Below are 1,037,290 nucleotides of genomic sequence, written 5' to 3'. Positions count from 1 at the left end.
TTTAGGAAATCCTACTTAAGAATAAGTTTATATTCTAGTAAATCAAGTATCTATATTAAAATTATTATATACTAGCTTCTAAGAGCTATTAGAAGATAAATCTTTAATCTTATAATAAGCCTCTCTCTATTAAGTATTTAAATATATATATCTAAGTTTATTTTATAATAGTTAGGATATAAATAATTTTTCTTAAAAAAATCAATAAAAATAAAAATATAGAAAGTATTATAATTAAGTAAAATATAAATAGCTATATTTCTATTTTAGCTATATACTAAAATTTTATAGTATAATAAGAAATCTCCTATAGTATAAAGATCTATCTTAATATTAATAAGTTTAGCTTTCTTCTTATATTTTTCTATATTCTCTAGTTTCTATAAAATAACTAGGATAGTAAGAACTACTAATACTAAGTTTAATAGATCTAGATCTATATATACTAATAATTTTAAAGACTTTTTTATATAGCTAATAAAAGCTTTAATTATCTTAGCTATCTTTAGTTTTTTAACTTCTTAGTATATCTAGAATTCCTATTCTAACTCTTTTTAGATAATTAATAATTCTACTTAATATATCTTTTCTTATTATAATTAAAATATATCTAAGTTTCTTTTTATTAGTTATTCTTTAATTTATTAATAGATTTAAAAATATCTAAGTCTATTATATTAAGATTATACTAGTTACTATATAAATTACTATTTCTATTTTTCTTTTCTAGATAACTAGTAATTATAGTTTTTTATTTAAACTATATAAAATACTTAATTATCTCTATAAGTCTTATTAAATAATTTTAGTTCTTTATCTAATATTTCTATAACTATATTTTTATATCCTTCTATAAGAATTAAATTAGAATAGTCTTTAATATCTTAATTCTATATTTAACTATAGTCTCTTAGAGATCTATTATATATTTAATAAAAATATAATCTTCTTAATAACTCTTTTAGAAGTAGTCCTATTATTTTTTACTACTAAGATATTCTAAGAACTTATATTTAATCTATACTTTATATATTATAAATATATAAACTTCCTAGCTTAGATCTATAATTATAATATATTACTTATAATATTTCTAAAACTAAGCTACTCTTCTTTTAAGAGCTCTATTAGTTTAAATTATCTTATTATATTCTTCTAGTTATACTCTAATAAACTATATAATCTTATAAAAATAGTATTTATAGTTATAGAGATACTTTTATATAATATTATACTAAATTTGGCTATTATATTTATTAATTATATAGATACTCTTTATTAATATATATTTAGTAGCTAATATATTTAATTATATATAAATAGTATTAGATATAGTATTATTATACTAAGTAACTTATAGTACTCCTTACTCTATATATTCCTATTTAAATATAGTAATAGTCTAGATAATAATTTTAGATATAACTACTAGGTTATTATTAATACTCTATATATTTATATAAGTCTCTATAAGTACTAGTAATAGAATAGAAAGTATATATATAGTTTATTTATTTATAAATAAAGCTTACTAATAATCTTCTAGTCTATTATTAATAGCTTTATATAGATAATAATTATCTATTATTATTAATATATTCTAGTCTTTTCTTTAGTAAAATTAAATATACTAACTCTTCTTTTTTTTATAATAAAGTTCTTCTAAAGATATTAAGTCCTTACTATATTTCTCTTTTTACTTCTCTTAGAGGTAGCTATATTATAGTTCTTAACTACTAGTCTTTAGATTTATTTAGAAGGATACTCTAAAATAGTATAGTTAATATAATATAATATAATAGCTTAAAAATAAAGTACTAATATATATAGATCTATAGGATTTACTATATCTTACCTATACTTAAAGTCTTAATTATTTAATTATAGTAGTTTATACTTATCCTATAAACTTTAACTTCTGAATTCTCTTAGATAAAAGCTATATATATATAATATTAAGCTCTTATATACTATTACTATATTAAGACCCTTTCGGTAGATCTTATTGCCTTTCGAATTGTTTTTTTAGGGTTGTATAGATATTTATATTATATCCCTAGTAGTCCTTAATAGGCTATAAAAAGTACTATCTTTAAAATAATACTACTATATAAGATCTTAGGGTACAAACAGGTATATATTACTAAGTTAGGGGAAACAATAGTTAATATATATATACCGGTTAAATAAATATAATAAACAGATAGGGCCTGATCATATATGATCGGCTAACTATAATAGATAGTAATAGATATAGATATAGATATTGCTATATATAAACAAATATAATAGATCATAACATATAAAATATATAGGGAGAATTAGGTAGAAATATCTCACTATAATAGTATTAAAGAACTATTTTTATATAGTTCTATCTATAGTATAAATAAAGAAAAGCTTCTATATCTATAGAAGATATTAATAGATCTTCTTAGAAAGAACTTTATCTAAATAAATAAATTATCTACTATAGTTCTAGTTCTACTAATAAGAAAGCTAAATAAAGAAATATAATTCTATATTAACTATTATAAATTAAATAAATTAATAGTAAAGGATTATTATCTACTACTATTAATTAAAGAGATACTAAGAAATATAAAATAGATTAAATAGTTTTCTAAGCTAGATATTATTATTATTTTCTATAAGATTTATATCTAATTAAAGGAAAAATAGAAAATAGTATTTTAGATATAATATAACTTATATAAATAGAATATTACTCTATTTAAACTAACTAATAAATTAATAACTTTCTAAAGATATATTAATAAAACTATAATTAAACTTCCTTTGAAGATTTTATATTATCTATAGCTTATAACCTCTTAAGTTTTTATCCTTTATAGCTCTATTCTATAAGTTATTTTCTAATTATATAATTTATAATCTTACTTTCTATTAGTTTCTCTATATTACTAAGATTTTAAATTGCTATAATTACTATTATATTATATTACTATATCTTAAAGGGTTCTTTATATTACTAAGATAAGTTCCTAATACTAAGCTTATTATATAGAATATATTCTCTTTATAAAACTATTTACTAACTAAGTTTATTTTATTATTAAGAAAATAATACTAACTAGAGTAGTATCTCTAATTATATCTCCTTTTAATTACCTATACTATCTTTATAAGTTTATTTACTCTTTATCTAAAGCTTCTTTGATAATCTTAAGACTAACTATCTATAGGTCTATATTATAGAATTATTATAATAATCCTATAGAGAATATAAAATTAGTTATAATATTTATAATAGCTTTATTATTAAGAAGCTCTAAAATAGAGAATTTAATATTTTTCTTACTAAGCTTAAACTATATCTTATAATATTATTAAGTCTATATCTTATATATTATTAAAATATATTCTATATTCTAAGAGTATTTAAGACTATATAGATAGTATAGTAACTCTTTAGTCTAAATCTTCTAAAGATAAGTAGTAAATATAACCTTTCTAGATTGTAATTAAATTATTATTAATATAGTAACTTTTCTCTTTCCTTTTTAGTACTTAAGGTTTTTCTTATTTAACTTTTTAATTAGTTTCTTAGTTAATTATAATATATAGATCGATTCCTACTACTTTTCTTATATTATCTTGGCTTTATTATTAATATATATCTTAATAGCTATACCTAAGATTATATTATAATTATTATTTATATTATAGACTTTAGGGATACCTCTATTAGTTATTATAGCTACTTCTTTAACTAGACTATTAACTATCTTGTTACTAAAGATACCCTAATATACTAGAATCTACTATAATTTAATATTAATACTATTTTCTATAAGAAATTAGAAAGTTTTAAGAATACTAAGGATATATAGTTAATTAGATAGTATTTATAGTTAGTAACGTATTCAGTAGGCAAGTGACGCATATAAGCGAGTGACGTATCTACTATATATTATCTATTTTAAATATATTTTTCTTAACCAAAACACAATTAATTTAATTTAACTAACTAGCTTCTCTATCTAGGTATATTTCTCTTATATATCCTAGCTTCCTATATATTCTATATCTTTACTAGTTCTATATAGATAGCTATAAACCCTTTAAAACCTACTTATAATAAATATTAGTATGGACTACTTAAGTCTTAAATAGCTTTATATGATAAATCTCTTAAACTAAGATATTGCCTTTATAAGCTATCTATCTAGTCAATTAAGTCTACTTTTGCTTCTACTTCTTATTAATAGTATATAATTTCTTGATTTCTTATACTTATAGGATATAACTTTATATCTAGAGTTAAAAGCCTTTTATAAACTAGTTTAATATATAATCTAATAAGCTAGGTGGACTATAAAACTATATATAAAGTAAAGTTTTAATTAATAAAACCTATTGATATAGCTCTTTATATAAGAAGTTTTTAGTATAAAATTTTAACTTAATTTACTATCCTAGCTTACTAAAAGTATTAGGATTTAAAGATAAATATCAAGCTTTAAGAGTACTTAATTAGATAAAAAAGATATTAAACTAACTATCCTAAAACTATTATTAATAGTCTTAGGTTTAAAAGCCTTAATTTAGATATATAGATATATCTTTAATTTAATAAACTAACTATATAAATACTTTTATATTATAAAATAGCTAATATCAAAAGACTATAAAAGATATAATAAATATATAAGTATATAAATTAATATAATATTATTTTTTTTTTAGATTTTATTAAATCTTAGGATTAAATAACTTTTATAGTTATTAAGTATTAAAATTTAATACTAACTCTTTAACTATAAAGAAGTTAATAGAATAAAAAGCTTTTTTTAAACCAATAAAAACTAATTTTATAAGAAATCTAGCTATTTAGACTTATTTTAAATTACTAATTATCTAGAAGGTTATTAAACTAAGATTTAATAAAAATCTTACTTTTAAAAATTATATATAGAGATAAAACTTAATCTAAAGTACTTATATATTTAATTATAGTTATCTATTTATAATTTCTAGATTATAAAAGTAATTACTAACTATAGTATTTAGTTTTTATAATAATTTTTATAATTACTATTAATCCTATTATAAACCTAATCTTATAAAATTATAATTATTAATATTAATATTAATATTATATTAAAATGTAGTTTTTTAAATAAGATTAAACTATTTACTAATAATTTTTAGGTATTTATACTCTATATATTTATAATTATAGTATTTTAAGAAATAGATTAATAATTTAGAATATATTTTTATAAAGTTATAAATCTATTTTTCTTAAACTATTTGAATAGAGGTTATTCTATAGATCTTAAAAAGAATATTTATAGTTTTTTATATAATAGTTAGCTAAGGTACTACTCTATAATTATTAAGTAATAGAATTTATTTTTAAAGTATTTTCTTTTTAATTTCTATTAATTTATATAGTTTTAAATACTATAAAGATAGTAATAAAGTATTAGTTTTAATATATTAAAATAATATACTACTTTATAAATAGTACTAATTTCTTAGTTCTTTATAGTCTAAATAGCTAATAAGATCCTATTCTCTTATTTAATTAAGTTTCTTAAAGTTAAGAGATAGATTAGTAGTATAATAGGTAGTTAAATTAATTAAGTATTAATTTATAGAGATATTTTAGATAGGATATATAATTTACTTATATTATAGTACTTTTAATATAACTTAGAAGTTAGAGAAGATTATTACTTTAAAACTAAGAGGACTAGTAGTCTTTCTTTAGATAATCTCTATAATTATCTTAATAGTATAAAGTTTTACAATATATACTATAAATATTAATAATATACCTATTTAACTTACTGTAAAGTTTTCTTTCTAGGTAATATCTACTTAGACTACTTCTACCTTATTTTTATAGTTAAATCTATCTATATAGATAATTAGTAGTATTAGAAGTTCTTTAATATAAATTTAATAGTAAGTTTCTTCTATAATATTATATTCTTTAATAATTATTTTTAGAGTATACTATAGTTCCTAGATAAATACCCTTTAGCTTTTCTACTTACTTACTATAGTATCTAGAGGAGTTATTAAATATCTATTCTTTTACTAGGCTTATTCTTTTATTGATATCTATCCTAACTAGTATTATATAGAGATTCTCTTTTCGATTATTAATCTAAATATTATAAATATAAGTCTTATATAAATCTAGATTATAGTATATCTCTTTAACTATTTTATCTAAATAGCTATTAGTAAAATAATAAGCTCTACTTCTAATACTATAATCCCTATTATATAAAAGATATTAGAGATTAAGTATACTATATACTTTTATAAAGAACTGAATAGTAGCCGTGCCGGAGGACACTAATCCGGTACCCTGTATTAGTGTCCCTTACTATATTAGAAAATATTACTATAATAGAAAATATCTTTATACCTACTATCTTCCCTCAATTATTATAAAGGGCTAAAGTAGAATTTATATTTAATTAAGCTAGGCTATAAACTATATATAAAAAGCTTAAAGAGAGAATTACTAAGTTAGTATTCTATATATTAGGTTATTATAGTTATATATACTATATAGTCTTATACTAAGTACTAGCCTATAATAGTATTCTCCTTTTAGGGTAGTCCTTCTTATATATATTATAGTTATATTTAGTTATCTTTAGGCCTATAATAGGGTTAAAACAGGGCTGAATTATCTTTTAAAGGTATTTAATATAGAGTAATATTAAACGTTATTAAGACTTTACTAGGCCTATTCTATCTAATCTATCTATTTTATTAGAGCTTTATTATAATATCTTTAGTTAATTTTCTTATATCTTATATTTATTATCTTTTCTATTTTCCTATTAACTAGTATTAGTAGGAGATATAATTATCTATAATCTATAATAGAAATAGTTCTAAAGCGACTAGTCTAATTAGTTTTATATAGAATATTAAATAGATATTAGTAGATACCTCTAATTATATTATATAAGATATAGAAATATCTAAACCTTAATATTAAATATATAGCTAGTCTAGCTTCTATAATTATTATTATATATATATATTCTATAAATTTAATTATATCTAGTTATCCTTTTTATAGACTAGTATAGCCTATTATTATTTATTTATTTATTTTTCCTATAGAGCTTATATAAAAATAATTATAGCTTAGGCTTAATTAATAGTTTCTTATAATTAATTTATAAATATTTTATTTATAATTCCTAGTTATATATAGATTTTATAGGATTTCTCTATCTCTTCTATCTTAATAAGATTAATATAGTAACTATATATAAAAAAGAAGAAGGATAGTTCTATTATATTAATATTATAGTTATTAATTACTATAATAATAATAGGAAGTAGTATATTCTAATTATTTTATATATAGATTATAAATATATATATAGGATCTATTTAATTTCTTAGTTTATATATTCTATAATACTATTAGACTATAGATAGAAAGTAGTTAATAGTTAATATTAAATCAATAGTTTTTTATATACCATTTACTAGAATATACCTATAAATTATAATCTATAGTTATTTATAATTATTTATAATAATCTATAATATATATAAAAGTAGATAAAGAATATATCTACTACTCTCTTAGTAGTTATCTCTACTATATTTATAAGAATTATACTTTTTATAAGCTAATCTATAATTACTATTAAATTTATTATATCTATATATATTATTATTAATAGTTCTATAATAAAATCTATAGATAATTCTACCTATATTTACTATAGAATTAGTAATAGTTTCAATAGTCTATACTTTATATTATATTATATAGTACTATAACTATAAACTATATAGTTTTATAAGAAGTATTATATATCTTTTACTACTTCTAGCCAGAAGAATCTCTATAATAGTATTATATAGGTAATATCGTAACTAGGATATACTATAATATAAGAGTTATAGATCTTCTATATAATTCTTATATATAATATCTTATTATCTAGGATCTATATCTATTATTTAAAATAAAGTAGTCCTTATTTATCTAGATAGTACTCTAATAGGCTTATTTTTATATTTATTTTAGTAGTAATTCGCTAATCTTCTTTTACTAAGGCTTTATATATCTTCTAATACTATAGATTAGTAGATCTTATATTCTTTTATTCTTATTATAGTATTAACTCTTTAAATAGGAATATTTCTTTTTTAAAATTAATTCTTTTTATTACTAATAGATTAGGTTATTCTATCTTAATCTATATCTTTTTTAATAGGGTTTAGAACTAATTTAATAGCTTTTTATCTATAATATACTATAGGATATCTTAGCTTTATTATAAAAGTATATTAAATCTTATAATAAGCTTTCTAAGATAATACTTTAGTTTATAGTTAAACTTTATAAGAATATCTATCTATCTTATTTATTTTTTATTTGGATATTATATTTTACTAAAGTATTATAGGTTTTTATAGTTTGTTATAATAGTAAATTAGAATATTATCTTTAACTCTAGTCTTTATTTTTAAAAAATATATATAATTACTAATAGCTCTTTATTATAAATCTTATAATTTAACTCTATTAGTAATAGTTTTTAGAAGAAGTAGATATATAGATATAACTATTTATTTAGTCTATATTATAATAGAATAATTTCTATAATCTATCTTAGTATATCTATCTTAATAATAGTCTCTATATTCTCTTTAAAATATATTAGAATCAAGATATTAATAAAGAGACCTTTTAATTCTCTAAATATTTATTAATAGTTATTATTCTATATAAATTAAATATCTTTTCTTATTAATTTTATTAGAAGTACTAAGGGATTAATAAATTAAGATATAAATAGATAATAAAAATTAGTAAATCTAGTAGTAGTAGTAGTATTTATTGATCTGTTGTAGCCGACGTAAGTCAGCTATACTAGGGTTGCTATTAGACTAGCTATATAGCTAAGGAATAAGGGCGCTAGCGCCGAGCTTGGTACCGATTAACCCTATAGTATACCTAAAGGATATACCTAGGTAAATTACCAGCTACTACCGCCTAGAAGTGAAGTAAATATAATATACAAAGGAAAATAGTAGGAGTATATAAGCAAAATGAACAAATAAGCAAAATAAGCTAAACAGGCTAAACAAGCTAAATATGATTAATCTCTAGCGCCCTATCGATATATATCACTATATTGTAGCTAAATACCCTCTCTCCGTAAGATCTAATAGATTCTATACCTTATAGCTCTGCCCTAGAGCTCCTACTCTCTTTTACTCTCTCCTATATTACCTCTTATAGCTTCCTTATATTACTAAGGTCTTATATTATTAAGATCGCTATATTATATTACTATACTATAGGGATCCTATAAGGTATATTCTCAGTACTAAGTCTACTACAACATTTTATCCCTAGTACGTAGTTATTAATAAGTTCTTTTTATATTAAAGAAATATAGTTGACTAGAGCTATATCTCTAATAATACCTCCTTTATTTTTATTACTATACTATCCTATATATATTAATTATTCTCTAGAAGCTATAGCCTCTAGCTCTAGTCTATATTTATTTATTTCTTTATCTATACTATAGAATTATCTTAATATATTAGTATTAAAGATAAAGTTAGCTATAATATCAGAGGCTTTCTCTTTAGTTAATAGTATATTAAGAGTAAGCTAAAGCCCTCTCTTAGATAGCTAGAGAGCTATCTCTTATTATTTATTAACCTAATGTTTATATTCTAGTAGGATATAATAGATAGTCTAGTTCCTAAGCCTATACTTATAGTATAGGGAGTCCTAGATATTAATTTAATATAAGTAGGATATAACTATAGTCTTCTTTAATTAGAGCTATATTATTACTAATATTATAGTTTTTTACTTCTTTTAATAGTATTCTAGGGTCTTTTTAGTAGGCTATTTAATTAATTATTATATTATCTTTATTATCTAAACTTCCTTCTACTTCTTCTCCTATAATTTCTTTACTTCTCTTTAGATTTAGGCTTTAATAGCTATACTAAGAATTACTTTCTAATTATAGCTTAGATTATAGACTTCTATAGTTATATAGCTAATAGCTATAGTAGTTTCTTTTATAAGTTTATTAACTTATTTATTATTCTAGATCTCTATATATATAGGGATCTAATAGAATATTATATATATACTAGTATTAGTTAAAAGATATAATATTTTAAGAGTAGAATTAAGGAAATACTAGCTAAATAGTATTTATAGATAATAGATTACTAATAATACTATCTAGAAGTTAGAGAAAATTACTATATATAGTATTATTATTTATTATTTTTATTTAGTCTTCTAGGTAAGTTCTATAGCTATCTCTAAGCTATAATATTCTATAATATAGACTATATAGGTCTTTAGGCTTCTTATCTAACTTAGTTAGTACTAATTATTCTTACTAGTAGTATTAGTTTATACTATAATACTAATCTTACTTTTATAGCTAGAACTATCTATATAGATAATTAATAATATAAGGTTTTTAAATATATAGGCTTAGGTATATATTTCCTCTATAGTAGTTCTCTTTTTAATAATTATCTTTAGTAGAATATACTATAGTTCTTAGATAAATATTTATTAACTCTTTTACTTATCTATTATAACTCTAGGAAGAGTTATTAAATATCTATCCTTCTACTAGGCTTATTTCTCTATTGGGGTTTATCTAAACTATTACTACTCTAGGGATCTCTTAGTAGTTATTAATTTTAGTATTGTAAAGACTAGGCCTATATAGATTTATACTATAGTTTTCTTCTTAATTTAGTCTATCTAGATCTATATTAATAGTAAAAATAGCTTAGTTTCTAATACTACTAACACTATTATATAGAAGATACTAGAGATTATATATATAGTCTGTTTCTAGATCAAATTAAATAGTCTGGTTAACTAATAGACCTATTCTTTTAATTATAGTTATTACTATACTAATATTCTATAAAGTATTTATAGTAGTACTATAACTAGATAAATTTAATACATTGCTTTTACTAATAAGCCCTATATTAAGCTGGATAGGCTCTATAGGGCTTCTAATAATTTATTAGTCTTCTCTATAGCCTTAGCCTAATAGAAATCGAAGTTAAGTTCTTAATTAAACTAGAAGCTAAGATACTTTATAGGCTTGGTTAAAGCTGAAATCATAATATTTTTATTACTACTTAGTATTACTAAGGGTATTATCCAGGGCTTAGTAAGCTTAGGATAGATAAAGTATATTAGTAAGTATTTCTTAATATTAAATATAGAGATATATTAATAGGCCCAAAGCTAGGTTTTAATATAGATTTCTTATAGAATTTCAATATTTTTGGCTTTACTTTTTCCTATTATAATAACTCTGATATTATCTATCTAGCCACTAGCTATAGATCTTTCTATAGTATATATATTAATTAGATTAATATTATAGAAGAGGTAGAGAATTAGTAATAATAATAGGTCCTATAGTATACTAATTAGTATTATAATTATATCTAATATACCTTCTAGTATTCTGATTTTAGTACTATAGCTAGTTAGGAAGGCTTTTACCCACAGAACTAGGAACCTAAGCCTCCGTTTTTGAAGATTATAGAGTAGCTATATATATAATATATTATTATAGGCTCCTAATATATCTAGTATTAAAAATAATATTATTCCAAACTATTTACCCTATAACTAGTAGACTTTATTAATTAATATCTAAATAATATAGTCTATTAAAATACTCTATCTACTATCTAGATAGTCTTTAGATAGGAGCCTATACTTCTTTACTATATAGCTAATTTAATATATAATAATAGCCTCTAGGTATTTCCCTAGTATATTTAGTAAAACTACTAGCTAGTATAATTTCAGAATTTAGTAGTTATAGTTATCCCCTTTCTATAGAATAACTATAATTAAATATTAGAAGTATAGGGAGTTATAGCCTAGCTATATATATATATTAAATAGCTTATATAGTATATCTAATACTACTAGAATCGTAGCTACAATATACTAGAAACTATTAGAAATTAGGTCTTCTCTAGGGGCCTTCTCTACTAGAGTATTAATAATAGCTTCTTTAATTTTATATTTAGTTATCTCTAGAAATTCTAGTAATTCTAGATAATTAAAGTCTTCTAAATTAGTTAGATTAGGCTTAGGGAGTATAGGAAAGAAAACCTTCTAGAAGACTATAGCTTTAGCTTCTAGTATCTCTATAAGACTTCTTTCTAATAGTAGAGAAAGTATAATACCCTTCTTATATATACTAAGATAATTATATACCTACTTTATAAGTTATTATAGCCTCTAAGACCTATTTTCTATAGTTTACTATATCTAATATTAATAAACTAACTAAAGCCTCTATTTAATTAGTTTAGACTTCTTATTATATATAATTATATATAAAGACTAGTCAACTAGAAGATAATATTTATTTTATTTCTTTTTTAACTTTCTAACTTCTTTAATTACCTTCTAGTAGTCTAAATTAAAGTCTAGTTATATCTATAATAATAGTTCTATCTATAGGATATAGATCTTAATTATAGTATAAATTATATATAGAAAGATATTAAATTCTAAGCCTAGCTAGTCTATAAAAACCTATTTTAATAGTTAAACTTATATATTAGTTTTAATAAATTTAGTAAGCTTCTTAGTATCTATAATAAGCTAATTCTATTATCTTAGGGTTATAGAAGCTAGGGTTTTAATATCTAATAATATCTAGATCAACTAGTAATCAGAATTATAATTAATATTATTTATATAACTATAGGAAATTAACTAGTTAAATAGGCTATTTCTTATATATAAGAGGTCTAGGATTAATAATCTGATTATAGTAATATCTTCCTTTATAGTATACTTCTTTTTCTATAATATCTTATCTTTTTCTATAACTATTTCTATCTCTATTTCGTCTATAATTATAATAAAGTCTTCTTCTATATATAATATTATAGTTCTAGTATTACCCTATACTATATAGTATATATTTATATTACTAACTATAATATATTTACTTTTAGTCTTTAGCTCTTACTATAGTAAGAAGAAGAGGTTAGAGCCTATTCTTAGCTAATAATAGAGATTATAGATAAATAGATAGCTCTATTCTCTCTTTATTTTTATTTTTTTTATAGATATAGAATTTAATAGTTATTACTAATAAAATAATTTAATTATATAGAGAGGTTTATCTTCTTAGATATCTATATTATAATACTAAGAAGCTTATTATTAACTATTAAAAGATATAATAACTAGAACTAGTCTAATACTAGTTAGTAAATAATATTTAATAATATATTTAACTATAAGTCTTATACTATAATTATATAAGCTTCTAGGATCTTCTATTTATAAAGAAATAATACTATTATATCCCTACTTATATTTATATTATATTAGATTAATTAGAATTAATTTATTTATCCTATAAGGGACTCTAAGAGAGGTCTAAACTACTTTAATATAATTATAAGGCTTTAGAGATCTTATTAATAGTCTCTATAGCTTATCTAGCTATAGCTATAGTATTATAGTCTTTAATATAATATAGGGAGGTTAAATTAGACTATTAGCTAAGCTTATATAATTATATATTAGATAGTTATACTATTAGATCTATTAGGAGTAGTAGTATTAATTCTAAGATTCTATTCTATAATAGTAGATCTAATAATTCTAATACTAAGTTTAGGAGTAAGATTAGTAAATAACTTTAGTTATTAAAATAGATAAAATCTTTCTCTATTATTTGCTTAGGACTAAAATAGTAGATATATTTTAGTAATATAGTTACTAGGATTTTAGTTAGAGTATAAAAATAGTTAGTCTAGCTAGTCTTTAAGATCTTATTAATATTTTCTAGATTAAATATCTTTTTAATAAGCTAAGATTAGCTTTTTCTAATATAATATTTATACTAATACTATTTTTTACTTTAGATAGATTAGACTTTAATAATAGAGACTATACTATCTTCTATAGGCTAAGAGGCTTAGTCTCTAGTCTTTGATTTATATTTAGAGTCTTTTAGCTAGCTATAGCCTTTTTTATTAAGATCTATAAATAAGGCTTAGCTTAATTAAGATATAGATATAGATTTAGTCTTTACTATTAGATAGATTAATATTATAATATAGAGGGCTAGTATAACTACTACTAATATATAAATAGAGGCTTCTAATAGGGTTAGATTAGTTAGTTATAGAATAGTATTTAAGCTTAGTTAGCTTAGGACCTCTACCTAATTATCTAGATAAGTAGAGATCTAGTAGAATTAAGAAGCTCTAGCTATAGTCTATTTAGTTATAGCTTATACTTTCTATTATTTTAGATATAATTAGTAAATAGTTTTATATTTATTATTATAATTAGTATACTTAATAGTAATAAATTATTCTTATTTAAATAGATATTCCTAGGTTAAATATTCTATTATATAAGTATTATATTTAAAAAGATTAGGATAGTATAACTATATATATCTAAATTATTAATATTTCTTATATTATTTTATATAGCTATTCTAATAAAAAAGCTTAGCTTAGTAGATCTTTTTATTTTAGACTATACTATATATAATTATATTATTAATTACTAGTAGATTAGTAATCTCTAGATTAACTAAGTCTTAATACTAGTTATTTATAAAGATAGTAAGCTATCTAGTATAGACTATCTTAAATAGGTATCTTTTTATTAAAGCTTTTTATATTATTATATTCTAATAGTATAGTTCTTTAATTATTTCCTTCTATTTCTCTAGTAATAACTAGATATTATATACTATAATACTATATATAATAATACCTATATTAGTAGTTATAACTAGATATTAGATCTAAATATCTTTAACTAATTACTATAATACTAAAAGATCTCTATATCTATTATTATATTAGTATATAGTATTATATTACTAGAGTATAGTTTTCAGATAGCCTAGAAGATATATCTATTCCTAAGGGACTTAAATAGTTATTTAGTAGTTAGTATCTTCTTTATATACTCTAGCTTAGCTACTAGATTAATAGAAGACCTATCTTTTAGGATCTCCTAATATTACTATAATATCTTTACTATAATTTCCTAGTTAGATTATAACTCTATAAGAAATATATCTATAGTAACTATATTATTACTATTTAGAAGAGAGCCTAGTAGTCTAGCTCTATAAGCTCTATACTATTAGCTTAATATATTAGAGTAGACTATAGAAATAAAGCTTTAGGGTATAGTACTAGATAATACTAATAATAATATTATTAATTTAAATGATTTTATATCTACTTAGAGATCTTTAATAGTAATTAAGATATACTATAAAATAGATATATTATCCTTATAAGCTTTAGTAGTATATTCTTTTAGTTTAGAGATAAATATAGTTATAAATAGGTTTGAATAGCTATTATTTTCTATATTATATAGTAGTTTTTAAGCTCCTTTAGTAATCTAATCTATAGTTAGGCTAAATAAGCTAAGATTATATTTAAAATTAGTAGTATTAGATATAGAAATAACCTCTTAATAGAGGCTTAGTATTGAATTTTATATATTTTTCTGATAGTTAGGATATATAAATATACTACCTAGCTATACTATATCGATAATAATTATTTTACTAGATAAAACCTATATAAAACAATAGCTTATAAAGTAACTAAGACTTTAAACTAGGTTATAGGTTCCTAAGACCCTAGGAAATCCGACAATTCCAAGAATTCGATTTGCTAAGAGATAGTTATTTCAATTAGTAAATCTAAGAAAGCTCTATATATCTTATATTAATTTTAGTATTTCCTATTTTTAGATAGTTATAATCTTCTTTAGATTAATATATATTCCTTTATCTACTTATATAATAAATCCTAAATATTTTATAAAATCTTATTTAAACTTTAATTTTCTAATATTATACTATAATGTATTCGGTAAGCAAGTGATATATATAAGCGAGTGACGCACCTACTATACATTATCTATTTTAAATGCATTTTTCTTAACAAAATACCATTAAATTAATTTAACTAGCTAGCTTCTCTATCTAGGTATATTTCTTTTCTATATCCTAGCTTCCTATATATTCTATATCCTTGTTAGTCCTATATAGGTAGCTATAAACCCTTTAAAACCTACTTATAATAGGTATTAATATAGACTACTTAGGTCTTAAATAGCTCTATATATAGCTTATAAACTTCTTAAACTAAGATATTGTCTTTGTAAGCTATCTATCTAGTCGACTGAGTCTACTTTTGTTTCTGCTTCTTATTGGTAGTATATAATTCCTTGATTTCTTATATTTGTAGAATATAACTTTATATCTAGAGTTAGAAGCTTTTTGTAAACTAGTTTAATATATAATCTAATAGGTTAGGTAGACTATAAAACTATATATAAAGTAAAGCTTTAATTAATAAAGTCTATTAATGTAGTTCTTTCTCTATATAGGGAGTTTTTAGTATAAAATTTCGGCTTGATTCGCTACCTTAGCTTATTGAGGATATTAGGATTTAAAGATAAATATTAAGCTTTAAGAGTACTTAATTAGGTAAAAAAAGTATTAAACCGGCTGTCCTAAAGCTATTTTTAATAGTATTAGGTTTAAAAGCCTTAATTTAGATATATAGATATATCTTAAGGAAATTAAGTTTATTGATATAGTTAATCCTAAGATATATCTTTATTTTAATAAGCTGACTATATAAGTACTTTAATATTATAAAATAGCTAATATCGAGAGACTATAAAAGATATAATAAATATATAAGTATATAAATTAATATAATATTGTTTTTTTTATAGGTTTCGTTAAACCTTAGGGTTAAATAACTTCTATAATTATTAAGTATTAAAAGTTAATACTAACCCTTTAACTATAAAAAAGTCAATAGAATAAAGAGTTTTTTAAGCTAATAAAGACCAATTTTATTAGAAGTCTAGCTATTTAGGCTTACTTTAAATTACTAATTATCTAAGAGGTTATTAAACTAAGATTTAATAAAAACCTTATCTTTAAAAATTATATATAAAGATAAGACTTAACCTAAAGTATTTATATATTTAATTATAGTTATCTACTTATAATTTCTAGATTATAAAAGTAATTACTAATTATAGTATTTAGTTCTTATAATAACTTTTATAATTACTATTAATCCTATTATAAAACCAGTCTTATTAAAGTTATAAATATTATTAGGATTAATACTATATTAAAATATAGTTTTTTAAATAAGATTAAACCATTTACTAATAATTTTTAGATCTTTATATTTTATATATTTATAATTATAGTACTTTAAGAACTAGTTTAATAATTTAGAATATCTTTTTATAAAGTTATAAACCTATTTTTCTCTAATTATTTAAATAGGGGTTGTTTTATAAGTCTTAAGAAGAATATTTATAGTTTCTTATATAGTAATTAGCCGGGATACTACTCTATAATTATTAAATAATAGGATCTATTTTTAAAGTGTTTCCTCTTCGATTTCTATTAATTTATATAAGTTAGTATATAAATTCATATAGTTTTAAATATTATAGAGATAACAGTGAAGTATTAGCTCTAATATATTAAAACGATATACTACTTTACAAATAGTATTAATTTCTTAGTTCTTTATAACCTAAATAGCTAATAAGATCCTATCTTCTTATTTAATTAAGTTTCTTAAGGTTTAGAGACAAATTAGTAATATAGTAAATAGTTAAATTAATTAAGTACTAATTTATAGATATATTTTAGATAGGATATATTACTTACTTATATATATTACTTACTTACTGAATATATTAGATCTATTTCCTATAGTTTTTATAATACTTATTTTACTTTCTATTAATAATCTCTTAGTAATCTACTACTATATATAATAATATTATTTATATATATAGATATAAAATTACTAAGATACTCTTATAGGGTCCTATTAATATATCTCTAGAAAGTTATTAGTATACTAATTAGTCTAAATAAAGTAATATTCTATTTATATAGACTATATTATATCTAAAACACTATTTTCTATTCTTCTTCTAGTTAGATATAAATTTTATAAAAAGTAATAATAATATCTAGCTAAGAAAACTATTTAATCTATTTTATATTTCTTAATATCTCTTTAATTAATAATAGTAGATAATAATCCTTTACTATTAATTTATTTAATCTATAATAATTAATATAAAATTATATTTCTTTATTTAGCTTTTTTACTAATAGAACTAAGATTATAGTAAATAATTTATTTATTTAGATAAAGCTCTTTCTAAGAAGATTTATTAATATTTTTTATAAATATAAGAACTTTCTTTTATTTATATTATAAAAGAACTATATAAAATAGTTTTTTAATATTATTATAGTTTTATTTTAAAATAATTTTATAATTTATTCTTAGTTAATTTTAAAATAATTTATTAACTAATTACTAATTAAAGATATTTAATTATTATTAATAATATTTTAATAATTTATTTTTAGGATTATTTTATTTCTTTAGATATAATATTTTCTTAATATTATTTATTATAATTTTATTTATTATAACTTTATTAATTTATAATTAATTTAGCTACTTCTTTCTATAAATAAAATTATATAATATTTAGACTATTAATTTCTTAATTTATATTTTTCTTATATTAATTAGTCTAATTATATAATCTATATAATTCTAATATTTTATTTATTCTCTATTTCTTATAAATATATTAATATATTCTTTCTTTATTAAATATTAATTATTAATATCTTATAGCTTAAAGTCTTTTAATATTAAACTATTCTTTTATTAAGAAATAATATATATAAATATTTATTTTTACTAATAGCTATAAATATTTAGATTAAAATATATAATCTAAGTAATTTAATTCTAATTTAGAACTATTCTATCTAGGATTTATATAAATATTATAATATATAAGAAATTAAATAACTAAACTAATATTTTATTTATAGATAAATAATAATAATATTTATTATTAATTAAGACTTATATAAATTAGATTTTATTTATTTTAATATTAATTTAAAATAGTAGTATTTTTCATTTTAATAGCTTTTTAACTTTTTTTTATTTTTATCTATAACTTAGAACTAGAATTACTTTTTTTCTAAATCCTTATTTAAGAAGTAAAAAATAACTATCTCTTAGTAAATCGAATTCTTAGAATTGTCGGGATTTCTAGGGTCTTAGGAATCTATAACCTAGTTTAAAGTCTTAGTTATTTTATAAGTTATTGTTTTATATAGGTTTTATCTAATAAAATAACTACTATTAATATAGTATAGCCGGATAGTATATTTATATATCCTAACCGTTAGAAAAATATATAAAATTCAACACTAAGCCTCCGTCAGGAGGTTATTCCTATATCTAATACTACTAATTTTAAATATAACCTTAGCTTATCTAGCCTAATTATAGATTAGATTATTAAAGAAGCTTAAAAGCTATTAGAGAATATAGAAAATAATAGCTATTTAAACCTATTTATAATATATTTATCTCTAAACTAAAAGAATATACTACTAAAGCTTATAAAAGTAATATACTTACTTTATAGTATATCTTAACTACTATTAAGAACCTCTAAGTAGATATAAAATTACTTAAATTAATAATATTATTATTAGTATTATCTAATACTATATCCTAAAGCTTTACTTCTATAGTCTACTCTAATATATTAAACTAGTAGTATAGAGCTTATAGAGCTAGGTTACTAGACTTTCTTTTAAATAATAATAGTATAGCTATTATAGATATACCTCCTAAAGAGTTATAATCTAACTAGAAAATTATAATAAAGATATTATAATAATACTAAGAGATCCTAAAGGATAGGTCTTCTACTAATCTAGTAGCTAAGCTAGAGTATATAAGAAAAATATTAGCTACTAAATAGTTATCTAAACCCCTTAGGGATAGATATACTTTCTAAACTATCTAGAAACTATAGTCTAGTAATATAATACTATATATTAATATAATAATAGATATAGAGATCCTCTAGTATTATAGTAATTAGTTAAAGATATTTAGACTTAATATCTAGTTATAGCTATTAATATAGAGTATTATTATATATAGTATTATAGTATATATTATCTAGCTATTACTAGAGAAATAGAAGAAAATAATTAAAGAACTATACTATTAGAATATAATAATATAGGGAGTTTTAATAAAGAGATATCTATTTAAGATAGTCTACGCCAGATAGCTTACTATCTCTATAAATAACTAATATTAAGTCTTAGTTAATCTAGAGATTACTAACCTACTAGTAGCTAATAATATAATTATATATAGTATAGTCTAGAATAAAGAGATCTACTAAGCTAAGCTTTTTTATTAGGATAGTTATATAAAATAATATAAGAAGTATTAACTATTTAAATATATATAATTATACTATCTTAATCTTTTTAAATATAGTACTTATATAATAAAATATTTAACCTAGGAATATCTATTTAAATAAGAATAGCCTATTACTATTAAATATATTAATTATAATAATAAATATAAAACTATCTACTAATTATACCTAAAATAATAAGAAGTATAAGTTATAACTAAATAAGTTATAGTTAGAGCTTCCTGATTCTATTAGATCCCTACTTATCTAGATAATTAGATAGAGATCTTAAACTAACTAAGTCTAAATATTATCTTATAACTAACTAATCTAATCTTATTAGAAGCCTCTATTTATATATTAGTAGTAGCTATATTAGCCTTCTATATTATAATATTAATTTATCTAATAGTAAAGACTAAACCTATATCTATATCTTAATTAAACTAAGCCTTACTTATAGATCTTAATAAAAAAGGCTATAGTTAGCTAAAAGACTCTAAAAATAAATTAAAGACTAGAGACTAAGTCTCTTAGTCTATAAAGAATAATATAGTCTCTATTATTAAAGCCTAATCTATCTAAAGTAAAAAATAGTATTAGTATAAATATTATACTAGAAAAGCTAATCTTAGTTTATTAAGAAGATATTTAATCTAGAAAATATTAATAAGACCCTAAGGGCTAGCTAGATTAATTATCTTTATATCTTAGCTAAAACTCTAGTAGCTATATTACTAAAATATACCTACTATTTTAGTCCTAAATAGATAATAGAGGAAGATTTTATCTATTTTAATAACTAAAGCTATTTACTAACCTTACTCTTAAGCTTAGTACTAGAATTACTAAGCCTACTTACTACTATAGAATAGAATCTTAGAATTAATATTACTATCCCTAATATATATAATATATAGCTATATAGGCTTAGCCGATAGCTTGATTTAATCTTCTTATATTATATTAGAGACTATAATATTATAGCTATAACTAGATAAGCTATAGAGGTTATTAATAAGATCTTTAAAGTCTTATAATTATATAAAAATAATTTAGACCTCTCCTAGAGCTCCTTATAGGATAAATAAATTAATTCTAATTAATCTAATATAATATAAATATAAATAAGGATATAATAGTATTATTCCTCTATAACTAGAAGGTCCTAGAAGCTAATATAATTATAGTATAAGACCTATAGTTAAATATATTATTAAATATTACTTACTAATTAGTTGTGAAGGGCTATAGCGGAATTGATTTAATTATACTAGGCCAATATGTTATTTACAATAATCTTAAAGAAAAAGAAGCTTTCTATATATATTCAGACGTAAATATAGGCGATCGGTTATATGCTATATGACTACTACAGGGCTTCAGCCTATTATAGTACCTCTTTTCTTCTTATATACGCTAAACCCATATAGATTATACTCTTTAACTTTGAAATGATCTTTCCAAATTTCTTCTTATATTTATTAAGCGCTGAGTAATCCTTGATTTTATTGATTGGTTCCTATGTTAGCTTAGTGTATCTAGTCTATTTGATAAATATTTCTGTATATATATATTGTTCTATATAGTATTCCCTAATGTCCTGAATCTCTTTAACCTTATACTCTAATTAACTATTGACTATAATAGCTAGAGGTTATATATTATTAACAATCTAAGAGGGTAATAGATCTATTACTACTGGGTAAATAAGATCTATATAGAAAATAAGATATATTCTAGTAAAAACCTCTAACTATATTATATATAGTATTAATATATTTATAATCCTATAGTAAGTATATAGCTAGTTAAGCTTCTTTAAGATATATTATATCTATATATTCTATAGGTTTAACTAGATATAGTTGTTTATATAGTAAACGGGTATAGCCTAATATATATAATTTACTTAGTTTTGTTATATCTTATATATAATTATAATAGCTGATTATACCTATTCTATAGTATCTTAAAGTCGTTATATAAAGTCTTATCTAGACTTCTTAGATAGTATTTATATCTCTATTAATATAGATTCTTCTAGTATAATAGGATTAATATAATAACTATATATAAAGAAAAAAGATAATAAGCCTATAGATACTATAGTATAGTTATTAATAGTACTTACTATAATAAGAAGTAGTTTGTTCTAGTTTGTCTATATATATATTATAAAAATATATAATATCTATTCTACTTCCTGATTTATTTATTCTATTAAACTATCTAATTAGAAATAGAAGATTATAGATAATTATTATTATATCCCTAAATATATATAAACTACTTTTTAGAACCTTTTAATAAATTAACTTCTTTAATTACTTATAACTATTAATAGAAGTCTATAGTATATATAAAAATATATAAAAAAGATATCTATAATACTCTTAGCTATAATATTATTTATTCTAATTAGGATAATCCCTTTTATTAACTAGTCTATAATTATAAGATAATTTATTATTTTATTAGGTCTAGATATAGATAGATCTATAATAAAGTCTATTAATATCTTAGTCTATATATATTATAGAATAGGTAGTAGTTTAAGAAGTCTGTATCTTATATTCTTCTATATTATATTTTATCTATAGATAATATAGTTATATAAGAACTATTATATATCTTTTATAGCTCTAGGCTAAAAGAATTATTATAAGAGGATTATATATATTATATTATATCCTAGATATCCTATAATATAACATGTTTCCCGGTTAGGCGAGCGACCCCATCAAAAATCCACTTTCAAAACAGCACTTTTTTTTAAAACCACAATAAAGATGCCACCCCAACGCTCTGATCGGAAAAAAAAGCTGGTCGAACAGGAGGATCGTCTTTTATTAGCTATATAAATTATAAAAGATAGTAAATATACCTCTACTACTACTACTGTATAGTCTTTTCAACTACTAGTCTTAACTTTGAAGGCCTGGCTTAATGGATGTCAATTATATATTAAACAACAATATAGTCGCTATATTTTCTCTGAAATTAAAGAAGAATTAATAGAAAATTAGCTCTTAAGTATAGATTTAAGAGGTATAGCTCTTAATTTATCTATATTATAAGATATAGCTAATATTCTACTTTATATATAGAAAAATATACTCTCTACTACCCTACCACCTAGTATTAATAAAAATTAGTCTATAGAGTTTATTAAACAATATCTAAACCTCTCTAGTTGTTTCTTATAATAATATAACTATTAGAGAGCTCTTTCAGAAGATCCTCAAATTATTAAACTATAGTTTAATTTAGTTTAAATAACAATTGAAAAGTAGGGTATTATTTCGGATAATATCTTTAATTTTAATAAGAGTAGTTTTACTATAGGTATTAGTTTAATATAAAAGATTATTTCTTTAATAGAATACTATAGTAAAAGATATCTTTTATAAGCTAGAAATTATAAATAGGTCACTATAATTAAATATATTTAAGCTTCTAGAAGTATTTTACCTCCACTTTTTATTTTTAAAGGAAAACTATTTCTAGAATATTTATATCCTTATTTTCTTTAAAACTAAAAAGACTTTTATTTAATTATAAATAAAAATAGTTAGACGACTAATATAATTAGTTTATAGTAGCTAGAATATTATTTTATCCCAAATATTAAGAAAAGATTTAGGAAATACTATCTATTAGTCCTTAATAATTATAGAAGCTATTTAATCCTTAAATTTAACTAACTTTATAAGAAAAACTAGATCATTTTAATCTATATACCTTTATATATATTCTATCTTTTATAGCCTTTAGATATAAGCTATTTTTTAGTATTAAAAAAGCTTTATAGTAGAGCTATTTTAAACCTAATATAGAATAGAGTTAATTCTATTGACAAAGAAGATTTTCTTAAAATAATTATAGATATAAGATTAAAGACTTTTAAAAGCTCTACTATCTAGAATAGTTTTTTAGCTACTAGATTAGTATTATTTAATACTAATAGAGTCTTAGAAAAGTTAAATATATACTTAGATTCTCTTCTTACTCTTAAAGTCTTTAATTAATAACTAGTATTATCTAGTAATAATAATAATCCTAATACTCTTTAGACTTTATTAAAATTTACTAAATCATAATCTTTAATCAAAAAAGGTCTAGAATCATTATCTTTAATTATATCTTTACTAGTTAAACAAAAGATTAAGAAGATATATAATATAACTATTAAAATTGTCTATCACTATCTTTTTCTCTAAGATTGTTATAGCTAATTAGAAGCTACTAATAAAAAATAAATCAAAAAATATACTACTAAATATCAATTTATTAATAAAAAAGGTATATTTAGAGGTTTAGAGAGTAATAAAGATAATATAGTGATAAAGAGTATAATTAAATATAAAGATATATCTTTACTAGATATATCTACAGAAACTAAGACTAAGTTAGCTTTACCTTCTATACCTATAATATATTAGTAGATAATATATTCTAGATATAGAATTAAAGGTTATACTTATACTAAATACCCTATATATATTAAATAGTCAATATTTTATTATTTTTGTTGTTTTAATAGTTATTGAAAGTTAATAGTTTTTTGAATTTTGATAGGGTCGCTCGCCTAACCGGTTCGCCCGGCTAACCAGGAGTTATATTATAAGTTATAAATCTATTAGATAATTCTAGTATATAAGTTCTTATTTTTAGGTATCTAGATATAGTTCTAGAAGTATAATAATCCCTATTTATCTAGATAGTATTTTACTAAGTTAGTCTTTATACTAAGGTCTATTATTAGTTATTAATTATTTTTATATAAGACTTCTAAAATAGCTTAATAGATTTAGTCTATTATATATATTAATATCTATTCTTATTATTATTTATTAAGCTTAAATACTAGAATTATAGTCTTAAAGTCTAATATACTATCTTTATTAATTATAATACTACTTATTTATATTCTTTTTACTTATAACTATTTTAATAAGACTCTAAATTAATTAGAAAGGTATTTATCTATAATATCCTATAGTATATCTTATCTATATTATAATAGTATATCTAGTTATACTATAAGTTTACTAGACTTATACTATAGATTAAAATCAAATTCTAAGAGTAAACTTACTTATTATATCTATTATTTATTTAGATATTATACTTTCCGGAAATACTATAAGTTTTTATAATTTATAATAATTATAAACTTTAGGACTATCTTTAAGTCTAGTCTCTATTTTTGTAGTATATATATAATAGCTAAGAGTTCTTTATTATAAATCTTATAGTTTACTTCTATAGGTAATAGCTTTTAGGATAGATAGGTATATAGTACTAGATTCTTATTATTCTATTATTAAGAGAGGATAACTCTAATTATCTATCTAGATATATCTATTTCTACTATAGTATTATAACCTTCTTTAAAATATACTAAGATTAGTATATTAATAAATAACTTCTTTAAACTTATAAATACCTATTAATAGTTATCTATCTAATTAAACTATATATCTTTCTATATAAACTAGATATAAATAATCAGTAGAAGTTTATAAAGCCTAAGAAACTTTATATATTCTATACTATCTATAGTATTATCTATATATAAATAACTTTAATCTTTATTAAATCTATATATATCTCTTTATCTATATATATAATAAACCTAAGGTATTTAACTATATCCCTTTTAAACTTCGATTTATTAATATTATATTAAAGACTTGTATTATATAACTTATCTAAAACTTTCTTAATCTTATATTAGTAATTATCTTATAATCTATTAGAATAGATAATAATATTATCTATATATATAGAGATAAAGTCATCTAGAAATTCCCTTAATATATAGTTAATATATTATTAGAAAGTTATAGATACTCTAGTAAGTCTAAATAGTATTATATTCTATTTAAAGAGTTTATAATATATATAAAAGATTATTCTTTACTTATTACTTAGTTAGATATAAATCTTATAAAAGATAATAATAATATTAAGTTTTATAAACTAATATATCTTCTTTATATTCCTTAGTATTTTATAAATTAATAATAATAGATAATAGTCTTTAATACTTAATTTACTTAGGTCTTAATAGTCTATATAGAATTATATATCTTTATCTAGTTTTTATATAAATAATATTAATACTACTATAGGTAATTAATTAATATATATAAAGTTTTTATCTAGTAGGTTAGTTAATGTTTTCTATAGAAAAAGTAGTTCTTTTTTATTTATTCTATAAAGTAGTCTATATAGTAGTGATTCTTTAACTTTAGCTATGTTATATTTTAATAGTATCTAGTAATTAATTCTAGGCCTATATAGTAATAGTTTATTTAATTATTATTAGCTAAATATATTTAACTATAATTAATAATACTATAATAGTTTTTCCTTAGGGTCTATATCTATTTATAGATATAATACCTTCTTAATATTATCTAGTATTACTTTTCTAATCTTTATTTAGCTAGGGTCTTTAATAGAGCTAAATAGCCTTTTAACTCTAATAATATCTATTTATTCTATATTTAGTTATTATAAGTATAATAATCTAATTATATAGTCTATATAATTCTAATATCTTATTTTTATACTATTCTAGTTATGAATATCTAGATACTCTTTCTTTACTAAATATTATCTATTAATATTAGTTAACTATAGATCTTTAAATAGTATATTATCTATTTATTATTTAATAATATATATAAATACTTATTTTTATTAATATCTATAGATATTTAGATTAAAATAGGTAATATATATAATTAAATCTAGATTAAGTATAATACTATCTAATTATTATATAGAGATCTAAATATATAGTAGATTAAGAGATCTAGCTATTTATTTATTTATAGTTATATAGCTCTAATAACTATTATCTACTTAAGCTTAAATAAATTAGATTCTACTTACTCTAATATTAATAATAAATAGTAATAATTCTTTCTTTAGTAATCTTTTAACCCCCTTTTATTCTTATTTATAACTAAGAATAAAAGCTACTCTTTTTCTAAATCCTTATTACTAGTTTAACCTACTTAATTAAGTCTATAAATATTTTAGGGACTCTATAACTTATTAGATCCTTAGTTATACTACTATTTAGAGTATTTAGTATAATCTAATATTTTGTCTTATCTAGTTATTTAATTATACTTATATTTATAAATTCTTATTTAATCTTAAGTAGAAATTTCTAGAAGGGAATATTCTTACTCTAGTATATCTAATAGAGATATCTTACTATTTATATACTTATATTTAGATTACTATATATATTCTTAAAATAATTTAAAAGAGTCTTAAGGGTACTATTCTTATAGTAAATATAGATAAATATATCTATATTCTTCTATATTATCTTCTTAAGATATATAAAAATATAAATAAATTAGTCTTATAGTAGTCTAATTATATTATTATTAATATTTAGTTCCTTCTCTATAGTAATTCTTTATACTAATTATTTATTTGTAGTTCTACTAAATATTGTAGGGTCTAGTAGATATATTTAGGGTTATTATATAGTTTTATTAGGAGCTATAGGTTTATTATTGGAGATTATATATAGCTACATATTCTTAGTCTTTACTATAGATAGTTAAGAAGTATTCTATTATAAAAATAGTATTTTAAGCTATTAAATATACTTATCTTATTAGTATAAGTATTTAGCTATCTATTATAAAAGGATCTATATCTACTATAGGGGACTAGAGGACCTAGTATTATCTATTTTTGTCGTTGGGGAAGACTATCTTTCTAGGGGTTTTATTATTATTGTCGGGGAATATAATCTTCCTAGGGGGTTTTCGTTGTCCGTTAGGGGCTAATTATATATTATTGTATATAAAGGGCTGTAGCGGAATTGATTCAATTGTACTAGGCTAATATATTATTTATAATAATCTTAAAGAAAAGGAAGCTTTCTATGTACGTTCGGATATAAACACAGGCGATCGGTCACATGCTATGTGACCACTACAGGGCTTCGGCCTGTTATATTAGTATTAGGCTAGTTCTAGTTATTATATTTTTTAGTAGCTAATAATAAGCTTCCTAGTATTATAATATAGGGATTTAAGAAGATAGATCTCTCTATATAATTAAATTATTTTACTAGTAATAATTATTTAAATTCTATATCTATAAAGAAAAATAAAGATAGAGAAAGAATAGAGCTATCTATTTATCTATAATCTCTATTATTAGCTAAGAATAGGCTCTAACCTCTTCTTATTACTATAGTAAAAGCTAAAGACTAAGGATAAATATATTATAATTAGTAATATAAATATATATTATATAATATAGAGTAGTGTTAGAACTATAATATTATATATAGAAGAAGACTTTATTATAATTATAGATAAAATAGAGATAGAAATAATTATAGAAAAGAGTAAGATATTATAGAAAAAGAAGTATACTATAGAGAAAGATATTATTATAATCAGATTATTAGTCCTAAACCTCTTATATATAAGTAATAGTCTATTTAACTAGCTAATTTCCTATAGTTATATAGATAATATTAATTATAATTCTGATTATTAGCTAATCTAGATACTATTAGATATTAAAACCCTAGCTTCTATAACCCTAAGATAATAGAATTAGTTTATTATAGATATTAAAAAGCTTACTAAATTTATTAAAACTAATATATAAGTTTAGCTATTAAAATAGGTCTCTATAGACTAGCTAGGCTTAGAATTTAGTATCTTTCTATATATAATTTATACTATAATTAAGATCTATATCCTATAGATAAAACTATTACTATAGATATAACTAGGCTTTAATTTAGACTACTAAGAGGTAATTAAAGAAGTTAAAAAGCTAAAAAGAGAATAGAATAAGTATTATCTTCTAGTTAACTAGTTTTTATATATAATTATATATAATAAGAAGTCTAAACTAATTAAATAAAGGCTTTAACTAATTTATTAATATTAGATATAGTAAATTATAGAAAATAAGCCTTAGGGGCTATAGTAGCTTATAAAATAGATATATAACTATCTTAGTATATATAAGAAAGATATTATACTATTATTATTATTAGAAGGAAGTCTTATAGAGATACTAGAAGCTAAAACTATAGTCTTCTAGAAAGCTTTCTTTCCTATACCCCCTAAGCCTGATCTGATTGATTTAGAAGGTTTTAATTATCTAGAACTACTAGAATTTATAAAGATAATTAAATATAAAATTAAAGAAGCTATTATAGATACTCTAATAGGGAAGGCCCTTAGAGAAGATTTAATTCCTAATAGTTTCTAATATATTATAGCTATAATTCCAATAGTATTAGATATATTATATAAGTTATTTAATATATATATATAGCTAGGCTATAACCCCTTATATTTCTAATATTTGATTATAGCTGTTTTATAGAAAAGGAGTAATTATAATTATTAAATTCTAAAGTTATACTAACTAGTAGTCTTACTAAATATACTAGGGAAGTATCTAAAGGCTATTATTATATATTGAATTAGTTATATAATAGAGAAATATAGACTCCTATCTAGAGACTATCTTAGTAGTAAATAGAGTATTTTAATAAACTATACTATTTAAATATTAATTAATAAAATCTACTAATTATAGGGTAAATAGTTTAGAATAGTATTATTCTTAATATTAGATATATTAGGAGCTTATAATAATATATTATATATATAGTTTCTTTATAACCTTTAAAAATAGAGACTTAGGTCCCTAATAGACCTAGTACTTACCTATAGATAACCCTCCGGACCCTCTACCCTACCTATACTATAGGTAGGTAAGTACTTGATTTATTGATCCTAAAGGTCCTATACTTAGAGGTCGGACCCTTAGAGGGTTATCTATGGGTGACCCTCAGGGTCCTCACGTGATTTATTTTGGCTAAAAAAGTCTTGTTTTTGTTAATTTTAGGTATTAAATAGCTTAGTAAAGTATGTCCTAAATAGGTAAGGTATAGCTTTTAAGGGTTGATAAGGGTTGATATAGATGACCCTTAAGGGTCCCTTAGAGAGTTAGGGTTAGGGTTAGGGTTAGGGTTAGTAAGGTTAGACCCTAACCCTCTGAGGTGCAGATAGAGGTTCCTGATCTTAGACCTACGGGGTGGGTAAGTATTAGGTCTAGTCCCTAATACTATAGATAAAAACCTTCTTAACTAGTTATAGTACTAAAATCAAGATACTAGAGTGTTAGGGTGTGGCAGGCAGTTATATATCAGGAGCTAGTAGGCTGGCTTGTATAGTAAGTAGGGGATTAGAAGTAGTTATATTATAGATAGGCTATAAGATAGAAGATTGATCAAGATATAGCTTAAAGAGCTATATTAAATAGGAATAAGAAGTTCTAATAATCTCAGGGGTTACATAATAACAGGAACAGGGATCCTCTTGTACAAGGATCCACACTATAATATAGAGGGTATATTAGATATAATTATAATACTAATTAGTATACTATAGGACTTACTACTACTACTAATTCTCTATCTCTTCTATAATATTAATCTAATCAATATCTATATTATAAAGATATTTATAGCTAGTAGCTAAGTAGATAATATTAGAGTTATTGTAGTAGGAAAAAGTAAAGCTAGAAATATTAAAACTCTATAAAAGATCTATACTAAAATCTAATATTAGGTATACTAATATATCTTAGTATTTAATATTAAGAAATACTTATTATTATACTTTATCTATCTTAAGCTTACTAAGTCTTAGCTAATACTATTAGTATTACTAGATACTAATAATAGTCTTAGTATTATAATTATAATATTGACTAAGCCTATAAAGTACCTTAGCTTCTAGCTTAATTAAGAACTTAATTTTAACTTCTATTAGACTAAGGCTATAAAGAAAGCTAATAAATTATTAGAAGCCGTATAGAGCCTATCTAGCTTAATATAGGGTTTATTAATAATAGTAATATATTAAATTTACCTAGCTATAGTACTATTATAGATATTTTATAGAGTATTAGTATAGTAATAATCACAATTAAAAGAATAGGTCTATTAGTTAGCTAGATGATTTAATTTAATTTAGAAATAGGTTATATATTTAATCTTTAGTGCCTTCTATATAATAATATTAGGAGTATTAGAAGCTAAGCTGTTTTTACTATTAATATAGATCTAGATAGACTAAATTAAGAACGAAACTATAGTATAAATCTATATAGGCCTAGTCTTTATAATATTAAAATTAATAATTACTAAGAGATCCCTAGAGTAGTAATAGTTTAGATAGATTCTAATAGAGAAATAGGCCTAGTAGAAGGATAGATACTTAATAACTCCTCCTAAAGCTATAATAGATAAATAGAAAAGCTAGTAAGTATTTATCTAGGAACTATAGTATATTCTACTAAAGATAATTATTAAAGAGAGAGTTACTATAGAGGAAATATATACCTAAGTCTATATATTTAAAAGCCCTATACTATTAATTATCTATACTAATAATTCTAGCTATAAAGATAAGATTAGTATTATAATATAGACTAATACTACTTATAAAGATAACTAGTACTAACTAAGTTAGATAAGAAGTCTAGAGATCTATATAGTCTATACTATAGAATATTATAACTTAGAGATAACTATAGAACTTACTTAGAAGACTAAGTAAAAATAATAAATAATAATACTATATATAGTAATTTTCTCTAACTCCTAGATAGTACTATTAGTAATCTACTATCTATAAATATTATCTAGTTAGTATTTCTTTAATTCTATTCTTAAAATATTATATTTTTTAACTAATACTAATATAGATATAATATTCTATTAGATCCTTATATATATAAAGATCTAGAGTAATAAATAAGTTAATAAGCTTATAAAAGAAGCTACTATAACTATTAGCTATATAGCTATAGAAATCTATAACTTAAGCTATAACTAGAAGATAATTCTTAGTATAGCTATTAAAGCCTAAATCTAGAGAGAGGTAAAGAAATTATAGAAGAAGAAGTAGAAGGAAGTTTAGATAATAAAGATAATATAATAATCAATTAAATAGTCTACTAAAAAGACCCTAGAATACTAGTAAAAGAAGCGAAAAGCTATAATATTAGTAATAATATAGCTCTAATTAGGAAAGGCTATGGTTATATCCTATTTATACTAAATTAATATCTAGGACTTCCTATACTATAAATATAGGCTTAGGAACTAGACTATCTATTATATCCTACTAGAATATAAACATTAGGTTAATAAATAATAAGAGATAGTTCTCTAGCTATCTAAAAGAGAGCTTTAACTTACTTTTAATATACTATTAATTAAAGAGAAAGCCTTTAATATTATAGTTAACTTTATCTTTAATACTAGTATATTAAAGTAATTCTATAGTATAGATAGAGAAATAAATAGATATAAGCTAAAGCTAAAGGCTATAGCTTCTAAAGAATAATTAATATATATAGGGTAGTATAGTAGTAAAAATAAAGGAGATACTATTAGAGATATAGCTCTAGTCAGCTATATTTTCTTAATATAAAAAGAACTTATTAATAACTATATACTAAGGATGAAATATTATAGCAGGCTTAGTACTAAGGATATATCTTATAGGATCCCTATAGTGTAGTAATACAATATAGTAATCTTAATAATATAAGACCTTAGTGATATAAGGAAGCTATAGAAGGTAATATAAGAGAGAATAAGAGAAAGTAAAAGCTCTAGGGTAGAGCTATAAGGGTATAGAATCTATTAGATCTCACAGAGAGAGGGTATTTAGCTATAGTATAGTAATATATATTGATAGGGCGCTAGAGATCAATTATGTTTAGCCTATTTGGCCCGTTTAGCTTATTTTGCTTATTTATTTATTTTACTTATACACTCCTACTATTTTCCTTTATATATTATATTCACTTCGCTTCTAGGCAGTAGTAGCTAATAATTTACCTAGGTATACCCTTTAGGTATACTACAGGGTTGATCGACACCGAGCTCAGCGCTGGCGCCCTTATTCCTTAGCTATATAACTAGTCTGATAGTAACCCTAGCATAACCGACTTATATCGGCTACAGCAGGTTAATGGATACTACTACTACTATTTAAGAAGAGTTTATTCTTAGAAGCTAATATATTTAACTTATAATTAGTTATATATCTAGTTTTCTTATCTTTAACCCTATGAGGGTATCTTTCTCTTAGTTCTTAGTATTATATAGCTAATAAAGCATACTTTATAATAAAGTAGTCTTATTTATTATAATAAAGATATCTTCCTTTATTCTATTATCTCTCTATCTCTTTATAGTTAATCTATTTTATTTATCTATTTATTTTAAGTCTTAATTAATAGTATTTTATATAGAATTTAGTTTAGTTAACTATAGTAATTAAGATCTAATCTATTAAGTCCTAGTATTATTAGATATATATAAAATATAATCTTTCTAGAGTATTAATACTAAGAATATCCATATTAATATTAATTTTATAAAACTAAATAATAAGATCTAAAAATATAGTAGGAATACTATAATTTATTAATAAATTTATTATACTTTTATTCAAAGATCCTAATAAAATCTATCTCTTTATTTTATTATATTGTTTAAAAGTATTTATATCTATAAACTCCTTCTCTAATCTAAGTAAGAATTTTATAAAAAATATATTATTTAATTAGTATATCTAATAAAAATATCTTATAATATATATTTTTATATTTAGATCTCTATAAATACTTTTAAGATAATCTAGAATTATCTATAGATCTCTATTATTTTATTATAGTTTTATAAAGATTCTAATATTCTTCTAGATAAGTTTTTTAAGCCTAGAGAATATATATAAACTAATCTTAAAATAAGCTAATTACTATACTATCTATATATAATTTATTCTATTTTATTATATACTATATTAGTTAGTTAGCTATATTTCCTCTAAATAGGATTAGATCTAATAGTTATATTTTTAGGTAATATATAGGTTCTAATTATAGGAGTTCTAAGATTAATTTAATTATAGTTTATACTAAAGTTAGTTCTCCTATTATTATTATTAGTTATAAGACTAATTACTTTATTATAGTCTCTAGTTAAAAGATTTATATATCTTAGGTAATATACTTTTGGTTATATTATTATATTAATTCTTCTTATACTATATATTCTATATTAATTTATTTATTCTATTTACTCTATATAGCTTATAATTATACTATTTACTATAATAGTATCTATACTTATAATAGTAAGCTTATAGACCTATATATCTTTTACTTAAAAGTTATATTACTAAATTACTTTTAATTCAAGGACAATTTGTATATAGTTTTAGATTTTTATAATATCCAATTAGAAGCTTTTTATATATAAAGAGCTAAAACAGAATTTATATTTAATTAAGCTAGGCTATAAACTATATATAAAAAGCTTAAAGAGAGAATTACTAAGTAGATATTCTATATATTAGGTTATTATAGTTATATATACTATATAACCTTATACTAGGCACTAGCCTATAATAATTATATATCCTTAACTATAGCTAATTTCTATAAAAATAAAGTATCTTATATAGAAGAAGCTATTAGATATGTTTCTACTCTAAAAATACTAAATTTGATATAGATTACAGAGAAATATACTATTCTATATAAAGCTTTATAGAATCATATCTAATTAAAATCATAGCCTAGATCTTAGCGAAAACTATTAAATAAGGTATTAAATAATATCTAAAAGAAGGCTTTAGCCTTCTAGATTCGATCTTTAGATAATATATTTATTCCTCTAATACTAAATATTATAGAATAGTAGATAAATCTAACTCTTGCCTAATTAAGAATATTAGACTAAATAGTTAAAAAAAACTAGGTTTATTATTTTATTTGATGATTCCTAGATATTGATTTTAAAACAAGAAGATAGAAAGTTATAGATTTAAAGAGAATAAGCTATAAAGATATCTTAATTCTATTATATTAATATAGTTTATTAGCTAAAATTCTTAATAGTATACTAGAAAGGCTTATCTATAATTTTAATAAAACTAATTTCTAAATAGGCTAAGAATAAACTTAGAAAATCTTTATATACTATAAAATAAAGATTCTATATCTTATTAGTAAAGAATATAGAGAGTAAGTTACTATTATAGAATATATTATAGCTAATAATTAGAGAATAGAACCTCTTATTATCTTTAAAAGATATTATTAAATAAAGGCTTAGTATAATACTAATTTATTTAAAAAGTAGATAACTATAACTACTAAAAAAACTATATATTTAATAAACTTACTATATATTAGATTAAAGAATTTAATTATTAAATAAAGTATTATATTAAGTAAAGTAAGTAAATAATTCTTTTAGTTAATAATTATAACTTATATCTAATATTTAAATTCTTAAATATAGCTAAAGAAGCTAAGATTAAAATCTTTAGTTTTCTACTAAATTATATTTAATCTTTAGATAGTAAGCCTTTTTTAGCTTATAAGGCTTATTTTTATTAATAAAATAATCTTGTTTTATAATAGGATAAAGATCTTATAGTAAATAAAAACTTATTTCTTATAGATCTTATAGAATAGAGATAAAGCTTTAATATAAAGAGTTTACTAAAATATATTTCAAAAACAAGGGATCTATCTAGTTAATATAAAAATTATATATAATAAATTAGAAGATACTCTTTCTTCTATACTAGAGATATTAATCAATCTCTAAAAAATACTATTATTACCTCGAGAAAATCTTTTATCTTTAAATTTAGAGAATATATCTCTAAAGAATATAAAGAATATTTAAAAACGTTATAAAAAACTAATATCTTTAATAGAATTAGATAGTATTATACTATAATAAAAATAAGTATTAGATCAAATTCTTATAGAGATAGATTTCTATATTAAGATAATCTAAATATATCTTCTATAATTATAAAAATAGTCTAAATCTAGATCCTATAAATTAAAAAAATTACTAAACAGTAATTATTAAATCTTAAAGATAATAGAATTTTATATATTAAAGATACTAATCGATCTATTACTATAAAATATAAAAAAGAAGATATAAAAGAGAATAGATAGCTAGCTAAGGATTTTAAAAAATATTTAAGATATATATCTTCCTAAGATCCAGGTAAAGATCTAATTATTTTGTTATCTATATCGATTGTAGGTAAAAATGGCGATATAATTAGTTATTAAGATTCTTTTTTTACTTAGTAAAAAATTGATATTTTGTTATATGTCTTCTATTATAGTGATATTTTCTATTATAGTGATATTTTCTATTATAGTAATATTTTCTAATATAGTGGGGGACACTAATTAGGGGTATCCTAATTAGTGGCTGACGGTACGGCTATAGCAATTCTTTTAGTTTCTTCCTTATTATATAACTACTATTATATTAATACTCTATAGAGTATCGTATCTATAGGAGTAGTACTATAACTCAGTAAATATAATATATTCTATCTACTAAGAAACCTTAGATTAAGCTTATTAGACTTTATAATACCTCTAAGGATTTATTAGCTTTTTGGACTACTCTTTAATAATAAAATTTAAAGCTAAGTTCTTAATCTAGCCAGGGGTTAAGATATTTAATAGGCTCTATAGTAGTTACAACTATAATCTTATTTCTTAGTAGCTTTAGTAGTATCTAGTATAGCTTATTAAGCTCTAGATATATAAAATAGATTAAATTATAGTTTTTTATATTAAATACTAATATATATTTCTTTATCTATTCTTCTATTTTGATATAGATCTAGTATAGTATAGCTAAATTATTAGATTTATAGTTTTTAATAACCACTATATCTATATTATCTATCTATCTACTAGCTATTGATTTTAGTATTATATAAGTTTTGATTAGATCTATATTATAAAAAGATAAAATATTAGTAAGAGTAATAAGCCATAGGGGATTTTAGTTAGTATTTTGATTAATTATAAGATACCCTCTAGTATCTTGACTTTAGTACTATAGCTAGTAAGAAAGGCTTAAATCTAGGATATAAGATATTTAAAATACTACTTGTATAGATTATAAAATAATTATATATATAATATATTATTATATATCCCTAATATAACGGGCTGAAGCCCTGTAGTGGTCCGATCGCCTGTGTTTATGTCCGAACGTATATAGAAAGCTTCCTTTTCTTTAAGACTATTGTAAACAGCATGTTGGCCTAGTACAATTGAATTAATTCCGCTATAGCCCTTCATACCTAAGATATCTAGTATAAGGAATAATACTATTAGCTAGTATTTATCCTATATCTAGTAGATCTAGTTAATAAGAACTTAGATAGTATAGTTAATAGAGATACTATACTAGCTACTAAGATAGTTATAGGATTGTAAATTATATTTTTCTATTAGATAGTTAATCTACTATACTATAATAGCTTCTAGGAACTTACCTAGTGTATTAAGAAGTATTATAGGTTAATATAAATTTAGGATCTAGTAGTTATAGTCTCTAGGCTTCGATAATACTACTATAATTAAGTATTAGAAGTATAGTAGGTTATAGTTAAGCTAGATATATATATTAAATAGCTTATAAAGTATATCTAGTACTACTAGGATCTTTATAACTATATACTAGAAGAATGTAGGGATTAGATCTTCTTTAAGAGCCTTATCTATAGATATATTAGCTATAGCTTTTTCAATCTTATACTTTATAATTTCTAGAAAAACTAGTAGTTCTAGATATTTATATTCCTTAATATCTATTAGATTAGGCTCTAGGGGTATAGAGAAGAAGATATTTTAGAAAGTATTAGCTTTAACTTCTAATATCTCTATAAGACCTTCTCCCCCTAGTAGTTTTAGCAATAGTATAATACTCTTTTTATATATACTAAGGTAGTTATATACTTACTTTATTAGTTATTAGAGCCCCTAGGTTCTATTTTCTATTACTTACTATACCCTATACTAATATACTAAATATTATTATTATTAAACAAGCTTTACCTTTTAATTATATATAATAGTATAAGTTATCTAGTCTTTTAGTTAATAGGACTAGTTTTATATCCACTTTAGCTACTTTATCTTCTTTATAGTTTTCTAATAATTAGTATTAAAGCCTAGCTTAGACTATAGAGAGAGGTCTATCTAGAGAATAGCTTCTTTAATAGCTATATAGATTACTCTTAAAAAATTACTAAATTTAAGTCTAAGATACTTTATTAAGATAGATACTAATGACTAGTATTATAGATTTTAATTAATAAATTTAGTAAGTTTTTTTATATCTATAGTTTACTAGTTCTTTCTTTTTAGTATAATAAATTTAAGTATTTCTAGATTAAGAATAGTTTTTATTAGTAGATAGAGTTATAATCAAGATTAGTATTAATATTATAATAGATTAGATAGTTATATAGACTACTATTAATATAAGTAAGATTAAGAATTAATAAACTTACTATTATTATACTATTCTATATATTCTTTCTTTTCTATATAATATTACTTTTCTTTATAGCTATTTCTATTTTTATTTTATCTATAATATAAGATCTTTACTATATAGATTAATCTTTCTATAACTCCTTCTTATAGTATATAGTATATATATATATTAATTATAATAATATATTTATCTTATTAGTTTTAGATCTCTCTAGTAAAGAATAGCTCTAATCTAGAGTTTAGCTATTAATATATATTATAAGAGATCTTCATAATAATATTAAAGGTAATCTATTAGATTTATTCTAGAGTTAATATTAGGTAACTTAATAAAGGCTAACCTATTTCTTACTTAGTATTCTAAAGATATATATCTAATAGTAGTATAATCTAGTCAATAGGGGGAGAAGACTGGAATATTAGAGCTAGAGAGTTATTACTAATAGTGGAATATAGGGATCCTATTGTTGGATTTAATAATATATTATATAGAGAATTATTAATAAGTGTATTGAATAGTTCAATTTCTATATCTATATACTTTACTATATTATCGTTTCTAGCTCTTCTCTATACAGGTATAGCTCTCTATATTAGAGTTAATATTAATATCTAAAGTATTGATTAATTACTCTACCTAGGAAGACCTTAGTATATATCTAATTAGCTCTAGGTTAGACTATAGTTCTATAAGCTCTTAGTAGTAACTTCAGGTCTTATAAGTAGCTATAGATATAGTATTAATCTCCTATATTGTCGCCTCTAGCTCTCCCTTACTAGTTTTAGACTTATCTTTAGATCTCTTTGGGTGACTATAGCTCTTCTTCTAGCTCTATAAATCCTATATTATTAGATCTTTTAAGATTAGGGCTCTATAGGGGAAAGTCGTTAGCTGTAGTATATAAGTAGATAAATCTAGCTAACTATTATTAATAGAAGCTAAGCTTAAGATTTCTAATACTACTACTATAGGCTATAAGGTCTTAATTAACTAAACTAGCTAGAATACTTAAGATAGTTTAAAATATTCTAATATATAGTACTATTAGGAGTAGTTTATAATTATTATTTTAGCTATAGCTAAAGCTTTTTATTTCTTTAAATAATTGAATTAGTTTAATTTATATTTCTTATTTCTATAATTTATATATTTAATTTATATAGACTAGCTCTATATAAATAAGGATTTCTAAATTAAGTGTTTTTTTTATATAAAACCTATATATTAAGAAAAATTTAAGATAATATAAGTATATATATATCTAAATTTTTAAAACTTTTTATATTATTTATGTAATTATTATAATAAAATACTATAGTAGAATAGCTCTCTCTATTTAATATTATTCTTTCTAATATCCTATTAACTATAATTAGATTTATAACTTCTATAATAACTAAGACCTATAAATACCCTAGTATAGAAATAATAAACTAACTAAAATTTAAAATTTAAAAAGACTAACTATTATCTATCTATATTATAATATTATAATATTTTAGCTTTATAACTATAGCTTCCTAGCTCTCTAGGATAATCTTAATACTCTATATAATAATATTATAAATTATATTTCTCTATATTAATTACTAGACCTAAGTATCTAATCTAAAGACTTTAATCTAACTAGGATATTTATAAAGGACTTTTACTTCTATAATAAAATTAATTATTAGTATTATATTACCTAATACTAGCTTCCTCAACATGATCTATAGTCTCCCGAGCGACACAGTATCCCGAGCGACCCCTTCAAAAATCCACTTCAATAATAAATATATCTCCTTTACTACACCAAAAATGCCTCCCTAGCGCTCTGATAAAAAAAACCAAATTAATAGAACAGGAAGGTTGTCTTTTATTAGCTATAAAAGCTATAAAAGATAGTAAATTTCCCTCTACTGCTACTACTATATACTTATTTAATCTATCTATCTTAACTTTAAAAGCTCGTCTTAATAGGTGTAAATCTTCTGCTGATAAGCGCCTACCTAGATATATATTTACTTAGATAGAAAAGCAATCTATAGAGAATTAGTTACTTAATATAGATTTAAGAGATATAGCTCTTAATATATCTATATTATAAGATATTACTAATATTCTACTTTATACCTAGAAAAATATACCTACAACCATTAGGATTAATTAGTCTTCCTAATTTATTAAATAATATCTAAATCTTTCTATTCGATTCTTATAGAAATATAACTATTAGGGAGCTTTATTAGAAGACCCTAGAATCATTAAACTATAGTTTGATTTAGTGGAAAAAACCATTATAAAATAGGATATTGTTTTAGATAATATTTTTAATATTAATAAGTCTAGCTTTGCTATAGGAATTAATACATCACAAAAGATTATTACTCCTATAGAATACTTTAAGAAAAGAGCTTTATTATAAGCTAGAAATTATAAATAGATTATATTATTAAATATATTAAAGCTAATAGAGATATTCTTTCTCTAGTCTTTATATTTAAAAGAAAACTTTTTCTATAGTATCTTTATACTTAACTTAAAACTAATTAATATAGATATTACTATAATATATTTAGTAAGTAATATATATAAATAAGTAATATACTCTATCTAAAATAAATCTATATATTAGTACTTAATCTGTTTAACTACCTATTATATTACTAATTTATCTCTAAATCTTAAAAAAATTAATTAAGTAAGAGAATAGGATCTTATTAGCTACTTAAACTATAAAGAACTAAGAAATTAGTACTATTTATAAAGTAATATATTATTTTAATATATTAGAGCTAATACTTTACTATTGTCCCTATAGTATTTAAAACTATATAAATTTGAATACTAATTTATATAAATTAATAGAAATCAAAAAAAAAAAAAATTTAAAGATAGATTATATTACTTAATAATTGTAGAGTAGTACCCTAGCTGACTACTATATAAGAAACTATAAATATTCTTCTTAAGGCTTATAGAATAACCCCTATTTAAACAATTAGGGAAAAATAGGTTTATAACTTTATAAAAAGGTACCTTAAACTATTAAACTAGTTCTTAAGATACTATAATTATAAATATATAAAATATAAAGACCTAAAAATTATTAGTAAATAGTTTAATTTTATTCAAAAAACTATATCTTAATATAATATTTATCTTAATAATATTTATAGTTTTAATAAAACTAGTTTTATAAAAGGATTAATAGTAACTATAAAAATTATTATAAAGACTAAATACTATAGTTAATAATTACTTTTATAATATAAAAATTATAAATAGATAATTATAATTAAATATATAAATATTCTAAGTTAAGTCTTATCTCTATATATAATTTTTAAAGATAAGGTTTTTATTAAATCTTAGTTTAATAATCTTTTAGATAATTAGTAATTTAAAGTAAGCCTAAATAGCTAGACTTCTAATAAAATTAGTCTTTATTAGCTTAAAAAACTATTTATCCTATTAATTTCTTTATAATTAAAAGATTAATATTAATTTTTAATACTTAATAACTATAGAAGTTATTTAATCTTAAGATTTAATAAAATCTATAAAAAAATAATATTATACTAATTTATATATCTATATATCTATTATATCTTTTATAGTCTTTTAATATTAGTTATTTTATAATATTAAAGTATTTATATAATTAACTTATTAAAATAAAGATATATCTTAGGATTAATTATATTAATAAAACTTAATTACCTTAAGATATATCTATATATCTAAATTAAAGTTTTTAAACCTAAGATTATTAAAAATAGCTTTAAGATAGTTAGTTTAATACCTTTTTTACCTAATTAAATACTTTTAAAACTTAATATTTATCTTTAAATCCTAATATCCTTAATAAGCTAGAATAGTAAATTAAACTAGAATTTTATACTAAAAATCTCTTTTACCGAAAAATAACTATATTAGTAAGCTTTAGTAATTAAAACTTTATTTTATATAGGATCTTAAAGTTTACTAAGTTTATTAGATTATATAGTAAACTAACTTATTAAAGATTATTAACTTATATTATAAGATACTATAATTTTAGTAAAAGAAAATAATAAATTATATACTACTAATAAGAAGTAGAAGTAAAAATAGACTTAGTTAACTAGATAGATAGCTTATAAAAGTAATATCTTAGTTTAAGAGATTTAAAAGCTATATATAAAGCTATTTAAGGACTAAGTAATCTATATTAATATCTATTATAAGTAGGTTTTAGAGGATTTAAAACTATCTATATAGGATTAGTAAAAATATAGAATACATAGAAAGCCAGGATATAGAAAAGAAATATACCTAGATAGAGAAGCTAGCTAGTTAAATTAATTTAATAGTATTTTAGTTAAGAAAAATATATTTAAAATAGATAATATATAGTAGATGTATCACTTAATATAATTCCTAGGTAGGTTATATATCTAACTAAGCTATATATCCTATTAAAAATTATATCTTTCTACTAATATACTAACTTTAACTAATTACTATACTACTAATTCATATCTAATTGTCTCAGAATTCTATCGAAAAAGAGGGTAGGATCTTATTAGTTATTAAAGATATTAAAAATAGCTATATTAGCTCTATCTATATAATAGTAATACTATATAAAGTCCCCTATATAATACTAGCTAATTATATTAATAGTATATAATTATATATTAATATATATCTAAATAGTGAGATCTTTGTGGTGAAATTAGTATGTTATATAGGTATATCTAACTATAGTAAGGGAAATAATTATATAATATATACTAGGTATAAAGGTAAATAAAATAATTAGACTTAATCAGGTTAGATTAGGTAGTATAGATATTATAGTAGTAGATATAATAGGAATAATAATATAGTAGGATAACATAAGAAATAATATAGTATAGGAAGATAAAAATTTAATATCCTCCCCTACTTAGACTTAATTATTTATAATTAATTAAAAATAAGTATAAATATATCTAATTATATAGTATTACTATTAGAGTATTATAAATTAGTAATGATATAATAATAAGATATAGTCTAAATAGTAGTATCTCTTTATTTATCTTAGGTAAATAGTTCTTTATATATAAATATATATAGTTATATTAATATCTATAGACTAAATATATATAGTAGTATTAGATATTTTATATACTAAAATATATAGTAGTATTAGATATATTTACTTATTAACAAAGAGAGTAAATAGACTAAAGTCACAATTTTAAATAGATTATTTAGTTATAATACTTAATTATATTAGATTGTATTAGGGTAGAAAGAATTAAAGCTATTTATTATTACTAGCTCGCTAAACTTTTAGTATAGTAAATATCTAATTCTTAGTAAAGGGCTCTTAAGATATAAAAGAGTCTAAGATATTACCTAATAACTTCTTTCTTCTTATATATTATATATTCTTATATCTTTATATTAATTATTAACTACTCTTAAACTATAATAAATTTATTAAATTCCCTATTAAGAAGTAATCATAAAAGTTATATTCTTCTAATATCTTAAAAATATTTATTAAAATCAGCCTAGAATAGATATACTAATATAATAAAGACTAATAATATATCAATAGTTACTATCTTATTTAGGCTTAAATAAGGTTCTACCTTTTCTTACTATATCTAGTCTCTAGGTTAATATTAAATATATATATCTAAATTTCTCTAGACCTATATCCTTTTCTTCTCTCTGGAATTCCTTCTTAGTATATATTATATAGTATTATAGCTTTAAGAAAGATATATTTATTCTATTTTATTATTATTATTCTAGATATTATTATATTGTATTAGGATATTACTCTTAGGCTTACTCTTTTATTTTAAGTGTTACATCTCTTAGATTGTATAACTTCTCTTACTAATATATCTTTTCTTATAGTAATTACTATAATAGAACTAAAGATTAATAAATACCTTCTTAGTAAGATTAAAGATCTTAGGGTTGACTATTCTAGTAACCTACTAATAATTCTTATAACTACTAAACACAACAAGCTGTTTACTAATCTGATAATAAGTTAGTCAGTACTATATTATCTTTTACTACTCTAACCAAGAAGTATAAGCTTATCTCTTCTAAGGGTTCTCTTATTATTAAGTATTCTTTAAATACTTTGATTTAAGTACTTTTAACTATATCTTTAACTCTAAAGAAGACTATTAGTAGGAAATATTCTATTAATTAATATACTTCTTCTTTAGAAAGTAAGAAGGTATATAATTATATTAAATTAGGTAATTTCTTAGAAATAGTTTCTACTCTAGATACTTTATCTTCTATTTATATATATTTAGATAAGAATATAGAAAAGTTAAATAAGGTTTTATATAAGAATAGGACTTATTCTAACTAATAGATTAAGAAAGAGAAAGAGTCTAAAGATAATAATCTATTTACTATAGAAATAGTAAATATAGTTAAAAAGAATATTATTAAAAAGACTAATAATCCTTTTACTATTAATATATTTTTTATAACTCTTAGTTTTATTTAGTTAACTTTAACTCTAACTAAGTATAGTTATAGTTATCTTTATAAATAATTTTTTTTCTTTCTTTTTATATAGGGATAACTTAATTATATAATATAATATATTCTAATGATTTTTTTTCTTTTATTTAGAAATAAGGCTTTTTTAACTAGTATTCTAGATAAGTTAAAATATTCTTTTAGAAATAGTATAAAATATATAAGATTTCTAGGTACTTTACTCTTTTTTTTATCGATTTATTTATTTAGAAGTCTTAGAAGATATTATAATAGTAAATAGACTATTCTTTATTAATATTTATTTATAAGTATTAGCTATATAATAAGCTAATAATCTATAAGTATAAGTTTATTATATATTATCTTTTATACTTTTTTAAATAGATACTTCTAGAGATATTTAAGTATTCTTATTTATCTCTCTTTTATAAAAGCCTTATTCTTAAATAGAATTATCTCTTAGGATATCCTTATTAGATAATATATCTTAGTTATTTAGTATCTATTCTTTAGAATCTTTATTAATTAACTTTTTATTAAAAGAGAGTTTAAGCTTATCTAATTTATTTATTATATATTTAGATATAAAATAATATATTCTCTATATAATATATTTAGTAATTACTTCCTCTCTTACTAAACCTTATTATACTTTATTATAGTAGAACTTCTTCTACTTCTAGTAAGTAAATATTAATAATTCTAAATAGATTAATAGTAATATTTTATTATCTAGGATCCTTTAATCCTTTATATCTTTTCTAGTTAATTAAAATAAATACTAGTCTTTTATATAGTAGAGTATATAGATTATAATATTTATAAAATTTTTAGATTATCTATAGTTACTTTATAAAGTCTCAATCTATTTATAAGAGATTAGAATATATCGCTAGATAATTTTATTAAAGTATATATTCTAAGTATATAGATTATTAGGACTTAATATAGTTTAAACTACTTACTTTTAAATTTCTTTTTACTTTTATTATATATTAATATCTAGTTATTCTTTTAAAAGCCTATTTTAGTAATATTATTATTATATATATAATTTATCTAGATAATATAATCAAGAAGTAATTTATATATCTTAGATTATATATTATTTAAATTCTATAAAATATTTAGTCTATCTATAAAAGGTAGTAATATAATAATAATATTATTATTACTAGATATATATAGATATATACTATAAACTAAATAAAATAGATTATATCTAATTATTATATATTTATAAATATATATAGTAAAAATAGCTTATATAAGATAAATATCCTATAACTTTATTAGTTTATTTACTAAATATTTAGTAAGTATTCTATCTAATAAACTATTAAAATTCTTAACTTTTCTATTAGTTTAAGGATAATATAATATAATGGTATAGTAGTAGATATCAAGTAAATTAATATAATATTAAATATCTCTAGCTAAGAGATTCTTATTATTATTAAATATTATTTCCTTTAGTACTTTATAGTTTATAAAGATATAATTATATAAGAACTTTCCTAATATATATTTAGTAATATATAAAATAATTTCTATAATAACCTAACCTATAGTATAGTTAATAGTAGTAATAATCATTCTATTACTATTTAGTATATAAGGAAGATAACTAATTAGATTAATTCCCTACTATTTAAATAGAAGTATACTACTAGAAACTATATATCTAATAGCTTTTTACTCTAATTCTTTCTTTAGATTTTAGTTTATTTAATATTATAGATACTTCTAAGTAGTTTTTATTATCTATTTCTTTATATTCAACTATTATATATATAAATAGATTACTCTATTTAATCCTAGTTATTCTAGATAATTAAATTCTTTATATAGATATTATAATAATTCTCTATAAAAGATTAGTTCTAAAAATAAGGTATAAACCTTATTTTTATAGATAAAGACTAATTAATAATAAACTATACTCTTAAAGTCAATTAATAATATAGTATTTATAAGTTTTTTATTAATAGGTAATATATTTATATTAAGATATATTTCTATAGCTAATAGTTATTCTTTTTTAGGGATTTTTATAACTATTTATTTAGGAATATTCTATAGAGTAATAAAAGTAATATTCTAAATTAAAGGGAAATTATATATATTTATAAGATCTTCTCCTATAAAATCTAGTCTTCTACTAATAGTATTAAGTATAATAGCTTCTTTATCTTTCTAGTACTAAATCTTTAGATTATACTTTTAGAATTTAGTAATCTATTTAATAAGTCTTTTATTATAGATTATAGTTATTTATAAATATTATAAACTTATATAATTAATAATAATAAATATTTTTATATTATTTTTAATATAATAATCCTAAATATATAATATTTCTTTAATAGTAAGTAATTCTTTCTTTTAGATAGGATAATTTAATTCTATATGAGTAAGTTTCTAATTATTAAATATAATTAAATATATCTTTTCTTATATATTATCTTAGTATAGAACTATTCTAATAGTTTATTTTAATATATTTATCTTAATTATAAAATGTTTTATAAGATTTAGCTAAACTAATATAAATATAATAGTTATAAGCTTCTTTATTCTTTAAAAAGTCTATTTATAGTTTACTAACTAAGAAATTAGATAGAGTTTATTATAATATAACTCTATATCTAGTTCTTTTAATAATCTATATAATAGTATATAGATTTTAGTAAAATTATAAATAAATTATTAGTAATATATTATAAGACTAAGGAATTATTATATTTCTTATATATTCCTAGGTTATAGTTATAAGATAATTATATTAACTTTAATAGATATAAATAAAATCTTTCTATCTCTAAGTTGAAATCTATAGAATTTAACTTCTTAGGAGATATATATAACTAATATTTTTATAAAATATCTAAAACTTCTTTTATTTTAATAATAGTACTTCTCTATAGTATCTAAGAAAATAAATATATTATTAATATAAATAATAACCATTTAGTTAAGAAAGGGTTATAAAATATTATTTATAATTAATTAGAATATTATTAGAATATTATATAATCTAAAAAGTATAATAAGTTATGTATACTTTCTCTAAATAGTATTAAATATAGTCTTTTCAATTAATTCCTTTCCTATATAAATTTACTAATATCTAAAGATTAAATCTATTTTAGATATAATTTTAGTAATTCTAATATAGTCTAATAAATCTTAGATATATAATAATAGATATCTATTCTTTAATATTAGTTTATTTAATATAGTAATATATATATATCCTCTAGTTATTATTCTTTTTATAATAAATAAGATAGAGAAGCCCTAAGGACTAGTAGATAGTTAAATTAGATCCTTTTCTAATAGTTCTTAAACTTATTTTAATTATTCTTATAGCTTTAAGTTAAATAGTAAGTATAAGTTAATATTAATAAGTATAGTATCTCTAATATAGATATTATAAGAGATAGCTTATTCTAATAATAACTCTTATAGTAATACTAATTTATATATATCTTAATAATTATTTAAAATAGTATAAATCTTTAAATTAGGATAATTTAGTATCTTCTCTTTAGATATAATATTTTTAGTAATTAGATAGATTATATATAGTATACCCTTTACTTTATTTTTTAAATATATATCTAGCTTATTTTACTAATATTAAATTTAGGTTATATACTAAAACTATATAGTATAATAGTAAATTATCTATTATATTAAGATATATATTAATATATATAATATTATCCTTTTCCTTCTTCTTTAACTTCTATAAAGTCTCTAGAATAATAATAATTTCTATAGTTAGATTAAATTAATTAGGATTATTTTAAATTAATAATTTTAAAGCCTTTCTTAGATAACTAATATAGATTTTATATTTATTAGTTATATCTATTTTTTTAAGTCTTGATTTTTCTTTAGATAATTATAATTATAGATAATATAGTCTAGTTTATTATAATTATAATATCTAAATAAGTTATTTCTATAATTAGATTATCCTTAATTATAGTTCTAATTAATATTATTTAATAGTATAGTATCTAAATCTATAGTATTAGGATTATAGTTATATTCTTAATTATTATTATTCTTTTTAATATAATCTATAATTAAGGCTTTTTATTTATATTATATAAATCTTTTAATAATATTAAGTATAGTACTTAGATAGTTATAGTCGTTAGCCTATTATCTTTAGAGAGATATATTTATATCCTTTTGTAGGAATTAAATAAGTATTAGCTTAGGTATATTAGTTCTATATTCTACTATAGCTTCTTAAGTCTATTATATATTTAATAAAACTATAGTCTTTCTGATAGTACTTCTAGAAACGATCCTATCTTTTCTCTTTACTAAAATATTTAGAAAACTTATATTTAATCTATTTATAGTATATAATAAAAGTATATATGATACTAATGTGAAGGGCTGTAGCGGAATTGATTCAATTGTACTAGGCTAACATACTGTTTATAATAATCTTGAAGAAAAGGAAGCTTTCTATATACGTTTAGATGTAAACATAGGCGATCGGTCATATGCTACATAACTACTACAGGGCTTCAGCCTGTTACAGTACCCCCTCTCTCTTTACACGCACCAAACCCACATAGATCGTACTTATTAACCTCGAAATAACCTTTCTAAATTTCTTCTTATATTTATTAAGCATTAAGTAATCCTTAATTTTACTAATTAGTTCCTACATTAGCTTAGTATATCTAGTCTATTTGATAAGTAATTCTATATATATACGTTATCCTATACGGCGTTCCCTAATGTTCTGAATCTCTTTGACCTTATACTCTAGTTGGCTATTGACTGTAATAGCTAGAGGTTATATATTATTAACGGTCTAAAAGGGTAGTAGATCTATTACTACTAGATAAATAAGATCTATATAGAGGATAGGGTATATTCTAATAAGAACCTCTTATAATAGGCTGAAGCCCTATAGTGGTCATATAGCACATGACCGATCGCCCGTGTTTACGTCCGAACGTACATAGAAAGCTTCCTTTTCTTTAAGATTATTGTAAATAGTATATTGGCCTAGTACAATTGAATTAATTCCGCTACAGCCCTTTATATACAATAATCTTCCAATTTATATTATTAAATATAATAAAACCTTCTAGGTGCTATTATATACGACGACATATGATTAGTCCCTAACGGACAACAAAAACCCTCTAGGAAGATTATATTCCCCGACAATAATAATAAAACCCCTAGGAAGATAACCTTCCCCGACGATAATAAAAATAGATAATACTAGGTCCTCTAGTCCCCTACAATAGGTATAGACCCTTTTATAATAGATAGCTGAATACTTATACTAATAAGATAAGCAAATTTAATAGCTTAAAACACTACTTTTATAGTAGAATATCCCTTAGCTATATATAATCTCTAATAATAAACCTATAGCTTCTAATAGAGCTATATAATAACCCTAAATATATCTATTAAACCCTATAATATTTAGCAGAAATATAAATAAATAGTTAATATAGAGAATTACTATAGAGAATAAACTAGATATTAATAGTAATACAATTAGACTACTATAAGACTAATTTATTTATATTTTTATATATCTTAAGAAGATAATATAGAAAAATATAGATATATTTATCTATATTTATTATAAGAATAGTATTCCTAAGGCTCTCTTAAATTATCTTAAGAATATATATAATAATTTAAATATAAATATATAAATAGTAAGATATCTCTATTAGATATACTAGAGTAAGAATATTCTCTTCTAGAAATTTCTACCTAAGATTGAATAAGACTTTATAGATATAGATATAATCAAATAACTAGATAAGATAAAATATTAGATTATATTAAATATCCTAATAGTAGTATAACTAAGGATCTAATAAGTTATAGAGTCCCTAAAATATTTATAGACTTAATTAAGTAGTTATAATAAATCTCTATAGACTAGGATATACTAGATATAGATTATAAGATATAAACCATAATAAAGGAGTAAGGCCTTATTAGACTATTATAATTAATAAGATAGACTAGATACTAATACTTAAAGCAAAATATATAGATATCTATATAAGATCCTATAAGAGAAGAGCTATAAATATAGATTATATAGGTATATAATAGATATAGATATAATAAGTACTATAGAGTAAGCTAAAATAATACTATAAGAACAGAACCTATCTATAATATAGTAAAGAAGGTTACTAGATATTAAGATATCTATACTTACTAGTAATATATTAGCTATAGAGAAATAATATAAATCATATTAAAAGGGTTATAATAGATAGATCTAAATATAGTCTAATATCCTTATCTAAGAATAAAGTAGACTAAATTAGTAATAAGAATTTAGAAAAAGAGTAGCTTCTATTCTTAGTTATAAATAAAAGTAAAAGAGGATTAAGAGATTACTAAAGAAAGAATTATTACTATTTATTATTAATACTAAAGTAAATAGAACCTAATTTATTTAAGTTTAAGTAGATAATAGTTACTAGAGCTATATAACTATAAATAAATAAATAGCTAGATCTCTTAATCTATTATATATTTAAATCCTTATATAGTAGCTAGATAGTATTATATTTAATCTAGATTCAAATATATATATTATCTATTTTAACCTAGATATCTATAGATATTAGTAAAGATAAATATTTATATATATTATTAAATAATAGACGGATAATATACTACTTAGAGACCTATAGTTAATTAATATTAACAGATAATATTCAATAAAAAAAGGATACCTAGATATTTATAACCAGAATAATATAAAATAAGATATTAGAATTATATAGATTATATAATTCGACTATTATACTTATAATAACTAAATATAAAACAAATAAATACTATTAGAGTTAAGAGGTTATTTAGCTCTATTAAAGACCCTAGTTAAATAAAGATTAAAAAAGTAATACTAGATAATATTAAGAAGATATTATATCTATAAATAGATATAGACCTTAAGAAGAAACTACTATAGTACTATTAGTTAACGTATTCAGTAAGTAAGTAATATATATAAGCGAGTGACGCACCTACTATATATTATCTATTTTAAATATATTTTTCTTAACCAAAACGCTATTAAATTAATTTAACTAGCTAGCTTCTCTATCTAGGTATATTTCTCTTCTATATCCTAGCTTTCTATATATTCTATATCCTTACTAGCCCTATATAGATAGTTATAAACCTTTTAAAACTTATTTATAATAGATATTAATATAGACTATTTAGACCTTAAATAGCTCTATATATAGCTTATAAACTTCTTAAACTAAGATATTATCTTCGTAAGCTATTTATCTAGTCGACTAAGTCTATTTTTACTTCTACTTCTTATTAGTAATATATAAATTCTTAATTTCTTATACTTATAGAATATAACTTTATATCTAGAGTTAAAAGTCTTTTATAAATTAGTTTAATATATAATCTAATAGGCTAGGTAGACTATAAGATTATATATAAAATAAAACTTTAATTAATAAAATCTATTAATATAGTTTTTTCTTTATATAGGGAGTTTTTAGTAGAAAATTTTAGCTTAATTTACTATCTTAGCTTATTAGAAATATTAGGATTTAAAGGTAAATATTAAGCTTTAAAATTATTTAATTAGGTAAAAAAAGTATTAAACTAACTATCTTAAAGCTATTTTTAATAGTATTAGGTTTAAAAACCTTAATTTAGATATATAAATATATCTTAAGGAAATTAAGTTTATTAATATAATTAATCTTAAGATATATCTTTATTTTAATAAACTAACTATATAAGTATTTTAATACTATAAAATAGCTAATATTAAAAGGTTATAAAAGATATAATAAATATATAGATATATAAATTAGTATAATATTTTTTTTTTATAGATTTCATTAAACCTTAGGATTAAATAACTTCTATAGTTATTAAGTATTAAAAATTAATATTAATCCTTTAACTATAAAGAAATTAATAAAATAAATAGTTTTTTAAGCTAATAAAGACTAATTTTATTAGAAGTCTAGTTATTTAGGCTTACTTTAAATTATTAATTATCTAAAAGATTATTAAACTAAGATTTAATAAAAACCTTATTTTTAAAAATTATATATAGAGATAAGATCTAATCTAAAGTATTTATATATTTAATTATAGTTATCTATTTATAATTTCTAGATTATAAAAATAATTACTAACTATAGTATTTAGTCTTTATAATAACTTTTATAGTTATTATTAATCCTATTATAAAAATAGTCTTATTAAAGTTATAAATATTATTAAGATTAATACTATATTAAAGTATAGTTTTTTAAATAAGATTAAACTATTTACTAATAATTTTTAGGTCTTTATATTTTATATATTTATAATTATAGTACCTTAAGAACTAGTTTAATAGTTTAGAATATCTTTTTATAAAGCTATAAACCTATTTTTTCTTAATTATTTGAATAGGGGTTATTCTATAAGTCTTAAAAAGAATATTTATAGTTTTTTGTATAGTAGTTAACTAAGGTATTACTCTATAATTATTATATAATAAGATCTATTTTCAAAGTATTTCCTCTTCGATTTCTATTAATTTATATAAGTTGGTGTATAAATTCGTATAGTTTTAAATATTATAGAGATAGTAACGAAGTATCAGCTCCGATATATTAAAATAATATATTGCTTTATAAACAGTACTGATTTCTTGGTTCTTTATAGCTTAAATAGCTAATAAGATCCTACCCTTTTATTTAATTAAGTTTCTTAAGGTTTAGAAATAAATTAGTAGTATAATAGGTAATCAAATTAATTAAGTGCTAATTCATAGATACGTTTTAGGTGGGGTATATTATTTGCTTATATACATCACTCGCTTACTAAATATATTATAGTTAAATATATTTAGCTAATAGTTAATAAATAAGTTACTACTATATAGACCTAGAATTAATTACTAGATACTATTAAAATATAATATAGCTAAAATTAAAGAATTACTATTATATAGACTATTTTATAGAATAAATAAAGAGGAACTACTTTTTCTATAGAAAATATTAATTAATCTAATAGATAAAAACTTTATATATATTAGCTAATTATCTATAGTAATATTAGTATTACTTATATAGAAAGTAGATAAAGATATATAATTCTATATAGACTATTAAGACCTAAATAAATTAAGTATTAAGAACTATTATTTATTATTATTAATTTATAAAATACTAAGGAATATAGAGAAGATATATTAGTTTATAAAACTTAATATTATTATTATCTTTTATAAGATTTATATTTAACTAAGTAATAAGTAGAAGATAGTTTTTTATATATATTATAGACTTTTCGAATAGAATATAATACTATTTAGATTTATTAAAGTATCTATAACTTTCTAATAATATATTAATTATATATTAAGGGAATTTCTAGATAACTTTATCTCTATATATATAGATAATATTATTATTTATTCTAATAGATTATAAGATAACTACTAATATAAGATTAAGAAGATTTTAGATAAGTTATATAATATAAGTCTCTAATATAATATTAATAAATTAGAGTTTAAAAAGAATATAGTTAAATACTTTAGGTTTATTATATATATAGATAAAGGAATATATATAGATTTAGTAAAGATTAAAACTATTTATATATAGATAGTACTATAGATAATATAGGATATATAAAGTTTCTTAGGCTTTATAAACTTCTACTAATTATTTATATCTAGTTTTATAGTAATCTTAATATCTCTTATCTAGCTTATATAGAAAGATATATAGTTTAATTAGATAGATAATAAGTATTTATAAGTTTAAAGGAGTTATTTATTAATATACCGATCTTAGTATATTTTAAAAAAGATTATAATACTATAGTAGAAACAGATATATCTAGATAGGTAATTAAAGCTATTCTCTTTTAATAATAGGATAATAGTAATCTAGTATTATATACTTATCTATTCTAGAAGCTATTACCTATAGAAATAAATTATAAGATTTATAATAAAGAACTCTTAGTTATTATATATATACTATAAAAATAGAGACCAAACTTAAAGATAGTCCTAAAGTTTATAATTATTATAGATTATAAAAACTTATAGTATTTCTGGAAAGTATAGTATCTAAACAAATAATAGATATAGTAGATAAGTTTACTTTTAGAATTCGATTTCAATCTATAATATAGATCTAGTAAACTTATAGTATAATTAGATATACTATAAGATATTATAGATAGATATTTTTCTAATCGGTTTAGAGTTTTATTAAAATAATTATAAATAAAAAGGATATAAATAAATAGTATTATAACTAATAAGAATAGTATATTAGACTTTAAGACTATAATTCTAGTATTTAAGCTTAATAAATAGTAATAAAAATAGATATTAATATATATAATAGACTAGATCTATTAAGCTATTTTAGAAATCTTATATAAAAGTAATTAATAACTAGTAGTAGATCTTAGTATAAAGACTAATTTAGTAGAATACTATCTAGATAAATAAGGATTATTATATTTTTAGGACTATATCTAGATATCTAAGAATAAGAGTCTATATACTAGAATTACCTAGTAGATTTATAACTTATATATTATAAGATACCTAGAATATAATATAATATACATAATCTTCTTATAATAATTCTTTTAGTCTAAAGTTATAAAAGATATATAATAGTTCTTATATAACTATACTATCTATAGATAAAGTATAATATAGAGAGATATAAAATATAGACTCCTTAAACTACTATTTATTCTATAGTATATATAGACTAAGATATTAATAGACTTTATTATTATAGATCTATCTATATCTAGATCTAATAGAATAATTATCTTATAATCATAGACTAGTTAATAAAAAGGGTTATCTTAATTAGAATAAGTATTATTATAGCTAAAAGTATTATAAATATCTTTTTTATATATTTTTATATATACTTAATAAGAGATTACTTACTTAACCTAGGAAATTATCTAGATTAAAGAAGAATTTATATAAACCTATAATAAACTATCTAAGAAAAATAGTATCTTTAAGTACTAAGAAGAAAAACTAATATAAGCTTAAGGAAATCTTCTAGAATATATCTATAAACTAGAATCTATTTATTAAGAGTATAATTAAGCTCTAATAATTACTATTTTTATTATAAATACTCTTTATATAAGTCTAGTTCCTAAAGTATTTACTAAAAGACTATTAACTTTAGTATTAGGAATATCTCTATTATTTAATTCTTATACTATCTACTTCTCTATCCTTTCTAAATATCTTCTAGATCTTTATATATTTAGTAGAGATTATAAGGATCTTTATTAATTTATATTCTAGATTTAAAAAAAATTAACTATAAATCTTAATTAATTTCTAATCCTAATAAATTAAATATTATATATAATAAGTCAGCTTAAAGGAATCCTATATATCTAGATCTTATTATATATCTAGAATAGAAGTTATATTCTATCTAACTATAGAGAAATCCTAAATATTCTTAAAAATATTTTTAATAATCCTAATTATATAAGTAATACCTAAAATAAACTTTTCTAATTCTACTAGATTAATAAGATATTTAGCTAGTTCTTTATTAAATTCTAATATCTTATATTTAAAGAAAAGATATCTAAAGAAACCTTATTTATACTATTAGAATAAGCTATTAACTAAGAACTCTATAAAATACTTCTTTATAATAAGTCTTTAATCTATAAATACTACTAATTTATAGCTTTTCTTTAGGAGTTTAAAAACTAATATATATATTATAATAAAGTAACCTAACCTTCTACTATATAACTAGTACTAATATAAATATAAGTTTATAACTTATCTTTAATTTAAAATAACTATCTAGATTTCTATATAATAAGAAATAGTTCTTCTATTTTAATATCTATATCTACTTCTAACCCTATAGATCTAACTTTAAATTACTTAATTTACTAAGACTATAGTAAATACTTCTATTATAAAGTTAAAGACTATCTTATATAAGACTATCTATATCTTAATTAATATTCTATATAAATATATTTTATCTATATAGAAAGATCTACTTCCCTAGAATACTAATATACTATTTTACTAGAATAATATCCTTAATCCTTATTATTTAATTACTCCTTATATAATAAACTATTAAAAGAAATAAATCTAGTCTAAACTATAACTAGATTAATATAATTTATATAATCTATTTATCTACTATTATTACCTAAAGAACTACTATTAATAAAGAAATCTAATACTCTAATCTAATTTTATTACTAATTACCCTAAACTAGAATAAGAAAGAAATTCTAATATATATAATAATTAATAGTAATACTAAAGGAAAGTATTTTATTAATATTAACTAGACTAAAGAATATAGTCTTATATAAAAACTCCTAAAGAATCTAATCTAACTAAAAGGCTTTAATAGCTAAGAATCTAAAAGTAAGTAGATAATTTACTTTATATAAATAAAGATAACTACTAGTAAATATTAAGAAAAAGCTAAGTTTTTAGTTACTTAACTTATATACTATCTAATTATTCTTAGACTACCTTAGTTTAAAATCTATAATCTAAGAGTCTAGTTTACTATTTATATAGTTAAGTTTAATAGTATATATTACTAGAAGAACTATAATACTATTATATAAAGCCTAAAGATCTATATTATATATAAAATTCTTTTAAAAGCCTACTTTTATAATTAACTAGACTAATCTATTTATCTAAGATCCTAAGATATTAAAACTATAAGCTTAAATATTTATATAGTATATATTAAAAACTAAAAGGACTATTAACTCTTTATTATAAAAATTAAAGATATTAAAGCTACTCTAAATAAAAAATCTAAAGAAGAGAACCCTATTAATTATCTACTTACTAAATTTTAAGACTATACTAATATATTCTCTCTAAAAGAAGCTAATAAACTATTTCTATATTACTTATATAACTATAATATATAGCTAATAAAAGATAAGATATTACTATTTAGGCCTTTTTATACTATATCTTATATAAAACTTACTATCCTAAAGGACTAGATTATAGAGAACCTAAAGAAAAGGTTTATTTATCTAAGTTTATCTCTTATTATCTTATTTATATTATTTATTTATAAACCTAGTAGTAGTCTATAATTCTATATAGACTATTATATCTTAAATATAATTATAGTTAAAGATTACTATCTACTACTTTAAATAAAAGAGATTCTAAAGAACTTAAAAGAAATAAAATTCTTTATAAGAGTTAATATTATATTATTATTTAATAATCTTTATATAAAGACTAGATAAGAATATCTTATAGTATTTTATATAAGACTTAGACTTTTTAAATTCTTTATAATACTATTTAGACTTACTAGAGCTTCTATAATTTTCTAAAGATTTATTAATAACTCTTTCTATAATTATCTAGATCTATTCTATACTATATATCTAGATAATATCTTAATCTATAATTATATAAAAGCTAAATATATTAAATATATATAAAAAGTCCTATAATAACTCTATAAAACTAGCTTATTTATATAATTATTTAAATATAAATTCTATATATATAAGATAAAGTTCTTAAGAATTATTATTCGATAAGATAATCTTTATATAGATCTAGAGAAGATTTATATAATTATTAAATAGAAGATCTTAACTTACTTTACTAATATATAAGTCTTCTTAGGATTTATAAACTTCTACTAATAGTTTATTTAAGATTTTTTAAAACTAATTATATAACTAGTCTATCTAATTAAAAAAGATATTATTTTTATCTAGAATCCTATTTACTAAAAAATATTTAAAATATTAAGATCTACTTTTATATCTATCTCTATTCTAGTCCTTTTTAATTAGATAAAGAATATAATATTTAAAACTAATATTTCTAACTATATCTTTATTAAAGTAATCTTATAGTATAATAACTAAAATATTTTTCTTTAAGAAGTATTTTATAATAAAATATAATTATAAAATCTATAATAAAGAACTACTTATAATTATATAATATTTTAAAGAATAATATTTAGAGTTAAAGAGAATAAACTTCTTAATCTCTATAATTATTAATTACTAAAACCTAAAGTACTTTATAATAATAAAGTTTTTAAACTAATAATAAGTCTAATAGTCTAAGTTTCTATCCTAGTTTAATTTTAAGATTATTTACTATTTTAGATAATAAGGTATTAAATCTAATATCCTAACTAAAAGATTAGAAAATCTTTTTAAAGAGAGGGATAAATAATTTTAATACTAGAGTTATATAATCTTAAAAAGAGAGAATTTAGATAATTAGATCTAAGATAATCTAGATATTAATATTATAATTATATAATAATCTAAATTAACTCTATTAGAGTATAATACTAAATCTAAACTAATTTTATTAAAATATAAACTAATCTCTAAGAGATCTTAAAAGTCTTTAAGATTTATTAATAATATTCTATATAAACTACTTATTACTCTAAAGGAAGTCTTTAATAAGATATATAAAAAAGATAGAAAGCTTAAATTAATCCTAGAAGCTTTAGACTTAAACTAATCTTAATACCTAAAGATTATACTTACTAAATATATATAAAATAGAAATTATCTCTTATTTAGAGACTAACTCTATATTCCTAATAATAAAAATCTAAAAAATAAGTTTATATAATTTTACTATAAAACTCTTACTACTAGATACTCTAGATATTTAAAAATATATAAACTAATCTCTTAAAAGTACTACTAGCTTAGAATCTATTAATATATTACTTACTAAATCTAAAACTATTATATTTATTAAAGGATTATCCTATCTTAAGAAACCTAATAAGAAGTTCTTTATTCTCTATCTATACTTATATAATCTTAATAAAATATTTTAATAGACTTTATTATATTTTTACTAGAAAGTAATAGATTTAATACTATTCTAGTAATAGTAGACTAACTTATAAAAATAAGATACTTTATACTTTACTATAGAATCTATAATACTAAGAAAATCTTTTAATTATATATCTAGTATATCTAGAAGTTATATAGTTTACTTTATATAATTATATTTAATTATAAACCCTAATTTATATTAGAACTCTAGAGATACTTAATCTAATATCTATAAATTATAAATCTACTATTAATTATATACTATTCTAAGACTAATAGTTAAACTAAATAAATAAATATAATCCTAGAATAGTATCTATAAGATAACTAATTAAAATAGTTCCTATTAGTTAAATTTACTTTAAACTCTAGTAAATCTAAGACTACTAAAGTTTCTCTATTCTTTATTAACTTTAGATTCTATTTAATCCTAGGATTTAAGTTTATATAATTAGATCCCTACTTATCTATTACTATTCTAGATATTAAGAAGATTATTATATAAATAAAAGATATTATTAAGTTTATATAGAATAAGATAGTATCTATCTAAGTTTATTATAAAGAATCTATAAACTAATACTATTAGTCTAATGTATTTAATAAGCAAGTGACGTATATAAGCGAGTAACGCACCCTGCCCAAAATACATCTATAAATTAACATTTAATTAATTTAACCACCTATTATACTAATAATTTGCCTCTAAACCGTAAGAAACTTAATTAAGTAAAAAGGTAGGATCTTATTAGCTATTTAGACTATAAAGAACCAATAAATTAGTATTATTTGTAAAGTAGTATATCGTTTTAATATATTAGAGCTAATACTTCACTTTTATCTTTATAGTATTTAAAACTATGTAAATTTATATATTAACTTATATAAATTAATAGAAATCGAAGAGGAAACGTTTCAAAAATAGATCCTATTACTTAATAATTATAGAGTAGTACCCTAATTAACTACTATATAAAAAACTATAAATATTTTTCTTAAGGCTTATAAAATAATCTCTATTTAAATAGTTAGGGAAAAATAGGTTTATAACTTTATAAAAAAGTATTCTAAACTATTAAACTAATTTTTAAAATATTATAATTATAAATATATAAAGTATAAAAACCTAAAAGTTATTAGTAAATAGTTTAATCTTATTTAAAAAACTATATTTTAATATAGTATTAATCCTAATAATATTTATAATTTTAATAAGATTAGTTTTATAATAGGATTAATAGTAATTTTAAAAGTTATTATAAGAACTAAATACTATAGTTAATAATTACTTTTATAACCTAGAAATTATAAGTAAATAACTATAATTAAATATATAAATACTTTAGGTTAAGTTTTATCTTTATATATAATTTTTAAAAATAAGGTTTTTATTAAATCTTAGTTTAATAATCTTCTAGATAATTAATAATTTAAAGTAAGTCTAAATAACTAGACTTCTAATAAAATTAGTCTTTATTAGCTTAAAAAGCTCTTTATTCTATTAATTTCTTTATAATTAAAGGATTAGTATTAACTTTTAATACTTAATAATTATAAAAGTTATTTAATCCTAAGGTTTAATAAAATCTATAAAAAAAAATTTATTATACTAATTTATATATCTATATATTTATTATATCTTTTATAATCTTTTAATATTAATTATTTTATAGTATTAAAGTACTTATATAATTAGTTTATTAAAATAAAGATATATCTTAGGATTAACTATATTAATAAACTTAATTTCTTTAAAATATATCTATATATCTAAATTAAGACTTTTAAACCTAATACTATTAAAAATAGCTTTAAGATAGTTAGTTTAATACTTTTTTTACCTAATTAAATAATTTTAAAGCTTAATATTTACCTTTAAATCCTAATATTTCTAATAAGCTAAGATAGTAAATTAAGCTAAAATTTTCTACTAAAAACTCCCTATATAAAGAAAGAACTATATTAATAAGCTTTATTAATTAAAACTTTACTTTATATATAGTCTTATAGTCTATTTAACCTATTAGATTATATATTAAATTAGCTTATAAAAGGCTTTTAACTTTAGATATAAAGTTATATTCTATAAGTATAAGAAATCAAAAAATTATATACTATTAATAAGTAGAAGTAAAAGTAGACTTAGTTAACTAGATAGATAGCTTATAAAAGTAATATCTTAATTTAAGAAGTTTATAAGCTATATATAGAGCTATTTAAGACCTAAATAGCCTATATTAATACCTATTATAAGTAGGTTTTAAAGGGTTTATAGCTATTTATATAAGACTAGTAAAAATATAGAATATATAGGAAGCTAAGATATAGAAAAGAAATATACCTAGATAGAGAAGCTAGCTAATTAAATTAATTTAATAGTATTTTGGTTAAGAAAAATATATTTAAAATAGATAATATATAGTAGATATATTACTCACTTATATATATTACTTACTTACTAAATATATTATTTAGAACTACTAAATTAGATAACTAGTCTAGCTTAGTATCTAAAATATTAAGACTCTCTATTTATAGAAGAAACTTAATTAGAAGAACCTTAGTCTATTTAAGATTCTTAAGACTATAAGCTTATATATCTACTATCTAGAACTTCTATCTAGAATAAAGATCTATTCTATTTTTAATATAAACTTACTCTATCTTATCTTAAATAATCCTCTCTTAATATAAAGATAATTCCTTTTATCTTTAATTAAAGTTAAAGATCTTAAGGAATAGGTTATTAAAGATATCCTAGACTTTAAATAAGAATAATAAGATTATATCAAATCTTACTTAAAGTATATTATAAAATAGTTAGATTATAATAACCCTATAGAAGAGTTTATTAAATACTTAGAGAATACTAGAGAGATTATAAATAATTTCTATTAAAGATACTTATTAAAGCCTAATCTAACCTAAGTACTACCTTAGTCTTATAAAACTTAGCTTTAAGAAGAGGGGTAATATTATAGTATAGATCCTTATATAAGAGGATCTCTATTCCTATTATTATATAATCCCTAAGATTATTAGAACTTCCTATTCCTATTAGATATAGCTTTTTAAGCTATATCTTGGTTAATCTTCTATCCTATAGCCTATCTATACTATAACTACTTCTGATTCCCTACTTACTGTATAAGCTAGCCTACTAGCTCCTGATATATAAGTATCTACTATATCCTAATAATTATAATAGTATATCTAGTTATACTATAAGTTTATTAAACTTATACTATAGGTTAAAATCAAATTCTAAGAGTAAACTTACCTATTATATCTATAATTTATTTAGATACTATACTTTCTAGAAATACTATAAGTTTTTATAATCTATAATAATTATAAACTTTAGGACTATCTTTAAGTCTAGCCTCTATTTTTATAATATATATATAACTACTAAGAGTTCTTTATTATAAATCTTATAGTTTACTTCTATAGATAATAGCTTCTAGGATAAATAGATATATAATACTAGATTATTATTATCCTATTATTAAAAGAGGATAGCTCTAATTATCTATCTAGATATATCTATTTCTACTATAGTATTATAACCTTCTTTAAAATATACTAAGATTAATATATAAATAAATAACTTCTTTAAACTTATAAATACCTACTAATAGTTATCTATCTAATTAAACTATATATCTTTTTATATAAACTAGATAAGAGGTACTAAGATTATTATAAAACTAGGTATAAATAATTAATAGAAGCTTATAAAGCCTAAGAAACTTTATATATCCTATATTATCTATAGTACTATCTATATATAAATAGTTTTAATCTTTACTAAATCTATATATATTCCTTTATCTATATATATAATAAACCTAAAGTATTTAACTATATTCTTTTTAAACTCTAATTTATTAATATTATATTAGAGACTTATATTATATAACTTATCTAAAATCTTCTTAATCTTATATTAGTAGTTATCTTATAATCTATTAGAATAAATAATAATATTATCTATATATATAAAGATAAAGTTATCTAGAAATTCCCTTAATATATAGTTAATATATTATTAGAAAGTTATAGGTATTCTAGTAAGTCTAAATAATATTATATTCTATTTAAAGAGTCTATAATATATATAAAAGACTATCTTCTACTTATTACTTAGTTAAATATAAATCTTATAAAAAGTAGTAATAATATTAAGTTTTATAAACTAATATATCTTCTCTATATTCTTTAGTATTTTATAAATTAATAATAATAGATAATAGTTCTTAATACGTAATTTATTTAGGTCTTAATAGTTTATATAGAATTATATATCTCTATCTAGTTTTTATATAAATAATACTAGTACTACTATAGATAATTAGCTAATATATATAAAGTTTTTATCTAGTAGATTAGTTAATATTTTCTATAGAAAAGTAGTTTCTTTTTATTTATTCTATAAAGTAGTCTATATAGTAGTAATTCTTTAACTTTAGCTATATTATATTTTAATAGTATCTAGTAATTAATTCTAGGTTTATATAGTAATAGCTTATTTACTAATTACTAGTTAAATATATCTAGCTATAGCTAATAATTTTATAGTAGTTTCTTCTTAAGATCTATATCTATTTATAGATATAATATCTTCTTAATATTATCCAATATTACTTTTCTAATCTTTACTTAACTAAGGTCTTTAATAAAGCTAAATAGCCTTTTAACTCTAATAGTATCTATTTATTCTATATTTAGTTATTATAAGTATAATAATCTAATTATATAATCTATATAATTCTAATATCTTATTTTTATACTATTCTAGTTATAAATATCTAGATACCCTTTCTTTATTAAATATTATCTATTAATATTAGCTAACTATAGATCTCCAAGTAGTATATTATCTATTTATTATTTAATAATATATATAAATACTTATCTTTACTAATAGCTATAGATATCTAGATTAAAATAGATAATATATATAATTAAATCTAGATTAGATATAATACTATCCAATTATTATATAGGGATCTAAATATATAGTAGATTAAGAGATCTAGCTATTTATCTATTTATAGTTATATAGCTCTAGTAATTATTATCTACTTAAACTTAAATAAATTAGGTTCTATTTACTCTAGTATTAATAATAAATAGTAATAATTCTTTCTTTAGTAATCTTTTAACCCTCTTTTACTTCTATTTATAAATAAGAATAGAAGCTATTTTTTTTCTAAATTCTTATAACTAGTTTAGCCTATTTTATTCTTAGATAATAATATTACACTATATTTAGACCTATCTGTTATGACCCTCTTAATACAATTTATATTATTTCTCTATAGCTAGTATACTACTAGTAAGTATAGATATCTTAATATCTAGTAACCTTCCTTACTATATTATAAATAGATTCTATTCTTATAGTATTATTCTAGCTTACTTTATAGTACCTATTATATCTATATCTATCATATTTCTATATCTATTATAAATCTATATAATCTATATTTATAGCTCTTCTCTATAGGATCCTATATAGATATCTATATATTTTACTTCGATTAATAGTATCTAATCTATCTTATTAGTTATAATAGACTAATAAAGCCTTACTTCTTTTATTATAGTTTATATCTTATAATCTATATCTAATATATCCTAGTCTATAGAGATTTATTATAACTATTTCATTAAGCCTATAAATATTTTAGGGACTCTATAACTTATTAAGTTCTTAGTTATACTATTATTTAGGATATTTAATATAATCTAATATTTTATCTTATCTAGTTATTTGATTATATCTATATCTATAAAGTCTTATTCAATCTTAGGTAGAAATTTCTAGAAGAGAATATTCTTATCTTAGTATATCTAATAGAGATATCTTATTATTTATATACTTATATTTAGATTATTATATATATTCTTAAAGTAATTTAAAGGAGCCTTAAGGGTATTATTCTTATAGTAAATATAGATAAATATATCTATATTTTTCTATATTATCTTCTTAAGATATATAAAAATATAAATAAATTAGTCTTATAGTAGTCTAATTATATTATTATTAATATCTAGTTTACTCTCTATAGTAATTCTTTATATTAATTATTTATTTATATTTCTACTAAATATTATAGGGTTTAGTAGATATATTTAGGATTATTATATAGCTCTATTAGAAGCTATAGGTTTATTATTAGAGGTTATATATAGCTATATATCTTTAGTCTCTATTATAGATAGCTAAGAGGTATTCTACTATAAAAGTAGTATTTTAAGCCATTAAATTTACTTATCTTATTAGTATAAGCGTTTGACTATCTATTATAAAAGGGTCTATATCTACTACAAGGGACTAGAAGACCTAGTATTATCTATTTTCGTTGTTATCAGGGAAGGCTATCTTCCCGGGGGTTTTATTATCGTTATCGGGGAATATAATCTTCCTAGGGGGTTTTCGTCGTCCGTTAGGGGCTAATCACACGTCGTTATATATAATAGCACCTAGAAGGTTTTATTATATTTAACGATATAAATCAGAGATTATTATATATAAAGGGCTATAGCAGAATTAATTCAATTGTACTAGGCTAATATACTATTTATAATAATCTTAAAGAAAAAAGAAGCTTTCTATATACATTCGGACGTAAACATAGGCGATCAGTCATATACTATATGACTACTATAGGGCTTCGGCCTGTTACAACTAATTAGATTAGATATATTAATATACTTATTATAGTATCTCTAAATATAAGCTATATAATTCTTAAGAGCTCTATTAAAATAGATAACCTTATTATACTTTTCTAGTTTAGATCTAGTAAACTAAGTAATTTTATAAAAATGATATTTATAATTATATAGGTACTTTTATATAATATTATTTTTAATCTAGTTATTATATTTTTTAATAGGATAGATATCTTTTATTAATATATACTTAATAACTAATATATTTTTAGATAGTTAGTTTAGTATAGATATAGGATATTTAAATAGTAATAGTATAGATATTATAAATACTAGTTATAATATATAAGCTTATTATTTATTCTAGGATATTTAGATAGTATTATACATTAATATTATAATAATTATATAATTTACTAGGTTGTGATTCTATAGAGTGGTATAATATTTAAAATACTTAGAGAGTTTCTTTATCTAGTTTAGATACTACTAATTTATCTAGTAGTAATTACTATAGTTATTATTCTATATTATTCTATATTAGTCTTTCTAGTAAGATTTAATACTATCTAAATAGCTTTTCTTTAATTTAAAGTTTTTCTAAAAATAATCAGATTCTCTAATATTAATTAATATTTTATATCTTTTCAAGTATATTACTATAGTAATATCCTAGTCTTATATAGATTAATAACCCTATAATAGTTTAAAGTAGAAATCTTCTATAGCAAATAATATACAATTATATATAATCTTTATAAAAATCCCTTAATTTATATATAATTAATCGATATTAGGTAGTCTTTAGTATATAATTATAGTAATTACTTTTATATAATGATTTTTAAATAGAAATCTTTACAATATAATACTTTTAGAATTATTCTATTATTAGTATTATTTTAGGTTCTCTATCCCTTAGTAGATCTCTATACTATTAGATCTTCTATAAACGGATATATATATTCTTAGTTAATATAGTAATTATATCTAATTAGTCTTATAGAAGATACTATTAGAAGATAATACTACTAGATAAGATCTTTATAGTAAAATTAATATATTATATAGGTATATCTAACTATAGTAAGGGAAATAACTATATAATATATACTAGGTATAAAAATAAACAAAATAAATAGGCTTGGTTAGGTTAGATCAGGCGGTACAAATATTATAGCAGTTGATATAATAGGGATACTAATATAGTAGGACAATATAGGAAATAATATAGTATAGGAAGACAAAAATTTAATAAATAGCTATAAATTAATAAAATTAGAAAAGGATTTATCTATTAAATAGATACTTTCTATAGATATATATAAAGTAGCTGTGTCTTATTATATAGTCTAGATACTAAATACAACTAGCTATATTTAGTATCCTATAGCGTAATATAATTCTTACTAGAATATAATCTTTTTGCCTTTATATATAATTTTCTTAGTAATTTAGAATTTATTATAAAAACTAATAACCTCTTCTAACTTACTATATAGTAGTTCTACCTCTACCTCTCTTTAAGCCTTTATAATATATAGTATAGTAGGGATACTTTACTTTTTCTCTAATTCTTTTACCGCTTATCTCTTATATTTTTTTTCTTTCTTTATCTTCCTCTTAGCTATACTATATTTAATATCTTTAATATATATAATACTATTATTATTAAGGCCTATAATATATTATTTAGTAGCTTTTTTTCTCCCGCAGGGCTTAGATAGTAGCTATTTCTCATATAGTAGCTGTAGTATTAGCTAAGATATTAAAATAGAACTCTTACTTATTTAAGATCTATATAAGTATTTTTTTTATATATTAAATTAGGCCGGTAGAGAAGAGAAGAGAGATATTTTTAATTTTTTTCTATATCTTTAAAGGTTTTTAAAGGTATATTTTCAAGACTTAACAATAGAAGATCTAGTTCTAGAGACAGTATTTCCTCTCCCGATAGATTAATTTTAATATTTCGGATAGGAAGAAGAGTATTTTTAAGGCTCTTATAGACTTTTTTTTATATTAACTAGATAAATTCCTTACTCTAAAAAGATATTTTAATATATTTAGGATATAAAGGCTTTATCTTAGAATTTAGAATTAGTAAAGTTTATTTAAGAAGGATAATTTTAATATAAGAAGACCTTTATCTTATTAAGAAATAAGGTTATTTTATATCTTAAAATAAGCTTTATAAGCTTAGAAAGGCTTACTATCTAAAGGTTAAAAATAATTTATTTAATTTAATAGAAATCTAAATATCTTAATATCTATTTTAGTTATAATATTAAGAAGTTTAAATAATAGATATAAGCTATAGCTGTCGACCAAGAGAATATACTACTCTCTATTTTTAATATAATTATATATTTTACAATTAAATTCTTCTATCTAATATATAATAAGCTTATCAATCATATAGCCTTTTTCTATAGTTATAGTTATTTATTTATTAATTATTAGATAGTTATACTATAACTCTATATAAAACTATTCTTTAAAAATAATAAAGGACTATATTCACTAACTATCAGTAGTAATATATTCTATAACTATTATCCTTTTATTATATTCTATATCTAAAAGATCTAAAGCTTTACTAGATTAGCTACAAAGTATATATCAAATCTATCCTTAGCTAAATTAAAAGCTAGTTTTATTAGAGTTATAAATATTATATAGATTTATATCTTTAAAAAAAGCCTTAGCTAATAAATTATACTAATAATAAAACTCTATAATATCTATAATTCCTAGACATTTAGAATCAATAATTTTCTATCTTCTAAGCTTTATCTTAGTATCTAGGAAATAATAAATATAGTAATATACCTAACCTAATTCCCGGTCAGGCTATACACCCGGCCAAGCTATATACCCTATCAAAAATCACATCTTCCTACTAATATACCAACTTTAACCAACTACTATACCACCAATTCGCGCCCAATCATCTCAAAATTCTGCCGGAAAAGAAGATAGGATCTTATTAGCTATTAAAGATATTAAAGATAGCTATATCAACTCTCTCCGTAAAGTAGTAAAGCTATACGATATCCCCTATATAACACTGGCTATACGCGTCAATAGTATATAATCATATATCGATATATATCTAAATAGCCATAAACTAATATAATTAGAAGAGGATTTACTTATTGAATAGATAATCTCTATAGATATATATAGAGCAGCGCCTAGACTAGCTACTATATAAGAGATAACTAATATACTACTAGCTATATATAGTAACTACCCTCTACCAATAATTAATAAAAATTAGCTATTAAACTTTATAAATCGATATAAAGAGATTTAATTATACTTCTCTAGGTGTTATAACTATTAATATATATTAAACAAAGATCCTAAATTACTATAAGAGTAGTTTACAACTATATAATATACTATTAATAATAATAGTATCCAAATAGAGGATATCTATAACTTCGATAAGATAGGATTTATAATAGGTCTTTATTTTAATATAGAAAATAGTTATATAAGCTGAATACTACAATCAGAAAGCTATATTATAATTAGAAAACTATAAATAGATTACTACTATTAAAACTATTTGTGTAGATAGTTATTTATTACTGCTATATATAGTTTTTAAAGACTAAGTTACTATAGCTAATTAGTTTAATAATCTACTAAAAGACTAGCAATTTAAGGTCTTAAATAATAATTAGACTATTAATAAAATTAGTCTATATTAGCTACAGAAACTATTTATCCTATAATTATATTAATAAGTTTAATTTTCTAGATAACTACTAATGTATAAGACTAGAAGTATTTGCAAAGCTAATTATTATTTAAAATAGCTTTATAGCTGTTAATCTAGTGTCTATTAATCTAGAAAGAGTGTTTTTGAAGCTTAATATCTCTCTATAAATACTAATATCCCTAGGAAGTCAACTAAGTAGTAGATCTAGCTAATTTATACTAAAAATGCTAAGAACTATTATTTAACTACAAAAATAAGCTTCTATAATAAAAGATCCTATTAAAATAATGGTTAAATAGCCTACTAAGCCTACTAAAGACTATATTAGATTAAATTATTAAAGGTTACTATATATTATTATATAATATAACGTTACTAGTATAGGAAAACATAAATTTATATATAGCTAATAAGAAAAAATGCTAAAAACATAATTAATTAAATAGATAGATACCCTATAATACTAACCTAATGGTTGAAGAGGGCCTATAACTAGCTATATAGCTAAATTTACTAGATAAAGCTACTCTAGTAGATTCAAATATATAGGGTAAAACGCCTATTCAGCTAGGTCAGCTAGCTAAAAGGGCTTCATCTCGATATAGTAGATATAGGAATATTAGCCATAAGATTAATCAATATATAAATTGTGTTATTTAGCTAAATTAATATATATTAGTCAATATATATCGATTTAAATTTTTCTAATGGGTTGGGGTATACAGCTCGGCCGGGTATACAGCCCGACCGGGAATTATATTAATCTTTTCTGATTATCTAATTAGGTATCTTTAATTATACAAATATAGTATTAGCCTAATATTCTATAATAGTAGGTGTTAAAGGGAGGAAAGAAATATCTAAAGTCTTTATTAATAGCCTAAAGTCTTCTTCTAATAGATATTTAAAGTATAATTTAATAGTTTAATCTCTATTTTAGGCTTTATATTGTAATTAATATATTACTATAACAATCTATAATTAACGCCAAATTACTGCATAACATTATTATAGTCTTTAATAAGCTTAGTAGACTATTTGATTATTATTTTAATAGATCTTTTATTATAGAAGCTTATTTTTATAGTTAAATAATAGTTCTTAGTGTTTTTAGTATAAATTAACTAGATCTGCTACTTAGTTAGCTTCCTAGGGGTATTAGTATTTATAGAGAGATATTAAGCTTTAAAAGTACTCTTTCTAGATTAATAGATACTAGGCCAGCAGCTATAAAGCTATTTTAAATAATAATTAGCTTTTTGAATACTTCTAGTCATATATTAGTAGTTATCTAGAAAATTAAACTTATTAATATAATTATAGCCTATATATATAAGATTACTTATAAAATAACTATATATATATTTAAGTACTATAAAATATCTAATATTAAGTATTTATAATAAATATAAAGAATATATAGGTATACAAAATGGTATAATATTATTTTCTATATAGATCTGGTTAAATTTAATTATAAGATAGCTACTATAACTATTAAGAATTAATAGCCGAAACCAGCTATATATATATAAATTTATATATAGAATAAATAGTTTCTATAGCTAACGTAGACTAATTTTATTAATAGTCTAACTATTATTTAAGACCTTAAATCGCTAGTCTTTTAGTAGATTATTAAACTAATTAGCTATAGTAACTTAGCCTTTAAAAACTATATATAATAATAATAAATAGCTATCTATATAAATAGTTTTAATAATAGTAACCTATTTATAGTTTTCTAGTTATAATATAGCTTTCTGACTATAGTATCTAGCCTATATAACTAAGATACTATTAGTAGTAGTTAGATATCTTTAGTTAATAGTTAATTAATAAATTACCTCTATATCGACTAGGAATTAACTATAAATTATCTTAAAATAAGACTATAATAGTATTAAGGAACTACCTTTATATAATCCTCTCTATAATATAAATAAAAAAAAGTTCCTATATCTATAAAAGATATTAATAGACCTTCTTAGAAAAAGCTTTATCTAAGTAAGTAAATTATTTATTATAGTCCTAATCCTACTAGTAAAAAAGCTAAGTAAAGAAATATAATTCTATATTAATTATTATAGATTAAATAAATTAATAATAAAAGATTATTATTTACTATTATTAATTAGAGAGATACTAAGGAATATAGGATAGATTAAATAGTTTTCTAAGCTAGATATTATTATTATTTTCTATAAGATTTATATCTAACTAGGAGAAAAATAAAAAGTAGTGTTTTAGATATAATATAGTCTATATAAATAGAATATTACTTTATTTAGACTAACTAGTATACTAGTAACTTTTTAAAGATATATTAATAAGATCTTATAAAAGTATCTTAATAATTTTATATCTATATATATAGATAATATTATTATATATAATAGTAGATTATAGAGAAATTACTAATAGAAAGTAAAATAAGTACTATAGAAACTATAAGAAATAGATCTATAATATAATATTAGAAAATCAGAGTTTAAGTAAGATTCTATAAAATATCTAGGGTTTATTATATAAATAGATAAAAAAATCTATATTAATCTAAAGAAGATTATAATTATCTAAGAATAAGAAGTACTAAAATTAATATAGAATATATAGAGCTTCCTTGGATTTACTAACTTTTATTATTTATTTATATTCTAATTTATTAATCTCTTAGTACCTTTAATAAAACTAATAAGAAAAGATATCTAATTTATATAGAATAATAACTACTAATAAGTATTTAAATAATTAAAGGATCTCTTTATTAATACTCTGATTCTAGTATATTTCGAAAAGAATAAGGAAACTATTATTAAGATAGATATATGAGGATAGGCTATAAGAGCTATCTTATTATAATATAGACTAGATAAATAGCTATATTTATATATCTATCTCTCCTAGAAACTATTATTAGTAAAATCAAATTATAAGATTTATAATAAAAAGCTACTAGTGATTATATATATTCTCTAAGAGTACTTTCTATATTAAAATAAGACCTATTACAAATCCTATCTTATCAAAGTTATAGATATCTTTTATTTAGATACTATTATTATTAATAATATATTATATAATTATAAACTACTCTTATAGTAATTTAGGATCTTTATTTAATATATATTAATAGTTATAACACCTAGAGAAGCATAATTAAATCTCTTTATATCGATTTATAAAGCTTAATAGCTAATCTTTACTAACTATTAGTAGAGGGTAGCTACTATATATAGCTAGTAGTATATTAACTATCTCTTATATAATAGCTAGCCTAGGTACTACTCCATACATATCTATAGAGATTATCCATTCTATAAATAAATCCTCTTCTAATTATATCAGTTTATAGCCATTTAGATATATATCAATACATAATTATACACTATTAACACACATAGCCAGCGTTATATAGGGGATATTATATAGCTTTACTACTACGTAGAGAGAGTTAATACAACCATCTTTAATATCTTTAACAACTAATAAGATCCTACCCTCTTTTCCAACAGAATTTCGAGACGATTAGGCGCGAATTAGTAGCATAGTGGCTGGTTAAAGTTAGTATATTAATAGAAAGATATGATTTTTAATAGGGTATACAGCTCGGCCGGGTGTACAGCCCGACCGGGAATTACATTAGTTATATATATTATATAATCTTATACTAGGTACTAACCTATAATAGTATCCCCCCTTTAGGATAGTCCTTCTTATATATATTATAGTTATATTCAGTCGTCTTTAGGCCTATAATAGAGTCAAAATAGGACCGAATTGTCTTTTAAAGGTATCTAATACAGAGTAATCTCAAATATCGTCAAGACTCTACTAGGTCTATTCCGCCTAACCTATCTATTTTACTAGGGCTTTATTATAGTATCCTCAACCGATTTTCTTATATCTTATATCTATTATCTCTTCTATTTTATATTTAAGTTCTTTATTAACTAGTATTAGTAGGGGATATAAATTATCTATAATCTATAATAGAAATAGATCTAAAGCAACTAGTCTAATTAGCTCTATATAGAATATTAGGTAGATACTAGTAGATACCTCTAATTATATTATATAAGATATAGGAATATCTAAAACTTAATATCAAATATATAACTAGTCTAGCTTCTTTAATTATTATTATATATATATATTCTATAAATTTAGCTATACCTAGTTATCTTTTTTATAGACTAATATAACTTATTATTACTTATTTAATTACTTTTCCTATAAAGTTTATATAGAAGTAATTACAATTTAGACCTAATCAATAGCTTCTTATAGTTGATTTATAAATATTTTACCCACGATTCCTAGTTATATATAGATTTTATAGGATTCTTTTATCTCTTCTATCTTAATAAGGTTAATATAGTAATTATATATAAAGAAGAAAAGGGATAGTCCTATTACACTAATATTACAGTTATTAATTACTATAGTAATAATAGGAAGTAGTATATCCTAATTATTTTATATATAGGTTGTAAATATATATAAGATCTATTTAACTTTTTGGTTTATATACTCTATAATACTATCAAATTATAGATAGAAAGTAGTTAATAGTCAATATTAAATCAATAGCTTCTTATATACTATTCACTAGAATATATCTATATTTTAGGTCTATAGTTACTTATAACTACTTATAGTAGTCTATAGTATATATAAAAGTAGATAAAGAATATATCTACTACTCTCTTAGTAGTTATCTCTATTATACTTATAAGAATTATACTCTTTATAAGCTAGTCTATAATTACTATTAAATTTATTATATCTATATATACTATTAAGAGTAGTTCTATAATAAAATCTATAGATAATTCTACCTATATTTATTATAGAATTAGTAGTAGTTTTAGTAATCTATATTTTATATTATACTATATAATACTATAACTATAAACTATATAGTTTTATAAAAAGTATTATATATTTCTTATTACTCCTAGCTAGAAGAATCTCTATAATAGTATTATATATATAGTATCTTAACTAAAGTATACTATAATATAAGAGTTATAGATCTTCTATATAATCTTTATATATAGTATTTTATTATTTAAGATCTATATCTATTATCTAAAATAAAATAGCCCTTATTTATCTAAATAGTACTCTAATAGGCTTATTTTTATATTTATTTTAGTAGTAATTCACTAGTCTCCCTTTACTAAGGCTTTATATATCTTCTAATACTCTAGATTAATAGATCTTATATTCTTCTATTCTTATTATAGTATAGGTTTCTTAAATAGGAGTATTTCCTTCTTAAAGTTAATTCCCTCTATTACTAGTAGATTAGGTTATCCTATCTTAATCTATACCTTTTTTAGTAGGGTTTAGAACTAATTTAATAGCCTTTTATCTATAATATACTATAGGATATCTTAGTTTTATTATAAAAGTATATTAAGTTTTATAGTAAGCTTCCTAAGATAATACTTTAGTTTATAGTTAAACTTTATAAGAATATCTATCTATCTTATTTATTATTTATTTAGATATTATACTTTACTAAAGTATTATAGGTTTTTATAGTCTATTATAATAATAAATCAGGATATTATCTTTAACTTTAATCTCTAGTAACTTATTCTTAGGATTATTCTATTTCTTTAGATATAAAACCTTTTTAATATTATTTATTATTACTTTACTAATTTATAGTTAATTTAGCTACTTCTTTTTATAAATAAAACTATATAGTACTTAGACTATTAACTTCTTAATCTATATTCTTCTTAGTCTAATTATATAGTTTATATAGTTCTAGTATCTTATTTGTTCTCTATTTCTTATAAATATATTAATATATCTTTTCTTTACTAAGTATTAATTATTAATATCTTATAATTAAGGATCTTCTAATATTATACTATTTTTCTATTAGGGAATAATATATATAAATACTTATCTTTATTAATAGCTATAAATATCTAGGTTAAAGTATATAACCTAAGTAATTTAGTTCTAATTTAGGACTATCCTATCTAGGATCTATATAGATATTCTAATATATAAGAGGTTAAATAACTAAACTAATACTTTATTTATAATTATATAATAATAGTATCTATTATTAACTAAGACTTATATAAATTAGATTTTATTTACTTTAGTATTAACTAGAAATAGTAGTATTTCTTATTTTAGTAGTTTTTTAACTTCTTTTTACTTTTATTTATAACTTAGAACTAAAGTTACTTTTTTTCTAAATCTTTACTTAAGGAGAGCTTATTTTTAGAAGTTAATATACTTAACTTATAATTAGTTATATATCTAGCTTTTTTATTTTTAATTCTATAAGAATATCTCTTTTTTAGTTCTTAGTACTATATAGCTAATAAAGAATATTTTATAATAAAGTAGTTTTATTTACTATAATAAAGATATCTTCCTTTATTCTATTATTTCTTTATCTTTTTATAATTAATCTACTTTATTTATCTATTTATTTTAAATCCTAATTAGTAATATATTATATAGAATTTAGTTTAGTTAACTATAATAATTAGGATCTAATTTATTAAGCCCTAGTTCTATTAGATATATATATAATATAATCTTTCTAGAATATTAATACTAAAGGTTCCTATATTAGTACTTATTTTATAAAGCTAAGTAATAAGATCTAAAAATATAGTAGGAATACTATAATTTATTAATAAATTTATTATATTTTTATTTAAGGATCCTAATAAGATCTATCTCTTTATTTTATTATATTATTTAAAGATATTTATATCTATAAACTCCTTCTTTAATCTAGATAGGAATTTTATAAAAGATATACTATTTAAGTAGTATATTTAATAGAGATATCTTATTATATATACTTTAATATTTAGATCTTTATAAATATCCTTAAGATAGTCTAGAATTATCTATAGATATCTATTATTTTATTATAATTTTATAAAGATTCTAGTATTCTTCTAAATAAGCTTCTTAAATCTAGAGAATATATATATAAACTAATCTTAAGATAAGCTAATTACTATATTATCTATATATAGTTTATTCTTTATTATTATATACTATATTAGCTAGTTAATTACTTTTCCTTTAAATAGGATTAGATCTAGTAATTATATCTTTAAGTAATATATAGGTTCTAATTATAGGGGTTCTAGGATTAATTTAACTATAATTTATACTAGAGTTAGTTCTTCTATTATTATTATTATTAACTATAAGACTAATTATTCTATTATAATCTCTAGATAATAGATTTATTCATCTTAAGTAATATACTCTTAGTTATATTATTATATTAATTCTTCTTATACTATATATTCTATATTAATTCGCTTGTTCTATTTACTTTATATAGCTTATAACTATACTATTTATTATAGTAGTATCTATACCTATAATAGTAGGCTTATAGACTTCTATATCTTTTACTTAGAGGTTATATTGTTAAATTACTCTTGATTTAGGGATAATTTATATATAGTTTTAGATTTTTACAATATCTAATTAGAAGCTTTTTATTTATAAAGAGCTAAAGTAGAATTTATATCTAATTAAGCTAGGCTATATACTATATATAAAAAGCTTAAAGAGAGAATTACTAAATAGATATTCTATATATTAGGCTATTATAGTTATATATACTATATAACCTTATACCAGGCACTAGCCTGTGACAAAAATATCTAATATTAAGTAGTTATAATAAATATAAAGAATATATAGATATATAAAACAATATAATATTATTTTCTATATAGATCTAGTTAAATTTAGTTATAAGATAGCTACTATAGCTATTAAGAATTAATAGCTTAAACTAGTTATATATATATAAATTTCTATATAGGATAAATAGATTCTATAGTTAATATAGATTAATTTTATTAGTAGTCTAACTAATATTTAAGATCTTAAATTACTAGTTTTTTAGTAGATTATTGAACTAATTAGTAATAGTAATAATAAATAACTATCTATATAAATAGTTTTGATAATAGTAATCTATTTATGGTTTTCTAGTTATAATATAACTCTCTGATTATAGTATTTAGTCTATATAACTACTTTCTATATTAAAATAAGATCTATTATAAATCCTATCTTATTAAAGTTATAGATATCCTTTATTTATATACTATTATTAGTAACAATATATTATATAATTATAAACCACTCTTATAGCGATCTAGGATCTTTATTTAATATATATTAATAGCTATAGGGCTTAGAGAAGTATAATTAAATCTCTTTATATTGATTTATAAAATTTAATAGCTAATTTTTACTAACTGTATATAGAGAATAACTATTATATATAGCTAGTAGCTATGTCTACACCACTATACAGCAGAACACTAATTCGCCCAGGCACAAATTGGTGTTCTATAGTAGAATAGAAATTCTTATCAGAATAGAAAATTTTTGTCTTTATATACAAATCTCTATATAATTTAGAATTTATTAAAAAAACCAATAACCTCTCCTATCTTATTATATAATAGCTTAGCCTCTATATCCTTTTCAGCCTCTAATCTAAATAGTATAGTAGAATTAGGATAGTTTTTCTTCTACTTCTTTATAAGTTGTTTTTTTCTCTTTTTTAGCTTCTTTAGTATATCTAGTAGTAATACTATATTTTATATCTTTAATATAAATTATTCCGTTATCTCTAAGGCCTAAAATATACTTTTTAGTAATTTTTTTCTCCTATAGAGCTTTAAATCTAACTATCTTAGTTATAATAGCTAAGGTATTAGCTAAAGTATTAAAATAGAATTCTTACTCTTCTAAGACCTATAAGAGTTTAAAGATATGTTTTTAAGACTTAAAGATAAAAGATCTAGCCCTAGAGATAGTATTTTCTTATTCTGTAGATCGATTTCTAGATCTAGAGGCTTTAGAAGAGAATTATTAAGAGGTTTATAAACTATCTCTATATCTAGAGGGTAGATTCTATAATCTTTAAAGGTATTCTAATAAATATAGAATATAAGAGCTTTATCTTAAAAAGTAAGAAGATTATAAAGAAAAGATAATTTTATAGTAAGTTAGCTATTCTCCTATTGAGAAATAAGGTTATTTTATAATTAGAAATAAGCTTTATAGGCTTAAAATAGTTTACTATTAAGAGATTAAAGATAGTAAGTTTTATTTAGAAGGAAACTAAAGATCTTAATATTAGTTTTCTCTACAATATTAAGAAATTCAAAAGTTAGATATAAACTATAACCATTAACTAAAAGAATTTATTACTTATTTTTATTAATATAATTATATATTTTATAGTCAAATTCTTATATCTAAAATATAATAAGTTTATTAATAATATAGCCTTTCTTTATAATTATAATTATTTATTTATTAAGTAAAATATAATTATACCACAACTCTATATAATATTAGTATTTAAAGATAATAAAGGGATATATTTACTAGCTATCTATAATAATATATTCTATAACTATAACTCTTTCTCTATATTTATTACTTATAAGTTATTATAATTTATTTATTCAGCTAGAAAATACTTACTAAGTTCTTTCTTATCCAATATAAAAGCTAGTTTTATCAAAATTGTAAATTAACTATAGATATATACTATCTAGGGCTTTAGCTAATAAATCGTACTAATAATATAATATTAAGATATCTACCGCTCCCAGACATTTTAAATCAATAATCTTTTACTTTCTAAGCTTTATTTCTATATCAAGAAATCGTTTAATATAACAATAAACCCAGTCTTTTCCGACCATCCGATTAGGTATTTTCAATTAAGCAAGAATAGCATTAGCCCATTATTCTATAAATATTTAGCGTAGGGGATATAAAAGCTATATCTATAGCCTATATCCAATACCCCAAAGCCTTTTCTTACTATACATTTAAGATATAATTCAAAGGTTTAACATCTATTTTTAGCTTTATATTCTATTTTATATATCTCTAAAAAAGCTTATAATCAACACCATATTCCTTAGAAATGGCAGACAAATTCGGCTTTTTAAGGCTTCGGGCGTATTTAATAGCCTAATTTATACAAGATACCTCAGTTTCAGTAGGTTTAGCTATAGTCAAGGAAGTCTTTTTAAACAATATAATAAAATTCAGAAAATTTTCCATTCCAATAAGAATTTCCATTCCGCTACAGGACACCAAATAGGGCGACCCCATTTAGTATTCTGCCGCGTAGCGGTGTAGGCACAGCTAGTATATTAGCTATATTTTATATAATAGCTAGTCTAGGGGCTACTCTATATATATTTATAGAAAGTATCTATTTAATAAGTAAATCCTTTTCTAATTTTATTAATTAATAGCTATTTAAATAGATATCAATATAGTACGGCTCAGTTAGATATATGACCCGCCCGGGAATTACGTTATATACCTATTACTAATAATTCCTTAATAGTCTAATAACTATTAAATCTATAGTTACTATACTAGTTGGTAGATATAAATATAGTTTACTAATATTAGTATCTTATAAAGGATATACTAGCTAAAGTTATAGTAAGGGTATTAAATAGTTTTAATAGTAATCTAGCTATTTATAAAAATAGTAACTATAAATAATATAGACTATAGTATATACTAGTAGGTTTTCTTTAGAAGTAGAACTAGTATAAGCTTAATATTATATAGTTTAGTAGAATAAATCAAATTAGAAGCCTTAATATAATTATAGACTTTCCTATTAATATAAATATAGTAGTATTAATATTATAATCCTTTTTATTACTACCTATATATATTGTTATAGTATTTAGGTCCACTATAGTGTATAATAAAGTACTATAGTTAATTATTAATTATTTCTAGTTTATAATTATAATACTTGATAGCTCTTACTATAGAAGAGTAATAAATAGCTTAACTAGTTCTAATCTATTAATATTAATATCTCTATATTAGAGGTATTATCTAAGATAAGATAGAGAAGATACTATAGTTATCTTTATACTAGTAAGATATATCTAGTAGTCTAGTTAGCTATAGTATTAGAGAAAGATATTTAATTAGATATATAAAGAGATAGAGATATATTCATTCTACTAATTACTAAATTGCAACTAGAGCTAGAGGGATATAGAGAAGAATCTATAGTATAGAACTAGTTACTATATAGAAGATATCTATAATTTAATATAGGGCCTATTTTTAGATAGTAGGTAGTTAGGACTAAATTAATCCTTTTTTTTTTGATTAGTAGGCTTTATATATATACTATATAAAGTAGCTAAGGAAAAGTATAGCTATCTATATATAGTAAAGATCTAGTATTATCATATCTTATATTAAGCCTATAATAAAGCCTAGTATAGTTATAAGATATACTATACTATAGTAATACTTCTAAAGATAGTTTTTTATAGTTAGGTTTTTATTTAGAATTATATTAAGATACTAGCTGTACTATATATACTAATCTGGCTACCCCGAATTAGTGTCCCCTACCATAAAGAAAAATATCACCATAAGGGAAAAAAATCACCAAATCTTCAATTTTTAACTATATAATAAAAGTATTGTAATAACTAATTATATTACTATTTATACTAAGAATTTCTATAGATACTATACTATTTTAACCTCTAATAGGACCTTAGGAAAATATCTTTATATTACATTTTTTAATCTCTCTTACTACTTATCTTTCCTCTACTACATCTTCTTTCTTATACCACTCAGCAATAGATCGATTTGTATCTTTTATATATAGAATACTATCATTTTTAAGATTTAATAATTATCTTTTAGTAGTTTTTTTAGCCCACAAGGCTTAAATTTAGGCTATTTTTGCGATTATAATTAATATATTCTAAATAGTCTTAATATAAAAATTTATCTTAGTAAGAACTTACTTAAACCTCTGTTTTAATTTAGGAGTAATACTATCTAATTCTATTAGCAAAGCCAGTTTTTATTAGTGTTTTTAAATATCTTCAATTATCTTTAAAGATATATTTTTAAGACTTAAAGATAATAGATTTTCTAGGGGTAGTAATAGTATATTCTAAAGATCAATTAATATATTAAGAATTAAAAGAAGTATATCTTCTAGTAGCTTATAAATAATCTTAATATTAACTAGATAAATACCTCTTTCCCGGAAGGAATTATAGTAAACTTACTATATTAAAGCTTTATCTCTAAAGCCTATAAGATCTTTAAGAAATAAATTTTTATTAGCTATAATACCACTACCCTACTATAAAATAAGATTATTTTATTAATAAAAATAGATCTTATAAGCCAAAAAAGGCTTATTATCTAGAGATTAAATATAATTAGTCTTATTTACTAGAAAGTAAAAAATCTTTATCCTCTTCTATTTAGTATATATTAAGAATTCTATAGTTAAATAAAAACCACAATCATCAAGAAGAAGAATTCTATACTCTCTATATCTTATATAATACTATATTTCTTAGTTAAATCTTTTAAGCTAAGACACTATAAGTTTATTAATTATATAACCTTTTTTAGTAGTAACTATTATCTAATTCTAGGGTAAATTAGTATTATACTATAACTCTATTTAATAATATCCTTTAAAGATAATAAATAGTTCTATTCGCTAACTATTAGTTATAATATACTCAATAACTATTACTTATTCTCTATATTCTTTGCCGGTAAGATAAGGAATCCTTAATTAATAATATATAAAGACTTTCTAGGTTTATCCTTAGCTAAGCTAGAAGCCAGTCTTATTAAAATTATAGATAAGTCTCTTAGATATACTATTTATAATATTAATTAATAAACATACCAATACTATAGAATAGTAATATCTTTATTACTTATTCTCTTTAAATCAATAACTTTCTAATATCTTAGCCCAAAACTATCCTCCGAATCATTATTATCTTTAGAGAACCTTTTTATAAATCAATAGACCTAGTTTTTACTAACTATTCAATCTAGTATTACTAACTAAGTAAGACTTATATTTACCTACTATTCTATAATATTTAGTATTAATAGAATAAATACATTATCTAATAACTTGATCCAATATATCAAAACAGCTTCCTGCGTATCATTTAAAACCTTATTCGTAGGTTTTCATTAGTTTCTAGACGTTGAATTTTTACGGACACAAGTCCACAAAACTTTAGGTAAAATCCTATATTCCTCAGCAATACACAATAAATTTGGCTTTTTAAGGGTAGAGATATATCTAATAGCCTCTTCTATACAATATTCCTTATTTTCATAGAAATCAGCCATAGTTAAGGATATGAAATTAATAGAATAGGACAGGTAAAGAGATTTTTTCCCTTATAGTAATATTTTCCTTTACAGTAGGGGACACTAATTCGGGATAGCTAGATTAATATACGTAGCACAACTAGAGTAAGGCTACTAATTTAATTTTAATAATCTAAATAATTACTAATTTAATAAGTATATAGGAGCTATAATAGAGATCTATAGGGTCTAATACTCTAATACCTTTCTTCTAGAAGTAAATTAAACTATATTTACTTAGAGAGAAGACTAATACTATATATTAAGCCTAGCTTTTAGCAATTCTATAGAGATATTCTAGTAGATAGTAGTTTTTAGTAGAGTTAGGGCTCTATACTAAGATATAGATATTATTATTATAGCCTATAACTAGTATCTTTCTAGAAGCTACTATATAAATTTTATTAATTAAATTAATATTATAGAATAGGAATAGTATTAGTAAAAGAAGAAAGTCCTAAGAGATACTAATAGCTACTAGTTTATCACTAAATTAGTCTTTAAATATTATTAATATAGTATAATAGTTAGAGAGAAAGCTTACTATCTAGTTATATAAATAGATTATATAGTCTCTATAATATATATTAGATAATAGATTAAATATTTTAATAAGATAAAAAAAACAGATAGCTATAATTAATTCTAGGATCTTCCTTAATATTTCTAGAAGTATAATTAACTACTAGACTTTTAGATAATTATAATTTGAAAGTACTAGAAGATCTTTAGATAGTAGCTATACTAAAGATATATAGTAATATTAATATAAGATAGGGAAATAAGATTAGAAGGCTATACTTTTATATAGTATTAAAGAGACTTATTAAGCTTAGTATATTAAATAGTTTTATATACTAAATAGCTTATTCTATCTTTTAATTAGTAGGATTTAGAGCCTAGAGAGATTAAAAGTAATAAAGGTCTTTAATATTATCTAGATCTATAGCTAGTATAGATAGAAAAAGTATTACCTTAATATAATATATCTTCTTCTCTATAGAGATAAATTTATACATAGATATATTCTTACTAGTATTTAGTATTAATATAAATAATATCCTAGATATATCTCTATTATAAGCTTATTTAGATAATTACTAAAAATTATATAGAGATATAGTAGATTCCTCTATATCCTTATACTATATAGTTTAGTCTCTTTTTTTATTATATAGTCTAATTAGTATCTTAGTTAATAGAATTCTTCTTTATACTCTAGAGAGTAAGTCTATTACTAGTAGTAGTAGTAGACTTGCTTTATAGTATAATTTAATAGGCTTAGTTTGATAGTATATATTAGGAAAGAATAGCTAGGAATAATTTTATTTAGTTAGGATATAGACTTTAGATATAGCTAAAATAATATTAAAGATATATTATATAGCTTAGTTATAACTCTCTCGTACAAAACATCAACTACAGCTATAGCACCCTATATACCATTTAGTATATAGCGTTTTAATTGCCGTTTCACGCTGATTCGATTGACCCTATTTTGATGTGTGAATACTATTTTTTTAGTATGTATATTGCTGAAATAAGGCAAAAAATTTAAATTGAAAAAAGGGATAGCTCGTGTTGTCTATACTTAAATATTACTATTAATAACATAGCTTTTACTATCTATATTAGCTTTATCTAGTAATACTTTCAATACTATAATAACTATACTAAAGATTATTAAGTAATAGATAATTATTACTAAATTTAATATATCCTCTTTACTAATCTTAGATAAACTCAACCTATTTCTTAACCTTATAATCTTTTTAACTAGATAAATAATAAACAATAAGCTTCTAGTGGAATTATAATATTTATAGGTATAATTTAATATATTTAATAAGATATAGATTAATATATTAAATAAGATATAATACTTAATTAATTATTATATTATATAGACTATAATTCTAATCTATATAGTACTACTAAGCTATTAGGATATAGTTAATAGTTATTAGTCTATAGTTTTAGACTAACTTTCTTAAGCTACTATTAGAATTATACTAATAAATAATCTATTAACTAGTAGTTTTATAGTATTATTATACATAGTATATAAGTATCTCTAGATTTATATTTAAAGTATAGATAGTAGCTTAATAAACCCTCTTTACTAGAATAAAAAAAGTTAGTAAAGTATATAAATTATAATATTTAAGATATTTATAATAATTTAATACTTAATATAATAATCTAGTTATTAGTTAATTAGGTAATACCTAGTAATAATATTCTTCTTTAGGGTAATAATATTATAGATATCTAATAGCTAATTAAGCTTATTTATAATATAGAGATTAGGGATAGATAATACATTATTTTTAGATAGAATATCTATATTAAATATAAGATCTTCTTAATCTTAATATATAATATATTCTATAAGAAATTTAATCTAAAGATCTCTAATACTACTACTTATTTTTAAGCCTAGAATATTTAATATCTTTTGTTAATATAAAAATTATTATAAAAAACTAGCTAATTCTAGAGTAGAAGATAGTTTACTAACTTAGTAATTATATTTAATAGTATAGATATAGCTAACTAAGCTATCTTTTTTAGCCTAGTACTATAGAGACATAACTATAACTATTAATATTTTAATAATATTTATTAGCTCTAATAGTATTTTACCTACTAAGACTATAGCTATATTATCTATAATTATAAATATAAAATTTACTATATATACTATATAGAGACTTATAACTCTAAAAAGTATCTATAGGTTTATAATTAGAGTTATATAAAATATACTATTTATCTATAGTATAGTAAACTAAAAAGAAGTTATTTCTTTTTACTATAAATACTCCATCTATATTAAATAGATTTAGATTATCTATTTATATTAATTAAATAGCCTATAGCTCTATACTATATCTCCTACAGTTTTATCTCTTACTATAATATTATCTCTAAGTATAGCTCCTATAAGCCTAACTTCTCTTAGTATAACTATTATAACTAAGCTAATACCTACTAAGCCTAACCCCTATACTACTAAAAATACTAGAATTATAGCTAAAACCTATAAGATATTCCTTATAGTATAATAGATATCTTAGAAGCTCTATAACTAATCTATAGTTACTATAGTTACTATAGCTACTAATTCTACTAAAATCTATCTTACTACTCTTATAGCTAGCCTAAATATTAAAGCCTATACCTTATAATATAATTCCTAGTTACCCAGACGCCCCAGCTAAGCAAGCGGTCCCATTAAAAATCCACTTTTAAAATAGTACTTTTTTTTTAATTACAATAAAGATACTACCTCAATACTCTAATTAGAAAAAAAAAGCTGGTCAAATAGAAGGACTATCTTTTATTAGCTATACAAGCTATAAAAGATAGTAAATATACTTCTAATACTACTGTTATATAGTCTTTTTAATTATTAGTCTTAACTTTGAAGGCTTAGCTTAATAGATATTAATTATATATTAAATAATAATATAGTTATTATATTTTCTCTAAAATTAAAGAGAAAAACAACTATCTCTTAGCAAATCAAATTCTTGGAATTATCGGATTTCTTAGGGTCTTAGGAACCTATAACCTAGTTCAAAGTCTTAGTTACTTCATAAACTATTGTTTTATATAGGTTTTACCTAGTAAAATAGCTGCTGTCGATATAGTATAGCAGGATGGTGTATTTATATATTCTGATAGTTAGAAAAACGTACAAAATTTAACGCTAAGCCTCCGTTAGGAGGTTATTTCTATACCTAATACTACTAATTTTAAATACAACCTTAGCTTATCCGGCCTAACTATAGATTAGATCACTAAAGAAGCTTAGAAGCTACTAGATAATATAGAATATAATAACTATTTAAACCTGTTTATAACTATATTTATCTCTAAACTAAAAGAATATATTACTAAAGCCTATAAGGGTAATATATTTACTTTATAGTATATCTTAACTACTATTAAGAACCTCTAAGCGGATATAAAATTACTTAAATCAATAATATTATTATTAGCATTATCTAATATTATACCCTAAAGCTTTACTTCTATAGTCTATTCTAATATATTAAGCTAATAGTATAGAGTTTATATAGCTAAGCTACTAGACTCTCTTCTAAATAGTAATAGTATAACTACTATAGGTGTACTCCCTATAAAGTTATAATCTAACTAGGAAATTATAGTAGAGGTATCACAATAATACTAGAAGACCCTAAAGGATAGGTCTTCCGCTAATCTAGTAGCTAAACTAGAATATATAAGAAAGATACTAACTACTAAATAACTATCTAAGTCCCTTAGGGATAGATATACCTTCTAGACTATCCAGAAACTATAGTCTAATAATACAATACTATATATTAATATAACAGTAGATATAGAGATCCTTTAATATTATAGTAATTAATTAAAGGTATTTAGACTTAATACCTAGCTATAGTTACTAATATAGGGTATTATTATATATAATATTATAGTATATACTATCTAGCTATTACTAGAGAAAAAGAAAGAAATAATTAAGGAACTATACTATTAGAATATATTAATATAGGGAGCTTTAATAAAGAGATATCTATTCAAGATAGACTATATCAGATAGCTTATTATCTTTACGGACAATTAGTATTAAGTCTTAAATAATCTAGAGATTATTAATCTACTAATAGCTAACGTGATTCCCGGCTGACCGGGCGCCCCGGCTGAGCGAGCGACCCCACCAAAATTCAAAAAACCATCAATTTTCAATAACTATTAAAACAACAAAAACAATAAAATATTGACTATTTAACACGTGTAGGGTATTTAGTATAAGTATAACCTTTAATTCTATATCCAGAACACGTTATCTGCCGACGTATTGTAGGTATAGAAGGTAAAGCTAGCTCAGCCTCAGTTTCTACAGGCATATCTAGCAAAGATATATCTTTGCTTTTAGTCTGATTCTCAATCACCACATCATCTTTACCACTCTCCAAACCTCCAAATAGGCCTTTTTAAGTAGTAAATATATGCTTTATAGCACATTTTTTGATTTGTTTTTTGTTAGTAGCTTCCAATTAGCTACAACAATCTTAGAGAAAAAGATAGTGATAAACAATTTTAATAGTCATATTACATATCTTCTCAATCTCTCGTTTAATCAGTGATAATATAATTAATAACGATAATTCTAGACCTTTTTTAATCGAAGATTACGATTTTATGAATTTTGACAGAGTCCAAAGAGTATTGGGGTCACTATCACTACCAGATAATATTAGTTAATAATCCAAGATCTTAAGAGTAAGAAGAGACTCTAAGTATATATTTAACTTTTCTAAGACCCTATTAGGATTAAATAGTACTAGTCCAGTAGCTAAAAAGCTATTCTAGATAGTAGAGCCTTTAAAAGTCTTTAATCTTATATTTATAATTATTTTAAGAAAGTCTTCTTTGTTAATAGAATTGACTCTATTCTATATTAAGTTTAAAATAGCTCTACTATAAAGCTTTTTTAATACTAAAAAACAGCCTACATCCAAAGGTTATAAAAGATAGGATATATATAGAGATATACAGATTAGAATAATCTAGTTTTTTTCGTAAAGTTGGTTAAATTTAGGGATTAAATAACTTCTATAATTATCGAGGACTAGTAAGTAGTATTTCCTAACTCTTTTCCTAATATTTAGGATAAAATAATACTTTAACTACTATAAACTAATTTTATTGGTTATCTAACTATTTTTACTTATAGTTAAATAAGAGCCTTTTTGGTTTTAAAGAAGATAAGGTTGTAAATATTCTAGAAATATTTTTCCTTTAAAAATAAAAAGTAGAGACAAAACACTTCTAGAAGCTTAAATATATTTAATTATAGTAACCTATTTATAATTTCTAGCTTATAAAAGATATCTTTTACTATAGTATTCTACTAAAGAAATAACCTTTTATATTAAACTAATACCTATAGCAAAACTACTTTTATTAAAATTAAAGATATTATCTAAAACAATACCCTATTTTTCAATTGTTCTTTAGACTAAATTAAACTATAGTTTAATAATTTGAGAATCTTCTAAAAGAGCTCTTTAATAGTTATATTATTATGAAAATTAACTAGAGAGGTTTAGATATTATTCAATAAACTCTATAGACTAATTTTTATTAATATTAGGTAGTAGGATAGTAGAGAGTATATTTTTCTGCGTATAGAGTAGAATATTAGCTATATTTTATAATATAGAAAGACTAAGAGCTATATCTCTTAAATCTATACTTAAAAGCTAATCTTCTATTGAATTTTCTTTAATTTCAGAGAAAATATAGTAATTATATTGTTTTTCAATATATAATTGATATCTATTAAGCTAGGTCTTTAAAGTTAAGACTAGTAGTTGAAAAGACTGTGTAGTAGTAGTAGTAGAGGGATATTTACTATCTTTTATAGCTTGTATAGCTAATTGAAGACGACCCTCCTGTTCGACAAGCTTTTTTTTCCGATCAGAGCGTTGGGGTGGTATCTTTGTTGTAATTAAAAAAAAAGTACTGTTTTGAAAGTAGATTTTGATGGGGCCGCTCGCTCAGCCGGGGCGCCTGGGCAACCAGGAATCACGTTAATAATATAATTATATATAGTAAAATCTAGAATAAAGAGATCTATTAAGCTAAGCTCTTCTATTAGGATAGCTATATAAAATAGTATAAGAAGTATTAACTATTTAGATATATATAGTTATACTACCCTAATCTTTTTAAATATAATACTTATATAGTAGAATATTTAACCTAGGAATATCTATTTAAGTAAGAATAGTCTATTATTATTAAATATACTAATTATAAAAGTAAATATAAAACTATTTACTAATTATATCTAAAATAATAAGAAGTATAAACTATAACTAAATAGACTATAGCTAAAGCTTTTTAATTCTATTAGATCCTTATCTATTTAGATAATTAGATAGAGATCCTAAACTAACTAAGTCTAAATACTATTCTATAACTAACTAATTAAATCCTATTAGAAGTCTTTATTTATATATTAGTAATAACTATACTAGTCTTCTATATTATAATATTAGTTTATCTAATAGGAAACTAATATAATTATAGTATAAGACTTATAGCTAAATATATTATTAAATACTACTTACTAACTAATATTAGGCTAGTTCTAGTTATTATACTTTTTAATAGTTAATAATAAGCTTCCTAATATTATAATATAGATATCTAAAAAGATAGACCTCTCTAATATATTTAGTAAATAAATAATATATATAAATAAGTAATATACCTTATCTAAAATATATTTTTAAATTAGTACTTAATTAATTCAACTACCTATTATATTACTAATTTATCTCTAAACCTTAAGAAACTTAATTAAATAAAAAGATAGAATCTTATTAGCTATTCAGGCTATAAAGAACTAAGAAATTAGTACTATTTATAAAGTAATATATTATTTTAATATATTAGAGCTAATATTTTACTACTATCTCTATAATATTTAAAACTATATAAATTTATATACTAACTTATATAAATTAATAGAAATCAAAGAGGAAATACTTTAAAAATAGATCTTATTACTTAATAATTATAGAGTAGTACCCTAGCTAACTACTATATAAAAAACTATAAATATTTTTCTTAAGACTTATAAAATAACCCCTATTTAAATAATTAGAGGAAAATAGGTTTATAACTTTATAAAAAGATATCTTAAACTATTAAACTAGTTCTTAAAATACTATAATTATAAATATATAAAATATAAAGATCTAGAAATTATTAGTAAATAGTCTAATCTTATTTAAAAAACTATATTTTAATATAATATTAATTCTAATAATATTTATAATTTTAATAAGATTAGTTTTATAATAGGATTAATAGTAATTATAAAAGTTATTATAAGAACTAAATACTATAGTTAGTAATTACTTTTATAACCTAGAAATTATAAGTAGATAACTATAATTAAATATATAAATACTTTAGATTAGGTCTTATCTCTATATATAATTTTTAAAGATAAGGTTTTTATTAAATCTTAGTTTAATAATCTTCTAAATAATTAATAATTTAAAGTAAGCCTAAATAGCTAGACTTCTAATAAAATTAGTCTTTATTAGCTTAAAAAGCTCTTTATTTTATTAACTTCTTTATAATTAAAGGGTTAGTATTAACTTTTAATATTTAATAATTATAAAAGTTATTTAACCCTAAGGTTTAATAAAATCTATAAAAAAAATATTATTATACTAATTTATATACCTATATATTTATTATATCTTTTATAGTCTCTTAATATTAGTTATTTTATATTATTAAAATACTTATATAATTAGTTTATTAAAATAAAGATATATCTTAGGATTAACTATATTAATAAACTTAATTTTCTTAAGATATATCTATATATCTAAATTAAGGTTTTTAAACCTAATACTATTAAAAATAGCTTTAGGATAGCTAGTTTAATACTTTTTTTACCTAATTAAATACTTTTAAAGCTTAATATTTATTTTTAAACCCTAATATCTCTAATAAGCTAAAATAGTAAATTAAGCTGAAATTTTATACTAAAAACTCCCTATATAAAGAAAGAACTATATTAATAGACTTTATTAATTAAAACTTTACTTTATATATAGTCTTATAGTCTACCTAATCTATTAGATTATATATTAAACTAACTTATAAAAGGTTTCTAACTCTAGATATAAAGTTATATTCTATAAGTATAAGAGATTAAGGAATTATATATTACTAATAAGAAGTAGAAGTAAAAGTAGATTTAGTCGACTAGATAAATAGCTTATAAAGATAATATCTTAGTTTAAGAAGTTTATAAGCTATATATAGAACTATTTAAGACTTAAGTAGTCTATATTAATATCTATTATAAATAGGTTTTAAAGGGTTTATAGCTATCTATATAAGACTAATAAGAATATAGAATATATAGGAAGCTAGGATATAGAAGAGAAATATACCTAGATAGAGAAGCTAGTTAATTAAATTAATTTAATAGTGTTTTGGTTAAGAAAGATATATTTAAAATAGATAATATATAGTAGGTGCGTCATTTACTTATATACATTACTTACTTACTAAATATATTAATTATCTTAGTAGTAGTTTATATATAGTTATAGCCTTTATTTTATATAGTAATTAGCTATAAACTATAGTCCTTAATTACTAATTCCTAAATTAGGGAGGCTAGATTAATATAAGATATAATTATAAAATAGATATACTATACTATAAGTATTAATATTATAGTAATATAGGATACTAACTATCTACTTACTAAACCTATTTATTACTACTATAACTTTATTATATCCTATCTTATTCTTTAATAAAGTATAAAAATTAATTAAGATACTTTACTAAGATTACTCTAGGATGAATAAAGGGTTTAGAAGTCCTAGAGTTTAATTTATCTAAGGTTTTATATACTTATATATTATATAGTTATTATAATATTACTCTATATCTTTACTCTATCTAGACTAATAGTACTAATAAGATAATAAAAGCTTTATCTTCTCTATACTAGGATAGATAAGGCCTAGTTAGTATTATATTTTATCTAGTAACTATATATATAAACTATTCTTATTAAGTACTAATATCTTCTTATTAAATAGTAATAGCTCTTTACTAAATAACTAATTACCTAGCTCTATAGATATTATATAATTATATAACCCTTATAGACTCTTATCTATATAGTTTAATACTAATATATAATTAACTATATTAGTATAGATTAGAGAAAGTAAGATATTTTTACCTAATTCTCCCTATATATTTTATATATTACAATCTGTTACGTTCGTTTACATATAGCAACATCTATATCTATATCCGTTGCTATCTATTACAGTTGGCTGATCATATATAATCAGACCCTATCTATTTGCTATATTTATTTAATTAGTATATATATATTAACTATTGTTTCCCCTAACTTAGTAATATATACCTATTTATATCCTAAGATCTTATATAGTAGTATTATTTTAAAGATAGTGCCTTTTATAGCCTATTAGGGACTACTAGAGATATAATATAAACGTCTATACAACCCTAGAAAAAATAATTCGAAAGGTAATAAGGTCCGCTGAAGGGGTTTTAATATAATAATAGTATACAGAAGCTTAATACTATATATATAGCTTTCATCTAAAAGAATTCAGAAGCTAAAGTTTATAGAATAAGTATAAACTACTATAATTAGATAGTTAAGGCTCTAAGTATAGGCAAAATATAATAAATCCTATAGATCTATATATATTAGCACTTTATATTTAAGCTATTATATTATATTATATCGACTATATCGTTTTAGGGTATCCTTCTAGACAAAACTAGAGACTAGCGGTTAAGAACTATAATATAACTATCTCTAAAGGAAGTAAAAAAAGGAATATAGTAAGGACTTAATATCTTTAGAAGAACTTCATTATAAAGAAAAAAAAGAGTCAGTATATTCAATTTCGCTAAAGAAAAGGCTAGAATATATTAATTATAATAGATAATCATTATCTATATAAAGCTACTAATAATAGACTAGAAGATTACTAGTAAGCTCTACTTATAAATAAGTAAACTATATATATACTTTCTATCCTACTACTAATACTTATAGAGACTTATATAAATATATAGAGTATTAATAATAACCTAATAACTATATCTAAAATTATTATCTAGACTACTACTATATTTAAATAAGAATATATAGAGTAAAGAGTACTATAAGCTACCTAGTATAATAATATTATATCTAATACTATTTATATATAATTAAGTATATTAACCACTAAATATATATTAATAAAAAATATCTATATAATTAATAAATATAATAGCTAAATTTAGTATAACGCTATATATAAGTATCTCTATAACTATAAATACTACTTTTATAAGATTATATAGTTTATTAGAGTATAACCAGAAGAATATAATAAGATAATTTAAGCTAATAGAGCTTTTAAAAGAAGAGTAACTTAGTTTTAGAAATATTATAAGTAATATATTATAGTTATAGATCTAAGCTAGGAAGTTTATATATTTATAGTATATAAGATATAGATTAAATATAAGTTCTTAGAATATATTAGTAATAAAAAATAATAGGACTACTTCTAGAAGAGTTATTAAGAAGATTATATCTTTATTAAGTATATAATAGATCTCTAAGAGGCTATAGCTAAATATAGAATTAAGATACTAAAGACTATTCTAATTTAGTTCTTATAGAAGGATATAAAAACATAATTATAGAAGTATTAGATAAAGGACTAAAATTATCTAATAAGACTTATAGAGATAATTAAGTATTTTATATAGTTTAAATAAGAAGCTATAATCACTAGCTATCTAGAAAAGAAAGATAAAAATAGTAATCTATAACGTAATTCCCGGTCGGGCTGTACACCCGGCCGAGCTGTACACCCCAACCTATTAGAAAAATTTAAATCGATATATATTGGCCAATATATATTAATTTAGCTAAATAACGTGATTTATATATCGATTGATCTTATAGCCAATATTCCTATATCTACTATACTGAGGCGGAGCCCTTTTAGCTGGCTGACCTAGCTAAATAGGCGTTTTACCCTATATATTTGAATCCACTAGAATAGCTTTATCTAGTAAATTTAGCTATATAGCTAGTTATAGGCCCTCTTTAACCGTTAGGCTAGTATTATAGGGTATCTATCTATTTAATTAATTACGTTTTTGGTGTTTTTTCTTATTGGCTATATATAAATTTATGTTTTCCTATACTAGTAATGCTATATTATATAGTAATATATAGTAACCTTTAATAATTTGATCTAATATAGTCTTCGATAGGCTTAATAGGCTATTTAACTATTGTTTTAATAGATCTTTTATTATAGAAGCTTATTTTTATAGTTAAATAATAGTTCTTAGTGTTTTTGGTATAAATTGGTTAGATCTACTATTTAGTTGGCTTCCTAGGGATATTAGTATTTATAGAGAGATATTAAGCTTTAAAAGTATTCTTTCTGGATTAATAGGTACTAGATCAGCAGCTATAAAGCTATTTTAAATAATAATTAGCTTTTTGAATACTTCTAGTCTTATATATTAGTAGTTATCCAGAAAATCAAACTTATTAATATAGTTATAGTCTATATATACAAGATCACTTATAAAGTAACTATATATATATTTAAGTACTACAAAATATCTAACATCAAGTAATTATAATAAATATAAAGAATATATAGGTATATAAAGTAATATAATATTATTTTCTGTATAGATCTAGTTAAATTTAGCTATAAGATAGCTACTATAGCTATTAAGAATTAATAACTAAAACCGGCTATATATATATAAATTTATATATAGAATAAATAGTTTCTATAGCTAATGTAGGCTAATTTTATTAGTAGTCTAACTATTATTTAAGACCTTAAATCACTAGTCTTTTAGTAGATTATTAAACTAATTAGCTATAGTAACTTAGTCTTTAAAAACTATATATAGTAGTAGTAAATAGCTATCTATATAAATAGTTTTAATAGTAATAACCTATTTATAGTTTTCTAATTATAATATAGCTCTCTGACTATAGTATCTAGCCTATATAACTACTTTCTATATTAAAATAAGATCTATTGTAAATCCTATCTTATCGAAGTTATAGATATCTTTTATTTAGATACTATTATTATTAATAGTATGTTATATAATTATAAACTACTCTTATAGTGATTTAGGATCTTTATTTAATATACGTTAATAGTTATAACACCTAGAGAAGTATAATTGAATCTCTTTGTGTTAATTTATAAAGCTTAATAGCTAATTTTTACTAATTATTAGTAGAGGGTAGCTACTATATATAGCTAGTAGTATATTAGTTATCTCTTATATAATAGCTAGTCTAGGCGCTACTCTATATATATCTATAGAGATTATCTATTCAATAAGTAAATCCTCTTCTAATTGTATTAGTTTATAGCCATTTAGATGTATATCGACGTATAATTATACACTATTAATACGTATAGCTAGCGTTGTATAGAGAATATTATATAGCTTTACTACTGCGCGGAGAAAGTTAATATAGCCATCTTTAATATCTTTAACAGCTAATAAGATCCTACCCTCTTTTCCGGCAGAATTTCGAGACGATTGGGCGCGAATTGGTAGTATAGTGGCTGGTTAAAGTTAGTATATTAGTAGGAAGATATGATTTTTGATAGGGTATACAGCTCGGCCGGGTGTACAGCCCGACTGGGAATTATATTATAGTAACTAGTATAACCTTAATACAATAGACTTAGATATTCTTAAGTCTATAAATAAATTAAAAGATAACTAATAAAAAGAAACTTAGATATATTTTAATTATAATAAGAAAGAGTATATTAAGTAGAATTACTAATTATCTAAGAAGAGTTAGAATAAGGATTCTAAGTATACTAAGAAATTAAAAAACTAAAGATAGCTAAGATAACTAAAACTCTTATTAAATATATAAAAAAAGCTTTAAAATTACTAGTATTTATAGATCTAGTATTAATAGTTCTTACTATCCTAGTTATTTTATAAAAACTAGAGAATATAGAAAAATATAAGAAGAAAGCTAAACTTATTAATATTAAGATAGATCTCTATACTATAAGAGATTCCTTATTATACTATAAAGTTTTAGTATATAGCTAAGATAGAAATATAGCTATTTATACTTTACTTAATTATAATACTTTCTATATCTTTATTTCTATTAACTTCCTTAAGAAAAATTATTTATATCCTAACTATTATAAAATAAACTTAGATATATATATTTAAATATCTAATAGAAAGAGGCTTATTACAAGATTAAAGGTTTATCTTCTAATAGCTCTTAGAAGCTAGTATATAATAATTTTAATATAGATATTTAATTTACTAGAATATAAACTTATCCTTAAGTAGGATTTCCTAAAGTATTAAAACCCTAAGATCTATTAAAAAATATCTATTATAAAGATTTATAATTATAACTAAATATATATTATATAGACTAATAAGTAATATAGATATATCTTAAATAATAATAATCTATAACTAAATTTAATATTAGCTAGATAGGTATAGAAAGAACTAAAGTATAAGTCTATATAAGGAGTATAGTATATTATATATCTAAAGATAATAGAAAAGTTTAGAATACCTAAGTTATCTAGGATTTCTATATATAAGAACCTAAAGATTTATACTATTCTAAAAGAATATAAGGATATCTTTAAATTAATATTACTATAAGAGTTACTACTAGAATAAACTATTTTATATAATATATATACTAGAGATACTATATCTATTAATATTAACTTATATATATTATCTAAGTAAAAGCTATAAAAATAAAAGAAACAAGTATCTAAATTATTAGAAAAGGATCTAATTCAACTATCTATAAGTATTTAGAGATTTTTTTATAATATTTATTATAAAACTAAATAATAACTAGAGGATATATATAGATTATTATATATTAAATAGACTAATATTAAAGAATAGTTATCTACTACTATAAATTTAAGATCTACTTAATTATATAGATACTACTAAGATTATATCTAAAATAGATTTAATATCTAGATACTAGTAGGTTTAAATAAAAGTATAATTAATTAAAAAGACTACTTTTAATATAATATAGAGAAAATATAAATAGATTATAATACTATTTAGACTATATAATATATCTACTACTTTCTAATCTATTATAAATAATATTTTAAGACTATTTCTTAGCTAATTTATTATGATTTATTTAAATAATATTCTTATTTTTTTAAAAACTATAGAAAAATACTATAAGTATTTTAAAAAAGTATTAGCTATACTAAGAGAATATTAATTATATACTATACTAAGAAAATATAAGATTACTACTAAATATATTAAGTTCTATAGGTTTTATATTAAAGAAGAATAAATCTTAGTAATACTAATAAAGATTAATATAATTATATTATAGCTAAGACCTATAAATATATATAAAGTCTAGTAATTCTTAGGACTTATAATATATTACTAATAATTTATTAAGGATTTTACTAGAATCTATATATTTTTATATAAATTATTAAAAAAGCCTAATAAGTAACTCTAAAAAGATAAGTTTTATCTAATTTTATAGTTAGTAGTATATAAAAAGGCTTTTAGATAACTAAAATACTTTATTACTACTACTTCTATATTAATCTAACCTAATCTAATAAAACTATTTATAATTAAGACTAATATATCTAAATAGACTATTAGAATAGTCCTAAACCAAATAGATAAAAATAGAAAACTTCATCCTATAATCTTTAATAATTATAAGCTTTCTAGTATAGAATTAAATTACTCTATATATAAAAAGAAGTTATTAGCTATTAAAGAGGTCTTATATCTATAGGATCATTATCTAGAAAATAATATAAAAATAACTATTATAACTAATTACTAATCTATAGTAAATAACTTATTTACTAGGTTATAAAGTATTAAAAGTATAATCTAAAGATTTAGTATTAGAAAGATAAAAAGATAATTATTCCTAATACTATTAGTAGAAGGCTAGATTTTATTAATAAAGGCTCTATAAATATATTATTCTCTCTAATTTAGGATATTACTTTTATTATAATCTCGATTATAGTAGAATAAATAGTTATAAAAGTCCTAGAAAAAGAATAAAAACTATAGAAAAGTATTTAGATTTAGGAATACTCCCTATTAATAAGAAGCTTATAAAAGCTATAGAAAAGGTTATTCTAAACTTATTATATTATAATATAAAGTTACTAATAAAGTCTATAAGTATAGCTTATTATTAGTTAGTCTTTATTTATAAAAATAAGATTTATATATCTTATCTAAAACCTCTCTTTTATAGAGAATAGTTATTATATCTCTATAAGAAGTTTGATTATTTAGAATATCTAGATATAAATAAAGTTATTTATCTATAAGTATAGTAGCTAAATATAAAAAAGGATATAGAAGATATTATAAAATTATATCCTAAATACTAAGTTAGCTAAAATCTTTAAAAAGGTTTAGAATAAGAGATAGTTTAATATATAGTAAAGAATAATATTTATTTATTTAAATAGTAGGATATTAACCTAATTAGATACTTTCCTTATATATCTAATAATAATTACTAGATTATTATTATAATTAATTATACTACTAGCTAGGTTATTATATAGACTATTCTAGAAGCTATAGAAGAAGCTTTAGATTAGTTTATATATAAATAAATCTTTATAAATTATAGTATACTAAAGGAAATAGTTACTAATAATAGTTAGAATTTATTAGTTAAGATAGTAAGATACTATATCTAGCTTCTTAGTACTTAATATTAAATAACTACTTTATACTATCTATATATAAATAGAAAGATAGAAAACTTTAATAGATTATTAGACTAAATACTAATAAAGTATTTAATAAATAAACTAATAAAATTATAGGATCTTTATTTAATATAGACTATTTTTACTATATATATATATATAAATATAATATAATAGGGTTTAGTCTATTTTATTTAGTATATAATAAATAACTATAAATATCTAGTAACAATAATAATATAATAGTAATATAACCTTTTATAGAAAGATTAGATATACTATAGAACTCAAATAATATATAAATAAAGATAAATAAATTATTACTAAATTATATAATTAAAAAGGGTTATATCTATAATAGTAAAGTTATAAAAACTAGCTTCTAGAAGAATAACTAGATATTAATATATAATAAAAGTAGGAAGAAATTTAAAAGTAAGTAGTTTAGACTATATTATATTCTAGTAGTCTATATCCTTAGAATATATATTTTAGTAAAGCTATTTAATTATATACTTTAAAATCTTATAAATAGATTAAGACTTCTAGAAATAAGAGTAGATAACTTAAAGTTACTATAAATATTATAAATTATTTAAATTATTTAAATTATTTAAACTATAATATAATAAATTAGTTTAAACCTAAAAAAACCTAAAGAGATCTAGAAAATCCTAAAGAATAATACTCTACTATTAATTTATTTAGATCTATTAACTTTTATTTATAAAGAGTAGGATAAGTTCTATTATAATAATATATAGTAAAGTTTAATAGGGAAGAATATAATTATAGAATATATTATTAAGAAAGTATATAGATATATAACAAAATACTAATATATATAGAGAGATCTAAAATAAAAGAATCCTAAAGAATTATAAGAAGAGTTAAGTTTAGACTTAAGTAATAATAATAAAGCTAGATATATTTTTAAAATAAAGATATAGATATAGAAAGAGATATTTTTCTAAGAAGAAGTATTCTATATACTATAATAGTATATAAAAGAATACTAATAAAATATAGTCTCTTTATTATTATAATCCTAAAGGCTAAGTTATAAAGTCTATAAAAAAAGAAAAGGAGATAAAGTAGAGATTTATATTAGATATATAAGACTTATTAAGTACTAACTAAGAATATAGAAGAAAAATATAATTAAATTATAAATAAAAAATACTAAAAATCATTCCTAGGAATATTATAAAATATTATAAGATAATATAAAATAAATTATATAGAGATACTCTTATAAGACTAATTATAATAAGTAGATTATTTAATAATAACTTTCTTTAAAGAAATTATAAAAGATTTAAGTAAGATACTAAATAAAAGCTTATTATTAGAAGTATTATAAATAGAAAGTTTAGAATTATTATAAATAAAAGGATCAGGCTTTTTATAAATAATATTTATAAACTCTCTAAGTTCTTCTTTAAGAGCTAACTTCCTTTTATAATAATTATTTTTCTTTATAAATAAGATAACTACTTAAGATATAGTCTTAACTATATTAAATATAAAAGGATTCCTTTCTAATTTAGTTTTATTTTTATTATACTTAATAATATTATTCTTTTTTAGAACTATCTTAATTTATATATAATTATAGATTAAATAAAACTCTACTAAAAATAATTAATTATATATTACTAGTATTAGCTTAAACTTACTAGTTTTAAGATAATAGTAGATATTATAGTTATCTAATAAAGAAAAATACTAGTCTATTAGATAAGCTAAACTACTAGAATACTTAATATTAATAATATAAATAGATCCTTTTAAACTAAAAAAGAAAAAAGAAGTTATAAAAAAAGAAGATTAGATTTTCTAGGTCTTTCTTATAGAAGAAAAGACTAACTTAGTATAAATTAAAGTTTTTGGAGTTATTAGAGTAGGAATAGTTATATATAGCTTCTTAGAGATAAGAGATATAGTCTTCTTAAAAAAAGATATAGAGATAGTAATATAATACTTTTATAGTATAATTATAAAAGAAGAAGCTTTCTCTATATTATAATTATCCTCTTCTATAGCTAGATCTTTAACTAAATAGTAAGAGATATAATAATAGAAGGTTAGATAAGTATCCTATATAAAATAAATAAGATTCTTAGAAGAATTCTAATAGAAAGAGTATCTACTTATAGTATTCCTATATATATATAAAATATAAAAGCTATTAAATATAATATCTTTAATATTAAGAACTATAACTATATATAAAAGAAAAGGCCTATAACCTACTAAATAATATATATATAATAGAAAAATAACTATCCTAATTTATTAAGTAATATATATATATCTTTATCCTTTTAAATTAACTTTAATATTATTAATATTATACTAATCTATATTATATATAACTAATATAGTAATAAATATAAGATCGGAAGTAGATTAGAAGTTAAGAAAGAAGGTATTACTAAATATATTAATACCTTTACTATATATAATAACTTTTATAAATTAAGATCTAATACTAAAGTTCTAGGATATAATTATAATTATATTAGAGGGTAGAATATCTAATATTTCTATAAGAAATAAGATATTAGCTTATATTTAGCTTAAGTAATACTATAAGAATCTAGGATTATACTTATCAGAAAAGAAAAGATATAATAAGATATATAGAAAGAGAAGTATAAGAAAAGAATTATATAAAAGAAAAAAGTATAAAAAATAATAATATATAAGAAGGATAGCAAATAAATTAAAAGGTAGTATTAATAAGCTTTTTTTAAATATAAGTAGAATTATACTACTAAAAGAAGGTAATATAATAATAAGATAATATTAACTATTAAACTAATAGAAGATTAAAAAGAAAGAAGGCTTATAGTTAGAAGAAAAGGGATTAATACTTTATATAGATCCTTATAGATAGGAAACTCTATAAAACTAAATAAAAGGCTTTAGGCTAATATAAGTATTTATAATACTAGAAGTAATAATTATAATACTATTTAGAAAACCCTATATAAACTATTATTATAGTCTTTCTCTTCTTATTATTTATTATATTATTATTATTAAGATCTTTGGGTGCGAACGGGTATGTATTGCTAAGTTAGGGGAAACGACAGTTAATATACATACACCGGTAAACAAATATAGCAAATAGATATATCTAATTATATATAATCAGATAACTATAGATAAATAGTAATAGATATAGATATAGATATTACTATATATAAATAAACGTAATAGATTATAACATATAAAATATATAGGGAGAATTAGGTAAAATTATCTTATCCTCCCCTATTTAACTAAGATTATCTTAATCTTAAGTATTTATGTAGAACGATAGTATATAAAACACTTATAGTATAATTATATATATAGAGGATCACAAATATTTATGATTCGCCTTTTCGAGAGTACTATATTACTTGCTTTTTTAGTTATTTATAAAGTATCTTATACAATAGTATATAATAATATATCTAGTTATATAGTAGATAGTCTTATTATATAGTATATATTATATAAGGAAATACTAGTAATATTAAGGATTATTATACAATAGTAATATCCTAGGAGTATTAAGGTAGTAGAACCTTTTAAATTGTTCTCCTAGTATATAAATTAATAGCCTTAGGTTTAATAGTAGTCTATTGGTTATTTTCTAGATAGTTTTAATAATAATATAGTAAATAGTATAGAGGGAGAGGCTATGATTATAGGTTATATAGTGTTTGCTAAATAGTATTATAATTACTCCTTCTAGCTATATAAATATCTATATTAACCTAAGGCCTTTTACTTAGCTTTATAAAGCTTCCTATTTATAGGAGGTCTATATAAAGTATTAACCCCTCCTCTAGCTATAAGTCCTCTTTCTCTTTAATCTCCTATTATAGCTTAGCAATTAGTATTACTATTATTATTATATTGTCTTTCTCTCCAATAATATAATTCTATTTATTTACTAAAGCTTACTAATACTACCTTTATATTATTTACTATCCTTCTTATATATTATTATATCATACTCTCTCTTCCTTTATATATTTTTTCTCCTATACTTCTCTTTTTAAATACCTTATTATATCTCTTCTTATCTAATAGATATAATTCTAGATTCTTATAATTTTGACTAAATTGAATATAAGCTAATATATTGTTTCTTATAGAAATATTAGATATTCCTCCCCCTAATATAAATACTATTATACTAAAGAACTTTAATATTAGACCTCAGTTTATAAAAGCTATTATTTATAGCAAAGGTATTAATATATTCAGAAATATATTCCTTCTCAATTTCTAATTAGTATCTAATCTTATTCTTATTACTATACTAGTTATATATAATATAGACTAGTAAGATATAAATAATATAAAGATAAATTTAAAAGGATAAAGGTATATATATATTACCTAGTAAATTAAAATAGCTATCTTAATATTCTATATATATTATTTAATAGGTTATAGACCTTTCCTTTTGTATATAATTATAATTCTAAATAATAAAAAGGTTATATTTAATAGTTCCTATACTTTATATATATATAGAAATATTACTAGTAGATACTCTTTCTAATAATATTCTTCTAAGAACTTTATTTATTTTATATAAGCTACTTATCTAACCTTCTATTATTATATCTTATAATATCTAGTTAAGGATCCTACTATAGAAGATAATAATATAGGGATTAAGAAAATATCTTCTCCTATTATTATATTATAGAAGTATTATTCTACTACTTCTATATCTTCTTCTAGAGAGACTATATCTCCTATCTCTAAGAAGCTATATATAACTATTTCTACTTCTTCTACTCTAGAGACTTCTATTTATACTAAGCTAGTCCTATCTTCTATAAGAAGGACTTAGAAGATCTAATCTTCTTTTCTTATAGCTTCTTCTTCCTCTTCTAATCTAAAAGAACTTACTTATACTACTAATATTAAATATCTTAGTAGGCTAGTCTATCTAATAGACTAGTACTTTTCTTTATTAGATAACTATAATATCTATTACTATATTAAAACTAATAAGTTTAAGCTAATACTAGTAGTATATAATTAGCTTTCTCTTATAAAGTCTTAACTAGCCTATAATTATATATAAATAGTAATAGTTCTAATAGAATACTATATCCTTGATTCTAATAAAAATAAAACTAAGTTAGAGGGGAATCCTTTTATACTTAATATAATTAAGATTATATCTTAAGTAGTTATTCTATCTATAAAAAAGAATAATTATTATAAGAAGAAATCTATTCTTAAGAAAGAACTTAAAGAGTTTAGAGATATTATTTATAATAAGCCTAAACTTTCCACCTATAATACCTTTAATAATAAACTTTTATTTAATATATTATCTAAATCTCTAATAACTTCTTTAAAAAAGACTATTAATAAATAATCTATTTACTATAGTTAGCCCTATAAGAGTATTTTAATATAATCTATACTATTTTATACTATTTTATACTACTTTATAATATTTATAATCTTTTTCTAAGGATAATTCTTAGTATTTTTCTATATTTAATTTAATTATACTTTCTTTTATATTCTTAGCTAGTACTTAATAAGCCTTATATATCTAATATAAATCTCTACTTTATTCTCTTCTCTTTTTATAGACTTTATAACTTAGCCTTTAGGATTATAATAATAAAAGGATTATCTTTTATTAGTATTCTTTTATATACTATTATAATATATAAAATACTTCTTCCTAGAAGAATATCTCCTTCTATATCTATATCTTTATTTTTAGAGATATATCTAGCTCTATTATTATTATTTAAGTCTAAACTTAATTTTTCTTATAACTCTTTAGGATTCTTCTATTTCGGATCTCCTTATATATATTAGTATTTTATTATATATCTATATATTTTCTTAATAATATATTCTATAATTATATTCTTCCCTACTAAACTTTATTATATACTATTATAATAGAACTTTTCCTATTTTTTATAAATAAAAATTAATAGATTAGAGTAAGTTAGTAATAAAGTATTATTCTTTAGGATCTTCTAGATCTTTTTAGATCTCTTTAATTTTATACTAGTTTATTATATTATAGTTTAAGTAGTTTATAATATCTATAATAACTTTAGGTTATCTACTTTTATTTCTAGGAGTCTTAATCTATTTATAAGATTTTAAAATATATAGTTAGATAACTCTACTAAAGTATATATTCTAAGGATATAGATTACTAGAATATAATATAATCTAAACTATTTACTTTTAAATTTCTTCCTACTTTTATTATATATTAATATCTAGTTATTCTTCTAGAAGCTAGTTTTTATAACTTTACTATTATAGATATAACCCTTCTTAATTATATAATTTAGTAATAATTTATTTACTTTTATTTATATATTATTTAAGTTCTATAGTATATCTAACCTTTCTATAAAAGGTTATACTACTATTATATTATTATTATTACTAGATATTAATAATTACTTACTATATACTAAATAAAATAGGCTAAACCTTATTATACTATATTTATATATATATATAGTAAAAATAGTCTATATTAGATAAAGATCCTATAACTTTATTAATTTATTTATTAAATACTTTATTAGTATTTAGCCTAATAATCTATTAAAGTTTTCTATCTTTCTATTTATATATAGGTAGTATAAAGTAATTATTTAATATTAAGTATTAAGAAGCTAGATATAGTATTTTACTATTCTAGTTAATAGATTTTAGCTATTATTAATAAATATTTCTCTTAGTATACTATAATTTATAAAGATCTAATTATATATAAATTAATCTAAAGCTTCCTCTATAGCTTCTAGAATAACCTATATAATAATCTAGTTAATAGTATAATTAATTATAGTAATAATCTAGTAATTACTATTAAATATATAAAGAAGATATCTAATTAGATTAATACCTTACTATTTAAATAGATAGATACTATTCTCTACTATATATTAAGCTATCTCTTATTCTAATTCTTTTTAAGGGTTCTAGCTAACTTAGTATTTAAAGTATAATCTTATAATATCTTCTATATCTCTTTTTATATTAAACTATTATACTTATAGATAAATAACTTTATTTAGACTTAGGTATCCTAAATAACTAAACTCTTTATAGAGATATAATAATAGTTCTCTATAAAAGAGAGGTTCTAAATAAGATATATAAATCTTATCTTTATAAATAAAGATTAACTAAGAATAAGCTATATTTATAGACTTTATTAGTAACTTTATATTATAGTATAATAAGTTTAGAGTAAACTTTTTTATAGCTTTTATAAGCTTTTTATTAATAAGAAGTATTCCTAAATCTAAATACTTTTCTATAGTTACTAGCTAATCTTTTTCTAGGACTTTTATAACTATCTATTTTACTATAATTAAGATTATAGTAAAAGTAGTATTCTAAATTAAAGAGAATAATATATTTATAGGGCCTTTATTAATAAAATCCAGCCTTTTACTAATAATATTAGAAATAATTATTTCTTTACCTTTCTAATACTAAATCTTTAAATTATACTCTTAATACTCTATAATCTAGTAAATAAGCTATTTACTATAGGTTAGTAATATTTATAAATACTATAAACTCTAGTAATTAGTTATAATAGTTATTTTTATATTATTTTCTAAATAATAATCTTATAGATATAAGACCTTTTTAATAGCTAATAACTTCTTTTTATATATAGAGTAATTTAATTCTATACTAGAAAGTTTATAACTATTAAAGATTATAGGATAGAGTTTTCTATTTTTATCTACTTAGTTTAGGACTATTCTAATAGTCTATTTAGATATATTAATCTTAATTATAAATAGTTTTATTAGATTAGATTAGATTAATATAGAAGTAGTAGTAATAAAATATTTTAGTTATCTAAAAGCCCTTTTATATACTACTAACCATAAAATTAGATAAAGCTTATCTTTTTAGAGCTACTCGTTAGGCTTTTTTAATAATTTATATAAAGATATATAGATTCTAGTAAAATCCTTAATAAACTATTAGTAATATATTATAAGTCCTAAGAATTACTAGACTTTATATATATTTATAAGTCTTAGCTATAATATAATTATATTAATCTTTATTAGTATTACTAAGACTTATTCTTCTTTTATATAGAACCTATAGAACTTAATATATTTAATAGTAATCTTATATTTTTCTAATATAGTATATAGCTAATATTCCTTTAGTATAGTTAATACTTTTTTAAGATACTTATAATATTCTCCTATAGTTTTTAAGAAAATAAGGATATTATCTAAATAAACTATAATAAATTAACTAAGAAAAGATCTTAATATATTATTTATAATAGACTAGAAAATAATAAATATATTATATAACCTAAATAGTATTATAATCTACTTATATTTTCTCTATATTATATTAAAAGTAGTCTTTTCAATTAACTATATTCTTATTTAAACCTACTAGTACTTAGATATTAAATCTATCTTAGATATAATCTTAATAGTATTTATATAATTAAGTAAATCTTAAATTTACAATAGTAGATAACTATTTTTTAATATTAATCTATTTAATATATAATAATCTATATATATCCTTTAGCTACTATTTAGTTTTATAATAAATATTATAGGAAATCCCTAAGTACTTATAGATAGTTAAATTAGATCCTTTTCTAATAGTTTAGATACTTATTTCGCCTATTCTTATAGCTTTTACTTAGATAATATATATAAATTAATATTAATAGATATAGTATCTCTAATATATATATTATATAAGATAGCCTATTCTAGTAGTAACTCTTATAGTAATATTATTTTAAAGATATCCTTATATCTTATTAGAATAATATAAATCTTTAGGTTCTTATATATAAGAATCCTAGATAACTTAGATACTTTAAACTCTCTTACTATCTCTAGATATATAATATATAATACTTCTTATATAGACTTATACTTTAGTTCTTTTTATATTTATCTAGCTAATATTAAATTTAGCTATAGGTTATTATTATTTAAGATATATCTATATTAATTATTAGCTTATATAATATATATCTAGTTATAATTATAAATCTTTATAATAGATATTTTCTAATAGATCTTAGGGTTCTAATACTTTAGGAAATCTTACTTAAGGATAAGTTTATATTCTAATAAATTAAATATCTATACTAAAATAGTTATATACTAGCTTCTAAAAGCTATTAGGAGTTAAACCTTTAATCTTATAATAAGCCTCTTTCTATTAGGTATTTAAATATATATATCTAAGCTTATTTTACAATAGTTAAGATATAAATAATTTTTCTTAAGGAAATCAATAGAAATAAAGATATAGGAAGTACTATAATTAAGTAAGGTATAAATAGCTATATTTCTATCTTAGCTATATATTAAAATTTTATAGTATAATAAGAAATCTCCTATAGTATAAAGATCTATCTTAATATTAGTAAGTTTAGTTTTCTTCTTATACTTTTCTATATTCTCTAGTTTCTATAAAATAACTAGAATAGTAAGAATTACTAATATTAGGTCTAATAGATCTAGATCTATATATACTAGTAATTTTAAAACCTTTTTTATATAGCTAATAAAAGCTTTAGTTATCTTAGCTATCTTTAGTTTTTTAACTTCTTAGTATATCTAGAATCCCTATTCTAACTTTTTTTAAGTAATTAATAATTCTATTTAATATATCTTTTTTTATTATAATTAAAATATATCTAAGTTTCTTTCTATTAGTTATCCTTTAATTTATTTATAGATTTAAGAATATCTAAGTCTATTATATTAAGATTATACTAGTTACTATATAAATTACTATTTCTATCTTTCTTTTCTAGATAACTAATAATTATAGCTTTTTATAAACTATATAAAATATTTAATTACCTCTATAAGTCTTATTAAATAATTTTAGTTCTCTATCTAATACTTCTATAACTATATTTTTATATCCTTCTATAGGAATTAAATTAGAATAGTCTCTAATATCTTAATTCTATATTTAGTTATAGTCTCTTAGAGATCTATTATATACTTAATAAAAGTATAATCTCCTTAATAATACTTCTAGAAATAGTGAGATAAATTTACCTAATTCTCCCTGTATATTTTATATGTTACGATCTGTTACATTCGTTTATATATAGTAATATCTATGTTTATATCTATTGCTATTTATCTATAGTTATCTGATCGTATGTGATTAGATATATCTGTTTGCTATATTTATTTACTAGTATATATATATTAATTATTATTTCCCCTAACTTAGTAATATATACCTGTTTGTACCTAAAGATCTTATATAGTAGTATTATTTTAAAGATAGTACCTTTTATAGCCTATCAGGGGCTGCTAGGGATGTAATATAAATATCCGTACGACCCTAGAAAAAACAATTTAAAAGGCAATAAGGTCCGTCAAAGGGGTCTTAATATAGTAATAGTATATAGAAGCTTAATATTATATATACAGTTTTTATCTAAGGGAATTCAGAAGCTAAAGTTTATAGGATAAGTACGAATTACTATAATCAGATAGTCAAAGCTCTAAATATAGGTAAGATATAGTAAATCTTATAGATCTATATACATCGGTACTTTATTTTTAAGCTATTATATTATATTATATTAACTATACTATTTTAGGGTATTCTTCTAAGTAAAACTAGAGACTAGTAGTTAAGAATTATAATATAGCTATCTCTAAGAGAAGTAAAAAGAGGAATATAATAAGGACTTAATATCTTTAGAAGAACTTTATTGTAAAGAAAAGAAGAGTTAGTATATTTAATTTCGCTAAAGAAAAGGCTAGAATGTATTAACTATAATAGATAATTATTATTTATATAAAGTTACTAATAATAGATTAGAAGATTACTAGTAAGCTTTATCTATAAATAAGTAAACTATATATATACTTTCTATCTTTCTATTAGTACTTATAGAGATTTATATAAATATATAGAGTACTAATAATAACCTAGTAGCTATATCTAAAATTATTATCTAGACTACTACTATATTTAAATATAAATATATAGAGTAAGAAGTATTATAGGCTACTTAGTATAATATAATATCTAATACTATTTATACCTAATTAAGTATATTAGTTACTAAATAGGTATTAATAAAGAGTATTTATATAATTAATAAATACAATAGCCAAATTCAGGACAACACTATATAAAAGTATCTCTATAACTATAAACACTACTTTCGTAAGATTATATAGTTTACTAGAGTATAACCAAAAGAATATAATAAAATAATTTAAGCTAATAGAGCTCTTAAAAGAAGAGTAGCTTAGTTTTAGAAATATTATAAGCAATATATCATAGTTATAGATCCTAACCAGGAAGTTTATATATTTATAGTATATAGGATATAGATCAAACATAAGTTCTTAGAATATCTTAGTAAAAAAAAATAATAGGACTACTTCTAGAAGTATTATTAAGGAGATTATATCTTTATTAAGTATATAATAGATCTCTAAAAGGCTACAGCTAAATATAGAATTAAGATATTAGAAACTATTCTTATTTAATTCTTATAGAAGGATATAAAAATATAGTTATAGAAGTATTAGACGGAGGACTAAAATCACCTAACAAGACTTATAGAGGTAATTAAATATTTTATATAGTTTAAATAAGAAGCTATAATTACTAGCTATCTAAAAAAGAAGAATAGAAATAATAATTTATATAATAACTAGTATAATCCTAATATAATAGACTTAGATATTCTTAAGTCTATAAATAAATTAAAGGATAATTAATAGAAAAAAACTCGGAAATATTTTAATTATAATAAAAAAGGGTATATTAAGTAGAATTACTAATCGCTTAAGAAGAGTTAGAATAGGGATTCTAGATATACTAAAAAGTTAAAAAACTAAGGATAGCTAAGATAACTAAAGCTTTTATTAACTATATAAAAAAGGCTTTAAAATCACTAGTATATATAGATCTAGATCTATTAGATCTAGTATTAGTAGTTCTTACTATCCTAGTTGTTTTATAGAAACTAGAGAGTATAGAAAAGTATAAGAAGAAAGCTAAACTTATTAATATTAAGATAGATCTTTATACTATAGGAGATTCTTTATTATACTATAAAGTTTTAGTATATAACTAAGATAGAAATATAGCTATTTATATCTTATTTAATTATAGTACTTCCTATATCTTTATTTCTATTAACTTCCTTAAGATAAATTATTTATATCCTAACTACTATAAAATAAGCTTAGATATATATATTTAAATACCTAATAGAGAGAGGCTTATTATAAGATTAAAGGTTTGACTCCTAATAGCTCTTAGAAACTAGTATATAATTATTTTAGTATAGGTACTTAATTTACTAGAATATAAACTTATTCTTAGATAGGATTTCCTAAAGTACTAGAACCCTAAGATCTATTAGAAAATATCTATTATAAAGATTCGTAATTATAGCTAGATATATATTATATAGGCTAATAATTAATATAAATATATCTTAAATAATAATAACCTATAACTAAATTTAATATTAGCTAGATAAGTATAAAAAGAACTAAAGTATAAGTCTATATAAAGAGTATTATATATTATATATCTAGAGATAATAGAAAAGTTTAAAGTATTTAAGTTATCTAGGATTCCTATATATAGAGACCTAAAGATTTATATTATTCTAATAGGATATAAGGATATCTTTAGGATAATATTATTATAAGAGTTACTACTAGAATAGGTTATCTTATATAATATATATACTAAAGATACTATACCTATTAATATTAACTTATATATATTATCTAAATAAAAGCTATAAGAATAAGCGAAATAAGTATCTGAACTATTAGAAAAGGATCTAATTCGACTATCTATAAGCACTTAGGGATTCCCTATAATATTTATTATAAAACTAAATAGTAGCTAAAGGATATATATAGATTATTATATATTAAATAGACTAACGTCAAAAAATAGTTATCTATTATTATAAATTTAAGATCTACTTAATTATATAGGTATTATTAAGATTATATCTAAGATAGATTTAATATCTAGGTATTAATAGGTTTAAATAAGAGTATAGTTAATTAAAAAGACTACTTTTAATATAATATAGGGAAAATATAAATAGATTATAATACTATTTAGGCTATATAATATATCTACTACTTTCTAATCTATTATAAATAATATATTAAGATCTTTTCTTAGCCGATTTATTATAGTTTATTTAGATAATATCTTTATTTTCTTAAAAACTATAGAAGAATACTATAAGTATCTTAAAAAAGTATTAGCTATACTAAGAGAATATTAGTTATATACTATACTAGGAAAATATAAGATTACTACTAAATATATTAAGTTCTATAGGTTCTATATAGAAGAAGAATAAATCTTAGTAATACTAATAAAAATTAATATAATTATATTATAGCTAAGGCCTATAAATATATATAAAGTCTAGTAATTCTTAGGACTTATAATATATTACTAACGGTTTATTAAGGATTTTACTAGAATCTATATACCTTTGTATAAATTGTTAAAGAAGCCTAATAAACAACTCTGAAAAGATAAGCTTTGTCTAATTTTGTAGTTAGTAGTATATAAAAGGGCTTTTAGATAACTAAAGTATCTTATTACTACTACTTCTATATTAATCTAACCTAATCTAATAAAACTATTTATAATTAAGACTAATATATCTAAATAGACTATTAGGATAGTCCTAAACTAAATAGATAAAAATAGAAAACTCTATCCTATAACCTTTAATAGTTATAAGCTTTCTAGTATAGAATTGAATTACCCTATATATAAAAAGAAGTTATTAGCTATTAAAGAGGTCTTATATCTATAGGATTATTATCTAGAAAATAGTATAAAAACAACTATTATAACTGATCACTAGGGTTTATAGTATTTATAAATATTACTAATCTATAGTAAACAGCTTACTTACTAGGTTATAGAGTATTAAGAGTATAATCTAAAGATTTAGTATTAGAAAGGTAAAGAGGTGATTATCCCTAATACTATTAGTAGAAGGCTGGATTTTATTAGTAAAGGCCCTATAAATATATTATTCCCTCCGATTTAGGATACTACTCTTATTATAATTTTAATTATAGTAGAACAAATAGTTATAAAAGTCCTAGAAAAAGATTAGTTAGTAGCTATAGAAGAGTATTTAGATTTAGAAATACTTCTTATTAATAAGAAGTTTATAAGAGCTATAGAAAAGTTTACTCTAAACTTATTATACTATAATATAAAGTTATTAATAAAGTCTATAAGTATAGCTTATTATTAGTTAATCTTTACCTATAAAGATAAGGTTTATATATCTTATTTAGAATCTCTCTTTTATAGAGAACTATTATTATACCTCTATAAGAAGTTTAGTTATTTAGAATACTTAGATCTAAATAGAGTTATTTATCTATAAGTATAGTAGTCTAATATAAAAAGAGATATAGAAGATATTATAAGATTATACCCTAAATACTAAGTTAGCCAGAACCCTTAAAAAGGATTAGAATAAGAGATAGCTTAATATATAGTAGAGAATAATATCTATCTATTTGAATAATAGGGTATTAACCTAATTAAATATCTTCTTTATATATTTAATAGTAATTATTAGATTATTATTATAATTAATTATACTATTAGCTAGGTTATTATATAGGCTATTCTAGAAGTTATAGAAGAAGCTTTAGATTAATTTATATATAATTAGATCTTTATAAATTATAGTATACTAAGGGAAATAATTACTAATAATAGCTAGAATCTATTAGTTAAGGTAGTAAGATACTATATCTAGCTTTTTAATACCTAATATTAAATAACTACTCTATACTATCTATATATAAATAGAAAGATAAAAAACTTTAATAGATTGTTAGGCTAAATACTAATAAAGTATTTAATAAATAAACTAATAAAGTTATAGGATCTTTACCTAATATAGGCTATTTTTATTATATATATATATAAATATAGTATAATAGGGTTTAGTCTATTTTATTTAGTATATAGTAAGTAACTATAAATACTTAATAATAATAATAATATAATAGTAGTATAACCTTTTATAGAAAGGTTAGATATATTATAGAACTTAAATAATATATAAATAAAGATAAATAAATTATTACTAAATTATATAATTAAGAAGGGTTATATCTATAATAGTAAAGTTATAAAAACTAGCTTCTAGAAGAATAACTAGGTATTAATATATAACAAAAGTAGGAAGAAATTTAAAAGTAAGTAGTTTAGATTATATTATATCTTAGTAATCTATATTTTTAGAATATATACTTTAGTAGAGCTATCTAACTATATACTTTAAAATCTTATAAATAGATTAAGACTTCTAGAAGTAAAAGTAGATAATCTAAAGTTATTATAAATATTATAAGTTATTTAAACTATAATATAATAAGCTAGTATAAAATTAAAGAGATTTAAAAAGATCTAGAAGATCCTAAAGAATAATACTTTACTACTAACTTACTCTAACTTATTGACTTTTACTTATAAAAAGTAGGAAGAGTTCTACTATAATAGTATATAATAAAGTTTAGTAGGAGAGGATATAATTATAGAATATATTATTAAGAAAGTATATAGATATATAGTAAAACACTAATATATATAAAGAGATCTAAAATAGAAGGATCCTAAAGAGTTATAGGAAGAGTTAAGTTTAGACTTAAGTAATAATAATAAAGCTAGGTATACCTCTAAAAATAAAGATATAGATATAGAAGAAGATATTCTTCTAGAAAGAAGTATTCTATATATTATAATAGTATATAAAAGGATACTAATAAAAGATAGTCCCTTTACTATTATAATCCTAAAGGCTAAGTTATAAAGTCTATAAAAAGGGAAGGGGATAAAGTAGAGATTTATATTAGATATATAAGGCTTATTAAGCACTAGCTAAGAATATAAAAGAAAGTATAATCAAATTAAATATAGAAATCATCCCTAGAAAAAGGTTATAAATATTATAAAATAGTATAAAATAGTATAAAATAGTATAGATTATACTAAGATACTCTTATAGGGCTAGCTATAGTAAATAGATTATTTACTAATAGTCTTCTTTAAAGGAGTTATTAGAGATCTAGGTAATATATTAAATAAAAGTTTATTATTAGAGGTATTATAGATAGAAAGTTCAGGCTTATTATAAATAATATCTCTAAACTCTTTAAGTTCTTCCTTAAGAATAGACTTCTTTTTATAATAATTATCTCTCTTTATAGATAGAATAACTACTTAAGATATAGCTTTAACTATATTAAGTATAAAAGGATTCTCCTCTAACTTAGCCCTATTCTTATTAGGATTAAGAATATAGTATTTTATTAGAACTACTACTATTTATATATGATTATAGGCTAGTTAAAACTCTATAAGAGAAAGTTAATTATATACTACTAGTATTAGCTTAAACTTACTAGTTTTAATATAGTAATAGATATTATAGTTATCTAGTAAAAAAAAGTATTAGTTTATTAGATAGACTAGCTTACTAGGATACTTAATATCGGTAGTATAAGTAGGTCCTTTTAGACTAGGAGAGGAAGAAGAAGCTATAAGAAAAGAAGATTAGATCTTCTAAGTCCTTCTTATAGAAGATAGGACTAACTTAATATAAATAGGAGTCTCTAGAGTAAAAGAAGTAGGAATAGTTATATATAGCTTCTTAGAGATAGAAGATATAATCTCTTTAGAAGAAGATATAGAAGTAGTAGAATAATACTTCTATAGTATAATAATAGGAGGAGATACTTCTTTATTCCTTATATTATTATCTTTTGTAGTAGGATTCTTAACTAGATATTATAAGATATAATAATAGGAGGTCAGATAGATAACTTATATAAAGTGAATAAGGTTCTTAGAAGGATATTATTAAAAAGAGTATCTACTTATAGTATTCTTGTATATACATAAAGTATAAGAGCTATTAAATATAATATCTCTACTATTAAGAACTATAACTATATATGAAAGAAAAGGCCTATAACTTATTAAATAGTATATATATAATAGAGAGGTAGCTATTCTGATTTATTAGGTAATATATATATATCTTTATCCTTTTAAATTAACTTTAATATTATTAATATTATATTAATCTATATTATATATAACTAGTATAGTAATAAGTATAAGATCAGAAGTAGATTAGAAGTTAAGAAGAAAGATATTGCTGAATGTATTAATACCTTTGCTATATATAATAGCTTTTGTAAATTGAGGTCTAATATTAAAATTCTAGGGTATGATTATACTTATATTAGGGGGAGGAATATTTAATATTTCTATAAGAAATAATATGTTAGCTTATGTTTAATTTAGTTAATATTATAAGAATCTAGAATTATATCTACTAGACAAGAAGAGATATAATAAGGTGTTTAGAAAGAGAAGTATAGGAGAAAAAGTATATAAAGGAAGAGAGAATATGATATAATAATATATAAAAAGGATAGTAAATAATATAAAGGTAGTATTAGTAAGCTTTAGTAAATAAGTAGAATCATACTATTAGAGAGAAAGATAATATAATAATAATAGTAATACTAATTACTAAGCTATAATAGGAGATTAAAGAGAAAGAGGGCTTATAGCTAGAGGAGGGGTTAATACTTTATATAGACCCTCTATAAATAGGAAGCTCTATAAAGCTAAGCAAGAGGCCTTAGGCTAATATAGATATTTATATAGCTAGAAGGAGTAATCATAATACTATTCAGTAAATATTATATAATTTGTGATCATAGCCTCTCCCTCTACACTATTTACTATATTATTATTAAAACTATCTGGAAAATGACCGATAGGCTATTATTAAGCCTAAGGCTGTTGATTTATATACTAGAAAGGTAATTTAAGAGGTTCTACTACCTTAATACCCCTAGGATATTACTATTGTATAACGATCCTTAATATTATTAGTATTCCCTTATATAATATATATTATATAATAAGACTGTCCGCTATACAGCTAGATATATTATTATATACTATTGTGTAAGATGTTTTATGAGTAGCCAAAAAAGTGAGTAATATAGTGCTCTCGAAAAGGCGAATTATAAATATTTGTGATCCTCTATATATATGATTATACTACAGGTGTTTTATATATTATTATCCTATATAAATACTTAAGATTGAGATAATCTTGGTTAAGTAGGGGAGGATAAGATAAATTTATCTAATTCTCCTTATATATTTTATATGTTATGATCTGTTACGTTTATTTATATATAGTAATATCTATGTCTATATCTGTTGCTATCTATCTACAGTTATCTGATTATATATGATCAGATATATCTATTTGTTATGTTTGTTTACTAGTATATATATATTAACTATCGTTTCCCCTAACTTAGTAATATATGCCTGTTTGTACCCAAAGATCTTAATAGTCCTATTATTTTTCTTTACTAAGATATTCTAAGAACTTATATTTAATCTATATCTTATATACTATAAATATATAAACTTCCTAGTTAGGATCTATAATAGTAATATATTATTTATAATATTTCTAAAACTAAACTACTCTTTTTTTAAGAGCTTTACTAGTTTAAATTATCTTATTATATTCTTCTAGTTATACTCTAATAAACTATATAATCTTATAAAAATAGTATTTATAGTTATAGAGATACTTTTATATAATATTATCCTAAATTCGGTTATTATATTTATTAATTATATAGATACTCTTTATTAATACCTATTTAGTAGCTAATATACTTAACTAGATATAAATAATATTAAATATTATATTATACTAAGTAGCTTATAGTACTTCTTATTCTATATATTTATATTTAAATATAGTAGTAGTCTAGATAATAATTTTAGATATAGTTACTAGGTTACTATTAGTACTCTATATATTTATATAAGTCTCTATAAATATTAATAAAAGAATAGAAAGTATATATATAGTTTACTTATCTATAGATAAAGCTTACTAGTAATCTTCTAATCTATTATTAATAACTTTATATAGATAATAATTATCTATTATAGTTAATATATTCTAGCCTTTTCTTTAATAAAATTAAATATATTAACTCTTCTTTTCTTTATAGTAAAGTTCTTCTAAAAATATTAAGTTCTTATTATATTCCTCTTTTTACTTCCCTTAGAGATAGCTATATTATAGTTCTTAACTACTAGTCTCTGGTTTCGCTTAGAAGGATATCCTAAAATAGTATAGTTAATATAATATAATATAATAGCTTAAAAATAAAGCGCTAATATATATAGATCTATAGGATTTACTATATCTTACCTATACTTAGAGTCTTAACTATCTAATTATAGTAGTTTATACTTATTCTATAAACTTTAGCTTCTAAATTCCTTTAGATAAAAACTATATATATAGTATTAAGCTTCTATATACTATCACTATATTAAGACCCCTTTAGCGGACCTTATTGCCTTTCGAATCGTTTTTTCTAGGGTTATACAGATGTTTATATTATACCCCTAGTAGCCCCTAATAGGCTATAAAAGATACTATCTTTAAAATAATACTACTATATAAGATCTTTAGGTACGAATAGATATATATTATTAAGTTAGGGGAAACGATAGTTAATATATATATACCGGTAAATAAACATAGCAAACAGATATATCTGATCATATATAATCAGATAACTATAGATAGATAGCAATAGATATAGATATAGATATTGCCATATATAAACGAACGTAACAGATCGTAACATATGAAATATATAGGGGGAATTAGATAAATTTATCTCACTATAACTATTTAGAAATAACTAATAGACTACTATTAAATCTAAGACTATTAATTTAGAAGCTAAAAAAGTAACTTATAAAGCTTTACTATCTCTATATCCCTAGATTACTATAAATCATATAACAATCCTTAATATTCTAGTATTCCTTTATATAATATCTATAATATAATTAGACTATTTACTATATAACTAGATATACTAATATAAACTATTATATAAGATAATTTAGTATTAGCCAAAATTAAGCTATATAGTATTCTTATAAAGATAAATTATAAATATTTGTGATCCTCTATATATATAATTATATTATAGATATCTTATATACTACTACTCTATATAAACACTTAAGATTAAGATAATCTTTAATTAAGTAGGGGAGGATAAGATATTTTTACCTAATTCTCCCTATATATTTTATATATTATAATCTATTATATTCGTTTATATATTATAATATCTATATCTATATCTATTACTATCTATTATAGTTGGCTGATTATATATAATCAGGCCCTATCTGTTTGTTATATTTGTTTAACCGGTATATATATATTAGCTATCGTTTTCCCTAACTTAGCAATATATACCCGTTCGCACCCTAAGATCTCACTATCTAGATAAATAAGGGCTACTTTATTTTAGGTAATAGATATAGATCCTAAATAATAAGATATTATATATAGGGATTATATAAAAGATCTATAACTCTTATATTATAATATATCTTAGTTAAGATATTATTTATATAATATTATTATAGAGATTCTTTTAGCTAGAAGTAATAAGAGATATATAATACTTCTTATAAAATTATATAGTTTATAGCTATAGTACTATATAATATAATATAAAATATAGACTATTAAAACTATTACTAATTCTATAGTAAATATAGGTAGAATTATCTATAGATTTTATTATAGAACTACTTCTAATAATATATATAAATTTAATAAATTTAATAGTAATTATAAATTAGTTTATAAAAAATATAATTCTTATAAATATAATAAAGATAACTATTAAAAGAGTAATAGATATATTCTTTATTTATTTATATATATACTATAAGCTACTATAAGTAGTTATAAGTAACTATAGATCCTAATTTATAGATATATTCTAATAAATAATATATAAAAAGTTATTAATTTAATATTAACTATTAAATATTTTCTATCTATAATCTAATAATACTATAAAGTATATAAACTAAGAAATTAAATAGATCCTATATATATTCATAATCTATATATAGAATAATTAGGATATATTACTTCCTATTATTACTATAGTAATTAATAACTATAATACTAATATAATAAGACTATCCCTCTTCTTTTTTATATATAATTATTATATTAATCTTATTAAAATAGAAAAGATAGAGGAATCCTATAAAACCTATATATAACTAGGAATTATAAATAAAATATTTATAAATTAACTATAAGAAGCTATTAATTAGATCTAAATTATAATTACTTCTATATAAACTCTATAGAAAGAGTAATTAAATAAGTAATAATAGGTTATATTAGTCTATAAGAAAGATAACTAGATATAGCTAAATTTATAAAATATATATATATAATAATAATTAAAAAAGCTAAACTAGTTAAATATTTAATATTAAGTTTTAGATATTTCTATATCTTATATAGTATAATTAAAGATATTTATTAATATCTATTTAATATTTTATATAAAGCTAATTAGACTAATTATTTTAGACTTATTTCTATTATAGATTATAGATAATTTATATCTCTTAATAATATTAATTAATAAGAAACTTAAATATAAAATAGAAAAGATAATAAATATAAGACATAAGAAAATTAGTTAAGGATATTATAATAAAGCTTTAGTAAAATAAATAGATTAGGTAGAATAGATCTAGTAGAGTCTTAATAATATTTAAGATTACTCTATATTAGATACTTTTAAAAGATAATTTAGTCTTATTTTAATCCTATTATAGATCTAAAGATAACTAAATATAACTATAATATATATAAAAAGAACTACCTAAAGGAGGGATATTATTATAGACTAGTACCTAGTATAAGGTTATATAGTATATATAACTATAATAACCTAATATATAGAATACCTACTTAGTAATTCTCTCTTTAAGCTTTTTATATATAGTATATAGCCTAGCTTAATTAGATATATATTCTGCTTTAGCCCTTTATACTAAGAAAGAATTATAAAGAGAAGAAAAAGATATATATTTAATATTAACCTAGAGACTAGATATAGTAAAAAAAAGTAGAACCTTATTTAAAACTAAGTAAGATAGTAACTATTAATATATTAGTCTCTATTATATTAGTATATCTATTTCTAGACTAATTTTAATAAATATTTCTAAGATATTAGAAGAATATATCTTTTATAATTATTTCTTAATAGGAATTTAATAAACTTATTATAGTTTAAGAATAGTTAATAATTTATATAAAGATATAAGAATATATAATATATAAGAAGGAAGAAGTTATGAGATAATATCTTAGACTCTTTTATACTCTAAAAGCCCTTTATTAAGAATTAGATATATTTAGTTTATAGATATTAATATAACTATATATATTTATATTTAAAGAACTATCTACCTAAGGTAGATAAAGAGATACTACTATTTAGACTATATCTTACTATTATAGTAGTACTAATTCATAATACTCTAATAGTAATACTATATAATTAGATAAATTTATACTTATTTTAATTAATTATAGATAATTAAGTCTAAGTAGGGGAGGATATTAAATTTTTGTCTTCTTATACTATATTATTTCCTATGTTGTTCTACTATATTAATATCCTTATTATATCTACTACTATAATATCTATACTACTTGATCTAACCTAATCGAACCTATTTGTTTTATTTGTCTTTATACCTAGTATATATTATATAGTTGTTTCCCTTACTATAGTTAGATATACCTATATAATATACTAATTTCGTAATAAAGATCTCACTAGATAAGATATACTACTAACTAGGTTTTATTTAACCTAGTATAAAGAAGATAAAGTTTTTATTATCCTATTAGTACTATTAGTCTAAATAAAATAAAGATATAGAGTAATATTATAATAACTATATAATATATAAATATATAAAACCTTAGATAGATTAAACTCTAGGACTTCTAAATCTTTTATTTATTTTAGAGTAGCTTTAATAAAGTATCTTAGTTAATTTTTATATCTTATTAAAAGATAAGATAAAATATAATAAAGTTATAGTAGTAATAGATAGGTTTAGTAAATAGATAGTTAATATTCTATATTACTATAATATTAATACTTATAATATAGTATATCTATTCTATAATTATATTTTATATTAATTTAGTAATTTAGGAATTAATAATTAAGAACTATAGTTTATAGCTAGTTTCTAGAAGAAATTCTATTATATTCTAAGAATTAGATAGAAGCTTTCTATTATATATTATCTATAGATAGATAGTTAAATAGAAATAACTAATTACTATATAAAGTAAAGACTATAATTATATATAAACTATTATTAGAATAACTAATTAGAATTACTTTAGTTAATTAATTTTATAGTAATAAATATATTAAGTATAACTACTATATATTTATCTTTCTTTATTAAATATAGATATAAGATACTACTATTATTTAATTAGATATTATTTAAGAAGGATTCTCTAGAGAAGGAGGCTAGATAAAGGGTAATATATAATCTAAAATTAATATAGAAGAAGATATATTATATAATATTAGAGATTTAATTATATTAGAAATTATATATTAATTAATCTTACTAGTCTATTGATTTTAATATTAATAATATAGTTTTTCTATCTATAAAGTACCTATATTTAAAGAGATTATCTTAGAAGTTATTAAAGAAAGCTTTTAGATCCTTTTAAATAATTAAGAAAGTAAATAATTCTTACTATTTAGACCTATTAGTAGAGTTATAGAGTATTTATAATATATTATTTTTTAAGAAGCTATAATTAGCTTTATATATAATCTTATTAACTAGCTAGATCCTAGATCTATAATTATTAATAGAAATAGATAGTAAGAATAAATAAGAGATTATTGTCACGGGATTCCTGAATCCCTTCGGGTACGATTCAGGTACGATTCATAGCCGCTCCACGGGTGAATCTACCTCGATACACCCGCTAATGCATGACTGCCCTAAGCCCTAGCAAGCTCTAGCAATATTAAAACGCACGAACAATAGCTACGATTCTTATCCTGCAAGAATCAGTTCTGTATATCAACTGTTCTATTTGATCTCTACCATCCGATATCCTTGCCTAGTCACAGGTCTCTAGCCTGACAACTTAGTAACCATTACAATTATAAAGATAATTAATTTATATCTTTTCTATAAAAAGATCTTATAATATTATACTAAATAGGTTAGTATTAAGAATAATATATAGTATCTAACTAGTAATTATAAGAGTTCTATATATATATTCCTAGAGTTCTACTATTAATATTTATTAAAACTAGGGATATTTATATATCTATCTTATTAGATTAAGACTATAGAGTAAGATAAGTTTATTATTAATTATATAGATAATAATAGAGCTAGTTGATTTTTTCCTATATTTATTTAATATTTTTAATATTAATACAATTAAGGGACTACCTGTATTTTAGGCGGAAGTAATATAGTATAACTATATAGAGGAAGACTCGGGATAGGTATATTTACACTATTTGTACGTTTATACGGTTTGACCTACTCTCGGATGCAGACTAATCAGATGATTAGCCTAGAGAGTAGCATCTGCCTATATGTATATAGCATAGCTCTCTCTCTTCTTTCCCTTTCCTCAACGTTGTTATTCGTTGTTCTTCGTACTCTTCTCTATTCTAGTAGATCATAGGCACCTCATCACACGACGCTTAGCTGACAAGGAATTTCAAGAGTTTGAGATTGTATTAGATATTTATAGTTATTTACATTGCTCTTTGTTTCTACCTCCCCTGCTCTGTTGATTTTTTCACGGCGTTAATCTTAGAGATGAGGGACGTATTTATCAGGGCATTCCGTGCGGCTTCATCACCGGCGGCCGCTTTACTGGAACCAGATCCCGATCCAAGATGCTCCTTTTCCCAGCCCCAGCCTGTGAGGTAGACTCCGATGAAGAAGGTCTGCGTTCCGCTGCCCCTTTCCTCAACGACGTCACGCTCGGTAATATATTCCAGTTTGACGCCTTTGCCCATGACCTTCTTTGCTAATTCCTCCTTGGACCGTAACTGCGTTTTTTGTTGCCCTAACTTATCTAGCATTGGTGACCATAGTCCGACCAGCCATTGATTCGCAATCCGATAGCCGTCATGAGAGTCGCCTAGTATCACCGCAGCAACGTACGCTTCGAAAATATCCCCTTTGGTCTTGGTCAATCGTTTTGGCTGGTCCGCGTAACTCGCTGGCACTTTTGCTCTGTGATCAAACCCATATGTCTCAGCAAATTTGGCTAGCGTCTCGTTCTTCACTAGGCCTTCTCGGATCTGAGATATCCTCCCGGCTGGAATGCCAGGAAATTTGTCCCACACCAGCTTTGTCGCCATCAGCTCAATATACGCATCGCCTAGGACTTCTAGCCGATCATATGTTGCATTGTGGGATTGACCACATGCAGGATGCGTGAAAACAGATTTCTCCAGCTGGTCATTGCCGATTGGTGGTAAAAGAGGCGTTCTAGAATGCTTGTCTTGTGGTTCTCTAGAATGATCGAAACCTGAATCACCAAGAGCTTCAGAAAGGCTTCGATTGACGGTTGACTTTCCACGATAGTTGCGAAGGGCATCCCTCAAATTTGACACTGCTTGCGCAATATCGGGTTTGGTCTCCATAATTTCGGGGTCATTTACGGCCTCTTGAACAGCGTGCTCAAGATGAGAGAGCCGAGAACCGCAATCAGACCTTTGGGCCAGCCCGTTTTCTTTCAAAGAATTCTCATTTTGAAAATCTCTGGCCGATTTTTTGACCTTTCAGAAGAAGATAAGCCAAACTGCAGACAGCATCGACAGGTAGTCAGATAAGAAAAGTTAAGATAGTCACCTTGGGTCGTTTTGTAGGATGAGGGACTTCGTTCCTATCGGAAGAGGCGGATCTCTTGGAACTCATGATGAATTTCCCCCTTTCAAATCCACTGCTTCATTTCTTGAATTCTGTTCTGCTAGGAAGAAATAAAAGACCGTGACTCTTTTGAGGGTGTGGTATCAATGCTGCGAAACTTGAGCACGTCACGTGCCTCCCGCGCCGCATCCTGGAATCATCACGGCTCCGGGACAAATTAAGAATCTTGTTCCGCCGCGACCACTTCGGCCCACCGTGAAGATGTCCCAGACCCGGTTACTAGACCTGGTTAAGGTATGGAAACATGCCAATTATCTCGCCTGAAGCAGGATACACGCTAATGCTATGAATTCCCGCCCCCTTTACAGACTCAGTGTCGCATCTTTTCCCTCAACTTCAATCCGCAAAGACTCCGATTAGGGAATAAGATCCTTAGACAACGCCTCCGTGGCCCGGCACTCGCAGCATGGTACCCAAAGAAAACGGTCGCTTTCCAAGATCTCCAAAACACATACAAACCTCTCGGATTAACTACATTTGATGAGGCCGAAGATGATCGAGAGGAGGCAATTCAAATGTCCGTGACCGGTATCCTCCGTGCTGTATAAAAAATATGCTGATAATTCGTTCTATCTAGTGCCAAACTCAGAGGCAAGGGTCGCCCCAAGAAGAAGCGGACAGCTGCAGGTAAAGTAGTCCCTGATATTGGTTTTCGGCGTCGCGCAAGAACTCCTGACTGATCTTCATTGTCTTGGTCTAGAATCTCGGTCTGCAAAGAAGAAGAAATAAACATGTCTCTATGACCCACGATACATTCTCATACGCGTTCGACCAAGTTAACATCACCCCCGGTTGTGTGTTCTGACCTGCTGGAACTTCCAGGCATTGGTGAAGGTCCAACAAGCTGAGATAAGCCGCGGTCAAGATCCCGTCTTGTCTCTATAAGACGACTTTTTATCCAGAGGAAACACTGTCGTTCCCCTCCACTTGTACTATAAATATCATTACCTTTATGTTCATTGAATTCTGCCAAACCAGCCGTTGTATACGGGCTCCATTATCTTGATTACTCGGCAAAATACCACCGCTATATGAGTTGCTTACCTTCATATTTTGCATTGATTTGAGCCTATCGTATGCTAAGGACGAAGTTAAATCATACACCAATGAAATAAATACAATAAAACATGTCTCGGAGAATGTCCTCACCGGACGCATACATAAAGCACTGGGAAATTTAGTTCAGGCAGTAAAGGCGGTAAGTCAAATCAACCAATCAGAGATAATTATGGGCATTTTATTTTACCACCACTTGAGCTTCCCAACGCCGCGACGTGTTTCACTTGTTCAAAACCACGACTCTATTTCCCACCGGCCATCACGATTTGCTTCTAGGGAATCGAAGGTCGCAACCACTTCAAAATGAAGCAAAGCAAGAATCAGCTTAGGAGGGCCAAGAAAAAAGCCCAAAAGGTGCAGGTAAGCTTGCTCCCCCTACCGTCGCATTCATTGCTGCTACAGGAGTTGACATATCTCGTTCGCAGGCCGTAGGCGAAATTAGTGAAGAAAAGGCCCAGGATTCCGAAACAATAGCCCCTCCACCTCCTACCACCCAGGATGATCCGAAGTCCCCTGTCATTGACGAGTTCGCCGAGTCGAATGATCCATTATGGGAAATGTACAAGGGCGTCATTGACAGATTCGACGAGACCGCCGACGAAAGCGCTACCGCTAGAGAGGCCGACAAGCCAGAAGTCTTTTTTGATGATGCCGACGACATTCCTGATGAGGAGCAGGAGAGCGAACCGAAGATTTCAAAAAAGAAACGAAAAGAATTGAACAAGCTATCCGTGGCCGAATTAAAGGCTATGGTTCGCAAACCTGAAATTGTGGAATGGACAGACACGTCAGCGAACGATCCTCGGCTCTTAATTCATATAAAGGCCCATCGTAATGTGGTTCCGGTTCCTTCTCACTGGTCACTCAAGCGGGAATACCTCTCTTCCAAACGGGGTGTGGAGAAAGCCCCCTTTGCCCTCCCTAAGTTCATTCAGGAAACAGGAATTGCGGAGATGCGCGATGCGGCTCTGGACAAGCAAGATCAGTCAAGTTTGAAGTCAAAACAACGAGAAAGGGTTCAGCCAAAGATGGGACGGTTGGATATCGACTATCAGAAATTATACGAGGCATTTTTCCGCTTCCAAACCAAGCCGGAGCTGACTCGCTATGGTGAGATATATTACGAGGGCAAGGAATATGAAACCAACCTCAAGCATCTTCGCCCAGGCGATCTCAGTGATGAATTAAAAGAGGCTCTCAATATGCCACCCGGGGCTCCCCCTCCTTGGCTTATCAACCAACAACGCTATGGGCCACCTCCATCCTATCCTGCCTTGAAAATTCCCGGTCTCAATGCACCACCGCCTCCAGGTGCCATGTGGGGGTACCACCCAGGTGGATATGGAAAACCACCTGTGGATGAACACAACCGACCGCTCTACGGGGGCGATATTTTTGGAGTTTTACAGCCGCAGCAAAATGCTCAGCAAGGAGAGCCGATCGAAAAGGATCTCTGGGGCGAGTTGCAGGCATCTGAGGAGTCCGAGGAGGAAAGCGAGGAGGAGGAGGAAGAGGAAGACGATGAAGACGCCGATGAGGAAGAGGATGCTGGGGCTCATTCACCTAGTGGTCTAGACACGCCGAGTGGTATGGCTTCAGCTGTCCCAACTGAAATCGGAGGTCCAGAGAATGTTTCTGGGGAATTCGACGTGCGAAAGCATCATAGAGGAACAGAAACGGAAGAGTCTGTTCACCCACGAAGCGCATATCAAGTTATCCCCGAGAGACAAACGAATGTGCAAGGATTTTTCGGTGGTGACAGAGCATATGATCTCAGTACGTCGTCAGGCAACCACCCAGTCCTTGGGGTTGACGATCAATCCCGAAAACGCAAGAAGCCTGGTGATGTTGACGTCGCCGTGGATCTGGATGCGATGCAAGCCGGAGGCGGCATCAGCAAGGAAAGTATTCAGAACCTGTACGACGCTCAACGACAGCAACAGAATCAACCACAGTGGAGCAGAAACTTGACAGATGAAGTTAGCGGTATGATTGCCGACGAAAATCGCAAACGATTGCGTAAAGAGAGCGAGCGACGAGGCAAGCACTGAGCAGTCATGCTTAATAGGCTGCGATTATTGTGGTGAGAGCTTGGTTGTCATTACTATTAGTACCATTATTATTATTACCACCACCACTGCTGGCCCCTGTGTTATTAGATCAAGAGAGGCTTCTACGATCATTGTATGTACATTAAATAGTAGGTCACAACTTTTTACGCAATATTTCATACATGTCATATTTCCGTAGTACGTGTGGTGAATAGCGAGATCCCATCGTATTCGTCTTCAAGTTTGATGTGAAAAGATCTACCCGATTAGGTTTAGCGTCGCCTACCTTTCACTCTCGCTCATTCTCTATCTCCATCTTATTCGGAGAACAACAGCCTCCCCCAGATTGTTTCAACCTATAGGGATGGATTGGGATCGCAGGAGGTAAGCAAGAAATTTCAATATCGTTTCCCTTCAAAATGAATAGTTGTCTAACTTTAACTATAGATTCGATGACCGGCGAGGCGGGGAAAGTTATCGCCCTGCTGACCGACCGGGTCGATCACCATCACGAGGATACGATGCTAGAGATAATCGAAACAGGCGTTCACCACCTCGAAATCGATCTCGCCTATGCGCCGACACATGGGTGCCATCTAGCCGAGGCTATGGACGCCCAAGGAGCCGCTCTCCTCCTGACTACCGGCGTCGTTCCAGGACGCCTCCCTTCCAGGGCAGAGGCTATGGGCCTGCACCATATACGAGACGACGTTCCCCCCCTAGACGTTTCTCACCACGAAGAGACGACCGACCTAGGTCTCCTCCACCTTCATGGCGATCGAAGTCTCCGCATAGTGAGGGTCGATCACGCGATGTATCCCGTGGCCGCGGTAGCCCAGGGCGCAACCGGGATGTATCGCCTGGAAGCCAGGACATACGTTCAGTTCGAAGAGACAACGCTGCAGCGCTCCCTCTGGATGAGAAATCAAGCCAGGCTCATTCATCAAAAATTCAACCCAACCTTCCTCCCATTCGCCCCTCCAGCCCCTCTCAGAACCTACCCCGACGAGAGCCAGCGGTGGATATGAATAGGAGTCTGCCATACTCAAGATCGAGACAATTATCCCCTTCGCGTACCTCCCGACCTGAATCGAGCTCGACATCACGACGCTCCTCACCAGCAGTGGGCCCAGAGCGCGGTGGTCAAACCCCTCTCAAGAACCGGAGTCGATCACCCTCACATTTCTCACCTGCCCATCGGTTCTCTGCACCATCAGGCAACGTTACCCATCAAGATCGCGGATCCACACACGATTCTGAGAGTAACGATTCGGCTAGAATATATGGAAATACGGATCGTCAGGAATCCGATTCTACAGAGCCTATTCAACGCCGCTTTGGCGCCAATCCCCCAACCCAACCAAGAAATCTAGGTATCCGCCAGTCACCCCCCTCGGGATCGTCTCAGGGGCCCAGGAAAATTCCATCACAACCTCGTGGTCCTCAGAATTACCCTTTTCTGTCTGCGCCGACTCGTCCTCGTCGTGGCCCTAGTTCTCGAGACGGACCTTGGCCCAGTGGCACTATGTCACGTCGTGGGCCACCCACAACGCCATCGCAAACTCCCCCTTCAGGCCCTCGAGCTTCTTTCAGTTCTGGATTTCCTGGGGGGTCAAACTTCCGGCATCCAGGGTCCCGGCAAAATAGTACTGTGCCCGCATCGCCGTCTTTACCTACACCCAAAGCCCCAAATCACCTAGCAGGACTATGTACCGTGATTCCTGGTGGTAAGCTTCTACCATCAGTCCTGGATGGAGTGTCTGAAAAGCGTCTTTCTCAACTCGAAGCCGACCAGGAGAGGTTAGTGGAGCAGATGGCGGAAATTCAACGTTCCAAACGAGCAGTACTACGTGACTGGGATCGCCTGGACCATGAAAGCTCCATCTGTGCCCTGAAAAGCGAACTGGCTGAGGGTCATCTCCAGCGTATGGCTGATGAGACTATTGGAGGTGGGATTCCATTCTAATGACCACGATGTTAATGTATGGATTTGACGGATGCTCCATTCATATGAACGAACTTGTAAAATATAGGGCGTTTTTCTCTCTCTTTTGGTATAGGGGAGTTTTGGAGGCACAATATGGGGACCAAGTGGGCTTGGGATGTATCAATAGGAGGCTTTTCTCTGTCTCTCTCTTTTCTCTCCCTAATATCAGCATCAATATTGATTTATCTAAATAAAAAATTATCTCAAAATTTCGTTTTATATCATGGAATTCGCGTTCAGATCTACTTCTACAATAGACATGGTCCGGGCCCCCGGCACGCGTACCTGATCGACACTGGGCCCCTTCCATATCTCATGTGGTTTCGTGTCAACAACTTTTCTTCCCCTTCAATCCTTCCACTCCGCAACCACAACCCCCATATCGCCCACCATGAATCTCTTCAGGCTTTTAGGTATGATATGCCTTTTGTCGCTTGAGCCAAACCATACTGATCGGTACAGGCGACTTGTCCCACTTGGCATCCATCTTCATTCTTCTCCATAAGATGAAGTCAACTAGTGTATCTTTCATACCCACTCTAACCCCCTCCGATGCTCATAGCTGATTATTCTTTCGCAGAGCTGTTCCGGGTTGTCTTTCAAGTCACAGGTTCTTTATCTATTGGTCTTTGTCACTCGCTATCTAGGTGTGCCCCGATCCCGATCTCAACCTTGTTTTCGAATTCCCCGACTACAATACTGACCTCGAACTTCTCCCCTCGTCGCTAGATCTGTCATGGACTTTGTTCGACTCGCTTTATCTCACAACATTCAAGCTCCTCTTCATCGGCTCCTCAGGATACATCATCTACCTCATGCTGAACGATTACAAGCCCACCCACGACCCGAACCTTGATACCTTCAAAGTCCAATACCTTCTAGGAATCAGTGCCCTCTTGGCGGTGCTTTTCCCTCGCAAATACCAATTCTTCGAGGTACGTTCAAAGCCATTCGCTGCGCTTATTGCAGGACTCGCCGGGATGATAAAATAGGCGGGCAAGAAACAAATACGGGTTCCCAACTAAAATTACAACTAGATTCTCTGGACTTTCTCGATTTGGCTGGAATCCGTTGCAATCCTGCCGCAGCTGTTCATGCTACAACGTACAGGAGAAGCTGAAACAATTACCACTCACTACTTGTTCGCCCTCGGAATTTACAGGGCTCTCTACATCCCCAATTGGATGTACCGCTACGTGACCGATCCTCGCTTCCAGGAATTATTCCAATGGGCCCCAATCCTCGCCGGTATTGTCCAGACCCTGCTGTACTCGGATTTCTTCTACATTTATTACAATAAGTACGTCATCATGTCCATCCAACTAGTCTAACAAGAGCTAAAATCTCGAACTTCCAGGGTGTTGAAAGGGAAGAAATTCTCCCTTCCCGTCTAATACTGCTATTTATGGTCGTCCGGACAATCCAGATATATTGCAACGCATGCTCAAATATTGAAATGCCACCTGGGAGTTGACCATTTGACTGTCCTAGGAAAACAGCTGAGACCTAATATGCCTTTTAGCTGTTTTCTTTCCCTAAGAAGACGGGCAGCCGAACGGGCCATACTCTCTTTATTTGGTTTATCTTTGTGTCTTGTCTGCTCTGTTTTGTGGCGCGGCCACTGAATGTCTGATCATCGGATCCGAATCAACGAATTGATGCCTTTCTACTCAACTTTGGCCATCGCATGAGCCAATTCTATGAGCCAGTTTTATACAACTGCTATGTATTTAGCAGCGAATGACGCTTTCTCGGACAGCTACGATCTGCCCATTAGGTATCTACCACTTTACTATCCCCTTCTTGCCCATTGATGTTGGTCAAGAGCGCCGGGATCTTTCCTGTCAGAAAACTTTAAAAAACAAAACAAAACAAAAAATGTTATAATTAGATGTACTAGTGTATTGATCGTTATATTCCTCAAAATTTCTACTTTTTTCCCTGTAACTACTGTAGTTTCCTTGAGCCTGCAACTTTTTCTCTTTTCCTTTCGAGGATTTTGCCCTGGTCTCCACTGATCAAAACAAACGCCACAAGCAGAAGACAGGACCTCTTTTTTTTTTGCCAAACATCACTTTTGAAAGTAAATGCTAAGGGATAAAACGTATTCAGAGGTAAATAGAACAAGAACGCCATAGAAAATGCCTATAATCATGGCACTCTGACACTCGCGGGACTCATTCAGAATTCCCGTTGAGGAGGAGCTCCGTACGTTGGAACATAACCAGTAGAATAACCTAGTTGAGGGCCTGACGCAGAGAGATCGGTGCTGAACGGGTCTAGTGTTCCTGCGAATGAGTGGGAAAGGTTGCCCATAGACCCGTGGGAAGACCGAACGCCAGTACTCAAGCTGGATCGTCTCTGCATATTTTGATGACTATCAACCCATCCACCGTGACCATGTATTTGACCGAAATATTCTGGCTGCGATCTCTCAAGAGGCACTTGCCCCCCGAATGTTGACTCTCTTCTTGAGGTAGGAGGAGAAGGAAGCTTTGGGGATCGGGATATCACCTCAAGACGAGGTGATCCGCGTCGAGAATTGGGTGGCGTAAGACGAGATCCCCCACGGCGCACTTGACAGGTTGGGCAATTTTTCACAAATCGGGATATCAGCTCCTTGGGTACCCTAAGATTCATTTTATTAATTATGGGATCACGATTTCCTGAAAGCTGCTCTTTATCAAGTACCTACCAAGAATAGATGCGTCGAACTTGAGCAGATGTCTTGTCACGCCCGCCATGCTGGCATTGCTGATGTGCCTTGGTGAGGATTTTGAATAATTTCTCACGAATAGCTACTGGCTTGCCCTCGTGGCAAATCATTTTACGGCACTGATGTGTTGTATTAGAATTTCACGGGTGGTAGTTGTCAACAGCATATGGGAGAAATACTTACATTAGCCGTGCCAATTCCTACACTTTCGAGTTTGAACATCTTTTTAACCCAGAAACTGAATGAATTAGCATAGAGCCAAAGAATAGTTTTAGGAGGAAAAGCCTACCGGAACTGAGCAGACTCAGTTGCTGTGTCTTTCGGTTCCATCAAAACCTTCTTGATGTTTCGTGCTCTTTTTGCGTGGATCAATGCCTTGTCTTGTTTCTTTACAGACAGTTCGCTAACATAACTATTTCAACCCTTGCCATCAGTTTCCTAGCGATTAAGTATAAGGGTATGATTTTGAACACACCTTTTCATCAAATTATCGAATTCTTTGACATCAGGAAACCCATCCAATGGAGGCAACACAGGCTCCGACAGCGTCTCGTTGTGAGATTCTTGATCCTCAATATCCGTTTCACCAAGCGCTTCTCGTATATACCGAGTGGACTGCATATATCGTGTTTGCGACATGTATTGCGATGGAGAATGATGCATCCTCATTTCGTCCACGGTAGACATTGAAGGGATTGTGTGATCCGATGCGTATTGCAAATGCTGCATGCCAGAAGACAGACTTGGCTGTTGGCCATAGGAGGGAGCAAATTGAGATCCATATGGATTGAATGAATGCTGAGAGAAATGGTACGACCCAGGCCCCGTCGTGCTAAACTCATGACTGGTTGGATGGCTATAAGTTCCAGGGACAGCCATCTGGTGGTTTATGAGATAACTGTCATTCCCCTCATTGCGCCTTGAATAACCGCCCATTGTGCCAGATGCTGAAAGATCAATCTTGAATGCCCTTGGCAGTATGAGTATTTCCGAGTCAAGGAAGCTAAATGAAAGATAAAAATGAATGGCAATATCAAGAAACCAGAGCGAGAACTGTAATTATATAGAAAGCAAGGTTAAAGGACCAGGATGTAGACCATAATATCGGAGATCTTTTGAATGGGGTAGCAAATGCATTAAAAAGAACCCACAAGGCCCCATGCCAATCTTGCAGGACATGACAGATGCCCAAGAGAGTGCACGAGACCATGTCGAAACAGAGTAAGGTGGAATCTAGAGAGGTCATCCCTGGAAGGCAGACCGCAAAGATTCCACAGAAAAAAGAAACGACAAATCCAAGCAGGCCAAGCAAATCTCTGTAAGGTACGGCCGAAAAGGATATTGTCCAGGTCTGCAGGGAATAAAGAGGCTAGGATGGGAAGGGAAAGCAAGAAAATAATAATAAAATAGTAAGATAGAAAATAGATTCTGTGGCTGGTTTTGCATTTTCAGGTTTTTTTTTTGTAAAACGGGGGGGGAAAAAAGCAAAGGGCAGAAAAAAGAAGAGCAAGCGAAACGAAACGAAAAGCATAGCATAGCAAGAGAAAATGAGGGACATGGGAAATCAGAGGGCATTGAGATTCGACAGGACTAGGGTTCGTGGTCGAATTCTTTCCGACCCGCCGAGGAAATTGAGGATGAAGCAGGCTGATACGACAGCGCACGCAAGCAATGGTGATACGGATTCCTGCCTCGATGCCCGGCGCCACCATTTGCCTCATGGAGAGCCACGTTGGGCCCAGTTAAGGCCACCTATAGCAGAGGAGTGGCACCCAAGGATGGGAAGGGAGAGGGAAACGATCGGCTCTCATTCCGTACCTTGTCACTGACAGCACCGGGGGGAGGAGTAGAACCTCCCCGACTATGACGGCGGAACAAACCAACCAGGAGGAGAACAAGAGGCGAATTTAGGGCTTTGTTTCTGCAGGTTTGCTTGCCGTCAAACAAAAGTCGGGCTCGAGATTGCTCCGGCGAAAGTCCAAACATGCACGTAACCGCATACCCGTAAGGAACATGGATTGGGAGAGTTTCCACTGTACTGGGGCAAAGGTAATGCAAACGGGCATGAATGGGGCCGAAGAGTGACCTTCGCCTGCTGTCCCACCGCCTCAAAAATAATTGGAAGGGAAATTTTTGTTTTCATTTTTGGTTGTTCATTTTTGGGGTTTCTGCTTGTCTAATCGTGAGCTGTCATGGAAGCACTGGGGCGTGACCTTGACGTGGCGTCGATGCCAGGGCACTGCGGGATTGGGTCGCGTTGATGGGCAATCAAATGCATCATGCGGGATGGCAGGATTGCATGCGTTTGGCCCATCCGCGGAAGGTGAGACACCGTGTTCGATGGACTTGGCGGCGGACCCTCACAGCACGGAATCTGGGCTAGTCGTAGAACTGAAAAGGGGCTCGAAGCCAGAATACGTTATACAATCTATCACCCGGTGTCACCCTGCTGCTTCCCGATCCTGATATTCTCTGTAAGCACTGTCCTTGATTTGTGTTGAAAGTGGGGGTGGGGAGTCAGTGTCAGAGAAGCGCGCGCATACCCTGGAAAGGCCCGAGTCCGAGGGGTTTCGGATCTGCCTAGGGTGAGGCTGCAAGTGTCGATCATTGCAGCATGGATGCTCCTTGTTGACTGGATGCAAATGATGCCGATGGTCAAGTACATTGCTGATCCACTGGTGGAGCAACGTCCCGGAGATGTTTGGGGGGAAGAGAAGACCGAAAAGAAAAAAGAAAAGAGAACAAGGGCATGCAGATGCAGATGCAGAGAGAGGAAGAGAGAGAAAGTGTACGGTCAAAGGGAGAGAAATCCAATTCTCCGATATATTATAGCAGAAGCAACAAAGTATGTACTGGCAAACCAGAACTCAATAAAAAAAAACACAATAACAATTATAGTTACAAAAACAGTTTCCGAGAACCATAAATTCGTATGTTGGCCAAATTTCATCAAGGCCAATGAAAGGACAGGGTCCTCAAGTCATTAGTTCGTGTATCCATGCTCAAATTTGTCCAGAGGAACACCCGTACACGGCACGGCACGGTTGGCAAATATCATTTCCTTCTTGTTTTAACAATCATGGATCTCGGTTGGGTAAGAAACAACCTGCTTGACCATGGGGTCCGTCATTCCGTCCGTCATCAAGTCCCGGATAGCCCATCGCCAGTGAGTATTGCGATCTTCCCGATTAAAGCCAACCCATTTATTGACCTTCCGCCTCCATTTCTCCTCTTCGGCTCTCTGTCGTCGAATAAATTCGGGGCCGACGTCAAACTCTTCAGTAATAGGACCTTCATCAGAGGACTCGCCTGCACTCGGTTCCTCTCCGGTGACATGGGGCTGACTGGTATCATCCGGGGATTTGGTGGTCCATTTGGTGCCGACAGCTTTGTCCTCCAGGTCATCTAATCCCGCAAAAACATCATCTTCATCTTCAGGCACGAGTCTGCCTTGCTGTCTGGAATCACGAGGCGAGGCTCGAAGCCAGCACATGCGTTGCGGATCGAAGACCATACCACCGACGGTCTGAACATTATTCACATTGCCTACATTGCTAATCAGAGCCAGGGCGGGTTTGGGTGATTTGGGTGCTGTAGCCACGTCGAATTCCTGGCCAAAATTTTCGTTGCCTTCCCAGAGGAAAGTATTGGGATTGTATCGCATCCCTCTCACGACTGTACAAGGGTTGATTAGTATCATTAGATAGCGAGAATTGGGTAGACAGGGAAGATAAACAGGTCAACGACTCTCTTACATTTAGGCTCTTGCATCCCTGCCCCCATAGGTTTTATCAACTGGGGTTTGGATTGTGACTTGGTCGTTGATTTACTTTTTCGGCTTCGGATGGGTGCGGCATTGGGTGAAATACGAGATATGGGATTAGGCTTCCAGTTTGAGTTGAATGAGCCAAGCGAGCTAGCATCGCGATTGCGGGAATTTATAGAAGCAATGCGCTGCTCTCGTGCATTTCGGGAGGCATTTGTATCTCGGGCGAAACGTGGCGTGGAGTTGAGAGGTTTAGAGATTGAGGGTGGTGTAGTGATTTGTGTGGGTGGTTCGCTGATGGAATTAATGCGGCTCTGACTGAGCCTGGCCTGTCCTGGTCGAGGGACACCTCGCCCGGCGGGATTTTTGGTAAACTTGCTTTCCGCAGAAACCGACGTAGGCAGATCATCAAACGATTCCAACTCGGTGCCATCTCCGAAATTTCGCCGTCTGGTCGGTCGAGTAAGCGTACGTTTGGCCGTAGAACTGATGGTTTCCGATCTACTGTCATCAAGGCTTAAGCGGAAAGAGTTTGGTCGGTTTGATCGCGATGGTAAAGATGTTTGCTGGGGACTGAGAAGGCTACTAGATCCATCGGAGCTCTGGCGACGAGACGGGCGGTATATCTTGATACTACTATGGTGTGGTTGCCTTTCCGATGCAGTTGCAGAGATGAAAGTCGGTTGCACTCTTGGAGCAGATGGCCTGCTATCTGAGAATGAAGTTCGCTCGACCGGAGTCTTAGGTCGGACGGCAGACGGTCGAACATGTCCATCTGTATGGGAGGGGGTTCGCTGCAAACTCGCAGCTGTAGTAGCAGTCGCAGTGCCACGAATAGAAGGGAGTGATCTTTTTGTCCGAAGTCGGGCAGGAGTAGGAGCATTTCCCGCAGGTGCAGGATTACGAGCCGCTCGCGGCCCAAGAAGTCTCCGGCTTGGAGGTGTCGGATTTGGAGAGGCTGAGTTTGTTGCAGATGCCGGAAGACTGGATATCGAAGATTGTGAGGAGTGGCCAAGGCGAGACTGGGGTCTCTGAAACTTGGAAATCGGTGCACCGCTTTCTGAAACGGTTTCAAGATTACTCGAAAGAGTAGCTTCATGACCAGAAAGCCGAGGAATCCGGGTAAATTGACGAGGAGAGCCAGTTGTAGAGGTTGCACTGGCGCCAGGGTTGGTGAAAGTCAAAGTCGTTGCAGACCGCCGTGTTGGACTTGATGGCCACTCTGTTTTGCATTTGACATTAGGGTTAAGATTCAACTTTCTCTGCGCAAAGGCTCTCCCGTTGTCAACATCAAGGCCAGCGAAGAAATCATCGGCATCCATTGACTCCGATGCTCTGGGTAGCTCTTTACCTTTCCTTGCGTGCTCCGAGGGGCTTTCTTCTTCTCGTCTTTTAAGGGAAGCAGAAAAGTCCAGTGGTCCGTCGGGAAACACCAGGCCATCCAGGCCATCGTCACTTTCGCCAGTGATACAACTTGACACACTGGGACTGGCAATTGAGATTGAGGAGCTGGGGATTGAGCGACCATCTCTAGCAGTCCCCCCTACTCGCACGCCTATGCTCCCTTCAGACCATTCGAGGTCAAAGTCGTCGAAAGTAGGACTGGTTGATCTGGTAGTATCTTTGCGATGGGATAGTTGAAGTGGCTGATGATCCGGAGGTAATTCGAGATCCTGGTCGAAATCATCCGACTCCTGTGTCCCAAGAAGGTCACCTGCAGGGACCCTTGTAGGAGGCTTTTGTGGCGACCGTGGAGTAGGCGCTTTTAGTATGGGAACATACTGGTTGATAGGTTCATCATTCTCATCCTGAATTCGATCTAGACCCGTGAGCGCCGATTGCAAACGCGTTGAGACATCCTCATTCCAATTTGAAGAAGCTGTCGACTTCACGGGACTTGTGACTGTTGAGCTGATCTGGCGAATAGTGTCTGGGAATGTTGCATGTTGGGAGTTCCTTAGTTTCAAAATGAATTCTGGCCCTGGAAGCTCCACATCTTCCGTCCAGTCGTCCACAAAGGTTCTTTTGGATTTTCGATTTGACAAGCGCTTGATGGCGCCGCCGAGAAGAGCAGAACTCGGAATATTCGCGGGTATGGGAATTCCCGCTCGTTTGGCTGAGGCAAGGGCTTCTTCTTTAGCGAAGTCATCGCTGTCGTGCAAAGGGACCTGCCAGTCCTCGTCCCCGGCGTTCGAGTCTAGATCAGATCGAGCAGACCGACGAGATGAGATCGAGTCTCGATGCCCCGAAGGTCTGAACGAGGAGTTAGTGACCGATCCAGTGCTGGATGCAGCACCAAATTGAACGCCCTCGTTAAATTGCAGGTCGTCATCATCGTCCCAACATTCGATCTGCGGTTCGTCCTTCTCTGGCTGTGTAAGATTCATTGGCGAGTCCATGGCGGGTCGGTAGTCTTAATGCGAAAGACAACGAGGTACGAGAGTCCTTATAAACGACAATCAGGTGGTAGGCTCGGTAGGCTTGGAGCTCTGCGACGCTGACATGAGCAATTGAAGATGAGGCGTCATTCCGTGGAAATCAAACGAAATGGTATAATAAATGTCCCATCGCTCGGTCGCTCCAGCTTGTATCTTCTTTTTTGAGTAGTTTTATCGCTCGCTCGCTCGCACTATTCTCTCAGCGTGTTTGTGGCGTGTCTGGTCGGGTGTTTTCGATCTGAAGGGGCTGAAAAGGACAGGGGAGCTCTCAGGGGAGACCACAGATTCAGAAGACGACAAGCCGGTTCCCTTTACTTGAATTCAATGTTTTGAACGGATCGTAGGACTGATCATAAAAGGGGGAGGAAATCGGTGGTTTTCGGGGAGAGTGGAGGAGGCTGGATGTGAGATGGATTGGAGAGGGGAGAGGAACGTGGTTAGACGCAGATGCAGTGTGGACGCGGTGGGGAACTTTGAAGAGAGGTGATTACGAAGGATTCATAGACAACTTCGATATTTCGTATTCAATATGGATAAATGTACAGATTTACATTTAAATAATTATTCTAGTATTAATACTCTAAATAATTAATAAGTAGTTCTCCCACTCTCTTTGCTCCCAATATTCTTAGGTGACAGGTCCACCATACTATATGGGAAGGTTGACACAGATACTGTTGCCTGGGCAAATCAGACTTGGGCATCTTAGATACTTTATCTCTCCCACCTCTCCCACCTCCAACGGCTTTTTTTTTCTATTCCCTCTTTCAATGTCGAAAGTAATTCGAATTGCTCGTTCTGACGAGCAGGATGGATTTATATTGATGCATGTGCTCACCTCGGGTTCCGGGTTACTGAACTTGACTCTCACGGCCACCGAGGGCGAATGCCCATACACCGCTACAAGTAAACCAACCTGGAAGCTTTTGTTTGATCTTGACTGACGCTCTTGCAGTACAGGAACGCCGTCTGAAAGACCTCCGTGCCAAGAATTATCAGGGCTCGGACGAGGAGTGGATCCAAATCATCACCCATGTATTTGGACAAGAAACCACAGCTGCTAAGTTGGAATCATGTGCTGGCGTGGAGATATCTGCTAGTATAGCAGGTACTGGTGAAGATAATAAAGAGATTGTCCTTACGATTCGTAAAAGGGTCCAATCGATCACGGTAAGAAGCCAATCTAACCAGACGTGATGTCACAACCTTTCATACCTACCTACCTTTTCTAACCCATGGGTCCTATTCTGTTTCTCTTTGCGACATACAGCAAAAACTTGGTGCAATAACCCTTACCCAAGATGATGACCAAGCGATCGAACTTTTCGAATGGTCGGGCATTGCTGCTGCCAAGGCGGATGAATTGAAAAGTCAGGTCGTCGACTTGGCGGGTCAACACCGTGTCGCGGAAGACACAATACACAAATTGAAGAAGCAACTGGAGGAGCTGACGCAGGCCAAGGTAGAGCACGAGTCCAAACTGGTGGCCAGTTTTGCTCAGCTCTTAAACGAAAAGAAACTCAAGATACGTAACCAACAACGGCTCTTGGCATGCGCGACAGTGAACCCTGCGAAAGGTATGTAGTGTACTATACTACACCTTGTCATCCCAGATTATGAATACGCTTTCATAGATTTCGTGCTAATCCGACCTAGTTTCGGAGATACAAGCAACCTCCACTCATCCCGGTGGTACCAGGGGAGAGGAACAGTCTACGAAGCGAAATGCAGATGATATGAACGACTCAGAAGATACGACAAGTGATGGATTTGAAAAGATGGAAATCGATCCAAAGGGGACGGTCCCTCCAGATGACCAGGACACCGATCAAGCCACTGAACAAGACACCGATGACGAACATCAATCAATATCCCAAGCATCAGAGAAAAGCGAACACACAGAGAGTGATAACGAGCCCGATGAGCCAGCAGAGACAGGTCACTCAACAAGAGCCTCCGATCAAGCAGGGGGGTTAAGACGCTCTTCTCCAAAGGAAGAAGCCCCGCCGCCACGGAGAGAGTTGCCATTTTCGAAGACAAGGTCATCTGGAAAACCAGGACCTGCCCCTAGCCAAAATGAGGTTGCTGAAGAAACTGGCGGAGAGACTGATGATGATGAACTATGATCGTTAGGAGCTAAAACGATTTCGTGGCAGAAATGCTAGAACATATAACTCCAGAAACAACCAGTATCTAGAAATCCAAGCTACACCAGGGATTCAGATGCCAGCATATGTTTATATCTTGGGTGCTTCCCTTTTTACTCATTGATATTTATTTCATTAGGATAGGCAGAAGTAAATCGTAGATTTCTCGAACGAGCTCATTCTCCGAGATGGAAATGGAATTTTGTGGGTCTTAAACCATTTTATGTACAAGCCAACCCCGGCCGATTATTCCCAGGTAATACCGGAGAGTGAGCGAAAGAGGTCAACCACAGAAAACAAGATGAAACGGCGTTCAAGATGATGTGAGAAAACAGAATAGGAAAGGAAACGGGGGCACATCAAAAGGCAGTTTAATGTAGTACAAATAAAGAACGCCTGCAACCATTAGACAAAACACAAAACCAATCATTACTGACTGTAGGAGATAGAAGCGAATAGCATTGCTTAACCGTACAATGCCTGGGGAGACATTTCACCGGCAGCCATGAAGTTGGTTTCAGGGTTGCCAGTAGCCTTGGCGGCAGAGCAGCGGGCCATGGTAGGTGAGCTAAGGAGGAGAAGTCAGTATATAGAGAAAATATGAGTTGGGGCGATTTAGACAATGACTAACCTGCGGGAGATAGCATCGGTAAAAAAGAAGTCTTCGATGACCTTCTTGAAGGGAGCTCCAGTAGCAGCGGAGCCCTTGTTCTGCTCGGCCAGTTGTACCTTGCTCAAAGCAGTGACAGAGGTGGGCTCGACAACGTCATAGCGGCGCATGACCGGGCTGATCTCCTCCATGCGGTCACGAAGAGCCTCGATGTCATCGTAAGGAAGGGGAACACCAAGGAACTCGCTGGTTGCACGAATGATCTTCCAATCCTCACGAGCAGCACCAGGCAATGATGTAGCCGCGCGTGTAACTTGCACACGACCTTCGGTGTTCACGTAAGTGGCGGACTTTTCGGTATAGGCAGCGCCAGGAAGAACAACATCCGCCAGTTGGGCACCCCGATCACCGTGGTGTCCCTGGTAGACGACGAAAGCATTCTTCGGAATTTCACTCTGGGCAATCTCATCGGCACCCATGAGCCATACCATCTTGGGAGTTGTTTGAGCGACCTCGGGAGATGGAGAAGTGAAGCCCACTTCGTAGGCACCAGCGCGGGAGGCTGCGCGCTGCAAGACGTTGTATCCCTGCCATTCTGGAGTGTTGAAGTTGCTGGTATTCTTCTCAATGAAGTTGCCGACTGTTTCGAAGATGGCCTTCGAATCAGGGTGCTCAGCCGCCGCACTGCCAACGACAATCATGGGCCGCTGGGCAGAGCTGAGTTTCTTGCCGAACTCACCGGACAGTGCGGTCTTCAAAGCCGAGACATCAGCACCCAGGACATCATAGTCAAAAGTGCTTTCGAACTCCTCGCCGACAAGGCCGATTTCAAGATCTGAGCGCAGATACTGCTTGCGGATACGAGCGTTGAGAACCGAGGCTTCATGGCGGGGGTTGGTAGCGACGAGGAGAATGGCATCCGCCTCCTCAATGCCGTAGATTTTAGAGTTGAACAAGTAGTTTGAGCGAACGTCAACACCGTGGGCAACTGGGGAACTGCCACCCGGTTGGTCGAGGGCAAGGTTGTCAGAGCCAAGCTTGTTGGCCATATCCTTCATAGCGACCAGCGATTCAGTATCAACAAGGTGGCCAGCAACCGCCTTGAACTCATTGGGTTGAAGGTTAAGCTTCTCTTGAGCGTCGGTAATTTCGAGTAGAGCCTGCTCCCAAGTAGAGGGAACAAATTTACCCTCGCGGCGAATCAAGGGAGTGGTGAGACGCTGGGTCTTCAATCCGTCACAGGCGAAACGCGACTTATCGTTTATCCATTCCTCGTTGATATCGTCATTCAATCTGGGGACAATTCGCATAACCTCCAAACCACGGCTGTCGATTCGAATGTTGGAGCCCAATGCATCCAGTACATCGATGGACTCAGTGTGCTTCAGTTCCCATGGGCGAGCCCGGAAAGCGTAGGGCTTAGAAGTCAAGGCACCGACGGGGCAAAGATCGATGATGTTACCCGACAATTCCGAGTCAAGGCTTTGCTCTAGGTAAGTTCCAATCTGCATTTCGTTTCCACGGCCAGTAGTTCCCAGCTCGGGGGCACCCGCTACGTCGTTCATGAATCGGACACACCGAGTGCACTGAATGCAACGGTTCATCGAGGTCTTCACCAATGGGCCGATGTTCTTATCCTCAACGGCACGCTTGCCACTGACTTCGTGGAAACGACCGCGGTCGGCGCCATATCGCATCGATTGATCCTGGAGATCACACTCTCCTCCTTGGTCGCAAACCGGGCAGTCCAGGGGGTGGTTGGCGAGAAGGAATTCCATTACACCCTCACGCGCCTTGTGAACCAACGGCGAACTTGTTTTGACCACCATACCGGGCTGAACGGGCCAGGCACACGACGCCACTGGCTTCGGGGCTTTCTCAACTTCGACGAGACACATACGACCTAGAAAGAAGCGCAGAACAAATTAGAATATCGATTATATCGCAATTGTAATTATAGTTGGCGGCGGCGTACAGTTTCCGGCAATCAGGAGCTTTCTTTAAGGCTGGCTGTTAGCAATTGGAACGATCGGAAGTATCGGTGACCTAAAACATACTCATGATAACAATATCTAAAGTCAAGTCAGTACATAAGACAGCAAAAGAGGAGTCTTGAATGTTATTTTACCTGGGGACTGTGGCACCTGCTTTTTCGCAAGCTTGAATGAGAGCCGATCCGGCTAAGGAAAATGTAAGTATCTAAATCAGTGACAGGCATTGAAACCTTGAATTACCTTCAACCGAAACCTTCTTGCCATCTAGATACTAGCGTCAGTAAAACAGCCGGCAATATACGAGGATTGTATGTCATACCAATGGTCAGTTCCACCTCGGCCGCGCGAGGGGTTGTCGTCGCGAAGAGCCGGGCTCGGGGCACCCGGAGAGACCGGGCGGCCGCACGAAACAGCTGCGGCCGCATCATTGAGACAGAAGTCGATGAGGGGGAGGAGAGGAGTTGGGGGAGTGGAGTGATATGGGCGAGGGGGTTAGAAGAGAAGAAGGGAGCTGTTCAGACGGGCTTCGAATCTGCTTGGGGTTACCTAATGAAATTGCTGACCATCAAGCTGAGTAAGGATTGTTCCTCACAAATGGCTTTGCTCGGATTGGCTCGGTTACTGGGGCCCCGGATTAAATGTAGTTCCGCTCCCGCCCCCTAAAAGCAACTTCCTTCCTCGGAACCTTCCTTCATCAAATATAATCTCATTTCAAGGGCATGATTTATTGTAGGAGACAGGGTCTTTTTCCTTCCGTGTCTCCTCTGCAACATTGTCCCAAGACCAACGTACCGAACTGGAGCAGTCAAGGGCTTTAATACCCAATTATGATTTGTTCTTTACCGACGGTGACTACATACTGCTGCCAGTGAAGAAAAATGGAAGCATGAACACCCATCGAGCTTGATGGGTATCTAATATACACCCAGTGTAGCAGATGCATCATGGTAGCCATTCAGCTTGCCGTGGCTTGACAATTCCTCATGTTTTACGTGTATGAAGAATTGATAGGTATCTCAAATCATATCTTACAATATTCCACAAAGTTTTTTTTTTTTCTTTTCGCATTGTATTATTGCCCAATCATTCTCATTGTTCAATGATGGGTTCATAGAAACTGGTCATGAACCTCAGAGATTCTGACTTGATAGCTCAAATCGACTGGCGTAGTAGGAGGATCTTGAAAGTTCTGAAAACACTTCCGGCTCCCGATTCCTGTCTGACTCGTGCAAAGGAGAGAATTGATTAAAAAACAACAAATGCAAGGGGGAAAAACCGAATCAGCAAGCTCCAGGACGAACGAGGTAACGCAGAACAAAACAGGAGGGCACCAAAACCGGTGAGCGAAGCGATATGGAAACGGAAAATATCACGGTATTCTTCTCCCACACTTAGAAATCACCACCACCACCACCACCGTCAAAGTCGCCGCCGCCGCCACCATCATAACCACCATTATCATAATTATTATTATCGCCGTAGTCGTGATGATCCCCCATGTCTTCTACTGCATCGGCAAGCAGTAGTCCACCCAGCAAACCTCCACCAACACCCAGCGCAGCCGCACCGCCAGTTCCCAAGCCATGTTTCCGCTGTGGCTGTTGCTGGTAGTAGCCGCCTTGCTGTGGATATCCACCTCCATATCCTGAAGGTGGATAACCGTATCCTGGCATTGGTTGTTGCGGATATCGCCCATAGTTAGGGTCGTAATAACCAGAGTTTGTGGGGGCTTGTTGCGGGTACGAAGCATATTGAGGACGTTGCTGGGGCGGCGGACGTGAACTACTAGAGCTCTTCCCCATCAACTTGCTTAAGAAGCCACCTTTGCTGCGTGATTTCTGTTCCGGCATTGGGCTACCCGATGATGGGCCGGAAGCATATGACCCGGTAGACGGTTGTGAAGAACCACTGTAGTAATCTGATGCCTTACCCGGAGTTCCAGGACCTCTACTATTGCTGCTGCTACCGGCTCGTGCATCCTCTTCGGCCTGGAGCTTCGCTGCAAGTTTGGCGTCACTGTCCATCGATGGGCTGGCAGTGTCGCGCGAGGTATCTGGGTTGTAGGGGTTATTAGAGGCCAACAGCCGTTTCTTGTCATCCGCGTTGCCTATTGGGGCAGCCCCCGACGGAGCTACATTGGCGTATGATGGTGGTGCTTCGCTAGGTGCTTCGCTAGGTGGTTGGCCCGCAGGGGAAGCTGGTGGCTCGGGCTTTTCCCATTGTGATTTTCCGGTGGCAAGGTTGATAAAAAACCTGAAAGGAGAAGAAAGCAAGCGTGTTAGTTTTTTCTGTTGTTGTCTGAGAAATGAGATGGAGGTCATACCATGATTGATACCGCTCATCATACTGCGCCTTCCATCCTTCTGGGACAGAAGGTGGTGGTGGTCCGGGGGGTGGTGCATAGGAAGATGACATGACCGAGTGGGAGGGTTCGGGTAGAAACTCAGAGATGGGTGCAAAGAGATCAAAGGAAGGATCGAAGTAAAATGTATCGAGTAAAAGTAAAGTGCGCAGAAGGCAGCCGAGTTTAAAGGCAAGAAAGAACTAAACCTGGCAGTGAAGAAGTATATACAGGATGTAAGATGTATGACCTGCAGCATTCCCCACATGGGTCTGCTGCGCGGGAACGCGACGCCACATCGTGGCAGTGCGGCCTAAGAACCTTGGAACGCTATTCCAGTGTCTTCCATAGGTTTGTTGGGAGTAAATTGTGCTTCTCTGATATGTAAGATACTAATTATGAGTATAGTAATCTGTTTCAAGGGCAGAACGAAACTCCTTCTGAAGAAATGTATTATTACATATTCTGCTATTCTATGTATCGAGGCTTCCCCAGCCAAGCAACCTAAGAAATGACTTGTAATGCAACAATGAAAACCCTCCCGCTAAAACCAAAGACTTTCATGATGCTGATAGTTGATGACACTCCCCAACTATGGCTATGTAGAATGGAAGATTTCTAAAACTAACAGGGCAGCTTTAGTTCTTTCAGTCACTGTCACAGATATTCGCGTCATAAAGACCACTATCTGGCCACCAGTAATCATCCTCGGAACTGTTTTCCAACTCCTCGAGGTCGATGGAAGGGCCGGGAGACGATCTGGGGTGTGGCTCAGGTGTGGATGTTGAGGTCGAAGGCAAGATGAGACCCTGAGGAGTTGCTGTAGGTGGCGGTTCAGTCAAGTCCAGAGTCAAATCAATGACTTCTGTAATATCCGACTGTCGAAATCGCTTTATTTCCCTACGAAGGACATCTTCGTTTTTCTTCCTCTTCAGTTCCCTTTGATAACCTGGAGGCCTGTCACTCCGGCGCTGAACGCGAATTGTAGTTTTCTTTGGTGGCAAGGCAACCTTTTGATTGACAGGAGCAAGTAGAGCATTCCGTACTTGAACAAGCCGTCTTCGCATCTCGAGGTCTTGAAGAAGGCTCGGGTCAATCATCGTGCTTTGCACCTGTGGGGCATCAAGCTGTTGCATTAGGACCTCATCTTCCAAAGGCACATTGATAGTGTCCTCAAGCGGTGTCTTATCTTCGAGACCTCGTGCCCACCGAGCATAAGGGCCTTTGTAGTTGGGACCTTGTCCTGGGCCGTATTTTGGATGCCTTTCAATCTCGGCATTGGAGAGAAGTGCATTGCTAGCTTCACGGCCTGAAAGTTCCGGCGCAGCTGGCTCATGAGCATCCTCAAGTTTGAACCCGGTATTCTCAGGATCTGAAGGCCCACAGGATAATACCCGAATGGCACCGCCGTGTGCCCCAATTAGGATATGAGTTTTGTCTGCTGAAAAGGCACCGCTGGTGATTCCCTCGTCAAAGCTAGCAACGTCGGCAACCAATACATCCTCTGGGGATCGACGAATATCCCACTGTTTCACGAAGCCATCAGAGCCACCAGTATAAAACTGATCGATCGTTGCACCCCATAGAGCGACGGATACTCCATAATCAGTGAACTCCCGAGGATATTCATGAGTAAGTGGTTGAAGTGGAGTGCCATGTGATAAACGATGGACGAGCTTGTCAGGATTTCGGACATCCCATACATATGTTTGACCATCAGTGCAACTGGCTGAAATGTAGGATGAGTCCATTGGACAAAAGTCCGTTTCGTTTATATCTGCTGCTGTACAAGAGAATCGGCTAGTGACCTTGATATCGTTGGTTTTACAGTCATAAACCTGTACAACTGTTCGTGTCTTGTAAGGCAGATGCATTGCCTGGCTGTAAGTGCTCGCAGCAACAAACTTAGGTAAAGAGTGGTGCCATTTGAAGTCAAAGACATTTTGTGAGTCGGGACTCAGTTTCCGCGGCCTGACAGAAGATTCTCCAATTTCCCACATACCCAGATGACCACACTGAGGGACTTTATATTCATCATGCATTCGTTCCGCCATGCCACCAATAAGAAAATGTTTTGTTTGCGCAGTATGGCCCCATGCAAGAGCAGTTGGTACCAGATCAACGTCCTTTTGGCGAGGATCCCGAAGAATATCTAGCTTATGCGAAGTGGTCTCTTGGCCCTCCTGGACATTCCACAGACGGAATTTATTGGTTCCGGTGGCAATTAAGTTTGGCATCGACTTTGAAAGACTCATGACGACGACCTTGGAGTCATGCTTCAATGTTCGAAGACATGACGGATGCTTATGACCTCCAACATCCCAGATCTTGACTGTATTGTCATAACTTGCGGTATAAAGACGGTCACCAGCCCACTGCATACTAGTCACACTGCTATAAAGCCGTTCATCAGTGGCAACTGATAATGAGGGCCGACGAGTCCAATGGTCGGGAAGTTCATGTAAAGTTCCATCAACAAGATCACCCAGAAGTAGGTTGTATTTCCGATTGTACTCATCAGAGTGAGCTGATGCTCCTGCCGCAAACTTCGTCCCATCAGGCGACCAGGCGAGAGTCACAACATCGTTCGATGCACCTTTCCAGGACTTCCAAGGTCTGAAATCCGAAGTCACCTCGGCATGAATCTTGCGACTGGGCTCGCGGCCGTGCATTCCTCGATTCAATAAGAGCTTTTGAAGATTAGAGGTGACTCGGGGAGTTGCTTTCAGCGTGGCGGAGACTGGCGGTGAATTCAGAAGAATCGACGATGGGTCACAGGCCCTAGATAACGACTCTTGTTCAGATGTCACATTTGGGGATTCCTCACGGGCGAGGCCCGTCAGCACACGCAAATTATAAGTGACTGGCGTATTTTTCGACCGGCCAGACCGACGGGGGCCTGTAACCCCAGTTTCATATGGGGGGGATTGTGAGAGGGTTCTGGTTTCAACCTCTCGATTGGCGTTCAACACAGACATACTGCGGCGCATCCTTCCTGTTCGTTTCTTTCTGTCTGAATTTTGTGACTTAGATGCATTATTGCGAGGTCGGGTCGTTGTGACTTTTGGAGATTGTGTAGGCGTGTTTGAAGCTGCTGAAGTCCTCACAACAGGAATATCCTGAGGGCATCCCTGAATGGGTGTCTGGGCGTGCTCCCCTATGGTTTCATGGATGGTTTCCTGGGGGTGTTTCTGCTGGGATTCTTGGGGGAGTTCTTGGACGGTTTCTTGCGGAGGTTCTTGGGGCTGAATTCGTGGTGTGTATGAAGACTTATAGGCTTTCACAGAGTGAAATGTCGTATGGCCATGTGTCACCGTTCTTGGAGGGCTAGAGTGTTGTTCATGGCATAATTGAGAAGTGGTAGGACCCGCCTTAAATATTGCAAACAACCGGCCATTTTCTCTCACAGCATATTCCGCATAATCTGCACTGCTTTCGCGCAGAAAGCCAAATGACTGGCTTTTACCATTCCTGTAGGCTAAGCTGTGGATCATTTCGTAGTGAGGGATTCCCAATTGAACTTTGTGACTATTAGTCTGAGTCGTATAGAGCGACAGACAAACCAAATTCACTCACAATATCCTGGATCGAGACGGGTGTCGTTGATAATATATGGCGCGAGACAGGTGTATCGGATAGAAAGACATCACATTAAGCCATAGGTATGCGCCAGGCTGTCCCTGTCATTCAGAGATTCCAAAGAAGCAGAATTTCAGAAGAGCAGGGCCGAAGAAACATTGACCAGCTGATTGCCTAGAATATATGCGGCTGAATTCTAAGTGATTTCACATCAAGAATCGAACGACTGTAGCAGCAGAGGCAAACAGGGATGGGTATGCGGAGGTGAGAGCGTGGGCAGTGTCGATAGGGACAAAGAGGATGATGGATGGAGATGGGGTTGCGGCGGTTAAGGATTGTGACAAGAATTGGGAAAGGGAATATGATCTAATGAAATGTCAGCATATTCTTTTGCGTGTTTCTTTAATTCATACCTTAATTTAAATACCCTCAAGTCAGTATTGGCGTAGATTTCATCTTCAAAGACTGAGGTAAGTGTAATCGCGAAAACGCGTCAACGCGGAGATCGGGAAGATCTGCGAAGGCGGTGAGAGCGCGAGCACGAGCTACTTTGAGATCCACCCAGGTCACCCACACTAAACCTTATTTGGCACTGTTACTAAACCCAATGTAGCTACTTCGCTATACTGCGTACTACTACTACTTTCCCACGCCCAGCTCTTCGTGCAATCCTCTAAACACACTCAAACCTCACTCCCTTTACAAAATAATTCCATAAATCTACTATGGCAGCCATCAGCGCAGACCAAACCATGAGCGCAATAAGTCTCGCTGTGAATAATCGCAGCCGAATTTACAACAACTCTTTCGCGCTGAGTGTTCGATGGGAGCGAGACAAGACGAATGCCTCTACAGACACCGAGCATTTTCAGGCGATCCTGAGCACACTAAATCTCGACCAAGCTGAAGTTGAGATCTTGGCCGAACAGGATCAGACCCCGGGCTGGAAACTTAATGATAGAATTCGGTCCGTTTTCCAGCTCGCAGCAAGCACACCCGGCAGATCCATCGTTCTTATTCACTACGGCGGGCACGGAGAGGTCAGAGGGGAACAGCTCTTTGCTGTCGAAGGCCTATCCTGCCGAAGCATAAACCTCCAAAGATTCATCGACACTGTGGTGGCAGGAGATGTCCAGGACTTCGACATCGCAGATACAGACGCTGTCTTCGTCCTGGATTGCTGTTACTCGCATGTGGCAACGCGAGCGTTAAACCCCACGACTCGTGTTGTCGAAATTCTTTCTGCGAGCGATGATCACACTCCAGAGGCCCTTACATCACCACGCAATACCTTAACTGGAAAGTTGCGGGGCGAGATTGCTCGGCGCAAGCGAGACGGTCACCACTTTGTGATACTTTCGGACGTAATGGCGACTATTCGAAGGAATAGCTCGGTTGTCAAGCCAACACATCATGTTAAGTTAGGGGTATCTGTCTGCTTCCCTTTCACTGGCGTCACAAGGATTGACCCGAACATGATTGCCCCTTCACTACGTGCAGTCTTTTCGGTTCGCATTGCCGAAAACATGACCCAGGAACAGCTGAACAGATTTCTCACTTGGATTGAGACCCTCCCGCCTGGGTTCGCTATGGAACTCGACGGGATCTACACCACAACCTCGACTCTCCTCATATTCCAGAGCGCATATGCGCTATTCACGAATCTTGCTGGGTATCCCGGTGTCACCTTTATCTCGGATGTGACAAGCCCGAACCGCCGCAAATATCTCGGCCAAGAGCAGCGACAAGAAGCTCCTTCATCCTCTCTTAAGGAGAACGTCCCTTTCTCCAGACGCTCTAAGCCATGAGAAACATCATGAGGAATTACAACCTATCTTGGGGGAGGGACATAACATGTTAGATTTCGGAGATCGCATTCACCCAGGAAGTACTTGCTGTTTACACTACCATATCTTTATCTTCCTGTTTAGCTTCGCTGATACGATAGCCAGTCTTGGCATATTTTTTTTTTCCGTTGGAAATAGCTCTTCTGCAAGCCTTTCCAATTTAATAACTAGCTTTAATTCAATCGATATCCCGCCCAGGCCGACTCTGGATTACAGCTCTAGTCGATGCTTCGTGTTCTCAGATTGTGACAAGACCCGCGTCAAGGTATGTATTCGCTTACGAGAAGACCAATAGTGGAAACGTATCGCCGCCATTCCTGGTAAAGCAACAGATAAAGCGGAAAATTGGGCCGAAAAACTTATAACCCATCTCTCCATAGCAGGTTGGGGAATTCCTCGTGTCATTATCTCCGACCGTGACCGCAAATGTATCGCTAAAATTTGGTAACGTCTATTCGAGAAACTGACAACGAAACTATTAGTGACAAGTCATAGCACCTATAAGCTAATATATAAAGCGAGCGAACTAATCAAACAGTGGAGATCGAACAGTAGATATAAGGACTAGGAGGATTCCCTACCAGCCCTAGCTCGTATCTATAATAATACTACAAGCTCTCTCACTAGCAAATCCCCCGACAGACTGCTATATATTTTTTTTCTCTTTGCGTTAATTCCGCAAGCTCTAAGTAATCTACCCAAAGAAAGGATTATAGCTAGGCTCGAGGCTGCCGACGTTATTATCTATACTAATACTATTATAAAGGAAAGATACGATAGGTTATATAAGCCTTATATGCGGCATGGCATGACCAATCTAAGTGTTGGCTCAAGTTAGTACGCATTAATTACCAGTCTCTTAAAAAAAAATTTTAGTCTCTTTATTTCCAATATTAAAACGATAAGGATCGCTGAGTCTACTATATTCGTATTATATCGGTTACGAAAGACACATTGACATTAGTCAATTGTTTAGACTATTGATCCTCGGAGTGTGACCGAAATATTCTCTACTGGAACATTACAGCTTTCAAAATCAGTGGGGTCATGTCCATCACCAGGTATGTTCAGTTACAGTTATTTCTCATCCTCTTGACAGCACATACGACCACAGGGTGTGGAGAACAGGGCTTCCCGTCCGCTCAGCCGTACTTAAGCCACACGCCGGTCAGTTAGTAGTATGGTGGGTGACCACATGCGAATCCTGACTGTTGTATGTTTTTGTTTTGTATCTTTTTTTTTGGGGGGGGGGGGTTCTTGTATCTAATCTTCAGTCCCTTCACCTGAACGCCTGAACACCACTATTTTACACCATCAAAGTTTATTATTTGCGACACTCGGTGAAAATTTTATTTAACGTTCATTTGTTTTTCTCTTTATTTTCTGGCTTGCTACCAATAGGATAGAGCAGCGTAGCATTGTGCATAAAATCGGAACAAAAGAAATGGAGACAAAAGGGAATCATAACAATGACGCTAAAACATGAGAATGCAAACTCGACTCCAAAAATGCGGCTCAGTGTTGTACATGGTAAATATGTACCTTTGTTGGACTCCAGTAATGCAATAAAGGCAATGGGAAATGATGATAGGGATAAGAAAAATAAGTGAAAAGTGGCCGCAAGAACATGGCTGGGGAGGGCGGTTGCAACTTTCCCCAAAGGGGGGAATTAGGTAGTAGAATGTGCCGGTTATCGGTATAGAGTTTCCCGCGAAGCCTTCATTTTTCAATTAATCATACATACAGGAATTGGCATACCAAGGGCCCCGGGCTCCTCAGCTCAGGAAGTTGCGAATTATGTAGCACCATAGTAATATGTAGCTAGTCTCAGGTCAAGGATTAGTAGTCTGTCAACATCCAAATGTTTGACGACTTGAAGGGTCTCCGTCTTCAACGGATAATCGTAAACAAGTAGAATAGGCCACTGTCCAGGTGAGTCTCGGGATCTACTATCTACCTAGGTGTAAGTGGACACCGGGCCGTGGATCCGTTCATAGGCCACAAGAAGCATCATAGAAACGGTGAAGAGATGTGTTATTCTGGATCTAAACTTAGAAGCTCCAACGAATGAATAGATCTAGGAGCTAGCCATGCACCGAACAAGCAAAGAAATGGCGCCAATTAAGCGCTGCAAATAAGCAAAAATGACGCCAACCTTGGAAACAGTGACGGAAGACTGCGGCGACAAGCAGCATGTCAGACAATGTCAAGTAGATTGAAGGAAGATAGTGGTAATTTGCAAGCCTACCAAGACCGAGGTGGCAGCGCCAAGCAGTGGCGGTAGGCAGGAAAAGGGGCGCAATCTATCTCTCATCACTCGTGGAGCTCACGTACTAGGTACATGTCGCGGTACCTAGTACAGGTAAGGTTAACGGGTAAAAGCACTGGAACCTCAAGGGTAGTACCTAAGGTAGCATCCGTGGATATATGTAAGCTTCAATCCATGGATATTTCAACCTTGAATTATCCCAAATGGAATATCTAGAGGCAACCATATATACCTAGCCCCAAGGTATGCCCCCGTATAATCAACTTTATCTGTAAATCCTGGCCATGGATCTCCCAGTAAGGAGAATCGTCTCCTAAATTGAATTTCATAGGCGAGGATTTCATTGGGGCACGGTTTTATAGAGGACGGTATGGCGTAGGAGATCTCGCACTTCGAACATTGAAACGATTTTGGAGCTAGACAGCCATGAACCTCTATCGACCTTAGAGCTCCATGGTGCGGACAAAGCATGCCTTTTCTTTCCCCTTTGTATGGTAAATTCTTGTCGATGAAAACCAAATAGGTAAAGTCAAAGATGATGCATGTTTTTCTGTGAGTAAGAGAAGCCGATATTGTAAGTTGATAGGAGAGTCTTTTGCATGGACTTTCAAACTTACATTCATGCCAATTTGGAATATGCTTTAGCAAAACGTCACTATCAAGATTTGCCTTATTTAGCTCAATAGCAATTGGCGTGAATCTCTTTGGCGAAAATTTGAGACAAGGACATAGTACAACATAGCCTGGCCACATACAGACAAGAGCATATCTTCCTGTATTATGATAGCTATTGATCTCAAATTCATTCCGTGGATGGAGCTTCACACATGCATCACAATACATCCAACGACGAGACCAGAAGTATGACCAAAAGCCTGTTGGAGATTGGAGGTTGCTGAGAAAACACTGTCGAGCTTTAAGATCGATCGAACGGTCAATACCTGCGTCGGAATAAGGAAATCGAAACATTCCTCCCTTAAAAATATACTGGAACTGGTTGTAGAATCTCTTACAGCTAAGTGCTAAACAGCCTTGCCATATTATTCGGAGGAACGAGAAAATGATATCCAATACCTCAGGTAGAAGATTGACAATTGAAGGTCTTCTTTTTCTGAAGATAAGCAAGGCTCGCCTCATAATACTTGGAACCATGTTGAGAGTACAATCATAAACTGCTTGATTTTGTGTGAATTGGAATATTTTATAAAAAAATCCCAATGTTAATTGTCTGTTCCCTATAGAAATAGTAGTACTTAGGATTTTCGAGAATTAATTAGTATTAGCGCGCGTATACTGAAGAGGAACAGAGGAGAATAAAGTCTGTGTGAGTAAGCTATAGATATAAATATAGAAAAGAGATAGAATAGAATAATCTTATATTATAGGTTATTGAGGAAGAAAGAAAGAAGAAGAAGAGAAAGACTCTCTACTATCTATAGAGGCGCTAATTATCTAATCTAATAGATAATCTCTAATAATTAGTATCTATACTATCCTAATAGTAATAATAATTAATTAATAAGTTTTAGGTAAGAGGGTATAGTAGACTATTAGAGATATAGCCTTAAATTATTAGTATTTAATAGAGAACTATTATTAAGCTATTACTAATTACTTCCTTTACTAAAGTAATTATAATTAATAAAATAGTAATTTTAGGATATTAGGCTATTAAATAATATAATATAGCTTAATTATATAATATTTAGTTAATATACTTATATAATATAATTTTTTACTAAGTAAGCTGTTCTAGTTAAGTAAGCTACTCTATTAACTTTAATTAATTTAAACTAATATAATTTACCTAAAATAATATAATATTAAATATCTAAGCTATTTAATTAATTTTGGATAATATATTCTTTTATAACCCTAGATATTATACTTAGAGTATCTTAGTAGTATCCTAGATTATTATTCTTATATTTCTACTTAATTAGTTAGCTAATTAGATAGAGCTATAATTTAATTATTTCTATTATTTTAAGCTAATTCTTAAAGTTTAGTAATAGATATATCTTCTAAAACTATTATCTAAAGCTTAGAATATACTTTTTTTAACTCTTTTTTCTTTACTCTAGTCTATAAAAACTATATATCTTAAGTTATAAAAGTATAATTATATATATATATAATAGTTACTAAGTTATTAGACTAAAGACCTATAACTAGGTAAGAATATTAAATAGTAGAGATCAAATAGAATAATTAATATATAGACTGATTCTTGTTGAATAAGAATTATAGCTATTATTTATATATTTTTATATTACTAGGGCTTAAAGCTATTATATATAAATAGATATATTAAGATAGATTTATCTATAGAGTAACTATAAATTATACCTAAGTTATATTTAAGGGGATTTAAGAATCCTATAATAATTTATCCTTCCCTTTTAATAATAATTAACTTAACTATCTATATAGTTTATATTTAATTAGGTAATCTATATAGAGTAATATTATATTAAATAAAGCTTTTAGGACTAATACTACTTTAGATATCTTTATATATAGATATAATCAAAGTAATATAGTTTTTTTAATATCTTTAAGATAAGAGCTTCTCTTTTATCTCTTTAACTTTTATTTCTCTCTTTCTTTTAACTTTTAACTTTTCTATTCTCTCTCTCTGTTTTTATCTTATTTCTTTTTTAATATATCTAGTACTACTATTACTAATACTTCTAGTAATCCTTCTTATTAAGATAGTTATTATATAATAAAAGATAAAGATTAGATTAGAGGTAGAGATAATAATAATAGTAATAGTAATAGTAATAGAGGTAATAGGATTAATAGAAGTAATAAGAGTATTACTAGTATTTCTATTAGCTTATATTCTTTTTATAATTAAATTATCTATCCTTTATTTATATTCTATATTAGGTATATTACTGAAATAGCCCTTTATTCTTCTATAGATATTATTCTTAAAATTAGATATAACTAGGATTATATAAACTTAATTATCTATACTTTATATAAAAAGTATAGTAAGAATTATTTTTAGATAAGGTTCTTCTCTAAGTTATATTTAATTTAATACTAATTTATCTTAGATATCTTATAGAATTTATAGTAATTTATATTAGCTTTAGTTAATCTTTAACTAGATATATAAAATTTAAAGTAATAGTATTACTATAGTAGTTATTAATAGTATTATACTTATTTAGAGTAAAGAAAATAAGACTATAGCTATAAAGAGATCTATTTATCTCTTAGTATCTTTTTGAAAGATAATCTCTATTTATCTTTCTAGTTATAAGCTTTATTTTAATTTATAGAATATAGACTAAGCTATAGAAGGATATACTATATTTATTACTAAGTAATAAAAGAAGTTAAATCTTAAGATTAGTTTATCTTTTATTAAGTTTCTTAACTATCCTAATAACTTTTTATATCTATAAATTAGTAATACTAGTTTTACTTTCTAGTAGAGTAGTATTTAATCCTTTTTTATAGAGATTATAATAGAATATTAGTATAATATAACTTTAGTTAGGGTTACTTTAACTCTAGCTATAATAGTAATTATTATTAATATTAAGATATTTATAACTTAATATAGAATTCTATAGTAGTTTTTTATTTTTTATCTTACTTATTCTTCTTCTTTTTTTTTAATTAAATAGTCTTATTTAGTATAGCTTTTCTTTATCTAGTATTGATTTAAAAGTGTTTTAGAGGGGTTTTAAAGGGTTTTTAGTATTATTATAATACTATCTTATAAGCTTAGTTTTTCTTAAATAAAGCTATTATATCTCTTATATTTTCTAAGTATTCTACTAGTATATTATTTATTAGACTTAAAATTATTATATTTACTAAAGGATTATTCTATTTTAAGAAGCTTAATAAAGAGTTCTCTATCTTTTATTTATATTTATATAATCCTAGTAAGATATTTTAATAGATTTTATTATATATTTACTAAAAAGTAATAGATTTAATACTATCTTAGTAATAGTAGACTAACTTATAAAAATAAGATATTTTATATTCTACTATAGAATCTATAATATTAGGAAAGTCTTTTAATTATATATCTAATATATCTAGAAATTATATAGCTTATTTTATATAATTATATCTAATTATAGATCTTAATTTATATTAGAACTCTAGAGATACTTAATCTAATATCTATAAATTATAAACCTACTATTAATTATATACTATTCTAAGACTAATAAGTAAACTAAATAAATGAATATAATCCTAGAATAGTATCTATAAATATATATCTTATATTTATAAGATAACTAATTAGAATAATTTCTATTAGTTAAATTTATTTTAAATTTTAGTAAATCTAAGACTACTAAAATTTCTTTATTCTTTATTAATTTTAGATTCTATTTAATCTTAGGATTTAAGTCTATATAATTAGATCCTTATTTATCTATTACTATGCTAAATACTAAGAAGATTACTATATAAATAAGAGATATTATTAAGTTTATATAGAATAAGATAATATTTATCTAAACCTATTATAAAGAATCTATAAATTAATACTATTAGTTTATTTAGAACTACTAAATTAAATAATTAGTCTAATTTAGTATCTAAAATATTAAGACTCTCTATCTATAAAAGAAACTTAATTAGAAGAATCTTAGTCTATTTAAGATTCTTAAGACTATAGGTTTATATATCTACTATCTAGAATTTCTATCTAGAATAAAGATCTATTTTATTTTTAATATAAACTTATTCTATTCTATTTTAGATAATCTTCTTTTAATATAAAGATAACTCTTTTTATTCTTAATTAAAATTAAAGGTCTTAAGAAATAGATTATTAAAGATATCCTAGACTCTAAATAGGAATAATAAGATTATATAAAACCTTATTTAAAGTATACTATAAAATAGTTAGATTATAATAATCTTATAGAAAAACTTACTAAATACTTAGAGAATACTAGAGAGATTATAAATAATTTTTATTAAAGATATTTATTAAAGCTTAGTCTAATCTAAGTACTATTTTAGTCTTATAGAGTTTAGTTTTAAGAAAAGAAGTAATATTATAGTATAGATCTTTATATAAGAGGATCCCTATTCTTATTATTATATAATTTCTAAGATTATTAGAACTTCTTATTTCTGTTTAATATAGCTCTTTAAGTTATATCTTAGTTAATCTTCTATTCTATAGCCTATCTATAATATAACTACTTCTAATCCTCTACTTACTATATAAGCTAGTCTACTAGCTTTTGATATATAACTACCTACTATACTCTAATAATTTATGATAAAGAACTTTTAGTAATTATATATATACTATAAAAATAAAGACTAGACTTAAAGATAGTCTTAAAGTTTATAATTATTATAGATTATAAAAACTTATAGTATTTCTAGAAAGTATAGTATCTAAATAAATAATAGATATAGTAGATAAGTTTACTCTTAGAATTTGATTTTAATCTATAGTATAGATCTAATAAACTTATAGTATAACTAGATATATTATTATAATATAGATAGAATATACTATAGGATATTAGAGATAAATACTTTTCTAATTAGTTTAGAGTCTTATTAAAATAGTTATAAGTAAAAGAATATAAATAAGTAGTATTATAACTAATAAAGATAATATATTAGACTTTAAGACTATAATTCTAGTATTTAAGCTTAATAAATAATAATAAGAATAGATACTAGTATATATAATAGACTAGACTTATTAAACTATTTTGAAAGCTTTATATAAAAATAATTAATAACTAGTAGTAGATCTTAGTATAAAGACTAGCTTAGTAGAATACTATCTAGATAAATAGGGATTTTTATATTTCTAGGACTATATCTAGATATCTAAGAATAAGAGTCTATATACTAGAATTATCTAATAGATTTATAATATATATATTATAGGATATCTAGGATATAATATAATATATATAATCCTCTTATAATAATTCTTTTAGTCTAGAGCTATAAAAGATATATAATTAGTTCTTATATAACTATACTATCTATAGATAAAGTATAATATAGAGGAATAGAAAATATAGATTTCTTAAACTACTACTTATTCTATAGTATATATAGACTTAGATATTAATAGACTTAGATATTAATAGACTTTATTATAGATCTATCTATATCTAGACCTAATAGAGTAATAAATTATCTTATAATTATAGATTAGTTAATGAAAAGGATTATTCTAATTAGAATAAGTAATATTATAGCTAAGAGTATTATAGATATCTTTTTTATATATTTTTATATATACTATAGACTTCTATTAATAATTATAAATAATTAAAGAAGTTAGTTTATTAAAGGGTTCTAGAGAGTAGTTTATATATATTTAGGGATATAATAATAATTATCTATAATCTTCTATCCCTAATCAAATAGTTTAATAGAATAAATAAATCAAGAAGTAGATATAAAGGGCTAAAGCAGAATTTATGTTTAATTAAGCTAGGCTATATACTATGTATAAAAAGCTTAAAGAGAGAATTACTAAGTAGATATTCTATATGTTAGGTTATTATAGTTATATATACTATATAACCTTATACCGGGTATTAGCCTATAATAGTATCCCTCCTTTAAGGTAGTTCTTCTTATATATATTATAGTTGTATTTGGTTATCTTTAAACCTATAATAGAGTTAAAACGGGGCTGAATTATCTTTTAAAGGTATTTAATATAAAGTAATCTTAAATATTACCAAGACTTTACTAAATCTATTCTATCTAATCTATCTATTTTATTAGGGCTTTATTATAATATTCTTAACTAACTTTCTTATATCTTATATTTATTATTTCTTCTACTTTATACTTAAGTTTTCTATTAACTAGTATTAATAAGGAATATAAATTATCTATAATTTATAATAGAAATAGATCTAAAGTAATAGATTTAACTAGCTTTATATAGAATATTAGATAGATACTAATAGATATTTTTAATTATACTATATAAGATATAGAAATATCTAAAACTTAATATTAGATATATAGCTAATCTAGCTTCTTTAATTATTATTATATATATATATTCTATAAATTTAGCTATACCTAGTTATCTTTCTTATAGACTAGTATAGCCTATTATTACTTATTTAATTACTCTTTTTATAGAGTTTATATAGAAATAATTATAACTTAGGTCTAATTAGTAGCTTCTTATAATTAATTTATAAATATTTTACCTATAATTCCTAGTTATATATAGGTTTTGTAGGGTTCCTCTATCTTTTCTATTTTAATAGGATTAATATAATAACTATATATAAAGAAGAAGAGGGATAGTCTTATTATACTAGTATTATAGTTATTAATTATTATAATAATAATAAGAAATAATATACTCTAATTATTTTATATATAGGTTATAAATATATATAAGATCTATTTAACTTCTTGGTTTATATATTTTATAGTACTATCGGATTATAGATAGAAAGTAGTTAATAGTTAATATTAAATTAATAGCTTCTTATATATTATTTACTAGAATATACCTATAAATTAGGATCTATAATTACTTATAACTATTTATAATAACCTATAGTATATATAAAAGTAAATAAAGAATATATCTATTACTCTTTTAGTAATTATCTCTACTATACTTATAAGAATTATACTCTTTATAAGCTAGTCTATAATTACTATTAAATTTATTATACCTATATATACTATTAGAGATAGTTCTATAATAAAATCTATAGATAATTCTATCTATATTTATTATAGAATTAGTAATAGTTTTAGTAGCCTATACTTTATATTATACTATATAATACTATAGCCATAAACTATATAATTTTATAAGAAATATTATATATTTCTTACTATTCTTAGCTAGAAGAATCTCTATAATAGTATTATATAGGTAGAATCTTAATTAGGGTATACTATAATATAAGAATTATAGATCTTCTATATAATCCCTATATATAGTATCTTATTATCTAGGATCTATATCTACTATTTAAAATAAAGTAGCCCTTATTTATCTAGATAGTACTCTAATAGGCTTATTTTTATATTCATTTTAATAGTAATTTACTAGTCTCCCTTTTCTAAGACTTTATATATCTTCTAATACTTTAGATCAATAGATCTTATATTCTTCTATTCTTATTATAGTATAGACTTCTTAAATAAGAATATTTCTTTCTTAAAGTTAATTTCCTCTACTACTAGTAGATTAGATTATCCTATCTTAATCTATACCTTTTTTAATAGGGTTTAGAACTAATTTAATAACCTTTTATCTATAATATATTATAGAATATCTTAGCTTTACTATAAAAGTATATTAAGTCTTATAGTAAGCTTCCTAAGATAATACTTTAGTTTATAATTAAATTCTATAAGAATATCTATCTATCTTATTTATTATTTATTTAGATATTATACTTTATTAAAGTATTATATGTTTTTATAGTTTATTATAATAATAAATTAAAATACTATCTTTAACTCTAGTCTCTACTCTTAGAGGATATATATAATTACTAATAACTCTTTATTATAAATCTTATAATTTAACTCTATTAGTAATAGTTTCTAGAAGAAGTAGATATATAAATATAGCTACTTATTTAGTCTATATTATAATAAAATAACTCCTATAGCCTATCTTAATATATCTATCTCAATAATAGTTTCCTTATCCTCTTTGAAATATACTAAAATCAGGATATTAATAAAAAGGCTCTTTAATTCTTTAAATACTTATTAGTAATTATTATTCTATATAAATTAAATATCTTTTCTTATTAATTTTGTTAGAGATACTGAAAAGTTAGTGAATTAGAATATAAATAAGTAGTAAAAGTTAGCAAATCTAAGGAAGCTCTATATATCTTATATTAATTTTAATACTTCCTATTCTTAAATAGCTATAACCTTCTTTAGATTAATATAAATTCTCTTATCTATTTATATAATAAATCCTAGATATTTTATAGAATCTTACTTAAACTCTAATTTTCTAATATTATACTATAGGCCTACTTCCTATAGTTTCTATAGTACTTATTCTACTTTCTATTAGTAATCCCCTAGTAATCTACTACTATATATAATAATATTATCTATATATATAGATATAAAATTATTAAGATATTCTTATAGGATCCTATTAATATATCTCTAGAAAGTTACTAGTATACTAATTAGCTTAAATAGAGTAATATTCTATTTATATAGATTATATTATATCTAAAATACTATTTTCTATTCTTCTCCTAGTTAGATATAAATCTTATAGAAAATAATAATAATATCTAGCTTAGAAAACTATTTAGTCTACTCTATATTTCTTAGTATCTCTTTAATTAGTAGTAGTAGATAATAATCCTTTATTATTAATTTATTTAATCTATAGTAATTAATATAAAATTATACTTCTTTACTTAGTTTTCTTACTAGTAGGACTAGAGCTATAGTAAGTAATTTATTTATTTAGATAAAGCTCTTTCTAAGAAGATCTATTAATATCTTTTATAGATATAGGAGCTCTTCTTTATTTATACTATAAAGAGGACTATATAAAGATAGTTCTTTAATACTATTATAGTCTTATTTTAGGATGATTTTATAGTTAATTCTTAGTTAATTTAGAGATAATTTATTAGCTAACTACTAGCTAAAGATATCTAACTACTACTAATAATATCTTAGTAGCTTATTCTTAGGATTATCTTATTTCTTTAGATATAGTACTTTCTTAATATTATTTATTATAACTTTACTAATTTATAGTTAATTTAGCTACTTCTCTCTATAGATAAAGTTATATAGTAATTAGACTATTAACTTCTTAATCTATATTCTTCTTATATTAATTAGTTTAATTATATAGTCTATATAGTTCTAGTACTTTATCTACTCTTTATTTCTTATAAATATATTAATATATCCTTTCTCTACTAAATATTAGCTATTAATATCTTATAGCTAAGAGTCTCCTAATATTATATTATCCTCTTATTAAGAAATAATATATATAAATACTTATTTTTACTAATAGCTATAAATATCTAGATTAAAGTATATAACCTAGATAATTTAGTTCTAATTTAGGACTATCCTATCTAGGATCTATATAAATATCCTAATATATAGAAGGTTAAGTAACTAAACTAATATTTTATTTATAGTTATATAATAATAGTATCTACTATTAACTAGAACTTATATAAATTAGATTTTATTTACTTTAATATTGACTAGAAATAGTAGTATTTCTTATTTTAGTAGTTTTTTAATTTCTTTTTACTTTTATTTATAACTTAGAACTAGAGTTATTTTTTTTCTAAATCTTTATTTAAAGAGAGTTTATTCTTAAAAGCTAATATATTTAACTTATAGTTAGTTATATATCTAGTTTTCTTATCTTTAATCCTATAGGAATATCTTTTTCTTAGTTCTTAGTACTATATAGCTAATAAAGAATACTTTATAATAAAGTAGTTTTATTTACTATAATAAAGATATCTTCTTTTATTCTATTATTTCTCTATCTCTTTATAATTAATCTACTTTACTTATTTATTTATTTTAGATCCTAATTAGTAGTATTTTATATAGAATTTAGCTTAATTAATTATAATAGTTAGGGTCTAATCTATTAAGTCCTAGTACTACTAGATATATATAATATAATCTTTCTAGGATATTAATACTAAGGATATCTATATTAGTATTAATTTTATAAAACTAAGTAATAAAGTCTAAAAATATAATAGGAATACTATAATTTATTAATAAATTTATTATACTTTTATTTAAGGATCCTAATAAGATCTATCTCTTTATTTTATTATATTATTTAAAGATATCTATATTTATAAACTCCTTCTCTAATCTAAGAAGGAATTTTACAAAAGATATATTATTTAACTAGTATATTTAGTAAAGATATCTTATAGTATATATTTTAATATTTAGATCCCTATAAATATCTTTAAGATAATCTAGAATTATCTATAGATCCCTATTATTTTATTATAATTTTATAAAGATTCTAGTATTCTTCTAAATAAGCTTCTTAAGCCTAGAGAATATATATATAAACTAATCTTAGGGTAAGCTAATTACTATATTATTAATATATAGTTTATTCTCTATTATTATATATTATATTAGCTAGTTAACTACTTTTCCCTTAAATAAGATTAGATCTAGTAATTATACTTTTAGGTAATATATAGGTTCTAATTGTAGGGGTTCTAGGATTAATTTAATTATAGTTTATACTAAAGTTAGTTCTCCTATTATTATCGTTAACTATAAGACTAATTACTTTATTATAGTCTCTAGACAATAGATTTATTTATCTTAGGTAATATACTCTTAGTTATATTATTATATTAATTCCTTTTATACTATATATTCTATATTAATTTGCTTATTTTATTTACTCTATATAGCTTATAACTATACTATTTATTATAGTAGTATCTATACCTATAATAGTAGGTTTGTAGACTCCTATATCTTTTATTTAGGGGTTATATCGCCGAATCACTCTTGATTTAGAGACAATTTGTATATAGTTTTAGATTTTTACAATATCTAATTGGAAGCTTTTTATTTATAAAGGGCTAAAGTAGAATTTATATTTAATTGAGCTAGGCTATATACTGTGTATAAAAAGCTTAAAGAGAGAATTACTAAGTAGGTGTTCTATATATTAGGTTGTTATAGTTACGTGTGCTACGTGACCTTATACCGGGCATTGGCCTGTGACAGTAGAATAGATATTATATATCTTTATAATATATATATATAGATAAACTAGAATAAACTATTTCCTATTATAATAGGTATTATTAATAACTATAATATAATATCTATAAGCCTATTACTCTTCTTCTTTATATATAGTTATTATATTAATCCTATTATACTAGAAGAATCTATACTAATAGAGATATAAATACTATCTAAGAAGTCTAGATAAGACTTTATATAATAACTTTAAGATACTATAGAATATATAGATATAATATATCTTAAAGAAGCTTAACTAGCTATATACTTACTATAGGGTTATAGATATACTAATACTATATATAGTATAGTTAGAGGTTCCTACTAGAATATATCCTATCTTGTATATAGATCTAATTCACCCAGCAGTAATAGATCTACTACCCTCTTAGACTATTAATAATATATAACCTCTAGCTATTATAATCAATAGCCAACTAGAGTATAAGATCAAAAAGATTTAGGATATTAGGGAACACTAGGTAGGATAATATATATATATAGAAACGCTTATTAAGTAGACTAGATATACTAAGCTAATATAAGAACCAATCAGTAAAATCAAGGATTACTCGGCGCTTAATAAATATAAGAAGAAATTTAGAAAGGTTATTTCGAAGTTAACGAGTATGATCTATATAGATTTAGTGTATATAAGAAGAGAGGGGGTACTATAACAGGCTGAAGCCCTATAGTGGTTATATAGTACGTAACCAATTGCCCATATTTACGTCTGAATATACATAGAAAGCTTCCTTTTCTTTAAAATTATTGTAAACAGCATGTTGGCCTAGTACAATTAAATCAATTCTACTACAGCCCTTCACAATAACTTACTTAGCTTATAAGTTAGGTAATATTGTCTATTATATATATCTCTAGGTATATCTTATGTTCGACTACTTATAGACTAAGGATTTCAAAAAGATAATATAAAGGATCAATCATATATTTGAAAGTCTACCGAAGAATATCTATAAGGTGTATAAGCGAATTCTCAATAAATCAGAAGACTATCTAATAGTTTGCTAGGCCTTAAGTATTATATATATAGTGAGAGGGCTACTCTCTCTTTCTGAAATAAATATTGTATTAGCTATTAATAATAAAGTGAAGTCTATTCACAACCTCGATCTAGAGGAAGACAAGGACTTCAAGACACGTCTAAGAATATGGTGTGGATTATTTATTTTAGTCTATTATGATAGAATTTATTTTCTTTATTAAACTATTTGAGAGTTTTTGCTTGCTTGTATACTACTACTACTTGCGGTAGTTTCTTTAAAGTTAGTCTGGGAGTAGTCTATCGTTAGCTAAGATGTATATTGACTCCTCGCAGAGATCTGTGTGCTCTACCTAGATTTACTTAACAATGATATATTTCCTCTAGAGGATAGGAGAGAGAGTTATAGGCAGCTTGTTAATAATACTTTCTTAGATTATTTAGTAAAAGAATAGAATAATCATTACTTTAAAGCTTGTATTAGTACTGACAATAATATTATACCTGTTACTTTATATATATACCTACTAGACTCAGGGGCTTGGTCAGCTTGGTTTGAAGTATACTGGAAATCTACGGGGAAGGGTTTGGCCGATAGCTTTACTAGTATTATGATATTGTTCTATTTGGGGCTTGAGGCTGTTGTCGATCTGCTTCTTGAGAAGGGTGTAGACTTTAAGACGAAGGATATAAGATATGGCTGTATACCACTATTATGGGCTATAGAGAATGGACATGAAGCTATTATTAATCTACTTCTTGATAAGGGTGTGGACTTTGAGATAAAGGGTGAATTTGGTAAGATACTACTATTATAGGCTATAGAGAATAGATATAAAGCTATTGTTAGTTTACTTATTGAGAAGGGTGTGGACTTTGAAGTAAAGGATAATAGTAGCTGGATACTACTGTTATGGGTTGTAAAGTATGGACACGAAGCTATTGTCAATCTGCTTCTTGAGAAGGGTGCGGACTTTGAGACGAAGGATAAATTTAGCCGGGTACTACTGTTATACACTACAGGGAATGGATATAAAGCTATTGTCAATCTGCTCCTTGAGAAAGGTATAGACTTTGAGACGAAAGACGAATCTGGCAAGACGCCACTGTCATATACTACGGAGAATGAATATGAAGCTATTGTTAATCTACTTACTGAGAAGGGTGCGGAACCTTTGATAAAGGATACAGAATATACCCTGATTAAATGTTGTTTAGAATAGATCTTTATGTATAAATTACTCTTTCTCTTTTTTCTATATATTGCTAACTTTTTCTTCTGATTCTCAGTAGAAAGCTGGCTTTATGCTTTATTATTGATAGTATGGGCTTGGGCTTTTATAAATTATCTACTTGGATATAATTAAGATTATCGGACTACTAATCTGTGATGGCCTAGAAGTATATCTGAAAAGTGGATAAGTGAGAAGAGTTTATGGAAATTTACTAAGCTCGGGTAGGATATATGAGGTTCTGGGCTTTTTATACATGTTGACCTTGATTTTAGAATGTATATTGTGTAGCACTGTGTTGTGTTCCTGAAAATATTGCCTGTCATGATAAAGTATATCCCACCCTGATTCTTTCTTATTTGACTGTAATACCTGAACTGAATTTAAGATTATACTTATTAAGCTGACCCCGCCCCTATCTGTAAGAGAGCAGTATCTTTATTCTAGGATTTCGACTGCACCCGGGCGGAAAAGGTAACGCAGCCCAGACCAGATTGTAGTGATCGCAACAACGCACCTACCGAGAAGAAGTCAGTACGGGAGGGGAAGGCCACGTCAGCGGTTCAGGCACGTGTAGGATGTTCAGGTGCAAAATAGTGGGCTTCAGGGCATTCAGGTGAAGAGGGCTGAACGGGCTGAAGATTAGGGCGGCAAGAGACAATTTCCCAACGAATCAAAAAAAACGAGTGAGCACAAACATACAACAGTCAGGATTCGCATGTGGTCACCCACCATACTACTAACTGACCGGCGTGTGGCTTAAGTACGGCTGAGCGGACGGGAAGCCCTGTTCTCCACACCCTGTGGTCGTATGTACCAGGCGATCTTACTTACAGGCCTATATAGAGTCTGATAAATGTGATTAATTTGATATCAGGATTTGATACTCTTATGAAGAAAATTAAGTAAGATAAGAAGGATGGATAGTCAGTACTCCAAAGCTCCAAGATCATGTAGCAGTGGTGAGAAAGAACCGGAGGAAAGTGAAACTATTCACTATAAATCAAATTACTCAGGTGTAGATATATAGCTAAGTAGTAGTAATTATTGATATGAAGGGCTAAAGCAGAATTTATGTTTAATTAAGCTAGGCTACAAACTGTGTATAAAAAGCTTAAAGAGAGAATTACTAAGTAGGTGTTTTATATATTAGGTTATTATAGTTATATATATATCACAGTGTGGATCCTTGTACGAGAGGATCCCTGTTCCTGTTATCACGTGACCCCTAAGACTATTAGAACTTCCTATTTCTGTTTGATATAGCTCTTTAAGCTATATCTTAGTTAACCTTCTGTCCTATAGCCTATCTGTAATATAACTACTTCTGATCCTCTATTTACTATATAAGCTAGTCTACTAACTTTTAATATATAACTACTTACTATATCCTAATACTATATAGCTTTTATCCCTATATTAGAAGTTAGACTATCTATTAACTATAGACTAACTATTAGAGCCTATAGAGGCTTCCCTACTACTATTCTTATCTAAAAATTTTAAAATCTATACTAAATACTATAATATAAACCCTAAAGCCTAGTTTATATACTATAAATAAATATATAAGTACTCTAAGAAGGTTAGAAAACTAATCTATCTATACTATTAATAATACTATACTATTTAATAAAAGATTATTTATCTAATCTAGGAAATTATCTAGATTAAAGAAGAACTTATATAAATCTATAATAAACTATCTAAAAAAAATAATATTTTTAAGTACTAAGAAGAAAAACTAATATAAACTTAAGAAAACCTTCTAAAATATATCTATAAACTAGAATCTATTTATTAAAAATATAATTAAGCCCTAATAACTACTATCTTTATTATAAATATTTTTTATATAAGCCTAGTTCCTAAAATATTTACTAAAAGATTATTAGCTTTAGTATTAAGAATATCTCTATTATTTAATTCTTATATTATCTATTTCTCTATTCTTTTTAAATATCTTCTAGATCTTTATATATTTAGTAGAGATTATAAAAACCTTTACTAATTTATATCTTAGATTTAAAAAAAGTTAATTATAAATCTTAATTAATTTCTAATCCTAATAAACTAAATATTATATATAATAAGTTAACTTAAAGGAATCTTATATATTTAGATCTTATTATATATTTAGAATAGAAGTTATATTTTATCTAACTATAGAAAAATCCTAAATATTCTTAAAAATATTTTTAATAATCCTAATTATATAAATAATATCTAAGATAAACTCTTCTAATTCTAATAAATTAATAAGAAATTTAGCTAGTTTTTTATTAAATTCTAATATCTTATATTTAAAGAAGAGATACTTAAGAAAACCTTATTTATACTATTAGAATAAATTATTAACTAAGAACTCTATAGAATACTTCTCTATAATAAGCCCTTAATCTATAAATATTACTAGTTTATAGCTTTCCTCTAGAAGCTTAAAAACTAATATATATATTATAATAGAATAATCTAATTCTCTACTATATAACTAGTATTAATATAGATATAAGTTTATAACTTACTTCTTATTTGGAATAACTACCTAGACTTCTATATAATAAGAAATAATTCTCTTATTTTAATATTTATATTTACTTCTAATCCTATAGATCTAACTTTAAACTACCTAACTTACTAAGACTATAATAAATATTTTTACTATAGAGTTAAAGACTATTTTATATAAGATTATCTATATCTTAATTAATACTCTATATAAATATACTCTATCTATATAAAAAGATTTATTTCCCTAGAATATTAGTATACTATCTTATTAGAATAATATCCCTAATCCTTACTATCTAGTTACTTCTTATATAATAAACTACTAAAAGAAATAAGCTTAGTCTAAACTATAACTAGATTAATATAATCTATATAATCTATCTATTTACTACTATTATTTAAAGAACTACTATTAATAAAGAAATCTAATACTCTAATCTAATTATATTACTAATTACCCTAAACCAGAATAAAAAAGAAATTCTAATATATATAATAATTAATAATAGTACTAAAGAAGAGTATTTTATTAATATTAATTAGGCTAAAGAATATAGCCTTATATAAAAATCCTTAAAGAATCTAATCTAATTAGAAGACTTTAATAACTAAGAATCTAAGAGTAGATAGATAATCTACTTTATATAAATAAAAATAACTACTAATAAATACTAAAAAAAAGCTAAGTTCTTAGTTATTTAACTTATATATTATCTAATTATCCTTAGATTATCTTAGCTTAAGATCTATAACCTAAAAATCTAGTTTACTACTTATATAATTAAGTTTAATAGTATATATTACTAGAAGAACTATAATACTATTATATAAAACTTAAAGATCTATACTATATATAAAATTCCTCTAAAAGCCTATCTCTATAATTAACTAGATTAATCTACTTACCTAAGATCCTAAAATATTAAAGCTATAAGTTTAAATACCTATATAATATATACTAAAAGCTAAAAGGGCTACTAACTCTTTACTATAATAATTAAAGATATTAAAGCTACTCTAAATAAGAAATCTAAAGAAAAAAACCCTACTAATTATCTACTTACTAAATTTTAAGACTATATTAATATATTCTCTCTAAAAGAAACTAATAAACTATCTCTATATTATTTATATAACTATAATATATAGCTAATAGAAGATAAGATATTACTATTTAGACCTCTCTATACTATATTTTATATAAAGCTTATTATCTTAAAGAACTAGATTATAAAGAATTTAAAGAAAGGGTTTATTTATCTAAGTTTATCTTTTATTATCTTATTTATACTATTTATCTATAAATCTAATAATAGTCTATAATTCTATATAAACTATTATATTCTAAATATAGTTATAGTTAAAGACTATTACTTATTATTCTTAATAAAAGAGACTTTAAATAATCTAAAAGAAATAAAATTCTTTATAAGAGTTAATATTATATTAATATTTAATAATCTTTATATAAAGACTAAGTAAGAATATCTTATAGTATTTTATATAAGACTTAGACTCTTTAAATCTTTTATAATACTATTTAGATTTATTAGAGTCTCTATAATCTTCTAAAGGTTTATTAATAACTCCTTTTATAACTATCTAGATCTATTCTATACTATATATTTAGATAATATCTTAATCTATAATTATATAAGAGCTAAGTATATTAAATATATATAAAAAGTCCTATAATAACTTTATAAAACTAACTTATTTATAAAACTATTTAAATATAAATTCTATATATATAAAATAAAGTTCTTAGGAATTATTATTAGATAAGATAGTTTTTATATAGATTTAGAAAAGATTTATATAATTACTAAGTAAAAGATCTTAATCTATTTTACTAATATATAAGCTTTCCTAGGATTTATAAACTTTTACTAATAGTTTATTTAAGATTTTTTAAAACTAACTATATAATTAGTCTATCTAACTAAAAAAAATATTACTTTTATCTAGAATCTTATCTACTAGAAAATATTTAAGATATTAAAGTTTATTTTTATATCTACTTCTATCTTAGTCTTTTTTAATTAAATAAAAAATATAATATTTAAAACTAATACTTCTAACTATATCTCTATTAAAATAATCTTATAGTATAATAACTAGAATATTCTTTATCTTATTATATTTTTCTCTAAGAAATACTTTATAATAAAGTATAATTATAAAATCTATAATAAAGAACTACTTATAATTATATAATATTTTAAAGAATAATACTTAGAGTTAAAGAGAATAAACTTTTTAATCTCTATAATTACTAACTATTAAAACCTAAAGTACTTTATAATAATAAAGTTTTTAAACTAATAATAAGTCTAATAGTCTAAGTTTCTATTCTAATTTAATTTTAAGATTATTTATTATCTTAGATAATAAGATATTAAGCCTAATACTCTAATTAAGAGATTAGAAGATCTTTTTAAAGAAGGAGATAAATAACTTTAATATTAAAGTTATATAATCCTAAAAAAAGAGAATTTAGATAATTAGATCTAAAATAATCTAAATATTAATATTATAACTATATAATAATCTAAATTAACTTTATTAAAGTATAATATTAAATCTAAACTAACTTTATTAAAGTATAATCTTAAATCTAAACTAACTCTATTAGAATATAAACTAATTTTTAAAAGACTCTAAAAGTCTTTAAGATTTATTAATAATATTTTATATAAACTACTTATTATCCTAAAGAAAGTCTTTAATAAAATATATAAAAGAGATAGAGAGCTTTAATTAATCCTAGAAGTCTTAGATTTAAACTAATCTTAATACCTAAAGATTATATTTATTAAATATATATAAAGTAGAAATTATCTTTTATTTAGAGATTAATTTTATATTCTTAATAATAAAATCCTAAAAAATAAGCTTATATAACTTTACTATAAAACCCTTATTACTAGATACTCTAGATATTTAAAAATATATAAATTAATCTCCTAAAAGTATTATTAGTCTAGAATCTATTAATATATTATTTACTAGATCTAAAATTATTATATTTACTAAAGGATTATCCTATCTTAAGAAGCTTAATAAAAAGTTTTCTATCCTTTATTTATATTTATATAATCCTAATAAGATATCTTAATAGATTTTATTATATATCTATTAGAAAGTAATAGATTTAATACTATTCTAGTAGTAGTAGATTAATTTATAAAGATAAGATATTTTATATCTTACTATAGAACCTATAATATTAAGAAAGTCTTCTAATTATATATCTAGTATATCTAGAAGTTATATAGCTTATTTTATATAATTATATTTAATTATAGATCTTAATTTATATTAAAACTTTAGAGATACTTAATCTAATATCTATAAATTATAAATCTATTATTAACTATATATTATTTTAAGACTAATAGTTAAACTAAATAAATAAATATAATCCTAGAATAGTATCTATAAATATATATCTTATATTTATAAGATAACTAGTTAGAATAACTCCTATTAACTAAATTTATTTTAAATTCTAGTAAATCTAAGACTACTAAAGTTTTCTTATTCTTTACTAACTTTAGATTCTATTTAATCCTAGGATTTAAGTTTATATAACTAGATCTTTATTTATCTATTATTATTCTAGATATTAAGAAGATTACTATATAAATAAAAAATATTATTAAGTTTATATAGAATAAGATAATATCTATCTAAGTCTATTATAAAGAATTTATAAATTAATATTATTAGTCTATCTAGAACTACTAAATTAGATAATTAATCTAGCTTAGTACTTAAAATATTAAGACTTTTTATCTATAGAAGAAATTTAATTAGAAGAACCTTAGTCTATTTAAGATTCTTAAGACTATAGGTTTATATACTTATTATCTAGAACTTCTACTTAGAATAAAGATCTATCCTATTTTTAATATAAATTTACTTTATTTTATTTTAGATAATCTTCTTCTAATATAAAGATAATCTTTTTTACTTTTAATTAAAGTTAAAGGTCTTAAGGAATAGATTATTAAAGATATCCTAGACTCTAGATAAGAATAATAAGGTTATATAAAATCTTATTTAAAGTATACTATAAAATAGTTAGATTATAATAACTTTATAGAAAAGTTTATTAAATACTTAGAGAATACTAGAGAGATTATAAATAACTTCTACTAAAGATACTTATTAAAGTTTAGTCTAATCTAAATACTATCTTAGTCTTATAGAGCTTAGCTCTAAGAAAAGAAGTAATATTATAGTATAGATCTTTATATAAGAGGATCTCTATTCCTATTATTATATAATCCTTAAGATTATTAGAACTTCCTATTCCTATTTAATGTAGCTCTTTAAGCTATATCTTGGTTAACCTTCTGTTTTATAGTCTATCTATAATATAACTACTTCTAATCCCCTACTTACTATATAAGCTAGCAGGCTGGCTCGTACGGTAAGCAGGGGATCAGAAATAGTTGTATTGCAGATGGGCTACAGGACAGAAGGTTGACCAAGACGTAGCTTAAAGAGCTACGTCAAACAGGAATAGGAAGTTCTGATAGTCTCAGGGGTCACGTGATAACAGGAACAGGGATCCTCTCGTACGAGGATCCACACCGTGACATTATATAACCTTATACTAAGTACTAGTCTATAATAGTATTCCTTCTTTAGGGTAGTTCTTCTTATATATATTATAGTTATATTTAATTATCTTTAGGCCTATAATAGGATTAAAACAAAGCTAAATTGTTTTTTAAAGATATCTAATTTAGAATAATCTTAAATATTATTAAGACTCTACTAGATCTATTCTATCTAATCTATTTATTTTACTAGGGCTTTATTATAGTATCCTTAATTAATTTTCTTATATTTTATATCTATTATCTTTTTTATTTTATACTTAAGTTCTCTATTAACTAATATTAGTAAAAGATATAAATCATCTATAATCTATAATAGAAATAGATCTAAAGTAACTAGTCTAACTAGCTTTATATAGTGTTAAATTTTTACCTTCCTATACTATATTGTTTCCTATATTGTCCTATTATATTGGTATCCCTATTATATCTGTCGCTGTAATATCTATACTACCTGATCTAACCTGATCAAGCCTGTTTATTTTGTTTGTTTTTATACCTAGTATATATTATATAGTTATTTCCCTTACTATAGTTAGATATACCTATATAAGATATTAATTTTACAATAAAGATCTTATCTAGTAGTATTATCTTCTAATAGTATCTTCTATAAGACTATTTAGACGTGATCACTATATTAGCATCTATTTATAGAAGATCTAATAGTATAGAGATCTACTAAGAGATAGAGAACCTAGAACAATACTAGTAATAGAATAATACTAAAAGTATTATATTGTAAAGATTTCTACTTAAAAGTCACTATATAGAAATAATTATTATAATTATATACTAAAGACTACCTAATATCGATCAAATATATATAAATTAAGGGATTTCTATAAAGATTATATATAATTATATATTATTTGTTGTAGAAGGTTTCTACTCTAAACTATTATAGGGTTATCTATTTATATAAGACTAAAGAATTACTATAGTAGTATATTTAAAAGGATATAAAATATTAATTAATATTAGAGATCTAGTTATCTTTAAAAGAACTTTAAATTAAAGAAAAGCTATTTAAATAATATTAAATCTTACTAGAAAGACTAGTATTTAATAATATAGAATAATAGCTATAGTAGTTACTACTAGATAGATTAATAATATCTAAACTAGATAAAGAGACTCTTTAAGTATTATAGATATTACTTACTAAACTTATTAAATATTATACTACCCTATAGAATAATAACCTAGTGAATTATATAACTATTATAATATTAATATATAATACTATCTAAATGTTTTAAAATAAATAATAGGCTTATATATTATAGTTAGTACCTATAGTACTTATACTACTATTATCTAAATATTCTATATCTATATATCTATATTAAACTAACTATCTGAAAATATATTAACTACTAAGTATATATTAATAAAAGGTATCTATCCTATTAAAGAATATAGTAGTTAGATCAAAAATAATACTATATAGAAATACCTATATAATTATAAATATTATTTTTATAAAATTACTTAGTTTACTAGATCTAAATCGGAAGAGTACAATAAGGTTATCTATTCTAATAGAGCTCTTAAGAATTATATAGCTTATATTTAGAGATACTATAATAAGTATATTAGTATATCTAACCTAATCTATACTATATATATCTTTATTATATATTATAAATAGATTAAATATAAGTTTTCTAAATATCTTAGTAAAGAGAAAAGATAGGATTATTTCTAGAAGTACTATTAGAAAGGCTATAGCTTTATTAAATATATAACAGACTTATAAGAAGCTATAATAGAATATAGAATTAATATACCTAAGCTAATATCACAGGCCAGTGCCTGGTATAAGGTCATATAGTATATATAACTATAATAATCTAATATATAGAATACCTACTTAGTAATTCTCTCTTTAAGCTTTTTATATATAGTATATGGCCTAGCTTAATTGGATATAAATTCTGCTTTAGCCTTTTATAGCTAATATTTATTTAATTCCTACGAAAGAGTATAAATATATCTCTTTAGAGATAATAGACTAAAGACTATAACTATCTAAATACTATACTTAATATTATTAAAAGATTTATATAGTATAAATAAGAAGCTTTAATTATAGATTATATTAAAAAGAAAGATAGTAATTAAGGGTATAACTATAATCCTAATACTATAGATTTAGATACTATACTATTAAATAATATTAATTAGAACTATAATTAAGGATAATCTAATTATAGAAATAGCTTATTTAGATACTATAATTATAATAAACCAGATTATATTACCTATAATTATAGTTATCCAAAGAAGAATTAAGACTTAAAAAAATAGATATAACTAATAAATATAAAGCTCTTGTTAATCGTCTAAGAAAGGCTTTAAAATTGCTAGTTAATAATAGTTCCAATCAGCTTAATCTAACTATAGAAGTTAGTACTATCCTAAAGGCTTTATAAGAGTTAAAAAAGAAGGAAAAGGATAATATTATATATATTAATATATATCTTAATATAATAGATAATTCACTATTATACTATATAGTTTTAGTATATAGTCTAAATCAAGATATAACTATTTATATTTTATTAGACTATAGTACTTTATATACCTTTATCTCTATAACTTTCTTATATTAAAATAGGTTAGACTATCTTTATAAACAAATCTATAAGAATATATATATTTATCTACTAAATAGTAATAATCTAACGATATGTAGATTAAATATAGGTTTATAGGTAAACTGAGAGTAAAAAAACCTCTTTTAACCACAGAAATGAATAAGGCTGGCTTATGCCTGAATAAGCTAATTATTGTGATATGCAGTAAAAGTGTAGAGATTCGTATGGTATGCGGAGGGGCAAGAGAGTTTGGCCTCAGGCTGTGGAGATACCAATATTACGACACGCCTGCCTCTCACTTCTTCCTTCCCTCCTCTATTTGTTATTATTCGCAATTCAAGACCTTTACATCTGATCTCCCTGCCGATTTTGTTGAAGAGATAGCGCCGATCGTTATACTATTAGTATCAAGTATATAGTGGTAAAAGCGTTTCTCGATTATGAGCATTACGCTTTCGGAACCTCCTTCTCCGCGGAATATATCTCCTATACAACAGGTATAATGGGGAAACATAAAGTAGTTATTGCTGTGTTACCTGGCGGTAAGTACGGGACATTTTCTGCAGTAAGTATGGCAAGAGACATGCTGTATAGCTTTTGGGGTTTTAAGATTGGTCTTATATTTGGTATGGGTAGCGGTGCGTTAGGCCCAAGATATTGAATCCGCCTAAGAGATATAATAGTCAGCACTACGTGTGGTGGGAAGGTTAGTGTTCCCCAATACGACTTTGGAAAAGCGAATTAAGATCAGGACTTTCAACGTAATCGCACGATAAATATCCCTTCGTTCCATGAAATCAAGAACATCATCAGTGGTGTACAGTAGGGGTCGAAAACAGTTTCCCCCCATTGCGAGCAATATGACTGCCAGCTAGTAATCACCTAATATGTCCACTTATCAGATAACTTTGGAAATTAAACTGGCCTCTTACTTGAATGAAGTCTGCTCACATGTAAAATCTCATTGCCACCAGGTAGAGTATCTGAATATAATCCTTTCCTTTCTCGATGTTAGGAGCCCGGGCAAGCTGGATGAGAATTTGGTGGCATTAAACGAAGATATCTAAGCTAAGGAGGAAGAAGGAAGGTGGGGGCAGCAAGGTGAGAGATATCACCAAGCTCGGCCTCGGGCTTTTCTGGGTCTTTTCTAAGGTACGATTGTCTGCTTACTTGACTCTGGTGTCCCTCTCGCCCTCTTCTCTCATACTGGTATTCCGTCCCTATTTGCCAACTTTCTGGTACCCTTTGAACTATTCAGTCTCAAATTTCACCGCCAGCACTACCAAGTCTCCCCCATTGTTCTCCCTTATCAACTCCTGCTCCTGACTTCTGGCTCCTAAAGTGTCACACTCAACTCTCGTGCAAGATGAATACTAGTTTTCGGATCGGTATCGAGCTGGAAGTTCTACTCAGCCACCGGAGGAAGACTACGGAGGAGTTCGAAGACCTTGAAGCTTTCGCGAATACTCTCGTTACTGATTTGGAAGCGTTCCATTCTCGCACAAGCCGTCGTCCTCGGCCTCGAGTTCATAATGATGTTAACGGAGTTTACGAAGGGGATGAAGAGAATGAGTGGTCTCTCACTGATGATGTAACAATCAAGCCAGATGACAACGATCAATGTATACCTCAATACTCACCCGTGCTTTACTGAGCTAGCTAACACAGACCAGGGCCGCTGGAACTTGTTTCTCCAATTCTCTCCTACAATAAGCAAGGTGATTGGCGAGACGATGTTCGAGAATTATTGAGATCCGTGCGAAAGATTTGTCGAATTGAAAGCAATTCCTCATGTGGTCTTCACGTGCACATCTCACCCCCAGATGGCACATCGTGGGATCTTGACAGCCTGAAGTCAATCTGCCGTAGTATCTTCTATTTTGAGGGCGCCATCAATGCTATCCTGCCGGCTAATAGACGAAACAATGAGTACGCTGCCAGCAATCTATGTGAGAACTCACGCTTGCGAGGGAATGATCTTGGAAAATGCCTAAGAACCATTGATGACTGTCAAAACAACGTTGATATCGCAGATTTGATGAATGACAATGGAAAAAGATACTTTGCTTGGAATTTCACGAATCTTTACTATGGTGGAAAATCTACCGTCGAGTTTCGCCAAGCGCCAGAAGTGTCTGATGAATCAGAATGTCTGCCATGGATCGAATTTGTGGTGTTGTTCATCAATTCTTCGCAGAGGATGTCAGATCACCAACAGCTATCTCGATTTTCTCGGAATGTTCGTGGCCTACTAGATTTCCTCATGGAGTCTGATATATCTGGATCTGATCATGCAGCCCTTCACAAGTTATTCCGAGGAAAGTCCGGCTCTATTGATCCTGCCCCTGCAAAGACACTCACCACAGAGGAAAGAGAGACTTTCAGGGCAAAGGAGAGTGAAGCAAGGGCTAGAAACTTAATCATGAAGAAGCTACAAAGGATATGATTTAGATCATGTCTTAGTAAAATTCAAGATGTTGCATTGAACTCTCCAAAAGATTTTGGCCACAAAAAAAACCTTTCACTTCATATTATTTCGATAGTGAATCCAATTCTCGAAGTCTTTTCTCTTTTTTCCACTGCTTCAGGTCAAATTTCCCTCCCTGAAGTTCATCTTGTTGGCCATTCCACATGAATGTGACCCCATTAACAGTACTAATAACACTGTTATGACGATTGAGAATATCGATTAGGCAAGGCTGGAGCTGATAATTGTCCGTCTCATAGGACACAAGTCGATCAAGTTGTGTTTTTGACAAGATTTCGAATACCATACCATCGACCGTTTGTAGTGGCTTGCCATCAATGAGGACAGGGTAGGGGCCCCAGAGCTTAACGTCATAGCCTATCACTCTGGCACGGCTCATAATAGGAAGGGAGCCTGGCGTTCTCAATACTTGAGAAAGTGTTTCTGGATCCATTAATGTCCCGTAGAAAAAGCAGTACTGTCTTTCAAAAGAATCTGCGGGTGCTGAATCCTCTTGAGAAGGAGAAGGGGATGTTGTCATGCTTTGAGTCGACTCGTGTCCTGAGGCGCTGCAGTTCAGGAACTTGCGCACCATGAGAGATGGGGGTGGGGGTGTTTTGCGCATTGTGTCGGTACATGGATCCTGCAACAAATCAGCAATGCCTCTAATGCCTCATTTGTCTGAATTTGGCATGACTCTGAGCGCAGTGACTTATATAATCACATACCAAGGTAATAAAAAGAGACGCTGTGGTGCAGTAAAGCAATACACGATTGATAGGACCTCTGATGACAAGGCTGAAGATACCGCTGGGCGGATGTTAGCTACTTGAATAGACCTGTTTGTAACTAGCTCACTTCCAGAGCATCGCAAGGTAGAGTGTGGTTCTTCTCAAGTGGACACGAGCAGTATACAGCATGGGTGCTGTCTAGGTATAAGGGAACTAAGCCTATTTCGGATTGCACCTACTATTCTTATCACATGACTGCTGAACCGAAATCACATGATTTCCCACTAATCCTACTTTGGTTAACTTTGTAGTCGTTATAGAATAATAGTACTTGGATGCTAGAGTATAGTGGAATAGGATCAGAGTACCTTAAAACGTGGCAGATCCCCACAAGCCACCAGTAGAAACTTTTATTCTTTGAGTTTCTTGCTATCACAACCCTGCGCTTAAACCATATAATGAGAGATAAGCTTTTTGAAGCGATCTCTGCGTGGTATGAGATCCGGCGTTTACTAGCAAATTATGAATACTTCGGGCCATAAAATATACTTAACGTGATGTATATGCCGATGTATAATCAGGCAGTGTTCCGGTTTACAGCGGTCTCTATTTCTGCTTTTAGAGAAATTATTAAGTACGTACCACAGAACCCTTTAGGTGTAGTACTAGGACAGTATATTCTTTATACTATATGTATCCCTAATGTCACAATTGGTGAAATGGAGAAGAGTATGATTAATGATATTGTAAAATTTCTTAGTGCAGAGTATGTGAATCTTACTATGGGTACGCTCTCTACGCAATATCTCTAGTATGTTTTGCCCTCCTAGATCGAATATGTGTATAAGTGGTCTATATCTATTCCATGCCGCTAGGGTGATGTGCTATAGACTTAGAGTTAAATGCTATATAGTTCTAGATGAATAATAATGAGTATTTCATTCACTTCGATCCTATTTTCCTATAGACTATTATAGTTATATAATATACTACCTGGCTAAAGATACACCTATTTTACTTTTATTTAATCGGTTCTTAGTCTATTTGATATTTCTCTCAATCAATACCTTAGCTGGTATAGGTGTAGGTGTTGGGGCTGGGGGATGGTATCCCGGTGGCCCGGCAATGAAAAGGCAGTTTGCTGCGGCACACGGTGTGTGCAGTATGTTACTATCGGTCTATGCTGCATTACCCAGGTCGAGTAAAATTGGTAAGAGACTATGCTGAATCATTGTCTCCCTTATTGGTGCAAGTTCATCGGCCCATCTTGTTAAATTATCACGCAGACAAGAAAGCGTGTTATGTAACGGCGTGCGGTCGTTTCCCTCCCTATTCGGAATCAGCGGTTCTAGTTCAGTAAGAGCGCATTCCATTGATGCAATAATCTGAGCTATATTTGTAGCCTGGGGCGTTAGATGTGACCCGTCGGGATTTGACTAGGATTCTTATCACATCTTTCAATCAGTATACCTCCTATATAGTGTGATGTGCAACAATAGCAGATTATCTAGACAGTCTTACTTACGTCGAGTATCCTATAACTTCCATAATCCAAACCAGCCAAATTTCTTATATGACGCTTTGATCAATCGCCGCTTCTCAAGATCGAATTGGTATACTAGGCGCCTATGGACATCTAAGAGTATCTCTTGTCGACGGCGGCTATAAACCATAATATAGTTAGCCTTATTGTAACAGTTGTGACATGACACAGTTAATAGGAAGTATATCGGGTGGAAGAAAAAGAGAGCTATATACTGCTCACGCCAAATGTAGACAGCCACAGCAATAATAAAGATCCCTGCGACAAGGATAGCGATCGGAGTCACTATTTTTGTGACATGTGTAGAGTACTTCTCGTGATGTGATACGCTGGATGAGGTGTGGACCATACTGTTTCTACAGTCCATAGTGGAATTAGTGGTGGAGTTGGTAGTGGTGTTAATTCTAGGGGATGGCTCTATGATAGGCTAGGACGGTATAAGGAGATGTTTATAATATAATAGGAACCCCGGGGGTTGATGTGTTATATATAAAGTCTTGGACTAAGCTCCTTCTGTTTTCTAGATTATTGTTGCTCGGGTGTGATTTTTTAATATAAGGTAGGTCTATAAAATGTTTGTAATTTATAGTTTGATCTGAATTGGGTACTACTTCAACAATTCTATATAACACGTATATAGTCTAGTGAAATTAGGGACTTTTGAATACTAAAACAAGCATTTGATTTGAAAATTTCAATTGTAAGGAGGTTCATCTTCCCTAGACTTTCTTGGATCAGTAGTGAAGGGGTTGGTGTTCCTTTTGGAGATATAGTAAAATTGTAATTGAACAATATTGGAACCATGGACGAAAGGTTCACTTTTACCCTATTGATTAGCAAACTAAAGATAGTATTAAGACCTAGAATCTAGATCAAAAACGGTACCTAAGTTGTTATCTTTCTAGATTTGATCTTCTTATAACCTATAATATTCTGGCTAGAGCGAGTTAGATCGAGTTCTAATCTAGTATTATTACAAACCACTCTTAAGGTTAATGTTATTTCCTCTCTAAGAATGAGCCGTTGAGCGTAAGATCATTGATCGGCAGAATAAAATCTTTGTATAGGTAGGGTGGAATTTAATTTTGTAAATACATGTCCGGTTGCGGTTGCTATTGCATCTCGAAGATAGGACCTGCATTCTTTCCTCGCTTGGCAGCGATTAAGTCACCCGTTATTTCAATCGTACAGTATACATTTTTGGATGGCTCATGATTAGGTAACTATGACCAGTCGAGCTATCAAAATGTGTTTCGGCATACGTCACGATACAAAGGCGGGTCGGTTTCGAGTGTCGGAGTTCCTGGATGAATCATATCATCTTCTGAGGAGTGTTCATTCCGGATTTCACTCATCCTTCATATTCAGTCATACTTGAGAACTATCTCCTTCAGCTTTACAAACTTAGACGACATGCAAAGCCGTACCCATGCATCGTACCTGGGCCTCCTAGAGACGTCAAAGGACTCGACAACAATTTTCAAACACACGGTAAATCGTGTGCTAATGAGTGATTATACCCTGCGTGAAACTGTTCAGTGCGCAGAGGGTATAGAGCACTGTATCACGGCATTAGTGGGACTGGTCAACATGCAGACAAAGAGTGAGAACAAGATTGAGGCACCAAAACTCTCCCTTCGGCCAACCATGTGTAAGATTCAAGGCAAAGAATATACACGTGTCAACTGTATGGTGGTTTATGAGATGCTTAATGTCGACTCAACTGAGACTGATAACAATGCCGAACTATTGAAGGCACGCGAAAATTTAGAAAGAATGCGAAAGAGAATTTCTTTTGCAGAAAACGATCTTTACTCTTGTGAATCTATGATTCCACCAGTTCTTAAGCAAGGTTATGATGAATTGCGGAGATCTCCTCAATGGTACCTGCGGCAAGAATTAGTTCAAGATTGTGTGGATAGTGGGGGCTGCTGTAGTCGGTCTTGCGGATGTTGTGATCAAAGGAGTTGGTCGGGGAGGAGAAGGGGTGCGGGCCATTGCACTTCCGAGTGCTCGTGCTGCTGTGTCTCTCGAGGCTTTGCCTTTTCAGAAAATGAAAAGATTCAAAGAAAAAACCATTGGCTACTCAATATCGATACCAGAGCATCCTCCCCGTTTCGACTGGAGATGGCAAGAGTATTCTTTTGTCCTTTGCGTCATTCTTGGTCTTTTTGGCAGCGGGTCCGGGGAAAACATCCCATCGAGCGCAAAATGAAAAGGCTATCAAAGATGTGACCGATGAATATTGCTGAATATTATGGGGTTCCTCTTTGCTTCTGGCTATAGAATGGAGCGTTTATAAACCCCAACAAGGTTTGCAGGGTACTCGGGAATGTACTGTTTCAAATGCTATCGGGTACTATAAGTAGAACCTTGGAAGATGATAATAAAAAATCGGATATTCACATATACTACTATATATGGCACCTGTTGCCCTTAATCAAGGCGATGATTTCTCACAAAGGGAATGATTCAGCCTCGAATACATAATTCTTATAAGAGCCAACTCTTTGATGGCTATTAAAAGGCTGGAAATGGGAAGAGAAGGAGGGGGACGGGAAGATAGGAATCAGTTGCTTATAAGTCTTCCTCTCAAAAGGCGCAAGTGTACATTTTATGGACTACCCGAGTATTCAGGTAAAGAATATTCAGGTGGGTGAATAGCTGCCTGAGCAGCCCTGAAGAGGGGCTGAATAGAGCCGCGAGCCGCCCACGCCCAACCCGTCGGCAGCTGTGGGCGCTAGGTGACCATCGACATACTTATGACTGTTGTATGTGTTTTTGTCTTTGTTTGTTTTTGATGGATTCGGCTTTTTCTATGGGTTGGTGCTAACTAGCCACTATGACGTTTCTACAGTAGCTTCATTATCCGCATGTTTGGCCTATACTAGCTACATCCCTCATCTGTCGCTATACCCGATACTACCTCTGAAGGATCCAGACCTCTATTGGGTTACCATCAGTCTGTGCCTGTCCTGCTGTGTTGGTGCATACTGCTGTAATATTATTGCTTGGGTCGGCGTCACTGGGATGACTAGCTTCCCCATATAACAATTCCACGGGTTAGAACTGGCTGTTATGAGTCTAGATCGTTGTGATAGCTACCTCTGACAGATATCGATCGTTCCGTCAGATATCAGATGTGGGGACTTCTCGACCGCCACCTGGAGGGCAGGTCCTGTTGCTGCGTACACCGGACCGAGATGATAGTAAGTTGGGTGCCTGAAGTGGATTTGAGACTGGCAGACAATAAAAATACCTGAATTAATACCAACCTACCTAGTGAATAATGAATTTCTGTTAAGTTCCAGACCATCATATAGCTGATTTCATTATATTTTACAATAGAACTTTCTAAAGTGTATACCTAAAACTTGGCAAGTCTTCGATAATCACCAGCCCCCGTTCAGCACGTTTGTTCTGCATAGAGAAGTACAAAACCAATACCGTGGTAAGCAGTATAATAATCCCATTCGCCCTATTCGATTGCATTAGTATTCTGAGGTATAGTCCCCCAAGCAAGGATTAACTCACGTCAAAGAGGCACAAATTCCAGGAAGATATTTGGGCCCATCCTGCGACCGGAAAACTAGGCTCCCAACGATCCCACCGGTACCCCCAAGCCCAATCATACTCGCACTGCAAAATGCCCGTTTCCACGCTCCCCGAATATTGTTCGCCTGAAATACCATCACGGTGGGCAAGTTGGCGCTGCACCCACTCGTCGTGAGAATAGCACCAAAGTACTGGACACCCGGCGCCGAAGTCCAGACCATCAAACACAGCCCAGCGATGGATACTAAGGAATTGAAGTAGAGTACGGGGTACCTGAGGTGTATCTTATCACTAATATAGCCCTGAAAGAACATGAGGATCATGGCGATAATATAGGGTGGTGTGCTGAGGCCTTGTGTTGTAGCGGAAGAGAACCCCATCTCTGTCTCAAGGATAACAGGGAGGAAGTAGCCGATCGAGTATGCTTGCATCGTTGTGCACCTGATGCCATTAGTAAACATAACACAGCAATGATAATCGAGCGAGATTCTTACAAGAATATCATTGCAAAGCCCCAGACTTTGAAATCGCGTGCAGGCCTGAGGAATTTGGCGAACGAGAAATGGTCCAATCCTGCGTCTTGGCGATCGCGATTGATCCGGCGGATGATATAGGCTCCTTCGCGCTCCGTGAGGAATCCCCATGTCTTATGTGCTTGGTCCGGGAAATCAACCATGAATATATACCCGGCTAATCCGATGAGGCAGGTGATGATGCCCTCTATAATGAAGATCCATCGCCAGCCACTGTAGCCTGCTAGCCCATCCATCTTCGAAAAACCGAGAGCAAGAACACCTGAGAGAGCAGACCCAAGAACACCAATCAGATAGAAAATTGATGTTCTCTTGTATAAATCATCTAGACATTGTAAGATACTGAGAGTCCGGTGGATATTGGGTGGAATTACACATACAGCGAGAATACCACGATGATATGAGATAGTACTGGCTTGGAAAACACCCTGCTTCAAGTGCACCGATGATCATCCGGAGGGGTATGAGAGATTTCCATGACTGAGCGAAGGCGAAGCACTATTTATACTTAATTAGAAACCAGCGACAGTGAACAAATACAAAAATGACTTACGATCATCACTATACCCCATAGAAATACAATTGTCGATAGGAAGATCCGAGGCCCAATATTTCGAACAGCAATAGAGGCAGGAAATTGTAGAACAACATATGGGGCGAAGAAGACGAGGAGGACGATAGACTGGATGCGTCACGGTTAGGAACGAATCCAGTTCAAGTGACAAATTAGATCTGAAGGTAAAACTCACATAACGCGCTCCAATGCCGAGCCCAAGCGCTTTTGTCATTCTGCAGCTGTCAGTCATACCCATACAGGACCGAATCTAAACACAAAGAGTAAATCCGATGGACCCTTACCCTGCAACAGCCGCATTGGAAATATTCGCTCTATCCAAAAATGAAACTGCCTGCATCAACCCCAGCAGAACTAGCAGGCGTCTGTCCACCTTTCGTATTATCTTCCGCTGTTCAGCAATCGTAAACTCTTCGTCTGCATCCGGATCCTGTTGAATGAATGAATCGGCCTTGTCATCATTGTTCGTCACAGACTGTGATAAAGCCGGGAATGGCTCTTTGGCGGAAGTCATTTTGATCTCATTGAAGGAGAACTTTAACACAATGCGAAAACAAACATTTTCATTCCAGGTCAACTTATAATAGAGAGTAATTTGATGTACCTGATGCTATTTTGCCGGAGTATTGCCGAGATGCGGCCCTAGTGCGCGGCTTTCGATGACGCCTTATGGCGTGCGCGCTTCGCGGGATGTCGACAAAAACGTGTCGAACTAGATAACATCAATTGAGAGGCTTCGGAAAATTGGAGAAGAGATAAATATATGTAGAAGCGAGAAACGAATTTTAAGAGAGGGTACTACTACTCCGCATTTTTGATTTTGGCCTTTTAAGGAAACCCGGGGTTAGAGTTGCCGGAAGTTTAATCGTTCGGTTGACACTTCGGTTGACACCGATCTAGAACCTCGGGCAAGACCGAGAACGTTTCGGTTATCGAAAGCCCCACATAGGACTATATTATCCACTGGACCTGCTGGAGAACTTCAATGTCCTAGACATTCTTTCGAAATCCCCAATCTCTGCTAAGAATGGTAGTGAATCCCTCTTTCGAGGATGTTGCCGACTTCGAAGCAACCGACCGCGGCTTCATCGCCGCTCTAGAGCCCGGCATCATCAAAGATAACAATGGAAAGGTAGTCTGGAATATCGATGCTTATGAATTCATGAAAGGTGAATGCCCGTCAACAGCACACCCCAACCTCTGGCGCCAGGGCCAGCTTAACTCCAAGCATGGGCTGTACGAGATCTGCCCTGGGATCTACCACATTCGCGCCTATGATTTATCAAATATGACGATCGTTGAAGGGAAAGAGGGAATCATCCTTATAGATCCACTCGTCTCTTGCGAATGCGCCGCAGCCGGGCTAGCGTTGTACCAAGAACACCGCGGCAAGGGGAAAAGAGTTACTGGAATGATATATTCGCACTCGCACGGTGACCATTATATGGGCGCCGGAGGCGTCATCTCCCACGATGCTGACATTCCCATAATCGCGCCAGAAGGCTTTCTCGAAGCTATCATGAGCGAAAGCATCCTAGCTGGCCCGGCGATGCGCAAACGCGGAGCACGCATGTACGGCAACGCATTGCCGCGGTGTGCGACGGGACAAATCGGTACAGGCCTAGGGATGGGGTCGAGTGTCGGTACAACAAGTTTGATCCCTCCAAATCTCCTCATCCAGGAAACAGGTGAGGTACATGAGATTGATGGGGTGAGAATAGTCTTCCAGATGGTCCCTGGTACAGAAGCACCGGCGGAGATCAATTTCCACTTTCCAGATTTCAAGGCTCTTTGTATACCCGAGACAGCAACAAATTGCATGCATAATATTGTGACTCTGCGCGGCGCGCAAGTTCGTGATGCAAAGGCTTGGTCTGGGTACCTCGATGAGGCAATTGTGATGTTTGGCCGGGAATCTGATGTGCTTTTTGGAAGTCATAACTGGCCAACATGGGGTCGGAAAGAGCTTACCACGCGGCTTGCAGAGCAGAGGGATATGTATGGGTATCTGCATGATCAGACGGTGCGGATGATGAATCTGGGCATGACGGGCATTGAGATTGCCGAGAAAATGCAGTTACCGCCCGCTATTTTGAGAGCATGGCATTGTAGAGGCTTCTATGGGTCTTTGAGTCATAATGTCAAGGTATGTTGATTATTGCCTGGGTGGTAGCGCGTCACTGCTTTTCAAAGCTAATTTTGGTAGGGAATATACCAAAAATATATGACGTGGTTCGATGGACGGCCAGAGAATCTGTGGAAGTACCCACCGACTGAGGAGGGTCAGCGTTATGTCGAATGCTTTGGTGGCGTTGATGACCTTTGCGATAAAGCTGAAACCTTTATCGCGAAAGGCGACAATCGATTTGCAGCAACATTGATCGCCCACGCTGTGGCTTCCAACCCCAATTCCTCAAGAACGCGTGCCAAGCTATTGCTCGCATCGGTTTATGAAGCTTTGGGATTTGGCGCAGAGAATGCGACGTGGCGCAACTTTTACTTGACGAGTGCCCAAGAGCTGCGAACGGGAACAAAAGCAGGAGTGGTTGCTGGCGGTCGGACCGCACTGGGCGAGCAATTGAGTATCGATCAGTGGTTTGAGGTCATGTCTGTTCAGATGGATGGAGAAAAGGCAGCCGAGCGATCTTTCGTCATAGATTTCGATGTGACTGATGTGAAAGAAAAATGGCGGATCATCTTGAGCAATGGCGTGTTGAACCGACGTAAATTGGAAGATGGAAATCAGTTGAAAGATGCACAAGAAAACGAAGCAGATTTCGCGATGGTGTTGACCAGAATGGAGCTTCTAGATGTTATTCGAGGGAACAAGGTTGACGTTGAGACAAAGGGGAGATCGGAAGTATTGGAATATCTTCTGGATTTTATTTTGGTTCAGCAGGGCTCTGCCCGAGGGCCTAGCCAGCTATGATATATGATATAGTGCTTAGAAACATTGAAACTCTTATGCAATCAACTATCTACACAGTCTTTGTCTTTACATTGAAATGAGTTGTGTTTTCCAGAAAAAAGGATAAGAACAATTCTGAGGGTGCGGAAGGGACAGAGATGTATACTTGGTACTGGATATTTGTTCTCTTCTAGGCTGTCCAAATATTCATATACAGCATATAAAGTAGTCGTGTTAATTCGTACCTCGGGCTGATCATATTCCCTTTTAGGTGGCGGGGTGGGATTGAGCCCCGTGGGGGCCGTTCTGAGCTTGATAAAGCGGCATCTACATCCTACGTAGCAGCAGCCTGAATTACCTTTTCATTATTCATTAACCCCTTGATTTTTGAATTCAGATTTCATCGATTTATACAATCAAAAAAAGGCATGCTATCTGCCAACTTTCCTTTGCCAGGAACAGAACATGGCAAACGTATTCTCACAGCAGTGATAGAACAACGTGCCAAGGCCAGCCCTGCTGATCCCTGGCTATCTATGCCAATCGACGATAAAGCAATATCCCGTGGCTTTAAAGACCTCACCTTTTGGGACCTGAATAATGCTGCCAATCATGCGGCGCAATGGTTGACCCAAAATCTCCCCCCTGGCGATCCATTCCAATGCTTTGCTTATGCTGGGCCGAAAGACCTCCGATATCCAATTTTGGCTATCGCGGCGGCCAAAGTTCAAAAAGTGGTAAGGGTTAACATCTTTCGGATTTCTGAGTAGAGTCGTCGTGAAATGACTGACCGTTACAGATGATACTTCCATCTCCATTAGTCACACCAGAAGCTCAGTTGCAGATCCTCAACAAGAAAAGCTGTACCCTTTATCTTAGGCCCGGTGAAACGGCCGACTCTGTGGCTGAAATTCTGAAAGGGACTTCGAATATCAGCTCGATTTGTGTTCCAACCCTGGAAGCGTTTTTGAACGATACGAAAGCTAGTCCGGTAAATTATGCAAAGTCATGGGCAGATGGAAAAGATGACCCCTGGTTGGTCTTCCATACCTCTGGGACAACAGGTATGGCTCTAATAAAATCCAAGATGACCGAAAATTGGAATAACAAGGAGATAGGCAATCCTAAGCCTATCACGTATTCACACGATATGATGGCTGGGGCCGATATAGCAGCTTCTTTGTCAAATATTGAGGAGTCGCATATTCATCAGTACGCCCAAAGAAGATGGTACACTCCCCTGCCGTCACTGCACGTAAGTTATTACAGTCTTCAAGATATGTTTACCTCAGGAATCTTTGGTGACTAATATGAGCAGTTCGTTGGAATGCTTCTGATTCTGTCTATGACCACATTCGTTGATATGGTAGCTGTTATTGGGCCTCCTGGGGTACAACCATCCCCAGAACTCATCATTGAAGTCCTGAGTAGTGGACGAGCCCAAGGTGTACTCCTTCCTCCGGTGCTTATCGATGCTATGTGCCTCTCCCCCGGTGGTCTACAGGCTCTCAGGGACATGGAGTTTATCCACTATGCCGGTGCTCCCTTGTCAGCCAAATCAGCAGAGCTTCTAAGCCAACATTCACAGGTGGTGTCATGTGTGGGTAGTACTGAAGCTGGCGGCTACTTCTCAATTATAAATCCTGACGCTTGGGATTATGTTGCTTTTCAAAAACATGCGGGTGTAGCGCTGGAGAAAAGACTTGGCGATCTGCACGAGCTCGTGTTCATTCGTGATCCCAGTTGTCGGATGCAACAAATTTTCAGCGTGTATCCAGACCAGGATCGATTTGAGACAAAAGACTTGTTGCTAGAACATCCCACTCGAAAGGATCTCTGGAAGTTCATTGGACGAATTGACGACTATGTGTGCTTATCCCATGGCGAGGGCCTGCATGCATCGCTTCTAGAGCCCGAAATCACAGCTCATCCTGGTGTCAATAATTCCATTGTTGGCGGGAACGGGAGGCAGTCGCCTGTCCTACTCGTGGAACTTATCAAGGATACGGAGGGAGATCTGCCTCGCGAGCAGCTTTTAGAGAGCCTATTGCCTTATGTTGAGAGACTCAACTCTAAGTGTCATGCTTCTGTTCAAATATCGCCGGATAAGATTATATTTGCTCCCAAAGATAAGCCTTTCGTCACGACAATCAAGGGGAGTGTAGCAAGATTGCAGACTTTACAGGCTTATGAAGATGAGATCGCAGCGTTATACACTTAGCAGTCAAAAAAAGTGATTTAAGCGCACATGCAGTGCATCCTGACATCAAACTTGAATGTTCGAAAATGAATGTTAAAAATATATTCCACTATTCCAAAATTCTTCTTATGATCCCGTGAGTGATCATACCAGTTCAAGTTCGCTTTTGGTTATTAGGTTTGTTAACTTCATCAACCCTGAGTATAAAGAGGTTTACACGGAGAGGTAGCTTTACTTTGATCACCCTGGATATGTTCATTAAGAACTCCAATTTCTCCTCAGTTTGATATATCCGCAACCCAGATTCCGCGAAATGGAATTCGTTTCTTTTGGAACTCGGCAATAAGGTCTTCCCAGAAGGGTTTATAAAACTCTTTTTGGGTACCATTTCCAGGCACTCCTATTCTGCTGATAGAATCCTCAAGGATTGATCCAGGCAATTATTCCAAGAGAATATATTGTTTTAGGGCAATGTGGAAGGGAGTTTCTTGTCTCGCGTTCTTCCTGATACTTTGCGGGTACTCTCGGGTGTGTTAACCCGGAACTATATGCTCAACTATCTGAAAGAGCCAACACTGCAACTTCCGGGGTTATGCTAAGCAACACCAAGCTCGGGTTGCTCTCCGGAACCGAAGTTTAGCTGAATATCCACCCGCAGACTGCGGCCCGGTTATAAGTATTCGTAGTATATACCGTGACTCGCCTGCGAATATCTTTCCTCTACCCGCCTCTCTCAATGATACATCAAAAGCGTGTTTCCACATTCTATATGTACCTACATTATTTCAACAACCTTTGGTTTCTTTGGCTTTGACATATTTCACGTTTGAAATATATGGGAGTTTTACGCGAGTGAATTGATGATGTCCCTACAGGGGGGGGCTGTAATCTGCCATAGGAATAATAAGAGACCAAGCGGATTATAAAAGCGTCTTTTCATTTTATATGAAAGAGAGGGAGAAAAAAACTTAGCTATGCCAAAAAAAAGTCTTGAAAAGAAAAACGCAAAATCCACAAAAAAAGACGAATCGAGCCAGCATTTTGCAAGGAAGAGCACGATTCCGTCCCGCAGTGCGCATCCCATGATAGAATGTATGGCCGCGGACCTCAAGGGAAAATCTTTTTAAAAAACCCGAGGGAATTCTCTATCTGAGCTAAGGATCCAACAGAAGGTGAAGGGCCTAGAAGCAAGTTAGCAGTTATCACATAAGAAATAAACATTCTAGTCGATCAAGGGCTGTCAAACCGAAGGTCATACGTGCCAAACTCATATGAAACTACAATTCTAGCAATAAGGACCGTTCCACGAGGGAAAGCCTCAATCACCAGGCAACTAACCACACGACCAATTCGGGTCCCCAAGATCTCCCAATATCGCGGCGTACTATAGTCAACTGTGATACCCTCATGTCCATAAAGACTCAACAGGGAAAGGGTCTGCTCATTGACTATAGCATAGACAAAGATACAGACCAAGCTATCCGTTGAGCCATGCTCACGGCGGTATAAGGCAAGACTTGTACTACTGATATGGGGAACTTGAGCCCCGAGTTGGCGATATATATAGGCCATTATGATAAATCCCTCTGCAGTATACCCGTGGAAGCTTCCAGACCCATTAGCGAAAGTGACTCTCCATCTAGTCCAAATCTGTGGGCGAGGTCCGTCCCATAAACTAAGCAGACTGTTGATAGTTAATCTATCACTGCAGAGGCTTTGGCGACGAATAACAGACATTGACTCGAGCTGGCCGTAAGTCAGAGTGTCTGGCAAAACGGGACAATCTGGCGCATTGGGGTTCTCTATGAAGCTTACCAGACGGCGACCCTGGTCAGAAAGCCACTGAAGATTTCTGGCAGGATCCCGTTCGAATACAGGTACTCCTGGCAACAAGCGTTGACGTGTAATTTCCCACAACGAAACCCTTCGGGCTGGTTCAAGTGGAGGTGAACGCCCAGGCTCCAAAGAACCAGGAAACGGGTCTTCAAATGCGACAAGGTCGATTTGAAGATCCCCGAGAGGAATTCGGTGAATGACACACGCCACATAGTTGTGAGTAACTCGCCAAAGGTATGACCCGATGGCAAGCAAAACCTGAATGTAACAATAGATAGACCAAATGGGACCGATAGACAATGCATTAATGATAGTTAGTGCTACAAATAGTAAAATATCGAGATATAGCCGCAGAAGCCAAAAAAGCCAATCGCCCACCCACCAAATAGTGCCACGCAGCATGATGTAAATTTCTGTAGATGATGTCAAGAAAGGCGAATCCGGTGAGAAAAAAAAAGAAAATCTCAATACAAGCTAAAAGTGGAAGGTTTTATACGTAAATTAACTTATTATCCGATGTAGCTATCCTTGGGCGGCTTTTATTCGAGGTCTTTGAGTCTTTGATTGAAATCCTTCAAACCTCATTCGAATAATTTACCCAGAAGTATTACATGTTGTTTCTAGTCAACGCTCTTTTAAGATGAAAGCCATTTATAAAGGTGAGGTTTTGTTTATTTAAAGTGTTTTACATTCAAGTAAAATATCTTTGGGAAGAGGGATACCTTGTCTATGTGGAGGGCATCAGTGCTTTTTTTTATTCAACGAAGTTGTGAAGATTCTTTTATACATTGCCCTAAGCATGGCGGCCCATAAAACTAAAATTACATATGCATATGCCCCAAAGGGTGATGTAGATGATATAGAACCCGTGTCGACTAATATACTAATACCACTGTCACTACTGATCATTCTTCAAATACCCATGCATTAATCAAGGCCACTCTGAATCAAGACAAAGTCAGTATTTTCTTTTTTTAGTAACGGCTTGTTCTTTGCAACTCTATTCTTCCAGCTTACTGTCTTTGTTGTACAAAAAGAAGTATATTATTTTCTACTTCTTCTTTTCACTCTAATATGCTATCTGTTGTCAGATTGGCTACATGGGGCTCTGGTAGCCATGCGCGAGAACCTTCATCACTAGTCGTTGACCTGATCATGGAGCTTTGATAGATCCGGGCTGGGCGATATCGACTGTCCGGAAGCTTCCCCAAGGTCGATGTGTAACTCGTTTGACAAATCTACAATTATTAGGAGATCTCCTATACGGAGTCCCGATGCGGCGTTTGCAGCCCTGGTCCTATATGAGGGCCAGATACCTGGCATGGGCTTCATTCCTTTATCTACTTATGCAATAGCAGCTTACAGTCTTAGCATATCATTTCCCCCAAAGGATTTACTAATTCATATACTGAACAAGACAAACAAGAACCTTAACTCGATTGCGCACACATTAGCTAGTCATGAGAGGCAGCAGTGGGCTATAACTACCTACTAATAGCCGCTAAGGCCAACAAGAAGTTCTTGCAGAGACTTTCCACGTTGATATTCGTTCTGCAGTCTGGCCTCCATATTAATCTCATTGAATAAATCTTTTTTTTTGCGCGTTGTTCATATCTGTTATATAGGTTAAGGACTTAGAGGTAGCAGAAAGACACTAGCCAGTAGACCATTAACTTAAAGTGGTCGTACACAAAGTAGCCTCCTTATATTCGTTTTTTTTTTCTCCGCCTGCTCACCAAGCAACTAGGAAGGCATCTTACCCACTGAATTTGGCTGTTCCGTCAAGCCTCCAGTATTCACTAACTCTTGAGTTTACCCTGGAAGAGGATATTAGCCTTCTTCGTCTATGCGATAGAGCAAGGAGCCTCTCATAGTGACCATATGGAGAGCTTTGTTTTCTTCATGATTAACCACATTGACGTCTGCTCCGTGGTTGATCAAAAAGTGCAACGCTTCCTTCTAGTCCATGTTACGAACCAGATAATGTAGCGGGGTACAACCACTGGAATGATTCTCGTTGACATCACTCAGCTCCAACAGACGCGCTAACATGACAACTTATTTCCAGTGGGGGTTGGCCATACCAATTGGAGATAGTATCAGACAATTGAGCCACTGCCTAAAGTAATTCAGATAATACACTCTTCTCTACGGATATAAAGTATACAGCGCAAGACACGTATTTGTCAATGGGATACGCCTCTACGGACGGTATCTCGCAGACGGATCTCACTCCTTCAAAAAGGCACCCAGAAGGCACGATATCAACTATTTAAGAATTCCGTGACCCGTCAGTTCCAAGTCCAGGGCTTCCCTACAAGATCTAGTAGGTGGAGGAGCACATTATATGGCTTTATTGAATGTCTGACTGGACTATTCTCTGCGGAACTGGATGGAAGAGCGCCTTGCTTTTGCTGGTCACATATAGCTGGATAGGCTCTGTCCTGTACTCACGAATTGCAAAGCCAAGAGTTTGAATGCTTCCGGGGTACTCCATGGACCTGACTCAGTCTCACTTTTATTTAAAGAAAACTTCGTGAAAATTGCCAGACGGCCAGGTAATCCGACCCTATACAGATGAAGTCTATATGTGCTGATCCTTGATTCATGTCACGTTACACTTCCCCATGGTATGTACTAGTATATTCAGTAAGTAAGGTATAAAAAGGTGTCTACTTCCTCTGTTTTAGCATTGAATTTCTGCAAATAACCAATTGTCTATCTTATTGAAACCTTTATCTCTTCTGCGAATACTTTTTACTAAAAAAAATTGAACTATATCATACAACATGGTGCTTCTAGCAAGGTCAATTCTTCTTTTGGCCTCTGTAGCCTACAGTTTTGCATTTCCCGGTAACAAAATTGCAAATAGTGAGGTAAGCTAGATCTGGGTTATTTTTTAATTTTTTTTTTACGAGCCTTCGCTGATGAGATCAATAAATTACTAGGCCGATTGCATTGTACGTCCAAATTGAGGAGGGTTGCTAGTGTACCATATCTTTGGAATATTACCACACTATCCACCTCCATAATATTATGAAACTTTTGACATGTTTTACGGATGAGCTGATATCTGTTGACTAAACTTCAAGGGAGCTCCAATGCACCCACCGACATGTCCCGACACAAAGTGAGTTTAGCCTTTTTTCCGAAAACGGAAATTAGTCTCTGACTTTACCTTAGATATTCAATGAGGTGCAGCTCAAGCTCTTGCTGTACACCGGTAAAGTGCATTTTTTTTTAGCTAGCGACCGACATCTAGAGTTTCCAACAACTAACCCTTTTACTTCCCTCCCATTGTAGGATACGATTTGCCCAAGATGAACAGCTAAATATCACGCACGTGGTCAGACCAATGCAGTCGTTATTTCATCTCGTTTGCATGTGCAGCGAGGAGGCCCAGTTATTTAGAATCAATATCAATATTATAACGGTGACCAATTACATCCGAGTTGCATTGTTTGAGAGGTGATTCCGTAGTTCACTTCAAGTAAATATGAGGCCTCAGTGAGGATTCCATAGACAGTATTGTCTTTTTTTGCAAGCTGATTTATACCAGTATGGACAAATTCTACCAATAATATTAGCTCAGATTGATTGACCAACCCATTGGCCAGCTTAATCTCAACATAAGTAAGAGCTCGCCTTAAAAAGTCCAATGTAAAGTGTATGAGCAAGACCAAAAGATATTTCATCTATCTGATTATACAGTTAAAAGCTAAGTACTTTTGTAGACAAAACATGCGAGGTCGCTGGACTCCATGCGTGTAAATTCCAGGTCACTACAATCTTCTAATTTGACTTCTAAGGGAGACATGATGGCGGCTCATCGTGAGCTGTCAGCCTGGCGGGTGGGATTATAGGATTCATTCTTTCTGAATCAGCAGACCTTGAGTATGTTCAGCTTATGTGGAAGATATATGCCTTAAATCATTCGCGAATACTTTGGTACCCTGTATAGGCTGGCTGGTCATTTTACAATACGCCCACCTTGGTAGGCCCAAATAAAATATTCAGAAACCTACTGAGGCATCCTGATCAAGGCTTGTTGATTGAACCACGCCGGCTCAGCGGTCGTGATCTGAATTCTCACGTTGCATCCTTCGAAAAATGATTGAATTACCATGAGGGCTTCATCGCGGGATTTCGGAAACGACCGATACTGTCCATCAGGCGCTGAGACTGGATTCGGTTCAATCTCGTAGCCAGTGATTTGTATGAGATTCAGATTTGGGTAAAGACCCTTCCGATAATCATTTGCAATATTGCAGAGCAAATCCTGAATGGGCAGATTCAAAACATTGCAATCGTTGATCGAGAGTGTCTCGAGAGACGCATTAAATTCAGGGTGATTTGGAAGGTATTCATGGCCCACGATAATGCTTTTGAGTTTGACAAACTGTCGGAATGAGCCAAATTTAATCTGATTGGAATTGAATGTCTTGAGATGGTGATCCCAGAACCCTTCCTTTCTTTCAAACTCGACTTGGAAGGAAGTTAAAGAGCTCTTATGGACTGAAAGAGCTTCGAGGGCCTGGGCGGCGTTGAACTGAATCCTGGGTCCGTATATAGGAGCACCAGGACGAAAGATTCTTGGATTGTGTTCAAAGGTACTGTATTTAAAGGCCTTTATATTCTTGTGGGCTCTTATAAACATTCGGAGGAAGTTGTTATCCATGTAACATTGATGGAGTTCTATTCGCTCTGGGTTTAGAGTTCCAGGCTCCCAAAAATGCTCACCAAAGAAGTCCTTGTGCGAGAAATAGATCCCTCTCAGCTAGGGAAAGATAGTCAGGAGATCTGCTTCGTAACGGTTGAGTTGAACGATGGGGTGCCGATGGTGGTTAATGATGTTAAGCTGTGTCACTTTGGACAAATACGCCGGGAATTGCTTTGAAGCATTGACATATGGCGTGGGAGGAGTCGATCCAGACACAAAGAGTTGAGTGACATTGGGGGTCAAGATGGCCGCTAGCGCCATGTAAAAGTTCATGAAAGGTATATATGGCAAGGCCGAAAGCCAGCCTTGATGACCATCATCCAACTGGTGATCTTCAATGAGAGCTTTTACAATAGCCTGGTCCTCAAAAGAGAATGGTTTTGGGAATAAATTCCAGGTTTTGTCACTAGGAACGACGTACAAGTTTTGCACGTGCTGTCCGAGATCCGGGCGTAGGCATAATGTCCTGATGAATGACATCGTCTTTAGTACAGTTTCCGAATTTTCAACGACGGTGCGAAAGAGAAGAGGCTGTGTCATATCTCGAAATCTTTGCGATACTAAGCAGAAATTGAGGAGGTTTCTTATCTTTTCGGGTGATGAGGGGATTCGCAGATAGTATTCGTTTTGATCAGGCTCATCATTTTCGGATTGCAGAGCAAAAGTAAAAATACTGAGGAGAATTTCGACTGGTAATTCAGCCATTTTAGTCATCTCCCCAAGCTTGCTGATTGATTGTACTAACGGAGACCAGGAGGGTTGATGTCGGAGCCAAAAGGGGACACGCCGGGCGACAACAGCCTCGCAATATCCCACATCATTCTTTTGGTGCCATATCATCCACTTTATGCAGGTAACTAGCACATACGACCACAGGGTGTGGAGAACAGGGCTTCCCGTCCGCTCAGCCGTACTTAAGCCACACGCCGGTCAGTTAGTAGTATGGTGGGTGACCACATGCGAATCCTGACTGTTGTATGTTTTTTTTTGTTGAGTAGATAGAATAAAGAGATAAAGTCAAGTTTCTTTGGTTTTTCGATTTTCTATTCCAAATTAACGAAGGGAAAGGAAACTAATAATTATAGTCATTGCTAAGCCAAGATAAGTATATACAAATTTGTAAATCGAAAAGACTGAACTTGTCCGCCTTGGTATGAAGGCGAATATAGTTTGAAAATGCCTTTTCTCACATATGAGGGGTGAGATATGGACAAATACAATAGAAGACCGTGACTTTCAACGGAAAGGATCTCTGTCTGAGGCGAGTCATGACATTACCTGAAGTAGAGATTCTTGTGCTCGAAGATCTGTTTAACCCCTTTTTTGCTCCTCTCTTCACCTTCTATGCTCGAAGAGAATAAAGAGATGACATAAATAGACAGGTACCTGCCTCTACTTGCGAATGGCACCCCTTTTGCGCATCGTCACCATAGTATCATATAGCACATCCTTGAAGGCGAAGAGGAATGCAGCTGTAATGGCACTTTGGGTCACCTTGGGACCAATTCCTGAAAAAAAGAGAAAATTAAAAGTAAGCAAATGAATTAGGAAGAAATTGAACCGTAGTAGGCCTACCCTTGTAGAGCCCCTTCCAACCTTCCTCTTGGATAATCCGCTTGAGGCTTCCATTCAGACTCTCCTTGGGACCATCCTTGCTGGCCACATGCATACGGCTCTTAATAGTGATATATGGGTATGTGATGCTGGTGGCCAAAATCTTGCCAAGGGCACCCAAGTAAAAAGCATCCTTGGGAGTCATTCGGCGACGTCGCTCCACCACATTCTTCAATTGCTCGAAAATAGTATATTGCAGAATTGGGTTGATCACCAGAATCAATGCCGGAAGAACACCAGCAAAGAGGGCCTTGGGCCCTTCCTGGCGTAGCAACTCCATCAAGGTACCGAAGGTTGAGGCCTTGGCCTTCTTCGGTGCCCCCGGGAGAGTTTGTTCCTCCGACTCCGACTTGCGGGCTGTCATGCGGGTGTTGATGACCCAGATGGGATTTGTGATGAGTACGGTAGCACTGCCCGCAATAGCTCCCGCGATCATAGACTCGACAGTTGTGAGCTTCTTGGAAGCGCGGCCAGACTGGGTGGCTGCTTTCTCAAAAGCGGACCGGGTCCACTCATACCAATAATAGTATACAAAGTTAGTGACACTGATTCCGAACAGAGCGGACTCCAGTCCCGAGTAGAGTCCAGATATTCCTTCCCGTTGGACAATCCGACGAACTGCATCGAGTGCGGTCGAGTGCGCACGCTTGGATTCGACCTGTGCTCTTGTGGAAAGGGTGATTAGAGGGTATCTGGTAGAGAACATTTAGCACTGTCACGTAAAAAGAAATCCAGACGCGATATCCTACGTCATGATCATGGACAAGACGCCTCCTCCGGCGCCAGCCAGCGCGTGGGCGATGTTATCGCTTTGCTGGATGGCAACGGAGGGGGTGGGCTTCTGTTGCGGGCGTTCGGCCATGGTTGAAGAGGTCGAAATGGGAGGTTGTAAAGAAAGATAGAGTGGAAGTCTAGCGACCAAGTCGTGAAAGGGTAATAAAAGGAGTGGAAGGGTGTTGATGTGTAAGAAATGGTTCAGGAGTGAAAAGGGCGCGATAATGAATCGGCTTTGGAAAGGGTCGTGAGTTTCATGACGTTTTGCCGAATGGTGTGCCTCGGCTCATGCCTAACTCCACTACTTTTCCGGGGGTGGATGCCACAGATGCCACCATCCACATGATGAATCTTAGATTAAGCCGAATATTCGGGCCTAGTAATTATTCGAGTTTGACTCAACTAAACTTGATGATGGGTTTTTACTCTTGACATATTAAATTGTTGCGTTGGCTTCCCTCTGTACATAAGGAACTAACGACTACTATATTAGCATGTGATCTCTACATATGTACCAGCGCATATACATGTGTAAGCACAAGCAGCATAGTTCATTAAGGTACCTGAGGTACGTAGAGGAAAAGAAAGAGTGGCAATAAAGGATATACACGATAGGGCTACGTATATAGTGGGCGTCAAAGGGAAGGGAGAACCACAAATGAAACAAAATTCTCGCCATTATTCCATTCAGAAAAGATGAATCCAACCTACAAGAGAAGAAGAAGAAAGAAGAAGAAAGAGGAAGAGAAAAAAGTGTAGAACATATCACAGCGAAGGCACGAAGACATATGCTGCCCGGAAAGGATAAGGAGGACGGATGAGAGTATGGGGAAGAAAGAAGAACGAAGAAAAGGACAACACCGGTGATCACGAAGCAAACGCAAAATGACAGAACACAAGGCCGTCTAAAGCACAAGGAAGAAGAAACTGGAAGTCATCAAGCCTAGTCGAGTCCTCGATCCATGCCAAGCTTCAGATAAACGCATTCGATTCGAGAAGGCTGTTTGTCGAATAGATGGCATATCGCTTTGAGAAACCTCGATCCATGATGTAACATTGCGCCAAATGAGAAGCATCGCATCGTGTATTTAGCAACAACCGCCTGCCGATCCGGACTGGACACCTTGGCCTTGGCCAACCTGCACAGTGGGCTTGTTGTTGACGGTAGCTGTGCCCATACGCTCCTTGATCTGACGTGCCATGGTCAAGAAAGCCTGCTCGACATTTGATGCGTTCTTGGCGGAGGTTTCAAGGAAGGGGATTCCGAGGCTGTCAGCGAACTCCTATCAAACAGACAAAGTGCCCAAAATCAGTAAACTGCCAGTATTTCAAACGGATCCGGGAAGCTCCTGTCATTTTCATGAGGGCGGGACAAAGACTTACCTTCGCAACGGTGTACTCCACGACCTTCTTGTCCTCCATATCGCTCTTGTTGCCCACCAGCAATTTGTTTACACCCTCGGTGGCGTATCGGTCAATTTCCTGAAGCCACTGCTTGACGTTGTTGAAGGAGTCCATGTCGGTCACATCGTAAACCACACAAATTCCGTGAGCGCCACGGTAGTAAGAGGAGGTGATGGTGCGGAAACGTTCCTGGCCAGCAGTGTCCCACTAATTTTGTGTCAGCTCATCGCTACGATTGCCAGCCAGACAAGAGATCACATACAATCTGAAGTTTCACGGTTTTGCCATCGAGTTCGATGGTGCGGATTTTCTGGAAAAGGATACATCAGCATGTGTTTATTGCGCTAGCCCCACCGGGGTCGAGGCCAACATACGAAGTCTACACCGATAGTGGAGATATAACTCTCAGTGTAGGTGTCGTCAGCGAAACGAAGCAGCAAGCAGGACTTTCCAACACCGGAGTCTCCGATGAGGAGGAGCTTGAAGAGATAATCGTATCTATTTTTGGAATTTGGAGGTTAGAACATGCAGATCGATCGGCGACAGGAAAGTTGGTCGCAAAGTGGTAGATATTGCGCAGGAAACTCTGAGGAAACAAAGAAAGATTAGTACATTTCTCAACGCTAGATCTATCAATAAGAAAGATGGGTTTCTGTGACCACAACAACGGCGGAGACGAAATATGGGGGGAAGGAGTACATCCCGACCGGAGAAGGCGGTTACTTACCACTCGGGGTTCATGATGAAGAGGAAGAAGTTGGTTTGGTTTTCAAGGTGCAGCTGAGTATAGGTAAAATAAAAGACGACGAAGAAGTAGAGATGGGAGGTGAAGGGGGCGGAGATTCAAGTTGGAGGGGAGTTGAATGATGAACGCCTGAAATGATAGGAGGTGCAGGTGGGCAGACGCACCTGATGCGCAGCTTTGTTTCACCGTCACCGCTTCCAAGGTTCCAAGGCTGAGCAGGTGGCTTTGATGGCAGAGACACCTTTAATCTTTGAAAAGTCAGATGGTTGAGTGGATGAATACATATTTATTTTAATTTATCTTGTTTTTCACTTTTTAATCTGGTATATAATCAACCCCTTTCTCTGTATCGTTCCTTATATAGGTGATGCTATACCGCGACATACATATACATGTACATCCATGGATTTAGTACCAGTTGACGCGTTATAGTATCCGTCTTTGTTTACTTTTATTCTTCATCTGTTGAGTGTACATTTAAAATCTGTGTGGTTTCTTCATTCATATTCTGTTTTTGCCTTCAAGAGAAACGATTGTCCAAGTGATCTTCTCACCGCACATGGTGGCTTGCGCCGCGTGAGAACCGCAGCCGCCCCCCTGGCAGGTGACCGTCTCCTTAGCTGATCTCAATTTTCCACTGCGATCTAGTGATGCCTCTACTCACCTGGGCATCATTTGCCTCTCTTCAACTAGACCCGCTTTATCGTATACCTCAGACGTAGTTGTGGGCTTTCAACCATTCAAGAGTCAGAGCCTCGTCTCGCTCCTTGTAGGAAGCGTTGGTCCGAATGTTGTCCGAGATAATAACGAGAGCACGCTCATACGCTCCAGTCTTCTTACCTTGGAAGAAAGCCGCAATATCATCACCAGTCTTGTGGTCCGCAAATTTAGAAAGACCCATGCGAATGAATCGCTCAAAGACAACGTTGTTGGACGATAGTTGCGTCTCAACAGAGGCCCAGTTTGATTTGATGTACTCCCACAGAACATGACGCATCTTGGAGTTGGCAGCCAGGGAGACGGCACCACTGTGCTTATCCTGGATAGCCACCTTGTCGGAGAACACAAAGTCCAAGTAATCGTTCACAAGAGCTGCGTCCTTGGTGCGTCCCATGGCGGCCAGACAAATCTCCTTACCATCCACCGAGTCCGTACGCAGGTACTCTTCCTTGACGGCTTCATACTGCTCCCGGCCACCCTCCGATACATTAAGGCTGAAAATCGCGGATCGGAGATTAGTGTGTACGGCACTTCTGTCTTTGCCAGTGGCCCACAGGTCAAATCGTCGTTTTGTCTCAGCAACAATGCTAGAGATATGGTGAGCATAACAGTCCAAAGAAACTGGAAGAGGCATGTATTGAAAAGCTTACCTTTCATGGCCGGCGTTACCAGCCATGGCAATCAATAATTTGCGCTTTTGAACAGTAAGGTAGTCCTCATTTGGCTGGAACTCCCAACCAATCTGCTCTGCAGCTGGCGCAGCTATTTTCTTGGTGAATTTCTTCAAGCCCTCAGCAATAGAGTCGTTTTGAGAGAAAACAGAGCGCAGGTTTGCCAATGATGAAGACACTTGCGACCAAACGCTGGTGATGACATATCATAATTAGCGAAACTTTTTGAAAGGCTTAAGTGTCAGATTAAGAATTAATACTCACAGATAGTTCTTCTCATCCTTAAATCCTTCCAGAAGAGCCAACAGAGCTGGTGTGGTACCCTCGCCAGAAACTGCAAGGGCAGATGCATCTCCCAGCAGACCGATCTTATCTTCAGTACTGAGCAGGGAAAGAGACTGACCTAATTTCTCCAGGCGAGCAGGAGGGTAATTTGTGCGGTAGAAGCCAGCGAGGTCCTTATTGATCTTGTAGAAAGCATCTTCTCCGATGCCCGCGACATTGTCTGATTTCTGGGTGAGGGCACGAGTGTCCACAGAAGCCAGCTCCGGGCCAGATTTGATTCCCAAGGGAACCCACCAGGTAGTTTCATCCTCCTCCGGCTTCGCATCACCGGTAGACAAGAATCGGTTTTGACGGATGCTAATTTGACCCGGTTCCTCGGCCACCGTAACCACGGGAAATCCAATTTTGCGAATCCAGGGGTCCTTGAAAATTCATGTCAGCATTTTATCAACAAAATCCAAGTATGGCCACCCGGGAACGGTTGGAAAGGGCTGCTATCTCACCATGAAACCATGCACGTCCTGCCCAGAAGCTTTGCTCAAAGCAGACCACAGATCGTTGGTAGTAGCGTTTCCTGAACATCAAAGTATTAGCAAGCGACATTACAAATTCTTTTGCTTTATTTGTTCATCTTTACGGACCATAAGCGTGGGACTTGAGGTAGTCGGCAACACCCCGAAGGAAAGTCTCTTGGCCAAGATGGACACTCAGCATGCGAATAACCGAACTACCCTTAAGGTAGCTAATATGATCGAAGATTTGATCCACCTCGAGAGCATTTCGGACAGGAACCTCGATGGGATGAGACGCTCGCAGCGAGTCAAGATGAAATGCTTGTTGCACACCCTCAGCCTGGGAAAATGTCAATGATGATGATTCAAATGGGGTTGAGATTACCTCGGGCGCTGCGTACGACAAACTGAGACCAGACATTCCAATCTGTCGATTAATGTTAGATTTTTGTCATTGCTTTGTTGATAGTCACCAAGAGACTCACCTGGATGGAAGTGATCCACTGCAAGCCAACCAACCCAAGTTGCGAAGCCCTCGTTAAGCCAAAGCTCGTTCCACCAATCCATGGTGACGAGATTACCGAACCACTGATGTGCCAGCTCTAAGATGTGATGGGTTAGATAAGAACGATGGTTTTCCAAAGGGCATTGGAACGACTCACCATGGGCAACAACATAAGCAATACGGTTCTTATACCTATTGTCCGATTTTCCTTCATCAAAGAGAACCGCAGTTGTTCGATATGTGACCAAGCCCCAGTTCTCCATGGCTCCCATGGCCTAGATACATCCAATCAGCTAATTGACAATTTTTGCCTTGGATCATTTGAGAACTCACAAATTCATGGACAGCCAGAAGATCAGCCTTCGGAAGAGGATACTCGATTTCAAAGATCTCAGAGAAGTAATCAACTGTCTGGTGGGCACATTCAAGCGCAAAGCGAGCCTGTTCCTTAAGACCGCGGGTGGTGTAGACACGGACAGGAATGCTCTTGCCCTTGTATTTTCGCTGTGTCATAGCTTCAACATATTCAAAATCACCCACAGCCCACGCGAGCAACTATTTCGAGACTTCATGTTAATAACTTTGGCCGAATATCTTTCAAAATCTAGTACTCACGTAAGTGCTCATCACGGGTGTTTTTTCGAAGGTGACAAATTTCAAGTCCGAGTTACTGCTTTCTCTCTCTGCCAAAACCGGCATGTTGCTGAGTGCAGTCTGGCCCTTAGGGATCTCAATCTCAAAATCAAATGTAGCCTTCAGATTCGGCTCGTCAAAGCAAGGGAACGCTCTCCGGGCATCACAAGATTCGAATTGGGTGCTGAGCATGTAGGCGAACTCTCCTTCTTTGGGTGTATCGGCACCTGGCTCACCAACAGGCTTATACTTTGACCGATAGAAACCTGACATAGCGCTGTTCATGGTACCGGTAAACTTGATCGACAGGACGACATCAGATGGGGCAATTTCCAGAGAGAACTTCAAGGTCACCCGCTCAGAAGTTGTGTCATAGCTGATATCGGATGTGCTGGCCAGGGAAGTGCCTAGAGGTAGATAGAAAACAAGCAACTGGTCAGTCTAATTCGAGTCAAACTGCTCTGTCTTTTGTAGAACGAACCGTCCTTTGCCAATACTTCAGCATTCTGCACTTCAATCTCCTTTGAGTTCAACACAATCTCCTTGGTAGCCCGAGTGACCTTAGTATCGATCTTCAGCAGACCCTTGTAGCCCCACGCATCCCCAAGTTGCAAATCGAAAAGCGAGACATGGTAATTGATCGGTTTAGCCCTGAAATCCACATATAGTAAGTATAATGCTCCGTTCTCAGTTATAACCCATCAAAGATACAAGTAAAATGTCCACTGGTATCTATACAAGTATAAAAGTGGGGGATATGTCAACTAGAATGGCGGGGAAACCATCACTCACACGTCAGGCAAGGTCTCCCGATCGGTAGAGGCCATTATGCGAGCCTCAGCAGAACAATGGCGGAAAGGGACAAGACAAAGATTAGGCGCAGGGACCGGGGTAAATCGCGGACGCTGACGAGGGGAGGTAGAGGTAGATAACAAAGAGAAAGTGGAAGAGAGGAAGGAGGGGGAGGGGCGGAAGGGCTTTGCGCGCACTGGAATGGCAACGCTGGCACGTCTTAGAGCCACTACGGATCTTCTCCCCCACATCACTTCCCAACGACCCAAGTTTTCTAACTTGGCGGCTATCGTCGGATGTCAAGTGTGTCTCGTCTCCCCAGTACACTATACGCAATCGGATATAAGCGAACTTCTCCTCCCAGTCGAGTACGCGTGGAGGAAAGAAACGGAATTTCCTCCCTGACGGAGCTCCGTCGGAGCTTGGACCATCATCAAAGGCGGCTAGCATTCCCGCGCAACGAATCCACCTTTCACTAATTTAGTCTCGGAGTTCGATCCTACCCAAAAGAACGCCATGGCTGATTCGGATGAGGAATACGTGGGAGATGTCACTGAAGATGAGGATGACCTTCAAGTGGCCGGCGGAGACAAGATTGGAACGAGGAAGAGAAAGCAGCGTGGAGGACAAGAGTGGGAGCTTTCGAGGACTTGGGAGACGCTCGTCGAAGGTGCAGATGGTACGATCAACTCAACGGTAGAAGGTCTACTGGAAGCTGGGAAGCGTAAGAGGTAAGGGGGTTTCTCTTCATTCGGGTACCTCAATATATACAAGTCACTAATTTTGTTGGGCGATTTCAGGCTGTTGAAAGATACAACTCCCCTCCAGCGCGGCATTATACGTCATTTGATCCTTGTCCTTGACCTTTCTCAATCGATGTCCGAGAAAGACCTTCGTCCTACCCGATACCTGTTGACTTTGCGATATGCGCAAGAGTTTGTGCGCGAGTTCTTTGAACAGAATCCCATCTCCCAACTGGGTGTCCTGGGTCTCCGAGATGGATTGGCCATTAGAATCAGCGACATGAGTGGAAACCCCACGGAGCATTTAACAGCCATCCAAGCGCTGAGGCCGCAAGACCCAAAGGGCCTTCCCAGTCTACAGAATGGTCTGGAAATGGCGCGGGGCGCTCTCTTGTATGTTGTCTTGTGTACTTCGCAAATGTAATGGTGCAGGGATTTTCAAACTAACTTTTTGGTTACAGTCACACCCCAAGCCACGGCACGCGCGAGGTCCTAGTTATATTTGGCTCTTTACTATCCTCTGACCCCGGAGATATTCACCAGACAATCAGCACCTTGATCAGTGACAAAGTACGAGTCCGAATTGTTGGTCTCGCTGCACAGGTTGCAATCTGTCGTGAACTTTGCACAAAAACAAATGGGGGTGACGAGACAGCTTACGGCGTAGCGCTGAATGAGCAGCATTTCCGGGAGTTGATGATGGATGTTACCACACCCCCGGCCTCATATTCCCAGAAGCAAACGGCTAGCTCATTGTTGATGATGGGCTTCCCGTCTCGGACGGTCGAATCAAACCCCTCTCTCTGTGCCTGCCATTCCAAACCTTCTCGAGGCGGATATCTATGCTCTCGCTGTGGCAGCAAAGTTTGTAGCCTGCCTGCAGAGTGTCCCTCGTGTGGTCTGACTCTCATTCTCTCTACACATCTTGCCCGTTCATATCACCATCTATTTCCCTTAATCAACTGGGTAGAGGTTCCATGGCGCCGGGCTTCGCAGTCCACCGCATGCTTTGCTTGCGGGCTTCCTTTCCCAGCTGTTCCACCTGTGGATCAATGGCAAGTGACCGAGAACCAAACTAAAGGAATGAGTGTGAGTAGTCGCTACGAATGCACTGCTTGCAAAAACCACTTCTGCATTGATTGTGATCTTTTCTCTCACGAAGTTGTTCATAATTGTCCTGGATGTCAGAGTCGGACTAACCACCAGGAATTGGATGCGCAACCCGCAAATTCGGATGGAATGGACATGGCAGCTTAAAGGAATACCCTGTATTTTCCTGGGGTTTTTTTGGATCTTTTCGTTTACATATCATAATCATAGCATTAACTGGGGCGTCATCTGGGATCTTTCATAAATAAATAATAACATTATACTTGCTAAACAAACATTCCTCAAAAGCTCAGATATTTTCACTGTCAAAGTCTTGAAATTATGTAAAGTAGTAAGTAACCTACTAAATGTGCAGTATGTAGTAGAGAACATTAAAGCTCGCTATGTCGATCTCTTCGGATTCAAGCTTCTCCAGTTTAAATCCGCCTCCGATAAGATATGATCATGCTTATCGTGTATCGCATGAGCCTCGGCAACCTCGCTCGTTCTACCCCACCACTCCGCATCATTACAAACTGCACTGCTTGAAACACCGTAACAATGGCTGAAAACTCAGATATATTCGAACGATTACGGGACTATCCTTTCAATACGGACCAAGAATTCGCAAATGGACTTGCAATTATCCTAGGCCACCCCGCCACGCCCGCCACAGAAGAGGAGATCAATCGGGACGATGACCTTGTTCTACAAGCTAAATGTTTCTTTTTTTCACGGTACTGTCTATATTCAATTGCTACTTATATTCAAGTACATCGGCTAATCGTTTTTAAGCAATGAAAATCTTACCTCGCCCATTGAATTTGCCGCCTACAAGTCATGGCTAGCTTCATCCACGCCCTCCGAGTCCCAACAACCGACACAAGCAACCGATGAATCAGACACCTCTGGCAATGAAAAGGCGGCGACTACAGAGCCTGCATACCCCTCCTCGTTTGCGCACATTGTTGATCTCATTACCACTGGACAACCTATCCCGGGAATTGAACAGATCCCAGATACAGTGTTGACGGGGCATGAGATCTCAAGCGAGAAGCCTCGGCGACGCAAACCGTGGGAAAAGGACGGGGCGGAGCAGAGCCATAATGAACCAGAAGTGCAAGCTTCTTAATTATAGGCCCTATTTGATGTGAAGTTTCAATTACTCGATGAAATACATATGGAATTGGAATTGGATGCTCTGACAAGAAGGATATATGAGATTCGGATTATAATAATACAGTTCTCTGCTAACTCGAATAATGCGCGACAAAACAACCACCATGTTGTACAGTCGGTAAGATAACGGAGAACAAACACTGCTCAAAAGTCAACATGTAAAAGACAGACAGGAAAGGTTGGCAGTAGATATCTTAGAAACGCATAACAAAGCCACTCGCAAACCAAAACTCCGACATAATGAACTCCCCATAATTGTTCCGTACTTGAGAGTGAAATATAAGTTACCATCACAAGCAGATCGACGCCTCAGAGAAGTAGTGCTTCGAGCCATGCTCGTCACTAGGGAGACACAAAAAGCCTGAGGGTGACCGAACAATGGGCGAATGGCAGACCAAGAAAATAGATCACCACACACAGTGAACGGACGAGATTGCTTCCACAGAGATAATAAAAAAAAGGGGCCATCTTGTATCTTTATTGAGTAAAGTCCGTCTATCACAAGGTTGGCAAAGGTCAAAAGACACGTAAAACGAATATGATAACTGATGCTGTAGGTAATCATTCCATCCGCAATTTCTTTGTTTTTTCCCACTTGCTTGTCTGACTCCTCACAAATGAGTAAGAGGGAAATTTAGCGTTCGCATAATCACATGAGAGTACTTAGGCAATTTAACGAAAAGGTGCATAGTTCGTATTCCATTGACTCCCGCGGCTAAAGCGGCCTCCGTTTTGGTTTGCAGAAGAAAATCTGTCTTCGTTGAAATGATTGAATCGCCCAATTTGGATGCCAGTTCCAGGCCCAGGGCGTGTAGCGTGAGATGGGTTGCAGCAAAGCATGGCGACGCGTGAGCCAAATTTCGAACCACGAAGGGATACCATGTGCTTCCTAATAGATTCATGGTCAGAAAGAAGGAAACGCGGAGAGAGGTTTAGCATTCAAAAGATACTTACCGGATGTGACTAGCAACGAGCTCGCGTTGATGTGGTGCAGCGTTCATCAAAATCCATTGGATTAAATAATTGCCATACTGATCACCGGCAGCTACAATAGTTGTGAGCTGGGAATTTGTACATCGGAGCATGAGTGCTTCTCACTTACTATCAATCAAAGGCATCCGAGGCCGATCAGTACGCCCAGTACAGACTCGAGTAAGATAGCGATCTAGAAATTCTGAGCCCCCAATCTTCAAACATTTTTCGACGATCTTTGATGCAAACTGATCCATGCTATAGTCGACTGCATAATGAATAACATGCTCAATGGCGCGACTTTTATCATGAGGGGCGCCATGTTCACAAATATGCTGAATGCACCAGTTACCGAATTGTCCATGGGCTAGAACATCGACTTTTCCCAGAACCTCTTCGATTGCCGGTCGCTAAATCATATTAAAAATTATGAGACCCAAAGAACAATGACGGGGAACTAAAGGGCTCATACCTTCTCTTCCTCAACGCAGTTTTCAAAAATATTTTGAACAACCAAGCTTCCCGTCTCCCCCAAAGCAACTTCATGCCACATCCCGCGCAAAGATTCGTTCACCTTGGTCATGACTTGAGGGGGCTCTCCGGTCCATCTCAGTTCAAAGAGCTTTTGCCAGACATGGCAGGCGTATCGATGAATAACGGTTTCTGGGATCCGTCGAAGAAGCTCATGTACCATGACAGCCTTATGCTCCTCTGGGACACAGTCGAAAGCTTTCTGAATGACATGGCAGCCGAATGGATCCATGCTCAGACTGAGAGTATTGCCTCTGATTGCATTTGCGATGGCAACAATTTGCTCAGATGTTCCGTGTTCGAAACAGCGCTGAACAAGAAAGTTTCCAAACCGATTCACCATCAATGGATAGGCTTGGCTCACGATCGCTTCAATTATCTCATATTTTTGCTCTGTTGTGCCGACTTTTAGCTTCTGCTGTAGAAAAATAGATGCTTGCTGGTCATTGTTGCAGATAATCTTGTCCACGATGTACTTCCAGTCGCACGAGACGTTCTTATCTAGGAGACGTCGGTAGTTGAGAGGCTCAAGTGGCGACACATACGTCTGTAAAGAGGTTCCTCCGGGCTATGTAGTATCCGTGTCAGTTCAATCAATCAACCAACCAACCAATCAAGGTTGCATTACTCACAGGTGAATTTGTCCAAGGGGACGAATTCGGGTTCCCAGCGGTAAACTCCGTAGCTGTTGGCGACAGAGCAGTTGGCATTGGTCGTGGAGGATAGGGCGGCATTTGGTATATTCCAATGGATTGAAATGTACTCGAGGGTCTTGAGGTAGGCGAGGAGGGAGATTTGGGAACAGGTTCCGCGGGGGATATTGGAATGACAGTGCCCCAAGCATTAGGCTGAGTAGAGATAAAAGAGCCCGGGCGGCTTCCTTGGGTAATAGAGCGACGATTTCCAGGATTTGGAGCTTGGGTATAACGAGCCTGTTCGACTACAGGCCTGGAATAGAAGCTGTACGTGCTTGCTGAGGGCCCCGATAACACTCTTTGGGCTGGCAAGGGTCCCTGGGGTGTAAAGGCAGGGTAAGCCGTCGCGCCACCCCAAAATCGATTCGTGTCCTGGGTGACTTGATTCGCACCCTGAAAGGTTTCACTGTAAGATTTATCAAAGGGGGTATCGTTCGCAGTTACTCCAAAGGGTACTTGACCTTGCTGATTCCATAGTCCTCGGGTACGATTATAGGCTCCAGCAGACAGTGCATCGGAAATGTCGGACTGAGAATCCTCCTGGGGGTTCCATGCATCCTGAAACTGACCGAATGCAGGGTTTGAAGCATTGAAAGCATTCTGTAGATGGCTTATGGTCTGCTCGGTGATCTCACGGCCACCGAAATCCGCTTCCGAGGGGGTACCCAGAGCTTGATCCAAGGTATGTTTGATCACGCGTGTCTGGGCAAGTTCCTGTTCCTGGAAAGCGATCTTGGAGTTGGCTGCAACAAGTTCTCGCTGGAGTCGAACAAGCTCCCCTGTGTTGTCAGTCTGGGTATCATGCTCGCCGACCGCTGAATTGATTGCTGGCAGGACAGTTGGAGAAATTTTTGCGAGTATTCTCTCCAAACCAGAGGAGCGTGTGTTGACAGTAGGTTCAGGTCTCGCATGTTCCAACTTCTGCTTCTAGGATTGTTAGATATCACGACCCCAGATGTTCGATGGACCAAGCAACCTCACCTTGGTAGAGGGATGATCAGAATCATCGCTGAATGAATTCTGCGAAGTCTCGTTCCTAAGCACTTCCATGGCATCTGATGACCCGAGGCGACTACTTGAGTGCCGATGAGTCTGCAAGTGAATATCGTAAGCATAGGTACCGCTTCCATCCCGTCGGACACAAAAGTCGATCACTCACCAATGACTCTCGACCGAAGGTCAGATTTTGTGAAGTTGTAGTTTCCTTGCTTAGTAGAACATCTTTGTTGATGAGGGCCAGTTGAGATGGCCTCATGAGGGCGGACACGGTGCTCATCTTTGACTTGGTTTTGTCTGACCTATTGAAGAAGAGACACGGTAAAACAGATTGACACAAGTGGCTGGGGTTGGTCGTATCTCGCAGGGGATTGAATGGAATTCAGTAGGAGTACAAAAGAGTAAGAAAGAGATGAAAGGTTGATCAAGACAAGTTCAAAACACTGCGGGAAAGACAAGAGCACTTACATCGTAGGAAAGGAAGGCACGAGTAGGAGTGAATGTTAAGGAACAGCAAGAACAACAGGAACAGCAGGGGCAAACCAGAGCATATACTGTAATGTTTAAGGGTTTTTAGTCCTTTAAGAGGATTTCTACAAGAGGGTTTTTATTATGGTGTCTTTGCTAGTGAGGCCATACTACTTGTGGAGTAAAACTAATTGCAGGCCTACTTAGTATAGGTATAGTATATTTCCTGCCCTCAGTCCTTCAGTTTATGAATATCAAGTTATTATAATTCCATAAATCCTATTGGTTAGCTCAGGCTTTATTAAATCTACTAGTGATCTTACATGACATTTATAAAATAATAAAATAAGCCAACCCCAACTTATAGCACTAGACAGCATCACAGCCACTGGCATATACATCGGTAGGCTCCGCCGACTGCACACTATGTATGTAACACCCGGCGCTAAGCCCCCCTTTTCACCCTCAATCTTACTTGGCCTTATCTTTTTTAACGTCTTTCTCTACATCCGGCTATCCCTCTATCCCTATTTCTTTCTTTTTTTCTTTTTCTTTTTCCTTTTCCTTTCCAGTTTCATGATATAAATGAAACCGGTATATCTCTTTCTGATTAAAAAAGAAAGAAAAGAGGAAAAGAAAACAACCAGATCTATTAATTTGCAGGTCAACTTTGATTACGTGGTGTCTCGGCACTTCTAAGGTGCCGTCTCAACTTTCATTGGTTCAAGCTGATTCGTCATCCAAGACCCAACCACGCTCATTGCCTATCATCATTAGTGTTAGCACCATCCTCCCTTGAGATTCCCCTCCGATTGAATCTAGGCCTCTGGCAAATCTTCTCTGGCAACTGTTAGAAGTACGTGGGAATTGACACCTACACGCGCCGACCTCTACATGTGCTAACGTGTACCGTTCAGAGTGTCTACCACGCTAGAGGCTGTGGATGATGGCGACAACCACCGTCACCGGCCACGGACGCCGGGCGTCCATGCGACAAACCGATCTACAGACACCACTTAAATCCTCCCAACCGACGAGCAGCCCAATTGATCAATTCCCTCCATATGAAGAGACTCTCGATTCCGCTATCGGGAACGGTCGCCCGAACCCAAGCCCCTCCGTGAAATACGCCGCCAACGATACGTGGGAACCACGAAAGTCGGCATTCTACTCGCGAGATTACGCCAATGGTTCCATACGAAATCCTAAACAGCGGCCACGGAAAAGCATCAGCGAGGCAATCACCACAATCCGAACCCGTAATGGCAGTATGAGTGCCAATGCTCATGAGATAGCTGAGGCCCTTCGCGCCCCAGTTTCATATCGTCTAATTGTATTTGCCTCCTGGAAGAGCATGGTACAACGAGCTCCAAGCTAACTTTCTCTCCCAAGGGTCTCTGCGTTATATGGTACTTAACGTCCGCGCTCACGAACACATCCTCAAAATCCATTTTGAATGCTCTGCCGATGCCCATCACTCTGACCATCATCCAATTCGCATTTGTATCCATCTGGTGTTTGCTGCTAGTCTACATATCCACTTTCTTCCCAAGTCTTAAAAAGAGCATCCCGGTACTGAAACATGGGATTCGCTATCCTTCTCGCGATGTCATCTCTACTGCGTTGCCGCTAGCCGTTTTCCAACTCGCAGGCCATATTCTCAGCTCTATGGCAACTTCTCAAATACCCGTATCGTTGGTTCATACCATCAAGGGTCTGTCGCCTTTATTCACTGTCCTGGCATACCGAGTTGTGTTTCGCATCCGATATGCGCGGGCCACCTACCTGTCGCTGATTCCCCTCACCCTTGGAGTCATGCTTGCTTGTTCCACAGGAGTATCAAGCAACTTCTTCGGCATTGTCTGCGCATTCTTCGCTGCCATCGTTTTCGTATCGCAGAATATATTCTCCAAAAAACTTTTCAATGAAGCTGATCGTGCGGAGACCGATGCTGTACCAAACCCAGCAAGACGGAAGCTGGACAAGCTCAACCTTCTCTGCTATTGCTCCGGCTTGGCTTTCTTCCTCACCCTACCTATCTGGTTTGTGAGTGAGGGATACCCCTTAGTCTCCGACTTCATTCATGACGGCGTGATTTCTCTGTCGGGTAAGCAAGGCTCGTTGGATCATGGAGCTTTGGCCATTGAGTTTGTCTTCAACGGCGTCTCTCACTTTGCACAGAACATTTTGGCCTTTGTGCTTCTATCTATGGTCTCCCCTGTCTCTTACTCTGTTGCCTCCTTGGTAAAACGAGTCTTCGTTATCGTTGCTGCAATTTTGTGGTTTGGAAGTTCAACCACGCCCATCCAGGCCGTTGGAATTGGTCTCACATTTCTGGGTCTCTACCTGTACGATCGCAACAGTCACGACGATGTGGCCGATAAACGTGCTAATGCGGACCACTTCCGCGCCCGTGAATCGATTCTTCCCACGAATGCTCGCCAATCAAACAAGCCCTGGGACTCGAACGGCTATTCTTTCCCCGGTCCACGTTCATTTGAGTCTTTCTCGTCAAATGCCCATGTCACACAGAGCTCCAAGAAGGAAGATGATGGACCAGGGCGAGTACGGCCTCGAGGGGCCAGTACTTCTCGAACTTGGCTTCCTGGGACCAAGCAAGAATCAACTTGGCAACCGACTGATTCAGCCCCTGCTTCTGCCATATAGCAGTGCTCTCTTACAATTCGTTGATCCGGAGATTATAGTCTTCTCATTTCCATTCTCTTCCATTCCCTGAGGGCTGGAACAAAATTAGGGAGAAAATCTCGGTGTATTATACAGGCGTTCTCGAAGCGTTGATTTTATTGATTATTTCGCTGGATATCTCTGGATGCCTAGCATAGATGAGGGCACGTGGGATGTACATGATAACAATCTATGAGTCTGGAGTATGAATTAATTGGTAGATCTAACGAAGCATGCCTGTAGCCATTTAATTTGAGGCAAACTACGATAGGCCGTCTTCCACGAATTAGCAAATGTTACTTGTTTCTGTTTGCATCCCCGTCTTATAGAACGTAAAAGGGAAAGGCGGTGTCAAGCCGATTTGCAATCTTATGAATGAATTATAGCACAAGAAGAGTAATAGAACCTCAGTTGACAATATATAAGAATTTAACCACGGCGCCTGGTCGCAGCACCACTGTCACGCCCGGTAGCACCGCCCGCAGTAGGCTCAGCATTCGCCATAGGACCAGGCGAGGTGCCAGCCATCCAGCCAGCCAAATCAAAATTGCCTCCAGCCATAGCATTGCCTGTCGCACCAGTCAACGCAGACGAACGTGACTGTTCCTCGAACTCAGCGCGCATTTCCGGATCCACTGGAGATAGTTAGTTAGCCAAGGTAGAATTTCGAAAGGAACCGTAACAAAACATACTATTTTCCATCAACTTGGGCATACCAAAGGTGAGACCCAAAGCAGCAACAGCCAACAGAAGCATAGGGTTCTTAAGCAGACTCATGGGGGAAACTATCAAGTCCATATTAGAGATCAATGCCATAAAGGATATAGTAGGCAGCGCAGCGCAGGAAGTCAAGTCAAACTCACAGCTAGCGCGTTCTTCAAAGAAGCCTCTACGACCCAGAAGCTTTGCCTCCACAACCACATCCGACTGTTTCTTGCCAGCAACAGCGACATCAACTACGTATTTCTCGGCGCCACGGTTATCCCAAGGGTTTCCGCGGAAGGTCTCCCAAACGCCCAGGACGGATCCATCGGCGGCAATATCCACCCGGTAAGGAGCAAAGATATATTCACTGGAACGGATATCCAGCAAGTATGAGCCCTGTTGTACGGGGATATCGCGGAAGGCAAAGGTGGATATGTGGGATAACGGAGCTGTCAGGAGGTGGCCGTCGTCGCCATTGCTGGCGGGGAGGGTGGTCAAGGTAGCATGGGTGGAAGCCGGAAGGGCATGTGGGTTAGGGAGGAGATTGGAGGTAGGGACGGTGATAGTCAAAGAAGCAGCAGCTAGATGGCTGAGCAGTAAAACCACCAGAGCCTTGAACATGGTGTGCGGGGAGCGACTTGAATTGATAAGTGGACAATGTACAGCCCTCAGCTTGAGGATAACATTGACTTTAGCGTATGGGTATGTTATAGTAGGCACTGGGGGCTTGGTCTTAGTAAGCGATGATATATAAAGTGTGGGCTCTTTGATGCTGTATTCGTGAGGCATCAACCAATCACACGATGAAAATGAAAATTCGGAATATTTCTTTTGGCTTTTGCAGTGACTGACATTGGCATATGTCAAGGTTACGTAGGAAAATATGTCTACATGATTCTATGTATTTGGTTGTACTCAGATCACGAAGTCCAGGACAAGTGAAAATTCAGGTACCGTGTCGCATTACTGTGCTCCGTACTAGGATATACCACCGAAAAAGACTCCAGATGTCCCCGTACCTGGTTCTCGGCAAAAGGGAACATGCAGCGGAACCCGGATGTGGATTTCTGGATTTCTTGTTGCCTCCCCTTCTCCACTTGTGGACTCGACTGGAGTGAACTGGAGTCATTTAGTAATAAAGACAGTGTATATCGTGGGGAAAGAAGAAAGGGCCAAGATTATGATAGGATCGTCATTCATGATCTATATCAAAGACTATATAGGAGTATCCCAATAGGATGACTCTTCTATAGAAAGTCTAGCCAAAGCCTATTCTATACTTGTTCCAGCCCTGAGTAGTTTTTAAATGAATCCTGCTGCACTAGGCATATCGGCTAAAGTACACCAGGCGCCTCTAGCGCGAAGAAAAAAAAAAGCCACTGGGGATCAACCAGAACGTCCGGAGTTCTAGTAAGGTCTCCGCCCGAGGGAGAGAAAAGAAGACATACGAAGAGAGAAGAGAGAGAAAAGGGAATGACCATTTGACTTCTTTACTTCTTTTCACTTCCCCCACTTCCATTTCCAAGGTTCTCTGGATGTTGATTTACACTCTTTTTTTCCCTTCACGACTCATACAGAACCCCGTCTTGGCCAGAGTATGATTGGCCCGATCCTTTCCACCCACTGAACCACCAACCACCAATTTTCCCCCTCTTTGCCTGCTTTCCTTTATCCAGGAAGCCCATCTTCCCTTCCCTTCAACCCTCCAACACTCCCCCCCACCCTTTGCCTCAGAAGACATGGAGCACTCAACGCCCATGTCCTGGCCGGAGCAACTCCATGAAAATCCTCTCATTACGGCGGGGGAAGATGAATTCTCCAATTTCCTCGAGTTCGACATGCACTTCCCCGACCTGGAGGGGCACGGACCAGCACATTCTCAAATGCAAGACCAGCAACATGTGATGGGACACCCGCCGACCACCACTGCGCCCTCAACAATGGCCCACGATCCGCGATCGAATCCCTATGCTGCCCCAATGGAGGGTCTGGCAATGGACTTTGGCCAGCAGGTCTCTGCGCCATCGAGTATGCCATACTCAAATCCTAGTATGACTCCGGGATTCTGCGCCCAAGATTCTACCCACATGTCGCAACAGCCGCAACACGGTCACCACTACATGCAGGGTCAAACCATGATCCCGCCAACCCCGAACAGTATGGAATTACATGGGAATGCGGCCCGGTACTCGCAGCGCATGGACGACAATCCGGAGATGTATGATCCTCGCTATTCGCGCGTTGAAGACCAGGTATGTTTAGAATACACGCCTAGATCCGTCCCCGGGTAATCCATGAAAAAATGATCCCTAACTTACGGATTGTCTAGGCATTATACACTCCTTTAATTTCACCGGCGATGACCCCATTAGAGAGTCAATTCCAATTAGATGGCTTTGCGGTTCCTGGAGAATACAGCATTACACCTCTCACCTCACCCGCTCTGGAAGCCCAGTCTCACCACACGAATAATGGCTTTTATCATTCAAGACAGGTCTCGGATGCAGGATTTGACCCCAATAGCGCCGAGATCAACCATTTATCAGGAATATCCGCCCCAGGGTCTCCCGGTATCATTCGCAAGACCAATCGTCGACGCCCTTCAACTGCAGCCACTTCGCGTCTATCAGGCCGAAACAAAGTCAAGCAATCCCCTTCTATTCGCGCACAGACTCAGCGCAGGTCAAAACAAACGCCCAATTCGGAGGAGTTCTATAATAGTCTATCCCAGGAATTGAATAAGCCACAGAATCACGATGTGCGATCGCTCCAGGCGAGCAGCAATGAAGGTTCTGGCCAAGATTCAGTTTCACCGGAGCCATTATCAGAGCCCTTGATGCTTCCCCCAGCACTTCCTTCGGCACGCAAGTCTCCTGCTATTGCACCTCAACCGGCCCAGCTTCCGAGTGCGGCTGCCACCCCAGCGACACTGATGCGCATCCAACGGACACAGCATGCACAAGACCCATCAGGTCAATTTATGGGTCGAGCTCAACTGGAGTACCATGATGAGACAATGGAGGATATTTCCTTGCCTGAAGCCGCTGCACCCTCGCAATTACGCCCCAGGATTAATCGCATCGATACAAGCGTGCGCACCACTACAGCCAGTCCGGCCATCTCTGCAAATGCGACTCCTCTATTGGAACCTCGCTCATGTCCACCCAGCGGGTCTGTTGCGATCAGTCCCCGCACGGCTGCCATGCCATCTCCTAGTGGGCCACTTCCCAAGAGGTCAGATCCATCTCGATCTTCAATTTCGAGCCGAAAGCGACAGAGCGTATCCTCCACACAAGCAAGCCCACAGTTACGACCAAAAATTAGCCCTAATATTCAACCACTGATGCGCGGTAGTGATAGTGAGTTAACCTTTCCCTTTCCCTTTCCCTTTCCCTTTCCCCTTTTTCCTTCTATTAAACAGACTCGAACTAACCATATGATTTCCAATCTACAGACTTCTCACAAGACGCACTTCTGGCATCTAAATCCAATTACCAACACATCCTCGATGGCACTCTGCCCTCTGGAGTCTCATACCCGGAAACATTGGCAGAAAACCTGAGCTCCAAGCGTACCAATCACAAATTGGCCGAACAGGGCCGACGAAACCGCATCAACAGCGCCCTAAAGGAAATCGAAGCATTGATTCCCCAGGAGTTCGTCCAAGCTCGACTGGACAAGGAAGCTGCAATCACAGGAATTAAACCCGGGGACAAGGACAAGGACAAGACAGCCAACCAGGCAATCAGTAAGGCCAGTGCGGTAGAAATGGCTATCGACTACATCAAAGCCTTGAAACAGAACCTGGATGACACTGCTACCAGATTGGCTTTGACTGAGGCCAAGCTGGCAGGTTTCACCTTGGATGAAGAGAAAACCACCCCGACTGCAACCTCCGAGCAGACTGCTTGCGAAGCCACCACTGGTTCCGAGACGGAAGATAGAAGTTCGTAACCAGATTTTATACCAGAAGATGTGACCGGAAAGTTTGATCTACATTGTATTTTTTTTTTCTTTTCTTCTTTCTCTTTGCCCTATCTTCTATTCTTTTTTCCCGCGAGAAAATGTGTGTCAGGGTCATTCGAAGAGCCCTGGGATTTGATCGACAGTTTCGCTTTGTGTATGTGTAATGATCTATCTTTTCTTAACTTCTCTAGGTTTGGGTGGGTTTGATAGCGTCGGTGTTTGTTTGTTTTTTGATTCCATTTCTTCTTTTTTACTGGTGGCTAGGTTCAACGGGTTTGCTCTCTTGCTCTTGATTTTTCTTTCTTTCTTTCTTATTCAGGGGCCTTTATTCCTTTCCTTGTTAGGTCCTTACGTGCGAGTACCAGATAGACTTTTACCCCATGATGTGCATACATGTCATCCACGATTTGTTAAATTTAAATTCAAGATTCCAATTCAAAGATTTGATTGAATGTATTCCAATTTAAACACTGCCAAGAGATTAATATTAGCGAATATTAGGCTAATATTCAATCATATCATGTACCCTACGTCAGAGCCTCTACTAGTATAACTGGGAATAGGAAAAGAATAGGAATAGTATGAACACCATCAATGCTGAATGAATTTCGTCGCTCATGAGCTTGTACAAATGCAAAGAAGAAAGGCCCCGGTATATCCTTAGAAACAATGGGCCACAATCAATAATCACGAAATACAGCTACCATGTCATCCAAGCGAGCGACCTCTCCAAGCAACAGAGCTTCCTTATCTTTCCAACGTTGCAGGAGCTCCAGTTCTTCTTCAGTAAGATATTCCTCCTCATGACCCTTGACATCGCTTCGCTCAGTCTTCTCCAAGAAATCCTTGAGACGATTCCGCTCCACCTTGATTCTCTGTATGGTCCTCGACATAGCCTTGTAAGTATCCTCCAAAACGCTACCAACGACGCGATCTGGATCATAATACCACAAGAAGATAGTCTTAGAAGGTTGTCGCTGAGCATCCTTAGGGACTTCCTGCAGATCCACATACCCCCCAGCTTGCATGCTAGAAAGTGTTTGACGCAGATCTTTCCATGGAAGAAAGCTAATTTCTTGAAGTCGCTTCTCGTCCAATTTACCCTTTGCATGAAGGACACGAATGACACGCAATGCCACATCGCCGTATCTCGATTCGATCATCCTCTCTAGCTCCAAGTGTCGTAATTTGCGAGCCAAGCCACGGAAATTAATCTGCCATTGAGCAGAACCATACAATTCCACACATACAGTGAGGTTGTAAGGGGCTTGTGAGAGGAGATTAAGATGCTGGTTAATCTCCCAAGCTCGATTTGTGCCGTTCTCATCGTCGTCATTGGCATTGTCATCATGATCGCCATTGATTCCATTCTCCAATGGACGTTTCCCGCGTCCATTGACCAACTGCGAAGATGAGTCTAGCGGGGCGAAAGCTCCAGATATATCCATTTGGGGGTCGATATCTCTCAAGAAGCTATCGGCCTGGATAGGTTGGGAGTAAAGAGAACCCTCCTCGCCTTCGCGGGGGATATCCGTCTTATCTCGACATTTGGAGGTATTGTATTCGATGCGACGAAGAAGAGACTCGTAGACCCTTGAAGTTGCCGGGGGAGCCTGCTGTTCAGCAAGAGTGACAAATCTATCCATTCGTAGCGCGACGTCTAATTTCTCGTAATTTACTCGTACCACCAACCCAGCCTAAATTGAAATGTTAATGTCCCGCGATACAATCAAAGTTCTCCGCTGAGATGTCATCTCTTACCTCCATAGGAACATTATCGAATCCATCCTCGTCTTCTGACCAGTCATTTTCTTCTTCATCTTCCTCCGCGTGGTTTCCGTTGCCATTTACACCATTTGCCAGCCGTAGCTCATTTGTCGAGCCTGATGCAGCATTTCCCCACTTCCTTTTGATGCCTCGGGGAAGACCATTAACCATGAGGGTCTCCGAAAGATCCGCGTGAAGCCGCTCTTGCAGCAAATTTTGTGTATCCGCGTCAATCGCTTCCTGCTGTCTCTTGCCTTTCAAAACTTTGTTACCTGGCCTAGATGCAGCAATACGTCGGGCCTCAAGGAGATTATCGTCGGGGCTCTGAAAGGATGCGTCGCGCACGCGCATCAAATACCCATGTGATGCAAGGGCTTTGAGGGTGGCGTGGAGAGGAGCTGGCTTGAATTCCGGCGCATGATCCCCATTGGTTTCGACAGGTCCATCTTCCACCTCCATTTCATTTTCCTGCGTTTCTTCATTGGAGTTTGTGATGCCATTCGGGGTTGGGGGGTTTAGAGATCGGAGCTGAGGGAGAGTTTCGAGATGAGTTACAGAGGCATTGCCGAGGAACATGATTGTTTCCATAATTCGAGCCGCATATTCTCCGAGACGATCCTCTACCAAATTGAGAATCTTCCCGGAGCGCACGAGGTAGTATGCAGCATTGGGGTTTGACTCGTAATAGGTATTGTTGTCTTCGAGGGAGGTGAAATGGAAGACGAGGTGATGTTGAATCATGGCTGTCAGACCATGACGAAGTTGGCGATCAGTCAGACGAGAGTGGAATTTTAATCGAGCGAAAGGAAGTCGTTCATAGCGTTGTAAGACAGTGAATATGCGCTAAGAACATTGAGCGTGGTTAGCGCCTGTTTAAACTCTGCAAACAAAAGCCTGATCGATGTATTTCTGCAACGCCTAGATTGCGACCAAAGTCCGAGGGTTACTCACAGCAAAGAGCTCTCCGAAGTTATCCTCAATGAGAAGCGTGCAAAGCTCCACAGCATACTATTCAGAAGAGTCAGAAGCAGGACGAGGTTGAACGAAAGGGCTTTGGCGCGCACCTGGGACATCAACATGGCGAATTAAGAGAGCTTGCCACTCTCCAGTCCTCACAGGGAACAATCGAAGTCACCGCAACGAGTTCATAGAGGGGAATCGATGCGGTTGCGAAAGAGTGTATGGCGGGCACTTTTTTGCTTATCAGTCACGTGATAATCAGCTGATTCTTATACCTTCAAGCGCGGAACATCTCGAGGTGAAAGCTGCCATGCGTGCTAGAACATGTAAGATATTTGAATAGTCTTCAACGTCTAAAATAGAAAATTTTACATAATTTGCCATGTGTGGAATATATTCAAACCAACAAATTTCCTCAGTCTCTGCATCCAGAATCAACTTTTTCCTATATAAAACAGCTCAAAGCAACTTCTTAGTAGTTTTGTAGAAAAGTTCTTCCGATCCCGTCCGACTCGTCACGGCAGCCAATCAGCGACCGAGTAATCAACCCAGTCCCGGCATCTTGAAGCTTTTCGTAACCCGTCTGCTTCCCTCCCCCGACGCATCCCCCCTCCCCTCAATTGCCTCCCTCGTCATAACCCAATTGGGTTCCTGTCTCTTATTTTCCTTCTTATAATTGTCCCCGACACATCATGTTGTCGCGGTCCTCCCTCAGCCGAAATGCGCCCCGTGCGCTCTCCGCCGGCCGTCGGGCTATGGCTTCTGCTGCCAACCCAACCTTCCAGTACGATGTCTCCGAGGCTGCTGGTGTGAAGGTCGCCAACCGTGAGGTCCAGGGTGCTACCGGTACTCTGGCCCTGGTGGCCAAGGCTGGCTCCCGCTACCAGCCCTTCCCTGGCTTCTCCGATGCCCTCGAGAAGTTCGCCTTCAAGGTCCGTTCAGCAGACATCAATCGTTCATCTAGGGTTCGGTCATCTAATCTCATTCGCTTATAGACCACACTCAAGCGTTCAGCACTGCGCATCACTCGTGAGGTTGAGCTGCTGGGCGGCGAGATCTCGGCGACACACTCGCGCGAAAACGTCGTTCTCCGCGCCAAGTTCCTTGCCAATGACCTTCCATACTTCACAGAGCTCCTGGCTGAGGCTGCCAGCCAAACCAAGTTCTCCGGTACGTTACTTGCTAGATTTGGTTGAGCAATATCAATGTTTCCCGTGGACATTGGTGGCATATACCCGGAAATTCTTTCGTTTTGATGGTTCCCGCCCGCTCATAACTAACACGAACTTTTGCTTGATACTAGACCACGAATTGAACGAGGTTGTCGCCACACTTCTGAAGTACCAGCAGCAGGCTGTCTACTCCAGCCCCGAGACCGTTGCCCTCGATGCCGCCCACGGCGTTGCCTTCCACCGCGGTCTGGGTGCCCCCATCACTCCCAGCCAGACCACCCCCTACGAGAAGTACCTGTCCGGCGACGCCCTGGCTCAATTCGCCCAGGACGCCTACGCCAAGTCCAACGTTGCTCTGGTCTCCACTGGTCCCAACTCCGCTGATGTCTCCAAGTGGGTTGGCCAGTTCTTCAAGGATCTCCCTGCTGGCAGCTCTTCCAGCCAGTACAAGGTCCAGCCCAGCCAGGCCAGCAAGTACTTCGGTGGTGAGCAGCGCATCCCCTCCAAGAACGGCAACGCCGTCGTGATTGCCTTCCCCGGTTCCAGCGCTTTCGGTACCGCTGGCTACAAGGCCGAGGCTTCCGTCCTGGCTGCTCTGCTGGGCGGCGAGTCCTCCATCAAGTGGACCCCTGGTTTCTCTCTGCTTTCCAAGGCTACCCAGGGCTTCTCTTTCCTCAACGTCTCCACCAAGAACCACGCTTACTCCGATGCTGGTCTCTTCACCGTCACCCTCTCCGGTGCCGCTGATCAGGTTGGTGCCGCTAGCAAGAACGTCGTCGATGCCCTCAAGAAGGCCGCCGCCGGTGAGGTTTCCAGCGAGGACATCAAGAAGGCCGCCGCTCTGGCCAAGTTCCGCGCTCTTGAGTCTGTCCAGACTCTCGACACTGGTCTTGAGGCCACTGGCTCCGGCCTCGTCCACGGTAGCAAGGCTTACCAGATTGGCGAGATTGCCCAAGCTCTTGAGAACGTCTCTGAGGAGCAGGTCAAGGAGGTATGTTTTTGCCCTACATAATTCTTTTATTTCCCCCTCCTTTCAAAAATTGCATATACTAATATTTATTGACTTTAGGTCGCCAAGTCCTTCCTTTCCGGCAAGGCCAGCCTTGTCAGCGTTGGCGACATCCACCAGCTCCCATACGCCGAGGACCTGGGTCTGTCTGCTTAAACTCCTTGTACTTCATACAACCCCTAGACCGAGGGAAAAGCGTGTTTCCTCGTTTGGATTTGATGTGACCATTTGTGCCTAGATTCTTTGCCGATATCTCCTTTGTGTTTGAGGGTGTAGTTGACTGTAATACAATTGTACCTTATTCGATGCAGTCTTCCTTGTAATTCAGTTTAAATTCATGGACCTCTCCATGCTTGTTTAAATTTAAACATGTTAAACTACGACTAGCTTACTGTCAGCTTCTGACTTGCCCGGGAAGATTCTCTAACGAACCCCGTCAGGCTCGGGGTGCCAGAATAAAATATTCAGCCTTTCCTCAACAGACCGGTTCACGCATCATAGTCCACATGGTATGTCCAACTGGGTCTATTCCTCTAGCTTGGCTTCGATTTTCGGAGATCAAAGATGACACTGGGGAAGCCTCCAGTAGCAGCCAGTACAGATAGCCAACTACAAACAGCCAACTACATACAATTGCCAGTCGACTATTTCAGGCTTGAGGATATTACCAGCAGTTTTCATTATTTCGCTAACCTTATTTCACTAACAGCATTTACTATCTAGTTCACAAACATCATATTCCAAGTTACAGGTGCTTAGATTAATAATCAGTGAGCTAGACATCTGGACTAAGTAGCTTATTACCTTCAAATCAAGTCTAAAGTATGTACTGTTAGCTGCCAATTCGTACGATATGATCTTACTGTTGGAGTAAGAAGCCAATTGTAGATCAAGAAGGTAGTTAGATATAGCTATTGAGCGGGAAAATCATGATTAAGTTGTTGAATTGAAATGCATATGAATATCAATAAAGCCCTGGAGAGTTCGAGGACCGCTAAACTTCACTTGTACAAGCCCGAATATCCCTCATCAAGGAGACTTTCCATGGTTTTAGGAGCTAATGTTGCGACCAATACCCAAGGAAATCATTCATCTGCACTCGGAAGTCTTAGACAATGCCTGTACGTCAGGAGTCACGACCTTCTAGTCTACCTCAGCAAAGTCTAACAATATACCCACTTAAGCTCCTTAAGCTCCGAATGAATAAAGCTAGGGAGTTTGAATTTCTTCGATCATTTGAGGTTTCTATTTGCATCGCACGTCACAAAGCTTACAGAAGATTTAAGTATTCAGTGGAGAATACTTAGGTGAAACAGCCTAGGCTTCATACCCCGAACCCAACGTCTGGAACTAAACAATAAACAAATAAAGCGCAAAGTAGCCTGAGTAGCCTTAGTAGCACCCAAAGTCCCAGCATAAAATTCCTCGAAGTCAAGTGCCCAACCTCAGGCTCCTAGCCTGAGGCTAACCAAGTATAAAACCAAAGCAACAAATCAAGACCTCGCTATGTACCCCATTCAGAACTTTGAAAGCAATATGAACCATTAATACATGTAATTTTGATACAGTCCGAGAAACTACGTAGCATTCAAGCAAAGGTAATAATATGTCAACCCGCAATTTCTCCAGAATCCCATACTGAGCTCATGGCTTATGATCCATCCATTATAACCGAGGTCAAGCCACGGGCTTGCGGGCCGCCGGGCACAGATCCTTGCATAGCGTTTTGAATGAAATGAAACACAACAGCCTCGGATAAGCTACACGGATAAATGGAAAAGGAAATAAGCATACGTGCCGTTTCAATTTAATAAAGAAATAAAGAAATCAAGAAATATTACTCATATGTGACGAACGTAGTCTGGAGCGAAGAAAAGGCCGATTTACGCCCCCGAGATCGGATGTTTGACTTCTGCTCTTTCCATACGTCAATCAGCCCCCACTTAACGGGGGATGGGGATTAGCATGGGGATGTGTTGTGAGTAGAAGCGGAGGAATTCTTGGTTATTTTGCGGGATGCTAGTGACTATCGTGATATTTATGGAATGAATACTTTGAACTCAGGATTGTGTTCCAGGTAAGGGTTACTGATGTGGTTTACATTCAAGCTTGTTCAAATTACTTGTTTGTGTTTATAGGCTATTCTATTGAGCTAATTTGTAGTTCTATACGCAGTGTCATTTAACATGACTAGAAATGCGCCAAACAAAGGAAACCATCTTAACTACCATAGGGATACAGAAGCAGGAAAAAAACAGAGTGTGTTGAGTATCACAATCACAAATGTATTCAGTGGGTATCGGGGTCTGTTCTCAGTGAACCAGACAAATTACGGATGTGTTTAAACGATAATAATCCTGCTCCTTCTCCGACAACCGCTGCATAGTAGAAGGGTATCTCAAACCTTCTCTCTAGTGCTTCGCGGTGACGGCCTCGCCAGTCAGTTTTTCGACTGCCTCTTTAGCCCTATGAAATCATAAACGTTAGTATAAGGTCATCACATCTGAGAATTGAGGGGTAATAAAAAACGTACATGTCACCAAGAGCCACCATGCAGACAGTCTGCCAGATGCCCAGACCAATACGGGGAGCCACGCCACGGTAGAGACCACGGATGCCGTTGTTGTCGTAGATGTACTTGAAGGTCTTGCCAACAGTCAAGTTCTTAGGACGGTTGGGATCAGGAGTCTTGCTCTGCATCTCAACACGAATGACCTCAATGGGCTGGTTCCATGCGGACAGACCACCACCCAGACTGGAGGCGAGAATCTTCTCAGCAGCAGACAGCTTCTGGCCATCGTCCTTGCCGCTGACCTTACGAATGGCAGACTCAGCCAGACGAGAAAGACCGAAACGGGAACCCCAGTTGGTAGTCTGACGGATAGCCACAGCGTTGACACCACGGTTGATACCGCGGATACCCTCCTTGCGGTAGATATCCATGAAGGTAGCGAAGGTACCAGGGGGCTTGACACCCGTGGCAGCCATCTTGTGCTTGGTGATCTCGACAGTCTTCATGCAAGTACAGAAGCCCATAGTAGCGTAAGCCTGAGCAATACCACCGGCCATACCACCGCTAATACCGCCGACGAAGTCATTCGCACCGAATGAGCGAGCGTAGAACTCAGCTTCGGAAGCGACGAACAGGAGAACAGCGCCCTTAGTGGAGGCCTCAATCCAGGCCCACGGAATGAGTCCTTGGTAGTCTAAAGATCGGAAAGTGACAGGTTAGCATGTTTTTATCTCACAGTAGCGTTAAAGGCTTCTTGGCAAGGCCCCCACGATCGGAGATAAAAGGAGAGAGATAGTGGTACATACAACCGAGGATCCCGCCACGGCCCCAAATCCGACCCATAGCACCGGCGAAGCTGTCGCCCCGATTCGCGGCCATGGTTGTCTTGATCACTTCCAGCGGCTATATTAAGAACTGATGTCAGCTGGGGGGCCATTCGTATTTGCATAACGCGGGTGGCAGAGGAGAGATGAGAGGGCGATTGCTACATACCTGTCCCAAGCTGGTGACCTCGAACAAGTTCAAGCCAGCACCCAATAACAGGTTGCTGAACTTGACGGGCTTCTTCTCAAGCTGAGGCGCGGGGGCTGATGTTGTCGACATGTCTAGAATGTGGATGCTGCTGAAAGGGGCCCTGACCAAGGGATGTACGGGGCTTCGTCGCCTAAGGGATCGAAAAAGAGGTGGGAGGGGAGAGTGAGAAAAGAAACTCGAAAAGCGTTTGAGTGGAAGCAAGAAATGTTGGAAAGGAGGAAAGAGAAAGTGAGGCGCCAATTGTCTTATAGGAGAAAATCAGCAGCTTCTCAGCAGGGGTGAAAGGTAGCGGGTACCTCAGCCAGTGCGGAGTGTCCACTCATACCATTGGGTACTGAGTACCTCCCATACCGCCAATAGTGGAGATTCCCTATCTGTTCTCTTCCTTACTATGTAGCATCTCTCCTTGTGTTGACCACCGTCTTAACCTCGGTCATCGGGTTAATTGCTGATCTACGTGCTAGATCAATTAAACATGATTCCGATTCTCGCTGGAATAGATGTGAATTTTAGGTTTATTCTTCTAGTTCTTAGTTCTGTGTTCTGTTTATTTTTCTCGCTGTTCCATGACCGGCGACTATTCTCTGAGCTATCATAATAAATCGAGATAACTCTCCGATCTATTCCTATTTTAATATTTAATATTAATATTCATTCTATTTTTTCCCTATTTTCTCCATTTTGTCCATTTTTTCGAATTGAGTGGGTCGGTGAGAAGGTTGAGCCTCCCCAACAATTCACGTGTGCTCGATTCTCCCCAGTAACTATCAGACCATTCCAGATTCTACACTCAATGCTGAGACCTGGCCTTATCGATAGAAAATAGACTACACTATACCACTGTAGACAACACATACTGTAATTGTTTATTTGATAGGAATTGAAACTTAAATTGAATAAATATACATTTAAAAATGTTAAATTATAATTCTTTACCGCAGGGAATTACAATGACCAGACAGATACGGAATTGACGTGACCATAATCATCATGCTTTCGAGGAAGTGCTGTTACAAGGCCCGCTCGAACCGATCAAGTCCTATCATACAACATGACAAAAGAAATCACAGCACCAGATAAAACAAAGAAATAATACAAAGTCTTAAGTCAGAAAAGTCCTTCCCTCAATGAAGAAACACATCACGGCTTTTCGTCGGTAATTTTTTTACAGCTTGGCACCGACCAGCTTGGCGTAGGCCTCGGTGCTGAACGACTTGGGGCGCTCAATGGGCATACCGAGAGCACGGTCGATGATCAGCTGGGGCAGGACACCAAGAGCACGGGACACACCGAACAGAACGGTGTAGTAGTTAGCCTCAGTCAGGCCGTAGTACTGGAGGAGAACACCGGAGTGGGCATCGACGTTGGGGAAGGGGTTCTTGGTCTTTCCGTGCTCAGTCAGGACACCAGGGGCGATCTTGTAGACCTGGCTGACCAGCTTGAACATGGGGTCATCGGGGAGCTTGCGGAGAGCAAACTCGCGCTGGGAGACGTAACGGGGGTCGGTCTTACGCAGGACAGCGTGACCGTAGCCGGGAACGACCTGGCCAGCGTTCAGGGTGGACCAGAGGTAGTTCTTGATGGACTCATCAGTCAGGTCGTTACCAACGGCCTGCTTCATCTTGGTGAGCCAGTTAAGGACCTCCTGGTTAGCAAGACCGTGGAGAGGACCAGCCAGACCCTGGAGACCGGCGGACAGAGAGAGCATGGGGGAGCTCAGAGCGGATCCGACCAGGTGAGTGGTGTGGGCGGAAACGTTACCACCCTCGTGGTCAGTGTGGATGGTCAGGTACAGACGCATCAACTCAACGAAGTCCTTGTTGCCACCGAAACCGAGCTGGTTGGCCAAGTTGAAGGAGTAATCCTTGTCCTTCTGGATAGGAGCGACCTTGCCGTCTTTGAAGACGTTGCGGTAGATCTTGGAAGCGATGGTGGGCAGCTTGGCGATGAGGTCCATGGAGTCCTCAAAGGTGTAGCTCCAGTACTCCTTCTTGTTGACACCCTTGGCGTAGGCCTTGGCGAAGCTAGACTCGTGCTCGAGAGCAGTAACAGCCAGGGAGAACTGAGCCATGGGGTGGAGGGTGCTGGGGCAGCGGTCGATGAGCTCCTCAACGAACTTGGGGACATCGGAACGAGCGGCCCACTCAGCGGAGAGGTCCTTGACCTGCTGGGCGGAGGGGATCTCGCCAGTCAGCAGAAGCCAGAAGAGACCCTCGGGCAGGGGCTCCTCACCACCAGGAGCCTTGGGAAGAAGCTGCTGGATCTCGGGGATCTACAGTAGAGTTTTTATTAGTGAATTTGTTCGGATTCCATGCACAGTCGTCAATCGAGCTACTTACAGTACGGCCACGGAAACGGATACCCTCCTCAGAGTCAAGGACGGAACCCTAGAAGAAGAAATCATGTCAGTCTCAAGCTTTATCGCCAATGCGCCACGAAGCTAGGAAGGTATGCAACTCACCTCCCAGACGAGAGACTTGATACCACGGGCACCACCGTAGACCTGGTCAAGAGTGACCTCACCAACGACCTTGTTACCGTGCTCCCTGCAAACTGTGTATCAGTATCTACAAACACACGGTTGACTTTCTTTATGATTCGGGGGGCGCGATGACATACTTGCGGAGCTTCTTGACCTTCTCGATCTCGGCGGGAAGGTTGTCGGCGAAAGTATCCTTCAGAGACTATTGAAGGCAGTCAGTATATGGAATTGATGAACATAGCAACCTTGGAAGCTTAATGCGGCAAGAACATACCTTGGCCTTAGCGGAAGAGTAGCAGCGCACGCCGTTCAGGGCGGCAGTCTGGATGGGCTTAGCAGCCACAGAGGCCCGCAGAGCGGAGGTACCAATTCGGATGGAAGCCATTGTGAATGTGAGATTATAAATTTTTTTCAACTCTACTTCAGAGAGAAGGATGAAAAAAAGGAAAGAATGGGGATGGGAGGGGGAAGAAAAGGAAATGAAAAGAAATCATCCGGGAGCTCCCTTTTTTCGGAGTGGATTTTTCCCGTAATACAGCCGGTACATTCGGGCTGATCAAGGCTGTAATTTACCCCCAACGGTACAAACACGGTCATGTCTCGGGCTGCCGTGGATCGTCGTTCGCAGTCGGAACAAGACAGATCCACGTTGGCATGCTGTAAAGGTGTACAGTATACCAGTTGTACCTAATCAAATTGATATTTTGGACTTTTCTCTATATTTTCAGATTTTCATATTATTTTATGTTTAGTCATGAATACACCATAATCCCCATGATCCCCATAATTCCAAGGTTAGATCCCATCTGATTAGGGCTACCTAGACTAGCATAATCTCCCCATGATGACTTTCTCACCAATCTCACAATACGATAAAGTAATAAAGTAATTTTCCGCTCAGACTGGTATCTATAGAGGATGGCCATGGCAGTGACGTCGGCACCTAGGCCAACCAAGTCGCCATCATGTCCCGTGTGCCGCCATCCGGATCCCCGAACGCGAGCTGGGGCCCTCGGCTTCAATTCTGCTGGGATTACTACTGGGGTCTAGGGGCCACATGATAAAAATACCAAAAAGACAATTAATTTAATTTCCCTGGAACTCCCATGATCACATTCTGCATAATGCTGATGTATGATCAAACATCAATTGATACTTTTGTAGTCTATAGATATCACGTACATGAGTTAGTGCTGTAGGTTGTTCCGTTTATAGCCGGCATTTCGTCTGAAAGAGTTCACCGAGATCGGGAGAAGAAGAATAGTGGAAGGTTGACCAGGTTAACACGTTCACACGTTAACGGGGGGAGACAGAAAGGACCCTAACACCAAAACAGTTAAAAATCGAACCCCAAGAATCCGATGTTCGCCAACGGAATTGACTCCGGCCCCATCTTAGCTCCAGATGGGTTGTTTTTTTCGTATTTGGAGTTCAATGTGGTCATTTATTGTCATTTATTATAATGATTAGATCAGGGGGATCCATCAGCACTGGTAACTAGGGGAACCACATGATACGGAGGATCATAAAGGCCAAAATGGTATTTTTGCCATGTCAGCATTGACACCTGACTGCCTTACTGCCTTACTCTGCCGGGTCTTTCTGTTCTGTCCTGTGAATGCCGTCCACGTGATATTAATCTCCCCGATTAGGTCTAGCGTCTCAAACTCTTCTTCACCCTTTTCTCTCTCAGTCAGAGAAACACCAACTTCTTCCCTTCTTCCCTATCAACGACGTCGCCCCCTTTTCGGTCGCCATCTCCATCATCACAGCTTCCCACGGACAGTACTTTGTAAAGCCGTTTTTCGCTTTTTCTCTTTTACTCGGGAGGCCTGGATATTATCTACTGCTGAGTGTTTCGATCGGGGTTCTCTCACAGTAACGACTTAAGTTGTACCTCCGTACTCGTACTTCGGCCAGGCAACTCTCCTGGACCTTTTATTTCCTAGGCTGTATTCCAGCTGTAGGCGGCACCAGAGAGATCAGTGAATCTCGTGCTGTAGTGAAAGGCCGCTAGATATTTGGTTTCACTCTTAATCGCGTGTCAAGTCAACCCGAGGGTGGAAAAACAAAACAGCCAGATCAGAAAAGAAAGAATTCCTGCTTAACCCTTTTTTTCTTCTCTTTTCTTCCTGTTCGCTCTTTTTCTCTCTTCCAGTAGCCAACGGCATTTTGGGCCTCGCGACTTCTTGCCAAGTTATTCGAGTCGCAGACGGCATTTGCTCTCATTAGGCCCTTTCCTTTTGCGTCGAAGAAACAGATCCAAACCAAAAAGTCTTTTCATTTCTCTTGCACACACAAACACAACGCCATGTCGTCCGCTGTAGCAGAACTGGAGAACATTCTCCAATCCATGCTGGCGCTGAAGCCTCCAGGCGTATCCGGATCCAAGATTCAGAGCATCACCAGTTTGTGCACGGCCAATGTTCAGGTAAGATTGCCTCTCCTCACTTCCCTGAGTTGAACGCGAGTTCGCGTGCGCATGCCCATGCGCATGTCCCACTAGATGAGAGATCGCTAACCCGATTTTACTTAGAATGAATCCGTTCTGATCCAAAAAATCTACACGCATTTCAAGAAGGCACCGGGCACCCACAAACTGGGCGTACTCTATGTCGTAGACTCTGTAACCCGTCAGTGGGTAGAAGCTGCACGAAAGGCCGGACAACCGCTAGGATCCTCTGCCCCAGATGGAACTTTCGCCGCTGGTGTCAACCGAGTTACCGAACTCCTCCCAGTATTGATGGGTGATATCATAAACAACGCCCCTCAGGATCAAAAGGTACGCACTAGATATGCAGATGGGATCAGCCCCACCCCCAGGTTTGGGGGCCGATTGTCCGTGACCATTGGTCGCTACGATTGGAGGCAGAATTGTGGTTATAGGTGGAATGCGTTGGATATCTCCACCCACTTCTACCTCTCACTTCTGCCTCGAGGCTACGATCCCAATGCTCCTTGCTTTTTTCTGTTTTCCCGTTCCTCACTTAAGAGAATCGTACAACTTACGTATATCTTTCCTTAAACCTGTACAGGACAAGATCAAGAAACTCATCGATATCTGGGAACGTGGCTACACCTTCCCAGGTCCCATGCTAGCCTCGTTCCGCGACAAACTCAACGCGCCCGTTCAGAGTAAGCCTCACTTCACCCCTCTACAACATTTACAACAACTACTTTGGAACTTTGGAACAACTGTCATCACTTTGAGAGACACAGGTCCCTCTCTGCTTCGAAATTTCCACCAGTATCGTTGATCACAACTAGTTTGGCCTCATTCTAACATTCTTTTGATGTAGACGTCGAATCGACCACGCCCGAAGGATCTCCTGCCCCCGCCATGAACCTGCTTGGAGGAGGCGCGCCTCCTACGAACAACGGCTCTGGAGCTGCACCGGACACCTCCAGTATCTTGAAAGCGTTGGCCGATATGGCGAAGCAAAACACCACTGCCCCGGCACCTCAAGCCCCATCTGCGGCTCCAACAAATCCTCTGGCAGCTTTGAATCCTGCTGCCTCGATCCCACAACCCGTCTCCTCTGCCGATCCCACCGCTGCCGCGAACCAATATGCTGCTCAGGCTGGTTTGAATCCGTTTGCTGCTATGGGTGGTGCTTTGGGTCATAATCCTGCCCTTGGACAGCCTCAAAGCCAAAGCCAAACACCGAATCCAATGGCTGCTCAGAATCCTTTGGCGGCCATGATGGGACAGGCTGCACCTGCACCAACCCCCGATAATGGAGCCGGTATGGCACAGCAATGGCAATTACTTCAGATGCTCGCAGCACAGGGTGTTCCCCAGGAACAGTGGGGGACGGCCCTTCAGATCTTCAGCATGACCAACAACATGGGTGGTAATGCTCCTCAGATGCCTGGCTTCGGTGCTATGCCCGGTATGCCCGCTATGCCCGGTATGCCCGCTATGCCCAATGCCTGGGGTCACCAAGACTCCCAAAATCGCGATGATCGGGACCGCGAACGCGATTACAACCGTTCCCCCGGTGGCTACCGTCGCCGTTCTCGTTCACCAGGCGCTGGTTGGGATCGCCGTCGCACTGCTTCCCCTCCTCGCCGTCGTGATAGCCCAGTCTATGGTGAATACCACGGCGATTCTCCTGGCCGTCGGGGTGACCCACGTGATGCTCGTCGTGGCGGACGTCCTAATGAATATCGCCAGCGCAGCCCACCTGGACGCAGACGCCGCTCCCCCTCGCCCCCTCGCAAGGATCCTAACCTCCCTCCTCCTGGTCCAAAGCTGATCGAATGGGACTACTCTATCGGTCAGGGCAGCATCAAAGTCCTGAGCCGAACCCTCTTCGTCGGTGGCGTCACCTCATCCGAGGCCAATCTGCGCGCATTGTTCAACAAGTTCGGTCTGGTCCAAACTTGCATCGTGAACATTGACAAGAGACACGCATTCATTAAGATGATCAGCCGTCAGGATGCCATCTTGGCCCGCGATGGAATGGAGTCATACCGTGTCGGTGAAATGCAATTACGAACACGATGGGGTGTTGGATTCGGTCCGCGTGACTGCAGCGACTACCAAACTGGTGTCAGTATCATCCCCGTTGAGCGGTTGACTGAGGCGGATCGCAAATGGATGCTGAATGCTGAGTATGGTGGTACTGGTGGCCGTGCTATTGAATCTGGCATGGTCGTTGAGGAACCCGATATTGAAATCGGTGCAGGTGTATCCTCCAAGGCAATCAGCCGACGTATCGCAACCGACACCGGTGGCAAACGTGGTCCTATTTCGACTCGCACCAACCCTGGACCCGGAGAGCAGCGATTCGGAGGACGCCGCTCGGAACGTGATGGTTTCGACTCTGGTGGCTACAATCCTGCCCCTCAAGGAGATCGCGTTGACATGAACAACATGAACAACCCAGCCGTTGCACCTGCCGTTCCTTCATACGGTTTCAGTTTCCCCAACATGCCCATGCTTCCTCCCGGATTCATGCTCGGTGGTCAAGCTGGCATGCCAGCTTCTCAGCCCCCTCCCCCAGGCCAGGGTAACTAAACACAACAAAAAGACTTGCGTGCTATTTTCCCATTCCACCTTCTAACCATTGTCTTCTATCCACCACTTTTTTTCCTTCTCCTCTTTTTCTTCTTTGCATCTGGACACTGGGGTACGTGGGACAGCCGGCGTTTTGAAGGGGACATGAGATCTGTAACAAACTGATGAGGGGGGTAGTTTGCTGGTGATTTTGATTCAAATTTGCCTAGCCTTTTTTTGCTTTCGTTTTTTTGCTTTTTTTTGCGTTTCATTCTTTCCCATTCCCCCTTTTTAAAGTTCTTATTATTTTCTTTTTTGCACACTATGCATGTGCGTATTTCAAGACTCATAGTGGTTCCATAATGAAGCAACGTCTATCATACAGGCGAACATCAACTGTATCTGTTGTTGTTGTTTTTTCTTCCTTTAATTTGATCCGTAGCTGTTTTGTTTTCATTGAGTGGCAGTCCCAGCTTGTCAGGTTGAGTGAAGATTTGATATTGTTTCTTTGTCATGATTCTATTGATGTTGATTTTGTTCAAACTAGGTAGTCAATCAATTTTCATTATCTTATATTCTTATACAACAAACTGTCCAGTAATACCAGGCCTAACTCATTTGCCTTATATAATGGTCATCTCTATACACTACAAACGGAGGTACTGTAACTGTAGAACCAACGTTGCACAATTAAACATCCATCGTCTTAACCGTGTTATCCACCTTCCAATTACAGATTACCCGGCCGAGATATGCAGGAGCCCGCAATTTAGACCCCTCCTCTCACTGTCGTATCGATCGTCGGACAATGCACAGGCATGCATTACAACCAACCCCACACGACCCCAGAATCATTAATCTATCTTTCGTACCTGAGACAGGTCCCGGGCCTTCGAGTTGGAATAATAACTCTCTTCTATCCCCTATTACCCTCACGTCTCTCAAAGAAATAGTCCAGCATCTACTACATAACTATAGATCTACTAACCACAAAAAGAAGACAGACCCCACCACGACCACAAACGGGGAGATGTCGTAATAGGAACCGCAAATTTGTGCCTCTTGATCCTCGTATACAGCGGTAATGGTGATTGGGCATGAAAGTGCAGGAAATGTTTGACAATAATATCTTGAATCACGCAATCGAACCTTGAACCTTGAACCTTCCCCGCCATGAACCCCTCTCTGAGTATATAACACATACAGTTCGCTATCTAGAATAACATTGGAAGATATCGAGTCTTTTTTTCTCATTTCTTAGTGTATCGATAGCCTTTATTCGTTCTATCCAACATGTCGGAGCAAAGTCAGCACTTTGAGACCCTCCAGCTCCACGCTGGGTAAGTGCATCACAATCACAACACACACCCAAACCAGACCAGACCATTTATTTATTCCATTCACTTTCTTAAAAAAAAGAAAAAAGAAAAAAGAAAAAAGAAAAAAGAAAAAAGAAAAAAGAAAAAAGAAAAAAAACTTCCCTCATAATTGCATCCACCCATCTAACATACCCAACACAGTCAAGAACCAGACCCAACAACCAACTCCCGCGCGGTCCCAATCTACGCAACAACATCCTACACATTCAATGACTCCGCCCACGGCGCACGGCTCTTCGGCCTCAAAGAATTCAGCAATATCTACAGCCGAATAATGAATCCAACTGTCGACGTTTTTGAAAAGCGCATCGCAGCTCTAGAAGGCGGCATCGCAGCCGTAGCCGCCTCATCAGGGCAGGCAGCGCAATTCATGACCATTTCTGCTCTCGCGCACGCAGGCGATAATATTGTTTCAACAACCAATTTATACGGGGGTACATATAACCAGTTTAAAGTTCTATTTCCTCGACTTGGGATTACTACGAAGTTTGTTCAGGGTGATGATCCGTCTGATATTGCGAAGGCAATTGATGAGAAGACTAAGGCTGTTTATGTGGAGAGTATTGGGAATCCGAGATACAATGTTCCTGATTTTGAGGCTATTGCGAAAGTTGCTCATGATAATGGAATTCCATTGGTGGTAAGTCTTCAATAAAACCTCCGGTGGAACACACCACCACTATACACTCAGATCAGATCAATACTGATATAATAATAAAAAGGTCGATAACACCTTCGGAGCAGGTGGATACTTTGTCCGTCCAATTGACCACGGCGCAGACATAGTCGTTCACAGCGCAACAAAATGGATCGGCGGCCACGGCACAACAATAGGCGGCATAGTAGTTGACAGCGGCAAATTCGACTGGGGCAAGAACGCCGCTAAATTCCCACAATTCGTCGAGCCCTCGGAGGGATACCACGGACTGAAGTTCTGGGAAACGTTTGGACCAGCTGCATTTGCTATTCGTGTCCGTGTGGAAATCCTACGAGATCTCGGATCAGCTCTGAACCCATTTGCTGCCCAGCAGTTGATTCTGGGTATTGAGACATTGAGTCTGCGATCAGAAAGACATGCTACTAATGCTCTTGCTCTGGCTAAATGGTTGCAGAAGAATGAGCACGTTAGTTGGGTTTCGTATTTAGGTCTGGAGGATCATCCTTCACATGCTACGGCGAAGAAGTATCTTCCTCGGGGATATGGTGGAGTGTTATCTGTTGGTGTTAAGGGTGGAGCTGAGGCTGGTAGTCAGGTTGTTGATGGGTTCAAGCTCATTTCTAATCTTGCTAAGTATGTTCATTTCGTCGTCTGGTGGATGGTATGATAGTATTTGTTGAACTAACCCTTTTGCAGTGTTGGAGATTCCAAGACCTTGGCTATTCATCCTTGGTCTACTACCCATCAGCAGCTTACTGATCAAGAGCGCTATGACTCTGGGGTGACCGAGGATGGAGTCCGAATTTCGGTTGGCACGGAGCATATCGATGATATCATTGCTGATTTTGAACAGTCTTTCCGTGCATCTAAGGCCGCGGTACCTGATCGCACTGCTTAATTTGGGTTTCAGTAGGGCCTCTTGTTGCAATAAAGTTGCTATACAGGGAATGGATTTACAGAGCCTGGTTGCTTAATAAATGCAATACTTTTTATTAGTCGATGCTTATTGGTTTTCCTAGGTTTGGATTTAGAAGTAGGTGTCCATTGGCAACTTGAAGGTACATGTTCAAATGTTGTTTGTTGTTTGGCTTAGTCATGTGACATACATAACTAACATCAATTCAATTTTGAATAATTTTGAATGTAACTTTATGGCAGATTTATTGGCTAACCCAAGATAGTCTAACTTCAGCCATAATCAGTAAGGCTTTCGTTCTTGAAGACTGAGTGACACAGGATTTAGGCAGCGGCGTCAACCCATAATAAATATGGGTCTTAGTGGCTGAGTCCAGGGTAGTTAGTCAAGGGATCTTCATGTACAGTGTACTTACAGTCTACCTACATAAGAATACTTCGTACTCCGTGAATATGCGAGAGTTATTACCTAGTAGGCAGCAGGAATAAGCCACGCGAAATATCTATATTAGGGACTCTCAGCAAAGGTCGATAGTATCATTTTAATTTAAGACCATAGACCAATCTAGACTTGAGTATGAATGAAAGACAAAAGACAATATTCTCTTTGATTTTCTTTCGCCTTCACTTAATATAAATTGAAACCTGAATCTGCGTGAGTGATACACGTCCGCCTCCGCCAGTCAGCCCTATTGGGCAGCTGCAAGCCACCACCTGACTAAATCTTGGCTGTCACCGATGACGCCTCCGCGACGCCGGTGGCTGATCTAACAAGGGCAGCTAGTCGACTTTATATTCCTTGCTTGGCTACTTGTTTACTTCAACTAACCCAGCTTCACAACCCAGCGACTGACTTTCCATCATTATCATCATGCTTTGGCTCTATACAGTTCGGATCGTCCAGATCATTTTCGGGCTAATCGTGCTTGCCCTGACAGCTTATGGTACGTTGAAAATTCATGGTTGTTGTATACCTATACTCCAAGGGTATACATATCGAAGCGTGTTCTAACCGTGTCTACCGTGTCTATCTAGTCATCAACACCTTTGAATACTGGTGGTCTTTCTCCAGCACCGTGGACTTCCTTCTCTTCCTGGGCATCTGGACCACATTTCTCGCGACTCCATACCTCATCGCTGCCCCGCTCTATGCACCACGTCTCGCGCATCCGTTTGTTATCACCGCAGTGGAGGTTATCACGATGATCTTTTGGTTTGCGGGTTTCATTGCCATGGGCGCTGAACTACCTCCCGCTGCTGGGTGTACCTGGAGCACCTGTCGTGCTCTGCAGGCAGTAACAGTATTTGGATCATTTGAATGGTAAGTTTTTGTTCTGGTGGCTTGGTTGATTTTTGAATTGTTTCTCACCGTTGGAATTCACAGGGTTCTGTTCTGCGTAACTACGTATTTCGCGATCGTCGATCTTATGAACCACCGCACAAGTGGCGAGAGTGCCCAGAAGACTCAGCATAATGCCCACCTGGGAGTTTGAATGATCGACGTATATGCGATGACCTCAGCGACGTGTTCTTCCTCTGTTTACTTTGTCGTTACCAGCGCGATTTTCATTTCCCCCGATTTGCACGATACCCACGGAGAAAATGGCACGATGCACATGATTCTAATTGTGCCGATCAAATGAATCTCTGTTTCCTTTTTTCCTTTTTTCCTTTTTTTCCTTTTTTCTCTTGTTGTTCTTGTTTTTGTTCGTGTGCTGTGCTGTGCTGTGCTCTCCAATGAGTTGTGATGTTGTAAGAGCCTGCAATAGCCGATACCCGAGATTATGTATGTCATATTGTTTGCAAAACGATGATTGTCCAGTATTTATCAGTCCAGATCCACCGAGATTCCATTCTTGGACACGGTTTGGGTCAGTTCTCCACGGTTGCGGCCAAGGCTCGGAAATGGAAAACAAGAATTTCCTGGTAAGAGCCGAGTCCGAGTCCGAGTCGTAATAGTTATGGATTTATTGGTAGATGGGGTTTCCAATATATATTGACAATTATTTTATTATCTATATTATCTTATCTACTCTGTTCCTTTATCAAAAAGGATTGGCTTATATCCCAGCATCCTACCAGTTGACGGGATGACCGAAACCGGGTGGCAATGTCAGTTTAGAGTGTTGCATCGGGGCGAAGAAACTTTATTCTTGGATTCCTATCATATCCGACAGGGAAATACTATACTATATGCACACGTCTATCTCAAATCCCGAAGCTGGAGGATCTGGGATCTGTTAGTTCTATGGAAATTAAGACTCGTAGTCGTAGTCGTCGCCACCAAAGAAAAAATCTCTGGTCCGCAAAAAAAGGCCCACATCAAAGCTCGGGAATCAATAAGAAAGCAATAAACTAGATAGGGCTAACGGGAAAGAGAGAAAAAAAAGATGGAAAATTCTGCTACAAGTTGAATAAAGTCAAGAAAAGTCCACTCAATCTCGAAAAACCGTGAAATCGAACCTGATCCCTAACACCTACGGGGTATATCAGATCAATTCCCACCTTGATCATTTCACGTTGCATCGGGATTTCTTTTACCTAACAGTTTTCTTACGCCGATCTAGGAAGTAGGGTTTGTCGCGTGTTTCTCCACATCTTTGCCCTCGGAGGCATCCGCTTCTTTGCAGGTCGTGGTCCGGTGGAGAAAGAACCTCTTGACGCATTTCAGATCCTTCCTCCTCTTTTCCTTCTCTCCCATTCCCCAACGCTTCCCCTGATCTCCTCGAGATATGGCTTCGAGCAAAGCCTGGAATGCGCCGTGGTCTGAGAAGGGAAAAATGGATTCCGACACACCAGTTATCACGTCGGACCCAGGACCGAATCCCCAGACAGAAACCAACAGCTATGATGTCGACTATGAGAAACATGGCGCGAACAGCGACTCCAACCCTGTTCCACAGCTGAAGCGCAAGCTGAAGAGCAGACATCTTCAGATGATTGCCATTGGTGAGTCTCATCTTAGAAAGAAGAAACGTCATAGATTCCCGTCGAATCAGTTTTGTTAACGATTTTTTCCCTCTTCTAGGTGGTACGATCGGAACTGGTCTCTTTATTGGTAGCGGTACTGCTATTGCGGGCGCAGGCCCAGTTGGAGCCCTTATCGCTTATATCTTCGTCGGAACTATTGTATACTCGGTCATGACTGCTCTGGGAGAAATGGCCACCTATATCCCCATCCCCGGTGCCTTTACCTCATATGCGACTCGTTTCATTGATCCTAGCTTGGGCTTTGCGATGGGCTGGATCTATTGGTTCTCCTGGGCCTCGACATTCGCACTGGAACTTACCGCCACTGGTTTGATTATTCAATTCTGGGATAGTTCAATCCCTATTGCTATCTTCATCGCCATCTTCTGGGTTTTGATCATTGTCTTTAATATGATGCCTGTGAGCTTCTACGGTGAAGTCGAGTTTTGGTTCTCAAGTATCAAGGTTAGTTATTCACTATATACCGATGTTGCAAGCTTGGTGGTCATTGCTTTTCTCTTAGTTGAGTAAAGAGTCACAACGGATCAGACTGCTTGTTTATCTGCTTTATTATGAATTCCAGCGCTAACCGGTAACCAACAGGTCCTGACTGTTATTGGTTTCATGATTTTTGCGATCTGTGTCAATGCTGGTGTCGGCACGCAGGGGTATCTTGGTTTCCGCTACTGGGTTCATCCCGGTCCATTCGTCGCGGATTCGGACATCCATACTAGCGATTCTCTGGCCAAGTTTGTTGGCTTCTGGTCCGTTTTGATTCAGGCTGGATTCTCTTACCAGGGCACAGAGTTAGTCGGTATCGCAGCTGGTGAGACCGAGAACCCTCGCAAAACCGTTCCCTCTGCGATCCGCAAAACCTTTTTCCGCATTATCTTCTTCTTTGTCCTGACCATTTTCTTCATTGGAATTGTGGTTCCCTCATACGACAAGGGTCTTGTGGCAAGTGATGGCAGTGGAGCTAGTGCTCAGAACGCGAATGCTTCTCCATTCGTGATTGCAGCTCGACTTGCTGGAGTCAAGGTCCTTCCTAGTATTATCAACGCCGTTCTTCTTACCGTTGTTCTGTCAGCTGCCAACTCCAACGTGTACAGTGGCAGTCGTATCATTATCGGTCTGGCTCAGGAGGGATTTGCTCCACGTTTCTTCAAGAAGACTACCAAGGGTGGTGTGCCCTACTTTGCGGTTCTGTTCACTGCCCTATTTGGACTTCTAGGTTTCCTCAACGTTTCTGACAGCGGAGCTACTGTCTTTACCTGGTTGATGCAGATCTCTGGTGTAGCGGGTTTTATCACTTGGTGTTCTTTGAATGCCTGTCATCTTGCCTTTATGCGGGCTCTCAAGGCCCGTGACATCTCCCGAGATGTATTGCCCTATAAGGCACTCTGGCAGCCTTGGTATTCCTGGTATGGACTGTTCTTTAACGTCATCATCATTATCACCCAGGGGTTCACCTCCTTCATCCCCCATTTCAAGGTCAAGGACTTCTTCATCAACTATCTCAGTCTGATCCTGTTTGTTGTTCTGTATGTGGGCCACAAGCTTATTTATCGACCCGCATTTGTCAAACCGATTGAAGCGGATCTCGACACTGGCCGAAGTACCTTCGATAATGAAACTTGGGAAACCACGGAGCCGACCACCTGGTATGGCAAGGTGTGGCAGTGGATTAGCGGATAGCTGTAAGTTTTTGGCAGCGAGTCCTTTCTTTGTTTTATACATATTGCCTTGGCATCATCATATTATGTCTTTCTTTAAGCTTGACGGCATTGGGACGCGGCGTTTCGGTACATACTAGTACATATACTATTCAATTATAGCCCCGGTGGTGTATATATCAGTCTTTTGCACCTTCCGAGGTTTACTTTTTAGATCATTCAAGCACATATAAATATACATATCTCTTCTCATGAAATTTATCTACAATCAGTGATCACGTTGAAAGGCACGAGTAGATAGTAATCACCGTTGTACCCTTGTGGGGCTAACCTCGGATATTCTATAATAGGTTAGTGTCTGTTGTACATTACTTAGTCTAGATGCGATCCCCGGGGGCGTCAACGTCGAAACTGGTGAAACTGGTGAAACAGCCCCGGCATTACAAGATACATGCTTGTTTTCCAGCTGGGACTAGTAGCTCTATGAGTTAGTGGCAATATATAGTATGCACAGAGGATGACTAGATTCGGATATTAGAGCAGGTATAATATTTAAAATCTACCTGCATAGAGATACATAGTAACTCCGTTCAAGGTTAAGTTAGAGGACAAAAATCAGATAAAATCAAACCAAGCCGAGTCTGGTATAGATATCTGCAACTCTTTTCTATTTAACAACGCCGGTTATTCAACTCCATGTGAAATAACATGTGGATGACATCGCCGTGCATAAGGTTTGAATCCTTGTCACAAGAAGCGGGTACTTCCTAATGTATGGGGTTGGCCACCGTAAAACCGGTACCCGCCACCGAAGAAGCCGAGGTCCATCCCACCTGGGGTCCACTTTAAATGTTGCACGACCTGGAGATTTTGCCCAAAGCGCAATCTCCCTCCGTTCTTTTCTTTTCCTGTTCTCCCCCATTCCTTCTCTCCACACTCTATCTGTGAGGCTGGAATAATAATTCGGGTGATTCTGTTCTCTCCTTTGTCTCGTCTCCTTCCGTCTCAAAGCTTTGGTGCCTTCTCCTAGACAAAGGTGAGTTGCGTCTTCCTCCCCCGTATTTACTGGATGCCTCGGGACACTGACAGACAAACAATCTTACTAGATAGACCGTCATGTTTTCCTCGCAACCCGCACATCTGGCTAAGGCCGATGACCTCAAAAAGGCACCTCCTAAGGGGCAGGCCTGGTCTGTACCTATCCCCGGAACCGAACAACCTGGACGTAGCCGGGTGTACCGGGCATGGAACGCACAGAAGCAGATGATCACAACACTGGACCCTCAGGTAGGATAAATATTGCGATCATTGAAAGACGGGCGCTGGATAGCTGAGCTCATATCTATCACTAGGTCCAAACCGCCCATGACATCTTCGAGTCTACCGCCAACCGTATCCCTAAAAACCACTTCCTCGGCTGGCGTCCATACAACACCACCACCAAGACATATGAGCAATACCAATGGATGACATATGAGACCGTGCAGAAACGCCGTGCGGCATTTGGTGCTGGTCTGGTGGAGCTACACCAGAAGCACGACTGCCATCGACCTGGCCAGTACGGTATCGGTATCTGGTCTCAGAACCGACCGGAGTGGCAAATCACTGGTATGTTTGAGAGCGCCTAGATCTTTGCGATATTCACAAATAGGTCCTTAAACTAACGCGATTATGTTCTCAAGATCTCGCCTGCCACTCTCAGGGTCTTTACTCTGTTTCCATTTACGATGTTCTGGCCGCAGATGCTACCGAATATATTATCAACCATGCCGAGCTGAACTGCGTTGTCACCACCCTCCCACACATCACCGCCCTCATCAAGCTCAAGTCTTCCCTGCCTAATCTCAAGATGATTGTCAGCGTGGACCCGCTGGACGCAGGCGAGGAGACTGGTAATACGAAACGTGCCCTGTTGGAGTCTATGGCCGCTGGTTTGGATCTTGCTATTTACACCATCGATGAGGTCGAGGCTCTGGGAATAGCCTCCAAGCGTGGAATTAACCCTCCTTCCCCTTCGGACATCATTACCATCAACTACACATCCGGTACGACAGGTCATCCCAAGGGTGTTGTTCTGACCCACGCAAATGCCGTGGCTGCCACCTCAGTGGGTCTCATCACAATTGGACAGTCCAAGGGTGATACTATGATCTCTTATCTTCCGCTGGCGCACATTTTTGGCCGTCTATCAGAGCAATGTGGTATCTGGGGTGGTGCGCGAATTGGTTATTTCCATGGCAACATTTTGGAATTGGTCGATGACATGAAATTGCTACGACCTACTGGTTTCCAGTCCGTTCCACGTCTTTATACTCGTTTTGGTGCTGCAGTACGAGCAGCTACAGTCGAGGCACCGGGCTTCAAGGGCGCTTTGTCCCGGCACATTGTCGCCGCTAAGATGGCCAACCTTAAGAACCCCGATCCTTCCAAGGCTACCCTTAGCCACGCGCTATATGACCGAATTTGGGCCAAGAAGGTGGCAGCGGCTCTTGGATTGGATCGCGCAAATTATTTGGTCTCAGGCTCCGCGCCTTTAGATCCCAATCTGCACGACTTCTTGCGTGTTTCCACCGGCACCGTTATTCAGCAGGGTTACGGTCTGACGGAGTCCTATGCTTGTGGTGTTGCCCAGTCTCTTTATGATCTGAGCTCCGGTAACTGCGGTCAGCTTGCTCCTTCTATTGAGATTTGCCTCGAAACCATTCCGGATATGGAGTACACTGTGGACGACAAGCCAAACCCTCGCGGAGAGATTCTTCTCCGCGGCCCTACCATGTTCAGGGAGTACTACAAGAACGCCGAGGAGACAGCCAAGGCGGTTACCGAGGATGGCTGGTTCCGCACTGGCGACGTCGGGTCATTCGATTCCATGGGTCGTTTGACCGTTATCGACCGTCGCAAGAACGTGCTTAAGCTAGCCCAGGGTGAATATATCTCCCCTGAGCGTCTGGAGGGTCTCATCCTCTCAGAGCTCGGCTATCTCGGCCAGGGTTACATTCACGGCGATAGCTTGCAGACTTTCCTGGTTGCTATCTTCGGTGTCTCGCCTGACTTGTACGCTCCATTTGCTAGCAAGGTTCTCGGTCGCGAAATTAGCGCCACAGATTTACCGGCGATCAAGGCTACTTTATCAGAGGACAAGATTCGCCGTGCAGTTCTCCGAGATCTCGAGCGCGTGGCCAAGAAACATAAGCTGGCAGGCTATGAGCGTGTTAAGAACGTCTCACTACAACTTGAGCCTTTCACCGTAGAGAATAACCTGCTTACCCCAACGTGAGTTTTTATCCCCTGTTTGGTTTCTGTCCTCTACGACTTCATGACTAACGATCATACAGACTCAAACTGAAGCGTCCTCCCACTGTCAAGGCGTTCCGCACACTGCTGGATCAATTATATGCCCAGGCTATCGAGGAGCAGTCTGCTCCCCGTGCTAAGCTGTAAATGTATCTTCGTGGGTCTTTCTTGGGTTTATCCTTGTTATTGAGACGCACGGAGTTACTGAGATGTCTTTTGAAGACTGTACATAACACATTGGCCGACCCGTGCTTTGTAGTATATTTCATGAGCAAATTATTATTTTATTATCCATACTATATGCGCAGACTACTCCGTAGCGTAAAGCTACTTAGCCTTAATGAGATGCAAAAAAAGAAAGACAAACGACTGAAGAAAGAGTAGCTTGTGTATGTAACTAGCATAAACAAAAACAAAAAAGAAATGACAAGAGTGGGATTTGAACCCACGCCTACAAACGTAGATCAGGAAATTGTGTAACACAATAGTCAAGGTGGGCCTTAACCTGACGCCTTAGACCAACTCGGCCATCTTGCCTATTCATGACAAAGGATGCAAACTATGGCATCAAGTGGAGCTTATCAATTCCCACACCCCCAAAAGTTGATTTGGCACAACGCTCATACCCGCATCAAAAAAGAAGACGATAAATGTTAACGAAGAAAAAAAACCATCAACAACAAAAAGTGACAAGAGGGGGATTCGAACCCCCGCCCCGAAATCGAGACACGGATGTTTGGATCAGGTATACCTGAACCGTGCGCCTTGGACCGCTCGGCCATCTTGCCAATTAATAACATAAAATCGCAACTTTTGCCAATATGAACCTAAACTTAGTCTGAGCTGCTCAGCCTACCTCCACTACCTCCACACCGCAAGTGCTTATCGTTATCCAAAATACCCACTTGGCACTAAGTATATCCGATACTAACAAACAGACCCCCCACAGCTCCAATAAAATATACATAACATGATTGACGCAATTCAATAAACCATAGCATGATGTTTTCTATAAATAGCCGTGTTGACAATGTAGTTTCACAATAATTCCATAATTATTTACTAACAAGCATCACCTTAAAGTATCGTGTGATGGCTTACATACGCATCATGACATGATCTACCTCGAGGAATCCCCCGCGCTTCATTAGATAACAAATCCCCCTCAACTCCCTCGAACCAACCCTTGTTCGATCTAAAATAACTTCCTCCCATGTTTCAACAATGCGACCAGTGTCTGATATACCGTCATTCTGCCAAAAGCCCTCCTTTGAACACCCATCCCCATCTCTTGACCCCCGCACCTCCGCCCCATCCACCTTCTTCCTATCCCGCAATTCGCATGACTCCGATCCAGACCCCGGTGCCTTATCAGATAGCTCCGATAATCCAAAGGAGACTATGTACGGGGTCCGAAGCATAAACGATACACTATCTCACTCTGAGCTATTATCTACTAGTTTGTATGATTACCCCGACGACCAGATGCAGCAGGCTTCGATCGGCTTGTTCGAGGATACCGGAGATATGGACGATAGTCAGACAAAGGAAAGTAGGCGACGCTCAACTATAAAGCCTACATTCGCTGGTTCTGAGACTCGGGCTTCATCGATGCGACGACCTTTCACGGATATCGCATCTCGACCCTTGACCCCGCTGAATCCCGATGAGCCGTCTTCTCTGCCCAGTAGCCCAAAGTCGATATCTAATCAGTCTCTCCGGCCACTGGATGATATTTCAATTACAGACGAGATCAGCAGTCAGGTTATTGGATCCGACGACGAAAATAGGCCTAGGCACTCGCCGTTTTTAGCACCACAAGGAGCGTCGCAGCTTATCATGCCGAGTATCAAGATGCCTAGTCGTCGACCATTCACAGAGAGAGGGAAAGCGATGGGACGTTTCAAAATTCTATTAGGCGGAGCACCAAGTAAGTTGCGCCGGTGTCAATGTGCATATGCATAGCTATTTTATCACAAAAAGAAAGACCCTGCTAACCATGTCTTCGTCTTCTATAGACTCGGGCAAAACATCCTTGATAAAATCTATTGTACAGATATGTGACGATATTGTACATGTAGATTTCCTTCCTCCGGTGGGTGTTCCACTTGAAAGGCGCCGTGCATCATATCCCCACTCTGCCTCTGTCCCCACTCACGGGGCGGCCGTCACCGAAATCTACGCTAGCACCAAGCCGTATCCCTCTTGGTGGTCGGACCTCGAAGATTCGCGAGTGTTGCGACGCCGAAGGAGTATTGGCGGCGCTGTCTTGGAGCGAAATCTTTGCTTTGTCGATACATCTACTACCTCACTCGGTCAGGCTGGCCAGACCGACTCTATTATGCAGTATATGCGACAACAACTTCAACGTGCAACATCATCCTGGACTAACCCAGGGATTGATTTCCAAAACCTGTTAGCAGGAAATGGTGGCTCTCAGGTGGATGTTATATTATATCTAATTTCAAATGGTATGTGATTACCCCTACTCTCAAGAGTTGCGCTCATATCAGGTATAGAAACTCTAGCGGCAGACGTGGAATGTATTCGCAAGCTTTCTGAACTTAGCAACATCATACCTGTTATTGCTAAGGCAGATACCTTGTTACCTGAACAAGTCGCTAGTCTGAAGTCTCAATTCCGCCAAGGTGTACACGACATGGGTATCAGACCTTTCTTGTTCGGTGACTCTGTTGGTGGAGCGTTAGACGGATCGGACTATCAACCACCCTATACCGTTTCTTCCGAGAAGACCATCGACCTGGAAGTGCTGGATGCCAGCACTCTCATGCACCCCGATTACGTTCAACCAATAGTAACATCCGAGCTGGAAACCCTGGTAGAAAGGATGTTTGATCGCGATAACCTCTCCTGGATGCGCCACTCCGCAGCGAAGAAATTAATACAACGACGCAGTGACTTCGCCCCCCTCCAACCGACAACAGCACCACACCACAACGCACTCTCCGGAACTACTTCAAGCTGGCGTACCACCCCAGACACGTCAACGACATCGGCGTTTTCTTCAGTTAACGAATCGTCCCCAAGTTATGCAATGGCCCGATTCACAGACTACACACGTTACGAAGAGCACATGGCCCATGTCCGACTCGCAAACTGGGCCACCGACCTACAGCGCAGTCTACAAAACGAACGTGATCGATATGCAGCTTTAGCCAGAGGAGACCGAGCCGTTTGGCTAACCGAGAGACTGAGCGAATGCGTTTCAGACGGCTCACTCGTGCCTATCTCCAAAACACCAGGATTCTGTGGCCTCCACATGCCCAGCAATGAAGCTGGATCTGGAGCTCTGCACATGATGAAAGGGCATACCGGCAAATCTTCTACAGGCTACCATATTACTAGCCTAAGTACACATGATCCGCTAGGCGTTGTTGACTGGATTGACAACCTTGGCAGACGAGGTTGGGTTCTTGTCCAGATAGTTGGGAGCGTCGGGGTATTCGGAGGACTTGCATTCTGGTTCGCTCGCGCATGGGGACTTCCAGCACGTACCCTGACTGATCTCCAGGTGGAATATCTGTATGGGACTCTGGAACGGTGAATGATTGAACTTACAAGCGATTGCCTTTTCTCCGGGCTTGTTCATCTCCAATCGCCATTCACGAGCTTTTTCATTGACGAGAATGGGTATGAGTAACGGCGATGAATAAACGACGGAGTATCGGTTTACTGGGGTATTGGTTTCACGCATACCAAGATGGAGGCTTCACTGGCTGCCTGGCGTTTCATATCCTTTTTTTTTCTCTTCTCATTCTTCCCTTTTTGCTTTCTGGCTCCTTTTATCGGCGTTCATTTTGTGACCTCCATTACTATTTGTCATCTATATATCTTACCAATCAAAACCAAATCGTATCTCAAAAAGCCACACTGGGATGAAGACCCTATCCACAAAACCTCCATAGAACCATCCACCAGATATAACTTATACAACCAACACACACACACAGCACCCAGAACCAAGACTCATAATAAACCCTCGTATGTCCATATATTCCAATATCCAATAATAGATAATAGATACAAAGATATACACAAAAAAGTTGAAACGACTAAGAAGAAGTCTAAACCAACTCCTCAAAGCGTCTCAGATCCATATCCTTCTCCAACAAAGGAATAACATAAGGATCAAAAGTCTTCCAGTAGGGGTTATTCAAATGATACTCCTGCGAAGACTCTTTCTCATAACGCTCAACAATAGTGAAATCCTGCTTATCATGAACAGATTGCATGACGAACCAGGAGAGCGTCTCCTTATCCTTGGAGTAAACGGCGGAGGCCTCGAGGAGCTTAGCGTGAAGCTTGGAGATAGACTCCTCGTCTGACTTGGCGCGCATGTCTAAAAAACAGAAAAGGATTAGTTAGATATGTATCATTGGAAGATCATTGGCAATGGTCATTATACGTACGGACGACGATTGTGTAGACCATTTTGAAGGTTGTGATGTGTTGGATGTTATTGGAAGGGAGAGGGTTTATGTTAACGGGAATTCCAACCCCTCCAGCGGGGCAGATCGAGCATCTTTAAATTCTTGGAGACACAGTCGCGGTGAACCGGGTTTGGTTGGATTTGTGGAGCAGAAATCGCCGAGTTTGATCCCGAGGTGATCCCGGGGGTGTTATTTGTGGAGCTGATGGGGACATGCAGTCATGGATCCATTATTCATTCATGTACCATTGATGCACAGTAGAAAGTAGGGAATGTCTTCGTAGATTGACAGATGTAAGCTTAAAGTTTATTGTAGATTTATTTGCAGTGGGTTTACAGAGGCTGATAGAGGCTACGGCGTATATGAATATAGTAACGTGAGATAGAAAGATCTCCTTCTTTTCTCTAGCAAATCAAGAGGGTTGAAAGTGAAATCACATACACAAAAAAGGAAAATAGCAAGATTTATGTGAAGAGAAGAAAATAATTCAGCTTTGATTTAAAGAAAAGTTTAAAAAAACATCAAGGGTCGTGTCCCGTTTCCCATTTCCCGTAAGAACTTTGTAATAGAAAGCAAAAATAAAGAAGGCGAAAATATTTAGTCAACCTCCTCCATGGCGCTCTCACCAGTGGCCTCAGCCGGGGCAGCAGCCTCGGTAGCCTTCTCATCAGCGGTCTCGGCATCCTCATCGATGTTCAGACCCAGGGAGACGAGCTTGTGAATACGCTCAGCGAAGCCGGCAGGCTCCTCAATGGTGAAGCCGGAAACCAGGAGGGAGGTCTCGAAGAGAAGCTGGGTGATGGACTTGACGGTACGGTCGTTCTCACCATCAGCCTCGACCTTCTTCTTAAGCTCCTGGATGATAGAAGACTTGGGGGAGATCTCGAAGGTCTTCTTGGAAGACATGTAAGAGCTCATGGAGGTGTCACGGAGGGCCTGGGCCTTCATGATACGCTCCATGTTGGCGGACCAACCAAACTGGCCGGTACGGATGGCACAGGGAGCACCCATCAGCTTGTGGGAGACGACGACCTTCTCAACCTTCTCACCCAGAACGTTCTTCAGGGCCTTGGCGAGATCCTCGTACTCCTTCTCCTCCTTCTCACGCTGCTCCTTCTCCTCATCGGTCTCCTCGAGCTCGAAGTCCTTAGTGATATCAACCAGCTTCTTGCCGTCGAACTCCTTCAGCTGAGTGAAAGCGTACTCGTCAATGGGGTCAACCAGGAACAGAACCTCGAAGTTCTTCTGCTTGAGGGTGTCCAGGAAGGGAGACTTGGCAACAGCGTTGATAGACTCTCCAGTAATGTAGTACATGTTCTTCTGCTGCTCGGGCATGCGGGTAACGTAGTCGGCGAGGGAGGTGGCCTCGTCACCAGACTTGGTGGACTGGTAGCGGAGCAGCTTGGCAAGAGTGGTACGGTTCTGGGCATCCTCGTGGATACCGAGCTTAATGTTCTTGGCGAAAGCAGCGTAGAACTTGTCGAACTGCTCACGGTCCTCAGCGATCTCAGTGAAAAGCTCAAGGGCCTTCTTGACGATGTTCTTCTTGATGACCTTCATGATCTTGTTCTGCTGGAGGGTCTCACGAGACAGGTTGAGGGGAAGGTCCTCAGAGTCGACAACACCCTTGACGAAGCCCATCCACTCGGGGATGAGGTCGGTAGCGTCATCAGTGATGAAGACACGGCGAACGTACAGCTTGATGTTGTTCTTGGTCTTCTTGGTCTCGAACAGGTCGAAGGGAGCGCGCTTGGGAACGAAGAGGATGGCACGGAACTCAAGCTGACCCTCAACGGAGAAGTGCTTGACACCGAGGTGGTCCTCCCAGTCGTTGGAGAGCGACTTGTAGAAGGAAGCGTACTCCTCAGTGGTGATGTCGGTGGGGTTGCGAGTCCAGATGGGCTTGGTCTTGTTAAGCTCCTCCTCCTCGATCTTAGACTCCTTAATAGTCTTGGTCTTCTTCTCCTTCTTCTCTTCCTCATCATCGACCTCCTCAACCTTAGGCTTCTTCTCCTCATCTTCCTCCTCCTTGGTCTCCTCGGCCTCCTCATCGGGGACCTCCCTCTCGGTCTCCTTCAGGACGTGGAGGTAGATAGGATAAGAGATGAACTCAGAGTGCTTGCGGACGACCTCCTTGATACGGCTCTCGTTAAGGTAGTCAGTCTGCTCATCCTTAAGGTGGAGGATGATCTTGGAACCGCGGCCGAGCTGCTCGCCCTCGGTGTCCTGGTTCAGGGTGAAAGTACCACCAGCGGCGGACTCCCAGACGTACTGCTCGTCATCGTTGTGCTTGGAGATGAAGGTAACACGGTCGGCAACCAGGTAGGCGGAGTAGAAACCGACACCGAATTGACCAATCATGGAGATATCAGCACCAGCGGAGAGAGCCTCCATAAACTGCTTGGTACCGGAGCGGGCAATCGTACCAAGGTTGTTGATGAGGTCCTATTAAGAAGCAAAGAAGCGATTAGTATCTCTGCAAAGCCATATTCCAATCTTCTTTTGTAATTACTTACGGCCTTGGTCATACCAATACCGGTATCACGGATGGTGAGGGTCTTGTTCTCAAGATCGGGGATGATGTCGATGCGCAGGTCCTTGCACGAGTCGAGCTTGGAGGGGTCTGAGAGAGCCTCATAACGGATCTTGTCCAAAGCATCGGAGGCGTTAGAGATCAGCTCACGCATGAAGATCTCCTTGTTGGAGTAAACAGTGTTAATGATCAGCGAGAGCAGCTGAGAGATCTCAGCCTGGAACTCGAAAGTCTCGGGCATGATGGCGGTGTGAGGGTGGGGGAATCTAATGCGGCTGAGTTAGAAGAGCTTGGGGAGACACGGAGAGGAAGAAAAGAAAGAATGGAGAAGAAGAAGAAGCAAAAGAAAAGGAGGAAAAGAGAGAATATAATGAAACCAAAATTGTGGATGTGGCGGTGGAGACAAAACTCTGGAGACTCTGTCTCTTCTTCCACCAACAAAATTCTTGGGTGATTTCCCCTCCATGACACAACAAAGTTTCAAAGAACCATCTCTCTCTCTCTCTTTTCCCCACGAGGTAAACGAAGAGGGATTGGGTGATGATGGGGTAGTAGAAGAAGGCATATCAACATACCAATTAAAGAGAAGTGAAAGAACTGCCACAAGCCAGAGCAGATCCGATGGAGATGGGGGGAAGGGAAAGAAGAGGAAGAGCGGAATGGGGGAAGCTTTTTGACTGCGGTAGAAATCTCTGGTGGGTTTCCACGACGATCCAGGAACTTCCACCGCATCCCGGTCGGTCAGGCAACTCTACTTTTCTAGAGTCTTCTGGGGTAAACACCCTCTCTTTGATGGGATCTCCATTAGCTAGTTCACTTCTTTATTTTTGGAACTTTATTTGTCTATTTTCCCCCTTTTCTCTTTCTTTTCTCCTCTAATGAGGGGGAGCACTGTGAGTATGGTCTGGATCCACAGGCCCTTGGTGCCTCAGGCATCAATATCTAGAACATTCTCGTAACCTCGAATCCATATTATCTATACTACATAACTATCAAGCACAAGGATATGATTATAACGTCAGTCGAGGAATTACACCACCCAGCGCAATCCCATATAGTATATTGTAGAATCCTAGTTCATTCAGCCTCGCTTTTTCCGTCTCTCCATTTTTCATTTACAAGGTTGCAGGCTTTTCTTCAACCACCAGAGTCACATAAAGCAATGAAAGCCAAAGGAAAGAAAGCACAGATGGTAAAAAGAGATACAGGGAAATAAGCCGGCATGGAGGGGGTGGGGAAAGGGCGAAGTAGGTGGAAAGAAAGGAGACAGAGGGTCGAACCAGATGGTACAACTCCCCCAAATCCTTGAGCTTGCTATGCTAGATAAAATCAATGCGATATAAGTCCTGGGAGGTGAGAAACACAAGCCTAGGACACGTAAAAGTCGATAAAGAAGAGAGAGAGAAAATAGGTGGAGAAAATATAGAGCAAAAGAAGAATCGTGAAGTCACGTAGGTTTCCATGACCAGGCCAGAAAGAGGAAGAGGAAAGAAAAGAAAAGGGAGCAGTCAGTAAAAAAAAGTCCAGAGAAATAACGATGACCAAGATAAGGAGATGAAAAAAATAGATAGATAAAGACAAAAGTGCCCAGAGAGGCGAAGGAAAGAGACGCAACTTTTCCAACCAACCCGGACCCAACCGCTAATATGCACTGTGACAGTAAAGAAAGGGTGCACGTCACGTAACACATGTCATTAGGAAAAGAGACGATTCAAGTAAACGCACGAGAAAGTCAAAATCGGAGTAATACAGATCTTGAGAATGTCATCCGCAAGAATAGGAATCATAGGATGGGTATATTTAGGCTGCCTGGGCCTGGCTGCGGCCCTTGGAAGCCACATTGCCGCCACGGCCACGGGGAGCGAAGCCGCCACGACCATCACGCTGGAATCCACCGCGACCCTGGCTGCCAGCACGGTCACCACGACCACGGGCACCGCCACGGCCACCGAATCCGTTGCTGCCGTAGGCATTGCCGCGGGGACGGCGTTCCTCAACAAGAATCTGCTCGCCGCTAACCTGGTGAGGGTTGGCAGCAACGGCAGCAGCGTAGCCAGAAGGCTCAGCGAACTCAACAAAAGCGCAGTTCTAAATAGAAAAGAAGAAGATCAGTAACAATTCCACATACGAATTAAATCCATCCGAAGGGGGCAGGGGGGGTGGGGGAGGGGAAATGAAACAAACCTTGGGACGGCTGACGTCGAAGTACTTGAGCTTGCCAAAGCGAGACAGAGTCTGCTTGAGCTGAGCGGAATCAATCTTGTCAGTGACATTCTTGATATATCCAAGCACGGTCTGCTCTTCACCAGCACGGGTCTGGGTCTTCTTGTGGTCGCCACCAGCGGTTTGCCAACCGGCACTATCGTTAGATGAGGCCTCCTGGGCGCGAGTCTCGGTAGCAGGAGCTGCGGTGGTGGTGGCAGCAGCAGAAGGCTGAGTGGCGTTAGAGGCAGGGGCAGCCGCAGGAGTAGCAGCAGCCTTGGGGGTGGCGGCCGGGATGGCAGGGACGACAGGAGCGGTAGCGGCGGCGGCAGCGGCAGCAGCAGCAGCAGCATTCGACTTGATGGAAGACGCAATAGTGGCCCAGGTCTTGGGGATTGCCGGGGTGGGAGCGGACTCCTTCTCAACCGGAGCCTCCTTCTGCTCGGGTACAGGTGCGGGGGTAGGGACGGGGGTCTGGGGCTGTTCGTCGTTCACAATCTCGGCTTTAACAGCGGGGATGGGGCTCTCAACCTCCTCCTGTGCTGGGGTGCCGTTGATCTCGGGAGTAGTCTCCTCAGGCTGCTCGACAGTACCATTGGTCTCTTGCTCGAGCTTCTCATCAACCTTAGAGACGGCAACCTCATCGGTCACCTGAGCCTCCTCAACAGGAGCTGGCTCAGACACCTTGGGGGCCTCGACGACCGGCTCAGCGGCCTCATTCACCAACTCATCCTCCTCCTCAACCAGGTATCGGAAGATGTCATTAAGCACATAGTAACCGTTGGGCTGCTCGGCAAGCACAAAGGTCTGCACGAACTTGCGGGACGGCTCGGACTTGTTGGAGATCTCACCAATCACCGAGACCAAGATGTTGTCAAATGAGGCCTGAGAGTCGACGTTGAGAACGCGAACCTTGCACTCCTGGAAGTCAAGCTGCTTAATTTTATCATTGATGGCCTAACAACGAGCGAGAAAGAGTTAGTATGTTTATAAATAGGTGAAAGTGTGGTTGTCCCAAAACTTACCTTTGTGCCAATCGCAACGGGAACCGACTCAGCTTCGGTACCAAAAACAAGCTGAGAGCGGCGAGAGTAGAAAAGGGGCAGCTTGTCTGGGTTGCGGCTCATAGTGGTATAGTACTGCTCAACGAAGAACCAACCCACTTCATCCTTGGTGATCTCGTTCTTCTGCTGTTCGGTGGGAGTGGCGGTAGTAGGAGTAGAGGACTGAGCGGGTTGGAAGCTAGCCGCAGAGTTCATAGCTGCATGTGCAGGGTTGAAAGAGCCCGGGTACGCATGCTGGGCAGGGTAGTTGCCGTTGAGAGGTGCATGGGTCATGTCGGCCATGATGCTGGGAGGGGTTCGGTTTTAGAGGGTTGAGGCCGGAAGAGATGGGATCGAAAATTATAGATGCAACCGAGGAGGTCGAGATGGAATCGAGAGGTATCAAAGAATCTAAAGGATAAACCTCTATACTGAATCGAGCTGTGGAGATCTAAGCACCTATTTTTTGTCGCTCGCTTCACTGATATCTGGTCAGTTTTGATATCTCCCACAATCATTTTGGTCGTGGTTTGAAGGTGACTCACAAATGCGAAAAAGGACCAAGTGCCAACGCAATCAATTGGAAAGAGAAAAAGAAAATAAGGAAAATAAGAGAACCCCAAGACGGAAGACGAGAAAAAATGGAGAACTGTCGATGGTATGCGGAGAGCGTTCGGGGAAGTATAGCTGCGATGGGAACCCACGGAAAAGAATCTGCAGATGAAAGGGTATGGAGAGGGATGTTGGAGAAATTGGTTGGTATAATGTGTAGAGAAATGATCAAATCTACCAGGAAGATGACGGAGAGGAAATGGGGGGGAAGCAAGTGAGATGAGATGAACCTCTTGAGGGGGAAATTCGCCTTCGAAGAAAAAGCGACTTCCTCGATTGCGACTCCGTGCGGGTTTCGGTGGCCTTGGCACACAGTCACCGCCCGGCAGAAACCGGCGGCTCTGGACTAGCGTGAGAAGGGAAAGCGTATGTAGTATATACTGCAGGTAACCTTGGAAGTATAATATAGAGTGTTGGAAATAGACTAGTGCAGAAAATTAGGGAAAGGATCCTAAATGAATCGCATGCATACAACTTTCGATCGGTCCCAGTGAATGAAAATAAGGTGTTTCTTATCACTTCGACCCTTGTAGTCTCACTCTAGGAAATATCATTAATTAATCAATACGAAAGCGAAATCTGGCGGTAAATCACCAAGCAGTGATATGAAAGAGAGGAATGAAAAATCAGGCCTGTGTAGTAAATAGCATGGACTCAAAGAAAAAAGCCATGCGAATATCATTAAACTTAGAAAACGCCACAATAGCCGAGGAGAATAAGGGGGGTATGAAGAAAGACATCAGAGTAAACAGGTAAGAAAGAAGACCAATGAAGACCAATGAAAACAGATGAGATCGATCTGCGAGCTTCCAGGGGCATATGAACGGAAGTTCAAGAATCGAAACGAAAGGACATAAGACGACGATGCAGGGGCCTATAGAGGCCAGCTTGAGATGTCAAGAGTATCAAGAAAACTCCGGGCACGTAGCCTGAAGCTTTAGAGCCTGTTTCTTAGGCAGTGGCACTGGCAGCAGCCTTTTCGTTAAGCACAGGCTTGCGTCGCATCACCGCGTCTTGACCGGTCATCCGTCGTCCCAAGGCGCGTTCCACCTTAGCTCCGAGAGCCAACTTGTTGAGGTTGTCGGACTTTTCAGCAGTGGGTACAAATCGCTGCGCCTGAAGGGGTTTGTTCTCTAGACGTTCCAGGCCATCGCCGAGGTGAGTGATATCAGCAACTCGGGGGTCTCCACTAGGCAGGCTTCCGTTCGTGCGCTCGGAAGCGGCGAGCGAAGGGCTCCCGCTAATAGTTGAGAAACGCTTGGAGTTTCGGTTCTTGAAAAGGCGTGTTAGAAGCATTTTGCGCTACCTTGGAAGAACATTGCGATGATGGGATGACAGGGAGGATAAGGTAAATGATGTAAAAGGAAGGGGGGCCGGGCGGGCCAAAAAAAACACCTACAGAGTTGGTCATGATGGGCCGCTCGGAGTCAAGAGAGGTCTGACGAGCCATTTCTTTCGGGCAGAAGAGATGAGAGATGGTGAGAGTTGTGTCCGTAGACAATTATGGTTGGGTTGAACTGAGGGGAAGTGCTGTGATATGGGATGGATTAGCGCAAGTTGAACCTGGGTTTCTCCGATCGGAGCCCTGGATTTGCCCCCAAGGCTCACTTTCATGTCATCCGGGAATATCACCTACCAACAGGGGCCAATTCTCGTATTGGGGGTGGAAAGGAGGGGGATGGGATCACGATTGAGAAAAGAGAGGGAAAAAGTTGCAGCACGCGAAGGGTGGGACTGAAACCACTCAATGCAGCCACGGAGGAACCCAGTTTCTGCTTTGCGACTCAGACGACTCAGGAGGCGCCAAACGGTTGGAGTGGGGCGTTGTCCGGCGGTGGGGTATAGGGAGAGAAAGGGAGTGGAGGGATCGACCACCAACTACACCCATACACAATAGGGTCTTGGGCCGATCTTTCTTTTTTAAACAAAACTTACTCCGTAGTGCCGGAAGACCGAGGGTACAGGTGGGAAGCGAGAGGGAGAAGTCGGTCAAAGCCAAAAAACCGGTCGATTCTGATTGAGAATCAAACAGTGGAGTGGGAGTAGAATAGGGGGAAAGAATGGTCGTAGGGACAAGGGGGAAAATCCCTGATGATAGAGATTGAAGTAAAGAAAAGCACTATGAAAGAACATAAAAAGCAGCCGAAGGCGTGTACAAGTATCACGGGCAGCTCATGGGATTATCGGAGTGGATGTTCAATCAAAAAATCCCCTAGTGGAACTTTGCCACGTGCGGATCAGCCAGGATGATGATTTTCACACTTTTGGGTTTTATGCAGAGGGGTAAGGGTGTAATTATGAGATAGCGCCGTATTATCAGGTATTGGGCTTGGGCTTGGGCTTGGAGGTAACTATGAGAATTTAATTGTTATTCTTATAGATCCGTATCTACATACAGTAGTGAAGGTACCCATCTAACTTAGATGGCCCCATAATCAGAAGTAAAAAGATGAAACACTGCATCCCAAATATATCTCCTATGCAAAAATAAGCATTACGGTCTCTATAGATATGATCTATTACCCCATAGCTTATACAGTATATATGCTATACTTGACACCGTACTTCGTACTGACATCCTCGCCTGCCCAGGTGCACATGTGGCATCATCCCATCCAAATACAACCGAGCCAGTCAGTAGCTGCAGCTCGAAGTCTTGGCACCATTGAATCATTATCGCACCTTGGCGACCCAACCGCTTTAATTTCAGACAAGACTTTCTTCCGCTTGTAATTTTTTTAAGCAGCAAATAGAAGCAACCTTGGTAAAGGGGGAAAAGAAAGAGAGAGAGAGAAAAAGAAAAAAAGGAAGGCCCGAGCCCGGGATTGAACCGGGGACCTCGCGCAGTATTGCATAGAGTTGACCCTAAGCGCGAATCATACCACTAGACCACCCGGGCGGATTGGATGAAGACCTGGTGATTTTTGCCTCTATGATCAACAACTCAAACTCTATACTATATTCGATAGAGCTAAGTACACCACACACACACATATATATATATACATGAACTTCAAGTTCAAATGTTGCCAATCATGTGGCAGTGACAAGTCCCGCCGCACTCATGTTTGCCTCGAATCAGCCAATCTATCCCTTTTCGCGGTAGTTCCAAGTCCGCTTTGCTAGTGTGGGATTCTCTGCTTAGCCACTGAAAATTCGATGCAGACCACTGGCATCCCTCAAGTTTGGAGCGGCTTCAGGCTTGCATATACGGCCTTACAACCGATATTTCCGCAACCACCTAAAGATACCCATGTCTGGTTCTTCTTTAGACCAGTAGGGAAGGAGGTCATTAAACACTATCTGGTCACGCAAACCACATTTCGCGGAAGAATGTTGTACGGGGCATCACGAAGTATGAGTATCTCATCCATGTACCCCTTCCCGTTTCGAGTAATCATTTTTCCGTATGCCAGAAGTATCGAAAGCGCTAGACTGACAACTCCCAATGTCTCTGGAGTATTAGTCCGCTGCGGAATAAAGCTATGCAAAAGTCGGTATGCCAGCTCTAGGGCCTTCCATCAAATCTCAGCCCTGGCTGCTCATGAATCAAGGTCCGAATGAAAATCGAGCCCCATTTCTACGAATTGAGTCCAAGGCTACGCGTTGATTTGACAGCTCCAAGCAAGGTAACGATGAGACGAGCAGATTGGAAGGGAACAGCTGCGGCATAACTTCAAGTCGCTTTCCCTGAGAAGGAGCTAGCGTACGATAAGTCCCATCGGATTCGCGGGGCGCAAAAGCGAGATCAGGATACCTTGAATAAAATGTCCACCTTGATGAAAGGCATTAATGTGGGAGAAGTACGTCTTGATGGTTTAAAGGACGTGGGCTAAACCCCTACCCCTAGTAATATTGGGGCAATAGACAAGGCGCAGATGAGAGCCACTCGAGATCCGACCAGTAAGTAGGAGACTAAATGGACTAGTAATATCTAATAGCGGGCCCACCGACTTCAGAAAAATCAACACAATGTGTTCTGGAAATTTCTGGAGGGGGTACTCGAGATTCCTCAATACTCCATGTCAGGCAGGTTACCATCTCCCGAAAGCATCGAATCTTGTTTGTCAATGGCGGAGGTCACGAGGGATTTTGAGGATTGGGAAGATCTACTAGAGGATATTCAAGCCAACCTTGTGGCAATTTCTAGCGCCAAATCCTGAGCGTTCCCGTGTCTTTGGCGGATATTGTTTACGCCTTCTTTGTCGCTTTGGATGTAGAAACAGTATGACGGATGTTTCACAAATACTATGAATCGCGTCATGGACTTCCTATCCTCGCTAAGCTCCAAGTATAACTCGATGCCACAATATTGGCCCCAGAGCTTCACAATCTCATATTTTTGAAGCCAACCTGGTTTCTTCGGACTTCTCAGGAGACGCTTTCGAACGGTCGATCCCCAACAAATAGCAACGACTGCATGTTGACCTATAGGTCTTTTCAAAAAACAACTCTCGTGAATCTGCCAGAGGTCTTCCGCGTAGGCTAGTCTGACATTGTCACTGATATCGCGCCTGGCAACTTGAAAGTAAAAAGAGCGTTATCACAATTGAACCCGACTCATTCTATCTGCGGAATTGTAGCATTTGAGACCTTAAATGTTTCTTGACATGAGGGATCGTCGATGGGGTTTAAACAAAATGCAAGCTACCGAGGCATCTAGTGACTCGCTGGGGCGAACGAGATATTCCTTTGGTCGTTCGACGCCCTTCGCCCTCCATCACGAGACCTCTTTTCCCACCAAACCTTGATAATTGAGATTGATATCCCAGTTACGTTGACGAACGGGGGCTAGGCCATAAAATAGTCTGTCAGATATATCAAAATCAAGAAATGGGTCAAGGTTACACTCACTTCGATTCTCCCTCTCAGAAGTTTCGTATAAGCCCGAGGGCAAGTGCTTTGCTCACTTGGGCCTGTTCCTCAGCGGGTAGGCATGTCTTCGGGTCACCAATACTAAGGTCACCAAGTACACGATTGGTCTCAGTTGGGAGGTCCATATGGTCTCAGAGACTCCCGGTGCGGCGTTTGTTGCTCTGGCACCTAGGTTGCACATATGGAGCTCCCCATGCTCTCGTTCCAGAGAGTCTTTGCAGATATTGCATCGCCACGAATCTCTTTAGACTTTCTTATTCCCCCCTCCCAGATTCGTTATTCTCGTTAGAATGCACTAATTTCTGACCTCATCTGTTCTTATTGGCCACGTAACAATTTATTAGGTGCATGATATATTGAGTACGTACCAGGCACTTGTAAGTTGTAAACTTATGAGGTTGACCCTCCCTACTATGATCTTCCCATTCTCAAAATCGTGGCAACTAATTCAACAGGGGTTGATCAAATAATATCCCAGCCGACTTTTTACCTAGCGACAACAGCCAACCTGGTCAATATAGAAAAGAAAAATTTTTCACATATAAAGTCAAGTGCACTTCCAAGTGTTATGGGCCCTGCGGGCAGCCACTCGGGCGGTCGGGGACGGCAGAGCGCCCCGCTATTTCTCTGAATAGCGTCATGTGAATCATCTTTCCTTCCTCCATTGTAGTCAATATCGTCGTATTCGTGCACACTACTTCTTGTAGTTTAGGCAATCTAACACCAAGGCTAGAACGACATAAAGAAAAAAATCATCTAAACAGCTTATACTACCACCCGGACTTACTCAGCTATTACTAGATCATATATAAAATAGTAATCAGAGATATAAATAATATACCCCGCATCTAAGAAAGTACATAAAGAGTTTTTTTAATTGTTTCCTGGTATAACCATAATTCCTTGAAACTTTAACATCCGCCCGGGTGGTCTAGTGGTATGATTCGCGCTTAGGGTCAACTCTATGCAATACTGCGCGAGGTCCCCGGTTCAATCCCGGGCTCGGGCCTTTCTTTTTTCTTTTTCTCTCTCTCTTTTCCCTCCTTTACCAAGGTTGCTTCTTGGATATAATCTATACAGAAATAGCAAAGAAAAATCTAAAAACGTCAAAAAGATGATCTAACACCTCTGATAGCCATAACCCCAGGAAAATCAAACATCCGCCCGGGTGGTCTAGTGGTATGATTCGCGCTTAGGGTCAACTCTATGCAATACTGCGCGAGGTCCCCGGTTCAATCCCGGGCTCGGGCCTATCTTTTTTGTCTTTTTACTGCTATTTATTTAGTCATAACCCCCTTGTTTAGCTTCAGGCCTTACAGATGATAACATAATAAGAGAGAATGCTGAAATGCTGAGATGAATTATCAACCCTATTTCTGTACATGCAACGCATCTAAGCGCCGTACATAGCCCGAAGTCTTGGCACCGCGAAAGCCGCAACTCCACATCCGCCTGGCGAGCCCCTCTCAAATGCTGAAAAACTTTCTCCAATCACATTAGGAATCTAGATACTTCACACTCCGTCTTCAACAGAATGGGTAAACCCAAGGCCTTACTGAAGGATTTTAAGCCTAAGAAAAAGGCTGCCAAACAACAGGTATCTTCACCAGAACAGAAACAAAAAACCACCACCAAGTAAAGTAAAGAAAGAAAAGAAAGTACTAAGCATATCTTGTAATATGTGCAGGCACCGGCGACGGCCGATGAATTCCTAGCTGGTGAGACGGAGCCGAGCTCGATCATTTGAGGAATGCCAGGCGTGATGTACTGATTGATTCTGTAGCGGGGGTTGAGTTGGAAGAAGCCGGCGAGAAATGGCGGGCTGGTGATGCTGCCAAGTCTATGCGATTCTTTATGCGGGCTGTTACCAACTACGATGAAGGGTTACAGAAGTTCCCGACGGATTTCGATCTAGCCTACAATAAGTATGCTTTGACCTTTCCATAACTTGATTTATGGCTTTGTCATTGAGGATGACTAGATATGCTTCAGGATGGATGTTGTCATTCTATTTACAGACCATTTTCGCTAACAGGTATATAGAGCTCGCGTTCAATACGAAATCACACAGCATCCCAAGTTAGCTGCTCAGCTGACTGCACCCCAAGGGGAAATCCTGCAAGTGGCGCTGCAGTCTCATCGGGACGCACTGAAACTGGATCAGGATAATGCGGATGTCCTTTTCAACAGCGGCCAGGTGTTGACTAGTCTGGCGGAGTCTCTGTCAGACTCTAAGACACCGGGAGAAGAACAACTGGTACGGGCTAGTACCTATTTGCAGGAGGCAATTGAACTATTTCAGCGCTGTCTGATGTTGCAAGAAATGAAGTATACGGAGATGCAGGAGCAAATCGAGGAAATGGAGTCGATGGACACAGGGAACCAGGCGCCAGAACCAGCAGCACAGCCTCAATCAGAGTCCGCACCAACCGAACAGTCAGGATCCAATGACGGTGAAAAAGAGCACTGGGCTGCGATCATCGAGCCAGTCACAAAGAATACTCTGGTCGATACAGCCGTTGCACAGCTTGATACACTGACTGCCCTCTGTAACGTGTTGAATTTCGACCCGAGTGCCGGTGGCGTGGGCTGGGTGCAGGAGTACTCATCTGAGCTTGTCCAAAGTCGACTCCCAGCATATGTGGAAGGTTCAGACAGACAGTACGAGGCGACACTATCCCGGGCCAGGTTCATCTGCGCCATACACGACCTTCTCTACCGAGGAGGACACACCGATGTCCAGACATACCGCCAACAAGTCGAAGAGGCATTTGGACAGGAATTGGATGTATCCCAGGATCCAGCAGGACTTTGCAGCAAAGCCGAAGCACTGACATCACTAAACGGAGCACTGGCGGATATTCCCCCATCCAGTGACCCCGAAGCTTTCAAGAACTCCCTGAGTACCCGCTGGCAATCACTATCGGTCGCACTAGACGCCTTGACCGCAGCAAGCAAATTGCCCAGCACAGATGACTTGCCCAAAATCCACATTGGTAGAGGAGACACTGAGATGCATCGCTGGCGTCTAGGAACAGAACCCTGGAACCATGCGATGGCGCAGCAAAACGGAGCCATGCTCTTGCGAAACGCTCAAACATACTACCGAGGAGCCGCTGCATTGGCTCGCCGAGATGGAGCGGCCGAGGAAGAGCGTGACGCATCGTATAAGGAGGCCATCGCAGCTGCACTGGATGGCCAGAAGACCAAGCTGGATCAGCTTAAGACAGCTGGCATTGAGCCTTTGGTGGCCGTTGCCCAGGACATGGTGGAAGATGGATTGGTCGAAGGAACAACTTTGAGTGCACTGATCTCATGAATCCAAAAGTAAAGAAAGATACAATGAAAACAAGAATTTCTATGATCTTAAACGCTTGGCTGGGTATTGACCTCCTCGTCCATTTGGACAGCATCCTGGCGAATATGATGCTCTTTACTGAATTGCGTGGCTGCGCTCGCGGCGCCGTCGATATCCGTAACAACCGTTTCAAGGTGAGAAAGGAGCTTCTCGATCTCTAATCTCTGTGCTTGCACAGTTTGCGCAAGCTCTGCATTCTGGGCGTGCGTCGACTCGAGCGTTTTGTTTAGCGTAGACTGTGCTTCTTGAAGATAAGGCGTCAGGTGGGCATTGTAAAGATCGTCTGCCCCAAGTGTATGCGGGCTATATGAAATCGGAAAGTCAGTCCCCATGTAAACCAAGAAAAGATCTAAGCTTCCCAAAGGTATCAAGAAAACATACGGATCCACTGGTTGTGTACCATTCCCATTCTCGCTTTCCTTCACCTTCCGAGCTCTCGCTTCGGTGACCAAGCGATCCAATTCATTGAGATGTTGTACTGCTTCTCTTTCGACGATTATCTCCTCAAATTCAGCTCTAGCACTCTCCTCCAACTTTGCATTCAATTGTCTCCACACGCTTTCTAAACTGGCCGGCACATGGCGCGCAGGCGTAGGGAAGCAGCTCGCAAAATTGGAATAGGAGTTCGCACGAAGAGTCCGCGCCAGTGCTTGATCAAAGACCTGAATGAGACGTGATGCGCGAGGTCCAGGGGTTTGCCATTCTGAGGCCGTAGGAAGAGACTCGGACGCTAGTGGTTGTTGCTGCTGCTGTTGAGGTCGGTTTTCAGACTCCGACTCCGCCATGGTGATTACGGTACGTCTGTGACTTTGATTGATTTAGAATATAGTAGAGTCACCCTGGATGTAGTTCCAAAGGAGCGTTGTTTGGTGAGGAATTTAGGATCCTTATCGGCCATTTCTTGACCGCACTTGGGCACCGCGACGCGACATGTCACGTGTAGACTAGTTAGAGAACTATACATTCTTGAGGTTTGCTTCAATCCTGTGCTCACTTAATGTGGTGGATAAAGAATATTCGTCTATATTTATCCTCCCTTTATTATATTCCCCGATAACACGAGGATAATTGAGTATGTATACCATTTGAGCTGGGTTCTAAGCGTCAGTCTTTAACTTTTGTTTGCTATTCATAAGAAATTAGATACGGCAATCAAATACATTCCAAAGTAGGTAATAGTTATTTAGAAGTACGTAAATAATTTCGACAACTCTGCACGTCCAGGTAGATAGGGCAATTGCAAAAGCGCTGCATAGGGAAGCTTTTGCAATTCGAACAATCCGTCCACTCCTGGACTGCCGTATGAATGACCAAAAAGAAAGAGACAGAAAAAAGCAATGCAAAAACATCAAAAAAGCCCCACATCTGGGTATAACGCCAAATACCTCCATCGCCGGTCGTCTAAATCGAGCTCGTCATCTCGTCATCTGCCATATTCAGCCTCTAATAGGCAGGTTGAGGCGGGACCATGCCCCCATATCCAGCCATCTGTTGTTGTTGCTGCTGTTGTTGCATTTGCAGCTGGGCTTGAACTTGGGGGAGATCGTGGAACCATGGGTGCGCCAGGGCATCACTGGCACTAATGCGCATCTCTGGGCGTAATTGAAGCATGCGATCCAGGAGGTCCAGTCCGAGTTGATCAATCTGGGGGAGAATCTGGCCCAGGTTTTGGGTGGCGTAATTGTGGAAGGTAGGTTTATACTCTGGCAGCTGAGAGATTCCGGGCCATGACCGTTCAGATGGAGTTCCCATCAATCGGAAAATCTTCATCAACTGATCCTCATTGGTCGTGCCTGGGAAGAGTGGGCGGCCTGTATACATCTCCGCCATGATGCAACCAGCTGACCAGATATCGATACTAGTGTTATAGGTGCGACTGCCGAGGAGGACATCTGGGGCCCGATACCACAAAGTGACGACTTCATTTGAGAAGGTATTGACCGGGATGCCGAATGCCCGCGCCAATCCAAAATCACCCAGCTTCAACTGACCCTTCTTATTAATCAATAGATTCTGTGGTTTCAAGTCTCGGTGGAGGACGCGGTTCTCATGACAGAAATCGATGCCCTTTAATAGCTGATGCATGAACGACTTGATCGTGGCAGGGTCCAGCTGTCCCCGGTCGCCCCGGGTGTCCATATATCTTTTAAGATCCCTGTCCATGAACTCGAAAACCAGCATGAGTTTGTTTTCCGTGTGGATGACATCGTAGAGCGATACGATGCTCTCATGTTTCAGCTCCTTCATCAGCGAGATTTCACGAATGGCGGTGGACGGTGTGCCCTCTTCAGAGTCAAGGTGAATTTCTTTCAGCGCAACCATCTCGCCAGTCTGGCGATTGCGCCCTTTGAAAACCTATGATCATCCTACATCAGCCTCGGAACTGGCGGGGACCCGATCTATCACATGGATTTGTAGAGGGAGGAGGGAGGGTAAGAGAGGAATCGGAACGTACTGTGGCATAGGTGCCTTCACCGAGCTACCATGATAAGATGTCAGTCAAGTTGGCGATTTCACATGGGAGAGAATTCACCTTTTCCAGCTGCTGAAAGGAGCTGGGTTGCTGGGATTTATCCATTTTGGAAGGTGGGTAAGGTGATCGTGAGGGAATTACAGGTTTGGGGAAGAGAAAAGAACCGGGCGAGACAAGCGTGCTCTTTAAAGGGTTAACTGCAGAATCCCCGAGTCGCTCCATGCTGTGATGGGAAGGGACCCCGCGTGGTGGGCCGCGAGTCAAACCGCCACGGCTTATGTACTCGGGCGCTTCCACGTTATGCTTTTTGGTGAGAAATTTATATACAAAAAAAATAAGAAAATTTTGGTATGATTTGGTTTTTCGAATATTATTTATATATATTTCTGATCTGTCCTATCCTCCAGGTAATCTTACAATATGAATATGCTGCTCTTCTGGGGGCAAATGCTGGCAAATGCTGGGCGGAATCAAATCTTACAAGATAATGTAGTGACTATCTGCACACTTACGGCGCGTTTCGGGATAACCGAGATACTACGGTCGGGAGGATCGACTGCGTAGGATGATTGCACCGAACGTGAGAAGTTGGTCCATCATTCAGATCACCAAATAGCATGGCTTCATTGCGGATCCCGCCAAGGTTGATAATTCCAATGGGCATGCCTCGTTTATGAGCTCGTTCGACTAAGCGCCAGGCTGAATACGTCGCCAGACTGCTTCCAAGAATCAATAGGCGCCCAGCATCGTCGATCGCCTCTTCCGCGGCTTCCTTTACCGCTGGGTCGATATTCTCTCCAAACATAGTCACGGCCGGTTTCAAGATGCCCGCGTTAGATGTCGGCATCCATGCCCCGTCAGGTTCCACCTCGACTTGGGTCCTTGTGCCATCTGGCAACACAGGAGGATTTTCCAAGCAGGTCGGACATGAAGGATATCGAAATGTAGAATATGGTGCCTCTGCAAGATCGACATCGCCGTCTGGATTCAATTTTAGGCCTTTTCGCCGTTGTTCTGCTGGGTTATTGGTATCGAGAGCGCCCTGTTCAACCATACGAGCCAGAAATTCGGCCCATGCAGGATTGAGTTTCTCCAATGATGACTGAAACTTTTCTCGCGGAAATTGGTTGCGACAGCTGGTACAAATGACCGATCGTAGATACCCATGTAGTTCAAGGGTTTGCAGCTCTGGATGAGCAAGTGAATGGAATGAGTCGACATTTTGCGTCACCACAGAGCTTAAATATCCTTTCATCGCGAGATCTCGGATCGCCCAATGAGTCGCATTGGGCTTTGCATTGACAAGACCGGGCCATCCGACGAAGCTTCGAGCCCAATACCGTTTGCGTGACTCATGCCGCGACACGAATTCATGGAAATATATTGGTCGATAAGATGTATTTCGTCTATAGGTTCCCTGATCGCCTCGATAATCTGATAGACCCGATTCAACCGAGATTCCTGCTCCAGTGAGTAGAACCGTCTGGGAATGGCCTCCCACATCTACCCCTCGCAGGTCGATAGATGGCGGTGCAGCTAAGAAGGCACTGATAGCGTCGATCGCACCAGCCACCGTTCTGGCTGATGGTGGAACTATTAAAGCTGGCGGCAATGGACCCGTAAAGGGTATCCGAATTGCAGGTGTCGTCATTGGAGACGCGTCCTCAAGACTGAGTCTTTCTTGGCGGTGGAGATGGTGCGTGCCTGCACACAGCTCAAATGGCTAGGGTTCGGTAGAGTAGACGGCGGGTGTCTAGTTGTGTGGCATAGCCATGGATGTCCCCATGGCTTGTTGTATGATGCTTGGTAATATATTTCTTTGGATTGAAGGTACAGCCAACCGGGTGGCCTAGCGGGTAGGAATTCCGCCCCTCCGGTACTGCCGCGAGCCCAAACCAGAGAGTATAGAAGCCCATCGACGATGGTACTAGGGAGAGAAGAGTCAACCCAGTTGTGAGCAAAGCTACTATTGAAGAGAGTGTACATTCTAATCTATATCCTTTCTTAGGAACTATAAGCTTAAGAACCTATGATATCCAGATGACTGAAAAGGAATATTATTATTGTTGTATTGTAGGGTTGTATAACTACTGATTGATAAGTAATTCTATGATTGAATAGATTAGATCCCGGAAATGGTTAAAATTCGGATTATAGATAGCTATATAGTATTCAGGACAGGTAGCCTAGAGTTGAAGAAGATCTAGTAGCCACCTAGTCATATTGTCAATTAATCAAGTTCTTAGAGCTCGTTTCAATTTATTTTTAGCTTCAGCTTTGCGTAAGGGTCTTGGCTAGGAAGCGGGTCATAGCTCATCCGTCTGTCGAACTTGATTAAAAGAGTGCATAGACCAGTTAGATATAGACAATTTCGAATCCACCAGAGATGATAATAGGGAATATTATATGGTCTTGTCCGAATGAATAAGACTTTATCCGGTCTTGAAACCAAGGATGATCCTCCTGAGGAACTCGGGACTTTACAATATACCACAGGGAAATAGAAGATACACAATAGGCTCTATATAGAGATACATCATACGATACTTCGTACCCAATGAGATAGCAGATATTTCTATCAAAAGCTACAATAGATCAATTTGTTCCACTTGGTAATTAGTATAAGCAACATCAGCGCATCTGGAATCCGCATCTGCCGGATTACATGATCTGCTTCGGGAATTGGGGAATTTCCAACGTCTTCACCTTTTCATCTCTTTGTATTTGCCTTTCTTCCGACGGCCTGGCTCGTTTTTTGTCATTTTTCTTTTCTTTTTTCTCTTTTAGACCAGGGGTTTCCGCTTTGGATTGGGCCATGGGCAATCAGCCCCCTAAGAACACCCTGTCCCTTTTGCCCGTGCTCGCGTGCCAAATAAAGTCATGCCGCTGACGCAGCCCCTGCGGAGTAGGATTCGTCCCTCCCTCCTCCACTACTCCCTTAGGACTTTGCGCCCAGACCAGCGTCGAGTACTTACCTCCTTGCCTTCCCTTTTAAAGTCTCTCAATTCATTTCCAACTTATGTTCGGCCTCGTTCCCCAATAACACCACTCCCAATGACGCAGACCAGGAGTCATGCCGGCCACAGCCACGGTCATGGCCATCACCACCATCATCACGACAATGTATATCTGACCTCCACGAACAAAAACGACGCCGGTGTGCGAATTACTCGAATTGGCCTGGTCGCTAATCTTGCAATGGCCATTGGCAAATTTATCGGCGGCTACGTCTTTCATTCCCAGGCCCTGATCGCAGATGCCTACCACGCCTTGACCGATTTGGTTTCCGATTTCTTGACACTAGGGACGGTCGCATGGTCCCTCAAACCCCCAAGCGAACAATTCCCCAACGGATATGGAAAAGTGGAGAGTATTGGTGCTCTAGGCGTTAGTGGACTACTGCTGTTTGGTGGTGTATTTATGGGTCTCAATGCAGGACAGGTCCTGCTGGCTCAATGCTACCCCGAATTGGCTGAAACGCTCGCCCATATTGGAATATTTGGACACGGACACGGACATTCTCACAGTCATGGAATTGATGTCACGGGTCCTAGTATCCACGCAGCTTGGATAGCTGGTGGATCGATCATTGTCAAGGAATGGCTTTACCGTGCTAGTAAGTTTTACCCTCTTGTAGATACACTTGAAACCCAGAATCTATGGTCTGACAGTTCTCCCTAGCCATGAAAGTAGCCGAGGAGCGCAAATCCTCCGTCCTCGCTTCCAACGCCATTCATCACCGAGTTGATTCTCTCACAAGCATTGTCGCCCTGTCCACAATTGGTGGAAGTTACTTTTTTCAAGACGCCACGTGGCTGGATCCTGTTGGCGGTCTATTGATTTCCCTCATGGTCATCAGGGCCGGATGGGGTAACACAATTAGCTCCTTATTGGAGCTGGCCGATACCACCGTGGATGATGAAATCAAATCATCAGTCCAAGATGCCGCTTCCAACGCCTTAAAAGAGATTGAAGGTGGGGAGCAAGTGATTGTTCGTGATGTCCAAGGTATGAAGTCTGGACAGAATTATCTCATGGATATCGAATTGGCCGTACCAGGAGCTTGGGCTGTTACTCAGTCGCGGGCCGTGGAGGAAGCTGTTCGCAAAACCATTGGGTCTGGAGTCCGCGGAGTCAAACGAGTGAAGGTTCGTTTTGTTCCCGTGGAAGAGAAGGAACTTACTTTCTCCGAAGAGTTTGTCTCTCAGGATTCTGGAGTAATTCTCGAACCCCACGAGCATGATCATGAACATAGCGGAACCTCTTCTGAAGCCCATGACCACGATGGCCAAAATCCGCGCAAGAGACGCTAGTCAATGGTCAGTGCATTAGACATATATACGAAAAGAGGTATATCATCTGGGTGCATCTAGGCGGTAGATGTTGGCCCGGGTTTGATACCCCAACAGCGATGAGGATTTGGGCAGATATCTGTACCGTGTATAGACCGAAACTTAAGAACCTAGAGAATATATGATTCAACCCACCATTTCAGTGTCTTATATAAAGATGTAATGTCATTGATGTCAGCGCTTCTTCGAATAGTATACTTAGGATGTCGTACTATGAAGTATATGGCACGTGCCCGGTACACATGTAGCTTCACGCTACTTGAATTGACTGAGATATAAACAATTATACAACATACCTACGACTGGCTCCCAAAACCGTGATATCTCAGGGATAGATAGCTCCGACTTAGATATTATTTCATTGTATTTGACTCCATTCAACCCTCTTCTCAAAAAACCTGTAATTCTCTTTGTTCTATTCTCTACATTGTGACAAAGATGACATAATGGCAAAGCATCACCTTCGCACCTAAAATTCCATGATGAGGACTTGCTGTTTGTACAGGTAACGTGGGATTCAGACAAAACAATTTCCACCTTTGGATTTCTCAGATCTCATTTACAATATTTGATTATATTACCACGCTATATCTCATTCACTTTTCTTTCAATCATACAATCTTCTAAGAGTAGTTAGCGAGGGCGGGAGCCAGGCACGGGAGTCTGATTACCTTACCATAGGAGTGCTCCTCCACCGAAAACAATTTTGAACCTAACACAACATCCGCCTTGTCTCGTGTCACTCCCCTTACCAACACTCTGGGAGTCCGGCTGGTCGAAGATGGCAGAACAGGTAAGTCTGATTCTACAAACCGAGCTTCTCATGACCTGGTATTCATAACCAAAAAAAAAAAAACCCTGAACCCCTCCCCCACCACATCCAGTCAGCCCCTCCACCTCCGAGGGCTTATCTCAACTCCGAATGAAGCATTGACATGTCTGTTTTTCTTAGGTAGCAAATGCCATTCAGATCGCCTGGAATCCGTCCTCCGACTATCAGCTGAAGGCGCAAGCATTCGACTATCTAAACCGAATCCGATCTGATCCCTCCGGATGGCAGGTCTGCCTCACCCTCTTCACTGAAAGTCCTCAGCAGCCCGAAGTTGTGCGACATGCGAGTCTGGAAATTGTCAACAGTGCAGCACAGGCTGGTTTGATCGATCCTACATCCCTGGGAATCGTGCGGGATGGCTTACTCGCCTACCTACGCCAGGTGTATGGGGCCGATGGGACCGCTGTGCCCGACGCAGGTTATATTCAAAACAAAATTGCCCAGACCGTCACCTTCCTCTTCTCCGCCCTATACGCCAATGGCTGGGAGTCATGCTTTGACGATCTGCTAAGCCTTACCTATAAGTCCTCCGCCAGCACGGCCCCTGACAACCCGCTCGGAATTATCTTCTACCTCCGCGTGGTGAACTCGATCCACGAGGAGATTGGTGATGTGCTGGTCTCTCGGTCGCGCGGGGAGCAGGACAAAGCAAACTCGCTCAAAGATCTGATCCGTATGCGGGATATGCAGAAAATCGCAAACTCCTGGCAAGAAATTCTTTCAGAATGGCGGGATGGTGACGATACGATTGTGGAGGCTTCTCTGAAGGCGGTGGGTAGCTGGGTTAGCTGGATTGATATCGGTCTTGTGGTCAACCAGACTATGCTGGATCTTCTTTACCAACAGCTAGGTCGGGCTGAGAAGCAAGAATTACGAGAAGGCGAGCAGCGGGTCCGTGATGCAGCAGTGGATGTTTTCACTGAAATCATTGGAAAGAAAATGAAGCCTACCGATAAAGTCGAGATGATTATTTTCCTGAACCTAGACTCGATCGTCAACCAGCTTTCCAACAGCCCCCCTCTGCGAGAAAATCGATTTACCTCCTTGTACGACACCGACCTGGCGGAGACGGTAGCGAAACTCGTGAATATTACAGTCATGGATATTGTGCGAGTTTTGGAGACCGACAACGGTCCAGCAAAGGAGAAAGCAGACGAACTCTTGCAGGTCTTCTTACCCCACATCCTTCGCTACTTCTCGGATGAGTATGACGAAGTCTGCTCAACAGTGATTCCTGGCGTCAATGACATGCTTACCTACCTCCGCAAACTGTCCAAGACAAACCCAGCTTTTGAAGAGAGGAACAAGACTATCCTCCTGCCGGTTCTTAAAGCAATCATTGCCAAGATGCGTTACGACGAGACCTCAAACTGGGGGGATGAAGATGAGCAGACAGATGAGGCTGAGTTCCAAGAACTTCGCAAGAGACTTGGTGTTCTCCAGCAAATTGTAGCGTCTGCAGATGAACAGCTGTATATTGATGCTCTCTCAGAACTTGTTGGCACAACCTTCGAAAATCTCCGAGTGTCGGGAGGTCAGATTGATTGGCGTGACTTGGATCTAGCCCTCCATGAGATGTTTTTGTTCGGCGACATTGCGATCAACCGCGGCGGTATTTATCAAAAGAACGTGCCCACCGGGCCTGCAGCAGTTCGATTGATTGAGATGATGCTTCGAATGGTGGAGTCTGGTAAGAAACCCCCCCCCCAAACGCCTTTTTTTAAAAAACATCACGCATCTATCGTATTCAGGTCTAATTCAAGATAGATATTCGATCTTTCACTCACCCCGCCACACAGCTTCAGTATATGGAAATCTGCGTTCGCTACAGCAGCTTTTTCCAACACCACGGACATCTTATCCCCGGTGTCCTAGAGAGCTTTCTCCAGCTTATACATCATCCAGTTCGAAAGGTCAAGACCCGTTCTTGGTATCTTTTCCAGCGTCTTGTGAAGCAGCTGCGCGGACTTATCAGCAACGTGGCACAAACCGTGGTGGAAGCTTTGGGCGATTTACTTGTCATTCAGGCTGAGCTTCCATCCGAGTTCGAAGATGGCGATGAGATGTCATCTGAAGACCACGAGGGCTCAGCTGACGCTGTATTTAACAGCCAGCTTTATCTTTTTGAGGCTGTTGGTATCATTTGCTCTACTAGTGGAGTGCCTGCCGATAAACAAGTCCTATACGCCCAGTCGGTGCTAAACCCTATCTTTGCGGACATGGAGCGGAATCTTGAAGCGGCAAAATCCAATGACGAGAGAGCTTTGCTACAGATTCACCACGATATCATGGCCCTAGGAACTCTTGCCAAGGGATTCTCTGACTGGATGCCTGGCACTAGCGCTCCGTCTGCCCTGCCAGCACCAGAAGTCTCAGAAGCTTTCGGCCAGGTAGCTGAAGCAACTTTGGTTTCTCTTGAGTCGCTCAAGAGCTCCTTCAACATCCGCACTGCCGCTCGATTTACTTTCTCGCGTCTCATTGGTGTTTTGGGAGCACGGATTCTCCCCCAGCTTCCAAGGTGGATCGATGGCCTCTTGACGCAGACCTCTTCACGAGATGAGATGGCTTTGTTCCTCCGTCTTCTTGATCAGGTTATCTTTGGATTCAAGGGCGAAATTTCCAGCATTCTTGACACACTTTTGACACCTTTCCTTCAAAGGGTGTTCTCAGGTATCGTGGACCCTACAACAGGTACCGATGATGAGATTCAGCTTGCTGAGCTCAAGCGCGAGTATCTGAATTTCTTGTTGGCTGTTTTGAACAATGATTTAGGAGATGTTATAATCAGCGAGAGTGAGTTTTTCAACGCGAATTTTACTCCCCTCGCATCTTCAATACTAACAAAAAACTAGGGAACCAACCAATTTTTGAAACCGTCATTACCACAATTGAACATTTTTCCAAGGATGTGGAAGATTTCACCACCGCCAAAATGGCATTTATCGTACTCTCTAAAATGGGCAGCTCCTGGGGAGGACCAGATATTGCCCCTGGTGCTCTTAATGGAAACACTCCAAACCAAACCGCATTGCCTGGGTTTGGTGGATATATGATCTCACGATTCTCACCCCTTTGCTGGGCACTCCCCATGACATCATCCTTTAACTCCAAAGATGCCCAAGCCAAGCAGGTTCTTGCTGAGGCAGGTGGACTGCAGCGCACGATCTACATGAAGACAGGCGTGGAATACGCAGAATATCTGCGAGGCCAGGAACTGCCGGGTATGGGCATGGGAGGAGAGCTTATTAACGAGTTTTTGACGGCATTGACCCAGCTGGATATGAAGGGATTCCGGCAGTTCTTTCCGGTAAGACTATCTTGACTTTTTTAGTCTATGTTCCAGAATTGACTCATACTGACATGACATCTCTAGTCTTTCATTCAGCGTCTAAGCGCATGAGAATCTCTTCGACGACAATTTCATTTTGATTATGCTTTTTAGATTCCCCCACGCCATATTTCCCTTTTGAGAGGAACGAGGTGATACCATTCCTCGCCTCAAACGTTGATGTGAATTCTGTCACTCGGTTGAACCCATGTCATCTATATTTCATCTGTCTCCATCTTCCACCCTTTGTCATGGATACCATTTTATGCATTACACCCCCCTTCAAAAATAACAACCGAAAAAACAAGGATCGCATAAAGCTACGAAGCCAGAAAAGTGTTTCTTTGAAAAGAATACAACATATACCACATCATGAACCTTCTTTTTCTCTTCCATTTCCCTTCTCTAGTGCGCATGCAGTGCATCGTGGGCGTTCTGATTTACCAGCGTTCCTATCCAGTCCATTCTTGAAGCAAAGAATCGAGAAAATGAACAGTGATCAAGTGGATTTGAGTAAATCAGCATAGTTTGACAATTAAGCTACCAAACAATACCACAGCTTGTCTTTATCCCATTAAAATGTCCGTTCATGCTAGATAAATTTACGAAGTCATCTACAACATTACCTACTCAATGAAGATAATAGCAAGTAATATAGCGGTATAGGAAAAAAGTAAGGACTTAAATAAACATCCATTCACATTCTTTTAATTTGAAGAGACAATTATAATCCCAACACTGGCTCCAAGGCAATTTCATCATATCATGTCATATAATATCATATAACAGACCTCACCATATCCTGTCGCTCACTTGAGCAAAAGAAAAGCACACGAATCAGAATCCGTTTCAAGCATAATAATAATATCCTCAAACGAAACAACAAGTCCCTCTATTCGAGAAACAAGGAAAAAGGAAAACACACTATGCAAGAAGGTACTTCGCCGCGTGCTCAATGTGGTCATCCGCAAAAGACGCCATGGTATAGTATGAGTGATCGTAGTCAGGTTGGTAGCGCACATGCAAGCCAGAGAGACCTGCTTCTTTAGCGGCAGCTTCGAAGTTCTCGGGGAGGAGCTGGCCCTGCTTATAGAAGTTGTCGCCGGTTCCCTGGGGAGTTAGAATTAGAATAAGGAGAAAAAAGGACAGAAAGAGAAGAAGCAGCAAACATACAACATCAATTAGGATATCAAGGGGACCACCGGTCCATTTCTTAATAAGCTCTGTAGCATCGTGCTCCTTCCACTTGGACTCTTGATCATCTCCGAAGTAGCCCTTGAATGCCTTCTGGCCCCAGGGACAGTTGATAGGGTTGGTGATGGGTGCGAATGCCGAAACAGACTTGTACTTGCCTGGGTTACGGAGGAACTGTTTGAATAAGTCGGTCACGGTCAGTCAATCGATATTCCAGAGTTGTACCGCGAAGATGGCATGCATATGTAAATTTTTAACAAAGAAAGAAAGCGAAACAAACTTACCAAAGTCAAGGCACCGTGTCCACCCATACTGTGACCAGTAATACTAATACGGCTAGAGTCCAGCTGAGGAAAAGCAGCAAAGACAGTCTGGGGCAATTCCTCAGTGACGTAGCTATACATATTATAACCCTGATCATACGGAGCCTTAGTAGCATCGACGTAGAATCCAGCGCCAGAGCCAAAGTCATAAGCATCATTCTCGCCTTCAATGTTCAAACCACCTATAGAAAGAATGTTAGAATTCGAATTTGTCGCATGAATTTGTTTATTTTTTTTTCATGTTCACATGTCCTCGGAAGCTTATAGAAGCTTATACTTGTACTGCGCAGGGTATACAATACATACGAGGGCTAGTATCAGGGTAGAGGACAGCAATTCCCTTCTTGCTTGCGCCGTGCTGGAAGAATCCCTTCTCCGAGCAGTTTTCCGCGGTACAAGTCAAACCAGACAAGTAGATAAGGACGGGGACTTTCTGAGTTTGTGCCTGTGGGGGTAGATAGAGGTTGAAACCCATTTCGCAGCGAGTGGTGGTGGCATTGTGGCTAAGCTTGAGCAGCTTACCGCCGAAGGAAGCGATGGTAGCTTTAGTTGTGACGGACATGATGGGGGTGAGATGAGAGAGGAGAGGTGGATAGAGCTTGAAATGAGGGAGATTAAGATGAAGAGAAGAGATAGGGAATCGACGGAGTTAATATGATGTTTCTGCGCGGGGTTTTTTTGCCTGTCCCGCATGAGGGGGAAGGGAAGCTCCACTACGGGATTGAATGCGGTAATCGGGAACGGGAAACTTGACCGTATGAAGTAGTAAACAAGGTTGGAAGAAACGAATCCTAATGCTGCCCACAGTGGAGAACTCCGTAGAGTTTAAAGATAACAGATAATAAAGCAAAACATGATATATATACACATAAAAGGTCCAAATCCATCATAATGTTCATTCCAAGAACACCGGAACGCCGTACATCACTGGTGCTGCACCGTTCAGGTACTTCAATACACACGAGCTTCGAGCTTTTGCGATCGCAGTGTCTAATCCAATCTCGTTCTTCTGTGATTGCGACTTCTCCTTATCAAACAGTCCCCATGTATCAAAAGTAGATGATGCGAAACGATCGATGTCTTTGTCCGTGACATCCCAAAGAGTAGCCACCAACGCAGGACTGCCCGCATGAAGATAATTCATAGGTGTACCGTAAGGCTCATATTCACCGGCCTCCGTCAATGTGCCACTACTGCAGCCCATAAGAAAAGCGACTCCGCACTTCGATAGTCTTTTAATGGTGCGGCCCCGGATATACTGCGCACCACTTCCATGGCCGAAATATAAGAACAAGTCTTTGGATTCCAAAGAATCCCGAAACTCATCTTCTGATGGTTCGCGGTTTGTCATTCCAGTCCAAGTCTTCAAGCCGGAGAGATCATTCTCGAAAGTTGTCTGTGTCGTGCGCAGATCTCCTGTCGGGTTGAGAAGATAGGATCCCGAAGTACGCTTCACAATTGCGCCGGAACTAGATTCACGGAATTGAATCACTCGCTCGCGGAGGCATTGCAAGGATGGAACTCGACTAACTGGGTATCCTTGGAGACATGGAAGAGATTCCCAAGAAAACAAGTGAAGGGCCTTATCCAACACCAGGACTGTGTGACTTGGGCGTCGTGAGGCGAGTTCCTCCCGCGCAGCTTCGTGGTAACTGCGCAAAGCATCGAGAGTATCCACAACCATCATGTCAAAATCGATCTCATCATAAGCATTACGTTCGCCCTGGAACTGCAAGATATCCACAACAAAGTATAGAAGATCCATCAATGTGTCTTCGGGCTCTTCAGAATCCTCAAGATCCCGAAGCCCAACAAACAATTCCAACACATTTTGATGAAGAGTCAGCTGAGGCGATGCGGCCTTCCCACCTTTTTGACGTGATGGAAGGTGCTTATCCAATATTCCTTGGAATGTACTTGCAAAGCGTGACAGAGCGTCGGTATCCCGTGCAAGAGGAGAGAAAATACCCCTGAAGCCACCGAACCAAATATTCTCGATATTTTGAAGGAGACTTTCAAGTCGACGATCCAAGCCCTCTCTCGTCTTCCACCACTCTTTCTTCATTTTCTTGTCGATTTGTTCTTTAGCAGCATGGGCACTTGCATTTGCCAGCTTGATCACTTCCTGCATCTCTTTCTTTCCATCCCCAAAAGTGAACTGCTCTTCTTCGTCATCATCCGAGTTGCCCCTTCGAAGAGGGAGGCGAAGAAGGAATGGAGAACGATTCTTCTGTAGTCGGGATACCACAAACTCAGTGTTATCAGCACTTAATGAGAGAGATAGAACATTCCAATCCTCCGGTAGAATATCAACATAATTCTCAGCAAAGCTGGAGCAGATTTGTTCATCAATACCAATAGTCGAAGATGAGGCAGCTGGCCAAAGAAGCGGGTCGGCAAAGTCAGATAGTTGTCGATCGAAGTCAATAGCCATGCGTTCGCGAGCAAATGCTCCCACACGCCCGATTTCTAAATATGGTTAGATAAATAAACGCTTATAAAATTCTACATGAGTAAAAACCAACCATTCATATTCGCAGGCGGTTGTGCCCAAGTCGCAGGCCCTCCTGGGGTCGTAGCATGTGAGAGCATAGCAATCCGACTCATTAAACGAGACGCTGCGTGGCTTTCCAATGTAGAGCCAAGCACAGAGACATCTGAGAAGACACTAGAAAGACAGTCGCTGGCCTTCGAAAGCATATGGGAGAAATCCTCGGTAGCCTTTTGGGCCTTCGTCCGAGTTCCCCTAGCCGGTGCTCTTGCTCGCTTGGCAGGGGCAGGCTTCGCGGGCTGGGAACTTGGCGTATCTGCGATCTTGCAAGGGGATTTGAGAGATGGGAGCGATATTGTCGATTCTGGCAAAACGCAGTATACGGAGTGACTTGCGAATTGGCGAATAGCCTCGGCCAGTAGATGTTCACTTTCGCCGATCTCAAGGGATAGTTTGCTTTCTCTCGCTGTAGCATACTGTCGAGCTTCGGTGAGGGTGCGGGCAGATCGTTCGTAATCTCGAAGTGCCCGTAAGCAATCGGCTTGTTGGCGAAGGACATCACTCTTGAGTCGCAGGAGAGACTTCGATTGAACATCAGGTAAAGGAGTTTTGGGTGTCGGAGCCTTCTTGGCAGTGCTTGTTGTAGCCGCACTAGCCGCACGTGTACGTCGACCGGTAGTGGGTGCCGCGATCGTTGATGGCGTTCGACGACTGCTTCTCACTTGCAACTTCTCCATCTTCGCTTCAAGGATTGCGACATTTGGTGCCTCTGAAATGCTGGTTGTGTCCGAAGAAGTAACGGCAGTCACAGCCTTCTCAGCTTCCTGGAGCAAGCGGAAGGCCTTGTCGTGTTGGCCTTGCACTCTATACAGGGAAGCAAGAGCCATATAGAGGGAAACAGTTTCCACACTAGTTTGGATCTGCTTGGATGATTCTGATGCTGCCGCAAGAAGTTCTTGTCCCTCGTCCATATGACCTCCAAGGATCCAATAGCAGCCCAACTGAGTCTGTGCTGCCACGAGACGAACATTAGCATCGAGAGTCTGGTCAATCTTCAATGCTTGTTGTCCATAGTAGATAGCATCCTGGAACAAGCCGTGGTGAGCAGATAGTGTCGCGAGATTCAACAAACATGTATGATGCGAACCGAGATGCGGCCAAAACGGCGCACCTTGAACATAGCTCGCCGAGACATCTGGAGAAGATCCGTTCTGAGACAAGTCAATTTTGGCCACACTATCAGCGACAGCATCAACGTCAGAAGACCCAGCGGTAGCAAGCGTCTTATCTTGCTTGCGTTGAGCCAATTTCTCAACCTTGGCCCAAATCCGACAATTGAGTCTAACGGACAACTTGGCGAAAAAGAGAGCATCAGTCATTGACCCCTGAGCAGTCGACAAACGAGATTGAATAAAAGTAGCATCCGCAACGAGTCTCTCCCATGATATTTTGGACAAAACGGAAATGTTACCCATCTCTTCTGACTTTTGACTCTTCTCATATAGTGTTTTTGCTGCTGAGAGAACAGACGCGGCTTTGTCAATATCTCCTACCTCAATGAGATATTCAACCCGTGCGAGTTTACATGAAATATTAGCAAGAGAAGAGACCTTGTGCTGGGTAAGATACTGTTCACCGCGGGAGAGAAGATCGCCGGCTTTCTGGCAATGGCCAAGTCGACAATGCTGTAAAACAAGGCGGGAGAGAATACCAATTGCGTCTGAAAGATCTCCAGATTTCTGAAGCTCAGCAATTCGGAGAATTAACTCAAGAGCAGAAAGTTGGTCTTTCCAAAGTCCGTGAATCTCCGTGTAATCAACCAAAGCCTTCAATTGCGAGACCCAGTAGTCAACATCATTGACACAAAGTAACAAAGACTTCCAGTCCGAGCATTGACGAATCATCGAATTCCACGAAGCAAGAGAGTCCGCGAGCTCGCCATGATCCATTTGGCCATTATGGAAACCCACAATTATCCTTAAGGAGTTGGTGATGTGTCGTGCAAATTTTGCCAGATCAGTGTCTTCCCCAACTTCTAGCCCGTTCCTCAATACCTCAATGCTTTCCTGTATAAGTCGTTCAGATAGACTGGAGTCAAAAGAGCCAGGGTATTCAAGCAAGCACCGCAGGGCAGAAAGAATGACTCGACTGCGTCGTATTGAGTGAAGCTCACTTGAATAAACGTCGAGAAGGTTGAGCAAAATCGGGGCTAGAATCGATCGAAAGTCCTCCTCACTTGGACTGTATGAATGCAGATCAATAAGAAGATCCATTTTCCACTCAAGAAGCATCCCTCTTTGATGAGAGTTCATTTCAGCCTCGTCATAGATATCAGATGATTTCGATCCTTTCCGCCTCAATTTCAATTTCAAGAACCCGGAAAGAACACGACTTAGCATAAAAGCCGGATTTTGAGTATCTTTGCTGCCTGCAGCTGAATGAGACCCCATGCCGCTATCGACCATTCGTTGGAGGGTACCGGATTCGATGTACTCAGTTATCGATTGGCGAAAGGCTCGCTCAGCTTCACTAGCCATATTCCCGTCCAAGTAGGAATGCGCCATTCTCTCATACTTCAACGCAGAAAACGCTGTAGTGCGAACAGACGGTGGGCAACCGGAAATCATTTGAGTCGATTGCTTAAGAAGAGGCAGTAGTTCTCGATGGCCTTGTCCAGCCTCTTTCTCTTTGATATAGCGAGACCAGAAGATATTAGATAACTTGACAAGCGCGGTATCAACGCTTGGAACCTCCGAGCAGGTTTCTTCCGCCTTTTCCACAGTGGCGAGTATCCGCTGACAATCTGTAAGAATGGGAAGCATATCGTCCCATGGTGGCCGTTGTGACATGATTGATAACTTCCCAACAGCGACGCATGAGTCAACAGCAGCGAAAATAATGCCCCTAGACATCGAAACGCGCTCCTTGAATAAGTCGTGCTCCTTCGCATCACTGTCTTCTGTTGATGCTCGTCCAATATAACGTCTGAGAAATCTGAGAAACGCCTGAAGATACTCGCGAATCTGGAGCGTCACTTCATCTTTCTCGATACCTTTATCGAAGGATTTTGTAATCGCCTCACCAAACCAAGAAAGCGCGAGCTTTTTCAATCGAGCAGACTCAACAAGAAGCTCGTCTAAATCAGCAGCGCTCCCACGTAGTTGTAATCCCAAAGCAGTAGTGGCATCCGCAGTAGATTCCAAAGCTCTAGCCAGAAATTTACTTGAGCTCTTCATCCCTTGGAAAGACACCGAGGCAATCTTGCAGTGAACTGTAGCCAAGCCAAGGTTTTGTGAATTCGAGAGTGGTTTGATGGCTTTAGCAAAAAGCTTCAGTGATTCGTCCAAGCACCCGGCGTCCACAGCAAGCTGCCCGAGAAGGGTCATAATCTTAGCAGTTGAGTTCATATCCGTATTTTCTTGTGGTGTTTTCTTGATCTCCGCCGTTGATAATTGAATGCGAGTTATTGCCTTAAACACAGCGGCAAACTCACCCTTCTCAATACCTTGACTACGATGGGAAAAGGCTCCAAGGTAGCGCATAATAGGTTCAAACACCTCCTTAGCCTCATCACATACATGGCCTGACATTTTCCATCCCAGACACCGGATCTCCAAGGATAGTAATTGAAGATTGAGTGCTGCAATGGGCTTGAGAATCTCCTTGTTTGTTGCTGTCGAGTCATCGCTAATAGATGGTTTTCCGGAACAAAGAGAAAGAACCGTGTTTGACAGTAGCTGAAGCTGGAGAGCAGCTTTGTCCTTTGTTAGGCTTCCAGCCTGTAAAGCAGAGAGAATAATCTGCACCGGACTGCTGGGACAAGATAAATGCAATATCGGCAACAATTTCTGCGTGGTCGAGGGTTTCCGGTCGGCAGCTAAAAGCCGCAGTGCATTCGCTTGAAAGGGAACCAGGAGACTATAGAGAGGTGTCGCATTCGAGAGATTCGTGAAACTCAGAAGATCCGACAGTCGTTCCTTTCCAGCTTCGTCGTCCGTCCCATCAGTCCCATCAGTGGCTTTCTTCGCGGTCTTTTTTGGCTCCAAATGTTGTTGAATTCGTCTCTTGAGTGATCTTAATTCCTTGCAGGCCATATCATTCAACCCCAAGGATACTAATTTCCCCACTAACACGCAAACACCCTGCTCAAGCTGCATATTAGGAAGTCCATTGCATCCCTGATCACTCTTCAGCAATCGTAAAGTAGACAATGCCAGCCTGGCGCATTCTCCCGCTGAATAAGCCCCCGCATCAACTCCGGCGCCATTGGACTTTGTAGACTTAGCCAACGATTTATCAGAAGGTGAAGTATGACGTTTCGTTGCAGTCGATTTCAACGCGTCAGTAAGGGCCTTCAGTGTTGTATTAAATATCTCTGTCGCGAGGAGGATTCTTTCTTGCGGCGAGAGGGAGGGGAGATCCGAATCGACAAGTGTATGTAATGCGTCGCTCGGTGAGGATGTTTGCGTCGTACGAGGAGTCTTTGCTCGACTTGAAGGCCTCGAAGTCTCTTTTGTTGATTTGGTTGTTCGCCGCACTGGCTTCTCGGGGGTTTTCGATGTGGCGCGGAGGAGGGTTTGGAGGGACAACACGGTTGTATCGCTGCATGTTGTTGTTGACTGGACGGCTAGCTTTACGGCATCAGTCATGGTTGTGATAGGTAGCACTGTGACCGCCATTTCATAAAAATAGACGAGCACCGAGCCTGCGATTGTCGAATATGGCGAATTGAAGCTGTAAAGGCTGATATCATCAAAACCCGACGAGCCACCAAACGGCCGTTTGTTGTCGTAGCAACAATCGCGCTAACCTAATTTGGATACATTATCGCTGAATTGGCAACAAAGATACATTGAATCAATTGATGTGTGGAACATTTGAGCCATCTGTGAATTAAACTCTTCTGAGATAGAGTGATACTTTAATACATGCGCTTCTTTCCAAAAACCATGGGTTGTGTGGGATTTATAGTCTATGTGTCTTTGTACTATGTAGATATAGATGGGGACACAGGTAGAAGCTATGCCCTTACAAGGCAACGGGAATTTTATTTGTAACAATCATTTTCTTAGTTCTTACATATCTAATGTAGATACATTTTTTTTTCATATACCTGGCTGGCCTCAGTTAATCACTTCCTATCGCGTCGTTAGACTACTATCCATATACCCCTAATAAGGGGGGGGACCAAAAAAGAAAAAAAGAAGGGCCCGAACCCGGATTCGAACCGGGGGCCTCTCGCATTCGAGTCCCAAAGCGAGAATCATACCACTAGACCATCCGGGCGGATTGGATGATTCTATGCCCAATCAAGTGCCCATGTTCTATGTAAGCCTTAATGCCTTATCGCCTCAGGCATCATTAACCTCCGCGGATCTGGATCTCGATCTTGCGGCGAAATCGCAACCAACCCCAAAATCGAAACCAATACACACCACACCATGGCAACACTCACCCTAAAGCCATTCAGGCTAATCCAAACCCAAATTCTCACAGCATCCCAATCTCGAATCCTCCACCTCCTTCCCCGCCCACAATCGCAATCGCAACATGCATCAATCCGACACGCAAGCTCGCACTCAAACTCCCTCCCAAAAATCGCAGACACCTCAGTCTGGACATCGATGATCCCTCGATTCATCCGAGAGCGCAAATCAAAGTCCAAAAGCGGAGAAAAGAAATCTAAAGAATGGAATCCAGCCACATTCTACATTGTCATGTTTACATTGATTGGATCACAGGCTATCAGGATGCTTTCGTTGAAGAATAGCTATGCGACGTATACTCGGGCTGCAGATGCGAAGATCGAATTGTTAAGGGGGGTTATTGAACGGATACAGAGCGGGGAGAAGGTTGATGTTGAGAAGTTGCTTGGGACGGGGGACGAGGGGAAGGAACGAGAGTGGGAAGACGGTATGTTGATGATATTCATTCAATGTGCTATATATTTTTCAAATTGTCTAATCCGGTCATTTATACAGTGCTGCGGGAGATTGAGAAGGAGGATGATTTGTGGCAGTCGAAACGGAGTAAGGAGGCTAAGGAGGTTGCTGAGGCTGAGGCTAAGGATGAGACGAAGATGAAGTCAACGTCGACACAGAGCAGAGAAGCAGTGCCTGTGCCTGTGGCGGGTCAGGAAAGTGAATCGGTGAAGGCGAAGTCTTCTCGAAAGTTGAATTTCTTTTAGACATCCATTGGTCTTTTGGGCTGGCAATAGCAGAGACTTGTTAGACTAGGCGGTCTTACTTAACTGGCAAGTACTCTTTTCAACTGCGGTTCTGGGGCTTAATATTTCCATACGCCACGCTTATCTGGCACTGGGAAAAACCTTGTATTATAATTGCATCATTCAAATCTATTTGTACAAAAGTCTAGCACTGTCAAGTTGCTTCCAAGTAGTTCTACAATTTGGACTTTATTATTTCCGCCTACTAAATATATATACCACTCACTCTAGGGCTACTACTTGTGAAGGTTGACCACAACCACTGCAGTCTACTTACTACTACTACTACTATTACTCCTATAGGTCACGGTAGAAAACAATGCAAATCATGCTCTTATGGAACAGAAATATAACTGATTCTATCTGCTCTAGATCTAGATACTATACAGAATTCAAGCCAGTACGACAACAGGGTACAATACCCCGCATACCAATCTGGCCTGGAAAGAGTAACACATCCTGCAGGAGTATAACAAGCTGGCAGGAACTATGCAACCAAGAACCACCTTCTATATAGCTCCCAACCCGTTCTTCTCCAAATCTATATGCTGGTACCAAAAGCACAACAGCAAACCGACAGAAAGACAGAGATGAATCATGCAGAAATTTTGCTCAAGCCAACCCTTGCCAACCCGTCCGAGCCCACTTTTCGAAGCCCAAAAATGAAAAAGTAACATGGGAAATAAAACCCGGGAGACTGCAATGATCAAAAGGAAATGGCCGAAGATCCGATGCTAAATGGGGCGCAAGATATAAGAAAAATTGAAAAAATAAAATAAAACAATCACCCCAAAAGTAGAAGGGTCAAGTGAAACACACACATCGCTATGAAACCAAAAAAGACATTACTGCTTGGAGCCCTGGATGAGCTTAGGCCAGCTCTCGGGACGAGGGACCTGCACTCGGCCAATGTTGGGTTCCAAGTCGAGAATGAGCTTCAGAGCATTCCTTGATCGGAGGTAGGGGAGAGGTGCTGTGGCGCCCCTCAGGCCAACGGCTGGCTCTACATGGCCGCTGGGGGATTCATCGCCGTGACCAGGCAATGGGAGGGCCTTCTGCAGAACTTCATAAGCAGCGAGGGTGAAACCGAACTGTGGAGAAGAACGCATGATACGGGCGGGACCACCCTTGAAGAAGGCCTTGAGACCCTCCTCCTTCCACACGGTGGTGGCGCAGTGGCGCAAGCCAGTGTACTTAGTGTCACCCTTGCGAGCCTCAACCTGCAGACGGGTCTTGATCACATCACAAGGTGTGGTCAGGTAGGCAGCGGGCATACCGGCAATGGCACCGGCAGTCAGAAGCTGAATCACACCAAGTTTGTTGGTGGAGGTTTCACCAAACAGGTCAGACTTCAAGTGAGCGTATGTGGGGAAATAAATAGCAGAGAATGGAACTAATGACGAGTTAGATGCTTATTGCGCATTCTGGAAAAGTGGAAGGAGGTGTTCTTACCATCACGAAGGAGACAGGCGCTGGCTCCCTTGTATAAACCAACGAGACCCAAGTTCTTTACGATCCAGAGGGCGGAACGGCGAGGAGCACCCTCAACATTCTTAGCAACCTCACCCTGTACCTGCAAACGAATCTTGACAATTTCCAGAGGGTTTGTGAAGACCTATAAAATAGAAAACATTCATATTAGCATCAAGATCATGATCAGAATGAAAACTGATGCGAAGACTTACGACTTGACAAGCACCAGCTGTACCACCCGAAATAACCTCAGCAGGCCACTTGATCTTACTGGTATCCTTATCAGTGAAGTAACCACGAGCGAGATCGTTAACAGTGAGCTTGATGGCTTTCTCCGGAGCCACACCAATCAGCTGCGGGATAACACCAGAGTACAAACCGGTGAATCCCTCATTCCGGATGACCTTCTTAGCACAATCAATGGAGTTGTTGTACAGGCGCTCACCAGGGCGAGTGGATCGCTGGTTCTGCAATCGGGTCTTAACAAGATCAATGGGGTACACCATGAAGGCACCGAAAGCACCCGCAATACTGCCAAGGGCAAAGTGGTGAGCCGATTCCAATACACTGTTCATGAAGGAGCCAGCCTTCTCAGCGACATCCGAGGCAGCCTGGCCGGCGATGGCAACAGGAATGCGCCATGAGGCATCAATGACCTTGGCGAAATCCTTCTGAGCAAGACGACCGGATGGCGCATCCAGACCAGCGAAATGGAACAAGATATCCGCTTCCATGGGAGTGAAAAGAGAGAAACGAGTGACACGAGCGGCCTCGTTCAGGAAATCGGAACGAGTGATTTTGCCATCGGTACTCTTCTTTGTGGCCGCGCGTACAACAACATCGATGATGTCCATCTCGCGCATGATGTTCTGGAACGCACGAACGGTAGCATAGGAAATCTTGGTGCCTGCCGAGATGTTGCAGAGAGAAGGCAGGTGTTCGAGGACGTGATCGGACAGCTTGTGCTTGGAGGTCTCGAGGATAATGCGTTGGAAGTCCTCGGGCTCGATATAGCCATCGCCATCCTTGTCGAAGACGTGGAAGGCTTGTCGAATGCGCTCACCCTGCAAACCACGCAGCATCTGGGAGAATTGAGGGTAGGTCATATCATGGCGAGACTTGGTGCGGCCAGTGTACAGGGAAGCCCATTCGGAGTTCCAATCAAACGGGATGCTCTCCTCGGTCTTATTCAGGTTGTACAGTCCCTGCACTGTATCGAATTTCACGGTTCCGGAGCCATCGAGGTCGAACAGGCGGAAGGCGATCTCGTACTCGGCATCGGGTTTCGCAAGGAGGTTCTCGAAGGTCGCCCAATCGGAGAGAGTGAGCTTGCCAGTCTGGCGCCGGTCTGCCACACGGAAGAGGATGCCATATTGATTCCGCTTGATCTTATGCTATAAGTTGGGGGAGAAATTGTCAGCTCGAAATTCAACTCGGGACATCGAAGCGAGATGGTCGTACATAGTCTTCATGCTTGGGGGCAACGGCATTGATGAAGTCGTTCTCGTTCATATAGGTTTCCCCATTCTCGTCCTTTTGTGAATGGCGGAGGAAATTGGATCGGGCTTGGTGCGACAGCTCAGGCACCTCTGTGCTGCCGACCAAAGTCTCCTTGACAGATTCCTTGACGCTACTCATTGTGGTACAGGAATTTCAACAATGCAGAAAAGGACGCAGATGCGAAAAAAATGCACCACACACACTATAAGGGCAGGGAAGGGAAGAAGAAGGGGGGGGGGAGATCGGAGAGTGGAGAATGGGAGAGAGGATTGAGTCAAAAAAGGGAATGAACTGGCCACTGACGGGGCGATAATAATTAGTCGCGACCCCCAAATAATGACGAATGATGGGGGATTTTGGGGGGGGGGATTCTAGTAATATCTTAATTAATTTGTATATTTCTATATAGTTCAATACAGTTCATATTCCATTCCAGCAGTGTACTGCTATTACTCTCTATAGACTTGACTTTTCTCTCTCACCGCCGATCGGTTGTTATGTATGTCCACGGCTGTTATGTGCGTGTTAGTCCCTGTTGTGTATGTGTCCCTATTTACCCGCATGCTTCGGGTTTGGGGCCGAACACTTCCCTCCGCATCTTGGTCAATCGGGTTCTTCGGTGAGTATATGAATATGAAAGCTGATCTGGATTGTCTATACTTGTTGGAAATCATTCTCTGTTCCGCAAACTCTGTTTGTTCTAGAAAAATTCTTCAACTTTGCCACCACGAACCATAGTACGCCATTCTTCGTGGCCAATAATCAACGAAGTACACAAGACAAAGCTGAGTATACAAAAGCAAAAATAATGAATCCAATTAAAAGCTAAAAAAGCTAAAAGGTGCAGCTGATCATGAATCAGATCAAGGGTGAAACCGGGTCTTCCCAGCACAGAACCTTCCTAGATGGAACGGGCTCCTGGTCAAATATGGGGGGGAAGAAAAAAGAACAAGGGGAAGCCGGGTGTCTCCGTGATCGGTGCGGAGTCGAAATCTTGGAAGTGGAGAAGAAGAAAACACACCGCAGAAAGTTGGAGACAGCCATCCGGAGGTTACTGTGCATCCACGGTCGGCTTAACTCCGCATGCTTCTCCGCAGCCAGAGCTCTCACTGCAATTGACTTTAATCTCTGCAATGGAGCATACTACAGAGTCCAATTTATGTAGTACTTCATCCCAATACGAGAGATGGCGAGAAAAAAATAAATAAACAACATTCAAATGGACTGGACACATCCACATCCGCTGTCATTATTCTGTTTATCCCAGATCTCATCTTTCGCTTCAGGCGCTTAAACCTGCCTATTGGGGGTCCCGAATGCACGGTCACAAGAGCAGAAACCTCGGAACTGCCTAAAAGAAACAACAACACCTCTAAGTTGCTAACAATCACCATAGTATCTATTGACCGGTAGACAATCAATCCAACCTCCGAGCAACAGCTACATGATTTTGAAAGGGAGATAAACAAAAGAACCCATCCACGCCAAGCAAGCTGACAACATGATGACCGCGCATACATCGCAGGAATCAGGAATTCAATTTCCGTCCTCTCCTCTTCTCCTCGATCATCTCGGCGGCGAATCCCGGGGCTTTTCCACTCGAAGCAATCTAAACAATATCTGTTCGACCGGCAAAAGAACCAACATAGCCCCATTAAACCAAAATCCCACCCCAATAACAAACATACCTACAATCCCATCCAAAATGAAATGATTCGCCGTCGCAACCACAGTGAGTCCCATCACAAAAGGCCAAGAGATCCCGAGAACCCGAAGAATCAAATGAGGACTATACTTCACCAGACAGAAAGCGATAAAGACAGACATCCCGAAATGTAACGAGGGCATCGCAGCAATTGTCAACTGGAACTTATTCTGCGTCCATTTTGGGCCGGAATCTGAATTCCCCCGATGAAGCACATCGATGAATCCGTATTCCGAAGGAAGGAGACGAGGTGGCTTACATCGCCAAACGGATATGATGATGAATACCCTGATACCGATCCCTGGGGAAGAAAGTATAACACTATACCAGAAACATCACGCCCAGCACGATGTGGGAGTAGTACACCTTGGCCAAAACATTCATTAACCAGGGACATTTTCGCAGGACAAATTGCTGAACAGAGAGCTCGATATCAATATGTAGCTTGTGTTCGAAGCTGAGTATTTGAAGCGCATGATGCTCGGCCTTTTGAAAAATAAATTCATTCCCAGCTATTATCCGTGCTGATATCGCTCTACAGCCTTGATATATCTATGTCACAGCATATTTAGCTTCGAATCCAGCTTAGCTTTGACTCGTTATCCAATATGAAAAGTATTGCATACCCAATAAGTCAATAGCCAGTAATATATTTCCAATAGAAACGGGAACTGAGCTAATATACGAGAATGAAGATATTCTTGATTTCTCAAGGTGCGGAGCTTAGCTGCATCAGAGCCATCATCTATTTCTTCAAGTTCCGGACCGTGGCTCTCCGGTTGTAGCAGCGGCGTGCGATGATCTGGATCACCTCTAGTTCTATTTGACTCTCTCCGATTTATCCAAGTTCCAAAAGTGAAAACCCGTGATAATCGCTGTGAATAATTCAGTACTTGGTTCAAATGTTCACTTCAAAGAAATCAAGGCATTGACGTTACTAACCCCCCGGTTCTAGGATGTTTTTCAGACCGTTCATGGTGCGTCTATGTGTGTTAATCTCATCTGTATGCAGGACGGGCTGGCAATGTTCTCTGCAAGTAGCAAGGTACAGCGTATATTCAAATCATCAAATGAGAAGTAGCTCCAGTCCATCAAATTTTAAACAAGAGAAGTGAAATAAAGATAGTGAGGAGTCTGCATGGCCCGGATGACTCGGATACGGCGGTGGGCTCATTCACAAGCCGCAGATGTATAGCAGCTGGCTAGTGGATGTGGCTGATTATAGTTGGTTCAAGCTAGCGAACCGGATCTCCCGAGTGTACCTTGAAGCACTTTATGTTTCATGGATTAACCACTGCAGTTTTTCTTGTCTTGTAGTTCTCCTTGTATAGTATTACCGACAAATGGTGTCACCGTCTTCACTTTCCATTACTTCTTGGACCCTAATGCCAAGGAATACAACTATGTGCTTTTAGGGACAGCAACGGTGTACTAAGTTAGATGCATACCGAGATAATATACATATATGATAGATCAAGGCAAAAAGTACCCTGATATGAATAAATATTGTGTACTAACTAGTACCTACCACTTATGAGATCTCCAGATATCCAGCCGAACAAAGTCAGTCGCGGTGTTGGCCTCTTCCGAGTGGTAGACTTCTACTTTCCCAGCTACTTTCCTCGTTGTCTCCCTCTCCCTCTCAGAAATTCAGTACGTACGATGTATTCTGCCTATCAGTGGAAAATTGCCGGCGGCTAGAGAAGGTTTCAGGAACTTGAAGGAATGCAATCCACGAGAGGAGCTGAATGCCCGCTTTGAAGTGTTCCGCAGAAATTCGAATAGATTATTCTATCGTTTGATGACGTCTGAAGAACTTGCGATCGTATAGACTATATAGCATGACGCATATGGTAGGATATTCCATAGGTAAATCCATACTGACACCTATTCCGGAAACACCGTAAATCCATACCTAACATATTCTCCTTCTAAATGAAGCAATAACAGTTCAACTACATAAAATAAGCTATGATTACCAGCATCCTAATGAAGAAGCTTAAAAACAAAACAAGCTCCTGATCTGCAAAAAAATGCATCATCGTTGTTTCAAGCCCGACCGGTTCCAAGGTCTTCAGTCAGATGTCATCATGGCGGCTCCACTTTATGACTAGCCGAAGTAAGGAATAGCAAGAAGGAACATTAAAGACCGAAACGAAGGGGAAAAGGAAACAGTTATGTTTGAGAGCACGAGAACTTATGACCGAATCTCTCTGTATTGATTAACAATGCTCCTTGGCATGGATCCTTCGCCCTACAGGGCATTTTCCCAAAATAGATGATACTATGTACCCGCCAAACTACCGGGTAAATGCTAGTTAGTAGGTACCCGTGGATACTATGTATAGAGACTCCACATCATCAGGCTGTCGATTAAGCACTGGGAATTTGTGAATAGACATTCTAATAATATACACACTAGGGAGTACTATTTTTCTATATCTGTACCTACTGGAGCGCGATAATAAATGCAAGATGCAGGAGATAGTACTAGCAAAACCCCTCAGCACATAACCTTTCTATTCATCCAGTCGCATCTCGTCCCTGATGGCTGTTAAGTGGGGGGGGAAGTGATTTAGCATGCAGACAAGGATAAATGGGTGGTTGGAACTCCGTAGTCACAAAGCAAAAAGAAAACTTTAGTGGGTGACTGTTCCTATTTTTGCCAGATGTGGAGATAAACGATTGGATGATCTGATCCTGTTGAGCTCTCGAGAGGGGTTTGTCGGCGGGTACTCTAGTCTGTCTGCTAGGATGTCACGACCCATCACACTTGGTGCGGACAGGAAGCATGACGCCAGGCCGATCAAAGGATCTGGTTGGCTAGGGGATAGCACGGAGGCTTTCTAAGATTGGGACTAATGTGTGATGGGGAAAGGTGATTGTGCGTAGTGGTGCATGGCGTAGGCGCTTACAGAAGGATTCTCTATTGGCCCCCGATGGGTCGGTGGCCCCAATCCACCAATTCCTTCTGAACTAGAGTTATATAGCCGCCCATTCCCCATGAATCCATGAAACATATCTGTCTTTTTTTCTCTTTAACATTGTTTGGAAGTTTTCTATTTTCTCTGATTCTATTTTTGTCGGCGCTTCGTCTTGGCTGGTCCAAACGATCCCCTTATTTTTTATTCTGGTATCTTCGCATCTTGAACTCAAGTCAAGAAATAATCGGTTTTCAATCCATCACGCACCTTCTTTCGCTATTGTTGTCTTTGTCGATCAAACTCACTCTGCAAAGAACCTTAAAAAACAAACACACACTATCAATTGTCAATATTATCCCATCTCTACAATCACAATGCTTGCTGCTCGTGCTGCCGCCCGCCCCAAGCTGGCCTTGAACACCTCTGTTGCCCAGAACACACGGCCAACACTATCTCTCAAGTCTCCGGGTGTTCTTCCTCGAACTCCCATCTCGCCAGTTACCACAGCAAGCCCAACAGCCATGAGATTCTCGTCTCTCCAGATCCCCCAGATCCCATCACATGGAGTCACATCACACAGTGTCAAATCACACGGTGTCAAGCCACACGCCTACACCAACTCATGTTCATCAAAGAGCATTCTGAAGAAGCACCACTCAACATACCCAGGTGCTCCAGAAAAGCGCATTCAATTCCAGTGCACACCAACAGTCTACTGCGTGACACCAATTGAAAACCCAGATGAATACTACGGCAAACACACCAAGATGACTCGCGAAGAACGACGATGGTCAGTTCGCGAGTGAGCCAGTCCCCGGAATCTCAAATCACCATGAGATTCTGAGGGACCATACGAGTGAGAAAACCCCAGTGCTGGGCTAGTAGCGAGTAATAAGGCCATTACCGAACTTTGTAATGGCATGAACCTCTAGCCTTTTAGTACGTCCGGTTCTAGTGGCCTACATGGGAAAAGACAAGAACTGCTCAGGTCCCTGGCTATAAGGAACCGACATCTTGGTCGACAGGCGTTGTTCTGCTTGGTCTTCCTGCGCCGTTTAAACCTACTATATACCACCTTGAGTATTATGTTGAGAACAGATCGGAAGATGATGTTATTTCGTTAAGAGGCGATTATTTTATGACATTGATGGGCCGATGATTGATGACCGCGACTTTGCATACCAGTTTTATACTTCAGTCGTTACTGTAAATTTGAACTTTTGGGCTTCCAACCTACCACAAAAACATTTTCCAACCTGATCCGACTCATCTTTAGTAAAAATTCTGAACTAAAGTACATAACCCACATAGATTAGACTCATAATAACTCGCGGACGTGACGCTGCTATAGATTTTAGGGCAGGTTTTCAGGGCTCGTGGTCCGTGCGGTTCCGGACTTTTCTCTCGTCGCCGCGTTCTCTTGCTCCAGCTCCCCAATGTTCTTCTCCACAGTTTCAGTTGCGGCTTTGCGCAAGTCAGCAATAGGTATCTCACGAAACCTACATAGGCATAGAAGGGGCCTGCTCACACTCGCAATCGAGACATCATGGTGAGTTTCAAGTCTACCCCCATCGAGCGCTCAACCATTCTGAGATACTAATACAACTTTTCTTCGTAATAGTGACGACACATCGGTAGCGATCGTCGAAAAGACATCTAAGGACTCCATTGCAAACAAAGCAAAAATCCATTTCTTAGAAAACATTACCTCCGACTCTCGAGCACACCGCGGCATTCACCCTGTCATCGCCCTCGAATCCCACCAAGAGAATCTTGCAAATCTAGTTGATAAAGCTCTCGCGCATCTACCCGCCGCCCAGGATGGACAAAGCTCAATAAGCCTAAAAGATGGATTAAGACGCAGGCGGCCAGATCTTATTTCAGCGACCAGGGGACCTGGCATGCGATCCAATTTATTCGTCGGGCTTGATACCGGAAAGGCGCTCTCGGTTGCATGGCAAATTCCCATGGTGGGAGTTCATCATATGCAAGCGCATCTACTGACGCCTCGAATGGTCTCTTGCCTGGAAGGAAGTAACGATACCAGCTCCAGCTCGCCGGAACATATCGCACCGAAATTTCCATTCTTGTCTATTCTTGTATCTGGCGGACACTCCATTTTGGTGCACTCGCGATCTCTCACGAATCATAAGATTATGGCTTCAAGCGAGGATACCGCAATGGGTGATACATTGGACAAGGCGGCTCGCGATATTGTACCTGCTTCTATATTACAGGAAGCCAAAAGTACTATGTACGGTAAGACTTTGGAACGATTTGTGTTTCCGAATGGTCCAGCAGATTTCGCAGACTACCAACCTCCTATAAATCGTCAAGAAGAATTGATCAAGCGACAAAGTTCATGGGGATGGTCCCTTACTACTCCATTTTCCAATACCCGCTCATTACAACTCAGCTTCTCCTCCATCTCAAGCACAGTGAATAAAATCGTCAAAGAACGAAACGACCAACTATCCCACGAGGAACGCGTTGACCTCGGGCGAGAGGCAATGCGCGTCTGCTTTGAACACCTCGCGTCACGAACAATCATCGCGCTAGAGCATCTTCGATTACGGAACCCAGATGACGAGGAGATCAAAACACTAATTGTTAGCGGTGGCGTTGCAGCTAATAAATTCCTTATGGCTGTTCTTCGATCATTTTTAGAAGTACGAGGGTTCGGACACATGGAGATTGTTGCGCCGCCGCCATACCTGTGCACTGATAATGCAGCTATGATTGGGTGGGCAGGGATCGAGATGTTTGAGGCTGGGTGGCGAACAGATTTAAGCTGTCGCGCTCTCCGCAAATGGAGCCTTGACCCACAGTGTGACGATGGAGGCATTTTAGGGCCGAGCGGGTGGATTCATGATGAAACAACTCCCTAAGCGCTCGTGTATGCTGGGGCGAGAAAATTGGCCCCTTTCATCCTTGTACAATACTAAACCTTATGTATCATAAAGGTGACGGCATGAACTTTGCTGAGAAATAATTCTTACATCTTTTTGGATAGCTATAGATTCTACTACGATATCTATGGGGCTGTAGTAGGGAAATATACATTCTTCTCTACCTGGTAAGTGTGCACGCGAGGCCAAACAGTCTGCTCATAAACTCGCATGACATCCACTCGGATTATTTGAATATTCCATTTTATACTTTTATGAGGTCCAAGGCACCGCCTTGAAGGTCGGCATAGGCCTGCATGTCACTAAATCAAAGACGCCGATGCAATATCACAGCATAGTAGCCGTGAACCTTCTTTCCATCCCATTCCTTCACCACATCCCAGAAACCGCCACAGTAGGGTATCGATGATGCGCCGCTCTAATCCGTTCAAAGAATCCAAATCAACCGGTGTCCTGTTCATACAGGATTCCGAAACAAAGAAAGAAACAAAGGCGAGAAATATCAGGTTTATGTACTCCGTAGCGAGATCAACCACCGACAGGAGGACCGCCTTTTTGCAGGGCTGCGACTTGCTTTCGTAATTCGACGAAGAAGTCTTTCCCGTTTGCCATTGTGTTTGCTGTAATTTTGTCATTAGTTTAAGAGGAGGGAGAGATGAATATGATCGAGGGAAAAGTATACATTTCGCGCCCCAGGGACCTCCGGATCGTTGGTTCGCATCTTTGCCCGTTGGCTTGTAGAGGGTTGGCTTGGTTTCTGCGTCGATTTATTTGTTAAGAATAGTAGGATGAGTGATTGAGTAATATAACAATAAATACCTTGGGGGCCTGATTTAATGATTAAGACACGTTTGATTAGCTTCGATCCGATGTGACATTGTTTTGAAGTATTTAACTTACCTCTTCTCAGAACGTTTTTGGCCTCGGCAGCATTGAAGCCCCGAACAGGGACATGCTGCTCCTGTGCTTGACTAGGGCCAGTCCATGATGCATTTCCACCTTGTGCACCACCCTGTCCACCTGTACGATCACGGTTTCCATTGCCCGCGTGCCGTTGCGACGATTGGCGACCTGGCCCGCGCCATCTGTAGTCAAAGAAGGGTTAGCGAATCTGATATATGCGGTTGAAGAGAGGAGCTTTGGATACTTGTTGTCACCTGAACCACTCATTTTGCAAGTCCAACTTAAATTTCCCTTGTGTTGACTAGGTAGTGCCAGAAGTCACTATGCGGGGAAGCTGTACACGTCCGAAGCTGTGGCCAGAGTTGAGATCGACACCTAAGGCGCCAACACCTTCTCCGCCAAGATAACTTGGAATTTCATCACGTGGCCATGAGAGCTATCGCGGATAAGCCCTGACCGGAAGCCCGTGCATCTCATAAACTGTATTGACAGCCAGAGATACTACCACGAGGACCCACAAAAGAGGCCAGAGGTTTGAAAAGCCCGCAATTAGTATAGCGCTGGGTGCTTTGGACTAGAGTAGGTGGGGGAGGCATTTCCGGACTTCCTAAGATAGAGGACTATACTTGAGGAGCCCGAGTTTTAGTATAATATATGTGGAAAATTAATGATAATATACAGGAAAAGAAGATGTAAATAACAAAGATACTGAGAAAGGTTTGTAGTATAGATTCAATGTTAGTAGGCAGCTAGAGCACCGCCAATTAGAAGTGTTACAGCAGCGGAAGAATACCAGTTGACTGCACCAGTTGACATATATGTACATATATATGTACTGTAACATTTGAACATTTGAACATTATAGGCGTATGTATATAGTGTGCATGCATGTGTGCCTGCTACCAAATATTTGAATCAATTGACATCTTTCAAATGATTGATTCAATGTTGATGGCACCTGCATGTGGGCACCTCAAGTGCTGCATGTGGGGTCTGTCAACTTGTTCGTTGACCAATCAGAGTACTGGAATGTAGCCAATCATCACCCATTTTACTGCCGGGCGGGTTTTGGAACGGTCAACTAAGTGTGGCTACGCTTCGCTCCGCCAACAAACAACTTAGAAAGAAGTCAGACTTAGTTGCTTTCAAAACCAAGTGGTATACATCTCGTATACTGCATTATTGTCTTTTTACTTTCCTTTGAATAATTTGAATTTTAACTCTTTGTAATACCGCAATATTTGATGGCGGCTTAAGCAAACCTTCCCCTGAACGTGACCGAACTTATCGATCGATTGCCAAACAACCCAAACCCGGTGCCGATCCACAATCGGAAAGCTGCCTCAGGCGCATGGGGAGATGGCGCCCATGTCCAAGCATTCTACTATCTCAGGCAGACCAAGACCACCACGTTCCACACCAAAGAAACCTCTGAAATCCTCACACACAGTCAATCCTTCCTCGGAAGGTCCTTCTTTGAAGAAGCGCAAATACATTCCTGGTGGCCCTGGGGGAGGTGGACGATTCATAGAAGTTGAACCCGGGGAGATCACGTCCCCGGAACAAAAAACAAACTCACATCGACGACACTCCTCAAGCGCGCGCGGTCGCCCACTACGCGACATGGACCACTCTCTCAATGCCCCTCTTCCACCCCCTCCCGTCCCGACAACACCGCCGTCAGTGACGCGTCCGCGACGAGACAAAAGCCAGAACCGAGGCCGCTTTACCTCTTCAACGGCTGCTGCGCTTGCGCTACAACAAGGTGATGGCTACAAGCCCCGAGAAGAGAGAGGATGGGAAGAGTTCCATCCTGATTTGGACATTGATGGCAAACTCGCTGTCTTCACATCCGGGGAAGTGGACACGGTCGATCCAGCTGCCAACGCCTTGACTCTTGAAGCGTTGACTGCGAGCGCTATGCAGGATGGCTCAGGAAGTCCAATGCTAGCTTCGCCTGACATTGCCTCACCAGTTCCGTTCAAGCGTAGACCTGGGCGCCCCCCACGTCGCCCAGAAGCGATTCTAAATGCTCTCCTCGCGCAGCAAGGGCCAAAGGTGATTCCACCTCCAGGTCCAAATCCTCGAGAAAAGTTGACGCTACCCAAACCGTCATTCAGATTGCAAGATCCCTTCACTTTTTACGAACAGCGGGGCGTTGGGCAACAAAACTACGTCGATCGAACTATGGCCAGTGTTGGATACCAGGAAAGCGACCTGTTCCTTCGCCACGACCGACGCTTTATTCGCATGACAGAAGGCGCCCAAGAAGACGATATGGACGTGATCCAGCCTGCTGTGGCAGAGGGCGATGTCAATGCGACAAGCGGTCGAGTAGAATATGATATGGACGAACAAGATGAGAAATGGCTTGAAGATTACAATACCAAGCGAAGGGAAGACCAACTCGAGCCTATTAAACCCGCAATTTTTGAAATTACTATGACCAAAATCGAAAAAGAATGGCACGCGCTGGAAAAGCGGATCCCCAAACCAAATCCTAAACCTCCACAAACACAGCGCCCTCGATCCAGTTCTGCAGCAGCAGTCAATGGAGAGACTGCCGGGCCCGGGGAAGAGCAAGATAGCAAGTGTGCCATTTGCGATGACGGGGATTGCGAAAACTCCAATGCCATTGTCTTCTGCGACGGCTGTGACCTTGCTGTCCACCAAGAGTGCTATGGTGTTCCATTCATCCCAGAGGGTCAGTGGCTTTGTCGGAAATGTCAGCTGCTAGGACGCGGCGACACAAATTGTATTTTCTGTCCTAACACCGAGGGCGCTTTCAAACAAACTACGTCTTCAAAGTGGGCGCACCTTTTGTGTTCTATCTGGATTCCTGAAGTTTCAATCGGCAATCCATCTCTGATGGAGCCCGTTACCGATGTTGAAAAAGTACCTCGCAGTCGATGGAAGTTGCTTTGTTATATATGCAAACAGAAAATGGGTTCCTCGATCCAATGCAGTAATAAAAACTGCTTTGTTGCCTTTCACGTTTCGTGTGCGCGCCGAGCCCAGCTGTATCTGAAAATGAAGATCGGCCATGGACTTATGGACTCGCATCTTCTCAAAGCCTTTTGCGACAAACATGTGCCACCTGATTGGCGGTTGGAACATGGCACCGATGCTGCAACGGCGGATGCAATAGAATATTATCGCAACACTATGCAAAACCGAAGATGGGGTGACAGCCAGGCGGCGGCATTGTCGTTAGGTCCGGCACACGCTGATGAAACAGAAGAACTTCCTCATACTCCTCGCATCACTTTGACTGTTGGTGGTAACAAGCGCAAACGTGCTCCACCACGAACTATTTGGAAGCTGCCTTCAGGTGCTCCAGTCATCCCACAGGTTTTGTTAGCCTCGATTGTGGCATGCCTTGGGCGATTCACTGTTCGCGGGCGCAAGCAATATGCAGAAGATGCGTGCAAATACTGGACACTCAAGCGTGAGGCACGCCGTGGAGCTGCGTTGCTGAAGAGGCTCCAACTTCAGCTTGAGACGTTCTCCTCTATGGAGATGACTCGGCGAGACTATGTAGCGATGGGTGTCACCGGACATAAGCGCTTGTCGCGTCGCATTGAGTTTGGCGAGCATCTCTACAAGGATCTCGATCGCTTGAGGATGTTATGTGATGAAGTGAAAAATCGCGAGAGGGAGAAGCTCAAAGATGCTGAGATGCTACGGAACATTGTCGACATGGTCTATTTTCCAGTATTTCCCCTGCTATGGCCAATATTTGAGAAAGCTCAAGTGTAAGTCTTCACTGCCGTCTATACATTGCATACGTTTTTCGTTCAGGTTCAGAACTGTATACTAATTTTATTATAGCCTTGATGGAAAGGGTGTATTTGCAGCCGGGTTATTTTCTATTCGTAAACGCCTCGAAGAACGATTCTACCCATCCGTTGCATCATTTTCTGCTGATTTGGCGAGTCTTTTCACTACGGAGATTGGGGTGGGCCCCGCCGGTGATACCGCAGAGTTACAAGCACAGATTAGTGGTCGTGCTCCAGAACTCAGTCTAGAACAACGCGAAAAGCGAAAGCTAGCCAAACGGATCATCAAATCTATCCAGCCTGCCTTGGAAGACGCGATTCGCAACGAAAGCGAGCTGAATCGTAAGCCATATGAAAAGGAGTTGAAGGAGCTCGACGCAATTCTTGATCACAGTGTGATGTCGCGCCGTGGTGATTCTATTGAACTTGATGACCATGATCTTGAGACGAGCTCGGGCGATGATATCAAGCCCGACGTTATGGAGGGTGTTGAGGAGACAGGGAAAGTCGCAGATACATCCACCCTTGACCCTCAGAGTGGCGCTAAAGCTACTTTTACCAAGGAACTCGCGACTAGCGCCGAAGGAGTTCCATTTATAGAACAAGGACCACCCGAGATCAAGCCAAACATTAATATTGCATATAAGCGACACCCTACTCCAGTCTTGACTGAGGAGGATCAACAGCTTCCTTTAGCATTGGGCGGTATTCAATGGTACATGCAACCCTTTGATCCCATTGGAACCACCATCCATGAAGAGCGTTGGACTGGTCGAGATGTGATGCGCGGCATGAGTGAAGAGCTGAGTGAACTGGACGAGGATGAACTCCAAGACCTTGTAGATGATGAGAACCCATCTGCGAATACCTCTTCTGATATAGGCATGGGCCAACTACAGAAGGTCCGGCGGACTCGTCGTTTGCGAGGATAGGTGTCTCCAAGTTTATTTTATTTTATCTGCATATGATTGTCTCATGAGCAACGGGCGCAGGCAGGAGTTTTGTCACTTTAATTTAATCCACTGGAGGGAATTTTTGTTTTTCTTGAGTGTTGAGGTAACAGGATAGTTAATAGCTACAGATATAGTCATGGGACTCAAAAATCATGTTTCATAGAAATACCTATACGATAAGATATATACTATTAAGTATCCCTGTTGGGCAGATTTCAAGGGGTTAGATCCATGGATATATGCAGTATAGTATTGCATGCATTTCTAGTAGAATATGCAGACTGCCTTACTGCCTTGCCACTTTGCTGCCTTGCTTCGTTGTCCAACTGGGAGTAAGCACTAGGTAGTATATGACTGGTATTCCATTATTTGTTAGCAACTTTTCCCAATTTTGTTTCTTTTTTTAACTTCTTTCTCTCTTTGTTCCTGTCCTTTCTAATTTCTTTCCCATATTTCCTCCACTTCTGTTATTTCTTTTCTCCATTTCTTTGTGTTCATAGAGTAACATTGACAAAGCTGCACTCGGGGGTGTTGTTCCCTTCCGGAGTCCTTAGCGCCCGCTCTTATTCTTATCAGCTCTGATTTCTCATCTCTTCTTTCCTTCCTCCTTCATCAACCGTTTTCTGTCCTTCCAACATCATGGCTGACTACGACAACGATAACGGCCGTTACGCCGGTATGTGAATTAGATCGACCAGACTATCCCAACTTTTCCGAATTGACCCCTTTGTGCAGACGAGCCCCGGTACGACCGTGACCGCAGTGCTTCGCCTCGCGATGAGCCTCGAAGCGACCGCGGCGGCGACCGCGGTGATCGTAATGACCGCGACGAACGTGGTGACCGCGACCGAGCCCGCAGCCGCTCTCCCAACGGTCGCTCTGATGAACGGTATGTCCTAATTATTTCTTTCACGATACAAATAAAACGAATCCAGTCGCTGATGAAAAATGAAGTCCTATGCCCAAGCGCAACGCTGCGGCCCAGGATGAGGTTGATGAGGAAGGAGCTCTCAACTCAGGCTCCAACCTTTTCGTTACCGGCATTCACCCACGTCTGACCGAGTCAGACATCACGCGTCTCTTTGAGAAATATGGTGATGTGGAGAACTGCTCTATCATGACTGATCCCCATACCAAGGAGTCTCGCGGCTTCGGCTTCGTCAACATGGGCGCTGGTGAGCAGGCTGATGCTGCGAAGGAGGGTTTGCAAGGTGAAGTCATCGAAGGTCGCACTTTGAGCATTGAGAAGGCTCGCCGTAGCCGTCCTCGTATTCCCACCCCTGGCAAATACTTTGGCCCCCCCAAGCGTGGTATGTATTCTCACCCTTTCTATGCATTTATGTTCTGAGACTCATGATCTTTCTTCCCTTCTAGATGGCCGTGGTGGACCTCCTCGCCGTGAACGCTACGATGAACGCCGTGGTCCTGGCGGCGGCGGTGGTAACTGGCGTCGCCGTGATGACGATTACTACCGTTACGGTCGTTACGACTCTTACAATGATCGCCGTGGTGGTGGTGGTGGTGGTGGTGACTATGGCCGCGAATCATATGGCCGTGGCGGCGGCGGCGGCGGTGACTACCGCTCTCGTGACTATGCTGACCGTGACTACCGTCGTGGTTCCCGGGATGATTACGGCTACCGCGGAGGCGGCAGTGCTGGTGGTCCCGACCGCTACAATGATCGCTACAGCCGTGATGATCGTCGCGGTGGCGATGATCGTCGTGCAGGTGGTGGTGATGAGCCTCGCAGCGGAGGCGGCGGCGGCGGTGGCAGTGGTGGTGCTGGTGGTAGTGGTTACTACGACCGTGACGCCAACCCTTCTTCCTACGACGCAGCTCCTCCCCGTGAAGGCGGCAGCGGCGGCGGCGGCGGCCGTGATGCCTATGCTGGCGGTGGTGGCAGTGGTGGTGGTCGATCCTATGAGGGCCGCGGTGGCGAGGAGCGCTACGGCAGCAGGTAATGTAATCCTCCTTCGAAAAGCAGGAGTTGTCAAATTCTAGCACCTGTCTCCCTTCATGGCTGAATGCTCTACTGCCCCGTTCTCTTACTTATGCCCCCCTTCCCTATCACCCTTCCTTTCCATTTTTTCCTATTTCTCTTTCTGAAATTGTTTTAATGCGGGATTTTTTCGACGGGCTACGGGCGTCGTCTTGTGTTATTCTGTGTTTTTACGCCTGCGTGTCTGCTTTTGCCCATTGCTTTTTTTCCCTACGTCACGTTTCAAACCGATAATCGGAGCGCCATCGGCCTTCTGCGACCGACTCGGCAACTATTCTCGATCATTCTTGTCGTCATCTCTGGGTCACTAGATGATGGGCCTCTTTTTTATCTGTTCGCAACGCAAAAATTCGGGGAACTCTAGCGGCAAGGAGAAAACAAATATCGCTGTAATTCGGTTGTCTCTTGGGGTCAGCACTTTCGATCAAACTGTTCGCCTTATGCACACCAATACTCCAGTAACGGATTCGATTGTATTCGACCAATTTTAATGTCGCCCTCTATTTCCTTCCTTTCACCTTTCACCTTCTTCACGCCCCAGTCCGTCAAGGCCGTTCGTCTTCGTGCTTGTAGTGTTCGCCAATGTCAAAAAAAAAAGACCTGCAAAGCGAATTAATGTCCGATAATATATGAATCTTGGGAGATCGCACCACTGCTAGACGTCCTCGCAAAGGTAAGAGGCTTCCACGAATTTAACTGTGGTTTATATGGAAATTCGGAACTGGCATCTACGGAGACCCTCCCTTGTTCTCGTTGTCTTAGCCCACTCGGCTCCAAGATTACCCTGTGTGATTTGCTACGAACTCTCATCGCCTGCCTGTTGGAACTAGTTTCACAGACTGGTCTCCAGCCCTGATGTTCTGCTTACTTGCCCTTCCCCCTAGGAACAGTGATCCTTTCCGATACCAAATTTAGCGATACATAAAAGCAACCTTTTCGTTCCTTGTCCAATTTTCCGACTTATGATCACCTCAGGCCTGAAAGACATGGATCAACCCAGTGCCCTGTACAAGCCTGATCGTCTTTCTTTACTAACAAATGTATAAATTAAATACAAAACTCATAGACAGGATGAACGTGTGGCCTTGGGCCTCCATGCATGTGTACCTACTCCCTTGCTAGGTACGTATCCACCCATGGATATGTACCTACAGCCCTCTGAAACACGAATATTCATTTATACCTGATTCATTTTGGGGGTATCCCAATATTGAAAGCCCTGTGTAACACTAGAAACATGATAAAAACCGTAGTTGAATATATAGGTGGACTCGATATCTATACACACGTTCAAGAGTCCACCTGGTCGTAGGAGCCCTCAACACTTCGTGGACATGTCGGCTCATTGTTATCGTCAAAACCAAAAAAACGCCATAAAACAAACCTCCAAGGCCTCAATAACCGTCTACTCAGTATCTTTCTTCGCATCACTCTCGAGCTCATTGCTCTTTTGGATCAAGAATTCTCCAAGCACACGCAATGGATTTACCGGCCTAGACACAGTAAGCCCCATAATTAGCCGTAATGTCCTAAACCCAAGTCGCAATTGTCCACTCACTGATCTTTTGCCACGGACTTCATCCCTTCCAACAAATGCGGTACAATATTCTCATTCAGATACACACGAGCAGGCGCACCGCCGGGTCGAACCTGCGCCGCCGCAGCACTCGAAAGGTCCGCGATCGGGGTATTAGCGCCATTGGTGTCGCCCATGGTGGAGTTGGGATTCGAAACTCTGGGAGCTTGTCCGGCGTTGACGGGAGCGCCGAATTGGGGTTGATCCGTCGGAGCGGAGGGAGGCTGCGTAGAGAAGAAGATGAGATATGGAAATGGAGGATTGCGTGATATTGTATATATGTATCGTCCGAAGGGAAGAAAGGTAAAGCAAGCAAGCAATCAAGGAATTAAGCAAAAAAGTTCGGGGTTTGTCTCCGGATCAAGGTTGCGCAGAGCGGAGGAGCTGTGGAGCTTCCAGAAGCTCCCGAGGTGATGGGCAATGGTTGAAATCTAGAAATCTAAATATCAGGATTGGGGTTGGAGGTCTCTCTTACCATGTTATCAGTCATTGTGAAGTGAGTGGTTATGTATGGATAATGGAAGTCTTTTTTTTTTTGACTTCCTCTCTCTCCTCATTTCCCCTCATCGCTTCTTTTTGTTTAAGTGAGATTTAGTTCGCAGATGCAAACATGACAAACTCAACATATCCAGATCGGGCAAGATTGGTAATATCGCACGTGATGTCGTGTTATTCTCGAGTCTGAAGGCTTGAGTACTTACGCGCTCGCGAGAGAGTCAAACATTAATTGATGATTGGTTGGAGCAATTGCATTGAAATCCATGGCTTGGTCACAGAATGTCTTTGTTACATTATTGGGAGACTAAACGCCCTGTTAAGCGCAGAAAGACGGATGACAGCAATATTGAGCTCGATAGTAATGCCAGTGAGACGCGGCCACCGAGTCCCAGTGTCTCATCGGTGACAGGTGAAACACCCGTTGTTAATGAGCCTGAACTCCCGCCAAGGAGTAGCCAGACAGATCTCGAGATATCATTACCGGCTATTCAAACGGATGAACAGGCTATTCAAGAATACGAGGAATCCCAAGCTACGAGAGAAGATGAACCAGAGCCAGGCTTGCATGACAGGTTACGAGATGGGAGTTGGAAGAAGGGCAAAAGTTCCATTTATGTTGATGCATTCAATCTAGCACTTGAGACGGTGTTGGATGAGGAGTTCCACCTCTTCAATGAGGGCGAGATGGAAGTATTCACGCAATGGAAAGAACTCTCTTACGAGTCACAATATTTGTATGAGACCCCAGCCAAATCTCCCAGTATACCAAAGTTAATAATATTAGATATGTGCGACTATTTCTTCGCAAAACTTCCGCCTGGCATCGTGTCAATCGATTGGGTTATTATTCAGATATATCTGACTTGGCAGCTGTAGCTGCCGATCTCCAACGCGATAGAACACTGCCAAAATCCGAAGACCCAGATGCCGATAAATTTGACCTTGGAGAGATGTTTCGATTTGCAGATGGAACACAAGAAATTGTTACATTAGAAGAGGCATCTTCGCTATTATTGCTTGATGAGCTGAAAGGCTTCGCTCGTGGAGTCAAGGCACAAGGCAAAAATAAAAAAGAGCTGCTGGCAGCTCTTTGTGAAACCAGCCAAACACAAACAGGATTAGGATTCAAGAAGGAATTACACAGAAGCCAATCCGAGAATAGAGAGGGTCATTTTTTACAGAAGATCCTAGATTACACAGGTGACTGTATCCGGCTTTCTTCAGGGCCTCGTGCACTTTTTGAGCGTGTGCACTTGGTCTTTTACAGGTCAACTGAGTGGACTGAGAAGTCACTGACAACGATCATTCTCGCAAAGATTTCACGAAGAAATTTCCCTGAGTATATCGTTTCTCGATCAAACTCCATTTTCCCATCCAGATCAGCGCTTTTAGAATTCGAAACAGCCATCCGAACTCAATATGACATTGACAACATCCTGGAGTTCAACGGCCCACCAACTCCAGACTCATTACAGGCTATCATTGACCATGCAACCAAAGTATACCCCAGGTGGCAAGAACTAGTTCAAGAAGAGCAAAAGAAGGAGGACTCTATTTACGAAAGTGGGGAGGGCGCCTACCTTCGTCGATTCTCGCCAGCATGGGTCTATACACGCATCATCCACAAGAGCCTGCAACCTCTTGGCCGATTCAAGGAACATAAGCGCGAGCATGACTTGATTACGGAACTTCTCGAGCAGCGACTATTCCACGCTGCCCGTCGTGGTGCATGGTATCAGCGTAAAGCGTTACTAGAAGAACACTATATGTGGGCATTGATGCCTTCAGAGGGTCGAAACGAAGAGAAGCAGCGTAAACTCTGGAAACGGGTAGCACTGCGGACTTGCGAGGAGGGACTAGAAGATCCTCTTTCACATTTGATTTATCATTATGATCTTCAGAAACGGATTACGAAGCTTGAAAAGGCTCTCAGGATCGTCAAGCGGGAGCAGCATGATTTTGGCCATGTGATGTTGGGCAAGCCTGTTGAACGAACAATTGAGGGGATCCGTATAGATCGGGATGAACCCGTGAAGAAAGGAAAAGCTACAATATGGATTGATGAGAGGGAGGGTGGTGAGTGTAGGGTGGAAAGTATGTGCCTGAGCTGGTATCGTGATCATGGCTGGAAGGGGTATCACTCTGAAGGAGGGATTGTCCGCACGCTGGTGAGTATATACGTGCTCAAAACGATGCTTGGGTAAAATCTAACAAATTCTCGATGATTAGTTTGGATATCTCTTCTATGATATTCTTTTTACCTATGTTCCGAATGTCTTCCAGACACCCTTTCAGACCTGCCCTCTCGATCTACATACAGATGTCTTCTATCCATCGCGGGCATCAGAGATCAATCATCGACTGGTCGAAATCACAAATGGCGACGCAAAACGAATCATTCGGGATATTCATACCCGCGAAGCAGCTGCCCAGCCTTGTGCCATTGGCATCGACTGGTCGTTCGAGCTAGATGATCTGATAGAGATTGTACAGTGTTTCCGAGGTGAAGCTCTAGCCACAATTTGCAAAGTTATGGCGCAAGAATATCAACAGCGTGGTGGTGGTATTCCTGATCTATTTCTTTGGAACGTTGAGACAGGGAAAGTCATGTTCTCCGAAGTGAAATCGGAGAATGATCGTTTGAGTGATACCCAGCGATTATGGATCCATATTCTCCTCTCAGCAGGAGTTCAGGTTGAGCTATGCAATGCTGTTGCGAAAGAGGTGAGGATGGATTGATCAATCATATGTACAAACCTATCCATGAACGAGACATGTCCTGATTGATTCCATGCAATGTAAGAAACCATTTGGGTGACGTGAATATTTGAAGACCCATGTACATCCACCCAAAAATATACGAGTTAAAAGCGACATGTGAATGTCTACTATGTCTAAGAATTTCAACTACAAGTTACGAATGACCAAAAATGAAAGTAGTTAAAGAGGCATGAAAGGGGTATAACTCGTAATAGTTCTTCTTTTTTATCTGGCGTATCTAGCCCATGAAAGTAAAAGCCTGGGCACAACCCAGTATTCTCCTTCACGACCACAATCCTCCAAGACCACAAACCACAACACCGTGAAGGCGCTTATGCGACAAGGGTGGAGGCAGTGGCGCTCTCGTAGCGCCAGGTGGGGGGCAGGACACCGACGGTCTTGTAGTAACGGGACAGACGGTGGATACGGGACTCGATCAGAATGAGGCGGAACTTGGAGTCCTTGTCCTTGCGGTTACGCTCAAGGTGCTTGCGGACAGCGACGGCCTAGAAATTACATTGATTAGAACGATCACCCGGGAAAGGCTTTACGTAAAGAGCAAAAGGGTGAAGATGGCATACCTTCTTGATCAGGAAGTAAAGGTCCTCGGGGAGCTCGGGGGCGAGGCCTGTATTCCAAAAATCTCTCTGTCAGTTATATTCTAACCAAGCAGAGGCTTAGCTGCTGGTGCATTTTCTGCAACCAGAGTATGTTTATATGGAGAGTGATGGAGCCGTTGCAGGTCATGACACCGAAGAAAATTTCTTTCTCAAAGTATCATTTCCATACAATTACATCCAAGCACTTCATCCGATTGAGGCGATAAGGGATCGTGTGAGGGGAGTCGTACCGCTGGACTTCAAGATACGGAGGATCTTGTTACCTATAGCGCGAAGAAAAGTTAGCGACCGTCTCCCTTATTCGGATTCTCACGAAATCGCAGTCGAAGTCGAAATCCGCTTCAAACACTCTCATATCCAGAAATGCATACCAGTGACAATCTTGACCTGGGCAACACCGTGGCTGTCACGGAGGACAACACCGATCTGCGAAGGGGTAGCACCCTTCTTGGCGAGCTTGCAGATGTGGTCGACAACCTGGTCGGGGGTGGTCTTGAGCCAGGCGGGGGCGGTGCGAGAGTAGGGAATGGCGGAGGACGCAATGCCCTTGCCCTTGGAGTGAAGGCGACCCATTGTTGCTGAAGTGTCCGGCGGAGGGAATCTGGTCGGAGGTTGTCGAGGTTGGATAGTAAAAAGATCGAAGTCTTGTTGAGTGGAGATAATGAGAATTGGGACGGGCGTTGTGTGGGTCACGTGCTTCGCTTATTTCGGTGGAATTTTCTCTTCGACTTCAGTTCCGCCTTCCCTATTTAATGGGTCCATCCAAGCTTGCTTGATCACCACTTCAAGTTTTTGATTTCTTGACTTTTATGATGGTCCATTAGTCTTGAGTGAGGCTAAAATTGCGCCTCCGATTACATTCACCGGCACAAATATCGCCATTGACTATATTAATTATCTCAGGTCAGTTTTGAATTTTTCTCTCTACCCATCAACACCACCCCTTTTGCATGATGAAACACACATTTATTACTTTTTTCTGGTACCTCTTATGTCAGAATCCGCGTCTTCGGACGCGGCCTCGATGATCTAACTGGACTTCTGATTACATTCAATACCTTTCAATTGATTATCAATACATGGAGAAACTGTTGTACTGACTATTCTCTAGATTTCTTTTTTAGCATTATTATGAAAAGCCAACTATTTTAGTATAAATGAAATGAACGTGATATCTTTATTCTTTGACCTCTTGTCTATGAATTGTCTTTCTGCTCGTGGCTATAATTTTACATGATCCATGGTTGTCCATGTTGTTTGTAGTGTATAGTGTACAATATGCCTTTTGTAGGCCGTAGTATGGTTCCCCATCAATGAACAAACAGTAGAATTCCTCAGCGCCGGATTCTCTTGGACATCCTTCGGGTTTCCGTCATTTGCGAAGCATGCACGACCCCATCTGAACTCTCCTTCCGTTTCTTGCCTCGCTCCTGTTTAACGACTGGCTTACTGTCGATTTCTTCGAGCTTCACATCAATATCCTCCTGCTTCGGGGCAGTGATAGCAACCGTCGCAGTAACCTCTGTTTTAATCTCGACTTTGGAGTCCTCTTCTTTCACCTTAACATCAACCTTCTTTGTCGCCGCTAGCCGGTCTGCGAAAGACCTCAAGTCTGCTGTGAAGAGCACACTATGTGCCCACCCGGCTTCCTGACCCCAGAGCTTTCGAAAGTGGTTAGCTATAGCATCATAAGTTGCTTTTGTCAATGACTTATGCGACCCCTTCCCGAAGCGGTAGTCACGCTGTGCAATTTGCCATACTATGGACGAGGTTAGATCATGTGTAACGCTTGAACATTTTCGAGAAACTCACCATGTGTGTCAACAGGCACGGATTCACGCCATCCTAAGCCCATTAAGCATACGCAGTCTGCCACTTTGGGTCCGACGCCTTGTAGTTCAAGTAGGCTCTCATGGGCATCTCGGTAACCTTGTCTTCCCTCAGGCTTCATCTCATCGCCAGGTTTCGCTTCCACGCCAAAGGGGGGCGATTCAGGGTTACAGAGGTTGTCCAACCACCCCTTCTCTCGCTCTTTAGACACCATAAGGGCCGTTTGGTAGAGATACTTGGCTCGATATCCAAATCCCAAGCTGCGAAGATTGCCTTCTACATCTTTACCAGCCAATGCTTCTGGCGTGGGGAAGTCGTGATAAGAGCGACCTTCAACTGTAGCCACGAAGGGACCGTAATTGAGACATAGTTTCTCAACCATTTGGGAAATGCGCGAAATATTGTTGTTGCTGCTGCAAATGAACGATACCAATGCTTCCCACGCATCTTGACGTAATATTCGGATCCCTGTGAATTGGGCAGCCTTCTTCTTGAAATTAGAATCCTGCGCAGACCATTGCGTATATAGATAATTCAAGTTTGAAGAGAGATTGAGGTAATGTTTGATGATACGTAAAGTATGGTCATCTTTGTTATCGGCAATTTCTGTATCTGACTGCGCTCGCGAAGGAATTTCTGAGGCCGGCGGTGTGGGTAGAGAGGCAGACTGGGATTGATAGGTACGGTAGTAAAGCGTACTTAAATCTTGTTTCAAAGAAATCAAGCGCCCGTATAGTACGCATCGCCATTCTTCTTTTTCTGGGAGATTATGCCATCTGAAATTGGGGGTTAGTGTTGTTGATGAACAAATGCTTGTTGTTGTACTAACCGAAAGGATTGGCCACAACGAAGTGTTGTATTGATACATAGCTCTGACAAGCTGACCGGCAGCTTACGCCATTCTGAAAAAGCCATCGCAGTGTAGAGTTTCCAAGGTTCTTTGTTGTAACTTGATTGAATCCTTAATTCGATAGGACGATAAGAAAGCCGATTCTGCCATAATCAGTTTGAAAGGAAGGCGGTACCACTAACACCGCCCAATGCAGGAGCTTCCACTTTTCCCCTTCGTTTGATGCCAGCAAAGAGAGCTCTCCCAACTCCACAAGCTCACCATGAACGGCGACACATATTCATCCAGAGGTATTTAACAATCCAATCGCGTTTTGCGAATGAAACTAACAATTGCAGATTCTGGCCGTCCCCGTGACTATTACGTAAGTTCCAGCTACAAAAGTGGCCTGAATGCGACTAATTCATCCCAGCGCGACGAGCGGCGTGAGCGGGACCGAGGAGAGAGACCAGAGAGACCAGAGAGACCAGAAAGACCAGAAAGGCCAGAGAGACCAGAGAGACCAGACAGACCAGACAGACCAGAGAGAGCAGAGAGAGGAGAGCGACGTCGATCGCGATCTCCTCATTTCGGCTCTCGGGGCTCTCGCCGCGAACCCGAAGCCAATTCGTACTCTTCCAGTCGTGACTACCGCGCTCGTGAACGCGAAGACCGCTACACCAACCGCAGAGATGATCGGGAATGGGATCGCGGAGATCGTGGCGATCGTGCCGACCGTGGAGGTGGAGGCGACCGCGGTGATCGCCGCCGCCGAGACTTCGACGACCGACCTCGACGAGACTTGTTTGAGGATCGACCTCGCCGTGGAGGAGGTGAACGTGGAGGTGACAGGGAGCGTAATGACCGTGGAGACCGCGGAGACCGTGGTGAAAGAAAGGAGCGCAAGAGATCTGCAACACCACCGCGGAGGAAGGAGCCTACGCCGGACCTGACAGATGTGCCTTCTATCTTGGAGCGCAAGCGTCGTCTGACTCAATGGGATATTAAGCCACCGGGCTATGAGAATGTCACTGCTGAACAGGCCAAGTTGTCTGGCATGTTCCCTCTGCCTGGAGCGCCCCGGCAACAACCAGTGGACCCAAGTCGCCTGCAGGCGCTCGTCAACCAGCCTGCTGGCGCGGCGGAGAACACTGCTCTTCGACCTTCCAACTCCCGCCAATCCAAGCGTCTCTTCGTCTACAATATCCCTGCTAGCGCCAATCAGGATTCTATTATGTCGTTCTTCAACTTGCAGTTGAATGGTCTGAACGTTATTCACAGCGTTGATCCCTGCATCTCCGCCCAAGTTGCTGAAGATCAAACATTTGCTCTTTTGGAGTTCAAGACCCCTACCGATGCGACAGTTGCCCTGGCCTTCGATGGTATCACTATGGCAGACAGCGGTGACAAGGGTCTCGAAGTTCGACGACCCAAAGATTACATCGTTCCAAATGGAAGCGCAGACCAGGAATATCAGGAGGGAGTGCTCCTGAATGAGGTGCCGGATTCACCAAACAAGATTTGTGTCTCCAATATTCCAGCCTATATCCCCGAGGAGCCAGTTACAATGCTGCTTAAGTCATTCGGTGAACTTAAGTCATTTGTTCTGGTCAAGGACGCATCGACCGAAGAATCACGGGTAAGTATACGTCTAGACTTATTCTCATCTGAACTTTATCACTAACTAATCTTTTAGGGAATTGCTTTCTGCGAATATGTTGACCCGGCTGCCACTCCTATCGCTGTGGAGGGTCTGAACGGCATGGAACTCGGTGACCGTCACCTCAAGGTTGCTCGCGCTAGTATTGGAACAACCCAAGCGTCTGGCCTTGACATGGGTGTTAACGCCATGTCGATGTTTGCTAAGACAACCTCTCAGGACATGGAGGCGGGTCGTGTGCTGCAACTTTTGAACATGGTTACTGTCGATGAACTTCTCGACAACGAGGACTACGAGGAAATTTTGGAGGACGTCACGGAAGAGTGCAACAAATACGGAAGAGTCTTGGGCTTGAAAATTCCTCGACCCACTGGTCGTCAGACCTCCGGTGTTGGTAAGATTTTCGTCAAGTTTGAAAACCCGCAATCGGCAACCGATGCGCTTAAGGCACTCGCTGGCCGCAAATTTTCGGATCGTACGGTCGTTGTCTCTTACTTTGGTGAAGAAAATTTCGATGTTGACGCTTGGTGATTTGGGAGCGGGTTATCGATTCTAGTATTGTTTTCTTGATTTCCCTTTTTGCTTCCAAGGTTTCTGCGGCACGAGTCCAAATGTATCATAGCAGTTAGGTCCATATTTACTTGGTCACGATGGCTTTATTCTTCTCATTAATCACAGTAATCATTGCTTGGTGTTAGTGAAGACTCTCAATAGTCAACGATACTAGGATGAATTGAGTTAGTTGCCCTAAATGTGTGAGACTTTTTTTGGATTGCCCTTGTCATAGTATCTATAAGCCCCTGAGAAGCTTCATCTTTGCTCTATCCATAATTTAACCCATCCTTTCGTGTTTCAATTTGAACAATTTGTTCTCTTCGGAAGATGGACTACATTTTCGGATGTTACGGGGCATGGAATTGTATAAGAAATATTTGAATATGCAGGGGGAAGTAAGTATGTACACCTCTAAACAAGAAAACAGTAATGTATATTCTTTATCATTTATTCTTGGGCAAGAATGCGGGCAGCGGCGGCCTCGGCGATGACCATGATAGTGGTCTGAATGTTGCCAGTGGGGAGGTCAGGGTGGATGCTGCCGTCAACGATGAACTAGAAAGAAGAATATTTTGTTAGTATTGAAGTATTGAAGTATTGTGATAATTGTATATCATTTCTGGGAAGCTTACCAGGTTGTCCATGCCGTAGACCTTGGTGTTGATGTCAACGACGGAAGAACCGCCCTTGCGGCCATCGTCGGTACCCATCTTGGCGGTAGAAGTGTAGTGCATACCAGGGGACAGAGTGGAGATGATAGAAGAGACGTTGGTGTAGGTCTCCAGCTCAAATCCAGAGTTGGGGGCATTGAAATCGTTAATGAGCGACTGGATGAATGATCTAGCAGCAACACGATCACCAGTAGTCTGCAGGTATGGAGACTTCTCAATGATAGTCTTCTGGTTCTTGTCGATACCCAGGACACCGGAGGAAGTAGCACCATGAGTCATGTAGGTGGTGATATCCAAGACAGAGTCAGCACTGGGGGCGCAGGAGCCCTGGTAGTAGCGAGTGGTGCCGTTGATCTCGTTGGAGGAGAAGAAGATCATTCGGTGCTTGCCTTGGGTCAAGAGGCCATCGGACTTGCGGTAAAGGCTGATATCCTTGGTATCGCTTCCGTTTAAGATGGAGTCGTAGTCGGGGATACCAAAGTCGCCGGAGGTCTGAGCCATGATGGTGAAGATGGGGTGATCTTTGAGACCAACACCAACAGGGAGGTTAATCCAATCGTGCTTGGGAGGAACCTCGATACCGCTCTTCTTTGCGGTCTCGATCTGGCGCTTGGGACCAATGCCAGAGTTGAATAGAACACGGGGAGTACCGAGGGCACCACCAGCCAGAACAACTTGGCCGTTGTGAGCAAGAGTCACAACTTCAGTCTTGCCGGAGGCAGTCTGCACTTCCACGCCGGTGACTTGGCTTCCTTCACGCACAAGACGGACAACTTTGGTGTTCAGGCTCAGAGAGAACTTACGGCTCTGCTGGGCAAGAGGCAAATAGGTACGGACGGGACCAGCACGGACCTGATCCTTGATGTTCCATGCTGGGTGGCTGTAAACCTGGTACTTTTCGTTGGGCTGGGTGATCATGTCAACGGCAGTCCAGCCAAGATTGCTGAAGAAGTTCGAGAGGGTAGAGTAGAGACCCTGATCGTAGCGCTTGCCATCGGCGGAGGGCAAGGTAGTACCGGGGTTGCGTTCGTAGAGTCTGTCAGCAGCAGGCTTGAGATCCTTCCATTTCCAACCCTCGGGCCAGTTGGTGTTGTCGTCGAAGTCATGCTCTGGAGGGTGCACGAAGACCATATAGTTGATAGTCACACCACCACCGAGCACACAGGCGGCATATCCTTCAGTATCACTGCACAGATATTCATCCCAAACATCGAGGGAACCAACATCAGCAGACAGACCAGGGAGGTCAATTGATGTCAGGGTGCGGTTCCAGGGGAGAGTCTCATTTGCGCCAGTTGCAACAGTAGGACCGGTACCTTGCTCGAGGAGGAGGACATTCTTGCCAGCCTCAACGAAGCGTTCTGCAGTAATAATACCAGCGGGACCACCACCAACAATGATGTAGTCGTACTCGCCATTCTTAAAGCTAGAAGCTGAAGCCAAGGCCCCAGCAGCAGCGAGGAGAGCCACTTGACTACTTACTCGAGGGAACCACATAGTTACAAAATTTGAAATAGAAAATTACGAGCCTAGAACATTGACAGGGGGTATGTCGATCTTTTAATAAACCCAACAAGCTTCTCGTACCTGCACCAAGTGGCCGTTTGATTAGATTTCTAAGCCGGGCACCGAGTATGCATATTGTGTCATATTTTCCTTAGTCTCATGTCCACCTTCCCTGTGTAGTTAGAGGATTGCTTACTGGAGGATTAGAGATGCTGAGGAAGCGGCTTGAAGAATGGATATGTGGATCCACCGAACGGATCTTCAGGGCATGACGCCGACAAGGATTATTAGTTGAGCACATTAAAACTCTGGAATGATTCCTTATAGAGACTAGCTTGGCTTGACAGACCGAGATTAACGTTTGATTCGTGTTTTATTGATATTTTCCAGGGCATTCGGCTCCACCGGCTTCCCGAGAGACCGAAAAGTTCTGTTTCATTTGCCTGTCGTGTGAGACCGAACCATGTTTCTGGTCCAGAAATATCCTATGAAATCAATGACAGCAGTGGAGAGACCATCTGAATAGGTAGGGATCGTTGGAATCAATTTCAAAGTTGATCGAGTTGATCAACGGGTGCTGTGCGTTATCTGATTGAAATCATCGCAGCCGAGATAGTCGCCGGCTCTTCGCTTAGCCGGACAAAGTTTGACCTACGTCTTTTATGTGTGCACGCCATAGTAAGCAGGCGTTTTAAATGAATACTAGTCTAATATATATGGTTGCAAGGTTACATTAACCATACATATTTGAGATATCTGAAAGATAAAAGAGGAAAAGAGGAAAAGAAGGAAGAGAGAGAAAAATGAAAGAAAAGAAAAAAAAGAGAGAGAAAAAGAGGCAAAGCAGAACAATGATTTCGTTGACTAAGAGCAGTTCATTAACTAGATATTTGATTCTCGATCATTACAGCGCCATAGTTTTTTAATACCCCCTTGATCCCCACGAACAGGACCTCGCTCTGGATTTGGAATATCCCACAGATTCATATCGCCCGACATGATCTCCTCCTTCCTCCCAAGTCCAAGTTGAGCCCATCGGATATGCTCCTATCATAATAAACTCAGTGAATGGCAGCTCCCCCAATAACTTCCTAGGGTCCTCTGATTCAATATAATGTGCATCGCCCGTCAGACATGTAGCGTCGCGAGTTGTTGCTGTATAAGGGTTGTAAATTTTGTGCGTTATCCCAGAGGGGATAACAAAAACGTCACAAACATTCGCCTGCATATGCAGACTGCCCTCCTCATTAGCCCCTCCGTAAGTGTGATTCCCTGAGTCATCGTCTAGGTCTCTGACACCCCAGCGAATTGCACCTGGCCCAGACAACACGGCCATAACTTCATGAGCTTGTCCGTGGTAGTGAGATCGTTGGTGGCTGCCATATCTAGTGACCCATTGTGGATCCCATCCATTGCTCTTGAAAGTGTCATATGCGAGAACAGGGTCGACTTTGCCACCTCGATGGAAACAGCCGTTGAAGTGTATGAGTGGCTTTGGGGAGTTTGGAATGAGCTTTGTTGGCTTAATATCGTAGATGATTGGCTCTGGTAGTTCCATTTTGAGGATGGAGAGGGTTGAAAAGGAGAGAAATTTTCTTTGAGAGGTGAAGACTGGTAAAGAATTCCTGTAATTAACACTAGAAGTAGAGAAGTCGGTTTTATAATTGAGGTAGATAAAAAATCAGGTTGTGATGTCTACATATGGCAACTTATCTCGGGTAAAGACCCCGGAATTTGATATTGGTATACCTCGGTACTTGCGTCTCACATATTGGACTTGAATTTGATCACTTTATCCTACAGGGTCGCCTAAGACATCCGGCTAAGAAGGAATCAATGCGAAAGCGTCTCAATGGATTCGTCACTCATTCTCCCCGGTACCCCGGAGCGTTATCAAAGGTGGGGGACGATCCAGTCCGGTGATAATATGGTGATCTTTCTTGTTATGTACTGATTTTAAGATCTAGCCAAAATGATAGTACGTTTCGTTATATGCTAGATAAAGGAATTTCAAAATTGCCACAACAATTAACATGGAAGGTTCTCCATGCATATCCTGTCGTGATTCGGTAACGATAGCCGGTTGACATCGGTATTGGTTACCGACATCAACTGACCAACAGGCTTACTAGATAGCAAACAATAATAACTAACCAATTTGGTGATATCAGTACGAACTGAGGACAGATACGCTCAAAGTAGCATTTATCGGTAGAGGGCTCTTGTATCGCGCGGCATAACCGAAAATGAATAATGAAACCGCTTTGCAACGGCGTTCTGTTAGCCACGAGTGCATCAGCGTTAAATTGGACATATTTCCAATGATTTTATGCCAATATTTGTAAAACGGGGTACAGTTCAGTTTCATTTCATTTTTACTCTTTAGCATCACACCATGACACAGACCACTACAAGTACTGCTGCCTACGCCAACCACTTTCCACAGGTAGTAAAGACCAATGGAATCTGGGACTGGCAACTTAAGGTGAACCAGCCATCTCTTCGATCGCATCAGCCCAAAACTGATTCCAAATTCTGAGTCTCTGAGCGCTGTATGGATCAGGCAAGACTGTTGAAAGTTAATTATAAGTCCTCGCCACCCGGCGCAACTCGGGAAGAGCAAAAGAGAGGTCGTATCACGGCACTGTGGCCAGGAAGTGGTGTTCATTGTGTTCGAGCCTTAAGCTCTGTTAGATGGGAGAACTTTGAGTTGCAGCCGTTTGACGGTAATGAGTTGGGTTGGCTCGGTAATGGATGGACTCTGGCAGAGAAGTATCCAAGTGATGATCTAGAATCTCTGACTTGGTACCTGAACGATACGAATATTCTCAAGTATCGGTGAGCGAAGTATGGCAGCCTTGGAATCGATTTTACCTTCGATATGGAATAGTAGTCATCTTGTAGGCAAATGAGAGTTTGATAGTATGACTTGAATAGTACACAGCCAAAACCATTTAATATCCAGGAAATAAACATTGTGATTCTGATCAAACTATTCTATATTCCCATTCTCACTAAGTTTGAGAATAAACAAATTCAATTCTTGACCTATTGTATAATAATTCTAAAGATAGTAATTATGATTCACGCCTAGAAATCGAGTATTCAATGCGGCGAAGGATCCCCCGCACCAATTTGGTCGTTGGCACAAATTTCCTCTATCCCTGTCTTCATAATTTACAACCAGTCAATATTCACAAGAGTCTCGATTTATCTGGAAAATATCTAAATTTGGGAGATCTACGATGAATTCCGGTGAAGATCGGAGAATAAGAAAACGAAGTCAGAACGCGTATGAAGGCTAGCCGTTTTTCTTCTCCCCAACTACTGATATCACTATAGTTGCATTCGTTGCCGACGACAGAAAAGCAAATGTGGGGGCAAACATCCCCGCGAGCCTTACAAGCGACGCAGAATCAGATGTGACTGTGAGGCTGAGGAGCCCAAGGTCTTTATCTCGAAAAGGCATGTCTCTGAGCTTGAGGACAAAATAGCTCTGCTGGAAGCCCAACTTGAATCTTCACCCGGGACTGCAAGAATTCGCTCTACGACGTCGCATTCAGTCTATGAGTACACGCAATATCAACAAGCTTCTGGTGAAGAAGATGGCGATGAGCAACACGAGGATGTCCAGATATGCGATACACTCTTGGCCTCTGGATATTTAACGCACGTCAAAAATAAAAAAAAGAACCCCATGTGAGTCATCGCTTGCTTGATCTAGTCAGTGAACCCTGTCACTCGGACTAAACTGGGGATCAGACCATTTAGGCCATTCGTCGAATTACTCATTCACCCAGCGCATTTAACGTCTTCTTCATTCTTGTCTGTCCTGCGATCCCTATCCTCCAAGTGATTGGCATCCATGTGGATCATATGATTTTGGATGGGATAGACATGAAATATCCGTGGAAAGAAAAATTGGAGGATTGCCATCCAAAGACCATGCTCTATATTTAATCAGCGCCGTCAAATTTCGAGCAGGGCAGATATATCATCTTTACGATGAAGAGATTTTTATGCCTCAACTTGATCAATTCTACATGAACCCAGCGGATAAATTATCTAACATGAAAATATGGTACATCCATTTCTTAGTTCTTCTTGCCTTCGGAAAGGCGTTTATCGTTTGCGATGCCGACGGAGGAAGACCGCCTGGGTCAGATCTATTCTTACGCGCTTTTAAATTATTCCCTGAAGCGACTTATTTAATTTCAGACTTTCTCACTGGTACGGAGATCCTTTGCTGTATGGCATCATACTACCAAGCCCTCGATGGAACAGTTGCTGCATACGAGAAGGTACATGCTGTGTTCCAAACAACTCACTGTTCAATGAACTTACAATGTTAGATTGGACAAGCCACGAGATCGGGCCTGACAATGGGAATGCACACTTGCATGCAGCCAGATAGCTTGAATGCAAATCCTCATTCAGCGTTGCCGAAAGGTTTGGTGGACAGTGGTCGTCTAAGATCGCCAGATATCGGGACTTCTAGGGCTACCTATACAAGTTCGAGATGACGATATGACGACTCCTTTCCTTCTCTTCCCTGACTCAGAACAGCATGCAGTGGCGTTCAACTCGAGCCCTCGTCCAGGTCGTGAGGAGTATGCTATCTACCTAATTGTTTCTATTATCTGAGTTGACATATCTTAGCTGTTTATTGTAGCGATATAAAACGCGACGTAAGCTTCGTTTCACGAACACAGGATGCTCTCCGCTTCGTGGCTATTGTGGCACATGGACTTGATACCTATTTTCCACTTCCTGACCATGCATCAGGTGATGGCATTTCGCCTATTTCTGGTCACCTGAATATACTCTACCATCAGGTACGGTATACACTCCTTCAACTTATACTTCTACTTACACAAATTCAGTGTATAGTAGTCACCACGAGACCTTTTTTGTCTGTAGTCCTGAAGAAATGGGTAAACGATCCAGAGGACAAGGTCTCATCTCTGCTCTGTGGTGATCCGATACGTCAAATCCTAGTTGTGGGAGTCGAGTCCGCAAAAAAGCTTAGCTCCATTCTTTGCTCTTTGAGAGATCAAGACCTCATATTGTGTCGATTAATTTGAAAAAAAAATAAATTATATTAATTGGTTTGCAGAAACCTTCTTACCCTTTGAGTTAGAGAGTGCCTTTTCAGCTGCTAGGGTCCTAGAAATCGCACTTACCCATTTCCCTTCTATATTCAACTATGACGCCTCACTTCATGACATAATCGAAGTTCTACAAGTTATGATATCAAAAGGGAAGGCCCCAGCAGCTGAGCGACTTTCTGAACTACAACGACTAAGACAAACGCTCGACGAAACAAGAGAATTATTCCTTGGCCCTCATCCACCTAGAACCGAAGCTAAGGACCTCACACCGGTTTACAGAGACGAAAATAACATTGATACCCAAATATCTCCCACCACGCACAATATACATGGCAGCTTAGCCTTACCTCTGGACTGGGGGGAGGGTCTGTCTTTTGGATGGTTTTACTCGGAGCCCCAAAATCCGAACGCCATTGCAGAGTCATTGAACTCCTAGGACTCAACAGATTGGTTTCCTATAATTTCTGATGAAGTCTTTCAGGATTTTCCACCCAAGAAACTCTATATTCTCCGCGGCTATTCAGATAATGCTTCCTAGCGACGAGTCTAGTGAGTTCTTACTCTACTACCTGTAACGGCTACAAATATATACTCTGTATTGGTGCCTTACAGGTAAAAACATTATTGGTAAAAACAGTATTGGTATTTGAAGAATTCCTCAACCTGAGATTGAACAGTTTATCAAAGGCGGCTATTTTTCATACAGATCATCAACTTGCCCCCGAACCTTCGGTGCCACTCCGTAACCGAAAATGTTCATTCTAAGCCTGGAAGATTTTAAAGACGCCATTTATTTTTATGGGGGTCAATGTAATAGGGGCGAACAAAAAAAAAGAAAAAAGAAAAAAAGAAAAACTTGGAGAACCCTTAGCGAAACTACTGTACGATCACAAAGCCACGGCAATCATTTTCGATGCTGATAGGCTCGCAACTTCCCCGATATGGGGCTACGGGACGGTCTAGTACGGTGGATACAAAAGATCCGACTTCGGAGATAGCAACAACGCGTTGGCTTGGGGGATCTGCAAACCCCAACCCCCAGTGGCAGTACCGCGACGGGTTCTCTATTCGAAATACTGTATGTTGTGCATCGATGAAGAATCTTCTATGCATCTTCACGATGTTGAGAAATGTGAGATGCAAGTAAGTGCTTTGAGTCTCCCGGGACGACAGATTCATTTTGTCTAAAAACAAAAAACCACTTGAATCATTCGAGTCTGATTCTGGCAATTCAACCGACATGCTTCAACAAAGTTGCTCCACTTATCGACTGCTCGGTCATTTTCCATAAAGTAATATATGGGGACAACCAGTGCACGGATGACTCAGGCTAGTGCACTACGGAATAACCATAATATTTCGCCTCTCGGTCGCCCACAATGGAAGTCTCTAAGCTGTCAATCTCATTCATTCAAAAATAACGGGTTGAACGTTGTAGCTGGGGACATGGCTGAGGAATTTGACCCCGAAAATATCACACCCACCCAATCGCAAGGGGAAAAGGTGTCCGGTGCGAAAATAATCGCGGAAGATGCTGTATTCGGTGAAATTCAAGAAGGCGGCGTCAACTACCGTGATGTGAGTCTTAAAAAAAAGAAAGAAGGAAAAGAAGAATTCGTTTCAAGTGGACTGGGCTGATTAAACTTAGGTGGGGTGGAAAGGAACGACTGCTCTTATGGTGAAAACCCAGCTCGGGCTAGGTGTTCTTTCAATTCCTCAAGTCTTCGATACTCTTGGAATGATACCGGGAATTATCATTGTCCTGGCAATTTCCGGAATAACAACCTGGTCAAATTGGATGGTCGGCATCTTCAAAGCTCGCCACCCCGAGGTATACGGTATCGATGATGTGGGGAGAATGCTATTTGGCCGTATTGGCTACGAAGTGATCGGCGCTGCATACGCATTATGTGAGTAATGAGAGTATCAAATCCCGGATATCTAGTTCTAACATTTTTTGAAGTTTGGACTTTTACATCTGGATCTGCTATGCTGAGCATCTCAATCGCTTTGAATGCCCTCTCTTCTCATGCAACCTGTACTGCTGTTTTTGTGGCCATCACTGCTATTATCGGGTTCATGTTCTCGAGTATACAGACGCTTGCCCGCATTAGTGGGCTTGCCTGGGTTGGTGCCACATGCATTGTTACTTCAGGTATGCCTTTTACTGAGACAATTTGTTGGTTCTTTTCTAAAAGTTTGCTAGTTTTTATCGTTACGGTCGCTGTCGGTACTCAAGGCCGTCCTCCCCCATCTGCGGGCGTTGGGGTCAAATCCGATTACAAATTATTTGGCAACCCAAGCTTTCTTGAAGCCATGACTGCCATATCCACGGTGTGTCTAAGCTATGCAGGAACGCCAGCGTTCTTCAACATTGTTGCTGAAATGCGCGACCCGAGACTCTACAACCGGTCGTTGGCAGTCTGTCAGACTATCATTACTGTCGTTTTCATAGTCGTTGGATCGGTGGTATACTATTACTGCGGATCCTACGTTTCATCCCCAGCCCTCGGTTCAGCTGGGCCAACAATCAAAAAAATCAGTTACGGCATTGCTTTGCCTGGCTTGTTGGTTTCAGAAATAGTTCTCCTCCATGTAAGTTGGAATTCTGACTTGAAATTTAATACATCTTTTTCACGGAGCTAACTTGGTGATAGTTGCCTGCTAAACACATTTTTGTCCGGATTCTTCGGGGGTCTCAGCATCTTACAAACCATACAGCAATCCATTGGATTACCTGGCTTGGTTGCACATTTTCGGTAGCCTTGGTTGCATATATTATTGCAAGTGGTATTCCAGTCTTCAGTGGTCTTGTATCGCTTGTTGGTGCGCTTCTAGCTACCTCCTTATGCTTTCAGCCCATGGGGTGCATGTGGTTGTATGACAACTGGAGCCCAGGAAGACGAGAGCGATCCTGGAGGTGGTGCTTCATGGTGGCTTGGTGTATTTTTGTTATTCTGATTGGTTGCTTTTTGACAATTGGGGGGACATATGGATCAATCGTGAGTATCAATAATTCGTACAAGGAGTCAGGAGGGTCCGCAGCATGGTCTTGTGCCAATAATGACAATTGAGTAAGTAATGGTGCACATTAAAACCAAGGTCACTTACAATACTTGAAAGACTCAGGAATATATCTATAGATCCTTTCAAATGTGAGATCATCAATTGTATTATCAAAATGACTGAAAATAAAAAGGGTACAAGAGTGATAACATAAATTTATCGATGATTATTAGAGAAAGAGATATGGATGATTAGCTTCGAGGTTCTCCCGATATTTTGGTGATAGGAAACCTTTCTGCACAGAAAGATGTACATGTACCCCCCTAAAGTTTGCTGAAAATTGACATACAAGGACCTAGTAAGTGACACTGTCATTGGATAGTCTTTGTTGATGAGGACATTTTCAGATCCGAGCTGGCCGGATACTAGTAGATAATATTTTAGACCAAAGACTATAGGTACAGTTTGATTTATAGTCCAATATTTGAATTTCCATAATAAGGAAGACTAAAAATCACAGGGGCTTCTCAACCGATACACTAGGACCCTTTTGACGCGACCGTTGGCTGACAAACCACAAAAGACTAAAATGTACCAAATGTTTGTAAACACTGTATTGAGATTGGGGGATACAGTGTCTGAGTTTGTGCTCAAAGGGATGCATATATTACATATTCATGAGCTACTAGCTACAATAAATCTACCAATAAGATATAAAATTAGTTCATTCCGCATGGTGAGTATATGTTTTTATCTAGTCATTTGAGCATAAATTCTGATTTAGTCGAAGATAAGGTTCCGGGTCATGCAGATCAAGGGCGACAAAGTAGCAGAGCGTATGGAAGTCTCAGGAAAGTGTTACACAAGATTGGAGATAAACAAGATGCCCGATGCCCACCTGGGCACTTTTCAATACGGAACAGGATAAAGATTCGCTTTTGAGTCAAGCAATTCTGAGTATTTATAACATCTTCCATCCCCAGGTTAAACAGATACTACAACTATTCCACCTTCATCTTCAAGGTTCTCAATTTAAAAGCCCTCAAACAAAACATAATCAACACGCAAACATAATGCTCGTCTTCGTCGGAAAACTTAACTACTCGCCTTATGCCGCCGACGAGCTGATCACGGTTGTCTTCCGTGACAATGTTCAAGTTGGAGACAAGGTTGCTGTGATCCTGCAATGGTCCCAGGACGCTAGTGGACAAGCAAAGGCAAATGCTAGTGCTCATGGCACAGTCGGAAAGCTTTCTGCCGTTTCAAGCCCCCTGAACAAGAAATTTGAATTATTCTCTGATGAGAAGGAGAGCACTTACTATTGGTAAGAGTCTTGGCACCACAACCATCTTACCAGACTACAGTATTTGCTAAAGATATATTAGGTATAAGGGTGAGTTGTCTGGTACTAAATTAAATTTGGCCATGTGGAATAAGAAGGGCGAAGAGGTTGCGAAGAATATTGAGCTGCAGCTGATTTTCGCTTGATGGGTTTTCATGTTAGTAGCTTCTTCTGTAGTTATTCTTAAATAACACAAAATATTAAACTTTAAGCACCATGAAGTATTATTTGAATCTTGTAGTCACTATAATAACTTGAAGGATGATGTTCTCGTTTCAAGTTATACAGTTGAACGCTGCGATTGGATGATTTAGTGGATATTACAAGTGAAGGTGGCCACACAGTGACATGGTCCAGATGATCCGAGACATTGATTTATATAGTACTTCAAATATTTGAACATCAGACTTGGGCTACAAGATAAAAAAAACTTGAATAAATTCACATGTCTGATTGTAACCAACCGCTTCTATATACCAACTCTAGATTAAGAAATCTAAGAAGAAGTAGGAGTGATAGTAGCCTGGGCCGCAGCATAACATCTCTGGGTCCCTGGAACTCCACCAAGCGGGTCACAGGTCCACACAGAGCTCGCAGATTCGTTGTTCACAGAAACCGAGATAGTCTCCGATGCACCAGATCTTTTAACGACAAAGCTCAATTGCTCAATCTCGTCGACTCCAGCTGGGAACGAGAGGAGGTAATTATTGTCAGCCGACCAGGTGTCAGCGGGAGGCTGGCCGGGGCGATCCCTAAACATGATTGTCAGTTGAGTTCCGGGACTAGAGTTAGGAGAAGCGGAAGCTTACCAGTTCATGCTGAAGCTGGTACTGTCATCGTAGTTAGGATCGGTAAAGCTCAATTGAACAGATCCCAGTGTATCGCTCAGAGTGGCAGACAAGCTGTTGATCGTGACACCTTCGAATTCTGTAGCTCGCTTGGTAGGAGCCGCGACGGCAGTGGTGCCAGCAGCGAGAAGAATATTGAAAATGGTAGTGGCCTTCATTCTGATGAATTGAAATAGGAAGTTATAGTTTGGAATACTTAAACGGTAGATTGTTGAGTTTGAATGTTGATGAATTCATATATCCAAGTGAGAATATCCAAGTATTTATACTCGTAGATCGAATCTGAGAATAGGCGTTTCTCAGTAAGGCCCGAAGCCAAGTCTAGCTCATATTCCGCTGCGGTTAGGCGTCTACTCCAGTGTCTCGGTCCAAGACGCGCATACTGAAAGCTTCGCAAGCTTCATTGGGTACATTCGAGCGAGGGTACTCCCGCAAGGCCCCCCGCGTCTATCAGGCGTCCCAATGGTAGCATTTTGTTTGTATCATGTACCATAAGTATTTTCAAGTGCCGAGAGGTCGCGGTTCTATTCATGCAGATCGAATTGAACCAATAGAGTTACCATCTGGGATCAGCGGAAGGTCAGTGTGCGACCAAAGTATGACACAGTTCGACTTTGACCTGCTCTCCCCTGTCCATTGCACATTCCCCTTTCTCGTACTTGTTCTCTACGCTTATTTTGGAATTACAAAAGGGTATAGGCACTTCTAACTTGAATGCTAGTACATACGACCACAGGGTGTGGAGAACAGGGCTTCCCGTCCGCTCAGCCGTACTTAAGCCCAATCTTTAATAGGCAGATAATTATCTCGAAGCCGAATCACCCTATAGCAGCGTCGAAGGTTAAGTTAGGTCAGTATGGGTGATATGGGTAAGAACTTTAGAGTCTAGGTGAGAGAGGTGAGAACGGGGTGAGAACGGGGTGAGAACGGGGTAAGAATTCTCACCCACCGTCTTTTCCGATTTCGTCACGTAGACACCACTAGCCCCGGCTCCCTCTATATAAGTCCTCCCACTCCCAGGGCCCTTCCTTTGGTTTACTATAGCTTCTCTAAAATCTTAAAATATGCTCTCCGAGGCCGATTTATAGAAAGCCACACTGAAAGCCGCTGAACGTGTAGCAGCACGTGGCTTCACACCTAAGTACTAGAAACAGAGGGAGTCTAAACCTAATATTATCTCTCAAAGGTCTTATACCTACTACGACTATAAACTATCATGCTTTATAATTAATTTAGACATTATAAGTATATATCTTCTTGTATTGGAGAATATTCTATGGGTTAAAATTTATAAAGATTAGAACTAAATAGAGGCTTTCACGTGGCGAAGTAATTGACGACTTTTGCGACTTACAAGATCGTCCGGATCCGGATGTTCGGCTACTTAAAAGTTTTGCTGAATACTATATCGTATCGAGAAAAAATACCCCTTCTTAGAAGACGGCCTATAATAGGCTATACTATCTAGTTTTAAGCTAGTCGCGGGGTATATTACGATATATTAATAAGGAAATCATAGTTAAATAACGTTACTTAGAGGTAAGTCCAAATTTTTTTATTTCGAGATTAGGTATTTCATATTCTATTCGAGGATATTATTATTCTAGATAGTACTATCTTACTTATTTTAAAGTAGAAATCGCTATGCAAACATGCGATATTAGGTATAAATCTGATTGAAGTATTATTTCGGCCCTCCATTTCCCATTCCGCCAAGGCTATTGAGTTGGCTAAAGTTTGCCAATGTCTGAGCCCCAATGTTTGCTTTTGCTTGGCTAGGCATTGCTTCTGTAGTAAGTTGATAGCTTCGCATCCTGACCTGAATAATATTATATTTCCAGGTAAAGAGAGGTTTTCAATATTGTTTAGCCTGTTAGGATAGTCTGCGCCAAGCTGTGTCTTCATCACCTGCACAAAGAGGTGCCCGGCCTCCTCCCCGTGCCCTTTAAGTTCCCAAGTGCCTGACGAATGAGGTCAATGCTCGGTGCGACCTTTGGCCAGTGTTCTCCCAGCATCAACTCAGTCTTGGGCTTGCTACGAGAAGTAAAGAAATATGACCCTTGAGTACATACGTGTTGTGTGGATGAGGAGCTGTGTTTATTTAGTTGATCAAAGACTACATAATTATGAACATGACTTCTGAGCCGGTGAAACTTCTGCAGGGAACCGCTGAAGAATCCCCACTTCCCCGCATCCACATTATTTACCTTTCACACAACTATGGCCTTTTTAGCCACCTGCAATCTATTTAGCCAAATGCAATCTATTCAGCCAGGTACAGTTCATTTAGCCAAGTGAGGTGCCCAGACTGGTGGCTGCACCGGAAACATATAACTATAGAGCCGTCTCTGGCAATAGGCTCGAGCTCGTTCAACCACCAAAGGCGAAGCGGCAAAATGCACATAACCGGGACGCTTCGTCGTGCGGGGAAAGGGGATAAATACTAGAAGTATCATTTCGCAGAATATAAATAGAGTAGAACGGGCTTGCAATTTGAAGAACATTGACTAGCACAGGCTTCTCTTCAGACTCTTCCAGTTATACACATCCATTCACCAGCATCCAACTCTCTTCAATTATCATGAAGATCACTGCAGCTTTTGCAGGCCTCTTGGCCGCGGCATTCGCCGCCCCTGTCACCGAACCTGCCCTGGTGTCGCGAGCTGCCAATATTAACTACGTCCAGAACTACAACGGCAACCTTGGTGCCTTCAGCTACAACCAGGGTGCCGGAACATATTCTATGTACTGGCAGGATGGAGTCAGCTCCGATTTCGTAGTTGGTCTGGGCTGGACGACTGGTTCCGCTAGGTGGGTGACTATATCCTCTAATATAAGTCTAGGGTCTAACGTTTTTCAGATCTATCACCTACTCTGCCACATACAACGCTGCTAGCTCTGCCTCCTACCTCGCTGTGTATGGCTGGATCAACTCACCCCAGGCCGAATACTACATTGTTGAGAGCTATGGCACTTACAACCCCTGCAGCGGGGCCACAAACCTTGGTACTGTGACCTCTGATGGAGGCACATACCAAGTCTGCACTGATACTCGGGTCAACCAGCCATCGATCACGGGAACAAGCACTTTCACGCAGTACTTCTCCGTTAGACAGAGCAAGCGCACATCTGGAACGGTTACTACCGCCAACCATTTCAACTTCTGGGCGCAGCATGGGTTCGGCAACAGCAACTTCAATTATCAGGTCGTGGCGGTGGAGGCATGGAGCGGTTCTGGCAGCGCCAGTGTCACGATTTCTTAGAGATAAGAGCCTTAGTAGTCGAAAGAGTTGAAAGTGAGCTCTTATTTTCAGCTGGTGTGATGATCGGATTGGGTTCTATCGAGGCCGTATATAGTGTGTGTTACCAACTCGCACAAACAATCAAATATCGTTTTCTCTTGCCTTTTCTCGCTTATTATTCTATCCCCTGACAACATATTGCCACATCCTCAAATGAGCAGGCATCCTTCTGGTTGGCGTGTTATCACGACTGTAAAGGGATACTGCCAAGAGAGGGGTTCACGGGCAGAGTAGCCGTGATAGTCATAGCGTTTTCGGGACAGATTTCTAGAAAAAATCTCAAGATACAAGTGGTGAAACTGATTTCGATCTTGCCTGTGTCGCTGGTCGCGATGAAATCTCGAAATATGTAGTGGCGTCTGGCCTAGTGGACACCACCCAGTGCGTCTGGAACCAATCTGTTTATCACATCCCCACTCATTCACATAGACCAGATGATATGACTTGAAGTCCGATATATTATGGAGATAAAAATCTCGCAAATCAGCATACTGTTTCTTTGCTCTTTTCGTGCCATCTATGATGTAGTCAAGGATCCGCTATATGTTATGTCACGAATCCTCTGTAGTTTGGAGGGAGGGAGTCGAGGCGCTATTTTTGCGAAGGGTAGCTGGGGATTGATCATAGGCCTCGTTAAGATAACGGAGAACGGGTTTCCCTATGCTTACCCTGCTCACCCCTGTGCCCAGGGAGCAGATGAAATGATTTCTGATTGAACATCGGGGGGCGCTAGGGTATTGGGGAATACACGTGACTGTGGGGCATTGAGGTTCCTGGGAAGGTTGTGATTTCTTAGCAATCTAAAAAGTGTGGGCGTTGATCAGTCGTCATAATTAGAAACAGCCTATATATTTAACCTCTTAAATAGATTTCGTACTTTTACACAACTTATACCTGTTACGCAACGCTAACTGGTCGCAGTGAGTATCACTTCCACGGGGTTCGCGTACCGTCTCGATGCTCGACTCTGTAAAGTCCTGATTCGCAATCGTACTATTGCCAGTTGGTTGACCAGGTCTTATACGGGCTCGGATCTATAGACTAGACTGGATAGCAGAGGCGTCAATGGAGGTTGCTAGGTTAGGAGATACCCAAGTGTATCCTTTTCTATCGGTTAGTTGTCTTATACGAAACAGATAGAAAGATACTTGAACTAGTAGGTTTTAAGTAACAATGTATAATTGAACACAAAGAACTAAACGCAGATATATAATAACTGTCTCTTGTATATCCTTCGACTTCCTACTCCTAAATCTACACCCTATGGATACAGAATAACCTATGGGACCCTGTGAAAAGGATGTGATTCGGCGGACGTTGCAGGACACGACTTACCATAGGAAATGGGGGATTGTAGGGAATAGGACATTGCAAGATCGGGAAGATCCTACGACAGGCTACAAGTTGCAGCATCGCACAATAAATACTATTGTATGACCTAGGTATCCTAGTATATGCTAAGGTTCGGGATTTTACAGGATACTAGCTATCCTAGGAAGATAATTATTCTAAGATATGCTATAGTTTATAACAACTATAGATATCCTACAATAGTAAGGATCATAGAAAAGGAAAGATTGCAGAGAAAAGCACGTGACTGTAACTCTTAACCCAGCTCCTATAAATGACTATGAAGTGACAGGTTCAAAAAGATGATTCAAGATAAAAAGGTGGCCGAACTAACTTTGAGCGAGTATGCACTAGAAAAGACCATTTATTGCCTATGAAAGAAGTCAGGGGCCTATTTCATGAGTCAAAGAAATTATAACTTAGAAATCATTTATTCAATACAATAATATCATCAAGGAGAGTTTTTCAGCCACCATTTCTTCGGCGATTCTTTCTCAAACCCTCTTTGACTTGATTAGATCATCCCAAGATTCATGGACGGATTCACGCCCGGCGCACATCAAGTCAAAACGTACCGAGGGTAGCGGCGCTCGAGGTCATTGCTAAGAGGGTTTACACCATGAAGCCACCAATAAAAAGAGCCTACACATGGATGTGTACAGATGCCAAGAGACAAATATCTCAGAGCCTACAGCTATACTCAATAAGCCGTGGTTGACCAACTGGGCGGTCTGTGCGGTCAGCGCGCCGATCCGCAGAATTCTCACCTAGTTCTCACCCCACTTCTCACCCTATTTATTGCGCACTCACCCTTCTCACCTCTGGTCGCGCGACGCTAAAGCGGCTCTCGCCCATTCTTCACTCGACAATAAACTCAATGAACTCAGAGAGTACTTGATCTATATGACTCAGCTGTATGATATATTCAGCACATACGACCACAGGGTGTGGAGAACAGGGCTTCCCGTCCGCTCAGCCGTACTTAAGCCACACGCCGGTCAGTTAGTAGTATGGTGGGTGACCACATGCGAATCCTGACTGTTGTATGTTTTTTTACTTTTTGTTTTTGCTCAGTGTTTGTTGTGGTTCCCTTCGGAAATTGCCATCTGCATCTTTACGCCTCAGCCCATTCAGCCCTCTCTACGTAAACTCCCTAAGCCCTGGTTTGATATTGGTTGGATCCACATAATTAGAGCTGAATCCGATTTTATTTGACCAATCCATTGCGCTTTTATCGCTGTCTTTGAGAATATTCTCAAGGAATGCTTCGGAAAAGGGAAGCGCTGCATAATAATCTGATTCGCTGACTCTGGATAGGGGGCCCAAGAAAACCCTCGCCGCCATCCTGGTCATGTACTACTCAATTTTTCCTACTAATACAAATAAAGGACACAACTCTGCTACCCATCACCGTCCGTAATGACCGTAAACACCCCTCCTGAGTTCAAATAATATTTTTCCTATCATACCATCGACCTGCGGCTTAAAAATCAGCATCTGTTTTTGAGGTGAGAAAAGGGCCAAGTGCGATTTGACCGGGTTATTTTTAGAAACGCCACCACCATAGCGCGGGGTTTGCACTGACCCTTAAGGCTGAATTAGAATGCGGCTGGCCACCTGGGCATCGGTGGTCAGGCATCCACCGAGATTCCCATGCTCTTTACTTCATGATTATCAGTATAAACGCTTCATACCATCCGTTCTTCTAAGGTTGGCATTCACCATCCATAGCACTTGAGTATTCCCAAAGCTGATATATACGATTCCATATGGGCGATCCATTATCTGTGGCTGGGAGTGCGGTAGGAGTTATCTCGCTTGGCCTTACAGTCTGTCAGGGTCTACTGACTTACTATGGGTCATACAAAGCCCATGATGAACAAATTCAAGACTTCTCAAACCGTATCACAAGCTTCGAGAGCACTTTGAAGGCGTTGAAAAATATCCTCGCCAACTCGCAAGTTTTCCTTTCTCCTCTGACGGCTCAATCTGCAATTGTCGCACTCGACTCCATCTTTAATTGTCAAGAAGGGATGGGCAGGTTAAGCAAAATGCTGAATAAGTGCAAAAGCACGAGCACGAGCGATTTGAGGTCCAAAATTCAGATCAATAGGATACTGTTTCCTTTCAAGCGTGACACACTGATGGCACTATTGGAAACTGTGCGCTGGCTGCAAGCCCATTTGAATACTTCCTTACAAATTCTGAGTTTGTGAGTCAAACTAGAAGAAAAGCGAAGGTCCCACCGCTAATTGGAGTCTCAAGGGCGATGTTGTCTATCTCTCAGAATCAAACTGACCTACTCCTAACGTACTCAGCATCAAGCGCCTCTGATACAAGCCAGATGTTACTCGTGGCTCAAAAGTCTGACCAGCGCTGCACCAGTATTGAAAACAGACTAGAGCTGCTTGAAGGTCATGTTAAACAGACGGTATAGCTATCCCCTCAAGTCAGACCTGGGAGAATTCCGCCCTGGAGCCGTCACTCACGATTTTTCTCAAACATAGCAAAAAAACAACTCCCGCAAAAAAGGGCCAGCTCTCACCCCAGGCCTAGCCCAACCGGCCTTAAAGCATCAATATACCTTGGATGAAGAGTCGAATCTTCAGGGGACCGTCATTCCCTCTCAGCGGGTTTGGCGCCAAACAAAATGTTCATGTGGCATCGGGAGACCGCGCAACGCCGGTTCAGCTTGTATCATCCAATGCCAGCTTCACACAGAAAGCAAGAGGATCATTACTTTGCTCCATCGCCAATTATTCCGCAGGTGGGCTCTAAGAGTAACCCTTGAAACATCGTTTTCAAGGACTGTCGGAGCAGGAGGCTTCTCAATCAGCCCTAAAATTGAGTTCCGTGCCATCGTCCCTGTAAATTCCGAAGTATTCAGCATCCTGTATGATGCAGAAAAGTATTTGAGAGCACAAGATGTCTATGCTGTTATTATGAATACTCAGAAGGCTCTTTTCGAAACTTTCCGTGAAGGTAAAGCATCAAAGTCGGATACCCTTCGAAGCGGCGACACTATATTACATGTGAGTTTCAATTTGCCGACCATGTTTGCCTCCAGATTCTACCCATAGAAGTTAGATGGTGCTGGAACTTCTGAGAATTTCGTTGAATCTCTTTTATTAACCACGACTACAGAGAGTCACTGAATGGCAATGTTACAGTTCTCGCTGGAATACCCGTTCATGGCTTACCTGGAGGATTTTCATCAAAAGCCTCTTACAAGCGGGCCTCTCTCCGGACCGTGCAAATGACCGGGGCGAAACGCCCGCTGACAGCATGATCAGTTATTTCGGTCATGAAGGAATCGATCTGGAAAAGCAACAGATAACGATTAATATCTGTTCAGACCTACTTGAAGCTGGGGGGTATATGACTCAACAAGCTCTTGATTGGAGGCATCAAGAGAATTGTTGCAACCCTTTTTACCATATGTGGAGAGGAGACGGACGTAGGAATGATGACTTTTTCGAGGACTTAAGTTTCCGGCTTATTTGGAGAATCGCCGATGAGAAAGAGCTACAAGGTAATTCTACCCCAAAGAGCAGTTGGAAAGAACGCAAGGCTGAAATAATCAAGATATCGATCTCCCAGAAGAGCTCCAACCTCTCGTATACAAATCGAGGAAGTTACTGACTGTACAGCTGAGAAAAGGAGTCGATTTTCATCGATGGATCGAAAGTTACACTCGCTGGGCTGAGGGTTTAGCCCTGATTCTTCAATCTGGTTATGTACCAACCGAAAGAGCCCTTACAGCGGCATGCGAAGCGAACTGCGAGGAGAGCGTCAAGATCTTGGTGAATGATCATCATTGCTTCATCGGAAATGAAGAGCTTGAAATTGCCAGTTATCACCCAAACCAGGCTATTGTTGATCTAATTGTTAGCGGATTGATTGATCGGAGACAGCGGTTACAAGGACTTGCAGAGGCACACTTAGCGAGAACTGTCCAAGAACAATTACGCATAAAACCCCAAAGCCTACTGAACTTACATGCTTTTGAAGCATATTCATTACTGGCATCGACTTCTGTAGATTTGGAAGGACTTCTGGAACGTCAAAGATGGTCAGTCTTTGACTGCGTCGGCATCAATCTTGACTTAGCGGACCGGTTATGGAGTGCTGGCTTCCGAGGCGTTGATGAAACCGATGAAAAAGACCAGACATGCCTTACAGAATGTTGGAGAAACACACCACCCTGTGATTTGGATGTCTTCCTGCGAAAGATTCACTGGTTGAATAGCAAAGGTGCTGATATCTATCACCAAAAAACGTCTGGATCGGTCTTGCATGACATAGGAAATAGTGTGGGATCAATCTTATATTGGATGAAAGATGAGGGACACCATTTTTCAAAAATCGATTCGTTGAGTCAATCTTCAAAACTCTTATTGAGAACAATCCTTTCCAACAATGCTCTAGACGATTGCGAATGTGCGTGCTCTCTGAATGGATGCTCTCCACTGACGAGCCTTTTGGGTGGACTTTTGCCCACACGAACCGACCATAAAACCTCAGCAAAGCTTATCAAAATTTTTGCTGATCTATTGGGTGTCATTTTCCACTCAGAGGACGAGCCTGAACCTGATGAACACGTCAAGAGCCATTTGAGTATGACCATACTTCGCTTTATCACATTCAAAACCTTGAATATCACTCATACCTGCTTGCATGAGTACAGAAAAATCGAACCGGGAGATATAGCAGAGATCCAAGATGAAGAGAAAATCACATTGTTGGATCTCGAGATGCTGTTGACACGGTGCCTCGAAGAATCGAATACGCAGGGCTTGAAACTTCAGAGCTACATAACAGGGCCGTGGCAGGCCAACATGGCTTCATTTCTATCAGAACAAAGACCTCACAGTGTAGAAGAAATTATTAAAATCCTTGAGTCAGGGGTCATCCTTGATTCTCACGAGACACAGGGGGCAAAGGTTTTCTCATCCTAGCTGCGGCCCAGGATCAATAGAAATGGAAAGAGGGTTCTATTTTGAAGGAGTCGGAGCAAAGTATCATCGTTCACAAAAAAATGCCTGAAGTAAGCTAGGGTCAGGCAAAAGTATGGAAGAGTCAGCCCCGGGGTAGGAAAAGAAGGCTACTCGAACGATCCCCCTCCCGTCTGGAACCAACCTTCTCCAATACAACGACCCGGGCTATGAGGGTTGGGTCAGGCCCATGATTTTGGTCTATGGATTTTGCACAGGTCTAACAAAATGTGAGAATGTACCTCCCGATACATAGGCCGAATATTCAGGTGAAGAATATTCAGGTGAGTGAATATCCGCCTGGATCGCCCTGAAGAGGGCTGAACAGAGCGGCGCGCCGCCCATGCCCGAATCGTGGGCGCTAGGTGACCATAACCTTAGACTTGACTGTTGTATGTTTTTGTTTTTGCTCTGTTCAAAGTTGACCAAAAGCTATCGATTGTCGAAGAACTAACTCCGTGGGTACATCATTCAGCTACGCAACCTCAAGGGCACTTCCATTGGAGGTGTTGATGGTGAAACAGCCGCAACAGGTAAATATGTCTCAATTGAAGGTGGGCTCATTTGACTCTGAGCAGATGGTGAACAAAGATCTAGCTCTAGGCCCATTCGGAATTTATCAACATTTTGCGACAAATCCATTGATAGATGATCATGAAATTGTATTCACGCATTCTGTCTTCGCCACTCGCAACATCCTTGCTGACGACAATTGGAAGGTAACGGCTATTCTGGACTGGTCATGGCCTGGATATTACCTAGAGTGCTGAGAATATTACAAGGCACGCCGGAATTTGCTACCACTGCCTGACTGCCCGGATTACCTCGCCCGCATATTTCTACCTCGATCTGGGGAAGAGTATATTCCCACGTCTTGGTTGTCAGGTTTATCTCGTAGCTAAGGGATTAAGAGGTACCAGTCAAGGGCATATGAAGACTCTTGGAAACTCACTCTAACCGAATAAATATATGGTATGGACTACATTTCGATACTAGAGTTGTGTCTTCGGGTAGCCCATCTTGACGATCAGCAACCCAGTACGCCAGTAAGTATTGACGCCGAAAGACCTCTGTATCATGGTAGCTGGCACGAAAAAATTAACGTAACTTGTGCAGTTTGATAACAAACTAGAAATTGAACCTAAAATAAAATACCAAAAAGGTATGTACGAGTGTCCCAGCGGTTGCGGGTTGCGCCTAGGTGTCTGATCCTTATCCATCTTTAAAGATATTCGGCTCCATCACCTATAAGATAGCGGTGTGGAGGCGGAAAGGGCGAAGAGAACAAATCAAAAAAAGGCCAAACGTACAACATAGATTCCATGCTGGTGCACGCGATACTCACAGCCTTACTCCCGAAATGTGGGTGGCTCGGTCCATTCGGCCCACCTTATGACACAGTCCTGGCTCCGGTTAAATTGGCCAAGTGTTCGGTCAGTCTTTGTATGTTCTCTTTTTTTTACTTTGCTTCATTAGAGCCTGCTAAATGCGAATCCTTTATGATATTAGGTAGCAAGTGCGAGACACTGAACTATTTTCAGTTAATCGCCGATAAGTAAGAGGGGATTCGAATTCGTCAGCCTTGCCAGTTTCAAGCGTTTTCTATCCCCACCACGCCACCACTCACTTCTTGAACGCCTTGCAACCATTATTTATTTTTCACTTCCAATCCAGCATCGATGTTTGCATCTAACTTCATTATCGCAGACTCTCATCTCACGCATATAGGAGGTCGTGAAAAGCTGAGTACGTTTAGTCGGTCAAAGACAATAGCGTCCGGAAAGACCATGACAAATTATTTCTGCTCGAAATGCGGGTCTCTGATGTACTGGGTGGGCGAAGCATACCCGGGAAGCAGTATCCTGCGGCTCGGTACTGTGGATGATTTCTAATTACACAAGATGGAATTGAAGCTGAGGGTCGAGCAATATACAAAGGATCGTGTGGATTGGTCTAAGGATACAGATGGCATAAAACAGGTTCAGGGTTCGGCTTTTACACCGCGGCTTTGAGTTGGTGGATTTGACAGATAATGCGGGCCTTGAAAAGCTGAGTCCCTTTTCAGCTAATTTAGCAAAAAATGAAATAAATAAACCAAATTCTCCATCTGCAGCAAGTTGGTAGTAGTTTGACTAATACTTTATACCGGGTGGGACCCATATTCGGTTGCTTTCTCTGCTGCCATTTTCCACTAGTTATACGATGTGGGGATGGGGTTAGCACAGCAAGATGGAACACACTGCCGCTCCGTATCCAACTCGGCAGCTTTAAATATAAGGATGATATGCGACCTTGAAATAATTTCACCAAGACTCTTTACACCGATTTCTGTGATGAAAAAAGATGGAGATGCCTTAAATTCCAAGGTTGTATGACTGTTATACGTAGCTCCCATCGAGAACTTAAACTATCCATAGTTACGTAGTGCAGTTGTGGTGCTGTCGAAGGTATAACTACTATATACTACACTGGCTGAATTTCTTTCCATTTCCCAAGTATTAGATCTCAACAGGTTGAACCTTGACCAGCTAGCATCTAAGTGTATTTAGTCTAGCGAACCTGATCTATTGATTTCCCCCCTTCAAAAATCAAGCTATTCAAATCCACGCTTGGTCGATTGCAAAGTCCTTCACGGCTATTGAGCCGGATGACAACTGGTAGACAGTTCCGGTTCCGACTGCCCAAACTTCGCCTCGAGAACGAACCGAGATATTCAGTGGCGGTGAGAGTAAACCAACTCGGAATTGATGAAATCTACTCTGGATATCTTCGTGCCTACTAGTACCAGATACTAGTAATTCTCTCTGTCACCCTAGAGTGCTGCCTATCCAGGTGTATATACGACTCACTTTTTACAGTCCTATTTGCCGACTTTCAATTTTTGGTTTGATCAAAATAATCTCAATTTGTACATATTGATATTTAAAAGTTTCAGTGAATATGGACTTATCATATAACTATCTGTTATATAATAAAGGATTTACGATTACTCTCAGCTTGCATTACACTCTTGTCCTAGTCATCTCATAGAACTTGTTGTTGTATTTTCCTGCTTGACATAAGGTTCAGGTCAACCGATATCAAACCGCGAAACCAGATCGTACCTTCTTCGTGGAGTAAGAAGCTATACACGTAGTTACCACATGCATTGCATTACAAAAACTCAGCAGGCACAATGAATGTAGCGTATATTATGGTTCCGCAAGGCCCAGATGTTTTCAGTCTTCAGGCATATCCACGATGGTGTCCACTATAACCACCATGACCACCCCTTTTTGTCCCTCCACTGCAGCCACCAGAGCTGCCGCTATTGACGTCCTGGCGAAGGTGCCACCCGGCCTTTGGGCTGGTATAATCCTCGTTGTCGTGGCCGCCTTGGGTGGCGTAGAATACCTCTGTGTTAAGAGGGAGAAGAAGAGGAAGAAGAAGCCTGCGAAAGTTGAATATACTATCAGTATATAAACCCTTATGGGGATATGTATGGGGTGTCTTTTATGCACTTATGCTGACATCTCAATGTGCAGCGACAACATGGATGCTGCCGCTGCCAACAGTCCCCTGCTCACTGAGCTGAGCATCCTCCCCCGTTGCGAAGCCTGCCACCACGGCCGCCACGGCTTCCACTACCTCCTGGGCACAGCCCACGAATTACGCTACTGGCAACACCATCTTGCGCAAGGTCTGCCATTTCGTCAACAAGATGTCCGGGGGTTCGTAATAGGGCGTTGAGCTGACGGCGTTCCGCAGTTGCTTTGTCCTTTTCTTCAGTCCGAGAACCATAGCGAGATGAGATGAATGAAAACGGATTTTCATATTTTCTGTTTTAGAGTACGGGGAAAAGAAGGGTGGGTGGGGGTTGGAGGTGTTTTATGACGTTCTTCTGGGCTTTTTGACCGTTTTTGCTTCTCTCCGAGAACCTCAGCGAGGCGAGGTGAAAGGAAAAAATTGGATGAAGATATTTTCTTTGATTCTGTCCTGTTCTTTTCTGTTTTGTTTTTTCTTATTCTTGTTGATGAGCCAGACCCGAAAGCCCTTGGCCCACTATCATACGACGAGCCAGCGACTAACTACGTAAATTGTTATTTTGTGAATGGGGGACTGATGTTCCCCAATTCGGGGACAAGGAATGTGATAGAAAAGCTTTGAAAATTTTCCAGAAGCTTTGTCCTGGACGGGTGGTTCAGCCAGTTCATAGGGGTGATCCACTGCGCAACGCAGCCCGTTTTTGCTTTACAGGATAAGTCATAACCAAGACAGTCTATTTATTACTGGTAGAACAATCTGAGTCCAGAAAATTTGTCCATGGATAAAATTTATAAAGTAACAATGATGTGAAACGCCTGTAGCCTAGTAGATTGATAAACTGCAGGAAAGTATATGAGTATGCATTTTGATGGATCAGCGGAAAGGCATATCATAGTAGTATATTGATAGATTAGTTGTTCACCCTACTTTCTCTAGATGAGACTTGCCCTTGTAATGACATATATGGCCTTATCATGGGATTACTCGGACCGACTGCGCAAAAGGCAATGCATTTCATCATACAAATGCAGAGTTTGCCAATTTGGCGCTTATTTCTTTCTTTTTTCAAATTTCTTTTTTCACATATTCTTACCCTCTTCGGATCATATATCCACGCCGAATTCGAATTTCATACCATGAAGCTGTTCGCCTGGTTAGCACTGATGCACTTTTACTACTACTTCACACCAGCAAAGAATTTAAGGAGCTGCTACCTCCCTTTTCATAGCAAGACAGGTGACCCAACTAAACACTTTGGATATTGGAACGCCTTTTGGAAACCACTCATGTTCGATGAATATCACACTGGAGGGGTTGTAGAGATGGCGTTTGATTATCTTCTCCCCGCCCACTTCTTAATTCTTGGGTTTTTACTTCGTTGACAAAGCACAATCAATTCGAAAACTAAGTCTTCATCGCAATGCCGTGTTTATGTTATTATTGAGGGACACTTGAATCTTGTTCAGATATAATAAAATAAAGTCCAATGCGTGCCATTTCTCATTTGATCTTATATAAGGTCTTCTGCGGAAAGCTAAATTGTTCTAAAATAGTTGTAGCTATTTTGTAGGAAAATGTTGGATTGTTGGCGTTCCGTGGCTATGGGACCGCGATCTTCGAAGTTGCGGGTCGGCTGTAGCGTATCATCAAATCTCTGGGCTAGAGCAAATTCAGCATCACGTTGCATCATTATCCAACCACCATACCCCTTCAGCTCGTCAGCATCAAATTCTTGAGATCCAGGCGGCAATTTGCAAGTAAATCCCTCACACTGGATAGCTGAATCTTCTTTCTCTGTAGGCTCAATAACATAGTTACCCGAAGGGGCCTTCTCAAATTTCCATATAGGCTCAGCGGAGCGTTGATCTGGTGGTAGAAAGACCAAAGTGTCACCATTCAAGCGGTTTAGTACATAATGGGTTCCATCGGTACCATTGTCGATTATTTGGGTAGGTGCCCCTGCTCATCAGGCGTTGAATATCGTCTTTCCGGTGCTAAGGTCTTTCCGGTGCTAAGCGAGCGGTAAATGAACATTGAGCGGTTCCCGGTTCTCTCCAAATCTCCACCTTTGGCGCACAGCAGGCTTCACAAGGAACAGGCTTGGCAGACGATACAGACTAGCGTTGATAGTCTCTATTCGTGAGTGGTTCACCCAGAATGGAAATTTATGTTGTCAAATTCACTTTCGCCTTTATTGTTGGATGAAAATAATAGTATTGTCGCTTTTTCCCTTGAAGGAGACTATCGATCCCGGAGTTTTTGGTCCTCTCAGTCATATTTTCATATACGACCAAACGAAGCGTATGGCGATGCCGGGGAGTTCATTGGCCATGCAGCTCAAACCGAGCGCGATAGTTGAGATGAACGCAACCTTGACCCAGACTTGGCACAAAGAGCTTTCTTGGCAGTATTGCTCTGTTAATGGATCCGCCCCGCCCAGAATTCCAAGGCCGGCTGTTGCCGCGTGTCAGGTGACCCCCTTTCCTTCTGCCTCGCAAGATAGCCTAGCTAGTATGAATAAGACAGACTTCCCCTGATTCCTTGATTCCCAGTAACACCGGCCATGTGAATATTCTTTCTCATTACCTAGTCTTGCTCCCGCTCTAGAACAACTCCCGCTATCGGCCCACATTCTGGCGCCAAGTCCCACACATCATGGAAACAACCCAATGAAAAGATGCCAGTTCTAGAACTCTAAGCTCCCATTGGAAAGATATTGTAGAGGGCTGAGGTTATGGGTTTGCTACTCACTGCCCCTGGGCTGGTCTTTCACCCATCTTTGTAACAGATTGCATAATACAAAGAGCCTAAAATTCATATTGAATTAATCTACCCTGCTAACCGAAAGTATTGAATAAGTCCACGTATAAAGAAACAAAAACCCTTGAATGTAGGTACTGCATCATTTGGCAGCAACGCTACCAGTGAATATTGAGGACACCATTATTTTTTGCTTTGCAGGTAGCCTTCCTGCGCTTGCAGGTGTCACTTTCTTTTAATCTCTGGATATGCGTGAAGCGTGTCGATTAATTTATAGCGCACCCGATACAGTAGGACCTCTCTATGCGATATATCATCTTGCTCCGAAACAATTATACAGCTCCGTGGCCGATCTCCTGACTAGGAACGGACAAAGAAGAATCCTGTAGTCCCCATTGCCCCTCCCCTATTTTTTCTGCGTGGAATCGAACCAGGAGACCGACTATAACAGGACCAATGATTGTATTCAAAAGAATGGCCCAGACACCAGTGATGAAACCCTCTTCACTGACGTACGGAGTTTCGTTATGTCCGATTTCGATAATCAATAAGCCGATCTCACCGCGCGCTACCATAGCAGACCCTAAGAGTAAGGCGGCGAGCCACGCACGATTCCATTCTTTTCTCTCTCCCTGTTCGTTTTGTTTTTTATCGTGATCATTTCCCCTCTCGCTACTTTTGGGTAGTCCCTGGTTAAGCTGATGCGCAGGGCTTGCTTTTTTGCTGCGGGATTTACAGCCTGGGAGAAGCTGCCATATGGGTATCCATATCCCAACGATACCCTAGATTGAACTTGTTAGCTCGATTATTGAGGCACGAATTATAGGAGTATCTGTTTACTTTTGAAAATGCCATCAGGAGCGTGTATACCACCCCTCTCCAGATTCGCTTTCCAGTCCACAGTTGCACGAACGGAATCGCGAATCCGATGCTTGAGAAGAACAAAGGCTCCATCAAGTACTCCTGAGGCCCCAGCAAATATTTCTCAAACGTATGAATGAATGTAGGACTTTTGTCCGCTTCGCGCTCACCCTCCTCACGGCTCATGACAACGAATGGTCCTTCCGGGCGATTACTTGGGAGGTACGTGAGGAATACGCCCGCCAAGAACGCACCAAATAGGACAGATGTACCAGTATAGCCAGCGATGCTAATAAAAGCCGCAAGAACAAGGGTCATAAGAATGATGTTGGAAATATGGTCAAAGCGCGCGAAATGGTATTCGATAAATCTCCGGAAAAAAGGCGCAAATACCCACTTGGTAACAATTGGCGTTACGATAGCCATAGCTATCGATGCCACTATCGGACGCCCGATGAGCCAGCCGAGGTTGACATTGCCATCTCCCGAAAGTTTACCTAGGTCACCGATGACACTGTGAAAGTTGGTCAGCTAAATATATTGGCCGCATTTCGTTTGAGCAAACAACATACCTTAGCATAACAAGTCCTACCACATCATCTATTACAGCCGCGCTCACGAGCACTGATCCTACTCGAGTCTGTGAGAGACTGATGGAGCTAGATGCAGAACTAATCACAGCAAAAGTGGTTCCTGATACGTATCAGCGACATTTCTAGGCACAGTACAGCCAAAATTTGAGTAGAAGCAAATAGAAATTATTTACCTAGTGAGGTCGCGGAAAGAGCAGCGCCGATAATGAATGTCTCCACCGGACCTGGCTATGTTAGCTTGCTTGCAGATATCGGTGACTATGTACCAGACATTAAAACGAACCATAACCAAAGCCAAGGTAGAGCAAAAGATATGAGAGACCAATGGGGAAACAAACCCCAGTTGCCGCGCCAACCATACTCAAAGTGAAATTCTGCTTGAGTAGATCCACACGAGCGCCAAGACCGCCTAGAATGGATGACATCAGTCTCCACTATGAAACCCATGAAAACGTATACCACCTTACCTTCGAAAATTATCAGAATCAGACCAACATATCCAAGTGCGACAAATGTCTCCTGCCAGTTATGCTCAAGGATATTGGCTAACGGTACTCCGTAGATGATGCCGACGGCGATTTGTCCTATAATGCCGGCTCGAAAGATCTTTGCGGAGACCCATTTGGCAAGCGAAAGGAAGAAGAAGAAAGAAACAATAATGAGGATTTCCTTGGCTGTAAATGATCAGCAGGGAGTGGGCAATGTTTGGTTAGGATTGTGCTTGGGTACAGACTTCCGGGTTCGTGGTATGGAAGGAATCCATTGGCCATTCTGGAGGTATTTTCTTTTTCAAGTCTGTGAGTGACAATATTACAAAATGCGACGAAGGCCAACTCTTAAGTGTTCATCAAATATTAAATTGGGGGATACATACGTGTGGCTCTTGGAAGTTTGGGTGGTCTGGGCAGTCTGGGCAGTCTGGGCAGGGCAGTCATTCTATCATCTGGGTGGGGCTAAGGAAGTGCCGATGTTGGATTAACGTAACGTTCCAAGGTGGAAATTCTAGGTCGGTCACCTAAGTCAGCTGATCATCCCCAACTGTATTCCGTACTGAATCAGATAGTTTATAAATTGTACTAGAAGAAGTATTCATTTATGAGGCGCATTTGCTCACTGGTATCGGATAGTCTGCTCCTCAACATGGCCATCGTGCATTTTTCTCAGTGTAGATGTCTCAGCAACTGTGAAGGGAACTTCCACGGGTGCTTCAAAGGCCAATCTTGTCAGAATAATATCTTATATGTAGACGCCAGATCACGCAACAACAGGCTGACTGCCCTAGGGCGTTTAGTGCCCCATATAACGTCAGAGATGAAATACTTTGGTTTCTCGCCTTCGGGATCCACTTACTTTGCCATAGCATTCTGGGAGGGACTTAGATGGAACAGCAGAACATGTCCATGTCGTCGATGATCAGCTGTTTAATTCTTCGCGGAAACCAGAATTTAGGAAGCTTTATGACATTATCTTGGGTTTCAAGAGCCGGCATTGTCCTTTTAATAGTGACACCAGGGGCTTCTTGACGGCTGTCCTATTTGAATTTCCTGCTCTCATATTTTGTGCCTCATGAGCATCCACTTCCACGCTCACATAAAGGTGTTCGTGGAGCGGCCAATTCCAGCTTCAAGAGTGCGGGTCCTATTCTAGCTACTTATAAGTATGTTATAGGCGGTATGGGTATGCCTATGAATGGGTGGGTTTGCTAATGGGTATGCCTATATGCGTCCATGGGTATGCCTATATGGGTATGCCTATAGGTCTGCACAGGTCTAGACCAAACAAAGTTGCTGGGCGCTCAGGATGAAGCTTCTATTCATGAACGGATATCGACTATTTATTTATTAAGGGTTGAATATGATATTCACGTAGATGGAGTCCTGTTATATTTGACATTGATTTGCATGGACGTTGTGGTTAATTTTCGTCAAGTGCTTCATTAGTGACGTTTGAATCGTAAGGTGACCCTTACTTGTGTATCCAAAGACTAACTTATGAGGAGTGAAAGATCAATGCGTTTAAGAGCAGGCTATATAAATCACACCAATCCACCTAAAAGCTCCGAGCTATCTTTTTATCGACCAGACTACCATCAGACAACGAATCTCGAACATCGGATGGCTTGCTGTCGTATGTTCGGCTTTGGCTTTCTCCAGTCTTGGATCGTAGACGGTAACTGATGGATGATGTATGGGATTTTGCGAATTCGCCGAATGATTTGAAAAAGCCTGGCACGAATGGTAGCAAGCCGACCATAAGCACAAAGTCATTTTCGATGCGGTTCCAAATGCCAAGGTCCTCGGATTTATCTAAGGGATGTTAGGAGAAACACCCGGAGTGCAAAGAAAGGCGGGCGCGGGCTTACAGATAAGTTCAATTGGCTCCGGACTGTCAGCAAGCTTACTCATATAATAAAGCTTGATGAGCGAGAAGATAAATGCCCTATTGAGAAATTGCTGTTAGTGTTGTGCTGTCTGTTTTTGGATATTGCACTTACACCAAGCCAAGCCCTGTCAAGCACATAGTGCTGATCTTTTTCCAGCGCGGCATTTGCAGGCCCCATACCACAGAAGCAGGGTAAATACAGAGGGCGATATTGAATAGTGATGATAGGCCGCATGTGACGCAAGCGAAGTCGATTTGAACAGAGCGAGGCCAACATTTGACATTTGGATGTGTGTAAGGATCCCACTGGCCCTGGACAGGGTCGCACATGACCCAGGTAATGATAAACCCAACAGCAGCCATAACATTAACAATGATACACAATGACCAAATTGCGACCCGCGTCCATAGTCCTGCACGGAATAGGTTCGTAGCCATGAGCGCAATCCCGATCTTGGGGAACTCGATGCTGAAGTAGGACCAATTATTCATCAAAATCGCCCAGAAGACAGCTCCCGGTATGGTTTCAGGTGCACGGGCAAGGTCTAGAGCCTTTGCTTCATTTAGTTGTTTCTGGAAGATCCCGGCTTGAATAATCTCAAAGCACCAAGAGACCAGAAGTATCAAATCTTCCCAAGCGCGGGGCTGGTTCTTGAGTCTCCAGCAGGAAAATATTCGCATGAAGAAGAGTATAGTGGCCAGCGCACAGAAAGGCCATGTTGCGGCTGAAGCCTGGCCGGCCACATATTTGATATGTTCAACGGTCACCATGTTGAAGTTTGGGATGTGAAAGAAGGACGAAAGATTAGACTGACCGGAGGTGAGAGAAGCCGCGCAGAATCGCCCTTGTCTGACATTAATAGACTAGCAGAAATGCAATCCGCCCTGAAGTGGCGTGAGTTTCTGTTCTTGTACGAATCAAATGCGAGCGTCGAATGAAGGGATCCGTGTGTTGTATGGGGTCCAAAATCAACGCAGGATTACAACTAGTTAGGCATTGCAACGTCATAATTTAGTGGACTGCGGGGGCCAGATTGGAGATCATCTTCAGCTATCAATCCCAAAGTGGAAGTGTCGCAGCCAGTGTATTATTAATACAGACTGGTATTATTACAGTACGATACATATATCAAAAACTTGGCAACTATCGGATTGCAGGTCTTAAGGCGCACTAGGCATTCTTCTAAGCTTAACGTAATCCACATGCGAGCGGGCCACCCCCAAACACCATAGTAAATGCGATAAATTACAAGTTGATATATCAACAACCATGGTCTATATGGATTTTTCCTAGTAGCCCAATACTTTTTAGGTGATATTTAGACTATTTATGGAGTTTAGAGAATTTATCTCACCTAGTGATCATAAGTCTTATCGATAGCTATCGACAAGCATTGTGATATAATAAACCTGTGATTGTTGAGCTATGAGCATGGATCATATCGCATCTACTATGGTGTTTTGGGGTGGCCCGCTCGCTTGTGTGGCCCGTTTAATGAAGTTGCCAAGATTTAATTCACTCTTTGCTCCTAACATTAAGGTATAGTTCATATGTACATCAAGTCGTAATCAAAATGTTGACCGGCAAAAGATGCCAATCTAGAGACCTCGAGCTGCCATCACCCTCTTCAGAGTCTGTTGGAATTTAGGCAAATGCTCTGGTCCAATCATAGTGTAGTGCTCGCCGCCAACTTCATGATATTTGACATCGCGGGCAAAATCAGTCCAATGATTGAGTTTGTCATTGCGGTACTCTTCACGAGAAGATGCGACGTCTTTCAAAGGCTGACAGTAGAAAATATCCATGCGCGATACCATTCCAGACGGGTCGTAAGTCCAGCCAATCTTCTGCAAGGAGAGAGCGACATTGACCCATGTGAATAGTGACTGGGGTGTGAGTCCTAGTCGCGCAGTGCGTTCGGGCTCGCTTTCCGCCAAGACCGTAGCAATCTGATCGCGGTGTGAAATTTCTCCAGACCGCAGCTCGGAATTTAGTTTATCGGCACGTTCTTGCGAAATGATATCGCAGAAATGAGCAATATGAATGAGGCCAGCTGTCCAATCAAGGGTACGCATACGTTGCTTGATATGAGGTGGCAGATTGAATGAAGCAAGGAATTGTACCGTTTCACCCTCTGCTTCCAATCGCTTACTCAATTCAAAGGCAAGAACACTTCCGTAGGAATATCCGGCCATTGCATATGGTCCCTTTGGCTGCTTTTCTTTGAGGCCACGGTAGTATGCTTCCAATAAATCTTCTTGATTGTGGAATGGTTTCTCGCCAGGGTTGAAGCCTCGAGGGCGGAATGCATAGACTGGTCGGTCAGGAAAGTGCTGGGCTAGCCCGAGGAAAATGAGAATTTCGCCGACTCCAGGATGGAATAGCCATAGCGGCACCTTGGAGCCTTCACCATTTGGCTGCAACGTGACCACTGGCTTGTATTCGCCGACATTTTGCGAGCCCTGTAGTTTGTGGATGGCTTCGGCCAAGGATCGGATGGTGGTATTGGTGAGAATAATGATCATTGGGAGTTCTTCAATGTTAAAAGAGAGCTCCACGACACGCTTCAATCTCATGAGCTCCACAGAGCTAATACCCGTGTCAAGTATCGGCATATCAACGTCCATCTCAACATCTACTCCCAAAGCCTCTTGGAACAATGTGACGAGCTTTTCTTCTGTCTTGTTGCTTGGAACAGTCAAATTCTCGTTCCGATAGGCAGCCAGTTCTTTTTCATTGACATGTTCGTGTTCCTGCCATTTCCCTTCAACCAGAGCGGATCTTATCTTCGGTCGCGATAGTTTTCCGAGAGACGTCTTTTGTAGGCACCCAGCAGGTAAAGGAAGTACTTGCGGTCGCGAAGAGGTGACGAGAACAACCGTTCGAACTATGGCGTGAAGAGCATTGAAGCGTGCTTTTATATCATCCCAATCGTATTGCTGCTGATACACAACATATATCATTTCGGGACTTGTGGGTGACTCTAAATTCCGATGAGAGAAGCAAGCAATGAAAGAAGGCTCCACTCCTGGGATTCGGGCCGCTTCAATAGCATCTTCGATCTCATAGGGAAGATACTTGACGGAGTTGATGTTGATGAGCTCTTTCAATCGTCCTTCCAAGTATAGCTGGCCTTGCGTATCGATCTTTGCCAAGTCACCAGTTTGGAACCATCCATCCGAGGTAAATGACTGCTTGGTAGCCTCCTGGTCATTAAGATACCTGGAAAACACGATCGGACCTTGAACTTCCAGTTGACCCACCTCATTGATAAGTCCAGACTTCCTTTCCAGGTCTTTGTTCTCTTCAAGGGCTCTCGTGTTACCCCTCTCTAATGGCGAGATACGCATCTTAAGCCCTGGTACAGGCTCCCCGAGGACTCCGAATTCTCTCATTATTTTCTTGTCGATAGCTGGGAAATTCTTGTTGAAGATGCCGCCAGCACATATCTCAGTCATACCGAATCCAGGAATGATTAAGTTGGCAGGCTTGACTCCCAGCTGACGCAGATGTTCAATGACACGGAATCCAGTATCCACATTGTTCAGCTCACCCCCAGAAGTCAAGAACTGGAGATGACTGAGATCAATATCCTTCAAACAGTGATCTCCTGGGGGGATCTGATCAAGAGTGCCCAATAGCCTTGCAAGGAAGAAGTCCGGGGCGAATGTCATAGAAACCTTGTTCTCGGATAAAAGGTGCAAGAAGCCCAACGGGTTGCTAAGTACCTCAACAGCTTGAATTTGTACCTGTGTGACACAAGTAAACATGGCCAAAAGATGCATCTCTACGAGACTGGCAACATGATCTAACCCAATCCAGTTGAGAAGACAGCCATTCTCAGGAATTGGAGCCGCTGTCAATTTTCCTCGAAGCGAAGCAAATATTTGTTCATGGCCCAAGCAAACTGCCTTCGAATGACCTGAACTTCCAGATGTGAGCGCCAAGGTGGCTATTCCTTTGAGCTGACTCCTTGTATTGCTTTCAACTGTGTAATTGGTGTTGAAATGGCTAATTCCAGAGCGATTCTTGGCGGGATCGGTTGCGCAGTCGAGATCAAATTCAGCACTGCTCTCTACTGGGATGACAAAAAGGGCATCATTCTCAACAAAGTCGTCTCGGATGAGAGATTCAGACGTCAGAACTAGTGGGTTCTCTAGGATGCGCCATAAATGTTGGAAGTGGGCATGACGGCCTTCGCTAGTGTTGACCAGTGGCGGTGATAGGGCAGGTACATTGCCAGCAATGATGCTAGCCCAGAACCAAATTATGTTGTCCAAATGGCTCTTGAAATGTATCAAAGTAATCGAGCCTTCGCGGAATGAGTCTTGCTGACGAAGCCACGCGGCTTTCTTGGAAGAGATATCCAACAATTCAGAATAGCTGACTTCTAATGGAGGATAATTGCATCCTTTGGGATAAAATTTGATACAAGCAGACGATAAGGCCGATTGAGTGAGAAGGGAAAGGATATTGAGTTCGGCGGAGGTTGCCATGATGAAAATTGTCTTGGAGTTTGATGAAAAGAAGTGGAGGGTGCTTGTCGTTTCAAGCATTCAAAAGAGAGTTTAAGGTTCTTATAGATATGTATGAACAGAACCGTTGAGAACTTAATATTGGCCCTGAAAATATCATATACTATTTGTAAATGTAAGAAAACAGACAAGCTGAGAATAGTAGCAGCCATACCGATACTTATAAACTGCCCAGGGCAGGATCGCGGCATCCATGAGGTCAGCCGAGTTAGCATTACATTGAACACTCGCCTATTTCTGATCAGAGAAATTATTAACTTTTACTAACCGGTTACATGAGGAAGCCCTCGTCATAATTTCTAATTTTGTAGCAAAGATACACATGTCTTGAGGGGCTATGTTGTACCGGTAGACGTAATTCGATTACTTCTTAATTATGTACGTATACATGCTACAGGATCAATTACCATCTTCGTCAGTAGACATGTGGGGGCGACTGTACATCTTATTCCAAGGTTAATTCAGAACACAAGACGTAAGTATTGTTTTCACCCGTAATATTGGCTAATCCTCTTAGACCGGAAGGTCTTACAGTGTTTAACTATGTCAGACACAGATCTTTCCGGGCATCAAATACCAAATGCAGAACAAGTCCCAAATACGCTTTAGCTACAAAACAAGCCCTTCTTATCCTCACGACGACTCCTGCGTATATTCTGATGAATTTCAGGGTCCTGCACAAATCACAATAATATCTGGTATCACGTTGCGTCATTGTTCCCATTGGCTAAAACAGACCAGCTATCTTCGACTTCGTAAGCCGACGTAGTCCCATCTTCAAGCTAGAGTAGATTACCAACATGATCAACTACGAAATTTACATGTGGGGGCAGAAATGTGTTGATCGCAAAACTGGGGAGGTCGGGTATTGTACCTTCCTATGATTTAGCACGGTAGTTTTTCGCTGGAACTTGAGTGCGTAGGCTAAAAATATTTACAGTTGACGTATAAGAAGGCAAATTAAGAAAGCAAACCTGAATGTTTCACGTCAATACAGCGTCACGATCGATATAATACATCACCTTGGTGATTGTAACATCGGCGTGGGGAAACATGGGGTCCATTTCTGTTTGCCCAATCATCATTTTCGGCCCGAATTTCTCTCATGGGGGCTTATGAATAGCGCGAATTAATTAGAGCTCATGCGGTCATATGGACAAGATTCACATGGACTGCTCAGGTTTTCTTGTTTTATTCAATATATCGGTTATATCATGCAATCTTTCATCTTAGTAGTTAAAATCCTTCAATCTTCCCCCTCCCCCCCACCCCAATATCCTTTCGCTACCCCTAGAGTCAAATTCTCTACTTTTCATTCTTCAATCTCACCTTCATGGATCGCTCCAGCATCACCGGTCGGGCTACCGAAATCAGCGAGACTGCGAACGTTCTCGCTGGTATTATAGCCAAACACGGACAACCGGAGCCATCCTTCGAGCATGGAATCCCAGATGCTCTGAGGAGCGATGCGCCAAATCCAGATGAAACTGGAATAGCAAGTCGTATGAAGTTGATCAACATGCTTGACGAATTCCGTGATCTGTTAATAGATCCTGTTATGCATTTGAGCCCGGAGAGTGTAAGTTATATAATAATAACGATAGATATGATTTTATGGCGGTACCTCTGCACGCGCTCTTTTTGCGCGTTGGTTGGGATTCTTTGTTCGCAAAATAACGTCAAACTTCTTCGTGCTGACGATGATCTTATAAAACTAGCGAAACCCAACTTTAAGTGTTTATACTATATGCCGTCTTGGATTTGCCGATCATGTGCCCAAAGAAGGTATCTCGGTTCAAGATCTGGCTAAGAAGGTTAATTTGGATGTGAATATCGTGCGTCGAATCATGACACATGCTGCCACATATCACGTCTTCTATCAGCCAGAACTGGATTACTTCGTCCACACAGCCAGCTCGCGCATCCTGACTGAGGGTGAGGGTATGCGCAATTGGTGTCTGATGGGTATAGGAGAAACCCTGCCAGCAACCTTCAAGGTATGACCCCTTTAACCGATCACTCAAAACAAAAAACACTAATGCTCTAACACAACTTACTAGATTCCCGATGTTCTAACAAAATATGGATTCTCCGAAGAGCCAGAGAACAGTGTAAGTCCAAATAATATCCCCCAAATGACACATAGTTTCTGATGAGCCATGATAGGCCTGGTCTGTTCATAACAATACCAAACTCCCAGTGTTCGCAGCTTTGAATGAAATGCCAGAGCGTGGTATTGTGTTTTCCAAAGCTATGGCCTGGCATCAACAGCTTCCGGGCTTTTCGGCAAGCCATCTGATAGAGCACTTCCCTTTCAAGGAAAGTGGAACCACCACAGTCGTTGATGTGGGAGGTGGATTTGGACATATCGCGTTAGCTCTGGCCTCGCACAATCCTAATGTTGAATGTGTTGTTCAGGACCTCAGTGGACCTGTCGCTCAAGGAAAGGAATTGACACCGCCAGAGCTTACTAGCCGCGTGAAATTTCAAGAGCATGACTTCTTTCAAGATCAGCCGGCGAAGGGTGCCGATATTTACTTACTAAGACACACGCTGCATGACTGGTCAAATAAATATGCGCGAAAGATTCTTACCGGCCTTATTCCAGCCTTAAAATCCGGGTCAAAGGTTATCATCAATGATCGCATCATCCCTGGATTCGGGGAGGCAAGTTACCTCGCCGAGCGTGAATCAAGGTACATTACCGTCATCCATCTTTTGCGAGCATATACTAAGAACGCTACAGGGATTACGATCTTTACATGTTTACTCTTACAAGTGGCCAGGAGCGTACGCGCTTAGATTGGGAGGCTCTCTTCAAGGATACAGATTCCCGGTTCAAACTGACTCGAGTGGTTAAGCCCGAGAAATCCTTCTTGGCGATTATGGAACTGACTTGGGAGGAATAATTTATGCGTGGAAACCTCAACACGTAAGAGCAAAATTATATTGAGCTAGAAATACATAAATACTCAGCCTCATATATATGGATATGTACTTGAACATTTGAACCTTGGAATATTCCAAATAAGACCTATGCACTGAACTATCTATTATATAGCCTTCGAACATCTCAAATGTGGGAACGACTTAATAATTACTGACTATCCGGGCGATAGGAGACTTTTAGCATGATTGACTCTAACAATTCCTTCTCATTTTTGAGAGACTCCCAAAGTGCGTTATTAATAGGAGCTTTAGGGTTTGAACCTACAAGATAGGAACAAAGATCTCGTGAAACGGCCCTAAACGTACGTTAGCCATAATATAAGCAATAAAGTCTTCTTTCTGACCGATTGTGAATATATGGAAGGACAGATTCACATTCACATTCACCCGCAGATATAAAGCTTAAAGGCTGAGGGTTTCCCGAATCTACCCGAAAAGGCTACTTATTAGAAAATATATACAATTCGGAGAAATCGTATAAAACAGTATCGTAAATATCATTAGGAGGTCAAAGTGAAAATTATGAATGTCGGTATAAGTTATCCCAATTCGATATAGAATATCCAGACAACGAAGATAGTCTTTAAGTAAAGAATGATACCACTCCTATCCAAATAGACTTAGCGAGACCACCTCCGGAGTAGTATAAAACTTTTCGGATAGCACTTCGAGGATAGTTGAGAAGTTTTTAGACAAGTGATCGACATCTTGACTAAGAATATATCGAAAGTACAATTCCGGTCTTATTGCCTCTAGTATAACCGCTTGCTTTTAACAATATCTAGAGGAGAATCAAGATCTTGGCATATTAGTAACCACCCCATAGAATTGCGAAAAATATATTCTTTCACAGACAGAACAATATAGGTCAATGTGACTATATACCCGAGCCTCTCGATAAAATCTGTAGTATAACTACATGGAGGAAGACTCGGGACGGGTATGTTTGCACTGTTTGCACGTTTGTGCGGTTTGACCCACTCTCGGATGCAGGCCAATCAGATGATTGGCCTGGAGAGTGGCATCCGCCTACATGTATGTAGCATAGCTCTCTCTCTTCTTTTCCTTTCCTCAACGTTGTTATTCGTTGTTCTTCGCACTCTTCTCTATTCTAGTAGATCATAGGCACCTCATCACAAAATCTATCGAATTCGTATACAGCATCGTCTATTCTTTCCCGAGAGGACAATAATCCTATACATTTAAGCTATATCGCAGCATCTTACTTCGAATAGCAAGGATACTAGAATATGATTAATTCTGGTACGCGTATACTAGGTATTGTCTCTCCACATACGACTTTACACATATATTTGCTGTGCCCTTTGATCCGAAGCCAAAACTCCTTTATAGTATTTGCATCCGGTATTCGTGATATGTCGGCCCTGTGCCCTAGTTCCCAGTTATTGTCCTCAGCAAAGAAAGGTCGGAAGCTTTTGCCATCAAGTCCGATCGTTTTCAGAATATTTGGAGGGCTCCCAGAGAAAAATAGAGTTGTCCAAGTATCACCTTCCTCCATGATAGGCATTCTTTCTCGGAGACTTAAAAAAGAGGAGAAGTCTACACTGAGGGTTGTGATGGTTGTTGAGAAGAATTCAAGAATATGTTTCAGTCGAATGATCTAAGCTTAATGTCCTTCTATCACGTGACACCGGAATGGACGAAAAGTCTCAGTCTGTCAGATTGTTACACAATTGGTAACTATTGGACACTAACACCATTTAGACGGAAAATTGGCATAATGTTGAGCTCAGCCACAATTTTAGAGTAATAAGTTCCGACGGAGGAGTGCAAAACCACGGTAAAGTCGCTAATGTTCTGACTTATCTGACTTCAAGATGTCTACAGGGAAGCCATGAGACACAAGGTGCGGAGCAAATGAGCTGAACCGCTTTCAAGTCCCAACGTCCTCAGGCGCCTAGTCGTCGAATTGTGTGGGGTCCTCCTTGATGTTAGAATTGCGCGTTGGGGACGAACCTTCCCTTCAGGATAACGCAGGTAGGTCTGCCTCATCTGGTAGAATCCATTCTGAGATAGACCACGGTTCTCCTTACATATCCTAAGACAACCGATTCCTTGCGGCAGGCCATGGTTCTTCATATCCCAAGATAATTGATTTCCTACGACAGGCCACGGTTCTTCATGTCCCAAGGCAACTGGTTTCCCACGATAGATCACGGTTTTCCCCTTTCAAACTGTGCTAAGTAGCTCTGTCTTTCTCACGAAAGGCCACGGTTTTCCGCCCTCAAAATGCTTCTAAACCATTTACTGGATAGATGACGGTCCCCGTATGCTAAAATCTAAAAGTTGTAGAGTAAGTCAACTCTTTCGGTCGTCGCTTCATAGGTTATGCTAAAGTCGAATAGCCCTGTCTGTGGAATATGCAAGAAGCTAAGTTTTGGCTGTAAAAGCGCAGTCCTTAGCGAAGTTTTCATCGAGAAAGCTCAGTATTCATTGGTTCTGCGCCTAAAATTAAAAATTTGTTACGTGAGAGTCAGGAGGAGTCCTAGGAAACATGATCTGTAGCTTGAAAATGCAATAAGCTGTCTGGAAGATATCTAGTAATTACTTTACGCCCCATAGAGGGATCACTCTAAGAGTTTGTATCTGTTATGATTGTAAAGCCATGGTAGACGACAGTTGATAGACTCGAGGCTGCTGTGGACGCAAGGCTGCGGACGTACGACCAAGCTAGCTGTATGTCTAACGCTACAAGTTATTGGACCCAAGTTAACTAACTCAACCTAAATCTTTCGGCCTGAGGCTATAGTTTCACTACCGCAGATTTCCGACAGTGGGCCTATATCTACAGGCTTTAAGCCCGTTATAACTTGTATCCTTTGTTTCACAATGCGATTGGCTCTACAGTATTTTGTGTCTATCTAGTATAGTCGGCCGGCTATACAAGTTGCTAAATATCTTCTTTTAATTTACTAAGATCCTAAGGCACCTGTTAAGGTTGACGTCAAAGGGTTAGGCAGATAAAGAGTGGTGATATTGGATAGAGTTCTTTCATGAAGTTATAAAGAAACTTATCCTTGGAAGTCTACTACTTCTAAGTATTTATATATTTTATATTAACTACAGTTTGTGTATCTTATATAAGGGGTCCGGGGCTAGAACCCTTAGAAATTTATTTGCCTGTTTTAATATTAAAATGTGTTATTCTTTGACCTTCCCTTTGGAATATCAATATATATATATATACTATGACAATTATCAACATACATGTATGCCGTAACAATAGGGCTAAACAGGCTAAAGACGAGGGCGGCAAGACATAATTTCCTAATAAATCAAAAGAATAGGTAAATATAGAATACAACAGTCAGGATTCGTATATAGTTACCTACTATACTACTAACTAACCAGCGTGTAGCTTAAATACAACCAGTAGTCAAGTAAATATCACCTAGGTAAGAAACGGGTAAGAGCCACTTTAGCGTTGCACGACCGAGGATAAGAAGGGTGAGAAGCAGGGTGAAAGCAGGTGAGAAGTCACCCTTCGTCGCTCGACGGGCGCATTGACCCTCCCAGCTGCCGAGCGTAGAACATCATTGGGCCACGATCTAGGATTTTGAAACCTCTTGGCGTCTGCACACAGCCCCTCGGTAATGCGACTCTCGACTTGGATTGGTTAGCGGGAAGATTTCCGATTACGTGCGCAATAGGTAGGGTGAGAAGCAGGGTGAGAGCGAGTGAGAAATCACCCTCCGTCACATAATGGTCGCATTGACCTTCCAAGATGATCAAAAGTAGAACACAATTGGGTGGCGATATCCCATTTAAAACAGCCAGTCTCTTTGCATATGTGTTCAGCCCCTCGGTGAAATGATTTCCGCTGGCGAGGGCCCGACTCGGCAAAAGAGTGTTGGCCGCCTGAGCACCCCCTGAGCGAACCATGAGCACCCCCTGAGCGGACCATGAGCCCACACTAAGCCTCTCCTGAGCCCACCCGAAAAAACCCCACACTGATTTTCAAAATCGGTCTCCAAATGGCCCAGGCGGGTTATGATTACTGGTACTCTCGCCTCAGCGGGACTAGACCTCTACTCTGGCTTGTATCGTTGGCAACTGTTGGGTGCATTGAGCTGCAAGGCTAAGCGCTATTGCCTCGTGAACATCGCCCGGCCATAGCCCTGAATTAGTAATGCAGGGTTGGTCTCCAAACAAGGCTAGCACTAAACATTCGGTGTCGCGGTCCAAATTATTTATCCTTCGAAAGCCCTAGTGTTAATAATATCACATAACAGGCCCTTCATTATTCATTTCTATCAACCAGACTATGTTCAACGCGACTTCGCACGGCTGGGTCGATGAACCCGATGGCCGTGGCACTTGGGGCATACTTTCCACATGTATACTGACCATTCTTCTCTGTTGCTGGACTTCAGTGTGTCCTAATATCCCGGCTCCAGGAGATGGAGTATTCACTCAAATGCGCGACAAATTGCATCTGGCCCTCATGGGGGTTCTGGGCCCAGAGTTTCTGCTCATGGTCACTCTGGGAGAATGGTCATCCGCACGGGCGTCTGTCAAGGTACTTCGTTAGCATGACGAAAATATATGAAACATGCTCAAAGAAATTTTAGGGGTTTCACGAATTGGGCCACCACAACTGGAGTATTGTGCATGGGTTCTACGCCGATATGGGAGGTTTCGTTCTCGAAGGACCAGGCATCAAGACTCCCTTTCCGGTCGACGGGCGGCAGTTATTGTTTCTCATACGCAAGGATTATGTGCGCTATCCGGATCTTGCGAGAGAGGATATTTCTGACCGAAATAAATCCGATGGCCTCGCTCGTTGCATTGCGATCTTCCAGGCGCTATGGATGGTAGTCAACAGCCTGGTGCGAGTGGCACAGGGTCTTGCCCTTACGACTATCGAGCTTACCACGCTGTCATTCATATTGGTCTTCCTAATTACTTCTTTTTGCTGGTACTTTAAGCCGCTGGGTATCACGACACGAGTCACCTTACAACTCGAGACTCATCTTGACAAAATCCTGATAGAGGTGAGCCACAATTACTAGGTACATAGAGAGATGGCTAACCAAGCCATAGAATGGCCACTCGCTGCAAGAAACATGGTACTGCACGCCATTAGACTTCCTCCATGAGGAGGCCCATGCCTGCGAGCGCTTTTGGCGTTACTACACGTGCATCACTCAGCGACTGCATTGGCCCATTTTCTCTCGGTCGGTAAAGACGATCCCTTACAACCGTATTCCGAGCGACCGCTTTCTAGTTCTCGACTTTACCGCAGAAATTCTTGGGGCGCCAATTATTGTCTCTTTTGGGTGCATCTTCATGTTCGCGTGGAACTTTTCATTCCCGTCGGCTGCAGAGAAGGTTCTTTGGCGTATAGCTAGTACCTATACGCTCTCGTACACATTCGTGGGGAGCATATATCTTCAGTATTGCCAAAAGATCCTTTTTCCAAGTTGGTCGGCTCGTCGACGGGGAGGTTTGCCATCTGCGGTGGGAGGATCGCGCGAGTTACCTGAACGTCTGCGGAATATTCATCGGCCTCGGAATCCTCGTCTGGACATCCCGCTAAGGTCATTGGTACCAATTACTCTCATATGTGCTTTATATTGTTTTTGTCGAAGCTATATCCTGGTAGAGGATGTGATCGGTTTGCGCAGTTTACCGGAAAGTGCATATCAGACGGTGGAATGGTCGGTCTATGTGCCTCACTGGTAGAAGCCGAGGGCCCCTCCCCCTCTTGCAAAGAGCCATACCTGATCAGACAACGTGTCGTATCTTTGCCTTAGGCCTGCCTGCTCACTGCAGAGCAAACGACAAGAGTTTCGAGCATATTACAGCTGACTGACAGTCGACATCGTCAAAGAACTACAAGCCAAGTAAAACAACAGTTACTCTTGCCCGATTTCTCTCGAGTAGTGGAGCATCCCAGGCCCCGAAAACTACACAGTTGGCTGGATCTGCGCCATCGGCGTGGAATATGTTGCTGGACAGGGATTTCTCGACGAAGAGCACGAGGGTCCGAACTTTGTGTCGCCGAATGATACCAATGATTGTTTATTGGGCAAAATATGGCAGCACAATGTCGTTATCGCCGTATTGCCGGATGGTGAATATGGCACGGCTTCTGCAGCCAGCGTAGCAACAAACATGCTGAGCAGCTTCCCCAACATCAGAATCGGCCTCGACAAAAGCATCAGAAAGGTCCCCCGGAGTAAGAGTCCTTGCGGCCGATTCTCCGCGAAGTGATGGTTTATAAAAATCTTGGTGTTCATTTGAAATTGAGGTATTGATATTGAAGGATAGATATTGAAGGGTGAACGCTAAAAGATAGATACTGAAAGATAGATATTAAAAGATAGGGAGCATTTGTTTTGTTGATAAATAAGATATATATATGTTGATGATTGTTATAGTATATATATATGTATTGATATTCCAAAGGAATGATCAAAGAGTAATATATGTTGATATTGGAGTAGATGAATAAATTACCGAGGGTTCTAGCCCTAGACCCCTTATGTAAGGTATATAAACTAAGTTATAACTCAATTAATATAAAATATATAAATACTTAGAAGTAGTACTCTTCTAAGGATTAGTTTCTGTATAACTTCATAAAAGAACTCTATCCAATATTACTAGTTTTTATCTAACTTACCTGACCCTTTGACGTCAACCTTAACAGATCTTTATATAGAATCTATAAATAAAGAAACTCTATTAAGTAATATATAATAGGATCTTCCTTTATTGTAATAGGAATTATTTCTACTATCTAAATTATTAATTAGATTCTAAAAATTCCTAAGAATTAGATTTACTATATTATTATTTAAGTAAGGATCCCACTATATATTTTATTTTTAAAGAAGTACTTTATCTTTAAATGAATTTATTTTGAACCTAGATACACCTCGTATCCCCGTTTAGATCAATTAATGTGGAATTTGCTTTTAGTAACCAATTCCTTCATACCGATCTGAAAGACCTTAAGTGAAAAGCCTAAGTAGGCTTCAAAAAGTGCACATTTTCTCCCCTCTTCCATATCATAGCAACAGCCAGTATCTGTGCCGCCGAGAATGCCCCCGCGAGCTTCATCTGCGCACTATAAGCATCGGCAAAGACCTCTCGAATGAACGCCTGTGTTTCGGGCGCCAGAGTAGTGATTGCATCAGTTGACCTCTGTATTTCAGCAAGAACTTCAGGCTGGATGTGGCCAGCTAACCGAGTTGCCAGGAAATGGTTCAAAATAGTGGTCGCAGCCGAAACTCCCAGTACGCCGCCCAGAGTCCGAAATTGAATTCCAATTCCGATGGCAGTAGCCTGGTCATCTTCTTCCACCACCAATGGGGCCGCCATATAGTATGCGGCTATACTCAAGCCAACTCCCAGGCCCGCAAGGACCAGGTATCCAAATTGGCCTGGCCAGATGTGCTCTACACCGGCGATTTCTGAAAATAGGAACATGCCACTGACCTCAAACGCTATCCCAGCTAGCATTATATAGACGAATGGAACAGAAAAACGCCCTGCCAGAATAGAGCAGGCAATGATTCCGACTGGACAGCTCACCGAAAAGGCCAATAGCTTTACCCCTGCGCGGAGTGGAGAGCTTCCATTGACAATCTGGAAACGTTCTGGGATCTCAATGATACAGACAAACAAAGGAAGGCCCGAAGTCAGGAAACCACTATTATCACGTTAGTTGAGAGGTCGTATAGTACAAGGCAATTCATTAACCACTTACAGAGCAATGCCCATAAAAACTCGACTCTGCATCAGCGACCACGGAAAGGCTGGCGTTATCGGTATCTTTCTAGCAAAAAGAAGCCACTCCCAACCAAGGAATGCTATGCAGGACACCCCTGCAATGACAAAGAAACTAATCACCAGGCTCGAGCTCCATGTATAATTTGAATTGCCTTCTTGCAGGGCAGAAATGACAAAAGAACACGAAGTTAAAATCAAGGCGGCGCCAATACCATCAAGTCGGGACAAGGATCTTACGCCACCCCAGACGGACTTCGAGTTCACAGATCCCGACTTGGCTTCTGGGAAATGAACAGGGATTGCGATTAAGATGAAAGCCCATGCCAAGACACCGACCGGGACACTATCGATCATTAGATTTCAGGTTTGAATTATGGTTTTTCACAGGGCACGTACTTGTAAAGAAAGACCCAACGCCAGTTGCCATTGTTTGAAATAATACCCCCAAGCACAGGACCCAGCACTAAGCCCAAAGAAGAAATACCACCAGCAATAGAGCTAGCCCTATCAAAGTGCTTGAAAGGGAAAATTCTCACGAAGGCGTAGAGATTCAAAGAATAGACACCGGCTCCACCGATTCCTTGAAATGCCCGACAAATGATTCTTATCGTGAGGTTAGCTCATGGTTTTCGAAATAGAATAAGGTTTATGTGCCTTACAGTTGGCTGAGAGTGTTGGCTGCGGCACATCCACCCGAGAACACCACGAAGATGAACAAAGCGACTAAGATACCCTGTCTCGCACCAATAATGGCACTGCAATTGGACCAGATGACCAAGAATCCTGTAATTTGAGCTGTTAGCTATCGGGCGTATCGATGAATGGATCGTCGGAATCGCGTACCAGTGTAGGTAAGGAGGTATGAAGTAATGATCCAACTGCTTTGATTCGAGTCGTGCAGATCATTCGTAATAGTAACGAGCGAAGTGCTCACGATTGTTGCCTCGAGACATGTTAGAAAAAGTGCCAAGCCGAGTCTGCTGATTTGTTAGCCTGGTTATCGGAAGGTGTCCAATGACGAATTTATTTTCGTACCCAATTGCCCCCAGGTACAAGCGAGGTCCATGTAACGCGCCGCCCCAATCAGTGGTCTGTTGGGAGTCGCTAAGAGCCATCGTGAAGACAAGATAAGAACAAGAAGACAGCTGGATTACGGAATTTTCTAGTTGAGGATGTAAAAGTTTCCGTGTGCCAGCTCAGACTGGGTGGTGACGAGTTCGTAGGCTGGATGTGATGTCAACAATTTGATAATAGATTTGAGGGCGATATTTATCGCCCGGGGTGTGTTGGACCCCACATTGGCTGGCCTCCGCGTGTAGAAGTGAAAGATGGGGATAATTTCTCGATAGCATAGTTGTCTGTACCCCTCTTTCAGGCTCTCACAGCCTTGTAAATAAATATTTGACGCTAAAGAATGATCTGAAGCAGGGATTCCTGACAATAATTGGGGGACACCGCATGAAAGATTGACCGCGTGATATGTAGCTCAAGCGCTCTTGCACAAATATGTGCTTGTCACTGTAGGGCAGCATGATGTATTGTTCCCACGACTAGTCGATTTTAGCCTATCTATATGCGTTCTATTTGGTCACACAGGACTAGTAGAAGCACTAATGCGAGTGTCGATGCACTAGCAGCACAGGGGGCCATGTGACTGACCCCGAGCGCTTCGGGGGCCATCGAACACAAAATCATGGAGAACGCCCAATATGACAAATATGCGAGATGCGGCCCAGCTGAGGCATACAGTAGTTAGTGTGTCGGGGATCCACTTTTTCCACTTTTTAACTAAGCCCACTTTTTTGATCGGGCGGAGTTCTGGTCAACGTCAACTGGTGGTGCGGTTCGTGGGGGTAGATGAGATTGGTGAAGCGATCAGTTCGCCCCCACAAATATTGAGATTGAATCCTTCTTTCTATAAATCGTGCGTGAACCGCCATGGTGGGAAGGGCAATTCAATGATGTCATCGATTGCGCATCTTGGCTAAAATTAAATCATATTGTTAGGTGGTGGGACTGCATGGGAGTTCATTTGCGCGTGCTCTTTGTGTGCATGTGTGGACCTTGGTTGTACAAGGCTGTTTGAAGCCTCTCATTGCGATCCACTGAAGTTTAGATTAAGCCGTCTGGATGAACACGTCTCTCTTTCACGGGTGGGGGCTGATAGGGGCTAGCGAAGAGCACGGCATTCCGACAATGTAGTTCCTTTGTCGAGTCATGGCAAAGCTTCCAGTTATCCGGCCTTAGCGTAAATGTATTTCATTTATAGCCCCCCTAGTCCCTTGGTGCATAAGTAGTTGAAGTTCAGTCATTTGTACCAGAGCATTAGACGGTAATTTTTGCCTATAACAATCATGGTTGCCTTTATCGCAGACATGGATGGCTCAGGTGGAAATGCCCCCATAATGTCCACTGCAAACCCACCCATGAATAGAGCAAGCCCTTCTATCGCCGCTCCACAGTCTCAAAGAGCCCCTCTGTCCTCAGTCCCAATTGCAATATGCGGTATGTCAGTACGACTACCGGGTGGCATTCATTCCCCTCAACAATTATGGGACTTTCTGCTTGACAAGCGGGATGCACGTGGCCCGGTACCAAAGGCCAGATATAACTTGTCTGCATACTTTTCCAATACAACAAAGCCTAATACTACAAAGACAGAAAATGGGTATTTTCTCGACGAGAGTATTGATATCGCCAGCATCGATACGTCGTTATTTAACATGGGAAAGGCGGAGGTAGAAAGAATGGACCCACACCAAAGGCAGATGCTAGAGGTTGCCCGAGAATGTATGGAGGATGCAGGTGTGACCAACTGGAGAGGAAGATCAATCGGCTGCTATATGGGCAGTTTTGGTGAGGACTGGGTGGAAGCTTTCGCAAAGGAGAATCAGCAATATGGACTCCATCGTGTGAGTGGATATGGAGATTTTGCGTTGGCAAACCGTGTATCATATGAAATGGATTTGGCTGGACCTAGGTAAGTCAGTAACAAGACATACATCTTTCTAGCTCGGATAGTATTGACTGACACACGTTTTATAAGCGTCACTGTACGAACCGCATGCTCTGCATCTCTTGTTGCACTCAACGAAGCATGTTCCGCAGTTGCAAAAGGCGACTGCGAAAGCGCCATCGTCGGCGGCGCAAATTTAATATTGGGCCCCGGTATGACTACAGCCATGTCAGAGCAAGGCGTACTGTCCCCCGATGGACGTTGCAAGGCATTTTCAGCGGACGCAAACGGATATGCGCGAGGAGAAGCTATTTCCGCAATCTTCGTCAAACCCCTCGAGGACGCGCTGCGCGATGGCAACCCAGTAAGGGCAGTCATCAGAGCAATTGCGACAAATAGCGATGGAAGAGGAACCGGTGGAATGCAAGTACCCGATGCGCTTGCTCAAGAGAAATTGATGAGGCACACATATCAATCTGCTGGAATCACCGATTTCTCTCAAACCGCGTATGTGGAATGCCACGGCACAGGTACACCAGTTGGAGATCCGATCGAAGCGAGTGCGGTTGGACGAGTTTTCGGTCCTCACGGTGGAGTCATGATCGGCTCGGTCAAATCAAATCTTGGTCACTCAGAAGGTGCTTCGGGCTTAGCATCTGTGATAAAATCAGTTCTGGCTTTGGAAAATCGAATAATTCCTCCTTCCCTTCACTGCGACAATCCCAACCCCGCCATCCCATGGGAAGCTTCTCATCTTTCCGTGCCGACAGAGGCAATTTCATGGCCAAAGTCAAGAAGTGAGCGAATAAGTGTCAACTCGTTCGGTATTGGAGGAAGTAATGCTCATGTTGTCCTCGATTCGGCAAGGAGCTTCGGGATTTCCTCTGCTGAACTACGGCCTACTAAAACACCTCAACTTCTCGTCTACTCTGCAACAACCGCCGAATCACTGAAGAAAATAATTGCAAACTACGAACAGTATATACTGAGATATCCTGATCGCGTCACTGACTTAGCGTTCACCTTGGCGAACAAGAGAGAGCATTTGCCTCATCGCGCCTACACTGTGGTAGACCTCTTCCAAGGTCCTACATCTTCGGTGACATTCAAACAAAATGAAAAACCAAATCTCGCAATGGTATTCACAGGTCAAGGTGCGCAATGGGCGGAAATGGGTCGCTGCATGTTTTGTTGCAATACCTTCGTGACCTTCCAACAGACCATTCGATCCCTTGATGCTCATTTACAAACTCTTCCTCACTCACCAAGCTGGTCTATTGAGGACGAGCTCCAGAAGCCAGATAAGACGAGCAGGTTAAGCTCGGCAGAAATTTCTCAGCCACTTTGCACAGCCGTCCAAATTGCGCTGGTGGACACATTTGCTTCGATTGGAGTTGAGCCTACCGCAGTCATAGGCCATTCAAGTGGTGAGATCGCCGCTGCTTATACTGCTGGTGCTATTGAAGCGTGTGACGCAATTGAGATTGCCTTTTATCGCGGCTACGTGACTCGACTACAAAGCAAGTCCGGGTCTATGGCAGCTATTGGGATGGGCGCCAAAGATGTCGACCGCTACCTCCAGCCAGGGGTGAGTGTTGCATGCGAGAACTCGCCCAGAAGCGTTACCATATCTGGTGACACCGAGGTTGTTGAAGGTGCAGTTACGAAGATCAAGGAAGATCACCCCGACATATTAGCAAGATTACTCATGGTGGACAAGGCATACCATTCTCACCACATGGCTGAGATTGGCGCTCATTACCACACGCTTATCCAAAACATATCCGCCAAGGCACCTCAAAAATTGTTCTTCAGCAGTGTTGAAGATGGTCAGATCATGCAGGAAACGATTCTTGGCCCTCAATACTGGCAGAAGAACTTGGAATCTCCCGTCTTGTTTCGCTCAGCCGTGCTATCCCTTCTCCGACACGAGGTTGCGAAGAACCTAGTTTTCATGGAAGTCGGGCCCCATACAGCTCTCCAAGGACCACTTCAGCAGATTCAATCCGAGACTTTGGATACATCACCTTATGTGTCGACACTTCTTCGTAGTAAGAATGACGTTGAGGCCGTGTTGGGATCAGTTGGCAAGCTGCATTCCCTAAGATATCCGGTGCATTTGGACAAAGTGATCAGCAGTGGATCGACTCTTGCCGACCTTCCAAGATACCCATGGGACCACTCGAAGAGATATTGGTACGAATCGAGGCTGACCAAACAATGGAGAAATCCTTCCTACAAGCACCATAATCTTCTCGGAATGCGTGTCGCAGAGAGCACCGATCTCGATGTCTCTTTCCGAAATCTATTCCACATGGATAATGCCCCTTGGATACGCGACCACAAGATTGGTACTGATATCCTGTTCCCATTTGCAGGATATGCTGAGATGGTTGGAGAGGCCATGAGACAGCTGGATGGGTCTGGACACGGATTCACGATACGCAGAGCAGTTATCAGCACTGCCCTTGTCCTCCAAGACAATGGAGTCCCAGTTGAGATGATAACGACAATGCGTCGACACCGCTTGACAGAGTCCACAGACACTGACTGGTGGGAGTTTAGCATTGCGTCCCACAATGGAGCAAATTGGACAAAGCACTGCTTTGGAGAAGCGAGGCCTCTCGAATCTGAGCTGTCCCCGATGTGTAACACACCTCATTTACCTCGAAAAGTGCCCTCTGCTCGCTGCTACACTGCCATGGCACAGGCTGGACTCAATTACGGGCCAATGTTCCAGCGCCTCGCGGAGGTCCGTACCGCCACGACCAAACAAGAGGCAACTGCCCAGATCGCTACAAGGGACTATGATACCCAAGAGTACCACTTACACCCCAGTATTATTGATGCTTCCTTGCAGCTATTCAGTGTCGCTGCAATGAAAGGTTACGCGAATGCTGCAGCTCGGATGATGATACCTACGAGAATTGAGGAAATTAGTATCCTCCGCTGTTGTGAAGACCTTCACCTCCACATGTCCGCAGAAAACACACCAAATGGCTCTGTGATTGGAAAAGGAGAATGCTTTAGTACTAGTGAAGGAAAGGTCGTCTTGCGATCATCCGGCGTCAGACTCTCTTGTGTTCAGGATGCTCCTGAAGAGAGCCGGGACGGCTTTGCGAGATTAGAATGGGGACCCCATATCGACTTTATAGATGTGGCGAGCTTGATCAAGACACCGGAGCATGACCGCAAACCAAATACGGACATGATCACGGAACTGTGTCAGCTTTGCATGATTCACTCTAGACGCACAGTCGGAAGCCTGGACACTCCACTTCCTCACATGCAAAAATACCGAGCATGGATTGACCATCAACTTCAGTCTTCCAACATTCCACGCCTTGAAGAGCTCGAAAGTGAGCTCATTGAATATCGCATCGATTCCTTGGTTGAGAGCCTGAGGGGAACGAAGGCATGGGTTCCATCAACGGCGATACGAAAAGTTTTCAAGCAAATTCCCCAGATCTTCACTGGCGAGGTAGAAGCTCTTGATGTTCTTCTTGCTGATGAGACTCTAACCAACCTTTATACGGAAATGGATCAATGCGATACATCGCAGCTTCTCAAGCATTTGGCGCACCGGAAGCCAAACATGAGTATCCTCGAGATCGGCGCTGGTACTGGTGGTACCACAGCGAGTATCCTCAACCATCTGAAGGATGGTGAACGAACTTTGTACTCGAAGTACACATTTACCGATATTTCCCCGGGATTTTTCCCACCCGCCAAGGGGCGATTCAGCGTGTATCCATCGATCGAATATGCCACCCTGGACATCACCAAAGACCCTTCAGAGCAAGGCTTTGTCGGTCGCAACTACGACCTAATCATTGCTTCCAATGTAATTCACGCTACCCCATGTCTCAATGAATCTCTCCGTAACGTGCGGAAGCTGCTTAAGCCCAGTGGTCATTTCATTTTGATTGAGTTGACACCTACCCGAAAGTGGGTCAACTACATCTGGGGAGTCCTCCCGGGTTGGTGGTGCGGTGAGAGTGATGGAAGGACAGATGAGCCATATATAAGCGGGGAACAATGGCATAAGGAGTTGGCGGCAGCCGGGTTCCGCTCTCCAGATGCAGTGGTCTACGATGCGGAGGAGCCATGTCAGCTTGGCGCTGTTATCGTTGCTCGGCAAGACATTCAAGACTTTTGTGAAAAGCGTGTCACGTTGGTAGCCATATCCAAGTCAAACAGCACAAATCTCCTGCAAGAGAGGCTTGAGCGAAGAGGCTACAGCGTCGACTACCGTGAACTGAGTGAACTCCCTCTCCCTCCTAGGCAAGATGTGATAGCAGTGTTGGATGACGGTGTCTCTTTCTTTACCGATATGGATAGTTGGCATTTGGATTCATTCAAGAAAATGGTGGATGGGCTGAAAGATTCCAGACTACTTTGGGTCACGGGGCTTTCGCAAATCCAATGTAAGGATCCGCAATTTGCCCAGATAAACGGCATTGCCAGGTCTATTCGACTTGAGACACTGGTGGAATTCGGGACCTGCGAGGTCGATAATATCAGTATTTCCGCTGGAAGAATCGTCGATGTGTTTCAAAAGTATGCGTTGCGTCTGGATGAGGAAGATTTGAAGCCAGACTATGAATACGTGATTTTGGATGACGTCGTTCATGTTGGGCGGTTCCATTCTTTCAAACCGAAGGAGGAGCTGCTTACATCTGCACCGTATGATAATATCACCCTTCGCACTAGTAAGCCTGGCAGACTGGACTCTCTACACTGGTCAAATCAAGAGACGCGAACACTAGAGGGGAATGATGTCGAGGTTGAAGTGTACGCGACAGGATTGAACTTCAAGGTAAGTGTAATTAGTTGAAAATACAGTACTTTCATGAGCTAAATATTACCATAGGATGTTCTCTGCGCTATGGATATTGTTGAGAGCCAAGAAAATGGGTTTGGCCTTGAGGCTGCTGGAATCGTTCGCCGCACTGGTCCGAGTGTAGCGGATCTCGAAGTGGGTGACCGTGTGATGATTCTGTCATCCATCTGTTTTAGCACAAGTGTTATTGTTTCCGAATACGTCTGTGAACGCATACCCTCTGGTCTTAGCTTCGAAGACGCCGCGACCATGCCATGTGTGTTTGCAACGGCGGTGCATTCGATTATGGAGGTTGGCAATTTACGAAAGGAACAGGTAAGTTCAAGAGATTCCTGACCCAGTTATGGGTGTGAATCATTGCTGATGCATTTTCCAGTCAATTCTCATCCATAGTGCCTGTGGCGGCGTCGGCATTGCGGCTATTCAGCTGGCACAGATGATCGGTGCTGAGATCTACGCGACAGTAGGAAGTGAAGAGAAAATCCGCTTCCTCGTTGACAGGTACGGGCTGTCACCGAGCAGAATTTTTAGCTCCAGAGACACCTCATTTGCGAATGCTATTCTTGGGGCGACCGATGGGGAGGGTGTGGATTTGGCATTAAACTCGCTATCTGGGGAGCTGCTCCACGCGACATGGTCCTGCATCGCCGAATTCGGTAAAATGGTTGACATCAGCAAGCGGGACGCGATAGGCTTTGGAAAACTAGACATGGTGCATTTCATGCCAAATAGAAGTTACTCCTGCGTTGATTTGGATCACATTTGTCGCAAAAAGCCGAAGATCGCAAAGAGGTAAGTTGACTTGACGCCCGCTTCACGTTTTTTTGCTAATTTTCCTTTGAAGACTGCTCAAGGAGACCGCACATCTACTCAGGGAGCGCTACATTCATCCTATTAGACCAGTCAAGATATTCAAAGGTGACGTCACGTTGGATGCCTTCCGATACATGCAGCAGGGTGTGCATCTCGGTAAGATTGTTGTGGCGATGCGGGACTTGACTGGAGATATCAACGTACATGCCAATATCCAGCCACAGGAAGCCATTACTTCTTTTGACAAGTCAGGCGTGTACTTGTTGATCGGAGGCCTCGGAGGCATTGGTCGCTCCGTTTCCACGTGGATGGCTGCGCGTGGAGCCCGTCACCTTATTCACATGTCTCCTAGTGCTGGCACAAAACTTTCCCACTGCGAGTTTGCTCAAGAGCTATCGAGTATGGGCTGCCATGTTGACTTCGTTCGGGGCGATGTGTCAAGTCTGAGAGATGTCATTACAGCAGTCACGCGCTCCGAAGGACGATTGAAAGGCATCCTGCAGATGTGCATGGCACTGGACAATCAAACTCTTGATCGAATGACAACAAATGCATGGAACTATGCTGTTGATCCAAAGGTCCGGGGCACATGGAATCTCCACAACGCGACTATGGGCGCCAAATGTGATCTTGAGTTCTTTGTCATGTTTAGCTCCATTTCTGGAGTCTGTGGACAGCCCGGTCAAACAAACTACGCTGGGGCAAACACATTTCTAGACGCATTTTCTCAATACCGATTGAATCAGGGACTCCCAGCTTGTGCCATACAAGTTGGAGCTGTTGAGGGAGTCGGCTTTCTGGCCGAAAATGATGGAATTAAGCAACAACTGAAGGCATCCGGTGCCCTCCCATCCGCTGTGTCGGAGGCGGAAGTTCTTACCGCGTTGGAGCTAGCCATGAAATCCAAGCCAAGCAAGGAGGCGATGGCGAGCGCACTGATCAACAACAATATTTGCTTAGGCTTGCGCACGGACATTCCTCTCAGCGACCCGAACAATCGACTACCTTGGAAAAAGGATTCTCGCATGGGAGTCTTCCATAACGGAGAAGGCACCGGATCAACAACAGGCGCACCCATCAGCGACGGTTTGAAGTCATTTATCATCTCTGCTAAGCAAAATGCCGCTCTGTTGACTAATGTCGATTCCGCTCATTTTCTCGCTGTGGAAATTGGTAAGAAACTTTTCAGCTTTTTAATAAAGCCTGAAGAGGACCTGGTGACTTGGTGTTCCCTCGGCGAGCTGGGCATGGACTCCTTGGTCGCCATTGAAGTCAGACAGTGGTGGAGACAGAATTTTGAATTCGATATCAGTGTTCTGGAAATGTTAGGGATGGGCTCCTTGGATGCGCTCGGAGAGCATGCCGCCAAGGGAATGTTGAAACTGCTCCACGGCGATCAAAATTGAGACAGGAAAACATGTCGAAAACCACGTCGAAATAGCCATATCAATAAAAACATATTGAAAAACATGTCGGAAACCGCGTTAAAAATGGCGTTAAAAATCAGGGTAAAAATCATGATAAAAACTATATTAGAGGTAGACTCAGAGTCGTAGAACTTAATATATATTTCTAATATGACTACTAGTATAACTTGAATAGTAGTAGTACTAGTAGCCACAAATAACACTCGCTCAGGCACATGGAGCAGTGCGTCGGAGTGACTGCGTAACTTATGTACAATGTACGCTAGGTTTTTTAACCTGTTGACCAAACTACTTCCTGAACATCGTTCTATCCAAAAGCAACACAATATTTGAATCCAAGAGATGAAATAATTTGAAGGCATACCTTGTTCTACCTACCTCCCCTGGATAGCGCGACAGGTCCCCATACAGATACATCCTGGAGTCGGAGAGAAATTTGGGAGGAAAAAATTGCAATTCCTTCATGAAACAAATATTTAATGGTAATTCTAAACAAGAACAACTATGAGATTCAAGGTTGGTATGATGCAACTGGTTTTAGGGAAGATTCGGTAGGTTGTTCGCGTGTTCCCCCACGTCCGAGCGCGTGGCCACCCAGATCAACCAATCGGAGACTACGCCAAGATGACTAGCACTAGCATGAGGCTGAGGCTCAGGTGCATATGGGACCCATGGGACTAAGCACTCCCATGGGAGTCCCATGAGAAGTCATAAAATTGTATAATATTATGAATTGTGCCAAGACTTTTTTGTTTCTTACTATTTTAAAAAAAATATATATATATATATAAAAATTAGAATAAAATAAGTTATTTAATAATATATTAAATTTTAAGTAAAATATATATAAAAGTGGTGGTGTAGGAACCTTACAGACAGATATATATATTTACAAACGTTGTGTAGAATATAAAAAATTACTTATTTAGGTTAGATCGGATTATACACTAGATTATTTATAGTTAGAGTACTCCCATGGGACTTAAGTAAGTAGGAATTCCCATGGGATGTGCACAGGTCTAGGCTGAGCTGGCAACTGAGAGGATTCACCTGTCAAAGGCCTTGAAGATTACTGATATAAGCCATGTCTTTGCTCTTTCTAGCACATACGACCACAGGGTGTGGAGAACAGGGCTTCCCGTCCGCTCAGCCGTACTTAAGCCACACGCCGGTCAGTTAGTAGTATGGTGGGTGACCACATGCGAATCCTGACTGTTGTATGTTTTTTATTTTTGTTTCGCTTTCCTTTTATTTAAGGGATCCTATCCTACTCGTGAGGAGGGCGTCTATTAAGCGCCAATAGCCGCATCTCGCTCGCATTATAGACCACACCGTATATGCTCTTGGAATGGAAACTATTATTCACTACAATAGCTGAAAATAACTTAACATATTAGGAAATTAATTTTCATGCATCAAATTGGACACTCAATGGAATTGAAAAGAATCAGTCGATTGCTGACATGAAGCCTAAGTCTGATAAAATTGACTAGTTTGATATGATCATGCTGTTGAATACTTGGAGCGGAATATGGTTTGTAGGTAGCCCACAAGCCAAGCAGTTCTCAATTGCATGCCATCATCTACAAACTTCAGCATTTCAACGCTCTTTTGCATCCAAACCGACACCTCCTCGTAGGTAGCACTGTCTTCTGAACTATCCTGCAATACCACATCCATGGAATTAAAAATCCCATGCGCGCAGGTCCAGGTCATCGGAAACACGGAACGAGGCACACACGCTAATGACGCTTTTACAGGTGAGTTAGAGATCTGGTATAGACCGCAAGCAGCACGAAGAATCTGCCTCCCGACTGAACTCTCTTGTAAAGAATCGAGGGGTGGATCTTGATGATCAGCAGTCAATTTTGCAAGAAGCAAAGTCTCGCCCTGTTGCAGCTCGCCATAATAGCGTAATGAGCTGTTTGTTTGATTTTGCTCTTCCTCTGGATAGATCGGCGAGGCAGTCTAGAAGTGTATTCCAGTCCACAAACCATTGTTGAATGTCTTGCGCACATGTATTTATCCACTCAAAGTCAGTGTAAATGGAACTGTTGGAAACAGTAAGTTGGCGATTACCCGCTATTCCTCGATAAAGACGATTCTGAATCTGCACCAAAGAATATAACATGATGTGACCTCATTTTTCACGCCGAAAGAGGAGTCTTCCAACGAAACTGGTTCTGGTCTGTCAGGTAGTTGGTGTGGCCTTTCAAAAGATACGGAGATTTGTGTTCCCAGTGTAAAAAGGGTTTGGTACAGAAAGCTCACATTGGCGAAATTTGCTTTACCAGATCCATGAACCTCAATCACATCTAAGCCCATTCGCGTCGCATGACCCAAGAGTCTCCAGATATTCGTAACATTCGGACACAGCAAAACATAAATGCACAACAGAAGCATTATTTGCAATGAATTAACTTTTGGCCGCGCAAAAAAAATCTGGATTTAGCCCATTGGAGATCGCCTGGCGGAAATAAGCTTCTGCAATCACCTGCATGCGCCGATCTTGTGGCTCATCAAAATCAAGGCGATCGAAATCATTAAGCTGAGATGTAATCCAGCCAGCTCATTGTCACATGTTTCCATGTCTGAATCATAAGCAGAATTGATAGTTGATTGTATCAGATCTGGCCCCAGGATTGGATATATCAGTTCAACGGATTTATAATAATACCAAACCAAACCTTGAGCCTCTGCCCGAAGCATCATCACGCTCTGACTAGGTAGAGGTGATCTGGATAAACTCTGAAGATAAGGGGATTCAGGATGTGAGGATGTTCCAGGAGGCTCGTTTGGTAATATATGCAAAGCATTGTGCCGGCTTGCCAACCGAGAGTAGATGCTTGTGATGCCGAGGAAAATCGCATCAATAGATTAAGCAGAGGTGTAAGGCGAAGGACATAAGACTTTTGAAGACAGGTCACGATGACCAAAGTTGGTCACAGTTGCCACGGAGTCTACAATCCCGAGTGATGCTGACTCGGCAATTGAATTAGACCCACATGAGAGACGTGATATGTGATCGGTTTTCAGACCTAGTGATATTTGCTTCTTCAAAATATGGATTTCTCTAGTCACGGTGTCAGCTACGATGAATGGATTCAAAATAGGCGTACTAGGTTCGTACTTTCTGGCGATATCCTTCCCTATAACGTAATCCCAGTAGTAACGATCATGACCAGACCTGAGACAACGATGACAAGCAGGTAGATTAACATCGCGTTTTATCCTGTTGCTTTTACAACGAGAGCAGACAGGAAGTTTGGTCATTGCCTTTCCCAGCTTTGATTCGTCAATGGGCGTATCCACGGGATTTCTGCTTTCGGGGCTATTGATGCCTGGACTGAGACCAGATAGGGAGATACGAGTCGTCATTTGCTGGCCGTTGATGATTATATTCTGGGGAATATCGGTAATGATCGTGGTAGAATTGTTGAAAAGTTGAAGGAATCCCGTGGCTTGATCCAGCGAGAGGCCATCTAAATCAAAACCTGGAACCTGGATTTCAGGCAACTGTTGTCTGACTCCAGTGGAGAAGTATTCTTGCGCATACAGGGAGTCTGCGTTCTCCCTAAATACCAAATCATTTAACTGTCTGGCCTCTATTCTTGACTCGGGATCTGGAGGGTTATCCTCTACCAAAAAGCTCCAAGTGCTCATTCGCATTTGATCAAATAATAAGCCACAATGACACGCTGATAGCCATTGCTTTTCTATAAAAATCTGAACGGTCTTAGGAATCAATTTTGCAAGAACCAGGAATTATTGACTTACAAAAATGCTAGACACTCTTTGAACAGTCTCAAAGATCCGGGACCTTGAATAGTGCGTCGAGATCAAGTCGCGATAATGCCAAATACCATAAAGTAACAAGTTACCCGCTTCATATGAATGGTGTGCTGCGTGCCATGGATAGTTCACATCCTCCGACTCGCAAATACTCCAATACAAATTCACAATTTGAACGGCCGCTAAAAAGTATTCCAATACCTGGCTTTCATTTTGATTTGCATTTCGAATACATGGCATGTTGAGTAGCAATGTTGAATGGAGTTCAATGAACTTGCACCATTTTGGAGTCGCAGAGCATGCTTGGGCTGTGGAGATCCTGTTTTCCATATCGATGCACCAATCCTCGTAACCTAATCGAGAATCGGAGATTGGACGCCTTCCAATATTTACAGAGCATATTTCAGACTGTATCTTGAGGAATTGGAATCGATCCGTGAATCTTATATGTGGCATCTGATTCAAACTTGTATCCGACTCAAATTCATATTCTTTCTCGAAAATAATCGGGCTATTTTGAGACGGGAAAGGCAAATTAATTTGGTCTTCTGCCACAGCAAATGGTTGATGAGGGTAGAGGTCTCATTGTTGAAGGTGGTAGAAAGGTCCAGACACGAGAAAGCATCGCGGCGCAAAGTTCGGCAACCGCAACCAGCTTACGATAATCTTTGCTTTTGCAAGAAAGAGTAGTGATTGCGAGACGCATATAAACCATGAACCCTTCCTCGTTTATCAAGACGAGATCCCGTCACAAGACATTTTGAAGCGTTCAAACATGTCGCCGATCTCATGCCCGGAGGAAATTGGGTACTGGGGCAGTATTCTGTCAAGATACAAATTTATCAATTTTTCGACAACCTCTCCGGGTAGTTGGGTAGATTATCCACCATCATGGGAACAAGGAATGTTAAAGCCGCGTCTATTCTGAAACGCAAGTGGAAAAAGAAGCTCTGCATCCATGAAGAAAGATGCGTAGTATAGTAAAGGGTACTGCGTCTCCATATTGACGGAAGCCACGGGGGCGCTTCCTTTGGTTGTAGACGACGCTAAGTTGTCAAGATCGACAACTGAATCTCTCTCAAATGCCGTTTCTATATTAGGTACTATTTCCGTTGCCGTTGTTTGAGTTGATCCCCGTAGCTCTGGCCTTGCAAGGTAGAGCTGATCGTTGTATTTGACTCATTTTGCTCGCGAGATCGATCTATTCGCGACACCAGTTGTTCTAGGTAAGGAAACAGACTAAACAGAGTAAGATTCAGCCGGGTGGGAATATATAGACCAAAAGACAGGGACTTGTAACCCACCTTCGCGGTAGCTCGGAATCAGACCCCCGATCAAGCCCCATACATCTAGCATTCGCTGCGGCTGGAAAATTCTCCCAAGCGTACGGCAAGACTAAATTCTTTTTATTCATCCTCTTTATTTCCAATATTAATACGATAAGGATCGCTGAGTCTACTATATTCGTATTATATCGGTTACGAAAGACACATTGACATTAGTCAATTGTTTAGACTACTGATCCTCGGAGTGTGACCGGCATATTCTCTACAGTAACATTATAGCTTTCAAAATCAGGCTTGGGGTCAAGTCCATCACCAGATATATTCAGTTATAGGTATTCCTCATCCTATTACCAGCACATACGACCACAGGGTGTGGAGAACAGGGCTTCCCGTCCGCTCAGCCGTACTTAAGCCACACGCCGGTCAGTTAGTAGTATGGTGGGTGACCACATGCGAATCCTGACTGTTGTATGTTTTTATGTTTTTGTTTTTGTTTTATCTAGTTGATATGGAAAATGTATTGTATTTTATATTTCAGTTTTATTTTTCAGTCCATTCGGGTGGATGGACTCAATGTCCTAAATGCCCCCATTTTGCGCCTGAATACTTTTGTTTTGTGAGTGGAGTCATATCTGAATCCATAGGTATATGGTGACAAGAAGTCTGTGAATACCATACTATCACTTGCCCAAGTGAGGCCTGGGCGGCTATTTGGGATAAATCGAGTCGGATTTCAAACAAAGAAATTGTTATTGGTAAAAGATGGTTATCGGGTTTCTGATTCAATATTTGAATTTCATTGGGTGTTTCTTTTGCATTTGTAACATACCGTGATTGGGGTGAACAAAGTTCCAGTTAGCGCCAGGAAATCAGCTTTTAGTAGCACCTGTAGCTCTAGTATGGAACCAATGGATTGTGTACTCTGGTAATTAGTATGCCTAACCGCCCAAGGCCTCGGGGCGCGTCCCGAGACATGGTAAATTTATATAAAAAAGACGAAGAATGCACGTGCGATGTTGTAATCAGCAGAGGACAAGGATCTTGTAAGTAGTCATCATTTGTGACGAGGACTGCAAGTTGTTTCAACTCTTAAGTGCACAATTGACACACATATTCGAGCACTTAAGTACTCCAAGTGTTTACAAGGTTATGTTCGAATTGGCAGGTATTCGTAAAATGGAATTTCAAAACTACGTATCGTTGCATAGAACATACGAACGGCCAATGAAGAGAAAGCTCGCGCAAGAAAAAATAATTTGCAATCATATGTCACCATGGAAGCTTTTCCGAATGCACTTTACAGGTTTCTTTTTCTTTTTTTCACAAAGGTTTCATGGATATCGCATAAATTAGAAAGGTACATGAGCTAACTATGAAGTCCAGCAATGAGTCCGAGATACAAGAACAAACATCTTCAGTGAGATCAATCAAAACGAAAAGTCGAAAGCTACTCAGTAACTAGCGCATGATAGTTCAGGGATCTGGATGTGAACAGGCCAGGTATTATCCTAAATCAATCGGACCAAGGATCCCAACCCTCCGGCCATCCGAGTTCCTCCGCAAGATCGGATAATCGAAAATCATCATAGTATTCGTAATATGCAGTGTCATGTTCTTGAACTCGACTAGACTGAGAGACAGGCAAATCTCCCTTGGAGCTGCCTTTGCGATGACTTTGCGGCTTCTTTTTGAGCTTAGATTCTTTCTCTCGGCGTCGAGCCTTTTCTGCCCACAATTTCAGTCCCTCTGGGTTTCTGCTACACCAGATGGCTATTTCCCGTGCTGCATATGCGTCTTCTAGAGCGCTATGACCAATATTGCTGTTCTGTATCTCCAAGCTTAAAAAGTCCTTCGCAAGGCTCTTCAGGCTCCACATACGGGGTAACGGCTTGGTAGGGATAATGGAAGGGAACACGGCCTCGGCAGTCAGAATGGCGGTGTCAACAATATTCGCATGGCAGATGCCTAGAACTTCGAGGTCAAATTTGAGAGACTGGCCTACTAGTATAGTAGAGTCGTCCATAAGCTCCCATAATTTATCGCGCGCCTCTAGCCAACCACTAAATACTGCTCCAGATAATATTGCACTGTTCATGGTATCTTTTGTTATACCACTGAATTCCGACCTCCAGTCAACTACCTCTTCCGAAGGAACGACATAGCGACTTATAAGTATTTTGCCTGTCAAAAGATCAACAACGCTAAGAAACGCAAGTACTTGGCGCTTCTTTCTCACTCCGACCATCTCGCAGTCAATAGCGATAGCCTGACAAAAACCCCCTCTTTGTCGATCTGCATGAGAGGTTTTCCGAAATTCATGGACTGGAATGCAACCTTTGAGAGAACGCTGGTTATTTCTTGTGTTTCCAGGTTCCAGTATGTATTTTTCGGTCCGAAGACGGTTCCATGAATGACGCTTTGAATGCAAATATTCTAATATGCGACACTGCTCTAAGGGATCTATAATGGTCGGGAAATTTAAAACGCCAATATTCACTCTTGGCAGAGCTTCTGTGACATTGAATGTAAGTCTAGGATGGGACAGTGATTAGAATTTTGGGTCAAGTACCTTGGACGGGACTCTCTTCGAAATCCGTCGGCGGCACATGAGGCAAGAAGCTGGATGAACAATGATCATCGGAAATTTTCATTTCATGTTCTGAAAGTTTCGCCGCCACCTCGGAAGAATGTGCATGGATATCTCTTGAGAACGAAGCTGGTGGTGATAATTTTTGAGTCATCTTCGGGATACTTGTTGAAGCACATCTAGACTGTTGATAATGCTGTATAACCCCAAGCTCATCTTTGAAGACCCTCTGACATATGGGGCAATTCAAAGAGTGGGATTTCTTTACAAAGTGATCTTTGACGTCAATCACACTCCTAAAGTTCTTTCTCTTGCATCCAGGACAGGAAAAGCGAGCCGAAGTTGCCATATTCAGAACGGAAAACTGTATCGAAATCCAAGCTTCATCTTGCATTGAGACAAAAGGCTCTGGTTGAAAGACAAAGATGGGACCCGCCGCCCTTCTTATGTTTCTGCCCAATACTTTCACTGGTGCCCAATGTATACGCGCGAACTTCCTCGTGCGTTACGTCGTAGGGGCTACGGGTAGGTACAGGGATTCGGAAAGCCACATAAGTGTGATAAGCCACTTTCATAGAGACTTTCAGTCTGACCAACCGTGAGACAAAAAGGGTAGTATTCGAAAATTAGATCACTGTTATCATGAGCGATGTCGACGATTGGAGATAACCCTGCTACTCGTAGCAATCGCGACTCATTCACAATTTTCAGTTCAAAAGTTGTCTTGGCGCCGAGGCGGGACCCCTTTAACCTTGTTTGCTCAAGATTGCAAATGTTTACAGACATTAATGCCGATTTGGAGCCTTGGAAATGATGAATCGCCTTCCGAACGAAATTTTACAGCAAATATGCCTCAACGTATGTCACTAATTGGCGTTCAGGGATCATGCTAATCCATGTTATTTCCCATGCTGATCAGGATTAGCTCGAGGGACCTGCATACTGTCCACCCAAAGATCTGTCCTCTTTTAGCCAAGTCAACCATATCTGCAATCAGGTGGCAATCCCTATCCTTTATCGAAATCTTATCCTTAAATTCAGGGACATCCAGACCCTGGAGGCTGCATTATCACAGGTGAAAGAAGCTCCCCGGGGAAGCTATTTCAAGAAATATGCCAGGAAGCTATCCGTTGTGTGCATGGACTTACCAGAAGACTGTGGAACCGAGCAAGTCCAAGGATGGGAGTCGGAGCCATGGGCGATTAGAAAAGCAACCGAGCACAAGCCGGCGACGCGAAAAGGCTTTTTGGAGCATTATATGACCTCTTGCTTCTCGCCAAGTGGCGGAGTCATATTTTCGAATGTTCCGAGTCGCAGGGCCCTTCGCAAAACCCGAAACTGGGCACCGGTTGTGTCACTCATCGCTAACTTAGACCGCCTTGAACAATTCAACTTTGTCGCGTGCAGCGACTTCACTACCAGCCTGATGCAAGCCTTTTCACGCCATCACCCTTATTGCGAGATCAATATCCTCAACAGACAAGAAGTTGGATACAACCTACCAAATCCAGAAGTCTGGAACAAGGTTATGGGGGGCTGTGAGTTCGATATGGATACCCTCCAGCTGCCGGGCCTTCACACACTGGTCATGTCTCTTCCTCGAGATTCCAAGCGACCGAAGGGATATCAGGAGCTTAGCGAGGTCTTTCCTTTCTTATTCACTAGCCCGGGGTTGAAGCACCTTTGTTTTGAGAGCAATCAGAATTTAAATACATCCAGCCTCGAAATGATGCGAGCGACATGGCAAAGCTTGCTTGATACAAATTATCCTAAGCCAATAACCCAGCTGGAATCCCTCTCAGTCGACACCAACGGAATTCAAGGAGGTTTTCTTCACGAATTAGCCGCCGCCGGAAATCTTTCTCAACTTCGCACATTGGATATTGGTTGGATTATCGATCCAGCAAGTCTAGCCAGAACTGCTGGGCTATTTCCAAATCTTGAGAGACTATTCATTGATCTTATCCACCGGAATCCGCCCGTTGTTATCAAGACTGACATTGAAGAATCAATTGCTGGGATACTGGCCGTCCGCCCTTTGAGATATCTTTACATTAGGGGCCTCCGTAGTGTCGAAAGCTTGGAAAGGATCATTCAACACCATGGTCCGTCATTGAAGGGACTAGCACTAGTGCCGGCCGCCGGCAAGCTCCACGAGTACCCGAGGCTTGATTCTTCCGAGCTCCATGAAATGGCGATTCGTTGCCCGAACTTGGAAGAATTGCGTTTTCAGGTCCCAAGGTCTGGAGGTAATCAAGCAGAGTGCGAGATGTACAAAGCTTTTGGCAATTTCCGCAATCTCCAAAGAATATTTCTGGATCTAGACTTTGATGCTCGGCCAAAGATACCACCAATGGGCAGTCATGTAACAAAAGATCTCGACGTCCTCCGACAAACGTTCATAAATGCGGCCATGGATGAAAACTTGGCTCTCCAGATTTGGAACATGATCAAAATTAGGAATTCCAGTTTGAAAGACCTACGCCTTCTCCCATTCGGAAACCAACGTTTTGCTCCCGATGAGCGTTATTTGCTCTTCTGTTGTGCACGATCATATTTACTCACGCATTATAACCTTGAGAAACCTGGATTTCCGGCCATAGAACAAATTGGGAAAAGGGCATGGGAGGTAAAACGAGCGAGAAATGAGACCATTGTGGCTGATGTCATCCGTGATGGAGAGCTCTTTCTCTCCGATGGAGTTACATCTGTTCTTCACGAGATTTGGCCCAGGGTGCACAAACAGAGTGACTGGTGGACCTGTTGGACTAGCTTACCTTTGCAACCAGACAGCGAAATCATTGATGAATGTATCGAAGCATGAGCAGTCATTCCTAGAGAATCACATAAAATTCCAATTACCTGATATCGGAGACTTAAAGATTCAAATGTTGGGTTCCCGCGACAGCATAGATTTCCTACCTTGTGAGGCCTATAACATACGCATGGAAGTTTGTACGGACGATATTTTTCGCCTTAGTCCAGTCAAGTCTCCTGGGGGCTTTGAGCAATTCTACATTATGCTGCACACCTGAAGTGCTGACGTGGCCTGGTCTCCCCAGGAAATTGCCCAAGCGGCATGATTGCTGCCTCGTCATAATCGCCGATAGTGAATAGTGAAGAATGCAGAAGACACTTGGAAATCAAGCAGCTGACCCTTGCGTCATCCATCCAAAAGCCTGGAATGCTCAATTCAGCCTGAGATCGACCGTGAAATTGCCCTGATGTTTACCCATTATGTCTTTACATCTCACACAATATACGTGAAAACTTTTTGACTTTTTCAGCGGCATCTCCGTTGAATGCCGAGCACCTTTTTTTTCCAAATTCCAAACTTGACTTCAATCTTCAGACTCGGGAACGCTTCGGGCTGCAGGGCCGAGCCTAAAGTAGATTAGTCTCCGCAAAGTCAGTCCCCACAAGGATCGCAGGGATCGACAATCCAGGCACTGTAGAGTTTTGTACTCTGTATGGGGTATCGATATGATCTTCTTCGGCAAATGTATTGGAAAGAAATTAAATCCAATGTTTGACATGCTGGAGAACGCCATCCTGCTTTTCGCGAAACTTTATGAAGCTCTACTACTTGTTGTGAGCAAACACATAGTATCCGTCTTTGCTATGAACATGGGTGCATTCAAGTTTGAGCCGGTCATCAAGATTTGCACCCTGATACTTTATTTCAAGAACCGAAATGACTTCGGATGTGGGACTTAAAAGTATACAGCTCTAGCCACTGACGTAGGTGCCAATCCTTTCGCTTGACACTTACGCTGAAGCTATAGTGGAAAGCGCACACCCCCGCAAGAGCGGGCGATCAATACCGTAAATATCCTCAATGCCGCATTATATGACTGCGCAGTAGATCAAATTATGGGCCTAGTCAAGAGAATAACTCTGATAAAACGTCCAGATAAGAATATTTTGGGTATCAGGTGGAAACTGCTACGCGTTCACGGTTGAATTGCCCTTTCGTGCAGTCCCTGCCGGTCAATTAATATGCACCACACTCGACAGCAGGAACACTAATTCAAGCTTGAAACTTTCGTGGAAATTTTAAGCGTTCCTGAAGATCCTTTCTTCATACGATTGAATGCATGGACACTTACACAATATCCCGTTGTCGTGTCAGTCTAGATGCTGCTTAATTGAGATTCATCATGACGCGTCCGTTTGAATGGAAGCTTGACCGGTCCAAGCGTTATAGGATCCAAAAGTTTAAATGCTGCCATGGTTAGTTAAATACCTAATCACCAGACCTTGGAAGTGTACATTTCGAAATCCGTGCTTGAGAGCTTCTCGCCTTCCAAATTTACTTTCTCCTCTACCTGGAAGCTTTACCATGTGGTTCCAGACAGTTGCCACTCTGGCGGCCTTTGTGGGCTTTACGACTGCTGCTTCAGTAAACGCAAACCAGGCTAGATGCAAGGCCTCCAATTTTCAAAGATATATTGATGCCAATGGAACGCAAGCCAGGGTACAGTGGACGACCTATATCCGTCAGAATGGCTCTTTCAATCCGATGAATTATACTTCCGTCTCTGAGTACCCCACCAATCTCCCTGAATCATGCGGTGCGCAGATCAATGTGAAGTCGGAGAGAACTCAAGCTACCTTGTTGGCTTGATTATGCCATTCGAATGGAATGGCAGGCTGCTGTATGCTCTCATCTCTTTTGAACTTTGCGCATGGCGATAATAACCGTTTTCAACAGAACAACTGCCGCTGGGGAGGCATCAATTGGGTTGACATGGTAAGAATTTCTCTGGGGTGAAATGCGACCTACCTCAAAGATCATGGCATTGAACTGTTTTCTCATACTGTCTACAGGGTACCGGGACCCATTATGGATTTGCAACCCTATCAAGCAACCTGGGTCATGTTGGGGTTGATACGGCCGGCACATGGGCAATTGGCAGACCTCAGGCCGTCATTGATTGGGGCTACCGGGCATGGCACGGTGTCACAGTACTGGGAAAGCTCTTTATCAAAGAGTGGTATGGCTCAGCTGCTGAGTATAGCTACTTCTACGGATGTTCAACTGGTGGAAGACAGAGTATGAAGAACATGCAAGGCTATCCTGACGACTATGATGGTATCCTGGCAAGTGCTCCTGCATGGTGGACTACCCACCAACAGCTGTACAACCTTAAGCAGACTACCTACCAGGCCCCTGCCAACTCATTTCACACGATTCCAGAGAGGATGTTTGATATTTTGGCGACAGAGGTTCTGAGACAATGTGACCCGCAAGACGGTCTCGTGGATACCATTATCTCCAACCCCCAGGGATGCAACTTTAACTTAACACATTGATGTGCAACTCTATCAGCGCTGCGGATGAGTGCTTGACGGCTGCACAGCTCAACACACTTTACAAGATCTATAATGATTGGGTCGGCGTAACCAGACTTATGTCTATGGTCACATGTAGCTCGGAAGGGAAGTGAGGCTGCATGGCTACTTGGAAACATCGGCTTAGGTGAGGATAGTACCATTGACCAGCAGCTGTGGTATCCGCGTGATCTTATGGGTCTTGGTGACAGCTTCAATTGGGAAGACCTTGACTTCAGCACCATGGAGCTCGCTGATAAACTGAATCCCGGAAACGCCACTGCCGACAAATACGATATTAGTGCTTCCCAAAAACGGGGTGGCAAGTTTCTTCACTACCATGGGCTGTCGGATGCATACGTCTCCCCGGACGCTAGTATCTATTACTATGATCAGGCCTCCAGAGCTTTGGAGCCTCAGGGTATTGAGATGGATGATTTTTACAGAATGTTCCTCATTCCCGGCATGGAGTAAGTTCTCACTTACAAATATCAAGTTTCACTTCATTCTAATCATCTTTCACTCTTCCAAAACAGGCACTGTATCTCTACTCCTGACAACACGAATGCTCCTTGGTACATCGCTGGTGCCAACCAAGCGGCCACTATCAATACTGGAACCTACAGTGTACCAGGATATAGAGACGCTAAGCACGATATAATCATAGCCATGATGTCTTGGGTTGAGAATGGAACCGCACCTGACAGCATCATCGTTGTAACCAAGTGGAAGAACGATACTACCGCAACTGATGTGCTTCGTCAGCGTCCGATCTGCCACTACCCATACCAGGCAAAGTATCATGGGAAGGGCGACCCGGATGAGGCGAGCAACTGGTCCTGCAAGTTGCTATACTAGTAGTATTGCATGTCTCTTATGGTTGCTAGCATCCACATAAGAGGATTAGATGATAGTCTGGGTGAAATTTGCTACTTGATAGAGCCCGTCGACCCATAGTTTGAGTATGACGTCGCTAGAGATTAACGTCTATGTCGTTAACATGTACATAGATGCATATTCTTTTGGGGTTGTATTCCATGATGGTGGAAGGATGTGGCAGCAGCAGACGAAGTGATATTTCGAACTTGAAGGGTGGCTTAGCTCGTTATAAGATGGCTCAAGGTGGTAAGCAGAATTGTTTGTCGCTGGCATTTGGAGAACCACAAGCCACTTTGTTCTGTTCTTTTTTGTTTCTTTTCCTTTTTCACAAGATCTAGAATAATTTCTAGTAAAGCGGCTGTTGGATACAATGGCTAATACTACAAGGCTTTGGCTCACGCAGAAGTCAACCACGGTTAGCCCATCTATCCACTCCACTACCCGCGCTCAAACTATAAAACTAAATCTGATCAACACATTGATGCAAAAGAGAAAAATAATATGTAGTTGGTCGATGAACCGTATACAGCTAAGTAGCGTCACTAATAACGAAGAAAGCATTGGTTCTACCAACCCTCAAGTCAGAAGCTACACATTCCTATGCGCCAAAATGAACATACGATGCCCAGTGAAGTGGTCGCCTACAATACTCCCTGCTGCTTGAAATCTTCAAAACGGCCTTATGAAGAGCCAGTGCAATCGATCGATCTTCAGACTCCAAAGAATCACCCTGGCAAAGCTCAGAATAGAACGAGCTAGCAACTTCCACGCAAACATTGTCATCCACAGGCCAAAGACATCCAATAACATGTCTAAATCCAGCGACTTGAAAACCGCTCACGACATGCAGCATCTCATCATCGAGCTTCTTGACCCGGCTCTCTGCGGTCGAACACGCGGATAGAAAAGCCATTCCGCCCAAGGTGCTATCACTATTGCAAAGACTACGCACACTGAGAATATCTTGAGTTGGGTTGCTCGAGTCTCCGCTCTGAAGGAGAAGGCCACTTTGAAAGGGGTCTGTTACATTCGAGACTCCGTGGCAGGCAAAATGAGCAATCTTGCATTGGAACATGTGATCTAACACAGTTGCCGCGTTTGGTTTGTGAAGAGCTTCGCAGTTCATTGAAGATCCTAGAATCTGTGAGACAGTAGATGACTCGATCTCTGCCTTTGGAAGTTCAAATGCACCTGGAGTCTCGGGCATTGAAACAACAAGTGCCTTGATGGGTTTCTTTTGAGCTGAGGTGACAGCGGCAGAACGCTCTCTCGAGTGTTTCAACGCCTTGATCGATGATGCGTAAGAGGATAGTACCCGAGACCACGCATTCTCTGTTGATCCTGGAGAAGCATCTCCGGCAGCATGGAATGGGAAAGAACTTGCAAGGCCAGAGCCAATCCACCAGACTCTTGGAAGTTTCTCGGGATCTTGTTGGACTGGATAGGCCAGATGATCAGCAATTGGTTTCACGCAGCTGCGCCATAGCCAGATAAGAAATTGACGATAAGCTTTGTTCATCTTCCCTCGATCTCGCGATGAAGATGTTGTCAAGTTCAGCTCAATCCACCGTTGTGTTTGAACTGAATCAGCCGCTGGAAGCGAAATCGACGAGATTTCTGTTGAGCGAATTGAAATTGCATGGCTCCCAATATTCGTTATGTTAACTATGATTATGGTGCCATTTTCCCTTGCCACATTAATCATCTGCTCCTCGGTGAGTCCTTTCTGGAAAGAACTAAGCCCAGGAAGCTCGCGTATTTCCGTAATGCATTGCTCCAGCTGTTCAATTGTATTTTGACGTGCTTGAGTTGTGAGTTGCTCTGGGCCTTTCAATGATTTGCTCTCTGAAAGCCTAGCGAGCTCGACACGAAGATTCTCATATTGCGCGCATAGTTCAGGACTCGCGGATTTGAGCTCAGATGTATCACTTCGATCATCTAGGAGAAGGCTTATAATTATAGTCCTTCCTTGTTCCAAGAGAGCAAGAGCTTCTGCGTGCGAGTTTTCGGTTTTAAATGCGAGGGAGCATGCCTTGGTAGCCAATCCTGAAAACAGACCAACAATGTATTGCCGGTCTTGGAAACTCAAAAATCGATTATGTACATGAGGTAACAACGCGATTGCTTGCGCAGACACCATGTAAGCCACTTGAAGCTGATTCAAGTCATCACCAAGAAGATTTAAAAGTGAGACTGCAGCTTTTATTCTCACCAAAGGTGAGGCATTCACACAGTTCCATCCTCGATAAAACAAGTCAAATGCTTCTGTCTTCCGGGTAGGATATAGGGAAAGCCCCTTTCCCGTATAAATCAGACATTCCGCCATTGATGGGTGGTCTTGGGGCGTAATTTCAATAGCTTTGAAACTGAATTGAAGGGCTTCTTCTATATCGTTCTGCTGCCGAGTTTGTCTATACCGACTTTGAAGCCTATGGCCCAGGTTTATCAAATAAGCACCAAGATCTAAATGATCATTTGGTGTGAGCTCAACGGCTCGGCGGCTTGATATTATGGCATCTTCTAAGTACTTCATCTCGTGAGATTGCTTGAATTGATCATGCAGCTTGTTAGACAAGTTGGCAAGCCACTTTGGTAGGTCAGGATGATTTTCTGGGGTCAAACCAATTGCTCGGCGAATCAAAGATACAGCTTCTTCCAAGTCTTCAAATTGCTTGGTTCTTCCGTATCGATATTGCAGCAAGTTGGCGAGGTCATTTTGGAAGGTAATGAAGTAGTAATAAGTCTGGGGTGTCTTATCAATACCCTGACGCACAGTGCGGATTGCCTCTTCCAATATATCTAGTCTTCCACTCCTGGCGTACTGTTGTTCTAATTTGATCGCAAGATTCACAAACCATTGTCCAATATCAAAATGGTCTGAAGGTGTGAGATCGATTGCCTGACGGCACAGTGTGACTGATTCTTCGAGGTCTTCCATATTTCCAATTCGCTCATATCTGCACTGTAGATGGCTTGCCAGCCCACCAAGCCATGTCGGAAGCCCTGGGTGGCCATCTTTTGATAGAATAATTGCGTTTCGTGATGTCTGAATTGCTTCTTCAAGATCTTCTCTGGTGCCGAATCTTTCGTATCTAGCTCGGAGCATAACTGAAAGATTGTTCAGCCACCCAGCTAACTCACTTTTGTCCTCAGAAGACACCTCAATGGCCTGATGTAGCATTTTAATTGCTTCGTTGAGATCCTCGGTCTTTCCGGTAATTTCGAATCGCACTGTAAGTGCACTTCCCAGTGCATCAAAAGCCCCTGCACGATCTTCGTTATCATGTGAGTTGCTATCAAGGGCTTGTCGAGATATATTGATCGCGTCGTCTAGACTCGCAGTGAGCTGTGTGCACTCATAATGAGCAAGTTTGTTGTTTGCTAGATTTCTCAACCACGTCGATATATCAGGGGAGTCGCTGGGTGCTTGCTTGACTGCTTCAGAGGAAGCTTGAATTGCCTCTTCAAGATCTTGGATGTGCCCAAACCTATCATGACGAGCTTTCAAGATGGCACTAAGACCATTTAGCCATATAGACAGTTCATTTGGATCTTGATCAGGGATTTCAATGGCCTTTCTCAGTATACTAAGACCTTCGTTTATATCGTCTATATTTTCTGATTGATTGAACCGATCAGACAGCGCATTAGCCAGGGTGTTCAGGCTTCTTGCTTGGTACACAGAACTCTTTGGGGAAGTTTGAACAGCCTCCCGAGACCATTTTATGGCATTTTCCAAGCTTTTCATGTCTTGAGTGCGCTTGAAATGGTCTCGAAGATAAATCGCCTGGTCGTTAAGCAGCAAATACAGTCTTTCCTCGGTAGCTGGAGCACGCTGTATAATACGATCGTTTGCCTGAATGATTTCCTCTAGATCATTCACTGCTCTCGATTCTGAATATCGATGCCCAAGGAGTCTTGCAAGCTGAGAAAGTCGACCCAAAGTCTCAAGTTGTTGATCTTGGCAGGCTTTTTGAAATATTCGATCAAAAGTTTCATCTATTTCGATGTTGAAGACCTCCTTGCTCATTCTCATGTACCCCTCAGGATTCATTTCGTCCTCTGATAGTTCTTCTATTGAGAGACGGGAGCTAAAGATGGCTTCATCTAGAATCTTCAAGCTCTTTGATCCTTCATATGATTCCTCCAATGCTAATGCTAAGCGAGCAGAAAGATCCGGAAGAAATTGATTCTTTTCAGACCTAGTCTTGACGGCATTTTGAACGATATCAAAAACTTCTTGTAGATCCTCATGTCGGTTCAACGAGGCATAGCGATGCAGTAGCCTCTCTCCTAGACTGTTGCCGTATATTACAGACTTGGGCGGATCTTCGGTAGCAAGCTGGAATGCTTTTCGGGTTGCGTCAATGGCATCATCGAGCCTCTCGTTGTCATTTGAGTTTTCGTATTGAAGCCATAGTCCATCTGAAAGACGGCCTGAATGCTCAGCCAGTTCGTCGCTATTCTCGGACAGGATGCTAATCGTGCATCGGCTCGTTTGAATCGCTTCCTCGAGGTCTGCAATCTTTTCGGTGACTGTGTAGCGTTCCATGAGATACATCGCGAGGTCGCCAAGACAGGCAGCGCGATCAGGATCATTCTCATCCATCTCTGCAAGCGCTGTTTGGCACATCTCGATACCTTCGTCATAGTCGTCAGGCTCATTAGGATCCTCCATATTAGCTCTCTGTGTTCAGTAGGTCAGCGCTTTGTCTGCGCAGTAGATCGTGGTCTCGATTCGATGTGGTTGGGATATATTTCCCATCGCTGGGGACCTTTATTTTGAGATAAGAGGTACGCCGGGTCTTCAGTGTCTCGCTTACAGGCTGCCATGAATAATTGCACCAATGAATGACGGTCACTAAGCGCTGGAATCAGCAGCTATTCGCTGCTTGGAAGATGACATATATTTGGCATCTACTCCGCAGGGGAGATTATGATGCAGTGCGGCCCAATTGTGCGGGGCTGAGCCTCATCTGAGTACTGTGGGTCATAGGGGCCACTAGTCATTTTGCTTTGATGTCTAGTTTCCAGTCACCTCATCCCAAAACTCAGGCACCAAGGCAAAATTGACATATGGCCTCTATAACCATAGGTACATGAAGTACTTTTGCGCATTGGGCTCTCTCAAACTAGTTCGCATGGCTAGTCTGCCTCAGGCTTCTTCTCCTCTATCGTTCACCTACTCTTTTCATGTCAATTGAAATCAAATCCAGAATCGAATAGACATAAATTCTCCGCTTTGTGCAACACAAAGCAAAACACATGATACTCTTCACTCCTGGAACTTCTTGCCTATCCTTCAAGCTCGCTGTTCCTAGTTTCATATTGCGGAGGAACTACTAGCAGCTTTTAGCCCACAGAAATCCGCCTTGCGCAATCTGCAACCATCCAGGCAACAGGTGTGATATTCACGCTATAAATTGCATGTTTGCTCTCTGGCCTTTACTTTTTGTCACAATTCGCCCTTCGTGACCCGTCACTTGCGGTACAAACAGTCCTGTAACATCACCATACAATCTCCATTATATTGCTATTAGTCGAGAGTCGAGCTTTGGGCAAAATGCGAGAAAATGTTTTTCTCCCTCGGTTTCTCCCGCTGCCTTCAATCAAGTTAGGGAGATTGCTATGCAGCGTGGATGATCCTCAGCAAGATTACGTCGACGCAACCCCGCCTCCCGATTCTTCTATCATAGAGAGACTCGAAACGCACTATGCGGGCACCGAAAGTCTTGCGAAAAGCCGCGATTTCACCTCAGACTTGACCTCTTTTCTTTCAACGTCGATCTCACGGCGGACCGAAACCTCCGTCCACATTACAGCCAAAGAGGCCAGGACATACTATCTTGACAACAATAGCCAGTGGTTTCGTGGCATTGTTCAGGAGAAAGAAGTTCGCAAATGGATTGAGCGTGTTGTTGACGAGGGCGAGACTATCTACTTGGTTGTTGGATACCATACAGTCCTAAATGCTCATGTTGTGGAGACTTCAAAAGAGAGCAACAGTCTTGGTGGAAATCTGACATTTCCTGTTTCCGCTGCCTTAGCCGCTACTGGTGTGGTTATACCGCTGGGGAATCTGATTGATCCCAGTATTGGTAGCTCTCATGAACGATCAAAAGATCACAGAAGGCAATCCATAATTCAAGGCGAGCAGATTGTTGCAGTTCAGTATCGAAGAATCAAATTTAAGTTTTTGTCTAGCAAGAGCATTGACAAAGCAACTCTAGAAAAGGGAACGAGGTGGGAAAGATACGATCGTCCCCGATACCTCCAGGATGATGGAGATGATGTTGTCGAGGTGGAATTGGAGGATGATCTGGATCTTGAAGGAGACTGGATGAGCGAGGCCATCGGCGAGGATGAAGTACTATTCTCAACGAACCTTGCCTTGGATGCATGATATTATTGATTCTCATGCGGATTTATCAGTCGATAAATTATTGGAACATGTTTGTATCATATTTCTGCTCACCCAATTTTCCAATTCATTGTGGACTTTACCCTACTTTTTCAAAAATTTGGCCCAGTTAGAGATAGTAAGCTCAAGAAGTGAACGGCTTATACCTCGTCCGTGGGGTGTCCGATGACCATCCACTTAGACATATTGCGTGTCTCCTGCACCCTCGTTCCGTCTCTTTTTTGGAGGGGAAATTAATAAATAAATATTAATAAAAAAACAAGCAAATTAGCCGAAGAATACCCCTGCCGAGATGATACCTAATGTGGCAGTTGATTCGGGAAGCTAGAGGAATGACGAGGCGCAATTGTGGAGCGCACGGTCGCAAAAATACTGTCTTGAGAGAAGGAATACATTATGAGAAGATAAGATAAGAGTCGGGGTAAATAATGAATCGGAAATAATTCATTAATGAACCCAAGATCACGGAAATGGGACAGTGGCGCCCCGACCGAGCTTGACCAAGCTTTCAAAGTGGGGGGGGGCTGGGAAAACTACGCAATCCTTGCACTCATTCAATGACCCTCATTCTTCATACAACACCAGCAACAGCCCAAATGACAATAAAAGTAGCAATTATTGGCGCAGGGTATATGACCAGTCCCTTCTTCGATTCTCCAGACGCTAATCTATCGCAGCCCCGGTGGCCTGGTGACCCTCAAGACCTTACTGGAAGCATCCACGCCCGAGCAGCAGATCGAGGCGTACCTATTCGAAGCGTATGTTTTCAAGACTTGGCCCCAGTGCTCCCTTCAATATTAACGTATATTCCACAGTGAGTCTGATGTCGGCGGCACATTCAACTACCGCTCTTACCAGAACGCCGAATTGGTAAGCAGTAAGCAATTGACCACATTCTCGGATCATCGCTTGCCGCTTGAAACTCCCGATCATGTGTCATTGCCCGAATATGTCGACTATCTCCGGTCTTATGTTGAGCGGTTCAATCTGGGACCATATATCAAGTTCAACTGTCCCGTCGTTCGCGTGTCTCCGCTCGATGATGGTTCCAGCTGGGCTCATCGAGTGAGCTATGTGGACCGGAATGGTGGAGATGAAGCCAAGGAGAGTCTTTTTGACTGTTCGCACATTGCTGTCTGTACTGGACTTCATGTTGAGCCAAATGTTCCTGATATTTCAGGTATTGAGAATATTCAGGGTGACGTATTCCACTCATCGCTTTACAAGGGCCGCGATCAAGTAGCTGGCAAGAAAGTCCTTATCTTGGGTTGCGGTGAAACAGCGATGGGTAAGTTGATCCAAGTGATTTAGAAAATACAAATCTAACACATTGAAGATATTGCCTATGAATCCATCAAAGCCGACGCCCAGTCAGTCACCATGTGTTTTCGCACCGGCTTTCTCTCCTTCCCCAAACAACTCAGCCGATTCCAAGTATTCGGCAAGACCTTCAGTGGTGGTCTTCCAATTGATGGTCTTATCACCAATCTGTTCGAAACTGCATATGTTCATCGGGCAGTGGCTAGCAGCAGATTGCGCTGGTGCATTTCGGACTTTGTGATTAAGCGAGTTCTCTGGTTTCTGACTGGCACCCAGGCCGGTATGAACCAGCATGTCGGTGCTCTTCCTAAGGAGCGACTAGGAAGGGCATTTGTCTTTCTTAACAAGAGCAACAAAGCGATGCCTTATCTCAATCGCCCCTACAAGACATATAATCCGTTTTTAGCCTTGATCGGTAACCGCTACATTGATCCTCCTGAGGATGCTACATCTGATCGAGTCGTCGACACTTGCACCTGGCCGAGGTATGTTGATGATATGGGACAAGTTCATTTCCAGCCAAATCACGATCGAAAAGATTGGCAGCGAATGAAAAATAGAAATATCCAGCCAAATTGCGTGGTTTATTGCTCTGGGTATGTTTCTTATAATTTGTTACGTGACCTGCCAATCCTAAGCTAACGTTATGTCCCAGATACAAACAAACTTTCCCGTACCTTGACTCGTCATATCCGACAGCATCAGACGCTGAAATCCGAAACATTATCAACCCAACAAATCCAGACATCGCATTCATCGGCTTCGTACGTCCTGGAGTTGGCGCAATCCCACCCATAGCGGAACAACAAGCCATGTGGTGGACATCACTCATAACAGGTCGCATGCAGATGCCCAAGGATCCTCCTCACTATCACCTCCTTGCAGCGAAGGGATCTCGAATTCAATACGGCGTGGACCACAGCGCGTACATGAGTACTTTGGCTAAAGATTTCGGTGGTGCTCCAGGACTCCTTGAGCTGTATCGTCGCCATGGGTTGCAAATTCTGCTAATATACTGCTTTGGCGCATCATTTGTTACATTTTACAGGTTGATGGGACCATTTGAGTCACCCATTGCGCCTGAGATTGCTCGGACGGAATTGGCCGAGACCATCCTCCGACGGGGCTATATCGGAAATCTCTTCTTTGGGGTTATACCGATGCTCTTTTATGGTGTCATTAATACTGTGGCTTTGTTACTTGACTTTGTCGGGTTGCTTCCTCGTGAGGCAAATATCGAGTGTGGTGAATCCTCCTAACGGATTCAGTCGAATGAGGTCCATTCCACTTTATTTTCTTGGGTCGGGTTAAAACACTATTCCTTGTACGGGAGGCTTGGAGATATAAAACAAACTAGAACAACCATTCAACTTACTGTCTAGAACCTTGGGAAAAACATTTCGAATTTCCCTTCACAGCCTTTATTTTGCGTTACTTAAGCTACTGTCCCTGTACCTGTGCCCACGTCTAAGATACTTGAATTTGCTGTTTGAACCGGGATAGATGGATGAACATCGTATCCAAAGAGCTGCACATTCACATCTGACCATTTACAGTCAGCCGCTACCATTTTGTTGGCGAGGCGTGCCTTGTTCTGTTGGATCGTCTTCGGATACTTTCAAAAGCTAAATGATCCCAAAGCTTAAGATATTTCTCTCGGAATATCTGCAGGACTCGGATTATCTGTCACCGATGACGCCCACTTACTTGAGCGATATGTCATATGATACAACTGCCCATTTATGGCCCTTAAACTTGGCTGTCCGTCTTGGCTGTCACCCAAAGCCGCCGAAGTAGCACGAACCAAGAAAGGATACGCCCCATTTCCAAGGCTCACTATGAGCCAATGATAGTGCACCAAACCTCCAGTTTCCAACCCCCGCACTTGCCATATGTGGAGAACTCCGGCGACACTTTCCTTTAATTCCAATATGTTCCCTCCATCGTAGAAGAATTCCTAGATCTCTACTAGTATTCTTCCCCAGTTTCTTTTATATATAGCGTTATGCGGCGAAATAAGGTAGTCCCCTGGTACGTGACCCATATTTGATCAATTATAAACCAATCACTGACTCGGAAATGGCAATAGCCAGGAATGCCGCAGTAAGTGCCATCGATAACGAACCCGACGGTAGAAACTAACGGATCATTTCGTCTCAGGTCGACATGTAAAGTGTGAGTTTATGCAAGGTACTTTTGAAAGCCGAATACTGACGATCGGCTAGGTGATGGGCAGAAGCCAAAATGCCATCGTTGCGAGCGCACAGATTCTTCCTGTATCTGGCAAGCCGCTCCGTCCGGCTTTCGCCACGGGTCCAGTGCAAGTGCTCAGTATGATTTTGCAGATGATCAGCCTTGGTTGCCGATCGGAATAGGTCCGTACAAGATCCTCATCGGCATGATTTCGGTGCTGTACTGCATCAACCTGCATCAGCGAAAAACGTCGGGATATGATATTCCCCCTTACAGCTGCTTACCCGAATCTTAGTGGATTACAACTATGTCGACGAAACGGATGAGATAGCCCAACTATACATTCGAGAATATGAATCCACAGTATCATTCTCCACGGTATCGGAGAAACGTCGAGGTGAGACATCTGTTGAGAATCACACTCTTCACGAGCGCTCCATTCTCAACGAGCCCGTTCGATCACAATCATCGGGCCATTTCATGACACCTCATGTGCATGATAGAACTCTGAAAAATTATTCGCCGTACGCGGTAGAGTTGTCACCGAGGATCCACCCTTCACTTTCATCAGCTTCTCCTCATCTCTCATATAGCAGCAATGCATCCCCGGGGTCTAGAGACTATCTTTATCCCGCGGGTGTCGAACTGCCTAATTTGAATGAGCGCGAAGCCTGTCTCATGCGATATTTCGTTGTTCAACTTGCCCCCTGGGTATGTGCCAAAGATTCGGCAACATATGTTCTGTTCGTCGGTGCTAATAACTACATTTTTATTCAGTTTGACATATGCGACGGAGACAGAAATTTTGCTTGCACAGTGCCACTACGGGCTCGAACATGTCCACCTCTACTTAATGCCATTTATACTGCCTCCGCTAGGCACTTAAGCCGGATCAAGAGATACTGGCATGGCAATAAAGTACATTATGGTGGCAAGATATTGCCGGACCTTAAGCCAGAGACAGCGATTCACTACCACAACGAGTGCATTGCGCATCTTGTTTCAATTTCAGACCATTCGCGAGAAGCTCAGGATGAGAATCTTCTTGCCGCGGCTGTAATTTTACGTTTTTATGAAGAAGTTGATTGTAAGTCACATCCAAGTCAATGGCCATGTCTTACTCGTTGTTAATGAGAGATGTCTAGTCGAATCAATGGGCGAAGACACTGAGAACGGATTAAAGGGAATTCACATCTTCTTGAATGCCCAAGTAAGGTCCGCAGTGTCTGGATACGGCCTCCGGCACGCCACATACTGGATCGCCCTACGACAAGAAATCACCACAGCGTTTAGTAAACAACGAACGTTCCGCCTCCCCTTAGAACCCTGTGAACCTTATCGATCCTTTGAGCCTGCCGATGACTATGTCTGGGCAGATAGACTAGTCATCCACTGCGCCGATGTATTACAATATTGTTACGGATCCGAAGAAGAAGACGTAACGAGGGACCGCAGCATCTCCTCGAGCATGGGTATCATTCGCCAAGTTCCGGGTGCCGACATGCGCATCGCGCGCTACGAAGAACTCGTCCTTTTTGAAACCTTTTGGGCTGAGATGGGCCCGCCCAGTTTCAAGCCTATCTATTCCCGTGAACCTGACCGCTCACGCGGTGAAGTCTTTCCCGAGCTGTGGTACCTGAACAACTGCCACGTTGCAGGTCTTCAATTCCTCGAACTTGCGCGAATTCTCCTCACGGTTTATAACCCAAAACTTCCCCGTTTAGGACCTGGTCAGCGCACAGCAATGCGATCAGTAGATCAAAAGGTGCGATCCATTGTACTGCGACTATGTGGCATTGCGCTTTCCAACGAGCATAGTCCTCCTGGTCTGGTGACAGCTTCGGCTGCGATTGGAATGTGTGGAGATCGTTTTACCGAGAGATTCGAGCAAGAGGCTTTGCTTGGATTACTTGTCAAGCTAGAGGATGAACATGCGTATCCTACGTTGAGTACGCAAGAATCGTTAAAGCTCGCGTGGGGGTGGGAAGGGTACGGTGAATCGGAGTAACTGCGATGCTGGCACGATGTCATGAAATTAAGTTGTATCACTGTAAATTCCGATGATCGCGATAATTAATATACTTTTTTTTCCTCTGTCTCTCTCTGTTCCTTGGAAGAAATAATCAGCTGCCTCAATTGCGGAGAACCCTCAACCAGAAGGGATAAAAAAGTGGACAAGGTGGGGGAATATCAATCACATTAAGTTCCATAAAATAAATAAAACAAATCATTAACTTCTCCATTATCCGCGCCTTGCTAATATTTTAATGATCGGGAACCTAATTCCAAGGTACACGCCCTCCACCAAACCCCGTACACAAATGAACGTGGGGGGGGATTGAAGTGTGGGGGAAGTGGAGTAACTAGAGTAACTGGGGAAGGTAATTGTCGCCGGCAGATTACTCCTTCCAGCCTAACTCTCGCTACGCCCCCAAGCCACGATGTCGGGTGTTTGATTGTCCGCTGAGGGGCAGAAGGAGGAGAACAGCTCAGCAAGCTAGAAATTCTGTAGCTTTATAACTAGTTTGATCTGGCAATCGTTTTCCATATTTCGCAAATCATCTCCGAAATTCGTTATCTTTTTATATATACCCAATTCCTTCATAATGACCGACAAGCTTCAGGTAGCCGTTGCAGGCATTGGACGCATGGGTAAGACTTTCAATTACCCCGCGAGCTCCGACTTTGTGTGCTTTTCGTTTGTTTTGAACACACGAGAAGACCAGACAAGACCAGACAAAAGAATGAATTGGTTTTAATTTGTTATTTGCACAGGTATGCGCCATGCGCGTCACTTTGCAACTCTTACACCCCGTGCCGAGCTCATTGCTGTCTGCTCTCCTGTTCAGGCTGAGCTGGATGCCGCTAAGAACGAGTTCAAGGGTGTCCACACTTACCTCGACTACGAGGATATGCTGAACCAGGAGAAGTCTCTCCAAGCTGTCGTCGTCTCCAGTGCTACCACCGTGCACGCCGAACAAGCCATCAAGGCAATTGACCGCGGACTCCACGTCCTCTGCGAAAAGCCCATCAGCACCAGTCCCGAGATTGTAAGTTGAATTGGAGACCCCCATGCAAAACAGAACAGAACAGAACTCGACATAACCAGAACCTAACATACTAACATCTCCTCTTCTCTTTTCTAGTCTCAATCCGTGGTCGACGCCTACGCAGCCTCTATCAAGAAATTCCCCAATCAAAAAGTTATATGTGGTTTCTCTCGTCGCTTCGACGCCTCATACCGCGATGCACACCGTCGCTTGGCGACTGGCGAATTCGGCACACCATCCGTCTTCCGCTCACAAACCTGCGACAAGCTCGATCCTAGTGGATTCTTCGTTGCCTATGCCGAGTTCTCAGGTGGTATCTTTGTGGACTGCTCTATTCACGATATCGATCTCGCTCTTTGGTTCTTCGGTGAGGACATCAAGGTTAAGAGTGTTGCTGCAGTTGGTATTACAGCTGTGCAGCCTGATCTGCGCAAGCACAATGATCGCGACAATGCGGTTGGTATTATTGAGTTCTACGTACGTTTCCTTCCTCCTCTCTTCCCTCTTTTCCCCCTAAAAGAATGAACCGCATCACAAAGAGAAAGAAAAAAGATCTAACATTCCAATTCAAATAGGGTGGCAAGATCGCTCAACTCTACTGCTCCCGCATGATGGCCGCCGGTCAAGAAGACTGCACCGAAATCTTCGGCACAAACGGCAAAGTCGCCATTAACACACAGCCCCAATTGAACCTTGTAAACCTATACGAGTCCACTGGTATTCGTCGCGAGATTCCGCCAGACTACTACGGCCGATTCCGCGACGCCTTCATCACCGAGGCGAACGAGTTCACAGCTTCTTGTCTTGATAATACCCCTCCTCCTCTTCGTCTCGACTCTGCTGTCAAGGCTGTTACTATTGGTTGTGCTTTGCAGGAGTCACTGATTACTGGAAAGAAGATTGAGTTCGGTGAGGACGGCGACCTTTTGGAAGTCACTTCTGGAAGTTTGATTAAATGATAGAATTGGTATGGATATAGACGAGGTACTCGATATTATATGAGATGATATGATAAGATACGAGTTTCTGATTTGTTTTTGGCTGTTTCAAGTTATTGGATTATACCGAAGCTGGCTCTTGATTAAGTTTGCAGTTGAATATACAATGTGATCTGAACTGTTTCAATCTCTGGGCCGTGCAGACCAGAACATCATAATCTCAAGATCTTTTTAATGTTCTGCCCCACTTCTCAGGAGCTCCAGAATATCATCATGATATACCGCGACCTATAAGATCAACAACGTTCCCCCCCCCCCCCCCGGGCCAGGAGGCGGCGATCTGCAAACACTGATGAGGACAGAGAAGGCAGACGTCTTCCCCATCATATTTATACCAGCTCATTCCTTTCCACCATTCTTTGAAATTTTCCAGCCACATCAACTGAATACCCGACATTCATCATTTACCATTGTATCTATCCAACAATAAATACCCCTACAATGCCCAACGAAAGGACCATGGACACCGAGGCAGCAGAGGAACCACTTGATCGAGATCATGATATTCTCTAACCCTTCCAATTCCTACTCGCCGCTCGTCGAGGCAAAACAGACCCATCTATCAAGAAAAATTCAATCATCCCAAATGACCGATCCGTAAGATTCTCCGGCGACACAGGCTCCAAAAGCAAGCTCAAGCGTGCATCTTTCAATATCCAATTTCTGGGGCTTTTCGCTTATATGTCCAAAATGTAAGTGAGGATTAGGATAATATACAAGACCAACATCATCAAATCAAAAATCAACTTAAGCTAACAGAGTTACACATACCAGAGTGCGGATCGTAATATGTTCTACGGGCTCTTTGGCCGTACATATTCTCTATCCCTGAATATGAAAATATGGAAACAAAAAAGAGAAGATGGAGACTTTCAATATCCCCTATTACTGAGACTGGACTACTAAATGGGTGCTATGGTATGGTTGGAGTGGTTATATGCATGTATTTGATACGAGTTTATCTCAGGTGGTATCTTAATTCTTCTGTAACTCTGGATCTGGATCCGAACTCGTATCAGTTTCGGGTTACGCGTGCTTTGGAGGAAGGGGGATGGGAGTACAGGGGTGTTGTATCTGATTCTTTGGATAATATGGAGAAGGATTGGAAGAGGAACTCGGATCAGGGGACGGTGGAGAAATTTACTGTGGAGGGGATTGTGGATCAAGGAGATCAGAGGCAGAGTAAGAGTCAGGATGATGGGGTTTATGATATTCATGTTTCGATTCACAGGAATGGGAAGTTTAAGCTATCTTTCCGGTGTGCGGAAACACAAGCTAGGGGTCAGGATATGGGTGTGGGTTTGAGTTAAATCATCAATTGATATTGGCAATTGGGATGGCAACTTGGGTGGTTGTATAGGAATATCAGATCTTCGTCGTAGTTTCCTTAATAGACATCTACATCTACGTATACGTCTACGGATACACTACAACTACCAGGTATAACAAACTAAAGTAAAAGAGATGCCGAAGCGCTTCGATGGACTAACACATGGACAGGCGGCCAAAAAGAACCAAATGCCCCAGGACTAGGAAAGTAAAATTAACGAGAAAATGAGCGGGTAATAGAGCACACAGAAAAAGCGGGCAAGAACAAGATATGGCGTAGCAAAAAGTACATCACAAGAAGTTAAGAAGAGGAGAAAAGGTCTTAGGCGACCCCGCGGATCGTATTATCAAAACCATTCTTTTTGCGATGCGTGGGCCCATCCAGTGGAAGATAAAATAGCAGTGCGTTAAGGAGATAAGAGGGAGTGTGGGGTGAGACAGCAAGGAAAAAAATAACTTCAGAGAGCGGGAGAGTTTGGCGGGAATGGCAATGGGAATTGGAATGGGAATTAGCGGACATCAACAGCGGGCATTGGAGTTGGGGTTTTAACGAAGCGAGAAACCCTTCCGCTTGCTTCCCTTTTCTTCGATGGGACGACCACTCTCGAGCCGGCCTTTCTTGTCCTCTAGCTCCTGGCGTTGCCGGTCGAGCTGATCCTTCATCTCGCGATGTCGGGCATAGAGTTCGTCTTCGCTCTGTTTCAGCTTGCTTTCCTTTTCGGATACCTTTTGCTGGAAGACCATCTTCATTTCGGCTTCCATCTTTGATAGCTTCTGTTCGTGCAGGGCGCGCTCCTCCTCCTGCTTAACGGCAGGGTTGACCTCCTTGAACACGCTGGGGTCCTGAGCAACACCCATCTGGGTGAGCTTGTCCGAGCGGTAGTTCTCGTACAGGAAGTTGTTGGTGTGCTCCTTGAGCTCCTCCATGTGGGTGCGGATCAGCATCTGGCGCAGCTTGACAAAGTCACAGTGCTCCTCGTTGTCGACCTCGATAATACCCCATGGGTAGCTACGGCCACGGACACGACGGCCATCAGCAGCGCTGACCTCGGAGTTGGCACCAACAACGGCGAAAGGTACCTTGGACATGATCTCGTTGTTCTCGGCAATGGTCTCCTCGTCATCAAGCTCGTAGCGGGGACCCTCGAAGATCTGGATGGAGTGGTGCTGGATATCGGCAAGAATCTATATTTTAAGAGTAATAATGTCAGTTAAAGATCCTAATGCAAATTCAATTGCTCAAAGTCCAAAGATTCCAAACAGGAGATAAAACGTACGCGCTCCTTGAAGTTGGCAACCTCCTCGTCGGTCAGGGTATCGGCCTTGGCGATAACGGGAATCAGGTTGACCTTGGTGTGCAGGCGACGCATCACCTCGATATCCAGGGGCTTTAGGGAGTGGCCAGTGGGCTGAATGAAGTAAACACAGGCGTGGATGCGGTTGTCGACGATGTTGCTGCGGTTGACCTTATTCTCGGCCTCAAGGTAAGTGTCGAAGCGCTGCTCGATGTTCTCAACAATAGGGCGCCACGAGTCATCGTTGTTGACGAAGTCACCGAATCCAGGAGTGTCGACGACGGTCAAACGGAGGCGGACACCGTTCTCCTCAATATCGGCGCTGGTGGACTGAATGGAGACAGTTTTGGGGATGATATCGGCGTTGGGTCCAGTACGCTCCTTAGGGGGGTACAGGGAAGTGTTGAACAGGGTGTTGACGAGGGTAGACTTTCCGAGACCGGATTCACCTAGAGAGAAGAGTCAGAAATATTGATTCCATGGGTAAATCCATACCAGCTGAATCAATCTGTATTATAGATTTCACGTACCGACCACCATAACATTGAAGTTGAAACCCTTGCGAACACTCTTGCGGTGCCACTGGTTGGGCAGATTGGCGAATCCAACATATCCGGTGAGCTTGCGGCGGACAACGTTCTTCATATCGTTTGCAGCTGCAGCAACGGCCTTTGGGTCGCGGGAGCTAACTGTCTGGGAAATACCGGTTCCCATGGGGTTGCTGCGCTCAACGAACGGCGACTCCTTACCACTGCTGGGAGTGGGGGTGGGAGAGTCGCGGGACGCGACGGGGGAACCATTCGCAGATGGCGAAGCTAAAGAGAAATGCCATCAGTCTGCGATTCATTCATGGGAGGGGGCCGGATCTGCCTTCCGGGGATGATGACGGCTTTCGTCTCGGGGATTTCGCTTACACATGACGAATGTCTGGACAAGGAATTAGGGGGTAGGATGGGTGGACGATAGAAAAGTAACAGCTAAACAACCCCTATAGTTCAACTCAATCGTCAGTATCCGCATTGACAGAGGCTGGTGGGGTCCCATTGGAATCGAGGGAAAGGGCAAAAAAAAAAAAAAAAAAACTTCATGATGATCAGAAATGTCAGGAGAGATGGGTGCATACCTAAACGAACAGTGTTCGAAAAGAAAAAAGGGGGGAGGGCAATTTTTCCAGAAGAAAGGGATTAAAGAGAAAAGCGAATGGAAGAGAAACCGTACAGGTCTAGAAAGAGAAAAGGAAAGGAAAGGAAAGGAGGTGGTGTAGTAGGAGGGAAGTTGAGGCCCAGTCTGGGAAAGAAAGGGGGGGGACGTGTCGAAGGTGTTCGGGCCAGCTATTACAGAGTGGGTTTGGATCGACCCGCGCCAAAATACACGTTGGAAATGGGAAAAAATTAAGAGAAAAATTAAGGGAAAATTAAAGAAAGAAAAGAAAGAAAAAAAGATACATCAAATTATTTAATGCTATAATACTATGTATCATAAATCCTACCACATACATCCCAAAAGACAACACACCGCAGAACTGAGCGCATTCCTCGGGGGTTTTGACTGCATTTGCATGGCTCTTTCACCAACACACCTACATATGGTAATTGAGCTACGGCTACTACTGCATTTTTTGTTGACGAACTACGCAGTTGAGACAGAGACAGAGGTTGGCCGAGGACAAAGTGAAGAACCCAATTCAAACCCAAGAAGCATTGACCCGTCGGATATCAATTCCCCCCGTTCTTGCCAGTTCGTTCTATATCTCCAGGGCTGTTTATAGGTATCATGATCTCGAACATGTAGGACAGTATCTCCGATCTACTACTTCAAAGATTCGTTGAAAGAGAAAAATGAAGGTCTAAACCTACGATATGGGTTGAACCTCTCTGCATGTTGAGTTTGTCAGTTATACATGTACAGGGCCCCAGTTACCTTGTATACAGTCTGTACACAAGTCTGTACTCCGTGGCTCAACATCGAATGGATCAGGGGTTAAACGGGGGAAATGACCACGTGATTCTCCACTGGGACCCAGTGGAGTCAGCAGTCAGCAACTCTAACCCAATAATATCAGAGAAGAGGGAGAATTATAGATAGCAAAGGAATAACTAATCTTGTTGTTAATTATACTAATTCTTAGGGAGATCAGCCTAATAAACCCAGTGGCACTGATGATTTAATCGAGGTTATAGGATGAGCTCCAGTATAGAATTTGTTCTCCATCTTAGAAAAAGTAAAACGCCATAGGATAAACTAATCCTGTCCCAAAGTTAAAAAAAGAAAGTGAGAAAAACCAACAGTAAAAAGAGATTTGTAAACTAGCTGTACATGTTTATTTGCCGGTCTTGCTCTTCTTCTTAGGCCGGGTGCTTTCATCCATATCAACATCTTTGTTACCGCCACCATCAGAAGCATCGGCCATCTCCTCGTCACTGCCTCCACTGCTCTCGTGGTCAGAGTCAAACTCCTCAGCCACATCAGAGTCTGAGGAGGCATTGAAATCCTCGTCGGGAGAATCAGAATCCTCATCAGCCGAGCCACGGTCGGCAGCGACACCCTCATCACCACTGGAATCCAGATCATTGTTGTCAAGGGCTGCCTTGAGCAAAGTAGTGCTTTCTTCAGCCATTTCGTTCTTAATGCGAATACCCTTAGCCTTGAAGAAGTCCTCCAGCGGTTGTTGTTCCTCGCTAGAAAAGAAGTAAAATATTAGACTCAAGACTCAAGACTCATGACACGAAGAAATTGTAAGAAATTGTCCAAAGTGACTTACCGATTAATGTTACTGAACTGGTGTTCGCCCTGACCGCCCTTCAGGCTCACTGTGATGTCAAAGGTGCGGCTGGCCGAGACAGCGCCGCCAACACGCGACATCGTCACCACCGCCACATGCTCCATCTGAATGTAAGACGCCGGTTTGGGCACGAACATCAGGCTCTTATCTAGGAAGTAGAGGAGACCCTCGTTGGCCTTGATGGAACACTTGACACCGTGGTGGCCGTGATGACTGACGAAGTCTTTAGACGGCATGATCACCTTTTTACCGGATAGACCTCGGAAGATCTTGGTGACCACCTGATGGATCGGTTCCTCGTAGTGTGGTTGCAGCTTATCCTTGTATTGGCTTTGCAGCAGGTCCTCTGTCATATTGAGTTCCAGACTAATTTCCTCGTCCAGCTTCAGCTGCATAACCAGGAACGGGTAACGGGTCTGACCCTGGCGCAGAGGAGGGTCCAGACCCAGCACAATGAGCGTGTGAGTGTCGTCATTCTTAGGGAGCAGGAAGAACTTTTTGATGGCGGAGTATTGAATCTTGTAATCGTATGTCTTACCGCGGAGTCGGAAGGATGATTCGTACATGTCGATATCGAAACGACCACTAAAAACCGGATAAGTAATGAAATTGTTGGAAAGGAGAGATGTACCAACCGAGGTGTCAGATGCAGAATATCCAGGAACGTAGCAAATGTGTCGCCAGCCACATCTCCGATCTCAGCCTTGTCCATAAGCGTCTCGTAGAAGAGATTGGCCGCGTTTTGCTCCTCTTTCTCTTCTTCATCATTTTCTTTTCCTTCCTCGTCGCCCTCGGCATCCTCTGCCTTCTCCTTCTTCACAGCTGTGCCTGGGATGTAGAATCGCATTTCCACCAACTCATCGGGGCCTGCAGCAGCCTTGCGACCGCGGTTCTTAGTTCTACCAGCAGGCTGTCCATTGGAATCCGCCGTTGAGAGTGCGAACTCCACCGCCACTTCGTTCTTTCCAGCAAGATTGGTATTAGAGATCTCGGAGTATGGGACTTCAAAGGCGGGTCGATTCTGGACGCTGAAGGATAATTCTCCCTTGGAAAACTCTGTCTTTCCCCAGTTCCATCCTCGCAGGGCGTGTTCGCGGGCCTCAACGTTGATCCCGTACCAAATCTTGAAAGCCTTGGACAAGCGCTCGAAATCCTAGAACAAAGAACAAAAGTCAGTCTCAGCAATTTCGAGGCGCATATTATCACATCCAAGCAGTTACCTCTTGGTCAAAGCCATCCAGCTGAATGACACCAGATGATCGCGATAGAATCCTTAATTCGAATCCTTTCGCGGCGCGACTCCATTGAGCGCCACCGATGTTGCTGCTATCTAAAGTAAAGGTGTCACCGCCGCCAGATGGGCGCCAGCCCAGACCGCTCTCTGCCAACTTGCATTTGCCGGCGGTCTCGGAGAGATCTAGGTGGATATTGTCAAAGCTCTCCCTTAAAGATAGTCAGCGCTGTTGGAGTTTGTGGAGTCCAGGGGAGATCGTACATGATGGAGAAGCTCTCTGTGAGTATATTTCTGGAATCGGATCAAAAAGCAAAGTTTTATCGGAGATGTCGCAGATGAGGTGCAGGTTGGACGGGGGGAGAATGGGTGTGGGGAGGAGGATTGATAGCTTCTCAGAATTTCTCGGGAGTTCGCGTTGTCGCGCGCCGCAGGGTCACCACTTCATCCAATTTGGGTATTGTTGGTGCCTGAGGCTTGAATTGCCAGAGGCTTGGAGCAGACCGAAGTATCTATAACAGTCATCGTTTATTGCATACTCCAGTTCTTATTTAGATGCCTAATAATGCGATGCTAGTATAAAGGTAATAAGCTTCAAGTTCTAATAGTTTGAAAATTCAAATTTACCACCTGGGCAACATTTCTTTGAAAATTATTACATTTTAGTCGCAATTGAACTTCAAAATGTTTGGACATATATCCATAGCTTGCCCCGTTCAAGTTTCAATTTTCACCCAGGCCCGGGAGCCTAAAACACTACCTAGCAGTTTTCATTAAGCATGAATATTTATAGTCATGAAATTTCGAGTCTATCCTTCCACGGTGTCCAATTCTGGACCACCAGGTGTTGTTTTAGGCACCAGTTGGTGCTCTTTCATCCACCTTGAAGTCATCGGCACCATGCCACCTTCGAACTATAGCTGCAGCCCTAGCGTCCACAACCAATTTTAACCTCGTACGCTAATTATGTTATGTAAATACTGAACCATATTCTTTCTAAGTTTCATAAGTTTATCTACTGAGAGAACTGTGCTGTATGATAAACTTTAAAGGAAACGCCCTTACTTCTGATCCAGATAGAAAACTTGAAAATATGCTACCACACACACTAGATAAAACATCATACAAAGACGTACTACTGTGGAGAGCGTTGCCTAAAATCTTCAGACACAGGACCCATTTTGTATCTCAGATGTCCCAGAAGACCGCGTATGCATTCGGTCGTTCAGGTTTCATCTGTGGGCCCGGGGCCGTTGTGTTCTATATTTAAGATCACTCGCCATACTAAACATCGATTTTGATCTGGAAATGACCGGTCGACCCACTCTGTATTGGAGCTAAAGGGCTGTGCAGAAGAACCGGGCATCGATAATAAAAGTGCTATGAAGCTCTCAACCAGCAATATTTCACCAATATACCAATATAGATGTGCAATTGTTATGGTTCATGCTTGAAGATTATAGTTTAGTAGTTAACGGTAGGGATACCAGGGGAGGAGATTTGATGTAGATCCTCATATCAACCAGCAGCTAACCGTCATTTCGACGTAGCTGGATATTAGGGGTTCGTGGACGGTCAAAACAGTGAATCTAGGAAATCTCTGAGGATTCTAATATATCTTATAGAATATCCAGAGGACATCGTCATAGTTCGCGATGCCAATCTTAATAGGCTGTACAGTATGAATTTTTCCATTCTACCACTGGCATGACCGCGATAACATCACCCACGGGCTACAGACCCACAATTAGACGGGAGGCTGGGATGTATGAGCAATGATTGGATCAGATCCCGTTAATCTCGCCTGTTTAGTGCTGATGTGGATTCGAATCTTGCTAGTTTGCTTCTCTTTCTTCCCCCTTGAGTCAAACACAGTATTCCCCCAGGCCCCAGGTGGAAATCACTGTATTTGAAGTATTTGACGTATTTGACGTATTTGGGGGTAATGAGCTGTATTGACTTGACCACCACAATCAACATCACCATATCGGCACTTTCGCCCCTGTCAAGTTCTTCTCTTCACCCCCATCACCACCAGTCATTCGTTGATTTCTTCTTTTCTGCAGCGAGACTTCGGTCTCAATATGCATACCACATTCTTTTGATTCTAAATCGGATTTTTTCCTCCGTGCCACATTCTTTACGTTCCTTTCTACGCGTTACTCCTGAATTGCTGCCTTAAACCAATTCGGCCCTTTTTGTTCCTCGTTGGACCACCCCCCCCCCCCCCCTCACCCCGATTCAAAGATCGAACAACTCACTTTCCACCTGTCGTCGCATCCTAAACAATGAAGACCTCTTCATTGCTTGGACCCGCGGCGGCTGGTTTATCGACCTTCCTGACGATTTTGCCGACCGTACACGCCTTAACATTCGATGCCGTTTCGCTTCCCGAATTAGACCTGTCCCAGCTGGGTCAGATCTCGATCACCGGTGATTTCGATGGCGTTACCCTTTACGAATATGAGGGCCAGTCGGAGGTCACTCATTCTTCCAACACATCATCAATCCTGACGCCGCTACCTAATGGCATTCTCACGAACCTTTCGACCGCCGATGCCCCGATTCAAGCCATGTGCTCCTTTACGAAGAAAGACGGAACCTTTGCCGGAATTTTTGTCGGTGGTAACTTTACGACTTTGGGAGGTGTGGAATCGCGTGGTGCTGCCCTGTTCAACCCGAACTCGACTACCGTTACGGCTCTGCCAGGCCTGAATGGTTCTGTTGCTGCCGTCGCATGCGACCAGAGCACGAACCGTGTTTACGTGGGCGGAACCTTCACCCACAAGAACAGTTCCAATGCGATGGCCTGGAGCCCCGACGATGGCTGGACCGATCTTTCTTTCGAAGGGCTCAACGGACCCGTCACATCACTCTTGAAGGCGGACAATGGACACATCATTTTCGGAGGATCTTTCGACGATATTGGTAATTCTACGACCAATTCCACTAAGAACGAGCTGCAGGTGCTCAACCTGGCGGAGGCGACCGTTACTTCCGACGCTAAAACCACCCTCAGTGGTTATATCGATCCCCGAAATGTTATCTGTTCAACAAGTGGTAAAGCAGGCAAGGGCCAGACCTGGCTTCTTGAAGACAACGCTCCCGGATTCTGGCATGCGGAGTTTGGATACACTTTCTACCCATCGAAAATTCGCCTTTACAACACTCATATGGATGGACGTGGTACAAAGACCTTTAAGCTCCGCGCCATCCCCGATGATGGTATCATGAATCTAACATATACCGATTCATCCGGCAAGAAGGCCGCTTGTGACCAGTCCTGTCCACTTTCCAACGACTCCAGCGAAAAGTACCGGGAATTCACATTCGTTAACCCTGTTGGCATGCCCGGTCTGGAAATTGACATTGACTCATGGTATGGTCAAGGTGCTGGCTTGAACGGAATCGAGATCTTCCATCAGAATATTCTTTCATACGCCGTTGACAAGTACAATGAGCCCACCTGTGGCGATATTGAATACCGCGCCAAGTCGACTGTCACCGGCACATGGAGCACCGATTCTACCTACCTTTCTGCTCAAGTGACTGACGCCAATGCTACCGATGCCTCGGTGGTGTTCCAACCTGACGTGAAGGAGTCTGGCAAATACGAAATCTTGATGTTTACCCCCGGATGCGTTGAAAGTAATACGTGCGACTCCCGAGGTGAAGTTAACGTTACTGTCACAGCTGCCAAGAATAGTGCGTCAAACCCATCTTCTACCACCTTTCCTCAAACGAACAATGATGTCAGCCAACGTACGTTATATTCTGGACATGTCGACAAAGCCAGCGATTCTTTCCGCCCCAGTGTTACCCTTCGACCAGTTGCGGGCCAGGGAAATGTCAATATTGCTGCTTGGCGTGTGCAGTTCAACCCACTTTTCAACATGACCAAGAGGTCTGATTCGGATTCAAGCTCAGACTCCGACTCCGAGTCAGGAGATTTGAATGGGTTATACGACTATGATCCGACCTCCACAGTATCATCCAACAACGCCGCTAACTCAACTATTGATATGGTCGGCGGGTCGCTTAACAAGAATGCCTCGATCCTGGCTTTGGCGGAGTATGACGATGTGATCTATGTGGGTGGTAACTTTTCCGAGAAAAGTATCAAAAACATCATGTCCATCAGCGATGGAAATGCTACTGCAATGCCAGGGGGCGGTTTGAACGCCGCAGTTTTGGCCATGGCTACCCTTGATGAATATCTCTATGTCGGTGGAAACTTCACTGACAGCTCTGACGGTGGTGTTGATGGTTTGTATCATGTCGCAGCATACTCATCCTCCTCGAAGAAGTGGTCAGCGTTGGCAGACGGCTTGAACGGGCCCGTTTCAACAATTTTTCCCATTGACCTGAATGTGTCGTCTACCGTCAACGAGACCACTATTGCTGTCAGCGGCGATTTCACTCAAATACGTGCCAGCAATGGCAACAGTGCAGTTTATGTGCCAGGATTCGCTATCTGGGTTCCTTCGAACAAGACATGGCTTGAGACCCTCAATGTGACTCAAATGGAGTTTGCTGGTAAGCTGGCTGCGGTCGCTTCTGTGAATGATACTTCCATCCTCGCTGGGAGCCTCGCCACAGCCGGATACACGACTTCCGATGCAATCTCTCTGTCAAGCTCCGATGGCGATATCGATCTTATCCCTGTCACTATCAACGTCAACAAAACGCAGTCTACAGGTGGTTTCGTTACTGGTGCCTATGATAATGAATCTGGTCGCAATATTACCATTTATGGTGGTCATTTCAATGCCACTGCCAGTAGTGGATCTTCCATCTCTCACGTTGCGTTTGTCAATGGCACTGATGGATCTGTCTATGGACTGCCCCAGGACTTTGATAGCAACTCAACTGTCCTGTCTATGGCTGTTTACAACGACACCCTTTTCGTTGGTGGCAATATCACTGGAAATATCACCAGCGATTCTCATGTGAATGGGTTCTTTGTGTACGATTTGACCGACAAAGACTTCCCATCTCAGCCGTGGACGCTTTACGGATCTGGTGATTCACCTGTTACTGTCAACTCTATTGCTCGTCAACCCGATTCATCTGATATCTACATTGGAGGTAACTTTGAAACGGCCGGTTCTCTACCATGTGCAACTGTGTGTATGTTGGACTCCAAGGCCAACTCCTGGAGCTGGCCTGGAACGGGCATCAGTGGAAGCGTCGTTGCTCTTGAATGGGCAGACTCGAAGACCCTCTATGCCGCGGGTAACATGACAGTTGGCGGCAAAACTACACAGGTCGCGACTTACAGCACGAAGTCTCAAACCTGGACTGCCGTGTCTGGTGCATCCCAGTCCGAAATCCCGGGAACGCTCTCTGTATTCACACCCGCCTCCGCAGACGTCTCCAGCTTTTGGATCGCTGGTACATCGTCCAATGGCTCAGCCTATTTCCGACACTACGACGGCTCCAAGTTCCAATCCCCTGGTGACCTGTTTTCCGAGGGAACAGTCATTCGTGGATTGGAAATTCTCCCTCTCGACAAGAACCACGATTCTGTTTCACTTCTGAGCGACGACCAAACCCTTTTGATTCTTGGCCAACTCGTCATTCCTGACTTCGGCAATGCCTCGGCTGCCCTGTACAACGGAACCGATGTGACTCCATTCATCCTGTCATCGAAGTCTAACGGCGATGCTGGTAGCATGGCACAAATTTTCACCGAGAACAAGAACCCGTTCTCCACCAAAAGTGAGTAGATGAGTCACTATCTTTTTTTATCGAATCTCTGCTAATCCTTACCTCTTAGCGAGCCACCATTCCAACGGAATTGTTGTTTTGGTTGCCTTTTGCTGCGCACTGGGTTGCGTCTTCCTCATCGTCGCGGCTGGTGTCATTATGAACAAGATCCAGCGCCGCCGCCAGGGTTACTCTGCTGCACCGCAGACGTTTGGCACTGACCGACCAACCGACATGCAACGCGTACCGCCAGAGTACCTCTTCAATTCTCTCGGGCAGCCGAATCCCACTGCCCCGACAATTTAATGTCTATTTCCTCCACCACATTTGCTATGCTGCACAAAATCACTTACCACTCAATTTACCCTTTGAGCCTGGTGTTTTCCTCTTGTCTTGTATTTCATCCGAAAGCAATGTTTGCTATACCCATCCCTCATTAATGTTTGATTTGCTAGCGCATCTCCTATTCACTCTCGCGCTGGTGTTTCCCCGCGAATCTTGTTTGGTCCGCCTCTTTTTCTTTCAATTTCCAATTTTTTTTTACTTTGTGGCCACATCTGGCCTCATACCTGTCCACTCAGATTTCCTTGTGCATATCCGAATAGAGCTGCATCCTCTATGATAGCTTAGCTGTATGTAACTTAGCGTTTACGTCCCGGGGGCGTGGATAATATGATTTCCTCAATGCCAAATTTCTCTTTCCAATGTGAGGCTCAATGTAAGACCGTACTTTGAATAGTTGCATATAATTGCTTTTTCTTCGTTGTGCATCCTCGTCCCTTCGAGAAAAATGTAAGCTCAAGATTGGGACTCTTGACCCCTCGCTTTTCAAGTTGTGGCTGGATAGGTCTGGACTGGACTATACATGTAGGCAGGATGACTTGCATCAAGCACAAACATTTCGAATTCGTCAGTCAAGATCAAATCTTACGTGTCGCTTCGGGTCACACCCCTGCATGTGTATTTGCTTATTCCTCTTCAATGGTCTCGAGGATCTGTAGCCTTGACTCCAAAACATAGTAATTTCGCATGACTAAAGAAGGATGAAGGGAGAATCCTCTCCGCCCCATACCCCAGACCAAGACCACAAGATCAACGAGATTACTTTGTAGATCTTGCACATCTATTCCTTCTTATAAGTGATCATATGGTATATATCGCGCAGGGCAACAATAAAAATAAAAATAGCATAGAATAATAAAAATATTATGAATTCTCCATTCGCGGAATTCCATAATTTCCGCCTTAGTCCCTCTTCCCTCGCCGCTTTAACCAGATCTCCGCAAGCAGCGAAAACCCCTGGACCCGCGAAACCTACCCAACCCATCCAAAACCCAGTGAAAAATCCACGCTAACACAACCCACATGCAACCTATTCGACCATTTGGATTCCTAGTCTCTGCCTCGCAAATGATTGCAGCCTATCGTAACTAGCATCGCGTGACTGATCCCAGTCCTATCCCGATAGACCTACTCTTACGAGACGACCGTGCAGCCGAGCAATCTAACCAGTAATCCTACGAAATCTAATTTGCTACTATGATCCGCGAGGCGTTCTGTTCACCCAGCTCTCCACAATATGCCAATGTACTGCTTTGTTTTCACTGTGCACTGTGCATTGTGCATTGCAGTGCTGGAAAGTTTGCTGTGAAAGGTTAGCGCCTTGGCTTACGGATACTTCGTGTGCATCTGTTCGCGGAATCAATCCACAGTGTAATGGGGCGGTTCTTGGGTCTTGGCTTGGCCTTGGAATAGGATTGTTAGATTCAACTTCAAAGGCATTGATCGCGGAGTTAATTTAACGTATACCGGTTTTTGGCGCGTGACTTGTTTATGATCATCGTCATCTCTGCTCTATTTTGTCTTTTTCCCGGAGGATCTTTGCCAGGATGGGATGGAGATAGACTCGTGGGGACCCCGCGCGTTCCTGACAGGTTAGAGATAATGATGTTAGGCTCAATAGATCTTGAGTTTATCTTTCTTGATGTACAATGGCCGTGATAGCTAGCAGAATAGTAGAACAGTATCCTGTCTACGTCGGTTCCTTGCCCACAGGGCAGAGCTTGGATCGAAAGTCCTCCGCGAGGCATTTTTTTCTTGACATTCCGTCATTATCATAACATTTGAATAACATCGTCTCCAGTCTGGGCGTTGCCAAGAGACCACGAAGACCGGTCTTTTCTTGTGCGCTCCACATTAATTTCAATCTCGCTGGGAACATCTACCACTGATGCACCTTTCTTGAATCCAACCAAAATACTGGATTATGAATGTCTTACCGATCCTAGCCGAATGGAATGAGTATTGATCGCTAAAGAGTTAGAAGTTGCGAGGCTCTGGCCCCGGGGGCCTTGTACCTATGTTCTACTGTTTATTTTTGTTGTGACTATACTCCATAATTTCTCCATATTCTCATTCCATTACCCTTTTCTGCTTGAAGGAATTGCCATAAGTGACCTCATGACTGGTGCCATTAATATGACATTCTGAATGTAACGTATGAAAAATCGAACATTCGATTTAAGCCCAACGCCTCAAGCGGTTCAGGGCTAGCCATTCATCTGGATACCCATGGATCATAGCGCGGAATGGCAATTCTACCACCGGCACACCCCGTCCACATGGCAAAGACCTGAACGCCACTACTGTCAAAGCGCGGCTAAGCATTCGGCCTGGTTGTAATCCGTAAGCCTTTTCCCGAGAAATATCGGGATCACCTCAGCGAATGTCCGGCATCATGTTAATTTCTTTTTTTTTCTTTTTCCTTTTTGATCGTATACAGTAGAAATTTCTCAAACATTGTATCCACGGCTGGCCAGATTAGTTAATTAAGCGAACGGCTAATTAGCAGTCAGAACGGGAACAAGGTTCCGCTCCACTACCCAATAGCCAGTTAGCATCACGTAACACTACAGAAGTGGACTCGATGCGGGAAGAGTCCCTTGTCTAATTATTAATAGGGGATGCCCCGCCGCAAGGGGTTGATGGAGACCAGGGGGCCATAGAGAACCCGGGAAGGAATTCGGAGATCTGTGCAATGCGGATGCGGATATGCGGACCAAAACCACGTTGTTGACGGCGTGGAGAAAGAGAGAGGGGGCCCGAGATTCAAAGATTCAGGTTTGTGAGAGTGCGAAAAAACGCCTCCAACGTAGTAGGCTCATCTGGAGAAGCCTTGTTCGCACCGCGATCCCCGCGGGGATGGCCTTGAGCAACACTCGGGACCTATAAGGGAGCTGGAAGACGGACTCGGGTGGGCCGTGATCAGAACGCCGGCCGTCGGCATCGGGGCATGGAGAGAGAGTTCGGGGGCCAAAATGAATAGAATAGGCAACTGAAACGAGTTTCATGAGTATGATTCGGTTGTACCTACTCGGCCGCTTTCTAGGCAGTTTCTGGGCGTAAAAGGAGTTTCGGGTTATCCATGTATCCAAACGTAGCAGAAGGAACGAATGGTAGATGGAGGAAAGAGAAAACTCAGACCCTGGACCCACTTCTTCATCCCCGTAATTCCCCGTAGATGGCAGGGGACGCACTGTGGTAGGCCGGACCAGTTTCTCCATGAGGTAAAAAGATTGGAAGATCCTCCACCATGATCCATGAGCCAATCCATGTTGGTTCTCCACATGCAAATGGACAAGATAGAAAAAAAAGAATGATAAAATTAAATAAAATTAAACAACATAATAGAATACTTATTATTATGGAGAAAATCTACGGCAAAAAGCTCATATCAAAGCCCACGCCTTCAGTGGCGGTATAGAACATTCGATACTCCAACATACCAATCCTGGAACATTCCAATAGAACCACCCCTTCTTCCCCCCCATTCGTAAAATCGAAATCTCAAATTTCTCCAGAAAATCTCCAGTTTCTCAGCGCCACGTTCCGACGCCCGGAAGCGGCATAAGCACGTATGTGGCGCCCCCAAACCAAAAACTCAAAGCCACTAGCCGCTTGGCCTCCCTTGGCATGTCGCGAGACCTGCACGCAGAAGGAGCCGACTCTCAGCCGCTATGCATCTGATCCTTTCCCGATGCCTCGCGAGACTTGCCTTGAGTGTCCACCTGCGACGTCACCCTCCAAACATTTTCTCCTCTTGGCGCTACGGTACCAATGTACCAGTGTACCCACGTACCAACGGTGGGACGCATAGGAACGGCTGACTCCCCGATTCAATGCATGTACGGAGTAGTACATAAGGCTCTCCATGCCCACCCCCAGAGTCCGAGCTTCTCCTTTTTCTTCGTCGCCTTCTTTATCTTTGCCTCTTGCATCCTCCCTCTAGTATAGGTCGAGGTCAGTCAAGATGTGGACTACAACATCCGGCCTGAGGGGCCGCAGCCTTCATTGGGGTATTACCTTCATTTCCGTTATGGGTTTCTCTCTGTTCGGTTACGATCAGGGTCTGATGTCTGGTATCATTGGTGGTTCCGAATTCACCAAGGAGTACCCCATTCTCGCCGATGCCGCGTCTATGCACGTGCAGGTCCTGCGTGGTGGTGTCGTCTCTTGTTACGAGATTGGATGTTTCTTCGGTGCTATCTTCACGCTCTGCTTCGGTGAGCGTATCGGCCGTACCCCTCTGCTTGTCGGTGGTGGTATTCTCATGGTTATCGGTACTATTATCTCTGTCGTTACTTACAGCGACAAATGGGGTTTGGGCCAGCTTGTCATCGGTCGTGTTATTTCAGGTCTTGGAAACGGTATTGACACCGCTACCATTCCCGTTTGGCAGTCTGAGTGTTCCAAGGCCCACAACCGTGGTTTCCTTGTTTGCTTCGAGGGTGCCATTATCGCTGTTGGTACTCTGATCGCCTACTGGCTCGACTTCGGAATGTCCTATGTCAACAACTCCGCCCAATGGCGTTTTCCTATCGCCTTCCAGATCATCTTCGCCATCATTGTCTCTATTGGTGGTCTTATGCTCCCCGAGTCTCCTCGTTGGTTCATCATCAAGGGTCATGAGAAGGAGGCCTGCGAAGTGCTTGCTGCCCTGAACGGCACCACCCCCGACTCCGAGGAAGTCCTCACCGATATTAACCTGATGAAGGCCGATCTTCAGGCTGTGGAGGGTGCCCGGGCCAACTGGAAGACCCTGTTCACCTTCGGCAAGACCCAAGAATTCCAGCGCATGATGATTGGTTGCTCTGGCCAGTTCTTCCAGCAATTCACTGGTTGCAATGCTGCTATCTACTACTCTACTGTCCTTTTCCAGGACAGCTTGGGTCTGTCTGCCCGTATGGCCTTGGTTCTCGGTGGTGTCTTCTCCACCGTCTACGCCCTTGCTACTATCCCCTCGTTCTTCATGGTTGAGAACGTTGGTCGTCGCAACTTGTACCTCATCGGTTTCGCCGGTCAGGGTAGTTCTTTCATCATTGCCATGGCTTGCCTGGCTGCTGGTGGCACAGAGAACACCAAGGGTGCCATCGTTGGTCTCTTCCTGTTCATCGTTTTCTTCGCCTTTACTACGCTCCCTCTGCCCTGGATCTACCCTCCCGAGATCAACCCCCTCCGCACCCGTACCATGGCTTGCTCTGCTTCCACTTGCACCAACTGGATTTGCAACTTCGCCGTCGTCATGTTCACTCCCGCCTTCTCCAACGCCTCTCCCTGGGGTCTGTACCTGTTCTTCGCCGCAGTCAACTTTTCTGCCCTTCCCTTCGCCTACTTCTTCTACCCCGAGACTGCTGGTCGTGATCTTGAGGAGATTGATATCATCTTCGCCAAGGCCCACATTGAGGGCAAGTGGCCTTTCCAGGTCGCCGCTGAGCTGCCTAAGCTCACTGTCGCTCAAATCGTTGAGATGCAGCGCGAGCTTGGCCTCGACATCCCCGACCACAACGTCATCCAGGAGTCTGAGAAGGCTGAGATGGCTGTGAGCTCCGGAGAGAGCGAGGAGAAGACCAACAACTCTGACTAAATGGTCAATGCATAATGGAGGGGCACATGTACATTCGGGCCCATTTGCTTCTGCATTTCCATCCTGGAGACGGAAAGCATGAGGTCACGACCGCTCTGATCAATTGTAGAGTGCTTTGATGCTCACATTATTTATATTTATTCCCTTTCTCATCTGTTTTGGTCCATTTATTTCATTCTGAACATGCTCTAGTGGTTAATCGCCACCTGCCATTTTTTTGCTGTCAGATACTATATTTCCTGTACTTTCTTTAGATATCTCTGTATCTATTGTCAGATACTCAATTTCTTTTCTTTATTATACCAGCCCAAAATACAAACGGTCTATAGGCCAATTTCTCTATTGAACTTGCATTCATCTTTCAACTCGTACACTCGTACCTCCATATCTCCATATTTCGGGTATCTTCCGAAGGCGGGACGCCACCACCACCACCGTCACCTTAGCGGCAATCAATTTTAACCATTTTGCCGATACCCCAATGCTCCTCATTTCTGATTCCTCCTCTCCCCTGGGGGCAAACAGCCAACCGCACTGACTTCAAGTTCAAGTTTCCACGGTCGAAAAATTGAAATTGAAAAGTTTGAATTGCCTCTGAAAGCCACTCCCGCCAGCCTTACTCTAACGTCCTGGATAGTGGATCTTTTACTTCTGCTTACGCCACGCGAACTCTGGGCATACGTAGATACTTGGCACAGATGCAAAGAAAGTCTACGATCTCGTCAATCTGCGAGGGATCGACAATCAGAAAGACAAGAAAACTCCGAAACTTCCGCGCTTTGAGTTCGAGAATCAATCCAGAAACTTACCGTTGGATGCATTGACCTGTCAGTCCTGAAGTGGTATGTACACCGATTATCCTTCGGGACACTCGAGTCAGATATCACTTTGTGTAAGTTTATTCTCGGAGTACATTCTAAACTTTCCCCGTTCATGTTCTCTTCCCTGCAGAATACGATTATTATAGGGCAAGTTTGCCGTGAAGAACCCTGTCAAAGCGAGAAATGAATCTCGTAACGAGAATGAATCCCTGCATAGATGGACCTATAGCGAGAAAGATCTCACCAACAAGTCCAGTCTACATGTGCATGTAAGCATACACTAAAGTACGTAGGACGCAATGCACGAGAACGGAGTAAATGCCCGGAGCAGTAGCTCGGATCCGCATGGTAAAAGGAGTAACTAAAGAAATCCCACTACAAATTGCAAGACGCAAACTACACCAATAAAATCCACATGCCAAATCCTCCAAAGCCCGAGGATCTCCGCGTAGTAACCAAAAAGCAAGGCATGCAACCCGAGGCAGCCCAAAGAATAGAATCCTTTCGACGCCACTTAAGCAGACAAAAAGCCTACTGCGAATGTGCGCCCAATCTGGGATGGTCATCTGATCCCTGACTCGAGAGTGCGGGGGAAAAGACGGAGTGGAAGAAGGAAGCCAGGATATCACTCGAGTTCCCGGATTTCAGGAGCGGCGGGAATTTAGCTCAATATGGAGTAGAGCATCCAGACTGGAATCTACGCGGGAACCCGACACGGGATGGGGTTTATAAAAGCGGCAAGTCGGTGCCCCACGTAGCAGAGGGCGCTAACTGGTGGATGGTGGATCCTCCGATTCTTTGAGTGCCCGACGACCTTCGGGGTTGGAGGAATTTCGCACAAATGAGCCCATTCGAGCGAAGCATAGAGTTTGTATTATGAAGGGAGAAGGCTATATGTTGAATTTGCTGAAGATAGGAGTAGCTCTTGCGTTATTTAATTGTTAAGATGATAGCGGTGTCTTGCGTGATATTGAGATGAGGGCCGAGTGCGGAGGGAAGGCTTCCAATGTTACCGTCTTTCTTCCAGAATTATGGTGTCTCAAAAACCAAAATAGCTTGAATCGCCGTGTATAGGGCTTATTTCGAAATCTAGTCTGTCTCTTCTCTTCTCTAGTCTTATTTAGTATGCCATACTAGCTAGAGCTGGACACTGGTCGCCATAAAAGACATCACCTGCCAAAACACTTGTGTCAAGCCTATCGCTCAAATAAAGTAATATCGATGCTCAGTAGGTTGCGAAGTAGAGCATTAAGCTTTAATGGATTCTTGGTATATATTATGTGGTACTATATGTGTTATTTTCATGTTTCTTGCAATATTATTTATTGACAAGAAGTTTGGCTAAACTCTACCTAGGCACGAATCAAAGATCTTGAAGGCCATGCTGTGAGCTTATGAAGTAATAATCTTTTTCTGTTTCCTTCAATTTCTATGAATAATGAAGTAAATGGCCCTAAAACTTCTATTTGACTCTAACTATACAATGCTGTTGTGCGATGCGATGCGAGGCCTGCCAATACCAAGATATGGACAGCGATACATCAAGCCCAAAGAAGATCTTTGTAGTTCGTCAGGTCTTATTAGTGTGACAGGTCAAAGACCTACCCTCCTTTCTAATGATTTGTTAGACTCATATTGACTATATCCCAGAAGATGTCCTTTGAGCCAACTAGTCGCCCCCAGCCAGTAGTGGATCCGGGGATATTTAAAGGATGGGCTAGACTCCTCGGCGAAAACCTTGAGACTAATAGTGATCTTACATCTGCAGGTACGCATCATAATGCATTTCAATTCCACGTTTTAGAGTGGGGCGTGATGATTTTCGTGATCCAGGAACCACATCAGCAACGGCGTGAACCGGATGCTTTGAGGATCGACAGAACCATGTGAAGTATCGGTGGAACATCTCCACACTGAACCTGAATTCTATCTTAAGATCAATTGTATCCTGTGGCAGTATTTGCTTATGAGTATAATGAATACATGATGTAAAAATGTCCTGAAACCATTTTGGCAGTGGTTTATGAATCGATATATGGGATCTTATTTTCACTGAATATAAGGCGACTTTTTTTTTTTTGGCAATTATTGTTACGGCTGTGCGTATGCTCTTCAGGCAATGAATGTAAGACAGCAAGGATTAGAAAGCTTAATGTGTTTTAGCTGTCATTTAAGCTCACAGCTGGATGTTTCAAAGGAATGCTACTAGAGCGAGAACTAGCCTGAGATGTCGAGACGTGCGGATCGTGATACTGTTGCTATCGACATATTATCAGGTCTTTATTTTCTTCAAAGCTGTATATACTATGAACTACAAAAACGCTTCATGTAGTACGAGCCGCGTCTTTCTTTGTACTGGGTACTTGGCTATAGTATGGGATTTATGGCCCTTATACATTCATATTGACAGTCATGTGGTGACCCATTCAATGATCCACAAACGATTTACCATGCAGCTTGTCAGTGAGCCAATCACCTTTGATGTATATCCAGTCATATATTTTCTATATATTGATGTGAAAAAAATCAGTTTCTGGTTTATATGTTGTAAATAAATCCATTGTAAGTTGTCTAGGTAAAGTCAGCACATACTCTGTTGGCATTGCACACGGTCCCAATCTGTGGAGACAATATCACAAATCAGCCATGCATAACATTATTCATTTACCGAGCCGCATAGAACTTCTGAAATCATATTTTATGGAGTATTTCCACTTTTACTGAGTAATTGATGACACAATTGCCCTTAGCCCTTGGCCCCCGGGCTGTGTCCCCGCATGTGTTCAGTCTGTGCGCGTTTCGCCGACAAGGCCGAGACCGGAACGGAGCCCAGCCTTGACACCGAGGAGTATGAGAAGAGTGAAACCTGAGAAGAGTGAAACCAAATCAAGTAAAATTCGGAAGTTATGCGCGATATATAAAAAAAATTATGAATAATTAATTTGCGCGAAGAGAGAAAAGAACCCTGGAAGTCAGTGGATTACCAAGAGTAGAAAACTCCTTTTGGTTGTGGGGGCCGCGCTGTTCCCCCGGGTCACCTGGTGTCTCCCCGCAGACTCCAGGTTTCATGGTTTTTCCTCCTTCCGGGGTTCATCACACTTCATCCTGGTAATGGGCTGAAACTTTCACCACATGTGCCTGCTACGCCCGGCATGCGCTCTAGAACTGGCTGGTAAGCCCCCCGCTTGTTTCCCCATCATCAATTAATTCTAACCTAAGCGCCATGCAGCTTAACATGCCGTACTCGAAAGCTCAAATGTACCCATCCCTGCGAACCCTGAATCATAACAACCACGCCCCACCCCGCTAACAGTCCGAAACAGGCGACGAACAAAAACCAGAATGCTCACAATGTCGCAAGGGCGGTCGAGAGTGTCGACCTAGCGAAGGCATCGTCTTTCGTCATCAACAGAACGCGTCCATGAATAAGGAAGGCGAGCCGACACCTGAAGGTCGTGGTAATCTGAAAGGTTTCTATTCGTACAAGAACACATTCGATAAAGATAGTGTGTGGTTAGACATTCCAAAACATGGTATGAGTCGGAAATCGAGCGACCAGAGAGATATTTATTGATAATTTGCTCAGTTATCTTCGTTGACAACTCCGACCCGTATGCCGATGACATCGAGACATCGCTAGCCGAGTCCAGTGCGATGGCTCTGGCTCATTCGCAAAATCAAATATGGGGCAGTGTATCAAGGACAAGCGATGCAGAAACACATGGCTTGGAAGCTTTGTCGGCGGTCGCAAGCAATGATCGCTACCCATATTCTCCTTTGGACCATGCCTCCGTTTCCGATACCGTCTCTTACCCTTCTCCAAGTCGATCACGAGGCAGTGCTATGCCACCTCTCACCTCCCCCTCCATGTCCCTGTCGGCCAGCAGTAACAACACCAACATCAACTTCCTCCTAAACCCATCCCACTCCTTGTCTCCATCGGTCGACTCGACAACTCTCCAAACTCCAGACCAAAGGAGTGCATCTCTCCCCTCACGACCCGCAGCAGCCCGGTTGCCAGTAGAACACAGAGTAGAAAGTAATGCTGAGACAGACCTTGAAGTGGCATTCTTGCTGCGTCACTACTCAGAAGGACCAGGCTTATGGTATGGATCGCGTGTTGTTGAACCCTTGGATGATTTTGTTGATTGACCATTTCTTAGGATGGACCTATTCGACCTTGGCACGTATTTCGCATCCTATGTCCCCGTGAGAGCAATGTCGAACCCACTCCTCAAGTATGCCGCCTGCGCATACGCTGCAAAGCAATTAGGTCGTGTCAAAGGTGCTAAAGCAAAGATGGGCGGAGTCTGTTCTCGACAGGCCGCCATGGAAATCTGGCCTGGCAAAGACGACGACTTCCTCTGGCATGGGGCGAAGTATTATGAAAAGGCCATTCAGTTGCTAATGAAAGAGTTGCAACCCGATACAGAGGGTCCGCCTCCTTTGAGCACACCCGAAGCTTTTGGGCAGTGGCAGGCTGCTGAGCTTTGTGGAGATGGAGAAAATCCTCGCAAAAGACGGAGGAGATTATCAAATAGTCGGCTATCGCGGGGTGTTCATTCGGATGAGGTATTAGCGGCGACTGCTATTTTATCGGTGTATGAATTTCTTGATGCGACTGGACCGGCATGGAATCGTCATTTAAGCGGCGTAAAATCATTGCTTGACGTAGCGGAGGTCGGAATAATGCCGTTGGAATCGTCTTCTTCAGATGGGGACAGTCCGTATCAGACAATGAGGAAATCTGCTCTTTCGAAAGCTCGGAGGGCGGCGTTCTGGAATTTCGCACGGCAGGATTATCTGGCAGCTTGTGAGTCATTTATTAGCATTACTCGCCATACCTTATCCAAAAGTCTCTACTAACAACATGACCAGTCATCAATGAGTGCCATACAAGGCTGAACACCGAGGATTTGGTCCTTTGGACCGAAGCGGGATTGCGGCTCGATAGCATGGGATTTGTTCGTCCCAGTAACACAGCAGCAACAGGATACCCAGACAATGACGATTTCATGAAAGAAGACACCATCTGCAACGCTTTGGTGTGGATTATCTCAAAGATCGTCAACTTCATTAGCTCCGGAGATAATTTGAACTCGAGCGATAACCAATCCATGGATAGCGGACCCCTTGGAATTTCCCAGCAGGTACTTCTTGAGCGATGGTACCGGCTTGAAGCCGAACTAGACGTTTGGTATCGAGGACTACCAGGCACATTTCAAGCGTGTGCAAGGGTTGATGCCTCAAAGAGGTCACATTGCAACTCGCTGGAAGAAGCCAAAGACTTGGTCACTCTGCAAGAAGTGTGGCATAGCATCCCCATGTGTGCCTCAAGTATGCAGCATTACCACATGGCACGCATCATGCTGTTGATTAACAAACCTCATGATACCACTAGCCGACGAAACACGATCACGTTGCGACTCCAGTCATATCGTTCCATCGAAGCCGAAATCGGTTTTCATAGCCGTGAGATTGTTGGCATAGCTCTGTCTCGTCCTGATGGGAGTGTTCGTATCAATTCGTTACAGCCTCTCTTTGTTAGTGGACAATGTCTGACTGATCCGCGGGAACGTCGAGTTAATGTGCGGTTGCTGCGAGCCGTTGAAGCGGATCTGGGTTGGGCGACTGAGTACCGAGTTCAACAGTTGCTCAAGGAATGGAACTGGGATGAGAGCTCCCTTTATTTGTCAGGCAGTTGAATGATACGTTCTGAATCGCCTCCGTTATACCCTATACCTTCAATTGCACCCTCATCGCACCCGCTGGTCGTCAATAAACGTGACAGAGCCACCTCAAACTGCTAGTCTGCAACTTCATACGGCAATGGACGATGAACCATTTCTATCCAATCAACATCAGATGGATCGTGGACATCGAGTTCAACCTTAAACTGGAATTGTGCTGATCAATTCGATCTTCGGACATCAGTTTGTGAACAAGCCTACAGGAATTCCAGTCCCCCCGTCCAACAAAGGGCAATTCTGAGGTCAAATACCTGTTCATGCATGGTTTGAATTGAGTGGTGCGAGAAGCAATGCTATACCCCATACATGATATAGCCCATAGAGCCTCACAGAGCCTCGGGAGATCAATGTCAAGATGCCAAAGTCATATAATATTAGTAGAAAGAAGTCAAATCAAATATACACTCTGAGAAGAGTTGAAAATTTTTCACCCCCCTCCTTTCTCAATCCACAGGAAATCCGCCTAATTTGAGTCTGCAGGGTAGAACTCGGCCAAGTTTCCTTCTGCACGGCCCAAGTTGCATCATTTCCGAGCCGCTGAGCAGGTTTAATCGGTCTCCCGCGTCGTAAGCCGCTCCATTCTACGTCACATTATTCACTAAAGGCCAAGCTCCCTACTCAACGGTCGGAACCAGGCTTGATTTGATCCCCATAGCCTTAGCCTTAGCCTTACCCTTATCATTCTCCACCATCTAAACCATTAATACATTATTTATTCCTTCAAGTATACAATGCATATCCTGATCCCCATCTGATTATTTTCTCCTCCCCAACCCTAGCCTACTGTAACAATAGTATTGGCTCTAGGGTAATCTACGCCCCCACCGATAAGCGTTAAATCCCCACAGGGTGGAAGGTTTACCGAACCACACCCGGCATTCCTCCGCATTCTGTGTGAATCTTACTTATGCCAAGCACACATGGGGACCGGAACTTACCCGTTCATGAGAAAAGGGCCGTTTGCCTTGTAGCAAGGGAAATATGAAGCTGAAGAAGCAAGTATCGCGATTTGTAGCCGTGTGGGGACATACGGTTCGGTTCCTTTGAGTGGATTTATTCATCTCGGGACCTCGGAAGGATAGATATCCGTACGATTCAGGGGAAGCTATAAACGTTGGATCGGGGATCTTGTTTAAGAGGCTATATATATAACGGCTTTGTATCTCTAGTGAACGTTTGTTTTGGAGTGTGACTTGAAGCTGCAATTTGATCTTGAATTTTTAATCACAGGATACTCGGAACCCTTCATGTGAAGGATGAGGCATCTCCACCTGTGGGCTTCTCATTTGTTGTTCAAGTGCTTGATTTGACGACACAGATCACTTTGTTGTTACAAACTTGATTGTATGTGGATCAAGCTTGATGCATGCCTCTTATTTTGGCCCCTGAAATGCTCGCAATAAGTTACATATGCTTGTGATCAGAGGTATCATGTCAAGGAGGATTGCTCCGCTCCAGGCGACCATGGAAATGATAATTCAATTGGATCGCAGGTCAATCCTTTGATTGAAATTAACAGCCAAGAGTAGGAAGGGGCGATAGTAAATGAATTAATCTTGCGATAATTTGCGACGGGTGAAGGATTGACTAAAGAAGATCAGGAATTTGGTCCCACTTCGGCCGTTGAGTTGTAGCCTTAACGGTTGATCACTTACTACATATATCGACGACGGAGGAGTGTGGGCTCGGCTGGATATGAGATGCGGTGAGAGGTCTCTTCATTATCCCAAAAGTATTTCCTCGCTCTTGATGCCTGGATTTGATTGTGCTCTGCGGAAAATTGCCATTTCATGATTTGGAATAGAACCCTTCTTCCAGTCGGTCCAAGTTTACTTGGCTAAATGGACCTCGTATCTTTGAATCCTCTGGGGCTGCCTATTTGAGGACAAGGCAAATTATCAGACCAGGTTCGCATTCTAATGGCCTACCTGCAGCAGAAGAATGAGGTTCGCGATTGGTACAACGGCGATCACCGAAGCCTTGGCTCTTTTCGGATTCTGAACAAGGAATGGCTAGACAGTTATTGCGATCGGGCCTGATGATGGCGCATGGATCGCAGATCAATCTCAAGGAAATGTATGAGGCTGAGCTGATCGCATCCTTAAAGAATCTGGACTGGACGAGCTGCCAAACCCACAGGGGAGACGGGAAGAAGCATATAGCACGGTCCTATTGATAACGATGATCGCATATATGACTAGCCCATTTCAAAAAGGTCAATTCGATCTGTTGAACCAATCGATGTATCTGAAAGGGACACCATAAATATCCCAGGAACAGAGTGACCAAGAGTTGGTCGCACAAGTCCAGAACATGACGATTGATAGGAAAGTACCGTAAGACTGAGGGGTCAATGGCACAATCGATAAACGATAAATGATGAATTGACGTATAGAACGAGGCAGACTGGACTTATCAATTGTCATGCGCGAGCTGTCAGCCCACTGTCAATAAAAAGGTCCGCATGAGATATCATTGGTAGTATGTACAACAAATGTTGGGGGCGATCACGGTCGCAGACGAGTTATCCGTGATGATTGGGCGGTTTGGCGCGAGGATCACCGGGAAAAGATGTCTGTGGGCACTGGCCACTTCCAGTTGGTGCAGTTCAATCATGCCATTGGAAGAAGAAGCGGAATACAATCCGAGTTGATTTTTTATCTTTTGCTGCGAGCTGAGGTCATGGGACAAATCAGGACGTTGGGACTGGGTTACCATGGGGTCCTGGGATTTGTTTGTGATGGTCACAACAGATTACATGGGTGAAATCTCAACGAATCGGGTGCTAAGGTACCATCTGTTATATTTGATTATAGGAAGAAAAAAAGGGGTAAAAACAAGGATGCCAAGTAGAATGGTCTCACGCAAACAACCCAACTACTGAGTTATTTTCGTAGTTTGTAGTTTGTAATTTGTACTCCGCACTCTATGTTGAAATCTCCGTGCTCCGTGCTCCGTTCTTGGTGTGGAACTCTATATTCATGTTCATTAATCTCCTCATAGATGAGACAGAATCGAACTAGGATCTACGGGGTGTATTTCTCCGTATTCGCCTCGTGTCCAGTGGTCCACTAAGTAGCATTCTGGCTTGCGCGGTGGGGGCCTCGGTCATGTGCATGCCTATAGCAGCACATTTAAGGCTGCCGAGGAGACTAAGTCACCACTAAGCTTGACTAGGAAGTAAATAAGTCGGATCTAGAACATGACGCGGCGAAAGGCCCCAGTGGCTTGAGTCGAAACAGTGCCATTGTGACAAGTTATGGAGTTATGGAGTTTTTGCGGGAATCGTCTCCGTATGGAGCACAAAGTCAACGGGTATGGAGTAGGATAGAATCAATATTGTGTGTTTGTATGATGCACCAGGGGAAAACAAGACAATAGTTGCACAAAGCCAGCAGAATTCAGTTTGATTGTATCTTACTAGCATGCGCTATTGATTATAGTCGTGTAATTTAATGTGAGTATATACAGTACGTTGTTTGTGGGGAGCTGTAAACCATCGTGGGTTGAGTTTTTGCCCCTGAATATGCAGACAAGATGTATTTTCATGTTTTCCCCGTACCTCGCCATCTCCTTCTTCCCCCTCTCCCGAACGTGGCTTAAACGTGGTTTCTAGATCAACATGGTCTAAACTCACTTCTGTACCATGGATTACCCATCCTAGGTTTCACGCGGCAATTTTCTTTCCAGAATCAATATGAATGCGACCGTGGTACCGAGAGAACATCCACCAGACCGAGTGCTGTCACGGCTAATGATCCTGTTTGAATGCTGATCCCTCGCTAAAACCAGTCCAAGCGTACCCAAAAATTCAATTGTGAAGAAAAAATTGCAGTAAAAAGTAACTAGAACCAGACAAGTCGTACGAAGATCGTTACCTAGGGAGTGTTCACTCTTGTAATTTTGACCCAAACCCTAATGTATACTCGCGTCGACCGGGTTTGCCAAGCGCTGATTGTACTCAGGTTCCCTCCAGGGGACCGTGTGTTACACCCCTCTCAGTCCAATAACGCCTCTGCGGGCGACCAGGGCCGCTCGTGTGCTGGGCTGAAAGAATAGGGCCTATTGTAGACGTGCGCGGGCTACGAAGAGACTGCGCAGTCAGACCCACCTTCCTGCCCCACTCCAACTGCTTTTGCTTGGGGGATTTTATTCCCCTCCGGTGGCTCAAGCCCAAATCGACTGGGTCCTTTTTTGGACTATGTATACCAGGGTGGTGCCCACTTAGACTCGATTTCCGTTCCCCAGATCCATCTGACACATTTTCCACACTGCGCGATTTCACTCCCTCGCGCGCGGTCTCGTCGCGCTGGCGCGTTGGATTAATTATATAGATCAATTAGGATATGCGGGCCTTGACCTAACGCAATCTTCAACATGGTGGACTTAAGCGGACGCTGCCCAGGAGTATTCTTGCAAGAGGATCTATTCCCCTCAACAGGTGGATGTATGTTGCTGGAATCAATGGTATCCTGATCTTTCTATGTCTTTAACTGACAGTCCACTCTTATAGTCATCGGCGGACGATACTGCGAAACCTTTCCTTACAAAACTAATAACATATCTTGTTGTCTACCCTGCCCTCTTGCTGACTGGCGATATGCCGATAGTGAGTTTACCTGTACCTCTATGCTAAGCCAATGGCAATATCTAACCATAACTTAAACTATAGACATTGCTCAACGAGTCGCAGTCGCTAGCTGGATCAGCGTCGCCATTCTCCCTCTTTGTATTTTCATCCTCATCTCATATGCCGTTCTTTCTCCGAAATGGACCAACCGACATTACTTGAGCATCTGCTTTACTCTGGGCATCTGCTGCATGGAGGCAAGTACCGTGGCAAACCTTGAGAAGGAATTATTTGAAATAGTTCTAACTGATATTCTTAGATCGCCTTCATCGTTCCTCTTGGGGCCCAGCCTAATCAATGCCACAATCAAATCACACCTAATGATATGTACAGCGACTTATCTTGCGCCTTTTCTGGTTCACTATTGCTATTTGGGGGCTGGTTGGTGGTCATGTGGAGTAAGATCATCTACCTGAAGGAAATGTCATTGACAAATCACGGATTTAACCGCTGACACGCAGCAGGTTTTATCCGCACTATCGCGTTTCATCTGCAAGTCTGCTGGGAGGTTGTTCTGGGGCCAAAGTTCATGTGGTCCGCCTTCGTGGCTGGGTTTGGAATTCCTGCCATCGGCCTCGCCGTTATGCTCAAGTTTACGGGAGTATCTTTCCGATTTGGACAGATTTGCCACATAAATATCGATAAGGGTCTAGATGATTACTGGGCCCCGATTATGGCATTTGCCGCCGCCGCTCTGGTGTTACAGGTGACAACCATGGCCTATTGCATGCACATCTATCTGCGTTCACTTTTCGACAAATCCGCTTCGACTACTGAACATAGTTCCGGTCTCCCCTCATACACAGCTAGTGTTCGCACTGTCTCCGCACGCCACGCATGGCGCAGGATGCAGCGCGTGTTGCAGTTACAATGGCGCGGGGTTGCGCTAGTGCTGATCATTCTTGGGAACGTGATCTTCTTCGCTGTCGTATTCATCAATCTCGACGATCAAGTCAGCCCCACTCCAACTAACATCAAGAATGCCGCACCATGGCTCACGTGTCTGGGACTTGGTGGCACTAAAGAGCAATGCAAGGACCGTGTAACGGGAATGGGTCCGAACGAAGCCACACTACTGGCCGTGGTTTATCTCTTGTCTCTTGTGGGGTTCTGGAACTTTGCTCTATTCGCTCGTCCATCTATGTTTGCCGGATGGCTTGATCTACTCCGACGGGGATTTGCACGACGGCATGAATTTATCTCAGCCGAAGCCGATGATCGCTACATAGATAGCAAAGGATTCGAAATGCTGACCACCAACAACCCAAGAAGCCCCGCGCCATACAACATGCGATCGCCCAGCCCCTCACGCATGGCTGGTCGGACATCAGTAACCAGTCCAAGCCCGACATTTGATCGAAACGTTCACTTTGGACGTGAAGCTCGATACACACGTCCGTCTATGAGTTTCTCAGGACCCCGCCCTCCCAGCTCGTCGCAAAATGCGCAGGACTGGGACCCCTCCTCTACATTTGCGCGGGGCAATGCACGTTAGCCGTTGCGCAGGGCTAAACTAGGCTGTTGGACCCTTATACTACTTCCTACACAGGATACACTGGTGGGGACAAAAGAAAAATCGATCTGAAACGGGTTGCGATTCAGAGGTACTAGGCGTTACGGAAAATGCACCATGGCGTATGTGGAAGGAACGGGGGATCAAAAATGGTCTAGTTAAGGGCATTTCCTACTACCATGCCTGGAGAATGGGACGATTTGACTTTTTTGTTTCTCTATCTGTGGTATTTTTGCCCATTGTATCACCAGCCAGCGTCTACCATCCTAATGCAGTGACGAAACACCATAATACATAAAAAGAAATTCAAAAATTACAAGACAAAAAGTGACGAAGCTACATGAATCAGCCCCCTCTATTTCCAATCCAACGGCAGCAACGATCCCGTCCAACGACGATCGCTAAGTACATGTAAGATAGAACACGGCATCTCGGCCCCGCAGGAGTGGATTCTCTTTTCGCCCCTACTTTCCTCCATAACATCGAGAGAGAACAGAAAAAAACCGCACTAAATTCAGGTTTTACACAAGTCGAACCTTCGTCATGATAGACCATTAATATCAGGTAACACTGTAAACGGAGCGGCTGAAACTAGCGTCACCACCAAAACCCAGAACCGGGGAATTCAGCCAAAAGAACATTCTAAGATCTAGAATCTTAAGTCTCAGACAATCCCCACCGGCTATCCGGCTCCATGACATGAAACGGGCTAGAAATCCTTGGTACCGGCCCCGAACAAGTTAGAGCGGCCGTTCCTGCATATGTGCGCCGCGGAGCAAGGGCAAAACGGGCCTCGTCAGCAGAACATACTCGGTGCAAATTGTTGGGGTACCCGGGCTAACGCCACCATGGGAGCAAAGTGCAATTCTTTCTCTCAAATTGATGGAAGTTTGTATTGGTGGGACTGAGACTTAGTGTTGGAGCGAGCTAGCGATTGCTACCATGTGTTGAATTTCACATGTGGCACCCCACCGGGCGTAGGGATGTGCCTATCGGGGGCCAGTGTATATGCTAGTGCTTAGGAAGGTAGGGTCCAGGGTTAGAGAGTCTATTAGATTAATTGACTAACTCATTGATGGTGCTAAGCTACCATTGTATTGATTGGGAATAAAATCCGTTGTTTGGGGGCGATGGCCTCGTGCTCATTTCAGACTGCTTGAGTATATCTCGGTCTGCTATAGATCTTCTCTGGTTCTGGAATGTAATCCATGAATTCTTTGGAATTTGCTGAGTATTATTGCGACATTTACTGGTTGATTCAACTTTATGTAGATCTATAGGTGGTTTGGATCAGAGCTCGGTACCGTACCGTTAGTTATTCTCTAAAATGGACTTTCAGTCCTTATTCGTTGCAGCTCTGAAATTTTAGTTCACCCCGCACTTTCATTTACCTGGTTCGACCGTTCAGTCTGAAATCTGGTCGCGAACCGTCAAGTACCAGATCCCGACGGATATCTCGGCTTCTCATAACTACCGTTCCCCATGGGGAACATATGACCCCAGAGACTCCGAGGTCCACCAACATGGATGGGGTAGCGAAAGAAAAAGCAAAATATACAGCCAGAAAATCGTTCAACTATTGAATCTGTATTTCAAATCATTCAATTTTTGATCTTCGGTATACTTGTACCAGCAATGGACGATCACCATGCATACTCCGCACCAGAGTCGATCTCTTCTATAACCCGATCAGGGTCTTTATGTGGTGATTGCGGGGAGTTGAATAGTACTTCGCTGATTTGAGTTTTGATGCCATTCCTCTTTTCTTGCGTATATACACCGTATTCTTTAGCCGGGTCCAATAGTTCATGGAGAGCGGTCATTCTAGACTGCCGTAGTTCTGTGGTCGAACATGAGATCTTCACCTGTCTCTCTACGAATGTAGAAAAGATCGCTTGTTTGGTGTCATTCTAGTGCCATTCTCAGTGTTAAGCTTTACTCACCGGCACGCGCCGAGGTACATGTGATTTTTTGCGACCGAAGTAAGTTTTCTTCCCCGTATTATCCCTAAGGCATTTGTGGATCTTCGAGCTAAGGAAACTCTATGGTTTGGAAGTCAAATATTGAATTCGAGATGATCGTATACTTCGTGGAAAGCAGTATTGACATATGACTATAGTGCGCTTTGGGCATCTCGGGTGGACGTCTGTAAAGGATTGACGGATTTTCTCCACAATAATCTTTACTGGGGAGTTCCAGTAAACCTTGGAAGAAGAAGGTGAGTATGATACTGCTCACAATATTTTGCAGAACATTTGATGTTGACGATATCTCAAACAGAGAGACAATTGCATTCAACCTGATATAATTCGCTGCGTTGTGATTCCAGAGCCTCTTCAGTGCCTAGTGATGGGAAATATTGTGAAGCTGTTAACCAAAAATAGATTATAAGTGGATTAAAGTTGATCAATCTGTCGCGATATGTTCGCAAGTGAAATTCAAACTCGCATACGTATCATTTTGCTGTATATGAAGCATCAATCATATGAAATGTTATCAACTTGAACATGGATTCTCATTCTCAGGTCATGTGCAAGGAATGCTTGCCCCTCACAAACCACGCAAACCTCATATTTATTTCACCAGTAGCCAATACTGATATTAACATCCAATTCTGGGCGCTACGAATTAAATATCAAGCTTTCCAGAGCCATTCACACAATCAGCTGCCTAGGCACTACCATGGAGTCCTTTGATATCGAAGCCACAGACGATGAAGCATTGGTTGGGCTCTGTCACCAGGCGGAAGAGAAGGGAGGGATGATCGAGGTCCAAATGCATGGCAAACCGAATCATCAAGATTTCCGACCACATTGTACTGAAGTATGGATGGGTGGATGAATCTGAGGCAAAAACACAAGAATGTTTATATGAACAAGAGGCTACGCGAACGAAAAATTCATATAAAAAACAGGCTAAAGGACCATCGAGATAAATATATCGATTTGACACTTTTTTCAGTAGTGCTATGCCATGGGGATCCCTCTCAGAGAAACATGATTTTGAAGAGTGACGGCTCCATTGGTCTCGTTGACTGGGGATTTTCGGGATTTTATCCTCGCTTTTTTGAGCTCGCCATACTTTATTGTATCTTGCCGTGGGATGATTCTTTTGGGAAGCCAGTCATATCTGAATTTGAGAGACTGCTGAGCCTAAGTGATCGAGAGACACAAGATATGAAGCTCACTACACATGTTCGTGTAGCTAATCTTAGACGGTCATTGTAAGTAGCAACCTCCCATGATTCGTCTACGATGATTAAACTGACGGAGACAGCTATGGGCCTGAAATTGACCCATTAGAGGAATTCCTTCAAGATCTTCAATCGACGGACCCAAAACTTTACGAGGAAGCCATGGAATCTCGAATGGTGAGAGCTCCTACTGAAGCCGCCACATAGTGCCTGGTACAAAATCGTATCCTGAAAAGACATTTCATTAGAGCGATTAAAAAATTCCTTCAAGAAGCCGACTTCTCTCCAAGCCTTGCGTGATAATAGTACTAGTAGATATATATATCGATCAAATACTACCGAAACTTCAATTACACGACTCTAAAAAGACAATTGGTTTGACCTAACAGTCTTTAACAGATTATTGAGAAACTCAAGGCTTGCCTTTCCAGGCCTCAATCAGAAACTCATCAATAACAGTAAACTTGTAGTCAGGAAGCAATTGGTTCCAGCTATCAGAGACAAGAAGTTGATTAGCATTGACTGCCAAAAGAATCGAAGAAGTAAAGAACCGGGCTAGTCCGGCACGTTGCTCCGGTGGAATCGAAGCATGCTCAATGACGGGCGTCCACGAAGTCTTCCATGTTCCGGCCTCGAGATCCTGGGCCTTGACATGTTCAACGGCAAATGGTTTGCCACCTAATAAAACTTTGATTAGCAAGCCTCTAAAATAGTGTCGTGCTGTCTTGTAGAAAGACGTACCGCGGACATTCTCAGCGAGGGCGAGGAGTTCGCCCATCGTGATGTCGTTTCCTTTAATGCCACCAACAACAGGCCACTCGCCTTCAAATTCAATGGCCTGAGCTACGACATTGGCAAGGTCTGCAACTGTAGTCAAGGTCAAAGTAGAATTCTGGCCTTCATCGACCGCCAACCAACGGCGGTTATTGAAGTCCCATGGCAGGTCCGTAAGCGGGATGTGCTTGGTCGAAGGATAGGGACGAGTCAAGTAGTTGAGGAAGTAACCGGGTTGGAACAAGGTATACTCAAGAACCTAGAAGCTTCATGTAAGCCCCAAGTTCGATTTTTATCTATTCAATCTTGATTGTGGATTCTCACTTTCTTGTCCTTGTTTAAGTCCTTGAGATACTGGCGGGTAGTTTCCTTGAATCCGTACCAGCTCATATGAGCTAAACCACTTCTGCAAAGAGTCAGTAAATCTTGATCAGCCAAGGTATCACTGTTTTACTCACGAGACCCATTCACTTGGAGCAAAACGTTTCACACCGGCTTTAACCGATGCATCTATGAGCTTCTTCTGTACGGGGCTAGTAGGATCCTCCTGTTCAGTCACGAAGGAAAGCACTGTATGAACCCCCTGAAGAATCTGTGCGAGCTCATCAACGTTGCTGTAGTCTGTCTTTATCCAGGTAGTTGCCTGAGAAGCTGATTCAGCTGGAGCGTCCTGTGAATGCGTTAGTTGGCGGATGGGGAAAGTGAGGCTGACGAGATATTTCACTGACCTTGCGAGAGAGCAAAAGAATTTCGTGCTTCTTTGTAGCAACAAGGATATCAACAATCTCTTGTCCAACGCCTGCAATATTATTAGCAGGAAATAGAACATGGTAAGATCAGTCAAACCTACCACCAGAGCCTCCGGCAATTGCAATTTTGACCATATTGGTTGTTTATGTTAGATAAACTGACGAATATAGGCGAAAGAGGATAATCGAATCGAGGCTTTATCTGAAATGGTATGTATGAAGAAGATAATACTGAAGAAGTTCTTGAAAAATGAATAGTGACTGTACAGATCGAAGGTCCTTTATATAAGGAATATCTAGAACCGAGCCTTCGGTTCAAGTTATTAATTATAAATGACAATTTCTATGTTTTTCTTGTATATCATAATTCATGTATGACTTGTAAGCAGGATCACCTAATTTGGGTGGAGGTTCACATCACCATGTCGAAAGATTGGAGTGGTGCGAAGCCGTTGGTTCCGCCGAGCTCGGGCGAAACACTGCGACCATCAACCGCTGACTCGCACGCTTCGACCGAGATACCTCGGCGGTACGACGAGGCTCGCAACCATCTACTCCCCCATTATTCAGCATACTTTTGAATCTCTGTCGCTCACTTAGAGTGAGGCAATCTATGCTGCAGTTGGATAACTCAGTCACAGAACAAGTACAGCATGTCCGAAGTTCACCGAGACGACAGTCCCGAGACCAAGCGGAGAAAGGTTCGCAAAGGTACACAAAGCTGTTGGGATTGTAAGCGACGCAAAGTGCGCTGCATTTTCTCCTCGTCTACCGATAGTATTTGCAGTAATTGTCGGAGAAGAAGAAAGCCATGCATCAGCCAGGAGATACCAGATGGCCTCGTGCCGCCCATCACCGAGAACCTGGTGGAGGCTCGACTTGATCGGCTGGAAAAGCTTATTGAGCTAGCAATGACCCAAAATGGCACTGCTGATGCTCACGATCAGCTATATGAGGAGACATCTAAGCTTCGCTCTGCTCTTGCTCCCGTAGGAACTCCCCAAACTCCTACGCAAAAGGAGACGCCGAGCCAACAAAATACAGTAGTGAGTTTATCCTTCCAATGAGAGTCTGGACTTCCCTGACGTTTAATAGAGAGACCAAAACCTCCACAGATTATCTTCGGGCCAAAGACAATTATTGCCTGCTCCGTCAATCCCACGCAGACAGATTGTCAATAAATGGGAGGCTTTGACCCGCGAACTTCTCGCAGTATGGCCCAGTCAAGAAGATCTTGCGAATTTATGCACCCTTCCCAGCGGCCCTACAATGCGTCTCAACTGTGGCATATTCACTTCATGTCCTGTTATGTCAGGCGCTGACCTGCCAACGCCCCAACAGCTTTTCATATTACCCCCACTCGGCTCTCATCCCATACTCATCGCCCGTAAATTCCTGTTGCTTGGAACATTCATTCACGGGATTCCACTGTCTCATGTACGGAAATTGGGCAATCGAGGCGCCTACTATCTCGAAATGATGGACCAACTGGTGGAAAAAGCCACTAGACTCGTGACAACCAATGATGAACTTATTTGCTCCGTCGAGGCAATCGAATGTATAATGATGGAAGCAATATACCAGAATCATGCGGGTAACCTTCATCGCTCCTGGATGGCTGTGCGTCGAGCTACTGCGGTCGCTCAAATGATGGCCATAAACCGAGGGTTTGATTCACCCTCCTTGAAGTTTCTCGACCCTGCTACTCGAGCAATATTTGATCCAGATCGAATCTGTTTTCGCCTGGTTCAGATGGATCGATATCTTTCTATCATGCTAGGTTTACCACCTACCTCCATCAAAACTCAATTCGCTACAACCAAGGCTCTAGAAGAATGTAGCCCCATGGAACGCCTGGAGCGCGTCCACTGTGTCGTTGCAGATAACATACTGCGGCGATCTGAGTCCGATCTGAATGATCTCGCCAAGCTCCACGAGACTGATAGATTGTTACAAAGGGTGGCCTCAGATCTGCCTTCTCAATGGTGGCTACCCAGCTTTATAACAGACAATAGCGATGACGCGAAAGTACTTGAAGATACCGTTCGTGTCATGAATCAGTTCGCACATTATCATGTTCTGGTCCGATTACATCTGCCATATATGCTGCGATCATCGACAGATCATAGGTACGACCATAGCAAAGTAACAGCTGTCAATGCTAGCCGGGAGATTCTATCTCGCTACTTAGCATTTCGAACCTCCAGTCCTGTCCACTTTTACTGTCGCGGCGACGAATTCATTGCCTTCATCTCTATTATTGTTATGTGCATCGCCCATATGAGCGCCGGCAAGCAGCTCAATAAGTCTACCGAAGTGCCAAACGATGGCACCGTCTTCAATTTTCTCGCTCACAGTCGCCCTAGCGATCGTGGAATGATGGAGCGTACCCTTGAAATCATCGATTCGACGGCTCGACATAGTTCAGACAAGATCACCTCTAAGCTTGGTCGAATAATTAATCATCTACTGACTATTGAGGCTAATGCTGCCAGCGGCACTATGTACAATACAAGCTCCTCTCAGGGCAATGATGGGGAGCTTGAGTGTGATGGAAATTTGACAGACGGTGGCAAGGCACTTAACATCTACATTCCATACTTCGGCAAGATCAATTTTGAATCTCTGTCTTTGAAGAAGTCGGATTCTGCGTCGTTAGCGCACCCTGGCACGGAACTTCCACCCGACCCGTCTGCGAACTTACCACGTCCAAACCAACCAGTCCATTCCAGCGGTAGTAAACGTGAACTTGAAAGTCAAAATACAGAGGCATTGCAGTTTGATCAACTACATTCTACTGTCATGAATGAATTGCCAGTTTGGAATGATAACAATCTCCAGTCCGATCAAATGTACGAGCAAATGAACATTTCTGAAACAGGGGAAGATTGGGATCTGCAGGGTATCGACACAGCCCTTTTCGACAGTCTCTTTCGCGGAGCAGACATGACATCTCTAGATACTGAAGAATTCTGGACGCAGTGGGCAATATAGTACATTGTTTTCGTTTGTTCACGAATATGTGGAGCTTTCTGAGCCTCAAGTCTAATATACAAAAGAGAAAATAATATCTATACAAATACAGTTATCCACCTCTACTGTCGCTTCCAAAATTTGAACTATGCGCCTATCCAGAGTTTGTCTCTTGCCATGTCATACTGCGCCGTACCATGATAGTATTGAGAGGCACTTCATCACCTGACTCGTCCTCAAGCTGTGTCACTTCCAAATGCACTCTCGGCTTGTTGATAAGCTCGTCTGGAGGGCGAAAGGCCATTCCCGAGGACTTTTCATTCTCAGGGGCCTGAAGCTCAGTGGTTTTGATCATCTGAGGACTTTCTGGGCGTGTGAATTTCGGCGATATCATCGCAGTCAAAGGGCGCAGAGTGGGCATGCAGGCTGCAATAATGCCGCTAGCGCACTCGACCATACCCCAAGTGCATGCTTTGCTGAGCGTCCAGGCTGTATCTCCGTACTGGAATTCCATAAGTGAAGCAAAGCGGTAGACGCTTGTGAAAACAACACTGTTTGAAACATTAGTGTCGGCTTAGTACCCAGCGGTTGCATTTAACGCAGATCAGGTATATCGACTTAGACTCACAAGCAACCAAAAACAAAAATTCCAATGACAGATAGACGGTGAGTCGTTGTGGTCTGCAGACTCCATACTGATCGTGTCGGGAGAGACAGAATGGCGATGTTGGTCACGATATTGGGAACGCCATTCCCGATGAAGGATGCTTTTAAATCGATACAAGTCCCTGATAATGATGGATCCCATGCCTTTCCAATAGGAGAGCATTGAAAAATATTGACGCAGATCATAGCAATAACCCATGAAGCGGTAATTGTTCCCAAAACAATGGTGGCAAGGCGAAAACCTCGAGTGGGAAACATGCGAGAATACATTAGTAGGATGGTTATCTTGACCAAGCCCACAGTTATGGAATGAAAGCACTCATAAGCGATTGATAGCTTTATATGATACAAATTAGTTAAATAATTTGGAAGTGCGTCAGTTGGAGGGCTCACTTTGGCGATTCTCATAAGACTACCCGTTGATAATGTGCTGGAGTGCAGTCCCATTCCGTAATAAATCACTATTCACAACCGTTAGAATAAGACTGGTGATTGGAAGCTTATAGAACTGAAACGTACGTGCGATATTGAGGCCCGCCCCCGTAACAAGAAAAACCTGCCGCAAGAAAAAAGTTAGACACACATATACGAGTTGTTCGTTGAAGGTTAAATTGCACATACCAAGGATACCAGTATCGCATAATCATCCAAGCCAAGTCCCGCTCCTTTCTTTCCCCGCGAGAAAAATCTCAAAAAGATAAACACCACGGCCAGCGCAGTCACCGTAATTGTCGCGGCCAGGTCCTGCCCCCGTCGACTCTCGTGAATGCCAGACATGATGTTGACCAAATCGCCAGAGCGAGTCATAAAAATTTCGACTAGAACATAATTGAACAAACGAGCGCGCCCATAAGCAGAAGCAAGAATGAAGAAGTTGGGGAAGAAGAAAACACAAAAAAGACAAGGGATGATATGTCACATTCTGGACTTTGGACTTTGGACTTTGGACTGCAGGATCGGACATTGGGGACATCCGAATGTCCCAGTGAGCCGATCCCACTTAAAAATTCTAGCATCTGTCAAAACAGGTAAGACCGACGCTAGAAGGATGGAAAACCGCGAGCTCATCAAATAGGAACTGGTTATTTGGACTATGGAGACCAGGCTTACTTTTGTCCGTTGGCGGGTGAGATATCCCGGGATCCACAACTGGATGAGCGGTGGGGAGAAGGGAACAGCCGTTGGTTACGGATGAGACCGGCGTGGATACGGGTTGCGCCCGTGGATCCTGTTGTGAATTTCATGCCAATCCAAGATCGTTCTCAACATTTGATATGGGGCGAGCCATTTTAGCTCCACTCTATGTCCTTTTAACAACGTGTTCATCTCCTGAGACAAAGAAGACGAAAAAAAGGGCGTGTTTGATCGCTCGCTCAACTACCGAAATAAAATCTCACCACCAGTTGTGTGGAGCTAATGGCAGGGCTGGATCTTTTGAATCTTCGGAGACCTTTCCATTGACGGTTGTTTGATGTCCACCTTCCTCCTTATTCTAAACCGATCCGTTCGTTTGCGGCTAGTTCTCCACTCTTATTTTTCTTTTTAGCAGTTGGGATACGTGGAGCACAACAAAGACCCATTTGGCAAAACTCAGATATTGGCGATCGAATAGGAAAGAGAGACAAATCTCGCGGTGAATAACAAAGGATATCTCTTTGTGGCTGGAATGTATTCTTCATTTCAGCTCGGGGTTTATATACTCGACTGCCAACTTAAATTGCCAATATATTGAACATAAAGCATGTCAGTCTTGAACAGCCACTTATAACTTCGATTTCCGTAACTCCATAACGCAGGCTTCGGGCTAGACACTCAATGTAGTCAGTTGCCCACTTAATACAAGACATCTCAGTGGAGTCATTATGATCTCTATATTTAGGAAACCCCTGCATATTGTGACAATTGTACTAGAATAAGTAGACGTGACATTCAAAAGCCGGCGATTTTAGATTGCCCTTTTGAGGAGAAAGAGTGGCGTTTTTTAAATGGCGTTAGTGTTAAATGAGCACAGAGAAGCTGGACGTACCAAGAGGGCTTGCTGTCACTGCTGTGTCTAGCCTTCACAAATAGAGGGGTTTTGTATCACTGCAGGGGCCAATACATCGAAGAACCTGTGCAGCAGCTTGTATCATATGGCACGACAGTGGATATGAAAGATCGTGCTGTAAACATGGTGTTTGCAGATTTTAGAAGGGGACTTGATCAACTTGAGACTCGAGTTGTCACCTACACCCAGCGCCATTTATCCTATCCAGAGGATTCTTTTAATGTCTTTCTCGGTATCCTCACGGATTTTGAACGGTCAAAGGTCCCACTGACCTCTGTAAGGTCCAATTTGCCCAGCAATTCTACGTCTTCCATACATTTAAGTCATTCATGGGGGCTGCCTTCTATAGATGGAAATCTAATACTCGAATGGTACCATCCAGCGCCCCCTGAGCGCCGTAGACCAAACTTTCCTACCTGGTCGTGGTCTGGCTAGGAGGAGGTAAAGCAACTATAGTTGCGGATCCTTATAATTTTTATATGATTGAAATTAGAAATACAGGTCTAATTGTGGTTTCTTGAGATGGCATAACTTCAACAACCTTTAACGGACCAACGGATCGAAATCATTCCGTCGAACTCAATGCTAGAAATGCTACCAAGTAAGCTTAGTATCTACTCTACTCACCCGAAGGCTCATCTTGATCTTAATTTTCCTTAACCCTTAAATGAAATGCTTATGCTCCGACAATAATTCCGGATCGGATCTTTTGGAGAACCTACAATTGTCCAAAGCCGATACCGCTCTATGACTGAGAGGTCGATGATCATAGGAATTCCCCGTTGTCGTAGCATATGGGTACATCAAGATTCTACTCTGGGCTCGATGGGGAATTTAAATCCCGTATTCGACGGATGTTCTCAAATATCCTCTAATAGTATATCAGGAGCGTTGGTTGGGAGCTTATAAGAGGATCAAAATCTCTCCCCAGAGCTTCCATTCCATCTTTGTGTGCTAATAATCTGCATATTATCTTTTCTAGTAAGACTGGATCTTATATTCTTCCCATTTACTCTTCATAATTGATATCAACCACTTCAAGCACAAATATTTAGGGTGGTTTTGATGTTCCTGGCTTGAACATCATACGTTGAACTCCATCATAATTCAGACTACCCTTTATCAAAATGCGTCAATCGATTCTTACATTTCTTGGGACTTTAGTCACTACGGTAACTGCCGTCCATCATGCAAAGTCTCGCCGAAATGGAGACCATCAGAATGTGGTCTACTGGGGCCAGAATGGCGGCAATGTTTTTGAGAATAATGATCTCGCTTCTTACTGCAACTCCGATTCTGGTGTCGACATTATCGTTCTAGCCTTCCTTTACGTCTTCGGAAATGGCCAAACCATTCCATATGGAACTATAGGCCAATCATGTTCAATTACCAGCTTCGGTGAGGGCCAAAACTGCGAGGCGTTGAGCCAAGCCATTTCGCTCTGTCAAAGTAGAGGGAAGAAGGGCATACTCTCACTTGGCGGCGCCATTGGCGCTTACGGGCTTTCATCTCAATGGGAAGCAGAAACCATTGGCTCAAACCTTTGGGCTGCATATGGTAACTCAGGGTATAGCGGTGTGCCACCACCCTTTGGTTATGCCTATGTCAACGGTTGGGATTTCGACCTAGAAGCCTGGAGTGGTAATCAATACTACCAGTATATGATTTCTACTCTTCGTTCAAAGTTCTCACAGGATAGTGGTCATCAATACTATATCACTGGTGCACCCCAATGTCCAATTCCGGAGCCCTATATGCAGCCCCTCATCACTAGTTCGCATTTTGATTATCTTTGGATTCAGTTCTACAATAATCCATACTGCTCTATCCCCAATCCGAACTTTAATGATTGAATTCAAAATGTCGCCAATACTCGCTCTTCTTCTGCGAAGATCTTCCTCGGTGTTCCTGCCGCTCCTGATGGTTCTACAGGCACCTCTTCTGGCTCACGATACTATGCAAGCCCTGAAACTCTAGCACAGTTGGTTCGACAGTACCAGGGTAATGGCGCTTTTGGTGGTTTCATGATGTGGTCTGCAGGTTTCTCGGACTCAAGCGTACACAACGGGTGCACTTACGCCCAGGAGGCTAAGCACATCCTTAATACTGGCTGGCCTTGTTGACGTTAAGGGGGTATGTATAATTAGAGATCAGGATGTGAGGCCAGAGCTTGTCAATAGAGAAAGTCTTGGAATATAACTCGTTTCCAATGGCCGATTTAAAGGACGAGAATTGTGCTTCTAGATGCTTGGAGAGGGGGAAATATATCCCTTCTTATGACCTACCTACCGTATAAGTTTTGGTGTCTGGACCTAGATGCTGGCTCGGTTTTATTTGCCGCGGGAATAGTGACGTGCATGATTTATAACACGTCGCAAAGTTTGATTCGGCCCTTATCATTCTTAAGATGAGCAAGAATTAACTATGCCTATTAATCAGTTCAAGCGCACGCGACCCGACCACCAGGGACAGCAATATTTCGCATTTAACAACTCGGGGATGATATGAAGGGCGTCCGTTTCCCCAATTAATCGAGTCTCGAGGTCTTCAAAACGGTATAGGTTGATATGAACTATATAAAAAACCCCCCAATATTGATTTTAACTTCGACTGAGTGGTTGTTTGTATAGACGATAATAAGCTATAGCAAAAAGGGCCCGAAAGGTGCTACGAAGAATAAATATTATCCATTCAGATCTAGACTGCATACTTCACGGAGGACAACAGGTATCAACTTTTGTCGGGCGATCTGCAAAGTATAAATCAATGTATCAACAGGCAGCTAAGTACCCAGGACACGAGCAACGGGTGTTGTAATTGTTTCAGCCCGAAGCACGCAACCGAGGACTTGCGCATGTGCATTCCAACAGCTGTAAGAAATAGCGGTCAGGCCGAGTCCAGCCGGAGCCTTCGGAGCCAGAGCGATCCCTCAATCTGTTGGATTTTCGGATTTTTTGTATGACAGGTATAATCTGAGCCCTGATGCACTGAAGATAAGCATGAACACCTCACTGTGTTAAGAGAAAATGGATCTCAAAGGTCCCACTTAAGACGAAACCGATCGGATCCTGGGAATAGGGCAACTCCACTGTGGTTGGGACATGGAAATAATATCGAAATATCCTCCAAAATACACACGTCTAAATCCTGTACATATAGTTAGCTTCATACTATTCAGGCTCTTCTTAAAATATTAAGTCCTTTTTCTCTTATCTATACAGGTAGATCAGCTTGATTTGCGAATGCTCGACGTCACCACGGCAGAAGGCGGAGAGGGTCTGGTTAGCTCCAGCTGGAAAGCACAGGTAACACACAACTCCATCCCCGCTCCCCCAGCCTCCTTCACAACCTCAACTTTTTTTTCTCTCGTCTTTTTTCCCCTTCCCTGCAACTTCCCCTTGCTCCTTGCTCTATCTGCTGCAGGAACTAAAACTCTCTTCTTCTTTTCCCTCCCCCTTCTCCTCATCCGCCTCGGTACTCGGTATCTTGAGTTCCACCTATCCTCATGGCTCCTCCTCCGCCCTCAACTCTGCCTCTGGCTGAGCGATTGAAGACTCTGGCTCAAACCCTTCAGTAAGAATCCCCAATTTGTCTCCAAGAGCTGCATGGAGCTCCAATGTATATCTAATCAAATACTAATCTCATTTTTTCTCACAGGTTTGCCTGGTTCATCGGGTATGTCGCACCTTCGGAAATAACCCACAATCGCTTTTCCTAGAAGCAACACCACTAACCGCCCACAGTCACCTCACGCTTTTGCTCTCCGTCTTCCGATACTCTCTGTCATTCATCTTCTTCAACTACTACTCCTCCGCTGCACGATTCTCTTATCGACTCGCTTTTATCTCGGCCGCTGTCACTTATGGAATCGTCGTCTACAAGGGCCACTTCGCTCGTGGGGTCCAAGGAAGCGTTCCCCAAATCGTGAAAAAGCTCATCTCCGATGAGAATGTGCAATACCTTGGTGAGTGCTATTGATGATAAAGAGATATCTGAATCGATGTTAACGTGCCACAGGAATGGCTCTCGTCTGGCTGTACTCGCGCCAGCTGATTCTGGCCCTTCTGCCCTTCAGCGTATACTCTGTCTTCCACGTTGCGACCTACAGCCGTATGTACCTGATCCCCACCCTGCAACCTGCTTCCCAGGGTGCCGGTGCCAGCTCTACTGGCTCGCCCACCTCCAAGCCCGCAGTCAAGCAGAACCCTCTCGCCGAGACCATTGGCCGCTTCATCAAGCAGTACTACGATGCTAGCATGGGTGTTGTTGCTACCCTCGAGATCCTCCTTCTCATTCGTCTGGTTCTCTCCGCCGTCACCTTCTCCAAGGGTAGCTGGGTCCTGCTGGTTGTTTACCTGTCTTTCTTCCGTGCCCGCTACGCCCAGAGCTCCTTCGTTCAGCAGGCTGTCCGCTCTCTGACTGCTCGCGCCGATGCCTCTATCTCTCACCAGGGCACTCCCCCTCAGGTTCGTCAGGGTTGGGAGGCCTTCAAGGGCGTTATTCGCCAGGTCTACGAGGCTACCGACATCGGCCGCTACATCTCTGGACCTGCTGCCGCCAACAAGAAGCCTCAGTAAACGAGTCTTGGATTGCGCGCAAAACGCAAAATATACATAGGAATGCTTCTTGCTCTTATCATGTCCGAAAGTACCGCGGTCTGGGGATCGCACGTCTCAGTGAACGATTTCTCAGCGGCGGAAGGAATGAAGCGATGGGTCTTTTCCTATCTACCAATTCGGCTTTATGCTGATTGGAGTGTACGAGGGGCGGGGTTTGTGTGAGTGTGTGAGTAAGGGAGTATGAACCCATCTAGGTTCCTCTATTTCCTCTGTAGAAAAGAGGCGGCCGTGGAGCATAACCGCCCTGATGAAGCTATACGTAACGCAACGTCATGTCTTTTGTTTTTATTTTTGTCTTTTTGTTTCAACTTTTCTTATTCTAGAAATTCGTGATGCATTGTTCCTGTAACCTGTGCCAATGTCTTTGGTTTCGGCTAGCCAGATTTATGAATCTCAGTTTACACTGATGACCTTATGTCTCAAATAGTCCATCTCGTATACTTGTAGCCTTGAAAAGAATAGTCACACAATATCCCCTCATCTATACAGATCACCGAGAAAGTTACATATTGTGATGTTATTCAAGTCTCATTGAATATACGAAGAGAACATCAATTGAGCAAATATTATTAGACTGCATGCTGACCAAGTAAAGTCGGCATTAATCGGCCTTTCGCGTTTATAATGTTGGTATTTCAAATGATGACAAGAGCTCCTGCAAGATCCAAGTCGCAGCTCCGGAGATAAGCACGGTTCAATGTCGTTGGAGAAGGTGGTTATGTCATATTTGAGCTTAAATACAATCCTTGGAATTGAGCCTCTTGAACCTCCACGCCACTTCATCTCCAGGTCATGATCGGGTCCAGCCGACTATAATGTTGCCTAATGTTATTATAATTGCCACATGTGTCTGACAAATGTGAAAAGGGCAGGTAAGCCCCGTCAGCAACCACAAACTGGATAGATCCCCTATAACTAATTCCTCCGTGCTGAAATTTGAGTCCAGTGGATCAATCCAGCGACACCCCCGAATCCTGATTCGCACAGATCACTTCAACTTTTCCAAATCCCTGCAGAGTTTGCACGAAATTGCACCTAAACACTTTTCACCTTAGCCCAGACTCGGCGTTTGTTGCGCCATATTTGGATCTGCGGTCCACTCTAATTATGCCCCCGGGGCCAAAGCTCCACTTGAACCCCCTAATCCCTGCTAAACCGTGCATCCAGTTTTGCTACGAGTATACATCTTTGTCAAAACAGACGATCATGTCGAAATAGAGTCATAGAATCATAATAGGCTAACCTTGCAAATTGTAGCTGTCCAATAGTTGCCTTAGTGTCTTGGAACTTAAAGTTTACAGGTCAAATGAGACCTGCTCAAGAGAAGCAGTATCCCGCTACCCTTTTATCCTGAGTTTCTTCTATCAAGACAGGAAGAATTTGTACTAGTCGTCCTGAACTTCGGAACGAAAATGGTTGCCTCTTCTATTGGACTCTGGCTCCTCGCGGCTGGTGTTGTCTCTGCTAAAACTTGCTACAATACTACCATCGAGGTCCCTGTTTCTTCACGTAATGCTGTTTTCAATGGCATCAAGACACCTGTTACCAACCAGGATGCGACCACATTTGTGTTGAATGCCACTCGTCAGGGCGGCAATTTCACAGAGACTGCATTGACAGGCTACCATACTGTGTCTGGTCACTATAACATCTCGGCGCAATACTGTGTACCGAACAAGCCTACGAGCGATGGTGTCAACCTACAAATCTTAACTCACGGAGTTGGATTTGATAAGACGTAAGTCTCTAATATGCTCAATGGTATCTCGAATATACTCCTAACATGAATACTCAGTTACTGGGACCTTCCCTTCAACAACTATAACTATTCCTACGTCGACTATGCGCTGTCCCGTGGCTACCATACTCTCTCCTATGATCGTCTAGGACTCGGCAATTCCTCTCACGGCGAGCCAAAGAACGAAATTCAATCCTTCCTAGAAGTTGAGGCCCTCGCCCAGATCACCCGATTGATTCGCAACGGCTCAGTCCCAGGCATCAACCAGAAGCCCTCAAAGGTCATCCATGTCGGACACTCCTTCGGATCAGCCCAAACATACGCTTTATCAGCGAAATACCCGGATCTCTCCGATGCTCTCGTCCTCACAGGCTTCTCGCTAAACGCCTCATACAACTCACTCTTTCTCGCTGGTGCAAACTTCCAGCAAGCACGTCTCAACCGCGCAGTTGTCGACCGTAAGACCTCCAACTACAGCCTGGGATACTTGACGAATGCGAACTCGGGCAACAACGAGTACCTTTTCTTCTATCCTGAGCACTTTGATCCTAAGATTCTGGCTTTCGCGGAGCAGACCAAGCAGCCTGTCACTGTTGGTGAACTTCTGACCATTGCCAGTGTTCCTTCTGGTAGTGAATTCACTGGTCCTGTCTTCGTCATTGACGGTGCTAATGATCTTCCTTTCTGTGGCGGTGATTGTACTGCGACTGGCGGTGCTGCAACTTCCATTGCTGCTGGTGTTAAGCTGGCTTTCCCTTCCACCAAGGCTTTCTCCGCTTATATCCAGCCTAACACTGGACATGGTCTCAATCTGCACTACAATGCCACTGCCGGATATAAGCAGATTGCGGACTTCCTCCAGCAGCACGGATTTGGCAAGAAATGAAGTAGTGAGGGATAAACTATAGGAATTGTGACCTATCTCCAATCGTTTGATTCATTTGCCCTGTTGGCCCCCTATTTTCGATGTATTCATTTCACTCGTTGAATCAGTAATATAGTACATAAATCTGTTAATTCATTGGTCAACCCATTATCACTCATCTTCATCTCATTGTCCAATTAAATCCCTCTTACTATATGACGTATTATATATGCCTACGGAATCAGGCATCACACGGGGCGGAGAAAAAACATCGCCGACCAGATTTTTGATTCTCGGCCCCGAGAGACACGAACCTCTCCATTATTCATCGTCTTTTTACTCGTCACTCTTTTGCTATATTACTACTTTACCGGGGGTGATACTTTTCTCTTTTCCCTTATTGACTCCTCCCTTAATCACCCCCCGGTCCCGTTGTTCTCGGGATCACAGTCTCTGGCACAGATTGCCATGAGCCTGACCGAGCGAGTGTCCGGCCTGTTTTCGACAACACCGGCTGCGGACTCAACAACGAATAATGAATACCCTGTCCCTTCCCTTCGCCCACAACCTGCCCATCATGGTATAGTTATTGGTGGCTCCGCCGGCCATGCGCGGAATGACCATCTGTTGGAGGAGGAGGAGCCCCGTCCGCCCTATCTACATGTGAGACTTTTCTTGTTCTCGCAACAATTAGCGTATCGTGCTAGGCTATGTTACTAACGCGTATGTGAAATATTAGGCTATGATAGCAGGTGGAACTGGAGGAACATGTGGTGATATGTTGATGCACTCGCTGGATACCGTCAAGACCCGACAACAAGGCGACCCGACATTCCCGCCCAAATACACATCGATGACCTCGTCGTACGCAACTATCTACCGTCAAGAAGGATTTCTCAGAGGTTTATACGGTGGTGTCATTCCAGCTTTCTGGGGTTCCTTCCCGGGTACGGTGACGTTCTTCGGTGTATACGAGTTCACCAAGCGCCAAATGCTGGATAGAGGCGTCAACCCCAACATCGCATATCTTTCTGGAGGATTCTTCGCAGACTTGGCTGCATCGATCGTTTACGTGCCAAGCGAGGTACTCAAGACCCGACTGCAATTACAAGGCCGATATAACAACCCATATTTTCATTCGGGATACAACTACCGCAGCACGACCGATGCATTCCGAACAATCGTGCGACAGGAAGGTGTATCGGCACTTTTCCACGGTTACAAAGCGACTATTTTCCGTGATTTACCATTCTCCGCTCTCCAATTCGCCTTTTACGAGCAAGAACAGAACCTAGCGAAGGAATGGGTTGGTCAAAGGGACATTGGATTGGGTCTAGAAATTCTCACTGCAGCCACAGCAGGAGGTATGGCGGGTGTCATTACATGTCCGCTAGATGTGGTGAAGACGCGAATCCAAACCCAACAAAATCCCCCGGCAAACCCCACTGGATCATCAGGAACCAAGCATACTGGAGATCACCATGTGCCCAAAGAAAGCCCTCGACCACACACACCTAGTTCATCCCATCCTCACACTCACTCTTCACGAACATCATCGCGCCCTATCTCCACATCATCACCATCTACATCGGTCGCACCACCTGGGGCACCTCGTTTGGATACATCATCTGTCTTTACGGGATTGAAAATGATCTACCGCACGGAGGGGCTCGCGGGGTGGTTTCGTGGTGTGGGTCCGCGTGGTGTATGGACCAGCATCCAGTCTGGGACGATGTTGGTTATGTACCAATACCTACTTAAACGGATTGAAGCGTGGCAAGAGTCAAAGGACTCGCCTCTATGATGTCTTATTTTGCCTGCATAAGTTCCTGAAAAGGGCCTATTTCATTGGGATGGCGTTTCTTTTGGAGAGGTTTACATTTCTTTTTTCTCCCTCATTCTTATCTTCGTTTTTTTTTTTTCTTTAATTTCTGTATACTTTGTTCCAAGGAATTCTTGGAAGGGTTTTAAGCAGGGTTGTCACTGCTGTTTTGGATGTTTATAACCCTATGTTCTCAACTCCCTTTGATAGACTAGACGGACCGAAAGGCCCAATTGTACCATAGAAACCAAACATATATTCAATTTTCCAGAGAAATCAAACATAAAACATATTTCTAAATATTTCTATGGTGATTTTCAATCCAATAAACCATTTCCATCTCATTTCCCCCTCCCCCATTCCCAGTGGAAAAGAATTCCCAAGAACTTGCGAACAAAAGAGGAACGCGCTAGCGTGTTTTGTTTTGGCGATCCCGCGGGCGTAAACAATTCCAGGCCTAATTCAATTCCCCTCCTCCTTGCATCTTCCTTCCCCTCATACATTATCCTCGTGATTTGATGAATTGGTTCGTACGTTCCCACCTTTCATATAGTTCTTGGCTCTGACGATTCATCAGAATACTACCTCCATTATGTCCAACGGTCTTCCTTATCTGAACAAGCTCCGCAAAGGAGACTTGGTCGAGTTCGCCGAGCATACCGACCTGCCAGAGTATGTAATGTTTATTCTTTGTCGCGCACGAGTATCGTCGCATCTAAACAATAATGTGAAAGCTAACCGTCTTTTTTTATTTGAAGCTTCTCGGACTACAACAAAAATGAACTGGTCGCAGCACTAGACAAGCACCTCAGCGATAACCGTGCCATCTTCTCGAATGACAAGAAGCTCGCTGAATTCTATTCGCGCTTGGCCTCTCCTCCTCGTAGAGGATCGCCCGTGAAGCGCGAGCCTAAGGTTGAACTCACTGCAATTGAGAAGACTCCTGCGCGGACTCCTGGTCGGCGATCTACTAAGGCAAAGGAGGAACCTACGTAAGACGCCTTTCTACCTTAATCAGTTCATGACTGATCAGTGCCACCCCGGCGCGTCGCATTTGTCGCGCGAACATCATACGATAATCCCAGTACTAACCAATAACAACAGTGAGTCTGACGATGCCACCAAAACACCCGTAACAAAGAAGACCCCCGCTTCTGCGTCGCGCTCCGCCGCTCGCTCCACTGTGCGCTCGGTCGTCGACTCAGCAAATGTGCAATTTCCTCCCTCTCCCGCCGTGGTAACCGATGCCATTGACAGACAGACTGTTAAGATGCGCGAGGGTCTAGAAAGCGCATGGTCCGCATCCGGCATTATTGAGCGCTCTCACGCACTGCGCGCAACCCTAAGCAGCCTCAAGGCCGTAGAGACAATCTTCGTCCTCCTAGAACTGAGCAGCGTTCTCTACGAGCTTATTCCTCTGCGATACCTAACTACTACTCCTGCCATTCCAGCCGCCTTCCTGCCCGCATTCCACATCAAGATCCCAGATCTCTTTGTTCTGCTTACTCCCAACTTCTGGGCACCTTTCACCCTTTGGTTCCTCAGCAACTTGCTCGTGCCTTTGCTGGCTGCCTACTTCTTTAACTTGAGCTGGCAAGCTGCTACTGGTGGTGCTCAGCCTGTGCGCCGTAGTAGCCGTTCGGCTCCAACTCGCCCCAGCTTTGACCCTCTGTCTTTCAACATCGCCAAGGCTATCCTGGTCTACAAGGTGTATGCTGATCACTACGATTATGCTGGCCTCTATAGCAAATATGCGATCGCAAAGGTCAACTACGCCATCCCCGGACAGTGGAAGGGTCTTTTGGCTGGATCCGCCATTGGTGTCGTTGGTACTCTGTACGAGGCTATTCTGCGCCGCTCATAGATCTTTTATTGGTCTTCCTGCGTCTGCTTGGGCTGTACAGGTGGTCTAGTATGTGGAGGTGCAGACGAGGAGATGGGTGGAGTCTTGATTCTCCATAGTTAGTAGGGAGGAACGACGTGAATGTGCTCTTTAACAGTTTTGTCTTTCTGCTCCTTTTTCATTTTTCTTTTCTTCTTGCTGTGCGACTCCGGTATATAATCCGGTATTGTACTTATTCTGTTGGATGATATCCTGTGTGTCTGGAGACGTGTCTGCGTCTCTATTCCCGTGTTTTGCTGTTCGTTTTTAAAGCTTGCGGGTTATGGTTTGAGGTAAGTGTTTTGAATATGCGATGATGCGATATGCGATACTGTTTCCTGTTTCCTACCTTTTCTTTTTTTTCCCTTTCTTATTCTCTCTCGCTTCATCAGAGGCGGCGCTAGGCTTGGGTGTCTATTCTACTCTTGGTTCTTTTCAGGGGGTTCCTTTGGCCTTTAATGACTGTTGTCTTTATTATTGACTCTATACCAAGGGTATCAATCAGCAAGTATAGTAAACATTCCGAAAGATCATTCTCTTCATCATAAAATGCAAAATAGTCCCCATCATTCATCAGCGCTTAAGTCTTTCCGCCAATTCCACGGTAAAAAGTACTGGCACCGATGTCTCCACGTGAACCGTGTCTGCGCGGATATGATTACTCGTAGATAGCTGACCACCTATCTCCGTATGCCAGTCTTCTACATCCCATTCAAACCCCTTGGTCGTGATGGAGGCAGGCGCAGAAAGAGGAATAATACCGATATTCTCCTCAAAGAAATATACCGGTTCAGATTCATCATCACGCTTGCGTTTCCGAGCAGCTTGGTCAAGATCCGGACGTCTCGTAGCTGGTGTATGAATAATATTCTTCCCCTGTTGTAACACAAAAGTAATACTTTCTTCAGAGACGAGATAGAGATTTCCCCCAGACGCAGGATTGGGCTCATCATTTTCAGCAGAGACATCTTTTGTTCCTTGCTTGCTTTGGTGTGCTTCGCGGAGTTTTCTCTGGTCCCGGGACATCATGTATAAATGGTGAATCTGTGAGAAGGCCTGATCGACGCGGCCACCTAGACCACCGAGAATAACAATTTCAAGCACTGGGTCTGGGCCCAATGGGGATGTAGAGCTCTTGCGGTCACGAGGAGATGCGATGATGTCTGATGAGTGCGTATTGAGATATTTCAGACATTTGGTGAAATCTGTTGAATATTGATCTGGATCTTCTAAGATAGGCACTCCATGCTTTTCATAGTGTTTCCTTACTTCTGGATTAAGTGAGTCCAGATCTCCGACAATGGTGTCAGGGAGCTGTAGTGCATATCAATGTTAGTTTCTAAAGATATCATTATATAGCTGATAAATGATTATCAAGGATTTCAGCAATATCGTGCTAGGAATAAGTAAAAGATCTTCAAAATACAAAAACATTTTCATGTTCGAAATAGTTGATCTGATCCGGCAATGTCCGACTTACTTCTGTTGATTCCTGCCCTTGACTTTTCAACAAGTCGTATAGACGGTTGGCCCCACCATCGGCGCAAATGATATAGGAAGCTATATTTGTCCGACAAGATCATAAGAACTTATTCTCAAATCCGAAGACGAAAACACAACAGAATAGGAAATATTCTATCTATATAATCTCCCAGAGAACAAAAAGCCCACTCACCATGTTCATTCAGTACCTGAAATGCGCGCTCATTGATTGGCTGATTCAAGATCAACAGAGCATACGGCGCAGGACTCCCCTCGAGACGAAAAAAAAGACTTGGATCCCACTCCATATCTGATCAAGGATAATCCCGTTGCACTAATATCCGACTAGAGCCAGTTGGGAGAGAGTCCGGAGAGTTGTTGAATGCTCGCGTGTAACAAGGTGGGCAGAAATGCCTCTGGGCGGTAACTGAGGCGGTCTCAAGCCAATAAGCCAATGCTTCAAACTAAACCATTGAACCCGGGCGGAGAGCATTGACGGAGCTCAAAAGCATTGATGAGGCTTAAAAACCATTGACATAGCTTAATTACCATTGACTGAGCTTAAGTTTCATTGGATATAATAATAAATTTTTAAAAATCTGGTCATTGCTTCAAAATTCCCTGTTCTAGCTCTATTTACAAAGGTTTCCTATCATCTTATACGCGGGTTTTACTATCCTCGCTCTAGGCAGTTCGGCCAATATGTTCAATCAATCCCCAGTCGCCCCATTACTGGTATAGAAGCAGGTGAGGAATCTCATAGGGGCATCTTAGTTGATTAGGAAATTATTCAGAAGCATAGGTAGTCTAAAATGAAACATTTAATAAATGTATAGAGGTTCAAATCAATATATGTACTGACAGTGGCGCGTAGTGTGTAGTCAAAGTAGGTTGACCCGCGCCGCAACGTGACTGGCTGTAAACCGGATCAAAACCTCAGGCCGAAACCCATCTTCTCTTTCCACCAACTTCTCCATCCGTCGGCGACAGCCTCCCCTCCACTCCTTTCACCCCTCCCTCACTTCTTGGAGGCTTCCTACGGTGTCAATCCGTCTTCCAGAAACATATACCACCATAATGTTCCGTCCCGCCGTTAGAGCGCTCGCGCGCGCGCCTGCTGTCGCCCGTGGTCCGGCGAACACCCGATTGATAAGCACTGGTCCAACACCGAAATCCAGAAGCTTGAAGAGCACCGTGCTTCGTCTTGGATTGGCTGGTGGTGCCATCTACTATTACAACAACAGTAGTGTCTTCTCCGAGGAGCCTTCCTGTATGTTCCAGCTGCTGTGTCCTAGACCTGTCTTCGATCCATTTTTCCCGATCTGCGTACCCGAGGCCCTGCGATCTCGGAAACCGTCGCAATTGAACCCAATGGATCTATTCGGAACAATACTAACTGTCAACGTTACTATATAGTCTCTGTTCTCTCCTACCTGCAAGAAGATACCTCCAAAGCATCCTCCCAGACCCTCGATTCCATTACCCCCAAGATTCGGGAAGAGCGGGCCGCCGCCCAGGCTAAGCAAGGTGGTTTGGAACAGCTCGAGCAGGAAGCCGGTGAACAAGCTGCCTTTAACCCAGAGACTGGCGAGATCAACTGGGACTGCCCTTGCCTAGGTGGTATGGCCCACGGCCCTTGTGGAGAGGCCTTCAAGGCCGCGTTCAGCTGCTTCGTGTACTCTGAGGAGGAGCCCAAGGGCATGGACTGCATTGAGAAGTTCAAGTATGTTCATCTGAGCTGAGGGTGTGAATCACTAGTGCTTTTACTAACAATCTCATAGGGACATGCAAGATTGTTTCCGTCAACACCCCGATGTCTACGGTGCCGAGTTAGAGGACGACGAGGAGGCCGGTCCTGAGGGCGCTCCTCCTACCCCTGCCCCCGCTTCACCTGAACAATCATCTCCTGCCAGTGAGCAGGAGACACCTGCTCAACCCATTGAACAAGGTATCCCGGCCGCCGCCGATGAGGGTGATGTCCTAGTCCCCAAGGCTGCCCATGATGCCGAGCAGAAGAACGAGCAGATCGAGAAGACTGAGAAATAAAACATTTCTCAAATGTTTTCATCTTGTTTGACTCCTTCCGGAGATGAGACTTGGCATCTTATCTTTGGAAATGATCCCTACTTCACGCAAGTCGAGGACTAGGATCGGGGTGTGTACCATATAAAATTTCTCTCTGTCTCTCCCGACTTAACTCGCTGCATCCGCCTCTCCACGATTTTTTCAGCATTTTCATTCCCCGTTCCGCGCTCCGATCTCCATTCTGATTTCGTCACCATGTGTAACTTAGTTGTATTGATATGTCTTGTGTTCCTGTTTGGTCTGAAATCAAATCAGGGGAAAATAGAATAGACTTGTTACATTAGTCCTGTTTTCCTACTTCTCATATTAAAATCACTGATATCTAGTACTTGAAATAGCTGGAAATTCATTTCGATAGATCATCACTCTAGATGTCTGCCCTATCCGGAGATATTGATCTAGAGAGATAGTTCTGAGGTTTTTAAATTTGAAGTGATCTCAAGGAACTCTAGCAGTAAAGTCTTTACAAGAAGACATCAAGCTAGATGATTGTTTCATTGAAGCATAGCCCTGGAGAATCATAACCATAACTTTAACCAAGCTTCAAGCTCTCGTAACATTGATATTATAGCAGCATTTCTCATCCTCTTTCCATTTGCTCAATGTCCCTTGAGACCACCGCAAGCATCAACACTTGCGATGAAACTACATTAAATCATATAAACTGAAAATAGGTGGGTTTAAACCGCATGCTCGACTTGAGTAACCTCGCCCTTTTCTGTGGAAACTCCAAGCTCCTGTCGGAATTGTTCATCCTCTTCCTGCAAGTCCGCCATAATCTTTGCGTGGGCAGTTCGCACCGGCTTGAATTCGAAAAGATGATCCATCCTCTCCAGAGGAATACTCTTTGTTTCTGGGATGAGGAAGAAAACAAAGAAGATAGAGCATAGCATCAAAGAGGCGAAAAAGAACCAGACGCCAGCGCCCATGGCGGCGAACATCTGCTCCGTGAAACGAGAGATGAGGAAGGTCCAGAGCCAGTTTGAACAAGCAGCACTAGTCTGCGCAAGAGATCGGACGTTTGGTCCAAACATTTCCTGTATCAAGTTAGTATCACGCGCAAATACTACCGGAATCGGCATGAGAAGAATAGGATGCATGATGAACTTACAGCATTGATAACCCATGGTGTTCCATTCCATGTTGGCGTATAGAAAGCAGTAGAGAGATAGAAGAAGAAGATGGCCGCAGTACCACCGGGCGTCATCTTCCCACCAGTACTAGGATTGGCTTGGATATAACCTCCGACAATCCAGAGGGAGATCGAGCTGCCCGCAGCACCGATCATCAAAAGACGACGTCGACCAACCCATTCAATAAGGAACAGAATCCAAATACATGTCCCAACAGTCTTAACAACGCCAAAGAGACCAGTAGTGAAGAGGTCGGTATCGGTACCTGTAACGCCAAGTTCTTTGAAGACGGTAGGACTGTAGTAGTTGATCGCATTGATACCGGATCCATTTTGCCAGAAGAACAACATGCTTCCCAAGAACAATCGATACATTATTCGCTTGTCTGAAAAGGCGATCTTGAATGGTCTCCAGAATCCGCTGCCATCGCCATCGAACTGTTCTTCCAGCGCTTGGTCGATCATTCGGACTTCTTCCAGGATATAGACATCGTGTTCCTCGAGCTGCCGCATCCAGCAGAGATTCTTGAGACCTTCTGCTCGTCGTCCGCGAGAAAGAAGCCAACGAGGAGACTCTTTGACAAAGATCAAACCGAGTAGGAACAATCCGCCGGGAATCAGTTGGACGGCGAATGGAATGAGCCACTGTTTAGTGCTTGAAGGGAGTGTTTGTTCAACGCCATACTATAAAGTCCCATTATCAGTATATTTTCACCAGCTTCGTATCCATGTTTTCCATGGACATCGACGAAATGAACCCCCGGAGAGGAGGAGACGGAAAAGTAGAAAAGAGTAAACATACACAGATCCAAAATCCAACCAAACCCCCAATCTGCCATCCAAGCTCATATGTACCAACCAACCGACCACGAATAGCAGGAGGCGCAAGCTCAGAAATATAGATAGGCGCCATATTCGAACCCATACCAACTCCCACACCAGCCAAAACACGACCGGCATAGATAAGACCCAAGCCCCGCGCACCATTAGCACCCATCATCATACCAGCACCAAGAACAAAGACCAAACCAGCAATCAACAATCCCATTCGCCGACCCCAGTAAAAGCCAATGGGGTAAGCGAAAATAGCACCGAAGAAAGAACCAGCTTGGTAGATGGACACGATGTTCTCACTGATGAGAGTCAGATGAGAAGGTGACATGGCAGCGAAGTTAAATTCAGATTCGAAGGATGGAAGAGAAATAGTTGTGCCGATGAAAGCACTATCATAACCGATCATGCATGATGTGCAAGAGGCAACGGCTGCAAGAAGATAGACGCGCCAGTTATACACTGATTTCGGCGTAGGCCGATCCTCCACGAAGGAGAGAATGCCCATTTTGACGGATGATTATCTATGAATAAACCGAGGACAATTTATGGAGAACTGGCTTTGTCCTGCGGAGGTTAATAATATCCCAGATAAAATAGCGGAAGGAGATGATAGGAGAAAAGAGGAACAAAGAGCAATTCAGAATTGGATTGAAATTTTCACTAGGTCCCTGGGGGGAAAGTCGAGGAATACATAGTACAGGCCGGCAAAGAGCTCAAGAGGAAGCGAGCTATGTCCTCCTTTCCTCTTATGATGAGTGATACTGATTGGCAGGAACAAGCATTTTAATCAAACGCCACGTCCGCCCGATCTCCTTTTAAAGGAAAGCCAAGGGAAAACCAAATAACCGTTCTAATAAGCTGGGGCCCCGGAAAAGCAGTTCACCGTGGGCCTAAGCTCCCCATGGGGGGTAAAAGGGGGGAAACCAAAGGAACAAGCCTTGTCTCTCCCGCGTGTGGAAAGTTAGCCGTTCTGTTGGTGATGGGGTTCATAGATCGGATGACCAATCTCTGCCCCGGGCTGTGGAGCGGGGGCCGGGGAAATGAAACACGTCCCTTTATGTACCCCGGTATGGGGTAGAATGGAGTACAGAACAGCAGTCCTTCCTGTGCTTCGACACGGTTATGTCTTTTAAATAGGGTAGACTAGATTTTATTCAAATTGATATCACTTGAGATGTCAAGATTTGCGAGAAATTAGGAGACTGGCATTAAGATTCTCTTCGGTCAGCAATTCGTAAGGGTGGGCGGGATTGTGGGGACACCAGGATTGTGGGATTATTCCATCGGACTTATCTCGGAATACTCCCTAGCTTCTTATATTCACCGGAATTGCCGGATACAGCTAATAGTACTTATCATTTCTACCTAACTAAAGATTCGGACAATAATCATCAATACGCGCAGAAGTCACCAGCTGCATAAGAACACCATCCTCCGCAAGCAACAACATATTAGAAGACCCCTGCTTGAATGCCGGCCAAGCGAAATAGCTCGCGTTATTAGGGTTCCCAGAAACACCATCTAGTGCAAGACGGGCCGGTCCACGTGAAGGATCCTCCACGAATGAAAGCCATAATGCCTGCATAGCATAACTTACATCCCATTCGAACTGAGTAGAAGGGCCTCGGTATTCATAATGCGTTCCAAATACCATAGGTAGTTCTGAGCTGTGGTAGGCGCCGAACCATGGCAAAGGAGAGATATTCGAGAAGTTCCCTGCATACTGGTATCGGTAGGTTGTTATTCCAGCCATATTGCGGTTTTTGACTTCGATGGCTACTGGGCAAGCAATTACTGACTCGGTCTCATTGAAGAGTGTTGCAGCGCCTGGTCCATCTTCTGTGAAAGAGACAAAACCGGCACCTTCGTTCGCGTTGCTACCAATAATGAGGGGCTATTCCATCAAGAAAAGGCATATATTAGCATAATTTAAATAATCAAAATTGTTTCTGCCTTCATCGTGACGTACCGTTTTCGCAATCTTTCCATCCAATACTCGTTCTGTCCAGTTTGCAAAGCCAGTCTGGTTATCAACAGATGGCGTAAAACTTAATGCCGGCTGCGTTCCATTGCCCCCATAATATGACAGGGCATTCTCCAATGTCTGCGCTGGTACTCCCCGAACGCAAGTAAGCTCTGCACTTGCGTTTAAACCACTGCATCCAACTAGGCCAGCTAAAAATGTAAAGTTGCTCTGTGTATAATCCTGATTGTTGATAATAGTTGGACCACCCGATTCAGCAATAAGAGCAGTGACGATGGGATCATCAGGGTAGGCATAGGGATAAGCTGTAACGCTCCCAGCACCAGCTGATTGTCCCCAGAGAGCGATTCGTCCCGGATCACCTCCAAAGGCGGCGATGTTTTCCTGGACCCATTCGACACTACAGATAACTAGATTAGCAAGCAGAACAGCAGTCATGAACACGGAGAAATTTGGCATCCTGCATACGCTAATCTTTGATCGAGGAATCCCGCATTCTGATCTGTCAGGCCCTTTGCGTTGGGGAATCCAAAGACATTGACACGGTAACTATGGCAATAAGTTAATAATCATCCACATCAAACCAAATAAATGGCCATTGGCTTACTTCATTATAACAACAATATGTCCCTGCGTTCGTTGTATCCATTTATCAGGAACTTTGAAAAGCGACGCCTCCCCTCCACTAGTAAACCCACCACCAGGTACATATAACAAAACAGGTAGCGGACGCTGCTGAAAACGAATATTTTCAACATCAGGTGCCCAAATAGATAGATATAGACAATCCTCTGAGTTTCCACCACTAATGAGAAAGCCCATCTCGTACTCGGTGAAAAGAGTCGAGCTGTTGGAGTTAAATTGTTGCATGCAGGAGTTAGGTAGGGCAAAGGCTTCGATGGTTCCATTGGGTTCTTTCTTTTGAGGACGTTCAAATCGCAGATCTCCAATTGGTGGCTCTGCAAATGGAACACCTAGAAATTGACGGACATTTGGTGCTGTCAGGTTCACGAAGCCTTGAATGGGACCGGAGGAAGTGTCGATGAGCAAGCCTTCGCCGACAGTGGTACCACCACTCAAGGCATGGGTAGTAGGAGCACATCGGGCACTTAAGGCGAAAATAATGGCCGAAGCCAAACAGTTACTTAACATTTCCTGTAATGTCTTGGAGGTCCAAGTCAATGTGAGGACTGATGCTGCAGGTGTGCTTGAGGATTATGGACTCGAAGCATCTCACGATGCCCTTTTATAAGCCAAAGAGTGAATGTTTCCCCGCTTCATGTTTGCTTGCCAAGATTGAAAAGCCATGATCAAGTGCCGGACTTCTATGTCCGGGTGCGAAAATCGCTAAACGATTTTCCGGCATGTTGTTCTGAAAGTTGCAATTGAAGGCAAGATGATTAGAAATCTGGGGAAAACTGGGGCAAATGGTTCAGCCGCTCCCAAAAACACTAATAAGACGTTTAATATAGTGTAATAGAGTCGTTCAGTTTAGCCGGGATTCTGGAATCAAGACCTCGCTTATACAACTAGTGTCATTAAGCTTGGAAAAAGCGGGGGTGGAGCATGACCCTGAGAGCTCTGTGGGGTTGGGATCAGCATCCAGAGAGGAAACCCCATATCTAAAGGATTTCTTTTCACTTCTGACGCACAATCACTTCTCCTTGAGGTAATTTTCTATAAGGCAAATAACACAGTGAAGTAGCTGGGGTCTACGCCGCAATAGAGACGTTATCCTCCACATGCAGGCTTCAGCTCTAATTAGTAACCAATGCTTCTCCCGGCCTTTTAGTTAGAACGATGACGAATGGCTAAATATCGAGAACCTGTAAATCCTTACACTCCATCTCACACTAGCGCTCCACACTGGTCCAACTTCTCAGCCTTTCTCCTTCACCTCGCTTCTATCCTGCCATACCATCACCTTCTCTACAACCTTCCCTCCCCTTCATGTAGCTATTTAACTGTTTTATCCCTCATATATCAATCACCCAATACTATACGCGACCAAAACTTCTTCTTTTCCTATATACTACTCCATTTTTACTAGGTCTGCGGCTTCTTTTCTCACTTCAACTTTACTCTACTATTTATTCCCATCCACCCTCCGGAAATCTCTTTCTTCTTCATCCACACTTCTCTCTTTTTCTTCATCCACTTTCATCCTCCTTCGGCCTGATCCATCTTTCTATCCAATCAAGCATCTTTTCACCCAATTCTGCTGCTATCATGTCTGCCGGCATGTCCATCAACGCAGATATGCTTCTGGCGAATTTCCCGGGGACGAATGACGAATGACGAGATCCGAAGGCCGGAGCCTACCATGCTGATACAGTCGACAGTTAAGTACTACGAAGCATTCGACAAACACATGCTTCCAAATAACATTGAAGGGTTTCTTCCTGACGAATAGCTCAGAATGGATACAAAAACCGGTAATCGCAAACATAGAAGCTACCTAAATGCTCAAGTCCTATTCGGTCCAAAACAATGTCCTATTTACCGGAGCGTGGCTGCCTGTTTATAAAAGATGAAAAAGGAATCATCATGGACGCTAGAGGCTTCATGGATCGGCCAAATTAAGCGAGCAAGACGCCGTCCCAGCTGATCCATGAGCAGAGAGATGAGACCGGATACAAGAAGGCTACTTCAGGTAAGATCACTTCAAGCAAATGGCTAGGCCATCGAATATCATATTATGGTGTGGAGCTATGCTAATCTCAATGCAGAGTTATATCAATGATACACCTCGATCAGCCCCAAAAGATATTAATCTTTTGCCATATCGTATCCTTCGTGAGTGGTACATTTTCAGGATCATTTTCAGCTTCATCTAGTGCCTGGCGAATTGGCACCATACTCAATGGTACTATCTTCGTACGGCGAATCAACTTATAGCCTCCGTATGCGAATAAGACAAGCGGGATATCTCTGTTCGGAATTAGTGATTTTCAAACTTGAAACAGCGACCAAGGATTGAACACGTACAGATAGGAAGACACGAATGTGGCTGGGTCCCAGCTTCCTTTCGTGAATACCGCGAAGCCTCCTGTCAACAAGATGACAGTGCAACCGATCAAAGCGAACCAGCTGGTGTATCCTTGGTCATGTTAGTTCAAATCCTCAAAATTGAGTTAGAGGAAGAGGATAGGGTAGGACCACATACTAGTAATGCTGTTATGCCACGGCAATGAATGCGGAGAAATTCCCTGCTCCTTAAACGCTTGGAGCAATCGAATATGATTCAATGCAATAGAAATCCACGAGATCAAAGATCCAGCAGCCGTAAGATCAACAAACCACCAAAACACCGTCATAGCACTATTAGACACACACATATATGCCAGAAAAGAGAAAGCAACTTGCAACGACACACAAAAATATGGCACACCCCATTTATTAGTGCGAAGAAAGATCTTCGGAGCATGTCCCTTAATCGCAAGACCATAGAGAGTTCTCGTTCCAGCCAGAATACTCTGATTCGAAGCTGACCACGCAGAAGCGAGACAAACAGCATTGACAATCGATGGAATAGCATTGATACCCGCATCACTAGCGGCAATAACGAAAGGACTTGTCGCAGCTGTTCCGGAGTCATCACCAAGTCGAGGATCGGTACTAGGAACTAACATGCCCACGATCAAAACAGCAAGAAGATAAAAGATGGTAACTCTTGCAAAGACCCTCTTACAGGCCTTGGGAATATTTTGTCGCGGATTCTTAGTCTCAGCAGCTGCCATAGCTAAAGACTCAACACCAGCGAACGAGTAAACGGCATTTGTCATGACGGCCCAAAAACCAAGAAACTGGCCCCACGAACCGGAGGCAATGTATTCCACAAATGGACCAGGTTGTTTCCAGTAATGGAAGCCTAATCGTGGTTTTCCCGGTACACCACCAAGATCAATAACCAATCCCAGAATGACGACAAAGACAACCAGGAGGATTTTCAAAATGGCGAAAACAAACTCGATTTCTCCGTAGACGCCGATGAACGAAACCGCAACGGCAACAGATACAACGATGAGAATAGTCACCCATACCGCGGCATTGATATCCGTCCAGTACTGGATCAGTACTACCGAGGCAGAAATCTCACTCGGGACACTGATAAAGCACCCGTAGACAACATTCCAACCAACTGCAAATGCCCATGCGGGATCAACGAGGACCTCGGCGTGACGGACGAAAGAACCCGTTACAGGGAGTAAGGCGGAGACTTCACCAAGTGCGAACTGGATAGCGCATACAATAAGTCCAACAAGTGCATAACCTAATAAAGCACCTAATGGACCACCGGTAGCAATGGAACTACCGAGTCCAAGGAACAATCCCGTGCCCTAAATATCACTATTAGCGATCGAACTTTCTTTTTTGGTTTATTCCAGTGATGGGTAAGAGTATCCCTGGGGTATATTACATACAATGGCACCCGCAATCGCAATCATCTGAACATGTCGCTGCGATAACCCCCGAAGTAATCCTAGCTGTTCATGCTGGGTAACAATTCGTCCATCATCAACAATAACGCTTCCAGCGTCAGAGCCAGGATGTGGTGGTGGAGGATTCTCAACATCATGTACGACGTGCTCTTCCCCTTTAGAGGGTACTGCGTAACTGCCCTTGAGAGCCCCCTCCATTTTGCTCCGTGGATAAACCTGGCAGTTCGTAACTTAAAAGAATGATCGAGATAATTCAATATTGAGTGTTGAATATTTAGGAAGGGGGAATCCCGCGTTAGATTAGAGACAACGCAAGCCAATCACACCATCTTGGATGTGGATGAGGGAAGTATTTTTTTTAATTTATTTTTTTCTCATTTTCTCTTCACGCTTATCTATGTTTGCTTGGACTTACCTAGGCTGGATTGGTGCGGAAAATGGCGCGCATGCATGAACTGTCTACTTATCAGTATTGTACATGGAGTTTAATTAATTGGTTGGGTTGGGGAAAAGATCTCTAGATAGTAAAAAAACTGCAATATTACAATTAGGTAGTTACTCAAAACTGGAAGAAGAAAAAATGTCGTTAACCTGTGATCGCCGTGCACACAGACAGGAACGGGGTTCTCCGAGTTTCCCAGAGCCGGAGTTTAATGCGCTTTGGCTTTCTCTCCACTTGCCGGTAAACTGCCAGTCAAAGGGTGACCACGATCAGCTCTATTTTAAAATACTCCTTTTTTTAATTACAGATGTTCAGATGACAAAATCTAAGAAATTACTTATATCTCATTGATTCTGTACTTAATTTCAATTTAACGATAGGCACTCTGCCTAGTGCAGGAACAATAAGAGGCTGCCCGAAGGCAAAGGGACTTAGGGGCTTGGGTTCAGGGTTGTTCTCTTCCTCGCATTCTTCACTCTTTACTCCTGTAGCCAATCTCCAAGTATATTATCTCGGAGATCAGATGAAGCTGGCCTGAATATGACCGTCCAACAAGGGATAGGGGAGGAAATGCATGCAGTCGCAATGCAGAGGGAATGACGTGATAAGATCATCCCAAATAGCATAAGAACTATAGAGTCCTGTGCAGCGAGATTATAATCTTTCAGCCTGTTCTCAGTAGTGCTGGAAGGCTCGGAAATCCATGCAAGTGGAAGGAAAGGCACGTCGATAAAGCCCAAGGCGATGAACTACATCTGAACAATGTTCTTGCGAGTAGTTCTTCTGATGTTTGATGTTCCTTTGCGAGGATGCTGCCGATTGACAGTGTGGAAAATTTAAATCCAATGCATGCTCCTTGTTCTACCAGTTCACATCACTGAGCTGAAGTTTTCGAGATCGGAACGAGCCCCGGTTGGGACCTGGTTTTTCCAATCTCTGGCTAATGGGAATCCGCTTCTCGAAGGCTGTTGATTGAAATCGATTAGGTGGATATTAAAAGGAACGGAGATTTTCAACTCACTCTCGGTGGGCTCCGGTTCGTTTGCAGCTTCGTAGTTCAGAACAAGGTTCTTGATACGCTGCTGTTCCTCGCGGTCTGCTTGTTGCTGACTTCGCATAGCGACAGCAAAGCTAGAGTCCGAAGGCATGTCGATGGTGCGGGTCTGTAATTTGTCAGTTTCATAGCCAACCTTCGGTTTTTGAGACAGTGCGATCGCACCTGTTGTTTGTTTCCCTTCTTCGTCATTAGGGAGAAAGCCATGGTTTTCGGTGCCACAGGCTCTTCTGGCACCGACTCGGCGAAGTCGGATGAGTGTTCATTGGCGATGTCTCGAGCAGGTCGCTTCATAGGAAGGGGAATGTCAAAAATGGCCTTGCGCTCGAAGCGTCGCGAATCCATGCTTTCGGCCATCATCTTCTCGAATTCTCGATCAAAGTCAGCCTCCACTTCTGGATCGCGTTCCTCTTCCTGTCGCGTAACAACAATCTGCTCGTCCTCGAAATCGGACTCATCGTTCATCTCCGCGTTGGGACCCGATGCCTATAGAACGTTAGAATGTTATTATTTTTTCTCATATAAAATATCAAAAAGCTCACCTCAGCTTCATCGCTAGACTCCTGTTCGTCATCAATTTCAGGAATGGCATCTTCTTCTAGTCCCATCTCAGAGGAGCTGCTATCTGCTTCATCTTCATCGACCTCAACTGGTCTCTCAGACTCTGGCGTGTTGTAATTTTGAGCAACAGCCTCACTAAATATACGGGTCGCTTCTTCGGCATCGGGAGCCAGCTTCCATTGAGGGCGCAATGCCGAGTATGTATCCTGGATGAGGAAGTCCACGTCCATGGGCATGGGGTCCTTGGTGAAAAGATAGTACTGGAAGAATGTCAGGAAGAAATCAAGCTTCTTCTTGGCAGATCCCCGATCGAAGCAGTGACCGCAGGTATCAAGTAGAGTGCAAGCAAGCCGAAGTCGGAAGTAATCATCAGGCATATCCAGTGAAGCAAGTCGGCCAGGGACCGGAGTGCCACCTTCATGACCAAAGGTGATAATACGGTATAACATGTCAAAAACGACAGGCGAGTCGACCATCTTGTAGTTGTAAAGCTCGCCTAGGTACTTGACTTCAGCAATGCGCTTCTGATTAAATTTGAAGTCATTCTGTTCCAGGCCCAGAGTGATATGCTCCAGGACGTTATCGACCACACCAATAACAAAGTCTTGATGATATCGGTATAGAGCGCTAGCAAGAATTGCCAAAAGGTGAATACTTCCATATTTCACCTTGACGGGCTTGCTAAAGATGCGCTCCAAAATATCAACCACCTCCTTTTCTTCCCAGTGGAGTTTGCGGATAGTCTTAAGAATTCTGGTGTAGTTGCGCTTATTCATATCCAGATAAATAAGTCGACGTATATATTGCTCCATTGGCGTGCGCTCCTTTTGCTGGATGGCAGGTCGCGGTGGTGGATCGACATAATAGATGGCATTCTCGATCACCATGCGTTCGTTTTGAGCCAAATGCTGAACAGTCTTCTTTCGGCTTAATGTCTCCAAGAACGAGGCCATCCGAGGAGCTGTATCTGGGTTGCGCAGTAGGTATCGACCGCAGTTCTCTAGAAGGTTGCCAATGATCTCTATATTCATTCGAGAGAAGTCATCAAGCGAAACCTTGAAGCAGTGGAAGATGATATGTTCTGGTACCACACCAAACTTGGTTAGTTCAGCAAGGTACCGCACATTACCCATGCGTACTTGGCCCAGGAACTCTTTAGACTTTCGGCGCTGTAGGCTTCGGAACTCCTCGTCGAGATAAGTTGTCAGTCCCTGGGGGATGTCTGGCAAGTATTGGCCCAGCGTAGCAACCAAGCGAGAGTACAGGGGCAGCAGGTCAACCCGGCCCTTGGGGATGTCGGAAACGGCCTTGACAAGTCGATTCCGGGAAGCCTTTGAATTGACGAAACAAAAGTCCAGTGCGAACTGATCCACCTGATCCTTTGTCTGCAGTTCTGGAAGCTTGTTAAGAAGAGAATCAACTTGTGCTCCGACTGTCTTGCTGGCGATGGCGGTTGACTGGTCTTCAAGCTCTGCGGCAGATTTATCCTCAGAAGCGTCTGACTTCTCTGCACTTGGTTCAGCTGCATTTTCACCATCCTTTTTCTTGCCAGCCTCCTCAGTCTCGCTCTTCTTTTTCTTCCCATCCTCAAGCAAGACTGCCGGTACCTTTCCTTTAAGGTCAACCAAATTCTCGTAAAAGCGTCTCTCCTCCTCATCTTCCCAGATACCAGCGCCTTCGCCTTGTCCACGCAAATAATCCGTGGTCTTCACAAGGCCAATGCCGCCACTATTAGCAGAATCGTTCGTCTCCTTCTCAACCAGATCAGGCATCTCAGCCCCAAGGGCCTCACACAACACCTGCGTATTGGCAACGAGCTTCTCAAGAGACTTCGACTGCTTCTCAAAGTTGGATTGACGGTCTTCGAAAATTTCACCGCTCTTAACATACGCTTCGGCATTTCGGCGGCTCTGTGAAGCCAAAGCCTTCTGATCACGGATAACATGCGCCTTGACGTCATCCAGATAACGATTCAAAATATTCTTAAACCGTTGCTGAACCGTCTCCGAAATAAGTGGCGGATCAGCATCAGCAGCAAGGTCATCACTACCCTCCGTACTCTCCTGCTTTAAGCCGGTACCGGTAGTAGTCGTGGTAGCGCCATCCGCCTCAACATTCTTCCGCCCTTCATCCGCAAGCCTCGTTCCCAGAATATCCCAGCTGAAACTCTTCACGAAAAGGACAGCAAGCGGCAAATTTGTATGGTCGCGATCATAGCCCAGAAGCTCCTTCAGAACTTCCAGCGGGAATGGTTCTGCCTTATCATTATCCTTTGCCGCGGCTGGCACCTTTGATTTCAGCGGGGTATCCGCCTGCTTGCCTCCTCCGATTCCCACCACACCATCTTTACCCTTTGTGCCAAGATCTTCGGGCCTCTCAACATCATCCAGTGTCTTGAGAACAGAAACGAGCCATAATTCCGTAACAACACGTAGAAGAACTCGGTGTCGTGATAGACGCTCTTTTTCCTCTCGTTCGCGGTACTCCTGCGGAAGAGCCTTGAGAGAGGCCTTATCAGGTGAACTTAGCCCACGACCGAGTAACCAGCCAATTTGCCTTGTAAACTCGGCGGAACCGAAACGTTGATGTAGTGCGCATACTATTTCGACGCCAACAGCGATTTCCCCAGGCGACTTAAGCTTGGTCAAACCTTCATAGCAGGCGGTGATGATCTCGGATAGATATTTGTGGAGGGATAGAGTGCGTATATCGGAAAGAAAGGTAGATAGAGAGGAAGGACTGATTCCAGTACGGAGACGTTTGATAAAAGCCGTATTCTTTTTCAGGGCTGAATCGAGGGACTTGCTAACGGGAAAGACATCTATGAATCATAAATAGTTAGAGTTAGAGTCCGAGAACTGGGCGCTCCAATGGAGTGAGTGCGCAGGGATGATACCTGTATCACCTGTCCAAGCCCTTTCATTCAGATCACGAAGCTCCCCTGTTGGAGAAAATGGAAGTCAGTACCGGTCGGAGAGGTGTGAGACCTTGTCAGGGTGGGATGGGCATACTTTTCTTCTGGCGCTCCATGGCCTGTGTTCGTGGGAGGGGGATTTCAGGTATAGGCTCCTCTCAGAATGTCTGAAAGGAAAGAAAAGTGACCTGAACGCCACATTGGGGGAGTGAAAGGAGCAATGAACGAAGGATCAGAAGAGAAACTAGGAAGCGAGAAAGATGAAGCTACTTGTGGTGCGGGAGAGCGGGCTGGTTCCAAGGCGGTGCGGAGGTATGGGTGGACTTTTTGCAGATCGGCGTTGCGGGACTTGCCCCCAGGTGGACTTAGTATATCACCACATCTTACAATGGTCTATACAATTTACACTTTACTTTCTTTCAAAGCAATAAAAATAATCATTCTCATTCTCCTTAATAACCATAGTAATCATACTTCATAACAGACTTTTAGTAAAAACCAAACCCGCCCACGGAATAGAATAGAATACAATCTGATCATCACTCAATCCACCTATACAACTTCACGTTGCTTTGAGCACAAAGAATAACAATTTGCCATAAAAAGAAATCCACAGCCTCACAGAGTACCATCCTTTCGACTTTCAAGATCGTGATTAATCCCCATGTTCAGACTCAGAAAACCCACTCTCCTTCCCCTCAGGTATATCCAACAATCTCTCCTGCATCATATGTTTGCGATCCTCACTGCTCCAACTCTGTCGACGATCGAGATTCGGCACCCAAGACTGACTAGGGAATTTCGCCTTATACTCTGGAGCCTCAGGCGCGTCAATAGGAGATTTATTAGGGGTAGGGATAACTGGATCTCTGGTTCGGGTTCGGTCTGGGAACTCGGTTTCGTTTGTATGGGATTGCATAGTGATGGTATGCTTGAAGCTTGAAGCTTGAAGCTTGGGGAATGGATTGATTGTCTTTTATTCAATGGTTCTTGAATTGTAGATAGGGATTGAATTGGTTTGCTTCGCTGGAGTTGAAGGACGGAAAGAAGAAGCTTGAAGCTGAGCGGGGACGCTTTTGATATCGGTGGTGGCGAGAGATGCGCTCATTGGAAGGAACTTAAAACAGCCTGCCACCCGCCCCCCACCATTGCCAACGAGCTGTGTAGATCTCCAGGTATGCATTATAACTGAGTGCTTCACCTGGTACATATGATTGACAAAAGTCTGAATCCTTGATAATTCCTACACCTACATATTACATTGAGAAAAGCTTCGGCTAATACTTTTAAATTGAACAAGCTAACGTACAAGTCATGACAGCTCAAAGGCAAAAACCCAGAACAAGAAGGCAGATAAAACACTAACAAGAGACCAGTGTACACGGATAACTGCAGAACCCAAAGTTAAGTGGGATGTTATACATCACGAGCAGGAGTAAGTCGAATGTCAGAACAAGTAGGGAACCAAAGGAACCTTGGAACAACAATAGGGAACAAGAAACCAAACGGCCGTCGAGATCAGATCAGGGAACCATCAAGCATAAGAAATAAGAAGGGGAAAAAAACTTTCTTATTCCCATTTCCTTTGAATGGGAACACAAAGCGACACACAAGACGCAGTGGTCGTAACCTCCATGCTGGAACGAGAAAAACAAGCGGAGAGAAAGAAAGGAATTAAAATCAGGGTATGCCTCACGCCACGCTATGCATGTCACCGTCATCTAAGGGGCGACTAAGAACAAGAACACTTCAAATATGTACTGAAAAGGTCGATCCAGCTTGCGAAAACTGGAAGAAACTGTTCTACCGGAGAGTCTATTTGGGCTTGCGCCAAAAGTATTGCTGCGAAGGATGATGTTAGTGGGTGGTTTAGGAGGCGAGAAGATCAGGAAGTTACACGAACCTTGTGCTGCTTACGGCAGTTGCGGAGACCGGGCTTCCTTAGGTTATTTACCACAGTTTCACGGCGCATATCGTCGTCATCGTCATCCGGAACATAATAGAACTCGCTTTCGAGAGGCTTGCCTGCAGCATCCTTGCCTTCACGAGCAACCTTGCCAATACACTTGGTGGTTTCAAGAATGAATCGAATATCAGAACGTGAAGGGCCAGAGCCACTGGCACTGGATCGCCAGAATGAAGGGGGCAGGTTGTTCAGAATGGTGGAGAAGGGGGTAGAGGACAATCGAGAGAATGCCAATTGGTTGACAGCGTGGTTACGAACACGCTCAAAGCCTTCACCATCAGGATTAGGGTGGGGGTGAGGGTTCTCCTTAGTAGGTGTCGTCTCTCGGCTCTCTTGGGGCTCTTGAGTTTTGGCGGGTTGTCTGGGAGAAAGAGTTGGCTGGAGGGGCTGAGCTGGCAGCAGGCTGCGCGGGGATCGTGCAGAGCGTATAGGGGAGTCATCCGCACGGAATGAGGCCAAACGCGGAAGCAAGTTCTCGCCAAACGGACCAAAGGAGTGAATAATAGGGTCATTTTCCTCGTCATTATCAGAATCCTCTTCATGTCTACTCAGGTCACTCTGGAGAATAGCACTAGCACGGCGGACGCTTTGGGAAGTCAAGCCAATAACAGTATTATGACGCTTCAATGGGGATGGTTCATCTTCATATACGACGACAGCAGCGCGAGAACGGGATGGGGTGAAAATGGGAGACGATGGCGGTAAAGTCCTTTGCACAGCAGGCGATGGGGAGACAGGAGAAGCCAATCGTTGGTTTTGAGGGAATGGACTATCCTGCAAAACTCTTCGAGAATGTGTTTTTTGGGTTGGGGTACCTTCATCCCAAGTCTGTTCCGAATCAGTGGACGGGCAGTCCTTTCTATCAACTTCATGACGAGGCCATTGCACCAAAACTCGAGCCTCATGCACATCTATCATGATATCCGCATCTTTGATATCCGAAGTGAATGTCTTGCCCTTAGCCAAATCATACTTCTTTCCCTGGCAGTGGATCTTGATTCCGTTCCATCCCATACACATAATTTCAACTCTATCCCGATCGAAGGGGTTCGGCGCTGGTTTATAAGTAGCCTTGACATGAACACGAGAAATCATCCGACTAGCAGCAAGCTGATGCTGGCAAGATGCACTCGATCGGCCCATAAGAAGCGGTTCTCCATTTTCCGGCAGCATCAATGTAGGCACGGCACACAAAGGAGCTCGTTCTGAAGTAGCAGAGAAAGTTCGACGCGTCGGGGAACGAGCAGCTGTAACAGGCGGCGGGGACGAGGACATAATATGTGTCGACGAGGTTGGGACCGGTGTAGGATAGAGTGAGACAGCTGGTTCGCGTGCAACACGCTTTGAGGGCCGAGGAAGAGAGGGCGATGAGCTCAAAGGTTCGAAGGCAGGCAACAGAGACGCGGGTCGTTTGACGCCGGCCACAGGAGCCAAAGAGCTCCGTGACGGAGAAGAATCCATTGTCGTAGGGAGAAGACCAAGTCCAAACGAGCTCCTTTTTTTCCGTTCGAGTGAGTCGAAAACTAGTCGAAAACGAGTCGAGCCAGGACTCGCGTCGTCACGTATTCCTAAAACAGGAAATGGAAGATGGAAAGTAAAGAGGTAAATAGAATTAAAAGGCCGAGGATACCTCACCCTCCTCTAATTAGGAGCCAGAAAGGAAAAGAAAGTGGGAGGGGAAGGGGAGGAATGGCTTGGGAGAAAAAGGTGCAGGAAGGCAAGGTGTGTGGTGGTGGTGGAATGCACTGGGGCGGAGGGTCTCGTTCGCCCTTCGCGGAAATGCACGCTTACAGCCCGAGACGCGTTCGATAGGCGCCGACGAGGACTCACAGGATCCACTATAACTTCGCGAGGACACTGAAATATAGCTACAATTTCAAGAAAACACAGCTCCTACTTTTTGGAATTGAGATTTAAGACGAAGCATATAGATCCCAAGTATACAATATCTTATAGAGCTGGGATCTATAAACCTCGAAATCTGACAAAGCGCGTTCCGCGTACGAAATCACGTGCCGAGTGGAGCGTGACGGGCACGCGAGTCTATGACAAGCCTGTCTTGTCTCTTCACCTAGAGTTACCACTGGCATTTGATGACCTCAAGATAAATTGTCAGAAAAATGTAGCTAAAATTGCCACCGATACGAGACAAGAAGCTAAATCTAAATCCAAATCTATAGAAATCTGAAGAATAATTGATTAAATGGTAGTAGTAGATCAAACCCCAATCAATCATACTTGAAGTAGTAATATTGCAATTAACCGAATGATAGCATACATACAAGTCAGTCGTTTTACAGACTTAGTTTAATTTCAGAACCACGTCAAGACACGCTAATCAGAAAAAATTTTCAGTATCGCGGGGCATACATACTGTACATTGACCGCGCCCGTGGGGACAAATGTACAGTACACCAACCATAGGCGAGTTGCCAGCCTCCGCAATTCATTCGTGATACAAACATGACAAATGAGAAATTGATGATCCATAAGAAAAGCAGATACTATTCTTACTCGGAGTCCTATAGTATACAGTAGCGTGTTTCATTTCTAGACCCAGGTTGCATTGCAATTTGGAAGGTAAGTAGTTGGTTCGGGCTTTTCAAGACACTAGTTGTAACCGTTAAGATACCAAGTCGGCGTCCGGGCGAGAATAGAAAGGTTGATTTCTTCAAAACAGGATTAGAACTTGGCCCCGATTGAATTTCAGTTTCAATTTCAATTATTTGTAAACCCAATAAGCAGAGGCTTACAGTACAGGAACCAAGTTGTGTGCAAGAAACCTGGAAGTTGTCCACAACACCTACCTCAATGTAGTACATGCTTGAAGCGTGAGATTGGTCGAATTGAGCTAGGTACAGCATTTGATTTTTCTCTCTTATCTTAGGAAAACCAAATCCTGGCTCTAGCGGAAATTGTACATATCAAAGATGACGATTGCTCAGTACGGCCGATCGCAAGGGGGAGAGAATGCTATAGACGCCACTACGCTCAGGCGGTAGATCGATAACCTTCGGATGCGAACCGTGAGTCTCCCAGATCCCAGCAACGAAGAATGCCAAGATCATGGAATTTCTGGTCTTTTACTAGGATATTGGAGATCCTGAGGATATCAGGTACCTATTAATTCCCGGGCTGTATCTAGGTACCTGGGGAACTCTCATGTGATCGATAGTGTGGAATGATGTAATGATCCCGGCGAGAAGAGGCCAATTGGATTTGAAGCCTATCACATTCCACAGGCGAGACTGTATATGGAATCTGCGTTACCGTGGAGACTTTATGATAAGATCTGTTGCCTTATTAAGCATATGGTGGGACATTGGGTTGAATGTTGTATACGAAGGCTGATTATCTAGGAACTTGGAAGAAACCTGGAATTCCACCAATGCAAAGTATCATCCAGTCTTCGTCCAATCTAATCTCACCTAGGCATTCAATGGGGCAAAAATTTTTGGATGAATGCTTTGATTAAAGTTATTCTGTGAAGTATTGCACATGACGCGGTCAAGGAAGAGAATCATTCGTAGAATCATAGAATTGAAAACTTTCACGAAAACATTATCAAAGCCCGATGAATAGTGTGCGAGCAGCTATGAGATCAGATTAATGGACGAAAGTAAGAAAAGACAGTATCTTCAAGTGATAAATTTTCAAGGCGGGGGGTAAATTGCAGATTCAAGATTGGTTGTACTTGAAGTACTGAAATAAATCTAGCCGACGACTTCCACCGCGGAAACGGAGAAAATACGTCTAAGAAGAAAGAAAACAAGTAACACGGATTGAAATTCCCCCCAAATAACCCACATCAAGAACGAATAGAATAAAGTAAGATACACAGAAGAAGACAACCCTTCAAGTGACAAACCATTTATGGACAGAAGCACTGTCGGAGATAATCGAAGGGAGACCCTTGAGTTTATCTCCTCGGCGCGGTTTGTTTGAAAGAAAGAAAAACTCATTGAAGTCCGTAGGACTTTTCATTGGATTGGATAGAGATATCCCGACGTCAATGGGGCGCTTACTCGTACAGGACGAAGTGGGCAGTACCGGTGGAGAAACCGACCTGAGATTATTATTAGTATTAAGATTGATGAAATGTTTAGGAAGAATTGTAATGAACTTACAGTGCAACCGTTGGTGCCACTGCTGATCTTGCCGTCGCTGTTGTAGAAGTTACCAGCGCCGTCGTAGCTGCACTCGTCGCTGAGGCCGTCACCAACGATCTTGACCTTGAAGTCAAGGTCGGCATCGGTAGTAGGCTCGTTCTTGAACATGGACAGGTAGGTAGTTCCGGAAGTGTAACCGACACCGAAGTTCATAGGAGCCCAGTTACCCATGGTCTTAGAGCTGGAGCCCCACTGGCAACCATCCTCAGTGGAAACACCCTTGTTGTTGACGTAGTACTGAGCAGAGGTGCTCTTGCCCTCCCACTGGAAGTAGGTTTCACTGTTGGGGCAGGTCAATTCGTGGAGACCACCGGAGGTGGCAGAGAGAGGAACGGTCTCAGACTCAGTACCGGGGTAGTCAGTACGGCAAATAGCAACGGAATCGCCAAGCTCGTTCTTAACGTAGACACCACCGGTACCCTTGATACAGAGAGTGTTGCCGAGCTCAGTGTTGGTGAGGTAGAGCTTGCCACCCTCACACTTGAGACCACCAACGGACTGGCCAGTGGAACCCTGGGTAGAGGGCCACTGGTTCTTTTGGTAACCGGCAGGGCAGGCGTAAGAGCACATGCCACCGCTGGTGCAGCCCTCGCCAGAAACAGCGGTAGTGATGTCGCTGACAAGCTCGTCAACGATGCTGACGTACTGGACACCAGACCAACCACCGAGACCAAGGTAGTCAAGGGAGACGGCACCGTAGTCGGATGGGAAGTCGGAACAGCTGATCTCTCCATCGGGGAAATCGGCGTCAATGCCAGTGGCGCCGGAGCCAGAGCTAGCGCTGGAGGTGCTAGAGGCAACGGCGGTGGAGGAGGAGGTAGTAGGAGCAACAGTGCTGCTAGTTGTGATGATAGAGCTGGTGGAGCTAGAGCTAGAGCTGGAGCTAGAGATCACAGCAGAGGTCTGGACTAGGATCTCGGGAGCGTAGGTCGAGGTAGGAGTAGGGGTGGAAGTGGGAGTAGGGGTCGAGGTAGGAGTCTGGGTGCTGGTAGAGCAAGCAGCCGAGACAGCGTCACCGAGCCATTCGTACTCGTTGTCGTCGAGACCCTCACAAGCCTTGTCCATGCTGAGCTTCTCGGGGGTTCCGGGGTGTGCGGGGTCGAAAAGAACGAATTCATAAGCTGTAGGACCGGCGGCAACAGCAGTCTCGGTCTCGGTCTCAACGGCACGCTGGTGGAAGTGGGCGTGGCCGTGGTGACCATGGGCGGCCACCAGGGAGCCCGCCGAGGCGAGAGTCAGGGCAACAGAGTTGAACAACATTGCGATTCGAAATATTCAAGTATGAGTCTGCAAAATAGTGGTCAGTCAGTGATTCTGCTGTCTTGAAAGGTCTATTGAATGGATCAGGCGCCCATATGGAAATGCGCCGCCCGATATAACATTATGCGCCGCATGCCAGCACATCCCAGGAGTAGTTCCATCGCATCTTTGGAATCGACTCAAGCACGGTAAGTCCATCGTATCTTCTGTCTGATCTGCTGTTGTCGCATCCTCGATACAAGTCCCAATTTAGAGCGCAGTGTGAATCTCTCCTGGGTTGTATGGCCGCATCGCATATTGATATTCCAGTGGCCAATCGCACGTACATTAAATCAGGTCGCGCGCTGTCGTAAATTGGCTGTACACAAATGAAATTGAAGTCGTAGAGTTGTTTAATGAGTGACGGGTTTTCCGAAGCAAATGAATGTGGTAGAGAGAACGAATCCCTCTGGTCGGATAGGAAAACACAAAATGATTGAGGCTGGAGAGAAGAGAGAGAAGGGGGGGGGAAGAAAGACAGGAGTAGTAGTACCACACCAAGGGGCCAAGAGAGGAGCAGCTTGGTTATTACGGGGCAATACAGCACGGTAACCAGACCCCAAGCACGCCCCACTCACTGCAGTGTAAAAAGGGGCTTGTCTTGCCTTTCTCTCCTGTCCTCCATGCTACATAGAGTACCGAATGTGGATCTTGGCTCTTGGTTGAAATTATCTTGGCTCTGTTGAACGCTCTACAGTGCCCGGCTAGACGCTGGCTGTGTCGCTTGGCATGATTGTTCTCCCGTCTCTCTAGGATTACACTGGTGATGGTTTATCGCGGGTCAGACCATTCGTACTCCATATTGTGGACTCTGCTAGCAACTCTGTTAGTAACTTGATGGCTCGAGTCGCTCCTTCCCTCTTTGTTTACGTTCTTTCCTGCAGCCCGAAATTGTTAAATTACCAGCGTCAGGGGTCAGCCAATCAGAAGCCACAACCACCCCCGGGTTGCCCCATCTGGAAATTGATGTTCAGGTACACCAATCAGCATTCAGAATGGTCTGCCGAAATACCTCGCGTATCCATGGACACCAAACAGTGAAATGCGCTCGTGGGAAATTAGGAAATTAAGTAAACCACGCAATTCCCTATATCTATGGGCCTCCGTATTTAACCTTGTCCACTTTTTCTTTGATTGTCATCCCATGAACTATTGAACTATAAAATCTTTGCAATTTTTCTCCCCGAATGATCCACCGTTTTCCTTGGGGCCAAGAGACCGTTACGAAACCCCAACCTCCTATTCATGCGCCGCAAGGTAAATCCTGCACTCGTGATGATCGCACGCCAGGGGCTGTCCTAGTCCTAGCAAACCGGACCGGCTTCACGCCTACATACAACCCCTGGCAGGTAACCCCCGGCCTGGATAGCAGGGGCAAACGCAAACAATCCGGCTCCAGTTAATTACTCCATAGTCCTTGTTCCCAACCCTGTTCACCGTCCCTAGACCGCCTGGTTAAACAGTCTAACAAAGGTACAGTACCTGCATGTTCCAAGCGTCTGCGATAACCCCCCAACATAATTACGAGTCCCAGCAGCTACTCATTTAATTTGGTAAATCACATGATCTCCTCGTCCTTGTGGCCGGCAGTAAACTGTTCACACCATCTATGGAACAAGTTCATCACAATTGTGTTAAGTGCCAGGGTTTATACTTTTGTACCGTGTTAAGCCATCCGGGTATCCAAATGGTGATAGTCATGCTAAGGCCCGGGCGGACTTGTCGATCCGCAGTAATCTTAACTGTCCGCGTCATAATCTGTAGTCTCCCTTTGCGGGTCACTCTCTTAATACACTAGGCCCGTTTTTCAGCTGTAATCATTCCCATGTGCAGCCTTAGGACTCGTCGGCTCTGGCGCTGCTTCTTTTTTCAAGATCAGATCCTCTGGGTCGTGCTCAGTGCTCGGATCTCACCCACCCAATGCCGTATGTCAAATTAAAGTAGCAATTCAAAGTCTGATTTACCTCGAGGTGCCCACGTTCTTTATAAACGCCCTACTCTGGCACACTTTTCCAGATCATCTTATAATGCCACTAACCGCTATAGAGCTAAACAAAGAAGTAGGGTCAGCATCTTGCTCGAACTTTACAAACAACTACTATGTTAGAACAATAGAAATTCGGTCCATGTAATTTCGTACTTAATTCCACATGAGAATGGTCCAGCCCAGCGCTTTATAGAAATCTAGCGCTATCCTTATCTCTCCCAGATGTGAATCTATCGCGACAAATGTGGGTACATCAACGACCAAAATAGCCCCTTGCTCAATTTATCATCTAGTACTGAATTAGTACTCAATGACCACTAGATGACTCATTAGAAACCTCTATAATCTCACCGACATACCTAACGCAACTACATAACCACAACACAGTTGCGCACCCTCAACTCCCCATTCGCATTACCCGCGAACAAACCAACATGGCAACCAAATGGCAAACCACCCGTCTCCGTCACGGAGTACGAGCCATAGTAGGCGGCCAAGGAACCCCCATAGTCCTCCTCCCCGGCTGGCCCCAAACAGCAGAAGCATTCAGCAACCTCTTCGAACCCCTCTCAAATCGCTATCAATTCTTTGCCCTCGACCCGCCCGGTCTAGGCGATTCCCCCGCTCCAAAAAATGGCTACGACACCGCCAACGTGAGCAAGATAATGGCCGAAGCAATCCACGACACTCTCCCCAACGAAAAATACCACCTAGTCGGCCACGATGTAGGCGGCTGGATAGCATACCCCTGGGCAGCTCAATTTCAATCTCGGACCAGATCACTCAGTATTCTCGATGCTTCTGTTCCGGGCTTTCTACCACATTTCCAATTTCCGCTGTCTAATTCTACGAATCTTCGGCTTTGGCAATTCTCTTTCAATGCGTTGCCTGAGTTACCTGAGATTCTTGTTGAAGGGCGTGAACGCGAGCTGCTTACTTGGTTCTTTAAGTTGAAGACGGTTAATAAGGACGGTCTACACAATGATCAGTTTGAAGAGTATATTAAGACTTATTCACGACCTGGGGCGATGAGTCGGGGATTTGAGTATTATCGTGCTTTTGAGGAGAGCGCGAAGCAGAATCTCGAATATGCGAAGACGCCGCTGGAGGTTCCCACTTTGGCTTTAGGCGGAGCTAGCTCTGTTGGTTTGGGTATGGTGAACTTGGTGCAAAACTTCGCGGCCAATGTTTCTGGGGGCTCTATTGATGAGTGTGGACACTTTCTTCCTGAGGAGCAGCCATCTGCTGTTGCGAAGAAATTGTTGGAATTTTTGGATGCGAATTCCAAGTAGTGGAGTTTCTTCTCTTCAACTTTCTTTTCTTTTGTTTTGTTTACTTCACTTCATATAAGCCTTGATAGACGATGATTGCGTGTCATCATTTGCTTTAGATGAGATAGACAAGATCATATACGGAATTGTCAATTTTCAAAAGTTATCAATACAATCTTCTAGTAGCGAGCAATACGCCAAGTCGAAATTTGCCTTCAATACGGTTCTGTGGACTCCATACAATAACCAAGGCGTGATATAGTGGTGCTCAGTAAACCAAGCCGGACAGCACTATTTTTGGTACCTGTATTTTCTGGGCGTAGCCAGTTATGGCTATTTTTACCGTGTGGTGAACCTCGCTAAAGTAAGCTATTTGTTGAGGCGACAGGGATTCTTTCAGGGTTTAAGACATTTCGCGCTGTGGCGGCCGGTTTGTGGTACTTTCGTAGGTTTTGTGAAACGACTAGACTAGTCAAGGTGGAGACCTCGGCATCCTGGGCACTGGCAACTTCAAAGGGTCTATGCATTGAGGATGTCTTCTGGGGTAAAGTAATGCGATCGCCGTAATTTTTGATGGGCTGGGAACTTTGTATGTCTTAAATTGACAATTTATGCTTTGAGGTATCAATTTTACCTACTGAATCAGTCTCCAGGGCTTCCAAGGTTTTTTTCGTCGCGGGTTGGATAAGTTCATGGCGGGATAATATAAAGAAATATATCTACGGAGTACCACGATAATCTAGAGTACAAATGTGCTTTTAGAACTTTTTGGAGACTTTCGATTTTAGGGCTGATTTATGGCATTCAGTGAATGGTTGGCCATAATATTGAAGATGTTTATTGAAGTATGACAACAATAAAACTTGAATGAATTCAATATAGATGTATGTATACATTCATCTGGTTGCTGCTTGACAAACATCTGTAGATCCCCGTGGGACTGATAAGATAAACATACACGTGACCAGAAAATAAGGCCACAAGGCCACAATGAACTGGGATCTGGACTGCCAAGCCCAAACTGCCACCGCCTTCCCGAGGAATTTTTTTTTTTATGGACTTGGATAGCATCGCCGAAAATTCGGAGTCTACAACACGCAAACATGCCTTCCTCTACTGCCCTCACATCGAAGGTGACTTCCGGGTCACCTTATCAACTGGATAATCCACAGGTCCGTCTCAGTTTTGGAAGTCAAATTGCGCATAAGTCATAAGTTAATAAAAGAAATAGGTCACTAAAGCCTCCACCGCCCTGTTGCGCCATATCAAGTCCAACCAGGCAGAGAAGGAGAAGTCCGCCACCAAGAAGACTCTGATTGGAGACAATGATTCCGATGATGAGGAAACCCCCATCAACAACGAAGCCGTCTGGCTTGTCCTCACCACCAAGAAGCATGTGGTTGACAAGAACCGCTTGAAGCCTGGAAAGATCAGCCTCCCGCACTCTCTTAACTCGTCGCCTTCGCTCAGCGTCTGCTTGATCACTGCCGACCCCCAGCGCGGCGTTAAGGACATCGTTGCCGATCCCTCATTCCCCAAGGAACTCTCCTCCCGCATCGAGAAGGTCATTGGCTTCAGCAAGCTTAAGGCCCGTTACCAGAGTTTCGAGAGCCGTCGTCAACTGTTCTCCGAGCACGATGTCTTCCTTGCCGATGATCGCATCATTACCCGCCTTGTGAACACCCTTGGAAAAGTCTTCTACAAGTCTAGCAAGCGCCCAATTCCCATTCGCATTGCAGAGATCGAGAAGGTCGATGGAAAGCGTGTCAAGAAGGAGGATAAGAAGAAGCCCGCTAAGGAGGAGAAGAGCGCATCTTTCGCTGCTCCTCTCATTGTCGCTAAGGAAATCGAGCGTACTTTGAAGTGCGCCTCCGTGCAGCTTGCGCCCTCTACCACTTGTTCCATTCGCGTTGGTTCCTCCAACTTCACCGCCGAGCAATTGACCGAGAACATCGATGCCGTTGTCAAGGGTATGACTGAGAAGTTTGTCACAAAGGGCTGGAGGAATATCAAGGCTGTCCACGTCAAGGGTGCTAACACCATGGCGCTGCCCATCTGGCTCGCCAACGAGTTATGGGTCGAGGACGGAGACGTTGTAGAGGAGCTCCCTGCTGTCGAGGGTGCCAAGGCCAACAAGAAGCGCAAGTCTACTGGCGATGAGAAGGTTATTGAGGAGAAGAAGTCTAAGAAGTCCAAGTCTGCCGATGACGAGGAGGAGGCCTCTTCTGGAGCTGCCCGCAAGCAGAAGCTTCAGCAGCTCAAGGCGAAGGCGCTTGAGGACGGAGAGTCTGCTGCTGCTGCGCCCAAGCCCAAAGCTGGCAAGAAGAACAAGAAGGCCTCTTCATGATAGTATTTATATTCATTCTACCTAGATAATGTTCCGCATGTAAAGGTATTCTCGGCGTACAAAATATCACGTGTTTCTTACTTTTTCCCAGTCTTAACCATTCCACTTTCCGATATCCATCTAGTATAAACTAAAAGCCCTTTAAAAAAATATTCATAGTAAACTATGAAAAAATATCATTTGTCTCATAAACTGAAGTCAACCGGTCACGTCATTGCCTCGTGCTTCCAGTAGGCTTAAAGATCAGCCTATACGTTTCCTGCATTAACCGAGCCCGACCTCGGGAGGGTAAGTCTTGGCATCCGATGATAACCACTGCTCATATCACCGCAGATCGCCGAGATCTCAAACTTGACCCTCCTGGCCCTCACTGGAGAATAACATCCGTCTTCTTCACCGAACCACCACCGCCATGATTCCAATCGCCCGACACTCCGTCCTGCGGGCCGCCCGCTCCCAGATCTATCCCACTCGTTCGCTGAGCCAGACCTCGGCGCTCGCCCGCCTTCTTTCCACTCTCGCCGTTCTCGAGCAGCGCGATGGCAAGCTGCAGAGCTCGTCTCTCTCCGCAATTGCTGCGGCGCAGAAGTTTGGCGGCCCAGTGACAGCTTTCCTGGCTGGCTCTGGTGTCAAGGGAACCTCCGCCGCCGAGGCGGCCAAGATTAAGGGCCTTGACAAGGTTGTCGCTGTTGAGAATGACGCTTATGAGAAGGTGAATACTTTACATATATAAAAGGACTGAAGCGAGAGTTGTCACCTAACAATGCTTTTATTCGCTTCTTACAGGGTCTTCCCGAGAACTTCGCTCCTCTTCTGGTCGAGAACATCAAGAAGGGTGAATACACCCACATCATTGCCGGACACTCGGCCTTCGGCAAGAATGTGCTACCCCGCGTAGCTGCTCTTTTGGACGTCCAGCAAATCTCAGACATCACCGGAATCGAGAGCGAGGACAGTGCGTGCAAATATTTAAATGTGGATTGACATGTGACCGAGCGGAGAAGCTAACCTCGAATGTAGCATTTGTTCGACCCATCTACGCCGGTAACGCCATTCTGACCGTGCAGTCCAGCGACAGCACCAAGGTGATCACCGTGCGAGGAACCGCTTTCCAGGACATTGAGACCGAGGGTGGCTCCGCCGAGATTGTGGATGGCGTTGACTCCAACGCCCCCGCAACAGTCGAGTGGGTGTCCGAGGAGCTGGCCAAGTCCGAGCGCCCCGACCTTGCTACCGCAACCCGCGTCGTGTCCGGTGGTCGTGGTCTGAAGTCCAAGGAGGAGTTTGATCGCATTATGCTTCCTCTGGCTGACTCCCTGGGTGCTGCCATTGGTGCTTCCCGTGCTGCTGTTGACAGCGGCTTCGCCGACAATAGTCTGCAAGTTGGACAGACTGGTAAGAACGTTGCTCCCCAGCTTTACCTTTGCGCTGGTATCTCTGGTGCTATCCAGCACTTGGCTGGTATGAAGGACAGCAAGGTCATTGCTGCCATTAACAAGGATCCCGAGGCCCCCATCTTCCAGATTGCTGACGTTGGTCTGGTGGGTGATTTGTTTGAGAAGGTGCCTGAGTTGACTGAGAAGGTCAAGAGCGCTTAGAGTGTTGAAGAGTGGGGACATTTGTCTTTATATTGTTCATTTATTTTCCTCTTACGACCATTGAGCAGGTCGTGAGATTTTGTTTTGTATGTTCTATGAGCCGTTGAGTATACCATTGATTAGAGGCTAGAGCCGTGCCTTACAAAATAACATTCATGACATTAATTACGTCTCCTGGGATAGAGATTAAAAGTCTTTGAAGTATCTTCAGCCTTGAATTTTCTGGTAAATTTCACATAAAAATTTCTAAATCTGTCCACTATAACCCCGTTGAGATGTAATTCCCAGTACTTTAGAAAATCAATTTCATAGTGGCACCTGGTTACTAAAATAGGCTTAGCGTGACCAGCGCGCGTCGGCGCGTCTCACTATCAGAGGGGAACAATCACCAATTGATCACGACCTCATCTACGATTGAAATGACCCCGAGACGCTTGGATGATCCCCTCTTCGCCCAATTTTCTTCCATCATTTGATCCCGCTCTCGAACTCCACTCCGAAGACCACGGCAATAATATCCATCCTCTCCCCGAGTCCTTCTCCGACGATATAGAAGCAATCCACCTCCATCGCGAAGAACAAACCCGCAACAAAGTCGTGATTCAGCACCGTTCTTGGAATTTATCGGATGTATTCCGCAGCGAAGACGACATAAGATTTGGTTTGTAACCGCGTGCACGTTAAATTGGGGGACAGATACTTATGAAGTGCGATTCTAGATACTCCGACGAAAGCCTCCATCCCAACTTCCGGAGCGAACGATTGGACCCCAGGCCGTCGTTTGCCGTTTCTACCTTCCTCCCCACCAACTTTAAAAATGCCGTTTATATCTTCTCCCGGTGCGGCGGCGGCCGGCGATTCGCAGAAAAGAAAAGCTGCCGAGGTCGAAAGCTCTCCGGCCGCGGAGCCCAAACGACAAAGGATTCTCGGAGGGTTTGTCGACGACGACGACGATGACGAGGAAGAAAACGATGATATTGCTGCGCTTAGAGACGAAGAATTGAAAAACCATTTCCAGCTGCAAGAGGGTGCTCAGCCAGTGCTGGATACTATCCCTTCGATACTAGAGCAGCCACCTAGTTTCACAAGTGGACTAGAAGAAACCGAGCTGACACCTACGACCTCAAATATCCAAACACAACTGGCCTCTCGACCTGCTTCCAAAAAATTCCAGATCAAGACGTGCAATGGAAAGACATTCAATGTTTCATCGAAGAACGCCCAAGCCCCCGTTTCTTACGAAAAAATGATCGCAAGTCGATCCGAAACAGACCCCGGCAAAGCGAAGAAAAGCTATTACGGAATTGATATCCATAAGTTGATGGATGAGGCTGCAAAGGAGACGGAAATAACCAAACCTCCTCCACCACCTCCTGTACAGAAGTCTGTCGAGCAGGATGAGGGACAAGCAAAACAAAAGAGATTAGATTCTATGATGTGGACTGAGAAGTATCGTGCGCGCAAGTTCACAGATCTCATTGGAGATGAACGTACCCATCGCGCAGTACTTCGATGGCTAAAAGGGTGGGAGCCAATTGTTTTCCCCGGTATAGCACGCACCCGAACAAAGAAATCAAACCCAGATGATGAGGAACGCCCACACCGAAAAGTCCTCTTGTTAAGCGGACCGCCTGGTTTGGGAAAGACTACATTGGCGCATGTGTGTGCTAAACAGGCTGGTTACGAAGTTCTTGAGATCAATGCGAGTGATGATCGAAGCAGGGATGTGGTTAAAGGGCGAATTCGAGATGCCCTTGGAACGGAGAATGTCAAGGGCTCGAATGTCGAGATCGGCGAGAAGAAGGTCCGCCGCGCCGCTAAACCTGTTTGTGTTGTCGTCGACGAAGTTGACGGTGTTACTGGCGGATCTGGAAGTGGCGGCGAGGGCGGTTTCATGAAAGCCCTAATTGACTTGGTATTACTTGACCAAAGAAACTCGAATCGGTCTGGTGAGACACAAGGCAAGAAGCGAAAAGGTGATACGTTCCGCTTCCTTCGACCTCTTATCCTTGTTTGCAACGATCTATACCACCCCAGTCTTCGACCATTACGAGCCTCTTCTATTGCTGAAATGATAAGTGTTCGCCAAGCTCCGTTGGAGAATGTCGTCCAACGAATCAAGAGTATTTTTATTCGAGAGGGTATTCCATGCGACGGAGACGCTGCCCGAAGACTCTGCGAGGCAGCCTGGGGGTTGGCAGCCAGAAGACAGCGCAACTCTAAGAACTCAGGATCTGCCGAGGGCGATATCCGCAGTGTCCTCGTTGCAGCCGAATGGGTGGCGCATAAACTTCGTAATGAAAGTTCGGACTCTTTGAGATTAACTCGATCTTGGTTGGAGCAGCGAGTTTTGAGCGCATCAACCGAGGGAAGTTCATTTTCCAAAGAAATGAGTCGTGGTGGTGTTCGTGAAATTATAAACCGCGTGTTTACCGAGGCTGCAGGTTTCTCAGATGCTCCAATTGGAAGAGATTCTTTCCAGGGCCAATTCGATGATTCTAAAAGTCGTGTTCCTGTTGGAGTGGCCGATTTACGAAAGCGTCACGGTATCAATCGTCTACGAGAGATGATTGATTCCAGCGGTGAACATGACAAATGTGTCAATGAATGTTTTGCCGCCTACCCCATCCAGCAATACCAGGATGACACCTTCCTGTCCAAGCCCAATGCTGCTTACGACTGGCTTCACTTCCATGACTTGATATCTTCCAAGGTGCACTCATCTCAAGAGTGGGAGTTATACCCTTACATGAGCCAGTCTGTGCTCGGGTTTCATCATCTTTTCGCAACCGCTAGTGGTAAAACGGAAGCCGCTGATAAGGATGAGGATGATGAAGATATGGAAGAAGAGCATCCGTTTTCAGGGCCCAGAGCAGACTTTGCTGCTTTCGAAGCACAAAAGCAAAATCGCGCAACACTCAATGCATTCCATTCTTCTTTCCCGGCACCATTGATGCGTATGTTCCGGTCCACAGATAACGTGGCCATTGAGTTAGTCCCGCTTCTGGTCCGCATGCTATCGCCCGATGTCAAACCCGTGATCGTTCGAGGCGCCGGCGATTCAAGAAGCACAGCTAGTGTACGCAAAGAATCAGAGCGTGCTCTAGTTCAGTCTGCCGTGCGAGTTATGGCTGGCATTGGAGTGACATTTGAAAAAGTTCGCGTGGAGCACGAGGGAGGAAGCCATGGTGGTTGGGCATACAGAATGGAACCGTAAGTGATACCATAACACATGTTCATCATACAGATGAAACTAATACCGAAATTTCTTAAAGGCCTATTGATTCGCTTGTTACATTTTCGAAAATTAAAGGGAGCGCCATGACAGCCAGCAGCGGCAATGCGCCAGTCCGTTACGCTGTGCGCCAGGTCTTGGATGAAGAGTACCGCAGGGAGACCAAGCGAAAACAATCTGATATGTCAAATGGGCCGTCAGCTGGTGGTATATCAGCAATCGGCAAGGCTCCCAATGGCCAGAGCGAGGTTGCCAAGAAAATCAAAGAGGGTCTTGTCAAGCGTGACTTCTTCGGGCGGGTGATTCAGGAACCTGTTCCTCAGCACGGAGACTCAGAAGATCCCAATCAAATGGGTGAAGGGTCCAAAGCCGGCAGGAAGGTTTGGGTTACGTATCATGAAGGTTTCTCAAATGCCGTGCGGAAGCCAATCTCAATGGGAGAACTATTGACTGGCTTGTGAGATGATCGGTGCCGAAGTATAATGGGACATCGGGATATTTATAAGTGTTTCACGGCGTTTGACTGGGGGCATATGGTTCACCTCCGGGGTATTCATCGGATTTATTCTTATTTTTGTTAATATCACATCTTGACATATTATACAAAGAAGATGCGGAAATCAACTGTTCTAAATGAAATTTAAATGAGACTCAAAATTTATTCATAATGATAACAAGGATTTAAATTGAGAAATCAGCCATTCATTAGCAGTCTATTGTATTCCGAGCCATATTCCCAGGCAACATCAAATCAACAAATTTGAACATGCATTAACCCCGTTATTTCTATCCCAATCTCCAAACTTTCCTCCCATATAAATTTTTGTGAAATCATATTAAAAAAATAACCGGATTATAATCGTCTTTCAAGTCGTATCGTCGTCAAGGTAAAGCGGCAAGCTCAAACAAAGGAGTGTGGTATCAAGCGCATAAAGTATCGGAAAGTAAAAAGCGCATAAGATAAAAAGCCGCGGCGAGTCGAAAGAAGCACAAAACAATGAAGTAGTCAAGATAGAAATAGTCAATAGACTATTTCAATATCTTTCTCATTCTAGCGGGTGCTGAAGTAGCTAGCAAGAGCTTCATTGTGAATAGCCTTTTGAGAAGCCTCCTTGTCGGAATCCTTGACAAACTTGGTCTCAGAATTGAGTGTCTCGCTAGACTTGGAGTTGAGCGAGTACCATTTCTTCTTCTTGGCGTCCAGAGCAGACCCCTTCAGAGTCGTTGCGGTGGAAACGGTGGAATGTGTAGAGGCGACGTCGGACATGGTTTTTGTGCTGGATGAAGAGACGCTCGAACGGTTCTTGTATTTGTTTTTGATTTGGTCCTTCAGTGCGGTAGCCCAGGGAGCAGGATCGTCTTGCAAACCAGCGGGAGTGTGGTAGGCTTTGGGGAAGAGAAGATTCATGATGGCGGTGTTGGATGTGTAGTGAATATAGAAGGTATAGATGGAATGGTTAATTGAATTGAAAGAATCAATGGAAGATGAAACGATCTTTCTATTGATGAGCGAATCTGAGTCTGATGAATTGAGTAAATAAGACTTTTCTATCTGGGGATGACCTTAGGCTTATATAGATGTAGATGGGGCTCAAAGTTACATTACATGCCTTGGCCGTGATCAACTCCGACGTAAACCAAAAAATTGAAAATTGAAAAAAATCCACTAAAAGAATAGAATACTAGAATTTGTAAACCCAAAGACCCACAATGCAAGCCATCAATATGAGTCGAAGCTCGAATAAACTCTTGAAGCCTAGAAAAAAAGACGTCAGTAAGAGGATGCGGACCCTCGGAGTAAACGTCGGACTTCGAAAACAGAACCGAGCTCCACTCTTCAAGGACTGTATAGCGACGAATCCTCAATCCTTTAATGAGGAAGCTTGACAGGGCGTCCAGTAAGCAAGCAAGTTCATCATCAATCTAATAATTGAGGCATTGTCGCTCACTAACGGAGAACAGACCGTAGTTTGGATCGTCTTCACTCACTATGTACTTGACTATTTCGAGAACCCGACACTGCGGGCTCCCGATCCGGTAAGTGATTAGGATGCACGCTAAACTCTTCCTGATTAATACCAACCACCGGTTCTGAATTTGCGCTCGAAAATTTCTCTTGAAACACGAAAGGGCGCGGTCGATCATCCGAAATGATTGCGTGGCGCTCATAGTTATTCACGTTGACTCACGCCTCAGGCTTACAATTTAGTTTTCATAGTTCTCATAGGCTGAATGCCCGCTTGCGTAAACAAGATGCCTGGATATGATCCATGATCCCATGTCTGTTCCCCAGGTCAATGCAGGGGCCCATCGTCATACTTTGCTGCCTTATGCCTGCTTGGTAACCCATCGACCGGCCCAGGCAGAAAAACGCTCTGAATCTGACATATGATCGTAATGAAATAGGAATTTTTTTAGATATTTCTGACAATTACTATGCCATGGAAGTAACCAATCTAGTGGCTAGTCGGATCCACGCGGTATACTGTGAGCTCCGACATTTTGAGAATCGAGATCCAAGTGACTAAAAATGACTCCACTTCCCGCTGCTAGAAGGAAAAAACCGAGTCCTCCATATCAACAGAATGCTACTTCGAGAGAGAAAAAGGGTCTAGAAACGCGTCCAGATCTGGGTTGCGGCTACCAACGGCCAGTGGGTGCTACAGCCGTAAGTGTTACGACATGTTGCACAGACAACCAAAAACAAAACATCCATGTATAAGATCTTAGAAACTTGCTCTTAATGACGTTCATTTCCAGCCTTGGAGTATACGAGAACCAAAATTGGGATAAGGCTGTACACGCTTACGAAGTGGCTAGGGCTTACGGATGAGTCAAAGAGTGCGGGGCTACTCGTATGGAAGTCAAAAAAAGCCATTTCGATCACTGTTTTCAGAAGCAATCAATATTGTAGCTTATTAGAAGTACAATCTAGAATCTTACTGCAGCGCTTAAATGGCAGAGGCAGTTAACTATTCCTGCTTGCTTAAAGCTTAGTAGTGGCGTGATGAGAAAAACGTGTTCCGGCTGTGATCTAGTCCGAGGCTTAATCCGATGGTTGGTTTTTATTCCGATCCGAACTCCGACGGCAATAGGTGGGTTCATTTTGATGTGACCTGTTTGAGGCAAAGGAAAATTCTGTACAGAGTAACATTAAAAATATATTTTAATTGAATCTGTTGTGTTGATATGGAACTATTGAAGTGCCATCAGATCTAGGTGAAGGCCTTGTGTATTGTATGGTGGCGGAGATGCTCGAGTACAAACTGTCAGCTCGGATTACTTTGGGACATTTGGAAGGATTTGATGATTGATGTGAAAACTGTTGACTCCGAACCAATCATACAAAGGCTTATTTACCCATTTAGACATGGAGGCTCTATCTGGTGTCAATGCTGTGCCCAAGCATTGTCCCAATAAGAATAAATCACGCCTTATGAGGCTTGGAAGCCATATTTAATTGGCACTGCCCCCACAAAAATAAAGTTGATTCCCCATACGAGGAAAGTGTGGAGGGCGTCGCTACCAGTTGTATATGATTTGTAATATTTTGCGGACTCATTGATGACTCGACTTTACCTGAGCGTACTCCTAATCCGTTGAGTCATTTGGATATGACAGTATCCAAGCCCAGTGCCTATGCGGCACTTGGACGCCTTCGGAACAATAATGATCTCTATATTGTTCTCTGAGAAATGAGCTGATTCACTACCAAGCTAGGTTTTAAAAACCTACCTCTCACACTCAAGCTTGAGTTGGTGAACGAGGGTGTCCAATCAACATGTAGTTAAAACAAAGCCATGTTCAGCTAGCGCTAGCTCCAGATGCCTGTCATCGGCCTATGCAATATGCAAATTTATACCTACTAAGGACTGAGCACAGAAAAATACGGACCGAACATGGTATCATTGAAGCTATTGACTATCAAAAATGGTGAACGAAGGAGAAAGAGCGGCGCGGGCAAGGAACAAAGGTATGTAGAGATGGGGGAAATCTTCATCGCTTTGAAGATTTCTGGACGTGTCCAGCGATCAATCTCTATTGTGCTGAGCCCCAGTTGGAAGGTCGGTCATGTCGACCATGATGTGTAGTTATTTGGGGAGGCCAAAGCTCCCTTTAGCTCTAAGGGGTCTGATTCAATGTGATCGACTTTGACCCATAGAGGTGTTTGTTAAACCACCAGCTAATTTATTGTGATCGTGTTAGAACAATGCATATTTCTTTGATCAGACGCCAGAAAAGGACCTTACTGGATCAATTCTGCATGTTCGGTCCCGAGGTCAATTGCCGGTCTATATATGGTGCTTCGGGAATTGCTTCGGCCCCAATTGAAACAACCCCGGGTGGATTCGTTATATTTCCACGTTTTGTCATTGTTAAATAAGCAAGGCGGAGAAGCGGAGAGAAAGGGTTGACATCATGTCAACACATTTGCCACCGTTGATTGGTCTGTATAGCCAGCTAGGTTACAGTCGTGGTTCGTGTTATGTATCACAAACATTCCAAGGTTGGGAGATCATGCACCTCAGGCTATGCAGAAATGATCTTTTTTCGGGGTCTTTCATAGAACCAATCCCGGGGCAAAGTCGCTGAATGTGGATCCACAGATTTGTAGCGAAATGCTCAGAAAGCAAATTCAAACGCTGCTGGCCATTTGTCAGCGCGCCAAAGCCGATGCCGAACGCCAAGTATGAATAATCATGAAGAAACGTGGGGCAGCATGCTGCATAACTCGCTTCTTCAGAGCTACGAATTTCCGATATGGCAGACTTTAAATATTGCTTCAATTCCAGCATTTTGATCCTTCTTCATCATCAATCTTCCACATCTCACCATCCTCCAATCTCTCATCCATTCCACATTCCACTTCAAATCTCAACCACTTGAACCAGACAATCCATTACAATGTCTCTCAAGCCAATTAAGCTCTATGGCCACACTAGTGGCCCCAACCCCTGGAAGGTGATCATGGCCTTTGAGGAGCTTGGTATTCCTTACACCATCCAGCTGGTGGATTTCCAGGATATTAAGAAGGAGCCCTTCATCTCAGTCAATCCCAACGGCCGCGTTCCTGCCATCGAAGACCCTAACACTGGCATCACTCTCTGGGAGTCCGGCGCTATCCTCGAATACATCATCGAAACATACGACAAGGAAAATAAGATCAGCTTTGCCTCTGGCTCGCAAGACTACTTCTCCGCCAAGCAATGGCTTCATTTTCAGATGTCCGGCCAGGGCCCCTACTTTGGTCAGGCCGTTTGGTTCACACGCTACCACCCTGAGCAGATCCAAAGTGCGAAGGACCGCTACATCAACGAGATTCGTCGCGTTTCCGGTGTCCTCGACCGCACATTAGCTGATAAAGAGTACCTTGTCGGCGGCAAGTTCAGTTATGCCGATTTCGCATTCATCCCATGGTTCAAGATTGTTGGATTGTTCGAAATTGATCTGGAGAAGGAATTCCCCAACCTCGATGCTTGGATCAAGCGCCAAGAGGCCCGTCCATCTATTGCAAAGGCCCTCAAGGATCGCGCTGAGGCCATGGCCGCACATTCCTAGATGGGTTTTAGAGATCGGAAGTTCAAAGATTCAAAAACACCAGAGCGGTTTACTATGATACAGCTAGAACAGAATAATAAAAACATTGAAATCAAATCAAATTAAATTAAATTCAAAGTTCAAAGATGAATAAAGCCTTATGGTAGAAGAGAATAAAAATTAAAAAGAGGTAGTAGAAGTAGATGAAGTAGACGAAGTAGTTGATTTAATGGTCAAGTGTAGCGCCATAAAGACAAGTGAAGCTGCTGTGTATGGTCAAAATACGCTAGTCCCGAAACATGCTAGGCGGTCAGCTCAAGTCTTGGCAGAGTCCGCGAGTTTTCCGTGTCGCGACATCCACCTCGCTCCCCCATTGATCCAGCACCCGGTCCAATCATTCCCCTTTGCCTGGTAATTTCATCAGACGGGGTCATATTTATTGATCTCAATTAATTTCGTTCCTATTTTATTCTTTCAACGCGTCACCCGACTGCGTTGTCCAATACCGATTGCGCTTGACAGACAAGGAGTCGATCTTCTGTCACCCGCGACAGCTACTTTCCTTGCTATAACCCATCATGGATGAGACTCCAGTCAATCCCACTGCGGCTTCTGAGCATGCCCAGTCCTTAGCTGGCTCAGATGCTGCCGGGGATCCGTCCCACGCTGCCAGCGGCTCTGGTAATTCGCGCCCTCCCTTCCCCCTCCCCAGCCTCTCTCAAACAATATCGGTTGCTTACTAGATGATAGAGGCGCAATCGCGCCAGGAGTCTCCCGAGAAGAAGGTCGAAACCGCTCCCGGATCCGACAACCCATTGGATGCCCCAGCCTCTCCCAAACCTCAAAATGGCGATGCCGAGCCGGAGGATGAGGAAATGGGTGGCACCGAAGCAGACACCAAGCGCGATACAGAGGGCCTGGAGGATGCTGCGGGAGAATCACAACCTCCTACCGATGCTAACGAGGGCCTTGAAGATGCTGTGGGTGAAGATCAACCCGCGCCAACCAAGTCGTCCTTAGAAGGCTCCGCCCGCGACCAACTCGTTGCTCAAACGCACGCCATCATTCTTCCCAGCTACGCTAGCTGGTTTGATATGAACACTATCAACCCCATTGAGAAGAAAGCTCTTGCCGAATATTTCAATGGTCGTAACCGCAGCAAGACCCCAGCTACATACAAGGACTACCGTGACTTCATGATCAACACTTACCGATTGAACCCTATTGAGTATTTGACCGTCACTGCTTGTCGCCGTAACCTTGCTGGCGATGTCTGCGCGATTATGCGCATTCACTCTTTCCTTGAACAGTGGGGTTTGATCAATTACCAGGTAAGCATATTTTGTGACGCATTTCTCTCTTCTCGGTCCACTAATGACTTCTTATCTATAAGGTTGACCCTCAAACCCGACCATCTAATATCGGACCTCCGTTCACCGGCCATTTCCGCGTAATTGCGGACACTCCCCGCGGCCTTCAGCCTTTCCAACCTGGTCCTAACTCCTCCGTCTCCTCCGGCAAAGCTCTCCCTGCCACAGATCGCGCTGCCTCCGCCACTCCAGCGTCCAAGGGCGATCTCAGTCTCGATCTTCGTCGCAATATCTACGATAACAAGGGCAAGGATATTACTCCTGATAAGGAAAAGCAGACCAACGGCGAGGGGACAAATGGAATCGAACACCAAGAACCACGGAAGAAGTCCCACTGCTTCTCTTGCGGTATTGACTGCACACGACTTCGATTCCACTATGCGAAGGCCGCGCCAACCTCAGCAAATGCCAACACCCCCGACACAAAATACGACCTCTGCCCTAACTGTTTCCTCCAAGGCCGCATGCCTTCCAGCCACAGCGCTTCAGACTTTGTCAAGCTTGAGGACAAGGGACACTCACACATTACTGATAAAGACGCACCATGGTCGGACTCTGAGCTTCTTTTGCTTTTGGAGGCTTTGGAGAGCTTTGACGATAACTGGGAGCAGATTGCCAACCACGTGGGTACTCGAACAAGGGAGGAGTGTGTGATGAAATTCTTGCAGTTGGAGATTGAGGACAAATACCTTGAAGACTTGCCTGAACTTCGCTCCGCTCCTGGCCGGGACCCGATCAGCGCGACAGAGAACCCTGTTCTCTCTGTCGTCGCATTCCTGGCCCAGATGGCAGAGCCAGCTGTGGCTGCTGCCGCTGCTGGTCGATCTGTTGAGGAGATCCGCAAGGAGCTGCGTAATCAAATGGAGAAGGGCGATGGCAAGAGCAAGGACGCCGTTAAGGCCGAGGATTCGATGGACGTGGACTCCGTTCGCGAACAGGCCGATAAGCCTAAGGAGTCTCTTGCCACTGTTACCCTGGGTGCTTCTGCCGCCCGTGCCAGTGCACTTGCATCACACGAGGAGCGTGAGATGACCCGCTTAGTGGGTGCCGCAGTTAACGTGACCTTGCAAAAGTTTGAGATCAAGCTGTCACAGTTCAACGAGTTGGAGGAGATTATCGAGGCCGAGCGTCGGGAACTGGAACAAGCGCGCCAACAGCTTTTCCTTGACCGCATGGCTTTCAAGAAGCGCGTTAAGGAAGCACAGGATGCTTTGCAGGCTGTTAGTCTGCAGGGCCCCAATGAGCACACCAACACCATGCTTACAAGTGCCGCCACTGCCGGAATTGGTAACCAACATAGCTTCCAACCCGTTGGTGGGGATGCCCGAACTGGAGCCCAGCCTCTGAGCGCAGAGGCCGGTGCTGATTACAAGACCCTCGACCTGTAACTTCTTCCTCAATGCATGTACGATATATTCCACGGATGTGCGGAGAAGGGAGAGTGTTTTGGCGGGTGGGGGCCGTCGTGGCATGGCGGTGTTTATGAACATTTTACTCTTTGTTTTTACTTTGGTTAGGAAAAGGCGCAGTTTCTATTATCTGCTGGAGTTTGAGTTGATTCGCCCTCTGTCCAAGACCTGATTTATGAGATATAGGTGTTGTTTTCTTTCACGGGGATGGATACAGGGGCCCAGGGGTCTTTCCACCTATTTTCTTGAATGTGTTTACTTTTTTTTCTCCCTCTTAATCATATGCCGTGATGGAAGTCTCTGCTGAGTATTTTTGCAGTAACGTAATTCATTGTTGTAAATGCTTGGTATCTTATATTAAAGTAGTGTGTATGTACATTAAAAGCCCTGCTGCTCGTAGCGAGAGTCTAGCAACTTCATCAAACTAGATGACCTATGGCGAGGTCTCACTTATATCAATATAGCTTGGAGCATGGCTTGATTCGTCATCCATATCCATGCGATTATGATCATCCTCGTTCTCATCAACCTGATTATCCTCATCTCTTTGAATTGACTCTTGACCAACATCAATATCCCCCATTTCCCCATTCTTATCAGAACCTTCCAGCTCCTCTTCATCAGAAGAAATATCACGAACAGACCGAGCAGATTTAGGTCTTGGGATATTTGGTTGTGGTCGTGGCTGTGATCGTGATGGCGATTTGTTTCGTGTTCTCTTTCTTCTTCTTGGCCGTTCGATGTCCGATTCAGTCTCCACTTCATGGGAAGACAGGCGCCTTTTCCGTGAGTTGGCAGCTAAGTCGTCTTGAAGATCCTGTGTGCCATCACCATATTCTTCCCATTCACTGCGGTAGAGAACACGATCGCGCCAATCAGCTAGATCGTCTCTGGACTTGCGCTGTGTGCGAGGATGGTAAGACGCGGGAATGCGGTTATTGAGTTTAGATGGCGCAGGGGTTCCCATCAGATCCCATAGCTTCAGTTCCTCGCACCGACTATTTTCCAGGTCGAGGAGATCTGCATGCTCTTCTTCAGGATCCAGGGGTATCGTGTTCCATGGAACTTTGGGTAGCAGTTGATTCTGGGAGCGAGACTCTGAAGAGGAGGCAGGGTTTATATTTGGTTGTGATTTGGATTGTGTCGCCTCCGAGTTAGAGTTGTCGATTTTCTCCTCTGATTCACTTGCGGAGTTTTCGACGTCGGTTTCAGAGTCATGGGCTGATTTTCGGGGCCGAAGAGCTTCCTCCGCCTCATCGTAACTCAGAGTCTGGGGATCGGTTTCATTCGAATCATCCACGATCTCTAATTGATGCTGGCGGGCGATGTTGATGAAAAATCCGGCTCGATTATGTTTCATGTTCATCACGTCAATGGCGGCTCTGACATCCCTTTTTCGAATATCCTGCTTTCTTGTTCTGCCGATTCTGTCCAGGCCGCGTAGTCGTGCCAGAGCAAAAAATATTGACGACTGAACCAAGCGTCGCGTAATTGACATGGTAAGCGCATAAAAATCCATAAGTGCATCGCCATATATGCAAGGTGTCTCGCTTCTCGATTGAACAAGATTTTGCCAAGAGTCTTCAGCTCTCGTGCCGCCAAAATTCATAAAGAAGTACCCAGATGTTTGGGTCCAATTTGGCACGTTCAACAAATTGGCAGCCAAATGAATACTGCCTGGCAAAGGGGTGTTTACCTCCATTGACTTAAGATGTTTTGCTTGAAAGTCAGAAATGAGCGCATTGTCGACGTATAGTAGTCGGGTCTTTTTTTCCAAATCAATGTCTTCTCTCAATACCGCTGCTTCTGCATACTTGTCCAGCTCATCACAGCATTCCTTGCTGACTTCGACGGCAGCAGGGATGTCCCCCATGATAATAGTCCTGAGTCGTTGAGGAGTAAGGTGTCGCTCCGCCAAGCTGTGCTGAAGCAATTTGAGGTAATCCGCTACTTCGAGCACTGACTTTGTTCCAATAGTAGCAGCGATCTGCTCGATCCCGTGTTTGCCCTTCTTGTTGAGAGCTCTAAACATAGTTTCTTTCTCTATGTGAGACCAGACCACAGCACCATGCTGGGCGACGCGATAGAACGGCTTAGAAGCGTCCGCGGTGTCAATGGGGACATCGACCTGTGATTTTTCCAAGGTTTTTATGTAATGATCCAGGCTGATGTTGTTTACATGTTGCAATAATACATCCAGCCTTTCCCACCGACTTTGTGAGGAATCCGGCGGGTCTTCATCTTGCTCCTCTGTTTGGATTTCAGGTTGTGTTGGATTCTGAGATGTCGAGTACTCGATATCGAAGTCTTGAGCAAGCGAAGTAGAGCGCTGCTTCTGGCGCCCTCGAGCTGATGGAGCGAAATCAGAGTCGTTGTCGGAATCGTCAGGTCTGTAGGAGGAAGTTTCGGAGGGACTGCTCATCGTGTGAGACTCGTCGAGTCGCAGCGCAATCTGATGGACCAGGAAGGAAACATCACATTTGCGCCTGTTGGATTACAAAATCGTTCCTGGCCGGACTAGGAGAAAGGCGAGAAAGAAGAAAACAACAATAAAAGGAAGAACAAGATCAAGTACTTGGTCCATAAAAAAAAGTCAAGGTTCAAGCTCCGCAGCGGGCTTGATCCGACCTTATCGACGATAAGAGGATGTTTGCACTGTTTGCGATAATTTATGCCGCGATGGAGCTTCAACTTCACGGCTTGCTGTTCTTCGCATATGGAGTTCATTCGAAGGTTTGGATTGTTGTCGATCTCGAGATCGTGGAGAGGGTCTCCGAGAAAACCTGCAAAATGGAATTACCTGCGCAATGTGCGACTCAACTCGACTTTGCCTCCGCTCCCCAACTCAAGCATTGTTCTCCGTGATTACCAGGAGGAATGTATTCAGTCAGTGCTCAAGTACCTGGGCGAGGGCCATCGGCGCCTTGGAATCTCACTAGCTACGGGAGCTGGAAAAACTGTTAGTCGCGATATAAATATTTCCGATCGGCCCACCATCGAAGTATTTTACTGACGATGTCTTCTGTATTTAGGTTATCTTTACACAGCTGATCGACCGAGTCCCACCCCGTGATACAAAAGCAACGAAGACTATGATTATCGTCCACCGCCGCGAACTTGTTGAACAAGCAGCGAAGCATTGTCGTCTTGCATACCCTGATAAGATTATTGAGATTGAAATGGGTCAGAATGTGGCCACAGGACATGGCGACATTATCATCGCGTCTGTTCAAACCCTCTCCAGAGGACGCATCAATAAGTTCGACCCCCTTCTTTTCAAGCTAGTGCTTGTAGATGAAGCACACCATATCGTGGCGCGATCATACCGGGAAGTCTTGGGGCATTTTAGCCTGAATGAGCCTACACCAAGTGCGCCAGTCCTTGTTGGAGTTTCCGCGACCTTTGCACGATTCGACGGTCTGAAACTCGGCGCCGCGATCGACCATATCGTATATCACAAAGATTACGTTGATATGATCGGTGATAAATGGCTAGCCAATGCAGTTTTCACAACCGTCAAGTCAGAAGCAAATCTTGCAAATGTCAAGAAAGACAAGTTCGGAGATTTTGCTCTGAGCTCGCTATCACAGGCAGTCAACACTATCAACACAAATAATATTACTGTTCGGGCGTGGATGGCTAATTCTGAAGGTCGGAAATCTACATTGGTCTTTTGTGTGGATGTTGAACACGCCCGACAGCTCACGGCCACGTTTCGTGAGCATGGAGTTGATGCTCGGTATATTACTGCCACGACGCATAAGAATGTTCGAGCTGAAGAACTCGATGCTTTCAGAAACCAAGAATTCCCGGTACTGTTGAACTGTGGATTGTTCACAGAGGGCACCGATATTCCAAACATTGACTGTGTGCTTCTTGCAAGACCGACTAGATCAAGGAATCTCCTCATACAGATGATTGGACGTGGGTTGCGGTTATTTCCTGGAAAAGAAGACTGTCATATAATTGATATGGTCGCGTCCTTGGAAACTGGTGTTCTTTCAACCCCAACCTTGTTTGGTCTTCATCCAGATGAGGTTCTAGACAAGTCCAGCGTGACAGAGATACGGGAAGGCCGCCAAGAGGAACGAATCCCCGAACCAGTACTTGAACCAGAAGATGAGGTGGATGACAACACAAGTTTGAAATTCACCAGATATGACACCATCTATGACCTCTTGGAGGACACGCAGTCCGAACGACATATCAGATCTCTCAGCCCAAATTCCTGGGTACGGGTGGATGGAACGAAGTACTTACTATCAGAAACATCTGGATGGTTAACAATTGAAAAAGAAAACGACGTGTTCGCAGTACGCCACGTCATGAAATTCAACGATCCAGTCTCCGAGAAACTTCAATTCACTCGTCCGCGGCTTATTGCATCCGGGCCGGACTTGGAAACTGCCGTACGAGCAGCAGATACATACGCAGGTGACAAGTTTGAGAAGCGATCTATTGCATCTCGACAGCCCTGGCGCCAGAATCCCGCTTCGTCGGCGCAGATCAATATGCTGAATAAAGCCCGCATCAGAGATGGGAAGCTTAAGGTCGGAGATTGGACAAGAGGACAAGCAGCTGATATTATTACCAAGCTGAAATTTGGGGGAAAGAAACGGTTTAAAGAGATCGCAACTCAGCAACGCAAGTTGCAACGGAAGGAAGATGCCTTCAATGAACTGGATAAGCTACGACGACGAACTAATGTCAAGGTTGGGCCATTAGAAGGTTGACTATGCAGGAATCGTCGATCGTGCTCCAAGGGCCCCGTGGCAAGTATCTTAACTTTTCACATAAACCTACTATGTACCGAGGGATGTAAGATATGTACCATAGATAATTAAACCACAAATAACTAAAATCATACGTAGTTAAAAGAACGTTCAACATGGCCGTATGAGCAGACGTATGAGCAGTCTTCCATTATGAAGTTTGGCTAGAGAACATTTAGTGTTGTAAGAATTGTTATATTGAGAGATTTATTACATCTAGAATATTAGAGCCTGTGAGATTAACGCCGAAAGTGATAGCTTTTGACGTCGGAAACGGCTGTTTACATCCGTATTTGTGTATAGTAAAACAGGAAGGAGTATATCCAACATGTCTTTTAACGAGAACCCGAAATATCCTATTCTTCACAGCCGCGAGATAGGATGATTGAAATGATGTCGTGAAGAGACCTCCTCGTCGCAAGCCCAGAGAAGAAGAGGCTTCTGGCATAGGTATTCCATATCACCCGGTTCCAGAACAATCCTAATTTCCCAGGGCGGAATACCCTGTGAGTTGGCGAATTTCGAAGCGAGGTTTGGATTGGCTGGCAATATGTATGCGGTACTATTCCAGTCATTATTGGGCACTTCCACGTCGTCAACCTTTCCCAACACTGGCCCAAAGTCCAAGTCGTAGAACTTAGAATTGCGCCAGCTAGTGAATTCGATATCAGCGTCACCGAGTGGAAAATTCAACCAGTTGTTAGATTTCTCGAAATTATCAAGTTGCGTTCTAGCACGTTCGCTGTTGAAAGAATTTATTGCCTCCCTTAATTTCAATGCCATGTCATTCATGAGTAAAACATCATCAATTGGATGTGCCCTCGGGCGTGCTATCTCATATCTTGAGATGGTGCACGGCACGGCCATGACTGCGCAGCCCATAAAGGCCTTTGTAGTAAGAAGCTGCAAGAGTGGGCGAACGTTAATTGCTCGGTGGAGACGAGAATCTCCTTTGGCAGGCATAAGCTGATGGCTATACCGTGCCCGCACCATCCATATCCATATCAACGCCGTGACCATGTCATCGCTGGACGGGCAAGCCTTTTTTTTTTCCGCGCACCACCAGGAATAGAAGAACTGCATATCTCCAGAAGCTTCATGATCTTCTGAGGTGATAGGACAAATTTGCGGGTGATAGAGTGATTGACTTGATCCTTCCATGCCTTGTTCGTTTTTGTAAATGGCAAAGAAGTTTCGCTCGGCATACCTCCAGCGGCAATAAAAGCCGCTGTCGTGGCGTTGGCAATTTGTTTCCTTGACTGTGTATAAGTTTTCCAGCCATTGGGAGACGGATGACCACGACAGTACGCAGCTAATGACGCCAGTACGCCAGCAGCACCAATAAGATCCATAGCGGAATGATGAAAGCTCATGCATAGGACAAGTCCATCTTTCATAGCATTGACTTGGAACCGTAGTACGTGGTCAATTTCGGAAGAGCGCTTGCGGTCTGGAATGAATTGCTCGCGGGATAGGTCATCCCAATCAATGGATTTGATTGATTGCTGATGATATCGGGTCATAAACATAGGAAAGTCACATAATGTCGAGCTCTCTGCTGGCTGAATTTGACGCAGGTTTTGTATTCCTCCAGATTTCATTGATAAGACGACATTGCCACTCAGGTACGGTAGAGCAGTCACCGTCTGTGACACAGCTTCGCGTAGAATCAAAGCACCATTTTCGGGGTCTTTGGAGGGCCATGAAACAAAGAGATAGACATTGGAGGAGCTCAGAATTACTTCCAAAGGGCTCAAGGCATAAGGTTGAAATGAATGCATGATGTTGCTGGGAGCGAGAAATTGGATGGACAATTTTTGAGAAAGATTAGACTCAGAACCTTCAAGTAGCACAAAATCGAAAGGAATTGCACTCAATCAGCTGAGAGTTGAATATATTGGGCGTGAGCTTCATAATGAAAGGCTTTGATAGTATGGAAGAGTATCATACCGTAGCTGACAGGATGCATTCTTTGACTCTCTTTCAGAAAACTGTCCATCAGATGAAGCTTTTGCAGTGTTGTCCGATTAAGTCCTTTGTCTCCCATAACCTCGATGATCTCAGAACGGAGGTCAGCAGTAAGTTGAGAATTCTCGGAGAGGTCGGAGAGGATGTGGCAGAGCGCCTCAGCGGTTGTGTCGTATGTGGCTACATACATTCCCAGAAATAATGTGATCAGGTCATAGCGATCGCTAGCCACATCTATGAGCCAGTCTATAGAGGGCGATCCGAGCTCCGTTGCTTCATCATTAGATTCTACTTCTTGCACCTTGGTCTGTGAAGCCTTAACGGCTTCTCGCCTAGTGATAACAGGATCAATTAAGACCTCGATATCTCGAATGAGCTTTCGAAGCTTTCTGCAGCGCGGAAGAAATATTGAAGCACTTCGCCTCAATGGTGCCGGCTAGTAACGCAAGTCCCGGGCCGCCAAGAATATCTCGTCTACTAGCTCTGTGGTAAGATCAATCCATGTAGGATTAGCACACAGTTCATCATTGATCAATGCTCTAGACATCACTTGAGCCACGATTCTCCACATAGTCGTCTTCAGTTGAGAATCTTGCCAGTCTACGATCAAAGTTCAACGAAATCAGCCTTGGAATGTTGTTATTCACCAGAATAACGTACCAGAACTATCTGTCCAATTTGATTGTAGTGCGTGAGGTGCTTCTGAAGATAGTGGATTGAAGAATTTACCTCCCATATAGTCAGCGTATCCGAGTTGAATCACTTTTAACTGATTATGTGAAGCCATTCAGAAGATAGCATGTGCTAAATAAAAATTCTCACGCTTACCTAGGTTGCGCGAGTATACAAGCCTGGCTAGCACCCGCGTAATCCGAGTGTCGTTACATACATTAAACAGAGGCTCAAATCCCATACGACTCAACAGCTTGCTGCGCCATAGCAAACTGGTACCTTCCCAATTCCTTCAAGTGAGGATCTTTTGGCCATGGCGCATACGGTAAAAAATACGTAAACTGCTGCACATCTTCGAAGCCCGCCTCAATAAGCCAGTCTCGAAGCTTGTAGTAAACGTTCAAGTATCTACCAGCCCCGTGTGACGCCACCTCCAAAGCAGTAAGGTACTGCAGAAGTGGGGAACCAGGATGCATAGACTCACCCTCACTCCATGTCCATAGAGCACTTTCCTGAATTTCAAAATATGCACCTGGTTTCAAATGGTCGTATATATTTCGAAAGAACTTGGGCCAGTCAACCACACATCTAGTTGGAACGCAAGATTGTCAGTGTTCCAAGGTTGTTTTGCATGTGAAGGCTGCAATTATCTCATACCCGGATAATAAGCGTGCGTGGATGAAATCGAAGCTGTTTTATTTATATAGCCATTCCGATTCGTAATTCTCTACGATGAACTCCAGATTTGGTGATACCCAGCTCGGTTGGATGGCACTGATATCGTTTCCGATGACTTGAGCTCCAGGAAACTTTCTTCAAAATTGACTTCATTAGTGGCCGCTAAAACATTAGGTTGGATGGAAATATATCCCGCGATATCGATGGCCCAGATGCCAGTCCCGGTGCCTAGATCCAAAATTCTTTGCGGATTTTTAACGGGCGCTTTATCAAGTTCTCCCTTCAAGAGCAGTAGCCAGCTATATAGTAGTATGTATTAGTGTTGTTGAAAGCAAGCATAGGAATTTCTAGATCCACTGACATATTATGGGCCTAGTTCAAAGGTTAATGAAACTCAAAAGGGGATATGCAAAGAGTACATACCAAGTCCATGCGATCCTGCTCTGCTTCATCGTTGGGCATCCTGAATTTCGAGTTAATGGGATTCCTAAAAGTGGCAATTTCCAAGGCCATACATGTAATTGCCCTAAAGATGGGTTAGTATGGTTTCTGATCCCGAACAAAAGTGCCACTTACTGTTCGATTGCTGCGATACCGACGACCATTTTCATATTCGTAATCAAGGACGATAGACGATAGCGATGTCATATCCGATCCCTCACTCTCAAATTCACGACTTCGTCCTATTGATTGGAGTAAGCGAATGTCAGCCTGAGGAGTCTTCTTTCGTGTGGGACCAAGCAGACCATACACTTCCGAAATCATCAACCACTATGGGTCCCTGGGTATTGACAGGGGTTTCCCCATTTAATAGCGCCTCGGACCGTCCCGGCGACAGCTGGATCTGTGGTAGGCTCCATGATCGAAGCTATAATGAAAACTAATATGACACTTGTGACACCGGAATTTAGAGTATAGAGTTTGGAAAAATGCGACTCTGAACGAAATTAGGTTTCGATTGTTCCCAATCTTTATATTTGAAAGAATCTTGACCCTCGCTGAAGCCGGGGCCCCATAAAAAGTGGGACGTCCTAGCGACAGATAGGTTGCTTTTTGCAGCCATTATGCAGATGACCATCGGCAACTACGTTGAGAAGCTGCGTAAAGCCGAATTCAATTCTTTATACATGGTTTGAACTAATCACATCATCCGAGAAATGTTATCCATCTCATAGAGAGTATATTTAGCAGATGGCTAGATCCTCTATAGATCCTTACCCGCATGGCACGAAAGAATCCAATCTGGTGTTTTCGATGATTTTTCCTGCAGAACGTTCTAGGTGCAGCCGCATTGACCTACACAGAGCATCTTTCCCCCACAAGCTGAGAAAAAGAAGAAAGAAAACCAAAGAGACCTGTCGATTTATATCCGGATCCATCTCACCAGTTTATTTGCAAAGTACCAGACTAAACATTAGATCATTCCGACAAAGTGGACCACCCTTAATGTCCGGCCTATTTTAAACTCTCCAATTCCCGCGCGACTGGGACAGTAGATGGGTCGAACATACGAGGAACCCCGCCCCCAATAGAGAAGCAACTGCAGCGAATATTTGCAGGCCAGAGAAGTCGGTTCCACCCTGTCGGGACAGGATGCCGCCCATGAGGGGAAGACCGGTCAGGCAACTAAGTCACGAGTGAGCAAAAGAAAAGAAAAGGATAGAAAAGGATAGACAAATCCTAACTTACCTGACTGATATAACGAGCTGAAAAGTCCCGAATCTCTGGCCCAAAGTCTCAATGCTTCCGGATTTGGCAACACACGGCATAACAAGGGAGACTACTGCACCACTGACAAATCCGTATACCAATGCGAACACAATGATCCCTGCGTGGGAAGGGTGGAAGTTGAAAGGGAGCCAAAGTACGAGCATCGACCCCCCAGTCATCAGGGAACACGTAGTCAGTACGTTGAAGTGTCCAATGTGATCAGCAAGATATGGCGGGATAATTCGACCGGGGATAGAGGCAGCACTGCCATATACTTTGTCAGCCGCATCCAAGCCAGTAGTAACCTTTGCTAATTAAAAACAAAAAAAAAGTGACACGGAAGAAAGTTACGTACTTGAGAATAGAAATCAAATATACCGAAAGTGAAGACGAAAATCCCTTTACCTCAGCCATACTAGGAAGAAAATCAAATGGTCCCCAAAGGCCCCACCTGCACCATGTTAGCTATGGCCTTCGAGCGGACTTTTGGACAAACAAACATGACAAGGTATGTGCCGACAGTCAACAAGGCGAATTGTTTCTGCTTAAACAACGTCACATCAAACCATGGTGTCTTCCTATTCCACGTCTTTCGTGGTACTCTTGCTCGAACCATCAAGCAAGCCGAAGCAAGCAACACGCCAACAAACAAGGCAGTATATCGCACAGCGCCATAGAAGCCTACATCTTCAATCACCTTATTCAAGAAGATAGGGAATATGACACCGCCAAAGCTTGAGCCACAACTGGCGATGCCAACCGCAAGACCACGTCTTTTCACGAACCACTGTCCCACGCAAACCATTGACGTGGTGAAGACGCCGCCCGCACCTATACCAAAGCCAAGGCCCTGCGCAAGAAAAATCTGGTAGTATTCGTCTGCGAGACTTGTCATGCAGAGAGAGAACACACAGAGAAGACTGCATGGATAAAGCACCGGCGCTGCACCGTAGGTATCAATGATTCGACCCCAAAGAGGCCCACCAGCCCACATCAGACATATTTGAACGGCGAAAATCCAAGAAACCTCTGATGAATTATAATTTTTGAGAGACGTCTCCTCATATATTGACTGAAAGACGCCAACGCTGAGTGTCCGAGTTAGTGACCGCAAGATTGCGAGAAAAACACCAAAGTACTTACGCATTTAGAAACCCGAAAGTCCCAAACAAGCCTAAGAATCCTCCAACCACGCATATCCATCCTTGAACACCTTCTTCTGGTGGTAGAATTGATTCAGTTGGCGCACTCTCTTTATCTGTTGACGCCATTTTTGTCGTTCAAATGACCAAGTAGAAATCTAACTTGATGAAACCTTGAAAGCAATATAGATTGTTCTCTTCGCCAATGCTAGTAGATCTGGTATTCTTTATATACCTGGCCCATCAAGTCTCTTGAAATTTTTTAACCCGCGGCCGCGGATTTTTAATCACCTTGGCATCTTCCTAATATGAATTTGCCAATCACGAAAAACCCCACCTTGTTGAAAAGGCCCGCCCGTCGGCGCTCGGCGGGCAGCGGGTGGGCGCTGATCCCACGAGGTCATCTCCACTTGTCGGCGCCGCTTTCCCCCTTTTCGACAGCTTATGGGTTTGTCATTCTCAGAAAATAGCCTATCTAGCGAATTTAAATAGGTAAGGCTCCGACCTCATTCAACTCCTATCACCCAGCGAAACTCTTAATGGCGTCGGCCGACACCCCGCCGCGCGCGGTCTGCGTCAATTGTAAGCTACGCAAAAAAAAATGCGACAAAGCTCAGCCGCGATGTGGATATTGTGCTCAGTTCGTGATCCTTCTACTTCGCACTAATAGTTGGCAAGAAATAACAAGAAGATCAGGAAAAAGTTAAATTGCTCCTATCAATCAGTGGATACGAAGCATTTAATCGCGCAACCAAGGCCATTCCTAGCTACACCGAGTCCAATTATTCGGTCTTCACTACTTCTCTCTACTTCCTTCTCGGATGTCTTGTCGACAGAGCCCATAACCGTGGACTCAACAATATACCTTCAAATCTTACGAATAATTCGAGCAACAGGCCAATTCGTGGATGACATCAGTGCGCGATACTTTCACGGTGTCCACATTTTTATCCCTATCATCTCACGTCCTCGATTTCATGATCAACTCGTCAACTTCGGTGCACCGCCCCCGACAAGCTTCTCGCTCCTATTACTATGCATGTGTCTCATCACCTACCACCCTGAGTTCACGTCTCAGGATCCCGAGTCTCTCGATATAACAACGCTATACATAACTACTAAGGCGCTCTTCGCGCAGGTCCAAGCATCCAATCCTCCAAGCTTGCATATTATCCAAGCCGGTACGATAATTGCAGCATACGAATATGCAAACAAGAAAATCGCCGAGTCCTTTGCTACGATAAGCACGTGTATTAGAATGGGCTATGCATCTCGACTACACCTTGCAGCTCCAATACCGAACATGGATCATAATTCGTATCAACAAGCAGAAGAGGAAGGAAACACATGGTGGGGCCTAGTAGCCTGCGAAAGGTATGCCAAACAAGCCATTAGAGACAACAGAAAGCACCAAAATAACTAATATCATGATTATGATCCAGGACTATATTCTGTGAACTCGCCCCGTCTAACCAGCCACTCGCAAGTCGAGTTCCCGCAAGAGAAAGCCGACTCCCCACAGAACCGATGCTAGCCATTCCAAATACAATGCCAAATGCTCTTTCTCCAACAGAGTCCGCATCCAACGCAAGTGGATTCGGATGTATAGCGCAGGCTACATGGCTCCTAGATGAACTGTTCAAAACGATAGAGATGTCAGATGCCGACGACCGATTGAACCGCCTCGACGGGCTAGACCATACACTCCGGACAGTCCTAGCCGTTATAATGGATCAATCAGGTGGTGCATGGGGTACATTCTGCACAGCAAACGGGATGATCATCAGGTGAATATGCAATCTTGAGCCTAGCACTATGCCTGAGTATAAATACTAATCTCGATGATGAAGGGGCCTTTTCATCTTGCATTCGGAAATAATAAACCAGGTGTCCCGAATGACTACCTGTAAGCGCAAGTCACCAGATGAATGGATGAAGAGTTCTTATCTTGCGCTGGACTCGTTCACGAAGATGGTACGGGATATTGCGGTGGCACCGAATGAACTCCCATTCTCTGAGATTGATACTTTGCCACCTAGTTGTGCCTTTGTTATACAGGCTACACTACTGCATATCAATGATACCGGGGGCAATTGGAATGGCGTTCGAGAGGAACTTGAAATGGCTAAGGAGAGATTCAATCATCGCTGGGCTGGAGGCAAATGAAATTAAGTCGATAATTTAGATCGGACATCTAGAAAGTCTTACCAAGATTTCCTAGTTGTCTGTATCCAACATAAAATCATCAAATATCCACTACAAGTACACAAAACGCTAGAACGCTTCAAAATTGAATATGCAATCATAGTTATACAATGAACTCATTATCCAACCAGTGTTTCATGACCAGTTTGCCTTCCGCCAGTCCAGGCTTGGTGCTTCGGACGATGATAGCAGCATGACTATGCCGTTTCTTTTGGATATGAACGGGGAACTTTTTGATACCAACCTCGTTGAGCGAGTCGATCATTCTGAATTGGTCCGGTGTCAAGGCAAGCTTCGGAGAGTGTGGCGCTGTCGACGAGTGCCTTCTAGTGGACGAGGATTCGGCCTGTGTATCATCTCCTGCAAAGTTTGGGGTATGGGATCGACCTGCCTTCTCAGGTCCCGAGTCAGAAGCCTCAGTATCGCTGTTTGACAGATAATTTGGTTCCTGGCTAGCATTGACGTTCTCGAAGACCTGCTCCACAACATGCTGAACATCTTGAACCAACACAGGTACTCTATATTTTCCAAAGAGAACACCTCTTTCTCCAGCTTCGTGCATACGAATGCGCCTTGAGCTGCGACACGTCTGGATCCCAGCATTAATCAGGAAGATTAAGCCGGCTAGCGGCAGAAGTATAGCGAGTAGTAATGACAGTGGGATCCAGATAGCGATTGATTTGCACTTTTTCCAGAATCGCGCAGCGAAGGGGCCAGTCTTGCCCTGTATATGAGGTAGCACATATGTGTCAGGGTCGATAATAACATCCTCGTAACCCTCGACATAGTTGATATTCACTTTTTCCAAATCATGGAAAGGATCCACCTTGGAGATAGCAGATGTATAGAAGAGAACTGAGCGATCATTCACAATATTCGCATAGATACTCCTCTGTTGAAACCTCTTCAACCCTTTTATAAAGATACTCTCCGAATCAGCCATGACGCCCAGAAGCGGCCGCCCAGTATCGCGGAATGAATCAATGAGAAACATCTGCCGACCAGACTGCGAGATAGTCCTCGCGCCAAGAGTATTGAAAATATTATCCTTCCACCCCTTTAACGGTGCCCGCACACCAACATGCGGCGTAGCAAAAGTTGTAAAGTTCATAGGTTCCAGTTTGTCGAACCACCCTCGTTCATTCAATAAGCCGATCGCATAGCGCGAAAGCAAACCACCAAGAGAATATCCAACAATACTAATCTTGGTAATCTTCTGACCCTTCTCAGCTAGAGACTCGAGTGTTTCCTCGATCTCATGCACTAATCGTTCTCCTCCAAGCTCGATTCCGTCGTAGGTATAGTTTCCGCTATTGGCTTTCGGGCTGAGGATAAAAAGCTGCTCGTCATATTTGTCTCGTAGCACGGATGCGACGTAGTCGAGGTGTGAAGGCTTTCCCCAGAGTCTGTAGTGCCCAATTAGCATACGACGTCATTGATCTTGGATCTTGGGAGAAACATACCCGTGGACCAACACGCAGAGGTGGGATGCTTGTGTTTTATTTTCTGGCATCGCTATTAGAGATTTGCCATGGAAAGATTGCAGAGGTAAAAATAAAAATAAAAAAGAAGAAAGGGGGCGTGTGTCTTTTCTTGCGCGGGCGCGACTGATCGTCCAACTCCTGTCGTCAGTTATGTCAGTGTGGGGCTTATCGGTGATAAGGGAGTTAGCGCTTGTGAATTTTCATTTAGCTGAGTCTTTCAATGTTAGTATTTCATACCGTCGCAAGTTGTAAATAGGCTATCTATGATCTAAGATTTTAGCGTGAGTATCAACGACTGATATTTTTTGCTGTCTAGTACCGATCTATCTTATATTGGCAGAATCTGCGGCTCTAATATCGAACAGGCAAGATGGCCGAGTTGGTCTAAGGCGTCAGGTTAAGGCCCACCTTGACTATTGTGTTACACAATTTCCTGATCTACGTTTGTAGGCGTGGGTTCAAATCCCACTCTTGTCATTTCTTTTTCGTTTTTTTTTTTCTTCTCTTCTCCTTTTTCACGTCTCTCTTCCTGCTTCTCTGCTATTTTCTTAGTGATTGAGCCCCTCTCCAGTTCTCCAGATGGAAATTGTGCATGCCCCCTCTATCGCCCAGAGGGTGCTCACCAGTCGCATGAAAACTGCACTAATCATTGGATGACTAGGCCAGCTCTTTGGTCCTTGTGATACGGTCGTTATGCATTTCTATGCACCAATTCGAATTCAAAAACATATGTCTTGCTGGTTCATACGGCACTGGTTTCCATATTTCCCATACCATCAGCTTGAACATGGCGAAGATTGACGTGCACCATCATATCTACCCTCCTTAATGCTCAAGGAAGGGGATATCCCGGATAGGATATCCTCAGCTATTTTTTTACTAAAAGTTTCTAGCATTGAAAGAAGCTGGAGGTCATCCATCGGGATGGTGGATTCCATCATGGTCATTGGAAAGAGACCAAGAGATCATAAAAGACATGAGTGCGAGATCCGCAATTCTCTCCATTACCGCGCCAGGTGTAGGAGTTATCAAGGATGCGAAGAAAGCAGCTCTATTGGCTCGAGAATGCAATGAGAGAGAGAGCAATTCAAGTTATGCCCAAGATGCCTTGCCTGGATAAAATGCCGAAGTCTGTGCGTTCGTTCTCCTCCCCGACATTATTCATTTACGGTGCAGTGACGGCCAATCTAAAGGAAGTCGGGTGAATATTCCGAGTCCTGAGGAACTGCATATTGAATATAAGAATCTTTTATACCATAATCTTCTAATATTACTGCTAAGAGCGTAGGCCCTAAAGAAGAACGTAATTTTCTGTAATAGAATTATAGAATATTGATAGAGGTTATAGACACAATGTGTAAAGATAACGCCTTTTGATATGTTGATTGAATAATGATATAACATAATCATAATTTAATAAATATATTCGAAAGCTTTTCTTAAATTATGATAATATTTCCAGCGTACATTCAAGGCTTTGGCCAGCCATCCAGATTACCAAACCACCGCGATCGATAGATCTCATCGCCGATATTGATCTTACGTCTCTTGCCGTGAACGACCAAACTTGTGTGGAAGCCACGAAATTTGGTCCACAATGACTGCACATAGATGAAGCTGCCATCGGGTGCAATATTGAAACTCTTCAGGTCAGACTGAGGCAGTTCTTCCCACTTCCCGTCACCGGTATACCCATGTCGATCATCAGTTGTAACCTCAAACCCTTGTAGATATTTATTGGTAACATTCTCATAATGTTCTGTAAATCGGCCTGACTCGATATCAAAAGCGTGTAGCCCACGGTCTTCCGACACTATAAACTTCCGCTGACCAGGGATGGGCACTAGGTCGTGCAACCCGGCCCACCAGGAATACCCCTTGCCCCATTCTGTTTCGACCCGGTATGCCTCGGGTAGTTTATAGATATAACGATCATCTTTCGATAAGAGACCCGTGCTAGAGTCCCAAGGATATCCAACGATAGTTCCATAAGCAGGGGCTGGATCGGAACCGTCTGCTGCGACATCTGTACCCGCTGCCCACAGCATTTGCCCTTGTTCGTCCCAAATCAAACCATGTATAGCTCTTAGACCAGTGATATTTTGGAGGATTGGAGGGTTTGCCATAAGATTATTGGCAGCGCTCGCATTATAAACAAGAATACCGTCCCAAGCTCGTTGGCCAGTGGTACCTACAGCAAGTAGATTGCCCGGCAGAGGTTCGAGAGTATGCGCGTTCCAAAGATAATCGTTTCTTCTACAAAGCGCAAAAGTTATAAGCTTGTCGGTGGCCGCATTCCTGGGTGTATGGTTCATAACAAGGATAAGATCACTGTACACAGCGCCGACACTGGTGCCGTTGTTCAGATATTTGACTTCGGTAGCATCGTTGGAGTTGGCAAAGAGACATGTATGGACATCGTCAGGAAGCGACTGTGTGACATCATCACGGTGGAAACTCCAGCTCACGGCTCCGTCGCGGTTATGGATCTTTAAAAGAGGTGGGTGACCATAGACGCCGGTAATGATATCTTGCCACGGTCGCCGGAGACGCTCTTGGGGTTGAATAGGGGGTATACAATAGTCGGCAAAAGGTTCAAAAAGACAGAAAATCCATGCTAGAAACCCGCCCAACATAGTCAGATGATATGGCTGACTAGGAGCAGTACCTTTTAAGATAGGGCTTCTCTGATTGAAATGAAAAAGAACGATGAGTATTCCCCGCCCCTGGCAAGGGGCCAGACCGCTAGTAGAGCCGCATCAATTCTTTTACCAAAAGTACCATGACGTACCCAATTTTTCTAGCGCGTTACATGTACTGTATAGTTGAAAGTCAGACGTTCTCCATTCAGACTTATATTGACTACATACAGTAGTATATCATACTATAATAAGATAGCGGATGTCTGATCATTCCACCCCGACGGTCTATCTACCTGCAGTATAACTACATGGAGGAGGTTCGGGACGGGCATGTTTGCATGTTTGAACGTTTGTATAGTTTGACCCACTCTCGGATACAGGCCAATCAGATGATTGGTCTGAAGAGTGGGCATCCGCCTATATATGTAGTAGAGTTTCCCTCTCTCCTTCGCTTCTTCAACGTTGCTATTCGTCGTTTTCGCACCCTTTCTCCATCCTGGTGGAAACGTAGGTACCTTATCACACTACTAATTTAAACAAAAACTGTGGAGGCCTGAAGAGTTCGTTCTCCTATTCTCTATACATCATATATACTATATGTTCAGGACACGCAATCTCCGACTTTGGTCAAGCAAGGCCAGCAGCGGTGAATGGCGCCTAGAATTCCCAGTAAATTGTATTAGAGTCCATAGGGCTGTTTTCAATAAGGCATAAACCTCAAGGTAGAAAAAGTGACTGAAGGCATCTCCCAGTTGCCTGAATAACTTCTGAGATTGTTATCTATACAATAGATCAGTAGTGAAGATATTCGATTTATAGGAATTCCTGTGAGTTGCCTAAATGGTCACCTCTCTTCCAAGGTTCCAACTACTACTATTTATACTTCTTTCACCTTCTCTTTCATCTTCCCTCTTACCATCTTTCTCCACCATCACCACCATCATCTTGTCAAAGGTCTTATCTTCTTTCTCAAATTCGATCTTTCTCTCTTTAAGAAATCATGTCCGTTCTCCTGTCAACCTCAACCTCCGTTGTTGCTTTCACCGCTAACCTTTCCTAGGCTCACCACACCAGTTTGCCAGGCAAGCGAAATGGCAATATCACTGCTCAGCCTTCCACCGGAGCTACGGTTAGAGGTACATAAATACCTCCTGGCCCCCGGCTACTCCCTTAAGGCCTCCTGCCGAGCAATCTCCGCAGACGCCGCAACCTGCCGCGCTTGAGGAACCCCTTTCTGTATAAGCTATATCCACATTATTAGTGCTTTCCCTACCTTCAGTAGACCAGCTTACGCCGACTCCGAGGCTATTTAACTTAAAAGCCTTTTTCCAATCAGAATTTGATCTTTAGTCCTACGTTCCACAAGCACCGTGGAGCACTTACAGAATCGGACTTTAATTCTATTGAACACACACAAAGCTTGCTACCTGTGAACGACTCTCGCTAATACACAAGATCTCTCCATCGATTCGATCGATTCACCGACTATATATCAGCACCTCCTATCCCACCGCAGAATGATGCTTCATCGCAAATGGGCATGACTCCAGACCAAATGCGTCAATTACTACAGGAAACCACCCGCGATACTATAGCTGTGGCTGTACAAAACAGAATTCGCAGCAACCCGGGCCCGCCAGGACCTCCAGGCCCATCTGGTACGCCAGGCGCAGACGGTTTAGATGGCGAACCTGGTCTGAGTGCGACCGGAAGAGCCCCACACTGGAAAACAGAAGACGTTGGTTATTTCACGCCTGATCCCAATTCTGTTGGCCCCGAAAGTGTCACGTACCTCCAGCACGTTTGATTGATTTCCCCAGGCTTCAACATCTGGCCAGTGATAACTCGGCAACCCTGGCTGAAGATAGCATCTGACTTCTTGAAAAGCTCATGGCAGATCGCACCAATCTCCGAAAAATCGAGATAGATACTCATTCTGCAACTGAACTAGAAGAATGTATCGGATAACTTCTTAGTACGAAGGATTGTGAGAAGCATTTGGCCATGATTCATTCTCGGCCCAAATTATACAATTCAATCTCAAGATCACCATCCGGCTTCTGAAGACAGTCACAGGTCAGGGGGCCAGAGAGCAAATCCAAGCTCGTAGCTGGGACAGTAAGGAGGTGGACAGTTTATAAGGGGAGTAGGAGGGCCACAACGTCTATAGGTTTCTTCAAAGGTCTCTTTAAGGGTTTGAATAGATTTTCACATTGAAAGAGGCGGAAGGTGTTCCGAGGTTTCGGAGATGCCCAGATGCTTTTTTTTCGCATTCAATCATACGGTGGACATTTTGAGATTCAGAGTGGGAAGCGTGGTCTTATAGTGAATTTAACGGTTGTATCTAGATGGTTTATTCAGAAGAAATTGAATCTGTACTGATGTACAGTAGACCCAAGACATGTGCTCCTCGCTCCACTCCGCAATAACCTGAGCCTTCCAGTAAGCACTCTAATTTTAAGGATCAATTAATAGGGCAGACGATTGGTTTCTTGCACGGGGCCCACTTCGTACAACACGTGGACAGGATCTGATAATCCTAGAACGTCCGGCATGAGGTCGCTTGCATGCATGCACAACATGAACATGTAACGTAAGTTTAGCTACGGCAGCCTCAGTTTCCCAGATGGCTTTTGTACGAAAACAACTACCATGTCTATATTTAGTGAACTATGAATGGGAAGGAAAGGTGTAAACTTGGAAAAAGTTTATATGTATGAACAGCATGAAATGTATTTTTGTCCTCAGCAAACTATGAAATTCATCAACAAGTCATAAACTCCATGAAAAGACAATTTTATGTCTTATATGTCTAAGATGACTTAGATGTCATCCTCGTCAGAGAAGACCTCCTCACCACGCTTGCGGCGAGCAGCACGCTCCTTCTTCTTCTTGCGAAGCTCAGATCCTGAAAGAATATATGTTAGCAATCGTGTATTATATCAATGGTGTTGTGAATGTTAAGATGTAACTTACCAGTGAGCTTCTTCTTCTTCTCGACGACAATCTTGTTACCCATGGCATCAAACTTGTCCTCCTCATCATCACCCTTAGCGTCCAGACGGGGACCGGAGCCCTGGCCCTGAACCCAGTTGTGACCGGAAGGCTGCATGAGACCGTTGTTGACGGCCCAGACTTCCTCAGTGAGGTTCTCAGTGAACTCACGGGAGTGGGTAATGATAATGACACCACCCTCGAAGGACTTCAGAGCCTTGGAGAGAGCACCAAGGGAGTCACGGTCCAGGTAGTTAGTAGGCTCGTCAAGGACAATGACGTGAGGACGCTGCCAAGAGCAAGCAGCAAGGACGACCTTGACACGCTGACCACCAGACAGACCACGCATACGGGAGTGAGAGACCAGCTCGTTGTCCAGACCGAAGTTGGCGCAGTGCTGCTCAATCTCCTTACGGACCAGAGGACGGAACTGACCGGAGGCAAGGGCCTCCTTCTGGTCAACCTCGGCGACCTGCTTGGAGTGAGACTCCATGATCTCGGAACGGGGCAACCAGGTGTTGTCGGCGGACATGAGAGGAGTCCACTTCTCGGACTTCATGCCGATGTTGTCACCCAGAGACCAAGAGATCTCGTACTCGTAGGTGTTCTTGAACTTACGACGAGAGTGGATACCAATGACACGACGGAGGGTACCCTCGACCTTGTAGATCTTGTCCATGGCCTTCTCATCCTCGTCGGTGACGATCTTGTTGGCACGGTCCATGGTCTCACGGTCCTCACCAGTCTGGAAACGCCACTGGATGTACTCGGAGGGAGTGGAGTTAAGGTGGTTATCAATGTGAGCGAAAGCGTGCTGCTTAATGTAGGCAATACGGATGTTCTCGTGCTGGTAGACGTCACCGGAGGTGGGGATAAGTTCACCAGTCAAGACGTTAACGAGAGTAGACTTTCCGGCACCGTTGGGACCAATGACGGCAATACGGGAACCCAGGGAGACCTGGAAGGTGATGTCGGCAATCTGGGGACGGGGCGTGTTGGGGTATTGGAAGGTCATGTTGTTGACACGGATGATGGCCTTAGACTTGGTCTTGACACCCTCAAGGAAACCGGGCTCGGGGAACTTGAACTCCATGTCGGAGGCACCGAGCTCGTAGTAGGAGCGAGCGGAGGGGACCTTCTTAACGAACTCGCTCAGGGTACCGCGGTAACGCTTGAGCTTGAAGCGCTCGTAGTGGATAACGTGTTGGATAACGTGGTCCAGGAAGCGGGAGTCGTGAGACACCATGATGGAAGTGCAAGGAGAGGTCTTGAGGTAGTTCTCGAGCCACTCGACGTTCTTGACGTCCATGTGGTTAGTGGGCTCATCGAGCAGAAGAATATCGGGCTGCTCGAAGACGGCACGGCACAGAGCGAGCTTCATCTTCCAACCACCGGACAGGGAGGTGATAAGACCATCGAGCTGCTCGGGCTGGAAGCCGAACTCGTTGATCAGCTTGTCACGGACATCAGCCTCAACGGGCTCAAGGCCAACCTCGACAAGCTTCTTCACGGTCCAGCCAATGACAGTCTGCTCAGTGTCGGCGGCGTCGAGGTCGTGCTCGACGTAGACGGTCTTGACTTCATCCTTCTTGGGGAAACCCTCAAGCTGCTCGTTGTTGATAGCACGCATGAGAGTGGTCTTTCCGGAACCGTTGGGACCCAGGAGACCGTAACGCTGACCACGCTTAAGACGCAGGTGAGTCTGGTTAAGCAGAATCTTGGCACCGTAAGCCAGGGAGAAGGTACAGTTGCAAAGATCGACACCCTCCTCCTCGTCGGAGGGGATCTCGTCAGCGGCAGCGGCCTCGGGGGAGGCCTTCTTGCGGAGAGCATCGGCAATAGGCTTAGCCTCCTCCTCGCCAACGATGGCAACGATGTAAGGCAGAGCGTTCTGGGTCCAGATGGTGGAGTCGGAATCCTTCTCGTCAACGAGCTGACCAGCGATGGCAGCAACGTAGTTGATGATGGTCTCGCAAGGGGCGATGCGGGACTCGAACTTGGGCTTGAGGATATCCTTGAGGATAGCGGCAACGGTGGAGATGTCACCAGCGGTGGAGATCTCGGGGATCTTGCCATCCTTGATCTGACCAACACGGGTGATGGTGTCAAGGGCCTGGCGAGTCTTCTCACGGGCCTCGGGGTCGGCAAGGGTGTCGTGGTTCTTGTTCAGGCCGGGCAACATCTTGGGCAAGAAAGGAGCGACGATCTGGGGGTCCTCGACCAGCTTACACATGTTGTCGACAATGACAGCAGACTTACGCTTGATGGCAGTCTCACGCTCAACGAGACCACGGTCCAGAAGGGGAACCATGATAGCGAGGGTAGGACCAGTGACATCGGAAACGAAAGTGGTAGCACCGAGCAAGTGAACGGTCTCGGGGACGTTCTCAGGCTTGGCAATACACTTGATGAGCTCGGGAATGAAACGCTCAATATCCTTGTTGACAATCAGACCGCAAACCTTCTCCATGGTGCCGTAGGCGGCCTTCTTGATATCAGCCTTGGTGTCCCACATGGCCTCAGAGACAACGGGGATAAGGCGGGGGACCTGGTAGGAGAGCTGGGCGGGGGATGAGGCAACCAGGATCTCAAGACAGTCAAGAGCAGTCTTCTTCTCGGTCCACTTCTGGGCGTTGGAGATAGACTCAAGGATAGCAGGGACGATAGCCTTGACGGCGTTACCGTTGATAGCCTGGGTGATAGCGACAGCGGTGGACTCAGCCATCTCGCGGACGGGGGTCATCTTGTCACCAACAGCAGCGAGAACGGGAGCAAGGAGCTCAGCGAGGTGGGGCTCGACACCGGGGGCGATGGTGCCGTGGGAAGCGATGGCGCGGATACCCTCAAGGGCACGCTCACGGGCAGTAGCATCCTTCTTGTTGGCGAGCTGCTTCTTGAAGATCTCGGCGGCCTTGGCGGGGAGAGTCTGCTCGGGGATAGGACCGCTGAAGAGAGTGGCAAGGTTGCCAGAGGCGGCGTTAGCCTCCTCGGGGCTGGTCGAGACGTTGAGGTTCTTGATCAGATCCTCAAGGACAGCGACAGACTGAGCAACCTCCTTGCCAGAAGAGGCAGGAGCTTTTGAAACGTCGGCGGCAGGCATTTTGGGAGGAATTTTGGCGGTTGGGGGGGGGGGAAAACCGGAAATTAAGATAACGAAAGGTTTTTTTTTAAGGGTATCACGATATCGTTTTGTGTGGTCCCAGGCTGTGTCTTCTGTTCAAGACACAACAACGCTCTGTCCAAATTGAGCGAAGGTTCTATCTGTCTATACAGAGAGAATAAAACCAGAAAAAGAAAGCGAGGACAGACCTCAAGAATAAGGATGGAGAATGGAGAGAAGAAAGGAGGGGCGGGTTGAAGGGGGGGCGAGATTATTTATCGTGTGGCCCTTCGCCGCCCAAGGGTGAATCGAAAATTTTTTTTGTTCAGTGCAAATGGTGGATTTGGACTAAGCCTGTTTCGGTGGTGGGCGGTGATGTATGGGGATCCCGATTGGTCGATGGGTGACCTGTGCCCAAATTGCAGTGATCTGATTGGTTCAGACTCTGTTTGAGCGAAAAATCAAATTTGCAAAAAATGAAAATTTCAATTGGGAAGGAGGGGTGACTATCACTATCTATCACCATACTACAGTGGTCACTTAGATATGAGAGGCACTATCTACACAGTACGCAGTATGTAGTATATAGAGTATATAGTATTACTATCAATTGATAGTTATTTCCATAGTTAGTAGGAACACATAGAACCTTGAATGTTCATTTTTGACTTTTTCCTCCTCTGCCTTGATCTATATTTACTACTAGTATTATTTTAATATTTAATTTTATTTAATTATACCTCGCTATCAGCTTGAGAGGCTCGAGGACCCTGTTGTACATTGCACATGCAGTACCAGTCTAATCCGCTCTAGGCCAGCAATCCGGGGCATGAAACAGATCATTTTTACTCTCCCTGTCCCGAAGACTCCATAACTGCATAGATGCATACAATCGGCCTGGCCCTACGGCTACGGCTATACATTAGGGCCGCTGCCAGATTTTTGCGGTTCGCCACTTGCATGACCCGGTGGCGCAGCTCTTTCCGGTTGCCAGTAAATGTACTTCACCTAATTTTCAAGGCTCGGGGGAAGATTTTTCAAAAGAAAGAAAACGAAATAAAATGATTTCTTTTAGTTTAAAGTTGTACATGACTTGCTACACATGGCTTACTATCCCGCTTTTATCCGTCTACTTCCCAATCTGAGTCTTCTGGAATCTTACACAGTGGCTTAGTCGGGCATGTTGGCCCTGGGGGCCTTCATACATACTAGATGGAGGTTATCGTAAGCATCGTTGCATGAAGCAATCAAATACTTGATTATTTTTAGTCAAATGCACTTTTTATTCATTTTTTGTTTTTTGCTCTTCTTTGCTATCTATCCTACAGTATGAAGATCTACTTGATCGACGGTCATCCCGAGAAATCAGCAGAACACTTTGAAATTTTCAGGGGTAATGAATTTCCCATCTGTCCATTCCAAAGTACCTATGAGTTGACTTTGGAACATTCCACCTTATCATTATACAACTGTGAACTTGAACGACAGCCTCGGCATCTGGGGTTTACACTTGAAGAATCTGATATACATAGACATCATCACCGCTTTTTCCTCACGGCTAACTTATCGCTTATCGCGGGATCACAGCAGCCACCATGTATATACGTAAGCCGTCATGTAGATGTAATGTAGATGACAGAGTATCTGCACATGTATACTGCAGATACTGTTTAACTTCATTTGACAAATGTTCCGAAGGACAAAGGTCTGTCACTTAAAGTTCATTATAACCCCATCTCATCTGCCAGGCCTTACCGCTTACTGTTTAAGTTCACTTGGTTTAATCGTCAACACCCGTCTACCTGGATTAACCTTTAAAAAACAAAAACAGAAACGGAAAAAGAAACAGCCCAGCTTAACCCTCTCACCATCAGGCTCAGTATACTTTAGTACTTATCGCACCCCTTATCCCTTATCCCTATGCCTTATCCCCCAGAAAAAAGGTCAGTGGCGAATACCGATCGGGTCACTCGGCAGTGGGTCAAGATTCCGTCTAATGATTCTCCTTGCGCAGCGCTAAAGTAAGTTTTACAATTTATCCAAATTTTCACCCTGTCCTGATTCGTGGCTGAGATTTCTCCTTGATTTTGACCTACTGTACATGGATGTACTGTATGTACCCTTCCGATATTTTCCATCCACCAACCAGTGGCAGCTCTGGGTAGTGTAGTAGAGCCAAATAAAACATACTATTCGTATTCGTCCTCTCTAGTCCAATCCAGTCTAACTAGCATATACTACGTGGCACAGCCTTTTCGCCCGACACCCTGTGAGCTTGAAGTTTTCTTTGTTTTTCCTTTCTTTTCTAAGGTTTCTTTGATGTTCTATACTTGGCATAATGTGACAAGTAAGTATGGGGATGTGGATCCGATCCGGATCTCATCCCGCATGGTTGGCATTAATATTATGCGCCCCAGTCCTTTATTTTATTTCTAATATATGGGGCAGGTAGGGCTTTCTCTGCATGCGCCTCTTACTGAGTATGACAATGGGGCTGGACGATGTACCCACCCTTTTGTACTATACTGTACACAGGAACCTCTTCCACGCTCAGGCTTGAGGCTGACAAGTATAACCCTGTGAAAAAATCAGTAATCAGTCTTCCAAGTACATACAAATGCAAATACACTGATATAAGGTTAGTCTCTAGGTTACCCACAGATAGTGTATTTGAGGCGAGTGTTACGAACCTGAAGTCTTACTATATGAAGCGTGATCAATACCAGATCTTCGATCTGGTATTCGAAGTCTTTTGCCCTAGTCGCAGAGGCTGCTACTTGGAATGATCCCCATTTGGCACGTCCTTGACAGCGAGTAGCGTATACATCTAGAGTATTTGAAGGGCCTCACTCCACCATGATGTTAAGTCGATCATGCCATCCAATATCAATATCCGTAGACCTAGGTATACGTAGATACATACATCCCCATGGCCTTTCACTCAAGTTCTTCCCAAATTCTCGCAATAAACGTTGCAGCGCATACATGCCCCTCCACAGCAACCTCAGACATGCCCAAATTACTCGCAATCCCAGAATTCGCATGAACACCATTAGGAGCTTCACGAATCTCCACCACCGTCCCATTCTTCTTCATCATATTCGCAAATTGCACAATATCATCATAAAGCACCTCAGATGTACCCACTTCAATAAAAAGCGGAACACTCAGCCTCAAGCCCTTCTCACTCGCCAGCGGCGACAAGAACGGGTGATCATCTCCCCAACCAGGAGGGATATATGAACTTGCACCCCATATACCAAGATCATATTCAATATAATCTGACTTGTAGTTACGGTGTTTGACCATTTTAACAAGGGCTGAATGCGTCATATCCCCCCGTGGTGACCACAAGATAGCGTCATCGAGGAAGAGGAATCGCATGATTCTCTTCAGTGATATATTGCAGAATGGCTAATATGAGATTACCACCCGCAGATTCACCGGAGAGCACAATATTCGAAGCAGGGATCTTAAGAAACTCTAAAGCATAGATATAAACCGTCAGTCCATCCTGGACAGCAGCGGGAAAGGTCTTATCCGTATCCAACGAGAGCCGATATTGAACTGAAAGAATCGGCCATCCGGAAACTTCACTAAAGCCCGTGGGGCCCCAGCCTGTTCCGTCTGAAGGTCTTGGGCCAAAAAGTACATAGGCACTTGCGTGGAAATGGATAATAAGTCTTTTTGGGGGCTGAACGGGTGTAGCTGGGTACCAGACTGCACCGACTGGTAGAGGCTTAACAAATGGGACGGAGGTAAGTGTTCCTTGATAGACTGCTGACTCGGATTTGGTTTCCGGATTGGGATCTGAGATAGAGAATTGTGGGTTCACTACTATAAAGCGGTCTCCGTCTGGGCCTGGCTCCAGGGAGATAGGGGTGTGGTACCTAGTAGCTGTTCGGTATCGGATTACCAGGGTGATCACTTGGAGAGTAACTGCTGTTTTCCAGGACCAGGCAGGATTGGGGCGATTGGACTTGGGTATATAATACAGCCACCATGTCAATAGACGCGCAGGGAGAGCGAGCAGCGTATAAGCGGTATATAGAGTGGAATATACAGAGGGTATGATGGTTGGTTGTGAATTAATCTTGGCGATATTGACTTAGTACCTCCGGAACTGGATGAGTTGGTCAGGGGAGATGATAGAGTGGGTGGTCTGGAGGTTGAGGTCTGCAATGTCTAGTAGCTGGAAGTGGGCGCGGGGCTAACAAATAATATCTACGCGCCAGGGGTGGGGGCTAGGAAAAAAAATTGAAATTGATAGGTTCTGCGTGCTGGAATAATGGAGACTTGAACTCTGAGACTGCAGGGATTATAGTACGTTGATTCGGTCGCATCTGCATCTGTAGACATAGGTAGTAGATAGATTGAGTAATGATCGATATCATTTCTTTGTCATTGTGCAAATAGGCAGCATCTATCATAATAATCATAATCTATGCATTTCTAGTAGAGTAAACGGTATACAATACACCAAGTGAAAACAACCCAACCCAGTCCAACTACAAAGTGAAAAATCAGTACACAATCGGGAATCGGAACCAAAATCATCTCTATCGCCAAAAAAAGAAAAGAGAGAAGGGAAGACAAAAAGAGAAAACCGCAAACGATATATACACATACTCTGGACTTACATAGGCAAGTGTAAGTAATGTCAAGGTGATATCATAATTCGAGACGAAGCAGAGTCAGGATAGTCCAGAATATTGATTAGAGGAGAGGAGGGTAGGAGAGGACGAGCTGAGGATTGCAGAAAACCATAACAACAGGCACTATGCTATTCAGTTGGATAGGGTAATATAATAAATAGTACAGTGCTGAAAATCTTGGGATTGGAGTGTGGAATCATGATGTATTCCGTCTTGTCTTGTATCGTCTTGTCTTGTCTGTACAGAAATTGAAATAGTAAACAAACGCTCAAACTCCATGCCCCATGCGCAACTCCAAGAATTGAATGAAGGTAAAACATAATTATGAATCTTTATTTTTTTGGGTTTCTTTATTGCTCAGTTCATGGCTTTTTCTTGACGTGGCGACTGCCCGAATCGGATGGGAGTTCGTCGCCGTCGATAATGCGCCATAAGCGGCGTGGGGAGAAATTGTTGCCGACTAGGTAGATCCCAACGAACCAGGCAGCGAGGAGGTTTGCAAGGTGGTGAAGAAGATAAGCGTAGGTCACACCGTAGACAGCGGAATACATTGCGATGGCGAAGAAGATTGTTGAGGTGACGTGTTTGAATCTGGAGAAATAAGAGTTAGAATGGAATGGTATGATATCATATGGTGGGATTAAGGAGACATTGAGGTTAACTTACCGAGTTGTGATGCGTGGGATCATCGCACCACTGGTCATAGTCTCTACGAGAAGTAGGAATGGCATAATGGATAGGACATTGTGATGGGAGGAGAAGGGCATGAACCAGTGTACCACGAGGTTGTGTGCCCAGACCAGGAGAACGAGGACATTGATAGGGAGGATCCATAACATAAGAATGAGAATGGAGTGGGCGTAGTTGCCGAAATTAAGGTGAGAAGTGGATCTCTGTTGAGTGTTAGGGGCCTTGTTCTATACATGGGACTAATGAATGAACACTTACGGTATCCTTGGCATGCCACTGAGCTCGCACACAAGTCGCCAGTTGTACAATACACGCCACCATATAGGCGAATTGGTATGGGATTATAGTCGAAACAAGTATCAATAGCACTACCGTGTGAATGACACGTCGGCGAGGCGTGGGAGTGCTGAAAATCGGGATACTTCTATGATCTGTTAGAAAGGGGACCCCATTCGACAAGGGGGAAAAATTCAGTGAGAGAGAACTTACCCTCGATCTTCGCGTCGGATATAACCCGACTTGCTGTTCACAGCACCATACATCAACGAAAATATGTTGACAAGGAAGAGAGCAGCATAATTAATTATCACACAAGCACCAACACTGATGATTCCGAAGATCGGAACAAGGAACCAGAAGAACGCATCCTCTGATCCTAAAAGAAGATCATTCTTAGTGAAATCCACCGGACTCTCTGTCGAGTTTGTCCTCAAATGGAATGGATCATCGGACTGAGGCAAAGCCCTCGAGGTGGCAAGAGACGTTGCGAAAAGTGACATAGCGACAAGCAAAAGGGGCAGAGAAGACCGCAAAGCTCGATCAAGGCCATCATTGAAGGGAATGAAAGTACCCGTCTCGTCATAGATCTGGAATTGCTTGCGGAGCACCAGAGCCACGACTAACAGCGGGAATGCAGCGAAAATCGTACGGTATCGCATAACCAGTTCACCGAGACTGCTCTTAATATCGACCTGAAGTGAGATGTCGACCGTAGAACCGGAGCTGGGATCGGTCCAAAGTTGAAATGACACGCCAGTCTGAGCAGCCTGTTCCCGAAGTGGAGGTGGCATGAAGGGGGCAACGCCGTGCAGATTGACTTGGACGTCGTCAACATTGACGAAGAACTTCGATTCATGGGGATCGGGAATAGATTGTCTCAGCAGAGGGGCAAACAACTCATCCTTTTGGGGATGACGCGTAATTTTAAGACGATAGTCGAGTAAGCTGGAGTGTAAAGCTGGAACCTTGACTTCCATAAGCATGGGTCGATGGGCAGGAAGTCGCATTTTGATTCCAGCACTCAACAAACCACCTAATCCTACTTTAGCGCGAATCATGGCATCTGAGCTTTCGGAGAACTCTGCGACCAAAAAGCCCTGGGAAGGCACACTAGCCTTGTCCACCACAGCGACAAATTGATGCTCGGCGAGACCCTCCAGATCGTACTGCAGGTACGAGAATGGTGGTACACGGTCATAGGCGTTCTTTGATGAGGAAGTAGACGCAGGCAAATGAATCACATCTTCTGCTGAACTCTTGCAAGCTAACCGTGTCGACCCGACAGTCCCACCTGAGAAATCCATATTCATAGAAAACACAGTTGAACGACCGTTGTTAAGAGGGAAGACACTGCAAAAGAGAACCTCGATATTTGCCTGGGCACCAATGACCTGGTCCGTAAGAAGAGTGAACTTCTTTCCCGCGACACCCTGGGGTGGGATTGGCAAAAGGTGAACATCAGGGCCATGGCGCTTGCCCATCTCACGGAGGGTCAGCCGTTGTCCCTGAGCAAGAATGGTGTTGGCATTATCCTCCAGTGTCAAAAGAACATCGGGTTCCTTCTGTGCTAGTGTTCTTTCCGCAACGTCCTCCAATCCAGTCAAATACCACTTTTTGAGAATGCGCACGCGTTCCGCTCGAGGTTTAGTTTGAGTAGGTCGTCGAGCATCGATCATTTCAAACAAGGATTTGATTACCGCCTTGCGGAATTGGTCGCACCAAGTGATAGAAAGATGGTCATTGCCAATCCACACGTCGGGGATGGAAGACGTGAACACCGTAAAGCCATGAGTCTCGGGGACAAGGGACGAAATACTGGTGTAATCGGATGGCACGACGGTATCCCGCGAACCACCTGCAATAGAGACGAGAGTAACATGCCACAAAGGATTATTGTTGGCCCACGTTTGGGAATAAGCCTCGCGCCAGTAGTCGTTGATCTGCTTATAGGTATGGACGATATCGGAATCGAACGAGACGGGCGGTCTTGCATGCGGCGCAGACATGGTAATGATCGAATTCACCGAGTTCGCCTGGTAATTAGCCATTGTAAGAACCGTGCGCGCCACAATCCCACCCATCGAGTGTCCGATAAGGATCACGGCACTCGGATCTGGGAGTCCGGGGTCTCGTCGGGTCCGTCGCGGATCATGATAAAGAGACAAAATATACGCAATAGCCTCATTCACATACTCGGCTTGATCGAGTAAGGTCTGGCCGTGAAACGCCGCCATATCCTCGTTGAAATCGACCATGAAGAAATCCAAACTCCGCGTACCGGCCGCATGTCGATCCTCATCATGGCGTACCACATCGTAGTAATGTCGCGAAGCCTCCGCGGCCAAAGACCGGACCTGTCGGTAACTACCTGCGTTGCCGGGAAGGAACAGAACCGGTACACCGTTTAACTGCCGAATTAAAAGATAAAATATCAGCACACGAAATTCATTTCATCCCATGGAACCCGGAAGCATCCTTCTTCTTCTTACCCCGATATTATCCTGAGTATATGGATCCACACCTTCCTCCCGATAAAGGAACAAATTATATTTGCTTGCGAAGCGGGTATATTCCGTATCGAATTCCAACATGCGAATAAAAGTCGGACTCATCATGGGGACGGCACAGCCATCTCCACCGGTGGAGCGACCCGTGAACGAGCGAACGATAGATAACAAGAACGCCACGGCGAAGAAAGTGGTGCAAGCGGTCAAAATGGAGGAGGACCAGGGACTGCGCTGACGAGAGTGATGTGCGCGACGGCCCTCGGGGGAGGGAGCGTCCATGGGGAGACGCGGCGAACCCAATGGCATAGTTTTTGTATCGTTGGAAGGTTGGGAGGAGGGCGTGCGCCACAGGCTCGAATTCCGCGAGCGCGGCGTGGAAGAACCGTTATCGCGACGGAGATCGAAGCTAGTTCCGTGACGGGCTATGTTGGAACGAGATTTATCGGTGGAAGAATCCGTGGCATTGGAGCCATGATCATCGGATCTGGAGGAATCTTCAGTGTCGTCCGCGACAGGGGAGCCAGACGACCGTCTGTGCATTGGAGGAGGCGGAGTCGAGACTCATCCAGTACACAGGGGGAGTGAATCGTTCTTGGCGCACTGAATCGGACGACCTCACACTGGTCGGGGAGGGATAGGTTGAAGGAGGGAGGGGGGAAGGGGCGTTTGGAATGCGGAAGACGGGGGAGGTAGGAGAGGATGGATCGAGTTGGGGCAAAAGATAGGATTCTTGGTTCCCGGAGCGAGACTTGGCGTGATTTTTTTTTTACTGTATTTAGCGACACTAACTGGATTTACTTTATGGTATATGATAAATATATGGATGAAAAGAAAGTTATACAGAGTTTTATTAAGTATTCAGGGTCCTCTTTTAGTGTCTTATTCTTCTGCCTGGTTCCCACTCATATTGTGTGAGTGGGAAAAAAACCAGGTACAATCAGTCAATCAGTAACAAGAATTGTGGAACAGGAACATGAAACCCACCCGGGTTAGACCACTGGAACCAGTAGACTAGTCAATAGACAGTATATTATAATGTATACTCCTTCTCCTTTTTACCAATCTTTCTCTCTCTCTCTCTCTCTCTCTCTCTCTTTTTTTACCTTTGCAACTCCCGGCCGTACCTCCCCAATTCGGCATTGATCATAGACGGAATCGGCATTGTGGGGCTTCCATTATCGGCCTATAACAGAGACATTTATAGCTCTTTACCTATCGATACCTATAACCATACCTATAACTATAAAATTATATATTTTAAAATAAACAGTCAACAACAAAATTCAACTCAGAACACTGTACAAGGCAGCCAGATACTAGGTTTTCCTATCCACGTATGTACCTGCAGGACGCGTATGAACCCCGAAGTCATGGGTTGTACAAAGTGGATATCCCAGCTTAAAAGCTCAGCCCCTTTGATATACGACTGCTTCTCCTATCTGGGGGCTATACGGGTATATAGTCTAGTATGGATCAATTTGACTAGTTAAAAGGGTTCTATTACTAATTGTTCGCGCGGATGGCGTGACTATGATCATCTAGGTTTAGTGAGATGTTGGTCTTTCCTATTTCTAGTACATATACTAGTATGGACTCGGAGTATATATGGATCCTTAGTAAATAATGTATATAGATTGAATACACTGGGTCTGGCCAGCCCATGGACTTCCAAGTTAATGCATTAATTAAACATTAAATTAGTAGCTAGTCCGTTGGCCAGTAGTAAGCGAGATGCAGTATAGTACCGCACAACAGTCTCCCCGGACATCATGATCCTTGTAAGCTGATGCGGGGTTAACACACAGATCACATAAAAGGCGACTTCTTCCTTTAGAACTTTTGCTTCTCTTGAAATTGCTTCATTCAATTTCTCCAAAGTCTGTTTTTGTACGTCAATTCAATTGGACCCATATGTGACATTAGTGTGTCTCTCTCTAGGTATAGTGTACCTTTGCTATCCCCTTTACCAGCACAAACACAAATCAAATGAAGAAAACCCTTCAACCCTGAGACCGACAATATCGGCATGACCCATAACAATTAAGCAGATTCAGATCATGATATTGATATCCGTGCCCAGCCAAGAGTGGATAACGGCCGGGCCAAGCATAGGCTAATTCAACCATGTTTCTACTAGGTCCACCGTCCACTGCCCAGGTGGTTTACCATCCGACCCCAAGTGCACACTTTAAAGCTTTGAAGCTAGTCAATGACAATATATTTCATCTACCTCGCTAGCTATTGTGAGTATCGAAAATATCATATCAAATATCATATATCAAATCCAATTAGTCGTAAAGGGGTATCGGTATCGGTATCGGTATCGGTATCAGTGTAGCATCCATCATTCCATCTCATCAATATTATTCCGCGAGAAATGACCTGCGTCACGGTCTTACTCCACTCGCGAACTAGTCGCTTTCTCCGGATCACTCCCATCGCCATCCATTCCACGGTGCGCCGCCACAATCGCCAGATCGGCATCATGCTCAGCATCAAAGTTACGGCCAAGACGCTCGGGTCCAATGAACGTGACCAAGATAGTGTAGGCAAAGACACAACCCATAAAGATACAGATCACCTTGCCGTACGCGTATCGCTTGGTCCCATCATCCAACGGCTCAAGCGGGAATCGCTCACCAATAGTCGACTCGATAGTCGAACTAGCGGATGAAACGAGATTACCGAGCTGGTAAGCTGTTCCGACGACGAAAGTTCGAATAGGACCAGGAGATAACTCCATGAGATGAATAGGGATAACACCCCATGCACCCTGGACGCAGAACTGTTCAAAGAAAGCAGCCGCCATGACAGACTTGGTAGTAACAAAGGTATAAGGGTAGAGCAAGGCACCGCCAACAATAGAGATAGCAATGATTGAGAAGCGACGACCGAAGATCTGACTCGCCCATCCACAAAGCGTACCACCCGTTAAAGCACCCAGATTCGCCACAACTTGCGTAACAGTCACTGCATTCGCAGAGAACTCGAACTGATTCTCCAACATAGTCGGGTACAAATCCTGAGAACCATGAGACATGAAGTTGAAACCAGCCATGAGGAGCACCATATACGCTAACAAAAGCCAATGTCTCTTTAGCGCAACCTTACCCTCCTCCATAAAAGACTTCGCCACACCACCGCGCATAGCCTCCCTCGTCGCCTGGCGCCGTCGAAAAGTCTCCGTCTCAGGCAAACACAACCGGAAAGCAATAATAAGAACCGGAGGCCCAGCACCAAACCAGTACAATGGTCTCCATCCATGAGAAGTAGTATTAACCAATCCACGAGCAAAAGCCGTAGCAAGGAGGTATCCAAAAGCGTATCCCTGCTGTAGTAGTCCGGAGACAATACCGCGTGCTTCGGCGGGACAGTCCTCTAGCGCCGTAGCTGCAGCGTTACCGTAGAGACCACCCATTGCGATTCCGAAGAGAGCGCGACAGGCTAAAAACTGTTTATATGTTTGGCAGAAACCTGCGCCCAGTTCGAGGACAATGAAAAGGGCCTGGTTAACGATGAAAGGCCACTTGCGACCCCATCGATCGGCAGCAATACCGAATGTGATTGCGCCGACGGAGCGAAGCATGAGAACTAATGTGATTCCCCATGTTATGTCTGTGACGGATTTATCGAATTGTTTAGCGAGTTCGGAGGTTGTTAATGAGACGGTAAAGAAATCAAAGGCGTCCCAGCTCCATCCCAGGAATGCGACCTAATCAAACAAATATGAATAATCAGTACCTTGTAAGAGAGATGAAGAGAATAAAACGACCTTGGAAAACCCCCGAGGTCACAGATATAAGAATTAAAACCTACCCAGAAAAACAGCCATTGTTGTCTATTCAGTAGAGAAAGCGCCTTAAAAGGATTCGGCGCCTTCCTCATAGGCGGCACCAAAGTCGGCAACCGAGTCACAATGTACCGACCAACACTCATATGCTCCTCGACATCAGCCGACACGGGCGCGGGGACACTAGCAGAATGAACTGCCTTGTCCTGCGAATCGGCCATAGCGAGTTTGACAGAAACTTGTAGGCAAGAGAGAAAAAAATAAAGAAGAAAAAAGAAAAAGGAAAAAGGGTTGACGTGCCAACAATGGGGCGGCTGTGACTGTCTCTCTGTGCCTGCAGGGAGAGAAGAACCAAAACCAAAAACAGACTCGGAGGGCCGGGTCATGCACCCAGTCTTAAATAATCTTAATCTTTCTCGGCCTTTCTTACTTTCGTAAATTAGGTATTGCCGTCGCAAAGCGTTGCACGTCAATTCTGGATCCGGAATATCCTCTCCTCTCCTGACCATGTGCCCAAGCCCAACTTCGACCTTTTACCCTTTATCCCCGCTCGAAAGACATCGCGCCGCATCCTATTCGTCTAACACAATCTGGCTGAACGGGTCAGCATCCTGAATGTAGCAGCGGGGACGAATGATGGGCGGAAAACCAAGGTCCTAATGCCGATCTTGTCGTGTTGGGTAATTAGTGGGGATACTCCCCAGACCCGGGGAAATTATCTGTGCACAACTTGAACCGAGAAAGATTCGGTATCGGCGGTACGGTCCAAAGGTTTTCGGTGTGGTTATAAAGGTGGATTTACCTAAACCTACTTATTTACTTAGGTTTGGATGACATATGGCTTTGTGAGGGGTTTGACTGCTCCGATATCGTACATTATGTTTAATAGCCTGCATCCACTGCATCATATCTATCTACACGAGCCAGTCCGGGTCAAATTCAAATTCAAATTCAAATTACCTTAAATTGAACTTGACCACTTGGGAATTTGATTTAAGATTGGTCGCGATCGCCGACGGAATTCGCATGAACCTTCATTCTAGGTAGGAACCTTGGCTTAGAGTCTTTCATCCTTATGCGCCACGAAGTAGAAGAAATGCAACCTCTTCCTCACCAGCCAAGCATACATTCCCCTCTCCATAAAAAAGAAATGACGCTACCCTGGAGATTTCCCCAGTAACAGTCCGCATAATTCCCGCCGCCAAGGTCGTACAGGTCCAAGTTACACATTCCTTCCATCAACCACGAGGCTATACCGATATTTCCTGCACTGTCTCCTGTATTGACTTTATCCGCTGATCTGCCCATAGCGGGGTGTGGAGTTTGGTTTGGTCCTATTTTGTTTTCTTCTAGGTGTGACTTGACTCGCTTCGACACCCGCGACCCACCGAACTGAAAGAACTAAAAGTAATGGCTTGCGCCGCTTCCTTCCTTCCACAACGCGGCCGGAATACGGATCAGTTAGGCACTGTACTAGATCGGCTACGGTAAACAGTAAACCTCGGCTTACGGTAGTATTGCAGACTTGCCGATTCTTTTCTTTTTATCTACTGTGTTTTTCGGAACAACCAGTAGAACACAATAAACAAAGTAGAAGATAATACATAGCAACTCTACACCCACGCGAAAAAGAAAAAGAAAAAGAAAAATATCCTCGCCCCCACTTTCATCTCTTGTCCCTAACAAGCCGTACCCCAGGCTCGGCGAAAGGTTCTTTACGGTGACTCCCCCGGCAAATAGCCTTTACTCCGAGACTCGGCGGGCCGGGGTGAAGCTTGGCGCTCCTAACACGGGGTTGGATGGGGTATAGCCTTTGGGGTAAATATACGGAGTAGCTGGAGTATGTTCGGAAGTTGACCGACAAGCCACTTGACATACATAAATCGGATCTAGATCGTGAGGGGGTTAAAGTCTGTCTTTTTGTTCCACTTAATCCGGATAATTAATAGCCTGAGTCTGAGTTTCAGTCTGATGCGGGCCTAAATTCTCCGGTTTATAGTTTTCCAAGGAGGTACGTACATGTACCTTTGCGTGTTAGATAGCCATTGTCTATGAGGGAAATGGCCTAATTGACACATACATTGCTGTGCTTTATGGAACTTGGCATTTCTCGTATTTCTAAATTCGTGGATAAAAGTAGAAGATCTGTAAGTTGACTTTTAGGCCGATTGTTTGTGGAGGTGTTTAATTGCCGAGAAATTACCGAATTGCCGTGATGCGATGACGATGGAATCTAAACTCGCTTTTATGGGAATAGCCATTTCTGGACTCTGGATCTCGAAAGTTGCAGACAGAAAAATATTCTCCAGCTCCTATTTTGCCCTTGTTTCGGGGTCTAGAAGCTCAATTTACATCAACTCTGTAATGGCCCAGGAAAAAATGGAGTCAACTTATCTCTCCTGTCAAATCTAGACCCACAAAACGGACACAAATACCAAAGTACATACTTGCGATATACAATTATTTACTGGAAATTAAAAGAAGCCCAGAGTCGATCCATCATTCAAATGTTTCACTGCATTCAAATTCACAGGAAACCGGAGCTATTACAAGTGAAGCCTTAACAGAATGCGATTCTATCAATGCGCAACATATATTTTTCGCAGGAATCCGAGGACAAAGCAACGCAAAACAACCTTGAATTCAACTTGAACTTGGAGCCAATGACCAGGGCTCACCAATACTCGGACAACTGATCAACTCCCTCCTTCACCCACCCCTCACTAATAGTAACCTTATCGTCATCTTCAAACCCATGATCGCCATCCTTCGCATCAAACCTAACAAGAACATCAGGTCTCAACCTCCGAAGCTCAGCAACAAACTTCTTGCTTCCAGAAATGGGCACCGCAGAATCCTGCTTGCCATGAAAAACCCAAACGAACGGAGGAACCCGCTCTGCCTTCGCAAGATTCTCAAATGGGAACAACTCGGTCTCACGACCGAAGAAATCAATATATTTCCCATTCTGCACCATGCTAATAGCCAACGGGAGTCTTTTCAGCTCGGACTTCTCCTCAATGTCACCATCTACGGCGACAATTGCGTTTGGAGGGGAATTCTTCAAGTGTTCCTCGACGATAGTAAATGGAATCTATATTCATATCTTTGTATTAGCTTTGTTCCATGGACAGAGGGCATAAGGTAATAGTGTAACTCACATTTGGAAGACCAAAAATAGGCTTTTCAAACTTCTCATTCCAATATCGATCTCGAAGATCAATCATCGGATAAGACATAATAGCAGCCTTGATATTAATCTCCGGATGCAAAAACATACTCTGAGAAACCATCCATCCGCCCGCACTACTACCAGTAGCTAATATGCGATCGAAGTCCGGCTGAAGATTGATCTCAGGGTAATATTCTGCAAGCTTTAATCCTAGGTTTTTCGGTAGCCATTCCCAGAAACTTGCTAGGTCGGATAGGATATCGTGGCCGTTTGCCTCGGGGAGGAGACGGTAGTCGGGTGTTACTACGATGGCATTTCTGGAGAGAGTAAGTTCGACGAGCCTGGAATCAAGGTTAGGCTTCTATATTCTAATTAGGGGGTTTGAATTGGATATCACTTACCAGTCTGAGAACCAAGGTGAGAAGATACGATGTCCTCCGACGAGAAAGCCGCCGTGGAATTCGGTTATCAGGGGTGATTTTTCAGATAATTTCCCGCGTTTGACTAGGGATTTTGGGACCAGGATTGAGAGGTCCAGGGGATGACCGGAGATGACTTTGTATGTCACATGGTGGATGTGGAAGTCCTTGTATTTTGCAAGGTCGTGAATCTCAGGACTACCAGTCATGTTGAGGGATTGAAGATAGTATGTAGATGAATATGGGAATAATTGTATGCTTGAAGTTTTAAGTAACTTCGTCCCCGTCGTTGTTAATTCTCGCGATGTGTATGGATCGAAGCTCTCAAGGTTGATGGGATTTTCTCAATGGGAGAATTCATTTTGAGGGCTCTCCAGCACGCTATATATACTATCTCAAAACAGTATCTGAAAAAATTCACGATTTTTGCAATAGTTTGGATATAGACCGTGACTTTCAGCCACTACATTGAATGCAAACACCTTCAGATTTCGCAAAAGCTTGTCCGAGCTTATGCGAAGCGGATTAAGCAACATAAAGCCGAAATGGACGGGACTCGAGCCAGAATTCATCGACGTCAAAAACCAAGGAGAAATTATCCATATTATGTAGCCAATCAACAGATCCAGCAGATATATTGGCTAATCTCCACTTAGACTCTGAGGCGTCAATGCAAACACTGTATATGCATCAAACAGTCTGGGCATGTTTATTTCATTTGACTATATTGTTTTTGTAGTTGCTTTGACCCACTCAAACTGTTTGTTCTGATTACATATGCACTATAATGGCCCCCACAAACATTGGGGGCCGGTGGCCATAGCGAGGTCGTCATCCTACATCCTCCCAATCCGACGATTGGCTCTGATTTCAGCTTCGTGTTAGCACTAAAAACTCCGCGCTCTACACCCCCTGTTCGTAGAGCGTCATTTCCTCTCTTCGGGTTACCGTATCAGGGATGCAAGGAGCGGAGAAGCCTTGGCATTGAAAAAAAGAGCGGTATTCATTTTGTGGAAGTGAAGTCACTTCATACACAAGACTGAGCCACGAGGAAACTATATCCTATAAAATACAAATCTAAATATACTCCGTGCTCTGGCCGTTGCTTGATGACAACAGATAATAATATCGCAGTTCTTGCTCAAAGTAGACTCTAGTGCCGGGCTGGTGTGCTCTGATACGCCAAGCTAAATCTAAAGCGAGAAAGTGTTGCGTGCGGCATTATAAGAATCACCCCACTTAGGACCCGTAGACCTATCAGATATGAGTATATATGCACAGCCATATCAAAGCCACAGCCCTACGAGGATATCTTGTGGTTTTGCTGGGCAGTGTTGTTGATCACTTCTATTTATACCTGAACAGCCAAGACCCGAGGCGACGTTTCATTTCCCTTCTTTCCGCTATGAGACCTTTCCCCGAACAGGGGTATATTCTTGGCGTGGCGAAGGGTCTGAGGGAAGCAGGACATAAAGGGAGCTACTCTTCCTCTTCGATTGAGTATATCTCCAAGCTTCAAAGGATTCTCTTGAATAAATTTATCCATCTATTATAAGTCCTGACTGTGTTTATCTCATTTGAAAATGGCAGCTCCTACCCCTATGTATGACGAAAAGATTGCCTACAATTCCCATGTAAGTATATCTGATTCAGACGCTTCCTTGGAAATACGATTATCAAATCCAAGACAAGGTTCTGACTGTATTTAGTCCCGGGAACTTTCGACTCCATCCTCTCATAGCTCCACACCATCTTTAGGAGAGAATGCATCATATTACGGTGAAAAGCCGCCCCCATACGGCCCAGATGACGTTGGCCTTGTCGGCCCTGACGGCGAGCGGGGTCTAGGATCTACTCTTATGGGTGGAGCTGCTGGTGGCTATGTAGGCCACCAGATGGGCGGTGGTATGGCCACTGCCGGTGGTGCAGTTCTTGGAGCTCTCGGCGCTAATGCCGTCAGCCATGGAATGTAAGTCTAATATAAAGAGCTAATTTGCACTCTCAAGTTATAAGACTAACGTATTCGCACAGTGAGAACCATCACCAGAATCAACAGGCGCAGCAGCAACAGCAGCAGCAACAATACTATCAGCAGCAACAGCCCCCTCCTCCTCCCCAGGGCTATCCTCCTCAGGGTTACTACCCAGCCTACCAACAAGCCCCATACCCGTCTCCGGGCTACGCACCATCTATGCCTGGCACTACTGTCACCACAACCACTCATTATAACGACTGCGACCGTCATGGACGTCGTCGCCGTAAGGAGAAGGACTGCTGTATCGGGCGTATTCTCCATGGCGGGTGTCGTCGCGACGACAGATATTAGTATAAAGCAACGGATTTGTCTTTTTCTTGACATGGTGATCTCGAACTTGAATGCGTGATCCATAGGCTGGCTTTCTGATTTATGTACCCCTTTATGTGGCCAGGATGTTATGTATCTGTTTTTATTTCCTTGGGATGGAGTTTCTGATCATGGCCATTTGAATGAATCGATGATTTTTGGATACCTAGAACTTATTATAAGATCAGAGTTCAGAACGTTATACCATAGCAGCACTTTTGCACTTTTGATACCTCAAGTTGTATAATGCACAAGTTAAATGTTGTATCATTCCAATTTCCAATTCCCGGATGAAGGTTCTGTTCATTTCAATCGGGAGAGTATTATTTATACATAAATTTGTCCAAAGGGTATAATGACTGGGTAAAATTGATTTTGTACATGTTTTGGTCTTAATCATGGAGTTGCTCCTAGCTTTGCGCTGAACCCTTGGACGAGGGTTTTGCTGGAGCCGGCTCTCCAAAAATCTCATCAAGATCCGAATCTTGATCCAACTCAAAAGCCACTTGTGGTACAACTTTTGCACTGTCCCAATGAAAGCTCCACTTTTGAGAAGCATCATTCCAGTGCATTCTCGGCACGAGTCCAGAGATTCGCTTCCACAGGCGTCGCATGGATCTGGATGTAATTTTGTGCGGACGGCCATGGACATAAGAGCCAAAGGTTTGGCCTTTCTGGGGACCATCCATCAAGAAATCCAAGACACTATCATCTTGAACTGCCGGGGCTTCGACTGGCCTTTGTTTGAAAGACCTCCATGGCACAGTACCAGCCATGAGACTGTTTAGAATGCCAAGTTCTTGTTCCGGTAACGGGGGCAGCAAACTGTACAATGTATCAATGTACCATTTACGCCGGATATTAGCTCGACGGGACTGGGCCACAGGTCGCCCCCAGCTATTTGTTTCAGGGATCGCAGGGACAACGTGTTTTAGTTGGGGTCGTAGACGGGATGCGGTGGCTACTCCGTGGTTCATCTGAGATTTGAGAAGCCTAGTGACGATCTGTGGGGGTTCCCAGCCATCCTGATAGTTAGGGACACTTGTAATCAATTCTCTGAGTGAGTTGGTGTCTATCGGAGCTTCTGGCTTCAAGAGCTGAGCTATTAATTCATGTCTCCGTTTGCCGATGCGACCATATGACATGAGCATAACTTTATCAAGCGGTTTTGGGTATCCCTCATTTGCTCTCTGTAGCATGCTGAGTCCCTTCTTGGCTGATCGGGTCAACTTTTCCTCTGGTATCTTGGACTCGAATGCGCGGCGATATCGGTCCAGAACATAGCTACGCATGTAGGTGCGCGCAATAGGGTCCGGAAGGTAAGAACATTCTTGCAGGGTAGCACGTAGTAAGTGCTGCCATTGAGGCGAATCTTGTTTTAAGCGAAACAGTGATATTCGAGGTGTAGATGCCATTGTCATCCAAGAAAGGATTAAATTTCTCCCAAAATGGCGAAAACGCGAAAACCTTGGCGGCGCGGTCACGGGATTGACGCGCCGCCCTTTCCTCTTCACTTTCCTCAACCCCGCGACTTAATCTTGCCTTGCATTGCACTTTTCGATCTTCAATCCCGTTTCTGACACATTCTTGTGCATCTGAACCATCTGTGCTCTGCAGGTGGCTTGTGCATGGTCCTGACCTTAGGTTTCCGGCACTTTTCCTGGTAAAGGGTGGTAGAGCCACACGCGCCTCCTTTTCGCTTTCGCGTTCCGGTAATTTCTCCACTTTCTTTTCCCACCCTTGTCACCTCAGATTGTTTGCTAATCCCAACCTGAGGAGCTAGCAAGATACGAACGACCTATATGCAAACCGGCTTTGTGTCAGCGAATGGACCGATTTACAATAATCTGAACAATTCCCGACGATCGATCTCCTCCACCCTTCGCGCCACGCCTCCGCCCCCAAAAGGTTCCCAGATGGCCTCTTTCAACATGTCGAACGGTGCACGCGGGAGTTTTGGGGGATATGATGGGACGACCGAGAATGGTTCTATGATGTCTTACCAGGAGGAATACAAACCACAGATATATCGCGTTCGTCGATTCATCTTAACCTCTGCCTGTGCTCATACTTACAATATCTAACTAGGCTGTCTACTCTAATGTATCCGTCTATGAAATGGAAGTCAATGATGTTGCAGTCATGAAACGTCGCGCAGATTCATGGTTGAATGCGACTCAGATTCTGAAAGTTGCCGGAGTCGTCAAGGCTCGCCGAACAAAAACACTCGAGAAAGAGATTGCCGCGGGTGAACATGAAAAAGTGCAAGGTGGATATGGGAAGTATCAGGGTACATGGGTGAATTACCACAGAGGCGTCGAGCTGTGTCGTGAATACCACGTGGAGGAACTACTGCGACCTCTGTTGGAATATGATATGAGTCCAGATGGCCCTGGAGGCCCCTCACAAGGTACACTGGACACACCAACGAAAGAGCAAGCAATGGCAGCGCAGCGCAAACGATTGTATAGCGGGACCGACAGCCGGAGTTCATCCCAACCGCAACAGGGTACATTTTTTCAGAATATTTCACGTACTGCAGCAACGGCTGTGAATGCTATTAGCAAAGCTCGGTTTGACTCCCCGAGTGCTAATAGCAGGCGTCCCAGCGTGATACGGAAACCTTCGCAACAAATGAGCAGTCAAGAATCGCAAATGGCCTTTAGCAGTCAACAAAGCATGTATGGCATGCCCGACAGCGGCTTTAGTAGCTTGCAGAATCGTTACTTGAGCCAGGATGATAATGATGATTTCGCCGAACCCCCACGCAAACGAGTCCGCTCATCTTCACACCACGGCCCGTCAATCGGACTGCACAGAGAGCCGTCCAATTTGTCTATGCATGAACCCACTCCCACTGAACCAAACGAATCTTTCTACCAAGATAACGACCTCCCGCCCCCGCCTATGGACGATGGACAGAAACGCGGTGTTGAGGCTCTCGGTCCCGCTACTACGCCAGAGAAGTTTCAAAAAATGAAATTGATAATGACTCTGTTCCTCGATAAGCGGACAAAAGACTTCACCAACCACCCCGCTCTGATCCAGTTGACTGGTGAAGATCTTGAGATTCCACTCGACGAATACCGAAACAACGCTCTCCATTGGGCTGCTATGCTTGCACGCATGCCTCTCGTCCATGCACTAGTGGCACGAGGAGCCAACGTTTCCCGTGTGAATGGAGCTGGAGAAACTGCTTTGCAGAAGTCTGTGGGTACCAGGAATAACCTTGACTATCGAAGCTTTCTCCGACTGCTCCAAATACTTTCACCAACCATCGATATGGTTGATTATAGTGGTCGAACAATTCTACATCATATTGCTGTCATGGCAGCAACAGGTGGAGGAGGGCATGTTTCTGCTAAGCACTACCTTGAATCCCTCTTAGAATTCATTGTCCGACATGGAGGAATTACAGGAAATACTTCAAATACCAATGGTGACCATAAGCAAAATGGATCTCATGAAAGTGATGTCATTTCGCTAGGTCGCTTCATTTCAGAGATTGTCAATTTACGCGATGATCAAGGCGATACCGCCCTGAACCTTGCAGGGCGGGCGCGCTCAGTTCTCGTCCCACAACTTCTGGAAGTCGGAGCCGACCCTCATATTCCCAATCACACTGGTCTCCGACCCGCTGATTATGGAGTTGGCGTTGATATGGTTGATGGTAGTGCTCAGTCACAACAAGCCGATGGTCGGGGTGATACCTTCATTGACCAGCTGGCGAAATCTAAGAAGGAAATCCTCGATGGTCAGTATCTTACCCTGCGAATGTTGTTACCTTGTTTTAGCTAACTCTAATCCTAGCGACAATGTCTCAAATCAGTACTATGGTTGAGGAAGCACTTGGAGGAATCGACCGAGAGCTAGCCTCAAGCTTGACACAAAAACAAGAAAAGTTCGATCTTTGGCATGGCAAAATCAGAGAATCCGCGAAGGCTCGCCAGATCGAACAAAAAGAGCTTGATGAGCTTAAAAAGAAGGGTACCGACCGAGTAGAACTCGAGCGACGAATCAAGAACATGGAACGTTCCTCTGAGGGCTTGATGGAGACATTGAAGCTTACTCAGGGTATTGATTCGTCTAGTATCGCCATTGTTGGGGATGCCGACCAGGATTCGGGGGTGGAGGTTGCAGCCTTTGATACGTTATTTAGAGACAGCTTCGATCCATCATCTGGGTTCTCTGACCAACAAATTGCCTTCCTGGCCGCATTGTCTCCCCCAGACATCATGTCACATCGACTGGAACTATACCAGGGGTTTCTTGCCAGTGTGACAGAAGAGGTTGATAATCTTAAAGCCAAGAATGCAGTTCTAGGGGAAAACTACCGGCGCATGGTGATGGCATGTACAAACTGGACTGCCGAGCAAGTGGATGAGGCAGCAGAAGGCCTGACTCAGTGTGTTAAGGATCTGAACGATAATCCGGTCCCAGAGGATGAGGCTATTGAGATTCTGATGCGCGATCGCGGTCAGGACTGGTAATTTTATCCTGATCTTTGTCTCCTTTCTCTGAGCGTTCCGGTTTCGGTTTGATTGGCGTTGATGCATTCAATTGTACGATACAAAATACCCGGGTGGCCTGCAATTACTCATAATTTTTATGTATCTATGTCGATCTTTGAATAAATGATTGGATTCGAATGACCTTATTATCCACCTGAAAGAACCCCCAAGATTGGATGTGGGGTAGTATAGCCTAAATGCGAACTTGGGGGCGTACGAACGCCGGGGTCATATTAACCGGTGCTATAGATGAATCTAGCTACAGCCACTTGTAGAAGAGACTAACCGTGCTAGTCTGTGTACCCCCGCGTTCTAGGTCCCCATTATCCCCCATCTTCCAGTGGTTGTGACGGTTAAATCTCGGTTTAGTATTCCCGAGCTATTTAAGTTCCTCCCAAAGACCATATTTCCTTGGGTGATTCTATTTCCTCTTTTCAAACTTAGAACCTAGCATTATCCAAGCCCATACAAACATGGCTACAGGGATTCTCAAAGTCAAAGGCGACACGGTCGTTGATGAGAATGGCCAACAGGTCATTCTGCGGGGCGCTGCTCTTGGAGGATGGATGAAGTAGGTGATGCTCGGGTTGCGTTGAATATCTTCCGACGTTCTGACCAACACTCAACTGTGGTATACACTGTGAACAAATGGCTGATAGTTTTCCATAGTATGGAGAACTTCATCACCGGTTTTCCTGGTCACGAATCCCAGCACCGAGCTGCGATGCGCAAAGTCCTTGGACAGGAGAAATACGAGTTCTTCTTCGACAAATGGCTTGAGTATTTCTTTACCGATGCGGACGCCAAGTTCTTTGCTGAAGTCGGATTGAACTGCCTCCGATTGCCCTTTAACTACCGCCATTTCGAAGATGATATGAATCCACGCGTATTAAAGGAGTCGGGATTCAAGCACCTGGACCGAGTGGTTGACCTGGTCAGTTCAATTTATCTCAAGAATCACTGGAATGCAAGGGGAAATACTAATACCCGAAGTTATAGTGCGCCGCCCATGGAATCTACACTATTTTGGACATGCACGCTGTCCCTGGTGGACAAAACCCAGATTGGCACTCTGATAACCCGACTAGCTATGCCGCCTTTTGGGACTATCGCGATCATCAAGACCGCACAGTCTGGTTATGGGAACAGATAGCCTCTCGTTATAAGAACAATCCCTGGGTTGCAGGGTACAACCCTCTCAATGAGCCCTGTGACCCAGAGCACGTTCGCCTTCCTGCATTTTATGCTAGGGTAGAGAAAGCGATTCGTGCAGTTGACCCGAACCACATCTTATGGCTTGACGGCAACACATTTGCCATGGAATGGAAAGGATTCGATGAAGTCTTGCCTAACAGTGTGTATGCTATGCACGACTACGCTGTACGTCTACTCCAAAACCCAAACAATCCGCGAAATACTAAATCGTAACCTTATAGTCCATGGGCTTTCCCACCGGAGACCGGTACCGAGGCACACCAGAACAGAAACAGCGTTTGGAACGGGGGTATCTTCGCAAAGCACAGTTCATGAGCGAAAATGGCACACCAGTTTGGAACGGAGAATTTGGACCCGTTTATGCAAACCCAGATGTGGAGGCTGACGCAGCAACCACAAACCAAGAGCGATACAACCTGCTAGGAGAACAGCTGCGCATTTATGACAAACATTCCATCCACTGGTCTATCTGGCTATACAAAGATATCGGACTACAAGGAATGATTTACACAAACCCCCAGAGCAAGTGGAATCAAGCAATCAAGCCCTTCTTGGATAAGAAACGAGCCGTTTGGATCGATAAATGGGGCCACAATCATGTTCCGGAGGCTGAAGCAGCGCTGAAACCCCTTATGGAGTATATTGATCGTGTTAGCCCATCTGCCAAAGAAACGTATCCTACATCATGGAATACAGAGCTACACGTTACACGTAATGTGCTCTATACGTTTCTGGCTGCGTCCTTTTCGGATGAATTTGCTTCCTTGTTCCAGGGAATGGAGGAGAAAGAGCTTGAGGATTTGGCTAGGAGTTTCCATTTTGAGGAGTGTGTGCAGCGGGAGGGTCTAAATCAAATTTTGAAAGAGCATTCGAAGTTGTCTCATTAAATGGGAGTGGGGTGATGATCGATCAATATAGTATCAGATAGAATCGGCGGGAACAAGATGACAGAAGGAGGGGCATAAATATAGTGCGTGGCAATATCGGGTACCTGGATACAGAAAGTGTAAGGCAATATAAGAATAGATTAAATCCACGCATAAATTTTTGTTTATCACCACGCTATCGATAAGGGAAAAATCGAAAAGACCGCGGGGTTTTCGCACTTTCAAAGCATCAGGATCTGTGGAGTACAAACGACATCCTGCTTGGGTTTGCACAAATCGACATCTATCGTCGAAATGGCCGAGTCCCCTCTTCCCTCCACGTTGGACGGCTTGTTCACAGCACCACTCAAGGACCAATATGACCCTGTTTCCTTGACGTCGAACAATATTGTCCCCATCTTCGAGTTGCCCTTGGCAAAGAAGATTTTAGGCCACGATGCCTCCGATAGCGATTCCCTTTCCAGTGTCGCCAAAGACGAGCTTTCGTATACCGAATTTGTCGCCGAAAAAGCCCGTGCCGTCCTTCAAACCCCCATTGCCGACTTGACCACCGAGCAAACACAGTCGCAACTTGTACACATCGGTCTCGCAGCCCTTTTCAGCTTCTTACAATCCAACGTGACCGGTCCACCTTTGGAGTTCAACTCTGCAGAGACTGTTCTGCCTACTGGTCTACGCGGAGATGTTCCGACTCTTCGAGCTGTGCGAGCTAAGATCATCCGGGATCTTTCTGTGGATGGAGAGGCTGCTTATAAATTGACGCCCAATGCGGAGTTATTCTCCATCGCAAAGGCGCTGTTGGTAGATACAAATAATGAGGGTTCCGTGGTGACGAAGACAGCGCGCATGCGCGTCAACTTCTTGCACCAGAAAATGCTTTCGGAAGTCACGAGTACCTTACAGGATGTGATTTATAATGATCTTGAGGAGCTGGCTAAGCTGGATCTCAACGCCGATGCGAAGGGAGGGTTCTTGATGGAGCGAGCTATTGTCAACACACACCATGGGTTCGATGCTAAGGCCCGCGCTGATCTGGATCAAGCGGCTAAGGTGCGCAACTTCGAATTTGCCTTGACAGGAAAGCTGGGAAAGCGCACAAAGTTCCAAGACAGAGATATCAGTCAGCTTGTTGTTTTGGCTAAGAGCGCCGACGAAAACTCCAAGTCCGCAGACCCCTCTGGTCCTAAGAAATTGGACCTGAATGATGATACTCTCCTTGAGGCCATCTCCTTTGCTGATAAAAAATCTACAACCGTATCTCAGGAGCTTTCTCCAGCTCTCCAGTCGGTCGATCCTAATGATCAACCTATCTTGAACCCATTGGACTCAGCTATTCTGTTAGCTATGGCATCTGCCATTACGAATACCGCCCCTGAGAACGGTCTCACTCGTGAAGAGACAGCCCCATATGCCACCCGTGTTTTGGAGGGTGGAAGTTCCAACTGGCAGATTTACACTGAAGCATTGCTAGTCCGTAGTCGTGTTGAGGGTTACCGTTCACGTACAATCGAGCGATCTGTGCTGCAGTTACAAGCTCTTGTTGACCAGGTCATTGCCGACACAGCGACAGATGACTCTGCTGCCCAGCAACCAACTGCTGATCCCACAACTTTCTTGCCACGACCAGAGAAATCTGAGTCAGCACCTGCTGCTGATCGTTTGCAATACATCTGGATTATGAACTTCAGCACCAGGTGGAGTCTTGAAGCCGAGCTGGCTAAGCGCTGGGTTGAGCTTGGTGGTCTCCGTACTGCATTGGAGATTTACGAGAGACTTCATATGTGGGCTGAAGCAGCACTTTGCTACGCTGCTACTGAGCGTGAGCTGAAAGCCAAGAGCATGGTGCGACGTCAACTCTACGAAGCTAAGGGCGACGATGAGAATGACGAGAACGAAATGTTTGAAGGACCAGAGCTAACGACACTTCCCGGCGATGCGCCACGTTTGTTCTGTATCCTTGGAGATATCGATAAGGATGAGAAGATGTATGAGCGTGCCTGGGATGTTTCCGGTCAGCGTTATTCTCGTGCTCAACGATCTCTGGCACGTCATTACTTGAGTCTTACGCCACCAGAACTGGAGAAGGCCGAATGTGCCTACCGTAAGAGTTTGCATATCAACCGTCTGAACCACGGCTCCTGGTTTGCACTCGGATGTGTGCAACTTGAGCTTCAGCGCTGGGAAGAAGCTACCGATTCTTTCACACGTACCGTTCAACTGGACGACACAGATGGAGAAGCATGGAGTAACTTGGCAGCCGCTATGCTCCGATCATCAGCCCCCGAGGAAGGCCCTGATGTACCAATCAATGACAGTGCCGAAGAAAAGGCCGCAGTGGAGAATGATCCGTATAAACGCAAACGCGAAGCCCTGGCTGCCCTCCAACGTGCAGCAACCCTCAAACACACCGACGCCCGTATCTGGGACAACGTGCTGACAGTAGCTGCATCCATCCCCCCACCCAACACACCATTCCGAGAAGTCATCACGGCGCAGAAGCGTGTGATCGAGCTATTGGGCGCAAAGAAGGGAGAGAAGTGCATTGACCTGCCGATTGTGGCCAGCCTCGTGGACTTTCTTTCAACCGCTTTTGAATATAATGATCTCCTTATCGAGTCGGACTCCGGCCCAGTTGTCCGTACCGGAACTCTGCCTGGCCAAATCCTTTCCCTGCTGGACAATAACGTAGTCCCACTTATCACCCACTCTTTTGCATTATGGCTTGTTGTTTCCCGAGCCGAACTTTTCCGAAACCGCCCCAGCCGTGCGCTGGAAGCGCACGAAAAAGCATGGCGTGCTACCGTCACAACTTCCACACAAGGTGCATTCCAGATGGGCGATGAGAAGCCTTGGCTTGAGGTTGTTCGGGCTACAGAGAAACTTGTTCGTGATGGTTACGCCAAGATTGGACCTATGGACCGTGAAGATCAGAAAGTGGAAGGTGATGCCGAACCGGAGATGGTTGCCAGTGACTGGCGTTTCAAGGCCAGAAGTGCCATCCGAGGTATCTTGGGTAAGGGCAAAGAATTCTGGGAAGACTCCGATGGCTGGATGAGATTGAAAGAGTTGCAAAACGAGGTTACTGGAAACTAGTACATATCTGCAAAAGAAAGCGTTTTATTTTTGCTCTTTACCTATTTACTTTTTATCATGTTGAAATGAAGCCCATGGCAATTTTTTGAAATCATAACAGCCAATTTACAGATACTTTTACATGCAAAATTTTGAAGCCAAAAAAATATATTTTGAAGTCTCAGATCGAGACAGAATTAGTTAACCAAAATTCCTATAGACAAAAAGTGAATCCGAATAAATAGATCGTCAAATGTAAAGTGTCAAGAAGTCAAAAGTCGAACCCAAACCGCAAATGTATGTACCATGTTGACGCCAAAAAGAACCCAAGTCATAAGTGTCATAAAGGGTTCGCGCCCATCTATACCCTATTCCTCCATTTTTAGAACTCTCCTCCAATTGTTGAAATGTCTCTATATCCACCAAATCGCTTTTAAAATGCAAATATGTTTCTTTCCTCCGAAGAAGCTCTAAGCTTCCTGAACAGCCTGGTCAGCCTTTGCCTTGAGGCGTTCATTGCGCTTCATGCGCCATCCAGCGCCCCATTTCATCTCAACCATCAATAGTGGAACCATAGCCAATGTGACGCCTGCGAGCAGAACAAAGGTCCAAAGAGATCCAACAGCGTTGATGATAGGTGTAATGAGTGCAACACCGCCAGCTCCGATCAAGCAGCGCATCAGATTGTTCACTGCTGTCGCACTGGCACTAGCACCGGGGTATAGATCAATGACCAAAGCACTGTTGATAGTGAAGATAGCCGTGGCACAGTATGCAGTAATGTACTGCAGGATAATGGGAACAGCGAGATGGGTCTTCAAAGAGACACCGTACAATGCAGTAGCAACGATGAATAGCGCCGTGATCCACCATGTGTTTCGCATGCGGGCGTACTCAATAGGGAAGTCGGCGTGTGTCTTGGTTGTGATGCGGGTGTCGAGTGGAAGGTTGTTCTGGCGACAGTAGTCGCGCTCTGTGCGCTTGTGATTGTAGTCCATGAGGTAACCGATAGTGTAAGAACCGGACATGCATCCGAATCCGTTACCAAGGAAAGTCAGACCAACTTCCATAGTGTTGAGACCGTATGTCTCTTCGAACAATTGAGAGGTAGATGAAGTAATCATTGACCAGACAGTGTAGACAATTGCACCGAAGAAGAGGGTAATGAAGACATCCTTCTCACCGAGGAAGGTCAGGGGCGCCAGGACAGTCTTCCAGGTAACTTCTTTCTTGGTGCCGCTTGGCTTTGCGTCTTCTTGGACAAATGGCTGGCCGGTGACGTTGTAAACCCAGGGCTTGTAGAGGCCATGAAGGGGGACGGTGCCATTGCCAGCAACGGCACGAAGTGTTTCGGGGAGGAAGCACAGAATCGACAGGAGACTGATACTCGCGACGATCGTGAGGAACCAGAAGATAGATCGATAGCCTAGGTATTGAGATAAGATTCCGCCGAAGACGGGACCAACACCCTGGCCCAGCATGCGAACTCCTCCAAAGATTCCTATTAAACTTCCTCGCTCAGCAGATGTAGTGATATCTCCAATGACACCTGCGCCAATGGAAATTGTTGCGGCACTGCCAGCAGCTTGGAGGGCTCGGAAGACCATCAGCTCAGCGTAGTTATCGGATACAGCTAAGGCAATGTTTGCAATCATGTAAACAATAAATGTTCCAATGAAAATTCCACGACGACCGATTGTATCAGAGAAAGAACCCCAGAAGCTAGGGGCAAGACCTTGAACAATCATGTATACAGTGACAGTCAAAGTAGTAAGAGACATGGACACATCAAGTTCCTGATTGAAGATTAGTATGACCGAATTGTGAAAACTCTTTGCAACATATGAAACTAACCTTTGATATAGTGCCAAGGGCAGGGAAGTAAATGTTGGAAGATAATGGGGAGAAGATGGCGGCGAGAGAAACAATGCAGACCATCAGCAATTTGCGGGATCGAGGGAAGACATGGTATTGTGGTTGCTCAGGGACTTGGCTTTCGCCTTTAAGTGTGATTGAAGAAGCTGAAGAGCAAGTTGAAAATTGTTTCTCATCTTGGCCAGATAATGTAGGGGAAGGTGAAAGGGTAGGGCTGCTAGAACTGCTCGAATGGGCAGAGCGCTCTGTGACAGTGAAGTCTTTCTGCATTGCATCGGGAATATTAAGAGACATGATGAATAATAAAAACAAGAGTGCTCAGATCTAAGGGATCATGTCCTGAATAGATAAGTCAGAAAAAAAGAATATAGACAAAAAGAATTTGGAACACTGGAATGGCTGTCAACGGAATAGACTTTGATCATCCTAAAAACAAAGTTGGTAGGGCAGCCACCTTTTGTATCTCAGCGCCAGGTCCTAAGCCCCCCTATAGACCACCCTCCAAAATATCAGACGGATCCATACTCTGTACATATGAGGAGAAATAAGACCATGTGCTCCACTGTGGATTCAGCCCAGGAGACCTTTGTTCCCATCTCCCTTGGCAGCACCAGGTGGCGACGATCAGACGAATAGGGTAAGACGGACGCAGCTCAATCAATGATAGATACACATACTCCGCAGGATTTATCATGTCCTGAATGTTTAGACCATTCTGAAGTCGCACTACAATACCTCAGTCAATACTACAACTAGCTTCTCAAATGCATACCATCCAGTCTAAGCCGCAATTGATGGCGTGACCCCTAGCTCAAACAGACATCTTTGCTAAACATTAGGCATGAATCAACCAAAAAAAAGATAGGAATTAATGACTCGTGAGACACTAATGGACCCTGGCTTACAAAACTCCTAGTCAAATGCCATTACCCACACTCGGAATTCCTTCAAGGGTCTGTATACACGCGTCTTACCTGTCGAGTACGAAATGATCTACATAGCAATGACAGCACGCAATAAGATAATATGACAATCTGACAAAAAGTGACACCATATCTCCTACAGAATTAATATCGCTCGGGGCCAATTCTTCCTCACGGTCCCGAGTTTCTGCAGCTTTAAAGCTACATGATAAGGACGCAGGAAAGTAGAAACGACCAATAATCGTGGCAAAGCCAAGCCTTGGCGAGGTTTGAGAAATTGCACATGGACTCCGGAGTTAATTAGAGAGGGCTGAATTCCTTGTTCCATGGATTAAAAATGCATCTACCTGCGCCATGATCCGACGTAGTCAAGCAAAGGCCATGTCCCACCAAGCCCACGATGATTTTTTACTACGTATAGTATTTCAGGGGGGAAACTATTTGACTCACGCGCCAGCCGTTGACGTACGCCATCCAAAATCTCCTTGAAATGGAATTTTCTTTTTCTTCTCCGAAGGAGGTAAACGATTTGCCCTTGCTTGTTTTGTATAAGGCTTGGATCCAATCGGGGGCGAGAAAGGGGTTGGTGGATAGCCAAGTCTAATTGGGATCCAATGACGCTACAGTGAGGGCTCGATAAAAGATCGAGACTATTATCCGTAAACTAATGCGACCAATCCATCTGCAATCTATCAAGCCCAGACATCATCGAGTGGAGCTTCAAGGGACAAGAATGTATTTGGTTCCCCCCCGGGACTAAGTTTGGCGCTAAGCGGGTATGATCGACAACCGAACGGCCTTCAGGGCGCCAGTGCGCAATGGTACCAATCCTCTGCCGTCGATCAGCCCCACTCATCCTCAATCCACTTGGCAGTGCTGGCGACAGGGGGTTGCTGCTGGTGAGGATGTGCCCGCCGGTGCATTAACTCTCCGTAGCTGCATGGGGTCCCAAGCTCTACTCTATTAATTTCTGGCCCGTCGACCTGGGTAATGGACCCCACCGGGGAGGAGGAAGCTGATTTCGGAGAAGAGTGAACTTTGATGCCCGAAAAAAAGGCGAGAGAAGCAGCCAAGAATTGGCATTGTGTGCGTGCTGCGCCATAGCGGATCGGCTTCGTCATCTCGCCATCTGGTCAACGCGATCGGAATTTTTTCTCTCTGTACCTTTCTTGCATTCGGGTATAACCTAACAACAGGGCTGAAGGGCTGAAGGGCTGAAGCAAGTGATTCTATTGATCAACCGAATTGCATGAAAATCCAAATTTGAATTTCAACCAGGAATTGATAACGAATGGATCCCACCCACCAAAAACAAGACAATCGGTACTTTTTTATGTCCCGAAAGCCACAACGACCCGAAAGGATCCCGAGTCGGGTAGCCGATTGTAACCCATTCCTGCATGATGGTGGCTGCAGGAAAAATGATACCACTGTCAGCTTGATGAAGGTCCGATACCCGGCCACTGGTTCTCGACTCTTGGAACTACCATCGGGTTGCAACGTAGGGAAATAATTGACTTCGTGATTCACTAGGGCCAATCATCTCAAATCTATAGCTACTATATGAGGAAAGGCCCCCGGGATGGGTCTTCTTGCGTCTCCACCCGCCTCTTGGGGGTCTCTAGTCTTCAATTCGAGACCCTCTTAGAAGATAGGATCCATGCACGTTGCACAAGTACCTTGGTGCAACCGAAATACGATTCAGACTCTTTTTCTTCATCTATCTTGTATGTCTCGGGCCTAGACCTTGGCATCTCGATTATGAGTTTCCATCTTGAGTAATTCGAAAAACCGGTTTGAAGCCTGCAACGGAAGTGCGCAGGACATACAGGTACCTCTGTCTATATAGAGTGATGCATGTGGCAATTGACAGCTGTGGAGCGTGTACGAAGTGATATTCTAGACATTCTATGTGCTCCGTAGAAGTTCTACGCCATCTTGCATGAAACAATAGTTTGTGTTTGTTGGTCCACTAGCTAACTTGACACAGCCCCCAAATAGTCAACCCCTATACCAGTACTTTACAAATAACGGGGCACTCTAAGTGGCCCAAATTGGCATTTTAGGGCCTAAAGAAAGAAAAACTAATTTTGAACCTTTATTTCTTCTAATGGTAATTTGTGAACATAATGATATGACCTGTAAAGGAATCAAGCCTGATCGGCGGCTTCAGAATTTGTGTTGCCTGGAAAACGCGTAGAAAACAGTGTCGATCCTACCTAGTGTGACTCGTTTCAATAAAACGCATGGACCAGGAGTTTCGTGGATCATAGAATCCCCTAAGTCAGGAGGCTCAGGAGATTCGACGTGGAGCTCTTAACCCCCTTAGCAGCAGCACTAGGGGGTGTCATGGTTAATTTTTGAATAAAAGCACCCGATCCCCTGGAAAGAATGATAATGACGCCGATCGTCCTCCGTACACGCAATCCCCAGCATACCAACTGGGGCCCTTCACATGGTCCGCATCCCCAATTCCCCAGCTGGGGTACGGTATTCAAGTTCTACAGCCAGTCTCACGGGGCCGAAGCTGTCCATGGTAATAGAAGAGAAAAAAAAAGGTCGATGATATAATTGGTATGCACAATTCGCTCGGTTATTGGTTGGGCCGGTCCTATCAGGTCCAAATTTCAGGCCGATGAGGTTGTAATCCTTGGCAGAAGGCGACTGATAACAAAACGGTTTCCTCCGATCATAGTGGACCTTGGGTTTTCCTCACGAGGCGGACCGCACTCCCAAGATCTTGGAATTGGACCCTCATCAACCTCGGAACGCCCCTGATCTTCCGGAACCATACAGCAATAAGTGTCGATGGCAAAAAAAGCGGTCCTCAAAGCTCATGGGGCATTTTTTGAGGGATGAGGCTTAGTAAAAAATGGCCCCTCTCTAGACCACAACAGCATGCCAAGCACTTGGCCTGGAGCTTGCGTTTATTGTCGCGACCGGCCAGATTTGTGGGCAGGAATAGACGGAGTCCCGATGCAAGCTCCTTGGCACCTTTTACCTTCCTCAACAAATCTCGCTTCCCAGTTCTCTTCTCACTTGGCGTCCTCGGCGTGCATATGTATGCAAATGCATCAACGGATTGAAGAGTAGCCCAGCTCCGGGTAAGCGAAAGGCCGTCTTGGCTACAATATTTGCAGAATGTCTCCCAGGATTGCGGATCGTCTGTTTTTGAATCTATTTCCTCATCTTACGGTGGAACTGAGTTTCGCAGGAGCGCATATATGTAAGTTCTTGCATCTCGTGGCGAAAGGAAGCATGGCGTATTATGTTGAAAACCTTGATGTGATACTATTAGCCTCGTCTGACGTACATTTAGTTTCTATCATGCAAAATGATAAGAAATTAGGAATGGAAATGGATATTATGAATAAAATCAAAGAATCGCACAAACTTTACACTGAAGCTGACTGGGTTTGACTTATCGGTGAATAATGCAACTGGTCGTTACGAGCCATTTCGCTCACAAGCTGTCATTACACTGCTGGGCTCTGTCAAATCAAGCTTGACGTTGAAAATTGAACCTAGAAAAGTCCACAATGACAAATTTCTTCATTGATCATCTACTAACAAGACCATGTCTATTTGATAAAAACTCCCCCCTGTTAATGTCTCCAGGAGTCAGTGGCTAACTGAGACTGAAGGATACTAACAATGTAGGGTCGACTGCAGGTTATTCTTTTTGGCAGCGATCGCATATCATGATACCCAACTTATGTAGAATCTCCAGATATTTCCATGAAATGATATAACCTACCTGCATATCCGACCCTCGGGTCTATTGTGCTTTATAGGTAGGGATCCTGAACCTGAAGCTACACCAGGCAGGATGTATCTTGCTCATGGGCCTCTTCGAATGTGGGATCTCTCAGAATAAGGCCTAAGAAATCGAAGCTCGCTGATTCCAAGCTACCTCACAGGGTTTCGTCTGTCAAGACGTGTAGGGTGTCTGATTTGTTCTTCGCTCACAGTCCATTCGATTGCTTGCTTTTCGTGATCTGAAGACAGGGCCATCCGCCCGAGTTGAAATGGACAATCTCACCCCTATTTTGTGCTCTTCATCTTCAATGTCTCGGAGCATCTCATTCGGGAGACGGATTGATCTTCCAACATCTTGTTCAAAAGTACCACAAACCATGTCGCTAGCTCCACCATCTGGATTCGCGATACGAAGAGATGGTACATGTGACGAAAGTGAAATAACATGCGGCAATACTGAGGGCTCCTTTGTGTCTTGCTGCCCCGATGAAGCAATTTGTTTTGGCTGACATGATAGCAACTGCTGCATTGGAAATCAAAACTGCACCCTAACGCTGATCGAAAACCCAACCTGTGCTAATGATACATGGACCCTGTATCTGAAGGGGGGGGGGTACTTCTGCTGTGCACCTGAAACGATCGGGTATGCAAACGGTGGCACGGATGGATGTGCTGAAGCTGGGGATTCATTACCAAGCGGTGCGACAGTATTGGTTTCGCATTCAACTGATCAGAGTAAGTCACTATATTAAGTCTAGTATGAAATAAAATTACCATCAAAAATCAACTGCGTTGAAATATAGATAGGAAACTAACGGTTTATCCTTCTAGATACTACTACCACCTCCCAATCATCGACCACATCAACGCCCGTTTCTACTACGTCCTCTATAACGATTTCGATGCCAAACAACGGTAGTTCTTGGATCGATAACAGGAAGTGTTGTTGGTGGTGCTGCAGGTGTTGTCCTACTGGGCATCGCCTGCTATCTCATTTTTCGTCGAAGACGAAAAGGAGATAAAAAAAAGGACGGAGTAAACAATATACCTAATGCATGGGAAATTACTGGCATAACTAAAAAGGATCCTTCGGAACTGCAAGAGCTTTCAGGCCAAGCCAGGTGTGAGATGCCTGATAGTGAAGATAATGGAGTTCAGTGTAGACCAACTGCAGAGTTGCCTTGAACTATTCGAGAATTTGATAATCATAACAGTATATTTCGAGTTTTTTTTCCGCTACACATAATATTTACCAAGTACTAGGGGTTTTTTCCCCTGCTGGACGCTATATTGTCCCGTAATTGTCGGGCTCATTATGCAAACATTTGAATGCATTCAAATGGGTATCTAGTGCTAATTGGTGGCCTTTGGTCAAATCAGCGACCAGGATTCTTCCTGCTTCAGCCTCACTTCTTAGTCCTTACCCCTCAGCTAACTCACACGTTTCTTCTGACAACGTTCGATACAATGGAAGCTCAAAAGAACCAAAATTCCGTCCAGCAACTTCCCACAATGATTATACGGTGGGCTGGATTTGCGCGTTGCCGCTAGAAATGGCCGCAGCAAAGGCATTGTTAGACTTGAGCCACTCCACATTACTACAAGCAACGAGCGATCAGAATAGCTATGCACTGGGAGAAATCGCCAGTCTCCCTGCAGGTGTTTACGGAACAACTCCTGCGACCAGCGTTGCCACGGATATGCTGTCCACATACAAAGGACATACAAAGCCATCAGGTTCGGACTCATGGTTGGAATCGGTGGTGTTGTAAGTCAGTCAAGTGGTTCTTCAGGTGGTTTTATACAGTATGACCACGGGAAGACAATGGATGGAGGACGGTTCGAACGTACAGGCGTAATGAACAAAACGCCGGCGGTCTCTTTAACTGCTTTGAGCAATTTGCAGTCGGAAGAGATGCTAGGAAGGAGTGGAATTCATGAATTGCTCTTACAAACCTGGCAGAAATATCCAGAGCTATCTCGTTTCACATAGCCGGGCTCTAAACAGAACACGTTATTTCGAGATGATTACCCACACCCCTCTTCGGAAAAATCATGCAATGAATGTGATCAGGTTTTGCAGATAATGCGACAAGAAAGAATAGAACCGAGAGTGTTTTATGGGTTGATTGCATCTGCGAATCAGGTTATGACAGACAGCATCACGAGGGATCGACTGGCGAGCCAACACGGCATTTTGTGCTTTGAGATGGAAGCAGCGGGCCTGATGGACCACTTTCCATGTCTGGTAATTAAGGGTATCTGCGACTATTCCGATTCGCACAAAAAAAAACAATGGCAAGGATATGCTGCGTTGACGGCTGCAGCATATGCCAAATGCGCCATACTCATGACACCTGTCGCTTCTACACAAATGGTAAAAATCAATCTGAAAGATGGCCAAAAAGGTAAACCGAAGATCTTCACCTTTTTTTTATTACATTTAATGAATGGTGCTAAAATTTCTATGAGAAGATCTCCAGCTCACTTCTCAGGACAGACAATGTTTGAAAGCACTCTTTCTCACAAGCCACTAGAATAGGATTTCAGCTATAGAGGTATAATGCAGGAAGCCCTGGCACCCATTAAGCAAACTTTAACGGTCCAGTACCCAAATAGATTGATAGAGAGGTTACCCGGTGCAGGTTCAATACCCTTAAGCATGGTTATCTGATGAAGGAAGCTTCGTTAGCTCTTCATTGAACGATTGGTATTGTCACTGGACGGATACTGGAGAGCTTCTCCACATTGTTCGGGGAGTTTATAGATCTTAAGCCTTATGCATTACAGTATGCGGCAGTCAATTAATATTGGTGGACCAAGGACAGAAAATTCATCGCTATGACCTTCGAACGTATGCCAAGATTAGGTCAATCTCTATGGAGGGAAAGGCTACGTCCATTATGATTGACTCCTACAAAAATGTGGCTCTTTTGGATTTTATTTTTGGTGAACTGCAAGTTATTGATCTCAGTAGGGGAAGCATTATTCAAAGGTTCCAAAGCGCTCGACTCAGAGGGAGTTATATAACCAAAAGCAAATTTGGCCAAGGAAATTCTCTTGTTCTTGGATGCAGCGAAAACAGCAAAATTTGTGTGTGGGATCGACATACTGGGTCTCTTTTGGATGTGCTAGGTCAACATAGTTATGGTTCGCGACAAACCTGGCCAACCCGAATGTGCTCATATTTACTGGTGATGATCACACGGTGTGGGTCTGGAAGATAAAACCAATAAATGAATAATACTAGTCCATCATGATCCTATCAAACTTGAAGATGCCTTTCTACTTCAAATTGCGAAATCACTTGCATAGCATACCATGCCACTGCCACTGTATTGAAGCTTCGTTATTACAGCTACCTAGTCGATATTGTGATAAAGTAGAAACTATATCTCGCCTTCTTATCTACTTCTAAAATATTGAGGCTATTTTTCTAAGCGAATATCGTTTATAACCTTGAAAAGTTATTGGCTGTATAGTAGATCATAGGTGGGGTTATGGAGCAAAAAGTGAGCGGAATGAATATTCCGTTTCCAGCGGGGAATCACCGTGACCGTGACAAACCACTGAATACGTTTACTCTTAACTTGGACGCTCAAAACCCCTAAATTACCTACCTTTCCAAATACCCAAAGGGTCACAATTTAAATCCCAAATATTCCAAAGTTCGGTTAATTCTTCAAAATTTCAAATTTTCGCCATGTCGCATTTGCAATACTACAGCTACGAGGGCGTCGGCCAGAGAAACAAGCAGAAATTCAAGTACAGCCAAGCTGTTCGAATTGGCGATCGTATTGAATGCGCAGGGCAAGGTATGTCTGATTTAACATAAAAGCCCCGTGTTACAAAAGATGGATTGTTAACCATCCACTAGGAGGCTGGAATCCCAAGACTGGAGTCATCCATCGAGAAATCAACGCGCAAATCGACCAAGCCTTTGCAAATGTGGACCTCAACTTGAAAGATGCTGGCGGAAAGGGATGGGAACAAGTCTTCAGAGTGAATTCCTATCATGTTCCCATAAACGATGAAGCGTTGGAAGCTATGGTGCGCAACTTCCGACACTGGATGCCCAACCACGAGCCGATATGGACCTGCGTTGGGGTAACAAGGCTCGGCGAAGATGATATGCGGGTGGAAATTGAAGTTGTGGCTCATGATCCTTAAATAAACAATCTGGGTATCAATTCGCAAGAATTGCAAATGGTATGTATATACTTGAGTCAAATAAATGAGATAGGCTGTCATTTGCCTTATTCTGTCCTTAATCGCGTCCCCTTCCACCGCCTCTCCCTCCTCTTCCTCGTCCACCTCTTCCACCTCTTCCGCCCCGTCCACCTCGGCCACCCCTTCCAGAGCGTCTCGGAGCACTTGTCATAGAGTGCAAATCGTCCTTGCTCAAATTCAAAGTTCCTCCTGAGAACTTTCCAATAGAAGATCCTCCAATTCCACGTTCTCTTCGCCCTGTATTTGATGATTTTGTGACCTTGGAAGGCTTTTCGAGAATAATTCCATTTTCTTTCGCATCTTGGCGTCTTTTAGCTTCCTTTGAGCTGGCTTTGGCTTTGATTCCGATCCGATGCGCGGCAGGCATCTTCTGCTGGGCATAAAGAGATGACTTTGCACCGATAGACTGCATGCGTAGATCTAAGGCCTTGAGTCGGTTCTTGCCTGTCGGAGCGAGATCGGAGGAGTCTTCGAGAAGATGCGATTCCTTAAGGAGCCGTTGTAATGCGAGATCATGTTTGAAGTTGTCCGCGTCTTCCGCTGCCTCCTCCTTTGTAGGCGGTTCCTCGTTCGTTTTCGATGGTCCGTCTAATGTTGGCAATCTCCCACTCTGAAGCAATGTTAGTACTGAAATTAAAACAGAAACAGATGAGTGACTTTACCAGAAGAGCTTTGCGGGCTTTTTTATCCATCCTTTCATCTGATATCATTTGCGCATCCGTATGTTCGACGATTTGCACTTTGGGGGTATCTTCGTCGTCTTCCGATAGGCCATCCCAGTCCTCGCCCTCCGAGTCGGAAGCCCCATCTTCATAATCGTCATCCTCCTCCTCGTCCTCGTCATCAGAACCGGAGTTCTTGGTCGCTTTGGAAGGTAGATCTTCTAAAGGCGCGAATTGAGACTCGAAGTATTTGCGGAACACATCCTGTGCATCCTCTGCTGGTGGTGAACTTGTTTCTTCGGATTTTTTAGATCGCGAAACGACAGCGGTATCTCTCTTGCGTTTACCAGTCATGTTTAATGTAAATTTGTGAAAATAATATAGTGAATTGGAGATTATCGATTTCCCCGATCCCGAAGTTTTTTTTTTGGGCCAAGCTCAAGATCACGTGCGATAAGGCGATAAGCCCCTCGCTATCCACGATGAAATCGGCATTTAGGTTCATCACGATCTTTGCGACAATGACTAAATTCAGACCCTGCATTGACCTCCATTCGGGGCAGGTCAAGCAGATTGTTGGAGGTACACTCAGCAATGTTGCCGAAGACTTAAAAACCAATTACGTTTCCAAGCTTCCCGCCAGCTACTATTCCGAATTATATCAGAAGCATGATCTCCGAGGAGGACATGTGGTGAAGCTTGGTCCTGGTAATGATGATGCTGCCAAAGAGGCAGTGGGTACCTGGAGGGATGGATTACAAGTTGCTGGGGGCATTACGGATCAGAATGCTCAATACTGGATCGATCAAGGTGCAGAGAAGGTACGATTATCCCCGCAAAGGAATTGTATGGAGTCTACAGCATTGCAAGGTTCAGCGAGTGCATCATAGTATTTTCGACCCTATTCCAAAGCTTTTCCTAAACTGTTTCATGTTTCTTCCAAGTTTTTCGTTGTGATCTGGATATGACGCTAATCATGGTCTATGGAATGCGGGACAACAGGTGATCATCACGTCATTCCTTTTCCCTTCAGGGAAATTCTCGCTCGAGCGACTGGAGTCAGTCCTAAAGGCTCTGGGAGGTGACAAATCCAAGCTGGTTTTGGATCTGAGCTGTCGCCGAAAAGACAATACCTGGTTCGTGGCGATGGATCGTTGGCAAACCATCACTGAGATGGAAATTAATGCTGGTAGGGCACATGAATCCGGGGACCTATGACTTTCCATACTAACATGTAAATTAACAGAATCCATTGCATTTCTGGAACCCTATTGCTCCGAGTTTTTGATCCATGCTGCGGACGTGGAGGGACTCCAGCAGGGCGTTGACGAGGAGTTGGTGTCGAAGTTGGCCGAATGGTGCACAATCCCCGTCACATATGCTGGTGGTGCTCGTAGTCTCCAGGACTTGGAAAAGGTTCACGTTAGCAGTAAGGGCAAGGTTGATTTGACCATTGGAAGCGCTTTGGATATCTTTGGTGGCTCTGGTGTGACGTTTGACGAATGTATTGAGTGGAACAAGAACCACTAACGAAGAAAATGAATAAATAGATGACCACAGGTACAAAATTCTACATTAGCGGCTTGCATTAAACATTTGACCCTTATTTGGCCAATAATATTAGAGACTAAAAATTAAAAACAAAATAAACAAGCATTTGCTTGCGCTTATGTGCATGCTTAACTATAGAGGCCAAAATCGCTTGGTGCCTAGCCGAAAGCGGCTTAGGGGCTGGCAGCTCCGCCCGCCAACCTCCGTGATCTTCAACTCTTCATCCCTCAGTCCTCCACTCGACCCTCCTTCCTGTTTGCTCTCTCCATCGAGCGCCTACGTCTAAGACGCTCTTAGCGCAATATCACACATCAACCGACAACATATAGCCACTCTTTGACGAACTCGCCGCCATGAAGCCTGTCGTGTCGGCGTTAAACGCCTGGTCCTGGTAGGGTCTCCATAGGGTCTCCATAATTGGAAGGATCTAAGCTTGCGCATCGACAGAATCTAACAATGTTTCGATTTCTAGTGTTGTCATTTCAGTTTTTGCTATTGTCATCCTCTCCGTCCTGGGATCCCTATTTAGCGTACGTGCGACCACACGCCCAGCCCTCCTGACCTTGCCTCGGCACCAATCTGCACCCTATATTCCCATAACGGGATACTACACCCACCAACGAGCCATAAAATCGATACTGATATGCAGTTTTTACTTTAGAGCAATAATCACGCCTACACCGGAAGTGAAGGAGAGCCTGAAGATGGCCCGGCAGTCGCTGCCTCCATTTATGTTGCTGTGCTAGTCTATGCTGTACGAGGACCCATCCCCTGGAGAGATACTCTCACCATTCCTTTCGGACCTCAAACTAACATAATTATCTTTTCCTTAGGGATTCCTCGTTTTCTGCGGCTTCCAAGTCTTCCTCCATAGACGCGCCAGCCGCGGCGGCGCCATATCACTCAATTAAGACCACAAAATATCAACGGTTTTTCTTATTCGGTGTCTGTGAACGTTGAAATGCACCTGGTGTTCTACATATTTCGGTCTGTCTTTGGTTTAAATGGTTATTGAAATTCGAGGGGGGCGGGGATAGATCTGAAACGGATCAGCGGGCTGGATCTGTCTAAGCCTATCGACCATCAGGCTAGGCCCGGCGGAGTCCGCACTCTGGCTAGGAAGCACAATGCATTCGGTCTCTTTCAAGGAATCCATATGTTGGGCAGGTCCCCTGGCCTACTTCGATAGAGCATACGGATGGCTTTTGCTGTGCTAGATATGTATGTATATAAAGCGCTCAGAATTACATGTTTCTTTGTTTCTTGATAGGTCTCTTGAGATATCTTGGAGACTATAACATTTCATCATTTCTCATAATTATCGACAAATACCACTTTTGTACCATGAACCAAACGCCAGAATAGACATGCAAACTCAAGTCCGTACTTCATCATAGATGCTGGGGAATTTGAAGGGTCACTCTTCATCCTCCCAAGGGTCCAGCATCTTGGACATGTAAGGACCATCCAGCGTGTAGCCAAGACGAGCGTAGTAGCTGCGCACACCAACACCGGAGATAACGCTGATCTTGCGACTGCCATGCTCCTCGCGCGCAATACGCTCAGCCTCTTCCATCAGCAGGGTACCAAAGCCACGATGTTGGAATTTGCGAGAATCGCGTCCGTGAAGAGGGACAGCTGTTCCATAAACGTGGAGCTCACGAACGATACTGGTCTGTTGACCAGTAAACTCAGGACGGAAAGTGTGAGTGTCACTGCACTTGCGGAGACGAAGAAGACCGATAAGAATATCCTGCTTGGGATCCTCGTAGGCCAGGAAAGTCTCCCAACCACCGTTGGCAGCGTAGTCACGGCGAATCAGCTCGATTTGCGAGGGACGGATCTTGTTCTTGACTTCATTGATACCGACCTCACGAGTTCGGACATCACGACAGGTAGTACCGAAATCCTTCATACGAGCCAATGCTAATTCACGCAGGTTACCGTTCTCGACACCAGAGGTGACCAGCGGCATGGGGATATCACGTTGAACTCGGTAAATACGGGTCCATGGGGGGATCAATGCCAGGATTCGAGCGACCAGATCAATCAGGGCATTAGGGGTGTAGTTCTTATAACGACCGGTTCGCCATAATTCATAGAGACCAGTGCCTCGAATGACGAGTGTAGGATAGATCTTAAGACCATCAGTGCGGAAATCGGGGTTCTCGAAATACTCCTGGAATTGGAATAGATCACGCTCCATACCGACATTAGGCAAATCAGGCATCATGTGGCTAACAACCTTAAAGCCAGCATCCTTGGAAAGCTTAAAAGTCTCGGCCACAGAAGCGACGGTATGTCCTCGGTTTGTGTCACGGGCAACATCCTCATAAAGACTCTGCACACCGATCTCCAGACGAGTGCAGCCGTACCGAAGCATGCTGCTCAAGTGTGTGTCCAGACAATAATCTGGTCGAGTTTCGATGGTAATACCCACACACTTGACGTTACTCATTTCACCAGCCAGCACGGCCTCATCAACGTTATCTGTCTGATATCCACTCAAGGCATTGTGAAGCTGAGAAATGAAAGTGTCACGGTAGTCCTCAGGAAGGGACATGAAAGTTCCACCCATGATAATATATTCGACCTTGTCCACACTGTGTCCCAGAGACTTGATTTGGTCAACTCGTCCTCGCGCTTGTTCGAACGGGTCGTACCGAGCGCGAATCGCGCGCATGGAAGTCGGCTCATATCCGGTGTAGGATTGAGTTGAGTATTCGAAATCGGAGTCGGGGCCACCGGGACAGTAGACACAAATGTTACCGGTATAAGCAATGTGGGGGCATCGGTGAGGTTTGCACATAACCGCAACAACGGCAATTCCAGAGGAGGTACCTGTGAGACAAAATAAGTTAACAAAGAAACTGGACTCTGTCCATATTGGGCTACATACGAATAGGCTTCGCAATCAGTTTCGGCAAAATATATTTCTTGTAATGTTCTGGCACGGCTGCAATGATGGCTGTGAGTGGCGGTTGGTTTGACAAGTGGTGCTTCTTCGCGACTTGACCACGCAGCTTGTTCAAGTTGATATCCTTCTTCGGCTTAGTTGAATCTCTCGACGCTTCATATTCCTGAATGAGTATATTGGCGATATCAGAGCAGGCTCGCATGTATCGCTCGTTCTCGGGGACACTCTTGGCGTTCTTTTTCGCGGTTTTCTTCGGCACTGTAGCCGTCATAGTCATAGTCGCCATGATGAATTAAATTCCCGCAAGGAAGCGGTAGACTCTGTAAAACACCAGGGGATGTTTGGGCAGGGCTCGAGGTGGTTGATGGTGGGGTGTTTTGCAGCCGATTAGATAGAAAAAAAGTTGGTGGCCGAGGCTGGAGGTCGGAGAACTCTCTCAACTCGGGTCCGCTTAAGTAAAGGTCTGTCCCGAACGAAAACTCCCGGGCGCGCATCCCGATTTCTTGCTCTCCCATTCCAACCCTCAACCTATCCTTTTCTCTTTTTACCTCTCCTCTCCTCTCCTATCTCACCATACCTCTTGCAGTCATGCAGGCCTTCCGCCGTAACACTTTTTCGGCTATCCGCAATGCTGCTGGCCAGCAGCGCCGGGGATACGCCAACCCCAGCTCTGCCTATGCTAGCACCGTGAACAACCTGAAGATCAACAGTGACACCCGTGTTCTGTACCAGGGATTCACTGGAAAGCAGGGAACGTGAGTATCAGACCAGTGATGCTTGTTTTCCGAGTTCGCGCATTGTTTGCTGACGTGTAATCTTTGGAATAGCTTCCACGCCGAGCAGGCCATCGCCTACGGTATTTCACCCTCGCGTCGCGATTTCAAAAAAGATCATAAACTCATATCACGCAGGCACCAATGTCGTCGGTGGAACCAACCCCAAGAAGGCCGGTACTCTGCACCTTGAGCGTCCCGTCTTCGCCAACGTCGCCGATGCCGTCAAGGAGACCGGTGCCACTGCTACTGCCATCTTCGTTCCGTATGAACCCTTTACAAAGCTCGAGTATTCCATCGAACACGACTAACAGTTTTTAGCCCTCCTCTGGCTGCTGCCGGTATTGAGGAGGCTATCGCCGCTGAAATTCCCCTGGCTGTTTGGTAGGTCTTCCGCGAAAGAAAAAAAAAATCGAAGCTCCTGAAAGCAATTTTTTTTACTGACACTTTTTTTGTTCGCAACAGCATTACTGAGGGTATCCCCCAGCATGGTACGAACTACGCAAATATCCACCTACGCGACATACACTAATTCATACCCTATTAGACATGGTCCGCATCACCGACATCCTGAAGACCCAAAACAAGACCCGTCTGATCGGCCCGAACTGCCCCGGTATCATCGCTCCCGTAAGTGGACCTCCGACTCTTCCGACGTCATATTGGATATTCATATTGTTATTATAGGGACAATGCAAGATTGGTATCATGCCCGGCTTCATTCACAAGCGCGGTCGTGTCGGTATCGTCTCCCGTTCCGGTACCCTGACCTACGAGGCCGTCAACCAGACCACCATGGCCGGCCTCGGTCAGTCCCTCGTCGTCGGTATTGGTGGTGACCCCTTCTCCGGTACCAACTTCATCGACTGCCTGAAGGTCTTCCTCGAGGACCCCGAGACCGACGGTATCATCATGATCGGTGAGATTGGTGGTTCCGCCGAGGAGGATGCCGCCGAGTTCTTCAAGGCCAACAACATCCACAACAAGCCCGCCGTTTCTTTCATCGCCGGTATCTCCGCTCCCCCCGGTCGCCGTATGGGTCACGCCGGTGCTATTGTCAGCGGTGGTAAGGGTGGTGCCGACTCTAAGATCTCCGCTCTTGAGGATGCTGGTGTCATTGTCGAGCGCAGCCCTGCCTCTCTTGGCAAGGCTCTGCTTGCCGAGTTCGTCAAGCGTGACCTTGTCTAAGTGCTTTAAGTTCCTGTGACGTTTCCTGCTCTTTGGTACCCTGGTTCTTGAGAAGGCTGTGATTCTGAGATATATCCATCATGTATGGTGGAATTTGGCGGTTTATTACACCCATACCGCAACTGTATTCTTTTCTCCTTTGTGTTAGAGACCCTTGAAGAGTAATTAGTTTCTTGTAACTTTTACCTTGATCTTTGTGCACTGTAGTCCATTTTGTAATGTATGTGCATTTAGTAACTCAGTGTTAACCTTGGCTAGCACAGGTCACGCTTGCCTAAATGAGACGCGGAGGTAGATTGGGTTATTCAGACATCCGGAGTCAATTAGCACACGAACCAGGGAATCTTTCCACTAACTAAATCTAGGAAGGAACTTGAGTAGGGCCTCAATTAATTTAAGCATGATTCAGTTCAAATTATCAATATAAGGGTGCCCTTGTCTTTGTGTTGATCCTGGGCTTTCTACCATTCACAATCCTCTTGACCTCGATATTCTTTTCGCTCATTATTGCACCTCGTTTTTATAACCATCTAATCTCGACAACGCTCAAATAGAGAAATCAAGCTCTTCGTTGACATTCAATTTTGCCCCGCGATCCCTCGATGCAGAGCTTCAGAGGGCATTCGCATATCTGCAACCTTATACTGAAAATACTGCTTCTGACAAGGGTCTACGGCCGGAGAACATCGATCTCAATGACCTGAAGTACAAGTGGACCAGTGGATACAACAGGCGTTCTGTGATCCCAGCGAAGAATTAGTTTTCATCATGTGTTGTTATTCATGATTTCAAGTTGTCCATAAGCTATGTGTGATGCATCAATTTAAAGCCTAATTCTTGTGATATAATTTGTCCTGTCTCGTGATGTTTATATGTAGTATAACGTCCAAAATACCAATACCATTGATTTGATACTTCCATCTTAATGTTTTCGTAGCATCTTAACAGCTTCCTCTGCCCGAATAGCCTCACAAAACTCCCCATCAAGACTCGCCACCGAAACCGCATGCACAGTCTCAGCATCAAACCCTGCCTTCCCAAACGTAGCAGTCGCATCCGGAACAAGTACAATACGTCCCTTCTGAACACGCACATCCTTAACATGCGTACCGTCAGACTTAATCTTCACGGGCCCCTCATCAAGCATGCGGTCCACGACACCCAGATTCGCCGCCATGCGCACGGTAGTAGAGACGCAATGATCAGTCGTCAGACCGGCAACAATAATCTGACGGAAATCTTTCTCTCTTAGATGCGCTTCCAGCTCAGTTCCGATAAAAGAGGAATTGACTGATTTCCAGAAAACAGGCTCCGAGCCATCTGATGCGGGGATAGCAAAGTCTAGCGGGCGGATGCCGTTGTTTGGGTGAGATGGATGCAGTGGGCTTCCAGGCGTCACAGATGAGTGGAAGATATGGATTATTTCCATGAAGGTTGAAGATGCCGTTCGGGCTGATCGGAATGCCGACAGGAGGGCCTGGATATTGACTTCATACAGTGGGTTGGACCGGCCTGTGCCCCAGTGAGAGAGATTATCGGGGTGGGTGAAACCAGATTGGTTGTCAATGAGGATGAGAGCCGTTGGGAGGCTCAGGTCTAGCGGCTTTGTCATTTCGAGGCGAATTTTTGTACTAGTAGTTCCAAGGTTGTTGATGATGATAAATTTTTCATGCGGGGATTTTTCTCTTATACACTAATTTCAAGTTCAGTGTTGTTGCCGACGGAAGTGAGTCACTGTGTGGCTTACAAATTGACAAACCCCATCCGAGTTAGCTTTGTATCTGGAATTTAATTAGCAGTAGCTGAAAGCTACATATAAGTTACCTTCACAGAAGCCGGATTTGGGCAATGGGCATCAGTGCTGCTTTTGCTGCTGGGGCGACTGGGCACCTGGGGTACTGCAGGTGGTTTTGAGGCTTTTGATTGGCCAAGTGCCGGCCATAAGTGTATACAGGGTAGATCTACAAGATAATATGTGAATCTGTCAATGAGTTGATAAGCAGAGCATCATTTGAGATTAGAAGTTAAATAATAGCACGTCATTTTGTCAATCGTCTAAGTTTTTGATTCCGTCTTCGAGAGATGGAAGTTTTCCTTTTCCAATCCCAAGCCTTTTCCTCCATTTGGTTTCCTTCTTCAAGGTCGCTCTCTTACGGCGCCTTGGAGCATAGTTTACAGGCGACTCCCCGCCAATGAAGATGAATATGTCGTAAAGAGAAGCGCCCGTCAGAGAACCACTAATAGTAGCCACCCATCCGCCCCAAAACCACCACCCACTACGGGCCGTGAAAGTACCTTCATAACCGGCCATCAAGGCAACTAGGCGAGGACCAAAATCTCGGACTGGATTCAAACACCTGTGGTAATCAATCATTAGCACCTGTTATAGATCCATGGATACTGATATGCGAGTAAAGCTTACCCTCCCGTACTAAATCCTAAGCAGATGCATAGAGCATAAATCACCAAACCAATCACAAAGCTATGCATACCCGCTCCAGGCGGCGCGTTGCTATCATCACCCATTGCAAAAATAACACACAACAAGATTGTATCCGCGACAAATTCCGTAAAAAAGGCTGTTACCGAACTGATATAGCTTTGTGGTTCTGTGTAAAATCCAAGTCCTGTAGGACCTGCGCTTGCATTGGGTACCAGTGCAAAAATAGCATCTCTATATAAGCAGTATGATATCCCCGCCGCAGTAATGCCGCCTAGAATCTGAGCAATCACGTAAAAAGCGCATCGCCGACCTGGAAATCCGCGAAATATCCAAAGCGCGATGGAGATGCCAGGATTAAGATGGGCACCTGATATACCACCGGCAAGATAGATTCCGACCATAAACCCGAGTCCCCAGCTCCAGTTCTCTGATAATTTGCTGCCAGCATTTGTACCGCCTGTTGATATGGCCAGAGTGCCAGTTAGGCCGATCAAAACGGCAACTGTAGTCTGTAGTGGAATTTAGTATTGAAAATGCCTGTCCGTATATAGAAAAGGGTTTACTCACAGCTAGCCATTCGGCAAACGGCTCTTTCATAAAGTGCCGTATCTTCACCCAAGTATTCAAGAATTCTTCCTGAGGTTCCTCCATCTCTTGCTCTTCAAATTCTGGCTTTTGTGACGCCTCAGTCTCCATGGGCCGGAGCATACCATCAGCCTGCGGTGCATAAACAGCATGCTTCCTTGCAAGACCTTGCTGAGCCACAGAAGAGTAGTTGAAATGATCATGGGAGGGTTGGCCACCAACAGCAGGTGAAGGAGAGCTAACACCGGGTGTCACACCCAGCTCAGGAGCGGGTTGAGATTCGCCTGGAGGTTCTGCTTCATACGCCATTGGCCTTTCACTATTGTCTCGACGCATACCGGGCCTCACCACACGTGGAAGTGGTTTTGCCAAACCCCATACTGGCTTCTCATTGTGTCCACCATATCGAGGATTGAGACCCTGGTATTTCGGGTCGACGTAAACGGGCCCCTGCTGCTGGGTGGCATTAGGCGCTGTTGAACCTGCTACTGAGTGCGACGGCCATTGCTGGGGCTGTGGTCGACTGGATGTTTTGGATCGAATTGATTGGCCGCACTGGGATTGGGGTGCGTAGTAGAAACTTCCGGATTCTGTTGGCTGTCGTGCCATAGTGGCTCGGTTGGACATGGGCGTTTGAGGTTGTTCTTGTGAGGGCGTTGAAGGTTGAGCATTTTGAAGACATCTATTTGGAGGTCTCGCGTTTTTTTTCGGGAGCTTGGATTTATCATTTTCTTGGGGCGGATTATTTCTATGTGTTCCAGTTTCATTCAAGGTATCGTCAGATGATGAAGTAGAGTCCGGACTGCTGGTGTCGTGTTCCTCGATTGGATGAAGTGGTGGATCTGGAGGCCTGTGGCCTTCCTGCTCCTCCATAATGAAGTTCAGTAAAACAAAAAGTTAGTCAATTGCAGTGAGAGTAACTGAGCGTTCGTTCAGAGTATTGCTATGAGTCTGCAAATTTATAGATTTCTCCCGTGGATTAAACAAGGTCAAACATGGATTCAGAGGCGAATTGATATTTCAAGCCACCAATAACATGCTACGATCGACCATCCAGATGAAAAAAAGGTTGCTCTAGTTCCAAGAATTCTCTGCTGTTCTGTGGGTCGCAGAATATAGATGTTGATTCTAAACCAAGTTGAGAATCCTTGATCCCGTCAATCAAATTCAAGACCCGCTCTTCTGCCCCACATCTTTTTTCTAGGACTATACAACGACCCACCAATAGGATAGTGACTAGAAGGTAGGGCCCTGATAGAGCTTTGAAACGACATACCTTATACATTGTGGTGTTTTTGATTGAAGATAAACACTAAGCTAGATGCTGTGTAGTTTCATTCCCAAGAATATATTTAGGTGAACGACTCGACTCACATTTAACAGTAAAGACTTCTTAGGAACTTTCATGTGGGGATTATATTGGAATAATAAAATTACTAGGAACTTCAATCATATCACACTGAATATCAAAATGTGATATTTCATAGGCCATATATCAACGGAATTTGCCCTGCCTTTCCAAAGTAATCATCATTCAGATCTGCGTAAAATACCTTGGAGAGGTGCTCAGGTCACAATCCCTTTTGGGACATCTATTGAATGACTTGAGGGACTCATAAATACTACTACAGGTAGTACATCTTCAAGTTCTCATAAAATCCATCCATTCAACATATTTTCTCGCATCACTGACTACCTTCCACTGATCAGAAAACTTTAGACCGTCATCCACTACCAAGGTACGTCTTGAGATACAATGATCACACTACTCATCCTTACTCCAAGGCTATAGCTACTATTTATTGACACATCATGAAAATTTCTGCTCTGAAAGACATCTGGACTGAGGAGCATCAAAAAGAATTCACTATTCTCCAGATCTCGATCCATCTTTCAGGCCTGTGACAATCGAAAACTCACCTTTTGACGGGCAAAGTTAACTACGCAAAACTCATAACTGAACTCGCATATTCTTCTCAAACCATTTCTCTTAAAGACAAGCCTCCATGGGGAACCAACGCCATACGCCTGTCGATAAGGCCAGCGAGAAGAATGAATCGACAGCCAAAAAATCCAATGCTATCGAATGCCGGTCTCATCAGGCTTCACCCGCTAATGCTATCGCCACCAACTTGAAAAATGTCGATGCTCCTAGCACCGTGAAGCTTAAGTTTTAAGTCATCCAAGCCTTCTCAGACGGAGTCTTCCAGGAGCTTGAATACTGAGTATATACACCTGTGGGCAAAGATCATGTCCAATGTTAGGGAATGCCGTTCTCCTCCCGCGCATGCCCACGCTATTAAAATTGCCGATACTGCCGATGCTGCCGACACCGCGAAGCTTCCACCATCCGAGTCGGAGTCTTCTCATACGGAGGCTATCAACGACTTGAAGCTTGAATACCTCTACCAGTGGGCATTGAGACATGGTTTGCACAAGTGAATGCCAGCTCATTCCTTAACTCAGAAGCGCGAGGAACGAATGAAATGAGTTTTTACAATTTTTCCGTGCTGAAAAGTAGTTGAATTATGCCATTTTAATTGATGATGCCGATTGCCTGCATACCAGAAAACAATGTTTTCGATTTTAAACGCTACTTAGTCACATAGAAAGAAATCCTTGAAACTTTCAAAGACATCCACTCTGTTGGCAGGTCAGCATCTGGGGCATTGAAGAGACGAGAATTGGGAAATTACACCTACTTAATGAGTGTTCTTCAAGTCATCCTCCGAGACTGGATCATACCAATCCATGCCCCCAAACGAAATGGCGCGATGAATCATCAAACTGTCATCAGCAGAGCCATGCCAATGAATTATACCAGGAGGGCACCAAATGATATCACCAGCTGATAGTTTCCGGGGCTCTTTTCCTTTATCACATACCCACCCAGATCCGGTGGTTATTTCAAGAAGCTGACCTTTCTCATGACCATGCCAGTCTGTCCGAGAACAGGGCGAGAACTTGACATCAAGGATTGAGATATGCTCGTCTTTGTGTATCATTTGACTAAAGAAGACATCGCCGCTGAATTTTCCCAGGGTTTCTTTGGTGAACGAAAGTTCGCGTAACTGGACTGCAGTGATGGTGGCCATTACGAACTCTAAACCGACGGGTGCTGTAGTGAACAGATCGATATGTGGTTGTAGATGAGGATGGATTGAGTCGACCTAGTACTTAGCAGAATGTCCGTCCCTATACCATGTTATGTTTCGTCATAATCTGCCAGAGTTTGCGTGGTGCTCGGCCCTTGACAGAAAACTTTCTCGTATTTAGTAATAGTAGCTCGGCATTAGCGCTAAAATTGATGACCAGCCAACGCATTCCACTTACACCATATGCAAAGCACGTACGGAGCTTAGTACAGGTTTTGCTGTTGTTCAATGATGTTTATTTATCCACAATAAGAAACACGATGTTTCTTACCCCACTCGTGGTGGATTGCATATATCATACCTACATTAGCGTATGACGTGAGAATAAGCCAATCCTGTATTCACCTCGTCATCGTCACTGGAATCTAGTATGAACTCAGAGGACTAATAGCTTCAATGAGTTATTTTTGCTCTGCCTGTTTGCGCATCAAGCTTTGTGAGGCCGATATAACACTGTGGGTCGAAGGCCCATATGCTGTAGCGGATTGATTTTCGAGTTACGCTAAGATTGTTCCAATTAGCTTCAGAGGAAAATGGTATTCGAGAAGAGAGGATGTATCTCCAACATCCCGTGCATAGTACTTGCAGGAAAGGGGGGAAGAGGGGTTTCACCCCTCTTCTATGCATGCGCTTGCCAAGACACTAGCTATACGCCAGTCATGTATAAGTCATATTCATCTTTGATCCACTTTCGTTGACGATCGGGGATAAAGGATCTGATTATAAGTTATACATGATCTGCGATGCAAATTCTCCTTTACGCTTTACGTCATTGCTGGGCTAGGCTGGTCGGATGTAATCGCGTACGTATGCAGAAATGGGTTTCTTGTATTGAAAGAGCATTGATAGGCCTTAGCTTTGGAGCTAAATGCCCATTCAATCATATTTTGCTGGATCTAGTCTCGACAGTGCAGGCCACTGGCCCATGAAAATTCTTTTCAGGGGCGCAGTAGTCAAACATGTCTACCAACGCCAAAGTTCGTAGCATTTCATTTGTCAAAATCATCAAACCTTCATCGCCACCGATCCCGGGCTTCGAAAGAAGGAAGTCGGGCTGTGTTGCCAGTGCGACTTGGGCGGTTATCCGCGCTGAGACGTCGGTTTCATTCGCAGAACCTCCAAGACAACACCCGATGTTCTGCGATCGACAATATATGACCGCGTCAATTGAGTTGTGGAGACTACCGAGGTCAGGAAGCTTGATCTGAACGAAGTCCACGGCTTTGGCTTCAGCAAATTCGTGGATGTCCTGGAGAGTGTTGCACCATTCGTCCGCAACAATTTTGACGTCAATCTTTTTAAGTATGAGGCAATTTCTCAATAAGCTGAGACGTTTGATTTGAGCTTCCTTGGTGGTTGCAACAATTGGTGATTCGATGAGGATGTCATAAGGAAAGGCAGCCCGCTCAATTAGCTGAAAGAAATCTGGTATCTCATCGTCGTTGAAAGCATCTCCGATTGTACCATAGACATCAAAGTGCAGACGGGGTCGCCACTCTGGATTTCCTCGTTCTTGGATTCGCTTTGACACAGACTGTACATAGTCAAGTAGGGTTTGTCCCCGGGGTCCGATGTCATTAACATGGACAAAGGATGCATGAGGCAATAGTCCGACTTGTTTCATGATCATTCTGTCCAGTTGTAACTGGTCATTGCGGTGACAGGATGCAAGAATTGGCACCGGCTGTGTAGTTATGTTTATTTTCCACTCCCTGGAGATGACCTCGGGCATGGTACAGTGCCAGGCAAGAGCTGTAGCAGATAGTAATGCTTGAGTGAGACCATATCTAACAGCCGTATGAAGCCTTCGACCCCCAAGAGCCTGCCACGGTGCATCAACTTGGACAGCATTCGGACGAAAGCTAGAAATATCGCACTTGAGAATCCAAGGCCTAATGACAGCGTGCAAGAGCGGGATATGCTCCGAAGGGGTGAACAAAGGGTCTCGCGATGCAGCGCCCGAGAAAATCACATCTACACAATCGCCGATTGCCACTGCGCCATTCGGGAGACGAATGAGTATTGAGATAACTTCGCCTGCCTGAACCACATTTTTAAATCCAGGAGTTACGGTGGCGATGTTGTCCACTAGGGGATCATATTCGGGACTCAGCTTCACAGCTTGAAGGTCTTTGTGAAAGTAGCCTGAAAGTCCAGGAACAAACCGGACATCAATCGGTTGAACTGCAGCCCATGTCATCTCCGGTTTCCGACTCGGATCTGCCTCTTATCCTAAGATACTGAAAAGGGATCACTGCGTTCAGATATGAACTTGTAAATACTCTTTCTTTGGGGAGAGTCTACTTACCACAAGCTAGTACCGAAAACAAAGATTAGAGCTCATCAAAAGCAATCGATTTCCCTGGACTGATTTTTTACTTGAATGTTTGGTTCCCCACCCATCCCCTCTTTCGTATTTAGTGCAAACAATCACTGTGATCTGTATTGAGTTAGTATCGTAGAAATTCATTTACAGTTCCTGTTTTTCTTTTATGGAGCGGGGATATACGGGCGGGCCGTGGAGCATGTGAGATTCACGACGATCAACATCTTGAGTACTCTGCACAGCGGGATGATTGATTGGCTTGAGGTGTGGACATCATCTGCACTGTATCATGTCCGCGAAAAAGCATGGGGTCATCGCCAAGGACCCCTCAACCCGGAGCATGCACGTCCGGTCATTTATGCATGTACAGGGGGAAAGTTGGCCAAACTACAGTAGTGCACTGACTGGATCACAGGTTGTATATACGCTCCATCCAAGCATTAAAACTCCTCGGGGCCGCGATTGCGTTATTATCGTATTATGCAATACTAGGATATCATGCTGGGAAAAACGAAAAAAGATACTAGCAGAAAATTCCGTCATAAATCCACTTACAAGCCTTCATTCTTCTTAACCCAAATCAAATATGGTGGCATATGGGTTCCAAGTCTGTGGTTTGTGCCCCCTATCTCCAAATGCCAACAGAATAATGATGGTTTTTGTGGCTGTGAACAAAAGACCAGATAGTATGACGAAACATTCAAGTCCCCGCAGTTAAGCAGAGAAGCTGCAGGGACGAGTTGAAGCATCTCTCACTTCTGAATGACGCATGTCCACGGGTGCTTATTATTTATTTATTATTAGTAAAATCTGGATTTCGCTCGTTCCAGATCCATTCCCCTCATTTAATACTTACCTATAAAGTTAGCACCAGAAATCCCTGCTTTGCCTCTTACCAGCAATCCTACTAGCTCAAGCCATTTACCCTCAAGAAGATGGCTACGCAAACGATCCAGACTGCAACCAGTTCCTTACAGCCATATGTCCATCCACCAGAGAGCAAAGAGCCCTGTATGTCCTGATCAGTTGAAATGTTTCATCGAAATCTCAGGGTCGTTTATAATGGTAAAATAGTGCAGTATGCAGACTTGGTTATCATTGATCTCGGCGAGTTCGATAAGCCTGGAGGTAAAGAGAGACTAGCAAGCCAGCTGAAAGATGCAGTGCACAATGTTGGTATGTAAGCCTTTGTCAATCAGCAAGATTCTATTTATATCAACACCGAAAGGGTTCTTCTATGTCACCAATTTCGGCTTAAGTCAAGATGAAATCAATCGTCAATACGCGATCGGACGGGAATTCTTCGCTCTCCCTGAGGACGTGCGCAAGTCTTACCGAGCACCCCTTGAAGAGGGAATTTACAATGGCTACCGGCCACTGGGATCCATCCAGGTTCTCCCGGGGCTATGGGACAACATTGAATTCTATAACATTATGAAATTTCTGCCGCAGTATGAGCGCGACCACCCTGAAATATTCCGCCAGCACTGGAGCGAAATAGAACGCTTCCATCGCCACGTCCACGAACATGTCGGATACAAGCTGCTCCAGCTTCTCGCCATAGTCCTGGAGCTTCCCGAAGACCAGATCTCAAACGGTCATCTTTACGAATCAAACTGCGACAGCGGTCTTCGTTACATGAACTACCGCGCCCGTCCAGCGGAAGTGAACGAGCAATTCAAGGATCTCTATTCCCGCGGCCACACTGACAACGGCACAATCACGTTCCTTTTTCAGCAGCCCGTTGCAGCACTCCAAGTCAAAAAGTACGAAGACTCGCCTTGGGAGTGGATTCGGATCTCCGAAGGCACTCTTTCTGTCAATATCGCCGATATGCTGTCTATTCTTTCCAACGGGTACTTGAAAAGTGGCGTGCATCGCGTCACGGTTCCCCCCAAAGACCAAGAGGCGCAAGACCGTTTGGGACTTCTGTATTTTATTCGACCTAGCGATCGACTGACGTTGAGAAGCTTTGATAGTCCACTTCTCCGTCGCGAGGGGTACTACGAGGAAGGCAAAGAATATAAAATCGATATCCCAGCCCCGGAATGGACGCGAGCGCGAATCAAGAAGAACTGGTCACGATCGCCTACAGATCCCAGTGCGGGGACACAGATGGGTGGATTTTCAGTGAAGCATTTCCATGACTAATTTTGACGAATTGGGTTCTCCAACAGAATTTGATGGACCTTTTTGTTTGTCGTAAATACAATTTAGATTGGATATTGAGGGCAAGAATGTGAATTTTATGAAAAAAAACCTCAAATCTTGGATTATGTCATTGTTCATAAAGTTATAATAATTTCAATTCAATAACTGCTTAGTTCCATATAGAAGGAACCTTTGAGATTTTCAATGACACTTCGTCTGTGTTGGTCCCCGATGAGAAGACTTGGGCATATGTTGCATCTTCCCCCGGGAATACCTGAGTAGTAATTGTGCTTCCACCACTAAATACCTCAACGCTAGACCAATCCACTAAAATACATAGCTCTATTTTACCATCAGACTCTGGCGTGACAGGTGCAAAATATTGTCGTGCAAATGTGTCATCGAAGGCGATATTTCCAGAGCGTCTGCGATCGACAAAAATCTTCTTTTCATTGAAGTTGTACCCGATGCGCGTTTGCTCCGTAAAGTCCAAAGAAGCATGAACTATGACTCCAAACTCGGCCTTACCAGAAGCATCTCCTTCGCGAATTGAGAAGCTTAAGCTGATACCCAGTGTTTTGCCAATGGACCCAAGGTCTTTAGTCCCCTGCTGAAAATTATTCCAAGAGTGGGAAATTGTCTCGTTGTCGTCAATTAAATCCCAGTTTGCGTGTGGCATTTGAACCAGCACTGTCTGTCCATCTTTTTCTTTCAAGGATAGGTGCCGGGGAGCCGTCATAGCACTTCGCCAAGGGTACGTTGGAATGTTTTCTCCGTATTGCCAGTTATTCATCCAGCCGAGTTGAACATGACGATCGTCGCTTAAGCCGTTATACGCTGCAGAAGCATAATAGTCTGGACCCCAGTCTAGCCAGTTTGAAGTGCTGTTCCCAGCATGAAGAGTTTCTGAGTCTGGGATAAAGGCCGTGCCATTGAAGTCTCCGATAAAGTATTGATTTCCGGATCCGACCGTGCCAGGAGGACCTCCAGGATTCAGTCCGACTACTAATACCCACTTCTCGGCAGCGTCATCGTTGTCGACCGGAAGTGGAAAGAGGTTGGGACATTCCCATACACCCCCAACGCCATTGAAAGGCCCAAATTCACTTGCGACGGACCACTCTTTCAGGTTATCAGAAGTCCAGATAACGAGCTTGTGAATCTCAGCCAAAGATGTAAGAAGGACCCATTTCTGAGTTTGCTCGTGCCAGAAGACGAAAGGGTCACGGAAGTTCTCATATTGATCTTCGTAAGGTGCAGGTGGATCCTGAATAACAGGATTGCCAGCATCATACGTTGTCCAAGTCATGCCGCTGTCAAGACTATAAGCAATTGACTGTGATTGTTGACCCAAGCGGATATTTTTCCCACTTTGCAGCGTTTGTGTCATAGGGTACTTTGTGATTAGAAAGTGTTAGCTGAAGCTCGAAGACGAAGGGGTTTGAATTCTCACGTAGGAAGTATAAACAGCTACCAAAGGGACCTTGCCATCGACGCCAAATCCACTGGTATTGTTCGTGTCAATTGCCATGCTTCCGGTGAAATACATCTCAGTCACATTGTGGGGGAAACCTCGAGCCAGAAGAGCAACGGGCTGTTCATCCCAGTGTGTGAGATCAGTGCTGGTAGCATGGCCCCATGACATATTCCCCCACTCAATTCCTCCTGGATTATATTGAAAATAAAGATGATATAATCCCTCATAATAAAAAAGACCTGCTGGATCATTCATCCAGTTTTTGGCAGGGGAAAAATGAAACTGGGGTCGATATGGTTCAGTGTACAATCCCCATGTATGTCCAGCCCAGAGGGCGAAAACGAAAGCTACCAAGATTCTGATCATTGAGAAAGTATGTAAATAAGAATAAAGTTGTTTGACTGCCAAATGAAGTTTACTGGGAATAGGGAAGCTCTTATTTATGTTTTTTGCATGGTCCATTCCCCGTGGGGTATGTGCATAGTATTCCCCATACTTAGGCGATTCTTCGGAGAAATTCCAGTTACCCCCACCACCAAGACGATTGGTCTCCAATCGCTGCAGATTTCGGTTCCCAGTCGCTACATTCTTGCTGTTATCTCGGGGATATTCACAGAAAGTTCTTTTGTGTTTGCCTACAGGCCTTCTCAGGTCGTCTTTTTAGTTTGGCAATTACAAAAGAGAGGGAGAGGCATGTAGATCGAAAGCATAGTGGACTCTCGCCAGAGAGACTATTTTATTTTTCCTATCTCTTGAAAGGTTCAAAGAAATCTGGGCATCAAATGTGGATTATTGTTCCCAGCTAAACTTTGTCTCATAGCCATCAGTGACTTTTGCTAGTCATCTTTCACGTTTGTAGTCACTGTTTGGCCATAATTGTCTGGAGCCGCGCGGTTGCAAGGAATTCCTGAGTCGTCTTGATCGATTATGTTGGTGCATTGATAGACTTCATTTTGAAGATCGGTTCCATACATTGGCAATCCCAACGTACTGTTAACTGATTGAAGCTCGATGTCCTCAAACTTGAGCCCAGGGCAGGGATGAACGTCAGAGCAGTAAATCGACGTCGCGATATTATACCGTGATGTCCCCTTGATATTAGACCATGTTATATCCTCAATAGCCATCTTAGAGGTGTTGCAGCTTTGCCCATCTTCACTGTAAATGCATTGGGAGATCTGAATAGGCAAAGCAACATTGGTCAATTCAAAGTTGCGATATGTGATGTTCTTGACCAAACCGCTGCCACCACCACCGCTATCGCCATTGGAGCTGCCATTATCAGATACACCTTGCCATGTCTTGATTAAGGCTCCCTCTTGGCAATTGATACAGCGAACATCTTCGAATGTAACATTCTGCACATAGTCTGGCATTGTTGGGTATTGGCCGACCGAACCGATTGACATTCCATAGTTTCCATAACAGGTGACATTTTTAACATGCAGGTTTGTGGTGTTTCCTTTAGCTGCTATGCAATCATCTTGATTGGTGATAACTGCGTTCTCGACAAGCAAGTTGTCACTGTTCCAGGAGTCATATCCGTCGGTATTGACAGTACCCCATTGATCATCGCTCGTAGCATTCACATACAGGTTAGTGATTGACACATTTTTGCTGTATGATACAAAGGTTGCCCAGAATTGAGGTTGTATGATGGTAAGGCCATCGATGAGCACGTTTTCGGAGTTTATAAAAGTGATACTGATAGGTCGGCCCGGCTGGTTGCTCCCATTTTGGTTCTCTGTATACCAAGCTTGGCCGTTGCCATTATACCAACCTCCCTCACCACGGAAAGTGATATTCGTTCCACCAAAAAGCCAAGCTGTCGATTGGTTTTGGAATACAACGGAATAAGAGTGCGAGAGCCAGTAGGAAATGTCATCAGAAAATAGCAGCTCTCCCTGCAATGATACTTCGCAATTATTCAGGTTCGTTGTGTTCATGACCGAGTTGATGTTAAATGTATGATTGGAGAACACTACTCGACCGTTTTGTCCACAGTCTACAAATGCTTTGTGAATCGAAGGCGCGTCGTCGATAGCTTCTCCATTGTGCTTGAGTGACTCAGGATAAAGAGTGCAAGTAGAGTCTCTCTGGACAACGTAACCAGTCACCAAAGATACCAGCGAACTGGCCGTGGCGAGATTTGACCATAGACGCATGGCTGTAAAGAACAGTTTTGAAGAGTCTTATTGCTCTCACTGAGGTCCTGTTCAAGAGATTGATTTGTGAACCAAAAGAAAAGGTGCATCAGCAGTAAATATGTGTTCTTGATGTTTCCGCGGTCATTGCCATTTGCGGGTCTGCAATGTTTACCCCAGTACCCCAGGAACGTTACATCGTAAACCTGTTCTACGTGGCTAATCCATTCTAAGTACGCGATACGCGCCCGCCTGCGCTTTGGTCGTAGTCGGTACACCTTAGCCCGAAATGTCCTCCTTACGGTCATGATCACCACATATGCGGCGTCTGAAAATGCGCTTTTGAGCAGAATACCGTCCAGCTTCTTGGTTCAGTTGCCATTTGACTGTTTGCTCTAAGAAGCGGCTATCTGGATATTGCAACCTGTCGTATGTTCAAGTTTACAACCCCGCCTAGTTTCCCCGCATCCAGGAGTCAAATGGAAGGTAATCTCGAAAACAATATACGTGTAGATAGGTTTTCATGCATTGTATTAGCTGACATCATCGAGAATAATTTCGGTGATGTTTTTGGGTCTCTTGGAGACTTGAAGTATTGTTCACTTGACTAGAAAGGAGGAAAGAGTGGAGCCTGCGATTCTGAAATCAATGAACTGAGGCTTCAAATGTTCATTTCCCCAAACATGCTCCGAGGTCGGAGCGGAGGCAATTTTCTTCCTTTTTTTCATAGAAAAATGATATCTTTGAGGTTTTTTATTAAAAATTCATAAATCACACAGGCCACCAGGGCTTCGCGGGTTTAGGAAGGTGATAATTTTGCCAATTCATGAATAAAGTGGCTGAGGAATGTGCCGCTAGTCTGAATAGAGTATCCTTTTCATCTACTCGACCCCCATTGGCCAGGGCTGACTACACAAGTGGATCGAAGGCGCTCAATAGAAGTCTACCCCTAAAATAATTTGGTGTGGTTTGCAATATAGTGCTAGGAGCTCAACCTTAAGTGCCAGTATTGCTGGGTAGCTGTCGTCATTAATCGCATAAAGACGGTAGAATCTTAATTTTAGACTCAAATTTGACGCTAACGATATGCCTTCCTTTTTGGAACGCTTAAAAATTATAGATCCATGTGTATAATGACAAGAATTGGGGTGTATAAAGCCCAAAGAGTAGACTGATGAGATATTTATTTTTTCTTGTGTACCAGTCACAAACATGATCTTCTTCAAAGTAACTGCGGCTTTGCTTTTCGCCTCGTGTCAACTTCACATGGCACATGCCTCATGTGAGCCAGAGATCTCTTATCCTGCTCCTAAGTATGATACACATACTTTGAAGGACACGTTCGAAAAAATTGAAACGCAATTCAAATCTCTCCTCGACGCCGGCTCTCTGAACGGAAGCTCTTTCTCATTGGAAGTTTCTTCTTCCACCCAACTTCTGTACTCCCACTATCACTTTGATGAGTCCTTGGGTGGCAGCCCCATCAACAGTTCTTCGGTCTATCGGATCGCCAGCAACACCAAACTTTTCACGGCATTGGGGATCTTGAAGCAAGAAGCAGAGGGTAGAATCAGACTTGATGATGAAGTGACCCAATACATCCCAGCTCTTCTCAGCGGAAATGAGCGAACCAAGTGGAGAGGCATCACTATCAGATCGTTGTTAGCTCATCTAGGCGGACTACCGGACAACTATGGCGATGAGGATCTATTGCTTCAACTCTCCGATCCCTCTGCAATTGGTCTTCCGCCATTGAGCAAATCCCAATCGAACTCTCTTCCAAAATGCGGTGCATACAGCGAATGGGAAATTCCTTGCACTGATTCAGGTATGTACAAATTCGCTTCAAGTCGTACTTTGCAGCAATGTTGGACTTGAACTAACATTAAATTATAGATATGAATGGCTATCTCACACAGACAAACACGGTCTTTCCACCACAGATGGAAACTTCCTACAGTAATGTTGGATTTGACCTCCTCGGTCAGGTTTTGGCAAACGTGACCAACATGAAATACGAGGACTACATCAACAAGGATATCTTAAAACCTCTTGGTCTACATGAGACATCCTTTGACGCGCCCGATGATTCTGCCGCTGCTAGTGCTGGATCAGGCTCGGACTGGGGTGTGAACGAAGGATCTGACAATGCGTAAGTTTTTTTTCCATCCTCCATTACGCATAGAAGAAGTGCATTGCGTGTTGAAGACCCATCTAACATTATGATGTTTTAGGAGTGCCGGAATATACAGCTCCTCGTCGGATATGATCAAATTCCTACGCTGGGTTCTCGCGAACCATGAAAGCATTACCCCAACAATCAACTGGTTTCAGCCTACAGCTTGGAATTCTGGGTCTCATTCTCTTCTTGGATACCCGTGGGAAATATTCAGGACTACATCCATTATTCCAGACACGAAGCGCCCTGTCACATTTTACACAAAAGGCGGAGGCTTGACTAAGTACTACTCATACAGCATCATAGTTCCTCAGTATGATCTTGTTGTTTTCATGGGCGTGGCTGGAGACCTGACCGTGCTGAACAATATCTTCACGGACGTTCTAAATCCTCTTGTCACGGCAGCGGAGAAAGAGGCGCAGTCTCAGTTGAAGAGTTCTTACGCAGGAGTGTATAAATCCACCGAAAAGGGTTTGAACTCTTCGATAACTTTCACTCAGACTGAGCCCCGATCCCTTCATATTTTCTCATGGATCTCCAATTCAACGGATGTGGTGGACAGCCTGGCATCGTTCGTCTCATCTGCGGCAGGCACTACCGGTGAATTGTATTTCCAGCTCATTCCCACTTTCAAGACTAGGCACTCGAGGGACGGAAAGATTGGCGAGGTATGGCGCTTCATAGAGGTCATTGATGACTATGAGTACCCAATAAATGCCACAACAGTTTGGAACGACTATTGTGTGGTCAATATTGATCCTTTCTCATATGGGGCGGTGCCGCTGAACGAAGCGGTATTCTGGAGAGATGGCGCTGATTCCACATCCCGGGTGCAATCTGTGACACTCTCGGCGTTTAGAGTTGAATTGCAGCGAGAGTGAGGGTTCAAACCGTTGTATAGATTATTCCGAATGTATATCAAGTCTGTTTACTTTGTATATTAACACATATAGGTTAAATGAGACCTATCAAGTTATATAGAATTAGCACATCTGTAACTTGACATGTTTCTTTGGAGATATTTTCCTTACCAATCATCTTTTGTAGGCAATGAAGTGGACTTTTTATGTAGTCCCCGCATGCCAGTGATGGCTCCCAGTACTCCGATTTGTCTCTTTAAGTATTCGTGAAGTCTCTCAGAGCCATGAGGCGATCCCTCAGCTAAACTCAAAGGCCATATGAGAGAGCGCGCCCATGAAGAAAAGTGAAGGCTGGTATCGGGATCGGGATCTTTTGACCAGTATTCCGGTCGTAAGTTCTCTGGTACAGTAGCGCACATATCCACTGCTGTATGATATGCAACCACAGATGTATGATGTAAGAGCATCTCAAGTTTGTCAACAGTCTCGGGTGGGATCGCATTAGGTGGCAGGTAGCCAGTGATGCTCCGTCGTAAAAGGTTGTTATTGTACAGTCGTATCATGCGTAGAGTATTCCAGGCTTGTGCGCTTCGCCAACCACTGAATACTTGAACCGGTATGAACGGTTGAAGGATGCTTCCATTGACAATATGACTGTTTGGAATCTCTTGGAAAGAAAAGTGACCGGGATTTGCTGCAGGCATTGAGCTAATTAAATGTTCAACCTCCTTCTCCAATTCCTCTAGCTTCACAATGTAGGAGAGCGAGACTTGCTCCTCATCAAATTGGGAGTTCAACGTAGCCAGACGGTCAAGCAGAATCCAGAAATACGCTTGATATCCTTCATTTAAACAGGAAACCGAGTAGAGGAGTTTGAGATAAGGTGGAAATGGCAATCCTCGCTGTATGCAATCTATCTGTACAATAGAAATTATATGGTGGAGAAGGCTTTGGCCGGCAGAGCTGTCGAATATCGCGGGAGCCGAGGATGGTTCTAAGATGGCCACAATTCCGTGGACGTGTTTTGACCAAGTGCTTTGTGCGTCCTGATAAGACTCCGATGAGAGAACAGCGAATAGTGCCAGCAATAAAATAGAGGCGATGGTTTCTGGGGAAGCTGATTGGTGCCCTGTCAATAAACTCATTGTTTGAGCCAGCCCAACGCCATATCTCTCTTGCGCGAGAATTTGTAGGTCTCCCCGTTGTTGTTGATTTGCCATGTAGCTTAACGCAACTGCTTCAAAGCTTGCCTCAAGCGAAGCAGAGCGCTTATGAGATAAATAAATCGACGGCAGCCAGTCTAGATAGCATCCGCCGGAATAAGCCGACGTAAAGAACGAGATTGCTTGAACGGAAGGTGGATCCACAAGTAGTTGCAATTGCGGCGCGGGAAATAGTGCCTGGGGATTATTGTCTCTTTTAGACGAGACTGATTTTGAAACGTGCGATCTGGCCTTTCGTGTCACAATCCCAGTTTCGTCTTCGAACATCAAGTCTATCGCATTTCTGTATCCAGTACATTCCGAGTTGACATTAAGGCATTGTGTACATGCCGGGCGACCACGGTCGCACTGATCTGAGATTTAGATGGGTATGGTCCCTGAGTATGGGACGGATCTTACCTTGATTCTCCGCTCACGACACAGTGAACAAGCCGTTGAGCGCTTACCCCGAAATACCATGGTAGGAAATGTCGACTGAGATAGTCAATCTTGGTAAAAGGCAGGGGGAGGTGTGAGTGTAAACGTGAGATTTCAACACTGATGTGGGGCGACATAGATTAGTTATTTTCAGGCGTCCAACGAGAACCCTGAATCTTGGAAAACAAGGCTGCAGAGATGATTTAGGAAGAAACGCTAGACCTTAAAAGATTTGACCCGATTCCCCGTCGAGACTCAAAATTTGAATCTTGCATTTACATGCATCACCTTATAGCGTATGTGTGCACTATAGCTAAATACAGACTTCATAGATCGTCCTTCTACTCTAGAAGACCCACGCGTTTGCTGGGCCAATTAAGATTCGATTTTCCCAGTCAAAGAATCTATGAACTCCTCGTCTCAAGTTTTAAATGTCCATGAGTGGAATGAGCACAATGCAGTGTACAGCGACTTGGCCATAATATCACTACTATAATACTCAAACTTGAAGTGAATATGTAGTCCCAGTACTCGGCACCGCCACGGCCAGTTACTGTGACATTCTCAGTTGGTGGGGTATTTTTTCTTCTTAGGACTTATAAATTCAATTTATCATTCGTACTAATCCGTATAGACAGAGCCAGATGCAACAATCAAAAATAGCAATCGGACTGGTCAAAAATTACATGCGAGGCGCCTTCTGCCTAAGATCCCGAAATTTAATGTTCTTTGAGGTCATTTCGTGGGAGATACCCTCAGCCTGGTCATCCGCGGATTCCATCAAAGAAAATTGCCAATCTTCTGAAATTTCCGGTTATTTAGCTTTAGCTACCATATATCTTCGGAAATCTACGGCTCTATCTCTTTGTTGGTTGCACATTTTCCCGTAGATCATTGTCCGTACTTGGATGGTCCAACTCACCGAAGCGATAGACCCGGAGTTCCTGGTCACAAGATAGATAAGAAAGTTCTACTAATGACAATTGGGGAAGTTGTAGATCCAGTATCATTCTTACTTTGGATCTTTGCCTATAAATACGGCTTCGCACCGGCCTTTCATAAATCCCAACTCCAGAGCAGCCTCCCAAGTTAGATATCACAATCTCTGAAATCAGCTTATGACAACACAACCTTTGAACTTTCAAGTCTACTTCGTTCAAAATGAATTTCCCTGCTCTGAAATTACTGGTCATCGCTGCCCTCGTTGCTTTGGCAAATGCCCGTTGCGAACTCGGTAAGCTTCTGTTGCTTAACCCAATTTAATCGGTCCTCCTTATTCTAACTTTCTGGGAAATTGCTAAGTTGTTTGCTCCGACCCGAATGATGCGTCTACTTGCACCTCGCCTTGTTAGATAGAGACCTACCTAGTGTTCAAGTTGAGGAATCTTTCCCGAACGTAAAGAATGCTGTTCTTTTGGTTCGCAATGGCGATAGTTTAAGCGAAGGACAAACAATTTACCTACAAGATGCTTAAATTTTGTATTGAAATAGTTGACAGAGGAATATAAATTGCAAGGGAGGTTTTAGGTTTGAAACTATATATGAAAATGTAGTGGGCGTAGAGTAACTTGAACGTCCGAAACTTGAAACAACAAGACTAGTACAGTATGTACTAGTAATAGACAGTTAGACTGTCCAAATTCTTTTAAGATATATTTTTGAAAAGTCTCTCTAGCACTTTTATTTGTTTGATGTAAAATCAATCCGTGGCAGCTAGATTCAAACGAGTACAAAGAGCCATGACTGCCATCGCTCGCGTTCGATTTACTACTACTAGTAGTAGTAGTAGTAGTAGTAAAAGACACCGTGACTGCATACAGTGAATATCTCGTTTGGTTTTCCTACCTCTTTTTTCTCCTCTATTTCATTTCTTCCGATGACTATTTAAAGGTTTTTCTTCTTCTCATTCAGTAGGACCTATTATTTATAGTATTTAAAGTCTTAGAGTCATCAATCGTGGTTTAAAGCTGTTTGTCTATATGTATACTAATTGCATCCAATATCATTAGGTGGGTAACATTTTAACGATTGAGATCTTAGGAATTGCTCATAATCGTGATTCTTGTTGATTGGCTAGATTTGATAATCCGGTGTTATAGTAAGTTCAGTATTTCACTTTTTTGCTTATACAAATCGTGCAAAAGCGGGCATTAATTGAAAAGAAGTTATGGCCGTTTTGGCCTTCCACAAAGGAGTCAGCGGCAGGGTTTCAAATGTTTGTGCTCTACTATACCGCGACCCAGAATGCATGCCTCGGTGAGTGAGCGTTCAATCAGCAGGCTATTTCAAATTGTGGGGAACATTTGAATAGTCTCACATCTCTACTCTCATCCTCACCACACAAAGCTCCTACCACCAGTGCAATGACCATTGTTTCTTATCCAAACATCTCAACGCAGGTATCTCTTTTCACTCTATTTTCGTTTCCCAGTTGAGACCTCTAAAATCAATTTTACGCCAGTAGCAAGCTTGCCTAGCAGGCCCGTTCAACTGAAAATGGCCCTTACCGACATTGAAAGGTTCAAGAAGTAAGCGTTCCCCTTTGAGCCCTCCCCACCCCTCTTCCCAAAAAGAAGCCTCGTCTAGAACTAAAACAGTAACAGTGTCCTTGGATCACAGGGATTCCACTTTTTGGCTGGCCAGAAGCGTCGTAGACTGACAATTCAAGCTGGCCTCGTCGAAAATATATCCCCTCCATTACACACCCTCATCAACAATGGCATTATGAAAGAGTCGGTATCGCGAGAGGCGGTGTTGAATGATGTGGAGGAAGACACATTCGTTGCATTATGTGAGAGGTTATCGCAGGTTTTATTCGACCCCTTCTCACAACAACGATGCAAGTAAGTACCACCTCGGTGGAATATCGTGAACCCGTCCGGGGTCTGCTTTTTGTACATGAGTTAGCTGTAGGTTCTAATGCAGCTGCTTGGGTGAAAATAAATCTTCTCCGAGGCCAGAAAGTGATCATGGGGTAGGCTACCATTCTATTGCTTTTCTTCTTTTGAGTTTTTTTAAATGTCACCATCCAGCGATAGTATGTATGAAACCCATATAATGTCTAGCTAAACAAAGCATATAATCACCATTTGACTTTGAGTTTTAAACACATGACCACATTGAAAAGAACAGTACTCCTTTTTCCTAGACCGATCCGTATACTTACAGGTAGCAACAAGACTTTAACTTGAAGCTCCGACAAATCATTCCAACCATAATCATCCTTATCATCCTTATCAACCCCGAGACTCATGCCTTTCAAATTTGCCGGATATATCCCACATATCAGCAAGATCCTTCAGTCGAGAAAGATCAATATTGAATATTCGAGAAAGAAGCTAAGTCACGAGGCCAGATTGATATGAAATAGACACCTCCCTATATAATCAACATGGCCACTGTATACAGTATCTTAGCAGAAATATGACCCTGGAGGTGGCTCTATAACGAGAGTCCTCTATAAGTAGAACTCAATGTCGTGGTCACATATCAGAAAAAAATACACAGCCTCTCAATGTAGCCTAAGAGCATGCGGACGATAGTGCAAGGCAAAAAGAACTAGAAGCATGATCGTGGATCAAATGATCAAACCATATCCAGTAGCTGGTGACACTTTTTCCGTTAAGGCGTCAACACTACCATAGTAGTATCCAAAAAGCTGGTCTCATTTATTCTTATCCGGGGGTGCCCGTTCCTTACTCTGTTCGCAACTCCTGCATAATCATAGCGTGAGATAGTATGAATCAGTTTCGTGCCTTTGCCATTCAATGTCTCAGTGGCGATGTGCTCTTTGAAGCTTTTTACACCCATTCGAGTTTTATAGGCCTCCGATGTCCCCAAGCTCTCTTTGTTTACCTGGTTATAAGAACTTTTTGACATCAGCTAAGCTCATTTCAACGATTACTGTCTTAGATACGTGCGTACTTGAATACCTCACTGTGCGCACTTTCCCAAAATAGCATGTAAGAAGCTGCTCGTATAGCCAAAGGATCATGGCGGTGATCAAGTTCGTTTGGCATGATTCAATCATCGGGCCGGAATGTCTCACATCCCCGCTTGAATCTGTGGACCTGAGGCCAATACTTGGCATTAAGTGGAGCTTATGTGGGGTGATCGTCATAGATACAGCTACATCAGTGGCTATTGCTTCCTGCCTAGTCTGATCTGCAATAAGCATTACTGATGTCAATCGATGTGTTGAGTTCTTTTCCGGAGTAATTTCTGAAAACTCCCGTCCGTCGATGAGGTGATTCCACTTACGCCAGCTTATGGGTTCTTGGATGCTTTTTTAGGTATCCGATATAACGATTTTCATACCCACTTTCGCAGGGGGTCCAATCATTGACCCTGTAGAGGATTTGATAGGGATGAAGAAGCCATCCGATTCCCCATGGAAACCTTGCGGATCAACTGCATCGCCGAGAGTTTGTTTTTCTTCCAACGTCACTAGTTCTTGGCTCCCCTTATAAAACGGTCGTGTTTCGCTGCCATTGATTCATATTATTAACTATTAATCTTACATTTTACTTTGAATTGCCAGACCTACTTGAACTCCCTATTTCAATAATCCAATATGAAGCTCCTCGCATCCCTTGCTCTTTTGGCCGCTACCACCCTAGCCACTCCCGTGGCTCCTCGTGCGCCGACAAAGGAATTCAAGCTCAAGACCACCGACTCCAAGATCACTGAATTCAACAACCTTTATCTCTATTCCTACCACACTGGTGCTGGTCTGAGTGATGCTGTTCTATCCAGTAATGCTACTGCAGCACCCAAGTTCTCGCTCAACGGTACCACCGCATATGCCGACCTGGGCACAACTTTCCCCTGGGGTGTAGAGGTCGGCGGTGATACCAACTATGCTGGTAAGTTATCACCTGGGCATTTCATTTTCATTTGATTGAATCTCTTCTAATATCTTTATAGCGTGGGAACCCGTCACTATTAATGCTGGACAAGGTGAAGCCGAGTTCGCGATCCAGAATGGTGACTTTGTCTATTCTGAGGAACAAGGGTTTGCCGGCTGGCTTGGTAAGTTCAAAAATGTTTGCTTATGTCCAAATTGTCTTCTTGGTCTAACGTTTTCTCTACAGTCTGCTCCTGGTACCACAATGCGCCGCAACTCTTCGCTCTTATCAAATACTACGACCCTGTTATCCCCTCCAGCTGCAGCAAGGTCACACTGAAGGCTGTCTACTAAGAGGATGATCGCGGAGGGAAAATACATGAACAACAACGTTAGGAGTAATGGTTAATGCATGAGAGTCAGATTTTAGAATATTTACAGCATTGATTTTCATGTGACTAGCAATAAGCGAATGCAATCATAATATTGTCGTTTTTTATCATACAATTCGTCAAAGTTATAATCAGGAAGCCGCAACGACATTGGAAGGATCGTAATACCGCTTGTCCATACCAGCTTGTAAGCGAGCTTCCTCATTGAACGGTCCTCGAATAGGTCCCCGGAAATGTTTTGAGACATTAGAGCGGAACACTTGGACCGGGTCGGTCTCTTCTTCGTTACAGATCCAGGTGAGCCACCTGTGCCCGGTAGTAACATGTGTAATCTCATCATGATGAATGACCTCCAGTGCTTCAACACTCGGGCCATCTCCATTAAGACGGAACTTGTCAATAGTCATAGGGTTGACGTCGAGACCTCTTGCCTCGTGAACGAGAGCAATGATACTAATTCTGGCACGGATATCATGCGCCGTCTCCTGAGCTGATAACCAAAGGGTATGGTGGACAGGCAATGCTCCGAAATGCGAACCCATTTCTTCGATACGAGTGCGCAGAAGGGAAAAGTGCTTTGCCTCATCACTCGCAACCTTGAGCCAATCATGGAAATAGGCTCGTGGTAATTCTTGTGAGGTTTTCTCGGTTTGGAACGCGGCAAATCGTACACAGATATCGATGGCCAAATCAATAGCCCACAGCTCAATATTAGCCAGCGCGTGCAGCATGGCAATCCGACTCTTTAATGTGCCTCCCTTTCCTGTCCTCGGCATAGCACCTGGGGCAACAGTAAACATTTTCTCGCGCGGAGGTTGATCGGGTGCAGGGACGGTGCCTCGTCCAATATCCATAGGTGAATCAGAGGCCTCTCTCTCAGTAAATATTCTGAAAAGGTGAGTCGTCAACTCGATTTTATTTTCCGGGTTGGCGGTCTTCAAGATATGAACAGCCCAGTCGCATAGTGTCGCATTGTCGTCTAGATAACGAGCCATTCCTGGCTGCTCCTGTTGGATCGGTACACCGGATTTATTTGAAGGGATCGCATGTTTCAATTTGACCTTCTCGCTGACGGGGTCGATCTTGGCCAGTTCCACTTGCTCGCCGCCTTCGACTGGGAAGCTTAACAAAACGGTGCCTTCTCGCACGTCGATCGGGTATGTACACGCTTTGATGCCGACGCTCGATTCGCCGGTTTCGACGTTAAAATCGTAAGCATGCCAAGGGCAGCTGGCCACGTATCCGGAGTCTTCAATATCTATTTGTGAGTCCGCCATTGGTCCTCCTGCGTGCGGACACTCTGCTTCCATCGCGTAGTATGACCATCCTTGCGCTTCGTTCGGTTTGGAGCCGGAGGGGTCGATTGAGGGAAGTCGGAAAAGGACTAGTCGCTTTCCTGTTGATAGGTAGATCACATATCGTGCTTGCGTGAAGTCGGACAAGGGTCCGCAGTTGATTATCATGTTGAAACTGGGGGAAAGTTGAGCCGAGTCTTGTACATTAAGAACGACGTCGTTACTTGATGTGTTTTGGTTGAGGGGGATTTTTTTTGAAGATCACGTGGTATTCATGGCCCGTATCGACCACGATAAGGAATAAGTGGGGCACTATGTATAGCTTCCAGCGGGAGCACCTCTCATTTCACTTCGATTGCCATATTATGTTGATGTTGTTTTGTGTATATATTTAATAAGAAACCCAAGTATCTCTTCACTTAAATTTATATAAATCTAGATTTATAAATATCTCCAATTTGTTAAATATTATAAAATCCCCAGGTCAGATTTCTAAGTTATTAGATGAACACTATAGCACGTGATAACACCTTTCAATCCGATTCAATACTTGAGACGGATTTAAGTCGGAAATGGATCAGTGTGTTTCGGACTAAGGTTCGAAATAGATCCTATGAGAGCAAAGTGGATCAACTTTCAGCGTTGCATTTTGTGCTTGTCCATAAGATATCAGATACAAAGCGGTATTTTACGATGCATAGCGAATATCAGGAATGTTAAAAAATCATGGAATCGGCTCATCTATTCTAGTACAGATCATCACAGAGACTGAGACAGCCACTGAGACTAAAATCTTGGAGATCACCACAACCATGACATCCACCGACTGCTCCGAGACCGGTGGCGGTGGCACTCTCGACTACGGCACCTGCTCAGACCCCACCATCAAGTGGGCGTACGGCCTGGACGGACGCAACAGCTACTCTTTCACCACCAATAATCAAAATGACTTCCCCTTCGGATCCGATACGAGTATCGGCAGTGTCACCGGTCTGGTCTGCAACCGTCTTCGAAGCCCGTGCAATGCGCCCGAGGCTACCATTGACCGGTGCACTGAGGCCACGAATGCCGCCAACGGCCTTTCGGGCCAGGAGGCTGCTGAAGTTTGGAACGCGATGATAACCTAAGCCTTCCTTCGTTTGTGGCAAGTAAAGCGGATATATTCTTGTTTCTTAAAGGCTCCAGCTTCAGATTGATCTCACTAATCTGTCCTAAGGCAAAATTCTGCTTGGGAATTGAGAATTCCTTCCGGTAGTTGCTGACGAGCTATTTCATGGTTTCCAGCGGACAACTGATATAGCTGAAAATCTCAAACAGGCTCTGAAAAGCGGATAACTCGTCAGCGAGGAGATCAACCTCTTGCTTGGTAATTCGAAAGTTATGCTTGAGGCGGTGCGAGTATTTACTATATTGTTCTAGCTGGTTAATTGTGAATAGAAAGATTGAGGACACCGCTCCGATGGCTTCTATTGTGTTTCCTGCCTTCTATCAGTTAGTATAGTTAGCCTTTCTTTTGCCTTAAGTATCTAGAAATGCGGGGTATGAGGCTCAATGCTGCGGTGATAGAAAGACCAAAGATGAGAGGGCCCGGCGAGCTAATCAGTGTAACCCACGACATTCTTACATATATAGTGCCGCAGCTTGTATCACATTATGCCCGTGTGCAACGGATATAGCTGTTGTGTAACACCAGTGGACCAAAATTTTGGGAGTGGTTGGTTTACCCTAATAGGAGAGGAAACTGTTGAGCGCAATTCTTGGTGGTGTAGCGCTCCACGGTAATATCTTGTAGATCGGGTCCCTGGGTGATATATATTAGAGCCAGGTTAGCTAGAGAACGCATATGTTGTCTATGTACACTACAAGTGTGTATCGACTCTACTTCAAAGAAACAAGTGTATATTACTATCTACTTGTCACACTTATGAAATCTGCTATCTAGGCTGGTTTCGAGCTTTAAAAATTATCAATAAGGAATGTGTGCTGTGCGAATAACTACTATGTGCTGACTCGAAACCGAATCATTTTGTTTCTTGACGCCTTACAATAAGTGCTGGGGTTAATTGGTGATCAAGACTTGTAAAGAAACGTTTCAAAGCAATATTTGCTTTTGATGCTGAACTATAGTTTAGAATATCTACCCCTCCTAGCTGACCACTGAGTGTTTGTTTTTATTGGATGTGAGCTGCTCTCCAACAACACCAAGACCCTCGAGTATCTGCGGCAATGATAGCTGAGTAGTGTAAGTCAATATGGCTATAGTTAGAGCGATTGTGGTGTGTTGCTCTGCAATTCTATTCCCTGTATGTTCTTTTTTTTTTTTTTTTTCAAATCTTCGGCGCCAGAGGTTCTATGATTGGCAAGCCAAATAGGCGGGTCGGCGAAATCCTAGCGAGAACAATCGATAGAGCCCAAATTACGTAGGTCTTGCTCAAGAACAAATAGCCTTAGCTTGCCGTGATAATTTATTTCCCCTGGTTTTATAACTTCTTATCTTAAATCCAAATATCAAATCCAAGTACTTAGAAGCTTACCTATTTCCTAGAACAATGGAAGAAGCTCCACACAGCTGTCATCGAGATGGCACCCTACGTAAAAATTGTCAGCCAAGTTGAAGATGTTCTGGAAGGAAATGTCAAGTCTAGGGCAAACTTGACTGAACTGCTGGCAGAGCTACAAAGTTGAAAGCCGAGGAAGAAAGGCTCAATTACTTCATCCAGGGATTGATAGAGAAATTTGAGCAGTGCCTTGACAGTCTTCAAGATAAGCATCATTCCAGGCTCCTTGAGATAAACACTACTTCTCGCTCGGCATATGGTGAATCAGCTCAGAGGTACATATTCCTAGAGGGAGAAGTAAAATCACAATTTGTGATTCACAAAGACGCCAACTCTCAGCAAGCTTAGATAAGCATCAAAGACTCAAATCAGCCTTTGGATTTGTGGAACTTAAGGATACCTTGTAAGTTAGAAGCTGCCTTTCCAAGATCATCAATCACTCACCTATTTAAAAGCTCGGATAGGCTTGAGGGACTTGCTATAGAACTACATGCGGTTGCAAAATCAGTGTTCCTGGATAGCTTTAATAACAAAGTTTTAGAAGGGAACTAGATATATAGCTTCTGCTGGTAATTAGTGACATATCATACTAATTTTAGTCAAGAACAAAACTTTCAGACGGCTTATCAGCTCAATATTCATAAGCTTGGAGAGACCAATACCTATCTCAGATAGCACAACGTCAAAACATTTCCGCATCGCAACTTTGGGAACTCTTATCACAAAGGAATTGGTAACTTGTGTCTTCGTAACCATACCAACTTACACCATTTGGCTCAAACCAATTTCGCCAAAGCCGGACTGGGACACGATAACAAAAAGTCAACCTTTACAAGAGGCTGTCATAAGAGCACTGTCGTCAATTGTGTACTCCCACGATGAGCTATAGCTACCTATACTATTTGGAGTACTATATGTAATGTGTAGATTTCTGAGCACAACTTGAAGTTAGTGAGAATAAAAGCTTATCTTAGCCTATTCTAATACAGCAACATGCATTAGACTAAATATAACCAAGCACATAAGCATTAGACAGCATGATTTTGCCAAGGTACAGTATGACCGAGCGCGGTGTTTACCGAGGGGTGAGTGGATCAGACCACCTGAAAAGGTTCCAGAGTGGAGAAAGATCATCACTCATTATTGAAGAGTAGAATTTTCTTGGGAAAGAGATGATCGCAGGCGAGAAAATGTGCATCCGTGTGATCAAGTCGAAGTAATATCCATGGATACTGCGAATACTAAATATCATACCACCTAATCGTGCTCGGAGTCCAATAGTTGGGCGCCGATTAGTATATGTACATTAGCCGAAACCCCTTTTTAGGTGCGGCGCTCAATTTATTGCGGGGAACGGGAGAAATCGATTTGACTCCGTGACCCCAGTCAATGTACGTTCCCTATGTATTGCACTTAATCACACAAATAATGAACCGACATATTACTCCGTAATGCACGCTAATTTCTCAGTAAAGATCCGCTCGAACGAATAGTGGTGGAAGTGTAAAAATGCTGTCAGACGCGATCGAAGCTGCCACTATTGGCCGAGATCGGCGTTCAGCTTAGAAGATAGTGGGTCCTTAAGCTGTGCATTCGGCATGCGCATAAGAGAACTCTGGTGCTAGTCTGAGTCAATGGTAACATGAGGTCTTGGCTATTTATTTTATTTCCCGCGCCTTTGTTCTTTTCCCTTTCCCCGGTTTCCTAAAGCTTTAGGTCGCTGTCTTAGCCTTGCAGTCGCGAGCTTCGGACAATACGACCTATCCCTGCAAACGGAGGTGATCAGCGTCGAGGGAAGGTTTATTTGCGCATTTTATTTTTCGCGCCCCCTCAAATATCTTTCTTCCATTACTTCCTCGGCATTGCTCGGCAATACTCTTGTCAAGGGATCGCATTCAATATGGGTGTCGCAGGTGAGTTGTCCCTCATTCTATACATATCTCTTCCCCGGTGCATTAGTATCATTATGCCTTGCAGGCCCCTGCGGAGATCGGTGCTAACATGTCTTCGTCCGGTCAGACCTACAATCAGAGAAGTATGGCGACGGCCAGCAGATAGTTGACGGTCCTGCTTTCGACCATGAACTTCCTCCACTTCGATCGACAACCGAGCGCAAACTGATGGCAAAAATCGATTGGCATATCCTCCCATGTCTCTGCGTCCTTTACCTCTTAGCTTTCCTTGACCGGTAGGAGCTTGTCGCATACTCTAGAAACCGCGAAAACATTTGCGCTAATGTTGGATCTCTCTTGTTTCACAGTGTGAATATCAGTAACGCTGCTATTCTCGGTCTTAAAGATGACCTCGGCATTGCGACTGGCAACAAGTACAACATCGCGTTGACAATCTTCTTCGTTCCATACATCATTTTCGAAATTCCGTCAAATATTCTACTCAAGAAGTTCAAGCCTCATGTTTGGTGTATGTGAAGTAATCTAACTCCTTACTTGGATCTCGAGGAAATATACCTGACTAAATTCATCCAGTGCCACTATGCATGTTTGGGTTTGGACTTGTGATGGTTTGCCAGGGTCTTGTCCAGAACTGGGGTGGGTTGATGGCAACCCGTTGGTTCCTTGGTGTTTTCGAGACCGGCATGTTTCCAGGATGTAAGCAAATACCATATGCGATGCGATTGAGTTCTCGATAACTGATTTATGTGCGAATAGGCTTCTACTTGCTGGGCATGTGGTATAAGCGCAGTGAAGCTCAGAAGCGTTTCAGTTTCTTCTTCAGCTCTACCACACTTGCTGGTGCCTTCGGTGGTATCCTGGCATATGGTATCTCCAAGATGAGCGGGGATCGTGGCTACAACGGTTGGCGCTGGGTTTTCATCATCGAAGGCTGCATCACCTGTGTGGCTGCCTTCATCCTCTTCTTCTGCATGCCTGATTTCCCCGAGGATTCCAAATGGTTGACTGATGAGGAGCGCGAGTTCGTTCAAGCGAAGTTGGCAAAAGATGTTGGAAAGTCTGCTCACCACGTCAACATTGGCCTCCGCCAGGTGCTTGACGTTTTCAAAGACTGTAAGCTCACTTTTGTTTCCATGCATATATGCGTACAATTTACTGATATATTGGGATTATAGACAAGATCATAATTGGAGGTTTTATGTACTTTGGTCTCATTGTCCCTGCTTATGGTTGGTTTCCTACAAAGAATGCTATAGAGGCCGACGTTGCTGACTGAAATGATCTAGGATACGCATACTTCGCACCATCCATCATTAAGAGTTATGGATACAGCTGTACGTTTCCTTGTTTGTTTGACTTCTCGTCGGAACTTTGCTAATTTGATGCGTACAGCGGCCGTTACCCAGCTGTATTCCATTCCACCTTGGGCAGCTGCCTTCGTCTTTTCCATGATTATTGCATTTTTCTCTGATCGCCTCAAGCATCGTTTTGCATTCACGATCATTCCTATTTGCATTGCTATTGCTGGATTCGCCATGCTTCTCTGCATCCACGGAGAGGCTCACAAACATGCCGAGTACGCGGCTCTTTTCCTGGTTACATGCGGTTCTTACAGCGCCATGCCGGTCATTGTGTGTTGGTTTGCCATGAATTTGGGAGGCCATCACCGCCGGAGCATCGGTACAGCTTGGCAAGTGGGATTTGGAAATATTGGTGGCATCATTGCTACTTTCTCTTTCATGACTCAGGATGCACCATTCTACACCAAGGGGTACAGTATTTGCATTGGATTCTGCTGCCTATCCATCATTTCGTGCGCTGTGTACGTCCTTTCGCTGTGGCATGAGAACCGCAAGCGCGATAATGCTGCCGTGGACCCCAATACTGTCTCGGAGGAGGAGGAGACATACCTAGGCGATCTTGCGCCTACGTATAGGTACACGTTTTAATTTAGTGTCGAGACATGGAGATGACGTTACTATATGATTTGCATTTAAAGATTCCATGGTTCGGGGCCTAGGGAGGCGAATTCTCCGGAATACCTTCACGAATTCAATACTCTTCATAGAGCTTCTGATATCTTTTCTAATCATGTTGTTGATGCGCAATGGTTGTTTTGTATATATAAAACTACGATACATATGATCTGTTAATGTGCGTTATGTCCAATATTACGATAAGAGAATAATTAAACCCACATTTATCTTTTCTTCATTCATCTTCTTCTAGATTCTATGGGCTAAAATCTATGATGTGCGGAAACCCTATTTCCACTGTGTGATGCAATAGAAGGGTCACGTGTGGCCCGTTGGCGATGGTTGCTGTCCCAATCCGGGTTAGGGCCTCGCTTAGCTGAGTCAGCCACCCAACACACAAATGCGCCGCGGGCCGCTGCACATTTGTCTTTCTTCCATCTATCTCTCCTCATCCTCGCAGAAATGTAGGTTGCCACCCAAGCCATTATCCCGATTGGGAATGAATATTTAACTGACTGAATTTTTGCAGCTACGAAGATGAGAGCTAAGTGGAGAAAGAAGCGCGTTCGCCGTCTCAAGCGCAAGAGAAGAAAGATGCGTGCTAGAAGGTGAGCTTCCCCGCGCCAGCGATCAGCTTATGGAGATCTTTTCCAATGCTAACAATTCTCTAGCAAATAAACTACTCGCCCCCCTTCATCTCAGCTCCTCTGATCGACGCTCATGTTTGAACGCTAAACACGACAATTAATGACTCGATGTGACGACTTTCGTTTATTCGTGCCACGCCTTTCAATCAACAAGTTACATGCCCGGATTCGGTTTCCGTCCTCTATTTGAAGAAACCACAGTTCGTTCGATGGAATCCGCCGTTCAAACCCAATCCGTTTTCCCACATACAATTCTTCTCTTCGGATTTATCTAAACATCTTCGTTCTGATGTCGGGCATGTTTGAGTGGTATCTTTTTACTTCACAACATTGAACTTGGAAAGGCCATGTGTTTGGACTAGAGTTGGAGGATTGGTCCTTTTTGCCAATCTGATGAGCTCGATACGGGATCCTGTTCAATTTCCTGCTCACACTACAATTTATGACTCTTGAATTCATTCAAGAGTCAGAGCTATGGAGAGGTCTCTTCCGAGAGTTTACAATCTAAAAAACGTTGATTTCGATAGCTATGCTTGCCGATAAATCAAACAATTTAAGAAAGTCAATCTCAAATTTTGTCCACTTGTAAATTTTGTAAATGCGCCTGTGCAATTGCACACTTCAATTCTTCTAGTAGCTGTAATCGATGTAAATCTACCTTAAGTGCTGCATTATCTATTTAGACTTGCGATTTTGGTTTGTGCGGATCCACTCTCACCGCCTTTGGAATCGTCTCCGCAATGGAATTTTTTCTGCCCGCGACGTTAGACAAATATTTCTACTAAGAAACGACGACGTACCATTGAAGCCAAACGCCTGGAGATTCCCTGCAAGTTTTTACTGGGGTCTTAAAGTTCACAATGCCCGCCGATAAAATAGAAAAAAAGCGCAAGCGCGCCTCGGACCGTCATGAGCGACCAAGCAAAAGGGCCGCTGCAGAGCTGCAAGCCCTCCCGCCATTGGCAGCTAGTGTTGTCGAGGATAAGAGCGAGCTGGCTCCAGTAATTGGTATGGATTTCTGTGAACCATGTGGCATGCATGCGATGGACTGACTTCCTTTGGAATAGCTACAACGCCCGGTTTGCTAGACTCGAAGGTCCGCAACTTCGACCCATATACCAAAGCCCGCAAAGGGAAGCATTCAGCCGTCGCTCGCAACCCCGGCATTGTCTCGTCGGAGATACTCTTGCAATCGTCTGAGCACGAGAAGATCGATTTCGTTGGCCGTGAAGGAGGAGACGATACAGACTCGTATCTGAAGCATTACGTTGCTGTTGTGGACCCAGAGCGCAAGACATGGCAGGTTGTGGAAGCCCGGCGAGTTACCCTTCGCGGTGCTATCCGTAATACCAAGGCCGATAACTCTGACTCTGATGATGAGCAGGTATGTGCCAAAAATCCACCTATGTTTTCAATATTTAACAATCTCATACTAACAAATACAGACTATGCGCGCTCAACGTACAAACCTGACCAACACATTCGGTACCAAGGCCTCCCGCAAGGCTGTCCAGTCCATGGCAGAGAATGCTCAACTTTCTAATGCTCCCACCGGAACTCTCGATGCCGCCGGTGCCGCCCTCCTTTCATCCTTGCCCAAGGATGAATCTTCCGGCAGAGCCAAGCAACTCAATGTCCAAGCCGAGGTGCAAGCTGCCAAGCCTTTACCCAAAGCCGACCTCACCGCATCCCATCCAAAGGACGTATATTCTCTCGAGACTGTGGTTCCTGGCGGTACCTCTATTCTCCACCAGTTGACCGGCACCGAAGAATGGGAGGAACAAGTATCAAATGCTGTAGGTGTCACCACCGGATCCCGATTCGTCGCCAACCGTGTGGAGGCAGTTGTGCGATCCGGAAACAAGGAGATGCTCCAAACCCTGCGTCTTATCCAGATCTTACTGGAATTCTCCCGTTCACTCAAGGGTGGACGTTCCGCCGGAGGCCCAGGTAGCAAAAAGCTACCACAACGCGATGAGCTTCGCCGTATTCTTTCCACTACATCAGGCGTTGTCTCTAAAGACGAAGACGCCGAAAGTTCGACAGAACTTCTCCCCGACGCTGTCATCGAAGCTATTCGTCGCCGCTTCGCTCCAAACGGAGGATTCGTCACCAAGCACGATGTTACTCTTCTCCACACCACTGCCTGTGCGCTCTCGCTGCACATTCCCCCACAACCTGCTAAGGATGGTGGATCCAGCAGTCTGGGCGGCAACGCACCTAATGAGCTAGCGACTGATCCTGCTGATCTGCGTGATGATCTGCGTGTCGACTCAGCTACTATACAGCAATACTTCCGTGAATTGGGATGCCGTGTTGATCGGCCCCGTGAAGCGGAATTCTCCAAGTGGAACATTAAGGGTGGACGTGCTGAAGCAATGGCTCGTCGTATCGCTCGTCTGCGTGTTCCTGTGGAGTTCCCCCGTGTTAGTCGTGGCGGCAAGGCTTAAATGCCTAAAATATTTAAATTGTTTGAGCGGGTTGCCTTATTCCTGGGCGGTAGAAAAAGAAGTCATGCCATTGTGATATATCCGGCGTTTTCATCTGTACTTTTCTTACTTGATATAGTGTCTCCATATAAATGAACCGGTTTGCATATTCAGATCGTTCCAGATTGAAAACACATTCACAACACTTCTCAAAGGCCAATGAGACTGGATTTATTTTTATTTTCAAACCCACTCATGCCACGGTAGTCCGTCCCTAAAAAAGAATCCATCTCTTTCCCACATCGGACCTTCTGCTTCCGGTATATATCCATTCCAACAATATTCAAATACCACTCGTGTTTGCTGGGTCTCGTAAAATACGTCGAACTCGGTAGAGAGTGCGTCCTCTAAGCTTGAGACATTGCCATCGGGGTGCAAGTTCCTCCATGGCTCGCGACATACTTTCCCTTTGCAAGATTTGAGAACAAGCAATAAGGCGTCGAGACGACTGATTATCTTGTTGATGGAATGACCAGATACCGAACTCGCAGATGATTCGACGGATGCTAGTAAATTATTCATCTGCCCTGGGTCTGTGGTCATGTCATAAAATTCATGTTCGTTGTTGCACCAGACAGAATAGTAAAAGTTGTAGCTTGATCCACTTATCCGAATAGCCTTATAAGTGTTATTTTCATGCAGTGTTCCTATAAATAGTTGCCGCCAATTAGTTCATCGGATAGGATAGTCAAAACGCAAAGGAGAATCGAGGTATCTCACGGTCGTAAATACCCTCACCTCCGGCATATCCCCAATACTCAATGGCGACATGTTCGCGTCGCATCCGAGAGACAGACTCAATACCTTCCAGAGTCATAGGAATAGCTGTGCCATCAAAGTCATCTCGTGAAGAAATACCCAGTATTTTGAAAAACGTCGGTGCCAAGTCCGTGTGGGATGTGACAATCTCAGTGGTATGGTTGGCTGCCACGCCAGGCCCACGCACAATCAAAGGAATATTGACATCTTCTTCGTATCCGCATGATTTACCTGGCTGCAGTCTATGCTGTCCAATATGGAATCCATTGTCACTACTATAGAATACGTATGTATTATTCAGAATGCCGTACTCTTCGAGTTTCACAAAAAGGTCATCCACGAGTTCGTCGACGGCTTGCAGTGAACGAAGTCGCTGGCGGTGGTAGTGATCATTATACTCCACGTTTGAAGTGCTTTGTTGCGGCAGGTCAAGAATCCAGTTTGCTCCGGAAGGCTACACATACCGGTCAGTCAGCAATGCTATTCAGTACATTTTGGAAAATCATATGGGTATTGATATATAGTACATACCGTTTCAGGGTTGAAATTTTGCGTCCGTGGGACAATGACATCTTTAAACAACTCTTGGTGTCGCTTAGCTGACACTGGAGCAGTGTGTTCAAAAACCGGATTACTGTCCAATGCGCTCCCATTCATGTGGATGTTTCCATGAGGGGCAATAGGCGCAATTGTTAGGAAAAAGGGTGTTTCCGCAACAACGGCATCTTGGAGTAAGCTCTGGGCCTTCTGTGACATGATATCCGTGGAGTATCCACCTTCATAGCTTTTCGGTTTCTCGCCTTTGCGTTGGAATGTGCTGTTCAGGTAGTTGTATGTGAACGGATCCAGAAGAAAGTCCTGCTTCACATGTTAAAAGAGTAAAGCCCACTAGCATGATCACAATGAATCTCATACCGAGCCAGTAAATCCCGCTGCCTCTGGAGAGTCATAATTGGTCACCGTGTGAACATTAAACAGTTTTCCGGTATAGTAAGTATTGTATCCAGCCTGCTGTAACCATACCGGGAGATAATTCTCGTTGAACCCCTCTTCCACAAATCTGGGATACCCACCTATAAAATTAGAGAAAGAAGAGGGTTGTTTTATGGGAGGCTATTGATTGTGAGTTACTCACCATATGGTGGATTCACGTCCGTTATGTTCGTATTATGGGCCATTTTACCCGTCCAGAGAGTGACCCGAGAGGGACAGCATACAGCTGTTGTACAGTAGTGATTGCGAAACAAAGTACCTTTGTCAAGAAGATGTCTTTTGACATGCGGCATGTAGTCCAGAGAATTCAGATGCGTGTCTTGATCGTCGGTCAATATAAATACGATGTTCGGACGTTGACATTGGTTGGTATCTCCATAGCTGTCTAAAACCTGCTGGATGATTTCGTTCTCGAGGCCATTGATACGGGGAGTGATCGTGGCAAGAATGATCACTATCAGTATGCCTCCGATACTCAATTGCATCATCATGATCGTGAAGAGACTTTCGTATCTGAAGACCTAGTAAAAGAGAAAGTTGTTTAATATTATACTGAAACTACGAAATATATGTCCACTCTTCGGTGCCGACCCACACAAACGCACCAGCCGAACCGCATACGCCGTACGGTACAGTATACGTAACAGCTCTTGTCGTCGACACTAAGATTTGTAGCCATTGGCCAGAAATATCGCCACATGATACGCACATGGCGCCATGAATGCGGCCACACTGGTTGGGAGAAGGTATTTGCGCTGAAAGTGATGTTCAAAACTCTAAAAGCACGAAAAAGCAGTAACTTCTTTGTTTGTGGAGGGATGAGCCGAAAATTGCTTCATTCGACAAGCGGGGAAAATAACCGCCAACAAGGGGTAGGAATGAGCGGGGATTTCTCGCACAGAGCCTAATATATTCTCTACGGAGTGAAATAGCTGTGGCTATTGAGTAATAAGTCGTCACTGAGTGGTCGAGAGGTTTATAAGAACTACATAGTCCTCTGCGTCGAGTCCCTGGAAGTATACTGTACTAACGAATTGAATGAGCTATTGTGGCACGGAAAAAGTGACAATGGCAGAGGATAGGATCTCACAACATGAAGACGAGCGTATCAATCTCGAAGATAGCGTCGTGCATACGCTCGCAAAGTCCAACCGAAAGGTAGCAATACTGAGTAGCGAGGCCAAATTAGCTACCGAAGCAGAGCACAAATTATCCTTTCGCGAAGCTATCAAGCGATACCCCAAAGCTATAGGCTGGTCAATCCTATTTTCGACAGCTATTATTATGGAGGGATACGACATCGTTCTTGTATCAGCGTTTTTTGCGTATCCGTCTTTTCAGAAGAAGTTTGGACAACCGGTCAAGGGTGGGACTGGCTATCAAGTGACAGCACCCTGGCAGTCGGGCCTGTCAAACGGAGCGCGTGTCGGGGAGATTATAGGATTGTTCATCAACGGTCTACTGGCCGAGGCCTTTGGTATGAAGAAGACAATGATTGGGACGCTAATTGTGCTATGTGGATTGATCTTCATCTCATTCTTTGCTCAAAACATCCAAACACTTCTGGCAGCAGAAATCTTAATGGGCATACCCTGGGGTGTGTTTCAGACCCTGACTACCTCTTATGCTGCAGAGGTCTGCCCTGTCACTCTGAGAGGTTATTTAACAACATATGTCAATATGATGTGGGGTGTTGGTCAATTACTTGCAAGCGGTGTACTTCGAGGGCTGCTGTCACGAACAGATGAGTGGTCATACCGTATACCTTTTGCATTGCAATGGATATGGCCGGTGCCGCTCGTGGTGGGAATCGCTTTTGCACCCGAGTCACCCTGGTGGTTGATGCGAAAAGAACGCTACGAGGAGGCGCGCGAGTCGCTTCGTAGACTGACCACCGCTCCATCTGATGCAGAGCTTGACAATACCATTGCCATGCTAAGGCACAGTGATGAGATTGAAAAGGAGATCTCAGCTGGCACATCGTTTTTGGATTGTTTTAAGGGTATCAATCTTCGGCGAACTGAGATTGCATGCGTTGCATGGGTCATTCAAGCAGCATGTGGAGCGTCTTTAATGGGATATTCTGCCTACTTTTTTGAGCAAGCAGGTCTTCCAACGACAATTGCCTTTGACTTTTCCATGGCGCTTTATTCGGTTGCCATAGTCGGCGTGTTCATTTCCTGGTGGGTGATGACCTATCTTGGTCGACGGACCATCTATATCGGCGGTTTAAGCATACTCTTCCTCGTGCTATTGGGGGTTGGTTTCTCCAGTTTGGCAGACAACAAGAGTGCGAAATACGCTACGGGTAGTCTACTACTAGTGTTCACACTGTTTTATGATATCACCGTTGGCTCAGTTTGCTATTCCATCGTTGCCGAGATTCCATCTACTAGACTTCGTACGAAAACCATTGTTCTTGCTCGAATCGCCTATAACATTCAGGGTACGATCAACGGTGTTATCACGCCCGATATGATCAATCCAACTTACTGGAACTGGAGAGGCAAAGCAGGCTTCTTTTGGGCTGGGCTATGTTTTGTATGTCTGATTTGGACTTATTTCCGATTGCCGGAACCCAAGGGACGAACATATGCAGAGTTGGATATTTTGTTTGAGCAGGGAGTTTCCGCTCGCAAATTTGGCTCCACTAAATTGGATATCTTTGAAGATGTGCCTACTCTAAAAGTATTGGAGAAGGCTGAAGATGTGAATTAGAACTTACTATCGGCTTACTAGTTTTGCTATCCTTAACCAGATTTAATTACAAAGAGAAATCCCTGTCGAACCGTTCTTACTTTAAAAAATAAGAAAAATAATCAATGTTGTAGAGAACAGGTTCTAATACTTGTAGTACTTTGGATATGTCCGGGAAGTAGACTGGGTGCCAAATAAATGACTTTGAGAAAGGAATGAGATAAGTCAGCGAATGCTCACATTCAGGATCAGTGAGTGCTAAGTGACTCGGTAACATGGTACAAGGAGCAGCTCAGCGAACCTGCGCCGGTATTGTAAACTACTCAGTGAGCCTGAGCCTGATCACCCTCATAAAAGCGGCGTTGGGGGTAATTGGTCATCCCCCTTTGTCAGGAGAAATACAGTACGTACAGGTACTATGAATTGGTTGGTTTGTATGAGCGATAAACTTGTAGAAAGAAAGGTGTGGATCCGTTTCTCATGTACATCATATAGGCAAAGTGCAATCTAAAACGTTCTAATGCATAGTGGATATTTACAAGACGTTCATATCATTTCAGTTTTCCAACTCAAGCAAAATACTCCTGGGCAGCTTCATGGGCGTGAGCCGCAGGAGTAGCAGCAGGGGTAGCGCGACTTCTGCGGCGCTCAGCTCCCTTCTCACGATCAGCAGCCAACTCCTGAGCGAATTTGCTCTTCTTACGAATCTCAGGTCCTTTCCAGTAAAATACATAGATAGGGATCAGAACCAAGAAGCCGACACAACCAAGCAGCGTACTAGCCCACTGGAGATGGTACTTGCTGCCCATATTTTCATACATCGGTGTCGAGTACATAGTAGCAATACCAGCGAGGAAGTCTCGAGCGAAACCATTACCACCTGTTGCGGAGGCAGAGTAAGGGCCATATGCAGCAATCATGTAATCGATTGTAGCCATGTAGATTGCGTAGTTGGCCATTGCGATGAGGCAGGCGAAGATCAATGGGGCAATCCAGGGGATTGGTGGGCCCATGGAGGTCCATGCGAAACCGAGGAGACCAATTGGTTCTAAAGGAGCGATAAAGAGAAGGAGAAGGAGGCGTCGCTCGGCGTAGCGGGAGGCTACACCGTGCTTGCGACGGGTTTGAATTTGGCGATATACGTCTGGTAGGAAGATGATGTATGCGATGATGTAGCCGAGGAGGATGGAGCCGAAGGTCATTCCGACGGCGAGGGTGCTCATATTCCATTGTTCGAATACGAGGGAGAAAGACTCGGTGAAGACGAAGATCAGAGCGTCGGAGAAACCGGAGAGAAGGGAGAGGAAAAGCACGATAGGCTCTCGGAGGAACATTTCGAAGGGACGGCTCCAAATCTTGAAGACCTCCTTCACATTCATGCGTGATTCTTTCATTTCATCGGGGCCGTAGACCTCTTCCTCACCGGCCTTACGTCGGCGCTTAGCTTCTCTATCGACAAGAATGGAAGATCGGGTTTCGGGAACGAGGAAAAAGTGCAGAGCCTGAGTGGCGCCGCCGAATATCAACTGGACCCAGAATACCCAGGGCCAAGATAGGTATTGTTCGATAATTCCACCGATGAAAGGACCGATGGTTGAGCCACCCACAGAGGAGAGGACAACATATGCCACAGCGAAGCCCTGGTCATCTGCTTCCCACATATCAGCGGTCATACCCAGAGTGACAGAGCCACCGGCGGAGCTAAGACCACCGAGAATACGGCACACAACAATAGTTCCATAGTTAGGTGCGAGAGCACAAGGGATTTGCCAGATGTTCACGAAGAAAAGAGAGAGCTGCATGATGGGCCATCGGCCGAACTCTTCAGACCAAGGTGCCCAAAGCTCACATCCAAAGGCATATGCGACTAGGAATACGGCTTGACCGACTCGTGCGGCCTGTTCGGAGATTTTGAATTCCTCCACCAGGCCTGTTAAAGCATTTGAGTAAACGCCCGAGTTGAAGTTCATGGACATTTGAACCACGAAGATAACGGTGAGAATCATCCATTTCCTCCATGTTGGAAAGCAGAAACCCAACGACTCGTAACATTCGTCTTCTCTGAGCTCGCGTTTTCCACCCCTTTCTATCTTCGGTGAATGGTCGTGACTGGAAGACTCTGATTCGGATGCATGTTCAGCGTGAAGGTCGTCACCGCGTTCGACTCTTTTTTCGATATTTGCGTTGATCGGGTCCTCCGGTTTCTGCTCCTCTTGTCGCTTCTCGAAAAGCGATGGGTCAGTAGAGGGCTCCATGTTGCAAAATGGATTGGCCTCCAGCCTTATCTGGAGTTCGTAAAAGCGTGTCGGATGCCTTCTATAAGGGACGAGGCATAAAAAGTGGAGGAAATAGGTACAGAAAGAATGTGGGTATGGGGTATAAAGTGGATTGACGAAACATTGACAGGAGAAGTCGCCGCATTTATACGTATGACAGGTTGACCTCAACTACGTAGCATCGAAACCAGCTATCCACTCAAGTTATCCAGGCATATATTCTTGCCCTGTCCATCTATATTCTCAATCAGGATAACCCGAACCATGGTAATTGTCTTCCCTCCACTAACGCGTCGCACATAGCGGAAAAAGTTCGCCAGTATCGCACTAAGGCAGCCAATACCCACTTTTTCATCATAAACTTTAACAACTCGCATTCTGAGTGGACGAAATATCTATCAGGAAGGATTGGAAGAACGGCAAAACCTGTTACGGCGATAGCGTCTTGTTTGCTTTAAGGCTCACGGCTCGCGGGCCACCGGGAGTGATCGGCAACCCGATCTTTACGTCATTTCAGCCCGAGCTACGTCAATCCACAAGGATTATTCTCCACTGTTTTGTACGTATGCATGAGATATCGCCAATGAATTTTCTGCTTTAAATGGCTTGTGGAGTGCGATGGTGAAAGATTGTACATACATAAGGGGGCTAAGCGCTAAATGCTGTCATGGACCAGATACAAGTTTATGGGCTCGAGAATCGACCAATGGATGATTTGTCGTGTCTGGGCTGATGCACAACTCATTTACATTTATAGGATTTATGAAACAAAAGCTTCTAAGCATAGTATACATCGAAACCTTAGTTCTTTATCTTGTGATCCTGTAATCCTTATGATCATATCACCATCCTCATGCAAGAAAAGATACTCTCTATACAACCTGAACACAGTTCCCTCGGTTAGTTCGCAGGATTTATTTCCTGGGGTCATCGATGGCGAAAATATGCGGAGATGTGGAGAGAATAGTGCAGTCCGGGCGAAAAATGCTCGTAGTATGCATTGGTTCACGTTGTCCACGAGGTGTCCACGAGACATGGAACCACGCGTTCGCACGAGTTCGGAGCGGATTGAGCTACCCGAGTATGGGCTATTGGATCCAGACTATGGGCTGCCAGATATTACTGTACAATGGTAAGACATTTCTCAGTCTATGGTTTTCCATCGGCCAACCCCGACTAGGTCAGTTCAAAGAAAGAATCAGGTTATGGTCATATTCCGGCAAAATCATACTCCTTCGCTACCAGTAGATTCGTAAATTTGTTAGTTAGTTCAGCCTTTCAAATATACATAGATTTTCGTCATGACTACAATCATAGCTTAACGGTCACACTGAATTTGAGTTGAGTCGTCCGTTGATCTCGCCCACCGATCGCATGGAGGCCATGTGTGCGAAGGAATGCCAAGCATAAAGCATGGTGACCACATCCACATCCCCAGAAAACCGGATTCCAGCTCCAGTTCCCCCAGGTGCCTGATCGTCGGGTCTAATCGGAATTCCGCCCCATCTATTCCTGGCGGCGATCATAATCCGTGCAAAAAAATCTTCAAATCCTACAGCATACATATGCAAAAATTTAGAAACTATGGATCTAGCGTTTGTTTCGTGACGTGCCCGAGCGTTGAAATTTAAAAATGCGGTGAATTCCGCTGTGATTACACGGCTCCTTCGTACGGGGGCCCCTGAAGATCTTGATGCTCGGGATTACTATATTTGAAAGAGTTTTGCCTGAATGACATGGCGCGCATCCTTTGACGAGGATTTTGGTGATCCTGTTGAGTTTTGAGTCTGGATACTAAATTGATTAATGGTCTCTGGTATACCTTCCGTCGTGGTCATTTGAATGCACGTTTCATTTGATGCAGCTACGTTGAATATGCGAGGGGGCCAGACAAGCATTTGCTCTGAAACCCTTGCATCGAGGACGGCCGTAATAAGAGTTCGGTAAATAGCTTGGAAGAATTTTGAAAAGGCTTGAAAGGACATGTATTTTGGTCGGAATAATGGATTACATGATCCTAGTACTTAGAATTATAAGCCTCCTGGACTCGTGGGATTATTGATTAGCTCTGGGGGGTACCCAGATCATTTTGAAGCCTCATTTAATGGTCATGTCCTTCAAGTTGAAGTGCAATTATTTTCATGCTAGTGTTTTCTCAGGCTCGCCGCTGTACTATGTGTTTAAATTTACTATGCATCTGATTTATTTTATCCAGCTGTTCGATATGACCTTTGAATTGGCTGTCTGATCGGCCATGCACCTGGGTCTATAAGGTTGATTATCAGACAAATTCTGAATGTCGCTGATAAATGTAAGCCATCAGCGCCAGTCATCTTGTATTCTGATATTCCCCGAAGATCGTCTTTCTTTGAACGTGCCGAATCTTCCATGTACTGTATCCACATATCCACACTCAACCTTCTTGGTACCCACCTCATTCTGCCAAGAGGTAATTTATTCATTGACATGCGTTTAGGGTTCTAGGCATATGTAAAATGCACATCATACGATCTATTCCATCCAATAAAAGCGAGATACATTATACATGGCATGACTGAGATATCGGAACCCCACCGAAATCAACACCAATAACGATGACGAGACCTATCAATTCCCCACGCAGCCACCGAGTCATACCGCACGGACTACTTTTAAAAACCGGACTCCAACGTTTAAAACGAGATACTGTAAATGGAATAAATATCTAATAGAATATATTGTATATCTATTTGCAATATTGCCTGTGTGCCGGTGTATACAAGATTCAAGTTTCTGTCTTATACCGCTTCAACTTGGCAAAACGTCAACAGCCCCACCTTCCTCTTAACAGGTATTCTTGATAGTCATAGGGTGACACTCAGTGTTGAAGACATACTTATCCAAGCTTACAACATCGGGCTCAGCAAAAGTAAGATAGAGATACTTCAGGACCTCAGCGAAATAGAAGCTGCAATAACGAAGCGATGATTAGCAAGTATTCTCAAAACAAAATTGAAGGAGAGTGATAAATATCTGAAAAGAAGTATACATACCTGGCAACATAGTTCGAAAGCTGGCCACCGCCTGGCGCATTAACGTCTGAAATCTCAGCGTATGGAACAGATCTCGAGCGCTTGGTGTCAAGCGCCTTGAAGATCTCCCAGTTATAATCTTGCCAGCGCTTATCGCCTGTAACGCGGTAGGCATAGAAGATACTCTCCAATGGCTCGGGGTAGGAAGAATAAGAGGGGTCCTCGATGAAGTAGCCACCGTTCTTGGCGGCTTGAGCGCGGTATGTACCGTTGTTATAGGTCGAGTCGTAGGGCTTGTTGCTGGCGTTGTACCATCCGATACCTTATAGTGTTAATTCGCTTGAAGTAGAGAAAATTTGAAGGAGAGGCATAGTGTTCTTACTGGATGGACCCAGTCCGGTGAGAGTGTGGTTGTACAGCCAGTGGCAGCTGTCAGATGTTTTGATACCCAGCTCGGTGATGTCGGGGCGATCGAGGTATTTGCCTCCGAGGAGCAGATTTCCACCAGCGAAGCAGGCCTAAAGAACGTTAGCTTTACGTTGCAGTTTCTGAGATTAGGGTACAGACATAGTCATCCATAGTCCACATGATGCTACCGTTCGAGTCAACTTGAGACAGGAAAGTAAGCTGTGGGTTCTTGTATGGTGAAAGAGCGATATTCTTCGCGCTAGACTCGGCAGTAGTAAGCCAGAAGTCCTTCAAATCCGAAGCAAAAGAGTCATCTCGATCATAAACATAGGTTTTGATCAAGTACTAAAGAGAGAGAAAAGCAAATTAGACTTAGTTCATCCCAAATCCAGCATGCTCATATTTACCTCAATAAAGCTGTCAACGCCAGCTTCCCAACCACCATCAAAAGTGATGAACTTGCCGCTATCGGTATCCAGCTCTGTACCAACAAGACCAGGGAATGCCGGGGCAGGGCTAGGATTGATCAAGTACTTTTCGGCCTTCTTAGCGTTCTCTCGGAAAGACTCGTCACCAGTCAAATCAGAAAGACGGTAGTACTCTAGAATTAAAGTACCAGCCTGGGCGGTGTTGGTGCTGTTGTAGGTAACACCGTTGACGGAAGTAGTACTTCGTACAAGCTGCTGGGTTGAGAAGTTCAGTTGCGCAACGGGTAGACCGGTGTCTGTGTCAAAGACAGGGCTAATCGCTGTCGCTAGAGACTTGGCTTGAGACAGAAGGGCCTCGACAAGATCATCATCGTAGGGATTAGGGAAATCGCCACTCTTGATGAGATCGTACGCGCTCAGAAGACTAGCATTGGTTAGGAAACCCCCTAGATTGAAAGAAGCAATTCAACTCACCCGCCCAAATAACGAATATTCACATCAAAAAAGTTGACTAAATACTCCGATTTCCTATTCAGTAACCCAAGTCAGTATAGTACTAGTATACCCACCCCACCCGTATCCAACAACTTGAAATCCTCAAGGGTTCAAAGTCCAACATACGTAAAATCAATAGCAGCAATATGCTTCAACTGCTCCTCAACAATATCCGTAAGACCCATCACAACAGCAGTATCAATACCATCAACAACCGACGCGCCCCAACCAAACAAATCATTCGTCCCATTATGAGTGATCGGCAGAAGATCATCCTTCGGATAAGCATATTTCCAATACTGATTCCACTCCCGCGCGTAGGCCTGCTTTACAGCTTCAGCGCGGGGATCGCCCTTGTTTGTTCCGGCAGGGAAATCAAACTGCACGGTGTTGCATGTTGAGCTGGATGAGCGAGCTTGTGGGGGCGCGGCGGCTGCGTGTCCCGTTACAGCTGCTAGAGCCAGTAAGGCTTGTAAACGAAAACTAGGGACCATTTTGACCAAGATTTGATACCTATTTCCAACTTAGGTTTGGAGTAGATTTCAGCTTGGCAGGGGTTTGGTTTTATCCTAATAGATGTTTGTCAGTGGATGAATGAATCTAGGGATGGGGAAGGGCTACATATAGTAATGGTTTGTTTTTGTTTTTAGTTTTATTTCCCTTTTTTTCTTACCCCTGCAGATCAGCGAATGGTTACATTCATTTAATTGACGTACTTAGATTGAGGGTTACAGTTTCGGGAATTAACCTTCCATCTCACCCATTCAGGTACCTGTACCTGTACCTGTACTTCGTCTGTGTACCCTCGGAGCAGTAGGAGCCAACTTCAAGGAGATAAGCTTTATTCCCCCCTGAATCTAATCTTGTATCACCCCGGGTTATTAGTATGATCTTGATCTCGCCAAGATTCCTACAACATGAAATGCCACCAACACTAAGTAGTAAGTACCGAGTACCGAAATGAATCCAATGATTTTCCCAGCGTACGGTACTCCGCTCCAGGAACCAATTGTCTTGTTCCCCATGATCGCCGCAGGATCACGGTAAAACCGGTATGAATCACCAGGTACTAGCGGGTGTACAGGCACACGTACAGGGCCTAGTCAGGTTCACTCCACTGTGCATTGACCTAACGCCCCGACCATCAAGCTTTAGCGGAACCATCCGCTCGGCTGAATGAGTACCGACTGCGGAGAAGATTGAATATCCATAGGTTTCATTTATACAAGGCGAAAGATTGCAATAGACTAGTATTATCTGTTTACTAGAATGTGTCTTCTACAATTTCAGATCCACGTCCTCTTATGCCTACAGTCTATAGTCAAAATAGCTAATCCACGCGACGAGATGAGAGGGCTGGTTACATTACCCCTGCATATAGCACACACGCGCCCATATCACAAGGCTGCACTGGATTGTACGCATGTGGCGTTTAAGCCTTGTTTTGATTCTTCCAAGGTTTCCATCACTGTATGAAATCATAACCAGAATCATATTTGCTACTCTTTCTCCGCACGAGTAATCAGATTACTGTACCAGACTCGCGTGCTCTCCACCTAACCCCCGCTCGAGTCCAAACAGCTTAGGAAGTGATCTACTAGGCACCGAAACTCCGAGTCAAGATAGGTTTAGTTGGTCAGCCAAAGTTGTGCTGGACCCCGGGAATAGTTTTGCGATTAAAGAATACTACGTCGGTTTTAAAGTTGATTTCGGTACGGAGTATTTATTTTTGAGATGGAGATAGGCCAAGATCTGCGAGTTGAAGAAGTGCGGTGAGATGTTTGACAATAGAGACTTGGATAAGTAGCATGTGCCTAGTGCCAGTTTTAAGCGGAGGCTTGTTTATAAGACGGAGCCTTAAGCTTTGTTCCAGGCTTACTTGGTGGAAGTTTACAACTTACAAAGAAAGGAAAGAAAAAGATATTTGTTTACCCCAACCAGTTCAATTGACTTGATCTTCTCAACTATCACGTGGTCAAATCGACCTTATACATGCGTTAATATGTCGTTGTAAGATCAGAATGCAGTGTGCAAACATGCATCGAATTAAATGCCAACAGGATCGCAATAGCGATGAGCAATGATACAGAACAGACACCATGCACGATAGAAATGAGACCGAAGGGTCAAATCAGACTCAAGACAGACAAAAGGATATCAACAATCGGTCGGTGCAGGGTAAAACAAAAAAAAAAAAGAAAAAGAAAAAAAAAGTATGTAAAGTTGATACAGATGCGTACATCATGTTCGAGTGTAAGTAGTTTAGTGTAGAAAAGAATGGACGGGCGTAACGGAAGTGTCGACGTTCACCCAGTATCGAATCAGATCAGATCCGAATCTAAGCGACAACGCCAACAGCTGAAGCGAGGGTGGAGTAGCCACGGGCGCTGCGAGGGGTACCACCGGTCATCATCTGCGGGGTGGTAGTAGCAGTGGCAGGCTTGACCTGCTCAGCGACGAACTCCGCCTCAAGTTCACGAGCAATAGCACCCTCAAGTGGCTCGGCAGCAGTAAGACCAAGCTGGCTATCTTCCCAAATAGGTAGATTAGCGTCCTCGGCACCCTCAACTCCGACGCCAACGAATCCACCCAAACTTTTCCAATCACTAGCACGTTTGATACCCAAATCGTTCCAAACAGCCTGCACAGCCTGAACGAGGTGCTCGCGAAGCTCTTTAGTATGTCCCGGTGTAGGAGTAATGCGAAGACGCTCTTCACCCCGTGGAACAGTGGGATAATTAATAGCCTGCACATAGATACCGTGTTCCTCAAGCAGCTTGTCAGACGCCTTCTTGGCGACTTCGGCATCACCAACGAGTAGTGGCACAATGTGCGAGGGATTAGGAATAACGGGGATATCTAGCTCTTTCAGCGAAGACTTAACGGCACGGGTGTGCAGTTGCTGGAGAACACGGTCGCGGGGCTGTTGCGCCTGGTACTGGATTGCGGTGTCGGCTCCGGCCATTGTAGCTGGTGGAAGGGAGGTCGTGAAGATGAACCCTGGGGCTAGGGAACGAATGGTATCCACCATGTTTGCGGAGGCGGCGATGTATCCGCCTACACAGCCGTAGGCTTTACCCAGGGTTCCGGTGATGATGTCGATACGGTCCATGACGGTTCCCTTGGTGGACTTTGGAGATGCGGAGTCCAGAGAAGCGTACACGTCGTAGTCTAGGTGCTCTGCGACTCCAGCACCGCGGGGACCATACATGCCGACAGCATGGACTTCATCGAGAAAGGTGATAGCGCCGTATTTCTCGGCCAAATCACAGATCTTCTCTATAGGTGCAATAGATCCACACATACTGTACACTGACTCGAAAGCAATGATCTTCGGCACGTGAAGAGGCAACGAAGCAAGCTTCGTCTCCAAATCTTCAAGGTCATTATGCTTGAAGACCATCTTCTTCGCATTAGAGTGTCGAATACCCTGAATCATAGAAGCGTGATTCAAACTATCAGACAAAATCACACAATCAGGCAGCTTGCTACCGAGAGTTGCAAGAGTTGCATCATTAGCAACGAAGCACGAGCTAAAGACGAGTGCAGCTTCCTTCCCATGCAATTTGGCAAGGGTATCCTCCAACTGCACGGCGTGCTGGTTATGTCCCGAGATATTACGGGTACCTCCAGCACCAGCACCATAGGTATCAAGGGTCTTGTGCATAGACTCAAGCACATGGCGATTCCGACCCATACCAAGGTAATCGTTCGAACACCAGACCGTCACGCGCTCCTCGGCAGAAGCGGTATGCGCACGGGGAAACTCCCTCGCAAGACGATTGATGTTGTTGAAGTAGCGGTACGACTTGTCCTTGTGCTTCTTCTCCAATTCACCATCATAGAAGGCATTATAGTTGAATCGGGTGGTTGGGACCGTAGCGTCCGGTGTTTGCGCATGAACAGCGGCTTCAGCAGCGGGGGATGGGCGAAGCGGACGAGCAAGATGGGGGTGCACTAAAAAGAAACCAATTAGCGCCAATTCAATCCAATCCAGTGATAAATTTACTCACCCTGCTCATTCTTCTGATAAGAGCCCGGAGCAAGACTAGCAGGATGACCATCGGTAGTATGCAACATACGCTTGTCACCTGGGGCCGGGGGGCGGAAAGCCCTAACAGTGCTAACACCAGCAGCAGACGAAGTAAACCGCTTAGTGCCAGCGCCATTAATGCGAGCACTCTGAACAGCCAACGCCTTGCTCATAACAGGACATCTGCGAGCCAGAACCTGGAGGTTGGACATAGTGCCTCCGCCAGCGCTGGGGCGGGTAGCGGTGGAAAGAGTCCTCAGCGTTGAAGGAGCAGTGCGCTTGAGAAAAGGGCACATAGCACGAGACTGCTGGAGCATTGCCTCCATGACTGCGATGAAATGGAAAATGGTGGGTACAATGCAACAGAACTGAAGACAAAACAACACAACACAACAAATAATGTAGCGTTTGTATTGGGAGGAAAGCAAAGGCAAGGGAATGAAATTATACGAGAAAATCGGTCGGGGCGGGGGGGCGCGGACACGACACCGCCTTCTAGAACCTGACTCAGCGTGTTCATTATATTGCGGTGTTGCTTATTGGTTCAGACGGACCGAGGCCGGGACATCCTGCCTTAACCGGGTTAACTGGTGCTATGTTACTGCTATGTTACTGGTAGATTGAGATCCACTTTCTAAGGACTCCGTACAAGAACAAATGGGCGGAACGAAAAGTTGTTAGTCATTTCTACACCGGTTATGGTCTGCCGAGGATCCTGGGATCCCATGCAAATGCGAAAAGATTGAGTGGCGTAAACCCTATAGCCTATCACGATTCAGGATTGGAAATTGAACTCGGAAAAGAAGGAGAAAGAGGAGAAGATTTGAGAGATTCAAATTTAAGATGGGGGACTTGAAATGCGGGGAAAATTGCCTTATCTGTCTATATATTGGACCCCTACATATAATAAGAGCGGTGAACGGAATAAGATCTATCTTGCTTTCAAGGGTTGCACAACATATGTAGAGTTTTGAAGTGAGGACTAGTGTGGGCCAATAGGACTCGGATGATACATATGATACTTCGGTGGTGCCATTGATCGGAGGTGTTATTCGCGGATATACATGCTAAAAAGTGGCATCACCAACCCGTGCCCAGATATACTACTGGTTGAGAGATCATAAACACCGTAACCTCAATTTCCAAGAAGCGAGCACTGAATAAGAATCAATACTATTGAAATACTTTCAACGTCTATTACACATCTTTTCTTTTCCCTCATGCATACATAAGCAGGGCTCCAAGTTCCGCCACACCGCACATTAACAAACAAATAAAAGAAGCACAACACTAAAATAAAGAATAAGAACAAAGCATAGAATAGAAAATAAAATAATCGAATAGGTAGAATCCAGGCTATTCCGCCCAGAAGTCCCGGAACCAAGATTGTATGATAATACAGAGCAGAGTAAGATCTGTCAAGTGAGAAAAGGAGAAACCAAAAAGAAAGAAAAGGAACCGGTGTCAGAAATCAACACCACAGATACAGATCAGGTCCCAAACGCCATCGCCCATTTGCATTGCAAAAAAATAATCAAAACATTCATCTTTTATTAACTGAGGCCGCCATCGCCGTCAATGAGACGGAGACGCTCGTTGGTGGTCTTAGCACGTTTGGAACTGCCTTTGCCTGATGGTCCACGACCACGGCCTCGCTTTGCCGCGGGCGCTGATGAGGAGACATCAACCTGGTCGGACATCGGTGTAGCAGCTCCGGATGGTTTGGCACTGTTATCATCGAAATTGCCTTCGCCTGTAGAGAGAGAATTAGTTAGAAATGTGGTTCAAGATGAATGAAATTAAACATGGGACATATTGTCTTACCTTCATGATACATGTCGTCTAGTGTGAGATCGCGCTTCCGTTTGGCAGCAGCGGCCTTCTTTCCCTTAGCGGCTGCCATGGCTTCACCGCGTTCGATCGCCTCCTTCTCCTTCTGCTCGATGAGTTCGGCTTCATCATCATCAGCAAGCCAGAGGGCAATATCCTTGGTGCGGTTATCGCGAGCGCGAGTGTTGAAGTCGACACCACCAGGTGCTCCACCGGTGATGACGACACGCTGCACCTCTTCCTTCTGAAGAGCACGTTTGCGAATTCGTTCTTCGATTGTGCCGCGCGTGATGAGTCGATAAACCGTGACTTGACGGGTTTGGCCCAGACGATGGGCACGATCCATGGCCTGCGAATCAATAGTGGGGTTCCAATCGGAATCGTAGAAGATGACAGTATCGGCAGCTGTCAAGTTGATACCAAGACCACCAGCACGAGTAGAAAGCAAGAACACAAAGATCTCATTGCTTGTCTGGAAATCGGCGACAGTATCACGACGATCCTCCAATTTGGTGCTTCCATCCAGTCGACAGTATTTGTAGTTTCTGTAGGTGAGGTATTCTTCCATCAGGTCGATCATACGAGTCATTTGGAAGTATAACAGCACGCGATGACCACCGGCCTTAAGCTCCTTAAGTAGTTGATCCAATTTCGCCAGTTTTCCGGAATCTGTGACAAAACGACGCATTGATGGAACCTCGATATGAGTGTAACGAGACTTGAGAGATGTTGGCGGCGGCAGGGTCGGCTCAAGCGAGTAAGGGTTTGGATCAAGCTTCTTCATGATGAGCTGCTCGTCAACTTGCTTAGTTGGGTTACCAAGCAGCGCCTGTCGGATTGGCTCGTTGAACAATGTGTTTTGCGTGTTTCGTACAGCTTCTTGGCCGGTGGCAGTCAATATGATTGGAGGTGCTGATGCTCTAGGCGCAGCTAGAGGCTCGATCTGGTTGAGACCCTGGCCCTCAAAGGCAGCACGAGAGACACTCATCAGATCACGCATGCGGCCTTCGGGCGTGATCTCATGAACGGCTTGACGATCGTTGCGTCCCACAATATCAAGCATAGAATGCGACAACACAGAATTGGATAGAGACTTATCATCGTCATCATATACAACATTCAACCGGGAGAGTCGGTTCGTTTGACCACGTCGACGAGTTGCCCGCTCATAAACACCAAGTTGAGACAAATCGCTGGCTTCTCCAGCAGATGTATCTACAAATCGCAAGAACGAGAAAGCGCCATTGTCGCGAGCACTTTGTTGGATGTTTTCAGGAGTCCAGACATTCATTAAGTGTCCAAGGTACTTGTTTTGGAAACCAGCGCGAGGGTTCTCAGGACCAGGCTTGTCCACGTGGGCCGCAGAGCTGAGTAAAAATCGTGGTAGTACATACTCGATATGATTCTTGGTCGAGTAGCGCACATCCACAAAGAAGCCTTCACGGACAAACGAAGCACACTCCGCAAAAGATGCCACCGAGAAAGGAGACCTTGTCTCAGCACGCTCGAATAGATCAGGGTGATTGCAGACCTTACGGAACTGCATAACCAGATTCATCAGTGTAGTACTGTCACTGTCATCGCCAGTAGTAGCCTTCTCAATGAGATCGATAATGCTGACACGATTGCGAAGGTTCGCGTACAGAGCACGCTGTCGGTAGGTGAGATCACAGAAGATATCCTTCTCAACCTTATCACCAAGCTCTGACTGCACATTCTTCTTCACACGACGAAGCATGAACGGCTTCAAGATCATATGAAGACGTCGGAGTTGATCCTCGTTGAGTTTTGTGTTACTCTGGGCATGAGACTCAATATCCTTCGAGAACCATTCGCTGAATTCATCGTGGGAATCGAAGAGAGTAGGCATGATAAAGTGCAGCAAAGCCCACAATTCTTGCATGTTATTTTGAATCGGGGTACCGGTAAGCAAGAGACGGTTACGGCAGGAGAAGCCCAGCAGATTCTTCCATCGGGAACTCTGTGAAGACTTGATTGCCTGAGCCTCATCAAGAATCATGTATTGCCACTTAACTTTCTGGAAATATTGTGCATCAAGCACAACCAGCTGGTACGATGTTACCAGGACATGGAACTCTGAGTCGCGGTTGTATGTGATGTGCTTGCGGTCCCAGAACTTGCGAAGAACTTTACGATCCTTAGCATTACCCCAGTAAGGCAGAACCTTCAAGTCCGGCACGAACCTGGCAATTTCTTGCTGCCAATTGTGCAATGTAGAAGCAGGCGCAATGACAAGGAACGGACCCCAGATGTTGTGGAACTCTGCCAGATAAGCCATAACGGAAATAGACTGGATGGTCTTTCCGAGACCCATCTCATCTGCTAGAATACCGTTGATACCCTGTTCGTACAAGTTGACTAGCCAGTTGAGACCCTTAAGCTGGTATTCCTTCAGTTGGGCATTCAACATGGTAGGCTGAGAGATTTCAATGTCACCAAGACTGGTAGGATTTTGGAAGTTCATCTCCCCTTCGTCAAACGCTGCCATGTTGTCGCCTTCTTGTTCCTTGTTAAATGCACGGGCACGATCTTGAGCCTGTTGCACAGCATTTTGGGCGTTGGCCATGGCGGCCTGTTGTAAGACGGACTCATCTTCAGCATCGAAGTCCAGGTCTTCAAAGTTGGTAACCTTAGCATTGGGGTTAGCTACGCTGTCAGGAAGATTGACTGCGTGGGCACCGTCTTTGCCGGGTTGAACAGTCTCATCAACCGCGGCAACAGCCCCATCTCCACCTTCGGCCTCTGCGGTCTTGACTTTTCGACCAATAAAGTGAGAATACAGTTCAGTTTGAGAAATCAAGAAGTTAAGCTTGCGCTTCTGTCGGTTGGCTTCACGTTCAGCTTCGGCCTTCTTGGCGGATTCAAGCTCTTGCTTCTCTGCCAGGCGACGCAGGTCACGTTCTTCACGCTCGTTGCGTTTCCAGAAAGACATCATCTCACGCATAGTACGTTTGGCGCGAGCCTGTGTATCCTTGGTGCTCTTGTTAGTGCGCTCTTGCCATTTGCGTGATTGCTTGCTAGCTAGCTGGGCTGTCTTTCGCAAGTTCTCTTGGCGAGTAGACAAGGAAACAGTCTTGATACGGTAAACCTTGGGAATATCCTTACGAGCAATGTCCCGCCAAATTTGCTCGTAGATCTGGTTGTAGCCTTTGCTGTCGTGCTGCAATGGAAGACTGGGTGTGCCTTCCTTGGAGCGGGCGCCCTTTTTAGAATCGCGTGGTGTGTAATAATCATCATCAACTCCAGCAAGGTGAGCGGCCTCGGCGGCATCCTTTTCGGCTTGCTTCTGTTCCTTAGATTTCTTCGGGCGGGTCGAGGGACCGGGTCGGCCAGAGCGGCGTCGAGAGGGAGAATTGCGACCAATGTGGAAAGAGCTGGTAGTTCCACCTTCAAGGTTAGGAGCTAGAGGAGTGACTTCACCAAGCTCATCTTGAGGATTTCCACCCTCGAGAGCACGCTTGGTGGAGCGGATCTTCTTTTGTGCTCGTTCGGCCTCACGAAGAAACTTGGCCTTCTCTGCAGAGTCCTGGGCATTATCCGCCTTGCGTTCTGCCTCAAGTTTCTTTTGCATCTCCAGACGAACGGTATTCTCACGACGGCGCTTTCGCTGCATGTCCTTCTTTCGCTCTTTCTCATCGTGGATCTCCTTTTGTTGAACTTCCGCAATAACGGCGCCCTCGTGAATAGCGCGGAATCGGTCGGTGCCGAGAATATAACTCTTCTCGAGGCTTTTTCCTAGGTCAATCAGGAACTCGTGGCGGCGACGCTTGCGTCGGGTATTCTCGGCATGGTCGCTTTCCAGAGCTCTTCTGCGAGATTTCTCCTTGTATTGGTCGAGGTCATGACCAAATCCCGGTCCTTCCACATCACTCTTGTCTCCATTGTCAATTTCATTGATAGCGTGACTGACTTGATCCGCATCAACACCAGGGGGGAAAGGCTTTCGCTGAGGCGCGGGGGGAACAATCCGGGTTGGCTCGTCGGACTCGATTTTGAGACCATTTGAGACATGTGGCTCTTTGGAGGTATCCGGCAGGGAGTTTTCCGGGCCTTCGTCCTTTCCCTTGTGAAAGAAGGTACCGGCAACAGGGCCAGGCTCGTCTTGTCGTTGGTCGAGGACGGCAGGGGTGTGTATTGCGGGCGTTGAGGGTTGAGAAGGTTGAGGAGATGGTTTGCGGGCGGGTTGGTCTTCGGTCGGTCCAGACAAAATGCTGGCAAAGGACATTGGATCGGCGGCTCGGGCAGGCTTCTGATACAAAAATAGACATGGTTAGATTCGATCCAGTAGTTCAATTTCTTGGATGCCAATCATGAGATTGTGGCCAATACAATACTTACCGACTCCCGTGGTGGAGATGCAGGTTTAGGTTCACGCATCACAGGCGCTGGATACCCTGCGCCGTTGCCTCGTGATCGGTACGGCGACTCTGGGTCCCGAGTAGGTGACTGTAAAGGACCATCCGGATGGCTTGAAGGGTGGCCGTGCGGTGTCGAGGGACCATAAGGCGAGGTACCATTACCTGACATCACGGAGCTCGAAAAGGCACGCGGCAGTGGGAGTGATGAACCCCCCGATGGATGTGCTTGGTATTGCGACGATGATGACGACTCTGGGTGGGATAGTGGTGGTGCAGCCCCGTTCAAGGGAGGCGGCAATGAAGCCGGCATTGGTGATGACGCGTGGGAGAAGCGAGGGCTCCGTGAGACGGACGATGGACCGAACGCTGGGGGTGTCTGCGGTGGATGCTGAGCGTACGGCGGTTGCTGTTGAGATGGTGGTTGTTCTCCGTTGGGATAGAATGGACGGTTCTTGGTTGGAGACTCGTAAACGGGGTAGCGATGCTGCTGCGTAGGCGACTGAGCGTTGTATGGCGGAGCTCCAGTCATGATGGCGGCGTCCCCGGCGCCGGACAAGCGCGGCAGGGTCTATTTACCCAAAGAGAGATGGAATGCGATGAATTGAGGTAGAGAAAGCTCAGAGAGCGCGGGGGAGACCCATGAACAGGGTGTTCAAGGGGGGTGGTGGAACGTTTCGGAGATTCTATCGCGAACGCGACGTCAGCGTGGGTGACCCCGAAGTAGAATAAGGGAAAGAGGTGTTGGGATCTGGGGTCAAAGAGAAAAAGCAGTTGAATGGGAATCAGAGGGGATTATACCTGATGGAAGGATGGAAAGCGTTTGTTGGTGGGAAGATGCAGGAAGGAGAGATCTTCGTGGCTGCGGCGACCCAAGCAGAGAATGCGCGGCTGGGGCTAGCGAGGATGTAGGGGAGAGGTTTGACGGAGGGTTTCAGACGAACAATAAGATAATGAGGGAAAAGTATTTTGGGGGGAGATGGATAGAAATGATGAGGGAGTATGATGGATTACAGTGGGATTAAGTGGGAGAGGGGGAATTTCCCTTTTTCCTTTGTTGAAAATGTTCTTTCTGTTCTCCCGATGGCGTCTCAGTGCTGGGATCTACTAACCGGGGGATGGAGAGATGTTCCCCTCTTATTTAGCTTTTGCTCGTCTGTTATGTATAATATTGGACACATCCTTATTTGTCCCCTGGACAGGTTCGAGTTCTTTCTTGAGGTCGACAAGTGCTTCATATTCTTTTGACCATAGTGTTGGCTCTTCTCCTAGGCTAAGTTCTGTTCCATCTGGTGAGGCTACTGCTATTATGGGAGACTCGCTATCTATGCAAACATTCTACACTCCTGAAACATGCGACCACAGATTATGGATCGTGGATTGAACTAAGCTATGGTTATACCAAGATACAAATCAATCATGAAACTGTGTCTTACTTACCTTCCCTTGGACCTCGTCCATTCCTAACCGCCCTCATCGAGTCAACTATATGTATAGCATACTCCTATCTATCCCGAAGATACCATACAAAGCCTCACCACGCTGGATCAGTCCACGGAACCAGTACTACTATATGAGACAGTCTACATCATTCCAAGAATAAGCAATGGGAACAAACAAACACACTCACCACCCTGATTTGAGTTCTCCGATCAAGCGCGTGGTCCCCCAATGCAACTTGGTCATGTTGACCAGCTGATGGGGCGGAGATCACGTCCACCAACTCGCGCCCGTGCAAAAGTCCCCGCGACTGTGGAACACCGCAACCATCTCAGTTAGTCATATTTGAGATATTCCAGGCCCTTTTTACCCCTCAGATCGAACCTTGGGATCTCCTGGGGATGCCGCACCCTAGCTGCGTGGCACTGGAGTACTGCAATGGAGTTATTTCACTCTAATCCTCTATCCTTGTATATTGAGTGAAAGAGATGAGGGGCAGAATGTCAGGAGGATATCCACCGCTTCCCCCTTTCAGAGAATATCTCTCATTGGCTGTTAATGCTATCATGGATCCACTATGTAGATCTACTGCAGTTAGAGACTTAGAGAGAGCTACGGAGTACTAGCCCTGGGTCACTTCATAGCGATAATTGGTTCCGTAGTGATAGTAGTGAATAATTCCAAGCGAAGGTTTTGCGATCTAGGGTACTGCTATCTCAATACAGATTCGTTTATTGTTGTGGTACGAGAACGAATTCAAACCATAGCATTCATAGCATTCATAGCATAGCAACTTGAAGTCTGCCCCCCTCTTAAACCTCGCTTCCCGCACAGAAGCAACATGTACCAATCATATTTTCTTTCCAGATATCCTAGCTATCATTCAAGCTCAACCCCCAAATAGCAGCAAGACAAACCCGGCGTCGATAAGGATCCTCCTGAAGGTTGAAAATATCAGACTCATTATCAAATGTGAATCGAGCCGCATAATACCTTTTTCCTGCACTGTTCGGTTCAGAAATACGAGATTCCAAACAGAATCCACATTTCAGGGTACAATGTCCAGCGCCTAGCACCCCCACTGAACTATTCGTACGTTGATGATCAAGACAACATCCACAATCACGACCACAGCATCCTCCCCTAGCCTTACAGTCTTCAACAAGAACTGGATGCATATACCAAAAACGATTAGATCTCCATAACTCAAAGGCCCGTCCTAATGGCCCGGAAGTACCCATCATCCAACCACGGGTCCACTACCAGCCTCGTGCCTGCAACCAATCATCTTGGCAGAGTCTGCTCATTTCATCTTCAAAAGAAGGACTGTGTGTATTTGAGTTCATATCTCCCTTCTCCTTTTGGCGTAAACAGTCTCCGTTTGACAATTCTTCCGTAGCTCGTCTTCGTAGTATAGAAGGTCAAAAAGGGTACCATCGGAATCGGAGTTGATCTCTTTTTGACAAAGATTGTATCGGAACACTTGAAGAGACCTGACACACCCTTCTCGCTCTAGATGTGCCTCTTCTGGTGTTTTGTCCCCCGGCAAAGACAGCATGTTGGGGCCCGAAACATCGTCACTGTCTTCAGAGCTGGGCAAGGTAGACGTGCTGTCCCAAGACGTGCTGTCCCAAGAGGACATAGTTAGTAACGCAAGGATTTCGGGTTTACAATAGAGAGATTTGAAATTTCAATACTCTGAATTTCCCATTGATGAACACGGATAGTTTGTAGAATTGAAAGAAAAGGCGAAATGAGGAGGTGTCAGCTACGGAAACCGACAACTAGTTCGATCAACACCCTATGATGACGCCGCAAATAGCGAGAACTCTATCTGAACAGTATTGCAACCTAACTAGTACTAGCAGTACAGTGAACCCCGGATTGAGAAGGAACTCCACAGCCAAGCGACAATATTTCCCTGGGATCTTCGGCATCTGCGCCGGTCCGGTTTCCAAGATGACTATCATCATTCTTAACTTTACGTCGGATGTCCCGTTAGTCTGAGTGGCTACCATAATCCTTTAATCTATACTAAGCTAGATCTAGTTTCTTTTTCCTTCCAACCAAGTTAATTCCTTTTGAATATATCCTCTAGAGCTAGTGTTGACCAGTGGAATGAGTAGGGGGAAGGGGAAGGAACTTGCCAGGTGATTGGGGCGGGACCAGGTGTAAATGTTGTTATTCAAAGGAAGATTGATTGTTTTGTTCTCTCAGAGGGATTACATGAAGCTATATAATGAGAAGATAAAGTTGATTGTTGAAATCAACTTGATGTTACATTTAGATCTCCTGGGAAAGGATTTCGATGGTGTGGCTACGTCACTGATTTGCACCGGTCTCATATCACAACAATGCATATCCCTTTTCTTTTTGTTGGTGATAACATGGCGTCGGAACGACTGCATTAGTGTTGAATGGCTGGAGAATATACCGGGCTATGTGACACTCCGACAGAGAAGCTTGTCTTTCAAATAAATAATATAAGACTGTGGCGCAATGGCGGCAACGTGCAGCTGAAATTTTCCTTCCCTCAATTTTGTATTGGGAGCTTATGGACGAAACACGCAGTGGATACCGATGAGTCAGTATAAAATTCATGGACCCATATATACAGAGAGGGCATCAGGTTGATTGGAAATATAAATCCAATTCATGGATTTGATGGATTTTTGCATATTATAATATGCTGCGAGTTTCAACTCCAGTAAATCTCTTTGATTGCTTTTGATTTTGCTCGTCAAAACGACTGTCCATGTACACGAGATTATCGAACTGATGTTGCTTCCAGCCTTAATAATACGGTTCATATCCTTCAATGGCATGGGCAAAGAAATGGCGAATTCTGGATGTTTTACTTTCCACCGCCAGCATTCATCTCATTCGCGGTGGGAGAAAAAAGGACGAAGGATGAGGCTTTTTTGAGAATCTGTCAACCAATCTTTTATCCTTCATGCTAAGAATAATCCAATACAAAAGATCAGTGTATTTTACTCGTCATCATCTGTTTATTTCACTATTGTTTGAGGTGCGCCTCTCATTCTTTACTGTTATTGCGGCCAGCTCACATGGCTTCAAGTAGTGCCAACAGATGAAAGCAATACTAAAGTCACCGTACTCTATTCCGCAATATTATTGTGTTATAGCAGCAAAAGTGTCAAGTTCGATTAAGTTCTTTTTTTTGTTTTTGGGGTATTCGGAACGGATTACCGCTACAATATGACATATGCGTCGTTGTTGTGATTGACTACTTGTGCATTGCCACTTTTTTGGTTTTACTCTTCCTTGAGACTATGCCCCAACATTATGGGTGCCAGAGATTACGAAGGGGTATACTGCGCACATCTGTAATCACTTTCATCCTGGTGCGGGTCGCAGTCCCCGGTATTGCTTTCAAAAGGTGGCGTTTATCATTGGAGGTTTTAAAAAAAAAATCTTTTTATTTTCACGTGCCGTTTAGCTAACTCAATAGTTGAAACTTCTGCTTTTTTATTGGGCAGTCCGCCATTTTGCTGGCCAAAAAATTGAGTAAGTTTTCAGATCCAATATGAACAGATACCCCTGACCAGGCAAGACGCATAAACTCTTTATTGCTGGCTTGGAGCAAAAGTGATGGATAAAGATTCTCATCGACTTGATCGTAAAATCTCCTTAAGATAGGGTCGAAGATGAATCGAGGCCGTGGTATCATCCAATATCGATGGGTGAGGAGATCAAGGCTTTCGTTAGCTGGCAGGTCGATTTCGGCAGCAGGAATGTTGACAGGAGAATATGCCAAAGATTGAGAAGCATTGCGGCTTCCGGGCGGTCTGAGGAGGTATATGACAGGGCGCCAAGTAGAAGGTGAGAGTCTCTCTTCGGGAAATCCTTTACAGGTACCAAAAAATTGTTGTTCCCGAGTCAGGCAACTCTGAAGACCGTGAACTGCGGAGAAGTCCACCAGTTCAGTAGGATATTCGATGGATCCAGGCTACATATTATTTCTTATAGCCTAGTAGACTATACGGAACCCCATAGGTTAGAAAATTGGACACCAAATGATTCCTATTCATTCTATCTGATGATTCAATTAAGGTTGGCTTTCTCTTTGCACGAGCGAAGGCCGTTATAACATTGAGTGTAGTGCTAAGTATTGCTGCCATTCTGAATCATTAAGCAGATTGAGATCCACAGCCCTTGCGAGAACATAGGAGCTGGCTTTCAATCAACTGAAACTCCATGCAGCAGTTCCATCAACTCGCGAGCTGGAGCCGATAGGCGTTACGAGTTGTCCACTAATGGTTGAGCCATTTGCGATCGTCAAGGTCAAGTCTGAGGCACCAATCTTCCCAGACACGCCTCGGCTGCCGTTCAATTGTTCCACACCGGAGTATTCCAGCGAGGCGTTGCTGTTGAAGTCCCCTACAGGAGGACTTAGGCTGCCGCTTAAAGCATATTACATCCCTTCAATGGTAAAAACAGGTCAACTTTGCTTCAAAGAGCGTAGAAATGCCTACGCAGTGTCAAAGTGAGGCCATCTGTTGTTGAAAATGGCAAACTGCATCAAGCCATCTACATTACTGAGTACAGACGGTGGAACTATGCCAGTCAGTCAAATAAAAGCTACAAGACGATATCGCAAGACTTGCTGATCAGTAGCGGTGAGAAGATATTGTTGATTAGCTGATAAATCAATCCACAGTCAATCCACAATGGAATCAACAATTTTTCTCCAATGAAGATCTTGATACAGAGTCTCAAAAGCTCAATGATGTACGATCAATTGATTTATTCATTGCTGTGATCCGTGCTGCGCCATAGTCAACTTAATTTTTGTCTGCTCAAATCTCGTTAATAGGATGCTTGCGCGACCACTGCACTGATATTTTTTTGGATGATTCCCGCTTAGTCTTCCCCTAGTGTGAGCCGGATGGAGTCTCATCGTGGTTGAGGCAGCTGCACGGCAAATGGAAGCTAGAAGAATGGCTGGCTGAGCTTCCTCCAACGACTCTCATTTGATTGGATCCTGTAGATCAGCTCTGATGGGTTACGTAAATTTACCACATTATAGTTAGGTTCTTGAATGCTGTTTAAGGTAACTTATCAGGTCTGAGCGATAATTGACGTCAGCCGCAGGGGTGGTTTGCTTTAAGTGGTTAGTATATCTACTGCCATCGCAGCATGGACTCAAGCCCCGCTTGCTGTTTCACCTGCGAAGGAAATCACTGTTCTGTAATATTCCGGTTATATAAAGCGAGCACGCTAGTGCTTAACTCGGAGGTGATTTGCTGCGTTCAGCTAGCCACGCAGTGGAACGAGCAAAGCTTTATGTGCACAACCCTTCGAAGTACCCAACCAACGTCGATCCCCCTCTATTTCCCCACTTAGTCCGCGCGAACCACGATATATAGCCTCGCCAAGATGGGGAGCATGGGTTTCGGGTTCTGTGTTCTGCTCGACTCATCAATTCCAAATGAAATTGCATCATAGATGAGCTCAGGCGGCGCATGGCTATAAATGTAGCCTTTGTCCTTGAGAAATCTTTTAGGTCAAAGTATTTTGATTTATACTTCTCGACATCTTGATTATATTATATTATTCCTTCACCATGGCCACTGAAGCTGCTTTAAACTCTGCCAAAAAGAAATGGATCGATGCAACCGCGGAAGCCATCTCTGCTGAGAAGGCGGCGAGGGAAGACTATGATGATCAAATCAAGTCTAAATTTACAACCGATTCTTTCGATGTCTGGGTTCGACAAAATGTATGTAGCTTGACAAGTCTTATCATGGATCTGTGCATGATTAACAGCAGCTATTTAGGGCCCTCAATTTGTCGGAATCTACCAAGAATACTCCGCCAAAGAATCTGCATTTTTCAGTGCCCTCAGAAATTATGATTCTGAAAAGCATAACGACTGGTGGAATAAAAGGGGTAAACTGCAGTTGTTTTGGTATAATGGGGATCTTGGTGATGGCAAAGCAAAGGGATCAAACTACACCATCATCCCCTGTAGTGATATAGAGAATTATGATGAGATTACCCAGGCTATGTGGGAGGAGAAACAGAAGGCTCAAGCCTGAAGTCTTAGCAGCTAGCATAGGGTGACCAACCCAAGAAGCAGCAATCCACAGAACTAGATAGCCTGGTTGCTATACAATCAAAGAATGCCATATTTCTGTTACTACTAGGATCCGTCTGGACCTGAACGACAATTCTAATGAATGATCCTTCTCAATACACAAATACTGAAACGCTTAGACGGGCATCAATGTTGGAGAATTCAACAGCGCGGGCTATGGTCATGACAAATATTTAAGTCGACTTTTTCTGCGTTTGATAGAATTATATGACAAGTTTAAGCTAAAACTAAAATATGTCCAAGGGCCTCATGATGGTGGAAACTTTATGTAGACCCCTGCAACTCAGAAGTACTCTTCAATAATCTAAACCAAAAGTAAGCGATTTTGACCCTAGACTTCCAAATTACTATCTGATGTATTGGTCGGAGGTTCGCCATATAAGCAAGGCTTTACCTCCATGGTTCACGGTTGGTCTACGGGTATTGTCCCGCTCATGAGCAACTATATTTTTGGTGTTCAGCCCACAGGTTTTGGATTCAAGACCTGGCAGATTTGCCCTGTAACTGATGGGGCGAATCTTACATGGGCCAAAGCAGAATTCGTTACTCCTTTGTATCCGATTTACCGATATTCTCCATCTTTACCTATGCCTACCCCCAACTAGATAGGACCACCTAGTACTTCTACAAATAGTTAAATCTGTCCCTGTATTTAACCTCAAAATGAATTCCATATTATCTACAATTTGAAATGATCGATGGATACTATGCGTAACAACACACATTTCAACCTGGTTATTCTCTCTGACTAAACGGTGACAATCTTGCAAATCTTTGCTATAGTGGGTAACCCGATACCTACTTGTGTATGGTAAACGACTGGAAGGTCCACATGGGAGTTTTTTGTCTGGTGCCGCTACTGGTACCTCTAATATAACAACTTTGGCCAGTGGGGAGATTTCCGTTCGGAGGGTTTCATGGCCGAATACCCCGCCGTCGAATTCGTTCTTCATCATCGCCACATAGATCTTTAAACTCTTTTGCGACCCCAATTACTTTGAGTAGATGCTCGTATCTCATAGGGCCACCCTGAAATTCTGCAAACAACGTAGCAGTCTGAATAGCATTTCTAATCTCTCTCCCATTAAGTTCAATGGCGCTCAATTCCTCGATTCGCTCCTCCAGCTCCTCAACATGAGAATCTTTGCGTGTGTTGCGCAATTTCGGGAGGAAGTGGAACCAGATACGCCGTCTATCATCTTTTTTCAGCCCGGGATAATGAACGATCAGCTGAACCCGCGACTTGAATGCTTCGTCGAAAGTCAAAATTCTGTTCGAGGTCAAGACTAGGATCCCGTCGTAGTACTCGATTACTCTGAGGAAAACGGAGACAAGGGCATTGCGCTGTAGATCTTCATGTGTACGCTCTTGAAGAAAAACATCAGCTTCATCGAGAAGGACCACGCATTTCCATATTTTCCCGAGATTGAGTGCAGATTCTAGATATTCTTCAACTTCTTCTGCGTTTGTTCCTACATCTCCACAAGTCACTCGATATAGTGGGCGATTAGTTAACTCTGCAACAGACTCTGCTGTGAGAGTCTTCCCAGTACCGGGGCCTCCATGCAAAAGCAGAACGAGTCCGTTTCCTTTCCCCTCGATGAAGTCTGTTGATTTTCCTGAAGAGTCGTGCTTCTTAACCAGTGCCTGTATGAGCTCTTTCTTTGTCCAGTCAAGTACGAGGTGGTCGAATGCTTGTTCGTTCCACTGAATCGGTTTAATTTGAGAGACAAAAAGGAGACCTACTCAATCATTAGTTCAAAGTACTGGAAGTCGTTTATGGGGGCAAATCCGTTTGCTGAATCGATGTCCTAGGCTTACTTACGCCACTTCTTGTCTTGAAATCCGAAGCCATGGACAGTGGCAGGTAGGAGTAAAAGCAGATTACCCGTGGGAGGTGTGTCGCTATCCATGATCGCGTCATTCAAATATTCCCGGTCCTCTGACACATCTTCATCGGAGTGGAGTTGTCTGTAGGTGATCATATCTACCATATATCGATACTGAACCTGAGTTCATGCATTAGAGAGGAAGTCGCAGATGTCAAAGATTGCATTGACAAACTTACATTCTGGTTGTCCCTCTGTCCTCTCGTGGAGACTGGATTGTGTGAAACATATTTTCCAAGTCGAATTGACCAAAACCGCGTCCCCCGATCTCTCAGTAGAAACTGGGTGTCTGCTGAAGCATATCGAAGGGGATAAATGGATAACTCCGTTATCGCGATTTTCCTTTCGAACTCTGGCCATTTAATTCCAAAGGTAGTGTGGTATTTCCAGAAACGACCATCAAATCTCCATGACCAACATGCCAAGGTCGTGGGTTCGTCCGGAAACCCTTCTAGCATATAGGCCACAGACTGCTCTTGCTCATGGGTGACAAGGATTTCCTCATCAGAGAACAATTTGGGCAGGTGGAACAGGGTGACCAGTCCTTTCGAAAATATGAGTCAGCCTCGCTATATTCATGTTGAAAGACTGTTTTCATGAACTCAACAAATCCCAGTGCTAGGTCAAAGTCTTTTCCATTCATTTGTCTTCGGAGATATTCATCGTTTTGGATATCTCGAAGATGATATACTCTTGTGACTAAAGTTCGCATGACTTTCGGATTTTCAAATTCCAAGATGGCACCATGGCCCATACTAGTAAGGATCTCAAGAGCATGCTGAAGATCTTCTGATGACACCAACATGGCTTGTTCATTTGATTTGGCAGGCATCTCGTCCCTGTCCAACCGATAGAAATATGGTAAGAGCGACTTCACCGGGGGATCTTGTGGTTTTTCTAGAGATCTAAAAGCCGACTCAATCCTTCTATGATATTCATAACAGTCATAGTCTCTATAAAGGATTAAGGCCACACGAGGGTTTGATTCCAGAAATTCCGAAAGATCATTTATCTGGTGTTTGCCGCGTAGAGTGCTAGCTTTGCTGTCACCGGCATATAGTCGTGGCACATCTTCGAAATACGCAACAGATTTGTGGTGTTGGTGGTCTCCTTTCAGATCACAGTAGATTCTATGGATCACACAAGTTTTGATTGCAGGTGTTGGGCGTAAGCCACCTCGCTTGGCCAGTGGAATCGTCAAGTCATTATCTGATACGATGTCATGGGATGGCTCTTTTCTTTTTCTTGAGTTCATGGTGGGATTTACCTCAGTCGCATGAGCTATTCCATAGAATAAAGAATCTTTCAAGAGTAGAGTTGTAATAAGGGGAGTGGCAGGGAGCTTCACCGTAATAAGTGCTTTTAACGCCGAGGCGGGGCATTGGGGCTCAGCTGTGCAGATGCCAACTCATCTGTTTCCTGCTGATTGGCCAAAAAATTTCGACACGGCGTTTTATTTCGTTTTCATCTCAGACAATCACTGGAAAATAAATGCGCAAAGCCTCGATTGAACTATCTGGCTACTCTACTTTTGAAATCGTTCAGTCTAAACAAGCTCAGGTACCTCTTTGATAGGGAATTTAATGTGGTTTGACAAAGTCGTCTGGATTCAGAGAGTTGGTCATGCGTAGATACGACTTCTAGGTATTAAACGGCATTTTAAGTTGGTCCCCCAACCTCTATAAGAATTGTGGTTTGAAGTTATTCCAGCATGAAACCCAGCCAGGCTGTGACCCACGCAGTCGAATCGATGGCATTAAGCAATTCTCTATCGAAATGCCATTAGATGTCCTCCAGTCTAGATCATATGCAACAATCATGATCTTCAAATTTAGCTCTGAGGATTTGATCAACTGTTCAATGGTGTCGTGAATCTTTGATGCTAGAGTTGCATTTTTAACCTCAAGAACAAGAAAGCATTGAGGAAGAAGTTGCAGCGTGTCGTACAATAGATTGAAAAGTCTTTCTTCATTGAAAGCTTGAGATAAAGCCCAATTTCGTGATATATTCTCTAGGGTTCCATCAGAGAGAAGACCCAGCCCTTGATAAATTATTGTCTTGATCAGGTCATTCAAGTTCGACTGAGCTCTATCTCTGTTTGAAAATGCCCACACAACTGGAAAATCTGCCTTCCCTCGCAATAACTGTACGATAGCGCACAGGAAGTCTTCCGAACTGGGTAGTTCAGACAGCGAACGACCGGGGGTTCCTCTCACCATGAGCAATGAACAGAGTGGATCTGAAACCCAGCGGTTTAAGCTTTCAAGGAGATAAAATGAGTTGATGTCTTTCGGCCACGGGTTCCAAGACGGACTTGTCTTCGAAAATCGGATGTTTTTTGCAAGATCTTCTTCCGGCTGGGCTTCAGGCTTTAAAGCTTCGAATAAAGCTAAGCGATCAAATTGGGCTTCATGTGAATCGTTACCTTGAATTGGTACAAGTTCACCACTGCGCAAAGTATCAATGTCTCTGGCATCCAAAGGGGAGCTGCCAAAGGCTTGACTGCACTCTGGAATAATGTCACGAGCTTTGGTCTTTTGAGGGGGATGTAGACGGATTCTTGAATATTCGTCATGGTGATCCCGCAACACAGATAATAATAGTCTTGCATATGCTGCGGCAGTTGCAGCTGCATACTCCTGCCAGGCTTTGGTTTTATGAGAATCAGAATAGTCGCAAATGCCACGTATAACAAGACTTGGAAACGAGTTCATCACACCCGCTGCCTCCATCTCAACGCAAAGTATTTTGTGTCTTTCCCACAATATATCGCGATGTTCGGCGCTTTTCACAACTTGGTTCCCAGAGCCTATGGGCCCATTGGAAATCTCAGCCTCGTCGGATAAACGTTCAGGTCTACTGACAACAACACATTGGCAATTTTGGTAGGGGGCATCAGTCGCTCTGCGAGGGGAATCCACGGCAAATAGAACATCCAGATGTCTTCCTGGAAATCCGTATGCAGGTTTCTTTTCTCGTGTTTTATTCAGGTACCGTCGAAGAGAGCTTGATTCTGGATCTGGATTTGACCTGAGGTCACTTATTGCTGTCATCAAAAGTCGGGGTGGAGGGTGCAGTCCTCCTGTGGTTTCAAATCTACCACTTTCGAGCATTTTGCCCATATCGTATTGCACTATAGCAGGATAAGCACCATTAGGATGGCAGACAACCACGTCGCCTAGTCGAATATCATTGTCAGGTGAAGGGACCCCTCCACCGATACCTACTAATAAACAAGACTCAAGTCGAGGGAAGGTTCGTCGCATATCTTGTATCACTGCACTGGAAGCGTTGTTACCATATTCTCCGGATGGAAGACAAGCCGCTGTCACAAGATGGCTTCCCATTCGGCCCAGTGAATAATGGACTGTGTCAGCCTTTGCTGTTCGCAACTTTTCATGTTTCTCGTCAAATAAAGTTCGTACTGCAAGAAGTTCTTTCGGAATTGCGCAAATGATGCCCACTGTATAGTCATCAGCGCTGAACTTCTTCTTTTGAACACAGGACATGGCTTCGGTGTCGCTTTCTTAATTGAATGCTGTTTTGTCTTTGCAAACCAAGATTCAACGAGGTGTTTGCCGATGATCTCAAATTGGATTAGCTCATATGCAAGCCACGTCAAGTGTATCATCATACCACGAATTAAAATTGCTTTCCCTCTTCAGGTTGGGCACTTGGTGGCTTTGCAATCAGCACTGCCTCATCCAAGATTATTCTTACGCCCTCTCTTCCACCTTGGCCCACGCGCAACTTCATTTCGCCCCCTCCTTCTAGCTATTCTACCACATCCCACTTCACAGGCCACGACAATCTGGTCTCCTTTCTGCTCCCAGGGTGCTGTAAAGATTAGTCCTGGTCATCATTCACAGTTGCCTACTGCGCTGGTAACAGTTCTGAGGCAGTCTAGGTGATAAGGCATAGAGGGAGAGGGGGCCTTGAGGAAGTAAGAAGAAAGAAAGAAGATAGCATATGGAAAGAACGAGAACGCTCCAAAAGAGGGCACACACTTTGTGAAAGGCAGATCCATGTCTCGGAACTTTGCACAAATCAAATTACAGTGCACACAGAAAGCCAATCTCGCCCGTATGATCTCCTATCAGACTAGAGACCGTGCCGAGTCCTCGAATCCTTCCCGCGCTGTTACCAACTTGAACCCCACATCACATACTAGTATATCTCGGATTACTTTACAGAACCAATCTATCCTACCGCCCTCCAGAATGGATATTTCACTGCCACTCAAGCCCCCCGAGCCCCAAAATAATAGAGAAACGGTCCTGAGCAGCCCCTCTCCCCTCTACTCGCCTAGGGTTTCGCCTGAGCCATCTTTGGACACGGTCGCATCAAAGCAAAGGCTTCCTTCACGGCATGAATCACGAAAAATGTTTTGTGTCAGAAAGACTATATCTCAGGATGTGTCATCGAAAGAAAATCAAGCGAAGAGTAAATTATACATTTTTCGTCTGCAAGACAAGAGACTCGAGCGGACGAGCCGCAAAAACAATTCTCACTCGACTAAATCACCACGGGCTGCGAAAGATGAAGGGGTTAGTCTGCACCATAACCGCCCCAAAGGTGGATCCAAAAAGGGGGTGGACACTTCCCTTCCCGCTAAGGGACCCCTGGTCGTAGAATGGGTTCAAATAAAATGACCTTCGAATATTCGCGGGATCGTGTCAAGATGGTATACACAATTCGCTGCGACGTGGAGTCTGTCAACGTCGACAGCCTTGACCAGGACTTCAAAACAGAAAACTGTGTCTATCCACGTGCCTGCTGCAGCAAAGACCAATACCGCGGGAATCGTTTTCTCTACGAGACCGAATACAATGCAGTTGGCTGGGCGCTGGCCGAGTTAAACCCGATGCTACGGGGTAAACGAGGCCTTATACAACGCGCTGTTGATAGCTGGCGCTGCATGGATCCGAGACTTCGCACTAGCTGTGTGCGTCGACAGCATAAGATGAATCGCAAGAAGGACACCACCTCCTGATTCTACAATGAAGTCCATGATGAAAATGTCTTTGTGGCTGCACATGTGGTTCGCACCCACCCATTGGGAAGCCGAATCCATCAAAAACAAAAACATACAACAGTAAAGTCTAAGAATATGGTCACCTAGCGCCCACGATTCGGGCGTGGGCGGCTCGCCGCTTTATTCAGCCCACTTCAGGGTAATCCGGGCGGATATTCACCCACCTGAATATGATCTAGATTGCTAGGGGCCAATTGGGGTAGGGTGTTGCTTCATTGGTCGAATTTGTTGAAGTTTTAGTTTCTCGGGGTATACATATGGTCTTTGCTCAGAGTGTCGCCTATGAACCATAATTCTGGGACAGATCATGTTGATCTATAGCAATGCGAGACAAGCCGGCTTCAGGTTCTAAAATTTAGAGCTTATTTCAGGGTATGAATGGCATTTACGACAAAGAGCTGCAGGATAGGATTTGATGTTCAAAGGAATACTCGAAGCAGGTCTATGGCTGTGTGTCATAATCTAGGATAACAATTGCCTTCTCACTCTTCAGCACCTTCTTTTGCTTGTTTTCAAAACTCCTTCCTTTTCCGTCTGCGGATATAAATGCCTGGCTAATTGTGCTGCATAGTGCTCCGTCAAATGATTCATCATCCATGACGTAAGAAATGAGGCAGCCGTGAACGCACAGCTTAACTCTATAAGCCTTTTCACTGGGAATCGATCGAATGGATCCATCGGGTCCTTGAGCTACCATGTATTCTGGGTCAAACATGTCTCCTTCTTTGACCTGCATCAGCTCGTACCGAGTTCCCTTTGGGGGGACACAGCGAGCTCGAAAGCGAAACGCCTCTGCGAAAACCTGGTTCAGAGCAGCCTGAATTCCTTTGTCAAATATTTCCATTTTTGAAGCCTCAAATAACGGATCAATAAGGCATAGGAACTCGGACTTGACTTCTTCGACCTGCGACTGAATCCAAGATTCTCGAAACGGATGGTCTTCCTCCAGCATCAACTCAAGGGCCGCTCTGTGGAGACCTTCAAGCGTGCCGCTTGGGGCTTTTTCCTTGAGTTAGTGGTCAATCATGATGAAATATATTTCTCGAGACTTACTAATGCGTTGAATCACTGCCTGGTATCCTCGTAGCATATGGCCTTCAAGGTGCAGAGCAGTCCAGCAGCCTGAGTAAAAAACTCGTTCTCGAGTGAAGCTGAACAGTAGTGCAGAAAATGCAGGTCTGGGGTAAGAAGTAATCACCATAAACTTCCCTAGGCTTTGCCTGATTATCGCACTTAACTCCGGGGTTCTGCTTGGGGATTTCCGTACGATTGACAGTTTTTTGTCAGAGAGACACTGAACAAGAAGCAAAGCCGCTTGGCCCATTGCAGCCTCAAGTTGAGCCAGATCCTCAGAGAAGTTCACTGAAGCATTATTTTGGTCTTGCGAGTCTCTTAAAATAGCGCTCAGTCCTTCTGCAGTATTAAGTTGGTCTTCAAGCGACGAAATTTGCTTAACCTTCTCATCGATTTCCACATCCCTTTTCTCTACCTCCACTCTCAGCTCTTCCAACCCATCTAAAGCACAGGATCCACTTGCAATGGCCTCATACTGCGTCTTATACCAATCTAGCTTGCGGCAGAGAGCGAAATTTTCCTCTTGCAAATATCTGATGTCTTGCCTGAACGCTGAAGCTCTCTTTTCATCGTGTAGGCCCAGTAGACCAACTTCCCGTTTCAAGGACTGTATTTCCTTCTCAGATTTGATACATGTCTCCAAGGAAGGTGCATTCCCTTTATAAATAGGCACTTCGGGTATACATGTGCCTCGTTTTGATTTCGTCGTATTGTCGCTCTTTTGGTTGCTCGCTCTGTGTGTTTCATCATTCGAGACCGATAGCTAGATATTTCCCTTGTCAATACCTTGCGAATCATCAATACAGCGCAATCCTCTTACCTCTACTTGCAAAGCAGTATGCTTTTTCTTCGTGGAGGTACTGTTGTCGCGATATGAAACATTCAGTCGCATTCGCTTTTGGGCATCTATATCTGCCTCGCCAGAATAAAGTTCTGGTTCCGGGAATCGGCGTGCCTGTTTTCGACTTCGCCTTTCATTCAATATAAAAGCTTCAGATGGGTCTGCACTCCTAGGCTCCTTCAAAGATTGAGAGCTCCAATGCCACCACCATTCTGGCTCTCTTTCTTCCGAGTCAGAGGAAAGTGTTTCAATAGAGCTAAGAGGGCTAGATGGAGTGGGGGATGGTTTGAGAGGTGTCATATCACTCATATTGTATGACAGATGCTTCTCCGGGGCTTTTGATAATTAAATAGTGAGGTTCCAATCTTGTCGACAGCGCGTTTCCCATGAAACTCTCAGAAGGGCGAGGGTTAATTTGGGGGCCAAGGTTAGGCAGATTCAACTTTCCCAATTGATTGTTAGTAACATCAAGACCCCTGTTCATGCATAACACGTGATGATAGCGTTATGAATGGTACTTTCTCCTTTGCGCCCATTTTGCCAACTGTGAAAATTTTCTCTCACAGGCCCCTTCAAAATGCCACAGTCCTCGACGATTTCGGCTACTATGCCGCACAGAAAAAGGCGTTTTCAAGACATTTCGAAAACATGTGATGCCCCGGTAACTCCATCCGTATCGGACAGTGACTCGGTTGGGCCAATTTCTACGATTCCGACGGAAAAGCCCGCGCCGAAGAAGAACAGCAAAGTTAAAATGGAATATATTGTGGGTCTTGACTTTGGAACAACTATGACCTCAATATCATACTATGGTTTTAAGTCTGGCAAGCGCCCTGCAAAGGTAATTCAGGGCAAGATCAGGGATATCAAGGACTGGCCATCGGCTGGCCGTGATCAACAGAGAGGAGAAGTCCCAAGCGAGAGTCTATACCTTGACGGCAACTTTTACTGGGGATATCAGGCCCGCCAGAAATTGGAGCAGTTTCACTACAGTGGAGGGATTTCAGATCCGTCCAGCAGACTCATCAAGTTCACAAAGCTTTTGTTGCCTGAAGCTGAATTGAACGAAGAGGACGAGACAGACAATCAACTTCGACAGGTGAGGGAGACACTTAGACATCTAGGGAAATCAGTTTATGAGGCTGTAGAAGATTACTTGATTGAAGTCTTCCAGTTTGCAAAGAGCTATCTGGCAGATGAGGTGAATTTCACCGAATCGAGTGTGGTAGAGCTTTGCCTGTCTGTACCTGCAGGGTGGCCAATCGAGGCATCCTGGTCATTGCAACAGATCGCACATAAGGCTCTAACCCAAACTACATTCGGCGAGCTATCAGGTATTTTTATTGTTAATGAGCCCGAAGCTGCTTCTGCCTTTGCGTTAGATTTTGTGGTTGGTGGCACTAATGTCTCGGTCAGTAATATTTTTGGACCGCTCAATCTCTAAAGAGAAGGCTAATATTTTAGGGGTTACAGTTGCGGGAGATATTCATGGTATGTGACGCAGGGGGGGGCACAGTGGTAAGCATATAAGAGAAGACCACTACTCTTCAATTCACGCTAATGGTCCTGGTTACATATGTAGGATGTAACAACTTACAAGGTAGAGCAAAAAAGTCCATTCCGACTGATAGAAGCTGTTACAGCCAGCGGTAAGATCCTCTACCGCTTCGTCGGAGTACCATTGAGATCTAATTTCAAACGTTCTTACACAGGAGGAAATTTTGGTTCAACCAGTGTGAATAGAGCCATGGAATCCGACCTGATCGCTGCCCTGAAAAACGAACCTTGCTTTTCCAAGAACAATATATCAATTGAGAACCAGCTCTCTCATAGTTTGTTCCGTAAATTTGAGAACGAAGTGAAACGAAATTTCGATTATGGAGATGCTTTGCAGGCGGACGCCTATTTGGAATTGTACGGTTTGGAAGAAAATGCTTCTAAAGGGTTTGGAAAGGGCATGATAATCCTCCACAGGTGTGTAGATTTCGTCTTCCTTCCATGCAGCACAAACTTGGTGACTAAAAGTTGAATCCGCTTCGATTTAGGGACCGGATTATGGAGTGGTTTATGCCAAGTCTCGAAAGGATAGCCGCCCTCATCCAACAACAGCTTGATGCTTGTGCAGGGATTAATCTTACGGTGCAGGTGAGATTCTGCAAGTTCAAAAACGTTAGATGAGACGTTTCGGTATTGACATAACGGTATAAACAGAAAATTATTCTCTTTGGTGGCTACGCTCGGTCAAAGACCCTTCAAAGCTTCCTGAAGCAGAGATTTTCGCATACGAGAGTCATCAGTCCAAAGGATGGGTATGATACATTTGATATAGTTCGTAATCCTTCACTGATTGTTCTATTCTAGTAATTTTGAATCAACCGTGTCGCGAGGCACGGTATACCGCGCTACTAATAAAGAGAATGGGCCAGTGCGTCGGACCATTGCGAACGTTGGTATACTTCAAACTGAGCCATTCAATCCAAAAAAGTTTGCAGCTCATAGAGAGGCCTTACGAGACCGGAACGACTTGAACAAAAAGGAGTACGTCTACAATACAGTCCAGTGGATCATCAAAAAGGTTGGCTCTTTGACTTTCTATTTCCCTATGGGTCCTCGTGCTAATATTTTGAACCATTCGCAGGGGGAGCACGCCGATTACAATGAACCTGTTCGGGAGAGTAACCACCGAGTAATTCCAGTAGACGAGCCTTGGGAGATCAAACAGTCCATTTACTACAATACCTTGATTGAGAATCCGGAGGACCACTACCCTCTGGGGCATCCAAGGAATTCAGGTGAGCTACTACTATAACTTGTTTCGTCCAACTTGGGTGTATGTTGAAAGTTGACTGAGAAATCACCTAAATAGGCTCTCGATGGGCAGACACAGTGGTGTTCGACCTAAGCACAGCGAGGGAGCTATACCCGTTGCCCGTGAAGGGTAAAGAAAACTCCAAGTATTACGAGGTCCACTATGACTTATTGGTCCAGCTTCATGGGCGTAATCTGAACGTTTCGATTGTATATCCTCCCGGGGGGGAAGTTCAGGGTAGCAAAGAAATTGCTGTCGCGGCTTGGTTTCCTGCTGGGGCGGAATAATGGACTCAAATGCTTGAAGGTTACTCAGAAGACGCTTGGGATTCAGGGTGATGATGGTGTATCGGGAGGTTTATTTTCCTATTATATTCCACGTCTTACCTGATCTTTTTTTTAATGGTTCCTATCTTCACGTTACTGAAATCCTCGTTTTTCATACTTGGAGTTAAAGTCAAGGGTTTGTCTCGTCAAGCCATCAGGTGGCTGCGACCAGCTCCTGAGATACGACGTATGGCGGTGGACATCAAAGTGCTATAGCGATTAAAATCTTTCATACGAGCTTCAGTGGTCATAAATAACACATGCCGTGCGTTAATAATCGCTATCTAGTATCATAGCACCGGTAGTTTTCTTTTGTTTCATGCTGTGCTTTGGATTTCTACGTGTGCTACACGCTGCTCTACTGCTCTCAAATCGTTTGCTTAAGAAGACTCCATTATCTGGAACGCCTCCCGTTTCGTTAACGATGTTCTCAACCAAACGGGCTCTAGCAAACACTTGGCATAATCTTTATCCTAGCAGATAATCATTGGAGACGAGGCGCTGTCACCTGGGCGATCAACTTCTTGCTCTATCCCTAGATGCATTTTCAAGCTTTCCTCCCAATCACCGAGCGCCTGGGGATCTGCTTTTGTGTTCCACTCTCCCTTGATCTTTATTGGGTTGTTCAAATATCGGACATACTTCCCATCCCATCCATCCATCCCAACCTGCAGAGTGCGAAAATATAAGCCATGCCTCCACAATATCCTCGGAAGGTTGAGAAGATCATCTCGATTTGATGGACTATCAAACACAAAGAGACCGCGCCTTGGAATATCTTTGTTCTCGGATATCCCGTCAACCAAGACACATTTCCATCGCTCCTCGCGGATAAGAGGAGGTAGTCTGGGCCACATCTGAATCTCATCGCCTCTGTAAACGATATTTTGTTTGCTTCGCAGAGATGAGACAGCCAGATATGGGTCGCGTGGCTGTCTTTGTCCGATTTTGTGATTATGATAAATAGACGACACCAAATTAATTGCAATCGGCGACTTATCATATCGAAATCCAACGCGCAGATCATTAAACCTCGTCACCAAGAGCTGATTCGGGATAATTCCATCCCTCTTGACAAAGCCACTGGAGATACACAGCATAGACACCGAGGCCGTCAAATTGTCCATTATCGATTGACTTTGTATGCGGCAAAGCAGGGCCTGAATCGCTGCCGTAGAAACGATTGGGATTTGATTTGGTTCATGATTTTGAATAGTCTCCATTTCTGAGAGAAGCCTTTGTAAAGCGCCTTCTGAGATGCAAAGACACGTAAGTTGTCGAGTAGGCTCCCACACATGGGAAACAAACATGTTGACCGTAATCTTGACATAGAAAATTTCATCATGCTGATATCTATCCCGGATTGATCGGGTCTCTTTTGTCCAAACACTCTCCAAGGTACCCAGCGTCTCGGCGCTAATTCTCCACGAGCTGGAAAGACATTTCAACATATCTTGAAGCCAGATTTGGGCCTCCTTGGTCGATTCAAAGGATAGTAAAAAATCTCTAATGTCACTCTCTATGAGTTCAAGTGCGAGATAGCGTGACTTAAGGATGGATGCATCCCGAATAGATCCTTCTAGGCAGTTAATGTTCAGGAAGTCCAAATGGTGATCTACAGTATTGAATGAAGCTGAAACCGTTGGCGCTGGTGTACTCTGAAGTGGACCCTCAGTGTGGATCAACCAGTTCGAAACGCTTTGCGTCCGGGATATGGTTGAAAATATGTGCGTATCGGCGGCCGTGAGATCGCCTGTAGATAAAGTGTTCAGTTCACTCAGTATGGCGGGTCTGTAAATGTCGCGAGCCCAATCAAAAATATAGTCGATGATCAGAAGTAGTTGTAAGGCCCCATCTTGATGACGAATATTTCCACTCCACAGATCAACAACAGGCTAAATTGGAACAATGAAGTATCAGTTCAATCAGCTGCCCAGGTGCCCACATGTGTATGTGGCATGATTCTTCTTCCTGGCTGATGGTAATGCAGGTAAACTCACGTATCTTATGGATCCAGTTTCGGATTCAATCACGTACGCCGCAGATATTTCCCAAATTTCGCCTCGCCATGCCAAAAACCAGACAAGTGGCCCTGATTCCCACTGGTTTTCTTCCCCTGTCGCCAATTTAAGGTCGAGCTGCACCTTTAGGAGGCGCCTAATCACAAATGCCGTCTGCATATTGACTTCCCCTCGATCTGCCCCCTTACTTGACTTTGCTTCGATGATTAAAAATGGATAAAGCAACGGCTTACCTTCAGGCTTGAATGGGCTGACTTCTATAGTTTCGCGTAGCGACCGACTGGGTGTAGCCCTCGTATCGCGCTTGTCGTCTGAGTCCAGGAGTAGCTTGAAGTTATCAGTTTGCTTTAATCCATAAACCCGGTCTGGCATCTCATAGTGTCTCTCTTTTCCAGACTGTGAAGTCACAGGTAAAGGGGGGTCATGCCGGATCTTCTCTTCTGCTCGATCGGAGAAGAGCATATTGATACCGCTGTCGTATCTAGCATCCTATAAATGATTATACGACAAACTTGGAGTAGAATGTAGAGAGTTTCACATACTGGGTTTGGCCCCAGGTAAGCGGACATCGACATGGCTGACGCTTCCGGCGTCGGGCCTCCAGCGACTCAGCCAACACGAAGTCACCGGGCGCTGCGGCGGGTATCTCTGAACCCCATAGTCTCTTGCGGCACCTAGGGCTGAATTTGAAGATACAGTTCTATTAGCGAGACATAGTTCCGAATCATTCTTGTCGCATTTGAATGGTTCTCACCAAGCAACCTCGACCGAGAATCGGTGCATTATCTCGTTCTCGATGGCAAACCTCCAGCTACTTTCATTTTTTCTTTCCTCCCATGCGTAATCTGCCAATTTACTCAGGCGATCAGCACGATGTCTGACCAAGTTTCTCCAGGGTTTCTCAATAGAATCAATCGAGATGCCCTCAACGAAATGGTCGTATATGCGACGACCCAGCTCTTTTACGTCCGCGAAAATCCTTTCGTGAGTTTCCGGCCATCGTGCTGGCTCCACCGGACCCAGAAACTCTATTCCCAGCCGATCCGCATACCTTAAGCGGACGTTGTACTCATCAGGATTCATATCCGCGTTTAAAGCGTATTAATCTTGATGCGTATTCAACGGGCAGTTGTGGTGTTGGGATAAGGGGAGGGATTATATTACCCCGCACTAAGCTATGGATGCATAACAACGAAAGTGGGCCATGAAATCCATGGATCGAGAAAACCAGGAAGCCACTAAGACCTCACTCTCCCAAAATTTAGCATGGGAAAACAACAGAAATACAGAGAGATCCAAAACAAAAAAAAAAGACAAAACATACAATAATCAGTATTCGTACGTGGTTGATTTACCTAGTTGATTTACCTAGTTGATTTACGGTGGTTGATACAGCGGCTAATCAACTGGCTAATAAGCTCCGATTGCACCCCATTAAAACATTCCCAAATTTCAAACCCTAATAGGACCCTTTCTTAATTAATATACCTTATGAAATCAAACATATACTGATCTATCTAATCTTAAAAAAATACCTAAATCTTAGCTCAATTAACCAAGGAGAATAGCCTGGCGTCTCTATTATAAAATTGCCAAAATGATTCCTTTCTACTCAGTCGCCCCACTTTTTTCTCCTAACAAAAAAAAAACGGAATTCTGATTCCAGCCTACTAGAATGCTCCAACTCCCATGTAAGACCAACCGACCAAACGTATAATGAAGTATCTTATATACCGGTCGCCGAAAATGACGAGCACGGCCATCGCTTCCTAGATAGTGTACAGGCAGGGAATCAAGGTGCAGGCTTGAGTGAAGATCAGAGGGCATCTGAGTCGAGTTCCACCGCACTCTGAGTTTTGCCCCGGCAAGGCCGTGCGCAAAGCCCACGATGCTATCGATATCAAAAATTGCCTCGATCGGACGACCCTTCTGATGTTCTGCATCAAGGCAAAGATGAACTGGACGAGCATGGGGCGTGGCTGAATGAATTCCAGCATATATCTCACGCTTTCTTTCTGGGCTGATCCGCCCTGCTAGGCCATCCTCGCGTCGAGCTATAGTGGCCACGCTGAGAACGTTCAAGTATCCCCCGTCTGCTTCAACACAATTCAAGTACTCTCCCAGACCTGGATGCCCTTCATGCTGCAATCCATGTTTATGTTCCTGCTGTTCGTGGCACTGGCAGCAGCAACTGTGGTGTTGTTGAAGCTGATCAGTAAGAACCCGGGCGGGGTTATGAACAATATTGGCTGCATTGGTTGCTTATATCAGGTGTGGATTCCAGCGGCTCATCGTCTATAGGCGGGACTACCGAAGGAGATGGTTCCTGTAGACCAAACTCGGGGCCGAGTAGTGGTAGAAGCTGCTCAACCTCGGTAGCGATAGACAATCCTCTGGGAGTGAAATAATTTGACGAAGGTTCATCAATATCAGTCGATAGTGGTACTGCATTAGAATAGTACTCGTCAAACTTCTGAATACGGTAGGTGGCTCGAGTAGACTGACTTTGGTTTCGCTGCTGGGGTATCTTCGACGCTTTTCATTCATCATCAAATATTCTCTTCTTTGTTTGGGTGGATAAGTAAGGAGTTCTTCCATAGAGACTTAATCAAGCACTGTTTAATAATAGCTTGAAGGAAGGAGGAAGTTTTGAGGATTTAATCTCGTAGGGGGTTTAGTTCTGATGGAAAAAAATCAGGCCAATCATATTAATGATCCAGTTGCGCTTCGTCGACAAAAATCCAATTTCAAGATGCGATAATCCATCAACAACGCGGGTAAAAGGAATTCGGATGGTATGGAGGGCATTTTCACTATCCGGTCTATTTGTACTGATATAATGGGCTCCAGAAGATGCTGCTGTGTTGTTAGGTGAGATCGTGTTTTCTGCTGTGGCGGCCCTCTCCAGTTCTCCAGTTCCCGAAATGCCGGGCTTGAAAATGGTAAAGGACCAGCCTCACTCCTCCGTAATGCCTAACGCATTCTTTCGAAATCATGGCCAGTACACTTCTTAATCCATTCTGTTAAGCGCCTCAATTCCCATACCGTCTAAGTTGCTTGTAGACCCAAACATCTGTTCTCTCCATAATACAGTTTTGCGCCCCTCCCTTGTTGTAGCAATAAAGAGCCAAATATGCCCTTCGACAATAATGCCTGGCTGAAAAGGTAGTCCGTCGAATGAACCGTCCGATTGCTCGACGAGCTTCTCGAGAAGTTTCCACTGGGTAGCGAGCCACGTGCTAATTTGTAAGCCTGCGGTGGCGGTTGAAGTCCCATGGGGTTTTTTGGTTTCGATACTGACAATAATCGGCCGCTGGCAAAGAGGGTGATAGTTGGAGTGGTTAATGACATTTTCGGGAATCATCCGGCGGAGAAGACTGCCGGCTTTGAGAGCAGCCTCGTCAGTTTTCATTTCGGCATAGATACAAAAGTCGATCATCTTGGCCTGGGCACTGGTCAGAAGATATGCTCGGATACTATATGATAATGAATATATTTTTTAATAGAATTATTATAATAACTACTATAAATATTAATAAAAAAAACCAAAGATTATGATAATATTTAAGATATAAATCTTTATTAATTAAAAAAGAAGAAAAAAACCTTCAAAACCTAACTATTTCATAACTAATTTGAATAAAATAAAGAGATAGTTCATTGTTTATTTAAAATCAATTCTTACTATCTGATACAAAATAAATATAAATATATTTTAGACTTACTTGATTGGCTAAAATATAGGAATTTATACATTTAAGACCTACCTATGGGGTTTGGCCTTATGGGTATGGGCCTAGAAGTAAGCCCATGGGAGTGGGTCTGCACAGGCCTAACCTCAAGTAACATCCGCAATTGTACTATTTCCCAAAGGCCTTATACTGGCTCAGACCTCTAAGAGTACTTGCAAGGGAGTGACTCGGTAGGAGCTCCTGGTAGCGAGCCAGAGGCGAGCTAATAGTTGGATTGAGTCGCGATTGAGTTATATTACAGGGCGACGATGGCAAATGGTCAAAGAGTAACAAGATGACAGTCTGATTGGTGGCAGTGTGATCCAAGTATGATACGGAATTGAATTCAGAGAACCAAATACATGATGGTGAATGAGTGTCCTTATATACCTAGTCCTCCACTGTGTGAGTATACCAGATGGTATGCCAGCTGCCTACCCATTCATAGTCCATGCAGACATAGGCACGGAGCTAGGAATGGCTCGTTCCTAACCGTCTTAACTGTAAGAGCGTTCCAAAGTGGACTTAGCCCCTGATCCTAACGCTTAACAGTACTGATATACCAGACGTGAGGTTCGCCGACTTAGTAATGATAGTATTCTACAGGCTAAGGGCGCAAATCGTTCAATTGCCACCAGAAAGCGAAAGGATCTTGAAAAAGCCGAGAAAAAACGTCAGCGAGAACGTGCTATCTTAGGTGATATTACACCATCCAGACAGCCCCGGGCAACTCCTCGACTATCAGATATTGAATATCTATTGGGTACGACATTTGAGCAAGAGAATGGGTTGGAATAATGCAATATTCATAGATAGGCAATATTAATGGGGTTACGAATCTCGGTGAACCGGTGTGGTGCACGTGCACTTTTCGTGTACATGCACCAAAGTGGTTTAGCGCGACGGGCACATTTAATATAAAATAAACCCCGTTCGTTGTAGTGATCACAGTAACATAGAAGCAGTAGAAATCAGTATGGGGAGGGGAAGGCCACGTCAGCGCTTCAGGCATGTGCAGTATATTCAGGTGCAAATTAGTGGTGTTCAGGGTATTCAGTTGCAAAATACTCTGAACGGGCTGAAGATAAAGCGGCAAGGGGCCTCGACGAATCAAAAAAAAAATGAAGTTGTGAAGAAAAACATACAACAGTCAGGATTCGCATGTGGTCACCCACCATACTACTAACTGACCGGCGTGTGGCTTAAGTACGGCTGAGCGGACGGGAAGCCCTGTTCTCCACACCCTATGGTCGTATGTATTAGACTGAGATTTGAAGTGAATCATATAGTGGTGTTTTGACAGAAGTATTCCCAATTATTGTGACAGGCAGCGAGGCAGCTCTATATTATAACTCATATTAAAGTCCATGAAAATTTCATCTCATATTCCAAAGTTGATATCTATAGATGGTTTGTCAGGTTTTCAATTACTATACCATCGAGGATATATAGTAACTATCATAATAATCTGAAATGATAGAAGAATGACTAGTGAGGTATAAAGTTGAACTAAAAGTCGAATTCCATGAACATGTGGTACATGGGGCTTCAAAAGAAGCAAAGGCTAGATTCAATCATTGCGACAGCACAGCTGAAGTACATCGTCTAGCAACCTTACTATTCTTAGAGACATTTTATCTTCACTTCCCACAGGCTACCGTTGACACAAAATCAAAGTGACATGTCTTCATTGAAGAAATATTGAGTCTAGCGGAAGAAATTTGCGAGAAATATACACTAACAGCTGGACTCCCCATTTGGCAAATGTTTCTCGCAGGATGCTCTGCTGGAGAAGGTGACCGTCTACGAATACTGAGTATTTTGGAACAATTTCAATGCGACGCATCATTTGGGGTATGACTCCCTCTAATATTTTCTCATCCAACAAATGTATCGATGCGCTAAATACAATCTTTTTCAATTGCAGAGTATTCCACCTGCCCGTACGGTCATTGAGAGCTTTTGAATCCAACGAGATTTGATCAGTGATGAAAATCCCCGTACTCTGGATCCCGCACTGTCTGTCTTTCTTCTGCCCTGGGATATGAAAGATCTAGTGAAGAGAAAGTATTCTCGAACAGAGTTGACAGAATTTAGCCGAGACATCCTACAGGGGGGTTATCCTTGGGAAAAGGCGATGTTTCTTTTGAGGGGGTCTACATTCTCATTGACGTAAACATTCTCTTCGTGAGATACTGTTTGAAGGCTAGAGAAGACTCGTTAATATAAGCTTCAAGACTTGTACCTGTACGGCCCATAAGGAAACCCAAGTTGTTGAGGTTCCCCGGAGGATAGCATTTCAAGAAGCCCGCTCTCTGCCAGGTCTCGATATATTTTTTGACTTGAATCAAACCCCTCTACTACCGGAACTTCACCAGGGTCACGGTGTTCAATTTGATCGCCCGTCTCTCTAGCGATTTGCGTTGAAGTCAAGTCAGGCACAGCGACTGGCTCGGTGATAATATCCTTCCCCATGACCTTTTCGTCGCGAAGAAGTTCCTCTGTGCATAAAGCCCAAGCTGCAATTGGCCTATAATTCTTGTGCCAACATTTTTGAATCATATCATCAATCATGGGATCGCCATTCAGCTCAGTCTGTACCTGTTTTGGTTTTTTATACTACGTTGATACATTGCAGTGCGGCACTTGAGACGGCGTTGATCGATGATATTTAAATCAGGAGTAAAATGTTGAGATGTCACTTTTGATGTTAAAATGACAACTTGAACTATAATGCCTTCGGGCATTGTGGCGTTGAACTTCAATTCCGTGGGTCACAGGGGTACAATTTCAAAATATTTTCCTAGAATTGGGGATCAGTGGTCACCATTACTTTATTTGCTTTTTATATTGCTCTTTGCAAATATCAATTGGGTCAAACAAGAATTCGCCAAACATTGAATCCCCAAATCTCTTCCCCTTCTGATAATCCACCCATTAATAAAGTCTACCTCGACAGCCCTTCCCTTCAAGATATCCTCGCGCATGCTGCTCGAATTATATGCCGTCTTCTCAACTGTATCCCGAAATGCAGCCTCCAAAGACTCAACAGTGAATTTCGGACGATCGCCAATCGGAAGCTCCAACTCCGGAAGATTCTGGAATACCTGGGAAATTTCGTTCAAGACCTGTTTTTGCAACGGCACCAAAGTATGATGGTTCAATATCTCTCCATTTCGAACATCCAGAAGCGCCGTTAACGGATTTATCAAACAATTCGTTGCCAACTTCAGCAGCTGAATCTCCAATAACTCCGATCGAGTAAGTTCATTACAGTTAAGCATTGGCGCCTGAAGCAAAGCATCAACGACAAATCTCCGATCAGATGATTCAAGAATCTCCTGATTAGTACATGTCAATCCAATAGAGGCAGATCCAGTAGAGCCGGATAACACAGCTTCCGTCGCTGATTTGAGATAAACCCCATGCCGGAGTATACCGCACATATACATTGGCCGTGTCGAGGTATCAGGGAACAGATGTTCGTTCAGATCATCGATTTGGCCTAACCCATTTTGAAAGAGGCATATTGTTGTATCGCGACCAATTCGATCTTTCAGAGGTTCAAGAGCTGCGACTGTTGCTGATGCTTTGACTGCAACGACTAAGTAGCGGATTTTTTGTATGGAGTTTGGACTGGGTTTGTATAATTGTTCAGCATTGAATCCGGAGCATTGCTTCAATTCTGTCCCTTCGCCGATTCGGATACCGAGTTTCCAGTTGTTTGCGGAGAGTTCATTGAAAAGGCCTTCTCTGTGGATGAGGAGTGTGACTGGTGGTGGGTCTGGAATTGAGCGGAGGCTTTGTGCAATGAATGAGCCTATGCTGCCTAGTCCGAGGACGAATATTGGATTATCATTCGACGCCATCATTTAAAATTTTCTCAGGTAGTGAATTCGATTTTCATCACTCAGGGTATATAATTTGGAAGGCCATTGGTGGGGTGGGTGAGTCAAGAGAATGGTGGAGTCGGACTTCTTTGCGGGCGGATAAATCAACGAAAAAGTCACGCTCGGCCCGATGAATGTTGCAAGGAGATATTTTTAACTACCGTCCACTAATCTCAAATGAGCTATATTTAGTCGGTATTGCAAGTTATAGGTTCTTATTTAGCTTCGGAAAGTCCCCTAAATAATGTGTTTTCGAATGTTTGGCCCAACCTTGGAATTTTTCTTTACAAATTGTCTGGATGTTGAAGGAAAGTCCCTGGATATATATACTACTAGTAGTGTGCATGTTTTCCAAAATAGTCTAAATTTTTTTTTCTCTTCCAAGGTTCAAAGATTTGGACAGGAAACATTATATAGGCATCAGAGTTAAATCTCTTAAAGCATTGGCTGGCTTCCCTTCTTCACACCTGCGATGCATTCGATCTCAACATCGGTTCCCAGTGGCAACTCCTTCACACAAACGCAAGTGCGCGCCTTTACAAACAGATTAGATTATCGATGCGAACGATTCCTATTAGACGAATATAACTCACCGGCATTGGACTCTTGAAAGTTGCCGCGTATACTTCGTTGACTGCATTGAAGTCATCCATACTAGTAAGGAAGATATTGCACTTGACAACATTGTCCAAGCTTGTACCAGCAGCCTCCAAAACAGCACGAAGGTTGTCGAGGATTTGTTTCTAGAGCATGAATTGATTAGAATATTTAGATCTATAACCAAAAGTCTTCTCAATTACTTACCGCTCGAGCACCGGTCGGGCCTTCTACCATCGCCTTTGTTTGCGGGTTCACGCCAACTTGACCAGAGCAAAAAATGAAGTCGCCCATCACAATGGCCTGCGAGAGGAAAGGAGGAGGCGCGGGCGCATTGGTGCTAGTAACTGCTTGCTTTGGGATAGACATTGTGGTGAGGGTGATAAAATGTCTGCGGGTTAATTGGCAGTAGTGAAGAGAGGAAAAGAAGCGCTTGCAGACGGGACAAGATAGATACAGATAGCAACAGTCATCTATACCCCGCACACCTGTCCCACTTCAAGGATCCAGGAACATTCCAGTAACACACCGAGATACTGAACCGATATCCGACATTTGTCAGTAACAGTGGGGCTCAACTTGGACACTTTGTATTCTTGACTCTCAAACTTTGTTATTTGTTTGAGTACATATTGGAGTTTTCTTTTGATTGTCAACCGTGTACAATAAGACTGTTTCTATCATGTCCAATATTCCTCTATCTCTTCATCAAAGGCAGTTTGGCCGAGTGGTCTAAGGCGATTGACTAGAAATCAATTCTCTTCGGAGGCGGCGGTTCAAATCCGCCAGCTGTCGATTAATTTCTCTTTTTTTTTTTCGTTCCTTTTTTTCATTCTTAGGGACATGATGGATATTTGTAAATTCTCATTTTCTTTCCCCGTCCTTGTTGTTGTCAGGAAAACAAATAAGTAGAGTGAATCCTGCCCCCGCCAGTTCCGCGTCTAAATCGATCCGCGCCCAATTGCATTCCATGAGCTGACACCAGGGAACAGTGTCAGAACCAGCCTCTTGGCCAATAGCCCTAGGTATCGAGTAGAAATTGGACAATCCACCAATCAACATATTAATTGGACGCCGTATGGCCGTATTCAAGGATACATCGTGAAATCTCTCAACCTTGGGGGAATCGGTGTGGGGAGATGTAAGTGGATACTAGTACTGTGTCCGGGCGACGTGGGGAGATCTGATGGTGACGTCTACGATGTCCTCCACTCATGCTCATCACCATTAACATGACTCAAGTTGATCATTCTATGATCCCTGTTCCAATGATTCGAGTGAAATTAGCCCATTTTAATACATGAAATTAATGAGTTAATCCTCCGGCCTTGGCAGAACGGTCTGACTTCTTATTCAGGTATTGGACTTCAGCCATCGGGGTCTAGTTCAAGGGTAAATCAGGATTTATAGATTAAATCACCTCAAAAGTACCCATGATGTATGAAAAAGTAATAGTTATGAACAAGAGATGGGCAGGTTGATTTACAGTACAGTATATCGCCAGTGACATGATAAGCTAGGAACAGTAGTATCAAGCTTGGTATGATTCAGGAACGACTCGGATCTCCAGACTGGGTAATCCTAATTCTTTATATTCATAAATGGTCAGATCCGGGACAAAAATCATGATCCAAGTCATTTGAGTCATTCGAGTCATGGAAGCCTGATTTCGCCGGGAATCGCCATCATTGACAGGTTAAGGTGGCACCACCCGGTCCATGACATTGTACATTGCATCTCTCACTTCTAAATGTCTCACTTAACAAAACCCACCTTCTTCACCTTTTCCATTCTCCCTCTGCTACTTCTTTTCCATCCTCAATTCAACACATCTACTAAATTATTCAATTATTCAATCAATCATCAACTCAATAAATCAACTCAATAAATCAACTCAATAAATCAACTCAATAAATCAAAATGCCTCCCACAATCCCCACAAAGCAATGGGCCCAAGTCATCGAACAAAAAGGCGGACCTCCAATCTACAAAGAAATCCCCGTCCCAAAACCCGGCCCAGACGAAGTCCTCATCAAAATCAAATACACAGGCGTCTGCCACACAGATCTCCACGCCATGAAAGGCGACTGGCCGATCCCCCTCAAGCTCCCCCTAGTAGGCGGCCACGAAGGCGCCGGCACAGTCGTTGCAAAGGGCTCTCTAGCACAGGGAATTGAAATAGGCGACAAAGCAGGTATCAAGTGGTTGAATGGATCTTGTCTTGCGTGCGAGTTCTGTAAGACCTCGGACGAGCCGCTATGTGCTGAGGCGAAGTTGTCGGGTTACACTGTTGACGGGACGTTTCAGCAGTATGCGATTGGGAAGGCGGCGCATGTTACGAGGATTCCGGAGGGTGTGGAGCTTGATGCTGTTGCGCCTATTCTTTGTGCGGGGATTACGGTTTACAAGGGGCTTAAGGAGTCGGGGGCTCGACCGGGTCAGACTGTTGCTATTGTTGGGGCTGGGGGTGGATTGGGTTCTTTGGCGTTGCAGTATGCTAAGGCTATGGGGTTGAGGGTTGTTGCTATTGATGGTGGGGAGGAGAAGAAGGATATGTGTGAGAGTTTGGGTGCTGAGGTGGGTTCTTTCTTTCTTTCGGCTTTATATTAAATTTGTCTTGTATTGGGTTATGCTAATACTAATGCTGATGTGATAGGCATATGTTGATTTTACCAAGTCCAAGGACCTTGTTGCGGATGTCAAGGCTGCTACGCCTGAGGGCCTAGGTGCTCACGCCGTGCTTTTGCTCGCCGTTTCTGAGAAACCTTTCCAGCAGGCTGTTGAATATGCGCGTCCACGCGGCGCTATCGTTGCTATCGGTCTACCAGGGAATGCGTTCCTCAAGGCACCTGTCTTCGATAGCGTTGTCAGGATGATCAATATCAAAGGCAGCTACGTCGGTAATCGCCAAGACGGTGTTGAAGCTCTTGATTTCTTTGCTCGTGGTTTGATCAAAGCGCCATTCAAGACTGTTCCTCTCAAAGAGTTGCCTAAGGTGTTTGAGCTGATGGGTAAGTTTATCAAGTGCACTAGATCAAGGATATGTACTAATATAATGCAGAGCAAGGCAAGATTGCCGGTCGCTATGTGCTCGAGGTACCGGAGTAATCGATTATCGGCACGGGATGATACATGACTAGGTCAGCCTAGAAGTATGGATTTTGTGTACGGGTGGATAGAGTGATGATCAAGATGAAACATGATGTTTGGTACCCGGTTGAGGTACATCACGAGAAGCGAGATGCAATTATTCTTAATGGACATGGCGACATACACGATAGCTAATGGGAAATTTAATAAAAATGAGTTCAACCCTCAATCTACGAGTAATCACTGATTTTTTAGAGGCTCAAATTTGAGTCTCATCATAAATCTAAGGTTGAAAGCACTATGAATCTGGGTAAACACACGCGGGTATCAATGAACATCATGATGAGTTGACCAGACTACTCATGCCAAAATAAACCAGGAGAACGCAATTCTATGACATTGGCACTTATAACCTAAGAATCTGGCATGTCACCATCATGATCCTTTCATCGGAGTAACCCATCAACCGAAATAACTCAACGATAAGATCGAAGATAAAAGTACAAGTACACAATGCTGGCTTAACAAAACTACATAGAAAGAAATACCAATCTCACCCCAGACTCTGCCCAATGAGACAGAACATAAAAAGAACTCGAAAGCAATGATTCGAACGTTACGATGCGAACCCAAACCGCAAAGGCTAAATATACATCTCAAATTGTAAAAAAAAACATAACAATGCAAGAAGGAAGGCCTTCGTCTAAGAAAGAAACACAAAAACAAGAAAAACAAGACATAACGACATCAAACCGCACCAGGTCCTTTATGATTAGACTGATCAAGCAGTAACGTAGGCTTAATATAATCTTCATCAATCTGTCGGAACCAAGCCGCGTGATCCCCACTCGCACCACCAGAGAACATACCCCTCAGCGCTTCTCTAGCACTAAGACCAGGCTGTTCCCTTCTAGCAGGGGAGACGCTCGCAGACACCGCAGCTGGTGTAGGAGTATGCGGAGCAGGTGGTGGATTCGAAGGCGACCTCCGCAAACGAGAACTACTACTTGCAGCAGGTGGAAGGTCGTCATCATCCGAGCCATCGAGATCGAGATCAAAGTCGTCAGGGTGGGCGACTTGGTTCGCAGATTTGCCCGAGGGCGGGATACCGAACTCATCGTCGCTTGCTCCGCCTCCGCCGTTGAGAAGGGTAGCTGTTGACGAGCGATCGCGTCTTGTCTGGGTATCTTGTGCGGTGTAGGCAGCTGAGTACATTCTTGTGTGTCCGTGTGGTGGGCTTGGGCGTCGGCTATTACCGGTTGAGTAGCTATCTGCTCTTTCGCCGGGACCGGCGCGCTGAGGATGTTCCATTCCGTCTAGAGGGATGGTAGAGTCTGCGCGACGGGGTGTATATCCGAAGGCAGAGTCAGAGCGTTTATAAAATGTGCCTTGGTGGGCGACTTCGATATCGAATTCGTCGTCTGAGTCAATTTCCTCAACGACGCCGGTTCGAATTCCCATGATCTCTAGCATGCGTGCTGTCGTGCCGCCGAAAATGATCACGGTTAATACGACCACGACGAGAACTGTGGCTCGAAGTGCTGGGGCGTTGACACCTGTTAAACCGGCTGCTAGCGCGACGCCGACGGCACCTCGCAGGCCGGCCCAAAATAGCATAGCCTGGTATGCGTAGGGTAGTTCATCGGCAACTTCCACGCCGCGGCGACGAGCTCGATACCGAATGAACCAGTTGATAGCTTTAGAAAGAGGGAACACGGCAAGGTAACGAGCGAGACAGATTCCGAATACAGCCACAAGGATGAAAAGCGGGTTGAACTGCAAGTTTGACTCGACAAATAGATCTAAGCCCAAGTAAATGAAAATAAAATTCTCCGACAACTGCGCCATAACCTGGAACAGGTACTTCGTAGTCAACTGCGTTCGGCGAGACATATTGTAATAAGCGTAATGCTTCAGAGTGATTCCACAGAAAAGCAGAGACACGATTCCTATGCAAAATTAGCTCAGCCCAGTAGCAAACACTCCCATTCCCCAGATAAACATACCAGACAAATGCACACCATTCGAAAAGAAATAGCTCGCATAAGAAATAAGAACAATAAGACAACTCTCAATCTTCGGCATCCGTCTAACAAGCGTATACTTAAGACCCAAAGCAGTCGCAATACCAACAATAATACCAACAAGCATACTACCGAAGAAAACGAGCAAAAACAATCCCACAGCCTCAAAAATATTCAAAAAGCTCAGCGACCCAGCCTCATGCTCTGCATACTTCTGCGCCGTCTCAAAAAGCACAATAGCAATGGCATCGTTTAAAATCGACTCGCCAAAGATAATCGTATACAGCTTCGGCTCAACCTTGTATAAATTGAAAATAGCAAGAATAGTGACCGGATCCGTAGCTGAGAGGGTGGCGCCGACGGAAATAGCCTCGACGAAGGAGATGTTGAGTCCGTCGAGAGGGATACGGGTCCATAGGTAGAGGACTAGACCGAGGACTATTGCGGAGATGAAGGTTCCTGCGAATGCGAAGGTGAGGATTGTGCCTATGTGGCGGAAGAAGTTTGCTTGGTGCAGCTCGTAGCCTGAGGCGAGGATGATTGGGGGTAGGAGGAGGTTGAAGAAGAATTGGTAGTCAAATGCGACGCTGTCTTGGAGGTTGGATTTGGGGGAGAGGCGAATGATTAGACCGACGAACATGCCTGAGAGGTAGAGTTAGCCACCCCATCATATAATATCATATCAATTCAAAATATCCGTGTTGTCCCTTTCTCAAAAGCGTTTCGGAGCTCGACGTACCCGCAAAGATAGATAATACCGTTTCATGAACAGCCTGGATCTTCTTCTGCTGAAGGATGTAGCTCGTAAACAAGGCAAACATCAATAGCATAATCATAATAAATAGCGCCCAGGAGCTAGTAATCTCCTTCGAGCCCGCCTCGGGTGCATCTAAACCAAAAAGTCAATCACAACCACTATTCCAATTCCAAACCAGTATCGTCGTCGTCGTCATCGTCAAATCGGCCAGAAAGGAGGGAGGTCGTACCATCGGGATCAGTATCCTCAGAAGCCCGACCTACAAGAAACAAAAGCAGATTAGCAATGTATCCCTATGGCATACCCCGAGTACCCCGATCAAAGCGGTGCGAGTATATCAACATACGCAGTAGAGCGTTCAAGGCATCGCCCATTAGTTGGTTAGCCATCGCGACTTAGGTTGTGGTTGGCGCAGTTGACACCTGGCAGTAAACTCCTGCGAGTTTGAGAGGCCAGGAGCAGGCGCGCATAATCCAGCGGATGAATTAGGGACGCAGAGATAATGGTCGTGGGAGGACGCAGCGCAATAGATTAGGTGTTTGTGTTCGGGTCGTAGCTGGCCAGCTTGAAGTTCTGAGTTAAGTTGCATCGGTCGGCGGACTGGAGGGACCGATCTGACGTTGCCGGTTTTGGGTATTTCAGAGACGGAACTATATTACATACGTAGTTGTGGGGAGCATGTGGGGAATGTAATATGAGTACTGTAAGTAATGTATTCAACCTGTACTCGGAGTACGATGTATATTACAAATGTGGGCCACTAAGATGCCGCGCAACACGCCAAGAAAAGCGGAATTACACGACATCGAACCAGTTGGACACAGTATACAAACACAAGCAACGGGTATTTCTTATTCATGATAGATTATGCAGAAACGCTCTACAGCCAAAGAAAAAGGATAAAGTACAAATAAACCGAGCCCCGAAATGAACCAATATGTCGATTTCAATTCCAGCCCCAAGCTTCCATGATGACCATGACCGCATAAAGCCCCTGACCCACAGCTCTGTACCACAAATCTGCACTGCAGGCCAAGATAAGGATCAACCCAGTCAACAAGGCTGAGAAGACAACCTCGCTTAGAGTAACTTAGTCAATGATTTAGTGCAATGTAAGGACGCAATATCTTAAATTCCTAACGTGAGCCCTCAGCTAAACGTTTGGTTAAGAAGGCAGCTACTAACGCCGCACATCCTCCAAATCGAAGAACCCAACCCACACTATCATCCCAAGGTTCTCCGCGTGGTTTCTGCGCAACCTTGAAAATGGCGCTGCAGATGAGACTGCTAAAGATCTGCGGGAAGGACACAGCGACGTTATGGAGGCCCAGGATTATTCCGGCCTGAACGAGATTCTCTTCTTCGGAGACTTTGGAGCGCCCATCTTCTAGATCCTGATCCTCGTCTTCGACTGAGACTGGCGCGTAGGAATTTGCTGTGCGGGATCCCGGGGTAGAGACCGGTGTTCTGCCGGCTGTAGCGTGTTGGCGACGTAGTCTTCGTTCAAGATCGATACGGGATACCTCCTGAGAGATCAAGGCGAAAGGAGCCCATAATGTCACAGCCCAACAAATACCAATAAATCCCACAGCGATGGAACCAACTTGATAAGACGAGATGAAAAACGTGCTAAACGTGCAGACTGCAAAGAGAATATGTGAGAGGAACCAAGTGTGTCGTAGTGTGAGGCCTGGGATCTGTAGCCGAGAAAGCCATGTGGGATTACCCCCATTGACATCCTTGATCGAGTTCACATTCGCATTTGCCTCTAGAAGCGGCTCCGACGCAGTTCCCGGCATGGCAGAGATAGACAACCTCCTAGTATGATGATGTTCATCATCTCCTTCGCCTTCTCCCTCTCCCTCCCTCTCAAGTAAAATATCCCTTTCTTCACCTGTAATCCCCTCCGAAAGATGCCCCTGATAAGTCGGCACAACAAAGACGGGAAGAATAGTATTCGCCGCAAACGAAATAACCGCATAAATAAGCAACGCAAAGGTCCCCACCCTCGTCGCATCTTCCCACGCCTTATCAATCTGCTCCTGTGGAAGATGGGGATTCTCCTCAAAAATCGGGTTCACATAAAGTTGTCCAATATATGTAGTCGAGTAGAAAAGAAACGGGAACCATCCCACCCAAGCGGCAATCTGCACTTCGCAAACCTTCGCAATCTGAGTCGGTAATGTCCGAATGGATTTGAAGGTTTTTTGAAAGAATTCAACAACACCAAGTCCAGTTGATGAGGGGGGCCCATCGAGTCTTGGATCTCTTTCTATGATGTACCAGCAGCTTATGGCGAGGGTGATGGTTAGGAGAACCGATGCAATTGCGCACAGGACTTTGAACTGGGTATTTCCTAGAAAAGAGAAATAGTGCGGTAGGTCCATGTACCCGAAGACGTAGCCGATGATGTTGCCTACGCCTGTCCATCGACTTGCCCAGGCATTTGCTAGTTCCTGTTGGTGCGTGGGACAGTTATCAACGATGAATGCTCTTATACCGGCTTGCACTGTTTATCAATTAGCCACGATAATCATCACCCCATCACCACCCCATCATTGTCACCAGCCACAGCCATTATAATCACAATGAAGATAAGGTTACATACCAGTATTAATAGCAAAATCAAGCGAAAACATCACAATCGTCGCAAAAATCATATTAACCACCTTCGTCCCATTCGAAGCCGGATCAACACCGAAAACCGATAAAAACCCACCCACAATCTCCTTCACCCACGCAAGCATCATGAGCGTAATAATAGTCGCCACACCGCCGACAATCATAAAGGGTTTTCTTTTCCCCCATGATATTCGACAATTGTCACTTCTTATACCGATGTATGGCTGGACCAGTGTTCCGGTTAGGGGACCTGCGATCCAGACAAAGGCTAGCAGAGCCTTGCTCATGCCTAGTGAGAGGAGGAATGGCTAAGGATATGGATTTGATATTAGTATAGGTTGGTTGAATGGGGTTTCTGGGTTTATGGGTAACCCAGCCCAAACACGGGGAAGAATCTGAGCATGATGTAGGTAGCGATACGTACCGATCCATTAGAGAGTTCCACGGACCAAACGACTTGCAGCCTGTAGAGTCTCTATTAGTATATATTCTCGGGTAGATGGATCAATGCGAAAGCTCAGTTCTGTTCATGGAAGCTTACCCCCCAATAGAAATAGTTAATAAAACCAAATACCACGTGCTCTTCGAGGACTCATCAACAGCTTCATTCCCAGCTTGAGCTTCAGAGCGGACCCCCGCATATTGACCTAAGTTTGAGCCTGAGTCCGATATCCCATCTTGCCTAGGCATTAAGGGCGATCGTTCGTGAACTATAGAAGATTGTAAGTTGAGATCGCCCATTAGAATAGAGGTGGGGAGCGATAAGGACGTCCGCTCCGGGTGGACAAAGCAAGACCCACTGTGCTTTAAGGTGAGGTAAAGTAACAAACAAGAGGTATAGATCTTTGTGTCACGCGTGATTAAAGGAGTAGTCGGGCCGAAACTACCTAGATTAGGTGCGTGGACTGGGGTACTTGATGTTGTGACGAATCATTTGGTGTAAGCTGGAGCTGCGGGTGTGCCAGCGGTCATGGGGACAGTGGATGCAATGCAGGATATAGCGTCGCCAGGGAGTTGGGTGGGGTCCGGTGGCTCCTGTACGGTATGCGATTGCCACGTTGAAGTGGAGGTACCTGAGGAATGACAAATGTACGGAGGTGATATTTTAGGCTACGTTGAATTATTTCATTGGGTTGAATCTGATTGAGGCTGTGTTGATCGACGCTGGTGCTGAATGTTCTTTAGCAAAGGGATCGACGTCAGCATCTGCACGTGATTCAGCACGTCTTGTGTTTTGGTTTGATGATCATTCTGAATCATGGAGCGGTGAAATTGAACTAGATACGCTGGATTTGATTCCAGAGAAGTCTATGGAGCTTTAATTATGAAAATATAGTTAATTGATGATAAAAAAATGTGCATAGATTTATAGTCAAGTCAATTCGTTAGATGTCTATAATATAACCATGCCGCACTAGCAGCTTCCTAATCCTGCTCTTCAAGAGGAGATTCCCAATGTTTCCATGAAAACGGTATACCAGATTCCCCATTTCCTTGAAATTGTACGCCACACGTTGCCAGTACCCGCCAGGCAGGTTCGTTATCCACGGGCGTCGGAGCAAGCACCGATTTAAGCGAGACAATAATACAAGGTAATCCAAACCAAAATCAAAACCAAAACCAAACTCAAAACAGAACCGGTGATCCAAACAGAGATAAATAACAAAGAAAAGAAGAAACGTGCAGGGTGCAAGTGGCAAGATATTCTGCAAGATGTGCAAGAATAGTGACAGCGACAGCGCAATGTGGACAAGAAAATTTGAATGTCATGGTGCAAGTAAAAAGCGGGACGAAAACCATTAGGCACCCGGTCCAGGACGACTAGATTGCGCCTGTAGATCCGATAAAGACAAAAAAAAACACGCCAAAGAAGAAGGGACTGCAAACTACCTAGGACATTTACATCTGCTGTTGAAGAAGCTGGGGAGCTATCATATGAGCTCCGACCATGGTGGGGACAGCAGATGGCATGCTCATTGGAGCGGGCATAGACGTCATAGCAGGCATGTTGACCATGTGAGGTGCATGGGCGTGAGCATGAGGATGGGCATGAACATGGGCATGAGCGTGAGCATGGTGAGCATGAGGATGAGCGGGCTCTAGGGCAGGGGGAGAAGAATCTTCGCCAGCGGACTCGAAATCATTTTCCTCATTCTCCAAGTCTTCCTCAGTTGCAACGGGCTGGCCGTCTTGTTGAGCCTCATGAATGCGGCGGTGTCTGAGGACAAATGTTAGTTACTAAAAAAAGAACTTGAGCTAATGCGGAAGATAGCTTACTGTGCCAGATTGTCGGATCGCGAGAAAGCTTTGCTGCAGTATGGACAGGGGTATGGACGTTCTTGTGTATGGGTTCTCACGTGCCTAAGCGCCCAAGTTAGCTCAGCGCTTAAAAACCATCACACCGATGCATTGTTTTGCAGATCGAATCCCCACAAAGGAGGGGTAGTGATTTCAAAAATAGATTGAAGCTTACCTTTTGAGATGCTCTAGACGCTTGAAAAGTCTGCCACAGGACGGAATTGGGCAGGAGTGAGATTTTTGTGGGTACGGTCCCAGCTCCATCATTGTTGCACTACGGGCCCGACGAGCGGGACCAGGAGCTGTGCGATCCGACCGGCCGGTGCTGTTTTGAACGGTCGTCTCAATGGCTGCACTAGTTGGAAGCGCTGCCAAGTCATCATGCGGGTTTGACATGGGGGCTGGTTGTGGCTCAACGCTACCGTCCAGTGGCTGGAGTGGGGTGCCATGGCGCGAAATTTCCTGCAACAAATCTTTTTGGGGCAACATCGCACTCGGATAGGTCCGAGCTAGATCGTGAGAACCGTCATCTGCTTCCAGGCCAGGAGCCACAGAGCTTGAGACCGAACGACGAAGATCACTGGGTTTGTGAGCGGCGTAGGTTGTAGGAGGAACGGATGTGCCCTGAACAGAACCATTCATCAATCCGGGGGTTCCATTTGAGGGACCCGGAGTGACAGATGGTCGTCGCCTTCGCTGTTTGTAAGTCGGTGACCCTTCAACAACAGAGTACGGGTTGTTTGAATAAGGTCGAGAGGCCGCTTGGTAGTGACCACCGGTGAAGTTCGACGGTGGGAGCTGCATCATGGGGTTGTATGGGGCCCCGTGGGAGAGATCTGGAATCGCAGTGTACAAGCCGGTATCCTCGTTGGCGATGTAAGCGGGCTCAGCGCCGAGTCCAACCGAATGCTGTGGTGGGGTGACGGGCTCAAACGACAGGCCGCGGTTGCTGTAATCTTCGTACTGCGACGACACGAAGGACGGCGCGGGGGAGTACTCGTAGAAAGTCGGCATAGAGGAGTGGCGTTGGTGGATGCGGGCGATAGGCATTCCATTGCGGTCGTACTGAATTCCGTAGTCTTGCTCACGTTTAATGAGACCCTGAACCAGGCTGTTCGAGAGGGGCATCGGGTTGCTGTACATCGACGGAGTCGCGGAGTCGTCCTGGAGAAGCGGAATTGCTGGCGGGGGGGCCATCTGGGGAGCCATCTGGGGAGGAGGCATTGCGTCAACGGTCCGAACAACGGGGGAGTTGGACTGGCCATATGATGATGTCGTACTTGCGTGGGCAGCAAACGAGGACGAGTTCGCTTGTTGTGCCTTTGTCAATTGCTCGTAGAGGGACTGCGATGAGTCGAATTCAAAGGACATGGCCGGTTCGCTCACAGCGACCGTGGTGGCTTCCTGGTTCATCTTCTCACGTTTCAAGTCACGTTCGAGGGCATCCAGGAACAAGCGATCATGAGGCACGCTGTACCAGTAGAACACCTTCTGCTTCTTCTGTGTCCGAATGCAGTTATTCTTGTACATGAAGTCGAGGAAGGCGCTCTTTGGCTCTTCTAAAGTCGCATCTGTGCCGGCCTTGAGATTTCGCAAGTCGGAGAAAATGCCCTCTTCAAACTTCTTCGAGTTCTTCACAGGGCGACCGAAGGCTTGGAATCGAAAGGCCAAGCATCGCACAATATCCGTACCAGAGATGTGAAAGAGATTGCTCCTGCGACGGAAAAAAAAAATCAGCTTGATCAGCTCTGCGCGCGTTTGTATATATGTTGACATGGTCGTCATCCGTGTTGGCTTTCCACTCACCATAGAACACAAGAAACGTAATCGCCGGTCGGAAGCAAGAAACGACGAATAAGTTGGTCGGATTGCCAGTCGACGGGGGCCGACAGAAGGAAATATTTCACTAGGTCTCGTCAACACGATATGTTCTTTTTTTCCCATCTTATCGGAAAATTTTCGGGGGTTGGCATACGGTTGTCCACTTGCTGCAAGGCGACCTGCGCATCGTGCGGAAGATTGTGCTGGGCTTCAGTTGATAACATGAAGGTCTCCGGTTTCTGTGGGGGTGCCATGGGGGCACTATGTTGAGGATACATAATTGTAGCACACCTTGTATATGGCAAATCGTCAGTGCCGACCGGGGGAAAAATGACGAGTTAGATAAAAAGAGTGGGGGCAAGGTCACAAAGGGGACCAAAGCAAGACAAGAGTGAATGATCACTTTGTATTTGCTTTGATCGCTTTGTGTAGGCTTTGTGGCATATGAAACTTCCAACGCCACTGCAGAGGTGCATGAATTCTTCTTGAATATCTTCAGGGACTCACCTCTGCTGAAGAGTGGATCACTTTGTTACGAGCAGGAAAGGGCGGTTTTCTAAGAATATCGCGATCGTAGGGATTCTAGATCCAATGCCGGATTGTTTGTTGTTTTAACGTGGTTCGTGGTTCGCGGTTGATTTGAGTTGTAGGCTTGAGTAACGCGCCAGTCGAATGAGATCGAGTCTTTGTATATTTGGATCTGAATTTGGATTGAATTTGGATTTGGATTTTGGGGGTGGGATCGAAATGAGGAACCAGCCTCAAGGAAACAAAGAGAAAGACAGAAAGAAGGAGGACAGAGATAGCACTGGACCAGCCGGTAAGACTCTGCAGATGAATTCTCGCACAGCGGGAAGAAGAAGAAACGAAAGTGGGAAGATGGTTGGAAAAGAGATGGGAGAGAGGAGGAGAGGAGGGGGAAATGAAGAAGAGAAGAAGGATGAAGGGGGGAAGAGAGAGAGAGAGAGCACAACGTCAGTTTGTACTAATAATACACCCACAATAGTAAGGGAAAAGGGAAGCGCCCAGGGACCCGGAATGACCAGTCAGAACGGGCCAGTAATAACCAGTTAGGTCCATATTCTTATATTATAGTAGACTAAAATATTAAAAATACTGAATACTGAATACTAAATGACATAACTACACCGTTCCTGGATTTGTCCTGGATTTGTCCACTTTGCCAGTTCCCACATTTCGTCTTCTTCTGCTTCGTCGTGTGGAAATGGGGCCGGATCGTCATGATTCGCTGTTGTCGACTAGTGTGATGGGGAGAAAAATAGTAAAAATAATAATATAATAATAATAATTAAATTAATTCATCGCTCAACCAGGTTTTTATTTTATTGTATTTTGCTTCCCTTTTTTGGACCCTCTTTCTGCACTTGATTCGATGCATCACCACGGGCAGGGTGACTGGTCTGCAGGTCCTGTCCGATCTTTTACTACTTTTAGTTCTGCACAAGAGTATTAGTCGACTGATGCTACGGTATCTGATTGACTCTTTTCGCAGTCTCCTAATTCTAACATTTGAACTAACTTAACTATTCTTATGTGGCATGACACCAGCTCATTCCAAGGTTCTCGAGTCCCGTCCAGTGGAGTAAAAAAAAAAAAGGATAAAAATGAAATAAAATAAAAACAGAATAGCTATAGAGCAAAACTCCGACCAACAAGAAGATAATAATCTCCTGGGCCCCGCCAAGCCCTCGTTCGCTCATCAAACTGGCGCTGAGGGACCTGAAGCACCCGCTCGCTGGTGTTTCAGGATCCCGGGCGCTTACATGCATTGTAACGGGTTCTCCTCCTTTCCCTCGTCCCACTTCTTCTCTTGATTCCCACTATTCTACCCATCCTACGACTCCTAGTCTATGGAAACTCTCCGATACCGACAAGTCCGTGCTCCATCACCTCGTACGGCTGTGGCTGGAGCTGAATGGCTATTCTCTGGGTATCCGTGCCATTCCGGACGAACAAAGTACGAGACAAAGCCCTTACTCCATAATGAAAGTACTCCGTGCTGCTAGCAGTGTACTAAAAATCCCCTAGTTGGTTCTGTCCTACTGCCGGGGTTCTCCCGTCAGAACTGTAGGTCTGTACCTGACGATGTGCCCCTGTTGCATCTTTTCTGGAGTGCATGCAGTAGTTAAAGGGGGAAACACTACCCGGCCATACAGACGGGTGGTCTGTCCCATGCAGTAACTAGTACTAGTACATTAGTCTCTTTCCTATTCAAAATCCCTGTACACTACAGGGTTAATCCAAGGTTCTCACTGGCAAATTCGTAGATGAAGATCAACACGCGACAAATTCTAGAATTCTGGAATAACGCCCCTGTCGCCCTTCCCATGGTTAACCCTCCCGAAGCTTGGCACTCGACGCCTGAATAAAAGGGAGAACAAGGTCCAGAACGTGCCTTGCCCCATCGAACCTCGGTCAAATGGTTTTTGCGATATCAAAACATCAGGGGGTTGATCTTAGTCCTAGTCTCGAGTCTCGAGTCTCGCCCAACATTTGAGTCCTCATGACAAATTACACATCCATGGATATTTTCATTCCTTCCTTCCACACAATCCTTGCACCTTGACATCCAGATCCAGATCCTGCTAAACACCTACCAGATACAGTCTACCCATCTGTGGAGAGCATCCATTAGGTATCAAATCGTGTTTCATCCTCGATCAAGATTTACGAGATGCAATCCACAACCCGTTGGGTCCACCAAAACTGGGACTCGCATTCGCAGTACCGTAGAAACAACCCTGAAATACATACTGTAGATGCTATATTCCGACTCATCGGATACAATTCCTACAATAGGGCTGGTCCCAAGTCCCATCACCAACCCCTGGAGTAAACTACGGAGTACATTGTAGATTGTGTCTTACTCTCATTCACACTTGCAAACCTTCGTCGGAAAAATGACGTCCGCGTCGCTCTGGACCTCTCCATGAAACGACGGACATGAGTCTATCGCTCCAGATTTCCACTCGGCTCGAATGCCCTCACCACCCATCCACCCGCCTCACAAACCAGATCAATGCTCCGCAGTACTACACAATAGCACTAGTACGGAGGTCGGTCTTCCTCCCCGTTTGATCGTCCAATGTGAAACGATCTAGAAGTTCAAGTCATGAGCCTTGTCCAGTTGTGGAGACTTCTTAGTGCCGAATTTCGTGGCTGGGAGAAGCATTGAATCCTGCACTGTGCCATAAAGGGATGAGGATGGATACATACTAGAGAGGGCTAAATAAGTCCGGGAGGAACTTTGTACTTTGTACGGAGGAAAGAGTAAATAGCATACCGGGTGGTCTTTGCGATCCCTGTCAACTCTACCAAGTACACTACGGAGTAAAGGAATAATCACTAATCCCTGTTTGAGCGATGATCTTCCCCTCTCCTGCAAAACATACTAATACTAACCCCAACGGCGGGAAATGCGAAGTGCCGTAATTCAAGTTTGCGACTAGAATCAGACAGACTCACAATATGTACAATGCACCTAAATAATGGGAGAAAATATTAAAAATTCGTTCAACTACTTTGGCGTCTTATTTTCTGGCCTTGAACTGAAAACTCTGTTATGAGAGGGATGAAGCTATGATCTTCCAGATCGACAATGGGGTACGGGCAACGACCGGGAACCCGAGCAATCTTTGGATTAGATTTGAATTTCGAACCCGTTTCCCTTTTCGTTAAATGTCGTTATCTTTTTATGACATTCAATCAGGAGCATCCACGCATAGAATCTCCAAGAATGCATTGCGCTGGTACCTCCGTGGAGTACGGTACGGCTAGCCCAGGAACAACAAAGTGGAGTAACGAACGTTCTAAACCGAATTCTGGAAAACCTCCGTTGCAGGTAACCTACACTCGGTGCTCCGTCCACCTCCTGAATTCTCAAATCCCATCCATGCACCTCCTCCTTAGTCCCAAAGTATATTGCACCCTACTGCCGTTCCATGGTTTTCCAAGCCCCGCTCTTTCACCTAAATTATCTATTATAGCCCTGCAAGCTGTTTATCACGAATCTTGAATCATAGACTCCACGGCCGATCAAGGTTCAGCCCATCTGTTTCTGCAGGTGTTCACTCTCCGACATCGTCTCTCAATGCAACATCTTGTCTCAGATTCACCCCAGAAAAGCTAACCGCTAAAGGTTTTTTCCCAATGCGAGTGCCACTTCTCTTCACCAAGAATCATGATCCTTGTACTCCGTATCAAGGGTGTAAGTACTGTAACCAGTATCCGACGCTGTCTCCATCGCTCGAATAGATATCCAGTTAGAAGGGCTACGGAACACGACAGAAAAATCTCGAAGGATTCACATGTTTGACTGTACGGGACCGGTGGCCGGTGAGAAGGAAATGCGAAGAGATTTTTTTTTCTTTCTATTTCTTCAGACAAGAATAGGGTTCGATCGTGAGGCATTTTCGTCATTGTGGTTCTTGCGGAGCAATCATCATCATCATCATAATCTATGTACATGGTTCAAGAACATTAGGTGATTAAACTGATTCCACGCTCTTCCTCCTCTTTTCAATCATCGCCTCCTTCATAAATGGACTTCGAGCTCGGATTTCCCTCCCATAAACAAGGAACAAGATCGGAGCCAAAGAAAGAGCCAACGAGATAAAAGCGAGTAGAGTGCTGGCCCACTGAAACCCTAGATTCGAATACATGCTCATAGCAGCCAGTGGCAAAAATGCCGAAAACGTATTCTCCCCAGTAACAATGATTCCAACCGCACTCCCAGCATACTTGGCATATGCATCGACGACATAGTCCGATATACCAGTGACAACAATAACACTTCCAGCACCCACCATAGCTAACCCGATAGCTGGTGCAATCCACGGCAAAGCGGCATAAGAAGTCCAAGCATAGACGAACATTCCACCAGAGAGACCGACAACACCCGAGATAATAGCAAGGTAAAGTCTTGCCTCTGGAATCGGCTTCCCTGGATCCTCCGTATTCCTAGCCGCAGAATTGAAGTATAACCTTCCAGAAAATAATGTTCCAACCCACCCAATACACTCCCCAATGACAATAGCACCTTGCACATACCCAGCCTGAGACGGAGACCATCCATACAACCCTGCAAAAACCTGCTCAACTGACTGTGTAAACAGGTAAAGCGTCCCAACCGTAAAAGCAGACCACATCCCGGAGAAAAACACCACCGACTCAGTGAAATACATCACAAGAGGCCTCGTCGCACTCCTCCCCACAATCCTCCAAATCGACTTCCCCTCACTATCAATCTCATGCTGCGTATAAGCCATCCTCCCCTCCCTCCGAAGAGCCTTCGCCCTCGACCCCAGAATAGCAATCCCGCGACACTCCTTAAACAACACAAAATAAAGCGGAAACAAAGCCCCATACCAAATAATCTGCAAATACCCAATCCATCTCCAAGACAGAAACTCATATATCGGCGCACCAACAACAGGCCCAATACTAGCTCCAACAAGATAAGTAACAATATAAAGACTCACAGGAATATTACGGGATCGTTCAGTATCCCATAAATTCCCAATAACAGTTGCAGCGGTATTAGCTAAAATAGCCACACAGCCACCTGCAAAGAATCTTGTCACTATTAATGTTGCGAAGTTCTGTGCTAGAGCCTGAGGAATAACGAAGCAGATGAAGATGAGCCATGATGAGAGGAATACCCATCTTACGCCGAAATCTTCCATTAGTGGTAAGATGAGAAGGGAGAAGCATCCGCCTCCGACGGCCCAGGATGAAACGGGCCAGTAAGAATTTGGGAAGGAGGCGTCTGAGATTCCGAATTCTGAGTTGATGGTTGTGTGCGCTACTGTTATTATTGTGCCGTTCATCATTGTGATGAAGGTTGCGAAACTGGCGAGTAGCGTTAAGGTCCATTTTTGGCGCAGAGACCAGTTGTATGGGTTGCCTGGATCTTCGGGGCCATCCCAGGTGACTACTTCAATGTTTGTGCCTGGGTCATGGTGATCTAGTTTATGTTAGTTGTGTCTTGTTTTCAAGTTTGGATACTGCCATTGCGTTCATACCTATTGTTTCCTCAACCTCACCGGATACATCGCCGCGAGTGAACACCATAGCGATGTTAGCAATTAACGAGCCTTTTAGACCCGATTCGATTCAGATTCCGATCCCTATCCCTATCTTTGGTCCGTCTCCGGTCCCTCGACGATATTTGTTTTCAAGTTCGCCACGGATTCCTAATCCGGTAATGAGAACTTGAATGACCTCACTTCCGTCCAATGATTCCACACTAGCAGTCGGTATATGTATGCTTGCTGAAGCACAAAGTGAACTGAACAACCTCAGACACAAGACACAGACGAAGTCCAAGATAAATGAAGAGAAGAAAACAACATGAGGGAAAAGTTTTTTCTTCTCATCTTCCCCATCACAACAGCGAACCCCATCGGCTGATTTCATGGGTGAATCCACCTTCTCTAGATAATGACCCGTTTCGGACTAGCGCGATGACCATCACGGCTCCAAGTCTGGTTCGTCGCTTGACAGCACTCACCAATCAAGACGACATAATTAGCTGGTGAATGAATTTTGCTATTGTCTTCTAACTACTTTGAGTCAGTGCCCAGGTGTTACTCAGGTGTTGCTCAGGTGTTATGTCTGTCCCTGTACCCCGCAACTCCGCATTGTGGGATGTATCTACTGTACTGTACCCTGCATGAACATGGCATTGACCAATGTCTTATGCAGAGTCGGAAGCCATTGGATTTCCGTGCTGTTCTTGCTTGATTTATGTCACTAAATCCACGAGGTGTGTTACTTATTCTAGATCATGATCCAGTTTTGCAAGCTCTTGGACCATGCCACGTTTTATGCATTGCATCGCATCTCATTTTGCGGGGCTTAGACCTGTGGTCATCGTCGGAAATTTCTTTGGCAGTTGCGCTGTAGCCGCACTAAGACCTCAAGTGCTGGACTCGATCGGGACACATGGTACTCCGAGTGGAGATGGATTCGCATTTCAGCTTCCTTGTTAGTGGCTTGATCTTCTTTCACCGCTTTTTTTGAGAGGCTATTTGACGTCAACGTTGTTCTTGTTCTGGTTGCTTTGGTCTAGACTTTGTTCAAGTTCTGGATTTTGTTTGCCTGAACTTGAAGTGGCTGAGACTTAATTTTGATCTGCGGGCTTTTGGATATATCCGTAGGCTGCGGAGAACTTCCGAACGACCTCATGAGAAGGTTAGTGCCCAGAATTATGTATTTAGGGCGGAGATTTTGAGCTCATCGCTAAGTATATACAATATTTGAAACAGAAAAAAAGGTATTGGTAAATCCTAATTTGCAGCTATTTGTTTTACTCTCAAGATCTAATTATAGATCCGGGGAATAATTCTCCGAGGGAAACTTTGTAGCTCAAACCAAGGGAAATATGTCAAGAGTATTGGCCCGGAGAAAGAAGGATAGCTATGCTCTCGTAGCCCAGTGGCAAGGCGTCAGACTCCTAATCTGGAAATCCCCGGTTCGATCCCGGGCGGGAGTGCTTAAATTTTTTTTGTTGTTCTTTTTACCCAAAATAATAGAGACGTGCACCAAGTCACAAGGCACCATTGAATGATGATTTGATCTTGGAATTGTCTGCTAACCTGAGCGGCATGCCATGACGTACAAAATATAATTTCGTGCGATGATATGTCAGTTTTCCAACTTCAAGTTGAAGCTCCGACCTTATAGATAGTGATATATTGCTCAGTGACTCCTCCAAGAAGTTAGGTTTCAGGACGCTGTTGAGTATGTACCACTCAAAAGTACGGTAGTAACTACATAAAAAGAAGTTAAAGGTAAAGACAACAAGAAGGCAAAAGAGGCTCGGAGAAAGAAAAAAAGAGAAAGAAAAGAAGTAGAAATGAATATCATTACCAAGTCTGGACCATGACTGGTGGCATAGTAGTAACTCGATCCAAAAACAAATCTGCGAAAAACATCTAAAGAAAAGATTGGAGCTTCATGCGCGTCTTAGAAATCCAACTGCGCATAGAGGCATCCGAGACATTACTGAAGTCACTCCGCTCCGAATCGACCGACCGACGACGCATCGAAGGGCCAAGTATCTGTCAGAACCAAGTATTTGATATGCTCTTGGACTTCATTAAAGATAGTCATATCAAAGATAATAGGAATCTCTCCAGTGTAGTGCGCACCCGAGATCTCCTCTGACGGCAGAGTAAGATCAACGTCATCAAACGGCGAGGTAGAGTTAACAGAGTCCTCTCCAAACAGGACACGTGCAGGACCCTCAAAAACAGCTTAGAGCTGCTTATAGCTCTGAGAAGAGATATTGAGAGGGAAGATCGCATGGTGCGTGCTGACAAAGTCACCATAGATTCGCAGAGCGTGGTTGAAGCACCTGGAATCCCTTCTTCGGCAAGAATAGCAGGCCAGCGAGACTTCCACAATGACAATTCGTTGAGGAAAGCGACATTCTCACCGGAGAGTTCGCATCGAGCAGCGAATTCCTGCAGTGTCTCGGGGTTTTTGTTGAGGACGTGATCGAGGGCATCGGGTGTGTACATGCGGTCAACTTCGACTCTGCTGATAGTTGTAGACAGGTGATACTTCAGAAACTGGATTTCGAGTTCTCATCAGATGAACTGAATACATTAGCGAGAGCAGCTCTTTGTAAAGGCGGGATAGGAATGCCTCGCAGAGATGGATTTTTGGGAAGCAGGATTTCGTGCATTGGGAGAGGAGAGAGCTGGAAAAGTGTCGGAGAAAACTGCATCTGTATGTCGTAAAGCTGCGCTACAGCTACAGATGACAGAGATGAGTCTTCAATGTTACTAGCGACTAATAGATGGAATCATTTGAAAATGGGATCAAATTATCTTCATTTAACGGTCGGCTGTTCTTTATCGCATCTATTATTGACTATCTATTTGGAGAAGCAGCGACTTACCTAAATCCTCAACACCTCTTTCGATGAAATGCCGAACTGAATAAAGTGTGTTCCCAGGATGCTTCCTTTCCATTATAAAAGCAGGAATTTGATGACATGAGCTTTTTCTCACTCTGGAATTTGCAAAATGTCATCACAGCGCACAACTTGTCCGGTCGCAATTGACCGATTCGCGGCAATTCCAGTCAAAATCGACGCAGCGCCATCAATATGACTGGCAGCTCTGCTGTCGTAAATGTTGGTTTTCCCAGCAAACAAATCACTCAACAGGACCTCATCACCACCACCATGTGCACCCACGCCGTCCTGAATCTTGATTTCCTGTGGTTTTTCAAACATCCTCCGAACCGTCACAGTGCGACTTTCCAGACTTCCCTCAGCTGCCTGATCCCCACCAGCGCTCACATAGCTGTTCTCTACCACCTCTGCTTCGAGTCTCCCCTCAGTACCGTTGATGCTCACCCGGAAACCCTCCCAAGGCGCATAGGCCGTCAAGGAGTAAGTCAGTGTCGCACCGCTTCGGTATCGCACCAAGACGCTCAAAGTGTCCTCAATGTTGATACCGTCACCAAATACGCTCTGGTCACGATAGTACCCGTCCTCTTGCTCAGCGTCGAGATACAATGCCTTGAGACCTGGATTGTCGGCCAAGTGCAATGCAAAGGGATCTTTTCTTGCTGCTTCGCTACCGTGTGCCCTCGAGTAAAACTGAGTGACTCCTCTGGCCTCTGCGTTCTCTTTTCCGTAGAAACGGAGATCACCTTGCGCATACACTGTATCTGGCCGACTCTGCAGCCAGAAGTTTACAAGATCAAAATGATGTGTCGACTTATGAACGAGCAGACCACCACTATTTCGCTTGTCCCGATGCCAGCGACGGAAGTAGTCAGCCCCATGCGAAGTATTCAGCATCCACTCGAAATACACACTCGTGGGTGTTCCAATAACTCCGGAACGGAGGAGCTCGTGGATCTTAGTATTGTGCGGCGCATAGCGATAATTAAAAGTCACACGCACGTTACGTCCCGTGCGCTCGACAGCTGAGAATATCTCCTTGCAACGCGGCGCGTCGATGGTCATTGGCTTTTCGCTCACAACATTGCAGCCTAGCTCAAGCGCTCGGACAATGTAGGTGTGATGGGTGCGATCGACGGTTGTGACAATGATCTCGTCTGGCTTTGTTTCTTGAATCATACGGTCAAATTCGGAGGCAAGGTATGTCGGCACAGCTTCTTGGCCTAGGTTTTGGATTCGAGAGTTGGCATAATCGAGACGAGTGCGATTTGTATCGCAGAAGGCGACCAGGTTCGCAGTATCCTTGAACTTTGATACGAGGGCGGAATAGAAAAGGCTTGCTCGATGGCCCGTGCCGATCAGGGCGTAGCGTCTTTGTTTGGTCGCAACTTGGATATTTTCACTCATCTTAGCTGTTGGCACCGTGTTGAATCCTTTGAGTGAACACAATTATCTTTTGCTTGGACTTGTTTGAAGAACGATAAGTTTTTTTTGTATTGACTGATCCTTTGACCCTTTTTAGCCTGAGTAGATTTCGGATAAAGACACACCGAGGAAAAGGCACTTGATTTATCTAGTTAACGCACCCCCACTGATCATCCACTTTTCTTCCTGGCTAATTGTGCTACCCCCACACAATCGGCCATGTTCCTAGACCCCGCATTCGCAGTGGATACTGGGGAATGACTACCGGGTCATTGTCCGGGGTATTGTCCGCGGTGCTGAGCATGCTGATCTTCTTCCCTTTCCCGGCAGAATGGTCTCATGCCAACACTTGGCTCGACATATTCCTCCAATGATAGCAGATACTCCATCTCTTGAGAGATTACTTATTCCTCCAATGGGAGGTTAATAATGAATACCGAGGATATGATTAAGAGACGCTGGATGGCTACCCCAGTGCGAAGATACCTAGCCTATTCCTTCTCCCCAGTTCTGTCAAAAATAAAGCCTACGCAATCATAGCGATGGGCACAAATCCAAATGAAGAGGGTGACGACATTGGGCCTGCTATCGAGCCACACCAAGCAGCCAGCCAAGCGAATACTCCGCCCGGAAAGTGGGCTAAGCTCCTGGTCGGACATGGAAATGGACAGATCCCGTTCACGTACGAGGAAGAGAAAGCTGTCGTCAGGAAGATTGACAGACGTGTACTTCTCATCTTGTTGGGGGCCTATTTCTTCCAGCAACTCGACAAAAGTTGCTTAAGGTATGATCGATCTGACTAAATTAATTTCAAGTTGTACGCTAACAGGCCAGTTATGTTTCTATCTTCGGCATCGAAGAAGACGCACATCTCGTGGGTAAACAATACTCATGGCTCGGCTCGATTCTTTACCTTGCACAACTAGTCATGCAGCCTCTCGCAGCTTTCCTGCTCGTCAAGCTCCCCACTGGCAAGGTGATCTTCGGAGCTGTCTTCCTTTGGGGATCATCTCTGGCCCTTACATCCGCATGTACAGATTTTCCTTCTCTGCTTGGCCTGCGATTCTGTTTGGGCGCCTTTGAAGCCATGATCGCTCCCTCTTGTATTGCCGCTACTCAAATGTGGTGGCGACGTAGTGAACAAACACTGCGTACCAGCTACTGGAATGCCATGAATGGTGTCACTTTTATTGTTGGCAGTCTGATGACCTATGGCCTTGGACATATCCAGACTACTCATCTTTACAAATACCAGGTTATCTTCATGTTTTGTGGATTGCTGACGGTAGCGTTCTCGCTTTTGGTTGGGATCTTTATGCCTGACTCGCCCATGGAAGCTAAGTGTCTTTCTGATCGTGAAAAGTATATCGCTGTCGAGCGACTGAGGGCAAATCAAATGGGATTGGCATCAAGGGAATGGGAGTGGAGCCATGTTTGGGAGACCTTGCTTGATATCAAGACGTGGTGCTGGTTTATTTTAATCATTTCTATCTCGTGAGTGGAATATTCATCTCTGACTTATCCCTTCAATGAGACGTCTAACTTATGGGCCACAGAATCGCTAGCGGTGGTATCTCGTCTTTCGGGAATCTAATTGTCAAGTCATTTGGCTACAACAGCTTTCAGACCATTCTGTTCAACATCCCCTTTGGCGTGATCCAAATCATTGCAATTCTAGGATCAGGCTGGCTTGCGACAAAAACCCAAAGGAAGGGTCTTGTTATTGCAGGTGTTGCAGTTCTCCCATCTATTGGTGCTATTATGATGCTCACTCTGCCCCGCCAAAACAAAGGCACACTCCTATTTGGGTATTATCTCGTAAGTCAAACAACTTTATCACAGCAACCAAAATGTAAAACTAGCATCACAATACATGGTGAACTAACCTAGAATGAAAACTAGGTTTCATGCATGGCTGCCATCACCCCTTTAATATATGCCTGGCAAGCCCAGAACACAGGAGGTGATACCAAGAAGAAATGTACATCAGCCATGGTATTTGTCGGCATGTGCGCGGGCAATGTCATCGGGCCGCTCCTTTACTCCACAGATGATGCACCACTATATCGACCTGGATTGATTGCCAATCTAGTCATGTTTGTGCTTGTGGGGATTCTTTCAGCGTAAGTCACCCTTACTATAGCTATTCTGAGCACTAGCCTAACTGTATTTTTAGATTGGTTCCATTTTATCTCATGTATCTCAACCGACAACATGCTAAGCACCGAGAAGAGCTTGGGAAGTCTGCTGTGGTTGTGGATGAGTCAATGATCTCTACAAAGAATGCGGAGGGTGCTAAGGCTGTTGAGCTAGAGGAGGCACCGGTGGATCAACAGACGTCTGTAGAGAATGATAACGGGCTGCGGGATATAACTGATCTCAAGAATGAGGATTTCATCTATGTATACTGATGCGGGCTTGGGTGGGAAGTGGGTACACAAAGTCTCAAATGAACACAATTGAACTTATACAAGACATTAGTCCATTATTTGAGAGATTGTTCTAAGTTATTGACTATGTACATGTAGATTATGACCAGGAACCGGATTAATCTACTCGTCCAATAAAACCTCCATCACACTCCTCACCGGATTGTCTATTCCGAAAATTCTCTGAATTCGAAATCCAGTTCCTTCCAACAAGGTATGCCATTGCTTTACGCTGCGCTCCTTTCCCGCGCAGAAAAGCATGTTAATATCATACAATACCTTTGTAGTGTCTGGGTTAGAGTCAGACAAGACCAGCTCCACGATGAGTAGCTTCGAGCTGTAGCCTCTCATTGCCGGTGCCAAGTTCCGTAGAATAGTTCGACACTCTGCATCGGGCCAATTGTGAAGTATGGACTTAAGAAGGTATGCGGTAGCACCTGAGTATCATGGTATAAGTTGGTGATATCAAGGTGCATAAGAAGAGGGAGACTAACCTTTGACAGGCTGTACCTGCTTTAAGAAGTTGTATGGCTGTGCTATCACGTCTGGCGGACACACTCTGTCTCCTGCTAAAATAACCTCAGGTAGATCCTGAAGAACGAACTTTCCTTTAAGTTCCGGATAGGTGAACAGTATGCTTTGGATACTTGTCCTTTCCCTCCACCTATATCGACAAGAGCAACATCGCCATCCCTAGCCTGGAGGCTCCCAAAGTCATACATGCTTCCTAAAGGATCCTTGATGCTCGTCATGGCCTCATTAAATACTTTCACAGATTTGGGGTCCTGTGATAATATATTGAAGAAATCGATATCTTCAACACCTTTCGCAAAAGCATAGGGCGAGTTCATCGGATCTGAAGGACTAACGAAGCCTCTTTCTTTAAAGAACTCCATATACTTCGACATGCACATGAAAATATTATCCCACGCGTGCTTGGTGTAGGATTGCATGTTTTTATTCGCCCATTCTCTGGAGACTGGCGTTTGCTTGAAAGTACCTTCGTGCAATTCTTCCAAAATGCCGACGGCTGCAAGGCCACGTATGACTCGACCGGTAAATTCAGAGTCTGTTCCGGTTGACTTGACCAAGCTATCTACCGTGAAAGGACTTGAAGTTGGAAGCTTGTCAAATATACGCATCTCAATGGCTAGCCGCACGCAAAGAACTTGGTGGGGCTGAAAGTGAAATCCCATGAGGTATCTTCTTGGTTCTACTGAGCATTGTGAGAGCTGTTTTGATGCAAGCTCTATGTTTCGAAGCGCTGCCTCTTTCTCATATGGGTCGGTGGTTTGTGAATAGACAGAGACCGCTGCATTTATGCTTGATGCCAAAGCGGAGAGCTGTATTGAGGAAGGTCCTCTTAGCTCCACTTCCACGGTCATTTCTTTGTGTACGTGTTCAATTCAAAGGTTTTATTTCTCCCATTTGAATCAGGTATGGGTGAACAGAAACTTGAATTGGCGGAACAATATCATTACAAAATTCTAGTTAGCAAAGTAGTATATTGTTGGCTTTTATATCAAAGCCGGCCTCACCGTGACTACTACAAATAAATCTATGCCACACACCAAAGTACAGATTCATGACGCCGTGGCTTACGCTAAAGAACTGTGGCTAAAGAACTGTGGAGCTTGTGATCGGCGGAGTTCTTCACTAATCGACATCGTTGCTCCAATCACGGCAATCATCCGGTTATCTCCTGCCAATAGTCAAAAAAAAGCAATCCGCAGTGACACGACACATATTTGCGCCCGATAAAAATCACGATTAAAGATTATGCTATAAGAACAAACACTGCAGAACACTCAAAGAGCCAAGGGAGAAGGGGTTGCTTATAATTGAGACCACGGCAAGCAACTCGAGTTCCTTGACGTTGCTGGGATCGCAACGATCGTCCCCAGTAAGGAGTATCTACTAGACTATTTGCGCCGCGATACTGGGATTTGAAGCGTTCTCGTGGCTGGCTGAACCCCACCAAATCATTATCCACTCATAAATTTTTCACGATGCGGTCAGTAAAGCTTCAGCTGGCAAGTGACGACAATCTTCCAACTTCCAGCTTTTACACTACAAAGATCGACATGGCGTCTCTGTATAACGAGCTGTCCCCGGGGCTCGCCGGCATCTGATTGAATATTCGGCTTTTATTTGCGAATTTCCGGACATTCATCTAAATCACTGTATTTTCTTTTTCAAATACCCTCTCACGGCCCTGCTTTTTGGATCAAGATCACTTCGAACCAAATATTCACCGCCATGTCGCAAGTTGAAGCAATCCAAAAAGATTATTGGTCAACCGAGGTTTGCGTGACATACTCTCTCCGGTTCGATTCCTGTACTGACAAAAGTATCAGACGTATGAGGCTGCAGCGGCTTTTGTTCCCCATTTCGCAGACACACTCGTGGACACAATATCTTTTCAACCGACCGACCGAGTATTAGACATTGGATGCGGCGATGGAAAATTCACAACTCGCTTCTCAGGCGCGGTGGACTTTGTGCTCGGTGTCGACTCATCGCCGGCAATGATTGATACTGCAAAGACGCTGGATTACGGGGATGCAAGGACAGACTTCCGCGTTGTAGACTGCAGGAAACTGGATGAGGAGAGCGACCTACTGAACGGCAACTGGGATAAAGTGTGAGTGTTTCAAATCTGTCATTCGCTGGTCCTTCTCGGAGATGCGCCCATATTACTAACCAAATGTTCACTACATAGTGTTTCAAACGCTGCCTTCCACTGGATCCTGAAAGATCCTACCACACGCACATGTACACTCCAAGCTATTTTCCAGTCCCTGAAGCCAGGTGGTACATTCTTCTTCGAAATGTGTGGATTCGGAAATGCTCCTGAAATGGTGACATCCTTTATGTTTTCACTAGTGAACCATGGAATTCCAATTGAGACGTTGGAGGAGAAGTGTCCCTGGTTCCTGCCGTCAGAGATATACATGAAAGGACTTCTTGAGAAGGTTGGATTCAAAGTACAAAGAATTGAACTCAAACCAAAGCATTTGCAAATGACTGACGGGCCCGGTGGCGGACTAGAGGGATTTTTCAGACTGATCGGTGCACAGATGCTAGATCTTCTGGATAGTGAGGAGAAGAAGAATAGTGCCATTGAGCAGATGTGCCGGATGTTGCGGTATGGTACCACGAGGGAGGATGGGACTCAGTGGATCACATACTCTAGTTTGAGATGCATTGCTTTCAAAGCCTGAGTTTCGACTATTAGGATGACTTGACTATCCTTGCCATATTATATTCAGATTAAACTTGATGTAACATGTAGACTTTCAAGTAGGATTCAGATGGAAGGACACATGTCGTTAGTACTAGGAGGATGATTGTACCTTCACTACATAGGGCAATTAAAATGGTCATGAGTGACTTCTTTCGTCTTAAATCTCAAATATTTCAATAGAATACACTGGATCAAAAAGCTAAGCCATGAAATGAGATAAAAGGCAAATCCCTTCCAAGGGACCCTTGGCTTATGTGCTTTTGTGCAATGTGAAACTAAGCCCCCCTAAATCTATAGAATTTAACATCAAGTTGAACACCCGATGGAAGATTCTGCTCGAGATTGATGATTTCGTCGGTCATACAGCCATACTCTTGCAACTGCACCGGGCTTTTTAACTTAGGACGTCCCGCATGCAGGACATTTTCATCAACCCAAATATGCCCATTCCCCCATAGCTTCCCATTCAACTTCACTTCGAATCCGATATGTGGTTTTTGTGTTGAATTAGGCGGCGGAATGTCAACATCAAGCTTAACCTCAACTTCGTTTCGTGTGGGTCGAGCGTCAAACGAGACGGTGGTTACCACCTGGACAACAGGGCCCCATCTCTGATTTTGAAGGTCGTAAAGGTTTTTGTTGTTGGGTATTTTTCCAATTAGATCCTTGAGGAGATTTCTTTGCCATGCTGGAAGATGCAGCTTGTCGAGTTCAACTTTGATCGCTTCGAGTGCTTTTTCATTCGCCCTCCTAGGGTCGCTCATCTTCGATGACAAGGATTTGGAGGATATGTGATGACTTTTGGCTTTGGCTAAGCGCAAAGAAAATGTTGGTCTGGAGAGCTATACGAGTAATTCGAATATTGAAGTACAAAATGGTTACTGTTCACTCCGCCAACAAAATGGAGATTTGGAGCGGGGTGCTTTGCCAAGCAGCCCCCATATCAGGCAGCCCCAAATCGATGCATGAAGACCGAAATGGTAATCCACTCCACGCCCGAAGTCGTATTGACAAGCAGGTCGCTCACGCGCATGCTGTGAGAAATAGTATCAGAAGATGTTTCCGTACATTGACACGTTTCAAATTGCAAATCGTCCAATATTGTAAGTCTGACGACGGAGTAAGCCGGAAATTCTGCATATCCCTTATGGCTAATTATAGACTCGAAGTGATGTTGCCAAGTTTGAAAACACGAAAGGAGAGAAATAGAAAATGAATAAAGAGACAGACTTATTCGGCAGGCCCTGAGAAAGATTTCAGAAAGGTTGAAAGTTCCTTCACGGACAGCAGCCCGGTTTGAGCAAAGGTAGTCTCTTTGGTGTCAAGACATTCAATTTTCCTAGTAGCTTTCAGCCACTACTGCCCACCTAAAGAGATTTGCGCTTTGGAGATTTTATTCGTAAGAGTTGTGATAAGCCGCCGAATGGTTACTTCTTCAAGTTCACAAAAAACGCCAAACCTTAGATTTATTGTAGTAAATCTCGAAATAACTAAATCTCCAGGTAGTCAGCGTGTATCAAGCTTTGTTTAACTTTCGTTAGAAATGTGTAACATCTTCACTTTGTCCAAGAATGGTATGAAAGAATCTCAAACTCCTTGACTCAAGAATCACTGAACTAGTCCATGAGGCCTTCTACGTCATGCCCGCCTAACATTTCTTTATGATAGCGAGTTTTGGTTCGAGGATAAAGAAAACCTCTTTGTATACATCGAGTCTCTCCGCTGCAAAAGCGCTTTTGTTGAAAAAAATCCCTGACTAAATACTTGCACCAATTGTCGTCAAACAAAGAGCTAATATACGATACAATGTTTGAGCTAAGAGTATCGATGAAAGAGATACTCGCAGCGTACGAAGGTAGAATATTATTTAAGAGAGCTACTTGCGCCTCCCTAGAACGATTTCCATTTCTCTACGCTTCTTGCTCTATCTGAAATCGCATTACTACTAAACTCTTACCATGCCTGGCTTCGACGACTTCGGTCAGGGCGTGGCTCTGTCCGGTATTTTGGCTCTTGTGCAGCTTCTAGTATTCATAGTGGCTCTCTTCATTAGGATTGTGTTTTCTATTTGGGGTGCTCTGTTCCTGATTGTTATGATTCCTTCCAGTTCCTTGGTTCGGCCCTGCTTCTTATTAATCTCTGTAGATTGGGAAAACATCTTGACGTCTTACTCTTGGCTTTCAGTTCCGGTTGTGTTTGTCATAACCGCTGGTTATTTCGTTTCAGTTCTTTATCAACGGGGACTTGAGGCTCTCAAGCATAGCGACAGTCATCCGGGCACTGGTGGTTCTGTGAATACTTCTGAGGTTGTTCGTCCTCTCGTGCGCACATTTGATCTGCAGCAACCGCTTTACGAGACGGTGTCCGACGATGGGAGCGACGACTCAGTCGTTACAGTAGTCCCAGCCCCAGAAACTTACTCGCAAGCAGTTACTCGAGACCCACCCCAGACCGTCGTTCGACTTATAGCTCAAGGTAGACGCATGGTCACCCTTTTAGAGGGACGAACAGAGGGTAGCTCACTAACATGGAAAGAACTCCAGTCGTTCGCTACATTTATATCCGATCCTGACACCCATACTAATACTGTAGCACTAGGTTACTTGAATATAATCTTCCCGGGGGGGGGGGGGGGGGGGGGCTAAAGAACTTGTCAATGAGAGAATGGAATCTTGAATTCGGTGCTCGCGGTCACATTGATGTCCGTACAGCACCAGGAATTAGAGTAATCGACGATCTTTTCCGAGCCCAAGGTTCTAAACAGCCCCATGTTAGCTCTTCGCTCGCTGTGCTTTATGAACGAGACCAGACCAGTACCAATACCCTACGTTACATTTGCGTTAGCGATATCGACAATCGGAACACATGTGGGTTTTTGGAGACGCTTGGTCGTGGTCCACGTATTATACGCGATCGAAGGTCGCATGAGTTTTTGGCGGTTATGGGTACCCGGATCGGTCGTCTCGTCGGCTATACTGTCATTGATGCTTTCCCGGTTCGGAAGCGTTTTATCGCTGCCATTCACGTCCTCTATATCAACGACGACGATACCTGGCACCTCCGGTTCGACATTGGCCATGCCTAATTTGACAAGTAGCGATTTTACTCTTTTCTAACTTACTACTAGGTACGCCATTGCGGCTGCTAGAGATGTCAGTATTGGCGCCCCTGGTGCTGCGATGGGCAGAGAATCTCTGAGCGTGTTTTTGAAATTTTCCCCTCAGAACCATTTGGGACAGAATTGTGGTTCTCTGGTACCTACTTTCGTGTCTCTTTTTCTTTACTTTACTTATTTTCTTTGCCTTTTGCTTAGACTTTTTTTTCTCTTTTTTTCTCAGACCTTTTCTTTGCTCTAGCTAAGTTATTCTTACTTTAAATTGAGAGAACACTTTTCTATCTTGGACTCCGAATTATTTGTAAAAGGTTCAATTTTTAGTATTGATAGTATCAAGAGTTGGACAGAAAGCCACTGGAACGCATCATGATCAATATACAAAACGGCTCGATCTTCTTATATCGAGAATCCATGGATATGTGAAGAGGTAGTAATTCAATAAATTTTAGAAAAATGCAAGAGCATGCGGCAGCGTGTCTGGGGCTGTTAGCGTCCACGAATAAAACTTGATCGACTCACTCTCCTGCCCTTTCAATAACAAAGCAGACAAAATCCCTTTGAGATAAATATTCATTCTATGCACCAATGAAGTGCAATCGTACAGTTATAACCTAATCTCAAATATGTTCTCACTTTTATCTCGTAAGAATCTCAAAGAAATGTGACAACGTAGGAGACACTTGATGATAGTATCTAGGAGCATATTTTGATTAAATCCAGTAACGATCCAAAGTTACTAAGTAGTTAGGCGTTAGTGGAATGGGATTATCCAACAGCATATTCAATTTACGTCCAGCGGCAATCCAGCGTAAGTTTCTTGCAGGAAGTATGTATTGCAAAGTACACTGCATTCAGTCTCTTCGTTCGTAGCTGCGGTTCTTCTTGTTATGGTTATATGCTCTCGTCTGCGCAAGCCCTACAGCTATCGGCCTCGCGTGCTCGAAGTAAGCAGATAGATTTCCCATATCAGCTTTGTTTCAAGTATAGTATCGTATTGAAACTAATTCTCTCGTGCTGGAATTTCACTAATTCGCTTGTAATACGCGCATTAATAAGACAACCTCATAACCTCACGACGTCAATCCTACGTGTCTCAATACATTGGCAGCGATATAAATTTGAATATCACCCTAACCACCCTTTAACCTTCCCTTGGTTGATTAAGTTGTGTGATACCCTGGTCACCGGCAATGGGAATCGGACCTAACATGATCGTTCCATGATAAGTTCGGTGGAATTGGTCAAAGAGTGAACCAGCGTCCTCCATAGGCCTGAAATGAGAAGTATTAATGTATTGACGTATCTCATTGGGGATTTCTTTATTTCAGTCGAAGTCTTAACGTCATATCGGTTGAGTGGCGGCTAATGTCTCCAGCATAAATTGGGCTACACGTAATATCGCCCGTTCTTCATTTCCTTGAATCTATCAAAGGCCTAACTTTTGCTAAAGCTTCCTAAGTACCAATATGAGCCACCTTGGACTAGATTCGAAAGAAGCAAGTTGTTCAGACGAAAGGTAAGGATTTCAGACTCCGTGCAAAATATCTCGTGCTGACCAATAGCATATAGCTTTCAAAAAAGACACAGCCTCCTATGTCGGTGGCAGCAGCAACTAGAATTTTTCTTATTTCACGTTTTTCGCTCTGTAGCTCCAGCCTTGGCAGACAAATGTCACTGGTCCTGTCCCGAGGCAGCCGAACTGAGTCGGCTTTCGGAAAAGGTCACCGAATACTTTTGTTTCCACCATAAGGAGTACTTCCAATCTCGCGGCATATCAGAATATGAACGTGAAGCCTTTTGCTCCGATTTGCATAAAGTTCGTCAAATCCGGCACTTCGCTGTGCATCGAGTTCCAGTCAACGCGGCTACTATCGCTCAATATGCGAAGAGTGCGCAACATGTATTAGAGATGCTTAAACGCCTCGGTGGAAAAGAGTTTCAAGAGTCTTTTGGTGAATTAGTATGCTTGATTGTCCTCTCACCTTGCATTTATAGTTCTGTTGATTTTCATTCCCTTGGAAGGTGAACCAATCTCTCGAGACATTCTGGGATGTTCGAACCCCTGGTGTACCACAAACAACGCTTTATCGACCAAGTCTCCAGCAACAGACCGATCACGGTATACGAAGTAATGCAAATTTGGAAGTAAAAGCAGCAAATATTCAACATATGCGCAAGCTTCAGAATTCCGCAATGGAAAGGAAATTAGCGAACATTGCAAGAATGGCCGAGGAGATGGAGATTTCGTATACACAGAAAGTAGCTCGCCGCAAAGAGCTATGTGAACAAAACGAGGGGTCTCAACAGAGGAAAGCCGAGCGAGCAGAGCGCAGCCAGCGAGAACGAGACGAGGCCGACCGAAAGAAAGCTGAGCGAGCACAGCGCAGCCAGCGAGAACGAGATGAGGCCGACCGGAAGAAAGCTGAGCGAGCACAGCGCAGCCAGCAGGAACGAGATGAGGCCGACCGGAAGAAAGCTGAGCGAGCACAGCGCAGCCAGCAGGAACGAGATGAGGCCGACCGGAAGAAAGCTGAGCGAGCACAGCGCAGCCAGCAGGAACGAGATGAGGCCGACCGGAAGAAAGCTGAACGAGCACAGCGCAACCAGCAGGAAAGAAATCCGAAGACGCAGGCAAAAACATGATTACAGCGCATATAGCTTCATGAAAATCGCCTTTTGAACTGCTTGCATTAACGAAGTGCCTACACAGTCTTTTTCATGTGAGTTAGCGGACAACAATTATCCTCAATCTTTCTGCCGACAATGACAGAGTAGGTCCTTGCTCTTGTTTATCAATCGAAATTTTAATTACTTGTCAGCATAGCTGCCATGTCCAGTATGCGGAATTTCCCGTAGAAGGTATCCTCGATATCTTGTTGCTATCCTCGTATTCGGCAGCATACGAGCCCCATACAGAAGCTCTGTATTTTGAAAATGTAATGAATACTGCCAAGAAATGTGATCAGGCATAGAGTAACTATATTAGGAATAGTGCGTTTCGAAAAAGGGTTCAAGAAAGAACCTCCGTGTGCAAGTTGTGAAACTGATTTCGATCCCCCTTTTATACCCCAGCTACTCACGAGCCCGATGTTCTCTTCTTTGAATTCAATTGTATAGTGCGTATAGCCAAATACCCAAAGGTTTACTACTCCTTCGCTTTTTTCAAGCTAGGATCTGTTCCAAAAGAATGCCCTTGGCATTCTTAGCAGACTAGGGGCTGGTAGTAATTGAAGGGGAGGCGTCGTGTAATGAGTCGGGACTACAATCGAGCGTGAATTCGCTTTTTCGAGGGTCCTCTGATTCTCGTCGTTGGTCGTCTTTATTTGATGCCATAACTCGCTTGAGTCCAATCTATTATCTGCGTTATACTGATCCTTTCCTAATCCTCGATCCTTTGGAATACTGAATTTGAAACACGGGTCATTTTACTTCAGAAAATATACCGTACCATAATGCATATAAGCCAAGAATAGCGACGTTAGTATCCGGAAGACCAAAAGGTCTCTAATAAAGCAGGACTAGTCGCCCGCTCAGGTGTGACTCTTGCCAGTGGGCAATATTTGTATATCACTTATGGCAGCTCGGATATTGTGCTTTGTTCCACTATGTTTTCGTCCTTCTCATCAAGCTTTGTATGGTCGACGGGCTGGTCCACGGGAAACTCCACCCTGGCAGTATCTGGGGTAAGCTCCGTAGGTTCAAAGTCACCATGCAACTCTGTAGCTCTCCCACGACCGTCCATTTCTTGGGCATGCTCTGTAGGTTTTATATCACCATGCAACTCTGTCAATCCCCCAGAGCCGTCCATTTCTCGGGCATGTTCTTGAAAGAGTTCGCTCACAACTCCATTTCTACCCCGAGCGGTATCAAGGCCTTGTGCATCTGCAGCGCCTTTCCGCTTGCGACGAAGTTGCCAATATGCCAGTGCTATAATGAAGGATATCCCCACTACTGCGCCGATGACTGCACCTGCAATCCAGGCTTTGAAGGAGGAAGAAGAGGATGAGGATGAGGAGGCTGAGCCATCTGTGGCAGTCGCAGTAGTTGTTTTCGGTGCGGATGTTGTTGTCGCAGTGCTGGCGGGTGATGCATCCGAGGTGGTAGTAGCCGCATGGGCAATATTTTCTAGTCCTGCGGTGACGTCGATAGTAGCAAATGTGAAGCCCGCGTACCAGTACGCTCCGCTAGACGAGGTGCTAGTGGATAAAGCGCCAGTGGTAACTAAAGAGTTGTAGCTTCTGGTGCAATGCAGTGATGACGAGCTACTGTGGAAAGTGCACAGTTCAGAGCCATAAATGAGAAAAAGCGTCTTGCCATAGTAGCTGGTAATATCCGAGGTCACGTCTCGCGTAGATCCACCGAATTCTACAGTGAGTGGCAAGGCCCAGCCCTGGGAACTGCATTCCGATGTATAATTTGACTTGCAGTTCACATATGCGATTGTTTCTGAAGAATTGGCCGTCACAATGCTTGCGCCAAGCATATGTTGAGACGGATTATTATAAACGAAGGTCAATGCCGTCGTGCTCGTGGTGCTCTGCGAATCAGCCACAGCCGTGACTACCATCGTGGCAGCGGCCACTCCCGTCGCGAGGCGCACGAGATACATGGGGAGGGTGAAGCAGAAGAGAAAATGGAGATTTCCCCCCGTGATCGGTGGAGCTCACGATAAATTAGCAGGGGTGTGAGGCCCCAATGTAGCACTTATTCAAATGGGCTAAATTTTGTTGTGTTCCCACTTATTTTCCAGTTTGGCAGGCTTCATCTTGGTCTGAAACAGTAGTTGCTTGGCTAGATGGGGAATAGCGTGGCCCCCTTTATGCATGCCAAGCAGGGGCAGTCCTCGGCAGTCTTTTCCCCCGCCACAGCAATCAACGCTTTGTCATACGTGCCTTTTCAAGTTCACAGTATCACACTTGCGGAGAAGACCCTCTACAGAAAACAAAAAGGAAAAGCAAAAAAAAATTCAAAAAACATACAACAGTCATGTCTAAGGTTGTGATCACCTAGCGCCCACGACTCGGGCGTGCGCGGCTTGCCGCTATGTATGCCCTGGGAGCCTACTCAGTCTGCATGTTTCGTCGCGCGATCTTTAGAACGGGGGAATCAATGATGAGCCATCCAAGTTTCTCTATAAATTTTTGCAGGAGGGTCTCGGGTGGTCCGGAAGTAATAAATTATCGACTGATCTAGTCCAAGTAATCGGGAATCCGCTGACATTGCCACCCGAAATCACTTCCAAGGTTCCAGCATTCCATAGCCACTCGGACTTGAGCTGCGCCTATTATTTTACTTAATTCCGAGATCTAATAACATTGACTACATCAATGAAAGCTTCAAATGTCCTTCTGGCTGTAATAAACCACAGTCGCCCCTCAATTCATTTTGTCCCCTCGAGCCCAAAGTGTTCGCAAATGCGAAAGCACTCGCATACTTACCACCCACAATTACTCCATTTTTCGTCTGATTGATTCGAGGGATGAACGATTAAAAAATCAATATAGTAGCACCTCTACGGCTGTTTAGCCTTGGATTCTTGGAAATGAAACCGAATGTAGTAGTTTGATTAGCAACTCTGTCTCAGCGAAATGACTACTCCTACCATTCTTCTCGACCTTTTCTGTAAATGTAGAACACTGTGCCAGGCAGCATGAATTTCATATCAAAAGACGCAGACAGAGCCCAACGATGTGGTTCACAAGAATCAAAATGACAAACTAATCCATCTCAATACTATCCTGCAAGCAATCATGCCTTGACCACAAAACCATAGATGTTGTTTGAAGCATTAATATCGCCCACACCTTGAACAGTGCGATACACTTTGCTACAACCACCCTGCGTATTAAAGAATTGGACAGTGCTGGCTCCCTGGGTTCCATGCCAGGCAATATTTGCGCCTCGCGGAATTAGGACAGTTTTACATCCCTGTGGTTTCGTACCTGACCACGTTTGTGATCCTGCTTGAAGTTTCCAACTGGAAGCGGTGCCTAAAGTGATGAGAAAGAGGGCGCAGGATGATAGCCTCATATTCACGGTTGGCAGACTAGAATTGGAAACGTTTGTATAGGAACAAAAGCTTCTCAATTTTCGATATGCTTACCTGGAGATGTATAATTGATAATGCTCAAGTTGTGGGATTGAAACTGGGGCTTCAACTTCAAGTTGAGGTTTGCGCAGAAACTTGATCAATGTTGAAGACGGACGCCTGGCGGGTACTAGTTGATTTATGTACACGAGGTCCTACTATTCACCCACGCTCATCGGCTGACGCAGAGCTGTATGGTCAGCCATACGAGTTCTAGCATAAATAAATCTACCGATGACGATTACTAGTTTCAAGAACAATGTAGCTCCAGACTGATCGATCCGTTCTATGAGAACCGTGGTTTACTAACAGCTGTAGTATAGCTACATGGGGGAGGTCGGCCGGCGGGCATGTTTGCTTGGTTCGACCCACTCTCGGATGCAGACCAATCAGATGATTGGCCTGGAGAGTGGCACCTAGCATAGCTCTCTCTCTCTTCTTCCCTTTTCCTCAACGTTGTTATTCGTTGTTCTTCGCACATTTCTCCATTCTAGTAGATCGTAGGCACATTATCACACAAACATCCCGCCGGCTGACCTCCTCCATATAGCTATACTACATCTATCCGGCCACCTCAGCATACAATACAGAACAAAAATACAAAAAAGAAAACCTAGTAACTAATTGAAGGTTTAGAGTAACAAACTCGGCGAATTTGAGTCGTTGGAGGACCTCGACACGAATGTGAAAGCTGAACTTGGTTGATTATGTCCAAGAGCCCAGCGTCTGAATGCTATGAACCGCTTTGAAGAATGAGAAGAATCGCCGCTCTATTAGTGTTTTTGTATTCGAAGTCCTTAATATACATGGTTCCAGCACTCACCGAGCTTCGTCGTCCGGTAATTTCACCAAAAATACGCTAACTAATACGGAGCAACTGAAGTTGGGGAAGTGAGAGGAAGTAGAGGCTCAGCTTTGTGGCGCAGACTTGATGTTGTCCACTATTAACTAATAGGAAGGTATAAGTTATCATATATAATACCGATTTCAGGGCCAATATTCCGCCTTCCCAAGAGATCCGACGAAATCGCCCTTGGACAGGCTTGCGTGCTTACTGCCTACTGCGGGGATAGAGCACAGCCTCTTTCAGCCTCGTCCACTTGGCTTCGATGTCCCCACTTTCTCTGTCCGGTCGGGCCGCACCCCATAGAAAAAAAACCCCGAAAACTAACCATTTTCAATTAGCTCGAACAATCTATCTAAAGGTCATAGAGCCTAAGAGGAAAGTTTTTCAGAAAGAAATATTTAACTGACCCTATAGGCTCAAGTCCTTGGGCTTTTCCCACGGGAATTGAGAGTTGGTGAAGTGCCCGTTCTTTGATGTCTGATAGTAAATTGGGCTCATCAAGCCCAATGTTTTTGCGATAGCAGCAGGTCGCATATCGAAGTTTTCATACACAACCTTTTCCAACTGCGCATCAGTCATTTTGCCTGTCCCATAAGTATCGATAAAGATACTCAGTGGCTCAGCAATGCCGATTGAATAAGATAGTTGGACCATGCAACGCTGTGCGAGACTGGCATGAGTAATGGACTTGGCAATCCACCGTGCCATGTATGCAGCAGAGCGGTCCACCTTTTCATGGTTAGCATTTGATCATGCCGAAGAAAAATTGTTGCAGTCTCACCTGACGATAGTCTTTTCCAGAAAAGGCACCGCCGCCGTGAGCTCCCCATCCCCCGTATGTGTCGACAACGATCTTTCGACCGGTGACGCCGGCGAACTTGCCCGATGGAGTCACTCCGACGTCTCCCGTCGGTTGAATCTTTTAATCGGTCAGCATATGAGCGCAATCTCTTCTTTCTGGGATACTGTACATAGTAGGCGGTATCATCGTCCAGATACTTTGCGGGGACGGCCTTGCAAATGACCTGATCAAAAATTTCCTGCCGCAGCTTTTCGACTGTCACATCTGGTGTGTGCTGTGCTGTGAGAACAATTGTGTGCACCCGCAATGGAACCGTCTCTCCATTGTTTTGTCTGATGTACTCAACCGTGACTTGGGTCTTAGTGTCTGGTCGCAACCAAGGCAGAGTCTTGTTCAAACGTGCGATTTTCATTTGTCGTGAAATACGATGAGACAGGTCAATCGTCAAAGGCCTGAGATATTTAGCGTGTTTTATTTTACAAGAGGCTCAAAGGAAAGATCTGGCTATCTTGAAACATACAGTCCTTGCGGTGTCTCGTTTGAGGCATAGCCAAAAATAATTCCTTGGTCGCCTGCGACGTCTGTCTCAGTCGGACTTGGAAAAAGAGATGGCGCAGCAGTGCCAGGAGCAGTTCGTCGCTCGACATAGTCCATTACCTTGCAAGTCTTGTAGTCGAGTTCCTGGTCTGGGCAGTCGTATCCAATATCCTGAAGGACCACGCGAACGATAGCTTCAATGTCGATTTGGGCTTGAGTGTCCAAGACGCCGAACACAATGACGAGACCAGGTCGAGCGGCAGTTTCGATAGCGACCTTGGAGAGAGGATCTTGTTTCAAACAGGCATCGAGAATGGCGTCCGCGATTTGATCACAGACTTTATCCGGGTGGCCTTCGCCGACAGACTCGGAAGTGAAGAGGAAGGTAGGTGTAGTGCTCTCAGTGGTGAGTAACATTGTGATAAGATATTTAGTTATGAGGTTAGAGGGAATGAAGGTGAGAGAAGAGGGCTTTCCAAAATAGTGCCGTCAAAGGGCGACTAAGTGCACCTTATATATTGAAGCATTTTGAGCTTTCAAGTTTGTCTTTTTGTACCGTAAAGAGCAATTGAAATACACATTAAGCCCCAGTTTCCGCTTTTGAGTTCGCAATACACGTCTGTAGTACGGGCAAGCCACCCCGCTAGTAATTTTTGTTCTGTGAAGTATCCATTCGGGGGCTCCACTCCCTTGCTTTAAAATGGTGTGACAACATTTGGCAATTGCAGGATCGTAGTTCATCAGATCCCGAGAATAAATCAAAAAGCTTGGGAAGATCTCCGCCCCACCTATTTTGATCTCGTAATAGATTGACCGGTCAAGCTGAGGAGCTGCACTTTGTCGCAAGCTGCAGCACTTATTGGCAAGCTGAAGCACTTAATCGGAAGCTGCAGCATTTATTCGCAAGCTGCTGGAGCTGGTCAAAGCTGACACGAGAAGGCATTGCTGTTTCGGCTTCTGGGAAGACATTGGCTTTTTTTTCAGTCCTCATCCTTTTACCAAGTTATCGTCAACATGACAGCAACCCACAATCGAGGGATCAATCGCCCTTCCAACCAGGCTGCCTGGATACTCACCCCCAAAGCCAAACCATTCATCGTCAAGGAGGCACCTTATCCCCTTCCCAGCCCAAACGAAGTCGTGGTAAAGAACTATGCTGTTGCAATTAACCCGTGCGACTACATGCTTCAAGATACTGCCTTCTTGGATTATATCACATATCCCAACATCTTCGGTGTCGATGTGGCAGGTGAAGTGGTGGAAGTTGGGTCGGATGTCCCAGATCTGACAGTTGGTCAGCGAGTGATCGGGTTTGACCTCACATAGCTCATTATCGCGTCAGACCCCGGCTGACTCCTCGTTATTTAGACATGCTTTTGGCATGGATAGTTCTCAGACTCGCCATGCCGGGTTTCAGCACTACACTGCTCTACTGTCGAGCTTGACGTGCCCACTACCAGCCGATATCTCGTTCGCCCAAGGCAGCGTTCTCCCATGTGCGCTGTCCACTGCCGCCGCTGGCCTATACCAAGAGGAGGACCTTCATCTCCAACTCCCGTGCCTCGATATCAAGCCAACTGGCAAAGCGCTCTTGATATGGGGCGGGGCGTCCAGTGTGGGCAGTTGTGCCATTCAACTGGCGAGATCATCAGGCTACGATGTTGTGACCACTGCCAGTCCTCAACACCATGAAAAATGCCTTCGCCTTGGTGCGTCCAAAGTATTCGATTATCGGAGCGACTCAGTGAGAAATGAAGTCATCCAGGCTCTGAGTGACACGCATGTTGTCGGCGTTTTGGACTCTATATCCAAGCAATCAACTGTACAGTTGTGCGTGGACATCGTGCATGCCTTGAATCTGAAGGTTAAAATTATTACGACAAATCCAGTGCCAGAAGTGACGCTCAAGGGCGTTGAGGCGAAAGCTGGTAGGTCCGCGACGGAACGTGCTTGATGAGTTTAACTGACTTTTAATCAGTGCTAGCCGGAACCATTGTCGAGAACAAGGTTTGCAAAGCCATTTACCGAGACTTTTTGCCCGAGGCATTAGAGAAAAAGGTTTTCCAACCCGCTCCAGAGCCGCTGTTGGTCGGCCATGGTTTGAAGTCAATTCAACTGGCACTGGGCAGAGTGCGAGAAGGCATGAGTGCCCAGAAGGCTGTAGTGTCATTGGGATGACTGTCAGACCATACTGTCGATACAGAATCCGTTAAACTACAAAAGCTCTATAGTAGGGCATTTTAATCTCCTGTTGCACCGTCAAGCGCTCTGGAAGTATGTATGTTTGGTATCAATTTCATGAATATATACAAAGCAAGCACTACTCTATAGTAATGAGCCCGAAAAATAAGAACAATGCGAAACAGTGTCTTCCTGGGTTGTGCGAGAAACGTAAACAAAACCTGTCCACAGCTCTGGTTGGGTATCCCAACAGAAATCTACCTCTATTGTCTTCAATATCTTTCCAATCCCTCGAAACTCTAGGGCCACATTTTATGGTATTGCGAAATAGATCACTGCTGGCCTATACCTAGGAATTCACGTGTTATTTGTCTTCTGGTTCTCATTACTTTGTATAAACCACCTTGCTTTGGAATGTTGTTGTTCTTACCGAGACATAGGCCGCGCATAGAATGCGCTTCAGCACCTGGCCACCCAGGGTACCTTGGATTCCCCGGAGAGTTCAAGTCTCACCATCGCACTGCTTGCCACTCATGCCACGCTTTCATGAATTTCCGACTCAAATATCACAACTTTCACGGATGACATCCGCGCTTCGGGAGGGGCGGAAGGCAAAAAAAGCACACCCTTCGCTAGCCTAAAATCTATGCATGTCCACGTCGCAGACTCGCATGCACATCTAACTTACATTTTGCGCAATTTGACAATTACCGGAAGGTGGCAACAACCAGCCACATCAATCGTCATTTCCGAATCGAGTGTGCGTGAGAATTATACGGCTCAGTTGTGGATGTGTTTTTTCGGTGGATCTTGGAGTTATGATCGGCTGTGAAGCTACGTAACTGAAGTTAGCCGCTCTAATCATTGCCAGAGACGACCCACTCGTTTTCCAGCTGTTCCGCCAATAATAGTTTCCACAGTTCAGGGACGGAGTATATATCCTGCTCTCAGGGGCTCGGAGTTACCTGAGAGACCAGAATGCGTTCAATGGCGCAACTTGGCTGGAACCCTGTGCCTAAAAATTGGATGGGGTTGGCGGGACGCAATGACCAACCATAGCGAATTGGTAGGCCCCTGCATAATAAAGTAGAACTCAATTAAATGTGCGATGCATCCCGCCCAGCCAATTGGACACGGGCGGCGAATCCGCGCTCCGGGTGAAGAGCCAGTATCCAAGATTTCTCTCCGATCGAAGTCGATCTTGCTCCATTCTTCGAACTTGTCACATGCACCGGCGCGCTCTGGTACCAAGATCCGATAGGTACACCAATTGGACCCTATCTGCATGTTCGACCAACTTGGCGGTTTCAAGCTAAGTTCAATGTTCGCGGCCAGAGAGATTGTTCCAATGCCCCGCTGCCATGCATAAGCAGCCCTGGCAGTGAGAAGTTACTGTAGTGGGGAAAGTCCCCGGCCTGTTAGGAATGACCCTTACCGTCGCGGAGTAATTATCTCCTTTTATTTCTTCCAGCTATATATCGCACGATTAGTTCTGAATACACACAACACACTTCTTACACTCCTTTGCTCGCGTTCTGCAATGCTGATTTCCTCGATTTCCCGCATTGGCCAGGGAAAGATACTGATGTTTTGCTGTAGGTTTTCTGACTAGTATTCCAATACAGGCCTATTTCCCCTCTTCAATACGTATGCACGATCAAATATATAACGTAATGATATTCAACCAAGCTGGGCTGGATTGCTTTCGAACAAGGAGAATCATATGCCGTACTACAGCAGATGCATGAACTTAATCTGAATACGCGGATCCGCAGTGGACAGACCCGCGGTTTTGGTATTTGCTCAGCTTGTTTGTTTTGTCACGTTGCTTTGATACATTGCTATGTAACAGTATGGCACAAAATGACATTGAAAAATACCTACATCAATTCATACTCCAGTCGAAATTTGGGTGGGTTGGACTGACAAGCAGAGTGCCGACAGGAGTAATGGTTTTTACACTTAGTAGATCCTAGAGAATCATATTGTTTCGGTGACTGTCCTTGCTGAATCCCGTCTGGGCTCATTTTCAGAGATGAATTGCTTGCGAAGATCTACAAGATCTGAGAGGGGTTAACAAGATTTTATATTTGATCAAAACCAAACTAACAGCAGACTACCAGACTAGCGTCAGTCTTTATAGAGTCGAGACTCAGTCCACTTCTCATTAAGTAAAGATCTGTGAGACCTCGACCAAACGCTGTTTACCCTCAAATTTGACCAAGAACTGAATATAAGGACACTTTCTGTTAAGCTGGGACTTCGTTCATCTCTCATTTACTAGAGACCCACGAACTCATCATACGCCAAGTGATCTTCCAAGACCTTTTCCGTAACTTGCACATCTTCAGTGGCACAATACTTTCCAATCTATCAAATTCCTCCTTCGATATAAGAGACAGTCTGTCTTTAAGCAATCCATCACCAAAGTACTTTCGATCAAGAAATGTCGAATAGATATTATTAAACATACAACTCTTTCTTGCGGCAAGACAGAACCAAAAGACTCCATTTTCTATAGACAGTGCCATCATCTTTGAGAGGCGCTGGGATTCATCCATTATCTGCATCTGAATCTGTTTGTCTTCGATAGACTGAAGAATATTTTTTTAAAAACAGTCGGAGGCGTGGAGTGTATCTATGTAAAAGATCAATCAAATCAGGCTCCTGAGATTCAGGTGCTTTAAACAGGAGCTACTATAGCGTAGTATAGGTAAATTGGAAAGGTACGGGATGTATATATTCCTATGTATACATTTGTGAAAACCTGAACCCAGACACGGTGATCGGATTACCCCAAAGTCAATCACACTTTATGGATATACTCCAGTGTGCATCTATGACTCATCATCCTTTCAGGTGATAAAAACAAATAATTCGCTCGAATCTAGATTTGTTAAACCTCATGCGTGAGCACTTCCAAACCCTGACCGTACGGAGCCTATCATACCCCTAGTTAACATGTCCCAAATCACCATGCCATGCTGCTTACTAGAGAACAGAAAGAATTCCAAGTTGAAAGTCAAAAATTTGGCCCAACTATCAACGATTATATACTGCTAGTTGGCCATAATGATAAGATATTCAAGTACAGTACACAAACTTGAAAAATTTCACACAGATTTCTTGTGAAGCCCCAGCAGCTTAGTATCATGTTTGATGTCTATAAAAACATATCAACTTGAAAGTGCTAGGTATGGATCTGGAGAGTTGGCCATGAACCTTTCGATTGAAGTGAGCATAATCTTATAGAAGAAGTACAGCCATTGTTATATACTAAATGGAGCGTGATGTGCTGCTAGGAATATTGACAGTCATCGTATGGTACTAGTAAACTAGTTTTATACACAGGCCAATGGCGATACTACCAAGAGACGTATATAGCCGTGTCATTTCGGCTTGGCGGTCTGCTTTAGAAGCGCGATCAGTCTTTCTGTAGTACGGTTTGCTGTTCCAATTGAGCGAGAAATTGTCTTTTGTTGTTCTATTTCGTCCGCTAAAAGCTTCAGCTCCGCTTCTCGTTGATTATGTTTTACCTCTTGATTATGTTTTACCTCTTGCTCTCTCTGTTCTGCCTCTCAATTCTCTTCTCTTTCTCTCCCTTCTATCAATTTCTGTTGCAACGCTTGGACCATCATAAGTAGTTCCGGTTCTAAGCCAAGATTCTGCGAAGATGCAGCTCTGCGATACTCTGAACGGTCCTGCGATCCGATAATGGACAGCTGAGACTCGTCCCCATCGACATCAACACTTAAGGAATCTCCGTCTATGTCCGGAACTTTTTCAAGTATTCGCATCAACCGGTCAATATGGATAGGCATAAATTCGCGGTCAAGATTCTACACGAAGCGATAACATATTCACCGGTCCTCTTTACTCCAAATTTTGGCTTGCACAACCGGCCACCGGTAGAATAACACTTTACCATCCTCGAATGCAGGATAGTAGGCGAATATGCGAAAGTCTTCAAGCTCATGTGATATGGAAAAGGGAAGAATTTTTCAATACAGCTCTTCCGTGTAGCCAGCTTAGCATAGGGAGACGACAGCCCATATTACAACGTATATACTGTGTATATTTTGTCGATCGGCAAATTTCTGCGGTCAGGTAGGGGATGTATATACTATCTTCCCGTGCCATATATAATAATTTCTCGTCCAGGTTTATTCTAATTTACGCCGTTGGCTTTCTGAAAAGGTCGATTACTGCAGACTTCGCAGGTGATCTAACTGCGGTTTCAGGCTATATATCGGCTTAGTATTAAGCTACGAATTATTGTACCTATTAATTATATCCTTTAGAGATTGGTTCCCTTGGATAAATTATTCTCAGCAGATGGTATGATAAGAGTGTGAAGGTCCACCAGTAGATGCGCTTCGGATCGACTCTGTAATGTATTATAGAAACTTGGATATGTTTGTCGTCAAACAATATACCGTGGGGGACTTCAATCGGTTGATGGAGAAGACACTCACAAAGCGCAATATCGTCAAGTATCAGGCCAGCTGGAGACTGTCGCATGAAACAGCCTTTTGTCGTAAGAATAGTGATGTAGTTGGTAGCTCCGTATACTGCTGACTTAATGTCCTGAGTCGAGCTGCTCTCGTTGTTCTTTAACGGACAAGTCCGAGCGCAACCACGATCCGTCGAGATCGAACGCGATAGGGATATTTTCGACGCCGGTTGGCTTATCTCCTCAATATCCTTAAGTTCCGATAACGCAGATATCTATTGATGCATTCCGTCTTCAAGCTCTGCGGTTGCATTCGTGAGGGACGTTGGTCTCGCTTATTGAGGCTTGATTGTATCGGGATTCTAAGCAGTCATTTAGAAGGCTATTGCGAGACGAGAAATGCAACTTACTCTGTTATCCAACTCAGGTCAAAATGGAAAGAGATATGGCTGTGTTTTGGAGGAATCCTGTTCTGTCTTTAATAGCTCTGGCTTTCTGCTCAAGCTTTCTCGTCGTCGCGCTTTTGCTGATCGCTCCTCACCATCCATACTACAGCCACGTAATTCGGACGGTGCTTCGCGTTTCATCTCCGCATATCACGATTGTCAATGTGACCAATCAGGAAGAACCATTATCTTCATCTGGCATCGGTAGACAGGAATAAACAGATGGGCTGGTTTCATCGGATGGGAGGAGTTGCGCATGTACCTAGTTTCGAGTGGTTAAGGGTGGTTGTTGAGAAAGAATTAACGCCCTTGGTATGATCTTATCGGGCCAGGTGGGACATGCACACCCACAATCAGCGGTTACTTGATGGACCACCACGCTCCAGGAACCAGAAAATCTACAGCGGTGTCAGGGTGGGCGGACAACACCCTGCCTCCGTGGCCCGTGGACATATTCTAACGACTTGATTCGGACAAAACGCACGGAGGCTCTTTGGCGCCACCCTGAGCACTCTAGATCGGACTTTACAGATGAGAATAATGGCAGACCTCAAATTTTTGTTCTGTCTTCCAACGAGATAGAGCTAGTTCTTGAAGACTAAGTCGCGATTATTTATATGATAGATCTCAGGAAGTATACCAACACCGATAAAGCTATTGTTTCCGGGTACCATCGCACATTCACTATTGCTCCTTTCCGTGCACCTGGAGCTCAGTTTCTATCTGTAGATCAGAGTCCGTTGACACATCTGCATTGTCTGTCGTATCATCTGGAACATAATTATGAACAACAATCCAAGTAGGAATCACACAAAGACCTATCAAAATCAATTATCAGTCGAGCTCTGGAGTTTTTAGCTTTCAAAATTCTGTTGGTACTACTCACCGAGAAGAATCGTGTTAACTGCCATGGGTACACGGCCACCATACCAGTCCCTAGTGTTTAGGCCGTACGATATAGCCTCGCCAAAGCTCATCTGACCTCGTAGGATGCCGGTCAGGCGAGTAAGTTCAGCAAGGTTATCTGTCATTTCACCGACGAGATAGTACAGCCAATTCTCTCCTGTCTGCTGCGCAAATTGCCACAGAAACATGGCGAAGGCTCCTTTGACAAAGCCCGGAGTATAAATATCAAGAGATGGCGGATTGGCAGTGTATTCTGACTGCACAATCCATGCATAAACCCAGGCAGCCAGGTGAACCACGATAACATAATAAAATCCATATTTGATCCGGGTCTTGCGATCGAACCTCTTCCAGTCCAACCACAATGCCAGGCTTTGGGATGCAAACACGGCAATCCAATCGACTAGGAATGCGATGAGAGCACGAGCACGAACGGTGAAATAGTAGGTTTCATAATTGCTGGAGTATTCGTTGAAGTAGATCGCCCAGAATACAGGGAGCAGCAAAATGACATTGCGCTTTTTGCAAGAACGCCATAGGGCCCGGAACTCTTCAGACCAAGATGACTCGACACGAAGTATCACGGCAGATCCGTCCCCGCGCTGCACTTTTTCGGGGGGTTAGGAGCAGAGCGACTGGGACTGCGAGGCATTGTAGCACGATGAACACGATATAAGTGGTATATCCTACGCTGCCAGAGCCGTTGGACTTGATATTCAGCGCCAGTACGATTGAGTTCCCAACGATCGGGCCCATTGTAGACCAAAGAACCCAGATGTTTATATACCGTGCTCTCTTCGCCGGCTCCGGGTAGCCAATAGCGATGGCTCCTTCCGTAGCCCAGTACAATCCCGCCGAGATTCCACACGCCGCCGAGCCGACCAAGACAAACCAGACGTTCCCGAAGCGATCATTGGTATATAAGCCAGCCGAGTACAGTGGATATCCAGTGGCGCCGAGGATAAGAGCCCATTTTAGACCGATCCGGTTAGCGATTGGTGCACCCAATAGGCAAAAAATGCCCATAAGGCCGAACACCAAGGCATTAGCCGCGTTGACCAAAAACGGTTTCTCTTCACCTCCCGCGCCGAGAGAGTTCATGGCATTCCATAGTCCAGGGGCAAGAAAGCCGACGCATCCAATCACACAAGCATTGAAAAGGGTTGTTCGATACCAAACTCGCTTGACAGGGTTCCCCCCCGCTGTTTCAACGTCGGTCTTGGTCGTCGCCATGGCTGAGTTCACAACAATTTCCAGCGTGCTGGACACAGAAAAAAAAAGTCTGATAAAAACCAGGGCGGTCTTAAGTCAACCCTTTTTGTATATGAACAATCCCGACCGGCCTATCACCGACAGCAAGCGAACGCAGCAGCAGAATCCATCCTTGATCTTTGGCTCGCCTCTCTCAAAAGCACGCCATAATGCGTGTACACTTCAGGACGGGTATGAACCAATGAGAATGGCAACGATCCATGCAGGATGGGATATCGAGCTTGACGGGAGAATTTAGTAGTGGTCGCTGCCCCGCTTTCTATTCGGTGATTCGCTGGTCATTGGAGCTAAGCCTTTTAATCTCGGCAAAATCCAATCCATCTCGCTAAGTTTCCGTTGCCGATCACGAGCTCAGTGCAACCAGTGGGGTGACCGTTAGGAAAAATTGCAACACTCAAAGGCAGATGAATATAACTCATGATCGATTTGGCTGGTCAGAAAAACTAGCAGAGGGGCAAAGGACGTGAAATGGAGAGGAGAGGAGGACAGCTTCGGTCGTGCCTTCGGCGCGGGATAATCTGTCAATCGGTGTGTAGCCGACGCGCATCCCAAGACGCGTTAATTTCGAAAATTGACCAATAGGACATGTTTCAAAGAAAAAAACGTCATCGTTGCGAAAAACAAAGCCAAAAGAGAGTAAGAAGATACAGAAACCCCTAAGCAATTTAGTTGCTGCTTATCGAATGTTCAGATATTGTGGCTTCAAAGTTCCTTGCGCTTCCTGGCGCCTGTTTCAGGCTGCAAGTCTAGCAGAAGGCGACTTACGGTGTTGGCCTTGTCGATCTCGGTACTAAGATCAACTAAGATATCAATGTAGCCCCATGGTTTCTGGGTCTGTGTATAGCTTGAAATAGTCGACGTTGAGCGGCAATGTTGGTAGAGACCAGCCATATACAAGTAGCAAGTCGGTTGTGAGCCCAGCTGTCAACTCTGATGTCTCCCCTACATTTGTAACTTTCAAGAAAGACCAAAAATTCAAAGCAGCATACAACATTCATATTTAAAGTTGGGTTCTAGCGCCCACGGTCTGGGCGTGGGCGGCTCGCGCCTTATTCAGCCGCTCTCAGGGCAACACGGGCAGATAGTACTCTAAAATGGGTTAAGTGTTAGATCATATCAATCGATTATTTCTTTAAGCTTAGTCTATGTATAAGGAAGCAACAAACAGCAAACTTGGAGACAACAAAATGCGGCAACAACTTGAATGTGTTTATATCCAGTTTCCAGAGTATATTAGTGAAACTGCGGTTTGAACTGGAAATTTGTATATCATGCCACTCACCGAATCCATGGATGCCTTGGCTACTGCTTACAAAGGAACCTTGGATGGAAAATGGGTAATATAATAATAGGTAATAATTGGGAAATATGCTGCTATATCGACCATTTCACCTGATCATCCTGATCCTAGTGTCGCTGCAATATCCATATTCTAATATTGAAGACTCATGTTGCTATTTCGCGGTCAAAAGTGAAGGATGACCCGGGCCCGGCATCCGGAGCCTCGTATTGTACGCCTACAGAAAGCCCCCTGCATGTAAGCTTGGACCCCACATACGCCAAGGATTAAAGTCCAATCAGATAAGACCTGTGAGCTACACAAGCGCCTTCAAAGTATACAAAATCTATCATGGCTTTCAACTCCCTCGCGACCTTGAAAGACTATGAGCTCATTGAGTAACAATCGGCTTATAAATCAATTTGAAACCCACTGCAGAACTGTGGGGTCGCCATAGCTTGTCCCCACTATAATTGACATCGCGCAGAAATTCATTGCTTCAAATCTCTCATTCCACACTTCCCCCAAAACTACAACACAAACCAAAATGAGCATCCCAGCATCTTTCAAAGCCGCTGTGGTCCCCGAACCCCATGCGCAGCACAACATCGTGGACCGGTCGCTCCAGCCTCTCCAGCCGACCCACGTGGCGATCAAGATCACCGCCACCGCCATAAACCCAGTTGACTGGAAGATTCGTGACTACAATGTCTTCATCAAGGAATACCCAGCCGTCCTAGGCTCCGACGCCGCAGGAGAAGTTGTTGCCGTCGGATCCGACGTGACCACACACCAGGTCGGCGACCGTGTTTTCTTCCAAGGAATCATCGGCAACTATGACGCCTCAACCTTCCAGCAATACTGCACCATGCCCGCGGAGCTAGTTTCCCAGACTCCCTCCAGCGTCACTGATGATCAAGCCGCGGGAATAAGTCTCGCAACCGTTGCCGTGGTCACCGGATTTTATGACCAGACTGGCCATGGCATCACACCCCCATGGGCGCCGAACGGCAGCTCCGCCGGCAAGGGCCAGGCGATCGCAATTATTGGCGGTTCCTCCAGCGTGGGTCAGTACGCTATCCAGCTTGCACGTCTGTCAGGATTCGAACGCATCATCACCAATGCTAGTGCGGCGCACCATGAGTTTTTGAAGGGTCTCGGCGCACACGTTGTGCTGGATCGGAAGACTGCGACCGCGGAGGAGTTCAAGGCTGCAAGTGGTGATTTGCCACTGCGCTATGTGTTCGATGCCATTTCTAGCCCGGAGACACAGAAATTCGGAGTGGAGATCGCCGAGGCTAGCCAAGTCGCTCAGAAGGTAATTGTGGTGCAAAATGCGAACGAGGATGCGAAGAATTTGGGAGATTCCAAGTCACCCAAGGTCGAGGTTAAGATGATTCTGGGTCTGGGAAGTCTTCCCGCTTTGAGACATTTGGCTGAGCCCATGGTTCAGGCTCTTGGTGGTGAGAATGGATGGATCGCTAAGGGATTGTTTGTCCCCAACCGGGTGAGAGTTATTGATGGTGGTATCGGGGCTGTGGAGGCGGCATTAAAATTGAACAAGGATGGTGTCTCTGGTGAGAAGGTCGTCTTTCGCCCGAATGCTTAATTGAAAAATACTTGCTTGATAGCAATAACGTTCGAACTTGAGGAATAATGAAAGGGTTCACAGTCGATGTGCCATGAGCGTCGCTTAAACCTGCTCTCATCGTACAAATTCGCATGTATTTCAGTTCTGACCAGGCTCCGAGCTTCACTTCAAGCTGCTCTGGGGTTTGTGTAGTTCACTCGAGGTCATTTCCCAACCCACAGGGAGCGAAATATACATAGTAGTATTAAAAGTCACCTAGGAACAGCATCAGTTTTGTGATCCCAAATATTAGTACTTTACTGAATCTCAATGAATGATTGCGGAACATGATCTCAAAGCGGAGTAGTACTATTCGGATTCTCGAAATGTTGAATTCCTTTGATTTAACGATGCGCTCAGATGGATGTCGGTATACTCAACATTTTTACTTGTCGTTTGATACAACCCACACATCTCTCACTTCCTCAATTATCCGTTGCGCCGCTTCTGCTTATTAACATTCGACATACCTGAACATCATTCTATTTCTCGCGCCTTACACTATGTATTCAATGATAATCGAGCGCGACGTTCCTATACTCTCAGATTATGTGCCTATACGTGTTGATCGTCATCATGACTTTGCAACATGGAAATCCCAATGGTCCAATGGATCCCTGGCTTAACGCTAGCTCTACTGCTGCGGATTCCGAAGCGTTGACTCGGGAGCAGCTGGTGGAAAATCGCCGGGACATTGTTCAAGGCATCCTTGATCATCTTTTGGAGGCTGATTTCTACGAATGGAGATCCCCCTTGGCTTCACATCCACCCCGAAGATAGACCTGTCGAGGTCTTTGGCGGAAACTCAGCGATCTACATTGGAGGGAACACGAGGTCACGGCTTCTACTGCCAATTGTACCTCAATCATAGTCTTAATCCGACCCGGCTTTGGGGTTTATAGTCAGATTCGTAACAAGCAAAACGATCCTTTGCAAATTTCCACGGTCGGGATTAAGAATTCGAACATCAATTCTCAGATAGAACTAAGATCTCCACATTTCCATAAGCACTATTCCTATATTTCTTATTAGCGAAACTTAATTGTTAGGAAGTAAGCGGTGCGATCCATCCATCCATCCATGAATAGCTCGCTGAAAATAAGACAGGAAGTCGACCATAATTATCTCTTTTCTCTGGCCCAGTAAATCCAGTAGCGATTATCGAAACGTCGGCTTCCGCATGAAGGGGCTGGGGGAGGCAGATCATGCCGAAAGTAATTTTATGTGGAGAACCTTGTCGATCCACCATTTCCCGATTATGAACGAACCAGCAGAAATTCAAACCGTACCAGTCTGCTGGAAAATCAGATGGCTTGAGCTTATTGAAGCCTAGGCCACCGGTCCAAATAAGTTTATTCATAAAGTAAGCGTCAGCCTCACCAAATGTCCTTTACAGTTACATTCCCACATCCAGCTTCACACAGTCCTTGAAATTGATATAGAAAATTCTGACTGGGCCAAAGGGATGGCGATTTTCGCGATCGGAGAACGTTTCTTCACGAAGGCTTTGCTGGTACGAACTTCCTATGACCCCAAGGGGCATGAATGAAGCAGCCTCTTCAATTCAAATGAGTAATCGCTAACATAATTTCTGAGTCAAGGCCGCAATTCTTCTTGCAGCGGCATACCCTTACATAGCAGGTCGGCTGTGGATTATCTCAGTCATTCGTGCAAATGAACCATCTCTTATCACGGAGTTCAACAACTTCACCGAGTACGAAGTCAAATACCAACATGAGCTTAAGAATTGTGAAGATGCTCTCATTATCGAAGGAAAGGGTAGCGCAGTCTTGAGTTGTGACCCAGGCCGCGATCGGTGGAACACCGTCATGGGAGTGTCCGACAACCAGTCTTCCGTCCCTTCTGGAGCCCTTTATCTTTATCGCTACAACGAGCGCAAGTATCCCAGCGCGCATGGAATATTCAAGATCGAGTTGTTGGATTTTGCCGACAATTTGAAATTTCACCCACTTGGAATTGAATATCATGAGTCAGGTTCGACCTTAATAGTTGCAAACCATCATTTTGACGGGCCTCGACTGGAGGTTTTCACACTCGATATCATCTCCAACCCGCCAGTGGCACGTCATATGAGAACAATCATTCATCCACTGATCACGACACCAAATTCAATCCGTGCCATCAGTGCTCATGAGTTCTTCGTCAGCAACGACCATTATTTCAAAATACAAAAGAATCGCGCCTTGGCTAAGATTGAGACTTATGCTGCTATACCCTTGGGGAATATCGTCTACCTAGACTTGAATAACTTGTCTGCTAGCCGAGTACTCTCCAGAATCCCATATCCCAATGGTATAACGCTTTTGAATGATTCAACACTTGCGGTAGCAGCAACAAGCTCATCTCATGTGAGACTCTACAATATCAGCCCGGACAAAACACTGAGCTTGACGGAGACAATTAAAGTTCCTTTTATGCCGGACAATTTATCAACGGATCAGAAAGGAAGACTGCTGATCAGTGGGCATCCTCACCCCGCGAGCTTGGAAAGGATGGTCAAAAGCCGGAGAGAATGTTTGAGAGGCCAGCCGGTGGATACAAGCGTGTGCGATGCCATGAAAGTTCCGAGCTGGGTTATGGAGTGGGGAGTGGACGAAGGGATTAGAACTGTCTATCGGACCGCTGGTGAATTTGGGTCCAGCTCAACAGCTGTGAGGGATAGTGAGTACGGGCTGACCTTGATAACTGGACTTTATGCACGAGGAATCATTGCTGGGAGAGAAAAGTCTTAATGGATATTTCAAGCAAAACCAGAAGACGCAAAAACTTTGAAAAATCAGGGCAGTTTCACGATGGGGAAAGAATGGAAAGCCAGGAATAACACGACATTGGTGCAATTCATTATTTGTATAATAACCTAATACAGCCAAATGATCTTCAGTACAATTTACACTTCTCTTTCATCCTGGCATAAATCGATGAGATATTTACTACCGATCTCCGACATGAATTCGAGGATATCATGATCAAGACTGGCCGGCCTTGGCATGTCAATTTATATGGTGGTGACGCATGGGTTTGCGGTCCGTACCGACTTAAGCAACAAGTCATGGCGGTTCGTGAAAGAGCAAGCCTTTGATCAGGCAGTTAAATGGCTTGACCATTACCTTGTGTAAATGAACAATCGCCCCGAAGCTTCGAATTTAAAAGGCGTGATATCTAGTTACCGAGCTTTGGGGTCTTACAATACGAAACCCTATTACCGATTTCTCCTCAAACCTTGATCTTCAGATAACTATTAAGGAATCTAGGCATGCATGAGTTTGCAGAAATATCGTTAAACATTTTTCAAACAAGAAGACTTCATTGGTTAGAACTTAATATATCTGTGAACAGAAATAAAATAACGTATATTAAGAGTAAGGGTTATCACCCCACGTTTGTGAATTATTTTCGTTATCGAGTCCTCTCATTATGTTGTCAAAGAAAGCCATATCGACGCCTTGGAATGCCCAGTCGTCCACCCCCGCAGTCAGCAAAGGATCCTCATAGTTATGTGGGAGCGTATCAGAAGCCACATCTTGGTATCGCGATGTGAACTGGGCCGGGGGAGAATGAATGCCATCGAAAGAGCTGCATTCCCCTGCAGTCATCGATTGAGGGAATGTATTTCCCTCCAAGAGACCAGAGCGGGAATCACGCAATGCAGCTTCCGAGTTTTTAGTGTTATTGATACCAGTCGTCGGAGCTGGTAGATGTGTTGTTTCTTTGCAAACAACTCCCCGACGGGCAATTCTGACGACACCGAAGTAGGGTATTTGTACGCGGACGACGTTGCTGTCGTTTTCGCTTGACTGTAAAATTTCATTTCCTGGCGTCTGAACGCTAACACTCTCCGTACTGACGCCACCTGCTGTTTCGGAATCAATGGCTAGCAACTTATGCAATAAGCTCGCACTTTGGGCACTTAAAGCATCGCCATTAATTTGACTGATCTCTTCCATGTTCACCTGCGCTTGCTCTATCATTGCACGATCACTAAGATATTGGTGCGCTAAGAGGTTGCTCGTCTGTGAAAATCGGTGGCTATCGAGATGCGCCAGCAGCAGAGTAATAGCTGCCATAAGTGCAAAGAAGTCAACTGTTCGACAGCAAAAATTGGTCTTATTTTGACCACGAAATGCAATAAATCGCAAGAGAACCTCCCTAGAGGCATTCACGCAGGTCATCCTTGAATATTCGTACTTTCGCTCAAATGATGAACGAAGCATATAAGGCAAATGGAGCTGATTGAGCAAGTTATAATGATATAATTGGCTGAAAAGGCGCCCCATATCCAAAAAGAGGGCTTGTGGGTCATCTGTTGTACCGTCCAGTGTTGGCACAAGCCACCATTTGCTAGGCATAGTTCTTCCCGCTTTCTGTAGCTCTAAATCAAGTTCTTCCGTCAGGGTGAAATCATTGATACACTGGTCAGACTCATTGCGCTCTAATATTCGAGACGCGAGAGTACAATGCATCCTCTCCAGGCGGCCCATGGGAATATCATCTCTGAATGCTGTACCGGCGGCCATGCTCTGATCGAGGGAGCCTTGAGTAAGGCCCAGCATGAGACACAAATTACGGTCGAGGGACACAATTCGGAACCACATGAACTGCGGGTGAGCTTTTGTTTTGTTGTCAAGCACCTTAAATTTTGCTTGACTTTCACTTTGGTGAAGGTTCATCATTTGTGCAATGACCATAGCCCTTCGGTTCGCTATCCAGCTTCGTCGTAGATTTCCACCGTCATGATGGTACATGCTTTCTAGCATAACACACTCCAGTGCTTCGATGCTGCCAAAGAATGCGTCATTTGTAGTAACCAGATCAATGGCTGTTTTTGTTAATCTTTTCATCAATGCCAGGAATGATTCCGGCAAGCCGGCTGTCGTCCTAATAGCGTCAGGATTGATATGTTGTAGGAAACCAGCAATGTAAAGCATATGCCTCGCAATCAGGACTGGATGTGAGTTCGGACTAGGTATTTCGAGTAAAGTTTCTGCTGGCTTGAGGCCGTTCTGCATAAGGGCAGCATATGGAGTATTTAGGATCTCGTTAAAAAGTATAGCTTTTCTCCCGCGGGATTTGTATATCATCTCGATTACTTGTCGCGAGGGTAGGGAGGCGTGCAATCTCTGGGATAAGTTTTCATGTCTTCCCTCAGTTGTGGTCGGGCCGAAATCCTGATGAAAACTTTAGTAAACCAAGGATAATAAATTGAAATTCCACCTTGGAAAGAAAATGAACGTACATTCGAAGGCTTGCTTGAAGACAATAAATGTGAAGATTCTTGGCCTGTTGATGCAGGAGTAAGGATCCCATGAATAGATGCAGGAATATCGCTATTAGCAGGTGCATATACACTCCCATGGCGGTCCACCTTCTTGATGAGCTCCTCAACCAAGGCCTCAACCCGCGTAATACGGCCTTTATCTTGACCTCTCGCATGGTGTCGTCCCCTCCGGTCGGGAAGTCCCGATTTATCTCCCCCATCCACAAATTCATACTTCTGACTCACACATTTGGACCCTCGATGCTGGCAGCCAACACATATGGCTTCAACATTAGCATCAGTCGGAGAGCCCAGGACTGCATAGACACATTTCATCTTCCGCTTTTTGCACTCCCAGCAACTTTTAGTCCCTTTGCGGATCTTCCTACGCTTAGCCGCCGATTCGGCGACCGAGTCGTATCCCAAATCTATATCCATATAGGCAGTCGGCCAATCAGTCAAATGAGTCAAGGTAATTTGGTTGCAGGGGTCGTAAAAATGATAGAATGTAAACAGCGACGATTCCAAGATTAGACCATCGGGGGATTCGCGGACCACCTGACTCAGCGGATGTCTTTCGACCGCCGGAAATGCACGTCGCGGCGGTTGAAATGCGCTCTGTGCCCCACTAATATGTCCGAGGCCGCAATTCATGGCGGTCGAAGCATACTATAGGCGAACGTTTCCTTGCTCATTGCTCCGTCCGGAGATGAACGCTTGAATTCGACAGGCATTTGTAATGCACATCCTTTGTAATGTTTAGTAAATTCTAAAAGGGGTGTTCATGTGCGAATGTATTAATTTACTTATATTCGTCGTGTCGAGGAGATCATTTTCTGAAATCATCGGCCGGTAAAATTTGGCTACTATTCGCGAAAATGAGTTCAACATTCGATGTGGAAAAGGAGCGTCAAAACGCAGATTCTAGCACACTGTCTTCATTTAAGAAAGTTTCCCTTTCGGTCGATTTGGAAAGCGATATTCACAACACTCCAAATGCTGAAGAGACTTCTAATCTACCAGAAAAAGTGGATGCTGATGAACCAGATGCGGACGACGAAGCACAGTATCCTCATGGCATCAAGCTATTCATCATTGTCTTAGCTCTTGGTATGAGCATCTTTTTGGTTGCCCTCGACATGGTATGTCTCGCAATTCTCCAATGGCGACTTGAATCTCCCTTTCAAACTTCGTCGTCATCTAATTTACTATTCAAAAAATAGACGATTGTAGCGACAGCGATTCCCAAAATCACGGATCAGTTTCACAGCCTCGATGATGTTAGTTGGTATGGGTCGGCTTTCTTGATGACTACCGGGGGCTTCCAGTCAACCTGGGGAAAGATATACACATATTTTCCGCTCAAATTGTCGTTTCTGCTTGCAGTCTTTATTTTTGAGCTGGGAAGTTTGGTTTGTGGTGTGGCTCCAAATTCCGTAGCACTTATTATCGGCCGGGCAATTGCTGGAATTGGTGCAGCTGGCATTGGGAGTGGAGCTTTCATTATCATAGCTTTCATCGCGAGTCCAAAAAGGCGACCATTCTTTACCGGGATTGTTGGCATGTCGTACGGTATAGCGTCTGTTATTGGCCCTCTTGTGGGCGGTGCATTCGCAGATAAAGTGACTTGGAGGTGGTGTGCGTATTTCTATTTTTAAATTCCCCACCAGATGCTGGAATTCGCTGACTTGTTGATTTTCTATCCAGGCTTTTATATCAATTTGCCTGTTGGAGCTGTCGCAGCTACTTCCATAATTTTCTTCTTCCATGCACCTGATAGACCCTCGACAGCCAAGGTCACATTCAAGGAGAAGCTCCTACAGATAGATCCCATCGGGACGATTCTTCTCATCTGTACCATCACTTCATATATCCTACCACTGCAATTTGGTGGACAAACAATGGCATGGAAATCCAGTACTGTGATCGGTCTTCTTGTGGGATTCCCTCTCATGGCAATTGCTTTCATGGCATGGGAATGGTTCCAAGGAGAACGGGCTGCCTTTCCACCGCGCTTGATGGCAAACCGTCTCATCCTCGTCAACTCACTATACGCGTTCTTTTTCGCCGGCTCATACTTTATTATAATCTATTACCTTCCTTATTACTTTCAAAGTGTTCAAAACATCAACCCGACTATGTCTGGTGTACGAAACCTGCCTCTCATTGTCTCGATGTCGTTGGCCATCATTGTCTCTGGAGGCAGCATCACCAAAACGGGCCATACTGCTCCTCTTATGGTCGTTGGTGGGGTACTTGCGACAATCGGTTCGGGGCTATTGTACTCGCTGGATATCGGTTCAAGTACAGGCAAATGGATTGGATATCAAATCATCGGCGGGGTTGGATGGGGACTGGCTTACCAGGTTCCCATCAATGCGGTGCACGGCGCCGTCGCTCCCAGTGATATTGCGACCGTGACAGGTATTGTCGTCTGTGAGTAATTATTGCATAAATCTGGATTAATCTTACACAACTTGCTAACATACTTCACTCATTAGTCTTTCAAACTGTTGGGGGTGCCGTTTCTGTAGCTGCCGCGCAGGCTGCTCTTGTAAACCAAATTATCGTCAAGCTTGCCGTAACTGCACCAAATATCAACTCAGCCTTGGTAATTTCTACCGGTGCGAGCGAGCTGCGAGACGTCTTTACAACTGAGCAGATGACTGCTATTCTCCCTGCTTATATGACGGGTCTCAAGGTCACTTATGCCCTTTCGATCGCCACGGCAGGAATCGCTTTCTGTCTCAGCCCTTTCAACAACTTTAAGAAGATCGACGCACATGCTGCAGCAGACGGGTCTACGGATGCCTCCATATTCAGGGAAACATGAATCCCTTCTACAAATTCATGTTCGACATTAATTCTTCGAATAATCATCGACCCGTTTCTGTTGAATAAATAGAGGGGAGTTTGAACCAGGTGCTTTATAGAGAGAATAGAATAGTGATATTCAAGTTGTTTTCGTTAAACATAAAGTCCCGGGGCTCTGACATTTAGTATGTAAACATTGAAAGTAGGTAGCAGACAATGTGCGCAGATTGACAGTCGTTACCAGTTTTTATCTGTTGAGGAGTGGTAATGTGCAATATTTGTAAATATACCGACTTATTGGACAGTGGAGTGAAGATACGCAGCAACCTCAGTCGCAAAAATCCCGTCTCTCACAAGCTGATCGACTGACTCCGCAATTCAAGTCTGGCAGTTCTTCTGGCTAAGCCTAGTAGGCACAGGAGCCCGAAAGTTTGTCGTATCCTGCACAGGTACTGTAGAGGGTGGAGACGGAGGAGGTCAAGTTCAAACGGTGAAAAACCAAGGATGGAAAACGGTGTAGAAAAAAGCAAAACAAATTGACCTGGTTGATTTTCCAGTCCAGGGAAAATCAGGCTAAGATATAGACTCCTGGAGAACGCTACCATGTTCAAAGAACACCGTTGAATGGAATGGTTCTTTAGTGCTGCTATTTCGATCACTCTCCATGTCCAGCGGTCAAAGAAGGAGCTATTGGACGAGGAATGCGACTGTTGAGGCTCTTACATAGGCCAAGATTACTTGGGCTTTTGGCTAAAGGGGACCAGCGCTTATACCCTTCTGCCTAACGCTACTAGACCTCTGCAAACAGATCGGCCAATGATTTAAACTCGACCTCAGCTGGAGAGGTCAGTGCACGAGCGCCACACATCGGATTCTAATTCTCACCCAGTATCGGATTCATTTATTTATTGCACACGCCGTGTTGTTCAGCATAGTATTCAACCATGAAATATTGCTCTACATTTGAGTTGTCATACTATCCCAACACATACTACAACCACAGGGTGTGGAAAATATGACTTGATCTTCGATAAAAAGATATTATTCTTCGATACTAATATTACATATGAGGATCGGAGAATGTTATATCCCCCCAAATGTTGGAAATAGACTCTAAATCAGGAAACGTTGGATTATTTACCATAGCCCAGTATGGTGAGCTCGGAGAATGTGTCTTCTCCGTAAGATAATTTGCATCGGCGGTCATGAGAGAGCCAAGTCCTGGCTGTAGGGGGAAAAGTTTGCATCCGAAGCTCTTGATATAGGAGACTGCGTATATACTCCAAGGGGATTGCCGTCGTGTATAGAGCAGGTCTGGCCAAGAACGCTATATCTTGGAACACGCTGGTATGGAGCGATTTCTATCATTTGAGATATCTCAGTCCCAAACGGAACGATCTCAGGTATTCGGAGAAGACCTTGCTCGATGTCAGCAATCTGTAACCAAAGTCAGTAAATGGCCACCTAGAGACTCTATGTATCCTAATTACCATGGTAGATAGATATGGGTACATTTGCTGTAAATTTTTCATCAATCGTAAGCAAACGGCAGCACCTTCTGTCATTTGGTTTCTGGTAAATCCAAGTTGATTCTGAAGAGTAATGTCAGATGTTAGTAAAATTTCTGCTGCCGTGTAGGCGCATTCAGCCATCTCGTAATCGAGAGTCCACGTATCGCCCTCAAGTGCAAGCAGTGAGGCAAATATCGCGCATATTGAATGTGCATGGTGGAGACATTTTTTTCGGCTCTCGTGAAGGGCTTCAGGGCCCAGTTTATTGATATATGATTCCGGGAACACGTGCGAAGTCGAGAGTGTTCCACGAAATAGTTGACAATGGGCTTGATGCCACCAAACGTGTGTCATTATAAATCGAGGGAGACGAGGAGAAAACGATCGCAGCTCCAAACTCTTCTGAGAATACCTTTCTCCGTCAGGCAAATTCGATGAAAATATTTCTAATTCGTGCTCTAGATTATGCGAGTCTGACACTAGGGCGCTAAATTCAGCCGTTGGAAGAGCGGCGCGTCTTGTGTATCTGAAGTCGAAGTTAGAATCAAGGAAAATTGAGCCAAGAATAAGCTTTGGAACATACCGTATTACTTCGTCGTGAATGTTTATTATGCGTATATAATGACCGATAATGCCGACGCGTTCAGAAGAAGTTCCGTAAGGTCGAATGTATTCGACGTTAGTTTCGTTATTTAACTCAAAATCATCCTCAGGACAGGGGAGTCGTATATGAATTGATCCAATAGGACAGAGCGTGTACTCTTGGATGCCACAGGAGATCATAGAGTCTAGTATGTATATTGCCCACATGAGTCTTCGCCGTGACTCCTGCATGAAATAGGGCGGTTTGGTTGTCTCATGGTTAATTCGAAGTGCGAAGGCAGATCGAGTCAGTTGAGCCATGAGCATGAAAGCATCATCGTAAGACCCTGTCCAGACTTTGTACCGAATTACGAGAATCAATGCTTGTGTTTTTGAGATAGACGGTCGCTTTGACGAACTCATAATCATGCTCTCTGCCAGGTCTACACATCGCGAACCAATTTCCTTTTCTGTCGCCGGCATTTCTGGGAGAAGAGAGGTAACTGCTATAATGGCTGCGACAAGAGCCGGGTCAGCTTGACCATCTGATTGGAATCGCATCAGAGATGCTTTATGCAAGAATGCCAGAGTTGGAAGGCAATGCAGGCTTTTGAAAAAGACTTCTATCGCCAGCTTAATTCTCCCAGGGTGGAGTAGTCTAGATATCGGTTCGTTAGAACGCAAATCTTCGAAATTGGGTTTGGGTGACATGCATACGATTGATTGAGCAATGAACTGTTCTGGTGATCGGAGGCTGAGCCTGACCTCGACTCAGGATCATAATCAAGGCTTGTTGTATCCATAAGTTCATTAAGCGGCGTTATCGGACGGGATGGTTGAGTTCTGGGTACTGTCGATTTAAATTCCGTGCGCTGTCCTCGCGAGTATATGCAAACCAGTCCCTTGGTCACGCATCGCTCACAACTAGGTGAACTACCACTGCAACGCGACTTCATTGCATGGCATGCTGCGCAGGCCCTTGATACCCGGGCCCTTTTAGGACGCGGGTAATGTATCGATTGTGGGCCAATTGCTTGCAAGGATAAAAGAGAGCAGTCAAAGCCCAGCCTTGAACAGTTTTTGCAACCATTATCGCGCCCATCACATCGGACCTAACGATAGTAAGAACAGATTGTGGCAATAGGCTATGACGGTCAAAAATGCCGAAAAGCAATGATTTACCTTCCTGTTTCTACATTGTGCACAGGTTAGCTTTTTCTTGCAGGCGATAGGACCTGGAGGTTGGGACATGATCCCAAGATTCGGATCAATTGGGCGAAATGTAACCTGTCGGTTTGATGAGCACATCCGAGTCTTGGCCTGGATCGTCTGTTTAGAACGCGGAGCTAACGCGGGGTAAGTGGGGCTGACGCGTACAGCATACGCGATCCAGGCCTTCGATTGCATGCGTGGATGAGCGGTCCCCGTGCATCTATATTCAAGAAATATTTATTCCATTTTTGTATTATCCAAAGTAATTACAACTCATGACGAGAAGAATGCCAAAATCGTATCAATGTATGCAAGATCCCCACTCTATTGCCTTTCGGTCGTCCCCAAGGAAGGATCTATACTACCCACGAGCGCAGGATCATCCACCTTATACAACTCCGCACCATCATAGATCACACTGTCCAGCAAAAAGTCAAAGCACTTCGGCATTCTCAAACCTTCATCCGAATACCTCTGTAATGCCACGACGCTCTGTCCATCTCTTAAGAACCACGGGTCTTTCGTCTGCATCTGCCAAATCTCCATATCTCTTCTGAATCCTGCCAAAATATCATCATAGCCATTTTCACCCGCGAGATTATGGACTTCTCTTGAGTCTGATTCCAGATCATAGAGTTCTTCAGGTGGACGTTGGATGTATTGCTTGAGTGACCGGCCTCCGACCATAATATCTCTCTGCTTCCCTCCGTGGTGATTTCTGCGAATACCCTCAAAGCTCAAGCTGGCATAGAGATCAGAAGCGAAAGGAAAGTCAAGTTGCCACGCGATATTTCGGTGGTACTTGTACTTTCTACTGCGGATGAAACGAGTGGGCCAATAATTGGCAACCTCGTGGAATGTATGAGACCCGTAGACTTGATGCTGCCATTGCTCCTTAGGGAGAATATCTGTGCGATCCATAATGGGTAGAAACGATTGCCCAACACGCTTTGGGGGCTGTGGAGGTTGAGTTTCTCTGGTGAATACCTGGCCCTTGGAGATCTCGACGGGTGTAGAAAACTCAATTGGAGCGCCAGCCCAGTCCAGGAATGTAGGAAGTATGTCAATATAGGATATCATGTTCGGATTCCGAATACCACGAGACGAGGACCCGGGCATTCGTACAATGAAAGGCAATTGAATCCCGGCCTCGTATAGCGTTGTCTTAAAATTGATGAAAGGAGGCCCGTTGTCACTGCAGAGGACAACTAAAGTCGAGTCCGCTAGGTTCTGCCTTTCGAGTGCATCTAGGATTAGGCCAACACCATAGTCCACGCGCGAAATTGCTTTGTAATATTCCACATATTCAATGCGTGTTTCAGCCACGTCTGTAAGCCAGTTTGGGATTTCAACTTGATCAGTCGTGTAGTCTGGGGCCACAAAAGTGCCATCGCATGTTTCTGCATTTCCAAAGCCTCCTCGAGTTCTGATATCTCGGTGCGGGTCCACGAAGCCGATTGTCAGAAAAAAGGGACGTTGCGTAGCATTGGCCTTTTGAAAGAAAGCGTCTGCACGGTCGGCAACCCAAGCAACATTTCTTGTCTCGCTCTCTTCTCTTGATTCCCAGGGAAATATACTTTCTGGTCCCACGTGTACCTTTCCCAGTATTCCTGTTTGGTAGCCAAGTGCATTGAAGAGTCTGGGACCTGATTGAACGTGGTCGAAGCATTGAAAATGATTTGAACCGCCTGCTAATCCGTACTGACCACTCTCATGCGGATGCAGACCTGTATAAATGGTGGTCCGACTCGCACTACACGATGCTGTGCTTGTGAAGGCATCATCGAAGACGATTCCATTTCCAGCTAGTTTATCGATATTGGGCGTTTGGAGGCCTTTGGCACCATAACATGGCAGGCACTTGCCGAGGTCATCGGCCACCAGAAAGAGAACATTTCTCTTGGGCTTCGGGTTTATGGACTCCATTGCGATAAATGATTGAACTCCATGTAATTGACTTCGAGGGTGTCGAAGTAAAGTTTTTCAAGTTAAGGGCAATAATGCTGGACTCTCTCTTCCAAGTGGTGCTGAGCCGACCGAGCCGACCGAGCCGCCGAGCAACCTGAATTCGCCATGAATTCGCCAGCAAATTAACATCTCGGCGGCATCTCGGTTCGGACATCAAAAAACTTCTTACATTTGGCATATCGAGTAGCCAGTAACATTGCATTCTACGATCGCCATTACTAGCATGGATTTCGCCATTTACTGGTACCACGGCGAAATACCACGAATATATCGGCCCTGGGCGCTTTGGTCCTATGGAAGCTCCTTTTCCCCGCAATTTTTGCCATATAAGAATATATGCTCTTAAACCCGTCGCATATATATAAAAACTTGTTGATCCCTTGAGAGGTAGGGGGAACTTTTCAGATCCCGTTTCTCTACCACTGTACTTTCTGTGACATAAAGCGATCATGCTCAGGTTCAACTTGTTTACAAACGGCAGGTGGAAAGATGGAACTCCATTTCTTCTCTTTTGCGCACTTTTATTTGCATGGGGTGGCATTCTTTTCGGTATTGATACTGGCTCCTTTGGCTCTATACAGGCTCTCCCCCTTGGTTGAAGGTATTTGGAACCCAGAGCGTCGACGGTACCTACGAGTTATCTACATCGCGACAGGCAGTCATGAACGGCAGTATGTCACTCAGAGTTTCTTCAAATTGTTTGGTGATATAAAATATTCTAAAAGCAGATATCAACTATAGTTGTTTGGCCTGGCAAGTTTTTGGGTACTGTAACTTTCGAGCCGCTGGCAAAGAGATACGGGTATAAAATGTCAATTTTGGTTGCATGCATGATTCAGTTTGTTGGTATAATAAGTATGAAACGATTTTCTTGAAAATTGATATGTTTTAACTAACTCTTTTTTAGTTGAATTGACTGCACACGAATGGGTTCAATTTTCTGTTGGCAGAATCATCGCATATCTTGCAGTGGGCCTCGTGGAAAATGCTGTACCCTCCTACTCAGCCGAAATTGCCCCATCGTCATTGCGCGGGGCTTTCTCTGGCTCCTTAATGTGCATTGTGACTCTGGGAAATATTTGGGGTGCTGGTATGGGGAGGGCTATGACCAGCTATACAAATAATGCTGCATGGCTGATACCCGTCGGCGTTCAATTGATTCCAGCCGCGATTCTCCTGATTGGGCTTCCTTTCACTGTTGGTAAGCAGACGATGCTCCTTAAATTTGCCCGAGAAATTTTTTACCTAGAATCCCCGCGTTGGCTGCTGGAGCAAGAAAATAATGAATTAGCTTTGCGAAACTTGAATCGGCTGCGCCCTTCAGGTCAAGTCGAAGATCGTTCCACCGAGGCTGAGTTGGATGCAATGTCCTGTACCCAAGAGTCGGACTTGGCTGGCGCGGATGGAACTTGGCTTGAATTGTTCCGGGGAAACTACCGACGCCGTGTTATTATAGCGTCTCTTCTGTTTTGGGTATGTTCTCAAGTGATTTATCGGACTATTGAAATCATATGCTTAACCTGATGGTACTGACAATCTTCGCAGTTTCAACAAACTACCGGTGGTCAATTTGTAATCTCATACGCGCCAACATTCTTCAAGGATATGGGACTTGGTAATAAATCATTTACTTATTCTCTACTTACTCAAGTAGCAGGCTTTGTTGGAGCATTGATTTCTTGCCTTGTGACAGACCGAGTTGGCCGTCGACCGCTGCTTATCAGTGGCATGTTTTTGGCAACTTTATTCAATTTCCTCATTGCTGGACTCGGCTCAAAGGCCGAGATATCAACTCCAGAGACCAACATGGTCATTGCTGCACTCATCCTGCTCTCTGCCAGCATTAAATACTCTGCTTCTACGTTAGCTTATCTGATTGCCGCAGAAATTGGGGGTACGCGGATGCGGAAAAAGAGTCGGTATTCATTCTGTATGGGATTTTTGGTATTTAGCTCACTATTCGATAGCAATTGCGGTTGCGACGGCTGTAGATGTTATTGCAGCCATTGTCATCACCATCTCCATTCCCTATCTACTTGGGACTCCAGGCGCTAATTTGAAGGCTGGAGTTGGATGGGTTCTTGGTGGTAACTCGGGTTTGGCATTATTGTTCGCCATATTGTTTGTTCCTGAATTAAAAGGGCGATCCCTAGATGAGGTTGATGAATTGTTTAAGGCGAATCTCTGGGCCTGGCAGTTCAAAGACTACCGGACATCAACTTCTATGAGGCAAACGGCTCCGCATTCCGAAAAGACGGTTGAGAACAAGGTAATATTATACAAGGCGTAAATATAATACTTGTTTAGGATGGATCTAATCTAGGCCTTCTGGGGAAATCCCATGCCGATCAATATCGAAGGCTCTGAGATGTTGTGGTGCGCGTAACTCATAATTCCAATAGCGCCTGGTTCCATCATCATTGTGAAAGGAAAATCCATTGGATATTTCAGCCAGCGCTTTGTAAAGGCACGAAGAATGTGACCATGAGCAACCTAGATAGGTATGGTGTTAGCATGAAACATTGTCGACTTCAATAGAAAGGGGGTGTATCTCATACTATCAAGATGTCCGCAGCAGCTCCACCATTCATGTGGGGTTTTTGTATACTGTATATCGTTTCAATCAGGCGGTCTAGACGCTCACGAACTTGCTCCGCGGATCTATATCATGTTAAAAAGGGACATCATTCATAGATAAAATAAGAAAAATAGAAGAACGGCGAGCAAACTCACTCTCCACCTTCACACCCATCTGTCCAAATATCCCAGGCCTTGGCGGTGTCCAACCCCTTCTCCTTTCTCTGCGCGCGTATGTCATGCGGCGTCACTCCTTCGTAATCACCGTAATCCCATTCAGCGATATCCTCTGTGGTAGTGATTTTCCCCTGCTTCAAAAATTCATTTTTCTGCGCATCGCCAAGAAGCAGATCGAGCGTGCTCTGAGCGCGTTGACGTGGGCTGCAAAATACATGGGCGATTTTGGATGGGTTAATGAGCTTTCCATGTCCCACAAGTAGCTCGCCGGTGCCTCGAACTTGACCAACACCGTTAGCCGTGAGTGGAATGTCCGACTTGCCCGTGCATCGCCCGTTGATCGTCCATTCGGTTTCGCCTATGGTAGAAGAATTGGCCCTTGCGCCTTTAGATTTATACATGTTTCACTTACCGTGACGGGCGATAAAAACCCTCGGTGTTGTGCTGTTTTGGTCTGACATGTTGAGTACTTATGAGTAGATGGTGGAAATTAAATGACGAAGGCCGATGATTCAAGAAATGAAGAGAAGTGGGTCCGCACTCAATGACCCCCGCTCAGTAAAGAGGGGCATTATTTATTCAGTGTTTCTTTTGAACACTTGATACCAAATTCAAACCTTTACCTTTATGATCAGTAACCCATCTAGAAAGCCTCTTTCAAATTCTTTTTACTAATCCTTATGTGTTTTATAGACAAAAACTAGAAGTCGAATTTAAATCAGGTTCAAGATTATATTTTCGATGGAAAAGTGAGTTTTCAAACTTAACAAAAACATAGAAGAACAGCAAGGCAAAAAGAAAAAGGCCAAAGAAATAATAATGACTCAAATTTACATATTATTAATCCTATATATCAAACCAAAGAAATAACTGTATTCAATACAAAAGGAGAGTAAAACAATTATCTGCGGATAAGGGTGCAGATACCAAAAGCTCGTCTAGTGCTTGGGGCCCTTAAGAGGAGGAAGCTTGAGCGCACTATCCTGTGCCGAGGCCATGAGAATTGCAGGTTCATCCCTAGACTTGGTGCGATAAATAATCACAGTCTGCTTCTTGTCCTTGTCACCGAAGATCTTGTTGAGAGCCAAAGGCTCCGAGGAACCCCAGTGTTCACCGATGTTCTTGTAAATAGCGACGTCGTCCACGCGCTTTCCACCGTAGAAGATCTCCAGCAGAGTGACATTTGTGTAAACATATGAGCGGTGGCTGGTACGTTCAAGGGTAGCATTCACTTGATCGGTGATACGTTGCTGGACCTTCTCCTCCACATCCTTCAGCTTGTCGACATGTTCCTTCTCCTTTGCGGCAACAGTGTTCTTGCAGTCCTCCTTGGTGCCATTGATCTGCGCATTTGCAGCGTCTAGCTTTTCGGTGGTATCGTGGTTGTGGGCCTTTTCAGCGGTAAGCTGCTCCTGCAGTCCCATACAGATGACGTGGGTATCATTAAGCTCTTTCTTTTTCAACTCAACCTCATCTTTCAGTTTTTTCTTCATCTCCTCCCACTGCCTCTCCAAAGTATCTTGGTCAATTTCAGAGGCTCTCCTGGATTCAATGAGCATGCCCAATTGGGCATCTAGGGCGATGATTCTTTCGCGGGCCTCAGTTGAATCACCAACAAAGATAAGACCTTTTCTCTCTGTATCGAGGAGCTTCTCCAAAGCCTTCTCCTTCTCGTCTTGCATGGATCTCCATTCTCCAAGAAGTCGGTGATTCATGAAGTTCAAGGCTTGGCCCCACTCAACGGTTTCCTTCGTCCAGTGGCTATTGTAATGGGCCACCTTTATGACATGCTCACGCTCAATCCGGAGGCTCTTTTTCCTCATCTGCCCCTCCTTCAACTCATATTGGGAATTTTCCCATTCTATCTTTACCCTGACATGTCGTCTGTGCAACTCTTTTTCCTTGCGATGGGAATCATGGTAAGCCTTTTCTGCTTCGTCGCGATCTTCCTCCGCCTTCGTCGCACGGTCTCTCGCCCGATCCGCGGCAGCCTGGACTTCCTGGATTCCGATCTCGAATACAGCGTTTTCTGCTTGAAAAACTTCGTTGGCTTCGATCTTTTTTTCCAACTCAATCTTCAGGTGATCTAATTGCTCAGTAAGCAATTTGAGCTTATCTAAAGACTCATGAAATTTGATTTTGAGGTCTTTGTTCCCGTCTTGAGAGAGCACGTATTGTTTTTCCAGAATCTCAAATCTCACAACCAGTGATTCGAAGTCCTCTCTGATAGCTTTCTCGTGAGCTCGAGCCACTGCGGCCTGGTTTCTGGCCTTGGCCTCCTCCGCGAGAGCCTTTCTGGCTGCTTCCACGGCAGCAGCTCGCTGGAGAACCAACGACTTCACCAGTCTTTCGAAGCGATCTACATCGTTCTTGAAGTGTTCGATGGTTACCTTTTGCCCCTCAACAAGGTTCTCCGCGGCCTGAGCTCTGACAACCTGCGCATCACGCTCAGCCAAAACATTCATCACCTGGACACGTGCAACTTCCAATGCACATTTGGCATCAGCCAGCTCCTTTTCAAACTCCGCACGGCGGGTGTTGGAAGCCGTCATCTTTCCCTTGACAATCATGAACACACTGGCCTCGAGCGTCTAGTGTCCTGACTGAACCGTGACTCAACCAAGGTGATTTGCTTAGAGAATTATCCTGATGTCCTAGAAATGCATATATGATATACATTGGGATGAGCCCATGAAATCGCTTTGCAAGACCCCATTCCGTCAATAGCTAATCAGTGGCTTAAACAGTATTAAGTTTAATTTTCTAGTCCCCTAAGTTTAGCTAGGTACATTTAGTATTAAAGGCAGGTCGCCGGAGCTCAGAAATCCCTTTGCCATTCTGTTGCTCATATTGCTGCCTCTTATGTGATTTTCACATTCGCGTCGTTTTCCACTGCCCCATATGGTGACTCGGCTTCCAGCGAGGCGACTTGCTCTGAGCCAGTTTCCTCTGGGCCGTCTTCATCCCCATCATACACGTATGCGGTGTTGAAGTTTGCGGCAGTCTCCTTCACGTACGGCCAGTCATCCTCCCAGCCGAGCTGATTCCAACCATAAAGGTATCCGGCGTCGCCATTGCCACCTGCTTCTTTCAAAGCGAGCGGATAGTATTGATAATACAAGACGGGACCGAATTCTCGATCATTGAGGAAACCCCTGAAAAATCTTGTTAGTCACATGATATATTTTCAAACAGTCAAATTACAAGAAAAGAACCCCTATCCGATACGTACTGTCCACCAGGTGCATATATCTGGTCATGGCTCTGAAGTAGGATAGAGCCGCCCGATTCTAAACAAGAAGTACCAGACTTATCGACCTAAACGTAAAAGGTCAGTGGCGTTCACCTGGAAAGTTTCGGTGAATACTTACAAAGCCTCCAAGTCCGGTGGTTGAACGACACACGTGGATGCGATATTCCTCGCCTTGAGGCGGGCTAGTCGCTGTGTAGGAGCCAGCTAGTCCGCCGCTATAGAGGAGGTAGTAGTAACTGCCATGCTGGAACATGAAAGCGGCCTCCTCGCGATGATTTAGGCTAGCATTGTAAGTCAACTGATGTGAAGGCACGGAGCCGACCTTCAACGGGCTATCTAGTTCAACCTGAAAGAGGTCCTTCCAGTAGGACCCGAATTGCAAGTACTCCTTCCCATCAATAGCGATCCAGTTAGGGTCAATGCGGTTATAGGCATTGTTGGCAGGCAGGCCAATTGCGCCGTGGTCGGTCCACGAGCCCGGCTCTAACGTTTTGGATGTTGCCACACCAACTTGCGAGTTCTGCGTGCCGAGCTTCGATAGCACGTAATACATGTAGTATGTGCCATCTGCATAATGTAGATCTGGAGCCTTCAAGATTTGTATACGTCAATTTTGTGCATTCTTTTCTTTTTATCTGAATATTTCGTCACTTACCCAAATATTCATGCTATCGACATCATTAAGCTTGATTATGGAGCCATCCGGCAGTGCTGCGCCCACATCTTGCCACGGTCCCTCGATTGAGGGCGAGGTCATCGTGTTGACACCCGAGCCTGTCGAGAAACGAAAGTATGCACCGTCCGAGGCGCGCTGGATCATGGATGGATCATGAGTCCAACAGTCTCCTGAGCAGGGACCTGGGGCTGGATAAGAAGCGCTGGCCAGCGAAACAATAGAAAGTAAAGAAAGAGCCCGCATATTGATTAATAGGAAAAAGTGTCCCGACAGGCGATGTAAAACGAAAAGAAAAGGTCAGCCTGGGCGAGATAGTATTTTCGGAGCTAGGTATTGCGAAGTAATATTTATATTCATTCTCATCATACTTTAATTTTTTTTGGTTGTTATTTGTTTTCCTCTTTCAAAAGGTTGAGGAATGTGGCCCTGCGGCCAGTCTTTTGCGGTTGGGACGTGCCCTTGAATCCGGAGAATGCGAACAAAGTGTTCATTCCCTCTGTTTATCCATTCCGCACACAATAGCAATTATAAACAGCAGGAACCGCATAGAAAGGTAAAAATCAAATATTCATAACTAGAGATGTACAGAGATGAGATAAAAGGACCCATTCTTCAAAAAGAGGCACTAGGAAACTCCATGTAGTTCTTTAACGATTTCGAGGCCGCCAAAGGATTATCCGAGCATCGCGCTACACATTCGATCCAGTAACATACTTATCTATTTCAACTGATAGAGGGTCGATGCGCTATATAGTATAATACACTAAAGCTGACTCTCTGCCCAGGTGGCTTATGAAGTTATGATACTGCACTGGGACCACCTCTACTACTAGTACTAGTATACCACCTCCACGCTTATAGGTGGAAGCTTAATCTATAAGTAAGCTCAAGATATAAACTAGGAATTTGGACATCATATGGAAGATCAAAGTCCTTGAATAATACATCGGGGTTTTGTTTTTACCTATGCCTGATAACGTCAAGATGATTGGTTCAAGTTGCTCTGTCAGTGGGGCTTTTTTGAAAGTGTCCAACTTCTTGAAGTTTAAGCTGCTAGTACATACTGTGATCGATATATAGTATTATGATCGTTCAAATCTTTCGAATTTGGAGGTTATTCTGGTAGGTAGTAGAAACTGCGAGAAAATTAAATCAAGCCATTTCTGTTTGCAAAATCATGATCATATTTTGGATTATTTTATTTATTAACCCCTTTTTAGGATTTTGCAGGGCATAATTGCAATTATCAAATAGCTAGCCAACGTCTTTTGCTGCAAGTGACTTGGCTGGTATGGGCGTCTACCAGTATTTACTCAAACAGTGATTATGCCCACGCCATCGATGGCAAATTGTCAGATGTTGTGTTTAAAACAAATGAAGACAAACAAAACTCAACTGAGGAATACAAGCTAATGATGGATTTTTTATCCGTACCAGAACACCCGTACCTTACCTTACAAAGACCGAAAGTCAGCCACAGGAATTCGGATTTCTTTGAATGTTGAGATTCCGCCTAATGCGTTATCGTACATAGTCTTTATATCATAGGTCGCCACTCAATTGCCGAATGTTCCACAGAGCTCCCCCCGCACCTAACCCTTATATTAAGGCCACACTGCCTCGTCATTCCAAGAACTTTCACATAACCCCAGTGAAATATTCTACTTATTTTATCATTCCAAAGTAAAACTTTCAGTCGCAAAGCTTCTCGAACTTTCAAAATGGTCACGTCTGCTATTGACGCCAACCCCCTTGATCCAAACACGATGTACCAGTATGGCCAAACTACTACGAAGACTCACAAGTTGAATGACTTGGATACGATTATCGATCGCAATGTTGCACCGTAAGAAAAAAATATGCATCTTAAGTCATGATAATTTGTTAACATACCTCTACAGGTCTCCCAAAGCAATGTGCTCCGAGCTAGCCCATCAGCACGCGATGGAAGATCTTCAGAATATGACAGAGCATAACTCGAATCAGAACAACTCAGCTCAAGGTACGTGGAGCCTCTGTTGTGATATTCTTAGTTTTTTTTGAATGGACTGTGATCTAATTGACATAAAGACGCGAGCTCCTCTCGACGATCGTCTGACCAGTATGCCAAACATGAAGAGCCTCGGAAGCCCGAAGAGTAAGGCTTCCATCAAGAAACCCGCCATATGGATCGACCTAGGGAATGTTTTTCATTGAATGTATCATGGGAATTATTTGTACTTAAGAAACTACTGTAAAATATCATTTCTCCCACTAAATCAATGTTATAAAATTTTAATACCGAAATTTGGTGGCGCCTCCGAGTCGTGGTGATGTCATGATGATAGCTTATTATAGGTGCGGGTCAACTAACAGATGTATTGTTTTCCCCGCACGAACTTGGAAGAGTGGTGTGCGGAGTCGTAAAGGAGTCTCCATGTATTTTTCAAAGTAAGAGTTGATGCATTCAGCCTCATGTGGTAGGCGTACCTTCTCCAAAAGGCCAAAACACACAATTCACAAATACCTCGGGCAACTCAATCAAGGTTTAGTTTGCAGCCATAAAGGTATAGCTAAATTGCAAAGCCACAGTTACAGTATGTCAATTCCAACCTTTCCTTGATTATTTCCGGAAGATAAATACTCATAGGCCTCCTTGAGCTGGTCGAGCTTGAAGGTGTGGGGATCAACAAAAGGACGGAGGGTCGGGTTTCCATCAATAGCTCTACACATCTCTTCCATCTGCATTCTACTACCGACCAAGATACCCCTCACTGTATAGCTACTTTTCCACGCGTCCAGCAATGTGGGGATCTCACCAGCTTCACCATCACCACCCACGATGCCGACCACACAGATAAGACCCTCGACTTTGACACTATCTGCGCTCTGTTTGAGCGTTGTAGCACCAGCTACATCAACAACAATATCAATACCGGAGCCTCCAGTGAGCCCTTTTGCTACAGAGCCCCAATTAGGGGTCTGGCGATAGTTGATGACATAGTCGGCCCCAAGGCCTTTGAGCAGCTCAACCTTGTCAGGTGAACTAGTAGTCGCAATCACCCTAGCACCAGTGGCTTTGGCAAATTGAAGGGCAAAGATACTAACCCCACCTGAAATTCAGTAAGAATATGTGCTTCCAGAACGTTTTTTTAGCGAAGCTTACCTGTCCCTTGGGTGAGGACCCATTGTCCTGGCATGAGCCGGTTTCCCGTTAGCCCAAAGAGCGCATTCCAAGCAGTGATACCAGCGCATGTGAGTGTGGCAGCCTCAATAAAGTTCAAGGTATGGGGCATCGCTACAAGACCTTGTTCATCGAAAGCCCCTACAGAACGAAAAGTTCCATCGATCGAAGCCCCTGTACCAAATTCAAGAATACTTTCATTCGCAGGGCCTGATACATGTTGCTGATTGAGCATAGTGATGACTTTATCACCAGGCTTGAATCGTGTCACGCTTTTGCCGATCGCTAATACAAAACCAGCACCGTCGGACCCCAGGACAACGTCGGGTTTGACAGTCCAGGGGTATTTGCCTTGCGGAATTAATATATCACGAAACTTCACAGGTTAGTAAGTACTGTCGATGGGTGTGGATTTCATGCCTACGTTAAGAGACGCACCCCGTACTAAAATGACATAGTTTAGTTTTGAATTTGGGTGAAATATGCATGAATAGGTAGAATGAAATGCGACGAACATTGAACTAAGACCTCATTGTCTCGAAGAACAGGTACTGGTGCCTCTATGTAAATCAAAGAGTCAACTCCGCTTTGGCCAGCGAAGCTCCAGTGCTTTGTCGTTATAGGTATAGTATCGGCAGACATCAGAGCTATGTGCCAACTCGAAGTTAGTTTGAACTGTAAATAGACGGAATTCGGTTATAAATCAACTTGAAACTCAAATTGTGCACCTTAGTAAACTTGGATTCTCAACATTGAGGTGAAAAATAAAGAGACTCTGGCTCAAGTTATATATGTCAGACTAATAGATGAGCATAGTCAAGCTGACGTCTTTTTTCCTTTTTTGATTATGAATCATGCATAATCATGTTTGGTAATCATCAAGGTCGCCAAAGGATGGATACAGTTGGGTGATCGTTACACCTTACGCGGTATTTACTGACGGGAGAAGATCATTATTAATAGAGGGGAAATTCCGAAGCACGGGAGATACAGGGGAAAACCATTTTTCATTTCTCTCTCTATTGCTCTCTCTCTATTGCTTTACAATTACATTGGAATCATAGACCTTCTCACCCTTATACCATGTCTGGCATACCTTAGCCTCGAGTAGTGTCTCTGGATTCCACTGCATATCGACAACAAGGAAATCGGCAGTGAGTCCCTCCTTCAGGCTCCCAGTCCAAGAGTCGGCAAATCGAGAATAGGCTGCGCCGGTAGTAGCAGCAGCCGCCGCCTGCGCCAATGTAATACCGAAGTGTGCGTTGACAGTCTCGGTGGACTCTGGCTCAAGCGCGGAACGACGTGTTGTGGCATTATAAAGATTTGGGAACGGGAAATGCGCGGCAGTGGGTGCATCTGTTCCGATAGCAATCGGGGCACCACCGTCCAGAAATTCTTTATACGCAAAGGCTCGCTTGCATCGATGAGAGCCGACAAGGCTGGGCCATGCTTTGAATAGAGCTGGATCCGAGTGCACGGGTTGGATTGATGCTGTGATGCCCAATTGCCCTAGTCTCTTTGCATCCTCGGACGTAGTCATTTCTAAATGTTCGATCCGGTGTCGGCGACCAGGTGTGCCGACATTTGATAAAATATTGATTGCTTGGTTGATTGCTCTGTCTCCAATTGCATGAATAGCACATTGAAGACCTGCCGAATCAGCGCGCTGAATGATTTCTTGCAGCTTATCCGCGGGCCAGATTGGCTCCACTGGGTCCGACTTTCCAGTGTATGGTTGAAGAAGTGCGGCTGTACATCCATCCACCACACCATCACTAATAATTTTTACTCCCAGAACGGTGAAATGGGGGTCGGGGAACTTTTTGCGTAGTTCAATGGCTCGATCAACGTAGCTGAAATTAGCCTTTTGATCATCGGTGTATGGAACAAGCCAATGTGCTCCGATGTGGAACGGAATGGTCTTATCGCGACGATATTCATTGAGAATATCCCACGTTCCCTCATCCATAGCCATATCGACAATTCCTGTATATCCTGCCGCGGTGTATGCAGAAATAGCAGTATCCAGAGCAGTCATTTTATCTTCTTTCGAGTAGAGACTTTCCACATGAGGCCAGGCCAGATTCATCAGAGCAGACTCATCCAGTAAACCGGTAGCTTTTCCACTCTCATCGCGGTAGATTTTACCCCCGGGAAGATCCGGAGCAGTGTGCGCCTTCATCTCATCCAATGCAGCAGAGTTGCACCACATGGAGTGGAGGTCAAAAGCATCGATATAGATGGGTCTGGAATCGAGATCATCCAGCGTACTGGCCAAAGCGACTCCATTTGTGACAGACTGGATCCATCCACGGCACAGGATTTGAGGAACGGACGGATTGGCAGTCGCGTAAGCCTTAATAGCTTCGCGAATCTGCTCTAGAGATTTGCACGCGATAAGATCGACTTTGCGTAGTGAGTGTCCATAATGCAAGATGTGTACGTGACTATCGATGAAGCCAGGAACCACGACGCGGTCCTTCAAATCGACAATTTTTGCATCTGCGGGGACTTTGGCGTTATCAAGAGAGCCGATATACGTTATCTGGCCGTTCTCGACAATCATCGATTCGGCAAATTCATTGGGGTTGTTGGCCGAGGGCACAAAAACGCGTCCATTCTGGAAGACGGATGTCATGTCAATAACTTAGCGGATTTAATGAACTGGACATTGGGTTGAGTACAAATTTGGAGCTGGAGATGCTATTTAATGAAATACGTGGGGTAGCATCGGGAGGCGTGGAAGCTCCGATTCGGTAGGACCTACTCTTTGTGGATGCACGGAGCGGATGGCGAAGAACCCCTTCACACCAGGACATTTTTGGGGGAAACGGGCATGGTGAAACCTTCAAAGTGCCCGGCATTTGAGTCCGGGACTCTATCGCTATTGAGTCAGTGTTAGAGATGCTATCTCGACATTCACCCTTGCAATAATTGTTTGTAATGAATATTGGCCGGGAGGCTGCAATCTCTTGGCGGCGCAATTTGACACCATTGGCCAGTTTAGGTGGGTGATAGTGGAGTCATGTTGCGCACAGATAGCCGAGTTTACAATCCCCAGAACCGTTATCTAGCTTTGTCGACAATCTGTTACAGTATGTTACTCCGTAATGGATAGTTCAATAGTAGAAGCGGCGAGAAAAGACGTATTCTAGTTGTTTTGAATACTTACGCTGATTTACGGGTCTATCAAAGATGCCCAGCCGACCTATGCTCAAGTAATGTTTGGATGATCCATGAGGAAGTCAAAAAACTATTGGTCACGTTCTGATTCGCTCATCAATGCAACTGTCACAGTGATCAACCAAAGACTGAGATCAATGGAGTTTTCTTTTTCGACTTACTATAGAAAATTTCGGGACGCGATATGTACAGATTGCCGAATACCGGAACTACATCTTTGGAACCTTTGGCTTAATAGGTCAGGTGAAGGCATCTACCCCAGCCTCTCGCTTATCAAGAGTCTAATTCCCCGCATATTGGATCGACGGAGAATGATGATAAACCTGAGATTGGTTTTCAGTTCATTGGCTGTTGCCTCAACCTTCCCCTTCGAGGAAAGCTTCATTGCGCCCTTGATTTCCTCGCTGACCCTGAATGGTCAAGAATATACCCGTATCTTGAGATAGTAACTATAGTCATACGCATATGACACGACGCCTTAAATACTGTATATGAAGATGGACTGGGAGAAATAACATAAAATAGTCCTGTCGCCACTCCTGGTGCGGTTGTCCAAATTTCTCCCCTTGATCCCCACACAACGCCAACATACTCCAAGACACCAAAATGTCTTCACATAATCAATTAACGGACCCTGAATGGCCACCAGGAACAGTCAGAATCGAAGGTTGATAGATACCCGCTACAATCCCTCAACTAGACCTACTCCTAACAGAGAGAACTTCGCAACAGATTATTCGCAGTCAAACGGAACATCCGATGTCATATTAGAGCCCAAGCCCAGTCGAGATCCTAATGACCCTCTTGTGAGCAACACTTTAATGAGCCCTTCAAAGGGGCAGATGAACTCGAAGGCTGACATCTATTTGCAAGAATTGGCCGCGATGGAGGAAGAATTTGAACTTTGCTCTTGTGTCTTACTATGTCATGATGGTCCTCGCACTGTGAGTACTCAGGCCATTGGGATAAACTTGAAGAGAAACTGACATATCTTTTCAGAATAGATGTCGCTACAGTAACATGGGGCTCGGTCAACGCAGACCTCGGTTTCAGCTTTGCATTGCTAAATGACAGTTATGCTGCAGGATGCGGTGCGTTATGTATCGGGGGCGTTTTCCTGATTCCATTTGCATTGAAATTTGGCCGCCGACCCATCTACGTTCTCAGCACCGCAGTTCAATGTGGAATCAGTGTATGGTCCGCAAAAATGGAGACGGTCGCAGATTTAATGCTGGTTAATGTTCTGAGCTGTATCGTCGGCTCATTGGCAGAGGTACTCGTACAGATGACCATCGCAGATGTATTCTTTGTACATGAAAGAGGACTCATGAACACCATATACTATTGGTTCATGACGGTCGGAGTCACTCTAGCACCGCTCGCTGGTGGATTTATCACTCTTTCACAAGGCTGGAGATGGGTCTGGTGGTGGATGGCCATTCTTTTTGGGGCTGGGTTACTTGCTTTTGTCTTCCTTTATGAAGAGACGATGTTTTGTGAGCCTATTGATGGAGTCCCAATTGCCGAGCAATTGAAGCCGGGGAAGATCGTGGATAAAGAGGACATCGACCCGGAGGTAGCCAGAGAAGTCCAAGTTGTACAAGAACAGACCCAAATCACCGAGGTTGATCGCGATATTCCACTGAAATCATACCGCGAAACGCTCGCTCTTTGGTCCAATTCGACATTATCAGTTGGGCAGCTGATGAAGCACACCTACCAACCCTTCCTAGTGATGTCTAGTATCCCGGCGGTATTCTTCATGGCCCTTCAATATGGAATTATGACTGCTTGCACAACGGTCCCAGTTACAACTCTCTCTTCTGTCATGACACTCCCGCCTTACAACTTTGGTCCTGCTCAAATTGGTTTGATGGGAATTCCGCCTTTCATTGGCACAAGTTTGGCAACTCTCGTCTGTGGCCCATTGAGCGATTACATAGCAATGTATCTTGCGAAGCGAAATGGAGGAATATTTGAACCAGAGATGCGCCTCTGGCTCTCTTTGATCTTTGCCCCTCTTGTCCCGGCGGGACTTTTCATGTTTGGAATCGGATTGAACAATGGTTCGCATTGGCTTTTACCGGCCTTTGGGCTTGGAGTCAGTGGATTTGGTGTTGTCCCACCATGCAGTGCTGCTTTGACATACCTCACGGACGCATATACAGACGTATGCCATTTTCCCTTTCTCTTTTTGAACAGCTAATAACAAAATTATAAGATCATCGCGGACTCTGTCGTCGGAGTGACATTTATTCGAAACCTCATCTCTACCGTTTTTGTTTTCGCGTTGCAGCCATGGTGTGACCGTGTCGGACTAACTTGGTTTTACGTTACCTTTGGCCTGATCTCACTCGTGACCCTGCTTGGAAATGTCATCTTCATCTACTTCGGCAAAAAGTTTCGCGCTATGGTCGCTGGAAGGTATCGTCGGTTTAGTGCACAACAGTTGGTACCTAGGGATTAACCACGTCGCAATCAAGGTATACGTCTTTCGACAGTACCTCTACGAGTAATTGAGATTTGCCTATGATCACCAACCATAACAAAGTGAAATGCAATGCTATGTGGTCTTGATTTTACACTCGGACCTGGAGGACGTTAGCCACTTGAGGCCAATTTGATATTTAGATCTTGTTCGTAATACACTTGAAAATATTGTAACATATGGATAGTGAATAGTTTTTTTTTCACCGTACGAGGTGACCACCGTCCACCAAGATATCAGCTCCGGTAATATGTGTACTGGCATCACTGAGAAGATAAACGTAGAGTCTCTTGATCTCCTTCGATACTCCACTTCGACCCATAAGAATCAATGATCTCCATAGATCCTTCGTCTCCTTTGGAATATAATCTGATAAACCAGTGTAAATATATCCATGAGAGACAGAGTTCACACGCGTAAAGTCCCTCCATTCATTGGCAAGCGATTTGGCAACATGAATGCAGCCCGCCATAAGACATACAAATACATATGATCATTCTAATCATTGCTCGCCAAAGTGTTCAAAAGGAACATTCCACTCATTTGATAAATCATGCCGCCTTTATTCTGTGAACAGGCCAAGTTCATCTTCAATCTGCCTCAGGAGGTCATGAACGTGTCGTCTCTCATTTTTAGTCATCAGACAGCGCCCAGCAATTTACAATGGCTGGATCATGTATTTGTGGAAATTACTCTCCGTCCAGCCACTTGAGATTCGCACGGTCTTCTTAGCATGATAATGTAAATCACGCTGGAGTGCGTTATATGTGCTCAGGAGATCCAAAGGAGATGTTTGAGTTGAAGCATGATTAAGGGTATCCCGTGGTTGCTGCACAAGTAATAGAATCCGGGCCATATGGTAAAATGCCATGGATATAGCACATATATCATTTTCAAACCAGATATCAGATTCGGTTAAATCAGGAGAGTTTTGGGTCTGTGATGATGGGGAAGAAGGCTAAGAGATACTAGCTAAGAACTGAGGTGGAAGGGCTTTGTACCAAGAAGTGAATTGGGCGTCGACATTTGCCCATTCATGACTGTTGGAAATGTCATGACTTACTAAAGATCCTAGAATTCGAAGAAGAGCTTTAGAAAAGACTTCTTCTTGGCAGGCGTCGGGAATGTGGTCCGTGACCAAATCGCCTGCCTCGTCTAGAGGGACACCCATCGCTCGCCGGAGTGGAAGATACTGTGAATCTATTCGCGTTGGTTGACGGAGGGTCACTGGATAAAACCAGCGGTCAGTTTATTTTTGGCCGGTGTTTCGAATCTGGTGCGCTTACAGCTATTCAACATGTCAGTCGTAGCGAAGAACCAAAAAGAAGCCTCTAGGGCCTTAGCAGGCTGAGGTATGTGAAATGAGGCGTCGGATGGAATCGGTATATCAAGGCAAGGGCGAATTAACTTCAGAATCCCGTCGAGATGGCCACTCCACGCACGCATCGTGGCACTGAGGTCTTCATATTGACAAAGAAGACATGCTGCAATGACTTGAAAAAGGGGCAAGTGGCTATCGGGCTCTTCATCGGTATGATCGTGGCCTCCACTGGAATGGCTACCAGTCTGATATATCGCACAAGGGGAGAGACCACAGGCTGAACAGTCTTCATGGGAGATCTGTCGAGCTAGGAGTAAAATGGCCTTCTCATAATATTTTCCTCCATACCAGAGTAAGTCCAAATCGCCGGATGCCAGATTTTTTGCCACCCGACTCATACCCCGCGACTTTCTAGTCCTGCTGGCAGGATCTTTCATTTGGCCCAACTGCTTTGTGGCAATGGCACATGCCGAGTAACGGATCAACGGACTGCGGTTTGCCAGAGACAATACATGTCTAGTGAGGTAGGAAGGTTGGTTTGTGAAAACATCCATCCACTGTCCAGCACCCTGCGCGAATCGGCGTAAGAAGAACGCAATCCCATACTGGTCTTGGCGACTTTCTCCGGTCTGGCTCCTCGAGAAAGTGGCCATGTGGCTAGAATTCACGCTCACGGCCGTAAGGTTGCCGTCCGGACTATGGGAGGCAATTTGCGCCAGGTTTGCAGCCTGTGCAGTTATGTGTGGGGTATATCATTATGGAGCTCTCCAGTCATGAGGGTGGGCCGGGATACCGACGATGGCGATGACGTGCATTGTACATTGGGTCGGATTCTACTTGACGTGTCCCCGGTTTCCGTAACACCTGGATTGGATTGTTCGTTTAGTGGCGAAGCGCTCGGTAAGAACCCTTGGGCCCAAAGTTCTGGCGGAGTCACATTCGGTGGTGGAGGGGTCGGCCAGCGAGTGCTTCGTCTCCGTGCCTTGATCGGCCCGAGAGGATGATACAGCCGGGAAGGATAAGGAGGAATGCCGAAACAACCCATCAACTATGCGACAGGACCGACGCGCTTTCACGCATTGGGTACACTCCGGCTGTTTCTCGTCACATTTGATCTTGCGTTTGCGACATTCGGGACTGCGGAGGAGCAATTAGATTGCTTTTTTTCTTATTTAGGGCAAATTCCCCCACTTTCTCTGTAGGACTTACCAGCCCTTCCGTGAGCGATGAGATTCCCGACTAGCCTTCTTCCGACGACTGTGCCTTGTTACGGGGACAATCGGCTCACTCACACCCGGAGAAGACATGGTGATTGACGGGTTAGGAGCACGGCCATGCAAGAGGGATTGCAAGAAGACAAATTATCCCGATCGAGAAGACGTTGCGAGTTAGAAGTGTGGGGAAAGGGAAACAAGTTATTCTTGCGAAGACACAGGCAAATTTACCACATCGGGCAATTTTGGCGTTCCCCTCAATCCAATTGACCTAGTTCTTCCCCAAATTATCATCCCTTGTTTCATAGCATTTGTACTTTCTTTCAACATCCAACAATACCCAAAAACAACTACAAAATGCCTCTCTACCAGCCTACAGATGTCAATACCCCAGTACTTTCCCAGTTCTCTCTGAAGGGAAAGATCGCCGCGGTGACCGGTGGTGCCCGAGGCATTGGTCTCGAAGTGGTCCGTGGTCTGGCCGAAGCTGGTGCTGATGTGGCCGTCATCTACAGCACCAGCTCCGACTGCGTCGAGACTGCTGCGAAGATTGCTGCAGAGACTGGGGTGCGCGTCGCGGCTTACAAGTCCGACGTCACTTCTCGAAGTGAGATCGCTCTAACAATCAACCAGATCGCCGAGGGGTTCGGTAACGGTCGTCTGGACATCGTTATTGCTAACGCTGGTACATGCACCAACCGACCTAGCCTGGGGTATGATGAGGATAGCTGGGCGCGTGACAACCGCGTCAACTATGACGGTGTTATGTGGACTGCGCAGGCCGCAGGAAAGATCTTCAAGCGCCAGGGCAAGGGTAACTTCATTATCACTGCCTCTGTTAGCGCTATCCTCATCAACATCCCCCAGACACAGGTGGCATACAATGCCTCCAAGGCTGCGGCTGTTCACTTGGCTAAAGGTCTGGCCGTCGAGTGGGCTGACTTCGCCCGCGTTAACTGCATCTCGCCTGGTTTTATCATGACCAAGAGTGAGCATGATGCTTGTATTGAGTAGTTCATTGAAGTATACTAACGTATTCCAGTGCTCACTCAACAACCCCCTGAGCTGTTCGAGAAGTGGATGTCCATGATTCCCGGAGGTCGTATCTGTGATCCTGCTGAGCTCAAGAGTGTAAGTTCCCCAATGTTGCATGTCGAACTTATTCTCTGGAATCATATTAATTCCTCAACAGGCTTACGTATTCCTCGCCAGTGACGCCTGTTGCTACATGACTGGCGCCAACATAGTTATTGATGGTGGCTACACTCTTCCTTAAACATACTAGCCTCGAGGCTTTGATAATTATGAAGTAAATACAAGAATGTAGACATATCACCATACAGATTTATGAAATATATTATTCAACTCTTCCCATCACACTTTTACAGCTCTTAGACGCAATCAAACACTGTGTAGGCATTGAATAATAATATCAATTCATTGATCAACTGAAGCCTGCCAGTGAGGGTCATGGGAGTCCAGGTGGGCAACTTGAATCTCATCAACCACTACTTGTATATTCATCATAGTTCTATTCACCGTCGGATGGCTGGAGCTTCTCCGATGGAGCAACAAACATTCGACCAAGACCAAACGTCGGCTACTATTGGCCGCGGGTACTCAACTTGAATTCATGCAGCAATTTCAAGGCATCATCATCATTTCTTATTATCTACCCACGGTACTCATGAATTCTGTCGGACTGAGTGACTCATTAGCAAGGCTACTCATAGCCTGTAATTCCGTGTCATTATCTGCTTTAACTGTCTATCAGTTCCTCTTGTGGAGAAATGTGGTCGTCGAGGTCTACTGCTGATGTCCACATTCGGACAATTTCTTTCCTTCCTAATCATTACCATCTTACTTCGATTCGCGTCAAGCCAGCTGACAGGCCCAAATGTTGCGTCGGCATCTATAACATTTTTCTTCTTCCTCTACATTTCGTTCGGTATGGGAATGCTTGGTGTTCCTTGGTTATACCCGACGGAGATCAGCTCGCTTCCTATGCGAACCAAAAGCGCGGCCGTCGCTGCAGCTACAAACTGGTGAGCAATATACCAAAAACCCGACACCAAGCGAGAAACTAAAAGTTTATACAGGATATGCAATTTTATGATTTTTGAGATCACACATATTGCAATTCAGAATAGTTGGTGGAAATTTTGGATTGTCTGGACATTCTTCAACGCCTGCTTTTTACTTGTGATTTACTAGTATTTCTTTTACCCGGAGACTGGTGAGTGCTCTTGGCAACTTGAACTTGTTTAATCTTTTTTGGACTACTAGTATTTATAAGTTGAAGGTTCAATCCCGTTAATATAAAATAGCAAACCGCTCGCTAGAAGACGTCGACACGTATTTCCGATCGGATCCTGGCTTAATTGTAATCAGAGTCCGTGACGCAATCTCAGTCCAAAGACCCAGGAAGTATATCATGCACGAGCAAGCCGAAGTACAAAAGAGTGCCGCAGCCAGTGGCATGAACATGGAAAAAGAAGAAGTGGAGCACATGGAGTAATAGAAAATTACCCTTGAACTCGAAACCGTTGCTCTATTTACATGTGCAGGGTCTAAGGGTCCGGGGTCTCGGCGAGGCACTCAGCATCCATGATGCTGCAGTCTCACTACATATCTCATGCATATCTTACTCATGTAGCCGGTTGCCTATTTTCTCAATAGCCATTCATTATCAAGATATTTTCTCTAGGCTTACGCGATGTATGTGTCCAAACATAGAGCGTAGATGTTGAAGATAGATATGCAATTAAGAAATTTTGTACTTCTAAGATTTCTTTATTGTCGATTGGATCGCCTCCAAGCTGTCTACGCGTCCCCGCAGCCATGTGGTGAAAAGAAAGCCAAACCCCAAACTTTACAGGGATTGTTGACTAATGAAATACTGTAGACGCCCAACAGGAAACCATTTTTTGTGTAAAACTGGGTGCGATTGCGACATTCGATCCACAATAACGAAGATTTAGCAACGAAAAGCGACCGTAGTCACGGGCGGGAATTTTCGCCCGCGCACGTCAACCAGCGAATGAATTTCACAGCAGCATGGATGAAGCCAGGCAGACATAAATTCTACGCATATTCCCCAGGAAATGAGGTCATTCACGTTTGCCGAGGGACTTCGAGGCCCAATAACGTGCGGGTCCCAAGAAGAATACGTAATCCAGGGTTCGATGCCAATGCGGAGTAACGACCCTCAAAGCAAGATGGAGCAAGAAAGGCAAACAAACTCTGGGTCGGGCAAAGCCGACACTGCCGCGTTGTCGCCTGGTCAGTGGAAGAAGCCAAAACCGCGCCCACCTCTAAAAAAAAAGATGACAAGGCTGAGGAAGTTGGGGCGCAGAAAGGGGTAAAAAATTATTTTTAGGTGATGTGTACATGAACATCTCTTTTTGGAGAATATGGCCTCATTATTATTAGTTGAGAAAGCAGGATTTGGCTAGGATTCGGCCAGGATTCGCCCATAATTACATAGCCGGGATTAAAGCACCAAACAGTCAACTATTTGCGGCTCTAACCATCTTGAGTTGATGAAATTTGGGGGCCAGTGAGAGTTTATTGGAGGAAGAATACCAAAGTGGATCACTCTCCCTCCAGCTCAATCTACTTGCTCCACACCGAGTTCTTCTTGGCTTGTAGAATGGCGAGACCATGCCGCAATCGACCCGAGCCTAACCAGATCCTGGGTTCCGAGCCAGTTTAACTATTTCGTAGCTGCGAATATTTGAGCCCGCTCTGCTGGCAGGGGAAGGTGCATATAAAGCCAAAGCTATTCCCCATTACCCCGACTTTTGTTTCTTCCCCATCAGACCCTTTAACCTCCCAAACTCTTCTACAACATCAAGGATCCCATTCTTCCATCCATCATCCAAAATGCAGTACAAGACTCTCTCCACCCTCCTCTTCGCGACCGCCGTTGTTGCTGCTCCCAAGCCCGCCGACTCCGATGCCGACACCACTCCCACCTTGGTGATTCCAGCGTCCATCGAGGCCATCATCGAAACTGCCGCCCCCACCACCTGGTTGGAGAGCATCATCGAGGATCCCGCATTCTACTCCTCCGAGATTGCTGCTCTTGAGCAGGGTCAACTCCCCGACTGGGCTAGCTCTCTCCCCTCCGCTGTGATTGCCTGGGCTACCTCCGAGGCCGCTGTCATTGCCTCTGAATCTGGTAGCACTATCGCCGTCGTCACCTCCGCCCCAACTTCATCAGGCTCCTCCGCAGCCTCCAGCTCGGGCTCATCCTCGGGCTCCTCCGGCAAGACCACTGCCACTGGCACCAACTCCTCATCAGGCTCCAGCTCTACTGGATCTTCCTCCGACTCTTCCTCCGGCGCCGCTTCTTCCGATGCTGCGGCTTCCTCTTCCGCTGCTGCAGCGTCTAGCACTTCCTCTGCTGGAGCTCCCGCTGCCACTGGCGGTATCGCTATGAGCCTTGCCGGTGCTGCTGGTATCCTCGGTGTCGCTCTCGCTCTGTAAAGTAGATGAATCATTTGTGATATATCTGCCAGTTCTCTGTTTCACGATGTAACCGACTGACAAATTGTGTCTGATACAATATTACCCCTTATATAATGCTTGTTAATGCAAACTCAGCCTGGAATTAATTTCCAGCGACAATATCCCAGAAAGAAAACATCACTCAGTCCCAAATCATTTTTTCGTAGCACTAAAGATTTCATATCCAGGTTCAACTGTAAGCCGTAAATGAAAAAAAGGCTTATGTTGTCGTGCGTTCTCCACTTCTCATACTAGTAGTATTAGGACTAGTCATAATTAATAATAGAGCCAATATATAGGGATAACTTCAGGTACCAACTTTCCGCACTTCAGGCTGCGAAGATAATGTCTTTCCACGATATACTGCCTTTGGATACACCGAGATACAAATACGATGGTTATGATCAATGTCTTTGAATTTTGGATCAACAGAGCGACAGATTGAAACGTGAAGAATGCCCACTCGGATGCGCATACAATCCATAATTCATAATGGATATCGACGAAGGACCCTTCCAAGAATGCTTTGTCAATTCAAAAGACAAACTGCTGGCGCTATCTTGGGAAATTTGCGATCATGTCGCCCAGTCAGCTTTGTTCAAAATGGAAACAGCAGCCCACGCTGTTGCGGCCAGAACGTTCGACACCTTCTTCTCTGCGTGGGCTAGAAAGATTCATGATCCTCTTTTCAGCCTCACTGGTAAGACTACTTTCCGCAGCCAGACCCGAAGCAAGAAGGCCGATATCTCCTGGACCCTAAAGGGATACCGGAGGGCCGATCTGAAAAATGGCCGACATTTATTGGGGATTTTGCATGGTCCGTACATCGTACCAAGCTCAAAGAAGACATCAAGTTCTGGTTGAACGATCCAGATAGCTATGTAAAGGTAGCTATATAAATCAGTGTACTATGCGACAAGATAATGGTGGAAAGTTGGGAAAGAAGTGATAACTCTGCATCCCCCGCTCAAATGATTCAGATTCTTCGTGATCCCCGTCCTGGCTGCCCTCAAGTCAAGGGTCAGCTAGAGATACAATTCTCAGAGGTATTCAGAAGAGATAAGGCAGACGAAGAGAGCGATTTTCGACTGACAGAGCCAGAGATGGAAATGCTTGCGCGAAATATCTGGGCGTTCCAGTATTCAACGGACAAAAGAGGTAGTTCGTGATAGCGGAATAGTTTAATGTACTTGAATTTGGTGATATATGTATAAACATTCGTACTATTCAATTTATTTTCATTTTGAAATTACATGCTATCTAAATTCATGGCTATGAGGATGACATCTCTTTTTATTAACGTGCTTCGGCTCAGTCAGTATATGGATGCATCTCCGGAGTTCGCGGTGAAAACCGTAAGCTTTGAAAGCCTCATTTCCTCGTATCCCTTGATTATAAATCCACCGGAATGCCACAAACTTAAACGAAGGGGTAATATTAATAAAAAAGGAGGGGTAATCTTCAGCCACGATGCCCCAGCTCAACTGGAGATTTTCCCGTTACATCGTCTTTGAAATAAAAAACCGACCCCCTCCATAAGCTCATCGTGCACTGTAAAATGTCGACGTATTCTGCAGCGCTCAACTTTCAACTCTAATCAAATGGCAGACCTTAATATTTCCATCGGCACAATGTGCTTTTCTGGAAAGGACGAATTGATCCCAGCTCTGGAAGCGATCAAATCCGCCTGCATCACTGAAATCGACACGGCCCAGATGTATGGAACCAATGAAGCGGATCTCGGTGCCAGCAATGCGGCATCTATGGGATTTATGATATCAACAAAAAATTACGGTGGCTGGAAAAAGGGAGAAGCGCTTCAGCCAGACGCCTTACTTAGGACTACTGAAGAAAGTCTCCAAAAATTAGGCGTGAATCAGATGGATATCTTCTACATCCACGGACCAGACAGAACTATGGAGTTCAAAGAATGGGTTCCGACTGTACAGAAAATCTATGAACAGGGCAAGTTCCGTCGATTCGGAGTGAGCAATTTCTCGGCACGGGAAGTACGGGATCTTTGGGAGTACTCCAAGGCGAAAGATTATGTTTTGCCCACAGTATACCAGGGCAACTATAATGCCGTGAGCCGCCACATCGAAGCCACGCTATTTCCGACTCTTCGTGAGCTAGGCATAGCATTCTACGCCTACTCTCCAGTGGCCGGTGGGTTTTTGACTAAGTCAGCAAAGGCCTTGAGAGAAGGCACGGAGGGAGGACGCTTCACAGTCGACCCAGAGAAAGAAACTTCTCTGGGGACAATGTATCGAAATATGTACTTCAAACCAACGATGCTAGAGGCTCTCGACAGATGGGGTAACCTGGCTCAAACTCAGGGCGTTACCAACGCTGAGTTGGCATACCGATGGGTGTACTACCATTCTCACATAAATCCGGAGCTGGGCGATCACCTCATTCTGGGGGCTAGTCGGCTTGGACACATTGCGCCTACCGTCGATGGATTGAAGAAGGGCCCACTGAAGCCAGAAGTGGCGAAGGGGGTTGATGACATTTGGAGTCTGATCGAAGCCGATGCTATAGTGAACAACTTTGATGAAGTCAAACCTTGATCACACCGTGAATAAGCACTTCTTGTTATCTGCTGTATAGGATCACCGTCGAATTATGGAGCAGCCAAACTACGGCTGAGTCAACTGCTGTTTAATAATTACTACATTTTGGAAACTCTTTATAACATTGGTGAAGGCTTCGGATGACTAGCATCTGGTCTGAAAGCTGATTGCAACCTCCAATAATACTGAGAGATAGTCATTAAATTATAATATTCATAACTTCGAAGGTGGAATTTAAAGACCTTGTTGTTCCATCGATACCACATTGGCCATGAAGCAACTTTAAGTGGCACCTGAATGAAATGTTGCAGCCTACACTTCAAGCTTCTTCTTCGGTCACAAAATCAAATTTCTCTTGTCTGTGGCTGACCCTTTCTTTCAGTCACTTAGGCCAGATTGGTCGTCGACTGTGTTTTATCGTACCCCGAGAACTTTTCTAATACTCCCATGGTTTCTGTCAACCCGCACTTCGAAGTAGACAATCGGGAGAAGCCTGATATCGTTTTCAATGAGAGGTGAATATCACCACTCAAATTCCTACGTGAGGGTCTAGGTTAGTTTCAAATACCACTTGTCCCAGACATCAGTACATGCATACCTCGGTGTAAAGTGTCACTGACAACCGCTCACCGCGCATGTCATTCTTCACGGCCTGTCGTGTTATACTAATAAGCTCTTTGGGGCCACACGCACCGACAATAATGCGGTCATCTGCATTATCTCGCAAATTGCTGGCAGTTCTGATGAGACTTTCAATATCCGGACGCCCAGAGCGTACACAGTCTGCCAAGAAATGAAACTTGACTATAGACTCGTTAAAGTGGGTCTTCTCCGGGTCATTAGTTCTAACGGACAGAGAAGGCTGTATTGGAGTTATCTCTTTCTCGGCTGAAGAGCCTGTGTTCAGAGGCGACGATGGACTGGTGACGTGGATGATCAAATTAACATCCGGGCTAGTGTGAAGATGTTTAAGCTCTTCAGCAAACCATTCGAGGCTCTCTATGTGACACATCAGTATTTGAGAATATAGTAAACCTTCATGTGGATTTAACTTACCATAATGCCGCACCACCCATATAAAATCAATTGACTTGGCAATTTTAGTAGCCGCCTCAATCAGAGTCAGCGCAATGGCAAATGTAAAACTCGCACCACTGCCGCCGGCCACTAGCACAACTTTTTCATAGACCTCAAAATTAGGAACTTGTCCATACGGACCGTCTACAGAACACCGTAGGGACCTTCCCGGTGCCCGTTGCGCAGCTTTGTACAAATCTCGGGTAAAGCCGTCATACACACGGATTACAAATTCAGTTGGCTTCGAGGACAACAGAGTGAAAGGGTGGCTCTCAACCCAGCGGACGGCAGGGACCCATAGGAATGCATGAGATCCCGGACTGGAGCGCAGGTGGCGGTTCAGTCTTATCCGAAGGGCCTCATTTGGCAAAGCCGAGACGGTGGCAGAATTTCCCACAAAATTCCAGACCATCTTTGCACCGCGGATGAGACGATCCGTGACCCAAAGAGATGCAGTGAAAATTACAATAATAACAGTTGAACTTGAGAATTCTGGTCGATGCATTCCGACAGCGATCATGATCAAGCTGAACATAAGAATGTGCAGCATGTAGAAGACTACTGGTAATTAGTATAGTAAGATATTTAGATGAATATTTCATAAACCTCTGACTCACGTTCATAGTATCTCCGTGTAAAGTAGGTGATAGTAGAAAGACCAATGATAACCATCGCCGTGCCTGCAATTACACCAGCATAATTCTTTCTGATCCTCATTTTGGCCAGTTTTCCAGTCTCTGCCCAGGCAGATAAGTAGACTATAGCATGCAAGATGCTTGTGAAAATGCAGGTATAACCGGCAACCTTATGCAATGGGCGCAGTTTTTCGTAAGAGTTGCCTGTCAAGGGTGCAAGAGGAGTGTTTTTCAATGCCAAAAACACCAGTAGCACCAAGTTCCCAACCGAAATCCTATTATGCATGATATTTCTTTTAGCTTTCGAGAATTCTTTTTGAAACCGGACATGCTAATTATGTGAAAAGGAACACGAACCAGCCAAATCGTTTCGCAACCTAGAATTCAATTAGTTAGAGCGCAAACCGAGGTCAACGATATTGGATCTCACATATGACACTTCATTCAGATCAACATTGGTAACGGCGAGAGCTAAATTGATAGTCCAATACGTGATATACAGAAGTGACCGGTCTGTTCTTATGCCACACTTTGATCTGAATAGCAATTGTCGGACCTTTCTGTACATTTTTGGAAGATCAGCAACCATGCTCCCACATTGTGAATTAATCGCTATAGTATGTACCTGTAAGTCCGAATTAATTCAGGGCGGGCTTTTGGCCCATATCGGAAATGAATCACATTTAACCAATGGTGTACTGCAAAAAGGAGCATTATCACACCCATAGCAATTGCAAGATATTCAACGCTCCACTCGTTATTGGACTGTCTTAGCACTTTGGCGGTAGCCTTACCCGCCTTGGAGTCACTCATCGCCAGGTTCGTGTCAACTTTCAAGGTTTGAATGTGTTGAGGTATGAGAAAAAGAATTAGAAGACAGAGACCGACGCAGAAGTCCTGATCTGTTTCAGTTTTTTTCGGGAGAGGACTAGAAATGATGGAAGAAAGTATATCATTCACTATTTTCGAACGTTTGAATCAGTCCCCGTCGATGAATTTCGTGACAGAAAATCGACAGAAACTTGCGCGAGACATTCCCCACAGGCAAAATCGGGGCGTATTGCCATTCTTGTCGTGAAGGAGGGTCCCTCGTACTGAGAAAAGATCCATTTTTAGCTCAGAATCGGAAATTTCAACGGTTATCATCTTGGCAGTTCGATGATCGCTATCTTTCCGCATTGATAGGCTCAAAGTGGAAGAAGACGTTGGTGGCTGAGCAAACGTACAACCAGTATCTTGCCAAAATGAAGTTCAAATAAACCTTGCATGTCATAAACTGGGATGGGGCTTTAGATCTAAAATGATTATATTACGTGCTCAAGCTATCAGATTGCTGACGTTGAGCTTTGCAAAAAAGAAGAAAAAAATCTAATCAATCAGATAAACTATCCACAATCTGATTAAACATTTATTATATTAGTCAGCAGAACAATATTTCGGGAAACCGTAAGGACACCATGAAATCATGGTTTTTGCAACTTTACCTAAAACAATTGTCGGAATTCATTAGAAAAACTGACACTGTGCCCATGTTTCCATACTATCTAACCTTAATGGCCGATTTCTCATGTTTGTACCCACTAGGTGGTCGAGGGATATGCAAGTACGTCAAAATGAGCATGATGGACGCCAAGTCAAACAATGTGGACATTGCAGGGAGCTGGCGTAACTAATTTAATATGATAAATAATTTCTTCAGCCCAGATATAGGTGATAAAGTCGGTCATATAGCCTCATCTCTTCCATCTTCACACAGGCATACCAATTTACTCCGCCAGATCTAGCAGTAGCCGTATTGTTCCAATGGACAACATTATAGGTGGCATTGTCACCACGTCAGGGATAAATGACGCCATTTTTATCCAGCAGCTTCCCCTACTTAGCAACTAGGTATACAAGTCAATAGTGTCGCGTACCTTTTTCTAACATCCTTACTGATTCAAAGCTGGGGCAGTCAAGTTGTCATATAATACAGAGCCGAAAATTAAGGGAATCTCAGACCCATGGCAGACATGATTCATTCCTGGTCCACAAATGCGACCGAGAATAAAATCGGGAACATTTATTTCCCAAGTAAGCTCCCATGTATCATTGATAAAAAAAGATTAAACATAAAAAATTATTTTTATTATAGCTGTGGATTCTTGCAGCGTATATTTCGCTATTACATCGGTACCAGTAGTTCGTAGTAAATCCAATGAACTGGTCATTAATGCCAGTCAAATTCTTCAATGTAGCGTTGAAACCCAAGACTGGTGTTTCAAGGACCTCTTTCTTTCTCTTCTAGCCGAGAAGAAAGGTGCCGAGGTAGGCATCCGAATTTCAGAAATTTGCAGGCGTATACTCGAAAGTACTGTTTTCTTTAAAGGAAGAGGCCATAATCGTCGTGATTAAAAGATACAACAGTCGGGACCTGGTTGAAGCGACCAGAGCTCAGTGCCGTGTTCCAATCCTCCTTGAGAATATCACCATCAATAAAAGCTCGGAAGGGCTCGATCCGCGCCACTAATCCCCATGGGAAGATGTTTTAAGCGCGCATGGAAAGTCGATCTTGATATTTTATCATCTGCGCCGATGTGAGATTGTGCTTTACGCAGCCATAGCCAAGACACCCGGAAATGTCCAAAAGTATTTCTGAAAGGGTTTTCATCATAGATGGTGTTTGCCATCCGGAAAGTGTGTTGCCTGATTCAACCCAAACGTGTTTAAACAGACCCTTTGGTGCAGGGCTCTGAATATGCGACATTGCAGAGCTTCCATCAGCAGGGTGACCAAGAATGGTAACTTGGTTGGGATCACCTCCATAAGCAGAAATATGATCTTGTACCCACTGCAAAGCCATAATTTGATCCCTCATGGCTTGATTCGTCCCCGTAGAGTTCTCTCTCGATGGATTTGTGAGCCATCCCAAAGCACCCAGATGGTAACTAATGGAGACCACGACCATCGACTGCCGACTGGCTATATTCATTCCGTAGTAATATGGGAAGGAGGAACCGCCATAGTAATACGAACGACCATGGATCCAGACCAAAACCGGAAGAGACCCAGTTTTGCTGTTCGGAATCATAGGAGTCTAAACATTAAAATAAAGACAATCTTCGGAGGTAGTCCAGTTTAATTAAACACCTGAATTATTGCTCAAGTCTTGCTATTTCGGCAGTAAGGATAGCCTCGGAGGGTTTATGATAGATTAGTAAAAACGCACAGGCCATATCGGCTTAAAGTCAACAGCAGAATAAACCTCGCTTTTGTCATTTGTCTGAAAACTTCTCAAATTTTCATGGTTTTGCAGTCGACGACTTCCCACAGGAGGTTGCGCGTACGGGATGCCTTGAGATCTCGATGCTAGAAGATCTCTAAATCCTCGAATACGCCCCTGGTCTGTGTTGGTAGTGACTAATTTATATTTTGAAATTGATGATACTGCACTTTCTGAAATGAGGCTGAATTCGTGCAGATTCCTTGAAACCGTTTCTCGCTGGGGACAGAGACAATTGACGCATTCATTTGATTGAAGGCGTAGCAGGTTCCATTTGAGCCAGGAAGCCAGAAGCTCGAGGTATATGCATCGATTATCTCAGTGTGGGAGAGGAGAGCCCCGAGAGCTTTAGTCTCATCTTGCTGTACGAAATGTTCCTCAAGGAAGGAGCAACCATTCAGAGCCTCCTTTTATGTTTGCTGTTTTAAGAGTAGTAGATATGACGGCGTACTCTCCACAGATCCACCCTGATTGAGGTTAATGTCGATAATTTAGTTATCTTCTCAATGTAATTAGAGATTTCAGCACATACTAGCGTGTTATTGATAAAGATGCTAAAAAGAGGCGAATCATTTTCCGGGGAGACGCGAGCATCCACATGTGCCACGGCTGGTAAAAGACCTATTAGCAGGGAATAAAGTTTTATTTTTTTGATCTTATTGTACCCCGTGTCTTTTAAATTGAACATGCGAGGAATTCCGTTCTTATATCCCTGACCCCCACAGCTCCACAGATCGAAAGTTGTCCAGGGGTTCCCGACACTTAGGCGAGCTCGCTACTCCACCTGTCCAGTCCAGTGCCATTTCTTCCAACATTCAATCGCTTCTTAGTGCCGATCCATCCGAATATATCAACCCCAGATTCTAGGTCATTTTAATTATATTGTTCAGGTGCCTATGATTTCACCCTTGGTTTCAAGTTCTTGATTTCCATCTCGTCCAGAATGCTTTTTAGACAATCTTCCTTCGGCTCCTTTCACCTTCGATCCAGTATTTGCCTGTCTTGCCGACATGAGAATACTCTGCTTGATACTTTGTGGCCGGGGACCTTCTTTATGACGTAGCTTGCACACTGAACATTTGCGACCTTGGAAAAATGATGCTATGCTTGCCGACCAAGCGTCTCAACCCAGGCGGTTAGTGGGCCATCGGGTCTTGATTTGCACGCCGATTCCGGATATTTCCTGCCGGCTGCTGATGACAATTATTTAATATATATAATAATGCAGTCTATGCGCCTCTTTCTTCAAATTCAATTCCAATGCCCCTATGGTCCATTTCCTTGTTGATGGTTATTTTTAGCCATATCCCGCCAGTAGCCCATCCGCCACACGAGGCCCTCACCGAATTACTATCCGCATCTTAATCTTGCCGAGTTCCACGAAGACTCTAATTGTTTCCAATCAGTTGCAATGTTGAGCAAATTCATTTCAATTCAGGGGAATATTGTACGAAGCCTAGTCCTGGTATTATCCAGTGCTATACACCGTGTATTCATATGTCTGTTCAAATAGTCTATTGGTTTATGAAAGTCTATATCTATACCGAATCTTTATCTGCCAAGTGATTGCAGCTCTTTCTCAACCACATTAATCGTACATAGTACCCAGGAGGGCAAAAAGCAAAGAAACCGCAAGAAGAATAACTCAAGTCATTCAAATATTCACCAAAAATGCCCTTCGGTCAACTTGCAGTCCCAAGGCCACGAACGCTCCAAAACTACCACATGTCATGAATACTGGCCCCCAAAATGCAGGAACAAATTTTCCCACAAGCAGGTATCGTCTCATAGACCAGTATCGAAAAAAACCATATCCCAAACACCAAACCCCAAGAATCTGACAAAGTCTTGAAGCAGGGATTCCAGGCACCAAAGAGCCAGATGACGCCTGTGTCGATGGAGCTAGGGCTGGAGCCAGATTTAGAGCAGCTATGCCGCTAGAGTCATCAGCACGATTACCCTGACTGATTCCCGCAGGGACTTGTGGTTGGTTTTGCTGCGCATGGGCGGGATCAATGGGCCCTAATCCGAATTTTGAACACAAAACTCGATCAATTGCTTCGAGACGGTCCAGGGCGAGAGCCATGGCCGCGAATCCGAGGCCTGCGCGTGTCCATGACAGAAATGTGCGCTCGTTGGCGTGATGGTCGCGCTGTTGGGAGCCGTTGTTTGCGACTCGCGCGGGGATGACTCGGCGAAGAAAGGAGGCGACCATCCCCGTCGAGTAGATGATTCAAGAATTATGGTCAAGACTCAAGAAGGTGAAAACTAAGTTTTATTTGTACTAGAGGTTAAAATCTTATTGTAGATGAAAGTAGGGATCGGGGATCGGGTGTTTTAGGGGCATTTTGCACGTGGCGGGCCTTGTGGGTCTATTGACGACCAGACGCGTCTGATGAAGTTTTTGCCGTCGAACATCTCCAGGAGCCTCTGAGGATTCGAATTTTTAGACGAAAACACGTGATTGAAAGAAACACTGTTGTTTCCCACTCACTGGGAAACACCAAATATGCATAACTGACGGCCTATATCTTGATTGGACATACTGGATGATATTTTCCCCGAAAAGACCATCCGATGCAGAATATGCGTGCGACTGCAATTACATGGCAGCCGATATGAAGAGTAAGTCTTAGAGATATACCGCCCGAAATCTGGAACAAATATACCTTTCATAAATAATCAACATGTAAGGCTAGGCGCGTGGACGGTGGACCCTCATGTCAAATTTAGAACTTTTGGGACTGCCCAGGTGCAATCGAACAGGTTCAAAGATAAATATCCAATACCTAAAATATTCACGTTCCCGGCCGCGAAACACACGAGCGGAAAACAAGACTCCTATTTCGAGGGCCGTAAGAGAAACATTGATGCTAATACTATCTGCCAGTGCATCGACTCCGAGTCGGAGAGCATGAAGAGGCAGAAGCTCTATAGTACCAGAGATGTGGTTCTTTTATAGAACCCGCGCGCAAACTTCACCCATCAGGAGAGATCCTATGATAATGCTCCTGATATTTGAAATATAATAACATCTTAATATTAAGCCATTGAAAGTATGCAGCTTCCAATCCTTTCTAGTTTTGGGCCGGTCGAATTTTAGCGGTGTTATAGCGATGAAGACCTGTAACCCTTGAATTTTGATTAGTAGCGGACAGTATATCATCTCTACCTATTCCTATTAAATAGTATATCTAGTAATATTAAGATCACTAACAGTTTCAAATCCTTATAGAACATTACACCACGCGTTTTCGGAACTTGAATCACAGCTCAGGTTGGGATCTTATCTGTATCATTCGAGTCGTGCTGAGGCTGGTGTTCAAATTCATATTGATCTACATCGTGATCATGCCTCCGGCCTGTAATCTGCAGTCGATGACAATCTTGATTCCGTCAAACTTTAATCGCCATCTGGCGATAATTTAAATCTCTTCATCTCTCTCATTGATCCCTGCTCTTTCAAACACGAAATTGGTCTGTGGCAAAACCCCGCCCTCGGTTTTCACTGCTGATACGACTCATTTACGGAAGTCCTCATTATTAGAGTGAATACTCTAGAACACTACTGCGCTGCCCGCAACACAAAGAATACTCTTATCGGAGGGGAGCTTTGGGACATGGGACTTGACCGAGGCTTCCTGTCTTTTGCTTGGTGGAAGTCCACCAGTGGCATTAAATTTATATCTATTGATATAGCTCATATTATAAACGAACCTTTCTGAAGGAAGAACTTGAATGCGACGTATATTTCCCTCCTAATTAGTATGACATGCACTAGAGACTCCGAAACCCCCAAATCTTCACTCATATTCAGACAGTTGCACTGTCTATTAAGTAGCTTTATAACATTATTCGTGAACCGTGGAGACAAATGCAGGGCGAAAGTGTCAAAAATTTGCTTGGAAAAATCGGTTAATCAACTAAAGTCTTGGCTATGGCTCGCCATCTCGGGTCCATGACCCCGGACACTTTAGCGTCGGATCTAGGCCGCGCTGAGTATACGGAGAGCCAGATAATTGACAGCGAAAGAGGAATAACGTGGGGGGGCCATGCAAGTAAAGAGAACATAATTGGTGGACCCCCTTGCTTAGCGGGATATGTGGATCCCATTGTTCTGGCACTTTGCGTTACCCTGCTTCATTAGCGCCATTATCTCTTCATGTCAATGAGCACGCCATTTTTCATGTGGATGAAAAGCTACGAGCGGAAGATTTGGAAGAAGAAGAAAAAAGTTTAAAACCTCCGACGTAGTCTGAGATTTTACCCTTAGCATAACTCTTCAAAAACCTCGTTCTTTGGTGAACGTCTGGGATTATTTAGGCTTTTTGAGTTCTTACTACTTAAGCCATGGCTGAACCGATCTCGGCTTCGGCATCCTCCGAAAATGAGCCGATCCAGAACACCAAGCGCGTTTGGTATCGAACAACCTTGTTCAACGCCTTTATTATCGGTGGCGTTGGATTTCTCGCGCCAGGATTGTGGAATGCGATGAACTCGCTCGGTGCCGGTGGCGCTGAATCACCGTTTTTAATCAATGCTGCAAATGCTTTGGTTTTTGGTCTGAGTATGCGCTAAGACCCATTATACGCGTCCCCCAAACATGATGCTGACTTGCGACCTTTAGTGGGATTTCTCTGTGTTTTTGGAGGTCCGATTGCGAATCGCATCGGTATGAACTGGACCTTAGTCCTTGGTGCCGTTGGATATCCCGTTTACTCGTGCGACCCCCTAGAATCCCCCTTGTTTGGTATAGCAAGCTAATTTCTTTGCAGAGCTGCGCTATACACAAATAATCGCTATGTGAATACTCACTGAACATTTGAAATGAAGCATGCAAAAACTGACAGGTAGATAACAGGGAAATGTGTGGTTTGTCCTCGTTGGTGCAGTCGCCTGTGGCTTGTCGTAAGTTTCAAAAGACAGCTGAATCTTGAAGATGGAAATATTGACTATTGCAGGGCGGGTCTTTTCTGGGCATCTGAAGGTGCCGTGGCGCTCGGATATCCCGAGCCATCTAAAAGAGGACAGTATATGAAGTAGGTTTAGGTCTCAATATGGGTCATTGGGTTGTGTCCTGACAATATCTAGTATCTGGCTTTGGTTCCGTACCGGCGGACCTCTCTTGGGAAGCGCTATCGTCCTGGGGCTTAACCAGTATGTGAAAATCATCATCCAAGATGTTGGGATTATGACTTGCTGACACTTACCCAGCTCTTCAGTTTCAGAGAGCAAAGGAAAGGTTGGATCAGGTAGGTCATTCACAGACGATACCATCTGGCATGTGACAATTTGCGATGGTCAACTCACCAAGAATGGTTCAATATAGAAACCTACCTTATCTTTGTCGCCCTGCAGTGTTTAGCCGTACCGCTTGCTATCTTTCTCACTCGGCCTGAAAATGTGCAACGTAGCGACGGAAGTTCCGTTCGAGTTGTCCGACAGGACTCATGGAAGGCCGAAATGGTTGAATTGTGGAAAGTAACTCGCCGAAAGGATGTAAGTTTTCAATCTTCAACCTTCTTCCACATTTTGAATAGCCACCTGACTTCACCTAGATTCTCCTCCTTTTGCCTGTCTTCTGGGCGGCCTATTTCAATCAGTACACCGGAAGTATGGACGCATCAACCCCTTTTTTGTGAATCGAGCTAACATTATTATGCAGACTTTGAGACATACTATTTCGGAGTGCGAGCCCGAGCTCTTATTGGGCTAGTCAGTATGTTTGAACTTACTTCACCACTTCCAAAGGCAAGCTTGAGCTAACATTTCCGGTCTAGGCTACCTTGCCGCCCTTGTTTCATCATGGATTATCAGCCGCTTCTTGGACTACCAGAAACTGGCAGTCAGGAGTCGAATCACCTACAGGTAAAAGGATTTTCCATATCAGTTACCAAATTGACTCTAATGACCTGTATAGTTTCTACTATGTCATTTTGCTCCACATTATTGCATGGGTTTACGGATGGGTTATTCAAGAGCAATACACCTCTAACCCACCCTCACTTGACTGGTCTGACAAGGGCTTCGTGAAGGGCATGTTTGTAATTCTCCTCTGGCGTGAGTCACTCAATCCAAAATCCAGCGATTCACGTCGAAGTGTTCTAATGATATCGCAGAATTCTCTCAACAAGCGTTGCAAAACTGGCTGTACTATCTTCTTTCAACCATGACAGATAACATTTCGGAATTATGTGAGTTTTACCATATTTTCTTCCGCGTGAAAACTTTTACTAATGGGCATTAGCTCGTTTGTCCGGAATTCTCCGTGGCCAGGAGAGCTTTGCTCAGGCAGTTTCATATGGAATCAATACCCGTGATTGGTACGGAGGAAGAGTTCCTCTTGCAGTCAACACCATTCTTTTGGGTAAGTAAAACCGATATCATTAGGCGTCGCGTTCTTTCGCCAATTAATTCCATGATTTGAATCTTGGAAAAATCAAATGCTAATTTGATTTGACAGGACTTGCTGTATTTCCTACTTGGCTGGTCATTAACAGCCATGTGCCACTTGAAAACAGCAAAAACGACGAAACGTATAACCAACGCAGTGATGAAGAGACGGGTTCAACGAATTCGAACGCGAAAGAGGCTGTTGTCTCTGGAGCTGAGGTGAATAAGGAGTGAAATCTCCAATGTTATGAATTGCAAGCCAACAAGAGCTTGGATTAATGGAATCGCATACGTATACATACTAGATCTTAATTATCAAGAAGACTGAAGGGGTAGTGGAGGACGAATGAAACTTCTTATTTAGCTATTTCAACATTTGTGCCTATTTTCTATAATCTTCCCCGGTAAATGATAGGATATATGCGGAATCAATGGGATATGCATATGATAAGGCAACACGCGCCATCGTCTGTTACTAGTAGCGCTTAGCAGGGGTTGTTGTATTTTTATGCACATCTGCTAGCTCGGGCGCGTCGGCGTCCTATAAAAATCTCCATCACCACCTGAGGGCCCGCCCGCTTTGCGCTGTATACCGTACACATGGATGGAGGTTTCCGGAGTTTGGGTCAGTCCACATGAATAAGGGGCGGGCCGATGAGCAGTTTCCAAGATTCTCGAAGTTGAAGCTGTTGAGGCTGAAGTGAGATGTAATTTTGGTGATGAAATTTGAATACATCTGAACTGGTAATTAATCCCGCGATTACAGAACCGCCCACCCGGTTACCCCACCTTCCAGAAAAAAATACGCATGGATGCTTGCTTCTTGTTCTTCAATCCATCTTGTCTTGTCTTTGATATCTCAATCCTTATTTCAAATCACACCAACAACAAGATTCAATATGGGGGTCCAACGAAAGATCATTACCCGCGGTAAGGGCGTCGCACCTGTCGAAGGCGACAAGGTCTCGATCCACTACACCGGCTGGCTCTACGATGCCAAGAAGGCGAGCAAGGGCTTCCAGGGCAAACAGTATGCTATTTTACATTGGCCAACCCACCTCTTATATGGGTCGAATGATACTAACCAATGGGACTAGGTTCGACAGCTCCAGAACCCCTGGCCGTGGCCCTCTGGAAGTTCTGATTGGTACTGGACAAGTCATCAAGGGTAAAGCTCTCTTCCCTCGAGCGTCTAATCATCTCGAAAACGGTCCATGTTTGATGATCGGATGAACTCCTGCGTTCCAATTCGTATCTCTTTGCTAATGCCAATCAATTAGGCTGGGATGAAGGTGTCATGGAGATGTCTCTGGGTGAGAAGGCTACCTTGACTATTACCCCGTGAGTGAAACCAGTCGAACCACAAGACACTGAGCCATTACTGACAATTTTCAGCGACTACGCATACGGAGACAAGTAAGTCAAATCAAGGATGTCTGAAATGATCAGATAGATATCTCGGGGATACCCGTTGATCTATTGATCAACATGTCTAACAATTCTTCCGCATAGGGCAATGGGCAAAATTCCCGCCGGCTCAACTTTGATCTTGTAAGAATTACGATTCACAGATGATATTGATTCTTGACTAACTAACCTTTCATAGCGAGGTCGAGCTTCTGAAGGTCAACGACAAGGCTGCTGCTTAAATGGCAACGACAATCCTAGAATTCAAGTAAAATCACGCAATATCATCCAGAAAATTCCCTCGCCTGAGATTTCTCGTGGAAATATAAATCAGCCACTGCTAAGATACCTTAGAAATATAAATCTTTAATTTGTTCCAAGCAATGTAATTTCTGAGAGATACTAAGAGATACTACTTACTATGGCGCGAAGTAAGTGGTTTTTCTTTGTGTTATCCTGATGGAAAATAGGCAGAGGAGTTGTGTATAAGTACAGAAAATTGGTGATTTCGAAATATCTGTAAACTACCAATGACCAGTGAATGGCGGTTAGTCTAATCATAATCCGTATGCAAGATCGTGACTGAGCAAGGACCTCCGCTTGAACAGCCTGAGGCTTCCATTCTCTCTTCCTTTCTCCTCCTACTTTACTCAAATCAAAGCTCATATGTTGCTCACTTCGCGTCCTTCTAGAAGCTGCCCACAATGGATGAACCACTCGAAAAAGGTTGTGACGCATGCGGGTGGACACTTGACCAAAAGACAAGGTGTGACTACACAATCCACCTCAAACTCTTCTACGGGGCGTCGAGGGGGGGGGGGGGGGGCGGTCCATCGGGCCGGATGTGATCTTGAAAGATCGCCCAGATGAGGGCCCAAAAGCAACAGTCGAACTCAAGATATTGCGGTATCTGGCGGCTCATACCGACATCCCTGTCCCGAAGGTATTACGAGATTGGGTTGATCGCAGCGGCAGATACTTTGTTATGAGTGAACTTATAGACGGACAGACACTTGAAGAATCATCGCCTTCTTTACCCAAAGAAGAAAAATTGAATATCGCCGGCCATGTTGTCAAGTACGAAAGCATCTTCGTTCTGTTGCGTCAAGCTCTATACAGTGCATCGATCACAGTCCATGTTATCCAGGACTGCTATTTTTCGATCTCGAACCACGCGAACCATTCCACCTCGACCAAGAACTTTGGAATACACTGGCGCTTAATCTTCATATTCTTCCAGAGCGGGTTTTAGAGAAGTTGAGGAAGAGCTTTCCAACACGTGTGCCATATGTGCTTACCCATTGCGATCTCAATCTGGGAATTATAATGGTCAAAGACGGAAAGGTGGTTGGCATACTTGACCGGGAATACGCTGCGATTTTCCCCATTTGGTATGAGTATGTTTCAGCCTCCTTTGGATTTACAGTGATGGATGTTGAATGGAAAGCTTTGCTTCGACAGCGCCTAGGTCAAATTGATGAGGCATATGAGGAAGCGAGGCAGTTCTGGAGGGATCTATGCAGTTTGAGACAGTACCCGAGTTTGGATGATAACGGTCAAGAGACTTTAAAAAGACTCTCTTGATGTTTCGAAACGAATAGAATTAGTTATTATTCCCTTTATTAGATGCAATACCATTGGCTAAATCAACCCAGATAAGGCGCTATTCAGGCAATAAGGCACAGGTCAGCAAAAGTGGTGGATGCTGCCCATCATGCGGGGGAGATCATCGACCGCGGCCACTATGCTCAAAAGTTCCCCGCGGGCAATATCAACAGCAACTTCCATCACCTTTCAACATGAACGGCCAAACCCAAAGGCCAAACAGAGGAGACCGTCCTTACAGGTCCCACATGAAACCTGCTTGTACACATTGCAGACGACGAAAATCACGCTGTAAGGTAGAAAATCAATCCACATCGTGCTTACAATGTCGAATCCACGGTACCGACTGCTCATTCCCACCCGAAAAGCCGCGCAAAACTGCACCGAGGAAATCTCGAAGAACTGAACAGCACAATAGCCCATCAGACTCTCCGAGCTTGTCGGCAAATACAAATTTGGCATCACCTTATGGATTGCCAAATTCAATTTCAGAGCGATCTATGACCATAGACGCCCTACACGGTTGCCTGAATGAAGATGGGACACCAATTACTACACCAGGTCCTACGTGGCCAGAAATTCAAAGTTCTTTGGACGCACCGCTGTCACTAGAAGCTGAAAATGATAACCCACACATTGTGGGCCCGACAGCAGTGGATGATACCCATGTTTTGGCGGACTATCTCTTAAGCTTTCCAGGTAATCGAGGAATACGCTCGGTGCAGTCAGTTCGAGCGGGAGGTTCAATGCCGCCTATCGTCTTCACCAAAGTCCAGAAACGGCCGTTGGGTATAGCTCCTAATACCAGCCCAAGTTCACAAAAGTTGGAAATTATCGAAAAGCTCATTGAGCCATGGGCACAACAATTGGTTGACCTGTCAGTTCTCGTCTGTATTAGCTCCCATTTCTGTATATTTACTAATTGGAGATGTCCACAGATATTTCAGGAAGGTCCACCCATGTTTTCCTTTATTAGATGAAACGGCATTCCGAAAACAATACCTCAATTCCAAAGATCGCATATCCCCCGCATTGCTAGCTTGCTTATATGCACACATGCTTTCTTTGTGGAGATACGATTCCAAATTATCGCAAACACGATGTCCTGATAGCCGATTTATCTGGAATCTCGCCTCAGATACAGTATACTCGGAGCTGCACTTGTCGCCTGGAATACCAACAATTACTGCGATACTTCTGAACATCGGTGGCCGTCCTACTACATCGATGGTTGGTAATGGTGTTCAACTGGGCTCGGCTGTTAGCCTCTGTCACTCTATGGGACTCAATCGCAATCCACTTCCGTGGGATATCCCCGAAGGAGAGAAGAGCTTGAGAATTAATGTTTGGTGGTCGGTATTGATTCATGATCGCTGGTAAGTTATATGTTCAAAGACACAAATCACTGGAACTAACATGGGTATGCCGAAGGTCGGGCCTTGCTTATGGAACACCTCCGCATATACGAAGATCACAATATGATGTGCCTCTCCCTGCAAGAGATAGGATTTGTGCACCAGGGAAAGATGAGAACGAAAATGCGACATTCATATCACTTGCAGGTCTGACCGAGGTACTAGGCTACTGTCTAGAATACGTTTATTGCATAAATACCCAATGTCCCACAAGAAACCTTGACTATGAACTCAACAGGTGGGTTGAGAATGTTCCAATAGAAGTTCGAAAAATCTTAACTCGGGGCATAAACCTTCATATCCCCGGAGCCTCAAACCTCCGACTCTCATTTCTGTCTGTGAGACTTCTCTTGCGACGAATTGAGCTTGACCGCGCAAGACAAGAAACGAATGCGGATAATGAAATGTTATCAAACAGTCTCATTGAGGCACGCCGGAGTGCGGAAGAGATTGTGACATTCGTACAAGAACTTGAGGAGTCGCAACTCGGAGACTTCTGGCTCCCAGAAGTAGCATTTACATTCTCATCAACGGTTACCTTCCTCATTCGCTGCGCTTTAGAAACAGAGCAGAATCCCGGCGGCTTTGCTCAGAGCCCATCTTTACAAATGGCAAATGACTTCCTATCATCACTCAAATCTCACCAGGAGAAGTACGGCTGGGATTTGGCCGATATATGTCTGGCACAGCACTCTGAGATTGTTGAAAAGCTTTTAACGGTATTACCTTCCGACATCCCTTTGATAGGCCCTGGTCTTGAGTCTCGGCAATTTCTTATGACTGATATGGCTTTTATGGATGATATATTTCCTAGCATTTGGGATACTCTGCAGAGTAGTATGTGAGTTTCTTTGAACTGGGATGTCCTTCAAAGTTCGGGTATACTAGGTTTCAATTGCTCAGGATAGAGCTGCGGTGGGGGCAATTGGTGATCTAAGGATGAATTGATCACCTGCATGTGCTCAATTTACAATCCCTCCGGCCGTAGATGTTATGACAATTCAGTTCAATTCAATTTTGAACTCAAATTTCTTTTTTTTTTCCAGTTTCTTCTCTAAAATATTTGCTCAATTCAGAATCTTTGCACTGCATTTACATACTACCCTGATCGTAAGTAATGACAACTAAATTTATCTGAGCTCTCGCTAGAAATGTAGCGTCGACTACTAAATGACATTGCCTTAGTGCTATCATTCTTGTGCTATATTATTCTGATAACATCCACAGGTAATACACCGAAATAGTTGTGCTTGAAACATTTATCTCTAAATATCGATTGGGCCTGGCTAGATGAAAGTATGTCACATCGATCGGCATGTATCACGCCGCGGATACTTCCCTCCGTGGCCCGCGGCAAAGTACACAGCGTTCTGGAATTAGATAAGGACGAACAAAACTCCTAGAAAAAGAGGGGGGGTCCAATCTTTAATAATTTCATAAGAGATCCTGATCTTGCATCTATTTCTTGCATTCCCAAACAACATCCTTTTCGTTTAATCGTAAATATCACCGAAAACAAGCAATCAAACAATGGCACCATCAACCATCGAAACCGAATCCCAGATCACCAATTCAAAAAGAACAGATGATCCCCCAACTATATACAAAGATCAAAACAACGAAGGGCTTCAAAAGAAAAGCGAAAAATACCTTCTAAACTACGGCACAAAATTCAATAAAGATGTCATCTGCGGAAGCAAAGGCCTCTACGTCTACACCGCAACAGGCCACAAAATCCTCGACTGGACATCAGGCCAAATGTCCTGCCTGCTAGGACATGGTCATCCCGAAATCGTAAAAGTGATCTCCACACACGCAGAACACCTCGACCACCTCTTCTCAGGCATGATATCACCCCCAGTCATCAGACTAGCAGAACGACTTTGCAACCTCCTCCCGCCTGGTCTAGATAAGGCCTTCTTCCTATCAACAGGTGGCGAAAGCAACGAGGCAGCTATCAAAATGGCAAAGGTTTACACTGGAAAGTTCGAAATTGTGGGATTAGGCGCTAGCTGGCATGGTGTTACGGGCCAAGCACTAGGTGCACAGTATCATTTTGGGAGAAAGGGACAAGGTCCACTTATGCCGGGCTCTCTTATGCTTCCTGCTCCAAATGGGTATCGATCTATCTTTCGGAAGAAGGACGGATCGTATGATTGGGAGGGTGAGATGGAGTATGGTTGGTCTATGATCGATATGCAATCTTGTGGATCGTTGGCTGCTTGTATAGTTGAGTGTATACAGTCTTCGGCTGGGATGCATGTTCTTCCATCGGGATACCTGAGCGCACTTAAGAAGCAATGTGAGAAGAGGGGGATGCTTCTTATTGTTGATGAGGCACAGACTGGAGTGGGACGATGTGGAGATATAATGGCTATTGCTCATGAGAGGGTGACTCCTGATATTCTCACTTTGAGTAAAACGCTTGGGAATGGTCTACCGTTAAGTGCTGTTGTTACTAGTGCTGGGATCGAGAAGGTTTGTGTGGAGAGAGATTATTGTTTCTACACGACGCATGTTAATGATCCGCTCCCTGCTGCTGTTGGGGATAAGGTTCTTGAGATTGTGGAGAGGGATGGATTGGTGGGGAATTCTCGGGCCATGGGGAATTTACTGCATGCGGGATTGGGGAAGTTGAAGGAGAAGTTTGCTTGTATTGGGGATGTGAGGGGACGGGGACTTATGGCTGGTGTTGAGATTGTGGGCTGCCGTGAGACAAAGGTTTCTGATTTGAATCTTGCGAAGAAGATTGCTGATCGGGCGTATGAGTTGGGGCTTTGGGCTAATTTGAGTAGTCATTCGAGCTTTGGCGGTGTTTTCCGGATTGCGCCACCGATTACTATTACTGAAGAAGAACTCCTTCGTGGGCTAAGGGTTCTGGAAAGCGCTTTTGAGAGCACCCTTGGGAGTGGTGGACACTGAGACTCAGAGGTATAGACCCAGTCAGCGCGGGATTTCTGGCTAGAGCTCCTTGGATAAATTCACTATAATTTCTTACGAGCAAGAATAGCTACAAATGCCTTGACTAATTTGTACGAATGTTTATTCACACATGCTTTCTTTCTAGATGTACTACTTCCAACCTTGGTTCAAACATTTGAAGGTTCAAGTTCCAATCATCAAATAACCCTCTTTCAAGTTCCTCTACTAGGTATTGATTACTTCTCATACAATCAAAATGGCAACCCCAAACCAAACCCCTCGCCTTATTCGTTTGACTATCAAGTTCTACAAGGGCGAAGCCCGACAGGGTGGTGAGGGCCATGACTTCGCTCGAGACTTTATTATGAAGGCAGCAAAGCTGCACGCAAAGCAAGGAATCTACAAGTACCAGCAGGTAAATATTAAACCCTTCATCTTTTCTTTTTCGTGGTTTGGCTATCCTGACACGACGACAGTGCTACTCCCCCAGAGCGTATCGCACCTTTATGGACGACATGAACCGCCGCAACAAGCGCGGCTGGGTGATTGAGGTACAATTCTCACGGCCCTTGCTCAGATTTTGATTTTGATTTTAATCTTGAAGAGAGAAATTTATCATCTAACTTTCTGGTATAGGATCATGTTGTGAGGATTGAGTTCTACTTCCGCAGCTTTGCCGAGCTCAACAAAGTCAACAGCGACCCAGAGTTCCAGGCCTTTCAGGTCTCCGAAGAGCCGTTCGTCAACCGAGTACATACAGTTGTCTCTCTCTCCTGGGTGGAGAACTATGTGGACGAGAGCAAGGTGGTCAACATTGTGGATGACAAGTCTACTTATCCCGCTTATGACGAGCTGTTGGATCTATCCACTGCTTTAGGATCGGGTGGTGCGTGGTCAGCAAAATAAGAGAGTTCATAAAGCATTATGAAAGTTCACGGCTCTTAAAATCACGCACTGGGAAGCTTGAGTGGAGAAGAGAAAGAGTCCTGGAATTAGAGGGTCTCCTGAGTTTGACTGTCTGAGAAGATGTTAGCCCCCACTCTCTACATCTCTCTCTCCGTAGCCTAGCTTCATCCATATCCATATTTCTCCGTGTGATCGTTACCCCCCCCCCTCTCCTAGAGGTTATTTAGAATAATACTCGTTACAGTCTACTAGCCGTGCCTTACCCTACGGTCTGGACACCAAACACGACTAGCCGCATTTGGTGTCCCGCAGCGCAATGTAATTCTCACCGGAATGTAATTTTTTCGCCTTTATATACAATTTTTTTTAGCAATTTAGAATTTATCATAAAAACCAATAACCTCTCCCGACTCGCTGTATAACGGTTCTGCCTCTGCCTCTCTTTGAGCCTCCGTAATACGTGGTGTGGTAGGAACACCGTACTTTTTCTCCAATTCTTTTACCGCCCGTCTCTCATCTTTTTTGTCTTCCTTTGCCTTCCTCTCAGCTATACTACGTTTAGCATCTTTAACACGTATAACACTATCATCACTAAGGCCCATAACACGCCGTCTAGTAGTTTTTTTCTCCCGCGGGGCTCGGATGGCGGCCATTTCCCGTATAGTAGCTGTAGTATTGGCTAAGGCGTTAAAATAGAACTCTTGCTCATCTAAGACCTGTGCGAGTGTTTTTTTTTCTTTGGGCGTTAAATCAGGCCGGCAGAGAAGAGGAAAGAGATGTTTTTGCCTTTCTTCCACATCTTTAAAGGTTTTTGAAGATGTGTTTTCAAGACTTGACGACAAAAGATCTGGTTCCGGAGAGGGTGTTTTCTCTCCCGATAGATCAATTTCAATATCTAGGATAGGAAGAAGAGCATTTTCGAGGCTCTCACAAACTTTTTTTGCGTCAACTGGATAAATTCCTCACTCTGAAAAGGCATTTCGACACATTCGGGGTGTAAGGGCTTTATCTCGGAATTAGTAAAGGTCGTTTAGGAAAGATAATTTTGATGCGAGAAGACCTCCACCCTATTAAGAAATAAGATTATTTTGTGTCTTAAAATAAGCCTTATAAGCTTAGAAAGGCTTACCATCCAAAAGTTGAAGATAATTTGTTCGATTCGGCGGAAATCCAAATATCTTAATACCTGCTTTGGTTGTAGTATCAAGAAATTCAAATGTTAGATGTAAGCCACAACCGTCGACCAAGAGAATACGCTGCTCTCCATTTTTAAGACGAGTACATATTTCACGGTCAAATTCTTCTATCCAACGCACAGTAAGCTTATCAATAATATAGCCTTTTTCTGCAGTCGCAGTTATCCATTCATCAGGTATTAGATGGTTATACCACGACTCCATATAATACTATCCTTTGAAGATGACCAAGGGCTGCATTCGCCAACCATCAGCAGCAATACATTCTGCGACTGTTACCCTTTCACCATGTTCTATACCCGGGAGGTCTAAAGCTTTGCTAGATTGGCTAGAAAACACACATCGGGTCCGTCCTTGTCCAATTTGAAAGCCAGTTTCATCAAAGTTGTAAATATTGCATGGATTCATACCCTCGAGAGCCTTAGCTAACAAATCATACCAATAATAAAGCTCTGTAACATCTGTAATTCCTAGACGTTTAGAATCAATAATTTTCTGCCTTCTAAGCTTCATCTCAGTGTCTAGGAAACAACGAATATAGCGATATACCCAATCTTTTCCGACCGTCCGATCGGGTATCTTTGACCACGCAAGTGTAGCATTGGCCCAATGCTCTATAATAGTAGGCGTCGGAGGGAGGAAGAAAGCATCCAAAGTCTTTATCCAATAGCCTAAAGCCTTCTCCTAATAGACATTTAAGGTGTAATTCGATGGTTTAACCTCTGTTTTAGGCTTCATATTGCAATTAACGCGTCGCCATAACAATCTATAATTAACGCCAAATTGCCGCGCGACCTCACGTAAATTTGGCTTTTTTTGGCTTCGAGCGTGTTCCACGGCCTCATTTACACGAGATACCTCAGTTTCAATAGAATCGGCCATATTTAAGGTGGTACCTTGTAGTAATAAAGATGTGTAAAAAGAAAAATTACATTCCGGTGAGAATTACATTGCGCTGCGGGACACCAAATGCGGCTAGTCGTGTTTGGTGTCCAGACCGTAGGGTAAGGCACGGCTAGTATATAACCTGCTATCAGATCTCACTGAATTCATTTACTTTTTTATTTCCTACAGGCAAGAATAACTGGAAGGACCGACCTTGAATAATCTGTACAATGGTATATTCATTGATACAAACAAGTCTAAAGACAACAGAGATGATTGTAAAGCATGATAAATGGACAAGAAGGGTATTGACAGGAAATATATGAAAAGTGTCGTGAGAACCTCGTATATGCCTCTAGGAATTTTTAAGGATTTCTTAAACCTCCTTCTCTGACGTGACACTTCCATCATCCACAGCTTTGCCCCAGGCTGCCTCAAAAGCAGATTCAGCTTCAGCTGCCGGTTCTTCAGCTGAAGATTCTTCAGGTGTAAGCTCTTTTGATAAAATTTCAGCCGTCTCTGCGGGAGCGGGAGTGGAAACTTCGACCTCTTCGGTAGGCTCAGTAACTTCCGTGGCCTCCGCGGCCTCTATATCCTCTGTAATATCGGTGATTTCCGTGACTCGAGACTCAAAATCAATCAGAACAGGGGTACTCTCAGCTAGATCCCGAGCAGGCGGGCTCTCAGGTTCGCTATCCACCAACACAGCAGAGAAAGCAGCCGAAGAATTAGGATCCATTGAATCTGCACCAGGGCCTGCATTCTGGCGAGTGGCACCAAGTAACTCAAGGTCAAAGTTTGAGCTGTAGATCACGGCGGAAAAGGCCTCCAGCTCGCGCACATTCTTGTCCATTACCTCGAGATACTCGTTGGGACCCATAGGTCCATGACCAATCACATGGACCTGGCGAGCCATCACAGCCAAGAGGTTAGCGAGCTTCGTCTTTCGCTCAAGGACAGGAGGTGGAACAACTGTGGCCATAGAGTCGAATGACTGGGGTGCTGTCTCGGGAGCTGGGGCGGAAGCTTTGAAGGCCTCGTTGGCACATTTGGTATCGATCAGAGTGGAGAACCCCTCGTTGAGAAGAAGGGTGAGGACGAATGAGAATGATGGGGAATCGATGAGATCGGAAGTCTCGTCTAGAAGATGGCGCAACTTGGATGCAGTCTCCGAAGATGAGGGGTCGGCTACACCCTCGACACCAGACTCGCGAAGTACATAGTCCTCCTCTTCTGTAGGTGGCAGTAGGGCAGACAGCCATTTCTTGGATCTATATCGGACTATCAGTAAAATTGTATCCGGGAATTGGTAGAGGCTCTTACCGTCGCTCTTCCTCTGTGTTTCCTTCGATCGTCTTTCGGATTTGGAGAGTCAATTCAGATAGCTTAGACAGACTGATATCTTCACGTGGGTTGAGGGGACCAAATGCCTCCTCTACGGCTGGTTGGACTCGCTCCATCAGAGTCTTCCATCCGCGGTGAAGCAGCCACCAGCTGAAAGCAAGATAGCGGCGGTTCGTAGATATATCATCGCCAAGAGTTTGTGTGAGATCATCATCGTGATCTTCGAGACTGATAATCGAGTTATCGGCAGGAGTAGCAAGAGAAATGACGCTTGAGAGGTAATTGCGGCGACCGAGGAGGTTGAGTTGAATACGGGTAAAGATGGTCAAGAGGGAGAGGACGTACACCATCGTGAAGGAGCGAGTAATAGCTGCAATAAAGCTTAATTAGTCTGATTCATGTTTCGTACTTGTCAGTATTGGTGACATACAGGTGATCTTAACTTCATTCCATAGCTGTGTCTTGTTCCGCTTAACACGAGGTTGTCCATCGGAATCCACAGGTTCTCCCAGCTGACTCGTATGCACATATCCCTCACTCTGAAAGCTGGAAAGACTCTTTCGATCATCCTCTGGCAAACTTGGCGCGACAGAGCTCATATCCGACCCCGTTGTTTCCCCCGCATTGAGTCGCGCCAGCCTCTCCGCCCGCTTCTTCTGAAGCTCCTTGGTCAGTTCCTCGACCGGCAACGCCTCAACAAGGTTCTCCGTAGCGGTCGGTAAAAGTGCAATGACAGTAAATGTGCAATCGGTTTGATTCTGTTCGAAGCGTCGTCGGAGACTACATAGCAAAACATTAGCGATCGAACAATTAAGGAGCGGGCGGGATGGAGGCTGTCACAAGCTCGTGTGCCCGTGAAGACAGAGGATGCGAGGACGCCTCTACATGGCAACACAGGCAGATACTCACTTCTCTCGAGCAATTCTATCACTGCTCATGCGCTCTCGCGCTTCAGAGATCTTAGATAGCACATATTGACCGGCCAGGTAGCCAGCGCCCAGCACGCCAGCTCCGATCGCAAGACCTTTGCGATTGCGCTTGAACCAGCGCCTTGTGGCACCGATCATATTGTAAATAATCGGGGGAAATCTCTCGGTTCGGATTTGTGTCGATGGATCAGGTTGTTATAATCATGACTCTCTCGCGTGGGCTTGGAGAGGTCGGGCAGATGAAGGCGGGAGACTGGCCTCGGGCGCTGATCGCAGTAACCATCCCCGGCCTCGGCTAGAGCGAGCTCCTACTGTGGAGAGATCGAACTAGCAAACAGGGACATCAAGTCATCATGATGAAACGGTTTTCCATCCTTTTTATCTTCATTTTCATTATTTATCTAGTTTCACGCTTTTTTGACCCCGGATTTTCTTCTTCCTGTTTAATCACTCAAGCCACCACTCTACATAATCCCTCATGTTCCTGTTGCTTCCCCGGATTCGGCAGACCCAGGCTGTTCCTGTTCCTCATGTCAATACATCTACCACTTTCCTGCCAGATTAAAGCAATTACAACTGGAATGTTCCTTATAATTAAAAGTAACTCTTCAATGATGAAATGATGCCATTTTGGCCCTTCTACTCGTATTTCGTATCTATATGACTCTCCATTCAGCGTCCAGCATGTGCATAAGATGATGACTAAGGCGATCGAATCGCCGCATAATCTCTAATTTCAACATTGAAATCAAGTTCAAGAACAAGGTTTATGTATACTCGTATAATGAACTCTAAATATCTCTGAATTATGCCCTGCCTGTTCATCATGTGACATTCAACCATGTTGACCAGACCAGGTGCCGCGACAAACTAGAGCCTAAACCGTAACGAAGCCGACGGCTCGGATGGGCATTTTGATAGAGGTGGATACAACCTTGGAAGTTCTATTTGGACTTTCAAGTTTGAGTATTGGTAAGATAAGTTGAGCAATAGGTTGGAGCTACTAGGGTACACTGGGTTGGCCATTTTATAATGGACTCGGATGCATATTGTAGTAACCTTGGAAATAGGTATACTCGTGCCCTGAGCTCGAACCCCCACAATCTGTAAGTGCGAGATACCAAATTTCTTGGTTTTAGTTTTGTAGAGCTTTACTATCCACCTAGACTAATTATAGACCTGCATTAACTATGTTCTCTTCTCGCACTTTCAATGATACATAAGCACTAGATTATTACCAGCTACTGACTCACCCGAGCCGCATATCGGCAGCGCTCCGGGATAGCTCCCCCGAGATCGCTTATTTGTATCGTGAGAATATACCTTGTGTTTCGACTAAAAAATATATCTGCCAATAGTAAAGACTAAAATTGGCTTAGCTAAGATATCATGGATAGTGGCAGGATATGAATGAGTGCTGTAGTCTCAAGACTTTAATCTAGCCAGATATTCACCCCTTCCAAGTAATATGATACAATTTTTACCTTCAAAGAACTAATACACAGTCTAAAACTTTACATATAACCAGCCAAAGACTATCTAAAAGCGACATCGTTTCATCTCATACTCAAAAGCATAAAATGTAGTCATACTAATCCCCATCATACATAAGCAGCCTCCCGAAACAAATGACGCACAAAGCATTCCAGTTCCAGTTCCAGTGTCAAAAGCCAAAACACACAAAACAAAGGTCTCAGTCTCAATAAAATCAAGATCCAACAATCTAATATCCATATATGTAGTATAGATCGCCTTCTCCATCCGACCCATAGTTCCCATTACGCAACCCACATCAAAGCGCCACCAGAACCAATGATAAGCTCGATAAGCGTCATTAGCCCAGCCCCGATGGCAACCGCCCCGATCCTACATACCAGCATCATCACTCACGCCATCGCATACACCTCAAGTTCCCCATGACAAGAACGACAACAACGACATAAACCTACTCCTAACCTGATCTGACCCGACCTTCCGTCGCCTCTACGAGGATTTATTCCTTTATACCCAACCCAACCCGCAACAGATCAGAACAGCTGGACGACCTACCCGCGCGGGGATGGAGCCCCGCAAAACCCCTCCGGAGTACTTTCTGGAGATCTTCGCCGACACAACAACAGTGCGCGATGTATTAAAAGGTGAGTTTTAGTATATTTACTCTCATCTTTTTGATAACATGACTTATTCAGATCAATGCCTCTGCTCTGATCTGGTCTTTGCTGGCCCATTCATCCCTTAATGAATGCAAATGACTAACAACCCACTCACCCCACAGGCGTCCTGAATCTCATCTTCTTCCACCGATACTTCCCCTCCACTCGACCGACCACATTCGATGTCCTAGACTTCACATTGCCGGCAATCAACGACGCAGATCTGGAGACATTAATCGAGGCGCGCGTTAGTGCTCTCGTGCGACAGCATCTCTCTTCTGCGGCAGGGACACCGGACGGGAAGAGTACCGGCGGAGGAGGTGTTCGGGGCCGAATCGCGGTAGAGTTCTATGAGAAGAAGAGGAGGCGTTCGGGTCTTTGGTTCGGTGGGTTAGCAGGGAAGGCGGAGGAGGAGGTATGTTGGGAGATTTGGACTTTGGATGTTACTATTGCTACGCCGAGGACGGAATCAGGTGAGTTGCTTTGATACATTGATATGTTATATCTTTTATTATGCGAGGAGTGGAGTATTGGGAGTGAAGCTGACTTGGTTGATCTAGAGCGAGCAAAGGTTCGGAAAGCAATGGGGAATATGCTTCAGAAGGCTGCGCTTAAGATTCTTTCTGTTGTTAATAAGGACAAGGATCATATTCCGCCTATTACGACTAGTGATTCGAATCCGTTCCCGTATCGAATTGTTGTTAATCCGAGGACTGATGGGTGGGGAAATCGGATTGGGCTTTATTGAGCCTGGGCCAGAGGGATAGGCTTGAGGTTGAATATTGGTATATTCATGACTATGTTTACATGATGACTAGCACATGAGAGATCATGATGTGGAGTTTAGAGGTTCTTTTGCGATGCGGTTTCTATTTGGATTGGAGTCATGGGTTGGCGTTGGAAATTCATTGTCTTTTCAAGTTGGGGGGTTACTTTTTGTACGAGCATGCGACAAACAGAACTTGAATACATCATGATAGACTACTTGTCGCTGTGATATTCGGAGCCCACCAGAATTACAAAATCAAAATAGACAGAGGCATTGTCCTACAAACCAAACACATCGCACTACATCTCACTACCAGTACTTGTGCAACTACCATTATGCATGCATATGCAGAAATACGTAGGAGCATCATCTGAACTTGGAAAAGAACGGACCGAAAGGCCAAATACTACAAACATCTCTACCATTCGATATATGTAATTCAATCAACATCAAAAGCCACCTCCATCATGCAACAACCTCTCAACACGAGCTACTACATCCCCAGACCCGTCCGCTCCAAGCTTCTCTTCTCTTCTCTTCTCTTCTCTTCTCTAGCCAATCAATCATCATCTTCACTTTATTTGTCATATTCAGTTCCAATTGCATTTCATTTCGCACCGAGAAGCTCAACCCCTGCAGTGTTTTTCACGTCACCAGGCAGCCAATGAATTGGGCTGAATCGATAAACATCAACGCACGGCTCATATTAACTCGTAGCCTGGGTGCACGGCACAGTATCCTGAAAGGATTCATAGAATCCAACGGGCAGACATTACATTTACTGGGACTTGGCAGCAGCCTCGGCCTGAGCACGGAGGTTGGCGGAGGTGCCGGAGCTGGAGAAGAAACGGCCAACCAGGGGCTGGAGGAAGGAGTTGAAAACAATTTGAGCGCCGCTGGGATTGGTTAGATGTGCTCGGTAGGTTAAGTATGTGTGGGTTTGTTTGGCAACTTACTTGGTCTGGGGCAGAGCCATCCAGAGGACAAGGACGAACTTGAAGATGTAGTAGAAGGCTGGTCGCATATTAGTAGAGCGAAGTGGTTATGAGGTAGGTTTGTACGTACGGAACCAGTAAGCGGCGCTGATGGCGCTCTCAATGGTGGTCAGGAAAGCGAAAACGACCCAGTACTATCGATTTCAGGTTAACATTATTGGTCTTGCGCAGGTCAATGGGGTATCACGTGGCACTGATAAGCACAAGACATTATGATGTCTCGTGCCCAGGGCACCAGACGGAAGTAGGTGTAGGTGAAGGGTTATGGTCATGGGGGAAACGTACAGTCAACCACTAGAAGTTACATGTTAGCGATATAGTCATGGAAAGTACGGACGAGAAAGGAGGGGTTAATCTTACCTGGGTGTCATCCTTAGTGCTCGAGGTGAACAGAGCCTGAAGGGAGTAGTAACCGGGGAGGACGAAACCGGCAAGGTTGACAAGGAACTCGCCAGCGATGTTGAAGAAGACAAGGAAGAAGTAGACGCCGACAAGACCCAGGATAACGTAAACCTTGGGGACAGAGGTCTGACGCTCAAGGTTGTTCAGGACAGGGTACTTGGTAAGCTATCGGCGACAAGTTAGCGACAAGAATAGAGAATCCAGCTATAAACAAGAAACAGATGCATAATAGAGATCAATCAAGGATAAGATGGATGGCCTGTTGACATCCGGCTCGCCGCACTATGGCGAGGGCACAGAAATGCCGTAACCGTAACCAAAAATGGGGCCGAGGGCTAGAGCTGGCGAGGCACCAACGAAACACACAATGGGGTAGAAACGCACCTCCTTGTCGAGCTGGGCAACAAAGTGCTGAGCACGGTCTTGGATAGAAGCCATTTTATCGGATGGGCTTTAAAAATCAGAAATTCGGTTCTGAAAAAAGGTAAGATAGCAATGGGAGCGAGGGATGAGTGAGAATGCATCTGGGTCAAGCTGGCGCTTCCAGCTGCGGTGCCCGTGCGAGTCACGTGATGACATGACGTATTCGGCCAGCCATCAGATGGGAAACCATGTGAATGATGGAATCAAGTGGAGGGATCGAGGGTGTACATTATGTATGCAGTGGAAAGTGGCTCGCATATAATAATAAAATTGTTATGCATGAGATACAGTAGACATGGGCAAATCTCCGGATAGTGACCTGGAAGGCTCAGGCCTCAGGCCTCAGGGCTTCAGCATACAATGTATTTATCCGTTACTAAGGTATTTCGCCAAAACACACAATGCAGACCTTAGTACGAGACAGCGCTAGTATGAATTGATTAGAATATTTGAAATTATATTTTATTACACTTCCAAGTGTCTATAGGCTTCTTTCCTGTATAGAACGACCAATGTTCATATTCTTGGATACTTCATATGACGTATAGAGTTATCTCACGCGATATTTGGGGCGAACCAGGTAATCGACCAGAGTTGGATGTTACAGAGGAGAAGGATTCCGCACAATGGGGGGCTATTTGTGGGTATTGCAAGTGGTTTATTTCAAGCCCACAGAACTTCTTGGAATCCCTGCTAGTTTAATTTGAGAATTTTATTTTGCGTTTCCTAATCAAGTATGCGACGAAGATTAAACGTTCCGTACAAATGTGAAACAAGCTCCGGACAACCCAGCTCCGTCAACCCTGGACATCTAGTACTGGCAGACTCGGTACTTTACATGCGCAGCTGCACTTGCTGCATCTGCACCTATTCTATTCATTACATTACTCATCCACTTATAATAAATTATTAAGCAGAGGTTGAAGCTTCTGGCACAACACATGGTACCTAATCTACAAGAGGATTGGTAGAGTGATATCGCGTGGTAAATGTGTTATCTACAAACTTTCAAAGTTCATATCGTACACTAGCCATGGAATTGATTGGACGGAATAGATTGTATTGAAGGCCTAGAATTGACATGTTGACACCCGCGGAGATGGACCTCAGAGTATCACGTGATACCATATTAAACTATGCGTGTCTACAGATTCAGAAGTTACAAAGAACATTATTATTCTGCTATGACAATACTTTGAAATATCATTAAAGAGGTGTTCGATTGACTGCGTGACTGGAGTGTCGATCTACAGAATGATGATAGTGGGGCGTGAGATCCAGGTTTCATAATTATAGATCTTACAGTAAGAGCCCAAATCAGGCAATTCATGGAAGAAATTTCAAATGATTGCATTCTGCATTAGCTTCAACTTAAGCTCTTTCATGTTCAACCATGAGGAAACGCAATTACTTCACGGGGTAAGCATTACGTGGAGTGTCTTCGATTCACCGCCAGGCAAAGAAAAGGATGATGTGATCAAGGGGAACAGCACTACAGAGACACAGAGAGGGGAATGGACTCAAGAACTGTCCTGTCAAATTGATGGTTTTTTTTTTTTTGTATTTTATTTTACTTTTCTCTGCCCAATTCCCATTTACTCGGTACATTCTATTTCCACATCCATCTAGCTTGCCAATTGACCCATATTTTTTATTTTTATTCTCCTTTCCGTGTCAAGACCCAGGTACATGTAGATAATCGTCCGCCCCTAAACTCCGTGTTCTGGCCCGCACACAACACATGCACCCACTTTCCCTAGCAACTTCAATCCCCCCCATTTTTTGAACCACTCAGCCTCAACCCAACCCTCCACCCAAACCACATTGTCCTGTTTCGGGGTGGAAACCACGTCGAATCGAATCGATCGGTCCGTGCGTCCAAACGACCCCATTGCATATATCGGACCGTCGATGTAACCGCCTCTCTCCTCGCTCATACCATCCGCCCCCAAGAGAACTAGACACGATCCGTCCTACCATTGAGGGGTACCACGCCGGCCGCATACGGTTAAGCAGGGCAGATACAAACACAAACACTTGGCTTCATATCTCAACGAGACGAATCGGATCCACAAGTCATTCCTGGCGTGGCACCAACAACGCGGCACGAGACCAGTATTAAAACTGCTGTTACGATCTAGGCTTCTTGCCATTGGCCTCGACCCAGATCTCCCCTTGCCTCAACAAAGAACTGGTTTATCTTGGTTACTTTTTGGTTTTTGGTCACAATGCGGCCCCAGTAAGTTTTTGTTGCTTTGTTGGTTCTGCGTTGCGCCTTTGTCTGTCGATGTCGATCTCTAATTGTGATGCTGGACGAATAGACGCGAATACCACATTGTTGTTTTGGGCGCTGGAGGTGTTGGGAAGAGTTGTTTGACTGGTACATATCACCCTGATACAAAACATTTATCTGCTATACCACGGCGTGTGGAAGCACCGAGGCAACAATGGCTGATCGATTAACAGCTCAATTTGTCCAAAACGTATGGATTGAAAGCTACGATCCTACCATCGAGGATTCATACCGCAAACAAATAGAGGTGGATGTAAGTGTCTACAATGCCAATCTGGATACAGTTCATTGTTGACGAACATAATTTTCTAGGGACGACAATGCATTTTGGAAATGTAGGTGCTGCGACGCGGATACGGGTACAGTTTACTCTGGATATCGTGATGAGAACTGACAGGCTACTCAATGTACAGTCTAGACACCGCGGGGACAGAACAATTCAGTGAGTGCATCCAATATCACCAATTACTATTCTATTTAATCCAATTGCTAACCATCCCCCAGCTGCCATGAGGTAAAATGCGCCTCGATCATCATCACCCCCTCGTCAATCCAAGCTAACACATCACTTACAGAGAACTTTATATGAAACAAGGCCAAGGATTTTTACTCGTCTTCTCCATTACTAGCATGTCATCATTGAACGAGCTATCCGAACTCCGCGAACAAATCATACGAATCAAAGACGACGAAAAAGTACCTCTCGTGATCGTCGGCAACAAATCGGATCTCGAAGACGACCGCGCCGTGCCCCGAGCCCGCGCATTCGGTCTATCACAAAATTGGGGCAACGCGCCATATTACGAAACCTCCGCTCGCCGCCGCGCAAACGTTAACGAAGTCTTCATTGATCTTTGTCGTCAAATCATTCGCAAGGACCTGCAGGGATCAGGTTCAAGCTCCGACTCGCGCAAGCGCGAAGGCTCAGGCCGTAACGATCGCAAGAAGGATAATAGAACACAACGTCGCCGATCCCCATGTGTCATCCTTTAAATGTGGATGGATAAACCCCCATTCTACACTTACTTTTTCGAATGATTCCTGTCTCTGTTTCTCTCACGTTTGCTCTTTTCTTTTTTTCTCTTTCCCTTTTTTTTTTGACGTGCCACATGATGTTTTAAACGCTCCTACGCATCTGCGCCTCTTCATAGAACGACGCGTCACCGCACTTTCCCCATATATTATACCATCTGTTCTTCAATTCTGATGTGGTGCATTTTATATGCTTGATTTTCTATTATTTTCCACGCTTTACACAACAAGGGTTTGGATTACGGTTGGATTGTTCAAAAGTCAAATTTGGCGAGGAAAAAGGCTGTGATATTGTGAAAATACTGGTTCAGTTTCGCTTTTTTCTTTCTCATTCTACTACCTACTTTTATGATTTGAATTTACTTCTTCCATAATCTTCAATATGACAGGGGTAATTTGCTTGATTGATTGATTGTCTTATCTTCATTTCTATAATTTCCTTTCTCCTGATCTTGGCTTACATTCGGAACACTCCAAACCTGGTTTGTATGTCTGGCTCGGCCTTTCCACCCAATGCAGCTGCCAATCCCAGACCCAACATATTCCGTGTTTGTGCTGGGGGGATCACGCCGTCATCCCATAAGCGAGCAGATGAAAAGATAGCTTCAGACTCGTGGTCAATGCGAGCCTTTAAGGCTGGATCAGCTGTCTTTCCGACGGCTTCCATGACGGAGGAGAGTTGCTCGGATCCCATTACACCGATCTTCGAATTAGGCCACATGAACATCAGACGAGGGAATAGGCGCGACCACTAAGCAGAAAATTTGTAAGACGAGGAACTTCAGTGATATCAAATCCGGGAAAGGGGGAACTTACCACATGCCATAATTGCCAGCACCGGCACTGGATCCAAACACAACAGTAAACTTAGGAACATCAGCGCAAGCAACCGCAGTTACAAGCTTCGCTCCATTCTTCGCAATACCACCCTTTTCAGCATCCGCACCAACCATGAAACCAGAAATATTCTGCAAGAAAACAAGCGGAATCTTCCGTTGCGCACACAACTCAATAAAATGAGCCCCCTTAAGCGAAGACTCCGAAAACAGAATTCCATTATTCGCAACAATACCAACCCGATGACCATGTATACGCGCAAAGCCCGTAACAAGCGTAGCTCCATAATCCCTCTTAAACTCAGCAAACTCACTCCCATCAACAATTCTTGCAATGACTTCATGGGCAGGAATCTGTCGTCGAAGATTAGTCCCCACAATACCATTCAATTCTGCCGGATCATAAAGTGGCTCTTTAACCACACCCTCGAGTTTCAGCGAACTCTCAGTTGTAGGATAATTGAGATTAGCAACCGATCTCCTCGCAAGGATAAGAGCATGTGCATCATCAACAGCTAAATAATCCGTTACGCCAGAAATACTCGAGTGAAGCTGTCCACCACCTAAATCTTCTGCCGAGACAATTTCGCCAGTGGCAGCTTTAACGAGAGGTGGTCCAGCGAGGAAAATAGTTCCTTGATTCTCAACAATGATCGTCTCATCACTCATGGCGGGAACATAAGCACCGCCCGCTGTGCAGGGACCCATAACGACGGACAGCTGAGGAATTCCAAGGGAACTCATCCGAGCCTGGTTAAAGAAGATACGACCGAAATGATCACGGTCCGGAAATACATCTGCTTGATGGGGTAGATTTGCGCCGCCAGAATCAACAAGGTAAATGCATGGTAGTCTGTTTTCTTGAGCGATGGCTTGTGCGCGTAGATGCTTTTTAACGGTGATGGGATAATATGTGCCGCCCTTTACTGTGCTGTCGTTTGCAACAATCATGCACTGGACACCTTCGACTGTTCCGATTCCGGTAATGATTCCACCGGCTGGAACATCTTCGCCTTCGTAGACGGCGTGGCCGGCTAGAGGGGAGAGTTCCAGAAACGAGGTACCGGGATCAATAAGAGCAGAGACACGATCTCTAGGGAGCATTTTGCCTCGTGCGATATGCTTATCACGTGACTTTTGCGGACCACCTTTAGAGATGTTTGCATGTAGCTCGTTCATCTTGTCGAGGATTTCTTGCATCTGTTGGCTGTTTTCTCGGTATTCAGGTGATGATGTATCGACTGCTGTTGGGAGGACGGAAAGCGCCGAGGCATGATGAGGGTGTGTGTAGCTTGCAATATATCGTGATGATACCCTGGTAATCTGGTTTTGGTTTTGGGAGAAGGTGATCTGTGCAGGGCGACAGGCTCGTGAAGCTGCCCTTGAGCCTAGACTCCGCAGGACGAGCGGGGAGGGGGCACGCATTGCGGGGATGAGTTTGGGTTACAGATGACAGTAACCAGTAATGGGTATGGGCGGTATGTATTATTTATGGATATTGTTCAAGTCCCATGTCAAATTGGGGATAGAAGTTTTTATCGCGACGAGATGTCCTTGGTGTTAAGAAGACAATGAAGGCGGAGCTCCAGGTTCCCCAGATCGTGCGGAGGTGCGACGTTTGCCGCTTCTACCCGAGGTCACCATCACCGCCCCGACATACATCAACAATGACGCTGGCGACATAAAATGAAAAAGAGAATAGTAGGTTCAAAAGACCAATTAGAAATTAATGTATTTAAACGTTCATTGTCTTAAGCATTCAAATAAAATAAGGTCAAAAATAAAACCCAAATTCAAGATATAAGAGGTGAAAGCATAGACACAAGTTAACCGTCACAAGGCGGTCTCTCCGCGCCGAGGCCTGCCGTCCCTACCTACAACCTGAATACCAGGATCTTAAATAATCTGCTCTGGCAATGCACTTCCAAAAACCAGACATATACATCACCCATTGTATCCTCCAAAAATCCTCACAATGGCGTCCATAATTCTCCCGGCCCTCCTTCGCACATCAACCCGTTCCCTAAGGCGGAACGTCAATGTCAATGTCATCCCCGCACTCTCCCCAGGTTTCGCGCGCAGCATATCGACAAAGCATCCAGCAGGCTTTACGCCTCCCACCGACGATGACCTTATTGAGCTACGAGAGCGCGTTCAGGATTTTACAAGTAGGATCTACCTTACTCACTCACTCAATATATTTGAAGGGGTTGTGGCTAACTAATTCTCTTTTAGGGCGAGAGATTACAGCCGAGGTTGCGGAGAAAACGGATAAAGTGAATCATTTTCCGGAGGAGATGTGGAAGAAACTTGGTGATGCGGGGTTAGTACTTTTTGGCAGCTAGAATGAGGGATATGCTAATCTGTTGTTTAGTTTGCTGGGTATTACCGCGGACGAGGCATATGGTGGATTGGGAATGGGGTACCAGGCACATTGTGTCGTGATGGAAGAGCTGAGTCGCGCATCTGGTATATCCATCTGCACCGATACTTTATTGGTCTTGATCGGATTAGAATCCATAAACTAACCATCGTTTCTTTTAGGAAGCATCGGTCTCTCATACGCCGCGCATTCCCAACTCTGTGTGAACCAACTTTCTCTGAATGGCAATGAACAGCAGAAAGAGAAGTACCTACCTGGCTTATTATCCGGAGATAAGATCGGTGCCCTCGCTATGTCGGAGCACTCTGCTGGTTCTGATGTTGTGAGTATGAAAACCACCGCTAAAGAGGTAGATGGGGGGTGGGTGTTGAATGGGACAAAGATGTGGATTACAAATGTGAGTTTTCATCATTCTACTCTCATTTTTACTATAAAGGAGCACTGTGACTTATATGATGTTTTAGGGTCCGGATGCGGACTTCATCGTCGTTTATGCTAAGACTGAGCCTGAGAAGGGATCTAAGGGTATCTCGGCCTTTGTAGTTGAGAACACATTTAAGGGCTTTTCTTGTGCTCAGAAGCTGGATAAGCTTGGAATGCGTGGATCTAATACCGGTGAATTGGTATTTGAGGATGTCTTTGTTCCCCGCGAGAATTTGTTAGGGGAGATAAACCGCGGCGTCAAGGTGTTGATGGAAGGTCTTGATTTGGAAAGACTTGTGCTGAGTGCTGGACCACTTGGGTAAGTGTCTATTCTCGAGTATAATCGTTGATAATGATACAAATACAGATGGATGCTAACTTTATCTAGAATCATGCAAGCTGCTCTTGATCTTGTCCTGCCTTACACACATACCCGGAAGCAATTCGGCATTCCCATTGCTCACAACCAACTGATCCAGGGTAAGCTTGCGGATATGCACACCAAACTTGCTGCTTCAAGGGCATACACATATGCCACGGCACGGGAGGTAGATAATGGTGCTGCTGCGCCTGGTCAACTAGTTATCAAGACACAGGACTGTGCTGGTGCTATTCTTTATGCTGCTGAGCGCGCGACGGAGTGCACCTTGGATGCTATCCAGTTGATGGGTGGGAATGGATACATTAATGAGATCTCTGCCGGGCGATTACTTCGAGATGCCAAGCTGTATGAGATTGGAGCTGGGACGAGCGAGATTAGACGGATGGTTATTGGTCGTGCGTTCAATAAGGAGTATGCTTAGAGACTTCGGTGCAAAGTAACAAACAGTACATGATCAGATAGGAAATACTAAATTATGCTGAGTAAAGATGATGATAAGATGCATTCAAATGGTCCAAAGAGTTCGGAGGCTCCTTCATTCGTACCGTTTCATTACATATCATGAGGATGTGCCACTTTCAATCGATATGGAAGGTAAAGATATAGAAAAAGACAAAGCAAATCAAAACTGAACATTCACCGCATCAACCCTACTTCTTCTGTCTAGCAGATCGACGCACAGGACCAGTCGAACCCCCATCATCACTCTTACTAATGTTCCGCGCAACCCGTTTCGAGTGACTCCTCATCTCCTCAACACTGGGCTTACTCGCCTTCGCCTTCGTATTCTTCTTCACAGGCGTCTCAGCCTTGCGCTTTCTCCCCCGTTTCACAGGTATCTCAACCGCAAACCCAGGGTCCTTCGGCGACTGTCCCAACTCCGGCGTCGTATTCGATACATCCCCCGCGTCAACACTTCCATTCGTCTGATCCAAAGACAAAACATCAGACATTGCATCTGAGCTATCCCCTTCTCCTTCTTCATATCCTTCTTCTTCCCCCTCATCATCACCTAGCTCCTCATCCCCATCCCCATCCTGGACGCCTGATATTCCCGATACAGATCCCGACAAGGAGACAGGCGCATGTCTCTTCCGTAGACGCGACTTATCCAGCGCAGGCTGCGCGGACTTGAAAATCTCCCTCCAGTCTTCTAGCAGCGCGACTTTATCCGACTGGCCGGGTTCGTAGATCTGTACCGCTCCTGCAACAGTGGGATCGTCTTCCAGAGAGGCTTTCCAGACGACGCCCTGGAAGGAGCCGAGGTCCAGATGTAGGGGCGGATGCTGCGGTGGGAGGGTACGTCGGACTTTGGTCTTGTTTCTGTTCTTGCGTGGGCTTGGCTCTGTTTTCGCGCGGAGGCTGCTTTCTTTCACGGTCGGGTCGTCGTCATAGTAATCATCCGTGTAGTATTCCCAGTCACTGAAGTAGTCCTCTGTGTAAATGTTCGGGTCGTCAAAAAGGGCGGCTTCGTAATATGATGTTTGGGCGAGTTCATCCTGTCGGAGAAATGTTTAGCGGACTATTTCTTGCTTTTCTTTTCTTTTCTTTTCTTTTCTCGTCTTCTTCTGCTTTGCTTTCCAGTTCCTAACCTGGTAGTCACAGTAGTTGTAAGGGTAAATAAATCGGATTTCCAACTCACAACAAGATCCGGCACAGGGTCCTCGAAGAGATATTCATCTTCCCACTCGTAGTACTCGTCGTCGTCGGACATGGTGACTGGAAGGGATAGGACGGATAGGATAACAGGAGAACAGAGATGCGGAAAGAGTCGCAATGGCTTCAGAATAATCCAAGGAGCGAAGGAATTATAAGCAATATACAATATACACTAATGCAGTTGACACGAAGGGGAGCTGAGAATGTGACTGTGACGAAGATCGGGGCTGATCTTTTAACAATAGCAGCCTTGGTGCCTGGCTAACATAAGCCTTGGCATTTTTTCTGCGCATGAAGGGCTCCACATTTTATTTTTTCGTCTGGACCCCATCATCTTGGCCCTGAAGTTATTACATACTCCGTGTTTCAGCTGGTTCAGTTCTGCGCATGATTATGTCTAGCTTGCATGAATCTGATATGTGTTGGGAATGATTGATGATCAGTATGGTCTCGTTCTCGGAGTTGAGGAAGTACTCGTAATGGATCTGGGGCCTTGTACTACTGTCAACAATGCAGTATGATTATAGACCTGTTAGTTGGTGACATCGCAAACATTTGTCTTTGTATTGATATGACTGGGACATATGGTATAGTATTACAATACCATTATAGAGCACTGATGAAGAGATTGCGCCGCTTATTCTTGACCTGCTGAAGCTACGCTTTGTTTTGGGCACTAAGTTGTGCAGTACTTCCTCTGTGGGGGTTATGCATGTCGCTCCACAATTATAATGATCCTTGAAACGGCCCGGACACGAAGATCGGGTGGCCATTTCTTTATTTGGGAGATGTCGTTGCTGAAAATAGACATGCATCGGTCTATTTTTGGTATTCAGGGGATTCTAGACCTTAGGAAGAGGCAGTAGACGAAACCTTGCAGTATGCCAGGTTCGGGGTTAGAATACGGATTATAGAACATTGAACTAGGTTATTCAGCCCCACTCGTGGCTATTGGCAAAGTGTCAGCGCTAACTATAGTTCGAATGATAATATTGGGAGTCATACAGGCGAATCAAACTCTAAGCTCCTGGGCTTTTACATAAGGAGATCTATTTGATCGGTTTCTTGCAATATTATTCAAATAAGGACTGTGGTTTGACGTTCCCATTCTCCATTCGAACAAGCATTGAATGAATAACAGAAAATCTTTACGCAAGGAGACAAATTATATCGTACTTCGTTTTAATATTGAGACACTTCTATGATCTAAACGGATAAGAAAGAAATCGAATAGGTTTATTTACACAGTAGAAGTTGTACTTCCCCAAAAGGATATCCAGATAGGCAACTAAATAGGAACCATCGCGTTCTGCCCACTTAGATCAAGATAATTCTTGGTGTTCCCAGCAGCATTGCCCTCGGTAGCAATACCAGCAGCTTCGCACACGTCATATTGTTCTTGCGGAATGGAAATCTTCTCCTGAATCTGTTCAGGTGCTTCAATCATGGTCATAGCCAGCCCCTGCATCAAATGCCAGTCAATATGGCAGTGGAAGAACCACACACCTGGGTTATCCGCCACAAAGCGAATAACAAAGTAGCCTTGTGGGGGCACAATGAACGTGTCTCTGCGTGCAGGAACCTTGGGGAAAGCCGTGTGGTTTGACGGGTCGTAGGTGACTCGGTAGTCAGTGTCGGCGTAGTCGAAGAAATGTTTGCCGTAAGCTGGGAAACGGTCGACTAACTGGAAGTTATGGCCGTGTAGATGGAAGGGGTGCGCGCCGGTGTCGTTGTTGTTGAGTATAATTTCGACAACTTCGTTATGGCCTAGGACGTAGGGATGGGTATCCGTTCCGTATACCTCGGGGTTCGTTGCAAGATCTCCTGATGAGAGAACTGAGTATAGAGTTGGCACCTTTGGCTTGACGTAGGAGATGTTGTTGAAATAGGCGTAGCCTTCCCCGTTGCTCGCTTCTTGCATGGCTACGTTGACGGTAATGGTAATGTCGGGCTCTGGCAGTAACTCCATCTTATCATATGCGTAGAGCTTGGTATCATCGAAGGGATCGAGCTGGGTCGAAGATGTGATTTTGAGATCGGCTTGCGGGTGACCAGCATCCGCGTCATATTCCAGCCAGTTCGTCTGATTCAACCTCAATGTGTCCGGAATTGAGTCGAGAAGTTGTGCATCAGCCACAGTGACAATAGGGAAATTCTTGTCCGCGGTACTCTTGGTAGTTACCAGAATAGAATATCTCTGGGCAACAGCAATGTACAGGATATCTGCCTCAGTCGGCTCAGTATAGACACCGTCGATTTCCACAATACGGAAGGTATGGCCCTCAATATAGAAATATTGGCTCACAAAGGTACCGATATTGACTAAACGTAGCATATAAGTCTTGCTGGTTTCAACGGGGATGCTTGTGCTCAGAGTGTCGTTGAATAGGAATGCATTAGGCACAGGCTCATCACCATCGGGGTTTGAAGGCGAAAGGAAGGAGTGAGAAAGATTCTCGGTCATATTATGATACCAATCACTCATAGTCAGTGTGATGTCCCCATCAATCTCATCGGCGAAATAAGCATCCTTGTCCCGCACAATAAGTGCCTGGCGCTGTCCATCAGGATAGCACCAGTCAGTGTGGCAGTGATACCAGTACGTGCCGACCTGGTTTACAGTGAAGTTGTACGTGTATGAAGATCCGGGCATAACAGGACACTGAGTAACCATAGAAGGTCCGTCCATATTGTTTGTTCCATTCTGGTACATGCCGTGGAAATGGATCGAGGACTTTTTGTCCTCAAGACCATTATGCATATTGACCACCAGCTGGTCACCCTTCTCAACTTCAATCACGGGCAATGGCCATTGGCCATTGATACCAAGGACTTTGCGCTCATGAAGGCCGTCGGGATTGGCAGTAACCCAGGTTAAGTTAAAATCATACGTGACGATCTTAGCCTGGCAGAGTTGAAAGAAAAACGCAGCAGCAATGCCAACCAGCAACCTCATGGTGGAAGCCATGAGTGATCAATAAACAAACACAGCAAGAGAAAGGTGAAAAGGAAACAAAACAAAACTCCCTTGCATCGGCCGGGCGGCGGGCCATTTTTTACTCTTCTTTTTCTGTTGATCTTCTTGAATCCATCGTGAAGCAGCTCCACAAAGTGGCGTGGTGCGATTGAACTCTTGTCTTGCATTCGATTATCTGATCGAATGCTCCTCTATGACTAGCCGACGGGAAATTATGGGATCCACTATTTCGGCTTTTGATCACTTGTCTGCGCAATCAACGGGCATAAATGGCGAAGGATCTGCGATGAAATCCGCCAGGGCAAGAAATATGCCGATCAGCGGGATCTTGTGCCGTCGTAAAGGCTTGAACGCTAAAACAAGTTCCGAAGCTTGATTTTCGCCGCGGTATCGGCGCCGGTGTGCAGTTCGGCAGGTGGTTGAGAAAGTCTCCGATTTGTTTCAGGATTAGACGTGTGGGAATACTTAATGAGGGACCTAAATTCTGAGGGGAGCAGTCTTGCTCATCTTCCCTCGAGGACCCAGAGAAGTTGCTACTACCCGGTAATAAATGTTTTCTGTTCTTCGAACATCAATTCTCTGATGAATTTTCAATTTTTGAATGAAGTAGCGCGTCATTTGTATGGAAGACTGACTGTATCATAATATGCTTAATGGATTGTCGCACGCTTAGAAATTAAGCCGTAGTAGAAAATCATCGCTCAGATGCCATGTGTACCCTAGTCCCAACCGAAGTCAAAATCCGGGCTGATCTCCACAGGAGATAAAGTATTAGGCTCGGAGTCAATGCAGCCGGAGTTCTGTAATCCCCTTTTGAAAGTATCCGGCCCTCTGGCTTTCTTGTTTTCGGAGAAACTGGCCAGATTATCGACAGACTTAACGATTTTTTGCATAGTAATAGTTTCGAAAATTTGGGCAATTTTCCATTGATCGAATAATAGAACCGACATGGGATAAAGAATCCCGAGTATCAATTGCGAGTAATAGAGTGCACAGAAATTGGAAGACGCGTTGGCGACATGCCACCCATGGGTTGGGCTCCATTGCTAATTTCACAGTAGCCTGCATGCTCATCTTACCCAATTCAATGAGACGACGCGATATATGGATGCCCCGATCGAAAGACGTAGTAGAGCCCGTACTTTGCGATAGAATGAAAGGGCTAGATTTGACTGGGGGAGCCAAATGACGGAAGAACTCGCGTTTATGTTTCAAGATAAATAAGAGAGCTCGAGGAATCCGGACCAAGTTTATATGGAATATCATGAGTTCAAGCAACTTAATTCCAGGAATCAACTTGAATAGGATCGGGACTGGATGATTACAATAAAGACCCGGAGAATTGACATGTGTCTGGCCGTACTGATCATAACCCATGCATTGAGCGTGGAAGCGATTCACACAAGCCTCCTTACAGCTTCTTTGTCGTTTTTGAAGATAGAATTCCGGCTCAATTTTTTGTTTTTTTGCAATGTCCACGACTCTCAGCAGGAACTGTTAAGCTGGCCTCTATAAACGACAAGTTGTCAAATAAAACTTGATTCACATAGGTTGGTCTTCGATGTGAGTCGTGACTATCCATTAGCACTGCCAATCCGGTATTCCAGTTCTGGGTGTTTCGGGCGAACTTGAAGGTACTAGTATATGTTTACACATTTTAGTAGATTTTAGTTAGAGAATTCACGCAGGGCTCAATCAGGCGCGGGTGTTGAAATCCTTCGCGACCTCAAGGGTCCAACAGGGTAAGATGTGAGAATCTTACATGTTTGAATACAATGAAGACGTTGTTTCGAACGAAATATCAGTAGGTAGCAATCAAGTAAATCAATGTTGGGACGAGGCTTAGGTCACGCGAGACCATAAAACGTACAGTAAGCACACTTTCTTTATCTTGTATATTAAAAATAATGGAACCATGGGATTCCTTCTTCGGCCCCAGTTTTCAATCCTCAAAAGTAATACTATCGCCTCAACCTAGACAAAAATAAGCAAGTCCAAGAAGATATACATCACCCGGGTGTAAACTTCAAATTACCTTTTAATTTAGATGATCTGAGACTTCCAGAAGAATGGTCGTCGATATATTGTTCTAACCTTAAGTTTAATGATGTACCAAGATTCAAATGTCTCGGGAAATCAGAAACCTGAATAATGACGGCTGAGAATTTAATTAAAAGAGGGATCGCTGGCCCTATTGGTCCCGCTGTGCCCAATCCTGTAGGCGATGGTGCATGCAGGGGCGCACCTTAGGAGAATTAGTGCCGAAGCACCGACCCCAGCTAGTCCCGACTGGTGATAGAGGACCCCGCACTCTCGAGGCAACTGCAACCCTACAAACCGCAATCAACATGATACACATTATCTGCCCCTGACATGCTCCGAGCATGTAAAGGAACTCTTATTCAATCTGAAGCGTGACATTTTGACCATTATCTAAAAGAAGTATGTCCAGGTAGCACTTTGACCCTCTAATCTCTTCCTTGTGATAAAGTTTAATTTGGAGTCCAGACTTACGGTGAGCTGCGACATGTTTTTGGAAACGTGAATGGGTATTATAGAAAAAGATAATATGTTTGTAAAGCTGTATGTACCAACAGCTACTCGTGACGAGGCAGGGGTTTGCCAAGTCGCTACTTGGCTTGATATTAACCCATCTACGAACTGGAGGACCGAACTCGCTACTCAATTAATGACATCTATACGCTAGGCCAGGTACCAAGTGAAAAGCATGATCTAGACTGTGAAGGACCATATAATCTGGTCACAGGTGATTACCTGGGCTGACTAGGGCCAACGAATCACGGAGCATAAAGACTTAGATCGTATCTTGTTTGAATCGCCTAGCCCCGGATCCTCCAGTAGGATTCACTCCCGCGTCATGTCGTAAAAGTCGGGTATTCTATCCATAACCAAATTCATTCCTGAAGGAGCGCTACGTTGTATACTGGCAGTGACTTGCATATCTCCTGGGCAGGCTCTATTGGTCCGTGTCTTTAGCAATCAAGATCCGGTGCCCTCGCCCTGTAAATCTTTGCATTCAGCCCGTTCCATCTAATCATTCTGTTGAAGATCAATGAATGGGTTATGCCAAGGGATATTATTCTACGATTTGCATCACCTATGTGGGGCCTTCGGTATTCTCGAACCACGCGGAGCTAACACAGCGGGGGAAATATTATTGCTCGACGCAGATTACTTGAGAAACACTTTATTTCTTACTTATAGTGGAGAAGAATAGATATGTCAAAAGCATAGAATTGCAAATTTCACGTTAATATCGTTCTCGTATATACTTAAACGAGCCAATCAAAGTTCATGCATGAGACTAAAACGAGCGTCCCTAATCTTGAACAACCAACAATGTGACGAAACTAGTGAATGGAGTGGGGCGAAGAACCCCAAAGAACTATCCCAAAATGCGACCCTAGACCAGGGGTCGAGATAAAAGAGTGTTGAAAAGACTGATTCCATGGTTTCCAGGTTGTGGAAATTAGCAGGCGGAGCCAGTGGTAAGAATGCTCTTAGCCTCCTGGGCATAAGTGCATCCGTTATTAACGTTCGAATCGGAGAAACCGGCGGACCACATCATGATACCACCAAAGGCGGGGTTCGAGCTGTATTTTCCGACCAAAGTAGCAAGTGCAGTTGGCTCCAGGTAGTATTGCGCGCCGCTAGCTGTGCCGGTGGCGCCGTCAGGGGCAGCAGGCACACCAATAAAGATCTTAGCATCAGCAGATGGGGTTCCGGCGACATTTGAGACCCAGTCATCGTAGTTGATAGCACCGTTGGTAGAGCATCCAGGGTTATTGTAGAACTGGACCCAGAGATAATCAAATTGAGAAGTGGTGATGATCTGCTGCATATTAGGCTCCGGGATGGGGCACTGTGGAGCACCTGTAATGTAATAGGTGTTGGCGCTGTCAGAAGCAAAGTTTGATCGGAGCGTGCTGATCATGTATTGGTAGTACTGGTTTCCACTTGACGCCTCAATATCGAAGTCCCAGCCGTTGACGAAAGAGGTACCGAAGGGTCGAGGAACAGTGCCACTGCCGACATTTCCATATGCATCCCACAGGTTTTGGCCGATCGTTTCAGCCTCTTCCTGCGAGGACAGGGAGTATGCGCCAACGGCCCCACCAAGGGAAAGAATAACCTTGACACCATTGTTCTGGCAAGTTGTGATGGCAGCAGCAAGATCGTCACATTGCGAACCCTCGCCGCTAGTCGAGATACTGCAAGACTGGCCAATGATGCCGGATGCAATTTCGTTTCCGTTGCCATACTCGTAAAGGAAGGAAAGAACAACTATATCAATACCAGCAGTTGAGCTACAATAGGTGGACAGATCATTGTTCTCAATGGTGCCGCCGCCATTCTGACCCCAGTAGACAACATTCTGGCCAGTGGTGGCACGTCTGCGGAGTCTATGGGGAACTGCAGACACAACGGTGGAAAGCAGACCCACACAAGTCAAAAGAGCAGTGAAATGCATGTTGTAGAAACAGCGAGTTTTTCCGAAGATAGAATAGTAAGGATAGGATTGAAAGATCACAGATCTTTAAATTGAATAAGGAATGTATTGTTCGTCAAGAACAGAAGGGAAGGTTGTCGAAGGAGTGTTGTCGTCGGTTGGCGATGTCGATGAACAAAAAAGAAGTTTTACATGAGGAATTGAGCTCTATTTATGCTCCAACTCGGACAATAGTTTGAAGCATTGGAAGGCTTGAGCATTGTCCTGAACATCTAGATCTCCGCTCGAGGTAGCATGCGCTAGGAGTTTGAATTGTATCAGGAGCGTGAACGATGCCAGGGGAGGGTAGTACTTGAGCCAACCGGAATTAATGGGATGATACTGTACCGCGGAAGTCCATGCGAATGGCACATTATGGTGGTAAACTGGAGGAACTGTGCCAGGAGATAAGCCCATTTGAGGGAGATGATCTTCTGTCTTTTCGGTTCCTTCGTTTCATTTCCGCATAATTCATAGTGCGTACAGTGACATTCAATAGATGCTAGTCGGCCACTTCCTATGATCCAATGTCCTTTGTGGGCTTGACGCCCTTTCTGCATAATCTGCTTAGTGTCTGTTGACCCACCCGTGTGATTTGGGAACCCCTCAAGGAGGAAGCAGAAGGAGGGTAGGAAAGAGGGGAGATTGATTTGAAGCTACCCTACCTTTAGGGATATCACCCAATTTGAGAACACCTGACATTAGTTTGGATAGCTTTGACCTCGTGTCTTCATGGCTTTCGATCTTAGTGTTTCTGGAAATTGCATGCTTCATGGCCTCCTCTTGCAGTAGAAAGCTTCATCGTTACTTACTAGTAAGCCAAAATTCCGTGTCGTGGTCTTTTGGGTCATAAGTGGTATACTAATCGTTGCATTCCGCTAGCCTGCCCCCACAAAATCCTTTTGCAGGAAAGGAAGTCCGAGAAATTCGATGTGAGTATCTTCACATGCATGACATTCTAGGTGACCATTATCCTACGACCCAAATCTGTATTTAATAATGATGGTAGAAAGCGCCACTTGAGCCACTTCCTATGCTAAGCCTTACTCCTCATAACTAGTGGATTCAGAACCTGTGAATAAACAGCATTGACGGACAAGTACGCCAGATCATCTTCATACTTGTATATGTAAGATTTGTTCCGACATCGCGACTTTGTAGCTTTAATTCCACTGCATTTTCGGAAAATATCCGTTTGATTTGAGCCTCATCACAAATTTCCTTCAAATGAACTTCCAGACTTTCCACCACTGACCCAGGGGTATAAGGCTAATCACTGCCATAAAGCAACCTTTCTGGATCACCAATTCTCAGGTAACCATGAATCAGATCTGGAAATGGCATGCCCGCAAGATCAAAATAAAAGCGAGTTCGAAAGACTCTTTAATACCCTCGCTGGTGAGCCCCTCGCCAGATCGGAGCAACATGGTCGAGAAACGGGCAAACCGTTCCACGAGCGGTGGCAGGGTCACACCACAGTGAGATACAATGAAGGTAAGGTTCTCAAATTTAGTGGCAGTACCAGAAATTAGCAGATTCAGCACAGCCCGAGTTGAACCAAAAAGTGTTCCATCATTGGCGTTGGAAATTGTGCCAACGGTTTGTCTGCGTCGGGGTTATCCAAAGAACAGCATTGAGTCGGATGCATGAAGACAAGTGCATTGTGATCGTTGAGCTTTTGAAACACAGGATCAAATTTCGAATCTCCCATAGTTACCCTGGGCATTGGTCATGACAGCGAACCCAGAAGCCCCAAGTTTTAAAGCAGCATCAATTTCTTCCAGGGAGCCCTCCACGTCTGGCAATGGAAGCGAAGCAAACCAACCAAACCGGTCTGGAAACCTGCTGCATATTTCAGCAATCTCGGCATTGGTCTCGCGTGTAACTTGCCTTGTCAACTCGAAATCGTTGATCTTCAGATGTGTGCCTGGGGAAGTGATGCTGAGAATGGATCGTTTAACCCCTAGCTTGTCTATGAGCTCGATATGACTTTCCGGTGACTAAGCCTACAAATATGGATCAGTATATTCCTAATTGCTCACACCATTTTCTCCACCCTCCGGGACAATATGGCAGTGCGTGTCGATCTTTTCCATGGTAGATGTAGGTGCGGCTAGGTTTTGTTCGTTCGGCAAGTCTATCCAAACGTGTTTATGATATTCACTTCATTGTCGTGATATTTTCCGTCATTTATAGAAAACAAATTCGGAATGCCCGGAAGCTCCGGTGAAGAGATCCTATCTCCGTGAACTGCTCAGCGTAACGGGAGCCCGTTTGAGAATAAAGCGGATTCTTCTTCAGGGACTCGGATCCCTTTCAAGTGGAGTTTGGTGGAATTCATGCTTCATATATCCGAGTCAAATGCTTAATCTGTTAAATTTTTATGCTGCAACTTGAATTATGCAATGCATTATCTTTTTTTATTTAGCGGAGATAAGATTTACACGTCAGTAAGATGGATGGCGCGCGCATCACTTTAAATTGATGCCGTTTGTCGATCCCATTCCCGAAACTCCACCTATGTGAGATGGATATTCGCAGATTCAGAATTCTGCACACAGTTGGCCGATACCAATACCGATATTGACTTAGGGGTCTTGTCAGCACCTCTTACACAATCGAATATAGCGACCATTCTCATCTATCTGCATTCGGTATCATTGATGCCTATTTTCTGCCTGGGTATAAGCCACTAGGCCTGAATATGCCTTACATAAGCCTCGGCTTTCCCCGCAATCTCGCTTTGCGTCGGCTCAACCAGGAGCTCAGACGGAGCATCACAGAAGCACAAGTCCGCCTTCCTTTAATTCATTCAACATTTTCCCTCCAGATTCAATCACGACTATGCACTGAGATTCAATAATTTAGGGCAACACTGTCTAGCAGCGATCTCATCCGCTGCACAAACCACCAAACATGACCATTTCATCCCTTCTCCGCATCACACCCCGCCTAGCCCCGACCGCGGCCCACAGGACGGTCAGAACAGTGTCCTCGGTATCAGGCACAAATAGCACAAAACAAAAGACATTAGATTCAATTTTGATTGCGAATCGAGGAGAAATTGCATTGTGAGTCTTATTTGATCTTTCGTATTTCCTCCGACAAGTTACACGTTGGTTCCAAAGCTAATTCTATGCCAGGCGTGTTGGACAGACTGCTGCGGAACATGGAATTCGCGTTACAACTCTTTACACGGATCCGGATAGTCGGTCGCAACATGCGCTAAGTTCGCCTTTTGCGTTTAATCTCGGCTCTGTGTCGGCCTATTTGGATGGAGATCGGATTATTGAGATTGCGAAGAAAGAGGGTTGCCGAGGGATACATCCTGGATATGGCTTTGTAAGTTGATTTCAGCTCAAGAGAGCTGCTTTGTGATCATTTCATATTCATGTATCACGAAAACTAACCTTGTCTCAGTTGAGTGAGAATTCCGCCTTCGCCCGAAAATGCACGGAAGCTGGAATTGTGTTTATTGGTCCGCCATGGAAGGCAATCGAGGATATGGGTGACAAGAGGTAGATCGCACTCACGACTTTGCATTTAATTAGCGCGCTAGCTAACCCATTTCATTTAGTCGCTCCAAAGAAATCATGCTTGCAGCAGGTGTCCCCTGCGTTCCCGGCTACCACGGACATAATCAAGATCCTCAATTCCTCGAAACCGAAGCCGATAAGATCAAATACCCCGTCCTAATCAAAGCCATCAAAGGAGGTGGCGGCAAGGGAATGCGCATTGCCAGCTCAAAGGCGGAATTCCAGGCTCAACTAGAGTCAGCCAAATCAGAAGCAATGAACTCGTTCGGCGACGATAATGTCTTAATCGAGAAATACATCACAACGCCCCGCCATATCGAAGTCCAGGTATTCGCAGATAAATACGGAAACTGTGTGGCACTAGGAGAACGAGATTGCAGTATTCAGCGAAGACACCAGAAGATCCTTGAGGAGTCACCGGCACCGCATCTACCAGATACCACGCGGAAAGACCTCTGGGCGAAAGCCAGATCCGCTGCTCTAGCCGTCGGATATGAAGGTGCGGGAACTGTGGAGTTCATTTTTGACAATGATAGTGGCGAATTCTACTTTATGGAGATGAACACTCGGCTGCAGGTTGAGCATCCTGTGACTGAGATGGTTACAGGTCAGGATTTGGTTCACTGGCAGATTTTGGTTGCAGAGGGATCTCCTCTCCCGCTGACACAGGAGCAAGTGGAGGAAAATATCGCTCGCAGTGGACATGGAATTGAGGCGCGTATCTATGCCGAGAACCCGAATCAGGGATTTATTCCCGATTCCGGACGCTTGATTCATGTGCGAACACCCGCTACAACGGAGGATGTTCGTATTGATGCTGGGTTTGTCGAAGGCGACGAAGTTTCCGCGCATTACGACCCAATGATTTCAAAGCTGATTGTTCGCGGAAAAACTCGCGAGGAAGCTATTCGCAAACTCGGCGCGGCGCTGGAACAGTACGAAGTCGCTGGCCCCGTGACAAATATTGAGTTCCTAAAGGCTCTCTGCCGCAGTCCTGACTTTATTGATGGTGAAGTCGAGACAGGTTATATTGAAAAGCACCGCGAAGAGTTATTTGCGCCAAAGCCTATCGAAGACGAAGTTCTGGCCCAGGTTGCTCTTGCCTGTCTACACCGTGACTCACACTCGGCTGCTCGTCCATCTAGCGGGGTTTCCGGGTCCGCAATTGGATTCGCTTCAAGTTACATGCAGCGACAACTATCATTTATTGAATCGACGGGACCTAACGGCGATGGCCAAACTCTACATGTCCGTGTTCAACAAATAGCAGATCAGACCTTCAATGTTGAAATAGGAGAAAGAGTCTTCGAGCAAGTGGAGAGCCGGATGGACCCCGTTTCGCATATCGTGACATCTTTCTTCCCACACACCCGACTAGACACAACCGTTGTTCAAGACGAGGACACCGTCATTGCATTCCAGCGCGGTGTGCAATACCGCCTAGCCGTGCCTCGGGCCAAATGGATGGAAAAGGCCCTAGGAATGAAAGATGTGGCCAACAGTGTGCTTGCGCCGATGCCCTGCAAGATCCTGCGGGTAGATGTTCAGGCTGGTGATTTGGTTGAGAAGGACCAGCCTTTGGTTGTTATTGAAAGTATGAAGATGGAAACGGTTATTCGTAGTCCACAACAAGGAAAGATTGCTCGCATAGTTCATAAAGAAGGAGTAAGTCACCAGATTCTTTACTTTTTGGCTAAGTCTAGGAATAGACTCTTCACAGTCCTCGGGGCGATTTTTTTGCTAACAATGTTCTCCTTTAGGATCAATGCAAGAGCGGGACTCCTCTAGTCGAATTTGCCGAAGAGTAGGTAGTGAATAAGGAGGGAAATATTTGAAATACCATATCTGCAAATTGCTAGTTTCAATTCTTTGTCGTCTTATTGAAATCAGGACATCTACGACGGGGTAATCTGGCCAGCTATGGCGGCCAATAGCAGTCATCGGGAAAACCCCCATTTTGCCTGTTTTCGGCAGGCAGAAAATCATGATATCTGTGATGCAATAACTTCTACATACTTCAATGCTCAAGGTTAGGCCTTTGCCCCCGCGGTCTACTTAAATGCTATCAATTTCTACAACATTCAAACGTCGGAAGGCTCCAGGTCTCATGGCTGGTCCTGTGGTACCGCCAAGCTCCATGCCCAGGTGGGTAAGCTTTAATCCTACTATCTTGAGATATATCATCTTTAAATCATGACCGTTCTTTATTTTTATATGAAATTACTAGTATAATGTGAATTATCTATTTCTCTACTTATCTTTCCAATCGTCTTTCTAATCATCTTTCTACTTGTTTGTCATTTTGTGGTTTAGAATCTACATTTCTACTTGATACAATTTAGTTGCTTACATTGATTGATTGGCTGCTTTCTAAGTTTCAAGTTTCTAATAGTGTTCAACTATAGTATTTAGTTTCCCTCTGTTTCTGATTGACTATATCATGATTTTATTATATATACTACACATGCATACTATATATTGGTAAGGGGTCCAGGATACACTTCTGCCGCCTTCTACATTGAAAATAGCCATGGAGCATTTGAAGGCACCAAGCGTTTTTACCAGAGTGGCCGGCCGGATTACCCCGTCATAACATCATACCTAGTAGTAGTAATACTAAGGTTCGATTGCAGCTTGCGTCAGAAACTTTTCCACTTCAAGTTAGGTAGTATATTTCCAAGATTATTCCGAGGTTGATGAACGTGAAACGCTAACGTTTGAACTATCAGATTCGAGTTCTTTTGCTCGTAGTATCAAAAGATTCACTGTATTGATACTTAATTTTATTTTTCAAAATATTTTGGCAGCAACACCAACCACAAAGCCCGTAACCTGTCGCTGGAAAACATAGGGTATGGCGCACTTGACCCTTTCAAATCTGTAGGCACCCATGGACCTACTACTACTATTTATATGTTGTTTGCCGTATCCTTTCAAGTTCCTTTCTCTCCCTCCCTCGCCACCGCATCACCTCCACGGTCGTTTCCATACTATACAAAACAGACTATGCCTGATGAGAAGACATTTTTTCGACATATTGATGTCAAAATTTGGGATCTGCTGCAAACTGGTCGTGGTGCAAACATTCTTCAAGGCTCTGTATCCTTTAAGGATGACAACCTAGAGTATTGTACTGAAATCTTGCCAGGTATGCATGATCTGAGCAAGCTAAGATCATGGTGGGAGGACCTTGCCCAGGATGCAACTAATACCGACAATCGCAACCATACTGATGGGTTTGTCCAGGGGATTCAGCCATGGATGTGGGCTGCGGACTACGTACGCAAGTATAATACTGACTGGGAGAAGGAAGTCTGTGCTGCAGGCGACTTACGTCTGTCACTACCTATGATCCCACATGGCTCGATTGGCCCAGCCACAGCTATCCGCCAGGCAATCCTTCCCTGGTTTGTAGCCGTCAAGGCCGATGGCACTACTCTGGATACCCCAGAGTCAGGTTCGTGGGAGGAGATCTCGGCAGCTCACCGCGATATAGTAGCTATCCCCGCACTCCCTCAGGCCATAGCAGTGCTGTTCACGGCTGTATAAATGTACATTTCCTTGCAAATCTACGCTTTAGCGTACGTTCTAAGGTATCTCAGTGCCTTATTGGCTAGGAGCGCTGGTCGTCACCTCTCGTTCACGAGGAGCTGAATATTCTTTTTGACACATCTGGTCACTACACGCGACTTTACCCGTCCATACCGAACTACGCGCCGAGGGGGAAAGATTGAGCAATTTACCCAATATACCCATTGTGCCAGCCTGCCTTTGACGCGAGATCGAAGAGAAGATTCTTGACCTCCAATGCCAAAGTATCTCATTGCGACGAGAGTGTTTCGCCAAATTTGATGCGCTAACTGACGAGGAACAAGATCTTTTGTGGTCCTGCAAGCTAAGAACTGGCCTGGATGGATTTGGCTTCGCCCGGCAGGGATCGGGTACAAGTTATCATTCTCAACGTTATGCTCGGGGTTGAATATGAAATGGATGGGGACAAAGTAGTTCATCTGGACTTGAAGGAAGATTTTCAAAGAGAGATCCAATACTGAGCTTGCTGCAATCATTCAGAAAATCAAGATCTCTGCTTTCAACCGACTCTCCACATGCATGGATGCTTAGTAGGTGTAAAAAGAGAAAAAGAGAAAGGAGGAAAAAAGCCATGTCCCTTCACAGCTTCAAAACTTCTTGCTTATCTTCGGATTTAAATACACTATTTGGGGAAATGAGGCTGATTTTAATATAGTCTTAAGTATAGAAACCAAAATAGCAATTTATTGATACTCGATATCGTATTTGTTGCATGTCGACATGCAATCCCACAAGAGCCTTTGAGGTTTGCAGGGATTATAAGCTATCGGAAGCTTTTAGGTAGATCACCTGAACTCAATTACCTCTGAAGGGTCGATATCCAGATGCTTATATGCTTATACATCTATTCCCCGCAACCCCGCATCTCACACCTCACACCTCACACCTCAAAGTATCACTCTCACCAAGCTCTACACATCAAATCCACAATGAACATCACGGTCCCTCTTTCTTCATTGAGGGCCCTCGCCCGCCTACAATCACAATATCTCAGAACTCCCCTCCAATCCACACATCTTTCACGAAACCTATCCTCCACTTCAATCCTCACCAGCCGCGAAAACAACAACAACGATAACTATGATGATCCCCACCTAGCAGCAACCACAAGGGCACCCAAGGACGCCTCAGCCTCAGCCAACGAAGGCCGCTTCGCACGCACAGATGAAAATGTCCAAATTTCATATCCAAGCGATAGCGAAATGCCCGCACAGCCAGTCGTACAGGGACGCGGAGGAATGCATTTCAAGCGCACACTGGCTTCGTTTTCGCTCGAGAATAAAGTTAGTCTTGTTACTGGTGGGGCGAGGGGGTTAGGCCTTGTTATGGCGCAGGGACTTGTTGCGTCGGGGTCTGATTTGGCCATTGTTGATTTGAATAGTATGTTTTATCTCAGTGTGGACATGCACATGTGGATGTGGATATATACCAATGCTGACACTATACTGATACAGGGACCGAAGCGAAGGAACAAGCAGAGAAGTTAATTGAGCAGTTTTGCAAAGAGAATCCGGGGATTGAACAGTATTTCACTCCTTTCCTTTATACTTTCTCGATTTTAATTCCTCTTAGTACGATAGACTAACAAATTAGAATGCCAAACATAACAGCCCACTACGCCGACGTCTCAGACCCCTCCTCGGTAAACACCGCTCTCTCCGAAATCCTCACAAAACACACCCGAATCGACAACCTCGTCACATCAGCCGGATTCACCGAGAACTTCGACGCAATAAGTTACCCATTCGATCGCATGAAGAAACTCTGGGGCGTCAATGTAGACGGCACATACCTTTTCGCTACCGGTGTTGCTAAGCATCTCATGGAGCGGAAGGCACCAGGGAGTATTGTGATGATTGGCTCTATGTCCGGTGCTATTGTTAATGTGCCGCAGCCTCAGGCGCCGTATAATGCTTCGAAGGCTGCTGTGAGGCATTTGGCTGCTTCTTTGGCTGTTGAGTGGGCTGGGTATGGGATACGGGTTAATTGTATTAGTCCGGGGTACATGTTGACGGCTTTGTATGTTCACCTACTTTAACCTTGGATGTTGTTCTGAACTTGAAGTTTTTAAAGCTGAATGAGTGCTAATTCTTACTATATTTGGTTTAGGACTCGGAAGATTCTTGATGAGAATCCCCAACTTAAGGAGAAGTGGATTTCGTTGATTCCTGTTGGGAAGATGGGGGTGCCGGAGGATTTGATGGGAGCTGTGACCTTTTTACTTAGTGATGCGTCGAAGTATGTTACTGGTGCTGAACTTCGGGTGGATGGGGGTTATACTGTGACTTGATGGGGCATCTAGAATATTACTAAACTATGAATGAACTTCAGGTCGCATCCAGTATTCCATCAAGGTATTCCAGCAAATATGCCAGGATTACCTTGACCAGGGATTTACATGTATTTAGAGCGCTAGTGTAAACCGAAGCTCAATTAAGTAGAAAGGGGTTCTTAGACAGGGGTAAAGATTCCACCCAATCAATCCACAGTGCTGTACATACAATAAAGCACTTGAATTGACAGTAAAACTCTGATTTCTCAAAGTCATGGAGTCATTCTGAACATCTCTGCGACATCAATTACAAAATTCAAACTCACCCAGATCATGAGGCCCATGAACCCTGGTTCAGCCTCCCGCTGTCTCCGCATTGAGGACCAAAGTTGTGGGTCGGTGTGGAGGTCTATGCGGGGGGATCAAGGGGGAATTTTCGGAGATGAAATGAATGCAGCTGAGCAAACGAGCTGACGTGGAGAGTCAAGCATTCCAACGACAAGGATCCACTAATGTGCCTCCTTTCTGGAGATATGTACGGAGCAGGACCGTTTTACATTGAATTATCGAGAAGATACATTTGTTTGTTCATACTAGTAGACGGTGTACCAGTGGTGAATTGTGGGGTGTCGGGGAGAACCAGGAGAACCAGAAGGACCAAGTTCATATTCAAGAGTAGTAATTTAGGCCCGTTTTATGATAGGAGAGAGGACGATCCTTTTCTCCCACTTCCACTAGTGCTTTAAGATCTTCCCCGAAATCTGGGTTACCCCATACCTCCAGAGTGGCAAAGGGATAACGGAGTCCGGAATAGACTGATTGGAATGTGATGATATGGAGATCTTGTCGGTTCAGTGGGGTTATTTGTCACGTAGCCTGTACAGTAGAGAGTCAAACAAAGCTAGAATACTCCTAAGCAATTCCAGTCCAAGTTAGCTCAGGCTTCTTCTGTTCTGTTCTCTTCTGGTCTTATATAGCGGCCAATCCCGGGCCGTTCCGACACTCCGAACAGTCACCAATTGAAACCTTCATACTGCGATCGTGTTAAATCGTGTCAAACACCGTGTTCGACGGAGAAGAGAAAGAGAAAGAGAAAGAAAAACGAACTCCGCCACCACCTCGTGGATCAAATAGTGGGGGGGGTACAGTACATTATTGGTGTCCAGTTGGGTTGTGCTCCACACGGCGATCCTGGCTTTGAACAGTGGTTGTATGCTGGAGACACGTTGATTATCCGGAGAAGATCTCCGTGAATGTTCTGGAGGGAAGGGAGCTCCCTCCTGCAAGTTTTCTTTTCTTCCAGCACTTGAAGGTCCAAACTCTCACCCTGTTAATCCCTGGTATCTGAGAGGCAAAAGGGTAAAAGAGGGCCAGGCCCATCCATGTTTCTTGTGGTCGGAATTCCCCCGCTATCGCACTATCGCGCTATCTGCCTCAGGCTGCTGTCAAGGAAAGAGGGAATTTTTATTTTTGCCTTCTGAGTCTCACTTTCTTCCCAGTTCATCTTGCCTGGTACGCGGGGCTTTTTTACCGTGTACCTCTTTGCATAAGTGAATTACACGGTCAGTGGTTAATTAGTACGGTGCAGCTTTGACCGCCGACATTCGACCTTGTGCTTGCTTATTTGATTGCGACGAACACGAGTTACGGCACTCGATATTTCACTGTCTATTTCACAGCTTATTCGCGTTTTCGATCTCCGTCATCTTTCTTGAGTCATCAGTTGATTTGATCTTTCGCTGAGAATCCTCCGATTATGCGATTTCTTTGTCTCTTCTGCACCTGAACTTGTGGTGCTTTGGTCTAAAGAACGTATACCATACCCCGGATTTTTAGACTCAGCTTCAAGAGTGTCGTCCTCTATATCTCATCAACATGGCGCAAAAGATATCAGAAAGTCTGGTGACTATCACTCAGGTACCCAGTCCCAGCGAAATAATGGGAGAACAGAGGGTTGATAGGACGATGATCAAAGGCTTCTGGCAAGGTACTCAGAACAAGAACCATGATGAGCTTTTGTCGTGATCAACAGGCTGACCATTTCGCGCAAACAGCATTTTTCATATCCAGACAAGCTAGCAATAAGGAGATGGATCGCAGACTGGAATATCTCTTTTGGCGAATTTGGAGTAGCGATGATCTGCTGGAGCGCACCAATATCAAGTATCTGGACGGTCTAGTCTCGCGCATTATGGCATCAGAGCCCCTTCCTTTATCACCGCCAAACAAACCCGATACGGTGAGTATCTCTTTGCACACGGTCTATGTTCTGCTTAATCTTCTGCTTCAAGGACATACTCATCTCTGAAACTATTCCCACAGCTTGGATCCCCATCCTCAAAGGCTACCTCTCCCCGGGCAGTGCCCACCTCCGACTCCCAGAAATACATGGAATCCAAATCAGTCCCTCCAAATTGCACCCCGGGCTCAGGTGGTCTCCATCCGATCCTAAAAAAGCCTAACACAGCCCCAACTCCGCAAAAAACCACCCGCCTGCTCCTCGAGCATCCCAGCGGTGAAAACATCACAACTAGCCCTTCTAACCCACCAACTCCGAGCGTGATAGAGATTGCGCCAAAGGACGACTTCTCCACGACTCGCCAGCCAGCAAAGAAAGCAACTCATTTCACAACAGGCCGCGCCACCCGTGGAGGCAAACGTCGTCCAGTCTTCAATCGTCGCAAGTCCTCACAGTCTTCAATCTCCAAACCTGCATCTGCAGTCTCACCACGAGACCGACCCATCGAAACCCCACCAAGAGACTCACCCGAGCCCATGTTCGACGTAGACGAAGACGATGATCTATCCGCCCCACTTGATCCCCAGACAGTAGCCGAAAGCAAAAGCCATCAGGCTAGTGCCGCCACGAGCTGGTCCGATCTCACTATCACATCCACAACACCTATAATGCTCAGCAAGAAACTTTCCTCGAAGACTCCTCCCCAGTTAGCACCTACGTTGCTCGATATCGATATTCCAGATAAACAAGACCCCATCCTGCCCCAAGGAATAGAAACGGTTAGTCTCGACCTTAACATGCAGGAAATCCGCAACCCAAATGCTGAAACCCAGGACCACAGTTCATATGAGACAGTAGTAAATTTGAATGTCGATACCGGAGACCTTCCAGGCGCACGCCGCATTCCTAACCCAGAGGAACGGAGACGACCACGTTCCAAAACTATCCCTGCTAAAGTCTCCGAGAAACATCCCTCCTACGCGCATGTTCGGCCACGCACATCTGATCATACGTGGCACCCGCCCCCACGCGAGAACTTTCTAATCAACCAGATGATGCTAAATAAGCGTCCAAATCCACAACCATTGAATGAACCGCTTGTAAGCAAGGATTTTCGGGCACAGTGGTTAAAGGTTCTAGAAGAGGCGGGGATGCTTGAAGCAGCTGGTAAGAGATACGATATTCACTCGGAGGGAGGAGAGGGATATAGTTTTCCGGAACAATTTTCTGATCCGCCTCAATTCGATGAAGACCAGATTGTGGGAATAAGGATAAGGGGAATAGGAACGGACGGAAGTTCAAGCTCTAGATGCCAAAGTGCGGTGTTTGATGGAAGTGACTAGGTGGTTAAGTTGGTTTGGCATTAAACGGACCGGACTGGAGTTTGGTTTCGGATTCACTCAACATACAGCGATTGCTTTATTTTCTCTCTCATTGCTTCGGTGCCTTGCTTCAGTGTACGATGATTTTTCGATGATTTCCAAGACTGCATTTCAGTTCTTTCAATGCATGCATGATATGTATTGCAGATATCGCCTCTCACAATACAATGCCTGGTGAGATTTCTTCAAGTTGATACAGATATACGCAGGCTCGTCGGTTTCACTCGATGTCTTGATCGATCAAAGTCCAGTCCAATCTTACATACAATCAATATATAATTTACCACAAGCGAACTTGTCAAGGTGAAACTAGGGCTGTCGACTTCGGAAACAGGTCGATGTACGTGACGAATAAGAAGCTTATGGATTGCCTAGTGTTCCATTCGAGCCGCAAAACCTGACTACTACCGGGTCCAGAATGATCTCAATTCTCTATTTATTCCGCAGTTGACTTCCAGAAGTTCCTGTTACGGAGGTTCAAAAATATCGGTGAAGAAGGATACCACATTTGAGCTTAGCGCATACGTACCAACATAGCATCACTCCACCATAAATAACCCCGAATAAGATCAAATTCATCATGTAACACCAATAAATTAATCTGTTTGGTATATGAGAAACCCAAACCCCCTAACTCACCATAGCGCGCGGACCCACTACCATACCCGGCTACTCTCCGAGATAACAGGACACCCTTCAGTCCCCACCCATTTCGAACCTCACTGGTGGAAGATCGTATCCGCAGACACAGAAAGAGCAGCACACCCCGGACGATTACGCCCCGTAGGGCTTATTTTGTTTTTCCACCGAAGTTAACCCGTCAACATTTTCTCTTCGCAATTGTTTCCGATTAGATGAAATTCCACTCAGTGCCGGACACCGGCTAAGCCTTCGTGGAATAAAGTGAATAAAATTGAAGCTGCAGAAAGCTTAAATGTTTTTTGTGAGTGTTTCAGGATAACTAGTGGTTTCTCTGGTAGCTGAATGGTGGATTCGGTGCGGATGAACTGCTATATTGGCACTTGTGCCGCGTGGACCTTTGAGTGTGTGACAGCGATAATCTATTCTATTCTAGCTTTCTGGTCCTTTCCTCCGGTATGAAGGAGGAAAAGATGGGACGTCACGACAATATTGTGGGGCTAGACTAAGGGAAGATGCATGTATAAAGGTCATGTCTCTGCGAGAAATAATTCAAGTTGTCTTCACACTCATAATCCCCATCTTCTTCTTCATATTGCCAACATTATGATGAAGGCTTTTGCACTTTTCTCCTTCGCAGCATCCGTGCTAGCAGCCAGTCGCACCAGCGCTCCTAGTGGCTCAATTGTTGTCGCAAAGTCTGGCGGCGACTATAGTACCATTAGTGATGCTATCTCAGCGCTTGATACCTCCACCACAGATACGCAGACCATCTTCATTGAAGAGGGTACTTACGAGGAACAAGTGTATATCCCCGAACTATCCGGAGAGTTGATTATCTACGGCCAAACAGAGGAGTAGGAATCTCATTAATCCATCTAATCGAAAGAAAGGCCAAAGGCCACAACTAACAATCTTCAGTGACACCACCTACTCCTCCAATACCGTAACCATAACAGCCGGTGTAAGCGCAACAGAAGCAGGCAACGACGACGAATCCGGCACCCTCCGCAACTACGCCGCAAAATCAAGCATCTACAACATCAACGTGGCAAACACCTACGGCGAGGGCTCCCAAGCACTAGCCCTAAGCGCCTACAACACCGAACAGGGATACTACGCCTGTTCCTTCACAGGCTTCCAAGACACCGTCCTCGCCGAAACAGGCTACCAAGTCTACGGCTCCTGCTACATCTCCGGCGCTATCGATTTCATCTTCGGCCAGACAGGAAACGCATGGTTTGATAAGTGTGTCATTGGTCTTGAGAAGTATAGCTACGGTACTATTACTGCGCAGGGGAGACCTTCTTCTTCAGATGAGGGGTACTTTGTTATTAATGAGAGTACTGTTGAGGCTGTGTCGGGTGAGGATGTCAGTGAGGGGACTTATTATCTTGGACGGCCATGGAGTGAGTATGCGAGGGTTGTTTTTCAGAATACAGTGCTGAGTGATGTTATTAATTCCGCGGGGTGGGTTGAGTGGAGCAGTAGTGAGCCCAATACTGAGGATGTGCTTTTTGGGGAGTATGATAATTCTGGTGATGGGGCTGAGGGGACGAGGGCTTCTTTTGCGGAGACGCTGAGTGCTGCTGTTAGTATTGAGAGTATTCTTGGGAGTGATTATGAGGATTGGGTTGATACTAGCTATATTTCTTGAGGGTTTTCGCATTGATCCCGCGAGTTTCTTGTTTTTAAAGATGGGATTGGAGTGATGCTCAACTTAGGCTGTTCTATATTCACCTTGGGTTCTGAATGCAAATATGCCTATCTACACGTGAAAATGTACCCTTGCCGGAATTTCCTTTTTGGATGATTGCCGCTTTTAGGAACTACTCAGGGCCAGGCCCGCTGAGTAGTTTCTACATATCATGCCCTGTTATTCCTGAGCCGACCTGATCAAGGTAAGTGACTGCTCATTGGGCCATCGTTGACTTACTCACCGCACCGGGCTCAGGTGTTGAGTTCATAGACGCTGATTGGTGCTTGATGTCAGACTAATTGCAACAATGTGTACATCAATATGTGCATCGACCCCATTCCTACATGTAGTAAGGAGAAAGAATGAACCAATAGAAAGACCCAACTGCTCTGCCTTAGACCCACAACATTTGAAGACTATCTACATGATTCTGTCACGCTCTAGGGTTCATTTCTGCTGTCCTCATCTTCTGTAGGAGACCGCTGAAATATTGAGTTAGAATAAATCAAGATAATGAAATATTAAAAGCCTTATCATTCCAAATCTCTATAATATATACAATTGAATACAGCAGCTATATAGCCAACCAAAGCCTATATCTTTATATTTTATACGAATTATATAATCTTACTATTTATCCCACTTATGGGTATGTTATTAGCGGTATAGGCATGCCCATAAATAGACAGGTTTGCTAATGGGTATGCCCATCGGTCTGCACAGGTCTAGTTCCAAGACTACTCTGGTCAACCAACTTTAGCAATTAACAAACCAACATTGATACGATCAAGGTATTAACCAAATCATATTTAAAAACAGAGTGAAAGGTCTGATTCTTCGAAATATTACGCAACGATGGGGGCCTATCCCCAATACCGTTGAACTTAGTGTATTGTTGAGAATCATGTGACCCTTTCACATAACCCCAACCTCGCTCGCTCAATCGACTCAACATCAGTTCGTTACATCATTTAAGACTTATGTCCCTTTTTAACCGTGTATAGGTTATACTATTTATCTATCTATCATGTCTGACTTAGATTCTGGCCGTCTTCCTACGACTGTACGCCCTATCCACTACGACCTCACGCTAGAGCCAGACCTAGAAAACTTCGTGTTCCATGGCTGTGTGAAAATCAAGTACGGTCCTATTAAGCAGAAAAAAAAATCTTCCATGATCTAACATATTCAGGATCGATGTGCTGAGAGGTACAAACTCCATCACTCTCCATGTAGTAGACTTGGCAATCCATGATGTCTGGGTTTCCGATACTGAGATTCCGTCATCGAAGGTGCGGAGAGATGAAGAGAAACATATTTTGAGTGTTTACCTAGATGAGCCTCTAGTCTGCGGCCAGACAGCAACCATTTCACTGAAATTCAAGGGAATACTTGAAGATAAACTTGCGGGCTTTTTCCGCTCCAGCTATACAGATGATAATGGTCACAAGCAATTCATCGCCGTCACACATATGGAACCGACCTATGCCCGCCGAGTATTTCCATGCTTTGATGACCCAGCACTCAAGGCGACTTTTGCGGTGACTGTGAGGGCAGCTGAGAAGTTTACTTGCCTTAGTAACATGGACATCAAATCATCACGATCGCTAGGCAACGGCAAAAAACAAGTGGTTTTTAGTGAGACTCCTCCTATGTCGACGTATCTCGTTACGGTTGTTGTTGGTGATCTTGTGGTACTGGAGACTGATAGCTACCGCGTGCCCGTCCGTCTGTTTGCTGTGGCTGGTACTGAACTCGATCGCCTTGGGGCATTTGGACTTGATCTCTCGGTGAGAACGCTGGATTTCTATGACAGTGAATTCGACAGTCCATATCCGCTACCAAAACTAGATATGGTGGCGGTTCCGGACTTTACGGGTGCAATGGAGAACTGGGGTCTAGTCCTCTACAACGACGCTCGACTGTTATTTGACCCTATATCTTCTCCAGTGTCATATAAACAACAGGTGACCATGCTTGTTTTACACGAGCTGGCGCACCAATGGTTTGGAAACCTAGTAACCATGGAGTATTGGGATGGTTTGTTCATCTAGGAAACTCTAGGCGGTATATCGGCTAATGCTCTTACCTAGGTCTTTGGCTCAACGAAGGATTCGCGGAATGGATGTCTTGTTATGCTTGCAATGTTTTCCATCCTGAATGGGACGTTTGGAAGATGTTCGTTGCGGGAGACCTTCAGCGGGGACTAGCTCTGGATGCATTGCGCAGCTCCCATCCTGTCCAAACACGTATACATGGGGATAGCGATATAGGTCAGATTTTTGACGATATCTCGTATACAAAAGGGTCTTGCATCTTAATCATGATTGCTCGGGCTCTTGGTGAAGACTCATTTCTACGGGGAGTAAGAGCATATCTCAGAAGACATGCGTACAGTAATGCCAGGACCGAAGATCTGTGGATCGCGCTATCTGAGACAAGTAGTCAAGATGCGGTAAACATCATGGAAATCTGGACGCGCAAGGTGGGATTCCCTGTCCTGACCGTCACAGAGGATGAAGAGTCAAAAACAATTCATATTCGACAGAGTCGGTTCTTATCAAGTGGAGATCTTGAACCTGATGAAGATGAAACTATCTACCCTGTTCCTCTAGCCTTCCATACTACTAATAATGATATTGATATGGATATCAAACTCAGGACCCGTGAGGCAACATTCAATGTTACGACTCTGGATTTCTTCAAGCTGAACGCAAACCATTCCGGATTCTACCGCACGGCTTACTCGCCCGAGCGACTGAAGAAGCTTGGTCAAGTCACAAATTCCCCCTTGTTTACTGCTGAGGACCACGTGGGTCTCATAGCAGACGCAGCTGCTCTAGCAGCAGCAGGCTATCAAAAGACATCTAGTGTGCTTGGGCTCCTCGACAGCATTAACCAAGACACCGAATATATTGTCTGGAGCCAGATGCTAGCGAGCATAGCTGCTATTCACGCAGCTTGGATCCAAGTTCCACAAATAGAGAATGCTTTAAATTCTCTGGAATGCCAATTAATCGGTACCAAAGCTCACCATTTGGGATGGGCCATTAGCGACAATGACAGCGATATAACCCGCCGATTCAAAACACTGCTGTTTTATAAAGCTGCTCTCGCGGGAGATGAGAAGGTAAAGAAATCTGCAGAAGATATGTTCCGGCAATATCGTGCTGGCGACCAATCCGCTATCCACCCCGACTTGCGTGAAGCAGTCTTCGCCTCTATGATAAGTACAGGCGGGGAAGATGAATACGATGCTATTTTAGACTTGTATTATACGGCCCGAACAAGCAATGAACGCGCCTATACCCTCGCAGCCCTAGGTCATGCGCGCAACCCGGAAATGATCCGCCGTACAACCACAATGCTTTTAAATGAAGTGCGTCTGCACGAGATTATCATACCGCTGACCACACTGTCAACGCATTTAATTGGAATCTCAGCGATCTGGGACTGGTTTACGAGTAATTGGCCCGTCATTAAAGAGCGACTAGTGACGGGCCTGGTTATGCTTGGCAGAGTTATACAGCTCTGTACGAAGGGGTTCACTACTGAAGAACGATGGCAAGAAGTTAGGATGTTTTTTCAAAATAGTCAGATACAAGGGCTTGAGAAGTCTGTACAGCGGGCTTTGGATGAGATCCGAACCAAGAGTCGTTGGGTGAAAAGGGACTCGAAGGATGTTACGGAATGGCTTGAAGGTACTCAATAAGTTAGTTCCCTAACTCACGGACATTAAAATAATGAAAGACGTAGCCAAATCAAAGATCGCTTGCCTTAAATGAATTTTCAATATTGATCAACGATTCAAAGGACAGCGCTAGAGAGACAAAGGCTGGCAATTAAAACGACACTATAATTTCCCTTGGCTGGTACGCTGAGTTGTATAGCTTGGGCCCACTTGCCTAGCATGTTGGCCAATAAATTTATTGGGTGAGCAAATAGGCGCAGATCTAGGTTCGCGATTACATGGCCCAGCGGTAAATGATTAGCTTAGAAGTGGCCCATTCTTTTCGGTTGCAACCACTGTAAAGGGAGCTAGCCTCTGCTCTAATGGGTCGACATTGTTTTAGAATGTGACGAACTGAGCGATTCGCCGGCGTTGGAATCTACTTGTTCATTTTATAAAACAGCATTTCAAATCAAAGGAGTAATTTTGAGCTAATTATGGAGGGACCGGTAGATGAGGCGTAAAAACTAGAAGGCATGACCAAGCCTATTCCTATAAGCTCGAAGTGTAAAAGCAGATTATTTATTCGCATATTACAGATAGTGTCACATTCGACTCGGGGGATAAGTTTCACTTTTGACCAGAGTTGATTGCCACAGCGGACTACATCGTTGGCACTGGAACAGCCTGCTACGGGGCCTCGACATCGCTCACTGGATAACCAGATACGGTCGTCAAATTTTCCTGGCGATATGATGAAGAGCCCATTGAGCTTCGCCTCTTACAGCGAGCACAGGAGCGCAACGCTTGGGGAGTCATCCAGTTCCAAGGATACCAGGACCTGGTGAGCATCGCTGAGCTTCGGCAGGGGCTAGAATTCCCTCAACCCTTCGTCAAACGGACTTTCTCGTGCGTCGCAAATGCCCCTCTAGGCCGTCCCATTCGACAATACAACTTGATTTCGGAGTTATTAGAAGTCTTGCGTGACCTAGTCAGGGCCCTTCAATCTCTCTACGTAAACGCGAAGATCCTCCATTCGCAACGTCGCTATCAAGAATCTGATCATTACCACGCAGGATAGCACCAATAGCCCCAAGGGTGTCTTGCTCGATTTCAACTTCGTGCTTGATCTTGACCACGTTCGTCCGATTGAGCCCATGGTTGGATCAGATGGGTTCATGGCGATTGGCATTCTCACCGGACAGCGGCATACGTATCGCCATGACCTAGAGTCCCTGTTCTATGTTTTTCTCTGGATCGCTATTGCCAACGACCACATCCATAACGAGGTAACTGACTTTATGCAAGGCCTACCAGAAACATCCCGACTCCCAAAGTGGTGCACCATGGACTTCGGTGCGGTCGGACGGGATAAGTCTTTAGACATGAGTCCGGAGGGCTTCGAAGAGATTCTGAACGAGTTTTCTTCTGAATTTGCGCCTCTTCGTGGTCTGGCTAAAGAACTACATGCACTTATTTCCCCTGTGCGCGGTGGGCAGATCTTTACGGGTACGGACACGGACTTGGTGGCTGTGCAGAACCTGTATGACGGGATGGCGGATGCGTTTAATCGTAGTGCCCTAGCTTTCCAGAAATAAAGAGATATAAAGCACGTTGTAGGATGTCTTTTATTAGTGACAAACTAGACTGCTGTTTCGCAAGGGATTCTTGTAAATGATCTATCTTAGCCGTGAATATCGTACACAAAGCTGATGTCGGCCTTTTGCTCCCTAGGTTTGAGGCTTCATCAAGTGCCAGGCTGGTATGGGACATCTTAGGCTGGAGAGTAGATCCAACTGAGCGAAGCGGGGGATACTAATAGACCCGGAAATTCGAGACTCATCTTGGAACCAGGGGAATCCTTTGAGACGCACCCTGGGCCACAAGCGGTTTAGTAATGCAGCCACCTGGTAGGCCAGATTGCAGTATTAGTGGGTTCTTACAGTTCTACTGGGTTCTCCCAACTTGGAATGGTACTAGTAAGTAGTATCATTCTAACAAATCTACCCATGGGAATTAATCTTGAAACGAAGAAAAGATTTGGGTAATTTTATGATTGACTAATGCCAGATATAAAGCAAATACAAACTCCCACCCGATATCAGTAGAAACACCGAACCGAAAACGCCATTATCTTCATATTCATCTCAGGAGACCAACTATGCAACCAGTGCTTGGTTCCTTCATTCATGCATTCCCACATCGATAAAATGCACACATCTATCAGACAAATGAAAGCAAAGCTCATCTCAGCTAAGCTAAGCTGCGTAATCAAATCAAATCTGATTCTCTTTCTCAACATCATATCCCATCTCCGAGTCCGACTCAGTAGCCGCCCTCCGATTCTTAAGCCACCTCATAAGCGCCCACGAAGCAGTAAACACCCACATAAGCAGATTAACAAGATCAACCCACGCAGCATGTCTCATACGATTAATCTTCGCCGCATCACCAAGCGACTTATTCGAATCATCAGCATGAACACCGATATACATCTTGCCGAAGACACCGAAGAGCGTTAACCAGAGGATGCAAAGGACGAACTCCCACACGAACTGAGGAAGCTGCAACTTGGGATTTGTAGAGTTGTTCACGCCCTTAATAATGAATGGGAGAACCATGTGGATTCCAGAGGTAGAGGTTGCGAGGATTCCGACGATGACTGCGTATATCCATTTCGCGTTGTAGGATATGCCATCTTCATGGTCGTGGTGGACGTCTTGGCCGTAAAGACCGATCACTGCGAGACCGAAGACGAATTGGAGGAATCGTACAGCCGATGTGAGCATTGAGACCACTCGGGTGCGTTTGCTTGGTGGTGGGGTGTCGGGTTGGTAGCGTACGTCTACGCCTGGCGCGACGCCTTGAGGGTATCCGGACATTTGGTAGGGTTCTGGGTAAGGGCCATTGTTGGGGTTTGGGTATTGAGACTGGGCTTGGGCCTGCTTCTTGGCCTTGTGCTTTTTGGCTTCTTTGTAGCCTGTCTTGAGGAGCTTTGCGGCGACGAACATGATGGTGGATTTTCTTGTGGAATATTAGAGTTGTTGGATGTAGTAGTGGTTGTGATGTATTCAGAAAAATTGCTGAGTCGATTCTATGTTCGAGAATGATAAATACGCGCAGCGTAGGATATCTTCAAGATCTTATGTGATATCGTATGTAAGAGAGAGATATCGTGAATGTCGAGGGTTTGAATAGCCGTCTAGGCTGTCTGATATAGTAAGACCCTAAAGGAGTCGGGTCATCAACCAGGATGAGGCGACAGTGGGAACAAAGAAAGACAAGGGCCCAATTGTTTCAAGTGGGCCACAATAGCAGATCCAAATTAAAATTGGAAGAAGAAATCAAAGAAAGAAAGAGAACAAAAGAAAGTCGAAGTTGAAAGTTGCTGGCTGATTGATTGAGTGAATGTCGCCGGGGCTACCTAAATGTTTTATAGACATCCAGATGTGACACTCTGAGTCAAGCATCATGACAACTGCCTACCAATAACAAAGCTGAAAGGAGGCATAAAGCTATTGAGTTTCCCCTGTAGTCATTTTTAGCCCAGGCTAATGTGAAACTGTATCCTAGCTTCAGGATCAAGGTCCAGCGGCTGCAACTAGAATTACCCCACCTGTCCACAGGGCTGTTCTGCATTCTGCACCATTGAATCAGCTACGGGGAAGAATTATGAAACGAAATGATGAGCTTGGCAGACTAAAAACGAAAATAGTATGCATGGAGTTACCGTCGGTAGTGAGTATAGGCGCTGGTGAAGACAAGATGGGGTTGGCGCGCGCGAACTGAAGCGCTAACTGCAGAGGATCTTCGTTTCAGCCTTATAACAAACTTCACCTGAGAGCCAATCAATATGAGAACGAGAAAATATCTAAGAATATCGGATCTGAAGCTTTTTGCTGTCAGGCTCCATGTTCCGTCTTCTGTAGATCCGGATTGGTGTCTAATAATAGCCTGGGAACCGAACAAAGAACCTGCCCTACATTCGGCATCATGGACTATGGACTACAAAGAAAACTCCCAAAACCCATCAAAGACCAAATCTCAATAAGAAAGATGGCTATGCACATTGCCTTACGTGGCTCTCATTACAATTACAGAAACTCCATCAAATGATAATAATAAAAAAGGATTGGAATGAGAAGAAGAACAAAAAACCTGCGCGATCCCAATGCTCGCCATCCTAAATGCTTGAGGGGGGAATTCCAGTGATGCAAAACTCGTAACAGACTCATTTCCAAGACTTCCAAGACAGGGTAACTATCGTCAACAGGTTACGGACCAAGTATCTGAGCATGTCTCACACTTCATCCGTTCTGACAGGGTACTCCACTAAGGAAGATCGTCAGCCCGGTCGACTAGCTCCAGCGTCTGCAGGACCCTTGGCGCTCTCCAATGTTGTCGTTGACTTCGGATGATTACCAGTAGGCGGCAAAGGAGGTTTCAAGTCGCTGGGCGAGTCGGGATTAGGAGCAGGTATTGATTCCGACTCATCATCGTACTCGGGGCCTAGGTACTCGTCATCATGAGGCGCCGACCCAGCTGCAGACGAGTGATCAACTGATGCACGATCATAGCCCTGCTGATAACCACCGTGAGGTGCCGAGCCATTCTTTGGTCCATTCTTCGATCCCTTCTTTGTCTTGCGACCTTTCATCTTCGCCTTCTCCAGAAGCCGCTTCTTTTCAGCGAGTCGTTTACGTTCCTTTCGGTCCTTGATCTCATACTGCCGAATCAAAGCCTCCGGCGGACGGCCAAATATACTTTCGTATTCACAAAATTCACAAATCCAAATGTCTTCCAATCTTGGTGGGTGATGAATGTTGGTATATTGCTGCTGAATCTTGCGCTGGCGGGCGGCCAGTGCATATACGCTTCCTGGGGATCGCTTCTTTTTGCGGCCCACGGGGGAATGATGTGATACAGGCTGTAGGGCTCCAGGTGGTATGTTATGGTTCATACTTGGGCTCGTCTGTGTGCCTTGTGTGGAGAAACCGCGGGGGTTTTTGCTAGTAGCCGCGAGCGGGGAAGTGGGCGAGCGACGAGAAGCCGAGAATGAGTCCCGTTGCATCGCCATGCCTTTAGACGAGTCGGACTCGCATGTGAAAGTGAATTGTGTTTTTGTCGGTGTGGTACTTTCTTGGTCAAGCAAGCTCACATTGCTCGGACCTCTAGTGGGCGAAGATAGGGTAGCGGCGTTCGCGATGGCTGTCGAAATGATTCCGTCAGAAGATTCACCTGAAGCCAAGTCAGAATCTCTGTTCACTTTATCAAACAACTTATGATTGGATCAAATCACATACCAGATGGGCCAGGGGACGACATCAATCCGTCCCGCCGACTTGGCGTCCGAGTCGTCATCCAGGCATTCTGGGCATTCGCAGACAAAGGATTACGACCACTACTACTGCGAGTGGAACTCCGCCCAAGACGGCCTCTACCTGAGCCTGATATCCCACTTCCTAATGGAGATGCTGGGTTCCCACTTCCATAATAAGTCCCCGTACCAGTCTCATCGCCAGTCGCCGTTGGTGTTGTGTTCAAGTTAGCTAGCGCCATATTGGCAAACTCCGGCGACAAAGCCGAATGATGACCCGCCATATTTCCAGGGGTTGGTATTTTTCGTTTCTTTTTGTTATTGGTGTTTTCAAATGCGTCATAACCGTCCGGTCCAGCCGAGGATTTCAAAGTCCCGTCTTTACCCGCTGTCATTTGTGGATGAATGCTAGAAGTGGGGGATAAAGAACTCCGAAACCCAGCACTACGCTGCACTACCACAGGACCATCCTCATCCCCGCTTTCAAACTCAACTGTTGTTTCAAACCCATGGTGGGAATCCGCGTCGGGTGTTAGCTCTTGTCTATCGGATTCGATGGTCTGCTGCACATAAACTTTTGAGTCATTGGCCGCCTCTTCTGAATCTCCCGAAACCCCATAAAAGATCTGAGAGGCGGGAGGGGTTGGTGGGTAATGAATAGTGTCGGCGGCGTCGGTGGACAAGCGGGAGCGCAAGGTTCGTGTGGGAAGAGGACGAATCAGACGATCGGGATAGACGGGGGAAGGTGTGTCAGGGGCCGAGTTGAACGTCCCGTCTACACGAGTGCAACACCACGTCAGTAACTGGGTAACCGGCAGATATTTGACTCGTGAGGGTTGGGGTCTCTCATCAGTCCACCTTGAAAGGTGGGCTAGACTGGGGTGTCCCTTTGCGAGCAAGACATACTCATAGTAGCAGTCATTATGCAAGTGTCTCAACACTAAACCTCATCCACAATCGTTCATACGAGTGGAATGAGGTCTGCCAGCCCGCTTCGGCTGTTCCTTTTGAATTTCCCCCTCCTCCGAGATTGTCGTAGACAAGCCAGTAATACCACAAGTTCGATATCGTTGTATTTCGGGGAAAATGACTGGTTTCGGGGGGAAACACTATTGACCCGCATCAGTCAGTTTTGTTCTGGGTAAAAACAAGCAAGCCCAGAAGTGATAATAAGACTTCAGGGACACCATGGATATCAACAGCATTTGTCTTGGGCATCTCCGGGGTCCTCGGGTGTTCCACAACCACGGAAATTGGAATATCATGAACATACCCACAACGAGTGCTAGAAATCCTTAATCTCCCAACACGGAGAGGTATTTCAGTAATTGAGCAAGCAAATATAAAAAAAGAGGCAGACCTGTGGGCTCTCAGACACAGCGGAAATGCCGGTTTTCGAGCCACAAACAAGATCCGTAGAATAAGACTGCGGAGGGGTTAGAGATGTGAAGCGAAAGAACAGCGAGTCACGGGAATTCGGAACGCTGCGGCGCTAACCGGATATGGTAACCCTGGCACCCAACCGGGTCGTCTGGGGTAGACGACATTACACATCCCTCTATGTACCTCATGCACCTCGTGTACTCGGCTAACCAGGATCATCTGGTAGCTTTCAAAGCTGGGAAAATACAATTTTACATAACTTTGTTTCCGTGCTCCTCGACTTTTGAACCCTCCTTCCTCCACCTCATGTTCTAGGTCCGAGCGAATCTAAGTTCTTCAGTCTCTCGAGGGCCGTCTCCGCAACAGAATCGGCAGAAGACTAACACAGTACTTCCCTATTTATAAGGGCTCATAATGTGATGCTCACTCTCAAAAAGAAATCAAACTCGACCAACATCACAGCTGGGAGTGGAATGAGTTCATTGTACCTGCATAACCCGCAGCGCGAAAAGATTACCCCTCGAGTGCCTTGCGTGCAACTCGGACACCCCACCAGAAGCTTGACACAAGGGCCAAATGGAACTCCTACGCCGTATTACTGACCAAATATTCCCATCATCCAATGTATATCTGCCATTGACAAGCTCGAGGTTTTAGGTTGCTGTCAATTGTCTCAGTACTCGAGTCCAGCGTACACTCGGGCTCGAAGCCAAGGGCCTGAAGAGTTGAGAATGCCCTGGCGTAGTTGCGAAGTTGCGATAAATGACCAAGTCCCTCAAATGCGCCATATTGTCTCCATGATTTTATCTCCAATTTTCGCAGGAATAGCGCCTGCGCCTCTTGAGTTCCCTATTCGTGAATCGAGCATCCTTCGAAGTCCCGCGACCAAGTCATCTCGTGCCTAAACAGCCAGAAATCACAACAATGGTTCATATTCGAGACCAATTATTCAATTTGATCTGCCCGTAGGCAATTGCCTTGCTGAGAACTGGAAGGGGTGCGAAGGAAAGGGTTTTTTGCAAACTGGATCTGAGTGGGAGGGGGAAGGACGGATTTCTGCCGAGCGCGTCATGGTTAAGTTTTTTTAGAGCAGCCAAGCACTAGCACACACACACCCAACATAGAACAAGAATAAAGTTCAGAAACCCTGAATAGCATGTATACCTACTTCCAGATAATTCAATAAGAATCAGCCTCGATCTATGGAATGAGGCAAAAAGGCGGTAACTCGCGCGTCGAAGAGGCGTCGAGAGCGGGGAAGGACGGGCGGGCGAGAAGTGCATTTGGAGTCCCGTTCCGGCGCTTTTCCTCCTTCTCTTTCTTTCTCCCTCTGCAACCCCCGCCAATCCTGCTCGTCCACACTCAGACTATGTAGTCATCGGGCTCTTCTATGAGCCTTGTGACGCTGTGCTTTCAAATCCAAATACAATTCACAATTGTATTCCTCTCCTTCTCCCTCGAAGGAGCTCGCAATTCGCGCGCAAGAGCTCCCTCGCAAATCGGTGCTGCTCGAAAGCAAACCTCAACACCGCTTACCACCCTTGCGAGATCTTGTTTAATCCTTTGAATTCTTTTCAAATCTACTATATTTGCATTTATTTATTTATTCCGAAAATCCTCTCGCCACCATGAGTCCTCGTCGCTCTTCTCGAGCTCGCACCACACAGCCCTCCCCAGCCCTCCTCCAACACACCAACTCCTCCGGCTCCTCAGTCTCCCTCAACCGTGAGAGGAGCACCCGATCAAACCATAAAAACCCTTCTCCTCAAGGCTCATCGACTCATCGATCTCAATCCATCGATGATGGCGAAAATGGCGAAAATGGCTCGAGGACGGACCTCCCACAAACGCGCCAGCGCCAGCGCGCCCGTGACGACGACGATGAGCCTCCCCGCGAGGAGGATGAAGATGATATGGATGATGATGAAGAAGAGGAAGTCACTCGGTGTCTTTGTGGACAGCAAGATTATCCAGGTCTTCCTCTCTCTCGTCGCGAAGCTCTCGGTCGCAGCATCGTCAAGGCTGAGCCAGCTCATCCCCCCACTGATTCATCCGACTTGATGTCTGATGACATCGGTAGTATGTTCATCCAGTGCGATCTTTGCAAAGTATGGCAACATGGTGGCTGTGTGGGAATTATGGACGAAGAGACGAGTCCCGACGAATATTTCTGCGAGGAGTGCCGGAAAGACCTGCACAGAATCCGAGGTGAAGCCAATGGGTAAGTTAAGAAGTGAAGCTTTCAGCGAGGATTTTTATGGGATTCCATTTCTTCTGGCGCTGGGTAGTTGAGTTTTGAATGCAGTTTTGGCCTCAAAAAAACTCATCCCAAGTCTGGCGGCTGGAGGCGGGCCTTGTCATTGCCCACAATTGCGCAAGCGCTCCTGCCCATAGGATCCCCTAATACTTCCCTGCTCGGAAGCTTCGAACAACCATGCTGCTATTTCTATTGGGATTCATCATACTGACAATCTCACCAGTTCCCGCTCCTCTACCTATTTACCTATCGCACCGCTGCCGTCGCCAGCGCCGGCTCCCCCACCGGCGGCAGCTTCGTCGCCTGCGCCCTCCTCTCGAGCATCGTCTCAAGATACGTCTCGGCGTTCCAGGGACCCTAAATCGCGTAAAAGTGAAGATGCTGCAAATACTAAACGTCGGTCCACCATGAACAGCCGTGATGCGGCTTACGATGAGGAGGAACTGATCCGACGAGCCATTGAAGAAAGCAAAGAAGATACGAAAAGTCTCCCCGATGACACGTCTACCACTCGACGAGGCAAACGGAGTCGAAGTGCAAGCGAAGCGTACGTGTTCCCTTGGTTTCTCGGTTGTGTATCCCATGGCTCGAGCATGCAACTGATACGGTGTCTCTAGCAACAGACAAGGCGTCAAACGTCAACGAACTACCTCCCCCTCCCCCGCCGCCGTTTCAAAACACAGTAACACAGTATCCCAACCTCCCTCCGAAGATGAATCCACCAAGGCCAAGAGTACAAACGGCAACGGCACCAATGGCAACGGCACCAATGGCAACGGCACCAATGGCAACGGCAACGGCACCCGAAGACAGAGAGCTACCTCCCGAGGCCAGCGTGACAAAGAACTTCCCAAGGCCGATGAAGCTCCTATTGAGACGGAAACTGCCGAGAATGGAATTCGTCGAAAAGAAAGGAACAATCGCCGTAAAGGTGAAGGTATAAAACACTCTAGACGAAATTAATTCTCGAGATAGTTTGCTGATAGTTGAACTGTACAGAATCCGAACAAGAACCCGCATCCCCTACCAAGCCTGCTGCCCCTCCAGTCCCCGAACCTGAACAGCAGCCGGCTCAACCAAGCCCTAATACACCTACTCCCCAAGAGCCGACCCCCGCCCGGCCATCAACACGAAAGTCGGGACGTCCACCAGCTCGTCGAGGTCGCGTGGGCCGTAACCAATATACCAAGGATCGCGATGTTAACGGCACCGGCACTGGAACCGAATCACCCCGCCGTGGCTATTCACACGATATCGGCGCAGACTCACCACGAGTCGGATACAGCGCAAACGGCACCCAAATAAACGGCGGCGACACTGGACGACCAAGCAAACCACGGCACATGCACCCACAACGTACCACCATGAATGAAATGAAAAGGCGCGTGGCTGCCATCCTTGAATTCATCTCACGCATGCAAGTTGAAATGGCCGTCGCCAGTGAAAACTCCAGCACTCCAACTGGAAATGGTGATAGCGATCGAGCCCAAGGTCTCCTCTTAAAAAGCATGGTTGATCAAATCGACAGCGCCATGCCTTCAACTATCAGTGACGCCGGCGAATCCGCGCCCACAGATGCCGGTGACAATGAAAAAGATTTCAAGAACCTAAGTAGTCTAGAAATGATGGATGTTCTCACCCGCCACCTGCTCAAATGGCAGCAGGAATATGGCAAGTTCGGCGAGCGGTAGCCCTACCCGTGTCACCTGCGCATGTCGTGTATCCTAATTTGATCTGATCCGATCTGATTCGATCTGATCTCGCCAAGGTTGTCTTGTTGGTGCTGTGCTTCTCATACGATACCCCTGTTTCAGCTGTTCCTGTCGGCGGTTGTAAAGTAGAACGTCTACTGGCGTTATGTGTTTGTTTTCATTTTCTTTATTCATTTTGCTTTCCTTCTTTCTTTCTGCTTGTTTACTACCTCTTTCCACTCATACGGACCGGCGTCATGATTTCACCTTCACCTCGCAATTGGGAGCAATGACTACCTAATTATGCTACTCGCTTTTGTTGACTCGACTTGACTCGACTGGATTGTTTATTATCACTTGTGACTGTCTGACTTGCCATTCATTTTCATGGTTAGTTTATGAATCTACAGACTTGGATGTTCTTATATTTTACTTTGCTTTGCTTTTGGTGGGCTGGTGTTCTGGAAAATACCGATCTATATGGGTTTCACTCCCTCTGGTTCTTTTTTATGTTTATGTTCACCTTATCATATCTGTTTCTGCTTCTGCTTCTGCATGGGTTCAATCAGTTCCATGACTTCATCAATTGATTCACAATCTCTTCTTTCAAGTTCAAATTCTGGTCCTTTACCTACATAACCTGTTCTCAGCTAAGTTTTAACTCATAGTTATACTGTTATCTTATACTATACACTTAAGAATTCCATTCCATCTACAAGTACAAGCTAAATATAGGTCCTTCAATGCATACAGTGACCTTTATAGTTAGATCTTCATGAGAATAAGCACCGTATATTGGTTCCTTTCAACTTGGAAGTTATCATAGATATCCTAAAACTCGAATTCACACTGGCAGTTCACAGTTTAAGACTAATTGCATGATCACTGGCACTTATATTGCACTGTACTAGTATACATGTACCCGGACTTCCGACCTGATCCACTGTCACCGACAAGCTACTAGGATAGAAATCTTCGAATATCTCTTCATAAACTTCATAATTAAAATCAAAAGTGAATTGAATTAACTTGGAATATAAATTTTTATTCAACTCACAGTTCAATGTTATCTTGACGGCCCCGGGGGGGGGTTGGGTCCTGAATTCAACACTTGAAACGCGGAAGTTGTGTTCATGTGTTAACGTATATATATACATATACAGATCCCCGTACTGCAGACCTCTGATTTTGGGAAATTTCATCCATGGATGATTTATAGCCTGAGCTTCATTATATTCTATTGAACTAATATTAGACAATATATTTCAAAGGCAAGAACAATAATTACGCTAGGTAGGTAATTGAGATGAATTGATTAAGTTAGTTTACCGTCTATGCATGTGTGCCCAGGAAGATACTAGGGGAGCGGAGATAGCCGTACTCGACCTCGGACAAGCCCAGCCGCCAAGGTTTGGGTTTGGGTTTCCTGACCAACCAGCAGAGATAACGTGAACGCCATTAGACTAAACAAGCACAGCATGTAAACAAATAAACATTCAATTCGCCACTGCCAGGATTTGAGAGGAAAAATTTATCGACTTTGAAATCTCCAGATAGAAGGGTTTACAGTAGTAGTAATAAAGTATTCATAAGAGCCCTGATTCATTTGTATTATGATCGCTAGATACAAGGATTCTGATGAATCATCACATTTTCACCCGGGCGTCATGGAAATAGATCATCAGACAAAGGAGAGTACATAATAATAATAGGAAAAAAATAAAGTCACAAATAGAAAAGTTTCATCACAGACACCATAAATAGCCCAATCAATCAATTGAACTCCACATCAGACAAGGACAAGATTAAATGTAATCGAATCAAATCAATATCTAAAGGGAATAAATTTACAGACGGGAGCCGTGGATAACCTTGTAGTCGACGACGAGCTCACGGCCACCGTCGTTGATGACGAGGGCACGGACAGAACCACGGCCGTTGGCGAAGGCATCGCTGATGCGCTTGAACAGACCACCCTGTGTAATGACGGGGAGAGCCTGCTTGATGTCGCCAGACTCAGTCATAGCGGTGAGGGAAGAGTCACCGTTGACGTCGAGGATGCGGTAGGTCTTGAAGACGGGACCCAGCATGGTCTGGACAACGACGGAAGGAGAGGGGTTGGAGACGAAGCTGGACTCCTCCTGCAGTTGGCGGGTGAACAGGTCGACACCGAGGTAACGGTGCTGGCCGGTCTGGGAAGAGACCGAGATACGGATGACCTGGCAAGGGCGGCCCTGGAGGATCAGGATGTCGCCGATGCGGACGAAGTGGCAGGGAATGGAGACAGTCTCGCCGGGAGTGCCGCGGTTACGGGGCTCAATGACACGAACAGTCTCACGGGGAGCACCCTCGTAAGAGGCACCGGACTGGACAACATCGTCACGGTCGTGGAAGGGGTGGAGGATACGGTCGGCAGCACGCTCCACGCCGCGGCGGAAGGAGTGGTACTGACCCTCGTCGTCGTAGTAACCCATCTTGCGAGTGGACTTGGGAGCTTGGGGAGCTTGGGAATAGGGAGCAGAAGCTAGAGGAGCTTGGGCAGGTACGTCACGGACGGTAGTCTCGGAGTACTTGACGTCGACAGGAGCGCTGTTGTAGCGAGCGGGTCTCTCAACCTCAATCTCACGACGAGTATAGTCTTCTCCTTGGTAAACACCGGCAGGCTGACCCTGGTAGGCGCGGTCGTACGAGTAGTCGGTAGTGTTACCGGACTGCTGGTACTGGAAGGGTTCTACGGGGTAACGGCTCTGTGAAGAGGCGTTGACGTCGTAGGTGGGAGAGGTACGGCGACGGTAGTCTCTCTCAGTGATGTCGAGTTGGGTCTCGACAACGGGCTGATCGTAGATCTGGGGACGTTCCTCAAAGCGAGTAGAAGATTGCTGGTTGTAGTTGGGGTAACTAAAAGGAAAGAAAAAAAAAAAGAGGAAATTAGCCTGGGGGTTCTCCACGAGTAATAAAAAAGCGTAAACATATAAACAAATAACACGAGCGGCGGTCACCGCTCATTGGAGCGGATCCCCACTTAGGACAATTGGGTCCAAGTTGGAAAGTGGAGATGTATTTTTCGTGACACGTAATTTAGTCCGGGGCTAAATCTGTAATCTCTCTAGACCGGGATAGGAGATGCGACAACAAAAAGTTGTTTACACTCCACTTTCTGGTCAAAGTGGGTTTGGATTGGCGCCCAAATCTCGATTGAGACCCATTGAGTTGGACCCCCTCAGTTCCCCAGCCCTCAAAAGCAAATAAACAAACAAAACAGAAAATGATGATAATGTACCTTTCACGAGTCAAGTCAACCTCAGCAGCGTAATTGCGAGAGTCGTATCGACGCGGTTGAGCACGATCGTCCTGGACACGGATGTCGAATTCTTCCTTTCCGTAAACACGAGGTTCAGGGAGAGAGGTAGGAACCCGAGTATCTTCCCGTTCGACGTGCGAAGTGCGATCGAGTTGAACTTCTCCCTCTACTCTCGTCTGAGTAGTTTCAGAGACAGCGTCACTCCGGTACGACGACGGGAAGACACTGAAGGGGATGGGGACGCGGGCGTCAAAGTCCAGATTGACTGACTTGACGGCGTCTCTTCTCGAATGCCTTTCGAACTGTTAAAAACAACTCGAAAGACTAGACAAGAAAAGACTTGAAGGGAGAAGTCTTTCTCGGGAGGTTGGAATTGAAATGGATCTGACTGGTGATCAGATTCGATTTCAGGAATGTAATAATCTCGTGGGGATGAGATTAGATGAGGAATGTAAAAAGGGTAGATTGGGGTTGGAATGTGTGGGATGAGTAGAAGGAATGGAAAGAGAAGAGGAAGGGGAAGCTCTGGATGGTCTGCGATGCGGTTTATTTATGATGCGCGTATCTGCTTTTGTTTGTTTACGGCGCTTGGCCCAATCGGTGGTGATCGGCTCCAGGAGCTCCCGAGGTTCAAATGAGACCTACAGGAAGTTCCAAGGTTATTATCATGGTGCAGAATTGTTCAATTGATTCTTTGTGGTAGTTACTTCTATCATTATTCACGGCTGTAAAAAGTGGAATGTGCAGAATTGATCTGCTCGATCTCTCTACTTCTTCTATACAGTCCACTGTACTCCGTACTCTCTCCGTATTAATGTATAGATCAACACACCGCAATACCACCACCGTACAGTACCACACCGCATCATCCATCACATGGAGAAAGGCTGGCCAACCTCCACCCTCCACCTTTCCGCCAGCCCCCCGGTTCACCGTCTCCATAGCAACCATTTCAGCTCAGAAAGCGGGACGCGATCGGATCACATCATGATCTCACTCGGTTCCTCAGGTGAACTAGGAGATCAATTACTCTTCTTATCTGAAAGTTAACTGCGTCCAAGGATTCAATCGCCCTCATATTCAATGTGACTTCCAAGTTCCCGTTTCTTCCCAGGTACAATTATACCCTGAAACCTGAAACCTGTTACTGACCTGTGAGCTGTTAACTATTAGCCCCTGTGGATCACATCCATAATCATGTGCATACACAACGCAACAAATGCATCTGCACCCAATAATAAATTTACAAAAAAGTGATACATCAGTAACTCCCCACTGATACAGCTCAGTCGCCCAACCAAACCGCAGCCCGAGCCCAATAATACAAGAGGCTGGGTTGTGCTCCAGCATCCTCCATAGAGCCAAGATCTAGACCTAGACCCTCGGGCGCGTAACTGTGTTCCGTTTGTACAGCTGTTCCTCCCTGCCCAGTGGAGGAGGATCTGTCTCATAGCCCCCTGTATGGTCAGCGGTAAGAGACTGTATTACCGAGACCGAGGCTGGATCGTGGCAGTCACACAGGCCAGCTGAATGAAGTGGCTGGGACACTAGTTGTTTAGATCCACTTATCTATCCACTTGTGAGCTGTGCTGATTGATGCGATATGGATGCCTGATTATGGTATCCGTACAGAGTACTTTTGTCCTTCTCTCCACTCATACAATTCAATGCGATTCTACGGAGAAGGGTACTACGTATAGATTCACATACGCAATTGATGATGCTGCACCCCACTCATACATCGAATGAATTAATTCCACCACGTATCCCATACTTAGTACCAAATCAGATCAAGTACAGGTACACGTTCTATCGAAAAAGTAAAAACAACGTCTATTGAGGGGGAAAGGGCGACGCGGCTTCTATGCATATCCATGCATCATAGGCCCGATTCCATAAATAAATCCAGATCCAAATCTTCGCCAACGAAGGGGACAGTCCTATACAGAAACGAGGGTATCAAGTGTATATAGTATGACAAACCCATACCACGGGAATAAAATAAAATAAAGAAAGTCAAGGCCGAGAAACGCCTATTGAAAGGCTGAAAGACGGAAAAAGAGTGCATAATGAAACATAATTGGTGGTGGGAAGAGATCAAGGTCGAAAACATATCACGCATTAAAGATTAGATCCAAGCGGAAAATGTCAAAGCCGCTTATCAAGACAGTAACCCATAGGTCACAGACCAGTAAAGAGCAGACAGTAGACAACATTGGCTGTCTAGCCTTAGTCCGGTCCGTGTCAAAGCAGAGAAAAAAGATCACAGAGAATCGAAAAGAAAAAATAAGAAAAGGATATAAATAAGGCATTAAACGTGTGTAAAGCAGAAAGAGATCATCTTTGTGCATCGTGGGTAAATGTGAAAAGTGACAGTGAAAAGAAAAAGAAAATGAAAAAGATAGCTCATCCACATAATAAAACACAGGCACAATTAAGCTCGTAGACCAAATGCCTTGCGAAGCATGGGAAATCGTTTCTTTCGTCCAGATCCAGCAATCACCACATCTCGAGCCACGGGTCCATTGTCCTCGGTGCTCCTGGTGATGTCCGAGGCAGCATCGTCGTTCAAATCTGGACCAGCACGAGGGATTTGAGGTGACTCAGGCGCTTTGATAGCAGATGTCTCTGGTCCCCCACCTCCATTGATTGTCACACTCCCGTTGCGTCCGGTGGACTCGAGCGGTGGCATTCGACTTCGTAATGGGGAATTTGGCACACTGGCACTTTGCTCTGGTATAGAAGTAGAGAGTTGTCGCAGTGGCGGCTCGGCTGAATTGATTCTAGCAGCAGTTGGGCGGAGAGGCCAGGGGGTTCCACCAGTTGTATAACGCTTGGAGTTCTTTTTCAGAAGCTTCTGTGGTGATGCAGGTTGTTCAGGTTGAGTAGCAGTCACTGTTGTTACAATCCCGGGGGCCGGAGGCGGGGTACCATAGGGATGATGTTCAACGCGCAGTTGCTCACGCTCCAGACGGGATCGTTCCAAAGGTGTGTCTCTGCGAGAAGGACTCTCAACATCGGCCTTGCGAATGCGATTGTCGACAGTTTTGGACTTTGTAAGACCAAGACGAGAGAATAGTCCTGATTTACGGCCTTTGGGTGGTTGCATGATGAATTCTTCAAGCTCTCTCTGCGACATCCCACGTTGGCGAGCTACGGCTGCCATACCGGACATGTTGGGAGGAGCATTTTGATCGCGAGAAGCAGGAGGTGTGGGATCAACCCGAGGAGCAACAGCAACAGCAGGTACATATCGAGACTGCTGTCGACGCTCCTCTTCAGAGCTGTCATCTAGATCGGTGGAATCTCCGTCATGGGCACCTTTACGGCGTGGAATACCACGAACGGGTCGCATGGAGGTACTGCCCTGTTCTTCTTCATCGCTAGAGTCTATGAAACGACTGCGGAAGGCTTGAGGTTGGTCATCCTCCCTTTCTTCATCTGAGTCTCTAAACGGAGTCCCTTGAGTAGATCTTGAAGGTTGTCTCGCAGATCGTCCCCGTGGAGAGGGCGCAGCGCGCTTGTTCGTTGAGAAGAAGGAGTAGCGTTCGTTGCCACCACCACCACCACCACCACCACCACCAGCGCCTCCTGGTAGACCGCGAAGTGTTTTACGCAAGGTCCCTGTCCCTTGTCCAGAGCCTGATGACATAGGTCGTCGGTCAGTGGGAGAGTCTGTTCGGTCCGATGGAGGTCCCTGAAAGTTTCCCCCACCAGCTCTCATTGTTCGACGCATAATGTGGCCATCACCCCGAACCGAAGAACTAGCACGTTTGAAACTGCTAGAAGAGTCGCTACCGTTTGACGTGGTCCGGCGCAGAGAGTTAGGGAACCCGGCAGTTCCTGCACCTCTAGTACCCTGGAAAGCAGGGCCCAGTGATTTTGGTCGTGGTTTATCTTTCCCAGGAGAGCTGACCGTATTGAATTTCCGAGGCCCTTGCTGGGAGCTGGAGGTACCCTGGAAAGACATTGATACTGGTCTACGCTGTTCACTCGAATCTATTTGAGCGCTGTCGTTTGATAGAGTCCGAGCCTTGGACTTGGCAGGTAGGGGCGGAGACGAAGTAACAACTTCGGGCTGTACAGGCACTGCGACTGCAATATCTTCTTGTTGACGAATGACATAATCTTGAGTGGGTGTCGCTGCACGGGCTTTATCTGTAGCCTGCATCGTGGCATAATCGGGTTCATCTTCAAATGTTGGAGATCGACGGACCGGTCTTGGGGTTGTATCACGGCTTTCATCGACTGTATCCAAGGGTGCTGAAGACCTGGGAATTGACCTGCTATCGACAATAGCATTGATCGACCCAAAGCCGTCCCCATCGAAATCTTCTGCCGCGTCACTGTAGACGCTGTCGCCGGATTCTCCTTCAGTATCGACATCATCGACGTGACTTGGAATGGCACTAGCCATGGGCTGGGGCTGGGATTGTGTGGAATCTGCGGCGGACTTCAGACTACGGTCTGACGCTGACGGTGGGAACCCACCCGGAATCTGGTATTGCTCAAGGCTTGATCGACTCATTCGTTGCAGCTCACGACTAGGTCGGTCACTATCAATAGGAGGTGTAGCTGGTTCCACCGCGATAGAAGGCGGGGCTATATGTGAATCCGCATTGGTAAACGGGGTTTGCTCAGTGATGCCGCCAAGGGCCACACCATCGATTTTCGGCCTGGGCGCAGCCTGTTGCTGGGCTGGAGAAGACTGCCCGGTGACTGATGATTGCTCGACAGCTTTGACATTGTGTGTTTGCTCAACTTCCGGCACCTTGTGAAGTATACCTCCAATGGCGTGGTCATTGGAAAAAGAAGGTTTTGTAGTCGCCACCTCATCATCAGATGAGTCACTAGATTCGTTATCGCTGTACTCAGGGATAACAGGCTCTTGAGGGCCGCCATCACGGGTGCCTCGTACGCTACCAAAAGAAGGAAGCGCCGCTCGTGGTTTCAACACCTCATCAAAGCCATCGTCTCCAGCGCCAAGGTCCGATGTGGGTTGCTTCTTCTTCCCGACGCCGAGCCAGCTCATACGAGACTTGACTTTAGGCGGAGGAGAGCCCGGTGTATAGTCTTCAGGCGATGTAGGAGGGCTCGCAGCAACACCCACAATTTCAGCCTCGTCGTCGAAACTGACTTTCGGCGCTCGTTTCTTGACATTGAGTCGAGATCCTTCGTCCGAGGCGACTGATGTGCCATCCGAGATCTCGCTGGGTGGTTGAAAAACTATACCACTAACGGAGACTTTCCTGTCGGGAGATAGAGAGCTTCCGCGGGGAGAATTCTTCAAAGCTGATTTAACAGGGGAGACTGATCTGGCAGGGGGTTGATGAACTTGACTCCCAGGGCTGCTGACAGAAAGCCACTTGGAGAATCGTGCCGACCGACCAGGGCTGCTTGATTGATTGACATTGATTTCGTGTTGCTGTTTAGATTCTCTCGTAGAAGCGGAAGGGGACGGTTGAGGGGTCACCACTGTATCGATGACGTCGGGGGTTGGGGATCCAGCCGTTTGTCGGGTGTCCGATCGTTGCGCTAGAGATGTGTCGACATGCGTTGGATCCCGGGGTTTGCTCTTTTCGGTAGTCGTAGCGGGCCAGTGTTCAGGGGCGGTTCGCGAAGAAGGGTGCGTAGCAGGAGGTTCATTATCCTGCGGGGCAGAGGTAGGTTCGTGTTCGATCCGCTCAACCCTTGCATGAGGATCTGCCCGAGCGTTTTTTTTTGGTGCACCGATTACTGCTTGAGCTGCAGTGGCCGCAGTACCAGTGACAGACGCTGCAGGCTTGGTTGCGTGACTCCCATCTGTAATCCCCGCAGTTTGTATCGTCGGTCTTGTAATGATCGGTTTCTCTGATATGGTTTGCTGGGGGCCGGGTTGTTCTGTAACAGCCCCTAGGGTGATAGGCTGATCCTCGAGAATTGCAGGCGAAGGGGGCGAGTTCGGCCGTAAGCCCCTTGGATACGAAAAATTGACCGATCCTCGACTTGACGGTCGATCAAATTCTGGTACAGTGGTCAAGCTACTGATCCGATTATGTAGCGGTGAGGTGGATCCTCCACGATCGCTCCCTCGTGCGGAACGTGGGGACGCCGGAGGTGATCGGACAGTTGGCTGGAGACTTGTCGCTCGACGAGTAGGTTCTTGTCGCCCGGCATATTGCGCGGGGAAGCTCGGTAACGGGGGCACAGAAACAGGCTGCTGCTGATGTACATTCACGGGGCCGGAGCTGGTGGAGGGACGATGGGGGGAAGGCTCTCTGAAGGTCCTTGCGGTCATCGAGCTCGAGCTATTCGTTCGGCGCAGTGGTCCACTGACACTTGCTGATCGACGAGTCGGCAGCGGGTTCGTCGGCGAATGGCTCGAGGCCGCTCGTTGGACCATGCGCTTGGTCTGGACATTTTCGACGTTTGTTGGGGTCGGCGTGCGATTTCGCAGAGCGGTAGCAGCTGCCGCGGACGACAGGCTGGTCGTGGAGGGTTGAGATCTTAGAAAGGCATGACTGGCGGCGGATTGCGCTGATTGGGACGCAGGCGTAGAGAGTGGCTACAACAACAAAGATAACATATTAGCATTCGGTTATCCACCGAGGCGACAGAATTCTCCATGTATCGGTAGAATTCATAGAAGGGAGCATACCTGTACGTGACGATGTTGGGAAACGCTTCTCTTGCGGCGACCGAACATGGTTGCTCAAGAACTCCTCTAAGAGCTCAATTTGAAAGCAAGCGGATAGCCAGCCGGACACTGCGTAGAGCAGCGCCGGGGTTGATCCGAAAAATTGAAGGCGGAAGACTCGGTAGTGGGATGCTCGTCGCGACAATTCGAAAATCAGATAGAAAGAGGAAAAAAAGCTTGGAAGTCCCGAATATGAAGGAATTAGAGAACGTGACTTTGAGGTAACGATTAACGGAGTGATGCGGGAAAAAAAAAAGAAGGGAATTGGGGCCAAAGAATGAACCAATAAGGGGAAGAATTCAATAATGACGGGGAGCTGCAGGGAGAGCAAGAGTAGGAGTAGAGAGAGAGAGAAGAGAGTTTCGAGGATCATCAATATTGCAGAGTAAGCAGAGAGAGAGAGAAGGAACTTGCGTCATGACTTCCAAGGAAACAAGACGAACGGGTCCAGGCACTAACCTTATGAAATAGGCTGATATTTCCCCCGAATCAGAAAGTAAGAAAGTATTTAAGAGTGTCTCTTCCTTGATATGTAAAAGAAACAATACAACAATACAACAAGGTTACCAACTTACCATCTACAAGATCGACGATCATCTTCCACCATGACCATCGCGCCTTCCCCTTCTTCTACTTCTACTCCTGCCCTGCCTGGTTTCCCCCTCCCTCAGAATTTCCTCCCTCAGAATGTCTCCAGTCGCCTCATCTCAACTCCCGATCTGACTTTCCACATTCTCGAATCGGGCGCCACTCCCGCCAAAGATCGCCCCTTAGTTATCCTCCTGCATGGATTTCCTGAAATTGCATACTCCTGGCGACGCATCCTCCCAAAACTAGCTGATGCAGGCTATCATGCCGTTGCCCCAGATCAGCGCGGCTTCGGCCGCACAACGGGCTGGGACACTCGACCTTTCCAAGAAGTCGAACTGCATAGCTTCTCATTAACCAATCTCGTCCGTGACATCATCATACTAGTCCACGCACTAGGATATCGATCAGTTCAATGTGTAGTGGGTCATGATTGTGGCGCGATAACAGCCTCAATGGCTGCCTTGATGCGACCGGATTTCTTTCGTAGTGTCGTTTTAATGAGTCACCCCTTTAATGGGAGTCCGACGCTTCCCTTTGACACTGCTAATGAAGGTAATGGTACTGGTACTGGGAGCTTGGAAAAACAAGCGACGCTCGCTGAACAGGGAGGGGGCGGTGGTGCCGAGGGTTCTGCAGCTGCGTCGGGCATCCATGAAGCACTGGCTCAAAGTGGTCGCAAACATTACAAATGGTATTATTCAACTGAAGAAGCTAATTCGGATATGTCATCGCTTGCATTGGAAGATCTGCACCGATTCATGCGTGGATATTTCCATCTGAAGAGTGCGTCGTGGCCTGGAAATCAACCACGGCCACTGAAGGGTTGGACAGCAGAGGAAGTCATGCAGATGCCTTATTATTACATTATGCCGCTTGATGATACTATGCCGCAGGCTGTAGAGAAGCATATGGTCGGTGATCCATCCCAAGGAAAGTCTTCATATTCATGGCTGCCGGAGGATGAACTGGCTGTTTATGTGGCTGAGTATGCTCGGACGGGCTTCCAAGGTGGTTTGAATTGGTATCGTGTTCGCACGGCTGCGGGTGGGATTTACACTAAGGATTATGATCTTTTTGCTGGGAAGAAGATTGAAACGCCTTGTTCGTTTATCTCGGGGGGTAAAGATTGGGGGACGTATCAGGAACCCGGTGCTTTGGAGAAGATGACTAGTGGTGCTGTTTGCTCTGATTTCCGGACCCTCAAGGTTCTTGATGGTGTTGGACACTGGATTCCCCAGGAGGCTCCAGATGAGGTCGTGCAGACTGTCATTGACTTGACGAAGGGGTTAGCGTAGACGTTTGTTCTCAAGGTTGTAACACCATGGATGATATCCCTATGATTGATGAATGCAATTATCAATAATTTAATTTCAATGTCAAGATTATGCAGTTCAAGGAATGTATTTTTCTATGTAGGATTTGCTCTAATTTTGTGCTTTGATAGTCGACAGTCATAACCCAAAGCTGAATTGTCAGCACGGCGACAGCGATTCAATCACACATAGTACAACTCTCAAACCTTTAACTACGTGGTTAACTAGTAAGTTGAGCAAAGCAATTCAATTCAATCAAAATCTCTTTGTTAATTCTGGAAAATCTACTTCCCACCAGGCCATATAGAAATAGATGAATCAGGAATAGTCACGTAATCACGCCCAGTTCATATGCATCAATGAATCAAATGGATATAGAACTTTTCCCACAATTAATAACTTGAACACACGCTTTTCTTTTCTTCGAATTACAACTCACAAAGAAGAAGTCTATAATGAAAAACTTGAATGAATACTATAAGATCAAGCACTCCTCGCTCCTCGACATTGCTTCACAAGGAACAGTTTCCCATCCTTTCTCAAGTAATCGTCGCCAGAACCCGTTGAACGAGAAGATGGCAGAGTATGAAACTACAGAGGAGTAATTCTGTGGACCATTCTTTGATAATAATGGCATGATTGCATTTTTTATCTTGAAAAACTTTAGGTCGCTGTCTCTACGAAAATCCGATTCCTGATCGAACATTGGAAGACGCGATTTCTTTTCTTGAGGAAATGGAGAAGAGAGGGAAATTTTTCTGGATCTCGTCAAGGGAATGCTTGTCTGGCATCTACAATCTGGAGAGATATCTTTTTCTTCAAGCAAAGTAGAAAATTTCCTGATTTCTGCGATGTTTTCCAGTAGGACAACTAGAGTCATGGCTCAAGTTGATCCCCGCTTGGCGGATATCATATTATCCGTTGTATCCGATGGAGAGGACTTTATAGAGACAAGTATAGTACTCTGTACATAGTACGAATTAGATGTGAACCGGATCTTGAATAAGGTGGTTCATGTGGATCGCACTGGGATGGTAAAGCTTGGCGGCTACGGAGTTTGTACGAGTACGGAGTCTAGTGCAGTATTATGGTGTGATAAGAAACAAGACACATTCCGAAATCATTTCATGTTGGCCAAAATGTTAGCGCTGTATAAAGCACTAACAACCCCCCTAGTTTAGTGTGGTTCTCAAATATCTGGGAAGATGCAGTTCTGGGTGTTTTGACTGGGGTTGAAGCTCCCCACTCCTCCCCACCCACCGGATCTGCGACCTTGTGATTGTGACTGAGATTTTTGCCCCTGTAAGTTTCATGCAAGTGCCAGGAACAAGACTTGGAACTCGAAAAGAGAAATACGCATCCATCGCATTTAGTTCTTTTCCGCTTCCTACCAACAAAACCCACTCTAAAGATCGGGGTTGGTCAACGCTATGAATTGCGGATCCCTCAACCCAACCCGAGCTGCATCTCAAGAACGAGACACAAAAAAAAGAAGTGCTTGATTCACTGTGATAATCCTACAGCAAGTCCATCACATTTGTGCCCTGTAAGCGCCGAGCACCAGCAACCCATAACCACCAACCCCTCAGAACGTCCGTTAGCGTGCCTCCTCGGCGCTTCCAGTGGTGGCCCCTCCACCAATCAAATCGCCCCATTGGCCCTGAGGTGATGGCACTTGCAGCAGGGCCGTGATGATCCCCAGTATCCCTGCTCCACTCAGCCAGTTAGAGCCACGAGCTAGTTGCTCAAGCTGCAGTGGCAGTCACACTGGGATCCTGCATCCTCACTCGTCCGCGGCAGCAGCCATGGCTGCTGGAACAGCAGTACCCCTCAAAAAGAGCCTGATCAGCCCTCGAAAATCTTCCTTGGCTTGTGAGCTTCTTCTTCTTCCGTTGAATTGATGTTCATCTTTTTTTGATCAAGCTACGCTCTCGCTCTCTTTGCCATCGCATCAGAGTTTGAGCTGTAAGTGTCTGTATCAGCATCAGCGACATCTGGACTGGATCCATTGATTTCGCTTTAGACTTTTGCTTTTTATTCTCTCTTCTCATCTTACATTCTCGTTCTCACACCCAATCATCATGGCCTCACAACTATCCCTACCAAGATGGGCTACCCTTCTTCTCCTCCTATGCCTAGGCATGGCTAATGCCCACACAATCATCTCCTACCCCGGCTACAGAGGAAACAACCTCCACACCAACGGTACAATTGCAGCCGCCGACGGCCTAGGTGCCGCCTGGAACAAGTCGAGCGAATCTCTCATGTACCCCTACGGCATGCAATGGATCTACCCTTGTAAGATTCTCCCACTTCTCAACTCAGCCCCAGCATGAACGAATAAATAAAGACTAACCATCTTTTCAGGCGGCGGCATGCCCACATCAACCAACCGTACCAAGTGGCCCGTTAAGGGAGGTGCAGTCGCAGTCCAACCCGGGTGGTTCCCAGGCCACTCATCAGGCCTGATCTATATCAACATTGGTCTCGGCACAACCCCCGAGAACATGAGCCACCCCGTCGTTCCTGTATTCTCCATCGAAGGCCCAACCAACAATCCCTACCCTGGAACCTTCTGTCTTCCTCAAGTTCCTCTACCTGCAAACGTCAGCGTCGAAGTTGGTCAAAACGCAACCATTCAAGTGGTTCTCGCAGCAAAGCACGGCGCAGCATTGTATAACGTATGTCCATCCCATCCCATCCACCTCATCACAACCCGATTTTCCTTTCATTCCCAATATCAAAATTCAAAACTAACAGCCCCAGTGTGTGGACGTAACCTTCGCTGAACCCGAAGACGTCGTCGAAGTCACTCGCGATAATTGCTTTAACTCCACCGATCTCAAGTTCGACTACGTATACACAACAGGTGGCGTCAACGCCGCGTCAGGCTTCCTCCAACCCAACACGCTACTTACTGTTGTCCCGATAGTATTGGCAGCGGTCTTTGGAAGCTTCGTGTAGATTGAGGGAAGATTTTGCTTGTTATTTGATATTTGTACTGCATTTGCGTGCGTCTTTGTTTATGACTACCATACCCCTTCCTTTAATTGATGCTATGTCTAAAATTATGAGATCGATGACGATGACCGCGACATTTGTCCACTCTTGTATGGGCTGCAGTGTGTGCCTTACACTCTTTCGTCGATCTCGCTGGTGTTATTTGGCGTTTGGGTTGGGATTTGATGGGTGTTTTAAATATATACATCCAATATCAGATATGTAGCCTTTGGCTGATTATATGTGATCAGTGTATATTTTATTGGGACGGCTTGTCGCTACCCAGCGATGCGTGCTTTGTTTCCAGACACTAAAGTAGTAGTTTTATAAATCTTTATCTCAGCTCTCAGCAATCGAGCTGGAAGCCGCAATTATCCAGTCATGTTTGAAGAGGGCAATGACTTCGGAAATATTGCTTTGGGCCAGAAGCTCCTGCATCCATCAATGGCCAGCCGAACATATTCGCCACTATTTCATGAGTGAACAACTTGAAGCCTTATCTAAGAGTAAGGAAATTATTAAAACAGCGTTATCAAGTGATCAGTAAATTAGGATTTGGGACCACGTCAACGGTGTGGCTTGCACGGGATATGGAGTAAGATTCGCTGTCTTTCAAATTGGCTAATCAGAGATACTTATATATCATTTTATAGTGATCGGAATTATGTATGGTTAAGATCTTTATTCGGGCTTCGTCTAAGGGCCAACTAGTGGATAACGAGTTGAATATGTATAAATGCATGGAGCAGTCGTCAGGCTGTTCCACACATCCTGGTCGCGACGTGATAAGGACGTTACTTGATGCGTTCTTTATCGACGGACCTTAGGATAAGCATCGATGTCTTGTGCATCCCCCACTATGGGAGATTGTTCTAGCTTTCTTACGCCGCAATCAATAGAGAGACTAAGATCACCAGTCATCGCAATGGTCCCTCACCGTCTATTTCTAGCATTAGATTATCTTCATACAGATTGCCATATTGCACACACTGGTTCGTAGACTCTTATATCGCCTAGGCTGGACTATGACTTACTCATCCTTTTTCATACTAGATATTAAAGCCGACAACATCATGTTCGGGATCAAGGTCCAGATAGAGGCTAATCAGGTTCTAGTTTTGCTCTGAGCCTCCCTTCCCTTTGATGCTTACCCCCTCTCTGAGAGGCAGGGGCCCCGTTTAATCTATAATTCCTAGCGACGACTTGTTCCGACTTTTTCAATCTTCTATGCGGTAGAATTGAATCATGGGTGGCCTACCTGATGCAGCAAGTGGTATTGCAGTCCTCCAGATAGTCGGAAGCATCATCAAAATACGCAGTAAATATCTCAACGTTAAAAAATGCAGCGCAGGTTATCCAACGATTCTAAGACAAGATTGCCGCCCTTAGGCACGTTCGTCATTGTCTTGATGAATCAACCCATGAATCCAATGCTCTACTGCGCAAGACTTGATGGCCGATTCTCTTGAGCGAGGGTTGTTGAAAGCGGCCAAATGCATGCCAAGACACATGCTATAAAAGAGTTGTTTTCATATCAGCTAAATCAGAGATCTCAAGTCTAGCATTGCAAGCTTTTCAGAGGACCTTCCTGTCAGGGGCTAAGCGATTTTCAGTCCAAATTCCATTGGAAAGCTCGTCAGAAACAACCTGGAAATGAATACCCTCCTGGGCACAGGCAGCCCGAGCAGCTTTCGCGAGCGGTACTGTTTCGCCATCCTGGGCAAAGTATTCCCATCTCCGGATCCAGACGCGCTTAAGGTGAGGCAAATGCGCCTTTAGCTTTGATGCGTTATATGTGACTAACTCTGTCATTTCCTCCGCGTGCCAGGAATCGTATTCAACTGGAGCATAATCCGACCTGAGACATAATTGTTCGACCCCTTCGGGTAAACCTGAGACCAGATCACTTGAGGCCTCCATTGTCCATCCTGCAAGTAGGTTTACAGGAACTTCAACAGAGCGAAGCTTTGGGAATTGCTTCAGTAGACCATAGAATGGAGCACTGAGGTCATACTCCCCTCGTTGAAGATGAAGATCACTTTTCCCTGGTGGATAATATTCAATGCCAAAAGACAGATTCGTGAGTGATTCCTGGGAATATTTCAGGCCTTCAATGATTGCTGGACCATCTTTCAAAGCTACCTCCTTGCCCCATCTGTATGCCATTCCCAGATGCAGAGTTTTTAAAGAGGGAGCAAGAGAAAGAATGCTAGGGGCCTGATTTTCTTCAATAGTCGCTCGTGTGAGGATAAGCCTTTCAAGCCGAGAAAGATCTGGCCGCCCATAAGGCGAAGGCAGCTCTATGCCCTTCTTGGTGCGAAGCCATATTTTAAGCGACCGGAGAGCTGGCAAGTAGAACCAAGCAGGAAATTGTTTAGGATTGCACTCAGGGTATCCAGGCTCTTCGTGGATTAACGCCTCGCCAAAGCTCATTTCGTCACGGCGGACATTGGCCCCGTAATCCACATGTGTAAGAAAATTGAACTGTGATAATTGCTTCGATGAGAGTGCATGGCGTAGCATTAGTCCAGGGAACCCAGATTGCCATACAAAAGTATAATCAAGCGACAGTGATTGGAGCTTGTGAAGCTGCGAGAGAAGGATTGACACAAAAGCATAGGGGTTTCCACTATCAAGAGCTTGGGTCCAGGTATTAGAATCTGGGAAAGCAGTTTTCTTCACAATGTGTTGGGCATGCTCAAGAACATCCTGAAAATGTGTGATCTCTTCTTTAAAGTCCGCTTCACAGCTTGGGGGATGCCATGACTCAACCGCCGAATCGAAACTTTTCTGTGACAGAAGACTGAAATGTCGAATATTACATGCCCGCTCTGGCTTCCGTAGTACAGCGCGAAATAATAGAAGAACTCTTCTAAGCGGGATTGGTTTCCACTCCCAGGCAATAGCTTTCATTAAAAATGGCTCAGAAAAGCAATTACTGCTTTTAGAGACAAAGAGAAGCGACCGATGATCTTCCACGGAGAGATAGCTCAGAATTTTGAGCCAGCAGTCGCTGGGTAGTAGAGACACTGGACTGAATATATGTCAATTAAGCTGTAGTAGTACATAAAAGCTAGACACGAATTAAGCAGACCAACCTTGCTATGGAATTCTCACCCATTATTGAGATGTAAGGATATTGTGAGAGGAGGGAGAGAGGAGGGGGCAAACGTATATAAAAACCAGCTACACAGCGATCGTAGATCTGTACATAGTATAACTACATGGAGGAAGACTCGGGACGGGTATGTTTGCACTGTTTGCACGCTTTTGCGGTTTGACCCACTCTCGGATGCAGTCCAATCATCTGATTGGTCTGAAGAGTGGCATCCGCCTACGTGTATGTAGCATAGCTCTCTCTCTTCTTTCCTTTTCCTCAACGTTGTTATTCGTTATTCTTCGCACCTTCTCCATTCTGGTAGATCGTAGGCACCTCATCACAAGATCTTAGGCTTATGTTACTAAGCTACTGGGCTTTCAAGGGGCAATGCTACATCCACCATGGTTTTGGCTAGTTAGTTAACTTAGAACTTCTAAAGTTTTAGCTTCTTTATATAATTATTTTTAAATATAGTCAATTTACAAAAACAAAGTATAGTGAACTCTATCCCTACTTTTTTTTGTTAGTAAAAAAGGTTAGGGTAAAGTATAATAAACTTCACTACACCGACCCTCTTAGGATAGGGCTACTAAGAACTATCCCAGATAAGGAGGATACCAGAACAAATCCTGTGTATATGTAGATATATTTTGGCTACTGGTTGTTTAATACCTAGGCTAGCCGGGCTGATGGGCGTAAAGGGACAGAAAGTTGGGTAGTCAGAAATAACTTAGAATACGGTGTTGATTAAGTAGAGCGACGTTGCCTGTATATCTGTGGCTCATCATTAAAGCTGACTCTATATTCTCATATCATCAAATTTGAATTGATGTGCTACTAGGTTGCTTATATATAACATATCACTTATATCTATTCAATATACCCTCTGTCATTCTGAAGCATCAATCAAGGTAGAGGTCAAAACACATCGCATCGCAAGACATAGGTATCTTTGTGTGTGATTTTGCAAAGGAAATCAAGCAATACTTCTTCTACGAGCTTGTTGCACTTGCAGTAATACTGCTTGTAGTCGAAGAAATACCCACACACACTCCATAACCTAACCAAAGACCAGAACAATCATCACCTATATCCGGATTCCAGGTATAGAACTCATCAAGAGTGATTCGATACGTTTGGGCAATACTGTAGCACGATTCCCCGCTGACGACCTTGTAGTACTTGTCACAAGTCGATATGTAGCCCGGTTCCATAGTAATAGAAGCTGAGGCGGCTGCAGAAATGGGAGTACTCTTGATAGCTTTGGTAGCAGTTGCAGTATTCTATACAGGAGTTGACCCATACAGCTACGTAGACGTTGCCGACTCAGTAGTATTAGTTCCAACGCAAACGGCATGGGCTAAATTGCTGGCCAGGCCAGCAAAGAGCCCAGTTGTATAATTGCCTGTTCCGATCTAAGGGTTCAAACCCTTTAAGATTAACTCTGAGATACTATAGCTGCTGTATTCAAAAAGTTTATAGGTAAGAGCTTGATAAAAGGTAGGATTTTGTATTTACTTTGCTGAAATATTTTACTTACTTATATTGTCATAGCGATAGATAGCTACATAGTAGTTATATTACAATGCAGTTCTGTTTATAATCTATAATAAGTCAACCGTCTAACATTTAGTTGACATATCATTAGATAATAATTTAGTATCTGTTTCTGGGTTAGCTATACTATTAAACTTATTAATAGAGTAAGATAGCCGTCGTACCATTCCATAATTTAAGAATATAGTAGTTATATCCAGACTAAAATTCATGATTATCTTTACTTAGACTAGGATTCTATTTAACAATATTAGAGACCACAATCCCGTAAAGAGTAGTATAATAAAAACAATTATTTAAGTCCAAATTTACAGACTCGAGGATATCGGTTCTTAATTCCTAGTTAGTAATACTATTTGAGTTATTAGTATAATAATCTTAGTAGATAATACAATCGTTTTTAGTTCCTAGGACAGAGGATAGAGTATAAGTAGGACCAACAGACTATATTATCGTAGTAGTTACTAGTCGAATATAGGTCGTGGTTACTTACGTTTTTGTGGCCGAGTAGCTAGAATAAGTAACAATATTTCCAACCGCTTCAATATAGTATATATTCCCAAGCTAAAGGTCAATATAAGTACCGTTAAGTTATACAATTCAAGAAGTAGAAATCCACAAGGGAAATTCCTGTATTGTCAGTAATAGTAGCGCAATTATCTCCGTTTAAAACCTTTATTCAATTGTTAGCAGTAATCTATTAAGATAAGTCTAGAAAGTGCACTTACTGTATACCATTTGCTATAATCTTGATTCGAAGTTGTCACAGCGTTGGTAGGAACAGTAGTAACAGTAGTAGTTACCGCAACGCCCTCGGAGGTTATTGTCCATCCACCTGGTGGCCTATTCAACTTAATTGGTTATTATATAATTAAACAGAAGAAGACAGAAAATAAAAGTAGAGAAATACCCAGAGAAAATCTGCCAACCCAAGAAGAGATAGAGGTTATCACAGGAAGAGTCAAACATAGGGTTCTAAGCTAAAACCTAAGCGAGGCTAGCATTCCAATTGGATTCCATTTACAAACAAGTATCCTTAGTAAGAAGAGTGGTCGAATTGCAGACTTCTGGGATACACACATCATCACCAACGGCTGGAAGATTACCACAAAGGATATTAAGACTATTAGCCACAATAAAGTTATATACTAACACATTCTAAGCAATAGCAATAGAGTTACACATATCATTTGTCTACACTATATACATAGAAGCACATATAGAAGAAGATATCGTCGTTAAGCTGGCACTTGATACAGAGGCACTCCCTGTGAGAGTAGCTAAGTAAGTTGCAGTCGAGTTCACAATTTCCAATACCCATCTTGTCGGTAAGGTTATACTCTAGGCGGACAGGCATAGGCTTAGTACCATACTTCACAGTAATTCCCATAGTCCGAGAGACTTCGATATAAACTTACAATCGTCAAAGCCGTCCTCCGATAATAGTGTTTTAACTGTAGGATCGCGGGTATCTAACGCCCAGTTAGTGAACTTTGCACGGATCGTGTCATGAGAGGCGTCTTGCAGAGGAGAATCTGAAAAGATAGGGCAAAAGAAGTAGGGAAACAGGTATTCTTGGTCAGCCCGGAGCGAAGATGTATGCGTTTCCTCGTAAAGAGTTTTCATGTATGAATCCCAAAGTCCATCATCCCCATAACTTAGACGAAAAACGGGTAGCCCGCAGAAAGGTCTACTTCTGATAGTGCTCGCAATGAAAGGAAAGTATTCCCGTTTCGTGGACAGCTGGTCTGGGGTGAATGTTGGGAAGTTTGCTGGCGGTTGAGTCGGCGTGGAAAATTGGTTCATCTTGACATCCAGCCTTTCGGAGACACAAAATGTCCTCCTTTGTTGAAATGCCGACGACAATCGCAAGGAAGGGCGAGCGAACGACAGATTTCTCTTCGGCAGGCGTAGATGCAATGGAGCAGGAGCACGCATTGTTTGGGGCGCTAGGCCCGAATATGAACCACCCTATTTAGGAGGCCTTGGAGAAGAAAAGCCCGAGAGAGATGCGAAGAACCTGGTTACCTAGCTCCTAATATACTTCTTATCCCCGGCGGGAGTGGGTCCGAAGCATTGGACTAACCTGGAGTACCCTATATGTTCTGTTTGCACTCTCACGCGAATGGGACGAGTTACGCGATCCACGGAATAAGGTGGGGGCACATAGTATGTGGAACAAGGGCGTTCTACCCAGCGTATACCGGAGTTTTACTTGAGGGCCCTCAGCCCCCACAGGAAAAAACAAGATAAAGAAAGCAGAGAAACAACATCTTCAAAAAATGTATAATCTGGAAAAAAGGGACCCAGGGGATTTGAGGTCTTGCTCAGAGGTGGCAATAAACAGCGTATTGGTATTACCTGCTATACTATAAATATCCACTGTAATTTATCAAATTCGCTAGTACAGCCAGTGCCCTGAAACAAAGGAACAGAGTAAAGGGTATTACTACCCTGCACAACCTGCCCGCAACCCTCTGCTGCCCTTTCCACTGCCAACCTCTTCGCTGATCTTCGCGCTGATTCGCCTATTCTCTTGCCAAGTTTTGCTCTTATTTGCTACTGCTTCTCATTCCTTTCGCCTTTCGTTAGCTACTACCCCAGTTCCCTCACATGTGGTTTCTTGCATCTGCGCTGCTTTGGCCTTTTCTGTGGTACTTCCGCTTCCTTTTCGCGTCAATATTGTGCTTTTCTCCGTTCCTCATTGCTTCATTCAATGTTTTGCTTTTTCTCCTTGTCGCTGTATCCTAGTCCTCCTGTAGTTTTATTCCATCATTTTGTCCCTTGATCCTTGTCTGCCACATGTCCCGCAGATACCTGCCCGCGTGCACGTCCACCCTTCCACGAATATTATCCTACGTTTTTTATACAAGTCGGGAAAGAAGGAAGCCATACAAGTACAAGGAACTGTAACAAAACGTACATCGGAGGGCACTCATTTACCACCCACAAAAAGGCGAGGTCCCCTACCGATACCTATTATATCTTGTTCTCTCCTTGCTCCTCTGCCTACCATATTCTGCCTGGCCATTCCTCCTTTTATGATAGGCTTAAGGATTCATACCAGGTTTTTCAACTGATCCAGGTTGTCAAGAAAACCTTGCAGCTGTCCTCTATATGGGTTGATGTCCTCTAGTGGTGATACCACAAGTGCCTCAAGATGCGATCGTACACGGCCATCCACAGCCTCGTCGCTAGTATCGGCGATGTAGCCTTTAGACATAGTGCGACCAAGAGATTTGTTAATGGCAATTCGGCCGTTCGTACCCTTACCAGCAATACCTCGAACCCAGAGATTACCGTGGATACGATTAAAAGAGTAAGCCCAAACACCCTCTTTGAAAAGCTCTTCGTTTTCCAAGGCCATAGCATCAGGAACGACAGAGCCCAAGGCGTTCTTTGCAATCTTGAAAGCGTCTAGTTCGAGTGGTTCGGTTCGAAATTGTTGTACCACCTCGCGGCCATCAGCCAGTGTTAACAACAAGGGTCTGCTGAACATTCCTTGCATTTGGGGTCTATCGACGAGCTTAACAGGACTGCCCAGGTGCTGGAGGATCAGCTTTTTTACCCATTTACTTGCTTTGTGGGTGTATTGAGTAATTTGGCAAGGTCTTTGTCGGAGGTTATCATCGGCATTGTGGACTTTTGATAAAAAGGGTACATGAAGAGATTGATCAGTGTTGAAATGGGTAGAATGGCTGTTGATGAACAGCCTTTATGGTTGCGAGGGAGCGGTGAGGGGTATAGGATGGATGCATTTGAGCCTCATCGTTAGTACCGTGTTCTCAATCCTATACATTTTTGTAAGGACATCACCTATGCCATGATAAAGTTTGATAATACCCATCACGATTCAAACGCCACTTGCAGGCTCGTAGTGATCACTGCTATTATTCATTGACTTCTTGACTCTATTAATAAATCGCGGAGGGCGTTATACTATATACTAGTAAATGCCTTTAGTCCGCCAACCCTTGCCAACCAATAATTTTCAACCGAGCATCGATCGACTCGGAGCCTCTATCTTGGTCAAAGGTCTCCCTCAATAGAAAACGGAGGATCCATTTCAAGAATACGCGACACGTCTTCTCTTTGCTGGGGCCAATTATGAAGGATGACGCGGAATTCCGGGATCTTCAGATCCAAGAGAGGAGTTAACATCTCAAGAAGTAAGTCATCATTAGGACCAAGATTTCCATCTCGCGGATCTCCATCTTGCATTGCTGCATGAAAATAGTTCAATCTGATCTCAAGTCTTTTAAGATCACAGCCTGAGGTACCCATTTCACCAAGAACTCGACATGCATCCGTCCAAAAACGATACGAGTCTTTCCACACCGCGTGTGAGATATCGGACCTACGATCACTCTTACTTATTATAGCGGTTTCAATATTCATTTTACGGATAGATGCTAGGCGATGAGGTAACATTGCGCCTGGAAGTTTTCGAAGAACATCATCCCGGATAGCCAGAGTGTTTTCTGTATAAAACACATGTACCGACTCTGAGTATCTATATCATAATAACTTTATTAGTAATGAATACGGTTATTTCCTGAAGACTCTCACCGACATTTGACGACACAAGTATAGAAGACTAAGATCTATTGGTTGTCGAAAATTGCCTTCATCGTGATCACGGTGCTTGTAAGTGCATTGGTGATGCATTGGTGATTTCTCTGGATACAAGGAAAAACACCTCACACTAGCGAGGCGGCTGGAGCGGGTAGCCAGAACATGTAGAACTTCCGGTGGAGCTAACACGTATTCGTATATCTGTCGTCGGATATCGTACGGCAACTTTTGTAAAAAGAGCGACTGTGCTTGGTTATGTGTCTTTTTTGGCCTCCAACCACGGTATGATGTTTCAGGTAAAGGTAGGGTCAGAGCACGTTTTCGAGAGCGCGATAGTGGGTGAACAGGTCGGCGTTCTCGCCAATATTGGAAAATGTGGTAGACAAGCTCAAATGGCCACACGATCCCGCTGATGGTTGCACTGAGTAGACGAATATGCCATGGTCGATGAGCACGCGAGACCATGCTTGTGTTGGGCTATATGAAAGCTTTTCAAGTCTTGTTGATAATAACTTGAGGGTAATAACATTGAAGGTATGGATGAAAACTGATGACGGTTGTGAGATCTGCCAAGATCGCCAGGGACGACGATCCCTAATATGAGCTGTTTTTCGGCCCGCCCCCGGGGGCTACATAACGCGACTCAATGTTAGTATGGACAACAATGCGAACAACGTCGTGTCCAAGATGGTAGCTGGCGTCCTTTTTTTCAATCCAGTTCACCTTCACTTTCCATGGTCTTTCTCACCGATTAGAATTGATTCGAGCGGTGGCATCCAAATTACGCCTCAATTGATTGAGCGCAGCCGTAAAATTTGCCTGCCGAGAATTCATTCTCTCTGAAAGGGCTATATATTAGTATCAAAGAGGAGAGCATTCAAGCCCTTCATTGTTTGGATAGATACTTACGGGTCAGGTCAGAGATCTGTTGCTTTAGATCTCGAATTTCGGCATTCTTGTTCTCAATATCTTGCAGAAGAATTGAAATGCCCGGGTTCAAGATTTCCCTCGATTGATTGTACTTTTTTATACAACCTGAGGCGTTGGGCGGTGGTGGTGGTGGTTGTGGTGGTTGTGGTGGACTGCTTTCGAGATTTCAGCGGTCTCGCTGCCAGGAAGGAGGTTGAGCTTCTTCGATTCTTGATCCATTCCCCAAAAATCGGACCAGCGACGAACGAAAATACCGGCTGGTCTACGGGCGACGACAGCGCCCAGCGGGAAAAATCGTTTTTTGACCGGTAGAAAACTGAGATACCGGTAATACACTGATAGCCGCTAGGTAGTACTAGTATACTTCAAGTTAGTAATACACTCAGATTGCTGTATACCACCACATCACGATTTCTGGTCTATATAGTCAAGAATGTATAATAAACGACATCATAACGATTTAACTGTATTGTTATGATATCGCTGTAAGTATAGCTATAAATCCTTCTCCTTCTCCTTCTCCTTCGTTTACTCCTGCGCCTACCCATGTAGCTGTGATATCTTCTTTCAAGACTAGCTAGATATATAATCGTCTGTGTAACCTATAGTAGTTAACTGGGGTTGCTATATTCTGATTTTCCTCACAGCATTAATGCTCAACTATTGATAGAGAAGGCGTGACTGAATAGGCCATTCTTACCCTTAAAGCGTCTAACACTTGATCAAACCTGAATACAGCGCAACCGCTCCAAATCTAGAGGTTTTTGTATGCTGGATGACTTAGCTTTGTGGCTAGCTGCTAACCACTAGTTGTAGAGCCTCCGTAATGATTGTCCGAGGACAAGTAAAAGTCCACAGAGACTAAGAAGACCGGGTTTCCCGTATGAATAGTTTCCATGGGTGACCAGCGCCTTATTTACCGAAAGTGATATTGCTTTCGAGACCTAGAGTGTGGATAAACTGGGGTATTTGTGGATCGGCATCAATACATCCTGTTCTTGATTGCGGGGTACATGGATGGCATCGCTCACTTTGGTGTGTTTAACCCCGGCATGGAGAACGGCAGTTTGGCAAGCGGTTGTAGAGAAAGAGCCCTGCATACGTGATTGAAATAATTCGCCGAACATGGGCTGAAAGGGGCAATTTAGATGCTATTGCGTTCTCATCGCCCAGGCTCGGGTGAGGGTCGGGTAAATGTAGACCGGCAGATTCTTGAAGATCCATGACCCGCTGACCTCAGTAAGACGGTCCACTGGGCGTTTGCTATTGCAGTTATCGGATACTGTCATTGCGTCAGGCACCCAAGGCTCAAACTGGTAACTTTAACCCCGGATCGGCGCTCATGTACGCCATACCTACCCCATACCCCATATATCATGATGCGCCCGAGTATAGAATATAAAGACCAGCCATCGTGCATTTTCCACATCATACAGTTATCCAGAGACACCAAGATGCATGTTATTATCCGCTACATCATCACATTGGGCATCCTGGCCACTGTCACCTGTGCTGCCGACAGGTCGGCAATGCTGCGCACAGTCGTCACGACCGATATGGAACAGGATGATCTGACTTCTCTTATTCGATTTTTACTGTATTCGAATGAGCTCGACACTCAAGGTATCATCTATAGCGCAAGTCGCTACCATTGGTCCGGTGACGGCAATGGCACCATGTTCTATCTGCCTGGTCGCGAATATACCACCCCACAGTGGCAATGGCGCTGGACAGGCACGCGAACAATCCAAGACAAAGTTCTCAAGGCATGGGCAGAGGTTTGGCCGAACCTTAACAACCATGATCCGCACTACCCCACGCCAGACGAGCTGTTGTCGAAGATCAAGATCGGCAACATAGATTTTGAGGGAGAAATGAGCCATGACACCGAAGGTTCAGATCTTATTAGATCTCTTATATTAGATCAGGACCCGCGAAAGATCTACTTGCAGGCATGGGGTGGTACCAACACTATTGCTCGTGCTTTGAAGTCGATTGAGGAGAAGTACTCGAAGTCGGGACAGTGGACGAAAGTAAAGCAAGAGGTCTCCCGTAAAGCTGTGATCATGGCAAGCGGTTTCCAGGATGATACATACGCAAAATATATTGCACCAAGCTGGCCAGATGTCCGTGTTGAGTCTCTGGATGCCGGAGGAGCAACCTGGGGGTATAACTGCAACAAGGGCCAAGGAAACACTCGCGGGCTATCCACAGGCAGTCGAAAATACTTCTCTGGCGATTGGATCAAGCGAAACGTCCAGACAGGGCCATATGGAGGAATGTATCGTTCCTGGCTTGACGGGCAAGCTATGCCAGGTGACAGGCAAGACATTTTTGGGGATCCTGCAACGGCAAACACATCTAGCTTTTGTCAACCGTTAAGCGCATATGACTTTTTGAGCGAGGGGGACAATATATGCTTCAACAACTTGTTGTCAACAGGCCTTCAGAACCCGGAAAGTCCACGCCTCGGTGGCTGGGGAGGTCGGGCCAAGCAGAACAGCACTTCACCGAATTTGTGGGTTTCTGTCGACGATGGCAATGAAAAGAACGCCAGTGGTATTGATGTCGCGGATTATACGACAGACCGATGGAGCGCAGCTGTGCAAAATGATTTCGCAGCTCGAATGCAGTGGACAATGACACCGGACTTTCGGCGTGCCAATCATCCACCTTCGGTTCAGATACTCAATGACACGACCGTAAAAGCTGGCCCTGGATCGACTGTGCTGCTGGTTGCTGCAGTCAGTGACCCAGATTCTTCAGACAAAGTCACCACATCATGGTGGCAGTTCTTTGAAGAGGGCACGTATCCAGGGAGTGTTCATATGACTGAGGTCGGTAAGAGGAAGGTGAATGTATCAGTTCCAAAGGATGCCAAGCAAGGTCAAAATATCTCACTCATTCTGCAAGGTACTGACGATGGAGACTTCCCATTGACGCGATATAGCCGAATTTTTATCCAAGTTACATAGGAACCGAAGAAAAGAAGATCGCATTTAGCAAAGAAGAACTTGAAACTAAAATGGTGGGACTTTCATTTGTCACTGAGCAACGTGCTGGAGCTGCAAGATGCGTCTAAATAACAATATATTGATGACGGTGCAATTGATCTGAATTTTGGTAATCGTGGTGGCTCTTCCTTAGCTCAGATTAATCTCCATCATTGATAACAGAGTATGATGCAGCATAAAATCGTAGACGAAGGACGTTAGAAATGATCTCGGCAGCAAGAAGGTAGATAGATGTGTGTGTTAATGTGGATCTCTGGGCTCATATGGGGCAGCTGCGCAGTTGGTATGTCGCGCCGGCCGGAATAAACTTTCAACCTTCACGCTCGTTGGCAGCTTCTCCATGGCGGCCACTTGATACCCCACCCTTGAAAACCACCAAAGATGCAGCTTTTTCTGTTCTAATCGGCTTTGAATAAAATCACTCGGGATTAACGACACCCCGTCTCTGAATCCTCATCGGACCATACCATACGCCCACCCGCGCGAGACAAACGTCTTTGTGTCGGGCAACCAACATGGCAGAGCCTCCAGCGAAGCGAGCTCGACGAGTCGACAGCAGTGCAATGTGGGAGAAAAACGACTCTTACTCTCGCCAAGGTGAACCAGGCTCAGAAGTTGACCATAGACGGTCACCTGCGCCCAAAGATGACCGACGCGATGGTCCACGTGAGGACCGACGATACAGATCGCGTTCGCGAGACCGCAAGAACACAAGGCGAGAAAGGAGCTGGTCTCGAGATCGCCGCGACCGGGATCGAAGGGACAGAGACCGGGATGTACGACCGCCCCAGGGCCGTAAAAGGAGTACCAGCCGGGACCGCGGCTTTGAACGACGAGGTGAGTGCAGAACACGGGAAAGAAAACATATTGTCGAAATTCCAATTGACACTACGATGTTAGGATATAAAGCTAACCGAGACCGTTCTCGTTCGCGATCACCAGCTCGAAATGGTGCCAACGCCCGACCTGGGAGCCGATCACCTCCCCGAGGCTATAAAGATGACCGTCGACCTGGCCGGCGAGACCCGCGGGATCGCGATGATGGACGACAAGCCAATGGCTCCCATACGAAAGACGAAATGGATATCGACTTCAAAGAGGACGCGGATGAGGACGAGATGGAAACAATGATGCGAAAGGCAATGGGATTCACTCGATTCCGGACCACCAAAAACACCAAAGTTCCTGGAAACGATATCTACGGCGTGCGCAAAGAGAAGCAAATAGAGTACCGCCAGTACATGAACCGTTCCGGTGGTTTCAATCGTCCGCTCAGTCCTGGCTAGTCGGTTCTCTCTTCTTCTTTTTCTTTGACTTTCTTCTTCATTCATGATTTCCCAAGCTATACCTTGTGTACCATCGTCTACGGATGCTTTCTTTTCTCCGATGTGTTTCTATTATTTACAGCAATATTGCATTCGTGGAGCATCGGACCCTCGGGTTGTTTCTTAAATTCATTCAAAGAATTTTGAGACTTGATTACCATATATTTATTCAAATTTCAAGTAATTTAACCATTGCACTTGATCCACCTAATGGGATTTTCAATCGATATGTAGTACTTTTCGTTATGGATTAAATAGCTTGCACATGACTGGAATGTCTTTAGACGGGGTGACGTAGCCGCCCTCAACCGCGCAAACCGGTGCTGCTACTTTCTTCCTTCCACTTCCCAACATACCTCATTGTGGCTTCAGTCCGTCCATTAGTGCGCAAACTCGCCCCCTTTTCAAAGATGGCGGCCTCTAAAGATCGTCGCGAAATCGTTATCATTGGTACGAAGACATGACTTGCGCCCACTCTAGCGCCCCGCACCCAATAAAGATAAAAGGAATCCATACTGATCAGTTACCCCTCAATCTAGGCGGTGGCATCATTGGATGCTGCTCTGCTTATTTCCTCACAAGACACCCTTCATACGATGCCGCCAAACACAAAATCACACTCCTTGAAGCTTCAGATATCGCAGGGGGAGCTTCGGGTAAAGCGGGGGGACTATTAGCACAATGGGCCTACCCGAGTAACCTAGTGGACCTTAGCTTTTCCCTTCACCAACAACTTGCCAAGGAGCATGACGGTAAAAGCAGATGGGGATACCGAGAAACCAATTGTGGTCAAATAGTCGTCAAAGGCCGCACCCTATCGGATAAAAAAGAGAAGGCATCTGACGATGGAAACCACGAATCCCTACAGAAGCGCAGTGCAGCCGCTGTATCCAAGTTGAAAGCAGCCAGAATCCCCGAGGACTTGGACTGGATTGAACCCGGTCTCCTGAGAGCCTATGAGAGTATGAGTGGCCCAGGCGAGACTGCCCAGGTTCACCCATATCTTTTCACCACATCGATGGCGAAGCTAGCCCAAGAAAAAGGCGTGAACGTCATCCTTGGGCAAGTTACAAACATCGCGCGTTCTAAAGATACTGTTGAGTCTGTCTCCTATACCGACAAAGCGTCTGGTGAATCGCACACAATCTCCGCTACAGATGTGATTGTTTCGGCCGGTCCATGGACTCAAACTGTACTACCCGAAGCCCCGATTGCGGCAATGCGTGCACACAGTGTTGTTATCAAACCAACGAGACCTGTCAGTGCATATGCGCTATTCACCAACATCGAGATTCCTGCCAACTTCAACCCTGCAAAGAAATCGCGACCGACTGTCGGTGCGCCAGAGATATATACGCGCCCAGATGATACCGTGTATTGCTGTGGTGATGGAGACAGAGTTGTGCCATTACCCCCAACATCAGCTGAAGTTGAAGTTGACCCTGAACGCTGCCAGGAAATCATTGATCAGGTTGGCAGTATTTCAGATGAGCTACGAGATGGCGAGGTGAGCTTACGCCAGGCCTGCTACTTGCCTAACACTGTTGGTGGTGGAGGCGGACCTTTAGTTGGTCTGACACAAACCAAAGGACTTTATCTCGCTGCTGGCCATACCTGCTGGGGTATCCAGAATGGTCCTGGTACAGGAAAACTCATGAGCGAGTTCGTATTTGATGGTCAAGCCAAGAGCGCAAAGGTTGCTTCTCTTGATCCTCGCGACCAGCTTTGAACATATGTATACTATGCATATACCTATATATCAATGTAAAGAAACAAAGCATATATTTCTACAAATTTAAATCTACAGATTCCTTCTCAAGTTGTAATCCATCAAATCTCAAATTCGCGCCGATCCACACACTTGGCAATGACCGAATCACAAACCACCAAGTACGGAGGAAGCTCGGGCCACGTAATTGCGGAGAGAACAGTTAACCCGTCCAGCTTACGATTTAGAATTAGCCACAATTTCTCAATGTCCTCTCAATTGGGCCGATGCAACTGAAAAGAATGCATCTCCGGATCCCAATTTTCCTAACGTCGCTTCTCTCCGCGACAAGCGTCTTCGCAAGCCAAGACCCCAACGATGTATCCATCCTGATCAAAGAGGCCGCGCGCGCCAACAACGAATCGCTACTATGGGGTCCCTACAAACCAAACCTGTATTTCGGGGTTCGCCCTCGAATTGCAAACAGCCTCGCTGCAGGGCTCATGTGGGCGAAGGTAGATGACTATGCCTCCGCACAAGCCAGTATGTTTTGCATCTGTGATTCCCAGTCTGTGTTGGAGCATATCAGACAGTGTTAACAAGGGATTCAATCTTCTAGACTTCCGACACACCTGCGAGCAGAATGAGGGAATGGCCGGATACGGATGGGACGAGTACGATATTCGAAAGGGAGGACGCCAGACAATTCATGATGCTGGGAACTCCCTGGACCTTACAATTGATTTCGTCAAGGTACCCGGTGGACAGAACGGTGGTAGCTGGGGATTCCGTGTGAAGGGTACTCCCCGTGATGATGGAGCACCCGATCAGCCTATCTCGATGGTCTTTTATACTACTCTTGAAGGATTGGGTCAATTAGGCGTTGATTCTGATAGCGTGGGTGGTGCACCTGCACTTGAGGGCGACGTCAAGTTCAAGGGTTACTCTTCTGAGCTTGGAGACTTCACGATTGATGTCACTGAAGGTCCAGAAAGCAACGAGTACTTTGAGCATGACCACCCAAGTCAAGAGGAGAAGCCACTTGGAAAGGGTCTTGTGTCTAGTATGACTATGCCGCAGTCCCAGCTTTGGCAGGCTAAGGGTACGTTGGAGCAAGCCCCTTAGAATGTATTATTCTGACTTGAAACTAGGCATCATGTTCATGCAAATGAAGGGTGAAGTTGAGCCTACCGTTGAGGCGTATGGAGCCGAAAACGCTCCTCCCCCAGCTCAGCTGTTTACTATTAAGCACCAACCTGGTGATGGCAATGCTCATCTTGTCCAGAAAGTCTTTACGGGTCCTTTTGAGGTGAATACATCTACGATGTCTTGTGAAAGGACGCTGGCTAATGATTATAGTTTGATGTTCTGTTCTCCTCTGGATCTGCTCGTGAGCCTGTTACCTGTAAGTCATCCACAAGTAAATTAAAAACTAAACGGCATTTTTCTAATCGCGAATAGCGGAGACGATCACTAAGGAACTCAAGGAGGCTTCACTTTCGTTCTCTGAGCGTTTCAAACAAGTGTTGGCCCCTCAGGTGCCCTTTGCATCCTCCAAGTACATCGAATTCTCCAAGGCTATGCTTTCCAACCTGGTAGGTGGCATCGGTTTCTTCCATGGCGACGATATTGTCGACCGGTCCAACGATCCTGCCTATGAGGAGGAGAACGAGGGCTTCTGGGAGGAGACTGCTGAGGCTCGAGCTGCAGTCAAGCCTGTTCTTGAAGGCTCTAAGGATCTCTTTACTTGTGTTCCTTCTCGGCCCTTCTTCCCCCGAGGTTTCCTTTGGGATGAAGGTTTCCATTTGCTGCCTGTGATGGAATATGACTCCGACGTTGCGTAAGTTTTACCAATTCTCCCAGTCTGAACACATATTTCCATAACCGATATACTGACATTCCCAGACTCGAAATTATCAAGAGCTGGTTCCACCTCATGGACGAGGATGGATGGATTGCTCGTGAACAAATCCTCGGCGCGGAGGCTCGCAGCAAGGTTCCCCATGAGTTCACAGTGCAATACCCACATTACGCCAACCCACCTACTCTTTTCATGGCCCTGGAAGCATTCATGGATAAGGCCAAGGCCCAAACCAACAAGAGCACTCAGACTGAGAACCTTGACCCCGAGGATGTTGCTGAGAGCCTTCGTACTGCTACCCTGCGCAGCCCAGAGCTGGCAGATGCTTACCTTCGCTCATTCTACCCCCTCATGAAGAGACATTACAAGTGGTATCGCAGCACTCAGCGCGGTGACATCAAGTCCTACGACCGCGAGGCTTTCTCAACCAAGGAAGGTTACCGCTGGCGTGGACGTTCCGTTCAGCACATCCTGACCTCCGGTATTGATGACTACCCCCGTCCTCAACCCCCGCACCCTGGTGAGCTGCACGTGGATCTGATCAGTTGGATGGGCATGATGACTCGCACTCTGCGCCGCATTGCAGAGACATTGGGCGAGCAGGATGATGCCGAGGAGTTTGCATACTACGAGAATGCCATCTCGCGTAACATTGACGACCTTCATTGGGATGAGAAGGCACAGACTTTCTGTGATGCTACCATCGATGAGTTCGAAGAGAGCGTGCATGTCTGCCACAAGGGATACATCTCTATCTTCCCATTCTTGACAGGCATGATTGGTCCTGATAGCCCCCGCTTGAAGGCAATTCTGGATTTGATCGCTGATCCCGAGGAATTATGGAGTGACTACGGTATTCGCAGTCTGAGCAAGAGGGACAAATTCTATGGCACAGACGAGAACTACTGGCGCGGTCCGGTTTGGATGCCAATCAACTACTTGGTGTTGAGAAATCTATACGTAAGTTTCACAAATCTCCAGGAAGTTTTTATTTTTTTTTCTAATTCTCATCTTTCTAGGACACTGCCATCGCAGACGGCCCACACCAGGAACAAGCGCGTGAGATGTACTCCAAGCTGCGAAAGAACTTGGTAGAGATTGTTTTCCGCGAGTGGAAGAAAACTGGTTTTGCCTGGGAACAATATAACCCAGAGACAGGTGTTGGGCAACGCAACCAGCACTTTACCGGCTGGACCAGTTTGGTGGTGAGCATTATGTCCATGCCAGATCTGCCTGACCGTGCAGAGACCGCCCACGATGAACTGTAGTGGACGAGATGATTGCATGTAAATTAGGACGCATAGATGAGTTAGACCTCAGCGTGTCATGTTCATGTTCATGTTAGTGTTCATGTATACTCATTTCCAAAGAAAAATGTTCGTGTTGGTATCGAAACAGCATTAATACGTATTCGTAATTCAACTTCTCCGATCACGATCACCATGATCTCGATCCCTCCGTCTCTCAGTATCCCGTCTCCGTTCAGCAGGAGAATAGCTTCGTTCAGCCCGTTCCCGACGACCATGACGACTCCTCGACCGAGACGCAGTTCTTCTCTTCCCCCGATGATCTCTAGATCTAGACCTAGACCTCCGTCGAGGAACACGACGGTCTCGATCCCGGTCCTCACGCTCATAATGTCTGCGATGTCTCCGCTCCCGATCTCTTCCCCGATCATCGCGTCCATGGTGTCGCCGCCTCGGGCTCCGACTACGGTCACGCTCACGCTCACGCTCGCGTTCACGTCCATGACGTCCTGACTCTTCTCTCGGCTTCTCTTTTTCTTCTCCTTCCTCCTTATCACCCCTCAGTCCTAACGGCACCATATTCGCATTTGCCTTATCCGGCACAGGCAAACCCAGCGCAAGCGCCATAGCTTCCTCCTCCGCATCTTTGACTCGTTGGCGTTCCGCTTGCTCTTGGCGAACTCGTTCTTCTTCATCGTTTACGTCGCCTTTTGCGTACCACGATAGATCGCGGCCTTGTTGCCATCGTCCTACCGGGGCCATCACTGAGTGACCCAGGTAGTTCTCGCGGTGTGTTGAGCTTTGAACGTCGGACCATTTGAATTCCGTGCGGCCGCCGCTGGGTTTGGTTAGTTCGGATATGAATATGAATATGAATATAAATGAAGAAGGGTCTGGGCTTACCGGCTGCCCTCTTTGCGGACACCTGCTACTAGATCCATTTTGTGGGTTTGATGAGATGAGATGATGTACTTGGGAGATTGAGTGAGAGCTTGAGCTTTGTCCGTACGCGGACGGGTGGGGCGTGTCAGGGCGGTGAGGATTGCTTGAATGGGGCTCTTGAGTATAACGGATGGAGATGTACCATTGATAAAGAAGTGGATAACTATGTCATGATTATGGGACTGCAGTGTGACTATCGTGATGAGATATTGACGATCGCAATGTGCTTTTACGGCAGACAGTAATTTTGTAGGTGTACTCCAATAAAATATCCTTATTATCGACTACCACTATGCACCACTTTACAAATCCATGCTTTTGGAAACAATGAGAGTACACCGTGTTCGTATAGACAATTCCCTAATTGCATGATAGAGTATATAAGGGTTGAAAGAGGTTGTTAAATATAGAAGCTGGCTTCGGAAATGCATAAACGCCAACCACACCACCTCCACTAAACCGAAGAATTCCAAATGAGACTACGGCGAGGGCTCAATTTTGATCCGGGTCTCTTCTCTCGCCTTCATCTCTGCCAGTGTAGGCTTTCTCGCCCAAACACGATTCCTGCACCATATTAGCATGAATGAGCGGAACTGATTGAGAAGTGGGGGAAAAGGTTGTAGGAATAGAGAGGAAGGGAAGAAAAGACATACGCAGGCTCATAAGCATGAATAGCAGGTGTCTTCAGCTCCTTGCGAACCTTAGCCAAAAACACCTGCACCTCTTCCTTTGTCCATGGCTTCGGCTCTCCATGGTGAGTAAGAAGCCACATTGCCCAGCCTTCCAGAGCGGCATTCCAATGCGCATATTGAAGGTGACCAGCCTCTTTGTAGATCGTATCCTTTGCCCACGGACCAAGAGGAATCTTGTATTTCTTCTCGTGCACGTCGACGAAACCTGCCTCTTCGATTGCCTTGCGCATTGTTTCATGTGTTCGGAGAGAGGAACCGGCTTTCTCGGAGCAGTTGATGAACATGTCGCCCCATCTATATAGCTCATGGTGCTTTTGTAAACTTCCATCGTCGCTGTAGACCCGTACGTCTAGTTCCATTTGCTCGATCCAGCCGCCGGGCTCGAGGGCACTGTGGTAATTGTGGGATTAGGGCCTCAAAGAATGAAGAAACTATGGTCGGAAGTCGATCGGCTTACTCGTAGCATTGTTGGTAGACTTTTTTCCATCCTTCTGGGGCGAATGCACCGTACATTAAACGCATGTGGATAAAGTCAAATGGTTCCTTCCATGTCCATTCACGGAGTACGTCGTCTACTTCGAAGACGCAGTTTGGAGGCATCCATGTTACGGGTGGAGGGAAGACATCCACACCTCGGACGGTAGCTATTCGAGGTTAGTTTATCAAAAAAAGGAGATCGAGTTCAATGTTCAAGACAAATAGTACCTGTTGGGTAGAGATCGGCGACATCACTAACAGATGGTTAGAAGACAGGCTTGTATACAATTGTGTTACAGATCACTTACATTGCCCAGCTGCCTTTGCCAGTTCCAATGTCTAGAATGTTCTGTGTTGTAAGTTTAGCGAAGTTTCTAGTAGGGAGTATGTCGACTTCATTGGACTCACCTTTGGTGATTCCCCAATAGGAGCGTGGAAGAGTGGGTTCGGCTGAAGATGATCAATCACAAGGAAAACCAGGTGACTAAATTCGTCAATGTTATGAACTTCTTGTCCTGCAAGATTGTAAGAAAGATCATGTAGATGTGGAAGACTCACCCGATCTCAAACGCTTCGAATTGTTGCTCATCAGACGGTCCCCTAGGCGTATCTCACGTTATTTTGCGTACAGCAAAGCTGCCATGTCAAGACTAACCAGTAATCATCATCTTTAATAGCCTGGTATCTGTGAAGATAGTTAGGATCAAGAAAACAAGAAACGATTTCACGATGAGAACCGTCATAACAGAGACAAACGAAACTAACCTTCGGCCATTTTCTAATCGTCCTCTTGCAATAGTGGATGCGAGAGAGGTAGTTTCCCTAATCAGATAATAGTATCATAGTAAGCAAAATGCCAATTCTCTTCATATGGTGTTGGAGCGATACTCACGACTGAAAATCTTGTGGCTCCCCATTATACCCTGTGGCCATAGAGTATAGATCGGGGTCCTATGCAGGTGTTAGAATAAGCCCATGAGATCATAAAAAAGCACAAAAAAGGATCCACTTACGACCGCGATATCCTCTAACCTGCCAGCCATGATTGCGGTCAATTCAGAAACCCTGGTTCAAGCTGTCCGAAGAAACTCGGAGAATTAAGAAACCAGCAATTTTGGAAAATGACAGGGGAGTTGCGGGGAGAAGAAAGACAGGGGGTGTCAGAGAGAAAGCGGAGTACTTTGCCGTGATCCTGCACGAACCGTTTTTTTTAGCGTATCAAGAACTAAACCGCCGCGTCGGGTCTAGACAAGTTACTCAAAAGGAAAAACAAAACATCCAAAGTACGAGGGAGGGGGGTCTAGCGGTGTCGGCGGATCCACCAGCCACGGGTGTGAGACCCACTGCGCGAATGGTTGATGGAATTTTTCTCGCGAGAGAGTTTGGATAGATCATTTTTGTTTGTGCATCGTGCAGTCTTGGCGAGTGTAGCGTTCGGCTTGACGAGAAACAAAGTTTGGGCAGATGACGTTTACACGAACAACATACATGTAGTAATGCATGTATGTACAATGACATTATTCAAGTCAGATTGGCTAATTCCCCGCTTTCAGCTGCCTGCATATTCTGCTTATGCAGGTGCACCATTGGGTAGGTAGAAAGTCCCGCTTGTTCATAACCGAAAAATTTAGGGCTCTATGGTAGGGTAAGTATCCGTATAGTACTCGTAGACTATGTAATACTCAAACAAGGACTTGGCCTACACAAGCAGAGTGCTTATTCTCGATAGAGCCAGTAGAGATTATCGCAAGATACCGAAAGCTACATGGGTACTTTGACCCTCGCAATGATGTCGGCATATGTACTAGAGTATCCACTTGAACGCATAAAGCGGGACGAACCCAGTGCTGATCTAAACAGCCACTATCCATGCATTTATGATCTACACGTCCTGGTGTGCAGAACTCCAAAATTGAATCAAGGCTTGAAATACCTATTGGACTACCTGCATACTGGATGGAAACAAGGAACCGCTCACATCTGCAGATAAATTTGTCTGTTCAGGTGACAAAATAAAAGTATTTAAACTTTTTTCTTCGACAGCTGCCATACCTCAGCTTTCCAAGTTGAAGCTAGTGCCTCTAAAGCTGGGTACCGCCAGGAATACCATAATATTAATCCACAGGGCTGACATTTCAAATTCGGGCACTCTGACGTTCTTTTTTATGATGAAGTAAATTATCCTATCCAAAAGCTTCTTCAACTTGAAAAGCTTTGTAGCGAGTCTCCATAAGAAGGATTTAAGCTTTTAACTTTCATGAAATTCAATATGATCGGCTGCTTCTCAAAAGTCTTTACTGCTTCAGTAAGTCTTACCACGAAGATGTTGTTGTATCTCCCAAGCGCCGCCTGGGCAGTACCGGGGATGGAAAGGTTGGTTGTACTGTATCGGGTGCCAGCAGAGTAGTCGGCAAGGAGTTGTAGAGTACATGGGGAAAGAGAAAAAGCCCCTTGACGATTCGGAGAACAGAGGCAACAAAAAAATAGTTAATTGTCATGACAGACTGCGGCCAGAAGCTAACCTAGTAACAATATAGAAATGATGATGGGGATGAAAAGACGTGACCAGAAAGGCTATATTAGTTGAAATTAGGGATTTATGCATCACTACTATTTTTTTGCGCCGCACTCAGAGCCGTTGAATAAGGGTTTTGTATATCGAATCTTGCATTCATAGCCAACAACAACCTACGAAGAGGAGACACCTGTTCGGCAGGCACTGAGGAATCATGGGTGTTATCCTCAAACGGAATGTACGACTCCGATGCCAACTCACTTATATAGTCCTGAGCAAGAGTGCGAGGTCGCTCAACAGCACGAGCAAGAGTGACAGCGCGAGTATTGTTGCTAATCAACGGAAAAGCCCTCGAAGCTAAGATATGCGATTCTGTGCATCAGACCCGCCCCCATACACAATCCCTTCCGCCAAAGGGACCAGCACATCGGGAACCTATTTCAATGTGTTAATAGATGCGCCGTGTGTTATCAAATGGGCCTCTTACATCCTTGCAAATTCCCTTTTTTGTGTTTGACTCGGATCGCTTGTGGGTACTTCTTTCTGTTCACTGACTTCCGCATCATAGATGTAAGATCAAGAGTTTGGGGCTCCAGAACAGGCTTGGTAGTGCACTCGCTGTCGGTCAACTTGTTCCAAGGTTCCATTCGCCGATCACATCCTAAAGATCCTCCGGTTATACGCTGAATGTGTCTCTCGTTGAATAATAATACATTATTGCGTCAACCTCTCTAAGGGTACTCACAATGAACGGATATGACTTCGAATAATACATGTGAAGGTTCATGTTAGGTTCGGATATCGATGAAGTATAGGAACGGGTGAAATGAAAGGCCGAATCAAAGACTCCTGCGATGTCGGGGTGTTGAAGAAAGTTCTTTGTCGGAGAGAACCCAAGTAGTATTGCGAGTGATTGGCAGTGTAGTAAGATGGATGGACGGGGTTAGATTCGCGGCGAGGCACACTGGAATCAAGAGGGCCAAGACCACACGAGTCAAGAGGGGCGTTAGGCTCCGTGTCCACATGGCCAGACAGGCTGAAGCTGCCTCTGGAATATGTCTCTGGCGTAGAAGGCACCCAGTGAGTGAAGGTTGACAGATTGAAGGTGGAGTAATAATAATGAGTTCGTTGCAGGCATCATGATCAAGTTGATCTTAAGAGTCTGGACAGCGTCAGCCTTGACACTATGCTCACCACATGAACTAAGACCGTCTACGATTATATTTGCGTTCAAATGTTCTTCGCGTCGCATTTTGAGTAGGACCGGTCCCGGGATAATATGCACGAAAAATGTCTGTTCTACCGGAGATGTCTAGCCTCTTGCAAGTCGAATCTTTCTCGAAATTTATGCGTCAATATATATGGTGGAACTTGAAAAGTGGAGGTGAAGCTAGAAAGGAAGAAAGGAAGAGAACGAGGGAAAGAGTGTGTGTGATATGTGGTGCAAACGAAGATATCAATCTCATCGGAAATTGATGTATACCTAGTAACTTCGTAAACTTATGAAAACTGCAAGACGCCACCTCATCAAATTCACAACTATATCATAATTTAAAGCATAAGATAAAAATAACTATAATCTCATTTCCTCATATATCATTCTCCCTTCCAAGTCTCCCCTCAATCTCAACCCTGGTAAGCAACAACAACAGAGTCATCAGTAACAGAAGAAGAAGTATAAACAGTTCCACTCTGCTTAATATCTATAATAGTAGCCCCAGAAGGTCCCACACTAGATCCACCAGAAGTAGCCTGCGCCCCAGTAAAAGTAACAGTGCCAAAGTTCGCAAGATCAACCAACGAGCTTCCCTCCTGGAAATCCTCAACAATCCACTCCGCATTCAACTCCCCAAGCTCACCCGACGTCTCCCCCGAAAAGCTATGCGAAACCTTCTGCCCACTAGAAACATTCTCAACAGTTGCCGTTCCAGCAGAAGTAGAAGTAGCCTCAACGGTAACCTTGATCTCGTCACCGGCCGCAATATCAATTCCAGTGAAATCATACGCATAGTCTGGATACCACTCGTACCAGGCGCTGAAGCTTGCTTCGCCGTTTGTAACGGTGAAGTCTACGCCTGTTTGGAGGATTGCCTTGCTCCATGTGTCGCCGTCAATTCCGACCCAGGCTGAGGCGGCGTAGTCGCCGCTGCTGGAGCCGGAGGGGGCTTTAGGTGTTGGAACGGTGAATTGACCTGTTACGGCTGTGTAACCTGTGCCGATTAGGACGGCTCCGGCCCAGTTTTGGCTGTATTGCTCGTGAACTGTTTCATTGTCGCTTAGGTTGATTATGCTTTGGGTGTCTGGGAGGAAGGGTGGGTTTCCGTGACGGACTTTAGTTGCGCGGGCTTGACGGCGGGCTTCGTGGCGAGCTGCTCGCTCTGCTGTTAGAGGGGCGGCGAGGGTGGTGCCAGTGAGCAAGACGGTGCTGAGGAGTGCAGTGGAGAACTTCATATTGAAAGTTGTGTAGTATGGTACTTTGAAGACAGAGTAGAAATTTGGATGGTATGATTCAAGTGTATAGAAGCAAAGCGAGACGAGGGAAAGTGAATCTCCTTAAGTTCCTGAAGATCTTCAGAATAATCCAACAAGAACGAAGATCAAGGTAGATTTATAGATAATCTATTCTTCAGTAACTAGTTTCTTAGAAATAGCCGTGAAGGAGGTGTAAGCATTGCCCATTATTTCTTTATCAGTCGCAATTCCAGACGCTAAGGATCGATGTAACCTCGGCCATGAACGGGGCAATGCAATAGGTTCTTCATGGCCAAACCAGACGCTAGAAAGACCAATATTCAAGGCCGTCGGAGACCGATGAGAGTTTCTTCTTGTGAATTGCGCGAGTCATGATTTTAAATAAGATGCCTGATATAGATGCGGGAGATGACTGATTTCTCGTGTCATGAATATTGCTAGATTGAGGCATCTGATGAGATTGCGCGATACCATACTAACCCTATCAGTTACCAGGTACATGTATATGGATTTCCCCTGGTGGTGGCGTACGGAACATAGCGGGAATGGTCCGATGTGGCCCCGGGGCGTTTCAGGGGTCCAACGCCCCCGTTTTAGTGTGATACTAGTTTACGATGGATTCATTTCGGAAGAGTAGTATGATTCACATAGTATGTAGATGGGGGATCTCAGATATAGTTCTAACTACTATGGAATGAAACAAGAGCCGCTCCTGAATATAAAATTGTAGTATGAATCCTATCAATGTTCGTATCTCGTGATATTATACTAATCAAGCCATGATAGTCAATGATAGTCGCGATCGACAGTGTGCACCTGTTGATCCGTTCTGGCCATGTCTTTAATTCTGAGTCTATGTCGGATACTCCGTACGGATATACGAAGTCTAATTAATTGATATCAAGTGATAATGAATACCTCTCCTCCGTATACCCAGTGCTCCGTAAAGATCGGCAGTCTGCCCCTCTTCCTGACGGCTTGGCAGTTTTGCAAGTCAGAAATTGAAATTAAGACACAAACTCCGTATAGTTTATTCGCTTCATTCAAGCTACGAACTGCGAGACGTGAGATTGTAGAAGGGATTTGCTGGTTCTGGAATGATCGCGATTTGTGGCGTTCTATGTAGTAGGGGGAAGACGCCATTGATCGCGATAAATGGCTTGGGATGTTGTATGTTCCAGAAGATCGACGACTTAATTATAGTGTTACATGCAGGGTCTTGATTAAGATGGACGACAGCGAATAATGTAGCGTGCTACATGTATAGACCAGATGGATTGCGACAAATGGCTTGGGATGTTGCATGTAGGGTCTTGACAAGGTCAAGGCGTAATCATATGCATATTTGTGCCTAAAATCCGAAATTCGAATCATGGCGCAATCTTATGCTTGTCACGGGAAAAGATCCGAAAGTGGGGAAATATCTTGGAAAGACTAACTGTGTTTGAAAATTATTCCCGAGAAACTGCATAAAAGTAAGAGTGTTGCAACGAAGGTGGTTGATGAGGAGTTCCAAGAGTTTGATGCAACGCTTGGCAAGGCTGGCTGGCTGAAGGATTCAAATTCAATCGTGGACTCCTCCCCGAGTGGGGGTGAGTGCATGTATGAATGGTGCCTGTGTGAAAGGGGGGAGGTCTCTAAGGAAGGGACGGATGTATTCGTTAACGCATATGGTGCCAAGTTAGTACTTTTTTCACTTAAGCTGGCAGTTGGTAGCTGGTATGGCGAATTCTGAATTCTACTTTTGATTTCATTTGGGTGTATACACCTGTCTATTGATGATATAATATTCGTACATGCCAGATGCAGAATGAATGCTAAGCTTTCTATCATCCTATTCTGCTTGTTTTGCGTTGATCACGACGATCGTATCTCGCTGATCCTGATCCTAATATCAATCTCGTATCTATCTTATCATATTCAATGATTCCAATCATGCCAAAACTCGTAGCTCATAACATTATGATCGCAGAATAGAAGCAAAAGACGGTAATGCCGGGAAGGATGCCAGCCGTGCCAACTTTCATGGGGACGGTAGGCGAGTGATGCTTTGGCATGAAGCTCTGCCACGGTGTGACTCTGGGTGTGGGTGAGGGGTTCAGAGTTTGACATTCCATCTTCTGATTGGTTGGTGGAGGTGTCATCAGACTCGGATTCGGATTCTTCTTCCAGGTCGGGATTAGATCGTGTGTTGCGGAGAGGTTGATCTGATTGCTTTGCAATGGTTGCAGATTGTGAATTAGAATTTTGATGGCGGGGTTTGGTAGATGATGATTGTATTGGGTCCTCATCAGATTCATCGGGATCCAAGGCACGGTAGTTGAAGGTGAGTCCATCATTGGGGTCGAATCCTCTCGGAATGACGGGGACATCTGGTGGGTTCTCGAAACCTGGCATGGGGCTGACAGCGAGACCCATGAGAGGTATTATGGGACGGCCATTATCGCATTCTTGAGAGCTAAATGGTACGATCCAGTCGAGTCGGAAGGCAAAGCCAACTTCTTCTTGCCATGTTAGGGAAATTATAGCAATGCGGCCTTTTTGAGAGGCTGCAACCACGATTCCAAGTTCGGGGATGTACTTCACCATATTAAATCGGTCACAGTGAGGACTGATCTCCACGGTAGAGTAGACTCGTTGGAAGAGAGGATGTTTGCATAGCAGGTGGTATTCAGAATCCAGAGGATATGGAGCCAAGCTGATATGATGCTCGGAAAAATGCATGATAGGAAACAGTGAAGGCGATTGTGCTTTAGATGGTTAAGTTAGTCGGGGTTTGTCGCAGAAATCAAAGTTTGAATAGGTTACTTACGATGCACAGATTGTCTTTTTAGAAATTCGAGATCGGAGTGTTCTTCAAAGCCATATCCATACCACAGGGCTGGCTGTACTCGGTGATGTTTATTATCTTCTTCGAATAAACTGGCCAGAGAGTTCTTTTCCAGAATTCCTCGACGTGGTTCAGGCTCGTCTTCGGATTGAGAGTCACTTGCTGAATCACTTTCATACTTTTCAGGAAGAATGCCAAGTTCCTTCTGTCCAGAACGGTTCGCTTGTCCATCTATAGGCGCAATCGAAGCAAAGTGGCCATCAGGAAGGAAGTACTCATCCTCTTCATCCGGTACTATGCGCGGAGAACCACAATCAAAAATTTGGGATGCATCGCTGATGTCCTCGATTGCCCTGGACACGTCCAGAATAGTCCTCCCATCAATGAGCTGGGATCCTACCTCACAGCCGCAAGCATCTTCACTTGATTGATAACGTCGGAATGTGCGCGGATCCAGCGGTATCACACTCCAACCTCTTTGAGGCGGATTGTTTTGAGGATGACCCGGGTTATAAACTCTGTGTGGATACAGATCTTCCCAAATGCGCCATACGATGACTCGATTGGTGATATCCGTACTGACCATCCACGCGGCATTTGCATCCAGATCGAAGTTCGCAAATGACACACATGGAATATTATCAAAGTGGCCTCTATACGTAAGACGCAAGTTCTGCTGTCTGTAATTCCCCACCTTCATTTTCTGGAGTTCTCGAAGCTGCTTCTTGCTATCGATATGCACCCAGGTCTGATCTATTCGTTCAGGTCCTTGTTCCATAGGATATTGTGATTTCTCATCATCGTCGACCGAGGCAGAATCAACAAGCGCAAATGCAAATACCGTTATGTGCCCAGTGTTGGCGCTGACAGCAATTAGACGAGAAAATTTATGCATCGCAAGTCCCCAAGCGCTCATTCCTACACTTTCCACGAAGAATGGGTTCACTTCCGAGCCAGCGAAAGGCCGCTTATATCCTCGGGTTGCGCATTGGTTGATTGCTGCATAGATACTCTCAACGTGGTAGGCACATATGTTGCCGGAGTCTGTCGCGAGCAAGAGCACCTCGTCACGACCAAGGTCATCAACCAGTATGTTATTGATAGTGTGGGGCTCGTTTCGATCGATATATCCGGCGGCACGTGGGTTCTGCATTACAGGGTGGATGATCATCTCGGGCTGATGTCCTAGCAGTTGGAATGGTCCAGTCGGTATCCAAACATATATATCTTGTCCCTGTGCCACGAAGAGGAGGTTCTGACGCTGAGAAGAAGCTGCCTGTCCATTTCCTCGCCGTCAGTTTCTTTCAAATAAGCTCCACAGTTCTCCTTCGATTCTTACCAGATTCGACCTCCATGTAGCAACCTTGGGAGCAAGCAAGTCATCCTTTCTTCAAGTTATCAGTATTTATCCATTCGAACGCGCTGAGCATCAAAAACATACACGGGGAACTATTGCAGTCAGTATATGAGACCCACGTGAGCAGTTTAAAGAAGACCTACCCTGTCTTGCTGTTTCTCCACATTCAGTATGCGAATCTGAGGCCGAAGCTCCTGAAAGGTGAGCTCCTCATTCGACTCCCCGTCGCTTGAGAGCGCCATTTCATCAAACTAGGGGAGGGGGTCAGGAATGGGGGACGGAAGACAAAAGTACTTCCTTGGGTGAGAGGGGCAGAAGTCGGAGAAAGAAGAAAGGGGGGAGTGGGCTGAGATTAAATTTGTCATTGCCGGGGAGCTCTGGGCCAAGTTCAGAGGAGAGGGATAAGGCGCAGAAGTACACATAGTCAAACCAAGTAACGGAGATTCATATCGGTGATAGCGGGGAATGAAGTGGTGTGGAGCGCTTCAATGATGAAATCCACTTGTTGACCGCCTTCGGCTTTGAGAGCATCGCGTATCAGCCATTATCAGGCTTGGCGCCGTTGAGGCACTTGTAACTACATTGCCGGGGGGAGGGGGCTCTTAGAGAACCATAGTTGGTGAAAGCATAGTATAATCTACATACCAAAATATTCGTCGATAATCGCATATGCAGATGCAAAGAAGAAAGATCCAATATTAGACATGAAGTTTGAGATTTGAAAAGACCAAAGTTAAAAAACCAATCGCTCAATTGATGCATGAAAGTAGCAAGATGGAATAGAAAGTGAAAGCAATGAGAAGAGAACAGAAATAAAAATATAAGAAAGTAAACAAATGAAAGAGGCAAAATGCATCAAAACAAGCATTCGTGGTGTCATTGAAGTTCATGTCTCATGCAAACATAAAGGCTCAGCCGAAAATGAAGAGCAAAAAAAGAAAAAGGCAATAAGATGCTGACTGGGTATCAAATGAAGAAGAAAGCAAGAAGTCCCGATTCGAATCAAAAATCGTCATCATCTAGTTCATCGCTGTCCCACTCGTCTTCGCGATCATTTTGTACAAGGGCGAGGAAACGCTGAAGTCCAGCTCGCCACTCCGCGGGTGGTTCAGGATCAGGCAGATGGCGGGCACGTACTTGGGGTCGTTCAGCAGCTTGACGGTTACGAACTTCAGCCATAGCACGGGCTTGAGCTTGTCGCTCGAGAGCTGCGGCCCGAGCTGCCCGTCCCTGATCATTAGCGCCGGCGCCTCGCGCACCGGCACGTGGTGGAACCGGTGCTGGGGGCGGAGGGTGATGCCGGATTTCCTCCTCGTCATCACTGAAATCAAATTCCCAGGCGGGAATATCATCGTCGTCATCTAAATCATCCTCATCACCATCATTCACGCTGTTGTTATCATCGTTTTGATCATCGTCATCGAAGACAAGTAAGGCTTCCGGGATGCGGTGCAAGGCCTCGGCACCCACCGGGTTGAGGCCATCACCTCCCTCAAGATCCCAGAGACGATTGTAGCAACGGCTGCTGTCATTATTGAAATGCTGATAGGGATTATCAGCTGAGAGCCAACTAGAGCAAAGATAGCAGAAGTGGGTATCGCATTGGCGGCAGCGCATATGGTTGCAGCCCATAAGCTTTTGACAAGGAACATTGCAAGTCGGGCATGGAGAAGTATACAACTTTAAGTATTCCTCCGTTGCCTTTTCTTCCTCGGTCTGCTCAGCTTGACGTCGAGGGAAGCACCGGACTAGTTCGCCGTGCCAGCCCTTTTTGCATACAGAGCAGAATGCATAATTGCAGTCTTCACATATGGCAACACGCTCCGCCACAGGGGGTAGTTGAGACTCTTCACCCAATGGATCAAATGAAAATTGATCCTCGTCGTCGGATGATTCAATATCGTCTGACATTGGATCAGTCGGTTTGGGGTGCCGCTTTGAGCGTGCTGCGCCTTGGCACCATTGCCGTGGACAATAAACTGTCGTCTTATCTGCTTCGATCTTCTTCTTGCGTTTCAGTAAAACATATCGCTGCACAGTCTCTGCTGCAATGGGAATCTGAAGGAGCTCGTTGGGTCCAAGCGTGCGGTCATTTTTCTTGCGTCGCGGGGTTTGAGTCTCACTGCCTGGGGCAGGACTTGGGTTCTTATTTTTATCGCAATCCGGTGCCATGCACTTGACATTGTCAACATCACCTTCCAATATACACGCATTGTAGAAATCCTGTAGACAGGAGATACAGAAGACATGTGAACAGCGTAGGAGCCGATGACAGTTGGCGCCTTTCTTCGGTTCCAAACAAACGCCACATTCAAATGTCTCTTGTTGAAACTTCTCCCGTTCCGCCTTACTATTAAAATCCAATAGAGCCACCTTCAAGTCGCGCGACAGAGTCAGTTCGCCGTCTGTGGCATCTTGAATCCCAAAAGCCGTTTCGGCAAGCTGATGAAGATGATCAATGTAACTGTACACAACCATGTCCTGGCCGCACTCTATCCATAATCGTTGGCAATCATTGGCCAGTCTATCCAAAGTTGCGGGCGATAACCACGGGGGATGGGTGGTGAGCTTCACAAGTGGGGGCTTTTCGGAGGGGTATCCATCTGGCAACTCGATCTCCAGGCTGAGGGGTGGGAGATGGGACAATATATGTGTATCCCTAGCGGGTATCTGATCCAAATCGGCCTTGGGAACATCGACCGAGGTGGGTGGTGTCAAGACCGTGGGGAGACCGTTATCCGGAGGTTGCTGGAAACAGACGCGGGTGGGCGACGGCAATGCGACGGGCAAGTCGAGCACGGCCTTGAAGTGGTCGGCGGGGTCAATCGAAGTCTCCGGGAAGATTGCGACGATGGAAGATAACTCAATAGATCGGTCGTCCTCGGCGGGGTCTTCGGCTTCGGCCATATTTGAAGAATGCCGTTCGGAATTTCGAGGGTTTCAACCGGGTGGAGAGAGATCTGAAAGTAGTTGAGTCGCGGTCGCAATGTCGATAAGAACGACCCTTGACCAGGAAGACTAGTCTTGAATGGTCATACCTTGCGACTTTGCCTGAACCGTCCTCATCCAAAGAGGGGGGGATATAGTAATTTTATTTTCTCGTGTGTCTCGTGATTTTTGTGAACGTGGGTTATATATGGTATAGAGCGGGTTGGTTTTCACCACAAAAAAAAAAAAAAGTGGCGACCCTCGGAATCGGGCAGAAATGGGAACCACCTGCAGGATGCTCCAATCAGCAAAAATGGAAGGAAGTGACCGGCACATATTGAGCCGGAACTGAGAATGGAGATGTAAAAAGAAAGAAAAACCAACGAGAGAAAATAAAGAAACTTACCGATCAGGGCACTCTGATGCAGAGTATTCGTGGATGGTTATCGCGGGTCTCGGAGACGGAGGAGGGGTCTATCAAATGATGTAACAAGAACTTGAAAGCGGGAGTGTAGAGAGACAGGTAATGCGTCATGGTTTGAAATGCAAATGAAGGCAACAGAATGATCGGATCGATGACAGATATAGGATGAGACGAACAGAGAGAATAAGAGAAATTCTAGGCAGAAGAAGAAGAAACGAAAAAGAAGAAACACACAATTGCGCCCAGTTGGTGCCTGATCCAGTGAAATGGGGTCGCTTTCCAAGTTCTGACAATGAAGTTTAACGGGTTTCTGCTTCTAAGAACTATTATGACAGTATTTAGTATGATGATTTATGGACAGAATTCACAAAGAAACTCAAATCATTATACATGTATTACGAAGTGTTAAAGACTATACCAATTATAATAACTATATATAGATGGTACAACCTCTATACTAGCATCTAGTCTCGGATGTATACAGCAAACTATAACTCTGGAGGTATACATCACGTGATAACATGGTTATCCTTCTAGGTGTACTCTATATAGATCCAAAAGGAGTAAATATACTTAATATACATGTATTAAACAACATGATCAGGCACAGTCATCCGTGGAGCCTGCCAGTATCTGGTACACGCGACACTGTTCCTTAACAGAGAGGAAGATATCTCATGAAGGGGAAATACAAGGTAAGAAAAAACGTAATGGGACAAAGCTGAAGCGAATATCAAAGAAATGACCCCCATTAAGCTTTTGAAACCTCGATTCTCTTTGTATGTACCTGATTCTGGCATTGAAGGCCTATTCTTGAGTGAATGCATCTGTTTGGTAGTTTGGGTGGATACCGGCCATTTATAAAAGAAAATGTGGCAGGTAATACTTTATGATCGGATGAACTTAGCAATTGGGATAAGTAGCTCGAAAACGACTTCTCTATAGACCGAATAAATATTGAAGTAATCTGGAGAAAACCTTCATGTTGATTGGAAGAGGGTTCGTTCTCTCCCTGCCGATCGCGCAACGCGTACATCACGTGCACTCCTATCAATCCATTCCGTATCACCGCTCAATTAGTGAAATAAGTCCAGCAGTCCTAAATGGAAGCACGATGATTGAGCCCCTCGTGGCTGTTTTTGATTAACAGAAATTTCTTACCTACATTCAGCTTCTTCCTGATGTCCTTCTTTTCGACGACCAAATAATCTCTCGCTACTGGCAATCCACCAGTGTTTATGAGGACACCGCTCCGCGTGAGGGGCTAATCAGGACAAGATGGAGATCCCACCAGTTCCAACCGATACAACAATGGAGGAGGAGCATCATATTGTAAAGGCCGACGAAGTCGATCAAACCGGCACCGATATCTCGACCATCTCCGACGATCAACTGATGAAAGAAGTGGCGGAGGAATTGCGGCAAGAGCAGGCCCAAGAACAAGAACAGAATCAGGAACAGGAACAGGAACAGACATCTGAAGCTATACCCGCGACCGAGTCCGGCAATTCTCAACCAGAGAAGAATGCTAAACGGCCCGAACTACGTCGAGACGCCCCAGTTGCTCCTCCACCACCCCGTCAACCTCCTCCTCCAGCCCCGGTACAGCAAAATGCGGACCGAGCCCCCGATTCCTTGAGTTTGGCACAGCTACAGAGGCTTGTACAGGAGATGCCCAAAATTGAACAGCCGGCATACGCATTTGAATACGCCGACTCTCAGGCTTTCCCGGAGGAGCTGGATGAGTGGTTTCAATACAATGACTTTGATCGTGTGATGCTGGCGGGCATGAAGGGAACCTTCGATCGTCAATGGGCTACATTCTGCCGCCAACAGAACCCAGGGACAATAGGCCTGTCCTGGATAGATGCATCTGATGATCTGAGACAATTATTCATGACCCAGTCCCTCGATAGGCTCCAATATCCCGAGATATCGGTACGGCTGGAGGCCCTAGAGAATATTACCTACACCGTCACTGGTGTGTGGGGCCTTACTGCTGGGCATTCGACCCCGGATTATCCATCAAACCTGGATACGAAATCTGCTGCGGAGACACCGCGATCAAAATCGCTACAGATCGAGTGGATTGAATTGAACGTATCACTCGTCCTGCACTGCGGAGGAATCCCGACATTGGTCAAAAGATTATCGCAGCTATTTGATCGCCGTCGTTCATCATTTTGTACCGACCAGGATGGGTTGGAATTCGAAAGGCTCCATCCAGGCGATATACCTGCGCCAGAACGTGAAGCCAATCTAGTTTTGACATTGCTTTATTTCGCGATTGAAGTCGGCCGTCGACAAGAGTCCCGTGATCCTAAGTGTACACCAATTCGGGATGCACTGACAGCGTCTGACCCCTGCTTGTTGGTAACAATTGTTGAAATTATTGCTCGGCTTCGGTGGGATGAAACGGCAAATATTCCCCTTACGCGAATTATCCTTCTTCTCTGGAAATCCTTACTATTTGTCTTCGGTGGAAGTGACCAGTTGAAGAAAGCTAAGGAACTACTGGAGCCATCAGTGTCTTATGAAGACGATTCTGTTAATCGCAGAGGTCCATTCCTACACGCCTCCCCTTTGGACTATCACCTGTTTCGACAGGAAATCACCTCAAAATACCCCGCTTACAACCCTCCCCCTCCCATCGTCCCCTTAGAACTTGAAAACAACTCCATTCTCCCTCCTCTTCCCCAACACCCAGCCAGAGTGAACGCTTCCAGTGGTATATTCTCTGGGGTTGGACCATCAATCGCCGGTGGAAATGGGTCCATTATCCAGCAAGCTGTTCATATTGCAACTCCAGCACCATCTCCACCCCCATCACCAATTGGTCCTGGTGGCAAAGCCGGAAAGAAACAAAACTACCAGACAAACCAGAATTTTCCTCTGATGTATCCTCCTCTGGACGATAGCAGCAACAAAATCGGTGGCAAAGGCACAACTAACCGACAGGATGTCCTAGTTGGAAAACGCTGGGAAGGTAGCGATGTCCCGGCTTCAATCATTGAAGCTGGTCGACTTTTCTCTACCCACGTTAAAATGACTCGAGCTATGGGTCAATTGTGGGAAGAGCGAGAGAACTTCATGAAGTATGATCGTGGATGGAATCTTGCCAAGGCACAGCAGCAGTTCGAGTTCGATCCCTTCGTGTCGGATGATTTGAGTGATCAAATTGAAGATTTAAATCTATCCAGCTCCGAGGAGAGCGAGTCCCCTAAGAAAGTTCCAAAGGAAACAGATGATCCTGATATCCAACGGCGTCTGGACGCAGTCGAAAATTTCTACGTTAGTATCATCTTCTCCCCGCAAACAAGACTCATATGCTGATAAATTATGTGCAGGCACATACACTGGCCCATCTCCAGTCAATTACAATTGTCTTCTTGAAAATAATCCTGACGAATGTCAGTGCTGTAGTCAATCAGGCCAATTCACAGGCCGCGCAGAGCATGAGGTATTTATTCTATATTCGGGGCATCCCGCCCAGATGATTTCCAATTACGATTCTGATTTTCTTTAGTAATGGTATGAACGGATCTTCAGGGGAATTCTTCCATGAAACCTCTGTTGATGAGCTTGATAATATTCGCCTTCGGGAGATAACTTCAAAGGCTGTTTCTGGAACTCTGCTACTCCTTGTTAAATGGTTTAAGCGATCTCGTGAGTTTCCTTCCCCCACAATGGCGTTCTTTATGCACATTTCTAACTCACAGCAGATATCTTGAAGTTTGAATACATGACACAGCTCCTGCTTGATTCCAACTATCTACCTTTGATCCTGAAGATGTTTGCTCATCAAGATGTGGACCAAGCGGCAGCACAGAAAAACGACCGTGAAGACCTTTCGTGAGTATTTCAATATCCGCCCCATCTACCAGTTACTAATGAAACCAACCTAGTTTCTTCCATTTCTGTCGTGAGCACAATGACAACCCCTCTGAGCTCGAAGAAGATGGCGGAGACACCGAAAGCGAAGACGAAGCAGCACCACCACCAATCGCCCGCCACCGTCCAAACTTCACTCGCAACAACACCTCCATGCGCAACATATCGCCCGAAGAATCCATGAACGATCTCATGGAAGGGCACACCCGCCCCGAAGTCGACGAACTAGGCTACCCCACCGCCCCCCTCCCCAAGGAACCAATAACAGTCTTCTCATTCCGCAACTTCTTCTCCGCAATCAACTACCTCCACATAATGCAGAAGATCACCCGCGACAAAGGCCACCGCTGCCTCCTTCTAGTCCAGTACAAATCCTCCACAATCCTACGCAAGGGTCTCAAGATCCCAGACCCCCATCTCCGCTTCTACACACTCAAGCTCTTCAAATCTCAAGTTCCATATTGTGGAAGAAAGTGGCGGCAGAGCAATATGCGCGTTATCACTGCTATTTATCTGTACTGCAAGCCTGAGCTGAGAGATGATTGGCTTTCTGGTTCGGATGTTGATGCCGATGTTGAAGAGGCTTTGCCGCTTGAACAGGCGTTGAGGGGGCTGACGCATTGGTGGCATCTTAGACAGTATAAGGATGTTATGGGGGGTTCAGAGGGTACTTCTATGATGGAGGAGGAGAGAGATTTCTTTGTGAGAGAGCTTGAGTCTATGGGGTGGGGATTTACGGATGATAGTATGCTTGAGGAGTCGGATCTGGGTAATCAGATGATGAATGGGACGGAGTGGGATGGCGGTTTGCAGATTGAGCAATCATGGTAGTCCCTGTTATTTGATGCCGAGATAGACAATACCAATTGCATATACCCGTTATGACGAATCACTAACGTCCTTCCAATGTTTCTTTTAACCTTCCAGTATCTATTTGTACTGGAGGTATGCTTGAGTAAAGCAGGGTATATCCGAAGTCAGCTTAGACGATCCAAATGAGACAACTTCGCTCAAGGGTTTCTTTCTTTTGGCGTGAATCGCCCTCTCTAACAACTCATATATTCCTGTTTTCTAAGGACTCCCATGGACTTCGCTAGTGCCCACGGGCCTTATACATTTTCTTATTTCACAAGTTCAATAAGAAAGCCTTCTTTGGAGCTCTTAATTCATAGAACTCTCAAGGACGTGCTAAATGGGGATCATTCCAAGTAGCAGCCTCTGCGACTAGGGCAAAAGACTTAAAACACCAGATCTTCGATCTGGTATTTGATCACGCTTTATATAGCAAGACTTTGGTTCCTAACAAGAACTACACAGTATTAAATCAAAATCTAGTATCATCGAGAGCTCAAGCCTTGAACTGCTCTGCTGATGATCTCTACTATCAGTGCAAGGGACAAGATGCATGACTTGAGCACCACAAACAAGTCTAGAGGCATGATGCCACATATCTTACTTCAGCCCCTCTCTTCTCTTAGTACTTAATCTAGTATGACTAGTATTTCTTTGGATAGTATATCTACTGCAGTATGCCTCTCGATTACATCTTTGAGCGAGATTTTTTCTCTAGGCCTGCCATGGCCTTTGTATCTCTCCAAGGCTGCACCGCTCTGTTATTGTTGTTGTATATAGCCCTATAGGGCCCTAAGGCTACAATTTAAATCAACCTGGTGAGTTGATTCACTCATCACCGTGACGTCGAGTCACCTATATTCACTCATCGCCATAGGCTCCCTCCTCCTCTCACCTATTTATAACGGGCGCGTAAGGGTTTCTCTTCTTTCTTCTTCAACACCTTTCGTCAACACCTTTTCAACCGTCAAAGCCTCGTCCTTAGATCCATCGTCCAGTTTGGTCTTCTCGGACTCGTCCGACGTGCAGTAAGTGCGAGCTCTCTATCGATTAACCAGGACTCACAACTAATATAAACAGTATCGCGACCGACGAGCGTTGGTTTAATGAATACACCCCATTCAAATCCTTTGTTTTGTGGAAGCCGTGCGTCATATGATCCCCGTTTCCTCTTTTCTATGGTGCAGCCATTCAGTCGCCTGGCTCTTCTCGAAACCCCAGCCGACACATCACCACCTTGTCGGGAGATGATGTTCCGATGCCTGACGTCTCAAGCCGATGAAAGTCGCCCTTGAAAGGAGTTTGTGGGGAATACATAGACATCTGCTGGCTCCGCGGTGAATTGTGGTTTTTATATTGTTCGTTTCAATTAGTCTATGGTACTGCAATTCCCTATGAAATCAATACGAAATCCCTAGTGTTACTAATGGCACTACTATTTTGAATTCCTATATAGCTCTTTACTCAAAAATAAACAAGAGAGAGGTAAAGCAATGTATATAAGTAACAAACTTAGAAGTATATAAAGTCCTATTGAACATTGTAATGAGGAAACTAAGACTAGGTAGTGAATACATTAAGCACTGGCACATTTATAATATAGCAAAGTTTTTTTTTTCGGAGCCTCGCGGTTATATTTTTTAATCCCTAAAAAGCTACATATATTACCGGTAGCGGGACGGTAATTTGCCCAGACACAAAGTGCTGGTGGTGATCAAGAAGCCACCATTTCATTATTCCTCGCTAGATAGCCTAGTCAGAATATCAAGAGACTTCCCCACATTTCTTGTTTCTCCGTAACAGAATCAATTCCAAAGGTCCTTCCATAAAATATATTTCATCCATCTTATACTAATCAGTTACTTAATAATATAATGAACCCTCTCCGTCAATTATGTCAAAAATGATTAAGACAGCCTTTTTTCTAGCGGCCCATTGTCTTCTTCTCAAAGTCGATGGATTCATCAGAACGGAACTCTGGTACCCTGATCAGGAATTGCTCGCGATTATACGCGCGTTAACGGGATGGTGCCCCCAACTGGAAGGTTTGCAGCGAGATGGCCGCTTCAGTATCTACACCGATCATTACGTGCTGCAGTGCTTTATGACAAAGAAGACCCTGAGCCCCCGACAAGCCCGCTGGAATGAATTCCTCTCCTGAGTCCTGATTCTACTTCCTTATTCGATATCGACCTGGGAACACCAACACTATCGCCGATATCCTATCCCGTAAGGAGAAGCTTTGATACAATGCAAGAACAAGGAGCGAGATAACTTTCATGTAGTATTGGAAAAACTATCAAAGATGAGGATAAAGAAAAGAAGAGAGGGAAGCTCTCACGCGTTATCGTACAGATAGAACGGACGGTTGTGGATCATGTAATTGGTATATGACCTCGACAACCTCGCAGGCCATGAAAAATGAGACGTTGTTCCGAAAAGAAAAGAGAAGATGCTGGGTTACCTGAAACTATTTTCAGGCACCAGAGAATGAGACGATCTACCAAAGACAGCTGCAAGAAGACTCAAGTTCATTTTGACTTGGCGATACGGGTAAAAATAAATACTGATCAATTATAGACGTCTCGTCTACACACCGCCAAGGAAACCACCGTGACGCTTCCTTGACCAACCTCGGGTTTCTCAGAATGGTCTAATATACAGCAAGTGTAACTATTCTTCATTCTCACAAGAGCAGAACTGACTTGGACAGGGCCACCACTATGACCACAGAAAAGACATAGCTCAATGAAGATAACACACTATTTGAATCTTTGCTTCATTTATAAGCGACAAAATCAATAAGTGCCCCGGGAAACTACGAGTAGTTGACTTCGGGACACGACGCAGAAAGACCCAAAGATGATGAACCTAGAAAGCTTTTCCTCAGAAACTCGCTATCTTATATTTCGGACTTTCCAAAGCTTCCTACGAAATAATCACGCGTCCTTTCCAATCCGGGTAGATACACTTTATTCTTCTCCGATTAATTTAAATCATCTTCCTCACTCTTAAGCGGAGGTTCGTCTTTCGTGGATTTCATGGGAGTGCTATCTGAGATCAAAGAATCTACACGGCATGGTTGTTAGCTCTGGAAGTGCTGGCAGTGAGATTTGTATCTACATGGGTGCGGGAAATGTAGATAATACCATCTACTCAATCAATTTACTTCTCGAAAATACAGTCGTTAGTATAAACGGCTAGACAAGGCTTGCCCTTACAGGAGATCGGACAGAGTTTGTAGATAATTTTGAAGAGTTGTATAAGACTTTCCCAATGTTATACGGCGTGCTACTAGTAATAGGAAACATTCTTTTATTATGGATGCCGCAGCCGCTCCGCAACTTGAATAGGGCAAACTCGAAAGACGGGGGCTTTAAATTCGAAGATCTGAAACTGTTTCTCGATTTCCAAGGTTATATAGTAGCCACTCCGAGTCCGTAATACCCACAAATCTTCAACTAGCTGCACGATTTCTCCCTGTGTTTGAGCCTCAACTATGACTTCCAAGATTAGTGTCAGCATACAATAAAACACAATACTCGTACAGACAGCAACTACCTCTACAAATCAATGGCAAGTTCTAGTAATTATCATATGTAGCGTAATAACGTATCTTTATGTTTCAGCTGTCGATATAATATCGAATAAAATAGACGCAAATATGTGCAGTATGCATATCAATCAATATACACACCCCCAAACATAAACTTGAACAATCATATCATGTTTTCAAACCCAAGCCAACCCAAACGCCTCTATATGAACCCACCCAATCCAACATTAATTCTCAGGTAAATACTCCCACCTCCTCCAATTCTCAGCAACCCACCACTGCGCAACATGCGCCGCCTCACCAACCCACTCTGCAGCCGCTTCTCCATGAACATTCCCCACATCTTTCAAAAGCGGCTTAAGATTAAATGACTGCAGCGTCCTCTCCTCAATAGGATCACTACTAACGTCTGAAAACCTCCACTCCACATCCGGAACAAGAGGCACAACAAGTCTATATGGCTTCGCAGCTGAGCGAAGCGCAAGCCATGTTCCGCCCGTGTTCATGACGGTGAATTGCCAGTCTTGTTTTCCTTCAGCTTCGGGGACGGGTTCTCGGATCATGGATTGTCCTTCGTAGAGGGGCAGGAGGTCTTGGATTGCCTTTGCGGAGGGAGCGTCTAGAGATGATGATTGTACTAGGAGGTCGAGGATTGTAGGGAGAATTTGGAGGGATGAGATTCGGTTGTTCAGGGTTATTGGGGGGAGGGAGGGATGGGAGAAGACTAGGGGGACGTGGAAGTTTTTGACGTGGGGGTTGTCGTTTGGTGTTACGCCGCCGTCTTCGAGGAGGGAGATGCCGCTAGAAACAAGGATGTAAGTTTTTGTTTTGTTCATTTTGTGGATGTGATGTTGGAGTTTTGATGGGTACTTACTGATCGCCGACCATGACGACGAGAGTCTCATCCGCAACCCCAGCTTCATTGAGAAGATCCATTACTTCTCCGAGCCATTTATCGTTGACCCCAATTGTGTTGAGGTACCGATTGACTTTATCATTCTTGTTCCAGAGGCCCGAGGCAATGAGTGCCTCGTATTCCTCGCCTATAGGCATTTTCCAAGGATGATGCGTTTGTCCCGTCAAATGGGTTAAGAAAACGCGCTCATGCTTCTTCTCGGCTTGAATGAGCGCATCAAGGAAATACTCGCGGAGCTTGTGTTCTTCGTAGCCCCAGAAATTGTACTTCTCAGGATTAGGACCCGGCTTCTTTTTAAAGTCCTTTGTTATCGTCTTATCGGTGACTTTATCATCGAATCCCATGGCTGGCGTGAGTCGGTCTTGATTATCGTAGTCATCTGTGATACTTTGCATCATTGTCGAGCGCCAGGGCCAAGACTTGAAGTCTTTAGAATCCGTTGACTTTGTCGAGTTCTTCGGTAGAGCGGGCGAGAGCTTGTTGAGTGTATTGAAGATATGAGGCATGCATGGTTGGTAGATGTGATGGAAGAATTCGCGGTTGAAGTCCACGACTAGAGGGTTCGCACCACAGACACTAGCGACGATACTTTTCAGTGTGAAAGTACCTCCTGTGTATGCGTCTGATGCGTAGAGTCCACCGCGGGGATTGAAATCGTGTTGATCAAATCCAGATGGAACACCGGTGAGTATTTCTGCGTTTCGAGTTAAGTTGGCGAGTCTGTCTTCGACTTCGTCGGGAATTTCACCGGAATAGGACTTCCTGATTATGTCGGCGATATGGCCGTCTTTCTTGACTGGGAAGACATCGGAACGGGTACTTTCCAGCTTGAACAAGAAGACGTGCTTTATCTTGATCTTGCCATCTTTCAGTGTCTCGCGCAGAGGCTCGATGATATCCGCGTCCAGGTTTGAGAGATGAATGGGATCTAGATTGGGATCATAATGTTGTGGTACGCTGCCGTTGAAACCTTCATACCAATCTCTGAAACCAGGTGTCTTTTCAACTGGCATCCAGTCGTATTTGGAGGTTGGTCCAATCGCGGTATGGTTGTACAGCCAGCTGTAGTCCCCAGGTAGATCAGGAAGGTAGAAAGAAGAGGTTAAGGTGCGAGTTGGAGGTTTCACAAATGGTGTAATAACGACAGTTTGAGAAAGGAAGTCGTAAGCGGCGTCATAAGGGCGAATAACGCACAAAGTAAGGACGTATGTAGCAGCCGAGGCTACAAAGATGCTAATCACTTTTTTCGTAGTGCCTGTTTTGGTGGGTTGGCCGGGTGCCGGGCCGGGACTTTGAAGCCCTAACATGCTTTCTGTCTCGGGGACATTGCTCTCCTCATCCCAGTCTTTTATTGCCACCTGCTCGTAGGGATTGTTGTCGGACTTCGACCCTTTCCATTTCCAATATTTGCTGAAAAGCGGAGCAAAAAGATATTGGAATACCGATACTCCGGCGTGAACGAAGTTGTAGATGTAGGGTGTCAATACGTAGGCCGCGATGGTGAAAATTATTTCTCCGATAACAAGCCCAGTCAATCCCGTCAATAGTGTTTTGATAGAGGCCGCGTCCCGATGGAACCAATGCGCTTGTCGCCAGTGAATTTCGGCACCGGTCTGTACATAGAATGAGATATTTGCAGCGGAGAGACCGGAGATAATCAGACTAATGAAAAGTAATGGTGTCAGCGTACTCCTTACATCAAGCACTTGGATCATATATTGTGTCATCACAGCACATGGGGTGGACCTGGATGGCATGGCATACCTAGCTGGAATCATCACCAGGATAGAAATCACCCGAAGCCATCTACGCTGATAATTCCGACAGAAAGCATGGGCTAAGAGAATGCAAATGAGATCTTGTAAGAGGAATGTCGGGCCCCAAAGAAGAAAACGGTCAACGCTAAGAGAAGTGAGGTGGGAATAGATGCGAAGAAGTTTTGCGCTAAGAACGCCGATAAACAGTAAAGCGAAACATGCCTTCCGAGAGGCGGGCCAGTAGACATCAAACCACTGACTGGGGGATAAAAGGAGGTAAAGCAAGCGTAGACAGCTCACACGAGCGTTGAGCTTCATAATGGAGGTATAAGCGGAACATCCGTACACCAGTCCTATGTACGGATTATTAGTAGGTGATTGATGTGAGTATCTTCTTCTCTTGGACTGAAAGATACTTGAGGGTCAGGGTTGATTGATGGAGCTGGACGAAAAAGACGAAGATGAAACAAACAGGAACAGGAATCGAGAAAATAAAATAAAAAGTCACACAAACACAAAAACGCCCCGGTGCCCCAGGCGGCCAGAATAAAATTAGGGGCTCTGTTGACTCTCGTATCCATGTCAGATTTGCTCATCCAGATAATCTGGCCGGGTGGCTGAGGGTACAGAACAGGGTCCCTATAATTCTAATTGGCAGAACCTTGATATGTGGCTCCAGTTATCCAGTTAAGCCGCTGGACCCTTTTTCTTAATCACGCTACTCATGTAGCTTGTCCAGATCCGCGACCAATCATAGATTACCTTCTGCTAATTACGCCCTATTAACGTCTCATGCTATGGATAAAAACTCCGGAAATACTAGTAACAAGCCTCCACTGTTAGCGCTGTGTGGCACGGAGTTGGTGTGTAATGTGCTCTGTATTGACGGTACTGACCGTACCGACTTGCATTCCTAACTGGTCTCCGCTGAATCTACCTAGTTTGATCTGTACCCCATCTAATTAATGCATAGGGCTAGCTTAGACCCATAATAGTTTGTTTCTTTTCAGGCAGCAGTCAAAGATGGACCTCGGAATGGAATGGAACATGTATTTTGTTTCCGCTTCTACGTCCGGCTTATTCCCCCTATTCTACAGGGAATAAGGCCTCCGAGTCGGTAAAAATGTAAGACGCTGCGCTAATACTGTGTTTCTTCGGTGTTTGGAAGACAAGCAAATGCCAAGTCTGCGCTAACCTGGAAGGATCAGGACCCTTATTTGACTCTCGCTCCTCCTAACGCCATTTAGCTAAGTCTCGAAACGGTATTACCACTGAAAACAGTAACAACGGAACATCTTTCCTGCTTATTAACACAAGACTTGTATTAGACTGGAAAAATCACACACAAGCCAGTGGATATTCAAATCCATCCCGGGCCATCATGATCCCCTAGCCTCATCCCATCGGCTATCTACCCCGTCCGTTTGCCCCAAGTCAACCTGAAACTTACGTCGAGTCCTCGCACTGCCACTCAACCCCGCCCTAAAGACGTGATTGAGCCGTCGCATTAGCATTCAGGGTTTTCGCCCAGCTGCCCAGACCTCGTATAGTGAATTTCTTATCCCGCTAATCTCCATTCAGTTAGTATAGCCTTTGCCAAGTGGGCACTGGCTGCGCTTACTTTCAGCTGTTTTTTACATTATGTACGGAATACTGAGTGCGGTAATATGGACATTCTTGTTGCCTAATCCCGCCCATGGATAATTACAGTATAACATTGCGCATGTTGCGCACTGGGGCCGCCTCAATTTGGCAATTGTGCTTTTCAAGTTCTTTTCTTGTTTCTTTTCTCCTGAGGAAAACTTTGATCCATCAAAGCTTCCAAGGTTGAGTACATCTAAGGTTCTGGTTATGGGGCGGCCCCTTAAAGTGTACTGTAGTGCTGTGCTATAATTGACTTCAGTGTTCATCATACATTTAATATGTACTGCATGTGTACTGTATATAGTTTGTGGAGTCACGGTACGGACTCGGACTCGAAGTATGTGTACTTTCTTTTCCGTGGGCTCCAGTTTCCGCCACGGTTTCAAGGTATCAAGTACACCTCCAGGGCTCGGGTCTAGATGCCTTCCAAGGTCGGCTAGTAAACTATACAAGGGGCTTCCGCCTAGTACTATGGGCAGCCGAGACAATCACATGTAAAGAACCTATCGACTGTTCAAATGCCCAGCCCTGGAGGTAGACCGTCCACAGGTTCTAGCTGTATTGTGGGCCTCAGGCTGAATATTTACTGTGGACAAAGTGGGGAGTTTGGCGCGTCATGTACCCATCCTTTTGGATCATCTTAAGCTTGAAAGTAGTGTAAGGCTGTCTGTAGAATCTGAAGATCATAGAGCCCGTCTTTCTTTGATTCGGGGCGATGTGAAGACTAGGAAGGTGCTCAGGTGCCTTTCTGAATATAAAATTGTTAATAAAGGATTATAATCTTCAGGTTGGGAGTAATAAGGCTGGGGATAAGAAGAAGGGGGAAGAGGAGGAGGAGAAGAAAGAGGAATAGCCTAGACTTTACTATAATTAATACTTAGGAGTAGATAGTTCTGAGATCTAAAGGTCTCTAAATATATATACACCACCTTAACAGTATATATATATACTACAGATATATATAATTACAGCACAGCACTTGCATAACGTTCTATTTCAATCACAACCAAAAACGCACGATAAACGATATCGTTATCGTATCGTTTAATATAGGTAACGATAACAGTAAACGACATCGCTAGCCAAAAGCCCTACGATACGATATAGCGATATCGCGCCCATCCCTAAAATACCCAAAGTCAGAATATTCAAGATATACATGGCTGGACGAGGATCCTCAAACAGTGAGACACTGGTATTGCTTTCCATTTGGTAGACATGCCAAATGTAAAACTAAACCAACCAGGGGCGGCTGCGCCCAGATTCATGATTATGTCAGCCTGGAAATCACCACTCAGGACACTCCTATCGATAAGCATTTCACGTGACCGTCAACTTTTTTTTTCTTCTCGATCAACACCAAAGCAACGGCTGTCCAGGTTACCTTTCACCTCACCAGCCCATCATGTCCGACGAAATTGTCTGGCAGGTTATTAACCAGCAATTCTGCTCTTACAAGCTTAAGTAAGTACCCTTTTTGAAATTTACCCAAATCCAAAACCTCCAGCATCAATCGAATCCCAACACCGCAAACTCTACCAATCAAACTCAAATTTTCAACGAAACATAAAAAGAGAACCCAACTAACAAAATCTTCCACTCTATAGAACAACAAAAGGCCAAAACTTCTGCCGCAATGAATACAACGTCTCCGGTTTATGCAACCGGCAATCCTGCCCACTCGCCAACTCGCGGTACGCAACTGTCCGCGCCGACCCCGAGACTGGCGCAATGTATCTGTACATGAAGACCATCGAGCGTGCCCATATGCCAAGCAAATGGTGGGAGCGTATTCGTCTTTCATCAAACTACGCCAAGGCCCTTGAACAGCTAGACGAGCGCATGATCTACTGGCCCAAGTTCCTGATTCACAAGTGCAAGCAGCGCCTAACCAGGCTGACGCAGGTGAATATTCGCATGAAGAATATTGCGAAGGAAGAAGAACGTCTTGGCGAAAAGGTTGTGCCGAAGCTTGCACCTAAGGTGCGGAGACGAGAGGACACGCGTGAGCGGAAGGCTCTGTCCGCTGCTAAGGTTGAGAGGGCTATTGAGCGGGAGCTTATTGACAGATTGCGATCTGGAGCTTATGGTGATCGGCCGTTGAATGTTGAGGAGGGGATCTGGAAGAAGGTTCTTCGGGGACTGGAGCGTGCGGGTGAGGGTGAGCGTGATGAAGATCTTGATGATGGGGAGCTTGAGGATGAAGAGGAAGAGGGTGTTGGTGAGGTGGAGTATGTTTCTGATTTGGATGAGGAGGAGGATCTTGAGGATATTGAGGATTGGTTGGGTAATGACTCGGCTGCTGATTCGAGTGATTATGATGAGGAGAGTGATGAGAGTGAGGAGGAGAGCGATGATGAGCCTCCTAGTGAGGATGAGAAGAAGAAGTCTACGCCTGGTGCTAAGCGGAAGGCTGTTGCTCCTACACAGAAGCCTAGGAAGAAGGGCCCTCGTATTGAGATTGAGTACGAGACTGAGGGTGCTGATCGCGACACTGTTATGGCTTAGGCCTGTTTCGTTGTCATTTATTTCCTAAGGGGCCTGGGAAAAGTTTATATTTGATGGTGCATGGCGTTGTCGGTCATATTTATTTCCTATTTGTGCTGCTGCTACTGCTATCTTCTGTGTTGCGCTATGATCGGGCATCATACCCATTCCTTGCATCTACTGCTCGATGAATTCTGTCAATACGGGTTCAGCTATTCCTTTAGTCTTATATATTAAATTCTTGTTCAAAAGTTCCGCTCTTCATGGGAATCCAATTTGTCTGCCATAATCAACCTTAGAAGTGTTATAAACTCCGAAGCCTAACGATTGATCATGTCCTAATTTATCCATATCATCGACTCGGCCACATGGTAGCAAGAATAATTTGGAAGATCTTTGTACGACTTACAACCTCCTTAAATTACAACTTGCCTTAAACACTTTTCATAAAGCACCCGTGAACTATCATGAAATCCAAAGTCCTCGTAGTCGGTCTGTCCTTCTAACATTCTCAATCATGTCAACGGGACACGCACACCACTACCCCGGATTTCAAGTTGTCCGGTTTAAATGTCGCAGGGCAAGTTTCTGGGTACTATAGCGACGCTTTTTTCGGAATTCACGATGTGAGCCTATTCGGATTGCTGGCTTGTATGAACTACTGGTAAATGACCTCAGGGGGCATGTTATTAGGAATGATCGACGTTGCATGTACCGGATGCGAAGGAAGTACAGCTGCGGTGGATTCAAGAACATGCGGGATAAACAACATTTGAAGTTGATATCAAAGTTCAAGTTCGAGAAAAACATTTGCATATATTAAAAACCATTTAAGTTCCTCTATATATATGAAGCTGATTACTATGTATTGAGTATAGCCGCTTCATTAATTCCAGGTTAATTTGAAACATATTTCGAGGGCAACTTTTGGAAGTTGTATAGTATTTGAGTGAACGTCTCAGATATACTACCTATACATTTCGATGTTCAGATGGCAACCAGAACAGATTACTAAGGTTATATTATTTATAAAACAAATATTAGAAGAAACCGAGGTTTTACATCTGATTTAAGTTACTGTTTACTCTTCCTAAGTAAAAACTTTAAATTTTCTAGTTTAATGTGAATCCTCGAAGTCAGTCCAGTTGGCGGCAGGCTATATAGATCGAAATCATGTGACCCCGGATCCGCATCTCCGTTTCACTTTGAGTTTCGACTGTCGCCGCCACTTTAATGTTACAGAAGCCGGATCTTTTGTACACCTAATTACCTCTTTGACTTGAGTTCTTCTAGCGCACATAACTCGGGGATCTTCAAGTTCTGAATGATCCTGTCCTGACTCCATAACGCTCAGTTCATCCACGTCTATCGCACTACAATTCTGCAGGAAGCAGCTCCCGCATCATACCCCCACCCCACATTCAAGCTGTTCACCCCGAGTCCGTCTAGCGCCATTGTCTGATCACAACGCCAACAACCACGAATCATTCACAATGAGCTCGTATTTCTCAAATCTAACAGCCTCCTCCTCCATATCAAACGTCATCGGCTCCCGACTAAACAGTCTCCGCCGCGCCATAACACTAGGCGACGAAGCAGACGACCCAGACAACGAGGACTGCTCACATATCTCCAACGCCCTCCGCGCATACTACAATGAAAAAGGCCGTCCTTTCCCGCCCTGGCTCCCTCCAGACCCGAAGGCTCCCGCTCCGAACTCCCGCGTCGTAGCCACAAGCCAACCTTCCGGCCAGGCTCCAGCAATCAACTACGGCCGAGGTGGCGGGCTAGGGGATCTATGGGGCGACTCTGGTTCTCCCCAGCCACCGGCTTCACAAACTACTAGTCTGAGGCGAGGAAGGGGTACTCCGAATGTTGCTCCTCCGCTTAAGTCTAGTGTTAGTTCGCCTGCTGGCCCTGTGCCTGGTTCTGGTATGCCTCTGGGACAGGTTCATTCGAATCCTAGCTCGGGTTCGCTGCACCCAGCTGGTGCGAGACCTTTGCCTAGTCAGCGGACTGGATCATCGCAGTCTAGTCAGTCACGGACGAATTCCGGATCAGGTGGTTCTGCGCAGGATCGATTGAGGGCGAGATTGCAGGGGGGTCGATCGCCTAGTCCTGCGACTCTTGATCCTAGTGTTCGAAAGCCGATTGGTGAGCGAAGGTGGTGATTGTTGAGGGGTAGACTGAGTATTGGGGTATTGCATCGTTATGAGCATGGCGTCAGGAGTTTTCTTTTTGCCTTCGTTCGTTTGCTGTTTTGAGTACATATTATCTTATTGAACGGAATTGAATTGAATTGAACTTGAAGGCTAGTCTATCACTAGTATATACTTGGTCAGTGCAAGATTGTTTGCTTTACTGCATTTCATTCCCTAAGTCTAAATTTCCCCGGAAACAATATAAAACCCTAAAGAATAATGGCCCCCCTGGGAGCAGCAAGTCGTTAATACCCTCCTGTTACACAGCAGGAGAGTACATGATGGTTTGCACATAATTATTTTCATGACATTGGAGTATCCCCTTGAAATGAGTCGCGTCAAATATTGAGCTGTCCTAATTTCGCATTGACAAAATCATCGAGTGAAAGTTTTATATCGTTATCAATTTCACCTATTGTATAGGACATGAGCATTTGCCACATCTAGGAACCGAATCACGTACCAATAACCTGCTGATTGCAAGCCTTTTTTAGAGCAGCGATTGAGATGTAGAACTCAATACACTCAGCTGGCACCCATCGATAAGCCACCCAATAGCTTCGATTCACCCAACTAAGGCCGTTTTGTCTGACGGGAGACCAAGCCTTTATACCCAATTTATCACATAATGTAGTTGTACGATTGAACAAGACTCTCATGGTGAGGAGCTTCGAGACATTTATTACGGCTATGATGTCCCCTTCCATGTCTTTGAAATCCCAGTCTTTGATGAAACTTAAGATTCTGGCAGGGCTATCGGACATGGCAATAAGGTCTGATGGTTTGCTACCCTCACAGTGATTCTTCAAGATATCATAAGTCACTAGTGGGCTTTCGCGTAGAGGACCGTCGTAATTAGAAGGTGTTGTGAAAGGCTGCCGTGAAGACCGGAAACCAAGTTCTTTATCATATCGACCATGACTGCTCTTTCGAAAGGCTCGATAAAGGACTTCTGGGGTGTCTAGCTCTGGTGGGATTAAATTGTCCGGGCCCCGGCTTAGAAGAAGTCCGCTAAGAGTGTGGAGTGCTGTTATATCAGCTCGAAAGGTTAAGCTCGCATCGTGTAGTCTGACGTTTATCCTCTTTATTCTTTCCGGAAGTGAGAGATTTTTATTCAACTCAGACTCGTACTTATATCTGAATCTAGGACAAGGGCTCTGTAATGGCCCACCGGCTATCAACGAGGCGACGAATCCAAAACTGTCCGCTAGAAATATCTTATCATCAAACATGTCGATTAGGCGGTGGCAGAAGTCATTGTATCTTTCTTGCAGTCGTTTATCGTCCTCGATTTCTCGTATTTCTTGCTCTGTGAAAGGAGGATCATCAGCGAACCCGACGCGAAATGAAATTGCGACTGGTTTGACACCATAGCGCCCGGAGTCGCGACGCCCTGCCATCCTTTGAAACAACTGCGTGATAGCTGGGTATTTGGTGGTGGCCAAGTATCATGGATACATACATGTAAGCATGAACCTGGGACATGAAAGCGGGGTGATGTATGGAGTGCCGGAAAAGTGTAACTCCGCGCACGTGGAAGTACATAGTATCAAGCGCCTGCTGGAAAGCTTCACGTTAGCTGAATTCTGGCAGGTTTTCAATTTGTTTTAAGAATAACGATAAGAGAGATCATATAGTCATGTCAGTAGTCAGATAGTTTGGAGGGCTCTCTCTGGGTCGTATGGTTAGTTTATTTCCGGTCAGCTTCAGTATAGAAGTTGAAGTGCATATTGATTTCTAATAGAATACGAGATGCATGAAGTAGCCCTTGTGCTTGGGTAGAGTAGATCACTACATTGAAAATGATGCGGGAATACCAAGATTATGGTTTCTAGGCTCTACGAGATCTGAAACATAATTAAGAGTATAGATGGGTGCACTGTTCGGGACATGCATTATACATGAACTGCCTAGCTGACTGACCAGAAGTGAATTTGACCCACTTCCAAGAGTAAATTAGGAGCAAAGTCTGTAAACATTTGGATAAACACATGGAAGTATCGGAGTCATGCAAGCCCTTGGAGGCTCAGGCTCTAGCCTTCTGGAAGGATTCATAGAAGTGACCTCACTGATTCTACCCGATCTATATTCTTTACCTTCCAACATTTCCTACATTTATGGGCCAACAGTGTATACATGACGGAATGGCTCCCGACCTCATGGGCCACGACCCCGCAGATTTTTACCCTGTATAGGCTAAATCCATAGAAAAACTGCTTGGCCAACCCACCACTCCACTCATCTAGACTCACCAGCGAGCGAATGACGCCCTCGGCTCGACGTCGGGAAAAATGCCGCGAATCGCAGAGTGTCAACCCGTAATATCGGGGGCCAGAAGACAATTCTTCGTAAAAATCTCGAGATCCCGTGGGCCCATCCCGTCTACTTAAGAAAACAGCCCGGGATTAAGTCGGGATCAGGTTCCCGTTCCCCACTTCACCCCGAGATTTGTCTCCCGGGCCGGCAAAGACCAAAGCGTTGAATGGAGGATGGATTTCGCCGAAGTGTCTCCGACAGCACTGGATTCTCCATGGGGACCCCAAGCCATTCTATAATTCGCCGAGAACACGTAAAATGGAGAACCTGGAGACGGAGACTGTCCGAAACTAGACGTCAGGCGATATCTCTTTCTCTGTTCCTTCGGCAAAGTCGTGTCCTCGGGCATACGTGTCGGCCTTTCATTTTCTCCCTCCTTAGTCTATACGGGTAAGCCGTGAATAGACTCCACTTCCCTGGCCGATTTTCTGCACACTGATTTACGGCTTGCCGGGAACTTTCCAGAAAGATAGAATCTACGGTTGTGGATGCGCTATGACAGCAGGAAATAAACCTGGGCGTGATGGTTTTGACTGCAACCTTGGAATGTGAACTAGTTAAGCTTTTCGGCGCTGCGATTCGTCCAGACGGCCGATCAAACTCCTCCGATTCCCCGGCTTGTCTTCCCCTCTCCACATTCTGCTATCCCTGTCCAGCACGTAAAAATGGATACTGGCTCGGGCAGTCTTAACCAGGTTTGGGATCCGGTGAGTCGTGCAGCCCGGATTCCTTCGTCCTACTGGTCTCGTGGTTGGTATTCCCCGTATCTCCACATTGGAAAAAGTTGGAGTAGATACAGACTACGGAGTACGGAGTACTCCAGACGAAAATGATATGAGACAAATAACTACGCGGTTCCCCAGCCGAGGCGTTAGAGTTTTGATTTCTCCGTAGACTGGGTTTCCCCACTATTAATTTTCTTTTGCCCTTTTTTCTCTCGTACGTCAAAGCTGTCGCCAAAGTGTATTTCCGGACATTTTTGGGGTTTGGTGGTGTGTTTGAGATCGACTTCAAATACTTCCTTTTCCCCTCCTTTCCCCTCTCTTCGCGTTCTGAATTTTCCTCTCAAGCTGCCCTTTCTCTTCTCTTCTCTATTTACATACTACCCACCGCGTGGGATCCGGCTGAGACAGTCCGGTTTATATTAGTATATACTATATTTTCCTTCGGTTACTTCATCTGTTGATTGTACCCACTTCAGCGGATTTTGTGTCACAATGTCGGTCATTAAGGATATCGAGATGCCCGCCGACCACAAGGAGGCTCCTATTGCCTTTGAAATGGACCACGTAGACCAAAAGGTCGACGACGAAGTGAGGGAGGCAGCAATGGATGCAGAAATTGCACAACTCGAAGAGAAGCTGCAGGCTTTGCCAAAGCCCAAGTTTGAGGTGACATTCTCTAACCCAGCTATCTATACCTACATGCTGGTAGCGTTTGCCTCTATGGGAGGTCTGCTCTCCGGTCTGGATCAATCGCTCATTAGCGGCGCCAACCTGTTCCTCCCTGGTGATCTGCATCTGTCTTCTGGTCAAGCCAGTCTGGTCAATGGTGGTATGCCCCTTGGTGCTGTTGCTGGTGCCCTTATCCTTTCTCCTTCCAACGAGTACCTTGGTCGCCGCATGTCTATTATTATTTCCTGTGTTCTGTACACCATTGGTGCCGCCCTGGAGGCTGGTGCCGTCAACTTTGGTATGATGTTCGCTGGTCGTATGATCCTGGGTGCTGGTGTCGGTTTGGAAGGTGGTACTGTCCCCGTCTATGTTGCTGAGTCTGGTAAGTTCTCTGATACTATACCCCTTCCTGATTGATGATGCCCCATGTACTAACTGTACATGTCTTTACAGTTCCTAGCAAGATTCGTGGTAACCTCGTCTCGTTGTATCAACTCAACATTGCTCTGGGTGAAGTGCTCGGTTACGCTGTTGCCGCTATCTTCATTGGTGTCGAGGGCAACTGGCGTTATATTCTGGGCTCCTCTCTGGTGTTCTCAACCATCCTTCTCGTCGGAATGTTCTTCCTTCCTGAGAGCCCTCGTTACTTGATGCACAAGGGACATGAAGTGGAGGCATATGGTGTATGGAAGCGTATTCGTGGTTTTGGCGACTACGCAGCCAAGGATGAGTTCCTTGGTATGCGCCAGGCTGTCCAGCAAGAGTGTGAAGAGCAGGCACAGACCAAGCAGTACCCCTGGATGGACTTCTTCACTGACCCTCGTGCCCGCCGTGCTATTGTCTACGCCAACATCATGATCTTCCTAGGTCAATTCACCGGTGTCAACGCTATCATGTACTACATGTCTACTCTGATGGAGGCCATTGGTTTCGATGAGAAGACCTCCGTGTTCATGTCCCTCGTCGGCGGTGGTTCACTGCTCATCGGTACTATCCCTGCTGTACTGTACATGGAGCGCTTTGGTCGTCGCTACTGGGCCAATGCCATGCTGCCCGGTTTCTTCATTGGGCTGGTTCTTGTCGGCGTTGGATACACTATTGATTACAACAAGCACCCCGCCGCCGCCGAAGGTGTCTACCTGACGGGTATCATCCTGTACATGGGCTTCTTCGGTTCCTACGCCTGTCTGACCTGGGTTGTTCCCTCTGAGGTTTTCCCAACCTATCTGCGTCACTACGGTATGACCACTGCCGACGCCAACCTCTTCCTGTGCTCTTTCATCGTCACCTACAACTTCACTAAGATGATGGACTCCATGACTCGTATCGGTCTGACCCTTGGCTTCTACGGCGGTATTGCTGTTATTGGATGGTTCTACCAGATCATTTTCATGCCTGAGACCAAGAACCTCACACTTGAGGAGATCGATGATCTCTTCTCCAAGCCTACCTCTGTCATTGTGAAGCAGAACCTGAAGCAGACCTCCCAGGTCATTCATGATCTGTCGCGTCTTCGCTTCCGCAAGGTTTTCTCTCCTGAGCCTTACAAATAAGCTCTGACTCTGGATTTGTGGACCGAAATATAGTTCTTTCTCTTTTTCTTTCTTCTTACGTCTTGCCTATTAGTTATGTGACTCATGACTCGATATGAGCATACCAATGTAGCCATGCCATGGCTACGATGCACTGCAATATACCCCTATCAATGTATAACAATGAAATTCGATTTTAAAATCCCCTGTTCCTTTTTGACCTCAATCCATGCAACGTAAAGTTTTCTAAAGGGGTATAAATACAAGCTAATAACACCAACCATTCTCTATCCTCAATTTCTTATTCCCTTAGGTCATCTCCCTCCTTCAACCCATCAGGCTTCCCAAACTCATGCCCACCATCCAATTCCGCCTGCGTCTTCGTCGGACTCATCTCAGCAGGCAACTCAGCCGGCACAGACTTCCACCCCACATACCCCGCATCAAGTTCCTGTTCCTGTTCGTGCTCATGCTTCTCCACAGTCCCCCCAACAGCACTCCCATCCAACTCGGGCTTTCCAAGAAAGGGGTCCACAGACGGCGAAGACGTGTTCTGCAATGGGATATCCGGTCCACTATTCCTAACCCGTTGTCTCCGTCGTCTATGCCAGATAATGAACACCACCGCGGCAGCAATGAGAACAGCAACGGGAATACAAACGCCGATGGCGATTTTCGCCCCTGTCGATAATCCCGCGCTGCCGCTACCAGGTGTACTTGAACTTGTTGAGAAAGGCAGTGGATCGGATATCGTGTTTCGAATTAGAATAACAGGTGCTGCTTCCAGGGCTGCTGCGCCTGTTTTGCCGTGTGCACCGATCACGCCGTTATAGTCTGGTGCTGTTTTAGTTGCGCATTTGCTGTCTGATACTGTTATGATTGGGCGGGCCGAGAGGACGAGCGCATTGCTTCTGCAGAGGTCACCGCCAAAGTCATAGCCGCTGATTAATTAGTATACATTGTATTATACTGGAGGAGTTGTAAGGGTGCTGAGCGGAGAAGTGCTATACAGTACTCACGATGGACAGCAGACAGTAGCAACATCGTTTGTTCCGAGACTGGTCACGTATGCCGATAGAAGGAAGGATTTTGTCTCTTTGATATGACTAGCCGAGAAGGTAGGTGTGAATCCGGACGGACAGACGAGACCTGGTGAAAAGGCTTTGTAGTTGAGATTTGAATCGTTGTCCTTTGCGCGTTGCCAACCGCTGGGATAGCAGGAAGATGCGAATGCGATCTTTCCGGCATTACATGTTGGACCCCATGCTAGAAGAGTTGAATTAACATTATGCTGAAGCCATTGCTCGGTGAAACAGTCTGATGGAGGTGTAAAGGTTGTGGTTAATGGACCGAAGTTGGGAGAAGTGGTGGTCATTGTTGAGAACGAGCGTGCATAGTATCTGGCAAGGGACTCGGTGCGGAGAAGATGTTGGATAAGTAAAAGTCAGACTGTGAGGGTGATCATCTTCATCATAATAAACGTCTTGACGTGTATCAGACCCCAGATGCCAAGGAGATTTTCGCGTGGTCTAAGGGGCAATCCACAATGCCATGTTTTTCAACCTCCACAAACAAGAGACGGGAATAGAATTCGATATCCACATCTTTGAGCCACATCTCTAAACGCTCCAATTAGGGACTCTGTAGGGCCTTGCATAGTTTCCAAATAGGCTTTTTGGGAGGCCCCAACACATATGTGGCTTCGCAGGGTCGTATTAGTCCACTTGTGGGGATTAAAGTGGGGGATATGGTTGGCCTTATTCTTTGGTAATAGTACAGGATTGGTTGATCTGATTGAGATAAATTTACCAGTAGTTAAGTGGTACAGAGCAGAACCCATGTTAATAACACTGAAGTCCGCGTCAATTCTTTGAAGGGGCTCTTCTGCCATGGGTTAACAAGGTTGATAATCACTAATCTGCAGAGATGATATTCCGTACCGGAAGGGGTCGGTATCAAAGCCGTCGGGTCAGGTGAATCTGTCAAGTCTTTTCGCCATGTGTATGCTGCAACCGCCAATGACTGATGGCAAATCATCAGCCCTTTGTACGCCTCAATCGCGAACGCAATAGCTGTCCAACTAATGACTTAAGTCCAGAAAGTTCGACGCATAATGTTTCGTTGGACCTCCCCGCGATTCCTTTGCTTCTTAAGCTCTCGTTTCACGCGACACTTCCACCAAATCACAACAGACTTCGTCGACAATGATTCAAGCGCTAGGATTCATGCTGCCAGCCCTCTTGTATTAGCTTCGGCGACTGATGCTGAGAGGAGATTTAAGCTTACATTTGTCCATGATTCGCGGCATTTTGAATTTGGTCGTTGATGATGATGAAGCTAGGCTACGGAGAGAGAGATTATATGCCTTACGCAGCTAGCCCCACCTCTACATGTCTCCAGTCAAACGTCTCGTCAGACAGAGTCAAATTTAGGAGAAATGCTATGATTCTATAGTTCAAAGTATATCCAAATTGACAACTTGTGTTCATCGCTGGCAGCGGACATCAGAATGCCTGTCGCTGTGGACTTGATGAAGCGGAAATTGAATCAAACCGTTCCAAATCACGAGTAATATTGCCTTTACTTTTCCGTTGAGCTTTAGAGATCGAATCGATGACGCGGTAATATGATTACCTCCGCTTTGTGCTTCGTGCCATGCAGCGCGCCACTATTCAGTGTTATTGGACGGTTGGTTATATGGGGCCAAAATGTGTGAGGCCGAGTAACGCCAGAATGTGGGGGCCACAAAGTAGGTATCTGGTTGAGGCTGGGTTTCTTGGAATGCATGCGACTGCGAAAACAGGAGACGGAGAATAATCAACCCGAAAGATAGTCTGCCGTACTGTCATTGAATGGGTTTAGATGTCTTGTGAACTGAGAAAGATTGTTGGCTGTACCACTTAAAAGCGCCAAATCGACCGGCATCTCCCATGCATGTTAGCATGCAATCACCACACATATGAACAAACGTTCAGGAATCCCAATCGCTAGGTAAAGCTCCTCAAGTTTACTCTCAAGGCTAATATACTGGAAATTGAGACATTATAACACGCCCAATCAGCCCCGAGACCCCACCGTCGATATTTCAGGCCACTTTTGCACTAATAACTTATTCTCTTCTCAGCACAAGTCTAATCATCAGCCTTGTCAACCTGCATATTCTTGTTGAAAGCCCTACGATATCAAGGCTGATATAAGTTCTACCGTAAGCACTTTAGAGATCTGCCACTGATTACTGTATGTAAGCTAAACCCCCTTTCCCTTAAGCCGTAAGCACTGTAAGTTTAATTCTATCTATACTTCAGTACATCTGTTTCTAGAATTCCATGGCTCTCTTCTAGTATTCATACGATAATATTTTGGAGGTAAAGCCCGTAATAATTAGGTCTCTTTGATCTGGGTCCTCGGCTTCATGTTGACTAGCGGTTAACAATTGGAGTGGGGGCTGAACCTAATAATTCAAGGATTAAAACAGGTTCGTACGTTGAACTGCATGGGGGTGGATCCAGTACTTTTGGGCGGCACAACTGGCAATTGTCGAGTCGTAACTAATAAGAGTATCCAAGTCCGTTTGTTTGATCAATGTTGCTGACCTTGGTAAGTTGAATTCTATTAGTATCTATACAAATTTCCCGTCCACGGGTCTTTCTCTTCTTTTCCAGAGCCACTTGCTACCCTCGCAGCTCGATTTCTTCCTCACACTCTCGTCCAATCTTGAACCAAGCCTGTATACGGTACAGAATGGCTGCTGTATATGACTTCGTCATCATTGGCGGCGGCACGGCTGGCTTGGTGGTTGCTTCTCGGCTCAGCGAGGACCCCAGCACCTCCGTCTTGGTTCTCGAAGCAGGTGCCGACTTGACAGCAGACCCCCGCGTGAACATTCCCATATTTTATGCCGCACTACTTGAATCCGAAGCTGATTGGAAATTTCAATCTTCCCCTCAGGTAAGGAGCGTCTATTTCTTGATAAAAGGTATGGACTTACGCTTTTTTTGACAGTCGGGGCTCAATGGCAGAGTGCTTGGTCTCAACCAGGGAAAAGCACTCGGAGGATCCAGTTCTATCAATGCACACGTCTTTGTCCCTCCTTTCAAGGGAGCTATTGATTCGTGGGAGGCGCTCGGTAACCCCGGATGGAACTGGAATGTATTAAAGGACTATTTATCCAAAGCCTACAGCAGTCCGGCTGTAGCACAGGATGTCAAAGAAGACCTGGCAATTGAGGACTGGCCTGGATTAAATGAAGCGAAAGGTCCGATCCAAACATCTTTTGGCAACGGCACGCACCCCATTCGCAAGGCGTGGGCTGAATTGTTCCGCAGCAATGGGCAGTACAACGCCGGGGATCCGTTCATCCATAGCTCTGTGGGATCCTTCAGTTGCCTTGCTAGCATCGACTCGGAGGGCAAGAGAAGCAACTCTGCCTCGGCCTACTATAAGCCTATTGAAATTCGACAAAATCTTCACGTTCTTACGAACTCATTCGTCGAGAGAATCCTGTTTGACGAAAGCAAGGCTCCCAAAGCCATTGGAGTCCAATACAGCCTCGATGGTACCTCAAAGACTGCCCAGGCAACAAACGAGGTAATCCTTGCAGCAGGCGCTTTTCAATCTCCCAAAATCCTTCAGATTTCTGGAGTTGGTGGAGCGGAGCTTCTCGAGAAGCATGGGATTGATATAGTCATGGAACTTCCTGGAGTTGGGCATAATCTTCAGGGTATGTGAGCAGCTTCCTATCTAGCACATCTAATACCTTTGGGGTGTTGATCATGATTCGACTCTCAAATAACGTGAAACTATATGCTCTTTCGACGGATACCCGCCTTTGGATGGCACAAACTAACATCTAATACTTATAGATCATATGATATCGTACACCTCATTTCAGGCAAAGAATGAACTTGAGACTAAGGACTCTCTGGTCAGGCAGGAGCCTGAAGCCATCGGCCAGGCAATGCAAGAATACACAGCCACGCAGTCTGGGCCCCTAGCTTCACTCGGAGTTCACACCTACGCTTATTTGCCCCTTCCTTCACCGGACAGAATTGCTCTACTGGAATTATTTACTGACCATGCCCCCAAAGACCCACAAGAGCACAGGGCAACACGAGAATACTATGACATCGCGAAAACTACCGTTCTTGATCCCGAGCAACCATCAGCTGCGTATTTGTCCGCTATGGGGCAGGCAAATTATGCCAAAGACCTCAATAATGGGAGTATTCCAACTGCTTCGCTTGGAAAATTCGTCACGCTTGGAGTAATGCTCTCTCAGCCGCTCTCCCGCGGAAGCGTTAATATGTAAGTGACTTTTTGTTTCCTTCTTCCCTGCTACTAGTAGACATTTTTCTTCATTCTTCACGTCCTATTTCCCAAACACTCTACATTTGTCAAAGCTGACACAGGGAATTCAAGCGCTTCCATCAATCCTGAAACTCCTCCTATCATTGATCCTAGTTATATGTCCAATCCTCTCGATCTTGAAGTTATAGCGCGGCACCTGCTCGGTGTCAAAAACTTAGCACAGTCACCTCAGCTTGGAAAGCTGCTCGAACAGCCACTCAAGTTCCGCGATCCAGCTGCAGACTTCCAGGGAAACTTAGAAGCCGCAAAGAAGTACGCTCGGGACAATTTGATCTCTATGTGGCATTTCGCGGGGACCTGTTCCATGCTGCCTCGCGAGAGAGACGGAGTAGTGGATTCCAATTTGAAGGTTTATGGTATCAAAAACCTGAGGGTTGTCGACGCGAGTGCTATGCCGCTTATAAGCACGGCCAATCTGCAAGCGACTGTGTATGCATTTGCGGAAAGAGCAGCGGACCTTATTAAGCAGGACTGGAAAGACGAGTAAACGAGGCCTTAGAGAATCATTGAAGTCTACAGTGTCTTACAGAAAGAGCTTCCCTCATAGTAGAGAACCATCATTAATACTATTCCAAGTCTTGCCGCGTGGTATATGTAATTGAAAGGTAGGGTCACCGTTCTTGGTCGATTCTCGGTGGCTTTTGTCTTCAAGTTTCTCCCTCATTAAGAACCTGAATACCTAACAATGTCTTTTGATGTCCCGGCTATGTATAATATCACTAGCCAAGGTTCCACAGCTTTAACTTCCTTTTGAGTCCGAGTCTAAATCTTCCAGGGAGAATGCCAACGACGGGACGTAAAAGAAATCCCACTGCGCGTCGGAGTGGTCTATTTGATATCCTTGGTATCCTCCGTATCTCTATCTGCTCTTGATATTTTGCAGTTCGTCGCTCCCTTTCTTCCTCTAGTCCGTGGATGTGCTCCGCCCACAGCTTGTTGAAAACAAACTTTCTTTCCACCACCCACCCATCAGTATCCGTACAGGCCAAAGAGTATTCAGCGGAAACTATAATCATCCCGTAGACCTCCAAGACTCGTTTGATAGCCTTTTTATCGTCTTTTTGAAAAGTAAAACTATCTATGCCTGGCGGAATACTAAATTCCCCTTTATCCCACATTACCATGACCGTTCCCATGCCGGTTGAGGAAGTGCCATATGTAAGCCTATCATAAAATAAACCCACTCTAAGTGGCGTAGTGGATGTGATAGCCGGCTTTGAATCTATATCATCGGCTGATGCGCTGTCGTTCAAAGGTGCTTCAACCGCAATATGCACTTCAAAAACTGTACCCCTGAACGAGTTGCATGCCGTGAAGTGAACAAGGTCAGGAATAGGTGATTGCCGGACCAGCATACGCCGCCAGCTAGCATCTTTATACATGAAAGATTCATTCCTAAGGGGTGATGCAAGAGGTAGAATTTCATAAGGAGAAGGTTTTCCCCAAGCACAAGGACGAAAGTGTTGACTTTTGTTGTGTCTGTTGATCGATCGGGCTGATCATGATGGCATGGGAACCATAATGGGAAATTTTCCACGAGAAGCTCGCTCGTGGACTGCTCTTTTCGCTCCCAGTCAGGCTCGAAAAATAAATGCCTTTGCAGGGGTGGCTGGGAAACGAGATCGTACCAACCTGGCGATGTAGTTATTGCTCTATTTGTAGGGATATCAAGTCCAGTGAATGGATAATTGAAACAAATGCTGACTATTATACTCTGAGTAGGGCACTGCGTGCAGGGACCCTGATGCCATCCCTGAGCTGCATCAGTTCAAGCTTGACCGGCCAGAGAGCGTCTACATTCACTTAGGCTATGGGCCGCACGCCTGTCTCGGGCGCGAAATTGCGCTTACCTTCACCAGGTCTCTTGTGATGGTCCAAACAACTCAGACTGGTACTGCTCGAGAGAAAGACCTAGAAGAAACATACATTCTTCTTTTGTGACCTCTCTCTCAGGTTTTCACCCACGCTTCTCCTCTAATGCAAGCATAGTAAGCCTTCTTGTCACTTCCGACATCCCAGCACTACGTCGAACCTCAGCGATCTGCATTGTACGATCGCTCACGTAATCTAGCCTGATATTTTTCATGAGGAAAAGGGCGCCTGGCTCTGTGATAAATGCCGGTTTGTCAAGGATTACAGCGAATTCCTCGCATGTGCCGTAGGGAAGCTTTCCAATGTCACGCGGCTGCAAGGGTTGGACTCGACGCTTTGATCCGTCTTCCAAGCTATACAAGGCACCCACAGTGATATTGTTAGGGAATGGTAGTATAGAGGATAGGCTTGCACCAGAAATTCTGAAGTCAAACCGCACGGTCTTCTTCGAGTCAAGCATGGAAAGGAGATATGCCGTGAAGAGGCGGGCTGTGATTTTCAACAGATCTGGGTCTGGAATGTCCGCCAGGAATTGAACCAAGATCACATATTGGAGATCGCTTTCTTCGCAGGAGTGGTTTTTGACCGTTATTCCTATATCTTGGGGACCTTCTGTCGCGGAGAAAGTGCCGAGACTCATGGATCCAAGGGCTTCGGAACGTTGCTCGTTCAAAATTCTCCTGGCTTGTTGAGATTCCCAGATAGTTTGCACAGAAACCGGGTTGTTGAGTCCATAGTCTACTTCCACTTCACCATCCCCCGTTATCCGTATCTGCAAACGGCCAAGCATTGATTGTACATATTTATGCATGTTGTGTTGATCTTTATGGAATTGCACATCAATCTCAGTATCCTCGGGACGTACTCCAGTCCCCCATTCAGCAATAGACGGCAGGTCAGTCAGTTAGTCAAAGTCAACGCGATCAGCCAAATCAACCTCTCGTACTTGGCTGGGAAGTTTACGAGTGAAATTGATGAATAGTGGACCTGTTCCCAGTTGGTCTCTTTTCTCCAGATCCCCGCAAGCACGGTAGCTGTCCGAGGTCAAGAGAAGACAAGCACCCGTGTCATATTTGGGCTCGGGATCGTTCATACGAAAAATAGGCGATCTGTAGGGCTTAAGTTTGGAATCAACTAAGGCACAAAGTTTGGTGGCTGCTCAGAATCCGCATACAGACGCTTGCGATGAGCGACCTCGTGGCGTTGGTGCTCAACGCAGGCGAAGGCATCATTTTGAGTAGACGCGTAGATCTCTATGAAGATGCAGTGGTCTAATTCATGGGAGAGGTATTTCATGGAGATTTTTAAAGGCCGCAGGCTGGATGGGAGCTTTGCTGTAGATCTGAACTGTATGTTTCTCTATATTAGCTTGTGTTGGTGCAATATATTCTTTTAATAATAATTTTGCAGGACCTGCTGGCGCATCAAACTCCTGGCCTCTTGACACTTTGCCGATAATGACAGGGTTGCCTTGATGATCCAAGTACTCTCGCTGGCGCCATTGGTAAGGTCTTGGATTGGGAGGACAATTTTGGGCTGTTCTAGCCATGATTAAAAATGTCTATAGCTTCTAGTTGAGAAGTTGGAGTTCTGATATGGTAGGAACGGCTGGCTGGATGGGATCGATGTGGGGGCCGGTGCTACTACAAGTACCCTACCAATATTATTGTCGAGATCATTTTCGGTTATATGGAATATTGCGATCCAATTTCTGTGCGGCTTCACAAGCGGGGAGTAAAGTAGCATTTTTGATACTACCTTAAATGTAAGCCATTTCCTCTATGCCCAGGCTAGGGGGTTAAGCTTCAATCCTGCAATTAGATATAACTTTTGTTTCTTTTTTAATGAACGTACTTGTATAATGTTAGGTATATATAAGATACACTTCTCTACTCATCTTTTCCATCGTCTTTCCAATTGTCTTTTTATCTATGTAGAGCTTACGTATAGATAGCGGTGTACTAGTAGGCGGGCCCTGGAGGTTCACACCTCGACGAACGTTCGTGTCTAAGAAAATGAGACTAAAAACGATGGTAACCTTGTCACGAGATCGAGTCTTGGGCTCAAGAATCGGAATATATTTCGGTAGTTGGGAGAAAATCAAATGGCTAACACCTGATGCGCTCTAGAAAAACAACATGCTTAGGGTGGATATACAAGACGGCAAGGTATTTCAATACCAAGCTCATGAATGGTGACAGATGAAATGATGTGAAGACATCTGAGAAGAATACTAAAGGAAACCTCAGCCACGTACTTTGCGGTAGCTAGGTGGTTTCACTGATTGTCTGATCAGTTTTCCAGCCCAGACCGGTAATAATGAGACTGCAAGTACAGCAGCGACACGCCAAAGCCAGTCAAGGGTGATAACGTAACTGAGATTGAAGTAGTCACCCAAGAATGGGACACTGCCAGCATACAGGACTAGTGTGCCGAGCAGACATATAATCATGATTGGGTGCCAAGTGGTGATGGAGATAGCGACCATCCCTAGCTCGTTGAGCACTAGGGCTGTAAAAGAAACACTGATGAGACGTTGGCCGGTGACGGTGTCTAACAAGATCTGAGACAAGCCCTGAATGACTGCTCCCTGATAGACGGAGATAAGGACCCAGGTGAAGAAAGATCGGTAGCTCAGACTTTTGCCGGTTTTCAGCTCTTTGTAAAGCTCTGGGTAGAGATTGGCGAGTCGCTCATCAACGTCACGATCGAAGACGAGAGAGAAGACCGGTGCATTGGTATAAACAGTGGCGTACCCAATCATCAACCAATTGATGAAGAGACCCTTTGGATCGAAATGACCAGCGATACTATACATGGTTTGACACACACTGATAATCAGACCGCGATGCATGATGAACTGTGCTAATTTGGCTGACCGTTTGTAAGAATTGCGACCATGCCAGACGAGCAACTTGGTGAGATGATGGAATTGGGTGATACTGAAATCAGCTGCCAGAGAGGCCTGGCGACCCTCTTTACCCACAATACCAATTCCGACGTCGGCAGCCTGAATCATGGACACATCATTTCCACCATCACCAATACAGCAAACGCGTTTCTTAGTGTGGTGACGGATCAAGTTGGCGACTTCGGCTTTTTGCGTTGGGGAACATCGGCAAGCAATGACAGCAGGTAAGAGGACTGCGACTGAAATGAAATCCGTACGGAAGTGATCGAGCATCAAGGTCAGCGATTCACCATCAATCAACAGACAACAGTCAGTTTTATTGCGGAGGAAATCTAGCGCTTCTTGGGCCGCGGATTTCTCGGTCACTTTGGAGAGAGTGTGGATATATTGACCTCGAGACACCAACTTGGCAGAAATAGCAACACATCGTGCAGTTTCCACCTTATCGCCGGTCAACATCCAAATTTTTATGCCAGCGTTACGCATCAATTCCAAGGAAGATTTGACATCGCGTTGTAAACGATCTTCAACACCAGTGACACCGAGGAGTTCGAGGTCGCGTTCAAGATATTCACCCACGACCTTAGTCATGCCAACATCGCGCCCTTGGAGGGACAAAGATGCCTGTCTAAACTTCGCAGAAAACTCCTGGTATTGCTGAAGAGAAAGCCTCTTGCGTCCAATGACAAGGGTACGTAAACCCTCTCGTGCCATATTTGCCGTCTCCTCATCAAGCCAGTCGTTAGCCGCGACAATGGAGGACATAACAGTATCTGCACCCTTCTGATAAAACCAAATTTCGGGTTCTGATTTGGTTTCAGTATCAAGGCCATGCTCATCCTGCTCGAACTGAACAATAATACCCATGCGTTTGCTATCGGACGTGAAAGGAAATATGTCTAGGATACGAACTCTGACGACAACTTGCTTAGAGTCCGTAGATTCCAAAACCACGGTTTGTCGGTCGCGGTAAGACAGCTTCAAACCGACTTCTTCGGTGTACCGAACAATGGCGATCTCATCCGGCGAAGAGGCTTGATATGATGTGAACTTTTGACCGTCCTCTTCTTCGGTTGTTGGGGTGACGTTGTGACAGAGAGCAAGACCCAAGACAAGATCTCGAACTCGAGAACCAATTTCTCGTCTTGTACGAGGCGCCACTCCTTGGCCAGACTGGGGTCCAAAGGCGGTCGATGGTGTTGTCAAGGCACTTCCAGCAAACGCTTGGCGAATGAAAGATCCGACTTCATCCATTGCTTCACTTGCGTAAGAGACAGTACCAACATGTATCTTTTTTAATTCCATTTCTAGACAATGTGTTAGTAATTATATAGCATGAGGACGGAGAGGAGCGGTCATTGGAAATATACGCAATGCTTACCGTTCTGGGTCAAAGTCCCGGTCTTATCGGAGAGCAAGTACTCAATTCTCCCGAGGTCCTCTGGGATAGTACTGGTGCGAACGACAGTGTCTGGAATATCCTTGTCGCGTTCGATGAATCTTCCGTATACTGATTTTGCCATATCCAGGTTGACTCGAAGACTCATGGGAATAATGGTTGAGAAGAGAATCAGATAGATCATGATCGCAACATACCACACCTTGTCGTTTGTCGGCTCGAACCCTTCCAATGCTACCAGAACGATGGATAGAGTGAGAGTCAAGACACACAAGATTTTGGTGAGGTTATTAATCTCATATTCAAGCAGGCCCACCTTAGAACGCGAAGGCGAAGTTGAAAGGGCAGCGCGTGTTTGAGAGCCAGTGTAAATGATAGCGGCGTAGGTGATGGTGTTAGATGCGAGAACCGTGTTAGCCCAGGCAGTGTTATCGATTGTTAACGGCGCTGAGTTCAAGCCCCGGCTCTCATCGTTTGGCGGCAGGCCATTCTGTTGGGGTTGTGATGATTTATCCACATGAGCATCATAAAAGCCTGTGGGAGCACCTAATTCAATTGTGCCTACAAACTCGTTGACTCTCTGATCTGGTGGGCTTGCAGTGATCTTGAGCCTATTGAAGTCACTGAATGATAAAGGTTGGGATAACGCAGAGGGAATGCGCAGTTTCCAGTCTGTTTCACCATCCAACTGATCTGTTCGAATAAATGTGTCGCCAGCAGATGAAGTTTCGGTTGGATTAGGCGGGACATCAGCAGAAGCTTCAAAAGTCTCCTGCTCCGGATCAAGTAGATTGGTAGATGTGCCGGGCACAGGTTCTTCATCCACCGAATTCTTGCGAGATGAGCCCGAATCGTTTGAGATGCTTTTGAGGATCACGACATCGGCAGGCAGACGCTGATTTTTGCGGACTTTGAGAACGTCCCCAACTTTCAAATCGCGCGATTTCTTTGTCATTTCCAATGCATTCCTGTCCAAAGAGACAATCGTGAACTCTTCCGCATTTGCTTCGGCGTCCCGGCGACGTCGTCCAATGTCATCCAAGGCCTCCTTCCCTAATGAAATAGAAACCACAAAGGCCAAAGGCGCAATGTATGAAGACATGTATCCGATGCGCAGAATGGGTATAACTTGCGATAATGCAACGAGAAGGAAGTATATGTTGAAGAAAAAGGAAAATTCGTTATACAAGGTACGTGGGAGAAAGCTCCATGGTGTGTACTTGGCGTTGGAGACGACATTGGGAGGGTATTTGGCAGACTGATGCTGTCCAACCAAAATTTCTCTCGGTGGTACATTGGCGACATTGTTATTGTCGCCCCGTAGTCGATTCGAGACACTTTGCAGGAATTTTGGGCCCCTTATGCTGGGGAGGCGGAAGCGGCTCTTTTTTGAAGGCTCATCGTTGTTGAACATGCGCGTTGAACCTCTCGGGTCGAGTAATGGTGCATCGTCATCCGTCATTCGTCGGGAACTCCCATGTGATTGGCGAACTCCATCCTCATCTCGTTCTTCCAACAGTCCAGTAGTGTCGTCTTCCGGTTCCCCGTGGCCGGATGGACTTCGTCGCCAGCGACTTCCCACCCCTACCCGTAGGTTTCTCAAAGCAATACCGGGTCCATAGTTTCGCGAATTGTTCGTATAATCTCGAGAGATGCGAGCCGTTTGGGGTGGCGCTGCACTGGGGTCCAGCTCCTCGAGGTCTAAGTCGTCATCCGACGCGGAGAACTCGTCCCCGTCGTCTGAACGTAGGGGGTGTAAATAATCGGAGGAGGAAGGCATAATTGATCCGATGCCTATGAGAGGCTCTAAATCAGGAGCACATGAGTTGGGTAGTAGTACACGACTAATCGGCAATCAAATAAAGGATTTGAGATCTGCGACTCAAACATCAAGGTGACGCGGCAGCATAGTGGAGACAGAAGTGATAGTTTGACGTGTTGGGTTAGGCACCCAAGATACGGAGACAAGTGACAGCAGCGAAAGTTGTTCAATCGAGGTTCCCAATTCTCGGTTTCCACTGCTCATGCGGTATGGGAAATAATTTAAGCACCGCGACTGCCTGGCACCCGTGACGCTGAGCATCACCTGACTACACAAGACGAGTACAGGGGCCCATAGCGACCACCAGCAAAAAATCCGCCTGTTTTTGCCCGGCAGAAAATTACAAGGCCTACCATACAATAACTTCAAGTTCTATTTAGGCGTGTCGGATATCGCTAAGTAAAGCTTCAAGGGGTATCTTGAGATATCTCGACGACATGTAATATTTCTTTCTTTTTGAATAAGCTTCCCAGTATAATCTAAAAGATTCAGGGAGAAAATGTTTCTCGATGTACGTTTCCATATATCCTTTCAACTATCTTTCTACCTGTCTTGCTAATCGTCTTTCTAGTCATCTTTCCGATTGTCCTTTTAGTAGTCTTTTCATTTAACTTTTTATGTGTCTTTCAACTTGGTTTTCTATCGATGTAGAGCTTACAGTAAGTTATAGGTAGCGGTGTAATAGGCGGTAAAGTTTATCTATGGCCATGGGGTTTTCTCCTGGAGATCGCTATCTGCCGCCATAGATAAGTTCAATAACTAGCTAGTGAGTTGTGCAGCATGAATATAAGTTATCATCATGCGTAATTAGTCATCCTTACAATGCATTGCAACGGTGTTCAATTCGGAACAATGTAGATCCGTGCACATCCACAGGATGGATGACTAAGATTCCAAGTCGGGACCAATAACAGCAAACAATGCAATCTGGGGGCGTCGCGACTTCGGCATACTCAACCTTGTTCATTTTTGCGCTGTCCGGCGACTCTTGCATTAATACTTTATGTCATTTTAATCTAATTTCTTGTCCCTTTCTATACGCCTGATACGTCGCCGGCTCATGGAGATTTGAGTTTGACACCGTTTTTGCTTCGTTCTTGAGATTGTTGACCCTGGACGTCATTGGAGAGACGTGTCAGGTTGCCTCCGAACCCCCCGAATCGAGTCGATGCTCGACGGCCTGACACATTCACCATGACCCAAACGATCTCTTTCGCCGAAGATATCGGTTCTTGGAATCCAGCATTTCGACCGGAACATATCACGCCCCAAATACCGGCGACCATGGCCGAAGATGGCCCATCGGACACCTTGGTCAATGAAAGCGCGCCCGAAGCTTCCAAACCCGACGTCAAGTCACCCTTGAGTGATGACGACTTTTCAGCGTGGGATATGCCGGAAGACAAGCTAAATCCCGAACTGCAGCCTACATCCCTTAACTCTGTTATGGCGGGTGTAGCGCAGGAGAACAGTCCGAACGGAGATAATGTTCAAGACGAAATCGCAACAGACCTCAGAAGTGCGGATTCTACAACAACAACTCCGTCGCATGGTCTTCCCCTTGATGCCGCGCCCACAAATCCCGAATCTGTCGTTACTGTTGAGCCCCAGCATACCAACTCCTCTGAGCCTGCTGCTATCTTTACGTCAACTGATGATTCGGTCGATTTCTCAGAGCTATTAGCGAAAGGCACGGATGCTGAGCAACCGGCCAACCAGCTGTCAGAACCCGTTGAAGAAGAAACCGTCTTTGATACCATACCAGATGCTCCTGCACAAGAAGCTTCCCAAGTGCAACCGCAGCCAGCTGAAACTGCGCAAGCTGAATCATCCTCGATCGACGCGGTATTTGCATCCAGCGAAGAGACTGATGACTTTTCGGCTTTGTTGTCGGCCAATACCGAGCCTGCGTCTGTTCCACAAGCAGCTGAGCCAGTCGAATATCGAGTCCCCTCCGATGAAGAACAAACACAATCAAATGAAGATTTATCCACGACCCCGCAATCTCAATTGCCTGTTGATGAGGCCCCGGTACCACAAGTATCACAGATCAATACGGAGAATGGATTTGCAAACGAGCCGACGGGCGAGGAGTCACTCAAGTCTATCGATCAGAGGCAACAAAATTCCGAGGCGCCCCTATCCTCTACAACGGCAAACAACGCTAGCGAATGGATGAACCAAGGGGATGGGGAAATGGATTCAGATGGTGATGACTTTTTCAACCAACTCAAAACACAAACCAAGCCAATTTTCGCACCGCCGGAAGCAGAGTCCAGATTTGAAGAAGGAGTTCCGCTTCTAGAGGAAGATGGCCCTGAGTCCCCTGACCGTGCTATGTTTGATGATGATGCCAGCAACAATCCTTTTGGTAATGACCATGGGGACGATCCCGAGGGCTTCTTCAGTTCCTCCAAACGTCCAGACGCCACTGATCAACCAACTATGCACATTACACGTAAGAGTACTAGCCAGGTGATGGAATCGGTTGGTTTTGATATTGCCTCTCCAGCTAGCGATATCTCGGCGGCTGCTCAGTTTGATGATGTTATCAAGGCTGCGACATCGGATCCTCAGGAGGACCAAGCACAGTCAAGCGCACCTGTGCCCGCGGCCGCGCCCGCAGAGGATGATTTGGCTGCCCGTTGGGAAGCAGAGTTGAGTGATGCAGAGGAAGAAGACCTCGCAGCTCGTTGGGAGGCTGCATTGGACTTGGATGACATAGATGATGATGAGGATGCAGCGCAAGCCACGCAGTATGTTCCGCAAAGTCCGTTACATGCTGGCCCGGCGGCTCTGAATAGCCCATTTGAGACACCTCAACAACAACAACAGACCCCTCCGAGACCTATTCCGGGTGTATATGTCCCTCATCAGCCTTCCACCGCAGATTTGGTAGGCGGAGTTGGTTTCCCTGGTGCTCCACCTCAAAACTCCAGTGTACCTCCGTACTATGCACAACAGCCACCCAACCCAGTGAATTCCAGAGGAGAAAGCTTTGCTGAACGATCGAAAGAAGGTTACAAATCCCCTTACGATCTTCCTGATGACCTGTCGAGACCTCGACGCCCTATTCTCACCCACAAGCCTACCCCAAAGGTAGACAACAGCATGCCCCCACCGCCACCCCCAGGAAGTGGCCCAGGGCATTATATTGGCTCGGCTGCAGCTCCCCCATTCACTGCCACGGCTCCTTCGGCACCAGCACCAACAGCAGCGCCTGTCGCCCCGCTGCCTACCCCAAAGAACTTTTTTGAGGAGCTTCCAATGCCTGCTCCGCGGTCTCGCCCGGCCAGTTCTGGTCGCTATACCCCTAACCCTACGGTCACGGCAACAGGGCCGTCTGTAGGTCCGCCACCCCAAAATCCGTATGCGACTATACCAGCTCCTACTCTCGCCTCACAGCCTCCTGTTGGACCTCCCGCTGCTCCTCCCACTGCACATTTTCCCGCGCATTCTTCGCTTGAACCACCCGAGCGGTTAGACCCATACGGTTCTACAGGACTTTTGGCTTCCAGTGCGCCGTCTGGCCCAATCGCCACGTCCAGATATTCTCCGAAGCCTCCTGGATTACAACCTTCAGGGAAGCCAGCTTCCTCTCCTAGATACTCGCCTGCGCCGCCGCCTGTGCCTGCTGGTGGTCGGGGTCGCTATGCCTCGCAACCATTAAGTGTCCCTGGACAAGGTTCCAATATGCCATTCCAACCTCGTACTTCGAGTCCCCTCGCATATCACGAAAAGGTTTCATATCAACCCAACGAGGCCCAGCAGATGCCGCCACCTTCTCTTCAGCCCTCTGTGGATCTTTCCCCCCCTCGACAGCGCCCGAGTGTGGACCAAGGATCACCATATGCCCCACAGACTTCTAATGGGTCTCTTTACGCTCCTGGCGTTCCACAAATTCCTCAGCAAACACCGCCAAAGCTCCCATATGCGCCTCAGGAATATCTCGACGAGTTTACAAAGCGCATGACACCAAATAACAACTATGCTCCTGCTCCTGCCCCCCCTATGGTACCCGATATCCAGCCTTCCCAACCACTTGATTCGGGGGTTGTCTCTCCTCGCAGATCGCAAACGCAGTCTCCAGGACAACAACAATTGACAAGTCCTCGAGCTTTCGTTCCTTCAATTGAGACTATGCCACGTCCTGCTTCGGTCCATGGTTCCAGCTCCCCAACAAAGACTGTCAACCCGTATGCTCCTCAGCAAGCTGCAAACCGCGCACGGGCTGCTTCAAAGGCTTCCCAACAACTGGAGTTCATCGTACCTACAGATGGACAGGAGCAGGATCCCCTTGGCCGTTGGAAAGGTGCTCCTATCTTCAAGTTTGGATTTGGAGGCTCGGTGATTTCTTGTTTCCCTAAACACATTCCTCGTTACTCGGCCGGCATTCCGTCACCAATGATCAAGCCTACTCTTGGTGACCCTAGATACTCACAGCTTGATTCTTGGCTACCATCTGGTGACACTATAGTACCTCATCCCGGACCCCTGAAGGCCAAGTCCAAAAAGAAGGATGTGCTGGCCTGGCTTTCGAGCAAGATTGCAGCCTTTGAGAACGAGGAAACGCCAAGCTTCAATAATTCGCAACCTGATGCGCGAGCGCGTCATGAAGAGAAGATTCTGCTATGGAAGATGACTAAAATCCTCGTTGAGAACGATGGCACCCTTGAAGGGTCGCCCGAAATTCAGAAGTCACTACGCCAGGTCATTTTCCCGAGTCTTCAAGAGTCTCAGCCTGATGGATCTTATGGCAACTCATTCGCCGCCCCTGGTGCTGCCCAACCCTTTGGTCTGCCATCTCAAGCAGATTCTGCTGATGCTCAATGGAGCCAGGAACTTCGTACTAATCTTCTCCTCGGTGAGCGTGAGAAGGCAGTCTGGGGTGCAGTCGATCGGCGACTTTGGGGTCACGCAATGATTATCGCCTCTACGATGGAGAAATCTATTTGGAAGCAAGTTGTGCAAGAATATGTTCGGCGTGAGGTTCGATCTCCGAGTGGTGGCACTGAATCGCTTGCAGCTCTCTACGAAATCTTTGCTGGAAACGTTGAGGAGAGTATTGATGAACTGGTGCCCCCATCTGCGCGAGCTGGCCATCATCTAATAAGCAAAGCAGACGGGCAGGGCACATCCAAGAATGCCCTCGCTGGCCTTGAAAGCTGGAGAGATACCCTCGGGTTGGTGCTAAGCAACCGCAGCTCTGACGATCATCAGGCGCTACTAGCACTTGGTCATCTATTAGCTTCGTACGGCCGTATTGAGGCCGCTCACATCTGTTTCATTTTCTCTCGAAGTGTTGTCTTCGGCGGAGCCGATGATCCTCAGGCCAATATTGTGCTTCTTGGAGCTGATCACCAGCGTCTACCTTGCACCTTACTTGACGAAGATGCTATTCTCCTGACTGAGATCTACGAATTCGCTACTTCTGTCTTAGCGAACTCTCCAACCGCCAATTTATCACATCTTTTGGCCTTCAAACTTCTTCATGCCAAGTACCTCGCTGATCGCGGTCGCAAAACAGAGGCACAGAATTACTGCGATTCATTGGCTACATCGCTTAAGTCGACTACTCGACCGTCACCCTATCACCACCAGTACCTGTTTGCTGAGATTGATGAACTATCAGCTCGCCTTCGACAAACCGCTAGCGATGGTAATTCGTCTTGGATTTCAAAACCTAGCATGGAGAGGGTGTCTGGCTCTATGTGGGCTCGATTTAATAGTTTTGTCGCAGGCGATGAGAGTGATGCTGCATCGAATGTTTCCGGTAAAGCGCCTGACGCTCCCGAATTTGGTCCCTTTGCGAATGTAGCTGGAACCCCCACCGTGAGCCGGTCCCCGTCTATGTCTGATATGTATGGGTCTTATCCTGGAGCCGGGGCACAGCCAATTCCTGCTGGCGGGTCTTCCAAGTATCTTCCATCGAGCCAGTATGCACCGACCGCGTCCCCAGATCAACAATTTCGTGGTCGGTCTTCAATGGATTCTCAACGGTCTGCTTCTGGTGGTCTCGCTTTTGGTCAACGACGTCTGTCACAGGAACCTGAAACCCCAGTGGATTCTATGTTCTCAAACGCTTTGATGTATGGATCACCAGGCTCTGTTGGGTACCAGCCCACGCCGCCTCAGTCATCATACGTACCTCTAGCGCCCGTCAGAGAGGATGCGACTCAATCTCCAGCTGATGCCTCCCAGCCTGCGGTCAATGGGCTATTCTACCAGCCTCCAGGGTCAAATGACGGCTCTGTTAACCAGTCGCCTTTCTACCAAGGTCCACCTGGTATGCCGCAGGCGGAAAACTCTGGCTACATGCCTCCAGCAGTTGCCAACTCCTATGCGCCTCCATCTTACGCTCCAGATGTCAATATTTCTCTGGAGCACTCCGAATCACAGGATGAAGAGGAGCTCAACCATAAAAAGAAGGCATTCATGGACGATGACGATGATGAAGATCTCGCTGCTCGGGCTTCAGCTCTGAAAATATCTCAGAAGCAAGAAAATGACCGCAAGGCAGATGAGGCATTCCGAAAGGCAGCTGAAGAAGATGGTAAGTTTTGACTACACCCAGCACTCATCTTTATTGTTTTAACTAACTTGATACGTAGAAAAACGTGGTGCTGCCCAGCAAGGGCAAAAGAAGGGTTGGTTCGGCGGTTGGTTCGGAGGTGCTCCCAAGAAGGAACCCGACAATGTCGGTGGTGGTCCTATCAAGGCCAAGCTTGGCGAGGAAAACTCGTTCTACTACGATAACGACCTCAAGAAATGGGTCAACAAGAAAGACCCCGGCTCAGGTACCGCTGCTCGTGCTACGCCACCACCTCCTCGCGGTTCTGCTCCTCCCAGTCGAGCCAGCTCCGGTAGCATGCCGCCTCCCCCTGCTCCTATGTCTGCCGCTTCAGGTAGCCGTCCACCCTCGTCATCCAGTGATGCCGCGCCTCTGTCCTCAAGCCCCGCCTTCGCAGGGCTGAGTGTTCCTCCGCCCATGCCTCGTTCTGTTTCTTCGAACGCAGCATTATCCTCGTCTCTGCCTGGTTCATCGAGCGGCCTAGCCCCACCTCGACCTGCTTCCTCTCTGAGTCATGCCCAATCGATTGATGATCTTTTGGGTGCGCCTACCGCCCGAAAGGGCGGAGCCGTGCGCGGTAAGAAGAAGGGCCGCTACGTTGATGTCATGGCGAAATGATCCTAAATTATCATTAAACCATGATTATGCCCCACCTAGATGAACCCGGTTGTGGATATTTTTATTTTGTTCTTTTCCTTTGTTTTATTATGCCTATTATGTCTTTTATTCTTGTACCCCCACCCCCTCATACTGCCCCCTCTATAATAGATTCCCCATGGTTGAGACTCATTCACCACTCCAGCATTTTGCATGTCTCATCTTGGTCTGTCAGAAGATTCAGTTCAGGCTATACATTTTCTGGCGTTTTTGCACACCGATTCCCGCAAATCCCCGCACATAGCTTGCTTTTTGCCCTTGTTTGCTGCGCATTTCTTCGCCCATCAAAGCGAGGGAGACGATTCTCCTTGCATCATGTATAGTACATCACTTGCCCCTTCAGGTATACTCCGATATATTGTGGATGATTCCTGTTATTATTTTTGCCTTCAATTGGAAGGCTCCTTCTCTCGCATGACTGTTAAAACCATGTGCTTGTTTTAATAATGGTTCCTGATAATGTCGATCTCGATCCTCGATCAACCCTTGGTATAATCTTTCACACCCTCATACGTAGCTACTCATGTCGTAAATGAATTGATATAATACTACAAAGGATTAGTGATTCCAGAATGTAACAAGATAGGACGAAATGATAGCTCTGGATACACTCACAGTCAAGCAGGACTCTTGACCATTCCAGCTCCCGGGAAGGTAGACATAAAGAACGAGAGCCGTCTCATTAATGAAGCCTACATGCTCCCTATCAGCAAAGTCACTCCCAATAAGGAAAGAGGGGAGAATACTCACAAGCCACAACTCTAGGACTCAACCTCCCAACACTCAACACCCGACTCCAATCCTTCCCATCAATCCGCACCTTAGCCCACCCAGACTCATCATCATCACCCACACCTCGCATCCGCTCACTAGGCAACTGCGAATACTGTTCCTGGGTAATATGAGCCGGGTCCAAAGGCGGATTAACAAGTCCAGACCAGACACTCGCAATTTTCAACTCATCCGTCGCAATAGCCAGTTTCAACTTCCCATGCATATTAGCACTAAGCTCTAATTTCGGCGCACTGCTAGACCCAAGCGCAGCAGCACCTGAGCCTCCAGGCCCAGACCCAGGTCCAGATCCAGCTCCAGTCGCATCCCCAGCTACCAGCCCAGACTGTTGATTTTTATCCGTAGAAGCAAGCTTCGTAAACCGGTCCGATATACTCTTCAACTGCAAAAGGCTGGGCAGAATTATATGCACATCTGGATCCGGACAATGCGGCTCATGCAGAGCCTCTACCGTCTCCTCGTGTAGGATCTTGATTGGGATCTCCTGCGTAACCCATGTTTCACGTTCGCGTGCGCGTCTGTTCCCAACTACTTCGCTTGCGGTCGTAGGGTCAGGCGGTTGTTGCTGTTGTTGTGCCTGGTCTGTAGCGAGAGCCATATTGCCATCCGTCCATTCGGTTGAAAGGATTGTTAATGCGAGGAGGGGTAATTTGCCCTTTTTCGTGAGGCGGAGGGCAGCGTATGATGCGCCGACGGCAGATCGTAGTGCACGGTTTAAGACGCTGATGTTGATTTCGATGTTGATGGCGTCGGAGTTGGATTCGAGGTTATATGAGTCTTCGTCGAATATAGTGTCCTTTCTGAGGTTAGGTGGTTGATTTTGGGATCTGTGTTGGTTTCTGACGACTCACAACTGGGATCTGGGCCCATACTTGGGTGCCTTGATCTGGTATGATGGTGAAGCGCACTGCTTCCTTCTCCACGCGCATCCAACATACTTTACCCAGTGATGATAGGGATGCGGTTAATTCTGGAGTGGTTAGCTTTCGTATTTTGTCTGTTGTTGGGGTTTTTTACTTGAGAAGGTTTTAACGTCCTTCAATTGGGTCCGGAACCGCATTCTGACTCTTGTGATGTGATGGTGGAGGAATCTTGGGCGTTGAATTGCGGAGATCTTTGCTTATCGTTATCTCTTATCTATATCGCTTCCACGCGCGTACGAGGGACCAAGCTGCCAGCTGTATATTAACTTTTACCGCCTCGTATACCGCTATCTGTACTGTAAGCTCTACATGCATAGAAAGACAAGGAGAAAGGCAATTAGAAAGACGGATATAAAGACCTATACAACAATAAATTAGAGAATGCGTTATATAAATATCTCATATTGTACTTCTAAGTTCGTTACAAAAGAGAAAAAAGACTATATATCTTATAGATATCTCAAGACAGTGAGTCTGAAACTTAGCTTGTGACTTCCAGCTCTAGAGGGCATATACATAGAGGTGTTACTGTATTACAGGTATTGCGGTTTTCTGCCTGTCTAAAAGAGGCCGAATGGGGCTTTTTGCCTCTGGCCACTATGGTCCCGCACAGGCAGTCAACACGCGACTTCGCAAAGAACAAGTGTGAAGAGAAATTTGATTTAGACTCCTGATACGGATGTTGAGTGAGTCTACATATTGTCTCCTGGTATCTTCGTATCGCTTTATTGATATATCCCTTGCCATTGTGCCCTTGTTGAGCGAAAATACTGAAAACAACGGACATCGATAAACGGGCTACAATGCGACGGTCCCGAACTCTCCTGAATGTGGTCTATTTGCTTGATTTGGAAGAGACGAAAGAATTGGCTACTTCACTTCTACATGTTTCAAATTCTGAGGGTTGACATGTGTTCATCTAGACTTTGACACGGCTGGGTTGAATCACGGCAAAGATTATTCGCTTCAAGCCATTTGTCGTCCACAAACTATCAAGATTCAATTAGCAAGATTATCTCAAAAGACCAATCCCATGGCCATAGTGGAGGATTTTATACCTTGCTCAAATAGTTCCGAATACTGTCAGGAAAAATGAGTACCACCACATCGTCGCTGTTGATGAGACCTTTCCGGGATGCTTGCACCAAAGCTTCAACGGTGCTCCCACTACTACCTCCAACAAGAAGACCTTCTTCCCGGATAAGTTTTCGAGCATAATAGAATGACTCTTTGTCTTCGGCGCTGCACCATTGATCTATCGCGCTTTGGTCCAAAACCTCTGGCGTAAAGTCCCCACCAATACCTTCCATAAGGAAAGGCTGGCTACTCACCTTCTTGTCAACCGAGTGATGAGATTCAGACATCTTCGAGCCAACAGGTTCAACGCAGATCATTCTAAATGATGGGTTGTATTTCCGCAATCCCCGCGAAATACCTGTCGCGGTCCCACCAGTCCCAGTACCCGCAATGACAACGTTGGCTCGTCCACGGGTCTGCGACCAGATCTCTTCTGCAGTTCCCAACTCATGAACAGTTGGATTCTCCTCATTTCCAAACTGATCTAGCATGTGTGCATTCGGCAACTCTTTCGCAAGCCGTTTGGCAACGCCGAGATGAGATTTCGGGGAGTCATATGGAACTCCAGATGCAGTTCGAATGACAGTCGCGCCTAGGGATCGAAGTACCACCTCCTTTTCCATGGACATCCCCTCCGATAATGTGATTATCGTTTCATAACCTTGGACATGTCAGTATTGAATGGTTTTGCATTTTGAAAGAATTGCTGACCCTTCACAGCAGCTATTAAAGCAATGCTAATGCCTCTATAAATCTTTAGTACTTGCAACAAGTGACACGGGAATTCACTTACGTGTTACCACTTGTCGGCACAATAAGAGTATCCCCTGGATGAATATCGCCTTGTTTCTCTGCCTGCTCTACCATACGCAGAGCAACTCGGTCTTTGATACTACCGCCAGCATTGAAATACTCAAGCTTGGCGTACACAGTTGCTTGAACCCCCAGTCTTTTTGTGAAAGGACTAAGGTCAATCATGGGGGTATTCCCAATTTGTTGGGTAATACGCTGGATCACGTCCGGTGGTCCGCTGATGGAGCCCATACTATCGTCGTCAAGGTGTAGTTGGATTATAGTAGAATGTCGCAATTGCCATGCGATCTCGCATCAGTTTTCCTACATTTAACATCCTCATGAATCTGATCCCTTATTAATGGCGGTGTACTTTACAGTCCTATTTACATCATGAGACATTATACAATTCTTTCCACGTCACTCTACATATTTTGATGCACAATGACATCGATGCAGGCTGTCACCAAGGTGCGCCTAAAAGACACTGGACTGAGTAGGTGGTTTCTATTTCTTGGTTGCAGTTTTGGATCATAACGCAAGCCCGGGTGGGTTGATCAACACACCGCTATAGTATCAGATCTACAAGTTACACAGACCGGCACGAAGGCTGAGCAATGCATGCAGATTAAGTACACGAGTAGATTGACTGGGTATTATCCAAAATTCACGTCATTTCAATGTTCGAATGATAATTGATATCGATCTTATAATTCGAAGCCAATGGTCCACTGATATACACTATGGTATTAGATAGGATATCCAATTCTGAGGGCCATGAGGATCTAGTGGCAATTTAAGGTTAAAATCTTCCAAGGTTCAATGATTGGGTCAGGAACGGGTATTAGAAGTCACGCGGCGCTGACTGACTCGGAGTCTGACTCACCTTTTTTTTTTTCACCGCCTTATATATTCTGCAAAGTTTATTGCGGGGTGAATTTTGAAGTAGGACAACTTTTTCTTGGTGATCTTTTCCACTTACATTCGAAAGCCCATTCTCCAATCTATTTCACAATGGCTTTATCTGTAGAGGCGCAGTCGAGATTCGATCTCATTCGCGACAATCTGGGCGAGATCCTCAACCCAGAGATCATCGAGGAGGTCCTTGCCGAGGGGCGCAATCCCCGCGTGTATTGGGGTAATGAATATCCTATTTCGAGAATTTCGGTATTTATATGGCAGGCTAACATGGATATATTATTATATTAGGAACCGCTACAACCGGAAGACCTCACTCTGGTTACTTCGTCGCCGCGCTCAAGATCGCCCAGTTGCTCGCGGCAGGATGTGAGGTGGTAATTCTCCTTGCTGATGTGCATGCTTTCCTGGATTCAATGAAAGCCCCTCTCGAGCTGGTTGAGAACCGTGTCAAATACTACGAGAAGGTTATCAGGGCAGTCCTAGAGGCTGTGGGCGTCTCGACTGAGAAGCTCGAGTTTGTGCTCGGAAGTTCCTACCAACGCAGCTCGGACTACTGTATGGATGTCTACAGGCTCGCCGCTTTGACTTCCGAGCATGACTGTAGGAAGGCTGGTGCGGAGATTGTTAAGCAATCTGCCAATGCGCCAATGAGTGGTCTTCTCTACCCTATCCTTCAGGTCCTCGACGAGGAGTACCTCAAGGTTGATGCCGAATTAGGCGGTATGTTCTACTAATATACCTCAACCGTCTATCTATTTTCTAATAAACAGCATAGGTCTGGATCAACGCAAATTGTTTACTGCCGCTACAGAATGGCTTCCTAAGCTTGGATACCGAAAGGTAAAGGATATTTCTATTCAAGGCTAATTGGACCTTACTAATAAGTTCCAACTTTTAGCGTGCCCACCTTATCACCCCAATGATTGCAGGTCTCAGCGGAGGCAAAATGAGCTCTAGTATCGAAGGTATTTGAATACATCGCTTCTCCAAAAAAAAATACCTTGACTAAACCCAACTAGACAGCAAGATTGACCTTCTCGACCCACCCGAGGCGGTCTCCAAGAAGATCCGCAAGGCAGAGGCCGTCCCTAAAGTCGCCGAGAACAACGGTATAATTGCCATTGTGGAGTTTGTCTTACTCCCTGCAGCCGCCCTTGCTGGCAAGAAGGAGTTCCGCGTGGAACGCCGGGATGACGAACCTCTTGTCTACACTGACATTCAACAACTCAAGGACGATTACACAAATGACGTCGTATGTTACTACTTTAACCCACTCTATTCTGATCTCAGAAACAAGTTCACTAACAAATATCTAGTTGACTCCCCAACTTCTCAAGCCTGCCGCAGCAGACGCTTTGACCCGTCTTATGGCTCCTATCCACAAAGCCTACACAGATTCGGCTGAATGGCAGGAAATCACCCTTAAGGCTTACCCTCCTCCGCCTAAGAAGGAGAAGAAGGTCAAGAATAAGGGTACCGGCCACCCTGGTGCTAAGAAGGAGGAGCAGGATCTCCCAGAGCGTCCCAAGGCTTAAAATATATAAATGAACAAAGAAACAGGGAATTTGCAGTGGGCTATGTCACAGTCTTGCATAGATAAAATCTTGGAGGCCAATTACAATTATTTCTGATATCCTCGTGTGGATTGCACATTATAATTGATGCTCAGTATCATTCACGCCTACGTCATGACGAATGCCAAGTATCCCATTGTACGGTGTAAGTATAAAAATTGAAGAATCAGTTTCAACCAAAGCCTTGAGCCGATTAGTTGGCTCCCGTTTAAGCACAATGACAACATAGATCTATACTCCATGGCCCATGTGGATCCTTCATTCACTCAAAGGCAGATATGGATGTGATAGCTCAGATGTCGGTGGATATACCAGATCGAGGGGCAGCTGCATACAGGTCCCGCGTGAAACACACCGTATTTTTGAGAAGCAAAAACATACCATTTTACTAATACAATGAATCAATTCATTTATTTTCAAGTATTTCGCAGCCATAGCATCATTCTCATAGTCTTTCCGATCCTTTTCTCTTTCTGGCGGATTTTCTAATCATGTCCATTGCTCGGGGTCTCTACGACCTTGACTGGTGATCTAAGGGCCTGAACTTTAAGTGTGTTTCAAATCCTTTCTCTGGAACCAGGATGCATGATCTCATTAGATAATGGGAACGGGATATCCAGCACTTGGAACAAAAATCGATCAGCCTTGGTATTACTCATGCATAGCATATGCGGCTGTACGCACGAAGGATCGAAGGCTGAATCTAGCATATCTATTGGAGCACGAAAAACCCAGATTCGCCCTATGACGAATTTCCTTTTAGACCCGTTGATCGAAAGTATATTTGGTTGCCTTATTTAAATTGTCATACTAGTATACAATTGTCTGCCAGCCCAACAATTGGTCAATGGTCACAACACAAAACATTGAATGAAAATGGCCGTTAAACAGTTCACACAAGTGTCCCTGCTGGATAGCAAGCCACCAGAGTCTTCGGGAAGTGCTATTCCTATTAGCCAAACGAATCAAGCTACACGAGTTCAAGCGTATGAATTGTATCAATCGCGGCTGGGAGATTTATCTCGGGGTGCTGAGCGCTCTCTAGCAACGTGTCACCCTTTCAGTCCCCATCCCTTGAACCTAGCCGCCAATACCCTTCAAGAACTTCGTCAACTGCATGAAGCTCTAGATGTCGCTATCACGAATATAGTGGATAGGTGGTGGACGGACAAGGAAGCTGATCTACCATCGCGAATGCCACTGGAACCCCAGGAGGTGGAGGTACTTCAAGTGAGTCAATCCATTGGCCGTTTGCTTTTTCTTTTTTAATACCACCAGATCTAACTGATCTTATAGTGGATTCAAGCTAAAACAGAGAAAGGGGAGATGCCACCCTTTTTATCCCACAAAGGCGTTTGGAGGCCGGATTTCCTCTTGGATCGGGTAGAGGATGAGACTGGGCACGAGAAGACTCAAGCGCGAATTTGTGAGATAAACGCGCGATTCGCCTTTAATATGCTTCTGCATAGTATGTATGGCCACCAGGCTCTTATAGACCTTGGTGCCCAGGAAAGGGGGCTTACTCCCGCTGCGAATCCGGAAAATGTACAGTCTACCCCCTTAACGAAGATAGAAATCAACAGATGGGTTTTCTAACAGCTGCATAGATCCAAGATTCTCTGTTCAAGCTCTTCGACACTAGAAAGCCAGTCCACATACTCAAAGCCAGTGAGGACACTTTCACGCTGAACCTTTTGCCACCTCTCATGGCCGAGCAAACCGGCATCACGCCTCGAGCAATCAGCCCCTCAGACCTGAAACTACGTCCGAACCCAAACTCCAAAACGGGATACGACCTACTTTGTCGCAAAACACAAGGTGGAACCAGTGTCTGCCAAGAAGACGAAGGCTTCGAGCAAATCCACCACATATTTATCCACCTAAACCAGAAGGAAATCAGCAGTATCCCAATCCCAATGCTCCAACACATCGCCCTGCGCTCTATCAATGACTTTCGAAGCATATTTTTTGCGCACGATAAGCGCATGCTGGGAATTATCCGTGAAGAGCTCGATGATCTAGTTTACAAACATGAGGTCCTGACGCCAAGCCAAGCCAATATTCTTCGAGAGGGAATTGTATATACCCTTATCCCGGGATCTAAGGAGATCAACAGATTGATTAAGCAATCGGAGGACTCAAATTTCATCAAAGATAAATATATCATTAAGCCCATTCGATTGGGTCAAACGGAGGGTATTATCTTTGGAGATGATTTGACACCGGAGGAGTGGATGTCTACGCTGAGATCTCTCTTAGATCCTGAACTGCCGATCCAGTCGCAGTCTATTATACAAAGTAGAATTGAACAGCCGATATTTGATCTGTTCGTTGGGGAGGAACAAGGTGTGCAGCCTACTCATATTGTTGGGTGTTATCATGCGATTGATGGTCGATTTGGGGGAATTGGTGTTTGGCGGACTGGTTCTGGGAAGCTTTGCTCTTTTGATAATGGGGGGATGTGGATTGCTTCTGTTATTCCATTGCTTAATTAGATTGCTATAGGGTATTTGGACTGGAATCTATTCAACTTGTCTCAAGTTCTTCTACATCAGACTTGGTATGGTGTTATGCCTTGGTTCGAGCCAAGCCTTGTTGTTTTTGGACTTCTCAGCTGATATCATACTAAGCTCCAGTAGAACAATAATGAATTGATAATTTTAGTTAATTATTGCAGTTTCAAGTTGTCGATTTCTACAGTATTTAATATCAATATCAATATCTATGTTCTACTGACGGAGGATATGCAAGGTGCTATACTTGGTAGTACTAGTACCAAAATTGTTAGAAGCTCAACGTTTAAACACTGGATATCTGGGTTATAGGTTAATATTTGAATTTCAGATCATATCACATTTAATCAATGTGGCGACGCTATAGGATTTAGCTTCAATAATTTGCATGTATTTATTCCCGGATGCCGAGGCAACGACTACAACCAAGCAACCAGTCTCTACGTATCACATCTGCAGGCAAGGATCCCAAATCATGACATCGTGAGAACTAGAGAATGAGGAATGAAGAATGATCTGTCCATGTAAGGTTAAAGGTTGAGAGCGTGGACCATCATGTATCTATTGAATATCTATAAAGAATAATTGGTAAAGATGGCCCACGTCACCTTGTACGTGGAAGAGGCTCCATATATTAAACAGCGATCAGTCTGCTGCATAAAAAGCTCCAAGCGCCCAGGCTGAAAAAGACTATAAATAAAATCGACCGTGCAGCCGGAAGAACTAGAACAATAGCCGGGCCAACTAACACGCTGACAGGCCCGGGAATTGATCCAATTGAATCCAACAAACGGGAATTCACGAACCAACGATGAGCAACGCGGATCATCGGTCCACATCGTGCCCCCTTTTGGCTCCACCTCCACTCGAACTCCGATCATAATTATTTCGCTGTTTACTTTTTTTTCTTTTTTCTCCAATTTTTCTTCTTTCTCTCCTGTGCTTGTTCTTTGGTTTATATTCTCTTTGTTCCCCTCATTAAATATCAGACCGGCGTTATTGACCTGATCCGGATCTCCTTATATCTGTTCTTGCTTACCGCCAACCTCCGCGTCTCGCGCGTCCTGCAGGTCTCGCCTGTTAGAGAAATTGGTCTGAGCTGGAACAAGGAAGAGAAAGAAGAGAAGAAAAAGCCCACCCCTCATTGGAACGCGTCTCAGCATGCGGGCTCGACATTTCTCTCTTCGTCCACCCGCTATTCCTTTTCAATATCCTTCATTCCTATGCCATCCCGATCTGGTTGAAACTCCTCGTCTTGCCCACTCCCTGTGAACTCAACGGGGCTGGTCAGCCTATCATTCGGAATGGCAGCTAGTCGACGACCCAGCCCTCTTCGTCCTTCTATTCGCCTCTCCCCCATTCACTCCCGAGACAACTCTCGCTCCGCCTCTCCAGAACGACCAGAACGACCCCGTGGATCTTTATACCCCGAAGTCGATCCTCTCCTGAGCAATTTATCTCCCGAATCAACGCTAGCAGCCCTCACCTCCACCGGCACCGTCCCATCGAACGGATCCTTTTCACACGATGTCCTCTCCAAGAGTATTTCCCAGGTTTCTCCCGCTGAACGCGCTTTGGGTATCCGGGCAGCCATAGCAGCACGGAATCTGGATCTGTGGCTAAAGGAGGTACGGTCGTGGAAATGGTATAATAATACCGATGCACAAGCAGGAAAGGGATTTTCCCCACCAGCCAACTCTTCTAAGCGCGATGGTTCCTTTGAATCGAACTCTTTATCGGCCCCCAGCAATTCCGTCGAATTTTATGGCAGCTTGCCCGCACAAGTGGTGGAGGAATATGAAAAAAGAATCGAAGAAATACGCGATGGGATAGATGGCCTAGATGTAGAGGAATTGAAGGAACACGTTCTTAATGCTCACATTCCATCACGGTCTCGCCCTTCCTCCTCCACGAGCACAGTGTCCGTGCCCCCTCCCCTCAGCTATGTCCAACTCAGCGATTTCACAGCTATCGTGACAGCTACCATCCTCCGCGCCTTACCATGTCTATCCCGGTTATCACATCTATTAAATACCTGGGACGTTCGCCTCTTTGTCCTCCGCCAGGTCCCCGGTCTATTGAAAGAGTTGCAAACAACACGGTCTATTCTCGATGCTTCAAACCGCGCTTTACAATCATCGAATACCTCCGAAAACCTTGATGCTCGTCTATCCAGCTCTTTCCTACGCGATGAACACGTCAAAATTGAAGGGAAAGTCATTGATGCGGGGAGAAGAATGGATCGAACTCTTGATGCATTGGAAGGTCGCCAGGATTCGTTGCCTGAACAATGGATTGATGATTTGGAGACGATTGAAGCAGATTTTGCCGCATGGGTGGTTGAGGCAGAGAGATACAAGCTACACACTGAGTGGCTTCATACAAAGAGCCAGGCTCAGAAAGCCGAGCCAATCCAAGAATCTCAACCCGAGGCTCAAGCTCCTGCTACAGAGGAGCGTGAAGTCGAAATAGACACCAAGCCAGCTGCACCTGAACCAATTCTGCCAGTTGCTCAAATTGAACCCATCGAAGAGGAGTCAAGGTCCAATTCTCAACTTGAAGTTCTGACGGACAGTGCACCTCTGGAGCAGCCCGATTCTCATGATTCTACAATCTTTACAGACAGCGACTCTCTTTCACAAGTTTCCGATCCTGATACTTCTTACAACCCTATCGAGCCGGAACATACTGTCATTGAGGAGCCCAAGCACGATCCTGAAAGCGAATCAAATATCATTGTTGCTGAAGATATTCAAACTCCGACACAAGATGAATTCCCTCGAGACCTCCACGCTCAATCGCCGGGCGTGCAGTCACCTTCAAGAATTCCATTGCCAATGACTCCCGACGTTGAAAATAAAGAGAATATTCCCCCTTATGGCCTTTTACCTCAACGATCATCTTCTGTTCGGGAATCCCCAGGCGCGAAGCCGGCAGCTTTGGCTGAGCATATCGATGATGATCCATTTATAGAGAAACCTCTATCTCCAAGGCCCGAGCGGAATAACGAACCCGAAGTTGTCGTTGCAGTCGCTGCGCCAGTGCACGACAAAGTACAGACTGCAAGTAGCTTTGCGAGTGAGGTGAAATCTGAGTCTAAGAAAATCACCCACGACGCAACAACAATACCAAGTATCGATCAGTCAATCGCTGAGCCTGAACAATTGTCATTGACGCAGCAGCCGCTGCATTCTGCTCATGAGCCCCGAGAAAGCACGCCCCTGAAAACTCCAACCTTGATGAGCCAACCCCCTGAAACACCGGACCTGGATAATCATATCAGCGACGCTTCAGCCAGAACTCCCTCTAGCAGAGCTGAAAGGCCAAAGCCACCCGCCGCCGAGCCTCAACAAACAAAAGCTGTATTACAATCACAATCGAGCAATGAATACGTGCCAGCGAAACAGAATATGGCCAAGAAGAAGCCCTTGCAGAGCCCTATCAAGCTATCTAAAGTTCGCTCGGGCAATTTGAGCTTCGACAAGAGCGCACCTGCGCCTCGGGCTCGTCGTCAATCTTCAGGATCCGTGGGTTCTTTCGTGTCAGATGACTCTAATACCTCCAGTCCAGGAGTACCCGAGCCGCATGCTAGTTCCTCGAACGGAGATCAAATGATATCTCAGCGTCCAGATTACCAAAAGCCCGTTTCACGTGGCGGTTATATGCTGCGCGAGGACCGACTTCGACGATTCGAGAATTCAAAGCGCGTCACTCGCTCAACTGAGTTCCAGGAAGCCCGTTCAGTAAGCCTGCCTCTACAGCGGTTCATCAACGAAAAGCTAGACTTGGACTTGACGTCCCCGCCGGTCCCCGAGATTCCTGAACAGTACAAATCCATGAACCACACAGCTCGTGCCAAGAACCCGGACATCTCTTCTACCCCAACCACTCAAGCCCTTCGTATTCCCAAGCGTCGGCCTGCCCTCGCCCACGGACAACCACCATCTGACCCAAAGAAGAACGAACCCGTTTCAAACCCTCCATCCAAGACTTTGCCCGCCTTTGGTGGAAATACTGCGCGACGAGCCATACAACATCAAGATCAACCCAAGTCTATGCGCCTTCGCCACCGCTTGACAGCCCACCCAAGCTTGGAAGGTCTCGGACTCAGGAGGCAGGAGCTCGCGTATGTCGAGGAAGATGCATCGGAATACATGGATAATGGCTCTGGTTCATCTTCGCCGAACAAACACTTCAGGAAGCCAAGAGACCATCTCGATGAGAAGATCAATTCCATTCTCAGCACTCTTCCCGGCAGAATCCACCTCGTTGATCCCAACAATGAGGCAGATACATCGTCATCCTCATCATCTTTAGATCGGAAAATGCGAGAACGGTGTCTTTCCGAATCACCCAACGGCCCACCATCAAGAAGCATGACTCCCGCTCCCTCTCTAACTCTCATGCCTGCTGCTCGAAGACGGGTATCGCATGCCCATAAAACAGAGGATAGCTATGTCAAGCTTTACCATCTGCATCATGGCGGCTCAACTGCACCTACCAAGTTGTTCGTGCGTACCGTCGGAGAAGACGGCCAGCGCGTCATGGTTCGAGTTGGTGGTGGCTGGGCTGACCTCGGAGAGTACCTCCGCGAATACGTGATCCATCATGGACGGCGCAAAGTCTCAGAAACCCCCCGTGTCGAGGTGCAAGGTGTGGCATCTCGCTCTCCCTCCGGCCATTCACCCGGCAGTCTTCTTCCCCCCTCCGCATCATACATCGCTTCTGGTCGTGCCACTCCCTCTCGACCCTCTTCAGTCCTCAGTGTCCGCCCTCCCTCATCTCTCACCGTCCGAAAAACACGTCGGGACTCCACTGCCTCCGAAGCAGTGCCTCCCCGATCAGTAACAGCCGGTAACCTAAGCTTCTTTACCTCTCCTCCATCTGCAGGACTGCCTGGTCAGCGTCGCCTTTCCTTCTCCTCAAGCTACTCCTTCGGCGGAGATATCCTCTCTCCACCAACTACTCATGCGTCAACTCATGAGAACTCAGCCCCGCTTGGTCTCGCTGGCCCCAAGCCTCGCTCACGTCAGATCTCTATGAGTCCCGAGGGCGAGGCGTGGGTCGAGAACGTTCTCCAGAAAACACGTCGATCTACTTCTTTCAATCCCCCTCCATTGGGATTGAGTACCTCTCCCAAAAATAACGATGTTGGATCTCCTCGTCTCCCAGAGGAGGATACCACGGGCCGCTCAATACCTAAAGTACGAAGCGTGAATGACATAAGAGCCGCTGGCTCTAGCAGACGTGTTTCCCTGAGAGGACTGGGAAACCACAGGTAAACCTCAGGAACAGATTATTGATACTTCTTGACTGGATTTACCGTGGAAATTTCCCCATTCTATCTACATTGTTATTACCCCTGGAATTGCTTTACATCATTTGCATCAGCGCGGCGAATTTGCGAAATTGGTCAATATCTATTTTTGATATTACTTGGCTTTGCCTTCTTGCTATTCTTATTATTTTGTACAGATACCATCCCTGTTATTCATTGTCGATACCCTTCAGGCTCTCCATACATATCGTTAATAGCATTGAGCCTATAATTCTACATCTCTCTTTTCTTCATTCACATATCGGAAATTCAGCTTACAGCTACGCAGATGAAAGACTAGTCTAGAATGCGTAGCTTGTATATACTAAACATAATGAAGTGCCCAGGTAGACACCTATAATATCTTCGAAGGATCAATGCCAACTTTAGCAACCCGAGTTGCAAAGATAAAGATAGTCGCAACCATAAGCATTGCTCCCCCAAAGCACTGGAGTCCAATCCAGTCGCCATGACGCAGTATAGCACCGCCAACGGGAGTACCGACAAGAACACCGAAGCTGCAAATGACGCAGAGCATACCCATTCGGACCCCCGTTACACCCAGGTGAGGACTTAGTTTGACGACAGCGCTGAACGGTAATGTCATGTATGTCCCGATGAAGATTCCGTATAGAACCACGAAGACTATTAAACCCGGTGTGTTACTGATGCCGATCCACGCGAAGGATAATACGGCTAAACCGAAGCAGGTTGGTATAAACATGTTTACTGGGCCGGTTTTGTCCGCTGCGTACTATTTGATCCGATTCGATTAGCTGTCAATTGACGTGATATGCTTGGATTGGATGAGAAGAAAGACGATTGGAGTGACAAAAGAAGATATAGTCAATGGATGTCGGAGGAAAGATAAATCACTCACATTTGGAACAATGCGTCCAATCACCGATCCAGCGTTAAGGATAGGTATAAGATAAGATGCTAATGTCGAAGACATAACATCTTTCTCAATAGCGTAAGATCCAACATAGTAAAGCGGCATATAAACACCCGCAAAACCAAAGAATCCCCAAATCAAGAACAGAACAAACGGAAGTTCTTTCAATGTCGACGAGTCGAAAAGCTTCCTCACTTTCCTAGGTTGCCCAGGCACTGCAGATGGAACTCTCATCACCAAAAACGGGAAGACAAGTGTAGCCAGACTAATGAATCCCATGATACGCGTAGCCCAACCAAATCCGATAGATCTTTGAAGTTGTTGAAACGCAATCGAATATATAATTCCTCCTATAGTAATATAGTTGTCAGCTTCTTGAAATCCCGCAAGACTTCAAGTTTAAGTTGGACTTTGGGCCACCCTGGCCTCGGGGCTCTTGGAACTCACCAACACCACTCCCACTCCCCGCAACACCGATACTAAATGCCAGATGTGATCTGAAATATAACGGTAGAACAGCAACGCTGGGTATAAATAGACATCCCGCACCGAGTCCCACAACGATTCCCTGAGCTAGGACAAAATGCCAGAACTCACTGCATATACTAACCATCATCATACCAAAGACCGTCAGGAACGTTCCAGCTCCTAACAAATGTCGAAAATATCCATAGTCGTAGAGCGGTCCAGTAATGGCTCCGATGAAAAGTAGTAGGAATGCTTGTAGTGAGCCTATCCAGGCGATGTCGGATGATGAACGGGTTGGTAGTGCCTCGTTTTCGTAGTATGTTTGGAAAACGCCATATGAGTTGACGATACCCCTGAAATGATATATTTAGATATTTCGCTGCCATGGCATATGTATGCCTTTTGGAAGGGCTCTTGTTGTGTAAGTCGCACTTACCAGCAGTTGAACATTAAACACCAACTTCCTGCGACCTGTAGCCAAGCGAGAAAACCGCCATCGGGCTTTTCTGGTGGAGATGGAGGCTTCGGGATGGTCCGTTCTTCTCCACTCACTTGGCTTAGGTCGTCGGTGCTTTCTTTCTTCCTCTCTGAAAGGGGCTCCGAGTTGGGATCAGTGAGCTCACCATCCAGTGTATCGCCGGATATATTAGATACTATTGTATGTGGAGGAATGAGTGTATGGCCCGAGCGATCCATTTTGGTGAAAATTTTGGGGGAGAGGAAGGAATTAAGGTGTAGCCCCAAACAATCAAGTTCAAAGCTAAGTTCAGATATTACGGATGGAGTACCTAAAAGGATTCAAATAAATTATTCGCTTAAAGTGTGCGAAATTGCTTATATTTCTATAGATGCTTATATTTCTATAGGTATAAATTACCTGAGCATTGTGCAGGGTCTCATAATCTTCAGGCTAATGCATGGCCCCGGGGCCCCCATGACTCCATCCATGACTGTCCACGCGTCCACGGGTACTTCCTAATATAGTACTACTCCTACAGGGGCTACAAAGTTAATAGACCAACAGGGGCATGATGACCACTTATTGCCAAGGGAAACCCAACACAGAATGTAACACTAAACTTGGACTAGTAGGTTAGATACATTAAGTTCAAGTAATGGGGGCCATTTGTACTTGAAGTTCAGCCGTGACGAATCGTCAAGAGCACGGATTGTTGATCATGTATGATCTTCATGACGATCCAGGGATTCAATGTCTGTGCATTTATATCAACAATGCCATTCACTCTTCTTCCTCTTCCTCTTCTTCTTCTTCTTCCTCCGGTCATCTTCTTATTCATCCTTCTGCGCCCATGAACCTTGTAAGCAACCAGGACGGAAAGTGGAGCCTCTATACCGAGAAATACATTTTGGCCCCATGTGTAAGTTACCATACAAACGGTGCGGCCCGCAAATTGTACCTCAATCATTCGAATATGACTCCTAGGTGCATGGTTTTCATGCACGACTAGATGACATTGCATCACACTGCATGTGAGTCGTGAGAAAAGGTGGTCTGAGTGGCTGAGATGGCCGGAATGTTCATTTCCCCATTTCAGTAGTCGTAAAGTCTGACGTGATCTTATTGTTCCCCCTCCCCGAGACTCTCTCGGATGTATTATCAGGTATCAGGTATTGTTATTACCTCCATAGAGTACTACTTAGCCTATTAGGCTCACCTAGTCTTGAAGAAACTTAACGTATTCTGTACGGAGTACGAAAGGTACATGTTCCCGCCCATGTTTAGTAGTTCAAGTTTAAGCGTGGGGGCTGGAGATCTTCAGTCCTGTTGGGAGATCCATCTTCTTGGTTTCGTCATAGTCGCCCATAACCCACAAGGAGGGAATTTACGATGGTTGCCCTGATCTCTGTCCAGGTTACCCGTTCCTAATTTCGAGTCTTGATCGCTGCCATGTCTTCAGACTCGAAGGATTATTCACCAGGATATTTGGATGAATATTGTGGTGATGAGCTTATCGCTACAGCGGTGGTATTTATGGTTTTGGAGATAGCATTTGCGACAATTCGATGGTATGCGAAGCGCAGACAAGATGTGCCGATAGGTCTGGATGACTGGTTTATCTGGCCTGCACTGGCAGTGAATATTATACTATGCATAGAAGGCTTAAGTATGTCCTTTTTATTCCATGCTTCTATCTGCGAACATGGCAGATGTAAGTTGAGACATGTGGTATTAACAAGGTCATTCAGTTCTTATCCCTCTCGCGGGCGTGGGGCAACATCTTGTCGCAGTCGAAGCACACAGCCCAGATAAATTAATCGCCTGGGGGAAAGGTATCTATGCGTGTGTTTGGATTTGGGCGCTTGCAGTAGCTCTTCCCAAGATGGCAATTATGGGGTTCTATCTTCGCTTCTTCAAGTCGACTTATGAGCGGGCGATCACATACACTTTAATGGCTATCACAGTCGCGACTTTCCTCGCTATCGGACTTACTGCCACCTTTGCTTGTACGCCTGTTAGTTATCAGTGGAATCAAAGCATACCCGGCACAAAGGGAAAATGTATAGACGTGACTGTTTTTTACGACTGGATGTCGTTCCCGAATATTGTCACCGACGCCATTATGCTGGTTCTACCACTCCCCATGATCTTCCAACTACATCTTTCTCAACGACAGAAGATTGGACTAGCTTGTATTTTCGCAACTGGTGGAGCGTAAGTGCACATTTGAATTATCGCGCTTCCATAGTATACTCAGGACTAATTATTCTCATAGTGGAATCATCACATCTTGTCTTCGCTTCTCAAACTTCTACAACCGCAACGCATTCGAGGATAATACTTGGACATCTGTCCAATTACTTAAGTGGACAGATATCGAGCCGGGGATCTACTTTATTGCTGCGTGTATGCCTTCATTTGGTCCGCTCTTCCAACGAGCTTGGAACAAATTCATCGCGCCTTATGTTAGCAGTTTACGGAGGTCGACGAAGGGGACGAATGGATCTCATAGCGATAGTGGTCCGCTCGCACTACATACTATTGGGGGTGGGCGTCGAGATCATAAGTCTGGAAGATATAGCGATGCTCGCGCTGGGGGCTTTTCGAGGCTGAGTGAGGATCATGATCCTGACGAAACGAGGGCATCACAAATTCAAGTTACGTCGACATTTACTGTCAATCATGTTTGAGGAGACTGGTTGTGGAGACTGGCTGTGGAGATAATCTGATTTGTTCAAGTGGGAAATGAGTCTAAATATACAAATGGGCCCTGGTGGCTTCTAATTGATAGGTCTTCTTTGAGCGATAGTTTTATTTGGTAATGTTGGCTATGCTAGTTCTATTACTAGGTCTTATAGATTTGATTTGATGGCCCGCTTGGTTTCAACAGGCTGTTGTACATACTTCATCCACTGTTTAGATAAAGCCACTCCGTTTTGTTCAGACTTTCCACTCTCGTGATGATTCCAGAAGTCTTTCTCTGCTCGGTAAGCCTTGATTTGTGATTCCAACCAACCCGATAGGAGCTGTGCCGTATCATGAACTTTCTCGAGTGGTGCCATATGTGAGCCCTTTGAGAGAATTTCCGATCTCACACGACCAGCTGGAACGCCACCACTCCCTCCGAGCCCCTTGCCGGTCCGCTCTAGCTTGTCCGCTCTCCGCTCGGGTGGATTGATGTGACTCCTCTCTCCAAAGATATACAAGACCGGAGGGCGGACGTAAAGCAGATACTCGAAAGCGATGCAGCACCACGGACATACAAGCGCCCAGTCCGGATGATTATTATCGCCTTCCCTCGGAACCTTCGCGAGATCCGGATTGAGGAAAGATTCCTTGCTGAATTCGCCTTTTTCATCTTGAGGTGTCGCGTTCAAACGGAGATACGACCAGGCTTCTTGCGCCTTTGTCGTGGTCAGTGTGACAGCCCCGGAATCAGAATTGGGATAAAGAGCGGTCGGAGCAGGTCGAAGTCCAAAGCGAATATATTGATCCACGCATTTTGGATCCCATTTTCGCCAGAACCCATTTCCTCGAATGTGCTTTTCTGCATCTTGTGCTGAGGGCCAAAAGTCTGGGCGGCGACTTGTCCAGAGTGCTGGACTTGGGCCACCTATTTTACTGGGGCTTTCGTTTTGAATCATCGGGTCGATGAAAACGAGCGATTGAAACAGGCGAGGGTGCATTATTGAGAGGTGAACGCTGATGAATTATATGGTTAGTAATGAACAGTTGAAGAAGTTGTAGAGGTACATACAATTGGGAGCAACCGAAGCTATGTGCGATTCCCATGATCGGGGCCTGAATCTGATCTCGGAAATGATTCACCATGTATAAGAGATCCCGCGAGTGGTCGAACCAGTTTGCTGGAGGTAGCGGTTAGCATTACGGATTCTCCTGAAGAATTTGTTCACTCACGATCATCACCAAGCTCATTTTCATTCATTACACCGCTGGCGCCTTGATTAGAAGAGTCTGCGATCCAAATTGCTTTGATCTTCACGCTTGTTGAGGAAAGGAGCTCCTCCCAGATAGGCTCGTAACATTCCTATGGTCGGTCCAGGCTTAGTGCCTAGATTTAATGGCAAAGTTTCGAGGAAGACATACTTTAGGGATTCCATTCGCATGTCCAGCAATAATCGTCACATCGTCGGGGCCGGGAGTGGTATTGTTCAGAGGAATGTATTGCTTGATAGCCAGCTGCAATGAGGGGCTGTCCCGTTTCCCTGCACGATGATATTCCCTAATAGACTGACAGGGAATGGAGTGCTCTATCACTTTCAATTTGGTGGATGCCATCTTGACAGGTCGTCCAGGGGAGAAAGGGCGAGAAAGAGAGAAATGCGTAAAGGTGTGCGATTCCACAACGACCAGCAGTGGAGTGGAGCTACCGAGGTGCGGAGATGCGGGAGATGCGGAGGTTACAGGACGTTGTGGCCCCCACTCATGATCCCTGTACTTGCAAGGCCCGCTCAGCTAGGTTCCTTCCCTCCAACTCCATAGAATTGATTGTTTTACTAATGACTAATCTTCCCCGCTGCAAGTAGATGGCTTTCTTCTCTAATTTGAATTTACCCCAGCTACGTATGTGTTACTGTGGCTTCAACCATGTCGCTTCAGTCGTCTTTACAAGGGGCTCTCCCGCGACTTGAGAGCGTCACGTTCTCCGATGTTGTAATCGTTGGACTTGTTACCGTCGCTGTGATCTTGCTCACCCTACCGTTATGGGACCCGCTTGCTTCGGTCCCTGGGCCATTTTGGGCTCGTTGGTCGCCTGTATGGATGATCTACCACTCATTCAAAGGTGACATGCACCGGGAAATGATACAGCTGCACGAAAAATACGGGGGTGTAGTCCGTACAGGCCCTTTTGAAGTCAGCATCACGGATCCAGATGCAATCCAGGTTATATACGGTTTGTCATTTACTTTTATAACTAATATTCGAATGATTAAAATTGACATATGGATAGGCGCTGGGTCTTCCTTCAGGAAGAGCGACTGGTATAGTGTGTGGCAAGGTCGACGCAAGTTCGATCTCTTTGCAGAGAGGAATCCACACGTCCATAGTTCTAACCGTAGGTTTGTCAATTCTATTTATTCGCAGAGTGGACTTTCAGACTTTGAGCCATATCTGGATACCGTCCTGGAAGTCTTTATTTCGCGCCTGTCACAAATGGAGACGAAACATATTGATATGGGCTACTGGGCTCAATTATTTGCCTTTGGTGAGTACATTGCTTCTATTTTGGATTTTCTTTTTTTTTTTGATTTTGAATCTAACCAGGTCTCCAGATGTAATTGGTGAAGTTACCTTTTCCAAACGATTCGGTTTCATCGAAGAGGCTAGCGACAAGGGAACATTTGCCCAGATTGAAGGGGCTCTTGGATCAGCCTCATGGGTAGGACAAGTACCCTGGCTCTACTGGATTCATGATTGGCTCTCACCATGGATCGGAAACCATCTCAAAGTCACAAACCGTCATGGCCTGTTGCGCGAAATAGCTGCAAAAGAAGTGAGCCAGCGAAGCTCAGTGCAAAGTACCCACCCGGATATGCTAGACAAGTTCATGGATGTCCACCGCAAGCACCCGGAGAAATTTGACAATACAGCCGTCATGTCTATGGCGGCTAGCAACATCTTTGCAGGAAGTGATACGACTGCTATCTCCATCAGCGCTATTCTGTATTATCTCTGCAAGCACCCGGAGTATAAGCAAAAGCTGCTAGAAGAAATCGACGCTGAAGCGGATGCTGGCCGGATCAGTCGCACCAATGTTCCATATAAAGTGGCTCAAAACATGCATTACTTGCAGGCTTGTATTCAAGAGGGGTTACGCTGCCATCCGGCTGTCGGGATGTCTATGCCCCGGGTTGTACCCCCCGAAGGCCTTGTTGTAAATGGGAAACGAATCCCTGGAGGGGTGAGCTTATCCAATGATTCAGTCTTTTGACATATAGGAAATATACTAACTTGAACCTGGTAAATAGACTATTGCTGGAACCAATCCATGGGCTATTCACAGAAACAAGGATATCTTTGGGGATGATGCCGATGTTTTTCGTCCAGATCGATGGCTCGATGATAACGTCAGCCAAAAGAGTAAGACCCTCCCTGAGTAACTCTTGTTGTTAACAGGAGCTGAGTAGCTGTACAGAGCGGTTCTTTTTTGCATTTGGTGCTGGATCAAGGACATGTATTGGCAAGAGTAAGTCATCCCTTTACTGTCTAAACAGAATGCCGCTTTTTCGTCCCTTTTAGCTTACGCTTTACTAGGTCTAAGTTTGCTGGAGATATCAAAGGTAAACAAGTGAAATTCAAGTTATGAGCCAGTCCTTTTTACTAATAAAGCGCCCAGCTTGTGCCTTCGTTGCTATTAGAATATGATATTGAATTCGCCGATCCGACCGTGGATGTATCTGAAAATTGCTGGTAAGTCCAACGCCACCAATCTCTTGGCCTTGAAGACAATCTAACGACCTTCCCAATTAATATAGGTGGTTTGTTAAAATCCACAATTTAAATCTCCGGCTTCTCAAAAGAGGTGTCCAATGAGCTGGGGAGCATTCTTTACTGTGGGTGGTTCTCTTAGCCTCGGCTAATCCTGCTCTTCCACAAACCCCTTCATAGCGAACTCAAGTGCTCCACCATGAATATTGCACAATAAATACCGTATCATAACAGAATCCGGCCGAGTCGCTTATCATATTGGAATGCCCAACGTAATCCTGTGGCGTCAATTACAGCAGAACTTTAGATTAAATACTAATAGTGTATCAACTTCGGCCCCCACGTAGCATTCCAAAGTTCTTTAACTTGGGTCCAAATACCCGACCCCACCTGCATATTGACATCAGGGATTGCGCATTAGTCTGTTGATTTGTGCGTTGGGTGGCGGGGTCAGCTCAGATGCTATGCTAATCAAAAGTCAGCCTGGAGGCTTTCTCCGTGGTAAGATCCACAACTTATGCGTAATTCATCATTTATAAGACAGGGATTATATCTCCATCGCACAATGCCATTGTTTGCTTTGTTACTTACCACACTAAGGCAACTTGGGATCCACTTCAACCCTGTCGCCGATATGCCTTATATTCCCGGGGAATTAGAACTGGAGCCAATGCTCGTCTTGGCCAACAATATTAGAGAAAACGTCTTAACTTTGAACAACTTCTTCGCCGCAACCTCACATCCTATCCCTACCTTCTCCGCTGATACAGCGCCGAACAAAACCATTATTCCACCAACAAGTCCTAGCGAGATCCAAGATGCACGCTCCGCTCTCATTAGTTCCGCAAGAACATTACTCGACCTTGCCCTGGGGCCGGTCGGAATTCTAGAAGACCTTAATGTGAGAATCCAATTTTCGGCGTTTGTGCCTTGTTTGTTTGCTAATATAAAATATTACAGGCAAATGACACATTTTGCATGCAAGTGATTCATCGATATCGCATTGCGCAGTGTTTCTCTCCCGACGAGATAATCACATTCGAGGAACTTTCTTCACGATGCGGACTTAATGTAATCGATTTGAAGCGAGTGCTCCGACTTGTTATGACCAGGCATGTTTTTGCGGAACCAAGGGCTGGCTTCGTGGCGCATACTGCGGCTACTAGGTTATTGCGCGAGGACGACAGAATCCGGGCATTCTCGGGCATTATCGCCGAGGAGCGATTCCCAGCATCAGCAAAGGCGGTTGATGCGCTGGTCAAATATGGAGAATCACAATCCTCAAACCAATCAGTATGTTCTTGTTCTTCCTCTTCCTTATTATCACGTCATCAATACTGACTCAATCAGGGTTTCTCTCTTGCAAATAATACAGATCTAGGTCTATATGATGAACTTCAAACACACCATCCGGCCCGTGAAAAGCGCTGGAACCTCGCCATGAGCGCAATGGCCGCTCGAATTGACTTTGATTTCATCCTCGATAACTCAGAGCTATCATCACTAGATCCCGGATCTCTATTTGTTGATGTAGGAGGCGGCAACGGCACAATAAGTATCGGTCTCGCCGAACGCCTCCCACACCTCCACTTCTTAGTACAAGATGCCGCTCCCCACGCACAAGCACAGTCATACTCGGCAAAAGGATCCGCATCCAAAGGAGACGAGCGCCGGGTAATGTGGCAAACGCACGATTTCTTTACCCCGCAGACTATCGTGGGCGACACATACTATTTCCGAAATATCTTCCACAATTGGCCGGATTCCCAGTGTGTTCAAATTTTAAGACACCATCTTCCTGTTTTGCGACCGAAGACGAGACTTATTATCGATGATTTTGCTTTGCATGAGCCGCTTACTGTTCCTCCCTTTGAGGAGAGGAAGACACGGTTGGTCTCAATCATGCTTTGGTTTATTGGATTTTTTTTGCTAATTGGAAATAGGTCTATGGATGTTACTATGCTTGTTTATTTTGGTTCTCATGAGCGTACTATTGCGCAGTGGCGGGGTATTCTTGCTGAGGCTGATCCGCGATTTAGATTGGAAAAGTTCACCCAGGATCCCAAACAACCTAATACTATTCTTCAGGTTGTGTTTGGATGAGAGATATATGAAGTACATAATACCCTTAATTAATCGCAATTTTCATCTGTCAAGCAATGGAAATTTATCAATTGTCGCAAGGCGAAACTACAATCAATCTACTAAAGGTCTTAAACACGACTAAGAATATACTTAATAGAGTAACCAACTCCACTTCCAAGGTTATCAGGAATATAGCCCTGGAGACGAGGGTCTTCCCACACTACTACCCTGAAACGAGAACCAATTTGTCGTTACAAGAAGGTACGATACAGTCATACAGGGATCATTAAGCTACATCTGGGCGTCCATCAAGTTAGAGTTCAGCAATAAGGTGCATTAAGCCGAAGTATACCCATCGTCGAAGAATGGATAGTGTAATTCAAACGACACGCATAGGAGATCGCCTAAAATACCGCACACGAAAATGCCATACACACGGTAATTCGGTGCCTCCTCTACTTCAAGAACTAAAGAAAAACACAAAGAAAGAGGGCTAGTGACAGACAGTGGAGAAAGCTAATTAGTACTAGTTGGGTATTGCGCCAAGATTGTGTGACATGGAAGAACTCTCAATTTCTGACGCGCATGCCCATCCTTCTTAGTGAAACCGACTCGAAATTTCACCCATGCCTTAGGAGGATACTTGCACGGTCTTAGAACCCATTGTGTCTTCATAACCAGTTTCTCTTTGCTACCCACTTCACCTTGCCCCGGTAATTCAGGGATCTTATTCTACTTCACGCGTTCTTCTGGCTGTGAAGATCATTTCGAGCAGAACCTGCTCTCTGCCGGGAGTTTAGTAGCCATCGACCTCACAGTTCCCGAGTCCGGTAATAAACTCCAACAGCCACTCCTAAAATGGGAGTCTTGGCAAGCTGTTCTAAACACCAGCAATCGTGACGAATGCGACTACCACAAGCTTCCCTGCGTTGGTAGCCAAATATTGGCTCGCAGATGTACAACATGGTCAAGCCTATACAGAGGTTCCTCAGTAGCGAATTAATGCTCTGGTCCTGCACAGAATTGAACATAGGGTCAAGCACAATGGTGTGACCGAAAAAGGTGAGCCTTAGACCAATCTGCTTTCCCCTTTCTCCACCGTATTTGAACCCAAATCGCGGATCCAAGCGCGTCACGATGCAAAGGATGCCAAAATTGAATACTGCCTGGTTTGAGGGCAAAGTCCAATTAGGTGCAGTGGCCTGTTTGTCATCGCTCGAAGTAAGAACGAGTCAGGGCATTCCTGGGGCGCCCCGAATATTCACGGGCCGATGTGCGATTTCCATGGTTCTTTCATGAAGGTTATCGGCGTAATTCTTTTTAGGTCCGACCAAGAGGTACTGGTAGTGAATCTGTAAAGTTCTGAATACTGCAAGAAGGATTGTCAAAAGCACAGTGGGTTTTCCTGTTCATACCTTTTTCCAAGGTTTAGATGGAAGTAGTATGACTTGACTGGCATATAGTGTATGGAGCCTGAAGAGGCTGGCCCCATAGACTTTTTTGGAGCAGGATATTACCAATTTCCTCAGCATCTAATTGAGAGATGTATTTGGAATCATTCTCAATCTCCGAGTTATGTGCATATAAAAGAGCGACCTCGGGAACTCGAGTGAAAGCCTCCAAAATATTTGTATTTATTCCGACGACTTCTGTAAAAGACTCCTGAAGACAAGAGGGTCGGAATTATAGGACCAACATTCCACAAGTAGAAAAAAAGAATAGACATTGTTCAAGGTCAGAATAGTACTTCTCAAATCATCAAAAAAAGAGATCAAAAGAGTAACCTTTGGAATCATTGAATGTCGAAAGGCCGAAGATGCAAAAGGGAGATCTAGCACTGCGCTCTATAGACCGGAATCTACCAGTCCAACCCCCCAGACCCATTTCCGTTCGATCCGGGACCAGAGCAGTCAAGCTCTTTACACACTATAATGAAATTAGTATACACTCACAAGATAAGATTTCAAGGTGAAGCTTACATTGTTCTGCCTTTTGAAAAAGCGAGCTCCCCTTTGGCTGGCGCATAGCGGGAAGAATCTGACCACCATTCATCTTTTCAAGTTTCTGATGCTCTTGAATCTCTTTCAAAATGTTACAGGTAGCGGAGGAACTTCCAGAGGATCTCCCATCAACCGATGCAAAATCAATCTCCAAGTCCTTGACAAAGTTCTGAAGAACATCTCCTACAGAATTCGCAAGAGCATTTTCGTCTGTTTCGGCTTTCGAGGAGGAATCAAAAAGATCGTATCTGATTTGTGTGGTCTTCTCTGACTTTGGGAGGAATGTCACTGTGACGCATAGATCGGCTTGTTCGAAAGAATATATGAATGTGGTTGGGAAGATTGAGCATTTCGCCTGGTTGTTCTTTTGGGTTACAGCTCGGACCAACTGCGTCGCAAAAGACGGTTTCAGAGTCTCGGAGATTCGCTTCTCTAGCTTTTCAGTAAGATCGGTGAAGTGGCTGGTGTCTGGAATATGATGTTAGATGGGTGTTTGCGTGTTGTTCAAAGATATTTATGCGTACTTCCAAATTTCCAATTCAAGGTCCCCGTCAGTGTCTGCCCAGTCACCCACTTGAAAGTCCTTCCTAGACCAGCGCCCCGAGCAAATCCTTCCAAGACAACACTCGTATAATCCTTGAAAGCAGCCGGCTCCCCAGCATTCAAATTAACAAAAACCCATCCACGCTCTGTGGTATGCGTATGGATCTCGAAAAGGCTATTCTCAGATTTAACAAAGCCGGGAACATCCTCGAACTTCGGCGCCTTGACTAATTTTCCATAGGTATCGTAACTCCAGCCATGATACCGACACCCAAGCACAGTTGATGCGCCAATTTCTTTCTGGGTGATAGTATATGCCCGGTGCCGACATACATTGTGGAATGCTCGGATCATATCATCCTTCCCTCGAATCAGAAAGACGGGATATCCCGCAAGATCAAAGGACTGATATGCACCGCGTTTGGGGAACTGTGTGCTATTTGCAAGGTAAATCCATGTCTGTGTCGAGTTAGAACTGATCACAAGACATACTTGTATGCTTCAAGTTTGAAGCGGTGCTTACTTTACTGAAGAGTGCGCGACGTTCTAACTCGAACACATCGGGGCTATCCCACCATCCGCTCGGAACATCAGGTTCTTTCGAAACAGAAATTTCACCATTTTCTCGATGGTTGTCAGTTGGAACTGCGAACTTTTCCGTCTTTTGTCGCTGCAGTTTTCCCCATGCGCCATTCACTAGAAACGCAATCGTCACCACTCCCACTAGGATAGATCCAGGAGATAGAAGGTAAGCGTCGAGAAAGTTCATGATAGGATATAAAAGGTGTCTAAGATCGCTATTCAAATGATTCTAATTGATCCGAGTAACTGTTTGTTCTGCATGCTGGCATCTTGTCCTGATATAATGACTGGAGCGGCCCGAGTGTCGACCACCCCCACATTATACAGTTCGATTGACGGAGCCACGCGCCCCTCCATCCTTGCAGGCAAACTTCCTGATTGAGTTTGAATTTCCAGGGACCGGATTATGATTCATTGCGAGAGCCGAGACTGATAACTGCTTCCTTGTTGTGGGTCGGGCATCGATGTGGCTTGACATTCCTGAGCTTATCGCTGGCATGGCTGGTCTTGATTTAGGTGCAGTTCAAATGTTTGTGCTGCAGTTTGGTTTCGCTGGTGACAAACATGACTCTTAATTTGTTCTTGATTTGTATCTTAGTTCGAGCTATAATTTGGGAAAGCTATAACTTGGAAATTTGTATATATTTTAATGAACGAGATTTGGATTCAAAGACTATTTCCCTAACTCAATAACTAGATAAAGGAATAATCAACTAGGCAGCTGTTTCCACTGCAGACGGTGCTGCTTGCTCTCGCTCGTCCAGTTCAACTTTTTCACTCTGCTCCTTTCGGTCGGCCTCATGCTGCTCTACTACCATGTCGAAGACACGTTGCTGGTAGTCTGCATCTGGTTAGTATCAACGAAAATGAACAAGGTAGAACGTAAATACTCACAAGAAACACCGTTCTCCTGGGTGGGGTTCAGGATGCCCTCGTGGTAAACACCCTTAGCTAGGTTATCTTGCGCTTTCTCGCAGAGCTCATAATCCTCCATAGCTACTTGGCGAACGAATTTGAAGTATTCTTCAAACTTGTCCCCTGTCTCGAGGTGGTAGTAGTCAAATTCCATGCGGGTCACATGCGGGTCAGCGGTGGGACACACACGGAACGAAGACATCCCACCACCATAGACGTTGAGAGTGCAATTTGGGAAGAAGTAGAGGAAAAGACCATCGTCGGGCTTTTTGGGGTCCGCGATGTGCTGGGAGAAGTTGTGCTTGTTGTGCACAGCGTAGAAAGTGGGCGGGTAGTAGATTGAGAAGGACGGATGGGTGTACTGGCAATGCAGACACTCTTGGTATCCATCGACCCTGAAGAATACAGTCAGACGCATAGTTGTGATCAAGGGACTGAGAACACTACTTACATGGTCTTCCAGTTGAACCGGCCTTCGTAACGGATACTGCGGCGGTATGGCAATCTGGTGAAATCGACCTTCCCTAGCAGTTGCTCAAGCTCGGGGAAGAACTCATGAAAGCTAGGCGCAGCATCTGAGATAGAAGAAAATAGAAGGCCTGTTGGTGTGACATGGCTGCGGAGTTCTTTTTCCTGTGAAGAAAGGCCTGTTAGTCTACTCTCCGACTATGATGTTCATAATTCCGCCATACCGTCTTTGCGCAGAAGACCTTTAGGTGTTCTGGGCTTGGATTCAGAGAATCTCCTCCAGTACGAACAGCATAAATTGGCTGTTGAGCAATTTCATAGTCTGCATGCTCGCCGACGTTTTGGAATCTTGTGACAGGCCCGAGCAGATACCAAGACTGGTCACAGTTTAGCAAACCATACTTGAAGGCTCTTGAGAACCACATACCTTCAGAAATACCGCACGCCGCTCCATTTGATAGAGCGGCTCATTGCAGTACCAAGATGCTGGCAGAGTGCGTGTGAGTTCAGACATGATGATAGCAATAATGAGTAAGTACTAGACTTCAACTTGAATCGATGCTGTATCAACGAGTTTGTCCAACGTCAAGGCGGCAGTGATGATTCTGCAACTTTATATATCTTCTAATATCGATGCAGTCATGAGCATGGTGTGTTCCGCGCTATCATTATTGGTGACCTTGTATGTGGGCTGAACCTTAGCTGGTCTAGATGGAAGGTCTGTTTATCGTTTCCTGAAGGAGTTATCGAATCCCGCAGGATGAGAACGTTGATGTCAAGCCCCCACGATCCACCCCTGATTGGTGTGTCCGTGCCGGCAATTAACACGATTCTATTATGCATTGCTGCGTAGACATTCTAAATACTGATAAATATCGCTTTGGCATTGGTCAAAAGTTGGAATGTGTTGGCTATGGTTGCTGCAAAAGTTCCGGCTAAATGATCTGGAGGGCACTGCCTTCCTTGGAAGACTGGATAATGGCGATCACGCAAGGGAATGGCATCTCAGCATCATTCACTGATCTGGAAATATGTCCTGATGAATTTCCGCTAACTGAACTCTGAACTTTGTTGTTTTGATCGGTCGCAGTGGTCATGATGTATTTGGCAGCGCTATCGTTATTATCGTTATCGGTCATGCAGGTGATCCACAATGATAAGGCAGCTGGTAGATGCAGGTGATCATCAACCAGCTGAACACTGAGCTCGGGTGTTTGCTTGATCCATTGTGTAGAATTCTTTATAGTGATTCGTATAGCATGTCGAGGTTTTGTTTGTCGTTGAAGCTATTCCCATCCTGCAAAGGGTATGCTGTTGCCTGGAGGCGCAAAGTGGCAAAGTCGCTATCAAACAGGGAAACAGCGAAACAAGAAAAAAAATCGCATGGTCATCATCTGCAGAACTTGCTGAACTAACAAAATTCAAGTAACCTCCAGCTCAAGGAAGCCAGAGTATCTGCAGAAGTGAAATTTAGAGAGCAAAAACAGCAAAGGCACAGAAGAAAGACCAAAGAGCGATAAAGGGAAAGAGGGGGATCGTTATCGATAAGTCTATCGCCGATCATTACGTCTGCTTGTCATCTCCTTCACAACTTCACATTTCCAACAACACCATGGCGGATCTTGTCAAATATACTCCTCCGCCATCACCTCCATCGCCTACGGCATCATTCTATGATATGAGTGACGATGATGAGGGTGGTTACAACACGATCGCCCATTCCCAGTCCGGCCGAGGCGTGAAGCTTCTCTATTCCAAGAGCAAGGTACGCAGGCAGCTATTGAGCTACACCCCAAATAGCATAACTGACAACTTCCACCAGGTTTATGTCCACCCTACTCCCACTTCCAAAGATAATATCCCCGGTTTCATCGCCCTCATCCAACAAAAACCCTCACCCGCCTCGAACCCCTCCCCCTCTCGTCCCAATGACGCAGCCTCCTACCTGCTAGCCTGGGTACCCGAGTCATCGCTAGGCGATGCTTACGATACATATGTGAAAGTTGATCTTTCCGATGACGCGTCCCCTCCCCGTCAAAGTTACCTCGTCCCGTCGCTTCCGACCACTACCACTCACAAAGATCCCATTGGATTGTACTCTTTTGCGGTGCCCGTTTCAGAGATATACTCGCTTTTGATACGCCCTCCAAGTCTTGGCTGGTGGTTCGGGAGTGTTGTAATCAATACTCGCGCCGGAGATAGCTTTCCAGCGCTCTTTTTTCACGACAGTGAATGTGAATCGACAATACTACAGAAGAAGAGACGGGTCAAGGAAAATTTTGATCCATTCGAAAACGATGGGAACTTATTTTGGGGCGGGGATGAAGTCCTTCGATGGTTGAAGAGTTATGTCGATGTTCAGCGCTCAACCGTTGACAAGAATGTATACCTTATCAATCCGTCTGACGAGGACCAGCTGTCCTTCGGCAAAGGAATGGGTGGCGTGGATGGATTGATTACCTCCAAGGCACAACCTGAACCTGCATCTGCCGGCCCTAGTGGACAGCGAGATGCCGGTATGGATCCCATAATGAAGACAATCAAGGAGACGCGTTGGAAGGTTCTTGAACAGCTAAGCAAAATCACGACATTCACACGGCGAACAGCGAATGACCTCGCCGAGAACCCCCGCATCCCACCGCAAGTCCGACGTCTCATGAGAAACCCAGAGATCCAAACCCTACAAGATGAGTTTGATAGCGCCCGGCTATATCTTGCTCGCTGGGCAATGAGCATCGCTGAGCAAAGTGACAAAGAACGAAATCAGCGCATTTGGACCGCTCAGGATGTACTCGAATCCGAGAACAGCTCCGTGGGTGACTTCGAAATCCTCGAGTTAGAGACCGGGAACATGGGCCTGCAAGAGCGGCGGCGGGTCCTTACGCTTGAGGAGTGGGAAGGATTCTTTGACCCTACATCTGGAAGACTGCAATTAACTGTCGACGAAGTTAAGGAACGGATTTTCCACGGTGGTCTAGATCCTAATGATGGTGCTCGAAAGGAAGCTTGGCTCTATCTTTTAGAAGTTTATCCATGGGATAGTAGTCATGAAGAACGCCAAGCAATCATGAATTCGAAACGGGATGAGTATATCAGGTTAAAAGCAGGTTGGTGGGAACGAATGGTCGAAGGAAATTCGACCGAGGAGGAGTATGAGAATTGGAAAGACCAGCGAAATCGCATAGAGAAGGATGTGCATCGAACCGACCGGACCATTCCTCTCTTCGCTGGAGAGGACATTCCCCATCCCGACCCTGACTCCCCCTTTGCTGAGTCTGGGACCAATGTTCATCTAGAACAGATGAAGGATATGCTTCTGACCTACAATGAATATAACCCGGACTTGGGATATGTTCAAGGGATGAGTGATCTTCTCGCTCCTTTGTACGCAGTGATGCAGGATGATGCGGTTGCCTTCTGGGCTTTTGTGGGTTTTATGGACCGGATGGTAGGTGATACCCACTCAAACGAAATTGAGAATCCCGAGACTAATAACAATCTAGGAACGAAACTATCTTCGAGACCAATCGGGGATGCGTTCACAGCTTCTGGCACTTGATCATCTCGTTCAGCTGATGGACCCTCAACTCTATCTGCATTTGCAATCCGCTGATAGCACAAATTTCTTCTTCTTCTTCCGCATGCTCCTTGTCTGGTACAAGCGCGAGTTTGAATGGAGCAATGTTCTTCGTCTGTGGGAGACTCTCTGGACAGATTATTACTCTAGCAGCTTCCATTTGTTCATTGCATTGGCAATTCTAGAGAAGCATCGTGACGTGATCATGGATCATTTGAAGCATTTCGACGAAGTCCTCAAGTACAGTAAGTGCTTTCTTGCCTGGAATTCTGGTAATTTTCACAACTGACACGACATAGTTAACGAGCTTTCGAATACAATGGACCTTGTACCCATCCTTACAAGGGCCGAGTCGCTATTCCATCGCTTCGAGCGGTCCGTCCAAGCCATCGACAAGAAAGACAACTTCCCCTCGGCCCCCACAGCTACCCAGCGCCGGTCATCAGGCCTGAGCGGTCAAGCAGCTGGGAAAGGGAAAACTCCCGAGAAGCCCACTGTGGGCTCCAGCACGGGTGCCAACGCGGGCTCTTCAGCCTTACAGAGAATGATGGACGCAGATAAACCAAAGATCATCTCGCCAGAGTTGCGAGAGTTGCTTAGAAAGGACATTCCCTGGAAACGACAACAGCAGCAGGAGAACCCAGTCTAGTACACGCGGGGAGCGAGTTCTTTCGGGATCATGGGGCATCATTTTGACTTTCCTGGTATTAGTTTTGCTGTGGGATTAGACCTTCCCGGTTCATGAATTTATGATTTGTTACTATATTCGTTCTACTTAGGCCTATTAATAAGATATGTGGAATTGCATCCAAAACGAAAGATCTACTGAGTTTACAACGTCATTCTCACTCTAAAAACAACTCTTAAGATGAAAGTAGCCTGATAAGAATCTTACTTTCCTAAACTGGAGATGAGACACAGCTCCTAGTTACAGTCAAATAATTCTATCACATAATCAATCAAGATTCGACTCCCCATAACAATAGATGATTCAGAACCCATAAAAGCCCCACAAATCATTTCATTCCGCCATTTGAAACATGTGACAACCACTAATCTTCGAAAGCCTCACTGGGACGAAGACCTAAGCGAGCAGACAAGAGAAACTCTTCAATCTGGTGCTGCAAGTCCCTAATCTGGCTTTGCGTATCACGATTGTCAACCTGTAAGCGGTCCATAGAAGACTCAAGATGCTTGACGCGATTCTGCAGACACGCTTCCATCCCACCGGGATTGTAAGGATTGTAAGGACGAGAGTTGTGCAGAGGAATCCCCTTCGAAAGCTTATCCAACACTTTCCTTCGTTCTTCAAGCGCGGGTTCGTCAGGATTATGTTCAACAACAGGTTGCATTTGTGTAACACTAGACGGCATCGACATGGGCATTCCAATCGCTTCATCATCGCTATCGGAAATAGTCACGGATCGAAGTGTGCGGCTTCTAGCATTCGACATTGATGCGAGTGATTTCTGATCGACTGCACCGATATTGGCAGCGACCTCGATGTCGACATCTAAATCATTAAACTCTTCAACAGTAGCTGAATGGTAAGAACGCTTGTCCCCGAGCTTAATTTCCGAATCACTGGGATAGAATGTAGCACATCCGTATTCAAAGCGGAAAACTCCATGCGGGTTCTTATGGAACAATTCATTCAGAATATCAAAAACACCATGTTTAAACAGTAAATCGACAGTTTTCTTTTTAATCATCAAAGCGGATTTTCCGTCTGATCCAGCAGCTCGCTTTCGTCCATTGATATCTTTCTGCACCTTCTCTGTCTTGAAGGATTTCGGTGCGTGAGGTTCCATCACCTCTTGAAGAAACATACACAACATGACTGATGGAACGGACCTTTGGTTCTTTTGGTAGCACCAGAAAGCAAGAATAAGTTGCACTTCACCGATATTGAAGACTTTGGTAAGTTCCTTTCGGCGCTGAAAGATTCCATTGACTATCTCTTTGGTTTCGTCGTTGATTGATGCTGATCTCATCTGTGGGGTGGGGGATTTGTAGGAGTCGACGATTTCCTTGAGATGGGTTACGGCTCGGAGCTCTTGTTCACGGCGGAGGGCTGCTAGGTCTGCTTTTGTTTCCCATTTTCCCACGATGGAGGGGTGATGGAGGAGTTCTTGGGGTGGGATGCAGTGGGAGCAGTCACAGGTTGCTTGGTGGTTGTCCATTTTGATGGATGAGTGCGATGATATACAGTGTTCAAGACTGGTTGTTGTGAGCTTAATGGTTCTTGGGATCGAAAGAATGAAGTTGGGGTGGTGGTCGCCTTGTGGTTTGACTCACCTTTTGGTATCACGAAGTGAAGAGAGTACTTGGAAACGGACACACGGAGTTGGACCTCAATAGGAAGGACGAATTTGCAGACCACTTGGGGGAGACAATAGTTAGGCAGCCGCATATGTGGCGAGAGGAATATTCCTAGGACAGAGACACAAACACCAGACTTCAAGCGAGCGCAAACGCAAACGCCTTTCTAAATTTCAGTCTCAACTCACAAGTACAGAAGCTGGCAACTGTTGATAAGACTATTATCTATCAAGTATGCGTTGGGAACGTAAGAATAGCAGGAAGGAGGGATCTTGGGGGAAGGCAAGAAGTAGAAGTGAAGATACGAAGAAGAAGAAGAAGAAGGATGCAATGAGAGATGAAGCAATGCTCCAGTGTACAGTTAATACCACGCACCAGGTCCAGCAGGTAATATTTGGTGCGTGGAAATAGTTGTGGAAATAAATTTAAGTATAGAAGAGCATTTAAGCCTCAAGTTGCAAGATGCAAACAAAGCATTCCTAACAACTTACTACTACAGCTCTACTCTCTTCCCAGGATTGTATCCAAAATTAATACTGTGTATACCGTGAATATAGATTTCCCATATATCTCGTCTTCTTTTCTGTTCCTATAATAATGAAATATATTATGGACATCTAAGAGCAGAGGTCGAACACTGCCTCTCTCTCGAATAATTCATTTATCAATGTGGAGGCAACGCGTATTGTCCCCTGCTGTTCAGCTTATATGGTCAGTGAATTTGCCACCCCATATTCAGATCAATCCTATTTCATGCCTGGGCCCCTATAAACCCCATCTGTGTCAACTTCCTCCCCTTTTATCACCCACCATCGATACTGAATCTGACAACCGCTCTCCCCCTTAAAACAAGCATTCATTCAAGTCAAAATATATTCATGGTTCTCTATATATATATAGGTGCCCGGTATTCTACTTGTTTTGTCAAATAACCCATCACGGGGTTAGACCAATCTATAGAGATACATCCATGTCTACGGGCTATTCCAATCGTACCGAGTTTAAATTAGCGTTGGAACAGATAATAAATGCGAATCATAGATAAATTATATAAAAAGACTACTTATTTGCAGGTTGTCTTTCGCTGAATGATACGGAACAGGTGAGCTCGCCGCACGCATCTATCCTTCCAACAGCTATAGATGCTACTATAGTACTCTTTCTCTATACTATTTCCATCTATCTTATATTACCTCTCACTACATACAGTTTGAACTCGGAGGTATCATCTACCTTTTCTATCCATTTTCCATTTTCCTTCCTCCATATCTTTTGCAACTTGGCTCAGATATCGGACTCCCGCATTTCTCGACCTCCGGAAGAAGCCTGTTGTAAAGCTCCCGTTCCCAACTTTCCTCTCACTCTTCTATTCACATCCAAGCCACAGTATCTTGTAACTGATGCTCTTCGACCAGATCCCTGTTCCCAGCTTATCTTTTACTTCTCAGTGTACCTACTCGTCCACTTTCGCCAACTTTCGCCAACTTTCACAAACTTTTACAAACTTTCACCAACGCTCTTCATCTTTGACAAACATATTAATATCAGCCGAGCATCTTATTCTTCTTTCAAAATGTAGGAGAACAAAAATGAAGGAAGATATCAAGAAACTCGAATCTCATCGCCAGATCCGTCTAGATATCCGTCAAAGGGCTATTTCCACATGGGTGCGAGACGTGCTTAACAAAGACACAGAACGCCGGAAAGAGGAAATCCGCAGACTGAGCAAGAATATTATCCACAGTGGTGATGTTTAATCCGATGCCATGGTAGTCACTGAGCGCTACAAGAAAAGCAGCGCCGATTGGCTTCACATACGACCCCGTTAACCGGCCAGATCCCAGACCCACAGCCACCTTTGGAGGTCGACGGCGGAACCGAATGGGAGGTGGCAGAGATTATTGACTCTCGTCTTTTCCGCAACAAGGGGTTGCAATACCGTGCCAGATGGGTTGGTGTCGAAGATAACGCATGGTATCCAGCCGGGGATTACAAGAATTCCACGCGTGCTATCCTGGATTTCCACCGACGATACCCCTTAAAACCGGGGCCGTCCGTACGACTACCATATTGGGTGGAGGCTGCGGAACGTGATAAATTCGCCGTCGATCATACGGATGACAACAGGACTGGATGAGGGTGATTTTTTCCCTATAATTATAGTGATGTTTCGACATTGATACGATCAAGGGACTGCCCGCATTTTAGGCGGGGGTCATGTAGTATAACATAAACAGTCCCACCTCAAAGAAGATGTCCTTGCAGCTAATCGAGGACCTTTCCCTTCGACATGATGCTATGATGATTCGAATGGTAGACTATGTCAGGATGTATAAGCTTCTGAATTCGAAACCACTACCAACCGTCTTCGATGATTCCATTACAGACGACATGCTGCAATCGGGTTCATTGCCAATTGAGAGGCTTCGTGATATGAATACCTATCAAGGAGAATTGATCCAGTCCTTCGACGACTTTATCCAATCTGTGCAGTCCGCTGAGGCAATTATTCAGGACCGTCTTGATTATGGTCTTGAGAACTTGCGCAGGATACACGAGGAACTGGTTGCCAAGAAAGGAGAAAACATGGAAACTGAAGATTGGGTTTTTGGACAGTGAGTGCTTGTTTGAAATTTCCACTTTCTTATGATAACGAGGCATTCATCTGCTCTTGTATGTTGAGAGGGCTTTTTCGAAGAGTCCTTTGACCGAGTTTATTTTTTAAACAATTGAATTCAACATTCTGATGTTGCAAGCAGTTCTGCAACATGATCTGCTACGTTGTAGTCCACTACTAGTCGTAATTTGTTCGCCATCAAGCTTGGGAAAACCCCTATGAGGAGTTAGCCACCACAGTCAACCATTCAAGTCAACACAGAATACATACCCATGATTTTCAAGAAACCGTACATCATGTATTCCTGAAAGACACCCATCTCCCGCTTCTTATTCTGGTTCTCTCGCGCAGCTTCCAAGATCTTAGTCACATGTGGTTGACGAATAGCCAGATATTGTCCTGCTGCCGCTTTGAAAACCCTCTTGTAACCTTTTGGCGAGATCGAATCACCGGATTTATTTTCCTTTTCCAGGTGATGTGACAAGATGAGGGCTAAAGCTTCCACATCTTCAAGTGCCTGGGACGATCCTTGTCCCGAACTTGGAGGTAGCGCGTGAGCTGCATCGCCTACTAGAATGACTCCATCTCGTTCCCAGGTTGGGATGGGAGGACTGGTCCAGGTGGGATACATGCTTTTGACTTCGAGAGAAGCCAAGATCTTCTGGATAGCTTGATCCTTCCACTCTGCGTGTCTCTTGTGCAGCTGCCTTGTCACATCTGCCGTATCAATATTCTTATGGTCGGGACATTCTTCGACTTCATAGGTTGACCACCAAGCAAGCGACCCTGCTGGCTCGCAAACGTAATATGGCGAATCGCGGTTTGGTGCATCTTCGGCGCTGTTTGCGAAGAAGTATCCGAAGAAACCATTTCCTCCGAAGATAAAATTCACAGATCCCTTCTCGACGACATCTTTGACTTCAGAAGCAGGGATAAATCCTCCCACGCCGACGAGGCCCCTTTGACAGCGTTAGAGTGTCACCCTTTCACCATCATTGCATCTTGTAAGGAAACGGGTAGATACATACTCGTAATGAGGCGGATAAGGATCTTTCTCTTCGTCAGGAAAGATCGCTCGTTTCGCAGTACTTCGGACGCCATCTGCACCGATTATGAGATCTGCTTCCTCGGGAGAACTGCCATCGACAAAGAAGATCTGATTTCTTCCATCCTGTTTTGCAACAATCTTTTCGATCCGTTTGTTGATGATGTGGTCATCTGGAACTCGGGAACGCAGGCATCTCCAGAACGCATCCCGGCTCGACATCACCATGTTCATCGGCGGTGAATCAGGGGTGGTGGGCCTATTAGGCTTCATAGTCATGAGCAGCGAACCATTTTTGCTTTTCAAGTGCGACGATGATACAGCATAACCTCCACGGACAACATCCCGGAGAAGGCTATCATCCAATCGTTCCAAGACGCGCAGGCCATTCGCCGCGATTCCCAAGCCGCCTCCGACCAAGAGTGTGGATGAATGTGTGGCCTCCTCTTTGCGTTGATCTGCTGTTGTGTTTATTCCAGTGTTATATGCTTCGTAGATCACGATTTCATGACTTTCTGATCCATGGGGTTTGGCAAGATGTTTCTGTAGTTCTAAGTACATGGCGCACCCGGAGATGCCGGCACCGATGATGGCTATCTTCATAGTGACAAGCTCGCTTGAGGATTTCTGATGAATATCTAGGTTTCAAGTTGAAATTTCTCCATAGAACTGGTCTTGCGGGTAGAACCAGGTGAATATAAATGCCTGGGGGGAGGCGACCCAAGCACTGCTATACCTCGAGCGGGTGGATGGCCGTGAGGCGTTCAGCCAATAACATCAGCGGCTCCCCACCTGTCCGCAAAGCTAGCCTAATGCAGCTTAGCGTATATTATGCCAACCAATAGGACTATAGTTATCCCGGTGCCGCATAAGAAAGTGGAATCTCGAATCATTTTGTGTGAACTGGCAAGGTATCCAAAAAACCCTCATTTGAGGTAATTATTGTGGATATGAGAAGCAACATGTGCGAAAAACTCTGTTGGAGCGGCAGAAGACGGCATGTCTTGTGCCCATCTGTCCAATGAAGCTCCAACGGCATTATCCCCCTCAGCGCATGGAGCCCAAATTTGCACAATTCGCAGTGGAAGAGCCACCATAATAAAGCCACGCTCTGAGACAGGCTTCGGGGTTGTAGAGACGAACTCCAAAGTTGAAAGCGTTGCCTGAACGTGCTTCTGGATACGATGTTCATACTGATGGGCGGACGATGAGACGAGGAATAAAAGTCGATAGACAATGACGTTTGCTGCATAGAAAAGGGCAGCTAATGCAGTGGTTGGCATATCCCTATGGGGTAAGAGTGGGACGTCATGTGGACTATCGGGTAAGTAAATAGGCTCATTGCTGGTGGGAATGTTCGCTTCTGGATTTGGTTGGCTGAGATCGGTTCGAGCAAAACATTGAGACCACCATATATGCAGACGCGTTATCATTCGATATACCATGTTGTTTAGCTGGGTTTTGTAGTTGTGGAAGTCGTTACCCGAGGAGTTTGTCACACCGTCTGCAAGTGCTAAGCAAGGAAGCAAAGAGAAGAAAATGTCCACAAGTTCGTCGAAGGGACCTTTTGGAAGCAATTCAAAGGGAACACTCATCCATTCATCTGTAGAAAATGGATGTTGTTCATTTCGAAAGAGGGCTGAAATCGCCTGCAATTTTAGAAATTAGCAAAATAGACTTGCAGAAGACATATTCCTTTAAAGCAGTGTCATCTCACAGTCAGAAGTCTTAAATGACGAAATACATCATGTAAGAAACCCTGACGACAACTTTCAGGACCTCCGGTCGCGATCATCATCGATGCACCTCGTACATGTTGAAACCAAGCTCCTGGGGCCGTACCAGCTAGACTTTCGAAATGGGTGAGCATAACAGCTGCACAGATCATATCCCCGCTAAAGGATGATGGCTTCTCCTTCAAAAGATGATTTTGGAGGCCCTGTAGAGCTTTCAAATACCATCTGGAAGCTTCTGTTTGCATCGCGACATTTTGAGTCATGAAGCCATAAAAGAACATCGACGAGGAACGGATAGAGTACTTCGCCACATTGTGAGTGGGTGAGACTATCAGCTCGGCCAACTCATCGAGCCAGGTCGAAGACTGTTTGCCCGGATTCGGTTTCACAAAGGCAAACGAATCGATGAAGTGGGATACAAACAGTTGGTCGAAGATTTCGACGCGACTAGGCTGGTAGTTTGATAGTAATGATGGGCGTGAAGGATGTTCATCGCGAACTCTAGAAGCAGGCTGAATCGCGCTCCGGCGCGCGGCATCCCTTGGTCTGCTTTCTGTCGAGCGCAATGCTGACGGTCGGTGTGGTAAAGCGTGTATGAAAACAGCTCCCGTACGGGGGCCAGAGCATCGAAACCCCTTCTTGACACATTGTGAGCATTCTGGAGTAGTCTCGTCACACTAGAAAACCCAATCAGCGCTCTGGAACAAAGCAATGGGGCCTTGGGTATCTTACTTTCAGCCTACGTTGGCGGCATGTTGAGCAGCCCTTGCTTCTACCCGCAACGTTCACCATGACTCGATTTAAAGCATTAACAATGTGTGATAAACCTGAAGTCCATTTTCAATTTCCAAAACCACATTGACAAAAAAAAAATCGCGACGTGAAGTGTTGGTGATGAAGTTGTCGGGGTCGTGTCGTGAACCCGGCCGCCGCCACATGACATAATCTGCCTGAGGCGCGTCTCGGTTTCTTTTTCTCATAGAACAGAGCTCATAATCCCTCATCAAGAAAGGTTTTTTTCTTCTTCTCCTTTATCTTTTTTCTTTTCAAATTTATCATTAAACTCATGGTATTTCACAGGATAATCTTTTTGAAAGTATGTCTGAAGCTGAATTCCACTCTGTCTTTCAGCCCAAAGTTGCCGGTTCATGGAACTTGCAACGCCTCTTGCCACTGGACATGCACTTCTTCATTATGCTGTCTTCTGTCGGCGGGCCAGTTGGAAATCATGGTCAATGAAATTACACGAGTATTTGCACTTTCCAGGATGCACTGGCCCAATACCGAGTTGCAAATGGCCAGACGGCAATATCCTTGGATGTGGGCCTGATGCTAGGTATTGGATTTGTCGCGAAGAAACGTAATACCTTGGATAATATGGCAAAAATTGGTCACCAAGGTATCCGCGAGAGGGAATACCTTTCGACTTTAGCCCATATGTGCACTCTTCCCAAACAGGCGCCTGCAGATAGCCAACGCGCGCAGGTAATTATTCGGCTAGACATCCCACGATAGACACTTCAGAGCAAAGACAAGGCAGTACAGCGCTATCAAGGGAATGAAAGCCCAGCCTGGTTTGCAAGAACTCGGTTTCGGAACTTAGCAATGCTTGCCGAAGGCAAAACGCAGAGCGGCTCTGGATGCGCTACGAACTCGTCACAAAACGTTGTAGATGAGCTTGACTTTGCCACCGCATTCGCTGGCGTGGGCTATTCTCAAGTGGATGCAGCAAGGCTGGTTGCCGCCGCATTGAAGATAAACTGGTCCGGCTTTTACGTATGCCGGAGGAAGATATCGAGATCGAGAAGCCACTTCACACGTATGGAATGGACTCTCTGGTGGCGGCTGAACTCCGGTACTGGATGTCTCGAGAGCTCAAGTCTACTTTAAATGTATTCAAGATCATGGGGAATATCAGCCTTGAGCAACTGTGCTGGATGATCACAGAACGAAGCTCATATATGCGTTTTTTAGAGCGATGAGCAAATTTGCACATTTTTGATTGAATGAAATGTTTCTGAAGTATTGAGAGAATGTAAATAGTGGGGTTCATGGTGCTTTCATACAGCAAGGGAACAAATGTCTACTATAAACTCGCAAGTGTGGATGTCCCACTTAGAAGCTGCACATGTGCTGTTGATTATGCATGCCTGCCTTGTGCGCCGCATACCTCTCGTTCATCCCACATATCGTAGCTTTAGCTTTCTACTACTACTCCTTCTCCTCCTCATCATCACTACGCCTATATTGATCGCTTTCCATTTCGTCTCCTTCCTTTAGCTGCCTAGGGACTTTACTATTGATACAAAGGACAGCTGACCTGAGAACATAAGGATTCAGCTATTCACTTAATCAGGTTTTATGATTTTCGATTTATCCGGGTGGGCCTTGACAGACAAAGAACCCTTGTCGAAGACGAAATCACGCATATGGCCCCAAGATAGGGGTGTAGATCAAATTTACCAAGCTTTCTGAATCCATCGTCTCGCGACACACTAAGAAATTCAAACTGGTGTTAATCTATACTTTAAATTAGCAAGTAGGTGCCCAGGTAGAGAAATCCTGACGAGTATACTTAAATCTACTGCATCGGGTATCTATCGGGCGTGGGGCGTGCGGCGCGGGGCGCGGTGGAGACAACACAAAGCGGCCCCCAAATTGATCGCCCGGATCGGCTAATCCCAGGCGGAGTCGCTGAAATATGAGTACAGTCGAACGCTCAATCTGATCCCAACACTCTTCATAATTTTTCAATCAACTCTATCACGGTACCATGGCTCCGTTCAAGGTGATTATCGTGGGAGGCAGTGTCACTGGCCTGGCACTGGCCAACATGTTCGAGCGCAGCGGGATCGACTTTGTTGTCCTCGAAAAACATGAGAATATTGCCCCTGAGCTCGGTGCTTGTCTTGGTTTGTTGCCAAATGGATTGCGAATCCTTGATCAGCTGGGCTGTTACGATGCATTCAAAAAGCTGAGCCAGCCTATGAACGCTTTGGATTCATACGACGAGCTTGGAAATCTCATTGGCAAAATGCCTGAATTAGGCACCTGGATGGAAGAGCTGTTAGTTAGAAACAATCCACCAAATTTAAAACATTATTTCAGCATGCTCACACATGAAAATAGGCTCGGATACAAAAATGAAAATCTAGATCGTCGACAGGTGATCGAGATTTTATTTGAGAACCTTGAGAGCAAATCAAAGATTCACACTTCCTGCAAAGTATCAAGGATTGAAAGTTCAACGACCGGGGTCCTTGTTGAGCTAGAGAATGGGTATATCTTCGATGGGGACATTGTCATTGGCGCAGATGGCATCCACAGTCGAGTTCTGCAAGAGATGCAGCGTCATGCTGAAATTGATAACCCTGGCAGTGAATCTTTTTCAAAAGACAGTACGTCATTACTTATACTTACATATTGCTCTCGGAGTACTTATAATGATTACAGGCTTCAAATGTACGTATAAAGCCTTGGTTGGAATTGGTAAAGCACCCGAAGGCATTCCTCAAGACCAAGGCTTCAAGAACTTTCGGGAGGGTCGCAGCTATCTCTGTGTGGGTGGTCTTGACAGGAAGTTCTACTTCAGCCTATTTGTTCGAAACCAAGAAGTCACACAAGGTGATGCCATTCCACGATACACTGAACAGGATAGGGACGCTCTTGTCGCTACATACAAAGATGACATCGTATACCCGGGTCTTACATTTGGGGAGATATACCAAAATCGAACATGCTCAACACTGCTCCCAATCGAAGAGGGTATGCTTCCGAACTGCTTTTATAAACGAATGGTGTTGGTCGGTGATTCTTGGCATAAAGTGAGTCATTTAATGCGAGCCAGTTTGAAATCATAAATCCTGTGACTGATTGGTTTCGCCAGAGCACGCCACTGTTTGGACAGGGAGGAAACGATGCAATCGTCTCATCAGCCTACTTGGTGAATGGTCTCGCCTCAATAACAGAGGGCCATGAAAGTCCAGATGAGGATCGCCTTCGTGCGGTGTTTCTCGACTATCAACAAACCAGAAGTCCCGAGAATTTGGCACATGTCATCGGAGGCCAGGTTACACATGCGATGGACTCATTCGCCAAGCCTGCGTTGAAGTTCATCCAATTGAGACTAGCACCCAGACTGCCAGCCCAAATAAAATGGAATGCTTTAGCCGGAAACCATGCATCATTGTGGACACTGAGGAATCTGCCGGTCCCCCCTCGCCAGGGCTTGATACCATCCAGAGACGAGACTGGGCTGTTGCCTCAGACAAGACCCAAGGCGACCGATGACCGGTGGAAAATAATGTTCACTGCGATCGCGCTAGGATATTTTATTGTATACTGGCTCGCTGGTTCTGAGACGGCACAGTCAGCGGCTAGGAAAAGCCAGATGGCATCGGGCTTAGACTTAACATATTCGCAGATTCAGAACTTATATTTCCATATCAGTGTTACGGCAGTCATGAGTATCATTACTGTTGAGGCTTATCGGCCAGGCTTTGTTTTGAAGCCACTGAGCAGGTAAGAACATTGAATTGAGTCGCTAAATGGCTACCATGCTATGTCAAACGATCTAACATCATCACCATAGCGCTCTGCCTTGGGGGCTTCTCTCTCTTTTGCTAGGGTGGCAAACAGTTGCGCCAATTTACTTCTGCCAATTTGCGCTTACAACCGGCCCTCGACCTTTCTACTATCCTTGCGTTAGAATTATCGACCCAGGAATGCTTAATGTGCTTCCTTTCGCTTATCTAATGACATACGTTGTCCCCATGCTGCTTACATTCACATCGCCTTCATTCCCGACCTTGGCATGGGATGTTGCACACATCTTGCTTCCGATCACCGCTTACCTGTTGAAACTTATTGTGGGTCTTGAGCCAACTATCGATATGGTCCGTAAGGATGAACACGTGAAATCTCTCAAATGGTTCATAACGATCGTTTCAACTCTGCAGTTAGGGGGGTTGTTAGTGCTGGAAAAGCCGCTGGTATGGCGACTCATCACCTTTTTCAGCTCTGGTCAAAACAGCACATTCTCCGTCCAGGATGCCCGTACCATCTTCCTGGAACTAGCTATCGCTGCGTTCATTGCATTTGCCCATCTCGATATCAGACGAGTCCTGGCCACTGAATTGGAACTCACTTGGGCGGTGGTGTATGTCGGTGTAATCTTCTTGCTCACGAGCCCTGCTATCACACTTCTAGTATTCTGGGCATTTAGAGAATCCGAGTGGGCGAACGCGAGCCGAAAAAAGGTGGTCAGTGGGTAGTCACCATACGGCCGAACGTGATAGCCTGGATGGTGAGCTAGCGAGTTGAGCATAATTGGTAGACTGTGTTGCATGCTGGAAGGCCATGCCGGCGCTAGGCTTGACTAGGCTATAACTATGCCGATCACAGCCGGGGCAGCTAGGTATCCTTCTGGCCACTAGTACAATGCTCATAGCCTGTGTTTGTTAATCGTTATACTAATACATACTAGTTAGTAGATGTTCCTATAAACTATTTTCTTGTGGTGTAATGTATGATTTGGAATTATGTCTACTGCTATATTTCACTATAGTAGCTAGAATTCTGATATTCTCGAGTCCTCCATATATTTGAGATAGCACCTTTTCCCAGATATTTGGAAAGGTACAGCTCTCCTTTCTTGCAATAGAATCCATAGATGATTCTTCTCATGTCCAAATACACCTGGCCACAAACATGAAGCTACAACTATTCGCCATACGCAAAGATAGGAACAAAGGTCTTATAATCACCCATTAACCGTCTATGGATATACGCTGTAACGCGACCCCAATCCTTCTCCAATATGGTGCCTCATGCACCAGGCAAATTTGCCACATTATCCCCTTTTATATAACCAATGGGCAAACGAAGAGGGACTATACAGTAGTAGTCGCGTATATTGCTCTTTTCACCCAGCTTCGGGTTCTTTTCTTGAAGGACTTCCGTGCCAAGAGACTCTACAAGCATACCTTCCGCTTCGTTAGCATGTTCACAAGAATAGGTCATAACAGCCTCTTTGCCACCGCAGACTTCTCGGCAGAATTTCAATGTGGTAGGAAGGCAACTTATCTGTAAATCATTACTTGTTCTTACACTTAACAAAAATAATTCTTCGAACAGGGTGTTCTGGGAATAGGGGCTTGGACGAGCAGTAAAGGCGTCGATGGGAGAAAGCCCTAGGAAGTAAGCAAAATTGTGCGGATGTAAGGCTGGTTATGCTTGGGGCAGTACATCATAGAACAGGACCTTGGAGCGTAGAGCCATCTAATGGAGTGTCAAAGATGGGAAACCTTCATAAGCCGAGGAGGAAAACTTACTTGTTGCAGTTTGTCATGAAGAAATCGGGCTGAAGCTGCTCCATGTCCAGAGGGATCATTCCAATTCCATGTGCTCCATCGATTATGCTGAGAATAGGCTCTTACTTGCAGATAACAGTAAGCCATTCGAAGGGAAAGCGAAAGGTAGGCCTGCTGATAATGGTACCGTAGAGAGCGGCGCGTATATTCAGGCCGCCCGTGCCTGTCGGATAGTCTCTGGTATGTACCCTGACATAGGCTTTCTAAATCAAAATTAGTAAATGAGCCCAACGATAGTTACAATGAAAGTATGATGATATCATTATCTAAAAGTAGTTACAACTACCTTGGTTGGGGCGTTTTCAGAGAGCCAATCCCTACGCTCTGGGGTCCCCAGTATTTGCAGGTTCATACAGCATTTGTGTCAGTATGCCAAACGTCATAAAAATCCGTATATTGCCATTCTTTTCATCGGTTATCCTATTCATCGGCAATATCAATCTGCTCAAGTCTTGAATAGGCCTGCCGTGCGTAAGCTGGATACTGAAAATGCATCATAGAGGACCTTCCACAAAGGATTCGTGGATTTTATCATAACTTGGACCAATGAGGTTAGGCTCTTTCTTTCTTATTCAGCTAGGCTAGCCGGAGAGGGGAAGGACGATGGGTGGCCTAGTAGCTGCGTGCGGTAGGATATGCACAAAGACGAGGCAAATATCAAGCAAACAGCCAGCACTTGCCAAGGGGCAATCATTTGGTTGCCCCGGCCCACTTTCAGGGCCCTCCGGGTAATATCACCTTGGCGATGCCATGGACTATCTTGGCAGCAATATGACCCTGTAGGCGGCTCTGTACCAAGAGTTTCCTATGAGTAGAACTAAATGCGGTAGTGAGATGTCAGACAAAATGCACAGCCTCCCAAGACTGACGATCATCTTATCAGACTGGCTGGTTATTGGATCGTATAACTCCGGACGGGTGCCACTAGCCCACATTTGGGGAGGCGGTATTCAATCCAAAGTGTAGCTGTAAGATACCGTAATGATACACTCAAGCGTTGCCCGATTAGGAAAGAGTGCAGATCCCGAGGTCTTACATGAAGTCTGATGTATGAAAGCCCTGGAGATATACGAGATATATACCAATCATTAACTGAAGAAGCTGGCATATAATCAATTCAGGTCTTCGAAACCTCGGCAATCAATCAATTGGCCCTGGTTCGGACTTGGATTAGTCGAATATATTCATGAATAGTAATGATATCTTGGGCGTACAATCCAAAGAGAGGCTCCGGGCCTAGAGCACACGAGCTTCAAGTTCACGCTATACAGGTATTGTCACTTGATGATCTGCACGCCACCCGCCACTTCAACATGTTCAAAAGTTGCTATGAAGACCTTTCTTCACACTGTATGGTCGCAGCCTCGGCGCAAAACAAGCACGAGTTCCCCGTTATCAACCAGATCGACGTGGTCAGCAAAAGTAAGCGTTTTCCCCACCTATATTGTAGGTCATTTCCCCATTTGCTTCACGTTCAAACCGTTCACTTGGCGCGATCAAGAAAATAGGGCAGGTTTCGCGAGTGATGAACCAATTCACAGAATACGAATTTCTTTTTTAAGCGACTAGTCCACCGATGCTATAGGGTTTCAAGAATCACAATGGAGAAGATATCAGTCTCGAAACATGAATGATGCAACATATTTTTTAGCATCATCAATATTGTTGTAGGAGGCAATACTTTTGATCCTTCGACGCAGATCAACACCTATGAGCAGCCCGAACACAAATGGACGGACATCAAATAACTCCGGGCATATATGTAGAAATCGACTACTAAAAGAGTACGCGTCTTCTCGTTTGTCAGAGCTGGGTCGCCTGGCGGCCAGTACAGTAATCGAAACGAGAACAAATTATATCAGGGGCGACGTCGGAGGGTCCAGGGTGCCCGCGGAGCGGACTTCGAAAATAGAAAAACCGGGGGTTAAGATCGTCGTCGGGCCGGGGGGCCAAATCGACACTCGGGGTCAAAGTGATAATGTATCGGACCTAAGGATTGCAGTCGACAGCTCGGGGTCCAATGACACCAAGACGAGGCCAGCTCATCATGCATATGAGGGGCCACTTATGATACAAATTTGCCGCCTTTGCTATTAAAATCAATCTCCACTGTCTGTTCCCTTATTGCTTGTCTATACTCAAGCTTTTGGGGTAGCATTAGGTGGGCCAATCGCCCCTCGCAATATATTACATATTGGTCACTCAAGGTCGATCTTTACTTGGAGTTTTGAATTTTCATAAATACGACACCCGACCCGGTCGCCCCATTCTGTAGACCCCTGTCTCTCTCTGCAGATAATGTCGCCGTTGTGATCCTTCAAATCTGTCACTGTCACTATCATTCCTCTTTCGATACGTACGTATGTCCTGCATGAGGGTGTGGAGAATGCTGATTCCTTCAATATCTTATGACGTATTTTGTGGAATTTATGGAAACACTGAAAGATTGCTAGCCATGTCATATCTGCACATCAATACTCGAATATTCCAATTCATATATAAGTATCCAAGATGATCGCTGTTTTGAATCTTGTAAACAGCCCTGGAGGCCCCAATGTGCACTATAGAATTTGAATTCCTCTTTTAAATCATTTTTTCTCTATCAAAACCGGCACCATGTCAGTTATCGCTGACATTCACAAAAGTGCTCCCAATCCGCCATTTCGCTTAGGTGTCACTATATTAGTGCTTATTTTCATAGTGGTTAGCGGATTTGTCCTATCTTTATAAATCCACGTACACAAGACACCCAGACTAACTTTTATCTTGTGTTCTAGGTTCCACTGTATTACATCTCTGACTGGATCCGCAATGTCTACTTCCATCCTCTCTCGAAGTTCCCCGGCCCAAAGCACATGGCAGCAAGTCGCTCGTCTTACTTATACACATTTATCACCGGTCGCGCTATTGCAAGTGCAAAGGAGCTTCATGATCAATACGGTCCTGTAGTTCGAGTCGGCCCAGGAGAACTCCAGTTCATCGATGCCGAAGCCTGGAAGTCAATCTACGGTTTCCGACAAGGTCACCAGCAAAAACAAAAGGACGCTCGATTTTATGCACCTCCCCTCGATGGGTGTCCCAGTATCATTACATCTAACGATGCCGATCACGCCCGTCAACGTCGCGCGCTGTCGCACGCCTTCTCCGATAAATCTTTGCACTCTCAAGAGCCTATTATGAAGAAATATAGTGACCTTCTGATGCGACGTTTGTATGAACGCTGTGACAGTCCTGTTGATATTGTTTCCTGGTATAACTTTACCACTTTTGATTTGATCGGAGACATGACATTCGGTGAACCCTTTGGATGCCTTGAGAACGGCAAGTATCATCCATGGGTTAGCGTGATCTTCGATAACTTGAAGTCGGGTGCCTATATGGCTGTCATCAAGCGTATTCCTGGCATCAACCATCTCCTGCGACATGTCACTCCGAAAAGGCTGATTGAAGCTAAAATGAATCATATGAGATGGACTCGTCAGAGGGTTGATGCCAGACTAGAGAAGTCTAACGATCGTCCCGATTTCTTTGCCGATATCCTCAAGCATAAAGATACAAGCAGGGCGTTCAGCCTTTCGGAGCTCTACTCAACTGGTAACACTATGATTGTTGCTGGGTCGGAAACAACTGCCACCCTTCTCTCGGGGGCAACATACTTTACGTTAATGAACCCAAGCATCTGGGCCAGACTCAGAGATGAGATTCGAGGCGCTTTCAACTCAGAGGATGAAATCACCATTGATCGTGTCAGCAAGCTGGAGTACCTCGGTGCTATCCTAACTGAGACTTTGCGAATCTATCCTCCTGTCCCCGGTAGCCTACCTCGCCTTGTTGGCGATCAAGGTGACATGATTGCTGGTAACTGGGTTCCACCAAACGTAAGTCAAACCACTCTTTTGCTTCACTTGATTCGAGAACGTACTAATATTTAATAAAGACAATTGTCTCTGTCCATCAAGCCGCTGCCTATCTCTCTGAGTATAACTTCAAGCATGCCACAGACTTCATCCCTGAGCGCCACCTCAATGATCCCCGCTTTGCAAGCGATAACAAGGATGCATTGCAGCCCTTCAGTGTTGGTCCAAGAAACTGTATCGGTCGCAAGTACGTATTAAATGCTACTTCTTATTGTCTGAAGCTTTCTCACTAAATTCCTCTCTTCAGCCTTGCGTACGTTGAGATGCGCCTAGTTTTCTCTCGGCTTGTCTACAATTTCGACATGGAGCTGACCGATCCTAACTGCAATTGGCATAAGCAAAAGTCTTATATCTTCTGGGAGAAGCCTCCACTTAAGCTTAACCTGACTCCACGGGCTGGAGTCAAGTCCATGTAAAGATGAAATTCATCTTGGCCCACTGGCAGGGTCACCTCATGCCCTGATATCATGCCCGGGCGGCATGACAGGAATTCAACTGTATAGATATTACGAAGGAATGATAGAAGCAAGCGTTGATTTAAACAATTTGATTTATTGAGAAATTTCCGATCTTTCTTGCGCCTGAAAAATACAAATAAAATTTTGTCGCAGCCACACAATAACAAATTGCAATTATTTGGTTCGCGTGAAAATGGCAGCGTTTTCAGCATTAGCGCCTAACCCACCATCGACAAAATACCCCAAATTCTTCAAATAACCAACACTACTTTTCAGTGACTTAAGAATATCTTCTTCGTTATAGAACTTGTTCTTCCAAGTATTGGTTTGGCCATCCATGAACTGCCAGACGCTTTCTTCAAACCATGCTAGGACAGGTGCAAAGGGATGATCAAAATCCGCTGCCTCCACATCCTCGCGTAGGAGCTTCATCCATTCTTTATGCTCCATGGGTCGTATCTTAATATTCAGTTTCTCAGCCAATACCCGGCACATTGTCGGTGTCGATACACCATCGAAAAGTCTGATCGTCTCGACAGGGTAGTCTCTCGGTCGCAAGATAATCTTCGAAACGAGATCGGATACCTGATCCACTCCAGCAACAGTAAGATGACCAAAATCTTTACTTATAGCTTGCAGTCTGGAGATACTAAATGCAAAGCGCCACAAGAAATCTTCCGTATGGGCGATGCCTTCTTTTTGGGTCCCAACGATGAAACCGGGTATAATAGTGCGCGCCCGTGGGGCTATCGGGTTGGCCAATTCCAAATGCTGGTTGTATTCGTTAATCAGGAGCTCGGACATGAATTTTGTCTGGTCATATCCACAAGCATCAGAGAGACTCTTGGCAATTTCTTGATGTGTTTCTTCTTCGGCGGGCATGTATCCACCAGACACGTAGACTAAAGGGAATGGATTGGACATAGTAGCCATTCCAGATAGGATATGAGCGGTACTGTGGACGTTCGTCTTCTCCAGATTCTCGTAGTTGTCCATCCAGTTAACCTTTGCTCCATTGTGAATTATCCCATCAACCTTGCGCTGCTTGCCATCGGCAAATAATCGGGACCAGTTGGACTTATCCAGGCCAAGTTGGGGCTTGTTGAGATCGCCGAGCCAAATCTCAATACGATCGTGGAATTCATCACGCCACCATTTTCCGATCTCTGCTTGCTCTTGAACCCTATTTCTGGCAACTTCTAGGGTTTCACCTCGAACGAGGGCAATAATGTGATCCACCTCACTTGTCTCAAGAAGTTGTCGAAGTATTTGACTTCCCAGGAACCCGGTAATTGAAGTCAGAAACAGGGTCTTTCCACGAACATGTACCAAGGGCATCGTTGATAATAATTCCTTGAGATTTGCCAGTAGGTCTCTCTGGTCTGTTTTTGCTGGGACTTGACTTTGATCGTTGATAACAAGGTTTTCAAGGTCATAAACACTCATTGAAGCCTGGCGCACATCTTGAATCTTGATACTCTTTCCATATTTCTTGCGAATGGTGTTTAACAAGGAGACAAAGTGGATAGATGTCAAACCCACGGCGTCCAAAGGAAAGTTATGACCACCGAGAGACATCGCGTAGCCTTCATCTTTGCACTTGAGCATATCGGATATAACAAAACTCAAATCAAGTGCAGTCGGCCTTGTTTCGGGAATTGGTTCATATGCGACGTCTTCAAATCCTCCTTTGCGGAAGGAAAGGAGGTCTCTCTGCCCCATTTTGGAGAGTTGTACTTTCAAAGTCTGTCTGTCCAGCTTCTTTGAAGCTGTAAGTGGAAGTGATTTGAGAGGAATGAAGATGCTGGGAATCATATACGAAGGGAGAGTTTCAACAAGATGTCCATGCATCTCATCTGCCAGACCATTTCTAGGGTGGGATTCTGTTTCCACGAATGCAACAATCTCAATATTGCTGGGATCGGCATCTAAAACAACCACTGCAGAGCGACCTTGCTGAATATTCGAGTTGATGGCAGTTTCGACTTCGCCCAGATCAACACGGAGACCGCGAATCTTGATAAATCCGGTCTGGCGACCAAGGAAAATGAGCTCACCATTTTCATTGAATTTTGCCAGGTCACCTGTTCGATAAAGACGAGATCCATTCTTAGCATGGATCATGGGTCTCCAATTCAAAGATGAACTGTCAAGGAAAGAGGATGCCTCCTTCTCAGGGTCTTTGAGATAGCCTTTGGCAAGATATGGGCTTTGGATAAGAAGTTCTCCCTCCGCACCGAAGGGTCTTAGTTTTTGGACGTTTTCCGGGTCAACAATCCAGCACGCAACAGAACCTATGCCTCGGCCAATATTCTTTGGATTATCATGTGCCTTCATGGCCACCTTGACTGTGTCCCACACGCCGGCCTCAGTTACTCCATAGAGATTATTGAATTTGACGCGTGGGGCCCAGACAGCTAGAGTCTCTGCAGATGGTGGCTCTCCTCCAACAGATAAAGTTCGAAGGTCACTCAGACTCTGAGGTTTGATCTGTGCTGTCAAGCCCGGTGTGAGCCAGGCATCTGTCACTCCCATCTTTTGCATAGCCGATTCCAAATCGCCGTTTCTTTCGTCTTGGGAAGGCATGCAGAGGCATCCACCTGCAACCAGTGGAGCGAATACTTCCATGATGCTCGCATCAAATGCAAGTGAGGCACTTTGCATGAATCTGGTGGAGCTATCGATTTTAAGATCTTCGAGACAGTCAAGCAGACTCTGCGAAACAGCCGCATGTTCATGAATAACTCCTTTGGGAGACCCAGTGCTACCGGATGTAAACATAACGTAAACTGGGTTGGACGGGTCAGGGTTTGTTTCGGCTGCCCAGTTTTCAGGGATTTCATTCTGCTCAGATTGAACTGGCATTATTAATGCCACGGGAAGACCATCGAACTTGTGTCTCATCACTTGATCGGTCACCACATATTGGATTTCGGCTTCCTCCACAATCTGAGCAATGCGGCCAGTGGGGTGGAATACGTCCATTGGCACGTATACGGCGCCCGTTCTGAGAATTCCAACTACAGCAACGATCGAGAATATTGTTTTTTCCATGCAAAATGCGACATAATCTCCGGCTTTGACTCCTTTCAATGTGAGCAGTTGAGAGACTGCGGCTGACTGTTCGCCCAGTTCAGAGTATGTCATATGCGTTTCAGTAGAGAGAAGGGAAATATCATTCGGGCGGGAGTCATAGTTTTTCCCAATGAGGGAATGGAGGGTCTCGGGCGTCGTGGGTATTTTGTTTGCTCCTCGCGCGTTGAGTTGAAAGACTTTTTTGGAGTCGAGGGAACCCAATGTGTTGAGCTGGCAGAGTTTTGCCTCTGGCTTGAAAGCGATTTCTCGGCAGACCCTAGAGAAACTCTCCAGTACGGCGCCGGGTTGGTATTCGGGTCTTTTCTGGCTGTTGATATAGATGTCGAAAATGGTGCTCTCCTGGAAAATTTCAACCAAAAGAATAATTTCGAACTATAAAAAGTCAATTGTTAGATCAGATGATGTATCAACATTGAAAATAATATAGTCATACCTGAACCTGTTTCAGAACCTGAGATCGTTCATTGAAATGTCTTTGCTCTCGGGGGTTGGAATAGTTTCGAATGAACACTCCCGTTGGTCCACTCATCTCCGAGTGAGAGCAACAGTACTTTCTTTCCATTTTCCGGGAGACATAACTCAAGGCATCCTTTCCAGTCAAGTCAGCCTCGATTTGAAAAATCCACTCTTGAGAACGAATGTCGTCCGGGCCGGTTTCCATGGGTGGTTTAGAGCAAATATTGAGCTTCGGCTTGATCTGACTGAACTGAGGATTGTCTTGCTCATAGTAATCACGTACAATCACAGCCCAGGCAACAAGGAACGTAGCTTCAGCTGAATCTGCATAAGCTGGCCTGCCACCAAGCTCGTACTTTTTGGAAGCAGTTTTGAAATGGCCATGTTTGGCATGGCTCATTCCATAGTTGAGCTTGGTGATTGCCATCTTGTTGAATTTAGTCTTTTTCTTTGTGCTCTCCTTGTCTTATTTCTGAAAGAAACAGCAAGTTGAATATTTTGCTTTAAATCTTCTTCAAATCTTCGATGATAACATAGCAACTTACCTTATTCTTCGCTAAGCCATGGGTCGTTTTATAGCCAGGTCTATCCTTGTTTTGAAAGCTGTTACCGCATCCCCTTGATAGTGGCCAACAGGTAATGATCTGCCATGTTCAACAAAAATCTCAATTGGTAACAACTAAATTTTTCTGTGGCATGATTTGATTTTTTGGAATTTGGATCACAGGCGCATATGAAGCCAAGAGCGCTTATTGAATCGAGTCACGCCCCCTTGAAGGGCTGTAAGGGCGGTACTTCCGAACGCAGTCGGCTTGAATACTCCATACAAATCTAATCATCCCATGATCACAAACCAAGTCTTAGTACACCCATAATATGCAGAAAGATGTCTATCACTACCTCATATTTCAGACCCGAGAACTTCAAAATCTCGGCGCCTTCCATAAACCTGCATGTAGCGGGCCGGCTGAATTCGAACCTAGAAAGAATCCACGTAAAATTGCATAATCGGCTCGCCACTTGTCGTCATGAGAAAACGCCAGATACAGTGTTTTTATCTCTTTTTGTGGGTACTAATATGAATGCGGGATAAATCTTCCTACGGGGTGGAGAATATTATTCCGTTTGGGTAGGCATTGCATCAATTGGCATGGAAAACAAGAAAATCATAGCATGGGATAGGCCGAATGTAGATTATGCATATCACGTTCATGCTAGATTTTGCCAAGCACACTTTGAGGGTAGTACAGACTTCCAAGTTTGGATTCTCCTGCATGAAAACTACCGATCTGGTGAAATCCCCTTGTTCGATCGATCACGGATCGCCATTAGCGTTGTGGGGGTTGTAGATCTACTTCGCCCGGCAGTTTGAATATGCTCACTCGCTTGGAAACATTTTACGTGCAGAAATGTCGCAATTCAATGCCTAAAATAAATGCTGTGACACTAGCCCCTACTGGGTCGGTCAGGAATGACGAGCTGTGTCTGTAAAAACTCGGTCTCTTGCTGCTCAAGTGGCGTCTGTGTCTTCAAATATTGCGCTCTTCTATAGAAGTCTTGTCGCCGAGTAGTTCCCGGTCAATTGAGAGACCATATTTTCTTCATCCATCATGACGGTCAACAATGCGGTGTATCAGCCTCCAGAGGCACTAGTTCCTCAACAGGGAGTTTCTATCGAACGAGTAGAGGCAATGATACTCAAAGATATGGAACTGGACATCCCTCCAACCCGAGATCTAGGCAGGTAAATAAACATCAAACAGCCAACCATAGCAGGCACCTAAACATGAACACAAGCTCACATTCACAGGTTTACCACAACAAAACTCCAAGAAACAGAGAGCGACATCCTTAAAATGAGCGCTTTGAAGAATACTGCTTGTGTGGAAGAATATCCATCTATAGCAAGGTAATGTCTCAGTCTCCAATATTTTAAACTTTAAACCTTATTCAAAACTCAATACCTAACTGCCTGGCCATCACAGATTCCAAAAACGATGTTTATCGATTATCGCCCATCTTTGGAATGCCCCATCAGACGAAAACTACTTCGGTACTGGCGTTACAGGATCATCGGAAGCAGTCATGCTCGGTGGACTAGTAATGAAACGAAGATGGCAACTCAAAAACGCGGCCCGGCCCGGCGCTCCCATGAACGTGGTTATGGGTAGCAACTCTCACGTATGCATCACTAGATTCGCCGAATTCTTCGGCGTAGAAGCCAGAGTTATCCCGGTGGATCAACAATATACCCTTGATGCGAAAGTACTCGAGGAATACCTTGATCAAAACACTATTGGCGTGTTCCTTACGCTAGGAAGTACGTACTCTGGACACTTTGATCCGGTCGCAAGAGTCTCGAACATCCTCGATATCTACCAGCATGAAACGGGATATGATATTCCTATTCACGTTGATGCTGCTGGTGGTGGCTTTGTCGCGCCATTCACGCTTAACAATGAGAAATTTGTATGGTACGTTGTGTTCTTCTATTTTTCGCCTTCGCTCAGCTGTCCAGCTCATGCTATTTGAATTAGGGACTTTCGTCTTCCAAGGGTGAAATCTATCAATGCTTCAGGTCACAAATATGGCTTGTGTCCCTTGGCAATTGGATGGGTTATCTGGCAAGACAGATCAATTATTCCGCCGGATCTTATCCACGAGTCGTGCTATTTGCGAGGCATTCAGACGGCTTTCTCGCTTAGCTTCTCGATGTCCAGTACGCCGATCGTGTATCAGTACTGCAACTTTCTTCAGAAGGGTCTGAACGGGTATCGACAGACAATCCAAAGCTGTCTGGAGAATGCACGCATCGTGAGTGAAGGGCTCGAGTCATCGGGCTACTTCCGTTGTTTGAGTGATATCCATCGTTTGCAGGCTGGATCCAAACTGCAAGTTGGCAGTCGCTCTCTTTGCGAGGAGGAGATGATATCAGGACTTCCGGTTGTTGTCTTTCGACTTTCTGATGGCTTCAAGCGGGAGTATCCTTCGTTTTGTCTTACGGATATCAGTGATATCATGCATCAGCAGCGATATTCTATTCCCTGTATGTGATACGTTTGACGGTGCCATTTTTTTGTGGGATTACATTGTACTGACTTGCGTTCAGATTATACGATTCCCGGATGGGGGCCTGACGGTGAGGATATCGAAGTCATGAGAATTGTTGTACGAGAGGACTTTACTTCTAAGACAGCGAAGGAGGTTTTGACGGGCATTTGTGGAGCGGTTAAAAACATTTTGGATCAATAGAGCTTCCTTACGACTGCTCAGCGCAAGGCAGCTTTAAAAGTGCTCCATTGGAGGATATTACATGATATTGATGGAGGTTTTATTATTTTTCTTTCTTTACAGGTGCATGAGGCGGGATGGTATGATATAGTTTGAAATTGAGTCCTCCATACTTTTAATGACGAAGGCTTATCGAGACAGCGAGGAACATAAATGCCCATGCAACATTTGAAGTGTACAATTCTGTATAAGAAACAACCACCCGGTGAATGTTCAACCACCATGATAATAATAGCAGCAAGGAAAGGGAAATTGTATAAAAAAGGAAAGGAAAGAAAAGAAAAGGAGAAAGAAAGAAAGAAAGAAAGAAACGCCAGCATCCTTGTAAAACGCTTAGCTGAGATAATGCTTCATCGATCCTTTCCAGGGTTAGTTAGGATTGACTACTATATGTATCGAATGCAAGGCTCAAAATAAAAATAAAAATAAAATCCAAATTCAATCGTGAGGTCGTGTCCGTTATTCTCGCATGGGCCGTAGTTAAACCTAAGCGCCATTCTGCTCTTCATCATCAGATTTGTAGTTTGCGTCGTCGCTGTCACTTGCCCATCCCTCGGCTTCGAGAGATCGACCTCGGATGCCAAAGCTCATGATAAAGCCAATAAAAGAGACAGCTCCAAAAACACCAAATGCCAAGGCTTCACCCTTGGGCTGGATCTTCGATGTCAAAGAAAAGAGTCCTCCGGATAAGAAAGGACCCACAGAACGACCAGCGGCAGAGAGAGTCTGTGCAAGACCGTTGAGAGCACCGAGGACAGCATGGTTCGGGGCCGAGTTTGTGACTAGTAATAGGGCACTAGTCAATCCGCCCACGGATGCGACGGTCTTGATCAGGAGAACAAAGCATAGCTCCACGGCCATCAGGGCTGATTGTCTAGTCAAGCCTGTGCCAGGCTTACTCTTGTATCCGATGAATGGCATAAGCAAAAAGGCAATAACGAAACCAAAGAGACCCGCTCGGTACGACCAGCGGTTGCCCATCTTGTCGCGAAGACGATTGAAGATGCCGATCTGAAAGATTATAGTCACAATACCGGCAAATCCTTGTGAAAGACCGATCTCGGAGGGTGTGAGCTTTCGTCCTGCTGGTGGCTTTGCTTGTGCAAAGATTGGAAACAGCGAATTGAATGACACGTTGCATAGAGCAAAAATTAGATATGTCAAAAGCAACAGGATCGTATCACGAGTGAAAATTTCATCCCAAGTCAGCTCTTCGGGGTGATTAATAATATTGCTCGACACTTCTGATGCGGAATCCAGGTCACTGTCGTGGTCTTCATTTTCAGTAGAGCTGCGGTGCAGAGAGGGTTGCGGGAGTCGGACATAAGTCGGATGCCGTGAGAGACCAGTAAATTGCCACAGCCAGGTAAAAAGGCTGCGGAACTTTTTACTAAATTTGGGTAGCGCCTCCGCGTCTTCTAGACTCTCCTCCAACAGGTAGGCCGTTAACCCAAAATCAATGATAAGAATAACGGCAGAGACCAGGTTTGGCGCGAGGTAGGGGTAAGGGTTTTTCTTTCCAGTGAATGGGTTCTGCTCGAGAACTAGCAATCCACCCAGAAGAGGTCCTGTTATACCGCCAATTCCATAGAGAACAGGCAGGTAGGTAAAAGCCTGCGATTGGTTGCTACGGTCGGTAATTTCACCTAGACAAGTAGAAACCAGACCCTGGTTGCCATTGACGATACCCATAAGTGCTTGCACTGCAATCGCTTGCCAGAGAGTCCTGCAGAACCCAAAGGCAACGAAACATAACGCAGTCAAGAAAGTACCCAGGAGTATCACCGGCTTTCGGCCAATTCGATCAGACAACGAGCCCCAGAAATAATTTGTCGCGAATTGTGCCAATGCGAATGCGGACGCGATTGTCCCGACATAAACGCCAACCTGGCTAGGCTCCACTTCCGGGAAGGTTGACGCCATGTCTGGGAGATAAGGACTGATGGAGTTTAAGGCTGTTTGCTCGGCCAATGCAATCATCGCCAGTACTGCCATTTGCCGCTTGGGTAAAGGAGACTTCACATTTTCATGACCAGAGGTATCATCATAACTTCCGTTGCCGTGTGGTGCATCCTCAGACGATTCCGACCGTCCAGAATTAGGCCGACCACGCGACTTCGGCGGCGGGGTATCGAACGTTTGGTAATGTTGTGTAGAGGAGCGGCGATTCAGGGTGCTCCTGTCTGATACCGTCATTTTAAGAGAGACTGTATCATATAAGCCCCGTGATCGGAGGCACTTTTGACGTGCAACCACGCAATCGAAGGATGGTTTCCCGTTCGTGACGGCAAAACCGGGTTCGTGCAGGGTTCGCCTGCAGCCGCGGAGCTATCGAAGCCGGTATATGAGGCAGGGCGTCGAACGAGAATCAAGGAATGGCGGAACACAAGATTACCAAATCTCACAGAGCAGTAACCGACGAACTGCCTGCTAGATTGAAGATATGAATGAGAGCTTTGGATGTGATGAAGGCGGAAGATGCATTGGGGATGGAACAAGTGATGTAAGCGGCCAGTTGGAGATGATGAGTCAGCGGGGTCTGGCCAAACGCAAGCAACCAATTACTCAAACCCTTATACAGTGCTCAGGCACATGATCGGCTTAGCTGCCTGGGTGGTCCATGCATGTAATAAATGTAGGACGCGGTTGATCATCACTGGGCGTGTACAGTGTACAAGCATCTATAGCATGGACCTTCTCGTTGAGATGTATCGAGCTCATATGGAAACCGGCCGATTGTGGGGTTTTGCGAAGACATTTCACGTCGCAGCTTCACAACTAAGACACACCTGCGCCCATAGAGCATCGCCGGGAAGCTTTACCGCACCGAGAGATCCATTCATCTGAGTATCCACGCCCACATACCCACGGCATTCTTCCTCGTACCCTCCGGCTGATGACACCCGTACTCAAACCACCAACCTTGGCACGAAAGAGATGGCCTACTATATTATATATGTGTAGTTATTATATTGTCTAGTTTGATATTTTTACCCTCTTCCAGCCTCGTTTTAGAGGTCAGGTGCCATAGGCGACAAAACCACAGCCGCATGGGGATCTATGGTGCCCTAGGGAACACCTCCTGGCCCGAGCCATCGGGCCAGGTGGGGGGGACTGGGGTCTCTCCCTTATAACGTACTCTAGATATGCGGGAAATATACAGTACTAGGTTCGACAGTGCATCTCTAATATTAGGCTAGACGCAAGTACAGCAGTACTACGCTAAGTCAATTGGCCAGGAAATACACAAACTTAGATATACCAATAAGATTGTTTATTCAAATTTTCCGCGGTTCATTTTCGCCTTTTGCTGATTCGCTAACTGGCCTAGCACTATAGAAGAATTCTCGGGGTTGCTTGAAAATTGAATATAGCTTCTACTTTGCCATATGTAAAATATGATACCGTTTGTCGTGGATAGAACATTTGAGATGAAGTCGGATGGTTATATACTAGGATCAACTGCTAGAAAGGTTGCGTTATCTCTACTCGAACTTGAGTAGGTGGAGGTGGATTGCGTTTCAAACGAATCCGCAATCGGGTCGAAGGTTGCGGCATTTTCAGTGAATCATCGCTTGACTGAACAATTGGGTCTTAAACTTATCTTGTTAGATGTATGCTCACATACCATACCAGTGCATTGATTAAGAGTAATGATTTTTCGACATAAAAAATCTAGTCAATATGTCATGCTGCAAGATCAACCCAGGAACGCCTCAACGGCTCCACTATAAGAATATCAATTTCCACAACTCGATCCCAGTCCAAGTTCTCTAGCACCCCATCAGTCTCAGATCTTTTTTTCCCTTATCACAATTTTCGTAAAGTATATTATGCAAAAATTCATGAGAAATGTGAGGACCGCGGGAGGGATGATTAAAAATCCCTGTTCCTCTGATTGGCGCGACTCTACCCGAGATGTCATTGCCTCTTCCAAGGCAGAGAAGAGGTATTCTACACCCGAAAGATACAGTTTGTTTCTGGTCCTGATTCTTATATAGACTACGGTCGCATGACCATGGCATGACGCCGGCCCATGCACTGAAGTATAGTCCATTCCCAACTGTTGTGTTGCGCTTAGGATTTTGGCTACGTCATACTACTTTATTGTTCATCTATATGAATATGTCATACCTTTGTTATAGTTGGGCTCAAGGGGTGATAAGTAGGTTTATTATTGTTATCATCCAAAATCACAGAAACTTCAAGGTTCACTTTATATTCCACTGGTTTTCCACGCTAAGACGATATTATATCTCATTGAGACATCAATCATGTCGCAAATCCTACACAAAGCCGAGAGCGCCATCACCAGCCACAAAAATGAAGCAAAAGATCATAATGCGGACCAAGGTGGGTCTCATGGGTCGAAGTTAGCAAACAATTTGGATCCTCGACTTCATACCAGCCATGGTGAGTGGAATCCAGCTTCCTTTCGAGGTAGATATTATTCGATGTTGACATGATATTACAGGCCACTACGAGTCTGAGACACCGAGAAGCGCTGTTTCAGATAATGCAGGAGCTGCAGAGGGCTCAGATAAGTCCTATCCTGAGGATGTCATGACGGATGGGATTGTCGGAGCCCATCATGATGATTCTGATGTCAGCAAGGAGATCGAGCAGCGTGCTGTCCCGGAAGATAAAAACCATCATGATGAATTGCAGGAGGCTAAATCTTGGAGGCCAACTAAGCAGGATAGATTAGTTGGGCATTGACTGTAATGTTATGTATGCTCAGTCCGGGATCTTCGTGTGGATGCGCATTCAACTTACGGTACCAGCGACTGCAATATTCTGGGAAACTTAGCTCAGATATTTAAGTATCATGCCTTTGAGCTTCACTGTTCTGTCTTGAGATGCTCTCCGGCCTTTTTCTTGGAACTAACTTGGGAAAAATATTTTTGTGAAGTGTCTCAAGCTAGGTGTACGTGCAAGGTGAATAAATATATTGTGCCAATATTCTTCAAAAAAACCCATCAAACATTAAGATTGTTGCAAAAGCCAAAGAACAGCCTTTCGACGGTGTATATATGCCAAAAACTAGTAATGGGACTGAATGAAAGTCTAATAACATGTAATCCTGTTGATAATGTTACATTATTTCGTGTAGATAGATCGCGAATGTGATGCATGGCTGGATTTTTCACCGGATCGAAGCGCACGATCATAATGTCAACTTTGCCTCAGCAAACATCAACCACCCCAAGTGGCCGAGTGGAACTCAGCTGTCTTATCTTCCTTGGTCTAGTGGTCATGATTTCCGCTTGTCATTAACACCGTCAAGCGCGGGAGACCGGGGTTCGATTCCCCGAGGGAGAGTTTCTTTTTTGCTTTTCTCTTTTTGAGTCAAGATCTCACACTGGCCGGAGTTTTTTTTTGCCTTTCTTTTTTAGGATACGCTAGTCTTAAAAGGTTAATTGAGTTCTATCTTTTTGATTTGAGTTTGGAGTTACCACGGCGCCATGTAGCCAATACTAGGTTCTGTCTTCAACAAGGCCGGCTGGCCCAATGGCAAGGCGCTTGACTACGAATCAAGAGATTGCAGGTTCGACCCCTGCGTCGGTCAATTCTTTTTGACTTTTTGATTTATTTCTGCTTACTTTTTACGAACCCAGAGGTGAAGGGCAACATATTTTCTTTTCTTTTTGTTGCCTCAAGAAATTATTTTCTTGGCAATTGAGCGATCGTCATCAACATTCGCGTTGACATTTACTTGACGCCAATCCTCGCTCAAGCGCCGAAGCGAGTTATATAGGAATGATATAATACTCATGAAGAGCGAACATAGGTATCGAGGTTGTTTCATTGAGCAATCAGAACAATTTGATTAACTACAGTATATGCATTTGAATTTACACGAGCAAGATCTGCCGTTTATTTCATCAACAGATCAACAGCCCAAGGGACACTCAGTCCACGCAGATCGCCGTAATGCTGTCCCACACCCAAGAAAACAATGGGAATGCCAGTAGCATGGACCATACTAACGAGCGTACCAACCATATCACCCACAGTATCGCACTTGCTGATGATGAATCCGTCCAAATTCCGACCAGTTCCAAAGGCCGCATTGAAGTTACGTGCCTGCATAACACTGTCGGTGCCGACCAAAGCCTCACCAACCATGAAAATCTTGTCAGGGTTAGCGAACTTGGCAAATTTCTCCAGAGAAGACATAAGTCGCTGGTCATTGTGACGGCGACCAGCGGTGTCAATCAAGACGACGTCAAACTTGTGAGCGGCTGCGTAGTCGACGGCATCCTTGGCGACGTTCGCAGCATCTTTGCCGTATCCCTTTTCATAGAGCTCGATTTCGCCCACGCTCTCACGGGAACTGAGCTCGTTCAGGTTACGGGCGTGGACGCGCAGCTGCTCAACTGCACCGGAACGGAACGTGTCACAGGCAGCAATGAGAACTCGGTAGTTGTTCTGCAGGAGGAAGAAACAGATCTTGCTAAGATTGGTAGATTTGCCAACACCGTTGACACCAACAATGGACATAACGTATGGCCGAGGAGCTTGTGCCTTAGTGGTTGGGGCTGTGATAGCATTGATCTCACGAAGCAGGTCGAGGGAAGATGTTGGTGTTAGGATCTTCCGCAGAGAAGCCTCCATGGCAATGCGTAACGCGGCATCGACACTTTGGAAGTTTGCAGTTTTCTTGCCCACCAACTCGCGCTCCACACCTTCACATAGACGCACGGCTGCTTCACGAGCAACGTTCTTCTTCAGTAGATGGTCCTCCATAACTTTGAGTGGGTTCTTGAGATCGGATTCTGTGAGAACCTTGCCACCAACAATGTTGCGGAAGAGGCCACCGACTGCATTGAAGCCAGAGCCGATGAAACCAGAAGTCGCGGAGGAACCCTTGCCCTTCTGGGCATCGGCATTGTCCAAGATATTGTGGACTTCGTCACCCAAGTCCTTCAGCACGAATTGACCCTTGCCAGTCTTGTGACCCCAGTCTTCGGCGGCAACAGACTCCACAGCGGGAGTCGATGCGATCTCATCACCTGCTGGAGCAGAGTAATCCAGATTCTCACCATCGTCTTCGTCTGCATATCCGTTGTCATCCCACTTACGCATCTTCTTGGCAGAGCCCTTGGTGGGTTTGGCCTTGCGAGAAACCTCGTCACCAGACGAGGCGTTGGGGTTCACATTTGCAGCCTTGCGTGCACGGCGAGAAACTCGGCCGCCAGGACCAGCCTTTCCGGTGAGGATGTGGCCGGCGACTGGGGTACCAGATCTAGAAGCATCAGGAGTTGCCGGTGGCGTGCCCTCGTCAGAGGTTGCCCCGGCTAGCGCAGCTTGGTGCTGCGCTGAACGATTGTTAGCTTCTCGAAACCTATAATTCAATCCAAAAGACCAATCGTACCTTTGATGAGGCCGGGGACCGGTGGTGGTGGGGGACCTCCATTGTCCGATGAAACAAGAGGATCCTTCTTCTCTCCCGTCTCAGTGATGTGTGTCTCAGCGACACTACCGGTGTTATCCTCGAGCTCCCGCACTTGCTGTTCGAAGTACGGCTCGAATCGGTAGGTAGTGATTCTGGTGCGATTGCCCTTGAGCTGGTCCTTGTATAGGTCGAGGAAAATCGTAGAGATGTTTTCGAGGAGCTTGTCAATCCAGCCGAGGTGAAGTAGTGATTGGTAGACAGCCTGTAGAAATAAAGATCAGTTTTGCGACAACAGATGATCGGCATGCGACGAGTGGCGAACGTACCACGAAGATCAGGTTAAATTCTTTCACCTGCTTCCATTTGAGGGTATATTTCTCTTTCTTGAATATAGGCGAAGCTCCTGTCGCAGCGTTGCCTTGAGGAACGACCTTCTCCTCGATAAAAACGTCGTTGATCAGGCTGTTAATGACATGCGACCCCACAGGAGCGTAGGACTTGGACCATAACACCACACCTGAGGTGGTAACAACCTCAAAAGCTTCAAGCATGTTTGAGAATTAATGCGAAGTAAAAATTGAAAGTGAAATAGGGGTATATTGCATGGAAAAAGGTGGATAAACGAAGTGGAAGTTGGTGGTGGCGGCTCGGGCAAAAGCGATGGTCGAGCTCGGAGACACAGCGGGATCTTCAGCCACGTATAAACACTTCCACCTCTCATCTACTTACACAACACCCTCACACGCTGCCACCCACCCCCAACTCTCCCGCCTTTCCACAGAGCATCCAGGCCCTCAAACAATCTGGTGCTTTCCTTTCTGCTACTCCCTGTCTCATCAGGAACATAATGTATCGGGGCTCCTTCGCACCACCGCCCGCGCAGTCGCCGCCTCTTCATCACCCCGTCCCGCAGCATGTGTCGACTGTCCCAATGATGCGCTCACCACCCCCACCTTCTCAACAGACTCCAAATGCCGGGTATGGTGGCAATCCATACCAGCCCTCACCCGCACAAGGTGGAAGTGGAAACTATGGCACCCCCGGCTTTGGTGGGTTTATAAACGACCCCACAGCTCAGATGGGATTCCAGGTCGGTAAGACTGCGATGATGGCGGGTCAGGAATATATGGAACAGAACGTAAGAAATCACCTCAAGGTCAAACATGCTATTCATGAAAGTCTCTTAACGATCATCTACAGTTCAATCGTTATGTCTCCATACCCGCCCTGAAGCACTATTTCAACGTTTCCAACTCCTACGTGCTCAGCAAAATCGCCCTCGTCCTCTTTCCCTGGCGTCACAAGCCATGGTCCCGCCAGCAGGCTCGCATGCCAGCTACTGCAGGTCCAAATGGGCAGATCGTTCAGCAGCAATACTCCTCTATGTTCCTACCCCCGCGGGATGACCTCAACTCGCCCGATATGTACATCCCCGTCATGGCGCTGGTCACATATATCCTGTTGTCGGTGCTCCTAGCTGGATTCAGAGGAAACTTCCACCCGGAGCTTCTGGGATCAATTACTACGACAGCCATTGCAGTCATCCTTTTCGAGATTCTGTGCTTGAAAATGGCCATGTATATCCTGACCATCAACAATGATTCGCAGCTACTGGACCTGGTGGCGTACTCGGGATACAAGTTCGTGGGCATTATTATGACCTTGGTTGCATCGGAGATTCTCACCCCAGGCCGAGGAACTGGTGGCTGGGTCGGCTGGACTGTCTTTATTTACACCTTTTCTGCGAATGCTTTCTTCTTGGTAAGCTGGGTCGTCTCATCCGCCTAAAGAAACACCAGTGCTAATCTTATACACAACAGCTCCGCTCATTGAAATACGTCTTGCTTCCGGAATCGACTGATACCAACCTGCAAAATGGTGCTAAGTACACTGTGGCTCGTTCCCAGCGCAACCGTCGCACGCAGTTCTTGTTCGTCTACTCGTACGTCATCCAGTTTGTCTTCATGTGGATTCTCAGCCGTGAAGGCCCCTCGGCGCTGGCATCTAATGCCAGCTCTTGATGATGAGACGATGAAAGTCGCGAAGGCACTGCATGCATTTTGGGTATAGATGGGGACGGAGGTGAAGGATGGCTTGAAGTAGGACCTCGAGGTGGAAGGCAGATCAGCAATACTGGCGTCTTTTGGGTTTTATACTGCACGGCCCGCCTTCAATAGTCACGATATAGTACGACTTATTGTAATCAAAATTATCTACATGTTCACAATTACATGATATTCCAAGGATTTTAGAAGGATTACGAGTAGAAGAGGGATATTGATATGAGAGAATGTAAGATAGAATTATATTGCATGAGCTAAGCTGAGATTCAAATGTTGATTGATTTATCTGGAAAAGATCCTATAAAAAGTCAGAAGCAGGTCCAACTAAAGCATGAAGTAAAACTTTGCAGTGCTTGTGTATGGTTCTCAGAGATCTTGGTAGTTATGGTAATATCATTGCCAGAGGCATCAATTACTATCTAGGCGTGATAAAGTTTATAATCATCGAACCGGGGGAGGGGAAGTGATTGAAATCAAAGGAGAAAGAAAAGATAGTGGAACGTACCCAAAGGAGATCAACGGTGATCGAGATGCAAATCGAGGAAATCGATGGCAAAAAGCTAGAAGTTCTTTGGAGCAGTTAGCAAAGATGCACCAGTAATGCAATGATAAAAGCAACAATATTTTTTGGTAAACCAGGTATCAGAATATGTAAGAAATTAAATATCATCCAGCAATGCTGTATTGAGAACTCCGGCGAGAGCCTCACAGACATCGGGTCAATCGCAAATTACAGCATCATATGAGGGTTGAGGAACATGAAAGCGCAGCAGTAAAGAGGAGTAAAACATACCATTAGTACGTCCTGTGACGAGTAGGACAAGGTTAGTGTCGATGCGAGTCATCATTGATGTTCTGCAAGCTTTGAAAGCACCATTTTGCTCATGCAGGTAGAACTTAAGGATCAACAAAGACTTTTCGCGCAAAAAAAATGAAGAAAAGCTACCCGGCGGATTATCTATATTTCCGAATCACCGGGGTCGCTGACATAAGCCAACCCTAGGCCAGCCACGAGTGGCCCGCTAAGCGAGAAATGTGTGGGCACATCCGAAATTCGCAGAGTGAACTTGGACAATCCGACTTTCTTCGACAACAACCCTCCGACTCATCCAAACCCGTCGACCGTGAGTGTCATTGCGATTTGATAAAAATAACAACGAGGACAATCGCTGAATTTGTGTTTCATCCAGACAGCCTTCGCCATGGCCGATATCGATGTCAAGCTCGCTGCGTGGAAGCTGGTTGAGGTTGGCCGCCTCGTCCTGATCCGCTCCGGCCCCTTCGCTGGCAAGCTCGCTGCCATCGTTGAGATTGTCGACCACCGCCGTGTATGTGAAATCCAAGAAAAGAATCCGCATTTCCCAGTTGTTCGAAATCCCCGAGAAGTCCGCGAATTTGCTTTTATGGAGTCAAGAAAGAGGAGGAGGCAAAAGGAGACATGGAGAAGGATAGACCCATCAAAGGAGCAGGACACTTGGAGAGGACGACGACAGAAACAACAGCCGCTCTTTGGGATAATTTATTGACAGTTGTACGATTTATAGGTGTTGGTTGACGGTCCCTCCGGTGAGGAGCAGAAGATCGTGCCCCGTCACGTCCTTCCCCTCGCTCACGCCACTCTCACCCACTTCACCATCCCTCAGCTTCCCCGTGCTGCCGGTACCGGCCCCGTCAAGAAGCTCTGGGCCAAGAACGAGATCGATGGCAAGTGGGCCAAGTCCAACTTCGCTCAGAAGACCGACCGTACTGAGCGACGGAAGAACCTGACCGACTTCGAGCGCTTCAAGGTCCTGCGTCTCCGCAAGCAGGTACGTTTACACTACACCCATGACTGGATCAGGGGATGCGACTATGAAGAACCATGACCCAATCCCGGTCGCATAATTCCACTCAAGCGATACATACTAACTGTGTTTAAATAGGCCCGCTACGAGGTCCAGAAGTCCTACGCCAAGGTCCGGGCTGCCACCAAGGCATAAATGTTTTCACGACGGTTTGGTGCATAGGATGAAGGAGGTGTCCTGGGACGGGTTTCCATAGCTGGCATAACTTCCAGCAAAATCGCTGTATGCATTAATCATCTACAGCAAAAATGATTCAAAATCCTTGATATCCCGGCAAGGCCCCTTGTCTCATTGTTCTGAGTTCTAGGCCATCTGCTGGCTCTTTTTTTTTTCTATAGAATCGGGATTCTTTCCTGAGCTGAAAAAAGAATCAAGGAAAGCAAATTCGTGTAGAACAAAATCCCGTTGTATTCATGCATTAAAAAAATCTAATAAACATAAAAAAACCAATCTATATCTCCTTACCGAAATTCATATAGTGTTTAATGCCGGCAATGACGTTCGTTGCGATCGGAAGTATGCGCTATCTGGCGTCGCATATAGTATAGGGCAATGTGTGGGAGTCCGGGGTGGGCGCAACCGCCTCGCTAACGATTTTCGGTCAATCTTGCCGCACAGCTCACGGCTTCTTCGACTTCACGACTCATCAAAATCCACCCTATCCTCCCACCGCTTCATATCTGTACTCCAGGTGCGTTAAACAGCTGAATAACCCGTTTATTCGGATTCCCACAGCCAAAAATCGTCATTTTTGACCCGTTGTGCGATTCGTGGGGCGTTTGCTCGGCTCCTCCCACTATACGCCCGCCCTCCCACTTCCCACCACTTCAAGCCCACTCTCGCCTTCAGATTGAGCTCTTCAACCATCTCTAACCTCTTCAATTCCGATTTTACAGATCCCTACACACATATTCACAATGGCCGACCCCCGTGTTGAAGAGCTTGCCGATGACGAGGTCCCCCAGAACGTCGACGCTGGCAGCGACTCCGACTCTGAAGCTGAGCCCACCGGCATCCCCGCCGGTGCCTCTGTCACCATCCACTCTCGTAACGAGAAGAAGGCTCGCAAGGCTATCGCTAAGCTCGGCCTGAAGCACGTTCCCGGCATCACTCGTGTCACCCTCCGCCGCCCCAAGAACGTATGTCTGCCCGCCATTCTTCAAATTGTGATGAGGAGGGAAAGCTTTGCCATGACTATTGCATCGATGATGAATGGCTAGAAAATTCCCAGGGGGCTTCATGAAAAAAAACTAATCAAAAATCTCTATAGATCCTCTTCGTTGTCAACCAGCCCGATGTCTACCGTTCCCCCAACACCAACACCTGGATGTATGTGTTTGCCCAGTCCCTTCTTTACCATGCGTTTGCAAGAAATTCAACACTAACGTCAAGTTTAGCATCTTCGGTGAGGCCAAGATTGAGGACCTGAACGCCCAGGCTCAGGCTTCCGCCGCCCAGCAGCTCGCTGCCGCCGAGGCCGCTGGTGAGCACGCCGGTCACGACCATGACCACGACCACGAGCACTCTCACGGTGTTGACCTGAGCGGTGAGACCCCCGCTGTCGAGGCCAAGGACGAGGAGGATGATGGTGAGCCCGTTGACGAGTCTGGCCTTGAGTCTAAGGATATCGACTTGGTTATGGCCCAGGCCAGCGTTTCCCGCAAGAAGGCCGTCAAGGCTCTGCGGGAGAATGACAACGATATTGTCAACTCCATCATGGCTCTCAGCATATGATCACCTTCTGTTTGCGTGAATGAGTCGCGGTTATCTTGAGTGGCTTGGGTTTTGCGACCGAACAGGTTATCTGTCTTGGTTTGTCTTAGTGTATACAATTCGACCCGAAAAAAAGAATTGAACCAATCCAATGTAATCTCAAAAAGGAACTTCTTCTCATACATCTGCACTGTAAATTCTCGATTGATTTCTCTTGTAATTACCAATTTTCTATTCAATAAATAGCCCATGTTGATCTAATAGTGGTGTCATGTATAGAGCAGAGTGGCCGATGCTCGGATGTCGGATGGTCACGTGATTTCCATATCCAAACCTTTCCGAGTCAAACTCGCCTGTCCGGTACCTCCCTGCACATCGAACTCCCCCCCCTCTTCTCTCCACCTCACCACCCCATCTTCCTTCTCGTCACAATGGCAGCTGTACGTCTTAGTTTCCGCTGTACAGCGCAGCACAATCCCCACCCAGTCGCCAGGAAACAGCCTCCGCTAACCCCCTTACCCGAATAAACAGCGCAGCGCCGCTCTCAAGGTCGACTGGACCAAGGTCTCCTCCTCCCTCGGTCTGCGCGGCCAGACCGCCGCCTCCCTGCAGGCTTTCAAGAAGCGCAACGATGACGCCCGCCGCAAGGTCCAGATCCTGTCCGAGCAGCCCCAGGCCGTTGACTTCGCCCACTACCGCAAGACCCTCAAGAACCAGGCTATCGTTGACGAGATCGAGAACCACTTCAAGAACTTCAAGCCCGCTTCCTACGACATCTCCCGCCAGCTGAAGGCCATTGACGCTTTCGAGGCCCAGGCCGTCCAGAACGCCGAGCAGACCAAGGGCAAGGTTGAGGCTGAGCTGGTCAACCTCCAGAAGACCCTGGAGAACATCGAGACTGCCCGTCCCTTCGACGAGCTCACTGTCGTACGTTTGCAAAATGGTATATATGTGGTTATTGGATATGAATGCTTATTGCTTTCTGTGTTTAGGACGAGGTTGCCTCCGCCCAGCCCGAGATCGACGAGAAGACCGCCTCCCTTGTCTCCAAGGGCAAGTGGATGCCACCTGGTTACAAGGTATGTTGCATCTTTCAATTTCGTTTTAGCGGCATCTCGGGAATACTAAAGAATCTTTCACTTTGTAGGAGCGTTTCGGCGATCTGTCTGCCGTCTAAATGTTGGATTTCAAGTTCCAATTTACCTTTTATTCCCCGCTTCATCTCACTGCACGATGTATTTGTTAGGTGTCAAGCATTATGGTCTTTTCGCCCGGGTACGACTAGATTCCCATCCATGGCATGGTGCGATGGGGCGGCTGGGATGTGTATAGAAACAGTTCAATTCAGATGGTTTCTGCGTTCTCGTGAACAGAGGCATTTTCTTTTGTCGTTTTCAACTCTTTTCATGGAGACATGGGGCATTCGTAGGATTGAGTAGCTTGGGGAAACGAGGATTTGAATGAGCTTTCCAAAGTCGTAATTTTGCCCAAGTTTTTTTTCTTTTTGGAGAATATATGGTCGGGTATATATAAACACGCTGATATTTGAAGCATGAGAGGATTCCCAGGTTGCGGACGGATATATGACCTATCGTCTGGCCCACTCCTATGCACTAGTCTATCATGACCAGGACAAATCTCTCTGCCACGTGCCTATAGTACCTAAGTGCTTTAATCCAAAGTCCACAGTATTGTACAACCTGAAGTTTTCTCGTTTCTAAATTCTAGTCCCCCACCATTATATTTATGGATACTCGTCTGTCAACGCCGCTCAGGTAGAAACCCGGGGTATTACTCGACTTACATGAACCTCGTATTTCACCTGCCCAAGGCCAGTTTTGAATCCTGCAATCACGTCTGGCCCCAACTTAGGTCTTTGCAAGTCCCAGCCATCCACTTGGGAGAATACTTGCAACATAGCAGCCCGATGCCAAGACCTGTCAATCTACATGCTAACCAACCCACTTGACCCCTCCCCCTCCTGCAGCTATGGCTCTAAACCTTCAAACATATTTATTCCCGCCCAAGCTCCAAAAACAGTTCAACAGAAACCGAGGCAGCTTTGATGATTGCGCAAGCTGTCACCCTTATTAAATATCCATCTAAACATTCAATATCTATATCAGCTCCATGATATTCGCTTCAAGAGCTGTGCACCCATGACAAACAAATCATTCAATTACCTACGCAGACATAATCCGAGCCTGAACATCCAAGCCCATCACAAATGGCTCAGCTCAAAAAACCCCCTCAGCTCTCGCGCCTAGAGTCCCTCCCAGTAGAGATTCTCCAAACAATATTCCTCTACAGTCTTGAAATCAACCTCCCACGAGCCTCATTCAGCATCAGCGGCGCCCTCTCAAATCCACTCCTCTACACATGGCTCACTCGCCTAGCATTCAGTTCTCTAAACCAAAGCTCGCGCCACGGCTTCTTCACCCCGGAGTTTCTACCCCCACCACTTAATATAGGGGATGTCACCTGGGACCAACGACAACATCTTCAAACCGTACTCCTAACATGTCGCTGGTGTACACTTGAATTTATGCGAAAATGCCAACGCGAATATGTCGAACATGCTATAAAGCAGAAATGCGCAGATCTTGTTTTCTCTCCCCAAGACAAGGCAATACTCGAGAATCTAGAACCTCATTTCGCAGAGCTCAAATACTGTGATCATGCGGAGAAAGGTCGTCGAGGAAAAGGAGATCTGGTTATTCCAGCTACACGTCAAAAACCTGAAAATCACGATGAAAATGATAAGACGCAAAAACAACCAAGTTCAAATTCCACTTCCGATAAACCTGAACATCAAGATCAACCTCCGTCACGATCAAGTTCGCGAAGTTCTGATCACAAGGTAGCCATATGGTTCCATTTCGGCGCTGTGCAGATCCGTGAACAAAACGAGGTATATTTCGAGAAAGACCTATTTCGGTTTCCGTGCTCTATCCCCGTCTGCCCGGGGCGAATACCTGATAAACTTCTTCGAGAGCCGTGGTCAGAATCTCAGTTCGAGTTTCTGGATCTTCTGTCAGGAGACTTTTATCTAGATGAAGATGATTATATGGCCGAGCGCTCGGATGAGATAACGAGCATGTTGATTCGCACTCGGCAAGATTTGGCGTTTGAACGGTTGATGTCTATGTCGTTTCGAGCTGCGAATTGTCGGATTCGGACTCCGTGGCGGTTGAAATCAGATCATCTTAAGCTTATTATTGAGTGCTCGCACCTTTATTATGGTCGGGAGCCGGGGACGGGGCCAGATCCGTTCGGTATCTCAGACTCATTTGCTGTGGCTGCTTTGGAGTATCAGAGGAACAAGGGGGTTACTTTGCCATGGGATGGGGAGAAGGAGCTGTTGAAGCTTATATTGCGGTGAATGAGATGGTGAGCGAGTATATGAAGCTGAATGGTGGAGCAGTGTATGAACATGGAGCATCATCTCTGCGCTCATTGGCGAAGTGACATTCTTCTCGTGTATACAGTAATTATACCTATACCTATACTGCATCGTCTAGATATTAGATATCACTACATGTCTTTTCAAAAGGTTACAAATAAAGATGAGTATACTGATTCATTCATCATAAAGAAGATTCATTGAGAATAACCACGTGACGCCTGGGTATGAGAAAAGGAAAAGAATCAAGGAAAAATAAAAAGTACAAGCGCCGAATCCAAACACTTCTTTCCATCAGAAGAAAGTCGTAACTCGTAGTCACGGGGTGGTCGAATTGTGTTCGTTTCGTTTGATCACCCCGTTATACGACAGCTCTGCGCCGACGTCTTCTTCCTCCACAGCCCTGGCAAGTCAAGCAGCCGACAATAATATCGAAGACGGCAACGACACCATCAATGATGGCACGGAGGATGGCACCGATTCCGCCGACAATGGCCATGAGGACGGAGCCGATAGCACGGAAGACACCCGTTATCTAAAGAAAGAATATATTAGTACCCAGTTCTTGAAGCTTCGAAAGATCATGAGAAAAGTAAAAGGTAAGGGTGACATACACAAGACACGACGGCACCCATGTTGAAAAATTTCACTCAGTGTAGAACCTGGATAGGTAAAGGAGTTTGCGTAGGTTGAGAACTCGGTTTTGGTTTTGATGTAAGAGGTTTTGAGCCAGAGGCAGTAGTGTGAATAGATGTATCGGTAAAGGGACGCATTATGAAGAGAAGGTAGGCAGGCGGAAGATATTTATTTATAATGTTTGCAGGAATGGAGAAAGATAAAAGTACCTGACGCAACAGGTTTGTCCCGATGACAGCAGGCTGCAAGTCTTCAATGCAACTGGTACAAGTACCTCGTTGAGATACGTAAGAGTGGCTGAAAGAGGAGAATGATAGACACTGGAACCACAAGTTTGATACGAGGAATGTTAAAGTATGATAAGTAGGTAGGTAGGGCTGACGTCGTTATTTTAGCTTGTGGCGTTTCTTTTTTTAAAGCTGTGATCGTGATGGGTGATTGTGAATGGAAGAAAATTATTCTGCAATTTTAATTACCAAGGAAAGGATTTAGGAAGGATGATCAGGAGGAAACTAAGACACGATCTGCTGTTGGTGACAGGTTATCGGTTGGATTTAAGCCTATTCCGTCATATTGATGCTGGCAAGGTTGGTTTCCTTGATTTCGAGACGACCCGACAACTATTGGTACCTTGTTGCCCCTTGTGTGGTCGCTGTGGCCTATGTGTGGCGTTTATGGTGCATGAACCTGGTCATTGCAGATAAAAGATTCCTCGAGGGTTCCTTAATTGTTCCTGTTGATATAAATTCATCTCTGCTTGTTTGGCAGGTGCCTTAATATCAATGACATCATGACATCATGACATTGAAGTCTATTTCCTGTTTTGGAAGGCGCGAGTGGGGTAGATCGGGAATATCACGTGGACAGGGCTGCCCTCAAGGCATTAAGTAAGCCACTATTTACGCGGCTAGATTTCCGCCAATCACAGACCAGTCTGAATACATAGGGCATTTTGTATACCTCGGATGTCCCTACGACGTTGGCCATGCATCGAAGCTTTAGTAAGTCATGCAAAGTTTGAAAAGCATTTCTACCTATTATTAGAAGCTACAAACCTATCATCCAAACGCTTCAAATGTAGGACCCTCCTGACAATGATAATGTTTTTCTTCACTCAGCAAAGGCGCTCAAATAACCCCAAAATAGCCTTTGAATTTGTTGAAAAAGTCGGCAACAAAACATGCGACAAAGATTCTCAAGAATGAAAAATTCTAGCGTTAATGATGTCTCGGGAAGGTACCTATCCTGACAGTGCGTTTCAAAGAAAGGTTGATTTCCGTCGCTTTGTTTGACTTCGCTCACGCCAATATCTTTGATTTTGTAGTTGAACAATGATCGAGTATATCCTGGCGACCTTTGGGACATGTAGCAATTTGCGGACTGACGCAGGCGTATGGATAATTTGTGAATAGTATGTGCGCGGGGAAAAGGGAGTATCGAAAAATGTATGAAACCCGGTTGAGTTATCGCAGTTAGCTCCATGCGCATCGTGTTGGCTGAAATAAGCACATGTAAGCTACATTATACCAGCATGATGGCCAAGCAATTAGATAAAAAGTCTTCCGGATACAGTTCAAAATCAAAGAATACCCCAATGCAAAGATTGGGGTTTGCTGTAGGTAAGCTTCGCCCAAAGTCGCGGAAGAGCAAAAAAAAAACAAGGATGGAAGCAATGGAAGCCCAACGCGCCAGAGATCAAGGGAGAGCACTAGAGGCGAAAGAACATACTCTCCAAAAAAGCCTTGATTCAAACGAAAGGAAGACTGAAAGTATAGAGAATGTACTTTTCACGGCAGACGATGGAATCGTGGCCAATGAAGAGCGAGAATCACAAGACTCTAAAGGGAAGAGTAGAGCAGATGACAACTCAAGTCTACCAGCTGCGTGGGATGAATACGATCGTGAGGACGTTAACCTCGACTCCCTGGATCTCGGCATGGCACATCAGGTGGACCGGGACTTCACCCTTACCCGGGAATTAGGATCGAGGAATCCACGTTGGAATAATAAGAAGGCAGCCCCATTGACAGACCCCAACGAACGACCCAAAGGCTGGACTACTGATGAGCCCGATTTGGATCCTCGGTAAATGATACTTCTTAATTAATATTTGACAGGACTGATACGAGTATAGTGACATTGATGGGCAGAATTCTAGATGTAAAGAGAGAATTGTAGCAAACATTGTCCCCAGTGTATTTTGGCAGAGGCTTCGAGAATAGACCACAGCAAAAGAAAGAGAGACGTATGTATCTCCCGTATATCCTTTGAGCAGGTGGGAAGAGCTAAAATGAAATTGGTATTGAAATAGAGCTCTCCAAGAACGCTACCCAGACGTTTCAAAAGACGTTAGAGTTCGACTCAACGACCTCGAAAGCATTGCAAATGATATTGAGAATCTAAAAGATGAAGTTTTGGTGTTAGATAGTGTAAGCCCTGCTAGACATAGAAAAAAGACACAATTGCCAAATATCAGAGCTGTTATCAATGCGTATTCTAAAGGCCAACTTGGATGGGACCCGAGGCTGGTTACCTATTGGTCTCAAGGAAAGCAACTTTGTGAGCCGAGACGCTTAACTGGGACGAATTTGAAGCAATTTATGAGAAGTACAATGGTCATGAAAGCTTTTGGGTTGACGGGGCATGTACTTGTGACTTAAGACTGAATTAGGAGCATATAACCAACTGACCACAAATATGAGATAGGCTACTGTCCCAGGACCGACGAGAATGCTATCATCTTTTCAAATAACGGCCAACATGTACTATGGAATGGTTTATGTAGGTTTTGAAGAAGTGATCCTCGTTTGCATTTCTTTTACTGTACCCTCTTTCTTCTTCCTTCTGCTCTTTCGTTTCTTTGATTCTCGATCTCACTACTTATTGCTCTTGTTTAGAGGCGGCAGAGCTAAAAGCTTAATTCCCTTTAGTATAAAATTGGAGTTCGGATCCCTGGCGTCAATTGGTGGGAAGAACTTGAATTCCTTCACGACACCGGTGCTTCAAAGATGTCAATATATGAGGGTGACTTTAAAACAATAATGGGGCCTCACAAATCACCAGCTCCCCCTTCTATTAGGACTGAAACCGTCATTCTTAGCGGCAATAATCACCTTTCTCGAGAAATAGTTGAATTAGAAGTTAGCATATGGGACCGGGGCCCTAATAAGAATCTAGTTGCTTCGTGGCAGATAATCGAAGCCGTTGTGGTGCCAGAAAACTATGACACCTCGCTGAGTCTCACGAAATGCAGACTAGATGGCGCATGGGTGAGGCATTTGCTGTACTGGACTCATGCCCCGGATGGCAAACTCGGCACATATCTATCGACTGATCAGGATAGCCTGATTCGAGATGTGCCATAAATTGACCCGTAAAACATGAATCTGAGGCTAATGATTAAATAGAAGCCCAGTGAGACTCCCTGGGCCTGATTTTCGCAATTCCACTAGAGGTTGACCTAGATCTAATAGTACAACCACTGGCACGGTAGCATGTGATCCCAAGGTGGCAGATAATGTGGTCATACCGCGTGTCACGCCTTCCAGTTAGCCCTTCTAAAACCAGGGGGGTGATCGATGACTCGGTTATATGGAAGAGTGGCAATTGAATCAATTTAGTTTATTTGTTGATCAGTTATACAGTTTGGAGTTATTTTTCTTAATTCAAATTGAGACAGTTTTTATCGTTCGCTTTCTGGAAAACTAATGGCTGGGCTTCGTGTTTTTTTCTTACTAAAATATCCTGGCACATGATAGCTATGAGTCACAGGCCACTATAACCGCATAGCAATATCCAAGTGGTTTTGAATTATTGGTGATGGATTTTAGAAGGCCGTTGTAGTTCTACTAGATTGTATTTGCATTCCGAGTGTACGTAGGTCAGATAGCTCTTCCTTGAATAGAGTTGTTGGCAGCACTGTATCCTCAAAGACTGACAAGTATTAATAGAAAGGGTGTGAATTTCAGAATAATTCAAAATTGATATGGTCATTTCATATTCATAAGTTGCAAGGTCCCAAATTTCAAGCATCATGCCCCCCATTCTCGACACATGAGATACGCAACGAAATAACTATACTTCCAGTAATTTTTTTTCATCTACCAACTTCGCAAAAGAACCTTTGCTCAGATCCACGATCTGAATCTCAAATTGATGTACAAGACAGGTAATCAGTTAGGAGTAAGCTTCAGTCCATCCGCCAAGCCCGTAACGATTTCATAAAAGGCCCAAGCACCCGGGTCAGGTAGTTCCTGACTCGAGTCCTCCCCAACATATGTTGCACGACCAAACTTTGCTTTCAGGTATCTGGTAGCCTCTGCTTTCTTTCCAGCGACCTCAACAGCGGAGTAAAAGCTCTGCGTTTTTGAAAACGCATCGGCGAAGGGAATCAACACATCCATGACGGTCCTGTCACCTTCACGCGCACCGGTGTGAGATTTCAAAGATGTTACAGCGGAGTCGAGGGCAGTGGCATAAAACTCTGGAGATTCAGGGCTGATATTGCCATTTGATACATTGCTCTTCAGGGCTGTGGATAGTGCTGATAGGAGAACACCGAAAATTGCACCGAGGGTTCCGCCCATGTCGTCAACTGCCTGCAGAATAGAGCGAATAGTCTCAATCACATCGCCGGATGATGTACATCCTGCGTCGACTTTTTTAAGGAGTGATTCGGCGAGACTCTTGACGGCTTCACCGCAGTCTCCGTCGCCCATGACCATATCCCATTCTGTCAACTTTGGCTCTGCTTCGATGACACGTTCGCACGCGGCGACTAGAGCGTTTCGAAGTAAAGAGCAGTCGAATGCAAGTTTGGGGGACGCGAGAGTCTCCCCATTTGTTATGTTGGAATCACCGTATGCGACTCTCTTTTGGGTTGTGCAAGGACGTGTTGTGTTGATCCAGGATACGGCGGTGGTGGTGCTGTCGAATTGGCGGATAAGTGTAGCGACAGATTCATTGACCTGCTTAGCTGCAGCAGTGAGATTGCAAAGAGAGATTGAGAAACCAGGGGCATTGAGGGATGTTTCGAAGGCACCGGAGATTGCTCTGCAAGGCTTAATGTTCCATTGTGACTCGAGCTGAATTTGGATTTCATCGGTTAAAGCACCTAGTTCGAGGACAGAGAGACCGCCATAGTTGTTAACTAGTAGACCGATCTCATCGCCCTTTCCAAATTTCGCAAAAGATCTCTCAGTATCCGATGCATCGCACAGAAGCTTGAGGCATCTCTCGATTATCTCTTCGACTGATGGTGCTGGCGAAACGTGAAGTTGACCAGGTTCATTGTGGATACCAGCGCCGATAACAACAACATTGTCGGGGACTGATGACTGCTGCTGTCTTCCAGGGACGTGACAATGATCAAGTGCCGAAGCAATAGTGACGGTGTTTCCATTGACAGCTTGTCCAAGCGCAAGACACTGATCAAACGAGTATCCTTCCGCGGCTGCTGCGCCGATGATTTTCATTGCTATGGGGAATTAGTCAAACTTCTTGAATTAGGAATGAGAAAATTACATACTGAAAACATGACCAGGGAGGCCGCGTCTGCCCATGTGACTGTTCTTGCTTCGTCCAATTGAGACATCGTCGGTTGCATGTAAGATAGCAATGTTCTCAACTAGGCCCTCGGCCTTAGCTCGCTCTGCAGCCAGGCCGAAATGAAGACGATCACCAGTATAATTTGTGATTAGCAGGATGATCCCCTTCTTCGAAGGAGCCATCCGAATAGCGGTCAAGATCTGCTTCGCACTTGGTGAGGCAAAGATATCACCGCACGCAACAGCTGAACAAAGACCATCACCAACATAACCACTCCATGCTGGTTCATGTCCCGAACCACCTCCGCTGATAACGCTGACCTTTGAATCGTCGTGATAAGCATTGGCAATTACCCTTTCAGCAAAGTTGAGGCGTAAATGATCATTGGCAGAGACCAGAGCTCTCAACGCCCTTGGCACCAACGAGTTGGCACTTGTAGAAGGAAAATAGTGTTTATCGGACATTTTGGCATGGAATTGAAATTGAAATTCAAAAATTTGTCACGCAAATATGTGCGAGATCCCATCAATTGAAATAGTTCCTCCCACCTCCTTAATCGCTCGGATCGTGGTCGTGGTAATGGATCCATCTGTATGGGTTCTCCTAGATTGGCAATCCCGTCACTCACCCCAGAGAAATGAATTAGATATTCATCGTGAAAGTGTACGGAATTCTCCACTGCTTTCCATTGTCTCGCGGAGTCCTATCGTCACGCGTGCCGTTTTCAGCGCGAATTGGCTGGCTTGCCTATCAGGCGTGACCCGTTTATGATGCTGATTGCCCCACAAAAACCTTTTGTAGCTCCTCGTATCGAGGCATCGCATACTCTAATTCAACTGGACTCAACGTACTGCTCATGCTGGTTTCTAGACTTTCGCCTTACTCTCCACTGTTTACTCGGTACGAGACACGGTTGAATTTTGCTTCTCGTTGTGGGAATGGGAGGTACACATATAGCAAAACTGCATTGGATCAATTTGATAAATACTTATGTTGGTCTTGCAATGTATAGACAGTTGCTTAGCCGAACGCCATAACGCGTATTGGATGGATGATAAAGAAACGAAGCATGAAAAACGTGAATGATTTCCTTCCAGATAAAGCACGCTATGTGTCGTTTCAGTCATGCCGGTCAAAAAGGTTAGAACTCCAGATTGTAATCAATGCAAATAAAGCAAGCTCTGTCATCGTGACTTCAATCCAACTCCAGCTTAGTCCGAAAGTACATCAAGAACCGTATCCGACTGTTCAGTAAAATCCGAATAACCATCGACTTCAGTGTCGACTTCAACATCAATCTTAACCTCTCCATTCTTCTCCCCAGAAACAACCTTCCGTTTCTTAGCCACAACAGTAGACCGAGGCCGAGTCTTCCTCTTCTTAGTTGGCTGCTTGGTTCCCTTCTCCTTTCCACCCTTGCGCTTCCCAGTTCTCTTAACAAGATGATCAATTGCACATCCCTTTTCCCAGCCAGCACTAGTCTCGCCGGTTATCGCGCGACACCGTGGACACGTTCTTCCATGGCGAATAAATAGTTGGTGTAGCGAGTATTTCAGCTCATCGGGGATTCGCACCTCAAGATGTTTAAATGCCATGATCTCGCTTGTTGTCTTCTGTGGAATCCAACCAAGCCATTTGCATAAACGGAAAATGTGCGTGTCAACTGCGAAGCAAGGACGCTGGAGACAAAACAGAATGACACAAGCTGCTGTCTTAGGTCCAATTCCGGGATACTTGGTCAGTTCAGCCATGGCCTCTTCCGTACTGGCGTGGTGGAGATGGTTTAATGAAAGGACGTTTTGATCTGTACAAGCAATTTCATACTCCTTGTCTTCTTCTTTCTTGACAGTACTCATTTCCGAGACAGTTGATGAGGAGGCAGTGGGCAGATTGAAAAGAAGAGCCTTGCGACGTTCCTGATTCTCTGCATAAACAAGGTCTAGAATCGCTTTGAGATTTCTGCTCTTATTATTTGCCAACCCGCCGGTCTTGATTGCTTCAAAGACATCTTTCAGCGATGCCTGCCGTACAGCATCCCAGTTTACGCTTCCTTTTCCAATTCCCTCTTCTAGGATTCCAAAGCGCTGCACGAGCCCGTTGAAGGCGCGGGAAGAGTTTCCGCTTGTAGTTGCTGCGCTGAGAAGAGTTCGGATAAGTGCATCCAGTACAGAGGGAACTTCCCCGCAGCCTGTGACTGTCAAGGATGGTGCGGGGATGACTTTCGGTGCGAAAATTTCACCATGGACTCCTGAGAGGAGGTTTTTGATACTTTCACACTCCTTGGGTGTCGGATGCTTCCACTGGGGGAATGGAGAGATGCCGGGAGTTAGATGGTAGTTTCGGGCTTTCTTTGTTGGAGATCCAGGCGCATTCCTTGCTGTAGATTGAGTGATATCTTCTCCAGTGTGGTCCATGGTGACGCTGGGAATATCAGGTTCTGAGTTGAAAGTGAATCTGCTCGGGATGACGTCAAATCTAGGAGTCTGGAGCCAGGGATTCAGATGGCTTACTTTCTTCAGAAGATTCTCTGGATCAGATCGATATGGGGATCGGAGGCTGGGGATGGTAAATGGAAGATTGAGAACGGTGTGGTGTAGATGGTAAAGAAGAGATGAAGGTTCCAAGGTTTATGAGATGGGTTGAGCTTCTCACGGCGGGGGTGGGATGTACGTTGATGAGAGTACTATGAGCGCCAGAAATTTCGACAAGGTTTCCGGATTTTTGGAATGTTGAATGCGCTTTAATTGGATATACTGGTATATACATATTAAGTCTTCAAATGTACTTTTACATTTGAACTCAATGGATCGTCAGTGATCTGCGTACTATGTTTCTAGTTAGTAGAGCGCATCAGAGGAAGAAAGATTATATGCCGACCGTATGTAATGGAAGATTTGGGAAATTTCAAGCGGCTACCATTCCGGTCACAGGAAAAACCCCCCATTCTGATTTTATAGATGGAAAAACAACTGGGAAGACAATTGGAAAGGTAACTGGAAAGAAAATTAGAAAGACAACTTGAATAATTAATGTAAATATGAATAGGAAAATATCTTTTATAAATATATTATTATATACTAGTCATCTTGTTTCAAAAGAAAAAAAAGAGTATATCTTCAAGATAGTGGGTTTGAAACTTAGTTCCAAGGTTTGTGATATCTAGGTCCTGACATCTGGAGGCCCCTAGGGATACCAGGGAGTCTGGGACAGCGATAATAATTTGCGAAACTCTATTCCATTGGTAAGAAGTATAGTTTTTATTCAAAATGGTATCTCTATCTGGCATCACAAGATCGACAACTATATAGTCCAGATCCTAAGACATGCATCGCGTCACAGCACTTTTCTCGTCACATAAAATGGGTTGATACCCCCGTCCAAGGTATGCCCAATGATAAAAATTCAACACCCAAGACTCCACATGCAAATCCAACCCAGTGGCTCTAGAAAAGAAAAAAAGAAAAGAAAAAGAAAGTATAGAAAAGAAGAAGAAGAAATGTTTATATCGTAATCAATCATGGGTGGTCGGCAATGTTGTGAATGCTGATATCCATCCGGTCATCCACCTTAGGGTGCTCTTCCGACCTAGCCTTGCTCTGTTGCTCAGCTTCATCAGCAGGGATGATCTGGCCATTGGTGTCCATGGCAACTCCCTTCGCGGCAATCTGGTAGTCGGTTGTACTGGCAAAGCCATGCGCAACGGCTTCCTTAGCCTTATCAAGAGCCTTGATCTTACGTCCCTCACCACGGACTTCTTCAAGATGATCGAAGTATCCTTGTGAGACGGGTGTAACGTAGCTACCGCAGAACACACCAACCTCGAAGTTGGTAGGCTCTGTCTGGCCATTCTCAATGGCGACCTCGGCACAGGCACCCTTCAGATCATCCAGGGTCTGGAAGACGACCTTCTCAGCACCAATGTGCTTGGCGATACTGTCTGTGTCGCGGTTATGCGCGACAAGCTCTTGAGGAGAAGCAAGATCGATACCGTAGATGTGAGCGTGGGTGATCTCAGGAGCACAACTGGCCAGGTAGACCTTCTTAGCACCAGCTTCACGGGCCATGCTGACAATCTCGCGACTTGTTGTTCCGCGAACGATACTATCGTCTACAAGGAGGACGTTTCGGTCCTTAAACTCTGCCTTCATGGCATTGAGCTTGCGGCGAACACCCTTCTGACGAGTTTTTTGTTCAGGCATGATGAAGGTACGGAAGACGTAGCGGTTCTTCACGAAGCCGTGGCAGTATGGCTTGTTAAGGTATTGAGCGACGTGTGAAGCGGAGGTAGTTGATGTTTCGGGGATGGGGATAACAACGTCAATCTCCTTGACGATTTCGGGACCCAGGACGTCGAGAATACGGGCTCCGAGACGGTCACCCATGCGCTGGCGAGAGCGGTATACGCTGATGCCGTCCATGACGGAGTCGGGACGGGCAAAGTAGACGTACTCGAAGATGTCGGGGGCGTAGTCCTTCTTAGGTGCTACTTGGCAGAAGACTGGCTCGCCGCCCTTTTGGATGATGACAGCTTCACCGGGTTGGATGTCACGGTGGTTGCTGAAACCAAGCTGGTCCAGGGCAACGGACTCAGAGGCCATCATATAATCGGTGCCTTCGCCATCTAGGGAGGCACGGGAACCCAGGACAAGAGGACGGATACCGTATGAGTCACGGAAACCAAGGATACCGAATCCTAATAGGCATTTCGTCAGTAAGGGAGTCATCGACGTAGATCAGAAAGGAGGGAAAGAAAGACTTACCAGCTAGCAAAGCAGTACAGGCCCAACCACCTTCACAGCGCTTATACATACGGCTCAAAGAAGCAAAGAGATCTTCCTTGTTAACACGAGCCTTCTTCGTCTCGCTCAGCTCATCAGCGAAGATATTCAGCATCAGCTCACTGTCACTATCAGTGTTGATATGACGGTGCGCCTCCAGATCAAGATACTTCTTAAGCTCAGGAGCATTGATCAAGTTTCCATTATGAGCAAAGCAGATACCATACGGCGAGTTCACGTAGAAAGGCTGCGCCTCGGCATTCGCACTACTACCAGCAGTGGGGTACCGCAGGTGTCCGATACCCATTGAGCCAGGCAGATTGGCAACCTTTGCACCATCCTGGAAGACCTTAGCGGCCATACCATTGGCCTTAAGCTGATAGATTCTTCCACCATGGGCACAGGTAGCGATACCAGCAGCATCTTGTCCACGGTCTATGTTGAAGAAACAGACTTTAGCCTTTGTCCCTTATCCAAATCCAAATCCAAATTTTATTCAAATCCAGCCGGGGTCACGTAGGACTCACGTTGGAGGAGGTACAGGGCCTCGTGGAGGTCCACTGCCGCGGCAGCGGAGGGGTTTGCCAGGATCAGACCGATAATTCCACACATGATGACGTTTGGGGTTGTAAGGTTTCCTGATATGCGATCGGGACTGGTTAGCAGGAATATTCATATGCAAGCTTTTTGAGGCATATCGCGGGGTTATTTTTTTTTCTCAAGTCAGTTCAGGATGTTTCTCCGCAACCATAAGCTAGGAAGTCTAACATCTATAAAAAAAATCCAAATTCATCATTGAGAGTGGTGGGGTAAATGAATATATGCAGTGATTGGGATTATAACTCACCAGAACCAGATTGAGAAGGTTATAGGGCACAATGGTCAACAGGGACCCCCAGGAACGCGAAGACAAGAGGGGAAAGAAAAGAGAAATTCTTTCCAGCGTTCTTGTCCCGCCAAAATTGTGGTCAGCGTCTCCACACTTTTTTTTTTCTCTGCGTTATTACACGCCGACGCCGGCCCGAGCTGCTGAGTCATCGACCAAAGTTAGGCAGCCCCGCGGCTGGGATTTGATTGGTTGAAGAGTGGAGTATACAGTGGGAGGAACATCAACTTGGAGATATATGGAAGATGAAACTGAACAATGCACAATTCTGTGATTTCCGATCATAAGACCTGTTAGAAGAGTTTATCTATAGTTCTTATTGTCTTTAAACCCTAATATAGCTTCACAAAGAGAGAAGAAAGATGGAACTCCACCTGAATGATCCTCATGGCTTGACCATGGCTATACCCTTTGTTTCTGCTTTGGATGTCTATTGCTTTGATCAGAGATATCTCAAAGTTCAACACCAAATCTCAGCACCACGCCGGAATAATCCGATCTTCTTCCTCCGATTCTCTCTCTCTCTCTCTCTCTCTCTCAAAAAGAATCATCTCATCCCCGGCATCAACCTCACCTTTTCCATGCTGCCTACCAAAGACTTTCTGTTTCTTCATCTTTTATCCAAAACCATTCTTCCTCATATTTTATTTGAACCTTTTCAAACTCAATGAAAATGGCTCAAAGCACTTCAGCTCTTACACACAATGCAGGTCTACACAGTCGTGGAGTCGCCAAAGTGATCAAACGTCGCCTTCCCTGTTCAGCACCATCCTGGGTAACAAAGTTGCAACTAATTGACTTGACGGAGGAAGACATGGAGATCAGGGCCACCATCGAAAGAGGTCCTTCGTATAACCTATTGCCATGGCCGGGAACGAATATCAATTTGCCAACCTCGCTATGCTCATCTTTCAGAGATTCACAAAAGTCAATGTCCTCATCTCTCACCGAGCCCATCCCAGAAGAGACCCAACTCGACATAATCGACTTAACCAACGATATATCCGATGATGAACTGGCCGACTCCTCACTGGATGATTTGACAGAGTGTTTCGAAAGTACTCAGCCGGGCGACATTTATGGGGAACACAGTCGATTTACCCCGACTTCGACTGATACTTCGCAGGAAGGGGACAGCGACCTTGAGGTCGATCGGAATAGCCTTCACTACATGCCTGGTCAATCCGTTGAGCTGAACGATGGGGATTATTTTTACATCGAGCGAGCTAAGCAAGAAATGGGTTCGCAGGTTTTCTATGGCCGTCATCTGACAGCAGCACTGAAGATAGACGACCATGTCGGCATACCCAAAGTTTTTGGAGAGCTCATATGGATGGCTAGTGAGAAGAACCGCATCTCTATCGACGAAATAAAGGAGGTTCGCCCCGTTCGATTTACAAACGACCGTCCACAGTGGACTGATCGTGCAGAATTCGTGTGTCGTTTGAAGCTCACCATCTCGTCTCGGAGGATTATTCTTAACCCTATTAACCCTCGAAGCAAACAAAGAATCCCAGAAAGCAACAGAGAGTACGCAATTGAGTATCTCACATTTGAAGAGGTACGAGACACATTTTTTCGTGCACGAACCAGCAAAGAGTTGAGAGATGACTGGCGTGGACATGGTCAAACAATTCCATTCGGGGCGAAGGAGTCATCAGCTCAGTCTACCCCCATGTCAATCGATTTGGACAACCCAGCTCCCGAGCCCCTAGATCTTGATGGCATTCGAAATCGCAAGTATACATTTGGCGATTCATACTGTGGTGCTGGTGGTGCATCCTGTGGTGCTCAGCTAGCCGGCCTGGAAATGACTTGGGCTGTGGACAAAGACTTCCAGGCAATCTCCACGTACCGTGCAAACTTTCCTAATTCTCTGGCGGAGCATTCCGAGTTCAACCACTTTATGACAAATAATCCGGAAGATGTTCGAGTCGATGTTTGTCATACCTCGCCCCCTTGTCAGCCTTTCTCACCGGCTCATACAGTTAATAACGAAGAGCGAGATGAGATGAACTCGGCTTGCATATTTACATCTCGGAACTTAATTGATAAGGTCCGTCCTCGAATTTTGACTATGGAAGAGACATTCGGACTGAAGGGACGCCACGGGATCACTCTGCACAGAATTATCTTGGACTTTGTCGAAATTGGCTATTCTGTTCGCTGGGCGGTGGTGAATTGTGTGAACTATGGCGTTCCACAAATGCGACGGCGATTGATTATTATAGCGGCAGGGTAAGTCTTCAATCATTTCCCAGTATCAACTCCGAGCTTGACTGCTAACATTACATTTGTGGAAATAGACCAGGCGAGAAGCTTCCCACTTTACCCACGCCAACACACGGCCCCCCAGGATCTCTTCTGCGTCCGTTTGAAACGATTGGAGGCGCCATCGATGATATCCCCGATGATGCCCTAGATCATGATCCAGCGAAATTTCTGGAGAGAAGCCGAAACGCGCACCGGGAAGAATACCCCGCCGACCGCCCAGCGCATACCCTGACCTGCAGCGGCGGTGCTGGAAATTATCATCCATCCGGCAAGCGTTCATTCACCATTCGGGAAGCAGCTTGTATTCAAACATTTCCGATGAATTTTGAGTTTTGTGGTAGCAGGAGACGCCTGCAGATCGGGAATGCAGTCCCTCCACGGTTTGCGAAGGCTATTTATCGAGAGGTGTGTCGGTCATTGAGAGAGACTGATGAGAAGGAATTGACAGAATGAGGGACTTGTGTTAGTTGTGGTAATTGCATGGTTTGCATAGTTGAGAAAGAACGGTACATGTGATGGGCCGAGCTCACGGCCCGAGGAATACAGGATCTGGCGTTATGGACAGTTTTTGCTACTTCTGGCGTAGTTTGGAGGTGATCTACTTTTGGATCATGCTCCATTGATCTTCATTCCGATTTTCGCATCCTGCAAGTTGCCGGACAAGCTTGCAGCTTTGATCTCTTCGGTGTTTTGCATCCGATCTTCGGCGTTGCATTTGATCTTGTTAGAATGAGCGTTGTTTACCACTTCAATGGCGGAGTATATGCAGTTCTCAAATCACGAATTTAATTCCAATTTAACTCATGAAGCCATATTTTAGATCATAGTCCCGGCTGAAAATTGTATGTTAAAAGTGTAGTGTAAGTGTGTATGTATTCAGTGCTAACCGACACTAACCGGTGCCTCGGCAAGGATGAAGTCAGCTTGAACTCACCCTTTCCCTTTCCCTTTCCCTTTCTATTGCCCCAACCTTCTCTCCACATTCCCCATTCCCCTTAACTAGCTTTAGGTTTAATTGGGTTTCTTTTTAATCCCCCCTCCTCCCACTTCAATTGGACTTTGCCTCTTGCATTCTTGACTTCAATTGCTCTCTGTCAAGATAATCATGTCCCTTCCAGCCATTAGACGGTTGACCCACTCGTCTCCCCGCACTTTGGCCCGCATCCCCATCTCCAGACTTCATTTCGCTTCTCCTTCTCCCATCACCTCCTTTCCACGCGTCGCTACTTCTTCTGCTCCTAAATTCTCAACTATGGCTGCTCGTCAATCAGCTGCGCCGGCTGCTCCGGCAGACAAGGCCTATGATCCTGAGATCCAGGATATGGCCAAGTACATCCACGAGTACAAGGTGGATTCCGACCTGGCTGTAAGTTCCTTTCTTTCTTTATTTAATTTTTTTGCCATTCTCCTCGAAATACCCAAATAAATAGGGAGTTGACTAATTCTGGTTCCAATATTTAGTTCGACACTGCCCGCCTGGTTTTCCTCGATACCCTCGGCTGCGGTCTTGAGGCCCTGAAATTCAAAGAGTGTGCAAAGCTCCTCGGCCCCACCGTAGAAGGGACGGTCGTTCCCCACGGAAGCCGTGTTCCCGGTACCCCATACCAGCTGGACCCCATCAACGGCGCCTTCAACATTGGTGCTATGATCCGTTGGTTGGATTACAATGACTGCTGGCTCGCTGCTGAATGGGGTCACCCCTCCGATAACCTGGGTGGTATTCTGGCTGTGGCTGACTGGATCTCCCGCACCAACCGCGCGGGCGGCAATCTGGGCAATGGCAAGATTCTGACTATCCGCGATGTTCTGGAGGCTATGATCAAGGCCCATGAAATCCAGGGTGTTTTGGCTCTGGAGAACTCCTACAACAAGGTTGGCCTTGACCACGTTGTTTTGGTTAAGGTTGCAACCACCGCTGTTGTCTCGAAGATGCTCGGTCTTACCGAGAAGCAGACTGCCGATGCTATCACACAGGCTTGGGTTGATGGCCAGTCTCTGCGTACTTACCGTCACTCTCCTAATACCATGTCGCGTAAGTCGTGGGCTGCCGGTGATGCTTGCCAGCGTGCCGTGAACCTTGTTCTCAAGGTGCAGAAGGGTGAGGGTGGTTTGCACACTGTGCTTTCTGCTCCTACTTGGGGTTTCTACGATGTCTTGTTCAAGGGCAAGAAGTTCGAGTTCCAGCGCCCTTACGGCAGCTACGTTATGGAGAATGTTCTCTTCAAGGTTTCCTACCCAGGTAGGTTCTCGAATATAACGGGCCACAAAATCCAAGATCCTGTACTGACTATCTACAGCTGAGTTCCACTCCCAGACCGCCATTGAGTGTGCCCAGGCCATCAACAAGAAGCTCGCCGATATGGGCAAGAGTGCCAAGGACATCAAGGAGATCACCAACCGCACACACGAGGCCTGTATCCGTATCATCGACAAGCAGTTCAAGGCCATGGACAACTTCGCCGACCGCGACCACTGCGTCCAGGTATGAACCTACAACACTCCAAAATCCACCTGATCCCTATCTAACAATTCACAGTACATGGTCGCTACCATGCTTGTCTTCAACCGTCTGACCGCCACCGACTACGCCGACGGCTCCGAAGCCGCCACTTCTCCTCTCCTGGAGGACCTCCGCAAGCGCATCCGCTGTGTGGAGGATGAGCAGTTCACCAAGGACTACCACAACCCCTCCAAGCGTACCATCCCTAACGCTCTGACCGTTACCCTGCACGACGGCACCGTCCTCGAGGAGGTTGTCGTTGAGGCTCCTCTCGGACACCGTCTGCGTCGCGAGGAGGCCAAGCCCGAGATTCTGGCTAAGTACAAGCGTCACCTCCAGGCGCACTTTGACCAGTCTCGCATCGATGAGCTGCTCAAGGTGGGCTGGGACCGCCAGGCGCTTGAGAACTACGAGGTTGACAAATATGTTGACCTCTATGTTAAGGATAAGATGGTTGCTTCTGCCTAGATTACGGGGTGTGATTAAATATGTGTTATGAACATGTGCTTTGTTTATCTATATTTTAAAATTCTCGAATAGATCGTGATTTTCTTCTGAATTGCTTCCAAGGTCCTAATGCCTTTCCCCCCTTCTCACTCGCAGCAATAGTATATTCCTTCCGAGCCCCCTTTCCAGCTAACGGTGTATAGTCCATAACTGGGATGGCTAGCGCGCGCCACAAACTCGCGCTTGTATTCGCCAAGACGAAGCCTTCCCAATGTCTCAGGCAGCCGGCTAGCTGCCTAGACTAGCCCAGACTAACTAGTCTAAGCGGGGCCCGAAGCTCCCAGTTCAAAATGAACCCTGAACCCCCAAATGCTGGAAAACCAAAAAATCAAAAACAAATCAAAAATTCCAAAAAACTGCGCTTGTGACCAAATTGATTCAAAATGGCACTCAGAACACTCCCTCTGGAGATATACGCCCGAACAATCTTCCATGTCTCCTCAATTCGCGCCCTATCCGCCGTATCGCAAACGTCTCGCGCAATGCACTCCCTCTGCGACATGAAAAACCGCGAAAGATTTCACCGGATTTGCATCGACGAAGCCAGAATTGAGAAGACATTCAATCTTTTAATGGAGATACTTAAACAGCGCAGTTTGGGAAAATACGTGCGCAAAATTGAACACCGTTACCGGAGACCCTATCAGGTACCTGCGTATACAGAGGCGAAGGAGCAGCGCAGCCTCAGCGCAGAGGAAATGGATCTTCTTCGGAGCGCGGTCCAGAAAGCGGGATTTAGTGGCACTCAAGAAAGCGCTGTGATTAATATGCTGATGCAGAAGGATACCAGTGGTAGAGATGGTGAGTTAGGGGATGTTGGAAATCGTATCAGACTTAGCAGAATTTAGTAAGGATCTACTCTACGTACTCTTTTTATCTTTTGATTCCATCGCTTACTGGATTTCTTTTCTTTTCTAGCCCCAGTGTAATCATGGGAACATTCATTACGCAAGCATTAACGGCAATGCTTATCTCTGTTTCGCCTAATCTGGAGGCGTTGACAATGACACAGCCTTTCGAGTCATACGACAGTTTCAACTATGAACCCGAGAAGAATCCTCGGGAATCATTCACCGACTTCCCTATTGACAGAATTCTGCGTCGAGCGAACACAGACCCGACCAGTGTTCCGTATCTTCAGAATCTTCGCAAAGTCTACATCATAGTCGACGAAGTAATCATGGGTGGAGATGATCGATCCTACGTCGGTCTCGAGTTCTTCGACTGTATAAAGCTCATTGATAACCTCCCATCCATTGAATCAATAGGCACTGACGCCCTTATCGAAGACGAAAATGATGTTGCAACTCTGCTCCCTACATCATCGAATATAAGTCGAGTCTATTTGAACCACTGTGCGCTTAACACGCCTTATCTTGCGTATATTATTCAATCTTGCAAGGTTTTGAAGGAATTCCAGTACACTATTGGTGGCCGCGACGTACTAGATGGACACTTTTGTCCGCTTAATCCCAAAACCTTCATTAAGGCTATCTCTCCTCATAAAGATACTTTGGAAGTTCTGGACATCGACGCTGAGGCAAATATACATGACTTATCATATTATTATGATGATGACTTTGCTCGTGCTGATAAAAGATTTGACGAAGTGCTAGATCCCTACCTCGCAGAGGACGACGGAATTCTACTCCAACAAGAACAGTTCGTCCAGTCTTTCTTGGGAAATTCAGGTTGTTTGAAGGACTTCCATGCCTTGAAGCGAGTTAGTCTTGGAGTTGGATTCTTGTTATATTTTGCTAGAGGAGTTGGAGGCAGTTATGAGACAAGAGATCCAGCTACATTCAAGTTGGTGGAATGTTTACCTGAGGGGTTGGAGTATCTTTGTATAAGGGGATATAAAAAGGGACGGATTGAGAAATGGGATGAGCAGATTGATAGCCTGATGACCTTTTGGCAGTCGGGGAAGTCGAATATTAAGGAGATTACGGGTGTTGAAGAGGAGATTCTTAATGCGAAAGATTTGGATGATATTGATAACCAGGAGCACTTAGTGTGGGTGTTGCAGGAGGATACACACGTGCTCTGAGATTGAGATCGATTGAGATTGGGATTTGGAAATGCAAGCGAGATCTTTTGTTTTTGTAACCGATCTGTACTACATACTATCTGATATTAATATTGAGATAGAAATAAACAAAAAAACTTTGAACCTTGTTGAGTTTTAAAAAGTGATTTGGAATACATTGAAGTAGAGTCCACGACAACCCAAATTAAACCGTCTTCCGGAAGGTTTCGGTATATATACACGAACTACATATTCAAATACTGTGCTTGTTGACGTGGAGGCTATTTTAATTTCACACAAAATCCTTAAATTCACAGAATGCCCGTGGTTCAACTGGCTGCTCGTACTCATAAACTGCAACCCCCGCTAAATACGTGTAACCGCCAAGATACAAGAGAAGGCTACACACCTTATTCGACCCATGGTAAATACTACATTCCAGATGTTTCTATTCAAAGCACGCGGCTAATTACTTTCAAATCCATAATTTGATCTCATTAAACTCAGCATCTCACTCCCCGAACCAAACACCAACCGCCAATCGCAAAGACCGGACGTCATAGAGCGACCTCCCAGCTGAAAACCTTGGAATCTAAAGTATATCTAAACTCATCGCACCCTTTTACTTTGTAAAACCTTTTAGTCACAAGGAATGCCCTGTTATCACTATGCTGGAAAACTCCACTACGCAAAATTATGATCATGATCCGGGTGATCAGGATCTTAAAAGCTCAGCTGAATACTCAGGCCACAAACTACTAATTGCTACTTCGGTATTACTTGCTGTTCAAGCTACATGTGTGATTATTCGATTTTCTCTACGATATAAACGGAAGATATCGTACGGGCTAGATGATTATGTGGTATTTCTTGCATTACTCGGGCAAGTAGGGTGGGGGGTTGTGATAATCGGTACGTACTAACCACATCCATCACATTCAACATACACTTGAAACAATTCGAGTTCTCTACATTTACTAACACATTCATTGCAAACTGAAGGCGCAGTACTACATTCCGGAATGGGATATCACACACTATACCTCGAGCAAACGAATCCAGACCTCATAATATCAGCAAACAAATATCGCACTGCAGAAGCCTTCCTCTACGTTCCAAATGCAAATTTACCCAAAATATCAATTCTACTTTTATACTCACGAATATTCACCACCGGTTCCCTCAGAATAATATCGATGATCTTTATAGTCCTCCTCCTTATCCAAATAGTCGTTTGTGAAATTATGTTGTTCGTCATGTGTCGCCCGTTTGCCGCGAACTGGGACCCAAATATCAGCGGCCATTGTCTTGATACAGTCGCTATTTATACGTGGGGAAGTCTACCGAATATTATTTCTGATGTGGGGTTATTAATTCTGCCTATGCCGGCTATTTGGTCGTTGCATACTAGTTTGCGGACGAAGGTTCAGTTGACTATTACTTTTGCGTTGGGGGGTTTGTATGATATATTCGTTCAGTTTTTGAGGAAGGAAACCTACTAATGTGGCTCTTCTTCTAGTGGATTGATTATCTCTATTGTACGGTTTAGATCTTTTTTCGTGCATCAAAGTAATGATTTTACGTGGATTGGAGCTACGCATGGGATTTGGGGACAGGCGGAACCGGCGTCGTATCTTGTTTGTGCGTGTGTTATTACTTTTAAGCCGCTTTTGGATGCGGTGTTTTGTAAGAGGAAGATAAGTTCTGTTCAGGTTGAGGAGGCTTTGGTGCCGAAGAATGGGGTCTTCGGGCGGGACCAGGTGGTGGGTGGAAAGAGAGGAGGCGCAGGATGATGAGAGGTGAAAAGTTTCGTTTATCATTTAAATATAAATAACATTAAGATGCTATGAGGGATATGTTTGGACATTCCTAGTCTACGAGGCCTTCATGCTATTTCATCTGGGAAATATGAGGTTTTACATATTGGACATTTGTAGTGTCGGTATTCAACCCAAGATGTAAGACAGGTGAGATGGAAGGCGTGGTGACATCGACTGAGAACAAGTATACAGTTCTCGTTATGCTGAGAATCAGATTTGATATTTCGTTTTGGTTTGTTGGGACTATGTTTGCGTTTGCCGTGAGGTAGATGTGCAGGCTCGGGTGAAGATGGATAAGGCGAGGAAGAAAGAGAAGACAGACATATTGCACTGAGAGAATGTTAGCACATATTCAGTAGAGTCAGTGTCAGGCCAAGACAAGGCTCGAGGACAAGTTTGCCAAGAGAGATAACAATATGGGAGGAGACGTAAGCAAGGGTCCAGTTGTTAAGTGCCCAGAGAGGAACCAAGATAGTCGTGATTCAAAATGACCCTATAGGGCAGGAGGATCCATGGCCCAGCCCTGGGCATTCCCCGCAGTGTATCACGACCCCTCGGGCCAAGACATAGGCACGGTTAAGACGGGAAGGTGGGAGTAGAAAGTAAATAATAAACACCTACCACATGTCCTGGCAGTAAAGAGCAGTGTCACCGGGCACATTCTGTTGCTCTAGCCATCTTTCGACGGAGACTTGCTCCATAGATGAAGTGAGATGTAGACTTTCGCTGGCATGCCTGGAAGCAGCTCGTCGTCGATGTTGCCACATGATTGCCCTGAGCAGATAAGATGGTTGGTTAGTCACTTCTGAAAGCTTCCATAGTAATTCTGTGCATGAGTGTGATGTAGCCAAGTCTTGGCCATACTAAAAATACTCACATTGGAAGGAAACTGATCAAGGAAAAGAGGGCCACAGCGCCGATAACGATACCGACTATCTCCCCCCGAGGCATAGATTCCTCCACCATAGTGGGGAAGCATGTGCCCAGGTCCCTGGATCAAGGAAGATGAAGTCGCAATACGAGCAGAACACTCCAGGAAGGAGAAAGGAGTAATCCAATGAGAAACTTCCTGCTAGCCCCGGATTTGCTCACAGGAGCAATACAATGCCAGTCGGTCGGAAAAGTCAAGGTAGCGCTAAAGTGAGCACATATCCAGTATTCTTAACGAAAAGGAGCATCGGTAAAGGAACAATTATCACTGAATCGAATTTGCCACCGTGCAACCGGTATAAACGGGGAGACTTAGAACAAAATCTCAGAACCTCGCGGGAAAAGAGACCAGATTTGAACTCTGCAGTGGGCACTCAGACCTCGCATTGTGCAGCACGCCAAGAAGCGTCCAAGATGAGCCAAGAATGACACATTACCGCCAGGCGTTGGAGCTATCAAGCGCGGAGACATTGCCTAGACCGACGCCCGGAATCCCGCTCTTGGCGTTCCGCTCTACCAATCACCACGCGGTGGCTAACTGTGACCGAACCGGCGCCGAGACCAGTCGTGTGCGTCATTGCGGTCTCGGCGTTTTCCGCGAAAAGAACGCCAAGGTCGTCCGCTATATAGTCAAGTTTGGTTGGTGAATCTTATTGGTTGGCTATATTGGCGTTCCCCAGATTCCACGCTGGAACGATATCTGAGATTCGGAGCAGAGTGCCTGTGGATCTGGACGTTCGGGGGAGAATTTGCCATTATCCCGAGAGGGGGAGTTATATAAGGAGGGGTTGCCCCGGATTCAAGCGAGAGGATCTAAGAATTGTAATTGAGTGTACTTTACAAGAATCAAGAATATAGTCTAGATTCATACTCATTCCATTGAAAGAATTGTATTCTCCAGGTTTACTACACTAGTGTATGGACTCACACTCTGTGGAGGATACTTTCTATATGACACCACCTTGAAAGAACATATCTTATAGAAGTACACATACAACAACAACCGAACTCGATACAGAAACAGTATCTACTAGGTCATCCCCAGCTCAATGTCTTCAGAGAAGACCCAAGTATCGGGTGACGCGCCTAGCCACCCTTACCTATCCAACCCCCCACACTACTTGACATGTGAAGCTGTCATCAACGAGCTAGGAACAAACTCAGACGATGGCCTTACAGCGACCGAAGCGAAACAAAGAATTGATAAATATGGCGAGAATATTCTGGAAGGAGGCGAGGGCGTCTCATTTGCAAAAATCATCATTCGACAAGTTGCCAATGCAATGATGCTCGTAAGTTTCTTTGTGTTCGCTGATCTTTTCATCAGATATGACAATGTACTGACTTATTCTTAGATCCTCATCATCGCCATGGCAGTTAGTTTTGGTATTCAGTCGTGGATCGAAGGTGGATTTATCGCAGCAGTGATCGCACTCAACGTCTTCGTTGGTGTTTATCAGGATTTCGCAGCTGAGAAAACTATGGACTCTCTTCGTTCCCTGAGCTCTCCCACTGGTGTTGTGACCCGCGATGGAAAAACCGCCACTGTCCCTTCAAACGAAATTGTACCCGGTGACATGGTAGAGTTGAAAGTCGGCGATACCGTTCCCGCAGATTTAAGGTGAGATGACCCCGAATCTAAAGTAAATTCCAAGATGCAGTCGATACTAATCGTTCACAGACTGGTTGAAGCTTTCAACTTCGAAACCGACGAAGCTCTCTTAACGGGCGAGTCCTTGCCGGTTCTAAAAGAATCAGAATCCACTTTCGACGCTGACACTGGGCCCGGAGATCGTCTTAACATCGCATACAGCTCCTCAACCGTGACCCGCGGACGTGCCAGAGGTGTCGTAGTCAGTACCGGAATGCAGACAGAAATCGGTGCTATTGCCGCAGCCCTGCGCGGAGGAGATTCAAAACGTCGCCCAGTTAAGCGTGGACCAGAAGGAGAAACCAAAAAGCGCTGGTACATCGAAGCCTGGACCCTGACTACCACAGATGCGATCGGTCGGTTCTTAGGCATCAATGTCGGAACACCGCTGCAGAGAAAACTGTCGAAGTTAGCTTTGCTTCTATTTGGAATTGCAGTCGTCTTTGCGATCGTGGTCGCTGCCGCTAATAACTGGCGCGGTGATAACGAAGTCATTATTTATGCAGTTGCAACTGGACTGGCTATGATTCCGGCATGTTTGGTCGTTGTCTTGACTATTACTATGGCTGTTGGAACGAGGCAGATGGTACAGAGACATGTTATCGTTCGCAAGCTTGACTCTTTGGAGGCTCTTGGTGCGGTAACTAATATCTGCTCTGATAAAACTGGTACCTTGACTCAGGGCCGGATGGTCGCTAAGCGTGCTTGGATCCCTTCTGTCGGAACGTATTCTGTTGGGCCATCGAACGATCCAATTAATCCTTATGAAGGTGATCTGGGCCTTGAGCCAGAGTCTCCATTGAAACTGGGAAATGATTTCAATAAAGGTCAATCTAAAAGCCCTGCAGACCTGCTGGAAGGGAATGATCATTTGAAGTCATTTCTTGATGTCGCGGCGCTGGCTAATCTAGCCCATATCCACAAGACACCTAGTGATGAATGGCAAGCCCGTGGAGAGCCGACTGATATTGCCATCCAAGTATTTGCGTCTCGCTTTGATTGGGGATCCGATCGTTGGATTAAGGGTGAAAAGCCGATTTGGCGACAAAAGGCTGAATATCCCTTTGACTCTAGCGTCAAGAAGATGTCAGTCATATTTGCCAAGGAGGAATCTGAGATGATCTTCACGAAGGGTGCCGTCGAGAGAGTTCTCGAGTCCTGCACTACTATCACATGGAAGTCCGGTTCAACTCCAGTATCTTTGGATGACGATATTAGGGATGAAATCCTAGAGAACATGGAAGCCCTTGCAAAGGAAGGCCTTCGAGTTCTTGCCCTGGCCGGTCGAGAATATAACCCTGCCTCAACTTCGAAGAGTGACGAAGTTCCTCCTCGGGAAGAAATTGAACAGGACCTTGTTTTTTACGGACTTATCGGCCTGTATGATCCTCCGCGCCCCGAAACAGCCGGAGCCATCAGCCAATGCTACAAGGCAGGAATCTCTGTCCACATGGTCACTGGCGATCATCCCGGAACAGCACGCGCAATCGCCGCCCAAGTTGGAATTATTCCAGCGAACATGGATACGATTGCAAAGGATGTTGCGGACGCAATGGTCATGACGGCTGGTGAATTCGATAAACTCTCAGAAGATGAAATTGACAATCTTCCTACCCTGCCACTTGTAATTGCTCGCTGCGCACCAAACACCAAGGTCCGCATGATCGAGGCGCTGCATCGTCGTGGTCGTTACGTTGCCATGACAGGTGATGGAGTAAACGACTCTCCTTCGCTGAAACGTGCTGATGTCGGTATTGCCATGGGACAAAATGGCTCGGATGTTGCAAAGGATGCATCTGAGCTTGTTCTCACGGATGATAATTTTGCATCCATTATTAACGGTATTGAGGAGGGACGTCGCATCTTTGACAATATCCAGAAATTCGTCCTTCATCTCCTCGCGGAGAACGTGGCACTCGCCTTAACATTGCTTATTGGACTTGCATTCAAAGATGAGACGAACCAATCTGTCTTCCCTATTTCCCCCGTGGAAATTATCTGGATTATCATGATCACTTCTGGTCTTCCAGATATGGGACTGGGAATGGAGCGAGCGGCTCCAGATGTGATGGATCGGCCACCACAAAGTGTATGTATCTCCCGACACCTTCAAACTCATTACTCCATGTATAGCTGCTAACCTTCGAATATAGAAACAAGGTATCTTCACTTGGGAGGTGATCATAGACACTCTGGTATATGGCGTGTGGATGGCAGCACTTTGTCTTTCAGCCTTTGCCCTGGTAATGTTCCGATGGGGAGACGGTAACCTCGGAGAAGGCTGCAACACGCAGTATAATGACCCAAGCAAGCCTTATACCTGCGACACCGTCTTCCGTGCCCGCGCAACAACTTTTACCTGCATGACCTGGTTTGCGCTCTTCCTCGCCTGGGAAATGATCGATCTGCGCCGAAGCTTCTTCCGCATGCAGCCTGAGTCCAAGCTCTACTTCACGCAATGGATGCATGATATCTGGCGCAACCAATTCCTGTTCTACGGTATTATGACTGGATTTGTACTTGCGTTCCCGATTCTCTATATCCCTGTTATCAACCACAGTGTTTTCAAACATTCTTCGATTTCATGGGAATGGGGTGTTGTTTTTGTTGAGACAGTTCTCTTTTTCCTTGGTATTGAGACTTGGAAGTGGTGCAAAAGGGTGTATTTCCGTCGCAAGGCATTCAAGGAGGTGAAGAAAGGCGAGCAACCTGTTGGTGAACGTCGTCGGTTGAGAGATTTCAGTCGCAATCCTACTATGAGTCGATCGGAGACTCAAGCGACGGGTGATTTGAAGGTTGAGCAATCGATTGTTTGAGGGAGATATGAGGATGAACATGAACATGGTGCATTGATCATAAAGCATATTTTAGATCATTTTCTTTTGACAATATTTCATAAATAGATGCGCATAGACAAATGATATATGTTCAATCAGATTAGTATTAAACAGAAACTCACGTAGTAGATATAAATGAAATAATAACAAAGGTCGTTCAAATATCAACATCCCTGATTTGATACAGCATAGATCGTTAAAGCTCAGCATTTGGAGTGGCCACCTCGGTGTCTTTTTTCGATGACCGACGAGGGCGTTCGCAGCCGTCGGGATAATTCGTTTCAGTCCATGGCTCCCAGAAATGAGCACCACCTTTCAGGGATGTGACGCTCTCCCAGATGGTACAAAATACAAACAAAGCCATTATAATCGAGAGGATTGCAGTAGCATCGAGGTGGTGGGCCAAGGGGAGAAGAATCATAATGATACCTGTAACAGGGCGCATTACCAGACGGTATGGCTATAAGAATATCTATCAGCGGACTGAAAAGATTAGGCTGGACCTGAGCTTCAGCATACCTTTTCAACACATAGGGCCCCATGTTCATCTTTCGAGCCATGAAGTAACGCAAATGCGTACAGCATGAGCATACCAACACCCAAGCCCCCGCACAATAGCCACCGCTGCGCATCCTCGAAGTCCTCTTCCTCCACCGATGCGGCCGCGACATGACCACCGGCCAACAGACTAGCAATCAGAGGGAGATGGACGAGCGCAAAAGCAAATGCCGTATAAATGTTGTGTCTAAGAGGATGTGCCGTGTCGATAGAACCATCAGCGTGCACATATAGCCAATTCAAACAAAAAGCAATAATCAATGTCCAAATAGCACGCAAAAGACGTTCGTTGAATCCAACAGCCGCATGATTTCCAACAACAATGAGATACAGAAACTCGCCAAGTGCAATAATATAAAAGGCTGCGAATCGGTCCACCTCGTGCGGAATATCCACCGCTGTTGAGTACTTGACGTTTAGCATCTTCTTTGCCAGAGGGCAATAGCAGAATATCCAGCTGATCTCTTCGAGGACGACAGCGATAGCGGCGGCGGCGATTTTACCCCGAATAGATACCGATTCGAAATAAAGTGGAATGTACACGCAGAGGATGACAATTGACAAGCCTGCCCATAGTCGCTGTTGCGGTCGGTGTTGGTAACTGGCGAAAGAGTTGAAGACATGGGCGGCGGCCAAGGAAACTCGCGCAACCATGTATGATCCCACAGCAGCGCGCATTGCTGAGATATCTTCATCTACCAGTGGAGCGTTGTTACCGTACATAACCATCAAGGCCATGATCCATAGAATGAGCACACGTTGGAGCAAGTCGTCATTATAAAATGAGTTCATCACTTCGCGCAGATCGCTCCAGACATGCCATGATGGCGCAAGGATCAGCTAAAAAGTAACCAGAAGTTAACTACACGCCCAATCTCATGGCTTGTTCATAAAGCTCCTACAAAGTACTTCGCAAGCTTTGCGCCAGTGATATCCTCGACAAGCGTATCCGCAAAATTAGACAGAATCGCAACATAAAGCAAATCCAGAAAAAGTTCGAACCGCCCTACAGAATCCATCCATACACACATCAGTACACGCTTTGGACTCGCGCATGCGCGCCGATGCAAAAATCGTACCTGCTTGTCGCTCCTCCTCATTGCGCTTCACTAACCGACCATTTTCGAACCATTGTAGGGCGCGTGGCTGCCGTAAAAGGTAACGGGGATTGGATTGAAGTTCGTTTACATCAATCCCAGCTCCAGTCATATTGTGTGGGCTGCAGGTCTCCTGTACGCGTCGCGTTGCACTCGGTCGCAAGAATTTGTCGCAAGGGATGAAGCAGCTTTCAGCTGTGATCGGCGTCGAGCCCCACCGTTCTTGGCAGCTTATCTCGGATCATCTAAGCGAAGATCGCGTCAGACCCTCAGGAGGTCTTTGCATCATGAAGATTCGCGTGTCGGGAATGTTGTTTCGTAACTTCGTATAGAAAGTTTGAGTTTATACTATATTTCCGTGATTGCCGTCATTATACTATCTCTATCTATCATTTGAAGCCATGAAGATTTCAAGTTGACTTGTGATCTCGCTTACTTCCATCAGCTCTTGGCGCTAAGATACGTCCACCCGGGCAAAGTGATGGATATATTCCACATGAAATATTCATTTTTGCACAATTTACTAAACCTGTGATAAGAATCAGCACGTAGCTTGTGTTGGATAGTTCCACTGGACCAAAAAGCCTGCCCAGGTACTTTCGTGGCAGGTATTCTAGATTAATTGCTACATATTAGCATCCCAACCTGGTCTTTTCTTTTCATTTTCTTATACGATAATTTTTTTTTCTTTACATCAGGCTTAAATGAGCTTGTAAATGTATATTCCACCATTCAATCCGATCGTTCTGCTGAAGTTTACGCTGAAAATGAGCAGAAATCAATTGGATGGCGGCTGCCCGAGGTCAATCCCTAAGTCCGAGTCTTCAAGCACACACCATTGTATTTTTCTCGATTTTTTGGTTCTACTTTTCATCGGCAACTTGAAGAGACTGTTGAACATTGCGAAGATTAATGTAAAAACAATATAGCATCTGAAGCTGGAGCTATCGTCAGGTGGCCGGATACGTTCAAGTTGCTTGATGCAAGGATGATTGAAATGTAAACACAATAGGTAAATGGCCATGGAGCTCCCCTAGTTGGTCAAGGAGAGCTATCAATTTGCTCTAGCACAAGATTTTTGTATGATTTCAATAAAACTTCTAGTCATAGATGCTTTTATAATCGTTTTAACTGGAACCTGCGAGACCGACCTTCTTCTTGGCAATACCAGCCAAGAATATTTGATCAGGAGATAATTATCCATTCATCAATCAATCCCGTAATCTCGAAAAGAAAAACTCCGAGCTTAACACAGAGTGAGCGGTCATTCCCGTTCCCCGTAGGAGATTTTCCAAGGTTGGGAGTATCTTTGTCGATCACTTGGGCTGCAGAGGCGGGGTTTGGTCATGCTTATACTCGCAAAAACCGAAATCTGTCGGCAAAACTACGGCCATACCATGTAAGACACCACGGTGCATATCCTTAGTGCGTAAATTATTTCCGATGGAACCTGCTTTTTCCATTGAACTATATGGTCATGTCTTAGCGTTATTGGTAGGCGGTGGAGGCTTTTCAAGGAAGCCGTGTCGATCTCTCCCCGCACTTTGGTCAATCTTCACCAAGGCTGGAAACATTCCTGCGGAGTAATGGACCTAAATGGTCAGTTTGATTCAGAGCTTAGAATACTGTATTAACTGAATCAGCAGACAAGATGCTTTGTTCTTGGAAGAAAACATCATACAATGCGTGATCCATGAGGGTTGTTTGTGGAAAAGTGGAATTCTTAGCGATTCCGGGGACAGCGGGTCATCGATATGTGGGCGTACTTGGGCGATATTTAAGCATGGGATTCTCGCTAGAGGCGTTGGAGGCGTAGCTCGGGCCTGCACTAAATGTAAAGCTCCTTATAGAGCCTTGGAATCTTAGTGCACTTAAGCTAATGTAGGACATTGACTGATGACGTATATACTAATATATCAAAGCTCCACTATTGGCAAAACCTCAACTTTGAGCATGCTCGCTAATAACCGATACTGTACTTTTCGGCTAATAGGTTCTCTCTCTATTGGTCATTCTGCATGGTATTGCGACCCTTTGAGCGTCGGGTATATCCTCAACCCCGTGGGGAATGCGCCATTTGAAGAGAAACATCAGCAGGAATAGTGGGAATTGTGGGGCAAAGTGGATGATGTCTTCATTCTGCACATTTGTTTCGGGTCTGCTGCTGTGAATCTTACACTTCTTAGAAAGGAAAGATTATATGGAGATCTCCGAAGGTCACATCGACGAAAGCAAGGTACCATGCAGCATAAAACTATATAAAGCTGTTCTGTTCCCCTAAAAATTGGTTATTCTCATCATCGAACTGAAGAGCCTAGGTGCATTCAATTACATTGCTCCTCGTCAAAGCGATCCTCGACAGTCACGATGTCTTTCACTCCACTGCGTGTCACTCTCGCACTCGTAGCCACAGGTACTCTCGTGGCTGCTGGACCTTGTGATATTTACGCTGCCGGTGACACACCCTGCGTCGCGGCACACAGCACCACCCGTGCCCTGTTTGACGATTTCGATGGTTCATTGTACCAAGTGTCTCGCACGTCTGACGGCACAACTATAGACATCGCACCTCTGACTGCTGGCGGTGTTGCCGACGCAGCTAGCCAAGACACTTTCTGTGCCAGCACAACATGCAACATCACAATCATCTATGACCAATCTGGCAACGGCAATGACCTCAGTCAAGCTCCACCTGGCGGTGCAGCAGAAGGTCCCGAATCCGGCGGCTACGACAGCCTGTCTGATGCCACTGCGGCCCCAATTACACTTAATGGCCAAGCTGCATACGGTGTTAAGATCGTGCCGGGTAACGGCTACCGCAACGACAATGCCGTGAATATAGCTACTGGTGATGCAGCAGAGGGCCTCTATGCCGTGGTGGATGGAACAGACTACAACGACCAATGCTGCTTTGATTACGGAAATGCCGAGACTAGCAACGACGATACCGGTGCGGGCCACATGGAGGCTATCTACTTTGGTAACAACAAGGGCTGGGGTACCGGTGCCGGTAGCGGGCCATGGCTCATGGCTGATATGGAGAACGGATTGTTTTCTGGGGAGAGTGCTACATACAACAGTGGTGATCCCTCTATCACTGCGCGATTCTTTACCGCCGTTCTAAAGGGAGAATCGAATGAATGGGCCATTCGTGGTGGTGATGCTACCACAGGCGATCTGTCTACCTACTATAGCGGTGCGCGCCCATCGGGCTACAACCCCATGCTTAAGGAGGGTGCTATCATTTTGGGTATTGGTGGTGACAACAGCAATGGTGCCCAGGGAACTTTCTACGAGGGTGTCATGACGTCGGGATACCCGACCGATGATGTTGAGAACTCTGTGCAGGCTAATATTGTGGCTGCCAAATATGCCACTAGCTAAAAATATTGAGTCAATACGATAGTCAGCGAAGTGATTAAATAGCATATGCATTAAATTTATTCATATCTGCACAATGGAGAATTTAGCTCGAATTAACACTTGGACGCTTTGTAATCTTGTGAACCTTGGAAGCGAAAATCAAGCTCCACGCATCGGTAGAAAGGTCAATGCCCTCCGGAAAGCACCCAAAAGACTCTGGTCATCTTTAATTGACCTCGACGCCATTCCGTCCATCTCATTAGTATATTTAATATAAGAAAGAAGTAGCTTGGCATAAGATGCAGCAGTTGCTGCCGCATACTCCTGAAACACCTTATTCTTATGACTATCCGAATAGTCACAGATCCCTCGGATAACCAAGCAAGGTAGAGTGTTCATAATGCCAGCTGCCTCCATATCAAAACAAAGAACATTGCTCTCTTTCCTCCATGCTGCGATTTCGTCGATGTACTCCTGTAGCGGATTCTCAGGAAGATGTGGGTCGGATTTCAAGCTGCTTAAAGCAGTCATAATCATGTGGGGAGGAGCATAGAGAACTCCGTTTTGTTCAAAGACGCCACTTCTTAGGGCCTTGCCCATATCGTATTGAATTACCCCGGGATTCATGCCAATTGGCTTGCTCACCACCACGTCGCCTAGACGAATATCGTTCGTGGGTGATGGAACACCGCCACCGATACCCACGAGTAAACAGAACTTTACAGAAGGGAAGCTTCTTCGTAAGTTCGAAGCGACATCTGCGGCAGAGTTTGTGCCGTATTCGCCGTCAGGTAAACACGCAGCGACAACCCTGTGTCGACCCATGCTACCAAGTGCGTAGTGATTTGAGTGTGCGGCTGACAGTTCGATCGTCGGGTGTGTTTGGTCGAATAAAGCTCGAACAGCCAAAAGCTCCAATGGAAGTGCACATACAATACCAACAGCGTAGTCTTCGGCTCTTAGTGATGCCAGGTTCCAATGAGTGTATGATCTGGCTAGAGGCTTTGGTTGTGTACCCTCATCCTCGGCACAAGAAGTGGGAATGGTATCTTCTGTTGAAGGCGCCTCAATGCTGGATAATCGGGCAAGATCGCTCTTAGAGCCGATTGAACTTGTGTTGCTGTTGTCGGGCCCAAGATCGTATGTTGAAGAAAGATACTCTTGCTCATCGGCTTGGATATCGTCTCTTTCGGGATCCCCAGAATCACCCCATCGCCATTGGAAATCCCGGGAAGACCCAAAAAGACCCAAACACGACCGCTCCAGTATGATAAAGATCGATGGAATTGCTGTATTGGTCTTCACCATCTGATAGTGTCGCTGGTAGAATTACCTGGACTACATCCGCGTGATTCGCGGTCGCATCCACGCACCCACAGAAATCAAAGATGTGTTCTGGGTTGTGCCATACTAGATCTTCACTGAGCCTAATTGGATTCGCCGTCAGATCACCGGTATACTCAACAATATTCTGTAGATCTGCGATCCCAGCAGCCAGGTAATATTGGTCCTTGGGAAGGGAGGCCCAGTGAGAGCAAGAAGAGTTTAACGGTTCTAATATCTCCCCGAATCCACGGCCCAAAAGATTGATCGCGTGAATAGACCGCGTAAAATCGATCCACGCCTTACCCTTTGATGCCATCTTCGCTAGCCGGGGGTATAGTGGATCTGATTCGGTGGCAAGGTCGTGGAAGTCCCAACCTTCGAAATGCGCCCGAGGAATAGACTTTGAGGTGTACCCATCGCCATCTGGCCCTACAGTATACACTTTATAATCGAATATTTGCTCAAGTATGTTGAGGAAATGCTCCGCTCTGTTCTCAAACTTGATATGTTTATCTTTGCTGTTGTAGATTGCTAAGGCCCGGTTGTTGTGGTTTAGAAGCAATGCGATAGCGGATCCAGGTATGTGTGCGCTATTAGAAGGGCCTTCTTCTAATTTATCCCATTGAAAAAGACACTCCGAGATGAGGGGATCTGTGGTATCTTGCACTATGGAAGCAAGTATAAGATGTGATAGAGCGCTAGCTCCGTTCAACAGCCACCCTTGCTTTGTCTCTTCATCCCAGAGAACGACCAACTTTTGGATAATCCACTTCAGCTTTCTAATGTATCTAGCACGGGACACGTGAAAAGGGGTGTCTTTGTAGCCAACCAGAAAAGGCGAGCAACCTGTAACTATCTGGCCACTGGTAATAAAAGTCTGACTGTATATTCTATTGTTGCGTGGTTTTGGAAGCCGAGATCCCGCTAAATCATACTTGGTGTCTTTTGTTCCTAGAATGAAACGACATTGTCAGTTCCTGTTTTATTTGGCTGGAATATTATATTGTACCAGCCAAGTATCTTGCACCTGAGTACCAGCCAAGAATATGGTGTGTCTGCGATCATCGCCCACCCACAAGGCCTTTCGCAGAGGTGATAGTGTTGTTAAGGTATGATATTTGATCACCATTTTTATTGTGGACTAAATGCCAAGAAATAGCATCATCGTGCACACCAGTGGGAACAAGCATAGAAGAGAAGCCTTTGAGGATTGGTGTTCCCAGGAAAGTGTTTAAGTATTTTGCTTGTGCAAGCGAAGCTATTATTCTAACAGAGATTTCAAGACTATTGACAGCACCATCTTTAGTTTGTCGGGATATTGTATAACCTTCAACCACAATACTGTTTCGGAAGAGACTATGCCAACATTCCCTATTAATATTAGAGATCTGTCTCTTTTTCTCAATCGTGAAAGAGATTCCTGCGCTGATCTCTGCAGCGTATTCGTGTTTTGACTTTTCATGATTATGAACAATGGTCTGGAATTGGGCAACTCGAGGTCGACAGTACGCAATTTGATCTTTATGTGGCGAAGTGCGTAGAGCGGATCCCAGCCATGAGAGTAGCTCTCCAATCTCAGCGACTAAATAAGCGGAGCCTATTGTCTCAACCTTAATATTTTGCTCCGTTGATGTGTTAGACGACTGTAACCAGGCAGCAAGTTTTGTGCCGTCGGGGAGATCACCTAAAGAGACAGAACTCACTTTTATCAATTGGCTTTTTGGGAGAGATAATGATAAAACATACCTGCAGCTTTGCTCTTTTGCAAGACTGTCTGAAGTGTCTTGAGTACTTCACCTGCAGAAGATGGCCATGTCTGATGGAGATATTGGGAACATGTAAGCGCCTGGGCTGCTTCCCGAGAACCTGTCAACGTGATAACCAACGGAAGCGCCCGGTAATTTTCTTCATTGTATTCCTGTTCCTTCAAAAACGAGATCAAGTCCCAGTCCATACTGTAGGTCATCTTATACAAATTGACGGGCTCCCGCCTGCTGAAGGTGGTCTGTGAAGGTAGAGCTTGCAAGATGGTTTTTCGAATTTCCGCGCTTATATCTGGACTTGATGGAACAAGATGGGAGTGCTTATGGATATCCTTAAGAAACCAGTCGTAGGCGGGGTTTCCAACAATAAATTCGCGGTATTTTACAAGTGCTGGCATCGTAGTACTGAGGGTTTCATCCGTATCAGTCTCTTCGATTGGATTCATATTGAAGCTCTCCGCATCATCTGAGGGATCATCATCTCCCTCATCCAAATTCTCATTCGGTTGGCCCCATGCGTCATCATTAGTTTCTTCTACTTCATACTTTGACCACTGCTCCATGATATCGTGTAGCGGCATGTTGGAGCCTGCCCGCGTCTCCCATGATGTAGGTGCATCATCCGGGGCTGCATGCGGAGGCGAATCATCTAGTATCGCGCTCATGATTTCATCGGATATTTCTCTTAGGGCTCTTGTCAGAAATACTGCTCAATCTAAATATTGGTTTCTTCAACTCATTGTCTATACTTTCGAATGGATGCAGTAACGTCTCTGTGTTCTTGCTGCGATGATTTGACAGACCCAAGTCTCAATGAAAAAGCTTTCAGGTAATCGGGCATGGCATCTGCAATACGGCGTGCATATGATGAGCTCAATTGTTCACCCGAAATATCTTTGATTATTTCATGGACCAGCTCGTCAATATAAACGTCCCTCAGAGATCCCCTCAGAGTGAAAGCATCTGAGTACACTGTCTGTACTTCGTCAATTTCAGACACCAACCATGTTCCAGTATTTAAAACCGAGTGGTCCTCAGCAGAAAACACTATTTCAGAGACATATTGCGAGGCGGTGGTGATTGTATCTGCAAATTGAAGACGAAGAAGTTCAACGGGACGATTTTCAACCTGAATATTTGGCGCAGTAGCTTCAGAAAGAACGAAAGTAGAGTCGCGTCGCTCGCTTTCGATATAGGAATCGGAATATTTGTCGTCTTGTGTTTCATCAAACTTACTGATGACTTCTGTTCTGCTATCATGGTCACTCACATCTGAGATATCGTGCATATATTCTCTCAAATCGAGTCGTGTGGTCGAGTTAAATGCTGCTAAGTTTTGCAATGCCTCTTTTCCGCGAAGACTTCTCCCACTTAGCTGGAAATATCTCGAAGAAAAGACAGAAGTGCGGTTTTGAGCGGTTTCCAAAGAGGGCCTTGAGGACATCTGGATTATTCTATTAGATAGAGTCTTTCTCAGAAGTTGCAGATCATCCCGGGCTTCGTGAAGAATTGGATTCTTTTCTGAGCCGCTTTCGGGGAAAAGACTATCTAATCGAGATGCGTGTCGCTTAAATTCCATGTAGTCGCTGAAAAGTCCACAGTTGTTGTGGTCCTCTATGGTCTCTTGAGCAGCTTGGTAGGAGTGTCGTAAGAAGCGAGTGTCTATGATAGGCCAAGTATGATATAACCCAGGATCTTGTTCTTCCGAATCATCATTTCGTATTTTGTCTCGGATTTGGAGCTGGTTTGTACAGAATGTTTGCTCCAATCTGTGGATTCTCACTGTGTCGATCATCGGACTCGAGGTTTCATGCTTGGTAACTAGCCCATCCCACGTAACCTTCTGCCTAAAGGACGGTTTGGCATTGACGGTTCGGTCGATAAGCCCGTAGTGGACTAATTTTGAAAGTGTATGATGTATATTAGGGTCTTCTTCCGGCTGGTCTGCTGGAGTATATTCGAATTTTCAATGGAAATCGCATCTCGTCCAAAGTTGAGGAGTCCAACAGAGACACGATGATCCAAGAATGACAGAAGATTAACGAGGGATAAGGCTTGATATTGTGAGAGGTACTAACTCGGATATAGCAAGAGTAAAATTGGAACAGTTCTAATGTCAGGCATCACTGGAGACAATTATAGTCTAATATTATCTTAGTATCTTTATATATGTCTTTCCAGGCATCTTCAACTTGAGGTTCCTGGATGAAGTCAAAACATGATATATAAGTCGACTGAATACTATTTAACTTTATTGATTCCTCAGAGATAGCCTTTATATAGACTCAGGCACACATTGGAATCTGCCTAGGTGGCGGGTTTTACCGCGTCGCGTCTGCCCCACAGATGCAGGCGGTGAAGCGCCTGTAAACTTCATACAATACATTTACAGTATGTACAGTATGTAGAGCCTGAGTATGCACATGCTCGTGCACAACGCCAGGTGTATTGGTATACGGAGTTCGGAGTACACTCCACTGCCTTCTGGGAAAGAACGGGATCCATTTCCATTATAAGACGTGCAATTTTAATCTCGTAAACGAGCATATGATATTAATAAGGTGTGTGGACATATAAGGATTTTTCTACCTTAAAAAAACAAACCAAAATGCCCCGACCATATTAAAATCCCTATCGACCTCCACTTTGTGACTTCCCCAGATCTAGTCACCATTCTATGCCATGAATACACACGACTGCACAAAAGGGCCGATGAATGTGCGCAGGATTCGATCCAGGGGGATAATTCCGGCCAAGTCCGTGGAGTCTCCACTTTGAATCGCGAAGAATTCTGGGCTAAAGCTTCGGCGCGCTTGGCATCAACCACGCGCTCGGGATTTTTTACGTTTTTTTTACGAAATATTGACCATCCGCCCCGAAATAATAGGGGTCCCTTCATAATATCGAGGTATGAGCGCTCTAACGGAATCTCATTGGCGAGATATGTGCCGTGGTTTGGACATAGGCGGATCCACAAGGCGCAAATTACGGAAACCGAATTGGGAAATTTGCTTGTAGCATCAATTGACATTGACACTCTTTGTATTATGAATTATTGTATATACAGCTTTCAGCCTTTCTTATCAACACGGCAACAATCTCCAAATCGCCAACTCCAATCATCAACTTTTAGAATGGTAGCTCGTAGAAACGAGAACTTAGTTCAGCTCCTTAGCGGCAACCTCCAGAAGGTTGTCCTGGCCAAGGGCGTTCTGGGTGTAACGAGCGTTGTACTTCAGAATGTGCTTGACAGCGTTGTAGCTCTGGACGTTCAGGGGGAGGGGCTCGGTGCTCAGGAACCAGGCAACGCTCTCGGAGCAAGGAGGGGTGGTCAGAGAGCCGGAGTACTGGTAGATACCGTGGGAGTTCAGGTGCTGGGTCAGGCCAGAGAAGTCCAGCTGGTCGGTCTTGGTGTAGGTACCAGGGGTGGCAATGTCATCGATGTGAGCGAAGACAGAGTCGAAGAGAGGAGTGGAGTAACCGAACTGGGAGAGCTCGAAGACAAAGCCAACAACAGCAATGGCACCAGCTAGAGAAGTGTTAGTTTTTGATTTGGTTTAGATATGTGGATAGACATACCAGTGTTCTCGAAGACGAAGTGAACCTCCATGGGGTAGTACTCGTTGTTGATGCGGTGCTCGCTAGGAGTGTGGAAGTGGAACTGAGCAAGCTTGTACGAGGTGCCGTTGGCAGACAGAGTACCGTTGGTCAGAACAACCTCGAGGCCGGAGCCAAGGTTCTCGAACTTAGCATTGTCGGCCTTGGGGACGTGGAAGTGAACCGAGTTGGCGGCAGCGTAGGAGATCTCGTCAGTCTCAATGTTGATGGGAGACTGGAACTTGCCGGTGGAGCAAGCGCTGTTGGCGCTGTCCAAACCGTACCAGTTCAGAGGGCCACCGAGGTTGGTGTAGTTGAAGGAGTTAGCCTCAACGGTGCCATCAGCGGCACGGGGCATAAGGGAGGTGCCACGAAGGCAAGAGGCCGAAGCGGCAGCGATGAAAGGAAGGACAGCAGAGAACTTCATTTTGATATACTGGGAAGAGAAATTGGAGTAAAAAACAAAATATTTCTGGACTACATAGTGCCTGGAAGGGGTGTACCCTTTTGTACTCGGTACTCTCTCCTAGCGCAATGGGGGATTTCAAATTCTTTCTCTTGGCTCCATCAATCCACAGACGTGATCATCTGCTGGTCGTGATTGTGGAATCGTAATAAGGTCAAGGTGGAGGTATAATGCTGGTATGGAAACGATTTTCGGCGGTGCCGGGTCTTTCGAGGGATTAAGATCCCACCTATATCCATCGCTAGAACTGCATGAAGAAAAAGATCGACTGGAACCAGATTACCAACGAGGTAGTATGTAGTGGTGAGCTGAAGTTGTGGGTTTCCTATCCGACGTTCTGGAAAGAGGCGTTATTAGATGGATCTCTGTCCCCACTTAGTTCGATGCGAGATGAGATCTTCGGTAAGAAACTTCCAGATCAACCAATGAACTATAGCTTACGGTACCTGTCGGATGAGTGGCCTTTTACTCGGGCTTAGTCTATTTCTGAATACAAAGATCTCGATAAAGCCCCGTACGGAGAAGTTCGGTTCTCTCGTCTATCGCCAGATACTGCGCCAATCGCAATTTAAGGCACATGCATCTCCTTTACCCCAGCCCACAAAAGAGCAAGACATGCCAGGGCTTTGACCCGGAACCTCTTCATTAAATGACGAATGCTACATTCTTGTATAATAAACACTTGTACACCATGCATTGTATGAATGAGCTGCTTGAGATGGACACGGCATCGCGGTGACTGCAAAGCGAACTTCCCCATCCAAAAGCGGAAGTATGCATTCAAGCGCCCCCTAAAGACGAAATCCATGGAGTAAATTTCAATAGGTCGATTTTAGAGACACTCTGACAACCTCTTAAAGTTAGAACTTGCTTATTTAGGTAAGGCTGGCATAAATGTGCCGTGTCGGGGACCCTCGAGGAATCAGATTGGTTGTAGTGGGCCAAAAGTCCCGCATTTGCTAATAAATCCTCAACTAATTCATCACTTGCCGTGCCGCCCATGAGCAATATGATCTAGGTACTGAGATTACACTGTAATGTGTAAAAGGGGGCTCATGCTCTCAGGTCTGTCGTGATTCGACGTATCTTCGTAAGTATATGTGCCTTTCCATTTTTGGACGTGTATTTTCTATACCGATGGGACGAACACCTCCACCAGAGGACCGTGCCACTTTGTATGAGATCGTGGAAAATTCGGATAATCCCTATTATTTGGTCCAAAAAGAGCCGGAAGTGATAGTCCGATGGGGAAAAGGGTTCATATTGGCGGCTCAAGCCTCTCCAAGATTCCAGAAGCGGGAAGGATCAAATGAGGCATTTCACCTGAAATATTGGCTGTCTATTGAGGAAGACATCTACATTCTGCTATCATCATTTCAAATTTCATGTTCATGTTCCTTTCAGAAACAGTTTCGTCAATTAAAGTCACATCGTAGAATAATTGACGTAAATATTGTACAGAAGCTTACCCTCTTGATTGTCTTTCTCCGAGGTCTTACAGCTCCGAGTCCACAAGCTACTTTCACATATTGCCCCTCTTATCTTGGTAGGGTCTGACTCTGTAATATGGAGAAAATAGAGTGCGTGGGAAGTACTCCATACAGTACTGTGTAGAAAAGAAAAAAATGCCAAATTAATTTCGTAACCCATTTTGGCAAGGGTTGGATCCAGTCAAATTTCAATCATTTGAGACAAGTGCTCACTTCTTGCATTATTGTTACAAGGATAAAGCATAATCTTTTTTAGAACATAGGAAGTTCCCTATTAGCACGTCTGTAACATACCTCGCCTTTTACAGAACTGATAGTATAATCCACATATATTAACAAAACGGATGAGCTTGAAAGCGCTGGAGTTGTCGTGTAAATCCTATAGCCCTACGAGGCAAGAGCTGCCAGCCTGGGACGACGTTGATTCAGAATTCAGTTTGCACGTGCAGAGAGTGTAGTTCAAGTTTCTCTCTTTCATTTCTTTCTTTTTAGATGAAACAGTTAGGTCCCCACGGTGTGTAGATCAAGCGCGGAGTAGTCTTCAACCGCATCAGCTCTCGCGCCTATTGCGACTCCGAGTGACGCGAAATGAATTCGAGTTGGACAGAGGAATGATTCAATTTCTACCAGGATTGTCCAGAATCTCAGTATATTATAGTCACTCTCGCTGCGTTTCCCCGATTGCCTAACTATTTGAGCCTCTAACTCCGAAGGTAGTTTCCTGGCGCACGGTCGGCTAGGAACGGGTGCTGAGGATCATCCCGCACTTTAAGTCTGAGCAAATCCGGGGCAAACAAGGAACATCAAGCAGATTCAGTGGTTGAAATCTCCCAAAAACATTCAATAATTTCAATCCTTCGTCATCCATTGTTTTTGTTGATTTTGTAGATCCAGAACTCCGTTCCCGTCCGTTGGGAACACCCAACCGAGAAATCAACCTCGGTGAAAGGGAAACTGGGCAAATGTGGAGTCACAACGGGATCTTGATTCGCCAATTGACGTCAAACTTCCCGGTAAACGCAAACAGCGCGGAGTCATCTTCACCACTTTCCGAGGTCATTGTATTCACTCATATCTCCTGCAACAATGGCTCCGGTTGGTGCAGGGCTTTGGCGCACTTTGCGCGCTCATCAGGTCTACGGTGCGAATACTGATGTCGGCAAAACAATCGTCTCAACTGTGTTATGTAATGCGGTGCAGAGGCAGAAACAACGCGCCGCTTTCTTGAAGCCTGTATCAACGGGGGCATTGGACGAAGCTGATGATCGGTAAGCTTAGAAATTGGACGGCAGAGGCGCTGCGATTGAATTCTAATGCGCTTGATAGACACTTGGAGCGATATGGAGCCGGTGCATTGACCAAGTGTCTGTATCAATTCGATGAGCCTGTCAGCCCGCATATCGCGGCCAAATCGAAGACTGTGAGTCCTTCCTTGAAGCTTACTGGAATATATCTCTAACATTAACAGATTCCACGCGACGATGATCTGCTTGCATCAATTCACCAAACACTGTCTGGTTGGGCTCGGTCGGACATTGATTTTGCATTGGTCGAGACTGCCGGCGGCGTACATTCTCCCGGCCCCAATGGCAACTCGCAAGCTGATCTCTACCGACCTCTACGACTTCCCATTGTGCTCGTAGCAGACTCCCGACTTGGCGGTATTTCCTCGTCGATCTCAGCTTATGAGTCTTTGGTTATGCGAGGGTACGATGTACAATCCGTTTTACTATTCCGAGATGACTACTATCAGAATCACGACTACCTTGGACAATTCTTTAGTAAGAAGAGTATACCATTGGTCCACTTACCATCTCCACCGAGCAGACCTGTGCAAATAGACGCAGATGCGCAGAAAAGAGACGAAGAAGCTATGTACACTTATTATCGTCAAGCTTCTCAGGAATCGGAGATATTGCGCCTTCTCGAAGAAATGTCACTCACGAACAAAACACGAATCGAGAGATTAGAGGAAATGACCGAAAAAGCGAAAGACTTGATCTGGTATCCCTTCACTCAACATCAAGGCATGCAAGCCAAAGACATCACTGTCATTGATTCGGCACACGATGATTACTTCCAAACATTCAACTCTGGTAGCACTGACAGTGAGCTTCGTCCAACATTTGACGCCTCAGCATCCTGGTGGACTCAGGGTCTAGGCCACGGAAACCCCGACCTTTCGCTTTCAGCCGCCTATGCTGCCGGTCGGTACGGCCATGTCATGTTTGCGGGTGCAGTCCACGAACCAGCATTATCCCTTGCCAGTGACTTGTTGGAAACACTTGACAACCCACGCTTCCGCAAAGTCTTCTATACTGATAATGGAAGTACCGGTATGGAGGTCGCGATCAAGATGGGCCTCCGAGCTGCGTGCGATCGGTACGGCTGGGATGCCAGCCAAGAGAAGATTAATATTCTTGGACTCAAAGGCAGCTACCATGGTGATACTATCGGCGTGATGGACTGTTCTGAGCCCTCGACATATAACAAGAAGGTTGAGTGGTACCGTGGTCGGGGTCACTGGTTTGATTTCCCTCTCGTCAAGATGGTCAACGGCAAGTGGAAGGTGGAGGTTCCAGCGGAACTAAAAGAAGATCTTGGATCCGATGCGGAGTTCAGTTCTTTGGGATCGGTTTTTGACCTGAACAACCGATTGAGCTCCGAAGCCAGCGATCGTTATAAGGCATATATTCACCGAACTATTAAGGATCTCGTTGAAACACATGGAATGAAATTTGGCGCCCTGATTTTGGAACCTGTCATCCTGGGTGCGGGTGGTATGCTCTTCTGGTAAGTGATATTCTCTCTCTATACATTGAGAGACCTGCTAATTGATTTTCAAGTGATCCTTTGTTCCAACGCTGCCTCACAGATGTTGTCCGCGAACACCCAGAGCTCTTCTCTCCCGACGCCACAGTCGCGAAAGAATCCCCATCATGGTCCGGTCTACCTGTCATTTTCGACGAAGTTTTCACCGGCCTGTACCGACTTGGACGTCCCACTTCCGCATCTTTCCTCGGCGTCCACCCTGACGTGGGCGTGAATGCCAAACTTCTGACCGGTGGTCTTATTCCACTTTGCACAACAGCCGCCAGCAACGAGATCTTCGACGCATTCTCCAGTCCTGAGAAGAGCGATGCCCTCCTTCATGGACATAGCTATACTGCCCATGCTATGGGATGCACAGTTGCAGTGGACTCTCTCAAAACCATGTCCAAGCTAGACAAGAATGGGTCTTGGGATGGATACCGTGCAGATTGGAAAGAAGCTGCGTCCTCATCAACACAGGAGTCTGTGCCAGAGGTTTGGAGTGTCTGGTCTAACGGACTCCTCCAGGACTTGTCCTCTGCCGATTCGGTTGAGAGCGTCTTCGCTATTGGAACGGTGTTGAGTATTTCTTTGCGTGATGAACAAGGTGGTGGTAAGTACTTACTCTACAACTTTTACTTTTCGCAATTAGCTACTAAGATAATTATAGGATACACTTCCAATGTTGCCAAGGGCTTGCAACAGAAGTTGGCTGTCGGCGGTGACCAGTTCAATGTTCACTCCCGTGTCCTGGGTAATATCATATACTTGATGTCTGCCGTGACTTCGAAGCCTGACTCTCTGCGGGAAATGGAGAGGCTCCTTCGTTCTTCCTTGTTATGATGAAAAGTCATGTTCCTTAGATTATTCATTTGCAACACTAGCGCTATATGTTTGAGTTTCCAATTTCACTTCCAGGTAAAATGTCTCAACGGTTTACGATTATTCAAAAGCAATTGTTGGAGATGCTGATATGCGGCGGATATGGTAGCATAGGCAATCTGGACACTTTTGAATCCTCCTTTGCTCACTGAAACTATCATATCAAGTTCCTCGATACTTTCTACGGAGCTTTCATCTTTTTGGGGTGGATTTGTCAGATCGCCGACGGATCGGTTCCTTCCCCCTCAATTGCCAACAGCCGATTGCATCATAAGCACGCCCTATAGAGTACATGTAAACCTAAACAATTATTCGCGCCCTATCCTGTGGGGTTTTGCTTTTTTAAACCCCAACCTTGGAAGTCATTAATTGTATGTAATCGCATTGCCAGGTTTCCCCGCGGGGCGAGTGGGCCTGTGTAGTCATAGAAACTGTAGGCTCGGAATTAAGCCATTCTATTTACGTAGTGAGATTCAAATGTTTCAAATGTCGGGAAAATTTGAGTGAATGATGTTTCCGTGGACAATATTATTGGTAATCTTAGGTGACAAGGGACTTTGACACCCATCGCATCTTGATATGAATCTTGTCAAAATGAAAACCATATCTATTGACCGCATATCAGTTATTCTTCTGACCTCCCCGCCATCTGGAAGGATAATACAAACGGGTCTTTTAGGAACCTTGACCGTTTCCAAGGCTGCTGAGATGCAAGGCTGAAGCTTATTTCCAGGATACTCAGGAGTCTGTTGGGGCCGATTTGGGGATTTGAGTTTGCTCTGCATAAGCATTTCGATCAAAGAATCCTTCGAAACGTGAGAATCATTCTGTTCAAGTGGTTTTGATTGGATTTTTTATTTATATGTGGAGTTCCCAAGTGAGGATGGCTAACTTTACCCTTTTAGATCCCCGGAGTGCAAAGAAAGGTTATGGAGCCATGCATTGAGGACTCAAAACATAATCCATATATCCGGCACAAGTCTACGGTGCCATCTATCACGGCAAAGAAAACCCGTGCGGGCCTTGCACTGACGTGTGGGGGTAGTCTCGGCTCCGGATGGAGACTCGCATGGCATATCGGTTTTTAAGGGGCCGGGGTTCAGCAAATGTAATTTTCTCTCTGCTTATCCCCACGCGTCCGAGAAATGATTGGAGGCTAGAGCAAATTTTGTGTCATGCAATCTCTTGGCAGGAGGTGGCGGGAGCTTAAACGGTTCTCTTGACTAAAAAAAAATCTTCTTCATGGTGGCGATGATGCGCCTCAAGCCGCAGATGATACTTCTGTTGGTAAGCCAGGATCCTAACATCGGTATTCCCGGAACGCTGTCAGAAAATATCGGCAGATTATCACTACTTTAGACAACTGTATAACATGTGAATATTGTTATTTCAATAGATATCATTCGAATCCCGATGCTTTTGCAAGCAGATTCGGCATTTTTATCCCTTGGCATTGAAATTTGTTGAGGTCGGGACTTAAACCAGTCCGGCTACAGTCGGCCAGCCTCTAGGAAGCCCGAGATTTTCGTTAGATAATAAATAGCCCGCCCGATGCCGTTATTGGTCCATAAATGTATTAAAGTGGATACATTGATCCCTTGCCGCGCGCGGAAGTGGACCGAAAGACGCTTAAATGTATGCAGATCTTGACCGGTCACCGATCTTACATTTACATGACTACAAAGAACCTCTCCAATTAATTTTGATCCATAATAGAATCGGCAAAAGAAAATTAACTTGCCTCTGATAAGCGGCGATAATGGTTATCTTTCCAGACTTTCTAGCCCCAGAATTTTCCCCATAAATTCCCGTAAAAAGTAATTCTCGCGGGGTTTGCGGTTGGCTCATGCGACGTTGCGATCCACCCACGGTTATCTAATGATTTTTCTGCACACATACATATGGATCTGATCCCGGGGTTTAATCTCTGGTTTCTTTCTTTCTCGTTTTGTTTGCTTTGCCTCTCTTCCTGACTTCCCGGTAGACCGACACATATCATACCGGCAAAATGACCCTCGACGGCGTTGCTCCAGAGCGCTACCCGGTTGATACCGAGTCGGGGTATGATGAGAAGAAATTGGATAATGACCAGCCTCAATATGTCGATGCTTTTGGTGACGAGTCCAATGCGGAGGTCAAGTACAAGACTATGGAGTGGTGGTAAGTTTTCGTTTTGCTATGCGCTCAGACCCCTATGAAGAATGTCTGTCTAACGCTCTCGCCGATTCAATAGGCAAACCGGAATGTGTGAGTTTTTTCGAAACTCCGACAATTAGCGAAATGTTAGAGAGATCGGATTATACTAACAAGATGTAGTCATGATTGCTGAATCTGTCTCTTTGGGTGTCCTGTCTTTGCCAGCAACTCTTGCTGAGCTGGGCATGGCACCGGCCTTGGTCCTGATCATTGGTCTCGGTCTTCTCGCTACTTATACCGGATACGTCATTGGTCAATTTCATCAACGCTACCCTCACATCCAGAACCTCGCGGATGCCGGAGATGTTCTGTTTGGGCCCATTGGCCGTGAGGTCTTCGGAATTGGTCAACTGTTGTTCTCCATCTTCATCATGGGCAGTCACATTCTGACTTTCAGTGTGATGATGAACACCATTACTGACCACGGAACTTGCACCATGGTTTTCACTGCTGTCGGCTTCGCCATCTGTATGGTCTGCTCATTGCCCCGTACCATGAAAAACATGACCTATATCTCGTGTGCGTCTTTCGTCAGTATCTTGACTGCTGTCATTATTACTATGATCGGCGTTGGTATTCAAGGAAAGACTGCTCCCATCACAGCAACCATGGATACAAACCTCTTCAAGGCTTTCACTGCTGTTACCAATATCGTGTTTGCTTACTGCGCCCACGTCGCTTTCTTTGGTCTCCTTGCGGAGATGAGAGAGCCCCGCGATTTCCCTAAGGCTCTGTACATGCTGCAGACATTCGAGATTATCTTCTACACTGTCGCTGCTGTTGTTATCTATAACTATGCTGGCCAAGAGGTTACTTCGCCTGCATTGGGCTCCGCTGGACCGGTGCTCAAGAAGGTTGCCTACGGAATTGCCATTCCTACAGTATGTGAACTCCTAAAATCCGGATCACAATTTTTCATCATAGCTAACATGTTCCAGATCGTGGGTGCCGGTGTTGTCAATGGTCACATTGGTCTAAAGTACATTTACGTCCGTCTTTTCCGTGGAACTGATCGTATGCACCGCCGCGATCTCACCTCCTACGGATCCTGGGTCCTCATCGGCTTGATATGCTGGATTATCGCTTGGATTATCGCCGATGCCATTCCTGTTTTCAGTGATCTTCTGAGTCTGATCAGCTCGCTTTTCGCTAGTTGGTTCAGTTACGGACTTGGTGGAGTTTACTGGTTGCATATTAACAAGGGCAAGTGGTTCTCTTCTCCTAGGAAGATTGCTCTTACTATCCTCAATGTCTGCATTGTTCTTATTGGAGCTTGCATGTGTGGTCTTGGCCTGTATGTTTCTGGTAAGGCCATTCATGATGATGCTTCTAGCAACAGCTTTTCTTGCGCTAGCAACGCCAACGCATAGCGGGCTCTTTTTGGATTTGGATTTCACTCGCATGATCCATTTGCATGTTATTTTGTATTATATCATACGCATCTGTCTATGGGGGAGGCGCTTAGGATAGGGATTATAAAGCGATCTTCTACTGTTACCAAATTATCGGTTACCTGTATCTGTATCATAAAGCAACAGTGTGTTTATTTTTTTATCACTGAAACAACTACAAAGGACAGTCATAACCATTCATAAGTTTAAGTAATGGGCTTTCATCGAGCCTTAAAATAGAGGCATCATCGCAACATTCTCATAATCCACATTTTCCTCCACAGATTCAATCCGATCAGTGGTAGTACCGAAGATCTGATCCCAGAGACGTGTTTGTTTCCCATAGTTATGGCTCTTCCTCCAGCCCTTGCGGTGGTGAAGATCATGATCCTCGATGACAATTTCACAGTTAAACATCTTCAACAACCAGCTCAGAGTGGATGGCACAGTTAAATGCATTCGAAGCCCACTGTGTCCGAAGACCTCAGCAAAAGCCACATATTGGTGGCAAATCCACCACTCGTAGAATCCCATCGGCAGGCCCATAAATCGGAGACTGAAATATGTCATCACCGGCACACCAACCATATCGAAGAACTCTTGCTCGTGGTCTGCATAGGCGGCAAGGAGGGGATTCGGATGCTTCGTCAAGTGATGCGTGCGGTGGAACTTCCAGAAAAAGCCCACATCGTGCATAAGGCGATGATACCAGTAGAACCAGAAGTCGAGGACGATACCATAGAGACCGATCTCAAGGGGGAGATAGAGCCAGTTCAGTTGGCTTGGTAGCTGGTCTCTGTTATAGGTTAAGTAGACGGCGAGGACGAGTCGAGATCCGGTGGTTTTGTAAAGGGAGTGCACGACCTTGCCGACGCCTACGTCAGGTACGCCGTCTCGTTCATGTTTATCGCCATCGAGGAAGCCGTAGATGTGGCCCATTCGGCGGAGAACGTGGACTTGGTATATGACTATGGCGTTGAATGCGAAGAAATAGAAGTTGAAGGTGCTGATCGGTCCTAATGTATGGCCTGTATAGGTCATAAAGAGCTGATGCAGAAGTAGGGGGACGGCAGAGTAGAATAGAACCCATCGCTGAAGAGACCACTGAGGCATGTAGGGTATTTTTTCATCTTTGGCGTGTACTGGGACTTCCTTGTTCAGTTCTTGCGGATGGGCGTTGAGGATTTCCAGAGCCCAGTGGTGGTGCGTCCATTCTGAACGGTCGGCGGTACGCCATGTTGACTTCATAGAATCTTTAGATAGTGGTTTTGTATCCATGGTGAGGTCAGCTTGTTCATTCGAACCGTTGTATGGACTATGTGGACATCAAGTTCGTAACTACTAGGGGTGTGGTTTATATTTCTTCTGGTTCGGATATGGAATGCGGGGGTTTAGAACACATGTGAAGTGGTTCATGACGCCAAAGTAACCTTTTATGGATTTGGCATCCCCAACAAAACTTCCATGCCAATTGAAGAGATCGAGATGGACCTGGAGATCTGCAAAATGTGGATCTCCTCTGGTAAATCCCATGTGAATGTCTTCTGTCCCCACAGTTCCGTAAAGACCGAGGGGTTTGAACTCCTACGTATTAACTAATTGTTTGCTTGATCTATTTGGTGAGTGATTGATATATTTCATAAAATCGTCTTAACGTGAGGGCATATAGTATGTGATACAGCTGTGTTGTTCTTCGTAGTTCGCATGATCGTGCAAAATTTAGCCTCGGTTCCCGCGATCGTGAAATTCAATCTTGAGCCACGCCCAGTAAATACTAGTATTAGCCGGCGCCTTAGTTCCGTCTTAGTTTCTCGCCTAAGGGATCCACATCGATGCTTCCAATCGTATTTCTTGTTCGGTAATTCTTCATTGACGAAACAGGTAACCTTTGCGATAATTCTATGACTGGTGAATTAGTCCACTCTTGGGCCTGGGGTAAAACGGGGCATTCGGTAGTATATCGGGCGCTCGTTCCACTTGGTGAATTTTTATGAACATGTCCGAGTCTTTCTAGATGTTGCTACTCAGGGTTAGTATATTCGGACATCTGTTTCGTAGTAGAGCTTTGCATTTGATGTTGTTAAACTCCACAAGTTGTTGTTTGCGACTCTACACCCGACATTAGTGGCCATCTCCAGACTTTTACCAGACCTTTTGCAAGTTTAAACCACATCTCCCATGTAGTGTTTTGAATTTGAACGCATTGGAGTACGATATAGGACAGCATAAAGTTGTGAAGGCTCTAAAGAGTGACGATTAGAGTTTATTCGGTCATCCATGTTATATGTATTAACCTCCGCCGATCATTGTTGGGCTTTGAAGTCGGCTATATACCCACAACTCGTCCTTCGCATTATCATAAGGGTCATCTACATTATTTTTTTACTACCCCATATGACAGTACCGACCTTGGAATCAATTTTTTAGCCGATTGCTGCTTGGCATAGATTGTAGTCAAAGATGCAGATCGTTCTGCTCTGGCAAATGGGCAGCTGGTCGCCCCAAATAATTGGTGAAAAAAACGAGTAGCTTCTCTTTGATTGAGTGTGTCATCCTTAGTGCAGGGGCCATAATCTTCTCTGTATATTTTCATTTGACAAATGTCCGTAAGGACAATGGTCTCTACTTGCAGTTCATTATAACCTCTCTTTTTTATTCTGCCGCTGTTTGCCGTCCTCCTTTTGAAAACCGTAGGCCTAGAAAATAGCGCAGATTCTACGTTTACCCGCCTCGAGTTCCATGAATCAAGCAATCAATCAATCAATCCACGCAAGGATCAGAAGGGGAAACGGATCCATCAAGTATCATAATAGGCATCACTAGAATTTAATCATATCTTATATTCACATGGGTATCAATTCATTCATTCGGTCTTCATATTCTGCAGCTTCTTCGGCCTCACCACCGACCAGCACCATCCACCCAAGGCGGCAACAAAAACCAGCGTGAAACTCAAACTTGGCCCGAGAAAAATGCACATGAATTGACTTAAGACATAAGTAAATGGTATGATTATGTGAGAGACATCTTGGAATCTCGGTAGGGGGAACCTCGCACCAAGAAGCATTTTGAATTGAATGATGGATTGCTCCTGAGGATTCCCGGCATCATCTCGAGAAAGGATAGTGTCATGTTGAAGCTGAAATACGGCACAGAGTCTCCAGATGGTGCTTATGATATAATTAATCATATGCTGTTGGTTTGTACTTAAAGAAACATCAAGGCCGAGGTTTTCCGTGGATAGTGATACTTGGCTCGGCAGTTGCCCATCATCACTTGTGATATCGCTGAATGATGGTACTCGAAGTTTCTTGATCGGGCATTTCTTGTGCTCCATGACGTCGGTACCTGTGGTATCCCTTGTAGAGAAGAATGTATTCACAATTTCATTGTGCTCGTGTGTGGATTTCTCGCCGGGCTCAAGTTGTAGAGTGGGGTATTGTATAATTGCGGGGACGTGGGTGATTTCATGGATGTGATCCTCAATCTTGGAGACATCCGTCTCTGGTTCATATTCAGGTCGATTTGCTATGTCAAGATCCAGTATGCTAGCTTCGATCTGCCGCATTTCCCGATGCCTTTGGATCCGAGCGTGCCATAAATCCAACCATTTCTGGTGTAGGTTCTCTTTTTGCGTCTGGCTGTCATTGTGTTTCCAGTTGCCATGTATGAGGAGATCAACTAGTTCCGCAATACTCTTTTCAATGACGTCGTGTTCTTCATCTCGGAAAGACATCTTGTGTTGTAGAATCCTATGAGCTGTTCTGCTATTCTTTCGCGCGATTTGGTTCTGGCATTTCACGGCAAAGACCACATTCTTCTTGATCCTGTAAATTTTTGCAAGGCATCTCATGGGTTCATGCTCGGGAATATTAATGCAGAGCACATCACCGAGTCTAAGGGTGGTTCGCGACATTGTGGGGAATGAGTAATAGTATTGAATGAAAAAAGAGCAAAATCGTGTATAGAGATATTGTTGATGCTTCCTAGGTTTTGATGGTGATTTCAACTCGAGTTGAACAAGCCTCAAGTTAACCGTGTTTTTAATACAACTCAATATTTATCGATGGTCCCTTCTAGATTAAATAGCTACTCAATAACGTCCAAAAAGGAGCAACAATTTGGCTCCTCGTCATAGTAAATTCCCCACCCTCCACCATGGCCACTATTTTAAGCCACGACCAGGGGGCATCGCCACAGGCAGCAACTCAGCCTTAGGCATGGACTGAGGCTGCTGCAGCGAGA

At 42.9% G+C, this 1,037,290-nt stretch overlaps 336 protein-coding genes across 336 annotated transcripts; 168 read left to right on the top strand and 168 right to left on the bottom strand.

Moving 5' to 3' along the window:
• Positions 1 to 125,200: 125,200 nt before the first annotated feature.
• On the bottom strand, positions 125,201 to 126,082 carry N7478_011335 (ribonuclease III; the record flags this gene model as incomplete). The annotated part of the gene is made up of 1 exon (XM_056927549.1): positions 125,201 to 126,082. The coding sequence occupies one exon, from the start codon at positions 126,080 to 126,082 to the stop codon at positions 125,201 to 125,203; it is 882 nt and encodes a 293-aa protein (XP_056774597.1).
• A 487-nt stretch (positions 126,083 to 126,569) lies between these two features.
• N7478_011334 (mitochondrial 37S ribosomal protein mS33) lies at positions 126,570 to 126,916 on the top strand (the record flags this gene model as incomplete). The annotated part of the gene is made up of 2 exons (XM_056927548.1): positions 126,570 to 126,602; positions 126,677 to 126,916. The coding sequence occupies 2 exons, from the start codon at positions 126,570 to 126,572 to the stop codon at positions 126,914 to 126,916; spliced, it is 273 nt and encodes a 90-aa protein (XP_056774596.1).
• An 814-nt stretch (positions 126,917 to 127,730) lies between these two features.
• On the top strand, positions 127,731 to 129,478 carry N7478_011333 (U2 snRNP complex subunit CUS1; the record flags this gene model as incomplete). Its single annotated transcript, XM_056927547.1, has 2 exons — positions 127,731 to 127,787; positions 127,853 to 129,478. 2 exons carry the CDS (start codon positions 127,731 to 127,733, stop codon positions 129,476 to 129,478), a joined length of 1,683 nt encoding a protein of 560 aa, XP_056774595.1.
• Positions 129,479 to 129,842: 364 nt separating this feature from the next.
• N7478_011332 (uncharacterized protein) lies at positions 129,843 to 131,444 on the top strand (the record flags this gene model as incomplete). Its single annotated transcript, XM_056927546.1, has 2 exons — positions 129,843 to 129,862; positions 129,926 to 131,444. 2 exons carry the CDS (start codon positions 129,843 to 129,845, stop codon positions 131,442 to 131,444), a joined length of 1,539 nt encoding a protein of 512 aa, XP_056774594.1.
• Positions 131,445 to 131,856: 412 nt separating this feature from the next.
• N7478_011331 (uncharacterized protein) lies at positions 131,857 to 132,796 on the top strand (the record flags this gene model as incomplete). The annotated part of the gene is made up of 4 exons (XM_056927545.1): positions 131,857 to 131,878; positions 131,928 to 131,986; positions 132,113 to 132,400; positions 132,503 to 132,796. 4 exons carry the CDS (start codon positions 131,857 to 131,859, stop codon positions 132,794 to 132,796), a joined length of 663 nt encoding a protein of 220 aa, XP_056774593.1.
• Positions 132,797 to 134,156: 1,360 nt separating this feature from the next.
• Positions 134,157 to 135,117, bottom strand: N7478_011330 (uncharacterized protein; the record flags this gene model as incomplete). The annotated part of the gene is made up of 4 exons (XM_056927544.1): positions 134,157 to 134,300; positions 134,365 to 134,419; positions 134,471 to 134,593; positions 134,657 to 135,117. 4 exons carry the CDS (start codon positions 135,115 to 135,117, stop codon positions 134,157 to 134,159), a joined length of 783 nt encoding a protein of 260 aa, XP_056774592.1.
• A 2,134-nt stretch (positions 135,118 to 137,251) lies between these two features.
• Positions 137,252 to 140,346, bottom strand: N7478_011329 (putative cytokinesis regulator (Byr4); the record flags this gene model as incomplete). The annotated part of the gene is made up of 2 exons (XM_056927543.1): positions 137,252 to 137,856; positions 137,937 to 140,346. The coding sequence occupies 2 exons, from the start codon at positions 140,344 to 140,346 to the stop codon at positions 137,252 to 137,254; spliced, it is 3,015 nt and encodes a 1,004-aa protein (XP_056774591.1).
• An 809-nt stretch (positions 140,347 to 141,155) lies between these two features.
• N7478_011328 (uncharacterized protein) lies at positions 141,156 to 142,511 on the top strand (the record flags this gene model as incomplete). The annotated part of the gene is made up of 4 exons (XM_056927542.1): positions 141,156 to 141,291; positions 141,341 to 141,555; positions 141,656 to 141,962; positions 142,042 to 142,511. 4 exons carry the CDS (start codon positions 141,156 to 141,158, stop codon positions 142,509 to 142,511), a joined length of 1,128 nt encoding a protein of 375 aa, XP_056774590.1.
• A 486-nt stretch (positions 142,512 to 142,997) lies between these two features.
• Positions 142,998 to 145,564, bottom strand: N7478_011327 (putative NADH-ubiquinone oxidoreductase, subunit G; the record flags this gene model as incomplete). The annotated part of the gene is made up of 5 exons (XM_056927541.1): positions 142,998 to 143,100; positions 143,164 to 145,045; positions 145,200 to 145,214; positions 145,377 to 145,400; positions 145,456 to 145,564. The coding sequence occupies 5 exons, from the start codon at positions 145,562 to 145,564 to the stop codon at positions 142,998 to 143,000; spliced, it is 2,133 nt and encodes a 710-aa protein (XP_056774589.1).
• Positions 145,565 to 146,527: 963 nt separating this feature from the next.
• Positions 146,528 to 147,551, bottom strand: N7478_011326 (WW domain-containing protein; the record flags this gene model as incomplete). The annotated part of the gene is made up of 2 exons (XM_056927540.1): positions 146,528 to 147,389; positions 147,460 to 147,551. The coding sequence occupies 2 exons, from the start codon at positions 147,549 to 147,551 to the stop codon at positions 146,528 to 146,530; spliced, it is 954 nt and encodes a 317-aa protein (XP_056774588.1).
• Positions 147,552 to 148,124: 573 nt separating this feature from the next.
• N7478_011325 (WD repeat protein) lies at positions 148,125 to 150,971 on the bottom strand (the record flags this gene model as incomplete). The annotated part of the gene is made up of 1 exon (XM_056927539.1): positions 148,125 to 150,971. One exon carries the CDS (start codon positions 150,969 to 150,971, stop codon positions 148,125 to 148,127), a length of 2,847 nt encoding a protein of 948 aa, XP_056774587.1.
• Positions 150,972 to 151,808: 837 nt separating this feature from the next.
• N7478_011324 (uncharacterized protein) lies at positions 151,809 to 152,864 on the top strand (the record flags this gene model as incomplete). The annotated part of the gene is made up of 1 exon (XM_056927538.1): positions 151,809 to 152,864. One exon carries the CDS (start codon positions 151,809 to 151,811, stop codon positions 152,862 to 152,864), a length of 1,056 nt encoding a protein of 351 aa, XP_056774586.1.
• Positions 152,865 to 168,570: 15,706 nt separating this feature from the next.
• N7478_011323 (ankyrin repeat domain-containing protein) lies at positions 168,571 to 169,182 on the top strand (the record flags this gene model as incomplete). Its single annotated transcript, XM_056927537.1, has 2 exons — positions 168,571 to 168,757; positions 168,785 to 169,182. The coding sequence occupies 2 exons, from the start codon at positions 168,571 to 168,573 to the stop codon at positions 169,180 to 169,182; spliced, it is 585 nt and encodes a 194-aa protein (XP_056774585.1).
• An 11,120-nt stretch (positions 169,183 to 180,302) lies between these two features.
• On the top strand, positions 180,303 to 181,382 carry N7478_011322 (amidoligase enzyme-domain-containing protein; the record flags this gene model as incomplete). The annotated part of the gene is made up of 2 exons (XM_056927536.1): positions 180,303 to 180,558; positions 180,610 to 181,382. The coding sequence occupies 2 exons, from the start codon at positions 180,303 to 180,305 to the stop codon at positions 181,380 to 181,382; spliced, it is 1,029 nt and encodes a 342-aa protein (XP_056774584.1).
• An 85-nt stretch (positions 181,383 to 181,467) lies between these two features.
• On the bottom strand, positions 181,468 to 182,028 carry N7478_011321 (gamma-glutamylcyclotransferase family protein; the record flags this gene model as incomplete). Its single annotated transcript, XM_056927535.1, has 1 exon — positions 181,468 to 182,028. The coding sequence occupies one exon, from the start codon at positions 182,026 to 182,028 to the stop codon at positions 181,468 to 181,470; it is 561 nt and encodes a 186-aa protein (XP_056774583.1).
• Positions 182,029 to 185,090: 3,062 nt separating this feature from the next.
• Positions 185,091 to 185,892, top strand: N7478_011320 (uncharacterized protein; the record flags this gene model as incomplete). Its single annotated transcript, XM_056927534.1, has 2 exons — positions 185,091 to 185,529; positions 185,600 to 185,892. 2 exons carry the CDS (start codon positions 185,091 to 185,093, stop codon positions 185,890 to 185,892), a joined length of 732 nt encoding a protein of 243 aa, XP_056774582.1.
• A 1,315-nt stretch (positions 185,893 to 187,207) lies between these two features.
• On the bottom strand, positions 187,208 to 188,853 carry N7478_011319 (uncharacterized protein; the record flags this gene model as incomplete). The annotated part of the gene is made up of 6 exons (XM_056927533.1): positions 187,208 to 187,673; positions 187,727 to 188,090; positions 188,146 to 188,263; positions 188,319 to 188,447; positions 188,515 to 188,554; positions 188,624 to 188,853. 6 exons carry the CDS (start codon positions 188,851 to 188,853, stop codon positions 187,208 to 187,210), a joined length of 1,347 nt encoding a protein of 448 aa, XP_056774581.1.
• A 513-nt stretch (positions 188,854 to 189,366) lies between these two features.
• On the top strand, positions 189,367 to 191,268 carry N7478_011318 (alkyl/aryl-sulfatase; the record flags this gene model as incomplete). Its single annotated transcript, XM_056927532.1, has 2 exons — positions 189,367 to 190,485; positions 190,546 to 191,268. 2 exons carry the CDS (start codon positions 189,367 to 189,369, stop codon positions 191,266 to 191,268), a joined length of 1,842 nt encoding a protein of 613 aa, XP_056774580.1.
• A 407-nt stretch (positions 191,269 to 191,675) lies between these two features.
• On the top strand, positions 191,676 to 193,468 carry N7478_011317 (putative AMP-binding enzyme; the record flags this gene model as incomplete). The annotated part of the gene is made up of 3 exons (XM_056927531.1): positions 191,676 to 191,984; positions 192,047 to 192,502; positions 192,566 to 193,468. 3 exons carry the CDS (start codon positions 191,676 to 191,678, stop codon positions 193,466 to 193,468), a joined length of 1,668 nt encoding a protein of 555 aa, XP_056774579.1.
• A 1,209-nt stretch (positions 193,469 to 194,677) lies between these two features.
• Positions 194,678 to 195,685, bottom strand: N7478_011316 (uncharacterized protein; the record flags this gene model as incomplete). Its single annotated transcript, XM_056927530.1, has 2 exons — positions 194,678 to 195,541; positions 195,662 to 195,685. The coding sequence occupies 2 exons, from the start codon at positions 195,683 to 195,685 to the stop codon at positions 194,678 to 194,680; spliced, it is 888 nt and encodes a 295-aa protein (XP_056774578.1).
• Positions 195,686 to 199,304: 3,619 nt separating this feature from the next.
• Positions 199,305 to 200,824, bottom strand: N7478_011315 (uncharacterized protein; the record flags this gene model as incomplete). The annotated part of the gene is made up of 3 exons (XM_056927529.1): positions 199,305 to 200,060; positions 200,109 to 200,692; positions 200,749 to 200,824. 3 exons carry the CDS (start codon positions 200,822 to 200,824, stop codon positions 199,305 to 199,307), a joined length of 1,416 nt encoding a protein of 471 aa, XP_056774577.1.
• Positions 200,825 to 201,395: 571 nt separating this feature from the next.
• Positions 201,396 to 202,479, bottom strand: pmp47 (putative peroxisomal membrane protein Pmp47; the record flags this gene model as incomplete). Its single annotated transcript, XM_056927528.1, has 3 exons — positions 201,396 to 201,511; positions 201,579 to 202,309; positions 202,367 to 202,479. The coding sequence occupies 3 exons, from the start codon at positions 202,477 to 202,479 to the stop codon at positions 201,396 to 201,398; spliced, it is 960 nt and encodes a 319-aa protein (XP_056774576.1).
• Positions 202,480 to 203,479: 1,000 nt separating this feature from the next.
• N7478_011313 (Rab family GTPase YPT1) lies at positions 203,480 to 204,536 on the bottom strand (the record flags this gene model as incomplete). The annotated part of the gene is made up of 5 exons (XM_056927527.1): positions 203,480 to 203,674; positions 203,775 to 204,002; positions 204,058 to 204,105; positions 204,170 to 204,293; positions 204,526 to 204,536. The coding sequence occupies 5 exons, from the start codon at positions 204,534 to 204,536 to the stop codon at positions 203,480 to 203,482; spliced, it is 606 nt and encodes a 201-aa protein (XP_056774575.1).
• A 716-nt stretch (positions 204,537 to 205,252) lies between these two features.
• N7478_011312 (M1 family metallopeptidase) lies at positions 205,253 to 208,693 on the bottom strand (the record flags this gene model as incomplete). Its single annotated transcript, XM_056927526.1, has 12 exons — positions 205,253 to 205,847; positions 205,911 to 206,123; positions 206,196 to 206,638; positions 206,720 to 206,790; positions 206,858 to 207,068; positions 207,130 to 207,155; positions 207,214 to 207,330; positions 207,391 to 207,508; positions 207,567 to 207,788; positions 207,849 to 208,273; positions 208,348 to 208,517; positions 208,659 to 208,693. The coding sequence occupies 12 exons, from the start codon at positions 208,691 to 208,693 to the stop codon at positions 205,253 to 205,255; spliced, it is 2,646 nt and encodes an 881-aa protein (XP_056774574.1).
• Positions 208,694 to 209,174: 481 nt separating this feature from the next.
• On the top strand, positions 209,175 to 210,658 carry N7478_011311 (TFIIH/NER complex subunit SSL1; the record flags this gene model as incomplete). The annotated part of the gene is made up of 3 exons (XM_056927525.1): positions 209,175 to 209,389; positions 209,459 to 209,794; positions 209,863 to 210,658. 3 exons carry the CDS (start codon positions 209,175 to 209,177, stop codon positions 210,656 to 210,658), a joined length of 1,347 nt encoding a protein of 448 aa, XP_056774573.1.
• A 393-nt stretch (positions 210,659 to 211,051) lies between these two features.
• On the top strand, positions 211,052 to 211,622 carry N7478_011310 (DUF5572 domain-containing protein; the record flags this gene model as incomplete). The annotated part of the gene is made up of 2 exons (XM_056927524.1): positions 211,052 to 211,227; positions 211,286 to 211,622. The coding sequence occupies 2 exons, from the start codon at positions 211,052 to 211,054 to the stop codon at positions 211,620 to 211,622; spliced, it is 513 nt and encodes a 170-aa protein (XP_056774572.1).
• A 719-nt stretch (positions 211,623 to 212,341) lies between these two features.
• Positions 212,342 to 215,143, bottom strand: N7478_011309 (Pumilio-family RNA binding repeat-containing protein; the record flags this gene model as incomplete). The annotated part of the gene is made up of 7 exons (XM_056927523.1): positions 212,342 to 212,558; positions 212,624 to 212,714; positions 212,772 to 213,051; positions 213,114 to 213,740; positions 213,805 to 214,794; positions 214,849 to 214,959; positions 215,027 to 215,143. 7 exons carry the CDS (start codon positions 215,141 to 215,143, stop codon positions 212,342 to 212,344), a joined length of 2,433 nt encoding a protein of 810 aa, XP_056774571.1.
• Positions 215,144 to 216,274: 1,131 nt separating this feature from the next.
• N7478_011308 (putative ER to Golgi transport protein (Sly41)) lies at positions 216,275 to 217,998 on the top strand (the record flags this gene model as incomplete). Its single annotated transcript, XM_056927522.1, has 2 exons — positions 216,275 to 216,664; positions 216,724 to 217,998. 2 exons carry the CDS (start codon positions 216,275 to 216,277, stop codon positions 217,996 to 217,998), a joined length of 1,665 nt encoding a protein of 554 aa, XP_056774570.1.
• Positions 217,999 to 218,445: 447 nt separating this feature from the next.
• Positions 218,446 to 219,342, bottom strand: N7478_011307 (uncharacterized protein; the record flags this gene model as incomplete). The annotated part of the gene is made up of 3 exons (XM_056927521.1): positions 218,446 to 218,651; positions 218,709 to 218,801; positions 218,880 to 219,342. 3 exons carry the CDS (start codon positions 219,340 to 219,342, stop codon positions 218,446 to 218,448), a joined length of 762 nt encoding a protein of 253 aa, XP_056774569.1.
• Positions 219,343 to 220,460: 1,118 nt separating this feature from the next.
• Positions 220,461 to 222,675, top strand: N7478_011306 (phosphate-sensing transcription factor PHO4; the record flags this gene model as incomplete). The annotated part of the gene is made up of 3 exons (XM_056927520.1): positions 220,461 to 220,973; positions 221,051 to 222,080; positions 222,176 to 222,675. 3 exons carry the CDS (start codon positions 220,461 to 220,463, stop codon positions 222,673 to 222,675), a joined length of 2,043 nt encoding a protein of 680 aa, XP_056774568.1.
• Positions 222,676 to 223,367: 692 nt separating this feature from the next.
• N7478_011305 (uncharacterized protein) lies at positions 223,368 to 225,533 on the bottom strand (the record flags this gene model as incomplete). Its single annotated transcript, XM_056927519.1, has 4 exons — positions 223,368 to 224,384; positions 224,449 to 225,297; positions 225,406 to 225,462; positions 225,519 to 225,533. 4 exons carry the CDS (start codon positions 225,531 to 225,533, stop codon positions 223,368 to 223,370), a joined length of 1,938 nt encoding a protein of 645 aa, XP_056774567.1.
• Positions 225,534 to 226,106: 573 nt separating this feature from the next.
• On the top strand, positions 226,107 to 227,751 carry N7478_011304 (ubiquinol--cytochrome-c reductase subunit 2; the record flags this gene model as incomplete). Its single annotated transcript, XM_056927518.1, has 4 exons — positions 226,107 to 226,346; positions 226,410 to 226,584; positions 226,718 to 227,577; positions 227,656 to 227,751. 4 exons carry the CDS (start codon positions 226,107 to 226,109, stop codon positions 227,749 to 227,751), a joined length of 1,371 nt encoding a protein of 456 aa, XP_056774566.1.
• Positions 227,752 to 230,006: 2,255 nt separating this feature from the next.
• N7478_011303 (putative mitochondrial DNA replication protein (Yhm2)) lies at positions 230,007 to 231,211 on the bottom strand (the record flags this gene model as incomplete). The annotated part of the gene is made up of 4 exons (XM_056927517.1): positions 230,007 to 230,061; positions 230,129 to 230,801; positions 230,914 to 231,010; positions 231,101 to 231,211. 4 exons carry the CDS (start codon positions 231,209 to 231,211, stop codon positions 230,007 to 230,009), a joined length of 936 nt encoding a protein of 311 aa, XP_056774565.1.
• A 1,096-nt stretch (positions 231,212 to 232,307) lies between these two features.
• cit1 (citrate (Si)-synthase CIT1) lies at positions 232,308 to 234,009 on the bottom strand (the record flags this gene model as incomplete). Its single annotated transcript, XM_056927516.1, has 5 exons — positions 232,308 to 233,414; positions 233,482 to 233,529; positions 233,604 to 233,688; positions 233,762 to 233,826; positions 233,899 to 234,009. 5 exons carry the CDS (start codon positions 234,007 to 234,009, stop codon positions 232,308 to 232,310), a joined length of 1,416 nt encoding a protein of 471 aa, XP_056774564.1.
• A 1,926-nt stretch (positions 234,010 to 235,935) lies between these two features.
• Positions 235,936 to 238,647, top strand: N7478_011301 (Nrd1 complex RNA-binding subunit; the record flags this gene model as incomplete). Its single annotated transcript, XM_056927515.1, has 4 exons — positions 235,936 to 236,055; positions 236,161 to 236,406; positions 236,660 to 236,759; positions 236,924 to 238,647. 4 exons carry the CDS (start codon positions 235,936 to 235,938, stop codon positions 238,645 to 238,647), a joined length of 2,190 nt encoding a protein of 729 aa, XP_056774563.1.
• A 1,272-nt stretch (positions 238,648 to 239,919) lies between these two features.
• N7478_011300 (O-acetylhomoserine aminocarboxypropyltransferase/cysteine synthase family protein) lies at positions 239,920 to 241,561 on the top strand (the record flags this gene model as incomplete). Its single annotated transcript, XM_056927514.1, has 4 exons — positions 239,920 to 239,966; positions 240,147 to 240,645; positions 240,728 to 241,296; positions 241,360 to 241,561. The coding sequence occupies 4 exons, from the start codon at positions 239,920 to 239,922 to the stop codon at positions 241,559 to 241,561; spliced, it is 1,317 nt and encodes a 438-aa protein (XP_056774562.1).
• Positions 241,562 to 242,449: 888 nt separating this feature from the next.
• Positions 242,450 to 243,071, top strand: N7478_011299 (MARVEL domain-containing protein; the record flags this gene model as incomplete). Its single annotated transcript, XM_056927513.1, has 3 exons — positions 242,450 to 242,522; positions 242,614 to 242,899; positions 242,963 to 243,071. The coding sequence occupies 3 exons, from the start codon at positions 242,450 to 242,452 to the stop codon at positions 243,069 to 243,071; spliced, it is 468 nt and encodes a 155-aa protein (XP_056774561.1).
• A 1,239-nt stretch (positions 243,072 to 244,310) lies between these two features.
• Positions 244,311 to 246,243, top strand: N7478_011298 (putative arginine transporter; the record flags this gene model as incomplete). The annotated part of the gene is made up of 3 exons (XM_056927512.1): positions 244,311 to 244,527; positions 244,607 to 245,013; positions 245,152 to 246,243. The coding sequence occupies 3 exons, from the start codon at positions 244,311 to 244,313 to the stop codon at positions 246,241 to 246,243; spliced, it is 1,716 nt and encodes a 571-aa protein (XP_056774560.1).
• Positions 246,244 to 247,337: 1,094 nt separating this feature from the next.
• Positions 247,338 to 249,662, top strand: N7478_011297 (putative AMP-binding enzyme; the record flags this gene model as incomplete). The annotated part of the gene is made up of 4 exons (XM_056927511.1): positions 247,338 to 247,508; positions 247,574 to 247,829; positions 247,904 to 249,494; positions 249,557 to 249,662. 4 exons carry the CDS (start codon positions 247,338 to 247,340, stop codon positions 249,660 to 249,662), a joined length of 2,124 nt encoding a protein of 707 aa, XP_056774559.1.
• A 1,077-nt stretch (positions 249,663 to 250,739) lies between these two features.
• Positions 250,740 to 253,080, top strand: N7478_011296 (uncharacterized protein; the record flags this gene model as incomplete). Its single annotated transcript, XM_056927510.1, has 3 exons — positions 250,740 to 251,445; positions 251,534 to 251,986; positions 252,035 to 253,080. 3 exons carry the CDS (start codon positions 250,740 to 250,742, stop codon positions 253,078 to 253,080), a joined length of 2,205 nt encoding a protein of 734 aa, XP_056774558.1.
• A 520-nt stretch (positions 253,081 to 253,600) lies between these two features.
• On the bottom strand, positions 253,601 to 253,967 carry N7478_011295 (putative quinol monooxygenase; the record flags this gene model as incomplete). Its single annotated transcript, XM_056927509.1, has 2 exons — positions 253,601 to 253,875; positions 253,946 to 253,967. The coding sequence occupies 2 exons, from the start codon at positions 253,965 to 253,967 to the stop codon at positions 253,601 to 253,603; spliced, it is 297 nt and encodes a 98-aa protein (XP_056774557.1).
• A 596-nt stretch (positions 253,968 to 254,563) lies between these two features.
• Positions 254,564 to 256,740, bottom strand: hsp90 (chaperone Hsp90; the record flags this gene model as incomplete). The annotated part of the gene is made up of 2 exons (XM_056927508.1): positions 254,564 to 256,411; positions 256,483 to 256,740. 2 exons carry the CDS (start codon positions 256,738 to 256,740, stop codon positions 254,564 to 254,566), a joined length of 2,106 nt encoding a protein of 701 aa, XP_056774556.1.
• A 1,559-nt stretch (positions 256,741 to 258,299) lies between these two features.
• On the bottom strand, positions 258,300 to 260,047 carry N7478_011293 (NTF2 and RRM domain protein; the record flags this gene model as incomplete). Its single annotated transcript, XM_056927507.1, has 3 exons — positions 258,300 to 258,587; positions 258,684 to 259,658; positions 259,727 to 260,047. The coding sequence occupies 3 exons, from the start codon at positions 260,045 to 260,047 to the stop codon at positions 258,300 to 258,302; spliced, it is 1,584 nt and encodes a 527-aa protein (XP_056774555.1).
• A 1,260-nt stretch (positions 260,048 to 261,307) lies between these two features.
• Positions 261,308 to 261,806, bottom strand: N7478_011292 (uncharacterized protein; the record flags this gene model as incomplete). The annotated part of the gene is made up of 2 exons (XM_056927506.1): positions 261,308 to 261,628; positions 261,756 to 261,806. 2 exons carry the CDS (start codon positions 261,804 to 261,806, stop codon positions 261,308 to 261,310), a joined length of 372 nt encoding a protein of 123 aa, XP_056774554.1.
• A 2,317-nt stretch (positions 261,807 to 264,123) lies between these two features.
• Positions 264,124 to 264,519, top strand: N7478_011291 (uncharacterized protein; the record flags this gene model as incomplete). Its single annotated transcript, XM_056927505.1, has 2 exons — positions 264,124 to 264,159; positions 264,298 to 264,519. 2 exons carry the CDS (start codon positions 264,124 to 264,126, stop codon positions 264,517 to 264,519), a joined length of 258 nt encoding a protein of 85 aa, XP_056774553.1.
• Positions 264,520 to 266,765: 2,246 nt separating this feature from the next.
• Positions 266,766 to 268,550, top strand: N7478_011290 (uncharacterized protein; the record flags this gene model as incomplete). The annotated part of the gene is made up of 4 exons (XM_056927504.1): positions 266,766 to 266,828; positions 266,919 to 266,949; positions 267,015 to 267,156; positions 267,275 to 268,550. The coding sequence occupies 4 exons, from the start codon at positions 266,766 to 266,768 to the stop codon at positions 268,548 to 268,550; spliced, it is 1,512 nt and encodes a 503-aa protein (XP_056774552.1).
• Positions 268,551 to 268,597: 47 nt separating this feature from the next.
• N7478_011289 (PMF1/NNF1 family protein) lies at positions 268,598 to 269,374 on the bottom strand (the record flags this gene model as incomplete). Its single annotated transcript, XM_056927503.1, has 2 exons — positions 268,598 to 268,892; positions 268,971 to 269,374. 2 exons carry the CDS (start codon positions 269,372 to 269,374, stop codon positions 268,598 to 268,600), a joined length of 699 nt encoding a protein of 232 aa, XP_056774551.1.
• Positions 269,375 to 270,032: 658 nt separating this feature from the next.
• Positions 270,033 to 271,167, bottom strand: N7478_011288 (cyclin-dependent serine/threonine-protein kinase phoA; the record flags this gene model as incomplete). The annotated part of the gene is made up of 3 exons (XM_056927502.1): positions 270,033 to 270,944; positions 271,045 to 271,068; positions 271,123 to 271,167. 3 exons carry the CDS (start codon positions 271,165 to 271,167, stop codon positions 270,033 to 270,035), a joined length of 981 nt encoding a protein of 326 aa, XP_056774550.1.
• Positions 271,168 to 271,570: 403 nt separating this feature from the next.
• N7478_011287 (putative SIR2 family histone deacetylase) lies at positions 271,571 to 272,713 on the bottom strand (the record flags this gene model as incomplete). Its single annotated transcript, XM_056927501.1, has 1 exon — positions 271,571 to 272,713. One exon carries the CDS (start codon positions 272,711 to 272,713, stop codon positions 271,571 to 271,573), a length of 1,143 nt encoding a protein of 380 aa, XP_056774549.1.
• A 1,403-nt stretch (positions 272,714 to 274,116) lies between these two features.
• On the top strand, positions 274,117 to 275,375 carry N7478_011286 (cation diffusion facilitator family transporter; the record flags this gene model as incomplete). Its single annotated transcript, XM_056927500.1, has 2 exons — positions 274,117 to 274,678; positions 274,744 to 275,375. The coding sequence occupies 2 exons, from the start codon at positions 274,117 to 274,119 to the stop codon at positions 275,373 to 275,375; spliced, it is 1,194 nt and encodes a 397-aa protein (XP_056774548.1).
• An 820-nt stretch (positions 275,376 to 276,195) lies between these two features.
• N7478_011285 (Ran GTPase-binding protein LOS1) lies at positions 276,196 to 279,646 on the top strand (the record flags this gene model as incomplete). The annotated part of the gene is made up of 5 exons (XM_056927499.1): positions 276,196 to 276,207; positions 276,367 to 277,936; positions 278,014 to 279,039; positions 279,099 to 279,553; positions 279,620 to 279,646. 5 exons carry the CDS (start codon positions 276,196 to 276,198, stop codon positions 279,644 to 279,646), a joined length of 3,090 nt encoding a protein of 1,029 aa, XP_056774547.1.
• An 852-nt stretch (positions 279,647 to 280,498) lies between these two features.
• On the bottom strand, positions 280,499 to 281,653 carry N7478_011284 (S-formylglutathione hydrolase; the record flags this gene model as incomplete). Its single annotated transcript, XM_056927498.1, has 4 exons — positions 280,499 to 280,684; positions 280,748 to 280,942; positions 281,053 to 281,273; positions 281,398 to 281,653. 4 exons carry the CDS (start codon positions 281,651 to 281,653, stop codon positions 280,499 to 280,501), a joined length of 858 nt encoding a protein of 285 aa, XP_056774546.1.
• Positions 281,654 to 281,986: 333 nt separating this feature from the next.
• On the bottom strand, positions 281,987 to 288,231 carry N7478_011283 (uncharacterized protein; the record flags this gene model as incomplete). The annotated part of the gene is made up of 2 exons (XM_056927497.1): positions 281,987 to 283,560; positions 283,617 to 288,231. 2 exons carry the CDS (start codon positions 288,229 to 288,231, stop codon positions 281,987 to 281,989), a joined length of 6,189 nt encoding a protein of 2,062 aa, XP_056774545.1.
• Positions 288,232 to 289,023: 792 nt separating this feature from the next.
• Positions 289,024 to 289,769, top strand: N7478_011282 (DUF5321 domain-containing protein; the record flags this gene model as incomplete). Its single annotated transcript, XM_056927496.1, has 2 exons — positions 289,024 to 289,495; positions 289,564 to 289,769. The coding sequence occupies 2 exons, from the start codon at positions 289,024 to 289,026 to the stop codon at positions 289,767 to 289,769; spliced, it is 678 nt and encodes a 225-aa protein (XP_056774544.1).
• Positions 289,770 to 290,653: 884 nt separating this feature from the next.
• On the bottom strand, positions 290,654 to 292,919 carry N7478_011281 (citrin; the record flags this gene model as incomplete). Its single annotated transcript, XM_056927495.1, has 4 exons — positions 290,654 to 291,201; positions 291,261 to 291,423; positions 291,494 to 292,675; positions 292,743 to 292,919. 4 exons carry the CDS (start codon positions 292,917 to 292,919, stop codon positions 290,654 to 290,656), a joined length of 2,070 nt encoding a protein of 689 aa, XP_056774543.1.
• A 4,865-nt stretch (positions 292,920 to 297,784) lies between these two features.
• Positions 297,785 to 298,216, top strand: N7478_011280 (uncharacterized protein; the record flags this gene model as incomplete). Its single annotated transcript, XM_056927494.1, has 1 exon — positions 297,785 to 298,216. The coding sequence occupies one exon, from the start codon at positions 297,785 to 297,787 to the stop codon at positions 298,214 to 298,216; it is 432 nt and encodes a 143-aa protein (XP_056774542.1).
• A 630-nt stretch (positions 298,217 to 298,846) lies between these two features.
• Positions 298,847 to 300,298, top strand: N7478_011279 (N(6)-L-threonylcarbamoyladenine synthase family protein; the record flags this gene model as incomplete). Its single annotated transcript, XM_056927493.1, has 2 exons — positions 298,847 to 298,959; positions 299,032 to 300,298. The coding sequence occupies 2 exons, from the start codon at positions 298,847 to 298,849 to the stop codon at positions 300,296 to 300,298; spliced, it is 1,380 nt and encodes a 459-aa protein (XP_056774541.1).
• A 549-nt stretch (positions 300,299 to 300,847) lies between these two features.
• On the bottom strand, positions 300,848 to 301,489 carry N7478_011278 (uncharacterized protein; the record flags this gene model as incomplete). Its single annotated transcript, XM_056927492.1, has 3 exons — positions 300,848 to 300,939; positions 301,220 to 301,404; positions 301,467 to 301,489. 3 exons carry the CDS (start codon positions 301,487 to 301,489, stop codon positions 300,848 to 300,850), a joined length of 300 nt encoding a protein of 99 aa, XP_056774540.1.
• A 1,101-nt stretch (positions 301,490 to 302,590) lies between these two features.
• N7478_011277 (putative PHD finger domain protein) lies at positions 302,591 to 305,933 on the top strand (the record flags this gene model as incomplete). The annotated part of the gene is made up of 2 exons (XM_056927491.1): positions 302,591 to 304,977; positions 305,054 to 305,933. 2 exons carry the CDS (start codon positions 302,591 to 302,593, stop codon positions 305,931 to 305,933), a joined length of 3,267 nt encoding a protein of 1,088 aa, XP_056774539.1.
• A 660-nt stretch (positions 305,934 to 306,593) lies between these two features.
• Positions 306,594 to 307,915, top strand: N7478_011276 (RNA recognition motif domain-containing protein; the record flags this gene model as incomplete). The annotated part of the gene is made up of 4 exons (XM_056927490.1): positions 306,594 to 306,630; positions 306,690 to 306,843; positions 306,909 to 307,264; positions 307,329 to 307,915. 4 exons carry the CDS (start codon positions 306,594 to 306,596, stop codon positions 307,913 to 307,915), a joined length of 1,134 nt encoding a protein of 377 aa, XP_056774538.1.
• A 1,443-nt stretch (positions 307,916 to 309,358) lies between these two features.
• Positions 309,359 to 310,019, bottom strand: N7478_011275 (DPY30/SDC1 family protein; the record flags this gene model as incomplete). The annotated part of the gene is made up of 3 exons (XM_056927489.1): positions 309,359 to 309,446; positions 309,512 to 309,753; positions 310,005 to 310,019. The coding sequence occupies 3 exons, from the start codon at positions 310,017 to 310,019 to the stop codon at positions 309,359 to 309,361; spliced, it is 345 nt and encodes a 114-aa protein (XP_056774537.1).
• Positions 310,020 to 310,306: 287 nt separating this feature from the next.
• On the top strand, positions 310,307 to 312,766 carry N7478_011274 (fanconi-associated nuclease 1; the record flags this gene model as incomplete). The annotated part of the gene is made up of 3 exons (XM_056927488.1): positions 310,307 to 310,761; positions 310,812 to 312,195; positions 312,257 to 312,766. 3 exons carry the CDS (start codon positions 310,307 to 310,309, stop codon positions 312,764 to 312,766), a joined length of 2,349 nt encoding a protein of 782 aa, XP_056774536.1.
• Positions 312,767 to 313,119: 353 nt separating this feature from the next.
• N7478_011273 (40S ribosomal protein uS15) lies at positions 313,120 to 313,980 on the bottom strand (the record flags this gene model as incomplete). Its single annotated transcript, XM_056927487.1, has 4 exons — positions 313,120 to 313,293; positions 313,369 to 313,415; positions 313,638 to 313,670; positions 313,779 to 313,980. The coding sequence occupies 4 exons, from the start codon at positions 313,978 to 313,980 to the stop codon at positions 313,120 to 313,122; spliced, it is 456 nt and encodes a 151-aa protein (XP_056774535.1).
• Positions 313,981 to 314,741: 761 nt separating this feature from the next.
• Positions 314,742 to 316,105, bottom strand: N7478_011272 (8-oxoguanine glycosylase OGG1; the record flags this gene model as incomplete). The annotated part of the gene is made up of 2 exons (XM_056927486.1): positions 314,742 to 315,166; positions 315,220 to 316,105. The coding sequence occupies 2 exons, from the start codon at positions 316,103 to 316,105 to the stop codon at positions 314,742 to 314,744; spliced, it is 1,311 nt and encodes a 436-aa protein (XP_056774534.1).
• A 244-nt stretch (positions 316,106 to 316,349) lies between these two features.
• Positions 316,350 to 318,257, top strand: N7478_011271 (splicing factor u2af large subunit; the record flags this gene model as incomplete). Its single annotated transcript, XM_056927485.1, has 4 exons — positions 316,350 to 316,377; positions 316,426 to 316,451; positions 316,500 to 317,705; positions 317,763 to 318,257. 4 exons carry the CDS (start codon positions 316,350 to 316,352, stop codon positions 318,255 to 318,257), a joined length of 1,755 nt encoding a protein of 584 aa, XP_056774533.1.
• Positions 318,258 to 318,728: 471 nt separating this feature from the next.
• N7478_011270 (putative cellobiose dehydrogenase) lies at positions 318,729 to 320,449 on the bottom strand (the record flags this gene model as incomplete). The annotated part of the gene is made up of 2 exons (XM_056927484.1): positions 318,729 to 318,836; positions 318,914 to 320,449. The coding sequence occupies 2 exons, from the start codon at positions 320,447 to 320,449 to the stop codon at positions 318,729 to 318,731; spliced, it is 1,644 nt and encodes a 547-aa protein (XP_056774532.1).
• Positions 320,450 to 321,380: 931 nt separating this feature from the next.
• Positions 321,381 to 322,016, bottom strand: N7478_011269 (uncharacterized protein; the record flags this gene model as incomplete). The annotated part of the gene is made up of 1 exon (XM_056927483.1): positions 321,381 to 322,016. One exon carries the CDS (start codon positions 322,014 to 322,016, stop codon positions 321,381 to 321,383), a length of 636 nt encoding a protein of 211 aa, XP_056774531.1.
• Positions 322,017 to 322,853: 837 nt separating this feature from the next.
• Positions 322,854 to 323,300, top strand: N7478_011268 (uncharacterized protein; the record flags this gene model as incomplete). The annotated part of the gene is made up of 2 exons (XM_056927482.1): positions 322,854 to 322,943; positions 323,049 to 323,300. The coding sequence occupies 2 exons, from the start codon at positions 322,854 to 322,856 to the stop codon at positions 323,298 to 323,300; spliced, it is 342 nt and encodes a 113-aa protein (XP_056774530.1).
• A 403-nt stretch (positions 323,301 to 323,703) lies between these two features.
• Positions 323,704 to 324,161, top strand: N7478_011267 (Zn(II)2Cys6 transcription factor; the record flags this gene model as incomplete). The annotated part of the gene is made up of 2 exons (XM_056927481.1): positions 323,704 to 323,750; positions 323,801 to 324,161. 2 exons carry the CDS (start codon positions 323,704 to 323,706, stop codon positions 324,159 to 324,161), a joined length of 408 nt encoding a protein of 135 aa, XP_056774529.1.
• Positions 324,162 to 327,015: 2,854 nt separating this feature from the next.
• Positions 327,016 to 328,530, top strand: N7478_011266 (uncharacterized protein; the record flags this gene model as incomplete). The annotated part of the gene is made up of 5 exons (XM_056927480.1): positions 327,016 to 327,147; positions 327,218 to 327,479; positions 327,533 to 327,724; positions 327,776 to 328,164; positions 328,468 to 328,530. The coding sequence occupies 5 exons, from the start codon at positions 327,016 to 327,018 to the stop codon at positions 328,528 to 328,530; spliced, it is 1,038 nt and encodes a 345-aa protein (XP_056774528.1).
• A 1,118-nt stretch (positions 328,531 to 329,648) lies between these two features.
• On the top strand, positions 329,649 to 330,063 carry N7478_011265 (uncharacterized protein; the record flags this gene model as incomplete). The annotated part of the gene is made up of 2 exons (XM_056927479.1): positions 329,649 to 329,899; positions 329,961 to 330,063. The coding sequence occupies 2 exons, from the start codon at positions 329,649 to 329,651 to the stop codon at positions 330,061 to 330,063; spliced, it is 354 nt and encodes a 117-aa protein (XP_056774527.1).
• Positions 330,064 to 330,413: 350 nt separating this feature from the next.
• Positions 330,414 to 330,923, bottom strand: N7478_011264 (uncharacterized protein; the record flags this gene model as incomplete). The annotated part of the gene is made up of 2 exons (XM_056927478.1): positions 330,414 to 330,669; positions 330,727 to 330,923. 2 exons carry the CDS (start codon positions 330,921 to 330,923, stop codon positions 330,414 to 330,416), a joined length of 453 nt encoding a protein of 150 aa, XP_056774526.1.
• A 2,423-nt stretch (positions 330,924 to 333,346) lies between these two features.
• Positions 333,347 to 334,028, top strand: N7478_011263 (glycoside hydrolase family 11 protein; the record flags this gene model as incomplete). Its single annotated transcript, XM_056927477.1, has 2 exons — positions 333,347 to 333,576; positions 333,626 to 334,028. 2 exons carry the CDS (start codon positions 333,347 to 333,349, stop codon positions 334,026 to 334,028), a joined length of 633 nt encoding a protein of 210 aa, XP_056774525.1.
• Positions 334,029 to 340,950: 6,922 nt separating this feature from the next.
• N7478_011262 (uncharacterized protein) lies at positions 340,951 to 341,181 on the top strand (the record flags this gene model as incomplete). Its single annotated transcript, XM_056927476.1, has 1 exon — positions 340,951 to 341,181. One exon carries the CDS (start codon positions 340,951 to 340,953, stop codon positions 341,179 to 341,181), a length of 231 nt encoding a protein of 76 aa, XP_056774524.1.
• Positions 341,182 to 343,672: 2,491 nt separating this feature from the next.
• Positions 343,673 to 343,873, top strand: N7478_011261 (uncharacterized protein; the record flags this gene model as incomplete). Its single annotated transcript, XM_056927475.1, has 1 exon — positions 343,673 to 343,873. One exon carries the CDS (start codon positions 343,673 to 343,675, stop codon positions 343,871 to 343,873), a length of 201 nt encoding a protein of 66 aa, XP_056774523.1.
• Positions 343,874 to 343,942: 69 nt separating this feature from the next.
• Positions 343,943 to 344,140, top strand: N7478_011260 (uncharacterized protein; the record flags this gene model as incomplete). The annotated part of the gene is made up of 1 exon (XM_056927474.1): positions 343,943 to 344,140. The coding sequence occupies one exon, from the start codon at positions 343,943 to 343,945 to the stop codon at positions 344,138 to 344,140; it is 198 nt and encodes a 65-aa protein (XP_056774522.1).
• Positions 344,141 to 347,028: 2,888 nt separating this feature from the next.
• Positions 347,029 to 348,920, bottom strand: N7478_011259 (cation:proton antiporter; the record flags this gene model as incomplete). The annotated part of the gene is made up of 7 exons (XM_056927473.1): positions 347,029 to 347,478; positions 347,537 to 348,071; positions 348,130 to 348,250; positions 348,324 to 348,374; positions 348,434 to 348,559; positions 348,618 to 348,824; positions 348,884 to 348,920. 7 exons carry the CDS (start codon positions 348,918 to 348,920, stop codon positions 347,029 to 347,031), a joined length of 1,527 nt encoding a protein of 508 aa, XP_056774521.1.
• Positions 348,921 to 350,199: 1,279 nt separating this feature from the next.
• Positions 350,200 to 351,303, bottom strand: N7478_011258 (uncharacterized protein; the record flags this gene model as incomplete). Its single annotated transcript, XM_056927472.1, has 3 exons — positions 350,200 to 350,456; positions 350,513 to 350,589; positions 350,645 to 351,303. 3 exons carry the CDS (start codon positions 351,301 to 351,303, stop codon positions 350,200 to 350,202), a joined length of 993 nt encoding a protein of 330 aa, XP_056774520.1.
• An 828-nt stretch (positions 351,304 to 352,131) lies between these two features.
• N7478_011257 (non-ribosomal peptide synthetase) lies at positions 352,132 to 355,029 on the bottom strand (the record flags this gene model as incomplete). The annotated part of the gene is made up of 1 exon (XM_056927471.1): positions 352,132 to 355,029. One exon carries the CDS (start codon positions 355,027 to 355,029, stop codon positions 352,132 to 352,134), a length of 2,898 nt encoding a protein of 965 aa, XP_056774519.1.
• Positions 355,030 to 356,401: 1,372 nt separating this feature from the next.
• Positions 356,402 to 357,977, top strand: N7478_011256 (uncharacterized protein; the record flags this gene model as incomplete). The annotated part of the gene is made up of 5 exons (XM_056927470.1): positions 356,402 to 356,647; positions 356,787 to 357,065; positions 357,129 to 357,179; positions 357,235 to 357,764; positions 357,815 to 357,977. The coding sequence occupies 5 exons, from the start codon at positions 356,402 to 356,404 to the stop codon at positions 357,975 to 357,977; spliced, it is 1,269 nt and encodes a 422-aa protein (XP_056774518.1).
• Positions 357,978 to 362,455: 4,478 nt separating this feature from the next.
• On the top strand, positions 362,456 to 363,577 carry N7478_011255 (uncharacterized protein; the record flags this gene model as incomplete). The annotated part of the gene is made up of 4 exons (XM_056927469.1): positions 362,456 to 362,557; positions 362,610 to 363,032; positions 363,082 to 363,388; positions 363,462 to 363,577. 4 exons carry the CDS (start codon positions 362,456 to 362,458, stop codon positions 363,575 to 363,577), a joined length of 948 nt encoding a protein of 315 aa, XP_056774517.1.
• Positions 363,578 to 365,010: 1,433 nt separating this feature from the next.
• Positions 365,011 to 366,893, bottom strand: N7478_011254 (major facilitator superfamily domain-containing protein; the record flags this gene model as incomplete). Its single annotated transcript, XM_056927468.1, has 6 exons — positions 365,011 to 365,698; positions 365,756 to 366,121; positions 366,175 to 366,381; positions 366,438 to 366,561; positions 366,622 to 366,755; positions 366,814 to 366,893. The coding sequence occupies 6 exons, from the start codon at positions 366,891 to 366,893 to the stop codon at positions 365,011 to 365,013; spliced, it is 1,599 nt and encodes a 532-aa protein (XP_056774516.1).
• A 1,239-nt stretch (positions 366,894 to 368,132) lies between these two features.
• On the top strand, positions 368,133 to 375,796 carry N7478_011253 (type I polyketide synthase; the record flags this gene model as incomplete). Its single annotated transcript, XM_056927467.1, has 5 exons — positions 368,133 to 368,758; positions 368,825 to 373,553; positions 373,608 to 373,892; positions 373,954 to 374,369; positions 374,422 to 375,796. 5 exons carry the CDS (start codon positions 368,133 to 368,135, stop codon positions 375,794 to 375,796), a joined length of 7,431 nt encoding a protein of 2,476 aa, XP_056774515.1.
• A 1,524-nt stretch (positions 375,797 to 377,320) lies between these two features.
• Positions 377,321 to 378,220, bottom strand: N7478_011252 (transcription factor domain-containing protein; the record flags this gene model as incomplete). Its single annotated transcript, XM_056927466.1, has 2 exons — positions 377,321 to 377,785; positions 378,089 to 378,220. The coding sequence occupies 2 exons, from the start codon at positions 378,218 to 378,220 to the stop codon at positions 377,321 to 377,323; spliced, it is 597 nt and encodes a 198-aa protein (XP_056774514.1).
• A 474-nt stretch (positions 378,221 to 378,694) lies between these two features.
• On the bottom strand, positions 378,695 to 379,486 carry N7478_011251 (uncharacterized protein; the record flags this gene model as incomplete). The annotated part of the gene is made up of 1 exon (XM_056927465.1): positions 378,695 to 379,486. The coding sequence occupies one exon, from the start codon at positions 379,484 to 379,486 to the stop codon at positions 378,695 to 378,697; it is 792 nt and encodes a 263-aa protein (XP_056774513.1).
• Positions 379,487 to 382,408: 2,922 nt separating this feature from the next.
• N7478_011250 (3'-5' exonuclease) lies at positions 382,409 to 383,140 on the bottom strand (the record flags this gene model as incomplete). Its single annotated transcript, XM_056927464.1, has 1 exon — positions 382,409 to 383,140. The coding sequence occupies one exon, from the start codon at positions 383,138 to 383,140 to the stop codon at positions 382,409 to 382,411; it is 732 nt and encodes a 243-aa protein (XP_056774512.1).
• Positions 383,141 to 384,330: 1,190 nt separating this feature from the next.
• Positions 384,331 to 386,306, top strand: N7478_011249 (uncharacterized protein; the record flags this gene model as incomplete). The annotated part of the gene is made up of 2 exons (XM_056927463.1): positions 384,331 to 384,340; positions 384,460 to 386,306. The coding sequence occupies 2 exons, from the start codon at positions 384,331 to 384,333 to the stop codon at positions 386,304 to 386,306; spliced, it is 1,857 nt and encodes a 618-aa protein (XP_056774511.1).
• A 1,518-nt stretch (positions 386,307 to 387,824) lies between these two features.
• N7478_011248 (tannase and feruloyl esterase) lies at positions 387,825 to 388,109 on the top strand (the record flags this gene model as incomplete). The annotated part of the gene is made up of 1 exon (XM_056927462.1): positions 387,825 to 388,109. The coding sequence occupies one exon, from the start codon at positions 387,825 to 387,827 to the stop codon at positions 388,107 to 388,109; it is 285 nt and encodes a 94-aa protein (XP_056774510.1).
• A 13-nt stretch (positions 388,110 to 388,122) lies between these two features.
• Positions 388,123 to 389,674, top strand: N7478_011247 (tannase and feruloyl esterase; the record flags this gene model as incomplete). The annotated part of the gene is made up of 5 exons (XM_056927461.1): positions 388,123 to 388,140; positions 388,197 to 388,235; positions 388,313 to 388,739; positions 388,917 to 389,286; positions 389,353 to 389,674. 5 exons carry the CDS (start codon positions 388,123 to 388,125, stop codon positions 389,672 to 389,674), a joined length of 1,176 nt encoding a protein of 391 aa, XP_056774509.1.
• A 619-nt stretch (positions 389,675 to 390,293) lies between these two features.
• N7478_011246 (CHAT domain-containing tetratricopeptide repeat protein) lies at positions 390,294 to 394,373 on the bottom strand (the record flags this gene model as incomplete). The annotated part of the gene is made up of 1 exon (XM_056927460.1): positions 390,294 to 394,373. One exon carries the CDS (start codon positions 394,371 to 394,373, stop codon positions 390,294 to 390,296), a length of 4,080 nt encoding a protein of 1,359 aa, XP_056774508.1.
• Positions 394,374 to 395,258: 885 nt separating this feature from the next.
• On the top strand, positions 395,259 to 396,098 carry N7478_011245 (uncharacterized protein; the record flags this gene model as incomplete). Its single annotated transcript, XM_056927459.1, has 1 exon — positions 395,259 to 396,098. The coding sequence occupies one exon, from the start codon at positions 395,259 to 395,261 to the stop codon at positions 396,096 to 396,098; it is 840 nt and encodes a 279-aa protein (XP_056774507.1).
• Positions 396,099 to 396,673: 575 nt separating this feature from the next.
• N7478_011244 (Monooxygenase) lies at positions 396,674 to 398,695 on the top strand (the record flags this gene model as incomplete). The annotated part of the gene is made up of 5 exons (XM_056927458.1): positions 396,674 to 396,744; positions 396,794 to 396,874; positions 396,932 to 397,404; positions 397,453 to 397,921; positions 398,092 to 398,695. The coding sequence occupies 5 exons, from the start codon at positions 396,674 to 396,676 to the stop codon at positions 398,693 to 398,695; spliced, it is 1,698 nt and encodes a 565-aa protein (XP_056774506.1).
• A 1,592-nt stretch (positions 398,696 to 400,287) lies between these two features.
• N7478_011243 (uncharacterized protein) lies at positions 400,288 to 401,637 on the top strand (the record flags this gene model as incomplete). The annotated part of the gene is made up of 3 exons (XM_056927457.1): positions 400,288 to 400,340; positions 400,508 to 400,716; positions 400,775 to 401,637. 3 exons carry the CDS (start codon positions 400,288 to 400,290, stop codon positions 401,635 to 401,637), a joined length of 1,125 nt encoding a protein of 374 aa, XP_056774505.1.
• Positions 401,638 to 402,235: 598 nt separating this feature from the next.
• Positions 402,236 to 403,638, top strand: N7478_011242 (uncharacterized protein; the record flags this gene model as incomplete). Its single annotated transcript, XM_056927456.1, has 4 exons — positions 402,236 to 402,281; positions 402,405 to 402,679; positions 402,776 to 403,156; positions 403,255 to 403,638. 4 exons carry the CDS (start codon positions 402,236 to 402,238, stop codon positions 403,636 to 403,638), a joined length of 1,086 nt encoding a protein of 361 aa, XP_056774504.1.
• A 1,914-nt stretch (positions 403,639 to 405,552) lies between these two features.
• Positions 405,553 to 407,219, bottom strand: aspB (septin AspB; the record flags this gene model as incomplete). Its single annotated transcript, XM_056927455.1, has 4 exons — positions 405,553 to 406,191; positions 406,284 to 406,750; positions 406,832 to 407,116; positions 407,216 to 407,219. The coding sequence occupies 4 exons, from the start codon at positions 407,217 to 407,219 to the stop codon at positions 405,553 to 405,555; spliced, it is 1,395 nt and encodes a 464-aa protein (XP_056774503.1).
• A 1,402-nt stretch (positions 407,220 to 408,621) lies between these two features.
• N7478_011240 (FACT complex subunit POB3) lies at positions 408,622 to 410,762 on the bottom strand (the record flags this gene model as incomplete). The annotated part of the gene is made up of 5 exons (XM_056927454.1): positions 408,622 to 408,979; positions 409,063 to 409,668; positions 409,719 to 410,236; positions 410,304 to 410,526; positions 410,755 to 410,762. 5 exons carry the CDS (start codon positions 410,760 to 410,762, stop codon positions 408,622 to 408,624), a joined length of 1,713 nt encoding a protein of 570 aa, XP_056774502.1.
• A 1,840-nt stretch (positions 410,763 to 412,602) lies between these two features.
• On the top strand, positions 412,603 to 416,329 carry N7478_011239 (uncharacterized protein; the record flags this gene model as incomplete). The annotated part of the gene is made up of 2 exons (XM_056927453.1): positions 412,603 to 416,035; positions 416,094 to 416,329. 2 exons carry the CDS (start codon positions 412,603 to 412,605, stop codon positions 416,327 to 416,329), a joined length of 3,669 nt encoding a protein of 1,222 aa, XP_056774501.1.
• Positions 416,330 to 420,332: 4,003 nt separating this feature from the next.
• On the top strand, positions 420,333 to 421,946 carry mfsA (glucose-inactivated glycerol proton symporter STL1; the record flags this gene model as incomplete). The annotated part of the gene is made up of 1 exon (XM_056927452.1): positions 420,333 to 421,946. One exon carries the CDS (start codon positions 420,333 to 420,335, stop codon positions 421,944 to 421,946), a length of 1,614 nt encoding a protein of 537 aa, XP_056774500.1.
• A 2,474-nt stretch (positions 421,947 to 424,420) lies between these two features.
• On the top strand, positions 424,421 to 424,657 carry N7478_011237 (uncharacterized protein; the record flags this gene model as incomplete). Its single annotated transcript, XM_056927451.1, has 2 exons — positions 424,421 to 424,535; positions 424,572 to 424,657. The coding sequence occupies 2 exons, from the start codon at positions 424,421 to 424,423 to the stop codon at positions 424,655 to 424,657; spliced, it is 201 nt and encodes a 66-aa protein (XP_056774499.1).
• Positions 424,658 to 425,899: 1,242 nt separating this feature from the next.
• Positions 425,900 to 428,472, top strand: N7478_011236 (uncharacterized protein; the record flags this gene model as incomplete). The annotated part of the gene is made up of 5 exons (XM_056927450.1): positions 425,900 to 425,939; positions 426,091 to 426,300; positions 426,354 to 426,873; positions 426,931 to 427,580; positions 427,646 to 428,472. The coding sequence occupies 5 exons, from the start codon at positions 425,900 to 425,902 to the stop codon at positions 428,470 to 428,472; spliced, it is 2,247 nt and encodes a 748-aa protein (XP_056774498.1).
• Positions 428,473 to 432,894: 4,422 nt separating this feature from the next.
• On the top strand, positions 432,895 to 434,642 carry gprM (the record flags this gene model as incomplete). Its single annotated transcript, XM_056927449.1, has 5 exons — positions 432,895 to 432,984; positions 433,031 to 433,126; positions 433,190 to 433,246; positions 433,407 to 433,545; positions 433,612 to 434,642. The coding sequence occupies 5 exons, from the start codon at positions 432,895 to 432,897 to the stop codon at positions 434,640 to 434,642; spliced, it is 1,413 nt and encodes a 470-aa protein (XP_056774497.1).
• A 3,014-nt stretch (positions 434,643 to 437,656) lies between these two features.
• Positions 437,657 to 438,060, top strand: N7478_011234 (uncharacterized protein; the record flags this gene model as incomplete). The annotated part of the gene is made up of 2 exons (XM_056927448.1): positions 437,657 to 437,883; positions 437,937 to 438,060. The coding sequence occupies 2 exons, from the start codon at positions 437,657 to 437,659 to the stop codon at positions 438,058 to 438,060; spliced, it is 351 nt and encodes a 116-aa protein (XP_056774496.1).
• Positions 438,061 to 438,265: 205 nt separating this feature from the next.
• Positions 438,266 to 439,511, bottom strand: N7478_011233 (uncharacterized protein; the record flags this gene model as incomplete). The annotated part of the gene is made up of 6 exons (XM_056927447.1): positions 438,266 to 438,531; positions 438,595 to 438,886; positions 438,952 to 439,033; positions 439,086 to 439,297; positions 439,356 to 439,426; positions 439,478 to 439,511. 6 exons carry the CDS (start codon positions 439,509 to 439,511, stop codon positions 438,266 to 438,268), a joined length of 957 nt encoding a protein of 318 aa, XP_056774495.1.
• A 518-nt stretch (positions 439,512 to 440,029) lies between these two features.
• N7478_011232 (uncharacterized protein) lies at positions 440,030 to 442,370 on the top strand (the record flags this gene model as incomplete). The annotated part of the gene is made up of 2 exons (XM_056927446.1): positions 440,030 to 440,422; positions 440,472 to 442,370. 2 exons carry the CDS (start codon positions 440,030 to 440,032, stop codon positions 442,368 to 442,370), a joined length of 2,292 nt encoding a protein of 763 aa, XP_056774494.1.
• A 133-nt stretch (positions 442,371 to 442,503) lies between these two features.
• Positions 442,504 to 443,792, bottom strand: N7478_011231 (uncharacterized protein; the record flags this gene model as incomplete). The annotated part of the gene is made up of 3 exons (XM_056927445.1): positions 442,504 to 442,900; positions 442,978 to 443,351; positions 443,637 to 443,792. 3 exons carry the CDS (start codon positions 443,790 to 443,792, stop codon positions 442,504 to 442,506), a joined length of 927 nt encoding a protein of 308 aa, XP_056774493.1.
• Positions 443,793 to 446,189: 2,397 nt separating this feature from the next.
• Positions 446,190 to 446,915, top strand: N7478_011230 (endochitinase 2; the record flags this gene model as incomplete). Its single annotated transcript, XM_056927444.1, has 1 exon — positions 446,190 to 446,915. One exon carries the CDS (start codon positions 446,190 to 446,192, stop codon positions 446,913 to 446,915), a length of 726 nt encoding a protein of 241 aa, XP_056774492.1.
• Positions 446,916 to 448,567: 1,652 nt separating this feature from the next.
• Positions 448,568 to 449,639, top strand: N7478_011229 (uncharacterized protein; the record flags this gene model as incomplete). Its single annotated transcript, XM_056927443.1, has 4 exons — positions 448,568 to 448,635; positions 448,720 to 448,737; positions 448,806 to 449,026; positions 449,080 to 449,639. 4 exons carry the CDS (start codon positions 448,568 to 448,570, stop codon positions 449,637 to 449,639), a joined length of 867 nt encoding a protein of 288 aa, XP_056774491.1.
• Positions 449,640 to 451,093: 1,454 nt separating this feature from the next.
• N7478_011228 (alpha/beta hydrolase) lies at positions 451,094 to 452,305 on the top strand (the record flags this gene model as incomplete). Its single annotated transcript, XM_056927442.1, has 2 exons — positions 451,094 to 451,419; positions 451,477 to 452,305. The coding sequence occupies 2 exons, from the start codon at positions 451,094 to 451,096 to the stop codon at positions 452,303 to 452,305; spliced, it is 1,155 nt and encodes a 384-aa protein (XP_056774490.1).
• Positions 452,306 to 452,752: 447 nt separating this feature from the next.
• Positions 452,753 to 454,088, top strand: N7478_011227 (putative mitochondrial carrier protein; the record flags this gene model as incomplete). Its single annotated transcript, XM_056927441.1, has 2 exons — positions 452,753 to 452,947; positions 453,024 to 454,088. The coding sequence occupies 2 exons, from the start codon at positions 452,753 to 452,755 to the stop codon at positions 454,086 to 454,088; spliced, it is 1,260 nt and encodes a 419-aa protein (XP_056774489.1).
• A 610-nt stretch (positions 454,089 to 454,698) lies between these two features.
• Positions 454,699 to 455,970, top strand: N7478_011226 (uncharacterized protein; the record flags this gene model as incomplete). Its single annotated transcript, XM_056927440.1, has 3 exons — positions 454,699 to 454,778; positions 454,865 to 455,098; positions 455,211 to 455,970. The coding sequence occupies 3 exons, from the start codon at positions 454,699 to 454,701 to the stop codon at positions 455,968 to 455,970; spliced, it is 1,074 nt and encodes a 357-aa protein (XP_056774488.1).
• A 591-nt stretch (positions 455,971 to 456,561) lies between these two features.
• Positions 456,562 to 457,778, bottom strand: N7478_011225 (thiamine diphosphokinase; the record flags this gene model as incomplete). The annotated part of the gene is made up of 3 exons (XM_056927439.1): positions 456,562 to 457,302; positions 457,469 to 457,548; positions 457,664 to 457,778. 3 exons carry the CDS (start codon positions 457,776 to 457,778, stop codon positions 456,562 to 456,564), a joined length of 936 nt encoding a protein of 311 aa, XP_056774487.1.
• A 769-nt stretch (positions 457,779 to 458,547) lies between these two features.
• Positions 458,548 to 459,516, top strand: N7478_011224 (coiled-coil-helix-coiled-coil-helix domain-containing protein; the record flags this gene model as incomplete). Its single annotated transcript, XM_056927438.1, has 3 exons — positions 458,548 to 458,740; positions 458,887 to 459,193; positions 459,252 to 459,516. The coding sequence occupies 3 exons, from the start codon at positions 458,548 to 458,550 to the stop codon at positions 459,514 to 459,516; spliced, it is 765 nt and encodes a 254-aa protein (XP_056774486.1).
• A 719-nt stretch (positions 459,517 to 460,235) lies between these two features.
• On the bottom strand, positions 460,236 to 462,026 carry N7478_011223 (sugar porter family MFS transporter; the record flags this gene model as incomplete). The annotated part of the gene is made up of 3 exons (XM_056927437.1): positions 460,236 to 460,592; positions 460,667 to 461,371; positions 461,490 to 462,026. 3 exons carry the CDS (start codon positions 462,024 to 462,026, stop codon positions 460,236 to 460,238), a joined length of 1,599 nt encoding a protein of 532 aa, XP_056774485.1.
• Positions 462,027 to 462,890: 864 nt separating this feature from the next.
• N7478_011222 (uncharacterized protein) lies at positions 462,891 to 464,657 on the bottom strand (the record flags this gene model as incomplete). The annotated part of the gene is made up of 4 exons (XM_056927436.1): positions 462,891 to 463,415; positions 463,491 to 463,905; positions 463,974 to 464,054; positions 464,113 to 464,657. The coding sequence occupies 4 exons, from the start codon at positions 464,655 to 464,657 to the stop codon at positions 462,891 to 462,893; spliced, it is 1,566 nt and encodes a 521-aa protein (XP_056774484.1).
• Positions 464,658 to 466,258: 1,601 nt separating this feature from the next.
• Positions 466,259 to 468,145, bottom strand: N7478_011221 (uncharacterized protein; the record flags this gene model as incomplete). Its single annotated transcript, XM_056927435.1, has 4 exons — positions 466,259 to 466,436; positions 466,494 to 466,605; positions 466,672 to 467,845; positions 467,930 to 468,145. 4 exons carry the CDS (start codon positions 468,143 to 468,145, stop codon positions 466,259 to 466,261), a joined length of 1,680 nt encoding a protein of 559 aa, XP_056774483.1.
• A 1,105-nt stretch (positions 468,146 to 469,250) lies between these two features.
• Positions 469,251 to 473,034, bottom strand: N7478_011220 (regulator of nonsense transcripts 2; the record flags this gene model as incomplete). Its single annotated transcript, XM_056927434.1, has 5 exons — positions 469,251 to 469,354; positions 469,411 to 469,552; positions 469,609 to 469,929; positions 469,986 to 472,825; positions 473,016 to 473,034. 5 exons carry the CDS (start codon positions 473,032 to 473,034, stop codon positions 469,251 to 469,253), a joined length of 3,426 nt encoding a protein of 1,141 aa, XP_056774482.1.
• A 539-nt stretch (positions 473,035 to 473,573) lies between these two features.
• N7478_011219 (uncharacterized protein) lies at positions 473,574 to 473,837 on the bottom strand (the record flags this gene model as incomplete). The annotated part of the gene is made up of 1 exon (XM_056927433.1): positions 473,574 to 473,837. One exon carries the CDS (start codon positions 473,835 to 473,837, stop codon positions 473,574 to 473,576), a length of 264 nt encoding a protein of 87 aa, XP_056774481.1.
• A 966-nt stretch (positions 473,838 to 474,803) lies between these two features.
• fhdA (putative transcription factor Tos4) lies at positions 474,804 to 476,345 on the bottom strand (the record flags this gene model as incomplete). The annotated part of the gene is made up of 1 exon (XM_056927432.1): positions 474,804 to 476,345. One exon carries the CDS (start codon positions 476,343 to 476,345, stop codon positions 474,804 to 474,806), a length of 1,542 nt encoding a protein of 513 aa, XP_056774480.1.
• Positions 476,346 to 478,905: 2,560 nt separating this feature from the next.
• On the bottom strand, positions 478,906 to 480,313 carry sun1 (SUN family protein UTH1; the record flags this gene model as incomplete). Its single annotated transcript, XM_056927431.1, has 2 exons — positions 478,906 to 478,950; positions 479,012 to 480,313. The coding sequence occupies 2 exons, from the start codon at positions 480,311 to 480,313 to the stop codon at positions 478,906 to 478,908; spliced, it is 1,347 nt and encodes a 448-aa protein (XP_056774479.1).
• Positions 480,314 to 482,773: 2,460 nt separating this feature from the next.
• On the top strand, positions 482,774 to 483,631 carry N7478_011216 (alpha/beta fold hydrolase; the record flags this gene model as incomplete). The annotated part of the gene is made up of 1 exon (XM_056927430.1): positions 482,774 to 483,631. One exon carries the CDS (start codon positions 482,774 to 482,776, stop codon positions 483,629 to 483,631), a length of 858 nt encoding a protein of 285 aa, XP_056774478.1.
• Positions 483,632 to 484,713: 1,082 nt separating this feature from the next.
• Positions 484,714 to 485,957, top strand: N7478_011215 (uncharacterized protein; the record flags this gene model as incomplete). Its single annotated transcript, XM_056927429.1, has 2 exons — positions 484,714 to 484,782; positions 484,842 to 485,957. 2 exons carry the CDS (start codon positions 484,714 to 484,716, stop codon positions 485,955 to 485,957), a joined length of 1,185 nt encoding a protein of 394 aa, XP_056774477.1.
• A 412-nt stretch (positions 485,958 to 486,369) lies between these two features.
• Positions 486,370 to 487,555, top strand: N7478_011214 (electron transfer flavoprotein subunit alpha/FixB family protein; the record flags this gene model as incomplete). The annotated part of the gene is made up of 3 exons (XM_056927428.1): positions 486,370 to 486,669; positions 486,744 to 486,912; positions 486,978 to 487,555. 3 exons carry the CDS (start codon positions 486,370 to 486,372, stop codon positions 487,553 to 487,555), a joined length of 1,047 nt encoding a protein of 348 aa, XP_056774476.1.
• A 438-nt stretch (positions 487,556 to 487,993) lies between these two features.
• N7478_011213 (putative sister chromatid cohesion factor (Chl12)) lies at positions 487,994 to 491,251 on the top strand (the record flags this gene model as incomplete). The annotated part of the gene is made up of 3 exons (XM_056927427.1): positions 487,994 to 488,216; positions 488,275 to 490,768; positions 490,831 to 491,251. The coding sequence occupies 3 exons, from the start codon at positions 487,994 to 487,996 to the stop codon at positions 491,249 to 491,251; spliced, it is 3,138 nt and encodes a 1,045-aa protein (XP_056774475.1).
• Positions 491,252 to 491,841: 590 nt separating this feature from the next.
• Positions 491,842 to 492,198, bottom strand: N7478_011212 (uncharacterized protein; the record flags this gene model as incomplete). Its single annotated transcript, XM_056927426.1, has 1 exon — positions 491,842 to 492,198. One exon carries the CDS (start codon positions 492,196 to 492,198, stop codon positions 491,842 to 491,844), a length of 357 nt encoding a protein of 118 aa, XP_056774474.1.
• A 3,497-nt stretch (positions 492,199 to 495,695) lies between these two features.
• N7478_011211 (glutathione S-transferase family protein) lies at positions 495,696 to 496,349 on the top strand (the record flags this gene model as incomplete). The annotated part of the gene is made up of 1 exon (XM_056927425.1): positions 495,696 to 496,349. The coding sequence occupies one exon, from the start codon at positions 495,696 to 495,698 to the stop codon at positions 496,347 to 496,349; it is 654 nt and encodes a 217-aa protein (XP_056774473.1).
• A 557-nt stretch (positions 496,350 to 496,906) lies between these two features.
• rscE (uncharacterized protein) lies at positions 496,907 to 499,086 on the top strand (the record flags this gene model as incomplete). The annotated part of the gene is made up of 3 exons (XM_056927424.1): positions 496,907 to 497,009; positions 497,079 to 497,659; positions 497,722 to 499,086. 3 exons carry the CDS (start codon positions 496,907 to 496,909, stop codon positions 499,084 to 499,086), a joined length of 2,049 nt encoding a protein of 682 aa, XP_056774472.1.
• Positions 499,087 to 499,540: 454 nt separating this feature from the next.
• N7478_011209 (uncharacterized protein) lies at positions 499,541 to 501,529 on the bottom strand (the record flags this gene model as incomplete). The annotated part of the gene is made up of 1 exon (XM_056927423.1): positions 499,541 to 501,529. One exon carries the CDS (start codon positions 501,527 to 501,529, stop codon positions 499,541 to 499,543), a length of 1,989 nt encoding a protein of 662 aa, XP_056774471.1.
• Positions 501,530 to 501,823: 294 nt separating this feature from the next.
• N7478_011208 (DEAD/DEAH box helicase) lies at positions 501,824 to 503,840 on the top strand (the record flags this gene model as incomplete). Its single annotated transcript, XM_056927422.1, has 2 exons — positions 501,824 to 502,066; positions 502,140 to 503,840. The coding sequence occupies 2 exons, from the start codon at positions 501,824 to 501,826 to the stop codon at positions 503,838 to 503,840; spliced, it is 1,944 nt and encodes a 647-aa protein (XP_056774470.1).
• A 402-nt stretch (positions 503,841 to 504,242) lies between these two features.
• N7478_011207 (uncharacterized protein) lies at positions 504,243 to 507,808 on the bottom strand (the record flags this gene model as incomplete). Its single annotated transcript, XM_056927421.1, has 9 exons — positions 504,243 to 504,985; positions 505,087 to 505,620; positions 505,830 to 506,236; positions 506,763 to 507,107; positions 507,177 to 507,209; positions 507,275 to 507,496; positions 507,559 to 507,569; positions 507,621 to 507,723; positions 507,774 to 507,808. The coding sequence occupies 9 exons, from the start codon at positions 507,806 to 507,808 to the stop codon at positions 504,243 to 504,245; spliced, it is 2,433 nt and encodes an 810-aa protein (XP_056774469.1).
• An 849-nt stretch (positions 507,809 to 508,657) lies between these two features.
• On the bottom strand, positions 508,658 to 510,178 carry N7478_011206 (uncharacterized protein; the record flags this gene model as incomplete). The annotated part of the gene is made up of 4 exons (XM_056927420.1): positions 508,658 to 508,823; positions 508,887 to 509,212; positions 509,404 to 509,995; positions 510,051 to 510,178. 4 exons carry the CDS (start codon positions 510,176 to 510,178, stop codon positions 508,658 to 508,660), a joined length of 1,212 nt encoding a protein of 403 aa, XP_056774468.1.
• A 410-nt stretch (positions 510,179 to 510,588) lies between these two features.
• N7478_011205 (fungal specific transcription factor domain-containing protein) lies at positions 510,589 to 512,215 on the top strand (the record flags this gene model as incomplete). The annotated part of the gene is made up of 4 exons (XM_056927419.1): positions 510,589 to 510,631; positions 510,946 to 511,423; positions 511,492 to 511,836; positions 511,900 to 512,215. 4 exons carry the CDS (start codon positions 510,589 to 510,591, stop codon positions 512,213 to 512,215), a joined length of 1,182 nt encoding a protein of 393 aa, XP_056774467.1.
• Positions 512,216 to 512,357: 142 nt separating this feature from the next.
• Positions 512,358 to 513,767, bottom strand: N7478_011204 (lipase ROG1 family protein; the record flags this gene model as incomplete). The annotated part of the gene is made up of 2 exons (XM_056927418.1): positions 512,358 to 513,660; positions 513,718 to 513,767. The coding sequence occupies 2 exons, from the start codon at positions 513,765 to 513,767 to the stop codon at positions 512,358 to 512,360; spliced, it is 1,353 nt and encodes a 450-aa protein (XP_056774466.1).
• A 1,440-nt stretch (positions 513,768 to 515,207) lies between these two features.
• N7478_011203 (uncharacterized protein) lies at positions 515,208 to 516,374 on the bottom strand (the record flags this gene model as incomplete). The annotated part of the gene is made up of 1 exon (XM_056927417.1): positions 515,208 to 516,374. One exon carries the CDS (start codon positions 516,372 to 516,374, stop codon positions 515,208 to 515,210), a length of 1,167 nt encoding a protein of 388 aa, XP_056774465.1.
• Positions 516,375 to 517,914: 1,540 nt separating this feature from the next.
• Positions 517,915 to 518,187, top strand: N7478_011202 (uncharacterized protein; the record flags this gene model as incomplete). Its single annotated transcript, XM_056927416.1, has 1 exon — positions 517,915 to 518,187. The coding sequence occupies one exon, from the start codon at positions 517,915 to 517,917 to the stop codon at positions 518,185 to 518,187; it is 273 nt and encodes a 90-aa protein (XP_056774464.1).
• Positions 518,188 to 519,202: 1,015 nt separating this feature from the next.
• Positions 519,203 to 522,474, bottom strand: N7478_011201 (putative translation elongation factor eEF-3; the record flags this gene model as incomplete). Its single annotated transcript, XM_056927415.1, has 2 exons — positions 519,203 to 519,288; positions 519,357 to 522,474. 2 exons carry the CDS (start codon positions 522,472 to 522,474, stop codon positions 519,203 to 519,205), a joined length of 3,204 nt encoding a protein of 1,067 aa, XP_056774463.1.
• Positions 522,475 to 525,411: 2,937 nt separating this feature from the next.
• N7478_011200 (Alpha/Beta hydrolase protein) lies at positions 525,412 to 525,858 on the bottom strand (the record flags this gene model as incomplete). Its single annotated transcript, XM_056927414.1, has 1 exon — positions 525,412 to 525,858. One exon carries the CDS (start codon positions 525,856 to 525,858, stop codon positions 525,412 to 525,414), a length of 447 nt encoding a protein of 148 aa, XP_056774462.1.
• A 1,633-nt stretch (positions 525,859 to 527,491) lies between these two features.
• Positions 527,492 to 531,145, bottom strand: N7478_011199 (GPI inositol-deacylase; the record flags this gene model as incomplete). Its single annotated transcript, XM_056927413.1, has 5 exons — positions 527,492 to 527,720; positions 527,796 to 528,022; positions 528,078 to 528,243; positions 528,309 to 530,506; positions 530,588 to 531,145. 5 exons carry the CDS (start codon positions 531,143 to 531,145, stop codon positions 527,492 to 527,494), a joined length of 3,378 nt encoding a protein of 1,125 aa, XP_056774461.1.
• A 1,855-nt stretch (positions 531,146 to 533,000) lies between these two features.
• N7478_011198 (sugar transporter family protein) lies at positions 533,001 to 534,616 on the bottom strand (the record flags this gene model as incomplete). Its single annotated transcript, XM_056927412.1, has 2 exons — positions 533,001 to 534,317; positions 534,422 to 534,616. The coding sequence occupies 2 exons, from the start codon at positions 534,614 to 534,616 to the stop codon at positions 533,001 to 533,003; spliced, it is 1,512 nt and encodes a 503-aa protein (XP_056774460.1).
• Positions 534,617 to 537,069: 2,453 nt separating this feature from the next.
• N7478_011197 (alpha/beta hydrolase family protein) lies at positions 537,070 to 538,195 on the bottom strand (the record flags this gene model as incomplete). Its single annotated transcript, XM_056927411.1, has 3 exons — positions 537,070 to 537,489; positions 537,557 to 537,908; positions 537,969 to 538,195. The coding sequence occupies 3 exons, from the start codon at positions 538,193 to 538,195 to the stop codon at positions 537,070 to 537,072; spliced, it is 999 nt and encodes a 332-aa protein (XP_056774459.1).
• Positions 538,196 to 539,569: 1,374 nt separating this feature from the next.
• On the top strand, positions 539,570 to 540,312 carry N7478_011196 (putative glutamine-serine rich protein MS8; the record flags this gene model as incomplete). Its single annotated transcript, XM_056927410.1, has 3 exons — positions 539,570 to 539,620; positions 539,696 to 539,955; positions 540,018 to 540,312. The coding sequence occupies 3 exons, from the start codon at positions 539,570 to 539,572 to the stop codon at positions 540,310 to 540,312; spliced, it is 606 nt and encodes a 201-aa protein (XP_056774458.1).
• A 428-nt stretch (positions 540,313 to 540,740) lies between these two features.
• N7478_011195 (uncharacterized protein) lies at positions 540,741 to 541,745 on the bottom strand (the record flags this gene model as incomplete). Its single annotated transcript, XM_056927409.1, has 1 exon — positions 540,741 to 541,745. One exon carries the CDS (start codon positions 541,743 to 541,745, stop codon positions 540,741 to 540,743), a length of 1,005 nt encoding a protein of 334 aa, XP_056774457.1.
• Positions 541,746 to 542,132: 387 nt separating this feature from the next.
• Positions 542,133 to 544,820, top strand: N7478_011194 (putative APSES transcription factor (MbpA); the record flags this gene model as incomplete). Its single annotated transcript, XM_056927408.1, has 3 exons — positions 542,133 to 542,363; positions 542,419 to 544,084; positions 544,141 to 544,820. 3 exons carry the CDS (start codon positions 542,133 to 542,135, stop codon positions 544,818 to 544,820), a joined length of 2,577 nt encoding a protein of 858 aa, XP_056774456.1.
• A 494-nt stretch (positions 544,821 to 545,314) lies between these two features.
• Positions 545,315 to 546,943, top strand: N7478_011193 (glycoside hydrolase family 5 protein; the record flags this gene model as incomplete). Its single annotated transcript, XM_056927407.1, has 4 exons — positions 545,315 to 545,412; positions 545,511 to 545,775; positions 545,841 to 546,221; positions 546,278 to 546,943. The coding sequence occupies 4 exons, from the start codon at positions 545,315 to 545,317 to the stop codon at positions 546,941 to 546,943; spliced, it is 1,410 nt and encodes a 469-aa protein (XP_056774455.1).
• A 294-nt stretch (positions 546,944 to 547,237) lies between these two features.
• Positions 547,238 to 550,036, top strand: N7478_011192 (tetratricopeptide repeat protein; the record flags this gene model as incomplete). The annotated part of the gene is made up of 1 exon (XM_056927406.1): positions 547,238 to 550,036. One exon carries the CDS (start codon positions 547,238 to 547,240, stop codon positions 550,034 to 550,036), a length of 2,799 nt encoding a protein of 932 aa, XP_056774454.1.
• Positions 550,037 to 550,485: 449 nt separating this feature from the next.
• N7478_011191 (uncharacterized protein) lies at positions 550,486 to 552,184 on the bottom strand (the record flags this gene model as incomplete). Its single annotated transcript, XM_056927405.1, has 2 exons — positions 550,486 to 551,811; positions 551,870 to 552,184. 2 exons carry the CDS (start codon positions 552,182 to 552,184, stop codon positions 550,486 to 550,488), a joined length of 1,641 nt encoding a protein of 546 aa, XP_056774453.1.
• A 5,941-nt stretch (positions 552,185 to 558,125) lies between these two features.
• Positions 558,126 to 558,431, top strand: N7478_011190 (uncharacterized protein; the record flags this gene model as incomplete). Its single annotated transcript, XM_056927404.1, has 2 exons — positions 558,126 to 558,340; positions 558,380 to 558,431. 2 exons carry the CDS (start codon positions 558,126 to 558,128, stop codon positions 558,429 to 558,431), a joined length of 267 nt encoding a protein of 88 aa, XP_056774452.1.
• Positions 558,432 to 560,275: 1,844 nt separating this feature from the next.
• Positions 560,276 to 560,742, top strand: N7478_011189 (RidA family protein; the record flags this gene model as incomplete). Its single annotated transcript, XM_056927403.1, has 2 exons — positions 560,276 to 560,387; positions 560,450 to 560,742. 2 exons carry the CDS (start codon positions 560,276 to 560,278, stop codon positions 560,740 to 560,742), a joined length of 405 nt encoding a protein of 134 aa, XP_056774451.1.
• A 97-nt stretch (positions 560,743 to 560,839) lies between these two features.
• On the bottom strand, positions 560,840 to 561,818 carry N7478_011188 (uncharacterized protein; the record flags this gene model as incomplete). Its single annotated transcript, XM_056927402.1, has 2 exons — positions 560,840 to 561,412; positions 561,465 to 561,818. 2 exons carry the CDS (start codon positions 561,816 to 561,818, stop codon positions 560,840 to 560,842), a joined length of 927 nt encoding a protein of 308 aa, XP_056774450.1.
• Positions 561,819 to 561,985: 167 nt separating this feature from the next.
• On the top strand, positions 561,986 to 562,994 carry N7478_011187 (1-(5-phosphoribosyl)-5- ((5-phosphoribosylamino)methylideneamino)imidazole-4-carboxamide isomerase HIS6; the record flags this gene model as incomplete). Its single annotated transcript, XM_056927401.1, has 3 exons — positions 561,986 to 562,285; positions 562,467 to 562,653; positions 562,711 to 562,994. The coding sequence occupies 3 exons, from the start codon at positions 561,986 to 561,988 to the stop codon at positions 562,992 to 562,994; spliced, it is 771 nt and encodes a 256-aa protein (XP_056774449.1).
• A 1,438-nt stretch (positions 562,995 to 564,432) lies between these two features.
• Positions 564,433 to 566,218, bottom strand: N7478_011186 (Elongator subunit ELP3; the record flags this gene model as incomplete). The annotated part of the gene is made up of 2 exons (XM_056927400.1): positions 564,433 to 565,856; positions 565,915 to 566,218. 2 exons carry the CDS (start codon positions 566,216 to 566,218, stop codon positions 564,433 to 564,435), a joined length of 1,728 nt encoding a protein of 575 aa, XP_056774448.1.
• Positions 566,219 to 566,520: 302 nt separating this feature from the next.
• Positions 566,521 to 567,893, top strand: N7478_011185 (succinate--CoA ligase (GDP-forming) subunit alpha; the record flags this gene model as incomplete). Its single annotated transcript, XM_056927399.1, has 7 exons — positions 566,521 to 566,687; positions 566,760 to 566,788; positions 566,844 to 566,970; positions 567,027 to 567,089; positions 567,171 to 567,196; positions 567,253 to 567,335; positions 567,393 to 567,893. 7 exons carry the CDS (start codon positions 566,521 to 566,523, stop codon positions 567,891 to 567,893), a joined length of 996 nt encoding a protein of 331 aa, XP_056774447.1.
• Positions 567,894 to 568,815: 922 nt separating this feature from the next.
• Positions 568,816 to 569,505, bottom strand: N7478_011184 (putative isochorismatase family hydrolase; the record flags this gene model as incomplete). The annotated part of the gene is made up of 1 exon (XM_056927398.1): positions 568,816 to 569,505. One exon carries the CDS (start codon positions 569,503 to 569,505, stop codon positions 568,816 to 568,818), a length of 690 nt encoding a protein of 229 aa, XP_056774446.1.
• Positions 569,506 to 569,940: 435 nt separating this feature from the next.
• On the bottom strand, positions 569,941 to 571,794 carry N7478_011183 (MIP/aquaporin family protein; the record flags this gene model as incomplete). Its single annotated transcript, XM_056927397.1, has 3 exons — positions 569,941 to 570,250; positions 570,316 to 570,845; positions 570,904 to 571,794. The coding sequence occupies 3 exons, from the start codon at positions 571,792 to 571,794 to the stop codon at positions 569,941 to 569,943; spliced, it is 1,731 nt and encodes a 576-aa protein (XP_056774445.1).
• Positions 571,795 to 573,171: 1,377 nt separating this feature from the next.
• Positions 573,172 to 573,363, top strand: N7478_011182 (uncharacterized protein; the record flags this gene model as incomplete). Its single annotated transcript, XM_056927396.1, has 1 exon — positions 573,172 to 573,363. The coding sequence occupies one exon, from the start codon at positions 573,172 to 573,174 to the stop codon at positions 573,361 to 573,363; it is 192 nt and encodes a 63-aa protein (XP_056774444.1).
• Positions 573,364 to 573,623: 260 nt separating this feature from the next.
• N7478_011181 (cupin domain-containing protein) lies at positions 573,624 to 574,016 on the bottom strand (the record flags this gene model as incomplete). Its single annotated transcript, XM_056927395.1, has 1 exon — positions 573,624 to 574,016. The coding sequence occupies one exon, from the start codon at positions 574,014 to 574,016 to the stop codon at positions 573,624 to 573,626; it is 393 nt and encodes a 130-aa protein (XP_056774443.1).
• Positions 574,017 to 574,956: 940 nt separating this feature from the next.
• On the bottom strand, positions 574,957 to 576,276 carry N7478_011180 (putative methylaspartate ammonia-lyase; the record flags this gene model as incomplete). Its single annotated transcript, XM_056927394.1, has 1 exon — positions 574,957 to 576,276. One exon carries the CDS (start codon positions 576,274 to 576,276, stop codon positions 574,957 to 574,959), a length of 1,320 nt encoding a protein of 439 aa, XP_056774442.1.
• A 1,061-nt stretch (positions 576,277 to 577,337) lies between these two features.
• Positions 577,338 to 578,553, top strand: N7478_011179 (uncharacterized protein; the record flags this gene model as incomplete). The annotated part of the gene is made up of 3 exons (XM_056927393.1): positions 577,338 to 577,413; positions 577,477 to 577,578; positions 577,631 to 578,553. The coding sequence occupies 3 exons, from the start codon at positions 577,338 to 577,340 to the stop codon at positions 578,551 to 578,553; spliced, it is 1,101 nt and encodes a 366-aa protein (XP_056774441.1).
• Positions 578,554 to 578,722: 169 nt separating this feature from the next.
• Positions 578,723 to 580,198, bottom strand: N7478_011178 (glycoside hydrolase family 32 protein; the record flags this gene model as incomplete). Its single annotated transcript, XM_056927392.1, has 2 exons — positions 578,723 to 579,949; positions 580,007 to 580,198. The coding sequence occupies 2 exons, from the start codon at positions 580,196 to 580,198 to the stop codon at positions 578,723 to 578,725; spliced, it is 1,419 nt and encodes a 472-aa protein (XP_056774440.1).
• Positions 580,199 to 580,866: 668 nt separating this feature from the next.
• N7478_011177 (uncharacterized protein) lies at positions 580,867 to 582,195 on the bottom strand (the record flags this gene model as incomplete). Its single annotated transcript, XM_056927391.1, has 1 exon — positions 580,867 to 582,195. The coding sequence occupies one exon, from the start codon at positions 582,193 to 582,195 to the stop codon at positions 580,867 to 580,869; it is 1,329 nt and encodes a 442-aa protein (XP_056774439.1).
• A 1,245-nt stretch (positions 582,196 to 583,440) lies between these two features.
• Positions 583,441 to 585,234, top strand: N7478_011176 (serine hydrolase domain-containing protein; the record flags this gene model as incomplete). The annotated part of the gene is made up of 3 exons (XM_056927390.1): positions 583,441 to 584,002; positions 584,071 to 584,326; positions 584,409 to 585,234. 3 exons carry the CDS (start codon positions 583,441 to 583,443, stop codon positions 585,232 to 585,234), a joined length of 1,644 nt encoding a protein of 547 aa, XP_056774438.1.
• A 146-nt stretch (positions 585,235 to 585,380) lies between these two features.
• On the bottom strand, positions 585,381 to 586,895 carry N7478_011175 (Zn(II)2Cys6 transcription factor domain-containing protein; the record flags this gene model as incomplete). The annotated part of the gene is made up of 2 exons (XM_056927389.1): positions 585,381 to 586,789; positions 586,883 to 586,895. The coding sequence occupies 2 exons, from the start codon at positions 586,893 to 586,895 to the stop codon at positions 585,381 to 585,383; spliced, it is 1,422 nt and encodes a 473-aa protein (XP_056774437.1).
• Positions 586,896 to 588,014: 1,119 nt separating this feature from the next.
• Positions 588,015 to 588,327, top strand: N7478_011174 (uncharacterized protein; the record flags this gene model as incomplete). Its single annotated transcript, XM_056927388.1, has 2 exons — positions 588,015 to 588,087; positions 588,206 to 588,327. The coding sequence occupies 2 exons, from the start codon at positions 588,015 to 588,017 to the stop codon at positions 588,325 to 588,327; spliced, it is 195 nt and encodes a 64-aa protein (XP_056774436.1).
• A 1,022-nt stretch (positions 588,328 to 589,349) lies between these two features.
• On the top strand, positions 589,350 to 589,700 carry N7478_011173 (uncharacterized protein; the record flags this gene model as incomplete). The annotated part of the gene is made up of 2 exons (XM_056927387.1): positions 589,350 to 589,381; positions 589,451 to 589,700. 2 exons carry the CDS (start codon positions 589,350 to 589,352, stop codon positions 589,698 to 589,700), a joined length of 282 nt encoding a protein of 93 aa, XP_056774435.1.
• A 1,726-nt stretch (positions 589,701 to 591,426) lies between these two features.
• On the top strand, positions 591,427 to 592,053 carry N7478_011172 (uncharacterized protein; the record flags this gene model as incomplete). Its single annotated transcript, XM_056927386.1, has 3 exons — positions 591,427 to 591,718; positions 591,780 to 591,884; positions 591,947 to 592,053. 3 exons carry the CDS (start codon positions 591,427 to 591,429, stop codon positions 592,051 to 592,053), a joined length of 504 nt encoding a protein of 167 aa, XP_056774434.1.
• A 169-nt stretch (positions 592,054 to 592,222) lies between these two features.
• N7478_011171 (Rieske [2Fe-2S] domain protein) lies at positions 592,223 to 593,554 on the bottom strand (the record flags this gene model as incomplete). The annotated part of the gene is made up of 1 exon (XM_056927385.1): positions 592,223 to 593,554. One exon carries the CDS (start codon positions 593,552 to 593,554, stop codon positions 592,223 to 592,225), a length of 1,332 nt encoding a protein of 443 aa, XP_056774433.1.
• Positions 593,555 to 594,198: 644 nt separating this feature from the next.
• N7478_011170 (uncharacterized protein) lies at positions 594,199 to 594,513 on the top strand (the record flags this gene model as incomplete). The annotated part of the gene is made up of 1 exon (XM_056927384.1): positions 594,199 to 594,513. One exon carries the CDS (start codon positions 594,199 to 594,201, stop codon positions 594,511 to 594,513), a length of 315 nt encoding a protein of 104 aa, XP_056774432.1.
• A 3,331-nt stretch (positions 594,514 to 597,844) lies between these two features.
• N7478_011169 (putative MFS transporter) lies at positions 597,845 to 599,806 on the top strand (the record flags this gene model as incomplete). Its single annotated transcript, XM_056927383.1, has 8 exons — positions 597,845 to 597,857; positions 597,964 to 598,132; positions 598,205 to 598,365; positions 598,431 to 598,553; positions 598,614 to 598,970; positions 599,033 to 599,086; positions 599,144 to 599,191; positions 599,250 to 599,806. The coding sequence occupies 8 exons, from the start codon at positions 597,845 to 597,847 to the stop codon at positions 599,804 to 599,806; spliced, it is 1,482 nt and encodes a 493-aa protein (XP_056774431.1).
• Positions 599,807 to 601,340: 1,534 nt separating this feature from the next.
• N7478_011168 (DNA-directed RNA polymerase I subunit RPA49) lies at positions 601,341 to 602,930 on the top strand (the record flags this gene model as incomplete). The annotated part of the gene is made up of 3 exons (XM_056927382.1): positions 601,341 to 601,488; positions 601,548 to 601,864; positions 601,926 to 602,930. The coding sequence occupies 3 exons, from the start codon at positions 601,341 to 601,343 to the stop codon at positions 602,928 to 602,930; spliced, it is 1,470 nt and encodes a 489-aa protein (XP_056774430.1).
• Positions 602,931 to 603,657: 727 nt separating this feature from the next.
• Positions 603,658 to 605,212, bottom strand: N7478_011167 (sulfatase family protein; the record flags this gene model as incomplete). Its single annotated transcript, XM_056927381.1, has 4 exons — positions 603,658 to 604,182; positions 604,260 to 604,586; positions 604,644 to 604,801; positions 604,864 to 605,212. The coding sequence occupies 4 exons, from the start codon at positions 605,210 to 605,212 to the stop codon at positions 603,658 to 603,660; spliced, it is 1,359 nt and encodes a 452-aa protein (XP_056774429.1).
• A 577-nt stretch (positions 605,213 to 605,789) lies between these two features.
• N7478_011166 (uncharacterized protein) lies at positions 605,790 to 607,439 on the top strand (the record flags this gene model as incomplete). The annotated part of the gene is made up of 1 exon (XM_056927380.1): positions 605,790 to 607,439. The coding sequence occupies one exon, from the start codon at positions 605,790 to 605,792 to the stop codon at positions 607,437 to 607,439; it is 1,650 nt and encodes a 549-aa protein (XP_056774428.1).
• A 548-nt stretch (positions 607,440 to 607,987) lies between these two features.
• Positions 607,988 to 609,673, bottom strand: N7478_011165 (Major facilitator superfamily domain general substrate transporter; the record flags this gene model as incomplete). The annotated part of the gene is made up of 1 exon (XM_056927379.1): positions 607,988 to 609,673. One exon carries the CDS (start codon positions 609,671 to 609,673, stop codon positions 607,988 to 607,990), a length of 1,686 nt encoding a protein of 561 aa, XP_056774427.1.
• Positions 609,674 to 612,517: 2,844 nt separating this feature from the next.
• N7478_011164 (glycoside hydrolase family 47 protein) lies at positions 612,518 to 614,530 on the bottom strand (the record flags this gene model as incomplete). Its single annotated transcript, XM_056927378.1, has 7 exons — positions 612,518 to 612,641; positions 612,727 to 613,027; positions 613,088 to 613,223; positions 613,273 to 613,458; positions 613,521 to 613,965; positions 614,016 to 614,069; positions 614,163 to 614,530. 7 exons carry the CDS (start codon positions 614,528 to 614,530, stop codon positions 612,518 to 612,520), a joined length of 1,614 nt encoding a protein of 537 aa, XP_056774426.1.
• Positions 614,531 to 616,374: 1,844 nt separating this feature from the next.
• hemA (5-aminolevulinic acid synthase HemA) lies at positions 616,375 to 618,395 on the bottom strand (the record flags this gene model as incomplete). Its single annotated transcript, XM_056927377.1, has 2 exons — positions 616,375 to 617,993; positions 618,050 to 618,395. 2 exons carry the CDS (start codon positions 618,393 to 618,395, stop codon positions 616,375 to 616,377), a joined length of 1,965 nt encoding a protein of 654 aa, XP_056774425.1.
• A 1,227-nt stretch (positions 618,396 to 619,622) lies between these two features.
• On the bottom strand, positions 619,623 to 624,807 carry ino80 (chromatin-remodeling ATPase INO80; the record flags this gene model as incomplete). Its single annotated transcript, XM_056927376.1, has 3 exons — positions 619,623 to 619,822; positions 619,894 to 624,169; positions 624,259 to 624,807. The coding sequence occupies 3 exons, from the start codon at positions 624,805 to 624,807 to the stop codon at positions 619,623 to 619,625; spliced, it is 5,025 nt and encodes a 1,674-aa protein (XP_056774424.1).
• Positions 624,808 to 627,057: 2,250 nt separating this feature from the next.
• On the bottom strand, positions 627,058 to 627,357 carry N7478_011161 (uncharacterized protein; the record flags this gene model as incomplete). The annotated part of the gene is made up of 1 exon (XM_056927375.1): positions 627,058 to 627,357. The coding sequence occupies one exon, from the start codon at positions 627,355 to 627,357 to the stop codon at positions 627,058 to 627,060; it is 300 nt and encodes a 99-aa protein (XP_056774423.1).
• A 3,945-nt stretch (positions 627,358 to 631,302) lies between these two features.
• N7478_011160 (uncharacterized protein) lies at positions 631,303 to 631,777 on the top strand (the record flags this gene model as incomplete). The annotated part of the gene is made up of 2 exons (XM_056927374.1): positions 631,303 to 631,458; positions 631,517 to 631,777. 2 exons carry the CDS (start codon positions 631,303 to 631,305, stop codon positions 631,775 to 631,777), a joined length of 417 nt encoding a protein of 138 aa, XP_056774422.1.
• Positions 631,778 to 632,751: 974 nt separating this feature from the next.
• On the bottom strand, positions 632,752 to 633,830 carry N7478_011159 (ATP-binding protein; the record flags this gene model as incomplete). The annotated part of the gene is made up of 2 exons (XM_056927373.1): positions 632,752 to 633,578; positions 633,662 to 633,830. The coding sequence occupies 2 exons, from the start codon at positions 633,828 to 633,830 to the stop codon at positions 632,752 to 632,754; spliced, it is 996 nt and encodes a 331-aa protein (XP_056774421.1).
• Positions 633,831 to 635,404: 1,574 nt separating this feature from the next.
• Positions 635,405 to 637,234, bottom strand: N7478_011158 (uncharacterized protein; the record flags this gene model as incomplete). Its single annotated transcript, XM_056927372.1, has 1 exon — positions 635,405 to 637,234. The coding sequence occupies one exon, from the start codon at positions 637,232 to 637,234 to the stop codon at positions 635,405 to 635,407; it is 1,830 nt and encodes a 609-aa protein (XP_056774420.1).
• Positions 637,235 to 638,373: 1,139 nt separating this feature from the next.
• On the top strand, positions 638,374 to 638,718 carry N7478_011157 (uncharacterized protein; the record flags this gene model as incomplete). Its single annotated transcript, XM_056927371.1, has 1 exon — positions 638,374 to 638,718. One exon carries the CDS (start codon positions 638,374 to 638,376, stop codon positions 638,716 to 638,718), a length of 345 nt encoding a protein of 114 aa, XP_056774419.1.
• A 484-nt stretch (positions 638,719 to 639,202) lies between these two features.
• N7478_011156 (uncharacterized protein) lies at positions 639,203 to 640,984 on the bottom strand (the record flags this gene model as incomplete). Its single annotated transcript, XM_056927370.1, has 3 exons — positions 639,203 to 639,759; positions 639,814 to 640,597; positions 640,655 to 640,984. 3 exons carry the CDS (start codon positions 640,982 to 640,984, stop codon positions 639,203 to 639,205), a joined length of 1,671 nt encoding a protein of 556 aa, XP_056774418.1.
• A 268-nt stretch (positions 640,985 to 641,252) lies between these two features.
• On the top strand, positions 641,253 to 643,771 carry N7478_011155 (Hsp70 family protein; the record flags this gene model as incomplete). Its single annotated transcript, XM_056927369.1, has 9 exons — positions 641,253 to 642,086; positions 642,149 to 642,193; positions 642,258 to 642,324; positions 642,388 to 642,649; positions 642,721 to 642,820; positions 642,887 to 642,984; positions 643,037 to 643,250; positions 643,314 to 643,467; positions 643,542 to 643,771. 9 exons carry the CDS (start codon positions 641,253 to 641,255, stop codon positions 643,769 to 643,771), a joined length of 2,004 nt encoding a protein of 667 aa, XP_056774417.1.
• Positions 643,772 to 644,283: 512 nt separating this feature from the next.
• On the bottom strand, positions 644,284 to 646,914 carry N7478_011154 (uncharacterized protein; the record flags this gene model as incomplete). Its single annotated transcript, XM_056927368.1, has 4 exons — positions 644,284 to 645,705; positions 645,811 to 646,312; positions 646,374 to 646,511; positions 646,586 to 646,914. 4 exons carry the CDS (start codon positions 646,912 to 646,914, stop codon positions 644,284 to 644,286), a joined length of 2,391 nt encoding a protein of 796 aa, XP_056774416.1.
• A 1,927-nt stretch (positions 646,915 to 648,841) lies between these two features.
• N7478_011153 (uncharacterized protein) lies at positions 648,842 to 649,270 on the bottom strand (the record flags this gene model as incomplete). The annotated part of the gene is made up of 1 exon (XM_056927367.1): positions 648,842 to 649,270. The coding sequence occupies one exon, from the start codon at positions 649,268 to 649,270 to the stop codon at positions 648,842 to 648,844; it is 429 nt and encodes a 142-aa protein (XP_056774415.1).
• Positions 649,271 to 649,927: 657 nt separating this feature from the next.
• N7478_011152 (uncharacterized protein) lies at positions 649,928 to 650,360 on the top strand (the record flags this gene model as incomplete). The annotated part of the gene is made up of 2 exons (XM_056927366.1): positions 649,928 to 649,965; positions 650,129 to 650,360. The coding sequence occupies 2 exons, from the start codon at positions 649,928 to 649,930 to the stop codon at positions 650,358 to 650,360; spliced, it is 270 nt and encodes an 89-aa protein (XP_056774414.1).
• A 2,036-nt stretch (positions 650,361 to 652,396) lies between these two features.
• N7478_011151 (2-dehydropantoate 2-reductase family protein) lies at positions 652,397 to 653,434 on the bottom strand (the record flags this gene model as incomplete). The annotated part of the gene is made up of 1 exon (XM_056927365.1): positions 652,397 to 653,434. One exon carries the CDS (start codon positions 653,432 to 653,434, stop codon positions 652,397 to 652,399), a length of 1,038 nt encoding a protein of 345 aa, XP_056774413.1.
• Positions 653,435 to 653,887: 453 nt separating this feature from the next.
• N7478_011150 (uncharacterized protein) lies at positions 653,888 to 654,418 on the bottom strand (the record flags this gene model as incomplete). Its single annotated transcript, XM_056927364.1, has 3 exons — positions 653,888 to 653,986; positions 654,046 to 654,195; positions 654,257 to 654,418. The coding sequence occupies 3 exons, from the start codon at positions 654,416 to 654,418 to the stop codon at positions 653,888 to 653,890; spliced, it is 411 nt and encodes a 136-aa protein (XP_056774412.1).
• A 1,551-nt stretch (positions 654,419 to 655,969) lies between these two features.
• N7478_011149 (zinc-dependent alcohol dehydrogenase) lies at positions 655,970 to 657,157 on the top strand (the record flags this gene model as incomplete). The annotated part of the gene is made up of 3 exons (XM_056927363.1): positions 655,970 to 656,626; positions 656,706 to 657,060; positions 657,111 to 657,157. 3 exons carry the CDS (start codon positions 655,970 to 655,972, stop codon positions 657,155 to 657,157), a joined length of 1,059 nt encoding a protein of 352 aa, XP_056774411.1.
• Positions 657,158 to 657,886: 729 nt separating this feature from the next.
• On the bottom strand, positions 657,887 to 660,309 carry N7478_011148 (bifunctional K:H/Na:H antiporter NHX1; the record flags this gene model as incomplete). Its single annotated transcript, XM_056927362.1, has 5 exons — positions 657,887 to 659,088; positions 659,146 to 659,805; positions 659,903 to 660,052; positions 660,150 to 660,179; positions 660,267 to 660,309. 5 exons carry the CDS (start codon positions 660,307 to 660,309, stop codon positions 657,887 to 657,889), a joined length of 2,085 nt encoding a protein of 694 aa, XP_056774410.1.
• A 747-nt stretch (positions 660,310 to 661,056) lies between these two features.
• On the bottom strand, positions 661,057 to 663,232 carry N7478_011147 (putative sucrose transporter; the record flags this gene model as incomplete). The annotated part of the gene is made up of 4 exons (XM_056927361.1): positions 661,057 to 662,429; positions 662,529 to 662,850; positions 662,967 to 663,006; positions 663,117 to 663,232. 4 exons carry the CDS (start codon positions 663,230 to 663,232, stop codon positions 661,057 to 661,059), a joined length of 1,851 nt encoding a protein of 616 aa, XP_056774409.1.
• Positions 663,233 to 664,441: 1,209 nt separating this feature from the next.
• steA (sexual development transcription factor SteA) lies at positions 664,442 to 666,915 on the bottom strand (the record flags this gene model as incomplete). The annotated part of the gene is made up of 5 exons (XM_056927360.1): positions 664,442 to 664,760; positions 664,820 to 664,903; positions 665,016 to 666,554; positions 666,647 to 666,746; positions 666,816 to 666,915. 5 exons carry the CDS (start codon positions 666,913 to 666,915, stop codon positions 664,442 to 664,444), a joined length of 2,142 nt encoding a protein of 713 aa, XP_056774408.1.
• A 4,254-nt stretch (positions 666,916 to 671,169) lies between these two features.
• Positions 671,170 to 672,754, bottom strand: N7478_011145 (uncharacterized protein; the record flags this gene model as incomplete). Its single annotated transcript, XM_056927359.1, has 2 exons — positions 671,170 to 672,647; positions 672,706 to 672,754. The coding sequence occupies 2 exons, from the start codon at positions 672,752 to 672,754 to the stop codon at positions 671,170 to 671,172; spliced, it is 1,527 nt and encodes a 508-aa protein (XP_056774407.1).
• Positions 672,755 to 674,695: 1,941 nt separating this feature from the next.
• N7478_011144 (uncharacterized protein) lies at positions 674,696 to 675,207 on the bottom strand (the record flags this gene model as incomplete). The annotated part of the gene is made up of 2 exons (XM_056927358.1): positions 674,696 to 674,929; positions 675,013 to 675,207. The coding sequence occupies 2 exons, from the start codon at positions 675,205 to 675,207 to the stop codon at positions 674,696 to 674,698; spliced, it is 429 nt and encodes a 142-aa protein (XP_056774406.1).
• A 491-nt stretch (positions 675,208 to 675,698) lies between these two features.
• On the bottom strand, positions 675,699 to 677,012 carry N7478_011143 (Gfo/Idh/MocA family protein; the record flags this gene model as incomplete). Its single annotated transcript, XM_056927357.1, has 1 exon — positions 675,699 to 677,012. The coding sequence occupies one exon, from the start codon at positions 677,010 to 677,012 to the stop codon at positions 675,699 to 675,701; it is 1,314 nt and encodes a 437-aa protein (XP_056774405.1).
• Positions 677,013 to 677,572: 560 nt separating this feature from the next.
• On the top strand, positions 677,573 to 679,441 carry N7478_011142 (uncharacterized protein; the record flags this gene model as incomplete). Its single annotated transcript, XM_056927356.1, has 5 exons — positions 677,573 to 677,814; positions 677,865 to 678,524; positions 678,587 to 678,848; positions 678,933 to 679,153; positions 679,207 to 679,441. The coding sequence occupies 5 exons, from the start codon at positions 677,573 to 677,575 to the stop codon at positions 679,439 to 679,441; spliced, it is 1,620 nt and encodes a 539-aa protein (XP_056774404.1).
• Positions 679,442 to 679,582: 141 nt separating this feature from the next.
• N7478_011141 (uncharacterized protein) lies at positions 679,583 to 680,844 on the bottom strand (the record flags this gene model as incomplete). The annotated part of the gene is made up of 2 exons (XM_056927355.1): positions 679,583 to 679,896; positions 680,064 to 680,844. The coding sequence occupies 2 exons, from the start codon at positions 680,842 to 680,844 to the stop codon at positions 679,583 to 679,585; spliced, it is 1,095 nt and encodes a 364-aa protein (XP_056774403.1).
• Positions 680,845 to 681,718: 874 nt separating this feature from the next.
• N7478_011140 (class I SAM-dependent methyltransferase) lies at positions 681,719 to 682,683 on the top strand (the record flags this gene model as incomplete). The annotated part of the gene is made up of 3 exons (XM_056927354.1): positions 681,719 to 681,763; positions 681,817 to 682,103; positions 682,182 to 682,683. The coding sequence occupies 3 exons, from the start codon at positions 681,719 to 681,721 to the stop codon at positions 682,681 to 682,683; spliced, it is 834 nt and encodes a 277-aa protein (XP_056774402.1).
• Positions 682,684 to 682,981: 298 nt separating this feature from the next.
• On the bottom strand, positions 682,982 to 683,470 carry N7478_011139 (uncharacterized protein; the record flags this gene model as incomplete). Its single annotated transcript, XM_056927353.1, has 1 exon — positions 682,982 to 683,470. One exon carries the CDS (start codon positions 683,468 to 683,470, stop codon positions 682,982 to 682,984), a length of 489 nt encoding a protein of 162 aa, XP_056774401.1.
• A 110-nt stretch (positions 683,471 to 683,580) lies between these two features.
• Positions 683,581 to 683,915, top strand: N7478_011138 (uncharacterized protein; the record flags this gene model as incomplete). Its single annotated transcript, XM_056927352.1, has 2 exons — positions 683,581 to 683,742; positions 683,868 to 683,915. The coding sequence occupies 2 exons, from the start codon at positions 683,581 to 683,583 to the stop codon at positions 683,913 to 683,915; spliced, it is 210 nt and encodes a 69-aa protein (XP_056774400.1).
• Positions 683,916 to 684,664: 749 nt separating this feature from the next.
• Positions 684,665 to 685,791, top strand: N7478_011137 (uncharacterized protein; the record flags this gene model as incomplete). Its single annotated transcript, XM_056927351.1, has 3 exons — positions 684,665 to 684,707; positions 684,891 to 685,251; positions 685,305 to 685,791. 3 exons carry the CDS (start codon positions 684,665 to 684,667, stop codon positions 685,789 to 685,791), a joined length of 891 nt encoding a protein of 296 aa, XP_056774399.1.
• A 1,496-nt stretch (positions 685,792 to 687,287) lies between these two features.
• Positions 687,288 to 688,464, top strand: N7478_011136 (uncharacterized protein; the record flags this gene model as incomplete). The annotated part of the gene is made up of 3 exons (XM_056927350.1): positions 687,288 to 687,337; positions 687,409 to 687,781; positions 687,844 to 688,464. The coding sequence occupies 3 exons, from the start codon at positions 687,288 to 687,290 to the stop codon at positions 688,462 to 688,464; spliced, it is 1,044 nt and encodes a 347-aa protein (XP_056774398.1).
• Positions 688,465 to 689,392: 928 nt separating this feature from the next.
• On the bottom strand, positions 689,393 to 690,430 carry N7478_011135 (uncharacterized protein; the record flags this gene model as incomplete). The annotated part of the gene is made up of 1 exon (XM_056927349.1): positions 689,393 to 690,430. The coding sequence occupies one exon, from the start codon at positions 690,428 to 690,430 to the stop codon at positions 689,393 to 689,395; it is 1,038 nt and encodes a 345-aa protein (XP_056774397.1).
• Positions 690,431 to 693,164: 2,734 nt separating this feature from the next.
• N7478_011134 (methionine adenosyltransferase) lies at positions 693,165 to 694,512 on the bottom strand (the record flags this gene model as incomplete). The annotated part of the gene is made up of 4 exons (XM_056927348.1): positions 693,165 to 693,485; positions 693,538 to 693,675; positions 693,728 to 694,010; positions 694,079 to 694,512. 4 exons carry the CDS (start codon positions 694,510 to 694,512, stop codon positions 693,165 to 693,167), a joined length of 1,176 nt encoding a protein of 391 aa, XP_056774396.1.
• A 597-nt stretch (positions 694,513 to 695,109) lies between these two features.
• On the top strand, positions 695,110 to 696,273 carry N7478_011133 (zinc-binding alcohol dehydrogenase family protein; the record flags this gene model as incomplete). The annotated part of the gene is made up of 3 exons (XM_056927347.1): positions 695,110 to 695,405; positions 695,464 to 696,023; positions 696,074 to 696,273. 3 exons carry the CDS (start codon positions 695,110 to 695,112, stop codon positions 696,271 to 696,273), a joined length of 1,056 nt encoding a protein of 351 aa, XP_056774395.1.
• A 5,586-nt stretch (positions 696,274 to 701,859) lies between these two features.
• N7478_011132 (DUF895 domain membrane protein) lies at positions 701,860 to 703,314 on the bottom strand (the record flags this gene model as incomplete). The annotated part of the gene is made up of 3 exons (XM_056927346.1): positions 701,860 to 701,993; positions 702,062 to 702,683; positions 702,742 to 703,314. 3 exons carry the CDS (start codon positions 703,312 to 703,314, stop codon positions 701,860 to 701,862), a joined length of 1,329 nt encoding a protein of 442 aa, XP_056774394.1.
• Positions 703,315 to 704,055: 741 nt separating this feature from the next.
• On the bottom strand, positions 704,056 to 704,244 carry N7478_011131 (uncharacterized protein; the record flags this gene model as incomplete). The annotated part of the gene is made up of 1 exon (XM_056927345.1): positions 704,056 to 704,244. One exon carries the CDS (start codon positions 704,242 to 704,244, stop codon positions 704,056 to 704,058), a length of 189 nt encoding a protein of 62 aa, XP_056774393.1.
• A 935-nt stretch (positions 704,245 to 705,179) lies between these two features.
• On the top strand, positions 705,180 to 706,241 carry N7478_011130 (zinc-binding alcohol dehydrogenase family protein; the record flags this gene model as incomplete). The annotated part of the gene is made up of 1 exon (XM_056927344.1): positions 705,180 to 706,241. One exon carries the CDS (start codon positions 705,180 to 705,182, stop codon positions 706,239 to 706,241), a length of 1,062 nt encoding a protein of 353 aa, XP_056774392.1.
• A 597-nt stretch (positions 706,242 to 706,838) lies between these two features.
• On the top strand, positions 706,839 to 707,042 carry N7478_011129 (uncharacterized protein; the record flags this gene model as incomplete). The annotated part of the gene is made up of 1 exon (XM_056927343.1): positions 706,839 to 707,042. The coding sequence occupies one exon, from the start codon at positions 706,839 to 706,841 to the stop codon at positions 707,040 to 707,042; it is 204 nt and encodes a 67-aa protein (XP_056774391.1).
• A 685-nt stretch (positions 707,043 to 707,727) lies between these two features.
• On the top strand, positions 707,728 to 709,015 carry N7478_011128 (paraoxonase; the record flags this gene model as incomplete). The annotated part of the gene is made up of 2 exons (XM_056927342.1): positions 707,728 to 707,775; positions 707,864 to 709,015. 2 exons carry the CDS (start codon positions 707,728 to 707,730, stop codon positions 709,013 to 709,015), a joined length of 1,200 nt encoding a protein of 399 aa, XP_056774390.1.
• A 621-nt stretch (positions 709,016 to 709,636) lies between these two features.
• Positions 709,637 to 711,975, bottom strand: N7478_011127 (uncharacterized protein; the record flags this gene model as incomplete). Its single annotated transcript, XM_056927341.1, has 2 exons — positions 709,637 to 711,448; positions 711,517 to 711,975. 2 exons carry the CDS (start codon positions 711,973 to 711,975, stop codon positions 709,637 to 709,639), a joined length of 2,271 nt encoding a protein of 756 aa, XP_056774389.1.
• A 440-nt stretch (positions 711,976 to 712,415) lies between these two features.
• N7478_011126 (MDR family MFS transporter) lies at positions 712,416 to 714,370 on the top strand (the record flags this gene model as incomplete). The annotated part of the gene is made up of 4 exons (XM_056927340.1): positions 712,416 to 712,679; positions 712,761 to 713,175; positions 713,245 to 713,973; positions 714,039 to 714,370. 4 exons carry the CDS (start codon positions 712,416 to 712,418, stop codon positions 714,368 to 714,370), a joined length of 1,740 nt encoding a protein of 579 aa, XP_056774388.1.
• Positions 714,371 to 715,554: 1,184 nt separating this feature from the next.
• N7478_011125 (fungal specific transcription factor domain-containing protein) lies at positions 715,555 to 716,927 on the bottom strand (the record flags this gene model as incomplete). The annotated part of the gene is made up of 3 exons (XM_056927339.1): positions 715,555 to 715,788; positions 715,842 to 716,388; positions 716,446 to 716,927. 3 exons carry the CDS (start codon positions 716,925 to 716,927, stop codon positions 715,555 to 715,557), a joined length of 1,263 nt encoding a protein of 420 aa, XP_056774387.1.
• Positions 716,928 to 717,980: 1,053 nt separating this feature from the next.
• N7478_011124 (sulfatase family protein) lies at positions 717,981 to 719,582 on the bottom strand (the record flags this gene model as incomplete). The annotated part of the gene is made up of 1 exon (XM_056927338.1): positions 717,981 to 719,582. The coding sequence occupies one exon, from the start codon at positions 719,580 to 719,582 to the stop codon at positions 717,981 to 717,983; it is 1,602 nt and encodes a 533-aa protein (XP_056774386.1).
• Positions 719,583 to 720,433: 851 nt separating this feature from the next.
• N7478_011123 (general substrate transporter) lies at positions 720,434 to 721,914 on the top strand (the record flags this gene model as incomplete). The annotated part of the gene is made up of 4 exons (XM_056927337.1): positions 720,434 to 720,479; positions 720,532 to 721,097; positions 721,170 to 721,518; positions 721,592 to 721,914. 4 exons carry the CDS (start codon positions 720,434 to 720,436, stop codon positions 721,912 to 721,914), a joined length of 1,284 nt encoding a protein of 427 aa, XP_056774385.1.
• Positions 721,915 to 721,943: 29 nt separating this feature from the next.
• N7478_011122 (histidine phosphatase family protein) lies at positions 721,944 to 722,839 on the bottom strand (the record flags this gene model as incomplete). Its single annotated transcript, XM_056927336.1, has 4 exons — positions 721,944 to 722,117; positions 722,183 to 722,285; positions 722,358 to 722,736; positions 722,791 to 722,839. 4 exons carry the CDS (start codon positions 722,837 to 722,839, stop codon positions 721,944 to 721,946), a joined length of 705 nt encoding a protein of 234 aa, XP_056774384.1.
• A 477-nt stretch (positions 722,840 to 723,316) lies between these two features.
• On the bottom strand, positions 723,317 to 724,948 carry N7478_011121 (uncharacterized protein; the record flags this gene model as incomplete). Its single annotated transcript, XM_056927335.1, has 1 exon — positions 723,317 to 724,948. The coding sequence occupies one exon, from the start codon at positions 724,946 to 724,948 to the stop codon at positions 723,317 to 723,319; it is 1,632 nt and encodes a 543-aa protein (XP_056774383.1).
• Positions 724,949 to 725,238: 290 nt separating this feature from the next.
• N7478_011120 (uncharacterized protein) lies at positions 725,239 to 726,550 on the bottom strand (the record flags this gene model as incomplete). The annotated part of the gene is made up of 4 exons (XM_056927334.1): positions 725,239 to 725,533; positions 725,611 to 725,696; positions 725,750 to 726,220; positions 726,287 to 726,550. The coding sequence occupies 4 exons, from the start codon at positions 726,548 to 726,550 to the stop codon at positions 725,239 to 725,241; spliced, it is 1,116 nt and encodes a 371-aa protein (XP_056774382.1).
• A 1,478-nt stretch (positions 726,551 to 728,028) lies between these two features.
• On the top strand, positions 728,029 to 728,448 carry N7478_011119 (uncharacterized protein; the record flags this gene model as incomplete). Its single annotated transcript, XM_056927333.1, has 3 exons — positions 728,029 to 728,153; positions 728,209 to 728,309; positions 728,378 to 728,448. The coding sequence occupies 3 exons, from the start codon at positions 728,029 to 728,031 to the stop codon at positions 728,446 to 728,448; spliced, it is 297 nt and encodes a 98-aa protein (XP_056774381.1).
• Positions 728,449 to 728,878: 430 nt separating this feature from the next.
• Positions 728,879 to 729,705, bottom strand: N7478_011118 (zinc-dependent alcohol dehydrogenase family protein; the record flags this gene model as incomplete). Its single annotated transcript, XM_056927332.1, has 2 exons — positions 728,879 to 729,399; positions 729,453 to 729,705. 2 exons carry the CDS (start codon positions 729,703 to 729,705, stop codon positions 728,879 to 728,881), a joined length of 774 nt encoding a protein of 257 aa, XP_056774380.1.
• Positions 729,706 to 730,503: 798 nt separating this feature from the next.
• N7478_011117 (amidohydrolase) lies at positions 730,504 to 732,108 on the bottom strand (the record flags this gene model as incomplete). The annotated part of the gene is made up of 1 exon (XM_056927331.1): positions 730,504 to 732,108. The coding sequence occupies one exon, from the start codon at positions 732,106 to 732,108 to the stop codon at positions 730,504 to 730,506; it is 1,605 nt and encodes a 534-aa protein (XP_056774379.1).
• Positions 732,109 to 733,580: 1,472 nt separating this feature from the next.
• Positions 733,581 to 735,120, top strand: N7478_011116 (uncharacterized protein; the record flags this gene model as incomplete). The annotated part of the gene is made up of 3 exons (XM_056927330.1): positions 733,581 to 733,597; positions 733,653 to 734,823; positions 734,875 to 735,120. 3 exons carry the CDS (start codon positions 733,581 to 733,583, stop codon positions 735,118 to 735,120), a joined length of 1,434 nt encoding a protein of 477 aa, XP_056774378.1.
• A 679-nt stretch (positions 735,121 to 735,799) lies between these two features.
• On the bottom strand, positions 735,800 to 737,115 carry N7478_011115 (uncharacterized protein; the record flags this gene model as incomplete). Its single annotated transcript, XM_056927329.1, has 3 exons — positions 735,800 to 736,078; positions 736,205 to 736,368; positions 736,428 to 737,115. 3 exons carry the CDS (start codon positions 737,113 to 737,115, stop codon positions 735,800 to 735,802), a joined length of 1,131 nt encoding a protein of 376 aa, XP_056774377.1.
• A 918-nt stretch (positions 737,116 to 738,033) lies between these two features.
• Positions 738,034 to 738,952, top strand: N7478_011114 (oxidoreductase; the record flags this gene model as incomplete). The annotated part of the gene is made up of 3 exons (XM_056927328.1): positions 738,034 to 738,664; positions 738,719 to 738,807; positions 738,869 to 738,952. The coding sequence occupies 3 exons, from the start codon at positions 738,034 to 738,036 to the stop codon at positions 738,950 to 738,952; spliced, it is 804 nt and encodes a 267-aa protein (XP_056774376.1).
• Positions 738,953 to 741,561: 2,609 nt separating this feature from the next.
• N7478_011113 (uncharacterized protein) lies at positions 741,562 to 742,167 on the top strand (the record flags this gene model as incomplete). The annotated part of the gene is made up of 1 exon (XM_056927327.1): positions 741,562 to 742,167. One exon carries the CDS (start codon positions 741,562 to 741,564, stop codon positions 742,165 to 742,167), a length of 606 nt encoding a protein of 201 aa, XP_056774375.1.
• Positions 742,168 to 742,680: 513 nt separating this feature from the next.
• N7478_011112 (uncharacterized protein) lies at positions 742,681 to 743,052 on the top strand (the record flags this gene model as incomplete). Its single annotated transcript, XM_056927326.1, has 1 exon — positions 742,681 to 743,052. One exon carries the CDS (start codon positions 742,681 to 742,683, stop codon positions 743,050 to 743,052), a length of 372 nt encoding a protein of 123 aa, XP_056774374.1.
• A 767-nt stretch (positions 743,053 to 743,819) lies between these two features.
• Positions 743,820 to 744,758, top strand: N7478_011111 (aldo/keto reductase family protein; the record flags this gene model as incomplete). The annotated part of the gene is made up of 1 exon (XM_056927325.1): positions 743,820 to 744,758. One exon carries the CDS (start codon positions 743,820 to 743,822, stop codon positions 744,756 to 744,758), a length of 939 nt encoding a protein of 312 aa, XP_056774373.1.
• Positions 744,759 to 745,344: 586 nt separating this feature from the next.
• On the bottom strand, positions 745,345 to 747,286 carry N7478_011110 (ferric reductase family protein; the record flags this gene model as incomplete). The annotated part of the gene is made up of 5 exons (XM_056927324.1): positions 745,345 to 746,396; positions 746,456 to 746,748; positions 746,831 to 746,850; positions 746,904 to 747,033; positions 747,099 to 747,286. The coding sequence occupies 5 exons, from the start codon at positions 747,284 to 747,286 to the stop codon at positions 745,345 to 745,347; spliced, it is 1,683 nt and encodes a 560-aa protein (XP_056774372.1).
• A 1,714-nt stretch (positions 747,287 to 749,000) lies between these two features.
• On the bottom strand, positions 749,001 to 749,444 carry N7478_011109 (alpha/beta-hydrolase; the record flags this gene model as incomplete). The annotated part of the gene is made up of 1 exon (XM_056927323.1): positions 749,001 to 749,444. The coding sequence occupies one exon, from the start codon at positions 749,442 to 749,444 to the stop codon at positions 749,001 to 749,003; it is 444 nt and encodes a 147-aa protein (XP_056774371.1).
• Positions 749,445 to 751,389: 1,945 nt separating this feature from the next.
• Positions 751,390 to 751,950, bottom strand: N7478_011108 (uncharacterized protein; the record flags this gene model as incomplete). The annotated part of the gene is made up of 1 exon (XM_056927322.1): positions 751,390 to 751,950. One exon carries the CDS (start codon positions 751,948 to 751,950, stop codon positions 751,390 to 751,392), a length of 561 nt encoding a protein of 186 aa, XP_056774370.1.
• Positions 751,951 to 754,085: 2,135 nt separating this feature from the next.
• N7478_011107 (uncharacterized protein) lies at positions 754,086 to 756,362 on the top strand (the record flags this gene model as incomplete). Its single annotated transcript, XM_056927321.1, has 15 exons — positions 754,086 to 754,302; positions 754,363 to 754,456; positions 754,511 to 754,538; positions 754,597 to 754,643; positions 754,697 to 754,774; positions 754,827 to 754,892; positions 754,950 to 754,987; positions 755,050 to 755,234; positions 755,294 to 755,348; positions 755,401 to 755,454; positions 755,516 to 755,603; positions 755,656 to 755,795; positions 755,855 to 755,929; positions 755,983 to 756,102; positions 756,199 to 756,362. 15 exons carry the CDS (start codon positions 754,086 to 754,088, stop codon positions 756,360 to 756,362), a joined length of 1,449 nt encoding a protein of 482 aa, XP_056774369.1.
• A 665-nt stretch (positions 756,363 to 757,027) lies between these two features.
• N7478_011106 (FKBP-type peptidyl-prolyl cis-trans isomerase) lies at positions 757,028 to 757,777 on the top strand (the record flags this gene model as incomplete). The annotated part of the gene is made up of 6 exons (XM_056927320.1): positions 757,028 to 757,158; positions 757,226 to 757,296; positions 757,409 to 757,469; positions 757,524 to 757,544; positions 757,641 to 757,679; positions 757,735 to 757,777. The coding sequence occupies 6 exons, from the start codon at positions 757,028 to 757,030 to the stop codon at positions 757,775 to 757,777; spliced, it is 366 nt and encodes a 121-aa protein (XP_056774368.1).
• Positions 757,778 to 760,196: 2,419 nt separating this feature from the next.
• On the top strand, positions 760,197 to 761,400 carry N7478_011105 (fungal specific transcription factor domain-containing protein; the record flags this gene model as incomplete). Its single annotated transcript, XM_056927319.1, has 2 exons — positions 760,197 to 760,516; positions 760,794 to 761,400. 2 exons carry the CDS (start codon positions 760,197 to 760,199, stop codon positions 761,398 to 761,400), a joined length of 927 nt encoding a protein of 308 aa, XP_056774367.1.
• A 685-nt stretch (positions 761,401 to 762,085) lies between these two features.
• Positions 762,086 to 763,477, top strand: N7478_011104 (aspartate aminotransferase family protein; the record flags this gene model as incomplete). The annotated part of the gene is made up of 1 exon (XM_056927318.1): positions 762,086 to 763,477. The coding sequence occupies one exon, from the start codon at positions 762,086 to 762,088 to the stop codon at positions 763,475 to 763,477; it is 1,392 nt and encodes a 463-aa protein (XP_056774366.1).
• Positions 763,478 to 763,733: 256 nt separating this feature from the next.
• Positions 763,734 to 764,383, top strand: N7478_011103 (uncharacterized protein; the record flags this gene model as incomplete). Its single annotated transcript, XM_056927317.1, has 3 exons — positions 763,734 to 763,892; positions 763,954 to 764,028; positions 764,114 to 764,383. The coding sequence occupies 3 exons, from the start codon at positions 763,734 to 763,736 to the stop codon at positions 764,381 to 764,383; spliced, it is 504 nt and encodes a 167-aa protein (XP_056774365.1).
• A 374-nt stretch (positions 764,384 to 764,757) lies between these two features.
• Positions 764,758 to 765,036, bottom strand: N7478_011102 (uncharacterized protein; the record flags this gene model as incomplete). Its single annotated transcript, XM_056927316.1, has 1 exon — positions 764,758 to 765,036. One exon carries the CDS (start codon positions 765,034 to 765,036, stop codon positions 764,758 to 764,760), a length of 279 nt encoding a protein of 92 aa, XP_056774364.1.
• A 1,804-nt stretch (positions 765,037 to 766,840) lies between these two features.
• On the bottom strand, positions 766,841 to 768,875 carry N7478_011101 (peroxisomal biogenesis factor 3; the record flags this gene model as incomplete). The annotated part of the gene is made up of 4 exons (XM_056927315.1): positions 766,841 to 767,735; positions 767,788 to 768,178; positions 768,239 to 768,588; positions 768,718 to 768,875. The coding sequence occupies 4 exons, from the start codon at positions 768,873 to 768,875 to the stop codon at positions 766,841 to 766,843; spliced, it is 1,794 nt and encodes a 597-aa protein (XP_056774363.1).
• A 1,921-nt stretch (positions 768,876 to 770,796) lies between these two features.
• Positions 770,797 to 771,638, top strand: N7478_011100 (autophagy-related protein 101; the record flags this gene model as incomplete). Its single annotated transcript, XM_056927314.1, has 3 exons — positions 770,797 to 770,875; positions 771,013 to 771,363; positions 771,451 to 771,638. 3 exons carry the CDS (start codon positions 770,797 to 770,799, stop codon positions 771,636 to 771,638), a joined length of 618 nt encoding a protein of 205 aa, XP_056774362.1.
• Positions 771,639 to 772,437: 799 nt separating this feature from the next.
• yop1 (putative membrane biogenesis protein (Yop1)) lies at positions 772,438 to 773,494 on the bottom strand (the record flags this gene model as incomplete). The annotated part of the gene is made up of 6 exons (XM_056927313.1): positions 772,438 to 772,555; positions 772,616 to 772,673; positions 772,725 to 772,788; positions 772,940 to 772,948; positions 773,015 to 773,221; positions 773,441 to 773,494. 6 exons carry the CDS (start codon positions 773,492 to 773,494, stop codon positions 772,438 to 772,440), a joined length of 510 nt encoding a protein of 169 aa, XP_056774361.1.
• A 2,432-nt stretch (positions 773,495 to 775,926) lies between these two features.
• On the top strand, positions 775,927 to 776,765 carry N7478_011098 (uncharacterized protein; the record flags this gene model as incomplete). Its single annotated transcript, XM_056927312.1, has 5 exons — positions 775,927 to 776,025; positions 776,085 to 776,107; positions 776,186 to 776,214; positions 776,277 to 776,286; positions 776,348 to 776,765. 5 exons carry the CDS (start codon positions 775,927 to 775,929, stop codon positions 776,763 to 776,765), a joined length of 579 nt encoding a protein of 192 aa, XP_056774360.1.
• A 496-nt stretch (positions 776,766 to 777,261) lies between these two features.
• Positions 777,262 to 777,525, bottom strand: N7478_011097 (methylcrotonoyl-CoA carboxylase beta chain; the record flags this gene model as incomplete). Its single annotated transcript, XM_056927311.1, has 1 exon — positions 777,262 to 777,525. One exon carries the CDS (start codon positions 777,523 to 777,525, stop codon positions 777,262 to 777,264), a length of 264 nt encoding a protein of 87 aa, XP_056774359.1.
• Positions 777,526 to 777,616: 91 nt separating this feature from the next.
• N7478_011096 (putative 3-methylcrotonyl-CoA carboxylase, beta subunit (MccB)) lies at positions 777,617 to 779,065 on the bottom strand (the record flags this gene model as incomplete). The annotated part of the gene is made up of 1 exon (XM_056927310.1): positions 777,617 to 779,065. One exon carries the CDS (start codon positions 779,063 to 779,065, stop codon positions 777,617 to 777,619), a length of 1,449 nt encoding a protein of 482 aa, XP_056774358.1.
• A 550-nt stretch (positions 779,066 to 779,615) lies between these two features.
• Positions 779,616 to 781,249, top strand: N7478_011095 (isovaleryl-CoA dehydrogenase; the record flags this gene model as incomplete). Its single annotated transcript, XM_056927309.1, has 6 exons — positions 779,616 to 779,808; positions 779,876 to 779,963; positions 780,015 to 780,109; positions 780,185 to 780,420; positions 780,488 to 780,765; positions 780,835 to 781,249. The coding sequence occupies 6 exons, from the start codon at positions 779,616 to 779,618 to the stop codon at positions 781,247 to 781,249; spliced, it is 1,305 nt and encodes a 434-aa protein (XP_056774357.1).
• A 229-nt stretch (positions 781,250 to 781,478) lies between these two features.
• On the bottom strand, positions 781,479 to 782,542 carry N7478_011094 (uncharacterized protein; the record flags this gene model as incomplete). The annotated part of the gene is made up of 2 exons (XM_056927308.1): positions 781,479 to 782,327; positions 782,471 to 782,542. The coding sequence occupies 2 exons, from the start codon at positions 782,540 to 782,542 to the stop codon at positions 781,479 to 781,481; spliced, it is 921 nt and encodes a 306-aa protein (XP_056774356.1).
• A 1,233-nt stretch (positions 782,543 to 783,775) lies between these two features.
• N7478_011093 (uncharacterized protein) lies at positions 783,776 to 785,455 on the bottom strand (the record flags this gene model as incomplete). The annotated part of the gene is made up of 1 exon (XM_056927307.1): positions 783,776 to 785,455. The coding sequence occupies one exon, from the start codon at positions 785,453 to 785,455 to the stop codon at positions 783,776 to 783,778; it is 1,680 nt and encodes a 559-aa protein (XP_056774355.1).
• A 3,499-nt stretch (positions 785,456 to 788,954) lies between these two features.
• Positions 788,955 to 789,956, bottom strand: N7478_011092 (glycoside hydrolase family 18 protein; the record flags this gene model as incomplete). Its single annotated transcript, XM_056927306.1, has 1 exon — positions 788,955 to 789,956. One exon carries the CDS (start codon positions 789,954 to 789,956, stop codon positions 788,955 to 788,957), a length of 1,002 nt encoding a protein of 333 aa, XP_056774354.1.
• Positions 789,957 to 791,665: 1,709 nt separating this feature from the next.
• On the bottom strand, positions 791,666 to 792,070 carry N7478_011091 (amidohydrolase family protein; the record flags this gene model as incomplete). Its single annotated transcript, XM_056927305.1, has 2 exons — positions 791,666 to 791,974; positions 792,017 to 792,070. The coding sequence occupies 2 exons, from the start codon at positions 792,068 to 792,070 to the stop codon at positions 791,666 to 791,668; spliced, it is 363 nt and encodes a 120-aa protein (XP_056774353.1).
• Positions 792,071 to 792,890: 820 nt separating this feature from the next.
• Positions 792,891 to 795,318, top strand: N7478_011090 (acetyl/propionyl/methylcrotonyl-CoA carboxylase subunit alpha; the record flags this gene model as incomplete). Its single annotated transcript, XM_056927304.1, has 5 exons — positions 792,891 to 793,045; positions 793,118 to 793,316; positions 793,395 to 793,492; positions 793,552 to 795,175; positions 795,271 to 795,318. 5 exons carry the CDS (start codon positions 792,891 to 792,893, stop codon positions 795,316 to 795,318), a joined length of 2,124 nt encoding a protein of 707 aa, XP_056774352.1.
• Positions 795,319 to 796,516: 1,198 nt separating this feature from the next.
• On the top strand, positions 796,517 to 797,059 carry N7478_011089 (uncharacterized protein; the record flags this gene model as incomplete). Its single annotated transcript, XM_056927303.1, has 1 exon — positions 796,517 to 797,059. The coding sequence occupies one exon, from the start codon at positions 796,517 to 796,519 to the stop codon at positions 797,057 to 797,059; it is 543 nt and encodes a 180-aa protein (XP_056774351.1).
• A 971-nt stretch (positions 797,060 to 798,030) lies between these two features.
• On the top strand, positions 798,031 to 799,391 carry N7478_011088 (uncharacterized protein; the record flags this gene model as incomplete). Its single annotated transcript, XM_056927302.1, has 4 exons — positions 798,031 to 798,481; positions 798,556 to 798,625; positions 798,695 to 799,120; positions 799,211 to 799,391. The coding sequence occupies 4 exons, from the start codon at positions 798,031 to 798,033 to the stop codon at positions 799,389 to 799,391; spliced, it is 1,128 nt and encodes a 375-aa protein (XP_056774350.1).
• Positions 799,392 to 801,248: 1,857 nt separating this feature from the next.
• Positions 801,249 to 802,955, top strand: N7478_011087 (uncharacterized protein; the record flags this gene model as incomplete). The annotated part of the gene is made up of 3 exons (XM_056927301.1): positions 801,249 to 801,394; positions 801,444 to 801,612; positions 801,696 to 802,955. The coding sequence occupies 3 exons, from the start codon at positions 801,249 to 801,251 to the stop codon at positions 802,953 to 802,955; spliced, it is 1,575 nt and encodes a 524-aa protein (XP_056774349.1).
• A 1,284-nt stretch (positions 802,956 to 804,239) lies between these two features.
• On the top strand, positions 804,240 to 805,290 carry N7478_011086 (uncharacterized protein; the record flags this gene model as incomplete). Its single annotated transcript, XM_056927300.1, has 2 exons — positions 804,240 to 804,490; positions 804,555 to 805,290. 2 exons carry the CDS (start codon positions 804,240 to 804,242, stop codon positions 805,288 to 805,290), a joined length of 987 nt encoding a protein of 328 aa, XP_056774348.1.
• A 1,069-nt stretch (positions 805,291 to 806,359) lies between these two features.
• N7478_011085 (uncharacterized protein) lies at positions 806,360 to 810,600 on the top strand (the record flags this gene model as incomplete). Its single annotated transcript, XM_056927299.1, has 5 exons — positions 806,360 to 806,472; positions 806,525 to 807,372; positions 807,426 to 809,033; positions 809,728 to 809,911; positions 810,030 to 810,600. 5 exons carry the CDS (start codon positions 806,360 to 806,362, stop codon positions 810,598 to 810,600), a joined length of 3,324 nt encoding a protein of 1,107 aa, XP_056774347.1.
• A 678-nt stretch (positions 810,601 to 811,278) lies between these two features.
• N7478_011084 (MARVEL domain-containing protein) lies at positions 811,279 to 812,013 on the bottom strand (the record flags this gene model as incomplete). The annotated part of the gene is made up of 1 exon (XM_056927298.1): positions 811,279 to 812,013. The coding sequence occupies one exon, from the start codon at positions 812,011 to 812,013 to the stop codon at positions 811,279 to 811,281; it is 735 nt and encodes a 244-aa protein (XP_056774346.1).
• Positions 812,014 to 813,347: 1,334 nt separating this feature from the next.
• On the bottom strand, positions 813,348 to 815,241 carry N7478_011083 (uncharacterized protein; the record flags this gene model as incomplete). The annotated part of the gene is made up of 3 exons (XM_056927297.1): positions 813,348 to 814,240; positions 814,306 to 815,094; positions 815,226 to 815,241. 3 exons carry the CDS (start codon positions 815,239 to 815,241, stop codon positions 813,348 to 813,350), a joined length of 1,698 nt encoding a protein of 565 aa, XP_056774345.1.
• Positions 815,242 to 817,330: 2,089 nt separating this feature from the next.
• On the top strand, positions 817,331 to 819,650 carry N7478_011082 (uncharacterized protein; the record flags this gene model as incomplete). The annotated part of the gene is made up of 4 exons (XM_056927296.1): positions 817,331 to 817,923; positions 818,183 to 818,506; positions 818,577 to 818,896; positions 818,959 to 819,650. The coding sequence occupies 4 exons, from the start codon at positions 817,331 to 817,333 to the stop codon at positions 819,648 to 819,650; spliced, it is 1,929 nt and encodes a 642-aa protein (XP_056774344.1).
• Positions 819,651 to 821,497: 1,847 nt separating this feature from the next.
• On the bottom strand, positions 821,498 to 823,620 carry hexA (putative Woronin body protein HexA; the record flags this gene model as incomplete). Its single annotated transcript, XM_056927295.1, has 3 exons — positions 821,498 to 822,548; positions 822,931 to 823,253; positions 823,597 to 823,620. The coding sequence occupies 3 exons, from the start codon at positions 823,618 to 823,620 to the stop codon at positions 821,498 to 821,500; spliced, it is 1,398 nt and encodes a 465-aa protein (XP_056774343.1).
• A 1,765-nt stretch (positions 823,621 to 825,385) lies between these two features.
• Positions 825,386 to 829,636, bottom strand: N7478_011080 (uncharacterized protein; the record flags this gene model as incomplete). Its single annotated transcript, XM_056927294.1, has 2 exons — positions 825,386 to 829,495; positions 829,589 to 829,636. 2 exons carry the CDS (start codon positions 829,634 to 829,636, stop codon positions 825,386 to 825,388), a joined length of 4,158 nt encoding a protein of 1,385 aa, XP_056774342.1.
• Positions 829,637 to 830,232: 596 nt separating this feature from the next.
• Positions 830,233 to 831,513, top strand: N7478_011079 (alpha/beta fold hydrolase; the record flags this gene model as incomplete). Its single annotated transcript, XM_056927293.1, has 1 exon — positions 830,233 to 831,513. One exon carries the CDS (start codon positions 830,233 to 830,235, stop codon positions 831,511 to 831,513), a length of 1,281 nt encoding a protein of 426 aa, XP_056774341.1.
• Positions 831,514 to 833,612: 2,099 nt separating this feature from the next.
• N7478_011078 (copper acquisition factor BIM1-like domain-containing protein) lies at positions 833,613 to 834,495 on the top strand (the record flags this gene model as incomplete). The annotated part of the gene is made up of 3 exons (XM_056927292.1): positions 833,613 to 833,829; positions 833,899 to 834,212; positions 834,298 to 834,495. The coding sequence occupies 3 exons, from the start codon at positions 833,613 to 833,615 to the stop codon at positions 834,493 to 834,495; spliced, it is 729 nt and encodes a 242-aa protein (XP_056774340.1).
• Positions 834,496 to 836,106: 1,611 nt separating this feature from the next.
• N7478_011077 (F-box protein) lies at positions 836,107 to 837,652 on the bottom strand (the record flags this gene model as incomplete). Its single annotated transcript, XM_056927291.1, has 2 exons — positions 836,107 to 837,560; positions 837,649 to 837,652. 2 exons carry the CDS (start codon positions 837,650 to 837,652, stop codon positions 836,107 to 836,109), a joined length of 1,458 nt encoding a protein of 485 aa, XP_056774339.1.
• A 971-nt stretch (positions 837,653 to 838,623) lies between these two features.
• On the bottom strand, positions 838,624 to 841,126 carry N7478_011076 (LysM peptidoglycan-binding domain-containing protein; the record flags this gene model as incomplete). Its single annotated transcript, XM_056927290.1, is given in 5 exon segments — positions 838,624 to 838,914; positions 839,682 to 839,699; positions 839,917 to 840,031; positions 840,406 to 840,589; positions 840,607 to 841,126. 5 exon segments carry the CDS (start codon positions 841,124 to 841,126, stop codon positions 838,624 to 838,626), a joined length of 1,128 nt encoding a protein of 375 aa, XP_056774338.1.
• A 1,120-nt stretch (positions 841,127 to 842,246) lies between these two features.
• N7478_011075 (uncharacterized protein) lies at positions 842,247 to 842,696 on the bottom strand (the record flags this gene model as incomplete). Its single annotated transcript, XM_056927289.1, has 1 exon — positions 842,247 to 842,696. One exon carries the CDS (start codon positions 842,694 to 842,696, stop codon positions 842,247 to 842,249), a length of 450 nt encoding a protein of 149 aa, XP_056774337.1.
• A 521-nt stretch (positions 842,697 to 843,217) lies between these two features.
• Positions 843,218 to 844,228, bottom strand: N7478_011074 (uncharacterized protein; the record flags this gene model as incomplete). The annotated part of the gene is made up of 2 exons (XM_056927288.1): positions 843,218 to 843,701; positions 843,888 to 844,228. 2 exons carry the CDS (start codon positions 844,226 to 844,228, stop codon positions 843,218 to 843,220), a joined length of 825 nt encoding a protein of 274 aa, XP_056774336.1.
• A 1,919-nt stretch (positions 844,229 to 846,147) lies between these two features.
• Positions 846,148 to 847,668, top strand: N7478_011073 (DUF1593 domain-containing protein; the record flags this gene model as incomplete). The annotated part of the gene is made up of 1 exon (XM_056927287.1): positions 846,148 to 847,668. The coding sequence occupies one exon, from the start codon at positions 846,148 to 846,150 to the stop codon at positions 847,666 to 847,668; it is 1,521 nt and encodes a 506-aa protein (XP_056774335.1).
• A 554-nt stretch (positions 847,669 to 848,222) lies between these two features.
• On the top strand, positions 848,223 to 848,993 carry N7478_011072 (SNUT3/LISCH7 family protein; the record flags this gene model as incomplete). The annotated part of the gene is made up of 2 exons (XM_056927286.1): positions 848,223 to 848,544; positions 848,608 to 848,993. 2 exons carry the CDS (start codon positions 848,223 to 848,225, stop codon positions 848,991 to 848,993), a joined length of 708 nt encoding a protein of 235 aa, XP_056774334.1.
• Positions 848,994 to 849,442: 449 nt separating this feature from the next.
• Positions 849,443 to 850,761, top strand: N7478_011071 (NAD(P)/FAD-dependent oxidoreductase; the record flags this gene model as incomplete). Its single annotated transcript, XM_056927285.1, has 2 exons — positions 849,443 to 849,482; positions 849,572 to 850,761. The coding sequence occupies 2 exons, from the start codon at positions 849,443 to 849,445 to the stop codon at positions 850,759 to 850,761; spliced, it is 1,230 nt and encodes a 409-aa protein (XP_056774333.1).
• Positions 850,762 to 851,042: 281 nt separating this feature from the next.
• Positions 851,043 to 853,869, top strand: cwh41 (mannosyl-oligosaccharide glucosidase; the record flags this gene model as incomplete). The annotated part of the gene is made up of 7 exons (XM_056927284.1): positions 851,043 to 851,283; positions 851,360 to 851,842; positions 851,892 to 852,049; positions 852,100 to 852,145; positions 852,202 to 852,580; positions 852,646 to 853,561; positions 853,621 to 853,869. 7 exons carry the CDS (start codon positions 851,043 to 851,045, stop codon positions 853,867 to 853,869), a joined length of 2,472 nt encoding a protein of 823 aa, XP_056774332.1.
• Positions 853,870 to 853,949: 80 nt separating this feature from the next.
• N7478_011069 (MMtag domain-containing protein) lies at positions 853,950 to 854,789 on the bottom strand (the record flags this gene model as incomplete). Its single annotated transcript, XM_056927283.1, has 3 exons — positions 853,950 to 854,266; positions 854,328 to 854,686; positions 854,752 to 854,789. 3 exons carry the CDS (start codon positions 854,787 to 854,789, stop codon positions 853,950 to 853,952), a joined length of 714 nt encoding a protein of 237 aa, XP_056774331.1.
• Positions 854,790 to 855,269: 480 nt separating this feature from the next.
• N7478_011068 (class I SAM-dependent methyltransferase) lies at positions 855,270 to 857,002 on the bottom strand (the record flags this gene model as incomplete). Its single annotated transcript, XM_056927282.1, has 11 exons — positions 855,270 to 855,354; positions 855,444 to 855,872; positions 855,940 to 856,126; positions 856,188 to 856,213; positions 856,268 to 856,308; positions 856,368 to 856,443; positions 856,518 to 856,559; positions 856,615 to 856,644; positions 856,725 to 856,781; positions 856,852 to 856,910; positions 856,973 to 857,002. The coding sequence occupies 11 exons, from the start codon at positions 857,000 to 857,002 to the stop codon at positions 855,270 to 855,272; spliced, it is 1,062 nt and encodes a 353-aa protein (XP_056774330.1).
• A 3,098-nt stretch (positions 857,003 to 860,100) lies between these two features.
• Positions 860,101 to 860,925, bottom strand: N7478_011067 (A4/G1 family peptidase; the record flags this gene model as incomplete). The annotated part of the gene is made up of 1 exon (XM_056927281.1): positions 860,101 to 860,925. One exon carries the CDS (start codon positions 860,923 to 860,925, stop codon positions 860,101 to 860,103), a length of 825 nt encoding a protein of 274 aa, XP_056774329.1.
• Positions 860,926 to 862,866: 1,941 nt separating this feature from the next.
• N7478_011066 (uncharacterized protein) lies at positions 862,867 to 865,375 on the bottom strand (the record flags this gene model as incomplete). Its single annotated transcript, XM_056927280.1, has 3 exons — positions 862,867 to 863,696; positions 863,759 to 865,052; positions 865,277 to 865,375. The coding sequence occupies 3 exons, from the start codon at positions 865,373 to 865,375 to the stop codon at positions 862,867 to 862,869; spliced, it is 2,223 nt and encodes a 740-aa protein (XP_056774328.1).
• A 760-nt stretch (positions 865,376 to 866,135) lies between these two features.
• Positions 866,136 to 868,040, bottom strand: N7478_011065 (RBR-type E3 ubiquitin transferase; the record flags this gene model as incomplete). Its single annotated transcript, XM_056927279.1, has 1 exon — positions 866,136 to 868,040. One exon carries the CDS (start codon positions 868,038 to 868,040, stop codon positions 866,136 to 866,138), a length of 1,905 nt encoding a protein of 634 aa, XP_056774327.1.
• Positions 868,041 to 869,763: 1,723 nt separating this feature from the next.
• Positions 869,764 to 873,207, top strand: N7478_011064 (FAR11/STRIP family protein; the record flags this gene model as incomplete). Its single annotated transcript, XM_056927278.1, has 5 exons — positions 869,764 to 871,776; positions 871,833 to 871,945; positions 872,012 to 872,151; positions 872,208 to 872,337; positions 872,391 to 873,207. The coding sequence occupies 5 exons, from the start codon at positions 869,764 to 869,766 to the stop codon at positions 873,205 to 873,207; spliced, it is 3,213 nt and encodes a 1,070-aa protein (XP_056774326.1).
• A 3,804-nt stretch (positions 873,208 to 877,011) lies between these two features.
• Positions 877,012 to 879,534, bottom strand: N7478_011063 (uncharacterized protein; the record flags this gene model as incomplete). Its single annotated transcript, XM_056927277.1, has 3 exons — positions 877,012 to 877,585; positions 877,659 to 879,362; positions 879,497 to 879,534. 3 exons carry the CDS (start codon positions 879,532 to 879,534, stop codon positions 877,012 to 877,014), a joined length of 2,316 nt encoding a protein of 771 aa, XP_056774325.1.
• Positions 879,535 to 882,506: 2,972 nt separating this feature from the next.
• On the top strand, positions 882,507 to 883,609 carry N7478_011062 (ribosome biosynthesis protein MAK16; the record flags this gene model as incomplete). The annotated part of the gene is made up of 2 exons (XM_056927276.1): positions 882,507 to 882,565; positions 882,709 to 883,609. The coding sequence occupies 2 exons, from the start codon at positions 882,507 to 882,509 to the stop codon at positions 883,607 to 883,609; spliced, it is 960 nt and encodes a 319-aa protein (XP_056774324.1).
• A 1,472-nt stretch (positions 883,610 to 885,081) lies between these two features.
• On the top strand, positions 885,082 to 885,759 carry N7478_011061 (uncharacterized protein; the record flags this gene model as incomplete). The annotated part of the gene is made up of 1 exon (XM_056927275.1): positions 885,082 to 885,759. One exon carries the CDS (start codon positions 885,082 to 885,084, stop codon positions 885,757 to 885,759), a length of 678 nt encoding a protein of 225 aa, XP_056774323.1.
• Positions 885,760 to 886,244: 485 nt separating this feature from the next.
• On the bottom strand, positions 886,245 to 887,189 carry N7478_011060 (uncharacterized protein; the record flags this gene model as incomplete). Its single annotated transcript, XM_056927274.1, has 1 exon — positions 886,245 to 887,189. The coding sequence occupies one exon, from the start codon at positions 887,187 to 887,189 to the stop codon at positions 886,245 to 886,247; it is 945 nt and encodes a 314-aa protein (XP_056774322.1).
• A 2,133-nt stretch (positions 887,190 to 889,322) lies between these two features.
• N7478_011059 (putative MFS sugar transporter) lies at positions 889,323 to 891,052 on the top strand (the record flags this gene model as incomplete). Its single annotated transcript, XM_056927273.1, has 2 exons — positions 889,323 to 889,881; positions 889,953 to 891,052. 2 exons carry the CDS (start codon positions 889,323 to 889,325, stop codon positions 891,050 to 891,052), a joined length of 1,659 nt encoding a protein of 552 aa, XP_056774321.1.
• Positions 891,053 to 891,332: 280 nt separating this feature from the next.
• Positions 891,333 to 892,406, bottom strand: N7478_011058 (uncharacterized protein; the record flags this gene model as incomplete). Its single annotated transcript, XM_056927272.1, has 2 exons — positions 891,333 to 891,972; positions 892,051 to 892,406. 2 exons carry the CDS (start codon positions 892,404 to 892,406, stop codon positions 891,333 to 891,335), a joined length of 996 nt encoding a protein of 331 aa, XP_056774320.1.
• A 2,366-nt stretch (positions 892,407 to 894,772) lies between these two features.
• Positions 894,773 to 896,885, top strand: N7478_011057 (GMC family oxidoreductase; the record flags this gene model as incomplete). The annotated part of the gene is made up of 4 exons (XM_056927271.1): positions 894,773 to 894,979; positions 895,034 to 895,751; positions 895,894 to 896,335; positions 896,450 to 896,885. The coding sequence occupies 4 exons, from the start codon at positions 894,773 to 894,775 to the stop codon at positions 896,883 to 896,885; spliced, it is 1,803 nt and encodes a 600-aa protein (XP_056774319.1).
• Positions 896,886 to 898,355: 1,470 nt separating this feature from the next.
• On the bottom strand, positions 898,356 to 899,060 carry N7478_011056 (uncharacterized protein; the record flags this gene model as incomplete). Its single annotated transcript, XM_056927270.1, has 1 exon — positions 898,356 to 899,060. One exon carries the CDS (start codon positions 899,058 to 899,060, stop codon positions 898,356 to 898,358), a length of 705 nt encoding a protein of 234 aa, XP_056774318.1.
• A 344-nt stretch (positions 899,061 to 899,404) lies between these two features.
• On the bottom strand, positions 899,405 to 899,819 carry N7478_011055 (uncharacterized protein; the record flags this gene model as incomplete). Its single annotated transcript, XM_056927269.1, has 2 exons — positions 899,405 to 899,523; positions 899,684 to 899,819. 2 exons carry the CDS (start codon positions 899,817 to 899,819, stop codon positions 899,405 to 899,407), a joined length of 255 nt encoding a protein of 84 aa, XP_056774317.1.
• A 696-nt stretch (positions 899,820 to 900,515) lies between these two features.
• Positions 900,516 to 904,360, bottom strand: N7478_011054 (aminophospholipid-translocating P4-type ATPase NEO1; the record flags this gene model as incomplete). Its single annotated transcript, XM_056927268.1, has 2 exons — positions 900,516 to 902,488; positions 902,563 to 904,360. The coding sequence occupies 2 exons, from the start codon at positions 904,358 to 904,360 to the stop codon at positions 900,516 to 900,518; spliced, it is 3,771 nt and encodes a 1,256-aa protein (XP_056774316.1).
• A 1,236-nt stretch (positions 904,361 to 905,596) lies between these two features.
• sec16 (COPII coat assembly protein SEC16) lies at positions 905,597 to 911,591 on the top strand (the record flags this gene model as incomplete). The annotated part of the gene is made up of 2 exons (XM_056927267.1): positions 905,597 to 910,955; positions 911,014 to 911,591. The coding sequence occupies 2 exons, from the start codon at positions 905,597 to 905,599 to the stop codon at positions 911,589 to 911,591; spliced, it is 5,937 nt and encodes a 1,978-aa protein (XP_056774315.1).
• A 560-nt stretch (positions 911,592 to 912,151) lies between these two features.
• Positions 912,152 to 913,351, bottom strand: N7478_011052 (checkpoint protein HUS1 family protein; the record flags this gene model as incomplete). Its single annotated transcript, XM_056927266.1, has 4 exons — positions 912,152 to 912,178; positions 912,246 to 912,322; positions 912,381 to 913,218; positions 913,274 to 913,351. 4 exons carry the CDS (start codon positions 913,349 to 913,351, stop codon positions 912,152 to 912,154), a joined length of 1,020 nt encoding a protein of 339 aa, XP_056774314.1.
• Positions 913,352 to 914,397: 1,046 nt separating this feature from the next.
• N7478_011051 (uncharacterized protein) lies at positions 914,398 to 915,466 on the bottom strand (the record flags this gene model as incomplete). The annotated part of the gene is made up of 3 exons (XM_056927265.1): positions 914,398 to 915,083; positions 915,134 to 915,168; positions 915,216 to 915,466. The coding sequence occupies 3 exons, from the start codon at positions 915,464 to 915,466 to the stop codon at positions 914,398 to 914,400; spliced, it is 972 nt and encodes a 323-aa protein (XP_056774313.1).
• A 762-nt stretch (positions 915,467 to 916,228) lies between these two features.
• On the top strand, positions 916,229 to 917,670 carry N7478_011050 (tyrosine--tRNA ligase TYS1; the record flags this gene model as incomplete). The annotated part of the gene is made up of 6 exons (XM_056927264.1): positions 916,229 to 916,352; positions 916,424 to 916,855; positions 916,911 to 916,975; positions 917,034 to 917,100; positions 917,155 to 917,387; positions 917,452 to 917,670. The coding sequence occupies 6 exons, from the start codon at positions 916,229 to 916,231 to the stop codon at positions 917,668 to 917,670; spliced, it is 1,140 nt and encodes a 379-aa protein (XP_056774312.1).
• A 915-nt stretch (positions 917,671 to 918,585) lies between these two features.
• On the top strand, positions 918,586 to 920,204 carry N7478_011049 (uncharacterized protein; the record flags this gene model as incomplete). The annotated part of the gene is made up of 3 exons (XM_056927263.1): positions 918,586 to 918,939; positions 919,006 to 919,254; positions 919,317 to 920,204. 3 exons carry the CDS (start codon positions 918,586 to 918,588, stop codon positions 920,202 to 920,204), a joined length of 1,491 nt encoding a protein of 496 aa, XP_056774311.1.
• Positions 920,205 to 921,526: 1,322 nt separating this feature from the next.
• N7478_011048 (GAS2 domain protein) lies at positions 921,527 to 925,504 on the top strand (the record flags this gene model as incomplete). The annotated part of the gene is made up of 1 exon (XM_056927262.1): positions 921,527 to 925,504. The coding sequence occupies one exon, from the start codon at positions 921,527 to 921,529 to the stop codon at positions 925,502 to 925,504; it is 3,978 nt and encodes a 1,325-aa protein (XP_056774310.1).
• A 390-nt stretch (positions 925,505 to 925,894) lies between these two features.
• N7478_011047 (MFS general substrate transporter) lies at positions 925,895 to 927,598 on the bottom strand (the record flags this gene model as incomplete). The annotated part of the gene is made up of 4 exons (XM_056927261.1): positions 925,895 to 926,293; positions 926,420 to 926,784; positions 926,882 to 927,255; positions 927,339 to 927,598. 4 exons carry the CDS (start codon positions 927,596 to 927,598, stop codon positions 925,895 to 925,897), a joined length of 1,398 nt encoding a protein of 465 aa, XP_056774309.1.
• Positions 927,599 to 928,811: 1,213 nt separating this feature from the next.
• Positions 928,812 to 930,052, top strand: N7478_011046 (uncharacterized protein; the record flags this gene model as incomplete). The annotated part of the gene is made up of 3 exons (XM_056927260.1): positions 928,812 to 929,028; positions 929,111 to 929,576; positions 929,638 to 930,052. The coding sequence occupies 3 exons, from the start codon at positions 928,812 to 928,814 to the stop codon at positions 930,050 to 930,052; spliced, it is 1,098 nt and encodes a 365-aa protein (XP_056774308.1).
• Positions 930,053 to 930,214: 162 nt separating this feature from the next.
• On the bottom strand, positions 930,215 to 931,661 carry N7478_011045 (alpha/beta hydrolase; the record flags this gene model as incomplete). The annotated part of the gene is made up of 4 exons (XM_056927259.1): positions 930,215 to 931,064; positions 931,120 to 931,228; positions 931,281 to 931,410; positions 931,470 to 931,661. The coding sequence occupies 4 exons, from the start codon at positions 931,659 to 931,661 to the stop codon at positions 930,215 to 930,217; spliced, it is 1,281 nt and encodes a 426-aa protein (XP_056774307.1).
• Positions 931,662 to 931,970: 309 nt separating this feature from the next.
• On the top strand, positions 931,971 to 933,484 carry N7478_011044 (cytochrome P450; the record flags this gene model as incomplete). Its single annotated transcript, XM_056927258.1, has 4 exons — positions 931,971 to 932,277; positions 932,335 to 932,589; positions 932,657 to 933,285; positions 933,353 to 933,484. The coding sequence occupies 4 exons, from the start codon at positions 931,971 to 931,973 to the stop codon at positions 933,482 to 933,484; spliced, it is 1,323 nt and encodes a 440-aa protein (XP_056774306.1).
• Positions 933,485 to 934,377: 893 nt separating this feature from the next.
• Positions 934,378 to 935,915, top strand: N7478_011043 (S-adenosyl-L-methionine-dependent methyltransferase; the record flags this gene model as incomplete). Its single annotated transcript, XM_056927257.1, has 4 exons — positions 934,378 to 934,713; positions 934,773 to 935,105; positions 935,163 to 935,701; positions 935,756 to 935,915. 4 exons carry the CDS (start codon positions 934,378 to 934,380, stop codon positions 935,913 to 935,915), a joined length of 1,368 nt encoding a protein of 455 aa, XP_056774305.1.
• A 1,840-nt stretch (positions 935,916 to 937,755) lies between these two features.
• On the bottom strand, positions 937,756 to 939,209 carry N7478_011042 (putative iron-sulfur cluster-binding protein; the record flags this gene model as incomplete). The annotated part of the gene is made up of 4 exons (XM_056927256.1): positions 937,756 to 937,823; positions 937,877 to 938,365; positions 938,422 to 938,899; positions 938,964 to 939,209. The coding sequence occupies 4 exons, from the start codon at positions 939,207 to 939,209 to the stop codon at positions 937,756 to 937,758; spliced, it is 1,281 nt and encodes a 426-aa protein (XP_056774304.1).
• A 526-nt stretch (positions 939,210 to 939,735) lies between these two features.
• On the bottom strand, positions 939,736 to 940,919 carry N7478_011041 (aromatic ring-hydroxylating oxygenase subunit alpha; the record flags this gene model as incomplete). Its single annotated transcript, XM_056927255.1, has 5 exons — positions 939,736 to 939,863; positions 939,917 to 940,332; positions 940,389 to 940,570; positions 940,630 to 940,782; positions 940,833 to 940,919. 5 exons carry the CDS (start codon positions 940,917 to 940,919, stop codon positions 939,736 to 939,738), a joined length of 966 nt encoding a protein of 321 aa, XP_056774303.1.
• Positions 940,920 to 941,340: 421 nt separating this feature from the next.
• On the bottom strand, positions 941,341 to 941,544 carry N7478_011040 (uncharacterized protein; the record flags this gene model as incomplete). The annotated part of the gene is made up of 1 exon (XM_056927254.1): positions 941,341 to 941,544. One exon carries the CDS (start codon positions 941,542 to 941,544, stop codon positions 941,341 to 941,343), a length of 204 nt encoding a protein of 67 aa, XP_056774302.1.
• A 473-nt stretch (positions 941,545 to 942,017) lies between these two features.
• On the top strand, positions 942,018 to 944,631 carry N7478_011039 (GTPase-activating protein GYP7; the record flags this gene model as incomplete). Its single annotated transcript, XM_056927253.1, has 4 exons — positions 942,018 to 942,170; positions 942,228 to 943,853; positions 943,909 to 944,227; positions 944,282 to 944,631. The coding sequence occupies 4 exons, from the start codon at positions 942,018 to 942,020 to the stop codon at positions 944,629 to 944,631; spliced, it is 2,448 nt and encodes an 815-aa protein (XP_056774301.1).
• Positions 944,632 to 945,034: 403 nt separating this feature from the next.
• Positions 945,035 to 946,165, bottom strand: N7478_011038 (uncharacterized protein; the record flags this gene model as incomplete). Its single annotated transcript, XM_056927252.1, has 1 exon — positions 945,035 to 946,165. One exon carries the CDS (start codon positions 946,163 to 946,165, stop codon positions 945,035 to 945,037), a length of 1,131 nt encoding a protein of 376 aa, XP_056774300.1.
• Positions 946,166 to 947,893: 1,728 nt separating this feature from the next.
• Positions 947,894 to 948,441, top strand: N7478_011037 (chromo domain-containing protein; the record flags this gene model as incomplete). The annotated part of the gene is made up of 2 exons (XM_056927251.1): positions 947,894 to 948,047; positions 948,149 to 948,441. The coding sequence occupies 2 exons, from the start codon at positions 947,894 to 947,896 to the stop codon at positions 948,439 to 948,441; spliced, it is 447 nt and encodes a 148-aa protein (XP_056774299.1).
• A 116-nt stretch (positions 948,442 to 948,557) lies between these two features.
• On the top strand, positions 948,558 to 948,923 carry N7478_011036 (uncharacterized protein; the record flags this gene model as incomplete). Its single annotated transcript, XM_056927250.1, has 1 exon — positions 948,558 to 948,923. The coding sequence occupies one exon, from the start codon at positions 948,558 to 948,560 to the stop codon at positions 948,921 to 948,923; it is 366 nt and encodes a 121-aa protein (XP_056774298.1).
• A 116-nt stretch (positions 948,924 to 949,039) lies between these two features.
• N7478_011035 (FAD-dependent oxidoreductase) lies at positions 949,040 to 950,569 on the bottom strand (the record flags this gene model as incomplete). The annotated part of the gene is made up of 3 exons (XM_056927249.1): positions 949,040 to 949,137; positions 949,192 to 949,880; positions 949,950 to 950,569. The coding sequence occupies 3 exons, from the start codon at positions 950,567 to 950,569 to the stop codon at positions 949,040 to 949,042; spliced, it is 1,407 nt and encodes a 468-aa protein (XP_056774297.1).
• Positions 950,570 to 950,892: 323 nt separating this feature from the next.
• Positions 950,893 to 952,494, bottom strand: N7478_011034 (Zn(II)2Cys6 transcription factor domain-containing protein; the record flags this gene model as incomplete). The annotated part of the gene is made up of 3 exons (XM_056927248.1): positions 950,893 to 951,615; positions 951,711 to 952,379; positions 952,435 to 952,494. 3 exons carry the CDS (start codon positions 952,492 to 952,494, stop codon positions 950,893 to 950,895), a joined length of 1,452 nt encoding a protein of 483 aa, XP_056774296.1.
• An 813-nt stretch (positions 952,495 to 953,307) lies between these two features.
• N7478_011033 (acyl carrier protein) lies at positions 953,308 to 953,684 on the top strand (the record flags this gene model as incomplete). Its single annotated transcript, XM_056927247.1, is given in 2 exon segments — positions 953,308 to 953,478; positions 953,490 to 953,684. 2 exon segments carry the CDS (start codon positions 953,308 to 953,310, stop codon positions 953,682 to 953,684), a joined length of 366 nt encoding a protein of 121 aa, XP_056774295.1.
• Positions 953,685 to 954,475: 791 nt separating this feature from the next.
• N7478_011032 (FAD-dependent oxidoreductase) lies at positions 954,476 to 956,926 on the top strand (the record flags this gene model as incomplete). The annotated part of the gene is made up of 6 exons (XM_056927246.1): positions 954,476 to 954,768; positions 954,832 to 955,100; positions 955,156 to 955,526; positions 955,589 to 956,223; positions 956,294 to 956,860; positions 956,911 to 956,926. The coding sequence occupies 6 exons, from the start codon at positions 954,476 to 954,478 to the stop codon at positions 956,924 to 956,926; spliced, it is 2,151 nt and encodes a 716-aa protein (XP_056774294.1).
• A 3,763-nt stretch (positions 956,927 to 960,689) lies between these two features.
• N7478_011031 (cytochrome P450) lies at positions 960,690 to 962,406 on the top strand (the record flags this gene model as incomplete). Its single annotated transcript, XM_056927245.1, has 4 exons — positions 960,690 to 960,776; positions 960,851 to 961,951; positions 962,011 to 962,177; positions 962,238 to 962,406. The coding sequence occupies 4 exons, from the start codon at positions 960,690 to 960,692 to the stop codon at positions 962,404 to 962,406; spliced, it is 1,524 nt and encodes a 507-aa protein (XP_056774293.1).
• Positions 962,407 to 962,622: 216 nt separating this feature from the next.
• Positions 962,623 to 966,427, bottom strand: N7478_011030 (uncharacterized protein; the record flags this gene model as incomplete). Its single annotated transcript, XM_056927244.1, has 2 exons — positions 962,623 to 965,916; positions 965,978 to 966,427. 2 exons carry the CDS (start codon positions 966,425 to 966,427, stop codon positions 962,623 to 962,625), a joined length of 3,744 nt encoding a protein of 1,247 aa, XP_056774292.1.
• A 1,183-nt stretch (positions 966,428 to 967,610) lies between these two features.
• N7478_011029 (uncharacterized protein) lies at positions 967,611 to 969,252 on the top strand (the record flags this gene model as incomplete). Its single annotated transcript, XM_056927243.1, has 4 exons — positions 967,611 to 967,744; positions 967,986 to 968,474; positions 968,538 to 969,046; positions 969,110 to 969,252. 4 exons carry the CDS (start codon positions 967,611 to 967,613, stop codon positions 969,250 to 969,252), a joined length of 1,275 nt encoding a protein of 424 aa, XP_056774291.1.
• A 525-nt stretch (positions 969,253 to 969,777) lies between these two features.
• Positions 969,778 to 971,487, bottom strand: N7478_011028 (uncharacterized protein; the record flags this gene model as incomplete). The annotated part of the gene is made up of 1 exon (XM_056927242.1): positions 969,778 to 971,487. The coding sequence occupies one exon, from the start codon at positions 971,485 to 971,487 to the stop codon at positions 969,778 to 969,780; it is 1,710 nt and encodes a 569-aa protein (XP_056774290.1).
• A 2,078-nt stretch (positions 971,488 to 973,565) lies between these two features.
• On the top strand, positions 973,566 to 974,010 carry N7478_011027 (uncharacterized protein; the record flags this gene model as incomplete). The annotated part of the gene is made up of 2 exons (XM_056927241.1): positions 973,566 to 973,704; positions 973,766 to 974,010. 2 exons carry the CDS (start codon positions 973,566 to 973,568, stop codon positions 974,008 to 974,010), a joined length of 384 nt encoding a protein of 127 aa, XP_056774289.1.
• Positions 974,011 to 975,168: 1,158 nt separating this feature from the next.
• On the bottom strand, positions 975,169 to 977,241 carry N7478_011026 (signal recognition particle receptor subunit alpha; the record flags this gene model as incomplete). The annotated part of the gene is made up of 3 exons (XM_056927240.1): positions 975,169 to 976,613; positions 976,670 to 976,952; positions 977,017 to 977,241. 3 exons carry the CDS (start codon positions 977,239 to 977,241, stop codon positions 975,169 to 975,171), a joined length of 1,953 nt encoding a protein of 650 aa, XP_056774288.1.
• A 296-nt stretch (positions 977,242 to 977,537) lies between these two features.
• On the top strand, positions 977,538 to 978,711 carry N7478_011025 (protein transporter YIF1; the record flags this gene model as incomplete). Its single annotated transcript, XM_056927239.1, has 3 exons — positions 977,538 to 977,828; positions 977,891 to 978,451; positions 978,511 to 978,711. 3 exons carry the CDS (start codon positions 977,538 to 977,540, stop codon positions 978,709 to 978,711), a joined length of 1,053 nt encoding a protein of 350 aa, XP_056774287.1.
• A 1,244-nt stretch (positions 978,712 to 979,955) lies between these two features.
• Positions 979,956 to 980,732, top strand: N7478_011024 (60S ribosomal protein eL14; the record flags this gene model as incomplete). Its single annotated transcript, XM_056927238.1, is given in 4 exon segments — positions 979,956 to 980,081; positions 980,168 to 980,284; positions 980,298 to 980,561; positions 980,676 to 980,732. 4 exon segments carry the CDS (start codon positions 979,956 to 979,958, stop codon positions 980,730 to 980,732), a joined length of 564 nt encoding a protein of 187 aa, XP_056774286.1.
• A 782-nt stretch (positions 980,733 to 981,514) lies between these two features.
• N7478_011023 (nascent polypeptide-associated complex subunit alpha) lies at positions 981,515 to 982,331 on the top strand (the record flags this gene model as incomplete). The annotated part of the gene is made up of 3 exons (XM_056927237.1): positions 981,515 to 981,736; positions 981,868 to 981,926; positions 981,995 to 982,331. 3 exons carry the CDS (start codon positions 981,515 to 981,517, stop codon positions 982,329 to 982,331), a joined length of 618 nt encoding a protein of 205 aa, XP_056774285.1.
• Positions 982,332 to 982,741: 410 nt separating this feature from the next.
• N7478_011022 (F1F0 ATP synthase subunit d) lies at positions 982,742 to 983,487 on the top strand (the record flags this gene model as incomplete). Its single annotated transcript, XM_056927236.1, has 4 exons — positions 982,742 to 982,750; positions 982,842 to 983,237; positions 983,303 to 983,389; positions 983,458 to 983,487. 4 exons carry the CDS (start codon positions 982,742 to 982,744, stop codon positions 983,485 to 983,487), a joined length of 522 nt encoding a protein of 173 aa, XP_056774284.1.
• A 1,050-nt stretch (positions 983,488 to 984,537) lies between these two features.
• N7478_011021 (uncharacterized protein) lies at positions 984,538 to 985,692 on the top strand (the record flags this gene model as incomplete). The annotated part of the gene is made up of 1 exon (XM_056927235.1): positions 984,538 to 985,692. One exon carries the CDS (start codon positions 984,538 to 984,540, stop codon positions 985,690 to 985,692), a length of 1,155 nt encoding a protein of 384 aa, XP_056774283.1.
• A 382-nt stretch (positions 985,693 to 986,074) lies between these two features.
• On the bottom strand, positions 986,075 to 986,348 carry N7478_011020 (uncharacterized protein; the record flags this gene model as incomplete). The annotated part of the gene is made up of 2 exons (XM_056927234.1): positions 986,075 to 986,248; positions 986,328 to 986,348. 2 exons carry the CDS (start codon positions 986,346 to 986,348, stop codon positions 986,075 to 986,077), a joined length of 195 nt encoding a protein of 64 aa, XP_056774282.1.
• A 1,664-nt stretch (positions 986,349 to 988,012) lies between these two features.
• N7478_011019 (uncharacterized protein) lies at positions 988,013 to 988,926 on the top strand (the record flags this gene model as incomplete). The annotated part of the gene is made up of 3 exons (XM_056927233.1): positions 988,013 to 988,434; positions 988,661 to 988,778; positions 988,852 to 988,926. 3 exons carry the CDS (start codon positions 988,013 to 988,015, stop codon positions 988,924 to 988,926), a joined length of 615 nt encoding a protein of 204 aa, XP_056774281.1.
• Positions 988,927 to 990,521: 1,595 nt separating this feature from the next.
• N7478_011018 (uncharacterized protein) lies at positions 990,522 to 992,360 on the bottom strand (the record flags this gene model as incomplete). The annotated part of the gene is made up of 2 exons (XM_056927232.1): positions 990,522 to 991,825; positions 991,877 to 992,360. The coding sequence occupies 2 exons, from the start codon at positions 992,358 to 992,360 to the stop codon at positions 990,522 to 990,524; spliced, it is 1,788 nt and encodes a 595-aa protein (XP_056774280.1).
• A 747-nt stretch (positions 992,361 to 993,107) lies between these two features.
• Positions 993,108 to 994,310, bottom strand: N7478_011017 (endonuclease III domain-containing protein; the record flags this gene model as incomplete). Its single annotated transcript, XM_056927231.1, has 1 exon — positions 993,108 to 994,310. The coding sequence occupies one exon, from the start codon at positions 994,308 to 994,310 to the stop codon at positions 993,108 to 993,110; it is 1,203 nt and encodes a 400-aa protein (XP_056774279.1).
• A 1,101-nt stretch (positions 994,311 to 995,411) lies between these two features.
• N7478_011016 (amidophosphoribosyltransferase) lies at positions 995,412 to 997,286 on the bottom strand (the record flags this gene model as incomplete). Its single annotated transcript, XM_056927230.1, has 3 exons — positions 995,412 to 996,589; positions 996,657 to 997,109; positions 997,202 to 997,286. 3 exons carry the CDS (start codon positions 997,284 to 997,286, stop codon positions 995,412 to 995,414), a joined length of 1,716 nt encoding a protein of 571 aa, XP_056774278.1.
• Positions 997,287 to 998,491: 1,205 nt separating this feature from the next.
• N7478_011015 (DNA cytosine methyltransferase) lies at positions 998,492 to 1,000,287 on the top strand (the record flags this gene model as incomplete). Its single annotated transcript, XM_056927229.1, has 2 exons — positions 998,492 to 999,798; positions 999,867 to 1,000,287. The coding sequence occupies 2 exons, from the start codon at positions 998,492 to 998,494 to the stop codon at positions 1,000,285 to 1,000,287; spliced, it is 1,728 nt and encodes a 575-aa protein (XP_056774277.1).
• A 652-nt stretch (positions 1,000,288 to 1,000,939) lies between these two features.
• Positions 1,000,940 to 1,002,802, top strand: N7478_011014 (putative 2-methylcitrate dehydratase; the record flags this gene model as incomplete). Its single annotated transcript, XM_056927228.1, has 4 exons — positions 1,000,940 to 1,001,200; positions 1,001,296 to 1,002,073; positions 1,002,132 to 1,002,316; positions 1,002,371 to 1,002,802. 4 exons carry the CDS (start codon positions 1,000,940 to 1,000,942, stop codon positions 1,002,800 to 1,002,802), a joined length of 1,656 nt encoding a protein of 551 aa, XP_056774276.1.
• Positions 1,002,803 to 1,003,224: 422 nt separating this feature from the next.
• On the top strand, positions 1,003,225 to 1,004,888 carry N7478_011013 (uncharacterized protein; the record flags this gene model as incomplete). Its single annotated transcript, XM_056927227.1, has 2 exons — positions 1,003,225 to 1,003,688; positions 1,003,760 to 1,004,888. 2 exons carry the CDS (start codon positions 1,003,225 to 1,003,227, stop codon positions 1,004,886 to 1,004,888), a joined length of 1,593 nt encoding a protein of 530 aa, XP_056774275.1.
• A 1,087-nt stretch (positions 1,004,889 to 1,005,975) lies between these two features.
• On the bottom strand, positions 1,005,976 to 1,006,171 carry N7478_011012 (uncharacterized protein; the record flags this gene model as incomplete). The annotated part of the gene is given in 2 exon segments (XM_056927226.1): positions 1,005,976 to 1,006,012; positions 1,006,029 to 1,006,171. 2 exon segments carry the CDS (start codon positions 1,006,169 to 1,006,171, stop codon positions 1,005,976 to 1,005,978), a joined length of 180 nt encoding a protein of 59 aa, XP_056774274.1.
• Positions 1,006,172 to 1,007,304: 1,133 nt separating this feature from the next.
• Positions 1,007,305 to 1,007,653, bottom strand: N7478_011011 (uncharacterized protein; the record flags this gene model as incomplete). Its single annotated transcript, XM_056927225.1, has 2 exons — positions 1,007,305 to 1,007,461; positions 1,007,565 to 1,007,653. 2 exons carry the CDS (start codon positions 1,007,651 to 1,007,653, stop codon positions 1,007,305 to 1,007,307), a joined length of 246 nt encoding a protein of 81 aa, XP_056774273.1.
• A 389-nt stretch (positions 1,007,654 to 1,008,042) lies between these two features.
• N7478_011010 (uncharacterized protein) lies at positions 1,008,043 to 1,008,264 on the top strand (the record flags this gene model as incomplete). The annotated part of the gene is made up of 1 exon (XM_056927224.1): positions 1,008,043 to 1,008,264. The coding sequence occupies one exon, from the start codon at positions 1,008,043 to 1,008,045 to the stop codon at positions 1,008,262 to 1,008,264; it is 222 nt and encodes a 73-aa protein (XP_056774272.1).
• A 402-nt stretch (positions 1,008,265 to 1,008,666) lies between these two features.
• On the top strand, positions 1,008,667 to 1,012,084 carry N7478_011009 (cation-translocating P-type ATPase; the record flags this gene model as incomplete). The annotated part of the gene is made up of 4 exons (XM_056927223.1): positions 1,008,667 to 1,008,909; positions 1,008,973 to 1,009,238; positions 1,009,299 to 1,011,357; positions 1,011,422 to 1,012,084. The coding sequence occupies 4 exons, from the start codon at positions 1,008,667 to 1,008,669 to the stop codon at positions 1,012,082 to 1,012,084; spliced, it is 3,231 nt and encodes a 1,076-aa protein (XP_056774271.1).
• A 217-nt stretch (positions 1,012,085 to 1,012,301) lies between these two features.
• On the bottom strand, positions 1,012,302 to 1,013,872 carry N7478_011008 (uncharacterized protein; the record flags this gene model as incomplete). Its single annotated transcript, XM_056927222.1, has 4 exons — positions 1,012,302 to 1,012,565; positions 1,012,625 to 1,013,503; positions 1,013,566 to 1,013,669; positions 1,013,743 to 1,013,872. 4 exons carry the CDS (start codon positions 1,013,870 to 1,013,872, stop codon positions 1,012,302 to 1,012,304), a joined length of 1,377 nt encoding a protein of 458 aa, XP_056774270.1.
• Positions 1,013,873 to 1,016,127: 2,255 nt separating this feature from the next.
• Positions 1,016,128 to 1,017,144, top strand: N7478_011007 (uncharacterized protein; the record flags this gene model as incomplete). Its single annotated transcript, XM_056927221.1, has 1 exon — positions 1,016,128 to 1,017,144. The coding sequence occupies one exon, from the start codon at positions 1,016,128 to 1,016,130 to the stop codon at positions 1,017,142 to 1,017,144; it is 1,017 nt and encodes a 338-aa protein (XP_056774269.1).
• A 138-nt stretch (positions 1,017,145 to 1,017,282) lies between these two features.
• On the bottom strand, positions 1,017,283 to 1,020,877 carry N7478_011006 (uncharacterized protein; the record flags this gene model as incomplete). The annotated part of the gene is made up of 3 exons (XM_056927220.1): positions 1,017,283 to 1,018,383; positions 1,018,457 to 1,019,400; positions 1,020,196 to 1,020,877. 3 exons carry the CDS (start codon positions 1,020,875 to 1,020,877, stop codon positions 1,017,283 to 1,017,285), a joined length of 2,727 nt encoding a protein of 908 aa, XP_056774268.1.
• Positions 1,020,878 to 1,020,948: 71 nt separating this feature from the next.
• On the bottom strand, positions 1,020,949 to 1,022,336 carry N7478_011005 (uncharacterized protein; the record flags this gene model as incomplete). The annotated part of the gene is made up of 2 exons (XM_056927219.1): positions 1,020,949 to 1,022,108; positions 1,022,291 to 1,022,336. 2 exons carry the CDS (start codon positions 1,022,334 to 1,022,336, stop codon positions 1,020,949 to 1,020,951), a joined length of 1,206 nt encoding a protein of 401 aa, XP_056774267.1.
• A 1,034-nt stretch (positions 1,022,337 to 1,023,370) lies between these two features.
• On the bottom strand, positions 1,023,371 to 1,024,236 carry N7478_011004 (carbonic anhydrase family protein; the record flags this gene model as incomplete). The annotated part of the gene is made up of 2 exons (XM_056927218.1): positions 1,023,371 to 1,023,741; positions 1,023,792 to 1,024,236. The coding sequence occupies 2 exons, from the start codon at positions 1,024,234 to 1,024,236 to the stop codon at positions 1,023,371 to 1,023,373; spliced, it is 816 nt and encodes a 271-aa protein (XP_056774266.1).
• A 2,615-nt stretch (positions 1,024,237 to 1,026,851) lies between these two features.
• On the top strand, positions 1,026,852 to 1,029,419 carry bioDA (adenosylmethionine-8-amino-7-oxononanoate aminotransferase; the record flags this gene model as incomplete). The annotated part of the gene is made up of 5 exons (XM_056927217.1): positions 1,026,852 to 1,027,033; positions 1,027,092 to 1,027,185; positions 1,027,234 to 1,028,558; positions 1,028,612 to 1,029,189; positions 1,029,247 to 1,029,419. 5 exons carry the CDS (start codon positions 1,026,852 to 1,026,854, stop codon positions 1,029,417 to 1,029,419), a joined length of 2,352 nt encoding a protein of 783 aa, XP_056774265.1.
• A 2,047-nt stretch (positions 1,029,420 to 1,031,466) lies between these two features.
• Positions 1,031,467 to 1,033,024, top strand: N7478_011002 (uncharacterized protein; the record flags this gene model as incomplete). Its single annotated transcript, XM_056927216.1, has 3 exons — positions 1,031,467 to 1,031,618; positions 1,031,692 to 1,031,705; positions 1,031,775 to 1,033,024. 3 exons carry the CDS (start codon positions 1,031,467 to 1,031,469, stop codon positions 1,033,022 to 1,033,024), a joined length of 1,416 nt encoding a protein of 471 aa, XP_056774264.1.
• A 252-nt stretch (positions 1,033,025 to 1,033,276) lies between these two features.
• On the bottom strand, positions 1,033,277 to 1,034,323 carry N7478_011001 (sterol desaturase family protein; the record flags this gene model as incomplete). Its single annotated transcript, XM_056927215.1, has 1 exon — positions 1,033,277 to 1,034,323. One exon carries the CDS (start codon positions 1,034,321 to 1,034,323, stop codon positions 1,033,277 to 1,033,279), a length of 1,047 nt encoding a protein of 348 aa, XP_056774263.1.
• A 1,585-nt stretch (positions 1,034,324 to 1,035,908) lies between these two features.
• Positions 1,035,909 to 1,036,961, bottom strand: N7478_011000 (uncharacterized protein; the record flags this gene model as incomplete). Its single annotated transcript, XM_056927214.1, has 1 exon — positions 1,035,909 to 1,036,961. The coding sequence occupies one exon, from the start codon at positions 1,036,959 to 1,036,961 to the stop codon at positions 1,035,909 to 1,035,911; it is 1,053 nt and encodes a 350-aa protein (XP_056774262.1).
• Positions 1,036,962 to 1,037,290: the final 329 nt, after the last annotated feature.

This window comes from Penicillium angulare (assembly GCF_028827245.1).
Source record: "Penicillium angulare strain IBT 27051 chromosome Unknown utg000008l_segment0_segment0, whole genome shotgun sequence".
Lineage (NCBI taxonomy): Eukaryota > Fungi > Ascomycota > Eurotiomycetes > Eurotiales > Aspergillaceae > Penicillium > Penicillium angulare.
The sequence above is the reverse complement of the archived record's forward strand: the minus strand, read 5'-3'. Positions and strand labels throughout refer to the sequence as shown.